The 1,044,055-nt window shown below is 46.1% G+C and overlaps 1 protein-coding gene across 4 annotated transcripts; it reads right to left on the bottom strand.

Annotated features, from left to right (window-relative positions):
• Nucleotides 1–73,815: 73,815 nt before the first annotated feature.
• RHOBTB1 (Rho related BTB domain containing 1) lies at nucleotides 73,816–834,498 on the bottom strand. 4 transcript variants are annotated; one of them, XM_069611207.1, is made up of 13 exons: nucleotides 834,454–834,498; nucleotides 782,183–782,221; nucleotides 726,470–726,634; nucleotides 501,163–501,250; nucleotides 269,005–269,206; nucleotides 253,283–253,386; nucleotides 207,851–208,036; nucleotides 201,716–202,689; nucleotides 201,386–201,504; nucleotides 157,062–157,212; nucleotides 117,726–117,814; nucleotides 93,622–93,727; nucleotides 73,816–76,941 (listed from the first exon to the last, which is right to left on the bottom strand). In XM_069611207.1, exons 5-13 carry the CDS (start codon nucleotides 269,194–269,196, stop codon nucleotides 76,775–76,777), a joined length of 2,088 nt encoding a protein of 695 aa, XP_069467308.1. In that variant the 5' UTR covers nucleotides 269,197–269,206; nucleotides 501,163–501,250; nucleotides 726,470–726,634; nucleotides 782,183–782,221; nucleotides 834,454–834,498; the 3' UTR covers nucleotides 73,816–76,774. The 4 variants fall into 4 exon arrangements, with proteins under 4 accessions (XP_069467308.1, XP_069467310.1, XP_069467307.1 ...); XM_069611209.1 differs by lacking the exons at nucleotides 726,470–726,634; nucleotides 782,183–782,221; nucleotides 834,454–834,498 and adding an exon at nucleotides 594,753–594,825; XM_069611206.1 differs by lacking the exons at nucleotides 501,163–501,250; nucleotides 726,470–726,634; nucleotides 782,183–782,221; nucleotides 834,454–834,498 and adding an exon at nucleotides 369,171–369,443.
• Nucleotides 834,499–1,044,055: the final 209,557 nt, after the last annotated feature.

Here is a 1,044,055-nt window from a genome sequence, read left to right as displayed (position 1 = left end):
CCAGCTAGAAGAGACCGGTACGAGAAAAAGTACCGGGTCCCGGACACGGCCCCCCTGTGCCTCCGGGCGCAGCCTACCCCGGACTCCGTCGTCTCCGCGGCAGCCAGGAAGAAAGCGGGGGGGGGGGTGCGGCCTCCACATCGACTTCCCCGCCGGACGGCGAGGGAAAGAAATTGGATGCTATGGGACGTAGAGTCATCTCGTCGGCAGCGACGACGATTAAAGCGGCCAACGCCTTGGCTATCGTGGCCCGCTACGACAGGGAGCTCTGGTACAAGATAGCTCCCCTGCTGGATTTTCTGCCGGACGACAAGAGGGCGGAGGCCCTTGAGATCCTGCAGGAAGGTGAGGTGGCGTCGGACCACGCCATCACCGTGGCGACGGACATCGCCGACACTGGGTTCCGCCCGCTGGGCAACGGCGTTTGCCTTCGACGTCGTGGATCGCTCAAAGCTACGGACTTTCGGCAGGACGTCCAGACCAGAGTCCTGGACATGCCCTTCGATGGGAACAACCTGTTTGGGGAAAACAGTGGACGATTCCCTTCAGGCCATTAAAGCAGACACCGAGACGGCCCGGGCCCTTGGAGTTCTGCAACAACGACGGACGCCCTTTCGGAGCAGCGGAGGCAAGGGCGCCTCCAAAGGTTCCGCCGGCGGTTTCTCCTACCGTCAAGCGGCCCGCTCGTCGTCTCAGGAGGCCTACAGAGGACGAGGCAAGTCTGGCGGACCCCCCCCGTCGCCGCCAAGGAGGTCAAGGCGGCAAAGCCTCGTCGAAGCAGGATTGAACCGGCCGTGGGGTCGGGCCCCCACCGAAGCACCCCGGTGGGAGGCCGGCTGGCGAACTTCGTCGGCGTGTGGGAGTCCATCTCCACCGACCGTTGGGTGCTGGAAGCCTTGGCCCGGGGCCACGCGCTCGAGTTTCAAAGAAAGTGTCTGCGCGTCCCCGCCTCCCCCCACCGTGGACAGGAAAGAACTTCACGTCCCTCAACTTCTCCTGGAGGTAAAGGCGATGCTCAGGAAGGGCGCCATCGAACTCGTCCCAAAGAGGCTTCGGGGCTCCGGAGTTTACTCGAGATACTTCCTCGTGAAGAAGACTGGGGGATGGCGCCCCATCCTGGACCTGCGACGTCTGAACAAGTTCATCAAGGCGCAAAAGTTCCGGATGGTCACCCTCCAGCACGTCCTGGGTCAGCTGGAGGAAGGAGATTTCCTGTCGTCGTTGGATTTGGAGGATGCCTACTTCCATATTCCCATCCTAAAGGGGCACCAAAAATTCCTCAGGTTTGTGGTCCAAGGGCGTCATTACCAGTTCAAAGCCCTCCCCTTCGGACTACAGTCGGCACCCAGGGTGTTCACCAAGTGCCTCGCACCAGTGGCGGCGCAGCTGCGCCGAGAAGGGATCCACGTCTACCCCTACCTGGACGACTGGCTCATCCGAGCCAAGACAAAGGAGCTCGCCGTGGTTCACACGGCAAGGACCGTCCAACTTCTCACGGACTTGGGATTCTCCGTGAACTACGCCAAATCCCACCTGGTACCCGCGCAAGACGCTCTGTTTCTGGGAGCGAGGCTCAACAGTGTCCCTTCTGGCCTCCCCGTCAGAGGAGAGGACCAGGACCATCCTGGGCAAGGTGCAGCGGATGTTGGTGGCCGACGCGGCCAAGGTGAGGTCCATCAAGTCCCTCCTCGGAATGTCTTCCTGCATCTACCTCATTCCCATGTGCAGGCTCCGGATGCGCCCGTTGCAGGAGTTCCTGGACGCGCGCTGGATCCAAACGACGGGCAGCTTCGAGAAAGGATCACACTCGACGAGAGTTTCTGACGAGCGATCCGGTGGTGGGGCACCCGCGCGCATCTGACGGCGGGCATGGACTTCCAGACCCCAGCCCACCAGGAGACAGTGACCACGGATGCCTCCCTGGAAGGGTGGGGAGCGCACACCGAAAATCTGCACGCAAGAGGCCTTTGGCTCCCGACGGACAAATCCCTACATATCAACGTCCTGGAGCTCCGTGCAGTGTTTTGGGCCCTCAGGTCCTTCCTTCCGTCCCTCAAGGGCAAGGTGGTGAGGATCTTCACCGACAACACCACCACCATGTTTTACATCAGGAAACAGGGCGGAACCAGGTCCCCAGCACTGTCCAAGGAGGCGCAGGACCTGTGGCATTGGGCAGTCGCCCAAGGGATGTTTCTGGTGCCGTTTCATCTGGCAGGGATAAAAAACACCATCGCCGACTCACTCAGCAGGGAGCTGCGCTCGTGCCACGAGTGGGAACTACGGCAGGATCTAGTGGATCGCCTCTTCCGACGGTGGGGCACACCCCAGATCGACCTGACGGCGATGAACTCCAAGTGCCGGAGGTTCGCCAGCAGGTTTCCCCAGGCGAGGAGCATGGGCAATGCTTTCTCGTTCCCCTGGGAGGGCCTGTTCCTCTACGCGTTCCCTCCTTTGCCACTGCTAATCCGGCTCGTCAACCAGCTCAAGAGGTCACGGTGCAGGATGATCCTCGTCGCACCTGCGTGGCCGAGGCAGATATGGTTCCCGGACCTTCTGGACTTGTCAGCGTCCCCGCCAATCAAGCTGGCGGTGGACGCGGATGTGCTCTCCAGGGAAGGAGGCGCCATCCTCCACCACGACCCGAAATCGCTGAACTTGCAGGCCTGGCTCCTGCAGCGCTAGAGTTTGGAGGATACGACATACCGGCCGACTGCAGAGAGGTTCTTGCAAAGGCCAGGGCGTCCTCGACTCTTAAATGCTACGGACACAAATGGAAGAGGTTTTCTGTCTGGTGCCACGCACAGAAGATTAACCCTCTACGGATTACAGCTCCCCAGGTACTGCCATACCTGCTGACGCTGGCCAAAGCTGGACTGGCACACGTGTCCATCAAGATTCATCTTGCTGCGATCTCACGATACACCAGAACCACGGGCCGGTCGTCCCTGTGGTCTCATCGTCTGGTGAAAGAGTTCATGAAGGGACTGTTCAGATCGTTCCCGCCGGTGAAGGCGCCGGCCCCGGCGTGGGAGCTCAACGTGGTGCTGACCAAGCTCATGGGACCTCCGTTCGAGCCTCTGCACTCGGCCCCGTTGAAGTTTCTGTCGTGGAAAACAGCGTTTCTTGTGGCCATCACCTCCGCACGACGGGTGGGAGAGATCCAGGCCCTTTCCTGCAAGGCCCCGTACTTGACTTTTCACGACACGAGGGTAGTGCTCAGGACGCACCCCTCCTTCATGCCCAAGGTACCGTCGGACTTCCATCTCAACGAACCCTTGGTGTTGCCTGTGTTCTTCCCGTCGCCTTCGTCGCCGGCTGAGAGGACTTTGCACTCGCTAGATGTGGCTAGAGCGCTGAAGTTCTACGTGGACCGCACGAAGTGTTTTCGGGAGACGTCACAACTCTTTGTGAACTTTGGACCTGTCAATCAGGGGAAGGCTCTCTCGAAGGCTTCCATTTCCAGATGGCTCTCCGGCTGTATCATGTACTGTCATCGGTTGGCAAACCGACCGCTGCCTGGCCGTCCGAGAGCCCATTCCACCAGAGCGATCGCAGCTACCACAGCGTTCCTTTCTGGTGTGCCCCTGCTGGACATATGCAGGGCTGCTACGTGGAGGTCGACGCACACCTTCACGAAATTCTACTGCGTCGATCGGGATTCCAGGGAGGAGTCCAGGGTCGGCCAAGCAGTGCTGCGCAACCTGTTCGCCTGAGGTGAGCCTGGTGAGGAGGTAAGATGCTTAATGTTGAGTTTGATGTAATGCTTAATGTTGAGCCTTTGCCACCTCCCGTGGTTGTGCATGTGTGTACTGCTATGTATTCTTTATTCATGAGCATGTGAATCCATGCCAGACCCCATGCTGGAGAAGGAACAAGTTACTTACCTGTAACTGTTGTTCTCCAGCATGGGTCTGGCATGGATTCACATGCGAACCCTCCCGCCTACCCCTCTGCGGCTCTTCACTTGGTCATACTGCCACTTCACGTGCTTCCAAATCTGAAGATGGCTGCCAGAGGCGGTGCTTAGGTAGAGGGCAGTCATTTGCTGTGGTCAGTATGACGCAGAGACCAGTGATTGGTTATTACTACGAAAGACAGATCAGAAACAAAACTGATACTGGTTTTTTCTTTACCGAGGATTCCCAGCCTGACGACGGGGAATATTCATGAGCATGTGAATCCATGCCAGACCCATGCTGGAGAACAACAGTTACAGGTAAGTAACTTGTTCCTTCCATTCAGGCCTCAAGAGGGCCTGGATGTAGCAGCATGGTCTGCATCAGGTAAGTGCACATTAAAACACTTCAACACATGTCTAGCTTTATGAGCCTGGCGCCTAAGGCGCCAGGACTGCGTCCAAAGGGCCCCAGCTTGGGCCCGCTGGCACTCCCCTGGGGGAAATGATGCCTGCTCTGGGGTTGCTGGGTCGGACCTGGCTCCTTGGAGGTAGGCATCATGACACCGGCACTGATTTGTGCTGCCCCTCATAGGCCTCCTTGATGGCTGCGACCATCCACCCTGCTATGGAGGCCGGTACTTGAACCACCAAAAATGAGAGGGCATCTGACTTGTGGAAGTCCTTGGTACTGTCGACATAGTATTTCACAATGCGTCTGACATCCAGACGGTACAAGACCCTCTGAGGCTCGTCCTTGGGGTGGCGAAGAAGGTGGGTAAGACTATTTCCTCGTTGAGATGGAAGGAGGAAGTCCCCTTGGGGAGGAACGCAGGGTGCATCAGCAGGATGACCTTGTCGTTGTGAAAGGTAGTGTAGGGCTCAGGCCACCAGAGCCTGGATCCCGCTGACTGAGCTGAGGCCCACGAATAGAGCGGTCTATGGTGATCATCCTGATGTTCACGGACGCCATTGGCTCAAGGTTTGTGCGCCAAGGGGCCCAACGCACTGTTAAGGTCCCACATGGGGTGTGGTTTCTTTATAGGTGGGTAAAGTCTGTGGAGGCCTGCCAAATGCTGTGACACCAGGTTGGCAAAGAAGCCTTCCTCCAAATTCCTGTAACTGCCTATGGGTGCAGTATGTATCCACCTGTACGCTGAAATGGGCGAGGTGTGCCGAGAAGGAGAGCACGTTGTCCAAGGTGCACCTCAGGGGATCGATCTCCCTAGAGTGGGCCCAATAGCAGAATCTAGACTGTTTACTCTTATATTGGATCATATTAGCCTTGTTTCTAGCGCCCTGGATGATCTCTAGGTTAGCTTTGGATAGGCTCAAGTGCTTCAGAGTGACCTGCTCAGGAACCACGCTGCGAGGGCTCGTTTGTGAGGAGCAGGATGGAGTACCCTGACACCCTGCTGTGTCAGTAGGAGTTGGGCCCAGCGGTAGGTGAATGGGTGGTCTGTCCAATAGGCTGAGTAGCTCGGAGAACGGCCACCAAGAGGCTGTCAAGGTGATGCTGAGGTGCCGGGATCCCCTGTAACTAACCTCTACAGTCCCCTGCCCCCTTGCAGGTAGCCAGAGCCCTGCTGCCCTGGCTGCACTTACTACTTCTCCCTGCCCCTGCATTTTGCGTTGTTGCACTATCAGAATGACACAAGGCCTAGTAAGATCGTATGTCTTGTCCTGCCTGGAAACTTCAGGTGCAATGTAAATGACACATATCCTAGGGAAAATAAATCCATCTTGTGATTATGTGCACTGCACTAACACTCGTACACGTATGAGCCAAGTTCACTGCCAGTTAAGCCCTGTAGGTAAATTCATGGGCAGGGCAACAATATCTCATGTGAATGGGCAAATGGCATGCAAGTAATGTTTCCACCGAGTAGATTTACAAAATGTAACGGATCTTAGTGTCAAGAATAGTGTTTTTGGTGGCAAACTAAAGAGTCCGGCGGAACTAAAGTTACATTGTGTCACATGGATTGCCTCACACAAAGATAATTGGTTTTAACAATTGTTTTCATACCACTCCACTCTTGCGCCTACTGAGGTAACCAATGGAAATTGCAATCCAATTAGCTACATGTTTAATGTTCTTCTACCAATCCTAACTTGTGTGAAAACAAAATTTCTTCATTAGAGATGAGCTAACCTGTACTTCTGATATTTTACCACATGTTTAGAGTAGGCCAATGAAAATGTATAATGAATGGAACCATTTGTCCTTTATTACACCAGCTAATCAAGAAGATGTATTGCCTAATAGTGTTGCTTTTGCTTTCTGTGAAACTTAATTTAAGCATGTACACTCACCATTACGAATTGAATGTCTGTTCATAATTCCCTGCGTAAGCAGTTTTGCAATTAAATCATTTTTGATATTTCTTATATCCTGTGCGTTGCATTTTTTAGCTTTTTGAGAACTTTTATTTGCAGAAGAGGAGGAAAATTGACAACGCATTTCTGACCCCTCACAATTACCACATGATTGCATTATTCGGTGCATCAGAAAAAGTTGGTTGGCCTTCGTGATTACGTTATAAATAGGAGTTTGCTGCCAGTGGAACACAAGCTTCAAATCCCATGAATCACGTGTGGATAATGGTTTCACTTTGTCAAGATTAAGTATGTTCAAATAAATTAAACTTCGTCTGTACTATGTATCCGTAGACTTTTTCTAGAGAAATGTACCAGGTCGATCGGAACCTTTTATGGTATAAGTTAACCTGGGGTACCCCGAGTGGTCCATCACATTTAATTATGAAATTGTAGATGCAACACTTAAGATCTTCACACAGTGGTCCAAAGCAAGGTTGTATTGTAGCCCCCAAGCTGTTCCTATTAAACATTGCCAATATACAGACGTTTTAAAATAAAGCTAAAGCAATTCCTCCAAATAAGTGTTTGCAGAGGATACTGTGTGCATGAATCTAACCCCTACTAGGTTACAACATTCTCCAGCATGGGGTCTGGCATGGATTCACATGCTCATGAATATTCCCCGTCGTCAGGCTGGGAATCCTCGGTAAAGAAAAAACCAGTATCAGTTTCGTTTCTGATCTGTCTTTCGTAGTAATAACCAATCACTGGTCTCTGCGTCATACTGACCACAGCCAATGACTGCCCTCTACCTAAGCACCGCCTCTGGCAGCCATCTTCAGATTTTTACCGCACGTTCATGTGTTGGGATCCTCGTGCTATTGCTCTCGAGGGTTAGTGCTATTTTTCGCGCTTTTTCACAAAAAACTTCGATTCTTTCGGTCAAAAGAGCTTCAAGCTCCACCGATCCTACATCCGATCAACGGGGACCCGTGTCGGATTCATCTGTACCCCTCAAGGGTGAAGATTCGTCGAGCTACACTTCGGAGGACTCCAGAAGCTTCTCAGGCCCGGTCTCGGAGATGGCCCAGGAGAAGGGAAGCTCGACGCCCGGAAAGCTGTTCAGGGTCTGCCCTGGATGCCAGCTGCAGAACGTCTTCAAGGAGGACGAACACTCTTTCTGCCTTTACTGCCTTCATGAGGACAAGACGCACGTGGAGAAGGACTGTGCGTTTTGCGGCAACATGTCGGAACGGACCATGAAGGACTGCCATCAACGTCTCGCCAACTGGCTGGAGGGTAAGAGCCCGTCTGGCGAGAAGAAGAAATCCGAGCGGTCTTCTAAGACCTTTGAGGGCGCCCCGGCGACGGGGGCCCAACATAAGGCCAAGCACCGCGAGTCCTCTGGCACCGGGAGCGCCGAACGGTCGGGCTCTACGGGCGCCAGGCAGGGCGCACCCTCCCCGGCACCATCAACCACGAGCCAACGCTCTGGGTCGGGTAAGAGGAAGGCCGAGCACCCGGCGAAGCTCCTGGAGAGGCCCCGGTCGAGCTCTAAGGCAGAGGAGGAGCGTGGCAGTGCCCCCTCCCTCAAGGATAAGGCGGTGAGCGCACCTAAGGTGGTGAAGGCCTTGATCCATCCGACCAAGCCCTCTATCGAAACGGTCGCGGCGGCCCTGGCTCAGCCTGTGGTGGCTGCACCAGTGGTGGCGACCTCAGGGCCCAGAATCTCCCTGCCTCCTCGGAGGGAGTCTTCATTTGTGCCCATCGATAGGACCCCCGTGAAACCCTCCGTGGGGAAGAAGGGGGGGCAGGGCGTCGTCGTAGATTCGGCCTCAACCTCAGAAGAGGAGCTGATCGAGGTCTTAAGCCACGGCCTAGGCGTGGAAGAAGGCCAGCCCGTCGGAATGGACCCCGACGCAGGTGACGACGACGACATCGTCGAGGATACCGACGGGGCCCCTGCTCGCCCGTCGGATTCCCCTCTGCCAGCGCCGCAAGACAACTCGGCGGCCATTTTGTTGGCCATACAGTCCTTATGCTCCGAGATAAGGACGAGGCTACCGTTACCGACGGAGGAACCTCTCCCGTCGGGGGATCCAGAACCGGGACCTTCTGGTGTTCCCCCTACCAAGAAAAGAAGGATCCATCCACCACCTCCTTTTCAACCGTCGCGCCCCGTCCAACCCTCCTCCCTGTCCACCCGAGGGGATGATACGGGGACTGACACGGCAGCGACGGGTACGGACGACGAGGCATACGACGAGGATTTTCCGTCGTCGCCTCCCACCAGGGCTTCTCCGCCCGACGAGATCGGATCTTTCCACTCCATGATCTCCAGGGCTTCCGAGCTTTTCCAACTCTGCCCTGAGGAGAAGAAAAAGGAAGGCTTCCTTTATCAGCGGCGCGAGGCCAAGAGGAAGACGGTCCTCGCAGTGCCTCTGTTGGACGACATTTGGGATGAGGGCCTTTCCCTCCTCAAGAACCCTTCCACGACGCCAGCTAGAAGAGACCGGTACGAGAAAAAGTACCGGGTCCCGGACACGGCCCCCCTATGCCTCCGGGCGCAGCCTACCCCGGACTCCGTCGTCTCCGCGGCAGCCAGGAAGAAAGCGGGGGGGGGTGCGGCCTCCACATCGACTTCCCCGCCGGACGGCGAGGGAAAGAAATTGGATGCTATGGGACGTAGAGTCATCTCGTCGGCAGCGACGACGATTAAAGCGGCCAACGCCTTGGCTATCGTGGCCCGCTACGACAGGGAGCTCTGGTACAAGATAGCTCCCCTGCTGGATTTTCTGCCGGACGACAAGAGGGCGGAGGCCCTTGAGATCCTGCAGGAAGGTGAGGTGGCGTCGGACCACGCCATCACCGTGGCGACGGACATCGCCGACACTGGGGTCCGCCAGCTGGGCAACGGCGTTTGCCTTCGACGTCGTGGATGGCTCAAAGCTACGGACTTTCGGCAGGACGTCCAGACCAGAGTCCTGGACATGCCCTTCGACGGGAACAACCTGTTTGGGAAGACTGTGGACGATTCCCTTCAGGCCATCAAGGCGGATACTGAGACGGCCCGGGCCCTTGGAGTCCTGCAGCAACGACGAACGCCCTTTCGGAGCGGCGGAGGCAAGGGCGCCTCCAAAGGTTCCGGCGGCGGTTTCGCTTCCTACCGTCAAGCGGCCCGCTCGTCGTCGCAAGAGGCCTACAGAGGACGAGGCAAGTCTAGCGGACCCCGCCGTCGTCGCCAAGGGGGGTCAAGGCGGCAAGGCCGCGTCCAAGCAGGATTGAACCGGCCGTGGGGTCGGGCCCCCACCGAAGCACCCCGGTGGGAGGCCGGCTGGCGGGCTTCGTCAGCGTGTGGGAGTCCATCTCCACCGACCGTTGGGTGCTGGACGCCCTGGCCCGGGGCCACGCGCTCGAGTTTCAAAGAAGGTGCCCGCGCGTCCCCCCCCGTGGCCAGGAAAGAACTTCACGTCCCTCAACTTCTCCTGGAGGTAAAGGCGATGCTCAGAAAGGGCGCCATCGAACTCGTCCCAAAGAGGCTTCGGGGCTCCGGAGTCTACTCGCGATACTTTCTCGTGAAGAAGAAGTCGGGAGGATGGCGCCCCATCCTAGACCTGCGACGTCTGAACAAGTTCATCAAGGCGCAGAAGTTCCGGATGGTCACCCTCCAGCACGTCCTGGGTCAGCTGGAGGAAGGAGACTTCCTATCGTCGTTGGATTTGGAGGATGCCTACTTCCACATTCCCATCCTAAAGGGGCACCGAAAATTCCTCAGATTCGTGGTCCAAGGGCGTCATTACCAGTTCAAAGCCCTTCCCTTCGGACTACGGTCGGCACCCAGGGTATTCACCAAGTGCCTCGCACCGGTGGCGGCGCAGCTGCGCCGCGAGGGGATTCACGTCTACCCCTACCTGGACGACTGGCTCATCCACGCCAAGACAAGGGAACTCGCCGTGGTCCACACGGCAAGGGCCGTCCAACTCCTCACGGACCTGGGATTCTCCGTGAACTACGCCAAATCCCACCTGGTGCCCGCGCAAGTCGCACTGTTTCTGGGAGCGAGGCTCGACACAGTGTCCCTTCTGGCCTCCCCGTCGGAGGAGAGGACCAGGACCATCTTGGGCAAGGTGCAACGGATGTTGGTGGCCGACGCGGCCAAAGTGAGGTCCATCAAGTCCCTCCTCGGGATGATGTCTTCCTGCATCTACCTCATTCCCATGTGCAGGCTCCGGATGCGCCCGTTGCAAGAATTCCTGGATGCGCGCTGGATCCAGACGACGGGCAGCTTCGAGGAAAGGATCAAGCTCGACGAGAGTTTCCGACGAGCGATACGGTGGTGGGGCACCCGCGCGCATCTGACGGCGGGCATGGACTTCCAGACCCCAGCCCACCAGGAGACTGTGACCACGGATGCCTCCCTGGAAGGGTGGGGAGCGCACACCGAAAATCTGCACGCAAGGGGACTCTGGCTCCCGACGGAGAAGTCCCTGCATATCAACGTCCTGGAGCTCCGTGCAGTGTTTTGGGCCCTCAGGTCCTTCCTTCTGTCCCTCAAGGGCAAGGTGGTGAGGATCTTCACCGACAACACCACCACCATGTTTTACATCAGGAAACAGGGCGGAACCAGGTCCCCAGCGCTGTCCAAGGAGGCGCAGGACCTGTGGCATTGGGCCGTCGCCCAAGGGATTTTTCTGGTGCCGTTTCATCTGGCAGGGATAAAAAACACCATCGCCGACTCACTCAGCAGGGAGCTGCGCTCGTGCCACGAGTGGGAACTACGGCAGGACCTGGTGGATCGCCTCTTCCGACGGTGGGGCACACCCCAGATCGACCTGTTCGCGACGGCGACGAACACCAAGTGCCGGAGGTTCGCCAGCAGGTTTCCCCAGACGAGGAGCATGGGCGATGCTTTCTCGTTCCCCTGGGAGGGCCTGTTCCTCTACGCGTTCCCTCCCTTGCCTCTGCTAATCCGGCTCGTCAACCAGCTCAAGAGGTCACGGTGCAGGATGATCCTCGTCGCACCTGCGTGGCCGAGGCAGATATGGTTCCCGGACCTTCTGGACTTATCAGCGTCCCCGCCGATCAAGCTGCCGGCGGACGCGGATCTACTCTCCAGGGAAGGAGGCGCCATCCTCCACCACGACCCGAAGTCGCTGAACTTGCAGGCCTGGCTCCTGCAGCGCTAGAGTTTGGAGGATACGACATACCGGCCGATTGCAGAGAGGTTCTTGCAAAGGCCAGGGCGTCCTCGACTCTTAAATGCTACGGACACAAATGGAAGAGGTTCTCTGTCTGGTGCCACGCACAGAAGATTAACCCTCTACGGATTACGGCTCCCCAAGTACTGCCGTACCTGCTGACGCTGGCCAAAGCTGGTCTGGCACACGCGTCCATCAAGATTCATCTTGCTGCGATCTCCCGATACACCAGAACCACGGGGCGGACATCCTTGTGGTCTCATCGTCTGGTGAAAGAGTTCATGAAGGGACTGTTCAGATCGTTCCCGCCAGTGAAGGCTCCGGCCCCGGCGTGGGAGCTCAACGTGGTGCTGACCAAGCTCATGGGACCTCCGTTCGAGCCTCTGCACTCGGCCCCGTTGAAGTTTCTATCGTGGAAAACAGCTTTTCTTGTGGCCATCACCTCCGCACGACGAGTGGGAGAGATCCAGGCCCTTTCCTGCAAGGCCCCGTACTTGACTTTCCACGACACGAGGGTAGTGCTCAGGACGCACCCCTCCTTCATGCCCAAGGTACCGTCGGACTTCCATCTCAACGAACCCTTGGTGTTACCTGTGTTCTTCCCGTCGCCTTCGTCGCCGGCTGAGAGGACTTTGCACTCGCTGGATGTAGCTAGAGCGCTGAAGTTCTACGTGGACCGCACGAAGGGTTTTCGGAAGACGTCACAACTCTTTGTGAACTTTGGACCTGTCAATCAGGGGAAGGCTCTCTCGAAGGCTTCCATCTCCAGATGGCTCTCCGGCTGTATCATGTGCTGTCACCGGTTGGCAAACCGACCGCTGCCTGGCCGTCCGAGAGCCCATTCCACCAGAGCGATCGCAGCTACCACGGCGTTCCTATCTGGTGTGCCCCTGCTGGACATATGCAGGGCTGCTACGTGGAGGTCGACGCACACCTTCACGAAATTCTACTGCGTCGACCGGGATTCCAGGGAGGAGTCCAGGGTCGGCCAAGCAGTGCTGCGCAACCTGTTCGCCTGAGGTGAGCCTGGTGAGGAGGTAAGATGCTTAATGTTGAGTTGATGTGATGCTTAATGTTGAGCCTTTGCCACCTCCCGTGGTTGTGCATGTGTGTACTGCTATGTATTCTTTATTCATGAGCATGTGAATCCATGCCAGACCCCATGCTGGAGAAGGAACAAGTTACTTACCTGTAACTGTTGTTCTCCAGCATGGGTCTGGCATGGATTCACATGCGAACCCTCCCGCCTACCCCTCTGCGGCTCTTCACTTGGTCATACTGCCACTTCACGTGCTTCCAAATCTGAAGATGGCTGCCAGAGGCGGTGCTTAGGTAGAGGGCAGTCATTTGCTGTGGTCAGTATGACGCAGAGACCAGTGATTGGTTATTACTACGAAAGACAGATCAGAAACGAAACTGATACTGGTTTTTTCTTTACCGAGGATTCCCAGCCTGACGACGGGGAATATTCATGAGCATGTGAATCCATGCCAGACCCATGCTGGAGAACAACAGTTACAGGTAAGTAACTTGTTCCTACTCAATCATTTACTGAAATACTGTTGAATAAATACATTACAAATTAATGTTAGTAAGGCAATCATGGTTTTTACTAGGAGTAAGTAGTTATTCAAGTCATTGCTGCACAACATAAGCCCTGCAGGTCGAATTCGGCACTTCAGGACATTAATGACCCTCCAAGAGACCAGAGTTTAATGAGGAAGTGCTGGCTTGCCCAAAGTAATCTCCTTTCCTCCATACTGTATGAGTGTCCCTTGCTAAAGATGGGAAATGGAACCTTTTTCACCAGAAAAAATTCTTGATGTTTAAATTTAGATGTGCGTGGGGGTGCGGCCCTGAGAGCATGTGCTCTGCTGACTCCCACTCCTCTTTTCAGCGTCAATGGGAACAGACAGCTTTCACCAGCGCTCCTGTTAGGCCTCTGACCTTGTAATTCCATGCACTCCTCCCCAGAAGTTTTTTTTTTTCTCTTCCAATTGTCAGGTACTACTCTGTCCTCTGGTGCCACGCTCCTCCCCGGTGCATGATGGCAGGTGTCCAGCCTGTGAGGATTCCTCCCCTGTCTGCTGCTCACGCACTCTGTCTCTGGTACCTTGGCCCTGCGTGCGCTGAAGAATCTGTTGGCCAGGTGTAGGGAGATCTTCAAAAGATCACCTCCAGAGAATGTAAGCATACATGAGGAGGAAGACCGGCCCAAGGTAGGTGCTCTGGACTCCTTTGCACCCCATAAGGGTGACTGTTTCCCTGGGAAGCGGCCAAGTGGGAGGGACCTCCCAGGTCCTAAAACCAGCATGGGGGCTGAGGCTACACCAGCAACCTGGCCGAGGGGTTGCAAGATCCTACCAGTCCCACTGCTTGGGGGCCGCAAGGCTCTATTATCAGGCCTTACCTGAGGGACTTTGACCTAATGCCAGGCCCGTGTCGGAGGGGGGAGCATGTATGCAGAACTACTAGCACCCTGGCTGAGGCCACTCTGCCTCCCAGATCTCAACCTGAGGTACAGGGAAGGTCCCAGTCTTCATTATTCAGCCTACAGGTGGAGACTGGACCCAGCTCAGTAAGCACCATGCCTCAAGCACGTGGTGTGGATCAGGACAAAATCGCAGCTCACCCCCACATGAATCAGGCAGGGGAGTGCACATCCAGATGGAATTGGGCAATGCCAGTTACCTAGTACACGTCCTAGCCTACGCATCCCCCAGTTTGGTGAGATAGGGACCGCCAAGGACACCACAGCCGCAGGGCCCAGCCTCTATGCCCTCAGGCACTCCTACACCCTTGGGCACCCTGCTTCTTGTGAGGATGGGTTCACCCTCATGAGATTGCCACAGATGGGCACCATCCTCAGGCATGTATTCAAGGACATGCACCCTCCGGTACTGCCTCAAGCACCAACTGGTATCCAGACCTTGGGTCCTGCTCAGTCCCCTCAGCAGTCACTGGCACTGCCAGTCGGCATGCCCCAGCTGTCTGCGTGGATCACTCTTCCTGCCCCCACATATCTGCAGGATACAGCAGCGGATATGGATAAGGAAGATCCAGACAGCCTGCTAAAGCATTCCATGGGAGGCTGGCAGAGTATTTGGGCATCCCTCGGCTGCAGCAGGAGTAATCTGAGGTGGACGTCCTTGCCAAAGTACTTACACTTTGTCCTGCCACAAGGACTGGCATCACTCTTCAGATAGATGTGCAATCTTTAGCCAAAAAGGGCTGGGTCAAGCCACACTCCACCCAGCCTACCAACAAGTGCTTGGATGCCAAATGCAGGCAGACGGAGGTGGTTTCCCCTCTTATTGTTGGTGCACCCCGGCTATATTCCAAACCGCAGTTTTCCTCAGCTGCATTTGCTTCTTTCCTTCTGGGGAAGGAGGAAAAGCTGTTGGAGTAGTTTGGAAAAAGATCTACTCACATGCCACGCTCCACCTGTGCAAAGCCCACGCTGAAGCCATGTTGGCTGCTGTTAATCAAAAGTTGTGGTGGGAGCTTGCAGACTTTCTGCCCACAGCCAGGCACGGTTCAAGGCAGGTTTGTGGAGGTGAACATTGTGGCCCAGCATATAATGGACTCTACGGTGGCCCACATTGACACCTCGGGCAGAGCCATCTGTATTGCCACCTACATGAAGAGGATGGCTTGGCTCAAGGTAACAAAATTCAACCCAGATGTGCAGGAACGCATCCTGCATCTGCCATTTGAGAGGGTTGACTTGTTCCACTCGACAAAAGAATATCTCCCAGGCAGCCAAATCTTTGTGAATTTTAACAAAATCCACACCCAAGACCTACAGCCAGGTTCACAAGTGCTCGGACAAGGGTCGGGCCTTTGGAGGCTTCATGGGTTTCCAGGAGAGATGGTCAAGGCAACCTGGCAGGTCTCTAAGCCAGCACAGATGTAAACAGCACAAGGCAGCTAACAAGATTTCTCAGTCCCCCTCCTTTGCACCACCCTCGGAGGGAAAAGTTGTGCCGGGTCCATCCGGAAACCGCAAGTCCCGAGTGGGGGTGGGACGGGGGGGCGGGGTGGAGGGAAGGCTTGCCCTTCACGTACACTCCTGGCACACAAGATTTGTGGACCTGTGGATCCTCTCGGTAGTGTCCACTGGCTTCTGGCTACCAATACCTGTTTCCTCATTCCTCTCCTCCTGCAGATTGGGAGAGCAACTCTGGCAGAAATCTGCTGGCTCATAGTGAGCCAGGTAGTGGAGGACGTTCCAGCTTCACAGCGAGGCAGGGGCTTCTATTCCTAGATATTCGCCATACACAAAGAACCAGGCTGGCCTGAGAGTTGTGCTGGACCTTTCTTTCCTTGAGCCTTTCCCTTAAAGATAGTTACACCAGCCTTCTTTGCAGAGACTGTGCGGGGAAGACTGAATGTGCTCCCTACAGATTATTTTTGAATGACAAAAAACATGCTTTTTCTCCAGCATGGGGTCTGGCATAGATTCAGATGCTCATGAATATTCCCCGTCGTCAGGCTGGGAATCCTCAGTAAAGAAAAAGATCTGTTTCAATTTTGTTTATGAACTGCCTTTCTACTAGTTAACCAATCCCTGGTCTCTGGGGTCATACTGCCCCTAGCCAATGACTGCCCTCTGCCAGCCATCTTCAGATTTTTACTGCACGTTCAAGTGTTGGGAGTCCTCGTGCTGTAGCGCTCGAGCTTTTACTGCGTTTTACGTTTTTGCGAAGAGTGTACTCTTATATTTTCAGTCAATCGAGCCTCAAGCTCCACCGACTAATCCCGATCAATGGGGACTAGTTTTGGGAATTTTCTACACCCCTGAAGGGCATCTTTTTGTCATGTTTTCCACTTCTCGGAGGATTCCAGAAGGCCTACCCTGCATGGACATGTCCCAGGATAAGGGAAGCATGACTGTTGGATCCAAGCTGTTCAAGAGCTGCTCTGGATTTGGACTTCAGAACGTCTCTAAGGAGGATGAGCACTCTCTGTGACTCTACTGCCTTCCCGACGACAAATCGCACGTGGAGAAGGACTGTGCGTTTTGTAAGAACATGTCCGAACGGACTATGAAGGATCGTCTTTATTCGGCTCACCAATTGGCTGGAGGGGAAGAGCCCAGCAGCGGGTGATGGGGAAGAAATCCGAGCAGTCTTCTAAGACCTTCGAGGGTGCTCTGGCGACGGGGGCCCAACAAAAGGCTAAGCACTGCGAGTCCGGGGGCACAGAGCGGTTGCACTCCTCGGCTGCCAGGCAGGGTGCATTATCGCCGACGCCATCAACCACTAGCCAACACTGGCTCGGTGAAGAGGAAGTAGGAGAACCCGGGTAAGCTTCGGGAGAAGTCCTGGTTGATCCTGACGGATACAGCCCGAGGGGGAGTGAGGTGGTGATCCCCCCCCCCCCCTCGATTGAGGGAGTTGTGGTGGCCCTGGCCAAACCTGCAGAGGCTTCCCCAGTGGAGACTACTTCAGGGGCTAGAGTTTCCCTGCCACCCCGGAGGGAATCATGTTTTCTGCCCATCGAGAAGACCCCTGTGAAACCCCAGCAGGAGAAAAGGGGGGGGGTACGGTAGCCTTAACTGACATGGATACACCCTCTGAGGATGTTGGTGAGCGTCCAAAGGATTCTGGAAAAGAAGTTCGAGGAATCCAGGGCCCACTGGAAGGATCCTGACTAGGTGAGCAATGGGGGGTGGGGGGCGCGACGAGGAAGATGGGGCTGCGGAGGACAGCAGCCGGTACCCATACCACAGGACAATTCAGGAGGTATCTTGATGGCGATACAGAACCTGTGCATGGAGATGAGGACAAGGATATCTTTACCCCCCCCCCCCACTGATGACCCACAGGCCTGGTCCGTCGGGGAGCCCGCCTAACAAGCAAGACGAGTCCATCCTCCTCCCCTCTTCCCCCCCCACCCCCTTTCCAGCCTCATCCCTTGGCCCGCTCCTCCAAGGGACGAGACTGGAACAGAGACGGATGACAGTGGTGATGACGGAATGGACCTCCCTTCACCACCTCTTCGGGTCCCCCTCTCCCAACGAAATTGGCTCCTTCCACGCCACGATCGCCAGGGCATCTAAGCTCTTTCAGCTCTGCCCCGAAGAACAGAAGGAAGGTTTCCTCTACCAATGGCGGGAGGCCAAGAGGAAGACTGTCCTCTCAGTCCTGTTGCTGGAAGACATCTAGGACGAGGGGCTGGCACTCCTGAAGAACCCGTCCACGGCTCTTGCTAAGACAGGTACGAGAAGTACTGGGTCCCAGACTCCACCCCTATGTGCCTCAGGGCACAGCCGTCCCCAGATTCAGTGATCTCCGCGGCAGCCAAGAAGAAAGCGGCGGGGGCGACGGCTTTGACTTCAACACCCCCCCCCCCCCGGACGGTGAGGGGAAGAAGCTGGACGCCATGGGATGAGTCATCTCGGCGGCGACAACTATCAAAGTGGCCGACGCCCTTGCGATCATGGCATGCTACGACAGGGAGCTGTGGTTCAAGATCGCTCCCTTGCTGGACTTCTCTCGGACGACGAGTGCTGAGGCCCTGGAAATCCTCCAGGAAGGCGAAGTGGTGTCGTACCACACCATTACGGTGGCCATGGACATCGCTGACACCGGCTTTTGTCAGATGGGCAATGGCGTTTGCCTTCGCCGGCGCAGTTGGCTCAAGGCCACGACTGCCACCAGGACGTGCAGACCAGGGTTCTGGACATTCCTTTCGACGGGAACATGTTGGGCAAGACAGTGGACGAGTCACTGCAGGCCATGAAGGCGGACACAGACGGCTCGGGCCTTGGGTGTTCAACAGCGATGGCCGTCCTTTCAGAACTCTGGAGGCAAACAAGGTGCCTCCAAAGGATTTGATGGCGGTTCCTCATACCGCCAAGTGGCTTGCTCCTCGTCGCAGGAGGCCTACAGAGGATGCGGCAAGACAGGAGTATCCTGTTGCTGCCAAGGCTGCGGTGAAACAGGATTGAACCGGCCATGGCGTTGGGGGGGCCCAACCTGAGCACCCTGGTGGGAGGCCGGCTGGCGAATTTCGTTAGTGTATGGGAGTCCATCTCCACCAACTGTTGGGTGCTGGATGCCCTGGCCTGTGGGCACTCTGGAATTTCTAAAGAGGTGTCCCTGTATTCCACCCGTGGCCAGGAAGGAAAACCATGTCCCTCAACTACTGCTGGAGGTACGGGCAATGCTAAGAAAGGGAGCCATCGAGCTTGTTCCAAAGAGGCTCTGGGGCTCGAGTGTACTCGCGGTACTTCCTTGTCCGGAAGAAGACTGGTGGTTGGTGACCCATCCTAGACCTTGGTCGTCTAAACAAGTACATAAAGTCCCAGAAGTTCCAGATGGTCGCCCTCCAGCACATGCTGGGATAGCTGGTGGAAGGCGACTTCCTATCGTCACTGGACTTGGAGGATGCCTACTTCCACATCCCCGTTCTAAAAGGACATCAAATTCCTGCTATTTGTGGTCCAGGGGCGACACTATCAGTTCAAGGCCCTTTGCTTCGGATTGAAGTCAGCGCACAGGGTGTTCACCAAGTGCCTAGCACCAGTGGCGGCGCCTGCGCCTACAGGGATCCACATCTACCCTACCTGGATGATTGGCTCATCCGAGCGAAGTCAAGAGAACTTGCTGTCGATCACACAAAGAACGTCCAACTGCTCACGGATCTGGGATTCTCCAACTTTGTGAAATCCCACATAGTACTGTTGCAAGTCGCCCTGTTCCTGGGAGTCAGGCTCGACACAGTGGCGCGACTGGCTTCGCAGTCGGAAGAAAGGATGAACGCCGTCCTGGGCAAGGTACAACGGCTGTTGACGTGGTTGTGGCCAGGGTGAGGTCCACCAAGTCCCTACTCGGCATGATGTCCTTGTGCATCTACCTTGTGCGCCTATGCAGACTGAGGATACAACCACTGCAGGAGTTCCTCGACACCCGTTGGATGCAAGCGGTTGGCAGCTCAGAAGACAGGATCTCACTCAATGAGACTTTCCGCCAAGTGATCTGCTGGTGGGGCACCTGCGCGCATGGACTTCCAGACCCCGGCACATCAGGAAACTGACGACGGATCCCTCCCTGGAAGGATGGGGAGTAGACACGGGAGATCTCCACGCAAGAGCGCTTTGGCTTACGGAGGAAAGGTCACTACACATCAATGTCCTGGAGCTCCGAGCTGTGTTCTTGGCCCTCGGGTCATTCCTTCCCTCAAGGGCAGGGTGGTAAGCGTCTTCACCGACAACACCACCACGATGGTCTACATCCAGAAGCAGGCGGCACCAGATCTCCAGCCCTATCCAATGAAGCGCAAGATCTGTGGCACTGGGCCATCGCCCAAGGGATGTTTCTGGCACCCTTCCATCTGGCAGGAGTCAAGAACACCATTGCCGACTCACTCAGCAGGGAGCTGTGCTCGTGCCACAAGTGGGAGCTGTGGCAGGATCAAGTGGATCTTCTGTTCCGACGATGGGGCAATCGCCAGATTGACCTATTTGTGACGGCGATTAACACCAAGTGCCAGAGGTTTGCCAGCAGGTTTCCCCAGCGGGGGAGCATGGGCGATGCCTTCTCTTTCCTCTGGGATGGCCTGTTCCTGTATGCGTTCCCGCCGTTGCTGCTGCAATTTATCAGTCAACTCAGACTGTCCCGGTGCAAGATGATCCTTGTCGCACCTGCGTGGCCGAGGCAGATTTGGTTCCCGGACCTTCTGGACATGTCAGCGACCACCCCCAGTCAAACTGCCGACAGACGCGGATCTTCTCGCCAGGGAAGAAGGTGCCATCCTACACCACGACCTGGGGTATGACTGAACCTGCAGGCCTGGCTCCCACAGCACTAGAGTTCAGAGGATACAATATCCCGTGGACTGCAAGGAGGTGCTTGCAAAAGCCAGGGCGTCCTCGATTCTTGTGCTATGGACACAAATAGAAGAGGTCCTCTGTCTGGTGCTGTGCACAGAAGATTAACCCTCTGTGGATTACGGCCCCCTCAAGTGCTGCTGTACTTGCTATCGCTGGCCAAGGCGGGGCTGGCACATGCCTCCATCAAGATCCATCTGGCGGTTATCTCCTACTACATCAGAACTCCGGGGCGGTCTTCCCTATGGTCTCATCGCCTGGTGAAGGAGTTTATGAAAGGACTGGTCCGATCGTTCCCGCCAGTGAAGGCCCTGGCCTCGGCGTGGGAGCTCAACGTGGTGCTGACCAGGCTCATGGGACCACCATTTGAGCCTCTGCATTCAGCATCATTGAAGTTCCTGTCATGGAAGACAGTGTTTTCAGAGATCCAGGCCCTCTCCTGTAAACCTCCATACCTGACATTGCACGAGACAAGGGTGGTGCTGAGGATGCACCCCTCCTTCATGCCCAAGGTGCCGTTGGACTTCCATCTCAATGAGCCCTTGGTGTTACGGTTTTCTTCCCGTCGTCGGCTGATAGGACTTTGCACTCGTTGGATGTGGCTAGAGTGCTGAAGTTCTACGTGGACCGCACGAAGAAGCTGCGCAGGATATCACAGCTGTTTGTGGGCTTTGGACCTGTGAACCAAGGGAAGACCCTCTCGAAGGCTTCCATTTCCAGAAGGCTCTCTGGCTGCATTATGTACTGTCACCTGTTGGCAAACTGACCTTTGCCTGGCCGTCAGAGCCCATTCGACCAGAGTGATCGCTGCCACCACAGCATTCTTGTCTGGTGTGCCCCTGCTCGACATCTGCAGGACTGCTACGTGGAGGTCAGCTCACATCTTCACAAGTTTCTACTGCATCGACCTGGATTCCAGAGAGGAGTCCAGAGTCTGCCAGGCAGTGCTGTGCAACCTGTTATCCTGAAGGTGAGCCTGGTGAGGAGGTAAGAGATGCTTAATGTTGAGCCTTGCCACCTCCCTTGGTTGTGCATGTGTGTACTGCTATGTATTCATGAGCATGTGAATCCATGCCAGACCCCATGCTGGAGAAGGGGGAAAAAGTTACTTACCTGTAACTGTTGTTCTCCAGCATGGATTCACATACGAATCCTTCCTACTACCATGGATGCAGATATTGTTTCGTCTGGACCGATTTTTATTTTATATATTTTGTTTTTTTCCCCCCTCGTATCTTCCAACTTCGATTTGATCGCCTCACATTGCATTTCCAATGCTTTTAGTTTATCTTGGCCTTTCTCCAGTTCAAATGCCTGGTCGCATAGTGCATCTTCAACCTCTGTTTGGTTTTCCACTGCCTCCACCCTCTTGTCAAGGGTACCTATTCTTTTTGTCACGTCCTCTGTGCCCTTTGGGATTTCTTTAGTTAGGGTGGCTAGGAGGTCCCTCGTGGCAGCCTGTTCGGGTTTCTCAGACTCCTGGGAGGCCCCCTGGTCCCCTCATTTGCTCCGGGGACAACCCCCCCCCACCACCCTTTCTTAATTTGTCTGGATTGCTGTGTCCCATCATGGCAGCAGTATCGGTTTGTCTGGTTGCCTTGCCACTTTTCGCCATTGTTCCTGGCCCTCTAGTGATGGATCTAACTGCAGAGGAAACTTCTTATTTTGAGCAGAGGGCTCTTGGGAGATCAGCATGACTGAATATTGGGGATGCCACTCCTTCACTTCACCCTGATGAAGCTGCGGTGGCTTGGGCTTGCTGAGGCTGACCCCTCGGGAGCGTCAAATCCAGCAGGGTAGACTTCCCCCACTACACCACCTGTGTCTTTGACAGGCTGTGTTTCCTAACTGAGGTCTGGATCATGAGCCTCCCAGGCCATTCAGGCACATGAAACCCCCCCTCCAGTCACCTTGAGTACAGATTGCCCCAGGATCGGACTGTGAAGACTGTAGGTATGGTGCCTCCCACCAAGCGGGCAAAACCTCACCACTCTTGACAGGTGGGGGAGAGTGTGGCCAGGGAGACCTTCCCCCATTCGCCCCTCCAGCCAGTGCCCCCATGGACCTCAGAGTGATGTGGTGCTATGCAGGTGAAGGAGGGTGGGTGCCCACAGCTATGTAGAAGCCCCCCTCCCCAGGTCATCACTGTTGATCAAGGGCCAATGCTGAGTGCTCCGGAGCCAGGTGATGGGTGCAGGACTAGTCAGCACTCCAATGCCTGACTCGTTGATGGTGGTGGGGCTCCAGGTGAACTATCAGCGAGATGACTGGGGCACCTCACGCAGGAGGTGCCGTGGACCGGGACCACTGGGTGATGGATGAAGCAAGCCAGCAAAAAAACTGCCTGTCCAAGAAGGGCCCCTGCCTCAGGCTTGGACCGTGCAAGCGGTAAGTGAGATGCCTCCAGTCGGGCAGGAATTCCAGCAGCTCTGCTCCAGCGCCTGGGGGAGGAGAGCGCAGCCATGGAGGCCAGATGACCCAACACACCCCTCCAGCAGGCACCCTCTGCCTGTGTTGATGAGGAGCCACGGACCCCAGAGGGCTGCGCTGCAGGCGTGTGAAGGGAGGCTCGCACTGCTAACCAGGAGCCCCCCCCTGTCCCCCGTCCAGGACCTAACTGCTGATTGAGCAAAGACCTCGAGTGTTCCAGAGCCAGGTGGCGGGCGCAGGACTGGCTGGCACTCCAGTGCGTGACCCGCTGAAGGTAGAGCGACTCAGTCCGAGTGCTGGCAGCGTGATCGGGGTACCCCGCCGAGGATTCACTGCAGATTAGGACTGCTGTATGATGGACGAACCAAGCCACCAGGACACCACCTGTCCCAGGATGGGAGCGCTCCTTTTTGCTAGGGGACGCTGGACGGCATCTATGCTGCTGAGTCAGTATGCCAGGTTGGGAACAGCTGGATGCTTCCTTTTGGGGGCTTCCCTCTCTGCCCACGGCGCTCTGACCTGCTGGGAACTGCTGCTGCCATCTTCTTTTGGCACCTCATGGCCTGGACTGCAACTTGTGAGGGCTGCCACTCTGCACCCTGATGATTTCGGGCGTTATAACTGCAGCGACACGTTCACCAGAGCATCTGTGCCTCACTGTTGTGCACCATGACGAAAACTGGAGAGGGGAGCCGCCACAATTACGCTTGAAGCATGGAGTCTGCCAGGAGCTATTAAGGAGCCATGCCACCCTTTAGGCCCCGCTCTGCACCAAGGGTCTTTCAAGGCTAATGAATGCAGTGGCAGCTTTATTTGGGATTCAAGGCCACCACATTTATCCATACCTTGACAAATGGCTAGTCCGGGCGGGGTCCCTGGATGCAGTACATCACACAGCCTCCACTCTCATGCACACACTATATGATCTAGGATTTTCTCTCAGTCTCAAGAAGACATAGTTGCTGTCTGCGCAGACTGACATTTTTAGGTCTTATATGGGATATGATGACCGAGATCCCCCCCCCCCCTTCAAAGGACAAGATCACAGCCATCGAGAGAGCCATGGGGCATTTCCTCAGCAGAGCATTACTGCCTCAGCCTCACGGTACCAACACCTGCTCGGGATAATGGCGGCATGTCTCCTTGCTGTGCCAAAATGGCTCAAGATGAGGCAGCAGGTTAATTTCTCAGCATCCAGCAATTGGAAGAAGGGCTCACAGACGGAGCCAGTCGGCAGACCACAGCATCTCCACCAGACCCCAGTCTGGTGGGGGTACAGACACCAACCTGCTTGTTGGCAGGCCAATCTGGCAGCAGATACCACAGACCACAATAACCACAGACCCATCCCTAGAGTGATTTTTGGGAGGCGGGGGGAGCACCCTGGACAGCCAGTGTCCATGGAGTATGGTCTCATCTGGAGCAGTGGGAATACAAACTGGCTTGACACGATGGCCATGTGGCTTGCTCTCAAAACCTTTCTCTCCATGATCAGCAGCAAATCGGTCTGCATCAAAACAGACAGCTCCATCTGCATGTATTACATCAACAAGCAGGGCGGTACCATGTCCCCACCTCTCTGCAGGCTTTCAATCGACATCTGGGAGTGGGCACTGTAGAAAACATTCACTTGTCAGCAGTCCACCTTCCTAGGGAATCCAAGTTGGAGGAGCACTGGCGCTGTAGGCTGGGGATGGACAACTGTGAGTGGCAGTTGAACGAAGAAATCGTCTGCCAGGGGATCTTCAGCAGGTGGGGCCACCCTTGGGTGCACCTCTTTGCCACCAGTGTCAAAAAGAGATGCCCCAGTTTGCCTCCTGGCTGGGGCAAGGCAGGGGCTCATTGGGCGACGCATTGCAGATCCTGTGGCACAACATGAACGTGTATGCCTTAAACCCCCCCCCCCCCCCCCCACTCCACTGGTTCACAAGGTCATCTGCAGGGTCAGGAAGTCTCAGTCTTTGGCTCATCTTGTTAGTGCAATACCCTGGTTCTCTGAACTTTTCCATCTGTCCGATCAGCCCCCGGTACACCACCTGGTGGACCTAGTCCACTTACACTCTCTGCAGGAGGGGCACAGTGGTTCACCATGCTCTACAGAAGTTAGCCCTCACAGCTTGGTTCCTGAACAGGTTACCCTGAAACATCTGCACCAGTCATGGGATAACCTGGCTATCGTACAAGGGGCTAGAAGCGACTCCACCAGGAGTTGGTACAGGAGCAAGTGGTCCAGGCACTCTCCCGTTCCTCCATACTGTATGGGTGTCCCTTCCAAGGGACGGGAGATGGAACCTTTTTCACCATTTAAAAAAAACGTTCTTCCCCTTTAAATTTAGAGACTCGCAGGGGTGCGGCCCACGGAGATGAGCTGCCCTGACTCCGTCCTCCATTGCCACACTTCAGTCCCCTTTTGCACATCGACGGGGAATGAGGCTGAATTCACCAGGGCTCCTGGGTTTGGCTTCGGCCATGTAATTCCACATGCGGATACATCTTTGTCTTGTTTATCATTCAGGTACTCGGTCCACAGGCGTCACGCTCCTCCTTGGCGTGTGTTGACTTCTACAGGGTTCAGCAGGTGTGCATCCTTCCCAACTTCAGACCCCCATGCCCTCTGTCTACGTTGCCTTGGCCCAGACCACGGTTGGCAATCATGTTCGGCATGTGACTTGCTTTCCTCGAAGGTGCTGAAGAATGGACTATCCAGGTGGCGGGAGCTCTTCCTGAGGATCTCAAGGTAGAGCCGATATTCTCCATCACACTCTGCAAGGGAGACACCTTCCCAGGGACTATCCCACGTGGGGGGGAACGGTCAGGTCCTTCTACCAGCGCGTGCACAGAGGCTGCTTCAGCTACCAGCCTACAGGTCGAGGAATCCTCGGATCCTCACGGGTGCAGTGTTGAGGGACCAGAAGGTTCTTTTACGTTTACACCTGAGGGGCTCTGCCCTTTTACCAGCACCATGGCCGAGGGGCTATGCCCTAATACTGGCAATACGTCCGAGGGGGTGCCTAAACACAGCTCTACCAACCCCCTGGGTCGAGGGTATCACACCTACTGGGCCTAGGCCCGAGGAGCAGGGTAGGCCTCGTGATCCACACACAAGTCTTGGAGGAGGCCGGGCCCAGCGGGCAGAGAACCACGTTGCAGGCAGCTTGACAAAATGGCCACCACACTAGAAAGAGGCACCTGTCCAATGCCCTTACAAGAATTCGGTTACGTGGCCTACAGTCTACCCCTCGTTTGCGCAGGGCAGCTTTCCTTTGCATCCATATGGACTGGGTACGCAGCGGCACCCCCTCCTCCCCTCTGCCACCTCTTTGGCCAGTGAGAAGGTGCTCTTCGAGAAGCTCCTCTGCTTCATGAAGTCACCTCAGATGGGGGTCATCAACGACGCCATCAGGGAAGTCCTCCCTGCAATGCTAGTGGCACCACAGATGCCTCCGCCGACTCCCCAGGCCCTGGCGCAGCCACATCCTCTGGCTACCCAGCTGACTCCACACGGGGCTCCATCGCAGCCTCCTCAGCCTCTGGCCGTGGGCTCTGTACCCCAGCCTGTGGTGCCAACTACTCCTCCACAGGATCTGCAGGATACGGAAGATGAGGAAGACCCAGAGCGCCATCCTCAGCCAGGGCCTTCCACAAACGTCTTGCTGGTCTGGCAGAGTACCTGGGCTTTCCCCAACCTGAAGTTTAGCAGGGCGGGTTCTGGCCAGCGTCAGCAGGTACGGCAGTACCTGGGGAGCCGTAATCCGTAGAGGGTTAATCTTCTGTGCGTGGCACCAGACAGAGAACCTCTTCCATTTGTGTCCGTAGCATTTAAGAGTCGAGGACGCCCTGGCCTTTGCAAGAACCTCTCTGCAGTCGGCCGGTATGTCGTATCCTCCAAACTCTAGCGCTGCAGGAGCCAGGCCTGCAAGTTCAGCGATTTCGGGTTGTGGTGGAGGATGGCGCCTCCTTCCCTGGAGAGTAGATCCGCGTCCACCGCCAGCCTGATTGGCGGGGACGCTGACGAGTCCAGAAGGTCCGGGAACCATATCTGCCTCGGCCACGCAGGTGCGACGAGGATCATCCTGCACTGTGACCTCTTGAGCTGGTTGACGAGCCGGATTAGCAGTGGCAAAGGAGGGAACGCGTAGAGGAACAGGCCCTCCCAGGGAAACGAGAAGGCATCGCCCATGCTCCTCGCCTGGGGAAACCTGCTGGCGAACCTCCGGCACTTGGAGTTCGTTGCCGTCGCGAACAGGTCGATCTGGGGTGTGCCCCACCGTCGGAAGAGGCGATCCACTAGATCCTGCCGTAGTTCCCACTCGTGGCACGAGCGCAGCTCCCTGCTGAGTGAGTCGGCGATGATGTTTTTTATCCCTGCCAGATGAAACGGCACCAGAAACATCCTTTGGGCGACGGCCCAATGCCACAGGTCCTGCGCCTCCTTGGACAGCGCTGGAGACCTGGTTCCGCCCTGTTTCCTGATGTAAAACATGGTGGTGGTGTTGTCGGTGAAGATCCTCACCACTTTGCCCTTGAGGGACGGAAGGAAGGACCTGAGGGCCCAGAACACTGCACGGAGCTCCAGGATGTTGATATGGAGGCACTTCTCCGTCGGGAGCCAAAGGCCTCTCGCGTGCAGTTTTTCGGTGTGCGCTCCTCACCCTTCCAGGGAGGCATCTGTGGTCACTGTCTCCTGGTGGTCTGGGGTCTGGAAGTCCATGCCCGCCGTCAGATGCGCGCGGTTGCCCCACCACCGGACCGCTCGGCGGAAACTCTCGTCGAGTGTGATCCTCTCCTCGAAGCCGCCCGTCGTTTGGATCCAGCGCGCGTCCAGGAACTCCTGCAATGGGCGCATCTGGAGCCTGCACATGGGAATGAGGTAGATGCAAGAAGACATCATTCCGAGGAGGGACTTGATGGACCTCACCTTGGCTGCGTCGGAAACCAACATCCGCTGTACCTTGCCAGGATGGACCTGGTCCTTTCCTCCGACGGGGAGGCCAGAAGGGACACTGTGTCGAGCTTCGCTCCCAGAAACAGTGCGTTTTGTGCGGGTACCAGGTGGGACTTGGCGTAGTTCACGGAGAATCCCAGGTCCGAGAGAAGTTGGACGGTCCTTGCCGTGTGCTCCACGGCGAGCTCCCTCGTCTTGGCTCGGATGAGCCAGTCGTCCAGGTAGGGGTAGACGTGGATCCCCTCGCGGCGCAGCTGCGCCGCCACCGGTGCAAGGCACTTGGTGAATACCCTGGGTGCTGACCGTAGTCCGAAGGGGAGGGCTTTGAACTGGTAGTGACGCCCTTGGACCACAAACCTGAGGAATTTTTGGTGCCCCTTTAGGATGGGAATATGGAAGTAGGCATCCTCCAAATCCAACGACGACAGGAAGTCTCCTTCCTCCAGCTGCCCCAGGACGTGCTGGAGGGTGACCATCCGGAACTTCTGCGCCTTGATGAACTTGTTCAGCCGTCGCAGATCTAGGATGGGGCGCCATCCTCCCGTCTTCTTCTTCTTCACGAGGAAGTATCTCGAGTAAACTCCGGAGCCCCGAAGCCTCTTTGGGACAGGTTCGATGACGCCCTTCCTGAGCATCGCCTTTACCTCCAGGAGAAGCTGAGGGACGTGAAGCTCTTTCCTGGCCACGGGGGGGACGCGCGGGCAACTTCTTTGAAACTCGAGCGCGTGGCCCCGGGCTAAGGCGTCCAGCACCCAATGGTCGGTGGAGATGGACTCCCACACGCTGACGAAGCTCGCCAGCCGGCCTCCCACCGGGGTGCTTCGGTGGGGGCCCGACCCCACGGCCGGTTCAGTCCTGTTTCAACGAGGCTTTGCCGCCTTGACCTCCTTGGCGACGACGGCGGGGTCCGCCAGACTTGCCTCGTCCTCTGTAGGCCTCCTGAGACGACGAGCGGGCCACTTGACGGTAGGTGGAGAAACCGCCGTCGGAACCTTTGGAGGCGCCCTTGCCTCCGCTGCTCCGAAAGGGCGTCCGTCGTTGCAGAACCCCAAGGGCCCGGGCCGTCTCACTGTCCGCTTTAATGGCCTGGAGGGAATCGTCCACTGTTTTCCCAAACAGGTTGTTCCCATCGAACGGCATGTCCAGGACTCTGGTCTGTACGTCTTGACGGAAGTCCGTAGCCTTGAGCCATCCACGCCGCCTAAGGCACACGCCGTTGCCCAACTGGCGAAACCCAGTGTTGGCGATGTCCGTCGCAATAGTGATGGCGTGGTCCGACGCCACCTCGCCTTCCTGTAGGATCTCCAGGGCATCCGCCCTCTTGTCGTCCGGTAGGAAGTCCAGCAGGGGAGCCAGTTTGTACCATAACTCCCTGTCGTAGCGGGCCACGATAGCCAAGGCGTTGGCCGCCTTAATCGTCGTCGCTGCCGACGAGATGACCCTGCGTCCCATAGCGTCCAATTTCTTTCCCTCGCCGTCCGGTGGGGAAGTCGATGTGGAGGCCGCACCCCCCCCCCCCCGCTTTCTTCCTGGCCGCCGCGGAGACGACGGAGTCCGGGGTAGGCTGCGCCCGGGACCCGGTACTTCTTCTCGTACCGGTCTCTTCTAGCTGGCGTCATGGAAGGGTTCTTGAGGAGGGCGAGGCCCTCATCCCAAATGTCATCCAGTAGAGGCACCGCGAGGACCGTCTTCCTCTTGGCCTCGCGCCGTTGATAAAGGAAACCTTCCTTTTTCTTCTCCTCAGGGCAGAGTTGGAAAAGCTCGGATGCCCTGGCGATCATGGAGTGGAACGATCCAATCTCGTCGGGCGGAGAAGCCCTGGTGGGAGGTGACGACGGTAGATCCTCGTCGTACACCTCGTCGTCCGTACCCGTCGCTGCCGTGTCAGTCCCCGTATCATCCCCTCGGGTGGACGGGGAGGAGGGCTGGACGGGGCGCGACGGCTGAAAAGGAGGTGGAGGGTGAATCCTTCTTTTCTTGGGTGGGGGAGCACCAGAAGGTCCCGGTTCAGGATCCCCCGACGGGAGAGGTTCCTCCGTCGGCAACGGTAGTCTCGTCCTTATCTCTGAACATAAGGACTGTATAGCCAACAAAATGGCTGCCGAGTTGTCTTGCGGCACTGGCAGAGGGGAATCCGACGGGCGATCAGGGGCCCCGTCGGCACCCTCGACAATGTCGTCGCCTGCGTCGGGATCCATCCCGACGGGCCGGTCTTCTTCCACGCCAAGGCCGTGGCTTAAGACCTCAATCAGCTCTTCCTCTGAGGATGAGGTCGAATCTACGATGACGCCCTGCCCCCCCTTTTTCCTTCCCCGCCGGGGGTTTTACGGGGGTCCTATCGATGGGCACAAAAGAGGACTCCCTCCGAGGTGGCAGGGAGACTCTGAGGCCCGAGGTCGCCACCACTGGTGTAGCCTCCACAGGCTGAGCCAGGGCCGCCGCGACAGTATCGATAGAGGGCTTGGCCGGATGGATTAAGGCCTTCACCACCTTAGGTGCGCTCACCGCCTTATCCTTGGGGGGGGGGGGGGGGACACTGCCTCGCTCCCCCTCCGATGGGGCTTTCGAGCTCGACTGGGGCCTCTCCAGGAGCTTCGCCGGGTGCTCGCCCTTCCTCTTACCCGACCCAGAGCGTTGGCTCGTGGCTGAAGGTGCCGGGGAGGGTGCGAATCTTCACCCTTGAGGGGCGCAGACGAATCCGACACGGGTCCCCGTTGATTGGATGAGAGTCGGTGGAGCTTGAGGCTCTTTTGACCGAAAAAAACTAAGTTTTTGAGAAAAAACGTGAAAAAAATAGCACTAACGCTCGAGAGCAATAGCACGAGGATCCCAACACATGAACGTGCGGTAAAAATCTGAAGATGGCTGCCAGAGGCGGTGCTTAGGTAGAGGGCAGTCATTGGCTGTGCTCAGTATGACGCAGAGACCAGTGATTGGTTATTACTACGAAAGACAGATCAGAAACGAAACTGATACTGGTTTTTTCTTTACCGAGGATTCCCAGCCTGACGACGGGGAATATTCATGAGCATGTGAATCCATGCCAGACCCATGCTGGAGAACAACAGTTACAGGTAAGTAACTTGTTCCTTCCAATGCCTCTTTACATCTACGTCAAGCCAACACCGATGCCATGCTGGCTGCTGCCAACCAGAGATTATGGCAGGAAATTGCAGACTGGCTCTGGGTCGGGAGTTCCGGGCGGAAATCACTCTTTAGGGTGGGGCTAGCTGAAGCCAAGCTGGTGGCGCATATCACCTCATGCAATCCACAGTGGCTCATATTGATGCCTCAGGCTGTGCCATCTGTATTACCATGGACATGAGTAGAACAGCCTGGCTCTGGGCAACAAAATTCAACCCAGATGTCCAGGAGTGGAGCAGGGGGAGGGAAGAACCTCTGCCACTCCTCTACGGACGAGGAGCTGGACAAGAAGAAAAACTGTTCACAGATGACAAAGTCTTTATCCATCCTTACAAAGACCATGCCCAAATCATACACCCAATCTCAGCCAAATCATACACCCAATCTCAGCAGTGTACATATGGATGGTTCTGCAGCTTCCAGGAACGCAGATCCAGGCAGCCGGACCACTCGCTGGCGCAAGCAACAAAAAGGGGTAGGAGGGAGTAAGGGCTTTTTCCAGTTCCCCTCCCCAGCTACAGCCTCAGAGGGAAAGAAAGCATGACGCGCCCCTTTGGGTCCACATGTCAGGCTTGCTCTTCATGCACATTTCTGGCACCATAATTACACGGACCCCTGGATCCTATCCATAGTATCCACGGGGTACCACCTTCCTATCCGAGCATCTCCTACCCTCCCTCAAGTTGGGACAGCAACTCTTTTGGTAGAGATCCAGTTGCTCATCGAGAGCCAGGCATTGGAGGAAGTCCCATCCTCCCAGCGAGGCTTTGGCTTTTACTCCAGGATTTTCGCCATTCAGAAGAACCAGGCGGGCCTGAGTTGTGCTGGACCTTTCAACCCTCAACCTCTTCCCTATCCCTGCAAAAAATTCAACATGGTTATGCCAGCTTTTATAGCTGAGACATTGGACAAGGGAGACTGGATGTGCTCCCTAGACTTCCCCTCCCCCTGTAGAGGAAGTTTGCCTGGAGATGGGAAAGTTGGAGGGTGCACCTGAATCCATGAGAGATACCAACGCTGGAGAAATGGAGTTGGTTAAGAAACTACTTCCTTCTCCAGCATTGGATCTCTCATGGATTCACATGCTGTGAATCGATTGATTTTATAGCAGCATACATGTAAAGAGGATATACCCCAGGCAAAGAAAGATTAGATCCTTTCACAATTTCTGTGTTAATGCGAGAAGAATGCATATGTAAGTAGACAAATAAATGCCCCGGAAAGCTCATATCTACCTGGAACAGCCATGGAAGGACTGCTAGTCCCATCTGCATGTCCTCAGTGTGCTGTTGTAAACAGTAGTGCCTGGTAAAAGTGTGGGGCCCCGCCTATGGTTCCACCTGGCAAATGTCTCTGATGGGCACTCCGGAGCAGAGTGCTGCAGAGGAAGCTGTGCCCCTTGTAGAATGCACTCTTGTTGGCCTTCGAGTGGCAGAAGGAGATTGTTGATGGAAAGCCACCCTTGTTGGAGGTGACAAAAAGCTGTTTAGTTTATCTAAATGATTTTGTTCGCTCCAGGTCCTATTTCAACACCCTTTTCATGGCCAGAGAGTGTAGTGCGCTCTCCGCGGGAGAAGTGGCGTTTTTAAAGAATGTGGGCAGAGTTATGGTTGCGTTTTTGTGAAACTCTGATGGAACTTTAGGGATGAAATGAGTATTGGTGTAAAGTCCTTCGCAAATCGTAGATATGGAGGATCTACTTCTAAAGCTTGTAGTTCGTCTAGAGGATGTAATGGCTATTAAAGCCACTTTCCAGGCGACAAATGTGATGTGCTGTAGACAGAGGTTTGAACAGAGGTTTCATAAGACTAGCCAGGACAAGATTGAGGCTCCATACCAGTGAAATGATTTTCTTTGGAGAAGTACAAAAAATCCCTTTTATGATATATGGCATTTATAGTGTGCCTATACACAAGTGTTTCAAAGCACGATGAGGCAAGGGAGGGGGAACAGAGGGGAGACAGACAACGATCTTACTAGGCCAGTTGACATTGAGATTGCGTGTGCAGGGGAAGGGGAGAAGTGGAGGGGGAAGGGGGCAGTGCAGGGTGTCCAGACATTTGGTCGACCTAAAACTGGTCGAATGACATTTGGTCGACGCAATTTGGTCGAAAACCAAATGGTCGAATTTTTTTTTAATTATATATTTATTTTTCCGGGTTTTCGTTTTTTTAAAAAAATGGGTTTTTAGAAAAAAAGGGGGCTGGGGCCCCCCCCCCCCAAAAAAGGGGGTGAAAATAAAAAAATAAAAAATTCGACCATTTGGTTTTCGACCAAATTGGTTCGACCATTTGTCTGGTCGACCAATTTTTTTCGACCAAATGTCTGGTAACCGCAGTGCAGTACATGGGATTGACAGTAAAGATAAATAGAATAAATAAAACCAATAAGTAAAAGTGCACACATCAGGTGTCATGTGCTGGTACCGACTGTAGGGATACAGAAAACAGTCCACAAGTGTGTGGGATGCCAGGGAGGCGTGCAATTTACGGGGGTGGTGACCTGGGCCAGAGTTCAGAGGGTAGCCAGGTGACCAGTGCAGTTTCAGCCAGGAGTGCAGCAGGAAAGAGGAGGAGAGAAAGCAGAAGTAAAGAGGAAGGGTTTGAGGTGCTTCTGGAACCGGAGATGGTTCTCCAAGTTTCAGGGAGGCAGGGAAGTGTTTCATCAGCTTGTAACTGTAGAGAGGGGATGATCATCGTTTTCTTGTAAATCTAGAAATTGCAGACAAGTGCACCTTTTTATAGTAGAGATAGTTAGACCTTCTTTGGTCAATTTTAGCAGGTAAGGAAGTACCTGATGAGGATTTATGGCCAGTGGTTGCACACCATGTACACAATCATTTCCATTTGTGTTTATAGGAAATGTTAGTAGAAGGAGCCCTAGCTGCTCTGCCTTTAGGTGTTCAAGTGGTCGAATTCGGCATGGTCAGGAGCCACGCTGTTAATTTGAGGCAGCCCGGATCATGATGAAGAATCATCTGGTCGGTCTGATATAGGAGATTGGCTTGAGATCCCAGATGGATTGGATTGTCTGCTACTAGCTGCAGGAGGTCTGAGAACCAGGTCTACCTGGGCCAGTACAGTGCCACCAGGATTATTTTGCAGTGACATTTGTGTATCCTCTGCATAGTTTTCCTGATAAGAGGGAATGGGGGAAACACATATGGGAACATGCCGGTCCATGGGAACGAGAATGCATCCCCTTGAGAGTCAGAATGTGGGATCCTGCTTGAAAGTTTCTTGCACTGCTGCTTGTTGTGAGTGGCGAAGAGGTCTAGAGAAGGATGACCCCATGTTGAGAAGATCTTGGGATATTGTGCAGTTGCTATTTGTGTGATTGTGCTGAATCCCTGGTGAGGGTGCTTGCTTGTTTTGTATCCCCAGAAGGTGGAAGATTTGAAGCATAATGTTGTGGTGGATGGCCCAGTACAAAATGGTCTGTGCTTCTCGGGACAGGGTGTTTGACTGTGTTACGCCTTGTGTCCACAGAAAACATTGTGGTTGTGTTGTCCATGAGGACTCAAGCCACTGAATTCTTCATTAGCAGGAGGAAGGATTTTAAAGCCTAATTTATGTGGAGGATGGATTCTTCGGGAGACCAAAGGCAATTGACTTTGTGCTTGTCCAAATGAGCTCCCCATCCTGCTAGGGAGGCATCCATCACAATCGTGAGATGGTAGTCTGGTTCCACAAGGGGCATTCCCTTCGTGATGTTGCAGCCTTTTTACCGCCACCATTTTAGTGTATTTGAAGGAGTCTGAGTGATGGTAACTTTGTCTGACCAGGAACCCCGGATTTGGGACCATCTGCAGCCAGAAACATTTGCACTGGCTGCATATGTAGCCTGCAGTGGGGAATTAGAGTGATGTAGGAAGACATGGTCCCCAGGAGAGAGTCATGTATGTGTGGACTGTGACTAATTTGTTTGGCGTGAAACAGTTTGCTAGGGCTATCAAATCTTTCACCCTGTCTGATGAAGGACTGTGAGTAATTGAGCGCCCAGGAACACCGCATTTTTTGAAGGAACTGTACAAGATTTGGTTTAAATGCAAACCCTAATTGTTGGAGAAGAGTTTTTGTCTCGGAGAAAACCTTGTTTGTTATGTTGAACCTCTGACCAACCAGTCATCTAGATATGGGTAGATGTGGTGTCCCTGTTGTCGGAGGAAGGCTGCTAATGGTGCCAGGCATTTTTTGAGTGTCCTGGGTGATGATTTTAGGCCGAATGGGAGTACTTGAAATTGGTAATGGCTTTCGCCGACCACGAATCTGAGGTACTTTTGGTGCCTTGGAATGTAAAAGTATGCATCCTTGAGTTCTAATGCTGCCAGATATTCGTGAAGTTGTATGGCCTTCATGACATCCTGAAGTGTTACCATCTTGAACGTCTGTTTTTTGATGATTTTGTTCAGCTTTCGAAAGTCCAGGTTAGGCTGCCACTTCCTGTCTGGTTTGTTGATGACTAAGTACCTGGAGTATACTACTTTTCTTCTTGCCAAAGGAGGAACTCGTTTGATTGCCTGGTTTCTTAACATTTGACGCACCTCCTGTTGTAAGATTTGCAGGTGTGATACCTTTACAGGAGGTAATGGGATATGTGCATGTTGAACTCCAACAAGTGGCTGTACTGGATGGCATCTAGCACCCACCTGGCCCATAGTGTCACGCGCCGCGTTACCTGGTGTCTCTGGCCCCGCAAGCAATTGTATTGCCGGTAGAGTTTTCTTTTCCTTCCTGGTTCTGGTGCGGGTCTAGTCTTTCTTCCGTGTTTTGCTTTTAGCTCCTCCCTTTGTGGCCCGTCGTTGCGTTGCAACTCACTTTGTTTCCTTCGTGAGTCTGTCACCCCCCCTGTTGGGCAGATTTCCTACGCCCTTCGTCCATTGGAGCTCTCATCTATCATTCCTGCTTGCTATTGGATACCAGACTGTTTTCACATCCTTACCCCTGCTGTTCCAGAGCCTACCGTTCCCAAGAGGTTTTTTCTGCCTGCCGTCACCTTATAGGCTGCAGAGTGGCTTCCAACTGCGAGAGACCCTTTCTCTTCAACCGAAGACACAAAGACAAGAGGAAAAAGGAAAGACGGAGTAAGGACACCGCGGTTGCTTCAGGTGAGGAGGAGTAGGAGGAGGAAGAGGAGGAGGAAATTAGACTCCATTAGCAGTACAGATTACAGTACGGATTCGACTCCTGACACTAGGCTAGTCGTGTTTGAGACATAGTGGATGGCATATAGAACCCACCTGTCCTTTATTGTTTGCCCCTCATTGAGGTAGAATGCCACATCCCTCCCACCCCCACCTGTGTGCCCCTGAGGCAGTCGTTGCTGGGCCTTGGTGTGCCTACCTCTTTGAGAGGTGGCGTATCTGTGCTTTTGCTGTCTTTGGTGATACTCCCTGTGGCGCTGGGAGGACTGGTGGTCCTCTTGTAGCCCCGAGAGTAGTATCTGAGTCTATTGTAGTTTTTGCTGTCCCTTGAGGACAAGAATCTTGAATTATCTGAGTCTCCTCGAAAAGGACTGTCCGCCCTGAAGGGTTCTAAGAGATCTAGCAGTGTCTGCTGTCATGGTTTTAATGGCCTCATCAATCTTGTCACCAAACAGATTTTCCCCTTCACATGGCATATTGATTACCTTGTGCTGTACCTCCTGCTGAAAATCTGTGCAACGTAACCATGCATGCTGTCGAAAGACTACGTGATTGCCAATCTGTTTGAACTCTGTTTTAGCTAGGTCTACAGCAATGTTAATGCTGTGGTTTGAGGTTTCCTCCCCTTCACGCAGTAGGGTCATGGCTTTCTTTCCTTTGTTGCTCCAGCAAGTGTTCCAATATAGGAGCCAACCGATGCCACATCTCTCGATTGCAAGGGCATTTGTTGCTTTGATAGTTGTTGCTCCAATGGTGAGAACCTTTTTTTTTTCCCTTCGGAATGCATCAATTTTTCTGTTTTCATTGTCTGGGGGGGAAGGGGATGGTGCATTTGTGCTGTGTACAAGTCTTGTGACTTGCTTCCGCTGATACCACTGACTCTGCAGCGGGTTGTGGGGTGAGGCATTTTGGTGTTGTCTGGTGCCATAAACTTTTTATCCAGTCTCCCTTTAATTGCTGGCTCTGTAAATGGATATTTCAGAGTATGGCGGCCCTCCCGCCAAACATGAACCAAGATGGGTATGGAAATCGTGGCTTTCCTATGTTTACCCATGTGGTCCTTTTCCCCTTCAGGAATTAAACCAAACTCTTGGCCTGCCTTCAACATCATGGAATGAAAATCCCCAATGTCATCTGGAGGAGAGGGCGGAGCAGGACAACCTGCATATCTTGGTCAGGATCATCTGTCCCATGTGTTGGCTCTGCGAGGAGACAGAGGTGGTAGAGCTTGTATCATGTGGACCAGTGTCCTGGTCTGTGTCTACCAATTATCCCTTCTCTTGCTCTCGTATAAATGGACTATGTCGAGGTGTTGGAACTCTAGGAAGTTTGTCTTGGTCTCTAAAGGGATGGCCTGTATCCCTTTGATTCTGCGATGTACCTTGGTCTTCTCTTTATGCCAGAATTGTCTGTGGCTGCTAAGTGGAAACCTGTAATCTAGCTGTCCCAATAGTGACTGTAGTGTTGTAAGCACTTGCAGGGGAGAGCAAGGATTGCGGGTCTTAAGGGGGTATTGTGGTTTCATACCTCCCATTCCTGCAGGTGTTGATGGTAGAGTAGCTGTCTGAATTCCTAAAGGTATGTCTTTCCCTCTTGATGGTCATTGGAGAGGAGGGTGGGAAGTTCTTGCCTCAGGATCGGAGTCTGTGCCACCTGGACACTCTTCTGGTGGAGGCTCAACATCTGAAGTGATTTTCATGCTGTAAAATCTCTTCTGGCATGATGTCTGGGTAATTTGTAGGAGATATTCCTAGAGGAACCCGACCATGCTCTACTGTGTCTCTTCTTGGGGTTTTTAGTATACCTTTGGGGGACAATATACTGTCCTGTACAGGTAATTCTGTAGTCTGTCATTATGGCGGTCAACAGTTTTGTAGGTTTATTTCCAGACGATTTATTTTTTTGGTTATCGACGAAGATGGCCAGTTGTTGATCAAGTTGTTGTCTGTCGTCTATGTTGTTGGGAGTGTCTCTAAATGACGATTTAGTCATCAGCAGGTGTCTTGTGGACATTTCATTCCCAGAGGAGGATCTGCGAGACTTTGATGACTAATAGTGTTTCTTTTCTTATAGAAGAGGAGGTCCTCATGGCTGATTTGGATCTGTGTTTGTCTGTCGTCTGAGGGGATATCCTGGTCAGATCGGATGTGAGTTTTGTCGACAGGTGTGAGCACCCCCTCCCCCCACCCCCTCCTCGGTATTTCTGATGGTGTCTCACTGATGGGACCTTGGCTGAGTGCTTAGACACACTATGGGACCCCTCACCACTACCTGGTGGTTTTATAATGGGAAAGGAATGTTTGGCCTTATCCTGACCCGTGGATGACTTTTGCTCACTTGTTTTTCAGACCTGGATCTCTGTTGTGCTGGTGACCTCTTGTTAGATGGACTGGTAGCTCTCCTACTCCGTGACGACCCCACTTCTCACATGGGTATGCTCCCTCATTGAGCCAACAGATTAGGGGAGGGTTGCTGTCCTTAAGGGCTTTTTGTGAGAAACCCTAAGGGCTTTTTCTGAGAAACCCTGTCAGATGTCACATCCTTCTGTGGAATGGTTAGGGTAGAGACAGTAAAGCCATTCTGCATGTCTATCGCCGCTATATGCATTTTTCTAGACCACAAGTGTCACAAGGCCTGAATAAGGACTTTTTTGGTCTAGGGGTCTCCATGGTCATAAACGAAATTGTGTACATAGATGTCGGTTGCTCCAGATGGAGAAAGTTGAAGAAATATTAATTTTGAGTGTAATTTTCTCTCGGGAGAGAACGTGAGGAATCACACCACCTCGAAAGACAGTTGAAATCTGAGGGGAAGCTGCTGGGGTGGAGTTATACACTCAATGTCCTATTGGTGGGGACCAAAAGCACCCACAATGATGTTGATGGGGCACTCGGTGTCAAGTCTTTCCATAGGAACATTACTTCAAGGTAACAGGGTATTCTCAGCCTAAAGATGGGGAATATTCACAGCTTGTAAATCCATGAAAGATTCAATGCTCGAGAACTTACCATTTTTTTACTTCAATGTCAAACAGGATTTAAGTTCCCCCAGAGCTGACTGCAGCCAAGTACCAATACTACAATTGTTTGAAATGTTACTAATATAAGCAACTTAAAATGCATTGTTGGACTTTCTGATAAAGAATTGATTGTGATATACTCTTCAGCACTAAAAAGCAGAAATGGGTGCCCACAGCATTTCAGATATGATATGATAAGGCATTTGTAACGCGCCTATACACAAGTGTTTCAAGGCGCGACGAGGCAGGGAGGGGGGAACAAGGGGAAGACGGACAACGATCCTACTAGGCCAGGTGTCGTTCAGACCGCGCAAGTGCAGGGGTAGGGGGGAAGGGAAAAGTGCAAGGGGAAGGGGAAGGGGGAGTGGGGGGGGAGTGCAGTACAAATAAGTAGAATAGAAATAAAATAATAAATAAATGGTGGCAAGTGCAAGGTAAGTGCAGACAAGTGCTGGGGGGGGGGGGGGCTGTAGTGATACAGAGACAGTCCCGCAGTGCAGGGGTTGCCAGGGAGGCAGTGCAAGTGAAGAGTGACTGGGCCCCAGGACCGAGGTCGGTGAGAGTGGCCCAGTTGCAGAATCAGTGCAGTATTGGTGAAGAATTTAGCATGGGAGAGGGAGAAAGAAAGCAGAAGTGAAGAGGAAGGTTTTGAGGTGCTTCCGGAACCGAAGATGGTTCTCCTCAAGTTTCAGGGAGGCAGGAAGGCTGTTCCAGAGGGAGGCCCCTGCCGCGGAGAGAGATCTACCCCCAGCTCGTTGCTTCGAGAAGCGGCTGACCCTGAGGGAGTTGGAGACGGATGAGCGTAGGGCTCGGGAAGGAAGATATTTAGGAAGAGAGAGTTGAAGGTATTTAGGCCCCAGAAGGCCTTGTGGACAATGCCGAGGGTTTTGAACTTAATCCTTGCAGCCACTGGGAGCCAGTGTAGAGATTTCAGTCATGGAGAGATACGGTTCCTGGGCTTGAGGCCAAGGACAAGTCTCGCAGTTCTGTTCTGGATGAGTTGCAGAGGGCGGAGAGTGGAGGCAGGCAGATTAAGATAGAGGCTGTTACAGTAGTCCAGCTTCGAGAGAACCAGGGCTCGGGAGACAGTGAGCTTCTGGGGAAGGAGAGGAAGGGAAGAATACCTCTGAGGAGGTGCAGCTGGTAATGTGACTTCTTAGAGACGTCAGATATATGAGGAGAGAAGGAGAGTGTGGAGTCGAAGATGACCCCGAGGTTTTTTGCCTTGCAGGTAGGAGCAGGAAGAGGGCCAAGAGAGGCCGGCCAGAGAGCTGCAGGGAAGGAGGGAGTGGGTGTGCCGATGAGTAGGATCTCAGTCTTACTAGCATTAAGGCAGAGGTCATTGGCAGCACACCATTCCTGGATAGCAGACAGACAGTCAGAGATGAGGGAGGAAGAGGAGGAGGCCGAGGGTAGCCTGAAAATGAGCTGGGTATCGTCCGCATAGCACTGAAAGTTGGGGCAGAGGGCGGCGATGCGGTGGGCAAGGAGTGCCAGATACTGGTTGAACAGCCAGGGAGAGAGATTAGATCCCTGGGGAACGCCACAGGTGGAGAAAAAGATGTCAGAGAGGAAGGACTCAAGTTGGACCTGGGAGGGTCGATTGGAAAGGAAAGAGGTCAGCCACGCCAGAGCCTGACCAGTGATACCCAGGTTATCACGGAGACAGTTGAGCAGGATGACACGGTTGACAGTGTGTGTTCTCATTCTGCTCGATCTCTCTTCTGCCTTTGACAGAGTGTTGGAGTCGAGTTTCAAGAGCAGGTCCTCACGGATGTTCAGGAGGGCAGTTTCCGTGCTTCTGGCCCCTCTGAAGCCAGATTGATGGTCATGGAGACTATCAACAGCTTCAGCATGGAGGTTAAGCTGGGAGATGGCCAGTTTCTCCAGGAGCTTGCCCAGGAAGGGAGTGATGGAGATTGGGCGATAGTTAGCCGGACAGGAGGGGTTGGCAGAGGGTTTCTTAAGGAGAGGGTGCACAAGGGAGTGCTTGAGGGGGGGATGGGAAGACTCCAGAGGCGTAGGAGTGGTTGCAAAAGTCAGCCAGGGCAGGAGCCAGGGAGTCGATGTGGTCCTTGATAGTTTTGGAGGAACAGGGGTGAATCTGTTTAGACGAGACTTTCATAGATCGGACTTGTCTGGAAACCTCGTCAGCAGAAAAAAGGGGAAAGGCAGAGAAGGAGGGAGGAGGGGTGGCTGCAGAAGGGCCAGAGGAAGAGCAGGGAAGAGAGGGGGGGGGAGGTGATAGGAGGAGAGTGAGGACAGGATGTCCTGAGTTTTAGAGATGAAGTGGGAGGCCAGTGCAGTGCAGAGGGCCTGGGAGGGGACAGGAGAGGTAGAGACTGCATCAGGGTTGGCAAGCTCCTTGCAGATTTTAAAGAGTTCAGCCGAGTTGTTAGATGCCGCAGAGATGCGGGCTTGGATAAGGGCTCTCTTCTTGGTGAGAACAGAGAGACGGTATTGCCTTTGGAGCAGGCGGCAGGCCAGTTTGTCAGAGGATGAACATGAAGCACGCCATTTCCTCTCTGCCACCCTGCACTTGCGTTTTAGGGTGACGAGATCCGAATCATACCAGGAGTTACATTTGGCTTTGGGCTTCAGGCGGATTTTCATGACTGGGGCAAGGATATCAAGAGTATCAGATATAGCAGAGTGGAGCAAGGAGAGGGCTGTGTCAGGGTGGGAGTCAGCCGAAGGGGGGGAGGGGGGGGTGGGGGCGAGAAGGTGGCAGCGAAAGCCGCAACTGACACGCGCTTCATGGGTCGGATGACCGAGAAGGTGGGTGGCAATGATGAGGGTGGCTTTGCCTGTGGGGGTAGGGAGGTTGAGGTGGGAGGATAGGAGAAAGTGATCACTCCAGGAGAGAGGAGTGGAGAGAGGGACAGAGAGGGGAAGGTCAGAAGAGATCAGAGCATCAAGAGTGTGCCCTGCAGAATGAGTAGGCCCAGACGGGAGAAAAGAGAGTGAGGGAGAGTCACAGAGGTCACGAAAGAGTCCAGTGGGGGGACAGGAGGCATCTAGGTGGATGTTGAAGTCACCAAGAAAGAGGAGTTGAGTGGTAGAGGACAGGAGTGAGGAGGAGAGGTCAGCCCACTCAAAGAGGAAGGAGGAAATTTGACCAGGTGGCCGATAGATAGTAGCCACGGTAAGGGAATGGCTAGTAGAGAGAGAGAGTCGGCAGACAAGACATTCAAAAGAGGAGTAGGTCTGCGTAGGAGTGACAGTGGCAGGAATCCACTCAGGGAAGATAAGGGCAACACCCCCCCCCCCTGCACGGTTGGGCCTGGGCACAGAGAGGATCTTGTAACCTTCAGGTAGGAGTGTGTCAAAGCTCGTGACAGAGCTGGCTGTGAACCATGTCTCAGTGAGACCGAGGACGTCAAGGTCAAGTTCCTCAAGAAGCCGACAGATATCGGAGGAATGCTTGATGGCAGAGCGAGAGTTAAGAGTGGCAAAGTGGAGAAGGTTGCCATCCTTGAAGGACTTCCGGGGAGGGGTACAGATCAGAGGTACGCCCTGCGGAGGTGTAGAAGAAGGAGGTGAAGTGGGAGTGCGAGAGGGGGCAGGGATGGAGGGTAGAGGCAAGGTAGCCGAAGACAGGGGGGGGGGACAGCAGGGGAGGAAAGGAAGTTGATGAGGCGAGGGAAGCGTCTATCAAAGAGGTGAAGGTTGGCCTGAGGGCCTTGGACCAAGATGGTTCCATTAGCGTAGACATTAATGATGGCCTTAGAGGAGCGGAAGGGGGCCAAGAGGACATCCCAACGGGTGCCACCATTAATGGAAGAAGAGGAAAAAGGAGAGAGCACAGAGACCATATGAAGGGTCCATAGGTCAGGTGAAGGCACGAAAAAGAGGATGTCAGTGAGAGTTTCCTTAGAGCAGGCACTAGTGTAGGTGTCAGCGATAGGGAGGCCTGGGTTGGAGACCAGGATGTCCTTTTTAAACCTTTTCCTACCATATTTAGTGAGGAGAGCAGGATAGTCAATAGAGAAGCAGTTAGAGAAGATAGGCGAGATAGAGAGCACCATGGAGTAGGAGGGAGTGTGGGGGCGGGAAGACAGACGATACGAGAAGCACGCAGGCAGGACGTGAGCGGCAAGCCCAAGTTTACCACATTTCAGAACAGTGAATGAGTATTAGGTACAGAGGCCTAAGTTAGAGAATCCAGCGAGGGGAGTAAAAACCCAAGTTTACCTCAACTGTGGAACACAGTGAGGTGAAGACACCATGCGAAGGAAGTGACCAGGTGTAGGTGGGGTGGGCCGCGTGAAGGTGGAAAAGGCAAAGTACAGGCGCCTTGCGTCCCCTGCGGACACCTGCAGACACACAGGGAGCCGCAACTGAAGGAGTCGCCCTTGGCCTTGGGGCCCTTAGCCGCAGGGGGCTCCCTTTAAAAAACAAAAAAAAAAAACAAAACACAATCACTCACGGATGCCGAGGCAGGGCTTCCAGGCCTGCAGTTCCCTCGCGGCCACCGGCGACCGCTCTCCCACGCTCAGCTAGACAAAGAAGCGAGCAGGGGGAGCGGGCGTCGAGTAGCCCAGAAGGGAGGCAGGCAGAAGCCAATCAGAGGGGGGGGGGTGGGCGGGCAAGGAGGCGGGAGGGAGAGGAGAACCAGGAAGTGGGAGGGGAGGAGGGAGAGCAGGCACAACAACGCGCTACGAGCGCAGATGAAACTTTTCTTTTAAAAAAAAACCAAAAAAAAAAACCAAAACACAATCACTCACGGATGCCGAGGCAGGGCTTCCAGGCCTGCAGTTCCCTCGCGGCCACCGGCGACCGCTCTCCCACGCTCAGCTACACAAAGAAGCGAGCAGGGGGAGCGGGCGTCGAGTAGCCCAGAAGGGAGGCAGGCAGAAGCCAATCAGAGGGGGGGGGGTGGGCGGGCAAGGAGGCGGGAGGGAGAGGAGAACCAGGAAGTGGGAGGGGAGGAGGGAGAGCAGGCACAACAACGCGCTACGAGCGCAGATGAAACTTTTCTTTTTAAAAAAAACAAAAAAAAAACCAAAACACAATCACTCACGGATGCCGAGGCAGGGCTTCCAGGCCTGCAGTTCCCTCGCGGCCACCGGCGACCGCTCTCCCACGCTCAGCTACACAAAGAAGCGAGCAGGGGGAGCGGGCGTCGAGTAGCCCAGAAGGGAGGCAGGCAGAAGCCAATCAGAGGGGGGGGTGGGCGGGCAAGGAGGCGGGAGGGAGAGGAGAACCAGGAAGTGGGAGGAGAAGAGGGAGAGCAGGCACAACAACGCGCTACGAGCGCAGATGAAACTTTTCTTTTTAAAAAAAACAAAAAAAAAACCAAAACACAATCACTCACGGATGCCGAGGCAGGGCTTCCAGGCCTGCAGTTCCCTCGGGGCCACCGGCGACCGCTCTCCCACGCTCAGCTACACAAAGAAGCGAGCAGGGGGAGCGGGCGTCGAGTAGCCCAGACAGGGGAGGCAGGCAGAAGCCAATCAGAGGGGGGGTGGGCGGGCAGGGAGGCGGGAGGGAGAGGAGAACCAGGAAGTGGGAGGGGAGGGGGAGAGCAGGCACAACAACGCGCTACGAGCGCAGATGAAACTTTTCTTTTTCTTTTTAAATAAAAATAAAAAAACAAAACACAATCAAAAAGCTGTTCCTTTGTCAGATCAGTGTCTACAAATAACACAATTCTGTCTACACCGTGATCATATTTTCAAGCTTCTGCTCAGTAAAGAAATATATCATGCAGAGAACTAATGTCATACCTGACATCAGGAGGTGCCAAGGATATAAGGTCTGTGATATGTATGAAACGTGCAAAATGTCAGAAAATATAGCAAAAGAATATTCTATAATGTCACAAAGATCAGATTTCTTCAACATTTATGAAGAGGGTGTGAGCAAAGTAGCTGTGCTCCTTCACTATATGTCATCACATCAAGGAATAAGTGAATTGGAACAGCGACCTGCAGGATCATTGATTTTCAACAATTGATGGGCGTTCTGTCTGTCTACAGAACCTATTTGGAAAATGGGTACTTTTGCTAGTAACAAATAAAACTGAACAGACTAATAGAAGTAAATAGTCATTATTAAATTTGCTATCCATCACTTATTCATTTTTCTCATCTTTTCTAAGGGGGTGAAATAATTTGTATTATTCCCTGTACTCCCCTAAAATCCATTATTAAGCTTAAAGATCAATTGTTGAGTAGGCATACACATGTTTAAAAAAGAAAAAAAAACAGATTGTGCCCTTGTTGGGTTGATCATTGATCTCACATGTTATGTTACTTTGCATTTATATAGCGCCTTATGTACCACTGGTATGGTCTGAAGGTGCTGGTAGGTTGAACACTCTTGGGAACCGAAGTTCAAGTCAGTAGAGAGGCATAGGTGCGTGTGAGCACCGGATATGTTTACAGCTGGTGTGGCAATCGTGTAATCGCTGCTTCTTAGCGGTAGGTGTTGCAGTTGAGAGATCAAGAGTATGTGTTCGTTCTGGCAGGATTTATCCAGACCGATTGTGGCTGCGTTAGGCCTGAGGAGAATGCCTGGCTGGGGGGTGTGTAACCAGCAGTGTTTAATTAGGGTGATGGTATGAGAATAGCTATACCGAATGGTGTCATAGTATCTCTGTGCTCTAGTTGAGTGATGGTGTAAGGAAGAGAGTAAGCGTGGTGATGTGATATGATGGGTTACATGCTCTTTCCAACATTCCATGCACTCCAAACCATTCCATGTAAGTCGCGCAATTCTATGCACTCCAATCCGCTCTGTGTATTTCAAAGTTGTTTTATGCACTCCATCCACGTATTTCATCCGTACCATCTACATACTTCTCCATACCTTTCGCATATTATCGTTGTTCATTCCACATATGTCACCCGTTCCATCCGCTCTAGGCATTCATCCGCTCTATATGCTCTGCACACTCATCCAAGTAAGCCTTCCTAACAGCACCACAATGCCCAAGGGCAGTGGGCGCTTTACACATACAAATAAATAAATGCAAAGCAACACAGGTGGGAAGTCCTGGAGAGGCAGAGAACGAATATAGAATCACTGAGGAACAGAGGAAGAGAGGGAACACGGAGGGCGGTCACGCCTTCTCCGTGAAGGGATATTCTGCAGTTACCAAGAGTTTAGGGATTCTGGTGTTGACTCTGGGTATTACAAATGTGAGAGGAGGCCAGTACTCTAAGCTTCCCGATAGCTGGATCCAATGGCCGTCTAGGCACTCCTGCAGTGGTCACATCTGCAGCCTACACAGGCGCACAAGGTATATGCACGACAAAATCATGCTGAGGGACTTTATGGACCTCACCCTTGCGATCTTCAAGATAAACAGCCATTGTACCTTGCCCAGGATGGCCACTATTCTCTCCTCCGACGAGGACGCCAGGCCACCTGCAACTTCTGGGACCAGATTTACTTGTGGCGGTGGTCTAGTATGGGTCTCCAACCGCCCCTCTCTCTGACGAGGAAGTACTGGGAGTACACGGATCCCCGGAGCCTTTTTGGGACGAGTTCTATCGCGCCCTTGAGCATGGCTGTCCCTCCAGCAGAAGTTTAGGGATGTGGTTTTCTTTCCTGGCCACCGGTGGAATGCGCAGGCACTTCTGTTGAAATTCCAGGGTGTCCACGTGGGCCAGGGAGTCCACGTGGGCCAGGGAGTCCAGCACCCAACGGTCGGTGGAGATGGACTTCCACACGCTGACAAAGTTTGCCAGCTCGCCTCCCTCTGGGTTGCACGGGTGGGGTCCAGACGTTGCAGCTGGTTCAATCCTGCTTCTCTGTGGGGGCGCAACCTTGGGGACCTTGGTGACCTCCTCCGGACTTGCTGCGGCCCCTGTAGGCTTCCTGAGCCGAACAGTTGACAATAGGATGATGAGCCACCATCGAAACCTTTGGAGTACCCCTGGGACTTGCCTCCGGAGGTCTGAAAGGACGGTCGTCGCTGCTGGAGCGTGCCCAATGCCCGAACCTGGGGGAAGAGGATGTTGAAGATCTGGAGGACTTCTTCACCGCTGCTGAGACCACCGAGTGCAGGGACCGTTGGGATCGGAGATACTTGGGTCCAGCACACACTACTTCTCGTACCGGTCCCTCTTCGCCAGGGCTGAGGACGGGTTCTTCATAAGGGACAGCCCCTCGTCCCGAATGTCGTCCGATAGAGGGATCGAAAGCACGGTCTTCCTCTTGGCCTCCCTGTGCGGGTACAGGAAGCCTTCCATCTCCTCAGGGCCCAGCTGAAACATCTCCAAGGCTCTAGCGATCATGGCATGGAAAGAGCCAATCTTGGTGAAGGGTGTGCAGTGACAGTTGATAACCGATTGTGCTGCAGGCACACTTTATTTGATAAAGTCAGAACTATAGCATGAGAGTTTTTTTTGTATGTTTAAGAAAAGGAATGAATGCCTGTAATAGTCATAAGGAAAGAAATTAATCTTTGGAATGATTGCATGGAGATGAGATTGAATACCAAATTAGATTTCCTGCTACAATTGGATTTGTGTTTAGACTTTATGCACTGTGAAGAGTGCACAAAAAAGAAGAGTTAACATATTTAAAATATGTGCACATGCCGGTGATGGTAATTATATTAAGTATAAATGGCAATCCATGCTTGTTTAAAGGTGACTTTGGAGTGAGTAGGATGGATATCTATACTTCCCCAAATATACATATATTTTTTTATAATAATGCATAAGTATGTATGGTAATACATGTATCCAAATATTTTCACTTTTTCAGATGCTACTTTAATATGGTATCAATCAGCAGCATGGCAAAATAGCCTTAACCTCAGGCTAATGCAAATTCAAAACATATATGTAAAATTAATGGATGTCAGCAAAAAGAATTACCATAAAATTGGAAGATATGTTGAATGCGTCCACTTAAGCACTCTTTTAGATATATTGTAGAGGATCCAGGGGGTCACATATCCAAAATATTGTTATGCACCTTTAAGGAAAATTGCTAATTTAATTAGTCACAATAATTCTTTGCATTTATCAAATGCAAATCGTCAGTACCCTCCGCTAACAACTCCCCCAATGTTATTAAAGCAGGACTCATTAACGCAAGGTCTATCCAAGCGCTAACGCAAGGTCTATCCAAGCGCATGCCTTGGACATACTTGTCACCTTGATGGTCCATGATCTTGACATCATTGCTATAACAGAAACTTGGTTGAATCCTAAGTCAGGCCCTGCTCTAGCCCTAACCTTACCTGACAACTATTCCATCCTACGTGCAGACAGAGATTCTAACCTGTCCAAAGGAGGTGGTGTAGCATTCATCTGTAAAACGGTGCTAGAAAGAATGATCAACAAACGCCACCTACCATCTGCCGAAATACTCACTGTTAAATTATCCACATCTGCCACAGCCATCGGAATGGTGCCGCGAGAAAGAAAGTGAAAGCGGCCGCCACACGGGTGAGGCAAAGGACTACTCGGGACCACTTCAGCAGAAAAGGTCATACACACGAAAAGTTCACCTGGATTGTGTTACAGCAACTACAACAACAGAAACGTGGAGGCGACATGAACTTGGCCCTCATCAAATTGGAACAAAAGTGGGTCTACAAACTCGATTCAGTCCGCCAAGGTCTCAATGTAAACGTGGAGTGGAAAGATTTCTGGGAGTGAACATCACCAATCCAGGGGCCATCATACACCTTTTTTTCAAACCACACCAGCATAGTCCACGCCAGCAGCATACCTAGCATGCCATCCAAACTCCAGATGCATGGAGTCGCATGGACTCACGATCCAGAAATGGAACAGTGCCATTTTGAACAAATAGGCAGCCCATGCGCAAAGTCAGCAATGTTTTATGCACATTTTGTTGGGAATAGATCACATACATAGACGTGTCTAGTCATGTTGGAAATAACGTTTTCCTTGCAAATAGCCTCGAAAATAATATGTACAAACCACATGTTGGGCAGGACATAAGTCTTTTTCCATTTTGAGTTTCCTGTTTCATTAAGACTCATGATGTGTTTTATGCAAAATATGGGATAATGTAATATGGGTGCCTATGGTATGCTTTCATTACATCTACCACACCATGGATGCCTGAGCACGGCAGGCGTGACACACGTCCATTGACTATGCATCAAAAATCCCATTTGGACCCCATAATTGGTAAAGATTCGTTGAAATCCTCTCACACACACCACATGACTTGGGAAACAGCATGTTCCACCCCTGGGGATTGCATATATACACGTTAGCCCATTGTGTTTAGCAAACACAAACATAACTATGGTGTTATGATGCCATGATTAAGTCTCATTCGCTGACACAACTACATATCCCACCTCCACCTGGGTCCCGAGTAGTCCTTCGTCTCACCCGTGACGGCCGCTTTCACTTTCTTTCTCGCGGCACCCTTCCGATTGGACGAATCACGTGGCACACAGTGATTGGCCGGGACAGTCCACTCCCGACATTCCCATTGGCTCCCGAGTCACACCGAGTGGTGCTTGTATGCAGGGAGGCTTACTCAAACCACACAGCAATCAGTAGATGCTGCAGAGCCCACGGTGACACACGCACCAGTGCAAGTGCGGTAAGTTCGTTTCAGATCAAGTTGCAACGGCCTTTACACTCGCTGTGCACTTACTCCACCAGGTGCCCTTCACTCGTAGCTAGGCACGTCTTTTGTTGATATTTGGATGCTCTTTTACTCCACAGTTGGAGACTCTGGCACCCCATTGCACAGATCACGCAACCTCCCTTGGGGGTGTGTTTCACTCGGCCATTGCCATTCTCTCACACCACGTGGCACGCATCTTTTGGTTTAAATGACTCCAGTCCACTGGAACCCATCTCAGAAAAAAATGCCATAGGCCAGCAGTTAGTCACACCAAAGCACATTGTGTGGCACCCTGAATGCATGGATCCTCCATTCCTTACAGACAGACGGGTCTGGTGCCCACACATCCAATCGCTATTATTAAGTCACAGGTAGCTTCCACCAGCACCATGCCTCAACCCCACCAGGTCACACTGAGCACCTACCCACCAGCCTCAGAGTCGACTTGTTGCACGGGCTAACCTACCCCCAGATGGGCTCCTCCATCCGAGCCATTTACTTGAGTTGTGACCACACCGACTCCATATGGTCCACTTTTTTCCATAGGATAGGGACCTTTTCAGGCCCTCATCAAGCCTACGGGATCCTGAGACAGCCATCAGGAACCAACGGCTTATCCCAAGGTGCAGCTTTGCACCAACAATCCTACAATCAATCGAGGATTGTCCCACATACAGCATCACCACTGTGAATACAGCAGCAGGTAAGCTGTATTTTGATACACCAAGTGATGTATCCCCACAGCATCACTAAGCCTTTATTCAATAAATCACTGAATCATTAAATGATCCTTACAAGCCTTATCTCGTCAACAGATATTACGGACAGCACCTCAAACCGGTGCCCATCCTGAAGAAGGCCATTATCCAGACAGGCTACAATCCAGCCCTCCTTGGCCGAAACACACCTGTGTCGATCCCCCGTGACACAACCAAAACTCCTCCTTGTGTATGTTATGTAGATATTGTTGTGTGCACTATGTGTTAACTACGCCCCGGACCATCCCCTGTCCTGGGTGCACTTTGGTCTAACTATAGGCCTATCCGACTGTCATGTGTCTGTGCCCTTTTGTGGAGCCTTTACCTCAATATCATAGAGGTGTATACACACTTGGTATCTCCACTGTTTAGAACCACACCTGTCCGTTGTTATTTTACTTTCGTGCTTATCGAAAGTTATGCATACTAAAATAAGAAGAAACTGATGTTCTTGAAATAAATTTACATGTTCAGAAGCGCACATTGCTTCTAGGATCTCTCATCCTGATTTTTTTTTATTATTACACAGGCTTTAGACCTAGACATGAGACAGCACTTATTGACCTAAAGAACCAGATCCAGGCTTTAAAAGACAAAGGTAAATCTGCCCTGCTTTTACTACTTGACCTATCTGCGGCATTTGACCTGGTGAACCATGATATACTATGCAAGCACTTGTCATCTGCTGCACATTTCTCCGGCCAAGCTAGCTCTTGGATCAAATCGTTCCTCAGTAATCGATCCATGAGGGTCATTGCGCCATCCACCTCAACCCTACCTTCGCCAGTCTCCTGTAGTGTCCAACATGGATCATGCGTGTCTCCGACGCTCTACAACGTTTTCACCAAGCCTTTGATATACTTGACCATCTGGCTGTCACGTATACAAATTATGCGAATGACACACAGATACAAAACCCCATCACTGGTGATTACGCTGTAGATGGCAAAACACTGAATGACAAAACCAAACTACTTCTACTCGGCTCCCCATCCAAATTGAATAAACTAGATGCCTCCTTTAAATCTTGAAGTACATGGAAGTACTGTTTACTGGAGCAAAGCTGCCACGGAGATGTGTGCCTTGCCTGACTAGATTAGACAGTGTCGAAACCGCAGCAGGAGGAGGAGTGAATACGCTGCAACACCAAGTGAAAGTTGGCCCTTTAATGTAATTATACTTTTATACAGCAGGAACTAATATACTTGCACAACAGCGTTTGAAGCAGAATTGAGGACGCTGATGTGATAGAGCTAAAGTCAGCTCTTTGTTTTTCCCCTGTCCTGTGCCCCTATAGTTTGCCTGCCAAGCTGATTGACGGAGGAGTGATCCCGCCAACTGAGGTCAATGTGGATCTCTATATTTAAAACTTTCATTATCGATGGTAACACAATCAATGTAGCAAACAATGTGAAAATATTAGGTATATACATTGACACTTCACTATCTCTCACTAGACAAATCAATGCCCTAGCATCGGCCACAGCATACACATGTAAGCTTATTAAAGCTTGTCGCCCCTACCTATCTACAACCAATTGTATATCAGTAGCAAGAGCCTTTGGGCCTCATCACGAGTTTGGCGGTAACCCTTAAGTCCGGCAGTCGTGCTATTACCGCCAAATCAGGGCTTCAGCAGATTTCTCCCCAGCTCTGAGCTGGGAGGAAATCCACGCTATTACCGCCGGCAGGAAATCCGCCGGCGGTAAGAGCATGAAAATTCCCCATTGAGCCCAATGGGGAATGGGGCATTCCCGAATGAGCTCAGTGGGGAATGGGGAATTCCATTACCGCCAAACCCGTGATCCGGCGCTAATAGCGCCGGGGGTTTGGCGGTAGGGCTAATACCGCCGGCATTACCGCCCAACTCGTGATGAGGCCCTTAGTGTTATCTAAGCTAGACTATTGTAACACGCTCTACTTAGGAATGTTCTAACAGAATATAAACAAAATGCAAATCATGCAGAATAACGCAGTTAGATTAGCATGCAACATCCCAAGGAAACACCATAATTCTACAGCTAGACAGAATCCATACTGGATAACATCAACCAAAGAATTGAACTCAAAACTCTCTCACTAACACAAGTGTTTATATAATCAGGCACCCATATACGTTTGTGACACGTTTTCACGCCATAAATCACTACGACCTAGCAGAACAGCTCAAACACATTGGGCCTCATTACGAGAATGGTGGTAATGAAAAAAGGAAGGCGGAATCGTAATACCGGCATTGTTAACGGGTCTGGGGCATTACGACCTGAAAACCTGCCAATTCCGGCACCGCCCGTACCGTGCCCCCTCATACCGGCATGGGTGCGTACACGCGCCCCTTCGGGGAGTAAATACCGGGATGCCGGTAATAGGAGGACATCACAACCCACGCGGGCATGAAAATACCGGCATCCCAAATGCGGTAATTAGGGCCTGCATGATGGCGGCCATACAGGCATCGCGGACCACCCGCAATCAGCAATCAAGCCAACTGCCACAGGTGCACACAATCACCACAGGTGGAGTCAATGGAGCCTGGCCCAGTATAAAAGGAGTACACCCACACACCACACCTCTTCCTACACCAAAATTATATCACTAGCTGTTGCAATCATGGCGCTGGAGGACATGCCTATGCTGCTACAACTACAACTACAGCAACAACAGCAACAGGCAGCACAGACGAGACGCAGGAGGAGAAGGAGGGCGAGACAGGCCCAGCAATTACCACCAGTGCAGCCAGTAGTACCTCGTAGGCAGCCACCAATCCCTCGCATCAGACCCAGTACATTCAATCTAACCCCTGACTAGATCCAAGATCCATACCCTGTACCGGTTGGACCGGGACACCATCACCACCATAGTGGAGATGATAGGCAACAACATTGCCAGCCTCATAGAAATACACACTGCCATCCCCCCGCTGCTAAAGGTGGTGTCTGTGCTCCACTTCCTGGCCATAGGCACCTACCAGCACACAGTGGGGCAGCTGCATGGCATTTCGTAACCACTATTTTCACGCATGCTGAACCAGGTGCTGGATGCCCTCCTGAAGCACGCTAGCACCTACATATCCCTACCACGGACTGCCCAGGAGGTAGCCGACACCAAAGTAGGCTTCCATGCACTGGCAGGCATGCCCAATGGTGTTGGTGCCATGGACTGCACCCATGTGGAATTGGTAGTCCCCATGCCGTAGAGGCAGTGTACCGCAATCACAAGCAATACCACTCCATCAATGTGCAGATGATATGTGACTCCAGCAAGATACACATTGCTGCGCCCGATTTCCCAGATCAACACATGATGCCATGGTGCTGCGCAACTGTACGCTACCCCGTCACATGGAGCGACATGCTGGACCATGTGCCTGGCTGCTTGGTGAGTTGCCTAACTGGCCCAAGGCAGTGCTTTGGGATAGTGATGTGTTGGGATGCATACTCCACCTGGGTGGGAAGGGGGGGGTGCATGCATGCTCCAACTGGGTGGGAAAGGGGGGGATGCATACTCCACCTGGGTGGGAAAGGGGGGATGCATGCTCCACCTGGGTGGGAATTGACAATGAGTGGAGAATGCACGCAGAGCTAAACACCCCTGACCTGAACCTCCCAACCCCAACATGACGCATCACTGGCACACATTTTACCAATTACGTATATAAATGACAACATGTAAGACGCACAAACTGGCCACCATGGGTATGTCAAGCAATGCATGACTGAACACGATTGCAACTGTGCCAATGTGGCTAGTGTGACCATGCACAGTGTACTATGCACAACAGAAATGGGAGGCAAAACAGTCCTACAAACACAGTACATCCGCATCAGCATGCATGATTTCAGCCTGCATCATCTGTACTACGCCATCCAGACTACCACACCATATTGCAGTATAGAATGCATCTAAACAATATTCATGCATACCTACAGGGACATGTACAGGTCGACAGCAAATAGCTGCGGCCATGACTGTGTATCCTGAAGGTGGCAGCTCAGAGTGACTCACCTAGACCTGTCTGTATTCGCTTGCAGGTGATGGAGGATATCCCTTGAAGCCATGGCTACTTACCCCTGTGCGGAACCCGCGGTACAGCCATGAGGAGGAGTACAATCGGGTACATACCTGTACCGGTGTAGTGATTGAGCAGACCTTTGGCCTGTTGAAGGCCCGGTTCCGCTGCCTAAGCAGGTCTGGTGGAGCACACCTCTAAGCGCCTGAGAAGGTGGCAAAGATCACCATGGCCTGTGTCATGCTGCACAACATGTGCATTCGGAGAAATGTACAACTGCCACCTGACATTGACATGCATGCACGGGGTGAGGATAATGAGGATGAAGATGGAGGGGAAGCAGCACCCCTTCCACTACGTGATGCACAGGATGGCTGTGCAGTACGCCAATCACTGATAGACGAATACTTCTGACCCACAGGGACGTTGATAGATATGTCAGTGACACATTGTACACTGTGTCCATGTGGACATGCACACAGAGAATGTGTGGAGTTGGGCACTGTACACCGTCATTAATGAAATGGATACACACGAAATGAACAATGTCCAGCCATTGAATGTTTTTTAACACAACGGGTGCATTGATAACAAGTGGAGAAAGTGCAACCCGCCAGTGAACCCAAAACCCCCCCAGTAAACTCCGAAAACCCCCCAGTAAACTTCCCCTAATTCAACTGTTCAACACCACCACCATCTGAGCCACTCCCATAGTTCCCCTACACTATTTCCTGGACTTCTTGCTGTCTGGGGGCAGTATTTCAGTGTGCCTCGCACTGCGTCTTGTTAGACGCACAGGGCTGGAGGGTGCTGAGGAAGTGGGGGCAGAGGAAGTGGGTGTGGTGGAAGCCGTGGGGATTTCCACGGCTGATGCACGTTGTGCATGCTGCATGTGCATCAGGATGGAAGTGATGACCTGCGTGATGGCCCCCACACTGTCTCTCATCAACGATGCAGAGGCATTGACGGTGGCAGGGTTCGCCTCTATGGCGGCTGTGGTTGCTGCTATGGCCTGGGCTATCCCACGCCTCGTGTCCTCCCCATCGGCCACATATTGTCTGAGTAGGTCCAACATGGAGTCATTTCTGGCCTCCACTCTTGCTAGCCGTGCCTTGAGGTTGTTGGTGGGAGCAGCAGTGGTCGAGGGTGCAGTGACCGGGCCCTGCAATGGCAGTGCTGTTCTTGTGGAGGCTCCTGAGTTCAGAGTCCTGCAGCAGGGGATCTGCACTGCTGCAGGTGGGTGAGGGCTGAATGTGGGGTGGGCACGGGGCTTGTGGTGCATGTACATGGCACATGGGTCAGTACATCCCGGTCCACATCCTCCTCCACTGGGGTAGCAGTGTTGCTCAGTGGATCAACGCCTCGCCTTTCACTGATGTAGCCAGCTCAGTGCCCACGGTGTCAGGCGCCCTGGGTGTTGGTGTGGGCTGCGAGTCTGCACTGGAGGTGGTGTTGTCGGTGGCCGTTGTCTTTGGCCGGAACGTGGATGCCCTTGTGGTAGGATCCTCGCTGGCATCTTCTCCATCGGTGCCTGGGGGATAGAAGAGATGCAGGGCATCAGTGATGGTGTGACATGCTAGATGCATGATATGGTCCTGCGGAGTATTACATTTATCATGCATTCATATTTTACAGGTGTGTCACACAGGGTAGTATGAAGGGGGCATTTTGGCGTTTGATGCATGGCAGGTCGCATGCATTTCCCATTCCAACGCGATGAGATTACTTCCGGGTCTGGTATTACGAGCCCGGTATTAGCATGTTCTTATTACCGGGTCGGTAAGGCGGTATCAGCGAGTCCCGTGATGACGCTATGGGGGGGGGGTGGGTTAGAGGGCCTTTAGCGGCATGCCGGTATGGCCATTACTGGCATGGGGGTTCGCGCGTGATCGCGCACTCATAATCACCCGCTATTAGCGGAGTCATACGAGCACGGACCCGCTAGTACCTCCATGCCGATAATTGGCCCGTTTTTACTGCACTCCGCGTAATGAGGCCCATTGTGTCAACATACCATGCTTTAACCAACAACGGGCAGGTGGAGTTAGTTTCCCCAGTCCTCGCTGCTAAAAAATGGAATGCGCTCCCCATCACCATTAGAGCTGAGCCTTCGTTCATGTTATTCCGGAATAAGGTTAAAGTATGACTCTGGGACCAGGACCATAACTGAGCTTGGATATATCCACCACCTGCAAGAACATTATTGTATATATGTCCCTGCATTCACTGCTTTTGTTTATATATTTTCATTGTATACTACTGTAAATTGTCTTTTATTTGTACATATCTTTCTGTAAATTGTGTACCCTATAACATGTAAGAGAAGCGCTCAGTTGCCCCAGGGTCTTGATGTGCTATATAAATAAATACAAATACAAGTGGAGTGTGCCATTACTATACAAGAGTTCCATCAGCAGAAAAGAAAAAAACATTAAAACACACTATACATGACACACCAAAACACAATTACAATAAAAGGTATCATACAATGGTACTATCAATCGCTTTCAAACAGTAACATCAAAGATGAGGTAATAATTTAAAAAATTACCCTGATTTAAAACACCCAAAACAATTAGCAGTATGACATAAATGGAAGCAAATGGGAATCAGACAATGCACAGACAGGTGGCCATGTTCCATTATTCTTCGTCTGATCCTCCAGGCTTGCCACATATAGTTAGTCACACCAAATACCACCACTGGGAAGTCCATGCTTTTCACCCAAAGCTGCCACCCAGTAAGGATCTAATACCAGAGTATAGCGGACATGGTTGAAACTATTTTATTTCACATCCAGTGTATGAAGGGCAATGCAAAATGGGCTAAAGTCCCATAAATGATGTTCCCACAAATACATAAAGCCCACTTGCTCATGTCTCTGCCGGAGTGCTACTTATGACTCAGAGGTAACATGTTCAGCTGAACTTACAGTAGCAGATCCCAAAAATTCACTACAAATCTAAAAATGATAGTTTTAGTGAATGTTAGTTATATACTCCTGTAAGAATATACTGTGTCATACATACCAATAAGCCTGATTCTATTCAGGAGATATTATTGCAGCTCTGGTTTGAACTGTGCATTCTTGGACTTGTAGTGTTGGGTTTCCACATACTCTTACATCCCGTCCCCCTTCCTCCATACTGTATGGGCGTCCCTTCCAAGGGATGGGAGATTGAACCTTTTTCACCAGAAAGCTGCCCTGACTCAAACCCCACACCTCAGTCGCCTTTTCCGTGTCGAAAGGAACGGGCCAAATTCACCAGCACTCCTGAGTTTGGCTTCGGCCATGTAATGCCACGCGCGGATACTTCTCTTTGTCTTATCGATCATTCAGGTACTCGGTCCTCAGGCGTCAAGCTCCTGCCCAGCGCATGTCGACTTCTACAGGGTTCAGCAGGTGTCCATCCTGCAACATGCTATTCCCAACTTCAGACCGCCCCATACCCTCTGCCTACATTGCCTTGGCCCAGACCACGGTTGGCAATCATGTTCGGCATGTGACTCGCTGTCCTCAAAGGCTCTGAAGAACAGACTAGCCAGTTGGAAGGAGCTCTTCCAGAAGTCGCCTCCGGAGGATCTTTCTACCGGCACGTGCACCGAGGATGCTACAGTGACTGGCCCACGGGTCAAGGCGTCCTCGGATCCTCCCGGATGCAGTGTTGAGGGACCGGAAGCTTCTTGTACTGGGCTTACACCTGAGGGGCTCCGCCCTTTTACCGGCGCAATGGCCGAGGGGCTATGCCCTAACACCAGCAATAGTTCCAAAGGGCTATTCCCTAATACTGGCAATATGTCCAAGGGGGTGCCTATACGTAGCTCTACCGACCCCCAGGTCCAGGGTGTCACACCTACTGGGCTGAGACAGAAGGAGCAGGGTAGGCCCAGTGATCCACACGCTAGTGTCTTGGACGAGGCCGGACCCAGCGGCTGGGCATCACATCGCAGGCACGTGGCAGGCAGCTCGACAAAATGTCCACCGCGCCAATCCGGAACACCCGTCCAACATCATTCCACGAATTCGGTCGAAGAACGAGTGTCAAGGTGGGACTGGTCACAACCAAGTACGTGACCTACAGTCTACCCTTCATATGCGCAGTGCAGCTTTCCCATGCGTTCATACGGACTGTGTACGCAGCGGCTCCAGCAGTCCCCCGCTAATCCGTCGGTACCCCCTACCACCTCTTCGGCCAGTGAGGAGGTGCTCTTCGACAAATTCCTCGGCCTTATGAGGTCTCCGCAGATGGGGGCTATCATCAAGGATGCAGTCAGGGAAGTCCTCCCTGCCATGCTAACGGCACCACAGAAGCCTCCATCAGGCCCCCTGGCCCCAGTGCAGCCACCTCCTCTGGCTCCACAGCCAACTCCACAACCTCTGCAGCCTCCGGCTGCGGTCTCCGTACCCCAGACTCTGGCTCCATCTACCCCTCCTCCTCCTCCAGATCCGCAGGACACAGATGAGGAGGAAGATCCGGACACGCCATCATCAGCTAGGGCCTTCCATGAACATCTTGCTGGCCTTGCGGAGTACCTGGGCCTCCCTCAGCCCGAGATTGAACAACCGGCAGAGGGGGTTCTGGCTGAAGTCCTCACAAGACGCTCCGCTGCCAACACTGGGATTCCAATGCAAACCGATGTAGTCTCCCTGGCCAAGAAGGGTTGGCTCAAGCCCCACTCAGTCCAGCCGGTCAACCGACGCCTGGATGCCGAGTACAGGCAGATGGAGGGGGATGCACTTTTGCTCTCCACGCATCCTCAGCCACACTCCTCGGTGATCGCTGCAGCATCACTATACTCCAACCCTCAGTCATCCTCGGCCTCCTCCTCTGCGGCGCTGCTAGGCAAGGAGGAGAAGATCTTGGAGGCTTACGGCAAGAAGATCTACTCCAACGCCTCCTTGCACCTGCATCAGACCAACGCAGATGCCATGCTGGCTGCCGCCAGCCAACGGTTATGGCGGGAAATTGCGGACTTCCTCCCAGAACTCCCCTCCCAATGCCAATCTCGCTTTAAGACGGGGCAAGCAGAGGCCAAGCTTGTGGCGCACCTCATGGAATCCACAGTAGCGCATATCGATACCTCAGGCCGTGCCATCTGCATTGCCACGGACATGAGGCACACGGCCTGGCTCCGGGTGACGAAATTCAACCTGGACTTCCAGGAGCTTGTATCCTAGATCTGCCGTTCGGGGGGAAGGGACTTCTTCCACTCCTCTATGGACTAAGAGCTGGACAAGAAGAACAGCTCACAAATGGCAAAGTCATTGTCCATTCTTACAAAGACCATGACCAAATCTTACACCCAATTTCAGCAGCGCTCAGAAGGGTCGTATTTATGGAGGGTTCCGCGGCTTCCAGGAACGCAGATCCAGGCAGCTAGACCGCTCGCTGTGCCAGAGCCGGCACAAACAACAAAAAGGGGGGAGGGGAGTTAAGGGCTTTTTCCAGTCCTCAGCCTCCGATGGAAAGAAGGCATGACACACCCCTTCGGGTCCACGTGTCTCTGGTGGGTGGCAGGCTTGCTTTTCACACACATTTCTGGCACCAGAATTTCGCAGACCCCTGGATCCTCTCTATAGTATCCACGGGGTACCGCCTACCCATCCCAGCCTCTCCTCCCTCCACTCCCACTGGTTGGGACAGCAACTCTTGGCGGAGATCCAGTTGCTTGTAGAGCCAGGCAGTGGAGGACGTTCCAGCCTCCCAGCGAGGCTTTTGCTTCTACTCCAGGATTTATGTCATTTAGAAGAACCGCCAAGCAGGCCTGAGAGTTGTGCTGGACCTTTCCACTCTCAACCTCTCCTTACACCTGCAAAAATTCAAGATGGTTATGCCAGCTTTTATAGCGGAGACATTGGACAAGGGAGACTGGATGTGCTCCCTGGACTTGAAGGATGCGTACCTACACGTCCCAATTTGGCAGCCCCATCATTCTTTCCTACAGTTCAGGATCATGGGCTACCATTTCCATCAAGTCCTTCCAATTGGTCTCAACTCGGCCCCCAGGGTATTTACCAGGCTCATTAACGCTGTAGCAGCCCTCCTCAGAGCGCAGGACCTCCACATCTACCCATACCTCGATGACTGGCTCGTCAGGGCTACGTCTCCAGAGGCGGTTCACCACTCGTCCCATGCCCTTATGAAAACACTACATGACCTGGCCTTCTCGCTCAACCTCAAGAAGTCACAGCTGCTCCCCATGCAGACTGACATTCCTGGGACTCATTTGGGACTTGTGCTCCGAGAGGGTTTTCCCGTCGGAAGACATCATCTCTGCCATCAAGAGGGCCACCGCCCACTTACTCAGCAGAGAGGTGACCTCAGCATGGCAGTACCAACATCTCCTGGGTCTACTAGCGGCGGGCCGGTCAGCCGTGCCGCACACAAGACTAAGGATGAGAAGGATTCAGCTGCACTTCACGGCCTCATGGAATCAGGAGCAGGGCTCACAATCGGAGATGATCAACGTTCCTCCATCTCTCCACCCGGAACTAACTTGGTGGTCCATAGATTGCAACCTACAGATGGGCAAGCCCTTTCGGCCGCTCTATCCGCAGGCCACCATCACCACAGACTCCTCGCTCGAGGGCTGGGGAAGCCATCCTGGACGAACTCTCGGCCCATGACACCTGGACTCGACAGGAGCAGGAATACCACATCAATTGATTGGAGCTGAACGCAATCTGGCTAGCGCTCAGAGCATTCCTCCCACTCTTCAAGGGGAAGGTTGTCCTCATCCAGACAGACAACTCGACCAGCATGTACTACGTCAACAAGCAGGGAGGCACCAGATCCCCCTCTGTGCAGACTGGCAATCAGCATTTGGGAATGGGCCTTGGAAAATGAAATTTACCTCTCTGCAGTCCACCTCCCGGGGGAATCCAACCTGGAGGCGGACAGACTCAGCAGGCTGGGAGCAGACAATTATGAGTGGCAGCTAAACAATCTCGTTACTCAGGAGATCTTCAAAAGGAGGGATCATCCCCATGTGGATCTCTGTCACCTGGCACAACAAGAAGTGCCCCCAGTTTGCATCCTGGCAAGGGCAGGGCCCCGGTTCGCTGGGCGACGCATTTCACCTACAGTGGACTGGCATGCAAGCCTATGCCTTTCCACCCAACTCCTCTGGTACACAGAGTAATTTGCAAGATCAAAGAGTCTCACCTTCTGACGGGCCCAGCACATCTTCTGGCACAGCAGAGAGGCAGAATCATCCACCCCGCGCCAGGGAAACTAGCCCTTGCAGTGTGGTACCTGAGCAGGTAACGCTTCGGCACCTTAGCCTCTCACAGGCCAATCTGGAGATCATACAGGGCGCCGGGAGCAAAGCCACCAGGGCCCAGTACAAGAGCAAATGGATTAGGTTCTGCCACTGGGCAGAATCCAAGGGAATTGACCCCTTGGCCTGCAATTTGGACAAGGTGCTCTCCTTTTCATTGCACCTTGCTCATTCGGGAGTACAGGTCGACACCTACCGTACATACCTCGCAGCCACTGGGGCGTAGAGGAAGCATTGTTTCCTCCTCCAACCCTATCGTCAAGAAACATCTGATGGGTCTTGCTAGGCTCTACCCGCCCGTCAAGAGACTGCACCTTGTGTGGGACCTTAATATAGTCTTGGGCACCCTGGCGCACAAACCATTTGAGCTAATGGCGTCTGTGGACATTAGGCTGGTCACCATCAAGATGGCCTTACTAATTGGTCTTACCTCGGCTCGCAGAGTCAGCAAGATCCAGGCACTGGTCGCCTCTGAACCATATACCACCTTTCACAAGGACAAGGTAGTCATGCAGACGCACCCGGCACTTCTGCCCAAGGTTCCATCTGCATTTCACCTGAACGAGGAAATAGTCCTCCCTATGTTCTTTCCCGACCCCAAGGATGATGCACAGAGAGCTGCACTGCCTGGATGTCAGGAGTGCCCTGTTCGTTATGTTTGGAGGCTCGAGGCCAGGCTACCAAGCCTCCATATCCCGCTGGATGGTCGTTGACATCAAGGAAGCATATGAGGGTCAGCACAGGCCGCTCCCGGCCAACATGCATGCCCACGCAGTCATGGCCAAGGCAATGGCCACTGCATTCCAACGGCATGTAGCGTGGCAATCTATAAGCAGGGCGGCCACATGGGCCTCCCCCTCTGCTTTCTGCAAGCATTACTGTTTGGATGCCGGCTCTAGATCTGATGCCGCTTTCGGACAGGCGGTTCTCAGGAACCTACTTGCTTAAGGATGGTCTCCTCTCCACCCTGGGGCTACAATCAGTTGTAATTGCCCATACAGTATGGAGGAAAGGGGACAGGATGGAAGAGTAATTATAAGTTACTCACCATAGTGACTAACACTCTTAGTCCATAGTCCCCTTTCCTCCATACGTCCCACCAAGTTCCCCCCCTAATAATACTGGTGTCATTAGGCAATGTTAAATCTATTGTCAATGGGGGCTGAGGTGTGGCGCCAGAGAGCGGAGTCAGGGTGAATTCGGCCCGTTCCTGTCGATGCGGAAAAGGGGACTGAGGTGTGGCAGCAGAGTCAGGGCAGCTCATGCTTCCTGGGCTGTGCCCCCGCCCCCTCTAAATTTAAAGGGGAAGAAGGATTTTTCTTGTGAAAAAGGTTCCGTCTCCCGTCCTTTGGAAGGGACGCCCATACAGTATGGAGGAAAGGGGACTATGGACTAACAGTACGTTAGTCACTATGGTGAGTAACTTATAAACCCCAGGACCACATCGCACAATGCAAAGTTAAAACAAGGACTTGGCTAGTATCTCCCAAACGTACTAGGGCATGCAGCATGTATGCTATGTGGCTTATCAAGAGGACCGACAAGGTACACTATAATCATTCTAAACAGTCAAGTGTATTGGATTCAAATATTTTCCACGATTTATTGCATTTCTGTTTATGTTAATGTTAATGTTAAAGGATATTTGTACCGCGCACTATCACCACCGAAGTGGTCCCCTGGCGCTCTGGCGGCTCTGAAAAAGGGGAGGAGAGGGGGTGGGCTAGTGGGAATAAGCTGGAAAAGTACAAGAGAGCAGTGATGTGCTGTTGGCAGCCTCAGCCCGGTGGGTCCGTCGGCTGGGCTTGGGGTGTTTTATGGTCCGTAGTTGTCGTGTGCTGTTGTGCAAGTCTATGTGTGGTTTGTTTTGTTGTTGCATTGTTGTGAAGTTTGTGCGGATTGCTGCGTTTAAGGCTTGTGGTTGTGTTTGGTTATAGTTTGAGAGGTGTATGCAGAGGGATGGAATTGTTAGTTGGTTGGTTAGTTGGCATTGCTGTCCTTGCAATTGTGGGATTCCATCTAGGTCCGGTACATGCTAACAGTCACATTTCTATCTGGATGCCGCGCAAGCTAGGTTCATAATTCTAAATGTGGTGCATGCTAAGAATCACATATGCTAACAATCACATTTCTGAAATTCCATCTAGGTGTGGTATTTGCTAACAATCATATTTCTATCTAGATGCAACGCGGGCCAAGCTTGAGAATTCCGTCTAAGTGTGGCACATGCCAACAATCACACTTCTGCCTAGATTTGGCGCAAAGCTTGAGAATTCCATCTAAGTGTGGCATATGCTAACAGTCACATTACTGTCTGGATTTGGCGCAGACTAAACTTGAGAAATTCCATCTAAGTGTGGCGTATGCTAACAATCATGTTTCTATCTAGATGCGACGTGGGCCAAGCCTGAGAATTCCATCTAAGTGTGGCACATGCCAACAATCACACTTCTGCCTAGACTTGGTGCAAACTAAGCTTGAGAATTTCATGTAAGTGTGGCCAATCGCAAACACTCACACTTCCGGCTAGACTTGGCGCAGTCTAAACTTGAGAAATTCCATCTAAGTGTGGCATATGCCAACAATCACATTTCTGAAATTCCATCTGAGTGTGGCATATGCTAACAATCACATTTCTGAAATTCCATCTGAGTGCAGCATATGCTAACAATCACATTTCTGTCTAGATTTGGCGCAGGCTAAACTTGAGAATTCATCTAAGTGTGGCATATGCTAAGAATCACATTTCTGTCTAGATTTGGCGCTTCTAAGAGTTGGACATGCTAACATTCACAATTCTATCTAGGAGTGGACATGCTAGTGTTATGGCACTCTATGTTATTGGTAGGTAAGATAGAGTGGCAGGGTTTTCTGGAGTAGAGTGATTGCTCTACTCCCCACCCATGCCACACTCACGGTTTTTTGTTGGTGTCTGTTGGCTGCTGGCTTCCTTGGCGTCCCCTGCGGACACCTGCAGACACATCTTGGCGCCGCCAATGTCGGAGCCGCCCTTGGCCTTGGGGCCCTTCGCCGTGGGGGCTGCCTGGCAGAGGGGCTGCCCTAGAGGGTTCATGATATGTAGCCAGGAGACCAATCGGGGTGCCGGGGGGAGGGTTGGGAGGCGGCCTCTGGGCGTCGAGGAAGCGGAGATGGAAGCATTCACATGAATGCAGATAGCCGTGCTATTAAGCATGGTGTTTCTAAATAATTTTGGGAGTGGGCAGCTGGTGGAGAGGGACTGGGCTCTGGGCACTCACCTGGGCATGGTTCATGGCGGCAATGGCGCGGATCACAATCCGCTCCACAGGTCATTAGGCCTGTGTTTTCACAAACGTTTGGGGCACCGATCACGTCAGGAGGGAGGGAGGGGGAGGGAAGGAGGGAGGGAGGGAGTGAGTGTGGGAGGGAAGCGGCCTCTGGGCATCGGGGAAGCGGAGATGGAAGCATTCGCATGAATGCAGATAGCCGTGCTATTAGGCATGGTGTTTCTAAATAATATAGCGAGTGGGAAGATATTTCACAAAGGATAAAGTAGGCCTTTTATTAATATGAAGAACTGTTGGCAAGTTAAGCTTGGACGATAAACAGGAGAGTGGGCTACATAAAAGCCCACTGCTCATCGAATTGGAAAGTATTGCAGAAATCATGTCTAATGAGCAAGTTTTATCTAGAGGGGAAAAACAACTTTGGATGATTGGGTATTCAACGAATTCTTTATTTCAATTGTCTAGTTTGGAATAACATATGGGGGATAAAATTACCAGTTACTCACCGTAGTGACCACCTTACTCCTAGTCCATAGTCCCCTTTCCTCCATACTTGTGGGACATCTCTCTGTCCTGTGGGACGGGACGGGAGCACTTTGTAAACAGCATCCACATTTTTTTCAAAAATGTGTCCGTCCTCTCTTTCCTGCGCGGGGCCCGGCACGCGGCTGTAACCCCACCCACCTTGGCTCCGCCCCACGCATTGCCCATCAGTCCTTTTCTAGCGCCAGGTCAAAGACCCATTAGCATTAACAGAGGAACCTTAGTAGAGGGGACGGCGGGCGTATGGAGGAAAGGGGACTATGGACTAGGAGTAAGGTGGTCACTACAGTGAGTAACCTGGTAATACTCCTACGTCCCGTCCCCTTTCCTCCATACTTGTAGGAGATTCCCAAGCACTCCTTACAGGAACTACGGGTGGATGGAAATACCCCTTACTGAAACAGGTTCTTCAGCACAGCCTGACCAAACTGAGCGTCAGCTCTTGAGCTCATGTCGAGACAGTAATGTTTACAGAAAGCAGATGGGGAGGCCCAAGTAGCTGCCCCTACGATGGCCTCCCAGGGGACATATTTCTGAAAAGCAACCGCAGCTGCCTTGCCCCGCACCAGGTGTGCATGGATACCCTTAGGAGGTTTCAGCCCTTGGACGGTGAAAGACTCTGTGATGCAGGCGGCAATCCACCTAGAAATAGTTGCCTTAGACGCCGGCTTGCCCTGAGGGTTACCGAAGGTCACAAAAAGTTGAGAAGACCTAAGCTCGGAAGTCCTGTCCAGGTAGAACTTAAGAGCTCTTCGGACATCAAGACAGTGTAGAACCCTTTCTGCCTCTGAGGCAGGGTTCAGAAAAAAGACCGGAAGGGAGATCGACTGATTCAGATGGAATTCGGTCACCACCTTCGGTAGAAAAGCCGGGTTTGTCCGAAGGACTACCTTGTCCTTGTGAAAGACCAAGAAAGGATGCTCCACCGACAATGCTTTGAGCTCGCTCACTCTCCTTGCTGATGTAACGGTGACCAGAAAGGACACTTTCAAAGGCAAGTACTTGAGGTCCACCGTAGCCATTGGTGCAAAGGGTGTATGGCACAGCGCCGTCAGGACTACATTTAGGTCCCATGGCGGGTGCGGGTTACGAACCAGAGGGTAGAGGCGTGCCAAGCCAGCAAAATGCCTCTTCACCACTGGGTTAGTTAGAGAATAAGAACACAGGTCTGTAGAAAGGTAAGCGGAAACCGCTGAGAGATAAGTCCTGCATGACAGGACATGAACCCCTGACTCTGCTAGGGAGGACACGAAGGACAACACCGTGTCAATCGTAGCCACCCTTGGATCCAACTTCTTCTCCAAACACCAATGATGAACCTGAGCCATTTACTCTTGTATTGAGATCTGTTCGAGTGTTTCCTGGCTGCCTGGATAACGTGCATGTTTTCCACAGACAAACTCAGATGCTCTAAAGACTTGAACTCAGGCAAGCTGAGCGATTGTGGGGAGGGGTGCCACATCTGTTGTTCCCCTTGGTGAAGAAGATCGGGAGTTACTGGTAACCTGATCGGCAGATACACCGACAGGTGTTGAAGTTCTGAGAACCAAAACCTGGCCGTCCACCATGGGGCTATGAGTAGAAGGGAACAGTTCGCCGAGTTCTTCAACTTCCAAATTGCACGGTGAAATAGAGGCAGAGGCGGGAAGGGGAAAGCTCTCATGTTGTGCCATGGAATCTCGAGAGCATCCCCCAGAGAGGTGGCTCCCAGGCCCCCTCTGGAGGCATACTGAGGAAGCTTCTTGTTCGCCGCCGTAGCAAAGAGGTCCACCTCCGGTGTGCCCAGCGCGAGAAAATCCATGAGAGGACCTCCGCCTTCAATTCCCACTGGTAGCTGATCACTGTCCGCCGGCTGAGGGCATCCGCTGTGACATTCAGCTGGCCTGGGATGTGCACTGCAAGCAGCCAGACACCATGAAGCACGGCCCACTCCCAAATCTGGATGGACAGGTCCACGAGGGGGGGGGAGACTTTGTTCCCCCTTCTTTGTTTATGTAATACATTGACACCACATTATCCGTTCTTATGCGGACCACCTTGTTGACAATGAGCTGTCTGAACGCCATGAGCACTAGGAAGATCGCCAGAAGCTCCAAATGATTTATGTGCAGGAGCTTGTCCTGAGGCGACCAGAGGTCCGAAACCTGAAGATCTAACGTCGCACCCCACCCTAGAAGGGAGGAGACCGTCATGATCGTCACCATGGGGACCGGGTCCTGAAACCCTGCGCCCCCAGACAGATTGCTGAGAGATGACCACCAATCCAGGTCCACTCTCATGGAATCCGGAATCATTATCCGCATGGAATATCCACTGCCTGACGCCATGAACTCCGAAAAGCCATCTGGGTCCGTCTCATCTTGAGACAAGCAAGAGGAAGAGCCAGCACGCATGAGGCCATGAGGCCCAGAAGCCTCTGGAACCACCAGGCCAACATGCTCTCCGACTGCGCAAACATCTGACAAGTGGCTAACAGATCCGCCATTCTGTCCCCGGTCAGGTACACTCTCCAGTCGATCGTGTTCCAGCGAAAACCCAGGAAAATCAGGTCCTGCAAGACCGTCATGGAAGATTTCCGCCAGTTCACCGACAGCCCAGGATGGAACAGGAGCTGAAGGAGAGACTGGAGATTGCCTGCTGCTGCTAGTGGACAAGGGCTGCGTAAGAGCCAGTCGTCCAAATACAGATACACATGGATACCCTGGAGACGAAGATAGGCCGCAATCACCGACATCATCTTCGTAAAGACACGCAGCGCCAAGCTGAGGCCAAAAGGAAGCACTTGAAACTGGAAGTGCTCCTCTCCCAAAGAGAAGCGGAGATATCTCCTGTGTGGGTTCCAAATAAGGATATGCATGTACGCGTCCTGAAGATCCACAACGCTGGGCCAATCGCCCATCTGTAAGGAGGAGCGTATCTGGCTGGGCGTGATCATCTTGAATTTCTCTTGGGGTAGGAAAAGATTGAACTGGGAAAGGTCTAGGATGGTGCACAGGTCAGCCTGGTTGGGTTTGGGCACCATAAACAGTCGGGAGTAGAAGCCCTCCCCTCGCTCCCCAAGGGGAACAGGTTCCACAGCTCTGAGTTCCAGAAGTTTCTGAACTTCGGCCTTGAGGGAGGGTGAGCCCGACAGCTGAAAAGGAGGGTTGAGGGGTGGGGTAGGGGGTAAAGGCAAGCGGAAGCCCGCTCAAGCAACTGACAAGACCCATCTGTCTTCTGTGATGGTCTGCCACGCTTCCCAATGAGACGCAATGCGTCCTCCCACCGGGGTCTCGTGCGAGCGCTGAAAACCCTCATTTGGCAGGTTTATCAGTGGCAGTGCCATCTGAACCTGATGAGGAGGCTGAGGAGCGGGAGAAAAACCGCATGCGTGGTTGGCTACAGCGGTTATTCCCCGCAGGAGTATGCACTCTGCGAGATTTGCAGTCAAGGAAGCCCCTAAAACCAGAGGAGAGTCGACTTTGTGACAACGTCTCTGGGATTTGAAAGGAGCTTTGACCAGAACAGACAATGATTTAGCTGTCTGAGTGCTATCCTTGGTCTTCTTGGTGAGCTCTACATCAGTAGTAGAACGAAAAGTCTCCTTACCATCGAATGGAAGGTCCAAAATCTTGTCTTGCACTTCCTTAGAAAATTTAGTGGCATGCAGCCACGCGTGCCGTGAGGTATCAAACCAAAGCATCAGGCCCCGAGCCGAGGTGTCTACGTGGTGAGCCGCAGCCTCCAGGAGATCCTGGGCCAAGACCCTGGCATCGGAAAGGCCTCCTTTGAAGTCTTCCAACTTCTCGACCGGGATGTGCTCCTCAAACTCCGACAGACCTTTCCACATCCGCATGTTAGCTCCCGCCAATATCAACTCAGCGTTGGCCTGCCTGAGCTGCAAGGCTGAGTTGGCAAAGATTTTCCTCCCTAGGGAGTCCAGGAGTTTGTCTTCCTTTCCCAAGACCTGAGTAGCTGTCGTGTAAGAGGATGCTGCAGGTCTGGATTGCAACGTAGCCGCAGCCACCACTGTGGAGGAGGGAGGCGGACAAGACGACAGAGCCACCTCTTCCGAAGAATGCAGCCTGTACCTCGCGTCAATCTTCTTATTGACAAAAAGTCCTGAGTGTGTCTTTTCCCAGACTCTTCGGACCTCGGCCAGAACATCCTTCTGCAGGAACAGGCTGGTACGCTCCAAGGGAGACAGCGTGAACGCCCCAGAAAGCACGCCCTCCTGCGGAGCAGGTGCCTCGGGCACCAGAACATCAAAAGAAACTCTCAAGTCCAGTACCCGGTCATGAAAGGCTCTGATAGAGCGGGGAAGGTCCTTGTTGTCCTGATCGCCTTGAGGGTCATCTGACAGGTCAGGATCCTGCTGAGCCGTGTCAGGCACTGCCTTGTCCACTGGGGACAATGGAGGCACAGGCGGAAGAGCCTGGGGAGGCACCAGAGGCAAGGGAGGCGCCGGGGGAACCACCGGAGGAACAGGTGGAGCCAGAGGCGCAGGTGGACATATCTCCTTGAAAAGCCCTTTGAAATATTCCCTCATGGGGTCGGTGCGCATAAGCGCTTGAAAAGTACCGAAAAAGGCGTCCTGAGGAGATTGCTTTGGAACCCGAGGAGGCCTCTCATGAGGTGGACAAATCCAGGGACGTAACGGGGAAGGGTGCCACACCGGCCCCTCCACCGACGTATCCACATAAATCAAAGGAGCCGCCCCCGCGGGCAACAAAACATTGTGCGGAAGAGGCATCCGGGTGTTCCAATCAAACTGGCCGGTATGGATGCGCTCAAGGGACCTTAGGTTCACCCAAGGGACTGCGCCCTACACCAGAGGACGATGGTGTAGTTGTAGAGGTAGCTCCTAAAATGGCCGCCGTGGTCGTGGCGGGAACGGGCGCCATTTTGTCCTCATCTGAGGGGAACTGCGGCACATGAGGGAGTGAGGCAGGGGTCCCCGTCGATGGATCAGGGGTCTTAATCTTCGCCTTAACATAAGGAACCTTGGCCGAGCCGGTGCTATGAGGCCTGGAATGTTTTTGTGACATACCAACCGCCAAATTAGCCTTCGAAGGAAGGACCTCGGCACCGCCGGTAAAAGAAGAACTTTGCTTCTTTGCCCCCTCAACAGATCTGGTATCACCACAAGAGCGGGAACGGTGTGCTTTCACTGACAAAGCCTTGTCCGGCCTCTCAGAACTGTTGGTAGCTTTAGCCTCTGAACGAGGGACATCAGACCCAGGCCCGGTAACAGCCGGGCCTCGAACATCCGTTCGGTAACAACCAGCCCAGCCAAGGCCTCGGGGCGCACCCCGTTCTTGAGGGAAGCCGACAGAGGCCTCAGAGCGAGCTCCGGTACCCCACGATTCAGTAGAACTGGGTCTACAAACAGCCCCCACAGGAGGGGCCTCGGAGCGTACTCTGGTGTTCACAGGCCCCTTACGGAGACCCTCAGAGAAAACTCTGGTAGAATTATTAGGCCCAACGGGCAACTCAGGGCGAACCCCAGTGACAGAGCGATCAACGCCCCTCCCGGACCGAGACGAACCCGGAAAGGTATCCCCGGCCGGGGTGCTCTGAAAAGTAAAGAACTTACCGGGCTTTTGTTCTTCTCGTCGATGAACGCCTGAAAATGCGAAGGAGGAGTTCGTTGGAACATCTCCTCCCACCGCTCCAACCGACGTTGAAGTGCCCGGACCGAAAGGGAGTCACAGTAAAAACAGGAGTCCCAACGGTGTTCCGGATCCAAACACTCTAAACAAAGAGGATGGGGATCCACCTTCGCAAAGCGACGGTGACACGATGAACAATCTGGAAAGTCTAATTTGAAAGACAGACAGACTAGTAAACGAACGCTAGCGAGAGCCAGACAGGAAAAAAGGGAAGAAAATCTTCTGAGGATGCAAGTGCGTCTGGCCCCGATCGAGCGGAGAAAAGGACTGATGGGTGATGCGCGGGGCGGAGCCAAGGTGGGCGGGGTTACGGCCGCAATGCCGGGCCCCGCGCAGGAAAGAAAGGGACACATATTTGAAAAAAATGTGGATGCTTTTTACAAAGTGCTCCGGTCCCGTCCCACAGGACGGAGAGATGTCTCACAAGTATGGAGGAAAGGGGACGGGACGTAGGAGTATGAAGAATTGAAGCCTTTGCGACACACTGAGGGTGAAAGGCACTGACCGGGAGTGTTTGACAGACCCTATGGGACACACCCATTTAGAAAAGGGGATGCCACAGAGGTTTGATATGAAAGCCTCAGATAGGGTCCCTGACATTTAGGCTGAGGTAAACAGTTCAGTATTGATGGGGTCTTTGAAAATAGTGTTGAGCGAGAGATCCTACAAGTGATACTGTTCAATTCCTGGTATTTCCAACTGAAACATATAAACTGGGGTTTTGCTTTCATAATATTTACTCCAAGAACAGAACAAAATTGCAATACACACACTTTGAAATTTTACTACAGTGTGGTATGTTAAATCATCACAGTCTTACTGAAGGAATTTAATCATATTGTCATAATAGTCACCAAACCCTTGTAACTACAAATGTTTGTTCATTTTCTGTTGACAGTTACCACTGAATAGAAAAGATTTAGCATTTATTGTATGCATGAGGTATATTGCTATGATTTGGTTGAGCAAGTCTTGATTCCTTGGGGACTGATTTAAAATTAAGCTAGATGGTGAGCCTGACTTGGTTAATCTGGGATTTAAGATATTTTTATATTCTCTACACTAGTAAAATAAACCTGAATGAACAAAACACAGGTTGAGTGCAGCAAATAACCAAAAAAGGATTATTAATATAAACTATAATTCTTGTGCAGAAGGGAAGATATGCATAAGGAAAGAGGTGGTTTGTTATAAGGCTCTCAAAGCAGATAAGTTTTAAAGAAAAATCTCTAAGCAATAGGACTTAGCAGGTAATATACACTTCAGCCCGGTGGAATAAGATTGAGGCTGGCTAATGTGTTCAACTTTCACCCCATTACACAAATCGGGAATATATCCTAATGAAAATTTAAGAAAAACCTTTAGTAATATTAAAGGAAGACTGAATTTTTTTTTTTTTTTTAAAAACAGGCACCCTAGCACAGCTAGACATTTTATTCGTTGTTACCCTGGGCTATGAAAACCTATATGAATCTGATGTCACTCATAAGCATTTCATCTGCATCTTAGACATGATGATTTTTATGGTGGTTGGCAGGGGAAACACCCACTTAATTTAGCCCATCATAATGCATGTTTTTCATGTTCTCTATATAGCTTTCTTACCACCTTGCTGCATCAACAAACTAAGAGCGACTGACTGCCAATAACCACATGACTGTAAAAGCTATGTCTTTTTGGGCATTTAGTTTTTATAAACAAAATGCCATAATAAATTGATTTTGAACACGTACTTGTGTTTTCTTCATGCAGGCCTAATTTTCCATGCGATAATATGCAAGGGATCCACCCACCCAAGGTACCAAGCACAGTAGAGTGTAGGGACAGAACCAGTAGTCTCCCGTTTTTGATCATCCATGCGCCATGTTTGAACATGAAGTCGGTGTCCAATACAGAAATGTCACAGGAAATATTGACCAGGTAGGTTTATGCACAAGCCTAAAGACATCTGTGGTTATATTCTTGAACACTTCAGAGATTATAGCCATGTTTGAAAAGGGTATTGAAGGAAAACATCAAAGTCCATTTTTTCAAATCCCATAACATGGGGTTTTTAAAAACGAATTTTACCGCAATATAGATGGGGGAGTTGGGATAAGGGTATTGAGGTGGTGGGTATGTGGGTGGGGTCTGTAGGTGTCTCCCCCTGCATTAAACTGAAGTGAAATGCATTTAAAATGTTTCAATGTTCTGGGATTCGAAAAAAAAAACCTTGTAATGACATAAATCCTTAAAGTGGTGTGAAATTAGATAAGACGCCATGAGCCAGCACAGCTGCGTGTAGATTGGGGAAACGTAACAGTAAGATGCACTGATCTACCTTGCGTTATGCATGGTGCTACTGCAAAACCTGCTGCAAACAACCCTGCCATTATTTCGCCCAATAGTTTTCGAATTTCACTGTTTACTTTCAGAAGGTATCAGTTGTCCAATAATGGTCTAAAAAATAACTAGAATAATCCCATACTTCCTCAAAACCACAGACTATTCCAACATGCTATTGGTGCAGGACATTTAATAGGAAAGCAAAGTACCTCTTAACATTTTATGGTCTTGAGAGAAGAACAAATGACCAAGGGTAATCAGGATAATTCAAATATTAATATTGTCCAAAAAGAATAATGTGTTCTGGAAAGGAGACAGAATAAATAATATTGATCTTTAATTGAGGTCTTCACTGGCCATCTGGCAATATCTTTTTACCAATCAATCGTGCTTCGTAACTCTAGTGCATCATCTGCATTTATATCACATTATCATCACATTCAGCACTGCACTCAAGTAAGACAAAAACAAGTGTTTTTACCTGAAGAAAATTTATTAACATTTTTCTTTAAACTTTTTTTTCAAAACTAAAAAAACACAAAACAACCTTCAAGATAAAAGGTCAAAGACAGTAATACCAAATGAACCAGCCACTTGGTTTCAGCAGTTACAATTACTATTACAACTGGAAATTATTGCATACACCCAAGGCTCAATTGTGTACCCATTACATTTTGGCAAAATTGCAATCATAGCTTTGGTTGTGTAAGACTTACAGTAGTATTGATATTCTTCTAAAATTAATCAATGATATTTTTTGCAATTTGAACACTACATATTTTATTTAGTCTTTCTATTTATCGCCCATCTCAAAACTGAACATTTAAGATTTATTATGTAGTTAACTATAGCTACTTTTATCAAATCTTATTATGTCCACTGCTTAGGAGCACCTAGGTGATGATAATAAATGAGGGCTAGCCTCTAAGGTCATAATAAACAGACGCCAATACCACCCTAGTGTGAACATGTCCACAATGACTTATCTCAAACCTGAATATCGAAAAACATATGGCTTTCGTGTTGAATACTTTTCTAACCACCAACTCTGGGATATTGCCAAAGCTGTCCTATTTACAATGTGAGCTACCTATAGAAAGACTCGGATATCCAAAATATCCCCTACTAGATGCTGCTCTTTAAATCAATATCCATGTCAGACACAATGGTTATGATATGTAATATATCCGAGTGATCCTGAGCGCTGTTCTCTTTTTAACTCTGCTGCACAGAATTTAACACTGAAATGCCAACATGGGCAGCTGTTGAAATCATGGAGCAGTAGGACTGTAGGAATCTGTTTGATAGCATTATACGCCTTTTTAGAACCGTCGAAGGCTCTGTACAAACATTCTAAGACCTATGTTCAATTACTAAAAGCATAACCTAGCAGTCTACAGGATACATTACACACCTTGCCTCATTTTTACTTGAAAAGCAGCACTGGCTAAACAATTGCATGTTTTCAATGCTAGAGTGCAGGCCCATGTGCATGAAGCTGAATACCTTGTACTGACTCGTTGCGGAACACTACATTTATGTTTGGGTATACAACTATATGAGAAACACGCACCGTCAGATAGTAGCACTAGCAACCACTGGCAGAATATACCAAGTACAAAACTTTGGAAACGTGTAATTGCGCATTCTAGTCAGGCTGAAAGAGAAGTGACCCTGATCAAGCCCTCTATATAAGCTTGGGATTTAAACACATGGCACGTTGCAATTTAAATATGTACGACAACGTGACATGCCAGGACGCCTGTAACTACATAGAAAACTGACAAACGTAAGGCATGTGATCAACCTGCAAGTCTGTATTGTTAATTTACATCTGAAATGTAATTGAAAAAAGATGTTAAAAGAAAATAACTAAAAAGAAATAATTGGGAAATAGCTGATGTGTGTCTATGTACTTATGGTATTCTCATTGTGTAATGTCACATTATTGGTACAACACAACTACACTAGTGACAGGATATTGTCAATTACATCACCAAGCATATATCACACAAGTTTAACAACTTATTTTACCAAAGGCAGTAAAAAATAGTAAACTATGCATCAGTGAAATCACATCAACCTGATGGTATCTGCTCATGACCTACATGGAACTGCCCCACTCCGGCACAATCATATTAAAGTAAAACCCCACTCGAAGCGGATGCCATTCTGTGAAAGGAAAGTAACACCTGCATGAGCGATTTCTCCCCCTCCCCGCACCAGTTACTACTTGACATATACAGAAGGAAAACATTGGCTATACTCTGGGAAGTATTGGAAGTTGTTCCAGTAGACTGGGAAAAACATATTCCCACACATATGCTGCCCCCAAGGCGATTCACAGAGAATTTTGGGGAAATCATATACATCCCAGCACAGAACACAATCATTGAAGCAGATCAGAATCGACAGTTTTTACACAGATGTTCTGCTTGTAATACGGGATGAAATACATAGGTTAGAGGATAAGGATACACGTCCAAAGAGCATGGATTAATACTATTCCTCCAAGATTAGAACATTCCCAAAGAGAAAGTGCTGCAAGAAGCACAAAAATAACATTACTCTAGCCAATACAATTAGACTATGGGGACAATACAAGTCTCCAGAGATGAGAAAAAATGCATGCCTCACATAAGAACAAAAGTCTTTTCTCCCCATCCCTAGGGCTGTAAGTAACAAGGGAGCATTATGATTTAGGAAGACTTGATCAGCAACATAGTAAATATAAAACCATGTGTAAAATCCCTCTGTTGTCCACGGTGGTGTAAACCCAAATGATTGTTATAAGTTGTTAGATATAGTTTTAATGCAAACTTCTCTCATTTGAGCAGGGACTTTTTAACTGCTGCTTTTTCATGAGCAAAGCACAGATCTCCCTTCTGGCCATCTCACAGACGATGCAAACCATAGGCAATACTTGGATTGTTTCCATTTATCTTGCCATGCGATGGTCTGCAACTCATCACATGGCTGGACGTAGGTAATTGTATATTCCCTACAAATTACACTGTTCAGTATTAGAACAGAAAGAAAACTGCCAGTCTTCTGAAGGTAGACAATGTTATAGATTAATGGACTTGTTTCTGTTCAGGAACTAATTTCAAAATGATACATTTGAGAGATGGTTGTGTGTTTATAGATTTAGGTGCCAGACACACAAGACAGGCAGAAACAAACAGATGCACACCTACCTTTAATCGCACACACAAACAAAAATTGTAATGACCACGTGTATATGTTCTAAACATTTAAGGAATGGAGAAAGCCTTAAATCATTAGTCAAAGATTTTGTATAGGCGAGAGCTTGTGCTTTGACTCTAACAATTATTAACGCTCACACACAAGGCAAGAAATCAGTGCATGAAACCCACTACAGCACACCTTATTTGTGAAAATATGAGTCAGATGAACGATTGCGTCATGGATCAAGCAATGGCAGTAGAATTCCAGAAGCACCATTTGCTTTTTGAATGATATTTATTCAGTGCATGGTCTTCCTTTTCCCTTTCTTTTTTCACTCGTTGATAATGGTCTTCTTCTTTTAAGTACCAGACAGGAGGCCAGCGATGGGTCTCAAAATAGTCCTGATTATCTGTGAAAGAAAATTTAACAACATTGAATTATTGTCTAATGAGCCCACTCAATTCTTTGATGAAAAGGTCCTGGTAGCACAAAAAGCGTTGCCATGCTTTCCATGCGGTCCGTATTCAATGAAACATTTCATTTATTTGTTTTGAAAGTATTTGTGCAAAAATGTGCTCAGGATGCAAGTAGTCAGAACTGTTGAATACTCGTTTTCTTCTTTAAATCACCCATTCTGCTAAAAGTATTTGAACAACTGTAATAGGGCAGTTAAAGCTAGCACTTGTAGCAAGAACGCAGCAAGAGCTGAGCTTCTGGTCAGTTGAACGCCCATTTCTTACCAACATGGCTTTGAATAACTGCAAATTTAGCAGACATGCTATTTCTCAAAGGATACAAATGCAGTTGTCAGAGAGAAGTCAATTTCCAAATGAATCCTGTGCACTTCTTGTTTTCAACAGGTTTGCAGCTTAGTAGCTGTCTGTACATTGCTGACACATTAAGAATGTGTAATTAACTGTGATAAGTCATTACAGTATCCATGCACAAAGACCACAACTATTTCGCTTACTTTATCAACAATTCACAAATTATACAGTCTGTATTTCAAATATATTTGTAAATATTTGTTTTACGATTTTGATTGCTAACGTGTGGTTAGCAAGCAGACTTTTATTCAAGGCAATATTTTCTTCTTAATGCTCAGTATCCTCTGCACTGTGGGTAAGTGCTTCTTGCAGTGGCTGGCACAGTGGATAAATATCCACAGTAGACCGCACAATGTACTCTTCCCTTAATCCCGTGTGTGGCTTGTATTTTCAAATGTCTACCATTACCTTAATCAATGAGCCTGGACGAAATAACCACAATCTAGGATTCAGCTAGATCCTACACTGTGCTGCTGGTTTATATTAGGGCAGGCTGAAAACTAGCTATGAAAATATTTGCTCAATGGAGGCCATGAGGGTAACTGCATGTCTGAGGTATGAAGGCGGCGTGCAATTTAGATGACATTTATTTCAACCTGTAGTTTATATTTTCCTCCATGGGTATGGTTTTAATGGCCTGTCGCCCAGATAAAATGTATTGAATATTATTACGTCAACTGTAACTGGCCTGTCCAAAAAGGTAATATTTGGTGTTTTACTTGTGCAAACGCAAACAATTATGCATCAATGTGTTACGGAAATGTCTAGCGATCTTACATATAAAAGAAAATGTGAGTAGAAAATTGCAGGTTAAGAGGCTCATTTATATGCTTTAAAGAAATTATTTTATAATTTTAGTTTTGCTCAGCAAAAGAAGACTTAAGATGCTGTATAAATCACAGGCTACCTCTAGCCTAGACTGCCCCATTTGCTGGAATATAGGACTCCCCGAACATTTTATAATTTTTAGATGACCAAAACCTCAAATAATTCCAAGGTTGTACCTGGGTAATACTGCATAACAACCAATAATATTTGTGGACCTTCAGAAAATGATTTCTGTGAAAAACACGTATGTGCTCCTTTTCACAAACAACCATATTATGTTTGAAATGACCATTAACTTTAAATAATACATTTCATCACAAGTTAACTATGCTTCCATTCAAAAGAATCAGAACAAAACCATTATTTTTTCAAGCGGTTGACAAAGTGGTTTTCTTCTTTTTGAGTTCGGCCTAAAACTAAATACATGTATGGAGGGGGAGAGAGTCCAGTTTGCTTTTACCGTGTTAACCAAGGGTAATATAAAAAGTGTTGATCCAAAAGAAAACTACTTGATACTTAAATTAGGATAACAAATTAATTTATTTGTGCGTGGGCGTGGTCTTGACCACTCCCACAGGGAGAGATGGAATAAAGCGTTTGAAATAATGAATTCTAGAAATGGGTAGTTAAGCAGTAATGTTTCTCTAGCACTTAATTTCATCATCAAAGTTTATTCAGATTTAAAAAATCCATAAACCAAACAGACAAAAACAGCAATACATCAACAATAATCGACAGAATATTTTAAACCAGAATTTATGCAGCTTATTAAATACAAAGGAAAAAAGTTCAAATTAAAAGTACAGGATGGAGCTTGCCCGCACCTTTTTCCTACGAAACCAGGATTTACTCAGAAATTCCAAGCAGCCCCATGCAACTGATATTTTTTCATGAAACAAAAGAATCAAAGTGGGATGAGCTTGGGTAAATTCAGTAGTTCTAAGCAGCGGGACAATAGTCTTCTTTCTAATCCTGGTAAAGAGGGCAAAATAAAACAAAGTGCAACAAATCCTCTTTTGCAGCACCCTGGGCAAACTGAACTGCTCATAATTTGAACAGGATTTGGTGATGGCTCTAATCCATAAGAGATGAAATCTCCTATGTGTGGGGTTCCCAGTTCGGTATGTACAGCATAGTTCGGCGTCGAACTTGGAAGACCAAAATGGTTTTTAAAAAAAAGTATTCTTCATTACTTCAATCAGAGAGGTTTTTTCATTGCCCCATAAAGCCGCACCGTAGTTCGTTGCAACCTTGGTCTGTGCCCTATAAACATCCAAAATTAGTTCAATTGGCTGTCCCTCCCAAAGCCTGTCTCATTTTAGGAGCCTGTTCTCTATGTGTAAACCCCTCCGCCAATTATCACAAAGTATTGCCCAGATAATCGCATTTTTCCACATGCGGGATGATTTCACCACTACTCAACATTTTTCAAATTTGTATCATCCTGCTTCCCCTATTAGAACTTAACATTATAGGTCGGACATAAAAGCATTGTAGGTGTCTATTTAGATGTTGCAGGGCAATTGTGGTGTGAGCTAGCAGAACCCTATCATCTGCATATGCCAATACAGGAAAGGGTCAATACACCCATTTTAGGAAAATCAGCCTTGGTTTTAACCAGTGCCTTATATAGGCTATTAACGCACCCTTGACGTACTCCCGAAGCCACCGCAAAATAACCCATACATTGTCCTTGTTCCCCAAATCTCACACATGCTTTAGTGTCCTCATGGATAATCTGCAGCACTTCTACCAATTCAGCCGGTCACCCCATGGCCCTGAGCACCTGCCATAGTATAACTATCAAAGGCTTTGCTCCAGTCCATGAATTCTAAGTAAATTGTTTTGCCCCTTACAAAGATTGAAGATGCCCCAGCCAGGTACAGGTTGAGAGCTTGGTCTCGCGTCTCCCGGCCTAGCCGGGGTGTCATTTTGGATATCTGAGAGAATGTCGTTATCAGAAATCCATTGTTTCAGATACTCCAACACAGCACATCCAAAAGGAGGTATCTAGTAGTGAGATAGGCCTATATGATAGCGGCCTTCATGCATCTCCCTTTTTTTAAAAACAGGGTAGATAACTGTTTTTTTCCCAGGACTATGGGTATTTACCCAGTTCCAGGTAGGAGTTAAAGCAGTTAGTAGGTAACGGGGCCCACAGGTCTAACTCCTCCTTAAAAAGATCAGCATTTATTGCATCAGGGCCAGGCGTCCAGTTATGCAATTGTTGGCTAACAGCAGGTTCCACCTCCCTCACAGACGGACGTAGTGTGGTGGACCACTACCCCAACCTCATATCTGGCCGACTGGCCTGTAAATGGGGACTTAAAGTGAGCTGGCCAAGCCTTAGCACTCAGTGGTTCTGAGTCTTGCCCCTCTTAAAAACCGGACCACCTGTGACAAATCCCCCAAATCTTTCGGAGTCCTTATTTGAGACTGCCAAAAGGAGTTCTTTCCATGCAAGGTTTTCTAGATGGTTCTTTCTAGAGGCCAAAGCACTTTTGTACTGTGCCCTTGCGCTAATAACCTCTCTGTGGGTGCTAGCTTTATCCCGCAGGATCCCCTAAAATTGTTCTATGCTTTCCTACATGGTTCATCAAACCCGCAGTGCATGTTAATTTTACCCGTTTTGAAATTGTGCTGAAATAACTCTCAAGGAATTCCATTTTGTGTGATGCAAGGAGGATTTCCCCTGGTTCTGCATCATGGGAGAGGCTTCATGTAAAAGCGTTACCCTCACAGAGAATCAGATGTGGGTGCTTAACTGCCAAGGTCCCAGGGTGGCCCAGATTCAAAGGGAAGTAATCTCATCTGTAACTGCAAAATTCACAATCAAGGGCCAATGTTGGGCAGGCATGCAAAAGTAATTCATTATGGATGTGCCTTGGGAACCCACAAAATATAGTCTTGCCCGGTAAATCTGAAAACATGTGTCCATTCAATGATCGGAATCCCCAGTCCACCAGCCATGTGTTCAGCTGCAAGCCCCTAGAACACATTCTTTCATCGGATAATTGAGGGTTGGGGATTTAATAGTACTAGTTCAACTAGTGTGTGGAGGCTTCTTTCTGCCACGTTAGTGGGGTTCTGGAAAAAAGGTGGGAAGTTCTATGGACTGGTTCACATGGAACTCAGAAATAAATGTAGGCGCAAATCGTGTGTGAGTGCACAAGACCACCTTATCCTTGTGAATTGTGACAAATGGGTCTTGTAGTTCACTAACTCTCCTTATTGATACGATCGCCACCAAGAAGGCGGTCTTGTGTGTGATTGTTTTAAGGCTAGCCTTATGCATTCAAAGGGAGGCCCCATTAGTCTAGTAAGTGCAACGTTCAGGTCCCATCAGTGAGCTGGGTTGGAAATAGGAGGGATGAATTATCTTTACCCCCTTGATAAATGCCTTTATTAATGGAATTTTCCACCACAAAACTTTCTTTTGGGATGTGGTGTATGTTGAAAGTGCAGCTAAGTGGACCCTTAAGGAATTGAAGACCAGGCCTCAATCTAGCAGGTGAGTTAGGTACAGGACAATATGTGTTGGTGTGCATTCAATCGGATTGATGCTCTTGCCATTACACCAGATGACAAAGAGTTTCCATTTGCTGGATTAGCAACGTCTGGTGTTGTGTTTATGTGCTTCCCCAAGTATGTCCTTATGTCTTTGAGGGAGTTGGAGATGCCAGAACTCTATGATCTCAGGAGCCAGGCTGCTAAATTGAGAGTTTGAGAGCATGGATGTAGTGTCTACCCCTTGTCTTGCGAAAGCATGTTGTAAAGGCATGGCAGCCTCCTGGGAGGGGAGACTGACATTGCCATGAGATGGGAGAACCAAGGTTGCCGGGCCCACATCGGGGCCACCAGAATCATCCTGACTGGTTCCTGGTGCATCTTGTGCACTATCCTGTTGAGTGGGGGCGGGGGGGAATTTCCCTGACAATGTTATCCAGAGACCGTTCCCTTTGGAGCGGTTCTGTGGGTATCTGGAGGCGTAATCTGGCCATTGTGCGTTCACCAGAGTTGCAAACCAGTCGATCTCCATCTCCGGGAAGCCCCAGTCTGCGAAGATATTGAGAACAATGTCTTCGTGTAATTGCCACTCATACTCTACTGGTAGTAGGAAGTCTCTACTGAGTACGTCCGCCAGAAAATTGACTTCCACGGAAAGTGTTGTGATAGGAGGAACATCTTGTGTTTGAGAGCCCATTTCCATATGTTCTGTGCGAGTTTGGATAGCCCTGGAGAGTCAATGCCCCCTTGTTTGTTTAGGTACTACATAGCTGTAGTACTGTCCATGAGGACTAGGACTGTCTTCCGCTGGAGGGCCTTGAATACTACTAGCAATTCCAACAGGTTTATGGGGTTGGTTGCTACTGCTGGGGACCACACGATGTGCACCGTTTTATGAAGGAGGTGAGTCCCTACCCCGTCACAGATGTGTTTGTGGTAAAAGTGGATTCTACTGCAGGGGTGGTGAAGGTCTTCCCCTGCATGAGGTTTTCCCTTGACCACCACTGCAGAGACTGAACAAGGGCTGCCGAGACAACCACTAGACCATCCCATTGTCTGCTGGCCTGACACCATTGGCTCGAGAGCCACTCTTGCATGAGGCGCATGCGCAGATGTGTATGTGGAACTAGATAAATGCAGGAGTCCATCATCCCTAACAGTCGCATGGCTTTACATACGGTCACCTCGTGACTGGCTACAATAGTGAGGCATCTGAAACAGCATGTTTTGAACCCTCTCTTTGGAGGGAAAGACAAGGCTGTCTTTGGTCCAAATTAGAGCCCCCAGAAACTGTTTGACTTGGCTGGGGTCTAGGCTAGACTTTTTCTTGTTGATCGAGAACCCTAGACTGAGGAGATCTATCGTCTTCTGGGTGTTTGTTAGGTATGGTCGGTACGAATCCCCTGTTATTAGCCAGTTGTCGAGGTAAGGGTAGACTGGGATGGACTGCCTGCACAGGTGAGCAGCTAGTACCACCACTACCTTCGTGAACGCCCGGGGAGCTGATGCAATGAGATTACTGCCTGCAATGTCGTCACCCTGAACTTTTGTGGTTTGCCATACTTGTTTGCTGGGTGCAAGTCTAACACAGGGCGCATGGTGAGATTCTTTTTGGTTACAAGGAAGTACACTGAATAAATACCCTTGTTTACATGATGAACGGGTAAGACCTCTATGGCACCCTTTTCCTGAAGGATCTGCACCTCTTGCAGCAGGATTTGCAGGTGTGCTGGTGATAGGCGTCTGCTCTCTGGTGGATGGTATCGAGATGGGGTGACTGTCTTGAGAACCCACTGATCTGATGTGATCACCTCCCATGCGTGAATGATTGACGAGAGCCACACCCCGACCAGGGAGGCATGGGAGGGAACCCAGACTGGCGAGTCATTTTGATGCAGAGGCACGGGAGCATCTTGGGGTGGAGTTTCTGCCTCTACCCTTTCCTCTACGTTGTCCCCTTTGCTGATATTGGCTGTTGGCAGCTGAACATTGTCCAGAGGACAATTGGGTACCTCCTGCGCCATATTGCCCATGATCGGGAGACGGACTGACCCCGAAAAGAATGGCGAGCGTTTGCACCTCCTTGCTCTTGAAAAGGTTTGGCTGTGATACGATTGAGGGATTTCAATGTTTCATACGTTTCCAAGGCATCGTCCACAGCTTTACCAAACAAGTTAAGCTCTTCTACTGGCTCAATTATCAAGGAGGCCAGAGTCTCTGGTTTGAAACCTGATTTATTTTAGCCAGGCGTGTCTCTTGAGGAGAGTTCCCTGTGCCAGAGTGCATCCCGCCATTTCAGCAGCGTCTTGAGTGTTTCTGAGAATGTTGTGGGTCACCCGTTGACCCTCAGACTACCGCCAGAAGGTGTGATCGCATGGGTTCCGAGACCTCTTGGAGGCCTTGAAGCAGGAACCAATGAGAAGGGTGTTCTTGTTTGCAAATTCTGGTAGAATAAGGTGCGGACATGGTAATGCGTTTGCCAAGGGCATAGAGTTTCTTGCAGTCCTCAGTAGACAGTGGTACCCCAGCCATTTTTCTGGTGGTTGTCACAACCAGAAAAGTCTGGTGTGGCATGACCTCGAATGTACATCGGGTCAAATGGAGAGGGGCGAAGCAGTTTCTCAACCAGAGGGTTGACAGCCCTTGTAAGGGAAGGAGACGGTAAGGAAGGAGCAAGGCGTTTCTTTATAGAGTTCAGCAGAGGAATAGCTTGACTTGTGGGAGGTTTCTTTTTAATAATGTCCTCAACAAAATCAGAGTCCTGAACAGCCTCCTGATTGGCGATTTAAAAATGGTCTGCGGCCCTCTTTAGGATGGGTTTAAATGCCATTTGGTCATTAATTGGTGATGGCTGCCTCTGTTGAGGTGAGGAAGGCGGGTCCAGACAAATAATGTCTGGGTCTGGGTTAGGAGTGGGTGAGAGCCAAGGCCCTTCATCTGCTGGTTGATCTTGTCCCTAGTATGGGCACTTGTCCAAAAGGATTGTCCTCATGACTAAAAGGATTTTCTGAAGTTTCCTCTGACTCAGAAAACTCCAATACCTTTTCCTGATGAGTTTGTTTCTGAATTGGGAGCTTTTGCAGCTTTGGTAGAATGGGGTAGGAGTCCTCCTCCCTAGGTCTCGTGGAAGTCATGCATCTTTCTGAAAAGTCTATGAATTGTGACATTTTATCCATATAACTTTCAAACCTCTGCCTAGTCCACAGGGATGAAGTAAAAGGGTCTGGAGGAGGGAAAGGCTCTTCAGAGGGGACAGGGGGCTTTGAGAGTACTCCTCACGAGGTGACGGTGTGCTTTCTGGTCGTTCCACTGCTGAAACAATAGCCGCAAGACTCGCATGCCATTTTGGCAGATGTATGATGGATTTCTACATGCCAATAGGCGCCGTCGCGGTTGTTGACTCCATCGAAACCTTAGGAGCTGATGCGATCTTGGACGGTATGTCAGCACTTGTGTGCTTTTTAGTGGGGACGTTTATATTGTTGGTAACAAGATGTCAGGGGTGATCGGGACACCTATCATGAACTACTTAATCTATTAAAGAATGTACTCATCTAAAATCATTGTATTGGAGTGTTAATACATAAACCTAATCATATATAAACATAGGCAATCACTGCAGCATGTACCATGGAAGTATAATATTTATAATCTTATAAAAGTTTGTACAAACTCTATGTTGTAACCATTATCTTCACCTTAAGCGCCCAGATACCCCTGGGTCAGGCGTGCTATATAAATAAAATAAACAAACCTTATCAGAGCTTTGAGTAATGTTAAACATGTAATAACTAACAATTCAAGACTTACAATACATATGAAGAACCACAATGAATACAAGTCAGAGGCACATACAGGGAAATTAAAGTTACAAAGAAACAGCATCATCAGAAAATGTTAACCTTAAAGTTAAAATGTTGTATACAAATGAATTGTGTGTTTGAGGCCTGCTCATTTCCCCATGTATGTGCACCATGAGCTGAAACCAAACCCTAAGTAAAGTACTGTAAGAACATATGACAAGGTTAACGTCTGGATATATAGCACCTTTCCCATTTTAATATTCTGACTGTCAGTGAACAAAACCACCTGGCCTATATATGTCAGTGAACAAAAACAAGTGGCCCTGATATATGTGATGTCATCAATGACATTTGTGATGCCATCTTTGATGTCCTGGGTCTTAGTAGTGCACGCACGGTGGTGGCACGAGTTATGGTTGCTTAGCTTACCATAACTGACGAATTTCTGGGTTTTTCGGTTTTACTTGTAACCATAACGTTTTTTCATTGAATATATATATCAGGTCCAGGGGAAGAAGGGTATAAGTTTCACCTGTTTGTTTTTGGGTCTTTTATTATTTTATTATTTTTTCTGAATATTTCTGACCTTGGTTTAGGCCTTAACTCTTGTTTGTTTAAGGAAGCTTCCCCACGCCAAGATGGAGGAAGATGACCAACATGCTGATTGGCTACAGTGACAACAAAGACCCTTAGACCAACATGCTTAACTGACTTTCATTAGTTTTACCCAAGTGGCAAGTCGTTTTTTTCTAAGCTCTCTTAAATGTAGGCCATACAACCCACAGCAGCAAGTTTTGGCAGTTTGTATTTCTAGGAAGGATGATAGGAGAGTGTCAGGGTCAGGAGATCAGAGAAGGAGAAAGCAGCTTTAGCAACACAATGCAGCAGCGAAGTGCTTATTTGCACTTGCTTCTCTTATTTGAGACGTTTTATGTGAATGAAATCAGCAGGAGTTGAATCTTATCAAGGCTGAGTACTCATAAGTGCCTAAGAGGAGTCGATTTTAAAATAGAACTGTTTTCAGGTGGCACGACAAAGCAAATGTTGTGAACATTGACCTGCATAGCGAACAGCTGTGCGAGCAGTAAGTGCGGCGACACTGCCATCTAGATGGCGTCCTCTGATACTGCAAGCTAGCAGTACATTTTCTTTTCTTTCCGATTTCTTTTCCACATTTTTTTCTTTCTGATATCTTTTCCTTTGAAAACAACATTTTTCTGGATGCATAGTATGAAGGAATGAATTAGAAAATATTTGTAAATAGTTACTTATTAATTCTTAAAAACAAAACCCTTGATTCAGAAACAGAGTTATGCAGAAGCTTATGTGAGCAACAAAGACAAACTCTAGAAGGCTGATTGAAGCAAAGAAACCTACTTTTGGAAACCTTAACTTTTAGGAGTGATCTTAGACAACTGATCAGAAAAATCTTTAACAAGTAGAATTACTGCAAGATTCCTCTGGAGGAAATTTCAGGTAATGTTAGTGAGTCACTAGGGAATGAAGTAAGGGCAAAGAGGTATTGGGAGGTATTAGCTAATATTTGTTCTCGTCCCATGCAGATCCCTTTCACCCCCATGTCAAGGCCTGGAATCAGAAATGTTTATTTTATCCACTTGCCCTTTCCCTTAGCGGTGTTCCGGGCTCAGCCTTTTAAAACTTGGTTATGAGCCTAACATCTTGGAGGAGGAACTGTGGGGGGTCAGCAGCTCCAGAGGACATCTTGTGAAAATGTGCTTGTGGTGGGATTTGTGGCGAAGCTTTGTTCCTTATACAATGTCACCAACCTGCACCAAATTGTGCATGGTTGCCTGTTGTGACCTTTTGGACATTACTGGCTACATGACATTTGGACACCCCACCTCTTTCCCCGGATTTCAGCACCATCACACATGAGACGGTTGCCTGAAATCGGCAAAACATCAATGTGGTTGTAGAAGGACTGGTCCCGACACAAAATGCGAGATCCAGGCTCTAGGATCAGATTCAGGATATGCTTCCGGGCAGAGTTACTGAGTACAACTCAATCGATACGGTGGTGGATGCCGATGAAGCTGCAAACTATCGAACAGAATTCCTCAACTCGCTTGACCCCCCCCGCCCCCCCGAGAATGACATCTCGTCACCTTAGACTGAAAGTTGTGTAACCCATTGTAAAGACTGTAAGGCAGGGGGGGTAGGTCTGTACTCCCGCTCTCTATACGGCAGGGGAGAGGCACAGAGGACCCCAGCCAAGATTCTCTATTACAGTAGCAATGGATGAGCAATCAAGGCCTAGCTTCTCAGGAGGTGATGCGGGCTGGTTCTTAAGTACAGTGTAGTCCCCAAGCACCCACAAAGGAATGTCCACACGCTATTAGTCAAAACACAGCTCTTTATATAAATAAGGTTCAAGGTTATATACATAATCACGATAATACACTTTGTGCTCCAACAATTCAAAAATGGTAAATATATACAATTCTAGGTAGTACCACAATTACTCTGATTCCATTAAAATGCATCAACTATACTCAGTTAAAATAGCATGCAAATCAATACAGCAAAACAATATCAACCATAGACTTAGTATTCTGCCAGTTGGTATCTTCTTCCTGAGTCCCTACCAATCAGACCCTTCTGTATGAGTATCCCCCCCACATGGGCAACCTGTAAATGAAGATGCACTACAAGCCCAGTCCAGATATTGTCCATTAAAGTCTTATCTTCTTCTATAGTTTTTCAACCCAAATGTACCTTGTGTTGTAGAGTTCTTCGTTGGGGAAATTGACAGGCCCTTCTTGAGTGCACTCCCTTTCCAGCAGGAGCCACGGGTCGTCGAACTTCCGAGATTAAGAAAAGGTGAACGTTGTCGTTGAGGCAGCAGCTTCGGTCCTTGCGATGCTCGTTGACGAGTGAGTGATCAAAAATGTCCTGCAACAGGGGAGGCGTGCGTTGCACTTTGACGACAATGGTTTGTTGCTGCAAAGCGTAAATGAAGAACTTTGGCCCAGCAAGGGTGTCCGGTCATCGGCGCCTGGCATCGGCGAACAGGACGTGACCACGGCTGGCTTCAGTAGCTTCGTCGGCGTCCGAGGTCTTCGGGTGGTGGGAATCCCACCGGCAAATTCTCCTCGGTCGTCGACGGCCTCGACTTTCTCCGGCAGGACGAAAGCGGTCAACGATGATGAACAAGGGAGTCCTTGGATCAAATATTCTTAGGCAAAGGGAGCGCTGTGGCTTCGGTCGGCGACGACGGTTGTCGACGGTGGATGGCTGTCCGGTGCTTCACTTCGTTCTCCTCGGTGGGGCCCCTCTACAAACGGCAGCCTTTCGAAGGTCTGTCTATCAGGGAGCTTTGGCAAAGATCAGCTGGTCCCTCATTGCTCGGGCAGAGGTCTCATAGCCAGGTCCTCTCTTTGATCAGTTCTTGATGGCACAGCGGCTTTCAGATTGCAAGGACGGAACATCTGTTCACCTTCTTCCAGCTCGGCTTTAAGAGTAAGCATCAAGTATCAACTTCAGCTTCTGAACGATTTCTAGCAGTGAGAGGCCCCCAGATATACTGTTGATCTCCCATTCACTCTGCTGGGTCACACTCAGGCAACAATCACTCAGAAGGGCATTCATGCAGTCAATCAGGCTCACAGTGTATTCAGGCCATTCTTCTCCATCCAGACACTCACAGCATAGAATGTGGATTCGGATACGCTCTCTGCCATTCAGCCTTACACACTGCATTCATATCAGTTTTGGGTAGGGCTGTCTGCGTCATTGTGTCAAACACCAGACACCCATAACACAGAATGCATATTCGTCCCACACTCCATTCACCCAGGTCCCACCCCACGGGAGTACCCACAGCATAGTCATTGGGCCAGTCTGTCCCTGCCCCCTGAATGGCTGTTGGGTGGAAGTTCCATATATGGTGTAGTGGGGAAGTCCAGGCCAGAGTCAAGGCTTCCCGGGACTTTGGGAAAAGTAAGGTAACAGGCGATAGAAAGCAAGAGGCCACAGGGGCCATCTTGTTTCCTATCAGGAATCCACTGATTCCAATGACAGGGCCTGGGCATCCCAAAATGCAGGTGCCCAAAAACACACTAGGAGTACAGGGTCGTACTCCCACCCATGGTTGCCCTATGGGTATCCCAAGGGTCCGTTCACCAAACCAAATACAGGAAGAGTTGCACCGCCATGAGTCCCACATGAACTCCTGGGTGGAAAACAAGTCAGAACACATGATAAAAAGCAATAAAGGACAAGGATTCAGAAGCCCTGTCCCTCTGATGCATTTCCAGCATCACACCCATTATGCTGCTTTGCATATCTCGATCCACCTAGGCTGTGTAATGGGACAAGACTATGCGTCTAAAAAATTGCTGCCCAACGTAATTGCTGCCCAACGTAATTGAAGCGACAGTGTTCAGTGGGAAGGGAAACAAAAAATGTTTATAAGCAAGCCTTACAACGGGTAAATGTTGGCACCGTCGGCATCAAATCACCCATCATGCTGCTCAGAAATCTTATGTTGTTCTCACGTACAGTTATACGTTTCAGAATGAGTTTTTAAGAAGAATACATTGTGTTGTGTAGTAATTATGAGAAAACATTTTAAATTTGAAATAATCAAAAAAATGTAGTGAATATTTCTTTTCACCTTTCTTATGGAGCATTTCCGAAAAGCGTTAAGCTACATTAAGGTATTTCTAACAAATAGTACCTATGAGAAAATAAAGTCCCGGGCAACGCTGGGTATATCAGCTAGTGGTCCTATAAAACGTTCCTTTTATATGTGATTTGTCCAGTCTAGTTTTAAGCTGCTTATTTTACTTGAATTCTTGTTTTTCTCAGTACTGTCTTAATAAATGTGTAATAAAATTCCCACCAGCCCAAAGCACTGCTTAGTTTGGTGCCATAAGTCCCCCCATTTTGCAAAATGGTATGATAGACAACTGGAGAAACTAAAATATTTTTTGCCAAGATCAAAAAATCTCACTGTTGCCACAATGACAACTTGGTACAACACAGTAACATTTCAGCCAGCATTAGTATCCCTGAAAACGCAAGCAGAAGGAATTTGTAAAGTTTAATTATAGCCCTTTTCGAAGAACCTCTACTGCCTGACCTTTTATGGTCGTTTTACAAGAGGAGAAGAAGTGTACTTGAATAGTGTTGCCGAGACAGGCTATGTTGGGTTTAATTACGGTGACATTCAAATCTTGGATGGATCAGAAGGAAGTGAGGGGCGGACCTAAAGCAACACTGTACGATTACTCTCGCCTGCTAAGTCCTGGTAAGTAAAATAGGGCTGCTAGTCAGCATTAGAAAAGACATGTACATGTTTTGTATAATGTTTTCGTGCATTCCCCAGATCCCTTTTGCCACTCCCTTGAAGATTAGGGGGGGAGGGGTTGCATATTTATGAGCTCATCAACAGCCATTGTCAAGAGGATAGAATTAACCTCACATACACCTTAGTCCAAACCCAATGGGGCTCAAGAGAAGATAAAGGTAGGATCCATCCCTCCTAGCCTGAGTAGTACCTCAGCGCAGGCACCACTCAGTCAATTATACAAGACATATTCTGACCCTTTGGCCATGCACCAGCATGCATTCTGACCAAAAGGCATAAGCAGGGTTTCCTTTGGTCAGCCCATAGATCATGGGGTCGCTAACATAACAAAAGTGACACTAGAACTCGAGGATGATCTTCAGTGTCCACATTTGCTAATCTGCCTTCAAATACCCCAGGGGTCTGCAATATTTCAACGGTTTACTAGGTCTTGGCGGTTTTCATTGGGATATTGTTATTTTTCACTGATTAAGCAAAGAGGAGCCCTGTAAGAAGAATCCAGGGGGAATGCATCAAGAGCTCAGACTGAGCTGAAATAGTGAAAATCTCCTTTGTGCCCCCATACACAAAGCGTTGTTAATCTGTTCCACAATCACTGCCTTACAGGGAGGTATAAAACGGCATGGATCGGCAGACCAAAATCACAAATCACAGTCTCAGTAAAAGGGCACATTGAGCATTCCAATATGGATTTGTATTTTGGTGGCTACATTACTGAGCTTTTAATAATACCAGTACATTTCATAGGTTCATAATTCTGTCTGATTGCCACCTAAGTAGTTAACATATTACTAAGTACACATTAAAAAGAAGTTTCACTTCATTTAGCAACTGTATCTGCCCTTTGTGGGGGGGGGGTCAGAATATGCTCATGTATGACATCTATACATGTATTTCACTTGTGACAGAAGAGGAAGGTTGGCACTGCTTGGAAGCTTATATCAATCTGTGCTTCCTAGGTGCTTTCTGTCACAAAGATGCCATTTCCCCAGTAAGGGCCTGAAGATTGTGGGTTCCCCTTTGTAGAAATATGGCAGAGGAGCCTATTGTGTTGTAAAGGTTGGGGGTGGTGCCACAGCCCTGGGGGAGACAAAGGAAGGCGTTTTGTAAATTAGCTTTTGGAAAGATTTTTGGGAATACCTATGAACGAATGACTGGACAGAAGACTAGTTCATTAAGGACACCCCAGCTTAGATAGTGGAGGAAGCGTTTATAAGGGAAGAAGAGAGGTTCCCTGTGTGATCTCCTATAGCACTCGAGATAACAGTCCTCCATCACTTCTCCAAATGTGATGGAGTCTCTTTCCGATTGGTTCTCACCTATCAGCATTAACCTCCCCCAGAGGACAGACAGTGACTGCTTTCATCCTCGTGTTTCAGGGATAATCCTCTCCCACATTGGCAGCTCACCGATGAATGGCACATGACCATTTCATTTGTGCGTGACCAGTGGCTTACATCCCCCTTGGCCCCCCTTCAGGTCAAATGCCTAACTGGGTAACGAACTGAAGATACCCAGGTGTTCACCCAAATGACCAGTTACAAATAATAAAAGTGCATACCTTGTTAAGAAAAGAACCAGTCTGAAGAAATCCACTTCTTGTAATATAGTTGGTGTGGATGTGTATTTGGTTGGTCTTGTGTATATACACACTTCAGTGGAAAAAAAATATTCACTTAAAAGGAACGCAAGTGTTCAACAACCATAATTGTGCCAGCTGCAACATAAAACAACCATAACTGGCCAATGTGATGAACGTACTCGCCGACTGAGAGTGTGGGTGCGATGCTTGCACACCAAGTATCTCCTGGAGGGTTCTTGTCAGCCCAATGGTACACACTGATTGTGGGCTGCAGTCACTGACCCCTTACCATTCCACTAACATGTTGAGGGTCCCACCTAATCTTCGATTAGCACGGATTCATCAGAACAGGCTGCAGCAGCTTGTACACAGAATACAATGTGTCCCCTACTCTCCAGCTGGTAGATACTATGCATAAGGAACCTTCAGACTATTTCCAAGGCTCGGACATGGCTTTGTCTCTCCAAATGTTTTGGACTATGAATCCCATGATCCCTCACCACGGACTAGTTTGGCCAGAGCTAATGGGAGTTGCAGTCCAAAGCATCTGGCGAGCCAAAAGTGTGCACACATGCTTTACTCCAGTGAGCGAGCCGTGTCCCCTCTGCGCACACACACAGTTCCATGTAATCACCATGTTGACATTGACACATTCCTGGGAGTGCGTGTTTGAATCCAACAACCTTCTGTATCAGAAAACTGCTACTTTAAGTGCAAAGTTTTAATTCTTCCATAAAACCTTGGAGTGAGCCCATGAGGTCTATTTTATTTCTACAGTCGCATCACTTGAAGAGTCACCGGTGATGTCTTGTACGAGGCCATTAATGCACAGAGAGTGTTCAGGTTTGAACACTATCTTAACAATACCATATGAGGGACTTGTGTTAGTTTTTTCTGTTGGACCGCTAATAGCTTTTCTATTCACGTATTTTGGGGAGTACAACTATAGAAGCCGATGTGCTGCATTGTCCTGCCTTAATAGATTTGTGTTACCCCTGCTGCAAAGGACTCCATTTCAATAACACTGATTCTAGGACTGTAACTACTCTACAAAACCACTTCCAAACCAGAGCGTAAAAAAGGACATCATGTGTTACCTGCAATTACACACCGACATAAACCAACATGCACAAGATCACACATTGGGTCTGATTACGCAGCTTGGATTTTAAGGAAGTCAATCATGTAATAAAACATCAACCAGACTTACCTAAAGATTTTGATTTAATGTCCTTGCGAAGTTTAGAACAGACACTATTGTAATTGGTGCAAATATGGTGTAAACACCATGCTGCCAGCTGATGAGCATTGTGGAACTGAAAAAAAGTTTTTTAAAAAAAGAAGTCAGAAAACATGGTTTCATCTTATTGAAGACCCAAATGGAAAACAGCTGATTAATACAGTATTATTTCACGTGATTCACTTTTTTCATAATAACAAACAATATACATTAGAATAGAATACATGTTCTCTTAATAGGTAGTCTGCCACAGCTCTATACCATTAAATCCAGTCAAATGATTACGCATGATGAGATGTAAATATTTAAAAGGATGCAGTCCATCCTGTCTAGCTGCCTCGATTACCTCAGAATGTTACCATGTGTAAGGAAACACAGACGGAACACCCGTCCCATGACTGAGCCTGGCGGCACAATGTCTGCCTGCTGCAGTTACAGATGAGGGAGCATACCTAACACGTAATTGCCAGATGTGTATCACACTGACATAAGAGCTACTACATTAGAAAAGTGGCCACCGTTTAGGACCAAGTAAAAAGTGAATGAAAAGCTCTCTATGCGTATTAGGGTTCCTTTCTGAAATGCAGCTGGGTGTACTAGATACGGAGCATCCTGAACCGATATAAGCACGTGTGTGCTGGGGCGTTTCCCCTCCAGTCCACTCAGCCTTGTGCCAACCTTAGCAGCGCAGGGCAGCATTATACATACAGTCTGGCCTTGTATAGACAGTGGGTCCCTTGCCACACTGTGCAGCCGCTGACTGCACCTCTGTATACTGGGCCCGCAATGTTTGATACACTGGGGTTCTGCAAATCAGGATTATGTTGCAAGCTGCAATCTCAGTCTGGCTGGTCCTACTTACAACATATCAAAGGATGCAAGATATCATATATCAGTCATGCTATTAATTACCCACACCGGACCATTTTCACTTTTGCTAATACTTTTATACTGCAAGTTTACAAACGAAATAAACCCTGGTTGAACAGTGATCAAAGTCTAGCCAGCTCGAACAATAGTGACTCTGTACCATTTCAAACAAAGGAGGCATTCAAAATGTATTTATTTATTTTGTGCATTTATAAAGCACACTGGCAGCCCAGAAGAGGCATCAAGGCGCTGTTACAAGAGTGTCTTAGTTACAAGGTACATACTTTGCTTGCAGGTTACATACCGCGTAGCAAAGAACAAGTTACTTTCTTACCTGGTAACGTTCTTTCGATGGGATGGTCCGACGACGTATTCCATATCTATGACATGTAATCACCACAGCTGTGCTGCTTCAGAAACTTTTTTCTGCGTCCTGCGTCGATGACGTCGATGCGCCGTCGTCGAGGGCCTCCTCCGACGTCAGACGTCATCCGATATGATAAGTAGGACGCACGACGCCTGTAGCCTCAGTTGTAGTTTTTTCCCCCAGAACGTGTGACACTAGTCAACTGCCAGTCAGACACAAAGCCTTGCGGAACGTAAGCTGCAATCGCAAAAGAAATTCGGCAGCGGGGAAGGCAGGGCGGGAGCGATATGGAATACGTCGTCGGACCATCCCATCGAAAGAACGTTACCAGGTAAGAAAGTAACTTGTTCTTCGAGGGGATTGGGTCCTCTGACGTATTCCATATCTATGACAGACTCCCAAAGCAGTACCAGAGCAAGGAGGAGGGAAAGAATTTAGAATCAAAATTTAGAATAGCCAATCAAATAGCAGAGCAAAGGACCGCCTTGCCAAAGGCCAGATCCTGTGCTCGGATTAAATCGAGGGAATAGTGACGTACAAATGTATGTACTGAAGCCCAGGTGGCTGCATCACAGATGTTGCGAATAGGAACACCCCTCTGCAGGGCAGTAGACGCAGCCATACCCCTGGTAGAATGGGCCCGCAAGCCAGCCGGTGGGTCCTTACCCGCCAAGCGGTAGCACTCCGAGATGGCCAAAATAATCCAGCGAGACAAAGTCTGTTTCGTCACAGCTTGCCCCAAACACTTACCAGCGTAACCAATAAAGAGTTCATCGTCCACTCTGACCCGGGACATGCGTGAAACATAAAAGCTTAAAGCTCTCCTAGGATCAAGCCTATGGAGCCTCTCCTCTTCCTTACCAGGATGCGGAGGAGGATAGAATGCCGGAAGAACAACCTTCTGGGCCAAATGAAATTCCGTCACTACCTTCGGAAGAAAAGAAGGACGAACTCTAAGGACAACCCTGTCCTTGTGAAATACAGTGAAGGGTGGCTTAACTGAAAGTGCCTGTAACTCACTCACTCTGCGAGCGGAAGTAACCGCAACTAAAAACACAGTTTTCAGAGTTAACAGCCTCAAAGGGCAAGAATGTAAAGGCTCAAACGGAGCACCCATAAGAAACTTAAGAACAAGGTTTAAATCCCAACCGGGCACCAGGAAAGGTGACGGAGGGAACACATTAGTGAGCCCTTTCAGAAACTGTGAAATTAAAGGGATTTTAAAGTAAGAACACTCTTCAGACGAGCGCTTAAAGATGGACAGCGCAGCCAGGTAACCTTTAATGGTACCCACTTGCAAGCCCCGGTGGGCCAAAGAAAGTAAAAAGGACAGAACCATGGGGATGTCACATACAAAAGGATCCACATTCTGAACTCTGCACCAGTCGCAGAACTTACGCCAACGGCAACGGTACAGAGACTTTGTTGCTGGCCTTCGGGCCGAAAGCAACACCTCCATCACGTCTTCAGGGAGGTCCCAATCCCTATACCTCAACCTTTCAGAAGCCAAGCGTGAAGGTTGAGGGATCCGACCTCTGGATGGAGAACCTGACCCACCTCCCGTGAGAGCAGATCGTCTCGGTAGGGAAGACGACGCGGAGGGCAGATGGACAAGTCGAGAAGGTCCGGGTACCACGTCCTCCGAGCCCACGCCGGAGCAATGAGGATCATCCGGGAACCGAACTTCCGTAACCTCCGCAGCACTTGCCGGATGACGGGACTGGAGGAAACGCGCACCGCAGCGGGAATGACCACTCCACCACGAACGCGTCTCCTAAGGCTCCTTTTGGAGGAAATTCCCGCAAGCAAAACCTTTCGCACTTCCGGTTGATACTGGAGGCGAAGAGATCCACTTGAGGGGTCCCCCAAAGGGCGAAGATCTCCAGGAGAATCTCCTGAGCCAACTCCCACTCGTGAGAGATCGTGCTCTGCCTGCTCAGAGCGTCCGCCGTCACGTTTTCGTCTCCGGCCAGATGAACAGCCGAGATCGAAACTTCCTGCTGGATGGCCCAGAACTCGAGCTGCATCGCCTCCCTGCACAGAGGAAGTGACCCTGCCCCCCCCTTTTTGTTGAGGTAGTGCATGGCCACTGTGTTGTCCGTCAGGATCAGGACACTCTTTCCTCGCACAGTCGGCAGAAAAGCCTTCAGGGCTAGCCTGACGGCCCTCAGCTCCAACAGATTGATATGGAGTCTGGACTCCGACGGAGACCAACGACCGCTGACTGTCAGCCCATTGGCATGAGCTCCCCGACCCGTGAGGGATGCACCCGTCACGATCGTCACCTCCGGCCAGGGAAGCCAAAATGCAGCCCCCTTCATCAAGTTGCCTTCGACGGCCCACCACAGAAGGTCCCGGGCGACCGAGGGCGGCACCTGAACCGGGTCCGACATCCTGCCGGAGGACTGCGACCATTGCGTCTTGAGCGCCCACTGCAAAGATCTCATCCGCAGGCGAGCCTCTGGCACCAGAAGAATGCAGGATGCCATGAGGCCGAGCAACCTCAAGAACTCGAACGCTGGGAGCGTCTGGGCATGCTGAAACTTGTGCACCATCTGCTGAATGTGAAGAGCCCTCACCTGGGGAGGAAAACACTGCCCCAGGGAAGTGTCGAGCACTGCTCTGATGTACTGGAGCCGCTGTGTTGGCGTCAAATGGGACTTCTTTAAATTGAGGGAGAAGCCCAGCCCAGCCTGTGAAGGGAGTGGCAGGTGACGGACAGAAGATCCAGGACTTGCTCGGGAGAGCTCCCCCTGATCAACCAATCTTCCAGGTAGGGGTAGACTTGAAACCCCCCCTTGCCTGGGATGCGCTGCCACCACCACCATGAGCTTGGTGAAAACCCTCGGGGCGGAGGTCAATCCGAACGGCAGGACCCGAAACTGAAAGTTCGAGTCTCCAACCGCGAACCTCAGGTACTTCTTGTGCTTGGGATGGATCGGCAGATGGAAGTAAGCATCCTTGAGGTCGAGTGACACCAACCAGTCCTGAAGCTGAAGGGCCTGGAGGACTTGAGAGAGAGTAACCATCTTGAACTTGTCCTTCGTGAGGAGTTTGTTCAAACCGCACAAGTCCATGATGGGTCTCAATCCCCCGTCCTTCTTCGAAATCAAAAAATAAGGGGAATACCATCCCTTGTTCCTCTCCGCTACAGGCACCAGTTCTATGGCGCCTTTCTCCAGCAGGGCTTCAATTTCCTGCGCAAGGAGCGGATCCGGACTCTGCAAAGAGAGGTTCCCCGGTGGATTGCCGCGAGGCCTGTGCCGAAAGGGAAGACAGTAGCCGTGGGTTATGATCTCCAGAACCCACACATCTGAAGTAATGGCTTGCCACTCTACAAGATGCCGCGCCAGCCTTCCCCCAACCGGCGAACCATGGGACATGGCCTCATGACTGAATGGGAGCAGCTGCGGCGTTACCTGAGGGCAAAGAGGCAACTGCCCGAGCGGCCTTGGCACCACGGGTACCCTGCCGTCCACCTCTGGTACCCCTGCGTTGGCCTCTTTGACTGCCAGCTCCTCTCGCTTCACTGAAGGAGTAATAGAGAAAGGAACCACCCCTCCATTGCTGTCCCCTAGGACGAAAAGGCAGAGGTTGGCGAACTGCAGCGCCCAACGACTTCGCTGCAGCTTTTGAGGTCTGCAACCTCTCAAGGCTCTCGTCAGCCTTGCTGCCAAAAAGGTGTTAACCGTCAAAGGGCATGTTGAGGAGCCGGGACTGCACATCAGGAGCAAACCCCGACTTCCGCAACCAGGCAAACCTGCGTATTACGGTGCTCGCCTCCATGGACCTACTGACGCATTCAGCTAAGTCCAAACCCGACTGAACGGACTCACACATGGCATCCTTACCATCCTGGACCATAGCAAGGAAACCATCCCGTTCGTCCCCTTGGGGATTATATTCAGCCCCTAATGCAACACAATTCCACAGTGTGTGTGTGAAACGAGACAAGGCACAAATGGAGTTGGCCGCCTGAAGCGCCATACCACCAGAAGAAAACACTTTCTTCGCCCAGCCATCAAAACGTTTGTCGTCCCTATCAGGAGGGATGGTAGGGTATGACGCCTGCTTTGCCGTGGCCGCCTGCACCACCAAACTCTCCGGAGTGGGGTGCCTGGTCAAGTAGCAGGGGTCGCTACTGGCTGGACGGTATTTTCGCGACAAGGATCTGCCCACCGCCGGGAGACTCTCCGGAGCAGTCCAAGCCGCCGCCGCCCTTCTCTGTAAAGCCATATGGAGCGGCAGTACCGGATCAGTTGGGGGACCAACATCAAGGATGTCCATCAGATCATCCTGCACAAACTCCCCTGGTGGAGCAGACCATCCCAAGTACTCAGAAACCCTAGCCATAAGGCGCCGGTATGAGGAATCGGCATGAGAGCCAGGCTCAGGCCTACAAAACTCCACCTCCGGAGAGGTGTCCAGTCCACTGGCATCATGCAGTGACTGTCTCAAATCGTCAAACTGACTATGGCCCGAGACAATTTCATCTGGAACCTGACTAGGAACCAGGCCATCAGAATCCTCATCCACCTCTGAAATAAACTCCAGGTGGTGAAAAGAAGGCACCCGAGAGTGCTTGCTCTTAACCAGAGCCTTCCTAGGGGGTTCTCCCGTGCCACGGGGTACCTCCGACACGAAAGGCGTTGATGGCGTCGAGCGAATCGGCGCCGGCGTCGAGAGAACCGGCATCGGCGCCGAGAGGATCGGCGTCGACGTCAGATGCAGCGCCTCCAGCATCGGCGGCGTCGACACAGCCCTTGAAGCCGGAGCCCCGAGCGTGTCCCTCGACGACCCGAGCGTCGACGGCGTCGACGACTTCCTCGGAGCCGGAGCCTCGAGAAAGCCTGTCGACGCCCTCGACGCCTCAGACGTCGATGTCTTCCTCGAAGACCTCACAGGTTCATACGGTCTCGAACGCGTCGAGGACCGGGACCTGGAACGGGTATGGCGAGAACGAGTCTCCTTGTCCGAACGGGACCTCTCCCGTGACTCGTGCCGACCACTCTTGCGAGCGGTATCTCTCGACCTCTCACGACCGACCCCACTCGGGGGCGCGGACGGCTTAGTACCCTGCGACTCAAGAATCGCCAGCATTTTCTTCCCGAAGGAAGCCCATTTCTCCGGCGTCACACGGCTGGTGGGGTAAGCGACGTGCTGGGCAGAGTCCTCCGAAGAGGACCTGCAAGACGACCGGTGTCGGCGCTTCCGAGAATGCCTCGAAGAGGCTGAGGAGTGGCGACACCGATTCTTAGAAGGAGACCCACGAGACTTCCACCGATGACGCGGTGAGTCACCCCTCGAATCATCTGTCAAAAGCCCCGCAGACTTCGACTTCCTGGGCTTGGACACCCGACCTACCGACAACTTCTTCTTACGTTCGCGTAAGGCTTTGGACGTGAGCGACTGGCAGTCGATACAATCATCCGTGTCGTGGGCCTCCCCGAGGCACCAGAGGCAGGCGTCGTGCGAGTCCGTCACCGACATCTTGGACCCACACTCCCCGCACTTCTTGAAACCCGGATGCGGGGTCGAAGACGAAGTAGAAGACATCTTCACACGAAGGGTTTACACAAAACGAACAGGTTCGAAGAACCGAGAAGAACAGAACTCCAAAGAGTCAAGGCGTTAACCGAGAAACACGAAGCAACACGTTCGCGGAAAAAACGGAACTGAGGCTACGGGCGTCGTGCGTCCTACTTATCACATCGGATGACGTCGGAGGAGGCCCTCGACGACGGCGCATCGACGTCATCGACGCAGGACACAGACGCCGAAAAAAGTTTCCGAAGCAGCACAGCTGTGGTGATTGCATGTCATAGATATGGAATACGTCGGAGGACCCAATCCCCTCGAAGTTAGGGTTACATGCGTAGCAGCGTAAGGTGCTTACAGATGATTTAGTTACATCATGCAGTTACAGGCAGGGCATTGCTATACACTGGGTGTCCTGCAAAGTGGGCAGTGGCAGGTTTAGACTAACAGCATAGTTTTGATTCACTCTCTAGTAGGTAAGCTATCAAAATAGAAACAAAGTGGAGATCTGCAATCAGATCTTCCCTTTATTAAATTTTTATTTTGGATTTTTGAATGTGTAAATGGCAACAAAATAGTGGCTTCAAGGTGCATGCAATTCGTAGGCTCCGGAGAGGGATGTCCGTCTTTCTGGACTGTTTTTTCTGTACTGGCAAATATGCAGCAGGTTTTTTAAGATAGTTTAAGGTGCCTCCACGGGTGATCGTATAGAAGCAATCTGAGGGGAATTGCTGCAGGACCGCAGAAGGCCTTCTGGAAAAAACCAAAGCCGGGAGCTCAGCGCGTTCAGATAGTAGTGACCTTGCAACTAAGCGCTCTCCTCGTAAATTGTTGAAAAATACATACGTGGAAAACGTCCCAGTATTTGCTTTTCAGAGCGATGAGTTCAAGAGCCCCTAAAACTTGGATACAAACCTCAATTATGAACATAGCCATTTGCCATAAAGATTACTGTAAATGTCTCCACCTTGAACTATCCATTTGACCAATAAAATGCTTTCCCACATTGGCCACGATCACACCACTGTTGATAGCTGAGGTTGGACCACAGGATCTCGCCCTTAAGCAAATAGCCCCGAGTTTGTGTGCAGGAAATCCCTAACCCAAATATGAGAACTGCTGGATGGCAGATCACTTGGCGCACTGTCCCAGCAGCCTCCACGGAAGCGGAGTGTTCAACCTGGGCTAGAAAGTGGTTTTGTATCTTAGAAACGGTGGCAGGTTCCTAGAGTTGGCATACGGACGAGGCTATCGGTAACACATGCTCGGACCTAGGAGCGAAAAGGTGCACACAAACCAAACGCTTTGCTGTGGTTGCAAGAAAAACAGTTAGAAATCATCCATTCGGTGCTCTCCCTGCTAGTTTAGTTTCAGACAATTACTGCAATAGTTATTGGAATTGGGTTGTAGGGAATATGCAATTTTCCCCTCAATATGCAGGAGCCCTGTTTGAGACACACACTTCTCATGCAATTTTACTAGAGTCAATCCAGGAGGCCCTTGATGAATATAAACCGCTTGCCACTGGTTAACCAGTTTGCAACACCAGACTAAACAAAATAATGCTGGAGTCAAACTCAAGACAGCCCGTCGCCTTTTTCGCAGTGGTGGGGGGGGGGGGGGGGGAGACACATTTAGGTTATTCTGCTATAAAAAAAAAAATGTCCATGTCGCATTCGGTCTTTCTTCAGGAAGCATTTTCCCCTCTGTTCCATTCTGGAGGGGTGGGACTGAAATCTTGAGTTTTGCATGAATGTGTGAATGGCAGTTGCGGCCTCAACTCCCACACATCTCCCTGTAATGTTACTTCAACCGAAGGATCGGACAAAGAATACACCTACATGATGGTACAATACAGACTTGCTGTCCTTCCTACAACACGCCATTACATGGAACAGTGGTGACGAGCTTGAAATAAACCCTGGAGGTGGTGAGGGAGCAGCTCTGACATCCACCGGCCCTCAAAAGAAGCACCATTATTTAAACTAGAGTAGCTATTTTCTGTACATTAAAGCAAGCTCATCAAGATCCAAATTAAGAGTGATGTGTCACTGGCACTTGGCCTCTGTGGGCTAATGGAGTACTTGTAGACAATGGATACGCCGGATCCCTTCCCCAAGTGAGCACCTCCCTTATTCTGCTGCCGTCACCATTGTTCACATGACTGGCAGAGGGGTAGTGGTGGAACCGTGCTAGACCAGCTGGTGCTTCCTTGACTTGTGGCTTGGCAACCTTCAGGACGCACTCGTCATCGAGAGCGTGTTTTTGGCCCTGTCTATGCGATCAGGTTGGGCTATGTGTTAGTGTACGAGGCACAACTGTGGGCACAATGTTCCAAACTTCTCTTCTGAGTGCACCCAGGGAATCTAACATTCAACGTACATGGAATGAACTTGCAGTCTTCTCGTGTTGTGGAAACTGATAGAAGACCCCCATGGATCCTCTGCATGTCTGTGCACAGCTCAAACCTGCCCGAGGAATTGCTGACTGAATACACAAAGCTGGGCCACAGCATTTCTTTGGCTCCAGAGGACACCATGGCCATGTTTCACTTTTCTAGATCCCAGTGTGGTCGGGAGACCTCCTGTGAACTGCACCCAGAGGCTTCAATGTGCACTATGAAATAGTCACCCTGGAAACTGGATCTTTTGGCCAACTGTGCAGCAGCAGGCCCATACAGAAGTGGCAGTGCACTGCAGTTATATCTTGGTATATTTGCATTCGGGAATTTATGAGCTGCTCCCCACCTCCTCCTGCTCCTCTGGTAGCCCTGCAGGCTACCTGCAAACTTCTTGGGTGCGCCACCTCTGTACAGCTTCCCAGCTAGGCTTGCGCTTCAGAAACCTACATGCATACATAGTTCACATGCCACTTCACGTCCAACGTAATTCCATACATCTCTGAGGAATGTAGAGATTCATTTTTAAATTCTATCTTGACTCAGTTTTACATGCCACATCTCTTTTCCATGAATTTCCTGCAGCCTTTTCCATTAGATTTGATGTGTTGCGCCAAATGTGCATGTTTTTCAGGATATTTTATTGCAAAAAGCATTTTTTTTTTTACACAAATCACTTTGCAGGGACATATGCAAATTACCTCCTACTGCTTTTACTTCTCACTAAGTGCCGGAGATTTTGTGCTTCACAAGGAGCGGTACACCAATATGTTTCGTCGTCTCACACCCTCTACTAGCACAGTCGTATTATCTGCTTGTTTTCTACACATTTTGTGAGGCCAGCAACTCTTTTTCTCAAGTAACATTTTCCTGTTTCTGACTTAGTAGCATCACACTTCCTTGTCGGTTAGACCAGTGCTAAGAAGTCTTTGTGCCAAGAAGTCTCTGGCTTTGTGCCAATCCATACTTCATGTTTCTTGCTCGGCGCAACCAGGTTTTCATTTCTCTAGCTCTTGGGCAACATAACTCATATTTTTGGCCCAGAGGGAACACAATTGCATATTACCGACCCAGACCCAAGAGGTTTTCAATTCCATGGCCTTGTGCCAAAATATGTACACATTTCTGGGCCAGCACCAACACAGTTCCATGCTATGGCTCTGTGTGTTTGGCCAAAATGTCAGCAGGTCTGTCTCACCACCAATATGCTTTCTTGTAATGGGCAGCTGCAATGCATTTCCATGTCTGTAGCACATGTCTTTTCCTCCTGTCTAACCACTGTCAGCCCTCTTGTCCTTCAGGGTCTCCAGACATGTTCGTCCACCCACGTTTGGCCCCAGTGATCCAGGAGCTAGCTAATTTCCCCCCAAGTAATGGGACAGTCTAAGTTCTCGCTGCTGATCCAGCTGTTCTATTACTAACTTGGCAGACCCCATCAGGCTGCTGGAAAGAATAGAGCGAGCTCTGTACCTCTCCAGTAGCACCACCTGCTTGCGCTTTACAGGCAGGAATTTGCTGGGGACCAGAGCATTGCAGCTGTTCACTGGCTGCTTGCTGAATCTACAGTTATATTCACTCCTATTCATGGTTGTTCTTATAGTTAGTATTATATGTATTTTTTTGTGAACAAAAAATGTTTTAAATGCATTTAAGGTGCAGGGGAGATAGCAGTCAACCCTGGCATATGGGTTGGAGAATATATGAAGACAGATAAAGTTCCTTATAGAGGAACTCCCGTCCCCTGCACACTTTCACAAGCTCAAAAACAGAGCCAAACAATCAAGGTTGCATTTTCTTAACACAACTTGTGTTTTAGAAGTCAAGTATTTCAAGAAATGTTTGTAATAGATCCACATATATTTTTTTTCAATGATCACTATAAGTCTTTGATTTCTTCATTCGTAGTTTAATTTTTCAAAACTGGCTGCTTGCTGACAATAGTGTCATACATGACATGACATACATGACCCTGGCTGGTGCACAGGTCATTATTTCATTTACCGATATTCGGGAGTGCACATTTAAGTCATACTAGGAATCTGTACCCGTACTTCAAAAATGTGCATATAGATTCTCGCACTGAAAAAAAGAATCTGGTGGTGGGAACCTTTCCCTGTTGACAGAAAAGCACTCCTGGTGCCAGTGTCCCATATCACTAGTGTGCACCGTGGGTGCAGGGCACAAGGCAAATCACCTCAATGGGTATAGAAAGTTATTTGACTCTGCGTGCATGGCTTTATTAAAACCTGGGTACTGGACTGCTTATTGCCCATGAAGTGGTCAATTCCCTGTGGTGCTGTGACGCCACGGAACATTCATAAACATTTAGTTACATCTTGGAGGAAACCCGTTTTGTAACTGTGCCACCGTTACAGCCAACAATAGCTCCAGAAAAGTAGGCTTATATTTCATAAACCCCAAGTATCTTTAGGTGAGAATTCATCAATGATACTTATGAAGCTGTGCTAAATAAGGGAGATCTGTGGACGTCAAATAAGGCCCAAAAAAACACAATGCCGCTACAGAGCCAACGTGTTGCAACTAGACTTCGCAGTACCGAAAACAATGTACAGTGATTTTTCCAGTGACACAGATTCCAGTCCTCTCTTCAGTGACCCCGACTTACAACAGTCAGTGTACATTCCCCACTAAATCAGCATAAAGCCACCCCTCAATCACATCTGAAAAATAACGGACACTTCTGCAAACATTTGAGCCCAACTATGGCCTAATACCATTATGCATCTACCTATTCCTTCCCTTGCTGGGCCCAGATACATGACTGCATTATCAAATGACCGATATTTTCCAGCTCGGTCAGTGTCTTTACCAAAGTGACTATCCATTTTCTAGGATAGTGGACGGTTAGATTGTCAGGTGGCTTCGACAGAATTTAGTAGTTCGCAGAAATGACAGCTTTGAGTTTTATATTTTCATTAAAAACTCAAATTGTTAGAGTTCGAGTAGCTTCTTTCCTCATCGCTAGATTACGACCTTGTCAACTCACCTGACAGTATTGAAGCAGACTAGGCGTTTCAATTCCAAAATACACTTTACACATTTGACCATCTATCCTTTCAGAAAAACATTTTTTTTTTTAATCAATGTGCAACCTTCCATTTTCCAATCTCAGACCTATTGCTCAAGCAGTCCCAGGCAGGAGATGGCAGGAAACAGACCAGTAAACCCAGAGATTAATCTGTTTCTTTCTGAAATAGTTGATTGAGGGAAAGAAATATACTAGCCGTTTAGGCCAGTAACTCGCCATTAGCTTAATAGTTTTGGTTTAAGTAAACATGTAGATTTTGCCATGTTCCTACAGATTTTTCATTGCTGCGACTTGCAGAAATGGCAGCAATGGGGCATTTGAGGTTGCACTTGACATATAGAAGGAGGTAGACCTGTAGGGCCATACTTCACGTATTATGACTATACGTAACAGACAGCTTTTTATGCCATAGGATGGCAGTGCTTGGACATCAAGGCATCTCCTTGGCATCAGGAATCCACCTTGCGTATGGCATTATACCTAGCTATGATGCTTTACCAGTCCTAAAGTGACTGTTACGAGGCATTTGAAATTGCATGATGGCAACACCTGGATATGTGACGCTATATCTGGTATTTGGGATCCACCATGTAAAAGAGTTGCTAAATGGCATATAATGGCAGCAATGGGTCATTTGTGGCTGTATCCTGCATGTGATGACAGCAACTCTATATGTGCAGCTGTATCTTACATATTATGGCTATAGCTGGTGCACAATGGCAGCACCCACCTATAAGAGGGACACTTGCCTGAATTTGACCAGGGAAGATTGGACTATAAATTACGAGTTTCAGATGCTTGTGATTGTATGACTCCACTTGGTGTCAGACTATTCATGATGCCTTTACAGCAAAAATCGCATCACATTTAGAGTCTTGTGTCTCACCCAAGTCTGTCTTTCAGGATTCCACCAGTGTGGCCCCTACATCTGGCACTACGTCCACCAGGCGGCAATCCACTCTTAAATCCACCTTCTCTTTTGCTCCTTGTACAGTAGCGGAGGTGAAGTAGATTATTCTTGACATGAACCCACCACATGCAAGAGCGACGCCTGTCCCTCCAGGCTGTTGGTTGGGTCTCTTGATACCATCTGTCCCTGGGTTACTAAACTTATAAACCAATCTTTTCTGGAGGGTCAGGTACCAACTGATCCAAAGGAAGCTTGGATAACCCCATTGCCTAAAAAAGTAAATCTTGATCCTCTTCAGCCAAAGCATTACTGTCCCATTACAAATGTTCCCTTCTTTCTTAAAGTAATGGATCGTGTGTCTTATCTTCAGCTCCAGAAATACATCGAGGACAATTCCATGTTAGGGCCCCGCCAATCCAGCTATCGGGCACGACACAGTACTGAGACTGCCATGCTCGATCTCAAATTGGATCTGGCAGCCATTGTCGATCGTGGTCATCCAGTACTACTTATGCTGCTTGATCTGTCGGCCGTGTTTGACTTGGTCGACCACCAGCTCTTGGCTATTAGGTTGCAATCTTTGGTAGGCTGCTCTGACTTAGCCATGCAATGGATGGTCTCCTTGTTGGGTCCATGCACTGCTCAAGTTGCTCTTCATGACACCTCTTCCTGTCCCACCCTTCTCACACGAGGTATTCCACAGGGTTCTTCTCTGTCACCTACTCTTTAATATCTTCATTCTCCCTCTTCCTCGATGACCTGGGTGTCTTGTACACCAATTACACTGATGACACTCAGGTCATTCTGGAACTCTCTGGCACCTATTCCCCGGATTTGCAGGCCATTAATGCCATCTATCTACTATTAAATCCAGGATGGTGGAAAATTCTATGTCCCTTAATACCAATAAGACAGATTCTTATTGCGGCCTTGAGTCAAATGCAAAAAAATCTTTCCTCAGAGCATTTCTCCTTCTCAATATCTAATGTCACCGTTCCAGTGGCAAAAAATGTCAAGACGTTGGGTGTCATGCTAGACTCTGAGCGGACCATGTGGCCAAGATTCACACTTCATGTGGTTGGATTAACAAGCAGCTAGCCCACCTACGTCCGTCCTCATCTTACTGTCAAATATATGTAAATTCTCCCCTCTGCCTTAGTCAACTCGAGGCTAGACTATTGCAATAGTCTGTTGGCAGGATCTGCTCAATCTAACATGCCTGCCCTTCAGGTCACGCAAAATGAGGCTGTCAGAGCAGTTCTGGGAATCCCCAATAGTCAGTCCATTACTGCAGCCAGATCAAATCTGCAAAAACAAAGAGGTGATGGCTGGAAGGTTTAGAATTAATCTTAACCACTGGCAACGCTCTGGGCAACCCTCCAGACCACCGTTCTTCGCCTGCCAAGCCATTACAGAAGGGAAAGACCATATGCAAATCAGGCTTGGCCCCACCCCAAAAGGGGCAGTCCAGCCCGAACTGCTAGGCCACATCCCCTCTGCACGAGACCACAAGCATCCCCAAACATGTTTCGCCCTTGTTGGGGCTCATCAGTGAGGAGTAGCTTGGGTCTCTAGGCCCAGCAGGCACGGGACCCACGTCTGGGCATACCCGTCCCACTCGGGGTGACATAGCAAAAACAAAGAGGTGATGGCTGGAAGGTTTAGAATTAATCTTAACCACTGGCAACGCTCTGGGCAACCCTCCAGACCACCGTTCTTCGCCTGCCAAGCCATTACAGAAGGGAAAGACCATATGCAAATCAGGCTTGGCCCCACCCCAAAAGGGGCAGTCCAGCCCGAACTGCTAGGCCACATCCCCTCTGCACGAGACCACAAGCATCCCCAAACATGTGTCGCCCTTGTTGGGGCTCATCAGTGAGGAGTAGCTTGGGTCTCTAGGCCCAGCAGGCACGGGACCCACGTCTGGGCATACCCGTCCCGCTCGGGGTGACATAGCAAAAACAAAGAGGTGATGGCTGGAAGGTTTAGAATTAATCTTAACCACTGGCAACGCTCTGGGCAACCCTCCAGACCACCGTTCTTCGCCTGCCAAGCCATTACAGAAGGGAAAGACCATATGCAAATCAGGCTTGGCCCCACCCCAAAAGGGGCAGTCCAGCCCGAACTGCTAGGCCACATCCCCTCTGCACGAGACCACAAGCATCCCCAAACATGTTTCGCCCTTGTTGGGGCTCATCAGTGAGGAGTAGCTTGGGTCTCTAGGCCCAGCAGGCACGGGACCCACGTCTGGGCATACCCGTCCCACTCGGGGTGACATAGCAAAAACAAAGAGGTGATGGCTGGAAGGTTTAGAATTAATCTTAACCACTGGCAACGCTCTGGGCAACCCTCCAGACCACCGTTCTTCGCCTGCCAAGCCATTACAGAAGGGAAAGACCATATGCAAATCAGGCTTGGCCCCACCCCAAAAGGGGCAGTCCAGCCCGAACTGCTAGGCCACATCCCCTCTGCACGAGACCACAAGCATCCCCAAACATGTTTCGCCCTTGTTGGGGCTCATCAGTGAGGAGTAGCTTGGGTCTCTAGGCCCAGCAGGCACGGGACCCACGTCTGGGCATACCCGTCCCACTCGGGGTGACATAGCAAAAACAAAGAGGTGATGGCTGGAAGGTTTAGAATTAATCTTAACCACTGGCAACGCTCTGGGCAACCCTCCAGACCACCGTTCAAATCTGCACTGGCTGCCAGTCAAGCACTGTGCATCTTTTAAGATCATTACACTCACTTTCAAGTGCCTGACTCAGGATGCGGCCAGTTACTTCTCTGAAGGCATTCACAGGTACGCTACTACATAATCGCTTAGGTCTCTGGATCAGGCTAAACTTTGCCAACCCAGGTTTCGATCAGTCAAATTTGGGAAAATAATCTTAGATGTCTTGGCTCTTGCCACTTGGAATCCAATCCCCTTGGATTTCAAAACCGTCTAATCCTTGGTTGATTTTAAAAAGAAGTTAAAAACCTTTCTTTTTAGGGCTACATAGCCTCTTCTTTGATTTTCTCTCCGTTTACTCTGATTGTTTGCTGTTTTGCCTTTCTGTGTGGCTTGAGGCCTACGGGCGATGTGGCGCGTTACTAAGAATTAAAATAAATAATCGGAAACGGATGCACCGTTTTTTGGAAGGAGCAAAAGGCTACATTGTACAATGGAGTTGCTTATTTTGAGATAAAGTAACTTCCGTTCTGCCTATGCTTTTCCGACGCCTTAGTGTTCATTTACTGCTAGAAATACATGTTTACACATGTGAAAGTTAGATGCCATACATAGAGCCAGTGACATGCAATCAGTGCTCTCGATAAGAATTGGAAGTGGGAGTATTTTAAATTGAGAGTAAAATGATTTTTAGGGAGCAAAAATATAAGTAAAATTCCCAATGGGTGTATTTTATAAGCGAGTAAATATATGTTTTAACTAGGAAACGGAAAGGCTTTTGTAATAATTATTTCTTTGCACCTAGTTATGCATACGCATCAAAAGATACAGGTCTACTTCTTCCGATCACGCAATAATAATAGCAGTTACTTCCTGTTACATGCACTGCTGGTCCAAACCTATCCATGGATCTGTGCAAGTGAAAGCAGAGGCACGAGATATGTGTCCGTTTCCCTTTTTTTGTTGGGAGTATTTTTGCACACTACTTTTATTTTTTAGGGTGTATTTGCCTATTTTTAGGGAGTAAAAGTGGCTGATGCACCCCTTATCTGTAGGACTGCATACAATCAACTTAACATGCATACCCAAACATCCTTAACTTATGCAGTGCTGGTAGTAAGCTCATTATGCATAAGTGGGCAACTCAGGGCGTACTTTGCCCCTCATTGTCGTTTGGGTAGGGCAGGAGCCCCCCCTCCACCATCTGCACTCCTCGCTGTGGACCACAAAAGCGCTGCCGACCGAGAATCCCTGCGCTACTTCAAACATCAGCACCAGAAATTCCCCCGACACGTGCAGCTACCAGCTGATGGCTGCTGCGCTTCACAGAAAGCATTCACTACTACTGGCCAGAATCGTGTGGTAAGAGCCCCGCCATTACCAGCCACAAGTTTCAGCATACCAAAATGGCTGCTTTTATTGTTGCCTAGCAACCCACACGAACCGCTACGGCCTGCAATTGGCCCTCTTTGCCCATTTCTAGAAGGCGTCATCGCCGGCGCTTACTGTTTAAGGCTTTCTTGATGAGGCCAGCGCGCCCGTCTACTGCCGCATCGGAGCCGCAAGGAGACTCTCGCCTGTTCACTCCTGCTGGGGGTAAGCAGCAACATTCTCTGTGATCACCCTCATCGCTAGGCGCACTCTAACTTCATTTGCGCAGCATTCGATTTGTACTCACCCGCCAGTACCGAATCATCACGATAATGCCCACTGTCCCAATAAAAGCTGTGTAGCACTCAATCCTGTATGCCCCAAAGATAGAACAGCACCCAATACTAGCTATCCACCACTAATTGTTGTGACATTCATAGTGCTCCTAGCCCATTCTCAGCACCCACTAGCTACTGTTTTCCGCTCTGTCTCCTATGACTGTTATTACTTTGATCCTGATTGCCCCAATCTCGCAATAGCCTGTTATCAGATAACTTTATGTACCCCATCCAATGCTGTACCATTCATATAGCAGATAATGTCGAAATAACCTACTTTAACATAGCTATCTGCATATATGCATTGCAACCTAGTTCACCCCAGTGCCACTACCGAGAAATAGCCTAGTTTTGCATTGAAATATACGTATCACATTGGACTGTCAGTACAGTGAAATAGCATACCCTAACCGTGACAGGTTAGGGTACATCGATTGTACTGCTACTACTGTATTGCCCAATCTGTGCCCCTTTGATTTGTACCTCTGACCGCTCAGCACGTATCGTACCGCGTAACCTGTGTCATGCTTGTATTGTACCCAATTTGTGAGATTCATCTAGACGGTATTTCCATTGAATGCAATTACCTCAATTGCACGCCCCCTCTTAAATGCATCACCTCCCGACCCGCAACCCAGCTCTCCTGCACTCATACCAAACAACACTTCCCACCACCAATCTTCTCCTCCTTCTTGCGCAAACACTCCTCTTAACCCCACACTGGTTCACTTACACCATGCCTGATATTCACTCACACACTACACCTCCAACCCCACAGCGCCAATCCTTAACCCACATGCTAGCTTCGCTCCACAGCCAAATCCCAGCCAAACCTATTGATCATCCCACCCTAATCACAAGACTCTCCAGGCTTCGGGCTTGCGCAGATCCGAGCACGCAGCCCCACATCCCACTCACCACAGAAACCACAGACTTGGCTCCTGCACCCCTGTTACATCAGCCCACCCTCAATGCAATCCCACTTACACACCAGCCCGCTCACCTCCCCTCCCAACACAGCACAGCACCCCCTGCCCACCACTACTAACCACAAGCTCTCCACTGACACTAACTTGCCCACCTCTACCATCAGCAAATCCATACGCACCACCGTCCTCAAATGTGCCCTGGTCAACGCTCGATCTCTCCCTGTACACGCCTCATCAGCTCCCTAGACCTCGATCTGCTAGCAATCACAGAAACCTAGCTACATGAAGCCTCAGGTCCAGCCATCTCTCTCGCTCTACTAGCTGGTTACACCATTCTTAGACAGGACCACAAGACTTCCAAAGGTGGAGGCGTAGCTCTCATCGCTAAAGAATCCCTCTCCATTAGACTCTGCAACCAACAATGGGAAAATAACGCTGACCTTATTTATGCTAAGCTCACGCTTTCCCCTAACTGTACTATAAATATCATTATCACTTACAGACCACCTGGTTCAGCCCCTGATTCCAAAAGCACCTCCTACAAATTCTTGGAAACAACCTAAAAAGCTCCACCAAAACCCTCCTACTCAGAGACCTTAATCTAGGCCTTCATGACCCCAAGGACAAATCAGCTGCATAATTTGCCAAAGACCTCACTGACCTAGGATTCTCCCATAAAGTCTCAGAACCTACTCACAGCAAAGGTCTCTCCATTGATTGGGTCGCTGGCCATAATTGCAGTTGCCATCACAGAGAATTCAGCCCTCCCGTGGACGCACCACCATTGCATACAATTTACTATCCCAACCAATCCCACCAGCCAAAGTCATAAGTTTAAAAAAACTCAAAGGCAATCTCCTCCCCTTTTTTGACATTCCTGAACTCAAACCTCCCTTTACCAACAGGCCTACGGTTCTCGCCAACATCTACTCCCTCACTCTTACCAATGCCATTGAGACCATGGCTCCTTTAGAGGATGAGAAAGAAAACAAAAATCTATGCACACTAACTCCTGGTTCGCAGAAGAGCTAGCAGTCCTACGCAACAACAAACGTCTTGCCCTAGCTAAGTGGCAATCATCGCCCACCCATCCGCCCTGACAGAATTCAAAACCAGCTCCACTATGTACAAAAAAGCAATTTTCAAAGCTAAATCTGAATCCTTTGATCTCAGAATAACCAATGCCAACTCCAAAACTAAGAAAATGTTCTCTATCTTTAAAGATCTCATCACCCCACCCACCAAATCAGATGAAATATCTAAAGATGAAGCCTGGTGCTCCAGCATTAAAGCAGCCGTCCTTAAAAAAATTAAGTTTCTTCAAGGAAAAATGCATTCTCAATGCAATGCCTTACCCAACCATGGGAACTTGATTCCACCCCCCCATCCTGATACCCAACTCTTCTCATTCAGAGACGTCACAGAAAAGGAAGTCTTTGACCTCCTCCAACACATCAAACCTTCCACTTGCAAAGGAGACATCTGCCCACCTAATGTCATCAAAGAGTGCGCCAACACTCGTACCCCTATCATCACTGCGTTCATCAACGCTTACTTTTCCTCTGGAATTGTACCTTAAAGCCTAAAAGAAGTCTGGGCCCGGCCACTCAAAGAAACCCTCCCTTGTTCCCACATGCCCCAACAACAACCGTCCCATCAACACAGCGCCCTTCCTCCTCAAAATTCTTGACAAAGCTGCCCACACCCAAATCCAACACTATATGGAAACCAACGCAATCTTGGGGAACAGACAATCTGGCTTCCGGAAAGGTCACGGCACAGAAACCGTCTACTAGATCTACTAGATCTCAAAACCCAAATCACCAACATCATGGACAAGGGCAAACCAGCCCTTCTGCTTCTCCTAGTCTCTCGGCCGTGTTTGATCTCGTATATCACAACGTTCTGACCACCCACCTTTCAAACGCAGCCCACTTCTCTACAGATAAGAAGGTAGAGCCATGAAGGTCTACTCCGACCAGGCCAATGCTGCCCTTGGCACCATTGATTGCAGAGTACCCCAAGGATCATGCACAGCCCCCACCCTCTACAACTTATTTACCAAGCCATTGTTTGACTTACTTGACTCGTTCAGCATAGCATACACAAACTATTCCGACGACACACAAGCACTGCTCCCCCTCTCTGGTGTCTACGACCAAGATGCAGCACCCCTAATCCCAATCTACACCACCATACAAACTTGGATGGCAATAAATGGTCTCTGCCTTAACAGGGACAAAAACGAGATCATACACCTGGGTCCCTAAGAAATCTTACCCAAACTCAACAAAAAGTATGACAACTTCACTATAGGCAACACCATCATCCCCGTTTCTACTTCCGTAAAAACCCTTGGAGTCTAACTAGACTCCTCTCTATGACACGGCAGGTCAGCGCCATTGCCTCCGCCCACACCACCAAACTCATTAATGCCATAAAACCTTTCCTCTCCCCCCAAAACTGCCTTTCCATCGCCCGTGCCACTATCAGAGCTAAGTTGGACTGCTGCAATGCCATCCTTGCAGGCACCTCAGCCAGAAATCTCAACAGGCTCCAAATAGTGCAGAACAATGCGCTGCATGCAGCTCTCAGCATTCCCAAACGAGTACACATTACTCAAGCCAGGCAAGCTGCTCATTGGCTACCTTTAAGGAACGGGTAAAATTCAAAATCCTAACCATCACGCACAAATGCACGAGTCACACAGTGTCAGGCAGAATTGCATGCAGTACCCTCTGGAAACACCACACACAATTAGGACTACAGGTGAAGCAAAAACAAACCTTTGGTATAGGTCTGTACCACACACTTTTGGTAGCAAGCTGAGCAGCCAGGCTTATCTCAAGAGGGAATGTGAGCAGTAAAGGAAGTTACACAGAAGTATCACAATCACAATTGTTCAATTAGACACTTACACTCAAGGTTTCTTGGTAAAAAATACTAAAACATTTATTTACACAATCATTTAGAAAACATTCACTAGTAGAAATCAACTCAATATTAAACACCAATATAATACTGAACAAAACTCTTAGTTGTAGGGACTGTTTGAGCTCCCCTGAAAAAAGAAGCCAGTCGTGGGGACAAGAGGGAGGACGTCGGGGTACTCCTGCACTGCTCTGGATCGTCATTGGAGCAAACGAAATGGAGTCACTTTGGTTCAGTAGCTGTTGCTTCAAGACACAAACTGGTTTCACTCTCCCTGTCTAAACCTTAACCAGCATTGAGAATGGTATCCAGGTGTCTCCTGAGCTGATGGGTCCCACCAACTCAAAGGAAGAAGCCGTCCTTGAAGGAGCTTCGCTGTCGAATGGAGATCTGGCGATTCGGAGGTGCAGCAGGGCTTCACCGGGCAAACCAACGGTTCAGTGGTTGCAGCAGCCGTCCTCTTCCACCTCGTCATCGGTTCTTTCGTTCCAGTGGTCGACTCTGCCTTCCAGTCCTGGAGACTCACCTTTTAAACAGTTTTTCTTGCCGGACAGTCAGCCAGTCAATCACGCCAGAGTGCATTTGGGTCTCCTCGGAGACCAAGCACAGGGAGTTACGGGCACCTCCCTCACTTCCTGCCCACCGGCTCACGAGTAAAGAGACCAAACCTGGTTTTGCACGCAGAGTTAAACACCAGAAGGACCTTTCCACAAAGAAACAGCGAAAAAGATGACCGGAGTCTGCTTTTACAGAGGGGTCTTGGGCACCATATTGAAAAACATGGCGGCCAGGATTTTTAGCTACCGGTGTTCGCGATCAGGAAAATTCATGGTAGTTTGTTATAAAACCACTGCCACCAGCCATTTAAATAGGAAAGGTAGCTTTTGAGAGCTACAAGAGTGTTTAGACAAAGTGGATACTAAGTAACCCCTCCAGCACTCTATAAGAAGATAGTGTGTGCTGGGTTAAAAAGACTAATAAAGTCAATTTAACTTTCCATTCTCTGGGGGAACAGTAGTTCATCCCGGAGAAGGTATTTCAACCTTGGGAAGTCCAAAGGACAACCCTGTGCCACTGCACTAAAGGTGCTGAGTGACAACAATAAAAAGAGGATGCCTATGGAGTTATCTAAAACCCCATAATCAAAGAACAGAAGAGTAAAACACATATCAAAATACACAAGAGAGTGGGAAAAAAAAGTCTCACACTCTCTCCAGGGAATAAAAACAAGTCCTCAAAATCCAGCAAAGTTGCTGGTGGTCTCTAAGGTGAAGGGAATAAGCACATTTCTGATAATTCTCCCTAACACACAGCACTAGCCTATCTAACTGAAACTATCAACAGAGTCAGTTCTACCCTTCCCAAAAGAAGTCACCATGCCAACCAACTGCAAGTCCCACTCATCAAAAGAAGAAGTCACCATGCCAACCAACTGCAAGTCCCACTCATCAAAATAGCTAACGCCAGAGGTCTAAGCTTCCCCCACATAGCTCCCAAACTATGGAATGCTCTCCCTAGGGAAACTGGAGCAGAACTAACCCTCCTCATCTTTTGCAAAACCCTCAAAACTACTCTGTTCAACTAACCCTTCTCGCTCTCCTAGCAAAATCTGCAACTATCCCCCTCTGCTGCCCAATTAACCACTAAGTCATGCATGTATTGAACATCTACTGTATCCAATGTAAGCTAAACGTGTAACTAATATCTACTGTAACCATTGTAACCACCATGTATATTATGTCCTTTAACCACAAGCGAAGCTGCCTTGTAACCACTAAGCTAAGCTGCGGCATGTAACCACTATGCTCTCCACTTTCTTTGTAACCAGCAAGTCTCTTCTTTGTAACAGCGCCACAATGCCTAAGGGCTGCTGTGTGCTCTATAAATGCTACTAAATAAAATAAATAGTATGTCTGGGAAGGGGGATGCACAGGCTCATGCTAATTTGTGCATACACCTAGTAAAACATTACATGGGTATTCACAAATGCATTTCCTACACTGAACTGCACACCTAACTTACGAGTTGAGCGATTTAGGTGTAAGTGGTGCAGCAATTGTGGGCAAGCGCACCAGTTGAGGTTCTCTTGTTAGCATGTGTGTAGGACGTGAAAAAAGCACAAGAAAAGCATTTGCAGGCAACTAGGAAAAAGAAAACAAAAATAAACATGCGATCGGAAGTTAATCTCATTTCGTAAACTTCCACATTTCTTTCGAGCAACGTGCACGTTCTATAGACTAAGCCCATAGTTTCAAATATAACCGGTTTCCTTGAGAATATAAATAAAAGTATTTGTATAATCTGACAGGCCACAATCGTGTAGTAAAGTACACATGCAACTGTCGATCTTTGTGAATTAGCCACTGATCTTCATAATTACAGGTCTGGGATACGAATGCAAGTTTCATTTTTGCAGTTCTCAACTTAATACGACTATTTCCCATGCCTTTTCTCAGTCTGTAGTGCAGTTTGATTTTTTTCCAGCAAGTTAGGTTTCCCGTTTTGTCTTTGTTGAATGTGCAATAAATTGACTGAAGAAAATGCATGCCTCCAGTTATGTGCGGACCTTTCTAAACTTTTATTGCAATGGGAAAGTGTAACTTATAAATCGTTCCTTGGCACACAGCTAGCAGGAATAAGATACTATTCTCCAATAGAGCACCGTTATGATATGAGTATCTTAAAGGAAATGTGCTACAAACCTGGGCTATCTCCAAATAAGTAAGCACTTCAGCATCAATGTCTGCACCCTTCATTGCAGCTTTGGTCAATTTCTGCACTGCATGTTGTTCTAGTAAAGAAGAGCAAACAACAAATTCAGTACTGTACAAAAGGCAGGCTAACTATGGAATTGAACTTTCGGAGAATACATTGTCAAGTGTTTCATGTCAAAATTCTGACCTTTTAACTTCGATTACATTTCCTGACATGGGCAATTTCTTTACGACTTTCCTTTTAGATTATTTAGATCTTTAAAAAAATTACGGTTTTCATCATCAATTACCCCTCACCCACCAACTAATCAATTTATTCACCCTTATTGTGCACTGTTTTTTTAACCTGGTCTTTTTACCTTTTGTATTTCTATTTTTAAACTGATGTATACTTTATCTTCATCCAATCCGGGTCTTTTTATGGTTGTCTGTGCATTTTGTCAGAAAGTTATAGTTTTTTTTTTAAATCAAGTGAATGAACATCATTAACATTCCATGTTTTATGCTTGCCCATCGAAAATTAGACTGTCCAAAACTGTAAGTGATTTCAATCCGGCACTACACCCAAATCAATGCCTAGCGTGGGATGCACAACTGAAACCCTTAATTATTTATTTGTGTCTATAAATTCTTTTATTCTGAACAATATATCACTTACATCACGCCCCTCTCTTTTAACCTCCCCCTCCCCCCGTCACACTGAACCAGGAATCAGGCTGGTTTGCAAAGTTACATTATTCATTTACGTATTTTACAATATATATATCACACTATTTTAATGGGTATACAATTATCACCAATGGGGTAATGTCACAGTAAACAATCTCTTTAATCACAAGGAGCCATGATGGGAAAAAATAATGCAGCACAGAAATAATCCTTTTGTGTGGGTTCAATCAAATGGCAATGTGAATACTATTTCCCCTGCACACCCTTCAACCCCCCCCATAAAATGCAATATAAAGAGATAGGAGAGAGCAGGTTTCAGGAATGCAGAACTCAGGCAAATATATCAATCCCAATTTCCCCCCAGCAACACCAGAGCAAAAACAGAATTGATTGGCAAATTGTCAAAAATGGTTTAAAGTTGGTTTAGAATGAATGGGGTAAAACACTAAAAATGGTTTAATTCACTGAACATGTTGAAATTCTAATGGGAGTTGCTTTGTTTGGGTTCAGACAAACACTAGCAATGATTAGAGAGTAATAAGCAAGTAGAAAACTTAATTTTGAGGTCGGGTGCAGTGAAAAGCTATTTCACACGTTATAGATTTTAGCCAAACAAAACATTTGTGGCAAACCTTTCCATGCGCGGTAAGCGCGATTGTGGAAAAACTATAAGGTTCTGGGTTATTTAGAAAGCTTAGGATGTTAGCTACAAGTAGACACTGAAAATTCGCTTCTAGCATGAAATATGAAGAAGTTAGAGACGTTTTCGTGGAGGTTGTTTTTTCAGATGTAGATAAGGCAAAATGTAAAACAAGATTGCGCTTTTAAAAATGCAAACAAGGTTTCTTTAAACTAGGGATGGACTATGAACAAACAAACTACACAACAGCACAACCACCAGACCAGGATGCCTCCGATCAGGTTGTTGCCGGCCGAGATGCTTGCCTTCTTCAGATGAACTATATCAGCGTAAAGATGATTTTTAACAATATTATTACAGAAGGACTATAGGATAAGAGAGAGAGTTCAGGCAAGACAAAAAGGATTTCTAACAATACGTTCTGGATATAAGATAGATTTGATTTGGATAGGGATGACTATGGACAGTATGGTCCATAGACAGTATGGTAGTGACACTCCTATGCTATGGATACTCGCTACCAATGTTTTGAAGGGAACCGTCAAGGATTCTGGTTCTGGTCAGGCATACTTTCTCGGACAGTGTGCTGGTACACCGGACTGGTCTGGTTCAGCGATCAGCAAGGCGCTCTGGACACCGCACGGCAGGACTGGACAGCAAGGCGCTCCGGTCTACACTGCACAGCACAACTGCACTGGATCTGCAATGGCTCTCTGGTCTGCACAGCACGGCACCAGATTTGGATTTAATCTGCCCTTCTGGTTATGAAGATGGTTCTTTGGCAGGCAAGCAGTTACAGCACAGCCTGGCTGCTCTTTGGTTTCCCCTTTAAGTTGAGGGATGGAAGTTAGGTCCAGCTGAAAGTGGTTCAGCTAAGCTCTGAGCCTTTCTGCTTGCAACGTTTCTGTGGTCTGGAACAAGGAGTATGTATGGATCTCCTTCAGAGTGCTTTGCCAAATTCGGGATGGTGGGTGGGTCAGTGTGTTTTTTCTAGGTCCTCAGCTGTCTCTATGTGTTTGATAAAGGGGTGGGTATGCTGAATTATCCTAGGCGCATACCCTAGGTAGTCTATTGGCTAAAGTCTGCTCTCTCCCTTGATTGGACAGTGTGTCACTATGATGATGTAGTTTATGAGGCAAAACATCCTCCTCTTTGCCTTTTGCTCATAACATTTTTGATATAATACATCTTTACATGTGTACAATCTTTATACCAATAATATACATAGATCGCATATTTTGTGGAGCAAACCCTCTTCCAATCCTCGTTGCGGTGGGATCTTGGGTCTGGATGTGACACATTTTTGCACTTTTTGTCCGGGACACATCCGATTTGTCCAGAATTTTGTACATATGTGCGCATGATATCTGGGCATAATCGTATGAAGTTTCATGCTTCTGACATAAATACAATTACTACAAAACCAGAATTTTCACTGTGCCTTCCCTGAACATCGCACAGATTTCTGGCACCTCTTAAAATGTGCACACAAAAAAAAAAAATCACTTTAACACTGCTAATAATTCTACAATTTTTACAAATTCGCATAGTCCTTTAACAGTCTTTTTAGAAATATGCTTTCTGTGCATTGTGAATCAACAAAAATTTCTGGCTCCGCCTCCATCTCCATCTTGTAGCTCAAGATCAATCTCCGCTTTCTTCCTCTGACAGAGGCCACTGTTGACACTTTACAATCTGCATATCCTTTCAGTCAAGGAAGGTTCATTGTCTCTCCCAGAAGCAGCCCCAGTGCCCCTCCCCTCTTAATCAACACCTGAATGAGAGTTCCTGGTCCAGAGAACAGTGTCATGATCCATAGAACGCATCCCTTTTGGACTTCCTGGTCCCTATCACAACGGGGCTTGCACTCCTTGGTACTTCCAACATGGCAGTCTAACGTGGTACACTCGTCACCAGCCCCCACATCAGATGTAGCACATTCTATAAAGAGACCATGCCCCCGCGGCCCCGTGCGTCTTACCGCTACCGCTTGCAGAGGCTAGACGCATGCTCTGTAGTTCGCTGTAACTAATCTCTTGTTTCCTGGCTCCCGGACCCTCGATTTCCCCCTCTACCTTTCCTTCCTCTTTATTCTGCCTTGCTTCCCGGATCTCATGTACCGCCTCCGAGTACACCATCCTCGTTTCCTGGACATCCCGGAGATTCCAAGTACCCCTGGACGCTGAACGCACGCTGGAACCAGAAGAGGCTCGCTCGGGGTTGTACAAAACCCGATCCATAAACAAGAAGACTCCTCCCAAGAATTCCAGCAAACATCGAAGTCAGGTGAGAAAGGGGGAAATCTGTGACAAGTAGAAGGGAGGTGTCTTGCCCAGTCGGGGGAGTTGCTCTGTAGTTTTGGCTTGCATCAGGCTTACTTTAAAAGTCACTTTGTTAAGTTTTTCTTTGTTGAAAATAAACTTTTATAAACAGGTAACTAGAACTCCAATTCCAGTCTCTAAACCATGGAGATTAGCAGCCTCATTCATGGAATTATTTGCGTCAAAAACTGAGATTTGCGCGCCTTTCTGCCCAATAATCCTTGTTTGAAGTATGGGGATTTTCAGGCAGAAAGGCGCGCAAATCTGCTGTTTTCACGCAAATAATTCCATGAATCAGGCAGCAAATATTTGCAACCTATATTACTTTTGATAGCAGGTCACTTAATTTATAGGCATTTGATTTCAATTGCACAAGTTTAAGCTTCTGATGCAACCAATGACAGCTGTCATACAGGCGGCCGCTGGTACTGCGCCCATATTTTGACAGATTTTCACAGGCAAGCACATTTTTTACTGTGGATATTTTGATGATAGATCCTGCTTTTCCTCACATTATGTGTTCATAATGATTCCTTAAATGAAGTGGCTGGTAACACCCAGCAAAGATATTGGCTGTTTTGTGGTGTTTTGGTCCGATATTTTGTATTTTCAGCAACCAAGAAAAAGGGATTTAAGAGCAATTTCTGGGTTTCTTGCAATAAAGCACTGCCTTTCCTGCAGTGTTCATTTTTACTTGGTGGGCAGCCCAGTAACATGTTTCAGTAGTGTGGCAAAGTAGATTTGGCAGGCATCTTTCCGTGTTTCAAAGCGCAATTTTCATAGGTTTTGGCACGCCGAGAGATTTTGCGGCCATTTTGCTGATTCTGGTGCCACCAGCACACAGTGATGTCGCAGGGCAGAGCCTAGTGGGTTAAAACATCCCACAAAACTAAAATGCTGAGGTTTGATTACCCAAATGACGAATCCTAAAAGTTAACTATTGTGAAAATTGTCAAACGGTAAATGCCAATCACTACATGTTAAATAATTAAAATGTTCTACAAAGAGCTTAAAAGTATGAAAAATTAGAAATCACTTGGAAAAAATGGTCACACTCGAGAAGACACCGGAGAAAGATTGTAAAACATGGCAAGCTAACAAAAATAGAATATTAATGTCTTTGCATCTTGTCTAATTGCATTTCTTGAATTAAAGAGCTCCAGAAACTGAAGCAAGCAGGCTCCACAATGCTCCATCATCCACCACTTTGGATAGGGCAGATCAGGTGGCACACATTTCCATGTTTGTGCATCTCATGGGGATGCGGGGTGGTGGGTGGTGTGGAGCTGGTACATTTAAATGATTTTACTTCTTGCAGATTTCAATTTGACTAGATGGATTCCTCGAGGCCCCTCACCCCCCCTTTGTGACATGTGTAGTAGCTCAGGTGTCAAAATGATCTCCTCTCATACGAACACTGTCAATCACACTGATTTCCTCAATTTTCTCTTCTTGGGATTCGCGATCAAGCTCTTTCCTGGAATTAATCCTACCTAGACCTGTGCCAATTCTCTCTGTCGTGGAACACCACCTCTCAACTACTGTTGGTGTTCCATAAGGCTCTGTCTTGGGTCACCGTCTCATTACACTCTACACCTCTGCTCTTAAGGCTCTTATCTACTCCTTTCGGTTCCTGGACCAAATCTTTACAGACAATACCCATATCATCCTCTCTTTTCCCCGAACTCTCTCTTGATCTCACTTTTCCCCCAAACTCTCTGCTGATCCCTATCAACATTTGCAACTGTCTCTCTGCCATCAAATATTTGATGGCTTCACACTCTGATGCCAAACTCTTCCAATACAAAGGTGCTCTTCTTCCCAGCCAAATACTATCTCATCTCCTCCTCTGCCTATCCAGTTCCCACCTGATACTCTCCCGTACTCTTCAGCAAAATATTTTGTTGTCATCCATGACTCTTCCCACACCTTATCTACTTTCATCTCCAAAACTGCAATGGCGGCTCACCTCAACCTCCTATATATTAGGAAAATCAGGCATCTCCTTTTTTTCAACACCACCAAGCATCTCTTAACCATGCTTGCCTTCTCCAAACTGGACTATTGTGGCAGCATCCTCTTTGGTCTCCCAACTATGCTTTCTGTCTTCTCAACAAGATCATTAACTTTGCTATCAGGACTCTTTTAACTCACTTCATACCTACTTCCTCTAAGTGTCACCATGCAGGATGGCTGATGTTGCAAAACAGGCCAGATTTAAATGTCTTCTCCTGGTTCACAAATCTATCTACGGTAAGGCACCATCATATCTATCTTTTATTCAACTCTACATACCTTCTCATAATATGCTCTGCCTTCTTGACTACCCTTGTGGCCCTCGCCCATCCTGTGCTTCCTCTTGCTCTCTTCTTGCTCCACTAGTATGGAATTCTCTTCACCCAGACATTCAAGGAACAGTCCACAACCATTTGTTGAAAGCCCACCTCCTCACCTCCTAGTTACCCTCTTAGCCTACCTCTCTCATGCCTTCATGCTAAAATTTTTCCCTCGCTTCTAACTTGCCTCTGTTCCTCACCTTCTCTGCTTGCATTATAGAACTTCGTCCATCATGGTCACATTCCTAACATAGCCATACAGCTACTTGTACTTAAAAATGCCTAACATCGATTGTCCTTAATCTATGCAAGTCCACGCATGTTTTGTCCCCGGTGATGGTTCCATTTACTCCCCACCACAACCTGGTCAGAATGTCGCTTGAACTCATTTTAAGAAGCTCACTGCTTCCAGGCAAATCTGAGATCTTATCTATTGGATGTAGTTTTGTATATGGAGCCGCTGGGAGGTCTACTGATGCAGTGGAGGGTTTCCATCCGACAATATGCTGATGACAGAAGTATCTGAAAGTGTCATCCTCTGCAGATGACACAGCCTTGGGAATTGTCTTGTCTGCATTGAGGACTGGATAGCCTATGTCTCTCTAAAATTAAATCCTCAGAAGACCGAGTTCCTTTGAGTTCTGGCTGGCTGTATTGGCTGTTCTCTCACAGCTGTTTTTAACCCACAACTTATCAGGTGTAGCTTGATCATTGGGCTTTTATTTATATTCTCATCATTAAGTACGCGCTCTAAGTAGCGCTGTTTGCTGGCCATCCTTGCTGCTCTACGTGCTCAAGATTCGCCTGGATTGCCTGACCTTGCCTGGACTTTGTTGGTCCCGCCCCCCCGCCACCGGAAGTGTACTTAATCCCCTTCCTGCGCACATTTGCGCGCGCGCATTAAGTACGCGCTCTAAGTAGCGCTGTTTGCTGGCCATCCTTGCTGCTCTACGTGCCCAAGATTCGCCTGGATTGCCTGACCTTGCCTGGACTTTGGTATATATTCAATCTGCCCTCTCCATTGACATTACACTTTTTACCTCAAGTATATTCTACTTATATATGTTCATTTTCTTATTATTCTAGTTGGTCCCACCCCCCGCCACCGGAAGTGTACTTAATCCCCTTCCTGCGCACATTTGCGCGCGCGCATTAAGTACGCGCTCTAAGTAGCGCTGTTTGCTGTTCGCTGCTTCGTTGCGAGGTGAGGCTACCCCTAATGGTCCACATCACTCTTTAGGTTTCTCACCAGTTTTGCGATGCATGTGTAGTCTAACATCCTTTGCTCTATTTAATGTGCTAACCTATTTTTGGCTGGCCTTGTTCCTTTTATGACTGCTCGCATCAAATACCAAAAGAGAAAGTTATTTGATTATCTTGGACTACCCTGATTTCTACCTCCTGTAAGGTTATTTCCGTGAAAATGGCAAATGGTTTAAGAAGCATCAAGGGCAAACTCACCGCTCCCCTTCCGCTTTCAGTAACCTCCATTGATGCACTGGTATGCCCGGGAACGACCGCTTACATTGAATTACCAGCCCTGCAAGCTCTAGCGACTACATCTATCCAAAAGGTGCCGTGCACTCTCCGCTCTGCAGAACATGTTGTGCAAATTAACGCTCACAATAATTCACTACTTCCACTACTTTCTTCGCCTCCAGTTCCTCCGGTGCCTTCAATCTCCTCTCCCTCAATCAGTCCTGAAGTACGTAAGGCTATCGATGACTTTAAAAGCTGCTCTGAGTCCCCCCTGGCTTCCGGGACTGATCAATGCCAATTTGATCTAACCATGGCGAAAATGGAGGCTTTGGACAAGGCTGTTTGTCGTTCGATTGGCTCCCTAACACCGATAGTCTCTAATTGCGTAAAAAAACGCATGGCCTTCCAATCTCATGCGCCTCACGATCCCAAAACTTGATTGGATATGAGTGCTGGTTCGGCCAATGTTATTATATTCTCATCAGAGCTTTAATGTCATGTACAGAAAGGCTCAGGAAGTCTACTTTGAGATCTGCCTACTAAAACAATAGAACACGACGAGGGGGGGCATTACCGGTCAAGTAATGTGGCGGGGATGATAGTTACAAGCCAGCATGAAGCAAGGGCTTTAATGTAGCCCCCGGGGGCATTAATCATCCAGTAATGCCCTCCTGAGGGTGCTATTGCTATTAGTACCCTGGCACATTGTACAGGGGTACTAATAGTATTTTTTCTCGAGTTGAGAAACGGTGTGTAAACCGTTTCTCAACTCTAGATTAAAAAAAGCAAAATAAATGGATCGTGGACCTTCCCCCTTTCCATGGGGCCATTAAAAAGATGTAAAAAAGGTAAACAAAGAAAATGCCAGACATGGACCGGGAAGAAGCGACTACAGGTATTCCCTTCTTCCTTTCCATGGCGGCTAATGGCGCAGCGGCGATGCGTCAGGAACAGTACTGTTCCCGGTGTCAGTAAAGGACAGAACAGCACTGCTAAGAGGGGTTCAGAGGGGAGCGGATATGTCGAAAATGAGGGTCGGGGCGAAGGGGAAAGAAACGCAGAGAGTGCACTTTCCTCTGTTCCCGGCAAGGGAAAATGGCAGCCTCCTGCTCTGCTCTGAGGAGGCCCGGAGCTGTGTCTTTCCCTGTGTGTTAAGAACCCCGTTCCGAGCCTCCTCATTGGCTGGGAGGCTGCCACACCCCCCCTCACCGGGTACCAATTGGTTTTAATATGTTTCACCAATGGGCACCATTTCTGTCACTGCAGACAAAAGTGGCTCGTTTAATGCACACTTCGACAAGGCTTGTCCATTTTTACAACACGCATTTACTCAGTGCTAATAAATGTAATGCAAATGCCATACACTTGGTTCAGGAAATTCAAGTATCTTTGGAGTAGGGAATAATTGGGAAACCCTAAAGAATGGGTGGAAGAACCGCATTGGCACTCACGCTCAGGTGGTATGCCCAGTCAGAGATCAGATCCCCCCTCCCGTTTCATAACAGGATTGTGTTTTATACTCGAAGAAACGGGGCAGCAGTTGGAGGCTGAAGCATGCAGTGAAGGAACGCTGGTGACAACATTCTAGCGTGGCTTCCTACAGGGAGCCTATGTGAAAATAGGGATGAATACATGCTGTTCAGCAGGATTACACCCACTAGTGATGTCCTTGCTTTCTTCTCAGTTTATTTCCAGGGGTCATCCCCCCCAATCACTGCATCCTGCCCCGAATCCACCCGACCCGAACTGCGGCGCACGGTACCTTCCTAGTTCAAGTGCGACACAGCTAGATTAAAGGCAGGTGTACTGGAGGAAGAGTAAAAACTGTCCGTTTTTATTAACTACGGATGCTAGATATTATTTGTTTTTTGTAGCAATTTGTGGGATTTACCTCATGTGTAGAACTATCGGGATTACAAGATCTGGGAGTAAAAAAAGAGGATTCCTCCCACAAGATCACAAGCAATCAGTTCAACACATTTTATATACTTATTCAAACAATTCTAGATTAACCATTATTAAGTAAATATGGTTTTATTCTTTATTTACAGATATGAAATATCTATTTTAAACGTGTTAGTACTATTTAGTCGACATATGTTTTAAGAACTGCAGAGAGGGTCAGAGTTCGTCAGCAGCGAGTTCGCCGTCATGCCCTATTTATAGCTTTAAACGTAGTTAAATGTCTATAATCCTTTTAAAATGAGTGTTTAAAACCTGGTGGGAGCTTAAAAGCAATCTCTTCGGTGCAGGTCTTCAGCTGTGGACCATAAAGAGTGTATCACACGTTTTGCAGGAAATAAAGAACTCTTTACTGATGCAATTCGGAGTGCCATCAGATGGTTAGTTTAAGGATCATGCTTAAAACCAGCATTACTTTGCCAGTGGTGTTGCTAGGTCTGGAAAAAATCTAGCAACTAACGTCGGGACTGTCGAGACTCAGGGCTAGCTAGCCTTTTGGTTGTAGCTCCTGAGCTTCTATATGGGGCTAAAGCAGCCTCAACCCCCCTAGCATTGCCTCTGAGTGGAAGTAAATTGCATCAGGCGCACCAGCAAATTAAATCCGGAAAATATGGATTTATTCTTTGGAAAGTCTAGCTCTGCCCTTTAGCCTGGAGCAGAATACCACGCACGCGGTTTCTCTCGAAAAGCTCGTGATTTCATGTTCCATGATGGAAGAAGTTATTGTGCTTGGTTGGCTTAGTAGCATTCTGGAAATGTTGAACCTTTGAAATTCAGGTTTTCGTGGAGCCTTCATACAAACATTAATGAGCTCAACTTAATTCGCTGGTCTCAAGTTGAAGGGGATGATTCCACAAGGGTCCTCACTGAAGCTTTTATTTAATGTAGTGGTGACAGTGACCTCAAAGGGGCGAGTACCTTTGAAAGATTTAGTGACTATTGTAGCAGCACGATGTCACTGCACAGACGTTTTTAATATTTTCCTATGCCCCAAGGAAGCCAAAGGAGCCCATTCCCAAATAACGTTCTGCCTTACCCAATCCCAGAACCCAAGAGGATTTGGCACCAGGAATGCTGGTTTTCATCTGGTGATGTTAAAGGTCAAACCGAACCCCTTTTGAAAATGGAATTTCTTTCTGGTTGTGGCATTTATCAGGGGATGGGACATAATCAAGCCACCCAACAGCTTTGCGAATAAAATGTTTCAGACATGGGAATAGTCACTTGTGGAGAGCTTCCCTCAAGTAATCCAGCCCATTTGATCCACAGCCCAATTTTACGCCCGACCACATGGACATTGGAGATGTATTTTATTAAAGAATGTAGACCAGAGCTGTAGGTCGAGTCCTACCACACTCCCTTGGATCCCAGAGAGAGAACATTTGAATATCTCACCCGAATATTGGGTACCTTTTATAGGTGGTGCACCATTAAAAGAGGTCAGTTTACACCGACTGTAGCAGATTCTGCGAGGAGACTAGCTAACACACATGATGTTGCAGCATCAATTCAGACAACCAAAACCAAACATCATTCTAGAAACTGTTGAATGAAATCAGGATCCTGGAAGAAGAAATGGAAGAGCATCTGGCAGCCACTGCCATATGTCAGTTAGGACGAGAAACCTTGCAAAGCCCAGAGTGCACAAAGTCACTACTAAGGTAAATTGCTGTCCTGCAGCAGGAGTGGAGGAAAGTGTACCTTACATTTGCTGCCAACATTCATTTCTGTTCCCATTAAAAAGGAGGATGGGGTTCTGCATTGCCCCGCAGACATAGGGAGAGCAAACCGTTAGGAAGAGATCCAGAACCAGGTGAAGCTCTACACATACACCTTTGTAAAGACTGGAGCCCTGGGAATTCATGTACAAGTGTGGAGAGGAGGGTCATGGTCAGGACGTGCCTGAATGCCACCACCTACGACCAGGCTGTGGAATAGCTTGGAGCCCAGACCGGATGTCGAAAAAGCCATGGAGATGAGCCCTCCACAGCCGATCTCCTTGGTTACCACCTTCACTGGAGTATAGTCAACAGCTGAACCTCCAGAATGACCAAGAATAAGGATGTTTTGCCACCACAGGCACACATCAAGCAAGTAAAACCTCAGCAACAGTGCAGAGCAAAAATAGTGGGCCATGTCACATACAGACATGGCCAAATACCCAGTGTCTTGTGAGCACTATGGCAGTATCAGTATGAGTCGACATAAAACAGAACAAAACTCTAGTTGATAGTGAATTACAAGTTACCACTGTATACGAACTACAGTATACTATCACAAGGATCTGCAAAGCCTACCTTTGAATTCAGAGAGTGTACCTTGAAAGTACAAAGGATTTATTTGATGGCATGTACAGCTAAAGGCTTGACAAACCAGACAATGTGCATGTTATGCTATATACGTGGAACCTCAACAACCCTTCTAAATTTCAGGGAGGCAAGATCCAACATGTAGAGATCTTTGATTGCTTAGCTATAGAGGAGAATTCTAAGGAAGGTGGGAGCACACAGACAAATCACCCTGCCATGGTCTTAACTAGACAGGGTGAGGCAGCATGGAGTTTTTCCAAGATCTATGGTGGGCGGGCAGTTTCACCTGGAGGTACATAGAGCACAGGCCATTGTAGCCACCAATATTGTGCCGATTATGGGAAGCTAGATATCCTCCATTTCCAAAATATTTACAAATGGAAAAGGTTCATAGGTGATATTATTTTCATCTGGTAAAGCAGTTCCACTGCCCTGCAAGAATTTCTGCAATGGATCAACAAGCGCGACATGCACATACAGTTCACCATGACATTCGGTGCCCGAGAGAGCCACTTTTTACATCTCAAAATTTACTATGACAATGGCAAATTGCAATGCACTCCATTCAGAAAATGGACAGATCACAATACACTTTTGCACTATAAAAGCTACCACCCCCCATGCCATTGAAACAAAACCTTCTGCATGGACAATACTTAAGATTGGACTGCAACCACACAACACTGGATGATCACTACTTCGATGCAAACAGATTTAATGCTAGTTTGAAAGCCAGGGGATATCCCAAGAAATTGCTTAATCAGTAAAACGAGCTAGATTCAGCCACAGGAAGACGTTTTCATCCTCTCCAAATGTCAAATGCAGAGTACACGAACTGAAGTGCCTTCCTTTTGACTTGTTACTATGGCAGGAAGCCAGTAAAATCGCAACAGGGGTGATTTACTCGAGCATGCGACAATTCTCAGAATGTCTCTGGGCCCAATGATGAAGGGAATGGTGGAGAGGTCTTGACGTGTCTCATGGACACCATGGCTTTCAGGTGCATTGCACAACAACGTTCATCAATTGGGACACCTGGTGATCGGGGGGGGGGGTTTAGGGGGCAGAAGAGAGAGAGACAAACAGAGTGACAGAGGGGGGAGAGAAGAGAGAGAGAGAGACAGAGAGGGAGGGGGAGAGAAGAGAGGGGGGGAGAGAGAGAGAGAGGGAGGAGAGATATATATGGTTGGGTTGGCGCACACAGATATCACAGTGATTCAGTGATGCTGCTCCAATCTCTTTTTGATTGGGGAACCAATTGAAGACATCTATGTGCAAGGTAAAATTAAGGCAATGGAGTCGTTTGCAAAGACCACCAAACATGATCTCCAGAGAACAGGTGAATAAAGATGGGCCAAGCAGAGGGTCATTGCTTCAGAGGCTGGTGTGCAGGACTATATTGTGTTCAAGCATGGAAACCATGATGCTATTGTAAGAAATGTTACCATGCCAAAATGCCATTAAAAGGCAAGAGTGTGGCAAGTATATATATATTTTGGGGGTTATGCTTACCTCTATTATTGCTTCATTTTCACCCCATTGCCAGGTCAAGCGTCATATTAACTGTCAGACTATACGCTCTACCACAGACTTTCGGGGTGCAATTACACTCCACTTCTATGTTCCCTTTAAGCACTTGCCCAGCTTCCCTGAGAGAGCCATTCAGAAGAGTATCAGCAAAGCACCAAGACATTTACCATCTTCTCAAGCACCCAAAAGGCGGAAGCCACAAGCCACAGCTTTTAACTGCCATTTGCTCTAGGAAAAATATATTATGCTAACTAGTTTGGATATATTGGCCTAAACTGGTTTACATTGCCCTGCACTATGTGTGGTGAGCGTACAACCTAGAAACTGTCCCCCTAAGGGTTTTGTGTAGGCAAATTAATGCCAAGCTTCTCCTACTTTAGCAATATAACCAGGTTACTCACCGTAGTGACCACCTTACTCAAAGTCCATAGTCCCCTTTCCTCCATACTTATGGGACATCTCTCCATCCTGTGGGACGTGACCGGACCAATTTGTAAAAAGCATCCACATTTTTTTTCAAAAATGAGTCCTTCCTCTCTTTCTGCGTGGGGCCCGGCACGTGGCCGTAACCCCACCCACCTTGGCCCCGCGCATCGCCCATCAGTCCTTTTCTATCGCCAGGTCAGAGACCTATTAGCAATAACAGAGGAACCTTATTAGAGGGGACGGTGGGCAGGCGTATGGCGGAAAGGGGACTATGGACTAGGAGTAAGGTGGTCACTACGGTGAGTAACCTGGTTATACTCCTATGTCCCGTCCCCTTTCCTCCATACTTATGGGAGATTCCCAAGCGCTCCTAACAGGAACTACGGGTGGATGGAAATACCCCTTATTGAAAAAGGTTCTTCAGCACAGCCTGACCAAACTGAGCATCAGCTCTCAAACTCATGTCAAGACAATAATGCTTACAAAAAGCGGCTGTGGAGGCCCAAGTAGCTGCCCTAGCAATGGACTCCCAGGTGACAAATTTCTGAAAAGCAACCGCGGCTGCCTTGACCCGCACCAGGTGTGCATGAATACCCTTAGGAGGTTTCAGCCCTTGGACGGTGAAAGACTCCGTAATGCAGGCGGCGATCCACCGAGAAATAGTCACCTTAGACGCCTGCTTACCCTGAGGGTTACCGAAAGTCACTAAAAGTTGAGAAGAACTCCTAAGCTCGGAAGTCCTGTCAAGGTAGAACTTAAGAGCCCTTCTGACATCGAGACAGTGCAGAACCCTTTATGCCTCTGAAGTAGGGTTCGGAAAAAAGACCGGCAGGGAGATCGATTGATTCAGATGGAATTCAGTTACCACCTTCGGTAGAAAGGCAGGGTTTGTCCGTAGGCTACCTTGTCCTTGTGAAAGACCAAGAAGGGATGCTCCACTGACAAGGCCTGGAGCTCACTCACCCGCCTTGCTGAGGTAACGGCGACCAGGAAGGACACTTTCCAGGATAGGTAATTTAGGTCCGCTATGGCCATGGGTTCAAAAGGCTTATGGCACAGCGCCGTCAGGACTACATTTAGGTCCCACAGCGGGTGCGGACTACGAACTGGAGGGTAGAGGCGTGTGAAGCCTGAAAAATGCCTCAACCACTGGGTTACTCAGAGAGTAGGAACATTGGTCTGTAGAAAGATAAGCGGAGACCGCTGAAAGGTAAGTTCTGCATGACAGAATGTGAACACCCGACTCTGCTAGGGAGGACACGAAGGACAGCACAGTGTCAATCGTAGCCACCCTTGGGTCCAACTGCTTTCCCAAACACCAATGACAGAACCTGAGCCATTTACTCCTGTATTGGGATCTGGTCGAGGGATTCCTGGCTTCCTGGATAATACGCATGTTATCCGTAGACAAGTTAATATGCTCTAAAGACCTGAACTCATGCACCATGCCGCAAAGCTGAGCGATTGTGGGAGGGGTGCCACATCTGTTCCCCTTGATGAAGAAGATCGGGGGTCAATGGTAACCTGATCGGCGGATACACCGAGAGGTGTTGAAGTTCTGAGAACCAAAACCTGGCCAGCAACCAGGGGGCTATGAGTAGAAGGGAACAGTACACAGAGTTCTTCAGATTCCAAATTACTCGATGGACTAGAGGCAGAGGCGGAAGGCATAAGCTCTCATGTTGTGCCATGGAATCTCGAGAGCATCCCCCAGAGAGGAGGGGCCCAGCCCCACTCGGGAGGCATACAGAGGAAGCTAGTTGTTCAACACTGTAGCGAAGAGATCCACCTCCGGTGTGCCCCAATGCAAGAAGATCCCTGAAAGGACCTCCGCCTTCAACTCCCACTTGTAGCTGACTACTGTCCGCCGGCTGAGGGCATCCGCTGTAACATTCAGCTGGCCCGGGATGTGCACTGCAAGCAGCGAGACACCATGAAGCACGGCCCACTCCCAAATCTGGATGGACAGGTCTACGAGGGGGGGAGACTTTGTTCCCCCTTGCTTGTTGATTTAATACATTGACACCACATTGTCCGTGCGTATGCGGACCACCTTGTTGGCAATGATTGGTCTGAACGCCTTGAGCGCTAGGAAGATCGCCAGAAGCTCCAGAAGATTTATGTGAAGGAGCTTGTCTTGAGGTGACCAGAGGTCCGAGACCTGTAGAGGATCTAACGTCGCACCCCACCCCAGGCGGGAGGAGTCCATTGTGATCGTCACCATAGGAGCTGGGTCCTGAAACCCCCGCACCCACCGATAGGTTGCTGAGCGATGACCACCATTCCAGGTCCACTCTCATGGAAGCCAGAATCATTATCAGCTTGGAATCCGGGTCCACAGCCTGACGCCAAGAACTCTGAAGAGCCATCTGGGTCCGTCTTATCTTGAGACAAGCAAGAGGAAGAGCCAGCACACACGAGGCCATGAGGCCCAGAAGCCTCTGGAACCACCAGGCCGACATGCTATCCGGCTGCACAAACATCTGACACGTGGCCAACAGATCCGCCATTCTGTCCCCGGTCAGGTACACTCTGCAGTCGATCGTGTTCCAGAGAAAACCAAGGAAAATCAGGTCTTGCGAGACCATCATGGAAGATTTCCACTAGTTCACCAACAGCCCAAGATGAACAGGAGCTGAAGGAGAGACTGGAGATTGCCCGCTGCTATCAGCGGACAAAGGCTGCGTAAGAGCCAGTCGTCCAAATATGGATACACATGAATACCCTGGAGACGAAGATAGGCCGCAATCACAGACATCATCTTTGTGAAGACACGCGGCGCCTAGCTGAGGCCAAAAGGAATCACTCGAAACTGGAAGTGTTCCTCTCCCAGAGAGAAACAGAGATATCTCCTGTGTGGGTTCCAAATCAGAATATGCATGTACGCATCCTGAAAATCCACCACACTGAGCCAATCGCCCATCTGCAAGGAGGACCGAATCTGGCTGGGCGTGATCATCTTGAATTTCTCTTGGGGTAGGAAAAGATTGAACTGGGAAAGGTCTAGGATGGTGCGCAGGCCAGCCTGGCTGGGTTTGGTCACCGTAAACAGCCGGGAGTAGAACCCCTCCCATCGTTCCCCGAGAGGAACAGGTTCCACAGCTCTGAGGTCCAGAAGTTTCTGAACCTCGGCTTTGAGGGAGGGCGAGCCCGATAGTTGAAAAGGAGGGTTGACGGGTGGGGTAGGGGGTAGTGGTAAGCGGAAGCCCGCTCGAGCCACTGACAAGACCAATCTGTCTTCTGTGATGGTTTGCCACGCCTCCCAATGAGACGCAATGTTCTCCCACCCTCATTAAGTAGGTTTATCGGTGGTGTTGCCACCTGAACCTGAGGAGGAGGCTGAGGAGCGGGAGAAAAACCGCATCCGTTGTTGCCTACGGCGGTTGTTCCCCGCAGGGGTATCCACTCTGCGAGATTTCGGTCGAGGAAGCCCCTAAAGCCAGAGAAAGGTCGACTTTGCGACAACGGCCTCTGGGTTTTGAAAGAAGTCTTAGCAAGGACTGACAAGGACTTAGCTGTCTGAGTGCTATCCTTCGTCTTGGTGAGCTCTACATCTGTTGTAGAATGAAAGAGATCCTTCCCATCGACCGGAAGATCCAACGCCTTGTCCTGCACTTCCTTTTGAGAATTTAGTTGCATGCAACCACGCCTGCCGTGAGGTATCAACCCCCAGCATAAGGCCCCGAGCCAAGGTGTCTACGTGATGAGCCGCAGCCTCCAGAAGATCCTGGGCTAAGGCCCTGGCATCGGATAAACCCCCTTTATAGTCTTCTAGCTTCTTGACCGGGATAAACTCCTCAAACTCTGACATACCTTTCCAGAGCCGCATATTGGCTCCCGCTAACACCAATTTGGCGTTGGCCTGCCTGAGCTGCAAGGCAGAGTTGGAAAAGATTTTCCTCCCAAGGGAGTCAAGCAGCTTGTCCTCCTTTCCCAGAACCTGAGTAGCCGTCGTGGAAGAGGATGCTGCAGGCCTGGATTGCAAAGTGGCCGCGGCCACCACTGTGGAGGAGGGGGGCGGACAAGACGACAGGGCCACCTCTTCCGAAGAATGCAGCCTGTATCGCGCGTCAATTTTCTTATTGACAAAAAGTCCAGAGTGTGGCTTTCCCCAGACCCTGTGGACCTCGGCCAGAACGTCCTTCTGCAAGAACAGGCCGGTACGCTCTGAAGGAGACAGGGTGAAGGCCCCAGAAAGCACACCCTCCTGCGGAGCGGGTGCCTCGGGCACCGGAACATCCAAGAAGCACATCATCAGTACCCGGTCATGAAAAGCTCTGATAGAGCGGGGCAGGTCCTCGTTGTCCTGATCGCCCTGTGCGCCATCCGACAGGTCAGGATCCTGCTGAACCGTGTCAGGCGCTGCCTTGTCCACAGGGGACAATGGGGGCAAAGGCGGAAGAGTCGGGGTAGGCACTGCAGGCAAGGGAGGCAGCGGCGGAACCACCAGAGAAACGAGTGGAGCCGGAAGCGCCGGTGGACATATCTCCCTAAAAAGCCCTTTGAAATATTCCCTCATGGGGTCGGTACGCATTAACGTTTGAAATGTACCGAAAAAGGCCTCCTGCGGGGACTGCTTTGGAACCTGATGCGGCCTCTCATGAGGTGGACAAATCCCGGGACGTAACGGGGAAGGGTGCCACACAGGCCCCTCCACCGAGGTATCCACATAATTCAAAGGTGCCGACCCTGCACGCAACGAAACATTGTGCGGAAGAGGCATCCGGGCATTTCAATCGTAAACTGGCCAATAAGGATGCGCACAAGGGACTCTATATTCACCCAAGGAACCAAGCCCTACACCCGAGGCCGATGGCGTAGTTGTAGGGATAGCACCCAAAATGGCGCCGCGGCCGTGGCGGGAACGGGCACCATTTTGAATCGCCTGAAGGGAACTGCGGCACGTGAGGAAATGAGGCAGGGGTCCCCATCGATGAATCAACGGGTCTTAACTTTAGCCTTAACATAAGGAACCTCTGCAGAGCCGGTGCTATGAGGCCTGGAATGTTTCTGTGACATACCAACCGCCAAATCAGCCTTCCCAGGAAGGACCTCGGCACTGCCGATAATAGAAGAACTTTCCTTCTTTGCCCCCTCAACAGATTTGGTGTCGCTGCAAGAGCGGGAACCGTGAGAAACAGCCTTCACCAGTAAGGCCTTGTCAGGCTTCTCAGAAATGTTGGTAACTTTAGCCTCCGAAAGAGGGACCTCGGACCCACGTCGGGTGACAGCCTTATCTGCGCGGGCCTCGAACATCCGTTCGGTAACAGCAAGCCCCACCAAGGCCTCGGGGCACAACCCGGTCTTATTTTTGAGGGAAGCCGACAGAGGCTTCAGAGCGAGCTCTGGTATCCCACGGTTCAGTAGAACTGGGTCTACAAACAGCCCCCACAGGAGGAGCCTCGGAGCGTGCTCCGGTATCCACAGGCCCCTTACGGAGACCCTCGGAGAAAACTCCTGTACAATTATTAGGCCCAACGGGCACCTCAGGCCGAACCCCGGTGACAGAGCGATCACCGCTCCTCCCGGCCCGAGGAGAACCTGGAAAGGTATCCCCCGGCCGGGGTGCTCTGAAAAGTAAAGAACTTACTGGACGTTGTTTCTTCTCGTCGAACGCCTGAAAATGTGAAGGAGGAGTTCGACGGAACACCTCCTCCCACCGCTCCAACCGACGTTGAAGTGCCCGGACCGAAAGGGAGTCGCAGTAAAAACAGGAGTCCCAACGGTGATCCGGACCCAAGCACTCTAAACAAAAGAGGATGGGGATCCGCCCTCACGAAACGACGGTGACACAAACAATCTGGAAAGTCTAGTTTGAACGACATAGACTGACTAGTATACGATAGCTAGCGAGAGCCAGAGAGGAAAAAGGGAAGAAAATCTTCTGAGGATGCAAGTGCGTCCAGTCCCGAACGAGCGCAGAAAAGTACTGATGAGCGATGCGCAGGGTGGAGCCGGGGTTAAGGCCGCGTGCTGGGCCCTGCGCAGAAAGAGAGGAAGGACACATTTTTGAAAAACCTTTTTGGATGCTTTTTACAAAGTGCTCCGGTCCCGTCCCACAGGACAGAGAGATGCCCCATAAGTATGGAGGAAAGGGGACGGGACATAGGAGTACTATAATTACATATTAAAGGGACCATTGCAATATAATTTGCTTGGCCTGCAAAGGATTAGAAGTATGGAAATAGTCCTGGCAGTACCCATACATAGGATCAGGGCAACAGATAATCCAAAATGTACAATGCTTTTCCGGCAATCTCCATACGCTCTTAAGTTTTCAGAGTTCTATTGGGAAACTGTACGGTGACACAGTTCTCTCCTCTAAATGAAAGGTTTCACTGATAGCTTGTAAAATCCTACCCAACAATATTAAGGGGGGAGGAGGTGTTGCAACAAATCTTGTTTGCACTGCAAGACGTGTGTATGCAGAACTAGGATTGAGACACCTGAACAGAGGACTCATGGTGGTTGGCATAAACCTTTATTAAATAAAGGGGTTGGAAAATGCCTCACTGTCCCTAATCTAGGAGGCATTTCCCTATCTCAGCCACAAACTAAGGCCCTGTCCAGTGTCAAGATGTGCAAAGCAAAAATGTCCTGGGTCTGAAATTCTATCCTAGCCTTCTCATTCTAAAAAGTAACTCTAAGGTGCATAAATGCTCAAGTAAAAAATGAAAAAAGGTATACATCCAAATGGATAAAGTTCACATTTCCAGGAAAGGACTCCCTTCCACAGGTTTCTCATTGCCAAAACAAAAGTTAAAAAGAATCACAAACTTCTTTGTAGCCCAAGAGGATAATCCCCTCTTGGTGTTGCAATTCACTCCAGGGAAAGGACTCCCTTTCCCAGGTCTTTTCCAAATTCAACGTGGGGCTCTGACCTTTCTGCCCTAGAGTTAGTCTACCCTGACTCCAGATAATGTATACCACCTACTACCCTGTAGCAAGTCTCTGGCTCGTGTCAACAGCTAGTCTCCTCTACGCTATATTGATCACCAGAGCCCACAAGCCTAAAGATAAATATGACCTCCCTCCACGTTATTGGAGATTAAACCTACCACATTCTTGCCATCTTTGAAAGTTGGCTTACATCATTCTAATATCAGACCACCTTCATTCCTACCTGAATTAAAACCAAGTCCCAATAACTATAGCACAAACTCAACTAGGAAAACTGACTCTCCTAATATACTTAAGCCCAGCCAATGGATTAAACGATACTCCTCGAAACATACACCTAATCAACCTTGCCCCACTGGACTTAGAAACAAAAGACTAGGCTCTAGAATCTCTAATCACTCGTCTTCACAAAGCAAATTGCGTGCTAAACCGAATCTATTGACACGGCCTAACCCTGCAACTGCTAACACTACTAAACTAAACGGATCTGAAAGCAACCTAAGGAAGAATAGCACCATCCCATCCCTCCCGATGAACCCCCTATCAAAGGTGCTTTAATAAATGCCAGATCTATGGTTGCCCACGCTACAGACATAGCTGACATCATTCATTCTGGAGAACTAGATTTCTTAGCTATATCCGAGACATAGCACCATGCCGCAGCAGGACCATCCTCCTACTGGCTATTCCTGACTCTTATACTATCATAAGAGCCGACAGAGTTACGTCAAAAGGAGGCGGCATTACCTTCATCGCTAAATCTAACCTTGCGCTCAGAGTAAACCACTTCACATATTGTGAAGTCATGCGAAATACTGACAGTCAAATTAGCTACATCAAAGTCAAGCACTTTGACCATTCATCTGATCTACAGACCTCCTGGTCCCATTGGGTCCTTTGAGAAAGAAATCAGCACCCTACTCTCGGTCAATACCAAACCTACATTACAAATACTGTTGCTAAGCGACTTTAACCTGGGTTACCAGGACCCTAACGACCGATCAGCAAAAGTACTTGCTGATGCCTTAACTGAATTAGGCCTCTTGCAAAGAGTCAACCAACCTACCCACGGGAAGGGAAGAATACTTGACTGGGTAGCAGACATTAACTGCAAAACTTCAATCACATCCATTGATCCACAGACATGGACTGACCACTATCTCGCTTCCTTCACTATTCCGGCTAACCAAGTAGATATCAAGCCTAACCTGATAGCTCTGCCACTCCTCAGAAGGAATAAAAGGAATATTACTACTGAAAAACTTCTGCCTCTTCTGATCCCCACCCTGAACTCGTCATGTAACTTACTAAACCCCACTGAACTAGTAGACTTATATAACACTTCTATTGCCCAAGCATTTGACACGATTGCCCCACTTAAAGTGAGAAAAAGCAAACCGAAAGCCCACCTTAATACCTGGTTTACACCCCAGCTAAAAGCTTTGAGATTAGAGAAAAGAGAACTGGAAACGATACGGAAAAATGAACCTCCTAAAGAAAACAAAGATAAAGTGAATGATATCTCTTCCAAATATAAAGCTGAAATACTCCAAACCCAACGCGAAACCTACAATGAAAGGATCCATAAAGCTAGCTCCAACACGAAGGAACTTTTTGTGATCCTTAAGGAAATGGAATCACCCACTCCTAAAGACGACTCGTGCCCCAACGATAAAGCATGGTGCATAAACATTCAAAATGCTTTATCCAGCAAAATTGACACACTACAAAATAATATAGCTACTAAAAGACTTAACTTACCAGAAACCGCAAAAACTCCCCATTAACCTGCCTCAAGAATTCAAATTCACACAAGCTACTACCTTAGAGGTGTAAAAGATAATAGCATTGCTCAAACCTTCAAGATGCCAAGGAGATATATGTCCAGCCCAAATAATTAAAGAAGCCTCTAGAGACCTGGCTCCATTTATCACCAAATTATTAAATGCCTCATTCCGCTCCTGCAAGGTACCTACAAACTTAAAAGATGCATGGGTCCTACCACTGTTAAAGAAAGCGACATTGGACCCATCCATCCCAACTAATTACAGGCCCATCACCACGGTCCCTTTCTTACTCAAAATAATAGATAAAGCCGCATACCTCCAAATTCAGCGGTACCGTGAGACCAACAATCTCCTAGGACTAAGACAATCCGCCTTTAAACCACTTCACGGCACAGAAACTGCCTTGATAGATTTGAAATTGCAAATAGAACAAATCAAAGATAACAGGCCAATGTGCCTTACTTCTACTTCTAGACTTGTCCGCTGCGTTTGACTTGGTGTACCATAAAATTCTATGCAAACACCCGTCATCGGCGGCTAATTTCTCCAAAGATGCCTCAGACTGGATCCAATCCTTTCTCAGCAACAGGTCAATGAGAGTCTTTTCTCCCTGCACTGATGCTGACCCAACAACTATTACATATGGAGTTTCACAAGGCTCCAGCGTCTCACCGACCATGTAGAACATATTTACTAAGCCTCTGTTCGAAGAGCTGGATTACCTAGGTGTCATCCACACCAACTATGCAGATGACACTCAGCTACACATACCCTTATAGGGCAATTATAACATAAACCTTGCCTTGGTCAATAAAATGTACTGAATCATTCAGGCATAGATGGCAGCCCACAGCCTCTGCCTGAATGATGATAAAACCGTGAAATGGATCCTAGGAGCCCAGGTTAAACTCAAACTTGATGAGCAATACTCATCTTTCAGTATCGATGGTATTGCAATCAAAGTTGCCAAGGAAACTAAAACGTTAGGCTTTTACTAGGATTCTACCATGCGAATGCAGAAACAAGTTAATGCAACTGCCTCAGCTTACATGTGCAAGTTGATCCATGATTGCAAACCCTACCTTTCCACCAAAAGCTGCATCACACTATCGAGAGCCTATCTACTATCTAAACTCAATTACTGCCACACCCTCTATGCAGGTGCTAGCAACCACATTACGTACAAACTCCAAATATTACAAAATAACGCTCTGAGAACAGCACTTAGCATCCCGAGGAGAGAACATATTTCGGAAGTTAGAAGACAGCACAAATTGCTCTCCATCAAGGATAGGATCCAATTAAAAATAGTCTCCATCACTCAGAAGTGCCTCAATAACACTGCCCCGCAATACCTAAGAGAGGAAATCATCAAAAAAACCTCTTCACGGCCCACAAGGTCAGCTAACTCATACTGCATCTTAGCTCCAAGATTGAATCTAAAGAAAGCCGGCGGTAACAGCTTCCCTGTGCAGGCCGCTTCATTCTGGAATGCCCTCCATCTTCATTTACAAACTGATCAGACCTTCTAAAGCTTCAGTACAAACACTAAAAACTTGTTAGTTATGAACGATCTTTAATCTCTCTGTATTTCATTCCAGATTGCTGTCTTTCGTTTGACATGTCTGTGTAATGTACTTACCATCTAGTCTGCAGAATTTTTCTATAACTGCCTGACTCCATGTGGTAACTGTACTCTGTTGAATTTATTGTATGGCTGCATTATCTGCTATGTATCCATGTATGTATCTGTAACAAAGCTACCTGTAATGCGCCTTGATACCTTAGCGTGTAGCGCGCTATATAAATAAATAACCAAACAAACAAACAAAACAAACAAACGCAATTAGAAATCCTAAAGGCATGAATTTTCCTTGGGATTCTCTTTTCACAATACCACAAATGCAATTCAAAATCCAAAGGGTATGAATCGTCTTCGGAAGACTGACTCACAAAACACCTGGTTTACTCTCCTGCCAGGTTCTCTCATATGTTCATTCACTTTCAAGATCTAAGAGTATATGCTTTTCCCCCAGGTTCCTTTTGACTTTGGGGTATTTTTATCTGCCCCAAACACAGGGACTATGCAACTCAGTTTGTGATTTAAGCCACTGGGAATGTGCCCCCTGTTCCACTTTAGGGACCAAGACTGCTTTCTCCAGCTCCCTCCCAGGGCCCCGACCTTCCACTGTGGACTCACCGGCTTTGGGACGGCTCCCTTGGCTTTTCCGACCCGGTTGCATCCTTCTAAGCCTTCATTCTCCCTTCTCCAGTTCGGGTGCCGTGTCTCTGCAGCTGCTAGCGTCTGCATCTATCTGGGCTTCTCTTACCGCCACAAAGCTCCTTTGTCTCACGTTCCACTTTGGCATCTCTCCTGCAATAAGTCTCCGATCCAGACACCGCCTTCCTCTTTCTCTATGCCACTTTTTCGTTCATGTGTCCACCTGACAGCTTAGCTTCCCCAGCATTGACTAGCCAGTCCGATCTCCCATCAGTTCTCCACGGCTCCATATTTGAACTCCTGCATTACTGAAGGGAGCCATTTGGAGCCAATCATTTCTCCAACAGCTACACCGCTCACTTTGGTCTAGCTGAGAAATCTTCATTCTGGTTGCTCTCTACCTCATGCCAGTCTTTGCTACTAATGTAGGTACATGATGTTTAAAAGTTCCATGACTAATAGTTGTAGAATATGGAGGGTTACTACCACAATATGCCACGAGGGCCTGAGGTACTGAAGGGGTGTCCCCTAAAGGGAATGGGGGATACCATATCTCGCCAAATGATATTACTCCACTCTCCTGAGGGTCGCCTCCCCCATGTGGTCCTCTCTCAAATAGCTGTCCCCAGGGTCAGGATCCGTTAGTGGCTGCCATCCTGTGGCCCCATGAGGAGAGGATACCTCTGGGAAAGGAGTGATGACATCATTGGATACATTACAGCAGATACATGACTTTTTCATAAGGTACCCATAATATGATGAGGCTTTACATTTCTTTTGCATGCAAACAGATGTTGGAGTGCAAATATCCCAGAGAGTTTTATTGCTACATTCCAAAAGAAGCCTACTTCACATTTTACTGAGCCCCGTCAATTACTTCGAGGCCAGCACAGGAGCACATCCTTTGGCAATGAAGGGCAAATGTTTCAACAGCGCAGTTAAGAAAACGTGTTTGTTTACATTGAAGGACAGCATTCGCTAGAAATAGTAAAGGAAACGGATATGATGGGTTATTTATAACGTGCTTAATTCCCAGAGGTTTCTAAGTGCGGACCCGGGGATCGAACATGTGTTGCTGCGTGTGGCCTTGCTTCCAAGGCGAGCATACTGCCCCCGAGATATCCTCTTGAGACTACACCTTTTGTTTCCTTTCTGTGCTCAGCTGCTCAAGGCTTCTAAATATAATTATGTATTTTAAGTATAGAGCCTCTAGCATCACCTCTGTCCTGTTTAACAGTAAATTGCAAAAGAGGGACTCCTAGTAGCAGAACAAAACACTGCCCAGTCATTTAACTTCCTATGGCATAGTTACAACCGGGGCTCCTGTAGGATTTTACTCTCTCTCTGGCCCAGGTACGTGGTGCTATCATCAGCACATTAAACTCCTTGGTATACCAATCCATCACTACCATTATGCATAACTCTGGGGAATGGAGGAAGTTCACACTATACAGTTGGAGGGTGCCGTTTTTAGGTGTCGTTACGCAAACCTGGTCGTAGCGCAGAAAGCGTAGGGATCTCTCAGGGGCATAGGGATATGCGCTCCAAACTAGAGGAAAAAGTGCCCACTGATTGAATTATACAATACAGTGTACACCTTCTATGCTGGCGGAAGTGCTACGTGACACCTCCTAACAGAACTTCAAATGAGGAGTACAGAGCAAAGGACAGTGCTCTGCTCCAAGAGCTGTGCATTCTTCAAAGACTATATTGCACAAGAAAGAATGTACTGGGTGGTGCCCCATTTTATGCATGGATCCCAGAACCACATTGAGCAGGTGAAACCTATCGTATTGTTCCACTGAGCCAATATCTAGAACGGTCTTTCTTAGAAATAGTCCTATTATGGTGTTCATGTTTGTTGAATCACTCGCCATATATTTCAAATGAAAGGTCTCTTAACTACTGAATCTGAAAGCCAGCACTAGGAGGAAGTACTTTCCACTTAAACAATTCCTTTTGGCTCTTATGATTTAATTACATACCATACACACTAGCACTATGTAAGTTTGGAAGCAGACACCTGTGTTTAGCAGAGCACAGTTTGTGACACCGCTTCAAACGCCAAAACTATTGGCGCTGCCAATGCTGGTTTATCCTCTCTACCTTCTCCAGCTCCAAATTGCTGTTCCTTCTCATCTTTTGCATACTCTGCCTCCTTCAATTGCTACTTTTCCTGGCTACTCCCCTTCTACCTTTCCGCTCTTGCGCTTCCGCTCTTGCTATACTATTCTCACTGTGCGTTCCTTCGCCTTAATGGGGCCCTTCTGCCACTCTACTGGGTTCACAGGAATGGCTCCCGTCTCATAATCCTGCCTTTCCCAAGGTGTCTCTCCAAAACTGGTCCGTAGGTTTCCAGTGTCTCATTATTTGGCTGATTTCTCATTTATATTTGCGGCTGTGGGCCAAGACCTTAAAAGGACTGGTCGCCATCTTGGAGTCAGGAGGCCCTGTCATGACGGCTGCCAAACTCTGTGATGGTGGCCTGCAGAGTGCCAGCAGTGGCCAGCATACCATTGGTGTTTGCAGGGACCAGGCATTCCTTCTTTTGGCATTGAGGCACATTTTCATTCTAAAGGCAGTAAGCACGTAGTCCTGCAAGCATACTTTCGGGATGCATCTCCAAAGTGTCAGTCATTCTGGTATTCGTGGGTCTGGGCTCATTCATTACTTTTCCCCGAGATGAGGATGGAATATGGTAAGCCTGAGCAATGGGAAGACAAGAGAAGCTCTGGGCGATCCTCTATATTCTGCTGCTAGAGTCCAGCATTGCATTGCATTGAATTGCATTGCATAGCATAGCAGCTTTCCCTTGTCCCCAGAGTATCACTAACCCCATTCTCCATCCTGGCCCATGTAAATTTAGCCAAGCTACATGGGCATGTATTTCTGTTAGCTATAAACCACAGTGGCCACATGCTGGGCAGTGACGGTTTCCCACAGGACTGTTGCTAGTTAAAAGGTGTTAAACATTTTCTTTGGAATGCCACAAACCATTCTGACCTACCAGCCCAACATAATGTCAACAATCACAATATCAAAATATTAAAGCAGTACAGAAAACATAAAATTCTCCACAGCGGTTAATGGACCAGAAATATACTTGAGAGAACACTATGGCCTAGACAAAGAACATTGTTCTCAGGTAGATGCACATGTGCAAAGGAATAGGCGGCAGAGTTCAGGCAATTGAGGCTACAAAGGTTTAGGACATTAAGCTAGAAACTAGATAATTCTCCTAAGTGCAGCCCTTCAATGACTCCATGCAAGCCGGTGTAGATTTGAAAATCCATTAAATGATCTTTTTCCTCATTACAGAGAAGATCAACTTGAAGAATATTGTGTCCTTCCAGTCACAAAATAGTTCTAACCAAGGTAGGACATTTAGGATCACAAAGTAGTTCTAACCAAGGTAGGACATTTAGGGGGTGGGCAGGGCTTGTCACTACATGTTTTATTCATCCAAATGATGGACTATTGATTTGATTTCTGTACACTGTCCACCTTCAACCCTCTAATCAGCATTTGCAAAATCAACCATCTCATCCTTTCAGCTCCGGCCCTAGCCTGAAACAATAGTATTCACTATGAAAAGAAGTTGAAAGTGACCCACCATAACAAAATAGCAGCCACCAAAAAAATACAAACCACAAGCAATTTATAAAAGTCCTAAAGGTGCCTGCTACCCACGCACATCACATGATTTTCACTGAACTAGACGGAGACCTGCATAACTACTGCGACACCTATGAAAGTGTGCCTGCTACACAATCCAATAAAGAACCAACTGGAAACAGATGACCAGAATCACACTGGTCCTAGCTGTATGTGAATAGAGTTGGAATACTCTTACATGTCTTTGCTTACAGACTCTCTTTCAGATAGGGCAAAGACCAAGCCACTGTAAGCTCTCATACAGCCTATCTTGGAGGTAGTACAGCTCCCAAGATCACATACATTTGGACAGCATTAGCCGAAGATGGTCAAACCATCCCCACATTGCCAGGCATCTACATATAAAAAACGAACGCTTTTATGACCATCCATTTGTAAATATTTAATTCTGTATTATGATGGCAAACATGCACTTCATGCCACAAAAAACAGTCTCAGGTTTCACATTCATGGCATTTCAAAGAATATACAAAGCTCTAAATATGTATTTTACATGCCAAGGTGGGTGCATTACAAAACAACTCCCTGTGGACGAAATCATCTTGTCGTTTACTTGCAGGGTAGCATTTTTTTCACACCACATTAAGTATTCTTGTTCAGGCAGTGTAGACACGCTGCTCAAACAGCCAAGGCAAAAATTGATGTAATGTGAGGCAAAATACACTATGCTGAAAAGATGTGGTAACCTTCTGATACAAAGTCACATGTTGGATCCACAGAATGGAATCCACAGTGGCAGCATCATACATATGTAACAGAAAATAATATGATTTAATGAGCTACCAAATGCAGATGTATGGCATGCAATAAAGGGGTAGAGGGATATGATAGGTTACTTATAACACGCTTAATACCCAGAGGTCTCCAAGCGCGGACCTGGGGATCGAACCTCTGTGTCTCTGTGTCGTCTTTCTGATGCGATTTCCTGTTTGAAAATGATTTAATCATTGTACAAATTATTATGATGTATTCAACTTTACAAACTAAAGAAGTGCCTGTGAATGCCATTAGAGGGGAAACCTTTCAGGTGAAAGCTCCTAACATGAAGCAAACTAATGGGAAACAGACCAAGGAGTTACAATAACGAATCGTGACATTGTTTTGACTGTTGATACATGAGTCTAGTTTATCGTTTTTTATGATATGTTTGTGAGTCTAAAAGCTGGCTGGAATCCAGAATAAATGGGTGCATGTAGAGAGACATTGTAATGTCTTGTAAGAGAATACAAAGATTTAGTTTTGTTTTTTAAACAAGGTGGGGCTTTTAGATTTCCCCTAGTCCATCTTTGTAAAGTATACTCCCGATCAAACTTACACTAAACTTGATAACTTGACACTAAACAATCTAAAGATACACTCTGCTGCCATGAATACACCCAAGCAATGGCTTTTCCGGTGCAGCCAAATTTTCATGAGTCATAGACTGAACGTGCATCTGAGTTACAAACTGCACAGCTGTTAAGAAGTTATTCATTTTATGTATTTATTGTTATGTTTATAGCTCAAAGGGCTTTATCAGCACACTCACAGAATTACAATTTCAGTCATATCTGATTGCACATGATTAGATAAATCGATAGGTACATACAATTATTCGACCAAATATTACAAACTGTGTATGTTCATTTCATTTGCATGTTCGAAAACGAGTACTAATCTATTTCGAGTACCATTTAATCACAATCACATTAAAACTTTAAGACTGGAACATAGGCAGAGTCCCTTTTGGGATCTGGTGGATTGTGCAAAGGTGCAATATTATTAATATTAAAGGTGCAATATTGAAATGTAGACATTGTTTAGACATAGCAGCAAACATCACAAAAGCTACTTTGAGCTCGGGACATTATTCCCAACTTTGCCCATCCTTAAGATGATCTTCCAGATGCTAAATAAGGCTATGTGCATGGTTTTGTGCCCAGAGATTAGACAAAGCCAGGAGGAGTCGGTCAGAATGTGTTGTGCAGTCTCAAATTTACCCATGATCCCCACATGATCGGCAGATTCCCTTTTCTTTCGGGATGCCTAATTCTGGACCGATGGTGGTAAGTAGTGGTATTTTGCCGATACGCAGCAGGAGGACAAACCTGCTCAGGAGAAGGGGACAGTTCAATATAAGCCTGGGCGGTCATAAAACTATGAGACATTAAAGGAGAGTTCCGGGACTTTTTTTTTATTGTCCCTACGGGTCGGCCATGTGTTTGTAAGCATAAATCGGTAGATCGTAGGAAACTTTCCTATGGACCTTACCCGACTTTTCGCCCCTTATCGCACTCGAAATCAGCCTCCATTTTGTGATAATCCTATCATTCCGCCGCATCGACCTGGCTCACCTGCCTTTGCGGCACTAAATCAAATCCCCCGCCCCTGAGCCTGACATCAGCAGACGCGTACTGCCCATTTCAAGCACGTCTCGTGTCAACAATCGCTGCGCCTCAGCTATTGACGTGTTGCCATGGAAATGGCAGGACGCCTCTTTCCCCAATAAGTATAAACAGACCGTTTCACAACATACAGCAGCAGATTTTCGATTCCATTCCTCTCTCTGTGTTACTTTGAGTATTCTGTGACTCGTTTCAGTGCTCTGGTCAGCTACCTTCGCCGCTTGTAGCCCGTGTGAACAGATACCAGTACCACCGCTATAAATTATTTTACTATCTTTACCGCACAATGGCCACAATAATGCCGTATATGTACGAGCCCGAGTACACCGAGGAAGAACTACTGGAAAGGCAAGCACGCGAAAACGATGGGGATTCGGACGGCAGTTGGGAGGACCAGTCAACGGATGAAGAGCCTGGACCATGTCGCATGGACGGCGTCTCCACCTGGTGCACGTGCAATCGGTGCGAGCTAATGCCAACTGAGGAGGAGAACTGCTGCTGCCGTGAAAATTCCGGGTGCTTGGCCTACATTTCGGAAAGCGAGCAAAGTCAGCAGGAAGGCGAGCAAAGTCCGCAATGCATCACCGAGCTGCCAGAGTTCAGGGAAGCCTGCCTCTCACGGACAGTGTTGAGGATGATGATGGTGCTTATGCACGAACTTCGTGGCACTGTTCGTCCGCGTAATCCGAGTAACGAGTAAGTATACTCTGTTTGTGATGTCAGTGATGCCACCACTATTTCATGGTCGTCTCCCACATATAAAATTACATTTACATATCATTGGAACGCATGTAAATTGGTTCCATATAGTGCATTTTCTAGATATAATTTTTTTCTAAGGAAAATGACATGTGTTACCTGAATCGACATTGATAAGAAAGTTTGGTCAGTTTAATACAGTTTGCATCTTTTTTTTTCACAGGTGGTACAGGCTGGTGGCCTATCGTTGCTTCACTTGGTGGCTTCACGGGAGGCTCGGACACCGCGTTCGGAGAGTAATACCTGCCTGTGCGGTACTTGCCATTAGACAACATTTCCCCAGTGACAGTGGACAATACCGCGGATTTTCCCTCGATGTGCTGCAACCTCAACTTTACAATGTGTAATGTTTATTATTTATGTTTAATTAAAATCTAAAATAAAGCCCAACATATATTTTAACAATGGTGGTTTTGATTTTTTAAATGAATCTAGTGTATATTCTCCTGGGAGGGTGAGGTATTTATAAACTCACCCCCCTGCCTTCCATGTAGTAGATCCTGCAGCCATCCTCTTACATTCAGTTAGATGGCCTCTCCTTGGTGAGGCCCTGCGGCAAACGGGTCTTGTCTGCACGACCACCGCCCCGATCCACCCCCCGCCTTATCAAAGGCAGTTCGCACCGGGGTACTTGAGCTGCTGGCAAGTGGAGCTGTCAGGGAGCGATAAAGGCCAAGAGGTGCCAAAGACCATGTACACTTCAAAGTGGTCTATAGAGCATGGGTTTGTTGTTCCCATGTCTACCTCCAGACCCCGTGTCTCCTGCCAAGCATCCCCCTCACGCTGGACGGCCCCCTGCAATCCACATAAGTGTGTCTCCATTCACGAGTCTTCCTGTGTCTTGTCTGCACGACCACCGCCCCGATCCACCCCCCGCCCTATCAAAGGCAGTTCGCACCGGGGTACTTGAGCTGCTGGCAAGTGGAGCTGTCAGGGAGCGATAAAGGCCAAGAGGTGCCAAAGACCATGTACACTTCAAAGTGGTCTATAGAGCATGGGTTTGTTGTTCCCATGTCTACCTCCAGACCCCGTGTCTCCTGCCAAGCATCCCCCTCACGCTGGACGGCCCCCTGCAATCCACATAATGCCACGACATATACACGTCATTCATTCACAAACACACCCCTGGTTCGAATTCTTTATAACCCACTTCATATTTCTAATGAGAACTTCTTTGCGCTTTGCTAGTCAACCCGTGAAGGTGCTGGTTATCTGCTCTTCGTCTCTGTGAACTTCCGTGACCACTTTGAGCAAACTCGTCAGTTTGCAACCTGTGAACTGCTCCTTGTTCTACGACAAGAAACTACTCTGATCCCTGCATCTAACTGTTTGTTCGTCAAGGTAAGTCCATGTACCATAATCATTTTGCGTCCAATTTTTTAATTTATATCTATTTGCTAGTAGTCATCAAATTGCATCCATGTTTTCTTTTCGTTCACGACAGTACATGCAAGGAACTAGTCACATGTTCTGAGTTTAGTCAAATTACTTTTTCTATTTTTTGAAAGTTATTGAAATACTTATCCGCATGTGAATAACGTGTATAGTTCCAAGAACCAAAACGGACCTTGCATTGAACCTTTTATGTGTCATTTACTGTTTTAACACATTGGTATTCATAGAGAATTGTTGATCTTTACTTTTCAGAACTTTCCATAATGCCTGCCTGTTCCATTGGCGGTTGCCCTTCGAAGACCCATAACAAATCTGAAGGTACTATAATGCATGTTTTCCCTAAGACAATAGATCAGATAAGAGAATGGGTCCGATATTGCGGATATCCAGCCTCTGAGCTAGAAAGTAGAGTCCTAGAAGTCTTTGCGGACAAGAGGGGTGATCGATACCGCATCTGCAGCAGGCACTTTAGCCCAGACATGTACTCCACATCATTGCTAATAAAGAAGAAAACACCGCGAGCGAGGCGAAAATTGCTCTCAACCGCTATTCCCACTCTATTCGTCCACATCCCTCCACTGGTGAGTCAAGTTTACGTATTTATCTCTCGGCCTTGCGGTAGTGTGTAGCATTAGCTAACAATAATTTCCCCATTTATGTATCCACTCAATATGAAGGCGGAAGATTCTCCATCCGTGTCGTTATTGCAGTCATCAGCCACTTCAAGCGCCTATCGGGTAATCTTACTTAGCTATTCTGACACTGACTTGTTTTAGGCATGTAAATCAATAGTTTTAATTGATCGTGTAATTATTTTACCTAATGGTACACCCTTGTACTCGTCCTCTAGTCTTTGTTTTCAGTTATAATTATTGTTATCCAAAATAATGCAAGTACTGTCTTTCAGGGAGATGCTGAGGAGTCCAACGCATTGACGACAACCGTAGATGTCACTCAGATGCTCGAGGTACGTTTCCGGACAGTTCCATCGATGGAGATCATCAGATCTTGCATTCTTGTAGCGTGATTGTTACACACAATGTTTCTTTCGTTTTTAGCCATTGATATGTCCTTCTGTCGTCGCCCTCCTATTTGTCTTCTTTTTTCAATATTGTGTTCATTACTAATGAAAGTCCTATGTTTCAGGGAGTCGATGGAGCATTAGTCCAAGTAGAAGGGGGAGCATGCAGTTACGGGTCGGCGCAACAGCTTGCAGAAGTGTGCACCGCAGTTACATCGTCCCTTGATGTTCTTATGCATTTCGAGGTATGGATACTGACAGTTCGATCAAGCGAAATCATATGACGTGATTACATCCGCTATACTTCCTTCTTTATTAACGCAAGTACTATGTTTCAGGGAGATGACGGAGCTTCTTCTACAAGAACATCACCCCTAGTAGTTGATGCAGATCTCTGGGTGGTGACACTTCCAACGATCGAGCAAATCGAATCATATTTACATATCCATTATTTATTTTAGACAACTGATCATTTGTGCAGGTCTATTTAGATGAGCCGTTGACGCCTGCTCAAAGTTTATGTTCTTTTTAACAAAATAGAAAAGCATACTAATGCAATTACTGTGTTTCAGGGAGTTGCTGAAGCGTCATCTTCAATAATATCATCAATGGAAGTCTATGCGGAGCCCGAGGTATGGATCTTGACAGTTCAATCTAACTAGATCAACAATGCGTGAACTATTGTCGTTTGAATGTTCTACACAATGCGTTCATTCGTGTTTTGCTATTGAGATGTACGTATGGGTATTGGTCCCCAAGTACATTTTGTGTTTTCAATATTATTATACATACTAATGAAAGTTCTATGTTTCAGGGAGTCGATGGAGCCTCAGTGAGTGATGGATGTGCTTATCATGAAAATATAGTCGTTGCAGCGCGAGAGGAAGTGGAGACATGCACACACGAGTCGGAGCAACAGCGTCCAGATGTTGAAGTTCGAGGCAAGAAAGTTTCAAAGAAAAGAAAGCAAAAGAAGGTTAGTGTCCTGTTCACTATATTATGTTGTCTTTCACTGTCAATAGTTCAATACTGTAAGTTGTGTTTAAACTGAACATCCCTTTTCTAATCTGTCCTCTAGTTGCGAGTGGGTGTAAGAACTAGATCTACACAGACAGTGAAGCGAACGAGAGATGTTGCTTGTCAAACCTTTTGGCAGGGACTTGAGACTGGAGATGCATCGTGCCAATGGGAAGAATATGAAGTGATTGACAACGGAGCTATACCACCACCAGCCATTGATAGTGAATGTCCTCCTGGTAGTTTGGATGCAGTCGGAGATCAATTCACAGAATCCACACCCGCAAAAAATAAGAGCGCGCGAAAGTTGAAGACATTGTTTTTTTCTCCCATCTCCGGACAAGGAACAGATGTTGCAATGGAAGAGAATGACGTGGACGACAATGAAACACCATCAATATCACTCAGCATAGCGGAAGACGATATCAGAGATTGTACCTTTCATGCGAGTGACATGTCCTCAACGTTACAGGCCGAACCAGCTGGGATGCAGAGTGACAGTATAAGGAAAGAGGCCAAATTCATTGTATTCGATAGCTGTTTGATGGATATTATTATGATGATGAAATGTGGGCATTCGGTTGGTGGGGAAGTATGTGGGGAGCCATTGATTAATGTGACTCGTGCAATTCGAGGCACTAACCTTAAAATACATGCCACCTGTACACAATATCATCCGTTCGCATGGTCTGCACAACCCATGCTGGGGCAACTGCCAGCAGGCAATCTACTTTGTGCAGCGGCCGCACTTTTTAGTGGTTCAAGTTTTAAAAAGTTACAGTATTTCTTTCAGTTTGTGGGAATCCATTTCATTGCGAAAAGTCAGTTCTACAAATACCAAACCGATTATCTATTTCCAGCCATCAGCGAAGCTTGGAGAATGGAAAAAATGTCAATGGAAAGTACATTCGCGGGCAAACGCTTCAGGCTAGCCGGTGATGGACAGTGCGACAGCCCAGGATTTTCAGCCAAGTACTGCACCTACCACTTTCAGGACATGGAAAGTAAGAAAATTGTGAGTTCGGTGGTCGTGCAGGTGTCACAAAGTACATCCTCAGTGGCCATGGAGAAAGTTGGCTTTGTAGCATCATTGCAAGAACTACAATCGCGGGGAATGGTGATCGACCTGATAGCCACGGACAGACACGTTTCAATTGCCAAGACAATGAGAGAAGAGTACAAAAATATAAATCACCAATTTGACGTATGGCATCTTGCAAAAACAATCAATAAAAAATTGTCGGCTGCAGGAAAAAAAAAAGATATGCAAGGTATTTCACAGTGGTCCAAGTCAATCAGCAACCATCTTTGGTGGAGCTCAAAAACATGTGAAGGGTCGTTGGAAATTCTACTGGAAAAATGGCGGTCAGTAATGTTGCACTGTAGCAACGTACATCGATGGTCGACAAATGAGCATTTCCACAAATGTGAACATGGCCATTTGTCCACAGAGGAGGCACGGAAGAAGAAGTGGTTGATTCCTTCATCACCCACTCACAAGGCCATTGAAAAGATTGTATTTGATAAAACTATAACAAGAGATTTGAGGGGACTCACGGAATTCTGCCACACAGGAGATTTGGAGGTGTTCCACAATATGTGCCTAAAGTACAGGCCCAAAAGATTGCATTTTGGCATGGAAGGCATGAAAAATCGGACTCTTCTAGCGGTCTTGGCACATAACCATAATGTTGGCCGTCAACAAAGTAGGACGACCGGAACTTTAGGGACGCTTCGCTACAATAAGGCCTTCACTAAAAGAAGTAAACAATGGGTGATCAAACCAGTGTTTGAGGATATGCAATATGAGTTTATTGAGAGACTTATCGTAGATGTCCTCGATAGGCACATACATGGAGTGGTGAACGAACCTATGCAGGGGACAACTGCATTGCCACCCAACATTGCCTCTGTTCCATGTCCACCTAAAGCAGAGCTCATTGAGAAATACACATCACGGTTTAAATGATTGTAATTTGATTGTCTGTTCTCTCGAGTCTCCTCATGTTGCAGGCCCATTGCAATTAAACCAAACAGTAATATAAATCATTTTTACAAAAATTATAGAATGTTTCCGTATTGCAAAAACATGGCCGACCCATAGGGACAATAAAAAAAAAGGCACGCAGACAAGATGTCCCTAAAACTAACTGCAGCTAACTAGAAATGTGTGCTCGCTCAAAGTGAAGGTCAGCTGCTTTGATGTTTTGCTCGGGTGGCGGAACGGCCCACGACCCAATATAAGGTTCTATTGTGATTTGACCTTGACAGGCCGGGACCATCCTGAAAGACTAAGAAAAGATAATGAATAAAATTTCAGAAACGAAACGATGAGCCACGTTCATTAGAAGAAGTAACGTCGGCAAAGAAGGAGTGGTGTTTCGGGTCTGCCCTACACAGAGACACAATGGAAAATGCAAATATAATGTAAGTAACTTTTGATGAGTTTATACCGCAATTTCATTACTATACAGTGGCTTTAAAGACGGGTTCAGTTGTACTTGTTCGTTCTATGTGGCATATTGTTTTCTACCGCGCACTATCTTGAGGAGAAACATCTGCTTTTACTGAAGCACCTCAAAACCTTCCTCTTTGCTTCTGCTTTCTCTCTCCCTCTCCCCTGCTACAACTGGTCCACTGTCTGCGACCTCAGTCCTGGGCCCTTCCACTCTCCACCTGCACTGCCTCCCTGTCAACCCCTGCACTGGGGGACTGTCTCAGTATCCTACAGCCCCCCCTTCCCAGCACTTGTTCTGCACTTACCTTGCACTTGCCACCAGCTGGCCCTATTTATTTATTATTTTATGCTACTTACCTTGTACTCCACTCCCCCCCCCCTCCATGCCTCGCCACGCCTTTAAACACTTGTGTACACCCAGTAGCGCTGTCCTCGCTATGAAATGAATAATTTTAATAAGGATCTGATGGTGAGACTAATTTCATTTTTTATGTTTTTAGGTACATCATTCACTACTGCCTGTGTCACGAGTACCAGACACCGGCGGACGGCTTCTACAGCCGCCAGTTGCTTCTCCGCGTGAACAACGTTACCACCCTGACCATTTTATGGGACGATCGCCAAGTACAAGTATGCCCTTATGCGGTACTAACGGTTAGATGCAACATACCTACCGTTGTGGTGGCCTAGTGCCTCGTTGTTGGAACAGCCATGCGATTATCAGTGCGACCGAAGAGCTTATTTTTATCGTAAACCAACACCCTGTGTACTGCACACGAACATCGCTTCCCTCAAGACGAACTAATTTGGATCGAGAGCAAAGAAAAATGCAAATCGCTGAATATTCTCTAAACATTTGATGTCCAATAAACGTACTTTGCCAAATGTACAATCTTGCCGTTTGCTTTTAAACCACGGTTTCACATTCCGAATTGTGGCGCTGTATTGTGAGATGCTCTAAGACCCTGTGTACAGCAAAGGACCATCGCGTTCCTCAATACGAACTTTTTGGAACGTGAGCAAATAAAAATGCAAATCGCTGAATATTCTCTAAACATTTGATGTCCAATAAACGTACTTTGCCAAATGTACAATCTTGCGGTTTGATTTCAAAGTACAGTTTCATATTCCGAATTGTGGCGCGCTGTATTGTGAGCTGATCTGTGTTGATTTCCGGGGTCTGTGTGGAGTCGCGTAGAAGACGCCTGGGCGCGTTTGCCTACGCAGCTCAGTCACGTCACGGATAGAGGCGGGGAATATGAATGTTTTGATAAAGTCTGTTTCAGGGGCGGGGGATTTGATTTAGTGCCGCAAAGGCAGGTGAGCCAGGTCGATGCGGCGGAATGATAGGATTATCACAAAATGGAGGCTGATTTCGAGTGCGATAAGGGGCGAAAAGTCGGGTAAGGTCCATAGGAAAGTTTCCTACGATCTACCGATTTATGCTTACAAACACATGGCCGACCCGTAGGGACAATAAAAAAAAAGTCCCGGAACTCTCCTTTAAGTTAATAACAGGATGGAAGCTGGCAAGTGCAGAAGGGTAGGTATAGTTGGCACACCAATCCCATTGGGCCATCTTGACACTTGATTTCCTGGTCAGAACTGGCAAATTATCTTCCCAATGAGGACTCCATCCTATAGTGTCAAACCTTGTTCGGTTCAAGACTTTCAAGGAATCAGGAGTCTTGCCAGATGGTAGTTGTCCCAACAAGGTAAGGAAGGGACAGCTTGGTGATTTACGAGCCTTTGGAAATAGTATGTTTATTCTTTTCAGTGCCGTTGATGCCAAGGACATGATGCCCAGTTCTAAGTTAAACTAACATGGTGTGCCCACTTATAATGAAGGAGATAATTTGGTGGGAGGGTTAAGCTAATGTTTCTTGAAGAGATCGTTTTTGGTGGAAAAAGAAAAGCATATAAAGAAAGCTTTAAAAGCTCCCCTCTCTCCAAGATAATGCACTCGTCTACAGCAGAAAGGCAAGGGAAATGACAGATTACATTTTCAAAATGCTCATTCAGGTATCACATTTACCTGTGAGGGCAACCAGGTGTGGAAGGCAGATTCTGTTAGCTAAAGCAATTAGTTCAAGGGGGTCCAATCCTGCGTTTGCTGATAACTGTCTGGTATACAAATAATCCAGAATCGCCTGCATAGAGGACTTGCTGGTGGTAGGGAGGACAACCTAGAACATTGAAACACAAGCATAAATTAGAAAGATGTACAAGTGAAATAGCAAGAACATGAATGTAATCTGCAAGTACGGTCATGGATATCGTCACTTGAGTCGTACCCAAGTAGAATTTGGCACTATGCTGAACACAGCTTCGACCAGAAAAGGTTAACATTACACATGAGCTACATTAAAGACATTAAATTATACAAAGCTACAAAGACAATTACTAAAGTACCTTGTTAGTATAAAAAAAGGAGTCAAAATAAAAGACCGTAGAAAAACCACAAAGTTAAAACAATTGCAAACCATTTTCACCCACAGCTGCATTTATCCAATTTCCAATGAATCGCAGGATTTTTTTTGGGGATAAATTCCCCAAAAAACATTAAAACGCTCAAACACCTCCCCTCAAAGTTTTTTTTGCCACAGACAGAAGAGGAAAAATATCATTGTTGCCGTTTACCATTACCAGGATATTATTAATGTCAAATGGTTTAAATAAACCTTTCACAATAAAACAAAAATTTCATTTCTAATGAAAATGTTTCATGTAAGAATTCGTCCTTAATATCTAAGGATACATGTCATCATTATTTTTGACTAAAAACAATCAATCCAATCCAAAAAAACGAGTGATGAAAGATTTATACAATATATTATCAACATTCTTAAAGTCATTAATGCCATTCAAGTTTAACCAGGTTACTCCCCGTAGTGACCACCTTACTCCTAAGTCCATAGTCCCCTTTTCTCCATACTTATGGGACATCTCTCCGTCCTGTGGGACGCAACCAGAGCACTTTGTAAAAAGCATCCAAAAAAGGTTTTAAAAATGTGTCCTTCCTCTCTTTCTTGCGCGGGGCCCGGCACGCGGCCGTAAACCCGCCCACCTTGGCTCTGCCCATCAGTCCATTTCTATCGCCAGGTCAAAGACCTATTAGCAATAACAGAGGAACCTTATTAGAGGGGACGGCGAGCGGGCGTATGGAGGAAAGGGGACTATGGACTAGGAGTAAGGTGGTCACTACGGTCACTAGTCCTATGTCCCGTCCCCTTTCCTCCATACTTATGGGAGATTCCCAAGCACTCCTAACAGGAACTACGGGTGGATGGAAATACCCCTTACTAAAAAAGGTTCTTCAGCACAGCCTTAGACGCCTGCTTACCCGAGGGTTACCAAAAGTCACAAATAGTTGAGAAGAACTCCTAAGCTCGGATGTTCTGTCCAGATAGAATTTAAGAGCCTTTCTGACACTGAGACAATGCAGAACCCTTTCTGCCTCTGAGGTAGGGTTTGGAAAAAAGACCGGAAGGGAGATCGACTGGGTCAGATGGCATTCAGCTACCACCTTCGGCAGGAAAGCAGGATTCGTCTGTAGGACTACCTTATCCTTGTAAAAAACCAAGAAGGGATGCTCCACCGACAAGGCCTGGAGCTCACTCACCCGCCTTGCTGATGTGGCGACCAAAAAGGACACTTTCCAGGATAGGTACTTGAGGTCCACCGTGGCCATGGGTTCAAAAGGCTTATGGCACAACGCTGTGAGGACTACATTTAGATCCCACAGCGGGTGCGGAGTACGAACTGGAGGGTAGAGGCATGTCAAGCCTGCAAAATGCCTCTTAACCATGGATTACAAAGAGAGTAAGGACATTGGTCCATAGAAAGGTAAGCAGAGACTGCTGAAAGGTAAGTTCTGCATGATAGAACGTGAACACCCGACTCTGCTAGGAAGGATATGAAGGACAGCACCGTGCCAACCGTAGCCTCCCTTGGGTCCAACCGCTTTCCCAAACATCAATGACAGAACCTGAGCCATTTACTTCTGTATTGGGATCTAGTCGAGGGTTTCCTGGCTGCCTGGATAATACGCATGTTATCCGCAGACAAGTTAAGATATTCTAAAGACTTGAACTCAGGCACCATGCCGCCAAGCTGAGCGATTGTGGGGCGGGGTGCCACAGCTGCTGTTCCCCTTGATGAAGAAGATCGGGGGTCACTGGTAACCTGATCGGCGGACACCGACAGGTGTTGAAGTTCTGAGAACCAAAACCTGTCCGGCCACCACAGGGCTATGAGTAGAAGGGAACAGTTCGCCGAGTTCTTCAGCTTCCAAATTGCCCGATGGACTAGAGGCAGAGGCGGGAAGGCGTAAGCTCTCATGTTGTGCCATGGAATCACGAGAGCATCCCCCAGAGAGGAGGCTCCCAGCCCCCCTCTGGAGGCATACTGAGGAAGCTTCTGTCATGATCTCTGCTTCCAAAAGATCAGGACTTGCCCGACTCCCTTGGAAGCAGACCCATAACCCCGGTTCCTATTGCCAGCCAGTCCCAATTGGGACCTTTTGGACCCTGTCCTGGCGCCAGTGGCACCAGGCTCATAAAGATGCCCAGTCCCAGCGCTGGAAGCGCCGAGCTCATAATGCTTGGGTGGATTTACCTGCAGCAGACCATGCTGCTTACTTACCTGCCAGTTGAACCCCTGATCCTCTTTTGTTTGGGACTACTTTTCCTGTTGGGCGGGGCAGGAGCCACTCCCTAGGTTCAGAACACTGGAACTCTTCTGGAAAGCAGGAACTCTTTTCTTAGGCGTGGCTGTGGAAGGAGACACCTAAGCACTACAGGAGGCTATTTAAACCACACCCGATGGATGAATCTTGCTTTGCGTTATTCTGCATTCTCTGCAGCAGAACGCTCATCGTGTCTTCTGCTTCTGATCCTGGGCCTAAGGGAACAAAGGCTTACCTTCCTGGAATCCAGTCTTCAGCAGCACCTGTAAAGACAAAGAAAGAACAGGTTAGCACTACGGTCTTCAGTGGCAGCGCATCTCTTACCTGGTCCATCGGCTGTCACCAACGCCTCGCGCTGCATTCCGGCATCTGAAAGACAAAAGCTTACCAGCTCTTCGTATGCTCCGGAGGTCTTCGCACTGCATTCCGGCATCTGAAAGACAAAAGCTTACCAGCTCTTCGCACGCTCCGGAGGCCTTCGGCGCTGCATCCCGCATCTGAAAGACAAAAGAAGGTGCGTTTAAAGACATTGGGCAACTTTATTACTCACGTGCCATTACTCCTTCCCACGCCGAATCCAGTGGGTATTCCAGCACCCTTCAGCTTCTCTAAAGCTCCGAACTTGTACCTACAAGATAAAAGGGACAGTTAGTGCGCATCGTGAAGCAGGCTACAAGCGCTTACTTACGTGCTTCCAGGCGCTTCTATTCCTCACGCGGGTTCGATCCTCAACTCTCATCAGCCCGCCATCCGCCATCGCCGGAACCCTGCAAAACAAGAGATATCATTACAAAAGACTTTTAAGACATTTGAAGTGCCCAGAACTTACCGTTCGTGCAGTTAACGACGGACAGCAGTCCTCTGAGGTCAAGAGGCCTGCACCCTTATCCAGTGAAGAAACTGGTTACGGCACCCTGCCCCGAGGCAGATGGAGAGCTCGGCGTTCACTTACCTAAGGTGAGGGTGTTAACCTTTGGGGTTCTACAGGAGAAGAGAAAGGGAAGAGGAGAGAGGCACCCAATAACCCCAGTTCATTAATCCCATATTTTCTATCTGCAGACATCTTACTCTTCGAGTCAGACATACAGTGCACAGAGGTCCAGCCCAAAGAGCCAACCGTGTGTTACACATCACCTTTGAAGATACGGCATTCACCCAGTCAAGACCGGCGCCTCTGCGGGAATCAGGTGAGCGTTACAGCTTCTTGTTTGCCGCCGTAGTGAAGAGGTCCACCTACGGTGTGCCCCAACGCAAGAAAATCCATGAGAGGACCTCCGCCTTCAACTCCCACTCGTAGCTGACCACTGCTCGCCGGCTGATGCCATCCGCTGTGACATTCAGCTGGCCCGGGATGTGCACTGCAAGCAGCCAAACACCATGAAGCACGGCCCACTCCCAAATCTGGATGGACAGGTCCACGAGGGGGAGAGACTTGGTTCCCCCTTGTTTGTTGATGTAATACATCCACCTTGTTGGCAATGATCGGTCTGAATGCCCTGAGCGCTAGGAAGATCGCCAGAAGCTCTAGATGATTTATGTGGAGGAGCTTGTCCTGAGGCGACCACAGATCCGAGACCTGAAGAAGATCTAGCGTCGCACCCCACCCCAGGAGGGACGAGTCTGTCGTGATCGTCACCGTAGGGGCAGGGTCCTGAAACCCCGCACCCACCGACAGGTTGATGAGAGATGACCACCATTCCAGGTCCACTCTCATGGAAGCCGGAATCATCATCAGCTTGGAATACGGGTCCACAGCCTGACGGCAAGAACACTGAAGAGCCATTTGGGTCTGCCTCATCTTGAGACGAGCAAGAGGAAGAGCCAACGTGCATGAGGCCATGAGGCCCAGAAGCCTCTGGAACCACCAGGCCGACATGCTCTCCGACTGCGCAAACATCTGACACGTGGCTAACAGATCCGCCATCCTGTCCCCGCTCAGGTACACTCTGCAGTCGATCGTGTACCAGCGAAAACCCAGGAAAATCAGGTCCTGCAAGACCATCATGGAAGATTTCCACCAGTTCATCAACAGCCCAAGATGGAACAGGAGCTGAAGGAGAGACTGGGGATTGCCCGCTGCTATCAGCGGACAAAGGCTGCGTAAGAGCCAGTCGTCCAAATATGGATACACATGGATACCCTGGAGATGAAGATAGGCCGCAATCACCGACATCATCTTCATGAAGACACGCAGTGCTGAGCTGAGGCCAAAAGGAAGCACTCGAAACTGGAAGTGCTGCTCTCCCAAAGAGCAACAGAGATATCTCCTGTGTGGATTCCAAATCAGGATATGCATATACGCATCCTGAAGATCCACCACACTGAGCCAATCGCCCATCTGCAAGGAGGACCGTATCTGGCTGGGCATGATCATCTTGAATGTCTCTTGGAGTAGGAAAAGATTGAACTGGGAAAGGTCTAGGATGGTGCGCAGGCCAGCCTGGTTGGGTTTGGGCACCGTAAACAGCCGGGAGTAGAAACCCTCCGCTCGCTCCCCGAGGGGAATGGGTTCCACAGCTCTGAGGTCCAGAAGTTTCCGAAACTCGGCTTTGAGGGAGGGCGAGCCCGACAGCTGAAAAGTAGGGTTGAGGAGGGGTAAGCGGAAGCCCGCCCGAGCGACTGACAAGACCCATCTGTCTTCGGTGATGGTCTGCCACACGTCCCAATGAGACACAATGCGTCCTCCCACCGGGGTCTCATGCGAGCACGGAGAACCCTCATTTAGTAGGTTTTTCAGTGGTGTTACCAACTGAACCTGGAGGAGGAGGGTGAGGAGCGGGAGAAAAAACGAGTCCGTTGTTGCCTACGGCAGTTATTCCCCAAAGGGGTATCACTCTGCGAGATTTACGGTCGAGGAAGCCCCTAAAGCCAGAGGAGGGTCGGCTTTGGGACACCGGTCTCTGGGTTTTGAAAGGGGTCTTAACAAGGACCGACAAGGACTTCGCTGTCTGAGTGCTATCCTTCGACTTGGTGAGCTCTACATCTGTTGTAGAATGAAAGCGCTCCTTACCATTGAACGGAAGGTCCAACACCTTGTCCTGCACTTCTTTTGAAAATGTAGTGGCATGCAGCCACGCCTGCCGTGAGATATCAACCCCTAGCATAATGCCCCGAGCTGAGGTGTCTGCGTGATGAGCCGCAGCCTCCAGGAGATCCTGGGCCAAGACCCTGGTGTCGGATAATCCCCCCCCTTAAAGTCTTCCAGCTTCTTGACTGGGATGAACTCCTCAAACTCCGACAGACCTTTCCACATCTGCATTTTAGCCCCCGCTAACGCCAGTTCGGCAATGGCCTGCCTGAGCTGCAACGCCGAGTTGGCAAAGATTGTCCTCCCAAAGGAGTCAAGGAGCTTGTCCTCCTTTCCCAGAACCTGAGTAGCCGTCGTGGAAGAGGATGCTGCAGGCCTGGATTGTAAAGTGGCCGCAGCCACCACTGTGGAGGAAGGGGGCGGACAAGACGACAGGGCCACCTCTTCCAAAGAATGCAGCCTGTATCTTGCGTCAATTTTCTTATTCACTAAAAGTCCAGAGTGTGGCTTTTCCCAGACCCTACGGACCTCAGCCAGAACGTCCTTCTGCAAGAACAGGCCAGTACGCTACAAAAGAGACAGGATGAACGCCCCAGAAAGCATGCCCTCATGTGGAGCAGGTGCCTCGGGGACCGGAACATCTAAGAAGCACATCATGTCCAGTACCCGGTCATGAAAAGCTCTAATAGAGCGGGGCAGGTCCTCGTTTTCCTGATCGCCTTGCACGCCATCCAACAGATCAGGATCCTGCTGAACCGTGTCTTGCACGGGAGACAATGTCCACAGGAGACAATGGAGGCAAAGGCGGAAGAGTCGGGGAAGACACTGAAGGCAAGGGAGGCGCCGGCGGCACCGCCGGAGGAACGGTGGCGCCGGAGGCTTGGGCGGACATATCTCCCTAAAAAGCGCTTTGAAATACTCCCTCATGGGGTCGGTACGCATAAGCGTCTGAATTTTGCCAAAAAAGGTGTCCTCTGGGGACTGTTTTGGAACCGGAGGAGGCCTCTCATGAGGAGGATAATTCCAGGGACGGAACGGGGAAGGTTGCCACACCGGGCCATCCCCCGATGTAGCCACAAAAATCAAAGGTGCCGACCCCACAGGTAACGAAACATTGTGCGGAAGGGGCATCCGGGCGTTCCAATCGTAAACTGGCCGATAGGGATGCGCACAAGGAACTCTATGTTCACCCAAGGAACCAAGCCCTACACCTGAGGCCGATGGCATAGTTGTAGGGGTAGCACCCAAAATGGCCGCTGTGGTCGAGGCAGGAACGGGCGCTATTTTGTCATCGCCTGAGGGGAACTGCGGCACGTGAGGAAGTGAGGCAGGGGTCGCCGTTGATGGATCAGGGGTCTTAACTTTAGCCTTAACATAAGGAACCTCGGCAGAGCCGGTACTATGAGGCCTGGAATGTTTCTGCGACATACCAACCGCCAAATCAGGCTTCCCAGGAAGGACCTCAGCACTGCCAGTGAAAGAAGAACTTTCCTTCTTTGCCCCCTCAACAGATCTGGTGTCGCCGCAAGAGCGGGAACGGTGAGAAACAGCCTTCACCGGTAAGGACTTATCCGGCCTCTCAGAAATGTTGGTAACTTCAGCCTCTGAAAGAGGGACCTCGGACCCAAGTCCGGTGACAGCCTTATCCGCGCGAGCCTCGAACATCCGTTCGGTGACAGCAAGCCCCGCGAAGGCCTCGGGGCGCACCCCAGGCTTATTTTTGAGGGAAGCCGACAAAGAGGCCTCAGAGCGAGCTCCGGTATCTCATGATTCAGTAGAACTGGGTCTTCAAACAGCCCCCACAGGAGGGGCCTCGGAGCGTGCTCCGGTATCCACAGGCCCCTTACGGAGACCCTCGGAGAAAACTCCGGTACAATTATTAGGCCCAACGGGCACCTCAGGGCGGACCACGGTGACAGAGCGATCCACGCTCCTCCCGGCCCGAGAGGAACCTGGGAAGGTATGCCCCGGCCGGGGTGCTCTGAAAAGTAAAGAATTTACCGGGCTTTTTTTTCTTTTCGTCGATGAATGCCTGAAAATGTGAAGGAGGAGTTCGTCAGAACACCTTCCACCGCTCCAACCGATGCTGAAGTGCGTGGACCGAAAGGGAGTCGCAGTAAAAACAGGAGTCTCAACGATGATCCGGACCCAAGTACTCTAAACAAAGGATGGGGATCCGCCCTCGCGAAGCGTCGGTGACACGAAGAACAATCTGGAAAGTCTAGTTTGAACGACAGACTAGTACACGATCGCAAGCGAGACCCAGAGAGAAAAAAGGGAAGGAAATCTTCCGAGGATGCGTCCAGTCCCGAACGAGCGCAGTAAAGGACTGATGGGCGATGCGCGGGGCAGAGCCAAGGTGGGCGGGGTTACGGCCGCGTGCTGGGCCCCGTGCAAGAAAGAGAGGAAGGACACATTTTTGAAAAACATTTTTGGATGCTTTTTACAAAGTGCTCCGGTCCCGTCCCACAGGACGGAGAGATGTCCCATAAGTATGGAGGAAAGGGGATGGGATGTAGGAGTAAAAGTGTAAATTACAATTCTGCTAAAACATCATTCATTCTTTACTACCATCCAGTAATTTAAATATCTCCACCAAAAATCTTAATGTTAAAATCAATTAAAACTGTGCCAGATCTCAAGCAATGCCGACACATTTACCAAGTCACTGTTATTGTAGAATGTGTAAATTGCCTACAATTCTTGATCCCTGGGTGTGTATAAATCCTGACCAAGTACCAAGTGTGTGAATGTTTCTCATACATTAAGGCAACACAGCCTACAAAACATCAGGAAGATGCATTTCTCTACGGCCAAGAATCAAAAAGAGTTGGAGGTAAGTTGAAACTAAGCGGGTCAGTACAACTCTGCTGGTCTGTAAATAACGTGCCGGTAATTCAGTTTACCTGCACTTTCCAGACCGGCAGAGTACAAGTTTGACGGTGGGGTAGCTTGACTTACCTTTAGCCAAGAGCTGGAGGTAATTCAGGCACCCCATTGGCAAAAAACAGCCGGTATTACCAGCAATCCCTCCCCCCCAAGGAATGGGGCTTACCTACCATTGCTGGCACCTGTAATATTCTGGTAATTCTGGCATATCAGGCAACCAGTAACGGGTCGCTACCCTACACTCAGTGCATGTTTTAGGGTAGGGAATCTTCACTATACAGTCAAGGTTCCAGAGTTTATGTTAGATAGCAGTTGGATTCGCCAAGAAATTCAAATTTGGGACATTCAATTGTTTAAGGATGGTCGACCAATAATCAGAAAAACCCTTGATGGATTTGTAATTTTTCTTAGTTGTCAGAGCAAATGGATCTTCATAAAAGGTACTGGCTGGAAGGGATACAATCTTATAATACATCAACAGTGATACCCAGGACACCAACTTGAAGGGGAAGCAAACCCAGTTCATGGCGTACTATATAGACAGGAACGCAAGCCGGCAAAAACAGTACAACACACTAAATAAGTCCCATAAACTTAAAAACTGATGCCAGTCAGATTTTGTATTAAATTTCAATCCATAAACAAGATTGGGGACCACTCAATGTACAGTGCGAAATTATTGGAAAAATAGAAAACCCACAATATTTTGACCTAATTTTCTTCATCTGGGAAATGAATGGAAAGGTTTTCATTCACAGATGCAAAAAGAAGACCGCCTTATTGGGCCTATTTGTCATCAAGATAAGCCCAAATACATAAATTCATTCACTAGGCTAGTGCATTCTGATTAATATACCAGCTCAGTGGCTGTTTAATCTTGTCTTGAATGGGGGAAAACTGAGATATTGTATTATTAGGCTAAGTTATCAGATCATGATCATTTGCATAGTCTTGCAGTTTGTTCAAGCTGTGGTGTAGACCAATAGGTGTCTGGGCAACAAGAACAACATCAGCATATGCAAGCCACTAAAGCTTCAAGTCACCCATCTGCATAGGAACAACCTTCTTGGTCTTCAAAGTCTACCCCAAAGTACAGACTGAATAAGCAGGGTGTAACTATATACCCTTTGCCTAAAAACACCCCTGATGGTTTCCATGGGGCTTTACTTTTCATTTCTAGATCACCACTAATATTCTGGAAATGGGAAGAAATGTAAACTTGATATAATATGTGCTTCAACTGTACTATATATAACATGTGTATTCTCAGGTCCTTAGACAGCCTTCAGCAGGAAAATCCTGAGAACTTCCGCCACATTGCAGCATAACTAGAAAGATTTCATTAGTCATTTTGTTTCAAGTATGTTTTCAGAAATGCCTATTATGCCAGTTAAAAGCACTCCTGCCCCTCCCACTAATGTTCCATGGGCATCTCACTGCATCCATTTTGGAATTAGACACCTATTATATTTTTGTATTATCCACCTTATCATTACTTTTATGCTTACACTGGAAGGACACCTTCCCACTGCATTACTTTCCACTGCTCAATGATCCTTTTCTTCGCACAGTGTTAGGCGACTATGCTCAAGAGCAAGAGGCCTAGCATTTTCTCTGCCCCTTTCCCCTTGAAGCGAAACTGGCTTCATTTGTGCAGAAAACATCCCTCCCCATTCGGCTTCCTCCCCACCATGTTTTATGATGGCTGCATTCCTGGGCTGTTAATGCGCACTCTATCGACAGGAGACAGGTACCCAGGATCTTACATGCTAATCACCCCCACCTCCCAGCCCCACCCCCACACTTATGGCAGGAGACATCTGTACCATTCCACTTGCAGTTTAGATTTTGCCCTTGCCCTTCGCTGCAGCTCAATAACAGAGGTAAGGAATTTCAGTTTACTGACCCTAATAATGTCCGTTTATCTTTAATGGGTCTATGCAGTGCGTCAATCTATGCGAATGGCTGGACTGTGGAGATGGCCGGAGCCTCTACGTTGGTCCTCAGAGACCTCATCCGGATAAAGTACCAATTCTGCCCGAGATTTTTGTATGCATGAGTTTGGCATTGCACAACTGTTTTTTATATATACTAGCTGTTCCGGGTGTAACATATGCCGTTCTAGCATATCTTAAAGGTCAATATAGGTCAGTAATTCATAGGGTCCCTGTGACTTATTAATTGTCATTGAAAAGGCTAAACGTATCAGATGGAATGAGAGGAATGCGCGGTATAAGAACAGTATCTAAGTTCCATCGATCACACCGGCCTCTATGATGCGTCTTTGCAGACGCATAATTTTCAACCTTGCTCCATTGCAGATTCCTCTTGCTGGAAAAAGATTAATCATGTGACTCTAATAAACTGAAATTTGGTCCATGAAAATTCTCTCTTGCTAATGGAGGTCTGATTCTCTAGCATTGTTATGGACTTCTACGAGTGCAATCCTCAAGTGTGTTAGTTTGTGCATATATTTCAAGAATAACTGTGCAAATGCAGCAACACTGGGGGAATGCACTCCAAAGAGTCACGTGCGATTCTTCTCTGAATCGTAAATCCTTTGATTTGGAAACAAAAAACCTTCCAAGGCAGTCTTGTGGAAATAATTGCCATGGGCTGGGGGCTACATTGGCTGTTTGTGCAATCATATGAGTTTTTAGGCGAAGCCCCAAGGTAAGGAGTGTATGGTAGTCCAGTACTTGTAGACTTGCAATAGATAGGAAGGAGTTTAGGAGAGAATGGGCAGGCATAGTAGGCTGAAATGGGTTCAAACCTGGGTGACTGAGCGGGCTAGATGATGCTTGTGGATGCTGCAGTGGGCGCTGGTTCAGTCTGCCTGTGGCATGGTACGAGGAAAGTGGAGGGTTTAGGGATAGGTAGGGGAGTGAGTCCGCTGTGGTAAGCGCTGCACCTTTCCGGGTGGAGAAAAAGCATGGTTGTAGATGGGATAAGGGTCCTGTGATCAGACATACCTTACAAAGAGGGTGGTTGGTAGGAGATGGCTCAAGTGACCATACATGGGATTGGAGCTTACAGGCTTTGCCTACTGAGACCAGCAGAGACAACATACATCCACTTTGACTTCAAGCCTTAACTGAAGGCCGGCTGCGCTTCCTAGCTGGGGATGTGCAAGCTCTATTGATCCACTGAGTTATGCATTGTGGTTATGCAAATTAGCCAAAACCTAAATACTTTTTGGCTAATTTGCAAACCAACAATGTAATTGCAAGTAGTTATAATGTAGGTGAAATTCCAGGGTTGACTATTGGGCGCTTTTTTGTCTCCTGGCATCTCAAGATCTTCTTTGAAAAAGTAAAGCCTATAAAATGAAAAATTGCCTCCCACTTTTGCTCCACCAATCTTCGGATACCTTCTTCACATCCTACTTATACCATTTCAGCCTTCAACCATGTGACTTCAGCAGACGTCATCAGCACCTTGAAGAAGATTAGGGCCTCATCAGCACAATTTGAATATCTGGCTCTCAAACTGGCCATGTTAGTTAACAGTTCCTTCATTGCAGGTGTGTCGGAGTGAGGGGTCGTTTGGGCCCCCCCGCCATACATTCAGTATAGTTTGGACCACTTGCTCTTCCAATGGTGGCGGACGCCTCCATTGCCCTTATGTTAACATCAGCCTTATGCTGGCATTGGCATGGATGGGGCTGTTGCGAGAGACAATTGGCATCCATTTTGTACACCCTTGACTCCATCTTTTCGAACTAGGCCTCACTGCGATATGAAAAGGCTACTCTCCCCTGTGCAGTGCCGCGCGCACCGTGCACACCGTGCACATGGCCCCACCCTTTCCGCCTGTGTCTGAAAGCTTCGCAACTCCATTCTCACGCTCAAGCTGGAGGCAATTGCAACAAAAACAAATGCAACATCTCACTCTTCCTCGGAGATCACTGTCCCGTGTGTGAACCGGCCTGAACCAGGCCTTGCAGCTCATCCGTCTCCACAAACCTGCCCATGCCCTCTTACCCTCGCTGTTGGAAAATTACTGCCAGTATAACCTCGTGTCCCTGTAAGGTATTCTCTTGATGTACCAGATACGTGACCCTGCCGTGAAGACCACCCCAGCGTGCCCAGAGCTAAAATCAGACCTCTGTCACCGTATATTAAATCCTGCAACTAACAAACATCAACATGCCCCCAGTAGCTTTGATGAGTCCAGACCGTCCCACGATCAATGTTATCATACTGGTCAAGACCCTTAACCTGGTACCCCGTATAAATCCCAACAAGTGATGGTATGATTACATATATGCAATTTATAGGTCCATGATGATTTGCTCAAAGGAGCTGTAATGACTATTGTTTAGTGCATGTCTTATGGTAGTATCTCATGTTAGCTTAATTAGCGGCCACCCTGCCTCACAGTGACTTAACCCCACCTGGACACAGACAGATGGAGCTCATGACGCTCACCCTCCCACCAACCCAGTAGCCAACCACGGAGGAGCTGCACCTATATGTGCCTATACAACGCAAGCTTGTGTCCAATCATAATGAACTTTGCAACATTCATGTCTGACATTATTTATGACGCTTTCTGCCCTTATAATCAATTGTACGTGTATTGTTTGCCAGAGCGCTCTCGGGCAGCAGAGTTCTCTGAATGCCAATTCTTTATAAAGAAAGACTAAATCTTGCAGCCTCTTCTTTTAGCCTCATTCCCCGTTGGGGTGTGTCTCATTTATGTGTATTGCACGTGCTAAGACGGGATGGGCCTTTACATTTGGTGACCCCGCCACGTGATTGGGACAGGTGCCCGAAGCTCCGTGCCGTGAGGCGAGATCCGGGATGCCCCCCAGTAAAACCATCGCCTCCGCGGTTGACCAGTCCATGCGCACAACAAGAGGGTCCAAGGGTTCCCATTTTCAGAATACCCAACTAAAAACTGCTCCCTGAGGTGGGCCACGGCTTGGTTGGGCTGCGGACCAGATTGTGGATAGACCGTGAATGGTGGCTCTCAGACCACCCGACTGAACACGCGAGTACAGGTTGCGAGACTTCAAGGGGAAAAAAAGAGGGTTTGGGAGAAGGGGAACACATAACAGAGTGGGTAAAATCAAAAAGTGCAAACCTAGGATCTTGTGTGAGTGTCACTGAGGCTTTTTCTTATCTATCCTTTATATGGCCATTAGGTTTTGTGGAGAAAATGAAAAAAATAGGTATAAGGGATCCTAGCCCGAAGGGGGTAGAAGGCGGCGCCGCGTAGCATTGTCTTGTCCAGTGCATGTAAATAAGTGAAGATAAAGAGAAAACAGTAGGAGTCTCATATATTTAGTAGACTCGGAGTAGTGATTTAGAATATTCTTTTTCTTTGTGAGCAGAACTCTTGGTGAGGTAGATTGAGGGGACTCAGAGATGGGGAGTGCATGGGAAAGCAAGGTTGAGGGATGTAAAATGAAATAATTAAAAGGGAAATAACTAAAAAGGGGAGCAAAGCGAAGGTAGTTCATGTTATATGTTTATGTGTTTGATGTTTATGTGCGACAGTCTTATATGTTGTTCTGTTAGTAAGTGCCTATGTATCTGTAAATCGAAAATAAATAAGGTTGATCATAAAAATTGGCAACAAAATGTGTGAGTAATATGACAAAATGTTGAATATTGGTAAATAATGAATATTTCTTTTGAAATAATTTGTGGATCCAGCAAGGTGGTGTAAGTAAAAAGGTTGTTGAAATGTTGTTGGCGTCAAAGGTTAAAACAAGGTTGAATAGAAGTGTCAAAGAATAGAGATTGTCGACTAATTGACTGTGTATTTATACTCGGGAAGCGAAGTGACCACAAATAAGAGAACAAAGACGCCATTATGGGGGGGGACAACACCATTAGCACACATTTGTCAGCATCTCCCTTTGTATAGTGAGAAAATACAGAAGTATCATGATCAATGGGTGGTGGAGATAAAAGGAGATAGTGCAACGCCTATATGGCCGGAGGGAGGGTCGTTTGACAAGAGGGTACTGGATCTAGTATCCACACATTTGCTTGCAAAATACAGGGGAAAGCAATTGCAGAACAGAAGGGAAGTGCTAGATTTGTGATGAATGTTTGAAGTAGTTCCTACCGGCGAGGTAATTAGGGACACGACAATTGGGAAAGAGAAGGTGCCGGAGGGAGGAGATGGGGCTACAGGAGGAGAATGTACGACAACAACAGCGAATGACCCTACTAGAATATACCCATTGATGACAAGGCCTGCAGTGGGATATAGTGAGCCCCTGTATGTGCCAGCATGCACCACACCTACAACCCTGGCAACGGCATCAGCCACCGCACCGCCCCTGTGTGAAAGAGGAGGGCTCTACGGCCCGACCAGTGCCCCTCCAGTGAATTTTTAGCACAGTTAACAGGAGATTTAGACAGGCAGCTTGCGCATGCACAATTGGAGATAACGCGGTTGCGAGCCTTGTGCGCTAGGGGCAAGATGTTGCCAGGCGGAGGGGGAAGTACCACTATTGACGGTGGACGACCTCACGCCTCTGCCAAGTGGCGCAGGGGGGATCCACACCATCCCCGTCACCACCGCTGGCGCTGATACCAAAAGGGCAAGAACAAGAGTGGCAATCTGGTGAGTTTCTGTTCCATTTGAACGGCAAACCCGTGAGAATAATACGGCCCGCAACCCCGGACAGCCAGAGAGAGGTCATGCAGGAAGGAAGGGAACAAGAGGAAGAGGTAGAGGAGGTATGGAGTGAGTTAGATGAATATGAAGAGGGAGTGGCAGCGACGGGATCTCCGCTGCCTTTCCCATTTGACCAAGAAGACGAAAGTGTTGCATCAAGATGGCAGGGGAGGTTAAGGCAGAGAGTGGGAAACATGCTGGCGAGTAAAACAAGAAAGGGAACGGTAAGTAAGAAAGGGGGAAAAACAAAGCTGCAAATGCCCCAATACACGGAGGGTGACCCCACTTCATACCCTGGACAAGAATAACTTGTTGAAACTTCCCCCTCCACTTTCGAGTGGGGCGGGGAAATGGATACAAGCATTCGAAAAGAACACAGCAGGGGTACCATTGGCCATAGGGGATGTGAAAAGTTTGCTGGTGTCCGCTGTTGGTGATCAAGCATGCGTAGTGTGGGTGAAGGCGGGGTTCCCGGGAGTGACAATGAGCTGTGACCGCCATGACGGATCCCCATTTAACAACGTTAGAGCACAAGTATGGGATGCCTTGCGGAGAACGTTTCCAGACTTACACCTAGTGATGCAGTGCACTATGGGAGAGGAGGAGGAGCCTACGCAATTCATCCTTTGTGTGCAAGACTTGGTACGGTGTGGGACCAATCTACTGCCTTGTTCTACTTTATAATAAAAAAAGGGCTCCCAAAGAGTCCAGAAGGCCTTGGATAAAATAGCTGGGATAGGTGGCCCGAGATTCAGAGCATAATTATGCACCATTGTAGGAGGATCAAAGAAAGGGAAAAAGAGATAGCACAGCGAAGGTTGGCAGACGAGGCGAAACTAGTACAAAACAAATTAGTGAAGGTCGCAGCGCTGAATGCCGCAACATCAACTGACAGGCACGGCGAAGGAGAAGAGGGAGTGGGAAACACACCAGCCAGAATGGCCGCAACATGGGCTGCAAGCGGACAGGAGCAGTGGGATGAGAGGAACAGTACGGAGGGCCCCAGTGGCAGGGGAGGCCAGCAAGAGGATGAGGTGGGTACCGAGGACAAAGGGGGATTCGGAGGAATGGGAAATAGAGGATTTGGAGGGCCTGGGATGAGGGGAGGACCACAAGGGTCATGTTGGAACTGCGGGAGGGGGGGCATTATTCAAGGGAATGCAGAATGCGACCTATGGGCTACTATCAAGGACAGCCCCCTATGGGAAATAAATAACAGTATGGTCACCCACAGTCAGGCAGTCCCTATGGGTTACCTATGGGAGGGGGTGGGCAAAACGAGTAATATTATAATGAGCCCCAAATGCAACAGCACCAGCAACAACCACAGCAGAGGGGTATGCAACAACAAATGGCAAGACAAAATACTGTAGGAAATGCAAACAATACAATTTTTGCCACATCCGCTAATGGGTCACCGGCTCCCTTTTGCGGTGCAGCAGTGGTGGGAGATAACTTCTTTTCGGTTCCGAGAACGGAGACATATGTAGATTAGGACAGCACACAAAGCACTTGTGTGTCCAGTCCTGTCCACTACCCTACGTGCAGAAGAGGAATCACTAGTGGTAGCGGAGATAGGCAACAAACAGTTCATCTTTATGGTAGACTCGGGAGCAAAAAAATCATGCCTCATGGAAAGCCGGTTCCCGCTCTCAGGAAGAAATTTGGAAACGCAAGGGTTCTCTGGGGCCATCTTAAAAGTTCCTTATACAAAAGATTTTGATAGAAAAGTGGGGGGAAAAACAGTGTGCGCATCTCTACTGTACCACGAAGACGCGCCAATAAATTTGGTGAGAAGAGACCTTCTGAGTAAGTTAAACATGACAATCTCCTTCACTGAAAGGGGGATAGTTTGTTCCACCCCAGGAGTGTGCCCTGTACGGGAGATGCTGATGATCAGCACAATGACAAACAAATTTGCGGTAAGAGGGGTGCCCATTTACATGAATATATTCATTTATGGTATCAAGGTGTTAGCACGAGTGGTGCCAGAGATAACAAGAAAGGAGTGGAAGGACCCTCAGATTTTGTCTTCCGCCCAATTGTGAATACAGATATAACTGGAACAATTTTGTCTATTGACCTAGAGGGGGTACAGGTCTCGAGCAAACGTTATCGCAGTAAGAGGACTGGACATACATGGGTGCGAGTGAATGGAGAAAAGTACTGTGCATAGACCCAAATATAATATTGCACAACCTAACTGATGAAGAATTGTTCACTGACAGTGAGAGTGACGGGGAAATAATAATGGAAATAAGTATACCTTGTGATATCATGATCCAGCACAGGGAAATACACAATCCTCTTATGGCTAGTGTTAACGTGCCATCCACCATATTTGAGAAAGACATGGAGAAGGTGCTGCCAGAAATATGGACCACAGGCCCCAATGATGAAGGGTTATTACACGAAGTTACACCAATAAAAATAAAATGAAAACCAGGAGCCAAACTACCCAGAGAAAAACGGTACCCACTCTCAAAGGAGGCAGAGGAAGGAATACAAGAAACAAGCGCTCTGTTACAGCAAGGGATAATAGTACCATTTAGTTCACCATGTAATACAGTGATTTATCCAATCAAAAAAGCGGAGGGCGGGGCTTGGAGGATGATCCAGGACCTAGGCCCACTTAATGATGTCATACAGAAAGAATTCCCATTAGTTCCCAATCCAGCATCAATATTGTGTAGCATACCTAAAGATGCCACATGTTTCACAGTAGTGGATTTGAAGAATGCTTTCTTCTCAATTCCGATTGACCCAAGCTGTCAGTACCTCACAGCGTTCACGCTAGGAGGGAACAGATAAGAACATTGCAGACTACCGCAGGGATATTGTCAAAAGCCCCAGCATTTTTAATAGGATTTTGCATGAAGATCTTGGAAATATTGATGTAGAAAGCACGATAATACAATATGTAGACGATTTACTTGTCTGCCGCAAGAGTGAAGAACAGTGTAGGATTGAATTTATTGGCCACGAAAGGGTACAAGGTTGACAAAGGAAAACTGCAATATTGCCTAGCACAGGTGCTCTACTTAGGACAGCTAATTTCAAAAGATGGGAAGAAGATATTGCCCGACAGGGCGGCAGCCATACGCCATATGATCATATGAAAAACAGTAAAGGACATGCAAAAGTTTCTCGGCATTGGTAATTACTGCCACGCCTAGATACTTGATTACGCAGCATACACACGACCACTGCTACAAGCACCGAAGCAAGCACAAAGGAATAATGTCCCAATAAAATGGACAAATGAAATGATGACAAAGTATTTCAAACTGCAAGATCTCATTGCACACGCACCAGTTCTGGCGAACCCAGATTACGACAGGGAATTCTACTTATTTTCACACTGCAATGGTACTCTAATGACTGCAGGGTTGACACAGAAAACATTACTAGATCACAAGCCATTAGCCTATTACAGCGGTACATTAGATTCTGTTATGCAAGGGCACTTTACATGCAAACAAGCTCTCGCTGCATCGACCTTCGCAATAGAAAAAGCGCCACCATTGTGATGGGATGTTCAGTGACCCTATACGCAGAACACTCACTGTTTGCTCTCCTGGAAAGATCCAAATCAACATTAACGACACAAAGGGCAACAGCCTACGAGATAATAGTATCCAATCCAAATGTCCATGTGGTCAGGTGTAAGACAGTAAACCCAGCCACATTCATTACTGAACAATGTACAGTAGGAGACATGCAGGAACATGATTGTGCTACATATGAGGGAGACGAGGATGATATTCCCAAAGCGAGTGAAAATACACTACAGGATGGAGAGATATACTTCATAGATGGATCAGCATCAATAAACAGTGAAACAGGAGAAAAACACGTGGGAGTGGTGGTTGTAAGAATGGAGGAAGTCATTGTACAAAAGCGCCTCCCCTCTCACTACTCCGCACAAGCAGCAGAGTTGACTGCACTAATTGAGGCGTTGCAAACTGCTAAAGGATGTGCGGAAACTATATACTCTGATTCGGCACACGCCACAACAGTACACTCAGGGTTGTCACGATGGCGACGGAGAGGGTTCCGGAGGGCAGATGGGTCGCCAGTGTAACATGCTGTATTACTAAATGAGTTGATAGAAGCACTGGTAGAACCGTCAGTAGTAGCAGTGGTGAAGTGCCAAGCACATACAAATAACACAGACGTGATCTCATTGGGAAACGCGGCAGCAGACGCAGCAGCGAAAGACGCTGTGTATTTCAATGTCCCACCAACAATCAAATGCATTATCAAAACAATGAGTACAGACACATTAGGAAAGGGATGGAACAAGTTACTTACCTGTAACTGTTGTTCTCCAGCATGGGTCTGGCATGCATTCACATGCTCATGAATATTCCCCGTTGTCAGGCCGGGAATCCTCGGTAAAGAAAAATCAGTATCAGTTTCGTTTCTGATCTGTCTTTCTCAGTAGTAACCAACCACTGGTCTCTGGGTCATAATGCCCCAAGCCAATGACCGCCCTCTCCCTAAGCCCCGCCTCTGGCAGCCATCTTCAGATTTGGTAGCATGCAAAGTGGCAGTATGACCAAGTGAAGAGCCGTAGAGGGGTAGGAGGGAGGGTTCGCATGTGAATCCATGCCAGACCCATGCTGGAGAACAACAGTTACAGCTAAGTAACTTGTTCCTTCTCCAGCATGGGGTCTGGCATGGATTCACATGCTCATGAATATAAGAATACATAGCAGTACACACTTGCACAACCAACGGAAAGTGGAAAAAAGGCTCAACATTAAGCATTACATCAAAACTCAACATTAAGCAGTTCTTACCTCCTCACCAGGCTCACCTTAGGCGAACAGGTTGCGCAGCAGCGCTTGGCCGACACTGGACTCCTCCCTGGAATCCCGGTCGATGCAGTAGAATCTCATGAAGGTGTGCGTCGACCTCCACGTAGCAGCCCTGCAGATGTCCAGCAGGGGCACACCAGACAAGAACGCGGTGGTAGTAGCGATAGCTCTGGTCGAATGTGCTCTCGGACAGCCAGGCAACGGTCGGTTAGCCAACCGATGACAGTGCGTGATGCAGCCGGAGAGCCATCTGAAAATGGAAGCCTTCGAGAGAGCCTTCCCTTGGTTCACAGGTCCAAAGTTCACAAAAAGCTGTGATGTCTTCCGAAAACTCTTCGTGCGGTCCACATATAACTTCAGCGCTCTAGCCACATACAGCGAGTGCAAAGTCCTCTCGGCCGGTGACAAAGGCGACGGGAAGAAAACAGGTAACACCAAGGGCTCGTTGAGGTGGAAGTCCGACGGCACCTTGGGCATAAAAGGGGGCTGCGTCCTCAGCACCACCCTCGTGTCGTGAAACGTCAAGTATGGAGGCTTGCAGGATAGGGCCTGGATCTCTCCCACTCACCGTGCAGAGGTGATGGCCACAAGAAACGCAGTCTTCCACGACAGGAATTTCAACGGTGCCGAATGCAGGGGTTCGAATGGCCAGCAGCAGCACGTTGAGTTCCCACGCCGGGGCAGGGGCCTTCACCGGGGGGGAACGATCGGAACAGTCCCTTCATAAATTCCTTCACCAGGCGATGGGACCACAAGGACGCCCGTCCCGTGGTTCTGGTGTATCGGGAGATCGCAGCCAGATGTATCTTGATGGAGGCGTCAGCCAGTCCAGCCTTGGCCAGCGACAGTAGGTACGACAGCACTTGAGGGGCCGTAATCTGTAGAGGGTTAATCTTTTGTGCACGGCACCAGACAGAGAACCTCTTCCACTTATGCTATAGCACTTGAGAGTTGAGGACGTCCCGACTTTTGCAAGGACCTCTCTGCAGTCAGCTGGGATATCGTACCCTCCAAACTCTAATGCTGCAGGAGCCAAGCCTGCAAGTTCAGCGACTCCGGGTCGTGATGAAGTATGGCGCTTCCTTCTCTGGAGAGAAGATCTGCATCCGTCGGCAGCTTGACTGGTGGGGACGCTGACAAGTCCAGAAGGTCCGGGAACCAGATCTGCCTCGGCCACACCGGTGCAACTAGGATCATCCTGTACCGGGACCTCTTAAGCTGGTTGACGAGTCGGAGCAGCAACGGCGGGAACGCATATAGGAACATGCCGTCCCAGGGGAACGGGAAAGCATCACCCATGCTCCTCGGCTGGGGAAACCTGCTGGCGAACCTCTGGCACTTGGAGTTCGTCGCCGTTGCGAACAGGTCGATCTGTGGTTTTCCCCATCGTCGGAAGAGTCGATCCACTTGATCCTGACGTAGTTCCCACTCGTGGCACGAGCACAGCTCCCTGCTGAGTGAGTCGGCGATGGTGTTCTTTATCCCTTCCAGATGAAAGGGCACCAGAAACATCCCTTGGGCGACGGCCCAATGCCACAGACCCTGGGCTTCTTTGGAGAGGGCTGGGGATCTGGTTCCTCCCTGCTTCTGGATGTAGAACATCGTGGTGGTGTTGTCAGTGAAGATTCTCACCACCTTGCTCTTGAGGGACGGGAGATAGAACCGGAGGGCCCAGAACACTGCACAGAGCTCCAGGATGTTGATGTGGAGCGTCTTCTCCTCCGGGAGCCAAAGGCCTCTCGCGTGAAGTTCTCCGGTGTGTGCTTCCAGGGAGGCATCCGTCGTCACCGTTATCTGATGGGATGGGGTCTGAAAGTCTGTGCCCGCCGTCAGATGAGCGCGGGTGCCTCATCTGACGGCGAGCGAAATCCTGTCCTCGAAGCTGCCCGTCACTTGGATCCAGCGGGAGTCGAGGAACTCTTGCAGAGGGCGCATCCGAAGCCTGCACAGGCGCACGAGATATATGCAGGAGGACATCACCCCGAGGAGGGACTTGATGGACCTCACCCTGGCCACGTCCGTGGCCAGCAGACGCTGCACCTTGCCCAGGATAGCCTTCGTCCTTTCCTCCGACGGTGAGGCCAGACGCATCACTGTGTCGAGCTTGGCTCCCAGAAACAGTGCGACTTGCGACGGGACCAGGTGGGATTTGGGAAAGTTGATGGAGAATCCCAGGTCTGTGAGCAGCTGGACCCTCTTTGCTGTGTGATCCACGGCAAGCTCCCTTGTCCTTGCTCGGATGAGCCAGTCGTCCAGGTAGGGGTAGACGTGGATCCCCTGCAGGCGCAGCCACGCCGCCACCGGTGCGAGGCACTTGGTGAACACTCTGGGCGCCGACTTCAATCCGAACGGGAGGGCCTTGAACTGGTAGTGCCGTCCTTGGACCACGAACCTGAGGAACTTTCGTTGTCCTTTCAGAATGGGGATGTGGAAGTACGCATCCTCCAAATCCAACGACGACTGGAAATCTCCCTCCTCCAGCTGTCCCAGCACGTGCTGGAGGGTGACCATCCGGAACTTCTGTGCCTTGATGTACGTGTTCAGTCGTCGCAGGTCCAGGATGGGGCGCCATCCTCCTGTCTTCTTTTTCACTAGGAAGTACCTTGAGTATACTCTGGAGCCCCAGAGCCTCTTCGGGACGAGCTCGATGGCACCTTTTTTGAGCAACGCCCTTACCTCCAATAGCAGTTGAGGGACATGATTTTCCTTCCTGACCATGGGTGGAATGCAGGTGCACTTTTTTAGAAATTCAAGGGCGTGCCTCTGGGCCAGAGCATCCAGCACCCAACCGTCGGTGGAGATGGACTCCCACACGCTGATGAACTTTGCCAGCCAGCCTCCCACCGGGGGGCCTGACACCGCTGTCGGTTCAATCTTGCTTGGATGACGCCTTGCCGCCTTGGCCTCCCTGGCGACGGCGGGGCCCACCCGACTTGCCTCGTCCTCTATAGGCTTCTTGTGATGAGGAGCGGGCCGCTTGGTGGTACGTAGAGGAGCCACCGCCGAATCCCTGCTTGCCTCCGGTGCTCCAAAAGGACAGCCTTCGTTGCCGGAGAATACCTAGGGCCCTAGCTGTCTCCGTGTCCGCCTTGATGGCTTAGAGGGACTCATCCACCGTTTTCCCCAAACAGGTTGTTCCAGTCGAACGGCATGTCCAACACCTTGGCTTGTATATCCTGGCGGAAATCCATCGCCTTGAGCCAACCTCGTCGTCTAAGGCAAATACTGTTGCCTAGCTGGCGGAAACCAGTGTCGGCAATGTCCGTTGCCACCGTAATGGCGTGGACCGACGCCACCTCGCCTTCTTGCAAGATCCCCAGGGCCTCGGCCCTCTTGTCATCCGGTAGGAAGTCAACAGGGGGGCGATCTTGTACCATAACTCCCTGTCGTAGCAAGCCACGATCGCGAGGGCGTTGGCCGCCTTAATCGTTGTTGCCGCCGACGAGATAACTCGTCATCCCATTGCGTCCAGTTTCTTCCCTTCGCCGTCAGGCGTGGAAGTTGACATTGAGGCTGATGGCCCCCCCGCTTTCTTCTTGGCCGCCGCTGAGACGACCGGGTCAGGGAGCGGTTGTGCCCTAAGGCACAAAGGGGCCGCGTCGGGGACCCGGTACTTCTTCTCGTACTGATCCCTCTTGGCAGGCATCATAGACGGGTTCTTGAGAAGGGTGAGACCCTCGTCCCAGATGTCATCCAGCAGAGGTACGGCGAGGACTGCCTTCCTCTTGGCCTTGCGCCGTTGGTAAAGGAAACCTTCCTTCTTCTCCTCGGCGCAGAGCTGAAAAAGCTCGGATGCCCTGGCGATCATTGCATGGAAAGATCCGATCTCGTTGGACGGGGAAGCTCAGGCTGCCGATGGGAGCTCCATCCCGTCGTCACCGCCGTCGTCGGTACCCGTTGTGGCCGTTCCTGTGTCATCCCCAGGGACGGGGGACATGGGTAAGGGCCGAGCAAGCCGCGAGGGCTGAGAAGGCGGGGCTGGATGGATCCGTCTTCTCTTGTTCGGGGGGCTTCCCGCCAGGCCCAGCTCTGGTTCCTCCATCGAGCCTGGTTCCAGGTCCTCCATCGGTGGTAAGGGCAATCTTGTCCTTATCTCTGAACATAAGGATTATATTGCCAACAAAATGGCCACCGAGTTATCCTGCAGCTCTGGAAGCGACGGGTGACTAGGACCCTCGCCGGCGCCGCCGGCGCTGTCGTCGTCACCCTCGTCGGGATCCCTCCTGTGGGGACGGGCATCTTCGACGCCCTCGTCAAGGCCCTCTAAGACTTCTACCAGCTCCTCCTCGGATGCTGTGTCCGTGTCCACAATGGCCACCACCCCCACTCTTTTTCCACCGGGGTCTTCACGGGGGTCTTGTCGATGGGTCTGAAAGAGGCTTCCCTCCGCGGAGGCAGGGAGACTCTGGGCCCCGAGGTAGCCTTAACTGGTGCAGCCTCCACAGGCTGTATCAGGGCCGCCGCAACTCCCTCGATAGAGGCCTTGGCCGGGTGAATCAAGGCCTTCACCGCCTCAGGCGTGCTTGAGCCCTTCACCTTGGGGAGAGATCGACCAGGGCCTCTCCAGAAGCTTACCCGGGTTCTCGGATTTCCTCTGCCCCGAACCAGAGCGTTGGCACGTGGTTGATGGTGCCGGGGAAGGCGCACCCTGCCTGGCAGCCGAAGAGCCCGACCGTTCGGCGCTCCCGGTGCCCGCGGACTCGCAGTGCTTGGCCTTCTGTTGGGCCCCCGTCGCCGGGGCGCCCTCACAGGATTTAGAAGAACGCTCAGACTTCTTCTTCTACTCACCTGACAGACTCCTTCCTTCCAGCCAGTTGGAGAGACGAAGGTGTCGGTCCCTGATGGTCCGTTCCAACATATTCCTGCAAAACGCACAGTCCTTCTCCACGTCAGTTTTGTCCTCATTAAGGCAGTAGAGACATTTTGAATGCTCGTCCTCCTTGAACACATTCTGTAGCTGGCCTTCAATGGCAAACCCTGAACAGCTTTCCGGGCGTCGAGCTTCCTTTCTCCTGGGCCATGTTCGGGTAGGCCGCAGAAACTTCTGGAATCCCCCCCAAGAAGCGTAACTTGATGAAATTTTCACCCGTGAGGGGCGTAGAAAAAAATCCGACACGGATACCCTTTAATCGGATGTAGAGACGGTGGAGCTTGAGGCTCTATTTGTCCGAAAAATTAGAAATTCTCTTTGAAAAAGCGCGAAAACACAGCAAAAGCCCGAGAGCTAAACACGAGGACTCCCAACACTTGAGCGTGCGGTAAAAATCTGAAGATGGCTGCCAGAGGCGGGGCTTAGGGAGAGGGCAGTCATTGGCTGGGGGCAGTATGAACCAGAGACCAGTGATTGGTTACTACTGAGAAAGACAGATCAGAAACGAAACTGATACTGATTTTTTCTTTACTGAGGATTCCCGGCCTGACGACGGGGAATATTCATGAGCACGTGAATCCATGCCAGACCCCATGCTGGAGAAACAACCACACACCAATATCCCAAATAATAGAGCTTCAAAGACGTGCACCGGTAGAAGAGCAAGAATTATGGGCCAAGAGAGGGTTCAAACAATCATCAACAGATTTAATATGGAGACAGGAACTAACAGGGAAAGTGGTGATCCCAGTAGGGTTGCTGGAAATAGCCCTCCAACAACTACACTTTCCAACGCATGTCACTAAACAACACATTGCAGCAGATATACAGGAACATTGGTTTATTCCGAACTTACAGGAACATTTGCCAAAATTCACTATAGAATGCACCACGTCAGACATACAGTTCAGGAATGACACTGAGGACACTGCGAGGAACATTACCGCGTCCTGTGGGCCCATTCAGAGAGCTCCACATTGACTACGCGGACATGGGAGAAAGATGTAACGGAGCAACATACTTAATTGTGATAGTTTGCCCCTTCTCAGGGGCTGGACCATGCCCCAACCCAGACGCGAAGTGCGCCGTGAAATTCCTAGTACGAGAGGTGTTCTCAAGGTGGGGCATATGTGATGTAATAAGATCAGATAATGGCACACACTTTGTGAATGACCTCTTCAAAGCAGTACCGTCATTACTGGGGGTCAAGCACAAACTGTGTTCGATATCACCCGATGGCTAATGGGATGGTGGAAAAAAATCAACGGCCTGCTCAAAAGTAAGTTATCAAAGTTGTGCAACACACTTAAAAAGAATTGGGTGTATTGCCTGCCCCTAGCACTGTTCCAACTCAGGACGCAGCCAAGTAAAGATCATCATTTGAGCCCGCACGAAATAGCGACGGGCAGGCTCATTCATGCGCCACTCTCCCCAGTAAGAAGAGCTTCAGATGCTCACAGAGCTGCCACAGTGCTGGGGGAAGAATTCAAGGAATACCTTAGCAAGTTAACACACGCAGTGCGTAGCATAGCACGACAAGTTGCACCACCATTTACTGAAAATGCTGCGACACATACTGCAATGCCAGCCCAAGGCAGCCCAAAGGGTCAGTTAATGCCAGGAGAAAATGAATGTACGAAGTTTTGTTCGGAGGTAGAACTCTCCAAGATTTCATGGCCCTTACGAAGTAATATACTGCACACCTACCGCCGTAAAAGTTAAGGTATTGAAATATTGGGTGCATCTGTCAGATGTGAGAAGAGCACGTGATAGTTTGCTCACATTGAGTGATTGCACTAACAACAACAAAGTTGCTAGTGGTTAAGAGAGGAACTATGAAATAAGCACAGAATGACGAAAAAGAATAATTGAAAAACATTGAGTAAAAATTTAACATGACTCTCTTTCTCTTTCGATAAATTTCAAGAAACGCAATTGACAGCTTATATATAAAATTGATGCTCATTATTGAAAGAAAGAACAAGTTACTTCTTACCTTGTAACGTCCTTTCGATGGGATGTTCCTCCGACGTATTCCTTATCTTAGATATCTCTTTCCAGCTTTGCTGGCCTTGGAAAAATGTTTCTCTAGCGGGCGCTGCGCGTCGGCGTCCGCCGAGTCGATGTCCCTCGACAGCCGCCGTATCGACGTCGACGTCATCCTGCCTATGAAGGCCGCGCGCAGCGTCCGTTGCTCAGTTCTGTTTTGTAGCCCACAATAATTCTTTCTGGGCTAGACTAATCACCCTGAAGGAGCGTAAACTGCAACAACCAGGGAAGTAGTACTGCAGGGATGGATGGGAGGGTAGATAAGGAATACGTCGGAGGAACATCCCATCGAAAGAACGTTACAAGGTAAGAAGTAACTTGTTCTTCGAAGGGATTGTGTCCTCCGACGTATTCCTTATCTTAGATAGGCTCCCATAGCAGTATTCTGTTATTGGAGGTGGGAGTACTGACTTCATGCTTCCTCTTATTGATGAATAGAGTTCAATACTGCCCTTCCAAACCTAGTCTCTTGACTGGAGGAGGAATCCAAGTTGTAAAACCGTGTAAAGGTATGGACGGACGACCATGTGGCAGCCGCACATATGTCTCTAACCGGCACTCCTCTTTTGAGGGACGATGAAGCTGCAATACCTCTGGTCGAATGAGCCCTAAGATTTTGAGGGGGCTCTTTTCCTGCCAGTTTATACCATTCCAAAATGGCTAAAATGATCCATCTGGAAATGGTCTGCTTAGTTATCCGTAACCCCAGCTTGTGACCTGCGTAGCCTACAAACAGCTGGTCTGCTTGTCTTATCCTAGCCAGTCTACTAATGTAAAAACTTAAAGCCCTTCTTGGGTCCAGCCTGTGTAACCTCTCTTCCTCTTTCCCCGGATGAGGAGGATAGAAAGATGGAAGGGTAATCTTCTGAGTGATATGAAATTCAGAAACCACCTTTGGGAGGAAATTAGGCTTCACTTGCAGAACAACTTTGTCTTTGTGAAAGATTGTATGAGGGGGTTTACAAGAAAGAGCTTGTAACTCGCTCACCCTTCTAGCAGATGTAAGTGCTATTAATAAAACAGTCTGAAGGGTAAGAAATCTTAACGAACAAGAGTGGAGTGGTTCGAAAGGTGTGCCCATCAGGAAAGTTAGGACTAAGTTTAAATCCCATAGGGGAACCTGGAATGGTCTTGGGGGATAAACGTTAGTTAACCCCTTTAGAAACTGTATTACCAAGGGTAACTTGAAATAGGATGGTTCTTCCGCAGTGCGCTTAAAGATGGATAGCGCTGCGAGATAGCCCTTGATAGTGCCAACTTGAAGGCCTGAATTTGCTAAATGAAGTAGGAAGGACAAAACCATTGGTGTACCACATGAAAAGGGATTGATATTCTTTTCTCTACACCAGCTGCAAAATCTGTTCCAACGGCAGCGGTATAAAGATTTTGTTGCTGGCCTTCTTGCTGAAAGCAACACCTCCATAACATCATCAGGGAGGTCCCAATCCTTGTACCTCAGCCTTTCAGAAGCCAACCCTGAAGGTTGAGGGTTTTGATGTCTGGATGGAGAACCTGACCTCCCTTCTGTGAGAGCAGATTCTCTCTGAGTGGAAGTCGAATTGGAGGGCAGATGGACAAGTCTAGAAGGGCCGGGTACCACGTTCTCCTGGCCCAATCCGGGGCAATTAGGATCATAGTTTTCCGGAATCTTCTCAACCTCCTGATCATTTGAGGAATGACAGGGACCGGTGGAAACGCGTACAGAAGCGGAAACTCCCAGTCCACTATGAACGCGTCTCCCAGAGCTCCTCTGGGGGGAAATTCCCTTGAACAGAACAGATCGCACTTCCTATTGACACTGGTGGCGAACAGATCCACCTGAGGGGTTCCCCAAAGGGCGAAGATCTCTTGAAGGACTTCCTGAGCTAGTTCCCACTCGTGGGAGACTGTGCTCTGCATGCTCAGAGCGTCCGCTGTCAAGTTCTTCTCTCCGGCTAGGTGAACTGCCGATAGAGAGATTCCTTCTTGGATTGCCCAAAACCAGAGCTGCATCGCCTCTCTGCACAGAGGTAGTGATCCTACGCCTCCTCTTTTGTTGAGGTAATGGATGGCCACTGTGTTGTCCGTTATTATCAGGACATTCTTTCCTTGTACAGATGGCAGAAAAGCCTTCAGCGCAAGTCTGATGGCCCTCAGCTCTAACAGGTTGATATGTAGTCTGGACTCCGATGGAGACCAACGACCGCTGATGTTCAAGTCGTTGGCGTGGGCTCCCCACCCCGTGAGTGAGGCATCCGTGACTACGGTTATCTCCGGCCAGGGTTGCCAAAACTGCTCTCCTTTCAGAATGTTCTCCTGACAGGCCCACCACTGAAGGTCGCGAGCCACCCTGTCGGGAACCTGAAGAAGATCTGTCATTCTCCCTGAGAATTGTGACCACTGAGTTCTCAGTGCCCACTGGAGGGATCTCATTCTCAGGCGAGCCTCTGGCACTAGGAAAATGCAGGATGCCATGAGGCCTAGCAACCTCAAAAAGTCAAAGGCTGGGAGACGTTGGGCATTTTGAAACTTGGTAACCATCTGTAGAATATCTTGAGCCCTCACCTCTGGTGGGGAGGCTTTTCCCAGGGAAGTGTCCAGGATCGCTCCGATGAACTGGAGTCTCTGCGATGGTACCATTTGTGACTTCTTTAAATTGAGGGAGAAGCCCAGTCTGTGAAGGGAGTGGCAAACATGATCTAGCTGGATCTGAGCTTGTTCGGAAGATACAGCTCTGATCAACCAATCGTCCAGTTAGGGGTAGACGTGAATCCCTTCCCTCCTTAGACTTGCAGCCACTACCGACATTAACTTGGTGAAGACCCTCGGGCGGAGGTCAGCCCAAATGGCAGCACTCGAAATTGATAATGAGAGTTGCCAATTGCGAACCTCAGGAATTTCCTGTGTTTGAGATGGATTGGCACATGGAAATAAGCGTCCTGAAGGTCCAGGGATACCAACCAGTCTTGGAACTGAAGGGCCTTGAAGGATCTGAGAAAGAGTTACCATCTTGAATTTGTCTTTCCTGAGGAATTTGTTCAATTCTCGCAAATCCAAGATGGGCCCGGTCCTCCGTCTTTCTTTGGAATGAGAAAGTAAGGGGAGTACCAGCCCCTGTTCCTCTCCACTACAGGTACCGGTTCTATGGCACCTTTCTCTAGCAGGTCTAAAATTTCCTGCAAGAGGAGCGGATCTGGAGCTTTTTGAGAGCTGATCCCCGGTGGATGACTGAGGTATGCGTAGGAGAGGCAGGCAGTAACCTTGTGCAACTGTCTCCAATGCCCAAGCATCTGACGTGATAGCCTGCCATTCTGCCAGATGTTGAGTTAACCTGCCTCCTACAGGTGTCTTGTGAGGGAAGTCCTCAGAGTGGTTTTGGGGCGGCTGATGCAGATGCCGATGGTAAAGAGGCACCTGCTGTTGCTGCAGCTTTTGAATATCTACCCCGTCCACCTCGGGTAGTTCTTTGTCCCGTTTGAGCCGGTCGTCCTCTACCTCTTCCGAATGCGGAGTAGAAGCGAAAGGACTTGCCTCTCGCAGAGGTTCCCATGGGACGAAAAGGTGTCTGACGGATTGCAGCGCCTAGGGATTTTGCTGCTGCCTTTGATGTTTGCAGTTTTTCTAAACTGTCATCCGCCTTTTTCCCAAACAAAGAAGAGCCATCAAATGGCATGTTCAAGAGCCTGGCTTGCACATCTGGGGCAAAACCAGACTTTCTCAACCAAGCAAATCTCCTGGTTGTTGTACTTGCCGCCATTGCTCTGCTGATACTGTCAGCCGAATCAATGCCCGTCTGGAGGGATTCGCACATAGCGTCTTTACCGTCCTGTATGATATTTAGGAACGCCTCCCTTTCTTCTCCCTCCGGGATGCAGTCAGCCGCTGTAGAAGCACACTCCCAAAGTGTATGGCTAAATCTAGCAATGGTGCAAGTAGCATTAATAGATTTTAACGCCATGCTACATGCCGAAAAGCCTTTCTTAGCCATACCATCATATTTTTTATCGTCCCTGTCCTGTGGGACGGTAGGGTAAGCAGTCTTGATGTCAGTAGAAGATGCTGCCTGTACCACCAGACTTTCTGGGGATGGGTGTTTGGACAAAAACTCCGGGTCTGCAGAAGATACCCTGTATTTAGTAGACAGTTTTTTATTTACTGCCGTGGACCTTTATCAAGAATATCCGTGAGGTCATCCTGTTGGAAAGCCTGTGAAGGTGTTGACCACCCCATAAATTCTGTGATCCTGGCCATTAAGGCTCTATAAGGGGTTTCAGCATGCTCCCCCAGGTCTGGCCTAGCGAACTCCACCTCAGGGGAAGTGTCTAAACCACTTGCCTCATGTAAGGAATCATGGAGTTCCTTTAATCTGCTTTCCTCTGAGGATAACTCCTCTTGAACTGGGGTTGCAGATCCCTGCAACTCAAATGTCTCTTCTTGGTCAGACAGTTCTCCCTCTTCCATGATTGAGGACATTGTTCTCAATTGGTCTGAACTCGCAAAGGGTGTGAAACCCATCTCCAAGGCAGAGGGTGCCAAACTTCTTGTAATCGTCCTCGAAAACGTCGATGTCGTCGACGCTGATGTCGAAGGCTTCGAAGGTGGCGTCAAAAACAAAGGCGGAGGCCTCGAGGTCCTCGATAGAATTAGAATTCTGCTTGAGGATGTCGACAATCTCGACGACATCGACGACCTGGGAATAGCCACTGGGTGCGCCGCAACCGTGACTTTCCCTGGCATCGACGCCGGTGTCGAGGATGGCGTCGAGTCGACAGACCCGTGTGTCGAAGGTCCCTTCGACAATGGCGTCGAAGACACCGACCTCGGCGTCGACGGAACCTTCGTCGACGGCATCGACGGAACCTTCAAAGAAGGATTCGAGGTCTTAGCTTTACTCGAGGGTTCATGACGCGCTCGAGAATCTTCCTTCGCCGGGTACTGCGTCTCGTGGCGTTTTGGATCTTCGGGTCTTTCGACCAGAGCATCGCTCTCGGCAGTCTTCGAGGGGGTCGAGGCCGAATTCCTCCCATTCAGCCCGGGAACTATGTTTCGTGGAGCAAGGGATTCTCTTAGGGGATCTTCGACGTCTCCTCTTCGAGTGCTTCGATCTCGAGGAGTGATGGGACCCGCTTCGAGACCTGGAGCGCGAATGGTGACGAGGAGACGAATGTCTCGACTTCGTCGAGGAAGAAGAAGCTTTAGAAGTCTTATCTTTTTCCAGCTTCCCCCTACGCTCCTTCAGGGCCTTAGCTGTCATGGACATACAGTCCTCGCACTCCGAACAATGGTGTTCAGCTCCCAAACACCACAGACAAACTCTGTGAGGGTCAGTCAGCGACATCTTTTTTTCACAGTCTCAGCATTTTTTAAAGCCGGACCGAGGGGTCGTCGGTTCCGACGAGGAAGCCATCGAGTATGGATCGAATATCTGAAGGAAATTGGATTAATTCTCTACGAAACCGAGCAACGATATTCCGAGGCACTGAGTAAGCGCGGAAAAACAGAACTGAGCAACGGACGCTGCGCGCGGCCTTTATAGGCAGGATGACGTCGATACGGCGGACGCCGATGCGCAGCGTCCTCTAGAGAAATTTTTTTCCGAGGCCAGCAAAGCTGGAAAGAGATATCTAAGATAAGGAATACGTCGGAGGACACAATCCCTTCGAAATGTTTCTACGAAAAACTATATTACAAAAGGAATGCACGAGAAAAATTGAAAAATAGCATTAAGGTGTGCACACCATAGAAAGTATTATTTAGCAATAGTAGATATGTTTTCAATAAAATAACAATGTAATGAAATAAATAATGAAATGTATGCCTGTCACCTAACCATTTTATATTGCCCATCCAGGTGACAAAATGGGCGAAAGGAGTGCACTGACAGATGACACAGTTTTAATTAGTGATAGGGTAGTTAGAGTTAATAAATATTATAATTTAGAGTGTGGCGTAAAATAGTCTGCAATATTGTTTTCGACTATGCTATTTTTCATGGCATGGTACTATACTGTGTTTTTCATTGTTGATGACATGAAAAAGGGGGGGAGCGGAGCAAAGCTAATATCAGAAGGAACAATACTTATATGGGCAGGGGTGAAAATGATGTGGAAATTATTATTCTCCTAATACAAACCTCACTACGTTGTACATGAACCGCACATTAACAGCCCCCTCCTTCCACTTGCTGCTATAAGCCCGAGTAATGACAATGAGACCAACCAGTATGATGGTGATTACTTTTGGGAGATGAATCTAAACTGATAAATATTGATGTACGAACAACCACAGAACTTACCTCACAAGGAACTATAATTCACTTTTATGCTGCTGCCACCCAATAGACGCCAGAACTACAGGCCGGGTACACTGCGAATGAATTCAATGACACAACATGGGCATGAGTTTTTCCCATAAATTATCAAAAAGTAAAAACAATGAATAACCATGAAAGGGGGAGGAGGAGACGGAAAAGGGGGAGGGGAGGCGGGAGGGAAAAGATATGATATCTACCATGGCCTGGGATTAGATGAAATAGAAGACCCCTGCCACCCAGACCAGTCAAATAAATCATACTCGGACATGAGTGCTACAGTAAAACAAGCCACGAATGAGAGCTGCTATGTCTGCTCTCTCATACCGCATGCATCAGGCCCCCCCAAAATACTTGTACCACAAGAAGTACCCTTGTCAGATGCCCAGTGTTTAATTCATCTCGTATTATGTAGAATTCAGAGCACCTTCCAGGGACACACAGTTACAATAGAACTGCTGCAGAACGAGAAAACATGCACAAGCAGACGCCAAGGAGTAATCTGCATTAAAGAACTACAATTTTTCCTCATAAAAGGAATAAGATTCACAGAAAACAAGTGGCATGATGAAACAATCGAGTGCAAAGCTGAAGCACTCGGGGGACTAACTGAAGAAAACTTTCAATGGGTCAAAGAAACGTGTGCCCCTGTCTGGACCCAGCACATTGCAAAACTCACCTGGGTTACCGCTCTAGAAAAACCTATCAAGACCCAAAAAGAAATACAACATGAGCTTTGTTTCCATGGAGAAGGGAAGGTACAAATGGGTGCCAACAAGCAGTGCAACAAAAAAAAAAAAATCATTATTCCGGATATGAACAAAGGTACAGCTGCGTTAATGGACACGTACTGGGTATGTGGCATACAAACCTACCTGTATCTGCCGGCATCATGGAGAGGTATTTGCGCCCTGGCCACCCTGGATTCAGCCAGCTCTGATGGTAATCCCAGAAATCCATATCCAAGAAGGAAAAGGACAATCGGCTGGCATATCGGCAGCAGGGCAATCGGCTGACACATCGGCAGCGCCCAAACTAGCAATAACAGAACATCCTTCATACGACATCCTGTCGGAAAGTGACCTAAAAGACAGACTCTCCCGCAAAAAAGCAGTCATCAAACTACATTTCCAGCGAATCATCCGCTCTTCTCGCTGAGATCCCAACAAAATACAAACTCTTCAATTCCGAAGAGACATTCTTTGCTTCCCTCCTAACGCCAGGACTCCAGGCGTGAACAAACACCAAATAGTTACAGATCGTCCGCTGGGAGCTGATCCAACTGGCCAACGACACTGAAGAGGGATTCAATATGATCAAGGTGGAACTTTGCACCTTGCGCTTAATGACAATGCAGAACCGGTCCGTCCTAGACCTTCTCACAGCGATGGACGGCAGCGTTTACTGAAAAATCGGGAGCTCATGCTGTACATTCGTACCTTCTGAAGACGCAGACAATGGGACTCTCTCCCACGTAATCTCAACCGTACACAGTCTGGGGAGAGGATGTCGAAAGAAGTAGGAATAGAGCCAAGCAACTGGTTTGACAATATGTTCAGTTGGATACCATCCTGGTTCAACACCGTGATGAACATTTTTGTCCCTGTCATCGTTTTTATTTTGCTATTTTTCTGTGTGTGCCAACTAGGTATCCGATGCTGTGCAAAGTCTATGCCTAACTCAACAATGATGATGGTAACAATGGGCCGACAGACAACGGTGGCTACTATGATAGATGCACAGATGCAAACTGGAGAGCCAAACACACCAAAGTATCGCATGACAGCTGTATGTTGCCAGAATGGGGACAGGGTAGATAATTTATATCACACCACCATAAAAGAACCAAGGGAGCTGCAATGGTACATGGAAGTGTGGGTGGACCTGGATGGGGATGGAGCAATGAATATGCAAGAAGGGGCCAAAGCTTGAAAAGTGTATGTAGGGCTTGGATGCCAATAAGAGGAATACCTGCTTGGGATGAGGCGGTTGCGGAAGCGGAGCATTATCGAAATGAGAATAAGAATAATAAATAGTTTGTTACTTTAGATGTAATGAAAGGGGGGAATGTGTGGGAGTGAGAGGTCATTTGGCCCCCCCACCATAGATTCAGTACAGTTTGGACCACTTGCTCTTCCAATGGTGGGGGACGCCTCCATTGCCCTTATGTTAACATCAGCCTTATGCTGGCATTGGCATAGATGGGGCGGTTGCGAGAGACACTTGGCATCCATTTTGTATTCCCTCGACTCCATCTTTTCAAACTAGGCCTCACTGCGATAATACGAAAAGGTTTCTCTCCCCTGTGCAGTGCCGCGCGCACCGCGCACATGGCCCCACCCTCTCTCACTGTGTCTGAAAGCTTCGCAGCTCCATTTTCACGCTCGAGCCGGAGGCAATTGCAACAAAAACAAATGTAACATCTCACTCTTCCTCTGAGATCACTGTCCCGTGTGTGAACCGGCCTGAACCAGGCATTGCAGCTCATCCGTCTCCACAAACCTGCCCATGCTCTCTTACCCTCGCTGTTGGAAAATTACTGCCAGTATAACCTCGTGTCCCTGTAAGGTATTCTCTTGATGTACCAGATACGTGACCCTGCCATGAAGCCCACCTCAGCGTGCCCCGAGCTAAAATCAGACCTCTGTCACAGTATATTACATCCTGCAACTAACAAACGTCAACATGCCCCCAGTTTCTTTGATGAGTCCAGACCCACCCCACGATTGATGTTATCATACTGGTCAAGACCCTTAACCTGGTACCCCATATAAATCCCAACAAGTGATGGTGTGATTACATATATGCAATGTATAGGTCTATGATGATTTGCTCAAAGGAGCTGTAATGACTATTGTTTAGTGCATGTCTTATGGTAGTATCTCATGTTAGCGGCCACACTGCCTCAAAGCGACCTGACCCTCACCCCCCCTGGACACAGACAGATGGACCTCGTGACGCTCACCCTCCCGCCAACCCAGCAGCCAACCACGGAGGAGCAGCACCTATATGCGCCTATACAACACACGCTTGTGTCCAATCATAATGAACTTTGCCACATTCATGTCTGACATCATTTATGATGCTTTCTGCCCTTATAATCAATTGTAAGTGTATTGTTTGCCAGAGCGCTCTCGGGCAGCAGAGTTCTCTGTATGTCAATTCTTTATAAAGAAAGACTAAATCTCGCAGCCTGTTCTCTCAGCCTCATTCCCCGTTGGGGTGTGTCTCATTTATTTGTATTGCACGTGCTAAAACGGGGATGGGCCCTTACACAGGCCACCTCCCTCAGGCCCCAAAGAAAGATTGCTACCTATTCTGGCCAAATATTACCTATTTCCACTATTCCATTCCTGGGCAAAATTGTGGTGAAAATGGACACCCAACAGCTGATGTGCTCCAGTGAGGCCAATAACTTGCTGCAAGACCCTCAACCAAGTGTCTAGACTACCAGAAGAGCCAAATTTGCATTCTTGTTATTTAGGAATAAGCTGCTGCATTCACTGAACAACAGAGCCACAGGAGTCTTATTGACTAGTCAGCTTCTTTTGAGACTGTGAACCGCACCACTTCACTCAATCACCTTTAGGATATCATGGGCATTAAGGATCTGGCTAGAGTTGGTCCCTTCTTTAATCTATAACCAGGAGCTGCCTGTGGCATTAGGCCCCTTTCTATCCAGTCCAACACCACTGACATGATATTGGCCCTAGAGGTCCATCTTGTGGCATTGGCTTTAATAAACATTTTTATGTCACTCTTTTGACTGACCCTATAGCTCCCTATTCTGCCTCCTGTCAGACCTATTCTGACACCAAGAGCACATTCACGCGGAAACCCTGCGCATAATGCAAGATTTATATCTACAAGTATGTTTATCAAAAACGATTAGATGGCTGATCGCAGTTTGAACTGTAACTCCTCCAAAATAGAGATCATATACCTTGGGGTCTCCCCACCCAAGATGGGCGTTTCACTTGGTTGACCACCACGGTGGTGACCACCTACCCCTAGTTGTTTTCATCCACATAAATGTGGGCATTACATTAAATGGCATGCAGCCCTTTGCTCATCATGTTTGGAGTTCTATTAATATGTCACACTAACTCTTCCACGTTCTGAAACACATACTCGCATAACTAAACCCGTCACACAAAGCAAAGGAGACCAATGCTCCAGTGCTCTTATCTCTGGATTACTGTAACAGTTCATACCCGTTTTCTTTCTTTTTTTACTTTATTTTAGTCTGCTTGGTGACAAAGCAATTACATTTGCTTTCGGAGTTAATGGTGTGCTTACATTTCACAGTATACCTCGCCGTTTTCAAAGGCCTGGTGCACCAAGTGCATCATATTCAAATTAAGGTGGATAGACTGATCCCTGCCCTGAAACCTAGAGACCATAACACACCAGCCCTTGCTTCCCTGCCTTCACTGCCTTCACAGCCTTTGGACAATCTTATTGCATTCAAATGACTTACACAAGGCTTACTGAGGAATCGGCCCAGCATTGCTCAAAAGAAGACCTCAAAAACTGCCCTGGTGAAAAGACTACTGCTACGCAGGTGTGCAAGGGAGGAGCAGTGGCTAAACAACCTACTCTGCACCACATTACAAAACCAGCAGTGATCCCAATCCTGCAAGTGAAACAGGTAGAGCCAATAGATATACCTCCTATGCCGTTTGTGGTAATGTGGGCCGAGGGCAGGTGTGTGAAGTGATCACAGTAGCAACTGAAAAACAATAGTACAAAGTCTCCAAAATCAAAGACTGTCCAATCCATTTACTTTAATTAAACAATCAAGGATTCAATAACTTACTAGAAAGAACAAGCCAAATCCCATCTCTGTGGAAAGAACACCCAAAATGCAAAATGTGTACTTCAGCAGGGGTGATCAGGCAAGCAATTGTTCCAATGTCACATTAAAGGATATGTATTTTTAAGTAAAGGTGCAAAAAGGTGCCTAAAAGTCATTATAGTCCCAGAAAGTGGACCAGGGGTAGGGCTTCTTCACAATACTTTATCCTTGTATATGCGGGGTCAACAGTGTTGAAACAGGATTCTAGAGAATACCTGAGGTGGTGATTTGATTTTGGTAAACTGGTTGACTGGTTTCAACACATAGTGCGTTCCAGGCATTATTGGACGTGGCATAAAGAAGCTTGGGACAGGCTGATGTCTGGTGCACTAGAGCTCACGCACGTTTGAATGCAGGAATAAAGGCCAAGAGCAGTCCTTTGACTTCTGGGTTGCTGCAAAGCCCAATCCAAGGCTCCAGGGACAAAGTAATTCCTTCTGTTGCACTCCCACTCCAGAGAGCTTGGCTGGCACCTACGGCGGTATCCTTCACCTCCAGTAAGCAGGAGCATGGTTTCAGTGGAGCCAGCAGTTGAAGCCTTAGTCCACAGTAGTTCACCCCACTAGGTCCAAGGGGATGATTAGGGAACAGAGCGCTTTTCTTTGGATGCACTGGTCTTCACCTGTATGGAGGAGAACTTTGTGTGAGGTACCAGCTCATTGTTCCTGCAGGAGTAGATGATGTTAGCCCTCCAGAACCCCTAGACCTGCTCACCCAACAATCCTTAAATTAAAATTGGTGAGCAAGCAAACCGAAGGGGAAAGGTTAAGCGGAGAAAATAATAAAAGACAGGTCTTGCTTGAAGCCCTTGCCATTTGACTTTTCTTCAGGAGAACTATAGCTTGACTGACCTACAAAGAAACACACACAATATTACTAATACTTCGTGCTCAACTGTCTCACTATATTGTATAGCCCCTCTAGGATAATCCCATCTACTGTTGCCTTTGCTTATTTGCTGAAAGGCTAATTTACTCCTTGTGTTGGAGATTTCCTCTCTGCTGTCTTTTCAAAATGACTCTTAAATTAAAGAGATCATCAGTTTGGCCATTGTGTCCCCTTTGTTAATCTTGCCTTGCAGTACATCGTTAGAAATCTTGAACGCCTTCTTTGTGTCAACTTTTACGACTATGGAAGCCTTTCTTCTTTGCTTACCTATATATATTAAAATGAACTATCGAAATGGTAAAAATCAACAGAGTAACTCGCACAGTTACCTCACTTACTAATGTCACTGACTGAAGAAATAATGCTGTGTATTTTCACACGGAGAGCGAAACAAAGAACTCAACGTTTCTGCTTCTCGGAATTCTCGGAGTTTCGTTATTTTCCTTAGAGCTGACTTCCTGGTCGTGAATGGCCTTCAGAAGACGGAACCATGCTGAACGATAACCGTGATAGCACTGCCTGCCTCACAAGCGCATGAAATGAACATTTTCCTCTTCGTGTACCAAAGTTAGTTTAGTTTTCGCGTCGGTACCTCGCGCTGTGATTAATTATGTTAGCACACGCATTGGTAACTGTCAAAGGAGACTACTATCTTCAGTACTTTCCAAACATAGTATTAACTTCTATTAACTGTTGGCTGATAACACTGGCAACCTGTTTTTTTAAATGAAATAACCTCCAACCCTTTCAGGCTAAATATTATACATCCAACTTCTTCACCAGTCTTTCATCAAACAATGTTTTCTTTTCACAAGTACAAATCTGAAAGATCACGTATCTCAGTTTGCTGCTGGGTTGCTTCTGCCTTCCTTGCTTGTACTCTGCCTTCAGTGGTTACAATCTTTAAACCTTCTTTGGTTCTTTTTCTGCAATTTTATTAGCGCTCTGACTGCTGTGACCTGCTCTGGTTGTAGTCTGAATTAAAGGCAGTTTATAATCGGTTGTAAGATTCCAAACTGCATCACAACAATTCGCCAGTCAATCAGTGCTACATGCCACTAACTCCATCTTGCACTGGGATGACACATATTCCTGGAATTAGGCGAAGGAACAAGACTAACCCAGGAGCCCCACTCTAAAAACTCAGACTCAATAGGCAACATGTCCCCACGCGCCACCATAACCTTCCTTCTAATTAGAAAGCACTGGGGAACCCTGACACTTTGAGGTGGATTGCACTACCAACAGGGTTACAGAGATGTCTTATTGGTGTTGAGAAAAAGAAACAAATCAAGGAACGACAGGGATACCGTATCCTTATAAAGTTAAAGGGTCATAGGGGATTATAGCAGAGAGGTCCAAACCCTGTTGCTATTACAAGTGACCATTACCTTCTTGCATCATACCCATAGGGACTTCATCCACAGTAAATGGAGGGGACAGGAATGTAAGAGGGCCACAGAAAACCAAGATAGTGGAACTCTTCACTCAGGCGAAGTTCCCTCTCTGGCTCTCTAACTCTACACCTTCCCATGCCTCAAACTTCAAAGGCCCTTTGGTGTGTAAACCTTTAGTGTGTAGACAACCTTTGTCATGCGAGTACACCTTTTTGATATTTTATTTGTATCACGCTCATACACACATGTTTCAGAGCATGAAAACAAGGCTCCCAGGAGATATCCTGGTAAGAGATTTTGCCTGAGTAGAGGGATTATCCCTCCTCCCAGGGGGGTCAAAGGAGGGCAGCATCCTGGCTATTTCCTTCATTGTGAGCAGTACAAACAGCCAGGCTGACATGAATACACATTGCCCTTGTATACCTGGTCTGGGCTCACAAGGTTGATGCTTTCATGATGTGGCTTTAATAATTCTGTGCTCTTTCAGCTACTCTAATATAACCAGGTTATTGTTCGAGTTTATCCGGCCATCAGACTGATAAGGGCAACAATTACATTTTGTACAACAGGTGCAGAAGTTAAATGCAGCCTCTATCTACAATGAAAGTTGGTCACTACAGCTGTGAGGAATACACATGTGATCTTTGAAACTTCCCTGTGCCACTGCAGAACAGATGCTGCCGTTGTCAGGAGATTTGTGCAACAAGGATGCATTTATGCACTATGCTTTTGGCTAGAGCTTTATGCAGTGCTTTAAGTGGGCCGGGGCCTGCCGGGGCTGGGCCCCGGCAGTCTCCAGAAAGTGGGCCTGAGCCGGGGCCCACCCGGGCCCCCCGTCCCACACAACATTGGCGGGATGCATTATCCCGCCGCGGCCGCCGCCGCGACGGGAGATGCGCCCGTCATCAGGGTCATCAGAGGAAGTTACTGTCCCTTTGTTTTCCCTCCCCAGGTCACTGACCCCCGCGGGCTCCGTGATCTAATATGCAGATTAAATCACGGAGCCCGCGGGTTCGCAGAGGGTGAAAGACGCCTCGGGCTCAGTGATCTATCTGCTCATACCAGATAGATCACAGAGCCCAAGGTGCCTTTCTCCGTCGGCAAAGCTTTATAAAAGATGCCTTGAACTGTGTACGTTTCAAGCCATCTTTTATAAAGGTAGAAATATTTCTATGTTTATAAAAGACGGCTTGAAACGTGCACAATTCAAGGCATCTTTTATAAAGCTTTGTCGACGGACAAAGCCACCTTGCGGTTTGTTTTATCCGTCATCAACGCTTTATAAAATTTGCCTTGAATTGTTTATGTGTCAAGCCATCTTTTAGAAACATAGAAACATGTTACAAATATCTATGTTCATAAAAGGTGGCTTGAAAAGTACACAAACCATAGTAAGGTAGGCACACAAGTGTGCGTAACTTACTATCGTTTGTGCACTTTTCAAGCCACCTTTTATAAACATAGAAATATGTAACATTGCTATGTTTATAAAATATGGCTTGAAAAGTACACACACCATAGTAGTACGCATACAAACATATAAATGCTCACATACATTTATATATTTGTTTGCACACCTTACTATGATTTGTGCACTTTTAGGCCATGCCCACAATGAAAGCCACGCCCCCAAACGAGGGCCCCCCCCTCAATTTCTTACCCCACTTAAAGCACCGGCTTTATGAAAGCAGACTACCGTCTCAGACACAGTTACCGGCATCAAAAGCCATGGCTTTGACACCCTCGCCAGATGGCAATATGTCACGCTTGCCCATTCTAAGAAAAGGATTTTGTTTATCGTTACTTAACAGTGCAACAACCTCTCTGTTTCACCAAGAGCTGTTGATAACCAATTAATATTCCATAAATGGCTGAAGATGCACTTTTTCATACTCTCCTTTAAACCAGGTTGGTAGGTCAGAAAGACTTCAATGACCACGTTTTTCTTTTGCAAACATGACCCCCACCTCCCGCAGATCGCCGTTTTGTGCAAACTTATCAGTACCTGCATTAATTTCGAGCCATGTGTTATTCTTTGTACTGCACTTCTTCCATCTTCTTTGGCACTTTGCTATTTTCTCCCCCAACCCATTTCCTTGCACTTGAGGCACTACAAAGGGACGTATTGTTTCTGGCAGCTTACAACAGTAATTACATTCTGAAAAATGTTCTTGCACTGAACTCACTGTTTTATGTTTGAACTATACAAATCATGGAAAGATAAGTGTATCAAATGTTGCCAACAATGTTTCTTTTCTGTCTTTTTTCCTTGATAAAGTAGACAACGTTAATTTCCATCAAAAGGAGATGCGTATGAATTAAACTACTGTCCTTTTACTTTGATTCACCATAAGTATTATAACATATAGAAACGATGATACGGAAAGATCACTAATTGCATGCATAAGTTACTGCAGGTGCCAGTTGCTCGTGGAGTAAACTTTCTACTGTGCATGGTATTCACCAAGGAAAAGGGTTCCAAGACAGGAGTAACTTAAGCATGTCAGATATACAATTGTCTGAATTCACAAAGTAAACGCACCTGAAAATGTAAGCTTAGTTTGACTTTATATGTACACGGAACTGTAACATATGCTTTGCATGTGTTTTACGCAAGTGAAAAAATATGGGATTTCAAATAACTTAAATTCTTTTTATTGCAACTGCTTGCCCCAAGGCTACTATCACAGCAATTGATGCACTTGTCTGCACATATTGCAATAGTTTCACCTACATCACTCAGGGGCAGGTTAGATTTAGATCTACATAAAAGCATGGGAAATGCATGTGCACATGTTTGTCAATACCCACACAAGTTATGACTTGATGGATGTTCAATATTTATAAAGATCTCCCCTTACTCTTCCCTGCACAACTACTTTTGCGGGTGGGATAGTACTTAAGTAGGCTAAAGCTACAAAACTCTGGGCAACATATGCCAAAAGGCACACGGATAGACTGTAGTACTTTTTGTATGAATCAGTCCTCAGCCATTTTGTGAAGTAACCATTAGATATTTGTCATGCACTACATTTTACAGGAACAAATCATACCTAATCTAGGAAGAAATCCTTTAGTGATCTTTAACAATCTTGAGAAGCGTGATCGCCCATTATACTTTCAGATGGTAGATCTATTGATCTCATTATTTTTGGTCAAACTATTTTAGTTGGATTTTTTCTTTTCGATTTTATGGCCGAAAAAAGAAGGTACATTTGGGGTTAGGGAATACTGGCGGAGGAGTAATGGTGTTTGGGGAGGGGGTGAGGTCAGGGGAGTGGAGTGTGAGGCTCTCTCCAGGTTCTATATAAAAAAGTGAGCAAAACAATTTAAACTAAAATAGTTCAACCAGAAAAAACGATTAGACATACATCATTTCGTCAAATACCAGGCAAATGTGTCACAAAAATGTGCAAACTTTTTTTTCCCCCCATACATGTAGCTATATGTTAATACATTATAGAGAAAAGCTATTAGTTGTCTTGCTCATTTCAAAAGAAATTTGCATTTTTTGTATAAGCTTTTGCCACAGGCTTTGCTGACTTTACTAAGTATTAATGGACGCTCTAGACGACAGACGGGCTGATTGATTATTTCTTCCAATAAACAATGAAAGCACTCATGGAGAAAAGAATTGTGATGAATAATTGACAACATAGATTTTCAGAACAATGAGGTTGGAACACACTGAAAATGTACAGTAAAACACATTTGTGCATATGTCAAACAAGCAATTAACAAATACGCACATATTTCTTCAAATATATATTTTTCTGCAATGTGATAAATATATTTGAAATATTAGAGAATATGTTCTGCCCAATACTTGCAATTCATTTAAAAGGTTATGTGATAAATCACTATATAAATCAAGCACTAATAAACATATTTATTTTAAGAAAGAAAAATTAAAAAACACCTTCAAGGCAATACATAATTTACCTCGCTGTTGGCACTTTCAATAAAAGATCCTCCAAACATAGCAGACATCCATTCACAGCTACAGATTAGAAGGGGTTTATGCGCATTAATGTTCCCATCATCCAATTTAAACGTCACATCTGTCGCAGGAAAGAAAGATTTACTAAAGAAGCATAACTCAGAAGATGACATACAAGACCTAATAGCAATATATTGCTTCACTGGTCCCTTTCTTTCATGGATTGCCTTCAGTTTATAAGAAATAAGGCATGTTAAATGATACTGGAACCCAAGAAGGCACACATTTCAGTTTAATAGCACTTGTGCTTATTTTGTGCTTTCATTACTTACCAAAAAACGTTGCCTTGGAAAGACACTCCTTTATTCGGTTAGCTTTCCTGACATGGAATGCTTTGGTAATCTCTTGATTCATGAATGCTTCTTTATTCATGATATTTTCTACCATCATGCGTAAATCAAACACTTCCAAGACCTCTGCTATTTGGGCCACCCGCATTAAACCTTTTTCATTTTCATCAAGTTGACCAGTGTAGAGAAACCGTAAAACAGTTTTGAAAGGCCCGGGTTGCATGGTGGAATCCATCCGGACGATAGTCATTGGACAGACCCTATTTGAAACAGGGTTCACCTGCAGTTCGTTATGCATGCTAAGAAAACCCTTACCCCAGGAAGACAAGACTCTTGAAGCGCCGATCATTTCCCCATCAACCAAATCAAAAGTCTTCAAAGTTCCATCACTTCTTGATGCGCGGAGAGAGGCACTGGCAGGTTTGAGGGTATGATGATCCCCATCATCTTCTGTGTCAAGGCTGAGGGCCCTTGCCAAATAATCTCTGCTGGGCTTTACTTTCTTTGCTGATCTTTCACCTGAATACTGGGACTCTTCATGTTCCATTAAAAAAAGATCATAAAACTTGGAAGAGGAGGTAGCTAAGTAAATCTTATGAGCAAACATGAGCTTCTGACCCTGAAGGATAAACACAACATCAGCACATAAAGGATTGTCCAATAGGCAGCCAGCATCATTCATACTAGCCACAGGGCATGGAGGGATTTTAATGACTGGTGGCGGTGCTTTTGGAGGTAGGAATGGCGCTTGAAGTAATGGTTTTTTAACCTTCTTTAAATGGGATTTCCAAAACTGAAGGTGTCTCCTTGAAATGAGGGCAGCTCTTATAGCATTATCAAACACGTCCTTAATCCCAAACTGGTCAAAGACGCTGGTTTCGTAGTATGGTATGCCAAGCTCTTTGGCAACTTCCCTTCCTCTTTCTGGGGGCAAAATGTCGCTTCGTTTTATCGGCCTAGAAAAGAAACAAACAAGATGCCAAATTACTCAACATTCTGTAGTATATTTCATGAGAATATATCATAAAAAAGTGAAAGCATCAGACAGTTTTACAAAACACATTGAGCCAACATGTTTTCATAAAATTCAGCACCTTAAGAAAGTTGGTCAATTTGTTGGCATGACCCGTTGATGCTTATGATATTCTGTAAATTTGGTTCTATCTGAATAATGTGAGACATTGTTGCTTTCACTTCTGTTATCTATGCTTATTGCAAAATCAATAAAAAAAAAATAACAAAAAAAAAGCCGGCATTGCAACTGTTGTCTTGATGCTAATTGAAAGACAGCATTCTGCCTTTTAAAGGGTGAAAGGTTACGGATTGGCACACACCATCTGCTTCAAATCTTTTCATGTGCCACAGATGGCTAATCCTACCTTAAGGAATGCGATCTGTGTTGGGGTGTTCTGCTGATTTGTGCACGTTTATAGTGGGCATTGATTCTGATGAGGTTTGCATTATTTCTGCCTTTGTGCTATATCTAGTTTTTCTATTTTAGCAGCAAGCAGATACTTCAGTCGATATTTCCCATTGATTTTCCTGATATCATTTGGTGCAGCTCCACCCCGAGGCACTTGGAAAAGGAGCATTTGTGTTTACTTTTACATACATATGTGGCACACACGTAGGCTTGGATAAAGAATTAAAATATTCGGTGCCTCGAGTGCTCAGATCGTCGCCCTCTGGATGTTTTGGACTGCAACCTCCTTTAGCTGTAGCCAGCATTCACAGGGGTGAAGGCTCATAGGTGTTTATAGCTCAAAACATCTAGACGGCCACCAATTGAGTAGCAAGGCTCTGCACCAACACAAACCCTGTTAACAGATCTGGCATGATTGACTACAGAACCATAATATTCACACTTCCGCCAATAGCGACTCTAATTATGGTCTAGTTGGTCTCCCCTTAGAAAGAACACGTTTTCAGATACTTATACCATTGGTGCCATTCCAGGAAACAGCATAAACCTTACAGAAAATTTAAAGCCCAGACTAAAGTGTATTGAACATTTTAGTGCAGTTACAACATGGACGGGCAGAGTTATAGGGAGGGTTCCTAAAGTTGCTTTACGTCAAAAGCTGATGGGCTGATTAGCACAGAGCTGAGGTTATAGTTGTGTCTGGTCCCACTCACAATCATAACGATCCGGTCAGAATCCATTCAAATTCTATATGGGAGAGCCATTCTGATGTTTTTGGGATAGAAGGGGAATGTTTGTTGAGGCCGCTATTGTGGTTGTGGTACACATACTCTGAAGGAGGTCTACAGATTCTGTGGTGCAAACATTTAAATTATGCATATTGCAGCCTTCTGAGGAAACCACAACCATCAGTAGTGTCAGAGTTCTGGACATATGGCTCCAAAAAAGCTTACAGGCCCCTTCCTGAGTCTGCAGACTACAGCGCCCAGACCTGGTGCCAGGTCTGAGTGGGCCAGCAGTCAGAGAGCAGGTCTGTGTAGTACCACAGACTCAAATCTGGGCCCACATGCCCTGTACGGATCTCTAGTGGTCAGTGGACCCAGCTTGGAGCCTAGAGGCGCCAAGTGACCTTGTGTATATGAGCAGAACCATAGGCAGGTCTGCAGACCAGGGCTCAGGTCTTGGACGTGGGGACTGTGGAGATGGAACAAAACAAAACCATACATCACCGTATAGTAACGCCCGAGATGCACTCCAAAAGGGTTCCTCCGAACCCAACGTTAGTATAGCAATGTATTTATTGGGAGCTCAGCAACACGTCAAAGTCCCCACCTTACCTACATACGAAGAATATTTTCAAAATATTTTTTAGAACACAGTTCAACTAAGAATTCCAATTCGGAAACAAATCTGATTTAATAAACATAAAAAAATGCTGTTTTCAATGTAATTCCAATAGATTCACAAAAGTTAAGCACAATGATATTACTCAAAACAAATACATTTTTCGTCATAGCTTCAAAGCTTTTGGTCTGCTACTCATACACGAACCCCTAGTACCTCATAGGGCTCTTATTTACAAACAAACAGATAATTTCAAACAATGCAGTGCCTCACATAATTCATAGTTTAGAAGTCCATGTAACGACACTGTGGCTTCTAACTTCAATTCCACATAATACAATTACAGCCTTTAGGGCCACATGTAATCAACTTTATGGCAAAAGCATCAAATGACTTCCTTTTGTAGATATATCCGAATAAACTTCACTATATGTTACACAGCCAACGCGTTTCGGATTGGAAAACAATCCATCTTCAGGGCCTGGGAAGCCTAATCGTTCCAAAGGTTGATTCCAAATTCGAAAGTGCACCTATGAGAGTACAGACATTCCCACATCAGAATACTAATCAGATGCAAGCATTCAAAAATCCACCAACACCCGGTACCAACCTTAACACTTGGCACAGGGAAGTGACGTCTCCAAAGAGATCCTAACCAGACAAGACAAATAATTACATATTTAGCTCAGGTAGTGCCAATACCACCATATACTTCACCAAAACATCATGCGCTGTACACCATACAAGATCCATAACACCACACCTTGAAAGTAATAGGAGTGCCCCTGAGGGTGAAAGTGACGACACCAAAAACAGAGGACCCGAAGGAACATAAGACACCACAGTGTTAAATTACACCAGGTACTCACCCCCAAACGGGGAAACTAAATGACACCAAAGTAGATGGTAGCTGGATCAATGGGTTCAGAAGTGTAAAGCCTCCACATACAGATCAGACTGGACCTCTGGCGTTAGACCGTACCCCGACCGTGGTCATCACTAGCCTGTAATAGCAGAGCATATAGACTTCTTAAAGTCAAATCCCTACCAAAAAGCTGACAACATTACTAATGCCAATACGCCCCAGCTTCAGGAAATCTTGTACGCTTACCAGAATAACGCGTATCCACATTCACTCGAGACCAGACTTCCTAGTACTGGGTAGCTGCACTGATCTGCCCAACGGACAGATACAATCCGCTAGTGGAAGTATGCATGCGTGCATAATACTCAATGACGAGATCCGCCGTCAACAACAGGAAAAGGGACGTACGAACATGTCGCCCGCCATCTTGGATCGGTAAGCGAGTGTAACCAAATCACTCGAAATATGCCCAATCTAATCAGAACACGAAGCAGTGTTAAAGGATATTACATGATGTTATTAAACAAAAAAAAACAATCCGGTGCTGCAAAGGAACCCGCCCTAAACAGACCGACACAAGGTCCGTATAGGCGAAAGACCACCGCATATTCAAGAACTGACCGAGCAGAGAGGGGGGATGCAGAAAAAAGGGACCTGCCCCAGTCCCCATGCCGGTCAGAAGACAGAATTATACAACTCTACAGTAAGTAATAAAGTGAGCCACGTCCATATTACACCGGGGGGAAAAAATTCATTAACAGAAAATCTAGATAAAAATAAATTTGCCGTACCCCAAAAACAGGGATGTCTGTACTCCAATAGGCACCTCTCAAGGAATGAAAATTCAATCAACAACGTAGTACTTATAATCTAAAAAAAAAAAATCAAAGTTCTCAACATCTAAACATTTACAATAAGCTCACCATTTAAATGATAGCCATATATTATACTGTGATTTCTCAGACAAGCTGCATTTTCTTGTAATGATTCAATATACTTTGCCACTTGAGGTAGTACAAAATCCATATTAAAATCTCAGATGAATCACATCAAATCGAATTCAACGTTCATGTCTCTTGGACTTAAAGAGTCCAGTAAATCGATCCACATGATCTCCCTGTGAAGGAGCTTTCTATGGAGATCACCCCCTCATGGGCCCATTTTGAGTTGCTCAAGGACTACACATCTGAGCTGAGCTACAGTGTGTCTGGCTATGTGAAAGTGATTTGCAACTGGAGATTTTTGGTTGTTTGTGCGAATATTTGATTAATGCTTCGACCAGCGCGTTTTCACCTTCCTTGTCGTTAGTACAGGCCACAAGGGCATTTCAATCCATATACAACATTCGTGGCATCACAGGTACAGGAATGTTTTAACCAAATTGGTTTACCAAAATGTGGATGTGTAATACTGTTGCCTTTGATTATATTTACACAGTATGGACTGTGGGGATGGAGCCAGATCTAAGAATCCGGTGCAGTTCTGTGAGAGGAGGATTTGAGGATCAAAGAACATTGAAGATAACCAACAAACTTAGTCAAAAGGTGGAGAGTGATGCCGGCAATTTCTTCACTAAGCAAATGAAGATGTGGCTAAGCTGCCAGAGAATGGATTTTCATAGGGTAGCAAGGTCTTTATATTAAACATTAGATCCTCGCAAAGCCTTTACAAAAGGTATGGGCCAAGTGTGCTTCCCCAAGTGATGATAGTGGAAATATTGTTGAAATGTGAACGTGTGTCGCCTGCAGAGCGGTCATGACACTGGATGTCGATAGGAGATTGGCGTACACAGCAGTGGCATTTAATACTCAAAATAGTGTTCAGTGAGCATTTCCTTCCTACCTAGAAAACAAAGAACCAATATATAGAATTACCAGATCAAGCTAGAAACTGAACACCAGTGAGAAAGTGGTTTCAAGTATAAGCACAGCAGCCACAGAGAAATGAACTACCTTCTTGTCGGTACTCTTTAGTGCTTTGGTTAAGAGACTGGCAGAGGGGTCATGCGATAAGGGGCATGTTGCCATCTCCCAAGATGTACATCCTAACTTGGAGCAATCACAATTGGAAAACATGCTCAGGGTGCAATAAAAGAACAAAACAATTATCGGCCAAGAAAGACTGCTGCATGATGGAAATCTGTAGACTGAGGGATGCTTTATATGTATATATATATATATTTAACATCATGAGTTAGAGATCAATGTGAATTGTGCATTTATAGCTGAATATTTGGAAGATAATTTGTCACTTGGTTAAATCTGATGTTGAAGCACATTTACAGAAGTAAAACTCACAACAGTCTTAGCATGTTTATTCATACTCTACCCACCCGCGTATCACCATGACCTCAAATCTCTGCCCAATGCTCCACAACCCTATTCTGCTGCAGGTACATTGTCTTAAACCATGCTAAAAGAATTGTATAACTATAGCAAAGTTGTTCAAATACTATTATACTTCAAATCATGATTGAAAGATTTACCTTGCTAATGGACGTCGAGCGCGATTAACAGCCTCAAGATCGGCATAGCGGAGATCCAGCTGGCAACCAACTAGAATCACAGGTGTTCGAGGACAGAAATGCCTAATTTCGGAGGACCACATTGTTTTGACATGGTTTAAGGAGTAAGGATTTGCAATGGAGAAGCAGAGGACAACTACGTCAGATCTAAATGAAAAGGGAAAGAAATAGTTTTCATTGAGAAAAACATATTCAAGTCTTAAAGAAACACCATCATGAAGTCCTACAAAATGCACCTTAGCCATGCAAATTAAGTCCTGTTTCACTGATTTCAGCCAAAGCATCTGGGCATTACGTGGTGACATTACTAAGAATATTTGAGTTGCTTCTATAGATATGCATTGTTAATTTCTTTTTTGCAACTACAAAAAAAGTACCAATGGACAGAGCTAGAAATAAAAATATTCCATATTTTTAGCTGCAAAGATACGACATGCAGGATTCTTTAAATGGATCATTCTGAAACGATCAGTTGCTCGATTTTATTTGGACACTGGACTATGGGTGTTTTTGCAGAAATTCCAGAGGAATTAGTACAATGAAGAAGAACAAGTTACTTCTTACCTGGTAACGTTCTTTCGATGGGATGTTCCTCCGACGTATTCCTTATCTTTGATAGATCATCTCCAGCTTGCTGGCCTCGGAATTATTTTTCAGTAGAGGGCGCTGCGCGTCAACGTCCCTCGAGCCGATGTCCCTCGACAGCCTCCGTATTGGCGCCGACATCATCACGCGTATAAATAGACTCGCGCAGCATCCGTTGCTCAGTTCCGTTTTGACGTTAACAGTTGTTTTACATTAATTGGTTATTGACCTTGAAGGAGCGTAAGCTGCAACCACAAGGGAAGTATTACTGCGGGGATGGATGGGAGGGGCGATAAGGAATACGTTGGAGGAACATCCCATCAAAAGAACGTTACCAGGTAAGAAGTAACTTGTTCTTCGAAGGGATTGTGTCCTCCGACGTATTCCTTATCTTTGATAGACTCCCATAGCAGTGGTGTGTAATTGGAGGTGGGAGTAAACACGCCATGTTTCCCTTTAGGAATGAACAGAATGTAATACGGCTTTGCCAAACCTAGTCTCTTGACTAGAGGAGGATTCCAGGTTGTAAAATCTTGTGAATGTATGTGCGGACGACCATGTGGCAGCCGCACATATGTCTCGAACTGGAACCCCTCTTTGGAGGGCCGAAGAGGCTGCGATAACCCTGGTTGAATGAGCCCTAAGATTTTGAGGAGGCTCTTTCCCTGCTAGTGTGTAACATTCCAGAATGGCCAGAATAATCTATCTGGAAATGGTCTGTTTTGTTATCGGTAGTCCCAATTTGTGCCCTGAGTAACCTACGAACAGTTGGTCTGCTTGCCTAATCCTAGCAAGTCTGCTGATGTAAAAGCTTAAAGCCCGCCTTGGGTCCAGCCTATGTAGCCTTTCTTCCTCTTTGCCCGGATGGGGAGGAGAATAGAATGAAGGTAAGGTAATTTTCTGAGTGATGTGGAATTCAGAAACCACCCTTGGGAGCAAATTAGACTTCACCTGTAGGACAACTTTGTCTTTATGAAAAATTGTATGAGGGGGTTTACAAGATAGACCTCCCTTCTGTGAGAGAAGATTCTCCTTGAGTGGAAGACGAATTGGAGGTCAGATGGACATGTCCAGAAGGTCCGGGTACCATGCTCTCCTGGCCCAGTCTGGGGCAATTAGGATCATGGTCCTCCGGAATCTTCTCAACCTCCTGATCATTTGAGGAATGACAGGGACTGGTGGAAACGCGTACAGGGGTGGAAACTCCCAGTCCACTACGAATGCGTCCACTAGAGCTCCTAAAGGACTTCCTTAGCTAGTTCCCACTCGTGGGAGACTGTGCCCTGCCTGCTCAGAGCGTCTGCCGTCAAGTGCTTCTCTCCGGCTAGGTGAACTGCCGATAGAAAGATTCCTTCTTGAATTGCCCAAAACCAGAGCTGCATTGCCTCTCTGCACAGTGGCAGTGATCCTACGCCTCCTCTTTTGTTGAGGTAGTGCATGGCCACTGTGATGTCTGTCATTTTCAGGACATTTTTCCCCTGTACAGATGGCAGAAAAGCCTTCAGCGCTAGTCTGATTGCTCTCAGCTCTAACAGGTTGATGTGTAGTCTGGACTCCGATGGAGACCAACGACCGCTGATGGTCAAGTCGTTAGTATGGGCTCCCCACCCCGTGAGTGAGGCATCTGTGACTACTGTTATCTCCGGCCATGGTTGCCAAAACAGTTCTCCCCTTAAGGTGTTTTTCTGGCAGGCCCACCACTGAAGGTCTCAAGCCATCTTGTCCGGAACCTGAAGGAGGTCTGTCATTCTCCCAGAGAATTGCGACCACTGAGTTCTCAGTGTCCACTGAAGAGATTTAATTCTCAGGCGAGCCTCTGGCACAAGGAAGATGCAGGATGCCATGAGGCCTAGCAACCTCAAAAAGTCGAAGGCTGTGAGACTTTGGGCATTTTGAAACTTGGTGACCATCTGCAGAATATCTTGAGCCCTCACCTCTGGTGGCGAGGCTTTTCCCAGGGAAGTGTCCAGGACCGCTCCAATGAACTGGAGTCTCTGTGATGGTATCATCTGTGACTTCTTTAAATTGAGGGAGAAGCCCATTTTGTGAAGGAAGTGGCAGACATAATCTAGCTGAATCTGAGCTTGTTCCGTAGATACAGCTCTGATCAGCCAATCGTCCAGGTAGGGGTAGACGTGAATCCCTTCCCTCCTTAGACTTGCAGCCACTACCGACATTAGCTTGGTGAAGACCCTCGGGGCAGAGGTCAGCCCAAATGGCAGAACTCGAAATTGATAATGAGAGCCGCCAATTGAGAACCTCAGGTATTTCCTGTGTTTGAGATGGATTGGCACATGGAAATAAGCATCCTGGAGGTCCAGAGATACCAGCCAGTCCTGGAGTTGGAGGGCCTGAAGGATCTGAGAGAGAGTTACCATCTTGAACCTGTCCTTCCTGAGGAACTTGTTCAATTCTTCTAAGTCCAAGATAGGTCTCAGTCCTTCAGTCCTTCATCGGTATGAGAAAGTAGGGGGGGGGGGTACCAGCCCTTGTTCCTCTCCACTACAGGTACCGGTTCCATGGCACCTTTCTCTAGCAGGTCTACAATTTCCTGCAAGAGGAGCGGATCTGGAACTTTCAGAGAGCTGTTCCCCGGTGTATGACTCTGAGGGATGCGTAGAAAAGGCAGGCAGTAACCTTGGGCAACTGTCTCCAATGCCGAAGGATCTGACGTAATAGCCTGCCATTCCGTCAGATGTTGAGTTAACCTGCCCCCTACTGGTGTCTTGTGAGGAGAGTCCTCAGAGCGGTTTGGAGGCGGCTGATGCAGATGCTGACGGTAAAAAGACACCTGCTGCTGCTTTTGTATTTTTAACCCGTCCACCTTGGGTGAATTTTTTCTGACCCCTTTGAACCGGCTGTCCTCTGCCTCTTCCGAATGTTCCTGAGGGGCGATATGGTGTCTGATGGATTGCAGCTCTCAGGGATTTTGCTGCTGCCTTTGATGTTTGAAGCTTTTCTAAAGTGTCATCCGCCTTCTTACCAAACAAGGAAGAGCCGTCAAAGGGCATATTCAAGAGTCTGCTTTGCACATCTGGAGCAAAACCAGACTTCTGCAATCAAGCAAATCTCCTGGTTGTTGTACTTGCCGCCATGGCCCTGCTGATGCTGTCAGCAGAATCAATGCCAGTTTGAAGGGATTCGCACATTGCGTCTTTACCATCCTTAATGATGTTTAGAAACGCTTCCCTTTCTTCTCCCTCCGGGAGGCAGTCAGCCGCTGATGAAGCACACTCCCAAAGTGTGTGGCTGAACCTTGCGAGCGTACAAGTAGCATTGATGGATTTCAACGCCATGCTACATGCAGAAAATACTTTTTTGGCCATAGAGTCATACCTCTTGTCATCCCTGTCCTGTGGAACAGTAGGGTAAGCCGATTTAAAACCTGATGAAGTTGCTGCCTGCACAACCAGACCCTCCGGAGTTGGGTGTCTGGATAAATATTCAGGTTCAGCAGTAGACACCCTATACTTGGCTGATAATTTTTTGTTAACCGCCGGGATAACCTCAGGGGTTTCCCAGTTTGCCAATATTTTCCTTTGTAATGCTGTATGAAATGGCACCACAGGATCCTCCTGTGGTACTTTTACCAAAATGTCTGTGAGGTCGTGTTGCTGAAAAGCAGGTGAGGGTGTAGACCACCCCATAAACTCCATTATCCTTGCCATCAAGATTCTATAAGGGGTTTCGGCATGTTCCCCTGGGTCTGGTTTGGCAAATTCCACTTCTGGGGAAGTGTTCAACCCACTTGCTTCATGTAAGGATTCTTGGAGGTCCTTAAACCTACTTTCCTCAGAGGTAAATTCCTCTGGTACAAAAAGGTCTCTCCTGATACGAATTCTCCCCTTCTTCATAAATAGATGCTAAGGCTCTGGAATGATCAGATCTTGGAAATGGTATAAATCCCATTTCCAGAGCAGAAGGGGCCAAATTCGTCATAATTACCTGAGAAAACATTGACGCGGACGTTAAAGGCTTCAAAGCCCTTGAAAAAGGCGTCGAGAAAGTTGGTAGAGGCCTCGAGGAACTCGAGAGTATTGGAATTCTACTTGAGGTTGTCGACGACATTCTCGTGTTCGAGGCTCTGGGTATGGCCACTGGCTGTGGGGTGGCCGTGGGTTTGTCCTTTCTTGGCATCGAATCGACTGACCAACGCCATTATCGAAGGGTTCTTCCATGCACAGAAGACGCCGATCTATGCGTCAAAGGGATTTTCAACGACGGCGTCGAAGACGTGACTTTGCCTTTACTCGAGGGTTTGTGACGCTCTCGAGTAGCTTCTTTCGTCGGGTGCTGCGACTCGCAGCGTTTTGATTTTTCGGGTCTTTCACCCAGGGTATCACCCTCAGCAGTCTTCGAGGGGGTCGAGGCTGCTCTTTCGAAGACGCTAAGCATCTTTTTTTTTAATTCCTCCCACTCAGCCTGAGAGCTATGTTTTGTGGGGCAGGAGACCCTTTTCGGGGAAACAGAAGACGAGGAAGGGGATCTCCGACGTCTCGTTTTTGAATGCTTAGATCTCGAAGAGTGATGGGAACTGCTTCGAGACCTAGAACGGGAATGTCTTTTGTGATGGCGAGGAGATGAATGTCTCGACTTCGCCGAGGAAACATTCGAAGAAGTTTTAACTGCCATACCTCTCTCGAGCTTCCCCTTACGCTCCTTCAAGGCTTTCGCCATCATGGACATGCAGTCCTCGCACTCCGAACAATGGTGCTCGACTCCCAGGCACCACAAACAGATCCTGTGAGGATCCGTCAACGGCATTTTCTTTCCACAGTCTCGACATTTTTTGAAGCCGGACGGTGGAGTCGTTGTTTCGGATGAGGAAGCCATCGAGTACGAGTCGGTATTCTCGAGGAATAATGACGTATATTTGACTGAAGAACTGAGCAACGATATTCCGAGGCCTCACGAAGCGCGGAAAAACAGAACTGAGCAACGGACGCTGCGCAAGTCTATTTATACGCGTGATGACGTCACCGCCGATACGGAGGCTGTCGAGGGACATCGGCTCGAGGGACATCGACACGCAGCGCCCTCTACTGAAAAAAATTTCTGAGGCCAGCAAGCTGGAGATGATCTATCAAAGATAAGGAATACGTTGGAGGACACAATCCCTTCGAAATATCTGTTACACATTATTCAGTCTGACTCATGAATATGTTATCTGTGAATGTATGCGTCTTTTAGAGACAAATGGAGGATGCTGTAAAAGTAGTGTGCCATTGCCCCAACTGTTCTTCTTAAAGACACAGAAGCCTAGCATACATCATGCCTTTGATTGCCACTTGGGGCAGGAAGATGGACATTACTGGTGTTACAGTGGACATGATATTGCATTTTTAAAGATGACATCATTTTGTATTCAGCGCTTAATGGAGATCTACAAAAGTCCACCTATTGTTCCAGTGGTTCATAGATCTATGCACATAACATGGCCAAACTCAGATTGAGATTAAGACCAGTCTAATAAGCTTTTGGAACCAGTCCGTGCCCCTCAATGCTTTTTGGATGTTCAACATTTGGACACCAATGCTTTAAAAGGGCTTTAAACACTAACAGAGGTGGTGGTGGTTGTGGTGTGGGGGAGGGAAGGAGGGTGTAGGGATGCAAAGAGCATAGAACAGACAGAAGATTCGAAAAATGACTTCAGTACATTGCTATCATACTGGCCTCTATGGATAATGGAAGATTTGAACAAGCTGCTGACTCTGAAAAGCTGGTTCATTTATGGCAGAGTCCGGCAGACTCCGTCAAGAGTGTGTACCGGGCAGGCCGATGAGGGTACCTCTATGTCAGCAATGCATACTCTGCATCTGGTATGCCTCAACATAATCCTGTTATGTAGTGGCAGTCCGTGTATTCCAAACCTCAAACTAGTAATATATTTCTTGCTCTTGGTGTTAGAGAAACTGTGCTTCAGCCCCCGAGATGAGCTCAGAGAAATCCTGGTCTTCAATATATATATATATATATATATATATATATATATATATATATATATATATATATATATTTTAACGTTATGGCCGGTTAACGCAACAATATACACTGAACACTGATTCTTTAATTTTCAATCATGAAATATTCCAGTCAACAGAGTATGTGCATTTAATGCCCTCCGATTCACTACTTAACCAATAAGTCATTCATGTAACCGGTTCACCCCCACACTGCTACTGTCCTTTCAGAAGCGTTAACCTGTCAGAAAATGTCAATATTCATGTAGGTAAGTCCATGTTTAGATGTGACAGTACATAAAACAAGCCTTACATTTACCAGCAGTGAGACTACCTATAATTGAGGCGCTCCTTCCCTCCGTCGTCTTCCATGTTAATGTTGTTGAAACGACCCATGGATTTTACTAAATTTTCACTCCGTCACCCCAAGTATATATAGTTGTATAATAACATATGTTTAAATCACAGATCAATACATCTTTAACAAACCGATAAAGCAAACAAAAACACAGGGTATTTTAGTATCTAGTAACGAGTATGTGCAGATCTTGGTTAATAAATACCGTTTTAAAGAATGAAAAAGTGTGAATTGCATGGACTGTATACATTTAGAATTAAGTGTCTAGATGTACAATTACAAAATAAAGAAGACATGGAGCAAATACAATCCATTGTGTTTGTTCTCCTCCTAGTGTGAGTTACGTGAACAAGCTATGTGTCAAAAATATGTGATCACATAGTGGATATACTTGGGAGGACAGATATACTTTGAGAGGTGAAGCTGGATTAAAGTTCAAGTGGTGGTTCCAACTTCATGATTAACATATAAGACAGTTTTGAATACCACTTCTATAAATACAGCTAAAATTTATTGGGAATCTCACTGTTTGCACATGGAGCTGTTTTTATGATTTATGTTGCATTATTAACCGCATACCACAATCGACTCCCCATCTAACCTGAGACTGAGTAATCTGATCCCCACTGTTTCCTCCCTATTGCCCTCCCTCCCCTTTTGTTAGAAACCCCGTCCCATGTTACTCTGCTCTCTAACCTTATTCTTTCCCCTATGTTTGTAAAGTGCATTATTGGTTCCCGAAGCTAAGCCTACGCTCAATACCCTAATAATAATAATGTTTGTACTAAGTCTTTTAGGATGAAAGATTTTTATTGCTCGAGTGCTGTTTTATAATGTTTTAAACATTATAAGATTGTTTGTTGTGTAATAAAAGATTTGTTTTTTGCAATTACACCACTATGCTACCAATGAAAATGCTAAGTATTAGGGCTTTTCATACCTACAGTTTGGCTGCTGAAAAAACGAGTTTCTTTCTTGGCTTAAAACAATGGTGTGTATGTAGGACCAAGTTGGAATGAGACTATTCAGAGCACAGACGGATGTCAATATAGAAAACCTTCTTTGCAACCCTATCACTGATCTTTGACTATCACCCCATCACTGGTCTTGACTATCACCCCAGCTGCAAATAGCAGATTTAACAAACTTTCACACAAGTCTCTGAAATTTTGCCCAGTTTCATGAACTCCAACAGCACTAAGATTCAGGGATTGTTGTCATGTCATTTCAGGTACACATCCATGTGTTAATTTAGTAATTCAGATGTCTTCCACACAATGTAACATTGCCACATCTTAATCCCTGGTAGGGAATGCTTTTGACACTTGTATTTGCATTTTCACACAGGTAAAGACAGAACAGGACACAAAAATATGAGCTATAGACGGAACAAAGACGAGCCATTTGGTATGTAGAAAGGCCAATCAAGGAGGCAGCAGAAAAGTCAAGAGATTAATATCAAAGAAGAAATGTGTAGTTTAGTTGTGTCAAACGAAAGAAAAGGGGGAACTTTATATATGGTAGAGAAATGAAAGCAACAAGTGTGGCCGGTATTAGAAAGCATGAACGGGAAAGGAAAGAGTGGAGTCAAAAGGCATGCCATGATTGTGCACAGATGAGGTGAGAGGAAGTTGAGATGGAGGAAAAGAAAGAAAATGTGGAGGAAGTGGATGTAGAACAGAAGAAGCATAAAATAATAAGACTTTGGTTTAGAAGGATTAAGATGAAAAGATTGGGAGGTCACCCAAGACTGGATGGCAAGAATGCAGGAAGAGAGTAGAAGAACAAGTTACTTTCTTACCTGGTAACGTTCTTTCGATGGGATGGTCTGACGACGTATTCCATATCTATGACATGTAATCACCACAGCTGTGCTGCTTCGGAAACTTTTTCGGCGTCTGCGTCCTGCGTCGATGACGTCGATGCGCCGTCGTCGAGGACCTCCTCCGACGTCCGACGTCATCCGATGTGATAAGTAGGACGCACGACACCCATAGCCTCAGTTGTAGTTTTTTCCCCCAGAACGTGTGACATAAGTCAACTGCCAGTCAGACACAAAGCCTTGCGGAACGTAAGCTGCAATCGCAAAAGAAATTCTGCAGCGGGGAAGGCAGGGCGGGAGCGATATGGAATAAGTCGTCGGACCATCCCATCGAAAGAACGTTACCAGGTAAGAAAGTAACTTCTTCTTCGAGGGGATTGGGTCCTCCGACGTATTCCATATCTATGACAGACTCCCAAAGCATTACCAAAGCAAGGAGGAGGGAAAGAATTTAGAACCAAAATGTAGAATAGCCAATCAAATAGCAGAGCAAAGGACCGCCTTGCCAAAGGCCAGGTCCTGTGCTCGGATGGAATCGAAGGAATAGTGACGTACAAATGTATGTACTGAAGCCCAGGTGGCTGGATCACAGATGTTGCGAATAGAAACACCCCTCTGCAGGGCAGTAGACGCAGCCATACACCTGGTAGAATGGGCCCGCAAGCCAGCCGGTGGGTCCTTACCCGCCAAGCGGTAGCACTCCGAGATGGCCAAAATAATCCAGCGAGACAAAGTCTGTTTCGTCACAGCTTGCCCCAAACGCTTTCCAGCGTAACCAATAAAGAGTTGATCATCCACTCTGACCCGGGACATGCGTGAAACATAAAAGCTTAAAGCTCTCCTAGGATCAAGCCGATGGAGCCTCTCCTCTTCCTTACCAGGATGCGGAGGAGGATAGAATGCCGGAAGAACAACCTTCTGGGCCAAATGAAATTCCGTCACTACCTTCGGAAGAAAAGAAGGACGAACTCTAAGGACAACCCTGTCCTTGTGAAATACAGTGAAGGGAGGCTTAACTGAAAGTGCCTGTAACTCACTCACTCTGCGAGCGGAAGTAACCGCAACTAAAAACACAGTTTTCAGAGTTAACAGCCTCAAAGGGCAAGAATGTAAAGGCTCAAACGGAGCACCCATGAGAAACTAAAGAACAAGGTTCAAATCCCAACCGGGCACCAGGAAAGGTGACGGAGGGAACACATTAGTGAGCCCTTTCAGGAACTGTGAAATCAAAGGGATTTTAAAGTAAGAACACTCTTCAGACGAGCGCTTAAAGATGGACAGCGCCGCCAGGTAACCCTTAACGGTACCCACTTGCAAGCCCCTGTGGGCCAAAGAAAGTAAAAAGGACAGAACCATGGGGATGTCACATGCAAAAGGATCCACATTCCGAACTCTGCACCAGTCGCAGAACTTACGCCAACGGCAACGGTACAGAGACTTTGTTGCTGGCCTTCGGGCCGAAAGCAACACCTCCATCACGTCCTCAGGGAGGTCCCAATCCTTATACCTCAACCTTTCAGAAGCCAAGCGTGAAGGTTGAGGGATCTGACCTCTGGATGGAGAACCTGACCCCCCTCCCGTGAGAGCAGATCGTCTCGGTAGGGAAGACGACGTGGAGGGCAGATGGATAAGTCGAGAAGGTCCGGGTACCATGTCCTCTGAGCCCACGCCGGGGCAATGAGGATCATCCGGGAACCGAACTTCCGTAACCTCCGCAGCACTTGCGGGATGACGGGGACTGGAGGAAACGCGTACAGCAGCGGGAATGACCACTCCACCACGAACGCGTCTCCTAAGGCTCCTTTTGGAGGAAATTCCCGCGAGCAAAACCTTTCGCACTTCCGGTTGACACTGGAGGCGAAGAGATCCACTTGAGGGGTCCCCCAAATGGCGAAGATCTCCAGGAGAATCTCCTGAGCCAACTCCCACTCGTGAGAGATCGCGCTCTGCCTGCTCAGAGCGTCCGCCGTCACGTTTTCGGCTCCGGCCAGATGAACTGCCGAGATCGAAACTCCCTGCTGGATGGCCCAGAACTCGAGCTGCATCGCCTCCCTGCACAGAGGAAGTGACCCTGCCCCCCCCCCCTTTTTGTTGAGGTAGTGCATGGCCACTGTGTTGTCCGTCAGGATCAGGACATTCTTCCCTCGCACAGACGGCAGAAAAGCCTTCAGGGCTAGCCTGACGGCCCGCAGCTCCAACAGATTGATATGGAGTCTGGACTCCGACGGAGACGAACGACCGCTGACTGTCAGCCCGTTGGCATGAGCTCCCCATCCTGTGAGGGATGCATCCGTCACGATCGTCACCTCCGGCCAGGGAAGCCAAAATGGAGCCCCCTTCATCAAGTTGCCTTCGACGGCCCACCACAGAAGGTCCCGGGCGACCGAGGACGGCACCTGAATCGAGTCCGACATCCTGCCGGAGGACTGCGACCATTGCGTCTTGAGTGCCCACTGCAAAGATCTCATCCGCAGGCGAGCCTCTGGCACCAGAAGAATGCAGGATGCCATGAGGCCGAGCAACCTCAAGAACTCGAACGCTGGGAGCGTCTGGGCATGCTGAAACTTGTGCACCATCTGCTGAATGTGAAGAGCCCTCACCTGGGGAGGAAAACACTGCCCCAGGGAAGTGTCGAGCACTGCTCCGATGTACTGGAGCCGCTGCGTTGGCGTCAAATGGGACTTCTTTAAATTGAGGGAGAAGCCCAGCCTGTGAAGGGAGCCACAGGTGACCGATAGATGATCCAGGACTTGCTCGGGAGAGCTCCCCCTGATCAACCAATCGTCCAGGTAGGGGTAGACGTGAATCCCCCCTTGCCTGAGATGCGCTGCCACCACCACCATGAGCTTGGTGAAAACCCTCAGGGCGGAGGTCAATCCGAACGGCAGGACCCGAAACTGAAAGTGCGAGTCGCCAACCGCGAACCTCAGGTACTTCTTGTGCTTGGGATGGATCGGCACATGGAAGTAAGCATCCTTGAGGTCGAGTGACACCAACCAGTCCTGAAGCTGAAGGGCCTGGAGGACTTGAGAGAGAGTAACCATCTTGAACTTGTCCTTCCTGAGGAGTTTGTTCAAACCGCGCAAGTCCATGATGGGTCTCAATCCCCCGTCTTTCTTCGAAATCAAAAAATAAGGGGAATACCATCCCTTGTTCCTCTCCGCTACAGGCACCAGTTCTATGGCGCCTTTCTCCAGCAGGGCTTGAATTTCCTGCGCAAGGAGCGGATCCGGACTCTGCAAAGAGAGGTTCCCCGGTGGATTGTCGCGAGGCCTGTGCCGAAAAGGAAGACAGTAGCCGTGGGTTATGATCTCCAGAACCCACACATCTGAAGTAATGGCTTGCCACTCTACAAGATGCTGCGCCAGCCTTCCCCCAACCGGCGAACCATGGGACATGGCCTCACGACTGAGTGGGAGCGGCTGCGGCGTTACCTGAGGGCAAAGAGGCAACTGCCCGAGCGTTGGCACCACGGGTACCCTGTCGTCCACCTCTGGTAACCCTGCGTTGGCCTCTTTGACTGCCAGCCCCTCTCGCTTTACTGAAGGATGAGTAATAGCGAAAGGAACCACCCCTCCACTGCTGTCCCCTAGGACGAAAAGGCGGAGGTTGGCGAACTGCAGCGCCCAACGACTTCGCAGCAGCTTTTGAGGTCTGCAACCTCTCAAGGCTCTCGTCAGCCTTGCTGCCAAAAAGGTGTTCACCGTCAAAGGGCATGTTGAGGAGCCGGGACTGCACATCAGGAGCAAACCCCGACTTCCGCAACCACGCAAACCTGCGTATCACGGTGCTCGCCGCCATGGACCTACTGACGCATTCAGCTAAGTCCAAACCCGACTGAACGGACTCACACATGGCATCCTTACCATCCTGGACCATAGCAAGGAAACCATCCCGTTCGTCCCCTTCGGGAATATGCTCAGCCGCTAACGCAACACAGTTCCACAGAGTGTGCGTGAAACGTGACAAGGCACAAATGGAGTTGGCCGCCTGAAGCGCCATACCACCAGAAGAAAACACTTTCTTCGCCCAGCCATCAAAACGTTTGTCGTCCCTATCAGGAGGGATGGTAGGGTACGACGCCTGCTTCGCCGGGGCCGTGGCCGCCTGCACCACCAAACTCTCCGGAGTGGGGTGCCTGGTCAAGTAGCAGGGGTCGCCACTGGCTGGACGGTATTTTCGCGACAAGGATCTGCCCACCGCCGGGAGACTCTCCGGAGCAGTCCAAGCCGCCGCCACTCTTCTCTGTAAAGCCATATGGAACGGCAGAACCGGGTCAGTTGGGAGACCAACATCAAGGATGTCTGTCAGATCATCCTGCACAAACTCCCCTGGGGGAGCAGACCATCCCAAGTACTCAGAAACCCTAGCCATAAGGCGCCGGTATGAGGAATCAGCATGAGAGCCAGGCTCAGGCCTACAAAACTCCACCTCCGGAGAGGTGTCCAGTCCACTGGCATCATGCAGTGACTGTCTCAACTCGTCAAACTGACTATGGCCCGAGACAATTTCATCCGGAACCTGACTAGGAACCAGGCCATCAGAATCCTCATCCGCCTCTGAAATATAGTCCAGGTGGCGAAAAGAAGGCACTCGAGAGTGCTTGCTCTTAACCAGAGCCTTCCTAGGGGGTCCACCCGTGCCCTGGGGTACCTCCGACACGAAAGGCGTCGATGGCGTCGAGCGAATCGGCACCAGCGTCGAGAGAACCGGCATCGGCGCAGAGAGGATCGGCGTCGACGTCAGATGCAGCGCCTCCAGAATCGGCGGCATCGACACAGCCCTCGAGGCCGGAGCCCCGAGCGTGTCCCTCGACGACCTGAGCGTCGATGGCATCGACAACTTCCTCGGAGCCAGAGCCTCGAGAAAGCCTGTCGACGCCCTCGACGCCACAGACATCGATGCCTTTTTCGAAGACCTCACAGGTGCACACGGTTTCGAACGCGTCGAGGACCGGGACCTGGAACGGGTACGTCGAGAACGAGTCCCCTTGTCCGAACGGGACCTCTCCCGTGACTCGTGCCGACCACTCTTGCGAGCGGTGTCTCTCGACCTCACACGACCGACCCCACTCGGGGGCGCGGACGGCTGAGTACCCTGTGACTCAAGAATCGCCAGCATCTTCTTCCCGAAGGAAGCCCATTCCTCCGGCGTCGCACGGCTGGAGGGGTAAGCGACGTGCCGGGCAGAGCCCTCCGAAGAGGACCTGGAAGACGACCGGTGTCGGCGCTTCCGAGAATGCCTCGAAGAGGCTGAGGAGTGGCGAGACCGACTCCTAGAAGGAGAGCCACGAGACTTCCGACGATGACACGGAGAGTCACCCCTCGAATCATCCGTCGAAAGCCCCGCAGACTTCGACTTCCGGGGCTTGGACACCCGACCTACCGACAACTTCTTCTTACGTTCGCGTAAGGCTTTGGACGTGAGCGACTGGCAGTCGATACAGTCATCCGTGTCGTGGGCCTCCCCGAGGCACCAGAGGCAGGCGTCGTGCGAGTCCGTCACCGACATCTTGGACCCACACTCCCCGCACTTCTTGAAACCCGGACGCGGGGTCGAAGACGAAGAAGACATCTTCAGAAGGAATTTCACAAACTAACAGGTTCGAAGAACCGAGAAGAACAGAACTCCAAAGAGTCGAGGCGTTTAAACCGAGAAACACGAAGCAACACGTTCGCGGAAAAAACGGAACTGAGGCTATGGGCGTCGTGCGTCCTACTTATCACATCGGATGACGTCGGAGGAGGTCCTCGACGACGGCGCATCGACGTCATCGACGCAGGACGCAGACGCCGAAAAAGTTTCCGAAGCAGCACAGCTGTGGTGATTACATGTCATAGATATGGAATACGTCGGAGGACCCAATCCCCTCGAATGAATACACTCCAAGAAAAAAGAAAATGAGAAGAAGATCTGAGAGTGATTAGTGTAGAAATGCAATGAGAGGCCGAAAGTAGAAATAAAGACAGACCGGAACAGTGTAAAGAGAAAACAGGAGAGGCAATACAGAGCCTTGAGGGACACCACACTGGTGGTTAAAGGGGGCAGATAGCTGGTCAGCCTACGATATGGAGTAGATTTGACCAGAAAGACAAGGTTGAAAGTATGAAAGAGCACAGCAAGAGAGCCCAAGCGACGAAAGAACAATAGGGTGCTGAACAGTTTCAAAAGCTTCAGAAAGATTAATGACTATAATTGAAGAGAGCTTATAGACGCATGCAAAGAGGAGAAACAAAGTGACATAAAACAGTGCAGTTTCAGTAGAGTGCAAAGGACAGAACAGAAAAGGTATTGATGGAGAGCTAGAGAAGAATGCTGGTGACACTAGGTAGACATTTTGGAGTGGACAATCTGTGAGAATTTTTGTGAGAAACAGGAGGGAAGAGATGGCTCAAGAGGGCATATTAAAATAGGGTGAATAAAATCAGACAGAAAAGAGGCAGTCAGGAGAGACAAATTAAAAATAAAAGTTAGGAAAATAAGGCGAGCAGAAAAACCTTTGGGATAAAAAGATGGGATCAGCGGTAGATTAAGTAGAGTGAACACAGAATAAAAAGAGGACAGTGTCAGTCAGACAGAGGAGAGAAAGTAGTAAAAGAAAGAAGCAAGAGTAGAAGGAGGGGGCAGAAAATCAGAATGATGGGGAGGAAGAGAACGATGAGTGAAGGAGAGCGACATAAGTAAAGTAATCTGCAAAGTCGATAGACGAAAAAAGAGATAAACTAGGGATTGGGGAATGAGGTGACATGATTCAGTTAAGCAGCTGGAAAAGACAATGGGGATAAGAAAAAGTAGAGATGAGATTAGAAAAGACTGCTTTTTAGCTATGATGAGAGAAGAATCATACTGAGAGCTGAGAGATGAGACAATCAAGATCCGTAGGGGACCAAGCCTCATTTAAGCACCTATCAGTACGGCGATGAATAATTAAAGGAATGCAGCAGGGTAGAGAGACAGGATTGGGGTGGTTTGCACGAAGGTCAGAAAGGTCTATGGCGATAGGTTGTATTAAGAACAGAAGAGAGTGTAGGAGGAGAGTGGAGTGGCAGTGTCAGCTAAGAGTTGGGGAAACAATCTTGAGAGGGAAGAATAGAGAAACAATAGGTGCAAGAAAGAAGACTTAAAGGACTAGAGCTCACAATAATAGAATATAGTAGTAATAGTAGAACTGCGCTGGCATGGTTTCCGCATAGTTTTTGCACATCTTGCATAGATCGTTCTTGCCCATCTTTCCAGAGTTCTAATGCATCTAAATAGCACAGGGTAAGGGCCACAAAATGTTTTTGGGTGGAATGATTTTCAATGATAATTTAACCAATAAATGATCTTTGCCGATTTATGAATGAAACGTGCAGCTGCCCAAATGAGGTCATTCAGTAGTGTTGCAGCTCAGTGTAGTCGGTACCATGGAACATTTATAACCAATATCACAAAAAATTCAAAAGACATTCATGACCCCCCCCGTTAGGACAGTTTTTCTAAAATCCAACTGAGGGCTTCATAAAACCATATACGAGGCAGTACCAAAACTCCACTCTTAGTATAAGGCTGTACCACCTGAGAAGTTTGGTAGCATGGAGGGCGAGAGGGTTGTAGATTGGAACACAGAAATTGTAGCATACATATGGTCCAAAGAAACACCATGTATTGTAAAAAATAATTATTTATTATAAATACATGTATGCCAAGATGAATCTTGGGAACGGTAAGTACCATCACATATCATATGAACGCAATTATAAAAACCAACTCATTACTTATGGTACACAAACCAAAGTCCCTCGGCCGGTAGTTCTATGTGCCTTGGTACCTTGTCTGAGCCTTGGTACATTGACTGGTATCAGGACCAGAGCGGTACCTCCCGTGCTGTGGAGTCCCCGGAACGGAATCCCTTGTGGGGTGCTTTAGAGAAGATGGTACGTACGTTCTCGTGTCTTGACTTGAGACGAACAAACTCCTTCAGGTGGTCGGACGGAGACATGTAAAAGTCCCTCCACCTGGCCAAACAATTCTTAAATGCGCGCTGTGTCAGCAAATCGCACGCTGCATAGCTTTTTCAGTGGTGGTCAGACCCCATGACAAAGCATGTGAGGATCCGAGGCCTGGAAAGACCCATCGTAGGACAAACACCTGCTAAATCCCGCCGTACCTGACATACGCCGGGAGAGGCGAGGCATGGGAGACTGGTGAGTACAACAAACGAAAAACAGGTCTGGGAAACGCAAAGGCACTGTCGCAGTTAAAAGAAACTGCCACGAGCAGCATGCAAATCATTTCTGTCAGTGCGGAAAAGAGGACCAAGGTGAGATGCCGGAGGGCGAGATCTGTAGAGCGCGCATGTGCCCATAGCCGCGCCCAAGCGCGTCTGAAATTTAAATGGGAAATGCCCTTTTTGTGAGAAAAAAGGTACTGTTCCCATCCCCATCGAGGGACGCCCATGCAGTATGGAGAAAAGTGGATGGGACGTATGACTACCTCATGGTTCAGTTTCACAAGTTGAGCACATGAAAACAAGAAACAAACATAGGTCACCAGGCAGGACTAAAACTTACAGCAGCTTGCATTTGAGATTTTTCTTGAATTTGTGCTACGATACATCCGATCATGGGAAACAGGCAATGAAGAACAGTGTGTACCATAATGAGACTTATGGGTCTGAATGATACAAATACATTTCATAACAATAACAAAGTATTTAATTCTAGAGCGTTTGTGATGATCACAAACAAGAATGCAGCATTTCTTCAAATATACACTTGTATTCAAATTCATAACATGCGTTGCAGCTTTGACTGGTGCCAACAGATTCTGCCTAAAAAGCATTCCAAGTGTATAGCCGAGCAAATGAGTCAACAGACTAAGGTCAAGTGCCATATATGACAATGTTGGAGAGATTCATACACTCGGACATCAAATATAGAACCACATCTCCACACTCTGTCTCTTCATTTTAATTTGCTAGAATATATTATCCAGTTAAAAATCTAATAAAATCAATCGCTATGCTGTTTCAGTTTGCCAATGTTTATGGGTTTCCACGAACAGATGAAGGATTCCCACTGTTGGGGCCCAATGAGACCGAAACACAACTAGTTTCCTTGCCGCTCTGGAGCAAATGGGATGTAAGCAATAGTTTGAGCTAGAGCAAGACTGCAAGCACTCTAATGCTTTCGCACTAGATTCATGCTGCATACACCACATACATACCGATCTTGCTATGTTTTTCCCCTTTGGTAATGACACAGGTGGATAAATGAAATGAAAAAAGAACTGTCGAAAGCAACTGCCTGTGGTTATGATTATTGTAAAACATTTCATTGATCACTGTTTAGTACTGCAGTCATTTAAATGGCACAGTGTCCAGACATGGGCCCCATGGTTCAAGTGCCCAGGGTCCGAAACCATACCTCACTGATGACATCCAATGAGGTCCAATCTTGCAAAACTTGTATGGGGTTGCTTGGACTCCCTCCCATGCAGAATGCATGTGGCCTAGCAGCACAGGGTCGACTAAGTTTGAAGGTGGGACCAAGATTGGTTTGTATCCAGCAAATGTTTACATTCTGCAGTAGCATGGCTGCCAAAAAAAAAATGCAAGGGAAAGTTGCGCAAAGCATTTGCCAGAGGTCATATTTATTCCAAAGCGTTTTATTCATCACTTTAGCTTCAAGTAAATGTGGCTAAAGGAGGGATCCCATTATGGAACTACTAGCAGTGCTCCAGATAGGATTTTGGAGTGAGTATTTTACTCCCCATTTTTTTTAATTAGAGAGTAAATTCAATTCCAAGAGCGTAAAAATGATTTTCCTCCTTCGCAAGAGTAAAATGTGCCCGACAACTATCCAATTTGTGCGTAAAATTAAAACTTCGTTTGAAAACATAAGTGACAAAACAACTGTATTTCAAAGTGGTTCTAAATAATGTATTGCAGCTGTGGAAAACATTTTCCCCACACAAGAACCTTGTAGATGCATACTACCCAGCTTCATCTTCATGATATTTGGGCACAAACTCTTAAGAATTACTACAAATGCCAGCAAGTTACATCGGGTGATTCATAAATCCCAAATCAAGTCCCTCACTCTACCAGCATCACTTTTCTGCCTCTCAGGCCTACTTTTGCTGCTTGACAGCCACTCCATGTTTTTGATCCATCTCTCCTTCCCTTTGCTACTTTATTTCCCCTGTCTCATTTTCTGATGCTCTGCCTCTCACCCTTGTGCTGCGATGCCACATTTTGCAGTCTGTTTTTCTGTCACTCTGCCTCTCCCATTCTGCATTCTATTGTTGCTTTTTCCCCTCCCATTTCTCGCTGTTGATAAAAATCCTCTTCCTCTCTCATGTCATTACTCTGGCTATATCTGTTTTTTCATTTTCTCGGTTGTAGTTGCTACTCCTTTTGATTATCTTTCTTGCACTGTCTCTTATGTTATTGGCCTGCCCTAATCTATTCTTGCTTTTCTATTTCCATTCCTCCCCACCTGCTGTTGATCTGTGTTTTATTTTACTGTCTCTAAATGTCTCTTTTGCTCTGCTTCTATCCCTTACTCCTATTATGGGTTTGTCCTATTATTAACTCTGTTTCCCTTTTCACTTTCTTTGTTGCCCTATCATGTAGCTCATTGCTCTCTCTTGCTGTTGCTCAAATTCCTGTTTTGGATTGTCTAATATGTTCTCTGTCCCTTCACACCCCACTCCCCACCACACCTTTGTTCTTCTGTATTGCTTAGTTCAGAGTTGCTCTTCCTCTCCTGTTTTTCTTGTCTTAACATTGCAACAATAATTATCCAAAAAGCTGAAAATCCCTTTTCAATTTAAAAATCTAGTGCAGCTTTACCATTGGGTGCTTCTTTTTAAATGTGTGCAAACCTTCTTTTGGCCATTAGGCTGGGAATTATAGAGTTAGAGGTTTGTCTGACCAGATGCAGAACTTGCTTCAATGCTCTGAAGAGTTGTGTTGTGAGCAATCGCAGGTATAGCAGCCCTGATGAGTTGTGTGTTATGAGCTATTACAAGTACAGTATTCCGGATGAAATGTGTGTGTTCTGAATCACAGAACGTGTAATAGTCCTTTTGATAAGTCGAAGGTTAAGTCAATTAAGTCAACTGTGTTACAATTGAATGTTACATGCATCTTAAATGCATATCTCTGGTGCAGACTCATTAACTCACCTATTAACAGGATTTGAACTAACAGGTTACACAATCCTCCCAGCGGGGTTATTGATCACTGAGCTGCCTTTCCCAACAGGCTGTCGACACTGAAAGGCACACAGGGTTAGGGCACTGGCAGTTCCATCTGATGCTTGCCTGACATAAATGGCTTGTCAAAAGCTCTAAGCCTGTTTGAACTATCCTACATTAGTCAGGGGATTAATAATGAGGCTTTGAAATGTGCTAGATCTTTGGCAGTGGGACTCAGTAAGCGGACATGGGAGAAGCAGAAGTTTTAAAAAGCGCAAGATGAGTAGAAGGGATTGACGTATATTACAGCAATGCCATCTTCTCACACTGTTGGAGGCTGGTGGGAAGAGCTCAGACACTGTTCTTGCTCTGTACTTTAGCTTGCTGCAGACAAATTCCAACAAATGTTCGTGCTTTCTTAACAGCAGCTCTGTTAAGAAATTCAGTCACTGTCCCAAAACAACAGTGCTGCTAAGAAATGTGGGCATGATGCAATCAGCCCTGCTGAGAATATTTGGCATTGTGCCATGACATGCGTACGGTATAATAGCTCAGTTAATAAATTAGGCTACTTTGCCTGAATAGAAAGCAGTCCTGTTGAGAGGTACAGTTACAATCTGTGCCACTGAAAATATATACAGCGCTGCTTCTATTTGTAGCCATTATACCTGCTTGCACTGGGTGGTTAGAAAGGAAGGTAAATTCAGAGCACATGCCTAGCTATGCAATTGGTGTGCTTCTGTGATGAAAAGAAAAAGTATGAAATGCCCATGCTGAGGCAACTGCGCTGCCTCTGTGGAAGCCAATTAAGCAGAAATACAGCCCTTGTTTAAGACAATTTTTATTTTACACAATGCTACCTGTGTCCTAAAGCAAAGTGAAAAAGCATATTCATGATTCAAGATGCTTTAATAACACTGTAACCTACAAAATGCGGGCAGTTGAGCAAAGTGAACAAAAAACACAAATTCCCTTTTACATTACTCAGAAATTATTATCTTGATTTAATCATTAACAGAGGAGAGTGTTAAAAGAATGTAACAGACCAGGACTCATCCCAGTTGATTCTTTCAAGGAAATGTGTTGATTACTAAAGAAAAGAGTGGATTTGCAAGCTGCTGCTAGCCAGGTTGTCACTTTCGAGTTCCATGATTTATGGAGGGTGCTGCCATAAGTAGCCTGTTTAAGTGGTATTCAAGGAAGAATTAAAAGGTCCGTATTCCCAAGATTTCTGTATGTAAGAAGGCCTGATATGCACCTTATCTGGAGTACTGACTACTGGTCAGAGAGTAATGTTCGCTGTGCACATCGTAACATGTGCAAATTGTAGCTTTGCACAATATTCAGATGGCCATATTTATGAAATGACCCACATACCATTATGTCCCCATTTTCAGAATTAACACATTTTGTCTATGACAATTTCGACCCGTAGAAAACTCCATTAAGTCGAAAGGGACATAAGGTATTACGATCACCCTGCAGATGTTGCAGCTTCAGAAAAATGAATGCTCTAGGAAATGCTGCAGATGAACAAGTTACTTACCCCTGGCAATGTTCTTTTGATTGGATGTTCCTCCCACGTATTACTCAATATCCTCTCCAGCTTAGCTGCTTCTGAATTTATTGGGCGCTGTGCGTCAATGTGGTCGACTAGATGTCCCTCGAGGGCCTCAGTCTCGAGGTCAATGTCATCACGGGCACATATAGCATGTGCAGCGCCGTTAGTTTCAGTTCTGTTTTTACGCCCTCATACAAATTAACGGAATTAGTGTGTCCAAGCCAGTATAAGACCTTGAAAGAGCGTAAGGTGTAATGCACTGAAATTCAACTGCGGAGTAGGTTGGGAGGGGCGATAAGGAATCTGTGAGAGGAACATCCAATCGAAAGAATGTTACCAGGGGTAAGTAACCTGTTCTTTGAATGGATTGTGTCCTTCCACTTATTCCTCATCTTTAGATAGACTCCCAAAGCATTGTTAGTTTTGGAGGAGGGAGTACTAATTTCAGATTCAAATTTAAGAATTGGTATTGACAGCATGTGAAACTGCCTTACCAAATCCTCCTTCTTGACTTGAGAACGAGTCCAGACAGTAATATTTTGTCAAAGTGTAAATGGAAGACAATGTGGCCACCGCACAAATATCATGTATCGGCAACCCTCTCTGTAAAGCAGATTATGTTGCCATGCCCCTTGTGGAATGGGCCCGAGGCCTTCTGGGGGATATTTCGCAGCCAATCTGTAGCATTCCCTAATGCCCAATATGATCCATCTAGACAAAGTTTGTTCATAACAGATAGTCCCAACTTGTGCCCTGTGTATCTAACAAAAAGTTGGTCATCCTAACTTAGCCATCCTGGAAATGTAAAAGCCAAGTGCTCGGCTTGGATCAAGCCTACGCAGTCTCTCCTCATCCTTGCTAAGATGTGGAGGCGGGTGAAAAGATTGTAGCACAATTTTCTAAGATAAATGAAAGTCTGATATAACCTTCGGCAGAAAAGTTAGTTTGACTTTAAGAACTACCTTGTCATTAAAGAAAATTGTCTATGGAGGCTTACAAGATAAGGCCTGTAGTTCGCTCACCCTGTAGGCGATGTTAATTTAACTAATAGGATGGTTTTAAAGGTCAACAGCCTTTAAGGAATTGTATTATTGATGGCATCTTGAAGTAGGATACCTCTTCCAATGTGCGCTTGAAGAGTGAAAGCACCGCCAAGTATCTTTTAATGGTCCCAATCTGGAGCCCCAGGATTGCCAAATGTAACAAGAAAGATAATACCACAGGTGTACTACATCGAAAAGGGTCCACATCATTTTCACTGCACCAGCTACAGAACGTATTCCAGCAGCAGCGGTACAAGGATTTAGTTGCTGGACTTCTGGTTGAAAGCAACATCTCCATTATGTCCTCCAGGAGGTCCCAATCCTTATTTCTAAACCTCTCAAACCATGCATGAAGGTCGAGTGTCTTGACCTCTGGATGGAGAACCCTCCCCTCGTGAGAGAAGGTCCTCTCTTTGTGGAAGACATATTGGAGGGCAGAGGGACATTTCCAGAAAGTCTCAGTACCACGTCCTCCTGGCCCAATCCGAAGAAATTAGCATCATGGATTTCCTGAATGTTCTCAACCTCCTGATCATGTGAGGAATGATGGGGACTGGAGGAAACATGCACAGGAGTGGAAACTCTCAGTCCACTACAAACGTGTCCCCTAGAGCTCCTTTTGGGGGAAATTCCCTGGAGCAGAACAGTTCTCACTTCCGGATGACACTGGTCGCAAATAGATCTACTTGAGGGATTTCCCAAAGGGAGAAGATCTTTTGATGGACTTCCTGAGCTAGTTTCCACTCGTGGGAGACTGTGCTTTGTCTGCTCAGAGTGTCTGCCGCTGTGTTCTTCTCTCTGGATAGGTGAACTAGTGACAGGGAGATTCCTTCTTGAATTACCAAGAACCAGAGCTGCATTGCCTGTCTGCGCATTGGTAGTAACCCTTTTGAGAAACCAGAAGGTGTCTCACCCACTAGGCCCCGGGGATCTGTCAGCCAGGTGGCCAGGACACAGCCTTCGCTTCTGGATCCAGTTCCTGGGGATGGACCAGTGCGGGAGGATCACCTGGGTCTTGTCGGATTGGGACACCGATGGTGAGACGTGGTATCCCCTTCCCTATAACACCTTTACCCAATCCTACCAGGTAGGATATTTAGGAACTCAACCCCCCCCCCCCACCTTCCCAACACAAATACTTCCTCACAGACAGTTCACCGTGAGCGACAACGAACTAACACCACAGCTGTATACCTGACGTTTCCCAATACAATGGTCAGGCAAGGTCAGGCAATTACGGACCATCACACACACCTGACTTCCATTAAGCTTCCCCAAACGGATAAAAGGCAGAGCATGAGAGCACACTCGGAGTGAGGCAAAGCACACAAGGAAACAGCAGTTTGCGACAGCAGCTGAACGAGAGAAGAAAGATGGCAAAACCGAAGGGGATCACAAAGAGGGAAGTTCCCTTGACCTTTCTGACAAGGAACCGTTACTTTCTGGAAACCTTGAGAATAGAAAGTGTAAGTACAGGAAACCAGGCTGGAGAATCCTGCATTATGTGTTGGAGATACCCAGGGCCCTCCTGTGTCAATCAAGGCGGGGAGAAGCACAAGCCACCGTGGTACCGACCTTGGCTCCAAGTACAAAGCAGCGTCAGTGAAATCAACACAGCCGGTGAGTTGGGGGGGTCGATCTATACAAGAATGGTCTGTGTTGAAGCCAAGGTTGCATGCAGCAACATTGTATGGCGAGCGCTGGAACGAACATTGTTAAAAAGCGTGTGATGAAAGACACAAGCAAAGTTGAACTGCTGATGAGTGATTGAACTTTCTGAGCACAATACAATACCTTTGACAGAGTTTATCTGGCACCACGTGGGTGCTCAATCGAAAGTCTCTGTAAGGTGTTCAGCTATGAAGTGGCAAAAGTGAAAGTGAGAAATAGGTTATATAGAGAAGAGAGCGAGTAATTTAAATCAAAGTGGTCCTGCGACGGGTTGAGAAAAATCCTGCGCAGTTGAAAGTCTTTGGTTTTTGAAGTAAAGAAAGCTTGACAAAGTAGATCAAGTTGGTCCAAGCCCAGCAGAGGGCGATCAATTGAAAGCTTTGTGTTAAAGTGGGTCTTATCCTGGCGGAGGGGGACACGGTGAACAGAAAATCCCCCGAGAATGTGTACATGTGAAATCCTAAGAAGAAAGGAAATGTTTGCTGTGTTGCATCAGGCCCTCTGAAATAAGAGACTTTGAATGGGAAAGAGACTTTGGCACAGAAAGCCATGATGTTGAGGTTTTGATCTGCATCCTCGTGCTAGAGAAGCCAAAGACTGTGGTAAGCTTGAATGTGCCGCCTTGTCCCATACTGAAAACGTGAGGAAAGGAAGCCAACGGCTTGAATATCCTGTCATATAATTTCTTGAACACTTTTCTTTTGAATAACATTTTTTTCCACACTGTTTGTATTTAGAAGTAAGGATTGGCAATAGCTTTATTAGTATATGCCCTTTTATTTTAACAGACTCGACTAGGACTGCGTTTTTATTTGATGGTCGTATCTTGCTCTCGTTTTTAGATTTAGGATTAAATATGTGTTTTTCAAACCCAATTGAAGTTCAATAAACACCCTTGAACTGTGACTACTTGTGTCTGTTTTACTGTTGGATACCATGCCTTCCTTAGACCCGAGTGACCTCACAAAATTAAAGGCCCGAAGACCCTGGACTCTCTCAAATTTGGAGCCCATCTGCAGGATGTGTTGAGCCCTCAACTCGGTGGCAAGGCTTTTCCCATAGATGCATCCAGGACTGCTCCGATGAATTGGAGCCTCTGAGACAGTAATATTTGGGACTTCTTGAAATTGAGGAAGAAGCCCATTCTGTGGAGAGAGTGCCAGGTTATGCCAAGATGTTCCAGGCCCTGTTTAAGAGAACAAGCCAGGTGATAAGCCAATTGTCGAGGAAGGGGTAGACGTGAATCCCCCCTTGCCTGAGACTTGCTGCCAACACCGCCATCAACTTGGTTAAAACCCTGGGGGGGGGGGCAGGTCAGCCCGAATGGCAGAACTAGAAATATAGTAAGAACCGCTAATGGCGAACCTCAGGTACTTTCGGTGCTTTTGATGAATAGGCAAATGAAAATAAGGTCCTGAAGGTCCAATGACACCATCCAATTCGGAAGCTGAAAGGCCTGAAGGATCTGAGAAAGGGTAACCATCTTGAACTTGTCCTTCCTGAGGAACCTGTTCAAATATCTTGAGTCCAAGATGGGTCTCAATCCTCTGTCGTACCTGGGGATTAGGAAATGGAAAGAGTACCACCCTTTGTTCCTCTCCGTCACAGGTACTGGTTCTCTAGCACCTTTGTCTAGGGGTCTCAACATTTCCTGCAAAAGGAACGGATCTGGAACTTTGAATGAGTGGCTCCCCTGGGAAGGATCCCGAGGCCTTTTTAGGAAGGGGAGGCAATAACCCTGGGCTACTGTTTCCAATGCCCATGCACCCCACCATTCTTGCAGGTGCTACGAGAGTCTGCCTCCCACGAGGTCTTGTGGGTTAAGGCCTCAGAGGTTTCGAGTCAGCTGAAGTAGCAGCTGATGGTAAGGTAGCCGTTGCCTGGAAGGACTTGGCATCCCTACCTCATTCACCACGAGGGAATCTTCTTTGCCCTCTTTGACTAGCCTGTCCTCTCGCTCTTCCAACTGAGAATTAGAAGCAAAAAGACCTACCCCTCCAAGATGATCCACTGGGGTGAGATGGATGTGGCTGTCTGATAGTGGCACCAAGGGATTTGGGTGCCGCCTTTAAGGTCTGCAGCTTCTCTAGGCTTTCGCCAGCCTTGCTGCCAAACAGCTGAGTGCGTCAACGGGCATGTTGAGGAGTCTAGAATGCGCGTATTGTGCAAATCCAGACTTCCTCAACCACGCAAACCTGCGCATCACAGTGCTTGCCACCATGTAGCTATTGATGCTGTCAGCAGAGTCCAGTCCTAACTGAAGAAACTCACACATAGTCTACTTTCCATCTCTTACAATATTCAGGAAGCCATGGCAGAAAACCCTTTCCTAGCCCAAGCATCAAAGCGCTTATCATCCTGTCTGGTTGAATGGTTGGATAAGTCGATTGTTTTGAAGTAGAAGTTGCCGTCTGAACCACCAGGCTCTCTGGCATAGGATACTTTGACAAAAATTCAGAATCAGCACTGGACAGTCTGTATTTCTTGGTAAGGTTTTTATTCACCACTGGACTAGATTCGGGAGCCTCCCAGTTTGCCGTTACACTTTTTTTGTAGAGAAATATGGAAGGGAAGTACAGGATCCTTCTGAGGTCATTTATCTAATATATCTGTCAATTCATCTTGTTGAAATGGGGGCGAGGGTCTGCCCCATCCTAAAAAGTCTATCACCTTAGTCACAAGCTGCCTATAAGAGGCATCTGCGTGGTCTACCCGGTCCGGTTTGCTAAATTCAGGTTCAGGTGACGTGTCAATGCCACTTGCAGATTGAAGATTTACGTACTAGTCCTTTAACCTGGACTCCTCAGAGATAAAGGCCTTTGGGATGTTAGCTGTACCAAATTGTAAACCAAAAGGAGGAGTATCTGGATCTGAAGGCTTCTGTCTAGACTACAAAGATTTTGTGTATAGACTACACAGATTTGAGAAAATCCCTTCTAAGTAAAGGTTTGTATGTCTTTTCAACCTCCTTAGAGGGTAATGAAGTCTTCATGGGAAAAGACGTTGATGGTGTCGACGGTTTCGACGTAAATGGCGTCGATGTCATCGATGACTTTGGTGTTGATGGAGCCCTGGAGGGGCTTAAACCCCCACTCGATAAGAGTCTTTGACGACTTTTCGTCAACTCGAGACCTTTATGGTTCTCGTGGTGTTTCTGGCTTATGTCCTGGGCTCAATGGTGCGTGGAATTTTTCCTTAGCCCTTTCCTTGTCGGCTTGACCTGGCGCGACAGGAGCATGGCTTTTATCCCTCTCTTTCAAGGGCGTCGGGGTCGCCTTCTCGAAGAGTTAACATTTTCTGTCTGAATGACTCCCACTCAGGAGTTGTCGATTTGGTTGGGCATGTAATGCTCCTTTCAGGAGATGATTTGGATTAGTAGGTGAAAGGTGATCTATGTCGCCTTGTCTTCATCTTCTTCAACGAAGATGAAGAATGGTGAGATCCACTCCTGGACCGAGAGCGCTTTTTGGATTTTTTTCCTTCAAGGAGAGTCACCTCTCGACTTGTCGGACAAGTGCTTTTTCGACAGTCATCGAGGGGGATTTGGTAGGGGGGCCTATCCGCAGCTAATTTCCCTTTTTGCTCTTTCAAAGTCTTACCAGTCATTGACTGACAGGACCCACTGTCTGCTGTTCGATGCTGCATGCCCAGGCACCACAGACAAACTCGATGAGAATCTGTGAGAGACATCTTAGCGCCACAATAGCAAAATTTTTTGAACCCCTTCTTCGGGGTCAATGGTGTCGAAGATGAGGCCATCGTTAGTCGAACAGGTTGTAGTTTCCACTGTAACTGACCACCCCGTAATTTCTCAAAGCGTCAGCCATCGTTGAAAAATGGAACTGATGCTAACAGGCACTGAGGGTGCTATATGTACCAGTGATGATGTCGACCTCGAGATGGAGTCCCTCGAGGGACATCGAGTCTACCACATCGAAGCACAGCGCCCTCTACTGAAAAATTAAAAATCCTAAGCAGCTAAACTGGAGAGGATAGCTATCTATCTAAAGATGAGGAATATGTGGGAGGACACAATCCATTCAGAATTATATTAACTTGTTTGACTATACTTGCTCTATCAAACATTGAATTCAGATTGATGAAGCAAACCGCACACACAAGAAAGCCATTGAAAATGTCTCTTGGTTGTTAGATTGGCCATGTTAAAATGGACATTTGAAGAAATCCATTACATTGCCGAGAGGCAGATGGCATTTTCGGATGATGTGTGCCAAAGCCATGCATTATGGCAGTCTTCCAGACGCTAAGCCACCCTAAACTGATGCTTAGACAAAAACCTATACCGGGATCAGACCGTTTAAGATACAAAGCCGTAGACAAGGTTGCTACAGAAAAATAATCCCCCACAACAATTGCTCAGTCTATACATAAAAGTATTATTTCAAAAAGGTCACTACTGTATATTTTTCCTTGTCTGATGTTGATCAAGTAAGCATGGTTTTAAAATAGATCAACCACCATATCTGCATGACATATGCAAGTTGGAAACAGATTTTGAACACTTGGGTGTGCTTACATACCTACAATTAAATAAAGTTTCTAAATATACTATTCAAGTATTTTTAAGTAAGGTCTGCTTTTTATATTGTGAGAATCCACAGTTCCATAAGCAACATGTTTCTGTAAAAAAAATGTTTTATGGTGGAAGATTATCACAAATCACATTTCTGACTTCCAGACTTTCTATGTGGGCCAGATATGGGCAATGATAACAATGGAGCTTGCCAGAAACCAAATAATCTGTCCAACTTTTAATGAGCCTTGAAAAGCAAAAGTTGCAGGGCAGGATACCCACTAAGGTTCACCCAACTCCATGACCAGCTCCACAGGTAATTAGGCAGTATAAAAAAAAAGACAAAGCTGAGGAACTCATTTAAAAGGGCTAGCTACCACACGACGTTCACAAATTCAGAATAATCATTAGAAATCAATATACGCCAATGTTACCAGGGTCTGTGACATGATGCCATCCACCAGCGGAGGAGAGCTGGCTTGAAACTATAATGCAGTTGTAAGACGACTATAGCACTCAAAGAGAAAATGTACTGCAGAATGCACATTCATGCTACTACCAATCAGTTATGAAAGCATAAAACGTATATTAGCAACAATAAGAGGGCAACTGGCCAAGCAGTTGGCTATGAACACATATTTTATTAGCCGGTCAAAGCCTACATAGCATCATTGCTCCTAATGCCTTTCCAGCTAACTGCCATTTTCTCTGCCACCTACAAAATGCTGGCTATCCCGGGTGCTGGTAGTGATGCATTTCTTTGAAGCAACAGATTGCAGCGAGTATGTGACCTGCTGTTTGAAAGAAAAACTCACCCAACATGGCTGCCATTGAATTGGAAGCAAGTCTCCAGGGGAGCCCCATTCCAGTTCCATGGCGGCATGTGGACATCAAAGGAGAAGCAGAGGGCCGCAGCAGTGCTGCAACCCCAACAGGTAATTGGGACGTGGGGTGAGAGGAGAAAACAGCGGGAGGCAAGATATCGGGTGGGTGTGAGCAGTGCTGAGCTTGTTTGGAACACTGGCTTGGATTGTGAGATTCAGCCTGTGATCCGAGCCAGCTCTCAGTCTGGGTGCCAATAAAGGATTGCTCATTAAAATAGGCCATGGGCCGTTGCTCAACACACAAAATATGTACTTTATTTAACCATACAATCATGCTCTCAAAATCCCAAGACTTTTCCATATCCCCATGTAAGTCTTCCCCAGATTGAGGCCCACATTAGATGCTTCCTCCCGATGAGCCAAGCACTAGTCCTCCTGGTGGCATGAGAAATTAAAGCTTGCAAAATCTCAATGAAAACCTGATGAGCATCTGTCTCAAGGGGATCACCGCAATTTCTCATCTTCTGGACTGGGAAGCAAAATAGTATCAAGGACTTTAAAAAGGTGCTCATCATCCGCTCTTCAAAGAGCCAATGACCTATCATAAGGAGCTTTTCCACTGTCTGCCTATAGCTTAAACGTGCCCGAGCATACTTTTAGGAGTGCAGATTGTTATACAACTCCACCGGTTTGTAGTAATACAACCCAGTCATCGCAGGGCTATCGGTCTTCAGATTGGTACGAGGAACAGAATCGACTTTGACTGACCTCAGAGAGGACCTGTTCACTTCACAGCCTGAGATCAGTAGACCTCAGCCTTTCTGATCTTGTTGGGCCCATCAGTTGCTATGAGAAAATGCAACTCAAGGCAACTCAAGATCTTACTCGATAAGACTGGAGTCAGACACAGGGATATCAGACCTGGCTGTGGAATGGAATGGCATGCTTTTTTTCCACAAAAATTAAATGTGGCTCCCCAAGGTTCTTTGCGGTCTTTGCTCTTCAATATTTATATGCACCCCATGAAATGAAATGTAAAGGCTATGGGAAGACTTTTGGTGGCATTTGAGGTATTTTGCCAACTAGCAGACAGGTCAAACATCCAGATGAGCATGGTTGTGGTTTTTTTTTCATGAGTTCAATTCTGTCACTGTAACATACCTGCCAAGTTGCTCTGTGTAATGCGTGACACCACAAGCCAGTTCTGTTTTGTCCATTTTCATACTTTGACTTCTATACAAACACTTACAACGGAAAAGCCAAAACTACAAGACCTATCATGCAATGGCAAAATCCCAGAACATGCTCAACTGTCACGAATGACACGGGGCAACTTGGCATCTAAACGAAACATAGGTGTTATGGTTATCGAACTCACTGGTAATGTTTTAACTGAACGGAGAAGAATAGTGGATTGGGGTCCTACTGGGATTCAAACCTGTGTCTTTTTGCTACATTCGAAAATATAAAAATATTTGGATCTGAGCTCAAGTGAATGTTCCTGATATGAAAAGAAAGGAAATGAAGCAGAGTTATGCCTTTGTAAAAGATGATTTAAAGGTCACTGGAGTTTATTAAACAATAATCTGCCATTGAGGCACTTCACCATCATTCATTGTCAGTGGATTTACTGCAGTAAATTACTTTGCCCTTTTTCTAAGCTTTCGATTTGTAACAGATTTATCTTGCATGCAGTTTCTTCAAGAGAAAAACTGTTGCTAACCATCTCATCCGCTTCCATTTAACTTATCAATAAATCATGTGCACATGTTCTGCGCATGCCTAAGGACAAGAAAGGGACATCATGCTGCGTTGTACAGCCAGTAACAAGGCCAATGTATAGAAAATAGAGTGGAATCAATTCTACAAACTGCAATCAATATCTTTATTTATGCATGGGCTAGTTCTCCTCTCTCCTCTGTTTCAAGTATATAGTCATTTATAGGCTGCATGCAAAAATAGAACAGGAAAGTAACTTACACAATAAGACTGCAAATGGACGGAAACCAAGACTGAAATATATCCACATATTGTACTAGGAATTGTGACGATTCGCCAGGTATCACCATTTCTCCTCAAGGATGAGCCCTTTTTCATGAAGCTGGAGAGGTGCAGCCGCTACCAAATAGTCCCCCTAGGGGTGGTCTAATGCAGGAGGACCTCATGGGGAGCACTCCCCCTGTGGGGATAAAGACAACCACCTTAGGTACAACCCATTGTATAACATCACACCCCCACATTCCTTAGGCCCTCCCACTCCCTGTCAAACCACTATATTGAAAGTAAGCAAATATATTTCTGTAGTACCTTGGGTCCAGCTAAGATAAAAAATACTAGGACGAAGAAGAGCACAGAAAACATAAGGAATACTGACTGTGCTCGTACTTAGATGAGGTGGCTGACAGGAGGCATGAGGAATATCAAGAAGCCATTGACAACAGATGTTGACAATACACTAGGGTGGAGTAAATCCTATAAAGAGGACATGGACTTCAAGTCTTCCCTCGTCATCACGAACCCGGGTGTTTCGAGGTCCAAACAAAACCCAAAGAGGGCTCTGCAAAGGACGGCGACAAGTGGCTGAGGGAGTCTGTGATGAGTCCAGCATCGGCAGGACCGATGCCAGCAGGAAACAGGCGAGGTAGTGGCATGACCTCCAGGTGGAGGTGGACCACGCGGCCCCCGAACAGTGCTGAGATTGCAAGGGGCCACAACACGTGTAGACTCCGCAGAGGCAGTAACAAAGTATACGACTGCAGGAAGAGGGAAGGAGACCGATGTCAGCCCCTGGAGGGACCAGCGCCATGCAAGCAAGTGTCAGAAGGTAACGGGAAGGATGGGCGGACCGGTAGGGACCTGTGGAAGAGTAGAGTGGTATTTGCTTCATGCCAGGACAAGCGTGTGGCCTATCAGAGGGCCATTAAGGTTCCGGGACCCAAACGGAGAAGAGTGCAACAGAGGAAAGCTTCATACCAGTGATAGAAATAAGTCCACTGACCACCAGGGAAGAGTCTGGGACTCCAAACCGAAAATAGTGAAAGAGTGCCAAGATAAAAACCCAATTAAAAAAGGAACTCTCAAACACCAGGAGAGTCATTCTCCTGGAGAAGGAACTTTGTTGGATTATATAATTCTTTAGTTGAAGATTAATGGTTAGAAGTAGGTTGTGACATAGGACGTGGGCTTTCTTTTAGACTGACACTCTGACAGATCCTTTAGTATTAGTTTTGAGGCAGGGAAACCACTTTAGAGATAGGGATAGTGAGGGTTATTTTACAATCAATAAATGTCTATAGCAACAAACATGCCACCCTTATGTCAGCTTCCTTTGTCGACACCCTTACAGAACCCATATATTATTTATTTGCAAAACAATACCTCCATCCAATCTCTGGCGATAATTACAGCAGTGGTGGTTCAAGGGATGAGGACTGACAGCTAAGGCTGCTGCTTTGTAGAGCATCGATGAGTCACACTCACACTAGATTTCGGGGAGAACAGGTATATTATGGTGTGGCCCATGCAAAGGTGTGGGGGAGAATACTAGCAGATGGTTTGTGCAATACTGAAAGAAGGACTTTTTTAATCTCACTCCCTAGCTTAGCTTATTTGTTTTGAGGGCACTGATCAGCTCTTATGGTTACCAGTGCAGGGGGACTTGTATCCCTCATGTTAAAAAATGTTTGAGTAGCAGTACTACTTCCTAAAGGGAGAGTGCTGCAGAGAAAATATAGTTACTCACAGTAGTGACTGAAGTAAGCTTAGTCCATAGTCCCCTTGCCTCAATACTGCATGGGCGTCCCTGTATACGAATGTGAACCATTTTGCCCCACAAAATGTGCTTTTCCCCCCCTTTAAATTTAGCACGTGCACCGACACTTCACCTCAGTCCACTTTGTAGCATCAGACACAAGATGGTCCATATTGGCAACTTTTTTAGAATGGGGGATGGTGGGTGGTAAGTATGGGGGAAAGGGGACTGTACTTCAGTCACTATTGTCAGTAACTTTGTATTACTCCTACGTCCTGTCCCCCTTTCCTCCATACTGCATGAGCGATTACAATGCAACATCCAATATTGGGGGGGTTCTAAATTCTTTTATGGCTTGCTGGCAAACATGTTTCTTACCATTGCTTGACCAAATGAAACATGTGAACTGGTGCTGGTATCCAGACAGTAATGCTTACATTAAGTGCATGGCGAGGCCCAAGTTGGCGCTTTGCTAATGAAATCCCACAGGATTTATCGCTGAAATGCCACAGCTGTAGCTTTAGCTCTGCCGGTCTGAGTATGCCTAACCACTGAGGAGATTTGTTCTGGAATTTGGAGGCTTCCATAATGGCGGCAATAATACATCTAGCTATTGAGGCCTTAGAAACCTGTGAGCCAGAGCAGGAATCTCCAAATGTGAAGAAGAGTGCTTCTGACCTTTTTAAATTTTTTAGTCCTGTCCAGGTCGAATTTTAGTGCCCCACGTACGTCAAGGCAATGTAACCCTCTCAGGCTCAGAACTAGATTTTGGAAAAAAGGTTGGAAGCACAAGCTCTTGATTGAGACGAAACCCTGAAAAATCTTGGGTAAGAACGTAGAGTTCGTCCCGAGGACCACTTTGCCTTTGCGAAATACTGTATATGGTTTGTAGCAGATAATGTTTGGATCTCATTAATCCTATGTGCTGATGTTACTGACATTAACAGCACAATTTTACAAATCACCAATTTAGTATCCACAGAAGTCATAGGTTTGAAGGGCTTATGAGCCAGGGCTTCAAGATCCACATTGAGATCCCAGATTGGATGTGGACCACCGGGTTAGCTGACGAAAATAGTAACTTCACAGAGTTCCTGCATGCTCCCATTGTGGACAGGTACGTGCGGCAGGTATCGGCCTGCTCACCAGACTCTGCTAGATATGCAGAAAAGGTTAACACCTTGTCCAGAGATTAAGTGAGTGGATTGACTTTATCACTCGCCCAAAAACAGAACTGAGACCACTTGCTTTTATACTGGATTCTGGTCGATTTGTATTCTGAATTATTTGCAAAGTATGCTGGGAAAGGCTGTGGTGCCCTAGTGTTAGCTCTTCAGGAACAACACTGAGGGCAAGTGTGTGAGGTGCAGGGTAATTCACTGACCCCTCTTGATGAGTTAACATGCAACGTCTCTGACTGGGCGTTAGTTGTGACAAGTGAATGAGGTCAGAGAACAAAACTTGTGCTGGCCAATGAGGGGCTATCAGAGGCATTGCGCAGCATTGAAGAGTCCCTGAACTTGCGAATGAAAGTGGTTGGAGGAAAGGTGTAGCACCAAAGCCCATCCCCTGCAATCTAAAATGCGTAACCCAGCGACCACTTTCACTGGCCTGTAAAATGACGCAAAAAGCAAACATTTGGTGTTGTCTTTTGTGGCGAACAGGTGTACTTTCGGGTGACCCCAGGTCCTGAACACCATACTGAGGGCTACTTGATCTAGTTCCATGCCGAGCCTGTTTAATCTGTCCACTTCTGTCACCAGAAGGTGAAATGCTTTGGGGGAAAATATTGTGAGACAGAGCCCAATTACATTTTCTATTGCCAGTTTGCACAGGACTGGAGACCTTGTTCCTCCCTGCTGGTTTATATAAAAATTAGCTGTTGAGATGTTGGTTCTGATCAACACTGTCCTGTTCTGTAGCAGTAGTTGAAAGGATTTCAGGGCTAGAGCTATGGCGAGAAGTTACAGATAATTTATGTGACTATGCCCCTCCACTTTAAACTGCCTTGCGTGTACAGAATGTGCCCACAGAGTGGCACCCACCCGTCCATGGATGAGTTGGACATTATAATAGAGTGAGCGGTCAGTCGAAAGGCCACTCCACACGTGACATTGTTCTGTTGAGTCCACCACACTAGGTCCTGCGTCAAGGAGTTTGGAATGAGAATCCGGTCAGATTGATTCCCCGTTTCTTGATCCCAAGATCTGGACAACTGCATCTGCGTGGATCTCACTTTGAACCTGGCGCACGGTACAGAAAGAAAACAAATCACCAATACACCGAACAAATGTTGGTACTACCACGCTGTGGTGCAAAGTCTGGAGAGAAAGTGGTTGACTGCTGCTAAAATATCCCTGAACGCTTTTGCGTCTGGAATATCGTATTGGGGACCGTGTCCCATTGTCGCCTAGAAAGGCCATGTTTTGTGTTTGCATGAGATCAGATTTCTTGAGGTTCAATAAAAAACCCAGATCAAATAAGATTTGCATTAGGCTCTAACTGGACATTTCAGTCCCCTCTGGAGAGCTGGATCTGATTAGCTAGTCGTCCATGTATGGATATATGTGACAACCCTCTTACTGGAGAAGGGATGCAACTGCAATCATTATCTATGTAAAAACTTGAGGCGCTGACTTTAGGCCAGAAGGGTGAACCTTCTACTGAAAATGATGGCCCATCACGCTGAAGCTCAACAACTGTCTGTGTATTTGCCATTTGGAAACATGGGGGTAGGCATCCTTTAGGTACAGGGAGAAAAACTTGCAGAGTACTTTGGCGAAGTGCGCCAGCGTCACCATCTTGAACTTTTCCAGGGGAAGGAAGAGATTGAGGTAAGGCAGGTCTAGAAACACCCGCTGTCCCACGTGTTTTCTCTTGGGGATTGCAAAGCTCTGCGAGTATAATCCTTGACCTATGTCTGAATAGGTAACCATCTTATTCGTTTGGTTATGAATGAGTTTTTGACTTTCCTGTAGGTGGGCTGAAGAGTCAATTTGCAGGGGGAGGGGAGAGAGGGAAAATTGGTAGGGAGTGTAACCAAAAAAAAACTGAAACTACAGATAGTAACCAAGGGCCCGGGAAAAGGTGACGCCACTGTGGCACATGCCGAGCTAGTCTGCCTCTGACAGGGATATCTTGGCCAAATGCACCTCTCATTGCTTTTTAGTCTGAGGCTTGTGAAGAGGATGGAGACAAGAAGAAGCCCTTTGTTGCAGTCCTTTCCTGTGATGCGTGCTAGGAGAACGCTCTGGCTACCTGGCTGTCCTCTCCTGAAGAACGAGGTCGCTGTCTGACCTACTCTGTCCTTGCAAAAAAACATTAGTCACTGGTTTAGACAAAATCGCTAGTGGTTTAGCTGTTTGGGTACTAGGTTATTTCTTTATCAATTTCTCATCAGTGGAGGAATGAAAATGATCAGTACCCTCAAAGGGTGTCTTAGATGTAAAACAGAAATACAGTAAATCTTTTTTCCAAAAGATTCTAACAATCGGTCTTCCTTGGAAAGAAATGAAGCTGCTCATGATGCTGAAGACGATGTTCCGGCCACAGGCTTGCAATATAAGGCTGCAGCTGCAACCACACAGGATTGCGGTTGTGGGTGTGAGGACAAAACAATTGTGTCCCCTTTGAACTGCCTGAACCTGGCATCTAGGCGCTTGTTGACAGATGTGGTAGAGTGTGGGGTGATGGGGATTTGTCAAACAGAATAGGTACCTCCTTGTCCTGAGTAGCTTGCATTTAAACAGGTGCCAGGATAGGGTCCGCTGATTGAGGCAGCAGAGCTTGCGGCTGTGAAGAGCCCAATGCTTCATGCACAAGTGGAGGAGTTGGCTGCACAGGAGGCAGTGGTGGTGGAGGAGGACGCAGAGGCATTAGTTGTGGTGGCTGAGGAGGCTGAACTTTAGGAACCACTTCCTTAATTCGAGATTTTAATATCTGTCATTTGTTCTGACCTTATGAGTTGCGTGAAACAGTCAGAAACCTCACATCCAGCATGTGATTCCTGCGCCTGGTGGCTAGACAATTACGCTTTCACCATAGGATTCCAAGTAGATGCCGGTCTCCTACCTCTCACATGATCATACCGAAGACAACCCCCCCCCCCCCCCCCCCCGAGGGTCGCCTTGGTTGCGTGGGTAAGCAGCAATCCATGATGCCTGAGATGGGTACCTGTCACCAATGGTGCAAGACAGTACGTGTGCTGTGCAGGTCACTCAGAAAACCTACGTGGTTGCATGGCTCACTCCAAAGGAAATGAGGCTAATGCTATAGCAGACTCCTCAATGGCTGGCCACCATTTATGTGGAAGATTTGTGGGGAGTACACAGAGGCTGGACGCTCAGTGTAGAGCCCTGAGCTTTAGGCCTTTGTAGGTTTTCGAGAGTTGACTTGGTGTTGAGACTGACCTCAGAGTTACCCCCAGGAGGCTTTAAGCCCTCAAGCCAGGAAATGTTTAGACTCCCCCCTCAGACCTAGTCCTGGTGCCAGAGCTTTTACACCCCCCGGACTGACATCCGGTAATGGGACCAGCCAGTCCCACGACCTGGCAGGATACGTGGACCCCTTGGCTGCATGCATCGGTAGCCTGAGAGGCCTCAGGTCAAATGTAGGTATGAGGATATCTACGACCCGTCTCAGTGGAGGAACTTCTTTGATACCCTGCTGAGGTAATGAAAAAGAATGAGGACTCACCTGTCTGGTGTGCCTCGTTTTGTGACGTGCAAAGTCCTTGAAGTGGTATGGAGGTGACTGTGATAAGATCTCCAGCCATCTGGATAACCGGTTCTTCAATGATCTAGGAGTGCGTGCATCACAGGCAGTGCAAGAATCCCACCGGTGGTCGGGCCCCAGACACTAAGAGTGAATGGGGATCCAGTGCTGGAGAGGAAACCTCACAGGAGGCGCACCTGTAAACCCACTTGCAACTGACATACACCTAGGAGCGAGGTGCTGGGACCAGAGAAAGAAATACACAGGGAAAAAATGTGCTATGCTGTAAATAATTCACACGCTAGCGTAGGGTTGGTCTGATCCTGTGTGCACAATGTAAAGGGGGAAACACGCTTATTGGAGGGGCAAAATGGTTCCCGTCTCGTGCCTATGCAGGGATGCCCATGCAATATGGAGAAAAGGGGACATAGGAGAACATTCTTCTCCCCCCCTTTATTTTCCTTTTAGTGTATGTGTTGCACTTTCCAGCACACCACTGGCAGGCCAGTGGCTGTGGCACCTCTTAACCAATTTTTGGTACAGCACTGTGCCCCACATATTTTGCTGAGCAGTAACCATTTTACCACCATGGTAGTCCAAAGAGGTTAAACCTTGTGTTTTGAGCCATTGCCTTTGTTCCGTGCTTGTTCGGCTTCATCTTCCTGGCCAGGGACAGGACAGGTGATATATGATCATAAACTTATGCAGGCTTCTTGCAAAAAACCTGGGAAGTGCTGTGTGTGTGCGAGAACTGGTTGGAACTCTTTAAGGGAATGCAGAAATCCCCCATACTCATTGCAGCCAGAATAATTTCACTGTTGTTGGGCTGTCCAGGATTTGACAACCCCCCCCCCATGTTTGAATGGTGCAGGTACTTCTATTGGTAGGCTATGTTAACCCTCTGCCCCGTATAGTCACATATTAGGAGGGGATCTGGAGCTATTCGACAGTGGACCACAGGGCCAAGAATCCAAAGAAGAGACCACAGGAAGACGGTTTCCGGAGCCACCATTGTTCAAGCTATGCACTGAAGCAAAGCTCTGCACTTCAACAGGGGAAGGCCCGTGCTCTTGAGTCCTGCTCTGCTGTCCTTGTTCTCTAGGGCTCGGAAGAGTCGCTGAGCCTGTATCTGGCTTGCGCCAAGTGCAGACTCCTCCACTGCATGGTCCTAGGCTAGCCGTGGGGCTGGAAACTTTGCAGGAAACCTTGCAGTGGGACTGCAACCTCGGCTCCGTTTGTTCTGCTCTTTGTCCAGGGAGGGAGTCTTTGTGGAGCCTTAGCCCACCGGTTCTGTTTCTTCTGCCTGCTGACCGCGTGTGGTGTCACCCAACTACTCACCATACTTTACACTTTACGGTGCCCTTGACGTCCTCCAATGTCTTGGGAGTTTTAACAGAGCCCTTCCTGCAGCTTTAGATAAGCCCAGCCAGGAGGTCATCCACAGGGTGGATCTGGGACCGAAAATCAGACCAGGCAGCAAATGAATTGTGCCCCACAAAATAAAAGAAAGGCTCCTACATTCGGAAATTGCAGTGATTCCCGACTTTTTGCAATAGACCATTAGGAGAGATTGTGGCAGGGCAGCACTGCACTGATTTGTGTTTGTTGCAGGTAATGCGTTTAGTGGTATACATTTTGTTCCTTATAGTAAATATCAAAACATCTTCACAGATACCTCCGAACCTATTTTTCGACTGATGTTTAAGAAATGCATTTGAACAGAGCAAAGAATATTGCCCACGTTTCCAGATGTACCATAATTGCTAACTGAAATGTTTTCAATGTAACAGAAACTACAATACCAGCAGCACATGGGTCAGATAGAGAGGATAGTTTGTAACACCAATGGGCAGCAGTAAGACTGGCCCAGCACTTACAATAGTGCAGAGGTTAGTGACAGGACATGGTTTTGCATATTTGAGGACTAAATAAACATTGCTACAATGCTCTGGGTGAAATGACTGTCATACCCATCAGGCCATGGCCCAAACCCTTTGCGCTCGACACTTTCACAAGCCATCCCTTCATTTGCATCCATAAAAGGTTTCTTCCGCACACTTAAAACAAGACCCCTTGCATTTAAGCAGATAGGCCTGAATGCCAGTTGGCAGAGTCCAGTAGATGATACAACTAGAGTTTCCAAGCTCTAAATCCGACAGAGCAGTCTTACCTTTGAGTATTATAGGCAGTGGTAGAAGTGTACTGAAAGATTTAGTGGTACTGTGGTCTCAGCAGGGGAGTGGGTAGGGGGAAGCATAGTGCAACATGTGACATGGTTTTGCAGCCATGGCATTGCAATAGTCTAAGTGACTAGTAACTAAGCCTCATATTACAACTTTACACCAGGGAAAACGAATGGACAAATCCTGTATATAGTGGTGAAAATGGTCGTAAAAAGAAGAGGAATGGTAAACAGAATAAAATAAAAAGTAGTGGAACACTGCTCCCGATCGTTCCCATTCACTTTGATCACAGATTATAGGCCATGAACGGTACCAATGAAGATAAAAGATTGTGCCCCTGAACCACGTTTGCAAAAGCATCGCAGACAAAACTGTTGATCAAGTAAGTTGGTGAAGACCAATAGTATCATATAGGCTTTTACTGGGAAGAAAAAACAGTTACTATATTTATTTTTGTGGTCTTGTATAAGGCTTAATGTGCGACTCCTCAGGCTGCTAAGCACTGTATTAACAGGTGTTACTACCGAATTTAATGGTACTCAATTTCATGAACCCTGGGGGATTAAGGGTGGAGTCAGGCCTGATGGTATTCAAACTTGCCTAGTAAAGTTTAGTCCTGTGTCTACTGCTAGCCCTCGACTCATGGCATAACCAGCCTATCCTGTTGTATTTCAAATCAGATATTTGGAACGGACGTCCAATAAATCCTGGTAAGTTTGTCAAAGATCCTACATGGCACAACATGGAGTGCAATACAGTAAGCCATCCGTACACACTCTAAAGTAGCCAAATGGTGGGGATACATGTTCATGTATGCAGACAATAATTAGAAAGCAATTAGTCCACATTAGATATTTTAGATTAAGAATTGTTTTGCCAATCGCACCAGACCATACAAAAATAATGTTTGCCGAGTATGCATGGTGCAGGTATTTAATCTTGCTATTCGAACAGCGTGCACATGCAAATACCCACTCGCAGGAAACGGCTATAAAGAGTACATCAATGTCCAGTGCACCTATACTTGCCATGCCATCTACTGGTGCACAGAAATCTGCATCAGATCAGTAATATCAGAATTCGCAAATTATAAACATTGTCAACTTGGAAATAGCAAGGGTAGGAGAAGAATACAATTGGAAACCACACATCTCATGGGTTATTTGCTTTGCGCATGTTATGTTCATAAAGATTTGATGAAGAGGCTCTATGGAGTTGCGCTTCCTATACCATTGCAAAGAAAAAGATGGATAGAATAAGACTAAGAACACTGAGGATTCTAGATCCCTGGGCATTCCCCTGTGCCACGTTTTTGTAGCTCACGCTGTCTGTTTAGTACATCATTTGTTGGGTTATTGCCTTTATGTTTGATGGCTGTACCAAAATTTAGAAAAAAAGGCTGTGCACGTTTAGTTTACGATGCCCAGCTGATGGATGGTTTGTCTTTAGTAGTGAAACTGGACACTGATATCAAATTGTTCACTGCTCCTGTGCCTCCTTCTCCAGTTCTCTGGCTCGTCAATCACCTCCCTGCAACCGTTTCTCCGGTTGAGTAACACCAAGGAGAATTACAGAACTGTTAATAATAACACATCCTGCAATCTTGGATTTCGCACAAACCTCAGATCGATCATAGAACACACTCAGGATATGATGTTGATGACCCTCTTTGAACTGCTCTGCTCACTCGGGTACTGGCTCATCTTTCGTACGGAAAGGCTTTAAAATGACTGTTGCATTAACTGAGCCCTGTGCCCAAAGTGGGTTTCTTCAATGGCTGTCTGGGGTGGTCGAGCCAGCAGCAGGCGATAGGGATAACATATTGAGAGACTCAAATGATTTGTAGACGTGCTGACGAGCAACGTGATACACGCATGCATTCTTAACTTTTTTTTGCCAACCTGGCTCGTACATATCAATGCGCTGGGCTGAGCCGGCAACATTTAAATGTACTCGCCTACTCCAAAAACGCTGCTTTGAAGCCACAGCAACTAATTGTAAGCAAAATATACTGCACTAAAATTATTTGAGGTTGAAGTTGAGGCTGCAACCTTGGTGGTCAATATATAAATGGAAGAGATGAGCCCTCTTTTTCGAAATAAGAGATGGTCGGGTGGTTGCGTTTACTAAATTAGGCATGAGGTTTCGTACAGATTGAGAAAATTGATAACCTTTATGAGTAGTTGTAAAGGTTATCTGCTGGAAGCAAATACCGCTGTTTCTGCGATGACAATCATGACATCAAGGTGGAGGGATGGGGACAGAAAAGAGATGGGTCTCATCTGACTCGCCTACAGCTTTACAAGCATTCGATAATATTATATACCAATCAACGTTCCTTTATCTCAAGAAATTCCCTCAGAAAAGATATGCTGTGGTACCTGAAGTTTCGCTTAAACTGCCTACGAACATTGGCTGTGATTGGCCCAAGATTGAACGGATGTGTAGGTTTTGTCAAATAAATATTGGGAAATCACTTTACTATTTGGTCATGGAATGCCCAAGTTTAATGAGGAGTATTTTTTATTTGGGGACAATTGTACACTCTGTCTCAACGGCAATTTCTACTAATGCATGGACAAGATTAACTGATGGGAGTAGCGTAGCAAGGATTGTTGCTGTGGTTGCATTTTTAAAAGAGGTTTTTAAGAAACTAGGGGATATGGTATAGCTTTATTTTTAGGAAAAAGATATGCCACTTTATTCTACAATTTGTAATGAGTGTTAATAGGGAAAATTAGCTGATGACATGGGCGTTTTTATGGATAGGGACAAAGGTTAGTGTATAATATTGATGATGGTTCGAAGTTTATTATCTAAAACGACTTTTCAACAAGAGGGGGTGTTGATATGATTTTCTAATAATGATGCTCTTGCAATAGGGGAAAATGTGTTTTTTTCACATGTACAATAATGATGTTTTCTAATACTGGTGACATTTTTCTAGTGTATTGATGTGTAAGGTTTGATTTTAACAAGCAACACAATAAATGTTTAAAAGTTTAATTTTTTTTTATTTTAGTGCAATGTGAAAAATGCACTGACAATTACAAAATAAAATAGAAGCCCACACTTGACAGAAAACCAGCCCCTAAAATAGTTAGCTATTTCAGGCATTGGACGATTTCACGAATGGACAATCCAAGCCTGTTGATCCATGCTGATGGAGACCGGAATAGTTGAATCACCAGACCCAGATGCCATCTAAAGAAGTGCATGCACACGCGACCCCTGGATCTTCACTGAACACATCAACCTGCTTGAGTATTTACCCCCTGTTGCCATGACCTACCTGGAGTTGTCACATTTGTTGAGGGGGCTTGGATGAAGATCAGTTTTAAAGCCACCCTGTTGCCTATTCATTGTGCTGTGCACACATGTCACCTCTGCAGCTACCAAGGCCTGACTTTTGATGATGGTAGAATCCAAACACTCCATCTCGGGTCCCCCTAGATGACTTGTTGTTGCACCTTCCTTACCTGGGAAACCCAAGTGCATACACTATGAAAGTGTTGCACTCAATAGGACTACCACTGCATTGTCCCAGTTGACCTCTATGGGAGAACTGTGAGTAACTTTACAAAGCTTTCTTAAAGTAATCTAAACTGGGTAACTTAACTTGATCATTGTTGAACTTTTTTGGATAGAGTTTGGCCTTGTGAAGCTTAGTACTGAAGTGTTGGTATTGCCCCTTAACACATTTCCCCCACTTAAGGTTAGCAGTACAGTGTTGTTGCTGAAATGGTCTAAATTCAAAAGTGTGTTGTGGGTTCCAATTTGGGCAGCAAACTGTTCTGTACATGTGTAAACATTGCTTTACTTACCTATTAGTATATTTTACTTAATGCCTATGTGTTGCTAAATAAATCGAAACATGTTGTACTTACCTGTGTAAGCTTGTCATGCTCTTGTGTCTGTAAATTGTACTGTACACCAAATCCCAAGTGTAACCGCACGTCCCTGTTACCAAGGGAGAGGAATTGAGACATGCATCAAACCATTGTAGGCCCACAAAGGTTGGTGCCTCAGAAATCTACACTAGTACAGTTTCTGAAATAAACATACTTTCCCTCGGCCACTGTCTGTGTTCCAGGAACATACCAAGTGTTGGCCATTGCACAAGTGGACTCAGACTTTGGCGAGCTAATGCTTCAAATAACTGAACATCTATACATCCCTTTCTAACTGAGATATAGGGATTCTGAAGTGGTCACCCTTCTTCCAGCAGGCTGACCAATGTTTTTTTGCACATGTTGTCTTGCTCAGGACAAGGTAAGGATATTTGACAACTCTAACCAGGGGGTGTATCTTTGTCCCCCAAAATTGGTTCAAGCGGCAGAGAAAAATATTTCATATGAAAAAAACGTTTGTTTTTAAGGTTGAAGACACAAATGACCATGGTCCGTACTAAAGTGCGATTTGGGGGGACCGTGCCCAAAGTTGTAGTTAAACAGATTAAAGATTGAGTGACGAACCAATATGAACGTTAGTAGAACAATTGAGGAAAATATATTCAGGTGGCTAAATTAGGAGGCATGTATGCTGGTACTATATTTGCCCTCAAAAGGCAGTAGCAACTATTGGGACAGGATGGCAAGACCAGAAATAGGGTCACCTCTACCCACCCCTCCTCCAAAAATAGAAGCTTGCATCTGCAAAAATATTTGCTGACATTTTAGAGACAAATCAATAAATAGCTGGGGATAATTTTTAGTGAACATCTTCGGGAAATTGTGTATGTTTGAGTACACTGGATCAGAGGTATTTGTCAAAACTACCATCTCTAGAGTGCTGGGCTGGCTGGTCCTTCGGTATCATCATAGGGGCATGTAGGCCATGCCGAGCCTTCATTGGGCAGCCCTGAACAGTTAAAACCATATTAGTGAAGCTAACCTACCTGGAAATGTGGAGCCATCAACCCGACATGGAATTGACACCACCTTCCTCCTCCCCCCATTATCTGGCAGCTAAAAGCAAAAATGTTCCTCATCGAGATTTTTTTTTTTAGCAGCAATAGTGACAAACAGACAAGCCACCCCATGAGAGAATACTAATCGGTTGATTGCATCATTCAACATACACTACATGACAGTACTGATCAATAATTATCTCCATCAGAGTTCCCATTAAACCTCTTAAACGAGGTACATGTGCAGTTAATATAAAGCATTCTTTGGTGGCCTGCACTTATTCTCAGTCCATACCTTCCGTAGGCAAAGCGCCTGTCCTTGTGGTGATCACCAAACGTATCCCACAGTCGTAGGGAGACGCTCACCTCGTCAACAACATCCCGCGAGCGCTCAAGCACCTGCAAAACAATTACACAATAAACTCCGGGTTGTCGTTAGGTCAACAGCCTCATTCACCGTGTTTGTTGTGAAAACGCACATAGGTGCAAGTTATGTAACAGGTCGGCGGTCACACAGGTTCTGGTTCATCATGCACCACATGTTGAGGATGATTGGAGGGCAGGGGATGATATTTTGCAGCAGTAGTGTATGACAACACTTTCCATGTTGTTGCAAGTGCTCCGTGCCTGCATTTCACACAAATGCCAAGTCGCTTTCAACTCATGCCTGGTGCAAACACAACGTTGCAGCATTTTATGTAGTTCTGTATCGATATATTAAATGCAACATTTTTCAGAAACATTTCACATTTATTGAGTTGAGTAATGCACAACGATGGAGTTCATGGATAAAGCAGGGGTTAACATATCGCACCCAACTCGCCCCTTTAATGCACTGTCCCCAGGGGCGTCACTAGGGGGTTCTGGGGGTGGAGGGGCAGGGGCTATAGCCCCGCATAGCAGCTCAGGGGCTATAACCAAAAGGCTAGAGCTAGCCCCGAGTCCCGACAGTCCCAACATCAGCGCTGTCCCGGATCTTTTCCAGACCTAGCAACACCGCTGACTGCCCCAGTGGATTTCATAGCAGCTTAACACACGCAAATCATTTATTGTTGTAGTCCATAAATGCATTGGTGTAACCAGAAGGCCCCATGTGTAAACTGCGTGCAATTCTGGCTGTTTTTGCGTAATGTCATTTATCTTTTTGTTTTTAGGAATAATACATATGCACACAATATGACGTGGCCCTCATGTTATCGATTTAATTTTTATTGGCAAACGAAAGACACCCGTATCCTTTCCCCCGGTCTAGTCATATCCTCATCTTTGAGTTCAACTCATTATTTTGCCGCAGTAAACCCGTGAGAGAAGGCAGCACGCGCATGTTGCAGCAGTGCAGATCATGTGCCGACAGCAGCTTCTCCGGAATCTGAACCACTACCCACACCTGCAGTCAGCGCGAGTGGAGATACCCGAGCCTGCAGGGAGCTGTGGGTGGCGCATTTAGGTCCAAAGGTGTGCATATACTTCTCATTCAGCTCGGGTTCAGTGTTAAAACGTTGCTCCATCCTCCCTCCCTAGGATGGAGACGGACTTGGATCACTCCAGGTGTTTTACGGTGACATCAGGAAACTGAATGCCCTTTTCTTGATGTCTCATTATTCAGTTGTGTACACCTTGCTGCATGAATACATATTTTAAAAACACATCTTGCAGAGATTATACCTTTGGCAAGATTACTCATTTTTGACTTTGAGATGTAAAGAAAAAAATATCTATCTTCCACGGGGAATGACAGTACAACTAAGACAACATCTTAGTGAGTGGGTGGGGGGGGCAGAGTAAATGGGGAAAAGGTGGGTGGGGCAAAAAGTGCTGTACACAGGGTGCAGACCTAGAGTATTACAGGTAAGGTGTGGGGTAGACAAGGTTGCTGTGATGGGTCGAGCAAGCACGGGAGACCAACTCCAGAGGGGGAGAAGATAAGTAAGGTTGAGTGGAGCGAACAGCAATTAACGAGATGTTCTTTGATAAGTTGCATGCTCAATTCCAACCTTTAGTGTAGGAAGGAGGGGAAAAGTCAGATCTACACTTGTTCAGGGGTCAGTGTGCATATGAAGACAAGTCTGATTTTCTTTTATTTTTTACTCCACTTGCTGGTTTTGGTTTCCAGTCTTCCCATGATGTGAATTTGGGCGGCACGTTGGCCAGGTAGATTTGTGTTTTGGTTGTAACTGATTTGTAGGGGATGCCGCCTGTCTGGAACATGATGCGAGTCTGAAGAGGTAGCTAGTACATACGTATGTTCGTCCGTGGGTGAATAATGTAGAGCACACCTAGCTACAAAGCAGTGGGGCGCTTCATAAGAAGCGGCTAAGGCACAGAGTGTAAGAGAGGGAAGGGGGTAAGTAGGCGATTATCTTCGGTAACCTGTCATGAGCGGTCACTGTACAGTTCCTTCAAGATCAGGAAGTAACTGCTGAACCCATATGCATGCATTAGTAATGACCGAAACCCAAACCCTCACCCATAATGATAGGCACACAACTTGTTTCAAGTGTTGGCAATAAAAAGGCCGTAGGATTTTTATTGTACAGATATGGGTAATGACAATAACAATATCACATATCATGAAAGTATCATACTTTTGGGCACTGGGTCCTGAGGTTACCCCCTCGTACCCGTGCCGCCTTCTTGTGTCTCACGACTTGTTGTGGGCACCGTACAGTGCCTTGTCCTTCTTTTTGTTCTTCTCCCCTTTTGTAGGGTGGGTGGGTTCTGTGGTAAAGAAGCAAGAAGATTTGGAAGACACTGAGTAAACAGTGAACCTCCTTTTTGCTTGGGTCCCCGTTCAGGGTCCACAAACAGATTGTGTTTACTCTGAGCATGCTGCTCTCATTTATAGGACCCAGGAGGCCCTGGGTCTTTGTTGTGTATATGATGGGGGCCGCTGTTGTCGCAGCCCCCGGCCGGATAGCCGACTGTCTGATCCCCTGATGGGGGCAGATCTTTGAACCTGGGCCCTGCCTGATGGTTGTTTCCTTGTGGCGCTTTAGTACCTTGCTGTTTGGGGAAGGGTGCGATGGCTGTTCGCACCTTAACCTTCCGTGGCTTTTGTGCTCCCGAGACTGCGCTTCTCCGTAGCTGGGGGGAAGGAGTTGAGCAGGCGCAGGGGGGTTGGGGCTGCCCCTCTCCCAGCTGCCGATGGTAACAGCAGTTACCCTGCCTCGCTTGTGGGATGCCCATGCAGCATTGCCCAGAACTGAAGACCCTGCAGTGCAGGAAGGAGGACGCTAGCCTGATCTGTGTAGGTATGTTGTTCTAGAGTGTGGGAGTGTATTATTAGGGTATTGAGCGTGGACCTAGCTTTAAGAAGCAATGCAGCACTTTACAATCATAGGGGGGAAGAACATGAAGAGGGGAGCAGACAAAAAAAAAAAAAAAAAAAAAAAGAGTGTGGAGCTAACAGGAAAGAGGGAAGGTCAGCAATGTGTCAGAAAGGGATCTTCAAGCATCCAGGGAAGGAAACAGTGGGGACCAGATCACCCAATTTCAGGAAGGGAGGGAAGTGGATGTTGTGTGGACCTATGTGTTAGGGAGGAGCTATTCCTTGAAGGGGAGGCGAGTCCGAGGTTGATGGGTAGGAGGTTTCAGAGTCTTGGGGCATGGACAGAGAAGGCCTGTTTTCTGGTTCTTGCCTTCCTGCACCAGCAAAGTTTAAGTCAGCACATTTCCTTGCTCCTGGGGGATCAAAGGCCTCCCGAGATGCAGATTTTCTCAGTGAGGTAGCTTGGGGACTTCACAGGGAGGGCTTGTAGATGATGCAGCAGGATTTTAATATGATACGGGAGCAAGTGCACTTCAATGAGGGTTGGGTTAGGTGGTCGAATTTGCCGAGTACTTTCAAGTAGCAGGGGTATCCTTGGTCTATGGTCTTCTTGCACTTCTTGGCTTCCAATTGAGTGGGATCGAAGATATAGCAATGTCTTGTTTCTAAGACGTGTCAGCCTCCTGAGCTAGTGAAATCTGCAGTTAGGTTGGAAGGCAACTTGGTGATCAGTGCTTCCTGGGTGATGCAGACTTGGAAAGGTAACCAGTGGCATTATTTGAGGATGTGGTTGATTCTCTACAGCCCTGTGATGAGGCAGGCTGAGGTGTGCGACTAGTAGACCTGCAAGGATGGATGCCATTACTGCTGTCTAGGTGAAGGAGCCTGCTGGCTTAGACAGCCAACCCAAGGTGGGGTTGAAGGGCTGGATTCTGCAGGGGAGTGAAAACTGGTACCAAGCCGTCAGCTTTGATGGCAAGGACACAGTTGACAGGACTTTGCACTAGGTATGAAGTTTAGAAATATTTTATGCTGCGTGAAAGGCAAAAGCAAGTTTGGTGAAAACAGGGATTCTGCTATTTACATTTCTGCTTTATACATTCGTATCATAGCATTTTACAGTGTATGATAGGAAAACGCAGGTTTCTATAGACAGGAAATGTATTGCTTTACAATTAATGTGTGCTAAATGTAGCTGCCTTCAGAACATTGACCTGAAAATGAGAACAAGATGGGCACCTATTTGAAACCTGTTGCATAATATTAGCCAAGCCCTAACGTCAGATCAGTACCAACTTCGGTTGGTTGATATTGTATGTAAATATGTGCTCTGTAAGGCGCTTTGGATTAAGGCGCTATATAAATAGCACATTATCATTATCAGTGAAAGTCATGTCTGTAATCGGCTGGAAGTCAATTTGACTTGTAGGTAGGTGGGAGGTCGAATTATTAATGATGTTTTAGTGTACCCATGTCCATGGTCTCTTCACTTTTTTATTCAAATGAATACATCGTGAATGCAGCAGATCAGGACCAAGGTAATGAAAAAATGTATGAAAACCCCCAGAAACTTGAGAAAGTTATTGCTGTCAGCTATAGAGGAGAGGTTACTACCTCTAGTAGCTGAGGATGAGAGTCTGGACTCTGTTTATGACACAGTTAAATTCGTCCAAGAGACGACGCAGAAGGCAGTTCATTCTTTAGCGCCATTCAGGCCTAGACTGGTGTCAATTAAAAAGTTAACATGTGGTTCACAGAAGACCTGCAAAAGTTAAAAGCTGCAAAAAAGTAATTCTTTTACGTGTGGAAATCATCCAGAGATGAGGGATAGGGAGGCTTATAATAAAGTCTCCAACATGTTCAAACTTGCTATTATTGAGGCCAACAAAACCATGTTTGGTTCTCGTATTTGATAGGCTCAACATGAGTCCAAAAAAATCTAAGCTACTGATGGAACTGGAAGACCCATGTCCAGGTGAAGGGGGGGGCCCAATAAAAAAATGCAGAGTGGTGTTCATCAATTCAAGAGGCCCTGCTGAGCAAGCTTGATAGGATTAAACAAAATACTGAGGCCAAGAGGAAAATGGTGGACCGGGTAGAGTTGGTGGAAAAAAGCACTACACAAAGAATTTCAGAGTCTCAATTTTACTTTCGTTCAGTTAATGAGGCAGAACTGTCCGGCATTATTGATAAACTGAAGACCACAAATTGCAAAGGGGACTTGCATGTTCAGCTGTCACTATTAAAGCAAGTACTCCTATATTGCTTGGAACCTTAACTAAATTTGTCAATGCCCGTTTCGCAGAAAATCATGTTCCTGACATGTTTAAAAGTGCGTGCATTACCCTGATGCTGAAAAAGGCAGGTCTCTCCCCTTTCGAGCCATCAATTTACAGGGCTATAACAAACACTTGTTTTTTATTAAACATTTTCAGCCGTGTGGCATATAGAGTATTTTAATAATCACAACATTTTACATAAAAGGCAATCTGGTTTTAGACAGGGACATGGCACAGAAGAACAAGTTACTTCTTACCTTGTAACGTTCTTTCGATGGGATGTTCCTCTGACATATTCCTCATCTTTCCTTATCTTTGATAATTCGTCTCCAGCTTGCTGGCCTCGGAAATTTTTTCTCTGTAGAGGGTGCTGCGCGTTGACGTCCGCCGAGTCGATGTCCCTCGACAGCCACTGTATCGGTGCCGACGTCATCATGCCCATAAATAGCCACGCGCGGCGTCCGTTGCTCAGTTCCGTTTTGTAGCATAAAATAAGTCATGCCTGAATTGGTTATTGACCTTGCAGGAGCGTAAGCTGCAACCACAAGGGAAGTATTACTGCGGGGATGGATGGGAGGGGCGGTAAGGAATACGTCGGAGGAACATCCCATCGAAAGAACGTTACAAGGTAAGAAGTAACTTGTTCTTCGAAGGGATTGTGTCCTCCGACGTATTCCTTATCTTTAGACTCCCATAGCAGTGGCATGTAATTGGAGGTGGGAGTAATAATGTCATGTATCCCTTTTAGGAATGAACCGAATGTAATACTGCTTTGCCAAATCTGGTCTCTTGACTAGTGGAGGAATCCAGGTTGTAAGATTTTGAGAATGTATGCGCGGACGACCATGTGGCAGCCGCACATATGTCTCGGACTGGTACCCCCTCTTTGGAGGGCCGAAGAGACTGCGATACCCCTGGTTGAATGAGCCCTAAGATTTTGGGGTGGCTCTTTCCCTGCCAGTTTGTAACATTCCAGAATGGCCAAAATAATCCCCCTGGAAATGGTCTGTTTTGTTATGGGTAGTCCCAACTTGTGACCTGAGTATCCTACAAACAGTTGGTCTGCTTGCCTAATCCTAGCCAGTCTGCTGATGTCAAAGCTCAGAGCTCGCCTTAGGTCCAGATCCTCCGGATGGGGGGGAGGAGGGTAGAACGAAGGTAAGATAATTTTCTGAGTGATATGAAATTCAGAAACCACCTTTGGGAGGAAATTAGGCTTCACCTGTAGGACACCTTTGTCCTTATGGAAAATTTTATGGGGGGGGAAGGGTTTACAAGAGAGCTTGTAATTCGCTCACCCTCCTAGCAGATGTTAGTGCTACCAATAGGACAGATTTAAGAGTGAGAAATCTCAGCGAACAAGAGTGGAGTGGTTCAAATGGAGTACCCATTAGGAAATTTAAGACTAAATTTAAGTCCCATAAGGGAACTTGGAATGGTCTTGGAGGATAAACATTAGTTAATCCCTTCAGAAATTGTATTGCTAGAGGTAGTTTGAAATACGATGGTTCCTCCGCAGTGCGCTTGAAGATTGAAAGCGCTGCGAGATAGCCTTTTACAGTGCCAACTTGAAGGCCTGAGTTTGCCAAGTAGAGTAGAAACGATAACACCGTTGGTGTACCACATGAAAAAGGGTCGATATTCCCTTCTCTACACCAGCTGTAAAATTTGTTCCAACGGCAGCGGTACAAAGACTTTGTTGCTGGCCTTCTGGACGAAAGCAACACCTCCATGACGTCATCAGGGAGGACCCAATCCTTGTACCTCACCCTTTCAGAAGCCAAGCGTGAAGGTTGAGGGTTCTGATGTCTGGATGGAGAACCTGACCTCCCTTCTGTGAGAAGATTCTCTTTGAGTGGAAGACGTATTGGAGGACAGATGGACATATCCAGAAGGTCTGGGTACCACGTTCTCCTGGCCCAGTCCGGGGCAATTAGGATAATGGTTTTCCCGAATCTTCTCAACCTCCTGATCATTTCAGGAATAACAGGGACTGGTGGAAATGCGTAAAGGAGTGGGAACTCCCAGTCCACTACGAACGCGTCCACTAGAGCTCCTCTCGGGGGAAATTCCCTTGAACAGAACAGATCGCACTTCCTGTTGGTGCTGGTGGCGAACAGATCCACCTGAGGGGTTCCCCAAAGGGCGAAGATCTCTTGAAGGACTTCCTGAGCTAGCTCCCACTCGTGGGAGACTGTGCTCTGCCTGCTCAGAGCGTCCGCTGTCAAGTTCTTCTCTCCGGCTAGGTGGACTGCCGATAGAGAGATTCCTTCCTGAATTGCCCAAAACCAGAGCTGCATTGCCTCTCTGCACAGTGGCAGTGACCCTACGCCTCCTCTTTTGTTGAGGTAGTGCATGGCCACCGTGTTGTCCATCATTATCAGGACATTTCTCCCCTGTACTGATGGCAGGAAAGCTTTCAGCGCTAGTCTGATCGCTCTCAGCTCTAATAGGTTGATGTGTAGTCTGGAATCCGATGGAGACCAACGACCGCTGATGGTCAAGTCGTTGGCATGGGCTCCCCACCCCGTGAGTGAGGCGTCTGACTACTGTGATCTCCGGCCATGGTTGCCAAAACAGTTCTCCTTTCAAGATGTTCTCTGGCTAGGCCCACCATTGAAGGTCGTGGGCTACCTTGTCCGGAATCCGGAGGAGATCTGTCGAATTGCGACCACCGAGTTCTCAGTGCCCACTAAATAGATCTCATTCTCAGGCGAGCCTCTGGCACAAGGAAGATGCAGGATGCCATGAGGCCTAGCAACCTCAAAAAGTCGAAGGCTGGGAGACGTTGGGCATTTTGGAACTTGTTGACCATCTGCAGAATATCTTGAGCCCTCACCTCTGGTGGCGAGGCTTTTCCCCAGGGAAGTGTCCAGGACCGCTCCAATGAACTGGAGTCTCTGTGATGGTATCATCTGTGACTTATTTAAATTGAGGGAGAAGCCCAGTTTTTGAAGGAAGTGGCAGACATAATCTAGCTGGATTTGAGCTTGTTCCGAAGATACAGCCCTGATCAGCCAATTGTCCAGGTAGGGGTAGACGTGGATCCCTTCCCTCCTTAGACTTGCAGCCACTACCGACATTAGCTTGGTGAAGACCCTCGGGCGGAGGTCAGCCCAAATGGCAGAACACGAAATTGATAATGAGAGTCGCCAATTGCGAACCTCAGGTATTTCCTGTGTTTGAGATGGATTGGCACATGGAAATAAGCATCCTGAAGGTCCAAAGATACCACCCAGTCCTGGAGCTGGAGGGCCTGAAGGATCTGAGAGAGAGTTACCATCTTGAACTTGTCCTTCCTGAAGAACTTGTTCAATTCTCGTAAGTCCAGGATGGGTCTCAGTCCTACGTCCTTCTTTGGTATGAGAAAGTAGGGGGAGTACCAGCCCTTGTTCCTGTCCGCTACAGGTACCGGTTTTATGGCACCTTTCTCTAGCGGGTCTATAATTTCCTGAAGAGGAGCGGATCTGGAACTTTTAGAGAGCTGTGCCCCAGGCGATGTCTCTGAGGGATGTGTAGAAAGGGTAGGCAGTAACCCTGGGCAACTGTCTCCAATGCCCAAGCATCTGACGTAATAGCCTGCCATTCCGTCAGATGGTGAGTTAACTTGCCCCCTACAGGTGTTTTGTGTGGAAAGACCTCACAGTGGTTTGGGGGCAGCTGATGCAGATGCCGAGGGTAAAGAGGCACCTGCTGCTGCTACGGCTTTAGTACTTTTGACCCGTCCACCTCGCGTGGATCTCCTTTGGCCTCTTTGAGCCGGCTGTCCTCTGCCTTTCCCGAAAGCGGAATAATAGCGAAAGGACTTTCCTCTCCCAGAGGTTCCTGAGGGGCGAAAAGGAGTTTGGCAGATTGCAGCTCCTAAAGATTTTGCCGCTGCTTTAGATGTCTGCAACTTTTCCAGACTGTCATCAGCCTTTTTACCGAATAAAGAAGAGCCGTCAAAGGGCATATTCAAAAGTCTGGCCTGTACATCTAGAGCAAAGCCAGACTTTCGCAAGCCAGATTGTTGTACTTGCCGCCATGGCCCTGCTGATACTGTTAGCGGAATCGATGCCAGTTTGAAGTGACTCACACATGGCATCTTTGCCATCTTTAATGATGTTAAGGAAGGCTTCCCTTTCCTCTCCTTCCGGTATGCAGTCAGTCGCTGATGAAGCACACTCCCACAGTGTGTGACTGAACCTGGCGAGCGTACAGGTGGCGTTGATGGACTTCAACGCCATACTACAAGCAGAAAAGACTTTTTTTGCCATAGAATCGTACCTTTTGTCATCTCTATCCTGTGGCACAGTAGGGTAAGCAGATCTGCTGCTTGACGAAGTTGCCGCTTGAACCACCAGGCTCTCTGGAGTCGGGTGTTTTGATAAGTATTCAGGGTCAGCCGCAGCTACCCTATACTTGGCTGACAATCTTTTATTGACTGCAGGGATAACCTTAGGAGTTTCCCAATTAGATGAAATCTTCCTTTGCAAGGCTGCATGGAAGGGGACCACAGGATCCTCCTGTGGACCTTTGTCTAGTATGTCTGTCAGGTCATCCTGTTGAAAAACAGGTGAAGGCGCAGACCAACCCATAAATTCAATAATCCTTGCCATCAGGGTTCTATAGGGTGTTTTGGCATGTTCCCCTGGGTCTGGCTTGACAAATTCCACTTCTTGCGAAGTGTCCAGGCCACTTGCCTCATGTAATGACTCCTGTAGGTCTTTCAACCTCCTTTCCTCAGAGGTAAAATCCTCTGCAACAGGTAGTGTGGTCCTCTGCAACCCAAAGGTTTCCTGGTCAGAATCCTCCCCTTCTTCATAGATTGAAGATAATCCAGGGTACTCTGACCTCGGAAATGGTGTAAAACCATTTCTAAGGCAGAAGGAGCCAAACTCTTCATTATTGGGTGAGAAAACGTCGATGTCGTCGGCACCGATGTGACATGCTTCGAAGGCGCCGAGAAAGGCGTCGAGAAAACTGAAAGAGGCCTCGAAGAACTCGAGAGGATCGGGATCCTACTCGAGGATGTCGACAACAGTCTCGGCGTCGTGCCGGAGGCTCTTGGTATCACCGTTGGCTGTGAAGTAGCAGTGGTTTTCCCTTTCATCGGCGTCGGCGATGGCGTCGATTCGATCGACCGATGTGTCGAAGAACCCTTCGACAATGGCGTCGATGGCGCTGATCCATGCGTCGAAGGGCCCGTGGTGCTCTCGGGTAGACTCTTTCCCTGGGTGCAGCGACTCGCGGCGTTTCAATTTTTTGGGTTTTTCACCCGGGGTATCACCCTCAGCTGTCTTCGAGGGGGTCGAGGCCGCTTTCTCAAAGACGCTTAGCATTTTCTTCCTGAATTCCTCCCACTCAGCCCGAGAGCTGTGTTTTGTGGGGCAGGAGACCCTTTCTGGGTAAACAGATGACGAGGAAGGGGATCTTCGACGTCTCTTCTTTGAGTGTCTCGATCTCGACAAATGGTGGGAGCTACTTCGAGATCTAGAATGGGAATGCTTTCGACGGCGAGGAGACGAATGCCTCGACCGAAGAAACTTTTGAGGAGGTTTTGACTGACTTACCTCTCTTGAGCTTCCCCTTGCGCTCTTTCAAAGCTTTCGCCGTCATGGACATGCAGTCTTCACACTCCGAACAATGGTGCTCGACTCCCAAGCACCACAAGCAGATCCTGTGTGCTTCTGTTATCGACATTTTCTTACCGCAGTCTCGACATTTTTTGAAGCCGGACCGCGGCGTCGTCGGTTCCGATGAAGAAGCCATCGAGAACGAGTTAGTATTTCGAGTAAATATAAGGGGTTTATCTGACTGAACTGAGCAACGATATTCCGAGGCCCCACAAAGCGCGGAAAAACGGAACTGAGCAACGGACGCCACGCGTGGCTATTTATGGGCATGATGACGTCGGCGCCGATACGGTGGCTGTCGAGGGACATCGACTCGGCAGACGTCGACACGCAGCGCCCTCTACAGAGAAAAAATTTCCGAGGCCAGCAAGCTGGAGACGAATTATCAAAGATAAGGAAAGATAAGGAATACGTCGGAGGACACAATCCCTTCGAAACAGCATTGCTGGACTTAAAGTCCAGCCCTTTATGAGTTATGGATAAGGGACAAATAGCTCTCCTTATGTTATTAGACCTATCCACAGCCTTCGACCTGGTGGATCATGTTTTGATTATCACCAGGTTGAAGGAAGTGGCCGCTTTGTCTGACGTGGCTTCAGCTTGGATTGGATCATTCTTCAAAAATAGATTGTGTAGTGTTTGTAGCAATACAGCTGAGGCAGCACCAATAGTGCTGCAGTTTGGAGTTCCTCAGGGAGCCTGTTCCCACCCTCTGTCTACAATATTTTTTCTGTCCCATTTTTTAATCTGTTGGAAGAAAATGACATTGGTTTCGCAAATAATGCTGATGACACAATGTGTCCTCCCACATTCTGGCGATTATGAGCAGGACCCAAAGAGACTAAATGAAGTCTGATATTTTTCATGTCTGGATAATGGAGAATGGTCTTGCTCTGAATAAGGAAAAGACTGAATAGATGGTTTTAGGAACTGCACAAAAAATCCTCAAGCTTGGATGATTATAGGATGTTTCGGGTGGCAGGTTGTGATACGGAAACAAAAAAGAAAGTTAAAACATTGGGAATTAATGTGGACTAAAACTTAAACATGAACGCCCAAGTGAATAGTTTGGTCTCTATATCAGAATATTATATCAAGCTGTTAGCACAAATTCGCCCCTACATTTGAAAGGAAAATTGTGAGACAATAGCAAGAGCTAATATAGGGTCTAAGATGGACTACTGCAGTAGCTTATTAGTTGGTATCAAGAAGGAAGATTGTGCCAGACTGCAGGTAGTACAAAATAGTGCTCTTAGAGTGGTTACCGGACTTGGACGGAGAGGCCATGTACCAAAACAAGAAGAGCATTACACTGGTTGCCAATTGAGGCTAGGATCGAGTTTCGTCAACTTGTAATTGTGCATAAATGCCTAGTCAGCTCAAGTCCTGTATATTTGAGTGAGGCACTGTTAACTAAAGTGAATGCCAGAACTCTCAGATCCAATAGCACACATCAGCTGAAGGAGCCCTGATGTATATTCTCACGAGTCACTAGGAGTGCCTTCTATACTGCAGCTCCCAAAGCCTGGAATGCAATCCCTCTAGATCTCAGAGAGGTGAAGGTTATTGAAACGTGTAAGAAGCAATTGAAGACTTTGCTCTTTAGATAGTTTAGCTCCCTCGAATTGCAGCTATGACCATCTGTCCCCTTGCTGGATGCCCCCTATGTTGTGTCTGTTTGTCTTGCACCCATAAGCCTCCGGTCTATAGGTGCACGGTACAAATTTAAGTAAAGTTGTAAAGTAAAGAATACGGGTTTCCCTGCTCTTGTAAAGTGCATAAGTTAGAGAAGTAGAAAAAAATAGGGTTAGTTGGACACTACTCTTCTGTCTCCATTTAATTGTGTTCTAATATAAACTAAATGCATGAAGAATCTTCAACTCAAATGCATTCATGTCTACGTTTTGGCATCACACTTCAGGAATGTCACATGCTCAGCACAGGAAAAATGTTCTTCACTGGAATGGGTGGGCTGGTCTCTTTATTCCTGTGGTTAGTGCTGTAGCAGTGCAGGTTTATTATTTGTCAGTGTCTGCCACACTCCTGCAACATAGGTAATGCCTGGTGGGAATTTGGTACTTACAATCAGATATACAACAAACCAAGCAAGCCTTCAAAATACAGGACTCTTTCCCGTGAACTTCCACCAATGTAGTGTTTGACTGCATGCACCGAATTTCATCCTGGAACTTCCTTAGTTGGAAAACAGAGCAGACACTCTGACAAACAATGAACTCAAGCCGCTAGAAAACTACCCAAATGAATATAGGCACGCACTAGTAGGGACATGTTTCCAGGCCCAGCATATGATACTAAGGACAGGAGTATACCAATGACGATGGGAATGTCGAATGCTTGGATGGGTACATAGATCAAGACCATTGTGATTGCCTGGAGATCAAGACTATTCTGCAAGACATGGGTTCTATAACCCTGCCAGACAGACGCAGGCCTTCACCTCCCTCACCTAGGTTAATAAAGAGCGCACCCAGAGTCGGTAATAGTGAAATAATTACAATCCCTGGAAGCCTAAGGAATCCAGCATGAAGCACTATCTAAATCACCAAAAACAAGATTACCTATACCAATCCCCATTTTCCTGTCTGCTGCTCTCTCTTTACACAGACAGAACGGGAACCTCAACTGCAGGCGATTAAAAACCAGCTCTTCAAACTGATCCATGATTTTCCTACTCCGAGTTCAAAAGAGATTGCCCACTAAGACGCCAGGGGCTTCATAACCGGCAGGTTGCACCTCACCTGCAGGCGTTTGGAAGCCACTGCTTCTAAGGCAGTGGAACTGAACATGCCTTACTTCATTTAAAGGCACCCTCTTTCTGGCTATACCAACCGTTAATCTCTCATTTTACACTGTCAAATGATATGAACATTAATGGATACATGGCAGCATGCAATATCATCTAAAAGCCTGGAAATAATGTTCTAATAATAAAATGACAGAGTGCTCTGTAATCAGTTATTAGCACCCAGGGCAGGGGGAGCAGCCAATCAGGTTCCTTAGATCGCGGGCTGAAACAGATAATCTCAGCCCATGTTTCATGGAACCCGATGGTCACTAATCCCGCCCCGTACCACCATCTTCTCCCCACCCTCACTTCCCGTCATTTTTTAAAGTCTCCTCAATTCCCCCTCCCCAGCCCCTCTTACCCGATTGTGACGTCGGTGACCCCACCGCTTCTGCAGCTTTGCTCCATCTCCCTTTGCCGGCCGCTATGATAATAGAAGAGGCGCTCCATAGCTCTACTGCCTATTTCCATGGAGGCCACATCAGTATAGTATTTAGTTTCAATGAACAGGCCGGTCCAATAGCACAGCGAGTACAGCGTTCACGTTGACATCTGTGCAGAGCCTGTTGACGCAGGTTTGAATCCTGGCAGGGCCAAACTCAGCCTTTCATCCTTCCGAGGTCGATAAATGAGCACCACACACCATGGGTAATAATAAGCTGGTTCGTAGCGCTATATAAATGCTAAATTATTATTATTATTCAAACAAAATACAATGCGCTCTAGCACCCGGGTACCCGGGATGGTAATAGCATTCTTTCAGGAATTTAACTTGGGCCCCGGGTACATGACACCCAATCTGGCCGCGGATCGGGTATTAACTCTATATTACACTTCAGTTGTGACGTCATCGTGCTTGCTGCTTGATAAAGCAGAGAGCAGAATTCCAGCGGTCACTGTAGCACTTAAAGCACTGACAAGCTTTTCAAATACCTTGCTTGTAAAATCGTTTTCTGTGACACTTTGCAGCTATTAATTGTCAAGCAACTGTTTGTGGCAGAATGTGTAATTTTTGCACTGCTGGAGTTTAGCACACGTGAGCCGGAATGTGCACGTTATTAATTATTTTAAAGCACAACATGAAAACGTTTTTGATGCATGTTTAATAAAACTGCTTACACTTTGTTTTCTGCAATACAATAGGTGCTGCATATTATCCAAAAAGATTCTACATTGACCCTATGGATCAGGGAATGTAAGTTCTCTTACATTAGATTAAGCAAGAGTCCAGGTATTAAAGGAGATGCCAGTGTGTGACCATGTACTGCAAGTAATACTATATCCCCTACAGTACGTTATGAGGGTATTGCAAGCCACCGGCGAGTTCTGTTACCTTACAAGGAGCTCAGCCTCTGGCCCGTTCTTCCATATGGTCACATAACTCCTCGGTAATCTTCTGTAGGAGGTACTTTATCCCATATATAATAAACTGATCTGTTTCCGCACACTTGCATGTTCCTAGTATAGAAGCATGCAATACAAATGGGTCCATGTTTCCTGTGTTCACATCACACATTTGCCCTGAAACACTAATATGAAATCAGACCGTTCTTTCCTATAAGTGAAGTTTCGTTTTATTGAACTGCCCGAGGAATAGCAGCCCAGGGTGATCGCGAAAGCTAGTAGACACAAGCAGGATTGAGCTCAATAATGGTATCCGCAATGCAAGATATCGGCGTCTGTTTTCATTTGTATTGTCTTTTTTAAATATACCGCACTTTTCGTCTGGCTAACATGGTAATGTAATCACGTTTTATTCCGTTTGAGGGCGGAGAAGGGCTTACTTTCCACCATAACAACCCCATGAACGATACATAACTTTAGCTTTTATAAATCAAGCGATACGCATGTTCAGAGCAATATACATTCTAACTCATACACACACAAACGTCCGTTGATTTAAAGGACGCACCAAATGCAGCGCGCCGTGAAAGTGGACAGGGGGGCAGCGCACTCGTACAGCGCGTGCCGTCTCTGGGAGCCCGGCATAATTGCACCTTCTAGGAAACAGCAGATAATACAATGCATTATAGATGGGAGAACGCTTACCTCTTGGCAGACGCGGTACTGATCGATGGCCCAGACAGTGGGCACGTGGGTTGCTAAAAGCTGGTACTGTGTCAGGGTGGTGTTACATGCCCTCGCGCAAATGAGGCGAGTCTTGCCCACGGCGTTATCTCCAACCACCACACACTTTATGGTTTCAACGTTAGGCCTTTCGTAGTCCATGTCAGTGTCCATTTATAAATACCTGGAAAACGAGAACACAGAGCTTATTCCCAACCCATGGGGCGTCGGACTCTACAACATCCGCATGTCCAAGCGGCACAAGATCAGAGGGGACACTTAAGAAAAGTCACGCGCGAAGACAGACTCTGGCCAGAGTCCCTTCTTATATAGCAACAAACAGAAGCGAGCCTTTGTTTTGACCTAGACAAATCCGAGCCAATAAGCATATCATTTGCCTGCTGTTTGCCCTAAACATAAACCTGTTCGCTAAGGCCAGATCCGGCTGCAGTCCGGCCGCCTGTCATACGTTTCCATCATACAAGCCTCCCCTAGCGCGACGAGGCACCGCGGCCAGGGGTGAACCCGGCGTAAACCGGCTTTACTGCCCCGCGCCTGGCTCGCAGCACGGCAGGTCGCCCCCAAAACACGACCCCCAGCTGCCTGCCCAGAATCAGAGCAGTTACGACCAACAGTGGAAAGTGAGAACGAGTTTCTTCCGACGTGAAATCAATAAACTATAACAACTTGCTGTCAACAAGCCTGCGAGCGGGGCTGCATGCGCGAGTGCAATGAACACCAGGCACATCGCCCACTTCGGCTCATCGACAGGTCACTTTACTGGCTCTCTTTTGCGGGTAATGCATCGGTGCTTATTAGCAGGGAGTTTATTTGTTCCTAAGAGGCAAGGCATAACGTTTACTTAATTGTGTAACTGGTCCCCATAGTGGGTTTACAGCCGACTAATATGTCAAATTAGAATGTAAAAGGACTGCAAGTGTTTTTTTTTTTCGGCAGGTCTAGAAATTCTAACAAAACATGAACAGAGTGGCAAGACTTCAACGGAGCAATGGCCTGAATGGCTAGGATTTCCAGTATTCTCGTGAACCCATGATGCAAAGCCCTAACCTGAGCATAGCATTTATTTAATCGTTTTTTCAGTGCTGAGGGGCCTCGGGGCGCTTTCCAAAGTTCAAACCCAAGGTGAAAAAGAAGTTGCAATGTTTTTGGGATAGGGTAATCAGGATAGATAAAGATAGGGGTGGCGGGGTCTGTCTGGATTAGGGTGGAGGGGGAGAGGTACGTTTTGAGGATCTTGTGGAACGTGATGGTGGAAGTGCTGGTGTGATGACTGGGTTGGAGGGAGAGCCTCCAGGCTCTGGGTGCCAATTCGGTGAAGGCCTGCTTATGTGCACAGATGTTGTTTGGCTTGTCTGGTGTGTGGTTTGCAGGTTAGCTTGCAGAGTGGAATTCGGAGGAGATTTTGACGGGCTTGGTTTGTGTGCAGGTTAGCTTGCAGAGTGGAATTCGGAGGAGATTTTGACGGGCTTGGTTTGTGTGCAGGTTAGCTTGCAGAGTGGAATGCCGAGGAGAGATTCATGGTCTTGTCTAGTGTTTGCGTGCAGGTTAGCTTGCAGAGTAGATGTATTATTCAGAATTTTCAACCTTTGATTTATTCCTGCTTTGTACGAATCTATATTTTATATAACATTGTCATGCTGAATACTTCCATTAATTTTTTTTATCATTCTGGGTTGGAAGGTAATGCCATGAAATGCTAAATTTAAAAAATATTCTTTAATGCGGCTACACGCATAATGAACTATGGCACACACTACATCTAGCCCAGCACCCCTGCAAAGGTCATCTCTAGAACTACATTAGCCTAAAAAAAGTAAACACTTAAGAATAAACATTGGGAAGGATTTTTTTTATAATGCATTTTTTAAACAAATAAACTCTAAATACACTGGCTTTGCACAACTAAAACTGCTGCTATTGAAGTCACTGGTTTCAGAAGATTAGAAGGGAGCAATAACTTGAGCCAAATATCAGACAGCTTGGCGGCTTACGGCTTGTCCATACTTGGGTCTCCCTAATCTAGGCTTACTGGCGCTCTCAATTGACCTTGCTAAACCGAACCACTAACACTCCGAGTTGAGAGGATTGCAAAGCAACAGAGGGTAGTGTCTTAGCAGCAAAGGTGAACTGGACACAAAGCAGAAGTCCAAAGAAAATATTTTCTGCCAATATTGACTGGCTAAAAGAACCATGTCCAGAAGCATTTGTCTGACATGCGTTGCCTGGCACGGTTCCAAAACCATACAGCATTTCTTCTCCTAGCCACTTCTACGGAGAAGTGATGAAGATCTAACTGCCAAAAGAAAAGAACAACCACGCCCAAACAATACTGCAGCCTGACTATTTGTATGCATCTTCTGGACTATCAAGCCCTCATTTTTGTCCATAAATACTGCATTGATCAATGTAACCTGTTGTGGGTGCGGGGGGGGCATCAATAGTGGATATCTAGACACAGAAGAGCTGTGCTACAAAGCAATCTGTAATAAGATTTGACCCATCAATGGGAGTGTGGGCGCGTGAAAGTAAACAGTCCGCTGGGACCGATGCTACACAATGAAAGGGATGCATGCGATGAGACACAGATGCATTTCTGGGGAGCCACTTTGAAGGGATACCATGTGACCAGTGCCTTGAGTTTCGAAATCGAGGGGGTGGGGTGGCTCTGGAAAGGGGTCACGGCGTAATTCTTCTGGGCATGGCCGAAAGGAGGGGCCATGACTCATGCAAGGGCCACCTGCAAACAAAACATGAGGCGCTTTGGGCCCCCCAGCATGGTGTCTCTCAAGTGGTCTTGTTTGCATCCAGTCTCCATTCTGTAAATAAAACGAGGTCTGGTTCAGTTTCCAAATAAACTGCTGTCCGTCAACAAATTCCTTTCGGACTCTGGGCAGGGCTAATAGTATGCATATATTCCTTTAGTGGGAAGCATTCGTCTCAGACTAAAGCAGTGTCACTTGAAAGGTGCTTATGCGGGCCAAAGACAAACACACCTCAAGGTGTTTGCTTATCCCCGACATCTTCAGCCTGGCTGAAATCACCCAGCAGTGCACCTGTGACAAAGGGGTGGAGAATAAATGACATCAATGAAAACTACTTGGTGTTTTGCATAAAATCAAAGGGGATTTAGGAACATAAGAAACACACACATTCTTATATATGTGCTCTAAAGTAAGAGTCAATAAGCATGAGGTAAAATCAGCTCCTGGGTAGCCAGCATGAACCAGTGACCAGGAGATACCACTGGGGAGCAAGGACCTACTACATAGCGTTCCACAAATCTAACTTCCACATAAGATGGAAACATTATTTTGTTCATTATTTATAACTCCTTATGCTTTAAATGTTATCTAAATGTGTCCTAATATTTATAAGTGTGTCCCAAACACAGAGTAAAATTTACATATATGTGTTTATTCTGCATCAGTTGGCCTGGGGAGCCAAAAATAGCTCCTGGTAGCGGTTGGTGTCAAAGTAACCAGGTTCTTCTCAGATACAAGCAGGAGCTAAATAGCTCCCAGCTCCCCTCAATTTCGAACCTGGACATACCTGACAGTGATTCAAGTGAACCCGTAGGCCCTTTAAAAGAGGTGGCGCTGTATGGGATGGATGGGGATGCATTTCTTACTCTAACACCAATAATCAGACCGACTCAGGAAGTTGGCAAATCTTTAGCTGTTTTATTAACAAGTATCTAAAACAGGGAGTACAACGGGCATCAATGGATGCCGCACAAGCATTCTCAATGCGTTTCATACAAAACTTTTTTTATAGCAAAACCTCATCATACGTGATGTCATACTACATGGCAAAAATAAGAAAACCTACTTGGGGTTGTGATAGGCTTAAGGGGAACACCTAGGTAAACCTTCTATATAGGGACAGGTTGTGATTGGGTCTCTAAGGACAGGTTAACAACTATGCCCACCCCTAGTGCAAGTCATCGCCTTTGTCATAAAAATAAACATTTAATAGGCTTACAAACTATAGGGCTCTTTGCTAGGTGGCCCTCTACAAACTTGGCACGCTTGTACCCTTCTGGAATATTCCACTCGCTAGCAACACGCAAGCTGGTACCCCAGGTGCTGGAGGGTTGAACTTGACCATGCCTCCCCACCCAATTAGCCCAACATCCATCATCACTCCTGCTATCTGCCATTCAATTAGTTCTTTGAACTCGGCCTTGCAAGTATCACTGCGCCAGAGAATAGAAGGGAGTGTGAGCATGGTCTTATCTTCTGGTCTTTGTGTAGTTCGCCCAAAGTCTATTTTCGACTTGACCACGTGACACGAAACCGTGTCTGGAGCCCTTTCTTCGCATTTACTACTATTAAATAAATAAAACCAGGCACTTCTAGTGTTTTTCCATTACACCTCAACAGAAGCTTGTCTCGCTTCTCATGTTCATTGCATCTTCTTGAATAGATGAACAAGTTACTTCTTACCTTGTAACGTTCTTTCGACAGGATGTTCCTCCGATGTATTCCTTATCTTTGATAATACGTTTCCAGCTTGCTGGCCTCGGAAATTTTTTCTGTAGAGGGCGCTGCGTGTCGACGTCCGCCGAGTCGATGTCCCTCGACGGCCACCGTATCGGCGCCGACGTCACCATGCCCATAAATAGCCACGCGCTGCGTCCGTTGCTCAGTTCTGTTTTGTAGCATAAAATAAGTCATGCCTGAATTGGTTATTGACCTTGAAGGAGCGTAAGCTGCAACCACTACGGAAGTATCACTGCAGGGATGGATGGGAGGGGCGATAAGGAATACGTCGGAGGAACATCCCGTCGAAAGAATGTTACAAGGTAAGAAGTAACTTGTTCTTCGAAGGGATTGTGTCCTCCGACGTATTCCTTATCTTTGATATACTCCCATAGCAGTGGCATGTAATTGGAGGTGGGAGTGAGAATGTTATGTATCCCTTTAGGGATGGACCGAATGTAATACGGCCTTGCCAAACCTGGTCTCTTGACTAGTGGAGGAATCCAGATTGTAAAATTTTGTGAATGTATGTGCGGACGACCATGTGGCAGCCGCACATATGTCTCGGACCGGTACCCCTCTTTTGGAGAGCCAAAGAGGCTGCGATACCCCTGGTTGAATGAGCCCTGAGATTTTGGGGTGGCTCTTTCCCTGCCAGTTTGAAACATTCCAGAATGGCCAAAATAATCCACCTGGAGATGGTTTGTTTTGTTATGGGTAGTCCCAACTTGTGACCCGAGTATCCTACAAACAGTTGGTCTGCTTACCTGATCCTAGCCATTCGGCTGATGTAAAAGCTGAGAGCTTGCCTTGGGTCCAGCCTATGTAGCCTTTCTTCCTCTTTCCCCGGATGGGGAGGAGGGTAGAACAAAGGTAAGGTAATTTTCTGAGTAATATGAAATTCAGAAACCACCTTTGGGAGGAAATTAGGCTTCACCTGTAGGACAACTTTGTCCTTGTGGAAAATTGTATGTGGGTGTTTACAGGAGAGAGCTTGTAGCTCGCTCACCCTCCTAGCACATGTTAGTGCTACCAATAGGACAGTTTTAAGCGTGAGAAATCTCAGCGAACAAGAGTGAAGTGGTTCGAATGGAGTGCCCATTAGGACGTTTAAGACTAAATTTAAGTCCCATAAGGGAACCTGGAATGGTTTTGGAGGATAAACATTAGTTAATCCCTTGAGAAATTGTATCACTAGAGGAAGTTTGAAATATGATGGTTCCTCCGCAGTGCGCTTGGCGGCTGGAGAACAAGAGCCTTTTTAAAAAAAATGAAATAATTCACACTTCACTTGATGCAAATTGTGGTTCTGAACGGGGACCAGAGGCCAGATTATCTAACATTTGCATCAGTGCTAAAAATAGAGCAAATGCTGGAGCAAACGGGTATTTTCACAATCTATATTATCTAAAATTGTTTGCAGTAGGGAAACAAAGAATCCAATTGTTTTTGGAACTATGTTTTCTGCATTGCAAAAAAATAAGGGGGTTTACTGCATTTATTTCCATGTTAAACAGAAAACCTGCTTCATTTTTGCTCTATTAAAAACATTTTTAGATACTACGGATTGAGGAAAAATCTGTGCTAACAAGCAAAATTGTTGCTACATTTATTTGCTCCATTTTTATGCACAAAGGCAAAGTTTTGCTAATCTGGCCTTAGAGGTGCAACTGCTTCATAGAGAACTTTATCAGGACAGCTTCCCTTCAGCTCATATGTTCACTTTGATTGACAGCAATCCCCATCTAGTGCTTTAACACCACTGTGATCCCATTCCGCCACTTTAAATATTAACGAAGAAGCTAACTGGGGTAACGGATCCAACATGCTCAGAAGGGAGGAGGTGAAAGGTTAGAAGGCTCAAATGAATCAACTCGAGATAAGCAGCACATCAACCATCACTGTTACAGCGAGGCGTGCTAAAGATTAGAATTGTTTTGTTGAGACACAGTAGTGTAGTATGAAGTAAAACGATAGGTGGCACTTTTTTTTTTTTAAACACATTTTGGGAATTCAAGCACCAGCCTTAACTTTTATCTGCCTCAGCATTCAGGGCATGTAGGCCAAGCTCCTACCTTTTTTGTATGCAAATAGCTCAGTACTCAGATTTGAGTTGTACAAGCCCGCAAAAGACATGACTATATTAAGGAAATATTTTTAGCTGTATGAATAAAGATTAAGGGGGTAATTCATAGAATTCAGCGCACAAGTGGCACACGCGGCTGGCGCACAGTGTACGCGTGCGACAATCTGCGCCAGCCGCGTGCGTCAAAATCCATTTCCGCGCACAGCGTATTCATGGATTTTAACATCCATTACCAGCCATGGCGCAGCGACACTGCAGCAGTGCCAGTTACGCCCCCAACCCCTCCCCGTGCACCATGTACAGCGCATAAATCCCGTACATGGCGCACAGGCCAGTGGACCAGCATACAGGCCCCCAACCACGAAAACGCCTGTAAAATTCCCCGTGCACCCCTCCGAATACACGTACCCCGCTGCGTGGGGAGAATCACACGCGGTTGGCCCTGTGCAAGCGGGGTACGTGTATTTCGGGGGTGCGTGGGAAGTTCCACACCCGATTGGCCCTGTCCGAGCGGGGTACATGTATTTCGGGGGTGCGCGGGAAGTTTCACACGCGATTGGCCCTGTGCGAGCAGGATACGTGTATTTCAGGGGTGTGCGGGAAGTTTCACACGCGATTGGCCCTCTGCGAGCGGGGTACGTGTATTTCGGGGGTGCGCGGGAAAGTTTCACACGCCATTGGCCCTGTGCGAGCGAGGTACGTGTATTTCGGTGGTTCGCGGGCAGTTTCACACGCGATTTCGCTGTCAGAGTGGGGTTCGTGTATCCTGTGAGGTGCGCGGGGAGTCCCACACGTGAATTGGCAGTATGGGTCCTCCCAGGTGTGCCCTCTACCCCCTCCATGGCCCCTGCAGGCAGCCCACACCACAAGGGACTACCCAGCACCCCTTGTCATGTCCCGCACGCAGCCCATCCACCATGGGCATGCCCCCCAGCCAGCCCACATGTCACCTTGCACTAGTGATCACCAACTCATGTCCCCCAGCACCCCCACCCACGCAGCAGTGAGCCTCAGGCCCTGACTCATGTCCTCCAGCATCCCCACCCACCCAGAATTGACGGGCACCTGCCAGCAGGCCCCGAATCATGTCTCCCCCACATGACAAATTTGCACAATCATGGCCCACATCTCCACCAAAGTACCACAGCACGCCACCCCATTCTTGAGACGCAATGATTTCCCAATCCACCCCACACTGACATGCCTATCTCAAGACACAAACCAAAAGTCAACTATGTACATCAACACATGTCCGTCACACACACACTGATTGGCATTGATTGTGTAAACCCACATTTTCACATGCATGAACTCAATGAGCGAATTACAGACATGGAAATAAAATATCAAAATGTATTATGACAAAAATAAAGCAATGAAATGAAAGCATAATAAAATTGCAAACATGAAATGAAAAGCATGTCCAAAAGATGAGTACATGAAAAGTATAACCAATCCAAAGAAATCCAAAAGAAAAATAGTCCAAACTCTCCCTCCACCAAAGCAAATCCAAAGGAAACGTAAAAAGTAAAATCCATGAATCCATGGTGAAATCCAAAGAAAAAGTGACAATAAATCCATTGTCCAACTATGTACAATCAACTGTCAAGGGTCCCTGAGCCCAACGAAAGAACAGAAACCTATGAAAAAAACTACCTAATAAAAAGAACTATATACAAATGTGTGGGGCAAAGTCCAAACCCCCCAAAATAAAGCAAAACGAAAATGAAACCTAACACTAGAAACTATATACAATGGGTCTGGCTAGTCCGACGGCTCACTTTCCGATTTCCCGGGCCAGGGCATCATCGAACTCCTGCTCAATGTCCTGGAGGCGGTCCTCTTCCATGGCCCCGAGGGTTCGCAGGGACGATGCCATGTTGGACTCCAACTCCCTGCGAATAGCCTCGAGGCACTCGGCCCGCCTCAGTGCCCTCCGCATGGAGTTCTCCGCCCTGACCATTGTGAGCCGCACCTCTTCTGCCCGCCGCCGCTCCGCATCTATACGCCTGCCCAACCGCAGCCACACGGAAGACACACCCATTCCAGGGTCGTCATGCCCTCTGGCCGATGCCTGCCCCTCTGAGGTCGATGGCCCTGAGCCATCATTGCTCCCACCTAGAGCCTGCTGCTGTCCATGTGCCCTGTTCGAAGATGCCTGCACATCCTCCATCAGCTGGTCTCCAGTTGTTGTGGTGTCCACCCCTGCTAGACTGCCGACTCCCGACTGTGGCAGGGATGGGATCTCCATCAAGCTGGCTGTGTTGGTCAGGGCAGGCCACAGGGGGCCCTGGTGGAATTTGGGCCGGAAGACGGCAGGGAGAACGACTGGCGCATAGTCTCCACAGAGGAGGAGAGGTCCGCCAGAGTGCGCGACACATGTAGGAACCCACCGACCAGGGCCCCTCCCAACAGTGCCACGTTGCAACGCTGCTCTTCGTGATGGCGTGCATGCTCCACCCCGAAAGCATGAAAGTCATCACGAATGTCATGCGTGCGCAATGGGACACCAATCAGGATGGAGCCCATACGTTCATGGGACCCCTCGTCCGCAGGTAGTAGAGAGGCAGATGACATGGCACCCCCCCACCTGCGGGCGGGCCTGGGACGGGGCATCCCTGCTGGTGCATGGTGGTGCAGTCACAGGGTCAAGGACAGCGACATGCACAGGCCCCTCCGCGGTGATATGTGCTGCTCCTGACCCTGGCCCTGGACTGCACCACTTGCACCAGTGGTACTACCCCCACCAGGCCCCATGTGCGGCTCAGTAGCGGGCTCCTCCTCCTCTGTGGAGACCACCAACCTGGATGTCTCCACACCGTCTTCCGGCATTGCAAGCCCCTGTGGGGGCTCACCCGGCCCTTCTGCTACAGCCGTAGTGGCAGACGCGGCACCAGTCCCCTCGCTCCCGGATGATGGCAATTCCTGGGAGGGTGGCTGGACCTTGCGTCGCCGCCCGGTGGAGGCATTCCCGCAGCTTGGCTCCACAGCGCCGTCTCCACCCTCTTCACTTGACGCTGCGTAGAGGGAGACATAGAACACAAGCATCAGGATACAGTACAATATTCCCCTAGACAGGAAGCAATAACACATGAGTGGCACTGTCAAATGTCACTTCCATCCTGTCCCTCCACAATACATGGGTGAATGCACGCAACACACATGCAGAAACAGGCACAGTGCCTGCAATCAACATCAGCATCCATGTAAAAGGGCCTCTTTTAACCAAAATGTTGCCTTCAAACTCACATGCATCATGGCTCACACTGATCCCATGCACACACATCACCGTAGGGTCATGCATCATGGCTTGTACACCATAGACACAGTGGATAGGCACAGTGGATACAACGGTGACCGCACTGCATGAGTGAATCTACACATCATCACGGACATGTGTCATGCATCCATGGCGTTTCAAAGTCACACACACACACTTCTCAGACACACACACATGTGCACCATACATGTACATGAGAGCAGCACCCATCCCTCACTCCCCCCGCCCCCATGTCCAAGAACATAGACTGGCATGCATTCATGTGTGCATTACGCATACAGCACCCCATGTTGCATTGGAACACATGCACCATCCATGTGGTTCACGCATTACTGGTCTCACATGCATGACCATGATGTCCCTGCACACACACATCCATACATGGCCTATGTCACACATTTAGGCAAGTATCAGACTACCAGCACACTGCAACATGCCCTGTCTCACACAGTAATGCTTGGCCACTTACCGCTCAACTCCAGACGGGTCTGCCTCCGAAGGATCTGGGCGTGGAGCACTGGGCCTACGCTTTCCAGCACCCTCATCTGGATGTTGCTCATGCTGACCCGGCACCCCTCGGCATCCTCTGCCTTCGCTAGGCGCCGGGCCTTGTAGAGGGTCCTGGACCTGAAGTCCTCCCAGCACTTCCGGACGTGCTTGATGTCGCGGGTTGCCACCCCCTCCGCGTTGATGGCAACCACTGCGTCCTCCCAGATCCTCTCCCGTCCTTCCTTGTTGGCGCGTGATGTTCCGAAGAGGGCATAATAATGTCCCAGGACATGCTCCACCAGGACACCAACTTCCGTCTCACTGAAGCTGGTGGCCCTCTGCCTCTCTGGCTGGGGGGTCGCCAGTGGTCTCAGATGGTGTTTGCCCCGACATGGCGACCCCCGAGGCAGGCGGGGGTGGGCAACTGGGTCCTGGGGCTGGGCTGTGGAGCGATGGTATCCCAGTCGGGAGTCTTCTGTTCCAGCAGGGGTGGACACAGCAACTGGACCCCTGCAGATGGCCGACGTGCAGGCACCAGAGAGCAGGGCACGTGGGCAGCAGGCAGCAACAGATGGCTGGTGGGAGCGTGCTCAGGGCTCTTGGGCGCAGGAAAATGGCCTTTTGGGCAGGAGCGTGGTCTTCCGTGTGTTTTCGCGTGGCCAGCTTGATACGGAGTGATTTGGCACGTGAAAAAGTGCATGTCAGCGTGAAATCCGAGGAAAGGCGCGCAAGTGACGATACGCGCGCAGGCGTTCCCCACAACACGGCTGCATTGTGAATCAGCACGTGAGAAAACTGCACGTCACCGTGCTATTGGAGGAAAGGGCCTTAGCGCATGAGTGCGTAAGTGACGTTGCACGTGTGGGCTGGCTTAAAAGGTACGAGTATCATGCCATTTTCTTGTACGTGCTTTTTGTGGAGAGCGAGCAAGTGTTTCTTGTACTTCTTGTCGGTTCACACGCGATTACTTCACGTTTCCAGTTCATACTCCCTGTTTCCTCAGACTGCGTTCTTTCTTCTTTTGGCGGGGGTGCTGCCAATGCGCACACGCGCATCTTTTTCACGTTCTTTTTCAAGGCAGACGGTGAGTCGCGCACGTATTTTCCAACTTTGGTTGCCCCCGTGTGTCGCATACCCCTTCAGAGGTCATTGTAGGCTGCGTGTAACACACGTACGCCTTTTTTTGTGTTTCTGGGTGCCACAGCGTAGTGCGGGTTAATTTTTCCACGCATGTGGTCTACCAGGGGTGTACTTTTGTTTTTGGGGTGCCTGTGCATTGCGTGACCCGTCATCTTCCCCCAGGGGTCACATACAGCCTTGCTAGAGCACTAGGGTACAAATTCTATCTAGTACCCTACCCCTTTCACCCCAATTGCCCAGGACAATTGTTTACTGCAACTCCCATACGCACAACATCAGTGCCATGGTTCGGAGGCGACCAAGCAGTAAGGGAGGCAAAGGTGGCCGACCTCCAAAAGGTGGACGTGGTCAGGATTTGCAGGGTGCCCCTAGAGCCCAGTGTGTGGAGGACCAATCGGGGCCACCTATGCCCCCCCCCAATGGTTGTGGGAAACGTAGCTGACACCATCCCAGCTCAGCCCTTGTTGGACCGTCCCATTTTGCCACCTGAACCGGCACAGGATGACTCCCAGGCTGACTTCCAGGCCAGCAAGTCTAATCCACGTGTGGCGGTGAAAGTTGCTGTCACCAGGCCACGTGGATCTGGGGCAGCAATGTCATCTGCTGCCCCAAGTAGCCAGGGTGGGGAGGCTGCAGGGGCAGCTGCAGCTCAATCCACCCCAGCTCAGAGTCTCCCAGCCAGGACAGTGCCGTTCCAGGTCCATCACACAGACGTTGGCCCTGCCAACATCACCCTGCAGCCAATGCCTGCACCAAGACCTATGGCCATTGTGCCTTTACTGGCTTCTAGTACCCAGTCCACCTGCGCTTCTGCCCGTACTGACCAGAGCGGCGTAAGCCACTCAGGATCCGCACCACCTTCCAAGAAGAAGAAGAAGAAGGGTGCTCTTGCACTATAGGCTGAGACCCCAGACACGGCTACACACTCCAGCACGTCAAGGAAGCCTAGCTTCAATGACCCCGAACTTGATGGACTTGTGGGCTATGTGTTGGCACATAGCTGCAAAATGTTGGTGACTGCAGGCTGTAAGACTATGACTGCTCAACGTAGGGCCCACTGGCAGACCATCGCGGACCACATTAGTGACCTTGGATTTGTGAGGCACACAGCTGATGATTGCTGCAAGCGTTGGAATGACCTTAAATGCAGAGCAAAGAACAAGCTGGCTTCTAATCATGCCTCTACTCTGGTGACTGTCGGCAGGTCTCCACCAGAGGACGACCAACTCACTGAACAGGAGTCTGTTGCTGGAACCTTCGTCACAGAGGAACAGATCCAAGGCGTGGGAGACCTACCAGATTATGAGGCATTGTCCGGTGAGTGCCCATGCAAGTGTGTGTAATCCATGTGTATGTTTCTGGGGTGATGTGTAATGATTGAGTGCCAGGTGAGGGTGTGTACTCCTGAGTGGTATGGGTCACCCATGTGCTAAACCATTCACCGGCCTTGGGTTTGGGTAGGACAGTATCCCTTCAGCCCACAGTAGCCAATTAGCGCCACATTACTACAGTTGCCCTTGAACTGTCATCTTGCAACAACATTGTTCTGATTTTCCAGTGTTCATTCAGCCGGATTGTTTCAATCCTCCCATTTTTGCAACGCTTTTTTCTGCCCTAATGCCACATATGTGACATACTTCTGTCATACATTACAACCCACATTGGCCCACATTTATTACCTTGTTATGGGAATGATTTGACCATTCAGGCTGATTAAGTATTGGCCTGCTCACATTAATTTTTGGGGCCTGTTTGAATGTGGAACATGATTGTTGTTTCCTTTCATGTTGAAGTGGCCAACCATTGATGCATCCATCTGCCTGCCATCACTGTATTATTGCACACTGGGTGTGTTGCAGTGTGTGGCACATGCGTATTTTGTCACACTTTTGCCTTTTTCATCTCATCATGTCCATCTCACATGGATGGGTGACAGTACTCATTCACTGACATATGGCTGTACTTGTCAAATGTACCATGGCTATGCTACGTCCCATCTGTGTGCTGGCATGTGTCATGTATGTGGATTGACCATGCTACTCACAGGCTAATCTGCGATGCCAGTGCTATCCAGCATGCAGCACATGTGTTGCTTTTCCATCTTGGAGTCCTCAGTGTCTGCTTTTTGCCTCCCCTTCCAACTCGTTGACAGTGCATGCATGCCAGGGTTATAGTCGTGTGGGACATGTGTTATTCATGTACTGGATCTCTGCCTTGTCAGGCCTATGTGTGTGCTATGGTGCTCATGCCTGTTTCCATTTGTTGTCTTTCATGTTTTTGCAGGTGATGATGCACTTGATGCTGTTGAGGTGGAGGAGATGGTGCAGACCCGGGAGGAATCTCAGCCATGACCGGGCACCAGTGGAGGACTTGGTGTGGTGGTGGGTGAAAACCCTATCCTCCTGCAGACCATACTGTCCACGGGTGTCTCTGGGTGCACATCCCCAGACCTCTATGATTCAGGTGCTGAATCGGTGAGTGTTTCTGGCAGGCACGCTGTTCTTTCCAACCCACCTGCACCGGGGGTAGGCCCCTCTATGGGGATGTCAGTGTTGGTAACTCTGCCTTTGGCGGTTACGGTTGCAGGGTCACACTCCACTACATCTGATCCTGTTCCTGGGCCAGCAGATCAGAGGGGGCATGCAGTCCTGCAGCCTCAGGCAGTGCCAGCACAGCAAGGTGCAGATCGCCTTGCCCCAAACAGGTGTGGTGCCCGCTGACACGGTGGCCGTACGCCACCAGGCAATACTGTATGGGAAAACTCCATTTACAGTATAGGAGCTCAACAGGGAGAATCGGTTGAAATGATGGCTCAGGCAATGGAGAGGGTGGCCACTTCCATTCTCCTCCCTGAAAGGCAGATGGAGCAACAACAGCAGGCAACAGGCTCCATTTGCCAATCACACAGGGAAGACATGTTGGCGTCCAACAGGGACCAACGGGTGGCACTGGAGACTCTGCGCGAAGCCATATCAATAGAGTCACAGGGCCACAGGGAAGCCCTGAGGTTAGAACTCCATTTCCTCAGGGAGACTCTGGGTGAACTTGAGGCTTCCTGAAATTTTAGGTCAGAACAGCAGCTGGAGCAGTTCACACGTTTGCTCTCAGCTGAGCTGCAGGCAACTCGTGAGGAGATCCGGGCATCACGCGAGGCCATGCGTGCAGAAATGCAGGCAACCCATGAGATGCTACATGGGGATCTCCGTACTATCATCCTCCAAAACCAGACCTTCCACACCCGCATGCTTGCTGCCATGGAGGACCATACCAGGGCTTTGCGTGGGCTGCCTCCCATAGCACCACCACCTCCTGATGTAGCAGCAGAGGGTGAAGAGAGCGACAGCACTTCTCCCACATTGGCGTAGCCGTGCAGGCCATGAGCCCATGGAGGTATTTTTTTCCCCGCAACATCCACGCAGGTGGGTGTTGGGGTGCACCCTGTCCTCGAACCTCCTGGGTGGCGTTCCCCCTCCCCCCGGTCCCCACATGGACATTTTTGACTTAGTTTTTTTTTTGTTTTTGGGTGTTTTGCCTTGTGTGGCTCCCGTGGGCATCCACTGTGTGTTCCAGCTGGGCACATGCAGGCTTGTCCTGTCTTTGGGTTAGATGCTTGGGTTCATGACACACACACCCCTTCTGTTTCCCCTTTCCATGGGCTTGCAAAGGGTGTGACCAAGTGACAGTGACTTACACAATGACATTGGGCTCCCATGAGCTGTGTGGGCAGTCTGTAGTCAAAACTGTGTGCACATCCCTAGTGGGGAATGTTGTTGTATTGAACACTGCATGGTGTATTGATATGTGCTTGTGCATCCATGTCTTCTTCCTTATTCACAGGTACCTTCTTCATGTCTTCACAAGGCCGTCTCCTTTGCAGATGCAGTTCATGTTGTATGCAGTACACGCACACATTTGACTGACAGCAAACACTCTGCAGTTGGAAGGGGTCGATGTGCTGGCTTATTCAGGTTGTAAGACTTGCACTACTTTGATTTTGTACGGTCATATTTTGCCACTGTTTCATCCTGTGTTGTATTGTGTTGTGTTGCTGGTAAGTATTTGGTCATGTGTGCTGTTTGTTATTGATTACTGGGAGCATATTGTCTGTGGCCTGTTTCCATTTGGGACAGTGCACTTTGTGACACTTGTGTCATGTGTTGTGCATTCATTTGGTTGCTTTCACATTGCATGACATGCCATGGTGTGTTGGGTAGCGGAGATGGGGAGGGGTTTGGTGACATGGCACTATTTTCATGTTGTATTTTTCAAGGGGGTAGTCATTCATGCAGCATAAATATGTGTCTTTTTGTGACAAAGCATTGCTTGTCTTTCACTAGGTAGGGATGCACACAATGTAACACTTCCAGGTGACCAATCTCATGCTGGTATGGTTGCGACAGTTGACTGTCCCTTATGTCATCATCATTGATTGTCAGCTGGTATGTGCCAGGGCTGTGTGCACTCCACAGGGGTGTGATTTTAGGTGAAGTAATCAGCCACCAGCTGCGTACGGGCTGCCTCACCACGTGCCCTTTTCCCTCCCATGCGCAGCAGCCGTGCATGTGGTTGGGGATGTGGGGGCACCACCATGTCCACCGGCAGGCCCCGGCGGTTTGCAACGTTGTGCAGGACACATGCTGCCACCATGATCCTGCAACACTACTGGGGGCGCGTATAGCAGCTGCCCACCAGAGGTCAAGGGAGCGAAAGCGTGACTTAAGCACTCCGAATGTGCGCTCCACTATGCCCCGGGTTGCAATATGGCCTGTGTTGTATCTTACCTCGGGTGGTGTGGTGGGGTTCCGAATTGGCGTCATCATGTGGGTGCTCAGACGGTAGGCACTGTCCCCTGGGGAGGTGATGATGGGTATCATTAGTGGGGTTGTGACATTACTCAGTATCTGACATTTATGCATGTGCAGAGGCATTTATACTCACCAAGCAGCCATGTATCGCCATGCCGCCCAGCTTCTAGGTCCCGGTTTAGGGGTGACATTCTGAAAATGAAACTGTCATGGGTGGATCCTTGATAGTTGGCATATACTGAGGTGATGATTCCCTTGGCATCACATACTACCTGCACGTTGATGGAATGCCAGTGCTTGCGGTTTCTATAGATGTGCTCAGTTGCCCTGGGAGGACGTAGAGCCACATGGGTGCAATCAATGGCACCTAGCACTTTGGGGAAGTGTGCCACCCCGTAAAAGTCCTGGACGGCAGCCTGCCTTTCTGCAGGTGTTCTGGGCATGTATATGTGCCTGCGGACTGAAGAGCGCGCAGTCATGATGGCCAACACCTGGTGTAGGCAGCATGACTGCGTGGCCTGTGACCCCCCCCCCCACTATGGAACTTGTCCGCTGAAATGAACCAGTGGCCAAGAAGTGCAGTACATTGAGCACCTTTTCCAAGGGGCTCAGGGCTTGGGAGCACAGGGTGGGTGATGTGAGGTCATCCTCCCACTCACTCGCCAGGTCGAGTATTATGTGTCGTGGGAACCTGTACCTCCCATACACCTGGTCATCAGGCATCCCAAAAAGGCTGGTCCTGGGTGTAAATATTCTGGGCCTGGCTATCCTCCTCCTCCTCCTGCGGTGTCCCACGACCACTGCTGCGAGGAATGGTATATTCATCGCAGCGTCTGAGCTTGTTTGCGTGCACTTTTATGCTGCGTGGGGCCGTGTACGCCTGCTTCCTGCTGGCGTACGTGTTTCCGGATTAGCGTGTCTATTTTGGCGCACGTGATTCCCCTGTTAGATTCCATGAATATATGTTGTAGGCGCGCGTGTGGGCGTTCTGCGCATTTACCTCCTGTACTTCCCCCATAACGCCCACATTTTCACGCGTTGTTCCCCACTCCGCGTGTTACACCCCATGTTCCGCCCACTTTTGTTGTGTGCGCCGCGCTATGTGCACTTTTGCCCTGTGCGTAGCGCACGCCGTTTGATGACGTGTGCGCCTGCGTGCGCCACGCACGATTTTAGCGCACATCCCAGGATTTACACGCGCACAGACTTCCATGAATCGATGTGCGCGGCTTTTGCCCGCTTGCGCGGCGATTTTCGGCACATATTAATTCCATGAATCGGCTTGTACGATTTTCGTTGCTTTTTCTGGGTCTCCTCTGCGTGTGTGTCTGTACAAAACTTAAAACTGGTCATCCCAGAGGAGCTGACTATATAGGCTGCGGATTTGTATGAGGAGTGGGTAGAAATGGTGTAGTGGGAAAAGGAAGAGGAAAGGAAAAGAGATAGGGAAGGGGAAAAGAAGAGGGGAAAGATAATATTTTTTCTTTTTTTTTTCTTCTCACTATTATACTTTTTGAGGGATTTGGTTTGGTGTGTGTGTGTTGTTGGTGTTTGTGTGTATCTTCTATGTTAAATGTTTTTATTGACTGGTGTATTTTGCTCTTTTATTGTTTACAAAAATGAAAAATTTCTTAGTATGTTGGAGGGATCATTTCATTATGCTGTTTGTTTATTGATATGTTCTTTAATTGAATAATTTTGATTTGTGTTCTCTGGTTCACTATTCCTTTCTGTATTTGATTCTTCTGCGATTTAATTTAATGACATACTAATAAATAGATTTAAAAAAAAGGATGATAGAAATGTAAGTCCTATGATCATCATATCCATTACAAAACATCAAAAAGGCATACAATGATAAATAAACAGTGAAGTGGGAGAATGGAAGAACAGGCTCCCGTCCTTCACCTCTCGCGCTTGGCCTAGAGGGTCACGGCCCAAACACCCGCCGCGAGAAGAGTTTGTCCATTTACCAGATGACCAGGTACCCTGGTACAGGAACATACGGATATGTCCACCTGCCTGCCCAGCAGCCCGCACTGGCCATGCCGACACCTGCGGCTCGGATCAGCTAGACTAAAAACCACACGTCGTTAGAGATGCCATGACGACCTAGACAACGGGAAGCACATCTGTACAAGTATACACACTTAACATTTCCACACCAATCTACACGAAGATTATACTCAGTGCTCTGACGTAGGCGACAGGCATATTCACGGACGTGCATCTTTATTATTTTTACATAGGCTTTCAGAATGCAGAAACGCAAGATGCATCATGAACTCATCTATAACGCTTGCTCACGCTTCCCTTGAAACCCGTTACCACCATGAGAGGTATAATGGAAACACGATACTGGTCATGGAAATGTATGCTACTATAATCTAAAGCACCTATGCACCAAACAGACTACTTAAGCACCAGGCCCGAGTAGGCCTCAAACAAGAGCTCCCATGGACATTAACAAAGCAAGAGTCAGGTTGCTGATCCTGCAGAAAGAACCCGGTGGAGCAACCAGCCAAGGTCGCAATGTTGCAAACCCACATCCAAGAACAAATCATCAAAGGCACGATGTTGCAACCTCGCACTCCGCGTACCAACGTTAAAGTCATATCTACAAATTAAACCAGACACACAGTGGAAAAGCAATATTAATTGTGCAGAATTCTGCCTCAAACACGGTCCCGCCTCACGTGACCAAGCCGAATCTGACGAGATGCCAAAACCCAGGAGAGAAAAGGCGTCTGGGTCCCTCACTACGAGACACAGGCCGAGACACTTGAAAGGCTCAATGGACACCTGCTACAGTGGGAGCGGTCAGCCTTCCACCTATGAATAAATCCTCACATTGTCTGCACGTACCCATATTGAAACATTGTTGCAAACACAGGTACACCGAGAGCTGGGAACAACGGTGGTCCCAGGCTGGGAAGCTCACGAGTGCACCAATCAGAACATGGGGCTCTTATCTCAGACGTCAGTAATATTAGCCAATCCTCAGGAGTCTTAATGTAACAATTCTTATGTATCTAATTGTAGGGACAACCCAGATATACCACCTGACTACACCTTGTCCACTAATATCATTCTCTATATGTGTACTATACTAACCCTACCACTCGAGCAACCAATTAAGAGTGGCGATAGGTTTTTTGTTAACTTTCTGAAGTGACGCAAGTAGCGCGTCATAATGCAGTAAAAAGGGCCTGCGAGCCCCACGATTGTGTGTGTGTCAGGACGGACGCGTACGCTCCTTGACCCATCCCTGCCGTTTTGTATAAATAAACAGCAGAGTCGCCTTGCTGCTTGTGTGTGTCTCATACTCTATCTCATCTGGGATATACGGGAGGAGTTGGGGCCTCCCTGCCCGGAGGTCTGCGGACGGCCCGGCCGACCCCGGCAGAATTTCCCCCCGACAACAGTAACATCATTAAAACCATCCAGCAGGTCAAATTGCGGGACACTTCTGAGCCATGCCCAAAACACACATTTTGAGACAAAAAAAGACTGTTTCAGTCGCCAGTGTTTTTACAGAGACTCAGTGCAGATCCAATTGGCCTGATCATTTTTATTCTAAATAACGGGATTAGGTATTGAGACCTCAGGTCCGTGTAGCCCACACAGGACAAGAAATTAACTCCTGTGCAGCCCCACAAACCAAACATGGGGCGTCATTGATAGACTTTCACTTGGCCTTGAATGAGGCCAGTTTCAATGTGTTAGTGCGCAGTTGGATAAAAAGAGCACAACAGTATCCTGAGGTTATCCCGTCTCGATATTGTTCAAAACCCGGCACCTATTTAGTTTCAAGGCACAGACGACCAGTGCTGATATTCAGACAGGCCTTCTTCATACAGAGTGTAATAGCATCAGAACATGCCCTTTTGACCAGTTTGGTGCTTGGGATCATTCCTTCAGAAAGTTGACAAATCCAGCCTCATGAGCTCCAAATGAACAAACTTGAACCAGGGTAATGAGCCAGATCCCGTCATACTTAACAGGCTTTCCAGAGCAGCTCTATACTTCCCCAGTTCCGGGGTAGTCCAAATCCGTACCCAGTACAGCAGGGGGTTGGTTGCTAAAAGCTCAGAAATTGTGAGGAGATTGCATTCCTATTGGAGACTAGCCAAGGGTGCACCATGGGTTGCATTAACAAGGCTCTCAGAAAACTATTCTCTGTAACACTAATAGCCGCAGCCTTGCAATGACCCCACAACTCTGCTTCATACAGGGCAGCTGCCAAAGCCTGAATCCTATACAGATGCAAATGTGGGGTAACAGATCCTCTGCCATAGCTAGAAAAGAAGCAACACATTCCCCCACTGTACTTATCTAGGGTCATTGTAGCCTTGAGTTGCTGGTGCGACCAGAGGAGGTTGTCAGTTATTCTGAGGCCCAGGTAATTATGTGCTCACCTACTCCAGTACGTTACCATCAATTGATATGTTAAATGTATGTTTTCTAGCTGTTCTATGCCCAACCACCATCGATTTGGTTTTGTCAGTATTGAGCACCAGTTGTAACTCCTTGCACTTTTTAGTGAAAACAGTCAAACTATGTATTACACCCATGGGGATTGTAGACCGGATGACTGTCATCTGCAAATAACAGCGCAGGAAACATATCACTTCCCAGTTTGGGTGCTCTAGAAGTTCCTCAATGATTGCATTGATGTAAAGGCAAAACAAGAGGGGGGCCGAACACAAATCCTCGTTGTACCCCATTGATACCTCCAAGTTCTTGGTTGTTTCCCCACCAAAACCCCAACCGACCGATGCCTTATTTTCAGTGTATAGGGATTGGATGCTTGCTATTAGGTACCCTGGGATACATTTGCTTTGCAGGGGTGCCTGTAGCAAGCAGCGAGGGGCACTGTCAAATGCGGTGTGCAGACTGACAAAAATGGTATATACCTTAACATGTCTAAGGGAAACATACTTGGCCAGTATCAAGCCCAACCTAAAACTCCGATCCACTGTGCTTATGCCACGTTGGAAAACAGCCTGTAAGTGGTAATTCTCCCCCCCCCCCACCGTGACCAAGACTGGACGTGCGTAAGTAGGACTTTGGAAAACACTTTAGCAACAGCATCCAGCAAGGAAATCGGTCTATAGATCCCTGGTAGCATCTTATCACCCTTTTAAAAAATGGGCAGAGTTACTGCCTCTCCCCATGATTGCAGAACTCTTGCGAAGGTGGCAACAGAGTTAAATACATGAGAAAGCAAAGGCGCCCAAATAGTTTTCTCATCCTTGAAGAACCCAATGGGGATTTTGTCCGGGCGTGGAGACATCCCTCCTCCAAGGCAGGCAATAGCATCATCCACTTCCTTGATCAAAAAAGGAGAAAAATCATCCCCCAGTTGTGCGGTGCTACATCCCATGCAAGCGGACAACCCTCGTCAAACCAGCCCTAGTTCCCTAAAACAGCGCCCTTGATCTTTTTTTGCAAAAGGGATACAAAGTCAACACTAGCTCATTGTAATGGTCCACAATGCAAGAGGCAGGGATATTATCCATACAAATAGCAACAATGTGTGGGTTGATACAAGCATAAATGTTGGGTTTGACAATTGGTAGGTCAATAGTGGACCACTTCACACTACACCTAGCATGCTCCTTCTGGCACACTTGAACTGACATTCTTCCAGCCCCCCTGGCTGCGAATTATACAGCTTACAGGATAATGATCCCTATCACTGCGCTTTGTCCCAGTCATCCACATTTATAAAAACATAGTCAATCATTGAGCTCCCATTATGACCCACATAGGTAGCATCTGCTGGCTGATCGGGTTGAACTCTACCATTGCAGGCTCGCAGTCCTGCCTCATAAAATAGGCGCGCTACGTCAATTGCATATTAATGAATCCTCAGTGGTTTGGCAGACTGCGAGGGTAGTATCCCACACACAAAATCCATGTCATCACATAAACCCACAAGGCCATCAAGAGGTTGTAGATGTACGTCACGCATTGCCAGAATAAGTGGAATGGTGTTTGTACACTAATAGTCGTGAATTGGGTCAAACATTTTCCGAATACTTTCCAAGGGAGATGGGCCATAAGGCCTGTTACAGATGTTAAACACAACAATAGGCCTCTCTTCAGTGGTAACAGTTTCGAGGCAATGGAGATCATCTGTGACCATTGGTCTCACCCTGAACTCTAGACTGAGTTGGGGGATCACCAAAGTTATAAGCCCTTTTTGGATGTATTTACTAGAGATCATTGGTTTTCAATGCACCCCACTGGAAGGCTTGGGACATTGAAACATGTATGCACAGTTGGAGTTCCTAACTTTTGACATCTCCCTGGGACCATGTAAGTGAATAGGATGAGAAGACCCAGAAGAACAAGCCCTAGGTCCATTATGTGTGCCTGTGGTGTACGACCTATTTGGTGGGTTCCTACAGGTAAATTCATCAATGGTCTCAGATAGAGACTTCATGGCTCCCCCACTTGGCCTTGTGCTAGGTGGATGAACAGAGTGGATCCATAGATGAGGCTTAGGTTCTATTCCTAGTCCAATACCTTGATGCCTCTCCAGTGCTACCAAACCCCTCCCAGTGGCAAAATAACCATGCTCAATAGTATCCTTGCCCGGCTTCCTCATAGTGGGGGCCCCCAACACAGTAATAGGAGCTACTTGCGGGGCCACCAATGCATTCTGAGCTGTCCCATTTGGGCAAGTATCAATATTGGCCAGCTTACCCCCTTTGTTGGCCAAGCGTAGCACCACCTCCTTGACACTGCACAATAGAAGCATAATCTCACTCAGATTAACATGGCCAAATGCACAACCATAGTTTTGGGGTTTGGAGGACGGGTACAAGATGTACCATAGCAGTGACCGTATGCCATAGGTGGTTGCTTGGCTTGTTCCACATCCAGGCTACCCAGGAGATCCATGGGCTCCTCACCCTGCCTGCCCCCCCCTCACCCATAGCACCCATCTCACCTGTCGCACCCATCACACTCTAAATTTAAAACTGAATGGATAAGGGGATGTCGGGAGCAATAGCCACCTGAATTGCACTCAACAAATCTAATGCTGCTGAGGCAGTACTAACACTCTTGAAAAGCAAGTGCACACATCCATCCTCCATCATAGATCTAACTGACTGGGATTGTGCTGTGATACTATCCACTCCCCCCCCCCCATTTGCTAGGTTTTTCCTTTGTGATACTCTGGCTGTGTAGGGGACCATGCACAGCACCTGCTCCCACACCCACCCACCGCCTCAGCACCTGCCATACCACAAACTGGGCACACAAAGTCATCAGTAGGGGGCCTTTGGACTTCATGAGTAAACTGACTGGCCAGTCTCTGCAATACATCAGGTTTGGGGAGTGGTTGACTTTCAATAGCCTCCACCCCCATCCTAGGACATAACTCCAAGCCAGGCACAGGAATTACATAATTCTTTCCCTAACACGGTCAACCGGATTGGCCACCCAAAAAACCACTAGGTAGTTAGATCCCAGTTTGTTCAAAGGTATCGTATCCTGTTCAATGGCACAGTCTCAGTGCTCTCCTTGGGCTCAATTGTGACCTCATTCAGCTCCAGGGAGTGAGGCCTTCGTTAGCAATATGTATTAAAATTGTAAGCTTTGCAGGCGTTTCACATAAATTCTCTTCTGAAATAGTTGATGGCAAACATGTTTCAAAAAAATCCTTAGCCTGCAAAAACACAGAATCTCCTTGCTGGGTCACAGCTGTTGGGCCTATGTTGAGACCACATACGAAGAGTGTTAGCAGCTGTAAGAGGAAATGTGACACTTGGGCTGCAGTTCAATTTTAGAATGAAGTCAATGGCTGTTGTAATGTAATCTATGTTGTAAACTGTATTACTCCTACGTCCTGTCCCCTTTCCTCCATACTTGTTGGACATTCTGTCCTTCGGGACGCGACCGGAGCACTTTTGTCAAAAAGCATCCAAAACATTTGTCCTTCTCTTTTTACGCTGGGTACCGCACGTGGCCGTAACCCCGCAATCCTGAGGTTTGACCCGCACATCGCCCCTTCAGTCCTTTTCTCTGCGCGGTCGGATCTGGACGCACTTGCATCACTGGGAAATATTTTCTGTTCCAGTTGTCCTTCTCTTCTGCTCTGGATCCGCAGTCGCTTACTCCTCCGTCTTTGCCAGAACGTCTGGGATTTGTGTTCTGTTCTTCATGCGAATGTCGCTTTGCTAGTGCCATTATGGACCTGCCAAGACCGGACCATGTTCCGAGGTTTACCTGTCAGGTGCTAATCTTCAGCTCAGTTTATCTGTGGCTTTGGACACCAGGGTTCGCTCCGAGGTCTCAGATTCTGGAGCTTTCTGTACCGAGCCACAGCTTTAGGCTCCTCACGAGGGAGCTACACGCACCGGGAAGAAACTCGAGGTTCCCCTTTTTAAGGCTATGGTCTGTACCGACAAAACCGAGGGACCTGCTCTGAAGGTGGATTCCTCAGCATCCCCGCGCTCAGGGACGCGCTGATACCAGTTCTGTCGAGGGGGCAAAGAGGGTGGTCATAAACTAACTCCTGTTAGCGGCTTTGCCGAGGTTCCTCCTCTGGAGGCTAATTTTGGGGTCACATCCAAGATGTCCAGCAAACATCTGAGACCGCCCCCCCCCCCGTGCCGGCTCTGCCGAGGATCCATGTGTCAAGGCTAAGGTGTTACTCAAGTCCCCTAACCAGCCTGAGGAGATGGTTGCCTCATCTACACGTGACGCAGTTCTCATCAGGCATCAATAAAATGGCGGCCCAACCCACATGGTCCACGGGGGCCATTTTGGATTCTTTCCTTACACCCATGTTCTCGACGACAGGTGCGAGGAATCTTCTTTTTGGGGCTGAGCAGCCGTTTCCACCTCAGGGGGAAGGTAAATTTCTTCCACCCTTCTTATGACTGACATGCTCAGATGCCGCTGCCTCATACTGTCTCGCTTCCACCTGCTTCTTCTCCACTGGTCTATGTGGGCCCGATTGGTGGTGGGCCTTCCTGGCAACCATCCTCATTGCGTTTGTGGGGGTATGCCCCATATGAGAGGCCTCTGCCTGCCTCAACCTTCATCAGAGGATGTATTTTTTTGGAAATTTCAGAGGTTCATGTACTCTGACCCCACAAAGGAGTAATTTAAGGGTCTTTTCAAGGAAAGCTACCCTGAACCTCCGGCTCCATCTTCCACCCCAGCGTTCCAGCAGCTCCTGCGGTGGTCCCACCTCTTCATCTTGGCCCGCCTCCAGCTCTTCCTCCTCTACCCCCTCTGTCTCCCATAGAGAAGACACCGGTAGAACAGGATAGCACTTTAAAACCTGTGACTGCCCAGCCTTCTACTCCCGATTCGCTGGATGACCCTCAAGCAGATCAGGATGGTGATGAGCAGCCCCGCTCTGTCAGAGCATTCCATGACCGGGTCCTGGATATGATGGCCCTCCTCGACATTCCAGTACCTGAGGCCCCCGCTCCGCAGGAGGGGGTGCTTTTGGAAGTGTTCACCTTGTCACCACAAGAGCGTACTGGCCTGTTCCTCCAAAAGGAAGTTTTGGATGTGGCCCGTAAGGTCTGGGATAAATCCGACACCGGGCTGCATATGAATAAGAGAATTGTTGCCCGTTACAGGCTTCACACCTCTGAGGAGATAGCCTTGACATCTTGTCCGCTCCCTTCATACGCGGTGGTAGCTGCGGCCATGCTTCAATCCAAGCCGGCCTCTGCGATCTCAACGGCTGCGGCTCAGATTCTGTCCAAGGAAGATAAGATTCTGGACTCCTTGGGGAAGAAAGTCTTTGCCAACTCAACACTCAACTTCGTCAAGCAAATACCGAGCTCATGCTGGCTGCAGCTAATATGAGGCTGTGGAAAGAGTTGGCTGATTTCCAGGAGTGTATTCCTGTGGCTAGGCTAGACGACTTCAAAGCCGGTTTGTCAGATGCCAGGGTGTTGGCACAAGATCTACTGGAAGCTGCTTCACACCATATAGATACCCCAGCTCGAGGCCTTATGGTGGGAATCGACAATTCCCACAAGGCATGGCTCCATGCGACAAAGTTTTCAAAGGAGGTGCAAGATAAAGTTCTGGAACTTCCCTTCAACAGCATGGAATTGTTTCATTCTTCTATGGATGAGGAACTTACAAAGACCAAGGCGAGCACCCAAACCGCCAAATCTTTGTCAGTCCTGGTGAAGGTCCTGGCTAAGGCCCCTTATACACAGAGGTCAGAGTCTCAGTCTTGATCCTTCTCTGGCTTCAGAGGGTTTCAGGACCGCCGGGCGTGCAGAACTGAACCTCTGGTTGGCGAAACCCATCAAAAACAACAACGTGGTCGGTTTTTCTCTCGGCCATCAGCCTCCTCTCCAGGGGCAGGTAGTCTCCCTGCTGACAAATCTGCAAAATTATATTTTTTGTCAGTCGCACGAGACTCCGGTGGGAGGACGAATCTTGTCTCATCTGGAGGCGTGGCAGACCATCACTGGAGACCGTTGGGTTTTGTCCATTGCTCGGGCGGGCTTTCGCTTGCCCATTCCCCACCCTTCAACCCTCCCTTTCAACAGACCAGGTCAACCTCCCTCAGCACCAAAGGTTCAGAAGCTTCTAGACCTCAGGGCGGTGGAAACTGTTCCCCTTGGGGAACAAGGGGAGAGCTTCTACTGTCGTCTGTTCACGGTGCCAAACCCAACCAGACTGGCCTGCGCAACTTCCTCGCCCTTTCCCAGTTCAACCTTTCTCTTCCCCAAGAGAAATTCAAGATGATCACAGCCTGCCAAATAAAGTCCTCTCTTCCGAAGATTGACTGGCTCAGTGTAGAAGACCTTCAAGACGCGTATATGCACATCTTGATATGGAGGCCGCATCGAAAAAATCTGCAGTTCTCCCTGGGAGGGTAGCATTTCCAGTTCTTTGTGCTCCCTTTTGGTCTCAGCTCAGTGCCGCGTGTCTTTACGAAGATGATGTTGGTCATCGCAGCTTTCCTTCAGCTACAGGGTGTTCATGTATATCTGTATTTGGACGACTGGCTTCTACGCAGCCCTTGTCCACGGATGGCTTTGGCCATTCTCCAGTCTCACCTCCAGCTCCTGTTCCATCTTGGGCGGTCAGTGAACTGGCAGAAATCTTCCATGACAGTTTCCCAAGACCTTGTTTCCCTGTGTTTCCGTTGGAACACAATCGACTCCAGAGTGTTTCTGACGGCGGACAGGATTGCGGATCTGTTTGCCACGTGTCAGCTCTTCATCCAGTCAGAGCACATGATGGCTTGGTGGTTTCAGAGACTTCTGGGCCTCATGGCCTCATGCGTACTTTCTCTTCATCTTGCAAGTGTCATGTCCTATAGGAAGAGGTCGTCACTTACCCGTGCTTCCTCCATTTTTCCCCCAAGATGGCGATGTGCAACTGTTGCAGCCTTCCAGTCTCGCAACATCCTGCAGTCCCCAGGGTTCCGCCCACTCTGCAGGCACTGGCATTTCAGGCAGCTCAGGTAATGCTTGGGTGCGTTGCTACTCTGCGTTGCTACTCTAACAGAACAGCACTCCGTAAATTTGTTCCTAGGATTCCTAGACTTTCTGCTTTACTTACTTTTATCTTATATCCCTGTTTCCTAAATGCTATGCCCTTCTTGTCCCATCTGGTAGGATTAGCTAACAGGCGACACCCTGATCAGTGGCTTTCTCCAGGCCATGCCTTCTCCCATAGATGAAAGTGAAAGTAAGCTCACCCTGGTATGTGCGTTTATTTTATGTAGATCCATGTGCGTTCATTTCCCGAAGCAACCTTAGTTGCAGGACCTGCCCTGTCTACTGCTCATCACTTTTAATATCCCCACTTCTATATGCTTACGTAAAGCTGTATTATTTCTTCAGCTACGACCGCCACAAGTTAACCCTTTCACTCCAGGCAAACACACGCAGATAGAGTTTGCGCACAGAAATTGCTAACCGTGTTTCATTTGGCAACATTCTTTCCTATCTTTCTTATCTCTTTCACTCAAGCCTCAGCAGAGTGGGACCTTCCTTAGGAAAATCTAAACATTTAAGGAGTTTCCTTCCACCTTGAAGGTATTATGCTTTTGTTCTTACTCTTAATTTCACAAACCATAATCATAATAACCATAATCATAATAAATCTGTATCTCTCCTCTTACTTACCCTTTGTCCATCTTCTGTGCTAGAAGTGCTGTTTCCTCTGAATCCTACACAGAGTACAGGCAACCCAGCTCCACATTCCCTTGAACATTACACTGCGGCTCATCACAACAGAGGGAACAGATGACAACCAGATCCAGGAACTGACAGGGTTTTCTTCCCCAGATTGTTTCCCTGGAGTGCTCATTCCTTCCTAGCCATTCAAGCCACAGGAAAGGGAAGGGTTCGCCAGGGGGCTTCTCACTTACCACTATTCTGCAGCACCAGAACAGGTTGGTGGAATTATACATCATTTGGTGATTCTGGTGGCCAATATCCGATTTGGAATAACAGGACATTGAGATATTACAGCACGTCTCAAAATGAGGCGTACGCAGCTGGCTCTTCGGAGCCCTTGGTGTCACGCTTTGGACTCAGATTCCAAGATGATCCCAGTTCCATCCTGCATGATGGTGGACCTTCTAAGGTGGTCTTCAACCAACAATCTTACAGTGGGGGCCTCCTTTTAGGAGGCCCTGCCCACAAGTGACAATTACCACAAATGACTCCCTTCTGGGGTGGGGCGCGGCGCTGGATAATCTCCAGGTTTTCAATATATGGACGCTGCAGAACAGGCAGTTTCATATAAATTATTTGGAACTCCTGGCTGTTTTTCTGGTGCTGAAAGCTTTCCAACCGTCCATTACGAACTGGGTGGTCTGCATCCGCACGGACAACTCAGTGTCAATGTTTTATATCAACAAGCATGGTGGCACCAAATCACCACCTCTTGCAGACCTTGCCATTCAGATTTGGGAATGGGCCATCCAGCACAACATTTGGCTAGTGGCGGTACACCTTCCGGGTCAATTCAATGCAACTGTGGACTCACTCAGAAGACAGACGACGGCCAGCTAAGAGTGGGAACTGAACACAGAGGTCCTCTCCACCATCTTTCGACAGTGGGGCACTCCGGAAGTGGACCTTTTTGTGAATTCTACAAACAGGAAACTTCCTCTTTATGCATCCAGGAACGGTCTCGCAGCCTCCTCCCTAGGGGACACTCGAAATTCCGTGGCACAATATGAAGGCATATGCCTTCCCACCTATTCCTTTGATTCATTGGTCACTTTGAAAGCTCAGGAATACACCGAATTGCACTCTCCTGTTCATAGCTCCTTGGTGGCCAGCCAGATTCTGGTTCTCAGAACTTCAGAATCTGTCGATTTGTCCTCTGATCAGACTGCCGTTGATTCCCAACCTGCTTCACCAGTGCGATCAGCAGTGGTGGCACTCCTCCCCACAGTCATTCAGCTTGGTGCCTGAATTCAAAACCTTAGTGTCATGATCTCTGCTTCCAAAAGATCAGGACTTGCCCGACTCCCTTGGAAGCAGACCCATAACCCCGGTTCCGAGTGCCAGCCAGTCCCAATTGGGACCTTTTGGACCCTGTCCTGGCGCCAGTGGCACCAGGCTCATAAAGATGCCCAGTCCCAGCGCTGGAAGCTTGGGTGGACTTACCTGCAGCAGACCATGCTGCTTACTTACCTGCCAGTTGAACCCCTGATCCTCTTCTGTTTGGGACTACTTTTCCTGTTGGGTGGGGCAGGAGCCATTCCCTAGGTTCAGAACACTGGAACTCTTCTGGAAAGCAGGAACTCTTTTCTTACCTAGGTGTGGTTGTGGAAGGAGACACCTAAGCACTACAGGAGGCTATTTAAACCACACCCGATGGATGAATCTTGCTTTGTGTTATTCTGCATTCTCTGCAGCAGAACGCTCATCGTGTCTTCTGCTTCTGATCCTGGGCCTAAGGGAACAAAGGCTTACCATCCTGGAATCCAGTCTTCAGCAGCACCTGTAAAGACAAAGAAAGAACAGGTTAGCACTACGGTCTTCAGTGGCAGCGCATCTCTTACCTGGTCCATCGGCTGTCACCAACGCCTCGCGCTGCATTCTGGCATCTGAAAGACAAAGGCTTACCTACTCTTCGCATGCTCCGGAGGTCTTCGCACTGCATTCCGGCATCTGAAAGACAAAAGCTTACCAGCTCTTCGCACGCTCCGGAGGCCTTCGGCGTTGCATCCCGCATCTGAAAGACAAAAGAAGGTGCGTTTAAAGACATTGGGCAACTTTATTACTCACGTGCCATTACTCCTTCCCACGCCGAATCCAGTGGGTATTCCAGCACCCTTCAGCTTCTCTAAAGCTCCAAACTTGTACCTGCAAGATAAAAGGGACAGTTAGTGCGCATCGTGAAGCAGGCTACAAGCGCTTACTTACGTGCTTCCAGGCGCTTCTATTCCTCACGCGGGTTCGATCCTCAACTCTCATCAGCCCGCCATCCGCCATCGCCGGAACCCTGCAAAACAAGAGATATCATTACAAAAGACTTTTAAGACATTTGAAGTGCCCAGAACTTACCGTTCGTGCAGTTAACGACGGACAGCAGTCCTCTGAGGTCAAGAGGCCTGCACCCTTATCCAGTGAAGAAACTGGTTACGGCACCCTGCCCCGAGGCAGATGGAGAGCTCGGCGTTCACTTACCTAAGGTGAGGGCGTTAACCTTTGGGGTTCTACAGGAGAAGAGAAAGGGAAGAGGAGAGAGGCACCCAATAACCCCAGTTCATTAATCCCATATTTTCTATCTGCAGACATCTTACTCTTCGAGTCAGACATACAGTGCACAGAGGTCCAGCCCAAAGAGCCAACCGTGTGTTACACATCACCTTTGAAGATACGGCATTCACCCAGTCAAGACCGGCGCCTCTGCGGGAATCAGGTGAGCGTTACACTTAGCAGAGTTTAACTTGTCCGAGGAAAATATGCGCATTATCCAAGCGGCCAGGAAACCCCCTACGAGGTCTCAGTATAGGAGCAAGTGGCACCGATTTTACCACTGGTGTTTAGCTAAGCAGCTGGGCCTTAGACACGCTACAATTGACACTGTCCTTTCGGTCATATCTCATCTGGCAGCTTCGGTCATTCATGTCTTGTCTTGTAGGACTTACTTGTTGGCTATTGCTGCCTACCTGTCCACTGACAGCTGTTCCTTTTCTTTGACGAACCCAGTCATTAAAAGGCATTTCGCAGGTCTATTACACCTTTTTCCACCTGTACGCAATCATCATCCAAAATGGGATTTAAATGTGGTCCTCAACGCCTTATGCCATAAACCATTTGAACCCATGGCTACGGCGGATCTGAAGTATCTTTCATGGAAGGTTGCATTTCTGATGGCAGTGAATTCGGAAAGGCGAGTTAGCGAACTTCAAGCTTTGTCTGTGGAACATCCATTCCTCACCAGGACATGGTTGTGTTCCGCACTCATCCTTCAATCCTTCCTAAAGTAGTGACTGATTTTCATTTGGTCAATCCATCTCATTACCGGTCTTTTTTCCGAACCCGGCCTCAGATGCCGAGAGAGTATTATGCAATCTGGATGTCGGACAAGCTCTGAAGTTCTATCTGGAGAGAACTGAGCTCAGGGGCTCCTCCCAACTTTTTGTTACGTTCAGAGACCCGAAAGGGAAACCCGCTTCAAAAGCTAATGCCTTCCAATGGATTGCCTCCTGTTTCTCAGAGGCGTATACCATTCAGGGCCTTAAACCTCCAAAGGGCATTCATGCCCATCTTGTATGGGGTAAAGCGGCTGCTGTTGCCTTCCAAAAATATGTTCCCTGGGAAACCATTGCCAAAGCGGCTATGTGGGTCCCCCATCAGCTTTCTGTAAGCATTACTGCTTAGACCCGAGCTCCAGGGCCGATGCTCAATTCGGCCAGGCTGTTCTTAAAAACCTTTCAGTAAGGAGTTTCCATCCACCCGTATTACCTGTGAGGAGTGCTTGGGAATCTCACCCAAGTATGGAGGAAAGAGGATGGGACGTAGGAGTATAACAGTTACTCACTGTAGTGACTACCTTACTCGTAGTCCATAGTCCCCTTTCCGCCATACGCCCACCCGCTATCCCCTCTAATGCGCGGGGCGGAACTCAGGAGGGCAGGGTTACGGCAGAGTGCAGTACCCAGCGTAAAAAGAGAAGGACACACATTTTCATTTTTTTATGCTTTTTGACAAAAGTGCTCCGGTCCCGCCCCGAAGGACAGAATGTCCCACAAGTATGGAGGAAAGGGGACTATGGACTAGGAATAAGGTAGTCACTACGGTGAATAACTTTGTTAATATACTCCATTTATGAATGGAAGAGGAGGAGTGACGGAGGGAGAGGGCTCAGATGGTGTCTTTACACCACACTGAGTAAAGCTGCACCTGTTAAAATAAACCAGTCTCTCCCTGAGCATTTTAAAACTAACACTCCAACCTGGTGCTTCATTATTTGCTAGACTTAAAGGAAAACAGAAGTATTTAACAATTTGGCACCACCAGATGAGACCTCATTGCAGAAAGATCCAGTTGTACTAAGCTGCCACAGTCGGATAGAAGGCAAAGGAGGGAGTCGGGGTGGAGCGCACTGTTATGACAAGGAGCTTTCCTAGCAGCCACACTTTTCCTCACCAGTTAACCTGTCCAACACATCTCTGCAACTGATGATCCACAGTGTGTGAAAAGAGGATTTACATTCCTAGTGAAGCACTGGAACAGAACACTGCAGAAAAAAAGGATGAGACCATTCCACAATAATATTGGATGATCTGATATTATAAGAATGAAATGTATTTCCTATAGGGAACATACTGTTATATGAACCATAGGGAAACACACTTGGATATGTAATGCAATGTGTCTATAGGAAGCATACTGGAAATTAATTATATGGGAAATACACTTGGTGTATACAAAGTTAGAAACCAGGGTATGGATGAATCATGAAAGAAGATTGTATATTGAATTGATTGTGGACACACTGCATTTAAGTGAGCCATTATCAACACAAACTTGTGATCATAAATTAAGTAGACAAAGTAAGTAGAAGAAAAATAAATGGGATTAAAATGTTGTAAGAGGTAACAGGAGTTAAACATGCATCTACCCGACTGGAAAGAACGCTAGGCTGCGGATTAAGGATTAAAAAAGGCTTGGGCGTAGTGATGTTTCTGAAAGAAATGGTATGAATACACTGCCGACAACCCTGATCTGCATGGACCTTTTGACCTGTAAAAGAATTACCAGGTTACTCACCGTAGTGACCACCTTACTCCTAGTCCATAGTCCCCTTTCCTCCATACTTATGGGACATCTCTCCGTCCTGTGGGACGGGACCGGAGCACTTTTGTAAAAAGCATCCACATTTTTTTCAAAAATGTGTCCCTCTTTCCTGCGCTGGGCCCGGCACGCGGCCGTAACCCCGCCCACCTTGGCTCCACCCCGTGCATCGGCCATCAGTCCTTTTCTATTGCAGGGTCCAGACTATTAGCAATAACAGAGGCACCTGATTAGAGGGGACGGCGGGCGTATGGAGGAAAGGGGACTATGGACTAGGAGTAAAGTGGTCACTACGGTGAGTAACCTGCTAATACGCCTACGTCCCGTCCCCTTTCCTCCATACTTATGGGAGATTCCCAAGCACTCCTTACAGGAACTATGGGTGGATGGAAATACCCCTTACTGAAACAGCGTCAGCCCTAGAGCTCATATCGAGGCAGTAATGCTTACAGAAAGCAGATGGGGAGGCCCAAGTAGCAACTCTAGCGATGGACTCCCAGGGAACATACTTCTGAAAAGCAACCGCGGCTGCCTTGCCTCGCACCTGATGTGCATGGATACCTTTAGGAGGTTTCAGCTTTTGGACGGTGAAAGATTCCGTGATACAGGCCGCAATCCATCTTGAAATGGATGCCTTAGACGCTGGTCTGCCCTGGGGTTTACCGAAGGTCACAAACAGTTGGGAAGAGCTCCAAAGCTCCGCAGTCCTGTCCAGGTAGAACCTAAGAGCTCTTCGGACATCCAGGCAGTGTAGAACCCTTTCCGCCTCCGAGGCAGGGTCCGGAAAAAGACCGGAAGGCAAATCGACTAATTCAGATGGAATTCGGTCACTACCTTTGGTAGGAAAGCTGGGTTTGTCCGAAGGACTACCTTGTCCTTGTGAAAGACCAAGAAAGGATGCTCCACCGACAATGCCTGGAGCTCACTCACTCTCCTTGCTGACTTAACGGCTGCCAGAAAGGACACTTTCCAGGACACGTACTTGAGGTCAACCGTAGTCATTGGCTCAAAAGGTTTATGGCACAGCGCCGTCAGGACTACATTTAGGTCCCAAGGCGGGTGCAGACTAGGAACCGGAGGGTAGAGGCGTGTCAAACCAGCAAAATGTCTCTTCACCACCGGGTTAGTTAATGAATAAGAACACCGGTCTGTAGAGAGGTAGGCGGAAATCGCAGAGCGATAAGTCAAGCAGGACAAGACATGAACCCCTGACTCTGCTAGGGAGGAGACGAAGGACAGCACCGTGTCAATCGTCGCCACCCTCGGGTCCAATTCTTTCTCCAAACACCAATGACAGAACCTAAGCCATTTACTCTTGTATTGAGATCTGGTCGAGGGTTTCCTGGCTGCCTTGATAATGCGCATGTTTTCCGCAGACAAACCCAAATGCTCTAGAGCCGTGAACTCAGGCACCATGCCGCCAAGTTGAGCGATTGTGAGGGGTGCCACATCTGCTGTTCCCCATGGTGAAGAAGATCGGGAGTTACTGGTAACCTGATCGGCGGACACACCGACAGGTGTTGAAGTTCTGAGAACCAAAACCTGGCCGGCCACCATGGAGCTATCAGTAGAAGAGAACAGTTGACAGAGCTCTTCAACTTCCAAATTGCTCGATGAACCAGAGGAAGAGGCGGGAAGGCGTAAGCTCTCATGTTGTGCCATGGGATCTCGAGTGCGTCCCCCAGAGAGGAGGCTCCCAGCCCACCTCTGATGGTGCACTGAGGAAGCTTCTTGTTTACCGCTGTGGCGAAGAGGTCCACCTCCGGTGTGCCCCAACGCGAGAAAATCCATGAGAGGATCTCCGTCTTCAACTCCCACTCATAGCTGACCACTGTTCGCCGGCTGAGGGCATCCGCGGTGACATTCAGCCGGCTCGGGATGTGCACTGCAAGCAGCCAGACCCCATGAAGCACGGCCCACTCCCAAATCTGGATGGGCAGATCCACGAGAGGGGGAGACTTCATTCTCCCTTGCTTGTTTATGTAGTACATTGACAACGCATTGTCCGTTCTTATGCGGACCACCTTGTTGACAATGAGAGGTCTGAACGCCTTGAGCGCCAGAAAAATTGCCAGAAGCTCCAATTGATTTATGTGCAGGAGCTTGTCCGGAGGTGACCAGAGGTCCGAGACCTGAAGAAGATCTAACGTCGCACCCCACCCGAAAAGGGAGGAGTCTGTTGTGATCGTTACCATGGGGGCTGGGTCCTGGAACCCCACGCCCACTGACAGGTTGCTGAGAGATGACCACCAGTCCAGGTCCACTCTCATGGAATCCGGAATCATTATCCGTTTGGAATCCGGGTCCACAGCATGACGCCAGGAACTCCGAAGTGCCATCTGGGTCCATCTCATTTTGAGACGAACAAGAGGAAGAGCCAGTACACACGAGGCCATGAGGCCCAGAAGCCTCTGGAACCACCAGGCTGACATACTCTCCAAATGCGTAAACATCTGACACATGGCCAACAGATCCGCCATTCTGTCCCCGGTCAGATACACTCGGCAGTCTATCGTGTTCCAACGAAAACCCAGGAAAGCCAGGTCCTGTGAGACCGTCATGGAGGATTTCCGCCAGTTCACCGACAGCCCAAGATGGAACAGGAGCTGAAGGAGAGACTGGAGGTTGCCCGCTGCTGCCAACGGACAAGGGCTGCGTAGGAGCCAGTCGTCCAAATAGGGATACACATGGATACCATGGAGACGAAGATGGGCTGCGATCACCAACATCATCTTCGTGAAGACACGCGGCGCCAAACAGGCCAAAAGGAAGCACCCGAAACCGGAAGTGCTCCTCTCCCAAAGAGAAACGGAGGTATCTCCTGTGTGGGTTCCAAATCAGGATATGCATGTACGCATCCTGAAGATCCACCACGCTGAGCCAATCGCCCGCCTGCAACGAGGAGCGAATCTGGCCGGGCGTGATCATCTTGAATTTCTCTTGGGGTAAGGAAAGATTGAACTGGGAAAGGTCTAGGATAGTGCGCAGGCCAGCCTGGTTGGGTTTGGGCACCGAAAACAGCCGGGAGTAGAAGCCCTCCCCTTGCTCCCCAAGGGGAACGGGTTCCACAGCTCTGAGGAGCAGAAGTTTCTGAACCTTGGCCTTGAGGGAGGGTGAGCCTGACAGCTAAAAAGGAGGGTTGAGGGATAAAGGTAAGCAGAAGCCCGCTCGAGCGACTGACAAGACCCATCGGTCTTCTGTGATGGTCTGCCACGCCTCCCAATGAGACGCAATGCGTCCTTCCACCGGGGACTCGTGCGAGCGCGGAAAACCCTCATTTGGCAGGTTTATCGGTGGCGGTGCCACCTGAACCTGATGAGGAGGCTGAGGAGCGGGAGAAATACCGCGTACGCTGTTGTCTACGGCGGTTATTCCCTGCAGGAGTAGCCACTCTGCGATTTTTGCGGTCGAGGAAGCCCCTAAAACCAGAGGAAGGTCGACCTTGCGACAACGGCCTTTGAGCCTTGAAGGGAGCTTTAACCAGAACAGACAATGATTTGGCTGTCTGAGTGCTGTCTTTGGTTTTGGTGAGCTCTACATCAGTAGAAGAGTGAAAAAGCTCCTTACCATCAAATGGAAGGTCCAGAACCTTGTCTTGCACCTCCTTCGAGAACTTATTGGCATGTAGCCATGCTTGCCGCGAGGTATCAACCCCAAGCCTCAGACCCCGAGCCGAGGTGTCTACGTGATGAGCCGCAGCCTCCAGGAGATCCTGGGCCAAGACCCTGGCATTGGAAAGGCCCCCTGAAATCCTCCAGCTTCTCGACCGGAATGTGCTCCTCAAACTCTGACAGACCTCTCCACATCCGCATGTTAGCTCCCGCCAAAATCAATTCTGCATTGGCCTGCCTGAGCTGCAAGGCCGAATTGGCAAATATTTTCCTCCCTAGGGAGTTCAGGAGCTTGTCCTCCTTTCCAAAGACCTGAGTCACCGTCGCGGAGGAGGATGCTGCAGGTCTGGATTGCAACGTGGCCGCAGCCACCACTGTGGAGGAATGTAGCCTGTACCTCGCGTCAATCTTTTTATTGACAAAAAGTCGCGAGTGTGGCTTTTCCCAAACTCTTCGGACCTCGGTCAGAACGTCCTTCTGCAAGAACAGGCCGGTACGCTCCAAAGGAGACAAGGTGAACGCCCCAGAAAGCACGCCCTCCTGCGGAGCAGGTGCCTCGGGCACCGGAACATCTCAGAAGCTCATCATGTCCAGTACCCGGTCATGGAAAGCTCTGGTAGAGCGGTGCAGGTCCTCGTTGTCCTGATCGCCTTCAGGATCATCTGACAGGTCAGGATCCTGCTGAACCATGTCAGGCACTGCCTTGTCCACCGGGGACAATGTGGCACAGGCGGAAGCGCAGAGGAAGGCACCACGGGGAAGGGAGGCGCCGGCGGAACCACCGTCGGAACGGGTGGAGCCGGAGGCGCGGGTGGACATATCTCCTTGAAAAGCCCTTTGAAATATTCCCTCATGGGTTCGGTGCGCATAAGCACTTGAAATTTACTGAAAAAGGCGTCCTCAGGAGATTGTTTCGGAACCTGAGGAGGCCTCTCATGAGGTGGACAAATCCAGGGACGCAACAGGGAAGGGTGCCGCATCGGCCCCTCCGCCGACGTATCCACATAAATCAAGGGAGCCGCCCCCGCGGGCAACGAAACATTGTGCGGAAGAGGCATCCGGGCGTTCCAATCATAAACCGGCCGGTAAGGAGCCGCACAAGGGACCTTAGGTTCACCCGAAGGACCAAACCCTACACCAGGGGCCGATGGCGTAGTTGTAGGGGTAGTACCTAAAATGGCCACCGTGGTCGTGGCGGAAACGGCCGCCATTTTGTCCTCATCTGAGGGGAACTGCGGCACGTGAGGAAGTGAGGCAGGGGTCCCCGTCGATGGATCAGGGGTCTTAATTTTAGCCTTAACGTAAGGAACCTCGGCAGAGCCAGTACTATGAGGCCTGGAATGTTTCTACGACATACCAACCGCCAACTGAGCCTTCGAAGGAGGAGCCTCGGCACTGCCGGTAAAAGAAGAAACTTTCTTCTTTGCCCCCTCAACAGATCTGGTGTCACCACAAGAGCGGGAACGGTGCGCTATCACCGACAGGGCCTTGCCCGGCCCCTCAGAACTGTTGGTATCCTTAGCCTCTGTACGAGGGACCTCGGACCTAGGCCCGGTAGAAGCCTTATCGGCACGGGCCTCGAACATCCGTTCGGTAACCTCAAGCCCAGCCAAGACCTCGGGGCGTACCCCGGTTTTGTTTTTGAGGGAAGCCGAAAGAACGGCCTCAGAGCAAGCTCTGGTACCCCACGACTCAGTAGAACTCGGTCTACACACAGCCCCCACAGGAGGGGCCTCTGAGTGTACTCCGGTGTTCACAGGACCCTTACAGAGACCCTCGCAGAAAACTCCGGTAGAATTATTAGGCCCGACAGGCACCTCAGGGCGAACCCCGGTAACAGAGCGATCAACGCCCCTCCCGGCTCGAGAGGAACCCGGGAAGGTATCCCCCGGCCGGGGTGCTCTGAAAATTAAAGAACTTACCGGGCGTTTTTTCTTCTCGACGATGAACACCTGAAAATGCGAAGGAGGAGTCCGTCCGAACACCTGCTCCCACTGCTCCAACCGACGTTGAAGAGCCCGGACCGAAAGGGAGTCACAGTAAAAACAGGAGTCCCAACGGTGTTCCGGACCCAAACACTCTAAACAAAGAGGATGGGGATCCGCCCTCGCGAAGCGACGGTGACACGATGAACAGTCTGGAAAATCTAGTTTAAAAGACAGACTAGTAAACGAACGCTAGCGAGAGCCAGAGAGGGAAAAAGGGAAGAAAATCTTCCGAGGATGCAAGTGCGTCCGGCCCCGTTCATGAGGAGAAAAGGACTGATGGGCGATGCGCGGGGCGGAGCCAAGGTGGGCGGGGTTACGGCCGCGTGCCGGGCCCCGCGCAGGAAAGAGGGGAGGGACACATTTTTGAAAAAAATGTGGATGCTTTTTACAAAAGTGCTCCGGTCCCATCCCACAGGACGGAGAGATGTCCCATAAGTATGGAGGAAAGGGGACGGGACGTAGGAGTAAAATAGGATATTTAAGGGAAGTACTAGCCACTAAGGGTGATTAGGTCATTAGACCCCTGCAATGGGAAATATACCAGCAATGGGAAGCTTTTTCAAGACAAAAAATTATGAGAGAAGCACAGATTAAGAAACGCAAGCCACAAACTGAAAATGAGAAAGCCCGCAAATATGATCAGAAAGGGAGATTGTGGAGATACAATGAGGATAAAGGGTGTGAATGTAGCCAAGATTTACCCCTCAGCCGTGGCACCTGAATAAAAAATGACTTTAGAGGATGAGACAGATTTAATGTTAGGGGTTTAAGGGTGGTCTTTTGACCATTAAACATTCTATCAAGTACCTAGTGACAAGATGATCACCACGACCTCGTGCTCACAGGATTACAGCCAACGACATGGAAACTGTGGAAAAGGTAGTAGTGGCATGGATTAAAAATGGGGTAGAAGGAGTGGAGCAAGCTAAAATATTTGTGCTCCGGGAACGGGATACGCTTGCATTTGCAATAGTACAGAGGCTGCGCAAACAAATGTTGGGATTTCATAAAAAGATAAACGCAAGGGATGAAGTATATCATCTGCCAGAGGATTATGAGGACATAGACCGAGCAGTCAAGGAGTATAAACTTGATGCAAAGTTGTGCCCTGCAATAGTGTCAACATTTTTATTTTGGATCATAAATGCCCCATCAAAGTCTATGGTAACTGAAGTGTTCCCGATGAGAGAAGTGCCTGGGTTTCACACTGATAATCTGATACAAGGTTCATGGCCCTTGCAACCGCATGGAATTATTGTCCTTTAATAAAGATTATCCAAATATTAGACAAAACACCCAGACAGACCGGGTACTTAAAACAGATCAGTTGTTTTCATGCATTCTACCAGCAGATATATGGCGCCAATGTAGAGTGCAAGACAGTTTAGATCTTGTCATAAAGTGGCAAGAGGTGATAGAAGCATGTAACGCTCACCTGATTCTCGCAGAGGCGCCGGTCTTGACTGGGCGACTACCGTATCTTCAAAGGTGATGTGTAGCACCCGGTTGGCTCTTTGGGCTGGACCTCTGTGCACTGTATGCCTGACGTGTAGAGTAAGATGTCTGCAGATAGAAAATATGGGGTTAATGAACTGGGGTTATTGGGGTGTCCCTATCTCTTTCCTCTTCTCCTCTCCTGTAGACCCCCAAAGGTTAACGCTCTCACCTTAGGTAAGTGAATGCCGAGCTCTCCATCTGCCTCGGGGCAGGGTGCTGTAACCAGTTTCTTCACTGGATAGGTAGCGCAGGCCTCTTGACTTCAGAGGACTGCTGTCCGTCGTTTACTGCACGAGCGGTAAGTTTCGAGTCATTCAAATGTCTTTAAAGTCTTTAGTAATGATGTCTCTTGTTCTGCAGGGTTCCGGCGATGGCGGATGACGGGCTGAAGTGAGTTGAAGATGGAGCCCGTGTGATGAATAGAAGCGCCTGGAAGCACGTAAGTAAGCGCTTGTTGCCTGCTTCACTATGCGATCTAACTGTCTTTTTATTTTGCAGGTACGAGTTCGGAGCGGCTGCAGGGTGCCGGAATACCCACTGGATTAGATGTGGAAAGGAGTAATGGCACTTGAGTATTAAAGTTCCCCAATGTCTTTAAACGCACCTTGTTTTGTCTTTCAGATGCGGGATGCAGCGCCGAAGGCCTCCGGAGCGTGCGAAGAGTTGGTAAACTTTTGTCTTTCAGATGCCGGAATGCAGTGTGAAGACCTCCGGAGCGCACGAAGAGTAGGTAAGCCTTTGCCTTTCAGAGGCCGGAATGCTAACCTGTTCTTTCTTGTCTTTATAGGTGTTGCTGAAGACTGGATTCAGGATGGTAAGCCTTTGCCTTTCAGATGCCGGAATGCTAACCTGTTCTTTCTTGTCTTTATAGGTGTTGCTGAAGACTTGATTCAGGATGGTAAGCCTTTTTCCTTAGGCCCGGACCGGATGCAGAAGACACGATGAGCGTTCTGCTGCAGAGGTTGCAGAATAACGCAAAGCAAGATTCATCCACCGGGTGTGGTTTAAATAGCCTCCTGTAGTGCTTAGGTGTCTCCTTCCACAGCCACGCCTAAGTAAGAAAAGAGTTCCTGGTAAGAAAAGAGTTCCTGCCTTCCAGAAGAGTTCCAGTGTTCTGAATCTAGGGAGTGGCTCCAGCCCCACCCAACAGGAAAAGTAGTTCCAAACAGAAGAGGATCAGAGGCTCAACTGGCAGGCAAGTAAGCAGCATGGTCTGCTGAAGGTAAGTCCACCCAAGCATTATGAGCCTGGCGCTTCCAGCGCTGGGACTGGGCATATTTATGAGCCTGGTGCCACTGGCGCCAGGACTGGGTCCAAAAGGTCCCAATTGGGACTGGTTGGCACTCGGAACCTGGGTTATGGATCTGCTTCCAAGGGAGTTGGGAAAACCCTGACCTTTTGGAAGCAGAGATCATGACAAAGCAGTAGGAAAATGTGGAAGACTGGCAAAAGAAATAATAGCTCTTCCAGAGCTATTGATAACACGTATCCAGCAAGCAGTTCCCCACAAGCAAATGAATTGGGATAAACAGACTGCTTGCAGGCAAGAAGGAGTCAGTTGAAAAATATTTGGCACGAAAGGAACAAGCTTTTCATTCATTTAGTGGAATGGACATGGCTATGCCAGAGGGACAGAACGCCTTTTGTTCACATTTTGTAGAAGAATTGTTGCCTTATTTAAAACATGATATACAAACCTATGAGTCTACATGGCCAACTGAAACCTCTGCCGAGATTTTGACAATGGCTAGATATTATGCAAATCACTATGCTAAAGCTAAAGGAGAGAAAGAAAAGAAAATGAAGGAATTAAAAGCAAGCGCGCTAATGCAACAGGATTTGTTCCAGAAAGAGGCATGTGCATACAAAGGTGAAAAATAATGTATAGAGGAGGAAGAAGTGGTATTGCCCAGCAGAATATGGCAGCAGGTATGACACTGGGTGTTATTTATGTAAGGCAGAAGATCACTGGATAAGGGAGTGTCCTTTGCGCCGGAGAGGGCACAGACATTCTTATGGGCGAGGAATGACAAGGGAAACCTTTTTGACAACTGAGGCTGGGAACTGCATAGTAACAACTACTGTGTTATCAGAAGAGAATAATGAGCAACAGCATAATTATTTTGACCCTAAGCAAGGTCAGTAATATTCAGCTAGGGATTATTATGAGGATGATTACAGTACCATAAATTACACAGCAGAGAGCTGCCCTGGAGAGGGAAAGGGCGCATAGGTATTCATGTAGATTCAAAAGGGCCATTTGTAAAAGCTCCAGTGCAAGGCAAACGGGCAACATTCCTCCTTGATATATGTGCATCAAATACATCAATTTCCCACAAATTAGTGCCCCATATTCCCCTCTCCGGGAAAGTAAACGCATCAGTGGCATTCTCTAATAGTCCGGTCCAAAGTCCAAAATCTGACCCTGTACAGTTTAGCAAAGGTCCTATATATCTTACATGGCATAGCTTGTTGTCACTGATAAATGCATTTTAAATCTATTGGGAATGGATTTGTTAAAATATTTGCATGCTAACATCTATTGGCGTATGATGGAGTATAACGAACATGTAATGCTGAGTCCTTTTCAAAATGTTTGCTCACTGTTACTAATTAACGGTCCTCTGAACTTAAGGGAATTGACCCTGTGATATGGGCTACAGGATCTAATGACGTAGGGTGTATGGTAGTTGATCCAGTGAAAATAAGAGTCAAGCCTGGTGCCATATTACCGCGAATTACGCAGTATACAATACCCAAGGAGGGGCTGGAAGGAATTAAGTCTGTAATACAGGATTTTCCGGTGAAAGGGATTTTAAAAGAAATTGTGGGTACGCACAAGGTTACACTGAAAGCCCAAGTATTTACAGCCACGCACTGAAAACACAGCTAGACATTTTCACACCAACTACACTGTTTCAATATGTTGATGATATGATGATAGCTGCAGATACCCTAGAGCAATGCATGGATTGCACTGTACGGTTATTACAGTTTTTAGTGCCACTGGTACAATGTGTCCTTAAAGGAATTGCAGTTTTTCAAAACTCAGGTCACCTATTTAGGACATTTGTTGTCATAACGAGAGTGTAGATGACACTCACAGCGCATAGAGGCTATAATAAAAATACCTTTTCGTATCACACAGAAAGATGTCGGAGGATATTTGGGGACAATTTCATTTTGTAGGCAATGGAACCGCTGTTAGAACTAACACTGAGCAGCACCCTGGTTTTACTGCCATGGACTCCTGCTCAGCAAGAGAGTTTTGATATTCTAAAATCTGCATTGTGTAACTCACCTGCATTGGGCACCCCCAATTATACTAAAACCTTTACGTTGTTTGTGTATGAAAAGCAAGGCTGTGCATGATCTGTACTAACTCAACAACAAGGGGGTAAAACAGACCGTTGGTATATTTTTCTTCCACATTGGATCCAGTGGCAAAAGCACTTCCAAACTGTTTAACGGGTGTGGTGGCTGCAGCCATTTCTATGAAACAAGCCGATGCCATAATATTGCAACACCAAGTTACATTGTCTGTGCCACATGCAATTGATATTTTATTGAATAGAACAGCACCTGTCAAATGCTAGGTTGACTAGATATGAGTTGACGTTATTGGCTCCAAATATTATCATACAACGATGTAACACTCTAAATCCTGCCACATTGCTACCCCTCCCATCGGATGAATCAAAAGTAATGCATGATTGTATATTAAGAACAGATGAGGAACTGAAGGGACGGGTAGACTTGATGGATACTCCAAATGATAAACCCGATGATACATTGTTTGTAGATGGGTTGTGTTTTAAATTACCAAACGGTACTACCACGGCAGCATATGCTATTACAACATTGAAAACCATTGTTGAGGCTTGTAGAACATCTCAGCATTCTGCCTAGGCAGCTAAAAGTATTGCCCTTACCAGAGCTTGCGAGTTAAGCTCCAGTCTTGTAGTTAATATCTTTACTGACAGTCAGTATGCATTTCAATTGGCTCACAACTTTGACCGCTTATGGGCTGAGAGAGGATTTTCTTTTACTTCAAATGGGACAAAGATACAGCATGGTAACTTCATTTCAAGTGTAGTGTATGCACGGACACTGCCAAAGAAATTGTCCGTCATTACATGTAATGCAGGCCATTGTAAATGATTGTCATGATGCCTACCCCCAGGCATCCGGACCAAGCCCATCAGCCACGGGAGCAGGCATCTAGACATTTAGTAAAAAGTCAGCAGCCCCGGCTAGGGGCTATCTGGGTTCAGTCCTGGCGCCTTAGGCGCCAGGCTCATAGTAGGAATCAGTCCTGGCACCTAAGGCGCTAGGCTCATAGTCATTACTTACCTCAGGCAGACCATGCTGCAAATGACTCCAATTCAACATGAAGCCTGAAAGGGACTGTTTTTTCTACAGGGACTATTTTTTACTCGGGTGTGATTCTATGGACTTCTTACCTGGGACTACTTTTGAGGCTATTTAAACCACGACCGACCAGCAACACACGCTTCGCGTTATTCTGCATCGAGCAGCGTAACACTCACCGTGCCTGCAGCCTGCATCCAGTCTTCTGCCACGCCCACCTCTAATCCGGAGCTCCTAAAATAAAGAGGAAAGAAAGGGACAAGGTTAGAAAACAAACTTATTTCTATTCCACACCTGATTCTGGATCCATCTGGTCTCCAGACCTGTAAAGAACATCATTTCTGCACGCGCCGCACCTCTAGCTTCAGCGCCGCGCCATGCTCACCAGTCTTCACAGCATCCTTCGGGTCGGCGCTGCCTCCATCATTTCTTCGCCGTACTTCGGCACCTAGGAGACAAAAGAAAACCACAATGTGAGCCGAGGGAACCAACAAATATAATTCTTACCACCATAGACTTACCTGATTTACCACCAGAGGCATCCTTTTGTGACTCTCCATATTTTCACCTGCCGCATCTGTAAAGAGAGACAAAACAACACGTTTTCCTAGTGCAACATTTACCGGACAGCGCCGGGTAATACAGACTCTTACCTGACCGCCACCAGCTACCACAAGAGCATCTTTTCACAAGCCAGCTGCAAGACAAGAAAGGAAGGGGGGGGAACAAGAGTGAACATCGGACATATTGAACTCTATGAACTTAATACTTCCTGGTCCTCACCAGGAACCTCAGAGTCAAAAAATACTCTCCAGAACTCTCCCGAGCTTTCAAACCAGTGAAGTAACTGGAATCGACGTGCCCCTGCAAATCCACGCAGGATGGAGAGCTCATCTTTCAAGAATATAAGGAGAATATTTCTACGGGTTAAGCAGACAAGATGAGGAGGGCAGATCCAGTCAGTCATTGCTGCACTACGCATCACGTGGGTGGAGACCGCAGCTGTCCGGGTCTGACCGACGCCCCTGTGGGAGCCAGGTGAGCGTAACAATCATATAAAGGAGAGGTAATGCTTTTGCTGACCAAATTGCAGAGGCAACTGCACAGTACCCTGTATCACCTGTGTATATTACACACATGAGGCAGACAGAGAATATTGTATTTGGTAATACCCTTGAGACAGTGTGAAACATTCAGGCTGAGGCCACTGAGCAAGAGCTACAGGATTGGAAACTGCATGGGACATGTATAGATGGGTGTTGGGTGGATTCACGGAATGAACATAGATGAAGTTACCGAACAAATATATACCCTAATGTTGTCTCATGCCCATGGTCCATCTCATGTAGGAGCAGATGGTATGTTTAGTCTGCTAATCACAGTATGGCGTAACACCAGATTAAGCAAGCAGCAATTGCGTATTGTAGAAAATGTCTTGTGCTGTTCATAATATTAGTAAGGGAGAAAGTGCACCAAAAGGATATTTTATACATTTTGAAGCCCTGCAAATGGACTTCATTGAATTGCCTCCATGTCAAGGAATGAAATATGAACTAGCAGTCATATGTATGTTCAGCAAATGGGTAGAAGCATTCTGATTAATAGATAATACCGCTTTAAACACTGCAAGGTGTAAGTTAAGGAATATCTACCCTGATTTGGGTTTCCACACACAGTTTGGAGTGATAACAGTGTTAATTTTGTTAATACCACTATGGATTTGGTATGTAAGGCATTAGGTAGAAATCTCATGCCATATACCATCCACAAACAGCTGGATTGGTAGAGAGAATACATTAAACTCTAAAAAATAAACTAGCAAAAATCTCCGCCAGTATCACCCTAGGATGGGTAGATGCACTTCCATTAGCATTGTTCTCAATGAGAAATATTGGGCATTCAGGTGTTGGATTAACTCCTTACGAAGTAGTCCTGGGCATGCAAGCTAATGTGTGCGGTGTGCCAAATCCAAAGCATTTAAGTACTCTACCTTACCCTTTGTTAATAGATTACTGTAAGGAGCCGACTAAAACATCATCTGTTTTTTGCATACAGGTCACTGACAAATTGCTAAAACCTCTGGAGGGGCCAGGACACAGTATTCAAACAGGTGACTGGGTTTTCGTGAAGAACTTCCATCTCAGTTGCAACCGAGATGTTCGCTGGAAGGGCCCAGCACAGGTGCTGCTGACCACTTTGCTGTGAAGTGCAGTAGACATGAATGCTGGATCCACACCAGTCACGTGAAGCATGCACCATGCTCACTATTACCTGCCCTTGTGGATAGTACATTGCTTGGTAAGGAGACCCAAAAGCCCCCTCTCGGTGGTGAGGCTATTGACCTTTGCAGTCACAGTGTGCCCGAGGACATTAATGGACCAACAGAAGAACGAGGATACAACTTGAGACCCAGAAGCTGTAAGCGGAACTACAAACTGTGAAAAAATAATTTAATTCCTGAAGAATAGCAGCCAGGTGGCAAGCCCACCATCTTTTGGACTATCTAAGGGGTGAGATAGAGAAGAAAAAAAGACTCCATAAAATTGCAGTGTTATTGCAGCCTGTTCCTTTGCCTTACCTATTACGTGGTAGAAGAAATACAATAAGCCACGTCAAAAGAATACCGTTATATTACTCCATAACAGTTCATCCAATGAGGAAAGAAAGAATAAGTAGCATACAACCAAGACTTTTATTTATGTTATGTTGATTTTTATTACACCATGGGCCTCATTACGAGGTTGGAGGTAGCCATGCCGTTTATACCGGCATGGCTACCCTCAAACTCTGGTCCGGCTCTGGGTCCCACGAAAGGGGAATTACCGGGCCATTCCGACCTTGGCGGGCCCGGTAATTCCCCTTTCGCATGACCCGGAGCCGGTACGTCCCCATTCCCATTGAGCCCCCTGAGGGCTCAATGGGAATGGGGAGGATGGTAGCAGTGGTACCATTCAGAACGGTACCGTTGCTACCATCCAGTTCTGCTCGCAGGTGCCGCTCTGCATGCCGGGTCTGACCAGGCGTGCAGAGCGGCACCCCTTAGCAGAACTCGTAATGTGGCAGTACAGTGATAACGGCGCCTGCAGCTCTACCGGCGCCGTTATCACTGCACTGCCACTGTTATAATGAGGCCCCATGTGTTAATGGGGGTGGTTATTGGTAGAATATATTGTGTCTCCAGGTGTCTCCAATAGGCACGACAGTAGTGGTACTTTATTCACTGTGCAAAAATATCACAGGGAGAAATGTATGGAGAAAATTACTTTTGTTTCACGCCTAAATAACACGTGAAATTATCAACAGAAGCAATTGTTATATCTGTCCGAATTAGCCAGCCTATGCTGGTGAAGGCCTACCATTGCACCAGCTCCCACTACCATTCTACACCTCATGTTATGCGTTGCATATAGCTGTGTCTAGGAGAGGACCTCCTTTTGCTAGCATATATGCAAAAATAGGTGGCAGCAAGCATAACTTGCCAGAAGTCCGTCCCGTAACAGTATTTTAATGAGAATCTTTTTAAAAAGGAGGGTTGTGAGGGTGTCACTATGCCTAACAGAGTTTTCCCATTAATGGAACTATTTCCAAGGGAATGGCAGAAATTGTATTTTCTTATGACTGTGTCATCATACAGCAATCAAGCCTCTCAACTGCCTTTGCATGCACCTACTCTCCATATAAGAAACAGTACGGTCTTAGGCAGTGTGTGCATCTCCAGCAATGGCACAAGGGATATGGGGTTTACCTTGCACTGTAACTATACATTGCACATGCCAGCTAAAGTGTTGCAGGACCCTCTCTATATAAAAGGGAATCAGTGTAATTTATTTCCACTACTAATGCGTATTTTTGGTTACCTTCTAACTGGACAGGGCAATGTCATATGGGATTTGTGCTGCCTGCTATGACGGTGAAAGATAGCCTTTGGTCTTCTCTCCCACTGCAAAAGCGTTATGTAGTACAAGACGATACTGGACCACAGGTAATGGGAGATCTCCTTAAAGCAATCGTTCCATGGCATAGGCATTGTGTTAATGTCATGATTCCTGCTCTTCATGTCCCCAGCCCTCCAAGATGTCAGGCTGGAGCCAGGCCACGATCACCTACATGGCCCTCAAGGGCCTCTCCATCCCTCCAAAGACCCACTTGGAGTCAGACTTGGCGCTTGTGGCACCAGACTCACTCACTCCCATAGGATAACATTGGGGATTGGACTTGTAGTGCATTGATGGGGACAAGATGGATGCCCCCACATATTTCGGTTCCCAGAACTGCATGTGTAGTCTAGTCTTTTGGGTGTGGTTCAGCCCAGAGACACCTGGGATACCCAGAGACTATTTAAGCCACGCCCAGGCTGAGAAACATGCTTTGCGTTTTCTGCACCTGCAGCGTGACACTCACCGTGTTCGGATCAGTCTCCAGTAGGCCTGCATCTTTCTTCTGCGCTCAACTCCTTCAAGAACAAGAACACCGTTAGGAACAGCCTTACCTTGTGGCGCTTCTGCCCATCATTCATCGCTCCTTCTGTTCGGCAGGCATCTTCGGAGGTGTCATTCCCATCCCGGCACGCCACTTCCTAAGGAAAAGGGAAAAGAGCAGAAAAAAGGCATTAGTAAGCATTCAGCAAATCTTTGCTTATTTTTAAAGACTGTACGAGCTTCAAACGCTTACCTGAATCCCAACCGCTCTGGGGGAACTCTGTCTCCGGATCTTCTCATCCATCTGCAAGAGGGAAAGGACACTCCAGGTTAGCGTGGAAACATCTAGAGGCGCTGCATACCGCGCTTACTCACCGCATTTCTTCTTCATAACCGGCATCCACGCTGAAAACCTCACGGCACCTAAAAGACACAGAAAAAGAACTCGTTCAATACAAATACGAAAGCGTTGCATCGCGCTCTCATTCACCTTCAGCGCTACTCATCTCAGCAGCACGTTGCCATCCCCGGACGCCGGCCATCATCGAAGGAAGAGAGCTGTTCAAAAGACTCATTATACTTACCTGTCGGACTCTTGCCAGTGAAGTAACTAGGCAGCAACAAGCCTGCATCAATCAACGCGCCCCTGTGCTGAAAGTAGGACGGAGAGCACACTTTCCATGAAAAAAAGGCTGTGGATCAAAGGGAAGGGTTGGACCCCGGGGAAGAAGGGGTTCAAGCATACACAGACAATAGGGAGTTAAACTCTACCAATCCTGTGTTCCAGGCCCAGTCTCCAGTCGAGTAGACTCCAGGGAAGGGTTCGAGGTTGTAAGAGGTCAGAACAGGCTGAGTGACGTCCGCGTGGATACCAGGTGAGCGTTACAGTTAATTCCATAGATGTACGCAGATTGTCACGACTGCTAGAAGCCACTATAAATGTGACATCAGATACCCTCATTAATATCATTATTGAGTTAAAAGCTGTACATCTTGTAGCATTACAGAACAGGCAGCACTCAATATGATTTTGGCAGAGAAGGGAGGCGTTTGTCAGATTTTTGAAGAAAAATGCTGTTCATTTACACCGGACTCTTCTCCCTCAGTGTCGCATGCCAATAATAATCTCCAGAGCATTGCAGGTCATGCACATTTCCCCACTGGTACACTAGATACTGGTGGATCTTTATGGTCCTTAATTACATTTGGGTGTAAACTATGGGAATAGTTTCTTACCTGTAACTCCATTTCTCCAGCATTGGTATCTTTCATGGATTCACATGCTTAGAATATTCCCCGTCGTCAGGCTGGGAACCCTCGGTACATTTATAAAGACGTTTTCCATACGAAAGATTTCGACACTTCTGTGTCCTATCTATGTCGTTTTGGGCCGCTTCTGCATGCCCCAATAGGACGTAGCGGTATAAATGCCCCGCCCCCACAGCTACCTTCAAATTTTAACCCCCCCAAAGTAGTATGGGGTATATATTGTTTGCATGCAGGGGAGGCAGGCGGGCGCATGTGAATCCATGAAAGATACCAATGCTGGAGAAATGGAGTTACAGGTAAGAAACTATTCCCTTCTCCAGCATTGGATCTTTCATGGATTCATATGCTTCGAATAGATTGTATAGCAGTACTCCTGATTTGGCGGTGCGAATGCAAACCAATACCATCATAACCACACATGTTTTTTTTTGTTAGAGAAACTTCAGCGGTTACATGCTAGCTTTAAACAACAAAATACATTACAATATATATTGATCGAAGGATATGCCCCTGCATAGGGCTTACCTCACTGAAACAGATGGTGTAGGACTGCTCGTCCCATTTGTATATCTTCTGCATGTTGCGGTTTGAGGCAATAATGGCGGGTAAATGTATGTGGCACCGACCAGGATGCCGCCTGACAGATATCTCCCAGCGGAATCCCGGCTTACAATGCCACCGAAGATGAAGTGGATCTCGTGAAATGGGCTCTCGGACGCCTATGCAGCGGCTTTCCCGCTTTCGAGTGACAAAAGGTAATCGTCGACGAGACCCACCGAGCCAGTCCTTGTTTTGAGACCGCTTTTCCTTTTGCCGAAGGCCCACAAACCACAAATAGTTGTTTTGTATCTCTGAATTTAGAGCTTTTTTCACATCCAATGTATGGAGAGCTTTTTCCGCGACAGATGAAGGGGTTGCGAAGAATGTCGGTAGTACAATAGACAAATGTTTATGAAAGACAGTTGGAATTATTTGGTATGAAATGAGGGTTGGTCGCCAACACCACCTTGTCTTTGAAAAATCTCAAGTAATCCCAAAAACACTAAGTTCCTTGAGGGAGTCAAGGAGGACTTTTTGAAGTTGACCACAAATCCTAACTGTCGCAGAAGTTGCATGGTGGCCTTTAGACTTGCTTGTGTCTTGTTAGGGGACGGCCCCCTTACCAAACAATTGTCCAGATAAGGGTAAACATGATGACCCTGTTTTCTTAACCAAGCTGCTACCGGAGGTAAGCACTTTGTGAACGTCCTGGGAGATGACTTTAATCCGAATGGGAGTACTTTGAACTGATAGTGGGTTCGTCCGACTACAAACCTCAGGAACTTTCTGTGTCGTCTACGCATTGGTACATGAAAATATGCGCCCTGGAGATCCAACGATGCCATAAAGTCCCCCTGCTGGTTTGACCGGATCACTTCCTGAAGTGTGAGCATCTTGAACTTCAGATATTTTAGTGTCTTGTTGAGATCTCAAAGATCGAGAATGGGACGCCACTTGCCGTTGGGTTTTTTCACAACAAAGTATCGGGAGTAAACTCCTTGACCTCTCTCGGACACCGGGACCAATTCTATAGCCCCTTTTTGTAGCATAATCATGACTTCTTGCTGTAGTATTTGCAGATGGGGCTGAGCCGAAAACACTGGTGGAATGTGCAACGGCTTGATTTTGAACTGCAAAGAATGGCCTAGCTTCACTGTGTCCAATACCCACCGGTCTGATGTTATCTTCTCCCACTCGTCGATACGGTGAGACACCCTGCCTCCCAGGACGTTCTGAAACTCATCATTGCTGGTTCTTTGATTGTTTGTCCTTCGTTGACGATGGATAACCTCCTCTTCTTCTTGAGGCTTGATAGTCTCGACCTCTTCTAGCAGTTTGGGAAGCCCGCCTATAGCCTTGAGAGGAGTATGACGGCCTACTGAAGGTCCGGTCCCTGGATGGCGAGAATCAGGAATTTCCTGACGCTCCTCTAAAGGGGCGAAATGAACGAAAACTTCAGCCACACTGAAGGGCTCCAAGAGAGCCTGCCGTGTCCGAGTCTTCTTTCATGCCTTTCAAGGCCTCGTCCACATAGCTGTTCCCCTTCAAAGGGCATATCAAGCACTTTATATTGTACTTCTGGTCGAAAGTTGGTGCATTTGAGCCAGGCTTGCCTCCTTAAAACCACTCCATTGTTAATTTGTTTAAAACCTGATTCCGCCAGGTCTACGGCGATGTTTATTGAGTGATTTGATGCCTCTTCCCCCTCATGCACAAGCAACATAGCAGATTTTCTATGTTTGTCCGGTAGATGTTCCAGTATGGGTGCTAAACGATGCCACATTTCTGTCATATCTCGCCATAATAGCCAGAGAATTGGTTGCCTTCACCATTGTTGCTCCTATCGACACTACCTTCTTGCCAAAGGTATCTTGTCTCCTGGCATCGCTTTCCGGAGGAGTTGTACATTTGTGTTGTGACCTTGCCTTTCTTGCAGCAGCTGCTGATATCACCGATTCCGGAGAAGGTTGAGAAGACAAACATTTTGGAGTAGACTAAGGAGCTTTACATTTCTTTTCCAGTATACCCTTAACCGCAGGCTCCAAGAATGGATGGCGCATTGTCCGTAACCCCTCTTGCCATACATGATCTAAAATGGGAACCGAAAATACCGACTTTCTCCTCTTTCCCATATGATCAAACAAGAAACAGTCTTTCTTTTCTTCCTCCTGAGCCAGGCCAAACTCGGTACATGCCTTCCCCATCATTGTGTGGAAGGAACCGATGTCATCCGGCGGTGACGGTTGAGCCAGACTTTTTTGAGCTTCCATTTCAGCCTCCGACTCCCATGTCGGATCCCTAGAAGGGGATGAAGATATATCTGATAAGGACTCTTCTCGTTCCGACTCGGACTCTGGTAGTTCTCCTTCCGCCGGGCGCGAGCGTGGAGGATCTTCATGACCCAGAATGGCTGTTTTGCCGGCAGGAAGGGCCTGGCTCGTCGTCAGCTGGCGTAGTATGTAGCCCTCCCGGAGCACCAACTTGAGGCAACTTCACATCCAGTTTACTCAATAGAGTCTGTAATGTAGATAATACCTCCAGGGATAACACAGCCTGAGGATTGAGTAACGGAGCTGTAACTGGGATACTTCGTCCACTCGAAAGCGTAAGCGAGCTGACCCTTTGTAATCCAAGTTCCGTAGGTCCAACCACTGGTTCACGGTCATCTTCCACAGATGATATGGAAAAAGCCGCCTCCTGCTGCAACAGGGTCTCTGGTAAGATCGGATCATACACTTCCGATCGCCAGCCTTCCTGAAGAGCCTCCGTCGACGAGGCTAACTTCTCGACAGTCGCCATCGTCTGACTCGGCGGAACTACTGAAGGGACGATCTGCGTCAATGGCAATGAGGGGCATCGACGATCGAACTCCCGTCGACGACAACGGTGGATGCTGCGCAGAATCCTGAGGCGCTCACGCCTTTTTTGAACTTGACTTGTGTTTCGACGAATCTCGACTCGAGGATGACCTATGATGGTCACCTGAGGAGGTTTTTGAAAGGTCTTTTCTCTCCTTTTTTGATGAGGAGGAAGAAGACGAAGCTTTTGTTTTTGATGACGATTCCCTCATAGAATGTTTCTCAGAGGAACTTTTCTCCGTCGAACGCGCCTTCTTCGCCAGAGGTTCCGCAGATACAGAATGGCGGGGGACCACCGGAGATTTAGCCCTCAAGGCCAAACTATGTGTAGAGCCTACCTCCGAGTGGGGGTACGCTCCTGCTCCGTCATTCAGCCACGCCACCAGCCGTCTATTTCCGTCTTTCAGGGTCTTCTGCGAGAAGCCTTTACAAATTTCACAATTGTCAGCCGAATGGTGAGGGTGGAGACAATATAGACAGTCCATATGTCCATCTCCTTCGTACACCTTTTTTAATCTGCATGTAGCACACGGACGAAATAGAGCCTTCCCAGACATTGGGAAAAAGGCGAAAAAAAAACCTTGTAAAATAGCAGATGAACTGAGGTGATCCCACTACTTTGGAAGACGGTTGAAATCTGAAGGGACCCAAGGGGACGGGGCATTTATACCGCTACATCCTATTGGGGCATGCGTAAGTGGCCCAAAACGACATAGATAGGACACAGAAGTGTCAACATTTTTTCTATGGAAAACGTCTTTATAAATGTACCGAGGGTTCCCAGCCTGACGATGGGGAATATTCTAAGCATGTGAATCCATGAAAGATCCAATGCTGGAGAATTTGTTATTTTTGTTCTATTAGCTATGCTATGTTTCTTTTTATAGCATTCTGTATTAATTGTGTGCCTGCCTTGTGCCATGTATTAGCCTTGTGTCAGACCAGTAGCTTCAAGACCCACCTCAAATGCTTCTATGCAAGAGAATGTGTTTAGAGAGATGTTAGCCATAGATATGGAAGATTAGGTTAATTGATGAAATGGGTACAGTTGAAGAATTATGTTAAAAAAAGGATTGTTAGCAATATGTATTAAAATTGCAGGGTATGCACATGTTTAACATAGATTCTCTTCTGAAACAGTTGACTGCTAACATGTTTTACAAAAGGCCTTAGCCTGCAAAAACACATAATGTCCTTGCTAGGTCACAGCTGCTGGGCCTGCGTTGAGAGCACGTATGAAGGGTATTAAACTAGCCAGGAGCAGCTGTAGGAGGAAAGGTGGGACTCTATCTGCAGTTCAATTTTAGCATTAAGTCAATGGCTGTTGCAATGTGATCTATGTTGTAAACTGTATATATACTCCCTTTATGAATGTAAGAGGAGGAGAGAGGGAGAGCTAGGGTTCAGATGTTGTCTTTACACCACACCGAGTAAAACTGAAGCTGTTAAAATAAACCAGTTTCTCTCTTTGAGCGTTTTAAAACTAACATTCTGTCCTGGTGCTTCATTATTTGCTAGACTCAAAGGAAAAGAGAAGTATTTTTATGTTTTTCTTTAACAGTTTACAGCACAATTAGACTTTGGTCTGCTACAGACCTCTAATGAGCAATGGGCTGTATTTTGGCCCACAGGTGTCAATATCCTTGAGGTCGTCCTTGATCTCAGTAGTAAGGATTTTCACATATGTAATGGGTTTAAACAATTTAAAGAGTCGCCTATGCCCCTTTGCTTGGGAAATCGGGGTGGAGGCTTTCCTTTTAACCATCTTGGTAGGTGGACACAAATGTGGCCGGGCAAGCCCCACACAGCACAAGCCAACAAAACCCTTGGTGCGCAAACTCTTTCAGTCTAATTCAAAATGTAGGCGCAAAGCACCCTGTGACTAAGCTGCAGTCAACGTGGTACAGGTATTTTTTTTAGGAGAGAACAAATCACAAGTCACAGGTTGCAGTACTCCCCACCGAAATAGTCAGCGGGAACCCTGCACATGCCAAACACCTGCAGCGCATAACATCCACCCTTTCCCAGCGTGGGGTCCACCACTGTGAGGTCGCCAAGCCCCTTTTGAATCCTGGGGACGTGGCCACAGACTGGCAACAGAGCTCCTGCTACTAGATGGTAGGCTGGCTAACTGGAGTGACTGGAGGCAGTACAACACTGCACACCCTTTCTTCTGCTGGTCTATTGGACATCCAATCCTGGATGCATTACCATTCCCTTCACTTAAATACGTCCAAGACTGAAATCCTGCTCTTTCCTGCTAAATCCACTTATATTGCCCCCATTCTCCATTTCCTTTCCCTCTTCTATTTCTTTCACACTCTCTGCTCAGAATCTAGGGGTTATCTTTTACTTTGATTCTTCTTTTCCCTTCCTAGATCATATCTGTAACAGTTCTTGCTCCCATCGGTTGTCAGCCATTAGAATTATATTTGGAGTTTCTCTCTGCACCTCCATGTCCTCTTCGCTTTAATCAATCTACTGGCTACCCTTTGATTCTCACCTGTCCTTTCAATTCCTCAATTTGTTCCTTAAATGTATTCATAACCAAACACTACCATACCCTTCCTCTTTCACTTCTATTTATGTCCCTACTCACTCTTTACACTGTGAATCACTATTTTCAATTGGTCCCCAAGCCTCCTTTTTGCTCAGTCACGTTTTTAGCTCTTTCTTTACTGGCATGTAAACCTTTGAGTTCTTTACCATTCTTGATCAGGTCTTTACCTTCCCTCTCTTTATTCCATGCCTCATTTATATATTATCTATCTTCTCTCTCTACACCAGTGATTGTTATTGACAGCTTGCCTAATTTTGTACCGTTTTTCATGTTCAGTGCTTTGGCGAAAGCACTGTACAAATCATATATAAATAATATTGAAGTAGTGGCACCTTGACAAACACGAACAGTCTGGTAAACAATGTTTAATTAAGCAATGGCTTTCCCGGGCCAGGTAATACCCCGAGCATTTTAGCAGCCAGAGCAAAGCGTGGGCTTTAACATTAGCCCCAGGGCATTAACTGCCCCAGTAAAGCCCCGTGCCCAAGGGGGTTTATTGCTATTAGCATCCTGGCATGTCGTACCAGGATGCTAATAGTTTTTATTATTCTCAAGTTGATAAACAATGCGTTTGCAGTTACTCAACTTGAAAACAAACTAAAATGCAAGACACCCGTCATGGTTAGGGAAAAGGGAACTACACATAGTGGTGAAGATCCAACTACTGAAACTAAAATCTTTGCCAATCTTTAATAAACATTCTCTCATTTGAGCAATTGATATTTAGTTTGTGGCTTTTAATAGGTAAATGGTCACTATCAGATCTTCTTGGAAGACTGATGGAGCCGTTCTGGTCTTTTTAAGAGCCATCAGCAGTGACGGGAGAAGGCCTTTAAATTAAGTGCTCCAATCCGAAATTTAATTGCTTAATAAGCACCTTATTTATAGAGTTAAAGCAACACAGAGGTGAATTGAGAGGTTTTCCAAAAATCCCACAATTTAGTTTGGAACTTGGTTACAGTAGACAGTGGCTAGTGGTATAGACTGATTTTGCAGAAGGCCTACCCTAGCACAAAAAATGGAGAGAACATATGCCCATCCAATGAGGTTTGTTGCAGCGTGACCTATTGTGCTTCCTTTAGAGTTGATACTTCTAGTCTTCAATTTGTTCTACAGTGGGAGAATGCAAATACCTTTCTTTCTTCCAGTTGTAGGGAGGGCTGACCTACGATTTCTCAGCTCAAAATGGTAAGGGATAGGAAGTAAGCCTGGTCTTTTTTGGACACAGAACAGGCAAATATTTCAGTTTGAGCTACCATTTCATTTTAAGTACATGACCCTCAAGATAATTGTACTGACACGGAGGGGCTCTAAAGGAGAATGTTGTTGAGGGAGTGCTGTGAAGGGAGTGCTGCATATTGGCTGAAAGAAGAAAATAATGAGAAAAGAATAGGAAGTAGGGAAGGGGAAAATAAGGAAAGAAAGAACTGGAGATGAAGAGAAAAATAAATGGATGGATAGAATGATTTTAAAGGGACGAAGAAAGAAATGACTAGTTGGGAATAAGAAAATAAACTAATTGGTAGCTGGAATGCTAAAGATAGAAAAAACAAAGAAGGAAAGAAAATACTTCGATGTCAGGAAAGATGAAGGGAAGGAGAAGACAAGGGAAAGAAAAAGATGGATTCATAGGAAGGAGATATGGAAGAGAAAGAAGGAAAAAAGAAAAAGAAAATAGGATGCAGAAAAGATGGAATTAAGGCAAGGCGGAAAGAAAGCTAGAATTAGGAAAAAAGAAAAGGTGATATGGAATGAAGGAATGGTGGAAAGAACAAAAGATGAATTGAAGGAAATAATTGGAAAGGAATAATGAAAAAAGAGGGATATAGCTGGAAAAGAAGAAAGGTAATAAAAAGAAATTTTGAAAAAGAACAAATCAAGCAAAAGAAAGGAGAGAAATATAAAAGAAACTAGATGAATAAGGAAGAAAGATGCAATGAAGGGAAGATTGGTGGAAAGAGGGTCAAAAGATGATCGTAAAATAACATCATACATGCACTACTTGTGAACTAGTCTGTTTAACAGCTGTACCATTGCACTTCAGAGTTGAAAAGTGCTTCCTTTAGTCATATCCATTATTGATACATTGTAGCAGGAGAAGCCATTGGGTCTAGCAGTAGACCAGATCCTGCAGTGAGCAATTGAGTCTATTATTGATGCTTTGTAACAGGAAGCCAGACACCTAGCAAGTCAGCAGAAACATGGCAGCCCCAGAAGCCAACTGGAGGGCTTATTTTTAGGGCTGTTAATATTGTCTATGATAATTAATTCAATGTCTTAAAAAAATATATTATGGGGGCGTTGCCAAGCGGCGGACCCACAGGACAGATCGCCTGTGAGTTCCAGGAGGGGCTTGCCACGGGCCCGAAATCCATGTGAAAATGCAGTAGTGTTGGCTCAGAAATCGACCCAGACCCCCATGAATGTTCGCTCCACCCAGCCGCTGGAGGAAGATTTGGTCTAGAACTTCCTGAAAGAGTGCCGAGAGCTCTGTTAGCAGAGTGGCGTTTGCAACCAAGATGGCGCTGCCATGCAAACGTGGCATGGTCGCCACGCTACGGAGGTCGCCTGAGGTGCCTGGGACCCACTGGCACCTGCACCCAGCCTCCGAACCTGGAGTGGGCTGGTGGGAGCTACCGCTACATCACCGTCATGATACGCTGCACTGACGGCGAGTCCCCTCCCGTTGTTATAGAAGAGCCTGATCGGTGTGCCATTGGGCCTCGTCAGGCTTTTGTAATCCATGGCATTCACGCATTGCTGGCATACCATGAATTACCCATCATTCCGGTGTGACTCACAGTGGGGTGCTGCTCCAGTGATTGTGATCTGAAAACCTAGAGTCTGGCTGGAACAGACCTGAGCCACTTGCATATGAACCACAGTAAAAGTGTCTGCTGCCTTCCCCCCAGATATTTCTGGTGGTACTCTAATGGTATAGAGCCCTTGGGGGATGAGAGGGCCCCAGAACCATCAGCAAGCAGACCCTTAGTTTGTAGACCTGGATGGGGCTAAGGAATAATAGTGATGCAGCACTTTAAGAGCCTTTCACATCATATCTGGGAGTCTTGGCCACTACAGAATCATTTAGTTTGGGCAGAGAGAGCCCCCCAGTGTGATCCTGTTATCTCCAGAAGTCTTGGCTAACTGGCTTCATGAACTACCCCTGGAGTGACTGCTGACAAACTGCCCTTGGCTATATTGGACCCTGATAATACCTGCGTCTCAAGGTCCACAAGTTCTCCTTTGAGCCTTTTCACAGAGCTTGGTCCAAGCAGAGGAGGGGTGACCATGCCCTTGCACCAACATGGCCAAGACTCCTGCTAAGGCAAAACAGGGAGACATACAAACTATGCTGGCTCCTCTAGACTCTAAGGAGAAGCATCAGCTGGCCACAACCACTCAAATTCACGCTACGCAGGTGGCCGAGCCACCCAAAGGAGCGTTGGCTACTAAGTCAGCTCTGAAATTCCTACTGTCTGAACTCCAGAAAGATCTTAAGCAAGAGATAGAGCCATCAAGTGACAAATTGTCAAGACCAATCGCTGAGCTTGATCATCATGTGCGATCTGCGGAGAAAAGGGTGGATGAGTTAGAAGCTGCCCACTGCAAGACTACACAAGAACAGATGGAGCTTCAGTAGAGAATGCTTATAGAAGAGCTGATCCGGGGCAGGCAGGACATGGAATATCACTCAGAACGGAACAATATTTATCTGAGGGGGATCCCTCATCACGTTAAAGACCAAGATCTAGTAGAAAGCTGAGAGATTATATTGGACAGGACACAGGATATTCTTCTCATCCCAGATGCGGGGCAATCTCCTCCCAGACGTGCTAACGAGAGTTAATTTTTTCTAGCATAAGGAACAAATTATTGATGGTGGCCAGAGCCATGGGGGCCTATAATGTTCCGGGAGGCAAGCCTATTATTCCAGGATATAGCGCCATCAATGCTGGCTAGAAGACAAAGGATGAGCCCGGTCACATCTGGTTGTGGGAGCATGAAACCCAATATATATGGGGGTTCCCCAGCAAACTGAGCTTCATATTTAGCGAGCATCGGTATTTGAGCACTTCGGATAACGAAGTGAAGAGTTCATGGACAAGGTGACGGGCAAGAAAGGTGCACATTTGGGGTCGGGCTTCTCCGAAAGGTCAGTGATCATTGCAGGAGATTTCAACTTTACAGTAGACCCCCTCAAAGATAAAACACTCCCTCCATCAAGTGTGGACAAGCGCAACTTCCTGACCATAACGAAACTCCTAAGGGATCTATCAGTGATTGAGACCTGGAGATTTTTTTCACCCAGACGAGAGGGAGTTTACATTTTATTCTCCATTGCATAAGGGATTCTCAAGATTAGACATGATACTCACGGTGAAGGAAATTGTGGAGGGTTTCACAGTTATATAAGCTATTGGGATGGCCTGTGACGAAATGGGGAAACTCCCCTATATGCTGAACTGGGAGTGAGAAATTGGTCCGGAAATCACAGATGAATCATAGCAAAAGATTTGGCAGAGAGCACTGATGTTCTAGGTGCACGCAAATTACAAAAGGGGCCATTAAGCTGTGTTATAGGTGGTATCTTACACCAGTGAGGCTACATAACATTTTCACAAATACCTCTGACCGCTGTTGGCTGGGCTGCAACAACAGTGGAGACATGATACACATGCGGTGGAAATGTCCAATAGTGCAGATTTACTGGAAGGAGGTCTTGATGCAGATTAAAGACATCAATGGGACTCAGCTTCCCCTTATGCCCTTTAGTAATACTTTTGGGAAACACGATGGCACAGTCCCACTATCGGGCCCGCAGGCAACACGTATCATCCATTTGTTGATGCCAGCCAAAATAACCAGAGTGCATCTTTGCAAGTCACAAGAGTAGCCCCCACCCCCCATAGCCTATAGGTAGACCAAAGATATTAGCCATGAAAAGTATTACGGCATTGGGCAATAATACTATTCCCAAATACACCAAGGTGTGGACCCCATTCATAGAGCATGTAGGGGACAGGGAGGATAAACTATATAGACCCCGGCTGATGCAGCACTTATGTCTTAGTTAACGACTTCCTGGGATGACATGTTTGGGACAAGATATGGGGTGCAGACCAACCTGGAAATGAAGGGGACACAGTGGATTCTTACGATATGTTTGAACAAGATGGGGTGTTCTCTGAGTTAATAACGTAATGCTGAAATGATACACATGCCTTTGTTTATTTCTTTGGGGGGTTGAAGTATAAATTGAAATACTACTATTCATCACTGCCATCATCTTCAATATTACATAGTTATGTTATACTGATGCAACTGAAAATAAAGCTTTTAAAAAAATACAATATTTCATGACAGTTCTCCTTGGAACAGAATTTAAGAATTGTTTTGTTATATGATTATGTTTAATTACAATCAAATCACATCACACTGAGGAGATAATTGCGTTGAAACAGCATGTGATGCAGCAAGTTAGACGTTTATTTCACATGAAACTAAATACAACCTCAAAAAACTCTGGTATTAATTTTTGCATTTACAGTTTTGTCCAAAGTACAGCAATTTCTGTTCTTCAAGTACCAATGTAAGGAAGTGTGCTCAAGCACCTTAAAACGTCATGTGCTAGATGGGATTACCAATAAAGATCTCAGACTAAATAACCGGACAGACTCAAAGAATATGGCAAAGTACTACTTTATTCTCAATTTACTAAAGTAGGGTCAACTCGCAGACATCGGACTGATGCTTGCACACTCACGCACAAACTTGATTGCACAGTTGTTTCATACCCCAATATGTGTCATCAACGTCATGCTACGTAACAAACTATGAAACCTATCAACGGGAGGGATTGGTAAGGGGAACATATCTACTTATAGAATACATGTGGGTTAGTACTTCATTGGCTGTCTCTTATCTGTGAACTACCTCTACATTCGTATAATACGGATTATATCGTACAAAATGGTAGCGGATTGGTTGATGCAACATTGTATAGCAGGTTGCCCTATAGACCCACTGATTGGTTGGCATTCCCACGCAACCTTAGACTTTCGGCTAGCAGCTCATAAGCAAAACGAAATCCAGGTGCTTGAGTCACGTCAGATTACTCCCCACTTTCCCAATTAGCCCATCTTTCATCAGTCCAGCCATGAGCCAGAATCATCCTTTTTGCAGTTGACCTTGTAGCCTGCTCTCTGTTCTGGAACATTCAAGGGAGTGTAAAGCACATCACTATCTTCATCCACAGCTTAATTAGTAGCCATTGTTTTCGTCTTCTGGATCACGTGTGAGGAGACAGCAAATGTATGCATTTCGACCTCCTATTTACTGCTATTTGATTTAATTATGCTGGGTGTCACTGCTCCTCTTGGTCTCTAGAGACCTGCTGACTGTAACGCTCACCTGGTATCCACAGGGACGCCACCCGATCTGGCTGGACTGCTTCCGACCTGGATCCAGCTCCCCCGGGTTCTAGTTATGCCGAGGATCTAATCTGGAATACAGGGTTTTCGATTTAGCCCACAATCTCTTCCTCTCTGGGCCCACCTCCCTTGTGAACCCAACAACCCCCTTAGAGATTTCCTCACCTTGGATTTCGATATGGTGCGCCCTCCGTCCTGCAGTTCTGTGCAGGGGTGCGTCGTGGATGGGCGCTTTGCCGCCGAGTTTGCTTCACTGGTGCGGGCCCGTGAGTTCAGACCTGCTGCGACTCAGTTCTTCAGGTAAATCTATGGTTTTGATACTTTGTTCATACTTGTAATTGCCCCGGTTTATGTCTTTCCTTCTCTCTTAGGTGCAGGAGGAATGATGAGACGCCGAGCTGGCTGGGGCTGTGCTCGAGATGGTAAGTGAACGCGTGGAGCACGGCGCTATGTGCGTTTTCGCAGTGTGCTAACGTGTGTTATCCTTCTCTTGCAGGCCGCCGTGATGTTCTGGATAATAAGCTGCCGGGAAGATGCGGAGCGATGAGTAGATGTTGTCCAAATTGCCATTGAGTAAGTATGCTTATTAATCAGCCTTGGCTTTTCTTGCAGGTTTGGAAGGCCGGAACAGGAATGAACCAACAGAGTTCCGCTCAGGTAAGTGTGCTTCCGAATGTTGTTTAAATGAGAGATGCGAACGCTTACTAATGCTGTCTTTCTATTTCCTTCCCCAGGTTGCGCCTTCAGGGAGAGAGCGAGCGTCCGCCGAGATGCTGGAGGTTCGGGACACTGGAACCAACCACAGGAGCTAGAATAACTAGCAGGTAAGGATGGCTAATGATCTTCTTCTTCTTGCAGGTGCAGGCCTGGAATGCAGAGGACAGACCACTGTGAATGTCACGCTGCGAGTGCAGAGCAACGCGAAACGTGTTCTGCAGTTCGGGCGTGGCTTAAATAGTCTGAAGGTATCCCAGGTGCCTTTAGGCCTGACCACACCCTAATTGCTAGACCGCATGGTTCAATTCTGGAACTGAACCATGCGGGGCCATCCATGTTGTGCTATTGCCATTGAAAGCTCCAGGCCCCCTTTCTGCCATATGAGCCTGGCGCCAAAAGCACCAGGACTGAGTCCAAGAGAGTCTTGGGGGGCATAATTGGGCCCTTGGGCCCATGTATGGACACTGTGATGCGGCCCAGAGACCCCGAGTGCCAGAGCCAGGGGCAATGGTCATGACACTCACTCCACTTTGTATGAGCCTTATTCATTATTAATTGTCCAATACTTACACATGTTTCCTTCTTTAATCTAAGAGAAGTATGTCTCACATCCATGACTTATCGGTTTGCCTTCCTTTGCATTTTGAGGTATTCCTTGAAATAGCATCCTTGATCCCAGGCCAACATAGATTCCTCTTCGTTTGTACACAAAGCTATTTTCCAGTGTGTCTTGACTCTGCAGCCCTGGTCTATTTCAGAGGTAGCTGAATTGAATCTTAGCACAAGCCGGCACCCTTTTTCCTGTCATGGCCGTCCTTGCCACATTATATTTTCCTCTATAGCATGCTTCTATGTGTCTCATCTACCTTGCGTTGCTGCGTATTTACACCCATTGTTCAACGAGTAACTTCACTCTTCTTTTTATATATATGATTACTTTATCGTTTCATACACATTCCTCTTATCACTTCAGTTACATTGTTACTCTTCAGCATGTTTATGTTGTTTCAGTATGTCCTCATATCTTCTTCATGACATCACTCTGCCGTCGTCAGGTTTCACTCATCGCTCCATGATGTCCAATGGTGCGTGCCGACATCCTTCCACACAGCATCCTTCCACACTTTCAGTGTGAGGGTACATTCGGTATGGCTATCCGATTGCATATGGTCTCTCGTACACTCGATGCGGTATAGGAGCAACACATGGGGTCGCTTACAGAGCTCTTCTACTGTTCCAGTATGACGTTGGTAAGAGGGAGGGAGTTAGGGATAATGTGTCCAACTGCTCCTCTACAGAAGGGAAAATGTAATGGGGTGAGAAGGAAAAAAAGAGAGGAAGAAAGAAAGATAAGGGTGATTGGGTGAGAAAAAGGAAGGTAATGAGGATAGAAAAACGGAAGTAAATCAGATGAAGAGAAGATCTACAAGAAATCAAAAGAGTGAGGGGAAGGAGACAAGAAAAAAAGGAATGAGGTGGGATAAGAGCAAGGGCTAAAGTGAGAAGACGGATGGAGGTAGAGAAGTAAGGAAGGAAATGGTATGATCTGAACTAAGAAAGCACGTGTGAGGACAGAGGAAGGAGATTATAGGAATACAGCTATTGAGCACCATTGGGGGACACACCTGGAGAAATGTCAAGAGTGTCCCGAACACCTCACACAGTTTTGTAGATGCTTGATCTGGCACTTGCAGGCAAAATGAAGTGAGGTAAAATGGCCATTTCACTAGACACAGCCATACTCTTCTTAAGTAGGCCACATTACATTGAAGGGGCTCTTTATTAGAACACTTTAATGGCAAAAGGAGAGAGTCCCTCAACACAGAGTGGTCTCAGACTAAACCTGGGGAAATCTAGTCCCCTATTTACCAAGCACACTTTACCTCTGTCAGTGAATCAATGCATGTCAGTTAAACCCACTCACAAATAAACGGCACACAAGTGCTCATTGAGCCATACACATTACAGACTATATATTTGACATATACAGACATATTTGAGAGGAGGCAGCTCTGGGGGTTTAAGAAAATTAAACTTCTATGCTGGTGCCTACCAGTTGGACCACCTACCAGCACCCACTCCACCAGCTTTAATCACTGCAACTCTCACAGCAAAACAAATCCTGTAAGAGTAATTGTCAAAGGATTCTCTTCCAACTGGTTCCATCAATTACCATAAGCTAAAACAGGTTGCAGAATAACCCCAAAGAGCAAGAATAGTGTGACCCCGGTGACAGATGGCCAATGAAACTGAACACTGAAAATGCTGTCACTGCAAGTCAAGAGAAAGGGAAGAGAAACCATCTGGATGCCACACCCTACATGTAATAGTCCTACGCTATGTGGCTTCCATCCAGTTGGTTGGTGTTCCGTTAGACCCTGTGTGCATAGCAGGAAGACAAAAATGTACTCCAACAATATAATCCTCTGATAACTTGAAATGCTTAGTTTACAAAATTGACCATGATGCCATAAGTAATGTCATATGTGATGTCAGTTTGCTTAGGGGCTGCTTGATGGGGGGCCTCCTAGTTAAGGTTGTGTATCTTGCAACATCTGCCGAATTATAGGGGTTTTAATGCATCAAATCAGCACTTTAATGTCAATGCAACTAAAGTTTCTTGTTCACTAAATTGGGTTTTCCTAGTATCATATTGTTTCACTTAGACAGTGTTTCAACTAAGAGTTTATAGCTCTGTTCCCAGGCTAAGATTAACCTTTTACTTCCAGTTCTGGGGACACAGGCATTGGGAGAAAGCTCCAAATCGCAACATCTTATGCAACCTGGAGACCCCAAGTCACTCACAATTGTCCAGAGAATTCTTTACACAGTAACATTTTAATGTCGGCTCTGCCCGACATACAGGCTCTTTTTACATGATCCATCTTGACCTCTGTTCTGTTAGGTTACTGACTGTATGGGTTAACCTGGGCCCAAGTCTGTTGTCTAGTGCACACTCCCAAGCAAAGGAATCCAACTGACTGATAACTTTATCTGCTGCAAGAGGGCTGGCATGGCAGATACTCAGAAATGATGGTGGATAATAATACTGAAGTACACATTTAAAACAATGCAATTCATGCCTATAAATAATATCTAACCATTTGATTTGGTCACATACATATTCCCATGATTTCTCAGGGATCTGCATGCCTAGGTCATGCCTCCATTTATTTTGGAAATGGAATGAAGCTTCTTTCCTAGTAGAATAATGTGTGTGCACAAAGTTGTAAACCACTCTACCCATCACTTATGCAAATATGATGTCATCTAGTAGCAGGGATCTTTGGGTGAGGCAGATGGGCGTGCGCCAGCCCAGGCCACACAACATCCCATCTCTTCACAGAACCCAATTAAATGTGTCTGCAATAATGATTCCGCAAGAAACCCTTTTAAGCAAGTGTGAGGAATGATGCAGGCGATTCCTTCTCCAAAGGGGTAATCTGCTAACCAGATTGTTCTTTATCGCAACTCCATGCCAAAAGCATAGTACACTTGTGCCCTGCTGCATCAGTAGCCTGACCTGCAGCAACTGCTCTGCTCGTGGCGTAGAGCAGGCTCAAAGGTCGCAAGATTCCCACTCGACCCCTGCAGCAACAGCAATGTCACTGCCTCACAGGGGCGACATTTAAGATATGCCCCCTGTACCCAAACCATGATTATCAGACGTACCCTATATTGTGTCAGGGTAATCTCTAAGAATAAGCTATGCCTGAGTTTAGGTATAGTGCATGGCAATACTTCTGATCATTGCCTACACATCCCAATTGATATTGCAAATGTGTCAGCTCTGCTGCGGAAGAGAATCTGCATTTGGGTCATACAGGCCGATATTGCCACATGGCAGGACAGAAACCCAGAGGACCCAGCCTCTCTGATGCTCTTTCGGAGGGCTGGTAACCCACTCCACCAGAGACAGCCACACAGCGGGCAGCTGTCCTGGGCCGAGGTATCAAAGGAACACTCGCATTCAGGAGTAGTACCATCACACCAGGGTGCTGCATATCCTAAGGACTTTGTTGTCAGTAGGAGGGAAGGGGTGGGAGTAAGATATGCAGGAGTGCTCTGGAAGAAGCCTCCCACCATCTTGTTTCCTGCTGTTTCTTTCTATTTCATGTCTCCCCACTTCCTCTGGAGCAAAGCACTTTGGGTGCAAGATCAACAGGGCAAGGTCTACTCCAGCCAGGAGCAAGGATTGTTCCCTTAAGCAGGCTAGCGTTCCACCAATCGCCTGGGGACTTGTGCCTTTAAAGGAAGAGGTTTTACACCCCTTGAGCAGAATGAACTCCGTTCCTCAAAGATCCTTAAAGGTCAAAAAGCTGTTCTGAACATTCTCCCATGGACTTCCTTTGGAACAATTGCACTGTCCAAAGCCCTCTGCTGCAAGGTAAGGAGCCATCCAAGACAGAAGCAAGATCTGTCCCCTAACCACTCAAAGGGAACATCAGGAATAACCAGTGCTGTGGATCAGGGCTATTCTGCAGTGGATCTGCTGTGCCAGAAAATCAGACCCTGAACTGGACTATCCTATCCTCGAGTCCTTTGCTAAGGCCTCACAGCAAAGGAGGGCCAGACCAGCCGAAGCTCCCTGTTCTACTGCACCGAACCGGTTGCACCGTATTCCCTGCCTTACGAACAACAGGGAAGGTGCTGGATGCGTTCCTCCAACCAGCCAAATTATTGCACTGCATCTAAACCAACTCTACACCTTATTGTGTCCTAGCAAAGCACATCTCCTGTTAAGCCTGAAGCATCTGCTCAATGCAAGAACCCAAACCGAATTCCTGGAAGGTCACACGCCGACTAACTAGGGGTTACAATCATGGCTCGACCCAGCTAGCTGCAAGCTCATTGATAGTACAGACGCACCCTCGATCACCACTTCAATGACAGCTCCCCACTGACTCAAACCGCTGGAGCGTCACTCACCAAATTCTTCCAGTGGCTAAAGCCTGACTCGGCCTGGCCTAGTGCGAAGTGTTCTTGGGACTGCCCCATCCTGCATCACTTGAACCGCCACTGCTCAACCACTCAGAGCACCCCCATTCTACCTACTCGTCACCCGCTTGCTGCCAGGGCCTCCATGATCCTACGTGCCAGACTGAGGAGTTTGCATCGACATTCAAACCTGGGTCTGATGAGTCAGCCCACCAAAAACTGAATCCAGGTACTGTGACACTGAAATGCCCCCACGATCCACTTGGGCCCTAGAGACTGGTTAGGTCACAATCGCTCCTATTTTCAAGCCAATATCCATTTTATGTTAGTGCCTTACCTACAACCCCTGAAACTATGCTCAGAGTGCTACCCTCTCCAGTCTGTTGTATCTTCTCTGTTCTTTCCATCCATTTGGGTAGGGTTTTGTATAGTAATCTCTTACTGTTCTACACGCAAATGGTGTATTTTATTAAGTGTTTATATTTTTATAGAACCTTGGTTGGACATTCCCTTTATTTTGGCCTATGATACTGTGTTTGGGTTATTACTGGTTCACCTTCAAAACACTCTTAAGAGTATAACCTTCCCTCTGCCTGCATTACCACAAAAGGTGATGGACGTATATCTCTTCTTTTCCCTGTTCTCCCAGTTTTACTTTTGGCTTTTTGGAATTGTTTTTTTTTTTTGACAACTTTATTTAAAGATTTATCAAAAGAAATAAATATCATTCCAAAACAACAATTATGATAACAGGAAAACGACAAATAAAACGAAAAAAGCATTATACAAGTTGATACAAATAGTACAGAATAAATAAGAAAAACCTATCAATTATCTCTACTAATCGCAACAAACCTAATTTGAAATGATAACTAGCCAAAAATCAGAGGAAAACGAGAAAAAAAAACACACACACACAACACAAGACAAACACAATAAAAAGAACAAAATAGTAAATTAACCACTCTGAAACAAAAACCATCGCCCATCAGCACTTAATTCACACATAGAGTTCATTAAAAGCCTCCCATTGTTCCTTATAAAATTCTTCTTTATGTAAAGCATAATACTTAATCCTCTCAAATCTTGAGAGCAACTGCACCTGCGATAACCATTCATCAATACTTGGTTTCTTTCTCGTCTTCCAGAGGCGTAAAATTTGACGAGTCGCCACCAAAAACACCTTATTAGCCCAACACAGAGTCGCATAGCTAAAGTGACGAGTGCCCACTGGTGATTTCAAAAGAACTGATGGTGTCCTTGGAAAAGAGATGTTCCCGACCAAATCAACTCTATCCAAAACCTCACTCCAAAAACCTTTAACCCTCGAACAGTCCCATAACATGTGAAGCAAAGTGCCTTCCTCCGTAGAACAACTCCAACACATACTATCCTCCCTTAAGCCAAATCTGTGCATTTTAACTGGAGTCCAAAACAGACGCCCCAAAATCCTCTGTTGAATATATCGTAAATTTAGATCAATTTTCATCCTAACTGGAACCTTCCATAGAACCTCCCAATCCTGCATAGAAATATCTCCACCCAGTTCAGCACACCACATAAATCGAAGAGCATTCCATGAAGATCTAAATTTCTCTTCTACCGGGAACAACCTCAAATAACTAGACACTGCACGAGGCGCAACTACAATAAAACTACACTTTTCTGGTCTTTGTAACAAAGGGTCAGTAAGCATTAATACTCTCTCAGAAATCAAATCTCTCAACAATCTTTATCTCCCCATTTCCCTATTCTGTAGCATAAACTTCTGCTTCAGAGACTCAAAAGATATCATACCGTCATCATCCCATATGTCTCTAATAAGTAATATACCCTTGTTCATCCAACTCCTCCAGCATAGCATCTTATTATTGATCTGCAACCCTGGATTCTGCCAAATGGAGGCCTCCCCATAGAAATGAAGTCCCTGCCCTCCACCTACAATCAATGATGTGAATGCATCTTTGGAAGCATGGACAGCCTGCAATGTACTGACCGATTTAACTAACTTTCCAAGAGAGTACAGTGATTCAATTCGGAAGGGTCTCATCTTAAACTCTTCTATCTGAGCCCAAACTGGAATTTCTGATTCATTCAACGAGAAATAGGATACACATTTTTTTAAATCAAAAAACTTTTGTAGTAATTTTCAATGTTAGGATAACCAAAACCCCCCTCATGTACACTCCTATATCCTTGGTTTCCTTGAAACTCCCCAAAGAAACTCCTGAAAGACCCTATCCACATGGCCCAAAACTTTTTCGTAAACCTTAAAGGTAGCGATTGAATAATGTACAGAACCTTAGGTAGGAGCACCATTTTAATAGCATTAACCTTTGCCCAGATGGATAAAGAGAGTCTACTCCACCTACGGAGCATAGTCCTCATGCTTTCCAGAACTGTATCTATATTGAACTCCGCCATACCTTTCACATCTCTAGACAAAAAGACACCTAAATATTTCACCCTACAGTTTTCCCATTTACAATTCCAATCTAATAATCATCTACACACCTGAGCGTCTCGAGCTGGAAACACAACCGTCTTCTCCCAATTAATTTTATAGCATGAGATCCCATCTAACTCAGAAATCATATTCTTCAAGATGTTTCCCCCCTCTACAGGATTACTAAGAACAATAACTATATCATCAGCATACGCCAAAACCTTAACTTCAACTTCACCAACTATAAAACCGAAATGTGAGGGCTGAGTGGGCTATTTTACCCCTAGTCATCCTTCTACTCTTGCGAGGCAGAATCCAATTTGTCACAGAAAGTAACAGAGGTTGGGCCCTTTTCTCATTTCATGTGTTACAATATTCACAATAAAAAAGTCTCTACATTGCAAGACATATATTTCAACTTGGACCACAAAATGTTAACAGGATGTGAGGCTTTGGTGGTTTCTGACCAGAGCTCAGTTAAACTTTCAGTCTCACCTGAGTCTCCTGAAGTGGTAGCTTCTTGTGGGTGAGTTTCCTGGGCTAGCCTTCCCTGGGTGCTTTAGGACTCGGGGACGGAAAAGCGCTCATCTTGTTCGGGCCCATTTCCTACCCTGTGCATACACAAAAGGTTCCATTGGTGGCATGGCCCCTTTCGCTCTTATGGAGGATGGTGTAACAGGTGCCTTCTATAGTTTTACACATGTGTACTCATGCGCCATCACGCCCCAATTGCAAGGATGTCCCTGTGCTGCCATCCAGATGTACCCAAATTGTGAACATAACTTCTGCATTTTAATTAAATATACTATATTATAATTATGGTATTTATTGAGCGCAGACCTAACTTTGAGAAGGAACAGAGCCTTTACAGGGGTATCTAACAGTAAAGATGCACAACAGAGCACTTTTCAGAGATAACGGAACATATACAGTGGGGGTAGGATACAGAGGGGCAAAGAGGAGGGGTACAGCTGTATAGGGTGGCAGGGAGGAGAGGGGCAGACAGAGTCTAGCGAGTCAGGTGGTGCAGGGGGGCAATGTGATGCCATAGGTGCTGAGGAGGAGAGACTCCTTGAAGAGGTGGGTCTCGAGTTCTTTTCTGAATTATACGAACCTGGGGGTGAGCCTGATGCTGATGGGGTGGAGGTTCCATAGTCTTGGGGTGTAGGCAGAGAAGGCTTGTTTTCTGGCCCTTTCCCTTTTGCAGCAGTGGATTTCAACCCTGCATGTGTCCTGGCTTTTGGTGGTGTGCTGTCTACCGGAGAAGCGAAGGTTCTCCGCGAGGTAGCCGGGTGACTCGAGGGAGACTGCCTTATAGATGATGCAGCAAGACTTTAGAGGTGATTTGTGCGTGCAGTGGGAGCCAGTGAAGGTCGATGAGGGCCGGGGTGATGTGGTTGTATCAGCGTAGACCCTTCATGAGGCATGCAGCCGCGTGTAGGACACTTCTCAGAGGCACAATGGAGGACGACGGGAGGCCTTTGAGGAGGGCATTGCCCCCATCCAGGTGGGATAGGACCAGTGCTTAAACAGTGAATCTAAAGCTGTCCAGAAAGAGGGAGTGCCGATACCAAGCTGTCGGAGTTTTCTTAGCTATGTGTGCAATGAGGGGTCAGCAATGTGAGGCAGACAACGTTTTGATGATGGATTAAAACATGCAGTTTTATTAAAGTAGAAATAATATAAATTGCCTCACTCTCCCTACTCTGATGAGGATTTCCCTGCCTAACAAAACTAAAGGGAAACATTAAATCAGGATGTCTGGCCCTCACACTTAAAAACACAAAGAAAATATATGGCAATTCATGTAACATCAACAGTTATAGTCACAGTTTCTTGGTAGTCCGAGTACCCTGGGTGATCTCCCTTCCCCAGGATTCAAAATAAAGTTTGATTCAATGTTCATCAAAAGAAAACAAGGAAATCCACATAGGTAGCAAAGTTTAAATTCAGTTCTTGAAGGTTCAATGGTAAGGTAGAGTTTTGTTGACAAAGCTCCAACAACAACAAGCTCTTCTTGGTGAAATAAAGACTTTGCACATCCTCAGAATAGCAACGCTGTTATTCCCAGCCACAATGCTTTGCTACCACTTCCAATTATCTAAGAAGATTTTGTACAATTCAAAAGGAATACAACTTCTATAAATGTTAGCAAAACACAAGTCTTGATTAACAGTTACATCTTCATTCACAAGATTAGGATTCATAATAGGTATATGTGTCACAGTGCTGCTGCTTCAACTTCAACAACGTCACTTCTACTAGAGTTTACCATGAGGACATTCTCCTTTGCCTCATAGTATTTAACTTCGTTTGTACTAGTGAAGTCTTGCATCTACTGACAACCAAATAGACCACCACAGCTTCAGTAGTTTGTGATTCAAGACAGGTTCTGACAAGATCCAATTTAAGGCACTGCAACTTCTACAAGTAGACAAGCCACTCTTCCTCCTAACAGAGGAGAGCCTTTGTCTTTCTTGTCCGACTACCACAACAACAACAACATAAGATTGCCTTTAGGGCCTACTTCTCTCCGTCTCCCACAGTCTTTGGCAACATAAGTTATGTCAACTTCCAGTAATCTGTATAAGCAGAATGTTCCCTGATTTTGCCATCACCTCTTTGCCATGCCAATGGTTAGCCAAATAATTAGCCAAATAATTACCCAGAAGCATTGGTGCCATTCTCCTGGCTTCAGGTAATGCTTGTAACTTCGGCAAAATTGTACTTCTATTGGGCTCACAGTAATTGTTAGGCTGTTTTCTGGCTTTGAGGAAGACTGCTTTCAATCTCAATAAGGGACTACTATTGGCCTGGGCAATGCTTGCGCTCTCTCCAACTGTAGATACAATGTTTCAACATTCGACTTCTTTTCTGAACAATGGTTGGCCATGTGAATAAAGATGTAAAGTTGGCTCTTCACTTGGAAATCGAAATTAGACACACGCGAACACTTCAGTTTTACACAGTTTAAATGTCCAACAAGGCTTTCCGCAACGTTTGTTCTGCTTAAGAGGAGGCATAATCACTTCTTCATACAGTTTAAGGGCTTAACAATGGCTTTCAGCTTTCAGCAGTGTTTGCTTTCACACAAGTAAAAGAGATATTTCTGATCACACCATTTCCATTGTCCCCTTATTAGGAACTCAACTAACAACTTAAACTCGCGTCTGCTTCTAGGAATCAGAATGCCAGGTTTGACTCACCGGCTTCTGTTATCTTCTTTCCACGTGTTGTACAACTTCTACTGCTTCTGGCTCACTTGGGACCCAAACCCTTCCTCGCTGAAGGTGTCTTTGGCCTGGCCACTCAATTAAGGAGCTCATCTCGCTCCAGAAACACACGGCTTGACAACTGCTCCTCGTCTCAGTCGCCGCCTGCATGGCAACCACTTCAATCAAGCTCACATGGAGAAAGGCAACCTCCCTGCACAACTTCTGCTGTGCAGGCTCTGCACATCTGAGTTTTGGGGAACAGGGCTCTCTCAGAACAATCATGTGAAATCAGCTGCATTTACGTTCCGGCATTACTCTGGTTCTCCCACTTCTGCTGGGCTTGCTAACACTCTGCCTTCTTTCTACTGCTACTGCACACACTCCAGTCACAGCTCCAGCTCCTTGAATTGCATGCACCCAAAAGGGGCCTTTTATGCCTCCCAGGTTCCTTCAGGTGTGGGCTGTAAGGCTAAATTGCATGACTACTGCTACAGCATAACTTCAATCCTCTGCCTCACCCCATTACTTATGGGATTATGGGACTTGTAGTCCTTAACAAAAAAATGTGTTCTTTTAAGCAACTTCTTGATTTTAAGCGGAGATTTATTTCCCCTAGAGTCATTTAAAGCTGAACCATTAGAATTAATTGTTACACAGGAAGACAGATTATAGTAACGTTTTTACATTCCTTTCCATTATACCTTTGGGAGTAAGGAGGATTTTTATCCTGAAGTATCTTACATGGTCTTTCTGGCTTTAAGGTTTGTTCAGGTTTTAAGGTATTTGTGCTCAGAGCCACAGATTTTATGTGCGGTTTAGGTACATCATAATGACAATAAGCCATTATCTTTTCTGGCAACATTAAAAGGTTCTCCCTTCCAAAGGACAAATACCACATCTCATGCCACAGGATCTCCTCACCATCCTGGGCCTTGTCTCGTCCCAGGTGATCCTCCCGCAGTACACCACCCCCAAGGTCAGGATCAGGAAGTGTTTGCCTTTCACTGGCCACCTGGGAGGAGACTTTAGGCAGCGTTTCAGTGAGAGATCCATAGGATTCTTCACAGTGTCTTGAAGGAGATGTATTTGTCGATGTGGAACCCAAGGGACTTGGCACAAGAGGTGAGCTTGGGTGTGAAGCCCCCAGGTATGTGTCTATTAATATTCCCATTCCGTTTTCTAAACAGGTAAAGGAAGAGAAGGTGAACAGCCCTCTTGATAAGGGATTCTCACCCATCAGCTACAACAGGGGGGTAATCAACCTACCTAACTGTTCCTCAATATCAGTTAAGGCTGCTATAAGGTTCCACCTATGTATGGCATCTGGATCTCAATATATATGAACTCTACTGCTGCCAAGGACATCCCAACTCCCCATCTACTGGAGGAGTGCTGGCCAAAAGAGGAAATAAGTTTGCATTTGCTCCACAACCTACAGTTGGCACCACATTTCTACACTATGGGAGGACTAATAAAAAGCAGGATGTCATCTACATCTACATTGAGAAACATGACAAACATGTGAGGAAACTTTCAGAACCCTCCCTAAATAATGCTTGTTTATCTGAAAAGCCAACAACTCCCTAGCCAAGGCAAACAAAGAGTGCATCAATGACTTGCCCCCGTTCCCATAGCAAACTGGTTCCATACTAGGCATTTCTTTTGAACCCTATGGTCAGACTGGAATAGAACTACTGTATTAAAGAGGACTGGAGATATGTAATAACTCCCATCTTGGTCAAGACCTCGAATAAATACGGGCATGTGACCGAGTTGAATGATTTATCTGCATCTAATATTGCTGCCACCAGATGAATACTGGGGGAACACCTGATGCACTTACCCAGGTGTTCGCCTGAGATGATGTAGAGCGGCCAGCCCAGTATCACCCCGGACTTGTCATCTAACACCAGTGGTAAAAAACAGAGGCAAAAAGAAAAAATTGTCAAGAATGTCAGAAAATATATTATTGATATGAATAAGAGACCCAGGTTGATAAGACGCACATGAGTTAGGTGCAGGCCTGGGTTTTAACTACAGTGTATTATATGTCTCCTGTTGAGGCAGGAGGTGCACTCTTCATGTTCATTCCCTTTCACATGATGTACAAAAACAGCAAATGCTAAAAAAAATAGAAAAATATATATATATATATATATATATACATATATATATATATATATATTCCATCGGTTACCAGGGTCCTACAATCACCCAATCACCCAAACAGTACATTGCTAGCTGCACTTTGGTATCAGAGATTGAACATTTAAGCAATGTGGGGGGAGAGGAGGAATTCGGTTAAGCGCTGTACATTCTAAGTATTCCATTCCCAGCCATTCATTTGCAAAGAGCCTAGGGGAATATAAGTAGCATGAAATGCGTCATTTATCTCATCACCCCTAACCGCTTGGGAGCCATCTTCTCATTGGAGGCTGGTTATATCTGCACCTCTCAAGTCCCCTTTAAGAGATAACCCTATAATGCATCCCCATATATCCTGGCGCCCAATTTCCTGACTAGGAACTTTAACTCTGACCTGTCTGCTTAATGAAATTCATCCATGCCTGCCCTGATCTTAGCTAGTAGCCCAATGACTCCAGATTCCGCATTTTGTAGCTACACTGCCCTCAGCTCATCCTCCATGAAGTCCCCTAGCATAATTTGAAGGACCCCCGATTTTTGGGAATTATATATAAAGCATATACAAAATGAGTGCTTTCCAGATTACATCTCTCAAATCCATGCAACCATCACTGCATATTAAAAAGAAAACATTGCTCCTAATTGAATGTCCTGCATACAGTGGTGCTTAAACTGTCAAGCCCCAGCCGCCAGAGGAGGCCTAGCCAGGAAGCCTGTCCACCCTAGCCCATGTCAATGATCTGAGCGGCTTCTCTACAGAAACGTATTCTCTGTGGACCTCCTTGATAACTGGGGCATTAGAAAGAAGTTACTCTAGAAGTAGCGGCAAGAAGATTCTAGAAGTAGCTACTTCTAGAAGGAGCGGTCATCGTCCGGATGATGGAACTGCCAAATGTCAAATCCATCATTATCGCTCGGTTCCAGTATTCTGTGTGCTTAACTTGACATTGCTCTTGTGCAGAGTTTAGACCTAGCCACGTGTGAAACTGATAGCAGCGTTGAATTCCCCAAACGAAAGAATGTTCTAGAAATAGTCAACATTAGGCACACTCACATTTTGCAACGTTAATCTGCAGGCCCTACCAGTCTCTGGAGGATTGTAAGAAGTATGTTTAGAGAGAGTACTGTGATAAGGGGTATGGCCGGATCGGAATGGTGGGCGGTAGTGGGGGACTCTATTTATCCTGCATTTGTTATTTGTAGCAAGACTAGGTGACATCTACCTGTTGACCTGAATAAACTAATATTAATACAAAAAAAACATTGATGGCCCCAGCAACAATAGGAAATCTACTCATTGCAAGTGTCCCTCTGGAATTTGAAGATTATTATTGTGGCAAACACTAGCATGAAATGAGAGATTAAAGGCACCTGTAATGTCACCAATGTATTGGCATGCACATTGATTTTTCGCAGTCAAATGCCAACAGATTAGTGTTTTTTGATGCCTTAATGCGATTGTTTAGCTCTTTGACGTGTTAATTCTAGACACCTCAGAGTAATCAGTTTTCAAGATTTCTACTCTACCTTCGCTGTGCAGGCTAGGGTGTGCATTGATTACAACAATTTCTCATAAAGAGGTAACAATGTTTCTTATTTTAACCACTCGCACGTATCCCACCCCACCGAAGGACAAGAAGACACCTGTGCCCCTTAGCCGGCTCCAAAAGAAGAATGAAAAAAGGCATAATAACCAACAACCACTTGCTTAAATCCCCAAGCTGGTGCACACTTGATCCTGGAGGCACCCAGACCAATTCAACCCTGACATATCAACAGAAGAAATTACATATTTTCAGTAAATCTGAAGATTAATCTCCCTCCACCCATTTAAACCTGCGCATATAAAACCACACAGTTTACATTGTTTTGTTGCATGCCATGAAAAAACCCAAAGGTGCCAAGCCACTAAAAGTGCACAATGCCAGTTTTCCATGCGTTTTCAGACTGCCTTTGCCCATATTCTGCCACTGTAAAAAGAAATGTGCATGTTGGCTGTGCCAGTACATGCTAGTATCCCACATAAGAACATACTTCTGTTTGCTTTGCCCATAATGTGAAGAATGATAATATTTAAACATGTCGATGCTGGCTGTGCCAAGATAGGCCAATATCCCCATGAAAGAACATTCATGTCGGCTCTGCCCACAATGCCAGTAAAAATGATATGTCACTTTAAGTAAACATGACCACATATTTTTAAGGAAATAGAGATCCCCCCCACCCCAGGCCCACGCTAAAAACGCCTCATCAAAGATGTTCCTCCCTGGCTTCAGCCTGCATGCACATTCATACCACACATTCTTTCATTCACATTCGCACCCATATGCTACAACTTTCACATTGTACTTATGCTGGCGCACCCAAACACAAATCATACATATTGCACTTGCATTCACACTCATACGCCTATGCTACAACATACACACTGCACTTACACACGCACACAAAGGCTTATTTTTTTTCCTTAACTGCAGGACACCGTCACATCAAGACTGCTACCACTGCCAGGGGTTCCACACATACTGCCTGCTTGGCCCTATGGCATCCCTGAACCACACACGCAAGACAAGAAATAAGCGGGTGTCACAAACCTCTCCCTTCCTACCTCCTGATAGGTACGGTGGAGCTGGAGCGCATCTAACTCGTACCCCACAACCTTGCAATGCTTAGGGAAGTGCAGTAACATCCCCTACACAGTTCTGGGCCTGCTGTTCTCCAGCCTGAATGCCCGATGGGCCATGCATAGTTGAAGCAAATCAACTCTGGAATTGCATGGTCAATTGGGCATGCACGGGTGGGGTACTGTATGCCAACAAAGCCAGCCAGCCCCTAACCATGACCTGCCCCCCAGTTTCTCCGCTCACCTGCAGTTTTTGTACCTTCCAAGCCTCTACTTAAGGACTGTAGGCCATCTCCAGACAGACAGCATTGAGTAGGCTGCTGATCAAGTGACCAGGCTCTGCCACTCAGTTGCTGGGCCAACCACCTATTTAATCAGGCGTCCTCATCACTGGCATCCTCAGCAAAGGTACGTGCTAAGACAAGGACCTCACCTTTTTGTCCCGGTTCGGGCCAGATAGGGCCAAGGGCCTGGCTCGCTATCCTGCATTTCACCTACAAACCAATTGCTACTAATGCTACTCAACAAAAGACAAAACCATGTGTTTCCTCCCACCACAGCCCATGGCCACTTTCACTAGGGTTTGAATGGCCAATTGCTGTGGGCAGCCCTGGCAAGTTACTTAAGCGAACCTCAGCAATATTGCCCTTGCCCCCATCCAACATCCAACATCCACACACCACATGCACAAGCTCTCTCATGTTGACCAATGTTTGCTCAGCAGTCACTCGCGCTCCAGAAAATGTGGACCTCATCTCGTACAACAAACCTTAATGCCCTGTTCATCACTGAAACATGATTTACCCCATCCTCCCCACCTGTTTTCAATGTCCTCTTACCCCAGGGCTACTGCATCTAACATGCCGACCGGCCAGGAAAGGCAGGGGGTGGAGTGGCAATCATCCACAGGAGCGATTGGCCATGCTCCATCATCCCCTCTACTAGAACATGCTCATTTGAATCACTCGCCTGCCGGATCCCTCTATTGCACAAGAAATCCATCACCTTCTACCTCATCTACAGATCACCTCACAGGATTGACTCTTTAATTACTCTCCTTTGCCAAATTAGCACATTCAAATAATGTCTCCCTCAGTGATTGTAACGTCCCTGAGTCACAGGCTGACAACCACACTCTAAGCACGCTTTTTGCACCAACTGCTTCCATGGACATTAGGCAAATTGTGCTCTCACCCAAAGGCGTCAGCATAGACTTGATTTTCACATCATCCCCCTGCATTACCTGTGCAGAACTTATCCCACTTGATGGGTCCGACTACGCCGCCATTCCGATTATCATTCAATGACTCGACTACAGCTCACAGACGTCAGGCTCAACGCCCCTCACTCAACGTCGCTCTTTCAAAACCTTCCCCGTCAATTAGCTAAAAGCAAACTTTGCAGGCTTCGCCCCCACAGGAAATGCCCAGGGCCTCCTGGAATTATTCAGCAACTCTTATGAAACTGGTGGGTACTCACGACCCCCTAAAATCCAGCCAGTCTAAGGCCAAACCATCCCCCAATGGTTCACCCACGAGCTAGCCACCAACAAACACTCAGAGCCCTAGAGAAATGGTGGCGCAAAAACCGTAACTCGGGAGACCTCACCAATCTCATATCTCTGTGCATCAAACCAAGGCCAAAGATCCTTACTACTTCACCCACCATTGTGGCCTCTAACAGGAGCAAAGCCCTCTTTGAAGTAGTAAACCGTTGTTCCAAACACTCACCCGACTCAGAGGAACCACCAATAAAATAGACAAAATCCGAGAGACCTTTGAATCATAGTCTCACAGCATTAGTATCGCCAGGACGCACACTGCCCCTCTGGCCCAAATTCTCTCCTCTCTTCCCCCGGATCTCTTAAAAATGATTGCCTCCCTCAAACCTACTTCTTTCTTTGACAATGTAATTCCGGCCTCTATCGTTAAACAATTGACGGGCCCGGTGCTCAATGTGCTCCTCAGCATCATCAATGTCTCCCTTGCAGAAGGATCATTGCCAGACACTGTCAAGACTAGTCTCATACAACCTCTTTAGAAAATAACAACCCTAGACCCAGAAGACCTGGCTTATTACAGGCCCATTACGAACCCCCGTTTATTGGCTAAATCTTTGCCAGAATCGAACAACTCCACCTCCTAAATGACTATCAGAGTTCTTCCCAAAGTGTAGCATCGAAGCAGCCACCATCCAGGTGGTGGATGATTCTCTCCAAATCAAGGATAAGGGCGATTCATGCCTCCTCGTCCTTGACCTCTCGGCTGCATTCGGACCTCCTTCTCTCCCTCGTTGCTGACAGGATGGGAGTCTCTGGCACTGTGCTGAATTGGTTTATTTTCCACCTCCCAGGCAGACATCAGGCTGGCCAGATGTACTTGTTGCGTTCTAACCGACTCCAGGTCTCCTCAAAGATCTCAATGTAGGCATCCACCAATACGCAGACAATACTATTTTGTACACGAGAGTAAATAGCATGCAGGTTATCATTCGTCTCCACGATTACCTAGCCATCATCCAGTCCTGCATGTTGACTACCTACCTCAAACTAAAGCCACCCAAGACTGAATTCATCCTCATTGGTTCCGCCCACTAAAAAACAACTCGTCCAACAACGGCTCATTGATATGCGCCTGGAAGGATTTGATCCACAACTCTAACTCCTTAGGCTTCACCATTGACCGCAATCTGTCCTTCCAGAAACACATAGCCAAGAAGGTCCAAATAGCCTGGCTCAGAATCTCTACCCATCGAAAAATAAAACCCTTCATCCCACTGCAGACTTCCAGACCATAGTGCAGGACCTTGTGTTCTCCACATTGATGGGGGAAATGCTCTCGTGACTGGGCTCTCAGCTTCTCACTTGGCTCCCCTAAAAGTAGTCCATCATGCTGCAGCACGTCTTATTACAGGAGCATGGAAATGGGACCGAATTACCCCCATCCTAAGTGAACTACATTGGCTTCCACTCAAGACCAGGATACTGTTCAACACTGCATGTGTCATCTACAAAGCAGTTACAAGTAGCACACCGGCGTACCTGGTGTCTAGGCTCCACATATCTGGTGGCACACACTCCTCGCAAAGTAAATCGGCCAGCCAGCTTGAATCCTATCTCGGCCGCAAAGAGAAGACCCGCAAACAATCCTTCTGTCATGCACGCACCCACCCTCCGGGACTCAATCCTGGTGTCGGCTCGGAATGCCCCCACAATTCTCCAATTTCGCAAATCTGTCAAAACATGGCTCTTTCAGCAATAGATGACCAAGGACTAATTACAATGGATGCACATACCGACGCAAAGACCTCACAGTACCGCGCTACTGTTAAAAGATGCCGGCTACCCACACTATGTACAGTGATCCGCTGCTCACGAGCTAGTTCCGCACTTAAATTATAAATTAAAAAATAAAATAGAAAGGGAGTCCGTGCTAGTGCTCTGTGTTTTCACTGTGCTGACAATTAGGACCATAATAATCAGTCCTACAGATAAGGGCAGTATCGGCCACTTATTCTCTCTAAAAACTGGTAAATATCCCCAAAAATAAAAACGGAGTAAAAATACTCCCAACAAAAAAAAGGAAAAATGCATGTAGAATCTTGCGCCCCTGCTTTCACCCTAACATCTCCATGGATATGTTGGGACCAGAAGTACATGCAGTACCATAGGGAGAAACTATTACAACTGCCTGATTGGAAACATGCATCTTTTAATGGGCATGAAATAGGTGCAAAAAATGTAATATTACAAAAACATTTCTGATTTTCATTTTTACTCGCTTATAAAATACTCTCATTAGGAATTGAACATTTTTACTCCCTAAAAGAACAAATTACTTACCCCTAGTAAAGTTCTTTCGATTGGATGTTCCGCCCATGTATTCTTCATCTTTTGATATATTCATCTCAAGCTTCAGCCAAAACAATTCGGCAGAGGGTGTTGTGCGTCGATGCAGTCGACTTTATGTCCCTTAAGGGCCTCCGTCTCGATGACAACGTCATCACTGGTGCATATAGCACGCGCAGCGCCCGTAAGCTTGTGTTCTGTTTTAACGCCCCTTTTCTTCTTGCAGTATTACCGGCATTACGGTGTCCATGGCAGTCTAAGACCTTGAAAGAGCGTAAAGTGTAATGCACGGAAATTCTACTGTGGGGTAGGTATAGAGGGGCTATGAGGAATACGTGGGAGGAACATCCAATCGAAAGAATGTTACCAGTGGTAAGTAACTTGTTCTTCAATTGGATTGTGTGCTCTCACGTATTCCTCATCTTTTAATAGACTCCCAAAGCTCTGTCAGATTTGGAAGTGGAAGTAGGAATTTTAGAAATGCTTTTAAGATTTGTCATGGACAGAGTGTAAAACTGCCTTCCCAAATCCTCATTCCTGTCTGAGGATGAATCCAGACAGTAATGTTTAGTTAAAGTGTGAATGGAAAAAAATGTGGCTGCCGCACAAAATATCATGTATCAGCAGTGTCCTTTGTAAAGCAGAAGACTTGACGTGCCCATTGTCAGAATGTGGAGGCGTGTAAAAAGATGGTAACAATTTTCTGGGATAAATGAAAATCCGATACAATTTTCAGCAGAAAGGTTGGCGAGACTTTAAGAAGTACCCTGTTCTCTAAAAGAAGGTAGTATATGAAGGCTTACAAGCTAAGGTCTTGACGTTTCTCACCCTGCGGGCTGATGTTAACACAACTAAAATTATGGTCTTAAAGGTCAGAAATGTTAATGGACACGAATGGAGTGGCTCAAAAGGAGCGCACAAAAGGAAATTTAAGAACACGTTAGTAAGGCTATTCTTTATTTGTTTTGGTTTTCATTTCGAAAAAGGAAATCTTTACAATACAAAAATTAAAACATAACATATCAGCCAATTACAATTTTAGTTACAGATTTCCGATCTACAAAGAAATTTACAGAAATAAAAGAGGAAATCATCTTTAGATCAAATTAAGCCACAGGAAAACAGCATAATAAAAAGAAAAAGAAAATTATTATGCAATACATTTCACAAATGTTAAAATAAACAGAACATCCAGAGTACATTTAGAGATATGCTACCCAGTCCCAACCTTATTTCACATAATGCAGAACCAGGTCTGCATTTTAGTAGATCTGTCACATATAATCTCTTGCCGAAATACAGAATCATAATGCAATTAAACCACATACTTCAGAGAGAAATCGTATCAGTGCCAATTTTAAAGCCACAGAGTTCCCATGCATCATTGCCCACCATACTAGATCTGGCAACGCTCGCTCAGGGTTTGATACAAATTTTCCAAAGTAATCTAGGTGTTTAAGACTAATGGAGTCACATTCTAAAAGAAGAGGTCTCAGGGTTTCCTTAAGATCTGGACTTTGGCAAAAGCAGCATTGCACTAGCCCCCTGCCTTTAGGATCCCTGAATTGTATTATCTCGCTTGTTAATAAAACATGGAAGCGGAACCGCATACAAGTCTTTTGCCATTTGGGATCGGGAAATCTAATCAAGTACGATTCCGGATTACCCATACATTTCCAATTAGATATCAGATGATGATATATTGGTGAATTAAGCACAGCTTCCATTATATTTGTCCAGTCTTGATTTTGTAGCAAGTGTTTTACTCGCAGAGGATTAACCAAAAGATCTTCAAGCGAAAGTTTGATATTTCTCAAGGCCACTGAACAAATTTCCTGCAAGCACGACGACCAAAGAGAATCTGGGTTCCCAGTTTTTAATTTGACTCCCAAATGGGCATATAAACTATTCTATGTTGCCGAAATTAAATTTCTGTACAGGGAGATTCTCTTCCATTCTACCAGGCTCCCCAAAAATTGTAAACCCAATTTGTATCTCAAAGCTGCCAATGGTATGCATTTTGGTAAACAGAACAGCAATGATCTCCACATTTTGGCCTCAATCTTATGCAAATCTAATTGCATCTTCTGCAGATGTAATTGCATATGGCATGGGGAAAGTTCTAAGCCATGACATAACTCGGGAATTGCCTTTAGCTTGTAGAAACGAATCGGGGGATATAGAGTATTTTCAGTACTTCTGCGCAACCTTTCGCATTTCTAATATCATATGGCCTGTCCGCTCCATAATGCAGTTCCAATACAAATACTTTTTCCTGGTATCAAATACATGAAAGCCAAGATATCTCAGGGATCTCATTTTTGCAAGTTTATGCTTCTTCAAAAAACAATTAAATTAGGAGAGTTGTTTTCGATCACAGGCACAAAACTACAGATTTCCTCTCATTTATCTCAAGGCCATTCCTTGTGACATAATCCGAAAAAGCTTTTATTTGACGCTGAAGGCCTATAGGAGTGCAGTCTATCAACAGGCAATCATCGGCGTATGCACACCAATTGATTTCCCACCCTCAATTTTGGTGAGATCGATGAAGCGATATCCAGGCCCAGTCCAGCATCCACCATGTACAGGTTAAAAAGTGTTGGAGCAAAAATACACCCCTGGCGTAAGCCGTTCAATGTTTTTATCTGGGAAGAAAGTTCCCCCTCTGCATTTAATCTCAACTGCTCTACAGAGTCTTCATGGAAATGGATGAATATGGAATGAAAGACTAATGGGATCCCCATGGAGAGATGTTTCGACCATAATAAAGAGCGGTCAACAAGGTCGAAACCAAGTGACAAGTCAATGGCGGCTACATAAATCGGTGCAGCCTCCTTCCTACAAGCTTTTTCCTGGAGTAAGGTGAACAGCAGCCCCCCGATCTCCGTTCCCATGGCCTTGCGGAATATATATACCATATATATCCCTGAACATATTTCCTAGACATTCCAGACGGAGACCCCTAAATTCTCTTAGTGTGATCAATATTGAGGGCTATGACAGAGCCCAAATTCTTATGTATTCCTAACCCGTAAGGCATCTCCGCATTCAAATCACCCACTACAACCATATGTAGGCCACAGAATCTCACCGTCAAGTCTGTTAAGCAAGCATTAATCCTTTCAGTAGTGGAACTAAAATTATACCGGATTCCAATAAATGTTTATAACCAGGATATGGGACAGCGTGTTGCGATTTCCAATTTCAGGTCTACTGCCAAATCGCCTATTGTGATGTCAATTGCTTCCAAGATATGAATGCCTTCCCCGTTCTTTATCGCAATTAAAAGTCTGCCATACGGACGACCTTTAGTTCCCCTTTTTTCCAATTGGTGCACACACTGGAATCCATGTATATGATAGTCTGAGTTTATCCAAGATTCTTGGATGCATATCACTTAATTTTTTTATTTTGTACATAATGTTTCAGAAGAAAGGTGTGACATGCCCCTCGAATTCCAGGAAACCAGCCGAAAATCATTAAACTGGCCATTAGGGTTAAAGGTCCGTTCTCAGGGAGTTTAACTGAGTAATATAATCCCTTAATGTAAGGGCAAGCCATCTCCAGCTTTGTTCATCATCTGTCTTAGGCGATCTACGGTTCAGGACTCCTAGGTCCTCTCCCACCTTGGTGGACCGTTGGGAGTGTAGACTCTGTACCTACAAAATTGCACTGCACTAAGCTGAGGCTGAAGATCAAGATATCATACCCCATACGATTGAACTGTGAAATCTACCTCAGAACTGTCTCATAAACCGTTTGAGTATGAAAGACCAGTCTAACGTGGTCATAACGTGTGGGATGTATAAAGTCTATTAGCTTTAGGTCGGCCAATGACATTAATCTGAGGGAAGGAGGGAAACACGTTAGTAAGTCCCTTTAGAAATTGTATGACTAACGGTATCTTGAAGTACGATACCTACTCCCACATGCGCTTGAAGATTGAAAGTACCACCAAGTATCCTTTTATGGTTCCAATCTGGAGCCCCAGATTTGCCAAATGTAACAAAGGACAACACCATAGGGGTACTGTACATAAAAGGATCCACATCCTTTTCCCGTACACCAGCTGCAGAATGTGTTCCAATGGCAGCAGTAAAAGGATTTTGTTGCTAGCCTTCTGGCCGAAAGCATAATCTCCATTACGTCATCCGGGAGGTCCCAATCCTTATACCTCAACCTCTCAGAAACCATGTGTGAAAGTTGAGTGTTTTGACCTCTGCATGGAGAACCAGACCTTCCTCTCATGAGAGAAGGTCCTCTCTTTGCGGAACGCGCATTGGAGGGCAGATGGACATGCCCAGAAGGTCCGGTTATCACGTCCTCCTGGCTCAATTCCGGGCAATTAGGATCATGGATTTTCTGAAATTTCGCAACCTCCTAATCACGTGAGAAATGACGGGGACTGGAGGAAACACGTACAGGAGTGGAAACTCCCAGTCCACTACAAACGTGTCTCCTAGAGCTCCTCTTGGGGGGAAATTCCCTGGAGCAGAACAGTTTGCGCTTCCAGCTGACACTGGTCGCGGACAGATCCACATGAGAGGAACCCCAAAAGGTGATCTCTTGAAGGACTTCCGGAGCTAGTTCCCACTCATGGGAGACTATTCTCCGCCTGCTCAAAGCATCCACTGACGTGTTTTCCTTTCCGGCTAGGTGAACCACTGATGGGGAGATTCCTTCTTGAATTGCCCAGGGCCAAAGCTGCATCACCTCTTTGCACAGTGGTAGTTAACCTTTGCCTCCTCTTTTGTTAAGGTAGTACATGGCCAATGTGTTATCCGTCATTATCATCAGGACATTCTTTCCCCGTACAGAGGGCAGAAAGCCCTTCAGCGCTGGTCTGATCGCCCTCAGCTCCAAAAGGTTGATGTGTAGTTTGGACTCCGATGGAGACAAACGATCGCTGATTGTTAGCTCGTTGCGTGGGCTCCGCACCCTGTGAGTGAGGCGTCCGGCACTACTGTGCCATGGGTGCCAAAAAGGTTCTCCCTGCAGAATGTTGTCCTTGCAGGCCCACCACAGAAGATCCTGCGCGACTCTACTTAGAACCTGTAGAAGGTCTGACGTCTTGCCTGAGAATTGAGACTACCAAGTCCTGAGAGCCCAATGGAGTGATCTCATTCTCAAGCCATTCTGTGGCACCAGGAAAAAGCAGGATGCCATTAGGCTGAGCAACCTTAGAAATTCGAAGGGCGGAAGAGGCTGGTGACCATCTGCAGAATGTGCTGAGGCCTCACCTCGAGTGGCAAGGCTTTTCGCAAGGATGCATCAAAGACTGTTCGGATGAACTGGAGTCTTTGAGATGGTATGTGGGACTTCTTGTATTGGAGAGAGAAGTCCAGTCTGTGTCGAGAGTGGCAGGTGATGTGGAGCTGTTCCAGGGCTTGTTCGGGAGAATGTGCCCTGAGAAGTCAATCGTCCAGGTAGGGGTAGACGTGAATCCACCCTCTACTGAGACTCGCTGCCAACACCACCATCAGCTTGGTGAAAACCCCCAGGCGGAGGTCAGACTAGAACTCGAAACCGATAATGAGAATCGCCAAAGGCGAACCTCAGGTACTTTCTGTGCTTGTGATGGATAGGCACATGAAAGTAAGCATCCTGAACGTCTGATGACACATCCAATCCAGGAGATGGAACGCCTGAAGGATCTGAGAATGTGTGACCATCTTGAACTTGTCCTTCCTGAGGCACTTGTTCAAGCATCTCAAGTCCAATATGGGTCTCAATCCTCCATCCTTATTGGGGATTAGGAAATAAGGAGCATACCATCATTTGTTCCTCTGTAATACCCCACCATTCTTGCAGATGCTGTGAGAGTCTGCCTCCCACCGGGGTCTTGTGGGTTAGGGCCTCAAAGGTTTTAAGGTGGCTGAAGCAGTGGCTGAGGGTGAAATAGCGTTGCGTGGGTGGACTTTGCACCTGCCCCTTGTCCACCACAAGCAAATATTTTGGTCCCTTTCACTTGCCAGTCCTCTCGCTCTTCCAACTGAGGAATAGAAACTTAAGGACCTACCCCTCCAAGATGATCCGCTGGGGTGAGATGGTTGTGGCTGTCCGATAGCGGTACAAAGGAATTTGGCTGCTGCCTTTGAGGTATGCAGCTTCTCTAGGCTTTCTGCAGCCTTTCTGCCTAACAGCTGGGTGCCGTCAAAGACCATGTTGAGGAGCCTGGCCTGCATGTCCGGTGCAAATCCTGACTTCCTCAACCATGCAAACCTGCGTATTACTGTGCTTGCCGTCATGGCTCTGTCGACTCAAAACATTTCGCATCATGGAATTTAGAAGAACTCAAAATATTGTCAGAGTATAGCGGAATACTTAAAACTAATCAGATTGAATTTAGAGCAGGGGTAGTTACAACGATGGCAGGTACGGTACTAGGCTATTTTCACCAGTCGACATGGCAGAAAGTTGCCCGATAATTTTTGTTGCGAGTGTGGACCTTTCGGTTGCATTTGACAAGGTCGATAGAAATTTGTTGTGAAGCAAGATGCAAAAATGGGATCATCTCCTTAATGTGATAATTCAGCTCCACACAAATACCACCCGAACAGAGCAATCCACACTTATAAACTACTCTGGCAGGGTTGCATTTCTGCCTCTCTCCTTTTTGGCAAATACTTAGCAAACATGGGGGGAGACCCTGGAAAAGGCAGCATTTGTTTCCCCTGTAGTACATACAAGATAAATGCCATGGGTCACATACGCTGATGGCATTATGTTATTTGAATCTACCAAAGTTGGAATAGTGCAGATGTGAAATACTTTTAATCAATATGCCGGGCTGAATAAATTAACGCAAAACTAACATTTTAATATTTATGACATCAAGTGGAAAATTGATTGAGGAATCGCCCAGCAAGTCTTCAGAGAAGGTTTCAGAACGGAAAATTTTCTATAAAGTCTTTGATCAAATTCGATGAATCGAAAATATTCCAAGCATCTGTTATGGTCAAGAAATGTATCATCGGTTGAACCACTTCAACATGGATATAATTGAAGGAAAAATATGGAGGGTCATTTTAGGAGTTCGACAATCGGAGCCCATTATTGTATTACATTATGAGCTCGGTATAATTTCCATGAACATGAAAGGTTTATGGTATAAAGTACAGTTGTGTGAAAAACTCATCTGTCCTCCAGCCCCCTCTTTATATAGTGACTTCGATATAAATTCTTGTATAATTGGCAACCCGCTTCTTGCACGCCGCGAGCAGAAATTGAACAAAATGAATCTGGGTTTAGAAGAGATAGTGCAAAACCTTGTAGGCAAAAAATGCCTCTGGACGCAGGATTGGTGTCTAACTTATGACAGTTTAAATAGACATAAAAGATACATGGTGAAGAGCTATCGTCAAGGTGGGTTCTCCTGCTAAGTGCCTGGAATAATATCCTTGCTGGAGATTTGGCAAGTCTATTCTGAGATTCACCTAAACTTGCTGCCTACTGCCAAACATCGCCTCATGTGGAAAGAGTGACGAGCCTGATTTACCAGGTTTGTGCTTCAGAGGAAGAGTCACTTCATTGTTTATGTGTTAAATGTATTGGAATGCAAGATGTAAAGACTGGAGGGGGGTGTCTGTACTTCTGCTCTCTCTATGGTAGAGGAGAGGCACAGAGGACCCCGGCCAAGATTCTCTAGTATTGGTAGTTGTGGTCGAGCAATCAAGGCCTAGCTTCTCAGGAGGTGATGCGAGCTGGTTCTTAAGTACAGTGTAGTCCCCAAGCACCCACAAAGGAATGTCCACACACTGTATCGGTTACAACACAGTCTTTTATATGATTAATGTTCAAAGGTATATACAATATCACGATAACTCACTTTCTACTCCGAAAATCAACAATGGTAAATATGTACAATTCTAAAGTGGTACCACTAACGTTATTAGATCTCATTAAAGTGCATACGGTCAGAATGACACACAGATCAAAATAAAGAGGAAACCAGCAGTAGAGAGAGGAAGGAAAGCAAGATGGTAGAGCAATGGGCAGAATACTGGTCCCGCTACCTAGACAGTTCTGTGTGGAGACCCCCCCCCCACCTGGGCAACCTGTAGAAGAAAGATACAAGCCCAGTCCATATATTGTTCACACTAGACTTTTCAATAGTTCTGCAACCCCAAAGTACCTGGCGTTGTAGCGTTCCTCGTCGGGGAAATCGACAACCCTTCTCGAGTGTCCTCCCTTTCAGGCAGGAGTACAACGGTGAAGCGGCCGTGTCGTTCCTAGCGATGCTCGTTGACGGGGAAGGGTAAACATCCTGCCAGGAAGAGGCATGCGGGGCACCACGGGGTCGATAGTTCTGGACCGCAAAGAGTTGAACTGTGGCCCAGCAAGGGCGTTGTGTCTCTGTGGTCTCTGGGTGGCGGGAAACCCACCGGTGGATGCTCCTCGGCGCGTCGACTGTCAGTCCTTCTCCAGCAGGATACAGCAGCGATGATGAAGACGAGAGCGTCCTTGGATCAATGAAGGCAACGGGAGCACGGCGGCTACAGTCGGCGACGGCGGTGGTCGACCATGGCAGACAACAGTCCGGGCGCTTCTCCTTGGACTTCCGGAGCAATCCCTGTATCGGGTCGGCAGCCTGTTGAAGGTATGTCTACTAGGGAGCTTAGGCAAAGATCAGCTGTGCACGATGGTCCCTCATAGCTCGGGAAGAGGGCGCCTTACCAGGTCCTCTCTGGGTCAGTTCTTGAAGCACAGCAGCTTTCAGATTGTAAAGGAGAGCAACAGCAATTCTTCTCGTCCAGCAGGGTTTCAAGATCAAGCTTCAGGTACTCCAGTTACTCGTCGTAGTGGACTTCAGCTTCTGAACATGATTCCTAGCAGTGAGAGGTCTCCAGATATACTGTTGATCTCCCATTCATTCTGCTGGGTCACACTGAAGCATCCAATCACGACTACGGTCATTCATGCAGGCAGGCAGCCAATCAGGCACACGGGGCATTCAGGCCATTCACTTCTCTCCAGACACTTGCAACAAGTTATGTGTATTGGGACAAGTACCGAGCCATTCAACACTCCAATCTGCATTCATACCGGTTTCGGGCAGGGCTGTCTCAACCATTGTGTCAACCACCAGATACTAGACAGCCACAACATAGAATGCATATTCGTCACACACTGCATTCACCCAGGTCCCACTCACAGGCGAGCCCACAACATACGGTTGTTGAGAAGGCTCCAGCCAGTCTGGTCGGCACTTCCCCATACTACCATATATGGAACTTCCACCCAACAGCCAGTCAGGGGGAAGGGACAGAGGCAGGGATTCCCGGGACTTCGGGAAGATCAAGGTAACAGGTGATGGAAGGCAAGAGGCCATGGGGCCATTTGTCTCCATCCAGAATCTACTGATACCAAATGACAGGGTCTAGGCATCCCAAAATGGAGGACGATCAGGGCACCAGGCATTTCAGCATGGAGTTGCCACCAGCCCGTACCCTGCTCTGTGGGGCACACACAGGTGCCCAAAAACATACACTAGGGGCAGAGGGTTGCACCCCTAGCCAGGGGTGCCATAAGAGTATCCCATGGGTCTGTTTAGCAAACCAAAAGAGAGCTGCACCGCCAGGAGTCCCACATGAACCCTGCGCGGAAAACACAACAAAACACATGATACAAAGCAGTAAAGGACAAGGATACGGAGGCCCTGTCCCTCCGATGCATTTACAGCATCACAGGCGCCCCCCCCCAGACTAAGGTTAGGGTGCCTAATCTACCACGGGATAGGCACCCTCATCCAGACGGTCAACATACCTTCTGGAAAGGCCATCTTCGTTATCGTGACTCTTCCCTGGTCTGTGCTCAATGGTAAAGTGTAGTCCTTGCAGACTAATGGACCACCTGAGCAGTTTCGGGTTTTCACCCTTCATCTGCATAAGCCACGTAAGGGGCTTATGATCTGCTTGGACCTTGAAGGTAGACCCGGTAAGGTAGGGTCTAAAACGCCTAAGGCTCCAAACTATACTAAAACATTCTTTTTCAACAGTAGCCCACCCAAGTTCCCGACCCTTGAGTTGTCTACTGATGAATATGATCGGATTTTCTCTTCCTTTGTCATCTAACTGGGACAAGACCGCTCCAATTCCGTTGTTGCAGGCGTCAGTTTGAACGATAAAGGGCTTGCTGTAATCGGGTGCACACAACACGGGTGCCCGACACAGACTTCCTTTCAAGTCATCGAAGGCCCTCTGACAGTCTTCAGTCCAATTAACCTTCCTCGGTTGCTTGGGTGAAGTCAGAGCTGTCAGGGGTGCAGCTATGGTTCCATAGTCTGCCATGAAATTGCGATAGTACCCAGTGAGGCCCAAAAAGGCTCTCACCTGGGTTTGAGTAGTGGGAGTCTTCCAGTCATGTACATCCTGTACCTTACTGGGGAGAGGTTGGATCTGACCCCCTCCTACCTCGTGACCAAGATACGTGACTTTCCCGAGCTATCTCGCACTTGGTGGCCTTGATAGTGAGGTTAGCCCTTTGTAACGCCTGCAACACTTTATCCAGATGCGTCAAATGCTCTTCCCAAGTGGAACTGTAGACAGCAATGTTGTCTAAGTAAGCCACACAAAAGGCTTCGAGCCCACTGAGCGCATGGTTGAGTAATCTCTAGAAAGTGTGAGGGGCGTTCTTCAACCCGAAAGGCACTACTCTAAACTGGTAGAGTCCCTCTGGTGTTGAGAACGCTGTCTTTTCCTTGGCATGGTCCGTCAGAGCTATTTGCCAATAGCCTGAGGTAAGGTCAAGGGTGCTCACAAATTTGGCAGCACCCATCGTGTCCACGAGCTCATCAGCCCGGGGGAGTGGGTGCGCGTCAGTTTTGGTAGCGGCATTGACTCCTCGGTAGTCCACACAGAATCTCCAATCCTTGGTACCTGCCTGGGACTGGATCAGGGACGGGTTGAGGGTTCAATAACACCCAGATCCAACATCTTGGCGACCTCAGCCTGGATGTGGTTCTTGACGGTATCTGACATACGGTAGCACCTGCATTTGACAGGCACACTGTCACCGGTGTCAATCACGTGCCTACACCATGGTGCAAGGCCTGGTGTCAGTGAAAACAGAGAGGCGTACTGGTGGAGCAGAGCCCTGCAGGCCCTCTGCTTCTCTGTTGTCAGATCGGGAGAGAGATGTACTCCCTCCACGGAGCCATCCTGTGGGTTGCTATGGAGCAAATCAGGAAGGGGCTCACTCTCATCCTCTTCTTGCCCTGAAGCTAGCAAGAGACATGAGACTTCGGCCCGCCTGTGGAAAGGCTTGAGCCTGTTAACATGGAATATCTGAGGGGCTACCCCAGAGGCTCCCGTGTCAACCAGATAATTGACTTCACCCATCTTGGAGATGATCCTGAAGGGTCCAGTACATTTATCCGCCAAAGCCCGAGGCTTGGTAGGCTCCATCACGAGGACCTCCTGTCCCGGAGTCCAATCCACTTGCGATGCTTTAAGGTCATGCCAGTACTTATTCAATTCCTGGCTGGCCTTAAGATTTGCTGTTGCTTGACCAATCATCTGTGTCATCCTCCGTCTGAGGCCTAACACATAGTCCTCCACTTGCTTGGCGGGACCTGGAGGGGTGGCCTCCCAACCTTCTCGGATCAAGGCGAGGGGCCCCCTCACGGGATGTCCAAAGAGTAACTCAAAGGGGCTGAAACCAACACCCTCTTGAGGTACCTCTCTGTAAGCAAACAGCAGGCATGGCAGGAGAAGATCCCACTTCTTCCTGAGGGGCTCTTCCAAAGCACCAAACATGCCCTTGAGAGTTTTGTTAAATCGCTCAACCAAACCGTTGGTCTGGGGTGGTAAGAGGTGGAGAATTTGTAAGTTACTCCACATTATTTCCACATGGTTTTCATGTAACTTGACATGAAGTTGGATCCTCTTTCCCAGACAACCTCCTTAGGGAATTCAACACGGGTGAAAATGCCTAGGAGAGCCCTGGCAACCACCTTGGCCGTAACCGTCCAAAGCGGTATAGCCTCAGGGTACCTGGTGGCATGATCTACCAAGACTAGGATGAACCAATGTCCACCCGACGTGGGAGGGTCAAGGGTACCGACAATGTCGATGCCCACCCTCTCAAATGGTGTGCCAACCACTGGCAATGGTTGCAGTGGGGCGATGACTCTGCCTCCGGTCATGCCAGACAACTGACAAGTTGGGCAGGTCCTGCAGTTGGACTCCACTTCTACTCCCATCCGTAGCCAGTAGAAATGGGCCGAGAGCCGCTGCTTCGTCTTCTTGGTCCCAAGGTGACCAGTTAAGGGCACCTCATGCGCCAACTGCAGCAGGAAGGGCCTGTAAACCTGGGGTACCACCAACCTCTTGAGGGCACCAGGGTCAGGCTTAATGGGCTCGCTAACAAGGAGCTCACCCTCCCAATAAATCTGAAATGTCCTAGGCACTTCTCCTTCTGCCTCAGACAAGGCCTGCGTCCTCAGACCCTGGAGAGAGTGGCACTCTCTCTGTCCCTTACAGAAGTCCACCTGGGAGGGTCCCCCTTCAGCCAACAAGCATTGAAGGTCGGAATAATCCTCCGGGTTAAGAGCCTCTCCAACAGGAAAGTCTTCTGGCTCGTCTCCCGAATTACCACTGGACCTAGCCCGTCTGGAGCATGAATCCCAATGGGTGCTGTCGGAAAAGTGGGACGAGCAGGGGCTCCCTTCACAGGGGCGGCCTTCTTACTCCTCCTTTTCTTTCGTGCCTTGGGTTTCCCCGTCGGCAAGGGTACCGGCTCGCAGCTGGACCCTGTGTGACCTGCGATCGGGTGACTGCCAGAGCAGCCATGGGTAGACCATCCGTGATCATCCCCACTTCGACCAAATCGTTTCCCAACAAAATGTTCGCAGGCACGTTGTCCTGAACCAGGGTCCGGAAGCTTTGCTGTCTTGTCTCCAATCGTAATGTTGACTAAGGCTACAGGCGATCATTTGGGAGGCCCACCAGCTAACCTGGTGGTTCCCAGAGGAGCACCTACATAGTCCTCTGGCTTGAGCAGGGTCCTCTCCACCACTGTCATGCTTGCCCCAGTGTCTGTCAAAGCAGTAGAAAGCTGGCCATTCAAGAAGACACCTCTCAAAAACCTACAAGTGTTTTGTGGGATAGTCGCCAGTACTTCTGCGTACTGGTGCCAGTCCCCAAGGGACACTAAGGAAATCTCTAAGGGAGCACCGAAGGTGATCCCAGTAGAGGAGGGGAGGACAGTGGCCTCCATCTCAGGTATGGAGTAGGGGTAGGTCAGGCTGGTAGCCTGGACTCCAAGTGCCTTACCCTTACACTTGGGGTTACCTCTTCGGTGGCCCAGAACCCCACAATCCCAACAAGTGCCAGGAGTGCGGGGTACAGTACTGGAGCCAATGGGACCCCTCTTTGCAGCACGCGGACCACTACTCTTACTCCCACCCACAACAGACGTATCCCCACTAGATTTTTGGGTCTTCAGAGAGGAAGGTTTTGGTTTACCCGACTGACTGCTTTTGGTACTCCTCAGCTTTCTGAGTCCCCCTTTTCTTTGTCCTTGTCCTTGTCCTTCCCACTGGAGTCCTTAGGGGACACCCAGGGGAGACCCACTTGTCAGGCAACCTAGCCAGCTTAAAGGGGTCCAAACTGTTCTGGTCAGCAACATACTGACACAGCTCTGGTGAACAGGCTTCCGAAAAATGCTCAAAAAACAAGGAGGTGAGACAATTCAACAAACGTTTTCACTTTGTAACCATCATTCCATCCCATCATGTTCATGTGCGCAGCACTCACCCAGACAACCCAAAACACATTCTCTCATTTCTTAAAATCCCTGAACCGTTTAAGATATTGGGTAGGCGTTTTGCCAAACTTGGCGATTAAGGCAGACTTCATGCACTCATACTGACCCCTTTCTTCCACACTCAGTTTCAGAATACAGTCATATCCAGTTTGAAGCACTCTGCTTAACAAACACTTAGCCCAATCTCTCATATCAACATCGTGAATTGCACAAGCCATTTCAAACGCTTCAATCCATTGGAGGATATCAGAACCCTCTGCATACACACCAACCAAATCTTTCATGAACTTGGTTGCTGGGGACCTGACACTCTCAACTAGTTTCACTGAAGTCTCCACTCCAGCTTTCTCTAGCTGGATTCGCTGACATCCAGTGCCCTTGTCTTTGAGTTCAAGATCTCCACTTGCTGTGCCAACACCTCTTTCTTAAGCTCAGCTTCAATTTCCAACTTGCGATATTCAAAGGCCAACTTCATCCTTAATAACTCAAGTTCCAAGGAACTGCTGGGGTTTGGAACAGAGGCAGCAGGAATGGTGGCATTCCCAGAATCAGATTCAGCGACAACCCCCGGGGTAGAGCACTCATTGGTTGTATACCCCCCTTCAAGAGTTTCACAATCGATCTGGTAGTCCACCAGGGCAGCTATCAACTCAGCCCTAGACTTATCCACAAAGTCTAATCCCCTGGCTTCGCAGGCACTCTGGAGAGCCTCTAAACTCATCCGAGTCAATTTACCATTTGCAATAGATTCCATTGCTTGTAATGCAGTTATCTTGTACCCGACTCAACCTTAATTTAACAAAGCGCAGATATCCTTTTAAAGTGGCACGGTTATACACTGACTCTTAAAACCATAAGCATCCCACCGCTGCCACCAGCTGTAAAGACTGGAGGGGGGTGTCTGTACTTCTGCTCTCTATATGGTAGAGAGGCACAGAGGACCCCAGCCAATATTCTCTAGTATTGGTAGTTGTGGTCGAGCAATCAAGGCCTAGCTTCTCAGGAGGTGAGAGCTGGTTCTTAAGTACAGTGTAGTCCCCAAGAACCCACAAAGGAATGTCCACACACTGTATCGGTTACAACACAGTCTTTATATGATTCATGTTCAAAGGTATATACAATATCACGATAACTCGCTTTGTACTCCGAAAATCAACAATGGTAAATATGTACAATTCTTAAGTGGTACCACTAACGTTATTAGATCTCATTAAAGTGCATACGGTCAGAATGACACACAGATCAAAAAGAGGAAACCAGCAGTAGAGAGAGGAAGGAAAGCAATAGGGTTGAGCAATGGGCAGAATACTGGTCCCGCTACCTAGAAAGTTCTGTGTGGAGATCCCCCCCACCTGGGCAACCTGTAGAAGAAAGATACAAGCCCAGTCCATAAATTGTTCACACTAGACTTTTCAATAGTTCTGCAACCCCAAAGTACCTGGCGTTGTAGCGTTCGTCGGGGAAATCGACAACCCTTCTCGAGTGTCCTCCCTTTCAGGCAGGAGCAACGGGTCGTCGAACGTCCGATGGAGAACAGCTCGAGCTACAACGGTGAAGTGGCCGTGTCGTTCCTAGCAGTGCTCGTTGACGGGGAAGCGTAAACGTCCTGCCAGGAAGAGGCGTGTGGGGCAACTTGGGGTCCATAGTTCTGGTATTGGCTTACTTATAGCAACTTATTCTAAAGTCACTTCCATGGTGCCTCCAAGTATTAAAGACGGATGATGTCCTTTTCTGTGAAGTCATTTCTGTTGGTGCAATCCATGTACAAATTAGGAGGTTTGCATGCATTTTGCCTCAGAGCGCCTGGACAGAGCTCTAACATAGGAGTTCCCTGCATCTGTAATGATTTGTAGGTTTTTTTTTTTATTTGTTACAATGCCATCCGCTACTAATGTTACCAAAAAAAGTTGATTGGGGCGGGGTGGGCAGTTTGTGGGTGCGAATGAGACCATATGGAATTGCGTGCACTGCATTTGGGGTAAGCGGCAGGACTTTTTTCGTTGCTCGCCCCCACCTATCACCCTCACCCCCCACTATTGCAATGCTAGATATCCCCCTGGGTGTTAGTACTTTCATGTCAGGGGCAGTGGTAGAAGTGTACCGAAAAAAGTAGTGCAACTGTGGTCTCGGCGGGGGAGAGGGTAGGGGGACGCATAGTGCAACCTGTGATAAGGGGCATTGCAATAGTCTTAAGTGACTAGTAACTCAGGCTCGTATTACAAACTTTACACAGGGACATGAATGGACAACCCCTCCATAAAGAATGGTGAATATGGTCGTTGAAAGTAGAGGAATGGTAAACAGGGATTACCAACCGTTCACACAGGCAATCCCCTAGCCCCCCGCCCCCGAAATGTTAGCCTAAGTGCACACCTGCTCTCACGCATGGACCTGGGAAATTTGCGACATCAATGACCAGTGTGTAATGAGCATTTTTTCCTCAAAGGCGTCCAATATGATTTTGGCACCACGACTTTAAAAAGTGCTTCAACACACTTGGAGAATATGCTGAAAGTGCACCACTTATTCTGCACACCCGTCTCGATAGGGTGCTATCCTCCTGGCTGCCACCAGCTGTTGTCACAGCAACCCACAACAGACTCCGCAGTCACAGCAGAGGTAAAAAAAAAAAAATAACTCACGAGCAAAACGCTGCGCTGTAAACTACACTCAGCGGCAAGGACAAACGCCTCCTGTTTACAATGCACTGGCTCCAGTAACACAAACACCGCCCCTGTTATGTAAACCACCCCAACTGTTTTGAAAATCCTATTTTGGCAAGAGGTTTAAAGCATCCAATTATGAGGGGCACTAACGGAGGGCGGCTCGGAGCAGCTTTGATCTCTCCGTTATTGCTTGGCGAGGAGGATAGCGGGTCACCTGCAAAGAGCGCTGTAATTACCTCAGGTGCAGAGCATCAAAGCGCCACGACCAGCAGAGAGGAGCCTCCCGCAGCACACAACGCACAGAGAGCATCATATGCACAACCCATGCACAAGAAGATGGGGTGACAGCGTGGACCAAGAATACCATTACATGCACTGATAAACGGGGCTGCAGATGGCCCCTAAGGCACGAGGTGGAGCTTGAAACAAGTGCAAAAAGCATGCCTTTCAAATGGCCTGCAGCTGAGGGAATGTCACTGTTCCCCCTCATCATCTTTACTTAAAACAATGACCGGCCATTGCAGAGACTCTCCCTAACATTCACGCAAGTCAATGCATTCCAATGGAAAGTTTAGGCTGGGGCTGTATTCGCAAACGAGAGAGCCCCGGTACAACTTTGACAGGTTGAGGTGCTGTGCACAACAATAAAGAACGTACCAAGCGCGCGCTGGCTGCACGCAGCCCGTCCTCCACTCAGGAACAATGGGCACCGGCTGTGCTAGGTGGCAGCAGCAGAACTTAACTCAAAGGCCCGGCGCGCTCCCATGGCCCTGGTTCCGTTCGGCGGGTCCCCCTGCCAGTCTCCGAGGGCGCTGCCCCTGCGGCCCTCGCCACCCAGGCGCAGAGAGCCGACTCTCGGGGAACAGCGGCACAGACATTCGCCGCCTGACGTCACTAGCATCTGCTTCTATTTATAGCCTCCGGTTGGATTTCATTCATGAAAACACTGTCCGATGCCAGGTGCGCAGGCGCGCGGTCCAGAGAAGGGCGCGCGTGCTTCTCTCTCTGCTGCACCTTTAAGGCTCCCTCGCGCGCGCCCAAAGAATAACAAGGAAAGATAGCTTAGCCCTATAGCAGATGGAGAGCCGCAGCATCCCTGCGTGCTGCATTCTAGGCCCGACTTCATTCTCGCTGAAGCGCATAGTATGCCCCCTGGCAATGCTGCTGCTGGTGGTGGCACAAGTCCAAGCTCCATGGGCAGGCAAGCGCAGTCAGGCGCTCTGCCTGTAAGGCAAGTCTGCAGCACAGCAGGGCTGCACAGTCCTATCACACCGTAATTAAACAAGTGTGTGCAAGCCCCTCTACTGAGAGCGAACATGGGTGAAATACCCTGTTCTATGGAATTTCTCCAACACAGGAGAGTCTACAACCTCGTTTTAGCTCACACGTGACTATTGTAATGTGTTGATTTTTAATCTCATGCTGTTTTAAGCATCCCGTGGATGCATTATTGTTAGTAATAATTGTGGCCAATGGTGTTTTTTTTTTTAAACCACGCTGGTCCGTAACATTGGTCAAAAATATCTGCAATATGTACAGTCGTCAAACGCTCTGCAGTGCTTACATTTTGCTATTTTTGCCAACGTGGCCGGTTTGGTCAGCTTGATGCACGGGTTGTGGTATGCATAGGTGGGGAGGGGTGCCGTGGAATAACATGGATTATGCAGCACTCAACATAAGTGTTGCATAACATGGATTAGCATGCACAGGACACACCGGTCGTGCATTCCGCGACTTAGCCAAGTTTTATGCATACTGCGGAATGCAGGAAAGTATAACCCACACAAGACATCGACCATCTCAATTCCTTCCTCTCTTCAATCCAGACCTGGATGTCCAGCTCATCTTAAATGGAATTCCTGCTTCTCTCCAACAACACCGAACGCCACCACATACAGACGTGGCTGTCTCGCATGAAACTCCAGGGCTTGATCCGACAGCTGACACAGTGAACTAAGGGAACTCATTACGAGGTCGGCGGAAAGGAGTTAACAGCGCCGGTAAAGATGCCGGTGCCGCATTTCGAGGTCCCTTAGCGGGAGCCGCTAAAGGACCAAGGGGCTAACAACGGGCCCGTTGTTAGCTCCCTCCCCATTCCCATTGAGCCCTATGGGGGCTTGAATGTGAATGGGGATGGGTTCCCTAAATGGGGAAATACCGTGTCCTCCAAGGTTGGAATGACCCGGTAAATCCCCATTCAGGGAACCCGGTATGCGGTATGAGGGTAGCCATGGCGCTAATAGCACCATGGCTACCTCCATAATCGTAATGAGGCCCTAAGTCTCTGGGATTCCACACAGACAGCCACCTCTACTTTTAAGCAAACACAATGAAGAAAAATCAGATATCTTGTCCCAACTATCCTCCAGTCTTCTGATTTTCTAATCAACCCTTCCAACCAGACGCCAGTTTCAGATCCACAATACAGGCCATCGTTCTACCATGCCCAGATGGTGGAAAGGCCATATATTGACAACATTGTAACTCAATAAAAATGTCAGATATTGTCATTCATAGTCTTACTCACTGCACGTCTGATGCCGCCAGCTTGAGCAACAACCACAGGTATCATCTACTCATTTACCTCAGCGAGCACAATGAAAGTCATTTCCGAGAAAACCCTCAAAGCAATCCCAACTCAATGCAAGACCTGCTCACCGAAATTATACCTACTGTTTGCAGTAGAAAAATGACTGAAAATTGGAAAAAGGGGGACAAGAAAAGTTTAAACAAATTGTAAAAAAATAAATAACATGCAATGTAGGCAAGGGCATAAAAAGAGAGTGACACATGAAAGAAAAAACAATAAACAAAATAGGAAAGAGACTTAACGTGGACAGAGGTCAGTATGGCTAAAAGGTAGTAAGTGGGGTTTCTGCTAATTTTGCAGTAATTAAGGGTGGAAAATGGTAGCAAGTGTGATCGTATTACGCACCTTATTGGAAGACAGGCATAGGCGGGCATACAATATATATTTTATGCCTTTACTTATAACCTGACCCGTCTCCAAACCCGGCTTCCCTGGGTTCAAGATCACCCTGGTGAGCCCTGCTGTGAATGTGGAGAAGATAGGAACATTTGGAAGGTTAGGGCAGGATCCCCAAAAACCCCTGAGGAAAAAGACACAAGGTTAAAGTAACTGGCCCACAAAAGGAAAGGCGGATAAATGAAGGCTGGTGTACGGTTCTTTATTTGTCATATGCACACTTACACCTTTTCTCTTCCGGTACACCAGCAGGGATTTGAGAGTTTTTTTTACAAAAGGGGAAATCAAAAGACACTATACAATTAAATTAATCGTAAACAGCTGCGTATCTAAACACAAATACAAAAAGAGTGCTTTTAAATATTACAAATATAAAAAAAAGTCTTTCAAAAACCTATACACAGTTCATACCGTGCACTGTATCAAAAGCTATATATAAAAAACTATACTTTTGAGACAGCCTGGCCAGGGCAGTCTCAGGGTCTTTGCTGCTGTTCTTCCACAATGTTCCTCTTGATATTAGTCTTCACACTCTCTCGGGATGGTCCTGGCAGGCAGATAGCAGCAACAGCAGCAGCAATGTGTGGGGGCCCAAAGTCCTTCCATGAGCTGGGCTGCGTATGCAAGGTGCAGCCAGCAATCAGATGCAGCATGGGGAGAGCCCCACAACTCTCTTACACCTGGGCCACGTCCGACAGGTGTGGCCCAGGGAGTTGTGGTGGGCCACCTGTCAGCGGTGGCCCCCATTACTTATATGTAGCCCCTGGAGGGGGTTAAAAATGTTGGGGACTCCCCTGCTATCGGGGCCGCTGGTAATTAGATGTGCCTGGTGCCCGGTGGTTACAAGATGCCAGCTGGGCAGTGGCTGTGCTCACAGGCATCCCCTGCTTGCCAGGTAGCACCAGCATGAAGGCCCGAGCAGTGTTGGTGAACAATATAGATCGGAGCGCCTGTAAACACTTGGAGGGTTTCAACCGTTGCTCTGTTCGCTGTGATAACCTTTTTTTCCAGTAAAGGATCCCTCGCTCGGTTTTGGTTCACCCCCGCACAGAGGTTACAAAAGAACTCAAAAAAGGCAAAAAAGAAAGAAAAACCATTAGCTTGCATGAGGTGATCTGACCAAAAAAGCCATTTCAATGAGTTGGCTGGCTTTGTAATTGCTACAATGAGTTGGGAGCAAGTTGCAATGAGAGGCCATAGATCATAGATCCACATTCATTTGAACTGGCAGACATTACACACCAGTCTTGCTTCCTATAGATGTCAGAACTTGCAAGCCAGAGTTTCATTTGTTAAAAAATGGTAGATGCTGGAGACTGCAGTCCGGTACACTGGAAGCGTCAGCTGTTGACTACTGATGGCTCACTCATTTGACCAACCCTTAGATGTCATCACCCGCAGACATCTGAGATGTCAAAGATTGCCATACACAGACAGGCATGTAGATTTCTATTAATTGGAGATGTAGTGTATTACATTCACAGTCAAACTCACTCGAAGGGGATAACAATGGAGATTCTCCCGTGACATCAAGCCTAGAGGTTCCCTCTCGCCAAGCACTGATTCAGGTCCAATCGAGGATGTTTAAGAAGATGGCCGTGGAACCCAGTAACTAGCCCTCCCTTTGTTTCTGTGTGGGAAATTTAATGTGGTGCCTGAGGTAGTGCTGGAGAGGTCCTTGCCATGTTTCAAGAAAGATAGTTCTAAGATTAGCACTTTGCACTCTGACAGGTGTACATGTATTTGTAGCCCATGTCTCTGCCCTCTGGTGCGCTGGCTGACCCTTGCCACAAGGTTATAGGGGGAATACAGTACATCCCCACTAAATACTTCACCCCCAGATCAGATACTAAAGAGGAGAGTGAAATGACGGCTCTGGCAACCAGCAGAAAAAGGAAGAGAAACAGGAGGTGGACGACAAGCAGAAGCTCTGTTCAATAATAATATAATTAACGAGCCTGTGCGCTATTACAAGTTCAGTCATACTCGCAACTTATAAGCATGGATTAGTAATAACCCACAAGATAACACGGAACACGCCAAGGATATCTGCTTTCGGTTCCCCCAGAAAGGTGGTATATTAAACTCCATCACAGGGCACACATGGAAGCAATGACCAATTACAGTTGTACTTAAGCAGGCTTGTACGTCATTTCATCCCTCAATCGGATCGATTACTTCTACTACTACTCCTGCAGGACCCTACATCCCATAGCCTACAGCAAGTTCTCAAGGAAAGGCCACCAGGTTAGGCAGAGGGGACCTTCAGCCAGTAAACTACCCCTCGTGTGTAAACCCTGTACATCAACCCCATATCCGTTATAAGCCCAGCGTTTATACTCTGCCCCTCGAAAGCACTGACCCCTACAAGGTATAGCATAACACCTGTGACAATGACAGAATACTAGGCTATATAGCAAAGTCCTCCTGCAGTGTCATACAGCAGCTATTCTGTGTCCCTTCATTCCGAGCTACTATGATAGTGCTATGGTGGACATGAAACATCTAGGTGGCCTATCGTGGACCCTGCCTCCTTTGGTTAACTTTGCGCCTAGTGCCCATCACTGGGTCTGTCATATAGGGTTCTAGAGAGCACTTTACTAATGTCAAGTAACAGTACAACCTCTCAAGAACATAACTCACCATGTTTAGATAGAGGGTGCTGCTACATGCTAAGTAATATACTCAATTGATGCCCCTTAGTGCCAGAATGTCTACCTGCTGAGCACTGCCCTGCTGTAGGCTGTCTCCTGTTTATCTAGGCAATATCCTTACTGGTACACCTCAACGTTCTGCGGGTCTCCCCATAAGTCCAAGCAAAAAAGGGGCCAGCATCCAGCATGCTTCTTGATTGGGTGTCCTCATTTGTGCACTTGCAAGCAACCCATGACACTGCCTCAGATAGTTCCCTATTTTAACCTTTCCCCCCTTCTAGGGCAGGCTGGTGATGCTCACCAGGCTGCTCCTCCACCTGCTACCTGTGCGCTGTATCTGGTACTGGCCACATTATTCTTCACAGCACCGCTCCACTGTGGAACAGCACTCTAGGCCCACGCTCTCATCCGTTTCAAAATCAGGGGAGCGCCGGCCCAATATAGAACCTCACCCTGGCTGCTGCCATGACTCTGGGGGCTTTCACGGCTATTTTCACTTGCTCCCCATGCAGCTCTACAAACACGCGTGGGAACCTGGGCTGCACCTCCACACATGCCACCCTGTTGATCGTGCATCCCGGTTCTTCATCCTTATACTCCCAGTGTGACACAAAAGAGAAAGCTGTTTGTTTCTAGTAAGCTCCCAGTTTAACATTCCCCAAAAACATGCTATTTACAATAAGCTCCCAGTTTGATATTCCCAGTAAGCTTGACATTCCGAGTAAACTCCCAGTTTCATTTTCCCTGTAAACTTGATATTCTGAGTAAGCTCCCAGTTTGATTTTGCATGTAAGCTTGATATTCTGAGTAAGCTCCCAGTTCGATTTTCCCTGTAAATTTGACATTCCGAGTAAGCTCCCAGTTTGATAAATCCGGTAAGCTTGACATTCACTCAGATTTAAATTCCCACTAAGGTCACAGTTTCATTTTCATTTTCCTTGTAAGCTTGACATTCAGAGTAAGCTCCCAGTTTCATTTGACCTGTAAACGTGATATTCTGAGTAACCTTCCAGTTTGATTTTCCCTGTAAACTTGACATTCTGAGTAAGCTCCCAGTTTCATCGTGCCTGTAAGTTTGACATTCCGAGTAATCTCCCAGTTAGATTTTCCCTGTAAATTCGACATTCCGAGTAAGCTCCCAGTTTGTTAAATCCTGTAAGTATGACATTCACTCAGATTTAAATTGCCACTAATCTCCCAGTTTCATTTTCCCTGTAAGCTTGACATTCAGAGTAAGCTCCCAGTTTCATTTTCCCTGAAAGTTTGACATTCTGAGTAAGCTCCCAGTTTCATTTTCCATGTAAGCTTGATATTCTGAGTAAGCTCCAAGTTTGATTTTACCTGTAAACTTGACATTCCGAGTAAGCTCCCAGTTTCATTTTGCCTGTAAATTTGACATTCCGAGTAAGCTCCCAGTTTCATTTTGCCTGTAAGCTTGGTATTCTGAGTAAGCTCCCAGTTAGATTTTCCCTGTAAGTTCGACATTCCGAGTAAGCTCCCAGTTTGATAAATCCAGTAAGCATGACATTCACTCAGATTTAAATTGCCACTAAGCTCTCAGTTTCATTTTCCCTGTAATCTTGACATTCAGAGTAAGCTCCCAGTTTCATTTACCCTGTAAACTTGATATTCTGAGTAAGCTTCCAGTTTGATTTTCCCTGTAAATTTGACATTCCGAGTAAGCTCCCAGTTTGATAAATCCAGTAAGCTTGACATTCACTCAGATTTAAATTCCCACTAAGCTCCCAGTTTCATTTTCCCTGTAAGCTTGACATTCAAAGTAAGCTCCCAGTTTCATTTTCCCTGTAAATGTGATATTCTGAGTAACCTCGCAGTTTGATTTTCCCTGTAAACTTGACATTCCGAGTAAGCTCCCAGTTCCATTTTGCCTCTAAACTTGATATTCTAAGTAAGCTCTCAGTTAGATTTTCCCTGAAAGTTTGACATTCCGAGTAAGCTCCCAGTTTGATAAATCCAGCAAGCATGATATTCACTCAGATTGAAATTCCCAGTCAGCTCCTAGTTTAACATTCCACGTAAAGCTGACAGCTGTAAGCTCAAATGAGGCCGGCCAATAGAAGTAATCTCCGAGTTTGACATTCCCAGAAGTTCCAAGTTTACACATTTTCTTTGTACTACACTGAAACATCCTAAATTAGCCGCAGATATCGGGCAGAGTAAACTGCTGTTAGCAAACACCTGCATGTAAAGCTATGGCTGAAAAAACCCATCACTTAGCCTTGTGCCCATCTGGCCGAATGGCAAGCAGTGTGATGAGGCTCCAACTGGGCCAAGCTTTCCAAAAGTAGTAGCTACTATCCCTTAAGGTTACAATCAACAACAATAATAGAGCATAGTAATAGTAACAATAATAATAACACCAATACAAATACAAATAATACTAATAGCACTACTACTGATATTAATAATAATAATAATAATGGATACTTCCACCATAGTTGTTCACAAATTCTGTACAGACCTACGAAAGAAGCACGTTCATAGCCCCCTCTCCTCCCCTGCCCATAGAGTTCAGATGTAAAAAGGGTGGAGGTACATTTGTGAATTTATATGGCTGTACCTGCATGGGACCTTGGTGGTGAGAATGCAATATTACACTATATTCCTGGTGGTGCGCTGTCAATGCAGCACGGATTGGGGTTTTGAGGAACTGCCACAGTCACACAGATGTGCTCAGGAGGAGAATAACATCCGTGTGCGGGCAGGGTGGCAAAGTGCAGGGGATTCATGGCGGCGTGATAGCTGTATGCTGGATTCCAGTGTGTGAGGGCCTGATTCTCTTGAGACTTTTCCATGAAGACATGCATTTCGATGTATTACAGGAATGGTGGCAATAAACGCAGCCCACCACTCCTACAAAGCTTTGATTTACGCCATGGCAACAGCCATGAGGTGTCACATGCAAGGCACTGGCAAGGACTGTATTCAGAGGCCAGAACACCTTTCCTGCCTCAGCCAAAAGAGGTCTACATTAACTGTACCCTGGTAGGTGACCTTAAACTCCACAGCACACTTTCTCCCATTATGTACATAGCATTCCCCAAACTGCAGCACCACTTTTTTAGTTCAATGACAGCTGTTTCTGCTGATGGAAAGCCTGGCATTTCCACTCCAATATTTCCACCGATCTCAAAAGGATGGTGTTGGAAACCGGAGGGGAGAATGTCGGCTTTCCACGCTATATTTAGCTCGGTCTCTGAATCAAGCCTAAAGATAGATTTTAGCTGTTTTTGCTGATGGAAAGCACGGCATTTCCACTCCAATATTTCCACCGATCTCGAAAGGATGGTGTTGGAAGAGGGAGAATGTTGGCTTTCCACGCTATATTTAGCACGGGCACTGAATCAGGCCCCGAGTGGCTCTTGCAGCATGGTTCTTGCACATGCTCCTTTGCTAGAAAACTGTAGTGGTCTTCAGAGACATAAATTTAGGATCCCAGTGTCTTGCATGATGGAATCGATTTGGCTGAGTCAGTCTAGCCTGCCTGGGAGATTTGCTGCTGCAGATTTTCTGTATACAGGGTTTGCTGTTCTGCAGAATGTTGCAGGTCTGTTGGAACTTTGCTGCATTTGCTTCAATGTACTTTTCTAGTTAAGGCCTAGGTCGGCAACCTTCGGCTCTCCAGAGGTTTTGGACTAGCCCTGGTCAGCATATTCAAGGACTAGGGATGAGAGGTCACAGATCTACACATCCCAGGACCCGCACGTAGCAGACCCCTGAATAAGCAAAGCCTAGAGCTGTATTGATTGGTGACTGCGAGACAACTGGACCCGTTTTCACCAAAGCACTACTGTAATCCATGTGGATCCACGTTTGACTTAAAGGCACTTAAATGAGGATTTGTGGTTATATTATCTATGACACATTTGATTTTATATCAGGGGCTCGATTAGACAAATGCTGCACTGGTGCAAGTGCAATCTTCCATGGTAATTAGCACTAGGGCAAAAGTTGCCCTAGGGCAAAACTCTATTCTTTCAATGAATGTTTGCACCAGGGCAAAGTTTGCTAAAGTGTTCATATGGGATGCACTAGGGTTACATTTCACCTGGTGCAAACATGCATGTTTTATTTTCACTAGGTCAATGTTTGCTTTCGTGCTTATACTGTTCCGAATTGCACTTGCAGCTCTGCAAACATTCTGTTATCTTGATTCGCCTACAATATATTACAATGTTACATAAACATTACTTAATATCAACATGCTCCTATTCTCTAATGGCGTATTGACAAAACATAACTGGTGTGTTAAAAGTCTGAGAGCAGCGGTGAGATCCATTTACATTGCACTCTGGTAGTAGATCATCACTGACCACACTCTGCATGCCAGATATTCCTTCCAAAGGTCCATGAAGCAATTCCCTTTGTCCCCGAGATTGTATAATAACCTTTCCATTGTGGAAAATCTGGCCATCTGTTTGTTCCTTACTGTCTGCTACCTTTATGATAACATATGTTTGCCCACTGTGATTGCTTTTTAAAAAAAAATCCATATTGCTTTATTTGATGTGCAATTAGCTTTTTTGTGTAAATTGTTAGATAGCACCCTGCCTGTTGCTATGGTGATATTCTTGGAGTAGACCAGGTAACTCCTTTTAAATATTTCTTACTAGAAAGAAGCGTTGAGAAAGAATAGTCTCTAGACTGTTTCCTCTAAAGCCTGACGCACAAAAAAACTGCATCACGTTGCATGCTGCACAGTCCGCCGGCAGTCTGAAGAGCGAATGGAAGATGCAGGAGGACCTTGCACAGGTAAGTGGTGGGGATGTAGGTAGTGGGGCAGCACAGGGCCACGCAGCCGGGGAAGACTGTGGGGGACACCCTCTTCCCAAAATGGACACAGGGACCGGCTAGGCATAAGACACACCTTGCTGGGGGCAGACTTCTCACGCAGCATTCTGCAATGTCTGCCTTTTGTTTACAGTCGTTGGACCTAGATCTCTTTGTTCGTCAAACACGCACCTCTGAATATGATTCCTGAAAACAGGTTTGCATTTGTATTTATTTGAAGTACAGGGATGTCAATTTCGAACAGAAATGACTTAAAATAACTCATTTACAGATGGAGAAGCCTTTCCCTCAAAAGGTGCCTGTACAAAGATGAGAACAAGTGATGAGCCAGCTTATGAGTGTGTAAAGAAAGTGGTAGATAGACAGACAAGGGACAAAACAAACCGATAACTATATATATAAGAAAACCAGTGACTTAAAAAGGGTAACATGAACCTAAGGGGACAAGTGCTCCAAACTAAAGAGGAGTACTATTTAAATAAAAAAAAACATTCATAAGTGTCATTGGAGGCAGTGGTGGGTTCAGGTAGGGAGGATGGGGGGAGGGGAGCTCCTTCTTTAGCAAGTGAGGGAAGTTTAAGCAGATCTTTGAAGAGTTCCACAGTTGGCCTGACTTTGATTGTTATGGACAGTTGGTTCCAGTGGAGCTGGGCAAGTAGGGAGAAAGAGCAGAAGCAAGAGGGTGTGGGATGGTGAGGTTGAGTGGAGTGGTAAACTAAGATATAATCAGACGGGTACTGAGGAGTAAGACCATTGATAGTTTTGTAAAGTAGGCGAAGGAACTTGAAAAGAGCGGTTGTGCAGGGAGAGCCTAACAGCATGTTGTCGGAAGGTAGAAGTTGGGAAGAATGTGGGTAGGTTGTAGAAATTGTGGGTAGCAAAGTTGAGGACTTTGTCTAAAGGGAGTATGGAGTAGATATGAAGGCCAAGGAGAAGGCTTGGGCAGTAGTCAAGTTTGCTGAGAATTGAGGTTAGAGTTTTTGTAGAGTGGTTAGTAAGAAAAGGGGTAATTTTGCAAATTTAGAGGAGGTTAATATGAGCAGCATAGGCAGTGGTAGTGATGAATTGTTGTAGTTGTTGATCCCTATCAACGAGGACCCTAAGATTGTGAGCTTCAGGTGAGGGAGCAAGAAGGTCAGGAGGGAATGAGCTAATAGAGGAGAGTGTAGGGATGGCATTAGAAGCCAGAAGAAAGGGACTTCAATTTTTAAAGAGATCAGCATGAGGCAGCGGATAGCCATCCAGTGATGAACTGCAGTGAGACCGTTTGTAATCATTCTGAGATGGCTGGGTGAAGGAGGGAAATATTTGAGTGTCATGAGCAAATAGGAGATAGTGAAAGGAGATAGTCAAAGCCAAAGGAGGAGATAAGTAGAGGGTGAAGAGCAGAGGTCCAACGATTGATCCTAGTGAATGCGATGTGCAGAGGGGTGGGGTCAGAGGATTATGAGTTCCAAGAGATTTTAAAGCATCAACCTTCCATGTAGGAGGGGATCCTGGCAAGAGCAGATTTGTGAAACCCAACGTCCTGGCAAGTGAGAAGGGGAGAGGAGTGGTCAGCCATGTTGAAGGTCCCCACCTTCAAAAGAGTCAAATCCGGTGGTTCGAGCTTTCATGTATTAGCACCAAAAAAACTGGAACTCACTACCACTTAAACTCAGAAAGGAAACATCCCTCACTGTCTTCAGAAAAGCTCTGAAAACCAAGCTTTTCAACTAGTGTGCTTGAAGATGTTCCCCTGTAACCATGGAACACACCTACAGTATTATTGCTTAGAACCCGGTTATCTATGTCTTTGCAGCTTTGTTCTTCTGTAATCTGTATCGAAGAGAATTCTTTAACAGCGCCACAATGCCCCAGGGCCGATGCGTGCTTTATAAATTCAAATAAATAAATAAATACATAAAAATACATAAAATAAAGGTCCAAAAAGATGACTATAGAGGAGAGATTGGAGCGATGAGCATTAGAGAGAAAGTGGATATTCAAAAATTCAGCGGAGATAGAGAGATGAGGGCAAAAGATTTTAGACTAAGAGCCAGATTCTCAAATATAGAAAAAGTGTGCAAATCTGAGTTGCGCCACAAATAGGCCATAAATAGATGCACCACATTCACAGAAGTGCACATCTTAGAGATTTGCCAGTTTACACAAGGAGAAGGAATGCAACGTGCAGGTCAAAGCTTCACACAGTGGGAAGAAAGCATGCAAATACACCAAATTAAGCATGAAAAGGGGGAGCGACCAAAGAAAGCGACCAAAGATACACCAAAATCCTGATTCATAAAACCATGCCACAGAATTTGCTCCAAAAATGCCCATCAACATTGGCTCGACTTAAAAGTGGAACAAGTGGCCCAGAAAAGAGTGCAAGTGACCCAACTAACCAAAAGCATGCAGCGCACCCCAATCACAACTAACACCACAATAAATATACACAGCCCAGAGAGAGGGGTACACATTACCAAAATGCTCAATCTAAAAGGCATCTTGCTGCTGCACTGACTGATGAGGTGGGAAATGAGATATGGGATGATCATCGTATTTTACTGGCTGACAAAGAGGTCGCCCAGAGGTACCACTTTCCACCCCATATCATACTGAAGATAGTGAGACAGTTGGAAGGGGCCTTACCACACGCAAAATGCAAGCCCATGTCATACAGTCACTAGTCAAAGGAATGTCAGCCCTTTGATTATTTTCAGAAGGCCCCTTCCAGATCACCAGTGGCATCATGGTGGCGCTATCATAATTCTCACAGACACAGGTCCTGTGCAATGTCTTTAACATGATCCTTACATCTGCGAGGGTATATGTAAGCATGCCTCATTATGCATGTACCAAGACAGGATTAGTGAGGGCATCTTATGACATAGCTGGGTACCTTTGCATTTGTGTTACCATTCATTGTCCGCCTGTGGTCCTAATACCCCTGCATCCATAGCACGCTTTTACAGGAATGAGAGGACATTAGGAAGAAGAACACTTTCCATGTGGCTGTCCAGCAATCAAACAATGTTTTTTGAAACACTATTTGTAATTTTTGTAAACAGTAAATTGGAAACCATACATTATAATGTTTGTAAACAGTAAATTGGAAACAATACAGAACCAAAACAAAAAGGGGTGTTCTGAAATATTATAGCTACTGCGGTGGGATAAAGTGCAGAGTGTGATCGGACCAAGTAAAACACAAACCAATGCAAATTAGACAAATTAAAAACCCTTATGAACTGGTAATAATGTTTGAAAGCTAAGTCAAGGAGAATTGTTGTAGCATTTGCGGTCTGACAGAACGCATTGGGAGTATTTATCAGAAAACTCTTGAGGAGAGAGACAGATTCTAAAATGTTTCGAGCAACATCCTTGTTGGAGGCACAGAACTTCTCTACTGAAGCTATCTCCCACATGTTAGATCACCAGGCATTAATCTGTGGTCCATCCGCCGCCTTCCAACTCCTGGCAAGAGCAATGCAAGTGGCCAACAATAAATGAGTAATCAGCAATGCTCTAGAACCCGTCATGAGATAAAGGGACTCCACTGATTCTACCAGTAGAACCACTAAAGGATCCAAATGCAGAGACAACCCAGTGATTTTGTTCATCAAGGTGAGTACCTTCTTCCAAAATCCCTCTGCCTTCAAACAGGACCATCAAAGATGCAAGTATCCCCGCTTTAACCACATCCTCTGCAGCACAAGAGGCAACGTGCTCGATTAGATTTATTAAGCCAGGTCGTGTACATTTACTACCTAAACATAACCTTGTATGCATTTTCTTTATTCATTATGCAGCGCAATACCATTGTGACCTCATCCAAATCTTTTCCCAGGACTCTTCAGAGATGGAGCAGCCCAGATCTATCTCCCACTGGGCCATGTAGGTAAGCTAAACAGAAGGGTCAAATCTATATACTATTGTATAAAACCTAGAAATATTTTTATTAGGGCAACCCTCCTTCAAGGTGAGTTCTAATGCCAGGAGCGGGCGGGTACCCGTGCTTAGCATCCCAGGGTTAGTGATCCAATGCCTAAGTTGCCAATATCGAAAACGTTCTGATTCGGAGAAAGAAATTGAAGCCTTGCATTCTTCGAAGGTGAGATGGGTATTCCCGTGATGTAGCTGACTCGGATAGTATAGACCACCCCTTTGCCTGTGTTTGAAGTTCTTCCGGGCAAGGCTAGGGAAAAAACATGGAGTTCCCAGAATCGGTGACAGGGGACCCAAACTGCCCCGAATCACCCCCAATCTAATATTCCTATGCCAATAAACCAGAGAAATACAGGCAGTAGGCAATAGTGAGCTGTCCTTATTACAGGACATAAAGCCAAAATGGGGTAGGTCTTGTAGGGTGAATTTAGTGACTGATTTCGCAATGTCCACCCAAAGGGCCTTATCAACCTTGTCCTGCCAAGAGTCGATTTGCAAAATAGCAGCCGCATAACATAGTTCTGAAGGATAGGATAGGATGGCCCAGGCCACCATCATATGTACTTGAGCAAAGGGCTTGCTTGCTGAATCGAGGCTTGCGACTAGACCATATAAATAATCAAGATTGACTGTGCCCCAGCGAAACAGGAATTCCTTTTGGATCCTAAACATATTGCTTGCCGATTTGGAAACATTTAGACCACAAGTTTTCCATAATTTATCATAAATCCTGAGGTCCGTTCAAATATTCTAAATTCTGACATAATAGACGAGAGTGTTGAGAGGGTGTGCAACATCATTAAAAGAAAGTTGTCCGTGCAGAAAGCTGCTTTTCGCTCATTCTGTCTTGCTGAAATGCCACTATTCGTGGGTTGGATCCTATCCGTATGGCCAGAGGTTCCATTATCAACACGAATATCAAAGGTGACAAGGGACAGCCCTGTCAGGTACCCCTGGTAATTGATATGAAGTGTGAATATCGGCCATTAATGATAATTCTAGTCCTAGTATAACTGCTATCACCTGTTTCACAAAATTAGGGCCAAATCTGAATGCTTGAAAAGTCAGAAGAATAAATTGACATTCCACTCTATTAACACCCTTGATGGGATCCAGTGCCAGCAAGGTCATAGGCAACCCACTCTGTCTCCCAATCTCCATTGTGTTGATGCCCATTTTAGGTTATCATGCGTGCTATGACCAATGATAAATCCTGTCTGATCCGGGTGCATGAGGGAGGGAAGGGATCTCTTCATCATAAAGGCCAGGGTTTTTTAATAGGTCTTCGTGTCAGTATTAAGAAGTGAGAACCGCAGGGAGTGGCGTCTTTGCCAGGTTAAAGTAATAATGATTAGGTATGATTCTTCCATAGAATGTGCCAACAGGACAGAACAGGATGACAGATTCTAGGATGACACTGACAAACACCCAGAACCGACCTAGGAAACCCCCACAATTACAAAGAAACAACGCCAGAAGGAAAAGGACACAAGGAACACGCCAGGAAGACAGAATCATCAGCAACCCTAGCCAACCCAACCTACAACTCCACCCACCCCTTAAACCCTACCAAATACCATATATGAATAGAGTTGAGTGAATGTTGGCAGGCGCCCCACTTGAACTAAATGGTAGACATAGGCATGGACAAAGCCAGGATAGACTTGTGAATGATGGCAGGTGCTGCGCCTAAATGTAAGTGCGAGCGCTAGTACACGCCGGGCTTCCAGCGGGCTGTGAGCAGTAGCGTGCATGAGCAGATGGTTAAGCTGTGAAAGCCAACCACTGCTAAGTCTGGATGGAGTGGCTTTGGTCGACCAATGCCACATAGTTACTGGAATGGGAAGACTACCGTGGCTAGATTTGGATGGAATTGTGAACACCTGCTTGCCCGGCATACAGACAAGTTTGACAGAGATACACGGGACAAAACCTGGACACGGTTGTGAATGCGGGCGGGGGTCATGTGTGGAAGGGTCTGTGGGTGCAAGCCGGTCCCGGATCTGGATGGAGGTGCAGTGATGCTCACGCGCCCCACGAGCAGATGAAATATGGAAGTTTAGCGCTTCGCTTCCTAACATCTATGCCAACTAACAATTTTCAACCCTCTGCATACACCCTTCAAACTCTAACCAAACAACCACAAGCCTATAAACGCAACAATCCGCACAAACTTCACTACACTGCAACAACTAAACAAACCATACATAGACTCGCACAACAGTACACGAAGGTTGCCGACCAGAAAACACCCCAAGCCCAGCCAACGGGGATAATCCGGGTTGAGTCCGATGACAGCACATCACTGCCCTCTTGCACTTTTCCAGCTTAGTCCCACTAACTCACCCCCCTCCCCCTCTCTTTCAGAGCCGCCTGAGTGCCAGGGGACCACTCCGGGGGTGATAGTGCACAGTACAAATATCCTTTAACATTAACCACCCTGATGCGAATAATTAGTTAAACAAAGAGGTCAGTGGTGCTAGTAGCTGATATTTAAATATTTTATGAAAAGCTGGTGTAGAGCCATCAGGGCCCGGAGCGTTTTGGTTAAGAAGAGAGCTGATCGCTTGCTCCACCTCTTTCTTTGTGATTGGGAGTTTAAGTTGGTCACAAGACCCCAATGCGTACGTGATGCCGTGTAAAGTGGGTGGGGAGAAAACGAATAGTCCCACATGTCGACTACCATGTTGTCAGGTAAATAGGAGCAGCGCTTTGCTAGAAGGTGCAGTGCTGAAACAAGGCATAGGCAAACAGTTAAAGTGAAAAAGTGAATATGGGCCACAAGGCAATGAAAGGTGGCCAAAAATAAGAGTAGGACAACCTAGCTTAGTCAAATACCTTAAGGTAGGCGTGGAGTCATGCTGCCGACTGGCTGTAGTGATGGGGTGCCAAGTACCGGTATGTGTACGGCTGGCAGATGTCTGTAGGGCAAACTGATGCTGTACAAGAGCTGCTCCTACACGGAGGAGGAACAAAGGTGGCAGCGCGAGAATAGACAAGCGGCATCATTTGCGTTCAGATTCTCGTCTCTCTTCCTGATAGATCAGTACGTTTCCCATTCATTAACTCATACTTTCAACCATCCCTCACAAACAACTTCACACCATGTATGTTTGTTCTCTCTCTCTCTCCCTCTCTCCCTCTCTCCCTCTCTCCCTCTCTCCCTCTCTCCCTCTCTCCCTCTCTTCCTCTATCTCTTTGCCTTCCTCCCCATATATTCAAAAAGAGAACTACACCGTCTATGGGCAACATTATAAAACAGAAATAATGAAATTTAAAAAATTACATTCATGCTGGCCTTAAAGAGTTTGAGACGGAGCACTTAACCATTATGCTACAATGATGTTATTGTGTGGATTTTCACAAGTTTCATACCTAGCCTTTTATCATTGAACATATTAAATTATAGGCTAAGTATGAATTGTGTGTCCCATAAAGCACCAAGCCGGTGTGGCCTAGTGGCTACATGCTGGGGCTCAAACTCTGGCAGACCAGGGTTCAAGGCTGTATGTTTTTTTTATTTAACCAATTTATTTTAATTAAAAGAAAAGCAAAGCAAGTGGGAGGTGGTGAGGTTTGTTGCAGTGCAGTCCTGTGATCTTATTTATGATGAGGGCATTTAGACGTGGCTGCAATGTCAGCCACGTCCAAACATCCCTTGCGCCAAAATAACGGCAAAAAGGGGGCACCCAAAATGGGCACTGAGGTGGAATGGGCATGCCAAATCGGCCCGTGCCAAATTGGTGGCGCCGAAAAGGGGTATACCGCTTGGAGAGCGCTGCTTAGCCAAAGTGTGTTCTCCAGGGCAACAATTTAATCTCACTGCGCATTGCCTAAAAACATTGCGAGTTCTCAAACCATGCAATCCGAAGGCCATAGCTAGTCTGGTGGTGTTTTAAAATGTATATAAAAATATAAGGGGTGCCTGGTACTATTTCTATGGTCCTCCAAGCAATTATACAATGGAAAAGGAGAGGGGTGGACCAACTAGACCAAAGATGACAGGTTACTATTTGTTAACTCATAATAACATCATATTTATTGTACAAATACAAAAAACAATTGCATGAAAATTAATAAATTAGGCTCAGTGTATAAAAAACATCTCTCCACATTCTATTCATTCACAACTTATTCAGACATTCATCATACTCCCATACATTGGGACAATAATGTAACGTATTATTAGCATCACAAATACTAATTAAACAAATGTCACTTTAACACTCAAGTATTCTATGATGTGACCCTCGGTGCATATTCAGGGGTATAGAAAACTATTGTCGACATATGTTTCGGTTGAGTTCTCAAACAAGGGCGAAAGGTCCCCTTGCCTGATTATTTTGTTCAACCTTCCTCAGGACGGAGTGCAATCGCCAACTTTCGTGTTGCCGCTTCATAGCACAACAAGGTAGTGTGTGTGAAACAAGAGATCCTCCTTTCTAGGGAACAAAAGCTAGAGAGGACTATATTAGTCTCATCAGCATCCATATTGTCATCTTTGCTTACTCATAACCTCTTAATGATGTAGATTACAACTGTATTAATCAGCTGCATTGGGCCGACTCACCTCCTCTGGGCTACCAGGGGCCGGTGAATCGTTAATTGGAGTAAATCCTGGCATGTGTGCTGCTGAAAAGGGGGCTCCACGTCACTTTGATGTCTCTCATGCAATATAGAGACCTGGACCTAAGTTAGGGGCCCTGTGCTTTTCACATTATTTCGTTTTTTTAGTTATTTTAGTAAGCTAAGCTACCTGATACTCACTATTATCTTGTGTGTTTCTATGGACTCGTGTCCAGCTCGGCGTAGTATATGGCAGAGTGTAGGGCGTGCGCTGGGTCATAAATAGACACTATTCATATGTTTTAGTTCGTAATCAGAGCACCTGCAGAGGAAGACACAAATCATGGGGAAAAGAAGCCGTCATCTTATTTGTGGCATGGCATAAATTAAGCTTAATAATGACTAGGATAGAATTATTGGCTTACTTCTAATGGCCGCTGACTGTCACGATGGTTGCTGCTGGATGAGCGCATGCACACGTTGTCAGGCTGTGTAACTACAAGAGACCGAGAAGGATGGCATAAGTGGCGGTCCTAAAATGATCACTAAAAAACTAAATAATGTGAAAAGCACAGGGCCCCTAACTTAGGTCTGGGTCTCTATATTGCAGGAGAGACATCAAAGTGACGTGGAGCAGCTGATTAATACAGTTGTAATCTATATCATTAAGAGGTTATGAGTAAGCAAAGATGACAATATGGATGCTGATGAGACTAATATAGTCCTCTCTATCTTTTGTTCCCTAGAATTGAGGCTCTCTTGTTTCACACCCCCTACCTTGTTGTGCTATGAAGAGGCAACGCAAAATTGGCGATTGCACTCCGTCCTAAGGAAGGTTGAACAAAATAATCAGGCAAGGGGACCTTTACCCTTGTTTGAGAACTCAACCGAAACATATGTCCACAATAGTTTTCTCTACCCCTGAATATGCACAGAGGGTCACATCATAGAATATTTGAGTGTTAAAGTGACATTTGTTTGATTAGTATTTGTGATGCTAATAATACGTTACTTTATTGTCCCAATGTATGCGAGTATGATGAATGTCTGTATAAATTATGAATGAATAGAATGTGGAGAGATGTTTTTTATACACTGACCCTAATTTATTAATTTTCATGCAATTGTTTTTTGTATTTGTACAATAAATATGATGTTATTATGAGTTAAGAAATAGTAACCGGTCATCTTTGGTCTAGTTGGTCCACCCCTCTCTGTTGTAAATCTCCCCCCGTCTCACCTGGGATCGCTTCTTGCTCTGTTCCGCGGGAGGATTCCTCTTGTGGACAGATCGGGTCTTCTATAGGCTCGCTCGAGTCTCGTCCGGCTGCAGAGCGCGTTCAGAGTTCCGGAAAGGTCGCAGTTCCAGGATGTCCAGGAAAAAGGTAGTGGTCGCTAGGGATGAGGACTCCGGGAGCAGAATTAGAGGGAAGGGCTGAAAGGAAGGAAGAAGGGACCAGGAATCTAGGAATAGTGGATTCGCCGAACAGCACACACACGTCAAGTCACTACCTAATGATAGCGTTGAGACACGTGGGGCCGCGGGGGCGTGGCCAATTTATAGAACGTGCCGTGTGCGACGTGAAGGCTGGTGCGAGGCAAGTCACTTGGCACGACCATGTTGGGAGTAACAAGGAATACAAGTCCCGTCGCGATAAGTACCAGGAAGTCCAGAAGGGGCAAGTTCTATGGGTCATGACACTCTCCTTTTCCGGTGTTTTAAAATGGAGAGTGGGCACGGCCAAGGCTATGCCCACTGACCGTGGCCGAAGACCATTTTAGTGGTCTGGTAGCGTTCTAAAATCTATGGAATAACAACACCCCTGAAATTCAAGGAAAAAAACTTTAGGTGCAGGGACGTTAAGGTGAGAACTTAATGCAACAAAACCCTGGAAATTCAGCTAAAGCCACCTTAACTTCGCGCATGTTGCGCAGACTATGACCACAATGATGACATCACAGATCACATCATTGATGCCATCACTAATTAATTACAGCAGTAACTGGCATTAAGCATGGCCTTCAGCCATGGTCGGTGTGCATGGCCAAATATATGTGAACACATAAATGGGTACTAGTCATGGCCTTCAGTTCTGGACAGCGGTCACAACTTTCACCCATGTGCACTGAATATTTTAAAACACTAACAAGCTACCGACCATAGATTTTGGCCTTTACCAGTGGATGCAGCTTTCAACAGTGTCCACTGTATATTATATACGCTGAACAGGCACTAGCCATGGACTTTAGCACAATACTGGCCAGTGGCCACAATCTGACTGTGCCCACTATATATTCTAACATATAAATGTGCCACTAGCCATGGCCTTTGACCCTGATCAGTTTATACATATTTTGGCCATGTCCATTGATAATTTTAAAATAATAAAATGCAATAAGTGATGGCCTCTGGCCATGCCCAGTGTGTATTAAACAACACTAACCAGCAACTAGCTATGGTCTTCAACCGTGCCCACTGTACATTACATATAGTAACCAGCCGCTAGCCATGGTTTTCAACACAATACTAGCCAGTGGCCACAGCTTTTGTCTGTGCCAACTGTAAATTCTGACATATTAATGGGCACTAGCTATGGCCTTTAGCCATGGCCACTGCCTACAGCTTTTAACTTTACCCACTGTATATTTTAAAACAGTGACAGACTACTAGGCATGGCTTTTAACCATGCACATTGGGATTTTTTTGCACTAACTGACCACTAGCTATGGCATTTGGTGCTGGCCAGTGACCCCAGCCTTTGTCATGGCCAAGTCCACGGCTTAATTGTGATTAAAGGTCATCAAAGTTTTCATGAGCTAACCTATATATTATGTTATGTCTAATTCACTTGCAAAGAGGACCCTGATTACATATATGCGAGGTGGGAACGCCCTGGATAGGGTCCTTCTCCAGACAATGAGAAGATCCTATAAGTCACTTAGAGGTTCTAAAAAGGCCCGGTATATGCAGGAATGGTGGGTAGCCATCCAAGAGCGTGCCAAGGTGAAGTAGGGTGTAGGCTTCTGGAAGCTGACCACCGATTCAGTCTTAAAGGGTGATGTCACGGTGCCAGAAAGCATAAACCCTACCAAGTGTTACCCGTACAGTGACCAACCCAGAGTGGTCCAGTGGTCCCCACTGAGTACCTCCTCTGTGGACTCAATCCCGCGAATAGACTATGTAAAGCAGCTAAACCTCTAAGTGGGAGAAGTGCCATGGGCCATTGCTGTGCAGAAGGGCGGAAAAGCTCCCGGGCCGGACGGGGTACCTGTATAAAAGTGGAATAACTGTCTGGGCACCAGTACTCACAAGATTATTCAATGCAATCATTATACGCGATTGGGCCCCCGAAACGTGGGACCTCAGCAGTTATAGTCCCTATATTTAAGAAGGGGACAGGGCTGACCCCAGTAATTACCGACCCATTTCGCTGCTGGATGCAATGGGAAAAAACAGGTGATTCTCCAGCATCTTGTGGCATGGGTCAAGGAAACAAAGTAGATAAGCCACCTCCAGGCGGGTTTTCAAGCAGGAAAAAGCACTGTCGACCAATGTTTTAAATTCCATCTAATTATGATATGATACACAATGTGTTTCAAAGCACTTCAAGGCAAAGGAGGGAACAAGGGAAAATACAATTACATTCTTACAGGCCATGAACAGTAAGGATGTGAAATTAACTATCGTACTCAGCCTGAGAACATTTCAGATAGTGCAAGAGCTAAGACATGGATAAGAAAGGGAGGGGGAGAGTGGAAAGGAAATGGAAACAGACAGGCGACTACCGTACTAGGCCCGATGACATTTGTGGCAGAGCCGGAGAAAACAAAAGGTGAGGTAGAGGGGTGCAGAAAGGGAGGGGAGGAACAAAACAAGCGACTGTCGTACTAGGCCTGACGACATTTCAGATAGTGCTGGAGGTGGTGTGGAAAAAAACAAGTAAGGGGAGGGGGCAGGAGACAGACGAGGTTGCTATCATACTACGCCCAGGGACAATTCTGATAGAATAAGTGCGTAGAAGAAAGTAAGGGGAGGAGGGAAGGGGATAGGAAAAGGGAGAAAGGGAGAGGAGGAGAGAACAGAGCATAAGCAGTCAAAAAGAGTGGAGAAGCAAGAGGGGAGAGCGAATACAATTGCAAAAGTCAGTAGTCACACAAATTTGTTGCAAGCATGGATACAAGATGAAGATGGGAACAGCATGATTCAGGACCACCATGAGAAAGGGTGACGCACAGTGAATCAATGAAGCCCATAAAAGTCAAATCCAGCATTGGCCACAAGATGATGATGGTGAAACCAGAATGCATCAGGACAGGCTCCTGTAGAAGTAGGCTGGAAAGTGGGGAGGTGGAGCAGGGTAGAAGAATCAAGCAAAACAGACAACACCTATGTGCGAGAAGGGGGGGGGCACAAAAACACCTTAGGATTACAAAGACCAACCTTTATGGGGTCTTCATGAACTTGAACGCTGCCTTCGAGAGTGTGCCCAGAGAGACCCTTTGGGTGGTCTTACGGAGTAAAAACAACCCTGAAGAATTACTCTGCCCGATCCAACTTCTATATGAAAAGAACAAGGCAGTAGTGAGGGGGGGTCTCGGGGTGAGGTGACCAACTACTTTAGGGTGGCGTCGAGGATGCATTCTTGCACCCATCCTATTTTGCCTATTTATGAATTCAATAATAGAGAGGCTCCAGCAGGAGAATGCGGACTCCCCCAGGATGGGGAGTGAACGTGTCCCAGTGCTTTTCTTCGCGGATGACGCTGTTCTCCTCTCCACCTCCCCAATGGGCCTGCAGCATGCCCTGGCAATCTTTGAGTCCGAGTGCACAAAACTGGGCTTGAAAATCAATGTCTCGAAAACTAAGGCAATGGTATTTTCATCTAAAGCGACCAGGCCAAAAAAACTGAATCTGCGGGTGAACTGTACCACCTTGGAACAGGTGGACTGGTATGATTACTTGGGGGTTTCCAGGGGACCGGGGATGGGGGGGGCCGTTGGGAAAAACAATTGTCCAAGGCAAACATCGTTTTGTAGAAAACCAGCGGGGCAGCCAAAGCCTATTATGCTAAATACGATAGGGGGCACTGAGGCCAGCCCTGACTATTTCAGGCACAGGCTAAGTAATTGGTCATCTATGGAGCCGAGGCATGCAGATGCATCAGCCATGAGAACAACAGAAAATAAGTTTCTAAAGGCAATCCTCCTCCTCCTCCCACAGAGTACCCCTACCAGTTCTGCCTGCATAGTGTGTGACCTCCTCCCAATAGATGAGGAAATTTCTTTTAGGCCCTTTTACTATTGGGCAAGGATCTGGCGTAGTCTCGACTTATAGGCATATTGCCTGACACTGGAGCACGTCCTATAGCTGAGGTGTTGGCAGACGATTCCCTGGCTGATACACATAAGGAACTAGTCCCAGCTGGGTCTTTCTGCCTACTGGAGAACTCCAGCAGATGGACCGTAACCCAAAAATGATACTGAAAAAAGCCTTTGCCAGGTACAAAGAGCTAAGGGTGAGGGTGTTGACACTTTCTCTGACCACAGGCCCGGCCTACCTAGCAATCAAAGAGTCACAGGGATTTGAGAGCTATTTGAACACCATTAAACCGGCTTATGCAAAGACGTTGTATATGAGGGTTTGCTTAGGATCCCTGGCTTTGCGAGACAACACCCAAAACTGGTCTGAATCACTTAGCAAGGTTTGCCTGATGTGTGAAAATGGGGATGGAACGACAGGGCATTTTTACTATTTTGTGATAAATTAAAAGATCTTAGAATCACCTATCTGAAACCCCTTTTTAGATTGCACTGGGTCTCCACCGTCAGTGGAGCTATTTACCTTTGTAAGAACTCCATGGATCTTATGGTGGCTTATTTTGTTGGCAAATATATTCACAGATCCTGGATGAGGAGGAACAAGGCCCTAAGGTAGACCTCCTGAACCTGCGGAAATGAATTACACCATTAGTATAAGGTTTCTTTCAATGAATGATTCTGGCATTGCTCGTTTGTTTGTTTATTTATTTAGTATGGCACACAAAACCAAGGGGTAACAGGGCGCAAACAGAGAACAGGAAGGTAAGATTGCATAAAAACTTGGTTACAGTATAAGGAAGACATGAATAATAGGCATAACATTACATTGCGTGGACTGTACATATATACATATAGTCAATAAATTGCTTACATATTTACATATTTGATGCTGTGCATAGAGGCGGTCAGGTTTGATTAAGGGCATAGGCATGTGGGAGGGCTTAGTCATGGGGATCATTGGGCCGTAACCAGGTGAGGGTGTTTCTCCTGAAGCAGTAGTAGGATTGCTCTGTCCTAATGTTGAGTGGGAGGGCGTTCCAGTGTTGGTCTTCCAAGAGGGAAACTACTGCCACCGGTTTTCTTTTGTCTGAATTTGGGTACCTGCAGGCAGTGGGAGTTAATCGATCTGGTGGGGCAGGTGGAGTTTTTTTTAGCTATTCTGGCTGCGAGATAGGGGGGGCTGCATTGTTTAAACATTTGAAAGTGAATGATGCTGTTTTTAGAGAAATGCGGTCAGAGATTTTGAGCCATTTGCTTTCTCTCCTTTTGTTGTAGATGTGTTCCTTGGATGGTAGGCTAAGGGCAGTTCTGAGTGCGTTGTTTTGTAGTGTCTGTAGTTTGTTGATTATGCATTTGTTTGCTCCTAGGTACATGGCATTACAATAGTCAAGTCTGGATAGTATTAGGGCATTGGCGATGATGATGCAGCTAGCTTGGGTGAGGAAGGCTCTGCTTGCCCTGATTAGCTTGCATGTGTAAGTGGTAGAGGATGCTAGTGAGTTGACTTGTTTTTTTAGTGACATGGTTGTATCTAGGTGAAAGCCTAACGTTTTCACTGTTTTGGCCACTGTGATGGTGTTGCCATCAATGTTGAAGGCCTTATAGTTGGGGCTGAGTTTTTTTATATTGGTGTTGGATCCGAGGAGCAGGATTTCGGTTTTCTCATCATTCAGGCATAAGCCGTGTGTGGCCATCCATGCCTGAATGATGAGATATATTTTGTTTACCAGGGCCGTATCTGAGTCGAAGTTGCCCGAAAGGGGTATGAGGATCTGGGTGTCATCTGCATAATTTGTATAGGAGACACCCAGTCTGTCCAACTTGTCAAATAGGGGCTTGGTAAAGATGTTGTAGAGGGTGGGGGAGATGCAGGAGCCCTGGAGTACCCTGCAGGTTATTTTGATGGGGTCTGCTGAGGCTAAAGTGGAGAAGACCCTCATAGTTCGATTGTCCAGAAATGATTGGCTCCAGGCTATGGCCTCTTTTGTAAAGTGGGCAGCTGAGGCCAGGTGTTCGCACAGGACTGCGTGATCCACCAGGTCGAACGCTGCCGACAGGTCTAGGAGGAGTAGCATGGTAGTGTTCCCTTTGTCATTAATCTTGTTGATCTGGGTTTTAAGATCGATTAGGGCTGTCTCAGTACCGTGCTGTGGTCTGAAGCCCGACTGACGAGCGCCTAGTAGTTTGTGAGTTTCAAGATATTGCTGAATTTGCAGGTATGCTACTCTGTCTATTATCTTTAACAGGAATGGCACCGTGGTGATGGGCCTTTAATTGGTGGGAATAGCAGGGTCTAGGGTTTGCTTCTTGAGGAGGGGCAGGACCCAAGATTCTTTGAGGTTACTTGGTATGGTGTTGGAGGAGAAGGATGTGTTGATCAGTTTGGTTATAAAGGGGGCTAGGTCCCTGGCCGCATCCTTGAATATCTGGGGAGGGCAGTTGTCGCCTTTGCAGTTCGATGGTTTAAGTGAGGCTATAACTCTTTCTGTTTCTGGGATAGATATTTTGGTGAACCTGAAGGGATCCGGGCCTAGTGGGTTGGTTGCTTTAGCTTGGTTGCTGGGACGTGCTTCGTTAGTGGTGAGGGAGTCTTTTTTTTGTGCAATTTTGGTTTGGAGAGTTTTGATTTTATTAGCTACGGCGTTTTGGACGCTGGTGCACCATGCTTTGTCCTTAATTATGTTGTCTGGTGGGGGTACGGGGGATTCTAGTTCCCTTAGTATGGCAAATAGTTCCCTGGTGTTGGAGCTCGATTTTTCGATTCTTTCATTGAAGAGATTCTTTTTAGTGAGTAGGATTTCTTTTTTGTATTTGGTCGCAAAGAGTTTAAGTAGTGATTTTTTCTCTTCTGTGGGGGAGTTGCGCCATTGCGTTTCTAGTTTCCTTTTGTGCAATCTAAGTTCTTTCAGATGGGGGTGAACCAGGCGTTCAGGTGGGCTTTCTGTTTGCTCTTTTGCAGTTTAAGAGGGGCAATGATGTCTAGTCCTTTCTTTATGGCATTGTTGTAGTTTTCTACTAGACATTCAGGATTTAGGTTGTCGGGAAGAGCATTGAGGGTAGGCAGTAGTAGTGGTATGAGGTTGTCAGGTGTTATGTTTTTTTGGCTTTAGTGGGCAGTGGAGGTGCCATGATGTTTTCTTTGATGACTTCTTTGTTGAGTGATAGTGTGAAATTAATGAGGTGATGGTCTGTCCAGTGTTGGGGAGAGGTTTTGGTGATGAGGGTGTCGCAGTTCAGGGTGGCAATCCAATCCAGCGTCCTACCTTTGTTGTGGGTAGGGGTAAGCACTCTTTGGATTAGGCCGTGTTCATCTAGCATATTGGCTATAGCTTGTGCTGATTTGTCATCGGGGTCATTTAACCCAAGGTTCAGGTCACCTAGAAATAATATTTGGGAGGTGTCTTTTGTGTTGTTGGCTAGGATGCTGGATAGGTCTGCTTCGAATGAGCCAGGTGGCCTGTATATTAGATAAATGGTTAGGGTGCGGCATTTGGAGATGGGCAATTTGGCTGTGAGGAGCTTGCAGGATTTGAGAGGTGCTTGAGGTAGTAGTCTTAGCTCGAGGTTAGTTTTAGCTATGATGGCTAGGCCACCTCCTCTGTTGTTGGGTCTGTCCATTCTGATTATTTGGTAATTTTCTGGGATGGCTATTGAAAGTGCTGGGCCTTCTGCTTCGTGCAGCCATGATTCGGTGATTGCCAGGAGGTCCAGGTTGTTTGTGGATAAGGTGTCTGCTATTTCTGTGGCATGGGCCACTAGCGATCTAGCGTTGATTAAGGCTCCGGATATGGTGGCAGTGTTGGGGGTGTTTTGGGTTGTTATAGGTATACGTTTGGGTTGGGTGCTGTTATGGCAGAGTGGGGTTTGGTTAGGGTGTTGCGAGGTGGGTCTCTTGTTATGGTAGATGGGCTCATAGAGGCGGGGTAGTCTTGCTCGTAGCCTGATGTTCCTTTCTGTGGTCGGACAAGGTGCATTTTTGGCAGGGTACATAGTTGTGACAGTAGTAGAAATGGCAAGGTGTAATAAAGGTATGAGGAGGTACAGTGGGGTGGCTGTTTGGCTCTTGCCTAGGTGCACTGTACGATTTTGATTGGGGATAATCAACAGTAGTGTGGTGCGACTATTATATGGCAGGGCTGTTCTGGCTACAGTGATAGTGGGAGGGTACAGCGACTAGCATCAGGTAGGGTCTGGTGGCTGCTGTGGCAGCAGAAATAGTAGTCTGGTTCCAGTTGGTATAGGGCAATATCAAGTCAGGCGCAGCAATTGGTAGTGGATGAGCTGGCAGAAGCACACTAACCATTGAGGGTACTAGCACGCTGAGTCAAAAATGTCATGGCAGCTAAATTCGATTTTGGTGCAAGTTTACAAAAAACACTAAGCATTGAGGATACTAGCATGCTGAGTCTAAGCACTGGTAGGCAGAACATGCAATGTGCAAGCAGGTAGGTGCAATTTCAACAGTGGGGGTTCATCTAAAGATGGGCGAGTGCCTAAACATTTATAGCATAAAACAATGGACTACTGAGTCGCTAAGCACCAGTAGCATGGGGCACTCAAGGTGGGCAATTATACAGATGGTGCAGCGTATATGTGAGTCTGATGTTTAGGCAGGGTGAGCATCATTCATTGTGTGATAGTGAGTCTACAAGGTTGGGCAAGTGGTGCTGGAGCTGCACGTGGTATGAGCAGGTACTCCTTACCAGAGAGTTAGGCGAACAGGCGTGGGTCCGGCCCCCGCCTGCAGGTCCCCTAAGGTAGGTGGGGTAGATCGGCTGGCTGGGTGGACCAAATAGGGCAGCGCTGATCGTCAAGTCTGAGGTGCAGTCAGGCGGCGGCCATCTTGTTGTTGTGTGCTCTCTGTGTACACAAACTGGCAGTGCAAGGATTAGGTGTGCGGCAGAGGGGAGTCATGCATTCAGCAATGCGGGCAACACAAGTGTCTTGGCTTCAGGTGTAAGGGAGTTACCCTCGGTAGCGGTAAAAGATCTCCCGCCTAACTGTGGGTAACGGGATGCGGGGCTGCAGGTAGTTTGTAGTGGGCTGCTCTGGTAGCAAGGGGAAAGGAGCTCCTGTGGACTCTGCTGGCCCACATAGAGTATATTGTGGATGTTGAGCACGAGCGTAGGGACGGATTTAACAAGGATGCAGGCGCGATAATGTGGCCATTAAGCTTACCCAGATTGGTTAGGAGGCCGCCACTCTCCACGACGAACAGCGGCAAACAGAAGCCTTTATCCACGGCCTTCCTCCGCAGGCCGGCTTCCCGGGTCGGTGGCGCTGATTGGATAAAGAGGCTTCCTTTAGCCTAGCAACGAGGTTCAGCCTCGTTTTGACGCCGTATTGCGCCGGCCATTTTGTGGTCAGGCGTCGATGCTGACCAAATTCAAAATAATTCAGGATGGAATGCGGGAAACCGAAATAAAGGCAGCAAAAGCAGGCTGCAGGTACGGCCAGGGTCAAGGGGTACCTTTAGTATCCGGATGCCTCGGATGCTGTATTCGGTGCAGTGTGGTCGTCGTGTGGGAGGTGGGAGGTTCCAGCAGACTGATCCTGCAGCTGAGGGATGGGGAGGGCTCCTGCCCTCTCCTGCTTCCACGGGATGAGCTGGAGTGAGATCGACACAGTGGCAAACAGAAGCCTTTATCCACGCCTTCCTCCACAGGCTGGCTTCCGCCTGCGGTGGCGCTGATTGGATAAAGAGGCTTCCTGTAGCCTAGCAACGAGGTTCAGCCTCGTTTTGACGCCGTATTGCGCCGGCCATTTTGTGGTCAGGCGTCGATGCTGACCAAATTCAAAATAATTCAGGATGGAATGCGGGAAACCGGAATAAAGGCAGCAGAAGCAGGCTGCAGGTACGGCCAGGGTCAAGGGGTACCTTTAGTATCCGGATGCTTCGGATGCTGTATTCGGTGCTGTGTGGTCGTCGTGTGGGAGGTGGAAGGAGGGGGGTTCCAGCAGACTGCTCCTGCAGCTGTGGGATGGGGAGGGCTCCATTTTGGGGGGGGGCTTGCACATTTTGATAGTAGGTGGTTTGTTCTATCGAAACTTTTTTTATTGTTGGTCCCTGTGGTTTTTATTTTAGTAACGTATACATTATGTTTTTTAATAGTGTTTTTAACATAGCTCTTCCTTTTATCATGTATGTTATTTACTGGTGAAATGTAACTATATTGTTGTGCCTCTACTGATATGTCTTACACCGAATAAAGGTATCAAACAACAACAAGAATGTATTGCTCATCTTAACGTCCCTGCAACTAAGGTTTTTTCCTTGAATCTATAATATAAAAAGAAATGCACACAGATAGAAAAGTACTTTTACTTCAAGAAAGAAAAATGCCCTGCCCCGATATGTTTAAAGGCTTTTGCTACATGTGGGTTTCAATTCTGGGCTACATGTATATTTTATTTTTGCTGAGTACATGTTGCTGCGTATATATATAACTATCATCGTAAAGCTCTATTATAATGAGGCTACTTACACGTGTCTACGTGACAGCCACGTCACCATTAAAGGCCTGATATCTAGCTGGTGGGGGCTTCCTCAGCTAGTACCTGCGCATGCGCTTGGAAAGCTGGAACTGCATATTAACACTTGCTTTTCATTCATTTATTAATGACCAACTGTGACCACTCCTCTATTGCCCTATCATAATTCAGTATGTCAGTCAAAATTGCTTTATGCGTCACAAAACCATAAAAGCTTGCAATTACATACATTTCAATAAAAGTCAATACAATTTATAAACCCAATATAAAAACACATTTACGATAGAAACTTATGTAATACATTACAGTGCGAGGCTAAAACAAACAGTTTAAAAAGCACAACACATTAATAAGTAACAAACAGGAATCACAAGTATTTTAAACCTAAATCAATATCTTAAGACTTCTATTGAGTGAAGAGTAATACAAGGTTGGCTCATAACGATGGTATCATCCAGTTCATAGAGTTACATATACCCTTTCTATCAACAAGACTCATACTAATATCTTTACATAACAAACAACGAAAACCTATTAAATATTTCATGACAGGCAGGGATTAAAGTGCAGTTCAATAAAGTGCAATTATGCAATCTCAACACCTACTCTGCAAGTCCACTGCAGCATTGGGGCAATTCAACCAGCGATAAAAGCCAGGTCACTATTCTTTTACATCTCCTCAGCCGTTTTAGCATAGCAACTTGACATGACAGAGGATTATAACCTAATAGCACCTGTTACAATATTTCACAATAAACAAAGGTTAACGTGCAGTGCAGTACAGTACAATTATTTGATCTCAACTCCGAATCTACAAACCCTTTTACTACATCAAAGCAAGTTGTCCAGTAATAAGGGCCACGGCACTATGCGTCTCCTCAACCACGCTCTATGTACAAACCGAAAAGCCACTGCTGAATTGACGGTGTCTATGCAGAAAGCCATGGCCAGCTTAACCTGCCGGATATGACCTGGTTAAAAAGCGAGAATAAATATTTCACTCTGAGGTCAGAAAAGCAGAAAATGGGTGATTGACTCCTTTTTATATCCACATACGGGGCAAGCCACCCCAAGTTCCCCCTGCCAAACCTTGGCGAACAAGCCCAATTTCAAGATGTTAATAAGGATCTCAATAAAGAGTCTTCATCCAAGGCATGTGCTTAAAATCTCCAAGTAGGCTTTACATACAAAATTGTCCTCGTTTGAGGCACCTTGTATCGGTGGAGAGATTTTCACAGGCTACCACAATGAACGCCTGGAAAACTCACTCACCTTTTTGATGAGCCCCTTTGCCTCACTGGTCATATCTTCTGGGTTTAGCCAAAAGTGGCCTAGTTTCAACCTCATCAACCGTGTTTTAACGTGTTTCAACCACAGGAGTGACATCGACCCCTTCAGGGACAGCATATGCTTCAATGCCTCTCTATAACATGCCAGATTGGGGGAGGAACACAATCTTGCCCAGTATAACAATGGATTCAGCATAATGATGTCCTTCACAGGTTGAAGATCACACTCCATGTGTAGACCTACTCCAGGGGTACTCATAGGCAACATCAATAAAAGCTTTGAAAATGTATTTTTGGCAATGCTCATTGGCTGGATGTTGGAGCTACCCCATATCTCAGCTTCATACGAGGCCAATTTAAGTGCCTAAGACCGATAAAACTGGAGAGCTGGAGTGATTGCTCCACTGGTACGAGTACAGTAAAACTGTCTAATGCCCCGACTGTACTTCTCAAGTATCAAGGTTGCCTGTACTACTTGATTTGTCCATAGCCTGTTATCAGAAAACCTAATCCTGAGGTAGTCATAACTAGTGACTTGCTCGAGTTCGGTTCCTTCAATGTCTATGGTCAATTTAACCTATCGTAATTATCTTTGGGGACCCAACTTTACAAACTCTGGTAAGCTTTCCCCACTTGCTTCATATTTCTCTGGGGTGCATGACAAAAAGTTACAATCTCTATCCAAATCTGCCCATGATTCAATGTACCTGGTGGGGGCAGAAGAAAGAATTTTCCCCCATGGAGGACGAATCAGATGCTCCAATTTAACCATATCATGTTCCATTTTTCTGCCGTATTGGATTTTGAACTTATCTCGAGATGGGAGTGGCAACACTATCAGTACTTGTCGGTGTTAAAGTCATCATGTTGATCCCACTGGTGCCAACCCTGCTACACCACCCCTCTACCGACACCCACAAAATGCAATGATCAGCACTATGAGGATGGGAATCAAACTAAATTTTTTTGCTGAACCACCTAGACATCCAGCAAAAGGTGCGCTGTACCAATCATCATCGACCACCCTCCTAGTCTCTTTCTCCATGGCCACATTGAGGGTGTGCAACTCGGTAATGGTGTCAGTCTGGCTGCCATTGTCGGCATCATGTGCTGAGTCATGGTGCAACAACGCATCCCTATTTCCACACACACCCCACCTTCTATGGCTGTTATCATATCCAAAACATATCTGCTTTGGAAGGTGGTCAAGCGCAATGCCCGAAGATCCTCTTTGATGGCATTCAAACCTCTTTCAGTGCTTTTTGCCACTGCATCAGCTCCCAGTGGGTGATCTGGAGGCATTTTGCATCGGGTATAATCTGCACCCCGGGAGCAAGTAAGTAAGTAAAACAATGCTGCAGTCTTGGAGAACAGACATAACTCCTCTGGTATTTCCTTGAGCTTGTTTGACGACATCTTTGAAATATAATTATCCCTCTTATTCCTTTTCAAATTGGTAGTTCTCTTTCTCCTTGAGAAGGTCACATTTTCCATATTGCTATGCGTTTTCAGCGACCTCCTAGTTTGTATGCGGTACAGTTCTTTTATAGTTGGATGTTCATTAAACGGGATAAGAAGCGATTTCGGCACCACGAGATTCAGGGAAGGTAAAGTGATGAGGGTGCATATGCCATGCCAATATGGTGGCAGTTGAGCATAGGCGTGGGTCCCACAGGCCCAAAAATGATCCATTAATACAGCATTCGCACCTTGTAGGCCTGGAAGATCAAGCGTCACCTCTCAGTTCGTGGTCTCCCCTACAACTTAGTTGCCCTTTACTTTGGAACACGAAGAAGGCTTGATAAATTCATTCATTGGCACTGGATTCTACTTCTCATAGAGCCATGTCAGTAAATTAATGTTATCATCCCATATTGCCTACACATTTTTGTTAACTTGAAGTTACTCTTCCCTCTTACTGTAATGCCAATATTAACTTTGTACCACTTATTAAACACTATTCATAAAATAAAACCAACACAGTTGGAACCTTACCTCACACTTTTGTGTTGCCAGTTGTTAATGTTTACCATGTTTTCCTTGTACATTGCTATTGTATGTGTGCTTGCCTGTACTTAGAATGCACATGTTGGTTATTGTTTGGTGTGAAAAGTATGAAGATAGTAGGAAGAGTTTATGTTGTTGTGAGATATTTCTTTGTGTAAATATGGGTGTATGTTTTATTAATTTAATTTAATGAGTATATTTAGGGGTATTGCTTACATTTTAATATGTGTTTTTCGAATATTTATTGTGTATTCTGTTATGTTCTTGGTTCAATCAACCTGGCAGCACCAAGGGAAGGGCTTCAGGTGGCTGGAAAATGCAGGCGGAACACTGTGTGTTCGCACCTGCGTTTACAGCCCCTAAATGGCTGCGCCATTCCCTTGGTGCGAATAATAAGGTAAAACGTAACTTTGGCATTTCCTGCTTCTTCAGACTAATGTTTTATTGCTTGTAACCTCAACTATTTATTTTCTTCTCACTGGTTTCGTTGCTTTTTTTAATACTCTTTATACTTTTCACTCAAAACACAAATTGCAAACCTAAGAACATAATCATCAAGAAATGCTATAACAATCAAAGCAATAACTTTGACAAAAGTAACTAGAAACAGAAGAAATAAATCTTATTACAGTATAATTCATCATAAAACACCAACATACAATCGACCCTATGTAGGATGAGCAATCAAATAGTGAAAACACATCCACATATAGAAAGACAATAGGACATACCTCAAACACACACACACACCATTCTCACACTTCCAACTTAACTAGGCACCTTCTAACTTAACTAGGCACACATTTGTTCTCTCTCCCACAATCATTTCAAAAGCCCACACTTGGCCATATAGCTAATTAAATGGTCCCCACATTTCAAAATGAAATTCCTCTCGATCCTGTTTTTGCATCATGTACTTCTCATAGCTGGACAAGGTCTGTAAATCTCATAGCCAGCACTCTTCCATCAGCTTTTCATCGTTTTCCATACTCTCAAAAGAACATGTTACTTACCCCTGGTAACGTTCTTTTGACTGGATTTTCCTCCCACGTATGCCTCATCTTTGATATTCGATATCCAGCTTCAGCTGCTTCTGAATTCTTTTTTCAGCAGAGGGCGCTGTTGCATCGATGGCGTCGACTTGATGTCCCTCGAAGGCTCCGTCTCGAGGATGATGTAATCGAAGGCATATATATCAGGCACAGCACCCGTTGGCTTCAGTTCTGTTTTTTCCCTTACAGTAGAAATACCCGCATAACCACGGGAATGACTATTCTAAGCCTTGAAGGAACAAAAGCTGTAAATAACATAGGAAATTCTACTGTGGGGTTGATTGGTAGGGCGATGAGGAATATGTGGGAGGAACATCCAGTCCAAAGAATGTTACCAGGGCTAAGTAACTTATTTTTCATGCATATTACTCATCTTGGATAGACTCCCAAAGTAGTGTTTGATTTGGTGGAGGGAGTAGAATTTGATTTTAATGGTTTTCATGAACCGAGTGCAGGACTGTCTTTCCAAAGCTACCATCCTGACCGAGGGAAGATTCCAGTCAGCAATGCTTTGTGAACGTGTGGATAGTAGACCATGTTGCCGCTTCACAAATACTTTTTATCGGTACACCGTGTTGCAGGGCTGTAGAGGTATCCAGGCCCTGGTGGAATTGGCCCTTAAACCTCAGGAGGATCCTTCCCTGTCAGCCTGTAACATTCTGAAATGGATAGAAAGATCCATCTGGATAAGGTCTGTTTAGTAACAGCCTGACCCAGTTTGTGGCCTGATAGCCAATGAAAGGTTGAACATCAATACAGAGTTTTGACAGTCTAGATATATAAAAGCTTAAAGCTCTACGAGGGTCCAACCTATGTAACCTCTCCTCCATGCTAAGATGGGCAGGGGGGGATAGAAAGAAGGCAAAACATTTTTTTGTCCTATGTGGAAATCAGAAATGTTTTTGGGTAAAATTGAAGGTTTAACCCTTAGAACAACCCTATCCTTATGAAAGATAGTAAAGGGTGGCTTGGATGAAAGTGCCTGCAACTCGCTCACTCTACAGGCTAACGTTAGAGCTACCAATAGAATGGTTTTAAAGGTTAACAACCTTAAGGCACATGAGTGTAAAGGTATAAAAGGTGCACACAAGACATTTTAGAACCAAATTAGGAACCCAAACTGGAAACTGGAACGAAGATGGGGTGGGGGTGGACACATTGGTGAGCCCCTTTAGAAATTGTGTCACCAGTGGAATTTTGAAGTATGAACATTCCTCTGACGAGCGCTTAAAGATGGACAGCACCGCCAAATATCCTTTAATAGTACCAATCTGGAGCCCCCCATTGGCTAAAGATAGCAGAACGGATAAAACATCCAGTGTTTTACATAGAAAAGGATCTACATTCTTTTCTCTGCACCATTTGCAGAATGTATTTCAGCGGCAACGTTACAAAGACTTGGCCGAAAGCAAAATCTCCATTACATCATTGGGAGGTCCCAATCCTTGTATCTCAGTCTTTCAGAAACCAAGAGTGAAGGTTCAGTGGTTTGACCTCTGGATGGAGAACCCGACCCTCCTCTCATGAGAGAAGGTCCTCTCTTTGTGGAAGACATATTGTAGGACAGATGGACATGTCCAGAAGGTCCAGGTACCGCGTTCTCCTGGCCCAAACCGTGGCAATTAGGACCATGTGTTTCCCAAACTTTCTCAACCTCCTGATCATGTGAGGAATGACGGGGACTAGAGGAAACGCATACAGGAGTGGAAATTCCCAGTCCACCACAAACGTGTCTCTTAGAGCTCCTCTTGGGGGAAATTCCCTGGAGCAATACAGTTCGCACTTCCGGTTGACACCGGTCGCGAACAGATCCACTTGAGGGGTTCCCCAAAGGGTTAAGATCTCTTAAAGGACTTTCTGAGCTATATCCCACTCGTGGGAAACTGTGCTCAGCCTGTTCAGAGCGTCTGCCGCGTGTTCTCCTCTCCGGTTAGGTGAACTGCTGATAGGAAGATTCCTTCTTGAATCGCCCAGTAGCAGAGCTGCATTGCCTTTCTGTACAGTGGTAGGTTGTGACCCTACGCCTCCTCTCTTGTTGAGGGAGAACATGGCCACTGTGTTGTCCGTCGTTATCAGGACATTCTTTCCCCGTTCAGAGGGCAGAAAGGCATTCAGCGCTAGTCTGATTGCCCTCAGCTCTAAAAGATTGATATGTAGTTTGGACTCCGATGGCGACCAACGACCACTGACTGTCAGATCATTGGTGTGGGCTTCCCACCCCGTGAGTGAGGCATCCATCAATACTGTTATATCTGGCCATGGTTGCCATAAAGGTTCTCCCTTCAGAATGTTGTCCTCACAGGTCCACCACAGAAGATCCTGTGCGACCCTACTTGGAACCTGAAGTAGGTCTGACATCTTTCCTGAGAAATGGGACCATTGAGTTCTGAGCACCCATTGAAGGGATCTCATTCTCAGGCGGGCCTCTGGCACCAGAAAAATACAGGATGCCATGAGGCTGAGGAACCTCAAAAGAATGGAAGGGCGGGAGACACTGGGCACTTTGGAATTTGGTGACCATCTGTATAATGTCTTCAGCCCTCATCTCGGGTGGCAAGCCCTTTCCCAAGGATTTATCCAGAACAGCTCAGATGAATTGGAGTTTCTGAGAAGGTGTCATATGGGACTTCTTGTAATTGACGGAGAAGCCCAGTCTGTTAAGGGAGTGGCAGGTGACGTTGAGATGATCCAGGACTTGTTTGCGAAAACGCTCCTTGATCAGCCAACCATCCAGGTAGGGGTAGACATGAATCCCCCCTCTCCTGAGACTCGCTGCCACTACCGCCATCAGTTTGGTGAAAACACTCGGGTGGTGGTCAGCCTGAATGGCAGAACTCGAAATTGATAATGAGAACCGCCAACTCCGATCCTCAGGTATTTTCTGTGCTTGAGATGGATTGGCACATGCAAATAAGCATCCTGAAGGTCCAATTACACCATCCAATCCTGGAGTTGGAGGGCCTGACGGATCTGAGAAAGTGTGACTATCTTGAAATTGTCCTTCCTGAGGAACTTGTTGAAGTATCTCAAGTCGAAGATGGATCTCAGTCTGCCGTCCTTTTTGGGTATTACGAAATAAGCGGAATAGCAACCCTTGTTCCTCTCCACTACAGGCACTGGTTCTATAGCGCCTTTCTCTAGCAGGGTTAAAATCTCCTGCCCGAGGAGCAGATCTGGAATCCTCAAAGAGTGGTTCCCCAGTGGATTGTTCTGAGGTCTCTGTAGGAAGGCAGTAACTGTGGGCTACAAATTCCAAAGCCCAAGCATCCAAAGTAATGTCTCGTCATTCTTCTAGATGCTGAGACAGTCTGCCTCCCACTGGTGAACTGTGAGTCAAGACCTCAGAGCTTTTGAGGCGGCTGATGCAGTGGCAGATGGTAAAGATGCCGTAGCTTGAGCTGGCTATGCACCTCTTCTTCGTCCACCACAAGGAAATCTTTTTTTGGCCCCTTTGACTAGACATTCCTCTCACCCTTCTAACAGAGGAGTAGTAGCCAAACAATCTACCTCTCCAAGGTTGTCCACTAGGTCGAAAAGGCTGAGGTTGCCTAATAGTGGCATCTAAAGATTTGGCTGCCGCCTTCAAGGTCTGCAACTTCTCAAGACTCTCGCCAGCCTTGCTGCCAAAAACGTGACACCTGTCAAAGGGCATGCTGAGAAGTCTGAATTGCACATCTAGTACAAAACCTGTCTTCCGCAACCACGCAAACCTGCGCATAATAGTGCTAGTAGCCATGGCTCTGCTGATGCTGTCAGCAGAATCCAGACCTGACTGAAGAGACTCGCACATGGCTTCTTTGCCGTCTGTAACTATGGCTAAGAACCCGTCTCTTTCATCCCCTTTGGGAATGTGCTCTGCCGCAATGTCCCATAGAGTGAACGTAAATTTTGCAAGGGCGCATGTGGAGTTGGCAGATTAAAGTGCCATACTCCCTGCCGAAAATACCTTTCTTACTCATGCATCTACTCTTATGTCATCGTTATCAGGAGGGATGGTTGGGTAAGCCATTTGCTTAGATTTTGCAGTAGCTGCCTTCACCACCAGACTCCCTGGAGTGGGATGTTTCGACAGGTAGTCCGGGTCACTACTGGAAGGGCGGTACTTCTTGGTCAAGTTTTTATTTACAGCCGGATTAGTTTCTCCTGTTTCCCAATTCATCGCCACCCTTTTTTGCAAGGCAATATGAAACGGTAATACAGGATCTGACTGAGGACCCCTATCTAGGATGTCTGTTAAATCACCCTGTTTGAATGGCAATGGAGACCTACTCCACCCCATGTAATTCACTACCTTGGACAGGAGTTGTCTGTAGGATGCATCAGCATGCTCCCCAGCCTCTGGTTTCCCAAACTCTAACTCAGATGAGTTTTCCACTCCACTTGCTGCCTGTAGGTTGTCAGAGGTCTCTCAACCTTGACTCCTCGGCTATAAAACTCTCTGGTACATTTGGTGTACCATATTGGAGGCCAAATGGAACCTTGTCATCTGATTGTTCATTCTCCTCACATATAGAAGTAAAAGACTTAAAATGGTCCTTTCTTGGCAGAGGTAAACAGGTCTTCTCAGGTATGAGGGGTTTTTACAAACAATGGATTAGACGCTGGAGGAGTCGTCAAAACTTTTTTCATTGGCGCTATAGGCTTTAGTGGGGCGCTTGGCGTTGATTGCGCAGCTGGCAATGATGGTGTAGCTGGCGTTGATGCCTTTTGCATCGAAGTCAATGTCGACGGTTTGGCTGGCGTCGAAGGTGTCAATGGAGTCGATGGCCTCGACTTTGACTTCTGCTTTTGGCTCGACTGATCTTTCACTGTTACATCATTGGATCGAGGCCTCAACTGCTCTGAAGGCATCCCACTCCGCCGCAGTGGATTTTTTAGTTGGGTAAGATACACTCTGAGGGGAAGCGTCCGATGATGATGTCAAAGAAAGCGACCTATGGCGCCTTCTCTTAGACTTCTTCCAGGACGATGAGGAATGGTGAGAGCCATCACCTAACCTCCTTCTTCTGAGGAGAGTCATCTCTCGATTAGTCGGTCAAAGGTTTCTTGGCCAGGGTAGGAGATTTAGAGATTCAATCTACCTTCAATTTCCTTCGTTCTTTCAAGGCTTTTCCTGTCATTGACTGGCGCGTGGATCAGTCGGAGGTGTTATGATCTACCTATAGGAACCTCAAACATATACAATGATCATCAGACAATGACATTTTCGACCCAAAATCACAACACTTTTTGAACCCGGTCTTTGGGGTTGTCGGTATCGACAAAGAAGACATTTTCTCGATTTTCTTTCGGAATAACCAAGTCCTCACAAAAGTGAAGAAGCGCGCTGTATTTCTCGAAGCTAAAGCTGTCACGGAAAAACAGAACTGAAGTCAACGCGTGCTGAGCGTGCTATATATGCCTTTGATGACATCATCCTCGAGACGGACGCCCTCGAAAGACACAGAGTCGACGACATGGACGCGCAGCACCATCTGCCAAAAATCTTTTTCCGAAGCAGCTGAAGCTGGATATCGAACATCAAAGATGAGGAATACATGGGAGGACACAATCCATTTGAATGTGCTTTGTCGCAACTATCAACACTTTATCTATCCAACATCCGAAGCTCTGAGCCAGATTACATCTCCCATTAGCCAAAAGCAGAACGACTGAGAAAGGTGACCTCGAGAATATCACACCCAGAACTGTATCCAACCTGTCTAAAACCTCCCTCCAAAAGTCAGTAGCCCTCAAACAGTCCCACTACATGTGCAATAATGTGCCTCTTCTCCGACCACAACTCCACAGAACTCATCTACCAGCATACCTAACCCATGCATCTGCACCAGAGTCCAGTACAAACAACCTAAAATTATTTGATGAGTAAATCGTAAACACAAATCCATCTTTGACTTACTACCCACCCTCAATATACCATCCCACTCCTTGATAGAAATGTCCCTTCCTAACTCAATCCATGTCTGTCTACATTTTTTCCATGATGCAACATACAAATCCTCCATAGGCATCATCTTAACGAAGGTTGAAACCATACGTGGTGGGGAGTCAAACAAATCACAAACCACTGGTTTAGCCTTCATTGGAGCATTCAAAATCGCCTGTCTTTCTGACAAAAGAGCTTCCAAATCTGTAAACCTCCTGAATTCCTTCTTACCTAAATCAAAATTATGACTAAGATAACCAAAGGATACCAATCCGTCCATCACACCAAACATCATCAATCCCTTTCATAATCCAACACAATGTTTTATTTCCAATTTGCAAACCAGATTATGCCAGAGTGAATCGCCACAGTGTATCCATAAATTCTGGCCATTACCAATAATCCATGACACAAGTGCAATCCTGGTAGCCTCCATAGATGTTGATTTAGTAGCTAACTAGGGCATCTTCACCATGTAATATAAACCACTTGGAGAATATAGTGAAAACCTATCTCTCTCTGTAGACATCCAAAGTGGTGCAGCAGCTCCCCTTTCAACAAAATAAAAGTCTCCTATGATAATTCTAAAGATTAGGGTATCCAAAACCCCCTTCTCGTACACTGCATACCAGAATGTATCGTGGGATTCTAGGTCTCTTCTCTTCACCCCACAAAAAGCCCTGAAAACCCTTGTCAGTCCATCTAATTTCAACAATCTGCTTTTCAACAATGCCCCACCTCCATTTGGATTGGTCAAAATCACAGTCATGTCGTCTGCATAGGACAGAACTTTAATTTCTCTATCCCCTACCCACAAACCCTGAACTCCCAGTTCCTGCCTAATATAGGCCGCTAAAGACTCCAAGGCCATATTGAAGAGAAAAAGCGACAACGGACACCCTTGCCTGGTGCCTCTAGATAAAGGAAGGGGGCTGAATGTTCGCCATTCACCCACATCTGTGCGCTAATAGAGAAATACAATGTGCCAACCTCTCTAAAACAAACAGCTACAAACCCAATTTTAAGCAATGTATAATTTAAGAACATCCAATTGACGAGATCAAAAGCTTTTTCGACATCCATGAAAATTAACAACATATTTTCCACTTCACTATCCGGGAATCCAAAAACATATATTATTGTCCTGATGTTATCATAACCGTATTGGTGCCTCATGAACCAACCTGCGATTGGTCACTTAACCCCCCCATATATTTATGCAATCTGTTAGTCAGAATCCTAGTAAACAACTTTACATCTACGTTAGGTAGTGAAATCGGTAGTTACTGCATTGTATATGATCCCTACCCAGTTTAGGAATCAGGGTAATAACTGCCTCCCTCATGGATGGGCAAAGTACTCCATTTAACAGAAAGCAGTTATACAGCTCAAACAAGAATGGTGCCAGTTGAGAGCTAAAAGATCTATAAAAATATACAGGTAAACAATTCAGACCTAGAGATTTACCAATTTTAAGGTGATCTATGGCTAACAAAATTTCCGCCACACTACCTGAGCATCCAAAGCAGCTGCACCCTCTGCAGACAGACTAGGAATCTCAATTTGTTTTAAAGAAACATCTAGATCAGACCTTGATGGAAATAAATCCTCAGTATACAAAGACGCATAAAAAGACCGAAAACGTTCACAAATACCTGCTTTTTATATCACTGCTACCCCAAACTCATTCTCAAACTTTTGAACATACCTCTCCACCATACCTTTCAATGTATTATCCAAAAGCCTCCCACCCCTATATTCTTGCCCCCAATATTTCTGTTTCATGAAGAACAATCCCTTCTCTGCCTGTAGATCCATTTCAAAGCCTCCTTAGTCTTGTCCATCATCCCCTTGTCCTCCATACTCTCATTAGCTCATCCCGTCGTTGCAAGCTCCCAGGTTCGCCTTCCAAATGCTTCAAGTTTTCTAATTCTGACTTTCTAGAACAAGACGTCCAGTTGATCAGTTCCCCACGAATGTCAGCTTTAAAACTGTGTGAAAACCATCAAGACGTCTGTTGATCTTCTATTCTCTTCAAAGAAAAATTTAACAAAGTTCTCCAAACACTTCAGACTTTCATGGTCATTCAATATGAATACTTTTAGGTGCCACCTGAAAATAGTAGATGTCATGTCGACGACATCCAATCCCAAATCAGTCATGGAATGTTCAGACAGCCCACGTTCTCTTATGTTTGCACTAGCAGTCTTTTCATTGAGCCTATCTGAAATATAAAAAATAGTCAATCCTCGAATATGAGTCATGTACCGGAGAATAAAATGAATATTACCTCTCCCTGGGATGTGAGACTCTCCAAATATCCACCAAATCAAACCCCTGAAGAAAACTACGAAGCTCTCTACTTGCACCCAAACCAGTACACCTGCACGACGCTGAGTGGTCTATTTTGTGGTCAAGCACACAATTGAAATAACCACCCAAAATAATATTCTCTCCAAGCATATCTCGCAATAAGGATGTCAAACTGGCGAAAAGGGAACTCCCCCAGAACACAGACCATAGATGGACCCTATTGTGATTAATTTCCCTTAATGCCGCACATCAGCAAGTATAATCTGACCTTCATCATCCATAGTTACTCTTTCCAGACCAAGCTACTCCTCACTGATGAGGCCTAACAATGACAAACATGTTTGGGGATGCTTATGGTCTCGTGCAGAAGGGATGTGACCAAGCAGCTCGGGCTGGACTGACCCTTTTGGGGTGGGACCAAGTTGGGTTTGCATATGGTCTTTCCCCTTTTGTAATGGCTTGGGAGGCAAGGAACAATGGATGGTCTGGAGGGTTGATTCCAAACCTTCCAGCCACCACCTCTTTTGTTTTGCGTTTGACAACTAATCTACACTAAATACAAGCCAATATAACACACCTTCCATCCTCGCTCAATGACAACCCAATCATTCTGACACAGCAATGCTGCCCTTGTTTCAAACCTTTCCATCATCCAGCACCAGAGCATCACTCATCACCTTAGTCACATGCATGGGCCCAGCAAACTTGCTTTGCCCTTTAAGCAACAAACCTGGTTTCTGAATCCAGGCAGTATCTCTTTCTTCCACTCTGGTCAGTCTGACATTCCTCTGAAAGTCAAACCTGGTCTTCATGTCATCACTCTTATCACAAATCTGCTCTTTGAGAGCTCCTTCGTCCCTCTGCATACATATCATCCTGCCCAGCCAGGCTGGACAGACAGCAGTGGCTGCTCTCCTTCTAAGAACCTCGAAAGGAATTGAACCTGTTGTGTCATGCAGGTCGAATATGTAAACACAGACTCTTCTCTCCAGATCTGATTCTCATTCCTTGCCCGCCTTGGTGGCCATGCAGATCCCTTCCATGGCCCCATTGGTGGAGGGATGAAACAACAATGATCTGTCATAAACCAAACCTGTCCCGGTGAGGAATTCTTCCGTCACCCTGGAGATGAACTGTACCCACCTATCTGTTAGTAGCTTGCTCAGGAATCCTTTCCTCTGAAAGACTTGGTCAGCAAACCACAGCATGCGAGTCAGCCTCCTGCACCACCCTGGCCTCCACCCATTTGGAGTACACATTAATTAATACGAAAACATACTTCTTCCACCCATCACCACATTTAGTGGTCCTAGAACATCCATGGCAACCATTTCCCAAGAGAATCCAGGAAATTCTAAAGGCTGAGTGTATGTATTCACCACTCGGTCAGATTCCCTACACACAATGCAGCCCTTCACTATTTCCAACACTTCATTTTCAGTAATAATCACCTCTGATGCGACCCTTGACCTTAGTCATGCCTAAGTAACCCTCGTGGGTGGAGTCCACAATCCTGCTCCTTATACCCGCTGGGAGAATTATGCATCCTGACCTGAAAACCTGTGTCCTTTCCACATTTAGCGCATCCCTTACCTTGTGGAAAGCAGACAAACCACCCTCAATGTTCCAATGTTTACAGTTAGAGACCACCATCTCTTTTACGCTACACAGAACATCATCGACCTGCTCAGCCCGCTCCCACTCTTGAGCAGTGATGGCTCCCCCACAAATCACAAAAACTTAATTTTGTTCCAAAAGCTCTTCTTCCAACCACTCCTTAGCAATTACGGCACTATTGGTTCTGGAGAGAAAATCAGCTAAATGTTCTCCTTGCCAGGCACAAGCTCAACATTGAAAGTGTGGCCCTGCAGGAAGTTACTCATCTGACAATACGATGAGACCCCTTGAAGATCTTTAGATGGGAAGATACTCACTAAGGGCTTGTGGTAACTGAAGGCCCTGAACTCTTTGCCCTAGAGGAAATCCTTGAATTTATTGATGGCTCACTTCCCACAAGAGTTCTTCCCAATGCAACCTCGTGATCCTTATTGTCTGGACCTGCAGGGTGTCAGCAGAAGTAACATGGGCAGGGAGACTGTAGGGTGTAGGGATTCTTTTTATTTGTAGTTTAGTTCCTTTTTGCCAGGAGGTCTGCTCCTTTACTTTTTCTGAGATTTAAAACCGTCATCTGTCAGTAAATAAAACTGGGCTGTGTGAGGAGCGAGGAATGAGACATGGACACAGAGGACTCATGGTTTTGGATATAGACTTATTACATAAAAAAGGGGTTGCAAAATGCCTTACTATACCTATTCTAAGAGATATTTCACCTACCTCAACCAAACAAAGGGTCTGTCTGCTGTCAAAATGTCCAAATCAAAAGGAACGTCCTGTGTCCAAAATCCTATCCTAGCCCTCACACTCTAAAAACAAACACTAAAGTGCCATGGATAGTGTGTCTGATTTTCAAAGTGCACAAATGTTCAGCTCCAACAAAAAGGTATACATCCAACAAAGCATTCTCCATTAACAATAGTCACAGTTCCAGGAAATGATTGTCTTTCCCAGGTTTCTCTTCTCTCTAATGAAATAAAGCAAGAAGTTCCAACAAAGAATAATCAAGTTCCTTGTAGCCCAAAAATGTAACCCCCCCCTCCAGGTGCATTCACAGTTCTAGGGAACAACTCCCTTGCTTAGATTCCTCCTTCTATGCAAGACAATTCACCAACCCAAAGGTATAACTCCTGCTTAGGTTTCTTTTCTACTACTTGAAGTTTAAGTGGGGGTCCCAGACTGCCAGGTCACCTAGTATACTCCCCTGTCAGGTTTTCCTTTCACTTTAGAAAACAACTCGCAAGCACATGGGCCCTCCTCGAGATTTCTTTTCATTGTTGTTAATCATACACCTTTTCACTTTGCCAGGCGTACTCTCCTGCTAGATCGTGGATACAGTCTTTCAAACACTTAAGTTTCCCTCGTATACTCTCCTTCCAGGGTTTCTACACTTCAGCTTGCCTGGTACACTCTCCTGCCATGACCTTTGGGTAATGTTTCAATCACTTGACGTACAGTCTCTTTCAATTGTTTTAGTTTGCCTGGTACAATATTGATATCGATATTTTATTTGCATCGCGCTCATACACAAGTGTTTCAGAGCACGACGAGGCAAGGGAGGAGGACAGGGGAGGACAAAGCAACAATCTTACTAGGCTCAGTGACATTGAGAATGTGCTAGTGCAGGGGAGAGGGAAGTGAGAAAGTGCAAGGGGGAGGGGAGAAGTAGAAAGTTCTAAACAAGGGATAAAACAACTGGTTCTGCAGCCAGCAGGGTGGCAAGTGCAGGATATAATGCTTAGACAAGAGGTGTCTGATAAGTGCAGGTACAGTGATGGTGCAGGTACGGGATGGTGCAGGGTACCAAAGCAGACAGATCAACAGGGGAGAGGAAGAGTGAAGGCAGAAGCAAAGAGGAAGGTCTTGAGGTGCTTCCGGAACTGGGGCTGGTTCTCCCCAACTTTTAGAGTGGCAGGGAGGCTGTTCCAGAGGGGGGCCCCCACCAAGGAGAAAGATCTACCCCCAACTTGTTGCTTGGAGAAGCGACTGACCCTGATGGAGTTGGAGATGGAGGAGTGAAGAGCTCGAATGGGACGGTATTTACAGAGGGAGAGTTGAAGGTATTTTGGACCCAGTCCCCAGAAAGCCTTGTGGACAATGCAAAGGGTCTTGAATTTAAACCTTTCAGCCACTGGAAGCCAATGAAGAGATTTCAGGGCTGGAAAGATACGATCCCAGGGCTTGTGGCCAAGGACAAGTCTTGCAGTGCTGTTCTGGATGACTTGCAGAGGGTGGAGAGTAGAAGCAGGCAAATTTAGAAAGAGGCTGTTGCAATAGTCAAGCCTCGAGAGAACCAGGGCTTGAGAGACAGTAAGCTTCTGGGGGAAGGAGAGGAAAGGCAGAATACCTCTGAGGAGGTGAAGTTGGTAGTTTGGCGTCTTGTAGACATCAGAGATGTGAGGAGAGTGTGGAGTTGAAGATGACCCTGAGGTTCTTAGCCTCACAGGTGGGAGCAGGAAAAAGGCCAAGGGAGGCCGGCTAGAGAGTGACAGGAAAGGAGGGTGCAGTTGTGCTGATGAGGAGAATCTCAGTCTTCCTGGCATTAAGGCAGAGATCAGTGGTGGCACACCACGTCTGGATAGCGGACAGACAGTCAGAGATGAGAGAAGGAGAGGAGGTGGCAGAGGAAAGCCTGAAGACGAGCTGAGTGTCATCCGCATAGCACTGAAAGTTGGAGCAGAAAGCAGAAATGAGGTGGGAAAGGGGTGCCAGGTATTGGTTGAACAACCAGGGAGAGTGGTTAGACCCCTGGGGAAAACCACAGGTAGAGGTATGCTTTTCTGGCAGTACTTGTAGGCAGTTTTTCTCCTTTTACCCAAAAAGAGATATTTGCCAACTGCTGGCTTCTCACTGCGAGTTTCATAAAGCTTGTTTCCACATTTGTACTGTTATTTGTTATATTTCTTCTTTTCAAGTATGGGTCCAGCAACCTGTTCGTGGTATGGTTCAAGATCCCTTTAAACCCTTCACACGTTTAATTTTGTGTCCTTTCTGCTATTATCATGGAACGGTACACATTCTCAGGCTCCCTGGTAACCCGCTTCTCTTTCCTGGGCTTACGGGGTGCTTTGAACATCTCTCGCACCTCTTCGTTGCATCTCTGAGCCACCCGCTTGCTCAGCGTGCATCCCCTTTAGCCGCTGTAGCTTCACTGCGTTCACTTCTCCTCTGCACAGCTCCTACTGCCTCTCTGACACAGGCAGTGGGTCTTCTGAGACTCGGCTTTCGTCACACGGTAGAGGTCCGCTTCGGTTTCACTTACCCTGGCAGGCTCTGCCTTATCTTGCTGTTCGGTCTCCTTGCAGCTCATGGTTGCATCCAGCTTCCGTGGGTCTCTCTCACTTGGTCTGTCAGCTGTCAGCAATTTAAACTACCCGGCAGCTCGAAGCACCTTCCAAAGAGTAGACTGCTCAGTTTCTAGCTCTAGTCATCTTTATGGCTCCGTTCCTCTTTCTTGTCTCAGTAGTGGTTACAGTATCTTCAGTATCATGTTGTGGAATCTGACAATGGATCTCACACGGAGTAAATAGCACTGCTCCCGGTATGCAGTAATAAAATCGCAGCAAAAATGTAATCTTTACAAAAAATTGTGGCAAAAATGCTGTGGTTTGACCCGGTAAAGGTGTACCCCATTATACCATTTAAAGGGAGCAGGGGTTGCGGGGGTGTCCCCCGCTCACCTTAAATGGTATAATGGGTCTGGAGGTTGCAGGGGTGCCCCCTGCATCCTTTACAGGCATTGCGGTGGCAAAACCACAGCCTTTTTGCCGCCATTTTTTGTGTAAACGGCCATTTTTGCTGCGATTTTAACACATGGATCCCTGCTGCCTGTCTCTTCCTCGTCTCAGTTATCAACATATCACTACTTGTTGGATTTTGGGGATTGTATGAAGCAGACATAACAGGGGTTTGAGGGAGAGCATTACAATAGGCCATTAAGGAATACGGAAAAGAAGGAGTATCCCTGAAAGGAAAAGGGGGACATGTGTTTTCCTCAAATGATGTCCTGCCATCCTCCGGAGGGTTGCCTCCCCCCATGTGGCCCTTCCTCATTTAGCTACCCCCCAGGGACAGGATCAGGTAGCGGATGCTATCCCTTGGCCACTTGGGAAGAAACCACCACCGGGGAAGAAGTGATGACATCCTCTGATTCATCACAGCTGTGAAGTCAAAATTCGTGTCTTCAGTTGTTCTTTTCCTCCTTAATTGCTGCATCCATGCAGGATCACCAGTACTGCTCACCTAGACATCTCTTGGTCATACTTTAACCTAAATACTGCTCATGGGTAAAAATACCATTCATTCTATCAATTGTTCTCACAATAAACGGTAGACCTACCCAAAATAACCTGCAATGTTTTGTTGACCAATGCTTCTTTTTCAATTGAAATATACACAGGACCAGTATCTTTTAGTACCCTTTAGGCAATCCATAAAGGCTTACATTTTCCTAATCAAACTTCAGTCAAAATGGCTCCGCAACAATATTCACTCTACCGCCAGATATGTTTTAGCTTTTACATCCTAAGTGCATAATGTATGTGCATAATTTACTAATTATTTTCCTTTTGCAGATTCATTTTAGCACCCCCAACATCCTGATCTTTTGCAATAACTGTGAATATTGTGTGATGTATCAAAGAAATTTGGAGCAAACCATTTATAATACTCCTTAAAACTGAGGGGTTATTTAAACCTCTCATTTTCTTTAATCTTCATTTAGCATGCATTCACAAAAGGTTCTCTTGCCTTTATGCCATTAGCATCAACGAAGTGTCGAAGAGAAGTTACCTTTTCATTTTTCAGTTTTAAGTGAAAGTCTACATAAGGCCTCGGAATAATGTAAATTCATCCTTTTAATAAATTGCTTCAGCCTTCAAAATGCATTAAAAGATTATTCTCTTGGCGTCATGACATTAGCATCAACAGTATGTAGAAGGCAGGTGTGACAAAATCTCCTGGTTCACAATGGCGGGTAGCAGTGTGGTGGCACCAGCGGCCGGGGACCCCTTAACCTACCAGATGGTGGATCCATAGGAGGTATGCCGGATCCTCTAGAGCCCCCACTGCAGCCCGGTTAACATAGCAGGGCACAGTCACAGAACTCTCTTCTGCCTGGCCCCCTTTCCACCCATAATCCCCACTGTGGCTAACCCATCTGCAAGGGCTCGTATACAGACAGCTGAAGAGACAAAACACATTGGTTCCCTTTTAGTATCACTGCTGCAGGAGGGAAGCCACAGCACACATTGGAGCTCATTCTAAGTGTGGCAGTCTCATAAAACAGGATATCGCCACTTTTACCAGACCACCAAAGTACGTGTCAGGTGGAGCCCCCCTGGAGGCTGGAAATCTGCCTATGGCAACAGTCACACGGCAAGTAAGGTGACAGAGAAACTGGCACCGATGTTCACCGGCTGGGCAGCTAAGACTTGGCGGGAACACCGCCACCAAGGCAACAACGGCATATCATGAGCCTCATGTATCCGGGAATAACGGCAAAAAATGTCAGTAACACTGGCAAACGCTAGGCAGCGAAACCCCCACCTGAAAGCAGGCAGTAAATGCATGCAGGTGTAGTGAATGAGGCCACATGTGCACCTAATGCAGCCAAATGCACCAATGCAGCAAGGAGTGGGTGAAAAAGGTCACACCTTCAACACACACTCCCAAACATTGCGCTGCAGCAGCTGGAGGACCAACAGAGGGCCCAAGAGGCACTGGACAGGAGGATGAGTATGAGGAACCAGAGGAGGAGGAAGAGGCGCCATGCAAGGTGTGCACCCAAACACCCGGTACGGGCCACCCATGGATCCTCAGTGAAATGAAAATACTAAACCTGTATCGCCTGGACAAGGAAGAGCATGGCATATGTCCTGAGCATTATCCAGGGAGCCATTGAAAGCAGTATGGGCATTCGCACAGTATTATCCCCTCTGGTGAAGCTGGTGCCTGTCCTACATTTCCACGCAAACGGCACCTTCCAGCATACTGTGAGTCAGCTGCACGGATAAGTGCAACCAACATTTTCCACAGTACTGGTGGAGGTACTGAACAGCACATTGCACTCCCAACCACCCTGGCACAGGTGAATGCCACTAAGGCAAGATCCTACACCATGGCAGGCATGCCCAATGTGGTGGCAGCACTGGACTGTATGCATGTCGAGCTGGTTGCACCCCATGCCCAGGATACAGGCTCTGGAAACAGTACCACTCACAGAACGTCCAGGTCACCGGTGATGCTGACCTCACGATCACCCACTGCTGTGGCCGGTTCTCAGGATCAACACATGATGCCATGGTATTGCCTAACAGCACACTGCCAGCATACATGGAGAGGCACAGAGCACAACATACCTGGGCATTGGCTGAGTAGGAATCACAGTACACAGAGACAGGATTGTGGTGGGGGGCTGTTAGACACAATGGCAATGAGTGGTGCTGGGAATTCCCCCCCCATCCAGTAGCTGTTGACCTCCATCATAGGACCCTAAAAGAAGAGCAGCACTGAATACCCAAACTGTGCTACCCAATCAGCATATAGACACCCAGGACCACATGTACCACAATCCAACAGTGAGAGACACACAAAGAGCATGATCCATCCTCGCGGCCAGGCATGGGTGCATAGGTGAGCCAACTACATGTGCATGGGAACGACAAAGTCCCACAACGAGCTAAACATGAACATGCCACAACCCACCCCTGTACCAATGGCAACTTACACATACAGCAGGTGCACCCATTACATGATGAAAAAGTGAATAATGGGTAATGCATGGTACTGTGCATCAGCATGGGATGCAGAACCATAAACACACGCAGTGTGTGCACCACGACACATGCAAGATAGAGCACCACAGCATGGCACAACAAGCCCAACAAATGGAGCACACACTGTCACTCAGTGCAGTAAATTTCCATTTTACAGAAGTGCACCAGATGGCAAGCAACAGGGTGTCACCTCAGCAGGCAAATACATGGCATGTTAGCCAGATCAGTCCTGCGTGCCCATAACCATGGCCCATACTCATATGGCGTGTGTGCATCATTGATGATGTGCTCCCTGCCCCCCGTAGGCAGGTCCTCTCACTGGAATGGTCCCCTTGCCCTAACAGACAGCACCACTAAGTGATGTGTGGATGACCCAATAGCCATCCCTACCTCCTCATCACTCACCCTTCCCTGACAATCATCCCTCTGCCGCTGACACATGTGCCCTGTGGCCACATGCCACTCACAGGTCACCAGGCCCCTACCTACTCTACACCACCACCCTCCCGCACCTATGTCCCAGCATGCACCATATACAGTGCATGTGCACACCACACTTGTGTCCACCCCGGCCTTGCACCCAGCCAGTGTCCCCCACCGTGGCACACAGCAACAAAAACATCTGGACACAAAAAAACACTTGCACATCTCATCTGCCCTCCTCCCCTGTCACATGCACATCCCATTGGAACACCTTGAGCTCCGAATGGCGCAAAGGCACAGTGGGCCCACATATGTACATGAACCGAACCATGGTGTGAGTACTGTGCCCCTCCTGTCATGTTCCATTTGTCGGTGTTGGGCATGCAAACACCATCCTGCAGTATCATGTCAACATGGTATCAACGTAGTAGCTAGATGACATGCCTGAAAGGAATGTACACCACTCATTAAATGACCCACATGCCTTAAGGTGTAACATGCTTTCACATATGGGCACTGTACTTACCCTGACCATTGCCACAGTGCTTGAAAGGTACACTCATCCACTGTATCCACTGACATGCCCTCTTGCTGTCCCCCTTGCAGGTGACTCCAGATATCCGCAGCTCCAATGGCTGATGAACCCTGTGAGGAATCCACAAACACCACAGGAGGTGGTATACAATTGTGCAGGGTGGCAATTGAGCACACATGTAGTGTGTGGAAGGCACGTTTCCGATGTATACATCATTATGGGGGACCTCATGTACAAGCCAGATAAGGTGGGCAAGATCGTGTTTATTTTTGTTGTTTGTTTATTTATTTATAATGCTCGCCAGACCCGCGAGCCATGTTGCACAACATCTGTATTTGGTGCAACATACCTGGCCCCAGATGTGGATATGCCCACCCCTGAGGATGATGAAGGCGTGCATGCGAGTGGCACACATGCGGATACTGCACGTGCCGAGGCCAGGCAGGCTCGCATCACTCGCCAGGAGCCAATTGAGAACTTTTTTTGATGTGACCTGCCATTTACCTGGGCAATGCTCACTTCACTGTTCATCTCACACAAAGATTGATGTCCATTCAAGGTTGCAAGTGTGAATTTTATTTTTATGATTTGGAGTGGCATTCTGGATATACATGCAGGCTGGGATGATGCTGCTAAAGGTGGTGGAGGTTCGCCTGGCACTGCCTGGGGTGGTAGTGGCTGGGCGCCTACAGCTGTTTCCATTAGTGGCTGTGCTGGTGTCGCCCCAATTCCATGCTGCCTGCTGCGTTCAGCAGTGTGTCTGGCCTGCGGAGGTGTGGTGCCTCTCCAGGTGGGTGCATGCGATGGTTCTGCCTCGTTGCTGTCTATGGAGTGGGTACCTGTTGGGGAGATGAGATGTGCTGTCAGCTCTTTGCCATACATGTCCTCAGTCATGCATTAAACACATCACATGAAGTGTGGGCCACTGTGTTGTTGGTGACGCAGCTCTCACGTGGGTCTTGTTGCTTAGGTGGAGGACCTTGCAGGGTGGGGTTCATGGATGGAGGGGTACATGCAGGATGTGTACAATGTGCATGCCTGTGTGTCTATCGGGGAAGTACAGCCATCTAAGGGTGGACAGTGCGTTCCAATGCCATGGGTCAGGCCACTTGGCTTGCAAATCGCTCGGAGCCCTGATGGTGCAGGTATCCAAAAGGTGTGGGGTGCGCACATGTACCTGCACTTGTACTTAATGCCTTCTCCTTGTGTCACCGCACCAGACTCGGCACCTCCAATGCCCTCAATCCCCTCCATGTGCTGATTGCTGCTCAGGCACTCCTCCCACGTCATGAGTCATAGGGGCTCCACAGTGCCTCCACCTGTGGCTGCGCACTCACTCTTGTTCTTTCCAATGGCTGAGCTGACTTTGGCCTTGAGGTCGCTCCACATCTTGCGGCAATACTTTTTCTTTCCATCGAAATCAGTCCATCGACAATATACATGGACTGGTTTCAATGGAAATGCACTTCTACATGTAAAAAGTAGCATTTCCATGCTTTTTTGTAACTTTAAAACGTTACATGGTGCTGTCCAGTGCTGAAACTTCAGCACTGGCCAGCTCCTTTTAACGTTTTTAAGTATCTTTGTATATTGGGTTGGGGTTCCCCTCCCACCCCCTCCAAACCCCCAAACCCCCCCTCCAACCCTAACCCTAAATCTAACCCAAACCCTTAACCTAATGTAACCCTTAATCTAACCATAGCCCTAGCCCCAACCCTAACCCTAACACAAACCCTAACCCTTACCCTAATTTAACCCTTAATCTAACCATAGCCCTAGCCCCAACCCTAACCCCAACCCTAACCCTAGACCAAACCCTAACCCTAATGTAACCCTTAATCTAACCCTAGCCACAACCCTAACCCCTAACCCTAATGTAACCCTTAAACTAACCCTAGCCCCAACCCTAGCCCTAATGTAACCCTTAAGATAACCCTAGCCCCAACCCTAACCTTAACATAACCCTTAATCTAACCCTAGCCCCAACCCTAACCCTAACACAACCCTAACCCTAATCTAACCCCTAATAATAGCATTACATTTCGATGGATCCATCGAATTTTATTCAACGAAATGGCCATTCTATGGAATGGTATTTCGATGGAAAAAATTTGATGGTTTGGTGTTAGATGGATTGTCATTTGATGGAATGACTGGATACCACGTTGGCCACCACCTCATCCTATATGGCGCTCTTCCCTGGCTACTAGTCTTGCGCTGCCTTGCTTCAAACAGCTTCTCAGCACATTGTAGCACACTCCAGCATCTCAAAACTTTGGTTTGCGTTGGCCTAGGTCCTTGCCTGGGCTGCTGTGTTCCTGGGACATGTGTTTCTGGAGTTTCTGTGCATGGATGGCTGTAGATTGCAGTGGATTGACGTGGATTTTGGTTTTTGTAATGGCTGGTGGCCTACTTCTGGTTTCTGCAGCATTTCAGGTTCCGGGATCAGTATTACTGCTGCTTTTTGGCAAAAGCAGTAGGGATGCCTTTTCTTGTCCACTAATGCCGGATGTTTTCTCAAATCATCCATTCATACCGGCAATCCAGTATTAAGGCTTCTGGCATGGGTTTGTGCATGTGCCCGTGTACTCATAGTATGCTGGGGATTCTGCTGCACGCCCAGGCAGAAACACTTATCCCGAATCCGGTATTAACAGATTTTTTACGGATAACTCGGAATGAGGCCCGTTTTCTTTGAACAGCTTTACCGGAATACAAGCAGCACAATGCATTTCACTCCAATGAACATCATTGTCAGCATGAGAAAAGCTGTAGGAGATGTGTTAGGTCAGGAGATGAAGACGGACCAAATGGTGACGTTTCCAAAATGTATTGCCTATTTAAATAATAATAAAAGGCCTTTCTCTCCCTATTCTAAGGGTTAAACCTACTTAACACAAAACTAACTGGGGTGTTCGTCGTCAATAGATTAGTCCAAAACAATAGTCTGTCTTCCATTCCAACGCTAATCTATGTTAACCCTACCACTAAGGTCCAGTCGAATGACTTCCTTCTCCTACACAAGACTTCTCAGCTTCACTACAATATTCTTAAATAGTTCCTGGTGGTTTCCTAACTCAGTTCTTTTAAATACTGTAAGAGCATTCTTCCACCTCCGGGGTGTCCCCTTTTCTTCCTGGATAAAAGTCACTTGGTTCATCAATTTAGGGGTTTGACCCTTATCCTTCATGGCAACTTGTAGTTTGTCTTTGTTACTTTATTACTTAAATTTGGATGCTGTGATCCTCTGTATTTCTTATTCAGTTGGCTCTTTCCCCATTCACTTCCCTTGGTCCTTGTCTTTTCACTGGAAGGATTAGGCTTAGGCCCATATACATATTCATACTTTTATGAATTAGCCCCGTTTCATTAGGACGAGTAGGCTGTGTCCCACGCTGGTTTACACACTACTGCTTTACTGGGACGAGTAGGCTGTGTCCCTCGCTGGTTTACACACTACTGCTTTACTGGGACGAGGAGGCTGTGTCCAGTACTCATTCACATACTTTGGAATAGTTACTTCTTCACTGGGACGAGTAGGCTGACTCTGTCTCTTGCTCCGGTGTTCCTCCCCAGGTCTCCCGCCTCTCCTGTTACCTTTCTCCACACAGGCTAGTGTCACCGGTTGGTTGCTTGGAACCGGGTTATCCATCTGTTTCGTAAGGGTTTCTGTGTTCCTTCTGGTCCTCCGTTCCTCTCCGGTGGGGCTGAGTATTGCCACTGTTGAAGCAATCGCAGCTCTGTTCATGGACCACACAGTCCACCTTCCTCAGGTCGCGCCACTGCTCTTCTGCTGCTGCTTTTCTTGGGTTTTGCTTCCCCAGCGTGACAGTCCTCCATGTCTCCTCTCTCCAATGCCGATCCTCCCAACAGAGGCTCTTTGGTTTCGTGCTTGCGCCCCGCATGTCCCAGGTTTGAACTTCCCGGGTCTCTCTCCATGATTCTTCAACAAATCCTCCTTTTTTTTAACGCTAGTCTGAGGTACAGTACTTAGCTGTAGTCCTTTTCTTGATGTTGGACTCACATTCTTTATAACTCCTTTTAACTTCCTCATCTCAGTGTCAGGCAAGTTGTTATTTTCACTGCTTCCTAAGGTGTTCCTCGTCTAAGTGTCAGGCAAACATTACCCTTCTTCAGAGATGTTATGACAACAAACAGTGATTGGTTCAAGATGGTTTTCCTCAATCGCTGATGGTATGCTGGACTCGTATGAGAGGGGGTTAGGGAGTTCCTTGAAGGAACAGGAGTCCTAATCTCCAAGAGGGGAGTCTCTTCCTGTGAGGTCCAGCTTACCGCCATCCCTAGGGGGAATATTTCATAGCAGACTCACCTCCCTAGCCTCACAAGGAAGAGCTTACCTCTGGAGAGAAGTGTCGAAATCCTGCAGAAAGCCGCAGACACACAGAGTGCTCTACTTCAACTGGAAAGCATATCAAGCTTAAGAATTGGGTAAATGGAAATATTGATTCTCAGTCAGATCCACATGCAGAGAAGAGAAAATTCTATTTATGAGTAGTTGCAATGTAATTCTAATCCTTTGTTGAACTAGAGTTCAACTCCCTTGCACTTTCAAAAGAATTCCCTAGACCATGAAGCCCCAGATCGGAAAGAAAGTCATTGTTGCACTCAGGAATGGAAACAGAAACCTGAGAGAATACCGCAGAAAGAAAAGCTCACTGTTAAAAACATTCACTGCACACTATCAAAGCAGGTTTGCACAGAAGCAATTGCACAGGGGGTGAAAATGTAAATGCATTCATTTTAACATTTGAGACACAAGAGAGGGAAAGCAGCATACAGAGTCCTTGTTCAGATCACAAGACCCCATGAATTCCTTTTTATTTAACCTCTAGTAGACCACGGAAAGTTAAAGGACCACCACCTGGAAAATCTAGCCGTCACCAATCACCCATTCATGATTCAGGGAACTCACATCTGCAAACTCTCAGCTTGAAGCTCACTCAGGGGGTGCAGTTTGAACACTATAAAAATACCCACAACCAAGCTCATTTAGAGGTGAGCCGGTGAGCAGACTGCATGGTGTTTGAAGAAAGCTGGAAAGAAAGAGAGAGACTGGAGTGGAGGAAAAGGAGAAGAATGGAGGAGCAGAGTGTGGAGGGCAATTGGTGAGATTTCAGAGGCAGAGAAGTAGGTGAGGAATCTGGGCAATATATCCCTGAGTGAGCTGGGGACTATACCCATATCCCTAAGTGAGATTGGCACCATATCCCTGGCCACGTTTAAGGACAAGGTCGGTGAAGAGTTATTGAAGAGGTGGTTAGAGTTAAGGAGGAAATTAGAGAGTTGTTGGAGGAGGTTAATAAAGTTAAGGCGGACGATTAAAGGTTGTCAAAGGAGTTGAGTGAGTTTAAAGAAGAGCTAAAAGTGTTGCTGGAGAAGGTTGTAAATATTAGGAAGTCAGTGGGAAGGTTGTTGGAGCAGTATAATGAGAAGCAGGATGAAGGGTGGGGGGGTAAAGGAGGAGGTAAGGGAACATCAAAGACGTAGAAGAAGGTGAAGTCAAGCACAGAAGTGAAGCAGTGAAAAGGTGGTTAGACAAGATCAGAGATGCTGGGCAGTGGGTGGTTGGAATAGGGGCAAGATCCTGATTGGAAGGGGTTGAACCCATGGTGGGAGGAGGTACGAGCTCATGCAATGGTGGTGAGGATGGCAGGACCAAAATAGGGGCTATGGCTCAGTTAGATGGAGTAGGAAACCTTGAATCGGGCCTGCTAGTCACCCCCAAACTCTGCTGACCCAGAGAACTCCATCACAAAGACCTAAGAGGAGCACCTACTAAGAATCGGAAATGAAAAACAAAGGGTTGTTATCCAATGGATGGGAGCTGTAACATTAAGCCAAGGCCCTATCCTGGAACCCGATAGTTGCCTAGACCTATTAGGAGAGATTCTTTGACAGGGATATGACTCAGGAAAGGGATTCATTACCTTCCCAAGGATGTCCACAACTAGGAACCGTTAGTGGAAACGGCTTAGGTGGTGGTTCTTGGATAGAAAGAGTGGATCCCTACACTCAAGAGACTCCATTTAGTTGGGGAACATATTTGCAACTTTGAGTTACACATAAATCCTGTGAGAAGATTGAAGGACACTTCTGTAACCAATTTAATCTAGAAAGAAACATACTCCTTGCATATCACTAAATAACTCCTGTATTAGTCTCTGGAAGACCGCAAGGCCAAAAGCTACACAGCATTAATGATAAGCCATTACATGGATCACAAAGGAAGTAAGATGATTTGAACTCTCATAGAAACCTATGAGATACTCGCAAAGGTTAAAAACCACTTTGAAGGTCACAATGTTGTCTGTAATAGCAATATAATTTGGAGGGGTGTTGAGCCACCCATATACTCGAATTAAGATCTCTCAAATCAACAAACAATGTTTAGGTATTTAAACCGGTTGGTATGACACCACAGGTGTAAGCCCTTCTGTGGGCCCCGCTAAACTCATGTGGCTCATGCTATCACTCTATACACATCCTCTCTGACATTAAAGACACTCCTTTTCATTTTGCGTAATTTCTAGATGCCTCTTTTCTTTAAATGTATTCTGAGGAAGAAACATTCACAGAAACCTTTGGATACTTTTCCTCGAAAATCTCTTCTGATGCCAGATTATCCTCAAAGATACATAATATATGGACATTCTCATCTGGTTTTCACTTAGTTTTGAGAGTCCTTTGAGCCATCCTCATCCGAGTGAAAGGCTTTTAGATTTTAAATTAATCCAATCATACCAAAGTATTTGAAATTTGTTTTTCTAAAACTGTTTTAGCTCGTATATAAGGAATGAAAAACCCATCAATGATTCCTTGATGACTCTTTCATAGACATTATCAACCTTGTGGCATTATAAATGGTAATTTCATGCAGCTTGACCACCAACTTAAGCACTTATGTGATATTGGGTTCCCAGCTGCACAGGGGAGAAGGAAAGAGTACATGTGAGGCATTTGCACCTCTGTCTCGTGAAAAAGTAAATGCTGCCTGCAAATGTGCCTTGCAGTCGGTGTCTACTAATGTATTCCGTAGGAATGAATGTGTGCTATGCCTGCGTGAAACCCTCATGCAGGTGTATAATGAGGCCATGGGGGACTGTATTGCAGAGATCTTTTCTCTTCTCCAAGTCCTTCCTCCACCCCATCACTGCTCTAAAATCGTCCAGCGTGTTAAATGAAGGCAGAAAAGCATTATGCCTCTCTTTTACGCCTCCATTTAACACACCTCCCTATTTAAAATGAGGCCACATGGGACAGTATTGTATACAGAGATCCAAAATCTAGTCTAGCTCTGTGTCTCATGAAACACACCTTTCCTTGACTTATTTACACATCCTCTTAGTACTACCTCTTCATCAGCCTCTGCCAGCCTCCCATTGCCTTTAGCTTCTTTGTTGCACATGTCTGATGGCTTTTGATTCCATGTTTCCACATTTACGCCACCTGCATTTTGCTGATGATGAATGCCTCTGCCTCTCCTTTTTAGTGCATGAATGTGTAAGTGGATAAAGCTTCCTTTGCTTATGAAAGGCCATTTGGAGGCCCTGATGAAGAATGTTTCCTATGAAGTAGGATGGTTGAATTAACTCTTCAGTATATGGGCGTTCTCATGCATAACGAGAAGAAAGTCTTCTTAATGTGAATGACAACATCCACGATACCAGATTTGGAAGCTTGACTAAAGATTTACAGACATCCCCTGATGAATGTCTGACCAACTTGGTGTAAGCGACAGAAACATGTTGAACCTATGACTGTTGATACACAAATTGGACCGAGTACAATTCATTTGTTGTCCTATTGTGTTTTGATGTGATGCACCTGTGGAGTCCCAGTGAGTCCCGCTCTGCCACTGTCGGCTGTTTGGAGGTGTGGACATTTGCTTACTGTGTCTGCACTACGACCCCCACAAGGCTGTGTTAGTTCCTGTGGGCGTTACTATAAAATCAATCAAGCACACGCGAGCACCGCGCATGCGCACTGCGCGTGCGCACCCGTGGAGTCCTGGTGAGTCCCGCTTTGCCGCTTTACCGCAGTGCTGCGGCGGCAGCTTAGTTCGGGAGGCTCACTGGGGTTTGCTGTGAAGGCTGTGGCCTGTGAATCTAGGCATATTTTCAACTATGACCAGATTAACGTTAAAGTCTGGGATACCTGCGCGTAGCCCCTTAAAAAGTCTGAAATGGGGTCAAGAAGACAAACCAGCAGAAACAGCGCCCCTATGCTCCACCCCTAGACGTGGAGTGAAGAAGCAGTGGCCGGTGGGTAATGTGGACATTCGTAAATTTTGTAATGGCTCATTATCAGCATTTAGAGCTCAAGGTGGAAGTACCCCTCATCCCAATACTATACGGGGTGAAATTGGGGCAAGAAAAACGAAGTAAGCTCTGATGGAAAAGGGAGCTTTGGTAAATACTTGTGCAGCTGCCCTTCTAAAGACACCACCTGCAGGCGACCTGAGATGTGATTCATCAATCTCAGATACAGCTTTATTAGATTTGGTGCCGGCATCAGTCCCCCATTGCCCAAGTATAATGGAGTCTCCTGGTCGTGGTGTGGATTGTGGGGACCCGGTTGTAATTGACTTGGATGCGAATGACAGTGTTTTCAGAAAACTTGTTGTCCGAGAACTTATCGGCCTCCCCAGTCATGTTTTCGGAGAGCCGGATAAGTCATTTGTCATTGATTTCAGTTGTGGAATTTCCTGAGGCAAAAAAAGCGGTAATGTATAACCATAGTACAAATAAATCTGTGGTTACTACTTTGCCAGAGTGTGCTTGGGGTAATACCTTGCAGTCTCTGAATCAGGCGTTAGTGGATATGACACGTGCGATCTCCACATGTGAGTTGAAGTTGGCTGCTCAGAGTGAATGTTTGGAAACAAATGTGTGCTGGCAAGCGAAAAATTCATGTCAGATTGTGAAAGTATGCGATAAAAGAGTGTCAACAGATGACTTGCTGCCTGTGAGGTTAGTGGTAGCCTCGCAGACGGGAAGTCAGGTTGACTATTTGTGAATCGCCAAGTGGCGGCCAGGTTTGGTACAGGAAGGTGGAATGGGTTTGACTTCAGTACCTTTGGTTAAGGTTGTGGCCCAATGCGATGGTGATAAGAGTGTGATTGAAAGTCGTGCTTTATTACCAGTGAGTCATGTTAAAAAGATGGGAAAGTCCATGGTCAATAATATTGCAAAAAAATTACCAAAGAACCAACAAATACCAAAAAATATAGGGAAGTCTTCTGTAAAACACTTCTTTAAAACAATCGCGGTACCCAAACGCATATATGTCGTGGCTTCATAAAGCAAAAATACCAATTGCTAGCAATGGACAGGAGAAGCGAATCACAGAAGCCTACGTCGGCCCCTGTTATGGAATATTGGCCCCTGGATGATCTGATGGATATTCTGGTAAATAAAGAGCCCTGTGAGAGTAAAACAGCAGAAGTACAGGCACTCCGATCTATAAAGGATAAGAGGGTCCCAAGAATTGAACAAGTCACATTGGATCCTGCCCTTGTTGCCCAATGTGCAGAAATTCGGAGGGAGGAGGAAATCCCAAAGTCCCGCTACCGCTCATCAAGTAAAAGATCTGGAAGTGCCAGTAGGTGTGGGTCTGGGTAAAACTGCCATGGAAATAAGAACACCAGGTAGTGGTCTATGCTTAGAACAGACTCAAAATCAAGTGATACCTGACCCCCCAGAAAATGGCACTCATAGCATACTGAAGAGATCTGAAGTACTAGGTGTAAATAATGGAGATTTTTCACAGATGTCCGAGGCCATTATGGCATTGATTGAGTGCGCTTTGGATAAGATGCATGGTCATAATCAATCTTCTGAACTACCTAGGCATCCTCCTCAAAATAATGACAGAAATGTGAAGTTTCCATTGCAGAAAAGGCCAGCGCCGTATGCTCGGGTCCGGTCATGTAGGTCATCACTGTGTATACAATATGACTTAAATAGACAAGCGGTGCTGGCTATTTTCTCTGAGATCCCACAACTTTATGATGTTGGTAGTTCTGATATGGTTTTAGTGGAATTCTCCATGAAGGGACAGTTAAATTCAGTTAATCTATGGTTCAAACCTTGTGTTGTACAAAATGTAATCTGGCAGGCAAAGAGGAATTTTACGCATTGGGATTTGTCCTTTCGACCATGCCAGACTTGGCAGCTGGGCTGAATGCTCCTAGTCATGTAAAAACCTGGAAAACAGGAGAGGTAGGTCGGTACAGGAAGGCATTGAGAGTGTTCTCTCGTACTGGTGTTGCTCCAATTACTCGGCTCAGCACCCAGAAGTAATGTGAGGAAAGGGTAAGGGGCAAACAGTCATCCCTGCTAAATTGGAATACCAGGGGGTTCACCCATTTGATAAACAATCACTACAGTGAACTAAGGAATTGTGACATCGTTTTGTTTCAGGAAACGTGATTAACCATGGTTCCGATTTGGGAAAATTATGCAGTCTACTTGAATCCTGCAATTAAACCAGCGGTGGGTAGGCCCAGTTCTGGGATATTAACTGCAATAAAAAAGAATCATGGAATGACCTCTGAACTGTGGGCTAGCCCCAATAAATACATGATGTTGGTGAAAGTACATGCTGGGGAATATGGATATGCAATCCTAAATATCTACTGGAACCCAATTGCCATGTTGGATGATAATTTCTTTAATGACTTGAACATTATACTAGATTTAGTAATTTTAGAGCATAAAGTAAGAGCTTTGGTCATGGCAGGTGATCTAAATCTAAACTGCCTGTGTGAGAATGGCAATAAGAATAAAACTCGATATAAAAGATGGGCCTCTTTGGTGAAAGCAAGAGGGCTAATAGCTCTAAATGGGGCTTTCCAGTCTGATATGCCCCCTACATCGACCTGGCAAAAGGGCGAAAGTAGTTCTACGATTGACTACATCTATGTAAATGAGGCTCTATGGCTGGCAGTAGTCAACTTTGTTGTCCTTAAAACTGAGGCAAGTGAACATAATATTCTTAAAGCGCAATGGACCGATGATACATTCAGTTCTTGATCAGAGGCTAATCCAATTGATGGTGTTTGTGTAGTAAATGCTGGTGGTAACCGACTTTGATGGTCGGAGAAAGATGTCTCAAACCTAGAACGTGTGCTGAGACTGGGTATTCCGGAGTATGGGCTTTCGAGTGAGGATGTTGAGAATGCCCAAGCCGACCTATTCTTGGTGTTTAGTGGTCAAATTGGTAGAAGGAAACAACCGACACCACATCTCCACTCATTCGATAAGGTGGTGAAAGTAATAAAGGCGGAAGTACGCGCCCAACTGCGTGCTGCCCAAAAAGAACCAAGTCATTTGAGACAATCTCTAATCACTAAGATAAGAACGTCCTATAGGAATTGGGTGAAAGGCCACAGAGCTGTTCCAAGCAGATAGGTTAAATATGCTTGAGATTTTATCAAGCAAAAACATTGCAAAGATGTGGTCAGCTATAAACAATGCTGTGGTGGCCCCGCAAGTCGCCCTTCAAGAGACTGCGGTCCAGACACATGTATGGGTTGATCATTTCACTAAATTGTATGACCTCCCGGATCAGGAAAATCTCCCTGTGCTAGCTATTCCACCTTTGCAGTTTTTCCTGAAGTTTGAGATATCAGATATTACAGCGCTGATTAATTCAGCTAGTAATTCAAAGGCGAGAGGGCGTGATGGCATGTCGAATTTTGACCTTAAGAAACATCCTAAATTATAGGCGTCTATATTATTTAAAATCTTCCAGCTAATAAACAAAACCCAGGTTCTTCCTAGTTCATGGACCCAGGCAATTACAATTCCCATTTATAAAAAGAGAGACAGACGGGGATTCCAATATGGCCGCCGGGGCAGGGAGACGTGGCTGAGTCTCGCTCCTGCCCGGCCGCACCGAAGCACTTCACTAAGCACCAGATCCGAGGGTAAAAAGCACCCCCAGCGGCTGTTGACCCTCCCCGGGACACACCGCGGAAGCGGGGGAGAGAATCGCCGCAGGGGAGAGCACGAGCAGAGGCTGCACTGCATCGAGGAGCCACCCCTCCCCCACCGAGGACACAGCGCGCCCTGAGTGTACAGCGAGAGGGAGAGGCCGGGACAGGGACCTGTCTGCGGATGGCTGGCGGAATATTCAGGCACAGCGACACTCACCTGCTGGGCGAAGGGGATCCAGCGGCAAAGAAACCCGCCCGGAGCGAAGCACATGAGCCGCGGGCGGACCGCACCTGGTCTGCCCCTCCCCCCTCCTAGCAAGAGCACTCCGCCCTGGGGAACGTAGCATCGGCAGGAGCAGAGGATCCGGAGGCCATACCCCAACTACACAACGTCCCCAGGGAGCGCTGCGTCTGGGAAGAGGAGTCCCCGCTGGGGCTCCGGAGCCGTGGCTGGGTTGTAATACGAGTGGAACAATACGCGCTTAGGAGGAAACGCACTGCCCAAGGACCCCCCCCCCCACCGAGGCACCCCCACAAGGCCAAGATAGACACTCTGCTTTTAGGGGGCATATCCCCATACACCTCAGCCTTTGGCAGATTTACTGGGAAGTGACAGGCATAGGGTCAAGGACTCTACCCATAGTCCCCCTGACAGCATTGGGGGCAACGAGGCAAGTGGTACCCGGAGGGTGAAGGGCGAATAAGCACCTCTGCACGAAGAAGGCAATTTAGCCCGGGGCACACTATCAACCAAGCTCACCCCGCCACATCAAGAAGGCAATGCAGGAGCACCCAAGGCACAACAAAGCTGCCAAGGAGCAAATAATCGCAGTGAGTACCTCACATCGCAAGGGCAATGTCCAAGGCAAAGGGGAAAGGGTGTGCGACGCAACCAAACCAGCAGTCAGCTAAACAAGACCCCAGCATACTCCAAATGTGGGCGTCAGATACCCCTATAACCACCAGGGGAAGATCGCAGTTTGACCCACCGGTGGACTCCATCCCCCCGAACGCAAGTAACCAACCCCCGTCAAGGGACGATATGCACGCCTGGTTCGTAGAGCTGCAAGACAAACTCATGTCGACTGTTCAAGACCAATTTGCCACGATGAGAAACAACATGAAACAGGCGGTTCAGAGCCTAAGGCAAGATGTAGCCAAACTGGAAGAAAGGACGGACACTCTAGAGAAAATTGTGCAAAACGTGGATGAAGAAACACAGCAAAATAGCGAAACCCAGGAACACCTAGTGCGATTAACCCACAACTTAGAAATCCAATGCGAGGACCTAGAAAATAGGTCCCGCAGATCTAACATCCGCATAAAAAACATGCCTGAGACCGTGCTGGATAAAGATCTTAAGAATGCGGTACAGGAAGTGTTCAGGGACTTAATTTGAAGCACAAGAAGCAGACAACATAGGGATCGACAGAATACACAGAGTGGGCCCGAAAAGAACTGGCGCCCCTGGGGAAAGACCTAGCGACGTACTGGCAGCCCTCACATCATACCCACAGAAAGAACATATACTGAGGAGAGCGAGGCAGGTAGACAAGGATGAATGGGGCAGACATACAGCTTTACCAAGACCTGGCATCTGTGACTTTACTAAAAAAAAAGGGAAATGGCACCACTAATAAAAGAGCTGATCGCAAAAGAAATAAGGTACAAATGAACATTCCCTTTTGGCCTGCTATTCGAGTGGGAAGGGAAACAAAGGAGAGTGACAACTTGGGAAGAAGGGCTCCACATCTTGGACATACAAGCAGAGGAGGAAGGAGACAGGGGCATCAAAGCAAAAAGGGAACTGCAAAAAAGGCCGAGAGGTTGGGAGGTGGTTCGGCAGAAAAAGAAACCAAGCGGTAGGGGGAACCCCAAACCGGCAACAGCGGAATAGAAGAACACCCATACAGGACGATGACAGGGGGCATCCCCAGACTACGGAACTTACAGAGGCACTCTACGAAGGAACTCGGAAAAAGTAATTCCCAGCGGCCCGGCTGGGGATCAGGTACGAACACGCAGAAGGTCTGAGGAATATGCGGGGTTTAGGACTCCCCGCAAAGGTTAACCCGAGTCCACAGAGGGCAGGGAGCGATAGGCGTAACGCCCTAGCATCCATAGGTACCCGGGCCCTCCTCGGGATCAAAGTTGGTTGGTTGTTTATTATGGGGGGGAGTTGGGAAGTTGGGGGGAGGGGTGGGAGGGCTACTCCGGAAGACAGCCGGGATCACAACACTCGGGCTGACATGACACCTGTTCAAGGTCAACTGCAATGGGGAAAATCAGAATATTAACGTTAAACGTTAGGGGCCTGAACTCCCCAGTGAAGAGGAAGAAAATAGAGAATTTGCTTAAGAGGGAGAAGGCGGACATCTTACTCCTCCAGGAAACCCATATAAGATCACAAGACAGAAGGAAGGTCTCTCTCAGAGGGTACAATGTACTGGCACAATCGAACGCCGCTGAAAAGAGAGCGGGGGTTCTAATTGCCACGCGGGGGGAAGGGATGCAACACTAATAGATAAGCAGACAGACAGGGAGGGGAGGATGGTGCTCGCCAATGTATTGCTAGAGGGCTTTAGGCTCACCCTGGCATCGATATACGCGCCAAATACGGGTCAAGACGGATTCATGCGGGATGCAATGGAGAAATTGGAAGGGTTTGCGAAAGGAGAGATAATACTGGGGGGCGACCTCAACATGGCATGGCAGCCGCAATTAGATAGGAGCTCGGGGGGACCACTAAACCAAGGGGCCCCATCCAGGCATCTCAAACAAAAAATGGATCAGATGGCGTTGTGTGACGCATGGAGGGAACTGAAGGGTCAAAACAAAGGCTACACATACTATTCACATGTCCATAATACAATGTCCCGAATAGACTATTTCTGGGTGTTGGTGGGGAATGTTGGGCAAAGTGCAGGGGATGGAACTAGGCCCAATCGCAATCTCGGACCATGCCCCACTCTGGCTGGACGTACAGACCCCAGGGAAGGGTGGGGGGCTCTGGCGATGGAGACTCCCACAGGATCTCCTTTTAGACCCGGTGACTAGAGAAGCAATTAGAGACAAGATTGCAGAATATTTCGAGCAAAATGACAGAGGGGAGGTCCCATTGGGTACGGTTTGGGAGGCGTTCAAAGCAGTTACCCGGGGACACATGATAGCTCTGAAAGCCACCAATGACAAATAAAGGTACGGGTGGGAAAGAGAACTAGAAAAAAACTCACTGATATACGAGAGGAACTACTAATACACCCTACCAAAAGCCTTAAGAAAGCACTGAGACACACGCAAGGGCAACTGGAAATGCTCCGCAATAAAAAGGCAGAGACATCCCTCCTCTATCTTAAGCAGAGATACTTTATCAAAGCAAACAAGGCAGATAAATTCCTAGCGAGACAACTCTCCGCAAAACAAAAATCATTAACCATATTAAACATTAAAGAAGCACAAGGCGAACCCCAAACACGCACTAAGGACATAGGGGAGGTATTCAAGACATTCTACCAAAAACTATACGCGACCGAGCACCCAGACGAGGGCGACCAAAACAAATTCCTGCAATCTCTCCCCATTCCTAAGATTACGGAAGAACAGAAAATAGCTTTGGAAACCTAAATCACGGAGGAAGAGGTGAAGAAAGCAATAGCAGGACTCCCATATAACAAGGCACCAGGCCCAGATGGCTTCAAGGCCCCCTTCTATAGAAAATATGCAGATATCCTCACCCCATTCCTAACAAAACGACTAAACACCTTCAAAGAAAGTGGAAATGTAACCCCATCCATGAATGAGGCTAAGGTCCTGGTGTTCCACAAACTAGACAAAGATCCATCCCTCCCGGGTTCTTACCGCCCAAAAGCATTGATTAACCTAGATTCCAAAATGAACACAAAGATCCTAGCAGCCAGGCTCTCTCCGCTTTTGTCCTCCCTAATAAACCCAGATCAATCAGGCTTTATCCCAGGCAGGCAAACCCACGACAACCTAAGAAGATTGACACACTTAATAGAAAAAGTAGGCATTACACACACGCCAGCCATACTACTCTCACTTGACGCCGAAAAAGCTTTTGACCGGGTGGAATGGTCCATACTTTTCAAAACGCTAGAGCAAATGGGGTTTGGAGAACAATACATAAAAATGGTCAAAGCCAACTATAACTCCCCATCAATAAGGATAGCGATCAACAGAGAAGTCTCAGACAGGGTGGAGATTACCAGGGGGACAAAGCAAGGATGCCCATTATCTCCCCTCCTATATGCGATATTCCTGGAACCGATACTAATTAAGATTAGGGAAACTACCCAAATAAAGGGGATAGAGATGGCAGGCAGACAACATAAGGTAATAGCATATGCAGACAACATGCTACTGGCCCTGGAGGATCCTGGGAAGTCCTTGCCACACACATTACAGGAACTGGAGGCGTTTAGGGAGATATCAGGCCTGAAAATCAATAGGAGCAAATCCGAAATACTACTATTGGCAGGGGACAAAGAGGCACAGGAAAGGGTGGCGGGCTCACTAGGTCTAAAGCTTGCAACAGAAGGAATCAGGTACCTGGGCATTACACTCACGCATAGGGTGGACTTACTGTACAAAGGCAATTACCCCTCTCTACTGGCCAGAGTGAAAAAGGACATGGAGCGATGGTGCCCGCTAAGGATCTCATGGTGGGGTAGAATCCAGTCGGTGAAAATTAATATTCTACCTAAGCTATTGTATCACTTCCACGCCCTCCCGATAACAATTCCAAACTCATTCTTCAAAGCACTGTCAAAGACAATTTCATCATATATCTGGAATAAGAAGCCCCCAAGAGTCGCAAGATCGATCCTCATGACACATGTCAAAGAGGGGGGGAATGTCACTACCACACTTCAGGAAATACTACCAAGCAGCGCAATTGTGGGTCCTGAAAGAATGGCTGGGGGATGACCAACAATCGATCTGGGTAACTCAAGACAGGGCAGTCGCCAGAACCCCGTTGGAAGAGATCCTCTGGAAGCTAAAACAACATAGACACCCGAATCTCCGCATTAGTGAAATCATGAAAACTACACTGAGCGCATGGGACGAACAGACACGGAAGGGCTCCATGACCAAGCGCTATTCACGCCCATTTGTAGGAACCCACAATTCCCACCAGGACAAGAGCCTGGGGCCTTTGAGAAATGGGAAGAGGCAGGCTGTAGGAAAATAGGAGAAATGTTCCTTGACAAAGAAGTACGACCCTTTGCAGACTGTGAAACGATGTGGAACTTGACAAAGGCGGATAGTTACAAGTACTAACAACTTAAACACTGGTTGGCAACGCCAGAGATTACCCAGGCGGCCACAAGGGAGTTGACCCCTTTTGAAAAATACATCTTATCCAACTCAGGAACTAAGAAACTGATCTCCACACTATATTACTTCATCAATACCCAGGACGAAGAAATAAAATGGACTTGCATGAAAAGATGGGAAAGAACACAAGGGAAGAAATCCCAATTCAGCAGTGGCAGAAGCTGTGGACGGGCATTCCCAAACTAACACGAGCGGTGCAGACCATGGAAATGTGGACAAAAATAGTCACGCAATGGCATTACACTCCGGAGAGGCTTAACAATATGTACCCGAGAACGTCCGACCGCTGTTGGAGAGGCTGCCCAGAAGCTGGCACGTGGAGGCATATCTGGTGGGACTGTCAAGGGGTCAAAAGATTCTGGTCGGAACTGATAACAGAAATGAAAAAGATGTTCCCAGAGGCGGATCAACTGGGGGAGAAAGTGTGGCTTTGCGGAATGACAGGGCATCAGTCCAAGAAATACAGCAAGGCACAATGGAGACGCTTCATGAGCCTGGTCATAGTGGCATGGGCCACCATCGCACAAAACTGGAAAAAACAAGATCCACCACTAATATACACCTGGTTGCAAAAGGTCTGGTCACAAATGACAATGGAAAAGATCACGCTCCATCTACAGGGCTCGAATGGGTCATTCGTGAAGGACTGGGGGGGGGAGTTCTGGAATACCTACAGTCGGACTATATGGCACAATGGTGCCCGCACAACATCAGAATCACGGACATATTTACCTCATAGACAATCCTGAGAAAAGTTGGAACATGGAACAAGCCTTCCGGAGGGGGTGGGGGGGGATGATGGAGGGAGGGGATCCAAGGGGATGTTACTTTGTTATATTGTACGTTGTTACGCTGTAAAACAATAAAAATATGTTTAAAAAAAAAAAGAGAGATAGACAAGATCCATGTAGCTATAGGCCTATCTCTCTCCTTGATGTCTCTGGGAAATTGTTTTGCCGGCTATTATTGGACAAATTGCAGGATTGGGTAAAGGAAAAAAAATCTAAGTGACCCATTACAATCAGGATTTAGAAAAGGTCTAGGAACAATTCCAAATATAATAACACTGAGAATGATCTTAGCCCATCAGGCGGAACATAGGTGAAGTGGTCGAATTAGGCAAGGAGACAGCTAGGGTAAAGTAAATTTATATTTATTTCTCCGGCAGGTTTAGTATATGCGAACAGGCCCCACAGCTGAGGCAGTAACGGAAACCCAGTTTAAAGCTCGCATTCTCCGCCGCCGTCATTCCATTCCATTCACCCTTTCATCACGAGAGCATCGCGAGGAGTCCGGTGATGAAAGGATGACATGATGCTACACATCTCCCCTCCTTAACCTATTATCATTCAAAACAGTCTAATGAGAATTCTTCAGTATCTTCCATGCCCTTAAATATAGTCTTCCAAATGATCCGGTTTGCGGATTATCCTTCCTGTTCTTGACACTCGTGAAAGATCTGATTTTATTCTTGGCAAGGAAAATTTCGACAATGCATTCCTATTCGATGTAGTCCTTACCCGTTCCCGAATGCAATCCAACATAGATCTCACATGCCTATCATTCTCCTCCACATTCTCATTCCCCTTACAACTTGCTTGTCCTCCGTGTATCGGCTCATTAGTTATCACATTCTTGCATGGTTTGATCACACATACCCTCTCCATATTCCAGACTCTTCCATCTTGTACTCTCACTGCATGTTTGTAAACTTCAATCACACTCACTGGCTTGGACCATTTGCAAGGTCCATCTCTCATCACTGGGGGTAGTTTAATTCTCACCAGACTTCCTACTTTGGGATCTTCATTACCTTTGTCCTTTTTCACATGACTGTCATGAGCTGTTTTGTTCCTTATCTGTCTGTTCCTAATATTCTCCACTACCTCTCCAAAGTCTTTCCTAACAACCATATCCCTCCCCAACCAGGATGGAGTCAATTTGGTGTTTGCTCTACGTCCTCTACTCAACTCAAAAGGTGACAACCCAGTAGTACTATGAGGTGTGAAGCGATGAGCAATTATTTTTCCTTTTACCGCTTCTTCCCAGTTGAGATTATTAGCCCAGGCCCAACGAATGGCGTCCTTGAGTATTTTGTTGAATCTCTCTACTACTCCATTCGTTTGCGGGTGGTATATTGCACTCCTTTTATGCACAATAGAATTTTCAGTACAGAACTTTTCCATTTCTTTTGATCTAAATTGGACACCATTGTCCGTTAATATGCTTCTCGGGAAACCTTCTCTAGCACATATTTCCGACATGAAATCTATAATCATCCTTGCATTCATGTTAGGTTTAATTGAAACTTCTACCCATCTGGTCAACAGATCAATGACCACTAAACAAAATTGCTGCTTACCATCACAATAAATAGGCCCTAGTATATCCATGCCTACTTCATCCCAGACTTTTCCTGGAATGCTCGTCATTACCATTGGGTATTTTGCACCCACACACACTCTGTCACTCTCATTACAAAGGATACAATCTCTGATGGTTCTCTCGATCTGCAAATCGCATCCTGGCCACCAATAATCATCACGTATTCTCTGTTTGGTCTTCACTATTCCTTGATGTCCTTTGTGACCCAATTCAATGATCTTTTGTCGTAGAGTCACAGGTGGAATTATTCGATCTCCTCTCATAACTCTGTCATTCATCACATTGAGTTCATCTGCAACTCTCCAATATTCTATGAGATTACATTCTTCGAACTTAGTCTTCCTAAGGCTCTCACTGCTCTGAATAATTTGTCTCAATTGACTCATATCTTCATCTTTATTCTCTGCTTCCTCCCATTCTGTTTTAGATATGGAAAGCGTTTCTATATTCAAGATAACTTCTGAATTCACTTCACTTTCATCGTCTGTCTCAGAGTTGTTAGTGAGACGTGACAGACAGTCAGCAGCACGATTTTTCACTCCTGGTACATATCGTACATTACAATTATATTCTTGTAAAAGTATGACCCATCTCTTGATTCTGTTCGACACATTATCCAATCCTTTATTCATAATAACATGTATTAACGGTTTATGGTCAGTGCGAATTTCCACCTCCACTCCCCAGATAAAATTCCTGAATTTCTCTGTTGCCCATTTGATTGCCAAAATTTCTTTCTCTATTGCAGCGTATGACTTTTCTGCACCTTTTAACAACCTTGATGCAAAAGCAATTAAGACTTCTTTCCCGTCAACTTCCTGGGTCACGACAGCGCCTAAGCCCAAGTTGCTAGCATCTGTCGTAATTATAGTCTTATTACCACTCTTGAAATTCTTTAACGATGGTGCCTTGTTCAATTCCGACTTGATATTTTCAAATTCTTCTTCACATTCTACATCCCACTCAAATGTTTTCTTTAACAGTTCACGAAGTGGAACTGTATGCAAAGCAAAACCCTTTATAAACTTCAAATAGTACTCTGCCATCCCAATGAATGTAGGTACTTCTTCCTTTGTTTTGGGTCTAGGCATGTTCACTATGGCATCAGCTAGTTGTTTCTTTGGCCTTATGCCTCCAGCAGAAATGGTATGTCCCAGATACTCAATCTCACTGCGATTGATGTTACATTTGTCTCTACTGAGAGTCATTCCGGCTTCATATAATTTCTTATAAACACGGTGTAACCTTTCATTATGTACTTTTTGATCAATGCCATGCACTAAAATGTCATCTTGGAAACACACAATTCCTTCATCATTTTCAAACATATTGTGCATAATCCTTTGAAAAACTGAAGCAGCTGACACTAGCCCAAAAGGCATTCTTCTGTATTGGTATAATCCATCTGGTGTCATGAATGCCGTCATCTTTTTTGATTCTTTATGCAATTTAACTTGATGGTAAGCCGATGTTAGATCAAGAGTAGAAAAATATTTCGAAGGCCCGAAGGTGGACACGATCTCTTGTATATTAGGGAGTGGATGTCTGTCTGGAATTACACTTTTATTTAATTCTCTCATGTCCACACATATTCTCAGTTTTCCAGATTTTTTCTTAACACTACCAAAGGTGAAACCCATTCACTGGCGTCTATTCTTTCAATGATCTTCTGATCCTCCAATAATTTGATCTCCTTTCTTACCTCTTCTCTCATAGAAAGTGGAATGTTGCGCAACTTCTGCGCCACAGGAGTATGTCCTGGCTTCATATTGATCTTATGGACAAATCCATGTAGGCATCCAATCTCTTTTCTGAAAACTTCCTTTATCATGTCAACATTACTAGTGGTCTCTTTGATTTCTTGGATTCTCCCAAAATCACTTTCAACTGAGTATACTGACTCATCAGATGCAGCATCTAATTTCACCTTGAGTTTGCTCTGGTGAGTCCAGCTCAACAAAGGTGTTCTTCCCCCTTTGGTTATGTATATTTTTCCATTGGCCCTCCTTTCCTTGAATTTGAGTGCTCCCCAGAACCATCCAATGATATCTATCTTAACACCTCCATATGCTCTGGGTTTTATGTCTGGTTCATGCAAGTATTCGTGTTTCTTCTTGTCCCACAGACTCTGTGGTATTAGGGTATACTTGGCCCCTGAATCAATCATCATTTGCATGTCGGTTCCATCAACACACACTGTAGCCTTGGGGCTTTCCATTTCTTGCTCATTTTCTTCATCTGTTATAACAAACACGCATTTTTCTCCATCTTCATCACTACACCCATCATCTCCTATCCAATTAGTAGAGGTGTTCTGCATCCTGCAACATCTGGCATAATGTCCCTTACCCTTACATTTACCACATATGATCTTTAGAGCAGGACATTCTGGGTTGTCCGCCCAATGGTCTGTGCTATCACATCTGAAACATCTCCCGGTATTCTTCCTTCTGGAGTCATCTCCTCGTCTGTGTGGACTCTTCCTTTTTACATCACCATTATTGACTCTAAGGCTTGATTTTTTTCTTTTATCATCATTGTAAGGTAATCTGCTATTCCTTTCTGACCTGTATCTCTTATTGACATTTTCTGTCACCTGAGCTATACACTCATTATTCTTGGATGAAGTGGGCATATTGCTTTTATCTCTCGAAGTTTCATGTTTAATGTCAGCAGTTTGCATCCTGCTCTCTAATTCCTTGACACATTTCTCAGTGTGCTCTACTTCCTTGGCTACACGCAAAACTGTGTCTAAATTGGGATTATCTTCAGCCCATAACCTCTCTCTTACTTTACTACTCCTACATTCCAACATGAATTGGTCTCTTAATCTCTCATCTAGTTGGGTATTGAAATTGCATGTTTTAGCTAATTTCCTCAAATTGGTAATATATTGTTCTAAACTTTCACTTTCTCCTTGAGTCCTTTTGCCAAACTTGTACCGTTCCAAAATGGTACTCAACTTTTTTTCATAGTGTTTTCCCATTTTCTTCACCGAACGTTCATACTCATTGAGGTCAATATCTTCATCAGAAGGCAGATCTGGCAGATCTTCAAATTTCTCCTGCCCTGCTGGGCCCAGACAGTGCATCAACAGAGATTTCCTTTTTTCCACGCTACAATTTTGACCACATACAACACCAGCATAATGTTCGAATGATTTTATCCACCTTTTCCATGGAATGACTGGGTCACATCTGACAAAAAAAACATCGGTGGTGGCACACTGTTGAAGGACATGGTGAATGTGGAGATAAGCTACTGAGGTGTAGTAGATAACTTAATTAACAGTAGGACTTTTCCTCTTATTTTCCACACAATTTTATTGTCCATATAACACAGGGCACCCAAAATATATGTCCAGCCTGGTGAGTTGTACTGCCCCAATTTTATTTAATTTTTTCTTTTGACTTAATGCAGTGCAAAAAGGTTATTGTACTTTCTGCTTGTTCCTGTGTATATTTCTGCACTTGTATAACATGTAATACGGTAAAATCAGATGCAGGAAATGGGCGTATCCGTGGGGTTTCCACACGGAAAGAAAACAACACGCAACAAGCGCAGGGGACACAGACAGAGTCAGCAAGGCACTCACTTGATAATTAACGCTCCGGCGCTGCGGATTGCAGAGGCAGGATTCAGTTGGAGCGGAGCGGCCACAGCTTATGGTACAGCTGCGCGGTCTGCTACACACTCATGTAGCAGCTGATCGTTGGAGCGGAGCGGCCCAGCCACGGCTTCAGAAGCGGCTGCAAGGCCTGCTCTACGCTCGTAAAGATATGTTGGAGTCCCGCGGGGAATTGCAGATTATGCAGCGGCTAGCAGCAGCGCTGTCGTGAAATGGGGCGGTGGGGCCTGAACTAATCCTCGTCGCCACTTGAAGTGGTCGAATTAGGCAAGGAGACAGCTAGGGTAAAGTAAATTTATATTTATTTCTCCAGCAGGTTTAGTATATGCGAACAGGCCCCACAGCTGAGGCAGTGACGGAAACCCAGTTTAAAGCTCGCATTCTCCGCCGCCGTCATTCCATTCCATTCACCCTTTCATCACGAGAGGCTCGCGAGGAGTCCCGTGATGAAAGGATGACATGATGCTACACAAGGCAACCGCTGTATATGGGCTTTATCTATTTTAGAGCCGCTTTTGATTCAGTTGATAGAGCGCGTCTATTTCAAAAGCTGGCTGAGTATAAGTGTCCTCCTTCCCTTCTATCATTAATCATCATGTTTCATTCGAAAACATCAATGAGGGTGCGGATCTCACTTGAAGGGAGACTGTAGCCTGAAATAGAGACCCTGCGGGGATTAAAACAGGGCTGCCCTTTGGCAGCTTTCTTATTTAATTTCTTCATTTTAGACCTGGGAGGGGAATTTGTTAATTGTAATAGTGATGCCTCGAGAATTGGTCTCCAGCAAATCCCGTATTTACTTTATGCGGACAATTTGGTGTTGCTTTCTAAAACATCAAAGGGTCTGCAACGTATGCTGTCCAGGTTAGATGACTATGCCGAGGCTAGTAATTTGGTGATTAATATCTCTAAATCCCAAGTCTTAAGTTGCATACTATCTGGGGGACGGAAGAGTCGAGCCCCGTCCCAGTCCTGGAGGTTTCAAAATAGCAAATTATTAAGAGTTCTGAACTATAAATATCTGGGGACTGTCATCTCCTCCTCCAAGCAAAATATATCTGATAAAGTGGCAGTTCTCAGGAATAAATTACAGCACTTAACTTCACAGACCAGAATTTTGATCACTAGATTTGGGAAGTTCTCCATAAAGCATGTGGTCACCTTCTATAAAATGAAGGTATTACCAATTATGCTATATGGAATAGAGGGAAGAATACTTGATAGTGAACATGAGTGGGACTTGCTAGAAGCTAAGTATTGGAGACAGATATTGAATTTGCCAAATGCAGCACCAATTGCTATGATTCGGTATGAATTGGGCTTACTGTCTATGCATGCACAGGCCGTTTGGCTTTAATGTGCCTTTTTACGCAAATGCCTGATTGGGGTAAACAGCAGATCGATCTTAGAAATGGTAGCCCATAATTTGTTAAAATCTAATAATAGGTTCCTGAAGGCTTGGCGCGAGAATGTGTTTGATTATCTTGCAGAGGCTGATGTCTCTATTGATGTGTTTATTGCAAACCCCGACCGTGCTAAAGTCAAATTCTTTCAAGCAGCCTGTCGAGCAACCTAACAAAATGTACTAAATATAAAGATTTTAACATCTGGCTATTTGGAATTAAGCGCTATGGCTCGATAGCACCTTATTTGGTGAAATGCCCGTCACAGAAGGTCCGGGCTGATTTTTTAAGGTTTAGATTAAATCTTTGGAACACCCGGGATGTCCAGTGTAGACGAAAACTGATATCAGTGGAGTGCAACTATTGCAGATATTGTTTGTTATTAGGGAAAAGGGAAACACTGCAACATTTGCTGGTTGAATGTGAAGTGTTGAGGAATATACGGATAAGATGTTTTAATAATGTGTTTGTTACCTACTCTGAGCTGACGGATGCTAAAATATGGCAAATGCTGTTCTCTAACCCGAGGGAGAGGGTCCAATTAGCCATTGTCCAGTTCTTAAATATGGCACTCCCGAGGACTCCTCTAGGGGTGTGGAGCAAAAAGCTGGAAACTACATTTAGTGGTTTACTGATATGTGCTATGTTTGGAGTCACTAATCTATGTGAGAAAGGGTCATGATTTGATTTGATGGGTGCTGTAATTGTAATGGTATTTTGTAAACGGCTATGATCATTATATCTATGTTCATTCGAGAATGTATATTAATCACATTTTGAAATCTTGTATTATGAATTTTTTTAAATATTGTCATATGTGAATATGTGTTTTAAAGAGATGTTTATATATTTGAAAAGTTGCTTTCAACAAGACCAAATAAAAAAAAAAGTTTTGATGTGATGTTTTTTTAGGAGTTTATTGTGAATTATGTGTGTATGTATTATATGGTAGATGATTTTTGTATTTAACAATATGTTTGTGGATGTTCTTAGACAAGTGTTTTTTACACAAATGTTTTAGATTGGTATGTTGGCTTTTGATATGAAATTGTAATAAAACTGATGCCGTGATTTTATGTTTTGGCTACTGGGTCAAATTTTTCAGGACAGAGCAGTGGTAATTAATATGAGATAGTCACTGGAAGTGTTAAAATGTGTTGTCCCTATCCCTTCTTTTTGCGTATCTGTATTCTGTCGACTCCAGACAGTAGAGATTGGTCTCCCTTGTGGGGTGAGTTTTTTGGGGGTTCTTATGACCTGTATTATATTGGTATCAGCCTTATAGGTTACAGCACCTCTCAGTCAGTCTACACCCTCCAAGGTTAAATGATGTCATAGCGGCTGCTCTGCCCTCTACAGGGAAAAGTGCCATGCTACAGGTCCATCAGCTTGCCAACGAAGCTAATCCGAGGGAGAGATGACACTGCACCAAACAAGGAAATGTACAGATGAAAAGCACTTGCATTCCACCGGATGCATCCTCAGTGGGAAAAGACATGTATGCACAAACAGGAATGCCGCCTTTAGCCCCAGTTACAACAGGGGCCGTATAGTGGGCATTCTGTTGGGATAGACATGTGCACTAACCACAGCATAATTCTTGTCTTCCACTTGCATCCCACAATTTACCTGGGCAGGCTTAGTACACCTTCTCATGTGTGATTTCTTATTTACTATCTGCACACGCTTACTAATAAACTCGAGTAGTCTCCTTAAAGTGAAAGCTTCAGTAAGAAACGTCTTCTTTGGAAGTCCAGGTTTGTCCTTCACTTTGGGATTAGATGTATCCACCTTTAACTACGTATAACAATATTTGCCATGGACACCTTTACAATCACATGTTGCAGTTCATTCTGTTAAAGCAGCAATATAATCATCCACCGACTGTCCTGTAATTTTGTAAAATGGTAACGTTCTATTACAACATTTGTTTTATTACAAAAATCCACCTGCAATTTACATAATTCGGTTTCATACTCGCTTCACCTTTTCACCTTCGATTCCTACTACCTCAGGCAAATTCCTGAATATTCTAAGGCCTGTCTAACCACTGTTCAGAGCCTCAATGTCATTACATCTGGCATGAGACACTGTAAAAATACAAGATAACATAACATAATTGTCCCTAGGGTACAGCCAGTTCACCAATTATTAGTATGAAAGTTAGAGGTGGTGACAAATTCTACAGGTCTGAAGGAGAGCGATATCAACACGCTGGGAACAACGTAGAAACCACAGTATGCACCACTGTGAACACTTGCTTCAAAATATATGAATAGAAAATCGCTATTTTGTGCTAACAGTTTGCCCCTTGTCGCAGACACAATAGGGCATAGCCACAATGTTAAAGATCACGCCTGTAAAATATTCTGCCGCATGGTACCATACAATCTTGTCTTGTTCCTCTCTGTGCAGATACAATCCCCCTTTGGTTTGTTCTGCTCAGCAGCAACAAAGCCCAGCTCCCTCTTTCTGAGATCTACAGCAACAAAGAACAGCTCCAAGGGTTTTCCCTGTCAGGGAAGATCCCCCATGAAGGGCGCACAATGAACCATTACAAATGATGGAGGGATAGAAACAACCCCAGTTGCAGCGACCAGAGTCTGCCATTCATTTTACTTCATTCGACCAGTGCGAGTGCCCGGTTAGATATGCTAGCTTCATGTTTTCATGCAATTTGCACACACACTGTGCAGTCTCGGGAGGATAGCTCAGGGGTAACGTGCTCGTCTTGGAAGCAAGACTACACGGAGCAACACAGGTTCGATCCCGGGTACGCGCTTAGAAATCTTTGGGTATTAAGGGCGATATAAATAACCTATCATATCATATATCATATCAATTGCAAACTGAATGAGAGTGTGTGAGGGTTGACTGAAGTATGGTAGTTGGCCTGGGCACTTTACCAAGATTGGTCTAAACAGTGCACGGGATTATGTAGAGCACCAATTTATCTTGAATAAGGAAACAAATGTTCTTGCCACAATCCTTAGCATGCAGTTGAAATTGGATGCCATCTTGCCTATCATTCCACTTGGCACAGCCACATTTCAGTGTCACTCATAGTAGCGGCAATCAAATGAGAAACAAACATGTACACGGACAGCTCTCAACCAGCGTCCTCCTTTGCTCATGTTGAGCAGCATTGCGGTACACTTCCAATTGTCTATAGTTCTTTCAGGTGTTGTTGATGAATCCTCTCATCACCACTGTTATAATGTGAAACGGATACAAAGTATAGTCAATAGATATTTGTTGGTACTGTAAAACATTTGCAACTTACATAGTCTTTCTTCTGTGGTTTTGGTCATGTGAAGGCACCTGCGACTCTGTGCAAGGAGCACACATGAGGAAATATCAAGGAGAAGGGGGAAGGAGGGCCTGTTCTGTCAGGGAGTGGAAAGTGCAGTGACCTATTGGAGTCACTTAGCATTGGCTAAATACAGACAAGGAAGCAGTAAGCAGTGTTGATGACAACAGTACCTGACTCAGCAAAGCCTCAGAGATACCAGCAGACTCCCAGTGAGAAAGGCCGAAGTTGAATAGACTCTGAGGATAAACGGTGCTGACAGGAGTGAGCACAAGCTGACAAGAGGAGAGAATACAGAATTCAGGAGAAAGCTGCTGTTGGGAGGAGAATATTTGGGAAGTTGAACAAACAAAAGAAGACTAGCTTGAGAGAAGGCTGGGGAATGGCTCTAGCCAGACAGCAGCGGAACAAATAACACCAATATAGAAGGGAAAATACAAGACGAAGACTGGACACCAAAGAGTGGTGACCTCAGGGGTAAACAGATTAAGAGACCTAATGGAGAAATGATTACAATCTTGGACCTCAAGTCAATTTAGAGACATCACTGAGTGAGAGGCACAGTGGAGAAGAGTTGTGTCTGAGAACTGAAGCCTACGTTCCCAGAATCCTGTGCAAAAAAGAGTGAATTGAAAACCATTGCACATTAGGAATAAAATAGTTGCACACTGGGAAATGTAATCCTGAGAAAGAGACTTAGTGAAAACTCCTTGCAAGCTGGGAATTGAAGTCAACATTCCCAGATACTGGTGGGAAACAGACTGAACAGAGAATACATGTATACTAGCAATGGAAGTCTTAATTCCCAGATACTGCTGAGAAAGACTGCATAGCGAATATGTGTCAACTGGCAATTGAAATCCAAGTTCCAAGTTTCCTATAAGAAAGAGAATTAACTGAGAATCATTTCAGTCTAGGAACCGAAAAGTAAGCTCTTCAATGAAAGAATTAGCGGTGACTAAGCGGCCAGATGAAGTCAAGAAAACAAGTCCACTAGACAGTAACTGTCCAGGGTGGCTGTTGCTCCCTACCTGTGTTCTGCTATAGGCCCTTTAGGGATGTAGGACACCCTGTAGAGGTTCCACATGGAAACCAATGAAAACTCATTCCACCCATAGAAAACAACATTTTGGCTAGTCTTCTACACCTTGCGCCATCCCAATTACATGTGCACAGAGAGACTTTTGGCATTCTAGATTGTGTTCAATCAGGCTTTCATGGAACTCATTCTAAAAAATCAAGCTACTGCAGCTGTAATTTTGTATTTATTTTCCGTTATGGACAAGGGTCTCTGTGTGATCTTCTTCTTTTAGATTCTTCAGGAGATTCTGATAGAGTGCTCTGTGAAACGTGGCTGGACCATCTGTGGTTAGAATGTCTCTAGGGCTTTGGGCAATGGATTAGTTCTTATCTTCCTGGAAAATGCTTTTGATTTACTCATCAAGTTAAGAAAATATGATGAGTGGTAGTTCCACTCCTTTCTCCTATTGCATGCAATATCTAAATACCCGTGTGCAATCTTCCAAAGATCTCAGGGTTGGGGGTTTCATATCTATGCTGATAATATTCTTTTGTTCTTGTGACTCATGAATGACATTTTAGGGACCTTGCTAGAATTTCAACGGGTATTGTCAGTTTTGAGGTTTGACTGAGCACTCAGTCTAAGCTGCACTCCTGACCACTGGTTTGACAGCAACAGAGCTCACCTATATACCAAAGCTTTTGCAGTTGGTATTCACAGATTTATATTCCAATATCTTTAAGTGGTAGGCATCTATGCTTTTGCTGGACTCCATGCCATACCCTAATCAAATCAAAATAATTTGGTATTACTTTCCTTTTGTTTTAAAACTGCATTTTGCCAAGTACTGTGATGCCCTCTGGTGTTGCAATGCCTAATCTAATAATAAAAAAAATAAACTCCAAACATTTCTATGCCTCAAACTGAATTCAACAGTTTTTACAGGAATCCGTTTATGTCTCTATTTAGCCTTTCTATATGTCGCAGTACTGTCACACTCTCGTCTATGTTTGTGTACCCTCCAGAATGAGCTACTATCATTGTCTTTATGTCATGGTTGATGACGGCCTGATATGTAGATTACAGCTTCTGAAAAAAGCTGTTGCCATTTGGACCTTAATGCTTGGAAAGGCAATCATATCTCTGCAGTAGCGTGGTCAAGTTTTGCAAGAATAAGAGGTAGTGAAAGAGGTGTGTGCGTGAGGATGTTGTTAGGCCAGTTTTTCTGAAGTCCAGCTAAGGGCTTAGTAAAACCATTCAACTGAGACAGTACAAGACTCCACTCTTATTTTTCTTTCTTTTTTTTGTTGCTTGTATAGGGCGCCAAGCTCTAGGGCATCTGTGTGCTTGCTTACATGGAAAAAGTTACAATTGTTACAACGACTACACAAATACACTCATTTTTCGATGGTTACATATTTACAGTTATTTACAGTTATAGCACATTTACATTTCCACCCTCATCACATGTACGGTTATTGTCTAAAAAGGTGTGTTTTTAGCTGTTTGCAGAAGATCAAAAAGTAGCCCTGGGCTCTGAGGTGAATGGCTAGGGCGTTCCACAGTTTGCTAGCCATCACAGGGAAGCTACTGCCACCTGCTTTTTGGAGCTTGACCTTAGGGGTGACAAGGAGATGCTTTTAGGCTGCTCTGGCGGGTCTTACTGATTGGGTTTTGGTAATTTTGTCATCCAAGTAGGTGGGGGCTACCTGGTGGAGGCACTTGTGGGTCAGTGTGAGCGTTTTGAAACATATTCGTTCTTGAATGTGTAAACAGTGGAGTTTAAGTCTGGTTTCTGAGATGTGTACTGATCTGGGAATGTTGAGCGCTGCTCTGATGGCATTATTTTGAAGGACCTGGAGTTTGTTGATGTTGTACATAGAGGTACCTGTGTATAATGCTTTGCAGTAGTTAAGTCTGGTTAACACTAGTTCTCTCGCCAGGGTGCTGCAACTGTCGGGTGAGAGGAAATGTCTGCAGGCGTTAATCAGCTTGCAGGTGTAGGAAGTGGTAGAGGCAGTGGAGTTCACTTGTTTTGGTAGGGTGAGAGAGGAGCCTAAGTAGAATCCTAGTATTTTGATGTGGCTGGAAACTGGTATGGTGTTGCCGTCAATGTTGAAGGATTGAAATTCTGAGCCAAATTTTGCAAGCCTAAGTTGGGAGCCTATGAGGAGCAGCTCAGTCTTCTCTTCATTGAGGCGCAGACCGTGGTGTGCCATCCAAGCCTGAATGGTTTGGTAGATGGAGTTGAGATTGGTGGTATCTGTGGGGTGATCCCATATGATGGGTACGAGGACTTAGGTGTTGTCTGCATAGATGGTATACAAGACGCCCAGGCCATCAAGTCGGTCGAACAGTGGCTTTGATACAAAGTGGGAGCCACGCCTGATCCTTGTTGTACTCCATAGGTGACAGGAGTGGGTGGTGCTTCTGCCTTAGGTGAGAAGAACTTCATAGTTCTCTCTGAGAGGAATGATTGTATCCATTGTGTGGCGTTAGGTGAGAATTGTGCGGCTGTGGGGAGGTGGTTGCATGAGATGTTGTGGTCCACAAAATCCAAGGCGGCCGAGAGGTCCAGTAGGAGCAGCAGGGCAAGTGTCCCTTTATCCTTAAGTTCATCCATTTGGACCTTTAAATCTTGGAGTGCTGTTTCAGTCCCATGTCTGAGGCGGAAACCAGATTGCCTAAGTCCAAGGATGTTATTTTCTTCTGGATATTTCTGAATTTGGAGGTATGCCACTCGGTCTAAAATCTTTAATAAGAATAGTACAGTGGTGAAAGGCTGGTAGTTTGTGGGAATATTTGGGTTGAGTGATGGTTTCTTAAATAATGGTAGCACCCAGACATTTTATAGGTATTTTGATGAAAAGTTGTTGTCGAACAAGGCATTGATGAGGCTGGCGATGAACGGGGCAAACTGGGGAGTGCAGTCCTTGATGACTAAATATGGGCAGGGATATCCTTGACATCTGGATGGTTTAAGTGTGGAGATTATCTATAGTACTTCAGAGTTAGGGACCTTGGTGAATTCGAATAGCAGTGATTCAGGGTCGTTAGTGGCTAAAGGTTATTGACTGTACCTATAGACTGTGCTAATGTTTTCTTTTATGCTGCTATTTTAGTTTGGAGTTGAGTGATTTTGTCTAGTAGTGAGTTCTGAATGTCCCAACACCAGCGTATTTGTTGCAGTTATCCACTGGAGTGATGGGAGTCTCTAGCTCTCCGAGTATGGAATAGTTCCTTGGATTTCGAATTAGCGTTGGCTATTCTATCATTGTAGAGAGCACTTTTGGTTTGGAGAACTTGAGTTTTGTAAACTCGTGTGGTTTTGAGGAAGATTGGCCGAAATAGTGGATTTGGAGTTGATGTATGCGAGCAAATCAAGAGTACGGCCTTTAGCATGTGTGGGATTGTGAATCATGTGTGAGAGCCCGAGGGCTATCATGGTTTTGGCTAGTGTTAGGGAGTGCTGTTCTGAGGGGTCACAGAAGCCTAAGTTTAAGTCAGCCAATAAGATGGTTTGGGATTTGGGTTTGGGTTTGATGAGAGGATTTGAGTAACGTCATTTTCAAATGAAAGAGTGGGCCCTGGGGGTCTGTAAACCAGATGTATGTCAAGGGTGACGGTAGCGTGCCGTGATATTTTCACTGAGATGACTTCCCCTGCGGTGAATGGGGTGGAAGATGGATTTTCTCTCATGTTTAATGAGGTTTTGCAATAATGGTGACGCCTCCACCTTTCACTGTGGGTCTGTCCCTTCTGCAGATAGAGTAGCTATATTATAAGGTTGTACCACCTGAATTCAGGGTAGCGTAGACAGAGCAGACAGGCTTATTTTAGGAGAGAAAGAGGGCTGTAGAATCAGTACAATGAACTTGGAATACAAGTGGTCCAAAGAAACACTGAAACATTATGTATTGTAAAAAATAAATGGTTTATTCAAATACAAGTAGGCCCAGATAAATCATGGGGTAAATACTATCACAGATCATATAAACACATTATAGAAAAACACAACACTATGCTTGAAGGTACACAGACCAAAACATATAACCTAATTTGGGACACCCAACAGGAGTTCTAGGGAAGTCAAACCAATACTTACTTTTTAGATTACTTTCAGTTATATAAGGAGAGTAGATCCTAGCAATTGTACTGTGAGGCTCAGCAAGGAATCACGTAGTAAAGCAACTGGACAATATACTTTTTGTGAATACTGGAACACTTATTATACGAACAGTAAAACACCTATAACACTGATTCAGGATAACAAAGTTATTCTAGGGGAGTTGGCCCTGGGGTGCAATATTCAATTGCAGTTGCTTTTCAGTTCACAGACTAAGGGACGCAATAACTGTAACTTATTTCTGGATAACACAGTTATACTCGAGGTAAGTTAAACCTATACACTTTTTACAAGAGCTATCAGCAACTTAAAGGCAGGTATAAACCTAAAACTGTGTTTGTGTCGGTCTAAAACAGACCAGTGAAAGCAAGCAATCTGGAAGCGCAGCACCCGGACATCGAGGCCATCGAAGTCCATCATTGTTGACCAGGGTTCGGAGGATCCCCGTAACTGCTGGAGGCTCATCGAAGCCACGTTGCCCAAAAGTGGGGACAGCTTGATGCTGTGCCATCGTTGACCGGATCCACAATGCTTCATTGCTAAGGACTCCCTTGCTCATCACCATCGACCGCTTTGCTTCACCAGAGAAAGTCAAGGTCGCCGCAGAATCAAGAAGAATCCGCCAGTGGGTTTCTCGCCACCCGAAGTCCTCAAAGACACAGACGAAGATCGGAAAAAGCCAGCTGTGGTCAAGTCCCGATCAACAATGCCAAACGTTCTTCATTGACTCTTTGCGGCAACAAACTATCATCGTTGAGGTGCACTGCACGCCTCATCTTTGCAGGACATCCACGACGATCTGCGACAAGCACTGCCAGGACCGATGCTGCTGCCTTGAGGCCATTGTTTACCCTTTTTCTTCGAGGGATCTCGACGATCCGTGGCTCCTGCCTTAAAGGGAGTTCACTCAAGAAGGCTCCGTCGACAACCCAACGTCGAACTCTGCTAAACCAGGTACATTAGGGTAGTAGAACATTTGTAGAGGGAAATAAGATTCTGCTGAACAATATATGGACCGGGCCTGTTTATTATTTTATTTACAGGTTGCCAAGGTGGGGGGATCCTCACACAGAAATGTGCCTGGTGGTAGAGGGCTAGTATTCTGCCAATTGTTTAATCATTTGTTTTCCTCCCAAGTCTATGGTTGATAACTTTTGCTATTGATTTGTATGCCATTTGAAACTGTCAGCAGTTGGTGCAATGGAGTCAAAGAGTAATTGTGGTACCACATAGAAATTGTACATTTATCATTATAGAATTGCCTGAGCACAAAGTGTGTTATTCTGTGTGTATATAACTTGAACCTTATTTATATAAAGAACTGTGTTATCACTAACAGTGTGTGGCCATTCCTTTGTGGGGGCTTGGGGACTACACTGTACTTAAGAACCAGCCTGCATCTCCTCTTGAGAGCTTAAGCCTTGATTGCTCGTCCACGTTTACCAAATAGAGAATCTTGGCTGGGGTGATGTGTGCTTCTACTCTGCCATATAGAGGGCAGGAGTACAGATAGCCCCTCCAGTCTTTACAACCCCAAGGTAAGAATTAACTTTTCTCTTATAGTTCAGAGTGCACAGAAGGAAAAATCCAGGCCTGAAAAACTGAACTACCAAAAGAGTAATAAAAAATCTACGAATAGCATTCTAATAAAAGGCCTGTGACTCAAACTACTCCTATGGGAAAGATGGATAGGTATTCTGGAAAGACTATTGTCCCTGTTTCAAGAGGCAACGCTAAACCTGTGGGATCCTCTACAGAGGACACTAGTGTAAGTCATTATGTTACTAGGGCAACCTCTAACAAAGGCAATCTAGAACTAGAATGTTAGGGAAATGTTAGCCTAAACTATGCTCCATCATTTAAATTCCAATTGTGAAGTCTTTGACCCACACTGCGTCTGATCATGGGGTGGGTAGACTAGTTGGAAACTTACCTAGGCATTTAAGGACTGGTAATCCTCAAAGCTGGTGGCAATCCAAATGATAAGTCAAGGGCTAAACACCTTGACACTGTGGGATCTTCTGCTGAAGGCCCCCATGTAAATCCTAGTGTTAACTAGTTAACCAAGTTAAAAACAGATCTAAGAGGAATTGGAAACCTGTACAATGCTTTGCCATACCCCTCCAACTAATATACCTGAGACCCAACCTGCTCCCATGTGAGAGGTGTTGAGGAATCATGAAGGCCCCTCTAGGTCTAAGAGATTTCATTATAAGAACCCCTTTAAAAAGCCAATTGTAGGTTCAGAAGTTGTCACAACGTCTGAGGGAATGTTAATACAGATTCCCTATATATTGGACAAGAGAAATGTGCCCAACAATACTTGTAGGTCATATAGTTTGCAAATTATAACTAATATTAAAAATCTGGTCATTTTGACTTTATTGGTATCTGATTGTATCATAGCTGGGTCGTAGCCTCTTGACAAGATGTCTTACTCGATTTATAAGTAAATTTAATCCCCAGTTATGCAAATATTTACATGGCTTATCTTGAGGAGACAAAAGTAATCAACAATCTCCGATGGAAGAATAAACTTGAATGTCTAGTCAGATACATCTACGACCTGTTTGGAGTTTGGGTAGGAACAGAAGACGAATTACAGACCTTTTTTGAATACATGAATACACTTTCTTCACAGATTAAATTTACTTATAAGTGGAGTAGGACACCCCTGGAATTCTTAGACGTGTTAGTCTATGTAAAATAAAACAAACTTGAATCAACTGTTTTCACAAAAAGTACAGACAGGAATAGTCTACTGTCAGCATTGAGCTTCCATCCGAAAAAGACTATCGAAAGCATCCCTTTGAGTCAACTAATGAGGTACAGGAGAATTGTATCAGAGGAGAGTGAGTTTGACGAAAAAGCTAATGAGCTTGCAAAGAAATTCTTGTCAAGAGGCTACGACCCAGCTATGATACAATCAGATACCAATAAAGTCAAAAGTACCACGAGATTGGAAGCATTGCAACCGAGTGTAAAAAAGTAAGATAACGATTTGGTCTAAGTTACCACCTACTCACAGCAGAGTAGACAAATTAAGAACATTGTGAAGAAGAACTGGGAAACTTTGTATTTGGACCCCAAATTGGCAAAATTATTCCCAACACCATGTATGTTTGCATACAATAAGAGCAGATCTGTACGTGATCATTTGATCAAATCAGACTTTAGTCACAAGAGAACTCAAATTAAGACATTTAAGGGTATTCTTCTATGCAACAATTGCAATTGATGCCACAACATAATTAAGGGGAATTACGTGAATCATCTATACAAGGGCAATGAGATTTATAAGCCATACTTCTACATGCAACACCAAGAATGTAATTTATGGCATAAAGTGCCCATGTCGCCTTTACTACGTTGGCCTTACTGGAAGAAAAGCAAAACTAAAATGGGGAGAATATAAATCTAATGTTTGCCAAGCATCTGTAAAGTCTCCTGTTGCCCAAATATTTCAAAGATCTTAAGCATTCAGTAGCTCAGTTACAGTTTGTTATCCTAGAAAAGGTTCAGCTGCCAAGACGTGGTGGTAACCTACAGAACCTGTTACAACAAAGAGAGATGTAATGGATAGATAAACTAGACTCCATGCATCCGAGAGGGATGAACCTAGATTGGGATCTATACTGGTACTTGTGAAGGAAGCTGATATGTTACCCCAACTATACACAAAAACATTTTGTTCGATGTGTCAGACTGGTTAATTGTGCATCTACTGATTGTACCATCTTTATTCACTGTTTATGATGTGATTTGAGAATTTTTTTTCTTCACCTTTAACATCTGCATTGGATTTATAATACGAGTTTAGTGCTTTAAAAATCATGCAAAAGTGATTACTGTGTTATTTCTGTGATGATATGCAGTCAATTAATAGGGAATTTGAACTGAACTTCTCCTTTACATTAATATTTCACCCTTTTGAAATTACGTAGGCATGTCTGTAATTACAGGAACATCGCTATTGATCGATATCAATAGGATTTCCCATAATTATTCGATAATATGCACATCAGATTGGACCTACAATTCCGTAAAATAGAAGAAATTTCACTTCGTAGTGTTAGCTACTCCACACTTTACTTATTTATCCAAAGTAATGGAATCATCTTGCCATCCAATACTCGACATTGTATTAATGGCACCGGTCGGAATTTACTTCCAAGATGGCGGTCTGCAAACGCCATGCGAGTTGCTAGCTTTTATTGAGTAGGAACTAGGACCCATCGCCTAGCTACGTACAACAGCTAACACAACTCGCGTTTGGTCGGATGAGCCCTCATGGCAAGAGTAGCGTCCGAGCAGGTCTTTCTGTAAGTTTCTTGTAATTTATACTTGGCGCGATTACATTACCACAGCTTTGAAACCTCAAGCTGAGGTAGTATCTTTTAAATTGAGACCGGTGTTTTTCGTCACCTCTAGCACGCCGTTTTCGAACGGTTAAGGCTTATATGAAAATGTATGAAACAAGAACATATGGAAATAGATGGCAACTTATCTGCCAATACTTGTGAAAGGAGTATCCTTTGGTAAACGTAGTATACTCCGGTAAGATATTTTTAATTTACCCTTGAGGTGGACTTGATCCGAGCTATTTACATTTAATTAAACAATTTTGCCATGACGCATCCCTAACTTGCATTGTAGATTTACCAACGTATGATGCTGGCATTTGAACTAAAAAACACTGCAAGAAGAACCGATGATATAGTTAAAGAGAATCCCATATTTGACATCTGTATCCCAAGGAGCAGGGTCCAAGCCATATTAACAATAGACGTAAGTCTTTTAATGTACCGGTTCCTTGTGAAATTAACTAGCGGTTTCATTGATATTAACTTCAGTCAATATGCCATTTCAGCACTATTTGATGCACCTTACCAGATGTAGAAGATCTGAAGACGCTAGGAAATTATCCAATCCTTTTCCAGGACACAATACATCATCCGTATAGCGGGTGAGTTTATCTCAAGTTAATCAGGTAGCTAAGACTCTCTAACATAACAGGTTGGTCTCTCAGCGGGACACATCGCTTTTTTCAGCGGCTTGTCCCGCTGGAGACCAACATTTTAATTTCATGTTTTGAAACATTTTAGTAATCCCAGGCATTTGCCTTTTTATCTACAGAGGTTGTATTCTTTTTGAAGCGGAATTAATGAAGAATTTTACTCTTGTAAGAGTCCTTCCACAGGTTAGTGCAGTGACACCTAACTCTACCTTATTTGGTTTAAATTTTGTGAATCAACATTAGAACTAGTTATTTAAACTTAATACCATTTACTCTTATTATATTTTCAGAACCACTGTTCCAGATACTTATACCTGAAGAAGGGCTTCATGCCCCAAACGCGTAGTAGAAGATTGGTGGACAGTTTTAGCCCATTTGTAAACAGACATCTCCTATCAAGATATCTGGAAATGTTCATTTTTGTGAACTCAATGTTATTTTTTAAATTTGTATAAATATGTAATGGATTGTGTATCTCCTCTTATGGAAATGAGGAAATTGTTTTTCTTTATTTTTTATTGAATTATTAGAAGGAACAAATATCTTATGTTGCTTGTATTCTGATGTAAAATGAAAGAAGGATAAATATTACTCGTTTCCTTAAACCTTTCTTAAAAGTTTATCTGAGTTTCTTCTTTGAATTTCTAATTAATAACCTTACAAATCTTAAGTTGTGTATGCTGTGCCCTTATGTGTACCCCGTGGTGTTCGAGGTACCAAATCTCTCTGCATTGTTTTGATCTGGTAGCACATATCTAACAAGGAGCACCTGTAAGTTTATTTAAACCATATTGACAATACCTGTTCTATATACATTGACTTTAAAAAGGAAAATTGTGTGCATCTCTACAGCACTACTAGCCTGGGTGCACTGGACCCAAGGACTCCCAATCACGGAAAACACCCCACAACGACACAGTAATCACAAGACACTTAAGGTAAGCAAATACCCAAGCCAGCACAGTACCTCAGCACAGAAGAAGATTTTGTAGCAGGAGGGATTCAGGATCTGCAGCCAAAAATCTGGTCATCGAATTACTTCATCAAGAAGACAGAAGACAAGACAGTGGAAGGAATTTTGCCGAAAGGATCACCGGGAAGGCTGTAGGCAAGTTTTTCCTCCTGGCTCGATGCAGCTCTCTTGATTTGGTGCCTTTTTCAGGAGCACAGAAGAAGACAGATTGTCGCTGGTCGGATTCTCGTTGTTTGCAAGGTCCAGTACTCTGGTGAAGGGACCATACAGAATGCAACCGTGCTTCTGGAGATCCAGCAGAATGGCTACAAAGTTTCAGGGAGATCCGTAATTTCGAAGACTGTGCGCCGCACAATGGTTTTAGGTCCCAGGGTATTGGGTTATTGCAGCCCAGCCAGCATGGCGTGGAATGACTCAAATTGCAGGACTGCTTGGGCCTAGTGGGTCTCATCATGCTTTGGGCCAGGTTCATCATTTTCGGAGTCCCCAGGTCAATTGGAAGGAAGAACTACAGCAGGCTCTGGTTAGAGAGCAGGCTCTTCGGTCGCTGGAAATTGTTTCAGCCGCAAATTCTTCCTCTTTGGTTTTGATTTCAGTGGTCGACTAACTCTTCACCTTCCAGGATCAGACTTTTACGCAGGAACTCAGACAATCAAACAGCCTTGCAACATTCAAACATGGGGGGTTGGTAATGCTTTCAGGACAACCAGCCTCCCAGTTTGAAATAGAGTCTCACACTCAGGCTGGAAGACAAAGGCCTGCAGAGTTTTGGCCTCCTCCCTCGATTCCTGCCTTCACCGACACTCTGGAGCCTGGGTGGGGAGTCCACAGGACACCAGCCGCAGATAAAAATCACACAAAGGAATTTCCCACCCTGGATGTCAGGGGAAGGAACAAGAAAGGACATGGAATACTAAAAATGGCAAAAAAACAAGACAGGGGCCATTTTGATAAAATGAGCACCCATGGGTGCCTTTACCGGGCTATGCAAACAACCCGCGGTGAAGGTGCACCGAATTAATAAAAAGGTTCACTGACACCAGTTATTAAAGGGAAGTTTGTCCTTGTAACATAAATGTTACTTTTAAAATGAGAAAGGGGATACTCAGTATCTCCCCAGCACTCCACATAAGGTTGGGGGGGGGTGCTGGTCTCACTTAAAAACATGTATAGAGATTCAAAGATCCTTTCTACCCTTGGGAACTGTAGTTCTCACAAGGTTAGCCAGAGAAAGTTAAAAGGGGAGCCCCCAGGGCAAACCAGCAACAATAGGCACTTATTTTCAAAACGTTGTCAAAGAGGATAACCTTTAAAAGACACTATAGAGAGCCTTAAAAATGACACCCATAAAAAGAGTAAAATATTCTGTGAGTGTGGAAAAAGGTTCCCACTCACAGAGGTATAGGGAAAAATAATCTACCAATAAAATGAAAAAGTTCTGGGGTTGACACAGGTCAGGATGATTTATCATTACTATGAAAATCTTACCCAACAGATGTGTGTGTGAGTATAGGTATGTGCATAATAGATGTGTATAATGTGGATGGATTGTATGGATGATGGAAGGTGTGGTGGTTGTGACAGTGCTGATTGGCTGGCAATATAAAATGTTTCTCGCTGCCTCTTCAACATAGTAGACATTTAGTCAATCTACTCCAGACTAGCGTCTGTCTCCATTTGAACCTTGTAGGTTGGAAACCCTAGCATTGTCCCCCAGTCAAGAGAAAGTTGGTGTTTATAACACTGGTTTTAGCGTTCATACATTTTGACGGGTCAGTGCCAGCACCCATAGAAGTGGGTCAACCTGTTTGTTCCCAATACACATTTTTGTTCGGTGATTGCTGAATACATTCAACATCAAGGTTTCCACAGATTTATTTTGGTGGGTATTCCTACGCATTGAGGGCACCAACTTTCTGTAACACACTTCTCAATTCCCATTGGGCCAGTAAACCCCATTTCAATGTGTACAAACCTTTTCAAGGCCTAATGTTTTAAGTTAGAGTTTAACTGCTCTATGTGAAGCACAGTCCGTCTGTAGATTTTATTTCAGTAAATGCTCTTTGACGCCTCTGCAAGTGGGTGCCATATACAACCTTTTAATCAGTCATAGTTCTTGTTTTATCAATTCCAATTGGCAGCAAATCTAAAATGTGCTTACTTTTGACTCTGAACGTTACCCTAATTTACCCACCTCTCGCCACCCTCCAAAGCAGACACGTCCCCTCGGATTTTCCCCAGTAAACCAAGTACCAAAGTGCCCTAGGTTCTATTCTCAAGTTTCCCCCATGCAGCCAGGGGAAGGCAGTCACTACCTGATCCTGACTCTGGCGGTGGTAATATGAGGAAGGATCACATGGGAGAAGATAGCTGTCAGGGAGATATGATGACTTCTGTTGGAGAGATAGACTTCTATATGAACAGGAAATCCCCATAATCCCTAAATACCTGATGGCATGTTGTCATTTTGCAAATCCTTCCCATCTTCAAACCCAAACCACTGTGTATGAAAAACCTCCCGCAGCGGAGCAACATTTACCCCTCAGGTATGCATGGTTTACATTCAACATCCCTTTGTGTATAAAGATTTTTTATCTGGATAGGAGTTCCGAGCAAAGCATCACTACACATAATGTTCACACAACCTCTTCTAATTCTGACAAAACTCTATTCCAACAAATATTTTAAACAATCACTTTGAGAAGTCTAGAACATATATGGACTCCGATTCCCATAACAACTGGTGTACTGAGACGAAGAAGAACAAGGAGTCAATGGGGAGGAAATGTGACATTAAGGGTGAAGTGAAGTCTAGATGTCCAAAACTAAATCAGCTGCATGGGACATTTAAACCTGAAGGTTACCTGCGGCTGGAGGATCGAGAAGGAACTATAAGAGATGCTGCAGCGTATGCAGAGCGGTAAGCGAGAACAGTAGCATAGGCAGTCCAAAGAGGAGCCACAGGGAGAGTGTTGAATGTTTTCCTGCAGCAGGTTGGTAGCATTCTAAACTGGAAAAGAGAGAGTCTGGTAAAGAAAAGGTGAACAAAGCGCAGCAGGGTCAGGGGAGACGAAGCCCTACAGAGCCACGCAGCTTCTGGCGAAGAAGGAAGCAAATGCTGACGTGGGAACCAAATTAACCACTTCTCAGGTGGGGAAGCCGGCCCACAATAGATTCTTGCAACAACAACACGGTATACCAGTGAGTCAGCCTGAGAGTGAAAGGGGCCCCGCGATGTGCGAAACAATTAAAGAGTATTTGAAGGATATTTTTGAACATCGACCGAAGCAAATTAAAAAGAAAAGGCAAACCTGGAACCTGCCTTGCCACAAGCCAACATATATTGTAAGAGAATGAAAGAGGCCAAAAGACATTGTGATAGAATTAAAGAGGCATACAGGGTACAATTCTCCTGACATGAGATGTCAGTTGGGGTTGGGGGAAACCTGGAACCAGCATTGCCATAAGCCAAAAGACATTGTGAGAGAGATAAGGAGACAAATGTGCAGTTCTCCTGAAATGAGATATCAGTTTGGGGAAATCTGGAACAAGCATTGCCAAGAGAGATTGTAAGAAAGGTTGACAGACATAGCTTGAACAACCCTCATATATGAAATATATGCATGGGGAAATTGGTGCAAGTAGCCAATGAAGTCAACAAGTTGTGTTATTTAAAACTAATGATTATGTGATAACTAAAGTGGAACGAAGATCACAGAAAGACCTGATAAGAGTATCAGGTAAGGATCCTTTTTGGAAACAGACACCTGGCACTATATGAGGAGATCTGTGTGAGTCAAACAGGATATATTCCTGGCAGGAGAGTAAACCAGGATATCAAAGAATTGAGTTGAGAAAAGTGTTCAATGAAAGGCATTTGGTTTCGCCATCCTGCGAACACTGGTCTATGAAAGAGACATTTGGTTTGCTATCCCGTGAAAAGTGTTCTGTGGAAAATAAATGTGTGTTTGCTATTTTGACAACAGTGTTCTATGGATCAGACATTTTTGCTTTCCTAATTATTTTGTGACAGACATTTTTATTCATTTGGACAGAGCATTGTTGGAACACATTTCCAATAGGGTTTCTCAACTAGTTCAGCGGAAGGCAGCCAACTCCTGAAAATAAGGATTGCTTTGTTGGAATTACCCTACACATTTGTTGTAAATGCTAGTGTGAGGGTCAGATATAATTTGGACACAAAGTCAAGTTGCTTTAGTTCTATTGTTGTAGGCAGGCACATTCACATTAGGATAGGAATAGATATGCCTTTACCCCACCCTTTTTAGTTTTAATAAACATGGCAAATGTTCAGAACCCTACAACTTTGTGTCAGTCTCTCATTTCTGACCCCTCCCACTTGGCTTTCAGTTTATACGACTAAGTACTAATTGGACCAAATCTGCTCATTTTCCCATTCTGTGTTTTGTTCCCTGAAGTGGATCCTGTTCCTATGTGCATTTAAAACAGTCAATTGGAGCACTTGCCTCAATTCTGAGCATAATCTTTTTTTGTACCGGGTGATACCTCGTGCCATATCTAAACCCAGGGCAATTAGGCCATGTGAAGGATTCCAATTGGGCGTCAAACACCGGACCAGGACCTTCACCCTTAGCCTTAGTTGTAGCGCGCAATAACAATGCAATAACAATGCTTTTTCTTTATTTTCTGTGAATTCGAATTGAGCCGATACCCGACCCGTCTCACACCCACTTTTACAAATACCCCGGGTCACAAAGGACCATGAACCAGGCCGGTGGGTGGTAACACAATATTTATTTATCTTAATTTCAAAGAAAATCACACCATTTTTATATTGGGCAGCAATCACCAATGGGGTGATAATTACAATGAAAACTACTGAAATACACTTGGGTGACCTTCTACAAGAACATATCCATAACACAAGTGAATAGGAACACTTTTTCAATTAGGATAGATAGCACCCGAGTTGAGGTTTCCCACTGCAATGTTCCCTCAACCCACAATTAATCGAATTCTGAGTGGCTAGAAAGAAACAGCAAGGAGTCAGGAATATGAGACAGCAAACAGAATTAAAATCCGACCTTCGCTCACAAAAAAAGAGGAAAACCCTTTGCAATGGCCTAAAATGACACTCAGATTTTGACAAATAATTAATTATGTGTGTTTAAATAATGACATACATATGTTTTATCACAGTATCAGGGATTTGATATCACTAGCAACTATAAGGTAAGGTATCACAAAAGGCATACAGTTCAATAAGCAACTTGAAATGAAAACACAGTGCAGCCACATTCACACTTGGAAAGTTGCAATTTTCTCTTTTTCAGTTTTAAATGTCAAAAAGGGTTTTTAAGAAAAACTGGTGAAATACACAGAATCGGAATGCGGTTTTTAGGCTGGGTGATAGATGCACACAAGGATAATATAGAAGTGAAAGACTGGCTATAGCTGAAGAATTGGCTGAGATTTTCAAGGCGGAATGAGCTTTGGTTTATGTAAAATAAGGCAGTTGAGAAGAGAAGAATCGGTTTTAAAAAGGAAAGGCAAGTTTTACTTAAACTACATGATATAAACTATATTGTTAAAGGAAGACACGGTACGTTCCAAGATTGATTCACAACGTCAACCTTTTCACCCCACGTTCAACTTTATGTGGGAATTAATTTGATTATTCCAAATTTGACTAAGGACTTATGATCTATGCAAGACAGAAATGAATTGAAAAGTGGCGCTAATGCTTACATATCAATGACAAGATGCACAGAGAATTCTAACAGCTTTAACAAGGAATCAGGGTATGGATAGGATTATTTAAAAAGTGGAACAAAGACAAAGAAATACTCACAATCCGCACTTGAGTTTGGGGATTTGGACAGTCAACCGTTCTGGACTACAAAGCTCTGGTCACAGGATAGCGGCAGACTAATAAGGTTACTCACCATAGTGACCACCTTACTCCTAGTCCATAGTCCCCTTTCCTCCATACTTATGGGACATTCCTCCGTCCTGTGGGACGGGACCGGAGCACTTTGTAAAAAGCATCACATTTTTCAAAAATGTGTCCTTCCTCTCTTTTTACGCGGGGTACCGCACGCGGCCGTAACCCCGCCCTCCTTAGCTCTGCCCAGTGCATCGCCCATCAGTCCTTTTCTATCGCCTCAAGCAATAACAGAGGAACCTTATTAGAGAGGACGGCGGGCGGGCGTATGGAGGAAAGGGGACTATTGACTAGGAGTAAGGTGGTCACTACGGTGAGTAACCTTATTATACTCCTACGTCCTGTCCTCTTTCCTCCATACTTATGGGAGATTCCCAAGCACTCCTCACAGGAATTACGGGTGGATGGAAAACTCCTTACTGAAAAAGGTTTTTAAGCACAGCCTGGCCAAACTGAGCATCAGACCTAGAGCTCAGATCCAAACAGTAGTGTTTACAAAAAGCTGATGGAGAGGATCAGGTAGCCCCTTTCACGATGGTCTCCCAGGGGACATACCTTTGAAAGGCAACAGCAGCTTCCTTGCCCCAAATCAGATGTGCATGAACCCCTTTTGGAGGTTGAAGACCTTGAACAGCGTAAGACTCCATAATACAGGCAGCGATCCATCTGGAAATAGTCGCTTTGGAAGCCTGTTTACCCTGCAGATTACCGAAGGTCACCAAGAGTTGAGAAGAACTCTGAAATTCAGATGTTCTGTCCAGATAGAACCTAAGAGCTCTTCTAACGTCCAGGCAATGCAAAACCCTCTCAGCCTCTGAGGCTGGGTTTGGAAAGAAGACAGGCAAGGAGATTGACTGATTCAGTTGAAAATCAGAGACTACTTTTGGAAGGAAAGAAGGATTCGTCCTCAGGACAACCTTATCCTTATGAAAAACCAGAAAGGGATGCTCAACCGACAAGGTCTGGAGCTCACTCACACATCTTGGCGAAGTCACAGCGACCAAGAAGGACACTTTCCACAAAAGATGCTTAAGGTCTACAGTAGCCATTGGGTGAAAGGGCTCATGGCACAAGGGCGTAAGGACCTCGTTCAGATCCCACGTCGGATGTGGTTTGCGAACAGGAGGGTAAAGACGCACAAGACCCGCAAAGTGCCTTTTAACCACTGGGTTTGACAGTGAAAAAGAGCACTGATCCGTGGATAGGTATGCGGCAACAGCCGAAAGATAAGTCCTGCATGTCAAGACATGGATGCCCGACTCTGCTAGATGAGAGACAAAGGACAGCAACATGTCGATCGTAGCCCCCCTGGGGTCCAGCTGTTTGGCTAAACACCAGCGGTAGAACCAAATCCATTTGCTCCTATTTTGAGATCTCTTTGAGGGCTTTCTGGCCGCCTGAATACTACGCATGTTATCAGCGGACAAGTTGAGGTGGTCTAAAGAACTGAGCTCAGGCACCATGCCGCCAAGCTGAACGATTGTGGGGAGGGGTGCCACAGCTGCCGATCTCTCTGGTGAAGCAGTTCGGGAACCAGTGGAAGCCTGACCGGTACACAAACAGACAGATGCTGAAGCTCTGAAAACCAAAACCTGGCCGGCCACCACAGTGCTATGAGCAGAAGAGAACAATTCACTGTGCTCCTTAGCTTGCACAGAGTCCGATGAATCAGAGGCAGAGGCGGGAAAGCATAGGCTCTCATATTGAGCCAGGGAATTTTGAGGGCATCCCCCAGAGAGGAGGCTCCCAGCCCCTTCTGGAGGCATACAGGGAAAGTTTCCTGTTTGATGCGTTGCAAAGAGATCCACTTCTGGAGTGCCCCAACACCGGAAGATTTGCAAGTGGACCCCCGAGTTCAGTTCCCACTCGTAACTGACCTTTTAACGTCGGCTGAGGGCATCCACAGTAACATTCAGCTGACCCGGGATGTGCGCTGCCACCAGCAAGATGCCATGCTGAACCACCCATTCCCATATCTGAATGGCAAAATCCACAAGAGGAGGGGACTTAGTACCCCCTTGCTTGTTGAAATAAAACATGGACACCACATTGTCCGTGCGGATCCGAACTACTTTGTTGACAAACTACACAAGGTCCCCTCATGAAAAATGGAACAGGAATAATTTTGGAGCCTCGGTCCACTGCTTGGCACCAAGAAATCTGAAGAGCCATCTGTGTTTGCCTCTTCTTGAGACGAGCAAGAGGAAGAGCCAGCATACACAAGGCCATAAGGCCCAGATGCCTCTCGAGCAACCAGGCCGACATGCTCTCTGATTGCGCAAACACCTGACACGTGGCCAACAGATCCGCCATTCTGTCCCCGGTCAGATACACTCTGCAGTCGATCGTGTTCCACCGAAAACCCAGGAAAATCAGGTCACGAGAGACCGTCATGGAGGATTTCCGCCAGTTCACTGACAGCCCAAGATGGAACAGGAGCTGGAGGAGAGACTGAAGATTGCTCAAGGCTGATTGAGGACAAGGACTGCGCAGCAGCCAATCGTCCAGATACGGATATACATGGATACCCTGAAGCCGAAGGTGAGCTGCGATAACTGACATCATCTTTGTAAAGACACACTGTGCCAAGCTGAGGCCAAACGGGAGCACTCGGAACTGGAAATGCTCCTCCCCCATGGAAAAACGTAGGTATTTCCGATGCGGACTCCAAATCAGAATATGCATATCAGCATCCTGAAGGTCCACCACACTGAGCCAATCGCCCTTCTTTAAAGAGGAGTTTATCTGACAGGGCGTGATCATCTTGAATTTCTCTTGGGGTAGAGAGAGATTGAACTGGGAAAGATCTAGGATGGTGCGCAGGCCAGCCTGGTTGGGTTTGGGCACCATAAACAGCCGGGAGTAGAAGCCCTCCCCTCGCTCCCCTAGGGGAACGGGTTCCACTGCTCTGAGATCCAGCAACTTCTGTATCTCGGCTCTGAGGGAGGGCGACCCCGACTGCTGGAAGGGAGGATTGATGGGTGGGGTAGAGGGAAGGGGCAAGCGGAAGCCCGCCCGAGCAACTGACAAGACCCACCGGTCCTTGGTGATGGCCTGCCACGCCTCCCAGTGAGACGCAATGCGCCCTCCCACTGGGGTCCCGTGCAAGCGCAAACTTCATTTCGTCGGTTTATCGGTGGCGCCGCCACCTGAACCTGAAGAGGAGGCTGAAGAACGGGAGAAAAATCTGCCCCGTTGTTGCCGTCAGCGGGAATTTCCTGATGGAGTATTGACCCTACGGGACTTCCGATCCAGAAATCCCCTAATACCAGAGGAAGACAGAGGCTGCGAAGACGTTCTCTGTGCCCTGAAAGGCGGTTTCACCAAGACAGACAAGGACTTGGTGGTCTGGGTGCTGTCCTTAGTTTTAGTCAGCTCAACATCTGTTGTTGAGTGAAAAAGCTCCTTGCCATCAAAAGGCAGGTCCAGAACTTTATCCTGCACCTCTTTAGAGAACTTGGTAGCATGCAGCCAAGCCTGACAAGAGGTGTCCACGCTAAGCATAAGGCCCCGGGCCGAGGTGCCAATATGATGCGCCACGGCCTTCAGCATATCCTGCGTCAGGACCCTGGCATCTGACAATCCCGCTTTAAAATCCTCTAACTCTGATAGACCTTTCCACATTTTCATATTTCGCCCCCGCTAATACCAGTTCTGCGTTAGCTTGACGTAACTGCAGGGCTGAATTAGCGAAAATCTTCCTCCCCAAAGAGTCAAGATGCTTGTTCTGTTTGGCCAGAACCTGCGTTGGCGCTGTAGAAGACCATGAAGCGGATCTAGATTGTAATGTAGCAGCCGCCACCACCATGGAGGAAGGGGGCGAACACAACGCTAAGGCCACTTCTTACGAAGAATGGAGCCTATAACAAGCGTCAATCTTTATTTACAAACAGTCCAGAGTGTGGTTTCTCCCAGACTTTACGGACCTTGGCTAAAACGTCCATTTGCAACAACAAGCCGGTGCGCTCCAAAGGAGACAAGGTAAATAAATGCCCCCAAAAGCACCCCTTTGTGCGGAACAGGTGCCTTGGATACTGGAACATCCAAAAGACACATGTCCAGCACCCGGTCGTGAAAGGCTCTAACAGAGCGGGGCTGGTCCTCGCTGTCCTGATCCCCCTGTGTGTCGTCCGACACATCCGGATCAGGCTGCGCAACATCTGGCACTGCTGGAGATTTGTCCACTGGAGACAAAGGAGGCAAGGGAGGGAGGGCCGGTGGAGGTCCGGCCGGTAGAGGCGTAGCTGGCGGAATCACCAGTGCCACAACTGGGACCGATGGCGCAGGAGGGCATATCTCCCTAAACAAGTCTCGAAAATACTCCTTCATGGGGTCGGAGCGCATTAGCTTTTGAAATTTGCCAAAAAAAGCATCCTCTGCCAACGATTTAGGGGCGACTGGAAGAGGCCTCTCATGAGCGGAGTAACTCCATGGACATAAGGGAGCGTGTTGCCAAGAGGGCACTTCTCCACTGTTATCAACATCGATCAAGGGTACAGATGCCGCAGGAAGCAAGACGTTGTGCGGTAGGGGCATCTGAGCTTTCCAGGCAAAAACTGGATGAAAGGGATGTGCACAAGGAAAACGATGTTCACCTGAAATGCCACTCCCCACACCTACCGCTGATGGCGTAGATGTAAGGAAGGTATCCAAAACGGCAGCCGTAGTCCTGGCGGGAGTAGCCGCCATTTGTCAGCACCTGAGGAGAACTGCGACACGTGTGAAAGAGAGACAGGGGTCTCCACAGATGGGTCAGGGGTCTTCATCTTCGCCTTGACACAAGGAACCTCGGCCGAGCCGGTACTGCGTGGCCTAGAATGTTTTGAGACATGCTATCAGCCAGAATAGCCTTCAACAGAAGGACCTTGGAAATGCCGGTAACAGAGGAATTCCGGTCAGAGACCTCACTCCGTGTCCCATCAACAGAACTGGTGTCACCGCTTGAGCGGGAACGATGAGGAGTACACCTCACCGACAAGACCTTAACAGGCCTCTCAGAACTGTCGATCACCTTAGCCTTCAAACCAGGGACCTCGGACCTGAGCCCGGTAAAAGCCCTTTCACGAAGGGCCTCGAACTTTAGTTCGGTACAAAAAGCCTCCACAGAGGTCTCAGGGCGAACCCCAGTGTCTTTACGGGAGGCTCCAGTAAAGGAGACCTCGAAGCAAGCTCTGGTATCCACCGCCTCAGTACAACTGGGCCCACAAACAGCCCCCACAGGAGGGGCCTCGGATTGTAATCCGGTGCCAATAGGACCCTTATGGAGGCCCTTGGAGAAAACTATGGTACACTTTTTAGGCCTAGAAGGCACCACGGGGCAAGCCCCGGTAACAGAGCTTTTGATGCTCCTCCCGGACTGGGAAGACCCCGGGATGGAGTCCCCCGGCTGGGGTGCCCTAAAAGGTAAAGAACTCACTGGGCGTTTCTTCTTCTCGTCGATGAAAGTTTGAAAGTGCGTAGGGGGAGTGCGCTGAAGCACCTCCTCCCACCGCTCTAAATGACGTTGAAGCGCCCGGACCGAAAGGGAATCGCAGTAAAAACACTAGTCCCACTGGTGGTCCGGACCCAAACACTCTAAAAAAAGAGGATGGAGGTCTGCTCTAGTGAAGCATCGCTGACAGGAAGAATACATAAAGTCTAACTGAAATGGCATAGCACACGACCGCTAAGCCGGAGCAGGAGAGGACGACACTGGAAGGAAAAAATCTTCCAAATATGCAAGTGCGTCCAGTCCCGATCGAGTGGAGAAAAGGACTGATGGCCGATGCGCTGGGCGGAGCTAAGGAGAGCGGGGTTACGGCCGCGTGCGGTACCCCACGTAAAAAGAGAGGAAGGACAATTTTTGGAAAAATGTTATGCTTTTTACAAAGTGCTCCCGTCCCGTCCCACAGGACGGAGGAATGTCCCATAAGTATGGAGGAAAGGGGACGGGACGTAGGAGTAACTCATAACAGCAAGCAGCTGGGCAAGTCTGGTCACTGGATGGCAAGGGTACAGCGGGCATGCAGGTAGCGAGCAAAAGGCTGGTCTGGTCACAGGATGATCCCCAAGGGTACCACAGCTTTTCCCCTTTGCTATTGGGATTTATGTGGTGTTTTCTGGATAATTGGCCTTGCTGGGATAGGATCAACTATGCTTTGGCCTTGCTGGGATAGTGTCTGTCCCTGTGAGCTCCCACCCTTTATATAAAAGCGGGCGACATCACCGGGTTTATTGATGGGCAGAACTGAGATAGAACTACCCCCAAGAACCAGCTAGGTCTACCTAAGTTAGTCGCCTCCTCAAGAAGGATACTCAGTTTAGGGGTTTGTGTTTTATGAGATGCAAAGCCTTCCCACAGTCCTTTTTGCCAAATATAAATCTTAACATAAATTACACATTTGTACAGTTGTGGCGTTTTAACAAATTACATAGGCAGATTACATATTTCACGGAGAGCATTTGTAGTACTTTGTTTCATCCGTCTAATAATTTTTCGTCCTTTTCAGTGAGAAATGTCATACCTAAAATTCTATAACTTTATACGTGTGTACATATTATCATAAGGCATGTTAATTTTGAATTTCCAAGTTGCACCATATACACTTTCCTCAGAATGTCCAATTCTCTGCCATTTATGTCCCTTATATGCCACTGAAGGCTACCACATCTTGAATTACAGCCATCAAAATTGCATCTAGATCTTGGTCCATTAAAAGATTTCAAGGGTGGCAGTTTACAGGTAGGTGTCCCAGAATCTAGTGTGGCTTCATTTGGGGGGGAAGGCCTCTCCTGTTAGCCACCCCCTCAGCAGAAAACCTGTTTGGCCAGTTACACACTGCAGCCATTGCCTTTAATTATTTGTTCTATTTCTTTAAATCAGAATCATGTCTGTTGAAACAAAACATCCCATTTAGGTTTTCAAACACTGACTCCCGCCCTCCCCCCTCAACCGCCCTGACATTTCCAGGCCAGGAAAGGGCTTTATTCAACATGACCCCTTTAAAACTAGCATTTGTTCTTGGTTTCCAAAAACGCCTTTTCACACGTGGTGAATGCTGCTCAGATTTCCCTTTCAATGTTTTTTTTAATTCTCTCTCATCTGTATTCCAAACATTGTTTTGCAGCCCTAGTCAGTTTCACTTCTACAGCAATCTGTTTAAGACACAGGTCCACTCAAATTGACATATGCTCTTAGAGCTAGGGTTTCTTTTGAAGCAGGGATTTTTGACATTTTGCAGCCCAAAAGTCAAGCATTTTCCCGTGCGGTTGAAAGTAAAGCTTCTGTTGATTTCCCAGACTTGGTCTGACACAGCCTGCCATTCAGGAATAAGGTGCTCTTCTGCCCGAGCACAATCTGAATATGGATGGGCATGGCAGGGCCTCACTGATAAAAGCAGAGTAATGGAGAACAGATGAAAAGAGCATCGAAGCAGCATAGTTTTAAATGTAAAATATTTCCCTTTTTCCAGGGGAAACTTTGGGTAGTAGCAAAGCAGCGCTGCTTTTTCACTCCACTTCTACACTACACACCAGAACATACCCTGGCAGCCTTTCTTGGTGCTTCCGGTTCCAACGTGCCCAATGGTGCTTGGCAAAACAGTGCAGCCATCCTTTTGTAGCTGCAAAATGCAGTTTTAATGCGAGGCAGTGGTGCTCAAAGGAGCCAGCGCAGCCATTTTGCTGTTATCTGCTGAAGTGCAGCTTGGTGATGTGGGGAAGTACTGCTGAGTGGGTAAATGTATCCCACAGCCACCTGATTTAGTTTAGTTCTGCTTAAAAAGAGCATTTCTCCCATCCAAGATCACTGCCATCCACTCAGTCTTAAAGCACCTCAGCTTAAGTTCTTCTCTTTCACTTGCCTTTTCTTAATGTGGGGAATCATATTCTGGATGGATTGTGCATAGAGTATCATCTTGTTGCCGTGGTGAAGTTATATCCTTCATTGTCTGGAGCTTTTTTGACTGCAGCCTTTCCCATCAAAGTGTAGCAAAGCCTCCTTTTCTAATCTCCCTTTAAATTCCATCAAATCCCAATATTTTCCTTTGTTTAGTCGGAATAAAAGGAAAGCCTAGCAAGTGCTTACTGCACCTACACCATCTCTCTTATCTTTGACAAGATATTGAACAATGTCATCATCTGTTGTTCTGGGCAGGGCTTGCCGAGGTGATAGATATTCAGAATAATTTGTGACCTCCACCATCACCGTTCCTAACGTTTGGTAACCATTATTTTCTGAATAAACTCCAATATACATCTTTGTCTCATATCTTTTGTATCATTGACAACAAATGCTCGACAGGAGTAATCATGCCTGACCTTCTATTGTAGTTTATAGCATCAGTCCCTGTCTTTCTAATGATACACACCTTTGAATGACAGGCTTTTGCCAATGGTTTACAACCTGACAAAAGCTTCTATGCAGTTCAAATTTCCATAATTTGCAGACAGAAGGTTACCTAATATCCATTCACTTCCCTTGGGTGCCCCCCCTTCGACAGGCATTCATCTTTGATTACCAGGAAGTAAGACCAAAGATCTTCACTCTTGGAGCTGTGTTAGTTGAGTTAGCTATAGTAGGGATGGATGCATGCTCAGGGCTAGCCACTTAACTTGGCCAGATGATCTGCCTTCTTGTTTTGTTTATTTGAAAGGTGTGGCTAACAGGTTAAGCAAGAGGTTAACTGAGGCAACTGCAGATGCAGTTGACTGGATCTCTGGTAGGTCTCGCTTTTCCAAGTTGCAGATTTCTTTGGACAGTCGATTGCATGAGATAGCTGTATTTGTTCTTTTCCAGTATTCATTACTGGCAATCCGCCATGCAGTTTGCAACTGAATCACTTGGCATATGCAAGTGGAGCTTTGCTTACCCTTTCTTCATTAGATACCACTGCTAGATACATTTGTCTGGAGCTTTTAAGTACAGGTTAGACATTATTTTTCTGAAAGGCCCTCTTGGCTATGTCTAAATGACATGCATTGTAGTTCAGACCCCAGACCACAATCCATTAAGTTATAATAGTTGCATATTATGCCTCTAAGATCATTTTACCTTGATTACGGATTACTTCTGTGATTTTTCAAAAATGAGTTGAGCCCATTCACGTTTCCCTCTGCTTTCTTCACTATTTCATCCGGGTGTATTGTATACCGTACCCCAATGGTAGATCAACTCTCTCACTTGCTCCAATAGTCCTTTATCCTCGTCTCAAAGCATTGTAGTGAACAGGAAGGAGTCGGACGAGCGATGGACATTTTTAAAGCTTTTCTTAAACTAAATTAAACTAAATTAAACTAAAAAGAAAACTAACTGCCCCTTCCACCATGCAGTAAGGGTATCCAGTCATTTTTTCGAAAGCACAGTTTCGAATGACAAAAGTTTGGCATTCGGAAATATCACTATATACCTACAGGAAGTTCCCTGTCTAACAAACACAACTATAACTAAAGGTGCACATCAACGTCCAAAGAAACAAGTCATTCCTAAATAACTAACTGGTCCTACCACTTTAGAAAATAAACAAAAAGAGGGAGACCAGTCCTCTTTGTTAAACTTCTGCCTGGTTCAAATCTTGTTCATGGAGACGCTCTTAACAAAACATCTGTTCTCATCAGAATTACGAATAACAGTCTTATAAATCCTATACACAACCACATACTTTATTAGAGACTGTCTGACAAAGATGATGCACTCACTTTGCTCAAACACACAATTATCTGTGCTAGTCATAGGGCCGGACAGATTGTCTTAACTTTACACTAAGCAGCTTTTATAGCGTCTCAAAGTAGGTAAGAAATCTACATGACTCGTATTTGGTTTTTCTGCAGCTATTTATTTGCTCTCATATCACTGGCACATCCCAATTTTCTATGCCTGAAATTCATAATTGTCTTGACTTGTATGAATGGTCATGCACAAGTAGATAATCTAATGACTGCCTGAAGGTGTATTGGTCATCGTGGTCAACTGGTATCTCATGTGCATCCTGTTTGTTATACTTTTAATGCCTTGTTGGTTTTGCCTGTGAGTGAGGGATTTGATGGATACACACCTTGCTTGTATATACTTGCTTTATAAGCAACATGCGTTTCTACCTGGTTCAGATGTCCCTGCACGCAGCGTACAGACACATCACTACATGGACAGCTTGTAGTAGGGTGCTGGTGCTGAAACACCTACTCTGACATCTCTTCATTTTCACCTACTGTGCAGTGCACTTTATAAAAATCAATCAAAACCATACAAGAGGTCTTGAAAATCAATGAGACCACCTCTGCCATGAAAAATGACTGAAACATAGAAACCGAGGTGACAAATGCATAGCGTCTGTACATTTTCAACTAAGAGATCACAGGGGTTGGATTACATTCTATGGGATGTTCCTATGCTAATGTAGAAATAAAGTTCAAGATCTGCAATGTAGAGGGGGAGCAGTCCATAATCCTGTAGAGAATTATGGTTGTACCTGCATGCAACTTCTTTGAAGTATAGAAAAAGAGTTACAGGTGCCCCGCTGCAAGAACAAACACGGCCGAATGACCTGTTCTATGGAAAAGTGCCCACTCGAGAGCCTGCAGCCACATTTGAGCTCACTGTATCTTTCACAAAGGAGGAATATCCATTTGCACATCAGTCTTTGTTCCGCCCGCTTGAGCAGTCCAGTCCCGAAATGCTAGGGAATCCTCCTTTGAACAAGAGTACCAACAGCAACCCCTGACACGTGTTTCAGCCTAGTCGGACCGCATCAGTGAGGTGGAGCTGCACCTCTCTGAGCACAGTGAGCAAGGGGTCCATGTCTGGATAACCATAGGTAACTTAGCTCCACCTCACTGATGAGGCCCGACTAGGCCGAAACACGTGTCTGGGGTTGCTGTTGATACTCTTGTTCAGAGGAAATTTGCCTAGTATTTCAGTGCTGGACTGCCTTTGGGTGGGACAAAGACTGATAAGCATATGGACATTTCTCCTCTGTGAAAAGCGCAGTGAGCAAAAGCATGTTTGAGACTCTCCCGGGGGCCACACACCCAAGAACAGGTCAATGGGCTGCGTTTGTGTCGGTAGAGGGACTCCCAGATCTTTTTTATGCTTCATTTAAGTAGGTTGCACTGGATTTAGGAGTAATGAGGCTTACTATATCTTAATCAAGAGTGCGAGAGGGATAATTAACAACTCTGTTACAGTGAAACAACTTCTGATTCAATATCGAAGATCTTTAATTTTTAAAAACGGCAGCAAATAAGGAACCAGTCACCATTAATGTTATGTATAAATATACACTCTGCTCGGCTTCATGCATGTGCCTCTTGTCAACATAATAATGACTTTTTTCTGAATATAAAATTTAGATAAAAGTGATACAGATTGTGAGTATATAAATAAACATAAAACATTAACGTGACTTCTCCATAGTCTGCCACATAAAATATATAGTTAAAAACATTGAATCAAATATAAAAGCTATTATATGCGCAATTATCAGCCTAAACGTGTTTTCATTGCAGAATTTGAAAATTTCTCAACAGCAAAACGCACCAAGGGCTCATTTAGTAATAGTAAAAATGTTAGAGCAGGACAACACTGTCTAAAACTGTCATAAAAGTTAGCTGGTGCGTTAATAACGTGCCGGTATTAATGTATATCGGCATATTACCACACCAGCCAACTACAAGTTGGCAGGTGTGGCACCGGAGTTACGTCCAGCTAACAGTTGGAGGTAAGTCAGGTGCCTTACTGGCAAAAACCGCCGGTATTACTGAGACCGGTATTACCGTGCCGGTAATACTGGCAAATCTCCTCATGGAGTCCAATGGGACGATATGGGTATACTGACAGATTTACCACCAGGATACCGGCAAACTTATAGTGAGGCCCGATGTGCAGCATCCAGTTTCATTTTATTTTGTACAAAAGAGTGTGAAATGGAGCAGGTCCTCAGGAGCTGCTAAGGTGCAAGTGCACATCACTCTCTCTATGGGACTGTTCCAGGTGATTTTCACTGCATTTAAAAGGGTTTAACATTAAATGTAAATTTAGTTAAAAATACTCGTGAGAACATGCATTTTACCCAGAGGTCTAACCTCTATCCCTGGCTCTTGTCTCCAATTTCCCTTCTGTCCTCATTCTCCTTGATCTATCCTCTGCTTTTGACATGGTCAACCATGCCATCCTGCTCAATCGTCTTTGGGACAACCTTGGTATTACTGATCAGGCCCTGGCCTGGTTGACCTCCTTTCTCATCGACCCTATTAGGTCCAGCTGGGGTCTTTCCTCTCTTCTATCTCTCTTTCTACTTGTGGTGTTCCCTAGGGGTCTAACCTCTCTCCCTGGCGCTTCAACCACTACCTGGCACCTCTTGAACACTGCATTGCTAGTTCTGCTCCAATTTCCAATGATATCCGGATGACACTCCGCTCTCTTTCAGGCTCCCTTCAGCCATCTCTGCTTCTTCTCTCATACCAGACTGCTGTCCGCAATTCTGGAATGCTGTGCTGCCAATGATCTTTGCCTTAATGCCATTAAGACCGAGATCCTCCTCATTGGGACTCCCGTTCCCTCCTTTCCTCTCTCTCTCTCTCTCTCTGGCTGCCCACTCTTGGCCCTCTTCCTGCTCCTTCCTGTGAGGCGAAGAACCTTGGTGTCATCTTCGACTCCACCCTCTCCTTCTCTCCTCACACCTCTGACGTCTCTAAGAAGTCAAATTATCAGCTGCACCTCCTCAGAGGTATTCTTCCTTTTCTCACTTTCCCCCAGAAGCTCACTGTCCCCAGAGCTCTGGTCCTCTCTAGTCTGTACTATTGCAACAGCCTCTTTCTAAATCTTCCTGCCTTTACTCTTCGACCTTTACAACTCATCCAGAACAGGACTGCAAGACTTGTCCTTGGCCTCAAGCCCAGGGATCGTATCTCTCCAACTCTTAAATCTATTCACTGGCTCCCTGTGGCTGAAATGATCAACTTCAAGATCCTCTGCATTGTCCACAAGGATTTGTGGGGCCTAGGACCACTCTACCTCCAACTTTCTCTTCCAAAATATCTTCCTTCTCGAGCTCTCCGCTCATCCAACGCCAACTCTCTGAGGGTCATATGCTTCTCCAAGCAGAGAGTTGGGGGCAGATCCGTTTCCTTGTATGGGGCCTCCCTCTGGAACCGCCTCCCAGCCGCTCTCCAACTTGAGCAGAACCACTTCCGGTTCCGCAAGCAACTCAAGACCTTCCTTTTTGCTTCCGCTTTCTGTCTTCCTCTCCCCTGCTGATGCACCTGACTGCTCCCTGCACAGGTCACCTGGTCACCCTCTGAACTCGGGCCCAGGCTCCTGTATGCTAGTTGCCCTCGCACTGCCTCCAGGCTCCCCAGCACTTAAGGGTCTGTATCTGCAACCCTTCAGTCCCTTCTCTCTGCACTTATGTGCCATCCGCTGGCTGCACTTGTGAGTGGACTGCACTTCCCCCTTCTCCCTCCCCCCTGGCACTTCTTCCCTTCATTATTTTGTCAACCCTTGTTTTCCCTTCCTTGTCCTGATGTGCCTAGAAACACTTGTGTACAGGCGCGTTATAAATGCCACATCCTATCATATCATTTTGAGTCTGTTTTGGTACGATTATAGTTTTTAGTGGGTAATATCACCTTTTTGTGGGTTTTGTCAGAAATATTCCCTGTAGAAAGAAGAGGAATTTGTGCCTAATTAGCAGTTTGTAGTTATGCAGAATCACAATTGAGTATGCGTACCACTTAGCCACCCACACTGGACAGGCCTTTCCTTATTTAGGGCAGCCAGGGCATATATCCAACTACTTCGCTTCCCATGATGTTCGCCATGATGTATCTAGTTACATGCAATTCCCGACTGACTAAAGTTGAAAACCACAACATAAATGGGTGATGTTTCAGACGGTCTTCAGTGTCTTGGGGTCCATCTGGGCGATTGTGGAATCCCAGTACAGGGGCAATGGGGTTCATTATGATGGGCAATTTTTAGTTTTGGCTCAACAACATACAACTATTGTTATACAAGCTGTTATATGTGGGCTTGTCACTTTTCCTTGGCTTTTGTGGAAGGATGCATAGGGCATTAATATTTTCTTCTAGGCAACTCTGGGGCCTGGCACTGAACTGCTTTCAGTGCTGCTGTAGTGCGCCAGAGAGCATACTTGAGGATGGTGCGTAGCTGCCCATGGCAGGGAGCGCAGTATCTCTGTGTAGACCATGACAAGGCCACTTACCTAACGTTGCTGTCTTTGAGAACCAGCGCAGGACCAGGGAGTCCGGTCAGGTACACTTGATCATGGAGGCAGTGAAAGACATGCACAGTGTCCCTGCTGTCCCCTAACTCTGTCTGCCTGCCCGGTCCTGCTGACTATGGCAGGGGGACAGCAGGGACTCTGCGTGCATCAGCCAGTGTGGATATGATATACTTGGTTGAGGTATATACTCTGCTTAAGATGGGATGTTATATGCGGTGGAGAAGCACCCACAATAACAGTGTGTACTGTTGGCTGCATGTAAACCTCCCAATTATTGATATAGCATTAGGCCTGGCTCCGTAATGTTTCTGGGAGAGCAAAAATATATTTTGAATCTTAAATTATCTTTTTGTAATCTGTACTTTATCGCACTTACCGCTCCATGCAAATGAAAAGATGCATTTTGGGGTGGCAGAGCCAGCAGCGCTCCAACATGGCCCCTCGTCTACGGACCGCCAGTGAGTCCTCCACGCTAAAGCCTGCCATGGGCTGCACGGGATTGTGATGGCTCAATTTGGAGTTACGGCTGTTATGGCATGAGGGTCGCCCCATTATTTCTGTCTTGGAGTCTACATGGAGCAGGCCGCCCCTGCTCCATGTAGACCCATTTCCAATGTTCACCGGAGGGTCAGACACAAATGACAGCCTGATTGAATCGATGTACCTAGCAGTGGCTTAACTTTGTTGTGACTGGGAGACAAGGCAGAAAATGACCAACGGTGGTGGCTGCCAAAGGCAGTCTGTGCTCCCCCTGTCCCCTTTACTGACCTACAAGAGGAGGTGCACAGGTTTCTGAAGCATGAAGTGCTACCCAACTCTCAAAAGGAAGCACCATCCTTGATCAAGGCCCATCGACTTCCAACTAGTTGCGGTGGATGGGCAGTGTTAGCAGTTCTGGGTGACCCTGGCCCTAGAAAGCTGATGTTACACAGAGTTGCCAAAAAAAGCATCTTGTGTATGTGGTAGTTCAGTTTTTCTGTTCACTGGTGCTAGTAGCAACACTTTAGCCAGAAGGCGGATCTTCATGAAATAAGGAGTGAGCTGGTAGCTTTGGGCCTTCGGGCATCTCTATTACAGCCTACTCTCAGTGATTGTGACATGGAGCGGTGGGCTAAGGAACAGAGGCACAAGGGAGGTGAATAGAGCTCGTGGGCGAATTGCTTGCAGCGCTGTGCAATGTGGCAGCAGGACAGCAGGCTCTCTTTCAAAACCAGTACCAGACCCCAACAATCTCACATTGCCCCAGCGACGGTGAAGCCCCTGACGTACATCAGAATTTATAAATGAGGAAAAGTAATTTCAATCTAACATCAAGATGAACATAGGTAGGGTGGATGCTAAGGTATCTAATGAGAAGGTGGACAGCAACGCAACAGTGTTAAAAGTTGACAAAGTGAAACTATTGATGGCTGAATTGGGGAAGCCCAAGTAATTCTCTGCTTTCAAACAGTGTTTTTCAGACTCAGGGGAAGATTAAACAGTCGAAGAATGCTGCCAAACCTGATGTTGAGGGTGTTGTAGTCCCTAACCCATCAGGATGGAGATGACTTACGAGACAAGAGGAGGTTCCGAGGTGTCTACTAAGGGAAGTGCTGCCCAACACTCTGATAGTCTTGTCAGATATACAGTGGGCTTGACCGAAGTCTGTCCCCAATTGTCAGGAAGGGCCTGAGGGTAGAGGCGTGCCCACTAAACTAAAGGGAGAAAGGCACACAAGAAGCTGGACTACAAGGAGTCCTATAGACAAGAAAGGATAGGCAACAGAGGCTGTGAACAAAAAGGGGCAGGGAATACAACGATACAAACACGCTGGGTTCCCTCTTGGGGTGTACGCAGAATGGGGAAAGAGTGTTCCTTTGGAAACTCCAGCCTTCTGCACAGATTGCTATTACAGGGGCCGACTCTGAATGCTCATGGCTGGGAGCAACAGCAGTGGGTGTCTGTACCTGAACCCTAAGGCGCGAACAAGGTAACAGTACTCACAAGACTGAAGCCTGTACAGGTCCAGCAGGAACCGAACAATGACTGCTTCCTGAAACAGGAACCAGTACACTGTAAACAATGGCACGAAGTACAACACTGAAACGCGACAAGGGAAGGGGCAGAGATTGCCTGCTGGAGTCCAACAGTCAAACTTTCTACGTAGGATTTACATAAAACACAAGTGAAGACAAGAACAGAAATATCCAGGGAAAAGGAAATCAACGAGAGCAAGGTTCAGAACAGAGAACCGGATGAAAGGAAGGGCAGAAACCTAGTATCTAAATGCAGGGAATCGTGACCAGAAACTGTATACAGGAATCAAGAACAGTAACTCAGGGCTGGAAAGACAATAGCAGAGGGAAATTAAGGAAACAGTATAACTGAAGTGGAAAACCAAAGGGGAGGACTGAAGACTCAAGGAAGACAAGGACAGGAATCATGAACAGGGGGCTGCAGGCAAGGAAGAGAGCAAGGGAGCAGTAGCCAGGAAACAGAGGGCTTTAAATAAGAAAGGGAGAAAGGGGGCTGTAGCCAGGGAACAGAGGGCTGCAAACAAGGAAGGGAGCAAGGGGGCGGTAGCCAGGGAACAGAGGGCTGCAAACAAGGAATCAGGGCTGCAGTATGGACGGCACAGAGGTGCAGGAAAAAGGCAGGCGAGAGAGGGCTGAGAAGCAGGGCAGCAAGGCAGTAAGCACAGGGCTCTGGAACAAGAGCAGGAACTGGAAGCCACAGGACACAGCAAATATCCAAGGAACAGGGCAACAAATGGCTGGTAGAAAGCTCAATGTAAGAGGCCTGTGCTCCTGCAGGCAGCTGCTTAAATACTGAGCTGCCCTGTGCTGAAGTAGGCTAATTAGCAGCACCTGGAGCAGCACACCTGAATGTAATTGGCCTCCGCCCTCTCTAGTCCTGGGAAAGCGAAAGCTGCGCTGTTTTCTAAGGCTTCTGGGGATTGTAGTGCTAGAACTGCTGTATAGGAATAGCCAGGAAATGGGAACTGCCACAAGGTGCATTATGTGACATGTAGTTTGTAAAAGTAAATACAAACGTTCCAAAGCCTTGTAAACAGAAAGTAAAGACAATAATATGAATAGGTGTTGTCCAGGGAGTATTACGGAAACAATTGAGTCCCAAATAGTCCACAATGGGTGCCAATTGGTGCGCCAGTGGCACAATCGTGACACCAATGGCCATGGCCAAGGCTAGGGCTAGTGGTCTGGTAGTGTTTTAAAATGGACAGTCAGCTGTGTCCACTGACCCACTGGCCATGACATCACTGTTTACATCATAGATGACACCACTGATTACATCTGTGATGGCATCAGACATAATATCATTTATGACTTCGCGAATAAAAGCTTCGATTAACTAAACAACAATGTAGGCAGTGGCCTTTGCCGTGGCCAAGGCTGTGGATACTAACCATGGCCTTTGGCCATGCACAGTGGCTGGTTAGTGTTGTTAAATGTACAGTGGGCATGGTCGAAGGTTGTAGCCACTGGCCCTGGCCGAAGGCCATAGATAGTGGCCTCTAATGTGTTACAATATACAGTGGGCACGGCTATAGGCCATGCTATTGCCCCTTAATGTGTTAGAATATACATGGAAGGCCGAAATAAGGCCACAATATACATATTATATGAAACAACATAAACCCACTTTTACACAAAGAACAATGATAAAAATTTATATACTCTTAATGCCATTTTTATTCTACATTTCACACCCAATAATAACGCTAAGTACAAACACACAAGCAACAGCAATATACAATTACTATCAACGCATTAACAGAAATTCAGAACAAAAGAGTGAATTAAGGTTCCAACAATGTTAGTTATATTTTATACTTAGTGTTTAATGTTAAGTTAAACATTAAAATTGGTGTTGAAACGTTTGCAGAGTAACTTTTTATATGTTATGTGGTAAAAGTAGCTTTAATTTTAAAAAAAAAACATTCCTATTGAGATACCTATACGTATAACTACAGATGTAATATGTAACTATAGTTACAGGTATAGAAATAGCTACACACACACACACTATGAGAGAACACAAATAATACAGATAGAAACCTGAAACTGCTACGTACAATTGTGTTAATTCTTCTGTGTCAAAATCACATAACCAGCTAAAAATTAATGACAACAATCAGTAAACCTAATTTGGTATCCAAAGATCACAGCATGAAATCCTAAAACGCGGGAAATACAAGTAAATATGGTTCCACGCCAGGGACCTGCTTGCTAAAACATCCATATGAACTAAAAAGACGTAGCTTCACAGTCAACTGCAATACAATTAATCTCATTAGGCGGCGGGATTTGCTCTAAGCACTTTGCACTATTCGCTAATCCGCTCTCTATAGGATCTCTGAGCACATTTCTATTCGTGCCGCTTTACATGTGTAAGTACCTTCCAGTGAAGACAGTAAGCACAATATGCCACATAAATCTGTATTTAATTTCCATTAATGTAATCCTGCCTTTGCCTCCTTCCTGCTCTTGGGAAATCATACGCGGCTCTAAGGTATACTGAAAACTGACATCGCAGTACATTTGCCTACCATTAAAAATGAGTGCTTTTGAAATGAAATTAGAATCGATGCCATATCTCATCAGTAGGTGTTTCTAATTCATTTCATCGCAGTCTTTTACACAAAATGGGCCTTTTAGCCGTAAAATCACAGAACGCATCAATTTTCCAGTGGAAAGCAAACAATCTAAATAACATGTAAATGGTGCAACAGCGAGGGTGCTGGCAGCCTTTTTTTCAAGATGCCACTCACTTCCGAGCAGAGGGCAAAGCGGCGCAGCGAGCACGGAATGATTTGCAATTGAGATGCCTTTAATCAGTCTGCGGAAACAGTCCTGGCTTGTCTTCTCTCAGGCTTCCGCCTCTACAACACATCCTGGTAATTGGAGCATGGAGCCCCGAATGCCCAGCTTTGGATCAAATTCCTTGACAGTACAGGAATGTCAATCAATATAGGAAATGTTGAACATCCCTTGCCAAGACCTGAAACGGAATCAAAGCCAATGGAACGGGTGAACGTCAGCAACAATGATTTCAGAGGCATTCAATGCATGTAAAATGTTCTGGGGGCAGTGAAAACAGAAGGGTCCACTTCTTAAATACAAATCCGGCACCGTTACATGCCACTTTTACTCCCTAGAAATTGGCAAATACTCTCAGCCCAACAAATATGGAGCAGAAATATTCCCAATATATAATACTAGCAGAAGTACCCGTTTCCCGACCGGGTTCTGTAGACAGACATAACACTCATCAATCCTAGAGATTTGGTTAAAAGCGAAGAGCATTATGCAGAGGCGTTGCTAGGGGGAACTTTTGGTTGTAGCCCCGGATAGAAGCTCAAGGGTTAAAACCAAAAAGGCTACCTAGCCCCCACTGCATTAGTTTCATTTCCAGCACTGTTTTGCCATATATTATTATTTTAATAGTGACCTTTCATTTATTACACACCACAAAGCCACTTGACTTCTAACCTATATCAACACCAATTAACAATGGCCTTCTTCTCAGAGAAACTGAAATAAAGGATGTATACGCTGTTGAGGGGCAGCTTTATTTTAGATGTATGTATACATATGAATAAACAAATATTGTAACTTACTTTTCAGCATCTGCTTTTATTGGTTAATGACCCATAGTTTTTTTTTGTTCCCTCTTCTGTGCCCCTTCATAAAGATTAGGAAAAAAAGGTGGCCGGAGCTTACTACTTACTGATGGAGGCAGAAAGTGATGGTCTATTTGGATGGAAGCCCCAGGCATATGGCTGGTGAACAGAAGGACCATAGGCACAAAAAGGGTTACAGAGGCACAGTCAACAAAGGCTATGAATGGGGGGGAATCAAGGATAAAATACATCTGGCCCCTTTGCCTTTATGGCTTTGAATAATAGGTGTTTCTATCCCACACATTGATATTCCCTCAAATCAATGATGGAGGGGGATGACCTAGCTAGCATTCAAAACTGTTATCTGCAGCACTCTGAAAATCCAATCGAGACATTACCAGTTGCATTTCTAATGCAGCATACAACCAACACACATGGCCATCATGCAGCCCGGTGACCATGTATAGCATGGAGCAGTCTGAGCACGTTACATTGTTAAGCATCTGTTGCCAACGCAACAATATTTAACCTTTAAAAGCATATGTTTTAATCTGACTTTCCTGACCCCAGGTTTAGTTTAGTTTATTATTTGATAATGCGCACAAAACCCAGGGGTAGCCGGGCGCAGCAGGTACAAGGTTACTTAAGCTTAGGTTACATGCATATGGACGATAGGAAACATATCCAAAACAATACATATATGTCAGTACAACAGTAGAGATGATAGCTAAAAAGTTTACAATGTTTAGGGTACATGTATGCAGAGAGGTAGGAAGGTAAGGGCCGAGTGGTCATGGAACCGGATTTCAGGAATATAACGACCGTTAGGTGCAACAAGGTTAGTTGTCGTTGGACCAGAGCCAGTTTTTTACCTTGCTTCTGAAGCTGGAGTAGGATAGGTTTGCTCTTAATGCAGAAGGCAATGCATTCCAAGCCTGGGCAGCTCTAACAGGGAAGCTTGCTCCGCCTGCTTTGGATCGTCTAAATCTAGGGGTTTCTAGCAAGAAGAGGTTAGTAGCTCTGGTGTAGTGGCTGGACGATTTTCTAGTCAGTCTGGCCAAGATGTAGGGAGGTGCTGTGTTGTTAAGCCCTTTGTGTGTGAGAGAAAGTGTCTTGAGGAGGACTCCGTCGCTGATTTTTAGCCAGTGGTGGTCTTTCCTGATGTTGGAAATATGTGCTCTACGGGGTATGTCAAGGGCTGCTCTAAGGGCGTTATCTTGAAGGATTTGCATTTTATTTATGATGGTTTTATTAGCTCCTGCATAGAGGGCGTTACAATAGTCCAGCTTCGACATTACTAGTGCGTTAGCTAGCGTGATGCAGTTAGTTTTAGAGAGGTAAGGTCTGCAAGTCCTGATTAATTTGCAGGTGTACGCTGTCGAGGATGCCAGGGTATTGATTTGTTTTTTGAGAGATAGAGTGGAGTCGAGGTAAAAGCCTAGTGTTTTTACCTCGGTCGCCACCTTGATTGTATTACCATCTATGTTGAAATTGCGATAATTGGCGCTGAGTTTTTTTTAGGGAGGAGTCGGAGCCCAGGATCAGTATCTCAGTTTTGTCGTCATTTAGGCAGAGGCCGTGGGAGGCCATCCATGCCTGAATGAGGAGGTAGATTTTGTTTACTAGAGCTGTGTCTTCGACAAAATTACCTGATAAAAGGTATGAGAATCTGCGTGTCGTCCGCATAATTGGTATAGGTTACCCCTAATCTGTCAAGTTTGTCGAAGAGTGGCTTAGTAAAGATATTATACATAGTTGGGGAGACACATGAGCCTCCCATGGTGGATTAGGTTAGGTGGATTGGTTGGCATTGGGGTACGGGGCCTGAGGGTAAGGAAGGCAGTAATCCGACAATGCACCTAGATGGAACATTCCCTGCACCAGACATGTATGAAAACACCCAAACGCGCACAGCCAACAATGTGTCCTTTTGGACAATGTGTACAACTTCCAGAAATACACGGAAACATGCAGAAATGAAAGCCGAAACATATGCCCCGCCATCTCTCATTCATGGCATGTACAGAACAAGAGAAAAGCACACACACATATAGAAGAGAAGCTAAAAACCACAAAACTAAAAAAAAAAAAAACAGACATGCAAAAACTGAAATATCACGACCGATTTCATCATAAGCAGATGATTCATTGTTAAATGCTTAGACTCCGTGATCGCTATAGAAATTAATCCTTGTTTTTACAGACTTTGGTCCCGATTTACAAACTTTGGGAAGCCCCATTGAAAAATGCTAATGCTAAAAATTTGCTATTATGCCATTTGGCCCAGGATCTTTCCAATATTACTGTGTGGAAATCAGGACTGGAACCCACTGCAATGGTTAATGCTTTTAGCTATTTCGGGTTCACTATCACACTGAGTATAGAAGGGAAGAAACATTCATATTGAACTGGCGACCGGAAACACGTCCCAAGCATTAGGAGGCGCATCTCACTCCTGTGCTCATTCGAAATCCCACCGGATTGATATGGTGCTAAAGGTGGAAGATTACAGTTCCATTTCAGATCTCCATTATGCACAGCTATGCACAGAGCAGAGCTGTATGGCTGCTGTAGTAGCCAGCTGTTAAATTTGGTTTATAGTTTTTTTTTCTTCGAATGCCATATTTTCAAAATGCCATTTTGTCAGCACAAAATTGGCGAGAAATTTTTTTTTAAATGTTTTTTGTTAATTCTATTTTTGAAATGGGGGGGTTCCCCCACCAGCCCCCCGTTTTTTTATTAACACTTTTTTTTTTACTTACAAAACAAACAAAACAAAATACAAAATAATACATTAAAAAAAACATTTCAGCAAATTGTTTTCGACAAAATGGTATTTCGAAAATATGTTTTCGAAAATATAACCGGATACCGTTATATATATTGCGAACATATTTTTAAAAGACTATTTGGCAGCTAATTATGCTATGCATAGATAATTGTGTAGCCCATTTTTGGAGGACCTGATGAGTGCTTTTCCGCTTTCCCTTTCTTTGAAACTGATTTTAAACAAAAAGCTAAACTCTCTCTGGTTTTCCAAAAAGATACATGAGAGCACCTGCATCGGAAAGCCATTCATTCGGTAAAAGAATCTAGGTTTAGATTTAAGCAGGGTGCATTCTATTGACACTTGAGAGGCACTGGAAAATAGAACTCACTTCTAACTTTCGGTTGGAGAAAATGTGCTCCAGAAGGGCAGTGCAACCATACTTGTTATTTTCACTCTGTTTGAGACCTCGTTTTATGATTACTAGATTAAGATTTAAGCTTCCTATAAATGTAATATGCAGAAAAGGCATAGGGCCTCATTACGAGTTTGGAGGCAGCCATGGTGCTATTAGCACCATGGCTGCCTCCAAACCGGGCTCCATTACCGGGTTCCTGCAATGGGTACTTATCGAGTCATTCCGACATAGGAGGGCCCTGTAATTCCTCCTTGCAGGAACCATTCCCCATCCTATTTGAGCCCCCATAGGACTCAATGGGAATGGGGAGGGAGGTAACAACGGGCACATTACAAGTGTCCCGTTGTTACCTCCCTCTTCCAATCGCGGGACCCGGAAAAGACGTCTGGTTTTACCAGACATCTGGTACGGGTCCCGCAAAGGGAACCACATAATCAGCGCTGACGGAATGAAGTGGGCCGGTCCCGTACCGGCCCCCTTCATTCCGTGAGCGCCAGGGTCGTAATGAAGCCCATAGTGTTGGTCGCAGGAATCAGTATTGTCCTGTCTGCCTAACTTCTTTAGAAACCAGTTTCCATTTGATCTTTTTCTGCCCTGTATATACATTCGAAATAAGACTATTGCCCCTATATTGAAGGATAATGGATGTGTATCATGTAAATTGGCATGCATTTATCTGGTTATTGAGAACTCATACAACGCAAGGACATTACGCTGCTTTTTATCGAGACATTTTTAAGGGGAGATCCTTTTAGTTGTTACATAATGTTCAACATTAGATTGCTCACATTGTTCTGATGTTTTATCTACTGCTGGACATGCGCTATTTTCTAGTTTTTGTAACTTAATTGCACTTTTCTGAATTAAGTTTTATGCATTAAATAAAAATGATAACTAAATGGATTTTGTTTCAGATAGCTTTATAATACTAGAGTTTAAATAAGCCACGTGAAGTAGTAGTGCAGTGCGAGCTAAGGTATACATCATAGCCAAATTGACTTTTAGTATTACATTTGCAACATTTGTTGGCCTTACCAAGAAGTAACCTGAATTATTTTAGCTATTGAACTATGTCATTGGCCGATAATAAGGGACTAGATTGCGAATAATCCTCCACTTGGTCAGACTATTTAGTGGACCCGAATTGGGTCATATAGATTTGGCATGAGGGATGGATCAAGTAATTCTGGCACCCACTCCTCGCAGTGGCTAAGAGGAATTAGTGATGATGTGTAGTTGGCTTACTTTCACAGAGGGTCAGCCCACGTGAAATTCCTACCACTCCTAAGAAAAGGGTCAAAGAAGCATTTCTTACTTGGGTTATTTCTGACGTTTCAGTTAAATGTGAGAGTGTACAACTGCATGAAAATTATTTAGTTTGTAAAATCTACAGGGGGTTGCAAAAGTGCAATATAACCCTTTGCAATGAAATCTACCCCTCCCCCCCTTGCAGCATTTTCGAATTCTTGGAGAGCCACACATCAGAAAATTGCACATATTGAGATGTGATGAGAGGACATCATGCACTTTTTATTATTTTGCCCCCTTTATGCATGTTTGAGAAAGGGCTGGCTTAGGCTGCTGTTCCATGCATTTGGCGTCCGGAGAGTAAATAAAGCACTGTACCTTTGCAGAAGGACAGACAGTGAACACATAAGCTTGATTGTGAACAAAAGTAATATTTTTAGTTTGGCAAAGAAGAACCAGATTTATACATTTAGCACCTCATCCTGTTTACTTAACCTGCAATTTTTAAATAGTTTTTCTTTTAGAATTTGTATTGACATTTTTTAATGTGACTTGTCATTAATCGCATTGAGATGTTATTGCTTCCATCTTGTTTCGAAGGTGTTTTCTGAATTTGTACAATGGGGCAATACAATTGGGTCCTATTGTGATTTTAGGATTTGGATGTTTGTAACAGTGTTATTGGTGTTCTACTTGAAATAAACAATTTTGTGTTACTTACTTATATAACTGATAACTATAGAGTATGATCCTATAGTGCCATCAAATGGTCCCAATGACATGATAAATCATAAGGCCAGAGGTAGAATGGTTTGCAAATGTCATTGTAACTTTAAAGTTACATTACTGGCTTATTGGCCCATAAACGGTAACCCATTATGTATTTCAATTTGGCCTATTAAGGGAGCTGAAAGTGCTGCCTATAAGCCAAAACTATTGTAATAGGCAGTTAAGTAGGAGAGAGATGAGATATGAGGAGCACACAAGGCCTGTGGGTGTTACTTGGATTTACCTGCCCAGTGACCATGCTGGGCCCCTAGTCCGTACTCCCATGCCACCCATTAGATGCTACTTACCACCCAAAACAGATTCCCCTGTGTGCTCCTAATATCTCATCTCTCTCCTACTTCACTGCCTATTACAATAGTTTTGGCTTATAGGCAGCACTTTCAGCTCCCTTAATAGGCCAAATTGAAATGTAAAGACTTACACGTTAAACTAGCTAAACTAGCCCCGTATGTAATAAAACGGTCTTAAAGCAGTGTGCCTACAGGAACATGATTTATAAGCAGGTGGCGTTTCCTTGCATCAGTTCCTTACGTTGAATTCCTGTTGGGAACAAGCATTGGCAAAAAACAACAGTTTGGGCTTTTGTGGGGGCATGGCATAGACAGTTACCATGCATCAGAAAGTCTTTGGATGTTTAAATGAAAGAACCTATAAACCTGCAACCCAATGTTTTTCATTTTATTGACTTCAGAAAGGTTGAGGGCTGTTCATTCATTTACATGTGTGTGCATGAATATATGCATACATTTTGAAGATGTGTACTCATTTGTATATGATAAGTTAAATCAATCTACTCACACATGTTTGAAGAGCTCTTACCTGTGTGATTGTATTACTTTTTTGCCTAGGAGAATGATTTCTGCCCACAATAATGTGCCGCCTTCACACTCGACACCTGGTCCTCCTGCCACGCCACCAGAAGCTGCAGGCATATTGAGATGTACAATGGGTTTTTACTGAGAAGACAGTTAGGTGCTCAGCTGTGGGTATTTTTGATTAAGCAATAAAATAAATAAAATAAACCTGCAATGCTGGAAGAAAGGATATGGAGGCAAAATCCCAACCAAACTAATAAAGAAAATTGGAAAAGGGCTGATCACTGTTATAGGAAGGGGATTAAGGAGGCAAAAAAAGCTATTACAATAAAGAAATTGAAGCAGCATCCAACACCAATAGTAAAATTTTTGACATACTGAAGGGGATGGAAAAACCCAGGGTGTTAACACCACCACATACACCTAGCAGAGAAGATTGTGATAAGGTGCAAGAAGCTTTCGCTAATAAGATACAAAAGGCTAGAAACAATATTATTACAGCCAGAACCGATTGTGACAGACCTGTCACCCAAGCCGCAGGTACTAATGCGGAAGCAAATGGGAGTTTTAAGTTCCTACCCATATCAGAGGAAGATTTATGTAAGGTCCTAGCCAAGATGAAACCGACATCGTGTGCAGAGAATACTCTGCCTACCAAAATTATTTTGGAGCACAAAGAACTCTTCCTACCGGTTTTAACGAAGATAGTAAATGCATTTCTCAGTGAAGGGGTGGTGCCTAAGGACATCAAGGAGGTAACTATTACCCCACTAGTAAAAAAAAGCAGGATTGGACCCCAAAGCTCCTGGGACCCTACGGCCCATCACTAACTCAAACTTTATTTTGAAGGTGCTAGATAAAGTTGCCACAAACCAGCTGCAAAAACATGTGGAAGACCTGAAGCTGTTGCACAATCAACAATCAGGTTTTAGGGCCGCCCATAGCACTGAATCTGCTATGCTGGACCTCCAGTCGCATATGTTGGGCCTGAGAGATAAAGGCAAAACAGGGGTTCTCATGCTTCTCGATCTAAGCGCGGCCTTTGATTTGGTGGATCACCAGCTCCTTCAGGAGGCACTGGCCAACATTGTTGGTTGTTCCCCTAAGGCTTTGGCTTGGTTATCATCCTTTCTCAAAGATCGGAGTGCTAGAATACATTGGGGTGATAATTTCTCCAAGGCCGCTCCCATCCATTACGGAGTCCCGCAGGGAGCTAGCCTGTCACCTCTCTTGTTTAATCTATATATGAGAAGCCTCTGCGAACTCCTGGAACACATCGGCGTTTACTAATTACGCTGATGATACGCAGATCATCTTTGAACTCACTGGTGATTACACCACTGACAGTGCTAAAATCTCAGAGGTTTATAACATCATAGACCACTGGATGCAACATCATTGGATGTGTTTAAATAATACCAAAACAGAGCTGCTGATTTTCGGCACGCGACAGGCCAGATGCAAACTAGGGAATGAATACAAGTCCTTTAGCATCAAGGACGCTAACATCCCGGTGTTGCCACATGTTAAAACTCTTGAGATGATGGTAGAGGCCTCAGTGGGCGCAGAGGTACAGGTAAGATACCTGCAGAAAAACAACACCTACTATCTAAGACTTATGAGAGCAATAAGACCATTCATTAATGAAGTCAACGCTGCGACAATCGCTAAGGCCATCATCCTGTCGTGAATGGACTATGGCAACGCTCTCCTGCTAGGAGCCACGAAAAGGGAGATTCAAAAGTGCCAAGGCATACAAAACGACACAGTTTGCATAGTTAAAAACATAAATAATAGAGAACATGTGTGAACAGGGAGAAGAGCAGTACACTGGCTAAGAGTGGAGGAGAGAGTCAGGTTCAAGGCTATGACTATAATTCACAGATGCCTACATGGAGAGGCCCCTAGCTACTTCAAAAAACATTTCTCTTTCTATGCTCCTGGAAGATGTCTAAGATCAGCCAACAGGGGCACGCTGAACAGACCTGGGGCTAAGTCCGCACTTAGGCAAGGCAAATCTTTCCCGGCGAAAGCAGTAGACCTCTGGAACAAATTGCCGACGGCTTTACGGCTTGAAGCTAACTACCAGAGTTTTAGGAAATCGCTAAAAACCTCATTGTTTCAATGAGCATTAGAGCTTCGTTTCCCTAGGTTTTCTACCTGTCTTAATGAGGTGTTTCGTGTTTTTGATCTTCTTGGTTTCCCGCGCCCTGATGCCTGCGGGCTACCGGCGCGTAATGAGCATGCACATAACATAACAGGTATTTTATGCAGGTTCAATGTTTTATCATTTCTGCTGGTAGGTTTTCTGAAGGAGGGCTGTTAAGGTGTGCCTGGGCTACATCCATCAGGGATCCCCCTGCATGTACCACAGTACAACCTTTGAAGTCCCTGCTATAGGTGCTGCACATGCTGCACAAGAGCCCTGGCCCAGCTCCATGCATTGGCTGGTTAATATGTTAATATGTGTGCTTTTCTAAAAGCAAACTAGGCACAATATAGCATTTCCTGCATGCAGAATGGAAGATCTAATAAACACATCACTTTAGCTGCTCAAAACCACATTCCGCCCCTTATAAGACTAGCCCCCACCTTCAGACTCGACAACAGTCTTTCAGCATTTCTTGGCCAACAGCATGTTATTGCCTACCATCCTGCACTTCCTACCTCTCATCATCCTACTGCCTGCTACTGCAGAGGCGTAGCCAGGATTGCCTAATCTGCAGCCGAGTGGGCATTTACAGATTTTGGGTGGGCCTTGCCTGCTCAGGCCCTACCCTGTCTGGGCCTCTGTGCTACTGGCTACGTTTCCCTCCAGTCCTTAGCTGTGACAACCCAGAACGTTCGTTCCCTTATACACCCCATGTAAATAAGGAAGGCAAGAGACAAAGGTGATGGGATATTTAAAAGCCACAGGTTTTTTTGACTTCAAGTTAGAGTTAGTTTGACGGCGATCCATAAACAATCAGTGTTATTAATTTATATCCAATAATTGCTGATGATTAGCACTGACACTTTATTGTTTACTTCCGTGGTGAAGGGTTCACTTTTGGGAAAGGTTCCGGGGATTACTTCCGGGGCATAGTTATTCTGATGACCTGGTCTGCCCCATTCGTCAGTCAGTGCTTTTGACTGCCCTCTCTTCTAGGAATGGAGTGCAGTCGCATTGTTCCTGAGGCCAGCCGTCATGGCTCGGCTCCAGGGAATGCGAGTGCAGCCCCTCTAGCTTTGTTGCGGTAGCTGCTGCTTTAACTCGGGATCAGCCCTGTAACTCAGCCCATTCCAACCTCCCGCATCTGCGACTTCTGCGGGAAACCAAGCATGTTAGGTAAGCAATATGAAACAATTCCAAAGTTCCTTACTAGTTGGATTGGGTGGGAGGGGAGCTTTGGCCTGCAGAAGACTGAAGAGGCTGAGTGCCGTTGCTCCAGTCCAATATAAAGGGGGGTTCTTTTGGGCCCTCACTCGTCCTGTGACACTGCCGCCCTGTAAGGAAGGGGAGGGGCTTGGGTGGGGCAGTGCAGAAAGAGAGAGAGGGACTGACCTCTGGGGGTCACCACTAAGTTGCCCATCCCCCTACTGTTCGCATTGCCAGCACTCCATTGCTATCCAGTTATGTTTGCATCTATACAGGCATACCTAAATGTGACCAGTAAGTTACACACAGCACTCTGCTACCTGCTTTCTCTCGCTGGCATCTCACTAAAAGGGTGCAAGAAGAGCAAAGAATATATCCACTGCGGCTGAAGTCAGGGCAAAGATAGAATACATGCATTGTAAACTCTCCAGCACCTTCTGTGCTTTATTATTCCCAGCAGCGTGGTATTTTTAACTCGTTATGCTCTGGCTGGGGGCTCAGTAGCGCCTTTATCCATTGGTTGCGCTGAGGTAGTTCAGTGTGTTAATGCACATGTATATGGGCTGTGTGTAACCTAAAGTTCCCAGGAATAGCTTAGCCTGTCGAGGTTGAGAAAACGTGTGCAAATCTGGTGAATACTCAGGGAGGACTGTGATATGAAAGGACACATATTGCATAGTTATTAACTAGTCCCATATCATAAGTAATGCATGTATACAGACCTGGGTTTTAGTGAACAACGCCTTTCATGCAGAATAAACATTTTGAATTGAAGAAATGAAAAAGTCACCTTATCTTTCCTGTCACCTGTGTCCTCTGGCTTCCTAAAGTCACAGATCACCTCTGTGACGCTTTTCAGTTTCAATAGGTTTCATACTCTACGTACTTTCTATTTCTGATATTGTGAATGTATTCATGGGTTGCATTACTCTAATCAATGCACCAGCGTTCTTATAGTGAAAAGCAAGGAAAGGAAATTCCAAGACTCCTTGGCCTTGTATCCGACCAGGCCACCCCTTCCTACATTTAAAAATAAGCAAGCATTAGCAAAGGCAGCCATTTTGGCTTTTGCTAGGCATGGTACAGGCATTTGGCAGGCACTGCCATGATGGTACTACATGGCCATGAAATGGAAACAGCTGGAAAATGGTGTGAGTACCTGGGCATATGATAAGAATGCTTGTAAAATGCATATCTAATACCTTTACACAAGCCAACATTGTGGGCTTGGCCAATGCTGGTTATTATTGTATGTGAATAAATACACGGCTTGAAATCTTTAATTCAATCTCAACATGTGACGTGAACGTACATAATATGGAACTAGTCACGTGCCATTAAAACCTGTCATTCCCAACAGCTGGGCATTGCTGCTGGAAGGTATCTCCTTGCACCTGGGGAGGTCCCGTGCAAAGCTTGTGTTTCCCTTGGAGGCCTTCTGCACACAGCTTTAGTTGCGACGTCAACACAACTCTCGAGAGGCTAGGTGTGGCTTCAGACACACAATACAATTATACTGAATAAATATTCATGCTGGATTACCAAAAAACTGAATACTTTATTTGAATTTAGTTAAATCAAACAAATAGCCTCAGAAGCAGGCAACTAATTTGGGCACATTTTCAAAACTTGCGCATCTCATCACTTGCGTAAAAAAAGGAGCGGCCTCCTCCACAAAGGACATCTCAGTGAGCACCTCTTAGATTTGCATTCCGATGTCCCTTTTCACTGGTTTGTGATCTTTAAAGAAAAACATATGCCCTCAGAGGTAGAAATACATGCATCAGCCTAAAGTGTTAATAAAAAATAACTTCAATAAAAAAATCCTCAAACAAGTGGTATTTATTGAACGTGTCTTTTCCACTGAACCATAAAACCACCTACCTACCTGGGTATACTATTACATTAGTATACCTTCCTAGTTTCCCAGTTCCATGCAGAATGTTTGAGCTAGTCCTGTTTTTTTTTCTGCACTCCATGCTGGGACTTGTAGGCCCACCCTTGCAATGGGGAAAACAAAACTACAAGTTCCAGCATGCAACTGGAAGCAAAAATCATGGCTGGCTTGAGGTGCCACACATCGAACTGGGAAACCTGGCAGGGAATTCTGGCAAAACAAAATGAACACAATTCCAAGGCTGGATAAAAATGACAGTAGCCCTACAATACCCTCACCAAATGTGGAATTCAAGACACTGATCTGAACTGGGTTGCCTCCTACCTCTCCCACTGGTCCACCTCCATTTCATGGAACATGGAGATCCCTTACCTGACTCTCTTCCCTGTTGGTGTCCAAGGGCTCTGTTCTTGGCCCACTACTTTCCACCATGTACACTTCCACCACTGAACAACTGATCTTCTCCTATGGAAGCCTATGGATACCACCTCAAGAAACAAATCTTTTCCTTCCCTAGTTACACCTCTGATCTATATCAACACACATTTCTGACTGCCTCTGTGTAATTCACCCCAGGATGGCATTTGGTTATCTTATGACCAACTTTTACACTGAAGTGATGCACCTTCCTGAATCCAACTCCCCTCCAACTTCCCACCTCTCCTGACCTGGCCCATCTCTTTTTTTCACCGATTTATGCAACCTCAAGGAAGCCTTTTTGCTAGCCTTTTTGTCATTGAACTCAAGCTCATCACTTTATCACTACAAGCTCTATGGCAGCCAGGATTAACCTCATCCAAAACTCTTTTACTAACCCTAGAACTTAGTCACATTGTATAATGTGTAAATCTTCTCATGAGCCTCCCCCTCTACTCATTCTCACACCATTTCCATGCACTATAATGGGGATCTGCAACCTTTGGGGCTCCAGATTTCAGCCTACAACTTTCATCAGCTCTAGTCCGCTCAGTCTGTGGTGAGGAATCATGGGAGTCATATTCCAAAACATCTGGAGAGCCGCAGATTTCAGACCACACCTTTATAATCTCCTGTGGTCCTACCCACCTCCAAAACACAACCTCCAATGTGGGTGGCTTTCCATGAGAAGACATTCCCTCTTCAAATTCCCACTGAGAAACCAGTCCCAAACTCCTACTGCTAGTTTTCAAATCTGTGCATGGCCGGTCTCTCCTCTGCCTACCAGACAAGACCTACTGACACGTTCATCCTTGCACTCTCTGCTCCACTGACCCAATGAATCTGTGCTCACTGTCTGCATTGCTCTTCCTCCTACTGAATTGCCAAATTGAAATTTCTGGTGATGTGACTCTTGCTATTTTTCTAACTTAAATAAACTACCCAACTTCTGTGACTCAATCAAAAGATATGGCCCAACTGCTCCCTTCTCTTCTTCTCGACACACGTGCAGCCCACATGTTGAGGCAGTGTAGCATCAATGACAGGCCTCATTGGTTTTATATCATTCTGAACTTATTTTGATTGAGTCCAGTCTTTTGTCAGAATATTGCTCTGAATGTTGAAGCTTTTGCAATCTTTCATTGTGCTGACCCCCACCAACTAATTATGAAAATGCAGCAGAATCACATACATGCATGCACATGTGGCCTTCATTTCCACAAACGTACTGCAAATACACCAATGGCAGCAAAGAGATACCAATACATCACTGAAAAATGAGAAAAGAAGACATTACCCCCAAAACAAAGATTACAATTTGAGTGATCAATCTGTTCAATAATTTACATTTGCACTGGGGGAAGGGCCATTAGTCAATCAGGTGGTTGGAGAAGCTTGAGAGAATATCCATTCTCCACCTGCTGTGCGAGCCACCCAAGGCCCTTCACTGGGTGACGCCATTTATATTTTTCTTTTAATTTGAGGAGGCAACAGGGAGCCTCTCTGTGTTGCCTCCCCACCTCACCCGACCCCACCCCTAAAGCCAACCAACCCGCTTCCCCATGCCTTCCCCACTCCCAACTTACCTGTGAGACCGGAGGTTTATGCTCTGGACCCCACACTCCTTCCGATCCCGCCTGCCACCATAGACATAGAAAAGGGACTTAGTGCTGTTTCCCTATGGCGACAGCCAGTTTAAAAAAAAAAAACAACAATTGGCTACGCAAGTAGCGCCAATCACCCGAGGGTAAAAAGAAACCATTTGCCCCCGGATAAACTCTGGGGTGTGAATGGCTTTCACACCCCAGTTGGTGGAGGGAGGGCAAACATGGCCGGTAATGGCACACAATCCTCGCTGAGGACCTCACTTAGCTCGGGCCTACCATGGGTCGGGCTGAAGGGCCATTACTGGCTGTGTCCACGCCCCCGCCGGGGCATGAAAGCCATATACGTGCATTCTAAGATTACACTGAAAGCGCTATTGCAAACATTCGTTTACCTACCAAATTTGGCGACGGAGTTCTGGGCATTTTGTATGTTATTCCGGTCACCAGTGATACGCTATTCTGCTTGATGTATTTTAACTTTTTAACCAATTTTGTTCAATAACACAAGCCAACATGCTAACCCATTAAAAATAAATACCTGAACGGTCAATCATATTCTTTTTCTGTAACCACAGTGGGTTAAATAAAAGTTTTTTAAAGAAAAATATCTGAACTCTTTATGAAACAGTTGACACATTGAAGAGAGACACACTGTGCTAATGTAATGGTAATTAGATCGGATACAGTAAGGAGGGAGGAGAGAGAACTGCCTGATGGATTTAAATTGCTGGCTGGAAGGTATGTATTTTCCTGCTCTAATTGCCAAACCTTCTAACATTGTGATGTGAGGATGTTGCACTTCGGTTATGTAAGAAAGGGACGTGAAGCAACATATCATGGTCCGCTAACAAAACTAGAGGGTCGCCATTGCCAATCTCAAGATAATGCTGCATGGCTCTGATAACTCTGAGGGCTTGAGAGAAAGAAGCTAGTGTTCAGCATCGAGATTCTTGCTGGTAAGTTTACTATCACCACTGGAAACCACTGATACATTAATGTATAGTCCAGGGAGATACAACAAACGCAAAACAATTAAACAACAATGAAATGACGCAACAGTTGTAAACGCCTCTCACCACCTTTTTAATGACAACAAATTCTACACAAAGTACTTTCCTACAATAGTTTTATTGTTGATCAGACAGAGCAGTGGGATCCACAATTAAAAGACATGGGCCTCATTACGACCCTGGCGCTAATGGTTTAACGGCGCCCTAAAGAGCGTCGGCGCCGTTAAATCATTAGCGCCTGATTACAAGATCCCTTAGCGGGTTGGAGGCTTTAATGCCTGCTTTTTGCAGGCGTTAAAATCCAACCCGCTAAGGGACCTTGGAGCTAATTACGGCAACCGTAATTTACGGTGCCGTAATTAGCGCCTTGCCCATCCCCATTATGCCCAATGGGGCAAAATGGGAATGGGGAAGGGCAACTGGTGAATGGGGAATTACCGACCCCGCCAACCTTGTGATGGGGGTGGTAATTCCGCCATCCACCATGCCGGAGACCGGCATGGACCATGTTGCTAATAGCACCATGGTCCAGCGCCTGGGTCGTAATGAGGCCCAGTGGTAAAACACATTGGAAACCATGCATCAAAGACCTGTAAACAGGGTGCATTTTAGTGTTACTTCAAGCACTAATTCTGGTTGTGCCTCAGAAGGATCTATATTTTTTCATACATCAGTACTCACCACCACAATAGAGGAATCGCCATGGCAACCAGAAAGATACGGCACTAGTATTGAGAATGATGGGTCTGATTTATCTTCAGCAGCTAGACTAAAAAAAAAAGAAGCAAACAATAGTAAGCTGCATAATTTACTATACAACCAAGGCCATATTATCGATATATATGCTCTTTTTCTGGCTATGTTGCACACAGCTGGTATTTGGAATTCTCATCATGCAGACGTGGCACTGATCATTACTGTATTTTGTGGAACATTTGTATATGCACCTCCTACGCTCCTACAATCACTCTGAGATTCCTTTGCATGCACCCAATCCCATGGTTATATGTTAGCTGGACAGTTAGCCTTACATCCTTCACAAGTCGGTAAATTATCGACTGAGCCAATAATAATTACTGTCCTTAGAAGTTGAAGGAAGTCTGCATGAACCACTACATAAAGTTAAATACCCATCTGGATTAGCTCTACAGGGACAGGTCTTGCTTAGTTTATATTTCAATTACAAATGAAACCCTTTAATTTCTTTTTGTACAATGCGTACACTGGCTGGAGTGTCAGGTTTTGAATAGTAGAATTGTAGTTTTGAAGATTGAAAAATACTGTGAACCCTGCGATTGAGTTTTAATCCCTTCACATCCATGTACTTCTGCAGAGCAATAGTCATTTCGTCACAGCCACACTCCTGGCAATGTTTTTAAGATAGTGTAGACTAGGGACCTCGGGGTGTGGTCCCAAAGGGTAATCCACTCATTTTCAGGCTGTCCACAAACACATTTGAATACAGTGGTTCTAACTTATTTTTTTTTCTTTTTACAGGTGTCATCTTTTTATCCCAAAATCCTGATGATGTCTGTGTTTTTGGACTGGACTTGGAAACTCCTAGTAGGGGAGATGCTGCATTTTTCCCCCTCTATTTGAAATTGATTTGAGATTACAAATTAATTCAATGCAATACAGCAGTGATTTGTAGGACACAACAATTGTAAAAGTAGTATACACGTGAAAATGAGGTCAATTTTGTAGGAAAGATTAAAAGCGTGGTGGCTCAATGTCCAAGAGAATTCTAGGTAGAAAGCACATTTTCCATATATTTCAACATCAAACATGGAATCCAGGAAATCGGTTACCTTGTCCTCCACCCCATATCACCTATGCCTACTTAAATGACAAAGTCACAAGGAATCTCTTCCAACTAAAATGCCCCAGGATGGATTCATGTTAATCTAAAACAAAATATTTCCTCATGGTAAATCAATAATGTACATTAAGAAAGTTATTTACTTTCACAGATTTAATACACGGGGACCATGTTTTATAGTTTTGATGAGATCCATGCCGTTGAATGGCAGAGATTGTATCCATTGCAAGCGCTTCCCTAATCATCAACCACTTTTCACCAATAGAGGTGCAATGGGATTTCCAGTTCTGAGCGAATGTAAAGCTAGCAGCGTTGATGACGCCCTAATATATAGTCTGTGTGTGAATCTGCATCCAAGATTATAACCAGGGCATCATGTTGTATTTCATATGTAGATTTTTGTTTAGTATGAGAAATAAACTCTCTCCATAACGTATTTATCATACACATTTGCCAAGCGTGCCCCTGGGCAGGAAGCATCACAGCCAAAATGGAAATGTAGATGGATAGTTGCTTTTAAGTCGGGTTGCGATATAGGGGAAAGGGTGGGGAGGAGAAAATGTTTTCTGTTTATATCATTTGTAATGTCAATAAAAAAAAATTAAAACACATTTTATACAAGTTCTCTTTAATTATGAACAGAGGAAGTATTTGGCAGCCACAGCCCAGATAGAGTTACAGGATTCGACCTATTTAGTCACAAGGTGTTGTAATCTACATGTCTTTCATCCCACATTTGATTTTGAACCAATCGAGACTGGAACCTCCCAACAGGATCAGACTAATATAATTCATAGGTGTGGCTCTCTAGAATGAAACCAAATTCAGGGTACAGAAGAGACTAGGCCTAAACCCTCATAACTAACTTGACTGGACTCATCAGATTTGCATACTGCTGATTGACAGGATTACACCCTGCAAGTCTTTTCTTTCCCTGCTGGGCTGCAGAATGAAGACTCCATTTGTAGAGATATGGTAAAGGTTATTACTTGAAATGTGGAGGGTCAAGAATCCAAAATAGAAGGTGGAGATAGGCAGGATATTATGAGCCAATACAATGTGTGTCTGCTGCAGGAAACATGGGCAATTAACATTAGCTTCAAGCACGATTATTTAACATAGGTTTTTTTCAGCCACAAAAGGCTTAAAAGGGGGACCCTTTAGAAGTCTGTAAATATGTGAAGTTGTTGACAGGTGTAATAGAACAAACAGGGAATCCATTAAATATCCAATTTCTTACATTGTGGGGTGAATTTGATGATGCATTTGACTGATGTGCATAACAGAGTAGATACATTAACTAAGAAGTCAAAAACAGCCATTTAACTGGGGGTCGGTCCTTTTCGAAAATCAGAACAGTCAAATAACAGCAACCCTTGACCCCCTGGTCCTGGTGGCAGGGGATTTTAAACGTACTCCTTCTAACATTGGCTCGGTAATGGAGGACATTCTATTGGATGAGGTAACCTGGAGACTTAGTGAAACTGCAAGATATTTAGCGAAAAAATGTAACCCCACACTCATCTCAGTTCTTTGTCAATGTTGCTTGCTGACTCAATGTGCTTTACAAATGGTAGGTTAATAAAAGGTTAACCACCAAACCAAAATGCAGAAATGTTTATGCTAAACACTCAACTTAATTATTTTTGATATCTGTGGTGCACTGGTGCCATTTTACAGATTTCGAGGTAATAGCCAAGATCGGAAGTGATTATAATCAAGTAACTTTGGAGATATTTTATTACCAGCAGTCCCTGAAGATTGTACCTCAAATGTTTATTATATATTTGTGGTTGACAGCCAAAGAGCTATTAGATGGAATATTGATAAATCACACTGCTGAAGACCACATCCCTGGATTGCAAGAGAGAGTGCACTCCCACAAATTACATAATTGTGGGATCTGGAAGGTTTTGGCATTATACTAGCTAACCTGTTCCCATACTGTTCTGAAAAGTACAGTGATTGACCTAAAAGAGCAATTGGTGGGATAAGGAATGTAGAAAACTGAAGACAGAGTTAATGTTAATAGTAAGAACTGGGCAGCCTTTAACAAGCATGCCTAGAGAATAAGCAAAAACAATATTGATTGACTCTCAGTCAGAAAAGCTGGATATAGAAGGGTAGAATGCTTTTTTGAAGCATGTTGTGATCTGCTAGAGTTGGGTGCTCCCTGTAGAAATAAAATAGTTGAAATTAGCCCATCAGCTGTTCAATTAAACATGTGTACTCCGGAGACCCTCGGCCGGTCCATAGAGCCGAGGCTTGCTCCGAAAGTACTTTAAGACAAGATAGCTGCACCCTTGAGATGGATGGGGGTGCAGATGTATTACTCCAACACCAATCAATAAGGACAACTCAATGGTTTGGCAAAGGGAGTCCATTTAATGACAAGTACAAAAAACGGGGAGTCATGGAAATAATCGTCCTTCTCGCTTCAACTCCAATGAACTTCAAAAAAATCATAGAATTTATACTAAAAACTCGTCATAATTGACATATTTGTATTTGTATTTGTATTTGTTTATTTATAACGCGCAGACCATCAGGCCCGGGGGCATCAGGGCGCAATTTGTACAAGGTTGCAAGAAAAGAACATACAGGGAAATAAATTACAATAAAAGTATACCAATACAGCATAATACAATCTTAATAATTACAACTATTACACAGGGTACAGTATCCCTAGGCTCCGCAGAGGGAGTATCCCTGAGGTAGTTGGGAGGGTAGCAGACCAGAAATCATGTAAGGGAACAGGCGGGCTAGGTAAGTAGGACAGATGTCTAACACAACTATTGCTGGTCAAAGAGCCAAGATTTGGTTTTATTCTTGAAGGTGTTGAAGGAGTCTTCAGCTCTGATGGCAGCGGGGAGTCAATATGCAATTCTATTGGTCAGGAAAAGGTAACTTTAATATACGTACTATATCTGTATATGGTAACAGAGTGAGGGGATTGGGTAAACACTGTCAGGTGGGCGTCTAAGCCCTTGCTTCAAAAATGACTACTGTAGATGTCACTAAAAGTATGATGTCCCATTGGTTCTACTAACTATAGGACCCTAGATTATTTGGTCCATTGTGATTGGGTTGGCACCAACCGCATGCATAAATGTCCACTTTGCTTAGCCGTATGCAGAATGGTCAGCCAGGTGCAGGGTGCCCCTCCATTACCCGGTCTTTATCCAATTAAGGTTACATTCAATCATCACTTCAACAGCTATGTGTCAATTATTTTACTGTGGTTGGCCTCGAAACTGCATCTTCTGCTAGGGAAAGTTCAGCTATGTCTGCCTGGGCGGATGCCAAACTTAGGTGTGAACTCGTGCTTCTCCTCGCTCGGCTGGTCATGTGATGCAGACACCGTGAATTTGTCTAGTTTCTCTCAATTTGTGCGTTTGATTTTTATTCGGCTTGCCACCTGCCTACGCCTCCTTATCTTGACTTCTCAGAGACAGGATATTCTGTTCTTAAGTTTCAATTACATGTAGCTACTGTTTGTTCCTTCTATTGGTATGACCTTGGCTCTCCTGGCATGAGTTGAATCTGCTGAGTTTCAATTCAGCAGTCTCTTGTCGTTTTGTTAGAATATGAATCTCTGGTTATTCGGCCTTTAGTAACCTGGGTGGATTCTGCTTCGTTTGCAAAGTGGAATTCCGCTTATAATACTGTGCTTCGTTTTGAGGTAGATTATGTATAATGGCGATTGCCGCACTATTCTTCTACTTAGTATTGCAAGCCGCATAGTTTTCGTAGCTTTCTTCCGGTTCCAAGCATATGTACAACTGTTAGCTGGTTGAATATCTTCATCCCGTTTACAGTTTAAGCTTCTTTGTACTTCAAAATCACTCTCCCCTTTTAGGTTCACAATATCCTTATTCATGGCGTTTCGTCTCTGGGTGTCATTCTTGGGTTGTCATTTCTTCTACTTGTACGTCAGTCCGGGTCCTCGTGACGTCACCATTCGTCTTCCATTAAGACCGTTTTGGTTTCTTCTGGGACTGTACTTAGGCAATCTTCATTTTGTCTCATTTGCTGGTAAGGTTTCCTTAATGGATACCTTACTGTCCATGGTTTTCTTGGTATCGGTACTTCAATAGGTGTTACTCTTCTGATAGGTACTGGGCAGAGCCCTACTACAGCTCTCTGCTGATTTATCTGGTCATCATAAGTCACATATTTTGGTGTGAACATTCCTGCTACTTCAAAATGGGCGACTGGAGTGCAGGGTTTATTTTGGACCTCCTCTATACGACCCCCTCTGGGCGATTCATCGACCACTTTCACCTCCATCTTTGGATTCAACTTACTCAATTCTTCTGTTTTTATCTTCACTCCATCGCCTGGGTTCATTCCTTCTTCATCTTCGGGGTCTATACATGATGGTTTGAAGAAGTGTCTCTTTGGAGTCCATATTTTTATTACTCCCTTCAAGCTTCCTGCTGTTCTTACATGTTTGTCTTTATTCCAAGTCATCAATTGACATTGTCCATTTGGGCTGCAATAAACCGATCTTCCCACATACTTTCTGTGCTTTCTGGGATAGAGGAACTTTGTCCCTTCTGGTGCGTGAATGCTGGTCTTCACAAAGTCTCTTATTTCTTCATCAGTCAGGTCCTTGGGCTTCCATCCTGGCTTGACATCAATCATGATCTTCATCCCTATGGCTTTTTTCGCAGTCTTCTGGCATTGCAAGATTATTATTTTGATAACACAAAATCCTAGCAATATCATCACTAGCAGGGCTCCCAGGAACTTGACTGCATCTGCCATCCATTGTGGAACCCATGAAAACAGCTATCCAAACCAGCGGTCATCAACTTCATCAGTTTCATAGATCATCTGGTTCTGCAGGTTTGTCAGCATACCTATGGCCTCTGTTAAGGTTCCATTCTCCTCATCGTGAGATGATATAAATGTGCAACATGATTCTCCGATTTTTGCACAAACTCCTCCATCCAATGCTGTGATCATGTCAAGGACATATCTGTTCTGAAGAGTCATCAGTCGGATGGCTCTTAGCTCTTCCTTGATCGCATTGAATCATTTTATGGTCGGGTTGATCGTCTGAAGTAACTGCCATCTGGTTATCTGCAAACATCTAGTATTTACTCCAACTTGGATTCTTGGCATAAAAATCGTTGTGAACACTGATGAGGAGAGGCTGAACAGCCTGTGTTCATATGGGATTGAATGAAAAGCTTCTTCTGATTTAGCAGAGGAGTAATTCTCTCTCTTCATCCGAGTTATCAGTTCCACAGATTTCTTCTTCCTCAGGTGAGCATCTGCTTTCGGGAAACTGTCAATATTCAGGTCACTTTTCGGGATCACCAGTGCTGGAATATGGACATTCACTATTGTGCATATAGTCCCCAGTCTCTTGGCAGTCTGATGTATGCCTTGGATCCGCATGCCCAATAATGATCCATAATTACTGCAGTTCCATGCACCATTCCTGGAGCATCAAAAACTCATCCACAGTTCTGATTCTCTCCCATCTTTCTTGTACCATTATTCCCGAAGCAGAATTATGGGCTTTCTAGTGGCACTACCTGCAAGGGTCCTCCTCTGCGTTTGACCCATGTCAATAGTTTTGCAAGTTTCGGCCATAATGGCTTGCAGCCATTCTGCACAATGTCAACAGTTTCTTTGTAGAGTCTAGTGATCACCCAGGCTCTGCAAATCACCACTCCTTTTTCCCACCCATCTGTTGAAAGCACAGTTCCCCAAATCTGCATTTGGGCTCTATTCTTCCACTTTCGAGCTTCCTCTGGAGTTTTTCCTTGGACATTTAGTCTCGGGTTCACTTCCCATCTTATTCCTGCTCCTTTAACTCCAGGCTTCTCGTACCTGATCACATGATTACTAGTATGCGCTCTGTTTCTTTCTTAATGTCTTGAACATAATCATCTTTGTCGGGATAGGCTGTTTCAGTTGCCCATTTAATGAGGCATCACTACCCATGACCTGGCCTCTGGTCTTACACATTGGTACGTGTGACAGACAATGTGCTGTCTGGACATTGATTTCTACAGCTACAAAGATCTTGGATTTCCCCATGCTGTATTGTAGGAGTGCACAAACAAAGCAAACCCCTTCTGGACTTTGTCTTCCAACTTCTTTCATGTGCTGGTACCAAATGTTTCCCAAATGTGCTGTGCTGTCCAGGTAGTCGTTTAGTTCATTGTCATCTCCATGCATGCTTCTCTTGATTCTTAGTGTTCTCCTGTAGTTTGCTATAACTACATCCCTAAATGCATCTGTATGGCTCTTTCTTGCTGGAGGATTCTCAGGTATCCTGGTCCATGGTGTAGGCTTCCTCATCTGCACCATTTGAGTGGACAAACGTCTGGCAGCTCTTTCCCTCTCTTCATGCATCCTTCTCCTGCTGGTTACAAATGCCCATTCCAATCATCCTTACACTGGTCTGGTGTATGGTTGTGTTGTAGAACTTGTACTTGTCCCTTGTGTTGGAACATATATGTTTGCTACTACTGTCTCTGGGGTTTTATTCTTCAATTCCTCTAGTCTTTTCCTTTCTCTGGCTAATGACTGCCATACTGTGTCTACTATTAGTTGTGCTTGTGAGATCTTCTTCGAGTTTGTCTTCGTCTCCCTCAGTGTTGTTTCAGGAGTGTTTATCATTATCATTTCTGTTGGTTTCTTTTCTGATTCCTCTTGTCTTTCCACAATGTCTGTTGTGGAGTTTCTTGTGGCAAGCAATCTCGTCTTTTCTACTGTTTCGGCTTGTGGTTCTGCAGTCATTGACACTAGCCCTATTTTGTGTGCATTCAGTGTTTGAATGCGTGTGGTTGTCATTAACCTTTCTTCATTCATTCCTTGCCAACCCTGTCTCCGGCTTTTCTGTTTGTTACCACAAGTGTGTGTGTATCATTGCTAATCACATCCATTTCAAGTTCATTCACTCCACCATCAGATCGTCTAGGGACTGGAATGATTATGTAAGGTCTGGGTGTTTTTGTGGGTTTCATGCGTGCATCATTAGGTGGGTGCACTGGAATTGGAACGTTTTGCGCGCCAATAAAAATGCAGTTCTTATCGTTAATGACAGTAAAACAATGATGAATATGATACACAAATATATTATGCCCCTGTATGTCAGGCGGCAGCATTTACTTCCAGAGAAATGTGGTTGTCTCTCCTCCTGTGGTAGGACCAGATTGCTGCTCTGGACCCCCATCTCGATCATTCATCAAATGTCAATTTTATTGTATTCCCTTAACCAATATCATCTTTCAAGTTCTGTGTTTAAGAGTGTCAGGTGTTCCACAAGTGTCCCCCCTCTTGTGGATGCTGAGTTGTCTCTTATCTCAGGATACAGTTCCTTTGCTAGACTATGGGAAAAATCAAATCAACTAACACCTCAGTAAGTCTTTTACTATGTACGTTCAAAGTAAGTTAGCTCCCAATCCACTCCTCTGATTTGCTTCAGTCATGAGGACATATTGTATGCTGGTCAGTATAAAGAAATAGGGATAAAATAACAACAAATGCAATAAGTGAAGTTCTTGACACTGCTGCCTTGATCTGTCCCTCGGTGGAAGGCTTTTAGAATCTCCTCAGATAGTTCTGTTGATGGTTCGAGGGCTCCATCTGTAAAACGATTCCATGCAAGAGCTTGCCCATCTGTGCAACATTAGCTGGATCTCTGATGAATGTGAGGATGTCAACATCGATCAGTCTCCACTAGCTCTGGAAAGTCAGTGACTAGGCGAAAAAAAGGACATTATGAGCTAGCCTGCTGTCCTTTAGTGACAGGGACATCTGTCCTGTCCTGCTGAGTTTTCCAGGATTGTATGCTTTCTCTTTAATGTAAACAATGTCTTAACTGTCCGGTCGCATGGAGTGCGACTAGGATCACAATTTTATTTAGGAGATGGCTTAGGTGCTCTGTATTTGCTGGATCTCAAAGAAACGCGAGTGTCTGTTGTTCTTCCGACATGAGTTGGACAGTCTTCGATTATACGAAAGAACAATGTGTTGATAAACTCATTTATTTCCGTCTGTGTTTGGGACATTTGGTTCTTTCTCACTGTACTCAGGAAGTAAGAGAAATTGTTCGGCAACAACAGTAAGCAAACTCTTTATTGTCTTTTCGTTTTCAGGATCTTGGAGAAAGTCAGTGACACTGGTGAGCCTTCCCACCAATGACGGTATGATCTTAGAACTGGATCAAAGTAGGTGACCACATCCTTGGTGATGTCACTACTGCGGGACACCATAAGTGATTCCGAATAGGGTCTCGGTGTAGAATGAGTCGGGATACTGTAGTTGCTTCCAATGTAAGTGTCCTCGGTCAAAATTTGGCATATTCTTTTCTCATCAAGGCTTAAGTATGCCTCAGTTCAAAGTTCAAAGTCATCAGACTGTGTTGTGGCTCATGCGTGCAATTTTCTTCTTCACCCTGCAACTAGGATGCACAGAGTGTCCGTTTTTTATGTCCTTATCCCCTTTTTTGCTTAGAAGAGGTGTTCAATTTAAACCACACTTTGCAAACAGTTCTTTGTCTTTGTTTGGCTGGTCATGCTTCCTGCTTCCTAGTCATGGATCTTGTCTGCACGTGCTGTGGTTCTTCCCTGTCGCTCGTCGATTCCTCTTGTTGGGGTGCAGGCAGGGGGCCTTCTCCGACGTAGGGTTTTATATTGCAGAGAAAAGTCCTCCTGCCTTGTAGTTTTACTGCGGATGGAGTGCAGTCCTCCACCATGAAGGGGCCGTTAAACCTTGGCATGTCCCACTTTTTCTTGTATGATTCCTCACAAGGACGGTATCTCCAGGGAAGATGGATGGAACACAAAGTCCTTGAGCTGTGTCTGTAGTAGTATCTCATTCTGTGTTCTGTGCTGCCCTGTACCCTTTTCGTCGTTGCTGCAGCTGGTCTGAAATTACAGTAAGGCAAGATGTCATGCAGTTCAGATAGTTTTGCATTTCAGACCCTAAAATTTCTCCTGTTGACTGGGCATCACACTTAGCTCCATCTCGGGGTGTCAAGGGAGTTCTCATTCTTATTCCTGTGGCTATCTCGTGTGGCGTAAGATGATGGTCAGAACTGGGTTAGTTCCGAAGTACATACAGTGCCAAAGGAAGGCAGTGCAACCATCCCTTTCTTAGAGTCAGCTTCAACTTGGCTATCCTTTCCTTTTCCCATTACGGTGCGGATGATATGCCGATGAGAACTTGTGCTTTATACCAAGCAGTAAGCTAATCTGTTCGAATGTTGCAAAAACAAAGTGAGGGCTATTATCTGATCTCATGACCTCACACACCCTCCACCAGGGGAATACCTCTCTCACAAAAAATTTGGCCACATAGGTAGAGTGTGGGTGTGTACATGGACCTGCCTCAATCCATCAAGAGAATAGACACACCACAACAATTAAGTATCTATACCCGTTAGATACTTGAATCATGTCGACGTAATCGACATGCAAGTGCTGAAAAGGCCCATTTAGCCTTGGAATGACTCCTCATTACTTTTAATGTGTGCCCAGCTGTGAATTGCTGGCAGATTATACAGTTCACTATAAAGAATGCAACGTGCTCAGCTAAATTCTGTATGAACCAGTCTTCAGTGAGCGTTGCTGCTAGATTCTCTTGTCATGTGTGCTGGATAATGTAACTGCTCCAGCGCTATCTTTAATAGGGCTACAGGCATTACTGGTTTACCAGTGCTGTCTTGTCGCCACAAGCTGTCAGAGGGGTTTAAAGGACACCCTTGATGTTTCCAAAGGTTCTTTTCTTCCTGTGGTGCCTGCCCTTGGAGTTCCATTAGCTGTGTTGTCCCCAAATTACTGTAACCTTCAGGTGCAGTTCGTATAATCATCATTTGCTCGTGGGGCATGGAGAACTTCCACTTACATGATCGTTTCACTTGGCTTCCGTGTCTGCTGCTCGATTTCCGCGTGAGATAAAATCTGTCCCATTTGTGTGGGCGGTGCATTTCACGACCACTATGCCCACTGGGAGCTGTAGTGCCTTGATCAGCCTGTGCAATAAGGCTGCGTGCTGCACTGGTGTGCCGTCTGCTCGGAGGTAGCCACTCCTTTTCCAGTGCCCTAAGCATGCTTGCACCGTTGACGTCACATAGGCGGAGTCACTATACACTGTTACTTCCTGTTCTGCTTGATTCTCAATGGTGAGTATCAACGCCAATAATTCTGCAGCCTGTGCTGAATAATGAGATGGTATTTGTGCACTAATAAGTACTCAGAATTCTCCATTTGCTGTGTGCTTCATCACAGCAACGCCAGTATATCTTGTCCGTCACTTTTATCGATCCTCGAAAACCCATCAATGAAGCCGATCTCTCCTTCTGCCAAGGCATTTTTTTTCACCCTTGGGATTTCATCATAGAATTCTTCAGTTTGCACAGTCATGAGTTGGCTCTCCTTCAGTGACTGGCTCGGCTATGAACATAGCTGGGTTCACTATCTTGCATCGAACTATCTTAATCGATGGATTCGATATGATTACTTCATAAGCAGAAGCTCTCTGAGATGTCAATGTGCCCTTTGGTTTCTCTAGAATGGCAAATAGTGAGTGCTTGACGTACAATGTCATTGAGCATCCCATCACAATGGTTGTAGCCTTCGCTACAGGGAACGCTGTGGCAGCTAAACTTTGTTCACAAGGAAAATGACCTCTCATTACCGGGTCCAAATTCCCACTGTAGTATGCCAGGGGCTTGTACCCCAACATAGTTCTCTGTGTGAGTACTGCCGTCATAACGCTGCCATTCATGTGCGAGAACAGGTAAAATTCCTCTGCATAATTGGGGATCCCTAGAACTGGTGCTGTGCAAATGGCTTTTTTGAGTTCAACAAATCCTTTCTCCATGGTCTCAGACCATTTAATCTTTTCTTTCGTCACTTGGGCCTTCTTTAGTGCTTGAAGTAAAGGCTTAGTGTAAGAGCTATAGTCGAAGACCCATGCCCTAACGTAGTTGCATAGGCCTAGAAAGCTCTGCATCTGTTTTATCGTGTGTGTGTGGCTTAGCCATGTTCAGTATGGCTTCAGCCCTTTCTGGGGTTACTCTCTTTCCTTCATGTGAGATCAGTTGGCCTATGTACAGCACTTCTTGTTGACAATATTGTAACTTTTCCTTGTCAACCTTATAACCTTTCTCAGCCAGTATAGTCAAGAGCTGAACAGAATCGTTCCAGCATTGCTCTTCTGTGGTGCTGCAAATTAAGATGTCATCCACGTATTGCAGGACAACACTTTTTAGTGCAATATTGCTCAAGTCCATCTGCAGGACTCTGTTAAAAATAGATGGAGACTCACAATACCCCTGGGGCAGCATCTGTCTGAATGTAAATGACATCCAATCTTGTGAATCGCGGTGCAACGGGATTGAGAAAAATGCATTTTTCAGGTCAATCACGGAGAAATATTTTGCCTCCACAGGTATATTACATAGAATTGTAGCCGGGTTAGGGACTAAAGGCTACTCGGCCTCAACAATAGCATTTATTGGGCATAAATCCCGGATTAGCCTCCAAGACACCCCCCTTTAATGTCTTGATCAGATAAACCGAAGTATTGCATGACGATTCTGACGTCAGTAAGATGCCCTGCTCCATCATAGTCGAAATTGTCTTAAAAATCCCTTCATCTGCCTCTCTGGACATGGGATATTGTCATGCTCTTGGTAGAATTGCTCCTGGTTTCAATTTACTCTCGACTTCTCCAACCCCCTTCAAAAGGCCTACGTCATAGGGGCCTGTGGTCCACACTGAGACAGGCCCTTGGGCCATGTCATCATCAAAGTATTCAGGACGGTTTTGTGCCAACATCATTCTCTGAGGTACTTCTCTTTGGATCATTTTTACCCAAAAGGTGAGACTCACTTCCACCATTGTTTCTCCCATATCTGCTTGTTCTTCAAACAGACTGTCATCGGTGACGTCAGTCAATCGATATCCTTCTTCAATGGCAATTATTGCACACCATTGTCGGCCTTCATTATCATAACGTCAATCAAGGCCACTCTCCCTCGTACTGCAGCTGTGTGTATCATCAAGGGAAATACTTGTCCCTTTTCCTCGTGCATCAGTATTCCTGGCCTGAATGGGAATTTATCAGGGGTTCTCATGATTCTGTCTGCAAGGCCTGGCAATCCTGCCATAAGCACACGCATACCATATGCGAATATTTCTGGTTCTAATGGTATAGCCCTCATGGCTGTGTGTCCTGCGTACGCTGTGATCATTTTGCATACATTTGAATAGTGCATTCCTGGAGTTGAACATATAATGCCCTCCTCCGTGAGCAAGATTGTCATGTTTAACTTTGTCATTAAATCTCAACCCAAAATGTTCACTTGGGTCTGATGTGAATATAGTAAACACACATTCATCTCACGTTCTCCTATGGAGACTGGAAGTGCATTTGTGAAGGGAACACAACTTGTCGCTCCTGTAAAACTCTGAGTATTTATGGCTTCGCCGCACAAGGAAAACTTGCCTTCACGTATGCACGAGCGTGTTGTACCGGTGTCAACTAAGACGGAATATTCTTTATCCCCTATAATGACATCCACCCTAGGCTCGCTGTGAGGGTCTGGTGTCAATGATAGGATTGAACACATCAGGGTTCCCAGTGAGTTGTCCTAGTCCATATACAAATTTTGACCACTGTCTGCCGACAGATTTCCTCCATTCCCATTGTTACTTCCTATTCCTGGGTTCATGGTCTGTGATAGTTGCAGTGGTGCCTGTTGGGATTGTCCTTGTGGAAAATTCCCCATGCATTGCGGTTGCACCCCTTGTTGCGCTCCTGGCGCTTGTTGTTGCACCGTGTGATTCTGTGCACCACCCTGCTGTAAAACTGCAGGTGGATTCACCATGCCTGCTCCTGTTCCTTGGCCGTTCTGCATCATACCTTGCTTTCTGCAAGTGTGGGCTAAGTGCCCTGTCATTCCACACAACCAACATACTGGCGGTGGTCGGATCATTTGACCTTTTGACATATCTTGATTACCGTTTTGCATATTTTGAAAACCTCCTTGATCATTTTGGAAACCTCCCTGATTACTCTGCCATCCTCTTCCCCTAAATCCTCTCTCTCCTCTCTCATTGTTCTTCTGTCTATTGCTGGGGTATATTCCTGCATCGCCGTCTGCCTGGTAGGGACCCAAGTCTGTCCAAGTAGGGTGGTGAAGACATCCCCCTCTGACCGTGAGATACTTCTTCATGTCGGTCAGACTGTGTGGCTGATTCTGAGGCTCTTGGTGTAGACTCACTAGTGTCTGACCATCTTATTCCTTTCTCTCTTGCAGTCAACTTTTGCTCCATCTCTCTTCCTCATTTTACACACGTTCCTCCCTTTCCGAGTCGGACATTGTCTGTCCCCAATTCGTGCAACTTCTTGTATCTTCTTGGTTCCTACTTATTTCTAATCTATCCAGGGATAGTTCCCTATTCCCACTACTTCGGTTAACATCCTCAGTGTCGTAAAGCTGAGTGCTCTCCAGGCGTTCGTCTTCCCCCTCCCCTTGGGGGTGTTTGTTCTAACCCCATTTCATCATATATTCTATCGATCGTTTTTCCGATGCTTCTGGTGTCGAAGTCATCTTCCATAATTTCCCTAGACGTGCCTAGTACTGAACTGTACGCAGGAAATAATTCTTCGACGTCTTCCAAATCTACTGGTTTTTTAACCTCTCTTCCCAGATATTCAAGATCGCATGCTCTCTGTCTTCGCTTACGTTCTACATCATCATCAAATTCTTTGTGTTTCCTCACCTCTTCTCTGACTATCTTCTTCCTTTTTCTTTTCATTTGTACATGCATCTGCCCTTCACATTTCCTCATCTCTTCATCTCTTTATTCTTTTATCACGTATCATTTGCTCTTCCTCTAACCTCTGCTGCTTCTGTCTGTCTTGATCATTGGCTGCTCTTGGGTTGCGATCGAGCGGTCTTTCTTGCTCTTCGCAATATAGCTGTTCTCGTCTTTGTCGGTCTTTCTTATTTTTTCATCTCTTAACTCCTTCCCTTTTCCCTTTCTCTGTACCTCATCTAACCTCTCCTTTCGTTTCGCGTCATCAATGTCCTTGCCATTAAGTTTCAACAAAATTTGTCCTCCCATCCATTCATTTTTTGCGAATGCTCTCTCATCAGTTCTGTCTTCGTTTCCCATCCATCTCTTTCCTTCTCTCTCTTTGTCGAGAGATGCACTTGTCTGTGCCTGATCCCTTCTTTCGTCATCACATCTCCCCTAGTCCCATGGGATTATGGTGGTAATATCCTTATCATTCCCTTGATTTTCGTCACTACTTTGCGTAGGTGACCCGTATGCGGGGTTGCTATACCCCGTGGCTGCTTTGAGCTCTCTCAGCGGGTATAATCCCTCGTCTTTACTTTCTTCACCCTTTGTTTCAGATGGCGCGGTAGGCGTCTCACCCCCCTCTGTGCATACATTAAGTATCCAATCTATTGGTGGCTCTTCTTCCTTTCCCTGTTCATACATTTTCCTAAGTTCTAGAACAGCGAGGCGTTTGTCTAACTTTTTGCCTGTATATGTGGCATGCAAATATGTTATCATGTGTTTTAAAACAGCTTTAGATAAGGACCAACCCTGTGGCCATGGCATAAACATCTTGTGGACGGTTCCTTTAACCCACTATGTACTATATTTCTTCAGTTTGGGTGCGTGTTTCGGTAACTGTTTTCACAAGTGCGTCAATGGAGTTATATCCTCCATGCTCAAATCTGTTCCCTTTCCTCTTATATAACACTTGTCAGCACTTTTACGTGGTTTAAACAGTTCCAACAATATGAGCGAGCACCAAACACCGCAAGCTCCAATCAAAATTTTTCACAAAATGTGATACCTTCTAGTTTACTCGAAAAATATCAATTTATATGCGATACTATCTCAGCTATTCAATCGCGTAAACTTTAAATCAATTTCCTCAAGGAAATTTTTTCGATGTATGACGTCACAACAAAAAACCTGTAAAACAGATGTTTAAAAGACTAGACAAACACCAGCTGGTCACAGATAGCTCTGCCTCTAATCATTACCCCTTCATGGAGCCTAAACATACACCTTTCACAACGTCTTTAACCGTCATGGTAGTCTAATCGTTCCCCCTTTAGCTGGGACTCTGGGTACACATTTCTTCTAACCGCTTGTATTAAACGCGTAGGAATAAGGCGAATCCTCTCACTTCTCGGGTGTCTTCCCCGGTATCCTCTCTCTTCTCGGGTGTCCTCCTCAGTAACCTTTGTTTACTTAATTATTCTCGAATCATTATTCCCATATATATACATTCTTCTCTACTTCTAACTATATTTTGTTTTTTCCTGCCTTCCTCTCTTACCTTTCCCCTTTACTTGTTCTAAGGCATGCACATTTGCCAAAACATTAAATCTTTTTCACTCACCGTTCGCATGGTTCCTTTCTGGACCCTCGGGATCACCGCCTTTCTTCGGCTTTTCACCCGCTCAGCTGCCCGTAGGAATGGGAAGGGATGTGTGGGGAACACGGGTCCCTTCAGGCCCTGGTCTGTAGTTTTTCTTTTTACACTACCACTGTCTACGGGGAGCTTCACGGTCTACTCAGCCAAATTGCAAAGGACTTTTGATGTTGCCGAAGACCTAGAGTTACTTTATGTCGATGGTCAATGGGTGTCTTATTCAAATCAAATAATAGATAACCATCAAATCTCTGCTACCAAGTGTACTCTGGAGACCCCCTGCCGGCACATATTTATTTATTTGCATTTATAAAGCGCACAAAACTGCCCTGGGGCATCGTGGCGCTGTTACAGCAGACTTAGTCTTGAACACAAACATAGGAATATGTTTACAGATGTAAACCGAGTTACAGAGTACGTTTCACATTGGTAATAAACATTGAGCTTAGGGGTTATGCTATGCTGTGGTTACAATGCAAGCATGAATGTGCATGTGGAGGACATTTAGCGGAATAGGAGGGTTTTGAGGTTTTTACGGAAGGTGTGGTATGATTTTTCGTTCCTTAGTGAGGTAGGTAAGGAGTTCCAGTTTTTAGGTGCGAGGTGTTGGAAGCTGGTTCCTCCCGCCCTGGATCTTTGAAACGTGGGGACATCAATCATGTTGGTGCGGTGAGCTCTGGTGGGTCTGATGGAGGCTTTCGGTGTGATTCTTTCTGCGAGATAGGGTGGGGCATCCAGGGAGAGGCATCTATGTGTGATGGTCATGGCTTTGAAAAGTATGCGTTCCTTCACGGGTAGCCAGTGAGCATCTTTCCTTGCTTGCGAGATGTGTTCTCTTTTTGGAATGGACAGCGCTGCCCGGAGCGCGTTGTTTTGCGTGATTTGGAGTTTTTTTAGGTTGTGGGCGGAGGTGCCTAGGAACCGAGCATTTCTCCGAAAGTACTTTATGACGAGATAGCTGCACCCTTGAGATGGATGGGGTGCAGATTTATTACTCCAACAGCAATCAATAAGGACAACTCAATGGTTTGGCAAAGGGACTCTGTTTAATGACAAGTACAAAAAACAGGGAGTCATGGAAATCAGCAGTGATGCGATCGTCCTTCTCGCTTCAACTCTAATGAAATTCATAAAAATCATAGAATTTATACTAAAAACTTGTCATAATTGACATATAACACTCAAAAGTTAATATGCAGTTCTATTGGTTAGGAAAAGGTAACTTTAATATAGGTACTATATCTGTGTATGGTAACGGAGTGAGGGGATTGGGTAAACACTGTCAGGTGGGTGTCTAAGCCCTTCCTTCAAAAGTGACTTCTGTAGACATCACTAAATGTATGACGTCCCATTGGTTCTACTGACTATAGGACCCTAGATTATTTGGTTCATTGTGATTGGGTTGGCACCAACCCCATGCATACATTTCCACTTTGCTTAGCAGCACACAGAATGGTCAGCCAGGTGCAGGGTTCCCTCCATTACCCGGCCTTTCTCCAATTAAGGTCACAATCAATTATCACTTCAACAACTATGTTTCAATTATGTTACTGTGGTTGGCCTCGAAACTGCATCTTCTGTGTGGGAAAGTTCTGCTATCTCTGCCTGGGCGGATGCCAAGCGTAGGTGTGAACTCATGCTTCTCCTCGCTTGGCTGGTCACGTGATGCAGACACCATGAATTTGTCTAGATTCTCTCCATTCGTGCATTTGATTCTTATTCGGTTTGCCACCTGCCTATGCCTCCTTATCTTGACTTCTCAGACACAGGATATTCTGCTCTTAAGTTTCAATTATATGTAGCTACTGTTTGTTCCTTCCATTGGTATGACCTTGGCTCTCCTGGCACAAGTTGCATCTGCCGAGTTTCGATTCAGCCGTCTCTTCTCGGTTTGTTAGAATATGAATCTCTGCTCATTCGGCCTTTAGTAACCTGGGTTGATACTGCTTCGTTTGCATAGTGGAATTACACTTATAATACTGTACTTCGTTTTGAGGTAGATTATGTATAATGGTGCTTGCTGCACTATTCTTCTACTTAGCATTGCAAGCTGCATCGTTTTCTTAGCTTTCTTGCGGTTCCAAGCATATGTTAAAGTGTTGGCTGGTTGAATATCTTCATCCTGTTTACAGCTTAAGCTTCTTTGTAATTCAACATCGCTCTTCCCTTTTAGGTTCACGACATCCTTATTCATGGCATTTCGTCTCTGGGTGTCATTCTTGGGTTGTCATTTCTTCTACTTGTACGTCAGTCCGGGTCGTCATGATGTCACCATTCGTCTGCCATTAAGACCTTTTTGGTTCCTTCCGGGACTGTACTTAGGCAATCTTCATTTCGTCTCATTTGCTGGTAAGGTTTCCTTAATGGATACCTTACTGTCCATGGTTTTCTTGGTATTGGTACTTCAATAGGTGTTGTTCTTCCGATAGGTACTGGGCAGAGCCCTACTACGGCTCTCTGCTGATTTATCTGCTCATCATACGTCACATATTTTGGTGTGAACGTTCCCGTTACTTCAAAATGGGCGACTGGAGTGCAGAGTTTATTTGGGACCTCCTCTACACATGGAAATGTTCTCTTACTATGAGGTTAACCTCGAAATCCCAAGTATGACGCAGGAAGGGCCCCAGGGCTAGAGACTTGCTCAAAAGAGAACATACTATATGGGTCACTCTTATTTGGAAAGTGGTTACATGCAGTAAAAGATTCCAGATGTGTACCCTCTTCTTGGCACAAATGCGGAAATGATCTCTGTTTACAGGAAAGAAACAGATCTGACCCATCAAATAACCAACCTGTATCTCTTTAGAATGGGATAAATTAGGGCTATGGAAAACTATTATTGCTTGAAATGCATGACTGGATGGAGAAACATAATGTTCTTATTAGTATGCAAGAGGGTTTATGCCCTGGAATTGGACCAATTGAACAGTCTATGTGTTTACATTTAATCAGAAATTGATCATTATTTCTTGCTTTTAGTGATTTTAAAATGGCTTTTGATAATATATGAAGGAATGATCTCTGGGTAGGATTGATATTGTTAGTTATGTGAAGAGAGAGGCTGTGAGGGCCCTGATGGCTCCTTATCAAAGGAAATAGAGCTGTGGTCTGCAACGTGGAACGTATGACTTGCCTGATGCAGTGCTCTGGATGTAGAAGGAATGTCCAGCTGCGGATTGAATCAGTATCCCCTTGTTGTTCTACACGGATGACATGTTCATAATTGTTAGAACATTAGTTAGTGAGCCTCAAGCAAATGCTAATCCAGGAGTATAGGATATGACAAGAAGTTGGTGAAACTGTTTTATTATCAAAGCACTAGCTCGACAATGTATCCTTATATAGACATATTAAGGTATCGTGTTTAGTAACGTTGTTTGGGATGAAGACATGGAGCATAGGAAAATTGTCCTTTTATATCACACATGTACTATCGAGCAACTAGATACCACCCACGGTAGATATGCCCCAACACCTCTAATGGAAGTATATTAAACTTAGGGCAGATAGTTTCCATTCAAGGTGCTGAATTTTGGGGGTTATAATAATGTCCAAGAACTGCTAATAGTAGAAAATAAATTTTCTAAAGCCCTCTTAAGATTATCCAATTCAACCACAAACCAGAACCTAAGATGGAAACTTGTAGTAGGTGGTTTAGATGGAATTTAGAGGGCTGCGTTGGCTTTTCTTTTAGGGGTAGGAACTGTGTAACCCTAAAGCTTTGTTTGAAAGGCTCATGGGATGCGAAAGAGAATATTACTGTGCTTGATAAACATAGGCTTATGGTATATTATTGGTCCTGGGTAAATACAATAATTTCAGAAAAGTGAGAGATCATATGTTTTTACTATTCTACTTGCATACAAATACTGAAAAGGATTCATAAAAAGGTATTTAGATAAAAATCTACCACTGCAACTAGTGGATTTAGACAAAAGGGCATAGTGCAAGTATTTGCATGTGATTTAAGGGGAAAAGAGTCAGTTCAACATTTTATTTTTCGCTGTTCTTTATATCAACATTTATGAAGGACTTGGCTGATAACAGCCGCAAAACATCAGACTGCTGACTGATGACATGTCCTTGTGCACGAGCACTACATCTAATTATGTAAAATATGCTGTATAAAATATACCCGATAGCTTTTTGGAGAAGACGTATATTCTACATTAACCTATTGGGCTTTATGTTAGTTATAGCCTGTCGATGTGACCGAATGTGAAGGTGACTTGACATATTTATATGTAGCCTGTGGCCTTGGGTTTATTTGGATCTGAATTAAAGTCTATCATTTGTATACTCTGATGGTATATTTTAATTGTATAAATGTCCTTGATGGTTTTATAAATGTCCTTTATGGTTTTATGGATATTTCTTTCCAACATAATGAAAATGAAGTGAAAAATTAAAACAAGTTCTCTTTAAGCGCGTACAGAGGAAGTCTTTTTCCGCTGTGGCCCAGATGGTGCGGTAGGTTTCCACCCATTTAGCCATACAGTTTTGTTTAGATGTGCTGCTAACAATGTGCAAAGTTATATATATATATATATATATATATATATATATATATATATATATATATATATATATATATATTCAATGTTTAATCTATTATCATGGAAAGTACAATATTTACATATATAAAAAAAAGTTGATAGAATTGCTACTATCATATGCGCATTAAGACACAGTGAGGCATGCTTAGCAGTATTTTTTAGCCCATGTTGCCATATTGTTGTATCACGCACATGCACTTTACTCCTTGTTGGACATATCAGTATCTATTCTTATAAAAATGGGAATGTTTGATTTTTTTAATTATCAGCCTTACAGGCCGATTCATGGAATAAATGTGCGCCGAAAATCCCGGCGCAGAGGGGCCAATACGTGCGCTGCGCCGAAAATTAGCAAAAAGCGCAGGGAAACCAGCGCACGTCGATTCATGGAAGTCCGTGCGCAAGAAAAGCAGAGGACGTGCGCTGAAAAAGCGTGCGGCGCAGGCCGGCGCACAGGTCAACCAACGTCGTGCGCCACGGCCACTGCGCTATCACTCCGAGCGCAGCGCACAGCTCTAAAGTAGGCGGAACACAGGGCGGGACACTCGGAATGGGGAATAAAATGGGGCACAACACTCGGAATGGGGAAGAATGTGGGCGGCACGGGGAAAGTATAGGAGGCAAGTGCGCGGAACGCCCACACGCTCGCATACAACACGTATTCATGGAATAGAATAGGGCAAAAAAGCGCACGCTCAAAGCAGCGCACAGGCACAAACAGGCACAAACACGACCGCCACAAGAAAGCAGGCGGTAGCGTCTCTGCGCCTGCAAGAAATGTGCGCTAAAAGGTGCGCCAACAAATAGCACCTATATACAGACATGATCAATGTCCAATACTGTGGCCCTCCAGGACAAATGACGTACAAAGGGGTACCCACAAACACAGACACGCGCTGAGAGAAAAAATAAACGTGTGCGTGTATACCGGGGTGCGCGGGAAGTTGCACACGCGATATGGCCGGGTACGTGGATTTCAGGGGTGCGCGGGAAGTTCCACACGCGATTAGTCAGGGTACGTGGATTGCAGGGGTGCGCAGGAAGTTCCACACGCGATATGGCAGGGTACGTGGATTTCAGGGGTGCCCGGGAAGTTCCACACGCGATTAGTCAGGGTACGTGGATTGCAGGGGTGCGTGGGAAGTTCCACACGCGATATGGCAGGGTACGTGGATTTCAGGGGTGCGCGGGAAGTTCCACACGCGATTAGTCAGGGTACGTGGATTGCAGGGGTGCGCGGGAAGTTCCACACGCGATATGGCCGGCTACGTGGATTTCAGGGGTGCGCGGGAAGTTCCACACGCGATATGGCAGGGTACGTGGATTGCAGGGGTGCGCGGGAAGTTCCACACGCGATATGGCCGGCTACGTGGATTTCAGGGGTGCGCGGGAAGTTCCACACGCGAATAGTCAGGGTACGTGGATTTCAGGGGTGCGCGGGAAGTTCCACACGCGAATAGTCAGGGTACGTGGATTTCATGGGTGCGCGGGAAGTTCCACACGCGATATGGCCGGGTACGTGGATTTCAGGGGTGCACGGGAAGTTCCACACGCGATATGGCCGGGTACGTGGATTTCAGGGGTGCGCGGGAAGTTCCACACGCGATTAGTCAGGGTACGTGGATTGCAGGGGTGCGCGGGAAGTTCCACACGCGATATGGCAGGGTACGTGGATTTCAGGGGTGCGCGGGAAGTTCCACACGCGATTAGTCAGGGTACGTGGATTGCAGGGGTGCGCGGGAAGTTCCACACGCGATATGGCAGGGTACGTGGATTTCAGGGGTGCCCGGGAAGTTCCACACGCGATTAGTCAGGGTACGTTGATTGCAGGGGTGCGCGGGAAGTTCCACACGCGATATGGCAGGGTACGTGGATTTCAGGGGTGCGCGGGAAGTTCCACACGCGATTAGTCAGGGTACGTGGATTGCAGGGGTGCGCGGGAAGTTCCACACGCGATATGGCCGGCTACGTGGATTTCAGGGGTGCGCGGGAAGTGCCACACGCGATATGGCCGGGTACGTGGATTTCAGGGGTGCGCGGGAAGTTCCACACGCGATATGGCAGGGTACGTGGATTGCAGGGGTGCGCGGGAAGTTCCACACGCGATATGGCCGGCTACGTGGATTTCAGGGGTGCGCGGGAAGTTCCACACGCGAATAGTCAGGGTACGTGGATTTCAGGGGTGCGCGGGAAGTTCCACACGCGAATAGTCAGGGTACGTGGATTTCATGGGTGCGCGGGAAGTTCCACACGCGATATGGCCGGGTACGTGGATTTCAGGGGTGCACGGGAAGTTCCACACGCGAATTGGCTGTGTGCTCCCAGGCATTACCTGTACACCCTCCACGGCCCCTGCAGGCAGCACACACCACAGGGAACTACCCTGCACACCTGCTCATGTCTCCCACCACCCCCACCCCCCATCCACCAGGGACACCCTCCACCAGGCCCCCACCCATGTCTCCCACCACCCCCACCCCCCACCCCACAGGGGCACCCTCCACCAGGCCCCCACCCATGTCTCCCACCACCCCCACCCCCCATCCACCAGGGACACCCTCCACCAGGCCCCCACCCATGTCTCCCACCACCCCCACCCCCCATCCACCAGGGACACCCTCCACCAGGCCCCCACCCATGTCTCCCACCACCCCCAGCACTGTGGGGAACCTGCCAGCAGGCCCCCACCCATGTCCAACCCATGTCTCCCACCACCCCCACCCCCCATCCACCAGGGGCACCCTCCACCAGGCCCCCACCCATGTCTCCCACCACCCCCACCCCCCATCCACCAGGGACACCCTCCACCAGGCCCCCACCCATGTCTCCCACCACCCCCACCCCCCACCCCACAGGGGCACCCTCCACCAGGCCCCCACCCATGTCTCCCACCACCCCCACCCCCCATCCACCAGGGACACCCTCCACCAGGCCCCCACCCATGTCTCCCACCACCCCCACCCCCCATCCACCAGGGACACCCTCCACCAGGCCCCCACCCATGTCTCCCACCACCCCCAGCACTGTGGGGAACCTGCCAGCAGGCCCCCACCCATGTCCAACCCATGTCTCCCACCACCCCCACCCCCCATCCACCAGGGGCACCCTCCACCAGACCCCCACCCATGTCTCCCACCACCCCCACCCCCCATCCACCAGGGACACCCTCCACCAAGCCCCCACCCATGTCTCCTACCACCCCCACCCCCCACCCCCCAGGGGCACCCTCCACCAGGCCCCCACCCATGTCTCCCACCACCCCCACCCCCCATCCACCAGGGGCACCCTCCACCAGGCCCCCACCCATGTCTCCCACCACCCCCCATCCACCAGGGACACCCTCCACCAGGCCCCCACCCATGTCTCCCACCACCCCCACCCCCAGCACTGTGGGGAACCTGCCAGCAGGCCCCCACCCATGTCTCCCACCACCCCCACCCCCCACCCCACAGGGGCACCCTCCACCAGGCCCCCACCCATGTCTCCCACCACCCCCAGCACTGTGGGGAACCTGCCAGCAGGCCCCCACCCATGTCCCCCTGGCCCCAGGTCCTGACGATACACAATCATGGCAGTAATGGCCAGCATACCCAGCACAAACACCCAGGCAAGGATTGCATGCACCCACATAGTGAATGCAATCACATGACAACCCCAAAGGCAAGTATGCAAAAGAAAACATGTCCGTCACACACACATACACAATGGGTGCAAGTGAATGTCAAAACCCATATCATGACATGTAAGAAACCAAAGAGAAAATAACACAAGTGTAAGATAATATAAAAATGTATTAAAAACAAAAATTAAGTAAACCAATAAAACATACAACTATGTGGCAAAGTAAATAAAAGGTCCATGTCCGAGAACACAAATGATAAACCAAAAAACAAAGGATTAAAAAATCAATAGAATTTGTCCAAAGCAAAACCATGTAGTAGGAAATCAAAGAAAAACCATTACGTCATGGTGTAAACAATAAGAAAATTAAAAAATGTATCTCCCAAAAAATAACAATATATACAGGAATGTTCCAGGGTCCATGAGCCCAACACCACAAATGAAACCTAATACTAACTAATAAAAAAAATATGTACAAAAAAGTGGCCATTGTCCGAGCGGTCCAAAATAATAAAAATAAATAAAGGAAACCTAGCACTAACTAACTAAAAAACTATATACAAAGGCAGCGGGCTAGTCCTGCGGCTCACTTGGTGATGCTGGCCAGGGCATCCTCGAACTCCATGTCAATGTCCTGGAGGCGGGACTCTGTCCTGGCCCCGAGGTCTCGCAGGGACAACCCCATGTGCTCACCAAAATCCCTGCGAGCCTCCTCGAGGCACTCAGCCCGCCTCAATGCCCGACGCATGGAGATCTCCGCCCTGGCCATGGCGAGCCGCTCCTCTTCCGCCCGCTGCCGCTCCGCACCTATCCGCTGGCCAAACTCCTCCCACACGGAACACACCGCCATGCCAGGGTTGCCCTGCCCTCCGGCCGATGCCTGCCCCTCTGATCTTGATGGCCCTGAGCCATGATGCCTCCCACGTCGAGCCCGCTGCTGCCTCCGACGCCACTGCCTCTGCCAGCACGACGGCATCCAGGCTGATGGTAACCACCGACGCCGTCGTGCACGTGCCCTGCCCGATGATGCCGGCACATCTTCCATCTGCTGGGGTCCACTTGCTGTGTCGTCCACCCCTGCTGGACCTCCGACTCCCAACTGTGGCAGGGATGGGATCCCCACCGAGCTGGCTGCATTGGTCGGGGCAGGTCCACAGGGGGCCATGGTGGCATCTGGGCCGGAAGACGGCAAGGAGAACGACCGGTGGATAGCCTGCACAGAGGAGGAGAGGGCCGTCAGATTGGCCAACACATGCAGGAACCCCCCGAACATGGCCGATCCCAATTGGGCCACGTCGGCACGGTGCACTTCGTGATGACGTGCGTGCTCCTCCCGGGAAGCACGCACGTCATCACGAATCACAGCCGTGCGCATCGCGACCCCAATCAGGACCTGCTCCACGCGGCCAGGGGTTCCCACAGCCGCAGGTGGAGGGGAGTCAGTTGACATGGACATCCCCACTACCTGCGGACGGGCCTGGGACGGGGCATCCCTGCTGGTGCATGGTGGTGCACTCACAGGGTCAGGGACAGCGACATGCACAGGCACCTCCACGGTGACCTGTGCTGCCTCCTGCCCCTGGCCCTGGACTGCACCACTTGCACCAGCAGGGATGCTCCCACCAGGCCCCATGTGTGCACCAGTGTCGGCCTCCTCCTCCTCTGTGCAAACCACCAACCTGGATGGCTCCTCACCGTCTCCCGCCGTAGCAGGCCCCTGTGGGGGCTCACCCACCCCTTCCGCTGCAGCCGTGGGGGCATCCCCGCCGCCTTGCTCCACAGCGCCGTCCCCGCCCTCTTCTTCACTAGCCGCTGCGTAGAGGGAGACAAAGGACACAAGCATCAGGCTACTGTAAAATGGTCCCCTAGACAGGAAGCAATAGCAGATGAGCACCCCTGTCAAAGTACACCTCCATCATGTCCCTCCACAACACATGGGTCAGTCCAGGCAAAACACACACAGTAACAGGCATGGTGCATGCCATGCACATTTCCATGCATGTCCAATTGACTCTTGAAACATTCAATGATATGTAACTCACATGCATCATGGCTCATGCATATCACATGCACACACTTCACCTCAGTCACATCCATCTGGCCCCAAACACAACGAACACAGGCGAAACAAGGGTAAGTTGGGTGCGTCACTGAATCTGTGCATTGTCACACACATGTGTCATGCATCCATGGCATGCACAAGTCACAGACACGCAGGTCAGGCACACAGACATGGCTACCATATATGTACCTGGCATCAGCACCCATCCTTCACCCCCATCCATGTCCAGGTACAGAGACTGGCATGCTCTCATGTCCTAAATCTGCATAGGGCTCCCCATGCCGCATTTCAACACATGCAACAACCATGTGGGTCACACATCACTGGTCGCACATGCATTACCATGATGTCCCTGCACACATACATGCATACATGGCCCATGGCACACATACAGGCAAGTATCATAGAACCAGCACACCGCAACATGCCCTGTCTCACACAGTAATGCTTGCACACTTACCGCTCAACTCCAGACGGGCCTCCCTCTCAAGGACCTGGGCGTGGAGCGCTGGGCGTACGCGTTCCAGGACCCTCTTCTGGATGGAACTCATGCGGCCCCGGCCCCCCTCCACGAGGCGCCGGGCCTTCACAAGGGTCCTGGACCGCAAGTCCTCCCAGCGCTTCTTGATCTTCTGGACGTTGCGGGTTGCCACCCCCTCCGCGTTGATGGCAACCACACAGTCGGCCCAGATCCTCTCCCGTCCTTCCTTGCTGGCGCGGGACGATCCAAAGAGGGCATCATACTGCCCCAGGACATGCTCCACCAGGACACCAACTTCGGTGGCAGTGAAGCTGGTGCCCCTCTGCCCCTCTGGCCTGGGGTTGCCACTGGTGCCAGATGTCGAAGTGCCCGACATGGCAACCCCAGAGGCAGGTGTGGGTGGGCAACTGGGTCCTGGGGCTGGGCTGTGGAGCGATGTAATCCCAGTTGGGAGTCTTCAGTTCCAGCAGGGGTGGACACAGCAACTGGACCCCTGCAGATGGCTGGTGTGCAGGCACCAAATGGCAGGGCACGGTGGCAGCAGGCAGGCAGGCAGCAGCAGATAGCACGTGGGAGGCTGCTCAGGGCACTGGGGGGGGCAGTAACTCGGCCTTCTGGGCAGGAGCGTGGTGTTCCGTGTGTTTTCGGGTGGCCAGCTTGATACGGAGTGATTTGGCACGTGAAATTCCTGCACGTCAGCGTGAAATCCGAGGAAAGGCCCTTAGCGCGTAAGTGCGTCAGCACGCATACGCGATTCTATTGGGCCAGAGTCCCTCACCGCGTAAGCGCGTCTGACGTGATCCGCACAGGCGTTCCCCACTCAGCACGTGATGACGGAGCACACGTGGAAATACTGCACGTCAGAGTGTCATCGCGTGTAATTGGCCAAAAGTGCGCGTACACGCGATTGGCCTTTGTATGTGTATTTCATCGCGTGTAATTGGCCAAAAGTGCGCGTACACGCGATTGGCCTATGTACGTGTATTTCATCGCGTGTAATTGGCCAAAAGTGCGCGTACACGCGAATGGCCTATGTACGTGTATTTCATCGCGTGTAATTGGCCAAAAGTGCGCGTACACGCGATTGGCCTATGTACGTGTATTTCATCGCGTGTAATTGGCCAAAAGTGCGCGTACACGCGATTGGCCTATGTACGTGTATTTCATCGCGTGTAATTGGCCAAAAGTGCGCGTACATGCCATTGGCCTATGTACGTGTATTTCAGGGGTGCGCGGGCACTTACACACGCAAGTACGTCAGCGCACCTGTATGCCTGCTGCGTGGGAATTTCCACACGCTATTGGAGTGGGAACTAGATTCCAGGGGTGCGAGGGTCACACGCTCGCCTAGAACACGCGCAAGGCATTAATTTGCGCACTTATCAATAAACAAGCCAGATGCCAGGATGAACATACCGTTCCTAGCAGCAGTGGCAGTGGGCTACCAAAGGAGGAGGAGGAGGAGAGTCAGGGCCAGAATATTCACACCCAGAACCAGCCTATTCGGGATGCCTGATGACCAGGTGTATGGGAGGTACAGGTTTCCAGCACACATCATACTGGACCTGGTCAGTGAGTGGGAGGATGACCTCACATCACCCACCCTGTGCTCCCAAGCACTCAGCCCCCTGCAGAAGGTCCTGAATGTACTGCACTTCTTGGCCACTGGATCCTTTCAGCGGACAAGTGCCATAGTGGGTGGTGTGTCACAGGCCTCGCAGTCACGCTGCCTACACCAGGTCTTGAACATCATCACTGCACGGCCATCAGTCCGCAGGCACATATATCTCCCCAGGACTCATGCAGAAAGGCGGACGTGCATCCAGGAATTCTATGGTGTGGCTCAATTCCCCAAAGTGCTTGGTGCAATTGACTGCACACATGTGGCTCTACGTCCACCCAGGGCAACAGAGCACATCTATAGAAACCGCAAGCACTGGCATTCCATCAACGTGCAAGTTGTATGCAATGCCAAGGGAATAATCACATCAGTATATGCCAACTATCCCGGGTCCACCCACGACAGCTTCATCTACAGAATGTCTACCCTATGCCGGGACCTAGAGGCTGGCCAGCATGGAGATACATGGCTGCTTGGTGAGCATGAATGCCACTGCACATGCATGCATGTCAGATACTGGGTCATGACACAACACCACTAATGATACCCATCACCACCTCCGCAGGGGACAGTGCCTACCCTATCAGCCCCCACATGATGACCCCAATCCGGAACCCCACCACGCCACCCGAGGTAAGGTACAACACAGCCCACATTGCAACACGGGGCATAGTGGAGCGCACATTCGGAGTGCTGAAGTCACGCTTTCGCTCCCTTGACCGTTCTGGCGGGCAGCTGTTATATGCTCCCCGAATAGTGTGCAGGATCATAGTGGCAGCATGTGTCCTGCACAACGTTGCAACACGCCGGGGCCTGCCCGTGGACATGGTGGTGCCCCCACATCCACAACCACATGCACGCCCGCTGCGCATGGGAGGGGAAAGGGCACGGGGGGAGGCAGCCCGTACGCAACTGGTGGCCAACTTCTTCACCTAGGAATCACAGTGCTGGCTAGTGCACACTGCTCTGGCACATACCATCTGACAATCAATGATGACACTACCTGACAATGTCACAAAATTACTTGACAATAAACTGTCAGATACACATCAGCCTGAGATTGTTAACATGGAAGTGTCACTATGTGTGCACCCCTACCTACACATACACCAGCAATGCATCACAACGAAAAGACACAACTCCATCAATCAAATATGCATTGCCACAGGCGATTCACTACATGACAACATTGCCATGTCACCCATTCCCTTCACAGTCCCGCCACTGAGGACACCATGTCATGGTATGTGAGAGCAAACAAACTGGCCATCACAACATGACACCGGTGTCACAAATAGCAGTGCCCCAAATGGTACATAGCCGCACTTGAACAGCTAACCGCGCTGGAGCCACTACTACACACCTGTGTAAGAGTAATTTCTATCAAATTACACACCAACCCACCCTGAAGCCCACCCAAACAAGACACAATGCATGTAATCAATGGTAGTCTCATTACCTGATTCTGCTGGTATGTCCTCACCGTCCAGATGTACAGTGATGGCGCCACGCAAAAGTGTCAGTGCACATCTACCGACATGTAGTCTGACTCCAGAGAGTATGCCCGTGTGAAGAACTGTGTGAAATTCCTGCAAAACATGAGCAACATATGTAAGTAGAGGCACATATCAAACCATCATGCATAGTTAGGTGCAACAACAATGTACACTATGAATGTCTACACAGTATTGACTATGGACTGGCCAACAGCTCATGGGAGTCCAATGTCACCGTGTAATTTGCTGTCACTTGGGCACACCCTTTGCAAGCCCATGGAAACGGAAGCAGGAGGGGTGTGGATGTCTGCTACCCAAGCATCGAAACCAAACTCAGGACAAGCCTGCATGTGCCCAGCCACAATACAGTGTATGCCCAGGTACCCACACAAGGCAACACTCTTGGAAAAGAAAAAAAAATATTGAGAAAAAATGGCCATGAAAGGGCCAGCGGGGGGGGGGCACCTATGAGGTCCGAGGACAGGATGCACGCCACAATCCACCTGTGTGGATCATGGGAAACTAAAACACCCCATAGGCTCGTGGCCCACACGGCTACTCTGTTGTGGGAGATGAGTCGCTATCGCTCTGGCCAGACCCTGCAGCTGACTCAGGAGGTGGGGGAGCTGCCTCAGAAGATGGTGTGACAATGGGAGGCAGCCCACGCAAAGCACGAGTTTGCTCCTCCATGGCTGCAAGCAGGCGGGTCTGGTAGTTCTGGTTCTGGGTTGTAATCATGCGGAGGTCCCCATGCAGTAACTTCCGGGATGACCTGACCTCCGCACGAGTTGCCTGCATCTCGGCCGAGAGCGTCCGTGTCAGACGCTCCAGCTGCTCCTCTGTGCTTCTATGGGATGAAGCCTCAAGCTCTAACAGGGTCGACCTGAGGTGATGGAATTCTTCCCTCAGGCCTTCCCTGTGGCGCTGGGACTCCATGGAAAGTGATTCCCGCAGAGTCGCCAGTGCCGCCCGCCTGTCCATGTTGGACGCCAACATATCCTCCCTGTGTGCCTGGCAGATGGACTCTGTAGCCTGCTCCAGTCGCTCCATCAGCCTTTCTGGGGGGACAATGGAAGTGGCCACCCTATCCATGGCCTGTGCAATCATCTCGGATGATGCTGCCTGTTGGTTGGCCATACCGTAGATGGATTGCTCCCAAGCGGTATTGCCAGGTGGCATACGGCCACCACGTTGACGGGCACCACACCTGCCTGGGGCAAGGCGGACTGCGCCTTGCTGTGCCGGCAAGGCCTCAGGCTGCAGGACTGCATTCCCTCTCTGATCTGCAGCCCCAGGAACAGGATCAGAGATTGTGTGGTGTGGCCCTGCATCCGTAACCACCGGAGGCTGAGCTGCCGACACTGACATCCCCATTGAGGGCAATGGCCCGGCTGCAGGTGGGTCGGACAGAGGAGATTCTCTCCCAAGAACACTCACCTGCGACTGCACATAGGTGTCATCCTCCGAGTCTACACCTGAATACTGCTCGGGGGAGGAACCCCCAGAGACACCCCTCGACAGCACGACCTGCAGCACTTGTGGGTTTTCACCCACAAACACACCACGTCCCTCACTTGTGGAAGGTCGGCCCGGGTTGCCCTCCTGGGACGGCTCAACCACCACATCCCCAGCATCAACAAGTGCTTCGTCCCCTGCAAAGACATGAAAGAGAAAAATGGAAACAGGCATTAGCACCATGGCATGCAACAAGGGCTGATGAACAACAGAGGCAGTAGTTCTACGACACATGTCCCACATGACTGGGAGACCTCCTATGCATTCACCATCACTGGGTCTGTAGGGGAGGCTCAGGGCATACAATGTACAGATTGGAGAGCAACGCCTGCTCACCATGCTGCCTAGCACTGCCATCACACATTGGCCGGTGATTGCCATGTCAAAGGCACATGCCATCACACACATGGCATGTGACATAGCCACCAAGTGAAGAGGGAGAGGAGGGCAACTTTTTTGGATTTCAACCACTCTGGTCCTGACATTGCATCATCACATCAATAAGTTAACATGTTGTACATCGATCTGCTAGTCCAAATTGGCCACGATGCACAGTGCCTTGTCTACATCAACAAAATGGAGTAAACAATGAGATTCCACCTCCCCATCACCTGTAAAGGAATCATATAGCATTCGTGAAGCACCGGTCCAGAAATGTATGAAGGTACAGCGGAGCACTGAGGGGTGGTGGGGCAGAAGGGGATGCCAGTCAACAATCCTACTGGTGCTGGTGTCATTCATGTCACGCAAGTGCAGGGGTGGGTGGCACAATGAAGTGCAAGGGGAAGTGGCGGCTGGAAGTGCTGTACAAGGTAAGTAGGACTTAACGTCAAGGGCAGATGGTGTTAGGCGCAGACAAGTGCTGGGGGGGGTGGCCTATAGGGGTACAGAGACAATCATGCAGTGCTGTGGGCTCGGAGGGGACAGGGGAGGTACACACTGCATCTGGCTCGGCAAGGTCCTTGCAGATTTCTATGTGTCCTGCAGAGTTGTCACATGCCGCAGATATGTGCCCTTGGATTGGGGATCTCATCTTGGTGAAAAGGGTGAGGCGCTATTGCCTTTGGAGCATGTGGCAGGCCAGTTTGCCAGAGGATGAGCATGATGCAGGACATTCCCTCTCTGCCACCCGGCACCTGTGGTCTGGGTTCACAAGATCCGAGTCATGCCAGGACTCTGCATTGGCATGGGGCTTCAGACAGGTGGTCATGACCGTGGCTAAGACATCCAGTGTACCTGACATGGAGTGGAGCATGGAGTGGGCCCTGTCAGGATGGGAGTGAGCCTAAGGGGGAGCTGGATGGGGGGGAGATCTTGGCAGCATGAGCCTCGACTGACACACACTTCATGGGTTGGAATACCAAGAAGGTGTGTGACAGTGGTGAGGGTGGCTTTGCCTGTGGGGTGGTGAGGGTGAGCTGGGAGGAGAGGAGAATGTGATCACTCCAGGAGAGAGGAGTGCAGAGATGGACGGAGAGGGGAAAGTCAGATGAGATCAGAGCATCAAGAGTGTGCCCTGCAGAATGAGTAGGGACAGACGGGAGTCTAGAGGGTGAGAGGGAGTTGCTGAGGTCACAGAAAGGTCACGTGGGGGGGTCAACAAGCATGCAGGTGGATGCGTACAGCACCAAGGAAGAGGATTTCTGTGTCTGGGGACATGAGTGAGGAGGAGAGGTGAGGACACTCAGAAAGGAAGTAGTACATTTGACCAGTTTTCCAAGACACAGTACGCACAGTTTGTGAATGTCAAGGTGTGGTAGAGAGAGACGTCACACAAGCCATTCCAGAGTGGAGTAGGTCTAAGTAGGAGTGACAGTGGCAGGAATACCCTCAGGGAAGCCAAGGGCACACCCCCCCTGCACAGTAGTGGCGGGCCAGGGAGAGGGTCTCCTGAACATCAGGTAGGAGTGTGTGAAGGATGCAGACAGAGCTGGCCGTCAGACATGTTTCCATGAGACCAAGGATGTCAAGGTGCATAACCTCATGTAAGTGACAGATATCGGAGGAATGCCTGATGCAGCCGCAGTGAAAGGAGTGTAATTGTGGAGGAGGTTGACAGCCTTGGAGGACTTACGGGGAGTGCTAGAGATCAGAGGTGCAGCATGTGTAGGAGTTGGAGGCGGAGAAGGATCATGGGAGGGTGCAGGGAGGCAGTGCAGGATTGATGAGGAGAGAGGAGGGGGGACAGCAGGAGAGGAAAGGAAGTTGATGAGATGTGGGTAGCATTTCTCAAGGAGAATGAGGTTGGCCTAAGGGCCTTGGACTGAGATGCTCCCATTACCATGCACATCAATTGTGGCCTCTGAGGATTGGAAGGAGGCCAGGAGTACACCCCAACGGGTCCCACCATTGATGGTGGATGAGGAGCAAGGAGAGAGGACAGGGACCATGTGAAGGGTCTATGGGACAGGCAAAGGCATGTATGAGCAGATGTCAGTGAGAGTTAGCTTTGAGTAGGCTCAGATGCACTTGTCAGCAATAGGGTGGGTCGCATTGGAGGGCAGGGTGCCCTCATTTGACTGTTAGCAAGCAGGTGTCGTGAGTAGGGCACGATGGTCTGAACTGTAGAAGTCAGGGAAGATAGACCATGAAGAGCAGCATGGAGTGTGAGGGAATGGGGCTCGAAACCAGACGGTACCAAAGCACACAGGTAGGAGGTGGATGTCAAGGCAACATCCACAGTATGACAGCATGTTGGTTGGCATTTATATACAGAGGACGCATTAGCATGTGGTATCATTGCATGTCAGGCATGTGAAGATGAAACTTGATTGGCTGGGGGAAAGTATAGGAATGGTATGTAAGACATCAGATGAATAGACAGGGGAGTATGAGCAACAATGTAGTGACAAAATGGCAATTCAAGGGCAACTTCCATGGTGTAGGGCCATATGTGCACTGTTGCCAGTTGGGATAGTGCTGTGGGCAGATGGTGTTGCACTGAACATACTGGATGAGGCACATGGGTGCCACTATCAACTCTGCCACACACCCCCTTGACAGGCACCCAACATGAATGCTTCACACACACACCATGCACATGGATAATACACACATGCATGTGCACTCACCGGATGATGCCTCGTAATCAGGGAGATCTCCCACACCTTGGAGTTGTCCCTCGGTGACGTAGGATCCAGCTACGGACTCGTGTGGTGTGAGTTCTATTTCCTGTGCTGGGGACCCACCTCCAGTCACCAAGGTTGCGGCATGACTTGAGGCCAGCTTATCCTTTGCCCTGCGCTTAAGGTCATTCCAGCGCTTCTGGCAATCACTAGCTGTGCGCCTCACTACTCCAAGGGCACTTATTCTGTCAGCAATGGTCTGCCAGTGTGCCTGGCGTCTGGCATGTGTGGTCTTGGACCCTGCAACGATGACCATTTCCCTATCATGATCTGACACATACTGAACAAGTGCATTCAGTTCGGCGTCTGTGAAGCTTGGCTTCCTTGATGGGCCGGACTGTGCAGCCGTGCCTGGGGCATCAGCCTGTGCCGGACGTGCACTCTTCCTCTTGCGCTTGGAAGGGGGTGGGGATCCAGAGTGTCCTACGCCGCTGTTGACACTAGGGGCAGGAGCCGTGGTGGACTCAGTACTGGGTGTGTGGGATTGCACACTCAGCATGGGAGTAGGTGCAGGCATTGGGGGTAGTGGGATGGGGTCAGGCCTGATCTGAGGTGCATGAACTAGGACCGACACAGTCTTGGCAGGGTGTATGAGAGGTGGGGTGGATGGAGCCACACCCTGGCTACGGGGGCCAGCAGATGACCTATCTGGCATAGATGCGCGTGCCCTGATGACACCAATGTGCACCGGTGCACGTGCAGTGGACCTGCTGACCTGGATGTCAGCGATGGGATCACCCTCGGACAGGTCTGGTGCCACAATGGGCTGGTCCGACAAGGGCTGATCAGGGTTGGTATCAGCCACATGACCCTCAACTGGGGGGGGGGGGCATGGGTGTCCCTGACTGGTCCTCCAGACTGGGGGGGACAGGGGCACCCTGCAAGTCACAACCACGTCCCCTAGTGGATCCTCCACGGCCACCATGTGTGGCTCGGCCACCTTTGCCACCCTTACGGCTTGCACGCCTCCCAACCATGGCACTGATGTTATTGTGCGTATGGGAGTCGGTGTGCACAATTGTCCTGGGCAATTGGGTGTCAAAGGGGTTGGGTACCAGATGGTATTCGTACCCTAGTGCAGTGGCATGGCTATATGACACCCCTGGGGAAAGATGACGGGTCACGCAACGCACAGGCACCCCAGAAAAGTTAAGGAACGTGCACAATACCCCTCCTAGACCACGTGTGCTGATGGTAAACCCTGCACTACGCTGTGGCATCCAGTAACACAATGAACGTATGCGTGTCACACGCAGCCTAGAATGACCTCTGAAGGGGTAGGCTACACACGGGGCAAGCACAGAAGTTAGATACGTGCGTGACTCACCGTCTGCCAGGTAAAAGAGCGTGAAAAATGAGCGCGTTTGGTTGGCAACACCCCCGCCAAAAGAAGATGTGTACGCTGTCTGAGGAGACAGGACAACAGTAGAAGGGGACACTGTTTGAGGGAACAGGCCCAGGTAAACCAGTACAAGAGGAAAAAGAGAAAAAGCTGTCAGAGGTAACAGGGAGTACGAACTGGAAACGCCGTGAAGTAAATCGCGTGTGAAACGACAAGAAGTACAGAATTCACCCACTCGCTCTCCACGAAAAGCACGTACAGGGAAATGGTGTTCTACACTACCTTATATACAGGCCCACATGTACAGCGTCACTTACGGCGTGTACGTGCTTGGCCCATGTTCACCAATCACACGCTTTGTCACTTCTGCGTGTGGATCCTTTTTCACCAATCACACGCTTTGACACTCCTGCGTGTAGCTCACTTTTCACCAATCACACGCTTTGTCACTCCTGCGTGTAGATCCATTTTCACCAATCACACGCTTTGTCACTCCTGCGTGTAGATCCATTTTCACCAATCACACGCTTTGACACTGCCCGTGCAGGTAACTATAGACGCACATATGCTGGTGACGGGTTTTCGCGCGATTCGCTGAGTGTGGGGTTTTCACGTGCAAAATCACTCCCTATCAGGCTGTCCACGCGTTCAAACACGAAAGACCACGCTCCTGGCCAGGAGGCCAAATTACAGTCCCCCAGAGCCCTGAGCACGCTCCCACCTGCCATCTGCTGCTGCCTGACTGCCTGCTGGCCACGTGCCCCACAGTGCTGGTGGGTGGGGGTGGTGGGAGACATGGGTGGGGGCCTGGTGGAGGGTGCCCCTGGTGGATGGGGGGTGGGGGTGGTGGGAGACATGGGTGGGGGCCTGCTGGCAGGTGCCCCTGCACTGCTGGGGGGTGGTGGGAGACATGGGTGGGGGCCTGGTGGAGGGTGCCCCTGGTGGATGGGGGTGCAGGGGGACATGATCAGGTGTGCAGGGTAGTCCCCTGTTTTGTGGGCTGCCTGCAGGGGCCGTGGAGGGTGTACAGGGTACACCTGTGAGGGCCCACCCAGCCTATTCGCGTGTGATAATTCCCACGCACCCCTGTAATACACGTACCCTGGCCAATCGCGTGTTGAACTTCCCGCTACCCCTGTAATACACGCACCCTGGCTGTTCGCGTGTGATAATTCCCGCGTACCCCTGTGATACACGTTCCCTGGCCTATCGCGTGTTCTACTTCACGCGTACCCCTGTAATACACGTTCCCTGGCCAATCGCGTGTTGAACTTCCCGCTACCCCTGTAATACACGCACCCTGGCTGTTCGCGTGTGATAATTCCCGCGTACCCCTGTAATACACGTTCCCTGGCCTATCGCGTGTTCTACTTCACGCGTACCCCTGTAATACACGTACCCTGGCCAATCGCGTGTTGAACTTCCCGCTACCCCTGTAATACACGCACCCTGGCTGTTCGCGTGTGATAATTCCCGCGTACCCCTGTAATACACGTTCCCTGGCCTATCGCGTGTTCTACTTCACGCGTACCCCTGTAATACACGTTCCCTGGCCTATCGCGTGTTCTACTTCACGCGTACCCCTGTAATACGCGTTCCCTGGCTGTTCGCGTGTGATAATTCCCGCGTACCCCTGTAATTCACGTTCCCTGCCTAGTCGCGTGTAGAACTTCCCGCGTACTCCTGATTTGAAGATTGCCCGCTTTGCTTTCCTTGTTTGCCTGCCCTGTGAAGTGGTCCAGGGTTAGCGCAGCCCTTAGCGATGATTTAGCGATTTTGATGGCTTTTCCTTGCGCGAGGGCGTTCTTGGGGGCGTTACTGGCGCTGCTGCAGGCTCGCTGCGATTCTCTGCGCCACGGCTGGTTTGGGAGCATGAAATCCATGAATACGCTGTGCGCGGAAATCAGTTTTAGCGCACGTGCCTGGCGCAGACTATCGCAGGCGCACGCTGTGCGCCAGCCGCGTGCGCTACTTGTGCGCTGGATTCTATGAATTACCCTGTTAATATCCCAATATGGTTTATGGAGATACAGCACTTAGTTGTACAATTATGATGCTTCGCAATGAATTATGCGTCGTTATATTGCCATTATACCATGATATTCAATCAACATATTATGAATATTTGTATTACTGGTATAGATCCATCGGAGGTGTGATGCAGCGATTTTATTATTGGTTGCTAGTATCATGTATACGAATATCATAGTGATGCCAAGCATTTGCCTTTTATCATATTATATATTATAGGTATACGTTTTATTTTTGCAAAATTATGAGAATTGGGCTGGCTTTTCTTTATTTTTGCACTATGCATTGACACTTTACATGATGGTCTGCCTCATGTGTTTAAATGATTAGTTCCATGTCTGAATATTTGTACTATTTAGCATCCACTACAGATGCAATTAGAAACAACTGTAAAACTTATTAATTTATAGTTAATGAAGCCATGTACATTTCTGTGTTATGAACATACATTGAATGCCCGCAATTTTGTACAGTGAACTTTAATGCACAGAAATGCTGAAAGCTTCATGAACCCGTTCCAAAATGGCTGACTGAATTTGCAATAGCCAGTAACTCACCTTTTCACTGTTTGTTAAACTATTCTGTGTGTTTAAAATCGGGCTCCAACAACAGGGAGGAGTAACTGTGAACAAGCCACAGGAGCGTGGCGAAACGCGTCAGCTAGCCTCTCCAATCTTGGGAAGCCTTCTTAAAACTGCTACCATTTAATAAAAATTATTTTTCTACAACCCTCTTTTGGGCAGGTTTTTGGTGTTTCTGAAGCCTTCTATTTGCGGCAATTGGAGCCACTGTTTGGTGCAATTCCGGGCTGACAGGAGTGCAGCTCCATACTATGAGGGCTTAACCGCCTTACATTTTTTTAACTATATATAGCCTAGAGATCATAGAGGTATGGGGTGCTCACCAGCGTAAAGACCATTTGAAGGAGAAACTGAACTGTGCTGTGCAAATCTATCTAAATAGATCTGGCACTGCTAATCCACCCTTACGCATGAGTGACATGTCTATCTTGTACATATAAAATTGGTTTATCCCCTGCTAAATATTGCAGAAGGAAATCCGTGGGGTAGTGAATTGGTAACACTTGGAACATATAAAGGAGCCTCAGAAATAGATTCATTTTAATCGTATGGGTCATTCCAATTGAGGAATTTTCCAATTTCACCCATCTATCTTAATTGTTTTAATAGTTCAGACAGGGCCTTTGGAATGTTATGTTGATAAGCAATATGAAATGATTTAATAATACAAATTGCGAAATAGTTGACCTTTGTCACATTGCCATGTAAAACTGAATGTGGATGGGAGTCTCTATATTGTAGCTTTGAAATTTGTGAAGCTAAGCACATGTGACTTAGAAGGGTATATTTTTAATGGTTAAGCAGAATGGTATTCTTTTGCCTCCAGTATCATATACCGGGTGTGAAATATGGGAATCACCAGTAAATAATGTCAATTTATGATGGACCAAACAGGTCCACAGAATCAGTGGGAAAATATTATCTGGCTTTCTGTCTGGTATATGATTGCATAAATGAAGGAGAAGGCATAACTAGTTGTTGGGTAAATAAGGGCTGATGTTTTTAAGCGAGTTACTACCCACCAAGCAGCATTTTGAATCTCCTGCTGCCTCTGTACCTCGAGTGTCTTGATATAGTTGAGGCATGAATGCCCAGACCACCACACGGTGAGTCTATGGAATAAAGGTGGATATTATGAAGGATGCTTTTGTTGGAAGAAGATATAACTCACTTGACCACTTGGGTGTCCAGACTCTTGCCAGCATTTTAGATGACTCTTAGGTTGCATACTTTTTCTTGGATGGGATTTACCTCTCTAAAAAAAAAGTACTGAGGTGCAGGGTTGTGGCTTTCGATTCTGGCGAAGTAGAAATTTGGGAGTAGGACGAGGATTTCAGTTTTCGTGCTCTTCCGTTTGAGGCTATTCTAGCTCATCCAGGTCTCATTTGACATTGACTCTCACAGACAGATGCATGACGGTAGATCTCCATAACATCTGTATAAGAATGGAACAGTACATGTTGGGCTCAGAATTGGTCTATTAAGGGTTTGATGTAGATATTGAAGAGCAATGGGAATAGACGACTGGTGTACCAGGAGGCGGAGCAATACGGTCTCCGAGTTGCAAACTTGCCCAAAAGACCGCAGGTCATCCGTCCCACCAAAAAAAGTAATCTTCCAAAGTTTGACAATGCTGCATATATATTTCACATGTCCTGGCCCCTCAAAGGATGCAAAATCTGTCCTCAAAAAGTAGTAAGCAATTTTCCAAATTTGAACTGTGGCTGCTAGACGATTTGGCTCGTATTTGGAGAACTAGTGCAGCAAATGGAGACCATGGCCTTTTTCGACAACAGTTCATATTTAGAAAAATGTCCTTGGAAACCGTGAGAGAGGCCATTTGAGGCCGCAGTTCACCTTAAGTGGATTAGTTGATCAAATATGGACTGAGGATGCTTGCGTCCATGGTTGATGATGAATAGATCTGGCAAATAGGAACAATGGCTGCTACCGATGCCTCTGTCTGTGGTCAATGCTTAACCGATGTTAGGAAAGATTTCATAATTGTATGTACTTTTCCCTTCATGTGTACACCCCTAAACCTTTTGCTGCTGTTTAGACACCATTGGCTGACTTTGCCAGAGAAGCACAGCCTTCAGCTGCACTCCTCTGGGCCTTCGCTCACTTTTTATGTGGAAACCGACAAGTTCTTCAGACAGTCAGTACTGGGAGACTTTGTTTCCCTTAGTCCTTTTCCAATGTTGCAACTTTTGTGCAACATGTAACAAGTACACAATGTACCTTCCAGTACAGTGTACTTGGGTCTAGTCAATTTCCAAAAGGCCCTAGATACTCTCGTTGGACTTTTTATTAACTGTGCAGATTCATCATGGACAGGACTGGTGGCAGCTATCTTTTTGCATTATTTTTAACGCTTTCCTGCCATGTTAAGCGCGTTTAGCACAAATAGGTGGCATGGCTCCAAAAAGACCATGCCACAAGGTTCTTTGTCCAGTCCTTTGGCCATCTTGCCCCTTCACCTTCCCAGGTCGAGTCGACCCGGGTCAGTCCTTTTTGTTCATGCACTTTCCCACGAAACTCAATGCTTTCGCGGGCTTCTGCATGCCTTGTGTGTGTGCCTCCACGATGTGCGCTGGAACGTCTGAGCCCAATACACATCCTGGGTGCCAGAGAGTCTGGAGTGCCATGAATGACTGGGACCACCGTGGTCCATGATTGGTCCACGTATAGAGTGTGTGTTTGTGAGCAGATCTCCCATTGGATCCTCTCCGTTTTGGCGTGAAGGGAACTTTGGATAAGAGAAGGCTGAAAACACCACTACCATGTCGATCTCCTGAGTTCTCACTGAACAAAGGATAGGCTCCAAGTATCCTGCAACTACGAAGCCGAGTCGAGGAACCGCTGGTGACCCGCTGGAAGGTTTGGCACCCTAAGCCCGCTGTAGTCCTGTGGGACCCCTCTGCATCTGGTCGTCCTAGAAGGTCTACAAAGACGCTTTGACCCATTGGAATAGTGGGACCAACTATTCTCGGCACCTTCATCAAACCCTGCAAGTAAGCTTTCTTGGAAGTGTCCTTGGGCCAACCAGTGGGCTGACCTGCTTACCCAGTTGCTTTGCTCTGTCACTGCCGCCTTTTTCAGGAGGCCCTCGAAACTTGGTATACTGTGAGCTCTGTATCCACAGCACCCTCACACTGAATTTTGCACACTTGGCATTCCCAGGTCTGAAGTGAGACGAGTGTGCCAGGACCGGAGTGAACGTGGTTACCATTTTGCCCTGCCGCAGCAACGTCTTTTGCAAGTACGCTGCATTTGTGACCCTCTTGCCCTTGAAGCCTGCTGCAACTGAAACTGGGTCAATTCATCCACCCGGAGTGGAGAAATCGCCACTGTCCCATTTGGTAATCATCGCTGTTGTAGGGGAGGATTGGTCCAAAAGACCCCACCGCCTGCATCCCCTCCCCCGGTGAGGGCCATGACTCGTCAGGGGTCCCCTCCTTACCACCAGGGCCCAGGTGGTGGATGGCTCACCTGCCGAAGACATGGACCAAACCTGCTGAATTTAGCTAGGCCTCGGAAACCATTTTGTCTAACGAAGATGGTGTGAGCCCAGCGCACCGCAACGCGGCCCCCACCTTTGGAGAGTTTCAATTATCCCTGTGGCCGCAGCTCCCTGGCAGATCCGCTGTGAGCCCGTTCCCACGAACAAGACGGACATGAGCTAGTGTAAGATGCCAACACTGTAACATTTCGCCTTCCGCATTGTATCACTGCTCCCAGCATGACCCGGCCAGCAGAGCCTGGGTGGAAAAAGAACTGTAAAATGGTCCTTTGATAAAAGCAAAAGTTCCCAAATACTAATGACGAAACTACCTGCGATGGAAGCATTTTCTCCACAACCTCTTTGACTAAAAAACCTGTAAAATGTATAGATATGGCAGAATGCGTGCTCATATGGCATTAGGAATGAAGCACCCACATCACTGCAGTTATGTACAAATAGTAAAAGCGTCCCGGGGGGTTATTTGTTATGAGTATCATTGAAAAGATTACACCCCACGGTCCCGCGCCATAACCGAACTAATGCTGCTAGAGTGCAAAGAAAGACAAATGCAACCATATTGAGGGCTTGTGTAAAGGGTGCATGAAAATGCACCCTTCATGTGTGTATGTCCAAGCCTCTTATGTGCCACTTCCGTCAGTTGTAGTGGCAAGTCGTTTCTATGCGCTCCACCAACCTCACTACTACCTCACTTACTACGAATGCATAAGCATATAACAAAATGTTGTAGTTGTTAAAAACATAGTGTACAAGTAATGTGCTCAGATTGACTGTATGAGAAGCATTAGCAATGTTAAAACGTGAGCTTTGGGATGGCCCAATTAGTATTGTATATTATCTGAATGTTTATGCTACTTTCACCTAAAATCGGCAACACACGAGGAACATACCTTTGTGAGCATATGCAAGGCCATTCCCCCTCCCTCCCAGCGAAGCCTGCCAGACGAGAAAGCAGAGGCCTGTGCCACGCTGCTCCACCTCCCCCAACTCGGCTGGAGCCGCTTCAAAGATTTGTAGTTCCCTCTGCAGCACCCAAGGCCACGGGCCGCCACCTGTATTATTTACAACCCAGCAGTAAACCTCAGCCTGAAAACACAAATCCAGAGGCGCCCGTTCTTAAACCCCACGATCTACCGGCTCATCTTATGTTACTGACCCCTGTAAAATAAGGACACCCAATATTATGGCAACATTACAGCAACACATCCATAATGACTTCTAACGACATGATGACATGTACCGCCGGTCCCATGCCCTGAGACCCAACCCCACGACCTATGGTACCCGGTCAGCAGGACACTGGTAACCATGTACTGATGAATCGCCATCAGACCACGCTCTAGGTGCATTCCTTCTGTGTTGCATTAACCTGTAGAATAACCTATTGGAAGATTTACTAAAGAAGATAATATTGCAAATGACTGAATGATTGCGGTGTGCATGGCCTAGGGCAAAGAAGTCAGGAAAAGACATTCATCTCTGACACTGGCCATAGTGGCACAACGACACCGCCCGGATGAACCCAGCTGACCCGCCAGGCCCAGCCCAACCCACGAGGCTGACCAGTGACGTCCTGCAGCCGCGGCCAACCACATCACAGCAGCCCCTATAGCTAGTCGTCGCCACCCAATCCCACTGAACTTGTGCCCCCTATAGTATGTAGGTTCTGATGACGTTTTTTGTAAATATATACGCCTGTCTTTGCTATTGTCGGACAGAGCGCTCTCGGAGTTTGCATAGTTCTTTGCATGCCCTATTCTGATTGATAAACTCCCATTTACGCTCACCCGCACTTTGTCTTGGCCTTATTCCCATCCTGGGAGAGTCCATCATTGTCTCTCATTGCGGGGAGGATCGTGCTGGTTGGGGACGCTTGCCTTCAGTGGTGACCCCGAAAGCGTGATTATTATTTTTCTCCCAACATATCCCTACCGTGCCCTTTGGCACGAAAATCTCTGGTCGAAAAGGGATACGCACGGTGCGCCGGCTCCGGGAGGCTGCCCGCCAACGGCGACCGGTACGCTCAGAAGTGCACACTCAACAAAGAGAGGGTACGGGATCCCGGTTGAAAAATCCCCTTCGAGTACCGCTCGCTGGAGGCGGGGCTGACTGTTGAGCGTACGTCAACACTGCCTAGGCGGACCCAGTTTCGGAGACTCTCGGTTGAAGACGGGCATGTGAGTATTGAGTGCGAGCGATCGTAAAGGGAGTAGAGGAGGAAATTTAGGACAGGTGGTGTAAAAAGGGGCACGTTGGGTCTACTAAGGACCATCTTAAACTTTCTTTGCTTTTTCTTTGCATATGCCCATTAGGATTAAGAGGTGAGTAAGAGATAAAAGTGACGGGAACCTAGCTCCGCGAGGGGGTGGAAGGCGGCGCCGCATAGTGCTATCTTGACTAGTACTGGGAATATATGAAGAAGTGGAAAATAAGATAAAGGTGTCTTGTAAAGGAAGACACGGAGAATATATTAGTGACTGCTATTCTTTCTATTCTTTTCTTTAGGTTTATGGGAAAAATAAAAGTGGGTTAGTACAAAACCAAAGAGATAAACAAAAGAGAATGAGAGTTTTGCTCTAAAATTGGGGAACAAACACATATATATATATATACATATATCAGAATAAGACGGACAGGGACAGCCGGCTAGGGAGGAAAGGGAGGACAAACTGAACTGAGAATAAAGTGTTACATTTGGGTGTGTGAACATCGTATGTGTCAGGACATAATTTGGTATAATGGTTGTGTAAAAGTGGTCAGAAATGTATAGCTATTGAGTGGTCATGCTAAGTGTGACCAGATGAAGTATCACAAAGACAAGAGTAATGTGGTGAAGTGAGTGTGTACCTTTTTTGATTTGTGGGGTAACATTGTCGAGATTACTGACGGTTTGCTCTTGCACGTGCCCCCAAAGAGGATAAGATAGAGGCTGCCCACAGCCGTTCTTATGGTGTGCAGGTGAAGGGAGAAACACGCAGCTCATCACGATTCAGTAAGACATAAATACGCGAGCTCACATGGTGATACATTTATATTGAGATGAACAAGTTACTTCTTACCTTGTAACGTTCTTTCGACGGGATGTTCCTCCGACGTATTCCTCATCTTAGATATCTCCTTCCAGCTCTGCTGGCCTCGGAAAATTTTTTCTCTCTAGAGGGCGCTGCGCGTCGATGTCCTCCGAGTCGATGTCCCTCGACAGCCGCCGTATCAACGTCGACGTCATCCTACCTATAAAGGCCGCGCACAGCGTCCGTTGCTCAGTTCCGTTTTGTAGCCCACAATAATACTTTCTGGACTAACCAATCACCCTGAAGGAGCGTAAGCTGAAACAACAAGGGAAGTAGAACTGCGGGGATGGATGGGAGGGTCGATGAGGAATACGTCGGAGGAACATCCCGTCGAAAGAACGTTACAAGGTAAGAAGTAACTTGTTCTTCGAAGGGATTGTGTCCTCCGACGTATTCCTCATCTTAGATAGGCTCCCATAGCAGTATTCTATTATTGGAGGAGGGAGTACTGACTTCACGCTGTCTTCTATTGATGAATAGAATGCAGTACAGCCCTTCCAAACCTAGTCTCTTGACTGGAGGAGGAGTCCAAATTGTAAAAACGTGTAAAGGTATGGACAGACAACCATGTAGCGGCCGCACAGATGTCTTTAACCGGCACGCCTCTTTTGAGGGCCGATGAAGCTGCAATACCTCTGGTCGAATGAGCCCTAAGGTTTTGAGGGGGCTCTTTCCCTGCCAGTTTATAACATTCCAGAATGGCTAGAATGATCCATCTGGAAATGGTCTGCTTAGTTATTGGTAACCCCAGCTTGTGACCTGCGTAACCTACAAACAGCTGGTCTGCCTGTCTTATCCTGGCTAGTCTACTGATGTAAAAACTTAAAGCCCTCCTAGGGTCTAGCCAGTGTAATCTCTCTTCCTCTTTCCCCGGGTGAGGAGGAGGATAGAAAGATGGTAGAGTAATCTTCTGAGTGATATGGAATTCAGAAACCACCTTTGGGAGGAAATTAGGCTTCACTTGCAGGACAACTTTGTCTTTGTGAAATATTGTGTGAGGGGGTTTACAAGAAAGAGCTTGTAATTCGCTCACCCTTCTAGCAGATGTAAGTGCTATTAATAAAACAGTTTTAAGGGTAAGGAATCTTAACAAACAAGAATGGAGAGGTTCGAAAGGTGTGCCCATCAGGAAAGTTAGTACTAAGTTTAAATCCCATAGGGATTAAAGATAAACATTGGTTAACCCCTTTAGAAACTGTATTACCAAGGGTAATTTGAAATAGGATGGTTCTTCCGCAGTATGCTTAAAGATGGATAGCGCTGCGAGATAGCCCTTAACGGTGCCAACTTGAAGGCCTGAATTTGCCAAATATAGTAGGAAGGACAAAACCATTGGTGTACCACATGAAAAAGGGTTGATATTCTGTTCTCTACACCAGATGCAAAATCTGTTCCAACGGCAGCGGTATAAAGACTTTGTTGCTGGCCTCCTTGCCGAAAGCAACACCTCCATAACATCATCAGGGAGGTCCCAATCCTTGTACCTCAGCCTTTCAGAAGCCAAGCGTGAAGGTTGAGGGTTTTGATGTCTGGATGGAGAACCTGACCTCCCTTCTGTGAGAGTAGATTCTCTCTGAGTGGAAGTCGAATTGGAGGGCAGATGGACAAGTCTAGAAGGTCCGGGTACCACGTTCTCCTGGCCCAATCCTGGGCAATTAGGATCATGGTTCTCCGGAATCTTCTCAACCTCCTGATCATTTGAGGAATGACAGGGACGGGTGGGAACGCGTACAGAAGCGGAAACTCCCAGTCCACTATGAACGCGTCTCCCAGAGCTCCTCTCGGGGGAAATTCCCTTGAGCAGAACAGGTCGCATTTCCTGTTTAGGCTGGTGGCGAACAGATCTACCTGAGGGGTTCCCCAAAGGGCGAAGATCTCTTGAAGGACTTCCTGAGCTAGCTCCCACTTGTGGGAGACTGTGTTCTGCCTGCTCAGAGCGTCCGCTGTCAAGTTCTTCTCTCCGGCAAGGTGAACTGCCGATAGAGAGATTCCTTCTTGGATTGCCCAAAACCAGAGCTGCATCGCCTCTCTGCACAGGGGTAGTGATCCTACGCCTCCTCTTTTGTTGAGGTAATGCATGGCCACCGTGTTGTCCGTCATTATCAGGACGTTCTTCCCTTGTACAGCTGGCAGGAACGCCTTCAGCGCAAGTCTGATGGCTCTCAGCTCTAACAGGTTGATATGTAGTCTGGACTCCGATGGAGACCAACGACCGCTGATGGTCAAGTCGTTGGCGTGGGCTCCCCACCCCGTGAGTGAGGCATCCGTGACTACTGTTATCTCCGGCCAGGGTTGCCAAAACTGTTCTCCTGACAGGCCCACCACTGAAGGTCTCGAGCCACCCTGCCGGGAACCTGAAGAAGATCTGTCATTCTCCCTGAGAATTGTGACCACTGAGTCCTCAGTGCCCACTGGAGGGATCTCATTCTCAGGCGAGCCTCTGGCACTAGGAAAATGCAGGATGCCATGAGGCCTAGCAACCTCAAAAAGTCGAAGGCTGGGAGACGTTGGGCATGTTGGAACTTGGTAACCATCTGTAGAATATCTTGAGCCCTCACCTCTGGTGGCGAGGCTTTTCCCAGGGAAGTGTCCAGGATCGCTCCTATGAACTGGAGTCTCTGGGATGGTATCATTTGTGACTTCTTTAAATTGAGGGAGAAGCCCAGTCTGTGAAGGGAGTGGCACACGTGATTTAGCTGGATCTGAGCTTGTTCCGAAGAAACAGCCCTGATCAACCAATCGTCCAGGTAGGGGTAGACGTGAATCCCTTCCCTCCTTAGACTTGCAGCCACTACCGACATTAACTTGGTGAAGACCCTCGGGGCGGAGGTCAGCCCAAATGGCAGCACTCGAAATTGATAGTGAAAGTTGCCAATTGCGAACCTCAGGTATTTCCTGTGTTTGAGATGGATAGGCACATGGAAATAAGCGTCCTGAAGGTCCAGAGATACCAACCAGTCCTGGAACTGAAGGGCCTGGAGGATCTGAGAAAGAGTGACCATCTTGAATTTGTCTTTTCTGAGGAATTTGTTCAATTCTCGCAAGTCCAAGATTGGTCTCAGTCCTCTGTCTTTCTTTGGAATGAGAAAGTAAGGGGAGTACCAGCCCTTGTTCCTCTCCGCTACAGGTACCGGTTCTATGGCACCTTTCTCTAGCAGGTCCAAAATTTCCTGCAAGAGGAGCGGATCTGGAGCTTTCTGAGAGCTGATCCCCGGTGGATGACTGAGGTATACGTAGGAAAGGCAGGCAGTAACCTTGGGCAACTGTTTCCAATGCCCAAGCATCTGACGTGATAGCCTGCCATACCGCCAGATGTTGAGTCAACCTGCCTCCTACAGGTGTCCTGTGAGGGAAGTCCTCAGAGTGGTTTTGGGGCGGCTGATGCAGATGGTAAAGAGGCACCTGCTGTTGCTGCGGCTTTTGAATATCTACCCCGTCCACCTCGGGTAGATCTTCTTTGTCCCCTTTGAGCCGGTCGTCCTCTACCTCTTCCGAATGCGGAGTAGAAGCGAAAGGACTTGCCCCTCGCAGAGGTTCCTGTGGGACGAAAAGGAGTCTGACGGATTGCAGCTCCTAGGGAGTTTCTCTAAACTGTCATCCGCCTTTTTCCCGAACAAAGAAGAGCCATCGAATGGCATGTTCAAAAGCCTGGCTTGCACATCTGGGGCAAAACCAGACTTTCTCAACCAAGCGAATCTCCTGGTTGATGTACTTGCCGCCATTGCTCTGCTGATACTGTCAGCCGAATCAATGCCCGTCTGGAGGGATTCGCACATAGCATCTTTACCGTCCTGTATAATATTCAGGAACGCATCCCTTTCTTCTCCCTCCGGGATGCAGTCAGCCGCTGTAGAATCACACTCCCAAAGTGTATGGCTGAACCTAGCAAGGGTGCAAGTAGCATTAACAGATTTTAACGCCATGCTACATGCTGAAAAGACTTTCTTTGCCATAGCATCATATTTTTTATCGTCCCTGTCTTGTGGGACGGTAGGATAAGCCGTCTTGACATCGGTAGAGGATGCTGCCTGTACCACCAGACTTTCTGGGGATGGGTGTTTAGACAAAAACTCTGGGTCTGTAGAAGATACCCTGTACTTTGTAGACAGTTTTTTATTTACTGCTGGTACTACATCTGGGGTTTCCCAGTTTGTCATGATCTTCCTCTGAAGAGCTTTATGAAAAGGCACCACAGGATCCTCCTGTGGGCCTTTGTCAAGAATATCCGTGAGGTCATCTTGTTGGAAAGATTGTGAAGGTGCAGACCATCCCATGAACTCTGTGATCCTGGACATTAAGGCTCGATAGGGGGTTTCAGCATGCTCCCCCGGGTCTGGCCTAGCAAACTCCACCTCAGGGGAAGTGTCTAACCCACTTGCCTCATGTAAGGAATCATGAAGATCCTTTAACCTGCGTTCTTCAGAGGAAAATTCCTCTCTAATTGGGATTACAGGTCCCTGCAACTCAAATGTGTCTTCCTGTTGAGACAATTCACCCTCTTCCAAAATTGAGGACATAGTTCTCAATTGTTCTGAACTCATAAAGGGAGTAAATCCCATTTCCAAGTCAGAGGGTGCCGAACTTGTCATTATCGGCCTCGAAAACGTTGATGTCGTCGACGCGACGTCGAAGGCTTCGAACGTGGCGTCGAAAACAAAGGCGGAGGCCTCGAAGACCTCGACAGAATTGGAATTCTACTCGACAATCTCGAAGCCATCGACGTCGAGGACCTGGGGATAGTCACTGGGTGTGTCGTAACCGTGACTTTTCTTGGCGTCGACGCCAGTGTCGAAGCTGGCGTCGAGTCGACAGACCCGTGTGTCGAAGGTCCCTTCGACAACGGCGTCGAAGACACCGACCTCGGCGTCGATGGAACCCTCGTCGACGGCGTCGACGGAACCTTCGAGGAAGGTTTGGAGGTCATAGTCCTACTCGAGGGTTCGAGACGCGCTCGAGAGGTTTCCTTCGCCGGGTACTGCGACTCGCTGCGTTTTTGACCTTCGGTTCTTTCGACCAGAGCATCGCTCTCGGCAGTCTTCGAGGGGGTCAAGGCCGCTTTCTCGAAGACGCTCATCATATTTTTGCGGAATTCCTCCCATTCAGCCCGGGAACTATGTTTCGTGGGGCAAGGGATTCTTTTTGGCGAAACAGAGGAAGAGGAAGACGGAGAAGGGGATCTTCGACGTCTCGTCTTCGAGTGCTTCGATCTCGAGTGATGGGACCCACTCCGAGACCTGGAGCGCGAATGGTGACGAGGAGACGAGTGTCTCGACTTCGTCGACGAAGAAGCTTTAAAAGTCTTACCTTTCTCCAGCTTCCCCCTACGCTCCTTCAGGGCCTTAGCTGTCATGGACATACAGTCCTCGCATTCCGAACAATGGTGTTCAGCTCCCAAACACCACAGACAAACTCTGTGAGGGTCAGTCAACGACATCTTTTTCCCACAATCTCGGCATTTCTTGAAGCCGGATCGAGGAGTTGTCGGTTCCGACGAGGAAGCCATCGAGTACGGATCGAATGACTCGAGGTAAATAGGATTAATCTGACTAAGAACTGCGCAACGGTATTCCGAGGCACTGAGTAAGCGCGGAAAAACGGAACTGCAGCAACGGACGCTGCGCGCAGCCTTTATAGGCAGGATGACGTCGACGTCGATACGGCGGCTGTCGAGGGACATCGACTCGGAGGACGTCGACGCGCAGCGCCCTCTAGAGAGAAAAAAATTTCCGAGGCCAGCAGAGCTGGAAGGAGATATCTAAGATGAGGAATACGTCGGAGGACACAATCCCTTTGAAATAGAGATATATAGAGATACATAAGTACTAGGTGGGCACGAAGTATGGGGGCAGAAACACCCTTATCACATATTTGCAAGAACCTACCTGGGCACGCAAAACGGATTAAGAAATATCACGACCAATGGATCACAGAGTTGAAGGGGGAGGGGTTACCTCAGATATGGCCCGAAGGGGGTTCATTTGACAAGAGTGTCCTAGATATGGTAGCCACATGCATTTGTTTGAAATACAAGGGGAAGCAGTTGCATAATAGGAGAGAAATATTAGACCCTTGGAGGCTGTTTAAAGAGATACCCCCGCCTAAGACAAGGGAATTAGATCCCGATCTACCATCTACCACTGACAATCCATTAATGATACAAAAAGATGATAAAGTATTGCCAGAAGAAGAGCCACCGATAGAGGTAACTAGGTTGTACCCAATACTAAACAAACCAGTGCCCACGGAGGGATACAGTGACCCAACTTATGTGCTCCCACCGACAACTATCACAACCCAAGGGCCAACAGCACCCCCTCCATACGAGAGTCATAGGGAGCGAGCACGGGTGAGCACACCAAGGGTGGAAATAGAAAAATTAACAGACGATTTAGAATCAATGCTTTCTATAGCCAAAGATGAGCTCTCGAGGATAAAAAGCATATGTGAGCGGACTGCACTCAATGCAGCTAGATCAGAGCATGCATCGAGACCGCAGAGCGAGAGTAGAACATTTGAAGAAGGGTGGAAAAAAGGCGAGATACTGTTTAGAATACAGGAAGAACCAACACGAATAATTGAACTAGAGGAAGAGAGGGATGCACTGATAACGAAGAGAGGCCCATAGGAGGCAGAGAGGAGCTACTATGTGATATAAGGGATGACTTAGAAGAAAGCAAAAGGCTAAGTATGGCAATGGGAAGGGGAAGCGAAGGGTTTGATGGCGCATGCTCAATGAGAACACTGAATGATGAGTGGACGGGGCGATTAAGGAACAGGTTGGGAAAAATGGCATCGTTAGGAAAACCAGGAATGAAGATGAGTACAGATACGACGACGAAGGGAAAGTTGCAGCTCCCGCTAATACATAGGGGAGGAGGGAGGCCGAATTACATACCCTGGGCTCACATGGATAAGACCAATTTACTAAAGTTATTGCCCCCGCTACCAGGAGGGGCGAGCAAGTGGATATATGCTTTTCAGAAACACACAGCCGGGGTACCTCTAGCGATAGGGGACGTGAAAAGTTTGCTAGTATCAGCAGTTGGGGATCAGGCTGACAGAGTATGGGTCAAAGCTGGCTTCCCGGGAGTAACGTTAGACTGCGATCGCCATGATAGTGCCTCTTTCAACACAGTGCGTGCAAGGGTGTGGGATGCTTTGCGGGAAACGTTTCCAGATACCCCAGATTTGCAGTCAGTAATGCAATGTACAATGAATGACGGGGAAGATGCTATGGATTACATTTTACGGGTCCAAGAGATGTGGAGAGCAGAAACGGGCACGCCCTGGTATCAATCGACATCATTATTTTACTTCATTATAAAGAGGGGGCTCCCAAAAGAGGTGCAAAAGGCGCTCGACAAAATAGCAGGTATTGAAGCGAAAGGATGGCCTGAAATTCAGAGCATAATAGTGCACCACTGTAAGCGAATAAAAGCGAGGGAGAAGGAGGTGGCGCAGAGAAGATTGGCAGACGAAGCGAAACTAGTACAAACAAAGTTGGTGAAGGTCGCAGCAGCAGTAGCCGCGCTCCCACACAGCAGGGAGGGAGATGAGGAAGAGGAGGGGCTGGTAGCAATACAAGGAAGGATGGCAACTAATTGGGCAGGAGCAGTTCAGTGGCAGTGGAACGAGCAGGAGCAGAGTGGAGGTCCGCAGTGGCAAGAGTGGGCCCCTCGAGGGAGACGAGGTGGGTACAGGGGGCGAAGAGGAGGTGGACAAGAGTACGGGGGAATGGGAGGAAATGGATTGCAGGGTCCCAGAGGTGCGCAAGGGAGTTGTTGGAACTGCGGGAGGTGGGGCCACTACTCTAGGGAGTGCAGAAGCAGACCAAACAGCGGATTTCCAGAGGTTGAACACTAGGGCCATCCCCATCCGGGGAGCCCATATGGTCTCCCAATGGGACAACAACAAAGGAACCCAGGGCAGAGGCACAATGAGCAACAGCAGGGACACCAATACAGAACACAGAATCACCCACAAAACAATGACACTATGCACTACACGCCAGGCAACCCTTTTGCGACAACAGCAAACGGAGCCCCAGCACCAGCCCCCTATAGTGGCGTGTCAGTGGTTTCAGGGAGTGTGTTCAACCAAGGGGGGGCAATGAGACACCCCGCATAGGACAGCCCACAGAGAACACTTGCGTGTCCTGTTCTATCTACCACCTACGATGCAGCAGAGGAACCATTGGTAGGGGCGCAGATAGGAGACAAGCAATTCATATTCATGGTGGATTCGGGAGCGGAGAAATCATGTATTAGGGAGGGCCGGTTCCCGTTATCTAACCGGAAGTTAGAGACGCAGGGGTTCTCTGGGGCTGTAATTGAAGTTCCTTACACAGAAGCTTTGGATGTGACAGTAGGGGGTAAAACTGTAAAAATACCCTTACTGTATTATGAACATTCGCCAATAAATTTACTAGGGAGGGATCTTCTTAGCAAACTCAACATGACAATATCATTCACTGAGAGAGGTATAGTGTGTTCAACACCAGGAATATGCCCATTACGTGTAATGCTGGTAGTACAGGCTCACACAACTGCACCGGAAATACGTGGCTTGCCAGTGGACAAGAGAATGTTTATTGAAGGATTAAAAAGACGCTGGCCCACATAGTTCCTGAGCTGAAAAGGATGGATTGGAGAATACCGGCGGAGTTCCTCTTGCGCCCAATAGTGCACCCTGACATAGCACCAGGGTCAGTGGTATCATTAGACTTGCATGCTGTAGAGGTATCTGCGAAAAGGATCTCTGTGATTGGAATGGACATAGATGGATGTGAGTGGCGCACAGTACTGTGTACCAATGCCAATATTGCCCTGCGAGACTTAACTGATGAAGATCTCTTTTCGGATTTAGAAAGCGATGGCGAAATAATAATGGAAATAGCAATGCCCTGTGACATTTTGATTCAGGCTAGAGAGATTGCTGTCCAGTTGATGGCAGTGGTGGGAGCACCACCGTCATTTTTTTCGATGACGACATGAGACTAGTACCAAACAATTTGTGGACAACAGGCCCCCATGACGTAGGGTTGTTGCATGGAGTACCACCAGTGATAATAAAGCTCAAACAAGGGCCGATTCTACCCCGAGTGAAACAATATCCATTGTCCCGCGAAGCTGAAGAAGGGATAAAAGAGACAATAAATGCACTACTAGCACAAGGGATAATAGTACCTTCAAACTCCCCATGTAACACATGTATTTACCCGATTAAAAAAGCAAAGGGAGGGGCTTGGAGGATGATCCAGGATTTACGCCCCCAAAATGATGTAATACAGAAAGAGTTCCCTTTGGTCCCGAACCCTGCATCAATATTATGCAGTATCCCAAAAACGGCATCACATTTCACAGTGGTCGATTTGAAAAACGCATTCTTCTCCATCCCCTTGGCAGAAGAAAGCAGATACCTGACAGCATTTACACTAGGGGGAAAGAGATATGAACATTGCAGATTACCACAGGGATACTGTGAGAGCCCAAGCATATTCAACCGCATACTACATGAAGACTTAGGCAACTTGTCAGTTGAAAGCACAATCATTCAGTACGTAGACGATTTACTCGTCTGCGCACAGAATGAAGAGACATGCAGAAAAGATTTGGTAACACTCCTGACCCTGTTGGCAAATAAGGGGTATAAAGTAGACAAGGAAAAGCTACAATATTGTCAGACAGAAGTTCTATACTTGGGACAGCTAATATCAAAAGACGGAAAAAGAATAATCCCTGACAGGGTAGAAGTAATAAGATCAGTAAGAGAACCCACGACAGTGAAGGAGATGCAGAAATTCCTGGGAATGTGCAACTATTGTAGAGCATGGATATTAGGTTATGCAGCATACACCAGACCCTTACTGCAAGCGCTCAAGGAGGCCCAACAAGAGAACAAGAAAATAGAATGGTCAGAAGAAATGAGCGCCTCATTCAAATCGTTAAAAGAGTTGATTTCGAGTGCTCCAGTACTCGCTAACCCCGATTATGAACGCAAATTTTACCTGTTCTCACACTGCAAGGGGACACTCATGACAGCTGTACTGACACAAAAGACGTCTCTAGGACACAAACCATTGGCTTACTATAGTGGCACTTTGGATGCTGTGATGCAAGGACATTTCGCGTGCGAACAATCACTCGCTGAAGCCGCGTTCGCAATTGAGAAAAGGGCCACAATAGTAATGGGATGCCCTGTCACATTGTTTGTGGAGCATTCATTATTTGCAATACTTGAGAGATCAAAAAGTACACTGACCACACAGCGAGCAACTGCCTATGAAATAATATTGTCTACCGCCAATATCCATGTGGTACGATGCAGGACAGTGAATCCGGCAACATTCATTACAGAAGCATGCACACTAGAGGACATACAGGAACACGATTGTGCAACTTACACAGGGAAAGAGGGGAAGACACAGTGGTGTGCGAGAATGCCCTGAGCGAGGGGGAAGTATACTTTGTAGACGGGTCAGCATCGATTGACATGGACACAGGAGAAAAACATGTGGGTTTGGCAGTGTTCAGATTAGAAGACGGTGAGTATGAGACATTAGTGCAGTACCGCCTTCCATCACATTTCTCGGCACAAGCAGCAGTACACATTGCCCCAATAGAAGCACTACATGCAGCTAAAGGGTGCGCAGTGACAATTTACACAGATTCAGCTTACATGACGACAACAGTACATGGAGGTCTGGCCAGATGGGGGCGGAGGGGGTTTCGATGAGCAGATGGGACTCCAGTGCAACATGCAGAATTGCTGAAGGAGTTAATTGAGGCCCTACGAGATCCCACGGTGGTAGCAATAGTGAAGTGCCAAGCACATACGTCTAACACAGACATTGTGTCTTTGGGAAACGCGGCAGCGGACGCTGCTGCCAAAGAAGCCTCATACTTTGAGAAATATGAAGCAGGTGAGTACATGCTGCAGCACAAGACAAACGAGGAGCTTCCAGAAGGGTACAGTACAATGCCTATATCACAAATACTAGAGTTACAGGAAGGAGCAAGTGAAGATGAAAAGATGATGTGGGTGTAACGAGGGTGCAGCCAATCAGCAACAGAGTTACTCTGGCGACAAAATAACTCAGGAAAAGTGGTAATGCCAGTAAAGTTATTAGAAATAGCGTTTCAACAACTACACTTCCCAGCACACAACACGAAAGACATTGCAGCAGAGATACAAGAAGCGTGGTTCGTACCCTGTCTTCAGGAGCACATATCTAGATTGACAATGGAGTGCACAACATGCCAGATATACAGCTCAGGAATGACATTACGTACACTCAGGGGAACAATTCCAAAACCGATTGGGCCATTCAGAGAACTACACATTGACTACGCAGACATGGGAGAAAGGTGTAATGGGGCACGGTACATGATTGTGGTTGTATGCCCATTTTCGAGATAGGTGGAAGCAGGCCCATGTGCACGACCTGATGCTAAAAGCGCCGCAAAGTTCCTAGTGAGGGAAGTATTCCCGCGCTGGGGAATTTGTGACGTGATTCGCTCAGACAACGGCACTCACTTTGTGAACGAGCTCTTCAGAGAAGTAACGACACTGTTGGGAATAAAACATAAATTGTGCTCGATTTATCATCCTCAAAGTAATGGCGTGGTAGAAAAAATGATCGGCCTGTTAAAAGGAAGATTATCGAAATTATGCTTCTCATTAAAGAAGAACTGGATTTACTGTTTGCCCCTTGCGCTGTTTGAGCTGAGAAATCAGCCAAGCAAGGACCACCATTTGTCCCCGCACAAAATCGTGACCGGGAGACGAATGCACACAGCACACTCCCCACTGCGCGAACACTCAGATGCGCATAGAAGCGCTGCGATATTGGGAGATGAGTTCACAGACTACTTGAAAAAGTTAACAAGGGCAGCGCGCGCAATATCAAAGCAACTATCACCACCATTCACGAGAGAAGAGGGGAACACAACAGGGTCCGTTACGGAGCCTGAAACACAGGTACAACTGATGCCGGGTGAATTAATTTATGTCCGGAGCTTTGTGCGCCGGTGGAATGCACCACGGTTCCATGACTCATACGAAGTGGTGTTTTGCACCCCTACGGCTGTAAAAGTGAAGGGCCTTAAATACTGGATACATTTGACGGACGTACGAAGGGCATATAATAGTGTGCAGGAGGAGGTGGATGAGGGGGCACAGACAACAGCAAACAATACAAATGAAAATAATGAGTGATGTGTGGTAGAAATGCACCTGAATGAGAGAGTTATTGACGAGAATAATTACATTTAAGAGTAACTAAAAAAAAAAATTAAAAACATTTTTTTTGGACTTATATGTAAATAATAATGTGATAAAAATGTGTAGTGTCTGCTCCCTTGTCTGTACATCCCCAACCCTACTGCCCTACCCACTTCCATTCCCCTTCCATGATATCTTGGCACTGGTAGTGCCAACAAAATGTTTACATGCATGCACTTAATGCACTTTTATATCTTAAACGGGAGCTACCATGGCATCTAACGGGCAGCCTGCAACGGATAGATTTATTAGATATAGAGAATTGTTAGCTGAGAGATGGAGATATTCGTATGAGTGTGGATTATCTGTGTGCATCACATTGTTTTTTACAATTATGTTTTGCCTGGTTTCATATTGGTTCATAGCGTTCATCTCTATCGAGATGAAAGAGGGGGGAGGGATTAACAGCACTAATGTGACTAATGCAACAGCAATTGTAAATACTAAAGAAGGTGATTTTTTGGTATGGGATGGAACTAAACTTGTATGGGGATATTACACAACACCATCCAATGCTGTCATCTCGAAAAATGAAGGTCTGCAGGGAAAAATGCAAAACAACATAGTGTCCCCGCCAAAAATATCTAATTACAATGCCTGCAGTCTAAATGATCGAAACCCCTCTGCCATATCCTGGTTGTATAACACCCCCACCAGCCAGCCTGCCCCCGTAACCAAAAACACACTGTCAGATAACATAAAGGAAGAAAATGAAGAAATGACAGCAACATATGAAATATTATATGAGTGGGCAAAGGGGGGCGGGAAGGAGAAAGGGGGGCCCACTTTGTCCATATCCCATGAAGCCGGGAAATACATTAGGCAAAGAAATAACAGACGGAAAAGGGAGGCGGGGAGGAGGAAGTATGATGAGTATTATGGGTTAGGACTAGACAAAATGGAAGACCCGCGACACCCCCACCAGACAAATAAATGGTATGCGGATATGAGTGCAACAGCTAAGCAAACAACAAATGAGAGCTGTTATGTCTGCTCCCTCATTCCCCATGCTTCAGGCACGCCCAAAGTATTGTTACCCAAAGAGTTGCCTATTGTAGATGCCCAGTGTCTCCTTCATCTCACGTTGTGCAGAATTAAGAACACCTTCCAGGCACATGAAGTGACTTTTAGAATGCTGCAGAACGAGAAAGCCTGCTATCTGAAGACAGTAGGAGTGGTATGTCTGGAAGAGCCATTTTTTATAATACAAGGAACACTTTTTTCAGACAACAGGTGGAAGGACGAATAAGTAATGTGTAAGGCTGAAGCACTGAGGGGTGTGGCACCAGAGAAACTGCAATGGATAGAAGAAACATGCACACCAGTATGGAAGGAACACATCTCAAAACTAACTTGGGTAACGGCCATTGAAAAACCTTTCAAGCTGCAGAAGGAAATAGACTATGAACTGTGTTTTAAAGGAGAGGGGAAAGCCTCCATGGGGGCAAACAAGAACTGTAACAAGACCCTCATCATCCCAGATCTAAGAAAAGGGACAGCGGCTCTCATGGACATGTATTGGGTATGTGGCAACCAGGCATACCTGCACCTCCCACAATCATGGAGTGGCAGCTGCTCGATGGCCACTCTGCACTCAGCACTAATGGTAATCCCGGAAAGCCACATTGATGGGAGCAAAAAGATGCAAAGAAACACCCAACATAGTGCGGCCCAGCCGACTGTAGAGCCACAAGTATATGTCCTATCCTCAGGGAACAAGGAAGGGGTGCTGTCGCGAAACAGACGATCATCGAACTACATATCAAAGGCATCGTCAGAATTGCTGGCACAGATCCCGGATAGGTATCGATTATTCAGCTCTGCAGAAACATTCTTCTCCTCACTCATCCCAAGTATCCAGGCGCGAGCAAATGCAAAATGGCTCCAAATCACACGTTGGGAGCTGATCCAGCTGGCAAATGACACTGAAGAAGGGTTCAACGTAATAAAAGTGGAACTAAGAGCATTACGGCTGATGACCATGCAAAACAGGTATGTCCTGGACCGGTTGACAGCGATGGATGGAGGTGTTTGCCGAAAAAAAGGAAGAGCCTGCTGCACTTTCGTACCTTCCGAAGACGCAGACAACGGCTCCCTGTCCCATGTGATCGAAGCAGTACATAACCTAGGAGAAAGAATGAGAATGTAAGGTGGAGCAGAAGAAAGCACGTGGTTAGACAATATCTTCTCCTGGGTTCCATCGTGGCTGGGAATGACTGTGAAGTTTTTGATGCCAGCTGTAGTGTTCCTCCTCTTTATATTTTGCCTGTGCCAGGTGGGTCTTCGATGTTGTGCTAACGCAGTACCGAATGGTGCAATGATGATGGTGACAATGGGCAACACCCGCGGTACAATACAAGCTATGCAGGAAGTACAGGTACAAACAGGAACAGATGACACACCGAGATATCAGCTAGTGCCTAGGTATCACGACAAGGATATAGTAGATAAATTGTGGCATACTACCATTAAAGAGCCCCCCATACTAGAATGGTACGAGGAGGTATGGGTAGACTTGGAAGCGGGGAGCGGATGTATATACCTGACCTATACCCCAGATGAATATTCTAGGAGAGGTGAGAGCCTGAGGGGGGGTGTGCAGAGCATGGATGCCCATCAAAGGCACACCTGCATGGGATGAGGCAGTGATTGACGAGGAAGAGTGCAGGAGATTGGAGGATTTAAAGAATTTGTTACTTAAGTAACGAAAGGGGGAAATGTAGGGGAGGATTGGTCCAAAAGACCCCCCCTCCCCCGCCTGCATCCCCTCCCCGGGTGAGGGCCATGGCTCGTCAGGGGTCCCCTCCTTACCCCCAGGGCCCTGGTGGTGGATGGCTCACCTGCCGAAGACATGGACCAAACCTGCTGAATTTAGCTAGGCCTCGGAAACCATTTTGTCTAACGAAGATGGTGTGAGCCCAGCGCACCGCAGCGCGGCCCCCACCTTTGGAGAGTTTCAATTATCCCTGTGGCCGCAGCTCCCTGGCAGATCCGCTGTGAGCCCGTTCCCACGAACAAGACGGACATGAGCTAGTGTAAGATGCCAACACTAACATTTCACCTTCCGCATTGTATCACTGCTCCCAGCATGACCCGGCCAGCAGAGCCTGGGTGGAAAAAGAACTGTAAAATGGTCCTTTGATAAAAGCAAAAGTTCCCAAATACTAATGACGAAACTACCTGCGATGGAAGCATTTTCTCCACAACCTCTTTGACTAAAAAACCTGTAAAATGTATAGATATGGCAGAATGCGTGCTCATATGGCATTAGGAATGAAGCACCCACATCACTGCAGTTATGTACAAATAGTAAAAGCGTCCCAGGGGGTTATTTGTTATGAGTATCATTGAAAAGATTACACCCCACGGTCCCGCGCCATAACCGAACTAATGCTGCTAGAGCGCAAAGAAAGACAAATGCAACCATATTGAGGGCTCGTGTAAAGGGTGCATGAAAATGCACCCTTCATGTGTGTATGTCCAAGCCCCTTAAGTGCCACTTCCGTCAGTTGTAGTGGCAAGTCGTTTCTATGCGCTCCACCAACCTCACTACTACCTCACTTACTACGAATGCATAAGCATATAACAAAATGTTGTAGTTGTTAAAAACATAGTGTACAAGTAATGTGCTCAAATTGACTGTATGAGAGGCATTAGCAATGTTAAAACGTGAGCTTTGGGATGACCCAATTAGTATTGTATATTATTTGAATGTTTATGCTACTTTCACCTAAAATCAGCAACACACGAGGAAGATACCTTTGTGAGCATATGCAAGGCCGTTCCCCCTCCCTCCCAGTGAAGCCTGCCAGACGAGAAAGCAGAGGCCTGTGCCACGCTGCTCCACCTCCCCCAACTCGGCTGGAGCCGCTTCAAAGATTTGTAGTTCCCTCTGCAGCACCCAAGGCCACGGCCCGCCACCTGTATTATTTACAACCCAGCAGAAAACCTCAGCCTGAAAACACAAATCCAGAGGCGCCCTTTCTTAAACCCCACGATCTACCGGCTCATCTTATGTTACTGACCCCTGTAAAATTAGGACACCCAATATTATGGCAACATTACAGCAACACATCCATAATGACTTCTAACAAGACATGATGACATGTACCGCCGGTCCCATGCCCTGAGACCCAACCCCACGACCTATAGTACCCGGTCAGCAGGACACTGGTAACCATGTACTAATGAATCACCATCAGACCACGCTCTAGGTGCATTCCTTCTGTGTTGCATTAACCTGTAGAATAACCTATTGGAAGATTTACTAAAGAAGATAATATTGCAAATGACTGAATGATTGCGGTGTGCATGGCCTAGGGCAAAGAAGTCAGGAAAAGACATTAATCTCTGACACTGGCCACAGTGGCACAACGACACCGCCCGGATGAATCCAGCTGACCCGCCAGGCCCAGCCCAACCCACGAGGCTGACCAGTGACGTCCTCCAGCCGCGGCCAACCACATCACAGCAGCACCTATAGCTAGTCGTCGCCACCCAATCCCACTGAACTTGTGCCCCCTATAGTATGTAGGTTCTGATGACGTTTTTTGTAAATATATACGCCTGTCTTTGCTATTGTCGGACAGAGCGCTCTCGGAGTTTGCAGAGTTCTTTGCATGCCCTATTCTGATTGATAAACTCCCATTTACGCTCACCCGCACTTTGTCTTGGCCTTATTCCCATCCTGGGAGAGTCCATCATTGTCTCTCATTGCAGGGAGGATCGTGCTGGTTGGGGACACTTGCCTTCACTGTATCTCAGGACCTGAAAGCTGTAGAGACGTCCTTTTTGTTGTGTTCGAAACTGCAACCCGAGTGGACTGAACGGGTGAAGTTTGGGTCTGAGTGCGCCTGGTACCGGTGAGTACTTATGGCACTAACTGGTGGACCCTAGCATCAAGGGCCCCTTTTACGCATGAGTGGCCCCTGCAGGTCCCTCTCCTTTCCACTGCTAATGCGAACTAGTGACTCCATCCCGCTTTCTGGAACTGCCTTTGCCTTCAAGTGGAGGTCCTCCCTGAATAGTGGGAACTTGTTCTCCATCGCCTCACCCACCTTCCTGAACTGCTAGAGACCTCTGAAGAGACCCTATTTTGCCCATTGGAACAACCACGTGCGCTTGCATTGCATGTACTATTGAGCACAAGGCTCCTCTCTTCTTAGGGCTTGGACTGCCTCTTAGTTAGGTGAGTTGTCGATGTTGAAGGGGCCGAAAGTCTATCTGCACTGCCTGTTTTCTTCCCATCTAGGTTGTTGACATATTTTGTGCATTTAACCCATTTAGACCCCAATGGTCTTGTATATACATTGTGTTTATAGTGGTGTGTTGGTTTACTTAGTGTTACTGTGATTCTTTTGCTATGGTCGATGTTACAAAGGCCTTGTGATAAATGTGTCTATATTTTTAATATAACACCTGTCTGGAGTAATTTGTAAGTGTTCTTGCTCAGTGTGCTCATTGAGGTCCTTCAGTCACCCTCACCACTCCTGAGACTTAGTCTTGACCACCTGCCATAGCTACCCTGATTAGTCTTGCTTGTCCAGAGGTTACCCTGTTCCAAGAAACTAGGCTGGCCTTCTGAACCTCTGCCCCTCCAGGTCAGAGTTCAGAAATCTATCTTAACAAATTGGTGGTAGTAGTGGGATAGCACTGAAGGTATCCAGTGTTACAGACTAGTGAAGGCATTTCGAGTTATTCCTACCAGGCCACATAGTGAATTATTGTAGTATAACTGAAAAAGGCCATAGTCCTATCTAACAATATGAAACAAGTACCTTGTTAACTTTAAATGCTTCTAAGTCTGAAACATTGAGAAAGATGTGTGCTGAGAGAGGTATCTCTGCTCAAGGCACAAAAATGGAAATGATCCAAAGAATCATGGACTGGCAAGGAGCTCAGCTTAGTGCCATAGCTTCTGATGACAGTGAGGAAGGAGGTGGGGCTGCTTCAACTGGCAGAACTGGAAGTTCTGCCGCTGCACTGGTTCATGGGGAACATGAGGATTTGGAGGATGTAATGTCTAATGTTTCCTCCGCCAGTGCTGATGGTGAGGCCATGCTTGAATTCAAGAAACAAGAGATGCTGTTTAGGCAGAAGGAGCTTGAGTTTAACATGGCCAAGCTAAAGATAGAGCAGGCAGAAAAACAGAATGAAATGGATAGCCAGTTGGAACTGGCCAAGCTTCAAGTTGCCAATGAATCCAAGGGTCCTGGTCATGGGTATGGGCCCTCCTCTCATCCAATGTTTCCCAAGGATCTGCTCACTGTGTATGAGGAAAATAATGACATTATGGACTGTCTGAATACTATTGAGTATGCATGTGAAGTTCAACAGGTTGACAATGCTGATAAAATTGCCTAGTTACTTAGCAGACTGCCCCATTCTTTTGACATATAAAGAGAGGCTCTCGGTTTGTGCAGATGTGAAATCACATTATTTACAAACCGGGATGTCTCAAAGTGGCCAAACTCCAAGCCTGCAGTTCTTTTTAAAAGCTGTGTTAAAAGTGCGAATTCAGCGGCAGGTAGGTGGGCGGTGGCCGTGACCACATCGGGAATAATACAGATACTCTGAGCCACAGACATCCTGTATAAAGGACTTCACTGGGAATGATAGGGGGTGACGATACATTGGATGAAAATTTGGTCCAAAGCACTGCTCTATGATTAGCTAAAGGAGGGGAGGGATAAAAATAGCACAATCACAAATACGCATAGTGATGAATCCTGCAGGGTGGGCTGGATCTGGGAACTTTCAATTTAAAACATGTGACCACAATGACGGATGTGCAAAAGCGGGGAGGAGGCTCAATGTAATCACATGAGAATTAACACAACCGGAACTGGGTGATGTAACTGCAGGGGAGGTCAGCCAAACAAGCCGCCCTGCACGACAGTAGAGAGGCAGGCTCTGTTCCAGTGTGCCGGCCACATGACCACCGATGCCTATCGGCAGGCGGCTCTGTGAAGGGAACACTGGACGGAGTGGCGTTCATGGGAGGACCAATCAGACGGTACATTTGTGAGCTCTGACAAGGTGACCAGCCCTCAAAGTATCTATCACAGAGTTCGCGAAGGTCATTAACTAACAAGTATCATGTGACTGTCCTCTTTCCCATCAGCTCTAGAGTGTCTCTTGTCCCGGTCTCAATGGTGCTGACCAATGGCAGTGTATTAAAGTTCAGGCGATCAGCACAGATGTTGCTTACTTAATAACAAGATGTTTCCATGGTGGGTTGTGAATAAAATGTGGTGCCACAGGGGGAGGTGAGGTGATGGGAAACTATTGAACTGATTGCTCTAATGACATTTTCGAAGAGAAAGATTGCAAAACAATCAAATCCCTGACAAACATAGAAAAAACAATTTCTCCAACTTGCAAGTGTTTCTCCTGACTTCGGACAATTGTATTTCTGGTTATAAAACCATTCATCGTAGTCCATTCAGATGTCAGCCTCTCGATCAGAGCTAATCCACTGATCTGTTTTATAAAAGCGTTGCTTCGTGCCCGGCTTGCTTTCCATTTTTTGAGTGAATGGTTTTTATTCTGAACTAAATAGCGGACACCAGACTACAAAGCCTTAACCACAGGAGCATCATGTCAAAATTTGTTATCAACATGCTAGAAACAACCTTCCTTAAATATTTGTTATTTTTCCAGGAAATAAATTAATGCATATTGTATCCAATTACTAAGCAACACTCTATAAATTGATTCTCTAGACCCCTTTGAATTCTCAAGCTGACTTTCAATTGAATGAGCGATACACATTCTGAGCCAGCCAGTCAGAAGCTGAGATTTACACATAAATTAGAGGTGGGTGTCCCAGGTAGGGTCAGGCTAAGTGGCTGGCTTGTGCTTGACTCACGTTTTGAGTCACTATCCCCTGGAAAACTGAGCCGAGCACTGCCTGCATACCACTGGGAAAAGATAATTAAAAAAAAATTCTTGTTTTGGCTGGGACAGGTGGTGTCTACCTAATATACTGCCCTGCCCTTTCCACTGCCCGGAGATTCATTGATTGGGGCCTCACAGCCCTACTTTTGTTCAGTCACTCCTCCCAAACACTTTTTCACACGTCTCATTGTTGTCAGTTGCACATTTAAATACACAGCAGCAGCGAGCCAGGCATGGACTTGTATCTGTGAAAAACACTCCAGGTGTGAATTCCAGTGTATAAGAACTTGATGGGTATATTTGTATCTGGAAGCACACCCATCACTTAACGTTTTTCTTTTTTTCCAAATCTTGATGTCTGTGGGTTTGAAACTGACAAAAAAGGGTTATTATTTATATGTAGCGTATCCTTTTATGAAGATTATGAATAACACGTTTCCTGCTTGTGCCAAACAATGACTACCAGCATGCAACCATTACAAACAATATTGTACTTTGTGCCCATCTTTCATTCTTCAAAGTACAGTTGCAAAACTTTGCATTATGACACTTGTATGCTTTCATCCAACATGGGTGAAAGAACGTCTCCCATACTACCAACATAATGATTAGTACTTTTGTCAGGTTAGTTTAGGATTTGGTTTATGTTCTTTATACGTAATCTCTATTAAGCAGGGTATTATACATATCATACATTAACAGATATGTTATCATTTGAATCTGAAAAGATATTTGCTGAAGTATCTAAACTAAAATGCTCAAATCCTAGCTTCACCTCTGAATTAAAGTATAACATTCTTGGCAAATCATTTTCCCTCACTGTGCCATGTTAAACAGGGGCCTAGTGCTGCCACCTGCTATGTGATGTTGGACCTGCTCCCACTGCAGGGTGGATCCACATGCCTACCCTATCATGCCCCAGCCTTTTGACATGAGTCTGTCCTCTTGAGAAGGAACGCGTCCCTCTCCCTTTAAGAGGAGATCAAGCATGCCGAACATATTTCAACCACAACTGTTAAGATGGATTTCTAAACTCTGACATGGTGGGCAGAAGTATTGGAGGCCACCCCTAGTTTAGTGGAACAGGGGAACCTCCACAAACCAGACCAATCTACTGTAGCTTGGCAGGCGGTCAAGACTAGCCTCAGGAGGGGTGAGAGTGATTGGAAGCCCACGATGAGCAAACACAGTAAAACTCCACAGAATACTCTCCGACAAGAGTATATCAAAAATACATTTATTATAGGCCTTTTTAACTAAATACAAATGAACTGTAGTAATAATAACACTGTTACCCACACACTTTTCACTATGTAACAAATATACAAAATGTGTTTAGCCTAATGCGGATAGGGGGGAGAACACAACCACAACCTGCAACAGAATGGGTGAGTAAAACACAATTATCACATTAGGCAGTTCTTCAAAGTTGATCCCTAGCTTATGCAGTCCAGCCCTACAAAGTGGGGAGCCCTGTGCTGTGCAGTACTCACCGACCCTCGACACAGTCCGGGACAAACTTTTCCAGTCTAGTCCAAGTCGCATGTAGGTTTAACCCCTGCAGTTACACGTTGCTCCACTTCTTAGCAGCTGAGGGGCGGGATGATCACCTGTGGCAGGACATTGGCCCTTTTTCTGCTCTTGAAGAATAAAGGAAGACAGTTTCAATGCAGCATGACTCAGGGCACAGGGGGACAGGTCTGCAGGCACTTACAGCAACGTTTACAGCAGGGCAACACAGGGACCGCAAATGCTTGTGGCATGGCACACACTCATAGATTGTGACCAGGAGGCACTGGGACAACAGGTTTTGGCGAGAGGGTGCCCAGGACCACAAGTAAGCGATTCCCAAAGTCTCGAGTCTCAACTCGCGACAGCGGCACTCCTATACAATACCCAGGGTTCGAGCTGGTCAATTTGCTGGATGGCCCAGGAACACTTCCAAAGAGGCTCTTTGCAAGGGTAAGCAGGAGGTGCCGAGAGTAGTTGGTCCAACTTCTCCAAAGGTTCGAAGCACCCTTGCAGGCCTTCTTGGTTCGATATAAAACAGGAGTCTGACGGGACGACAATGTGGTCAGGGTGCCAAACCTTCCAGCACGTCTCTGGCCGTTCCACGATTCTGCTCTTTCATTTTAGGATACTTGGCTGCTTCTGTAGTCTGGTCTGAACTTCAGTTGATTGACCTGGAATGGATGCAGAGTCCAAGGTTTGTTTTGCGCTCAAATCTGGGATAGCCAATGGAAGATCTGCTCTCTTTCATGCACACCAGGCGTGGACCAATCATGGCCCACAACGGTTCTAGTCATGCAGGCCCACCAGACATACTGGCACCAGGAGTGTGGATTGGAACCAGACAGTCCCAACCTTTCTGGGCTTTCCGGGGCCTGGGTCCAAGATACCTTCAGCTATCCCTCAGCAAATACCTCCCCTCTCGAGCTCTTCACTCCTCTACCTCCAACTCCCTCAGGGTCAGTCGTTTTTCAAAGAAACGAGCTGGGGGTAGATCTCCATCTTCGGCTGGAGCCTCCCTCTGGAAAGCCTCCCTGCCAATCTAAAACTTGAAGAGAACCATCTCCTGTTCCGGAAGCACCTCAAGACCTTCCTCTTTTTTTCTGCCTTCGCTCCCCCTCTCCCCTGCTCATCTGTTCTTTCTTGACACTGTGCACCTGGCCACCCTCTGTCCTTCGGGCCCAGGTATCTGCTCACCCTGCCTCTGGGCCGCACTGGGTCTGTATCTGTACCAATACAGCCCCCCCTTTTCTTCCTGCACTTATCAGACCTACCCTGCCTGCTGCCTTAAATCTAGCATTTGCAAATTGCTGGCTGCATTACCACTGTTTGTTGCCTTTATTATTTATTATTGTTATTTATCTGTTTCTCCTCTGCTTCACACTTTCCACTTCTCCCTCCTTCCATGCCCTTTTCCCCTCCCCCTGTCCCATGCACTTGCACGTTCTCAATGTCACTGGGCTTAGTAAGATTGCTGTTTTGTTCTCCCCTGTTCCCCTCCCTTGCCTTGTTGCGCTCTGAAACACTTGTGTACGAGCACGATAGAAATAAAATATCAATCAATCAAAACCTTGTGCCTGGGCACTTGCACACGTGACATCCAGGAGCCCGCAAAAGATGCCGTTTTTTTGGGAGGCTAGGCAAATGGACAAAATGGCCAAAGGACAGAACAAAAGACTTTGTGGCACGGCCATTTTCAGCACTGGCCAGTGTCTTGGGCCAAACGTGGTAAATTCGGTATGGGTCAGCAAAAAGAAGCAAAAATAGTTTAAAAGCGAACTGCTGCCACCAGTTACACTTGTACAAACACCCAAAAATCCTTAGAGGGTGGCTAGGGTCTTAAAACAAAAGGACCCCTGTGCATGGTACTGTAAGGTACATGGCACATAGATAAAAGTTACCAAGAAATGGCAACATAGTCAAAGAGTAAGTGAAACATAGTTTCCCAGTACTGATAGCTTGAATGACTTGTTAGTTTCCCCATAGCAAACGAACAAAAGCCCAGAGGAGTGCAGCTGAAGGCTGTGTTCCACTGGAAAAAGTCAGGTTAGGTAAGCCAAACAAAAGCAAAAGGTTTGGGCGGGTCCAGAAATGGAGTGAAAATTGCACCTTAAGGAAATCTTTCCTAACAACAACCACTTCTGTTATACAACCAGGCCCAAAGATCAATACGTACAACAGATGCAGGAACCCCATTTCCCGCAAGGTATTTGTGCACGCCATTCACCAACTCGGACAGGAGATCAATGGGACAGCTATGGTTGAGGATCTTACCCACACGGAAATGAAATCTAGAGCATTCATGGCCCAATGTATGCATACTGCCAACATGGGCAATCAAACACCCACATATCTTTCTTTCAAAGATACACACATTTGGCTGAGTTATAGCACGTGTAAACGCAGGGCAAGAGCTCTGAAGCAGCAACACCACTCCAGGCATTCCAGAAGTTGAAACCCAAGTTGGCTGCCAGGCTTCTATAAAGCTTGGCGCGCATGGGGGTGCAGGTCCACAGGAAAGCTGCTAAGAATGGCTGCCTAACCAACCCAGTTGGTTTACCAGATGGTAAATAGAGGAACACCTGAATGAGTTTAAGCAACGGCAGTCCCCTGGGGTAGATCTAACTTGCTACACACTAGCTGTGATGGTAGTGGGGTTGTTTGAAGGGGTAAGGGGAGCTTTGTAGAGTGGTACGGGATGACAGAGGAGAGGGTTGAAGTGCAGCAGGTGGAAGGAGACTGGTTAGTGGTGGCCAGGCAGAAGGAGTCGAGAAAGGAACTGGTGAAGAGTGAGGAGGTGCAAAGGAGGAAAATGTGAAAGAGTGAGGTTGCCCAAAAGAGAGTTAAAGCGCAAAAGCAAGAGAGAGGAAAGAGGAAAGAGTATAGAGGAGATGGAAGGTGCTCCTAGAGAGGAGATAAGTGCATTCAGTAAGGGGCTATAGGAGACATAAGGAGAGGGGAGGGGGAAAATGATGAGGAGGTTGGAAGAAACATTTGGGCAAGGAGAGGAATATTGCGGGGGAGGTTGGAGAAGAATAAGGCAGAAGTAAGGAGGAGGAAAGGATGAATAGAAACAATAAAGCTGAGGGAGTTAAGAGGCAGACATGCTAAAGGCCTTCCAAGAGGGACATGAGATGGAGTGGAGGCACAAGCCCATGGTGGGTGTTGAGGTATAGGAAGAGGTGAAGGAGGCGTACAGAGGAGAGGAAAGGACAAGAGAAACAGGAGAGGTCAACATATGCACAGGACTGTTGCAGTCAGTACCGTGTGACAGGGAGGAAGCAGACATTCCTCTGTCAAACCTGTGAAAAGACTGCTCGACTCTGATGTTGCTTTGTCTGACCTAGAATGCACGCACATGTATGGTCTGAGTGTGGGGTCTCTGAAGGAAGCAACAAAGAGCATCAGAAACAAGAAGCAGATGACCAGAATCTATAGAACACATAACCTGGACAGAAAGGTAGGGTCACTCAATGCCCACGACTGTGAGGGACTGAACCATAAGAATATATCCCTAAAAGTTGTCCTCGGATTGAGGTTATAAAACTTTATTGTTTGAAGCCAGGTTGAATGCATCCTGGAATTGCGTCATATTTACTTAGTTCACCCACTGTTGTAAGGGTCCCTAATAAATCATTAGGCACACACATAATGAGAGGCCTTCTGAAACTGTATAGCCCCCAGTTGCCTAATGTTATTTCACGGCAGGTAGAGCACCAGCATGAGAAGATCCATGGGCATATAATAAACCAACCTAGATCATTGGCCACCAATCAGCCTCAAGCAACCTTTGGTTCGAACACAGATACTAGTTTGTCATTAGAATGCAGTATTGTACACATGACCCAAGTACTCAAACTCTTTTCAATTTACCTTTAAAACGATGATGATGCCCTCAGGAACAAGTGTATTCACTGGTTAAGGCACAAGAAGGGCTGCCTTTCTGTAATTAGATCTGACATATTAGATGCTAGAAGAATGTCTGATAAAAACAGATGCAGTTTGGAATTTGGGGATTTTATTAAAGTAACATTAAAATACAAGGAGTTGGCATTGGGTCTACTGTCGATCGAGTATCAGTGCTTCCCACCAAATTCAACAACATCCACAGGGGGCGAGGGGTAGGTTGAGGGGATACCTCCTATCCCACCTAAGGAATGTCAAAACACTTGTCCTAGCCGGCCAAACACCAGACTACCAAGATGCTAGGACTTTCTCCACATCAGATCCCACCTGCACAGGGCAAGTAAATAAAACGTGTTTACTCTCGTGGAACACACAAGGCATTCACAATAAATTGGAATACCTAGACTGCTATGAGTTTCTATGCTCACATGACATCTATTTCGCAATATACAAATGGGTTCGACTCCAGACATCTCAAATCACATTACCTCGGAAGAATGATTCCTTCATTTTAGTTCCTTACATAAATGTTTGGTAATTGAACATAATGACACTATATATCAATGTTGTCTCTGATAAGTATCAGGTGGCTTGGCGCTAATGCCTTTCTCTCTTGAAGAGACTCACACAGCAATTTTGTTTCGCAAAAAGCAGGTAATGCCTGAGGCCTGGACTTTATCCCGGTCAATGTATTTAGGGAGCAGCAGAAAATCTGTGCACTTTTTTTAACCAAGTCCTTCAATGAATTACTTACCTTAGGCATTATTTTCCGTAGTTGGCAGGGCACCCCGTTTACCAATTTAGAAGAATGGGCCCATTAATTAACCTCATAATTACAGACCAATTTCTCGCCTTGATTCCTAGAGCAAGTTATTTGGTAAGCTATTAGAAATGAGACTAGCACTCTGGTGCACGTCTTTCCCCCAATCAGGCAGGATTCAGAAAGGGGGTGTCTGCAACTGACCAGGTGTTCCATTTGCTAATAAACTTAGATAAATGTGTTAGTCCCAGGAAGCAACCGGCTGCAGCGCCCCCAAAATGTAGCTGCTAGGGTAGCACGTCTACCCGTTCTGGGTCACATATCAGCCCTGTTCTTTGCTCCCTACCCTGGTTACTGGTGGCTAAAAGGATTGAGTTTAAGTTCCTGTGTATGGTGCACAAGACTTTAGATCATCTAGGGGCAGAATATTATCAGGACAAATTCCAGCCCTACGTGCCCGCTCGAGCCCTCCTCTCTGCAACTGCACTTCTAGTGGCCATTCCCAAGTTTCGCTGTATCAGAATGGGTGGCTGTGCTTTTTCAGTAGCAGCAGCCAGAATTTTGAATAATCTGCCTGTTGCTCATTGGCAGGTGGAGAATGAAAAAAAAAAACATCTACCTTGCCTTTGTTGATCTTGAAGCTGCATTTGACACCATCTCCCGCCCTCATCTATGAAAGACTTGCCATACCTAGCCCACTTATACTGGATATCCAACTTCTCTATTCTAATAATTATGCATTGGTTAGAGGCGACAAGCGCAGGGGCCCCAGTGAATCATTTAACATCACTATTAGGGTCCGACAAGGCTGTGTTTTCACACCTTACTTTTTTTCTTTGTTTATCAACTACCTAATAACAACACTTTTGGAGCTCCATGCGATGTCTCATAGATGGGTGGACAGAAAATTGCAACACTATTCTACGCTGATGATGTAATTCTGCTGTCCAAATCTCCGCTGGGTTTGCAACTCCAATTAACATCTCTACATAGGTTGCTTGAACTAAAGGTGCTAAAGATTAACACATCCATGACCAAGATCCTCGTTTGCCCGCCCTTTGACTACTTGTGCATTTGGTTAGATGCTTCCCTCTCATGGAAACCTTTAGTCAACACGAGTTGTTGCAAGTTGGCTTATAGAGGTGAAGCTATGCTAAAATTCTCAAGGAAATTCAACAATAGGTTGATCAAGTGCCGTCGAAATTTACACAATGCAAGCTGTCTCGGCAGTGATTTACAAAGCAGAGGTTTGGGGTTATATCAACACAAACCAAAATACCAGATTACAGAGAATTAAATCGCCAAAAGGTTGTTTTCATTGCCATTTCGAGCCCCCACAGTTTCAACTATGCTTCAACTTGGGTTGAGGGGTATCGCCTATAAAATAACAACAAAACCACTGTTCGACTGGGTGAAGATTTGCACAAATGACTCTCTTAAAGACTACCCAATGATTTATTCAAATTTTTTAGAAATCCCAGGTGCAGCTTTGCTAACGTGGTTAAAATATATGAAAGATATGTTAATTAAATTTCGGATTCCGGATATCTGGTCCCACCCGCAACATATGGGCTCTCAACCCAAATCACTTTTAGTCGAGGCATTTGATAACTGGGTTGATACTGAGATATGCATGGCGGCAAAGAGTAGTTTGGCCACAGAATATTTATGTAAGAAGGAAACCAATACTTTTGGGCCCCATCTTGAGAGGTGGGGCCCTAGCAATCATTTATTCCTATTGGGTGTTCTACTGGTTGGGCATTTTTCTTTTAAATGAGGACATAACACCTCCAAGAATTGTCATTACTGTAAAACAATAGACGAAAATGTTTTGCATTTCCTTTTTTATTTGCTGTTATATAAAAATGACAGACCTCGTTGGCTGAAGCCACTATTATTACAGGAACGTATAAGGAATGCACATAGTGCCATAGATTTGTGTAAGCAGCTAGCAGACCATCTGAAAGAAAGTCAATTACTCTCCTGCATGAGAAGAGCCTGGTAAAAGAGAACTGCATGTGTGATAGCAAATATGTAATCTACTCCTTTGTTTGCAGGTCGATTTCTTTTAAACCTTAAAATGTAAATGATATGATATGGTATTGCATTGTTTATTTATAAAGCGCTTATACACAGGCAAGTTTTTCATAGTGCTCAAGGAGGATGGGAAACATGGGGGAAAACAATAGTGACTCAGAGCCCTGGAAATTCGGAGACGATAATAGTCTGCACAGGCAGACTAAGTGCATATAATACATTTAACATTTGAGACACAGCAAATAGGCCTGACGACGATTCTGCAGTTTAACCAAGTGCAATTAAGGGGTGAGGACACAGGAGAACAGACAGACAATCTTCAGGCATGGTGCATTCGGATCGTGCAAGTGCACAGGCGGTCACAGGGAGGGGGAGGTCCAGGTGCACCCAGTTGGTGGAAACTGGGGTAAGTGCAGAGAGAGCCACTCTCATGGGTTATTTCTCAACTGCAGTGAGGGGGGGGCTGAGGTGCAGGGCCCTGAGGCAAGTGCAAGAGAGGACTGGCGTGGGTGCCTGCGACCTGTGAGACTCTGGAGTACACCAAGTGGCCAGTAAGCAAGCTGTAAGGAAGAGGAGGGAGAGAGGGAAAGAGCAGAGAGCACGTTTCTGTCTAGTTGAGGGTGGGAAGAGAGGGCATCAGGTTTCAGTTTTACATTTAGGTGAGTGGAGAAGGACTCGAGGTATGGGATGTTCTGTGTGGGTGGTAGAGGCGGGACACAGTGCACTGGTTTTGTGTTGTGGGGGTGAGGAGGCACTAGCAGCACACCCGGTATGGGTTTGTATGGGGTGGGCAGAAAGCAAGTCAGGTATGGGTTGTGGAGGTTTTGGGGAAGCAGGACAGAGTACATTTGATTTGCGTTGTGGGGTGTTAAAAGGCACTTGCTGCACACTCCGTACAGGTGTCGTTGGGTGGGGAGACATGATGAAATGTTTGTGTTTTGGGAAATGGAAATGCGGGACAGCATGTCTCAATGATATGTTTATGTCTTTGTTTATGTTCAGACATAAAGCCAAGCCAGAGCTGCCAGGCCCCCTGATTAGGCTCTAATTTGGCCCTATCCATGAATTAAAGAGCTCTGCCACTGCTCCATGTGAGCAGGCCCAAGAACCCTACCAAGTCATATTCAGCGAGGTAGCTGGAAGGCTGTTCTGTGTGTGGCAGGTGGCTGGCTGTGTCATGGAGCTACTATTGGGTCTCTTCTTTAATGTACCTAATACCCGATTTAAAGAGATCCTTTGCAACCCATAGCTCTGGAGTCGATTCGTGGAACATTGAACTTCAACATTAAATGATGTTTCTCAAAGTTGGTACAATGTTGTAAACACTTTTCAGAAACGTCATACAAGCATGTATTGGAACAGATGCATTGTATATGAAGGCATTACAAACATTTCTATGTTGCATTTTTTGGAGGTGGCCTAAGAAATGTTTACATTCTGAAGTCTGCTTTTCATTACCTAACATTGGATGAGGACATTCTTTCTGGCAGCCTATTTCAAAAGCTGGTGCCCACCAAACATAGATATCATTGGCCCAGGACCACGTCTTTATTCAACACTTATGCTGCCCATTTTACATACTTTGTAGTCTCTGCATCTCAACTGTATTAACTGTATTAGGGACGGTTAATTGGTAAATCGACCCTTTACTAGACATTAAAGTATGCCAACTTCCTTTGGATCTTGCACAAAACCATTTTCAAAATTCAACTTCTGATACGCTATAAAAACATGACTGCAAGTTTAACCTCTACAGGTTTAGCGGGTCAGATAGCACAGAGAGTAGAGTGTTCCGCTTTGACATCTTGCAAAGCCTGCTGACGCAGGTTCGAATCCCGGCAGGGCCAAATGCAGCCTTTCATCCTTCTGAGGTCGATAAATAAGCACCACACACCGTAGATAATAATACGCAGCGCTTAGATACCTGAGGGTTCGTAGCACTATATAAATGCAAATTATTATTATTACACATCGAAATGCTTGACACTCATTTCACGGGATCTGTCAAAATAATCAGATGCAGCGACAACAGGTGCCCTACAGGTGTCTGGATGACCTTAAGATTGACACAGGTGCACAGACCACAATTATGTCCAAAGAATTGGTCAGAAGTATCAATGAAGGGAGATCTCCACAGAATCCGATCACAGTGAGGCAGAGTGAAGGCCAAGTACATAACTAACAGTGATGAGGTGCCTAGCGTGGGTGTTACTGGGGTTCACTTGACACAAAGGGACCAAAGGGGGGGGTCTCATGCCTGAGTGTACCCTTATGTATTCGCACAATAGAAGACTCAGGTTGATCAGTTCTGTGGGGGATATTGTAGTCAAATATTGAATTTTTTATTTGGGTTTGCCCTCTTGTGAGGTACTTCGGATTGCTTAAAAACTGCTTCATAGATGAAAAAAGATTTTTTTCATTAGGTTTCTCTATCTGCAGGGTATAAAAAGAGAATACATATGTGTATTTCTAATGGATACTTGTATTCATTTTTCAAAATTTCCTAGAGATTCGGATCTCCCATATTAGTGATTCCCATCTTTTTTTGAAGGGAAGCCAAAAATAGGATGGCCCGACGAGTTTCAAGAAAAGAATTTGTCTGTTCGTATGGGTTTGTTCCTGGTAAAGAAGCCACAAAAAAGCCTACCGGTTTCAGTGGCACAGACAAGGTAAAGGCCACATTCACCAGGGCTGGGCGGACACTTAAAGGTTGCTGTGTCGACAGATGGATAATTGATCGGATAATGCCAGGAGATCCCACCTAGTTAGAGGGGTCCCCACGAGTATCCGTATAGTTGGGAAGATTGGGTAATGGACTTCCCAATAGGGCATGAGGCATTTGTCATGCTCAGGAATCTGAAAAAAGAGGGGATGTTTTAAGACTTTAAACAGAAGGGGCGAACAAAACAACATTGTTTTTGATAAACAGTTAAAAATAGGAAGTGCTAGACTGAAAGGGTCAAATAACATGGAGATGACCCCCGGCAAAATTAACTCAAAGGGCTCCAAAAATATGGACCGCATGTGATAAATATCTCGGACAGGTATTCAAAAGGGCATACCATGCCTCTCGGTATTAATGTTCCATCAGAATGTGACATTGTTCCTAAAGGTGTATATGACAGGATCAAGTGGCAGGGATCCTACTGAAGACCAGATTCATAAAAGTGCACAGAGGGTGCCTGAGAAATACGGGCAGTGCACTCGCGCCCAGTAATGTGATCAGCGGCTCCGGGTGGGGCTTACCTACAATGCGAGAGTCGGAAATTCACAAAGGGCATGCTGGCTCGCGTGGAGTTGCTTCCAGCTGTACGCGTATTGGCGTGCAGCCGTTTATTATGATGTGTACTCAGCGCTGCCAAGATACGGCACCGAGCGTGGCCAGAAAAGCAAAAAGAGAGAAAAAGGACTGGCGCCATAGTCCGCGCCATCTTACGTGAGTACACGTAGATGCTAGGAACAATAAAATTGAATCGTTCCACTTGTTTACGCTCAGGGGCCATATTATCTATGGTGAATGAATGGAACTGTACCTGGACATATTGCCACATGGAACCGAATAAAATAAATCGGATGGGTTAGTGTACAGGGGGAACGCTGTCAAAATTTGCCCCCACACCTAGCAGGCCAGGCCACTTGTTCAGAAGGTACGAGCAAAGTCAGGAAAGGAAAAAACATGCTGGAGGGCCACCCTGGTGATGGATGTGGTAGTTTGAAAATGACAACGTATGCTAGGTCCTACTGTTGATTATTAAGAAGGCATATTTAGGACTAAAAAGGAGAGCCTAGTAAGGCATGCCTATGCGTTTCCTGATGGTTGAGGGGCATCAAAACTTATTTGATAGCTAAAAGGGCTGGAAGAGCTAATTATAGGTTAAACACATTATTAACAATGGTGTGAACAACAGTCATATAGGATAATTTGTAGAGTACCACACAATTTGTAAACCAACATAAGCATGAACATGGCAAAACAGGTGGAGAAGTTGATTGAAAGACTGAAAAACTGATTGAAAAAGCTGAGATCGGCCCTGGTGGTTCTTGTCACAAGGTGGCCAGGGTCTGCCAGCTGGTTAGTTTGTTCAGACCTGTCTTATCAGTTTTTAAGCGGAAAATCCATAATTGTTCTCTTTTGAAGAGTAAGTCATGAATGTTTCCCACTCGTTTTGGGACATTGATTTTTTCAATAATTGTCCATTTAAAGTACATCGCTTCATGTTTGTATTCTACAAAGTGAGTGACCATGGGGGCAGTCAATTTTTTGGTGCGGATGCACGAACGATGTTAGGCCCACATATTGCTTACCACAGGGGCAGGTAATCAGATATATAACGTTCTTACTGTTGCAATTTGTGAAATTTTTCTGAAGCCATGGGTAGTGCCAGCCGATGTTGATGGAAGTAGTTCTGGTAGTTCCAGTGCAGGCACTACAGGAACCACATGGCGCATGTCCCGTGGGTTTTGCCTGATTCCATAGGGTATTTATGATGGGGTCCCTTGGTTCTCTGTAAGTGTGGATGAGAGAATTCCGAAGGTTCTTGCCTCGTTTTATCGCAAATCTTGGTCTCTCTAAATTTGATTCGCCTACATTCAGGAGCGGCCACAGTTTGATCACTTCTTTCTTAATTTTATTAGTTAATGGTGAGAAACTGAAGATGGCAGTTATTTTCTCTACTTGTTCTTTTTCTCTCGTGTGTTGTTCCAACGTGGTGTCTCATGGAATATTTTGTGCGCTTTTTCTAGCTCTTTTTATCGTGCGCTTTGGACAGCCACGATCCTGAAGTTTACAGCAAAGTTCGCCCGATTGTTGCTCATAGGTCTGCAGCGTTGAGCAGTTGCTCCGGTACCTAAGGAATTGTCCAAAGGGTAAATTATTTCTCAGGCTGGATGGATGATAACTCGTATATTTCAAAAGAGAATTTCTGTCTGTGGTTTTATTATATACCTTGGTGTTTATTTGGTTGTTTCTTATCTCCAGATCCAGATCTAGGAAGTGAACAGATGTCTTACTGTGTGTTTCAGAGAAAGTAAGAAAAGGGTTCTGTTCGTTAAGCCATGTTATAAAGATAGTAAGTTCTTGTTCATTACCTTGGAATATCATCAGGACGTCATCAATATATCTCTTCCACAGATTTATATGTATGCCCCAAGGGTTAGTGGTGGGGTAGATGGTTTTCTCTTCAAAATCCGCCACATAAAGGTTCGCCAGGCTTGGCGCCAAAGTAGCACCCATTGCTGTGCCCAATATTTGTTTGAAAAATGAGGTTTCGTACATGAAATAATTTTTCGTCAGGGCGGTTTCAGCGAGCTGCATGATAAGATTGATCAGCGTTTCGAGTGGTGGAACCGTGTCTCTAAGAATCTTTTTGATGACTTGTAAGGTTGCCATTTGAGGGATATTAGTGTATAATGACTCAATGTCCAAAGTGACGAGTAGTTGACCTTCTGTATCAATAGGGAGATCCTTGAGTAGCCGGAGGACAGCAGTAATATCCTTCAGGTGTGATTTCATTTCGCTCACTTTGGGTTTTAGGAAAAAGTCAATAAATTCTGACAGTGGTTCCAGAATGGAACCTATACCCGACACTATAGGTCTTCTGGGGATTGGTGTAATACCCTTATGAACTTTAGGTAGGGCATAAAAGGCCGGTCTCCTTGGCGTTTTTGGGTTTAAGAAGTCATACTCTTTTGTACTGATATGACCTTCTGCCAGGGCTTCTTCCAGGATCGGTACAATCAGTTGTTTGATGTCTTCTGTTGGGTCTTTTCCCAATTGCCTGTAGCTTGTTCGTTCTTTTAGCAAGGATTGTACCATTTGATTGTAGTCCTTTATATCTAGGAGCACTGTGGCTCCACCTTTGTCAGCTGGTTTAATCATTATTTGATCATTGTCAGACAGTGCTCGTAATGCCAGTCTTTCTTTTTTGGAGATGTTGTTGAATGTTACTGGCTGTTCTTCCTCCAGTTCTTCAATCCTCTTAAGTAACGCTTTTTCAAAGGTTATGGATTCTGGAGTTATTCCATGTGGGGGTGGATAGAAGGTGGATTTCCCCCTAAGATTGGTTGCACTCTTTTCTGATTCTGTGTAGATGTTACCAAAGTGTTGTTTCAGTCTGATTTTACGGACTAGTTGTGCTACTTCAATTCGAGTTTGAAATGGATCATGTGTGGTGGTAGGGACAAAGGAAAGCCCTTTTTCCAGAAGGTCATGTTGGTCTTTAGTCAATCTATGATTGGAGAAGTTCATCACTAGGGATTTTTCCCTTGGCTGTTTAGGAGGTCTTAGTTCGTTGCTGTTAGGGTTTGGATTGATACTTGACTGGGATACACTAATGCTGCATCTCTGTGGTATCTCTCGTCTGTCGTATGTTGGATTGATGTCCTCATTGTACCATGTGACTGTCTTTTTCTTAAGTGCACTTTTCAGGGGGCCGTTGACGTCCGTCCTCCGTCCCCTGCTGCGTGTCACCCGTGGTGATTGGTTCTGCCCAGGAGCTTGCCACTGTCCTCTTCCTCTGTTTCTGGTCTTTCCTTGTCCCCGATGAAAAAATTGGGGTGCTGAGGGACCATTTTGATTAAGTTGGTTATTAGTAGCACTGCTCGTGCTTGCCATGCTATTATTGCTCCCGTCGAGCTACCACTAGAAAAGGTCCAGTTCTGTGGCTTGGGGTGATTACTTTGTATCCTTTTCCTATTGAATTGATTGAAAAGTTGGCCTGGCATAGAAGTAGTCTGGCTCTGATCTTCATAGTGAGCATCCGTGATGTAAGGATGTATTCTTTCTTGAGTGTAGGAAGCCAGGTCTTTCCTGAGTTTCAACACTTTTTTGTTTAGATTTAGTTCCTTAAATTCCTTCATGGAGATTTCCAGCTCTTCAATGCTTTTCTTATAGAACTTGAGGCCGTGGGCTAGTTTAAGAGCGTCCTGTTTTTCTTCGATTTCTTTCATTAATTTCTCAGATACTATCTTGACTGTGCTGATAATCAGCACAAGCCAGTTCCGTGTACACTTATTTGAAATATACGACCAGTCCTTCCTGAACTGAATTTGTTCCAAGAAAATCCTTGGTTCAGTCCTAACAATTAAGCCCATAGGGGCTGCGTGTGCCCGTAAATATTCAGTCATTATGGCTCCGTGGAGCTCAGTTCGAATCAGCTGCTTTTTTAGAACTTCAAGTTCATTCCAATCATTTCCATTGGTCCCGATCTCAGGAATCCCTTCTATGCCCAGTATGGAGGGATTACTTAGAAAGTTCTCTACTAGATCTTCTGCATACGCCAAATATAGGTTTTCTGCCATTCTGGTGGTTCTTTTTTGGAAGATTCGTTTTGTGTTGTTGTGCTGGTTCCAGAGTTGCAGACTCCAATGAAGAAAAGATTGCCGTGCACTAACTAAAAATTATTTGCTATAAAAGTTTTATAGCTGTGGTCCACAGCGGGAAGCTATTAGAAGAATCACTTGACACAAAGGGACCAAAGGGGGGGTCTCATGCCCGAGTCTACCCTTATGTATTCGCACAATAGAAGACTCAGGTTGATCAGTTCTGTGGGGGATATTGTAGTCAAATATTAAATTTTTAATTTGGGTTCGCCCTCTTGTGAGGTACTTGGGATTGCTTAAAAACTGCTTCATAGATGAAAAAAGATGTTTTTAATTATCCGCAGGGCATAAAAAGAGAATACATATATGTGTATCCGTAATGGATACTTGCATTCATTTTTCAAAATTTCCTAGAGATTCAGATCTCCCATATTGTTTCTTCTGCTCTGGTCTTTTTCATACTTTTTTCAGAGTCCAGATAGGAATATTAGTGATTCCCATCTTTTTTTGAAGGGGAGTCAAAAATAGGAAGGCCCGACGAGTTTCAAGAAAATAATTTGTCTGTTTGTCCAGGTTTGTTCCTGGTAAAGAAGCCACAAAAAGCCCACCGGTTTCAGTGGCACAGACAAGGTAAAGGCCACATTCATCAGGGCTGGGCGGACACTTAAAGGTTGCTGTGTCGACAGATGGATAATTGGTCGGATAATGCCAGGAGTACCCACCTAGTTAGAGGGGTCCCCACGAGTATCCGTATCGTTGGGAAGATTGGGTAATGCACTTCCCAATAGGGCATGAGGCATTTGTCATGCCCAGGAATCTGAAAAAAAGAGGTGATGTTTTAAGACTTTAAACAGAAGGGGCGAACAAAACAACATTGTTTTTGATAAACAGTTAAACATAGGAAGTGCTAGACTGAAGGGGTCAAATCACATGGAGATGACCCCCGGCAAAATTAACTCAAAGGGCTACAAAAATATGGACCGCATGTGTTACTGAGGTTGACATAAAGATAGGAAAACACAGAATGAAACAGGAAGTGTTGATCACATCTCTCTGTGAAATTCCATTTTTGATGGGGACAGATTGCCTGAAAAGATCGTCTCCTCTCATAGATGGGGTGAATGGGGTACTGTGGTCTTTAACCAAAAAAAGATTAAGACCTAAGAAAATAAAGTCACAAAACAGCAGTATAAATTAATGCCATACTGTTGCCAAATCAAATGATGCAGTGGAGGTGTACCTACAGAATAGCTGTGTGCCCAGTGTCACTATTTTGATGTGTCAGGATAAAATGCAAAGTAAACAAGAAAAACAATCTGTGCAGATTTATTTGGATCCTAGGAAGAAATGGCAAACTGAAATAGATGAACAGTCATTATGCTTCTATTTAAAAGAGAAGAAATGCAAACAGAACACTATTCCTAAGGCAGACACGGAAAAACGCATCACCACCCTTGCTGAAATACACATGGAAGATGAGCAGCCATGGATTCACATGGTATGAGAAACTACTGCAGAGAATGATGTAAAGGGAGGAGATCCCAAAATGTATAATTAAAAACCAATATATCTCTGGTTTGGGCAATCCAGATTTTGAAAATCGAATTGCAGGAAGGTGCATGCTAAAGATTAACAATGGACAAAAAACCATCTACCACAATGTGTGGATAGTGAGTGGGACACAAAATGATTTTTATCTGGGCAATGATATCATGCACAGAATGTACATGTTATTAGATTTTCTTGACCAAAAAATATGCTCCCGACTAGGTGGGCCTGACAACAGAAAGGCTTATCATTGTGCACAATTGGTCCCATATGCAATTGAATTACAAATGAAGGATGTTACTATTCCTGCATTCACCAAGCAGGTTGCTATAACACTAAAGTGCAAGAATGGACAGCAAATGAAATATTCTGATGCATTTGTGTGCTTGAATGAATCCATGAAACAGCAAGGCCTGGATTATGAATATACCCCACTGGTTGATGTTGGGGAAGGGTCCATCAAATTTATGGTGAATAATAAAGGATGTCAGGATATTCATTTTGAGAATTCTTTATCAGGAATGGCCATACAAAAAATCACATTATACTGCAGATTTCAATAACATGGTGATTGGAAATATCCCTGAGAGATATGTAGATGCACAGGGTGTTTTGCCAGAATATCTGGATTCTCAACCCAAAGGGATCTTTAAAATTCAATCTGTGTACCCTTATGATTCCAATGAGACAGTGTGCTGTCACCAAGAGAATTGTATAGTATTTGACTTAAATGAAAATGAAACAGAAAATCAGCACATTGAAGTGGAATTTTCAAAAATGGTAGAGGAGCACATTCTGTTAGCAGATGCATGTGATAGCGAAGAGGATAAGAATGAGTTTAGAAAAATATTTATGGAATTTAAAAGAAGTATTTGCCAAAGATGCATATGATTGTGGCCTAACTAATTTACAAATTTTTGGTAGAAATCCAGTATGTGTGCGCCAATATCGATTGCCACCGGCATGCTTAGAGTCATTGGCAGAGATAATTAAGAACTTGGAGTCTAGGGGAATTATCAGACCCGTTCGTAGTACCTCTAACACTCCTATTTTAGGTGTGTTGAAGCCAAATGGTCAATGGTGTCTGTGTGCAGACCAGAGGGAATTAAATAAAAGAGTACCAGTGTCCAGATGGTCGCTGCCATTCATTGATCAAAGTATTGCTCAAGTGCATGGGTCAAAGGTGTTTACCACATTAGATCTTACATCTGGATATTGGTGTGTGCCACTGGCAGAGGACATTCAGAATTAATTTGCATTTTCATTTTATAAAACGCAATACGCTTGGGCTAGAACACCATTCGGGTATGTCAATAGTGGGTGCGAATTTGGCATATTTTTGAGAAAGGCTATGCCAGTTGCAGCGGAAAGAGGAACTATAGTTTATGTAGATGATGTCCTGATAAAAAATGAACATTTAAAAAGACATGTTCTTGACCAATTGCAAAAGGAGGGTGCCAAAGTATCTTCACAGAAAGCCCAATGTTGCAAGAAAAAGGTGAATTTCCTAGGCCATGAGGTAACTGAACATGGGCTAAATCCACAAAAGAAAAAGGTGGAGGCCATACAGAAATTGAAAGATCCTAGAAATGTGAAAGGTTTAAAAAGTTTATTAGGAATGACGGGATATAACAGGAAATTTATTGAACATTATGCTGAAATTACTCAACCATTGACTAAACTATTGGAGCTGAATATGCCCTGGAAATGGGAAAAGGAGCAATCTGAGGCAGTTGCTAAATTGAAGGAATGTCTCATAAAGGCACCATGTTTAGCGTATCCCATAAAAAACGGAGATTTCTTTATTCAAATAGATTTCACTGCACATTGTATGTCAGCAGGGTTATCTCAAAAACATGATTTGAACCACAAAACTATTGCTTATGCAAGTAAGGCATTTTCCCAGGTTGAGATTAAATTCAGTGAATGTGAAAAGGCTCTTTTGACTACTGTGTGGGCGTTGCAACATTTTTGCCCCATTGTTCAATGGGAAAAGGTAATCATTGAGACAAATCTTCAACCATTGCTGTTTTTACAGAGTAAAAGGATTAGGTCAGGCAATCTAGCACTTCATGGACATTGGCATTGCAAGGCTTTCCTATAGAAGTGAGGTATGGCCAGAATAAAAAGAGCCCAGTTGCTCGAGGATTAGCAGATTTACATGACTGTGCAGCTGAATGTGTATCAGATGAAGTAGAGGTGAAATCTAGTTTGCAGGAGTTTGAACAATCACCACACAAAGCGTTTGATGAAGACATGTAATAACTTACCAACTGTATATGTTGATGGATGGGCCTTTCACACTGAGAATGACAGCAATAAACAGTTGGTATCAGGGATAGGAAATGTCTGGTTGAAATGTGCGGACATTCCTAGTATAGGGATGAAAATTGGGGCTAGGAGTAGCCAGGTAGCAGAGTTGGCAGCCATTTATAAAGCAATTACTACTGCAGTTGATAATAAATTCAGTGAAATTGTGCTGGTGACTGATTCTGATTATGCACGAAATAGCTTTGTAGAATATTTGCCTGGCTGGAAAGCAAGAGGCATGCTTACATATAATAAAAAGCCTCTCAAGCATGGGAAAATGATACAGGCTATAGACAAATTAGTGTCAGAAAATGATTTAACAGTATACTGGAGGAAAATTCGTGGACATTTGAAAACTCCAGGAGAAGATAAGGAGGGAAATGATAAAGCAGATCACTTAGCCAAGAGTGGGGCTGTTATGGGAGAGTTGTTACCCATTGAACACTTCATTGGTGAAATACAAATAGATGCAGTTACATGCTCTAAGACTCCAAAAGAGGTAGAACAACCAGTAGTGCAATGGAGTTATGATACACCAGATCAAGTTCTGATTAATGCGCAAAAAGATGATCCAATATTGGGGATCTATTGCAATCATTTGATGGACCCCGAACAAAATCCTTTAACTGAAAATGATTGTACAGGAAAGGAAGAGTTGAGGTTGTTATTAAATTAAAAAAAACGGATTAGGCTACATGATGGACTAAAGATCAGGGAATCCATAACAGGACAGATACAGTGGGTGGTACCCCTTTCATTCAGAGGGCTAATGTTATACCATGCGCATGATGCAATAACTGCAGGACACAGAGGTTCACAAAAGACTTTAGAGATACTGAAAGATTATGCTTACTGGCCACATATGTCCCAAGATGTGGAATTATACAGTAGGGGGTGCCTGGTATGTGCCCAATTTAAACCCGCTTCACCAATGCATAGAGGTCCACTGATGAAGAGGCTTAACCCTTCCATGGTCAGATTTGCAAATTGACTATGTAGGGCCTGTAAAAAGGTCGAGTAGGGGGAAACGTTATCTTTTGACCGTGGTTTGTTTGATGTCAAAATGGGTAGAGTGTATCACTGCACAAGATTGTAGTGCACAAACCACAGCTACATTACTGGTAAATCATATATTTTCAAGATTTGGATAACCACAAAGAATAGAGTCAGACAGAGGAAGTCATTTCACAAGCACCTTAATGAGTAAGGTGTGGCAGATATTGGAGGTGAAAATGAACTGCATATTGCGTTCCGGCCCGCCTCTTCTGCAAATATTGAACGTTGCAACAGGTCTGTTGTGGGGATATTAAAGAAGTTTGTAGCGGGGCTAAGTTCCAGTTGGGATTTACGATTACCTCCGATATTAATGGCAATCAGATTGACTCCTGCCAAAGCGACAGGTATCACTCCTCATGAGGTGTTAACAGGAAGGAAGATGGTACTGCCACAACATTTATTATACAGGACACATGAGCAGGCACTTGTGAGTGCACCTACAGTTCACGAATATGTGGAAGAACTGAGGAAGCATTTACAACATGCATTTGCATTTGTGAAGCAAAATTTGGAGAGAGCTGCTGACAGTGCAAAGTCATATTATGATAAAAAGACATCTGTGAAAGAGTATAATGTAGGAGATCAGGTATGTAAAGTTCATTTTGGAAAAGGAAAACAAAAATTCGAAATTTCTTGCGGCATGGCAAGGGCCATTTCAAATAGTGGCTAAGATGTCTACAAAAATAGTAGACAACATATTAAAGACAGAGGGTGAAATTGTAACAGAACAATCTGTTCATGTTAACCAAATTAAACCCTGTCACCCCAAATATGAAGTCAGGAGACTTGAGCAAGTAGAGACAGCTTAAGTGCCCTGAATATATGGAGATAAAGACACAGTGGCTGTCTTCATAGTGTCCCAGGCCATAAAAATAAAAATAGATGTAATCTTTATTGTAGAGATAAATGCAGATGAAAATACCACATTTGATAAAAATTGATAGAAGGTGCTGGATCAGGTTAAAAGAATGGTTCACCCAAAAATGTTTATTGCAAAAAAAGATGCGCAATAATAAAAAAAATAGATAGGGACTTAAAAAAAAAGTGCCAATGTAAAATTTTGAGCAAATGAAGCTCAAAATTTACAAAAGGAAGCACATGGGGGCATCCATTTTGTGAAATCGATGCCCGCCTGTGCTTGCTTTTGCAGCACTAATGAAGGAAAAGCCAGCCAGCTACCACTGGGTGGCTTTTCCTTCATTGGTGCCGGGACTCGGAGGGCGCAGACCGGAGACTACAGGCAGAAAAGCTGCAGCTGCATCTCGGTAAGTGCTACTTATTTTAAAAAAATAAGCACTAGCTGCGTTTTTTTTTCTAAGTTTTCCGAGCTGAAGGAGCCCGGAAACTTAGAAATAAAACCGCAGCTTTAAAAACGTTGTATTTATGTTTGCGGTAGCTTTTGAAGCTACCGCAAACAAATACGTTATTGTGTTTGAAAATGCTGCGGATTTTCTTTCTAAGTTTCTCAGGCTCCTCCGAGGTGTTTTCAAAACACAACCGCGTTGTGTTTCTGCCTAAAGCTGCTTTCAGGCTCCCCACGGGGAGCGTGAGAGCCACAAATGGGAAAACAGCAGTAGGCAGAAACACTGCAGCATTTAGCATTTCAGAAAACAACCGCGTTGTGTTTCTGCCTAAAGCTGCTTTCGCATTTGGGGCTTTCAGGCTCCACACATGGAGCCCGAGAGCCCCAAATGGGAAAACAGCTTTAGGCAGAAACACCACGCCATGGAAAGCACCGGAGACCCAAAGTGATAGCCACGGCAGGCAGAAACACAAAGCGGTTGTGTTTCAAAAACGCTGTGGTTTTTCTTTCTACGTTTCATAGGCTCCTCCGAGCCAGAGGAGCCTGAGAAACTTAGAAAGAAAAACCGCAGCGTTTTCAAACACAATAACGTATTTATGTTTGTGGTAACTTCAAAAGCTACCACAAACATAAATACAACATTTTTAAAGCTGCGGTTTTATTTCTAAGTTTTCCGGGCTCCTCCAGCCCGGAAAACTTAGAAAAAAAAAACACAGCTAGTGCTTATTTTTTAAAAAATGCGTCCTCCGAGTCCCGGCACCAATGAAGAAAAGCCACCCAGTGGTAGCTTTTGTTTACTACAGCTGGCTGACTTTTCCTTCATTAGTGCCGCAAAAGCGAGCACAGGCGGGCATCCATTTCATAAAATAAATGGATGCCCCCATGTGCTTGCTTTTGTAAATTTTGAGCTTCAAGTGCTCAAAACTTTACATAGGGACTTAAAAAAAAAGTGCCAATCCATTTTTTTTATTATTGCCCATCTGTTTTTGGAATAAAAATGTTTGGGCGAACCATTCCTTTAACTTATGGTACAAATGAGATGTTCTACATGAAAATTGTTTTGATGTATGATGATGTCATATGTATGTTATTGTTTCTCTCTAACATGTGCTTAGTTACAGAAATCGGAAGAGTCAATCAGAATGTTTTGGACTACATTTTGTTTTTGTGTGGTAGAAAGGGTAAAATTGGTATTGTGCTATGTACTTAATCTGTTCCTTTTCTATTTAATTTAGAATACTAACAAATATTGATTGGGGTCGGAGGTCGCAGGACCGGACGACACGAGAGATGATGGAGTCATGGAGTCCACAGGATGAAGCTCAAGTAAAGCCTCCGGACGAAAGTATGGAGGTGAAGACAAAGCGACATGGATGCCTAAAGAGATGATTTCTATGGAAAAGCACCCAGGAGCACCAGGATGAAAGAGTTTCACCGAATGAACCAGATGATGAGAAATTGACGATCAGGACATCTCAAAGGTGCAGTCATAAAGATGGTAAACGTCATTAAAGGAACAGTAGTGAATTGAACTTAATTCTACAGCGTTCCTGATGAAGCATAGTATTGTTCTATGGGACTGAAAATAAGTATGGTGGAGAATCACATGTTTGTTATTTTAATTATTTGTTTTAGTTAGTTATATTAGTCATTTATTTTATCTATGTATTTTATTTTATTATTTTTGTTATCATATATGAAATGTTGATGTCACATATATAAAGATTATGAGTAAAAGAACATTCAAACCTACGTGGACAAATCGGTTGGAAAGAAAGACGTATGGATATTTCGTTATATATGGACATGCACATGTGTATGTGGACTCAGCCTGTTTGGGATCTGTTTTACTTTTGTTATAATTGAGCAGTGGTTTATTAAGAAATATTTTAAGGTTCATTTTACTGAGCTGCTATTATTTCAATTGTGATATATATAATGGAAAAAGAAAGAACCATTTGGGTTTCCTCCAATTGTGGATTTGGTTAGCCAGAATTGTCGAAAAAAAGGAGGGTATGTAAGTAAGGACATGTATAGCATATAGCAATTTTTTTTTGGCCCAATTTGAAACTGCAGATATTCAGAGCACACATAGAAAAACTTAGTGTGCTGCCGGGTTCAAATAATGAAGTGCACCATGTTTTTTTTATGATTCATGTATGGAGACTACATTATAATATATAACTGACTTGACATTATTAACATTACTAAAATACTAATTCTAACTTCTCTATCATTAAAATGCAGTCTCATATGCAAAATGAGGTGAAATCCATGTTTTGGTGGCACTGCTGAGATTCATTTTGGCGTTTTCTTCAGCTTGTGGAGAACAGAAAAAATGCAAGCTGCAGGAAGCAAAGTGAAACAGTAACTCTGAGTCTAAAGCTTTCATTGTTCTGAAAATGAGGGCTGGTACACAGCAGTTTTTTTACTATGATTGGTGGAAATTGTAGGCAGACAAGCCATGTCAATAAGGGGGTGGATAAGAGTTTTCTTAGTAACAAGAAATGAAGAGAGTAGTTAGTTCATGCTGGGCCGAGGGGACAGACAGAGGTTCCAGGGGGTAGAGCACTAGCTGTGGGACATAATCAGCTGGCGCTACCCACTCAAGATTATGGAAGAATTTCATGCTGACACTGGGTCTGCATCTGCGAACAAAACGAGGTTGTGCGTGGGACTTCAAAGAAAGGCCGACCTTGGTAAGATAAGTGCTAAGTGAGGACCAGATAAAATGCTGTATGCGTGGCTAAGATTTATTAGAGTGTAGGGAAGTTAGGAAATCATTGCATGTTTATTTTTCGTTATTTTCAGAATGTGGGAACATTAATCCATGTTTAAAAAAATAACTGCTTGTTCTGTTTTGTTCTCTTGTATTGCAGATGATGCTGTAATTAATCCATGGTAAAATGTGGTGACTTGTAAATAAGATACAATAAAAGAAGTATTTATAAAAACCAATGGGATTTTTGTGTCATTCATGCATCTGTGAATTATTTACATAAGTGATGTATAAAGGGGAGGCTCACATCAGTGCAGTAGTGCAATTGCCAATTTAACACTGCAAGTAAAATAGCAAACAAGAGAAAGCTAGTAATAAACAGCTATAAAGCAGAGGTTTGTGTGCAGTGTGATGAATGTTTCCTTCCTTGCATGTTGATGAGAAGGTGTCTGATCTGATACATAGATTACTGGATTTACATAAACCAGTAATACCAGCCACAAACTGTAGGTGGTGTTATGAATAAAATCATTGGGTTCTACTAAATTGTATAAATCCGGGGCTCTCTACAGACAACTAGAAGGTATTCTAATAGAAAGGAAAGGTTTATTTTATGATGGGGTTATAGTATAAAAAAGAAACCATGCTCACCACTATACTACAGGAATAAAATACCGCAAAACAAGATACCACTAAAATTACCACCAATACAAGCTAACAAGGATTGGTCACTAAAATAGTATGATACCAAACCCAATCTAAATCTAAGACTAATTTACTGCCAAATTACCGCCAATATTTTTACAGTAAGAAAATACCGCCAAATCCCGAATTTACCCCAATAAAACAAAATCTCCTACAGTATGAAGGCTGAAGCAGCTGGTGTGTTAGGTGTGTGGATTGACTGTTGGGAGCGTGCACGTCTTTGGACAGATGTTTGAAGATGCTGCTACATCTTTAAGTGTAAAGTAATTTCCAGAACCTACAAGCTGCTCCATCCGTCCCCTTTTTCATAAATGGGTCTCTTCCCTTCTTACTATGCCCGCCTACTACACTCAGTGAAAGAGCTATCTTGGCTCACACTTCAGCTTCCTCCACTGGTTCCTGTGAGCATGTGACATGTACCAGTCTAGTGCCCTTTCTTCTCTAGTACCACCTGCAAATCACACGGCTTCCAGCGACCTCATATTCATTTGCCAAGCACATATTACTTCCACACCTGAAACACCTGCGAAATGCCTTTTCTAGTCCACTTTTCACTACAGATTCTTTCTTACTGTATGTGTTCTCCTTATAGCCATAAACATGGCATTTTGTCTTCCTCTTCTTTGCTAATTTCCCCTGTCATACATTAAAGAACATTCTATTTTCTTAACCAATGTTATAATCTCATCTATTGTGAGCTAACCCAGGAGTGGAATTTCCTCAGATATTCTATTGTTCCCTACATTATTAATAGAAATTGGTCTCCAATGTGCTCACGTGAATTCCCAAACTCACATGTTGCAGCTGATCTTCGCAATGATCTGCCAAAATGACAACTGTTCTCACGTTGGTATTTTAATGCATTGCTACTTATGGATACTTTGAATTTGTTCAAACGACAACCCTCTCAATCTACCTCCCTAAAATCTGCAACACTTTTTAAAACCATCCTTTATTCTGCAGATAAACAAAGTAGTAGTACTAGAGCGCCTTCTTATGGTTTGCATTGACATTTTGCCCCCACACTGTAAGAAGGCATGGGCAGATTCTCAGAAATGAGCAGAAATGTAAAAAGCACAGCGCATGTCCTTTTTCATTTGCACTCATTGCAAAAATGCACAGGTCGCCTTCTCTCAAAGGAAACTAGCGCATTTTAGGAGGGCTGAGCAGCAACACATACATTAGTGTCAATGTATATGACTGGATCCCAGCAAACATGCAGTTGTTGGAAGTTCATTTCATGGAGCCAGGCTCTTAGTGGTGTGCCCATTTTATGTAAGGGTCAATCTTTACCCTCTAACGGAGGAAAGAGGGCCCGTCTCTGTGAAATGCATGAAAAATGTTTAAAAAAATTATTTCTGTCTCTGTTTGAGGGATAGAAATGCAAGTGGGACAGCACTGGCTGAACAGCAGTGGTTCATACAGTTACTATCCTCACACTTAAAAATGGGTGACAGGGTCTGGATTGACACTAATCAAATGTGCACTGTCTGCGTCTACTCCAAACAGGAGCAGGCGGGTGCCTTTCCGTTTTGCACAATTAAAACACATCCCTTTTGTGGATTATGGATTCACTTTAAACTGCACAGAAAAGTCCCCCGATTTACGTAAATGTGCAAAGGGATGAAAAGTGGCATTTGAATGTGCACATCTGTGATGCACACATTCAAATACCTTTTCTGAAGAGGTTGCATTTTTTTGGCGCAAATGATGAGAAATGCGATCGCATCTCATCATTTGCACAAATAACCTTCTTTCAATATGCTGCATTTTTACATACGCCTGACCTGCTGCTGAAAAAAAAACAATGCTGGGAATGGAATGTAGATGAGTCATTCAATACATCTTCAGAAATAAAGGGAAAAAACTCCACTACCTAAACTGGCACTTTCACTGCTAATAGCACACCACTAACCCAACAGACGCGTGTCCTGAAATAAATATGAGCAGATAGGCTTTCTCAAATCAATTCCTCCACCCAGGGGCGTTGCTAGGGGGGTGGGGGTAAGGGGGCTATAGCCCCTGATCTCCCTGATAGAATTTCAGGAGCTACAGCCAAAAGACTAGCTAGCCCCCAGTCCCTACAGTTCCAACATCAGCTTAGCCCCGGGTCTTTTCCAGACCTAGCAACTCCCCTGCCTTCACCAATACATTCGCTAATGACAACATATCTAGCATTTGCCTGCCCAGAACATCCAAATGACAAACATTACTCAGCATTATCTAGAGGACATAGAAAACCGGTTGCTTCTGCTTCTGGTTGCACGTTTGCACCGCCTTTGTTTCCGTGAGGACACCGGCGCGATGCTGGGACGGCCAATCCGGATTCTGTGTAAAGTTTGTGGGGCCACTAAAGTGTTTCACAGAGTCATCACAAGAGACGCACGTCGCTCCGATACGGGTAGCCGGAGAGGTACCCCCTCCTCACTTGGCTGAGCCTGGCACGTAGCTAGCTTGTGCTCTCTTCTTCCTTTGTGAGGCCCTGATAATGTTTCCATTCTTCTACAAGCATACTGCACAGCAGTGGCGCACCTCTACCGCCCCCGCAGGCCTTACTCTAGAATGGCAGTACAACAGGGCGCTGAGATGCATATTAATATGTAAAGTAGCTTTCATATTATCTATGCCTCACCAGACTTGTGCAGGTCTTTACTGCCGCGAGGCCCTCATCATCCGACCTCAAATATTCGTAGCCAGGTAGAATAAAGCCACAGGGACCCAGGCCTCGGAGTTGTTTTGGTCGCTTCACCAGTTCGCACCAACCGCCTTTTTCATTCACATTGCAGAAGCCTCTTTCATATCGTTGCATTCCATGGCCTGCACGTGACATCACCTAGAGCGACGTCCCTTCCCCACTGTACTGCACCTAACGCTGTGAAATGATTAAAGCAGATATCACACTGGGTTTAAGTCTCTCCTTTATGGTAGAAGAAATGACGTGCATTTGGCGTCGTAAATGAGCTATTTGGAACAGCCAAAACTGAATTTTTAAATGTGTAAGGTATGCGAATCCAGGGGGAAAAACGACCAAGACAAAAAACTCGCAAGAAGAATCTCGCAAGACATTTGTAAATGGGAAATATTGGGCATTTTACATTTTAATACACAGTCATGCGATTGTAGGCTAATGGACTGAAACATAATATCTTTACATTGTGAGCTGATCTATTCAAGTCTAAGCTCTTCCAGCTCTGCCCCGAAGAACAGAAGAAAGAAGGTTTCCTCTACCAACGGCGGGAGGCCAAGAGGAAGACTGTCCTCTCAATCCCATTACTGGATGACATCTGGGATGAGGGGCGGGTGCTCCTGAAGAACCCGTCCACGGCTCCTGCTATGAAAAATAAATAAATAAATAAAAAAATAATAATAATAATAAAAAAAGTCAGTGATCTGAGTAATCTAGATTTATGCTCCACTATATGCACAATGTCATTGCTCCTTGCATGACTGAACACTGTACGGCTGTCCGCTTCTCCCTTCTTGCGTTAAAACCAACTACATATTGGTACTGCCCTTCAAACTTCGCTAAAGAAATCCACAACTATATCCGTTATAGTTTTCAAAAATGACATGTTTTACAGAGCCAGTGAAGTTTATGGTACTCAAGTCAAATCTTCTCAACTTTTCTTTTAAACTTCTTTCTAAAAGATTATTACAACATCGTATCTGAATGTTAGAATGCATTGGAATTGTCATGGAAGCTGAGCCTTGCATGAAAAGGCCATCCTGACACCTGCTAGCTTGAATCCCAGGAAGAACGGCTCCATAAAACTCTTTTAGCATTAAATAATGGCTATGATGAGTATCATATGGTTAAACAAACAGCTCATTTTCTACCTCTGAGTAATGCGCACTGCCTAGTGCAGAAAACCTGTGGAAGCCGTTTTGTTCACAATTTCACAGATTGAGGATGGAATGGCTATTGCAATACCCACAAGATGGGCACAGCCACAGAAATTCCAAAATCAAACACCAAGGTCACCACAGGGAGGAGAGATGGACACTGCGATGCATGGGACAATACAAGACTTTGTGGTCTAACTTCAGGAGGGCCCTCTGGATTGGCAGCAAACTAGGATTACCCCTTGCAGCACCCCAATGACAATATGCGCAGTGGCCATTTTGAATTGGTGAGGTTATCAACAGCCCCAGGCCCCTCTTTACAACATTTTCCAAACTCTGCTCGGACCAGAAGAGGGACATGTTCTGCTTGGGAACGGAGAGAGCATGACTGCCAGCCACACTGCTGAAGCAGACCTTTTCAAACAGAGAAGCAATGTATGGACTGTTGGCTAAAGCTCATACCTCTGGACTTAGAACTTCAGAATGTGAGCTGTGAGAGAGAGCATCTGAACTCAGGCTCTGGCCAAAAGCTGGTGCATTCAAGGCATACAAGGGGGAGCAAAGACAAGAATTGAAAGCACTGGTGCAGTGATCATAACCAGAGCAAAAAGGCTGCAGTCGTCAAACACATTTGACCATTGAAGAACCCAAGTGAACTTCATTAATACAGAAAGATATCCAAAAATCAAAATAGCCCCCTACCATGCTTTAAAAGGAGTTAAATACTTGAATCACAATGTAAAGACCAATATTCCAATTGCACCCAGAGTAACCAGCTCAGCATAGGATTGCATGGGCCTAGGGGACATGTGTCCTTGCCATGCAAATCACCCAGCAACATGCATTCAATTGCACCCAGAGTAACCAGCTCAGCATAGGATTGCATGGGCCTAGGGGACATGTATCCTTGCCATGCAAATCACCCAGCAACATGCATTCAACAAGGAGAAGCAACAATTCTTGAGATTAGCTGCACATTCACCCACCTCCAGAAAGTAAAAATATAAGTCCCTGGCCAAGCATTGGGAAGCACATATATTTGCATGCACTGTAAAGGTGTGGGAGGAAAACTAAGTCAGCACAGCAGCATTGTTAAATGTTAAATGTTGAAGGGATTTGTACCGCGCACCGTCACCAACAGAGTTGGTCCCCAGGCGCTCTTGGAGAACCCTCGACAATTGCTGTGTTATTCTTTGCATGTTCTTACTTCACGAATGGCCATAAGGATGTGCTAGGGTACTCCAGGAAAAATACTTAGAAGCCAGAATCGTTCTTCCAAGAAACTTACCATTGTGGGGTTATTATTTTTTAGACCAAATAATTGAGGTTAAGAACACATGTGTACTTCAGGGTTAGATAATCATTTGGACAGAGCAGAGACAGAAAAAAGTGATGCCATTGGATAGGGTAATGGATAATATTTTCCAATTGGGACTAGCTGACAAGCAGAAGAGCGAAACATGGAACAGCGAAATACCCCAGCACTGAAGCCCAAATATAATAATGCATGTGCTGGCACCACAGACACTTTGACATTATTGCAAACAGGAAGAACTCTGCAGGGACAACATTAATTCATTCATTTAAATAAAGGGAGCATAACATTCAGCAATACATTGATGCTTATGTTATAGTTAGGGAAGTAAGCAGAACATAAAGGGGGTTAATTGTTTATTTTCTGCTTAGGGGAAACAGGCGTTACATGTTTACAAATTAGCTATGATTATGTGGTACGTGAGAGGCAGCAAAGTATATGGTGTAACCCTAATTGGAGATGGGAAGGCATCTGAATGAACAGATGTCAAAGAAAGAGAATCGGGTAGGAACTGTAAAGGTCCTTGGCTTAGTACTGGATTGTAGTAATGCAAGGATCCCAGAAAATTGAGGCAATGACACGACATAGATTTGGAAGATCCAAGGAGAATGTAAAGACTAATTGGCAAAGCCAACAGATTTGGCTTTTATGTAGGCATGCAAAAGGCATATTCTAGGTACAGTACTATCTGGCCGTAAGATGGCAACAGCTGGTAAATGGTGTTAGCACGTCTGTATATTATGGCAGGGCCTGACTAATGCTTATATAAGAGCCAAAACGATTGGCTTTGCCAATGCTTATTAGCAACTGGAATTCAGTGCAAGTAACAGATGCAAGGACACAGAAAACATACTTGATTAAGAAATGTTTTTTACATATAGTCGCGAATACACCATTACTTTGCAGAAGGCTGCTTAGAAATAACATCAACTTCCCCTTAAAAGCACAAAGCCAGCTTAGAGAGATCCCGGTGAAGGGTGTATTAGATGGGGAAGGCAGGTTGTCGATGAGTAGGGATTATCATGGCCATCGTTGGCCAATGGGTGGATACACATCCAAACAATATCCATAGCAACATGTGGGTCTCCCTCACGTGCCATCCTTCTCTGAGCTTCAATTCCCAAGCCAATAGCTGCCACTTATAGGCAGTGCTGAAAGCACCACCTAATTGCCAAAACTTGAGAATGTTTGCAGAATCATATCCCAAGTCCTTTATCTCATTATTGTGCTACTATTTAAACTTGTGATTCCAGAGTTCTCAAGTTTTAAGTGGCCATGATTGAAAAGGCCAAACACTTCTCTTTTTTCCCCTTTGTATACTCGTACTTTTTTGTTTTTTATCATTTGAAATTTAGAAAGGCTACAAGTTCCAGAATTCCAAGCAAAAACAGGACTAGATGGCCTTCTCACTCAAAACCATGGGAAACTTGAGAGCTGTGCGATTCCCTCCTCTCTGCCACCTAAGAAGAGTTACACATTAGAGCTTAGACTGCAATGCTATCAGTGAGCTTAAACATACTTCATGAAAGCCTTTTGATTTACCTCTCTGTAAACCGATGATTATGGTGCAATATTGTGATTAGCCCCTCGCCACCCTTCCCCTCCAGTCTCAAAAACAGGGCAAACAGAAAATAAAAGGAGTCGCTGTAAATATTTTAGGAAATGGGAGATACAGAATATGACACGTGGCCACTCACAAAGCAGTCAGAGAGAAATAAAGGTGTGGGTAAGCTTAGACAAACTAGAAATGGAATGCACAACACACAGAAAATACGTTTGCATTACACTATGAAATAATCAAGGACATGGAAGTCTTTACCTTTTGAAAGGTGCCACTGAACATTTTCCAGTAAGCAACTAACACTGGTTACAAATAAAGAATTCTCTTTTGAACATCATTATGTCGTGACTTTGATTACCCATTGTAGCAAAGATATTCATGTAACGGAGGCCAGGCTCGAATAAGACATTTTGATATTACATGGAAAAAGCTTATTTATTGAGAAACCAAGTGATGGCCACTTAAATGGTTAGATGTAAAGAATGAATTCACTCATTAAAATGTAATGATTGTGGGCAATGGGCAATCACAAATCATAACATGTTATTGTACCTGGAAGGCCCGTCTGGATAAGATGTCAAACCAGAAGGAGTCAGACAAGTTATTGGCATGCTCATTTGGGTTTTATTCAAGGTAAAAGAAAAACACCTAATTAGCCCTATCGCTGTGAGGCAAGTCCCCTACCTTGCAAATCAAAAAAACGAAGGGTGCACATCAAGTCCAAAGTAAAAGTCTTCTGTCCGAAACCTAATCACTAACTGGCCCTGCTACTTCTGAAAAATATCTAACTAATGGACAAAGGGAGACTAGCACAACAGCCTCTGTGTGGACTTCTGCCTGGCCCACTGGTAGTAGATATTTCTCACAATCTTCAGCGAACTTTCAATCTTCAGATAGAGTCTTTCAGTAGAAATCATAGTTCTCTTTTGTAATGGGATTCACGTTCCCCCTTGATAAAAAAACGGTTCCTTCTGAAGCTCATTTTTAAATGTGCAAATCCCTTCAGGCTCACTTGGCAAGGCAACTCTGTTTCCCAACGTCGTGGTATTGGGATTTCCTCACTACTGTGGTCCTCTCATGAATGCTTTTATTTTCAATTGTAATATTCATATTCCAGCCTTGGCATACAATGATCAGTCTCTTTTCTCTGTTTTCAGGAGTTTGTATGTCCGATAAGCTTCATCAACTTCTCCCACTCTTTATGGTCGTGACGTGCAATGTTTGTAAAGTTTTCCCACCTTTTTCCATACATGCGTTGGATTCGGTACTCTGTAAAACCAACAGTTTCAGGACTTCCTGGCCTCCCCACTCCAGCAGAGGCTGTGTTTCAGATGGTGCTGCTTCCAATGGAACAGGAGCTTGTTCGGCAGAGCTTGGTGATCCCGGCTGCTCTCCTGTCTCTAGTTTCGGTGTCCATTGCAGGGCCCCAAGCTGTACTCCAATACAATAGTTGTGGCTTATTGATAGTGCTGAAGCGCCACCTAATAGTCAAAACTAATAATATTGGGAGATCTCAGATAGGTGGAGTCAGGAACCTGTATTTGTATCATACAAAAACATGTAAAAATTGCTATTGGGTATGGAAGACAGTGGTGAGTTCAACGACCAGAACAGGTTAGACCAATTCATGTCAATGGTTGAAGATGGATAATAACCAACTGTTAAAGACAGAGATCAGATGGGTAAAATTACTTGTCAATATGGAAAAAAATTAAAGAGCTGTAAGGGGTAGAATTTGAGGCACAATAGAAGGGCCCGGGCTTACCATAACAGGTCAAAGGGTACATCAGATGTGTGAACCATGCAAAATTATAAAAGGGACCCAGTCGTGTGTGACAGATGGTCTCTCTCAGAATCAACCTGGGGGAAAAAGATGAACCTATTTATTGTAGAAGATGGCATAATTTACCAGGAATGGTGTACGGGAGATGATTTCAGAAGGATTTTTAAAATGAATTCAGGTCCTGTAAGGTATTGGTTGGTGCAACACGATTAAAATGGTGATCCTGTTAGTCTATTTAGGACCGGTTAACATTTGCTGTAGTTTCATTAAAGCGCATCTTGTATATTTACATATACCTGGGCGTGTGGCAAACCGTGGCGTGCACTACCCAGACTCAAGCTGCCTCTGCATCTGTGAGGAAGGGACTTCCCAAGTGTAACTAATCTTATTGTGTTGCATTAGAAGTGGTCTAGCCAACTTCTCCACTTTGGGGAAATAAATCACTATTTGAAGATAGTTTTCCATCTTTGGAGAGGCCTTGTACAAGTAGTGCAATCTTTTAACCATAACCAGTAAGGACGTTTGCTCCACTTTTCCTCTTTATACATTCTATGCAATTCTTCCAATTTCTGCAGATTAGAGATCAACTGAGTGAATAATTCACCTTCACTGATAGAACAGGTTGACTTCCTATCCTTGCACTATAATTCTCTTCCTCAGTAGCATCACAGCCAGTTCAATGTTGTGATTTTCACTCACAAGCTGCAGGTAGACCAGCGCCTTCTCTATCTTTGTCACCGAAAATGACCATCGCTAAATGTAGTTCCTTTATGAACTGAATGTTACCCCTTCAAAGTGTAACATCCAGCACTACACATGTATGAATGACTTCTACTGAGCACTGGCGTAGCACCACACTTGAAAAAACATCATACCAAATGCTGAGTGCCGACACTAACTCCCCAGGTGCTAACTGCACCGATGATTGAATGGGAAAAGTAATTGGAAACCTACTTTTTCAGAAATTAACTATTCAACTAAAAAGTAAATGGCGCCGATGACCAAACATATACTTTTAGGTTTGTTGGTTGAAGCAGCTTTTTCCGACAACTACCATTTCTTTTTTTCTACGATCATTGCCAGACTACTGTTGCTACACATACAATAATTCATTGAAGGAGCAAGTTAAGGTAGCTCCTGGAGTTCAGTAGATGCTCCCTGCGCATGATCCCAGTGTGTTGCAGTTGTTAGCGGCTCATGTGTGGGAAGTAGCATTCTGCTGACGCAACGTATTTTACAGTGAAGAGAAAGGAACTTCTTTCCACACGTTGGTGCTCTGGGCTGAAATATTTTCATTGCCAATTATGGTTTTTCCATTTGTCAACAGGTTCTTTGTGCTGCACATAGAACTTTCTCAAGGTGCTAACCATGTGAATGCCAGGCGAGATGGCCCACTACTTGTTGCCTCAGTTATTGCGCTGGTAGTCATATATAAATGCTACTCTTATATGTGTGTATGCCTTGTGTAGTGCGAAACACGCATCGACAGATAGACATCATCTAAATGTCAAATTCCGGTAATGGAATATTTAGAGGACTTGCACTGCTTTTGTAACAAAGCATTTAATGACGACATCATTTTACAAAGTGATTTGCACATTTGATATAAAAAGAAGCAGAAATTGATAAATGGACAGTTTCTCCGCTGTGCTTGTGTGACGCCTTGGATGGCAGGCACATTTGGCCTGAGAATTCGGGCAAGCGGCAAATCAGGGAGAGAATTAATTGAAGGCTTTCTTCAGGAAGAAACATTTTTTTTTTTTAACTTTGTTTATTTTAAATCAAGGCAGGTTGACAAGTACAGACATTATAAGCAGTGGTTATTTAGGCATGTTGATCCCCAGTCTCTTATCCCCCCCTGCGTTTCCCCCCTCCCTCCTCCCCTTGGTCCAACTGTCCCATAGGCCTTGTAGGCGGGCTCTCCCCTCCCGAGCTGTTCGGATAGGGCCTCAGCGTCTATGTATTTTCTTCCGGGATCTCCTGATTTTTTAAGATCCAGCGGGCCCCGGTAGGTTTATAGGTCAGGGCGGGGAAGCGCTGGTCGAATTCCAGCACTGGGGCCCAGATATTCTGGAAACGGTGAAGAGTTCCCGCTAGGAAGAAATATTTTAATTTCTCTTTAAATGTGCATCCCTGTCAGAGAACTTTGATGACTTAGATAATCCGTTTTTGAATACCCTCAGATTGCATATAGATTCCGACCTGTGAAGAAGTGAAAATACTGCTAGATTGTGTGTAGCCTGAGCAAATGCATTAGCTAGAGACTGCTTGTACACATTAACGTGGGAGCTCAGAGATGGTCGCCATGTAAAGAACACTCGACAGAGCTTGAGCTGTTCCTCTCTCACCTGGCTGATAAACGCGCCCAAGTGAGCCCAGGATGGGTGACCACCGGGTGGGTATTGCTGCATGGCCAGCCCTGTGATATCAAGGTGGATGGCTGGAACGTTAGTGCAGGACTCCGGTAATCAACGAGTGTCACATTGCAGCGTCGTTGGCTCTATGTCGACTGAAAGTAAGAGAAACTCCTTTTCGGTTTGTTGTACAGCCATCATGTGCTAGATAACGCCCAGCGGGACAAGGTCAAGTCTACTCCTGTTACCTTTAACCTGAGGTAACAGTTTCAAAACTAAAAATGCACGAAAGGTTGTAAATCTGTGGTCTGAGCCATCTGACATTCCTCCAAAATGCACAACTTAGCCTTCGATGTTGCATGCTGGGGTGAGAGCGCAACTTTAGGATGGCTGAAGTTTGTCAGGAGTCCACATTAAAACGTGTGAAGGTGAGAGATCTGTATGGCTTTCTACACAGTAACTAACTTCATGCTAAATTAGGGCCACATGCAGGGGTCAAGTGCTAAAAATTAAAATGGGGGAACTCATCAACAAATTAGCACATCAAGGTGAAATGTGAATATTTCATTAAATTGCTTTTGCATAACCACCCAAATTGCACAGGACGAATGGCATTTTCCTTTCATAAAACCAACACACACACACAAAACCAAGAGAGGTTATTTTCTTCTAATAGTGTTTTTGAAAACGTTAAAAGGTGTGCATGTTTTAAACACTAAGAACCAATGCACATGTTTTCGCTGGAACTTGCAGTACCGAAATGAAACATTTCAACTGTAGTTGTGGGTTATTTGAATCAGGTTATATAGTGTAGTGGTAAAGTGTTGACGACTGCATTTCGATCCCCGAGGTCGGCTTTAATTCATAAATTCAAAGAGGACATTCACCCGCGTCTACCCTCGACTTGAGCCCTGGCACACGTCCATAGATTAAAGTGATGGAATGGTGCCTCCGGGTGGTGAAGACAACAGCAACGTTTTCTTGCATATCACCGAACAGTGTTTAATGTGTGGAATTTCAAAAGAGTTTGTAATTCTTAGAGACAAGGTATTTATACTTTCAGTGGCAAAAAGGCTGCAGATACTGTCTGCCACTTGGGTTCCAGGGTCAGTGACCAGGAATATTCACAGCATAAGTAGAAGCCTCTAAGCATATCAGTGTCTGCGGCATACTGATCTCTACACTTTGGAATGCCGAAACAGATGGTTTGTGGTTGGCACGCCTGCCAGATGTTGAACACTACGTGACAGCTCATATCTCAATATCAGTTTTTTTGGTAGCAATAAGAAAAAGAAATAGGGCCTCATTACGAGTATGGAGGTAGCGCTGCCTCCATAACGGGTTCCAGTACCGGGTTCCTCCAATGAGGACTTACTGGGCCATTCCAACCTCGGAGGACCCGGTAAGTCCTCATTGGAAAAACCCATCCCCATTTGAGCCCACATAGGGCTCAATGGGAATGGGGAGGGAGCTAATAACTGGCCCGTTTATAACAGGCCCGTTATTAGCTTCCTGGTCCCCTCGCGGGACCCGCTGATGCCTGGTTTTACCAGGCGTCTTTACCGGGTCCCGCAAGGGAACCTCGTAATAGGGCATCCCGTAATGAAGGGTGCCGGTCCCGTACCGGCACCCTTCAATACGGGAGCGCCAGCCTCGTAATGAGGCCCATCAAAGTCACTGCTGGAATCCTTGTGCGCCTAACAAATGTTGAACACTAAGGCTACAGATCTAAGGCCAGTGAAGGGGCCAAGAGTGTGACCAACTTGCACAGTCCCACACAGAGAAAGCAATCTAAAGATTATACTACTCCCCATGGTCACTCAGCTGACCAGTTGCATCCTGTTACAGCCATCCCTAGTGATCTTATTTATCGTAGTAAAAACAATGTGTACCGCAGAACCAACTCAGAGGGCTCTATAACTGTGCAGGGCAGAGAACAAGCTAGGGTAAAGATGCCTGTGGCAAGAGCGAGGCATTGGAGTAGGAGGACAGGATGTGAAGTATACCTATATGATGTGCCTAATCTCGGGGAGGGTAATTCTGAAGAGCAATCAGCGCTGCTTAACGCATGTATTCATTGGTTGCGCTTTGTGAGGGGCTGTAAATCTGTGATTCGTGAAGATATTCTGTATGTTGTGCGGTATAGAATGCCAGATAGAGACAGAGACTGTATCCAAATCACACTGAAGGAATCCAATTTGATGGAGGGTTTGCTGTCAATCGAGATGAGAACATATCCAGCTGCTAACAGTAATGTTTCAATTCTCACTGGGGCCCCACAGCGAGCTCCTTGCATAGGGAGCACTTATAACAGGGTTGGAACACTCCCCCCACACCCCTGATCGGTAGCTTGAATGGGGGGATGGATGGGGTTGAATGACACATTGGCTGTTTGAGGGATTCCTTAGCTCCCTCGGACGGTGATGCCATTCAGATTGAGGGTAGAGGGAGGCATACCAATTTAGAAATACTCTTCGGGAATGTTGCCGGAGCTAATCAGCTCTCGCAAGACTGACTGAGTGCGTTTTCTCCATTGTCATCAATTAGTATGTCTCCAAGAAACATGGGCAACTGAACCATTTGAGGTGCAGGGGTTTAGCTCCCACAGCATTAACGCGACTAAAGGCCTGAGAGGTAGGCCCAAAGGAGGATTGTCCATTCTAGTTGGGCCTTTTTTCGATGCACGATCTGAGATTATTCCCACTGGGTCTGGGGACCTTATGCGCTTAGTTTAAAACTGTCGAGCAGTAATGGGGCATGCTTGATGGTATTGTAGAGGAAGTCCCAGACATGGCCTGCACCCCAGCCCCCCCATTTTGAGGTATCAGGAACATACTCGCCAAGGTATGTGACATATGAGGAACAAATGAACCAACAGAGAGCAGCACTAGGCCTCTGCCCAGTGCACACCAGAAGAGCAATACCTGTTGAAGTGCCTATAACCAGACAACCATGGGCAGCTCGGTACCCGCTGAGGCAACCGTACCAGCAGCTGACACGAATTGATGAGTACTTACAGACTGTCCCCAAAGAGACCCAAAGAGCCTTAATGGAAGGCAAATGGTGACGACATAAGAGCCCGGACAGACGTACAGATGAACATAAACGACAATCGAAAGATTCCACACGAGGACGAAATGTAAAAAATAATGATGTAATAGACTTGTAAGAATAAACGATGTTGATATATAAAGAAACGGAACCATGAAGTGAGATGAAAATATGCAACTAACAAATGCCTATAAATAGAATTGGAACGCAATAAACTAAGGAAACGATACTGCTTGCAATGCTTAGTAGAAGGATAGAGCGGCAAGCGTCAATTATATATCTACCTCAATGAAGCACATTATACAAGTGCAACTCCATTTTGTAATAGCAGAATTAAGCCCAGGCTGCAAGAGGCCAACCAGGCCGAGATTCATATTCCAGCTAAAGCCAGAAGGAAAGAGAGGAATCGAAACGGAGCACAAGGCAGCTCATGCCTGGGAATTCGAGGTCAACTCCAAGAAAGGAGGAGAGCGGCAACTTCGAAGAATTGAAACTTCAGAGCATAGCAGCCAGCCAGTGAAGGTCGAGATAAGGAGGCCCCAGGCAGGTGGCGAGGCTAAGGAAGAATCAAATACACAAAAAGAACGAAAATGAAGCAGATTCACGGTGAACAAACACGTGACCAGCCAAATGCGAAGAGGTACCAACATCTGATGTCACCCAGAACCCGAGGATGCCATAACCTTTCCTGATAAGAAGCTACAGTTTCAAGGCCATCCTCAGCCAACTAATTGACACATAGCCCTAAAGTACTGATTGATGGAAGGGAGGCAAGGTGAATCTTGGGGCACAAGGCACCTGGGTGTCCATTCTGCATGCTGCTAATTAAAGTGGAGATTTATGTCTAGGGGTGTAACCCACAAACTCAAAAAGGACCAAATAATCTAGGGTCCTATAGCTAGTAGAACCAATAAGACGTTGTACTTGTTGTGATGTCTATCACAAGTGATGTAGAGGGATGGGTGTAGACGCCCACCCGATAAGAGTTATCCAATCCTCATGCTCTGTTACCATATACAGATATAGCCCCTATACTTAAGTTACCTTTCCCAAACAATGGAAGTAGATGACAAACTTTCAGTGTTACACGTCAGTGATGACGAGAATGTACTATAACTATTGCTGTCTGAATGAAGAATTTGGGGAGTTGAAGCGAGACAGGCGATCACATCACTGTTGATTTCCATTTGTTTCCCCGTTTTTTGTACTTGTCATTAAACGGACTTCCCTTTGCCAAACCATTGACTTGTCCTTATTGATTTGTGTTGGAGTATGAGAACCCTCCACCCCATCCTCCTCAAGGTGCAGCTATCTCGTCTTAAAAGTACTTGAGGGTGAGCTCTGATCCTATGGGCCCGTCAGAGGTCGCTCCGCCCTCATATACATTTGGTAGCAGAGGATGGTTTTGACCATCAATTATTGATAAGACACCTATTGACCGTCGACACGAAGTAACTCTAGGTCTTCGGCAATATCACAAGTCATTCGCCATTCGGCTAAGTAGACTGAGAAGCTTCCCGTGGACAATGATAGTGTAAGTCCATCAAAAACTGCAGTGGGTCTGAAGGAACCTGCCTTACAGAGCATAACCCTTCTCATTCTTACGGGCAGCCGATCGGACGAAAAGACCGAAGGAGGCGGTAAAGGAGGGGCAGTGATCCCGAGGATCCAGAGAGGAACCATGCGAACGGTGAGTGAACCAAAAAATTCAATACTTTGGCAAATGTCTTATAGGCATTAGAACAAGTAAGAGAAAAGGTAACGGGGGGTGGTGGAGAAAACAAAATAGTCAGAAGTAGAGAAGACTGTATATACAAGGGGATAATGACTCTAGTATAATTGATAAAACAGAGGTTACCGGGATAGTCACCCGAGAGAAAACAGAGGGTACCGGGATAGACACCCGAGAGAAAACAGAGGGTACCGGGATAGTCACCTGAGAGAAAAACAGAGGATACCAGGGAGGACATCTGAGATAAAAGTGAGAGGATTTGCCTTGTTCCTAGGGTTTAATATAGTGGTCTGAAGAAACGTCAACTCAGAGCCCACAGAATAGGGGACGATTAGGATACGACCACGTTTAAAGAAGTCGTTAAGGGAGTTCGTTAACACCCCATGTTGGGGTATTGATTAGAAGGCAGAGATATATGTGTCCAGCTGGTGTCTGTCTAGTCTGTCAAGTGTCTATTGTACGTGTTCTGTTGTATGTCACATGTAAAGAATTGTGCATCATTGATTGTTTGAAATGAAGTTTGGGTTTTACGCGATTTTGTAGTTGAGAGGGAATCGCACACGGATTGTTGTTCTTGAATAAATTGATGATATAAATATTTGGCGGGAAAGATTGGATTGGAGCTTGCGGTATTTGGTGCTCGCTCGTATTGTTGGGAGTAGTGAAATTGCATGAAAGTATTGTTAGAAACAGAGTTCAAGCATAGAGGAGATTACTGCACTCGCTCACTTATGTAAACAACTGCCAAAACATGCACCCAAGCTTAAGAAATATAGCACCGAGTGGGTTAAGGGTACCGCCCACAAGATGTTTATGCCGTAGCCACAGAACGGGTCCTTATCCAAAGCCGTCTTACAACATATGACAACATACTTGCATGCCACATATACAGGCAAGAAATTAGAAAAACGTCTTGCTGTTCTGGAACTTTGGAAAATGTTCGAACAGCCAAAGGAGGAAGAGCCACCCGCAGACTGGATATTAAACATGCACAGAGGGGGGTGAGACCCCTACTGAGCCACCAGCCCCGGCTGAGCAAGAAATCGAGGGAAGTCAGTCAGAGGGACTCTACCCACTATGAGAGCTAAAGGCAGCTACCGGGTAAAGTAACCCCGCACATGAGTCATCTACGTACAGTAGTGACGAAATTAAGGGGAAGGGTCAGGAAATTAATCTTGCCTGCGCAATCCCGAGGGACAAGGAGAGACGCGATGATGAAAGGAAGGATCAGGCACAGATTAGTGCACCTCTCGATAAAGAGAGAGAGGGAAAGGAAGTGAAGACAGAACTGATGAGATAGCATTCACAAATGACAAATGGATGGGAGGACAGATATTGTTGAAACTCGATGGTAAAGGAAGTGATGATGTGCGACCAAGAGAGAAGTCTGATGAGGCACAGAGAAGGGAAAAGGAGAAGGATAAGGAAATAAGGGACGAGAGAATAAAAAAGAAAGATAGAATGAGGCGAGTACAGCTATAGCACGAAGAGCAAGGAAAACCTCTCAGTCGCAAACAGTGCGCAGCCTACGATCAGTACAGACAGAACCTGCAAAGGTTGGAAGAAGATCAAAGAGTACGTGAAAAGAGAATAAAGAGATGGGAAGATGAGGAAGTTAGAAGGGCAAATGAACGCAGAAATGAAAGAAGAAGGGAAGAAGATAAGACTAGAGAAGAAGCGAGGAAGCGCAAGGAAGTCGATGATGATATAGAACATAAGTGTAGACAGAGGGCTCGGGATCTCGAATATTTGGCGCGGGAAGTTAAAAAACCCAATCCTGTTGTAGAATGGGAAGACATTGAAGAATTATTTCCTGCGTACGACTCAGTACCAGGCACGAGTGGGGCGAACATTGAAGATGACTTCGACAACAGAAGCATCGGGGAAACGATCGATAAAATATATGATGAAATGGGGTTGGAGCCAACATCCCATGGTGGAAGGGAAGACGAGCGCTTGGAAAGCCCTCAGCTGTATGACACAGAGGATGTCACCCGAAGTAGTGGGAGCAGGGGACTGTCCCTGGACAGGTTAGAAATTAGTAAGAATGACGAAGATGCAAGAAGTTGCGTGAATTGGGAACAATCAGGTTCCGACTCCAGGGAGGAGACAGAGGACAAGACAAATGAAGGGAGACGGCGCGGAAAGTGGCTCCCAAGGGACAAAGGGGTACGATGGTCAGACGCTAGCAAGTCCACACCCAGGACATTGGAGTCTGCCTCGCAGCCTGACCGACATGTAGGAACACCCCATGGTCAGAGGGGGGTGTCAGCACCCACCTATGTAGACAGATTGAGGACATTGCCAGGTAGACGGCGATGCGGGAATGTTACGCTAGCGATAAACAGGAGAGCCATGGGGAAAGAAAAGGAAGACTGCACATTCAAATTCCCGCTGCTAGAAAAAGGGGGGAGTAAGACCACAATATATTCTATGGCCACACATGGATCGAGAGAACCTGAAAAACAAGCTTCCAATGCTGACATCGGGAGCCGGGAAGTGGATACACAAGTTAGAAAAGATGACAGGGGGTGTCACGTTAGCTATAGGGGACATTAAGGGCCTCCTAATCGCTATACTTGGTGAGAGAGCAGACGATGTGTGGAACGGGCAGGGTACCCTGGTGTAACCATAATTAACACTACCAATGATGGAGCACCATTTAATATATGTAGAGCAGCAGTGTGGAAAGCGCTACGAGTGCTGTACCCAGACACTTCTGATATGGGAGCTATAATGACTTGAAAAATGAAGGAGTCAGAAGATCCGTTGATTTATATCCAGAATTTCCAAGATGCGTGGGTGCTCGAAATGCATGAATCTTGGACGAAATCTATCCCTGTATTCTACCATATATTGTGCCAAGGGTTGCCAGAACCTGTGCAGAAACAGCTCAAGAAATTGGTAGGAGTAGAAGCTAAACCGTGGGCCGAAATACAGTTGACTATTGCACATTACTGTAGATTGTTGCAAGAAAAGAATCGAAAAAAGGAGGCAACTCGTAAGGGTGAGGAAGCAAAGCTGGTGCAAAAGAAATGATCAAAGTATGCTCTCGAAGAAGCCATGCTGACAAGCCCAGCTGAACTGAACGTACAACAGGCGACTAACCCGCAACAGAACAACAAGGGGAACGCGGGATTTTACCCGAGGGGAAGGCGATTTAGAGGAAGAGGATGGCAGAGTAATCAGGGAGAGTTTCAAAGTAATCAGTGAGGTTTCCAGAGTAACTAAGGAGGCTTTCAAAACATGCAGATTGACAATCCAGATATGTCGAATGGACAAATAGCCCGACCACCGCCAGTGTGTTGGCTGTGTGGAATGACAGGGCATTTGGCACGCTCGTGCGGAAGCCAAGGCACGTGGCAAAATGGACAAGGAATGGGAGCAGGCATGGTGAATCCGACTGCTATCCCACTACAGGGTGGTGCACAGAATCACACAGTGCAGCAGCAAGCACCAGGCTTGCAGCAAGGTGCGCAACAAGGGGTTCAACCCCCGAGCGTGGGGAACCTGCCACAAGGGCAATCCCAACAGGCACCACGGCAAATGTCTCAGGGCACAAACTCCGTAAGGGGAGGCAACCCTGGGAATGGAGAAAATCCACAAGTATACAGTGGACCAAACTTATATATGAACTAGGACAGCTCACTGGGAACCCTGATGTGCTCTATCGTATCAGTGACACCAGACCCTAACAGGGAACCAAGGGTGAATGTCGTCATAGGGGGGAAAGAATATTCCTTCTTAGTTGACTCGGGTGCAACACGCTTGTGCATATGAGAAGGCAAGTTTTCATTGTCCGGCCAGGCCATAGATACTCAAGAGTTTTACAGGAGCTTATTGTCGAGTTCCCTTTACGGACAATCTCCTAGTCTCCGTAGGAGAATGTGAGATGAATGTGCCTTTATTATATTCACGTCAGACCCAAGTGAACATTTTGGGTCGAGACTTAATGACAAAATTGAATATGAAAATCTCGTTCACGGAGGAGGGCATAGTATGCTCCACTTCAGGAATGCATTATTCAAACGTGTGCGAAAGAATCAGAGCATACTCCGGACGCATAGCCATGAGAGCTATACCATTAGAAAAAGAAGTGTTCGCATATGGCATACATGTGCTTATGGCGGGATTGCCAGGCCTTGGAGATAGGACCACGAGAACCCCTGACGAGTTTCTATTCAGACCAAGAATACCTATGCATGAAGGGGGACAAGTATTCCCCTTGATGATACATATTGCAGCAGTACGAGGGAAAGTAGCATTGGCCGAAGGGTACGATGACAAAGGCAGGCAATGGTGCGCGATTATCGCCATTGAAGAAGGGTATCGAGTGACTGATGTCACTGATGACGATCTATTCGAAGAACACCCTGACTTAGAAGAGACGAGGGTGGAAGTAAGTCTCATATTCTGGATCAAAATGATGAAATGAGAAGTGCCTCAGAGAATGATGTTGGCACTGAAGCGTTTGGAATATTTTGATGACGACACAGCCCAAGTGCCTGTCTCAGTATGGACTACAGGACCCTATGACGTAGGCCTCCTGAAAGGGGTGCGAGAAGTGAAAATTAAACTGAAACCAGGAGCAATTTTACCAAGTGTGCGACAATATCCCATGTCCAGAGAAGCGGATGAAGGGATCGCGAAGACAATTTCTGCCATGATGGATCAGGGCATCCTAGTGACGTCAGAGACACCCTGTAACACAGTGATCTATCCTGTCAAGAAATCAAAAGGAGGGTCTTGGCGTTTAATCCAAGATTTAAGAGCATTAAACAATATTGTTGAAGCCGAATTCCCTCTGGTCCCTAAACCATCTACGATCCTGTGCAATACACCGATCGAGGCGAAATACTTCACGGTGATGGACTTGAAAAATGCTTTTTTTCTCAATGCCGTTGCACCGTGACTCACAAGATCTAACGTCATTTACTTTCAGACAAATGCGTCTGAAAAGCACAAGGTTGCCACAGGGGTATTGTGAATCCCCGTCCATTTTCAACAGAGTCCTGCAAATTGACCTAAGCAATATTGCAGTAGACAGTGTTGTTTTGCAGTATGTGGATGTCATTCTGATCTGCAGCACCACTGAAGAGCAATGTAGGCGCGATTCTGTCGATCTACTGACTATACTGGCCGAGAAAGGATATAAGTTTGACAAGGAAAAGTTGCAATACTGTCAACAAGAGGTGCTGTACATAGGCCAGTTAATTTTGCATGAGGGGAAAATGGTAACCCCAGAAAGGGCTGAAGCTATCATGAACACGGCTCAGCGACTCACGATAAAGCAAATGTAGAGCTTCTTAGACCTGTGCAATTATGTTAGAGAATGGATCTTCGATTACAGCTCATATACCAAGCCCTTGCTCCAGGCCCTAAAGAAGGCCCAGAAGACAAAGGAAAGGATTGAATGGACTAAGACAATGCAAAAGGGGTTTATGGAACTCAAGAGAGCGATTTGTATGGCTCCAGTTCTCGGGATTCCTAATTATGCAGAGGAATTCTACCTGTTCTCACACACGAATGGGAGTGTTATGATGGCAGTGCTCGCCCAAAGAACCTCATTGGGGTACAAGCCCCTGGCGTATTACAGTGGGAATCTGGACCCAGTAATGAGAGGCCAGTTCCCATGCGAACAAAGCTTAGCTGCTGCAGCGTACGTCATAGAGAAGGCGACAACCATTGTAATGGGATGCTCCATGACGTTATACATCGAGCACTCATTATTTGCCATCTTAGAGAAACCAAAAGGCACATTGACATCTCAGAGAGCTTCTGCATATGGAGTGATCATATCTAATCCATCGATCAAAATAGTTTGATGTAAAACAGTAAACCCAGCTACGTTCATAGCTGAGCCAGTCACTGAAGGCGAGCCGATACATGACTGCGCGAACTACAAAGAATTCTATGATGAAATCCCCGGGGTGAAAAGAAAATGGCCTGGCGGGAGGTGAGATTGTCTTTATTCACGGGTCTTCGAGAATCGACCAAGAAGACGGACAAAGATATACAGGCGTGGCCGTAATAAAACACATAGCAAACAGAGAATTTCAAGTACTCGTCAGTGCATGAATACCATCTCATTATTCAGCACAGGCTGCAGAACTTTTGGCGTCGATACTCGCCATCGAGAATCACGCAGACCAGGAAGTAACAGCATACAGTGACTGCGCCTATGTGACGTCCACAGTGCACGCAGGCTTAGCGCACTGGAAAAGGAGGGGCTACCTCCGAGCGGACGGCACGCCATTACAGCATGCAACCTTATTGGACAGGCCGATAAAGGCACTACAGCTCTCAGTGGGCATAGCGGTCGTGAAATGCGCCGCCCACACCAAAGGGACAGATTTCGTGTCACGCGGAAACCATGCAGCAGACACGGAAGCCAAGCGTATGGCATCCAAGAATGAAACGATCATGGAAGTAGAAGTGGCACGCACCCATCAATGTATGATGGTATCACGAGCTACACCAGAGGCCTATAGTAATATGGGGCAGATTCAATTGATGGAGCTCCAAAGGGAGGCACCTCAGGATGAAAAGAACCTATGGAGGCATCAAGGGTGTTCCTTAAATCCCTCTGACGGATTGTGGCGGCAAGACAGCACTGGTAAACCAGTAATGCCTGTAGCCCTACCTAAAATAGCATTGGAACAGTTGCATTACCCATTTCACATGTCAAAAGAAAATCTGGCAGCAACGCTCGCAGAAGACTGGTTTATACCGAATTTAGATGAGCATGTTGCATTCTTTATGGTGAACTGCATAATCTGCCAGCATTTCACCGCTGGGCACACATTAAAAGTAGTGAGAGGAATCATCCCCCGGCCAAATGGGCCCTTTCAGCACTTACATATCGATTATGTCGACATGATTCAAGTGTGTAACGGGTACAGGTACTTAATTGTAGTGGTGTGTCCATTCTCTAGATGGATAGAAGCAGGTCCCTGTACACACCCAGACTCAACCTGTGCTGCCAAATTCCTGGTGAGGGAAGTGTTCCCTAGATGGGGGGTGTGTGAGGTGATGAGGTCAGACAATGGGGCTCAGTTTGTTAACGCAGTCTTTGAGCAGATCAGCTTGCTGCTTGGTTCAGACCAACTACTGCAATGACGAAAAGGGTGCAGCACAGCACAAAACACAGCAGGAGATGCTGAAACAGGCTCAGTTCAAGGTCTATGCATGCCACTCATCTTCCCTGGAGACACTGTTTTGGTAAAAAACCACACGAGGAGAAGGTGGGACGAGCCAAGATTCAATGGTCCTTTTATCATAGAGGATTGCACTCCGTCAGCGGTCAAACTGCAAGGCAGGCGAGCATGGATCTTTCTAAATGACATTAAACCCTATATCGGAGAGATCCCTCTAGCTGCACCCCACCGTGAAGAAATCACAGACAACGGGGAAGAACCTCAGCACATGCAGACAAGATCCATGACGAGGAAGGAGGACGCATGAGCAGCAAAGCCAAGACAAAAGAACCCCTTTGCAAGTTGTGGCTTAAACTAGACATTTCCTCCAAGCAAAAATGGGGATAAGGACATAATGGACACTCTGTGCATCATAGTTGCAGGGTGAAGAAGAGAATTGCGCATCTAATCCACAACACATGGACAATACGAACTTTGAACCAAGCCACACTTAAGCATTGCCGGAAAACAAGACTCTGATAGTCTGTGAGCAAAGACTTTTCTTTTAAGAGTTTAACACAGTGTCCTGAAGCAACCAACACCAAGACTTTGTTTCACAGAATTTATGGTATCTCCCAGCAGAAATCTCACAAGGGATGTGCTCACTTACTTCCAGTTAGTAGTAATATCATATCCGTCACTTGTAGGGAGAGTAACCTGTGTCACAGACTTCGTTCAAGACCCTGCCAACAAGAAAGTAATCCAGCAACTGCTGACTGTCATCGCGGAAGCCTTCGCTGTGTTACCTGAATACAGTGATAAGGACACAAATGCTTCCACCGCAGGTGATTAAAGATGAACTCACTTGTACGCTTTTCTTTCGTATCATAGAGGAATGCCCAGCACTCGTCGGGAGAACCACGGACACGCTTACATACATTAAGTTCCAAGAAACACTGAACATTTGAACCAGCTGTGGGTCAAGCTGAACTACGTAGTGACAATCCATGCAGCAGGAAAGTGTAGAGACTGTTCACGTCAAAAGAAAGGCCTGTGATCCAGAACCCAGCTAAGCAGGACAAATGTCCCTGTCACCCGAGGACAGCCGACTGGCGCACAACGTCCTGTTTTGTCTAGTCACTGACTTTCCAGAAATGGTGGGGAGACCTGCCGAGGTTGACGTCATCACCTTCATCAGAGATCCAGCTAATGTTGCACACATGGGAACGCTCCTCCATGGCATAATGCTGCAAGTGGAGCTGTCTAACTTTCAGAGAGACTACATGAGGAGATTCCAGTGAAACCTTCCGCCGAGGGACAGATCAAGGAGACAGAGACAAAGCACTTCATCTTTCCGCCGAGGGACAGATCGAGAGAGCTGAGACGAGAACTTCACAGTCTTATTTTTACTTTGATTTGGATTGATTGCTTTTTTTTCCATTTTTTCCATTGAACAGGATCCAGCATGTCTTCAGGACTGAAGCAAATTCGGGGGGTGGACTGGGAATTGACCTATTTTGAATATGCTCAATGAATGTGACTTACCAAAAGGTGTTAGTCTAATCTTTCTCCATAGTCTAGCAAGGGAACTGTTTCGCACAACCAGAGACAATCGTCACCCGCAAGAGTGGGACACTTACGAAGCACAAGACACTTTATGTTACAAACTTTCTGAGAGACAATAATGGAGTAAGTGAAAAGAATAAAACTTTAACAGTTGATATGATTGAAATGGGGGCCCAGAACAGTAACCTGGTCCTCCCACAAACAGAGGGGCGCCCCCGCTTCCCTGGAAGGAAATGCTGCCAACTTTCATATCGCTCGATTATGTGCATATGCATAGTGATTATCCCTGTTTTTCTGTCTTTAACAATCAGAACTGCATTCTTTATTGGCGCGCAAAGCGTTCCAATTTCATTGCACCCACCAGATAATGTACACATGGGTCCCACAAAGGCACCTAGGCCCTATATAGTTCTTCCGGTTCCAAGAAAACCTGATGTTAAGGTGAACGAACTAAAATTTAATGTAATTAGTAGTGATTCATACACACTTGAGGGGTAATGAATGAAGAGAAAAGCTGGAGACAGGGCAGCGCGGAATGAATGAAAACGTAGCACTGACTACTACACGCACACACACAATGAATGCACACGAACAAGGGCAAGTGTCAATGGCTACAGAACCTCGAACGAAGACAACAGAAAGTACGAGACTGCCTACCGAACAACCAGTCCCAGAAAATAGTAAAGGTGACCGAAAAGAATCAAATGAAAGGCTGACTAAAGAAGATATAGCAAGAGCCCTCAAGAAGACAGAAGCAGCGACGGGAGAATTCACTGCAAGGACGCAAATGCTGATAGATCATTTATTCCCGTTTATAGCTAGAGCAAGGAAACTACATGAGGAACTGAAAAATAGAACCACAGAGACTGCAGTGATAAGCACACCAGTTCCAACACAAACAACAAGCACCAGGCCCACGATGCGGCCTTACGTTGGGCTGATGTCAGACGGATGGTGGGTAAAGGCACTCTACGAAAGAATGCAAGAGGAGAGGAAGAGAAACGCAAAATCGCCTCTTAGCACATCGATGCAGAAAACTGCTTCACCGACCAGAATGCCCTAGAGTCCTCCAGCAAGGAAAAGTCACACAGACGCAGTTAGAGATGTAGTTATAGCTAACTACAGAAAGACACTAAGAATCAAGAGAAGCCCACACGAAGATAGCAATGAACTAAACGATTACCTGGACAGCACAGCACATCTAGGAAACAACATTTGGTACCAACACATGAATGAGGTCGGAAGAAGAAAATCAGAAGGAGAATGCTTCGTCTGTGCACTTCTACCGTACAGCATGGGAAAATCCAAGATCTTTGTGGCTGTAGAAATTGATGTCCCTATAGCACACTGTATGTCACAAGTAGCAATGTGCAACACCAGAGGACAGTTTATGGGGAACAACCATTGATATGGGCAACTGACATGGATTACCCAGATGAGGACGGCTACGTCCAAGACATCAAGACAAGAAATAGAGCTCTTAATAGGAATCACGTGATCAAGTATGAGAAGCCTGAAGTTAAAGGATCAGGAACAAGATGGGAGATAAACCCTAGGCTGAACGTCCAAGGAAAGCCTCCAGAAGAGGCTCAAATTTGGAAGAACAGAGGCCAAATGCAGATCTGGGGGACAGTGGTATCCCCAAACGGATGGGAAGAAGGAGTGGTGATCTGCCGAGCTTGGATGGTCCTTGGAGCCTGCCAAGAAGCAATAGAGAACTCACAGAGGTTATGCAAACCTCTATGGCCAAAATTAGTAAAGTTACTAACCTGGGTCAAAGACAGGAGGACCCTTGCAGATAGTACCACTGGAAAGCCCAAAATTGTGCTTCAGGAACAATGGCACAAGGAAGATGGGAGAGAATCAAAACTGCGGACAAATCTTTGAAGCTCCCGGAATGACTCAGGGAACCGCAGTAATTGTGGATCATTACTGGGTGTGTGGATCCAAGGCATACATAAGACTGCCAAAAAACTGGGGCGGCATATTCACAATAGTGAACGTCCACGTTCCCGCACTTGTGATCCCGAAATGTGACCTGAGTATTGACAGTTTCCTGAAAGCAGATGCTCACCTGAGGAAAAGGAGATCCGTGGAACTGGTATCCCGAAGGAAGAGAGAGAATTACTTTTCTGCCAAATCAGAAGAAGCATTTCATGCAATCCCACATGAACACAGACTGTTTAGCCTCACCTCATCAGTATTCACAACGATTTTCTTGCCACACATCCAAGTTGGAGTAAATATGAAATGGTTGCAGATAACCAGATGGGAGTTATTGCAGACCATCAACACTACCATAAAAGGATTCAACGCGATCAAAGAAGAACTAAGAGCAATCCGATTGATGACCCTCGAGAACAGATATGTACTTGACATGATCACCGCGATGGATGGGGGTGTTAGCGCAAAAATCAGAGAATCATGTTGCACATTTATACCTTCGCATGATGAAGAAAATGGAACCTTAACAGAAGCCATAAGTATGCTGACAAACCTACAGAACTAGATGATTGATGAAACTGACGAAGTAGAGAAAACAGCTGATTTGGAGCATTATTCTCATGGGTCCCACAATGGATGGCGGACATATTCAAGTTTCTGGGAGCCCTGCTATTGATGATACTACTAGGATTTTGTGTTGTCAAGATAATCATCACACAATGTCAGAAAACTGCAAAGATAGCCATTGGAATGAAGATCATGATCGATGTCGAACCAGGATGGAAGCCGAGAGACCTGACAGATGAAGAAATAAAAGACTTTGTGAAGGCCAGCGAATTTGCGCCAGAAGGAAAAAAGTTTGTGTATCCCAGAAAACGAAGAAAATATGAAGGAAAATGCATCTACTGCAGCCCAAATGGACAATGTCACCTTATGACCTGGAACAAAGACAAACATGTAAAAACAGCAGGAAGCTTGAAAGGAGTGATAAAAATATGGACTCCAAAGACACTGGTAATCGCACCAACCGTACAAACCCAGAAGATGACGAACAAGATATGGAAGAACAAAGTAACAAGAATTCAAAGGAGGAAGCAGAAGTAGTTGATGAAACGACCAGAGGGGGGAGTGTAGAGGAGGTCCGAGACATGACCTGCACCCCAGCCCGCATTTTGAGGTACCAGGAACATACTCGCCAAGGTATGTGACGTATGAGGAACAAATGAACCAACAGAGAGCAGCACTAGGCCTCTGCCCAGTGCCCATCAGAAGAGCAATACCTGTTGAAGTGCCTATAACCAGACAACCATGGGCAGCTCGGTACCTGCTGAGGCAACCGTACCAGCAGCTGACACGAAATGAAGACTACTTACAGACTGTCCCTGAAGAGACCCAAAGAGCCTTAATGGAAGGCAAATGGTGACGACATAAGAGCCCGGACAGACGAACATAAACGACAATCGAAAGATGACACACAAGGACGAAATGTAAAGAATAATGATGTAATAGACTTGTAAGAAGAAACGATGTTGATATATACAGAAACGTAACCATGAAGTGAGATGAAAATATACAACTAACAAATGCATGTAAATAGGCTTGGAACGCAAGAAGCTAAGGAAACGATACTGCTTGCATTGCTTAGTAGAAGGATATAGCGGCAAGCACCAATTATATATCTACCTCAATGAAGCACATTATACAAGTGCGACTCCATTTTGTAAAAGCAGAATTAAGCCCAGGCTGCAAGGAGCCAACCAGGCCGAGATTCATATTCCAGCTAAAGCCAGAAGGAAAGAGCAGAATCGAAACTGAGCACAAGGCAGCTCATGCCTGGGAATTCGAGGTGAACTCTAAGAAGGGAGGAGAGCGGCAACTTCGAAGAATCGAAACTTCAGAGCATAGCAGCCAGCTAGTGAAGGTCGAGATAAGGAGGCCCCAGGCAGGTGGTGTGGCTAAGGAAGAATCAAATACACGAAAAGAAGGAAAATGAAGTAGATTCACGGTGAACAAACACGTGACCAGCCAAGCACGAAGAGGTACCAACGTCTGATGTCACCCAGAACCCGAGGATGCCATAACTTTTCCTGATAAGAAGCTACAGTTTCGAGGCCATCCTCAGCCAACTAATTGACACATAGCCCTAAAGTACTGATTGATGGAAGGGAGGCAGGGTGAATCTTGGGGCACAAGGCACCTGGGTGTCCATTCTGCATGTTGCTACTTAAAGTGGAGATTTATGTCTAGGCGGTGTAACCCACCCAATCATAATGGACCAAATAATCTAGGGTCCTATAGCTAGTAGAACCAATAAGAGGTTGTACTTGTAGTGACGTCTATCACGAGTGTTGTAGAGGGATGGGCGTATACGCCCACCCGATAAGAGTTATCCAATCCTCACGCTCTGTTACCATATACAGATATAGCCCCTATACGTAAGTTACCTTTCCCGACCAATAGAAGTGGATGACAAACTTTGAGTGTTACACATCAGTGATGACGAGAATGTACTATAACTATTGCTGTCTGAATGAAGAATTTGGGGAGTTGAAGCGAGACAGGCGATCGCATCACTGTTGATTTCCATTTGTTTCCCCGTTTTTTGTACTTGTCATCAAACAGACTTCCCTTTGCCAAACCATTGACTTGTCCTTATTGATTTGTGTTGGAGTAAGAGAATCCTGCACCCCATCCTCCTCAAGGTGCAGCTATCTCATCTTAAAAGTACTTGAGGGTGAGCTCTGATCCCATGGGCCCGTCAGAGGTCACTCCGCCCTCATCTACACTATTTAACATCTACAATAGAGTTGTTAGTAAAGATCATCTTGTAGGCCTGAAGGCTATGAGCCAACTGGTCAAGAGGTTGGAGATATCACCCAGTAACACCCCATAGTGCTGGTAATGGGGGATTTTAATGTTCAATATGAGCCTGTGGAGGCTCTTGATGGCCTTCGGGATGATCAAGATGTATCATATGGGATCCCACCCAGCTGCAGTTAAAGTAGCTAGGGTAATGTTTGAGCTTAGTTTAGCTTAAGATGATGCAATGGGAGAATGTTACCTGATAAGCCAGGGAATTTTATGTTTGTAAGTCACCAGGGAAGCTCTCCTATTGACTACATCGCAATTAGTATGCTAGATTGGCCTAGGGTTGAAAGTATGAAGGTGATAGAAGCAGTGAAAGCGATCACTACCCAATATGCTGTACCGTTTCTTTGGATAAACCTGGAGGAAATAACCAGCAGGGTTTGAGGGTTGGGAGTCCCATTATGGTCGTCTCAAGCTTGGCTAGGAGGGCAATACAGTGGGCCTCTCTTGATCTCCACCTAAATAAACCTAGAATATATGAATGTATAACTGAGCATATTGTGGGAATATGCTTGAGCCGCGAAACATCCAGCGAAGTAGATGAGCTGTATAGGAATAGGACAAAGGTCATGTATCCTATTTTCACTAAACAAACTGGGAATGTGAAACAGGGGCTGGGCAACCGGGGGTGGTTCGATAAGGACTGTACAATGGCCAAGAATGAACTTTATAATTATTAAAAAAGGTACAACATATCGACAGATCACATTTGAGGTAACTGAGGGCTGCCTATAAGGCAGTGCTGGAAAAGAAAAAGTCAGAATTCAAGACTAAATGGGATGACCTCCTAACCTGCTGTAGAAATGGAGACCAGATCAACTTCTGGAGAACTGTAGCGGGGGAAGACAATAGGGCAGGTGACCGGTTGCCATGTTCAATCCCTCAATTTGCCTGGTTTGAGTATTTTAGTCCATTGTACAAAGTCGGGCATGTAGATACATCCAACCTATTGTTGCATGTCACTACTGGGGGAGTCCGAACAGCCACGAATTCCTTCTCGATTAAGGAAGTGAAGGAGGCATTGGAGAGTTTATGTGGTGGAAAATCCAGATGGGTTGCCGATAGATTTGTTTAGGGATGAGCCTGATGTGTGGGTGTCCATTTTAAAGTGGGTGTTTGACTGTATTGACGTAACTTGGGAATGTGCCGCAATCTTGGCGCAGTGCAATAATAGTACCCATCTATAAAAAGGGGGACCACAAGCTGCCATGCAACTATAGACTGATATCTCCACTTAATGCCCCAGGTAAAGCTTATGCGAATGTACTGACTATACGACTCAAATGGTATTCTGAATCATCTACAAGCAGGGTTTCACCCGAATATCAGCACCATGGACCAGTTTGTACATTTGAATGCCATCATTTCTAAGTATGTACTGGGGAAAAAATGTAGGGTCTACGCCATTTTAGTGGATCTACGAACAACATTTACTGTCAACATTGTGAAATATTCAAAGTTAATATCACATATGCATGCTTGTAAGGCACCAATTGCCTGGGGAGTGTGAAGAATCTGGAGTATTCCTCCCTTCTTCCAGAGGTTTGGGAGGTGAGCCTGCTTCGCAAGACACTCCCTAGGGGTCTGGTCTGGTGGGAGCTCACTGGGAGTGACTCTCCCTTAAGCGACAAGGACTCCCATTCTCAAAGGGAACTCCCTATGCAGGACACTTTTTATGCATACATGGAACTGCCTTGCATCCAAAACACTATGTCCTCCTTCTGTTTGGCTGTGGGTGATGTGGAAACCAACACCTTATCTGAAAATAAAGGAGATATCACTTTAAGAAGAAATGCTAGGGAAACAGAACAAGGGGGCCCAAACTGAGGAGAGAGAGCAGTAGGCAGGGGAAGCACCCTAATGTCAGAACGACAAGGACTGGGGGAGCCGAGTGTAGCCACAGAGCCTGCTGTACTTCGAGAAGAAGAGAGGGTAATTTGGGGAAGCCAGAGGACTAGCGTAGCAGACAGCGGGATAACCGTTGTAATGATGGAATCAGAGGAATCCTCCAAAGAGGTGCCGTGGTGGGCCTAGAGCCCTCCTAAATAGGCCAGAATCGGGTTGATGAGAAGCAAGACAATTGACTTACCCGAGCATGAGCCACCAACTCCTGGGAAGTCACCCAAGTATGATGCAGGTACATTGGTGTGCTGGAGGAGCTGGCGGCCGCAGGGTGTGACAAATAGTTAAGCGAAGAGACATTTCAGAACCAGAGAAGATCATCATAAAGAGTATTTTTGTGATGTAAGAGACATTTAGAAATGACAGACTGGTATGATACCAGAAGACCCTAAAGGAAGGCGCAAGATGAAAAGGGAAAGGGGAGGCCACCAGAAGAGCGAGATCCTTTTGTGCCCAGTTTACCCAATATTATTAGTGGTAGGGTCGGATAGGGTTAGGTGTGGACTGAGGACATTTTTGATTTCCGACTTCCTGATGAAAGACAAGCACCTTAGTTTAATTTAGTTAGGCAGGGAATCCCCCTATAGCAATAGGGCAAGCAAGGCCTTTTCTATTATTTAAAATAAAGCACCTATCAAATGTCTGTGTTGTGTCCAGCTCCTTCTTCCGACCTGTCACACGTAGCTCCTTGTAGCTGTTTCTTTCATGATAACCAGTCTCTCCGAGGCCAGAAGCAGAGCTAAATGCCCCCCAGCCCGCCTCAATTTTGAACCACTGAGGACACTATTGAGGAACTTGGTCATGAGCTGGCTAGATCACAGTGCATTCAGCGTCTGCTGGGGTGGATGATTAATATATATCCACCAAGTAGGAATCCCCCACACATGGAGTGAGTTTACAAAAATGAATCCCACCACAACCGGCTGGATGTGAAAAACGGTACAGTGTCCTATTTTACCAACCAACCACCACCTCAACCTTGAGGGCTAATGTATTGCTAGGCAGATCTGTTGCTGACAGGCACAAAGGTGCAATGTGGTCTCCTCCTTCTCTGGGGAGGACCACCTTTGCAGCCCCTATTGGTTGAAGGGGTCCACTGGAATTACCCGAACACACACAATGGACCTCTGACATACAATGGTTTCCTGCTGAAAAAACCCCCACTAAAAGCTGGTCTAAGACAGTGAGGGGTTTGTCCTGGACCAGTTCTATCTGCAGTACTGATTTCCCATGTAGAGCTGGTGTAACCTGGGGGTGAAGGGCCAAATTAGCATCATCCGCCTTCTGCCATGGCTGATAGGGCAGTCCCTGTCAGCTGACCGTCTGCTGACACTGGGCAAACTCCCAGTTGTGAGTTTGATCCTGCCACTTGGCACCCCAGTTGTACTTAACAGGTGGTACAGACTGTCCTTCAGTAGCCCTGCCCATCAACAGGCCGCCCATGCAAGCCATTCAGGTAATATCCGAAGACATTTGCCAGGAGTGGCTGAAAGAGCTCAAGATGCCATTTCAAGGGATTTAGCCTCACTATCATCACCTGGTGAAAAAGGAGGCTGGGTCAGATTTAAACATGGCCATTAGAGCTATACAGCAAGCACACGAAATAGAGATTTCCGCTTATCATGGAATGCTGTAGCGAATCAGGGTTAGCCTTAATCAAATGGTTAATGACAGAATTGCCTAACAAACAAAGCATACGCGAGGGGCACAATGCCCTTTGGGAAGTAAGGACTGAATTGACAGTAAAAGGAGATCATTGAATGAGAGGAGATTAATTGATACTAGCAAAACTGTTGACAGAAAGAAGAATCAAAAGAGCTTTGAGTAGCACATGGTAATGACTTGTGCAAAGAAGAGGGGGCAAGAGAACATTATTGGTGGGCAACAGCATATTTGATGGAAGATAGAGCCTTGACGCAGCAAAAAGGTGCAGACTCAACCACTGAAACCTTTACCCAAAGCACAAGAGCTATGTTACAAATTGGATACTGATATTCTAAGAACTTGTTTATTTTTTATATTAATAAAGTGCATAAGGCAGCCGTTGGGCATCATGGCGCTGTTACAGACAAACCTCCTTAGTTGCAGACATGAAACAAGCAAAAAAAGCATGAGCATAGAGCAGTCTGAGGTTCTTAAGGTTACAGGCAAACCAGGTAGCTGCTAGGAAACTGTACATGAGTTAATAATGTAATGGAATTATCGAGTTGGCAGAGTGGCGCTGGGGAGTGTGTATGTGTCTTAGATGAATAACATGGTTTTCAGTGCTTTGCGGAAGGCATAGTGAGAGGGTTGATTCCTGAGGGAGGGTGACAGAGCATTTCATTGTTTGGAGGCAATGAAAGGGAAGCTTGCACCACCCGCCTTGGCACGCTTAACCCTGGGGGTGTAGAGCTGGTTAGCGTAGTGAGTCCTTGTAGGCCTGGTTGAGACTGCTCTGACTAGTTTCTCTGACAGGGGGCTGTGTTGTGTGAGGCATTTGTGCATGATGGCAAGTGTCTTGAAAGGGATGCATTCTTTTACAGGGAGCCAGTGTGCAGAGCGTCTAGCCGCTCAAATGTGTTCCCTCTTTGGTATTTTGAGGGCCGCACGGAGAGTGTCATTTTGAATAATTTGCAATCTGTTGACACTTTCTGCTGGGGTGCCAGCTAAAAGGGCAATGCAGTAGTCTAGTTTTGATCATATTGTGGCTCTCGTAATGGCAAGACAGTTTTGAGTAGATAGGAACGGTTTGACCGCATTAATAAGCTTGGTACACTGCTGAGGATGCAATAGCGTTTACTTGGCGTGACATGGAGAGTGCGGAATCCAGGTAGATGCCAAGGGTCTTGACGGATTTAGAAACCGGAATCTGAGTGTTGCGCATTGTGTTTGTTGAGAGTTTCCTTGGGACCCACTAGGAGAATTTCGGTTTTGTCTCTGTTTAAGCAGAGCCGGTTATCCGCCATCGAAGCCTGGATGGTGGCATAAACCACATCAAGTGTTTTGGAGTCTGCTTCATACGTGCCCCTGAGAGGGAGGAGGACCGGAGTGTCATTGGCATAGTTAGTGTATGCTATGACAAACCTGTCCAGGATGTCAAAAGTAGCTTCATAAAAATGTTGTAGAGTGTGGGAGCGATGCAAGAACCCTGCAGGACTCCACAATGTATAGTAGTGGGTGCTGCACAGGCCTGGTCTGAGAACACTCTCATGGCTCTCCCTTTGAGAACGGAGGAGATCCAGGAGGTGGCTTTGAGTGAGAACTGAGCTGCGGTAGTGAGGTGTTTGAAAGGTGTCTTATGGTCCACTACGTCAAACGCTGCAGATAGATCGAGGAGGAGGAGTAGTGCTGGTTTCCCTTCATCGATAGTTTTGCAAAGCTGGGTTTTTAGATCTAGCAGGGCTGATTCAGTCCCATGACCTGGGCGGAAACCAGATTGACGTTTACCCAGAGTGCAGTTAGTTTCCAGGAAATGTTGGACCTGAGTGTATGCTGCTTTGTCCAGGATCTTTAACAGGAAAGTCACTGTGGTGATGGGACTGTAGTTGTTAGTAGAGGTAGGGTCTAGAGAGGGTTTTGTAGGAGCGGGCGTACCCAGGCTTCTTTGAGGCATGGGTGAACTATACCTGTTGCGAAAGAGGCATTTATAAACAGGGTGTGGAATGGGGCTAGGGTGGTTGTGAAATCTTTGATGATATTGGCTGGACAACTATCCCCTTTGCAGTTGGACAGTTTAATATGTTTGAGGAGTGTGAGAACTTCAAGGTCAGTGACGTCTTTGAAGGGGAAGCCTGGATTAACCAGGGTAGGATTGTTGGTGTGAGGCGTGTTCGCAGCTGGAGAGGAAGGAGGTTTTTGGCTAGTTTTGATTTTGTTTTGTAGAAGGAATATCTTGTTTATCATGGGCGATTGAATGCTGGAGCACCAAGATTCATCTTTGGAGATGACTTGAGTGATAGGCGCCGGCGACACTATTTCCCTGAAAATGACGAACATCTCTTTAGATTCTGATTTCGCATTAGAAATTCTAGTTTAAAGAGTTTGATTTTGCAATGATGATGGCTTTTTTATATTGAGTAGCTAAAACGATGAATTCTTTTTTTGTGGATTGTTGGGGGTTTTGATTGCCATTTGGAGGGTGCAGTGCGCTTCAGGGCACGTAGTTCCAGCAGCTCTGCTGTGAAACAGCAATTGGCATGTCTTACAGCTTTGGCTTTTTTTTTTTTTTTTTTAGAGAAAGTGTGTCTATGGCCTCCTTTGCTTCCTTGAGTGTGGCAATGTAGCTTTGCACTAGCAAAGCACTTAGCAAAGTGAGGTCGTTTGAGAAGGGGGGTTTGAAGACGGGCAAATCTAGATATTGTAAGAGGTTCTCTTTGGTTAGTTTGTGGGAGCTCCTAGCAAATGAGGGTGGTAGTGGAGGATCAAGTGTTTTAGTTTTAGTCTTGGAAGGCTTGGGGATGGAGAAGAAAATCACATGGTGGTCTGTCCAGGAGCAGGGAGCGTTGGCGCTGATGGTGGCGGAACAGTTACGGTCCGCTATCCAGTCTTGGATTCGGCCTTTATAGTGAGTGGGCTGTTGTCTAATTGTATGAAGCCCATGGTGTTCAGGGCTTTGGCATGCAAGTTTGCATGCTGGTCTTTTGGGTAATTGAAACCCAGGTTGAGATCGCTGAGGAGAATGGATTTGGACGTGGTTTTTAGGTTACCAATGAGGTGTAGTAGGTTTTCATGGAAGTCGGCTGATGGGCCAGGGGGGGGTCGGTAAATGATTTTTATTGCGATGGTGCAATTGTGTGATACAGAGAGTTTGAGGGACATAGTGCCTATGTTTCTTTTCCATGGGAAAGTTGGCTTGTCTGATCTGCAGAGATTCTTTCGCTACAAGGGCTACCCCTGCCCCCTTTAGCTAGCTGACAGTCCTGCCAAAAGATGGTGCATCCTTGGGGGAGAGCTAATGCAATGGCGGGGCCAGAAGCTTCATGGAGCCAGGTTTCCATGACCGCTAGGAGGTCTAGATTATGGGAGGTGACGAGGTCCCGGATCTCTGTAGGGTGAGCTGGGATAGAGCGTGCATTGATGAGGGCACATTGAAGAGGGATGAGTGGGTGTGTAATGTTGGCAGTGGATGGGCCAGGTGAGTGGTCGTGGTATGGCATAGTTCTGGTGACAGTCTGACGCTAGCAGTGTTGTGGGAATGAGGCTGGGCATAGGAATGAGGTGTGTCGTCATATATGCAGCAGGACTGTTATGCACCAGCATTGGCTGAGCAGTAGGGTAGGCATTTGCCGCTGCGGTAGACAAGGTGTTACGGGGGAGACACCCGTGATAGGTGGGTGTATGTGATTTTGGAGGATGCTGGGGCCCAGGGTGGCGAGCGCGGAAGGTGTAAGACATGGCTGACATGTTACGCTGGTGCAGCTTTATGTCTACTAGGGGCGCTTTGGTCTTGGTGGGTGGAGTTCATAACGGACCCCACAAAGAAGAAGGTGGGCATACCTATTTGCAAGTTGTGAGTTGTTCTCAGGCTAATGGGCAGTTTTGGGAGAGTGACCACTTGCCTCTGGCGTGTGATCTCTGGTGTTGGTATGGAGGGGCTGAGGCCGTAGGCATGGGCGAGCGTAGGGCCTGGGTGAGGAGATGCAGATGTCAGAGCCCTGGGGTGGGGTGAGTGGGGTGGGTTGGGTGGTGTGGGGTGGAAATTGCAATGTTATTTAGTTCTACTGGGATGGCAGGGTTAGCCTTGCAGCTAGAGGATGCAGTTAAATTGACGGCAGGCTGCTTTGTGCTTTTGTAAAATGTAGTGGATGCCGGGGCTTTAGCACGGAAGGTACGCAGGCCAAGCTGTTGGTTTATGAGAGCAATGGGCCTGTGGTGCACAGAGTGGTGTAGGGGTTCTGTGTGGTACAAGTCAAGAATATCTGCAGTGGTGCGGGAGCTAGGCAGTGCATTGCGGTGGGTGGGTGTGGAGAAGGGGGTGTGAGGTGAGGGTCACAGTCGGGACAGTTAGAGTGGCAAGGAAAGACAAGCATATAGAGGCATCATTAGCATAGATGACAAGCGAGCATGAGTTCCTTACCGTGCTTCAGACAAGCCGGTTAAAGTTATAAAGCGCTGCTGATCATTTAGTCCAGGCGTCTGGGGCCATCTGCAGGTAGAGCTGCACGGTCACTCCGGAGCGGCAGGACTCGCCAACAGGACACAAAAGTTGCGGCAGGCAGTGTGCTGGCTGTGCTGCTCGTACTGTCTCGGACAGGCTCAGACAGGAGCCTTTGGTACAGGGCCTTGGGTGGAGAGGGGCGGCTTAAACCTGCTGGTTCCTTTGGCTGCACCTTGTGCATGGCGGCAGCCAATCCACTTACTGCAGTAGCTTGGAAGCTTGTGAGATTTATATTGGAGAATGTAAGTTCTTAATTGTTTTTATTGATAAATGCTGTTGCCATATGGGTGTCTCAAGGGTTCCGTTGCTGTGGGACATTTCAAATTTGAGCATTGTCTATTTTAATGTGTTCTTATTGTTCCCAGTGTCAAGGTGTCTGCACACACAATGAGTGCCGTAACCAATCATGGACTATAGCCACTCAGTCTGCCCACTTTTCGTTAGTTTTCTAGAAGCTAATGCGACAGTGCCACCAGGATGACATTATTTGTTTACATCCTTGACACTAGAGTGCCACGCTTTTGATGCCATTGCATCCATTTTGACCTTTAAGAGTACTTATGCATACCTGCCTAGCCTCAGGGTTTTTAAGTTCTTCTCCGGGTCTCCGGGGAAGACCGAGGAACCTCCAGGATTAAAAAATAATGAGTTGCCTTGATTCACGGCTGCAAATGGCTTCACTCGTGGGTGTGACCCGCAGGTTAAAGACAATTAAAGGTGATAAACGGCAGCATCGAAAGCCGGTTTACAACCTGGGAAACTGGGTCCCTCCTTGAACGAAGACGGCCGCCCGGCTTTTTTTCTGCCAAAAGACCGCCCTTTGCCGAGTGTTAATAACATTAACATTACAAGAGCTGACCGGAGGCCTGAACAGAAGAGGATCACAAGAGGAAAGCAGTGCACATGAAAACTCTTGCATTTAAAAGGGAATTTTTGGAGGCATGAATACATAAACCTGTTTTTTAAAATAATTTTGATATGAAAATATTTTACAATGCATTTTTCTTTCATGCACTGGTGGGTATTTGGTGTGTTTTGTAGGAAAATAATGCAATCAGCACCGTTGGCAACATTTATAGGGGTATACTTGCTCATATGCTCGCTGCTGTTTATCTGGCCATGGGGAATGGGTGCAAATGTATGGGAGCCTTAGAAGTGCCATGAGGCAAGGAGGAGTCTAATCGTTCACATTATGCCAAGAATATGGTATGTAGCACCCAGCCTGCGTTTGACATGTTGGCGGGGTGGAGTCTCGAATAGCTGTGGGCGTGAAATCACGTGACATACATCTCAGGGTTTTTGATTTTGCAATGTAGGCAGGTATGTACTTATGGCGTTCCTGTGAACACTTCCATTCCTGCCCAAGTCTCGCACAGGACTGGAGTGTACATGGCGTGCTTTTTATTCTGCTGCTCAATTCAGTTGGCGAGTGATGGGGCAGCAATATTTGGTCCCCCCCCCCCCAGGAGGATAACTCTGTCCATCTAGGGCTGGCGCTGTACGGAGGATTCCTTGGTCCCCGTGCTGTTTAATTCTATTCCAGCACTAATCTGCACGGTCTCAGCACTATCAGCCCAAAAGGTTATTATGTGCTTCCTCCCTCCACCCCTCTGGTGGCTAACTTCTTGTCTGATTTTCGTCTCACGGACCTCAGTTTGCTTACAATCAACACATGCTGTCGCCTTTATTTTTAGGTTTTCACGTTTGTTGAACATTAGCATATCGTGTGTACCTCCCCTCTGAAGATATGTGTAATTCATTTCGAGTTTACACTACTAAGTCCTGTGTCCATCTCAGCCGTGTATTCATAATGTCTACACATGTTCTTGTATTTATCTGCAGGTTACACGTGTGTTTGACATTAGTATATTTTGGATTTCTTTCATTTCTATGACCATGGGGGACTGTACAACATTTTTCTAATGTTGTTGTTATCTCCAATTAAGCAGCAGGTGAGTTGCAGCACCTACCATTTCTATGCAGGTATGACTTAATTTTATTAGTAATTGCCCCCCCCCCCTTTTTTTTTTTAGCGCCAGGGCGTTTGTGGTCCTGAGGAAGGGGATTCCATCTGGCTCGCCCAAATCGCTTTGTCTGCCACATAAATGATTTTGTGACACTTTAACTCATCCGTTACCGTCGACTCTGGTTGTTTTATGCTCAAGGCCACTACTGGTTGCAGCACCTTTTGACTTTTATTCACTCTTTGAGCACTAATGAGTATGATTGGCCACTGGCACCAGTTCAACATGCTGTCTGCCAAATGATTGACAAAGATATAAAAATGATAATATGAAGAGGATGCAATTAATTTAAATATTGTGTGTTAGGATTAATTAATGTCTTGCTCTCATCAAAAATATCAAACCGATTATGAGTGGATATATTCACTCCGGTTTAGGTCGAAATGACCGAAAAAAAAGGTGGAAACGACCAAAAGTTCTAAAAATGCTACCACCAAAGGATCGAACACCAAAAGTTCGATCCTCTGGTGGTAGCATTAAAAAGAAAAACGGGGGCTGCGGGGGACACCCCTGCAGCCGACCGCAGGAAAAAAAAAAAAAAAAAGAAAAGGTCCCTGCAGCGCCAGTTCCCAATCACAGAAGTGAAAGGGAACTGGCGCTGCAGGAACCAGCGTGAAGGTGAAGCTAAGTGGGGTTTGTGTATGTTGGTGGTGCGGGTGGGAGTGCGAGTGCGAGAGAGAGAGAGAGAGAGAGAGAGAGAGAGAGAGAGAGAATGTGTGTGTGAGAATGTGTGTTTTGGCAAATGATCGGGGCTGAAATGTCCAAAAACAAACAGGGTAATTCATGGAAATTTGCACAAAAGTGGCGCAGGCGGCTGGCGCACACACAGTGTTCCCGTGCGATAAAATCCATTTCAGCGCACAGCATATTCATGGATTTAAGCCTCCAAAACCAGCCGTGGCGCAGAGTGGCGCAGCGACCCTGCAGCAGCGCCAGTTACGCCCGCAAGAACGCCCTCGCGCAAGGAAAAGGCATCAAAATCCCCAATCCAGTACAAAGGTCTGCGCCAACCCAAAACCAGTTTACCGGACTGCCAAACAGCAAACGCCAACCGGGAACGTGTATTACGGGTTTTGCGGTAACTTCCACACGCGAAAGGGCCTGTGCGAGTGGTGTACGTGTATTCCTGGGGTTCGCGTGAAGTTTCACATGCGAATGGGCTGGGTACGTGTATTCCAGGGGTGCGTGGGAAGTTTCACACGCGAATGGGCTGGGTACGTGTATTCCAGGGGTGTGTGGGAAGTTTCACATGCGAATGGGCTGGGTACGTGCATTTCAGGGGTGCACGGGAAGTCTCACACGCGAATGGGCTGGGTACGTGTATTTGAGGGGTGCATGGGAAGTTTCACACGCGAATGGGCTGGGTACGTGTATTTCAGGGGTGCGCGGGAAGTTTCACACGCGATAGGCCCTGTGCGAGTGGTGTATGTGTATTCCTGGGGTTCGCGTGAAGTTTCACACGCAATTGGCCTGGTTACGTGTATTTCAGGGGTGCGCGGAAGTCTCACACGCGATTGGCCTGGGTACGTGTATTTCAGGGGTGCGCGGGAAGTTTCACACGCGATTGGCCTGGGTACGTGTATTTCAGGGGTGCGCAGGAAGTTTCACACGCGATTGGCCTGGGTACGTGTATCACGGGGGTGCCAGGGAGTTAGCAGGTAAGGACTTTTGCTTCTTCTGTTCTCTTCTTCTCTTCCTTTGCAGGTGATCCAGGATGCTGGCAGGCGTGGCAGAAGTCAGGATGCAGGAGCAGACACGGTGAGCGTCCAGCTGCTAGATGCAGAACAACGCGAAGCACGTGTGGCTGTTCGGGTGGGGTTTAAATAGCCTTGGAAGAAGTTCCAGGTATGTATCCTTCCTCCAATCAGGTATGTATCCTTCCCCGACCACGCCCGGATGGTAAATTAGTCCCACAGGTAAAGTAGTTCCTTTCAGGCCTCAAGGAGGCCGGGATCCTGCAGCATGGTCTGCATCAGGTAAGTGCACCCAAGCACTCCCATAATGAGCCTGGCGCCTATGGCGCCAGGACACTGTTCAAAGGGCCCCTATATGGGGTTGCTGGGTCCTTCCTTGGGGACTGGATGCCCGCTTTCGGGGACGCAGGGCTTGAACCGGCTCCCCGGGAGCGGGCATCATGACAACACCCTCCACTGCCCCTGCAGGCAGCCCACACCACAGGGGACTACCCTGCACCCCTGGTCATGTCCCGCAGGCAGCCCATCCACCATGGGCATGCCCCCCAGCAAAGCCACATGTCACTTTGCACTACTGGTCACCAACTCATGTCCCCCTGCACCCCCACCCCCCAGCAGTGGGGGGCACCTGCCAGCAGGCCCCCACTCATGTCCCCCTGCACCCCCACCCCCCAGCAGTGCGGGGCACCTGCCAGCAGGCCCCCACTCATGTCCCCCTGCACCCCCACCCCCACCAGTGCGGGGCACCTGCCAGCAGGCCCCCGCTCATGTCCCCTTGCCCCCAGGTCATGATGATCCGAAATCCCCCCCCCCCGTGAATCTCAAAACACAAATCATGACATGCATGAAACCAATGAGATAATACCCCAAATGGAAGTATTAAAAAAACATATATTGAAGATAACATGAACGTAAATCAAATCAAACACACAACAATGGGAATAACAAAAGAAGAACAAGTTACTTTCTTACCTGGTAACGTTCTTTCGATGGGATGGTCCGACGACGTATTCCATATCTATGACAGGTAATCACCACAGCTGTGCTGCTTCGGAAACTTTTTTCTGGGTCCTGCGTCGATGACGCCGATGCGCTGTCGTCGAGGACCTCCTCCGACGTCCAACGTCATCCGATGTGATAAGTAGGACGCACGACGCCCGTAGCCTCAGTTTTAGTTTTTTCCCACAGAACGTGTGACATTAGTCAACTGCCAGTCAGACACAAAGCCTTGCGGAACGTAAGCTGCAATCGCAAAAGAAATTCTGCAGCGGGGAAGGCAGGGAGGGAGCGATATGGAATACGTCGTCGGACCATCCCATCGAAAGAACGTTACCAGGTAAGAAAGTAACTTGTTCTTCGAGGGGATTGGGTCCTCCGACGTATTCCATATCTATGACAGACTCCCAAAGCAGTACCAGAGCAAGGAGGAAGGAAAGAATTTAGAATCAAAATTTAGAATTGTCAATCAAATAGCAGAGCAAAGGACCGCCTTGCCAAAGGCCAGATCCTGTCCTCGGATGGAATCGAGGGAATAGTGACACACAAATGTATGTACAGAAGCCCAGGTGGCTGCATCACCGATGTTGCGAATAGGAACACTCCTCTGCAGGGCAGTAGATGCAGCCATACCCCTGGTAGAATGGGCCCGCAAGCCAGCCGGCGGGTCCTTGCCCGCCAAGCGGTAACACTCAGAGATGGCCAAAATAATCCAGCGAGACAAAGTCTGTTTCGTCACAGCTTGTCCCAAACGCTTTCCAGCGTAACCAATAAAGAGTTGATCGTCCACTCTGACCCGGGACATGCGTGAAACATAAAAGCTTAAAGCTCTCCTAGGATCAAGCCTATGGAGCCTCTCCTCTTTCTTACCAGGATGCGGAGGAGGGTAGAATGCCGGAAGAACAACCTTCTGGGCCAAATGAAATTCCGAAACCACCTTCGGAAGAAAAGAAGGACGAACTCTAAGGACAACCCTGTCCTTGTGAAATACAGTGAAGGGTGGCTTAACTGAAAGTGCCTGTAACTCACTCACTCTGGGAGCAGAAGTAACCGCAACCAAAAACACAGTTTTCAGAGTTAACAGCCTCAAAGGGCAAGAATGCAAAGGCTCAAACGGAGCACCCATAAGAAACTTAAGACCAAGGTTTAAATCCCAACCGGGCACCAGGAAAGGTGACGGAGGGAACACATTAGTGAGCCCTTTCAGAAACTGTGAAATTAAAGGGATTTTAAAGTAGGAACACTCTTCAGACGAGCGCTTAAAGATGGACAGCGTCGCCAGGTAACCTTTAATGGTACCCACTTGCAAGCCCCTGTGGGCCAAAGAAAGTAAAAAGGACAGAACCATGGGGATGTCACATGCAAAAGGATCCACATTCTAAACTCTGCACCAGTCGCAGAATTTATGCCAACGGCAACGGTACAGAGACTTTGTTGCTGGCCGTCGGGCCGAGAGCAACACCTCCATCACGTCTTCAGGGAGGTCCCAATCCTTATACCTCAACCTTTCAGAAGCCAAGCGTGAAGGTTGAGGGATCTGACCTCTGGATGGAGAACCTGACCCCCCTCCCGTGAGAGCAGATCGTCTCGGTAGGGAAGACGACGCGGAGGGCAGATGGACAAGTCGAGAAGGTCCGGGTACCACGTCCTCCGAGCCCACGCCGGAGCAATGAGGATCATCCGCGAACCGAACTTCCGTAACCTCCGCAGCACTTGCGGGATGACAGGGACTGGAGGAAACGCGTACAGCAGCGGGAATGACCACTCCGCCACAAACGCGTCTCCTAAGGCTCCTTTTGGAGGAAATTCCAGCGAGCAGAACCTCTCGCACTTCCGGTTGACACTGGAGGCGAAGAGATCCACTTGAGGGGTCCCCCAGAGGGCAAAGATCTCCAGGAGAATCTCCTGAGCCAACTCCCACTCGTGAGTGAACGTGCTCTGCCTGCTCAGAGCATCCGCCGTCATGTTTTCGTCTCCGGCCAGATGAACTGCCGAGATCGAAACTTCCTGCTGGATGGCCCAGAACTCGAGCTGCATCTCCTCCCTGCACAGAGGAAGTGACCCTGCCCCCCCCTTTTTGTTGAGGTAGTGCATGGCCACTGTGTTGTCCATCAGGATCAGGACATTCTTTCCTCGCACAGTCGGCAGAAAAGCCTTAAGGGCTAGCCTGATGGCCCTCAGCTCCAACAGATTGATATGGAGTCTGGACTCCGACGGAGACCAACGACCGCTGACTGTCAGCTCGTTGGCATGAGCTCCCCATCCCGTGAGGGATGCATCCGTCATGATCGTCACCTCCGGCCAGGGAAGCCAAAATGGAGCCCCCTTCATCAAGTTGCCTTCGACGGCCCACCACAGAAGGTCCCGGGCGACCGAGGGCGGCACCTGAACCGGGTCCGACATCCTGCCAGAGGACTGCGACCATTGCATCTTGAGTGCCCACTGCAAAGATCTCATCCGCAGGCGAGCCTCTGGCACCAGAAGAATGCAGGATGCCATGAGGCCGAGCAACCTCAAGAACTCGAACGCTGGGAGCGTCTGGGCATGCTGAAACTTGTGCACCATCTGCTGAATGTGAAGAGCCCTCACCTGGGGAGAAAAACACTGCCCCAGGGAAGTGTCGAGCACTGCTCCGATGTACAGGAGCCGCTGTGTTGGCGTCAAATGAGACTTCTTTAAATTGAGGGAGAAGCCCAGCCTGTGAAGGGAGTGGCAGGTGATGGTCAGATGATCCAGGACTTGCTCGGTAGAGCTCCCCCTGATCAACCAATCGTCCAGGTAGGGGTAGACGTGAATCCCCCCCTTGCCTGAGATGCGCTGCCACCACCACCATGAGCTTGGTGAAAACCCTCGGGCGGAGGTCAATCCGAACGGCAGGACCCGAAACTGAAAGTGCGAGTCGCCAACCGCGAACCTCAGGTACTTCTTGTGCTTGGGAAGGATCGGCACATGGAAGTAAGCATCCTTGAGGTCGAGAGACACCAACCAGTCCTGAAGCTGAAGGGCCTGGAGGACTTGAGAGAGAGTAACCATCTTGAACTTGTCCTTCCTGAGGAGTTTGTTCAAACTGCGCAAGTCCATGATGGGTCTCAATCCCCAGTCTTTCTTCGAAATCAAAAAATAAAGGGAATACCAACCCTTGTTCCTCTCCGCTACAGGCACCAGTTCTATGGCGCCTTTCTCCAGCAGGGCTTGAATTTCCTGCGCAAGGAGCGGATCCGGACTCTGCAAAGAGAGGTTCCCCGTGGATTGTCGCGAGGCCTCTGCTGAAAGGGAAGACAGTAGCCGTGGGTTATGATCTCCAGAACCCACACATCTGAAGTAATGGCACGCCACTCTACAAGATGCTGCGCCAGCCTTCCCCCAACCGGTGAACCATGGGACATGGCCTCATGACTGAGTGGTAGCGGCTGCGGCGTTACCTGAGGGCAAAGAGGCAACTGCCCGAGCGGCCTTGGCACCACGGGTACCCTGTCGTCCACCTCTGGTACCCCTGCATTGGCCTCTTTGACTGCCAGCTCCTCTCGCTTTACTGAAGGAAGAGTAATAGCGAAAGGAACCACCCCTCCATTGCTGTCCCCTAGGACGAAAAGGCAGAGGTTGGCGAACTGCAGCGTTAAACGACCTCGCTGCAGCTTTGGAGGTCTGCAACCTCTCAAGGCTCTCTTCAGCCTTGCTGCCAAAAAGGTGTTCACCGTCAAAGGGCATGTTGAGGAGCCGGGACTGGACATCAGGAGCAAACCCCGACTTCCGCAACCACGCAAACCTGCGTATCACGGTGCTCGCCGCCATGGACCTGCTGACGCATTCAGCCATGTCCAAACCCGACTGAACGGACTCACACATGGCATCCTTACCATCCTGGACCATAGCAAGAAAACCATCCCGTTCGTCCCCTTCGGGAATATGTTCAGCCGCTAACGCAACACAGTTCCACAGAGTGTGTGTGAAACGAGACAAGGCACATACGGAGTTGGCCGCCTGAAGCGCCATACCCCCAGAAGAAAACACTTTCTTCACCCAGCCATCAAAACGTTTGTCGTCCCTATCAAGAGGGATGGTAGGGTACGACGCCTGCTTTGACGGGGCCGTGGCCGCCTGCACCACCAAACTCTCCGGAGTGGGGTGCCTGGTCAAGTAGCAGGGGTCGCTACTGGCTGGATGGTATTTTCGCGACAAGGACCTGCCCACCGCTGGGAGACTCTCCGGAGCAGTCCAAGCTGCCGCCACCCTTCTCTGTATAGCCATATGAAACAGCAGTACCAGGTCAGTTGGGGGACCAACATCAAGGATGTCCGTGAGATCATCCTGCACAAACTCCCCTGGGGGAGCAGACCATCCCAAGTTCTCGGAAACCCTAGCCATAAGGCGCCGGTACGAGGAATCGGCATGACAGCCAGGCTCAGGCCTACAAAACTCCACCTCCGGAGAGGTTTCCAGTCCACTGGCATCATGCAGTGACTGCCTCAAATCGTCAAACTGACTATGGCCCGAGACCATTTAATCTGGAACCTGACTAGGAACCAGGCCATCAGAATCCTCATCCACCTCCGAAATATATTCCAGTTGGTGAAAAAAAGGCACCCGAGAGTGCTTGCTCTTAACCAGAGCCTTCCTAGGGGTTACCCCCGTGCCACGGGGTACTTCCGACACCCCGGCCTCGAAAGGCGTCGAGTGAATCGGCGCCGGCGTCGAGAGAACAGGCATCGGCGCTGAGAGGATCGGCATCGTCGTCGAGTAAATCGGCGTCGACGTCAGATGCAGCGCCGCCAGCATCGACACAGTCCTCGAAACCGGAGCTCCGAGCGTGTCTTTCGAAGACCTGAGCGTCAACGGCTTCGACGTCTTCCTCGGAGCCGGAGCCCCTGGAAAGCCCGTCGACGCCCTCGACGCCTCTGACGTCGATGTCTTCCTTGAAGACATCACAGGTGCACACGGACTTGACAGCGTCGAGGACCGGGACCTGGAACGGGTACGTCGGGAACGAGTCCCCTTGTCCGAACGGGACCTCTCCCATGACTCGTGCCGACCACTCTTGCGAGCGGTGTCTCTCGACCTCTCACGGCCGACCCCACTCGGGGGCGCGGACGGCTTAGTACCCTGCAACTCGAGAATCGCCAGCATTTTCTTCCCGAAGGAAGCCCATTCCTCCGGCGTTGCATGGCTGGTGGGGTAAGCGACGTGCCGGACAGAGTCCTCAGAAGAGGACCTGGAAGACGACCGCTGTCGGCGCTTCCGAGAATGCCTCGAAGAGGCCGAGGAGTGGTGAGACTGACTCCTAGAAGGAGACCCATGAGACTTCCGACGACGACGCGGAGAGTCACCTCTCGAATCATCCGTCGAAAGCCCCGCAGACCTCGTCTTCCGGGGCTTGGACACCCGACCTACCGACAATTTCTTCTTACGTTCACGTAAGGCTTTGGACGTGAGCGACTGGCAGTCGATACAGTCATCCGTGTCGTGGGCCTCCCCGAGGCACCAGAGGCAGGTGTCGTGCGAGTCCGTCACCGACATCTTGGAAGGATTTTCTCACAAAAACGAACAGGTTCGAAGAACCTAGAAGAACAGAACTCCAAAGAGTCGAGGCGTTAACCGAGATTCACGAAGCAACACGCTCGCGGAAAAAACAGAACTGAAGCTACGGGCGTCGTGCGTCCTACTTATCACATCGGATGACGTCGGAGGAGGTCCTTGACAACAGCGCATCGACATCATCGATGCAGGACGCAGACGCCGAAAAAGGTTTCCGAAGCAGCACAGCTGTGGTGATTACCTGTCATAGATATGGAATACGTCGGAGGACCCAATCCCCTCGAAATGGTCCATGTCCGGTAAATAATGAAAAACAAGAAATAAGCCAAAGAAATCCAAATAGGAATGGTGTCCAAAGTCACAGTCCAAATAATAAAATGCAAGGTTTAAAACAAAGTAAAAACCATTGCTCCATGGTGAACACAAAAAAAATATAAAAAAAGATAAATCCAATGTAGAACTATGTACAATCGAAGAATCCAGGGTCCATGATCCCAACTCAATAGATGAAACTTACAAAATACTACTACCTAATAAAAATAACTATATACAAAAATGTGGTTCAGTGTTCAAGCGGTCCAAAATAAAGAAAAAACGAAAGGAAACCTAACACAAACTAACTAACTATTTACAAGGGCAGCGGGCAAGTCCAACGGCTCACTGGTTGATGTCCCGGGCCAGGGCATCATCGAACTCCTGCTCAATGTCCTGGAGGTGGTCCTCTTCCATGGCCCCGAGGGTTCGCAGGGACGATAACATCCGGATCTCCAGGTCCCTGCGAATGGCCTTGAGGCACTCGGCCTGCCTCAGGGCCCTCCATCGTGAGCTGTGCCTCTTCCGCCCGCTGCAGCTCTGCATCTGTGGCATGGCCCAACCGCTGCCACATGGAAGACACTTCCCGTCCAGGGTCCTCCGGCCGATGCCTGCCCCTCCGATGATGAAGCCCCCGAGCCATCATGGCTCCCACCTTGTTGCTGCTGCTGCTGTGCCGCTGCCTGTGCCCTGGCTCTTGCTGCATGCACATCCTCCTCCGGCTGGGGTGCAGTTGTTGATGTGGCCACCCCTGCTGGACGTACGACTCCCGACTGTGGCAGGGATGTGTCCTCCACCAGCCTGGCCGCAGGGTCCGAGGCAGCTCCACAGGGTACCCAGGTGATACATGGGTGGGAAGATGGCATGGAGTGTAAGAAGATTCAATTCAACACTACAGCTAAGTCAATGCCTAGTCTGGGATACTGAATGGAAACCCTTATTGATATATCTTTATGTCCAGTTCATGAGTTCTGGATGACTACCCCTATATAACACCCCTCTCTTAGAATCCCCCTGACCCCACTGAGCCAAGAAGTAGTTCTGTTTTGCAAGTTTAAAAAGGTTTATTTGAGAATTTGAACAATATATATATATCACACTTTATAATAAATTAATATCTGATAGTACACTTAGACATATGATGTTGATCAACAATGGGTAATCTGGCATGAGCACACTTCTTTACAATCAATGAGGAGTTAGTATAGGATGGATAAAGTAGCAAAACTACTTTTATGATTTCAAGGGAAAAGCAATGAGGAATAAAATGCAGTACAGAAATACTTGATATGATTTTAGCAAAAGATAAAATAATCACTTTTTCTCTGGCAATTCACCCCCTCCCCTATGCAATGTAAGAAATGGAAGGAGATGGAAGTAACACACACAGTTCTTAGGAATGCAATCAAATATAATTCAGTTCACCCCAGCAAACTTAGACCACAGATAGAAGTTTGAAACACAGGCCCAAAATGCTTTTAAAAGGTGATGGCAATCAAGTGAGAAATATGCTGAAAATGCTTTTAATTCCCTTTAGGAGGTTCAGGGTGAGTGGTAGCTACTTGGGATGAGTTCAGGTTCACTTTAGCAATGATTCAGGGATGGTTCTTAAGAGGCAAACGAATTTTAGCAGTTCAGGCAAAGGCAGCTATCTTTTTACAAGTAAAGAAATCGGGCCAAATCGCGGCAAAATTCACGAGTGCGTGAATCGTGATTGCGGAAAAAGTATAAGGAGTAGGAAGTCAGTTCTAGGCTTGTTGGAAAGCTTAGATTCAAGTTCGTAGCCCAAACGGTTCCAGAGATATGAACGATTTTGTAAAGGTCGTTTTTCGGATTTAAAGTAAACTCAAAATGACAGGTGACAGCTTTGCAGCTGCAGAATTGACAAATGACAGTGGTGCAGCTTTACAAATGACAAGTGACAGTTAGGAGGTAGTTCTACTTAGGTTAAATAGATTGAATTATATTACTTTAAACTAAGAGATTTGGTTTTGCCCCGTCCTAGCTGTACTCGCAATATATTTGGAAGGTCTGGGTCGCGCCACGGATCGGTCAGGTTTTGGACTTCGGTTCCGGTCTCGCCATGGACGATCTCTGCGCACAGCGTCTGGTCTCTGCTCTGCTGGTCTGGTCTGGCACTGGTCTGGTCTGTCCGGATACAGCGGTCTCTGCACGGCTCCTGGATCTCTGCACTGGTCCTAGCAAAAGTTCTTGGCAAGGGATTCAAGCAGCTCGCCCAGCTGTGAGTAGCTTGCAATGATTTGAGGCCTGCTGCAGAGAACTCAGCTTGTGGTTTTAGGCCTCTGATTTAGGTTCTAAAGTATAAGTTCTAGGTTCTGGAGTATGTAGCTGGAGTCAGTCTGGAACTGGTATCTTCTGGATGTTGTGTGGTCCGGAAAAATGCTCCGCAGCAACTGGATTTGAATGTCTCTACCTGTCCCAGCAGTCTCTTTTTATGTGTTTTGAAAATGGGTTTGTGCCTGGGCCTAGCTAAGCCTGCCCCTCTCTACTTGTCATTGGCCCAATTCTCCCCTCTCCCATGATTGGGGGAAGGAAATGTGAGTCAGAGTGATGCTGTAGGTTTTATGGGTCAGAGGATCCTCCCCTGGTCAGTTTCCACACAAATCTATATTTGACCCAAATACATATTGCACAGAAAAGCAGTTGTTTAAAATTAGATGCACCCATCACATATCACATGAGGTATACTCTGTTCAAACTCTGATGTTTCTAAGAGCTTGCATCCAGAAATGGCAATATTTTGCGCTTTTTAGTGGGTTATGCAACATTGGTTTTTCATTAAAATTGACACATATACACCCCCCTACTACACATATCTCAGTAACTTTCCATTTATCTAGCTTAAATACAGTGTCTGTGGTGTCAATAAATGACAGGGTTTTGCCGCAGAACATCACACAAATTGGAGTTTGGGCTTGAATTGTAGGCAAAGTTTCCATTTTAAGGTTCCCCACATTTCACATTTCTGTCATCCGGTTACCAAGAGTTATCAGTGTTTCTGTAAAATATATATTTTGCTTTCAATTCAGTTCTCAGAGTGTTGGAGTCCGCCTCCAAGACTTGGGTGGGTCAGTGATCACATGTCTCTTCTGCTGGGAGCTCTTTGTGTACAGTCAACAGTCAACATCAGCATATTCTATTCAAGTGCAAGAGCCTATTGTGTGGTCTCTGGGAGGCTGAGGTCAGCAGACCAGGGAGCCACTTTGCATTTGGTTAGTATGACCATGTGGTTTCCTGGGCTTCCTGAGGTGAGAAGGGTTCCCAGCCTTTTGGCCTGTTAATTAAATCCGATTGTCTTCTGGGAACAGCATGTGGTTAAGATTTTAATTAACTCCCAGCCTTTGATGTAAAGGCCTCTCCTGCAACTCCTGACATGCAGTTTCCCTGTCAGAGTTTAGACCGCTAGCGCCGCCTTGAGGTATTTATCGGTACTGCTTCCATTTTTTGGATCAGTCTTGAATGAATGCATTCCAAACAAGATATTTTACATGGAAGTATATTATCCAGGTTCAGCACATGGCACTGGTCTGGTTCTGTAGTAAAATAATTTTGTGCCCGTTGAAGGAATGAATTCCCAATAGTTGTGGGTTGCTTTTGGCAATCAGCATTGCCCCTTTTGCAATGGGTTCAGGCTACTGTGTGTAGCCCAATGGTGGTTTTAGGCAGTGCCCTTCTGTGCCCATAAGATCGGCAACAATGGGTGGCAGCCTATTCTTCATGCATTTCCCTGTGCATTTTCTGGGAAGCTCTGGCCATCATGATGTTTTCAATGCCAGTAATGCACAGTTTTTCTGGTAGGGCTCGGATGCATGGGTAAAAACATCCCACAGGAGGATGACTGGGGCATAGGGGGTTCAGTTGAGGGGGAGGGTCGGAACAAGGTCCAGAAAACGGAGGAATCCGGCCCTAGTGAGCTGGCCCAGTGGGTCAACGCGGTCAACGAGCCATGCGAGAAGACGTGCAGTCTCCTCATGAAAAGACTGCAGGTCAGCTCGCATGGCACGTTGACGCAACGCCACCCCACCCAGGACAGGCTCAACCCGGTGCCGGATAGCCTCATCCGCAGGGAGAGGAAGGCCAGTTGGTGTAAGCCAATCCCCTCCCTGGGAACACGTCTGGACGTAGGCATCCCTGCTGGTGCAGGATGATGCAGTGACAGGATCAGGGACAGGATTGCACACAGGCACCTCCGCGGCGGCCTGTGCTGCCTCCTGTCCCTGCCACTGCACTGCACCACTAGCACCAGTGGAATCCCCACCTCCAGACCCCGTCTCTGTCCCTTGCACGGCCTCCTCCTCCACCAAACCGCCCACCAACCTGGATGACTCTGTGCCATCTTCCTCCGTCAGACCCTGTGGGGTCTCAGCTGCCCCTTCTGCTGCCGAGGAGTCCAACTCCGACCTCTGCCTCTTGGACCTCCCCTCGGCAGCTGCGACCTGGGATGCGGCACCGGACTCCTCACTCCCCGACGAGATGACAACCTGGGAGGTGAGCCGGGCCTTGCGTCTCCGGCTGGCGGTGCGATCCCTGCCGCTGTGCCCCAAAGCACCCTCTCCGCCCTATTCATCAGTTGACGCTGCAGACAGGGAGAGATAGGAGACAGGCATCAGGGCACTGTACAATGGACTCATACACACATGACAGTTGCACACGAGTGTCATTGTCAAACTTCAGACATGGCATCACAATCCCCGACACACATGCCATTTAAACTCACACACATGAGCTATTCCACAGCCATATTGCACATATACAGCATGAACAGCCAAAGGTGAGCCTGACATCACATTAAACACAAGGATTGCACAAGACACGCACACACGCCACCACACTCACATGCATGTGTACACCTCCTACGACTGTCACAGTAATGAGATTTGCACCCATGTGACATCTGGCAATCAGTCTTCTACACATCAGTGTCCCAGGCATCCATGTTGCATCACTGTTGCACCCTTGTCAAATACATGCACATGCACACGGTGCAGACACATGCAGCTGGAACCGACATCCATGTGTGACACCGCAACCATCCCAACTAACATGCACAGTCATCCATACATGTGTGCCCACACATCATCATTTTGCATGCAAGCTCACACACACATGCACCATCCATGTGTCACACATGAGGCCTCGCATGTGTCAGCCTCACGGCCCTGTACATACATGGCCCGACAAAAACACATGTGCAACCTGCACACTACTGGCACACCACCACACGCACAGCATACAATCAGTATGCATGTACACTTACCGCTCAACTCCAGACGGGTCTGCCTCCCAAGGACCTGGACGTGGAGCGCTGGGGATATGCGTTCCAGGACCCTCATCTGATCTTCCGACAGGTGGCCCCGGTGCCCCTTAGCATCGGCTGCCTTCAAGAGGCGCCGGGCCTTGCTGAGGGTCCTGGACCTGAAGTCCTCCCTGCGCTCCTTGACATGATGGAATAGGCGGACTGCCACCCCCTCTGCGTTAATGGCAGTCACAATGTCCATCCAGATCCGGGTCCGTCCTTCCTTGTCGGCGCGATAACTTCCGTAGAGGGCATCATACTGCCCCAGGACTTGCTCCACCAGGACACCAACTTCGGTGGCAGTGAAGCTGGTGGCCCTCTGCCTCTCTGGCTGGGGGTTGCCAGTGGTGCCAGATGGTGTAGTGCCCGACATGGCAACCCCAGAGGCAGGAGTGGGTGGGCAACTGGGTGCTGGGGCTGGGCTGTGGAGCGAGATGGTACTGCAGTCGGGAGTCTTCGGTTCCAGCAGGGGTGGTCACAACAACTGCACCCCTGGCTGATGTGCAGGCAGCAAATAGCAGGGTACGTGGGCAGCAGGCAGGCAGCAGCAGATGGCAGGTGGGAGCGTGCTCGGGGATCTGGGGGGCAGTAATTCGGCCTTCTGGGCAGAAGCGTGGTCTTCCCTGTGCGTACGCATGGCCAGCTTGATACGGAGTGATTTGGCACGTGAAAATCTTGCACGTCAGCGTGTAATTCGAGGAAAGGCCCTTAGCGCGTAAGCGCGTCAGCACGCGTATGCAATTTCATTGGACCAAAGGCCCTTAGCGCGTAAGCGCGTCTGTGACGTGCGTGCGCAGGCGTTTCCCTGTACACGGGTGCATGTTACACGTCCAAGAACTGCACGTCCGAGTGTCAGGTCGTGTAATTGGAGGATAGGGCCTTAGCGTGTATACGCGGAAGTGACGTGGGACGTGTGGGCTGGTTCAAAAGGCACGTGTAGGACGTCATTTCCTTGTACGTGCTTTTCGTGGAGAGCGAGTGGGTGAATTCTGTACTTCTTGTCGGTTCACACGTGATTTACTTCACAGCTTTTCTAGTTCGTTCTCCCTGTTACCTCTGACAGCTTTTTTCTGATTTTCTGTTGGGCCTGTTTCCTCAAACAGTGTTCACTTCTTCTTTTGTCCTGTTGCCTCAGACAGTGTACAATTCTTCTTTTGGCGGGGGTGTTGCCAACGCGCACACGTGCGTATTTTTCACACTCATTTTCCAGGCAGACGGTGAGTCGCGCACGTATTTACCAACTGTGCTTGCCCCGTGTGTCGCGTACCCCTTCAGAGGTCATTGTGGGCTGCGTGTAACACGCGTACGTTCATTTTTGTGTTTCTGGGTGCCACAGCATAGTGCAGGTTCATTTTTCCACGCACGTGGTCTACGAGGGGTTGCGTGCACGTTATATTCTGTTTTTGGGGTGCCTGTGCGTTGCGTGACCCGTCATCTTTCCCCAGGGGTCACATACAGCCTTGCCAGAACACTAGGGTACGAATTCCATCTAGTACCCTACCCCTTTGACACCCAATTGCCCAGGACAATAGTTTACTGCAACTCCCATACGCACAACAACATCAGTGCCATGGTTGGGAGGCGACCAAGGGTGGCAAAGGTGGCCGAGCCTCAAGAGGTGGCCGTGGTGGGCGCGGTAGGGGACGTGGCTGGGATTTGCAGGGTACTCCTAGGCCCCCATATGTGGAGGACCAGTCAGGGACACCCATGCCCCCCCACCCATAGTTGAGGGAAATGTGGCTGACACCATCTCTGATCAGCCCTTGTTGGACCAGCCCATTGTGGCACCTGACCTGGCAGAGGGTGACTCCCAGGCTGACTTCCAGGTCGCCAAGTCTAGGCCACGTGTGGCGGTGCAAGTTGGTGTCACCAGGCCACGTGGATCAGGGGCAGCTATGTCATCTGCTGCCCCGAGTAGGCAGGGTGGGGAGGCAGCATGGGCAGCTGCAGCTCCATTCACCCCAGCTCTGACTCTCCCAGCCAGGGCAGTGTTGGTGCCAGTCCATCTTGCTAACGTTCCCCCTGACTACGTAACACTTCAGCCAATGCCTGCACCAAGTCCCATGCTCAGTGTGCATTCCCACACTCCAACTACCCAGTCCACCGGTGCTCCTGCCCCTAGTGGCCAGAGCGGCGTAGGCCACTCAGGATCCCCACCACCTTCCAAAAAAAAGAGGAAGAGTGCTCGTCCACTACAGGCTGATACCCCAGACACGGCTACGCAGCCCGGCACGCAAAGGAAGCCTAGCTTCAATGATGCCGAACGTGATGCACTTGTGCAGTATGTGTCCGCACATGACAGCGAAATGTTGATCACTTCAGGGTGCAAGACCACACCTGCCCGACGTCAGGCACACTGGCAGACCGTCGCGGACATCATAAGTGCCCTTGGAACAGTGAGGCGCACAGCAGGTGAGTGCTACAAGCGCTGGAATGACCTTAAGCGCAGGGCAAAGAAAAAGCTGGCCTCAAGTCATGCCGCTACTCTGGGGACTGGAGGTGGGTCTTCACAAGAGGACATTGAACTCACTGTACATGAGTCTGTTGCTGGGACCTACGTCACAGAGGAACAGATCCAAGGTGTGGGAGATCTGCCAGATTACGAGGCATTGTCCGGTGAGTGCACATGCATGTGTGTGTGATCCATGTGTATGTTGTGTGTGTGAGGGGTTCTGATTGAGTGCCAGGTGAGGGTGTGTGTGCCTGAGTGGTTTGGGTCACCCATGTGCTTCATCCAAAACATTCTGCGCCCCTAGATTTGGGTATTACAGTATCCCTTCTGCCCACAGTAGACTTTTTGTGCAACATCACGCCAGTTGCCCTTGAAGTGGCATCTTGCTACAGCATTGTTCCGTATTTCTCATTGTTCATTCAGGCTGATTGTTTCAATCCCCCCACTTTCACTACGCATATCTGAGCCCTATTGTCAAACGATATGTGACATGTCTATGGTACATGCCATCTGTGTGATGGCATGGTCATGTATGTGGATTAGACATGCCACTCACAGGCCAATGTGTGATGGCTCTGCTAGCCAGCATGCAGCTAATGTGTTGCTCTTCCATCTTGGTGTCATCAGTGTCTGACATTTTCCTCCCCTTCAAACTCAGTGACAGTGCATGCATGGGAGGGTTATAGTCATGTGGGACATGTGTCAATCAAGCACTGGTTCTGTACCTCGTGAGGCCTAATTGTGTGCCATGGTGCTAATGCCGGTTTCCATTTTTTGTCTTTCATGTTTCTGCAGGGGATGACGCGCTTGATGCTGTTGAGGGTGAAGAGATGGTGCAGACCCAGGAGGGATCTCAGGCACGACCGGGCACCAGTGGGGGACGGGGTGTGGTGGTGGGTAGGAACCCACTCTTGCTGCAGACCGTTCTCCCGAGGGGTGTCTCTGGGTGCACCTCACCAGACCTCTTTTTGGGTGTTGATTCGGATGATGAGACCTATGTGGCTTCGCAGGTAGGTGTTTCTGGGAGGGATTCTGTTCTGTCCGACCCACCTGCATCAGGGGTACAGCCCACTATGGGGATGTCAGGGTTGGTAGGTCTGCCTTTGGTGGTTACGGATGCAGGGCCACACTCCGCAACATCTGATCCTGTTCCTGGGCCAGCAGATCAGAGGGGGAATGCAGTCCTGCAGCCTCAGGCAGTGCTGACACAGCAAGGCACAGTTTGCCTTGCCCCAGACAGGTGTGGTGCCCGCCAACGCGGCGGCCGTATGCCACCAGGCAATACCGCATGGGAGAGATCCATATACGGTATGGCAAACCAACAGGCAGCAGCATCTGAGATGATGGCTCAAGCTATGGAGAGGGTGGCCACTTCCATTGTCCCCCCCAGAGAGGCAGATGGAGCAACTACAGCAGGCAACAGACTCCATTTGCCAATCACTCAGGGACGACATGTTGGTGTCCAACAGGGACAGACGGGCGGCCCTGGACACTCTGCGGGAAGCCATTTCTTTAGAGTCCCAGGGCCAGAGGGAAGCCCTGAGGGTAGAAGTCCGTCACCTCAGGCAGACTCTTGTGGAGATTGAGGCTTCCACTGTCACGAGGACAGAACAGCTGCTGGAGCGTGTCCCACGTATGCTCTCAGCAGAGATGCAGGCAACTTGGGAGGAGGTCCGGGCATCACGTCAGGTGGTGCATGGGGATCTCCGCACCATAATCCTCCAGAACGAGACCTTCCACACCCGCATGCTTGCTGCCATGGAGGACCAGACTAGGGCTTTGCGTGGGCTGCCTCCCATAGCACCACCACCTCCTGTGGCGGCAGCAGCACAGGGTGACGAGAGCGAGGACAGCGATTCAGAATCTCTCACATTAGCGTAGCCGTACAGGCCATGAGCCCATGGAGGTGTTTTTTTTCGCAACATCCACACAGGTAGCTGTTGGTGTGCACCTTGTCCTCGGACCTCCTGGGTGGCCTCCCCCACTCCCCCTGTCCCCCACATGGCCATTTTTTATTTTTGGATTTTGGTTTTTGCTTTTTTGTTACAGTGTGTTGCCTTGTGTGGCTCCCATGGGCATCCACTGTATTGCGGCTGGGCACATGCAGGCTTGTCCCGAGTTTGGGTTAGATGCTTGGGTTCGTGAGACACACACCCCTCCTGCTTCCCGTTACCATGGGCTTGCAAAGGGTGTGCCTAAGTGACAGTAACTTACACAGTGACGTTGGACTCCCATGACATGTGTGGGCAGTCTGTAGTCAATACTGTGTATACATTCCTAGTGCATATTGTTGTAGTATTGTACACTGCATGGTGTATTGATGTGTGCTTGTGCATCCATGTCTCCCTCCTAATTTGCAGGTTCATTCCACATGTCTTCACAAGGCCGTCTACTTTGGAGATGGAGTTCATGTTGTAAGCAGTGCACTTCCAGATTTGCGTGGCACCAACACTGTACAGTTGGGGGTGGTCGATGTGCTAGCATCACCAGGTTGTAAGTCTACGTATCCTTTAACTTAGTACTGCCATGTGAATGCTATGTTTGTGGTGGCTAGCTGCATTGTATTGTGGTAAGTCTTTGGTCATGTGTGTTGTCAGTTCTACATTAATGGGAGCACATTGTGTGTGGCCATTTTCCCATCGGGACACTGTACTTCGTGACACTTGTGTCATGTTTTGGGGATTCCTTTGTTTGCTCTCACATAGCATGACATGCCATGGTGTGTTGGGGGGTGGTGCTGGGGAGGTGTTGGGTGACATGGCACTGTTGTCATGTGGAATCTTGCAAGGGGGTAATGATTTTAGCAGCATAGAAGTTTGTCTTTTGATGACACAGCATTGGTGGTGTTTGTGTAGGTAGGGATGCACACAATGGAACACTACCAGGTGAACAATCTCAGGCTGGTATGGTTGTGACAGTTGACTGTCAGTTGAATCATCATCATTGATAGTCAGCTAGTATGTGCCAGGGCTGTGTGCACTCCAGAGGGGTGTGATTTTAGGTCAAGTAATTAGCCACCAGCTGCGTACGGGCTGCCTCACCCCGTGCCCTTTCCCCTCCCATGCGCAGCGGGCGTGCATGTGGTTGGGGATTTGGGGGCACCACCATGTCCACCGGCAGGCCCCTGCGTGTTGCAACGTTGTGCAGGACACATGCTGCCACTATGATCCTGCACACTACTGGGGGAGCGTATAGCAGCTGCCCACCAGAGCGGTCAAGGGAGCGAAAGCGTGACTTGAGCACTCCGAATGTGCGCTCCACTATGCCCCGGGTTGCAATACGGGCTGTGTTGTATCTTACCTGGGTGGCGTGGTGGGATTCCGAATTGGCGTCATCATGTGGGTGCTCAGAGGGTAGGCACTGTCCCCTGGGTAGGTGGTGATGGGTATCATTAGTGGGGTTGTGACATTTCTCAGTATCTGACATTCATGCATGTGCAGTGGCATTTATACTCCCCAACCAGCCATGTATCGCCATGCCGACCAGCTTCTAGGTCCTGGTTTAGGGTTGACATTCTGTAAATGAAACTGTCATGGCTGGACCCTGGATAGTTGGCATATACTGAGGTGATGATTCCCTTGGCATCACATACTACCCGGACATTGATGGAATGCCAGTGCTTGCGGTTTCTATAGATGTGCTCAGTTGCCCTGGGGGGACGTAGTGCCACACGGGTGCAGTCAATGGCACCTAGCACTTTGGGGAAGTGTGCCACCGCATAGAAATCCTGGATGACAGCCTGCCTTTCTGCAGGTGTTCTGGGCAGGTATATGTGCCTGCGTACTGATGGGCGTGCAGTCATGATGGCCAAGACCTGGTGTAGGCAGCGTGACTGCGTGGCCTGTGAGACGCCCCCAACTATGGCACTTGTCTGCTGAAATGATCCAGTGGCCAAGAAGTGCAGTACATTAAGGACCTTCACCAGAGGGCTCAGTGCTTGGGAGCAGAGGGTGGGTGATGTGAGGTCATCCTCCCACTCACTGACCAGGTCGAGTATTATGTGAGGTGGAAATCTATACCTCCCATACACGTGGTCATCAGGCATCCCCAAAAAGGCTGGTTCTGGGTGTAAAGATTCTGGCCCTGGCTATCCTTCTCCTCCTCCTGCGGTATCCCACGGCCACTGCTGCTAGGAACGGTATATTCATCCTGGCGTCTGAGCTTGTTTGTTGTTTGCGCGTACTTTTATGCTGCGCGGGTCGACGTACGCCTGCTTCCTGCTTGCGTACGTGTTTCCGGATTAGCGTGACTTTTTTTGCGTGCGGGCGTTCCGCGCATTTGCCTCCTGTACTTCCACGCCCACCAAAGTGATACACGTACCCCGCTCGGCCAAGCCCAATCGCGTGTTAAACTTCACGCAAGCCCCTGAAGTACACCTACCCCGCTTGCCCAGGCCCAATCGCGTGTAAAACTTCCCACAAGCCCCTGAAGTACACGTACCCCGCTCGGCCAGCCCCAATCGCGTGTGAAACTTCACGCGAGCCCCTGAAGTACACGTACCCGCTCGCCCAGGCCCAATCGCGTGTGAGACTTCCCGCGAGCACCCGGAATACATGCTATTTTTGACACAGCGGGTGTCCGTGTTTGTTGCGTACCCCTTTGCATGTCATTTGTCCTAGAGGGCCACAGTGTGGCACATTCATCGAGCTGTATATACGTCTTTTCGTTAGTGCACATTCTTTTGATGCGCAGGGACGCTACCGACTGCCTTCATGTGGCTGACATGTGTTGATGTACATAGTTGACTTTTGGTTTGTGTCGTGGGATCGCCATTTCACCGCTGGGGGGTGGGTGTGCAAGGGGACATGAGTGGGGGCCTGCTGTAAGGTGCCCCGCACTGGTGGGGGGTGGGTGTGCAGGGGGACATGAGTGGGGGCCTGCTGGCAGGTGCCCCGCACTGGTGGGGGGTGGGCGTGCAAGGGGACATGCGTGGGGGCCTGCTGGCAGGTGCACCGCACTGGTGGGGTGTGGGAGTGCAGGGGGACATGTGTGGGACATGAGTGGGGGCCTGCTTGCAGGTGCCCCGCACTGCTGGGGGGTGGGGGTGCAGGGGGTCATGCGTTGGTGATCAGTAGTAGTGGTGCAAGCTGACATGTGGTTTGCCTGGGGGCATGCCCATGGTGGATGGGCTGCCTGCGGAACATGAAGTCCCCTGTGGTGTGGGCTGTCTGCAGGGGCCGTGGAGGGTGTAGAGGGAACACCTGGGAGGACCCACACTGCCAATTCACGTGTAGGACTCCCCTGCACCCCAGATATACACGTACCCCACTCGCACAGGGCCTGTCGCGTGTGATAATTCCTGCGCACCCCCAAAATACACGTTCCCTGCTCGACCAAGGCCAATTGCGTGTGAAACTTCCCGCGCACCCCAGATTTACACGTACCCAGCCCAATCGCGTGTGAAACTTCACGCAAACACCAGGAATACATGCACCCCACTCGCACAGGGCCTATCGCGTTTGAAACTTCCCGCGAACCCCTGGAATACACGCATCCGCTCCCCCAGGCACGGTCGCGTGTGAAACTTCACACGCACACACGAAATACACGCACAAGCTGATTTTTCACACAGCGGGTGTCGCTGTTTGTCGCGTACACCTTTGCACGTCATTTGTCCTAGGGGGCCACAATATGGGACATTCATCAGAGCTGTTTTTTGTTAGCGCACATTTTGGCGCACATTTTTTTCCTGTGCAGGGACGCAACTGCCTGCCTTCCTGTGGCGGACGGGTTGCGTACAGTGCACGTCTTTGCCCGTGCGCTGGTTTGCCCTATTCGATTCCATGAATACGTGTTGTAGGCGAGCGTGTGGGCGTTCCGCGCACTTGCCTCCTGTACTTCCCCTGTGACGCCCACATTTTCACGAGTTGTTCCCCATTCCGAGTGTTCCGCCTACTTCTGTTATGTGCGCCGCGCTATGTGCGCTTTCGCTGTGGCCTTGGCGCACGCCGTTAGAAGACCTGTGCGCCGGCATGCGTCGCGCACTTTTTCAGCGCACATCCCTGATTTTACTCGCGCACGGACTTCCATGAATAGATGTGCGATGGTTTCCCTGCGATTGTCGCTCTTTCACTGCGAAACGCACGTTTTCGCACGCTTGCGCCGGAATTTTCAGCGCACATTGATTCCATGAATCGGCCTGAAAGTGTTCAAACTTTTGGTAATTCGAACATTTCGTTTTCGGATATTTCAGCCTCGATAATTTCCCCTTCGGTCAAATCACTGGGATTCTTCACTCCATGTTTTTGGTTAAATAAATACATAAGTAAATACATGGATTATGAGTGGATACGTTCAATCCATGTTTTTGGTTAAATACATAAGTAAATAAATGGATTATGAGTGGATACGGTCACTCCATGTTTTTGGTACTAAGGCATGCAGGCAGCTTTGTAGGTTTCTTTAAATTTAAATTGGACCTTTTCTTTCACAAATAAACCAAATATCTTGGGAGAGCTGTTGGGGGCTTGCCTTTAACTTGCACATGGGCCATCAACAATAACAGCCCTTTCGTTACCGCTTTGCACAGAGACTTGGGGCTTCGCGCTTGAAAGGGTCTTTTAAGGTGAACTTGCCCATGACCCACTTTACATTATGCCATCTGGGCGGGCATTATCTAAGTACAGAGCTGTAAATCACAGCTCGAAGGAACACTGCAGGAAGCCCTGACACACTTTAAAACCCCAGACGCTTGCACTGGCTTCTGTGTCTTCAAACTCTGAATGCTGTCTCAGGAGACAGATAAAATCTGCAGTTATAGTCTCATAACTAGACAACCGGATAAAGTGCTCAAAGGGCCTCATTCCGAGTTGGGCGGTCTGGTAAAAAGTGCCGGTATCCATTGATCCCGGCACTTTACCGGACTGCCCGACTACGGGTTGTCCGGTAGGGCACCTGAGTTACCTTCAACTAATTACTGGAAGTAAGCAAGGCGCCCTAACGGCCAAAAAAGCCCTCATTACCAGAGCCTGTAATGACAGAAAATCCCCTCATGGAGTCCCATGGGTACCAGGAGCAGGTTGAACTATCATCATACAAGTGGGTGCTGTGCACGCAGGTGGAAGATTACATCTTTAGTTACTGGAGAGATAGGACAGATTATTTTGCCACTCAGGCCAAGTAAAAATACCTTAGCTATGAATTGTGTGTGGCCAATGGCCCTCTCTCCATGATTAATGATGCTCATTTAAACGGGGTGATTGGGTGTGTGTTTCCACCTCTCCTCCTCATTGAAAACAAGCATTGGCAATGCCAACAGTTTGGGCTTTGTGTAGGCATGGGTAAGGCACTTGCCAGGCATTGCTGTAGTGGTATTAACTGACCATTGATGGTGGCAGGTGCAAAATGGTGCATGTACCTGGGCATCTAATCGCACTGCCTGGCAAATGCCTGAATATACGCAAGCCAAAACTGTTGGCTATGCCAATGCTTGTTTCTAACAGGACATCTGTAGTGGTTTTAAATCGAGTGGGTGAAGGCATTTTTATTTCACCAGTAGTGTGTTTAAAGTTCCAATTAAGCCATTAACTGTCCGAAGAGTGCTTTGAGAAAATACTCGCAGGCACTGCCGAGAGCAAAGTTTGATGGCAAGGCTTCGTTAAAGCAAGCTCAAAGAGTTCCCATAAGAAGTTATTTTGAGCGGGGAGGAGCAGGAACTGGGTGGGAATGGCCATAGAGATTAGCATGGCCATGGGCAGTCATTGGATGGGCAAATAACCAAACAACACCTTCAAGTGTTGTGTCCTTCCTCATATGCCATTTCGACCTATCTGTACTCTAATGCAATGGTTCAGGCTTATAGGTGGCTTTGCCACCCAATAGCCCAAACTAAAAATCAACCTCAGAGGTCAGGGCAAGGGCAGTATATTGGCACCAATTACTATCTTTTTTTTATTTTTATGGTTTTATTTATTTGGTTGGTTGATAAAATCGACCTTTCAAATAATAAGAATAATTGATTACAATCAAAACTTTGTCACATACATATTTACATCTTACATTTGTTTGCAGTTCTTATGGTTTTTGTGACATTACAATTCAGTTACAGTTCTCATAGATCTGCTTATTACAATTCAATTACAGTACTCAAAGATAATGAATTAACCCAATTCAATAAAGCATCAATGGATAGATACAGAGTTTAAGATGTCACAATTTTGATTGCAACATGATTTCCAGATAGTGCTTAGGACAATACAGCATGTTACATTATAATAAGTCAGCCACTGATTTTTTTATAAGCTAACTCTCTGACTTCGGTAAGGCTGAGTCAAAAAAATGGGCTGTCGCAACTCTGACCGCTAGTTTTGTACTGGAGAAACTTAGTTGCCATATTTGATCAGAGTCTAACAGACTATACATGACAAATAGATTTTTGAAGAACATTTGTCGCTTCTGATCTAACACAGGACACTTCACAATAATATGTTGGAGAGTTTCTTTTTGTAAAATGTTTAAACCGAATTGACAATTTTGTTATCGAGTTATTTGTCTTTGCCTGGCCAACACATCATTAGTATGCCATAAATTGAAGTCTGAAGTGCAGATATTGCCTACGGTTTATAAGGTAAGGGGAATTTTACTAAGTAATCAGCCATCATTTGATATTTCTTGATCCCAAATAGAAATTCATCAAAGTCTTTGTCTGATTACAAATCCAATCGTATTGAAAGATTTACATTTTGATCGCCCTGGATTTTGAATAAGTAGCTCCAGGGTAACTGAAGCATCAGCTAGAGCATTTAATATATGTTTACGCCAGATACTAGGGAAACCATTATTGGATGATAATAAATAATGGGCTACAACACGCAAGATATTAGGCGTGGTGAGGCCCAACAAATACTTTCTCAACAAAATGCACATTTTCCACAAGACTTGGGAATAAAGTGACAACAAACCCAGTTCAAAACGTATGATGGATAGGGGTGTGCAGCTCGGAAGCTGTAGTACTTGTTTCCAAAAGTGAGATTCAAGCATGTCTCAGTACTTGCAATATCTTGGTGGCTTTGTCTCAGCACCATAAAGTAAAATGGGTATTACTTTTTGTTGGTAAAATATGGAAATGTGTTTGAGAGAATATTTGCCAAATGTGTACGCAAGAATTTTAGCTTCAGATATTAAGGTTTGCAATTAACTTTTTAGCTCCTGCATATATAAATCGTCACCAGTTGTATCAGTTATTGCCACCCCCAAGTATTTGTATTGGGAAACCACTATAAGTTCTGTCTCTTGTAGTTTCCACTTTTATGTACTCTTTTTGGAACTTACGTTATTATTACAAACTTTGATCTGAGTTTTATCAGTGTTTACCACAAGATTGTTTTTATGAGCATATATTGGCACCTATTACTATCACTGAAAGCAAAGACAAACAGGATCTTATGATGGAACCTTCATCTGTTTGTAACGCTGCAATTTCTTTTACTGCAGAGATCAGACCTTCTGGTGCAGTAGGAGGGTGGGTAGGGCACATTTTGCCCACGCACCATTAATTTCTCAGCTTCCTGGATATCTGCATTTGTCACATGTCTACCTGAATATCTTTGACAAAAACCCACTTTCACATTAATCTGTCATACCGAAAGAAGTTTTCTTTCGTCCTTGACATGCCGCGTACCTGTGTCAGAAACAGGAGAGGTGTAGGTATACCTTTTCCGCCAATGCTGGGACTTGTAGTGTCATTCGCCCCCCCGCCCAATTATAAGTATTTTCTTCCAAGCCCCAGCATGCAAAGTGAAAGGCCAGGAGTGGTTCATGGTGTCACTCATGACATGGGGCCACCTGGCAGATATGCCAGAACATCAACTTGGAAGGTACAGGGCGAGAGTAAATTGCCATTTAGTAGAGGGATGGAGTCCACTTCAATTTCTTTTTACCTTTTCTGTTTGATTACTCCTTTACTTGTTTCCCTAATTCGGGGGAAAAAAGGATACATAGCATAACAGAATTTTTACCTCCGGGAATTTAGAAAACGGAAGAATGAAATCAATGTGTACTTAATATACATTATATTATGTGCATACACTGGAGAGGTCAACCTTAACACTGAGAGGATTACATATATAAATATTCATCAGAAACATGATAAAACATATTATATATATTAAAACAAAACACGTATGCACGGTATGGAACAATAATTAATCTCTATCTCTCCCTATATATATAAAGCAAAACATCTGTCAGTTTGTTCCTTATACAATTCCACACCGTTCCACCAATCTGCACCACATTTTTCCAAAGAAATTGTGTATATTCCCCTGAAGAGGTATATAGGGGTCCTGCGGGAACAACTGCCAGTTTTACAAATACCCTGGGAGACCAGTACTTTTAGATAACTGGGGATTGACATCCATCACACGGTGGAAGCAGAATATAAATATAACACAGAGAAAGCGGCAGCGAACATTGAGAATAGCATGAGGTTCTGGACTAAGCTCCCCTTAGCCATGACTGGGACGGAGGCACTGATGAAGATGGTCGTATTGCCTAGGCTATTACATTTTTTTGGGAATATACCATACATGATACCCAAGCGGTTCTTTGTCAAACTCCAGAGCATATCCAGGGGCTTCATCTGGCATGGAACTAGGAACAGAATAGCCCTATGGAAATTACAGAACACGTATGAAAAAGAGGGTATAAAACTGCCTAATTTTGAGATCTATCATTTGGCCAGTCAAGTGAAGTACGTGGCTAAATGGTTAACGGAAGACACAACATCAGAGTCCAGACTGTTGAGATCTGGTGTGCCCCGTTTTATTAGAAAGAATTGATATGGCTGCCCAAACCTGAGCTAAAAGGGCGTCCGCAATCTGAATTCTTCAGGTTAAAATTGTGTATTTGGGCTTTCGGTTTTGCTAATGATTTGACGATCTCACATAGTTTTTTGTACCATTAGCCGAGTTAGAAATCAAAGCATCATAAAACCCTTTTTTGTCTTTAAAAATTTCAGAGCAATAACTTTTTTCTAGTAATTTCCACTTCTCCTTGTCTTCTGCAAACTGAGTTTTTGTCTACAAGCATTCCCCTTTTCTCTTTTCTTGTTTAAGAGAGGTCAGTTGTGGTGTGTACCATTGTTGGTTATTCTCTGTGCTTCTAATTTTCTTCGTTTTTAAGGGGGCTACTTGATCAATGAGTTTACCTATACCTTCTGTCTGCCTGGATACTCATAAAGTGGGTGTATCCTGATCCGAGGTTGTGTCCATTAATTCCTGAATGAAAATGTGTAATTTGTTAGCTGTAAGTTTCTTAAAGTTCCTACTAATCACAGTTTTTTTTTGTTCAAGTTATGAAGTTCCTTTAAAAGGAGCATTAACTCAAATGTAAACGTGTGATGGTCTGACCAGATGCACGGTTTAATATCCGTCAGTTGTGTATTTAAGTTTCTAACTGCAATCCAATTGAGTGTATTACCTTGGTTGTATGTAGGCTCTTTACTTACAATGTTAAACTCATAGCTACATAGTAGCTGTTCCAATTCTATAGCCTCAAGATCTTTGGGGTTGCCCATCCATTTATTGAAATCTCCCAATATGATCGTATGCCTGTTGGGAGTGTTCAGTTTAGCTAATATACTTGAGATTTCATCCATGAATATAGGTAACTCCAAAGGTGGGCGATAGATCAGAAGAAAGTTAATATAATAATTTGGAGAGCTCATAACGTTTAGGAGTAGGATTCTGCAGCTGGTACAAGATAAAGGCGTTCGAAAAAAGGCAATTTCTTGTTTAGCAATGATTGCTACTCCCCCTCTTGAGCCCTTTTCTCTATGTTGTGCGAAGAAATTATAATGATCTGGAGTGGCCAAATTAACCTTTGGGCCACTTGAGTCTCTCAGCCAAGTCTCAGTAATTGTCAGGATCCATCCCTGGAAGATATGGCAGAAGTGGAAGTTTTCGCCGCGGAGAACCTGCACTTAGCAGTCCAGTCCTCATCCAACGTGGCTGCCGTTATTATTTAAGCAAGCTCCGCCCACCTCCCGGCGCGTTGTATCTGTATTGCTACTCCTAGTTGATACCAGCGCTCAGACAAATTACTCTGTTTCGCTCTCTCTGAGTCCCTCCTGTTGTGCTACTCATACCCGCTCGTCTTACCTCTGTTTTTTTCTTTCTGCCTTTCACTACTCCCTTGTTCCGTTCTCGGCACTTCTCCGCCACTCCTTTTCAGACTTTCCCTTTTACTTAGGCATCTTGCCTTTCGTACTAGCGGTTCGCCGCCTACCTCGCGTATCTTCGTGTTCCTCTCTGTGCCTTCGTGGATCCAACCGTTTCTGGTAAGTAGGGACTTCTTTACTTCTTCCTCTTTTCCTACCTTTCCCTCTCGGCTCGGTCCGATTCCCCATTCCGGACTCTTCCTCCTTTCTCTCTTCCTCCATTGCTGCTCATTGCTGCTACCTCGCCTCTCGGATTGGTGCCGGCCTCCTTTTCCTCGAGACACCTTCACTTCGGAGGATTGGACCAACTTGCTCGATCCACTCTTATCTTGACTTCGTTCCGGATCTCTCGATACCACATAAATCATTGGAGTTAATACCATCTCGGAAAGGCTACACAGGGTTTTTTCACCGTCCATCGGTTTTTTCCCTGTCGCGGGGCTTTGGCTCCTCGGGGCCCCCCAAGACAGGTTCCACCTCCTGTCGAGGTGGCCTCCGAGGGAGCCAGACCCTACTTGCATGACAGGAGGTCCAGAGACAAGTCTACAAGGGAAGATACCAGAACCCTTCGAAGATCCTCCAAACACGCCAAGGACAAGCAAGAGGAAGCCTCAGGTGAGGAGAAGGGTGGTAACGGTGAACATTCTGACAGTAATCTACATCACATCTACGGATGGCGGAATAAGTCTTTCCTTGGTTACCTGCCCTTGGTATGGATTTTAAGAATCCTGCCAGGTGCCCAGGCCCATTTGTGCTTCTCACTTTTGATGATAAAGTCCCTGGGTCATACCCCTCCATCGGCTCCGGCCAGGCAAAGATTGAGGATGAACAATAGTTCAACAACTTCACTAGTCTGTTCTTCCTCTAGCTCAGTGAACAAATAGTCCCCTCTCTCCGGTTCTGCTCTCCGTGTCACACAGTATCTTGGTCACACCTTAGATAGATTCAACGAAGTCCTGATTTTATGGTGGATCTTTCCCTCGGGTAGCATGTAATAAGTGATGTAAACACTCTTGTTGCAGCAGCGTTATGCTTTGATGCAGTAAGGTAAGTAGTCTCCACAACGGGAAGCAGGCTAGGAGGAACACTAGTGGGTTTGCCAGGAGTTACAGTGCTTCCACAATATGAGATTCTGATGATGTAAGTGTAACGCTCACCTGGTATCCACGGGGACGTCACTCAGCCTGTTCTGACCTCTTACGACCTCGAACCCTTCCCTGGAGTCTACTCGACTGGAGACTGGGCCTTGTTTTCTTGGAAAGTGTGCTCTCTGTCCTGCTTTTAGCGCAGGGGCGCGTTGATTGATGCAGGCTTGTTGCTGCCTAGTTACTTCACTGGCAAGGGTCCGACAGGTAAGTATAATGAGTCTTTTGAACAGTTCTCTAACTTCGTTCCTTTCCTTCGTTAGATGATGCCAACGTCCGGGCATGGTCGACGTGCTGCTGAGATGAGTAGCGCTGAAGGTGAGCGAGAGCGCGATGCGCGATGTGACCCTTTTGCATTTGTATTGAACTGAGTTATTTTTCTGTGTCTTTTAGGTGCCGCAACGTTTTCAGCGTGGATGCCGGTTATGAAGAAGAAATGCAGTGAATAAGCGCGGTATGCGATGCATCTAGATGTTTCCACGCTAACCTGGAGTGTCTTTTCCCTCTTGCAGATGGATGAGAAGTTCCGGAGACAGAGTTCCCTCAGAGTGGCTGGGATTCAGCTAAGCGTTTGAAGCTCGTACAGTCTTTAAAAATAAGCGAAGATTTGCTGAATGCTTACTAATGCCTTTTTTCTGTTCTTTTCCCTTTTCCTTGGGAAGCGGCGTGCCAGGATGGGAATGACACCGCCAAAGATGCCCGCAGAACAGAAGAAGCGATGAAGGATTGGCAGAAGCGCCGCAAGGTAAGGTTGTTCCTAATTGTGTTCTTGTCTTTGCAGGAGCTGAGCGCAGAAGAAAGATGCAGGCCTACTGGAGACCGATCCGAACACGGTGAGTGTCACGCTGCAAGTGCAGAAAACACAAAGCATGTTTCTCAGCCTGGGCGTGGCTTAAATAGTCTGTGGGTATCCCAGGTGTCTCTGGGTTGAACCACACCCAAAAGACTAGCCTGCACATGCAGTTCTGGGAACCGAAATATGTGGGGGAATCCATCGTGTCACCATCAATGCACTACAAGTCCAATCCCCAATGTTATCCCATGGGAGTGAGTGAGTCTGGTGCCACAAGCACCAAGTCTGACTCCAAGTGGGTCGTCGGAGGGATGGAGAGGCTGTTGAGGGCCATGTAGGTGATCGCAGCCTGGCTCCAGCCTGACATCTTGGAGGGCTGGGGACATGAGGGGCAGGAATCATGACAGTAAGCCAAGCCATCCCACTTTAATCCTTGCAGACCGATGCTTTCTCACGCCTGGAACCCTGTTTCTAGGTGTAAGTGGTAACGCTCAGGATATCCATTGACTAACCTTTTTGTCACTTTAGCACAAGCTAATTCTTGCTCCTGTTTTCCTAAAACAACTAGTTGTTAGACTTTCATGCTCATTACCAGTTTGCTGGTAGGGAAATAAGGTGCCGGTAATAATGTATACCGCCACCTTTTCGGGCCAGCAAACTAAAAGTCTGCCAGTAAGGGCTCTGATCTACTGGCAGGCCTGACCTGCCAGTAGATCATGCCCCTAGCGACAGATGAATGCCCGATTCAGGCAACCACATCCCATGGAGTCCTAACATGGAGTAACACCTGGATATCGGGTGGTGGAGACCGCACGGTAGTTCCCCAGTATCCTGCCGGAATTACCGACGGGATACCGGGGAATTCGCCAGCACATCTTTATAATTGACAATTACTGGCCCTGTAGTTCAAGGGCTCTTTAGACTAGCCTTCTGCCTGATTGTCAGTGACTTCTCTTGTCAAACTAAGGGATTATTTCCTGGCACCTCCATTTTCTCTAGCTTAAGTGATTCGGTCTCCATTTATCTTGCTCTTTCTTTCCACTTCCTTCACTCACTTCTGCTCTTCTTCTCCAACATGTTCTATGGTTTTATCTGTGTCTGCCTTTTTATGGCTTCCTTGATGTTTCCCTCCTCTGACCTCATCTGTACCCTACACTCCTCTTTAGCACCTTCTCTTTCCCACCTCGGTACTCTCACTTTCTCCTTGGACGTCTCCTCTTCCAACCTTATCGCCTTACTCTCCCCAAGCTTGTCCTCTTTTAATCTTTGATCTCTTACCTCCTACTTGATCTTTTCTCATGTTGCATTCCTTACTCTACACTCCTGCTGACTCTGCTCTTTCTTCAGCTCACACATTGCACATAACGCTTTCCTCTGCTCGCACATAGATTAATCTACCATACTAAAAGAAGACTGCTTTCTTCCTCGATATACCGCCCATCTGTCAGAAAAAGGCGAGGTGCAGTCATTCTCTCTTATTAGCCCACACATTGCATGCATGTTAATCTGCCATACCGAAAGAAGGTTGGTTGTCTTTTTCCTCCACAAGAAAGAACAAAAAGGCTCCCGTACCCATAGTAGGTTTGAACAAACAGTTAACTGGATAGTTCTAAGGTTATCACATTTCAAAACAGTTCAAGTAATGGCAAGTAGAAGTTCATGAAAAATACAACCTGACTTCAGTAATAAATCTATAACAAAATATAATTTTTAATAAAAAATGTATTTAAAAACAAATACATAAAACCTAACATATAAAAACTAACAAAGTGACTATTGCTCCAAAAGGTGCTCAGTACTAATCACCAGACAACTGACAATGTGCAAAATACGCAATAGATCTGTATCTCTCTCTTTTAGATACTAGGATAACATCAAGTGTACATATATACATATAAACAACTTCAGGTTATTTAAACCTTGATATTTTGATAAACAGAACCACACAATATACAAAATAAGAGACCTCCAATGTGTAGTGACTCTAATCTTGATGCCTTAGTCGACAAGTACCTAAAGTGCACCTTTCAAAAAGGTTCTAATACTTACCTAGATACTTTGCATTAGTATCTGTAGTTGCCCTACATGTTTTGTTCCTATAGTCCTTGGAATTGATTTTAGGAATTTCTTCAGGGGAGTATATGGGCCGGGGTAAAAGACAGACACAGCCCAACTCGTGATGCTATCTGGGTAGAACTTGACAAATTGAAGCTGTCGTGGCAGTGTGAAGTCTTGAGTAGTTTTTCCCAGTGGACAATTCAATGAGGTAAAGGTCCACTATCACTTGTCTTTAATACAAGGGAGTAAATCCAGGCCAAACCATCTCTTAATGTCGGTAAATACTCCTTGGGGGCTGCATTGATTCTCAGTGTAGCAGTCCCGGGGGATCCCTGGCACATAACTAGAAGGTGAATAAACACTTAGTCTTCTTAATGTTGTCGTCATGTAGTTAAGAATACCAATTAACAGGGCTGTTAATAGAGTCCTTAGTGGCTCAAAGGAGTCAGACGTCGTTGAGATGAGACTCCTTCCACGGTCTGCAAGGCATGGTGTCGTCATTGATGTCATCATTGACATTTGAGATGACATCTTTCATGGTCTGGGTGTTAGTGTTAGCAGTGCATAGGGATGGTGGCAGGGTTGGGGGCTTAGTTTACCATAACTGTTGAATTTCAGGGGTTTTTCAGGTTTAATGTGAAGCATAAAGGGGAGGTGGAAAGTTTTTTTTTAGTGAAGTGTACAGGTTTCTGTAAGGGCAACTTAACCATAACGTCCCCTTAAAGTTTTTTTTGTAGGGAATTGTTCCGGTTTTTGGAAGGTGGAACTTAAGCATGAAATTGTGACAATGAAGTTGTTGAGCAGAATATACACTGTAATCATGTGATTTTGAGAGATATGTAATATGATCTACGTACTTGACATACATTTAACATCGAACATACAGAACCCCTCCCTATTGATATTGGAAAGGGACGGACTGAGCGCCTGTTTGCGGACAGGGTTGGACAGGAGCAACATTACCCAAAGAGGCGGGGGGTAGCTGAAAATGTACTATTGTCTTACACAAAAAGTGTGCAACGTAGAAGAAGGACATACAGATATTATAAGTAGTAATGAGTAAATATGGAAACCTGAAGCTGGGAAAAGAAAACAACACATTTAATAACCCTGTAGAATGAAGTGGATGGTACCATAAAAAAAGGATGCCTCCAGCGTAATCACTTCACAGAAACTCGGCAGCCTGGAATTACAGTGGACGGACGCAGTAGGACGAAGGGAGATTACAGCAAAAGAGTGAGTGCAGGTCATTTTTTTATATGGGTGAGGTTTTTATTTGGTATGTGGTGCAGAAATAATATTTTCTTTGTGTTGTTTTGACTCAGAAATGGCTAGTACTTTGGCTGGAGGAGTATTTCCCGCATAGGGAAATGTCTGAAGACAGAGACAATAATGGTACACATTGCTCTGCATATGCAAAACAGTGACCAGTATTTTAGAGGCATTCAACTTATGTATTTATTTTTTAAACAGACCAGGAAAGGAAAGAAGAAAGGACAACAAATGAGATAGAAGAAGACAGGATAAAAAGGATAGAGCAGAAAATTGACATATTGAACGAGAATGTTAAAAGTTTATGGGAGTTTGTGGAGGACTGTGTGAGAGGAAAAGTTTGTTACCATTGCCCCACCTGCACCTGCCCTGCTTCTCCATTCCCTAGTGACCCATCCCCAAACCTTGAACAGGAAAATAGACTTTTGACGAAATATCCATCCCTTCTTCCCCTCACAAATCTTCTCCTCATAACCAGCCCGTGTTGAATCCTAATTCCCCCATATTTGTTTCAGTGCCCGCTTCTCCCGCTATTTCTTTAGAATGATGTGTGTGTGTGTTTTAAATGTTTTTTTACATTAGTTGTAGAGAAAGAGTTTGTGTGTAGATTTTATTTTTTTAAAATGTTCGCGAACAGCGCGCCTGTTCGACCTATCCACAAGGAATGGAATGTGGGTGCTGTAAAGGCAGTACACCTACGCTTACTAATGTCAAGTAAGACGGATGTGATGTGTGACTGCAGCATCTGTAGAAATTGTGCGTACATAAACAGAAAGGGGTGTCCAAAGGATATAGTACTTCGCCGTACCGCTTGGAAACGAGACGATACATGTTCGTAGAACACACGAGATGTCCGGAATGGGTGTAAATGAGGAAAATGGGAGTGTGTGAAGGACAGGATAGCTGGCCGTATTGGGCGCAGACAAAATGGTGGCATCCATAGAACAGGCGCGGTGGCCGGCAAGTTCGTAGGCAAACAAAATGGAGTTGTCCTAAGGACACTGGAACTGTCCGTACAGTGAACATAGCATGCATGCACATGCGTAGTACAAACGTAAGTATAGGGAACATTGCGCCTGTCCCTAACTGTCCATTTCACTTGTGTCGCACTTTCAATTACTTTGAGAACCCGAACACTTTCCGTAGGACACTTGTGCGCTTGCGCACGTTTGATTCTTTGCATTTGCTGTCCAGTGGACTTTTATTACTGGCGCGAATGTGTTTAGGATGTCATCATGTGACCGCACCCACGCGGAGCATGGGGACTAATTTGCGCGGTTGGTGTGCTTCCGCAACAGTACAAGAGAACTTGTAGACACAAGGCAAAGTATTGTAGAGTGTAAAAATGTAATTTCACATATCCCAGACAATAGCTCACCTCAGGACTTGCTGTGTAAAATTTGTGTACCGCTTTGTAGGGATGAAGACGGTCACGAGGCACACGCCTCCACCCCTACAAAAGGCCACACCCCTGAGCGCATTTTCATTGTCCTTCTAGCTATAGCAGATTGAGGTGTGCTGCCTTTACTGATGTAGTGACCAAAAGGAAACTAATCGATATGGCTTCCATGGCCGCTGTTCGGTCATTAGCCTCTGCACCACCCCCAAACCCGCCACCACCACCACCTCACCAAGGGCCCACAGAGAGATATATGGGTGAGGATGTAGAGATCGAGGAAGAAGAGGAGGAAGAGAATGAAGTGGAGGAACTCCGCACTAGGAGCTCTCTGCGGGAGTCGTGGGTGTGGCGGTTGTTTTCCGTTTATGGGAATGTACCAAAATCACGTGCGAACCTGGTGAAGTGTAACCAGTGCGAGGTGGTGCTGAGTTGCGGGAGAGTTGGTGCGTACAGTTTTGGTACGACAACCATGAAGCGACACCTCACTTTGTTCCACACTGCGGACATTCGCAAGGTGGTGCCATGTGAAGAGCGTAGTCGTACGAGTTCCTCCACAGCATCCTCGGTGTCTGATCCTCCCACCACAAGAGACACTCCTGTGGGGGAGCGCCTCCCTCCGGCTGCCTCACAAGCCATTCGCAATGCTGTTGACCCTTACCTTTCAAAAGGTGACAGTAGTGTGCACGTATTGTGACGCAGTACTCTGCAGGGGGGAGAGGTTTCGAAGTGCTTTTGAGGCTGCAGTCACAGAACAACGGAAGATCTGCTCCTTACCTAAATAAAGCTCACCTTAAATCTTTCTCTGTTCAGTTGCCCTTTTTTATCCCCATGGCTCGTGTCCCTTCCTTACCCTCCTTTGGCCTCTTCTCCTAGTGTGCCATGTGCTGTTAAGCAATGAACGTAAAAACAAACAACAAAACAACAAAAATTACAGAAAAGGCTCTTTTCAGAGCCGCCTTTCTCAGTATAACAATAGAACTATGAAGTGACGGTCGTAGACCCCTGCAGAGTTCTGAAAAAGTTTGCGGACAGTCGTAGGGGAAAAAAGGGAGGGTGCAAGCAGAGCAAATGCAATAAAGTGTACGTTGGGAGTAAGTGGCGGCTCTGAAGAGAGCCTTTCGGTGGTCAAAAACAGTGGATTGGGGAAAATGGATTGTCAGATAGGTTAGTGTGATTGCAAAAGAGGTCGCAATGCATTTTGTACATTGTGAAGAAAAATCTGATTGCCAGCATTTGTGAGGTGGACTCCATCTCTGCGGAAAATGAAAGTGCTGTGAAACAAAATGTTTTCATTGTGGAAGGAGGACATGCCAACATCTCTTAAAAAAGCACACAGAGCCTTATTCACATTGCGTCTCGCTTTCTCCATCTGTGGACCAAATGCAGAAGAACGCAGCCATATTTGTCTTTGTGCAATACGGGGAAAAAAGTATTTGACAATTTGGAAACATGTCCATGAGCTTCGCGAGTCCTTTCTTCATTGCAAATTGCAAAGAAATTCCAGATACATGGCCTAAACTGTTTCCTCCGCAAAGAATGATCAGTATATCTGGAGGACGCTCCGTCAGTAAAGTAACACAGAGAGGTACCAAGTCCAGCTATCTTATGCTACGCACGCCATGCCAGTGCACTTCCGCATGAGGAAATCCGAGATTTGTAGATAAACTGCAGCTTTCTGCATGCACCTTCAACCAATGTAGCCATGAGTCTCCCAAAATCCAGATAATCTGTTTTCGAGCATGGAAAGCCATGGCTGTGTGGTCTCCTGTGAGGGAGAAGATGGTCTTACTAAAGTACGTCGGTCATAACACACCAACTGAACTTTATGGACCAATCCCTAGCTACGCTCATTCTCATTTACATGCGGCTCCACCCTTGAATCCCCGGTGGTGATATGTGCTGGCTGCTAACTACCGCCATGTTCGCGGACATGTACAGGATCACAGCGTGACGACGGTCCATTAAAGTACTATTCCCCTTTATCTCCTTTAAGGTAGGCTCTGAAAAGAGCCGTTTTTTTTTAATTTTTGGCCAGATACCGTACAGGCATCTGGTATTTTATGTATTTTTTTGTATTTATTGTCCTTGCTTTACTCTTGCAAACATTACAGAACCTTCTCTAAAGCAAGTCTTATGTTCCAAAAGAACATCGAATTTCCCAAAGAAGATAGCGCAACACCATCTCCTTCAAAGTAATCCGCATTGCTTGGAGCAATGTTATCGTGGCTGCAAAAAAACATACAAGCTGATAGCATGAATGCATGCATGCCACGATTGATACACCTCCCGATGCATTGATCTGGACAGAAAACAGATTTGTTGTTCCATTGTACTCTCGGAAGTAAAGCAGAAAAATTACTTTCGTTGTTGGGAAGATGGTCATGAGTGCTTCAACCAACTGTGCCAAATCTGCCAACAAAGTACATGAAGTCACGTATCCCAAATGGCAAGCACCGTAGTGTAGAATTACCACATGAGGAGTGGTCATTCTACGCATGTCTCTACAAACTTGCAGAATTGTCGCAGAATTGGCATCAGTGTCAGCGCTCCACACCACCTCCACTCCTCTCACATCAAATGGTGTGCCACATGCATACTCTCGGCATAGTCTTGTAAGCCTTGCACAAAAATGTCTCCAAGCATCAAAACCCTGACCCTCTCCACCTCTGCCATCTTCAGTGTGCGCACCGTCTTTCGACACAAAAGAGAAATGTGAACATCTGATTGGCTGATGCCTACAGTCGCCTTTCCATGCAGGATTTGCTGTAGAAACCCCTATGTGACATGCCCTACCAGCGGACAAGCGTTGCCTAAGTGCGGCACGTAACTCTTACCCAGTCCTTCCACCCTTTCTACAGCAGTACCAAAGCGAGTCCCTCATTGGACACAACTAAGCTGTCGCACAATCATCCACCAATCACATAAAACATTGATAATTTTAACTCCGTCATCAACATTGCGCACTTCAAAATGACTGTCGATGATTCTGAATGGCAGTCGCATACCATTGATACTACTTCACAAGCTACTGTGCAAGGATTGCGAATTTCTACGTACAGCTCCATGCATGTCCACATGCATGAGTATAGAGTACAGGTATGTATATTTTAATCAGAGAACGTGTGAAAGCCTTATGATTTAATTTAGACAAAATAATGCCGCTAAATGTCCATAAGGGAATACATAACAACGCTCCCCCTTTAAAGTGCAAGATGTCCGATTTGTCATTCACAAATCGCACGACTGCTTACTGTCTTCCGCATAACCTGTACATACGTTGCAAGCATGCCTATTTAGGGCAGAACTCAATTTTGTATGTGAAAATGTCAGAGTTGTGTACTCTGTACGGCCTTCACTAATGCTACTTGCAATGTGATCGTATGAGAATAGTAAGCGCTCCCGATTGTGGTGGCGACATTTCCTTCTGAGGGTCTCCCGATTTTTCGACATCGTGCTTTTAATTTACAAGTAGAAAATGTTTCCCCATCTAGTACTATGCCCTATTGCTTACAAACCTCTCTCCTATGCATAGTACAGCCAATGGGCAGAGATGTCGCGTGTCCGCGGTCATGACGCCAGCCCCTTAGCCAATCAGTATCTTGTTCGTCGACCGAACAGGGAAGTGTGACCGCGGAGCGAACATGGATATCACTCATTTTTTCAGACCTACTTTTTGATAATTATAAAGAAAAGTACTGCACGGATGGTGACCAAATTTACAAAAGCATGCTTTCTGGCCCAAGCCCCTGTACCTGCCACAGATTTCGTCAAAATCCATCCAGCGGTTTGACCTGTAGCCATGCGCAAAGTTTTTCCCCCATTCAGTCTATGGGGAAAAAAGACATTTCGGGACCCCCCTATAACGCCCCTCCGCCCCGGACCAAACATCTCTAAACTTTGCAAAAAAATTCAGAGTGACCTATATATTTTTTTTGCACAGTTTGGTGAGGATTCGTCCAGGGGGAGCGGAGTTATAAGCCGCCCAAAAAGTGCTCTACCTATGGAAACAGCAACTTAACCCTCACTTCACGGCCGTGTAATATATATTTTTTATTGTATTCACAATTTTTTACACAGTAGAAGAAAAGCTTTAGAAAAAAAATCAGATCAAATTCGATCCCCGAGTTCATTCACTTCATTGACTTATTTGTGGTTTATTCAATCTCCTCTTTCAATAATTCAGTCTTTTATTTTTCAATAAACATGTGAACAGGTAGCTAGTTCTTTCCCCTCAAGTCCTTTTGGTCGCCTGCTCATCTAGGCTGATCATTTTAAAGAACCCCACTACGGCGATGACCCAGTTCGTCTTTTCAATGCTTGTTAAGCGTACCCACCACTCCTGTTCATCGTAGATATGCAAGTCTTTAACCAGGGGACCAAGCCATATAGATCTTTCTTTCACAAGGCCGGTATAGGCTAACAGAAGATGCCTTCTCGTCTCAATTTGGGGTTTCCTGAAGACAAAAGCGACAGTTATTTGTAGCCGCCTGTCTCCTGATCGCTAAAATTTCATTTGTCCTGATTAAATTCAATCGAAATCTCATGAAGCTTGGTCTTAATGACTTGCTTGGCAGTTTCACGAGGTATGGTATGATCTCGTTTATTTTTTTGGGTTATGCGGGATATCCTTGTCAGACTGCATTTTTCAGCTCCATTCAAAGTCTCTATCCAGTCCGTTTCGATAATCTTTTTGTTGACTTTCACTGGGTTAGAGAGAAGTTCCTCTTCTGAACTTTAGGTTTCCTCATTCATCATGGCTCTGTTAATTAGCTTCAGCATTGGATTTGAGGTTGGTTGTATGATCTTTCGATATAACATCAGGCCGTTTCTTTCAACAATGGCTTTCAAAGAAGACAGGCTAATTCTCTTCAGATCCATAGAAGTTGACTGAGGCAGGGAAAATACTTGGCACCAGTAGAAACCCTCTGTGAATATAGAGCCTGGATAGGTAGAAGTATGGAACTCGGGCAGCTTCTTTGTTTCAATTTCTTCCACAGAGTTTCTCCATTCACCCTGTCGAAGGCTTGCACCAAGTCCACAAAACTTAGGCATAGCCGCTTGTTGCCTTCCAACGCCCTTGCCTTTAGAGCACTTATTAGAAGGATGTTAACCAAAGTTCCCAGGTCATGAACAAAACCCCACTGTAATGGGTCATAATTGTCTGAGGTGAAAATCCATTTTTGGAACTCCTCCAGAGCTAGAGATCCGAAAATCTTGCCAATTGTGTCCAAAAGAGCGATTGGATGATATTGCCTTGGATCTGTCTTGTCACCTTTTTTGAAAATTGTCATTACATTGGCTTTTTTCCATGTTGAGGGGATTGCGCTGCACTCGACACAGTCCTGGAAAATCTCGCTTATCAAAGATGCCCAGGCTTCCGGGTGCTGTTTCAGATGGTAGTTGGTTATCCCGTCAGGAACCAGAGCATGTGAGTTATTTAATCTTTTGATCTTTTTTTCAATGATCTTCTTATCGCTAGTGATCTTCCAATGCACTTTGACTAGTATCGAGTCAGGTGGACTTTTGTCTCTCAAAGGTTTGTATAGTTTGTTGAAATGCATGGTCCATGCTCTTTCCGCCACGTTATTATCCAATGTTGGTAATTCCTTTCAGCCTGGTTCAATAAGGGTCCAAAAGACCCCAGAGTTTTTGCCACTCAGGGTGCGTAACATTGCCTCTGAGTCAGCTTGATATAAATTAACTATTTGATGCCGTATCCACGATTTATAGTTCTTTTCCTCCTCAATTGCTTTTGTTATTAACAAAGGATTTTTTGTTTTGGCCGCCAGACGTTTGCTTTGTCTTACCAATCGCCTTTTTTCCACTAACACATGGGTTTTTGATTTTTCTGAGTCTTTGCCTTGTGATTTGGAAGCTTTATATATTTTAAGGAAGGGCTGGTAATCAAACACTTCTGTGTCTCTTTTCCCCAACTTCTCTCTCGCTTGCTGGTAATCAGACATCACTAAGCCAATTTCGTTCTTGCTCAGCCTCAGTCGTGTGTTCCCATTACAGGGTTCAAGGTTGCCTGGTAATCATTCTCTAGTCCCCTTTGTCCCTTTCAAGTGGGTTATCAGAGGATTGTGATCACTATTAGAGGTTCTTACCACTTCAAACGCATCAATTAAATCCAGGAATTTTTTTGAGACAAAGGTGTGGTCTATCGTAAGACCCACACCTTTTCCTTCCCACATCAGAATTGGTAGAATTTGATTATTTTTTGTTGTGTGAAGGTTATGCATATCATATGCATCCATTAGGCAGTTCCATTTCTTTCCCCTTTCATATGAGAGAGATCTCAAACAGGGTTTTATATTATATAGCTAATATATAAATCCAACCATATCAAATACAAAATGTACATATTTTATTTAGAAAAATACAATATTTCATACAGTGTTCCTGTGTTGAAGTGCACAGACCTCACAACCAGGTTCTAACAAACGATTACAAAATACATATAAATGTGAGATACAAAAAAAACACACATTACACATTTAGAATAGAAAAAACACCAACAACATTTAACATAAAAGATCATTAAAAATGAATTTGCTGTGTTCTCATATATGACCCAATATGTTTCTGTCAAGTGACTCATTGATGTCAGACATTCATCAGGGGTAGCTCTTCACATGTAATAGTAAGCAACTGTCAACTTTAGTCCTGGTATGGGTAGATCTTGGGTGAATCTTTATGGAAATCTCAAGCTGCAAGTGTTCCAATGTTCAATCGCTGCAAGTGTTCCAATGTTCAATCGCTGCAAATGCAGATTAAACACACCATGTTTCAGCTGAGTAACATATTCCCTTTTGATGGGTATCAGATCGACACACTTTTTTAGTGTCCAACTAGACTGGTCTGTTTCAAAGCACAATGTTTCTCATAACAAACACCCTTCTTCTTATGACACTAGGGGTCTGAAAAGCATTATTTTTCTTTCTTGCCCACTCAATCTTATGTTTTTCAGCTAGTCGGTACATGTAACGCTCACCTGATTCCCACGGAGGCGCTGGTCTTGGCAGGAAGGTGTCTGTGACCCGAAAAGTGATGTGCAGGACTCGATTTGCTTCTGGGGCCGAACCTCTTCGCACTGTGTGTCGAACTCGAAGGGAGTGATTTCTGCAGGTGAAAGAATATGGGGGTTAATGATCTGGGTTGTTGAATGTCCCTCTCTCTCTCTCTCTCTCTTCCTAGCTTCTCCGTAGAGCCCCCCAGGTCAACGTGCTCACCTTAGATAGGTGAATGCTGGACTCTCCATCTGCGTCTGGTGCAGGGTGCTGTTGCCAGTTCCTGCACTGGTGAAACATAGGCCTCTTGACATCAGAGGATCGCTACCGTCGTTAACTGCACGAGCGGTGAGTTTCCGGACACCTTTTTAGTCCTTATAGTCTGTAGGTGCGTGGGCACGTTAATATAGAACAGGACTCTGTATAATGCTTTTTCCTATTTGTCTTGCAGGGCTCTTGAGATAGGGGATGGTGTGAAGAGAGCCGAAGTTGGAGCCAGAGCCTTGGAATGAAGCGCTTGGAAATGCGTAAGTAAATGCAAGCGCTCTAACTCTCTCTTTTCCCTTGCAGCTGTGAGTTCGTGCTGAAGAGATGCTGGAAAACGCCGGAGTATTTGCAGGGGTTCTATTGTGGCGAGCGCGATGGACGTGAGTAAATACCTGTCTAATGTCTCTTCATTTGTCTTTCAGATGCTGGGTTGCAGCGTTGAAGAAATCCGGAATTCGCGGAATGCCGGTAAGTAATAACAATGCTTTTGTCTTCACAGGCGGAGGTGCAGCGTGAAGAAATGTTCGCTGCCGATGGATCAGGTGAGGAAAGCGCTGCGTGTAAAGGTTGCCGTGCTAACCTGTTGTTTCTTGTCTTTGCAGGTGCTGCTGAATACTGGATACAGGAGTGGTAAGTATTGTTCTTGCAGGTTCAGGATCGGAAGGAAGAAAGGCTGGAACAGACTCGGTGAGCATTCTGCTGCAGATGCAGAATAACGGGAAGCACGTTTGTTCAATCGGGTGTGGTTTAAATAGCCTTGGAGTGATGAGGCGTCTTCCTCCACGGCCCCGCCTAGGTAAGAAAAGAGTTCCAGTTCCAGAAGAGTTCCCGTGTTGTATCCAGGGAGTGGAGCTTGCCCCACCCAGGTAAGAAAGTAGTTCCTGTTCACATAGGATTCCTATGTGGCTGGTAAGTAAGCAGCATGGTCTGCTGCAGGTAAGTCCACCCAAGCATCTTCATACATATTATGAGCCCGGCGCTTCCAGTGCCGGGACCGATCTCTTTGATGAGCCTGGTGCCACCGGCGCCAGGACAAGGTCCAAAAGGTCCCAGTGGGGACCGGCTGGTGCCTAAAATAACGGTTAGGGGCCTGCTTCCAAGGACGTTGGGCTGTTCCTGACTCCTTGGAAGCAGTGATCATGACAGTACAGCAAAAGGCAGGCTGCTCGCACAAGGCACACAAGAACGCGGATGACTCAGACTGCTCTGATGGCCTCTCTTCTCCTCTAGACCTAGGTGCATCAGACAACTGACATACCCAATGATCTGTTATAGGGATGTACCCAGTTATAGAGAGGTAAATAAGAGTTGGTATGTAAGACATGCAGCCCTGCGGGTGAAAGCAGACAAACATCAAATAGTGATGTATGCAAGGCATCGAATGAATTATAACCACTATAATTGCTTTATGCATCTCGAGCAGCCTTCCAGACCATAATTCTTTTAGTTTAGTTTAGTTTATTATATTTATATCGCGCACAATGAACCCAGAGGCATGAGGGTGCATTCAGAAAAACTGCTAAAAAAACAACATAAAACAAATCAAAATACTGTCTATAAAAAACAAGTAAATCCATAGGAATGCTAATCATCACTATTCTATAGCAGTGCCCTAGGAGGATAAAAAAACATAATAAAACTATCCAAATCTGGCAGGGAACATCAGAGTATCAGTCTGCAGTTCGAACCCCGCCTGGGGAGATATTGACACATGCTAAGGTAGTAAGGTACTAACCCACTATTACACAGTCAATATTTCATTGCGAGCACCAATCACTCAACTCAATTCTGCGTTTCAATCATCAGGTCAGAAAATCTGACAGCCCCCGGCACTGTTCTTTGTCGCAACCATGCAAGCACCTTATTTCGCAGCGCTTCTCTGGACTCTCTTCCTTCTACCTTCCCAGTGTTATAGATAACAAAGTTCTGTTGGTCCATAACAAAGGCTTGGTTGATCATATCATTAATCCTTGGCATGTGCGACGTTCTTATTCGCGCAGAAACCTGCTTAGCTGAGGCATTAACCTCTGCGGCTTGTGAAGTACGTTTTTGGCAAGTACCGGGGTTAAAAGGGGTATTTCCATAACTTGTCCCTTAGGGTCGACAATGGGATATTTAACCTTTTCATTGGTAACGGGTGATATCCTACTAAACTAAAGGGCCACCCCTGGTTAATGTAGTTTGAGAGGTTTGGTCCGCCCTCTCCCCTTGTATATTAACTTGACAGCCGTTATCAGATTTTACCAGCTGGTGCAATACGGCTGCAGAAGGTTGTCGGTCTGTCTGTGATGCAATGTTATCTCTGGGCAGACATGTAACCGAAACAAACTCATTCAGTTTGTCCACCAATGAACAGAGATCCGTCAGACTGTTACATAGGAGGAGCTCAGAGGTAAAGTCAGCAGTACCCCTTCCCAGTATGCATTCCGGAATACCAGATCCTGTGGTACCGGGAATCTGTGACAATCCGTCCAGATCCTTGATTAGACATTTGCAGTGGGAATCTAACTCCTTGGTTGGATCCATGGCTGAGAAAAGGTTACCCCCTGGCAGCCTCTGTCTCCTACGAGAGCTCAGGGCAAGGACCTCTGAGACGCGGTTCCTATTGAACAGAGGAGATGCAGCCACTAGGCCAGCTTCGGTCCACAGAGCAGCCGCCCTTGACCTATGCCGGAGGTGGAGTGTTTTACATCCTGGCTGCTGGGCTTCCTGCTTTCGGCCATAATGTAGCCCGGGATCTTCAGAGACCGGAGAATGAAAGGACACACTGTGTACAAGATACCAGTGGACCGCTCTGTATTTAAAGGTGGTCATTTAGCCACAATAATCTTGCTCTAACTCAGAGAGGATATGGGGCCAAGACAAAGAAGAAAGCTAAAGCAGAATGCCAAGCCCTCTCACTTCAGGGGAGCTGACAAAATAGTGGCATAAATTGGAGCTGAAGCTTACACCGTCAGGTGGTTGCGTACCGTGCTACCCGTTCCGGCCCCTCCCAGCAGCCATCCAGGGGTGCCGAGCCCCACGTAGAAGCCTACCGTCACTAAGCAGCAAATGGACAGCTTGTGGACCCGGGTAGCAAGGTGTTCCAAACTAACACTGCTCCTGACGCTAGCAGCCACTGGGAGCTGCGGCCTGCAGCCCTCGAGCCGTGAGGAAGGCAAAATGCGAGGAAAGGGCACACTGGAACCCACTGGAATGTCAAGCCGCCTCCAAAGCTCAAGGGACGCTTTAACTTGTTTTCTCCATTACAGAAAGCGTTGATATGTAAATCAGTTTTGGTCCTGCCACCAAAAAAAGCAGTACAGTTTGAATTTCTAGGTCAGAGCCCCTCTACTTGAGAACACACACAATTCCAGCCATATTTCAGCCTTGTGGTACAGCAATGCCGGTCAAGTGGCACTAGCGCAGGTTCCAATCCCGGCAGGACCAAACTCAGTCTTTCATCCTTCCGAGGTCGATAAATGAGCACCACACACCGTGGGTAATAATAAGCAGCGCTCAGATACCTGAGGGTTCGTAGCGCTATATAAGTGCCAAATTATTATTATTATTATTATTATTAATGCAGACTGCTATCCTTACATCAGTGGCAGGACAAACACTGGTTTGAAAATGGTTGGTCCCCTTCTGTTATGATGCAGACTGGACAGAATAATTATGGTATGGAAGGTTGCTGAGAGCAATCCCTGGAGTTAGGACTGATTTAAAACCTTTACAACATTACCTTTTAGTTTTGGTGGATTATGAATGTCATAACAAAATGAAGCCTAGACAGTGCGTTGCCAACAGTCACATGCCTGTCATATCACTTGACGTCGCTCCCCATGATCTGACTCCACATGAGTTACAGGTAGTGTCATAGGTCTCATCCCTCAATCACCCAGTACATTTAAAAGTAGGAACCTCGATAAGGGGCCAAGTATCAAATGCGGACATTACAAATCGCAGTACCAAGAGAAAAAGGATGGTATGAATATAATGAATAGACTGTTAATGTAGGAAGAAAAGAGCAAGTGTTCTTAAGAAGCTCATAATTGATTTCCTTAATTAATCATTTTAACGGCAGCTGGTAAAATCTTTGAGCAAGTTCACTATGACATTGTGCATGGACAAGTGTAATTTACACTTATGCATACTGATGGACACAGGGTAGCTTGTGACAAAAGACTTTTGGGGGTCATTATGCGTTGGGCGGGGTTCTGGTGGTAAATCTGCTGGAATACAGCTCAACAGAATTACCATTATAGCAACTTGGTCTTACGGTATTAACACTGGATTTCAAGCGGCAGTGTAAGTCCCCGTTTTTTTTTAGTCCTTTGGACTCAATGGGGTATTCGACAGTGGTAATTCCACCAAAAATGGGTGGGAAATCTGCGGATTTACCTCCAGCTCACAGCTGAAGATGAATCCTCCAACTTTCCATTACTATTGTATCCCGTGCCACAAGGCTGACAGTTGCCCTCCCGGGTGAACAGCGGAGTTGGGGAGGTACCAACAGATTGAGACAGCCATAGCCTGGACTTCAAATCAAAAGCTGCAAAAGTAGCAAGCCTTCCTTCGCAACTGGTGAGTCAAGTGAGAGGATGAAAGCCTGGTTTGTGTCATGGAGTGCTTGCAACAATTGTGTCAGAAGCTGAAAGCTGCACGTAATGAAAATGAAATGCGAGTGAAGATTAAACAACATATATGGGGATACAGAGTAACTGCGTGGTCAGGCGAAGGATGAATGCCCACGCCAAGGTCTCAGTGAAATGTTCTTTGAACTTTGATGTGTAAAAGGGAAGACTTGAGCCCGACCGAGGAAGTCTTGACAAAGTGCTAGCAAAACCATAGGGGAAGGCAACCCTGAGAAAGTGAGTGATGAAGAGAGACTTTGGGCCTCATTACACGGTAGGCGGTAAACCATGGCGCTATTAGCGCCATGGTTCATGCCGGTAAAATACCGGCACCGCCTTGGTGGAAAGGGGAATTACCGCCCTATTCCAAGGTTGGCGGGGTGGTAATTCCCCCTTCCACCATTGCCCTTCCCCATTCCCATTTTTGCCCCATAGGGCTCTATGGGAATGGGGAAGGCGCTAATTACAGTACCGCAAATTGCAGTACCGTAATTAGCTCCACTGGTCCCTTTGCGGGTTGGTTTTTAACGCCTGCAAAAATCAGGCGTTAAATTCCAAAGCCCCCGAAAAGGGACATCGTAGTGAGGCGGTAAGGATTTACCGGTACCGGTAAAATACCAGTACTGTTAAACCCTTACCGCCTACCGTGTAAGAGGACCTTTGTTGGCTTGAGCCCGAACGAGGGGAGCCATTGTTGAACTATGGGTTTTGAGAAGGAGAGGCTTGAGCCCGAGCAAGGGCAGCCATTGCTGAACTATTGAGAGATATTGGACCTCATTACGGTTCCGGCCGTAACCCGGCCGATGCTACCGGCAGGTTGCTGCTGGACCCGTAATAATTTACCGGCGCCTGACCTTCCAGCGCCAGCAGCTCTTTACGAGTCTGGCGGCTGGGAAGTCAGGTGCCGATATATTTGTTCATCCCCATTCCAATAGAGACCTACGTGACTCTTATAGGAGTGTGGCCACGGGAGCACCAGCACTGTTAGCAATGGTGCCGGTGCTCCCGTGAAGAGTCTGCCTACCGAGGCCACTGTGCCCGGCAGGGTCAGACCTGTCGGGCACAGCGGCCACCGCAGGCAGACTGGTAGTTTGCCAGTCCGGAAACAAGGGCGCGGATGAGCTAGGGAGTAGGGAGGACTAAGGGACGGAGGGGAGGCAAGGAATTAAACATGTTGCACAGAGAGGTCCCTAGCCAAAAGGGCACCTCTGGAAAAGAGGACTTGAGAGAAACGGCTTGTTAGGAAAATGCATGCTGGGTGTGGGTCTTAGATGTGTTTTTGCTGTTATTTTATTGAAGCAAGAGCATGCTGCTTGGATATATTACCTCATGACTATAAAGGATGATATGAGGAAGTATAGAAGTTGGTAATGGTTGGACTACATACAGTACTTATCATTGACATTTATGATCGTGGATAACATGAACACTTGTATCTCAGCGAGCAGCATCCCACACATTATTTTCTCCATAGGTGATGGTTGTAAAATCAAACTATCTATCTCTCCACTCTCTCCATGGTGTAGCGATAGACCTAAACCTCAATGCCTATGCTCAAGGTGCAGTCATACACAACATGAAGTGTCACCTATTGTCCTAGAGAATGGGCACCCAGTGGAACCCCTAAGATATCGCTGAGCACATACTCAGGTGCCATGATCAACTTACGTGGATATATGCATGTTCACATACCCATGGCACGGCCATGGCATTGGGAGTGTAAAACAGGGGTATTCATTTCAGGTTGCAAGCAAGCTACTAGCCAGGTATAAAAAGGCACTCACCCACTCAGTTTCCAGTTTGGGGCAGGCCCTGAAAATGTCATCCAAATCCATCCAGCAAGTCAAAATGTACTAACCCCTCTCAGCCTCTCTGTTGCAAAGCACCAAAATGGATATAAAGGTATTAAGGAGCAGGGGGCACACCGTTCTCTGTCGAATATTTTAAAAATTACTGGATGGGTTTACCACAAACCATTCAAGGAAATGATGTCAATGCTTTGTGCCCAAATTGTTTCTTATTTGGTCCAAATCTCCCAAGCGGTTTTTGCACATTGGCTGTTCAAAAACTGCACTTTTTCTCAATGAGAAAATGAATGGGCTGAAAACTGTGGTGTTTTGTTTTCATTATAATTTTTTCATTTTATAACATATTGCTCCCAAGATTTGCAGTGTCCCTCAACAAACATTTATTTTCAAAAATGTTATTCAAATCCCACTAGCAAGTCAAACGTTATTAGCAATAGAATTTTGTGAAAAAAATGGCTGCTTCTTCATTTCTGAAAAGCCTCTCTGCTGCAAAGCATCATGGGAGATGTAGCTATTTTTGTTGGGTCAAGTCACTCGCCTTAACTAAAGAGTGGTCACCACCACCCTATACTTCTAGTGCGGCGGTCGCCTCATTATAGTTAAGTTGAGTGACATGAACCATAGGAAATCAGAACATTTTATTGCTAATAACTTTTGACTTACATGACAGATTTGGCTGATATTTTCCAAACAAAAGGTTTGTCACGACACCCCGCCCCACAACTGGCAATTATGGGAAAGTTATTAATAAAACAAAAAACCTGCTGTTTTCAGCCTACTCCCATTCATTTTCCCATAGAGAAAACAATCCAAATTTTATCAAGCCGAAGCACAAGAACCGCTGGAGGGAAATTGACCAAATAAGAAACAACTTGGACACAAAGCGGTGACTTAATTTCCCAGAGAGTTTTGGGGTTATTCCGTCCAGTATTTGTTAAAATATTTGACGGAGTAAGGGGTGCACCCTTCTCCCAAAAATAGAACTATATCTCCCATGGTGCTTTGCAGCCGAGAGATTTTTCAGAAATGAAAAGCCATCACTTCATTTTGCTCGATGCAAAGGATTGCCGAGGTAATGCCGTGGGATTACAAAACGTGCAAAAAAAGCTATTTGGAGGAGGTAAAAGGAGGAAATTGCATCAGGCTAGTGTGGGGAAGGGGAAAGATGATACCATGTGAAATTGGAGAGTTGGGGGTAGTCTGGAGAGCCAGTTACAGTTCGAACATTTTTGTATTATCAGGGGAATACTGGGGGAATCTTGCGAGATTACGCCAGTAATAACGCAAGACACGCTCGGAAATTAAAATGTGTCACCGAAGAAAAGAGTGAAAGGGGGTAATGGGAGAGGGCCAGGGAGGGGGAAAAACAACTAAGGGGCTGTGGGCAACCTGGAAAGAGGAGGGGGGCAATTGGTGGGTGCAGGGATGACTTTCTTTATTTTCTAGCGTTTTTGCATTTTCGTGTGAATACCCATTGCCGTTGCATCTGTAGTTCATTATTGGGGACTCCCACAGGATTCGTAAGAGAGTGAAAAAAAAGAAATGTTATACCTAGTGAGCCCCAAAGAAAGCTATTGGTGCAACATGCACAGAGACCACGCCTGAAGGCCATGGCTAGTGGGGCCCAAGGAAACCTACAGGTGGAAAATGTACACTGGCCACGGCTGAAGGAATGCATCTGCAGCCTTACCATGCTTTAAAAAGAGTTTATTAATGCATCAGTCATGGATACTGGAAAGGAGCCATCAAACTAGACTCATTATACATTTCCAGTAAATGTGGGATAAGGATATTTCCAAAGCTCTTGTAAACCTGGAGGAGAAATTGTCAGGTCCTGGAGCCTTGCTTTCCCATAAACAGTGCAATGGATCTTGGCATCAGTAACTTAGAAGTTAAGGATGTAATGCTCATGACCGTCAAGCCATTGAAGAGAAGCCAGAGAAGAGAAGCCCTATTCAGATAATTTTCCAACGAGGACAGTGAGACCCTGCATAGAGAAGAATATGGAGAATTACTGAAAGAAAAATAAACTTCCTTAATCTCATTATATCCCGTTATGGCAATCCCACCCTCCCCAGTGACGCTAGATACATTCCCTTACCGACGCCGACTTCGGGTGACACACAAAAGCCAGCAGCATGTCCTCCCAAAGTCATCATTGCGATGAGCCGAAACCCTTTTTGCCGAAGAAATAGACCACTCTGACTCTGAGCGACGCTCCCCTAATGCAGCATGTAGCTCCTGTAGCATCCCCCAGTCTTGAGAGCATTCAAGATTTCTTATTTTAGCCTTTAACCTATTAAGGGATGGGCAGATGAATGTAGGAGCCCACACCAATCCTCAGGAGACGACTGAACATTAGTATTCCAAAAAAAACGAATTTGATATCAATGTCTCAAGGAGCGCTGTATCCATTACACAATCATCTTGAAACTTCCAACTCGTTTTGAGTTCTCTAATAGTTGGAATTTCAAGGGCAACCAAAACCAGGGAATGATTTGATAAAGAGTGAGGTTTCATTTCGCAATGCTTGACCCCCGTAAACTGCACTCACCAAATAAAAAATGCATTCTATCCTTAGGGAAGAGTTATGAAATGAAGAATGAAAGCAAACTCCCATTCAGCTGGGTGGCACCGCCAAAACATATATCATGGAAACCCAGACATATTCTTGTATCCAAACCATTTCCTCAGCACAATGGCATAATGGGTGCAGAGGTCTGTCAATTATAAAGTTAAAAATCAACCCCCCCAAATAATGCGATTACCTGAACATTCTAAAATGATCTTAAAAATATCTTTTAAAAATTCAGTTTTATGACAATTAAGGCTGAATACATTTACAAAGAGGATTTTAGTAAAGCAAATTGCACCAGCAACCGCCTACCATTAGTGACAAAAATGTGTTTAAAACTTTCAAAGGAAATGGATTAATGTGTGACAATTCCGAGCCCCAGGCATGGCTAGAAAAGTGAGCAAAAGGGTTAAGTATTCAAGATACTACTCTTGTAGAAATGCAATTTTTAATCTGATGGTGTGAACGATGTTCCAAGACCTTCCAATCCTTAATGGGGTGGTGGAGGCCTCTGCCACGCAATGTAATAAGCCTAGCAGAAAGTGAGCCTGTATCGGTCATGTTTAGATGGACAAACCTGTGAGTCACCCCACTTCGAAAGTCTCTGTAACAGACCAACCGAAACCAACATCCCTTCCCCACCGACCAAAAACATAACCTTAACCCTATTCCCACAACACCCAAAGAACTAGTCAGTCAAAATGATCTTTATTTCGGGTTTATGACCCTTCAAAACTCCAATAAACACAAAATTAATAAAACATGCATCATCCATAAAACCTACAAAATATCATTGCCATTAAATAACAGTAGGTTAAAAGGTGGTCACAAGCTAGTCATTATGGATCACTCAAGTACAACTCTGCAGAAATTATCTGTATATCATAAGACTAGCAGTAAAACACATTTTACAATTTCTCTTAATTGAATATTTATGAAACAATACTTAGATAGCTGAGATTCACATACACCTCTTTAAAAGTTTGGATAGAACTGTTTGACCTTTTGGCCATAACCTCCGAACTCCAGTAAAAAAAAACTGGGGACACAAAACAGGGTTTCCGGTTCACTGCACTAACAAGGATCAGTGCCACACTTGGTGCATGCGCTGCGTTGCGTTGTTCCTAAATGATGGTAAAATCCACATGTTCTTAAACTCAGGCAAACAAGCATGACATGTTGGATGTCTTCTTTAGAAATTCCATAATACTTATGACAATTTTGATGTAAAGCTAGTAATCGGGAAAATATCATCTGAAAGCACTTTTTTTCTATGTTGTTCAAGTACTGTTAAAATACTAGCACTCACTTCCTTTATACGTCCACTAGCAAAACGTGGCTGTACTTCGCACAGGTTATGCAGACAGACATGATAATACTCATGAATTGTTGACAATCATGGAGCAGACGTGGAGAGGAGGTGAGAATTGGTGTGCACTGTGCTGCAGCATAATGGGACCTCTCCCCACCTGTCAGCTTATCGCGTCGCAGTGCAGTATGTTGCGGTGCATTGCAGTGCAGGTATCTCGGAAACGGTGCGCCCTAGGGCCCTGAAACATGGTTTTCAAGGTCCCACCAGGACCCCTTAAAGTTCTTTCTATCGCGTGCAGACCCTTTAAATGAGCTCTGTCCAGTCCTTCTACAACTAGCTTGATGTTTTGCCGCTTCCAGGCAACAGTCTCATTTGTGCAGGGGCTGAAATCTTGGCAATGGGGTGTAATGTATACAGTGACAGCCAAAGAGTCCCATCGGGTAACTGTGCAAAATGTTGTGCAGATTGGTGGAACTGTGTAGAATTGTATGAGGAACAAAAAAAAATAACAGAATTTCTGTGATAGATAGATAGATAGATAGATAGATAGATAGATAGATAGATAGATAGATAGATAAAGATTTACATTGGTTTAGCTTTATGGCAATTTTCTTGCGAGTGTAAAAAAATGTCAGATATCGAAGGTTGAAACCAATGTGCTTCTATATATTTACTGAGGCATCTATTCCCTTTCTGGCCATTAGGCGAAAAAATCTAAACCATGGTTAAGATCTGGCTCCTGGCTGAGAGAGCTAGAAGTACGACTTAATGGGCCTCATTACGACCCAGGCGCTAATGGGTTAACGGCGCCGTAAAAGGCTGCGGCGCCGTTAACCTATTAGCGCCCAATTACGAGGTCCCTTTGCGGGACCCGACCTTAACGGCTGGTGTAGACCAGCCGTTAAAGTAGGGACCCACAAAGGGACCTTGGTGCTAATTACGGTGCCGCAATTTGCGGCACCGTACTTAGCGCCTTCCCCATTCCCATTGAGCCCTATGGGGCAAAAATGGGAATGGGGAAGGGTCATGGAGGAAGGGGGAATTACAGCCCGCCAACCTTATAATGGGGTAGTAATTCCCCCTTTCTCCATGGCGGAGTCGGTAACTTACCGGCATGGACCATGGTGCTAATAGCACAATGGTCTTCCGCCAGGGTCGTAATGAGGCCCAATTGTCTTTTACAATTCCTCAAATACGATGATAAAGCTAATGATTGTGATTCACAAAAGAATAATCAAACACCAGCACAGTACAACATTGCTAGCAATTAATTCAGTAACATATCTGAATACATGAAGATGCACAAATGCAAAGTTCATTTATCTAAAAAGCATAATACAAACAGATAATTTAATCTCCATATGCTGTTTGTAGATATAAAAACAGTAAATGCAAAATCTGTATAAACAACAACATATCTATATGTATGTAAAATTCAAAAGTTGTGTGCGTTTGTGGCAAAAAGCTGTTCCGTATACAATTCCACACCGTTTTACCAATCTGCAACACATTTTGCATAGTTACCTGTTAGGACCCTCTGGACATTACTGGCTACATGCCATTTGGACACCCACCCTGGTCCCCAGATTTCAGCACAAGTCAAAATGTGTTTGTGCCTTGGGGAACTGTTATTCCTTATACAATTCTACGATGTTTCACCAATCTGCACCAAACTATGCATAGTTACCCGTTTGGACCCTCCAGACAACTAGCTACATGACATTTGGACACCTCACCCCTTTTCCCGGATTCGGGCACCTTCACACATGAGATGGTTGCCTGAAATCGGTGAAACATCAATGTGGTTGTAGAAGGGCTGGTCCTGACGCGAGGAACAAAACTCGAGGTCCCTATGGGCCCTTGAAAACCATTTCTCAAGGCCCTAGGATGCATGATTTTCAAGATATTTGCACCACAGTGCACTGCAACGAACTGCACCACACCACGGAGAGGCGACAGGTGGAGAGAGAGCACAGAATGTCCTAGTATGCAGTAGCACACCAACTCCCGTCTTCCCCCAATGTCTGCTCTGGGGTATGTCATCCAGCCACACGCGCCCAGTTTATTTCAGGGTGCAAAGCACATCAAGCGATACGTGAATTGGAACACTGACCTACAGGATGAGTGTTATCATGTCTCTCTACAGAACCCATTTAGAGAACATGTACATTTGCTAATATTTCATATATAAAAAATACAGTGGAATGCCTGATCCACAGTACTAATGCTTGTCTAAAACCAGCTTGCACATCGGTTATAGCATTATTTCCATCTGCCCATAATTCCAAATGTTGCAACAACACTATACCCTATATTTTGAAAACTACATCGATTAAGGCTGTCGCTTGATAGTTGGGAGGCATGTTAGTGTCCCCTTTTTAGAAGCTTGGGTTCATCACTGCCGCCCTCCGACTATAAGGGGCGCATCCATTCGAAATTGTGCTTTTAAATAGTTAGCACAGAAATAACTAATTAACAAAATATAAAAGGGGTCCTGCCATTGGGGCATTTAAGAATCAGCATCGGCTTCACAACTAGCCTATACAAGAAAGTTCATAGTGCCAGAGGATAACAAGCATTGACAACGCCAATATGTTATGTTAACTAACTTGCAATGACCCGACTTTCACCAACTGGGCATCTTGGTGCTAAGAAAACTGGAAAGAAACAACCATCAGACAAGAAATAGCCTAAAACGAAAATGTTTTATTGGTAAATGATTTTCGATATGTTGAAGAGAGTGAGGAAGCTTATTACAAGATATGGCCTCGTCTACAGAAAAGGACTGACCCCAAAACTTGATTGTTTAAAACACGGGACCTGCTCCAGGAGAGCGTCTTTGGAATGAAGAGCCCAAGATGGAACATATAGGTAGAATTTGGCCTGAAGGTACTCAGCACCATTGCCATACAAGGCACATTGAACAATACAAAGCGGTTTAAATTCAATGCAACTTAGTACGGTAAGCCAATGAAGAGAATGCAAGACTAGAGATATAGAAACCTGATATGAAGACTGCGTAGTAGCTCTGGCAGCAGAGCTTTGCACAATGTGCAGACACTGAATCAAATATGCCAGCTGTGCCAGAAAAAGGGAATTTCAATAGTCTAGGATACCGAAAACTGAAGATGCCACAGCAGGGCACGCAAAAGATCAGGCAAAAAAGGAAGGACTTTCCGGCGAATCTTTATTTTATAATAACGAGACTTAAAGCCAGCACTGACTTGAGCTTCGGCCTACAGTGAGGGTGAAATCTTACAGCCCAGATCTTTTATCACCAGAATAGGCATAGGCAAAGTACCAAGAGAGAGAGGCGAAAAAGCAGGTGTCCAAAAAGAAGAGGCCTAAGGGCGGGGGGCAACCACCAGGATGTCCCTTTTGGCCTCATTCAGCTTCAGTCAATTAGTACTCATCCAACTACCCACTGATTCCAACAGCATCTTCAACAAGAGGCTGTGTCACACTGTGTAAAATCTAAGCAAATGATGCTGCTAATCGTCCGCATATGAATAACACTGGAAGACGTGGAACTGGATGAGTTTGGCCAAAGGCTGGATGTAGAGACTGAAAAGGATAAGAGAGAGGCTTTGATTCTTGAGGGACCCCACAAGTAATAGGGGCCGGGGCAGATTGGTAGGGTGAAAGAGAAAGATTGTGAATGATCACTCAGAAAAGAATGACACCAGGACCACAGTGGATCGGAGATATCCGACTCGGCCAGATGATCTAGCACAATGGAATGGTCAATGGCGTCCAAAGCTGCTGACAGATCAAGTGAAATCAGTGCTCCGACACCATCCTGGTCATAAAGCTGTGCAAGAAATCAATTACCGCGACTAGTACTGTCTCGGTGCTGTGTTGAGGATGAAGACCAGATTGAAAAGAATCAAAAAAGGAGAACTCCTTGAGGAAGGAGCCAAGCAAAAGGAGTAACCAACAATTCCAGGACTTTCATTAAAAAAGGAAGAAGAGACATAGGTCGGAAAAATAACAGGAAGGAAAGGGTCCAGAGTAAGCTTTTGAGCATAGGAATCACCAGTGCATGCTTTAGAAAAGAGTAAATGAAGCTGGTGGTAGGAGAATGATTGACAACCTGAGCAACAGAATATTAGGCATGATCTCTTTCAACACAAAAAGCGTAATTGGGTCAGCAGAGAAGCCGATTTAAATCTATTTGTAACAGTCAATATATCTGCGGGACAATAGTAGGGAAGGAGGACCAAGAGTGTAGCCGATCAGCAACAACTGATGTGGACAAAGAAACAATGGTCCTGGAGCCAGAGGAGAACATTTTCTGGCGAATGGCAGGTATTTTATCAAGAAAATAAGTCGAAAGGGTCTTAGAGCTATTATAATAGAGGCGCTTGGCCTCGAAAATGGTATTGCGTTAAGCAGAAGTTGTCTCCCGCAAGAGAAACCTGGCGGCCGGACAGTAGGCCACCCGCCATTTACATACAGCCTGCCTGCAATGGAGCTGCAGCTCGGCCAAGTAAAGTGTGGACCACCAGGGCCCAGAAGAACGAGAACACGGCTGGAAACCTTTAAGCAGGGCCACATGATAAGCCGCAGCTGTAAAGGCCTGTAAAAGCATAGCCAGTTCAGTAACAGTTGATGGAGCACAGGAATCAGTAATTTCAGTAGAGAGGTCAGAAATACCCATACCAACGGTTTGTCATCTATGCTGATAGGAACACAAACTAAAAGGTATATTAGAGGAGAAAGAAGCCTCAATGGTAAATGTATGATAAAATGATCAGTCCAGAGTACACGTAAACACAGAAACATAGTGACCAGAATAGCAGGAGAACAAACGAGATAAAGCATATTGCCAAAATAATGGGTCATCCCAGTGATCAGTTGACAAAGATCTAGATCAGACATAGCCGAGATAAAACAAGTTGCCTTTCGATCAGAAAAATCATTGTGTCTCAGGTTAAAATCTCCAACTATAATCATTTTGGAGAGATGAACCTTCAATAGCTTTGGCGTTTACTGCTTTTCTTTGCATTTATAGGCACCAGGGTGCAAGGAGGAGAGTGCAAAGTTTGTAAGGAGGATGAGATAAGGGGTGCAGGTGTTTAGGAACATGAAAAGGTGAATAGAGCCAGGGAGAAAGCCATTGATAGAGGGTGTCATTGATGAGCAAGAGGAAATATGAGCGAGAGAGGGTGAGAGTGAGAGGAAGGATGAGAGGGGTAGAGAGAGGGGGTAGGGTGTGTGGGTGGGGAAACAGAGGAGGTAGAATGGTGCGGGTAAAGAGAGGGAGGTATGGTGCATGGGTGGCAGTAAAGTGAGGTGTCAGGGTTCAGTAGAGAGAAAGGGGTAGAGAGAGGGGAGGGTTAGTGGGGTATAGAGAGGGGATAGGGTGGATGGATGGTAGCAAAGAGAGGGAGTAGAGAAAGTGGGGTGCAGAGAATGGGGTAGGGGCTATAGAGAGTGGGGGTACAGAGGATGGGGTATGATAGAGTGGGGTTGGTGGTTGTGGGTAGAGAGAGTTGGAATAGGGTGGCTGGGGTTAGAGGGATTGTGAGTGTGTGGGGGTAGAGAAAGTGGGGTAGGGTGGGTGAGGGTAGAGAGATGGGGTGGGGTGTGTGACTGGAGGTAGAGAGAGGATGGTGGGTGGCTGGGGAAGAGAGTGTGGGTGCTGTGTTTGGGGGTAGAGGGAGTGGGGTAGGGTGTGCTTAGAGAGTGGATGTAGGGTGGGTGGATGGGGTTGTAGAGAGTGGGTGTAGGGTGTGGGTAGAGAGTGGGTGTAGGGTGTGGGTAGAGAGAGTGGGTGTATGGTGGGGGTAGAGAGAGTGGGTGTAGGGTGGGTGTGGATAGAGAGTGGGTGGGTGTGGAGAGCGTGGGTGTAGGGGGTAGAGTGTGTGGGTGTAGGGTGGGCGGGTGGGGGTAGAGAGAGCGAGTGTAGGGTGGGCGGGTGGGGGTAGAGAGAGCGAGTGTAGGGTGGGCGGGTGGGGGTAGAGAGAGCGAGTGTAGGGTGGGCGGGTGGGGGTAGAGAGAGTGGGTGTAGGGTGAGTGGGGTAGAGAGAGTGGGTGTAGGGTGGGTGGGGTAGAGAGAGTGATTGTAGGGTGAATGGGGTAGAGAGAGTGGGTGTAGGGTGGGTGTGGAGAGCGTGGGTTTAGGAGGTAGAGAGTGTGGGTGTAGGGTGGGCGGGTGGGGGTAGAGAGAGTGGGTGTAGGGTGGGCGGGTGGGGGTAGAGAGAGTGGGTGTAGGGTGGGCGGGTGGGGGTAGAGAGAGTGGGTGTAGGGTGAGTGGGGTAGAGAGAGTGGGTGTAGGGTGGGTGGGGGTAGAGAGAGTGGGTGGGTGTGGAGAGCGTGGGTGTAGGGTGTAGAGAGTGTGGGTGTAGGGTGGGCAGGTGGCGGTAGAGAGAGTGGGTGTAGGGTGGGCGGTTGGGGGTAGAGAGTGGGTGTAGGGTGGGGGTAGAGAGTGGACGGGTTGGGGTTGAGAGAGTGGGTGTATGGGTAGATGGAGCTGATGGGGTAGAGAGTGGTGGTATGTGGGTGGGGTAGAAAGAGTAGTGGGGTTGATAAGGGTAGAGAAAATGGAGGAGGGTGGGTGGGGGTAGAGAGGGCAGGGGTGAGATAGCTGGGTGTTGGCAGTTGATTGGGGGCAAAAACATGATTGGGGGCAAAAACATTTGATGAATAAAGCAGCCTCCGGAAAACTTGTCGAAAATAGCCCAAACTAGCCTAAACAAAACCCAACCAGCACATGTAATGGGGTTGTGGTGAGTGGGTTGAGGTAGAAAGAATGCAGGTGGTGGAGGTAGAGAGAGTGGGCACGGGGTGGGTGGGGTTAGCAAGGCAGTTTCGGGAGGACCAAGTAAACATATTTGCAGTCAAAGGTAGCCCACAAATAACCCAATCAATACAAGATAGCCCAATACTGCAACCATACCAATCACTGCACAGTTGGGAAATAGAAAGCCTGGTAATTACTTCTCACAAAGCTGCTGATTGGAGCAAATATTGTTAGGGAACTCCTCTTTGGGTAGGAAGGTGGAGGAGTTTGGAAAAAGAAACTATTGATTTGGCATTTTCATACCGTGGCATTGCCGGTTGTTGTGCCAACCAGATATTCTCAGTTCAAAAGCCCCCCCTTCCCTCTCTCTCTTCTTGAACAATGGTTTCAGCAATTCTGTGCTGCACGCACCACAAACATTCACCAAAAACATGGACTGGGGATGACTAGAATAGTGGAGATGAATACCACCCAGGGAGCCCACTGAACCAACAGGCAAGGATAAGAACAAGAGTCAGTATAACATATCGCTCTTTCTCAGCATGTGTCAATTGCAGAGATGTATAGGTGAACTGAAATGTGATTTCCTGGACAGAGCAGTATCCAAAAAGTAGCCTTCCTCCTCGGGACATAAAAACAAAAAGTACACACTTCACCTCAAATAGTGTTCTGAGGTGAGCCGACTACTGCATAGAATATTGAAGCTGCCTGTGAGAGATTGTATTTTGCCCCTGCAAAGGATTTATGCGAGGCCTGTACCGCCGGTGTAAAGCAGAAGAGTGCCGAGTAGATCCTTTCCACGCGTGCCTCGTTGCAGCTGTTTTGGGAGACAGCGCGACCGGTTCAGACTCAAGTTCAAAGATGTTTGAGCTGAGAAGGTGGTAAAACGGAGCCTTTAAAGCAAGCCAAGAAGCAGTCCAAGGTTCTGGATGGGGTATGGAAGGAGTTTTGAAAGTGTCATTTTAATCCTTCCCTGCCACCCAAAGTCCGTCCATCTGGTCAATTATCGCCCTCCACTGTACTTGACAGAGTAACAGTAAGAGGGCTGGCGATAAAATATAGCTAGTTCTTTGACATTCCTTTGACCACTTATAGTCTGAGAGCTTACACTGAAAATGTTCAATTTGCGGGCTACTAGCCAGGCATCCAAAGTCACCCACCCTCATTTCTCCATATTCATACAGCAAATCATGTCTTACTCTCCAAGTGTTAGTTATCCTTCGCCAACGGCTAGTGGCGAGTGGACATTTTGAGGTCAATATATTACTCATGAGAGGCAAATATTTCATTTAGTCTACAAAGACATAAGAAAAAGGGAAGAAAATCCTCTGTGATTGCTGTTTTTGCTTGAAGTATGAGACTAGCACGGCTGAGTGTATTTGAAAAAAGAACGCCTAATTATTCCAGTGGAAAGTTCGCACAGGAAGCTGTGATGTATACACAGCAGTTTGTGTTGTATCCACAAGTAGTGGTTTTGGAATGGCTCTTTTAGGAGAGATACCTTCTCATGTGTGTTATCCAAGACCTTCTGTTTCCACCTAGCGTTTCTACTTGTGCACAATTTTCATTTGGGTCAAAGGCACTTGTTCTGATAAAAAGGTATGTGTCCTATCAGCGCAGTGTATACTCCATTTGTAACTCCAACAAACTTGCTGACTATGTCCAAGTAAGGGCCTCTCCGCGTAATACCCTAATGATATCAAACATAACACATATACATTACTTGGTGTATAAGAACAGCACTTTGCTTACATCTTTAAAGCTTACATCCAATCTTCATATTCTTCATAAAACACAACCATATAATTGGCCCTCATTCCAAGTTTGGAGGTAAGTAAAGTCCCTTACCGGCATGGCGCAAATAGCGTGTCCGTGCTGGCACCAGTCCGCTAATAGAGGATTACCACTTCGCGGGCACAAGCTTTGCGCCATGCCGGTAAGGTACCTAGCGCCATGCCGCAAAAGGCTCCCAAAAAGCCCTTACCGGCATCAAGCATAGCGCAGATAAAACTACCGACATAGTCCAATGCGTGAATAGCGGTGACCGTAAATAGTGGTGACCGTAAATAGCGGTGACCGCTATTTACAGTCACCACTAATACGCGGAACCGGAAGTAGCGTCATCGCACAGGAACGGGAAGGAGCAGGGCGGCCATCTTTAAAAACACAATCCATTGCCATCCTCAGCACAAAGGACCCCTGGGACACTGGTGATCGTCAGAAAACTTCATCCTACAAGACAAGAATGCTGAAGGCCCTGAAGAAAGGATCTGCCTGCCTCAGAAAGGAAAGATTTAACCAGGGCGAGCGCCAGATGCTTGTGGACACTTTGCACAAGCATGCAGGCACAGTCTTCTCCAGCAACATGAGGAGAGAGGCAGTGCTACGTAAAAAGGAGATCTGGGCACTTGCTGCACAGAAGGTTAGCGCGGTGGACAACACACCACGCACAGTGAAAGACTGCGATGGGAGGACCTGCACCTAAGGGTGCGCAACATATTATCCGTCAATCGCAGCAAGGCCATGGAAACTGGAGGAGGACCTAGTTCCTCCATTAAGCTCACCCCGTGGGAGAACACATGCGCAAGCATGATTGGGACGGAATCCAATGAAGGCGTAGGCGACATGGAGTGTGGCGCCACAACATCTGACAATGGAGGCGAGTGTCCAAAGTAAACACTGCTATGCCAAATGTGATGAAAGTCAACGCCAATGTCAGTCCAAAGAGTCACGCCATGGTCGGCCACACACACACACTCCCCGTAAAGTAGGCCGAAGCATCAGAGACACATGCTGATGCCTGGTGCAAGGCAATATCGTACATGACAGATACCACACAAAGTAGGATATTCCACGACGCACACAGCGTGCATGACCAAAATAGTACACGTCAGACAGCACTGTTCCTGGCCAACATGAGCGACGCCGACATATGCCTGCATTTACCACCCATGTATGAAATGACATGCCCTTCTAAACACAAATGCCCATTACCCCCAATTGTGTGGATGAGCAATTGTCCCAATGTATGTATGATGCCTATCAAAACATCACTCATGCCGTCCCTCTCTTCCACCCCCACAGGCAGTGACCATGACAGCGATGGGCAGGACGCTACCCCTGCACAGGCCACACCCAGGAAGATGTCCTAGGAGGACAGGAACCGCCCGTCAACCTCCAGGGGACAAGCCAGGGGCCGCCGTGTCCCAGCATCAAAGCCACCGCAGGTAGACATTGCACCTGTGCCACCAAGGCTTGTGGAGGGTACAGCACCACCCCCACCCACTGTTCTGCTTGGAGACAGTGTGAAACACCCCATTCGAAGCAGCCTAGTGTGGCTGGGGAGGTGGCAGCCACGGCACCCCCGACAGTGGATGACAGCCAGGAGGGCACCATGGAGGACGATATAATGGATGTGGTCCATACCACAACCCAAATTGCACCCCTCCCTCCCAAGTATCATCGATCGATACCGGGAACGCCAACACCCCAGAGCAGTATGGCCATGACCACACCCAGGGACATCTCAGTCCAGCTTTCATTGTTGGGGAGGATGAGCAGGCTGAGCATGACAGCCAGATTCCCAGCACTTCCACAGTTGCACCCGCAGGGCCGCAGCGGACTGACCTGCTCACTGCACTCGTTTGTGAGTTTGTCCAGGACAACTGTCAGGCCGGAGAGGAGTGGCGTACAGAGTTAGCTGCACTAGGCCGGTCCATTACAGACAGCACTGCCTCCATGGTGAGTTCCTTCTCAGACAACACCTGCCGCCTCTGTGAGGAGGTCTCGTCCCTCCGGAAGGTCCTACGGCGCATCGCGGATGCCATGGAGGCAGGGCATCTCGCCACACAACCTCAGCAGGTGACCACACCATCGTCCTGCAGCTCCACACAAATGAGCCCGCTCCGCAGGTCGGCCCGTACACAGTGCCGACAGGACATGCGGCCCCCTGGGTCAGGGAGTGCTGAGTGACAGTTTTGGCAGCCTCATGTAGGCTACGGGGACTCAATGAGACTTGTGTGGGGGAGTTGTGAGGGAGGGGGTGAGGGTGCGTGGGGGAGTTGTGGGGGGAGGGGGAGGGTGTGTGGGGGAGTTGTGGGGGGAGGGGGGAGGTGTGGGTGGTGGAGGGTTTTGTCACTTACGTTAATATTGTTACATTCAATACACCGGTTGTGTGAAAAAGAAGACCTGAGTGGACATTCATCATTGCGCATGTGTCATTTAATCATTTACAGTGCATAGTGTACATGTACCCCCACACCCAGTGCCCTATGTCCAAACATTATGTCACCCTCTGCTGACATGTGTGTCAGAAATATTGTGCGATCACTGACTGGCGCACAGCACGTCCCTCCTGTGCATTGGCACTGTGATGATGTCCTGCACATCTTCCTCCTCCCCTTCATCATCATCGGGTGGTAGCAGTTCCATGTCAGGGGGTAGGGGCACGTTCCGGCGGATGCACATATTGTGCAGCTTTACACATGCCATGATGATCTTGGCCACCTTCTCATGCCTGTAGAGGAGTGCCCCACCCGACCGGCTGAGGCAGTGAAATTGTGCCTTCAACAGGCCAAAGGTCTGCTCGATGACCACACGGGTACGGGTATGGGATCGATTGTAGTCCTCCTCGTGCCTGTTCTCTGAGTTTCGGACAGGGGCGAGGAGCCATGGCTTCAAGGGATAGCCACTATCACCTGCATGAGGGGGAAATGAAGGTAAATGTTAGACGAATCATGATGGACAGCTGTACTAGTCACACATGCCTGCAGGTTGTCGTTGCCCACATGCACATGTCCCTAGATGCATTGACCCCATTTTAAGTCCCTCAATATGTCCTGTGCCATGGACTAATGGTGTGGGTTGCATCTTCAAGATGATACATGGTGTGCACCGACATCTTGTTGCACATGCATCGTGTATGCATACAGCAGTGTTGGAGTCAAATTAGTGAGGTGTTGTGTCCTGTGAGATTTACTTAGAGGGAGCGTTGGCAGTAGTCTGTGCAATATTGGGCAATAAGCATCGATCATTCCCATGTTGACATGCAGCACTCCTGTGAGTGTGTCGGCCCTGTGCCAGACAGTGGATTCCCTAGTAGGTTCAGTTTGATGCACTCCCAGGGATGCTTGTCCTGTGTGGTGATATGCTGGAGACAGCAACATGGTGCATATGCACTGCATGGTGCAGGATGGTGTTACAGAGGTTGAGGGTCGCTGATGATTGGTGCACGTGTTGTGGGATGTGGGGTGGTTTCCTGTTAGTCATGTAGTGATGGGTGTCGACCTTACTTCATTCATATGGCATTTGGGTGTCATGTACGGTTTGGGATGGTTTGGGGCATAGTGTTGGGTGATGTGCACATCGTGGAGTCACATCAACATTGGCAGCATGGTGGTGTGTACGTCTCTCCCCCCATTTCAACGCCATGTGCCAGTCCTACTACTTACCAAGCAGCCAGGCACGTCGAACAGCAGGTCGCTCCATGAAGCGTAGTAGCGTGGAGTTCCGCGGGACCAAAGTGTCATGAGTTGATCCGGGATATCGGGCACAACAATGTGTGATGATCTTGCAGGCGTTGCATACCATCTGCACATTGATGGAGTGGTATTGCTTGCGGTTGCAGTACACAACCTCCATGGCATGCGGGACCACCAACTCCACCTGGGTGCAGTCGAGGGCACCTACACAATTTGGCATGCCTGCCAGTGCATGGAAGGCAACTTATGTATCAAATATCTCCTGGGGAGTCCGTGGGAGGGATATGTAGTCCCTTGTGTGCTTGAGGAGGGCATCCAGCACTTGGTTCAGAATCCGGGAAAATAAGGGTTGTGAAATGCCATAAATGTGCCCCACTGTGTGCTGGTAGGTGCCTGTGGCAAGGAAGTGGAGCACAGACACTACCTTCAGTAGAGGGGGGATGGAGGTGCGTATTTCAATGAGGATCACTATGTCGACGTGTATCAGGTCCACTAAGGTGGTGATGGTGTCCCGGTCCAGACGGTACAGGGTGTGGATCTGCTCAGGGGTTAGGTTGAAAGGACTGACTCTGATGCAAGGGATTGGGGCTGCCGGCGTGGTAACGATGGTTGCACTCGTGGGGCATGCTGGGCTTGTCTCACCCGCCTTCTCATCCTGTGTCTCCTCTGTGGTGGTGGCTGTTGTTGTTGATGTTGTGGCAATGCAAGCAAGTCCTCCAGCTCCAGTAATGCTACTACTATTGGAATTATCTTGGTGTGAGAGGGGGTGTGGTGTATGGGTGTGCTCCTTTTGTACTGGGCCTGATTCCATTGGCTCCACCTGTGCTGATTGTGTGCACCTCTGGCAGTTGGGAAAACTGCTCAGGGCTTTTTACGGCATGTCGGCGATGCCGGTATTTACGGCGTGCCGGTAAGCACTTTTTCCACCTTCATGAGGCTGTTATTTGCATGTCCGCCTCACTTGTGATCTACTCCGGTTTACGGCATGGCGCTAATGCCTGCATGGTGGGTTCCGTGCGTGCGACCAGACCGCTATTAATGACATCGTACTTTACGATGCCGTTAATAGCGGTCTGATTGGTCAGAATATCCCGTAGCGGTAATCTATGCCAGTATTCCTTTACCGGCATCATTTTTCCCTTAGCAGCAACCTCGGAATGACCCCCATTGTGTTGTTCAATTTGATATTTATTTATTCACTATGCCCACCTACTGCCTACACATGTTTGGCTATTCCTCAGGGCAATTGTAATTCAATTCAGTGATGTTAGTATTGTGTGAATTTAATAATCCCCCAATATAACATGAATGGGTACACCATCCTTTCATTGTGGGATGAAACAACGATGGGTTTTTCTCTGTTGCAATTTCAACGCGAAAACTCATTGTTGTTGGTAGGGGGGTTAAAAAATATATATATGGGGTGTGGGTGTTCGGGGATAGTTAAATAATTAAAGGGGATGGGGGTTGGGGGGAGCCCCCACCCCAAACAAAAAACAAAAAAAAAACGATGATTTTTCCCGTTGAAATATTAACGGAGAAAAACCCATTGTTGTTTCATCCCGTGAGTGATGAAATGACATGGAACCACATGAATGACTCATTGCAATTTTAAGAACATCAATTTACAATAAACTCCATTTCATTTGAGTGTTTTCTTTTCTTTTTGTTGTATATCACATTATATATATATATATACACACACACACACATATACACACACGTAAACTGGAAAAAGAAAAAAAAACACAAATAAACATGAAAATGCTGTTATGCTAAACATGATCTCATGCCTATCTTTAGTATGTATGCATCTTTAATTAGTTCCTTGTCTTGTTAAAGAAAAACAAAAAACGATCCCAATCTTATGCTCTAGTAATTCATACCACACATTGTCCATTTCAAAGTGTACTTGTTATGATAGTATGCAATTAAAGAATACATGTCACGGCCTAATTCAAAAACAATCTTTTGTCATATTTGTAAGATGCATCCCTGTGCCATTTAAAAATCAATGTTGTCTGTGGAAACGCAGAGCTCTTTCTGTTTCTGGATTGAGTTGCAGGGCAAGAGCAGGGCAGACTGGCTAGACTGAATCCAATCACCTTGATGGAGGCATTGTGGCCATGCATATGGTGCGATTAACCCAAAAGTGGGCCCTTGTTTCATTCTGGTTTGTGGGGTTCATATTTCACTCTTTTGTGCCTGAGCCTGTGATGGTTACTGGTACATTTCAATTTGTCTATTTGTTCGCAGTGCTATGATTGGCTGTTGGTTGAAATTGGTCCTGCTTGCTTTGATTTGGTCCTTTCCTTTCAAGTGGAGTGCTCGTTTGTTAATTGTGGTCTTCAGAATAGCCAGGTTTTGAGGTATTTTCTGAAGACTTCAGTGGTCTTCCTCTGGGGGCAGATGTCTCTGAACTTACCACAAAAGCACTTGGGAATCCTCTGCTGCTCCCTGCTCCTGCTCCTGCTGCGAACGCTGCTCTACACGCTTCCTGGAGGAGGCGTGGCAACACCGGCACGTGACCCCATCACGTGACTCGGGCCGGCCTTCAAAGGGCAGAGGCTACCACCCTTGTGGCGTTAAGCCCGTCTGGAGTAAAGCCCAGTGACTGTTAAGCGACTGTTAGGCACTGGTGGCCTTACCCCACGTACTGTTGGCGAGCCGTCATAAATAATGACTCTATCGGCAGACGGACCCCAGACCCGAAAAAAATCCTTACAGCAACGGCGCTCTACAAATCCTTGGTCGATGATGAAAGCTGCAGCCGGCACAAAGGTAAGCAAAGCTACGGGTCGTGCACTTATGGCTCCAAAGGAGTCACTACCAACAGAAGCTTGCAGCTCTTCAGACCCCCTAGTCTTGATATCTCTCGAAGAGCAATGCGCACAGACTGATGCTCTAACTCCACCTGCATTACTCATCGTTCCATCTCATGCCTCAGCAACACAGGCAGACAATCCTGATTCATCGAGACTCCTCTCCATTAATCTAGAATACAATCCAGCATCTAATGATGAAATCTTACTTGTCAATAAAACAGACATATCTGCAAACAGAGCGAGCAAGGTGGACTCACCGAACTCGATGAACGTGTTAGGGGATATTCCGGCGCCTCGGCTCGATGTTAAGACATCTGAAACACCACGAACGACGCAACCGGCCATAATGGCAACTACACCATTTCACAACAACAACTCTATGAATGTTGCTGGTCTTTCCACAGACAAAGGTATCTTGTCACACTTAGTGACCGATGAAGAACTGTTAACAATCCCAAATCTTGAGTCGGGAAACCTTGCGACGAACAATTTATTTCCCAAACAAGCTCTGGACAATAAACGACCTTCTACGCCAACTGTGAAGCTGACTTGTCGCCCCACAGACAATGATATTCTATCACAGAAGGGAAGCGCTTGTCACTTCCCGGTTCAGTCGCGTGGCCCCAAGAGCGCACTGGCCAGTACCGTAAATTCAATGATGGCCCCTGATAATATCTCACGCTTCTTGGTCACCACCAATCCAACTTATTCCCGAACTGCTCCTCCTAATCTAAAAATAGCAGGTCGTACTGCTATAGGAACAGCCTTTGAATGCACCGGCTCTGACAACGATAGCGCTTTGGCATGTCAAGCTCCAGACGTTGGTCGCTCCTCTATCTCGAGTGCAAATGACCAGCTCAGCGCGACTCAGCCACTTAGCACCCCTCAGCCACTGGCCCCCGCACTCAATCCACTCCCCATTCCATGCGATCGGAGTGCGATTGCTCGGGCAAGTCGCCTGCAAAGAGTCGCCGAGCTAAAAGCTAAATGCACCTCCGCCATACCTCCTGTAGGTGAAAATTCAACGCCGAATGCAAGTACCCCACACCCAAGGCCATCTCAGTTCGGTGAAGAAGCACATCCGACGATTTCTGCAAAAATATTTACCACTTTTAAGCCGCATTACAACTTAGACAATTCTGTTGGCTCCTTGTCCCTCCAAGACTCCGCACCTCAGTCGTTTGGCATCTCACCCGAAGCACTTTCTCAGATACATAACAACGTCTTAGCTGCCTCGGCTGTTGCCTTAGCTCCATTCACCAAAATTTTTGAATCATTGATAGGATCAATAAGTGACCAAGGAGCTGCCATCTCGAACCTAACGGCAAAACTCGATAAACTTGAACACTTTTCGTGCTTCCTTCAAACCCAAATGACAACAAATAATGAAAATGCAGCGCGATGGCAAGACAGGTTGAGTGATCTCGCTGCTCGTCATCACTGTCAAAACGATTCTCTAATGGAAGGCTTGCTGGACGCCGTGAAATGGATGCGAAAGAATACAACCCTGGCCTCCCGAGACCCTTGCAAGAAACAAGAAAATCCATCAAGATCCCCCCGCTCTCAAGTTTCGACTGCACCTGCGACACTCGGAAAAGAACCATCGCTGTGCGATCCAACAACTCCAACTCTTATGACACTCCTGTTCCAACCTCGGAAATGCAGGGACTAGTCCCGCAAACAAGCAGCCTCACAATAAAAGAAATCTCGTTACAAGGACATGTACCGGTACAAACCTCCAAATTAGTGAACTCATTTAATATATTCAAAGGGCCAGCAAAAACCATCATTACAAACGTCGAAACTTATCCGAAAAAGCCTGCCGGACAAGAGGCAGAGCCTTCTAACAAAAAAAGCACTCATCCTAAACAAAAACAGCAAATCAAAAAAAAAAAATTTATAAGGAATCTAACAACCCCCAAAAAAACAAGCCTGTTTACTCGGCATGTTCATTCAGCGAATTTAATAAAACCTTCAAACAATGCACCATCAATATCTACAGGTGCTAGACCGAGTCCTTTAAGGACCTCAATAAAACGACGGCGCATAGCCTCCAACGATGCTTCCACTATAAACGGTTCTCAAGATTCCTCCGTTGACCTGTGTGACCTATCGACCTACTCAGCTGATTTTGAGAATTCCATCAATGCTTCTCTTGTAGCTCCAGCTGTAATATCAACCGGACCATCAATGGAAGAGAAGCTAGAAATAAATAAAACATCGAAGATCGCACAATCAAGGACCAATGCCCGACAAATTTTACCCTCAATAAAGAGGAAAGCCCAGCAACCACTAAGTTGTAGGCTAAATCCCAAATACACGTCGAATCAGTTAAAACTGTGCCTGCCTCCAATGCAGCGCGCTCCCGGTCCTGCCAATTTTGAGCCTCAAACTAGTAAGTGGAAACTCCGTCTCCAAAATATCCACTCAGACGGCAACGAAGTCAACCTAAATAGAGGAAATATCCTAAAACTGTTCGCATGTACACCTCCACTGCGAGCCATCTCGTCAGACGACATCAAAATTGTGGAATATATAACAGAAGCGTCTTCCGACCAAGTGATTCTTCATATTTCATCGACGGCGGTAAAAAATATGCTACTTCAAGCAACTGAAGATCTCCTACTTTACGGCTTTGATCTCACTCTTGAACCTCTCACAATGAGAGGCGCTTCATCTTCCAAGATAAATCGTGACCATGAAGCAAGTAACGGCACCGCCAGGCGTCAAGCTGTGCGCCAATCGCTAGTTTCATCACCCGACATTTTAGACGCTGCCACGCATCAATCATTTGAAAGAAGAGCCAATAACGCAAAACGATTCCCAAATGGACCATACAAACAACAATGAGCCGACGTCAAACAAAAGACACTGATTCTACTGTCATGGAACACGAGAGGATTCACGCACTTGTTTAACACTTTCCAAGAATCCTTGGCGAATGTGTTTGCGTTATGTCTACAGGAAACATGGCTACGGGATCTCCCGACTCGTGATGGATTCATTACGCTGATAAATCCAGCTAGAAAGAACCCAAAGGGTAGACCATTTGCAGGCTTGTTAACTCTTTTGAAAATCCAGAACTGGTGGTCGCTCGTTAGTTCCACGAACCCTAACCCATTCGTGCAAAGTACTTTGCTCAAACTTTCACTAAGAGCCACCGTCTCCCATCTTCTAATAATAAATGGATACTGGAATCCTGCCATGATCTCTTCAACATCTTTCATTCAGTCAATATTGAATGAAATAGATCACACTTTTGTAGAACACAACAATGTTTCTGTACTTATCTGCGGCGACCTCAACTGCAGTTGGTTTAAATATGATCCACTTACTAAACTAAATGTCCGGCTCCCGGACCTTGAAGTAGCTAAGCGAGGCCAAACTTGGTCAAAGGAACTTCTGGCACGCAACTGCCAGATGCTAAATGGAACAACAAAGGGCGACTCTCCTGCAAATCCGACGTGGCATAGCATGGCTCGAACAAACACCCTCGACTATATTTGGGCCTCGGCGGACCTCTTTGACAAGGTTTCTTCCCTCAAAGTACGGCCAATGCCATCTAGCGATCATAACCTGCTGCGGCTTGTTTGGCATGAAGAACTCTGCAAAACGCCAGACAAATATTCTATTCAATTACAAACAAATGCAGCAGGCAATCGATTAGTAAGCAATGGTTCAGCTATCGCTAATCTATGCCACAGTGCAAACGAATCTGAGACAGTAGAATATACACATCTGCTGATGGACCATAGTCAAATAATTTCCAACTCAAGAACGTATGGATCACTCCCGAAACATCTATATAGTTCTGAAATCAGTCTGGCAAAAAAACTACTAAGGAAAGATCTCAGGCAAATTAAAAGAGAGTCGTGCGATCTACGCTGCAAGGCAATGAAGATCAAGGCCCGACGACAAGTCTATCGAAACTGGCTAAGATCACACTCAACCATCATTGATCAAGATCGAGCAGAAACGATGTTAAAACTTCTTGTACAGAAAAATACCCGTGAAATCTGGGCCATCTTGAATAAGGGTCGCTCCAAATCATCGCCAGCAATTTCTAATGAAATCACCGGCGACAAATGGCGCGAATACTTTACCTTAATGTACGAAAAACCTGAGTCTGAAGATCCCCCGCAGCCTGACGTGACACTCTCAACCTGGGACATCATACCTTCTTGTAAAGAGATTGAACATGCAATCTCCAAGTTGAAAAATTCAAGAGCCGCTGGGCCAGACCAAATATCAAATCTCATGCTCAAAAAACACAGTATACACTGGGCGAAATTTATTCATGAGCTGTTTTTTCGAATTACAAGCTGCAAGAAACTGCCTTCCTCTTGGAGCAGGGCTATTGTAGTTCCGATATATAAGAAGGGATGTCGAGCCGACCCTTCGAACTATCGCCCGATTACCCTTCTAGATACTATTGGGAAAGTATTCGGATCCTTTTTGCGCCAACAGCTGGTGAATTGGGCAATTTCAACAGGAAAACTTGACTATCGCCAAACAGGGTTCACGAAAAACGTGGGGACTGATGTGAATCTGACAATACTATCATTTTTAAAGCTGTCAGCGATGGAGGCGAAAAAAAGAATCTTCCTGGCGTTTGTCGATCTTCGACAAGCATTTGACGTCATAAATAGGACCAAACTATGGGCAAAACTACGTCTGTGGCATTGCCCAGAGTCTCTGTTAGAGCCCATCATCGCCTTACACTCCAATACGTCCATCCAAGTCAGAATCAATTCACAAGGCGATCTTACAGATCCAATAAGAACATTTAAAGGCGTCAAACAAGGCTGCCCCCTCGCAGCAGACCTTTTTAAACTTTTCATAGCTGACTTACCCGAGTGGCTAAAGTCTGTTCATTGTTTTCCACCCAAACTAAACGGAACCTTCATTAATCACCTGGTATACGCGGATGACATAGTGTTGGTTGATCAAACCCAAATTGGCCTTCAACATCTTCTTCTTCGCCTGCATGAGTTTTTAACCTTTAACGAGCTCTATCTAAACACAGAGAAAACAAAAATCATGTGCATTGGCCAAGGTAGATCAAAAAAAGACAGGTCTTTCAAATGGCACATAGAAAAAAAAGTGCTAAATGTTGTCAAGTCTATTCGCTACCTTGGAGTAATGGTCAATGACTCGGTTTGCGAAGCTGCATGGACCGGTGATCTGAAGGACAAAATAAAGATCCTGAGTATCCAAGCTGCCAAAATAAACACTGACTACGGGAAATTTTCTATCGCTCCCGTAGTAACGTTCTATCTTCAAAAAGTAATCCCAACTATTACTTTTGGCAGCGAAGCAGCCTTGAATATCAACCACAACCTATGGTGCCAACTGGAGGGAAAGTTTTGGAAACGTGTCCTGAGCCTTCCGAATCAAATCCCCATGTCGGCTCTGAGATATGAGCTAGCTTTGAATTCCATGTATATGACAATTGTCTGGAAATCTCTAGCTACCTTGCGTAAAATATTACTCAGCTCTACCATCCCAGCTTATAACATCCTTAAGCTGGGGCTGAAAACCACCGACAATGTACTCATCCAGACATGGAAGCTCAAACTAAATTCTATCATGGCTGACGCAGGCATATCGGAGGAAGAGCTAGTCAAGCGCCCACAACATGCCAAGAAGAAGATAGCGGAATGGGATTGGATCACAACCTACAATACCCGCCTAGCCCTTAAATCAACCCTGCCCACTTCCAGAAGTCAAGTTAAACTGAATTTTCAACCAAAATACCTCACAAACTGTCCATCTCGCCACCACAGGGCACAATTTCTAAGGCTGCGACTGAACGCTTTAAATACTAATGAGACGCTCTGGAGGCAAAAGAATAATGGAACAGCAAATAATTACTGCCGCTTCTGCAAAACCACAGAAGTTGAATCTCTGAAGCACCTAGCTATACTGTGCCCAATGCTGACAGATCTTCGTGAGGTGCATTTAAATGAATTCAAAACACAATCTGAGGAACCCGATGATTGGTGGGATAACGCAACAGCAGGTCATAATATCAAGCTCTCTTGCAACCTCATCAACTTCTTTGATGAAGCCCTAAAGTCAGTACCCAACTGAAGGACGCCAATATCTGAAAGTTCCGCCCTCTTGGTGGCTGCTCTTCTCCAGTAACTGTGTTACCATAAAAAATGTGTTACCCTAAATTACAACATTCACTGTTAAATCCAAATAAGAATACCCACGGCGGAGATAGATGAAGTAGAATTTATTTCTTTTTTTTCTTCTTCCTTTCGGAAATGTAACAAAAACATGATACGAAAATATCAAGTTGAAGTTTTACAATAAAATAAAAAAATAAAAAAAAAAAAAAGATGTCTCTGAATTGATTTCCAGTGTTTGGTTGCCAGAAATAAAGATCATCCATGACGTTTCCTGTTGAAACTTGCCACTGCTACCAACGCTCCTTTGGACAATCAAAGTGTTCTGGTCAGCTTGTATTGGATGAATTAATTCTTGATGGATTATGGGCCCCAGACCCACGCTATATAGCACTGTGGGCAATGAGTTTTAAATTGCGTCCTATATTTTAATAGGAAACAAATAGTTCTGAAGCCTAGGTAATTTGTTCCCGTCTTTTCAGCGTTGGGAGAATAACTACATTTTGGACACTATGTAGCCTCTTTTAGTGAGTGTTTCAGGAGGCTATGTTGATATGGTTGGCATAATCTAGCTTGGATAGCATGAGTGCAATGTCTGCCATGATTCTGTGTGGTAAGGTCAGGTATGGCATGATGCACCGGATAGTTTGGTGTTGGATGAAGTAACTTCTTACGATGACTCTTACCTGTGGTTCCCGCATGCAGGCTCTGTCCATGATTGGTGTGCAATGTCTTTTCTTGTTAGCTGTGCACAGGTTCCCATTTCGTTAGGCAAAAAGATGTATGTACGATCAGATGTTGAGGTGCTGTACATCATCATTAAGCATTTGATTTGGTTAAGTTTCTGTTGATTAGTCGTCGTCCATTCGTCAATTTAGGTGAGTCAGATGGCAAAATCCAGTTTATTTGTGGGCAGGAAGTTGGTAAATTTGGAGACAGCTTGGTGTTGTCTGTGTAGCTAAAGGAAGTGAGACCTGTGTTAGAGAAGCAGTAACATCCACAGGTGGTGATGTGATGGCATTACCTCAAAAGGGTAATGTATGTGCTCTGTCCTTGAGTAAGGATGGAGTACAGTTTCTTCTAATCTGATGTCCATCATTCTTTTTGGCAGATTTTCTTGCTGATAGCATAGAATGATGCAGATAAAGATAGGTTCACTTGGCCCATTCATGTCAGCTATGTTTAATGTCTGTGTTATGGCTTGTATTAGAGGTTGCTGATTTCCACATGATCCCCGAGTAGTTGTTAAATGATTTTTTAGAAAGTTAGAACTGAAGGTGTTATAGATGGCTTGGACGCTCTCTAGGGTCGCTATTAATTTTTTGAGCAGAAACTTAATGAAATCAGTTTTGGAGACTAGTGAAGTGAGAGTCTAGAGTAACGGAGGAGGGATCGGAATATTGGGGCAAGTTTGGGCAGTTGGGTTATTGCTTTGTATATGTAACGGGGGCATCCTTCAGGCGATCCCCCTTCTGGCGTGGACTGTGATTATAAATTGTTGCATTGGGAATGGACAGAAAGCACCTAGTGATGGAATCTAAGCTTTGCTTGGTGCTACTTTCAATGCTGGAGTCATTGTTTGGCTTTTTTGCTTATGTGGTCTTGGATCTGTTGTTCGATATTGGAGTCGCTGATTTGTTAATGGTGGGGTCAGTGAGGTTGTCAGCTGATGGGTTTTTGAAGTATTGGATCATTTTGAATATTTCTTTCTGTTTTGCGCAGACACTTTATGCAGTTTACGTAGTTAGCTTCTTTTTTTTGCTCTGTCTGTATATCCAGAGTTGTCAGAACATCATTTCCTTCATTGGTAAGTCATCTTCTCTAATGGTTTACTCGAGTTTCCTGTTTTCTTTGTTAGGTCTGTGGCTGAATCACTTAGCTAAAAGCTTTTTTGTGATTGAAGGGGTTCTTTGGGACCATTATGTGAAATGTTTGTGATCAATAGTGCACTTAGATTGTGGGGTTCAGGTGATGTATGTCTTGGTGTGGTGGGGTTGGAGGGTTCTAGTTTGCCCAGGAGCATTTCAAGTTGAATGTCCTTCCAAGGCTTGCTAAATGTTGGGGGAGCCTTGATGCTTTTTGGTGGTGTGCAGCTTGAATGCAAATGATGTCCCGGGTAGAAAGGTTGTCTCACCAATATAAGTAGTGGGGATCCCATAGCTAGGATATTTTCCCTACTGCTGAGGCTGTCAGACTCCATGTGTTGATCCCCTTACTAACTGTTTGAGGTGTGGGATGGTAGAGCTCGCTGAAAGACATGTTCGGGGGAATCAGAGTACTGTAGAAGACTTTCGGTGTATGCCAAGGTCAAATAAAAGTACATCAATCCAAAATATGAGGCACTCCCGTGGCCAGCCTCAGAACCCAAATCACCTGCTCTTTAGGAAAGAACTTAAAGCTGCGTTCACAAATACTAGAAAGGGGTCGACCATTAAGTCAAGGACGTCCAGGTCAGTTATATGCCATATGTTCAAAAATGCCTTTGCAATCCGGAATTCACCATTAAAATGGCAGAGCTGCATGTCCCAAACTACAAAGAGAAAAACACTGCTCTAGATAATCACTTCCATGAATTAGGACTAGGCACTGCACACTGACTGGGCTACCAGCCCATTCTCGGTTGCTTCAGGACTTCACATGACAATGACCGTACCCGAGGTGCACCACCAGCGAGATGCTGGCACTGCTACACCCGATAGATGCTCCAAATGCATCTCAGGGTCTCCAGGGACTATGCCCCCACACTAATATGCTCAATATACTTTCTAACACATAATACACTTGCCAACTAAGCCACCCACAAATGGCAACTTTCACACTTCCTCCAGACACCCATCAAACATCAGCACTCTACGCTGCTGGATACAAATAGCTCAAATGCTCACATCAGAAAGCACTTTGAAGCAGATCAGCATATAGTACTCAGGTACCTCCGAACCGGATTCTTCAACACAATAGAAAAGATAACCTTGCTCTTCCCTGTCTTAATTAACCTAACTCAGATCCCATCTTTTCCAAGGCCCATAACTCAGAGACAAAGGAAATGGAAGTGAGGCACTGTATAAAACCCAAAAGCATAATGGACTAGTGCCTGCCTAGAGTTTGTCCTTATAGCCTGCTGTGCATTATTTTATAACCTCACCTCTAATTTAATTCTCATATTTCATTTCAGTGGTGCATTTACCAGTTCATCACATGCTATGTCAGGTTATATTATGTGATGTTTCATGGTGTCATTTTGGAATAATGTCTAATGGGCAAGCGCCTTGAAGCAGTCATAAGGTAGCAGGTATCACTCTCCAAACAAGCAAATAAAAAAAATGCAGTGGCATGGGACTCAGTTTATGAGATAATGCATATATTTTAGAGAGGAAGCACCATAAATTGTCCTCACCTTTAGAAAGTAGCGCTGTAACAGAGGCTTCAAACTTTTCAAGTGCAGAAGATGAAGCGCCATGATCTTCGAAAGTTGAAATGCTTCCTTCATCTTTGGTCAATATAGGACCTTGTTTTGTAAAGCAGACTTGTAACATGTCCACCTTGCAAGAAAGTAGATGAAGCTTAGCTTCAAGCTCAGTACCAGCTCCCATTTCAGAAAGCCCAGACCTTTTTGTGCATTTTTAGGAACTTTGGGTTTCACCCTAAATTACCCAGAGTAATCCAGACGTGGACTTCTTGCTCACTGTGCTTAATAAGCCACAGCTTCACCTCACTGATTAGGCCCGACTAGGCCGAAACACGTGCCTGGTATTGCTGTTGGTACTCTTGTTCAGAGGGGAATTGCCCAGCATTTCCCTGCTGGACTGCCCAAGTGGGTGGGACCAGACTGATATGCACATGGATATTTCTACTCTGTGAAAGATACAGTGAGCTAAAACATGGTTGTAAACCCTGCCGAGTGGGCACCTTCCCATAGAACAGGTTACTTGGCCGTGCTTGCTCTCGGCCCAGGGGCTCCCAGACCTTTTTGTGCATCTGTGAAAAGATAGTTTGCAAATAATTCAGACATAGAATTGGTGACTGAGCCTTCTGTGTCTAGAAAAGTGGCCGATTTGAAATATTGAGTAAATCAATTATCCTGGTTTGGCATCATTTGCTACCAAAACATCTAAAATGTTTGCTAAAAATGACATTTTAAAATTGGTGTTTCTAGCAGTCTGCCATCTTGTTGAAAGTTATCGGCTTTAAGTTAATTTGGCATGAAAGGGTTTTGGGGCAGCCATTTGCAAAGACTCCATAACAACACCTGAACTAGTGCTCACTTGTTTTTTCAGCAGTGCTTGCCAGAACATTTCAATTGTGTGCCACACATTGGGAAAATTGAAACACTACAAAATATGTTATTGTTCAGACGGCTTGAGCCCCGTTAGCCCATGGAATTAATTATATATGGAAGCCTCCAGAGCTGCACATTCTGAAAAGAAAACCTGAATTGCAAAATTAACTAGAAAGTACTGATTCGACTCGTCCTTCGAAGAGCCGAATATTTCCCATTCAAGAAACAGTGCTTTAGTGGAGACCTTTGTAAACAGCAGCCATCATGACCTGGTGGCAAAGCAGCACTTCTGGCTCCACACTGTACTATGACTTTACTACCGATGGCAGTGGCAAGGGAATGACCACCTTACGTGAAAGAGAACATAGATGAGGAAAGAGCACCAACCCCTAATGAGTGAGTGTAAAAGCATGCAGCAACCTGTCTCATCACAGGACTGAAAGATGTCAAAAACATCAGATCCACACTCAGTGGACTTCACTGGTAATCTCTTCAAGACTTCATCACCTTCAAGATGGCATGAATTAAAGATAAAGCTCGCCATTTCAAGAGGATACCATGAAAAAGGATATCTCCAGACTTGAATCCAAGAAGGGCAAGAGGGAGAAGACGAGAAATCAAGGCTTTTCCTACTATGCCAACCACACTCTGGATGCACATGCCTAATAACATCTGTACGACCCACTTCAGGGAGCCAGAGAAGACACTTCCCTTAAATGAACACTACATGTCAATTAATGACAGTCTCCTGACAACGTGATCTGTTCACCTTCCCTCCATTATGTACTGCTTCCTTCACATGTGCAAAGCCATGTTTCTCTCAATCTAGTCGCAAAACTGAAGTGAGATGGCTGGAAGGCTTTCATTCAATAATAACCTCTGGCATTACTCTAGGTAACCATCCAGGACCAAGCATTGTTTTCAGCCTTCCATGCCTTTACAGAACTAGAAAGATCTTAGCCAAATACCAAAAGCAGAAGTCCAGCCCAAACTGCTAGGCCATATCCCTTCTGCATAAGACCACAAGCAACCCCATACATGTTTCAGCCTCACTGGGTATCATCACATAGGTCGGTCAAGCTCGGGGCCCACTCTTGGGCATATCCGTACCACTCCTCTCACTACCTGGTATCATTGAGTAGGATCAAGATGAGGCAGACACAAGACGTATTAGGGTCAGTTACAGGGTTATCCCAAATCCGAAAAAAGGCAACATCAAACTTCATTGAAAACAACAGGATAGTTTCTCCTTGTTTGTAATAGCTCATGGCTTTTAGATTGAAAATGTTAAACTCTGTTCCCTCCACCACTGCAGATGATCGGTTCACAGTCCTGAGCATTACATGTTTCTACAACAAGTCTTTCTTTTCTCCAAAATTCATCGTCTCTCGTCCTTTGCTTCTCGTTCTTGGGGTCCTTTCTTACAGGCTTCCTGGGCCCGATTTGAAGTTAGACCTGGGCAGGGGCAGAAGTTGGGCTCTAATGGTAGTGAACAAACCCCAGACCTCCCACCAAGAGGCTGGTAGTCTGATAAGGTCTTTACTCTGGGAGTAATAGAGGCTGCACTTCTAAGATAGAGCAGGGCCCGGCTGGTAGCATTCCACGTAGAGTGCTTTCTGAAGGAGCCTAACATGGAAACATTTATGCAAATAGAGGTTTACGCAGCAGTGTCAGATGCACGCATTTGAAAACCAAAATAGAAGATAAGCCCAAAGAAGGCTCAGTTTACATTGCCACATGGTGTCTCCCAATTACAAACCGATTAATTGAATCCTCATTTTCTGCCACCACAATTTGCACACTACATAAATTATTGCACACAGATGCAAGCACATATCCCTCAGGGGAAGGGGCCAGGTAAGGGGCCAGGGCTTCAAAACATCTCTAAGAAGTCTGGGGATGGAGTGGGTGAAAGCTGTTGGAGATTGAGCAGCAGAGGTGACTGAATGCAAAGAGAGGTGGAGGCCCACTGCACCCGTGAGATGTTATTTCTCTCTCCTTATATGTTGTCTTCTCTCCTGATGGTGACCACTCTCAGCCCAGTATGATGCTGTCCATTGACTGTGGATGGGGGTGGTGGATGGAATGGTCGTGAGAGCTGACTGTCGAGACCTGAATCATGAGGCTGGTGGTACATGGGGCATCCCTAGGACCACCCCACTTCTACCCAGGACCATGCCAGGGTATTGTGACAAAGTATATGTGCACTCACTGCCTTCCCCTTCAAGAGTTGTCCATGCCTGTGTAGTGAATCACAGCCCTATTGTTTGTCGATAAATCCCCATTTGAATAAGGCAGGAAAATCCTTGTGAACTGGATGTATCCTCTTCCCATTGTAAAGGTCCACTTCACTGTATAGGGCACAGCCACATATTTATTTTATGCCCAAGATAGGTGTGGCCTCCGAACCATCTCTGTTGTTCGGTTATTTCTTTTCCAGTTCAAGATTGTGGCAGAAAGTTATAACGTTCTACTGCTGGATATAGGAGATGATGGCGGAGAGAAAAGCATCCTGGGTTCTTGTCTAAGAAAAAACTTGCCTGGATTAACTTTTAAGAGACACTGTGGCAATGGTAGACCTCAAATGTACATAATAAAGAATATAAACATCAGTGGAGAATGTGGCCAAAGGCCTGAGGGTCTGCTCCAAACTGCACAATGGTAGAGAAAAAGATGATGTACATTGAGGTCCAGGAAGCGACAGGTCAAATTGAGAAAATTAACAGCACTGGGTCTTTTGCAGGACCCTGGAAACCAATAGATTGTTTCCATCCTTTAGCCCTACAAGGAGTCCGTCAGTGTCCCAAAGGGCATGTCTCACTTCAAAATGGATGCCATAACTAATGCTCAGGGCCCAACGTGGATTCCAATGCAATCAGGTGTAGATGGTTGGTAGGGGGCCAGAGGGAGAACTATGAAACCATGGACCCACAAGTCACACAAGGGGTGTGATCTGGTAAAGGATGGGTGGAGAAAGAGCTGACCAATCCTAGGGGCCCAAATGGGTATGCCTCCAGAAGTTGTGGTATGCTTCGGAGACTGGTCATTCAGGACAGCATGTCCCACATAAGAAGGATGGGCTTTGCCAAGAAGTCCAGTGGTCGGAGGGGAGCAGAGTTGGGAGCCAAGAGAACCAGCCTGAAGAACAGAGGAGTGGAGCCAGGAAGAAGAAAGGGCAAAGGGGGAAGCTAGAGTTTACATTGAATATGCTTCGGCCAGAGGCCTTTGGCACATCAGAATTATAAACATCAGTGCATAATCATAAAACAGGTGCAACAATAAAGGAAAAACAAACAAATTAATTGTACCTATGCATGGAGTAGTCTTTGTATCTCTTGTATTATGTGCACTCTTATCAGTGCTAGGGACCAGTGCTATGACATTATTGGACCAAAGGACACATATGAATATGTATGCTTTATATGGGTAGCCGTTTCACTGTTTTATAGCGAAGAAAATTGGTTGTGTTGATTGGACTTCCAGAGTAAAAATTAAAGATTGCTTTAGCCTAATAGATGATGCACCGGGTAAAGGGAGACTGCTCTAGCCTCCACTGGATTTGTCCAAGTAAATTTAGTTCACCACAATTTTCAGGTAGGAATTAGATGGCAAGTTTGTCAAGCTATCACAGATTCTCAGAAAACAAGGCACGATTGCTTTTACCACATCTCACAGCAATACAATCGCGGTTACTGAAGGGATACCAGTCGTCAATATGTATCCTGTGAAGTACTTTCAGCTCACGCTGCCTTATGAGGCTGAGCCCAACTTTCTAATTTAACCTACCGAAAACTTTGTTTCTCAAAGCTTCTGTTGGTTTGCATCTCGCCGTCTTCTCTACACTGTTGATAATATTCCTCTTGTCCTGGATTGGTTGGCTTAGTTTACTGCTTGCAATCTGTAGCATATGATATTTCATTAAACAGAAATCCCTTGGCGTGGAAGTTCTTTGCTTCAGACTAAATATTTTGAATGCACCTGAATGGGGATGTACAAGACTTCATGGATGGCCGCCAAAATTGGCAGCACTACTGACGCGGAAGCCCGATTTAGGAGTGCACATTCACCCTGCCGATTTCTTTCAGTTTGACCTGCACCCTCATTTCTGCTTCTAATCGTTGCTAGAGTGGTTTGACACACTCTGATGTTCTCTGGAGGACCTCATTCTCTCTCTGTTTGGAAGTCTCGAGCCATTGCCGAAACTCCTTTAGATTGTCAAATTGATTAGTTATGGTATGATACATACATTGCCAGTCGGAGGAGTCATTTGGTTCTAGGCCTGTCTTCTCCTTGGCCTAACCTGACATTGGTGGGACAAGTGAGTGAGAGGGGGGGACTCTTTCGGCCACAGATATTAGAGGCTATAGCATGGAAATTCTTAATTAATGCTGTAGAAACTGGTGGGGCCCTTTTGACAACCAACATTGGGGGCTGTGGCAGGCTATTCTCTCTTGAGGAGGTGACTGCTGTAGCGGCTATGACTCCTACTAGTGAAGGTCCCTTTTATTCAACAGGAATGCTGTTCTTTTCACCAAAGTTCTCGGCTTCTTATTCGCTTTTCTGGAGCACTTGATGACTCCTTGCTCAACGGATATAGTCGGAGTCCACTCCTGGGATGCTATTAAACATGACAGATTTTCAGGACTGCAGAAAGAATTTGGGATATTCCAACTTCCGCCTTGGTACCTCCAACTCCCCACTCTCTCAGTCTCCGTCTTCTTCTTGCGCTCCTCACCAGCACTTCCTAGAGCCGTCTTACACTTGGTGATGAGGGAATTTGTGCAAAAATAGGAGCAGGAATAAACTCTGGCAGAGGATTTCTCGCTACTTGAAAACTTGGGAATTACTTCCCTGTCCCAATAAGTCAATAATATTGGGCTGCAGGGAAGACTTGATGTCCGAAGGCATTTCTACATCAGCCATGTTACACGGGCTATCCCTTGCTTTCAGATGAACATTTGTTCATGCAGTTTTTAGCTTCGATTCATGGGATCTTACGGACCTTGTGATAGGCATTTCTTTTGTTAATGATAGAATGATACTCAGGATTCTGTACAAAATAGATCAAGCTTCCAATAAAACTGCAAATGGAGAAGGGAAAGGAGCAAAAGAATTAGGGAAGCCACGCCACACATAGCACACACTTATTTTCTCATACAGATTGCGGCTGCAACTGAGATAAGGCATAGGAGGTGCATAAGACGTGTGATGCGTCATCTGCCTAGTCCTGTAGGTCCTGTGGCAGACCAGAGAAGGACTCAGACCCTGCAAGTACATTTCAAGGGTTTTTATTTTGATTAAGGGAAAGAAAATGCTTAACTAACCTTATCGCTATGAGGGAGGTTCCTACTTAGTAAAGTAAACATAAGGGTGCTGGTGAGTCCTCAAAAAAAAAAAAAAAAAAAAAAACTTCATTCTAGCACTACCACTAAAGAAACCTAAATTGTCAGAGCACAGCGCTTATGAACTTTGGCGCTCTTGGGCGCTCTCACAGTGCTTTTGGTCGTCTTCCTGTTCGTGACTCCAAGATGCAACAACAAAAAATAGTAGCAAAGAAAAGTCCTCTTGTTAACTTTAAGAAAAACATTTTCATAAGTATTCTTTAACTCAAATGCTTTCGCCAGCAGGTTTCACGCTCCTTAAAAGTTGTAGTAGTTCTTGATATACAGTTGATTTTCCAGTTCCTCTTCATTTGGGTTAGGTTCATGTCCTCTATCGCTGTTTACAGGGGTTCTCCAGATCTAGGGCTTCTCCTTGATTTAAGACCTTATTTGGCCACAGCCACTATATGCCATGGGTTTCTCTGGCTTCCGTAACTCACCACTTGGGCAATTGTCCCACATTTAGGAGTTTGTTGCCATGTTCCCCAGGGTACCCTGCTACCTGTAAGAGTGTTGGGTTCACTCTGCACTCTGTGGGTATGGCGTCCGCTCCACGTCAAAGCTCTGGCTTTGGTATGCTTGCAGTGTTGTATCTGCTCTCACACCTACATGGAGGCATTCCGTGCATGTAGCCTCCACCACCCTGCACGGGACAGAGGATGCGTACCTCCTCTGATGTCTGATCTCGGCATTGTTTGATGGGCCCCCAGTCCACCACAACCTCAGCATGGTCACATCACCAGCTTGGACAGAGTGTCCCTCATGGTTGCCTAAGCGGTTTTGCCCTCTTCTCTGCATGCCGGTCTTCTGGCTTCTGTCGCTCTTCTTCTAGCTGCGCCAAACTACCGCCGGCTCCGTGTTACTGCGTGGCTTCATCCTTCCAGCACGTCCTACGCCTTAGCGTAGGACTCTCTCTTTTCGTCTATTCAAAGTTCCTCATACTTTTATGTAAGTCTTCAAAGGAAACATGGGAGTGTCGTTTCTTTTCGACTGTGGATTTCAGGTGGATCCTGCATTAGCTGAAGCCAAAGGCACTGAAGAAATGTCACGACCAGTAGAATTCAAAGTAACGATGTAATGAATTTCTTTTGTATCACACTAGATATGAAGATCTGTTCTTTACATTCAATGTTTTAGTAATGTGTTTGTTAATTGTATTGAACTGAAGTGTGTTGTATTGAATTGAAATAATTTTTTCTTATGTCTGTTTTTGCAAAGGTTTTGGAACCATATGCAAATAAATAAAATGGAAGCAACAGTCTTTCCAATTCCCATGTAGGCAGACAATGTACTCTGGACAGGGAGTTCCTTACAAGAATGTGAGTCGTTGTCCCCAAGAGGGGAGTCACTTCCATTGAGGTTCACCTTACCCAGACAGAGAGGGAGGGTCTTGCTGAGCAGGCTTCTCTCCCTAACCTCAAAGGTGGTGGCTTCCCCACATCGGGAGACGAGACAAATAGTCCAGATGTGTCACATTACCTTTAGTCAGACTCTCCTCTGCTCTCTACTTCCACCTCTGAGACTCATCACAAGCTGCACAGGCAACTGGGCTGTGCTGTCAGGGGAGACACAGACGCTGAAGAGCAAACACTGGTGGCCAGCACAAGCAGGAGAAACCAGCGGGACTCAACGAGACTCCAACATAGAGACTGGCTGCCAGGCCTCCCTTTTAGGTGTCAATGAGGTAAGTAAGGCCAAGCCGATAAGCCGCCTAGGGCGGATATAGGTTAAAACCAGTAATATGAACGAGAATTGGAGTGAAACGGGAGAAGCCAGAATAACAAAGGGGAGAAATTGGGGTCAGAACCCTGACTCCCTGGTTCACAACTTGGAAAGGCTGTGAGGAGGGAAAGGCTGTCACCATAAGAGGGAGAGTAGACAGTCAGTAGTAGGGTAGAAATCGGGTGTCTAGAAGGCCCAGAGAAGGTGGGAAAGGAACAAAGAAGGAGAAGAAGCTGAGAGGGTGAACATGTGTAAAGAGGAACGTTGAAAGAGGGGCTAAGGTTGCAAAAAAGGAGCCAGTAAAGAAATCCTAGGAGAGCTTGAAAGAATGGGACGGGAAATGGGTGGAAAATCTAGAAGGAAGGCGAGTGGGTACTCTTGAGGGAAAGAATGACCAGAGGAAAATAGTGGGCATCAAAGAAAAGGAACAAGGAAGGGACAGTCCAGCGAAAAGGTGAGGCAGAACAGAGACTGGTAAAGGAAAACATGTAACGAGAACATAACAAACGTCCCTGAGCAGGGAGGGAAGGAGCAGCCCAAAGAGCTAAGGAAATATCAGTGTTAGAGGGAGTCCTGATTACACAAATGAGAATACAGAAAGTTAAACATAGAAAGAAAGAGGAAGAAACAATTACATCCTTGAACCAAGATTAGTTTAGAACAAAGATCCTGGGAAGAGAAGACCTGAGGTGTCAGAGGAAACCAGAAGATCTGAGGGAAATACGTAGTTCTGACTTCAAGAAACTGGGAAGAGATAGGAACGAAAGGCCAAACCTCAAATATGGCTGAACGGCTGATGGAAAGCAGCTCTGAGATGCAGACCGTAGTTTGGTTCCGATAAGTGCTACTGAATCTTTGTCAATGGAAAGCCTGATCATTTAGGCAGGAGTTCACTCCCGTTGTCCCTGCGGGATCAGCAGCGGAGAGCCTAAATCACAAGATCAACCGGTCCCCTGAAAATAGGTTTCAGAGATCTTAATGGCAACAAAGACGAGGACGACTTGCGAAAGGGCCCACTTTAGTATGCCCAGGAGAGCAAGCATAGTGAAGGCCCAGGAATAATTGTGCGAGAGTGTCCATTGGTCCAAAGGAGTCCTCAAATCCCACAATACCCACACAACTGCAAAGCATAAACAGGCCCAGAGTGACGCCCCTAGAAAAAAGTGTGACACTAAATCTGGAACTCGGAGAACCTAGTACTGACCACAGAGGGGCATAAGCGAATAGTCTGGAGGTCTGACTCAGACAACCTGTGGGCTTCTTCACTGGAGCTAGCTCTACCAGAACCATATCGCATGTTCATTTGGCGTTTCTCTCAAGGTGCATTATTTCGCAGGTTGTAGTTATTAGCTTTTGCACGTAACTTGCCCGGCATTATTGTAGAGAGAAAAGGTAACTCGTCATATATGTGTGGGATCAAATTCCGTTTAAAATGCTAGATTAGTGTCACATTTGGACCGAAAAGGACTTACACCTTTCAAAGAGAGGGAACAGTAGGATTGAGAAGAAGTAGTTCCTTACCTGTCACGCACAACCATCGGAGTAAAGTCCCATAGAAGAGCGGAGGCTGGCGTGAGCCCAATACAGTGACCCAAGTGGTGTCACGGAGGATGTTTTAACAGTAGAGAAAGGCCAGGCCCGGTATTACAGAGCCACTAATCCACGGAGAACACTCCTGCTGGACTCCCAAGGGAATGCTTGATGTCACGGCATACAGTCACCGCGGATCACAGCAGACCACAAGGTAGTCCTCGACACTGCTCTCCGCGCAACGCTTCCGCGCATGTGATGCCTATGCATTGTATTTCCTTCCTCCCAGGCCCCAGTGCTCTGCCTCTCACCTGGACGGACGTGTTAGTTACCTCTGCAGGGTCGTAAACAACCATTAGACGGTTTGCGGATTCAATGAAGAATGGAGATACAGCCCATGCCTGTTCTGAAAGAGAAGTGTCAAGTTATTTGAAGCCTGCCCTCCTCATGGTTTGGGTTAGAAGCTTTTTCTTTTGGCATGGTCAATGACTGGAGGCTTGACACCAGCCTCGACCTTACCGAACAGAAATGAAAGGCTAAGGACCTTTCACATTGACTTTGTGGCAGGTATCTTTTTTTAAATCTCATTTAGCAGTGTACTGCAGATGTCATTTATCCATGATTACAGTTTGTCCCTACTCAAGTGCGCAAGCAGATACACATATTTACAAGGTATTCAACTAGACGCAGTGGAGATGACTCACTGCACAACACAAGCATTGGCAAAGCCAATAGTTTTGGCTTTTATGTAGGCAATGCAAGGCATTTTCCAGGCACTGCCATAAATATACTGTCGGAACATAAGATGACAGCAGCTGGCAAATGGTGTTAGCACCTCATATAATGACAGTGCCTGACAAATACCTATACAAGAGCCAAAGCAATTGGCTTTGGCAATTCTAGTTATTAACAGGAATTCAGTGCAAAGAGCAGATGCAAGGACACACATATTGATTATAAATCAAGTGCCTGAATGTACATTTTACATTGTATTACACCAGGAGATGAATAACATTGCCTTACTGATTGACTGCATTGAAATAACATATGCTTCCTCTTACATGCCCAAGGCTAGCCCAAAGAGCTCCTGTGAGAAGGGTGCTTTAGAGGAGGAGGGGCAGGTAATGGGTGAGAATGGTTATAGGGACCAGCATGGCCAGGGGTGGTCAATAGGTGGATAACATCCAAACAATACCCACAGCATGTGTGGCTCCCCTCACATCCCATCTCTCTTCTAGCCTCATTTCCCATTCCAATACTTGTGGCTTATAAGCAGCTCTTAATGCACCACTTAATGGCCTAAACATAAATGCTCGGCGAATCATACTGTAAATTCTTCATTTCATTAGTGTGCTACCTTACAAACTTTCTTAAATTTCAAGTTTGCCATTTTGATCTTGGGACTTGCAGCATTTTCTTTCCCATTTCAAATTTAGGAAAACAAGTACCAGAATTCCAAGCAAAAACAGGACTGGATGGCCTTCTCACACATGGACATGGGAAACTCGAAAGCGCTGGGATTCCTTCCCCACCAGAACATTAGGAGAGTTAAATATATAAGCTCGGACTCCTATGTTATCAGTGAGTTCAAACATGCTTCAAGAACGCATTCTGATTAGCCTCCATCTGCAACCCAATGGTTAGAGTGTTAAATAGTGACTCTTCCCCTCCAGCCCCCTTCTCCAGATTCTAAAACAAGTGCAAATTGAAATTACAGAAGTCGCTATCTCAGCAAAGGTTACGGGAAATGCAAAAAAGGCTTAGACAAACTCGGAACAAAGTGCACAAAATGCAGTAAACAAATATGCATTAAACTATGAAATAATCACGGGCGTGGAATTATTTATTTATTGGGACACAAAGTCACGGCCATTGCACATAATGAATCGCAAACCAGACCCTGCTCTTGTGCCTGTTAGACATATCTGGATTAGCCCATTTTAAGATGGGGAATCTGCCTTAAATAGTAGTCATATGAAATCACATGACTTTACAGCTCTCATACTGCCCCATGTCAGGAGGGAGTAGTGCGAGAAAGTTAAATACAATTGTTGGCTTTATCAATGTTTATTTTTAGCAGGACTTCAGTGCAGAAAACAGATATAAATCAAGTGGCCAAAGGAACACTTGGTTAAGACATTTCTATTACGCCAGTAGTGCATTTTACAGCTACAATTAAGCCATTAGTTCTTAATAGACAGATTAGAAAGAAAACTGACAGGCCAACATTTGATGTTACTGCTTGATAAAGATATCCCAAAAAGATCCCAGGGGGATATGGTTTGGGCAGGGAGGGGCAGGTACTGCGCGGAAATAAATATGGCCATGTGCAGTCAATGGGTGGGTAAATAACCAAAACACCTAAACGCTGTGTGTTCATCCTCACATGCAATCTCCGCCCTAGCTGTACTCTAGTGCATTCGTTTTGGCCTATAGATAGTGCTGAAGAACCACCCAATAGCCAAAACGAAAAAGACTGAAAAGACCACTACCTTATTTAAGTAATAGAAACGAATCAGGATGGCATCAGATTTAGTCTCACAGTCTCGATATGGCATGGGTCTGGAGAGGGTGAGGGGGTTAATTCCTACTGCCTACCCTCATTACATCAATCGGTGACAAATGTTTTGTTCTGTGTAATGACAATTTAGCCCCTCATCAGACCATAAGTTACATTGTACACAGTACTATGCTTGAAGAAATTGAAGGTCCCAGGGGATTTTCGGGGATGCTGCTGAATGGAAAAGAAATGTTACCGTAGAATATTTTAATTGGGCCTGATGTGTGGCTAATTCATAATGATCTGTTAATGCATGAGCTGCTCATAAAGCAGGAAGCATCTGCACAAGCCGCAAAGGATTGCAGACATTAAGGAGTGCAGCAGAGACAGTCCCAGTTCTCTGGGACGGTCTGCATTTATGAACAGAAAGAATAATTCGGTTTATAGTCATAATGTCGACAGTCAAAATGTCGAAAAAAAAATGTCGACTTTTTTTTCAATACATTTTTTTTTATATATGGGGGGGGGGTTCCCCCCAACCCCTCTTTTTAAATTTCTTTTTAAAATTTTTCCCTTTTCTTTAGCTCCCAAACCCCTAAAATAAATATATAATTAAAAAAAAGAGAAAGTCGACTTTTTTTTCGACATTTTTTTGTCAACATTTTTGTATGTCGACATTTTTTTTTCGACATTATGACTGTCCACCGAATAATTCTTTGCCTATTTGTACACAATTGCATTATATATGTGATGCACTGGCGTGTCCCTTTTTAAGGCGATGATCAGAAGCAGAGGGCCAGAGTGGTGTATTGGTTGTGGTGTATTACTTGCGCTAAATCCGACAGAGGGAAACCTCCAATATTAGCGGTTTATTTTTGTAGGTTTCTTTGGGTCTGAAAGGACCGGTTTGGTGATGGTCGTCTGAATGGCACCACCTAGATAATGCGAGATCATATCTGTGTATTGTTGATAATGGCTGTGTGTGTGGCGCTTATATGCATTTATTAATTACTTGCTTTCGTGTTTTTTAAAGGCAAAGACATGTGTCACACTGTGTCAGTCCAGTTTTAAAATCACACAAAAATGCAAGTTTTGATACCTTGCATTGGACGAACTGGAAATATGCAGAGATTACATAATGCCTCAGCGTTCAAAGTCTCATCGAGTTCTTCATCAGATGATGCAGTTTATGTGAAACTGCACACACACAAAAACAATCGGAGACCAGCGTTTCCTTATACTTGCAGCAAAGCCAACCCTTGGGCTCTCTCAAGTTATTAGCCAATGAAGACGGTGGAGCTCTAAACTAATTACATGTTATACTTAACATAAAAGAAATATTTTTCATGTGCAGTCAATATTTTTGTTTAAATAACTTTATATGTACTGACTTTGCATGTCAAATGCTGCAATACAATTCATGTTTTTTAATACACTGAAAAAACAGTTGGTGGCTATATTTATTGATATTGTATTGAAAGGATCCAGCGTATGTAGCACAGCATACATTTGCATTTCACATTTATATCACGCACATGACGGACCAAACCGTATAGCGGCGCAGCTGGAACAAGTTCATGTAAAGCAGAGCCCAGCCCAAAAAGGGATGCAAGCAAAAATACAGCCATGAGTTAAACCTATCCAAACAAACACTTCTTCAGGACCCTGCGAAACTGGGATAATGATTCTAGGGTCCTGATTTCTATCAGAATCAATTTTCACAGTTTTGGACCAAAGACTGCAAATCTTCTGTCTCCCCTTGTTGTGTAACTGAATGCGGGTGGGGGGGGGGTGTTGGGGTAGGCAAAAGATGATGATTTCTGGATTGCAGATATCTTGTAGGTTGGTCGGGTTTAAACTTTTCACTCAAGTATGCTGGAGCGAGCCCATTCAGGCATTTAAAGATAAGGCAAGCTACCTTAAATCTAATGCGATCTTGTACTGCTAGCCAGTGCAGGGCACGATGAAAGGGTGAGACATGGGCAGTTTTGCCCAACTTGAAGATCATTTTGATTGCCGCATTCTGGGCTTATTGGAGTCTCTGGACTTGTTTGCACGGAATACCAATCAACTGGCTATTACAGTAGTCCAGATGTGCATTTGTCAGGGCACCCACCACAAAGGCATGATCCTCGTTGGGAATATAGGGGAATACCCGTTGTGACAGTCTCAAAGCATAGTGCACCGCCTGAAGCTTGGCTCCAACCTGACCTTCGCTGCAATTGGGAGGTGAGATGGAGTTATATTGTAATGTTGCATGAGACTTCATGAATGAGATGATTTGCTGCACCGCAGCGGGCTTGGGGTTAAGGTGGCACACTGCCATAACTGACTAATTTCTAGGGGTATGTCGCTTTAACCAGTAAACTATACATCACTATAACTGAAGCTTTACATTGAAAATAGATCATAAAACACGAACGAGGTTGAAGTAGCAACATACATATTGGATGCCTAGTAACTTGCGTCCAAGCAGAGGAACAGTTCACCTTTGAAGTGGCAAACAGGTACAGGCAGAACATTCTTAGTAAATATTCTTGAATGTACATTATGAAAAGCGAGTTGGAGCCCTTACCAATGATCTATTAATGCCGGGTTCATTTAAAAGAAGCCGAAGTTATATTTCTTACATGCCTTTAGTGTGGATACTTATTTAACCAAAAACAATAATGAATTGTTAAGACTCATCATAGGTGCAATTACTTAAAAGGATGAAAGGTCAATTCTGCTGAATACCTTAATTAAAGGACGTCGTAACTCATGTCAACAGTGTGCTTTGACTGAGGACTTGCATCTTGCGCAACATGGGCTAGAACAACAAGGACGCTTTCTACTACAGGCATCAAGGAGCCAATCCCTCGGATTGTTGGGGCAGTCTGCACATCAACCGAGCAGCCACGTGCTAGTATTCCGAAAAGACTATTGTTTACAACATTGCACCAAGGGAACAGTTAAGGCATGGCTTTTCAATGACATCCTTTATTATGGCTTCATAAAGGAATGCCGCCTTGGCAGGCACAACTGTGTGGCTCTTTTTCTCTCCGTCTCTCTCTTATGCACGCACGCGCGCGCACGCACGCACGCAAACACACACACACTCAAAATAAATCAGTAAAACAACATTGTCATGCTTTAATGGCCTGTAGCATAGTAGGAAAGCATACAATTAGTTCAGCACTACTAGGCTACTGACTTTGGTCATGTGGACACCTGATCATTTCTATTGATCATGCTCAAATAATCTCCATCCTGGTCAGGTATTAATGACCCCGCAGCCATGGCCAGTAATGGCCCGCCAGCCCGAGCCAAGGTAGACCGAAGCGATGCCGACTACGGTTTCATACCAAGTTAGAACATTAATTAACATAATAGGCTTGTTCCTCCAACATTGGAGTTATATTAAATTCGGACAAAATTCATGTAGACAGTTTAAAATGATCCCACTATACACATTCATCCATTACTGCGGGAAACCTGAAAGTGGTGGGTTGTGCCAGCCAGTGATGGCCGCTACAGAGGGCTCTGGTCAGTTGCTGACCAGCGCAGCCAACCACATCTTGTTTCTCATCATTAGCATCCCGGGGCTACAGGGTCCCCAAGGCCACATTCCTTAATTCAAAGGACACTAGCTACAATAAAGGTAGCCCGCATGGAAATGGCAACCAAGGATCCAGGCAGCGGCCCTCGCCCATCGCCATGGCGGGAAACCATGCCAGTGGTATGGTGGTATTTGGAAGTTGAGGAAGCCAATGAGGTGGTGGCATCAGCGGGCTGAGGTTCATGCGGAACATCATTTTTATGGACAGGAAGTTTGATGCAGGGAGAGAGTGATGTAGGCGGAGCGCTGCACTACTGGAGTGGGTGGCATGGAAGAGTGCTTCCTGCAGCAAGATACTTTCTTTAAATGCAGGCTTATTCTGGCTAGTAAACCTGCGCATGAGAAGCCAGATTGGTTGCTTCAACTCCCCCAAAGGTTAATAACTCAGAAGACTAGGGTAGACACTCTACTTTAGCAAAGATCAAAAGTCATGTAAATATATTTAATCCATTCAGGTTGCACAGGTGGGATGATATCTTTTGGTTACACAATATTAAACTGCAGTTTGTACTGGAAGTACCTTTCATTGAGTTGTATACAACCAATATTTGGACAACTTTGGCCAGAAAAAAAACATGGCATTAACTATATCATAAGAGACCCACCATAAGATCTGCATGTACAAAACAAACTGGCATGACTCAGTGTGTAGATCGTTATTTGCTCATAGAGTGAGATTTGCTAAAAGACTAAGTGGACATGCTACAAAATTAAAATGAAAAAATAAACGTATGTTCGGCATTAACTTTCGAAACATTAGGAAACATTTACCACAAGTTACCAGCCATAACACCCTCCCTCCACCCGCCAGGGCTTGAAAGCCATTCACACCCTGGGGTTCATCCAGGGTGCGTATGGCTTTCTTTTTTTTCCTCCAGAGATTGGCTGCCATGAGCGACTCCAATCTCAGATGGAAATACATGGCTCCAAGATGGCCACCACCATAGGGGAAAGGGACAAAGTCCCTTTTCCATTTCCATGGCCACCGGAGCGAGAGGTGCTGCAAACCGGAGCATAAAGCTTTGGTCCGTCAGGTCAGTGGGGAGCATGTGGGTGAAGGACCTGGGATTGTTTTGGGGTGGTGGGGGCAGTGGGTAAGTTGCCTCCCCATATTACAAAATAAAAAAAGATGGCACCACCCGGGGAAGGGCCTCCGGTGGCTGGAACAGCGAGCTGGCGCTGCTCCAGGCACACGATTGGCTGGACGCCCTACTCCGGGTGCAAATATATATTGCATCCTTGCATTAAGAACAAGAACATTAATATGCTGTATACTCCGTGCAGAGGAACACAGGATATGTGGATAACAGTCCACACAACTGCTTTAAAAACATTCTTGGCACATCTTCAACCCATGGAGTGGCATAATGGCACTAGATCCGTCTTGGCCTCAAAAGAAGCAGCATGGCTTTCCACCTTGACAGCTCATCAAAACAGCGTTACTCGACCCGCTCATTTATACCCCAGACACTATAACTCTCATGTTACCCTTTAAATCACCCAATGTCCCACCACTCCTGCAAGATCAATGTTGAACATTCACATCCCAGAGTACGCCAGACCCCAAAGAAATGGTGGCAGTCCAACTATGGCGATCATAGTCTGCAGACAGCATTACTCTTTAGGTTTTGTGTTATATGATCTACAGTTATAAATCACACTGCAAGTTTCCCGTGTATAATTCCAGACAAGTACAGAAATGTGTGGACATCATTCGAGGATAAAAGATCACTCATCCTAGGTATCCGACTGGCAATTGTATTTAAGCAATGTTTTTCTCCTAAAGAAAGACTCTCTGAAATGTGCATACAATGGTAATCCTATTATGAATTGAAATAAATTTGGATTGATAGCAAGCTTTGAGAAAGTGCACAGAAAACCGAGTAACACGTGTTGGCAACAACTCTTACTTTATGATATCAGCATGGAGATTTTGAATGAATTACTTTTATTATTCGTATTATTATTATTGGTGATTGTTGCATGATTTGAATTGCACAATAATATCAATCAATTGATAAATTAGACAAGCTAACATTTGTTTGGTGTGAGCTGTCGTAGGAAATGTCTTTACTTGTATACAAGGATGTAACTCGACTTCTTAATGTACATTCACAGAAAGTGTGCAGCAAATGTTCCTTTGTTCCATTTTGCCCCATGACAATATATTTAGCCAGTAATGCAGTGTTGAGTGGTGTAAGCCAAGAGCGTGTCGGAAAACTTACATAGAGTTGTTGTTCTTCTAAGGAGACTGTTGAATTCAAAACAGCAGATCTCGCACATCTGGCACAGAACACGTGGTGCTATTTCTTGGGAAGGCATTCAGTTGACCGTGCTGAAGAGTGCAGCCCACCGTGGAGCAGGAAGTGCCATACACTGGAACCAGGAAGCTGAGTGAGAGATAAAGAAGATGTGAGAGAATGGCAGCCATTTTCAGATGTGTAAAATGAATGTGGTCTCTGGTGGACAAGAGTAGTCCAGTAGCCTCTCCAAACGCCCTCTGTCCAGTTCCAGAGGACTTCAAAGAGGCTCCACTGAGGAACCAAGTGCGGTCCCCACATTCACCTTTAAAAGATGGAAGGTTTCTAGAAGGAATATTTGTGCAGATTCAGTCAGCCAGGCAGCCCACAGACCGCTGCACTATTCTCAGGGAGGAGCCCACTGCATTGCACACAAAGATAGGCTCACAGGTGGTTTTCGAGATGCTCCACGATATTAAGGAACACAGAGGGACAGTGTACATCTACAAGAGACTTGTGTGAAGGCTGCAAACCCATACTGTATGCACAAGCAAAGAGTCCCAGAAATTAATAGACACATACGCCCTCATTATAAGTTGGGTGGTGCGGTTAAAATGTGGCGGTAATACCGTTACTGCCACATTACAGCACTGCCCAACTATGAGTTTGGTGGTAGGGTGGAGGGAAAAACCTCCAGCAAGAAGCTGGGAGGTAATCCTGCCACCTTATTGCCTGAATTCGGCCAATTCAGCGGTATTACCACCAGCAGAATTACCATTAGCGGTAATATTGTGGATATTCCCCATAGAGTCCTATGGTCTCCAATTAATGGATGGGGACTAACACTGCCTACTACCCCCACTTGTAATACAGCAGTAATACTGCCAGATGAAATGGCGGTAACAGTTATAAAGTTTGGTGTTATCTTGCCGAATTTAACGCCGAGATACCACCAAACTTATAACAAGGTTGTATCGTCTTGATCTGTGCATCGATAAAGGAGCATCTACAAGACCGAGATGATGCACTGAGATTTGGAACCCTCAGTCCTTGTTCACTGAAGGAAACATTATTGAGACCGAACTGAGAGATAGGCCTGCACATCTGTAGTACACCTATTAGAAACACTAGATAGAGGGCAGATATTCAAGGAGCATAGCCAGTTAAATAGCAGTGCCACAATGAATAGATTTCCTGGTCAATCCCCAAGGTAATTTGGCACATTAGGGGATGAGCAGGCGTATAAACGACAGCAGAAACAGACAATGGGAGAGCTAGGATGGCATTCCAGAGAGGTTTTGCAGAAGGAGAGGCGATGAAGACGCAAGGAGACCCAGATTACTGGGAGCTATAGCTCAGTCCCTGACCTTGGCCAGACAACACGGAAAGCACAATGCTGGGAACATCCTGGAGGTATTAGCCCAGATGCTGGTCAAAGCGATAGACCACTCAGACAAGGAGATTTGTTGCTATCAGGCTAGTGGTTATAGTCAGTCCCTGGATGGGAGATGGTGGATGGGAGGAGAAGAAGGAGTTAGCCTTCTCTGGGCTTAAACCCAGGGGGTGACTCTTGGCTGTTGTGTTAAAATAAATTCAGCCTGATGAGCACCCCAGCGTGGACGACGGGTGGGGAAATTCCATCTGGAATAGTCATTGGTATACCCTTAAGTAAGGCAGAATAATACACTCTTGCTGGAAGGTAGGTACATTGTCGAGAACATCCTGAGTGCTGTAGCCTAGTTTCTGGCCAAGGCCAAAAGACCTCCAAGTAGAGGAGATTTGCTGCTTGCCGGCTGGTGGTCACACTCAGACCCTGGAAGAAGCCAGTGACTTAGCCTGTTCTAGGTTCAAGCCAAAGAGGGTGACCTGTGGTTGTTAGGATAGAAGAACTTCAGTCTGACAAGAACTCTGGCATTGGGGTGAGGAATTCCTGTTGGAATATTCATAGATATCTCCTAAAGTAGAGGAAAATAATACATTCTTGCTGGTAGGCAATTGTTACAATGTACCATTCAGCACCCTCCAGTTGGAGTGAAACAATATTGGACTCAGGAAGTAACCCAGAGGGAGAAACCAATGAGAGACGGATCCTCTACACAAGGATATTTGGGTTGTGGACAGTAGGTCCTATTTAATACTAGAAACTTTGGCACTTGGAGATTGGGTCTGGTGTTCAAGCTAGAGAACTTTGGGCTTATTAGGTATGCTTAGGAAAACCTCTTTCAATCATTGTGTTACTCCTTCATTCTAACACTATTTTCTGCAACTGCTCTTGTTTGCCAACCCCGCAAGGGGTTGGCATATAAATACACCTGCACCCAGACATTCAAACTATGTCCTTTTCTAAAATTAACACCTTAACAGATAAATGAGCAACTACCTTCGCTTTTAGCGAAGAAGAAGCAAACCGTATTCTAGGCCTCATAAAGGATACGGATAAAGAAACAACAGGTGATGACAATCCAGAGAGACTCATTTTCAAACTTGAAAAATTAATCAGAAGGGAAATTTCGCAAAAACTACATGCAACAACTTTAGCGCAATATTATAAAAGCAAAAAAATCCCTAGAGGCTTACGTGTTTATCTACGCCCCACATTGTGTAGAGACAATCAGTTATTTGTCAAACGTTGGGAACAAATACTAAATAAATGCTCATTGGACCTCATACTTCTTACTATTGAAGAACTAGCGGGATCTTTGTCCTCCATCAACAAGGAAATAGAGGATTTAACCGAGCAACTTTCTAAATTAAAAACAAAGGAGGACCTCAACACTATTTTGGAAGACACCAACAAAAAATTGGAAGGATATAAACGTGACATTGAACAACGCAAAATAAGAAAATTCCCCAGGGACACACTAAACTACGCACGAGACATTGTATACACGTGGCAAGAATTTTATAACAATCAAAGACCAGGACCAACAAGACCACCAAGACCATCAGGACCAACAAACAATAGCGATAGCAGTGATGTGACTAGCGGCGAACAAGATATTTCGAACCAAACACCATCTACATCAAAAACACATCCTCCTCAAGGATCAGCGAAAACACATCCTCCTCAAGGATCAGCGAAAACACATCCTCCTCAAGGAGCAGCACAAACACATCCTCCTCAAGGAGCAGCACAAACACATCCTCCAGAGGGAATAATAGAAATACCAACCCAACTGGATCTGCAAGATTCCAATACAACTGTACCTGTTTTTTTAGGAGGAGGAAAACCCGAAGAGGGCAAAAGAAAACAGAGGCAAAAAAACAAACAGTAGATTCCATAGTTGTGAATATCTCCTCTAAACAACTTACTAGGTCACAAATGGACACCCTTAATTTAGGGTTATCCTTCATTCCCACCACCAATACCTCTAATTTTGAAGAATAAATCAACTTGTTCAAACTGATAAGAAAAATTGAACTTAAAGTATTCTTTGATTCACTTCCGGAAACACCAGATTATCAGAAAAAACATGACTATTTGGAATTAAAGAACAAGAGTTCATTTCACTCCCAGATAAATCATCCCATCATCAACTTATTCAACTTAAAGACATCCAAAGAACTAAGACGTCTTAAATATAGCTCCCCGAAGAATACTAATATTAGAAAACACCAACTAAAATTGATAAAAGAACTAGCAGATGACACAACCATCACATTGAAACCAGCGGACAAAGGGGGAGCATTAGTCCTAATGGACACTGTGTTCTATAATGAAGGATGGTGTAACTTGTTAAATGATCCAGGGACATATCTGGTCTTAGATTCAGATCCAATGATCTCTATCAAAGAAACCATCAAACAGGTGATAGAAAAAGCCACCGATATGGATTGGATATCGGACAAGACAAGTGACTTCTTAATCAATAAATTTCCGGTCACTCCGGTCTTTTATGCTTTACCAAAAATACACAAAAACATCAATAACCCTCCATTCCGGCCTTGAGTGGCCGGCACAGAAAGTATTTTTCATCCTCTAGCAGTCTACCTAGACCAAGCTTTGCAACCACTGGTCCAACAAACTTCGACTTATTTGAAGGACACTTCCCACTTCCTTAAATTACTTGAAGAAACACAAATTACGGATCCCTCAGTGATACTATTTACATTGGATGTGAATAGTTTGTACAAGTCAATACTACACCAACAAGGTATCGAATCTCTAGAATGGTTTCTTCTCAAACACAGGAAGACTATGATCCAGAAGGTATTTGCTATTGAATTGATTACTATTATCCTCTTCAATAACTATTTCCGATACAATGGCAAATACTTCTTACAAATTGCGGGAACATCAATGGGCTCTCCAGTAGCCCCAGCTTACGCAAATATATTCATGTTCCAATTCGAAGAAAAATATGTACTCAACAAAGAACCCTGGAAGACAAAAATCATGTTTTGGAAAAGATTTATAGACGAAATCTTTGGTATTTGGAATGGCACCATTGAAGAACTTCACCAATTCTTAGATTACCTTAACAACTGTAATGAAAGAATTACCTTTACCCTTGAAATTAGACAACCTGACATACATTTCCTGGACATCAACATCCAAAAAAATGGACTTACTTTAAATACCAGCATCTACAGGAAACCCACAGATTGCAATAGTACACTTCACTTTGGAAGTTTTCATCCCACTCTTCTGAAGGAAAACCTCCCCTTTAGCCAAATGTTAAGGCTCAAAAGGATTACATCTGATACTACATGACTCCAAGGTGAATATGACAAAATGAAGAACAGGTTTAAAACAAGAGAATTTCCAGATGAAATCTTGGAAAAAGCGGTAATCCGGACAGAATCACTAAGCAGAGCCCAATTACTTGAAGAAAAACCTAAAAAATCCACAACTAAACTTATTCACACAATGAAGTTCTCAAGCCAAAGTTATCAGATCAAAAAGATCATCACAAAAAATTGGGATCTCATAAAATCGGATCCAAATCTAAATAGACTTTTTCCAGAACCTCCGATGTTTGCCTATAAAAGAGGGATGAACTTTAGAGACAGCCTCATCAAAGCAGAAAAGAAAAAAACCTCAAGCCAAACTACCATTACAAAACAAAAACCAGGAACTTTTCCATGTTTACAGTGCCAACACTGTTCTAACATCATCAAGGGAGATCACGTTCGCCACCCGAGCACGGGCAGAAAAATACTTCTTCATGACTTTGCCACATGCGACAGTAAAAACATTATTTATGCCCTCAGATGCCCTTGTGGAAAATATTATGTCGGAAAAACCATTAGAAAGGCAAAAGAACGCTGGCCTGAGCATAAGTCCAACATCAGAACCAAAAATGAAAAGTCTCCAGTATTCAGACATTTTCGTGAGAACGGTCATAACATCACCCAACTACGCTGGGTAGTTTTAGAAACAGTACATTCATTACCTAGAGGTGGAGATTTTGCTAAGAAATTAGCACAGAGGGAACTATGGTGGATACACAAATTAGACGCAGTCCAACCACATGGTCTCAATGAAGAATTCTATTTAGGATCGTTCCTCTGAATAACGTTGTTGACAAAATGAATAGATGTGGTTCAAAAATTACAGTTCTATTAACTGATTGGGTTATTGTGGAAATTGTCTTTCAAAAATTGTATTTGTTATTTGTTTTTTTAAAATAATTTTTCAACTTCAGCTGAGTCAGAATCAACCTGTATTACATAGGTGTAGATTTATACTTTGTGGAGTGAGACCAGGAAGGTTTTTTACCCCAATTAGATTGTGCACTCCATTATGGGGAGACAGGACTTGTAATGGGCTTTATACCTTATGTACCTAACAGATATTCTTCAACTTCCTAACATTGCACCTTTAGTCTAGCATCAGCCAGATCCACCCACCCCCTTTAAATAAAACCTTCTGAGATTCTCATCCTCTCTACTCTGACACTTTGGCATCTTGTACCTCCACCGGCCCTTAACCGGGTTTATTCGATGTACACAGATTATCCAATTCCCTGTGAGAGATGTCACTTTTTGTTTCTTTGCGCACAACATATAACTCGTACACTCCACGAGGGAGATAGTTTTCTAACAACATATACGGTACCAGCTACTTAGAGTCCTTATTTCATTGGCTCTACACTCTATTATTCATACGCCGCACGACAACATGTTTACAGTCGTGACGTCACACGCGTCAGCAACGTGATGACGTCACGCATATGACGCATATTTAAACGGCCATGTTTTTCAATCACTTACACAGCAACATTCGAACGCTTCCCTACTGCATCTGCAGCCATCTAGTTGCTTGTAAGTACATTCTATATTCTGTTCTTTGCATTGACATTCCCTCTTAGCAAGGGTCTTTATTTTCCCGCTTTATCTTGCTCCTCTGATATAGACATACAGAGCTTCTACCGTTCGATTCTGTGAATACAACTGATCTCAGCGGCTCTCGCCCGAGCCGGACAGCTGATTCTCACGTCCAAACCGCTACTTACCTTGTATTCGAAGGAGCACAGACCACACTAGTAAGTGCTTCTACTCTTAGTTATGATGATAGTTCCTCCAAATGCGAGAAACCTTCCTTTACACTATTCTGTATCTATATTTTCTTAGGTGTGGTAGACCTTTATTGAACCACATGGTGAACAGGCGGCCCTCTTCCCACTTTTTACGACTTAGGAAGGCACACTGATCAGCACACGGTATGCCCAGTTCCTAAATTACTATGTTTATTTGAAATACACTGTCTTTTGATATACTTAACATTGATTCTGTTGAATGGTCGACCAAAACCCTCTAGACAATTCTTACAGTCTATGAACCACTAAAGCACCTACAATTTAGGTTTTGTACAAATGTACTTTGTTTGTTAAAAATGGCACATTGTGAGAAAACATTTTAGGTTCTTTGGACTGTATCAAAAATGACTATTATTTAGCCAGAAGGTGATTGAATTTGGATATCTTCATACAATTTTGGGTCTAGGTGATTTACTGATATATACATATGTGTTTTCTTCTTTTTTTGAATATTTGTAGATTGCTGAAAATTGAATGAACTTTCAGCCCCTGATGGAGAATGATCTCGAAACGCGTTGGGCATATATGTTTTGAATAAATTCTTCTTTTGAGAAACATTTGATAAAGAAAAAAGACTGATTATTATGTATGAATTTTGCACCTCAGACCTACAGAAAAGATATTTACTGAAACAGTTATTCCTACTACTCTAAAACTATTGGGCTTATCTAGCCATTGATAGTGTGCAGGGGATGGGAGTTCCCTAATTGGGAACTTATTTGTGTCTTATTGTATTGACAACCCATATGCCAGGGCTGTTGTTTCTCCTCTGCACCTTAAATTTGTTTATTACATATCCGAATTGAATGAACTAATATTTTTACCTATTTCTACATATTTGGAGTGCTTGGTGTTCAAATCCAATTGCTTGTTTGGGTTAACCCCAACCTAGTAGGTCTTGACACAGATGCTGCTTGTCTGAAATAGAAGGTGTTGTACATTAACCTGAGTTTCTAGTGTTGGGTTGATCCCACACCATCACAGATGGTGTCCAAAGTGGTATTCGCATGACGTAATACAGGTTATAACTCTGACCTCCTAAGTTGAAGGCAGTTCTCTGATCTACAAAGGCTAAAATGCATGGATGGCCAACCCAACAGTGGCGAGCTATGATCTGCATAGCTATCTTCAGGTTAGTAACCCGGCCCCAATGACCAGGTTTCTTATTAAAACCAATCTGCAAATACAGCTCCTCTGAGGTATCCATGGGTAGCTGCCATCCACGTCTGAACTGGTTGCCGAATATTGCATAGTTTTGAAAGCTAGGGTGGTTGATAGAGATGACCCAATGGATGCCAATGTCTTGCACATTAACAAGGGTTCAGAGCCATTTCCTACTCATGGCCAGATGCCATTGAGCAATTGATTTTTGACGCCATAATCAATTCCAAACTAGTGGAAGTGACTAGGTTGCTGCCCACTCAAAGGACGAACACAGGGGTCTACACCCCCTTATCCCACAAGCCAAACTACATCACCTGAAAGTGTACAGTACTCCCTGGACTTCACTACCACTCAGAAGAATGATTCTTCCTTGAAAAAAAATTTGGAACTAGCCATACCAGTGGCTGAGGGGGGAGAAGAAGCAGGAAGGAGCAGAGAGCACAATTAAATCAGGAAGAGAGAATAACATGAAAGGGGGCAAAAGACTATTACTGGTCCCCCACCTATTCTAGCCCAAAGTCCTAGAGATGCCCCATGTACATTTAACCCACAACCAGAGGGTAATAATATTTGCCTTAGGGAAACCCCTTTAACTCATTGTGTTTCTCCTCCATCCTGACATTATTTTCCCCTTTTCTCCCATTTGGGTTAATGTCACACCATTAGGCCTACATCGAACCCCTCCTTGCGTAAGATAAAAGATGTGGAACAAGCACCTGAGTCTAGAGTGTTCTATTGATCCCGCAGGATCACAGAGGGGAACATCACAAACGGAGCATGTGGACAGTATTTCTCTTGGACACCAGATAGTGTGGCTCCCTGTGGAGTTTGGAGTTGCCACGCCTAGCAGTGGCAAAGCACAACACAACAACCCTAGAAGGCCTATCCAAGAATCCAAGAGCTATCTTCTGAGAGAAGGGAGACTCATGGATTCGGCTGCAGAATCTGCCTAGTAATAATAATGATATAATAATAATAATAATAATAATAATAATAATAATAATAATAATAATAATAATAATAATAATAATGTGTGTTCTTAAATGATGGTTCATGTTAGAGTCCTCCCATTATTAAGCTCTGTAAAAGCCATTATTATTATCCAATTTCATGGTACTTTAAAGGTACTTAAACAATTGTTAAGCAATAAGTGTGAACAAGAGGGCTTCGCTGAGCAACCCACAGTTTATGTGGACTTTGCTGGCTTGATATACAGAACTCATTATGCATGCTGTCTTGAACAAAGACGAATGGTGCAGTAAAAATAGGTTTTCTGACTCAAAATGTGCAATGAAAGGGTCAGCTGGCTATTCAAAGTCCTGCATTGTGCATTTGTGAAGTTTCCCAAATTAGGCTTTAACCACACTTAGTTTCACCAGATTTGAATATGCGGAACACAATGCGTGTGTCTTGTCAGATTACACTGCACAAACAAGGTTATTTTGCATGAATAAAAGTGATATGCAATCATATAGACGGTGTGCTTTTTTTTTTCCAGGACATCATCCATTACTTATCCCCTAACTGAATTAGTTTGTTCATTTTATTTTTACATGTATACTACTATGTCATTGGGCCTCATTACGAGGTGGGCGGTAAGGGATTCCCTTACCGCCCTACTATGAGTTCCCTTTGCGGGTCCTCCCTTAACGCCTGGTTTTTCCAGGCGTTAAGGACGGGACCCGCAAAGGGACGGTACCGCAATTTGCGGTACCGTTCTTAGCGCCTTCCCATTCCCATTGAGCCCTATGGGGGCTCAAATGGGAATGGGGAAGGGCCCTGGTGAATGGGGAGTTACCGCCCCTGCCAACCTTGGAATGGGGCGGTAATCGCTCCATTCACCAGGGCAGAGACGGTAAGGGTTTGGAGGCAGCCACCTCCAAACTCCTAATGAGGTCTATCGTTTTCTTTTTTCCTTTGTCATTTTATCACTTTTTGAAGATTCTTTCCAACCTTTAAATGATAAAAAAAAAATGCAGACATCTCTCCAATGCAGAAAATAATCTTAATGAATTGCAAAAGGTTCGATGCCAGGCCAACAAAATAAAATTGTAGAGAATAGGCATCTTGAATTATTATAAGAGACTGTTTTTCTTGTACAATAGGATGTGGAAATCAGATCGGATCACCCTGCATAGGTGTGTAATTGGGCTAATAGCAGGCGTTTTGTGGGAAGGCGCTAAAACCCACCTTTTCAAGTAGGCCGTTCAACTCAGAGACAACAAGGTATTTGTTCTGTGGCACCTTCATTACAAGTGTTTTGATCCAGCTGCACCTGGATACAGTTAAGTCTGTCTTGGAGCGCAGTACAACTATTCAAAATCAACTCAAACTCATTCAAGTACAGAAAAAAACGATAGCATTTGTGGCATTTCAATATGACTGACAAGGAGCACTCATCACCTTCAATTGAAAGTATTTTGTACAGGGTGTGGAGTGAAAAGGGCTTTTTTTCCAAAAAGAAAAAAGACCGATTTAGAAAGACCGCTCAGTCTTTCTAAATCGCTGTCTTTCTAAATCAAACTGTCATGCCGGTGCCTCACACGTGTGTGCTCAGGGGCAGACAGGCACAGCCGGGCCATGCAGGGGAAGATGAAAGTCATGGGCATGAGAGGTGTTTGTGTGTGTATGTTGAGGGGGCATGTTGGTAGTGGGGAGGGGTCAGGACGGGCAGAAGGTAAGTATTTGTGTTGGACGAGGAGTGGAAGGGAGGGGGCGGTGGGCAAGTAAGTGTGTATGTTTTTGTTTCTGATTAGGGTCTGTGAGGGAAGGGGGGGGTTGGGTTTGAATACTTATGGCGGGAAGGGAACGGGGTAGTAAAGGAGGGTTCAGCGGGGTGGAAACCCCGGTTTAAAGTGTGAAGGTGGGTGGGGGAAATCGCTTCCAAGGGAGTTTGATGGGTGGTGCAACCACCCCTCTGAAAAGTGATATTTTCAAATATTGTAGTTTGCACAAAATCGGCTCAATAAAATAAGTCTTGTTGGTTTGCAGCCTTTAATATTCGAAAATACCACATATAACTTTTGTACAGTGAGAACAGTCAGTATGGAAAAATTCTCTTTTCAGGAGGTGGTTCTTTCGATCACAATTTATGTTTTTAGGTCCAAATGGAATGAGTTTGTAAAGCAGGGTTAGCCCACATGTAACACTCCAGGTGCATTGCCTATGGTTACCTTTTGCACCAGCCAGCAAAGTTAGTTCTGAGGGTTCACATGAGTTGCAGGTTAAAACACCTGGAGGGAGACGGGTTGGCCATCCTTGCCCTACAGAGTCATTGCAAAAAGGGACAGTTTCCAAGAAATGTTAGTTACTTCTTTTTTCAATCTCTTCATTAATTTTTAGTGCCATGCGTTACGTACCGGGGAAAAACAACGCTAATATACAATAACAGTTCCGTACCACATACATTTCATATCCCACCTCCCAACAGAGTGACATTTCAATATTTAATTGAAAATCTGCCTACGTTTTCATACGAAGCAACAAGCAACCCTACACTATTCAGATTATGGCAGCCATAAATCAGTGGGGGATATAGTCCAAATTCACTATATCCAGTTTACATGTCTATATTCTTCTTGTGTAGCTTGTTAGTTGAAATGACCTATTCTACTCCCTCTATCCTTTCTTACTAATACTGAGTTCAACTTGAATTACCATGCATTTTCTCATGGTTCTAAGCTAAATGTTCATGTTTAATGCAGAATACTCCCCCCATCGCATAGCAGCTGTCCTTTGGCCAAAGACAACCCTACAGATAGACGGTCAGTTGTCAGTTGACATCTCTATTTACAGTGCCAATAAAAGTCTACAGTCTTCAATCCAATATCTAAAAGAGATAATCGATAACACTGCACTGTAAGGACGCAGCATCCGGGCATCCCCACCACATGTGCAAAATATCTGGCAGGTCCGCATTGCAGGTCATACAATTTCCACTGCACTGTGAATGAATTTCTGTCATTTTACATGGTCTGAAACATGGCCGCCATAAATGTTTCGATATTGACTCAATATTATGGATTTCACACCCTAGTGGTGGGTGGAAATAGCTGGTAACGGCCCACCAGCCCGAGCCATGGTAGGCCTGAGCAACATAAGGGCCATCAGTGAGGGCTGTGAGCCGATACCGGCCATGGGCGCTCCCCTGCCGGGGCGTGAAAGCCATTCGCACCCCAGGATTCATCCGGGGTGCAAATGGCTATCTTTTTTTCCTTCAGTGATTGGCTGCCGTAGGTAATGCCAAACACCGAAGTAAAAAAAAAAAAAAAACACCCAAGAAATTCATTCAAGATGGCTGCCGCAACAGCCATCTTGAATTTCCCATCCCTTTTCCATTTCTATGGTGGCCGGAGCAGGAGGTGCAGCGGACCGGAGCATAAAGATCCGATCCTGCAGGTAAGTGAGGAGGGAAAGAGTGGGGAAGGGGTTGGGATTTCTTTGGGGAGTGTGGAGGCAACAGGGAGTGGGTCCCTGTTGCCTCACAACATAAAATAAAAATAATAAATGGCGCAACCTGGGAAAGGGCCTCAGGTGGCTGGAAAAGCGAGTGGAGAGTGTATATTCTGGTTGGAACCCTTTAAGAAAATGTGTACACTTTAAATGTTGGCCACTACCCCGAACGTGGAGATTAAATATGTACATGACTGTGTGGCCTTCTGCCTCAGTTGCCACCATCCAGATCTGTTGCTGTGTTTTAATGTGGTAGGGATATTTAGCTACTTGCTGCCAAGTAAGAATGAGCATTTTCAGTGTGCAGGAGGGGACAATTTCATGTAGTATTTCTGTCTATTGATCCTGCCTCTTTCACAGAACCAAGAAACCACGCCATGTAGCTGTGATGCTCTGTTTTATGCTACAGTTTCAGTGGCACCCACTATGCAGTATATGGGAAACTGTGCACTGACAGCACAGTCCTAGCTGCTTCTTCATTCCAATATAGTCGTATGAACAGAATCACATTTCCTGAAGAAGTCTTCAGAAATCAGCATCAGTAAATTCAAAACACGCAGGCCCTGACTTACAAAGTGCTTTTCGATGGAATTGCGACAATTTAAGGCCCCTTTGTAAATCTGGCCCATAGAGTGCTCTGGGGAGCATCATCTTCTTTTTAAGTGCTACCTTAACCACCAGCAAACTTCTGCTTGCTCCAACCCCAAACAAGTCTCAGAACATTTTAATTGTAAACCTAATTGCACTCGGCACACAACTGGATCCCTAGATATCTGATGGGGGAATCTATTATCTGTAGCAAGAGATCTTTAGTGGTCCCTCATCATCCCCAAACAGGGGTTACGGGACACATTTGACCTAGTTAACCAGGAGCCCAGAGACCACATTGAACACCTGTCTAGACTCAAGGTCTCCAAATGTGCCAACATGCTGCAGATCATCTAGCATTATTTCATTGGCTTAGAAATATTACGTGGCGCTGAACTGCTATACAGACGGCATTCACATCAAAAACTCGATTAATTAGTGTGAAACTGTGGGCTGAGACTGCCTGTCAATATGCATGTTTAGTGGGTATGGGCAATGGTTTTGAGGTCAAGAGAGAGGTCAGTGGAAGACGGCCCAAGAAGGGGGGGGGGGGAAACCCACACACAAGAGGGTGTAATAAGGAACACTGCTCGGCTCTCACCCACCAGGATGGACCTGACATATGCAGAGAGGGCTCCGGTGAAGGTGCAGTGTGGTATTAGCAATGGGAACATTGGTGTTGGGCCAGGGAGCTTGGCATGAGTGACTAAATGGTGGAAAGAGGGTGTGGACTCACCTAGGGCCCTGTTGGGAGTCGATGCAAGTTGGCGGGGGTGGGGGAGGCAGCTTTAGTGCTATGCCAGCTGAGCAGGTGCCTAGGAGAGTACAGCACTGATGAAGGGGAATATGAAGCTAGGCGTGGGTGCATTTCACACAAAAAGGTTAAATCGCTGTACTCTATGTTGGAGCTCTCTGCTAGGGCTGGGATATCCAGGATAGAGCAGGCTCACTGGCTATGCTGGATTGTCACTCAATGATTGGGATTCGTTTGTGTGGGCCAGTAAGCCCAGAGTGTCTGTCTTGAGCGCACCAGTTACATGGCACAGTCCACTATAAAGGGGTGTTAGTTCGAGGTGTATTGCTCGCTTGGGTCTGGGTGGAAGAATGGTGTGTATTGTCTCTGACTTCCTCCATTCTAATTCATTTTAAATGTGACTGTGGGACATTGGGAACACCAAATAAAGCCTAATACCATACTTCTCTTGTTGAGTTATGTAGATAGGCAGTCAGTGGAACAGTCCTTGCAGCAGACACTTTAAGGAAAGGTCTGAAGGTCAGACATTACTCTCACTATGGCAGACCATGTTGACATGCTCCTGCTAAATATTGTTCTCATTATGAAGAAAATCTTTCACGTCACACTTTGATCTCCCATACAATTATTCAAGCAGTTTTGGTCATTTTGTGAATCCCTTCCTTTCTTGCGACTACTGAGGTCGAGTCTTGCATGAATTCTGGACTGGATCCTAACTGCTAACGCAACGATTTCCATTGCCTCAGTTAACACAGTACCGTGGACCGATCACTCAGAGTTTAGGCTCTCACTCGCTAAACCGGCAACCATACTCTCATCCCCTTCCTTACCAATTCTAGCCTGCAACACATGTAAGTGAACTCAGAGCATCTGAAAGCCCACCCTGATCCCCCTTCTCACTGCCTATACTAAGCCAACACCATGAGCCCACAATATTTAGCCAATCACCATCACAGGAGCCTCCCCCTCACCATGGACAAGCACGCCCCACTTAAAGCTAAAATATGGAAGCTCCACTAACCCACTGATATCTGCTTCTCATAGGTACTGGTCGCTCTACACAGAAAGTAAAAGCCTTGGAGCATCACTGCAGCAGACACTCCTCCACTCATAATCACAAACATCTCTCTAATGCAGCAAAATCCTATTAGAACGCTGTTACACTCAAAGCCATTCTTATGACACCAGAATCTCCAAGGGGTATCTAATGTCAAAGTACTCTTTACCATTCACCCGTACAGTGGCTCCAACCCTGGCTGACAAAACATGGTGCTCCACCATTCAAGCCGCTCTCGCTGACAAAAATGGACCTATTGCAGGCAAAACTCACGACAGAAAAAGCACTTGTGGCAACCAAACCCTGCCACTTCCATGAACCCAAAGTGCCTACTCGCGGACAAATCCCCACCACTGCCCCACCTTTCTCCTTTGCAGCTATGACGCAAGAGAAAGTCCTAGAACCTCTAACTGCAAGGTCGACATAGTCAAACTCTGTGCTCGCACTCTGACACCACTCATCACAGATTTTGTTGAACGATGTCCCCACCAGCATTAAATTGGTTCCATGCAAAAGAACTTGCCCTTTTTGAAAAAATTGCAGCAAAAAGACTGTGGTGTGGACCCCGCAATCCATGATGTAGGGGACGCCCCCACAACCCCAGCCCAATTGTACCGCACAGCCTCTTTGCTGCAATGCCTTGTGAAAACTGCAATTGTTCGACAACCATATTACTGGATACAATTAAATCTACATAGCTCACCCCACTCCTAAAGAAACCTTCTCTCGCCCCCTTCATTCCCACCAACTACTGCCCCACCACTGCAGTCTCTTTCTTACTCAAAATCCTAGAGCGGGGAGCTTATTACCAAGTACAAATATACCTTGAACAACATGACCTACTAGGTACTATACAATCTGGTTTTAGACCCAAGCATAGCACTGAAACAGCTCTACTTGACTTAAAGATACAAATCCGAGACTCCGGTAATCTAGCCATTCTCCACCTCTTGGATTTCCCCGCAGCATTTGACCTTGTTGATCATGGGACCCTATGCCAGCACCTCAGCCTTCACTTGCAGTTCCTCGGCTGAGGCCACAAAATGGATAAAATCCTTGCTCCATAACCGCACCTCAAGGGTCTTCATTGGCGAGGTGGCTGCTGATCCCATCTTAGTTTCTCTTGGTGTTCCCCAATTATCTTGCCTTTCCCCTACCCTTTATCACATCTACCCCAAGCCTCTCTTCGATCTGCTGGACTCCCTCAGAATTACCTACAGGAACTTGGCTGATGACGCACACATCCTCATCCTCATCCCCATCTCTGGCAACCACACCTGTGACTTTATTACTATAAACAGAACATACAGTATCATACAATACTGCATGGCCACCCATAACCTCTGACTCACTCAATGATGACAAAACAGAGTGGCTCATTGTAGGCACACGTTTCCGGCTAAAAAACATTTAGACTTCATTCTCCACTTTCTGCATTGATGGCTCCGACATTGCAGTTCTAAAACATGTTAAAACCCTAGGTGTGCACCTTGAAGCAAAGCTGTCCATGACTAGACCTATTAATGCACCTGCGCCAGCCACAGCCCATACCTCCAAACTCATATCCCTAAGCAGGCAGTTCCCTTCCCCGACCACTGTCTTACTCACGCCAGAGCTCCCATCCTGAGCAAACTAGACCATTACAACTTTCCACTTATGGCCACCATTGCAGCCAACTTGGCTAAACTTCAACTGCTCCAAAATAAAGCATTTGCAATGCGCTGGCCTTAAACCATTCTGACCACATCTCTGCAACCAGACGTGAAGTGGCTGGGCTACCGATCAAAGCCTGCATGGACTTTAAACCCCTGACTCTTGCTCACTGCCGCATTTACAAAGATGCTCCCGAATACCTTAACAATATCATCACCACGGAGCAAGATGTGCGCTCACTATGATCAGCCTTCAGTACCACTCTATGCACTCCTCGATACAGAAAGAAGAGAGCAGGCGGTGGCAGTTTCTGTGTTACAGCGCCCACCCTTTGGAACTCTTTACAGCCGACTGTGAGAAATGCACAGTCCTACACAACCTTAAAAAAATGTTAAAAGCCTAGTTGTTTAACACATGTCTAAATCTGTCTGCAATCCTACTTGCCAAATGTCAGAACCAATGCCGTGATACCCCCGTGGCCCGTGGTTACATAAATGTAATAAATAATGCATCGGCTATGGCCCAAAAATAATGTGGATTAAATTAATGTGATTATGAAAAAAAAAAAAAAAACACAATTAGTTTTCAGGCAGCGAGGCAAAGGAAATGAATTAAAAAAACTGTCCTTGGTTCAAAAACGTCAGTCTTAAACTAATGCGTATAAGAGGTTTTTACACTTCCAAGATGGCTGTTGTGCTTCAGTCAGAGCACTGTAGTAAATGTCTCCTGCCCAGGGCCAGACATTCAGGTACTCTCGCAGAATGGTGGTCATGCTATCACACAACTTGCCGTCATCAATATTTGGAGAATATGTATAAAGAGGTAGTGCCATCCTCCCGAGCAACGTACCCGCAATCCCTGCATTCCTACCCATCATGTCTGTGAGCACCGCATGAGCCTGCAGCTGGACATCATGCCCCATCCATAGCAAGTCATCCCTTACTCCTGGAGAAAAGGAAGAATACAAAGGCTGCCCACTCCATCTTCTCGCTAGCCTCCCGTGCTCTTCCAAAGCAAAGTCTTCTGCAACATTTACATTCCCTACCCAAGAGTCGCTTATGCAAGGCGGACCAGAATCTGTGTGTTCTAATTCTCCCTATGATGCTTTCAACAGTCCAAGATAAAAGCACCCTTACTACCCTAGTAGTTTGTTCAACACAGACAATGTAATCCTTCCCAAGAGTTTGCAAGCTTTGGCCCTCCAGATGTTTTGGGCCACTTCTGCCATCAGCCATAGCAAGCATAGCCAATTGCCAGGCATCCATGGAGCATTAGTCCAAAACATCGGCAAAGCCACTCGTAGCAGAGCCTGCTGTACCATATCTACCAGATTATATAATGTGTCAGGACTAATGCTCTTGATAAACAAAGAACTTGCCCTTCTGCCCAAACGCCTACTCATCCACACCCCCGAGCAGTTCCCATATGAACTGAACAACCATGCAATTAAGCATGACCCCCCTGCGCCACATCCACAAAAATCCCTCTGTCCCAATGCCACTCCCTCCCCCTACTCCAGAGAAGCAATTTATCAGCAAGAGAAACGCACATTGGCAGAGCCAATCGTTTGGGCTTTTGTGTAGGCTTGGGATAGCCATTTGCCAGGCGCTGGCATAATGGTACTACCTTGCCATAAAATGGCAACTGTTGGAAAATGGCATAAGCAACTGGACATATATACATATAGACAAGCTAAAACTGTTAGCTTAGCTAATGCTTGTTTTAAGAGGACTTCAGTGCAAGGAAAAGATGCAAGGATACATAATGCTTATAAATCGAATGGCTGAGGGCACAATTGCTTAAGACAACTTTATTACACCAATAGCACATTTACAGGTGCAATTAAGCCATGTCCTCCCAGAATATCGCTTAAAATAACACTGGTATGCCTTATACACCACAGAGTGTGATTATAATGCTTAAAAGAACTAGCTGAAAGGAAAACCAAAATGATGTTTTTTTTTTTAGTAGAGAAGGAAGGTAGTGGGTAAATATGGCCATTGGGTTTAGCATGGCCAGTCAACATATACATATTCTCCCTATCTCCCTCCTATCAGTACTCCAATGCAATATTTTTCGACTTATATGTGGTGCTTAAATGCCACATCATAACCAAAACTACAAAATAAAAAGAGAGATCAAAGTGCTAATGAGAATACTGCATTAATTTTAGTGGCAAATGAAAAAGCACCTGTAAATAACCACGCTCTTTTACTTCTATAGGAAATCCTGTAAATTATGTTCTTGTTGCAGGCTAGCTTTCACATCACTACTGACCTCTGTTAAAAAAATATGACATCGCTGCTATCAGTTATTGCCGTTGTCTGATCACAATGGCGGGTGCTTCAGACAGCACAGAAAATAATTCCAACTGTCACTGCATCACTTAAAGCACTGACAGCTTTTCAAATTTGTGTCGTCTAGAAAATCTTTCTGTGACACTGAATTGATTAGAAACAGTTTGTGGTAGCAAATTTATTTTGTGCACTGTTGGAGTCTAAACTGGAGCGCAAGACTTTATCTGCACCCTGTCATTTATTTCAAACCAAAAAAACAGTATTTAGATGCATTTCAAACGAACTGCTTGAGCTAGCTTTCTCCAACAGTTTACAAGCTGCCTACTAGTGTGTTTAATCCAAAACAGACACTACACTGATTATATGTAGCATCAGAGCTGGAATATTTTACACTACATCAGGCAGGAATCCAGGTGTAAAAGGGGGCTACAGCGGTTAGCAATGTATTATTAGGAATCAAATATGCCAACCGTTTGTAAAAAGGATACTGCAAGTTACTGTGAACCTATAAAGGAACTCGGCTGTCAATCTCCTTCCTCTCTTTGGTCCCGGAACTCCTCTTTGACTTATAGCGTCCTTATAACGTACGATAGGGGCAGGGTCGGATTGGTCCGTTGGCCATTCGGCTTGTGGCCAGGCTGAAATCATCACGAGGCGGCCGAGGCCTTGGGTGCCGGTTGCTGAAGCCCACGCCGGAGTCGCCAGATGTAAGTTACAGATTTATTTATTTATTTAACTGCCCAGTGTGATATCCACATCACGTGGACACAAGAAATAAAGGTGAGCGAAAAAGCCTGCAAAGGGCAGTCCCCACTCAGGTTCCCAAGCTAACGTCTGTTGTTCTTGCATGCTCCCCCGTGCTGTACTTCACCAGCCTTGCAGGCCCAGACCCCGCACAGCAGGCAGGGCACAACACTGGCAATGAGGTGGGGGACGAACGGTCCAACCGTCACAGAGCCCCACTGACCCATACCGTGCCCAAGGCCTCCCCCAGGGCCCACTCACCCGTGTTGCACCCTCCACCCAAGGTGCCTGGGCGGCGGCAACACGGCATCTGACAATGGCGTTCCAGCATCAGGAGAGGTGAGTTTCAATGAAGTTTCAGTGATTTGGCAAAAATATACTATTATTTTTTGCGCTCTTTATAGGCGTTATACTGAAATGTGCGCCCCCATGTGCCTTTCAAAGTGTTTTGTGATATCATCTTTGATGTCCTGGGTGTTCGTCTTAGCAGTGCACGGTGGTGGCGTGAGTTATGGTTGCTTAGTTTACCATAACTGGCGAATTTCAGGGGTTTTTCAGTTTTACTTGGAACCATAACGTCCCTTTAACAAAGTTTTTTCAGTGAATTTCAAAGGTTTTTATTAGTGCAACTTAACCATAATGTCCCCTTAAAGTTTTTTAATTGAATTTCATAGGTTTTTACCAGTGCATGCTATTTTCCTACAACTTACCCAATATAGCAATATTTGTGTCCAATTTCCAAGGTTTCACCTTAAAACCCTGCCATTTCTCACCAAGTGGAATCATTTTTAACACTTCTATACACTTTTTGCCACTATTTCAACTAGTTTTGCATCCGTAGACGTCTACGAACATCTGACTTCATAGCGGACCTTCCAGACAGTGCCACATGACCATACGCTGGCGTGCTGACATGTCCGAGAACCCGTCTGCACTTCACGATAAGATCTCTGCTTGACGTACAGTTCGGAACTGCATTTTCTACTGATCTAGGAACTTTCAACTTCAAAATTTCCCTTGCACAGCTCCAACACCTGTTCCTACTCATTATCCATTACCAATATAGTACACAGTACATACTTTTAGCAAAACTGCTATTTATCTTAAAATGGCATCAGCTAATGCCATCCCTCCTCCCCAAGAGCAACCACCACTGCTGTAATCAAGGAGCATGAGAAACAGTGCCCTTAACTTAGAAATTACACACACGCAACATTTTCCCGTGCCCACCTACCCCTCCATATTAGTGTTTGGTTCCTCTTCCCTCATTTCCCTCCCCACCTTTCGTTCTCAGCTCTCCAGCCCAAAGAAAATACATCCAAAACAACAAAAGACATATTCCTTTAGGAACCACCTTTCACAGTTAAAAAATAGAACTAAAAAAAAATGTATAGACTCCATCTACTTTATATTTCTCAATAAAGTACATAGACTAAATAATATTTTCCAACATTTCCATTTGCATTTTGTGTTATGCTAATGGGAATATTGTGGCGTTCATTCTCTGTTCCAGGGACTGGAACGGTGGATACCGGCCCAGCAGCCCAAGTTATCAGCCCAAGCGAAGCAAGGGTGGATAACGAGGTCACTGGACCATTATCTCCCATTACAGCCCCTGAAATGGGGGATGAAGGCCATTAGCACCCTAGGTTTCCAAAGCGGAAACCTGGGGTGCTAAAAACACCGGGACACTCCTTCTTGACAGAATCCCACCAAACTTCACAAAAACATGTAGATCTAGATTTATTATCACTTTGCCAAATAAGGTGTAGATTCGTCAAATGGTACCTCATTTATAAGCCTTTACATTATTTTGGCCCGACCCCTCTAATTTTGCCCCCACATGACAGAATCCCACCAAACTTTGCATACTCACTCAGAATCAGGTCAGGAATATTCATGCAGTTTCATTAAGTGGCACCAAAGTTATAAGCCATCCAAGAACTGCATTTCACCAACCTTGTAATGCTAAGGTGTCCGCAAACTTTCACAGGATTGTCCGCGAACATCCGAACTGTTCGCGGGCTTTCGTGGCAAAAAAACACCAGTCTTTTTTGCTTCTTGCAGCCATATCCCATCCCACCCTCATCACCCCTCACCTCCCCAGAGATTATTTGATAAGGTTGGCACTTCACGCTCGTCACCATCCAATCAGCCAACACGTTGCATGTCCGCGGACATGACGCAAGCCGATTAGCCAATCAGGACACTGTCCGCGGAGCGAACAGGGAAGTGTGTCCGCGGACCGGACAAAGATATCACTAATTTTTTGTGACTTACGATTTCGTCCTTTAAAAAAAAAACTACTAAACGGATTTTCACCTAAATTTACAAAAGCACGCTTTCGGGACCAAGGCACTGCTTATGCCGCAAATTTGCTGAAAATCCATCCAGCAGTTTGGGCTATAGGCGTGAGCAAAGTTTTTTCCCCATTCAGTCTATGGGAAAAAAGAAGTTTTGGGACCCCCTATAACTTTGCCCCCCCTGGACCAAACCTCACCAAACTTTGCAGAATTCAGAGAGGCCCATATACTCTTTTTGCAAAGTTTGGTGTGGATTCGTCCAGGGTGAGCGAAGTTATAAGCCGCCCAAAAAGTGCTCTTCCAATGGGAATAGCAACTTAACCATAACTACACAGCCACTAGCGTGGCTGTATAATGCACATCAATTATGTTATGGTTTCAACAGTTCATAGAGTCTTTGAGAATGTTGAAAATCTGCTGCTTCCCTCTTTCAATGATTGGCAGTCCTGCCGGCTATCTTGAAATCTCGGGGCTATTAATTCCTCAAAGGTCTACTTCGTTTCCGTGCCATCAGTAGGGAACACTGGTAGAAAGTTATTCTATTATCATCATCCAGCCTCCCCCTTTCTTTTGTGCTTCTTCCAAGGATTTAACTTTGGTTTAGGATCTCAAACACTTGACATTATCACTCTTTTCCGAGCCCTTGACTGCGGCCTCCGGGTTGTTGCCTGTTCACGCGCTCATCTTGTAATCCTTATAGCAAATGTTTATTCTGGAATAGATACAGTAAGAGCCGTTCCATAAAAACTTCCATATGTTTCCTTTCCCTCAGGCAGGTCTAGCAGGTGGCCGCTGCTCTTCTATGGCTCCTTGTGGCATGACCGGATGAAAGATTGTGCTTGCATGCCTCCAGGAAGATTAATAATAATTGGTAATTTAGAACGCGCTTAATACCCAGAGGTTTCTAAGCGCGGACCCCGGGGATCGAACCTGTGTTGCTCTGCGCCATCTTGCTTCCAAGACGAGCGCATTGCCCCTGAGCTATCCACCCAAGACAAGATTCCTGCAACAAATCAATTTGCCGCTCCACTTCTGTGGAGCAGCCTTTTCATTGGTCCATATCTTGGCATACATGATTTAGGGAGAAAACTGCGGAGTCCAGTTTACCGTCCGATATCTGTCTTTTTAGTTACCTGCAGCTCATGAAGTTTGATGGTGCTTTAGCAGTGTTGCTTGTCATGTTATGGCGAGAGCTGAAAAACTGCTTGGAAAAGCATTAATTGATGGTGCCCCTCAGACCGCCCTCCCGAGTCGCCTCCTGCCTTCTTTTTGCCAATATTTGGCGATTCTAAATGTGTGCTCAGTGAGTCTACTGACCATGCTGGCCAACAGGCCAAATAAAGGTCTCAGGCCACAAAGCCAGGCAAATGGCTAGCGTGGAATCGCTGCTGCAGGCGGACACGGCAACTGCATGGTAGTCCTCCAAGAGGCAGCTTCTGGATTCCTGTCATTGACAAGGCACCCAAGCTGAATCCCTGGATTTGTAACTTCGCTTTTACAGGGACAGCGACCAGGAAGATCAAATGTCATTCACCATTCCGCTTCTGTGAGACGAAGGTGTGTTTACTCACAGTGCCTTTCAACGTGGTGTTCTTTATCGTGGTCAGGTGCCTCAGCTCTGTGAGCGGTATTGGGTGGTACAACCAGGATGGGCAACCAACCAAATCTGAAGGCTTATGTTTATGATTGACAACTGGCCTTTAGGCTTAAAGGACTCTGGGGCATAACTATTCATGAATATATTGCTGCTATGCATATTCAACAGCCATTTTAGCTGCTCATGTAGAGGAGCAGCTGCATGCCTCTGCAGGAAACCCTGCCCCCCTACCACCATATGTTGGAGACCTGAGATTGTGCCGTGTTTGACATCTGCAGTTGTGCCAATATTGCGGCGTGTGTTTGAGAGAAGATACCCAATGATACAACCCTGCTGAATGTATCCCTGAAGGGATAACAACTTGAGGGAGGAACTCCCTGTAGGAATATGGGAAGGAGCAGAGAACAGAAGCCAGTGAGGTCGTAAAAGAGTATGTACAATGTTCCCAGATACTGGCTGAAGAAGATGTATAGATCCTGAAGAGTCTAATGATGAGGTAAAGAATCAAGTGAACTTTTAAACACAAAAAAGGAGATTAATGTGTACGAAGTACTACAGAAAATCAACTGTTCAATAATTTTACCAATGCTAAAATGCAAGTAGACCAAGTCATCAAAGAAGCTGGCTATACGTAGTGAATAGAATGCAGGCAAAACAGCCATTGTATAGAAGCTGGACATCGGTATCATGAATTTAGTAAGCCAGGACCCATGTAGAAGGAAGGGAAACTGTGTTGCAGCAAGAATAAGATGAATCTTGAAGCTGCATGGTGAGGTTGTCTAACCTGGAGTCAAGACTGAAGAATCCAAGGTCAGCTATCTATTCTGGAAAGGAGCGAACGTGCGAAGAATGAATCATCCCTTGTTTAAAAAAAAGAACACCAAGAGTGCCAAATTTAATTAATTTAAAGCATTTGAAACCTGCAAAATGGACCAAACCGTGGTCTCCTGTCATGTGAGCCAAGGATGAAAATAGAGTTTGGACTTGAAGTCCCAGAACACGATAGTGAGTGCTCTCACTCCCATGTATTCTAAAGTCAAGGATACTTTTTCAAGGCCAAGTTCAAAGACAATCTTCATGGCAGAAGGCATGGGCGATGAGAGATGCTGGGCTAATTGGGTGAGGAGGTAGTGACATGCCCCATCTCCTTGCACCTGGGTCTGAGCATATGTGCTACTAATTGAACTGAATGTTCCAGACCTAGCACAAGCGTGCCACCCAATTGTAGTGGTCCATATAATGAAGGACCTGAAAACCAATGAGAAACCGTGTATCTAATATTTCTGAAAATTACTTGTTTTAGAGGCAGGCATATGTTGTCCACCTGACAGTGGGCAACCAATCACAATCCTAGTCCCTATAGAAAATATACTTCGATGTTCCCCTTAAGCCATCCCGACTCTTAGTAGGGTTTTCATTATTGTCACATAGTATGATGTCACCACTGACGTATTTTTGATATAAAAGCTATGATTTGTGTGAAGATCGCTGAGAGAACCTGCGCGTACATCCATTGATATTCGTTGTAAACTCCCTGTTTTAGATAATTGTTGATAAAACAGTACTTTGCCATCTTCCTGAGTTGGTTCAGTTTTTTGGACTTAGTGATTCTATGAGATCCCATCCATGACATGCATGTTCCTCAAGGGCCTGAAGCTCACTCACTTTAATAAATTGGTTACCAGAAGTATCTGTAAGTGCGAAACATGTCTCTATACAGACCGAGGGAGTTATTGTTGTGTGAAATTACTGCCAATATGCAGACCTAATGCTCCAATAAGGAACTTTTCAAAATGCCTGTGGATTGTCAAACGTTGCCAGTATGCCGCCACAGATGTAGCCTGCACTGTCGCTCACCTCACCCAAATGTAAGGATAGGTCTTCCTGGTGTTACGGCATCAGTACGCCATGTCCATCCCATCTGGCAGAGGCTGCACCACGCACCGAAACACAGAATCTCCCCAGGCCGCTAAAGGGTGCTTCTGGTCTTCCCGGTATGTCTGTAGCAGAAGCGGCCTAACCGAGTCTCCAGCATCTAGGGAGGGCATGATACTGTTGCCATGCGCCATCCAGCCGGCACTCTCCTCTCCCCATGTACTCTGTTCCTGCTGCAGGAGATCAGTGACTGCACCAGTCTAAGCACATTCTCAGAGGTACCTTGGCAGGGGCTGTGGGGTACCACTGCGGACCAGAGCTGCTGTAGAACATGGCAGCTTTGCAGAGCTGCCAGAAGAACTGTGACGAGGCAAGGCCCACCCAAAATCTGTAAAGGTTTACTCTGCAGCGCTCTGAGGGCATTTACAGATGTTAATGTCCCTGTGGTGGGCCAACTACATTAGCTTCAGGTCCACTTGTCAGACAATTCTGGGTACGCCTGTGGCTTCACCATCTTGGCTTCTGAATCTAGCAATATTATTTACGTCAAACTTATTTTTTTCAGGTGGCGTCATTTCGGGACAGAAAGCAAGCAATGTGCTGCATTGTTTATGAGCAAATTAGAAAAAGTTTGTAATGCGTGTGTCGAAATTCACACGGATTGCGAGTGAAGAACTGTTCAGATACCACCGCCTGGAAAAAGTGGATCTTTATGCGAGGAGATGTAGTCTAGTCTCTCTGCTTTTCCTATGGTGTACGTGGATTTTATGACGCATGATGATTTAGGAGTGATGACTCCGCATTTCACTCATCCGAGGTACCTTAATCAGTGTTATAAGTAGGATATACAAAATCGAGGGGAGCTCTGGAGAGGGGCCACGGCCAAATTGTGCTGGGCGTGACCTAAAGGATGGGCAGGAGACGTGTGGCATGTAGTATGTGTGGCAAGTTTGTACACACCAACAAGCACAATGCACACATACTGCCTTCTAATGTGTGTAAACAGGTGCTTGCTACATGGCGATGTGGCATAGCTGGTGTTGGTCATGATAAATAGTTGTATTACCCAAATTAGCAATAAATAAACACAAGCCCATACACCTATTGCGGTTCAGAAAATATACACCTGCACAGATACATAGATACACACAGGCAGTTATATAGACACACACACAACCATATTTAATAACACACACACACACACACACACTTATCACGATTTCTAAATTGTTTTGTCACTGGTTTCTCTCTCTACTAAACTATGGTAAAGTGGGTTTAAATTGCCCAGTTATTGGGCACTCCCTCCTCCTCAGACCACTGGCGTCTCCAGGGACAATAGGAGGATTGCTAGCATGGCACCTAATTCCCCTCACACCCACCCCTGTATTTGGACACCATATGAATTCATTCACTCACTCAATACATTGAGAACTCTTCATTTGGGTAACCCTTCTCAATCTCCAGATAGAAAACACTGCACAGAAAGACATTATTAACATCAGTCTTGCACTTGATAGAACTGTCTCAATCTAGGAACATCAGCCAGTGGGCCAGGTTTCCAAAAAGCATTTTTGAATGAGAAAATCCCATTGAAAAACGCTTTCAGTGACTCTGAAAATTTCTGAAGCCCATAGAAAACAGGACAGAAGCCTATTTTAACACCCAAACTTGACTACATGTTGGCGTGGTAATATCCCAGAGTTGCTTCGCCCACAGGTGGAAGATAAATCAATGTACCCAAAGCAGTTTCTGCTCAAAGGTAATGCTGGACAGAGGCGCAGACAAGGTAGGTAGGGCTTGAGGGGCAAGGCCCACCCAAAATCTGTAAATACCCACTCAGCAGTGCTCTGTGGGCATTTACAGTTGTTAATGTCACTGCATGGTGCCCAACTACATTAGCTTCAGGCCCCACGTGTTAGACAATCCTGGCGGGAAGGGAAGAGTCCTACAGCACTTCATTTCAGTGAACGACTTTTGCCCAGGAACCTCGCCAGATGTCCCTTTAGGATGTTGGCCATAGCGAAGTTGAAAGCCTAGCCTAATCTTTTGCCTCTACAAACCAATTTAGCTAAGGACACACACAGAAGGAGAGAGGGAGGGAGGGAGGGAGGGAGGGGCGCACGTGGAGGCAACAAAGGCTGCACCCAAGCATTGCTACCTGGGTTACCTTCAGATGTCCATGATTGCCATGGACCAATCAGCATTGTGTGCGCAGTCATTGAGAATCAGGTCTCATCTAATTGGGGGGGGCTCCTGCGGCACCACATGCATCCAAATACAATCAGTATTGCTTGGAAAATGCGCGCGCAGATCTAAAGGAGAATGTTTTACAGGTCAAAGGCAAAGGTGCCACTTCAACCCTGCCGTATGTGAAGTGAGTCCTGCAGTGACCCGGGGCACCCTTCGGACAGCACAAAAGGATGCAGAGGACAGTCCACCCGGAGCCACATTCATTTTGAGACGGCACATTTATGCCAGCCAGGGCCTAGAGACGCACGCAGACATACTTTGGCCTGGCCTTATGGCAGCCTTTTGGGCTTTAAACATCCACACAACGTGGAGACTGCTCGCATAGTGTTGTGGGTTAAAGAAACAAACTGGAAGCGTAAAAGACGTATTGACGTCGACGGCACGCCCGTTTAGGAAAAGAAATCCATCTCGTCCTTCCAAACATCGTCCCCATAATTAAAGACAATGACCCTCTAGTTCCCAGATTAAAAATAAATAAGTGTGTTTACACTATTTGCTGAATTGACAGCCTCAAAAAGTTAACTTTTCAGCAGGGGTTACTCACAGATCGCATGTGTGGTTTGGCTCAAAAGTGTTTACCACAAGGGACTCGTTAATGAAACAAGTTATTAAGTGGGCAAGGTTGGCAAGACACCAACGGCACGTGTGCCACTTAAATGTAGTTCTGGCTTTTTTTTTTCACGCACATCACTTTGCATTCTGAAACGTGTAGCTTATGTTTTCATTATACGTATAGACCTACATGCCACAAGACACAAAGCACTTTTGCCTAGAAAACCAGGATTTGCCGAAAAGTAGGGCCACTTAGCAGTGAAACTTCCTATTCAAGCCATATGAAAACAGTGTTTTTTTAAAGTGAATATAGAATCTCTCGTTAGGCCAAAATGGCGGAACTACCCAGACACGTCCCCATCTAGATCAGGAGTCTGCAACCTTCTGTTCCCCAGATGTGCTGGACTCTAACTCCCATGGTTCTTGACCACAGACTCTGTTTACTAGGGTGGATGGGAGTTGCAGTCTAAAACATCTGGCTGGAGTGCAAATGATTGCAGATTCCTGATCCTGATAGAAAACATAATTTCATGGACAGATGCATTGCCTCACTTAATAGTCCTATGCAATTCAAAGGATGGCTTGAACAATCATAGTGCAAGCCTTTAAATGAAAGTCAACAAAATCACAGTTTTAAGATCATGCTAAAAACCTTGTTCCTTATCAGATGGAGGCTACAGGAACTGCATGGGTTGGGATAATGAAAATGTGCACATTTTTTAAGTACCTGGCTGGCTTCAAACACCACACAGTGGTGGGTATGATATATGCTTCATAATTCTTGACTTTCATACTTAGCCCACTTTGGAGTTCATGTGTTCGTGATCCACCTAGGCCGGATTTGCAGGCACATTTTTGCATATTCCCATATACCAGTTATAGAAGGAAAATATGGGTGCATTAACACTTCGATTTTGACTACAGTTTGATTTGCAGGCTTAAGGAGCCTACTCGCTTAGGAAATGAACAGTACTGTTAGTAGAACTCTGGAACAACACACATTGCAGGTGGTATTACTCAGGGACGTCATTTCACCAAAATGCCAGGGGTAGCGGAAGTGACATCACATGACCCTTGACCCCTGATGACATCACAGGAAGTAATGTCATTTAACCCCACCCCAAAGTGATATCGCGGGAAGCGATAGAACACAACCTTTCACCCTTGACAACACAGGAAGTGGCATCACACAGCATTGTACACTACGAAAAATATGGTTATGATATCACTATAATGTGATGTACATTTCATACAAGAATGGATCGCCATATGTATCGTTAAGATCAGTGTGTATAGGCCCATATTACCAAGTTACTGTGAATGCAAGCAGACGTCCATGACCAAATGATAATGAGGTGTTATTATATAGCACTTACGCTTAAGCCCTTTACATAGAAAAAATATACACCCAATATCACACAACCTGTGTTGGTACTCATTTAGCGACCTCAGAAGGATGAAAGGCTGAGTTGAGGCATTTAAGAACAGACTAAATCAGTGACTCACCCTCTGAAGTGTGCCTGAAATAAACCTTTAAGAAGTCTTGCAATTATTGTATAGGATTCCAGAAAGACACATTATTTGGTATTCCTATTATTTCTTATTTAGGGTCAGTGCTGAAAGTGTTAGACTTGTGGCACTCCTGTTCTTATTTTTCTTCTTTTTTTTTTTTAAGGTGCCTGAACAAGAGAAAGCCAGGTACTCGAGAAGTAAGCCACATGGTGCTGACCACAGCCCAGAAGCTTTGATTACAAAAAAAAAAAAAAAAAAAAAAAAAGACCCCAGAGTTGCGACCTCTGGCGACCCATAAATCATGTCCCTGGTATTACTACAGCATTGGGATCAGGTGAAGAGGCAGGCATGTTGAGGAGGATAGGATCAGGATTGTCAAACAGAAGGCAGAATGGAAAATGTATTCAGTCATTTTCATCTCCAATTGTGAGTAAATGAATCACCACCTTCTTATTTATTTGTCTAGGGTTTTTAAGAGGAGTAAAGGTTTCATTTGAAAGATTTGATTAACATCACCCTGTTTGGATTGTTGCTCTTTACAGTGCAGGGTCTAAAATTGAGGGAATGTGGGAGCTCTTTAGCTACTGCTTTTGCTTTTACTGGTTAGCTTCACACAAGCGCAGTTTCTAGTGCATTTGGTGCCCAGGGCAAAAGGCTAAAATGCGCCAACGCTCGGCATGCGCCCCATTCCCAAACGACACTCCACGGACAAGCAGAGTACGCAAACAGTAAATACTAACCTTGGTTTTTTAAAGTTTTGTGTCCATTTTCAGTCTATGTTAAGGGCACGCCCCTTGACTTTGCTGCTACAAAAGCATTTAATGCTGCTGCATAATCCATTTTTTCAACAGGTTCACTCTCAATTGAAAGTAATGCAAGGGCTGATAGTTGTGCTCCACAATGGCCGAAGAAAGGCTATGTCTTTATCAGTTTCAAATTACTAAAGCTCCCGTCACCACTTGCCACAGTAATTGGAATTGTTAGGAAGAGCCTTATGGCAACCCACACAATTGGAAACAACCAATGCGTTTTTGTATGATGAATGTGCTGCACAACTTCAAGGGGGGGGGTAACAGAACTCTTCTGAAGAGATGGCTGGATATGTCTCAGCTCATCAGCCAATTGGGAACCATCTACAACCGATTCTGGTGCACCATCACCACCCTTTGCTAATAATTGCTCCAGGTTTATCAGTTCTTATTTTCCAGGCAAAAGCTTTATGTTGTACATGAAACCCCAGCTTGTATTGTGAGCAGACAACTGGGAAAAGCACCTTTTAAGTGAAGTAGTTATGGTGTCAATCAGGGGATGAAATACGGTTACCTTAAAAAAAGTTCTTCATTTTCAGGCATCTCGTCCAGCGTCTCATAGGCAAACATTCTTTTCTTTTTCCAGTGATGTTTAGTTTCCTTAAAAGTAGAGTCAACATCTAAAAGTAAGGCTCCCTCTTTTGCTGTTGTTACAGCAGGCTCAAAATCAGTAGTTCTATAACTTTTGACAAAGGCAATGCAGTTCTTAAGTAGGTCATTGCAGGCCGGTTTGTTTGGACTGCATGGATTTGCTTACAATGTTCACCTGAAATAGAACGTCATACCACACAACTAAAGTACAAATAAAACTGAAATCTTCCAGGTGTAAAGTAAGGGACTTTGCCTCTGAGGATAATGTTGGGTCATTGAATTTTTCTTCAATGCTCAAGAGTGCTGTTACGTATCACAACAAATTGATACCGCACCGTTCTTAAGCTTTCAATTCTACTTTTCTAACGTGTTTCACAGAACTTTGTCAAGGAAAGATTTTGGACATGCTCACTGAGAACACTCCAGGGTTTGGTTGGTGCTGCAAACAAATCATACAGTCTCTGAAGTACACCAAAAAGAGAAACAGTTCACTGAGGATTTGGAAGCATCACCAACCACCAAATCTAAACTGTGGCATCCACATGAGTTTAAAAATGCACTGAACTCGCTTTGGACTCCTTTGTTTACCCCAATCTTGTTTGCACTATTATCATCATACCCCTGCCCACGGCAGTTGTCTATCTCTAAACTGCATTCTGACATTTCAGAATAAAGAAGGTTTGGAAGTCCTTCACCAGATGTGTCATCTGTTCTTTCATTCTTGTCATTCTTTCAAATGTTTTTTCAGAGAAATGTCTTTAACTGTAATATCCACAATTCTTACAGTGTAAGACAGACAGTTGTTCGGTGTGGCTGATATCAGGAGTACAGTCCAAAAAACTGCAGCTTTCACTCTTTGTAAAATTGTATTCTTTACTTGAGACCCCATTCAACAAATTAGTTCATTCAGAAGGACATTTCTACAATAGTGACTGTGCATCTCTTGTGAGGTCACTCGACACAAATGATCCATTATGATCTGATCAAATTTCCCTAGGAGTTCAACAAAGTCTAAGAAAGGTCCATTATTCGGAGTAAGTTATTTGTTTGAAGAGCCACAAAATGCCAAATTATTTTTCGACAGAAAGACAACAACTGACATAATTTTTTCAAGCACAGCCCACCAATGCTTGGTCCCCGACAGTATTTGATCTTGCATTAGGGAATCTATACCAACATTTCCTGTGAGGCACCTTGGCATGTTATGGAGACCCTTTGTGCGTTTTCAAATAGTCACCAATATGCTTCCAGTTATTAATTCCATCACTACCAAGTTTTTATTTTTGGCATAAGGTCAAAAAGCCTACAGCAAACAGTAGACTATCAGTCAAAAATGATTGTTGAAGCCATGGCCTGGAGACTGTTTCTTTGTTCGGTAATACCCTGAACCCATATGATGAAGAAAAGTGCCTATTTTTGTCATCCTTTGTGTATGAATAATTAGGAGGTGGCATAGGCTGTGGCCCTCCCATTACAATTTGATCACGCACATGTCTAGGCATTGATTTAGGCCATAAAGTAATGTCTTCGAACATACACGTGTTAGTGCCTTGTTCCTGTTGGTCATCATTGCTCTCTACTGCTTGGGTTCTTGAGGTCTCATCACTTAAAACTTGTGGCGTGACCACAGGCAGTACCGATTTGGTAATGCCCATTGCCTGGTCTTGGGGCAGGAGATCATCAACTTCTTTTGAAGTTTTCTCTTCCCTTCAGAAGAATGAAAACAGTACTTGGTACTTTCTACACCTTGCTGCACTTTATTTATTTGCCAGTTCTGTGGTCCTGAAGGTCTTATTGGTTTCGACATTGCCAGTACTTTCAAATGCCTGAAGTAAAAGAAGTAGCCAGAAAGTATGACCCAATTAAAACATGTTGCAATATTCTTGCAAGGAATTTTCCAAACTCCCAAAAACATTTAACAAAGTCTTCTGAGTTTAAAAGATGCATTGATTGCCGCGCATAATAGCGGTAAGAAGACTCCATTCTAAAGGTGCCGAGTTGAAAATGAGGCAAATTTGGAGAGCCTGCTCAAATATCTAGGTATAGCTGTATCAAAGGCCTCCAATTCCTCTAGGGGAGGAAGGTAGGAGAATCTGAACTGGGATCTTGCACAAGTTGGGGCGCAGTCATCGTCTGGCTCAGACCAATGGTGTAACCACTTTCCAGAAGGGGAAGAGTGGGTTCTGGAAGAGGAAGACTTACTTCAGGTGCTGCTGCCTATTTTTACTTTTTGACCAATGCTCAGAGCCCAAAGAGTTTTCTGGGCCGGTGTTTCAGGTGCTGAATTGTCAGTGTTGATATTTGTATATGGAACTATCAGGTGTAAGACTTTTTGAAGTAGCAGACAGTATGAGCTGAATACCTAAAATTGACTTTTAATTTTGACAGATAAGGGATAGTGAGATAAAAGAATATGGCCTGGTGCACACACTTTGGTTAAGTGGAGAAGCCGGGATTTAAGACCAGTCTGCAGTTCAGGAGCTTGAACACATTTCTTCCCAGATGTAATTGGTAGAAATATTCAGCCTAATTCATGGAATAATTTGCTTGAAAAACGCAGATTTGCGCGCCTTTCTGACTGAAAATCCCTGTTTGAAGTATGGGGATTTTCGGACAGAAAGGCGCGCAAATCTGCGTTTTTCACGCAAATAATTCCATGAATCAGGCTGTTAGTTTGTAAAAGGCCTTTTTGAAACTTTTGTTAGAAAAAACACCATTCGACTGTGGCAGGCATTGCAAAATAGTGATTTTGTTTTGCGAATTGCTGTAGTTTTAGAAGTTTCACATTTGTCTTAATTTTTATTATGGATACATTTGGCATATTGTCCAAACTAGCAATATGCTTTTATTTCAGAAACTACACATAACGATCATTTTGACTGTCAAAAGAAATAAAATCAAAGCAAGTTCCAAGGATGTCATGTGATGTCAGGGCAGGGATTGGCTAGCCCTGGGGCAGACAGGGCAGGTCGCGTCTGCTCCAGGATTACCTTATAATGCGTTTTGAGCCTATTTACCTGGGAGGTCTTGAGGCAGGGAAGTAAGCATTTTTTCAGGTCTTCAAATGTTAACAAAATTAAATGTTTCTAGTTATACCCGCAAAAAGTCAGGAAATGTTAGTGACCTGACCCCTCTGACCTCACTGATGCAGTGCCCCCTGAGGAGCACTAGCCCCACACCTGGCATCAAAACTTGGCTCTATCACTGGTGACCCTCCCTAGTGATAAAGTTATCCAATACCCCTACCAACCTACCCCCCTTGCGAGACCCCACCCCCACTGCAGTGAAGCCCCACTGTAATTAAGCTACAGATGCAGAGGCATCAAGGCCTTAGAATTCTGAAACTCTTCCTCCCAGTTTCACTCTGACCAAATCTGTCCTCCCTAGCCGTCTCAAACCCGAGATGCTCACATGAGTTACCTCCATTATCATGTGCTTTAAAAGTAAATGAGTTTAGTGGTATTAAATCAGGAAATACCGCCAAACTAATAATGATGCCAGAAGAGTTTCAATGGGATAGGTCCACTCCTTTTGAATGGGGGCGGGGGCTGCTGTGTATCCCTCCAATGCCAGGAGGAACAATTGAAACACAACTCGACCACCCACATCCCCAGGATCTGCCCTGCTGCTAGACCTGCCTGCACCATACACAACTAGGACACAGACTCTGTTTCGTTAGGCAGTATTTGTAAAGCACAATGTTCGCCATTTTCATGCCGTTTGTTGCATGGCCATACCGATTTACCGTCACCGAAGTACTCAAAGTGGGAGCAGGGATGTGGGCTCTTTCAATATTTAAGTAATGTAATTTTTTCTATTGCAGTGTTAACTAGCAGACCTAATTACAGGGGCTGTTAGAGGGGATTTAATTGTCAGTGAAAATGAATGTCCTATGGGGTGGTCTTCCTTTCTATAAGCAACCCTCAGTGGTGCATCTTGACTTTCAGAAACCCTTAAAAACATTCCTACTTAAATCATGGGTTTGTTGTGTGATACTCCGGCAAGTTATCTTAGGTTTCAGTACCAAGAAGCCTCTTGGCGGTAGCTGCTCTAGTGCTATAAATCGTGGTGATACAAGATGGCATAAATTAATATGTGGAGCTCTGCTAGGTTTTGAGTTATGAGTTTGGCGCCACCAAACAGAAGTACCCTCACTGCATGCATGAATGCAAATTCATTGCATGATTTCGGGTTGGGGGTATTGCGAATTTTAGTGTGCATCTGTTTCCATTTGGTATCGATGTTAGTAGCGCATTTGGTACCAGTTAATTATCGCAGTTGCAAGTGGAGGGGTCTTTGGATTTTTTTTTTACGTGGGTTACAAAATTAACAATTGTGCAGAGTGGATTAACAGGTGGTATTTCAAAACATTGCCTGTTTCACTGTCACTGCACAACCTATATTGTGGACCAAAGGACTTCAGTCTTTAGTAACAAAATAGCGATCTGTTGAGGAAATGAATAAAAAACGAGATGCCAACTTGGTAGGATATGTGAGAGAAAATTAAGAATGTGATCAATTTTTATTTTACGGATTTCTGCATTATGGGCATTGTACAGTGTAGCCATTGGGGCCCGTGTGTGCATATGGGCATTCTAAGATTCAGGTGTCCCACATTTCCAGTCGCCTATGTTGCCACCTCACCCATTCTTGACCCCTCTGAGCACGTCCCTGCCCACAGGTCTCTGCTCCTTATCGATTTCCCCCTTCCCTGCCAGTGGTCGAAGTGAGTGGGAACGGTCGAGAGCGGTGTCCTACTACTTTGATTGTTTACTGTTAACAGCTCCACCACTTTTTACAACCATTTTCACCATTTAGGAACTGTTCTTTGTGAAGTTAAAGCGCACGTCTCCCCTTTACCAGCAATAGCAGATACAGCTAAACTGAAATCTGTTTCAACTCAATTGGCTTTCAACCAGCATGCCTGCACCCCTTGCACATTGCTCCCTTTCTTCCTACTCTGTGCACTGCCACAGTCACAGTTCCATTACTTTTTTGGTAAACCTCTACCACAGTTCCCTGCCTCCTGGCCCAGCAATCTCTGTTTTCCCTACTCCCTGCAATCCCCTCCGCACACCCTGCCCTCCTAATTCAGCACAAGGTACAGCTCCTGTTCTTCTGCAGGCAGAGCTTCAGTAACCTGGCAACATAAGCACACGTGAAAGGGACCTGAAGCACGGATGAATGCATAACCTGCAGGCCCCATGGGATTTGCGTGAAATTAAGACAGTGTCTGGGGTGAATTCACCTGCTGCAGAGACATGCCGGTATCCTGCAGGGCACATGGCGAGCTGAGTTACATTTACTTAAGCACCAGTACACACCTTCAGGTTGTGGTGTGCATTGAAGGATGGAGGGAAGAAAATATCGACCAATATGGGAGTGTGGGTCCAGAGTTTGCTGCCCAACAGATAGTGGCAGAGGCATTTGCCAAACAAACCGTGTGAAGCAACACTGTCACTCACAAGCAGTGCTCCAAGCATCGGCAACTGCGCCCTGATGCCTGCAGGCTTTCGGCGCATTAAAAGTGCAAATAACATAAGATAACTTGCCGTAGGAGACAGTCAAATAAAGTGCACTGTGAAAGAGTGCACTTACCCGGAGTGCGACAGGTTTTATCGTGGGCCTGTGCCACCTTGAGATTAGCAGCCATTCGTTTGGGAAGCATAAGGATTTTGAGGGGGAGTGGATCGGTTTAAGGAGATACCTTAAGCAAAAAACATTTTCAACTAAAGGGTTACAACCCCTAAGATCGTAGGACACAGGAGAATAAAGTACTATAGGACTGGCTGTCGCTGCGGCTCAAAACTCTATTCACAAAATTAAGGCAATTTATTACCGCTGGACAATGTATCTCAGCTACACCGGATAAAAAAGAACAAGGCCTGCATGCACCCAAAACAGGTGGTCATCATGCAGTCCTTCTGAGGTAGGGAAATATAAAGCTTTTATGAACACTTGCTGAGAAAATGTTCCCACCACACACAATACTTCCCAGCACAAATGCACACGCTATCACATAGAGGTCACTTGAACGTACATACCTTACAGCCAGAGGACAAGAGAGCAATTCCAGTGTTGGGGTGGCAAAGCAGCTCTCTTTCTTTCCGCACCGGTACGAGTAGAGAGTCGGTAACACAAACTGCAGCCGTCTTTCTTTCCTCCGTGGTGTGTTGATCCTGTAGGATGGGTGGATTACAAAGGTGGCTGCCAGTGAGCGAGAGGCACTCTTTTATGTCCCCAAGTGGCACGAAACATGTGGAAATGGTGACCTTGGCTCAGATAGCCTCTGACTCACATAACGTAACATAGTACAATGTAACTGTGCCGGTCAGAAGAGGCAGAGGCAGCACCAGCTGGCGCTACTTGCTCCAGGCCAATCGCACCCCCGAGGGAAATGTCACCTCCCAGGGCAATTGCGGCACCTGAGCAACTGTGGCCCGGGCAGCCGCCCGCTTCGCCGCGCCCAGGAAACTGGCCTGCTTGACACCAACAGCTACCTGGAGCTACATTTGGCTAATTAGGTCAACTGATTCCGAGCAAATACACATCTATGTGAATTTACCTCTGTGCGTTTGGCACAATCTACAAGGGAAAGTTAAGGCACATCAACATGATATTTAAAGCAGAAGGGTTCATAGATGATTGCACCTCATTTGCAAGTTAGATTTGGGGAACACTGAGTGCTAGCTTCTTGTTCCCCAGTGCTAGCTCTTGGACACCGGTTAATGCTGGATAGCCAGGAGTTGCTTTTAGCTCCTGCTTGTTCAATCTTAATTTAGATCCCTGTTGTGCCTTTTCTGGATTTCCCATGAAATGTCTGAGTTCTGTTTCTTACAATCGGGTGACCCATATTTATAAACTGGACTAGGAACTTGTTTAAGAAATGGCTGATTTATGGGGCTCCATCCTCTGAGAAAAGTAGGGTTATCAGTGGGTTGCCAGATTTGTATTTATTTGTATTGCGCAGCCTGCCCACGGGCATCAGGGCGCATGTTTATAAAGGTGGTTACAAGAAAGTGTTACAGCAGGCAGTTAGAGGTTACACATATATACATAAACATATATAAATTATGTACAACATTTACAGGGGTAATATACAGATGCATTATATACAAGGTAGCCGGGAAGGTGCAGCATGCAGCCAGTGTTACATAGGACTGGCCGCCATAGCGTCTTGCTCATGGAGCCAGTGTTTTGTTTTACTTTTGAAGGATTGGAGGGAAGGGACATTCCTGAGTTCATTGGGTAAGGAATTCCAGAGCTTCGCCGCAAGGACTCGGAAGCTCGAGCCTCTGGCAGTTTGAAGCTTGAAACTGGGGATGATAAGTGTGTGCGCTTGTGCAGATCTTAAAGGTCTGGAGGCTGTGTGTTGGGTAAAGTGCGCCGATAGGTATGCCGGTGCAGCGTTATTCTGTTCTTTGTGACTAAGAACAAGTGTTTTGAGGGCGATGCGCCGTGCAATGGGGAGCCAATGTATGTTGCGTCTGGTGGAAGAGATGTGGGCGCGCCTGGGTATGTTTAGAGCAGCCATGATGGCGTTATTCTGGGTTACCTGTAGTTTATCAATGTTTCTTTGGCTCGTTCCAAGGTAAAGGGCGTTGCAGTAGTCAATTTTTGATAAGATGAGGGTTCTGGCGAGAATAAGGCAGTTGTCCGTTGTTAAGAAGGGACGGCAAGCTGTGATCAGTTTACACGTATACGCGGATGCTGAGACTACTGAGTTGGTTTGTCTGTTGAGTGAGAGGGTGGAATCTAGATAAATACCGAGGGTTTTAGTGACATTAGTAACCTTGATAATGTTGCCATCAATGTTAAAGGCCTCATATTTACTGTCGAGATTTGCGAGTTTGGGCTGAGAACCTAGGATGAGTAGCTCAGTTTTCTCGTCGTTTAGGCAAAGCCCGTGGTGGGCCATCCACGCTTGGATGGCTGTGTAGACTGCATTAAGCGCTTTGGTGTCCGTTACATATCCCCAGTGATAGGGGTGAGTATCTGGGTGTCGTCCACATAATTTGAGTAGGTGACACCCAGATAGTCAAGAATATCAAAGAGTGGTTTCATAAATACGTTATAGAGCGTGGGTGATACGCATGAGCCTTGAGGGACTCCACAGGGGACGTGAGCTGGGTCTGCGGCGGCGAGTGGTGAGAAGACCCTCATGGACCTGTTTGCAAGGAATGAGCTGATCCATGAGGTGGCTGCATCAGAGAAGTGGGCGGCAATTTTGAGGTGCTGGCAAAGGATTTGGTGATCAACCAAGTCGAAGGCCGCAGAGAGATCCAGTAGGAGTAGGAGCGCTTGTTTACCCTTGTCTTTCATGTCCTCAATTTGGGTTTTTAGATCTATCAGAGCTGTCTCAGTGCCGTGTCTCGGGCGGAAGCCCGATTGTCTGAGGCCTAATAGGTTGTTGGTATCGAGGTAATCTTGAATTTGTAGATACGCAGCGCGGTCCAAGATTTTGAGGAGCTAGGGCACCGTGATGATGGGCCTATAGTTGGAGGGATTGCTAGGATCTAGGTTAGGTTTTTTGATCAGGGGGATTACCCAAGCATCCTTGAGGTTGTTAGGTACTATGCCAGATTTAAAGGAAGAGTTGATGAAGGAGGTGATGAAAGGGGCAAGGTCGTGTGCTGCTTCCTTTACGATTGGAGCCGGGCAGGCGTCACCTTGGCAATTGGATGGTTTTAACTTCATAATGATGTTTTCCACTTCCTTAATGGTGAGGGGTGAGAAGCAGAAAGGTTGGAAGGATTGTTTAGGTGATGGGATATTGTTGGATTGGGGATTACCTACTGAGTCTAGGAGATGGGTTTTTTGGCATTGATTTTAGCTTGGAGTGTAGTGATTTTGTTTAGTAATGCTTTTTGTATGTTGGCACACCATTCAACGTTAGGGGTACACTTGTCGAGAGGAGCAACTGGGGACTCTAATTCCTTGAGAATTTTAAAGAGTTCTTTAGTATTGGATTGTGCTTGTATGATCCTGTTGTTGTACACTTCTTTTTTAGCCGCTAGTATGGCTTCCTTGTACGTGTGGGTGATGGATAGGAGGTTAATTTTATTTACTGGTGAAGGGGAACATCTCCAGAGAGACTCCGCTTTACGTTTATCTTTGCGCAGTTCTCATAGGTGTGGGGTGAACCATGAGTTAAGGTGGTTGCGCGGTTTTTCTTTGCATTGTTTGATAGGGGCAATGGAATCAAGGGCTTTTAACATCGCTCGGTTGTAAGTGTCCACAAGGACAGTGGGGTCGGTGCAGGTGGAGGAAACCGAGTTCAATAAAGGGAGGATGAGTGGGAGTAGTTTCTCAATAGTGATGTCCTTCTTGTTGCGAGTGAAGGTAGGTGGCGCGGTACAGGGTTTGTCTATGGGTTGGCAGGAGTTGATAGAGAATGTTATTTTATGATGGTCGGACCATGCACATGGTGACACTGAGATTATATTTAATGCGCAATTCAAGTCTGAAACCCAGTCTAGTGTGCGTCCCTTGATATGAGTAGGTTCAACCTGGTTCTATGATCTTCACTAGATTTCTTTATGACTTGACTTAGTTGTAATGTATGCCTACATGAAGATAATGTTGAGAACAGATTTAGGTTAATACCCGCACGGTCAAAAGGAGGCGCAAGAGTTGTTTAAGAGATTGAACTAATTGTTAATGCAGCTTAGGTCAAGACATTTGGGTCACAAGAAGCCTATGGACAGTAAACAATTGTGGGTAAAGTAATAAAGCAAGCAAGGGGTCTTGCAATTACCACATTGATAGACAAAGGGACATTCATATTGGGAGACGGCATACTGTCCTTCACGATCCCACCTTCAATACTGGGCCCAGTTCAGACCTCATGCTCAATATGGAACACTAGCGAGAACTGATCTAAACCACAGGTCTTACGATTGGAGGCTCTGGGATTTCAACATGAACGCCAGGGATGGAAATGTAATATAAATCATTGGTACACCGTTCCACTAGTTTGTTAGCTTTTTACAGAGCATAACTTTAGTTCAATGGCTCAAGAAAAGTGTCCTGGATGCCTTTTGTTTCACCTTAGTCAAATATACAATTAGCTGGGACCAGCCAAGGACTAACAATTTCCCAAGTCACAGCCAGGTATGTGTGTGTGTGTTTTAAGCTGAGAAAACAGCGTACATTTTTAAGAGACAAAGGTGATTACGAACAGGGTCATGTATATACGTTTGCACACAGATTTGATCATATAAGACAAAAAAGTAAAAGAAATACAATTACTGTCAACAACTGAGAATGAAGAAAGTCGAGATGGGACGGCTTCCACTTCAGAATCTGACATTACGGAAAATGAGGAAGAAGAACCAACTGTATGCCGCAATTTTTTAGAGGAGATGAGGCTGTTATGCCAAGACAGCCGTACAAACAAAAAACCATGAGGAGCAGTTTCTGCCACAAGAGGACGTGGGAGAGGGGGAAGAAAAAAACGAGGAGGGGGCCGAGTGGCAACAAGTTCAAGCAGCAACCCTCCACAAAGATCACTGCACTCTGGCAAATGAACGAGGATGTCATACAAGCCATGCACAAGCAACACATTGTTAATCTGTCTGATTATGTTTTAACACAAGAAGAAACTAAAATTCTCAAATTGGGCCTCAGTTTTTGTCCCTTAGCTGGTTTTCGACTATGTGCAAACAAGATTAGATCCGGACAGTTTTGTGTGCAAATTACGTTTAAAGATATTTTTTGTGACTTCTTCATACTAAAAGAAACCTAAACAAAGATTGGAGGGACATACAGATATTGTTATTGCAGATATGGATACTTAACAACACTTGCCAACCTGCAACAGGAAAACTTAATAACGTTAAGTGACATGGCCATAGACTTAGAAAGCCTGGGCATAAGTACAGAATGGCCCTCAAAGAGTAAAATAAAATGTAAATTAAAATTCAATCAATTAACCACTCAGAAATGCCATATTCTCTAATGTGGTTATCGATGACTTAAAACAAGAAAGAAGAAAAACTAAACAGCATACCAAAAGCAACCTATCCATGAAACAGAGAAATGTTTTATCTGGTATATGTAAACTGGATACATACATAATACAACCAGTGGATAAGGGCTGCAATATAGTCCTAATGAATAAGCAGGACTACATCAAAGAGGCATATAGACAACTTAACGATGTAAAATGCTACTTACTACCAATCCTATTAAACATTTGGAAAGTAAAGTCTGGGATTGTTTATCAAAATGGCAAAGCACAGGCATCCTGGAAGAAGAAATGGTCAGATTCTTATTTACACAACATTCTGTGACTCGTACCATATATTTTCTTCCGAAGGTTCACAAGAACCCCACTAAACCACCAGGGAGACCAATACTGACTTTTTGTGGATCACTCCTCGAAAATATGTCTAAATTCGTAGACAAAGTGCTCTGTGCCTTTGTATCTACTCTACCCTCATATGTAAAAGACACCACTGACTTCCTATCAAAGATAGATGACTTACCATGGGAACCGACATATCTATTAGCGACCATGGATGTGCTATCGCTATATACGTCTATTCAACATAACGATATAGAAGCATGTCAAACCTTTTTGAGCACACAATCGCTCAACTACTTACATCACTCAAACATGATTATTGAAATGATTAAACTCTGTTTGGAGAACAATATTTTTATCTTTAATAATGAGATATTTTCACCAGATCCAGGGTACCGCCATGGGCACAACATTTGCGCCATTGTACGCAAATTTAATGATGGGCAATTGGGAAAAGTCTGTTGTGTGGGCAGAAAAAAGTGAGAAACATATGGAGAAAATAATACTATGGCTGCGCTACATAGATGATCTTTTCATCATTTGGAATGGCACCACACAATCTTGGTGCGAATTTGTAAAATTGTTCAATACAAACAACTTAAATTAAAAATTCACAGACCATCACAGTCAACAATCTATCGTAATTTTGGATGTGCAAGTTAAAATTGTTGGACTGAAAATTGGGTGCGAGTTATATAGAAAAAGCACAGGAGCCAACGTTCCCTTACATGCCAATAGCGCACATCCCAAGAATCTTCTATGGAGCATCCCATATGGTGAATTAATTCGCATTAGACGAAATTGTAGTGACATTAAAGATTTTGATACAGCCAGCCAAGTCACAATCCAAAACTTTCTACAACAACAATATCCCAAAAAAGTTATGAAAGATCATACCTAAAAGTTTGCGAGATGGACAGACAGAAATTGCTGACAACATCTAATTATGACGCACAAAATACAGTGGAAGAAAATACTACAAGACTGATCTTAACATTTGGAAGCCACTCACAGACCATCAAAAACATTGTAAATAAATATTGGAAAGTCTTAAAGGCAGATAAAGACATAGGAAATTACTAAATGACTGCTCAGATAGAACTTTTTGAAAAAGCACTTCAATTAAAGATCTAGTAGTAAATAGCTACATGGTGCCAGATCACATCAATGTAGGAAAAGATTGGCTTTCTGGTGGAGGTGATGGCTTCTTCAAGTGCAGCAGATGTAAAATCTGCAAATATGCACTTAACTGTAGTAACTACATTCATCGTATTTTAAAGGTTCCAATTTCAATAAATGGTAAAATTACATGCGAGTCAGAACTAGTTGTGCATGTCCTGACCTGCCCATGTCTGAAATGGTATGTGGCCAGCACGAAATGCAAACTGAAGGTACGAATCTCACAACACATAAGAGCCATCATTATAAGGCCTGTGCATACCCCATGGACAAACATTTCTCAGAATTCCATAATGATGACCCCAAAACCTTAACATATTTTGGCATTTACAAAGTTACAACTGGTCTGAGAGGAGGTGACAGTGAAAGACTATTATGGCAAGAGGAAACAAAATACATTATTGACTTTGAAAGTAAAAATCCTGTCGGCCATAATGTTGATGAATTATATACCTTCTTAGGGGTCTATAACATTTAAACCATTATGCTAGAAATTGGGATTCTTTGTTCTGTTTTTTGCTCTTTAGTTTTAGAATTTTTTTTAACACACTTGTTCTTTACCTTTTACACTTCACTTTGACTTATGCCATTTTTGCACCATAATATTATATGATGTTGGTCCTTTTATGGCTTCGGGAAATAGAGTATGTGAGGATATCAGATCATACTGGTTTAAATTCAATGGAAAGATGGACTTGATATTCAATGAAGTATGTGTGACCGTCATTTTATAAATGCATTTGCACTTTATTATCAGATATGTTTACAATTACAAAAAATTAGTGATATCTATGTTCGGTCCGCGGACACACTTCCCTGTTCGGTCCACGGACAGTGTCCCGATTGGCTAATCGGTTTACGTCATGTCCGCAGACATGCAACGTGTTCTGTTCACTGATTGGCTGGTGAAGAGCGTGAAGTGCGTCAGATTTTTGGAAATGCCTGTCATCATGGATTCGTGGACTTCGCCGTGTTCCGCGGACATCGCGGTAAAAACATGTTAAAAATCACAACATTGCAGTTGTCAAATTTATTAAATAATCTCTGGGGAGGTGAGGGGTGATGAGGATGGGATAGGATATGGCTGCAAGAAGCAAAAAAACAGGTGTTTTTTGCCACAAAAGTCCGCGAACAGTTCGGATGTTCGCGAACAGTCCTGTGAAAGTTCGCACACACCTCAGCATTACAGGGTTGGTGAAATGCAGTTCTAGGATGGCTTATAATTTTGGCTCCACTTAATGGAACTGCATGAAATGTTGCATGTATATTCCTTCCTGACCTGATTCTGAGTGAGCATGCAAAGATTGGTGGGATTCTGTCTTGAGGGGACAAAGTTAGAGGGGGGTCCCAAAATAATGTAAAGGTTTATAAATGAGGTGCCATTTGACGAATCTACACTACATTTGGCAAACTGATAATAGATCTAGATATACATGTTTTTGCGAAGTTTGGTGGGATTCCGTCAAGAGGGAGCAAAATTAGAGGGGGGTCCCAAAATATTGTAAAGGCTTGTAAATGTGGTGTCATTTGACAAATCTACACAAAGGTTTGCAAAACGATTATAGATCTAGATATAGATGTTTTCGTAAAGTCTGAATGGATTTTGTCAAGTGGGGGCAGGGTTATATGACGATTGTATGTGCATATATTTGACACTTTTGAAAAAATAAAACATGGGTGGATTTCCAGCAAACTTGCGCAGGGAGCATTGGCAAGGACCTACAAGCATGGTTTTGCAAGTGTGCCAGTGTTTTATTATTTGCCAAGTGTCATAATGTAGCTACAGAAAAAAAGCGGTATACCTTTAGTGACGGAGGGTAGCCTGTGGCCATGGGCAGTGGCCAGATTGTCCAGGTCATGGAATAAGGTCATGATCCAGACAATCCGACTACTGGCCATGACCACAAGGGACAGAACATAGGATTCAAGTGGCCATGTCCACCTGGGACTGGCTTTGTGGTAAAGTTATTCAAAATTAGGATAGATCTGAAAGGGAAGAAAAATGTGCTTGTGGTAATATGGTCATATTGTTCTCTTTTTGCCTTGTGCAGGCTGCAATGGAAAGCGAAGAGGGGCCTGTATGAAACCTTCACCTTCCCTTTCTATGGTGGACATCTTGGAAAAGGATTTTCCTTCCTACACCAGGACACCGCAGGCGTCCCGGTGTAGGAAGAAAAATTCTCTTTTTTAGCACCCCGGGTTCCCGCTTTGGGAACCTGGGGTTCTAATGGCCTTCATCCCCCATTTCAGGGGCTGGAATTGGGGGATAATGGTCCAGAGACCTCGTTATCCACCCTCGCTTCGCTTGGGCTCATAACTTGGGCTGCTGGGCCGGTATCCACCAATCCAGTCCCTGGAACAGAGGGTGAACGCTACAATATTCCCATTAGCAGAACACAAAATGCAAATGGAAATGTTGGAAAATCTTATTGAGTCTATGTACTTTACTGAGAAATATAAAGTAGATGGAGAATATACATTTTTTTTTAGTTCTATTTTTTAACTGTGAAAGGTGGTTCCTAAAGGAATATGTCTTTTGTTGTTTTTGGATGTATTATTTTTGTCAGGAGAGCTGAGAACAAAAGGTGGGGAGGGAAATGAGGCAAGAGGAACCAAACACTAATATGGAGGGGTAGGTGGACAAGGGAAAATGTTGCACGTGTGTTATTTATAAGGTAGGGGGCAGTGTTTCTCATGCTCCTTGATTACAGCAGTGGTGGTGGCTCTTGGGGAGGAGGGATGGCATTAGCTGATGCTATTTTAAGATAAATAGCAGTTTTGCTAAAAGTATGTACTGTGTACTAGATTGTTAATGGATAATGAGTAGGAATAGGTGTTGGAGCTGTGCAAGGGAAATTTTGAAGTTGAAAGTTCCTAGATCAGTAGAAAATGCAGTTCTGAACTGTCCATGAAGCAGAGATCTTATCGTGAAGTGCGGACAGGTACTCGGACACGTCATCATGCCGCGCCAGCGTATGGTCATGTGGCACTGTCCGGAAGGTCCGCTATGAAGTCAGATGTTCGTAGACGTTTACGGATGCAAAACTAGTTGAATTTGTTGCAAAAAGTGTGTATAAGTGTTAAAAATGATTCCGGAAGGTGGGAAATGGCAGAGTTTTAAGGTGACACTTTGTAAATGGGACACAAATGTTGCAATATTGGGTAAGTATGAATTTACCAAGTTGTAGGAAAATAGCATGCACTGGTAAACACCCATGAAATTCACTGAAAAAAAACTTTGTTAAAGGGACATTATGATTAAGTTGCACTAATAAAAACCTGTGAAATTCAATTAAAAAAACTTTAAGGGGAAGTTATGGTTAAGTTGCGCTTCTAAAAACCTATGAAATTCAGTGAAAAAAACTTTGTTAAAGGGATGTTATGGTTCCAAGTAAAACCGAAAAACACCTGAAATCCGACAGTTATGGTAAGCTAAGCAACCATAACTCGCGCCACCACGGTGCACTGCTAAGACTAAGATCCAGGACATCAAAGGTGACATCACAAATGTCATTGATGACATCACTGATGACATCACATGTGCATTTACCTTTCATGAAAAGTCTGTACATGGGATTCTTATTGTAATGTTAAAAGTAATGTCAAGGATCATTGGAATAAATATCATGAGTTATGTAGTGCTTTAAGCAATGAATTAATCCAAATAGCATTGTATTATGAATTTATTTCCAATATACTAAGGTACACATGTAGTAACATAGGCATAGTTTGCAGGAGACATGATGGAGATGCAATATTAATAATCTTGCCATGTTAATTACTAAAATTATAAATGCTTTCTTATTAGAGTTTTGCATATAAGTACCTAATAAAACCCACTTACTACATTATTGCATTACTGCACACAAAACACAAACAGACAACTACACATCCAAATATGAGCATATACAGGGAGAGTGAAGTAACCTAACTGATTATCTTCATGCACAGAAATGATTGCTCTGCTTCAAAGCTACTACTTCCCTATGTATAACTATCACATATTGTGACTAGGCCCGAAGGAAAGTAGTGTATGTGCAATGTGTACAAATATGAGCATATACAGGGAAAGTACAGTAATAAAAAAAACAACAGAACTATAAGACAGTGCTGATAACCTTACTAATCATCTTCATACATAGAAAGCATTGCTTTCTTCCAAGTCTGTGTTTTCCCCTTTGTTTATGTTTCATATGCTGTGAGTGGACCCTATGTGAATTACTGTAAGAACCTATTTGAAGTATAAGTCTACAAATATAGTACTTTTTGAATTTTTAGTTCCTGACTGTTACTGGCCTAGATATATCAGTAAAGGAAAAAAGAGTGAGCCAGACATGTGATGTCATCAGTGATATCATCAATGACATTTATGATGTCATCTTTGATGTCCTGGGAGTAAGTCTTACCAGTGCACCGTGGTGGCGCGAGTTATGGGGTTGCTTAGCTTACCATAACTGGCGTATTTCAGGGGTTTTTTGGTTTTTCTTGGAACCATAACGTCCCTATAACAAAGTTTTTTCACTGAATTTCATGTAGGGTTGCTTTATACCTCGGTATAAAGATGATGGAGTGCACTCCAGAAAACAGTCCAGCGAGGTTGTTCCACACTGAACACAGAGTTCAAAAAGCCAAGAAGCTCCAAGCATCAAAATATATACTTTAATAGGTAAATGCCATGGACAGAAGAAAAGTGTACGAAAATGACACGTTTCGCGGCAGACTGGCCACTTGGTCATGTTTAGGGTGCAAACACAAAGGAAGGACATTTAAACCAGAGTGCTCTCTATGGTATTCATGGATAGAGTAACATGCATTAACATAAAAGCTCATTTAACAAAATCTGCCATGTTTGAAAGTATTACAAACCCTCGTGGGTCGTGTTAAATACAATAAAATGCATTCAATAAAAGCATCAAATGAACTAGCATTGTTACTCTTTTCTCAACAATAATAAAACCTGCGCAGTAGTCATTTTAAATTCACAATTTACACATACTGCAGTAATATTTATTTTCATTCTGAGGTTTACATATGTTAAACCTCCTCTTCATGTAGAGCTTGTCAGTGACTGTTTTTATTGTTAAGATAATTTAAACTGTGTCCGTGTTTGTTATGAATCCGGCACGGATAGGAACTGTGAATATAAGCGAATGACCAGTATGCTTTGTGGTTTGTTGTATACATTATAGAGTCAGTGTCTATCGAGAACAACGTTTACTCCCAAGGTAAAAAATGATATAGCTAAGATTCGAATTACTTATGGCAATGTCACATTGAGGTGTATGTGGTAAATTAGAGTACTTGTCCAGGTGATTTATACGTTACAAGGCCTTGCCTCTTTAAAGTGCAAATGCCTCTATAGGCTGGCTGTGCAATAAAGCAGAAACCAGTCTATTGCTAGTAAAGTGCATAGTGCATATTACAGCAGATTTTTAGGTATACCCTATGTGTGCAAATTTGCAGTGACCAACCCAAATGGGTAAAGTGCAAATAGCAGTTTAGCAGCTAATGATATATCCTATATGGAGGTATATAAAAGTGTGTATTGCATGCAATACCTGAATGTAAAATCAAAGTAATTCACACTGCCAATGAGTAAAAGTACAATTAAAATACAAAGCTAGGAGAATAGATAAAACCTTGATGATTAAAAGACACTGAATTGTTTTCTGGCCAAATGCGCATTTGAGAAAAGACATATTAAATACACGTTAAATAATAAAGCAGCCAGTTTAACTTGTGTTCCTAAATAACAAAACAAATGCATTGCTCACCCTTAAAAAAGAAAGAAGATTAAAATAAGATAGCTAAAGATGGAGAGAGTCTAAAATTTATTCAATTTCTCTTTTGTCAATAAAATATTGAATTGATAGATTCTCTATCCTAAAAGCTAATGTGAAAAACTTTACATGTATCAACAGAATGTAAACCTTTATGTAATATCAATCAGTTACATAATGTGTTTCCACCTATGTGGGACTTACTGATATAACTAGAGATTAGGTTAAAAGTTAGCAGAGAATAGTGCGAAGTAGAAGAAAGGGGGTAATGGTAAAACCATTTACAGAATATGGTGTAAAAACAGTCTGTTTACTCAGGTGCCTAAAAAAGTGTAGAGTTCCTCATCCAGATTATGGCCCTTTGGTTTCTTTGTTTCTAAGTCCAGAAGGTATTTAGTCTCAGATTGTCTGAGGAGCAGCTCCCGGTTGCCTCCTCTCGGTGCCTTCAGAATTGCATGTATCCCAAAATAGGCGAAACCATCTAATTTGCCTCCATGTTTTTCCTGAAAATGTAGGGCCATCGGATATGTGGGATCAGTATTCTTGATGGCTCTTATGTGTTGGAGTATCCTAAGTTTCAGTTTGCCAATAGTACTACCAACATACCATTTGTCACATGGAAAAGTGAGCACGTACACGACATACTCAGTTTCACACGTGATACGAGATTTAATAATCATATTTTTGTGTAGTATTGGATGGAGGTCGTTTTTGGTGTTTTTGTTAAATTTGCACGCCTTACACTTCATACACTTCTGAAAGCCTTCTGGTATGATACTGAGCCAACTTTGACCGGCTGAAATAATCTTAGGACTCATATAGCTGCATACAAGGTTATCAACGTGATGTTGATGTTGTTGCCCAGAATGCTTCCTAAATGTTCATCTTGTTTTAATATATGCCAATGTTTATGCATTATGTGACGTATATTATTGGAGGCTTTGCTGTACGTAAGAATCAGTCTGGTATCTGCTGTTTCTGGGCTAGTCTCAGCTGAGACTTTGGACATCAACAGGATGGAGCAATCTTTTTCTCGTGCTTTACTGTATGCTCTTTCCAGCACTTTCTTGGGGTAGCCTCTTTGTAGGAACTTTAAAGCCATGATTCTACATTCATTGTCAAAGGTTTCAAGTTGGGAACATTTGTGTCTTATGCGAATGAATTTGCCGTAAGGTCTGCTCCAGTTGAGGGCTGTGGGGTGATTACTTTTAGCATGTAGGGGTATGTTGGAACTGGTAAGTTTTCGATAAAGTTCAGTCACTAATTCACCTTGTGCCACAGTAACAAGAATATCTAAGTAAACGATAGCAGTCTTGCTGTGGCACTCGGTGAATTGTAGATCAAATTCATTTACATTAAGTGACTTAACAAATTCCAACCATTCAATAATAGACCCATCCCAAATGACAAAGAGGTCATCTATATAGCATAGCCAAAGTACAACTTTGTCTGTGTTGCGACTGTTGGTGGATGTCCAAACTTTGAACTTCTCCCACCAGCCCATAGTTAAGTTGGCGTACGGCGGAGCAAAGGTCGTTCCCATAGCTGTTCCTTGCAACTGAATAAAAAAGTTCTTATTGAACAGAAAACTTATTTGTTAGACATAAGTTTATCATCTCCAGAATCATCTTGCCATGTTCTAAGTAGTTGAGTGATCTGGTTTGTAGGAAGTACTCACATGATTTCAGGCCGTCCCTATGCTTAATAGATGTATAAAGGGAGACCACATCCAGTGTGGCTAACACATAGGTCTTTTCCCAAGGTATTCCGTCAATTTTATTAAGGAAGTCCTTAGTATCTCTTAGATATGACGGTAGAGTGGTAACAAATTTGATTAGGGTTTCATCCACTAATTTCGATACATTTTCCAGAAGTGCACCACACAACGTGACTATGGGCCTCCCTGGTGTTCTAGTTTTGTTTTTATGTACCTTGGGTAAGAAATAGATAGTGGGCATCACCGGGAATTTGGGATGCAGATATTTACACATATCCTCATCAAGCAAGCCTTTCTCTTTCCATTTGATTAGTAACTCAGAGAGTTTGTCATTCATCTCCACTGTGGGGTCGGTAACCAATAGCTTGTAACACTCTGTGTCCTTAAATTGTCTATTGGCTTCGTTGATGTAATCTTGCTGATTCATGATGACTATGTTGGTGCCCTTGTCCGAGGGTTTGATGACGTAGTCATCCAATGTGCATATATTGGACAGGGTCTCCTGCTCACGGCGGGTCAGATTATCTTAGTGTCCATTTTCCTTTTCCTAAATTTCTTCAGGTCACTAATGACCAGATCTTGGAAAGCCTCGACATGCCCTCCTGGGTTGAACATGGGATTGAAGCATGATTGTGATTTAAGTTTACGTTTGCTAGGCCAATCAGTTTGTGGGGTCCCATTGTGGGTCACTAATGTCTTCATTATCTTGCCATTCCGATTTGAGATGGATTAGGTCACGTGATATATGTGAGTCCTCTATTGTTACTGGGGTATAGCCACTCAGAGGTTAATCTTTTCTTGGCTTAGGTGGATAGATGGCAAAGAATTTCTTCAGCCGGATTTTACGCATATACTTATCAAAGTCTATTCTGGTTTCAGCGTAGTTGTAAGAGGATGAGGGGCAGAAATTAAGGCCCAGCTTGAGTACAGATTGTTCTTCGCAGGTAAACTCTCGTGATGTAAGGTTGATAATAGACATGTCTGGTATTTTACTTTGTGCTTGCATCAATTCTTTATCCCAGAGCGTGTTTGTCTGTCTGTCTTGTCTGTTGCTGCGGTATCTGTGGCTGTTGCTCCTCCTTGTTTTCTTGATCCTCGTGACTTGGTTGAGTTTCCTCATCCTCTTCCTTTTGTTTTTTTGCTGTTGTTGCTTCTGCCATCCATTCTTAAAAGTCTAATTTCTTCTAAAAAATTCAATTTTCTCTGGGGCTGTTAGTTTTCACTTTCTGTAGTGTCGATATCAGAGGATGATGGTTCGCTGGCATGTCATTTTCGGCATTCGGTGTGACCATCGGGAGTTTCTGTCTCAGGGTATCAAACCTTTTGGTGAATGTAAGTACTCTCCCCTTCTCATAGTCATCCTTGTCCCGCAGAAATTTCCGCTGTTTTCTCAGCTTAATTTCTTCCTCAAATGCTTTGTACCCCTTCTCCATATTCATACGGATGGCTTTCCCCTTTGAGTGATGGCCTGTAGTGCTTCTTCTGTGTCTTGTATTTTGGACAAAAGTTTGTGTCGATCAATTTTGGCATATTTTATAAGGATTTTAAGAAATGTCACTGAGCATGTATTACCTGTTTGCCCCCATTCTTCTAACATTGCGGGATCCTGTTCTTCATAGGTGGGTGGTGTTAATAAGCGCAGGCCTCTTGGGATGCGGCCCACATCAACATAATTTTGCAAAGAATATTCTTCCCACCATTTACTGATTTCTCGTCTCTGCAATTTTTCTAGTTCTCTCAGAAGCCTCACTTAATTGTTGGACTGTGCCTCTAACGGTTTGTTACTTGGTTTATTTATGATGGCACCAGTTTGTTTCTCACAGAATAAAAACACTGCTTGCTTATTAGGTGCACTTTCTCTGTCCATTTGTGTTGACATAGTGTAATTAGTAGTGCTTGGGTGTTGGTTTTGAACTCTCTTGGAAAATGTCTTCCGCTTTTCATGCAAAGGTTCCTTATTGCTGATTGCTTGAGAACCTATCCTTAACGGACATCCAGTAAATGTGAAGCTTAATGGAATGCAAAACACAAGAAACTCTGTCAGCCTGAGACTCACCAGAACGGATGAACGCTCCTCCACCCTCCGATGGCAATGGCTCCTCCAGTCCGTGGTTTGGCAAGCCCTTTGGTTGATGCAGAGACTGTGGCTTCACTGTGCCTTGATGGCTCTGGCAGTCCGATATATATATGGAAAAAACGTTAGTTGCCAGGATGTTAAGGTGAGAACCTAATGCAACAAAATCCTGGAAATTCAGCTAAAGCCACCTTAACTTCACGCCCCCTGTTGCGCAGACTATAACCACAATGAATACATCACAGGTCACATCACTAATTACATTACAACAGTAACTGCCATTAAGCATGGTCTTCAGCCAGGGTCAGTGTGCATGGCCAAATATATTTTAACACATGAATGGGTACTAGTCATAACCTTCAGCTATGGACAGTGGTCACAACCTTCAACCATGTGCACTAACAGGCTACCAACCATAGATAGTGGCCTTTACCAGTGGATAAAGCTTTCAACTGATTAGGCACTAGCCGTGGACTGTAGCACAATACTGGCCACTGGCCACAATCTGTGACTGTGGCCACTATATATTCTAACATATAAATGGGCCACTAGGCATGGCCTTTGACCTTGAGCAGTTTGTACATCTTTTGACCCTGTCCACTGTATATTTGAAAATAATTAAATGCAATAAGCAATGACCTTTGGCCGTGCCCACTGTATATCACATACACTAACCAGCCACTAGCCATGGTCTTCAACACAATACTAGCCAATGGCTACGGCCTTTGGCTGTGCCGACTGTATATTTTAACATATTAATGGGCACTAGCTATGGCCTTTAGCCAATGCCACTGACTAAAGCTTTCAACGTTGCCCACTGTATATTTTAAAACAGTGATAGGCTACTAGGCATGGCTTTTAACCATGCACATTGGCATTTCTGAACACTAACCGACAACTAGCTATGGCCTTTGGTGCTGGCCAGTTACCCCAGTCTTTGTCATGGCCAAGTCAACGGCATAAATTGTTATTAAGGCAATCAAAGTTGTCATGAGCTAACTTATAAATGATGTTATGTCTAATTCCATTATTGATGTGTTCAGTTATATACAATGCAATTAGTGTTGTCACCAGTGATGTCATTTGTAATGTCATCATTATTTTCATGCAACATGTAATTAGTGATGTCATCAATGATGTGATCTGTGATTTCATCATTGGGTTCATAGTCTGCGCAACAGGAGGCACAAATTTAAGGTGGCTTTATCTGAATTTCTAGGGTTTTGTGGAATTAAGTTCTCACCTCAACATCCTTGCAACTAAAGTTTTTCCTTGAATTGTAAGGGTTTTGTTACTCCATACATAATTAATATTAATAATACAGATAATTCTGCTAATCAAAACAATGCATTATGTCTAGAAAGTAAAATAAAAAGCAATTGTGCAACCACATTCCCCCCAAATAAACCTGTTACAGAAAATGTGTTTGCATACATACTTAACATTTTAAAGTATTACATGTATATGTCCTGTTCATGATAGTTATTAAAGTGTTGCAGTAACTGTGTAGAAAGACTACACACAATATATTTTAAAATAAATATGTACACGACTACTGCCCATATATATGTAGATATATGAATATACTTTTTTTCAAAAAGGGTTTTATACCTGCGTCTACTAAGGATGCATGCGTGGCTACATGCAGTAACGACTGGGGGTTACCCGCATGTGCGAAATGAGCCAATAGACGTCCAAATCTTTCAATGCGGCTACGTATCTTCATGCCTAATACACCAGCCAATCATATCACGTGATGCGGGTCTGCACCTACACATGACTTACATGCGTCAACGAATGATCCACTCAAACGTGGGGATGTATTCACACTAACACGACCCATGCCGTCTGATGTGACCCTAGCATGCGAAATGAGCCAATAGGACGTCAAACTCCCTTCACACCTCTACCAATCTTCACACATGATCCACCAACCAATGAAATGAAATGCTACAGCACTGCATCAACATGTGACTTTTTTTGTGCACGTGAACGCACAAGCCAATCAAACATTGCTGCGATATACTGACACGGCTACACCATGCCGTTTGAAGACATCTGCATGTACGAGATTGTCTGTGGCAGTCTGTAGCCGCAAATAATCACCACACCCACAAAAAAGAAGTTCACATTTATCATTGCTTTCTGTACTTGCTAGTGAAAGGGTTTCTCAGTAACTGTAAGCACTTTTGCCACTTTACACCTTAAATTCCTGAACCTTTTTACCCACCTTTCCCCTAATCCTATTTCCCTTTGTACTGTGATTTGTTCAGTTTGTGTATTTTTTGTTTTACTTTTTTAAATACTTTTGCATCATTGTCTTTTCAGTCTTGTCTTTTTGAAAGTTTTACTTTTTCCTTCCTACTTAGACATTTCAACATGTCTGAACATGAAAGCACGAGTAGTGACAACGTCATCATTTGGGTCGACAATCCATCACCATGAAGTAAGAAGATAACAGGAATGAAAGAAACAGCTGACAGTGGGCGCTTCTTCAAATTGAAGGACCATTGCTCCAGAAAAAAGTGGCAGAGGAGGTACTCTGCACCTTCTTTCCATCCCCCAAAATGGCCCTTTTAAGGGCCACCTTTTACGTTAAAAGAATAGATAAGATTGAACACAGACTGCTAAATATATTACAATATATATTGTAATTTATTTGATGCAGTTTCAGTACTCACAATTCCCAATTGTTGTCTGCAGCTGCGGTTAATATGGGAAACCGTTTAGCTGCGAATAAATGTACTCCAGTCGTTGCTCACTTTAGCTGCACAAGAAAAATCCTGTGATTCATTGGCTAATACTGTAGCCGCGGCTAGAAATAATATTAAAGAAATATACAAATGTTTGTATGTACATATATGCATTACACATATATTTCAAAAGGTCTTACAACATACCTTAATTTGTGTTCACCTATTTCTTCCAAATTAACAACTCTGAAAGAAAAGAAAATATACTTAATATTAAAGGCCATTTATACCACACACTATCACCACCAGAGTGGTCCTCTGGTGTTCATCATATCAAATTAAATACAACATTATTTAAGTTTTTTTCACAATGATACTAAAAGAATACTGATTGTATTCCAAGTTCACAACCATTAACAGGTTGTTTTCATTATTCATGCTATAGAGGAAAAAAACTTGTAGTTGAAGAAAGAAAAACCTTCTATACTGTTATTTTAAATATTTAAAATGTAGGTCATTACAAACTAATTTTCGCATCAGCAAATTCAAAAAAGAATAGCCCACAACAACCATAGTTTGTACACCGATAAAGGTATTTCACTATAATGCACAGATGTTACAATACTATACAAACATTACTTTATACTACATGATGACCCATTTACAGATTACTTTATGCAGCCTTCACCAGGAAACCGAGATATGGAACCTAACTATGTCTTCAGTTTTACAAATAAATAAAGACATGCCAACACATTTGAGTATTAATCTTTTAAAAGTATAGTAATAGCTATATTTCAAATAATAGGTAGACAATAACGTTTCTGTGTAAACATATTAACACTTAGCAAAAACTACACCAATAACCTAACAAATGTCATTTCCATACTTCTTATGAAATCTTGTATGTTACAGCATACATGACAAAAGCAGAAAAGAGCAATGCAGCTGAAATATGGGCAGATTTATCAGCTGAAAAAAGTCTCAGTCAGAAACATGTAAGCTTTGGTTTGAAGATGCTTTCATATAGAGAGTGTGGTAGCTACAACGCTGCAGATCGGCTAAAGAGTTTGCCTCTATATGGACATAGCATTAATGTAGTTTGGTTATGTATTGGACCAGCTAGTACTAGACATCTGGTATTGAAGCCTTTGAGTGAGCAGTTAGCTGAAGCAGCACCTGACAGTACAGAGATTTTGAGAACCTACTTGATTGATGCATATTATCCAAATTGATCTAAAATTTTGGAGGGTCTTTGTTTATATGAAGTAGCACAATGCTACTCATATTGAAATATTGAAGCTAACAGTGACAGACGTCGGTTTAAAGTACATGGACTAGTTTGTAATGACCTACATTTTAAATATTTAAAATAACAGTACAGGGTTTTTTTTTCTTCAACTAGAAGTTTTTTTTCCTCTATAGCATGAATAATGAAAACAACATGTTAATGGTTGTGAACTTGGAATACAACCAGCAATCTTTTAGTTTCATTATGATAAAAACAAATAATTTTGTATTTATTTTGATATGATGAACACCAGAGGACCACTCTGGTGGTGATAGTGCGCGGTATAAATGGCCTTTAACATTAATATTAAGTATATTTTCTTTTCTTTCAGAGTTGTTAATTTGGACGAAAGAGGCAAACACATATAAAGGTATGTAGTAAGACTTTTGGAAATATATGTGTAATATTTAGGCAAATGGGCTGCAGGCACAGCTGCAGGGCTAGTCACAACACATGGCAATTTAGGCAAATGGGCTGCAGGCACAGCGGCTGGACTAGTCACAACACATGGCAATTTAGGAAAATGGGCTGTAGACACAGCGGCAGGGCTAGTCACAACACATGGCAGTTTAGGCAAATGTGTTACAGGCACAGCGGCAGGGCTATGTAACGCTCACCTGGTATCCACAGGGACGTCACTCAGCCTGTTCTGACCTCTTACGACCTCAAACCCTTCCATGGAGTCTACTCGACTGGAGACTGGGCCTGAAACACAGGATTGGTAGAGTTTAACTCCCTATTGTCTCTGTGTACTTGAACCCCTTCTTCCCCGGGGTCCAACCCTTCCCTTTGTTCCACAGCTCACCTTGTTTTCTTTGAAAGTGTGCTCTCGTCCCGCTTTCAGCACAGGGGCACATTGATTGAGGCGGGCTCGTTGCTGCCTAGTTACTTCACTGGCAAGAGTCCGACAGGTAAGTATAATGAGTCTTTTGAACAGTTCTCTAACTTTGTTCCTTTCTTTCCTTAGATGATGGCCAGCGTCCGGGGATGGCGACGTGCTGCTGAGATGAGTAGCGCTGAAGGTGAGTGAGAGCGCGATGCAACCCTTTCGTATTTGTATTGAACTGAGTTCTTTTTCAGTGTCTTTTAGGTGCCGTGACGTTTTCAGCTTGGATGCCGGTTATGGAGAAGAAATGCGGTGAGTAAGCGCGGTATGTGGCGCCTCTAGATGTTTCCACGCTAACCTGGAGTGTCTTTTCCCTCTTGCAGATGGATGAGAAGTTCTGGAGACAGAGTTCCCCCAGAGCGGCTGGGATTCAGGTAAGCATTTGCTCGTACAATCTTTAAAAATAAGCGAAAATTAGCTGAATGCTTACTAATGCCTTTTTTCTGTTCTTTTCCCTTTTCCTTAGGAAGCTGCGTGCCGGGATGGGAATGACGCCGCCGAAGATGCCCGCAGAACAGAAGGAGCGATGAATGATGGGCAAAAGCGCTACAAGGTAAGGCTGTTCCTAACAGTGTTCTTGTTCTTGCAGGAGCTGAGCGCAGAAGAAAGATGCAGGCCTACTGGAGACCGATCCGAACACGGCGAGTGTCACGCTGCAGGTGCAGAAAACACAAAGCATGTTTCTCAGCCTGGGCGTGGCTTAAATAGTCTCTGGGTATCCCAGGTGTCTCTGGGCTGAACCACACCCAAAAGACTAGACTGCACATGCAGTTCTGGGAACCGAAATACGTGGGGGCATCCATCTTGTCACCATCAATGCACTACAAGTCCAATCCCCAATGTTATCCTATGGGAGTGAGTGAGTCTGGTGCCACAAGCACCAAGTCTGACTCCAAGTGGATCTATGGAGGGATGGAGAGGCCCTTGAGGGCCATGTAGGTGATCGTGGACTGGCTCCAGCCTGACATCATGAAGGGCTGGGGACATGAGGGGCAGGAAACATGACAGGCTAATAGCACTACAAGACATTATTGGCAGGTGAGCTCCCAACATAGCTTCAAGACTGGAGGCTTCACTGTGTGTACATAGTAGTGACTGGGGGGTGAAAGGGGATGTGGTATTAGATCTTATATCTGATGATGAGGGTATTGAGGGAGGCATATAAAAAGGCAGTAAGATTATATAAATACCATAATCCCCATACCACTATACACTTCTTAAATAATACCTCACATACCCTACGCATAACTTTAGAGTACAATTCCCAAACAACTTCTGAATAGAAAAATGTTCACTAGAAGCAACATGACATTTCTTCATTCACATTCATAAAGGCGTTCCAAAATAATATGCAACACATTGCTTGCTTTCATATACCAACCAACTATTCATTCATCTATGCTATCTTCTCAATTCAGAAGTAACGTGGTAAGAGAACATAGCACCAAGATAATCCACTGCCACTTAGTTGGTCCACCCGGCTCCAGTTTTCACACCTCACAAGCCTCTACTTAACAGCTGAACGCCAACTCCAGGCACACACCATTGAGTATATTAGTGGTCACATAACTAGGCTCTACCACACCCTTGTGTCTCTCAAAACAAATTTACCCACGCCTCCTTAGCCATCCTCAACAAACCTCACCTGTTTCCACCTATTTCAGCATAATAAGACAATAGCCTGTCCTGATCCACTATCCTGCCTTTCACCTACAAACTAATAACTACTACTGCTACTCAACAAAATATATCAGCATGTATGTCCTCCCTTCACTGTCCATCCCCACTCCACTAATGTTTCAATGGCCATGTACCCGAAGCAACCCCAGAAAAGTTTCTTCGCAATCCTCATCAATAATACTGTTTGCTCCAACCCACTATGCACCCCATTAATTTTACAACTCCCTACATCAGTGCATTGCGTAACAGCACATTGCATTACATAGCATGGAACCCAAATATATTCCTGCACACCGTTTGCAAGCAAATTGGAAATTTAAAAACACATACTTATGGTGAAATGTAGATTAAAAAGGTTCAACCAAAAACGTTGGGCGTTATAAACAATACATTTTTCATCATTTGGTCGGCAGTGTCAACGTATTTCAATGATGCGCTCAGCAGTATTTACATATTTTTTAGTTAAGGGGTGCATATCAGTGTCTGATTCTTCCTTCAATATAAAACCTCAACACCTCAAATGTTCTCCTTTACATTCATTATGGGAGCATAATTCCCCCCCCACCAAGTATTTTTAATGAAATCAAAGATGACATTACATATAACACCATTGATGATGGCATCACCAGGGCCATCTTGGAAGCCATCACGTCAGCGATTACAAAATGCACATTATAACACGTTCAAAGTTAGATTAAATACTGCACGAATGAATTCAGTGTCGACACAAACTCTTGGTTAACAGGTAGGTATGTGTATGTATGATGTGTGTGTGCGCACCCGCGTCCCATCAGTCACTCTAAAAGCATTAGTTGAATTGACGTTATCTTAGCAACACAAAACCTAAAAACAGCAGAAAACAGGTGGTTATTGTAAGCAAAGGAACCATAACTCTCCCGCCATGCACTGCTCATTGCGTTATACATTGTGCTACCTCACATGGAATTTTAAAAATATTTAGTTTGAGGTGTCCCTCAAAATAAAACTCAACTTTATGTCACACTACTATTTTTCCTTGGCTGTTTCTTCTACCTTATGCAATGTGAGCACTGTGAGTACGTACATGCCATCCGCGATGTCATCAGTGACATCACAAGTATGGTGAGAGTTATGGTTTCCTTGTGTAAAGGAGCAGCTGTATACATCTGTAGGAGATCCCACCCCCTTACCTCCCCTGTATTGGAGACACAAGACCGTAGCTTGCCAGACGCCAGCTATCGTACCAATACCACAGCAAATCTTTGGAAGGAGATACCCATTGAGACAACCCTATTGAATGGGCCCCCGAAGACCCGCAAATATTTATCAGCACCTGATTTCCCGGTGCCACTGGGAGATTACAACCCCGGCGGCCCGGAAAGTCAGGCGCTGGTAAAATGTAAGTCCCCAGCGTGGACATGTAAGCACCGGCACCATTGCTAACGGTTCATCTGTGACCGGTCTGCCTTCCATGGCCGCTGTGCCTGGCAGGGTCAGACCTGTTTTCACAGTGGCTCCGGCAGGCAGACCTGTAATATGACGGTCCAGAAACAACAGTGTCAGTAACCTTACCAATACCCTTGTTTCCGATTGGCAGAATTGTAATGAGGCACAATGGATCTGGCAGGCAGACCTGTAATATGACGGTCCAGAAACAGTGCCGGTAACCTTACCAACACCCTTGTTTCCGGATTGGCAGGGTCATAATGAGGCCCAATGTATGGATACTAGAGGACGAATGACGAAGTAAAGAATCGAGTAACCTAATCAACGTGGAAAAGAAGATTATACGTTAACAACATGCGAAAAGAAAGCAAAGGTTCAATGAATCTACAGACGCTGAAACGCAAGGTAGATCAAGTCATCATAGAGGCTAGCTATGAGTAGTAAATAGAATGCAGGCAAAGCCACCAATGCACAGAAACTGGACATTGGTATCATGAATTAAATAAGCCAGAAACCATGAAGGGGGAATGGAAAAGCTGTGTCGCAGCCTATTAGCAGGTTCAAGGAGCTGTGTGGCGAGGCTGCCTGGCCTGAAGTCAAGTTCGTAGAAATCGAGGTTAACTATCTACTCTGAAGAAGGATGAGTGTGTGGAGGATGAATCTTCTCACGTTAAGGTGCACGGAAGAACACAAAGGATGCCAAGTTTTAATTCATTTAAAGCATTTAAAAGCTGCAGAATGGACCAAATCATGGTCTTGTATCACGTGATCCAAGGAGGGAAATAGAGCTTGAATTTGGGGTTCCAGGCACGATAGCGAGTGCCCTCACTCCTTTGCATTCTCAAAGACAAGAGTACTCTACAAGGACAAGTACAAAGATTTTAGGGCAGAAGGCATGGGCGATGAAAGATGCTGGGCTAACTGTGTGGTGAGGTAGCTTCATGTCCTATCTCCCAGCACCTGGGTCTGGGCTTACCTGCTGCTAAATTATCCAAATGTTCAGGACATGGCACAAGCATGCTAACCAATTGTATTAGTCTGTGTAATGAAGGACCTTATAGCTTATAAGATCAATGAGAAACTGTGTACCGAATGTTTAAGTGACATGTTTTAAGAGGTAGGCATAATTTGTCCACCTGATAAAGGACAGCCAATAACAATCCTAGCTCCTATAGAAGTGCATGTCTAGATGTTTCCCTTAACCAATCCCAACCTTTGATAGGTTTTTCACTATTGCCATGTAGTGTGACGTGACTCTGACGCATTATTGAATATGTGAAGTGTATTTTTTGTGGAGATCATTGAGAGACTGAGCGTACGTCAGTTGATGTTCATTGTAACCTCCCTGTTTTAGATAATTGTTAATAAAACAGTAACGTGCCATCTTCTTGAGTTTGTCTGGTTATTTGGAGTCAGAATTATTCTGTTGTAATCCCATCAATTGTATATGTACGTTCACAAGGGGCATAAGCTCATGTCGTAGCAGTGCAGATGGTTTCAGATTCAAACTAGTTTGACTCCAGAGTTTCCATGATCGGGCATACTCCGCCATAAGCTGGAAGATTGTGGAGTTTCCTGTGGAGGGCGGCTGATAGAAATAAACTTTATAGGGAAGGTGATCACAAGGGGTATTAATGTGTATGGGGTTATTGTTTTAAGTATCATTTGTTGTGTGAAGTTTTTAGAAGAAAGAAGCTGTAAAGAGTAGAAGTGACGTTGTTCTGAATTAAGGTGTAGTAAACGATTGGCGCCAATCAAAAGACAGATAGGTTGTTGAAACGAAGGAGGACTGAGTGGCGATTGATGTTGCTTTCTCACATTTGTTGTTTAAAAGTGGTGCCTTGATATAGACAGAGATTTTTTTAACATTTTGGTAAGTATCGACAGTCAAATGTGACTTGTCATTATGGAGGGCACTCCTCTCGTGCACCTTTGAAAAACACTACCAAGACATGCACCCAAGCTCAACCTGTGCAGTGCAGAATGTTTAAAGGGTACAGCTGATAAAATGTTCATGCCATGGCCACAAGGGGGGGGCATTGTCGAAAGCAGTATAACAACACATGATTATATATGTGCACGCTGGGTACACAGACAAGAAATTTTAGAAAAGACTAGCAGTTTTAGAATGTTGGAAGATGTACCAAGAGGATAAGGAGGACCCACCACCACAGGGGTGGATGCTTAATCCACATAAATGGGAAGCCATTGAGCCCTCAGCTCTTCTTACATTAAGAGGGCCGATACAGACAAGATAGGAGTTTATCCTTGGAAGGAATTAAAAGCAGCTGCTGGGTATACAACGTATCAATCAGCCCCCCTGCTTACAGTAGTGACGATAGTCCAGAAGAGAGCAAAAAGAAGGAAGATGCCTGTAAATTCACACAAGATAAGGAAGAAAGAGGTGAGAGATTGAATATATCTACAGACATAGAAGGAGAAATTAAGAGGTGGAAAGGAGAAAGGGATAGGGCTGACGAGGTAACACTCGTACAGAATGAATGTATGTGAGGACAGCTACTACTCAAATTAGATGGAAAAAGCATCGAGGAGTGTAATAACTTTATACAAATAAGATTGCTTGCCACAAATTATCTTTCGGCAAATGAGAATAACTCTTACCTCTGTGGTGATCGGGATTCTTGAAACTAGAAGCTAGAGGGAATTACCTGAAAACTCCTCCCCAATCCAGCCCAAGGCTAGATTGAGGTGAAATCCCCAGGGGAAACCCCGAAGGGAAAAACCCCGTGAGGAGCTGCTAGAGAGCGTGGATTCCTGTAGCAGCTGGTGGAGTGGTGGAGGGGAAACACTAGTTGAGCTGAATTCCGGAATCTTGTCAAGGTGGTTTCTGATAGAGAAGAATAGAATCTAGATGAGTAAGATATCAAATGGAGTAAGTAAAGTGGTAGGGAAAGAGAAAGGATCTTACCCTGAAAAGCCTATGTTCTACTGAGGAGTTCTAGTCAGTCGGAGGTAAGGTTGGTATTAGACCGGATGGTGACAGCCCAAGGAAAAGATTGTTCAGAGCCAGGTGAAAGGCTTGTGGCTCAAAGATACTGAAAGGCTGATATGGATAAAATAGAAACGTTAGATCAAGGAGGGAATCCTAGTGAGAGACTTGATGAACGAAAGTTTGATAGAAACAAAGACACTACCGGAGAGGACAGTCGGAAACACAGGTAGGTGAACTTCCGTTTATCCGCTGTGCTCGAGAAGACTTTGAATTCTGATGAGTCCAAGAAAACGGAAGGGAAAGAAGAAAAGAAGTTAGGTGAGAGAAGAATGATCCTCGGGGAGGTAGCTGCGGAATTACTTCAGGTAGGAAGTTTAGCGAAGGATAGCGAAAACTTACGATGCGCAGCGCGACTCTGAGTAGAGAAGCAACGCGTAGTGCAGAGGATCCTGTTGCCGGAAGTACCATTCCGGAAGCTTGGAGGCGGGGCTAGTCCCGCGGTGTGAGGAGTGAAAACAACTAGCGCGCGGCTTACCGTCTCCAGATCCTCCATATTGAAAGTCCCGATTTCGGGTTGAGCCATAGCTGTTCCCGGTATTGATTTCTCTAAGTGTGCGGCAGTTCGGTTACACAGAACAGTCGTAACAGTATGCCCCCTCTTAAAGTCATTATCCCCTGGTTTACCAGGATGTCTCTTGTGAAAACTCTTGATTAGTTTAGGAGCATGGATACTGGATTTTGATTCCCAAGTCCGGTCTGAAGGGGCGTAACCCTTCCAGTCTACCAAATACTGAAGTTTCCCACGGTGAAAGCGAGAGTCACATAACTCTGAAACTTCGTATTCCGCATCAGACTGGTGTAGAATAGGTGGTGGACGAGAAAAAACCATGGGATGGAAAATACTTCGAATGTCTTGCTTCAGCTGAGAAACGTGAAAAACTGGATGTATCCGAGTCCATGTCTTGGGTAACTTTAGCTTGAAGGCTGCGGCCCCTATGGCCGAGATCACCCGAAAAGGCCCCATGAATTTAGGAGAGAATTTGGAAGGCCTAAGGTGTCTGGGTAGAAAACGGGAAGATAACCAAACCAGATCTCCAGGTCGTATTACGGGTGCCTTAGATCTAAGGCGATCTGCCATCTTCTTTGTTCTTTCCTGAGTAGATTTAAGAGCCTGAGAGGCAACCTGTTGACCCCGATGTATCCCTTCCAAGAGAGACTTCACGTCTGGACATTTGTCATCCAAAGATCTTTTGTCCGGGAAAGAGGCAGGATGAAATCCATAAGAACAAAAGAAAGGAGAGGTCTTAATTGCTGAATGATACGCATTGTTATAGGCATATTCAGCGATTGGTAGTAGACTAAACCAGTTGTCGTGGGCTGCTGAGATGTAGCTTCGTAAGTATGCTTCCAAGGTCTGATTTAATCTCTCAGTTTGACCGTTGGTCTGTGGGTGATACCCTGAGCTCAAGGCCCGGGTGATACCCAAAATTTGACAGACCTGTTTCCAGTATTTTGATGTGTATTGAGAGCCTCTATCGGAGATGATAGTCTCAGGTAATCCATGAAGAGAAAAAATTCGGGAAATGAAAGTTCGTGCCATTTGAGCTGCCGAAGGGAGGCCAGAGAAGGGAAGAAAATGAGCCAGTTTGGTAAATGAATCAATTACAACCATTATAGTTGAACATCCTTCGGAAATGGGCAGATCCACAATAAAGTCTGTTGAAATGATTTCCCACGGTCGAGTGGGTATTGGCATTCTGACCAAAGTTCCAAAAGGTGAGTGTCTAGGACTCTTATTTTGCAGGCAGACCGGGCAAGATCTTACGTATGTTAAAATGTCTTTTCGTATTAACGGCCACCAAAAATATCGGGAGACTAATTCACGGGTGTTGGCATTACCTCTATGTCCTGCAGATTTAGAGTCGTGGCACATATTTAGAACTTCCTTCTGTAGGGCCTTGGTAGGTACAAAAACCTGTTTCCCATGGAAAAAACACCCTTCCTTTTTGGACAAGAAACTCAACTCTTTCTTAGTTAAGCTCTTCAAAATGGAGGGAACAGAGCTGTGTTCCAGGCGTTTTAAAAAATCCGTTGGTTTGTATTTCTTTTTGAGATTTAGAACACAGCGAGGAAAAATCGGTTCAGGTTTGACTGAAGATTGAAGAGTGATCTCTTTACGTGACAAGGCATCGGCTTGTAAATTACATCTCCCAGGTATAAATGAAAAGATTATTCTGAAAGGGGAGAAAAAGTGAGCCCATCTAGCCTGTCGGCTGTTGCATGTCTGAGCGTATTGGAGGATCCTTAGGTTTTGATGGTCTGTACGGACCTCTACAGGAAACTGAGCTCCCAACAGCAAATGTCTCCACTCCTCAAAAGCCCTCTTAATCGCCAATAACTCTTTCTCAAGAACGGTGTAGTTTAATTCTGCCGGAGAGAGAGTCTTCGATAGATATGCGATAGGGCGTTCTAAACCTTGGTCATCCTCTTGAAGGAGAACCGCTCCTAAGGCATATTGGGAAGCATCAGTTTCGAGAATGAAACGGCGAGATTGATCAGGAGTCATGAGAATGGGTGCCGAAGTAAATCTCTTCTTCAAAGTATCAAAAGCTTTTTGCGTCTTCCCATTCCAGACATACGGAACTCCTTTCTTTAGAAGGTTGGTTAAAGGCTGAGTAAGAGCCGAGAAGTTGGGGATAAACCGACGATAAAAATTAGAAAATCCAACAAAACGTTGAATTTCCTTGATTGATCGAGGGTTAGCCCAATTTTGAACTGCCATTATCTTGTCTGGATCCATTGCAATACCTTTTGCCGAAAGAATATAACCCAGGTAAGTCACCTGGGGCTGATGAAAAGAGCATTTTTCCAGATTGCAAAACAGGTGATTGTTCTGGAGTCGGTGTAAAACCTCTTGGACCTGGAACTGATGTTCAGAAATGTTTTTTGAAAAGATCAGAATATCGTCTAGATAAACGATAACAGAGTGTAATAGTAAATCCGAAAAAAGATGATCCATAAATCGCTGGAAAATAGCTGGGGCATTGGACAACCCGAATGGCATGACTTGGTATTGAAAATGACCGAAAGGGGTGCGAAAGGCGGTCTTCCATTCATCTCCTTTCTTGATCCTGATTAGATGATAAGCTCCCTTTAAATCCAGTTTTGTATAAATGAGAGCTCCCTTAACAGCCTCTAAAATATCTGGAATCAAAGGCATCGGGTATCGGTCTGGAATGGTGATCTTGTTCAACCCTCTAAAGTCTATGCAGGGTCGGAGTTCCGAAGAATTCTTCTTGGGTACAAAGAATAATGAAGCCGCCGCTGGAGACGTAGATTCAGTTATAAGTCCATTCTTTAGATTTAGATCTAAGTATTCCCTTAGGGCAATCTTCTCAGACGAAGAGAGAATATACATCCTTCCGAAGGGTAACGGTTGGTCTGGAATAAGATCGATTACACAATCATCTCTGCGATGAGGGGGAAGCAAGGAATATTCTGAGGAGGAAAAAACATCCGAAAATGTATGATACTCCGCAGGAAGGCCAATGACAGACCCCACAATAGAGACCTGTCTGTCTTCCTCTGGTCTTGAATGAACAGTCCTGTTATCTTTCCCCAAACAATTATTGAGACAGAACTCTGATCCCAGGAAGAGAGAACCTGCCGTCCAATTTATGTAAGGATTATGCATTCGTAGCCAAGGTAATCCTAAAATGATAGGGTAATGAGCAGTTCGTATAACATCTAAGGTAATAACTTCCTCGTGAGTAAGAACTGACATGATTAAAGACCCGGTTTGGTTAATGATAGGTCCGGATGTTAAAGGGCTACCATCTACACTTTCAACAGGAATGGCTTCACCTTTATGAAACAAGGGTAGATGATGTTGTTTAGCCCAAATTTCATCAATGAAATTACCAGCAGCGCCACTGTCCACTAAAGCCGGAATCTCTGTCATCTTCTGATTGTCAAATGAGAGGGTAATATGTAATACAAACATTAGTGTGTGAGAATGCTGGTTACCTTGTAAGACTGGCATGTTTAAAGAGGAACCTAAAGAAACTTTAGAATCCCGGAACGCGGTTCCTCCTACGACCGGGAACTGGCGTTTCCCGATCGTCTCGGAGGAGTAATAGGGCACTCCTGAACAGTGTGAGAATTTGAACCACAATACATGCATAATCCCTGAGTCCGTCTGCGTGATCTTTCCTCAGGAGATAAAGGTCCTCGACTAGCTGATCCTAATTGCATGGGTTCCTCATTAGTGTTTCCTCTGTGTGTTACAGGAGTAGAGGGATATGTACGAGTAGAGGGTTTCCCTTTACGTCTTTCACTGTTCCTCTCTTTTATCCTGTAGTCCACTTGCATTACTAAAGCGATGAATTCTGTTAATGACGTGGAACCCTAGATACCTCATCCTTGAGATCCTCAGACAGGCCTCTACGGAATAACGTAACCTGTGCATCATCCGACCAAGTAGATTCACTAGCAATCTGTTTAAATCTAGTAATATAAGTCAGAATGTCCAGATTTCCCTGTCTGAGGTCTAGAAGTTGTTCCTGGGCTGCTATCCGAATCTCCTGCCTACCGAACATAGATCTTATGCTATTGCAGAAGGCAGAATGAGAATCTAATATGGCATTATTGGTTGTGACCAAGGGAGTAGCCCAGGCTAGGGCCGGTCCCACCATCTGTGAAATCATATATCCTACCTTGTCACGATCAGTAGGGAAGAAGGCTGCCTTAAAGGCGAATTGTACTGAACAAGCATCAAGGAATTCCTTTATCTTATGTGGATTACCATCAAACTGACCCCCTGGTAAGGGACCAGGTGGAACTTCTGAGCAATGCGGAACCCTGCTAGTTGCTGCCTGTTGGGAAGCCAACTGGGCAGTTTGTTGCTGAGACTGATGCTGAGCCTGTCGAAGATTGGCGTTTTCTTGTTTCAGACTCTGTACCTCTGAAGTCAGAGATTGTACTGCAGCTATGAGCTGCTGAATTTGTTGATCCATCACAGAAGTCGTCTTTCTCAAATGCCGAAGATAAGAGAATTCTAGGTCAACTGGGCGTTGCTTGCTGTAATAACTTTATACAAATAAGATTGCTTGCCACAAATTATCTTTCGGCAAATGAGAATAACTCTTACCTCTGTGGTGATCGGGATTCTTGAAACTAGAAGCTAGAGGGAATTACCTGAAAACTCCTCCCCAATCCAGCCCAAGGCTAGATTGAGGTGAAATCCCCAGGGGAAACCCCGAAGGGAAAAACCCCGTGAGGAGCTGCTAGAGAGCGTGGATTCCTGTAGCAGCTGGTGGAGTGGTGGAGGGGAAACACTAGTTGAGCTGAATTCCGGAATCTTGTCAAGGTGGTTTCTGATAGAGAAGAATAGAATCTAGATGAGTAAGATATCAAATGGAGTAAGTAAAGTGGTAGGGAAAGAGAAAGGATCTTACCCTGAAAAGCCTATGTTCTACTGAGGAGTTCTAGTCAGTCGGAGGTAAGGTTGGTATTAGACCGGATGGTGACAGCCCAAGGAAAAGATTGTTCAGAGCCAGGTGAAAGGCTTGTGGCTCAAAGATACTGAAAGGCTGATATGGATAAAATAGAAACGTTAGATCAAGGAGGGAATCCTAGTGAGAGACTTGATGAACGAAAGTTTGATAGAAACAAAGACACTACCGGAGAGGACAGTCGGAAACACAGGTAGGTGAACTTCCGTTTATCCGCTGTGCTCGAGAAGACTTTGAATTCTGATGAGTCCAAGAAAACGGAAGGGAAAGAAGAAAAGAAGTTAGGTGAGAGAAGAATGATCCTCGGGGAGGTAGCTGCGGAATTACTTCAGGTAGGAAGTTTAGCGAAGGATAGCGAAAACTTACCATGCGCAGCGCGACTCTGAGTAGAGAAGCAACGCGTAGTGCAGAGGATCCTGTTGCCGGAAGTACCATTCCGGAAGCTTGGAGGCGGGGCTAGTCCCGCGGTGTGAGGAGTGAAAACAACTAGCGCGCGGCTTACCGTCTCCAGATCCTCCATATTGAAAGTCCCGATTTCGGGTTGAGCCATAGCTGTTCCCGGTATTGATTTCTCTAAGTGTGCGGCAGTTCGGTTACACAGAACAGTCGTAACAAGGAGATTAGGCAAAGAGACAACAAGGATGAGCAAAAAATTAAGGACACAGAACGAGAAATAAGAATGAGGGGGGATGAGCAAGGAAGAAAAAGCAGGGAATCAACAGGAACAGATATATAGAGAAGAACAAGAGAAAGACGAAAAGCGGGCAGAGGAACAAAGGAAGTTTGACACAAGGAAGAAAGACATAGAAGAAAGAGGAGAGAAAGAAAGAAGAAGCACTAAAAGTGAAGAAAAAAAGATTACAGAGAAGGAGAGAAGAAGAACAAACACTGGAAGTGAGAAGGGAAGAACGAAGGCAAGAGGAAGAAAGAGCATGAAGGGATGCAAGAAAGTGAAGGGAAGTGGATGAAGAGATGAAACAGAATAGAAGGCAGCAAGGTCTGGATGCCAGTCTCATTCTTAAAGCATGAATGAGGCTGAGCGAGGAAATTTGATGGGATAGAACAAAAGAGATTCTTCCAATAAAGGAAGTAGCACTAGAATAGGAAAGATATGATGCAGAAAATATTGGAGAAAGGATTGATTAGGTATATCAATAAATAAGGCAGGGCTGCGAGTAGAGGAATCGAGGGATCGGTAGCCGATCCCCGGTACCTCAACCAAGGGATGAGGAGGAGAACATGTTTAATGACTAACGCTGAGCAACTGTCTTTTCATCAGACTACATTTAGAAAGAAGATAAAGATGATGATAGTCATACTAGTTGATGTCTAGCAATGTCAGACGAAGAAAGAGTCAGGTCGTGAGACAGAGGGAGTCAACAGATGGATAAAGAGGTAAGATGGTCAAATCTGGAACACCTACGGAAAGAACACCAGATCCTATACCATATCCTGAGCTTCACCGAAGACGATCGAGTTGTGAGAGAGGAGAGTCTCCACGATATGCGAGTAGGTTAAGGTTGTTACCAGCACGAAGATGAATAGGGACGATTACCCCTGCCATAAGTAAATTAATAGTAGGATCTGATTATGGGATGAGGTTCTCGTAGTTCCCCTTGTTAGAGAAGGGGGAGCAAGACGCAATATAATCCATGGCCCCAGATGGCTAAGGATAACTTGAAATGCAAGCTCCCTAGTCTGCCTTTGAAGGGCTGGGAAATGGATATACGAATTAAAGAAAATGACAGGAGGAAACACGCTAGCCATAGGAGACATAAAAGGTTTATTGGCAGCTATTCTTGGAGAGAGAGCTAACGACACATGGTGGCGAGTAGGATATGGGATTTTGACAGCACAAAACACAGTGCATGATGGAGCGCCATTTAATAATTGCAGGGCAGATGTTTGGAGGGCTCACAGGTTACAGTATCCTGATACATCTGATATGGGTGCAATTATGACACGTAAAATGAAAGAAGATGAAGACCCTCTTGCTTACATCCAGGATATAAATGAGAAATGGCAGCTTGAAATGCGTGAACTGTGGGGAAAAACAGTGGCACTATTTTATCATATTCTATGTCAGGGATTGCCAGATCCAGTACAGAGACAAATGAAAAAACAAGTAGGGATGGAAGCAAAGTCATGGGCTGAGATACAGTGAATCATTGTGCATCACTGTCAGTTATTTCAAGAGAAGAACAAAAAGAAAGATGAGAAATGGGAGATTTAGAAGGCTAAGTTAGTTCAGAAGAAATTGTCAAAGTTTGCTATAGAAGGGGCAGTATTGACAAGCGGAGGAGTGGGAACACAAGAAATAATGGGTATGTCACAGGGGACTAACGCAAACCCAATGGATCAAAGTGGCTATGGGCTTAGGCCACAGGGTAGAGGTGTAGGTTTCAGAAGAATAGGAGGTGGATTTCAGAACGGCCAAGGCGGATTTCAATATGCCCAGGGTGGATTTCAGAAGGCTCAGAATGGAAGTCAGAATACTCAAGAAGGCTTTGCCAGAGGGCCACCCCCAGTATGTTGGAATTGTGGGATGACAGGACATATCGCGCTTGTATGTAGGAACAGAATTTTCAAGAGGGGGAACAGCTTACATGCCGCCATACAGCACATAAACATGAGAATGCACAGGCGCAGGCACAGGTGCCACAAGTACAGCATGCACAGCATGCACAACAGCAAGGGCCAGTACAAATGCACCCACCACAAGGGCAGTCACAACAAGCACCTATGCAAACCCAACAGAATGCAAACATGGGGCAAATACTGACACCTAGGTTAGGGGTGTCATTCTGGTGGGGGGAAACCATTTTATGGGGATGAATACCCTCAGTAGGACAGCTCACAGGGTGACTTGATATGTTCAGTACTATCCGTGACACCAGACCCCAAAGAGAAGCCAGTGGTCGATGTGACGATAGGAGGCAAATTCTTTCTTTTCTTGTGGACACTGGGGCGACTCGCTCTTGTATAAGACAGGGAAAATATCCAATGTCAGGTATTGCCATGAATGCTCAAGGGTTCTCTGGAGCTATGAATGTAGTTCCTTTTACTGATAAATTACCTGTTTCCATAGGGGAATGTGACATGTCTGTCCCCTTCCTATATTCATGACAGACGCCAGCTAACATCATGGGAAGAGATTTGATGACGAAACTTAACATGATGTTTTCATTCACTGATCGAGGAATAGTGTGCTCCACCCCAGGAATACACTATTTAAATGTGGGAGAGTTTATAGTGGTGTTTACAGGGCAAGTGGCACTATGAGGAGTCCCGCTAGATTTGGGAAGTCTTTATTTATGGGATGACCATTCTATTGACATGGCTATCTGGATTAGTAGGGAAGTGTGTGAGAATACCTGATGAGTTTTTATTCAGACCACAAGAACACATGGACGAGGAAGAAGGACAGACTATTCCTATAGAATTGGAAGCAGCTATAGTACGAGGAGAAATAGCAATGCCTGAAGGAGTAGATGAAGGCAGAGCATGGAGGACAGTGATAGCTCTGAAAAAGGGATACAGATTGACTGACATAACAGATGTATAAGAGATGAACGTATCGATGACGAGGTAGTGTTTTTTATAAGCATAACATATTGGATAAAGATTGAGAAAAGGGAAGACCCACAGCGAATGGGGATAATGCGGCAATGACCAGCATTCTTTCAGGAAGACCTAGAAAATGTGCTGAGCGTCCTCAAGCCAGGAGCAATTTTGCCACAAGCAAAACAGAACCCCATGTCTCGAGAAGCTGATGAAGGCATATTTGAGACTATTTCAGCACTATTTAATCAGCAAATACTACTGCCATTGAAATCCTTGTGTAATACTGCGGCGCACCCGATTAAAAACTCAAAAGGAGGGTCATGGAGATATATCTAGGATGTGCGCCCTCTTAATCAGATTGTAGAGGCTGAGTTTCCATTAGTTCTTAATCCTGCGACAACATTGTGTAGTATCCCAGTTGAAACTAAATATTTCACTGTGATTGATTTGAAAAATGTGTCTTTCTTGATCCCGTTGCATAAGGACTCACAAGACCTGAATTCCTTTACGTTCAGACAAAAAAGAATAAAACATACTCGTTTACCTCAAGGGTATTGTGAGTCCCCCATCGATCTTTAACAGGTTCCTATAAATGGATCTAGGTAACATCGAACTCAAGAGTGCTTTTATTCAGTACGTGGATGACATATTGATTTGCAGTGAAACAGAAGACGAATGTAGACAAGACTCTGTTTAGTTAATGACTATATTGGCAAACAAGTGATACAAAGTAGACAAGGAGAAATTACAGTATTGTCAGGAAGAGGTGTTGTACATAGGCCAGTTAATTTCACATGAAGGAAAGAAAGTGACACTTGAAAGAGCTGAGGCTATCATGAAAACAACAAAGCCAAACAAAGTGAGGCAAATCACGGTGAGGCAAATGCAACAGTTTCAGGGCTTATGCAAGTTTTGCAGGGCCTGGGTTTTCGACTACAGTACATATACTCAGCCACTTTTGCAAGCACTAAAGAAAGCACAAGTTGTTAAGGAAGGGATAGACTGGACTGAAGAAATGGAGGAAGGATTTGAGTAACTAAAAAGAACAGTCTGTACAGCTCCAGTGTTGGGGCTTCCCAACTATGACGAGGAATTTTATTTATTTTCACACACTAAAGGGTCAGTAATGACAGCAGTACTCACAAAAAGAGCAACATTAGGATACAAGCCTTTGGCATACTACAGTGGGATTTTAGACACAGTTTTGAGGGGACGTTTCTCATATGAACAATCTTTGGCTGCTGCTGCATTTGCAATTGAGAAGTAAACAAGTATTGATCGAGAAGATTTGGATGGGGAGGTGCACTCATGGGTTATTGTAATTTTATTTGCTTAACTCACTTGTGGTTGTTTAGGTGCAATCTGTATAGAGTCTGTGCTACCAGACCAGAGAAGTATATAGAAAGAAAGGGTCAGCAGTCAACAACGGCGGACATTACAGATGCACACTTTTGCGCTGACACTCAGCCAAGCTATTTCCTTAAACGTAACATATAAACTGAAATTCTTTTCTTGTAAAAAATACAAAAGTATAAAAATATGTGTATCTTTATTTTTCCATTTTTTCTCTTTAACACAGAGTTCTCAACAAGTTTAGAACTCTCATTTAGACCTTCAACTAAATTTCGTGTCATTATATACATCATTTTTTTCACCTTCCTAACATAACATAATGTGTGACAACAAAATTTATAACTGTAAACAAAATGCAATTCCACTTGAATGCAATATAATGTTCAAATAAAGTATTTCTGATATCCTGTATCTGTTGTTCCAGTATGACTGCCCTAATGACGGGCTTCTGGGATTTCCACTACGCAATTTGGGCAATTAATAAGCCCTTCTTCAGGTAGGAATATCAGGTTTCTCTGTCTTTTTTCTACAAAATTAAATGTAGAGGGGGAGCTCAATTAATATCTTTTTCTGTTAAAAATATATTTAAACACATTATTGAGGACTATTTACACTTCACTAACCTCTGTCCAGGTAAACCGTTGTGCGGTAATACTTTGCCCGCTGCTATATGATGGCTGCTTGTATCTGCATATAGCTGTTAGTATAATTGCTGGGATTCATCAAACTATAGAGATAAAACATAAATCAAAATACCAGAAGTCACTACTCTATTCCATGTGTATAGAGACTCACACTGCTATGTCAGAAATAGGTAAATGTGGAGCGATCACGAGTGGGACCAGTCGCTAAAAACAGCACTGGGTCTCACCCTGTGATCACATATTAAGAAAAGTCAATTTTCAATTTGTGTACAGCCTTTTTTTAATATCCTGGAAGGGGCTCCGCATCCTGCCGTGGTGTCCGTACCGTACCACACAGGCCCTCCCTCGCGGTGCAGCGTCTCCGTGTCCTGTACTTTTCTAAAGGATGTAAACGTGTTGCTGTAATTAAATCTCGCGTGGGTGTTATGCCTAGAAAACTCTTTCTATCTTTCAACCCTTAGTCGATTCCTTGGCTACAGTGGTCGCTACCGTCACGGTACTGAGATCTGGGTCCTGCATCGTCAGGTTGCCACGCAACCGCTCTCCACTTTTCTGTCTATTCTGTTGCCTGTTCCAGTACAGGCACACCTTTTGATGGGCTGTACACGGCCCTTTTCTCAACTAAGATACAGAATGGTCAATGGACTCAGCGCCGAAACTAAGATCTAGAAGGGGACTGAGTCATCAGTAATGGGTGAGTCCAACAAGAATTGAAAATCGACTTTTCTTAATATGTGATCACAGGGTGAGACCCAGCGCTTTTTTTAGCGACTGGTCCCACTCGTGATCGCTCCACATTTACCTATTTCTGACATAGCAGTGTGAGTCTCTATACACATCGAATAGAGTAGTGACTTCTGGTATTTTGATTTATGTTTTATCTCTATAGTTTGATGAATCCCAGCAATTATACTAACAGCCACATGCAGATACAAGCAGCCATCATATAGCAGCGGGCAAAGTATTACCCCACAACGGTTTACCTGGACAGAGGTTAGTGAAGTGTAAAAAGTCCTCAATAATGTGTTTAAATATATTTTTAACAGAAAAAGATATTAATTGAGCTCCCTCTCTACATTTAATTTTGTAGAAAAAAGACAGAGAAACCTGATATTCCTACCTGAAGAAGGGCTTATTAATTGCCCAAATTGCGTAGTGGAAATCCCAGAAGCCCGTCATTAGGGCAGTCATACTGGAACAACAGATACCGGATATCAGAAATACTTTATTTGAACATTATATTGCATTCAAGGGGAATTGAATTTTGTTTATAGTTAAAAATTTTGTTGTCACACATTAGGTTATATGTTAGGAAGGTGAAAACAATGATGTATATAATGACACGAAATTTTGTTGAAGGTCTAAATGAGTGAGTTATAAACTTGTTGAGAACTCTGTGTTAAAGAGAAAAAATGGAAAAATAAAGATACACATATTTTTATACTTTTGTATTTTTTACAAGAAAAGAATTTCAGTTTATACGTTAAGTTTAAGGAAATAGCTTGGCTGAATGTCAGCGCAAAAGTGTGCATCTGTAATGTCCGCCATTGTTGACGGCTGACCCTTTCTTTCTAAGTAAACAAGTATTACCATGGGCTGTTCCAGGACTCTCTACATGGAGCATGCATTATTTGCTATTTTAGAGAAACCCAAGGGTACATTTACATCACAAAGAGCTTAAGCGTACGAGGTAATAATTTCCAACCCAGACATCAAGGTAGTGAGGTGTAAAATAGTGAACCCAGCCACGTTTGTAGCTGAACCTGTACAAGAAGGTTATCATGTGCATGACTGTTCAAATTATGTCAAATTCTATGATGATATACCCTGTGTGAAAGAAAATGCAGAGCGGGAGGGGAAATACTGTTTATTTATGGTTCTTTGAAAATTGATCAAACTAGTGGGGAGAGGCGTTCAGGTTCCGTAGTTGTAAGACACAGATTAAATGGTGAATTTGAGGTAGTGGCGAATGCAAGACTACAGTCTCATTTTTCAGCACAAGTGGCAGAATTGGTAGTGCTGATTGTTGCACTTGAGAAGCACGAAGGGCAGGAAGTGATGGTGTACAGTGACTCTGCCTATGTGTCGTCAGGGCTGTCACGCTAGAAAAGGAGGGGTTACCTCCTCACAGACGGCACTCCAGTGCAACATGTATCCTTATTGGACAGGCTCATTAAGGCACCACAACTCCCAGTAGCCATAGCAGTCGTAAAACATGCAGCACATACTAAGCAAACAGACTATCTCTTGTGGAAAGGAAGCCGCAGACATAGAAGCCAAAAGAGTTGCATATTCTTAAGAAATATTGAGTTTTGATACTGAAGATAGTAAAGAAAATTTGAATAGAAACATTCTAGTACAGGAGGGGTTTAATATGCTGTTAATTATGCAACTAATAGAGATTCAGGGTGGAGCCCCACAAGATGAGCAAGAGCTATGAAATGAAGGGGCTGTTCTTCATTCCCCACGGAAGCATTATGGCAACAGAAAAGCACTGGAAAGCCAGTGATGCCAGCTGCATTACCCTGCACATATAACCAGAGAAAGTCTTGCTGCCACAATTGCAGACGACTAGTTTGTTCCCAATCTATCGGAACACATTGCACAGTTCATGGTGAATTGCATCGTGTGTCAAATGTTTACTGCTGGGCATACACTGGGGACAATTAGAGGAGTAATACCCCGACCGAATGGTCCATTTCAACATTAGCATATTGATTACGTTGATATGCTGCAGGTATGTAATGGATACAGGTATCTATTAGTGGTAGTGTGTCCCTTCTCCAGGTGGATTGAAGCCGGTCCGTGTACACACCCTGAGGCCACTTGTGCAGCAAGGTTTTTAGTGCACAAAGTAGATCTAAGAAGTACTAAGTTCTGATAATGGACCACACTTTGTTAATGAGCTATTTGAGCAAATAGGACTTCTATTGAGCGTAAAACATACGTTTTCTTCTGCTTATCATCCATCCACAAGCAAACAGGATATGCGAGAGGCTCAACGATCTCATTAAAGAGAGGATAGCCAAGATCAAATTAACTTTGAAGAAGGGATGGCTATATTGCTTACCCCTAGCCATATATACCATTCGAAATCAGCCAGGTTCAGACAACCAACGTACTCCTCATGAGTAAGTGACAGGGCGTTGCATGAGGACACCTCTTACACCTCCATCTAAAGTCAGGCGTGATGCACTGAGTATAGCAAAGGCTCTAGGTGAAGAAATGCATGATTATTTGATATGTAGGACTACCCGTGTTTCTTTCATTGCAGATCAAGTCAAGCACCGGAGGGAGGGGTCAAGGAACATGGAAGAGGACAGTAGAGTAACCAATCCAAGTGAATTATTGCCACTGCCAAAGCTACATGTTTATGACCAGATCTTTATCAAGAATATTACCAGCAAGTGGCACAAGCCTAGGTTTAATGGTCCCTTTTGTGTTGAGAAGTCACCCTTTCTGCAGTTAAGGTATCGGGAAGAGCTTAGCTGCATTTAGGAGATGTGAAAATCTACAAAGGCGCGACCCTCCCTCCAGTGCACGTTGACCTAGAAGCAAGACAAGAAGAAGAATTTCCACATGTGTAGACTCGATCATTGACCAAGAAGAAGGACGATAAAACAGTGTGTGGTTAGCGCATATTTCTTTTGGACTGGAATTAATTTGACACTCCTTAACTTGGAGCAGGAAGTGCACACACTTGCAGAGAATTCCAGAGGTTGAAAACTTACTTTTTAGAAATTCTTTGAAGAAGTAATAATTGCATTAATGCTATGCCTAAATGTCAGTTCCTGATTCGAAATTGGAAGGGAGATCAATACCCAGATTCATTTTTAGGAGAATATCTGTTTCAATGATATGTGATACCCATCGACACTAACACACATCGGCTTGTAGTTGCTATTTTTGTGTTTATACTTCAGTCCTACCCTGCTCTTGTTAGGAGAGATGTAATATTCACACCATTTTACATGACCCTAAACATGGTCCTATGATATGAAGACTCTTAATTGCTATTATTGAACAGATTGTGCAACTACGAATGCAAATTTAACTCCTGTATTAAAAATGATTTGTGAAGAGGATCATGTGATTATAGAAAGAGCACAAGTTCAACAAGTACTGGGATGGAACAACAAATGTTTCTCCAGACTTCAATACCTGATATACATATGCATGTGTATTTTCTTTATTTTTCTGTATCTTATATTTCAAAGTCTCTATTACTCTAATGGTCCCCTTGAAAAAATAGCTCCTATGATTTTTCCAAGTATGAGTACAAATGATAATTTCTTTAACCTCTATGGGCATGTCAGGTGGCACAAGAGGGATGCAGAAGAAGATAACCTGGAGATAAATACGTATCTAAATAATGCAGCTAACCTGGGGAATATTATGTGGTATCAACACATGAAAAAAGTGGGGGATAGAGCATCTGATGAGAATTGCTATGTCTGCTCCCTCATCCCCTATGCCATGAATACATTAAAAACCATAATTTCAAAAGGGATGTCAGCACTTGATGCAAAGTGTCTGTCATCTAGCAGCATGCACTATTAGAGGACAGTTTCAAGGGAGCTGGGAAACCTTGCGATGGCGTTCAAGACTGTCGTTTCCATACCAGGATGATTATATCAAGACCACAGAAATGGAGAAAGAGCCTGGATGGACAGACATGATGCTTGTGTATCCTGCTGCAGAACAAGACAAGGTGATTGTAGAACTTAAAAGAATGAACTGTTCTGATATGATGGAAAATAGTGGAATGCCTGGATGCTGGGAACGTTCACAACTGCTAATCTATGGACGAGTGAGTGCCAACAAAGGATGGGAAGATGGAATGATGTACTCTCCAGCACATCTGCTGAGGAAGGAAGCTGTGTAAGGAGTACAGAAAGGGAATGAGGAGTGTCTGAGGTCTTGGGCCAAGTACTCAAACTGCTGACATGGGTGGAAGATGAATCTGGCCTGGTGTCTGTAGTCCGATTGGTTAATGCGACATGGTGCTTTCAAAGCAAAGGAAAACATTATGTTGGACAGAAGGGCTGCAAAAACACCATTGATGCTCCAGGAATGAGGAGAGGGACGTCTGTCCTAATGGATCGATATTGGGCCTACGGACCCAGAACATATATGAAGCTACCCAGGAATTGTGGAGGAGTGTGTTCCTTGGAATATATCCATGTTCCAGCATTGGTGATTCCACAGAGTGACCTGAAGATTGAAGAATTTCCAAAGGTGGATGATCACCTGAGAAAGAAAAGGTCAATAGAACTTCGGCGGATGAAGATATCGAATTATTTCTTACAAAACTCACTAACAGTTTATGAAGACATTCCTGGCAAGCACAAACTGTTCAGCAGAACTTCACTGATGTTCACATCCCTGTTCATGCCTGGAATCCAAACAGCGGTGAATGCCAAATGGCTACAGATCACCAGATGGGAGCTGCTGCAAACAATCAATGCCACTATAAAAGGATTTAACGCTATAAAAGAAGAGCTGAGGGCCAGAAGGCTGACAACCCTCCAGAATAAATATGTCATCGACATGATTACCGCAATGGAAGGAGGTGTTTGTGCTAAGATCAGGCCATCATGTTGCATATTCATACCATCTCCTGAGAGCGAGAATGGGACCTTGATAGAGGCCATATCGATGTTGACAGATCTACACATTAAAATGGTGGATGAGACAGAGGCCATTGGAGATGAAAGTTGGTTTTCAACCCTGTTCTCATGGATTTCTTATTGGATGGCCAACCTATTCAAGTTCGTTGGAGCGATATTGGTGATAATCATATTTGGATTCTGTATGATCAGAATAATAATTGGACAATGTAAGAAGATGGCAAAGAAAGCAGTGGGAATGAAGATCATGATTGATGCAAAGGACGGACCAGAAGAAAAGATGCTGACCGATGAGGCCATCAGAGACTACATAAAAGCTAGTATTGTGGCACCTGAAGGAACGCAGTTCTGGTATCCAAAGGATCATAAGAATTATGTGGTATGTTGGGTCTACTGTAACCCGAAGCAGCTACATGACCTGGAGTGTGGATGAACATGTTAAAACAGCTGGCACCCTGAGGGGGTGATGAAGATATGGACGCCCAAGAAACACTTCAAGAGAAGATACAAAGAAGCAGAACAAATTGAGGAGGTGGTTGAGGACTTGACCAGAGGGGGAATGTAGAAGAGCAGCTGTATACATCTGCAGGAGATCCCGCCCCCATACCTCCCCTGTATTGGAGACATGAGACTGTGCCTTGCCTGACCTGACACAGCTAACATACCAATTTCGAGGAAAGTCTTTGGAAGGAGATACTCATTGAGACAACTCTATCATAGTGATGACAACCTGCAGGAAGAACTTCCTGAAGGAATATGAGAAGTAACTAAGCAAATGAACAGATGACATAAGAAAGTGTGCAAGACATCCCGAGATACTGACTAAAGACAATGAATGGATCCTAGAGGATGAATGGCTGAGTAAAGAACAGAGTAACGTAATCAACATGGAAAAGAAGAAGATTACACGTTAACAAAGTGCTGAAGAAAACAAAAGTTCAATGAATTTACAGACGCTGAAAAGCAAGGTAGATGAAGTCATCATAGAGGCTAGCTATGGGTAGTAAAGAGAATGCCGGAGAAGCCGCCATTGTACAGAAACTGGGCATTGGCATCATGAATTAAATAAGCAAGAAACCAAGAAGGGGGAATGGGAAAGCTGTGTCGCACCTGAATAGCAGGCTCACGGAGCTGCTTGGCTACACTGCCGGGCATGAAGTGAAGATCGTAGAAATTGAGGTCAGCTATCTACTCTAAAGGTGAACGAGTGTGCAGAGGATGAATCTTCTCACATTAAGGTGCAAGGAAGAACACAAAGGATGCAAAGTCTTAATTCATTTAGAGCATTTAAAAGCTATAGAATGGACCAAATCGTGGCCTTGTGTCACGCGAGCCAAGGATGGAAATGGAGCTTGAACTTGGAGTTTCAGACACAATAGCGAGTGCCTATGGGGGTGCACTCCCATGCATTCTCGAAGACTAGAATACTCTACAAGGCCAAGTACAAAGACAATTTTATGACAGAAGGCATGGGCGATGAGAGATGCTAGGCTTATTGGGTGGTGAGGTAGCTTCATGTCCTATATCCTTGCACCTGGGCATAGGCTTACGTGCTGCTAAATGCACCGAATGTTCCAGACATGTCACAAGCGTGCCAACCAATTGCTTTAGTCTGTTTAACGAAGGACCTTATAGCTTGTAAGACCAATGAAAAACTGTGTACCGAATGTTTCTAAATTGACATGTTTTAAGAGGTAGGCATAAGTTGTCCACCTGATAAAGGACAGCCAATAATAATCCTAGCTCCTATAGAAGTGTATGTCTAGATGTTTCCCTTAACCAATCCCACCCCTTGACAGGTTTTTCACTATTGCCATGTAGTAGGACGTCACTCTGACGCATTATACAGAATATGAAGTGTATTTTTTGTGGAGATCATTGAGAGACTGAGCCTACATCTGTTGATATTCGTTGTGACCTCCCTGTTTTGAATAATTGTTAATACAACAGTAACTTGCCATTTTCTTGAGTTTGTTCAGTTATTTGTTGTAATCCTATCCATTGTATATGCATGTTCCAAAGGGCCATAAGCTCACTTGATAAGAATAAATATAGAGCATCGGTAGTTCTAAAAGCATTGTGTTGAATCCACAATGCTCCTATAACACTATGAGGGCTAGTTTAAGCACCTCTCAAGTCCATCACAAAACCACTTACCAACTAACACCATCTAGTACCATGCTTCATTGGGTCTAGGTACTGCCATCTCAATAAAATTCTGCTCCAAACCGAGCTGTACTCTCCAGAGTCCTTCACTCCTGACTACCAAGGACGAATCACATTTATGATACACATATCCCTACTTTAACAATCATATCGCCTCCCACTCATCCAAATAGTTTTACTCTCAGATTTTGTTCAGACTTTTGTTTAATTTCTCTTTCCTATTACCTTCTCCTCAAATCTCCCCTTCCTTTCCACAGACTAATGTCTGGTGACACGCTAACACGATCACAAATGTCACCTTTCGAACAAAGTCAGGTGTCATAAAACCACTACAGTGGTGATGGGTGCAGCATAAATATTGGATAACATGATATATAACTACATTTCTTTGAGTGAATTTCAATGGTTTTTATTACAGAACTTTCATCATAACCGCACTTCGTTTTTGTGTGAATTTCATTAGATTTTGTAATGATATACCCCAACATGCCAACAGAGAGTATTCGGGAAGGCCTTGGTCATGCCCTAGGTACAATAAACAATGCCCACATGGCATGGCATGCAGTCATGTCCAGAAGAAACAGGGACCAGAGGATGGCCCAATACTGTGACCCTACCCTCAGTGCCCAATGGACATTGCATCAGGCCACATGCCAAGCAGTGATCGATATGAGCACTTGCAACTAGTGGTCGCCACGCCTTACTCAATGTGTTCTGTCAGGTCTTGTTGCACTTGCAGCCGTTTGGTAGAAACCATAGGACCACCGCTCTTGGTGCACAAAGTGTAGGTCAATGCAGTTTGGTTGGTGTTTCTACTCGTATGGCACTGGCGCATTTAATTGAATGCATTCACTTCATTCACTCTTTTGAGCGTAGTAGGTATAGTCCACAAGTTTTTGCTTTGCGTCTTATTTGTGATTAATTGAAAATGTGTTGGTCATCCAAAAAGTGGTGCCGAAACGTGTTTTGACCATAAACAGGTCTTTATCAAGGATGGGTTTGTGGTGTTTCAATAGTAGAGATTTGGGAGGAGGCATGTGCCCTCGAGTTCATTTCCTTGAATGAGATTTGAAGAGGTGTGTAGTGTTGGGCTCAAGTTGTCCTTTCTGGTTAGGTGCATCTGTTTGCTATGGTGCTTAGCTAGCTAGTTGCTGCAGTCTACACTGACGGCATTGATAAAGACCTGTTCATGGTCAAAACACGTGTCAGCACCACTTTTTTGATGATCAACATATTTTCAATAAATCACAAATAAGACGCAAAGCAAAAACGTGTGGACTATACCTACTACGCTCAAAAGAGTGAGTGAAGTGAATGCATGCAATTAAATGCACCAGTGCCATACGAGTAGAAACACCAACCAAACTACATGCCAAGCAGTGCTAACACACCAATGGTACCTCCTAGGCACGGCCTGTATCCATGCTCAGTTGACACTCTGAATAAGGCCCTGGTTACTGTAAACAGACCGTCAGTTCCCACTGGTCATGGCCGAAGACACTGTGGTTGGAGGATGGTCATATCCTAAAATACTGTGACTCTTCCTGCAGTGCCCACTGGACATTGCATCAGGCCACATGCCAAGCAGTGTTAACACACCAACGGTAACTCCTAGGTACGGCCTGTATCCATGCTCAGTTGACACTGAACGAGGCCCTGGGCAGAGGCGTTGCTAGGAGTCCCGACATTAACGTAGCCCCAGATCTTTTCCAGACCTAGCAACACCCCTGGGCCTGGGTACTGTAAACATACTCACAGTTCCCACTGGCCGCGGCCGAAGACACTGTGGCTGGGTGATGGTCATATCCCAATACTGTGACCGTTCCTGCAGTGCCCATTAGGCATGGGTTGAGGCCACTTGGAAAAGTCTTTTTTTCACCCTACCTTCGATATTTTTGCCTTCCTCCTGGCATGCCAGCTGGAAGTATATTCACAAAGCCTTCCCAAAATTAGAGTGGGCTGAGCATGTTTTAGGGAAAGCCTCATGCAATTCCGGCCAGTGGGGCCAAAGATTAAAAGGAAACTGTGTTGCCCTCATCCTTAAGTACCTTTTCTGCATGGAACCTTACAAAACTAAGAAGCATGTATTTAAGGTGTGCTGTATATGCATTCTGGAAGCTTCAGGGAACTCTATACACGTGCCTCAAAGTTCCAAGCCTCCCAAAATTGCCTTTTTTTATCATTCAATAACACTCTAAGTGTGTCACTGGAATCGATACATTTGCATAAAATCGTTCCTTGGGTCCATAGAGCTGCCTCCTGGTCTGCAAATCATGCATCAAGCCCTTGCCCTCCACAAGGTCAGCACAGCCATGGGGGCGGGGGGGCTGGAATTTATATCAATGTCAAGCCTGTTTTTCAGTGCAACATCTCGATCTAAGATTGCAATCGGGCACACATTTTTAATGCTGGCGACGGCCAATCACATTTCTGGATTCTTAATATTTGGGTTCATAGACCACGATATCACTAAAACGTGTGTTTCCTTTTGCCCCACAATCTGCTTTTTTCTGATAAAAGCCGCAGGTTGTCTTTTCAGCAAACTAAGTGAAGCTTGTGTGTCGACCAGATGCCTGGTTCTCTCTGACATTTGGTGCAAATCAGTGCAGTGGTCTTGGCTGTAGACAGTGGAGTAACTTTGCTGAAAATGTTGGGGGGGGGGACATGACAACTGAAGGAGAGGGGTGGGGTGAAGGGAGGGCGGATGGCGGCTCTGAGAAATGCCATATATCTCCAAACTTGGGTTCTGCACACCACCTTAAATGTCTATGTGCTGATAGATTTGTTCTACAAGATTCTGGCTGATTAAAATTAAGGTATGTTTTCCTGTGTTCAAATGGCTCCAAGCAGTGGAGAACCAAGCAGGAGAGTCGCAAGGGGGTGGTCAAGCTTCCCCCCGTAGCTCTTTTAATTTGTCATTGGGACACCTCTCCCATTCAGCATCTCAAAAAGGGTGCCCAACGGCAAAAGTGTCCCGCTGGAAGGACAATGTGTGCTGAGCAATTCCTGCTCAGCACGCTCATTGTCCTGGCAGCAGGACACTTAACCGTTCCGAATGGTAGAGGTGTCCCACTGCCAGGACAATGTCCCAAGGAACGCCGGGCAGCAGAAGGCCCTCACGTTGCTCTGTATCAACAGAGTATTACAATGTGAGCCATTAGGCACTGACTGGAGGGAGGGGGGTACTATTAGCAGGGACTTTTGTCCCTTTAGAAATGTGAATGGGAGGGAGTGATCAGAAGTGAGAAGGGTGCATAATGTTGCATGCTTATGAAATAATGACTATGGGCCTCATTACGAGTATAAAGGTAGCCGGCTGTCTCCATACCAGGGTCCAGTAACGGGTTCCTCCAATGAGGACTTACCAGGCTATTCCAACCATGGAGGACCCGGTAAGTCCTCATTGGAAAAACCCATCCCCATTCCCATTTGAGCCCCTATAGGGCTCAATGGGAAGGGGGAGGGAGCTAATAACGGGCCCGTTATTAGCTCCCTGGTCCCCTCGCGGGACCCGCTAAGGACGCCTGGTTTCACCAGGTGTCCTTACTGGGTCCCGCAAGGGAACCTCGTAATAGGGCAAACAGTAATGAAGGGTGCCGGTCCCGTACCGGCTCCCTTCATTACGGGAGCGCCATGGCCATAATGAGGCCCTATGGCTTTAAAACCCAAGGAGGATTTGTTAGGCTCACATTAATCTGCATGATACTATTGTGACTTTGCATGCAGAATAGGGAGAATGAAACTAAAGCCATACTCCCATTGCTCAACATATTTCTATGACAATGTATATAGTGTATGGTTAGTTTACTATGAAATAGTTTATTATGTAATGTGGTTTGCTTCCAATGCGTTGCTCTAAATAATTATATGTTATATGTATTATATAAATAATAAGCACATGAAATGTAAAGCAAAAACTTAATAAATATCTATGTCAAATAAGCCTGGAAAGATGTGCACAATCGCTTAACTTGTCCACATCCCAGTTTCACCATTTAACCAAGTGTGTGATCATGAGCAAATTATTTAATCACATTGTGCCTTATCTGCAGCGCTATAAGCGATTCTGATTCACTTCAAAGCTTAGGTTAAAGTATCATGCTATTATAATGGAAAAGCCTAATGACTATAGAGTTGCTCCACATATAACAATAGTGCAATTTAGGTATTTTGCACCACAAAGTTATTTGTAACTTGGCTTATTTATGGCAACTTATTCTAAAGTCATTTCAATGGTGCCTCCAAGTAAGAAAGACCGATAATGCGCCTTGCAATGTCTGTTTCTGTGAAGTCACTTCTGTTGGTGCAATCCATATGCTAATTAGGAAGTTTGCATGTATTTTGCCTCAGAGAGCTTGGACAGAGCTCCCCAACAAACATACACAAACACAATTAAAAATTATTTTTTAACAAAAAGTACCTCTGCTCTGCTTTCAAATGCTGCTCAGGCCACGTCTTATGTTACACCGACCTAGCCTCTTCGCACTCACGCCCCTACAGACCGAAACCAGGAAGCTGAATGAGCTTCCTAGTTCCTGTCTGTTTGTCGCACGAACACAAAGCCGGAAAGCGATGCTCTGTGCTGCTGGTCCCCGGAAGTGCTGCTGCTAGCGTGACAGCACAGGTGCCAGGCCCTGCAACACCCAGTTCAGCACCCTGGCTGCTGACTTTGGGTCAGGCCAGCCAGGGTGAGGGACTGAGTCACGCAGGGCATCCCAGCCCTGAATGTATTGCAGTGCGGCAGCCAGGCATGAGACAGCGCAAGCCTTGCGGAGCTCCCCAGCCAGGCTTGCGCTGTCCAATTACATAATTGATGATTGTGGCCCCCCCTGCCCTCCCTCCAAAAGATGGGGGGGACAAATATGCATATCACAGAAGTTGGGGGGGACAAAACCCCCTGCCCCCCCCCTATATTACGCCCATGGCTGTAGATGACAGTAAAAATTCTGATTGCTAGCTGGAGGGAAAAATGAACTTTTCAGGAGCCACCCCCCCATATAACTTTGGTCTGCCGGAAGAAACATTGCAAAGAAAATGCAGGTTTGATTATATATATTTGGGAACGTTTTGTGCGGTTTTGTTGAACAATGCCAAAGTTAGCATCTCAAAAAGCGGTCCTCCTATACTCCAATGCAGAGTCACTATCGCCAATATGGTGGCTGAGGTTACGCTATGCTGGACTGACACAGGGAGTGCACTTTTTCAGATGCTGCTAATATTGTGCGCCATTTGACGAAACTGCATGAAACTTTACAGAGAACATAGTCTCGGGAGCATAGCTCATCGGCAACGTGCTCGCTTTGGAAACAAGACGACATGGAGCACCACAGGTTCCATCCGCGCTTAAAAACCTCTGGGTATTAAGCGCTTTATAAATAACCTATCATATAATATAGACCTATCTGTAGGCCCCTCCGGATTGTTTGAGTATAACCTATCATATGTTGTAGACCTACCTCTAGGTCCCTCAGGATTGTTGAGTACGTTCGGACCCTTCCAGAAGGGAAAGCTGACACGGGAGCCCTAAATTACTTTTTTGTCGAACCCACAGAAAAAAAAATACTGATTGATCGATATACGCACAAAACATTTGCAAGATAGGGCATCTAGCCCCAAGGAATGCTTTTTATGATTTGGTGAAAATCAGTCCAAAAAGTGAAATATTTAAAAAGTGGCCAAAATCAAGTTAGTCATATTTCAAGCTCTCTGGACTTATTTTGCCATTGTGTGCCTTGAGTGGCCGTTTCACATTCATGGATGTGTGCAGGGTCTGCATATTTTAATAAGGGGCAACCAGACTTGCTAGTCAAAAGACAGCTGATCTGATCTGATCTGCACGGCCCTGTCTGCATGCAGATTTTTTTCAGACCCTGCACTTCAAGTACTTCGAAAAGAGGCATATTACAGCCCCCTGTGGTAACGTCAACTCTAGACACGGTAGTCAGAGGGTGGAAAAAAACAAGTCTGATGTGCCCCAAAAACTGCCATTTTTGCTACAATGTGCGGGGAACTGGCGTCTGGGTATCAAGGCTGACCTGCAGGTTTGAGCGGGTTCCACAGGCTCAAGCTGGGTCTGAGATTTGGCTTGGAGCGTTAGAGCTGGCTACATTCCAGAAACTGAGTCCATGGGGCTACTGGTGGTCTATCGACCTGACAAGGCCACTGGGCCAATGCCAGTGACCAAAGCAGGTGGCTTGTAGCAGCCTCAAGCCATAACCTATGGCCATGCCTAGGGCTTAGTGGCCATGCTGCATGCCATGCCTATTGGCCACTTCAGGTGACTTCCGGTCCTGCATTGGGCTGGTGTGATGCACCGGGCAAGGTGCCCTCTGGGCATAGCTATAGGCCATGCTAAATGGCCACATGGGGCGTCTAGGAGGTGCCGGGAGCATGGCTGGAGGTAATGACCCAGGCATAGTATCCACTGGGTATGGACAAAGATATAATCATGCCCACTGGGCACACAATAGGTGGCTAGTAGGTGCCTAGGGCATGGCTGGAGCAAAGTTATTACGATAAGCATCTAAAATCTATGGAATTCCTTGACAATTTAAGTGCTAATATTCCAGCCAATGAGATCCAAAAGAAGAGAAGCATAATAAGAATGTTGTGGGAGGAATTTGTGAATTAGAACCCTTTTTTCATCCTTTCCACTTCATCAAAAGCTGAAACACCCGAATTACTCAAGGAGTCTGAAACCCCTAATTTGCGATAATACAAATCAGGATTATAAAATACCTGGATATTGAATTGGTTACAATATTACAAGAACTGCAATCCTTGGCTCTCCATATATTTTGGACTACAACTAACATCACCCCTAGCCAGTAAAGCCAATGGTCAGGGATCATGGGAGTTGCAGTCCATAACATCTGGAGAGCCACACATTGCCGGCCCTTGCTTATAGATGATGATGTGTTAGCTTCTATGAGTCAGGCTGTGAAAAGTGCACTTTCCCTCTCAGTTTGGTGGTATCGCGTTAGAGTAAAAAGATTGTGCTGGCCGGTTTGGGGTAGAAATGGAAGTCACCGACACAGAGTGATCAGAGGATAGCACAGGGGCAACTCCAAGCAGCATGCTTTTGATTATCAGTCCCGCGCTTAGAGACTGGAGTCCGGCATGAACACGTTATACAAAACCAATTAAAAACGTGTTTTCTTGGTTGCTAGTGGCGTTACAACTGAAACTGGTTGTATGGCTCTAAACTCGCTTCAATCTCTTGGAATGTGGCAGTGCAGTGCACGTTCAATGCAGAAAGAGTTCCAATAGGTTGTTCTATTACACTATAACGTAGGAGATGGTAAGGGTAGGTAGATATGTTCGAGTTTGAAGGTTTTGCTTTGAATGTTTCAAGAGCAGCAGAGAGACCAGTTTGGGCAGAAGTTTACGAAGCAATAGGCACATATTTTGAAATCCAAAAAGTTACTATTGATGCATTTGAGAAAAGAAGCAATGTCTTTGAGAGAAGGGTCTATGTTAATGTTAAAGGATATTTATACTGCGCACTACCACCGCCGGAGTGGTCACCTGGCGCTCTGGCGGATCTGAAAGGAAGGAGGGTAGGATGGGTTAGTAAGGCTGAGCGGGAAAAGAGCAAGAGAGCTGCGATGTGCTGTTGGCAGCCTCAGTGTGCTGTGGGGTCTGTAACATGTGGCTCTCCAGATGTTTTAGACTACAGCTTCCATGATGCATTCCCATTAGCTATGCTTGAGAGGGCTGATGGGGGTTGCAGTCCAAAACATCTGGAGCACCAAAGGTTGCAGACCCCTCTGGTGTATAGTGAAGTTGGTTGAGAAATACACTTCAAACTTTGGGTGATCGATAGCTATGTTTCCTGGCTCTGTACAATAGGAACACAATTGGGAAAGATGTGGGCAAGTTATCGAGTGATGTTGTACTCAATTTCCCAAATTAGGATATGCAGATTAGAGCTTTAGAAAATATCAAATTAAGTCTGCCATATACTATGCGTAGCCATCAAAGATTGCAAATCCCATTTGATAAGCCAAAAAGGGGCTGCTCTACTGAAGGCCTAGAATGTGCATGTGCTAAATGCAAGTTAAGCTGGGGTCCTTGGGGATAGACCAGGTCAGGGTACATACCAATACCTCCCTTACTGACTGTATGTTGACTCTTTGGTGTTATTGAGTAATTTCCGTCATGATGGATATCTGGAACATCAAATGATCCGAAAGAAGGAGCAAAAAAAATGATATGTATTCAAGAAAGCAAATCAAAACGGAGCTATTTGATTAGCAAGTGGTTTCAAGCCACACTGTCTCTGAAGGGAACGGTGTCGAGGACTGTGCAGAGTTAGACTGGCCCTTGGAGTAATGAATACACATTTATTTTTATTTTACTCTACTGTGTTACAGTTATAAACTTTACACATAAAAATACATATCAATTACATATAGTCAAATCTTAAAATATTTACATAAACTAAAATTCATTACACACATTTTTTTAAAGCTAAAGTCATATATCACTTTTTTTAAATATACTTTAGTCAAATCATGGCTCACAATAAACCACACCCTATAAAGTGCTGGGTGAATATTGTTACACTGAGTTCATACAAAGATTCCAGAAAGTTCTAGTAGGATCGTTTCCAAATCATGTACACATTCTCCCAAGTGATGCATGCAAACCGGTCCTCACATAGAGCATTCTGTCAATGCATGCTTAGCGGCCTCAGCAATGGCGGCTTTCCTGCAGATGGGCCAGCTTCTTTTATCAGCTGCGAGATTTAAAGCTGGGCCAATTAGCGATCATAGTGGAAGACGGTTTGTACGCAACAAGAACATAACGGCTTTTACCTGTAAGTAATTAGGCCATGACGTCCTCACCTATCTTTCTTATCACAGTCCTTACTCAATGAGGATGTATCAAGCCAATGACGGAATCCTTCCAGGGATACATACAACCCAAACAGACAACACTACTTGCCTATGGCGTGCTGGCGAGAAGCGGCACCACGTCAACGTGCCTCCAGCAGGGACAGATTAAACAGGAAGGCTCGATGACCAGAGGTGCGTTTATAGCCAGCTGGGAAAGGAGTTATGCTTAAAAAGGGGGGCTCGTGAGGCACCTGGTTCACAGGTCAAGGCTTACCATGTCGAGTAAGGACTTTGACGAGGAAGAAGGAACATGGGATATGCATGCCTCATGGATATAATGGTGTATTATCACGTAAGGAGATGGGGGGGTACCGAGGGGAACGCAAAGCGTTTCCCCCTGGGGTTGTTTTGGGCGCTGCACAGGCCAGTGAGCTGCTGGGGGTATTTAAGGGGGCAGGGAAGGTTCGAGAGTAGGCGACAGTTGAGGACAAGCGTTTGTCCAGGTCGCTTGCTCCCGAGCCTTCCCTGCGTGGGGTTGATTAGCTTGACGGTTGGCCGAGGTGAGGCAGGTTTTGGTGTATAGAGGTAGTTATTGGTGGGCGGGTAGGCATAGTTATGTTTTACAATTGTGTTAAGGTTAAGAGAAGAAACATAGTCGGGGTGCCATAGATAAGGTACCCCCAACTGTACCGTTTTTCGAGCGGTTCTGCGTCGGCTGGCACTGTTGGGCATAGTGGGTTATCCGAGGGGTAGCAGGGGTGTAGGGTACTCCAACCCGGTATCAGCAGCGCCGTGGAGTGGCGTCTGCAGTGGTCTGGCTGCTAGTCCCCGCAGTTCTCCTGAAGGGGAAGTGTGGGTGTAGGGCGCATTAAGGAGGATTTCGCCCCGGGCAGAGCAAAGCGGGTCACCCCTTTTTCAGCACGTGAGCCAGGCTGCCGGCGCCTAGTGCGTTGTGGCGCGGTATCGGGGTGGGGCCAGAGGTGGCAGGCTGAGCCCTTAAAAGGGATGCACTAATATCTGATTATTATGGTGGCAAAGGCGCGACAGCCTTTCATTGAACGGGCACATCAGTGCGGTTCCATTATCTACCACTAGGTGGCGGTATGGAGCTGTCACTTCCACAGTGTTGGTAGCAAGGGCAGCAAAGCAGTTGGGAGGTCAATTTTCTGTTGGGGGGTTCCCAGCTTTACCAGGTGTGGAGCGCGGGGGCTAGCCCATTTCAGTGCAGGTTGATAAAAGAATAAACATTTTAAAAAGGGGTTTATATTAATAATTGGCCTATAAATGGGTATAGCCAGATAAATCAAAGGTTTCTAAGAGGTGGTTTCAGGGAGGAATTAATTGTGGTCTCTTTTAAGACTGCTAACCCCCTCTCGGCAGGCAGCTCCCTCCGGTAGGTTTTTGGCTAAGGGGGCTAGTTTATTTAGGGGCAGAGCAGCAAGGGGCATTTCTTGGCACCCAGTTAGAGTCTTACTGGTGTGCCATGGTGGGGCAGGGGTCGAAGAAGAAGGGGCTGGTGGATGCCAAGGCACTGAGGGAAGCTTTGGAGATTATTAGTAGGGCATCCAAGGCCCAGCTTGAGGGGTTTGTGGGGGAGTTTGCGGGGAAAAAGGAGGGCGGTGGGGGAGGCCACAGCAGAGAGCTGCAGCGGATGGGGCTCTTGCTGCCGAGACTGTTGACATGTTTTGTCCCCGCAGCAGGAGCCCAGTGAGGAAGGAGATGAGGAGCGTTAGAGTGGACGCTAGGCTGCGGCTGGCCGATGGTTGGGCAGAAAGAGGTGAGCGGGAGGGGGAATGGTCAGCGGCTTGGCGCAGGGGTGACACGAGGTGGGGGGCGAAAAGGGTTCATGGGCTGCGTGGACCGGGGAGATGTAGAGGAGGGTATCCTCGGTGGAGGTGCAAACAGACACAGTGGACAAACCTGTGGCACCCAAGGCAGTGCAGGCCCCGGAGGAGAGGGCGGCGGAAGGTACCAAGAAGGATAAAAAGGTTGCCATACATGGGCATTACGAAGCCATTGGGCACACATTTGATGGGGGCAACAAAGGACAAGATATGGGCAGAAGAATTTGTGGACGTTTTTAAGCTCCTGCATAGGGAAGTAGTAAGGGCTAAGGAGGAGGAGAAGGAGTTGGCCTCGCGTCCAAAGGTGCCAGTGACGATTGGGTATTGGACCCCAGCTTTCATTATTTACGCAAGTGTTTACTGTGAAGAATTCCCAGAGAGGTGCGTAGCACTGTTGAAATATATGGATGTTATACGGAAGGCATTTACAGGTTTTGGGGGTTTCGCGTGGGTACGTTATGATTTTAGGGCGAGGATAGCAGAGGACAGCCAGGCGGTGTGGGATGAGATCGACATGGATATGTGGCTGCAGTGGATGGCACCTACGAGGCCAGCTCATACATTACACACAGCGAGTAGTTTGTCCATGCCTTACCGGCCCTTTTTTTGGTCGCCCCGCCCCAGATGGGGCGGGGGGAGGAGGCAGAGGTCAGCCCTCATCAGCATGTTGGGCCTTCAACAAGGAAGGCTGCACAAGGACAGTATGTAGGTTCAGACACAAGTGGAGCAGTTTTGCAGGGCAGCACCCGATCACGCAGTGTTTCCAGCAGGGAGCTAGGGGGAGAGGGCAAGGAGCAGGTCGAGGGGTTGGGGGGGAAAGGCTTTTACTCCAGTTAAGGTGGAGGTTCTGGAGAAATGGCTCAATGTCTACCCGGACAGGTAGGGGGAGAAGATTTTGGGAGAGGGTTTTCGTGACGGTTTCAGGTTGGGTTATCAGGGTCCAAGGGTATGGATTTGGGCGGCAAATCTAAAGTCGGCCAGGGAAAATGTTGAAGTGGTAAGGGAAAAGCTGCACAAGAAGATGGCAGCGGGGAGAGTGGTAGGGCCATTTACGGATCTGCCGGGGGATTTGGTAGTGTCTCCATTCGGGGTCTTGCCCAAGAAGGTGCCGGGAGAATTTAGGTTAATACACCATTTATCGTGGCCAGGGGGCATGTCATTAAACCATTTTATTGCCCCGAAGGAGTGTGGGGTCTCGTATGCGAGTGTGGATCAAGCAGTGGGATTGGTGAGGAAGGCTGGGTGCGGGGCCTTCATGGCCAAGTGCGACATTAAGGCGGCTTTCAGGTTGCTGCCGGTGCACCGGAGGATTTTTGGCTGCTGGGAATGCAATTTGGAGGACCGCATTTACATAGACAAGGCCTTGCCTATGGGTTGCGCAATTTCTTTCACCTTTTTCAAGCGTTTCAGTTCGTTTTTGCGGTGTTTTATTTTTTATATAGCTCGGGTTCGGAAGGAGTATTACATTACTTGGATGATTTTCTGTTCATTAGTGGGGCGGCCAAAGAAAGGGAGTGACGGGAGATGGTAGTTGATGTTTCAGCCTCTGATGCGGGAGTTGGGGGTGCCATTGGCAGAGGACAAAATGGAGGGTCCGGCAATGGTGTTGACCTTTTTAGGGATCGAATTGGACTTGGTGGCCATGACCTCAGGCTTGCCACACGACAAGGTGAGCAGGCTGGCAGGTTTGCTGGAAAAGGTGGTAGGTGCCCATAAAATCACATTAGTGGAGATGCAGAGGCTAGTAGGGCATTTGAATTTTGCATGCAGGGTAGTGGCCCTAGGGCATACTTTTCGTAGGAACACGACATGGTCGATGGCGGGAGCAAAGTGCCCACATCATTGGTTAAGGGTGTCGGGCGGTTCGGGAAGACTGTAGGATTTGGCTGCGTTTTGTGGAGAGTTTTAACGGGGTGTCCATGTGGCTCCAGGGGGATCTTGTGTCATGGGAAGTGCAGATATTTTCAGATGTGGCAGGTGTGGGGGGATTTGGAGTTTTTTTGGGGAGGCAGATGGTGTGCCGAAAAGTGGCCATTGTGATGGCTGAAAGAAGGGAGAAGTGTAGCATTTCTGGAATTTTTTCCTTTAGTGGTTGCAATGGAATTGTGGGGAAAGGAATTGAAGAACAGGAAAATGAACTTCAATATTGACAATAAATGTGTGGTTCATGTAGGGAACAGGCAGTCGGCAAGGGACCAGAGGGTGATGAGGTTAATGAGGGAGTCTGTGTTGCGCTGTATGGAATTGAATGCAGTGTTTAAGGCAACACACATGCCGCGGAAGGATAATGGCATCGCTGATGCATTATCTCGTTTTCAATGGCAGAGATTCCGTGGACTGGCACCAGGAGCGGAGCAGAGGGGACAGCGGATCCTGGAAGAGCTGTGGAAGATAGGAAGTTGAGAGCTGAGAGCACTGTCTTTAGTGGAGGGTTCGCTGTCCTCGGCGTCTAGGGTGGCATACAGGAGGGCATGAGCGGAAATCATAAGTGGGGGTGCGCATAGCTGGAAGGGTAGGGATGATGTGATCAATTTCCTATTAGGGTGTATGGACAAAGGATGGTCGAAAGCAACAATAGCGGGGAAGCTGGCGGGCATCGCTTTTTATGGGAAGTGGTTTTGGGACTTTCAGCCCGCAGCGGGGAAATGGTAAGCAGGATGTTAGAGGGCTGGGCAAGAGAGAATAGGAGGGAGATGGACAGCAGGAGGCCAATCTCGGCGGCTTTGTTGGCCAGATTATGGCAGGCTTTGGACAGGGTTTGCTGATCAGTTTAGGAGGGTGGGGGGATCATGTTTTCGGCATGTTTTATGTGGTTGTTTTTGGGGCATTCAGGGTGTCTGAGCTGGTGGGGGGAAAGGAGGGGAAGGTGGTCTGTAGTGGGAGGAAATATATTTCTTGGAAGAGGTGGTGGATATTAAGATTAGGAGGTCAAAGACAGATCAAAAAGGGAGGGGATGTTGGGTGTTGCTGGTGTGGGGTAGCAAGGAGCTGTGCCCGGTTAGGTCAGGTTTGACTTGGAAGTAGTTATGTGGGGGTAGATTGGGGTTGGTTTTCATGCATGAGGATGGGACAGTAGTATCGGCGGATCAAATGTTGGGAGTGTTGAAGAAGACTGGGGTGGCTGTGGGGGAAAACGCAGAAGAGTTTGGAACTCATTAATTCAGGATGGGGGCGGCATCTGAAGGCAGTCGGTTGGGGTTATCGGAGGATAAGGTTAAAAGCTTGGGTCGGTGGAGGTCAGGGAAATACAATGGGTATATTAGGGACCTGGGAAAAGGGGCTGTCAGAGGGGAATAATGGGGGAAAAGGGGAGGGTTGGGGGGGTTCCGGGAGGTTGGAGAGTGGAAAGTGACAATGTAATTTCTTTTGCAGATGCGGTTTGGAGGACGGGGGAGATGCCGCAGATTTGGATTGTTTGTCATTCAATTGTGTGAAATGGGCGGGGAAGGAGGCAGAGAAAAGGATTTTTGGTACTCAATTGGGGTGCAGTTACAATGTAGCGCTTGTGAAATGGTCGGGGTTAGGGAGGCTTCAATGGGATCAGCCGCTGCCCATGTTGGCGGGGCTGAAGGAGCGTTATGGGGTCCCAGAATGGCTGATAATACATGCAGGGAGAACGATCTGGTCCGAGACACCGGTGTGGCTTTGTTGAGGAAAAAGAAGAGGGATTTGGCATGGATCAGGGAGATATGGCCAAAGGTGAGTTTGGTATGGTCATGGTCTAAGCTGCTGCCAAGGAGAGTATGGAGGGGAGCGGTAAGTGAGGGGGCAGCAGAGCAGACTAGGAAGAAAATTAATAGGGAGATGACAACATTTTGTAGTCTGGCGGCGGTGCAGGTTCTGGCGCACACAGAGATAGTTTATGAGGATTTTTTGGTTTTCCCAGAGGATGGCGTTCATCTGTCGGTTTATGGTAACAGTTACTACCTTTTGGATATGCAGGTGCAAGTGCAGGAAATGATAAGGAGTTGGGGTTAGAAGGTAGAATGGTAGGGGTGGGGCAGAAAGAACACCTATGGGGAGGGTGTTTCTGATGCCGGGGGCATGGCAGCACGATGGGGGGGGGGGAAGAGCACGGGAAAGTATGGGGGTGGTGCTGTTTGCGCAATCGGGCCACCCCGGGGGTGCAAAGAGGGGAACAGGTATTGAAGATGGAGGGGCATGGTCCCGGGGAGAAGATGGAGAAAGCGGGAAGGAAGGCTGGAGAAGTTGATAAGGAGACAGTAGGGAGCAAGGAATAGGTAGGGAGGAATTTAAACTGTCTTATTTATTTAATTGTTGGGGGAATTGAAATGTTTAATTATTCATTTGTTTGGCAAGTTGTTAAAAACAGATATGTTAGTCTGTAAGGCCAGTGAGGCAGGTTAGCGTTGATTTGTGAGCTTTGGCCTGTCAGATTAAAGCAACCTTTTCCACTACAAGCGAGTTTGGGTGTTTTGTGCAGTAAGCCCAAAATTGCTGTTATACCTTTCAGATTGGAAAGTTTAACCGTGGAATCTTACTACAATATAAAACATTATAGGGGGTTGCAAAAAAATAATGTTCAGACACTGGACATTCACTCAGAGGGTTTTTGCAAAGGGGCCAGGAATTGGACAAATTAAAGTTTGAAGGCAGAGGGAGTCGCACTTGGTGCTGGTGTGTGTGTGTGTGTTTAAGTGTGTTTTATTTACTGTGAAAACATTTTTTGTGCAAAGGTAGAAAACAATTACTGTAGCAATAATGAATGGCAAAGTCAACAGTTCGGACATGTTTCTAGTGAAAAGGTTTTCTTTACTGCATGTATTGCGATCTAATGCCCATGTACATTCACAATGTGCCTAGCGTTACAAATCCATGTTCAAGTTACCATCATTTCATACGTTTTGCCAGGATATGTTAATAAAAAACATACCAGAGATACCGCTATTTATTTTATTTATTTATTTAGCATTTTTAAAGCGCGCACACAGCCCGCGGGCATTGGGGTGCTGTTACAGGAATTGTTTGTTTTTTAGATGCATAATTGTTTTTTTTTTGTCTTAGTTGCGTATTTATAATGCGCTTTAACACCCAGAGGTTTCTAAGTGCAGACCCGGGGATCGAACCTGTGTTGCTTCATGGTGTCTTGCTTCCAAGGCGAGCACGTTGCCGCTGAGCTATCATACAGTAAGGAACCTGCACCATTGCCAGGTATTCACACAAATGGCCAGCTTTTGCCATCAGGCAAGAGCAATTTGTGCAATTTACTAGGCATCTCAAAATGTTGCCATTGCACTTGCATTATGTATTATATGGTGATTTGTGTAGAGCTTCATGCAGGTGGACCAATTCTAAGCTCTGTATTAATGTGTGTTTTTAATTCTCCACTGATGGTACTCGATTCATCGCCCTCAGAATAAAGGAGGGCCTTGTTGATGTCAGGAATGGCACTCTGTTAAGAGTGGCACAGGACACCCAGAAAGGGTTTGGGTGGTTGTGCCAAATAAGGTGGACAGATAAGAACACACACAGCGGAAAGGAAAGAGAACGAAGAGTAAGCAAGAGTAGCAAGGGAAAAGATACAGAATGAATACCCTCTTGGGGTGTATGCAGATATAGGAAAAGAGTATTCTACGAACCTTGGAAATACTCTAGTCTTCTGCACAGTTTGCTATAACAGAGGCCCACGCTGTTTGCTCATGACTTGGAACAGCAGCTCTGGGTGTCTGTAATGTAGAAACAGGACAAGGGAAGGGGCAGAGGTTGACTGATGGGAACCAACAGACAAGCTCTGTACAAAAGGGTCTACAAACAGTACAAGAGAAGACACTACAGACAAATCCAGTAAAGGAGGTGATAGCAAACTAGCAGGAGGAAATGAAAGGAAAGTCGTGTAACAGGATAGGATAGCAGAGGACAGTAAGGAACAAGGTTGAGAGCTCAGAGGAGCAGGAAAGCAATGAGTAAGCCCACAGGAGTAGGACTGTAAGGTAGAACGCCCAGAAGAAAAAGGGCTTAGGGCAGCAGAGTAAAGCAGACTGCACGGCAAGGATCCCGTAAGGGCCGGGCAGTAAGGAGTGAACCCTGAGGGACAGGGCCGATGAACGTAGAAGGTAGCAGAGGACTGTAGAGAGCTGCTAGGCCGAGAACCCAGCGGAAAAGGTAGGTAGTAGGCAGCGAAGCGGGATAAGCTGCAAAGTAGGAAGGCCCAGAGGACAAGGGCTGTAGGTAGCCAGAGAGAGGTAGGCTGCAGAGCAGGGAGCCCCAGAGGACAAGGGCTGAAGGCAGCCGGAGTGAGGCAGGCTGCAGGGCAGGGAGCCCAGAGGACAAGGGCTGAGGCAGGAAAGCAGCGGAGCGTGATCAGCTGCAATGTAGAGGGTACGCAGGGCAAGGGCGGAGGCTGGAAGGCAGCAGAGCGTGATCGGCTGCAATGTGGAGAGCCCGGCAGGGCAAGGGCGGAGGCTGGAAGGCAGCAGAGCGTGATCGGCTGCAATGTGGAGAGCCCGGCAGGGCAAGGGCGAAGGCTGGAAGGCAGCAGAGCGTGATCCGCTGCAATGTGGAGAGCCCGGCAGGGCAAGGGCGGAGGCTGGAAGGCAGCAGAGCGTGATCGGCTGCAATGTGGAGAGCCCGGCAGGGCAAGGGCGGAGGCTGGAAGGCAGCAGAGCGTGATCGGCTGCAATGTGGAGAGCCCGGTAGGACAAGGGCGGAGGCTGGAAGGCAGCAGAGCGTGATCAGATGCAATGTGGAGAGCCCGGTAGGACAAGGGCGAAGGCTGGAAGGCAGCAGAGCGTGATCCCCTGCAATGTGGAGAGCCCGGTAGGACAAGGGCGGAGGCTGGAAGGCAGCAGAGCGTGATCGGCTGCAATGTGGAAAGCCCGGTAGGACAAGGGCGGAGGCTGGAAGGCAGCAGAGCGTGATCGGATGCAATGTGGAGAGCCCGGTAGGACAAGGGCGAAGGCTGGAAGGCAGCAGAGCGTGATCCGCTGCAATGTGGAGAGCCCGGCAGGGCAAGGGCGAAGGCTGGAAGGCAGCAGAGCGTGATCCGCTGCAATGTGGAGAGCCCGGCAGGGCAAGGGCGAAGGCTGGAAGGCAGCAGAGCGTGATCCGCTGCAATGTGGAGAGCCCGGCAGGGCAAGGGCGGAGACTGGAAGGCAGCAGAGCGTGATCAGCTGCAGTGTGGAGAGCCCAGAGGAGCAGGGCTGTGAGGCAGGGAGCCTGGAAGGCTATGGCTGGAGGCAGCAGGGTGGAGCAAGCAACAAGGCAGGGTCCAAGCTGGAGTGAAGGTAAGCAGCATACAAGATCCGTAGAAAGATGCAAAAGGTGGAGGAAGAACTCTCAGATGCAAGAGGCTGAGCCACTGCAGGCAGCAGCCTTTATACTGCCTAGCCCAGCACAGAGGCAGGCTAATTGGTTGCACCTGGCTAAACACACCTGCAGGCAATCGGCCACCTCCCTTTCTGTTCCTGGGCTGGTGGCAGCAGGGCAAGTCTCTAGGGCTTCTGGGGGGTGTAGTTCCATTGATAACCAATAGGAACAGCCAGGAATCAATGCTTGTAGCCAGGTGCATTATGGTATGCGTAGTTTGTTGGAAATAATAATTAAGCAGCAAAGTCTCGCAAATGGGAAATAAAGTTTCCAAAGTAAATATAGATAGATCCAAGAGTCTGTTGTAAATAAATGATAAACATATTGTCCAAATTGAGTGTAAATGGATGCGCCCATGGCGCAGGCATGACAGTATGCCCCTCTCCAGGCCCCTCTCCAGGTTCCCTGAAGACCAACCTATAGGAAGAATGTCTGTCACACCGTACAAGAGTCTTACTCCAAAAAGGCAAAACATGAAGCACCAGAAACGGGTTGCAAGGTGAGAGTCTTGAATGGCTGTAGAGAGTATCAAGGCGGTAGCAACTGGGTGTGTGGGTGTCATGAGAGAGCCAGCGGGCTGGAACGCACCTGAGACTGGTAGAGTAGAGTCTGGCAGTCTTAGTGCTATAGATACACCAGCAGAAACAACTGGAGCAGTAGTCTTAACAGGAAAACCCTTCGCTGACCCTGCAACAGTTAGCATGGCGGATGTAGGATCAGGAAGAGAAGGTGCTGAGGGATCAGGTTGTGTAGCAGAGGATTCTGCTGCAGCGAGCACAGCTGCAAAGGAAGTACAAATCTGGGCATCGGGAGCATCAGAATTAGCCGTGGCTTTAGCAACCTCAAGATTTGCAGCAGAGACTTGAGGAGTCTCAAATGTGGCAGGGAGTTTAGGAACCACAGCAGCAGGAAGATCATGAATTGCTGTTGGAAGTTCGGGTGCTGTAGCAGCTACAGACAGTTCAGGTGTTGCAACTACTGGTAGATCGGGTACCACAACCACTGGCGATTCAGGGGGTATCGAAGAAACTGAAGATGTTGATTGTTCAAGAGTGTTGTCTGATAGCACAGCCACACTTTGGCAAGCCCCGCTTGCCACTTCAGCATGCTCAGTGTGAACTGCGCCAGTCTCTTCGGCTGCCATTGTCATTTCAGAAGAGGTTGTAAGTGTGAGTACTGGACAATAGGCAAGGGTGAGGGCGGAACCATCCTTTGACTCAGAGGGATTTCCAATCAGAAGACCACCCTTGTTTTGTGGTGTAATGGCTGTGTGCGTGATTTGACCCACCGGAGGAGTTAATTCTTTTCTGTCAGTACAACAACCTGAGTTTCTGTGGCTGGAAGGTGAAAGAGCTGTGTCAGTCTTTAGAAGGGATACATATGCTATATTTAGGTCTTCCATCTGCTTGGTATAAGTCTGTATACCTTTCTGTATGGCAATTCCAGGCCTTATCATGTCGATCTCTAAAGATAAGATGTCAGGTGTTGGACATAGTGTCAGATGGTCTGGTGACTTGTGTCCCTTCATAAGATTCTTATAAAATGCAAATAAACAAAGTCATCATAGAGGTCTTCGGTCTTTCTTTTAAGGCGTATGAGTTGTTTGTGTAGCAGGTAAGTATCATTAGTTTGATCTAAAGCTTCAGAAGCTGGTTGTAGCAATGGGAAGACTGACCTTAGGGTTATTGTGGTTAGTAGATACTGTGGAAGCATTAAGACAACCGATGGTTAGTATAGGTCTTTTGTACCCAGGACCAGATGCACAAACCTCAGGATAATGACTGCCTTGTCCTGTCAAATAAGGGTTTCCAGCATTCTGGGGAGCTTGCCAAGCTGATCTTGCGCATATCACTCTGGCAACAGCGTATTCTGGTTTAGAGTCTCCCACAATGAGTGCTATATCCTTGGCTCTTGCGGTGTTAGAAGGCTTGTCAGAAGACGCAGGAGTGTTTTTCACTGTTTGGTTTAACAAGATCTGTAAGAATTCATTATCTTGCTGTAGCTCTGCAACAGATAAGGACTGCGGGGTCATAGTCGCAGATGTCATAATAATTGTACATGGAAGAAGGGTCAGCTAGCCAGTGAGTATAGTACTGTGTTTGTAAATCTTTGTTTACTGAGGCGAGACTGTCCTTTAGACTAAGGTTCTTGTTTGCTGTCTTTAGGGAAACCATAGGTTTATGCAAAGGTTTCTTTACCCGAAAGGAAAGCATCTTTGTTCTGTGTGTGCCTTTCCGGCCTATGGAACAAGAAATTTTTTGCTCTTGCATTCTGTCAGGGATGGCACTTTATTAAGAGTGGCACAGGACACCCAGAAAGGGTTTGGGTGGTTGTGCCAAATAAGGTGGACAGATAAGAACACACACAGCGGAAAGGAAAGAGAACGAAGAGTAAGCAAGAGTAGCAAGGGAAAAGATACAGAATGAATACCCTCTTGGGGTGTATGCAGATATAGGAAAAGAGTATTCCACGAACCTTGGAAATACTCTAGTCTTCTGCACAGTTTGCTATAACAGAGGCCCACGCTGTTTGCTCATGACTTGGAACAGCAGCTCTGGGTGTCTGTAATGTAGAAACAGGACAAGGGAAGGGGCAGAGGTTGACTGATGGGAACCAACAGACAAGCTCTGTACAAAAAGGGTCTACAAACAGTACAAGAGAAGACACTACAGACAAATCCAGTAAAGGAGGTGATAGCAAACTAGCAGAAGGAAATGAAAGGAAAGTCGTGTAACAGGATAGGATAGCAGAGGACAGTAAGGAACAAGGTTGAGAGCTCAGAGGAGCAGGAAAGCAATGAGTAAGCCCACAGGAGTAGGACTGTAAGGTAGAACGCCCAGAAGAAAAAGGGCTTAGGGCAGCAGAGTAAAGCAGACTGCACGGCAAGGATCCCGTAAGGGCCGGGCAGTAAGGAGTGAACCCTGAGGGACAGGGCCGATGAACGTAGAAGGTAGCAGAGGACTGTAGAGAGCTGCTAGGCCGAGAACCCAGCGGAAAAGGTAGGTAGTAGGCAGCGAAGCGGGATAAGCTGCAAAGTAGGAAGGCCCAGAGGACAAGGGCTGTAGGTAGCCAGAGAGAGGTAGGCTGCAGAGCAGGGAGCCCCAGAGGACAAGGGCTGAAGGCAGCCGGAGTGAGGCAGGCTGCAGGGCAGGGAGCCCAGAGGACAAGGGCTGAGGCAGGAAAGCAGCGGAGCGTGATCAGCTGCAATGTAGAGGGTACGCAGGGCAAGGGCGGAGGCTGGAAGGCAGCAGAGCGTGATCAGCTGCAATGTAGAGGGTACGCAGGGCAAGGGCGGAGGCTGGAAGGCAGCAGAGCGTGATCGGCTGCAATGTGGAGAGCCCGGCAGGGCAAGGGCGGAGGCTGGAAGGCAGCAGAGCGTGATCCGCTGCAATGTGGAGAGCCCGGCAGGGCAAGGGCGAAGGCTGGAAGGCAGCAGAGCGTGATCCGCTGCAATGTGGAGAGCCCGGCAGGGCAAGGGCGGAGGCTGGAAGGCAGCAGAGCGTGATCGGCTGCAATGTGGAGAGCCCGGTAGGACAAGGGCGGAGGCTGGAAGGCAGCAGAGCGTGATCCCCTGCAATGTGGACAGCCCAGTAGGACAAGGGCGGAGGCTGGAAGGCAGCAGAGCGTGATCGGCTGCAATGTGGAAAGCCCGGTAGGACAAGGGCGGAGGCTGGAAGGCAACAGAGCGTGATCGGCTGCAATGTGGAGAGCCCGGTAGGACAAGGGCGAAGGTTGGAAGGCAGCAGAGCGTGATCCGCTGCAATGTGGAGAGCCCGGCAGAGCAAGGGCGAAGGCTGGAAGGCAGCAGAGCGTGATCCGCTGCAATGTGGAGAGCCCGGCAGGGCAAGGGCGGAGACTGGAAGGCAGCAGAGCGTGATCAGCTGCAGTGTGGAGAGCCCAGAGGAGCAGGGCTGTGAGGCAGGGAGCCTGGAAGGCTATGGCTGGAGGCAGCAGGGTGGAGCAAGCAACAAGGCAGGGTCCAAGCAGGAGTGAAGGTAAGCAGCATACAAGATCCGTAGAAAGATGCAAAAGGTGGAGGAAGAACTCTCAGATGCAAGAGGCTGAGCCACTGCAGGCAGCAGCCTTTAGACTGCCTAGCCCAGCACAGAGGCAGGCTAATTGGTTGCACCTGGCTAAACACACCTGCAGGCAATCGGCCACCTCCCTTTCTGTTCCTGGGCTGGTGGAAGCAGGGCAAGTCTCTAGGGCTTCTGGGGGGTGTAGTTCCATTGATAACCAATAGGCACAGCCAGGAATCAATGCTTATAGCCAGGTCCATTATGGTATGCGTAGTTTGTTGGAAATAATAATTAAGCAGCAAACTCTCGCAAATGGGAAATAAAGTTTCCAAAGTAAATATAGATAGATCCAAGAGTCTGTTGTAAATAAATGATAAACATATAGTCCAAATTGAGTGTAAATGGATGCGCCCATTGCGCAGGCATGACAGTTGATGCCACCAGGATTTCATACTTGTCTCATGCCATTATCCTATTCCCAAAACCAGCACGTTTCACACAAGATATCCATTCGAATCTGGCAACCATTTGCCAGAAGTCAACATTGTATGACCAGGGACTCACCCCATTAGATAGCTTTGCCATTACATGCATAGGTACTCATGCCATTTTCTCGATCATGCCATCCTGTACTTGGATACTCTCCCCATATACAAGGTTTTCCATTAAATATTCACGCACTGACATTGGCAAGTGTGGTTATACTTTGTCTATATACACAGATCATGTGGCAACATAACTGCTTTATTTATTTAATTTATTAATCATTTGTTAGGCGCCTATACAACAAAATGGTGTTTCCAGGCAACACAAGGCAAAGTGGGGAGGGAACAAGGGGGAGTAAATAACTACAATCCCAATATTTGAGTAGTTTTATACATAACTCTGCAGTTTTAGATGCTGAGCAATTAACAGAATTTCTAGCGGGGAAGAAACTTTAGCCACAGTCGCTGTGCTAAAAATATGACAAGAAGCAAGTTTGATAAATTTGAAATATCGCTGGTTTGATTTTGATGATGGTATGTGTGTTTTAGATAGTGCTCAATGTTTATATTGTTGATAATCTGGTATGGTTGTGTGATTTATTTATTGATTTGCATTTTTAAAGCACTCACACAGGGCATCGAGGCGCCGTTACAGATTTTTTTGTTGTTGTCTTAGTTGCATATTTATAACGCGCTTAAATACCCAGAGGTTTCTAAGTGCGGACCTGGTGTCGTCTTGCTTCCAAGGCGAGCACGTTGCCACTGGGCTATCCTGTAATGTTCCTATCCTCTTAATGAAAGTATATTTATTGTTGTGTAAGGTTGTCTGTGCACTACCAAGATCACACTAAAAAAAAAAAAAAAAAAAAACATATACAATCGTGGTCCTACTAGGCCTTGTGACATTCGGACGTGCAAGTGCAGTGAAGAGAAGTGCAGGAGATATGGGAGGGCGGCGAGGGGGGCTTCAGCTCATAGCCTACCTACTTCTCTGGTCTTCCCCTAAACTGCTTTGAAGAAGTGTCAAGGCATTCTTTACAACCTTAGTCTACCCAATATAGCTGGGAACTGCCTTCTTTTTCACCAGTGCCTATCTTTTTCTCGTTATGTCACACCCATCTTCCATTCTTCTGCCGGAGCATTTGTAACGGCCTCTGAGCGCTGTGTTCACCACCTGAAGAGAGCTACTGGCTCTTGATACACTTCCAATTGAGAGCAACTTTGTTGGAAAATAGATTACGCAGCAGCAAAAGATGCTTCTGCGGAAGCATCATCTGGGAGAGGGCCCTTTATTCAGACAATGAACAAAAACATGAGATAGAACGAATTGCCTTTTAAAATATTGCTGTATACGGACCCTTATGTTAAAGCCAATAAAACAGTATTTAAATTGTAATAATTACATTATTTTGGAGAGGGAGTGCAGTGCGGGGTAGCAGAAGATGAGCAAAGTGGAGGGGATGTATGCTGGTGTGTCGCCCTGGGCACAATATTGTCTAGAAACTGCCCTGTATGCTCTGCGTATGTCCTTTCGTACTCAGAGCAATATTGCAGTGGGGATAATTACAACATCCCCTTGCATTAACGGTACATCAAAGCTACGAGCCTTTGCAGTAGACCAGTACACAGGGGGGGAGGGGAGTGCAGAACAAAAAGTGGGGGGCTCATTAACATACGCAATGGGATGTGACATCACCAGAAATTAGCACATCAAGGTTAAATATGCAAATTCCATTGCACAGGAGGAATGACATTTTCATTTCATAAAATCAACACACACACACACACACACACAAATCCAAGAGGGGATATTTTCTTCTAACACTATTTTAAAATGTTTAAAAGGTGTACATGTTTTAAACTCCAAGAATCAATACCAATGTTTTCCATGGAGCATGTAGTCTCGAAATGTGACATTTCACCTTTGTTTGTTATATTTCGTCAGGTTATATGGTTTAGTGGTCAAGTGTCCCGCATGAAAATCTAGCTACAGCAGTTCCGAATCCCCAGGTGGATGTAAATTCATAGATTCCAAAAAGACAGTCGTGAGAGTTTCTCATTTTGTACACGGCCTCCGGACGCCGCCCACCCCCGTGCAATATTATTATATATATACACATTTAACATCTATTTCCAATATGTTGTCCCTATACCTGCATCGCACTTTGCAACCACGCGTGGCATGTAGCGCTTACATGAACGCCTATAAAGTAAACACGTCACTGTGTATATATTTCATGCTACGTCTCCACCCTTAACATTTCAATGTGGGAAGAATCCAGCACGAGATCCTACTCCTGTACGCGAATGGGTTTGTGGGGAGGGCTCATTCCCAGCTTTTCGCCGGCCAGGTCAAGGGGGGCTCTCGGGAGATCTCCCCCATATTCATGCTGCCAGCCCAACACTCTTTGTCTACCCAGGAGCAGCATACACCACTAACTGCAGTGCCAACAGGTTAGGTCTAAGAGGCATGGACCCAGCACCCTCTGGCACAATGTGCACGCTACAGCTTCCAAGAAATTAAACTCGTAGAAGGGTCTGTTCTGTGGCACAGAAATAGAGGTGCTGCCCAACAACTGCAGAGCTGCGCGGCAGGTGTATTGGAGGCTCCGCTCGCTTCTTCGCCAGAAACACGTTTCTTTCGAGTAAGGCGCCTGCGGGATGCTCGAAAGTCGGACACATCGCATGGGTTCACACACGAGCTCAAATACGCTGCATGTTTATGAACAGAAACACTCTGCTCTGCTGAACTATACTACGTTCTCTTCCTTGTATTAAACTAATCTTGGCTATTGGGTCTCTGTGGCCCTGTGGCACTGCTTCTGGTCGCCATGTTTAAAGCAAATCTTAAATATTTACCTGGGCGTGCGGGAGCGACTGAGCGCGTCTGTGCGGGACAGCTTGTCACTTTTTTTTTAAAGTGCGCTCCACAATCTCTTAACAGAGCTCCGTGCGAACCACGCCCCCCGCCTGCGAAAAGCACCCACGCAATCAACACTCGCCTCAAGCCTGCCCCTGAAGGTGAGCAGCACCCAGACCCCATCAACACCTCTTCGAATCGTCCCTGGGGAGTCAAACACCTCCCAAACCTGCCCGTGGAGCCAAACCTCTTCTCAATCCTGCCCCCTCGAGCTATGCGCCTCCCTGAAACCTGTCCTGTGCCGTAGCATCTCGACAATTCGAACCCTGCGGAATTAATACACAATTACTCGTGCTCTTGAGTACACATCACCTCCCGAATCCTCTCCAGGGATTTACACAACTCCCGCAGGCTTCCCCGCGGAGCGTCCCTAACCTGGCTGTCCTGCTGTTCCCAATACGTCCCTAAACCTATCCGTGGTGCCCCCACGGCTCCCTAATCCTGCCCTAGAAATTCAACACCTCCCTAATCCTGCGTGTAGGGTTAAACACGACCCTAATCCTGCCCTGGGGAGTTAAACGCGCCCCTAATCCTGCCCTTAAAAATTCAACACCTCCCTAATCCTGCGTGGAGGGTTAAACACGACCCTAATCCTGCCCTGGGGAGTTAAACGCGTCCCTAAAGATTCCCTGAGATTACCAATGCGCCCCTAATCCTGCCCTTAAAAATTCAACACCTCCCTAATCCTCCTCTGCCCAGGGAGTTAAACGCGTCCCTAATCCATGTTGGGACAGTTAACAAGTCTGCGAGGCTGCCCTGAAATTCCCAACACGCCCAAACGCTGTCCTGGGGTGCCCCAATCTCCCCAATCCTGCCCTAGAAATTCAACACCTCCCTAATCCGGTGGGAGGGTTACACACACCCTTAATGCTGCCTCGGGGATTTCAACAAATCCCTAATACTGCCCCCTTATAGCAATGCACCGTTGCTCCCCCGTCCACCCCCCAACCCCCTCAAAACCTTGCTGCGCTGAACTTCTCAAATCGTGCGTGCTGCACGAACGTTAAAGGGTCCCAAATACTGTTGCACATTTCACCCACTCCCCAAAGCTCCCACTCTGCACACGACTCCATCACGACTGCACCTGTGTACTTTGCAAGAGGCGGAGCAGGTTATCGTGTGTAAACAACAAGGCGCAGACAGATAACGTGTTTACGCTGTTTTGTGACCCCCAGGCTATTGCAAAAGTCATTTTTAAAAAACAGTTCACTGTCGGTGGTTCTTCATTATGACTGCGACGTGAAGCGATTGTTTCCCCGCACTCTGCTACTTTGAATGGTTGACCGATAAATTACCTATACACGGTGGCATCTCCAGGAATCAAATTGAGGGGATGAGGGGAGGGGCAGAGGGGGCCACAGACAAAAGTAAAAGGACCTCCTATAAAAGGGCAATGTGTATGCTTTCCACAAATTGACACGGGCAAAGTAGTCCAAAGTGGCCCTGGGGAGGTAAAAGTCCTGCATTTATACAGCAAGCAATTCTGTTGTATATTTGCTTATATCTTGATGTTAACGATATTGTCTCATCCTATATGGATATTGATAAATTCACTCCTGGTTTCGGGCCTTCATGGGAAATATGTGCAGATGTTACCTGTGGTCATTGGCTGGCAATGGACACCTGGCCTTCATGGGAAATATGTGCAGATGTTACCTGTGGTCATTGGCTGGCAATGGACACCTGCCATTTTATGCACGTTGAAATGAAACAGTGCACATATTGTGTTCCGATCCCATTTGCTGTAGGGGGCCTTTCACAAGTGTGCCATTAATACCCACGGTTCGCAATGCCTTTTTGTGCATCTTGCATCTGGCTGCTGATGCTTTTCTGGAAGGTCCGTGCAGATCGCTGTTAGGAAAGATTTCTCTTTACTGCACCTTTCCTTCCATGTTTATGGAACCCCCACACTTTTTGCTTTTACTTTTTAATCTAACCTGTACTTTTTGCAGTGCAGTGAAGGCTTAAACTTTACTACACTGGCTTTTGCTCATAGGTCATGGGGAAACTGACATGTCCTTCAGGCTTTCAGTTCTGAGAAACATTATTTCCCTTAGTCGTGTTGGTGTGTTACTACTTTTGGTTACTTTTGTATCAGTTGTGGTAACTTTTTATCATTGTACAATACATTTTACACTACAGTACAACGGGGTACATTTTTGTTTTGCCCTACACTAACACTGAGAAGATTTTTGGTTACTCTAGGTGTGCTAAAAGGATTAGCTGGGGGCAGCAGTGACTTTTTCCCCACTTTTGGGGATGTTTTGTTTTAGCCTTACCCGTTTACCATATTTGGCTAATAACTTTGGCTACTGGTCAAACATGACCGGGCCACAAGATTTCTTTCGCTTGTCCTTTTGCCATCTTGTTCTTTAGCCTTCTTCCTGGACTGAGAGGCCAGAAGATCCTTATAAGGACTTCCAGTGCCTGCGAAAGCAGAAGCTTTTGGTGAGCAACTGGAGGGCTGTGTGTGTTTGCTGGCAGGATGTGGGATGCGACTGTCAGCATCCTAGCATCGAGGGGACCTGAGATCGGAGGGAAAGTCTGACCGCAGCTGCTGAGCCCCTTTGCGTCGCTGTGCTGTGGTGACCACTGTCCAAAATCCCTTGCCTGATGTGGTGACCACTGTCTGAAATCTCTTGCCTGACCTGAGTTTAGCCCTGAGAGGGGTCCTGCATTTTTTTTTTTGCTGTAATCTTCCATCGAGAGTCCTTGCAACAGTGAAAGAGACCAACCAGAGATCAGCCATAATCTGCAACCCCTGTAAATCGAGGACTGCGACTTCAGCGAGAAAAGTAACCGCGGACCCTCTTCCTTTGTCCTGCCAAGTCTGGGGAAGAATCAGAGTACGGCGGTAAGTTACAGAGCTTCTTACCTACCCCTATACTCCCACTATAAGTAAATGGGCTTATAATAAACCTTTATTCTAACAATTTTGGCTTTGCCAGTGCTTGCTTGCGCAAGACCTCTGAAAGTTGTGGCTACTTTTGGTAGTTAGTTTAACTTGTACCCTAACCAAAAAACGGGGAGAAGGGCCCCCAAATTCAGAATCACAGATCAAAACAAACAAAATGAAAATGTGTTAGAAAACATGAATATTTTATTTAAATTTCATTATTTGTTTAAAATATACATATTAAATCTTATTTCGAGCTCATATCTATTAACAGCATTTTGTTAGTAAGAATAAAGTGCATGGTCAAACGAAATGCTTGTGTAAAAACAAGACTGATCATTCAGTCAATACTAACTTAATGCTACCGAGCTGTCTGGCCGCCAACCCGGATGAAGGGGATCATCTGACTGGTGGTTAGAGGCTACGGATGCATTTACCAGTTTAAGAAAAAACACAAGTACATAAACAAAACAATAATGGTTTCTTCTAAAACTAAAAGGGGTGCTGTATGTCAACTACTAAACTGTCATGACCTACTATATGCACTAGGTCTGACATGAAAAAAAGAGGTTGTTTCGATGGTATGGAGCATCTAACTGTTTCACGGTTGATGCCATGGGCATAATTTTAGGGGGGGACAGGGGTGTTTGTCCCCCCCAACTTTCATGGCACACCATTTTGTCCCCATTAATTTGGCTGGGGCACCTTTTCTTTAGATGTCATATCCCCCCCCGACAATTTCAGTAAAGTTACTGCACTGGTTGATGCCCATCTTCTTCAGGACGACACACTCCCATCAGAATATTTGCCACTAGAAATTTTAATATATATATATGGGGCAATAATGCATTCGGCTATGGAAATTATGCAAGCTGAGTCCGTAGTTATGCCTAAAACATCATAAAAAGAGGAGACAAAAAAGACAAAAAAACGCAGTCAAACAAACCCATGAATGGTTATAAAAACAAGCTAAAAAGCTAAATAAACAAACAGAGAAAAAGTGATCTGTGAATAATGAAGAGGATGCCCGCCTCCCTCCGAAATTGTCCAGAAAAGACCTCTATACTTTTGGATGGTAGAAAGTAGGTTTTAACAATTGAATTATCAAATTACCATTATCTCAACCTTGAGCTGGTCGTCTCTTCCCGAATATGAATCCTGGGAAATAAATGTGGCCCAACAAGGCAAGTTCTCTACAAAGTAGAACTGCAAGAACAAGAACAGGAACATGTTATAATACGGGAGGGGTGATAAATAACTAGTAGCCCCTCCAAAAAGCAGGGGTTACTCATGGAACAGGAGCCCTTCCCAAAGTAGCAAATTTAAAAGGTTTGTTCAGGGGATGATGCTCACCTGAGTGATAACGAACAGAACAAAGTAGAATTTAGCCTCAATATTATATCGCAGTCAGCGATTAACAATGGCACCTCTGAAGTGATGTGACCTGCAAGGGCAGAATAGTATCCAGCATGGTGTAATCGGCGCACAAATAGCTGCAATGATACAAAAAGACAATGTAAGCAACTATTTGAAAATTGCATAGCAGGTAGTATTAATATTGTATCTAGACAAAGGATACGGTTATTATGGTTAATGCCCAGGACTACGTGCTGATGGCCAGAGATGGCCAAATTATGTGCCCTTGTGTTTCAAACAATGAGGCAGTATATGTACTGCAGCAGCCACAGAAAGTGCGGCATTGAACAGCATAACATGGGAAAACAACAGCGGTTTCCCAATTATTTAAAGAGCATAAAGTAGCACTTGTACGCAGAGTGCAAGGTTATGTCAAGAATCTCAGCATGTAACCAAGGCTATTACGACCCATGCCGGCCCGAGCCCCTGAATAGGGGCAGAAACGGCTACAAGAAAACACAGGTTACAAATGCCGCCGCTGCCGCACATGAGTCTCAGCATATAGCTGAGCGCCTTGCAAGAGCTGAAAAAACAACCCTAGCAACCCGACTCACCTTGAGTTTACTAACGCGTAGTCCTTTACACAAACTCTGCAACGGAACCCGAACGGATCTCCAGCGGCGTCTGTGAGGAAGATTTAAAAACCCGAAAAGGCAGGTCATAGCATCCTACGTCATACGTTTTGACAAAAATGTAGAAGTACTAACGCGAAGAAAACGGTTGCTGGAGCCGGAGAGTCGCCAGCTTGTGTTGGGTTGGTAACTCTGCCTAATACTCCGTATTGTTAAGCTACTGGCCAGAGTTGTTAAAGTGGATGTGCTAACAACTCAAGACGTAAGAGGAGTACTATTAAAAATAGGGAAAATGAAACAAACATGTGAGTGAAATGTAATCACGGACTATTGAATGAATAAAGACGCCCAACCATGCAGTGTATCTGGAAATACTAACAACTCAAAACATAGAAAGGAAAAAACTGATATTAAATAAAAATAAAAAACTATGTGAATGAAATATAATCACAAACTACTAAATGGGTGAAACCACTCAGAACTACAATGTATCTGGAAACCAGACAGGCAACAAAAATGAAAATAAAAAAATGATAATAAAAATGGTGACTGCGGTAGTTACTAATGCAGACAGCTAAAAAACGAAAAAAGGGAAGAAATTCGGTCTGAACCTCACCGCTCAAGAAGCGGCCAATTTAGGGCAAGACAACTAACATCAAAACAGCTAAGAGAATTGCGGTCGAATGAAACGGGCCCTGAAACGGAAAATGAGGCCAAAATACACGCTGTAACAGTGTCCAGGCTGCAAAAGATTCAAAGTCTAGGCAGATCCAAAAGAAATTGCAGCCCACTCTTCCTGAGAGTTCGGGCCCACTATGTGACTTTGTGTGTTGTAGATCCACCAATTCTCGAGTGGACAATCTATTGGCAGAGGCATGAGGATCAGAGCCTCTTGTTCCACGGCCCACCAGCGTAAATCATCACAGTCATGATGATATTCTAAGAAGTGAAGCACAAGGGGAGATGTAAGGTTACCAGTGTGAATCCTACACTTGTGTTTGGAAATTCTGAGTTTCACAGGTCTAGACGTCTTACCAATGTAGGTCTTATCACAGCCACATGTGACCGCATATATTACATTCTTGGAATTACATGTTGCATGGTCCCTAAGGTTCCATACCCTGTTGTTGATATTCACAGTGGTGGTGGCTGTAGTGGACCCGCAGTGGCAACAATACCCACATGGAAAATGACCATGAACTTTATTCATGCCCCACATCTCAGTGATGGTTTTGGGTCCTGTTAAGGGCCAAGGACCTGTCGGCCTTAGAAAGGCAGCTCTTAAGATGTTTACCTTTTTTGAAAGCAAACATGGGAGGATCCAAATCTGAATGGTTCAACTGTAAGAGATGCCAATGCTTGCTAATTGCTTTCTTAATGGCCGAATGATGAGTGTTGTAAGTCATCGCACAAACCATTCTTGACTGTTTTGAATTGTCGCAAGTATTCTTAGATAAAAGAATCTTGCGATGCTGGTGGCGTGCCCTCTTGTGGGATGGGCGCAATACATGATGGGGATATCCTCGATTTACAAGTCTACTTTCAATGATGTCACCTGATTGGAAAAGTCTTTTTTGTCGGTGCAATTATGCCTTGCCTTTAAAAATTGGCCATAGGGAATGCTAACTCTTAAGGATTGGGGGTGGAAGCTTTCAAAACAGAGGATGGTGTTTCTGTCTGCGGGCTTACAATGTAGATCTATTGCAATTGCCCCTATCCTTAGCTTTCAACAAAAGGTCCAAAAAGGGTATTGTAATGTTGTCAACAGTCATGGTGAAACGAAGATGATCGTTCAATGAATTCATCCATGTAAGGAAGGTTTTGTGATTACCCAAAGTTTTGTCCCAGATTATTATAATGTCATCTATATATCTTCGGTAGAAGATAATAGATTGAAGGTAAGATGATACTAATCAGCACACCAGGGCAAAGCAGAAATTAAATGGGAAAATCGGTTTTGGGAGAAAGCAAATGCAAAAGGGAAACATACAATGGCAAACAGAACTTCGATTTGCACTGGATTTACGACGACTGGCAGCTCAGGGAAGAGTTTTAGCTCAGAATAGGAAAATCGGTTTTCAGTGACAAGGACCGAGGCACATAACAGATCGATTTGTAGGCAAAAGGGATTGCTCTCAATGGGACTATGATTTGGGGTTTTAATAGGACAGATGCAAATAGGAATTTGTGAGGTGATGCAAACAATACACGGACAAACTCGGTTTTCAGTTACAAGGAGACTAATTCTTTTGAGGCACCACTTTAATGACTATAATAATTAAAGAAAGGCACCAGGGCCAAGGTGGTTCATTTTGAATTTCAACCATCTTGTACCGTGAATTTCAATGGGGGAATTAATTGATTTACTTAAAAATATGCTAAGGATTTACATAGACACTGAGAGGTTTACCAAAGGGAATATGCTAACATACACAGGCTAAACTAACATTCTTCTATGGGAAGGTGACAGAATTACACTAGTAATGTGGAGTTTTAAATGGGGGAATTATTGGGTGCAATGCTACAAAAGGAAGGGCTTATACTACTTAGGGCTGGGGTTATTTGCTACTTACACAGTAAGCCTTGGTTTGGAATTCTGGAATGCCATCTGGATCTGCGGACACTCTGGACAGCTAGGCAAGGGGTCTGGTCACTGCACTCAGCCTTGGTTTGGTATTCTGGAAAGCCAGCTGGATTTTAGGAGACTCTGGACAGCTAGGCAAGGGGTATAGTCACTGCACTGTGCCTTCGTTTGGGATTTTGGAAAGCCAGCTGGATCTTAAGACACGATGGACAGCTAGGCAAGTGGTCTGGTCACTGCACTCTCAAAGCTGTTAAGGTACAGCCGCCTTCTCTTCGTCCTCCTTCTCCTGTCTCCCCGGATTTTTGTGTGTCTTCTGACTTAGTACAGTCCCCCTTAGATAGCACAAATGACATCACTCACTCTACAATCTAGGGGGAGTACTCTGTAATTACCCCTACCGCTCATATAGGACAGTTTACCATTCTTCTCTTCACCCCCTGGCATGATTGGCTCAAGGGAAGAGAGCACCATCTGTCTGTTTGCATTTCTTATTATTCTTTGTTCTCTTGGGCACTTTTTGTCAAAAACCAGTTACGTCTCATAAATTCATAATTCTATTAGCCCCTGCTATATGCTTAAGCTAAGTGGTTTTAATTGGTCATATGGAGTTAGTTAAGCCAATCGCCAAATCTGTATGATGTAGCATGGTGCAGTGGCACATTTTTGTCCTTTTCCCAAAATGTATAACAGTTATAAATCTGCAATTGATCAAGCATGTTCATGATTTCATTTTCCATCTTTCCATCAATTGTCATATTTGTCCCATATTTAGATCAGACAGAAAACCGTTCTAACTGGCCATTTCAGTCTCAAAAGTCCTAGAAAAATGAACTTTATCTCTTTAAAACCACCTGGAAATTACACAAAGACATAGCATACAACAAAATTATTTCTCATTCTAATAGTTGCGAAAATGCCTAAAAATGAAATCAGACCTTTAATCCAAATTGGTAGGATCTGTCCCCCTCAGTGGGAGGGCACTTCATCCCCCACAGCCGGTGACCAGAGATCTTTATGACCCCCTTTTGAAGTTGTCAGTTTGTTCTTGGTAGTGGGTGCAGGAAGGAGCTCCCACCTCCTAGTCAAGCTTTAGCTGCACTTGCTTTCTTTGTAATCCCTGAGCCCTCGCCTTCAAGTCTGGCAGAGCAGGGAATTATGATGCCCTCAGTGAAATCACATTTGACTGCAGGATGGTTTACTGGTAGGTGGGACTTCCAGTGGGAAGCAGGGCTTTTAATTGTGAATTTCCTGCCTTAGCCCAAACTGTTTTTTCCGGTATTTTCTGCCTCTTTAAAGGTGACTGAAGTCTTGTGGGTGGAAACATAATGTACATTGCTTTAGTCAAACCCGCCACAGCATATTTCCCTGACATTTCTGTGCGAGCAGTGCTATCTTTTCCCTTTTGTCATTTTTCTTTTTCACATGTGTGCAAGCCGTTTTTTTTGTCTAATGTTTGAAATCCTGCATTGTATGTCACAGGATTCTTTAATTTTTCCTTTTTGAGCAAGTTTGCAGTTGCTGTTGGTCCATTGACAATGAGGGTTAGTCCCCCTTTGACGCAGTTCTCTGATTTGACATGAACAAAAGAAAAAGCCAAGCCGTTTTTCGTTTGCTGTGTTTCAAGGGCTACTGTTCAAGTGACATGGAAAGCAAAGGTTGTGTCTGGCTGTGGTGTTGAAATTCTGGCCCCTCATGTGAATTAAAAGTAAAACAAGGGCGTTTTTTTTGATGCAGTGTATAACTTCTTGTCATTCAAGTGAAATAAAAACAACGCAGGCCCGCTTTTCGATGCAGGGCATAACGTCTTGTCATTTAGGTGAAATAAAAGCAATGCAGGGCCATTTTTGGGTTACAGTGTTCAACTGCATGCCACTTATGTGACAGGGAAAGCAAAGCATGACCATTTTTGGTGGCAGTGTTTAATGCAGTTTTTCGCGTGAAAGGGATTTCTGTTTAGGGCCTTTAAATGCACCCCACAGTATGCATGTGAGGTACAAGGTGCGAGTGATGTTGACATGATGCATAGTTGATCAGCAGACTGCCCCATTCTGGCTCCAGTGCCATTATGGAAATGCCAAAGGCTGATAGATTAGACTTCGTGAAACAAAAGCAATCTCTTATCCTCAAGTTTGGTAAGTCTTCTGCACAATATTTGAGGAGGTTTAGAGAGTATAAAAGAAAATAATCTATGACCTATGTAACTTTTGTTGCAGATTCCTTAAAGAACGTGTGTGGATGCACGGCTGTCAAGTAACCACCTTTGATGGTATGATCAATTTGGTCATGCTTGAACATATTTTTGCCTCTTGTTCCCCAGAGATTAAGCAACATTTGGCAGATTCAAAAGAGTTAAGTCCAAAGAGGCCAACCATTGCTGCTGACTTATGGGTATCACATAAGGATAAGCCTGCTTCAGTTAATCAGGAGGCGGGAAAGAAGCATAAAGAGAAAGAGAGTGGGGGTCCTGATAAAACCATGTCCAAGAATGTGCACAAAAAGTTTAATAAGGGGAATTAATCGGAGTCAGGTCAGGGTAGAGGGACTAACCTTCCCAAGTATTGAAGTGGTTTCTCTAAGCCTCCCTATGTGTCAAGTCCCAGTGGGACTTGTTACACCTGTTCAGCAAGTGACCACAGGAAGGGGGACCCCAACTGTAAGGGTAAGTCCTTGGGGGGGGTCCACTTTGCCAGTCTGGCCATCTCTCAGTATGAGGAAGAAGAGATGGCAGGGGTATGCTTCCCTTTGCCTCAGAGGAAGAGTCTGAAGTTAGTCTATATTCCTTGGAAACTAGTAGTGCTGGGCTCCCATCCCAGTCTTGTTGCATAGTGATGATTCTTTTAAGGATAGTGTTCAGGTTTTAGGTGTAAATACCTCTACGGTTAGGAACACTGGGCCCAATCCTTCTGATGTAGCTTCCTTCCTTCATGGTAAACCCACAGGTTCTTGCCAGAGTTCCTGTTGGGGATACTCAGTTGGCTGGTAGGCCCTCTCTTAATGTTCCAGTAGCACCAGTCATTCAAGCAGTGAATAGAGAAATGGTCAGGGCATCTGTCAATATGAGGGGAGTGGTTGCTAGAAGAGTGCTGGGCGAGCTTAGCTTTTAAGACTTAGGTCCTGAGAGACACTCACCGGACCCTTAAACCACTAGGCCTCAGAATTAGTCATTCTTTGCCAAGCCTAAGTAAAAGCCTAGACCTAAGGGGAAACCATGGTCAGAGGAATCAGAAACAGAGGCAAAGGGAAGTAGAATATTCCCCCTGCCTTACCTACAACATCTGTTGAGGTAGTTGGGAGAGTCCCTATTCCTAGTTTGGAAGAGGGAACCCCAGAAAACCTTGAATCCCCTGGGCTTCCTCAGCTGCCTGGTTGTCATGACCCCTGCCCCTGGCCCCAATAGGCAAGCCATTTGGGCTGCTCAATGAACTCCCACCATGGCCTTAAAGGCCCCATCATCTCGCCCAAGGCTCTCTTGGAGCCAGTCCTGGCGCCTTTGGCGCCAGGCTCATGCATGAAGCAAAAGAACTTGAGACCTGGGCTTGGCAATAGCCTCTAGCACAACATGGATGCCCCCCGCATAGCTCAGTCCTAGAACCAAGCTATGCGGTCTAGTCTTTTAGGTGTGGTCAGACCCAGGGGTACCTGGGATACTTGGGGGCTATATAAACCACGTCCAGCCTGAGAAACACGCTTCGTGTTACTCTGCACTTGGCAGCGTGACGCTCACCACATTCAGCTCGGATCTTCATCAGCATTCCGGAGCCGGTTACCTGCAAGAACAAGAACACTGTTAGTCTGCACTTACCTGTGAGTGAATCCTGCTCCTGTCCTCCACGCCTGGGTCCTGAGAATCTTCCATCTCGTTGAAGTTCCCTCGATCTTGTAGAAGCTGAAACCTGGGAAGAGAGGAGAACGAAAAGACAGCATTAATAAGCATTTATTCTCCAATACTGGAAATAGCCAATACATTGCACGCTTACCTGGGTTTAAATCGCCCTCGGCCCACTTCCACTCCGGGCCTCAAGAATGACCTGCAGGAGAGAAGAAACACTGATTAGCACACAAAAGATCAAGAAGGTGGTGCAGGCTATGCTTTACTCACTGCACTCCATCTTTTCAGCGGCATCCATTCGGGGACATCGCAGCGGCCTGCAAGGGAGAGAGAACAAACAGGTCAGCACAAGAAAAGGCACATAGCGCCACGTATAGCGCTTTCACTAACCATCCCATTTGCAGCCCCAAGCAGCACGGCACCGCTAGAACTCTTCTTGCACCTAAGGAAGAAAGAGAGACATTAATAGGGGAAATTGCAAAGTAAAGGACAAAACTGCCAAACCAGCAGTCTTACCTGAACAAATAGAAGTCGCAGCAGGTCTGGACTTAGAGGGCTTGCATCAGTGAAGTAATTAGTTTGCGACGCGCCCATCCAACAACGCACCCCTGCAAAGAGAAGCTGGACAGAGAGCGCACCATACAATAAAGCAAAGTGAGGAGAGCACTAGGGGGGAAGGTGGGTTCACAAGGGAGGTGGGCTCCAGGCAGGAAGAGACAATAAGATGAACCCAAATTCCTGTGTTTTCAGACCCGGTCCTCAGCCGAACAAGAGTCCAAGAGAGAGGGTTTGAAGTCGGAAGTGGTCCAACCAGACTGAGTGGCGTCCCTGTGACTATCAGGTGAGCGTTACATTTGTAAACAGGTAGAGGAGAGTCCCAGGGCAGAGAGAAGTATGGGCCACAACAGAAGAGAAAACCATCATTGTTAGGCCTGTGGAGAAAGGCCTGCTTCCAACGGGAGGATTCTCCTTCAGTTAATCAAAGAGTTAAAAAAGAAGGGGAGGTACTATAAATTAAGCCCACAGTGCCCACCAGAGAAAACCTTGAGATGTTGGAGATAACTCCGGTTGTGAGACCCTTCCTCCTGTAAGGGATTTCAATCCGGCACACACCCAGGTCTCGCCTAGCAATGTAGTGCGCGATGAAACCCTTATTTATTTTTGTCTATAAATTCAATATTCTTAATGATATACCACGTATATCACAAAAGGCTCAAAATACCCCCCAGGTCCCACTGAACCAGGAATAAGGCTAGTTTGTAAAGGTACATATTTATTTAATATTCAAATCACACAATGTAATATATATATGGGACAGCAATCACCTACCGGTAACAATACAGTTCAGAATATAAGCAAAGCAATTGATTTCACTTATAATGATGCAGAATAGAAACACAGGAAAAATAATTGTTTTATTTTGTGCACAGATAGCGTTTAAGTCAATAGTTCCCTCTGCAAAGTACTGAATTACAAATGAGCAATCCTACACAAATGTGAGTAATCAGCAGGTATTCAGGAATGAAAGGCAAAGGTCTAGAGTTAAATGTAATCTTCCCTCCCCAACAAGAGAGAGAACCGTTTTTGGAAATTGACTCTTTTAAAATGACAGGTGAAAAATGGCTTTGTGAAATAATGCAAAAGGGTGCAAAAATGCTTAAATGGAGAAAAGTTCTAAGAAAAGCAACTATAAACAAGTCCTAACACACATGAGCTATCATATAAACAACAATACACACTTGAGATCAGGATGGGATGGAAGAAGCACTTTGAAATGGGTGAAAGACACATGCAACTTTGGCTAAAATTGCAAATATGCAGCAAACATTTACTATGCGATATTGGAGAAAAACGGGTCGAATACACTGTTCCGCAATGTTGTTGTAGATAAGGGTCTTAGGTATCGGTAAAATTTAGTTTCTATCTTCAAAACTGAAGAAGTTAGAGGTTTTAGTGAGAGGCATTTTTGCAAAATAGGCAAACAAATGGAAACAGAAATTCGGTTTTAAAAATGACAGATGGGTTTTCTTATACTATTTTAAGGACTATGAAAAAGAAGAGGCCACACATGAATCTTGACGGCTACATGGCCAGCGCAACCATTCATGTGACGGATCCTCAATTTCTTCTGAGATTTACTTTAGTTATTCAAAATCACTCTGGAGTTATGGTTTTGTAACACAGATGAGAAAATCAGCGCAAGAAGGATTCTAACAATGCTATTGTTCTGAATTTCAGATGGGTTGGGTTGAGATTGGGATAATACAATACAGATATGCTATGGGTTACTGTTCTTCCTGTTATACTTATAGACCTTTATAATTAAATTGGACCGTCAGATCTGGTCGTTGGGTGGATCAGGTCTACAGGCAGCAGGGCACCTCTGGAGGGATTTGGATCAGCGGCACGGTTCTGGTCAATTTTGGACTGCACCTCAGACTGGATTTGGAAGGGCCCCTTCTGGTTACTGGACACAGCAGATGACAGGATGCACGTTTCAGCAGGCAAGCCTTAATGGTAGGAAGCCAAGCTGAATCAGAATTTTAAGTTCTGGAGGTTTGCAATTGGGTCAAGCTAGCAATAGTTCCAGCAATACTAAGTCTAGATTCTGCAAATAAATCTGGATCTTCAGAGAGTTCTGGAGTCAGCTACAAGATGAAGAGTTCTGGAATAAAGTGCTGCACAGAAATCTGGATGGGTTCTGGAAGCAGTGTGTGCTATGTGTAGTGAAACTCTATACATTACAAAGTTTATGGCATGGGCACACACAAACACAACCCCGTGTCTGTGAATGGCTACAGGCATGTGCTTTGTCCTGGCTGGCAGTCTGAACAGAGCTGTCATCATTATGACAGGATTTAGGCACTCCCAAATTGATTTTTACCAAAACCTAACTTTTGCACAATTATGTACCTTAATAAAATTGGACACATATATATTTTATATTTGATTGCCTACATTCACATTCACTCCCCGTCCTTGTGCAAGCTGTCTTTCTCATTCTACGGATTTTTATCAATTTTACCCATAACAGTTAGGATTAATCATTTCTAATTCGGTACACCTCTGGGCGCTGATCAGTGGATCATGTACATACAATTTTAAGCTTGTAACATTAATAGTTTTGCCACAATCAGTGCTTTGGTGTATCTTTGGTTCCTAGAACTCAACCCAAATCCTCAACGGTCTAGCATGAGTTCAGATTTATAAGTTTGTATTTTTCACGTGTCTGCTTATTTTGGGTTGCCATGTTAAATGTCATAAAGTTCTGAGGCAAAAATAAGTAATTTCCATTCAAAATCCAGGCCAGGTTTTTTTTCTTACTTCCCAAGTGAGCAAAATGACCAGTCCTTTGAAGTTCACTGAGAAACCTCCTCCACATCCTGCCCTCCTTTAGGAGGATGGGTGTCCAAGCCTTCCTTTGTCCTTGGGTCAGCCAGGAGACAAATGTCTGAGGCTTTCTTTGTTTTCATTATGCAAGGACCATTAAGCAGCCATTAGCTTTCCTGTAGCAACTGAGTGTTAAGCTGAAATGTGAATCTTCCCAGGCTAGGCTGTCAGATCAGAATTAAATAGTTGATTAGCTCCAGACTGGGTTCCTATACATTAAAGTCTTTTCAGTTCACCTATAAAATACAAGCACAGTTTATAAGGGATTTGGACATTTTAAAAGAATTAGCCCTTCACAAACGTGCTTTAAATAGTGGATTTTGCAATTTTAATCAGGGAACAGAAACACTTTTAAACTAGGGTTGACAATTAATTTCCTTAAGCATCTGTCAGGCAGGGAGGCCTGGATTCCTCTGACTGCACTGGAGAATCCATTATTTCGGCACACTTTCCTTTCAATAATTCACTGGGGAAAATGACAGAATTTAGGGCCAAAACGGCACTTTGACGGATGCCATTGATTAGAAGGCTGTGTTTAAGGGCATTTTCGGATTTCTAGCCCTTCTGTGGCCTTGTTTCAGATGACAGGTGACAGATAACAGGTGACAGCAGTGATTCCTCCTTTTTACACCAACTTTGCCTGTGTGTGACAGGGTGTGCAGCTCTTTTGTGGTTTGTGAACCATGCACAGTTTTGCAGATTTGGCACGCACAAGGTTATCGCCTCAATTTTTGGCAGTTTTCTTTCCCCATTGGCAAAGGGGTGCAGTGTGGCGCATTGGTGTGGATACAAATATTCCACACTCCTACAGTTGGTGTGTGACATTCCCCTGGTGATGCATCATAGTGTCAGGATATCACCTGTGTGGCCTAACACACATTCTTGCTGGCCCATGATAGGGGTCCCAGAGGAAAACTACTGCAGGAGTCTCACTTTCTGTCACCAGGTTGACAGGGGTGAGACGGGAATTCAATTACTCTAGAGCTCACTTTTAGGAGTAAACTCATTGCAATTTAATTATTAGCCCTTTTAAACTGTGGAGACCTCAGGCAATAGGTTGCAATTGGAGATTGCTGATCACAATCCCATATGCCCTTGTGCCACCCCACAGGGAATGACTGCCAAGTCAGTCATTGACACCCTACTGTATGCCAGTACTAGAGGTAGCTCCTCTGCTATGCTGAGTAGTGGTCAGACCTGCCAAGTGCCACTGAGCTGTCATCCACTAGAGGATGGTCTGAGAGAGAGAGCTGTCAGTTATCTCCTAAATTTGATCGGAGCCTTCAGTGAGCCCAAGAGAAGGAGGTGGGACCTTCTAATGTCAAACATACTCTGTAAATCCCAGAATACTTATCAGTGATCTGGGCCATGCCATGTTCCACAGCTTGGCAAGGTAAACTATTCTCAAGGCTTTGGTGGACCTGGACAGGTTGCCATGCGGTTTCCTAGGAATAGTATGGAGGATTTTATCTTGAGAGATACAATTGGAGCCCTGCTTATGACTATAGAGTTGGAGCCAGCGAAATCTGTGTGTCTCCATGCCGTGTGCCACAGCAGCCCTTCTAATGGCTTCAGTGAGGGTGGCCTATTGTCTCCTCACCTGACCCCACATCAGCAGAGTGAGCTGGAGATTTTGCTGAAGCAACCTTCCCCTTTGTTGTCACTGACAACACTTATAACATGTTGGTGTAAACCAGACTGTATTCTGGGAGTGAGTGAACCCACCAAATTTGGGTATTGTGGCGACTCAGAACAAAGAGAAAGTTCTGACAGTTGGTGTGAGATCCACCCTGTGTTGGAACAAAGAGTGTTTGAGCACTCTAGCTTTCCAGAGTCCAGATCTGACGATCAGAATGGGTATACAGGTAAAGCCAGTTTTGGATTCTGTAGGGACACTAGAGCTCAGTATTCTGTTCCTGAGACAGAGACACACTCTTCATTAAGTGGTAACACCTTAGTGGTTCAGCTCTGTATTGAAAAGTGCAGCTGCTGTTATGATCTCTCTGCAGGGTATGGCAACCTATCACTGTCAGTCTATGCTGAGGAAGAAACAGCAGTTTCGACCTTTTCAGAGCCTTACACTTCAGTGTATGGACTTCTGGATTGGTGGCTGCAACTGACAGCTGTCAAATGAGCTTAGCCCCTGTTCTGAATGGGAAAATGGATCTCAGCAATATATGTCTGGATGACATGGCAGATTCAGCCCCCATTTAGTAGGAACTGGGGATAACTCAAGCGGATGGGTGTTAGGACCTTCATCAGGCCAAGTTATTCCGGCAGACACCAAGTGTCAAACTGAACAGGAGCCATCAGCCTTCCTCAAGCATAACGTTGGTTTATCTGGGGACAAGATGCAACCTCTTGTCAGTGAAGTACTTCATGTACAGAACTGGGCAACCCCCACTACCCAAGCCCAAGTAAGTACTTTCCTGGGCCTCACTGGGAAACACAGGAGCAAAGTGGCAGCCTATAGCAACGTAGCTGTCCCTCTGACTGCCCTCACTACTTCAAAGGGACGTAAGGCGTTCTTATGGACCCTAGACTATGAGACGGCATTCACTGGCCTGAAAGAATCCTTTGGTCAGGCCCGTGGGTTAAGGGCACCTGATTGGAAGAGACCTTTCTTAGTGCAGACAGATGCCTATTACACTGGGATAGTTAGGAAACTTTCACAGCTTAATGACAGAGGTGAGGAACATCCTATATGTCTAATCAGTTACCAGTTTAGGAGTGGAAAACTCAGTTGGCCCCAGGTGGAGAAAAGTTGCTTCTCCGTTGTATGGTGCCTTAGGAAGCTGAGGTCCTACCTCCATGGGACTCGCTTCACTGTGTATGCTTACCCTAGGGCCTTGCAGTGGTTGATGGATATTAAGGGAGAGAATCCAAAGTGGCTCAGGTGTTTCATGAGTCTGCAGACCTTGAACTTCACTATTGGGCATATGCCAGATCCCAAAGGAAGCAATTTTGATGGGTTGTCCAACAGGGATAACCGACTGGAACAGAGGACTCATCCAGGGGTGGATTTGTTCCCCTTGTCCCTTAGTCTGGGCGGCGGCGTGAGTTAGGGAAGATTTCTCTTTACTACACATTTCCATCTATCTTCATGGAACCCTCAATCGTTTTGCTTTTATTTTTTAATCTGACCTGTACTTTTTGCAGTGCAGTGAAGCTTTAAGCTTCACTAGACTGGCTTTTGCTCATATGTCATGGGGAAACTGACATGTCCTTCAGGCTGTCAGTACTGGGAAACATTATTTCCCTTAATCGTGTTACTACTTTTGGTACTTTTTGTACCAGTTGTGGTAACTTTTTATCACTGTACAATACATCTTACACTGCAGTACAATAGGGTGCATTTGTGTTTTGCCCTAGACGGACAATCATAGGATTTTTGGTTAATATAGGTGTGCTAAAAAGAGAAGCTGGTGGCATTAGTGACTTTTTCCCACTTTTGGGGACTTTTCGTTTTAGCCCTACTGCATTTAGCACATTTGGCTACTAACTGTGGCTACTGGTCAAACATGGCCGGGCCACAAGACCTTTCGCTTGTCCTTCTGCCATCTTGTTCTTTAGCCTTCTTCCTGGCCTGAGAGGCCAAGAAAATCCTTATAAGGACTTCAAATGCCCAGGAAAGCAGAAGCTTTTGGCGAGCTACTGGAGGGCTGTGTGTGTCTGCTGGCAGGATGTGGGCTGGGACTATCTGTTCCCAATCCACAAAATGGTTTCAGTGTGTCTGAGTGGTATTCATGAGTATTCCTGCCAGTGGTTTTAATTGGACCACTTCTGGGTTGTGTGTGTGGGCTAGTCCTACGATTAGCTAGTGAGGGCAGCAGCTCTTACCTGGTTTATAGGACAAGGAGAGGACCCCTGCACCATTCTTCAGAGATCCTGGAGAAACGTGAAGGAGCCAAGAATCCTATCTAGCTGCGAGACTCGCAAAGAAACCTGAGACCTGACTGAAGGAGGCCTGGCGACCAACTTCTGCTGCTGTGCTAGAGGAGCCCTCTCTTGCTCGTGATCTTTAGCAGTCCTGTGAAGTAGCTTCCACCCTTGGAGTGGAGGGACCATCCATTCCTGACGTCTGATCAGTGCCCTGCCAAAGAAAGCCTTCGGAAGTGCCCCGGAACCATCCTGCGGCTGACCAGCTTTGATTTTGGGCTACTGTGCTGCTGGCTTCACGATCTGAGTTTCGATCTGGAACTTGGGGGATCATCAGCTGGCCCTATGAGACTGACCTCTGAGATTTCAGCATCCTAGCATTGAGGGGACCACTGCTTCTGGGTCCCTTTGCATCGCTGAGCTGTGGTGACCACCGTCCAAAATTACGTGTCTGACACAAGTCCAGTCCTGAGAGGGGTCCTGCATTGTGTTTTGCTGCAATCTTCCATCGAGAGTCCTTGCAACAGTGAAAGACACCAACTGGAGATCAGGTAGAACCTGCAACACCTGTGAATCAAGGACTGCAACTTTCAGTGGGAAAAACAACGTCTGACCCTCTTCCTTTGTCCTGCCAAGTCTGGGGAAGAATCAGAGTAGGGGGGGTAAGCTACAGAGCTTCGTACCTACCCATATACTCCCATTATAAGTCAATGGGCTTACAATAAACCTTTATTCTAACAATTCTGGCTTTGCCATTGCTTGCGCAAGACCTCTGAAAGTTGAGGCTACTTTTGGTAGTTAGTTTAACTCGTAACCTCACCCTAAGAACCCTACATTTTTTCCTGCATTAAAGATTCTGTGGAATGTTTACCTGAACTATTGGGCAAAAGGCCCCAGACAATTTAGGGCTGGACAATTTTAGTTAGGGATCATCTCTGTGGACCTTGAGTGCATAATAGTGATCTTATGGCCCTTAATAGATAGCATGTCGTGCAGTAGATGGGATACCAAATAATCAAACCAACTCAGGAAGAAGGCAAAGTAGTTTTACTGTTTTAATATTAATTGTCTAAAACGGGGAGTTACAACGGACATCCACTGGCGCCGCACAGCATTATCTTTCTCCACTGAACTCAACACATTTCATAAAAAACATACTTTTATAATGCAAACTCATCATACGTGACGTCATACTATGTGACAAATAAGAAAAAAACTATGGGGGGTTGTGGTTGGCTTAAGGGGAACATCTAAGTATACTTTCTGTAGGGGATCAGGTTGTGATTGGGTCTCTACAGTCAGGTGAACAACTCATGCCCACCCCTAGTACAAGTCATCCTCACAGTTATTAGATATATGGTTCATCATTTATTTATTTATTTTGTATTTGTAGAGCGTGCTACAACCCAAAGGCATCGAGGCGCTTTTACATGAAATTGTACGTAGGCTTGATTCAGGGTTACAATGGGAAAGTTTCTTGGTTACATTAATGATCCCTAATTTGTATTCTTTGGATATAGCTTTAAAAGCCCTCCTAGAAGCATCGTTGGGGTTCGTTTTCCACACTGAGAGCGCAAACCTCTTCTTAGAACGTAGTTCCACCAGCTCCTGAGAGAACAAGGTATTAGTGCTTGGCTTTCTTTGCTTTCCTTAGGGTGAGGGGGAGCGATGGCGTCTACTGCTTGGGTAATGGCGAGTTTAAAAGCAGTAGCAAGGGTGTCGGGGTCCTCAGGGAAAGGGGCTGAGGGTAGACACTTCAAGGAAGGGCATGTTCTTTTCCACAAGAAGTTTCCGCAAGATTCTAGTTAGTGCCGCGGGAAGCAGGATCACAGGGATAGGGTGTTGAGGTCAAATTGCAGGTAGTAGTGGTTAGACCATGGGATAGGGGTGTTGCTGGTAAGATTAACAGAGCAGTTGTGGTAGCTAACCCAATCCAAGGTGCGACCTTTGAGGAGGGTAGGCTTGGAATTAATTTGAGTGAACCCTAGTGTGGATAGGGCTTTGTCGAAGGCAGTAGCCTGGGGGTCCTTAGGGTCATGGAGTTCAAGATTAAGATCACCTAGGAGCAAAACTTTATAGTTTATTTTCAGATTTTCCAAAAGAGAGTGGATCAAGGCCTCATGGAATTCTGAGCTAGGACCCCAGGGTCGATACACAATATGGATGGCAATGGTGCAGTTAGGAGAGAGGTTAATTTTGAGTCGAAGGTAATCACAGTTGTTACCGAGCCCCCCTTCAATCTTTCTAATAGCAAAGGAGTCTTTAGCAATTAAGGCAACTCCACCCCCTCTCTGAAGGGTACAGTCTTGTCTGAAGATGGTGTACCCTTCTGGGATGGCATGGGTGAGGGCTGGGCCAGATGTTTCATTGAGCCATGTTTCAGTGATCATGAGGAGGTCAATGCTATCCTTAATGATAAGGTCATGAACATCACAGGCATGTGCTGGTACTGAGCGGGTGTTGACAAGGGCACACTTACGGATAGCATCGGGCAGGGGAATACCTTTGGCAGACGCAGGCACTTACAAGGTGCTAAGAACAGGAGCACATAGATTGGCAGTAGGCAAATGCACAACGTGAGACAAAGGTGATGGCACAGTGGTGGCATCAAAGGCATGTGCATTGCCAATAGGCAAATGCGCAACATGAGACACAGGTGATGGCACAGCAGTGGCATCAAAGGCATGTGAATTGGCAATAGGCAAATGCGCAACATGAGACACAGATGATGGCACAATGGTGGCATTAAAGGCATGTGAATTGGCAGTAGGCAAATGCGCAAAATGAGACACGTGATGGCGCAGCAGTGGCATCAAAGGCATCTGAATTGGCTGTAGGCAAATGCACAACGAGACACAGGCCCGATCACAATATTAACAGCAGAGGTAGATAAAGCATTTGTTACGTCAGAATCAGAATTGATAATAGACGAGGAAGGGGCGTGGCTTGGAAGCCATGTGAGAGGACGCGCTCTTGGGAGAGCTCCCGGAGATCCTACATTTATCCTGTGCAATAGTGCATTGGCACTAACTCCCGCGGGCCAGAAACGAGAGTACCTGTCCATGAATATGAGCTGCACAACTATGGAAGAGCTGAAACCTCCACAAGCCCGGCAACGGTAGATAAATGCCATCGAAGTTCCTGGAGTCGCGGACCGGACGGAGTGAAAATGGCGGCCACACCGGACAATGGAGGGGACACAAACGCGCTGAAAGGAACACCCTTGCGGTGATCGGCGGCGACGTGGGCGGTGCAGGCCGTGAAAATACAGATAAGCCTTTGGGAGAGCGTCAGCGCGTCTCTGTGGGCACCGATGACCTAACGCGGGCCTGGGAAACGGTCGGCGACGGTCGGCGGTCGGCACTAGGACCCGCCTGAGCTGACTGGTGCAACGGACTACGTGCTTTGGCCCTGACCTTTGAGGGATACTCGGATAGTGGCTGATCCTACGACGGGGTCGCGTGTACGCGCCCACGGCTTACAGCGGCTGTGGAATGGCGAACAAGGCCGTCAGACAGAGAGCAAAACAGCCCACATTGGACGAGTTTACCAAGACACCGACGGGCCCAGAGAGTGCTCGGACCAAGGAGAAACCACCCATGGCCGCGGCTAGCCCAAATCAGGACGTGCTGGCTGCTCTTGCTGAACTGAAGGCGGACTTGAAAAGCGCTTGGGAGGCCAAGCTTGAAATGGTGGTGGCGGACCTGAAAACTGCGCTCGACCTCAAAGTCGGAGAAGTTCGGGAGGAGGTGAACCTACTTCGACAGGATGTGAAGGCCCTTTCGGAGCGCACAGAGAGTCTAGAAAAGGAGGGCAGCGCCAATACGGCAGATTGCGCCTCACACAAGGCCGATCTGCATATTTTGGAACAGAAAGTACGCAACTTGGAGAACAGGGCCGAAGAAGCGGAGGGGCGCGCCCGAAGGAACAATATCCGTGTTGTGGGCATCCCGGAAGGATTGGAGGGTCATAACCCCACAGACTTCATTGAAAATATGTTGCTCCAAGAGATCACCGGGGGTGCGCTGTCGCAGGGTTTTGCGGTGGAGCGAGCACATAGAGCATTGGCTAGGAGGCCTCCACCGGGCGGTCCGCCCAGGCCAATCATAGCCAAAATCCTTAACTACCGTGACCGGGAAAGGATCTTAGAGCATTTTCGTAAAGGAGGAACCATCAAAAGGGGGGAGGCCACTATAACGGCCTACCCAGACTATACCATGATGGTGCAGAGGAGTCGGATGAACTTCGGGGCGGTCAAGAGAAGATTGAGAGAGGCAGGGAAGAAATATATGCTCCTCTACCCGGCCAAATTAAAGGTGATCCACAATAATAGATCCCTGTTTTTTGAGTCACCGGAGGAAGCCATGGGTTGGCTGGACATGCAGGGCAGCCCCCAGGAGTCGGAGGTCCGGGCGGATGAAGGTGGCAATGAGAGATAAGTGCTCTACGACGAGAGAGGGTGTTGCCGGAGACTATGGGACTTGATTATAGTTATTCCTATGGCCTGGGGAGGTCGGGCCTGGAACTGGATGTTAAATGCACTGTTTGCACTGTAATTGTTGTCGTACATGGGAGCCTTTCGGGGCTGGTCCATTCACCCCCGTTTAGTATTTCTTAGTTAAGTGGCCGCTAGGGCGACTTTACCCTACTGGGCTCTGTGTGTAACAGCCGGAACTAGATGTGGGGGGGCCTGAGTTCCCGGGATGGAGCTGGGCAACAGTTGGGGAGGGAGTTGGGGGGGAGGGGATGGGCAGGGGGAAGGGGGGGTGTGGGGGCAGTTGGGGTGTACATAGTGTTGGGAGGTTTGAATGGGATCGCGAGCCCTGAGGGAAGATTTTGGATGAGACTTCTGGATAGCATGAACGAACAGGGATGGTCGGGGGGGAGAGTGCAAGATATCAGTACATCATGGGGGAGCTTAAATTGTTAACATGGAACGTCAGGGGCCTCAATAGCTACCTTAAACGGAACAAAGTTATGTTGTACTTGAGGCGACAAAAGATAGACGTCGCATTACTGCAAGAGACGCATTTGACCCGAGACAAATTAGAGCTGGTGAAGAAAAAGTGGGGGGGAACGGTGGTAGGATCCGCGTACTCAGCTTATGCTAGAGGCGTGCTGATCTGGGTGGCGCCACATGTCCCGTTTCAACTGCAGCAGGAACGTGTGGATACTGAGGGTCGTCTGGCTATGGTGAGAGGAGTAGTCGAGAACAGAGAGATGTGTGTAGTGAACACGTATGCCCCGAACCAGGGCACGGCAGAGTACTTCCGGACCATGAGTGCCAACTTGAGTTGGTGTGTGGGGAGTGCGGTGTTCTGGGGAGGGGATTTTAACTGTGTGTTGGACCCGGGGATGGATAGATCCGACGATAAGGTGATTAGGCCCGCCCCGGCAGCCCGGGTGCTGCGGACACTGCTGCGGGACTTTGAGCTCGATGACGTGTGGAGGACTAAGCACCCCACTGAGAGACAGTACTCGCATTACTCGGCCCCGCAGCGGTTGCACACTAGGCTAGACTATATTTTTGCCACGTCGGACGTCTTGGGGGATGTGTCTAGTGCGGAATATAGAGCGAGGGTCCTCTCGGACCACTCGCCTATGGTGGTGGGATGGCAATATGGCCGCCCCAGAGCGCGGATCCCGACGTGGCGCCTGCGCGCAGAGGCGCTTAAAGACCAGGCCTTTAGGGAAGACATGCGGGAGGAAATAGTTAGCTATTTCGATACCAACACTGGCAGCGTTGACTCGGCGGGAACTCTGTGGGAGGCCTTTAAGGTTGTGGTACGCGGGGTGGCGATTGCTAAATCGAAAGGTTTGCAGAATGGGGCCCTGGTCGATTTACAGAAGGCGGAGAGAGAGCTGGAAAAGGTGCTGAAGAGCGAGCATATAGATGACGAACTGGTGCTTAAACTGCAGCAGCAGTGTACAGAACATTGGGGGAGGCTCTGTAATCTAAATTACAAAAAGTATATTGAAAGGCAACATGCGGGAGGAGATAAAACGGGTCGTCTTTTGGCATGGTTATATAAAAGAGAAACCCCGAGGCCCCCGATTAGGACAATAATCAGAGAGGATGGGGAGCAGATAGATACCCAGGAGGGTGTCAATGAGGAATTCGTAAATTACTACAAAGCATTGTACGGGGATCCGGGTGGCGGCGACCGGGAGGAAATGTTGGAGACCCTGCAAGATATCGGGCTGCCCAGGTTGAGCACGGAGGAGAGAGAGGAACTAGATGCCCCAATAACACTAGAGGAGTTGGAGGCGGTCGTCCGGCAGCTACCCACTAGCAAGACCCCAGGAACGGACGGCCTGCCCAGTGAATTTTATAAAACTTTTGGAGCGGAAGTACTCCCCCCGATGCTTGATATGCTTAATGAGGCGTTCGAGAAGGGGAGGTTGCCGGAATCGCTCAGGGAAGCGACTATTATACCGCTCCCTAAGCCTAATAAACCCGGGCATAGTTGTGGGTCGTACAGACCAATATCTATGCTGAATCAGGACAGCAAAATACTAACGGCTGTCCTGGCCAACAGACTGCGAAGGGTGATAGGCAAACTGGTACACCCAGACCAAACGGGATATGTCCCGGGGAGAAACATTGCCCAAAACCATAGACGACTCCACCGGGTGATTGAAATGGGATCTGACAGTGATGGGGAAATGGCGATAGTGTCGTTGGACGCTGTTAAAGCCTTCGACTCGGTTAATTGGAAGTGGCTGCTGGCGGCCTTGAGAGAATACGGACTGGGACCAGGATATATTAGATGGGCGGAGCTGCTGTACAGCGCTCCGCTGGCTAGAGTGCGGACGGGCATGATTATATCCGAGAGATGGCAGCTTAGTAGAGGCACTAGACAGGGGTGTCCTTGGTCCCCGATGTTGTACATCCTGGCCCTGGAGCCTCTGGCACTGTACTTGCGGCAGCAGTATGATATCGTGGGCATTGAGGTGGGGGGAGAAAACCAGCTGATATCCCTGTATGCGGACGACTTGTTATTGTACTTGAGTCATCCGGAGGAGAATTTACAATATATCCTGGACGTGATGGGGAGATATGCGAGGTTGTCGGGCATAGCGGTCAACCCCCAGAAATCGTACATCTTCCCGCTGGGCTGTTATAGGGGTGTTCCCACGGAGCGGTTGCCGGTGCTCCAGGTGCCCTGGTCAGTCAATACATTCCGTTACCTGGGAATAGATATCTACCACACGGTTGAGGAAGAATACAAGCATAATACAGAGATGGCTGTTGAGAAGATACGCACATGTATGAGCTTTTGGCAGAAGTTGCCCCTAGCGATGATGGGGCGTGGGGCGATGATCAAGATGGTAGTTCTGCCTAGGCTGCTACATTACTTTAGCAACATCCCATACATGATCCCTAAGGGTTTTTTCGCTAAAATAAATGGGGTTTGCAGAGAGTTTCTGTGGCATGGTACTCGTAATAGAGTAGCGCTCTGGAAGTTACAGAACTTTCATGAAAAAGGGGGAGTCAAACTCCCAAACTTTGAGGCGTATTACATAGCGAGCCAACTACAGTTTGTGTCTAAATGGCTGTCCGACGAAGAGACCCCAGAACTCAGACTATTCGGGCAAGATTGTGCCCCATTTTTCTTGAAGGAGGTCATTTGGTTGCCCGAGGCTGTCACGAGAAGGTACCCGGCGATGGTGAAGCTGGGGTGGAAGGTGTGGAGACGGGCATGTACAATGATGGGTGACCCACTTCCGTGTTCTCCGCAAATTCCACTGGTTGCCCTGGCGGGGGTGGATGGACAGCTGAGGGAGATTATTAGGACTTACTGGGAATCGGTGGGGTTGGTGACATTGGGCGATGTGTGGCAGGAGGGTGCTATTAAGGGGTTTGTGGAACTTAGCGAGGAGATTGGATTGCACGAAGGCCAATATGTTACATACCACAGATTGGGGAAGAAAATTCGGGAACTGTGGCCTGAGAATATCATGGCAGATGACTCGGAGGTTACGATGGCGGGGATATATGATACAACGGAAGGGGGACATGAAATTTCTAGGCTGTATGAGATGGTGATGTTGAAAGTTGGGAAGGAACTGACATGCTTACGATTGGAATGGGAGAGTGAGGTGGGGATCGAAATGGGAGATGGGATGTGGGAACGGGCTTTGGGGTACCACAGGAAAGTGTCTCGAAATGCCAGACTGCAGCAAATACAACTGTACATCACGCATAGAGCGTACATGACCCCTCTGAGGATATCCAAATTTCGGAATGCAGGCAGACAGGCGTGCCCCAAATGCGGCGAGGAAAATGCGGACATGACGCATATGTTTTGGGCGTGCCCAGTGATTGAGGGGTTCTGGAGGGAGGCGGCGCGCAAGCTGAGAGAGAGAGGGGTCACGTTTGCCATAGACACCGCCTGGGCATGCCTTCTGGGTGGGTTTCCCAGACCTCGGCAGCAGAAACATGTAAGCAAACTGAAAGACTTAGCGTATGTGCTGGCCAAACGACGAATAGCCATGGGCTGGAAAAAATGTAGCAAGCCACGGGTTGAGGTGTGGTGGAATGACCTACAGAAATGGGCGGAGGCTGAGACAGCGGTGTGGCAAGAGGCGAGTTGTATGTCTTGGGAGGAGGAACTGGGCTCTTTGATGGCATGGAAGACATTGATATCCTGCATATTCGGGACAGGGGTTTTGGGAGATCCAGATGATGACGATGCTCGCTCATGTGCTACAGAAGCGGAACAAGACATGGAAAATGGCTCGCGAGGGGGGAGGGATCAGGGGAGTAGTGCGCACTAATGGTTAAATGTTTATTGGAATATTGTTTATTGCACTGCTGTTTGGTTTGTATCGTTGTTTGTGGTGAAAAATCAATAAAAATCTATTTAAAAAAAAAAAAAAAAAAAAAAAAAAAGATAATAGACGAGGCACCTAAAGATGTTTTATATATGTTACACAAGCGATTGTCAAGTTTAACATGCATGGACATGGTGCAGGTAATAGCAGCACTGTAAGCTTTGTTAGGCCAGAGTGTTTGTAGGCTGGATGAGGTGGGACAGATGAGATCAGCTATAGGGAGTTTCTGTCGTGGCAGCATGGGTACAGTAACTCGAAGTGGGAGGAGTTTGAAAGTCTTAGGGATAGCGATGATCCAGGAGTGCTCCCTGGCGTGCAGCCCAACGGAGCACAGGTGGCAATGGGTACCAGGGAGTTGGAGCAATTAGGCACAGTGGGTGCATGCAAGGTGGCGGTTTGCATGTCGGAGGGCGGAGAGGCAGGCAGGTGGACAGTGCCATAGGCTTCGGCCTCCGAAGTAGGGGGATGGGGAGCTGGTGCCCGTGGGACGGTGGAGGGAGCATGGGCAGCCGGAGACTGGGCACGAGGACCGGGGCATGCCTAACCCTGGGGGAGGCAGGAGGAGTAAAGGAATCTTGTTCCCAACCGTCAATTACGGTAGAAAGGGATCAATGGGTAGGAGGGGGCAGGGGAGCGGATAGGTAATACGCCTAACCCGGCATATTGCAATGGTTCGGGATGTATCTGCTCCAGAACCATGGTTTACTACGGGGAATTTAGCCATGCTTGAGGCAGAAGCCTTACCTTGCAGCAGCTTGCGGGGGATGCCTTTTCGCGCCGTCGAGCAGCAGAGAGCTGTTGAGAGGGAGCTGGGCCTTTTCTCTCGGCCTCCGCTCTGCGGCTTTGCCTCGTGGTGTGCCTCCCCTCCATTTAAAGCAGGAGGGGAGGGCCGGCAGAGGTGTGGGGGCAAATCAGGTCGCTCGGGGTGATTTTGTTTACCGGTTGTCACGGTAGCAGAGGCGCCAGCCATCTTATCCTCTGTATCAGCCTTGTGGGGTACAATGAGCGCCGGATTTCTTCTCTAGCACTCCTGTGCTCTGTAGATCATTGGATCAGCTGATTGGAAAGGCAGCTGATGGTTCCCTCGCAGCGGAGCTGCTGAGATGGAGCTGGGACTTTTCTCTTGACCTTTGCTCTGCGGCTTTGCCTCGCGGAGCGCCTCCCCTCCATTTAAAGCAGGAGGGGAGGGCCGGCAAAGGTGTGGTGGCAAATCAGGTCGCTAGGGGTGATTTTGTTTACTGGTTGTCACAGTAGCAGTGGCAGTGGCCATTTTATGCTCTGTAGCGGCCTTGTGGGGTACATTGAGTCCTGGATGTTTTCTCCAGCACTCCTGTGCTCTGTAGATCGTCGGATCAGCTGATTGGAAAGGCAGCTGATGGTTCCCTCGCAGCGGAGCTGCTGAGAAGGTGCTGGGCCTTTTCTCTTGGCCTTCGCTCTGTGGCTTCATTGGATTTCAGACTATAAGGCCCTTCGTTATATGGCCTTCTACAATTGGTTGGTACGCTTGTGCCCTTTTGGAACATTTGGCTCACTAGCAGCATGTAAGCTTTAACCCAGGTATCAGGAGGTGGACTTGACCATGTCTCCCCACCCAATTATCACAACATCTCTCATCACCCATGCCTTCTGCCATTCAGAGTGTCTTTGAACTTGGCCTTGCAATGTATTCTCAACCCTGGGAATATAAGAGTGTGAGAACATGCTATCTCAGTTCTAGAGCCGCATACCCAATCATCTGTTTCCTTCCATAATCCACGTGACAGGACACTGCAATTCGGCCCATTTTCTAGCATTTAATTGTATTAAATGAATAAAACTTGGCGCTCATGGTGTTCTTTCTTTGCACCTTAACAAAGGATGACTCCACGCCTCACGTTCACTGTTCTTCAAGAATAGATGAGCAGTTCTTGGCTGCTCCAGCCTTTGACACCACGCGGGACAGTCCTTCTCAGTTCTTCTGTGATTCCAGCCATTTTCTCCATGGGTTTGAGCTTGCTAAAGTTGAGACACTGATGTCCAGTTTCTATATAATGGTGGCTTTGCCTGCAGTCTATTCACTACAAAAAGCTAGTTTCTATGATCAATTAGCCTACTTGCTTTGCTGCATCTGTAGAGTTATTAAATGGCTTACATTTTCTGCAGTTCTCTACACACATGCAATCTTCACTTCACATATAAACATGTACTCGATTCTTTACTTTGTCATCAGTTTCTTTAAGATCCATTCATTCTCTTCTTCAGCCAGTCTTTTCAGTGTGTCACGCTCATCTCTTGTGACATCAGCAACTTCTCTTTCATTCATTCTTCATATTCCTTCGAGGACTTCTTCCATGAGATTATCATCTCTTCGGGGATCCATCAGATATGGTTTTCTTCGTGTATACCTTTTCTCGAAGACTCTGTGAGGAATAGTCACAGTCACTGGTGTCAAGCATGGCACGATCTCTGGCTTCCAGCATATAGATGTGAAGGGGGCCGGACTGCCTGCAGGGGCACTTGGCTGCTCCTCTACACTCCCCCCCTCTGGTTGATTCATCGACCACCCTTTCACCAGTCTCCACATTTTGATTTCTTCTCTTGAAGAAGTGCTTCTTTGGGATCCAGATCTTCACTACTTCCTTCAGGGATCCTGCTAATTGTACATATTCATCTACACTCCTGGTCATGTAGCTGTACTGTCCATTCGGATTACAATAGACCCATCATCCTACATACTACTTGTGATTTTTCGGATGCAGAAACTTTGTTCCCTCAGGTGCTAAGATGCTGGCCTCTATATATTTTCTGATTTCTTCATCTGTCAACTCCTTGGGTCCAAACCCTGATTCGACATCGATCATGATCTTCATTCCTGCTGCCTTCTTTGTTGTCTTCTTGCACTGTGTAATTATTGTCCTGATCACACAGAATCCAAACATCACCATGACTAACGCAGCTCCAAGAAGCCTGAAGATGTTCACCAAGCATTGTGGAACCCATGAGAAAATGGACACAAACCAACAGTCATCTGCAATGTCCTCTGTCTCGTCTTCCATCTGATTGTGCAGTTTCGTCAGCAACATTATGGCCTCTGTCACGTTCCCATTCTCGTCATCGTGAGTAGGTATGATCGTGCAACATGATGGGCCAATTTTGGCACAAACTCTTCCATCCATCGCTGTGATCATGTCAAGGACATATCTGTTCTGTAGGGACATCAGTTTTATGGCACTCAATACTTCTTTGATAGCATTGAATCCCTTTACGTAAGTGTTAATAGTCTGCAGAAGATCCCATCTTGTTATTTGTAACCATTTGGCATTCGCCATCATCTGGATCCCAGGTATAAAGATAGTCGTGAATATTGCAGCAGTCTGGCTAAACAACATGTGCTCATATGGAATAGCATCAAAGGCTTCTATTGACCTTAGTGAGAAATAATTCTCCCTCTTTGTTCGTTTGAGAAATTTGAGTGATCTTCTCTTTCTCAAATGTGCATCTGCTTTCAGAAATTCACCAATGTTCAAGCCACTCTGTGAAATTACTAATGCTGCAACATGGATAAGTACTAAGGAATACCCCCCTCCCCAGTTCTTGGGCAACTTCATGTAGGCTCTGGACCCACAAGCCCGATATAAATCCATCAGGACAGCTGTCCCTGCTCCCATTCTAATAACGTCAACTGTAGTTTTGCAGCCTTTATTATTTCCTACATGATTATTTCCTTTTCTTTGAAAGCATAATGTCGTATTTACCAATGGAATCACCATCATCGGACCTGATTCATCTTCTACCCATGTCAACAGTTTGAAATGATTGGCCCCTGACTTTAAACAGTCATCGTTCACTCTCTGCACCTCTGGTAAATATTTTGACTTCAATCGATGAGCTGTACAGGACATCAGTCCTTCTTCCCATGATTTCTTGGATTTCACTTGTCCACAGACTAAGATTTGTGTTTGTTTCCAACATCCAGGCCATCCAGCTATTTCTTTTTTTATCAGGGCAGTTCAATTTCTTCATCTCTGCAACTACTACCTCTTCCTGTTCTTTCTCCTTTTCCATCTGTGTAGTCTTGATATAATCATCCTTGAATAGAAATTACCATTTCGATCTCCAACGCAGAGTGGCCCAACTTCCCTGAAATTGGCCTCTTGTCATGCGTGCTGCAAGATGAACGAGGCATTAGGCATCGTGTTCCGGGATTTCTCTGGAAATTAAAGTTTGTGCTGCATCCATGGCATAGAGTAGGAGAACACAATGGAACAATTCTCCTTAGATGTTTGCTCGTCCCCACCTTTTTCATATGTTGATATCACATGTTATAACACAAGTGTATTGTACTGTCTAGATATGTGTTTATCCCTTGATTATCTTCCTCTGCATTTCTCTTACTTGTCACTACTACTAAGTCAGTGCTTGTATAGTAGTCATGGAGTGTATCAAAAAGAGTTCTCTGCTTGGGGAGAACCACAGGAGTTTCTACCTTAGTGGAAGTAAACAAATCAAGAGCAGTTTTTGTAGTAGGAGAAATCATAGTAGTCTCTATCTTAAAAGGAGCATCAAGATAATAGGGAATGCTAAACAGGAGAAACAGAAAGACACAAAGTATAGTGGCACATACGTATATCAAGAACCAACATACTAACCCCAACCATTTGTGGCTTTCTGAAATTGGTTGGGCTTGCTCATTACCTAAAATTGTACCAGTTTCAACATTCCTCATTTTCACTGAAATTGTATAAGGAAAAAAACACTTTTACTCCCACAACTTCAATATCTCCTCTATTATTGCTATGAACAGCCTTCTGATTACAGGGCCATTCTTAGGATCCTGTAAAAAGTGTGAATATCAACATCTCTTCTGTTCTGACAAGAGCAGGATAAGCTTGAAAGATAAATACAAAAACAGCATATAAATGTCTGTGGACATCCCCATCTGTTAAGACCATAGTTTCACTCCAAACAGATACTCAATGAGAAACAAGTCCGGAAATTGCTTGCATTTCCAATCTTCAAATTCAATATCAGGCATATTTATAATATGTCAATACTTTCTAAATGTTAATTTTCAAAAGATTTCTGTGACTCTCAGCAAGGGTTTGCACTCCCCCTATTATATCTACAAGGAGTGTCTGATCGAGTCACAGTCCATATGCAAAATCTGCATTTATTAACTGGTCGCTTTATCATCCTTCTTCTTCGTCATCGATTGAGTTTGCACACGCTGAAATTCTTCTTCTTGTCTTGCTTCTGGATTGACAGCTGGGGGTGTTGCGGTCTTGCCGCTGTATAGTTTCATGTCATTGAAATGAATCCAAGCTTGTCTGCCTTGGACGTTTACTGCTGAGTGGGTTATATTTTCAATACAAAAGGGGCCATTAAGTCACGGCTCATGCCACTTCCTAGTAAAGTTTTTGATTAGCAGAGTAATACTAATAAATAGTCTAGGTACTGATAATAGTTCAGGAGATCCCATTGGTGAATGGTCTTCATCTGTGTTATGAGACCAACCCCCTGGCACTTGAGTTGATCTGAAATCAGAGAGATGCTAGAGGTCATACATGTCAGATAATTATGTAGCTTTTCATCTAGCAGTTTCGCAGTACTATGGGCATCACTTCTACTCCTCAATGGAGGTGTAAGAGGCATTCTCATTCACCTCCCTGTTACTAGTTCACGGGTTGTAAGGTGGTGGACCGACCCCCGGCTGATTCCTCAGGGCATTCAAAGCTAAGGGCAAGCAATATAGCCATCCCTTCTTCAAAGTTAGCTTGATCTTGGCAATCCTTTTGTTAAGGAGACCGTTGAGTCTCTCACATATTCCGTTCACTTGCGGGTGATAAGTAGAGGAAAACTTGTGCTTAAAGGGATGGTCTAGTAAAAATGTTTATTTAAAAAATAGATAGGCAACATAAAAAAAAAAATACTAGGTCTCTGGTCCCCGCCCTCCGCCTACAGCACTAATGAAGGGAAAGCCACCCAGCGGTAGCTTTTGTTTACTACAGCTGGCTGGCTTTTCCTTCATTAGTGCCGCAAAAGCCAGCACAGGAGGGCCTCCATTTCACAAAATGGATGCGCCCATGTGCTTTCTTTTGCGAATTTTGAGCTTGAATAGCTCAAAATTTTACATAGGAAGTTTTAAAACGGAGAATGCTAGTATTTATTTTTTATGTTGCCTATCTATTTTTTTAAATAAAAAATTTTACTAGACCATCCCTTTAATGCTCAATAATAGTCCTATCTGTTCAAATACTTTATTGACAAAATGTGGGCCAATTTCGGATCGCAGCACTTCACACACACACACCCCATCTTGGAAAGACTTCACGTACTAAAAACTTCACTGAGCAAGTGGCATCAGGGTGTGTACATGGACCCGCTTCGATCCACCTAGCGAAGGGACACACCACCACTATCAGATAACTGTATCCATTACCCACCTTCAGCATATCAACATAATCTATATGTAAATGCTGAAAAGGACCATTCGGTCGATGATTAACTCCTCTAATCATTCTCAGTGTATGCCCAGCAGTAAACTTCTGACACACAATTCAATTCACTACATAGAATGCAACGTGTTCTAACAGATTCGTTAGGAACCAGTCTTCCGCAATCGTTGCAGCAAAACTCTCCCTAGTCACATGTGCGGGCTGATGTGTCTGTTCTCTTGTGATCTTTTAAAATTGCTCCTGGCATTACTGGCTTTTCAGTACTATCCTGTCACCACAATGCTTCTGTGGGGGATAAAGAACACCCGCTTCGTTTCCATAATTCCTGCTCTTCCTGCGGTGCACTTCTTGAATATCCATTAATTGGGTCTTTGCCAAATGATTAAACTCTTCTTGCATTATCATGGTCGTGGCCACTCCCTCTCAATCAAAACTCAATATATCTGACAAACTTGCAACCCTTTTGACTTCTACATCTGCGTCTTCTGTCCTGCAAGAGATAAAATCTGTTTAGTATGAGCTGCAAAATTAACTATTGCTATTGCTGCTGGGATCTGTAGTGCCTTAATAACCCTGTCCAATAGAGATGCGTGTTGCACTGGAGTGCCGTCTGCTTGGAGGGAGGCCCCTCCTTTTCCAATGCGCTAGCCCTGCATGTACGATTGACGTCACATAGGCAGAGTCACTGTACACCATCATTTCCTGTCCTTCATGTTTCTCGAGCACGACAATAAGCGCCACTAATTCTGCTGCTTGTGCTGAAAAGTGAGATGGTAGCCTTATGCTAACTACAACCTCAAATTCCCCACGGAATCTATGCCTTACTACATGCTGTGCCAGAATCTCTTTCCCCACTCGTTTGATCAATTTTCGAAGAATCACCAAAAAAGAAAATTTGCCCCTGACAAAGCATTTTCTTTCACACATGGTATATCATCATAAAACTCAACATAATTTGTATTTGCAGAGTCATGCACATGATCTCCCTCTGCCACTGGCTCAGCTACAAATGTGGCAGGATTCACTATTTTACATCTGACAATTTTGATCTTTGGATTTGAAATCATTACTTCATAAGCTGAAGCTCTCTGGGATGTCAATGTACCTTTAGGTTTCTCTAAAATGGCAAACAAAGCATGTTCCACAAAAAGCGTCATAGAGAAGCCCATTACAATACTTGTAGACCTCTCAATTGCGAACATGGCGGTTGCCAATGACTGCTCGCAAGGAAAGTGTCCTTTCATAACTGGTTCTAGAATTCCACTGTAATATGCAAGAGGTATGTACCCCAATGTTGTCCTCTGTGTAAGCACTGCTGTCATGACTGTCCCATTCGTGTGCAAGAATAAGAAAAACTCCTCAGCATAATTAGGGATCCCCAAAACATGAGCTGTTCAAATTGCTTTCTTCAACTCCTCAAATCCATTTCCTCAGTCCATTCTATTTTAACACCATTCACCTCTGCTTTATTTAAAGCCTGCAAACAGGGACTTGTGTATGAAATGTAGTCAAACACCCAGGCTCTAACATAATAACATAGCCCCAAAAATTGCTGCATCTGTTTCACCGTGTGTGGTTTTGCAGTTTTCATAATCGCCTAAGCCCTTTCAGGTGTCACCTTTTTCCCCTCATGTGAAATCAACGGCCCTATGTATAACACCTCTTCTTGACAATACTGTAGCTTCTCTTTGTCTACTTTGTATCCCTTATCTGCTAGTATAGTCATCAACTGAATTGAGTCCTGTCTGCGCTCATCTTCTGTAGTGCTACAAATTAAAATGTCATGTATGTACTGTATCACTTCACTTTTCAAATCAACATTGCCTAAATTCATCTGCAGGACTGTATTAAAGATCGATGGGGACTCACAGTACCCTTGGGGCAGCCTAGTATGTTTCAGACGAGTCTGGCGGAACGTAAATTAAGTCAATTCTTGTGAGACCTTGTGCAAAGGGATTGGGAAAAATGCATTTTTCAAATCAATCACCATGAAATATCAGGCCTCCACTGGGATACTACATAGTATCGTTGCCGGTTTAGGAACAGGAAATTCTGCATCTACAATCTGGTTAATCGGTCTTATGTCCTGTATGAATTTTCACAACCCTCCCTTTTGATTTTTTGACAGGATACACTGCAGTGTTATACAGCGATTCTGATGACACCAGAATACCTTGTTTTATCAGTGCTGAGATGGTTTTGAATATACCCTCATCGGCCTCTCAAGACATGGGGTAAAATTGCCCTTGGCTTCAGCTTTGTCTTGATTTCCCCTATGCCCTTTAACAATCCTACGTCACACGGGTCTGTAGTCCACAGGACGCTGGGCACCTTTTCCAAGTCTTCGTCAAAAAATGCAGGACGCTGCTGCATTATCGCCATTCGCTGTAGGATTTCCCTTTTTTATTTTTATCCAGTGTATAATGCACATAAAGAACACTACTTCATCATCTGTTGGGTCTTCTCTAAACATGTCATCATCAGCAATGTCAGTCAGCCTACACGCTTCTTCGGGAGCTATCACTGTCCGCCATGATCTACCCTCATCGTCCATTCCTTCGATCATTGCCATTTCCTTTCGTACTATGGCTGCTTCTAACTCTAGAGGGATAGTCTGTCCCCCCTCTTCGTCCATAGGTATCCGTGGTCTAAACAAGAATTCGTCAGGTATCCTCATAGTTCTTCCCACTAAGCCAGGTAGCCATGTCAATAGAATGCTCCCCCCATAAAGAAACACCTCTGGCTCTATTGGTACGCCTCACAGAGCCACGTGCCCTGTGAATGCTAATATAAATTCAACCACATTTAAATAGTGTATTCCGGGAGTGGAACATACTATACCTTTGTCGGTAAATGAAATCGTCATGTTAAGCTTTGTCATCAAATCTCTTCCCAAAATGTTAACTGGTGTCTGTTGGGAATACAACAATGGAACAGACATGTCACACTCTCCTATAGAGACTGGTAATTCATAAGTAAAAGGAACTCGGCTCGTAGCTCCCGAGAATCCTTGAGCATTCATGGCAATTCCTGACATTGGATATTTTCCCTCTCTGTACATGAACGAGTAGCCCCTGTGTCTACTTGAAAAGAAAAAGATTTGCATCCTATTGTCACATCAACGCTTGGTTCCTCTTGGGGGTCGGTGTCACTGATAGTACTGAACACATCAAGTCACCCTGTGAGCTCTCCTATTGTGGATACATGCATACCCCTGTACCTGTGAAAGGATTCCCTCCCACCATAGTGACACCCCCTATTCTGGGTGTCAGTAGTTGTCCTGTGTTTGCATACTGCTGTGTCTTTATGGGCGTTTGTTGTGACTGCCCTTGCAGTGGATTCCTTTGCACTTGCTCTGGTTGCTGTGCCTGTTGCATTCTCGTGCTTTTGTCAGATACACTGTCTGATCTTGAGCAAACCCTTCCTTAGTTTGTGTGCTATATGGTGGAGGATAAGCTGTCCCCCTCTTGAGAATTGGCCATTCTCTATATTCCCTTGACTCTCACATACACATGCAATGTGTCCAGTTATCCCACAAGTCTAACCTACAGGAGGAGCCCATCTGACTTGTCCCCCTTGGTTAAATCCTTCGTGCGCATTCTGATGCTCATTCTATGCATTTTGAAAAGCAGCTTGATTGTTTTGGAATCCACCCCTTCCTCTATAGCTCATGCCTCTGCCTCGTGGCATTAACCCACTCCCTCCTTGGTCCATCGGGCACTGATTATTCACCTGCGATGTACCCACTGCTTGCTGCATCCCCAACCCTTCTCCGCTTTTGAATACTGCCCCTTCTATAGCATAATTTGACAATTTATTCTGAACTAATGTAGCTTCCTCAATTTTCCTCGCCTCATCTTTCTTCTTGTTTTTCTCCTGTAATAGTCGACACTGATGCACTATCGTCTGCTGTATTTCAGCACATGGTTTTGCTTCCATTCGCACTTGCTTCTTCATTTGCCTCTGTACTTGCTCTGGCAACCCTTGACATGAAGGGCATGATTCAGAGTGTTTCCCTATGGGACTGCACCATTATAAAATGCTTCTGTGAATCAGGCCCAAAATATGGTAAAATAATGCCACCGTTTTCCCCACGGCTCCCTTGTTTCAAGAGTCCAACGCTCTTGAATGTCCTAAATGTAAGCAATAGGGTCTTCATCTTACATGTCATAATTGCACCTATGTCTGATATGTGAGGATACTGCACCCTGAGAGCCCTTCATACATCTGCTCTGCAATTATTAAACAGCGCTCTATCGTACGCTTTGTTCTGTGCTGTCACACTTGAATAGATTGCTCTCTTCCATATGTCATCAGCTCTTTACCCAAGAATGACTGCCAAGAGACCCTTTATGTCCTCTATGGCTAATGTATTTCCTTATATCATTTTCTCTAATTCATAAACCCATTTTCCTGCACCCGACGTTAAACTCAGGAGTTTGCACCTTAAATTATCCTTATCCATCTGTGGCCATGGAATATACTGCAGTCTTGCGCCCTCTTTTTCCAATAAGGGAAACTGAGTAAACCCTAACCCGCAATCGGTTCCCATCGTCTGCCTAGCCATTACAGGGACAGTTGTCCCTGACCCTCTCCTTGTTGGTACTGATCTTAACCTGCTTACATATGGCAGTGATTCTCCTTTCTCACTATACAATCGTCCTCTGCGATGCTCTGGATATGCTTTGATATGATATGATAGGTTATTTATAACGCGCTTAAAACCCAGAGTTAATACCCAGAGGTTTCTAAGCGCGGACCCAGGGATCAAACCTGTGTTGCTCTGTGTCATCTTGCTTCCAAGGCAAGCACGTTGCAGCTGAGCTATCCTCCCGAGACCAGTATCTGGAGTCCTGTCTTTAGGTTGCTCTAAATCTGACCATCTTACTTCCTTGTCCGTCTGAAGGCTTCACTCGGAGACACATGCACCGCCTCCCAAGAAAGGATTCTCTTTCCTCTTCTGACATATCTAGTCCCCAACTAGTGTGACTCTTGTCCCCTTCGCCCTTATCTACGTTCAGTCTGCTTAAGGATAAGGCTCCATGCTCAAGGCTAAACAGATTTTCTCCTTCATCTCGTGATCCGAATACTAGGGATTGATCTCCCTTCCCTCACCTTCCCAATTTGCTTCTTTCCTTTAATAATTGATAGGCCTTTTAGTGATCCTGTCTCCAATACTTCCTATATCAATGTTTTCTTCGTCTAATACTACTCTAGATGCCCCTGATGTTGCTCCCTTTCACAGAAGGAACTCTTCCATTCTGTGCCATCATATTGCTGGGCTTGTCCCTACTTGCTCCTTTCAAATGAGAGCAATATCAAGCTCCCGCTGTCTCCTTCTGTGTTCTAACTGTTCATCTAATTCTCTTTGCATTCACGCCTCCCTTCTGTTGTTCTTCTCTCTATTCTGCTGCTCTCCTTTCTTTCTCTTCTCTTCATCTCTGTATTCTTTTGTCCCTTCATCTCTGTGCTTCCTTCTCTTCTTTTTTCCTTTCTTGTTTGTCCCTATCTTCTATTGCTCTCTGCCTGTTGTCATACTTTCTTTGCTCCTCTGCCCGTTCTACTTTTTTCTCTTTCTCCTCTTGATACATCTGTTCTCGTCGCTCCCTGCTCTTTCTCTCATGCTCATCTTCCTTCAGTCTCTTTTCTCGTTCGCTGTCTTTTCCATCCTGTTTGTCCTGATCTTCTCTTTGCCTTACTTCCTCAATGCTTTCCCATCTAGCTTGAATGATATCTGTCCTCCCATCGATTCGTCCTGCCAAGCGTTACCTCGTCAGCTTTATGCTTCGCTCCTTTCCATCTCTTAATCTCTCGTTCTATTTCTGTCGATACATTCGATCGCTCACTTTTCTCTTCCTTGTTCTGTATGATCGTAAAGATCTCCTCTTTTCTCTTTCTCTCCTCTGGACTTTCGTCACTGCTATAAGCGGGCAGTTTGTATTTTGGATTACTATACTCCATTGCCGCTTTCAGTTCCTTTAAAGGGATACAATCCTGTGTCTTCCGTACTAGCACCTTTCACTTTGGGCGAAGCAAGGGTAGCCGAAGGCTCAACAGCTTCCTCCTTACACTGGTTAAGCATCAACAACTCAGGAGGCAGATCTTCCCTTTCTTCTTGATACATTTTCCATAGTTCTAAAATAGCTAGCCGTTTCTCCAATTTCTTCCCCGTGTACGCAGCGTGCAAGTATGGGTTCATGTGTTGCAATGCTGCTTTTGACAATGATCCCCCTTCTGGCCATGGCATGAACATCTTGTCTGCCATGCCTTTCACCCATTCCGCAGTATACTGTTTGAGCCTGGGCATGTGTTTTGGCAGTGTCTTACATAAATGCATCAAAGGAGTTTCTCCCATTATGATGAGTCTCAATTGACTGTCAGTACTTAACCAGACTTTATAAAAATACCTTTGTCGACTTTTCAACACTTTTAAAACAACAAATATGAGCGATCTCCAATCAACCGCCGCTGAAAACTTTTATCTTTTCAATTATCTCTGGATTGGTACCGACCACTTCCCTAGATAAATAGTATAGCTCCTTAACTTTATCTCAATTCTTTCACACTTTCCATGTCGCTCTTCGACACCTTAATTCAACACATATTTCCCAGACATACTAGTCAACTTCTCACATAAAAAACACAGTGATCATCCTTTTTCCTCTCACCTCTAATTAATACTCTGATCACAGAGTTTAACTCGTCTCCTTATGTGAACCTGTTCACACAAAGTATTGTGACCCCTGCTCGGGTGTGCGACATCCTTTTTTGGACCCAATTGGGTCAGGATTCTAGGTGCTTTATCTCTCTCTATCTTCCCACAATAATTCATGTTACTCCCTTTACTTTAAAATGATCACAACTGCATCCCCTTAATTTGCCATTCCCCTTAATCTACTCACCATTTGTTCATTTGACTTGGTATCGTCTCCTCCTCCAACCGACCACTTTTGCATTCCATCCGCAAACCACCTGTGGAAACCAGATAGGGATTTCGTCAAGGAGGGACCCTGCACACCGTCTCGGTTTGTCTAGCAAGATTCTTTTTGGCAACTCTCCACAGGAAACCATAGAATTTTCCGGCTAAATGGCAGGGGATGTCTGATCGTCCAAAATACTGGAGCTTAACTTAATCGATGGGTCAGATCCATCCTACCACTGCTACCACGTGCGCTTAATGCCCTTAATAGGTAGAGTGTCATGCAGTAGATGGGATGCAAATTAACTCTTATACCAAATAATCAAACCAACTCAGGAAGAAGGCAAAGTAGTTTTACTGTTCTAATATCAATTGTCCGAAACGGGGAGTTACAATGGACACCGTACAGCATTATCTTTCTGGGCTCAACTCGACACATTTCATAAAAAAACATACTTTTTTAATGAAAACCCGTCATATGTGACATCATACTAAATGGCAAATAAGAAAAGCCTATGGGAGGTTGTGGTTGACTTAAGGAGAACATCTATGTATACTTTCTTTAGGGCATCGGGTTGTGATTGGGTCTCTACAGTCAGGTGGACAACTCATGCCCACCGCTAGTGCAAGTCGTCTTCACAGTTATTACATACACGGTACATCATTGGCTTTCAGACTATGAGACCCTTCGTCATATGGCCTTCTACAATTGGTTGGCACACTTGTGCCCTTCTGGAACATTCGGCTCACTAGCAGCACGTAAGCTTTATCTCAGGTGTCAGGAGGTGGACTTGACCGTGTCTCCCTAGCCAATTAGCCCAACATCTCTCACCACCCATGCCTTCTGCCATGCAGAGTGTCTTTGAACTTGGCCGTGCAATGTATTCTCAGCCCTGGGAATATAAGGGAGTGTGAGCACGCGCTATTTAATTTCTAGAGCTGCATGCCCAATCATCGATTTCCTTCCATAACCCACATGACAGGAGACCGCAATTCGGCCCATTTTCTAGGATTTAATTGTATTAAATGAATAAAACTTGGCGCTCATGGTGTTCTTTCTTTGCACCTTAACAAAGGATGACTCAACTCCTCCGTTCACTGTTCTTCAAGAATAGATAACCAGTTCTGGGCTGCTCCGGCCTTTTACACCAGACCAGACAGTCATTCTCGGTTCTTCCACGATTCCAGCTGCTTTTGTGCTGCGACACAGCTTTCAGCCATTTTCACCATGGGCTTCAGCTTACTAAAGTTGTGACACTGATGTCCAGTTTCTATATAATGGCGGCTTCGCCCTGCAGACTATTCACTACGTATAGCTAGCTTGTATGATCACTAAGTCCACTTGCGTTGCTGCATCTGTACAGTTATTAAACAGCTTGCATTTTCTGCAGTGCTCTTCACACATGCAATCTTCACTTTGCATATGAAAGTTTACTCGATTCTTTACTTTGTCATCAGTTTCTATTAGGTCCATGTATTCTCTTATTCAGCCAGTCTTCTCAGTGTGTCATGCTCATCTCTTGTGAAATCACCAACTTCTCTTTCATTAATTCATCATATTCCTTCGGGGACTTCTTCCATGAGCTTGTCATCTTTTCGGGGATACATCCGATAGGGTTTTCTTAGTGGATACCTTTTCTCAAAGACTCTTCGTGGAATAGCCAAAGTCACTGGTGTCAAGCATGGCACAATTTCTGGCTTCCAGCATATAGGTGTGAAGGGGGTGGACTTCCTGTAGGGGCACTTGGCTGCTCCTCTACAATACTAATCTAACGTTTCCTTTGCAGGAGTTCCTGATATGTATTGTGCCCTATAATAAGTCAATGTATATATGTATCTATGTTTATTAGTCTTGTCTGATAACCCTACATGCTAGTAGTCATTTGTGTTTTTGTGTTTTGGCCAAAAAATAATAACTATATTTTTATATGTCCTGTCTAAGAGTAATTTGTGATTCCCATTGTGTGACCTCATTGTGGACCCTTTACAAGCTCACCACCGCTGAAGATTTTAGCCTCGACTGCCTGTCATTGCTACCTGAACTGGTTCGGCTACAGCTCCCCAGAGTTGTCACTGTCATAATACAGGCTGGCCTTCTATACATCTGACCACCGGGCCAGATTATATAAAATCGGTGCTAACAATCGCAATTGGAGCTATGGGTTCCTTTCTCAGCAGTGTCTTTGTGTGGACATTTTATAGTGTAAATGTAGCAAGAGCACTGAGCATATCCAGACGGGCATGTGAACTAGAGGAGCACTGTGTGTCAGTGTGCGTGCTATAACAGCGGTCGACCAGCGACAATATATGATCCTTTAAAGTAGTGTCTCCTGCAAAGATGGAGCCCCTCTGATGTCTCGAGAGCAGTGTGTCCCTTTCGGGCCAGAATAAAGGAACAGGCTAGGCAAAATTCCTGCAAACGTGTGAGTGATGGCTGTGGAAAGGAGGACAGCAGATTAGATCACAGAGTCCCTTGTTTCTCTTAGAAAAGCTGGGGCCTCGGCCGGAAAACCCTTGTCAGGGATGAGCTACCCACCAAGACCCCAATTTGAATTTCCTCAGCCGGGAAACCCTTGTCATTGGCGAGCTACCCACCAAGACCCCAATTTGAATTTCAACAATCGGCAGTTGGGCCGGCCTGAATGTTTAAATTCAACTTGGGGTCTTTTTTCACTGGGACCTCACTCCCTCAGGCGGGGCTTGCCTTTTCACCTAGCTGCGCATGCATGCACATGCATGTAATAGCAATGACAAGCCCTGGACCCCAGCTGCTGACCATCACCCCTGTGCCACTGTTCTGTGTGCCCCTTATGGTGCGTTCTTCAAAGCATTTACTGTGCCCGTATGCCAGCAATGGCGGCAGCATTGCAGCCCTGTGTATTGCGGCCCTGTGTGTGTGCTGTGCGGTCTGACCACAGGCAGCACTGCAGAGAGAGTAGCCCAGGTAGGGGCCCAGGGGAGTATCCAGCATTGTAGGAGTGATGGGGTGAGTCACGAAAAAGTCCTGCTACTTTTCCCCCCAAATGCAGTGCGCACAATTCTCCATACGGTCTCATTCGTGCCCCCAAACCGCCCACCCCTCCCCCAATCTACTTTTTTGGTAACATTAGTGACAGATGGCATTTTAATACAATAACAAAAAACCCTCTAGAATCATTACAGATGCAGGAAACTCATCTATTAGAGCTCTGTCCAGGCACTCTGGGCCAAAATACATGCACACCTCCTAATCTGTATTTGGATTGCACCAACAGAACTGACTTTATAGGAGCATCATCAGTCTTTGATACTTGTAGGCACCATGGGATTGACTTTAGAATAAATTGCCATAAGTAAACCAAGTGGCAAATACATTTGTGAGGCAAAATACAGAAATTGCACTATTGTTATACATGGAGCAACTCTATTGTCATTGAGCGTTTAAAAAAAAAAATAACAGCATGATATATTAACATAAACTATGAAGTATAAGACACAGTGCGATTGAATGGTTTGCCCAGGATCACACACTTTGGTTAAAATGTGAAACCGGGATGTGGACAATTTAAGCTACATCTACCCCGGTTCAGTTGATATAGACTTTTTTTAAGGTTTTGCTTTGCATTGCATGTGCTTAAATAATACTTATTTATAGCAGTACCTCGGAAGAAAACCACATTACATAATAAACTATCATTTCATAGTAAACTGACAATACACTATATATGTATTGTCATAGAAATATATTGAGCAATAAGAGTGTGGCTTTAGTTATATTCTCCCCACCCTGCATGCAAATTCACAATAGCATCATGTAGATTAATGTGAGCCTAACAAATCCCCCTTGGGTTTTAAAGCCTTGGTAATTGCATAAAGCCGGCAACATTATGCACCCTTCTCACTTTTGATCACTCCCTCCCATTCACATTTCTAAAGGAACAAAAGTCCCTGCTAAAAGTCCACCCCCTCACACCCCCCCTCCCATCAGTGCCTAATGGTTCACATTGAAATGCTCTGTTGACACAGAGCAACGTGAGTGCCCGGAGCTCCTTGGGACATTGTCCTGGCAGCTGGAAACAGCTCCTGTTCTGAAAGGGTTAGGTGTCCTGCTGCCAGGACAGTGAGCGTGCTGAGCAGGAATTGCTCAGCACACATTGTCCTGTCAGCAGGACACCTTTCCAGTTGGGCACCCTCAATGAAGTGCCTAACGGGAGAGGTGTCCCACTGACAAATATCCAGGTCTTGCCCTTCCTGCCCCCTCCCGCTCGGTATGCCTCTGTAGGGGTGGGGCAAAAGGAAGGCATAGGATTTCAGAGGAGGGACCCGGGCCCACACTGGCCTCACCCTAGCGACACCACTGCCTTTATCACTCAGGGGAAAATATGACGATCAATAAACTTCTTAAACTGAGACATTATACTATTATTTATTATTATTATGAAATGGCCAGGTGACATGGAAGCGCTATATGAAAACCTGAATTCATGATATTAGCTTTTTATACAGCGCCTTAATGCAGAATTCCTCCCGCTTCCAGTTGCTGCAATGATGGCTGCTATAATCCCCAACTTTATTATTATACTCAATACCGGGCAACAAGAGCAGCCCGTGCTTCAAAATCACTGTAAAATGAGCCCTTTTGGTAAAACGTGAGGGATTTAGTGTTAAGTTCCGCCCTGCGTCCCGCTACGCGGTGACGCAGGGCGTCCTAAAGTATTTATCCATGTATTTTCTAATTGGATATGTAAAGCGCTACGCGCGGTCTCGTGGCGGCCTAGGAGAGCTAAAAGGGAAAGGGCCAGATGGAAGCCCCTTTAGAAGTCCGTCAGATCAGCAGGAGCTGTGGCGCTTAGCCCGTTTGCTGCGTGGTTGCGTTGCAAAGCCTCATGGGTAGGAATTTATGTCTACAATGTGTATTTTCTTAGATGACACAGTACACAATTAAGAATTTCCTGGAGGTTCGAATTGAACTGAACGTGTACAGAAAAAAGGGCTATATGTTTCTCTTGTAATGGGAGCGTGCCCTGCGAATGTGTGTCATAACGGCTCTGCGGAAAAAAGTCTTGAACCGCAGCCTGTACTGTACCTGTCAGAGCATGACATTGGCAGCAGGAGAACAGAGACGTCTCAAAGGGAGGGCAAAAGGGGCACTTGCCCCGGGGATCCTGCATAGGGGGCCCGCCCGGCTGCCTGATGCAAAGAAGTCAGAGCACGTTTTTTTTTTTTTAGTTTTTTTTTTTACAAACCTTAAATAACATGATGTCATGTTATTGGATAGTGCACAGCTGAGACTCCGAGCCTCCTGCTGCTGACCCAAAATGAGCCGGAAGTTTATTGCGGACTGCAGATTTATAATTGCTTCTGTTACTGAACAGGTTTCAGGCCTGAATTCCTTGCAATCGTTTGTCCCAGGCACCAGTGGTGTTTCATTTGTGTGTATCTTGTTGAGCTCAGAATAATTGCCTTCTTTTTTATAAATGATAACACATTTTTAAGCAGTGGCTGCAAAAACAAATGCTATTCATCTTTCTCTTAAACGAAAACAGCTGCATTTGGGCTTACTGCAAAAAATTCCCCGACTCGCTTAAAGTGGAAAAGGTTGCTTTAATGTGACAGGCCACAGCTTACAAAAACACGCTAACCTGGCTCCCTGGCCGTACACACTAACAGATCAATTAACAATTGCCAAAACAATTAAATAATTAAGCAATTTACAATGTGTCACTTCCTGTCCCTTGCTCCCTCCCCTGTCCCTTGCTCCCTCCCCTCCCCTCCTTCTTCAATACCTCTTCCCCCTCTTTGTACCCCCAGGCTAGCCTGTTTGTGCAAACAGCCCCACCCCCCTCCTTTACCGCACTAGTACCCCTTTTTGCCTCCCCCAACCATCCTCCTAAGGGCCATGTCCCGGGCACGAGAAAAACCCTCCCCAGAGGTGTTCTTTCTGCCCCCCAACTCTCATCTACCTCCAACCCTTTATGATATCCTCCACCGCCATCCTAACATCACACAAATAGTACTGGTTTCCCATAAGTGACAAGTGCACTCCATCCTCCCGAAACAAATTAAAAGCATCACATATGATCTGGTGCGCCAGTGTTTGAACCCCACAGGACCTGCAAAACGTCACCATTTCCCTGTTTATCCTTTTCCATCGCCCCTTCCTTCACAACTCCCCTCTATGCCCGCCTTGGCATCAACTTGGTCCAAACCAACACCACCCTGGGCTATATCGCCGTTAACCAACTAAGGTGCCTTTTCATCTTTTTTAACAGTGCCACTCCCATATCCCCGACCAAATTGTTCTCCCCTGCATGTAAAACCAGAGCTGCCGGAACTCCATGAAACTCTCTCATACCCGTCAGCATAGGCAACAGTTGGTCCCACCTGAGCCCCCCACCCGAGACAACGCCACGTTATAACTACACCCCAACTTGGTCCCATAAAGCCTTTTTGCTGCATCTTTCTCTGCCCATTTCACTATGGAGTGTCCACATATGCTGATCTGAGGCAACTCGCCACTCCTCTGAAAAAGAAAAAATATACTGAGCCTTCTCTCCGACAACCCCTCTGCCCCCGCCCCCACCCAAATGCATTTTGTTACCTAACAGGCACCTTTTCCCAGATCTCTGATGTATCCCTTGTACTTTGCCGATTTCCAGCACCCCAGGCTCTTAACATTCTCTTCAGACAGACCCAGCCTGCTACCTTCGGACGCCGTCCCCATCCTAAAAGAATGAATGCCAAAATCCTCTGCTTTCCCACCCTACTCCAACAGGGCTCTCCAATCACTCCCAAAACCTGAGAAGCTGTCACCTCTTCCCCATTTTCATTCTGGAAAACCAACCTTCTACACCTTTATATATTTCCTGCCACAGTGCAACTCTTGTCCACACACCTCAATGTAAATTCGATCACATCCTCCCTTTTTTTCTTCGCCGCATCCTCCATACCCTTCCAACTGCGGGCGCTCCTCTTTTTAGAAACTCCAACCATGCTCTCATGTATGCAGTCCATGATGATGGGGCTAGTGAACCCTCTGATAAATGCAGGGCTCTCAATCTCCTAGCCCCCACAGCTCCTCTGGGATGTGGTGCCCTTTCACCTCTGCTGCCGGTGCCAGCCCACGGAATCTCTGCAACTGAAAACGAGATAATGAATCAGTGATGCAGTTATCCTTCCCTGGCACGTGAGTTGCTCTAAACACCACATTCCACTTCAGACACCACAGCACACATTCTCTCATTAGCCTGGCTATCCTCTGGTCCCTAGATGACTGCTTGTTCACAATGTTGACCACTGCTTCATTGTCAACGTTAAAATTCACTTTTTTATTCTGTAACTCTCTGCCCCATATATCCAGTGACACTAGCAACGGGAAAGGCTCCACAAAGGCTATGCCCCCCCTCTCTCCATTGTTCAGGCCACTTTTCAGCACACAACCTACCCTTCCAGTACACTCCAAATCCTCCAGCACCTGCCGCACTTCCCATGCCACTGGGTCCCCTTACAGCCACATTGACATTCCATAAAATTCTTCCAAAAATCTCAGCCAAACCCTACAATCCTCTCTGACAGCTCCTGAAATCCTCCCCTGTGATGTGGGTACTTCGCCCCCAACATGGATGGTGCTATATTACTGCAAAAAGTGCGAACGGGCCCACCATCCCAACATGCGAAATTGAGATGCCCTACTTACCTCTGCATGTCCACCAGCATCATTGTATGGCCCGTTATCACCTTCTCTAGCAACTCAGCAAGTCTGCTCACCTTGTCATCCGGCAAGCGTGAGGTCATGGCCACTGAATCCAGCTCTATTCCTAGAAAAGTCAAAACCACCGCCGGCCCCTCCGTCTTATCCTCTGCCAATGGCACTCCCAACTCTAGCATCAATGACTGAAAAACCTCTAGCATCCGCTGCATTCCTGCTCTTTGCACGCCCCACTGAATAACAAATAATCATCCAAATAATGCAAAACTCCCTCAAAATCAGTACTGTAAGTAAAAACCCACTAAGAAAACGCTTAAACAATGCACATGAAACTGCGAAGCCCATTGGCAATGCTTTTTCAACATAAATCTGACCCTCAAACTGCATTTCCAGCAACCAAAAATCCTCCGGATGCACCAGTAGCAAACGAAAAGCCGCTTTGATATCACACTTGGCCATAAAAGCACCACACCCTTCCTTCTTCACTAAACCCACTGCCTGATCCACACTTGCATAGGAAACCCTGCAATCCTCCGGTGCAATGAAGTCATTCAGGGACATGCCCTCTGGCCATGATAAATGATGAATCAATCTGAATTCTCCGGCTGCTTTCTTAGGAACGACCCCTAAAGAAGACACCACCAAATCACCTAGTAAATCCGGAAATGGCCCAACCACTCTTCCCACTGCATCTCCTTCTGCAGCTTCAGCCTTAACACTTCCAAATTCTCCCACCCAGGCTTCAAGTTTTCCACTCACTGCCGTGTCCTCGGGCTCTGGTATCTCAACTTAAAACCTTCCCGGAAACCTTCTCCCAAAATACTGGCCTCTTCCCTGTCTGGGTAAAAACTGAGCCATTCCTCCAACACATCCACCTTAAATGGAGTATAGGCCTTTCCCTACAACTCCTCGCCCCACCTCACCCCCCTCCCACTGTCTCCTGTCGCAAAACATTGTGTGACGGGATGTCGTCCTGCGCATCTGCTGCACTCGTGTCTGAATTTACACACTGGTCTAGAGCAGCCCTCTTGATTTAAGTCCCAGCATGCTGCTGATGGCTGACCCCTGCCTCCTCCCCCACCCCATCGAAGGTGGGGCGACCAGGAAAGGGCTGGTAAGGCATGGGTAAACCGCTTGCTGTATGTAACCTCTACTTCCTCGTTCTCCAAAACCACGGGGGTCGTGCCATTCCCTCCGCATACCAAAATGCTTTGTGGGGAGGTCACCCTGCACCTTCCCCTGTCTTCGCTATCTACTGGGAAGAGTGTCCGCCTCCTCCCTCCTCTGCAAGTATTTCCCACCTCGCCCTCTCTGCACCGCCACACCCCTTTGCTCTGTCCCTTCCCTACCATCCTCACTCCCTTGTACAGCGCCGATCCCCCACCCAAGGAAAATGAGAAGCACTGAAACCAGGCCCATAAGAGCAGGCGCTGCCCAAAGAGAAGAAGGCAGCGGCAAGAGGGACCAGCCCGCAGGAGAACCAGAGACCAATCCCCTCTCCCCCATGTAAAACGGGCACAGTGTTTTATTTACACCACCACCCCACATATAATATTTCCAGTTTTTTTATTTTATTTAAATATCCCCACCAGTCAAAAAAGCCACAAGTACCCTCATCCCACTACTTCACCCAGTCCCACTGTCAACGATACCCACTAGAAAGGCCTGAGGCAGGGCAGGAACGGGAGCATCGACTGATGAACGCTATGCCGCCAACCGTCACTTGCTCCCGAACCTTCCTTGCCCCCATTTATATCCAGGAAAGGGGCACGCTATGCGCAAGCCAGCTCGCTGGCCTGTGCAGCGTGCAAAATAACCCCCAGGGAAACGCTTGCGCTTACCCCCTGGAACCTCTGTAATGGTAAGGTTGGTGCTTTTTTTTCTATGTATTTATTTTGTTGGTTGTGTTTTTGCTTGGCACTGCATTATTTATTGTTTTAATATCATATTCTTTTAGGCTATTGTGTTTTTTAATCCAGCGGTGTTCCCTGATAGTCTACAGAAAGTCTGCCACTGGGGACAGCGTCTTTATCTCCCTTTACCAGAAATGAGGCTACTGCAACAGCAGAGCCTTTGTCAGAGCATGTTGCTCTGTAATTTGCACTGTCCAGTTACATGGCCGAAGGAAGGGACTTCAGGGCCCCGATATGACCTGCGGACCTGTTGTATAAATGCACTTTATGTGTTCACTACAGGACAACTTATGTATTGTTTTCATCTATCTTTGGGGAACATATTGATCACATGTAATAAGTGAAGTTGAATTACATATTGATAGGTTATAGTGCCATGAGTCTTCAGGAGCTGTGTGTTAAGCACTAGTTGCTGAGAAAAGCTTGTTCTTACGCTACATCACAGTACCAAGTCCCAGCACGTCAGCTGTCTTAACCTTTCATCTCTCCGAGGTTGATACATTTTAGTATATAAACATTTGTGATATTTGTACCCCGGTGCCATGTTTTCAACGTACCTACTTGATCTCATTGGTCAGTCCGTGTGATTTCCCAGGTGCCAAATCTCTTTCTACAAAACACGTCGCAATTTGAACGGATGGCATACCAGCATTCCTTATCTTTCCATTTCATTCTTCTATCTACTCCGTATCCACCATTTATGTGCTGTTTGCACATATACTACACTCTCGCAAAAGCTTTCCAAGTCGCAGTATCCTCATTCCATGCCGCCTGGTTGTTTTACCTCCAATATGGCCGCCATACATCCAAACTGTTCATAAAGTGGCTATACTAGCTCAGTCCTGTGTCCTTTCCATTAGATCTGATTTTTATTTTTAGCTGCTGGATGGCCTCCTTGGCCTGTCCTTTATCCTCTCCTGGGCCACCTCAGTGGGTGGGCTGGATGTTCCTTGCTGGGACCATTTCTGGGACATTTTCCCACTGCTTTCTGGAAATATCCTCCTGGTCGTGTGTCTCGAGGAGGGAAGCAGCCGCCTTCCATAAGGGTGGTGGGGTACCATTACCCCATATTTGCTATTGATTCGGACCGTCCTAGGTCACCTACAAGGTCCTTTTGTTATGGGTCCATTTTATGCTGGCTCGTTGCCCTTTTTTGCCCATCGTGCTATCCAAATCCAATTTCTCAAGTTCCTCCACTGTCCTGGTGCCTTCTATGCCTTTGCTTTGACTCCAGACTGGTGGGTCACTAGAAGACCAATTATTCTTGTTTTGGGGCATCGTTGGTCAGGGATTCAAGTCAGGTTGTTTCGCCATTCCTCAGCTGAGTTCTCCAAAACTGACAGTATGAATATTTACCCCTGGGTCCTGGGTTGGAGGGTTATTCTTCAATTTACCCTCAGGGATCCCCTTGGTCCATGGTCATGGGTTTCTGCAGGTCCCCTTTTAACACGGTTCACCATTGGTTAACATTGGTTGGGATCCTGCTTTGCTTCTTTTGTTCCTGGGGATTCTGTGTCCTTTGTTGTCCTTTACGCATGTATGGGATAAAACTTAGAATTACCTGACATTTCCCCTTAACCGCAGCTGTACCAACAGACCTTGTCCTATTTATTCCTACAGGAACTTTGCCAACATTTCAAACTTCTAAAATGTGACATTGGAAGGTACTCACCTGTACATGGACATTTTCCTGGGTTCCTATTCAGTTACTGGAGGTTTTGGCCAAAGAGCTGAAATGGTAGCTTGTACCACTGCTTTTTTTAAATGCATTTTAAAGTTCTGCGTTACACTCCTGTTTATGGAAATATGTTGCAACATATAATTATTTATGGATCACTGTATTTCTGGGCTTGTAATTAGACGTAATTATGCCTTTACAAATGTATGTTTATTTTTGTCTAGGGTTCTGGTTTTCTTCCCACATCTTAGCCTTATGGGCATTGTGCCTAACGGCAGTTTGTGGACAACACATATAGCTTAGGCGTAGGTAGGGTCCCCTCTGGCCCATTACAGTTTAGTTTTGGCCATTAGGTGGTGCTGTAAATGCTGCCATAAGCCAAAACTATTGTGATGGGAAGTGAAGATAGGCGATAGATGGCATGTGAGAGGGACCCAGCCCATGCCAGATCTATCACCATTTCCCCCACTACCTGCCCATCGTCACCCAGAGCATATCCCTCAGTGAGCTCTTTGAGGTAGATGTAAGTATTCTTTGAGCTGTATTCTGAAAAGTGATGGTTTAATTGCGGTTAAACCAGCTACTGGTGTGATCAAAATGTGTGAACCAAGTGTGCCTTGAGCTACACCATTTAAAAACGGTATGTGTGTCCTTGCGCCAAATTGATGTTAGAAACAAGCACTGCCAATTCCAACATTGTTGTATAGGCATTCGCTAGGTATTTGACAGGAACTGCGATAATGTACTCAGGTATTAATACAATTAGCCAACTGTTTATTTATTTAGAAATTTGTATAGCGCACCCAACCAGATGGTTACGCATATACATATAGAGGTACCTTACCACCTCCATCTTAAGTTACAGTGTTCATTTAGTTGTTAATATAATACTGATTGTAAGTAGTACGGTATTTTAGCAGTTCCTGTGTGAATAGCCACGTTTTCAGATGTTTGCGGAAGTTCCAGAAGGAGGCTTCTGACCTTAATGCGGCTGGTAATGTGTTCCAGTGTTTGGCCGCTACCACTGGGAAGCTCCTGCCTCCAGCTTTCTGAAGTTTGAATCGGGTGGGGGGCTGGGGGGAGTACATTAGAGTAAGTGAGAGTATGCTGAGCACATAGGCCTATTAGATTGGTTGGTGGTGAATTTGTCTGCCAGGTATTTAGGGGCTGACTTATGTAGGCATTTGTACGTCATGGTGAGAGTTGGCACCCTGTGTGACCTGGTAGAATCATTATGGAAGTGCCTTGACAATGCAGAGCCCACGGGTACATAAAGGCCAAAACTGTTGGTTTTGCAATGCTTATTAAATACATGCACTGTGATTATGTGCTATGTGTAACCAATAGCACTTATTTGAAGTTGTAGATATTCTGTCTGGTTTTACGAAACTGTATATTTTCAGTATTCCAGAGTGGTGTATTCCTTGGTGGTTCACTACTAGCCTATCTCTTTTGAGTTAAGCCTGACTACTCTGCCATAGCTACAACCTTTGTCTTTCTGTGGGTTTAAGACCCTTCTTGCCTTTAGGTGTGATGGTTTGACATACCTCACCAGAGGTCTATGGACACATATCTCTTTCACAGTCTATTGCAGGTATGCAGACTGGCAGCCTGGATCCTGGCAGACTGGCAGCCCGGAATCTTTGGCCCCATCGCTGCCCATGCCAGTACAGTCCAGGTGGGGACAAAGAAGAGGACACCCTCACAAAACCCCCTTCACAGTCATCTATGGATCCAGCGCGGATAAATAATGAGCAATTTGATAATATTGAACCCATGTGACACGTATAGTTATACAATTGCGGATTTTCATAAATGCAGACATTGTCATGACTTTGGTATATGGCTTGATTTTCTAGATGCATCTGCACAATGTGTACTCTCTATCAAGATAAATAATGCATGTCAAAATGCCCTGTATCTGACCGCGGACATGGAGAATAAGTGCTGCCAAACCACTCAGCTGCAGTGTGGTGATCTGGCATGTACACTTGACATTCAATCTCAGACAGTGGACCCAATTAAGCACGGTATAGGTGCTGAAAGCAACGTATGACAGACTGAGCTGGTTGCTGTGAATATGGTTAAATGTTTAAAAGAGGCAAATGCTAAGCAGCAGCTCCTCCATTTTATGGCTCCAGCCATGATTTGTGTATCTGAAGGGCAAACTAAATCACTTGCAGCTGGGTTTCCCACCGCAGCCAAGGACCTAAGATTGCCATTGCCATGGGGTGTCCAACATAATGACAGTAAAACTAAATCTAGGCTCATTATGAGTCTACGAATTGGTAAAATACAGATGCCTCCTACATCTGATAAGTCTTTGAGAGAAGCTGTTTTAGACCAAAGATTTTTTTTTGTTTTTAATGTTATGTCACCAGTAGGGTCTGAACCCAAGGAAGCCCTCAGGAACAAGGTTATGGCATTGATTAGACAAAACTAGCCCTGAAATCATCAGAACTTTAGATTTTAAGGTCCTACGCAGAAGTAAGATTGATCACTGGTGCTCACACGCAAATAGGGACTGCATATTGGTTGGCTGTAGTTGTAGCAACCTTCCATTGTCTTTAGCTAACTGTAATAAGCTCATTAATATGCCATCTGAACTGCAGTTGACTGTAAACAGCACTATATGATGCCCCATATTTAAAAGCTTTAAAGATAGAGAGTAGCCTCCTTTACTCCTACCTGTCTTGGCTTCCATTATGCTCGATTGCACTTTTAGCTGTTTTTTTTTTTGGACAGACACCGATATTTAATGAAGGCCTTCTTGTACTTTACCCAATGTACGTTTATCAGTCATTCTTATGTTGCATTTGAATTATTGTTCTGTGTTGTAGCAGTTATTTGTTATTCTTGTTAGCGTCCTTATGCCCAAGGGCCAACACGACGCTATGTAAATAAATAAATGAACAAACATAAACATTAGACAACGTCTTCTTAAAAGATATACATGCCTTCCAGGCTTCTTCTCATGATCTCAGGCTTTGATAAGTCTACTTCTTGAGGAGGTCAGTTAAAGAAGCAGCCATTGATGTAAAATGGGGTATGTAGTATCAATAACATCCCATATTTCGTTTGGGACGCAGCAAACCTTATTTGTATCGGATTGGCCTTTACATTACTGTCCTTCAATGTTTTTATAATTCTATGTAGATGTTCCAAGTGGTCTTTCCATAATGAGTGGTATACAAAGAGGTTGTCTAAATAGGAAATGTTAGGCTGCAATACTGTCTCCATTAGTCTCTCAAACTCTGCTGGCGCCTTATGCTGCCCAAAATTAAGCACTGTAAAATAATATAGGTAATTGTGGGATTGAGATGGCATTCTTCTCCATGTCTTTGGGCTGCTGCGGGTTCTGCCAGTAACCCTTCGTAAGATCTATGATGCTGATATATTGAGCAGTTCCTCGCATTGTCGAGTAATTGACCAATGCACGCCATTGGGTATGAGTCACAGTGTAAGACCTTATTTTGCTGTCAGAAGTCAATGCAATAACAAATGGATCCATAGCCTTCGGGACCAGGATAAAGGAGGTACACAAATGACTGGTTGAGGGATCAGTTATTTCCAACTATAAAATCTCCTTTAGTCCATTTTGGATTGCCAACCCTTGTGCTAAAGGTGGCTGATAAGGTCCCAAGCGGACATTAACCACGTGGTATTTTAGAATGGCATGTTTAGACCGGGTCGTACAACCAGCAAAAATGGTGAATACCTCTTAATGGGGCCAGAGCTTTTGCAGCAGCTCTCCTTGTTGGTGTTTTATCAGGGTTTCCCCAAGGTCAAATGCTAAAGATAGTTTTTTGTTATACTGGAAACATCTCAGGATACTCCTGTTGTTTGTGGACAAGGGGGCCAGATGGTTATATTGGCTTATAACATTTTAAAAGCAGATGTATATGTGATTGAACTGTGGTCCTCCAGCCCTTCTGGGCAACACTATCAAGGATGCCATAAGGCCTTCTCTACGAGGCCAGCAATTCGTTTTCATCACTTTCTCCCAGGGTTCAAAGGTTCTAAGCCTTTTGCCTTGGCCATAATACCATTCCTGTAAATGATGATCCCTGGCTAGTTTCTGGATGGCTATATCATGGACCATCTTGATGTGTTCTTGTAGCTCCCATGAATAGCTGACAAAGGTTTTCTCATTCTCTGGCTCTTGTTCCCAGTCTTCCCATTTGATATTTAATAGGATTCGGGGGATTCTTCTGAATAGAAGATCAAATGGGGTGAACCTTGAAGCAGATTGTGTGGTATTCCAGATGGCTATCAAAACTAGTGGTAGAATCCTATCCCAGTTCTCTCTTTGGGGGTCCACTTTTTTTTCAGGCCATCTGTTTGGTGATCTGATCATATGTTTCCACAAGGTTGTTTGTTTATGGATGGTAACCAAGGTCCTGATCTCTTTGATTTGTATAATCTGGTAGACTTGTTTTAAAATCATAAACAGGAAATTGGTCCCTTGGTCAGTGACAAGTTCTGCTGGTAAAGCATTTCTGGCAAAGATTGGTAAGTGTCATGACCCACAGAATGCACCCCTTCTGGACTTCCTGGTCCTTATTGCGGTGGGGCTTGTATTCATTGTTACTCCCAACATGGCTGCGTCACACGTCTCGCCTCGCACCAGCCTTTACGTCGGACACGGCACGTTCCATAAATATGCCACGCCCCCGCGGCCCCGCGCGTCTCATCGCTATCAACAGGTAGTGACTAGATTTGTATTGCTGCTCGGCGAATTCTCTAATTCCTGGTCCCTTCTTCTTTTCTTTCCACTTTCCCCCTCCAATTTGCTCCTGGAATCCTCGTACATTAGCGACTGCTACTTCCTTCCTGGACATCCTGTACCCGTGAGTATCCTGGAACTCTGAACGCACGCTGGAGTCGGACGAGACTCGTGCGAGCCTATACAAGACCCGATCCGCCCGCAAGAAGAATCTTCCCGCGGAACTGAGCAATAAGCAATCTCAGGTGAGACGGGGGGAGATTTACGACAGTTTGAGACGCCAAACGACTGACTGTGTTGTGGAGAAAGCAGTCCAGGATCTCATGCGTGGCATGCAAGAACTAACGGTAATTAAGAAATTGGTTCAGTCTGTTTGCAACTGTAGCGAGCTACCTTGGTGTTCTGAGATATTGTCAGTGCTTTTGTTAAACTATTTGTTTGCTGCATGTGGAGCTTAGGACATTGCGACTGACCAATGTCAGGAGTAGTATGTAAAGAGAGAAGAACCACAAAGACTCCACTTGTTGCGCTCCAAATCAGAATTGTATTCAAAAATAAAATTATACAGAATTACTTCATTCCATTTTTTATGCTTTTTTTCCAATTTTTCAATTAATTAATTCTATTTGTTTTCATTATTTACCGATGTTTGAAAAATGCAGATTCATTTTCATTCACATTTCTTACTTTATGAAGAAAAAAGAATTTCCTTTGTTTACGTTCAATAATGTGGTTAGTTGTTTGAGATTACACCCTCTACACGTGTTTCACCATGCTATGTTTTGCATGGTTCTTCAGGAGGGATTTAGGTAGCTTTTATTTATGAGAACACTGTCTGTGTTGCCATTAATGCAATTGTTCTATGGAAAAGGGGAACAAGAGAAAAAAGTTTTATATGACCCTAGTTTGTGTAAGCCCTGCTTTCATTTAATGTCCAATGTCATTGGTTAATTACATAGACAATATTACTTACAACTGAGGTGCAAAACTTAAAAGCTGAGAATGCCGCATTAAAGCAACTTGTTTTGTCTCGTGACTCCGCTAACAAGGAGAGTGTTTTACTGGGTGGAGTAGTAGACAAGTATGATGGCTCGGCAAAATCCCTACGTGGATTCCTGGACTCCTGCTTGGTGCATTTTACCTTTACCTTTACCTTTAAGCCCTACTATTTTTCAACTTCCAGGGCAAAGGTGGGCTTCATAATCTCGCACCTCACAGGGAATGCATTGACCTGGGCTACTCCCCTAGTCAACTCTGGAGATGCCCTCCTGGACGACTATGATGGATTTATACACGCACTCAAAACCATGTTCGACCGCCCAGAACAGGTTTATAGTGCCCAGGAACAGTTACTTGATTTCCGACAAGGATCCCAGGATATGCTAACATATGTTACTAGATTCAAACAATTGGCCAAGGAAGCAGATTGGTCCCCGGAAGCAAGTTTCACTATCTTCCCTAGGGTTCTAAACAAGGATATAAAGGATGAATTAGCCAGAGTGGCTCGTCCTTGCTCATTTCAGGCTCTTATGGACCTAGCTATGCAAATAGCCTTTCGAATCCAGGAAAGAAAGGCTGAGAGAAGAAAGACCAAGATGCCTTTCCAAAGGAGTTCTCTTGAGGCTTCAGTAAAGACTGATCCTGCTCCAACCCCTGACATTGACCCGGAACCCATGCAAATAGGAGCCTTCCGTGGACCTATTTTCCCACAAGAAAGGATGAGAAGGATCCACACAGGCTTGTGCATGTATTGTGCCTCGGATAAACATCTGGTTAGAGAATGCCCTCTAGCCCCTCCACGGCATTCGGGAAACGCCAGCTCCCTATCCTAGATGGAGCGAGGTGTCGGGAGAGAGAAGTTTGCTCCACATCTATTCCATCCTTGAACTCTCCTGGACAGAACAATCTAGTGGTTCTCCAAGCCTTCTTATCATTATCAAAGAAGGAGACCTACCCCATTTTGGCCCTGGTGGATTGTGGGGCTATGGGAGTATTCATCGATCAAGATTGGGTCTTTAAGTACCGTATTCCATATGAAGCCCGGAGTATAATGCAACCTGTGGAGGCAATTGATGGTAGACCCCTCAGTTCAGGACCCATATCCTTAAGGACCAAGGAAATACAACTTTCAATAAATCATCACCAGGAACTGATCAAGTTTGATATCATCAAATCAGCCCACTACCCCATGGTACTAGGCATGCCCTGGTTGCAGAAGCACAATCCATACATCAATTGGGCTGCAGGATCCTTATTTCTGGGCTCAGAGTATTGCCTATCTCCTTGTTTGTCCCCGAGTCCTTCCTTGATGTCGTCCAATGCTACTCCAACAGATCAACCAGAGACACTCAGGGTTTCCAACATCATTCAGGTCCCAAAGGCCTATCAGGATTATGCTGATGTGTTTTCAAACACCATAGTACAGGCTCTACCCCCTCACAGACCCGAAGACTGTGCCATAGACACAGAACATTCAGCAGTGATTCATTTTGGGAGGAAGTTCATCCTATCCGAACCGGAAAAAAAGGCCCTCCGAGAATACTTGGATACCAATCTTGAAAACGGTACCATAAAACCATTGAAATCCCCAGCCGGAGCCTCGCTGTTCTTTGTTCCCAAGAAGGACACGAAGGAACTTAGACCTTGTCTCGATTACCGTGGACTAAATCAATGTACCCTCAAGGACCGTTACCCCTTACCCTTGATCTCAGATATCCTGGAAGCAGTGAGAGAAGCTGTAATCTTCACGAAACTGGATCTCAGAGGTGCCTACCATCCGATTCGTATTAAGGAAGGAGACGAATGGAAAACAGCCTTTAGAACACCCTTTGAACATTACGAATACTTGGTTATGCCCTTTGGACTTGCTAATGCCCCCGCAGTCTTCCAACACTTCATGGATAGGGTGTTCTCTGACATGCTGTTTCTCTTCGTCATCCTTCTACCTGGACGATATCTTAATTTATTCCAAAGATACTTTAAAGCATGAAGAACACGTGAAAGCAGTCTTACAACGACTACGAGAACACAGGCTCCTGGCCAAACTGGAGAAATGTCTGTTTCACGTTACTTCAGTTCATTACCTGGGATTTGTCCTTAGTCCAGAAGGAATTGGTATGGATCATTCGAAGGTAAACGCCATACTGTCTTGGCCGACTACCACTTCCGTGAAGCAAGTCCAATGCTCCCTGGGGCTTGCCAATTTTTACAGGTAATTCATACCCACCTTTTCTGAGATTGTTCAACCGATCACCGCTCTCTTGAAGAAAGACACTCCCTTCCTCTGGTCTGCACCTCAAGACAAAGCATTCCAACGTCTAAAAACAGAATTTACTCAAGCCCCCATCCTAGCTCAGCCCGGCATTAATCGGCCGTTCCTAGTAGAGACGGATGCCTCTAACTATGCCATAGGAGCAGTCTTAAAGCAAGAATTTGAAGACAAATTGGGACACCTCATCGCATATCTTTCACGAACTCTGACCCACAGTGAGACACATTATTCCGTTTTGTAAAAGGAACTATTAGCCATCCGACAAGCCTTCTCGGAGTGGCAACATCTTCTCCTAGGAGCTAGACATCCGGTCCAGGTTCGTACGGACCATCAAAACCTTCAAGTTCTACAATCCTTGGAGTGTAGGAATAGTCGTCAAGCCCGTTGGGCCTTCTTATTTACCCAGTACCAGTTCCATTTCAGTCATGTTCCTGGAACACAAAATATAATCGCTGACGCCTTATCTCGGCGTCCGGTCTACGAAACTACTGAAGACAGGGCCTATCCCAAGATGTTTCCTCACATGATTTTCGTAGCCCAAGCAGTCAGTCTTTTGGAAGAAATACAGATGCAAATCCAATCCTCGGAGCTCTGGAAGGACATTACCAGAACAAATCGGTGGAATCTGAGATCCAAGGGTGGATATTTGTTCAAGGATAACGCCCTGGTCATCCCCACACAGAAATTACAACAAAGGATAATAAACCTCTGCCACGATACCTTCCACTCTGGACATCGTGGTATCACCAATACCCTCCGTCTTATACAAAGACAATTCTGGTGGCCTAAAATGAAGACCGACGTACGACTGTACGTCCAAGCCTGCTCTATATGCAGTCAAAACAAGCACGATAACAAGGGACCGGTTGGCCTCCTATTGCAACGTCCAGTACCGATGAGACCATGGGAAGTTCATCGCTACAGACTTTATTGTGGAATTACCACCTTCCTGGGGCTATACGACAATCATGGTCACCATTGACTTGTTCACTCACATGGCTCATTTTACACCTCTGTATAAACTACCATCCTCATCAGAACTTGCTGGAATCTTCCTGGAACACATTTTCTGTCTTCATGGACTTCCTTCCAATATCGGAACGAGGACCTCATTACGTCTCACAGTTCTGGAAACATCTCTGTCGCATTCTAGGGATTCAACGTTCTCTCTCATCAGGTTATCACCCACAAACCAATGGAGCCACGGAACGTGTAAGTCAGACCCTAGAGCAGTACCTTCATTGTTTCGCCACCAAGGTCCAGGATGATTGGTCACTCCTTATACCTGTGGCTGAGTTTGCCTACAACAATTCCGATCACTCAGCAGTCAAGACCAGCCCTTTCTATTGTAGTCAAGGATTTCACCCGTCCGTTTTACCTTCTATTCTCCCACATCCCACACCAGTACCTACTGTCGACTCTTGGATTGAAACCCTCATCAACATACACAAGGAAGCCAAGGAATATTTGGAAAAAGCTCAGACACGCACTAAGCGTTATGCGGACTCCAAAAGAAGACCAGCACCTTCTTATTCCATTGGTGATCAAGTCTGGTTGTCCTCGAAACTACTACCACGACATCTACGGCCAAACTAATTAGCCCCCTGGTAGTATGGGCAATTTTCCATAAAAGAAATCATCAATCCAGTCTCATTCCGGTTCAAGCTACCAGACTCCTGGAAGAAGATTCCCCCAGTTTTTCACACTTCTCTATTAAAACCCTACATCCGATCCACCCGAAAATCCTGCAGACCCAGTCCCGTGATTGTGGACGATCAACTGGAATATGAAGTATCCAGAATATGCGATTCCATGTACAAACGGGGTGAACTTCAATACCTGGTTGAATGCAAAAGATACCCTCCTAGCGAAAGAACCTGGGAACCAGTTTCTAACCTGAATACCCCTCGATTGCTTAGAAGATTCCATCTCATACACCCGGGCAAACCTGGTGGAACAGGTTTTCGGAGGAGGCATGCTGTCATGACCCATAGAACGCACCCCTTCTGGACTTCCTGGTCCTTATTGCGGCGGGGCTTGTATTCATTGTTACTCCCAACATGGCCGCGTCACACGTCTCGCCTCGCACCAGCCTTTACGTCGGACACGGCACGTTCCATAAATATGCCACGCCCCCGCTGCCCCGCGCGTCTCAACGCTATTAACAGGTAGCGACTAGACGTGTATTGCTGCTCGGCGAATTCTCTAATTCCTAGTTCCTGGTCCCTTCTTCTTTTCCTTCCACTTTCCACTTCCAATTTGCTCCTGGAATCCTTGTACATTAGCGACTGCTACTTCCTTCCTGGACATCCTGTACCCGCGAGTATCCTGGAACTCTGAACGCACGCTGGAGTCGGACGAGACTCGGAACTGAGCAAAAAGCGATCTCAGGTGAGACGGGGGAGATTTACGACAGTAAGAGGTCACATACCTGGCGGGCCATGGTACCCCACATTGTGAAAGTTTCTGGATGCCCTGTGACATAATCAACAATAACAATGACATATTGATACCCATGGATGTTGGTTCTAAGTTGCTTATCATGTCCATCCCAATCTGGTAGAAGAGCTCTTAATCAGTGGCATCCTCTGTAACTTGGTATGGATGGTTTGTTCTTCAACTGACAGGTGAGACCTGCCTCACAGTAGTTTTCCATCCCAACATCAATTCCTGGCCAGTAAATTATGTGGCATATGTTTTGTTGGGTTTTTCATCCCCTTGATGACCGCCTATCAGGTGGGAATGAGCTAACTTCAGTACCTTTCCTTGCAGATGTTTAGGAAATAGTAGTTGCTGTGCCTTGCCTCCTGTTTTTGCTGGTACTTAGTGGGTAATAGAAACCTTTCTCCTTACAGAAGCATGGCACCTGGAATAAATCAGTCCTTTCTGTTTGATCTGCTTGGGTCCACACATGTTTCAACCCGTCATCCATGAGGAGGGAGATATGGAAGCTGGAATTTAGTCAGCAATGGTTTGGGTTTGACTGTGTGGTCTGCCAGCCTTGTAACCCTTCTTGCTTTTCCTTATGTGCTTTTAGAGGTGGGTGGTCTGGTGGCTTTATATCCTCATCTGCAAAAGGAGATTCCTTCCACCATTAAGTATTCCAGAACTCCGAATCACAGCCTGGTTTCCTCCCTCTCTGTCATGTAGACTCATGCCATGGCAGGGATTCCATCCCTCTCCTGTGTAGCATCTTGCTGCTGCTGGCTAGTGGTTGCCCTTGTGGCGATGTTCCTCTCTTCCTCAGCGGGTTAACCATCTTTGAGAGTTTGCCACTTCTGCATCTATGCTATAGCCTGCACAACTTCCCTGTAGCTGCTATTGTTAACTATTGCCAACAGTATTGCCCTTGAAATGTCATTTGTTTATCACTCTGAATCCAACAGAGCTGAAGTGAGCAGGGAGACATCATGGTAGCTCTGATGCTTATTTTGATTATTGCCATTGCTTTACATCAAGATATGGGTTGTTATTGCAATGGAACATTTTTCACAATGGTGTGCCCAACAATTATGTTTCAATAACAATTGTATTGTATTTCTATTGCACTTAATGCAAATGAGTTTCTTCAGAACTATCTACTTTTGACCAATTTCCAACTTTATTGGTATATTTTAGTACACCACATTGTGTTTATATATATTTTCTCTTGTTCCTAAATCAATTGTTGCAAGCAATATCTTCCCTTTTCAATGTTTACGATGATTAAAGAATATTTATTTTGATTATTTATTCTTCAAGTATAGTGTTACAAACATCCTAGACTACAACACAATATTTGTTACATATACTAAACAAACAATTTCGTCTGTGACACCAGGTGATGTGATACCCACATAACACCCACGTGTGCATTTATTGACATTTCTTTTTTTTAGCAGGGTCTATGTCTCCAAGTCAATGGATTGGTGATTCTCCTAATAGTGTTTTTTAGAAGTTGGGGAGGGGTGTGGGGAGGGGGTACTGCGTCCCTATTTTTAAACTGGATGTTTCGGTGGAATTCGTGTTTGGTCACCTTCCTCAGGATCTTGTATTGTTTTCTGACTCTTACGCATGCTTTTGCTTTCTTCTTTCCTTCCACTATTGACATTCAGATGAATCAAATGCTTCTAAATATGCGACTACCATTGTCCTGCCTGGACTTTGTATTTCATAGGGTAGTGCATCACCTGTAGCCTGGATTTGGATGTGGGCATCCTTTTCTGCACCTTGTGGGATGGATTTACGGGTTTTATTGGACGTTGGTTGAAGTCTGTCTCTTCCCAGCTCTATTCTCGAACAGTATAGTCCTTTCCTCAGGGCGCCCCCTATCAATTTGTTGGGGAGTAAGTCTATTCCTTGTGTGACAATGTATTTCTTCCATCACGTATCTACGGCTCCATCTGTTGCTTGCTGTGTGGCAATGCCCTCTGGTTTTTCGTTCCCATTTAGAGACAGTGTACTTCCACTTCTGTTGGAAACAATCGCGGTCCTTTCTGCAATTGTCCGATGTACTCCATCCGCATTTGTACTGTTCGTTTGCGCGGTTCCCTCTGGTCGCAATGAAGGCAGGGGGACGTCCAGAGATTCTTGGATCCCTTAAATTCTTTCATTTGGAGAGGGGCACATTTGTCTGTGCCCTGCCCCAAAATCCATTAATTTGGCCCAGAGAGAAATTCAACCGAGAGTAGGACAGGAGGAGAGCGAGGCACACAGCTTCTGTCACCTGATTAGCTCTTCTGTCTGCCTATCTCTCATTTTTATATTCTACCTTTGGCTTCGCAAAAGATGGAACTGCCTGGCTTTCATGCCTAGGCATCATAGTAAGCGTTTGGCTTGGGACATTTGTATCAGAGTGGCAGCCGAGGTATCACCAGTAGCATGGTAGTCTGAAAGATTGGGATTCACAAGGCAGAGTAAGGCACTGTTACAACGATCGTGATGTAGGAAAACCAGATCAGTGTTAGGGCAAAAGTCAATTTTTGGGATTATCTCAAACCACTTTTTTGGGTCCATTTACATTTTTGATTTATTTTTGCTTTCTTCTCTTTTTTACTTATTCTATTTTTTATTTTATCTATTATTATAGTGCTTGTTATTGTGGAAAGTAAACCTCAGGAACTAGTGACAATTAAAAAATAGTTTTGAAAATATCATAATTTTTTTTTTGTATTTTTTTTTTTGATTTAGCTGTAAAATACAGCCTTTCAAAAACAGAAACAAAAGAAACTAGAAAAAAAAATATACATTACATCACATCATTAGATTACAATATACAAAAGTATTTGATATGCCCAATTATTATTAAAACATATAATAACAATAGAAAATTAGGAAGTTCAATTTAGCAGCAAATCACTAAAACGTGTCCACATCAATCCATTTCATTATGTAATACCACACATTGAAACAGCATGTTGGACCACTTGTGTCATTTAAAATTCAAATTAAAATGTTATCACTTTAGAGTTGAGATTAGTAGTATCACTTCAGTCCAACAAGGCTAGTGATTCAATAAACATAACACTTGCAATGTTCAATTTAGCAGATTGACTATTAAACAAGATCTTCCAGAACATGTCTTCACTCAAGCTGGACTCACTCTCGAACAAATGTTTAAACATTTTACATCTTTGTTGTAATAAGGTAGGACATTCGGAGAATAAGTGTTTTAGTGTCTCCATTGCTGTTGTGTCAAGACAAAATCTACAATTGGCATTGGCTGTTTTCTTTCTCATGAATTTCACTTGATTCGTATGGCAAATATTCAATCGTATTCTCATATATGTATACCTGGATTTGGCATCTGGGAACTTTGTTAAGTAGTTTTCTATTACATGAAGTTTTTTGGTCGCAAAAGCTTGTTGTGTAAACACTCGTAGTTTTACACATGCCTCTCGAGTTCTTATCGAATCAAACAATTCATGTTTCATTTTTGCCCTCTTTGGGTTGGTAATGAGTAGCTCAAGATCAATAACAGATATATTCATTAGTTCTTTTACCCACTTTCTCCATTTCTCAATTTTGGGGTTCACTGATTCTAACATATATCCTCTCATTGTATACATTATTCCATTTTCTCTAGTAGCCATGTTATATTTACGATACAGCATCAAGATTTTCCATGTATAAATTGCATACAATGATACTAGACCGAGTTCATGTCGTATTAAACACATAGAGGTAGACATTGGAAGGCCACAGATTTTGTTCCAATAACGACCCTCAAGTTTTAGCCACACAGTTTCTGGAACGGTCTCTCTTGTTTCAGCACCATAGGTTATTATCGGTGTGACCTTTTGCTTATAAAATGTGATGGCTGGAAGTAATGAAAATTTGCCAAATTTGCCTTGTATTATCTTAGACTGAGCTATACCAGTATTAACCTTGGTTTCGACTTCACAGAAATATGGTTTGTCCTGTTGGTTATTGCTAATTGTCACTCCCAAGTACTTGTAATCAGAGATGACACCTATATTCACATTCTGGATTTGCCATTTTCTGGTTTTGGAGATTATTATTTTTTTCTTTGGCTCAAGTATCATGATTTTGCACTTGCCTTGATTGATTGTAAGCAAGTTTGCGTCAACATAATTGCTTAGTGTATCTAGGAGTGCCTGCAAGCCCCCTGGTGTCTTCGAAAGTAACACTAAATCGTCAGCATAGAATAGCCAGGGGACTGCATGCCCTCCCAAACGGGGAGCGTCAGATGTTGTTTTCAAAAAATCATATTGCACTGCCGACATAAAGAAGTTGAACAGAGTACTTGCCAAGATGCATCCTTGTTTTAGTCCCCGAAATGTTTCAATTGGGTCCGATAGGGTGCCATCTAAGGCTAATCTAATTTGTACTGTAGTTTTAGAGTGTAATTCGTTGATCCAGTATATAATATAATTCGGATATCATAATTACAATATACAAAAATTAAACCAGTAAATACAATTACTTGGTGTATCATATTCTAATGATTCAATGACATTCTTAATTAAAAAGTCAAAAGTCCAAACACTCAGAATCATTGATATCTGGTTACCAATTCAAACCTATATATATATAAAACGGATCCTTATACAATTCCAAACCGTTCTACCAATCTGCACCAATTGTTGCATAGTTACCTGTGAGGTACCTCCGGACGTCACTGGCTACATTACATGTGAACACCCCACTCCGTTCCTCGGATTTCAGCCCCTGCACAAATGAGACGGTTGCCTGGAACTGGCAATGCATCAAAGTGGGCATAATTTTAAGCGTCTTGATGCAAGGACATTTCAAGGCCCTACGATGCATCATTTCCGAGATATTTGCACCACAATGCACAGAACTGACGAAACATCAATGTGGTTGTATAAGTACTGGACGCTGCTCATTTTAAGCGTCTCGACACCATCAACAAAGCTCTTAGCACCATATGGGACCTCGAAAACCATGTTTCAAGGCCCTAGGATGCAACGTTTCTGAGATATTTACACAGACACACAAAATCATCAAAAACATCAATGTGGCGGTAAAAGGATTGGACTAAGCTAATTCTAAGCATCGCAACACCAGGAACAAAACTCTGAGGTCTGTATGGGACCTCAAAAACCACATTTCAAGGCACTCGGATGCACCGTTTCTGAGATATTTGCACCGCAACACACAAAATCAGTGAAACATCAATGTGGTTGTAGAAGGACCAGACAAAGCTCATTTTAAGCATCTCAACACCAGGAACAAAACTCAAAGGTCGTAAACCACGTTTCAAGGCCCTAGGATGCACCATTGGCAAGATATTTGCAGGGCAAGGCACAAAATCAGTGAAACATCAATGTGTTTGTGGAAGGACCGTACTAAGTTAATTTTAAGCATGTTGACGCCAGTAACAAACTTCTGCGGTCCATATGGACCTTGAAAAGCATGTTGCAAGGCCCTAGGACACACTGTTTCCGAGATATTTGCACCGCAATCCATTGCACCACGCCAGGGTGAGGTGACAGCTAGGGAGAGCGTACAGAAGGTCCAAGTATGCTGCAGCACGCCAACTCTCACCTCCCCTCCACATCTGCTCCAGGGTATGTAAGCCATCTACATGTGCCTGTTCTCAGTGTAGTTTACTTCATAGTGCAACGCATATCCTTTGATAAGTGACTTGGAACAGAGATCCAGACAAGGTTGCCACATCAATGTGGTCATAGAAGCTCATTTTAAGCGTTTTGACTCGTTATACAAAACTCATGTTTCAAGACCCTAGGATGCACTGTTTCCGAGATATTTGCACTGTAACGCACCACAAAAAACACCATCGTGCCATGCTGAGGTGACAGGTGGGGAAGCGTCTTGACAGGAGTAACAAAACACCTCAAAAACACATTTCTATGCCCTACGATGCACTGTTTCTGAGATATTTGCACTGCAATGCACTGCAACACACAGCACCGTGCCAGAGTGAGGCGACAGATCCCAATATACTGCAGCGCACCAACTCTCGCCTCCCCTCCACGTCTACTCTGGGGTATGTATGCCAGCCACACACGCCCATTATCAGTGCAGTTTACTTCATAGTGCAAAGCAAATCAAGCGATAAGTGACGCGGAACAGAGAGCTACAGGATCATTGATTTAAAAAAAAATGTATTAGTGTTATCATGTCTGGCTACAGAACCTGTGTGGAGTACGGTACCTTTTGCTAATTCTATACTAAAATAGACCTGTTTTTAAAAAATATATATTTCTAAAAATTTGCCTAACCACTATTGGCATCTAGACTCCAATATTTTTAAGTCAATTAGCAGGTGCCCATTTGTTTCCATTTGATCTTTATGTTTAGACAGCCTGCGTGTGTGTAGCTCCGTAGGGACGTTTATCCTCCCATCCGTTACTTCCAGAGTTTTCAGTCTACTAAAGCGTAACAACATGAAGTATCCCCTGTTACTTTTGTTTGGACAGAAAAATATATATTTCTACAGTACCCTGTACACAGGGAGTGCTCTCAAGTAATGAAATGACAACCTCTTTGTGAGATGTGTAACATTTTCTTGCCAGTCGTACATAAGCGGTTTCTTTTGGCTCTCTTTTATAATCACGCATAGGAAAATACCAGTCTATCTAGAGCTTTAGTCGAGCTCCCACTAAAGGAATCCATCAAAAACGGACCAAGTGTACTAGGAGATACCTACTTTATAGTTACATTCATCAATGTTTAGGGTGCAGATAGAGATCAAGGAAGGAAGGGAGACGTAAGTCTGCTCTTAATAGTTGGAATAGCAGCCCAGCTGAAATGTTGAAGGCTCTATGCCAAATTCTGCTCTGTACTCAATCAAGCCAGATTTTTAGTAGCCCTGTGGCTCACTCCAATCCATGCAAATGGACAGAGGTACTTTTTGCTTGTATGTCTTTATGATTTGCAACAATAAAGCCGCATATTATTTGTCTTTGCTTCTTTAATTTCTTTAACTCAAGTCATATTCGTAGTGGACAACATGTAGCTAGAAATGCAACAAAAAGTGATCGACCTGCTCAAATCCTTATCATCCAGACGGAATGGAGATTTGTCTTTCCAATGATGTGAGGAGAATCACATAGCCTTAGTTTTGTCAATGTTAATTTTTAGTTTTAGCTTTTTAGAACATTCACTTTTGGTAACCACGCTCGGTTGCGTCAAGTACCACTATCTTGTCTTCCTAGGCTATGTATAGAATGCATCTAACAAGTTGATGGGGACATTTTGTGTTTTTTTAATGTACTAAAGTATGCCAACTATGCCAGCAGACACCTCTGCTTCAGTCCTTGATTAGTCGCAAAGAAATGAGTATAGTTCCTGATGTATGTAAATGGACCCTAACTTTAGTTGCACATTGCTATAGAATAATTAGGTTTAACAAGCCCCAATCTATGCCCTGATGCAGAGTTTTTGCTATGATATAGTCTTATCCGCGTCTTCAAATTCTGCTGAGTAATCCAAGAAGGCGACATAAGGAGGGTTACCTGGTTCTCTGGCTTTATGAGCTTGAGATTGTGGAGTGTTGACAAACCTTTTCTAAAGCCCTTCTGGGGTGGGGGGAGGAAGGATGTTGTTCACTGTCACTCATTCGTCCAACGCTTTAATAAAAAGTTGGAATTAATATTTTGCTCATTGTGTCCAAAAGAGCAATACAACGATGTTTACAGGGATCTTCTTGCAGACTCATGTCAGAAATGGCCTCCGACCATGTCTCTGGTAGAATCAGTATGTTTGTTACATAAGCGCATCAAGATCGCTGCCCAGATTTCCAGGATGTCTTTTATACTTCAAAGACCATCCGGGTCAGGTGCTCATGAGTGTTTCCTATTATTATCTGTTGTATCCCCTGTTCCTTAAACTTGCCAGACTACTTACAGTTGTAATCAATTTGTGATTTGTTGCTCAGGGCTGTAGTGTTCCAACTCGTAAGAGCGTATCTGGTTAATCTGGTCCATACAAGATTCAAATGATTGATCATTGACCGGGAGCCAAAACAATCTGTCATCACTTTTGCCCACTGCTTGAAGAATTTCATGCCATTGATGGGATGTCTTATTTCATTTGCATCATTTGAACAGTTTTTATAACTAAGTTTCACCTTTTTTTTTATCATTATGACAACTCTTCTGGGTCAATGTATTGTGATTCTATAACAACCTTAATGTGTCCTCTCAATTCACGATTAGCTGACTTCATCTCCAAGTTGCCATTCTTAATTATTGTAGGGGTAATAGACGAGAGTGCTAAACAAGCCAGGTTGGACCAGTCTTTCAAAAGATTTGCCACCTAGTTAGGAAAGCAATAGTGGTAACCAGTGGCTGCTAAGAGGTCTACCTATTTAATATGGTTTTAGAGCACCCAAATGCTCATTCATCTTTCTTATGTTCTGCGCAGACCACTAGATACGGTTACCTCTAACACTTACTTCTGTGAAGCCTATGTTTTCTGACCATGGAATCCGTGCTTCTGTCATTTTCATTTTTAAAATTAGGTGGTTGCTATCATCAGAATGGTCAACAACTATATGGGTTATCTGAGACATTGTTGGAATATAAACCAATATAGAGTCAAGTATACAATCTGGATCGGTTTGGCATGAGTGAAATTCCCAGCAATTCTAATGTTAACCATAAGCAGGTTCCAATTATGCATGAATAACACCAGCTTTTCTAGGATGATGAAACGCATTGCTGTCTCAAAATTACATCAGGGACTAAACAACATGAGCCCAATCTTTCCTCCTTGAAAACAGTAGGCAAAGGAGAGCACTCAGCCCATATCAATTTTATTATTTGCTTTATGTGAATCATGCCTGGGAGGTCATACGCACTTATTACTAATAAAACTCACTATTAAATAGTTTAAGCTCGGATACTCTAGTTGCTAGTACATAATCAGGTGCAGGTTGAGCAAAGTAGATACTTGATGAGAGTGTGCCATTAAGGCCAGTCAGTAGTCCCCCACAGAGTCTACCTTTGCGGCCCTTGAGTACCAAATTAAGGTACACTTCCATACCATCTGTACAAATCGGCTTGCATAGCTAGACTTCAAGTAATACAATGATGTCTTTTTAAACTAAAAGTACCAGGTAGGTCCTTGTTTGAAAACATGTCAGTAACCCCTTGAGTTCCACAACAGTAAAAGGATCTCTTTTAAACATTTTCTCCAGGGCCGGGAAGGAATCTCCACCTGAAGATTAGCCATCACCAATCATCATCAGGGTTGACCTCCCTGTCGTGATTCTATGGTAGTATGAGACCAGTTATGGCCTGAACCGCTCTTCCACAGTTAATTCTCAAAAGTTTAATGCTGGCCCCCTCAGATATCGTCTGTGTTTAACAAACTTTTACAATCACTGTTTAGCTTTTGTTTGCTTGTTGGTTTTGGGTAAATCCATCTCAGAAGTCATGCATCCCAAACAAAGAAAATGTTGAGTTTTCTCTAATATTAGTGTTGAGATCCCTATGGGACACAATACACTTTGACTTAATGTATGTTTCTTAAGTCAACAAATTCAAATAAATTTACATCAGTAATTACACGCCTCCATAATGATCAATTTTATTGAAAAATCCTGCTTACATGGGTCCTTTCTAATTGGCTAGAAAATATATCTGGAACAAGTTTGTGCATAATAATCACAGATGAGGATGGTGTATACTTTGGGTTAATAGCCTTTTCTGTTTCCTGAAGTCCATAGGGTGTAGAGATCTGTGTGCTATTGGTCGACATCAACTGGAGCACCTCTGGCATCCTCAGGACCTCCAGAATTTTAGATATCTCTTTTCTTCTGTTCGAAAGTTGTCTACACCACCAATGGAGTGGCTTGTGTCTCTACTTCATCTATTCCCCACATTACTCTTGAGTTGACAGATTTTGTGGCCTTTGACCACCTGATCCCTTTTCTTAATTCTTCTTGTATGTGAGAAACGAGAAATCATAGTGGCCAGAGTTTGTGATAATATTATTAGAGGTCACACAATGGCTCCAATTTCTCCTGTGGCCTTATCTGGTTCTTTCCCAATTTCCTCATGCTGAGGTGTTTCCGTCTTTGATTTCCTCATGCTTGGTTAATTCCTATTTTGTAAAGTATTCAGAAGGTTTGGTGCACATTGTTTGTGTTCTGGGGTCCATTGTTACACTTTTATGACATTAAGCTACTCACAGTGTTATAATGTCCAATTTATTTGTTAGTACCCTCACATATTGTGTGCTTCTTTTTATTGTTGGGTTTCTTTATTCCAACTCTGTTGGATAGAATTAAATGCCTTTGTTAAACCCCGCCTGTTGTTGTTTTCTTGGAAATGGGAAACATTTTTGAAGGAGTCAAAGCTTATAAAAGACTTCCACAACCCATCTCAAAACCTGAGCTTCTTGATAAAATAATTGGAGAGTGGGGAGAGGGAACCGTTTCTATAATCCCAAGGAATACCCTAATGCCATAGCATTTTTCCACTGGCATCTTCTACTGACGGATATCAACTGACCGCACCATATGTATGTCTTTCAAAGAGGATGTCACAAGAGTTGTGATTGTATTGTTTACAGCAGTATCCACATGCTCCATTGTACTCCTAGAAAAGAAGCTAGCCTCACATGTTAAATCACTGTGGCCTTTAGTACCCAGAGGGTTACCCGTTACTGAATTTTCCTTTCAGCCGAGACTTGGCTTTGATTCCGGCTTGCCTTCAGACAAACACCATCTGTCTGGCCTTCTTCAGCTACTTCGACATGCATGCTGAGATAACATATTCAAGCAGGGCGCGGCTGAGAGGAAAGTACAATTTTTAAACTCCCAGGTTGCATTTCCAGCGTCATTGTATTCGGCAGGCCGCAATTTCTTTCATTGGTAGGTGTAAAGAGGTAATTTTACCTTTGCGTCCAATTTAGTGGTATGTTTGCTTTCCAAAATGGTTATGCTGTGTGTCTGATGCTCCATTTTACTATGTTTGTGGTGTAAATAAGGCGAGAAGAGTTTGACATAATTTTCTCGTGTTTGGTTTGCCCCTTGGATTGGATTGTTTTGTGGCTGACACAATGTTCCATTGTGTCAGTGGCTTCCAGCCTTTCAGTCCACAGTGTATCACATCAGGACATCAGGTTGCAGTTTAACAAAAAAATTGGATTGGATCCTGCCTCGCCATGAGGCACTCAAACAAGAGCACCTCTGCTCTTGAGATCCTAACATCCTAACAGACCTATACATCACGTCTCTAACATGTGCAGTTGACCCTATCGCCCCCCACGGCCCGAGCTCTCAAAAAAGCTAAACCGGCAGGACACATCAACTCCTGGTTCACCCCTGTCCTCCGTGAACTCTGAGCAAAAAAAACAACTTGCTGAAACATCTTAGGAAAAAACTCCCTCACATGCCCTAAGGCTAGCATTTACGAAGGCGTCTAAACTTTACAAACAAGAGATTATTCAGGTTGAAGCTACCACCACCTTTAATGCTAGAATTACCAACGCGTATATCTGACACCAGAGAATGATTCACCATTCTTAAATAGCTCGAAACTCCTAGCACCCCACCCTCTACCCTTACGAAAGTCAAAGCATGGTGCACCAATATTAAAAATACTTTGCTACATAAAATGGACACTCTACACAATACAATCCTCGCTAAACGATCTGCCTTAAAACCCCCGCAACAAGCCACTACCAACACTCAGCTTCCCACGACCAGCAGCCTTAGCATCCCACTGTTCCCCTTCCATGAAGTCACTGAACTGGAGACACTTCTCATCCTAAAGAGTATCAAAGCCTCAAGATGAAAAGGCAACATCTGCCCTGCCGCTCTCATCAAAGACTGTGCGGAAGTACTTACTCCCTTCATCACAGCTTTCATCAAGACCTCTTTTGCGGCAGGCACAGTCCCATCCCACCTCAAGGAAGCCTGAGTTCTCCAGCCTACTAAAAAAAACACCCTGGACCCCGCTCTCCCTAACAACTACCGGCCAATTACCACAGTCCCCTTCTTACTGAAAATCCTGGCCAGAGAAGCCTATGTCCAAATCCAGCACCACCTGGAAACCAACCACATCATGGGAGTCCAAAGTCTGGCTTCCGACCAGGCCACAACACCGAGTAAGCAGTCCTAGACCTCGAAAACCATATCTACGAGCTCTGGGACGAAGGGAAACCTGTCCTGCTACTCCTCCTTGACCTATCTGCGGCCTTTGACGGAGTTGATCACAACATTCTTTGCCATCATTTCACAACTTAGCGTCATTCTCACCAGAAGCTTCGACCTGAATCGCCTCCTTCTTAAAAGAAAGTGCCATGAGGGTCTTTGTGGAAAATGCAAGTGCTCCTCCAGCTCCAAATGTGGAGTTGAATAAGGATCTTGTGTCTCTCCCAAGCTATGCAACATATATACTAAATCACTCTTCGACATCTTGGACTCTCTTGGCATAGCCTACACTAAATTTGGAGATGACACGCATATTCTTCCGCCCCTATCTGAAATCTACTCCAATGACGCAGGCACCCCGAGTTCAGTTTACATGACCATCCAAGCCTGGATGGCAACACATGGCCAATGCCTGAATGACAAGCTCCTTCTTGATGGTCCCGCAACGGGGCAAAAAAACTCAATTCAAGCTACTCAGCATTCAACATTGACGGCACTCAGATCACTGTCTCCCCTTCAGTGAAAACGCTGTGAGTATACCTTGACACTACCCTATCCCTGACTCATCAGGTGAATGCGATTTCTTCCTCAGCAGCTTACACTACCAAATTGATCAATGCAGCCAGACCTTTCCTATCTATGGATAGTTGACTAATGATAACTCGGGCTGTGGTAGGTGCAGGCTAGACTACTGCAATGTACTCTTGGCTGGCACGTCTGCACACAGCATACATACACTACAGACAATGCAAAATAATGCCCTTTGTGCAGCTTTAAACATCCCTAAAACAGAACATATCTTGACTGCCCAGAACGCTGTCCATTGGCTCCCAATCCAAGAAAGGATCAGGTTCAAGGCTCCATCACCCACAGGTGCATCTCTGGATCTGCCCCGCCCTACGTGTCCCAGAAAATCAGCAAGACCTTCTTGTCTAGGCTCACCAGAACTCCTTACACCCCTTGCTTGGTCCAGCCCAAATTCAAACACGCCAAAGCGGGAGACTGCTCCAGCTTTCCCTCCATTGCAACCAAACCATGGAAGTCCCTCCCTCATGCGCTGCGAGACAAAGGGCCTCATTACGAGTCCGGCGGTAACCGAGGCGGTAAAACCGCCTGGTTACCGCTGGACTCGTATTACCATTCCGCCTCCGTGATTCCCGGAATTACTGGGGCATTACAACCCTAGTTTTCCGGGAATCACGGAGGCGGAATGGTGTTAATCCCCATTCCCGTTGAGTCCTATAGGACTCAACGGGAATGGGGATCATGGAAACACCGGCAGCATCTCGTAATGCTGCCGGTGTTTCCTCGTCCGCCTGCAGGCGGGCGGTGTTAAACCCGCCAGGTCAGACCTGGCGGGAACATCACCTCCCGCCTGCAGGAGTTGTGATCAGGCGGTCCGGAAACAACGGTGGCAGCGGTTTTACCGCCACCGTTATTTCCAGATGCCTGATTTGTAATGAGGCCCAAAGACTCCTATTGGGTTTTCCATAGGGTTCTTAAAACCTGGTTGTTCACCTAGTGGATGAACTACCTTTCTGCGCTTTGCATGTAACACACCACTGTTGTAATCTACCACCTGTGTTTGCATGCATCGGTACCTTTCTGACTGTAAGCTACCTTGCACAAATGGCCCCTTGTAACTGGTTCCTGCAATAACATCTTGATGCCTCCGAATTTTTGTGTTCTTTGCCCGAGGACTGCCCTTGCACCTCCCTTTCATAGTGGTTTCGGGGAAAGGGTGTGTTTTGATGACAATCCGTTGCCCTGCATTGCAGTGGTGCTGCAGCATCCTAGCACTTCCAACAGACTTCATAACTCCAAACGGACATCCCAAAAACTGCCCTGGCACTGCCCTTTGCCTGCGTTTTTACTTTAGTTTTCTGTAAATAGCGACATCTTCTAGGTCCCCATGCTACTGCAACCCTTTTTCTGATGTGCAGCCTAGTAACCTCTTTGGCTACCAGGGCAGGCTGCTTTTATGCACCCATTTGATACCAGGATGATTTAGTTTTGAGCTTCACCAACAACTGTAGCTATTTTACTGCATGATTAGCAACGTGGGTCTACACGGTTCAGGAGAAGGGTATTTTATAAATGTCCCCTTCTCCTAGAAGAAAGACGATTCCAAATAGATGCTGTAGGTCATGTAGTCTGCATGAACTGAACTTCAACAAGAAGATAAAGTTGGACACTAAATTATTCTGACCCTACTGATGTCCACCTGAGCAAAATTGTCTCTATTTCTGTGATATAAGATTCCTTTAATTATCTGAGTGCCCTAGTTGGCATGCTGGCGCTCAATGTCAATGTTTATATTCTAGTGCGGCCGAGAGCACCGGCATGAGTGCCTCTCAGTGTGGTCACGCTACTCGCGCTCAGTTCCCTTGGGGGAAAAACAGGGTATGATATGATATCATATGATATGATTGGTTATTTATAACGCGCTTAATACCCATACGTTTCTAAGCGTGGACCCGTGGATCGAAACTGTGGTTCTCCGTGTCGTCTTGCTTCGAAGGCGAGCACGTTGCCCCTGAGCTATGCTCCCAAGACTAGGTTGTGGTCTTGTGGCCTCCACGACCTGCAGAGTACCTACGAGACTGAAGTCTGTCTGTCAGTGAAACCTTCATGGCTCAGCAGCAGTTGAGATGAAGGGATGGCCGCTGCAGGTTCAGTGGTGCCAGCTTGTCGCCAATGTTGTGTTTGTCTTAAATGAACAGGCGAGTTTCAGGTAAGACCATTTGCATGTTTATTTTGCCAGAACCTTCTGCACCTACCTCTCTCCTCTACATCCTCGTCCCTCTGTCAACCATCCTCTAATCTCGTTTCCCAGCTGGATTCTATTCTGGAACACACACACGAGAACACAGGATGCAAAGCCACTTTCTCATTTAAATCCTTTGACTGAACAACCATGCTGATCCCTTAGGTAACAGCTGTATACAATTCACTGCCCGAGGATTAAGTGGGCAAATAGGTAGATACATTACTCACCACTAAACATGTGATCAAAGGAAATAGGAAACAAAAGAACTAAATATGAACACTGCTTAAACTTTCAAACTACACAACCTAACAACATGAACTCAGCCGAATGATACTGCAGCGCAAACATACATAACAATGTTAGATTCACATTTGGTCAGACCTTTAGTTACCCAGCACATCTAAATCTCACAGTATTCCTTGACCTGCCTCCTCTCTCTTTCACTCATTGGGCTGCGTCTTTGGGATCTGAGTGTGCATCTTCCCCCACCTTTCTTTCAGGAGATGGGTTATCATGGATGCCCTCTCGGAGATCATTCCCCTCATTACCACATTCTTCCTTCCTGGAATTTCAAATGGAACTCTCCTGTGTATTCCACCTGGGAAGCACGGAAGACCTTTTCTCTTAGATCAGTGGCAGAACTCTTAAATAGTGGTGTGTCACAGGTTCCTCACTTTACCACCAGCGGTGCTCACAGCACACTTAAGCATCTGAGCTAGTGTGCGGGGAGAGGACTACTTAGATATACCCCTTGGAACATTACCTGGCAACCTCATCTTACCCAGTCTCCTGTTTTGAAAGAAAGCTGGTGGGTTTCATGCGAGCGTTGGAATTGCACCTTCATCCGCTGTTGGACTTCCAACATGTGGATCGTACTTTACCCAAATCTGTAGTGACACACATATCCTCTGTTGTCCTCTTACAGAACCACCATGGTCTGGAGAATAACCAGGAGAAACCTTCACCATGGGATGTGGTGTGGTTCTACATGCAAAGAACATGTGTTGGACAGCTTGTGATGGTTCAAGATTACTCTTGAGGGCTGATTGTATCATTGAGGTTAACACTCTATTAAATCTGTCCACCATCCCGTTAGCCTGGGATGAAAAAGGTAAATAGTGACGTGAAAAACCCCACACATAGCTATACATGACTTAAGGTTTCATTACGAGTTGGGCGGTATGCCAGTGGTAAATCCACCGGAGTACAGCCCAACTGAATTACTGTTACCGCCACTTGGTTTGGTGATTTACCTCTGGATTACAAGTGGCGGTGGAAGTATCCATTTTTTTATAGTGCAATGGACTCAATTGAACTTTTTTTTGGCTTAACTACCACGGTGGAATTTCCACTGTGGTAATTCTGCCGTTTTTTTGGCAGTGAGTGGGAGAATTTACCTCCAGCATTTTTCTGGAGGAAAATCCTCCACTCCAGGCCCAACCTTATAATTTGGCCTAGTGGTAAAGTTGGCGGTAACTGATTTACTGACAATTTTACCACTTAACACCAGATTTGTAATGAGGCCCTTAATCTCTATCGAGGTTAATTGCACCCAATTATTAGTTATCAACACTCTCTCCCAAAAAGGTCACTCCGTACTCCTATTACGGAATAGCTGGTGATGTTATCGACAAATTTGACCTCAGGCCATTTTGAAAAATGATAATCACTACAGTATATTTATATTTCCCTGGGAAAATGCTTTATGGCCCTACAAGATCTATTGCAATTATGCGCCAAGGCCCTTTTGGTAGATGCATAAGTGTGATGGGAGCTTTATTTCATAACAAAAGCTTTGTCTGAATGCACACACTCTATGCATTCTCTCACATATCTTTCCACCTCCAAATTAATCACTGGCCACCAATAACTTTCATTCAACACTCTTTGTCACCATTATCCTTAAGTGTCCTTCGTGTGCCACCTGCAACCACTTGGTCCGAATGGTCGTTGGTGGTTCTATCCTGAGCTCCTGTACAGGTACAGCCCATTTATAGAAAGTTCATTTTTGACTGTACGAAATGGATTCAAACTACTCACCAACTGCCTGGGCAAAGATCAACCTCATTGCACAAGTCTATTGACCTCTTGCAATACTGAATCTTCTCTGTCAGCCGGTATCCATTTTTCCATGTTCACATGTTTGTAAGCTGTGTCCTGCTCACCGATTATTGCAATGTCAAAATCCTTGAGATACGTCTCTTCAAGTGACATCCTCTTCATGTGACATCCATGAAATATAGTCAGCTGCAATATTATTTTTTCCTGGTCTGTATTCAAAAACATAATTATGTTCTTGCAGCAGTGCTGAAAATCTGGGCTGGCAGGGCACCACCTTCGTCGTTCATGACGCTGACAGTATTTGAATCACGATTTGTCATCAGTTCTAAGCAAAAATGATGCCCTCCACACATACTGCTTGAAATGTATTGACCAGAGGCATGGCAGCGCTTCACTCTCTATCTAAAAAGTTTACTTCTGCCAATTTAAGTGCTTGCGAGGCAAATGCTACTTTGTCCTCCTTGCCATCTTGAAGTTGTGAGAGAGCCTCGCCATAACCTTCGCTACTGGTGTTTACGGTGACAATAGATCTGTTTGTTCTAGCAAACGGCTTCATTGTTGGAACCTCTACTATAAGACGCTTGACACATTCAAAAGTGTTCTGTCTGCCTCAGTGGAAAGTGATCTCTTTCTTGCTTATAAGTCTTAGTGGCTCTACCATGGATGTGAAGTTTTGCAAACAGCATACAATTCACATAAACCAAGGAAAGATCCAAGTTATTCCGTTGTGGTGGGAGCAGGTACCTCAGCGATGACCTTCATTAGCTTCACCTTCGGGTTGACCCCTTGTGATGAAATGGTGTGTCCGAGGTATTCCACTTCGGTCAGGAACAACTTACATTTCGCCTTTCAAAATGAGACCATATTTTCCCAAAATCTCTAAAACCTTTGCAATACTTTGGTATGCATCTCCTAATAGTCATTGTAGATGGGCATATCATCTTGGGAGGTGACAACACCTTTCATATGTCCAAACAGTTTATTTATTAGTCGCTGAAAGACAAGTGCAGCTTATGCAAGCCTGAAGGGCGTGCTTTGGAATTTGTATGTACTGAAAGGGGTTATGAAGGATGTCAAATCTTGTGAAGCTTCTGAGAGCTCCACCTGGTGGTACGCCAAACTTAAAGCCAAAGTGTAAAAAGACTGTGCTCCCTTGATTCTACTGACCATCTCTGATATATTCGGTAGAGGATCTATGTCAACCTTAATGCTCCTTTTCAGCCTTCAGAAGTCGACACATGCTCTTATTTCTCCCCCAGCTTTGCGAGTGAGTACAATTGGAGCTAACTACTCTGTCCCTGCTACCTAAGTTATGACACCGGACCCCTACATTTCTTTAATCTGCTGTCCCAGTTGGTCTTCTAGCCTGAATGGTACTTTGCCTACTTAATGCTTAATTGGTTCAGATCCTTCCTTGAGCACTATATAATGCTTGGAATAGTTAAACTTGTTTTAGTGACTATGCTGGGATATTGTGTGTCAAGCATGTCAAGTAGGTCTCAGGTGCCCTACTCTCTTGACTTGCACATTTCTATTGTATGTGCCTATTGGTCAAAAGACCCATTTAGAAAGAAAGAATTTGATGTTCTTCACCAGGTCTGCCACTGTAATAAGCCAAAGCGTGGTGCCCCATTGTGCTATGTTGAGTCAACACAGCAGTCATCAACTGACCATCTGAATATGACTGGAGAGAAAACTCTTGCATGTAATCAGCAGTAGTCAATGCAGAGGCGATGGAAATTATATCCTTAAGCTCCTGAAAGTTAATTTCATCTGTCCAAATAATAGTATTTTATCTTCACTGAGCTTCTTGAGGGCCTGGAGCAATGGTTTAGTGTATAATGTGTAATCAAAGATCCATACCCTACAGTTATTACATAATCCAAGAAATGTCTGCATGTCTTTTATTGTCAGTGGCTAGGGTGTGGAATGCACTGCTGACACACGTTCTGGTGTCACTCTTTTCCCGTTCACTGAAATCAGCTGTCCTAAATACTATATCTCTTGTTGGAAATATTATCATTTTCTTTGATCCACCTTCTACCCTTTATCAGCCAACATTTGTAACAGTTGTTAGAAACCTGAAAGTACTCTCACCGCCACTCTGCAGGGATCTTCTGCTGAGGTGGCCAGGGGAAGGGCCATCACTTTTGGATCCTGACCCTGGTGGTGGACAAGCGAGGCAGGATCACCTGGGATGATGGTCCTTGAGGATTGGGGAGAGAGAGCTGGATGGCGAGACATTGTATCCCCCTTTCCCTAACACTGACTTACCCTCCCTCCCTTCCTTCAACCTTCATGGGTTACTTTCATTCATGCCCTGTATTACCCTGTAAGTATCCACCAAGTACTAAGAAGAGGAAGAAGCAGCTAGGAGTAATACACACTTCCGATTACAAACACCACTCTAGTACTGGAACAAAGAAGACGGGTATGGAGATATCTAATACTGAAGGTCAGGCATGTCCCATTGATTGGATTAAGTATGGCCAGGCAAACCAAGCCAACAACTCGCACCTGAGGCCCCTTAATAGGGCTAAGGTGTATAAAAGGGGAAGGCCCAAACATGCATGAGGAGAATGAGAAGGTGAACCGCCGAGTTGGGGAGGGACTCAAAAGCTGACATTGATTACAGAGGACCTGCAGCTGGTGGGTGCAGGACTGGGAGCCTTTGAACTGGAAGGCAGGCATCTGCGGCTCCCAAACCAAAGAGAGAGAGAGCGAGACGCCATCCATACCAGGACACAGAGGCAGCTGGAGCTGCAAAAGCAGCCGGGAGTAGGCGAGAAGTGGTCCGTGTCTATTGTGAAGCCGGGAAGTGCAGTCAGGACATGCCCGATGAATGTGGTGGTCTGCTTCCCTTCTACAGAGGAGGTGAACGAGGGCAACAGGAGCAGTTGCTGGGGAAATACAAGGCACAATGGAGTGTCAGAGGCCACAGAGAGACTGGTGCACTCCCCAGATCACAGGCAAGTGATGGTCCAAGTGAATGTGACCTATATTGAATCCTAAAGTGAATTGAAACTACAAATTGAGTATATTGAACACTGAAGTGAATAAAAAGGGCTATTTGAATAAGATCGTGGCATATTAAACACTGATCGAACATTTGAAGTTAAACATACTGAATGTCAGGCTGCACGTAAGCCGCACCTTTGGCAAAACGAAAACATATGGAATATTGAGCAATCATTCACTTAAGTATTCTAACAATCAGTGTGAGAAAGGCCCATAATTCTATTGTAAACCACTGATGTAGAAGAGTGTTACATTAACACAAGAGTGCTACAAATAACCAAAGTGCAAACAAGTGTGAGACATCAGAAGCCTGAGACAGAATAGCCTAAAAATGGGCCAAACAAGGTTAAGGAAACTCATGGTTGCGTGACCTGTAATGGGTGGACAGTGTGGTCTGACACTGCACCTTGACCAGCGAGTTCCCCACTGTGAAGGCCACAGACATCACAAATCAAGTCAAGGAGGAGCTGAGGGCTCCTGGTTGCATGACCAGTAATGAGTGGACTGTGCGGTCTGACAATAGACCTGGACCATAGAGCCCTAAATGATAACCAGTGAAGAACACTGGAAATTATTCGTCACAAACTGTGAAACAATTGTTGAAGCAAGTCAGAAAGTGGGTCAAGTAGACCTGTTGTTTTCTCGTATTGAACATTGAGCGGGTGAAAGCAGCGCAAGTGCTGCACTGAAATCTTGGAGAAGGAACCCTGAAAGTTGAAAAAACTAAGGAACACTGTCTTGGGGAAGGGAATCTCAACACCTCCTTTTTGTCTGAACTATACTGTATTGAAATTGGGGAAGGGAACCCAAGAATAACTCTGAGCTAAGAACAGCTGAGACTTTATTTTTTAACACTATTCCGTTGGCTAAAACCCCATACCACATTTACTCTAGATGTGAGGCTAAGCGTAGGCTTTTGACACAGACCGACTTTTTGATTTGGACTTACAGACACAGACTTCCCCTAGTTTTCTATGGGCAGAAATCCCTACCTTCGTTTTAGGGAAAGTTAGGCCTTCCACCATCCTGACATTGAAATAAAACATTCTGATACTTGAAATCTGTTATCTGCGTCATCTCTTGATACCATGCCTGTCTCACACAGTGCTATAGAATCTTCCCTGCATTGTTGTTCTGTACTGCTACATACCAACAAATCATCCATATACTGAATAATGGTGCTAGGTACAGCGATATCACTCAAATCCTCATGTAGTACTCTATTAAAAATTCTCAGGGACTCACAGTACAGTACCCTTGAGGAAGTCCAGTATGTTGAAATTGCCTCCCAGCAAACATAAACGCAGAGAGATACTGGGAATCGGGGTGCAAGGGAACTGAGAAAAAGGCATTTTCCAAGTCCACTACAGTAAAGTCAGTGGCCTCAACAAGTATGTTGTGCAATATTGTAGTGGGGTTCGGGACCACTGGGAACTCTGCCTGTACAATGACATTGAGAGGGCATGAATCCTGAATCTTTCTCCAACTAGCACCTTTTGATTTTCTCAGTGGATAAATAGCTGTGATACATGGGGAATTTCAGGGTACTTTAATGCCTTGTTGCAAAAGGGATTACGAACAAGGGCACCTGGAGATGACCCTATTCTGCCTAGGAGGGCTCTATGATTATCAAAATACAAGTGAACGGGTCAGTAGAACTAGAATCCCCCCTTATTGCTCATTTTCAGTTCACAAAAGATGTGAGTACAACACCTGAATAGTTGTAATACTTCTTTTTTTTAATGATTTGTAGCATGTACTTGCACATACATATATAAGAGTCAACATAATGGGGATTCTGCTGTCTGTATACAAGACAACGACAGGGGTCATATCACATGAACATTTGTAATGCGTACATATAATGAATAACAATTAGATACAGTGAAAAACATTTGTGAGACTGTGATTCGAGAGTGATTGTCTACACCAGAGTGTTTCGGCCTTATGTGGGGGCTATGTGAGCCACGTTCTTCTTAGGGCCTTCGTCAGGACAAGGAAGACTGTGCCGTCTTGGTGTTCGGAGAGTACTGTGAAAATGAATGAAGTACAGTAATGGAGGTGCTGAGAGGATAAATTAGTAACATGTGATTGAATCACCTTATGTTCACCCGGGAGACAGGTGGACATGGCTTACCTGTGGAGGGTCAGTGAAACACAGACATGAAAGTTAGAGTCAAGAGACATGCAGTGTCTTCAAACTCAGAGTCATAATAGACGCCTATTTGGAGAAGGAGGAAAAAAGGAATGGGAAAGCTTATTGTGTCCCTATTCTATTAGGAAGGGCACTGTGTATTGTACAGCAGAGAAAAGCTTACCTAAATCCAGGTAGCCGCCAGGTCACAGTCGCAAGATGTGGTGCGAACCAGATTTGAACAAACCCTAAAAAAAGGGTACAAAGTGAATATGCTGATCACTGTCCCATTGACATCAAACGAAATACCTGTGATTAGGTCTAAAGGCACCGGTTGCAGAGCTGGTGCCGGGGCTGGGAGCAAGAATTCATTGAGGAACTTCCCGGGCCGCCTGTATTGAATCATGGCAAAGGCTCTGTCACAGTTTGCGGGTGCGGCGATCAAGCGATGCGGATGCCATTGGTATGGGCACGCACGTAGCTATAAATAGCGGCGCCGATCTTGGAACTGTATTTGAAGTGTTCCAAACATAAAGTAGAGGATCTCCACGTTATGTGCGTGCAAAAAATGAGAACATGATATCTCCTACTGTTAGCTTCAGGACTGTAAAAGTCATGGCGTTAAAAGCATGTGTGTATACCCGTTGCCATGGTGACAGAACAGTGTGTACCGCAGAGGGTTACCAGACATTTCGTCGAAAACAAATGGTCGACAGGACATTTGGTCGAAACCATTTGGTCGAAAACCAAATGGTCGAATGTCTTTTTTTTTTTTTTTTTTCACTTTTCTTTTTTTTTTGGGGGGGGTACCCCCGAACCCCCTTTTTGTCTAAAAAAACCCTTTTTTTCCCTAAACTAAAACCTAAAAAATATATATATAAATTAAAAAAAAAAATTCGACCATTTGGTTTTCGACCAAATGACTTTCGACGAAATGTCCGGACACCCCGCAGAGTACTAAAGAGCGTAAATAAACCAATGTGGCCCCATGTATTACGCGTGGGTGTCAGGGGCACCAGTTATTACTGTGGATAAAAAGAGACAGGCACAACGTGCAGATTATATCCTCGTTGTCATGGTGAAAAAGGGGGGCAGAGCATGCCACTGGATTCTAGATCTAAAGGCATAGTTAAGTCCCCTCGGGATCGCACGAAGAGCAAGACTACTTGTGGCGAATGCTAGTGATGACAGTAGCGATAGCTGAAAGTGATGTAAGCTGGACAGAGAAATCTAATAATATGGAGGAGGGACCTCACTCGTGTGCCTCTGCATGGAGCTAGTTATGCGGTGGATACCCGGTTATCTTATTCCAGTTATCTCCGGATACCCAGCTTCAACCCATATGTCGCCAGCCTGAACTTCTAGTAAGGAAACAAACATACTTTTCAAATCCCCTACATCCAAGGTGGTCTGAGCGGTGTGCTTTTCAAATGCGTATATCCACTTAACAACACAGGGATTGGGAGTGTTGTTATTAGATTGTTTTTAATCCATATGTGCCCATGGGATATACTGTGCTGTACCCGGGCCCTTGTGTAATAATGGGAACTGTGCTGCTACCGTCTACTCGAATGTCGTTCTCCCCACCACTGACCTTGTGGACACTGCCATGCATCGAAACCTATTATAGGATATTGCAGGTGGCTGTTCTGCGCCTTCCAATTCATCTACCATGTCCCACTCCTTTTCTCCTTCATGTGTATAATCGTATTTCCTCTCAGACCGGGTTGCTGCATAATCCACATCCCTCTCTCTCCTCCTTCTATCTTCATGTTCCTTCTCTATGTGCACATCTTTAATAGCTTTACTATCTATCCAAAATAGAATACCCCATGCGCTCCATTGGTCTACCCCCACAGGCGTCCGCTGTTCATCCCGTTGTTCTAATTTTAGCTGCACCAACTCGCCCTACACCTTCCTTAATGCATACACTAGTTCCTTTTGTGAACTCCCTGTGCCCCTTTAACCCTCTCAGCTACTGGTGCTGTGGGGTTAGGAAGATTCTGATAGTGTGCTGATGTGGGTGGTAGAGGTGCCGTAGTGGGCAATGGGACATACATAGGATTTGTATATGCTGACGTGGGACACTTGGAATGATAACCACAGTGGTGATAGCACAGCACGGGTTGGCCACTTCACATACTGCTTTGGAAAAATCGGTGGAGCTATCCTCCAAATCTTCCACCATTTTCCATAATTCCAATACTTCCTTTCTGTTTTTTAGTTTCCTTCCCTTATATTTAGCTGTTAAGAACATATACATGTGACTTAATATGTCTCTGTTATTTGTGCCCTGGTCCAGCCATGGCTTAAACATCTCTCCCTTTGTTTTTGCACACCATTCCCTATGGCATTTAAGAATCTTATCTCAATACAATGGAATCACCCTGCACATGTAATCCAACTGAGTTTTTGGCTCCCTGACAATGACCCTGCCACATCAACATTTTTGTAAAGTTGCTAACACCCTTATTCACCCCAACAACCTATATCCCTCCCTATGCCCATTTCTTATACCCCCTCTCACTCCTATTTACCCACACGTGCACACACACATCTCACACCCTTCCTATGTCACACCTCAATAACTCATGCATCAACCACTACTAACCACATCACAAAAAATTATAAACAATACAATCACAATAAATTCTACTTTTCCATTCCAACACCCCCACTATTTTGGATCCAAGGCCACTAAGGTCCTCTACCACAAGTGCTGTTTCCTTCTCATGCCCCGCTATATACCAGCCCGAGAGATTCCAGCCTCACTAAATATATGGAGCCTCTATCCATATCCTCTTTTCTTCCATTTTACAGCGCTGGCTTTTCCCTTATTACTCAAGGAAATGATCCTTCTACTCCACAAACCATGATATAAAAAATTACAACAAAAATACATACACCACCACGTGGTTTTCTACTTCATCAACCCAAACTCTCATTGTCACCCATACATACCCAATCTCCTTTACACTGTCCAACACTCAAACATCCCTCATACCACCCTTATGTTTATCTAAAAGGGATGCACTTACATCTGCGTTTTCACTCGAAGTCCTCCGTCACAGGGTCCCGCTCCAAAGAACAGGCAGTAATTCTGATAACACAGCTCCTGTAAACCTCTCAAAGGTTACGCGCAAGGCAGACTGGTCACTGATGGTGGGTATGGCCTCTCTGGAAGTGCAGCTAGGAATCCTCCATTGTTGCAGGGGTCACTGGGATCACGTTTAGGTCACCAGAAATGTAGGGAACTTCCAGCGATCAGACCAAGAAGCCCTCCTTGATACTGAGGTTGATGCCCACCTGCCACCATTGTTCTCCTCCCCACCCAGGTGCTGCATACACATCTGCCTGGATTGCCATAAAGTCTGTTGACCCATCTGTCTGCATTGCTGTTGCAGCCCCCTTTTTTTGCTAACTTCTTTTGGACCATTTTCGCTTCCTCTGCTTGTGCTCACGCTGTTTCCTTCTCTTTTTCAACCGTTTACAGTGGTGAATAATAATACTGAATTTCCACTGATCCATTTGCTTCAATCCTCACTATCTTATCGAGTGCCTTCTGCACCTATTTCAGGAGACCTCTATTAACCACAAAATAGAATGATTGACTTGCCTAATCCCATGAATCCCGTTTCTGCCCGCCACATCTTCTGTATATGTAATATGTATTGGGCAGGATCCTCATCATTGTGCATTGTTCGTTGAATAATCGACTGGAGAGCGTGTGTATCCGGATATGCCAGCTGTAACGCTGCCCATGCTTGGGGCCTAATGTCATTAAAATGCACTCCATTGTGACTGTCATCCCCCAACTTCACCCCCGGATACCCAGCTTTAACCCATATGTCGTCAGCCTGATCTGCTTGTAAGGACACAAACAAACTTTTCAAATCCCCTACACCCAACGTAGTCCAAGCAGTGTGCTTTTCAAATGCGTATATCCACTTACCCACTCCAGCTGTAAGGGACGGGAGTGTTTTTATGAGGTTGTTTGTATCCATATGTGCCCATGGGATTTACTGTGCTGTACCCGGGCCCTTGTGTAACAATGGGAACTGTGCTCCTACCGTCTTCTCAAATGTCCTTCTCCCCCCCCCCACTGACCTCATGGCCACTGCCATCCATCGAAACGTATTCCGTTACCTAAGTCCCCACAAACTTCTACTCGTGAGGATATTGCAGGTGGCTTTTCTGCTCCTTCCAATTCATCTACTGTGTCCGACTCCTTTTCTCCTTCATGTGTATTATCTTATTCCTCCTCGGACTAGATCTCTGCATAATCCACATTCCTCTTTCTCCTCCTTCTATCTTCATGTTCCTTCTCTATGCGCACATCTTTAATAGCTGTACTATCTATCCAAAATAAAATATCCTCTGTGCTCCATTCATCAACCCCTACAGACTTCCGCTGTTCATCATGTTGTTCTAATTTCAGCTGCACCAACTCGCCCTACACCTTCCTTAATGCATCGACTAGTTCCCTTTGTGGTTTTGTATGAACTCTGCCTGGCCCTTTACCCCTGCCAGCCGCTGTCACTGTGGGGTTAGGAAGATTCTGATATTGTGCTGACTTGGGTGGCAGAGGTTGCATAGTGGGCAATGGGACATACATAGGATTTGTATATCCTGATGCAGGGCACTTAGAATTATAACCGCAGTGGTGATAGCACTGTAGGGGGTGACCGCCTGAGATACAGCTTTGGAAGGATCATATGAGGTATCTTCCAAATCTTCCACCATTTCCAGAATTCCAATACTTCCTTTCTGTTTTTTAGTTTCCTTCCCTTATACTTGGCTGTTAAAAAACATATACATGTGACTTAACATCTCTGTTATTTGTGCCCTGGTCCAGCCATGGCTTAAACATCCCTCCCTTTGCTTTTTCAGACCATTTCCTATGGTATTTAAGAATCTTATCTTGATACAATGGAAGGGCCTTGCACATGTAACCCAACTGAGTTTTTGGCTCCCTGACAATGACCCTGCCACGTCAGTATTTTTGTAAAGTTGCCAACACCCTTATTCACCCCAACATCCCATACCCCTTTCTTATACCCCACTCTCACTCCTATTCACCCGCATGCACACACACACACACATCTCACACCCTTCCAATGTCACACCTCAATAACTCCTACATCAACCACTACTAACCACATCACCAAAAATCATCAACAATAAAATCACAATAAAATTCTACTTTTCCATTCTAACACCCCACTATATCGGATCCAAGGCCTCTAAGAGTCCCTACCACAACTGCTTTTTCTTTCTCATGCCCCTCTACATACCGGACAGAGAGATCCCAGACTCACTAAATATACGGAGCCTCTATCCATGTCCTCTTTTCTTCCATTTTACAGCGCTGTCTTCTCCCTTATTACCTATGAAAAGGATCCCGTTACTCCACAAACCATAATATAAAAAAAAACACAACAATGTATACAACACCACATGGTTTCTACTTCATCAACCCAAAATCTCCTTTTCACCCATACATACCCACTCTCCTTTACACTGCCCAACCCTCAAACACCCCCTCATACCACCCTTATGTTTCTCTAAAACTGGGTGCACTTACGTCTGCATGTTCACCTGAAGTCCTCAGTCACTGGTTCCCGCTCCAAAGAACAGACAGTAATTCTGATAACATGGCTCCTGCAAACCTCTCAAAGGTTCTACACAAGGGGGACTGGTCGCTGACGGTGGTCATGCCCTCTTCGGATGTGTTGCTTGGAATCCTCCATTGTTGCGGGGGTCACTGGGATCACCAAAAATGTAGGGAATTTTCTGCGATCAGATCAAGAAAGTACAACCCGCTAGGGAAAAAGGCTAGGTGCTCCCTTTTTCGAGAAAGACAAGAGTTTTTATTTTGTAAACAAAAAGAAAAAGCGATGTAACAAAAAGAAAAAGCGACCGACATTGCAAGTCCACTGCCAAATAGCTCTCTGACGTCTTTCGTACGAACTTCAGATTATAAACACATAAATCGTTACTTATGACGCACTCAATATACAGTGTTAATCCCACATCCTCATTGGCTGCCACCTATATACATGCTAATGATTACATATAACCCATCCTCCAATTGGTTCCTCTGTCTTCTCACTCCTTTTCACCACATGTGGGTAACGTCTTCATCTATTAAGAAATACTGAAAAGCAATTGGTTAATATCAGCTTGTACCACTCTACCTTCTATTTTAACCATGTGACATGCACCTGGTTATCAATGTCAACTCAGTGGGCAAATTCAAGGTCATTCTGGCCCTTGCGAACAAGAAGCCATTTTCTCATCCCAGACACGTTGGTGCCCCCATCATTCCCTCCCCACCTTATGGGCATCATTGTTTGGCACAAAACCTAGATCATATAATTCCCTGCCACACCTAAACAGTTCCCCTCCGCAGAAATGACCCTAGTGTCCCACTAATCAATTCAGTTCATGAAGGATTTAAAACCCGTTTCCCTGCACATCTGGTAGTTCAAATAGAGCGACCATCATTCTGGGGGGTGCTAGTGCCCTAAATCCTGGTTTATGTTTTGGCATCCTGCGACCTCTGCCTTCGCTCCTAGGAGTTTGACCTTGGTTCTAGGCCGCAGTCCTTCACTTTTCAGGCTGCGCACATTTCTACTTAATTAGTTCAAAAGGCCCAACTGGTGTGGGGGCATACGGGCGTTCCTCTGCCGCACCTGGGAATTGAGATGCAATGGTGGGGGAGGGACAAAGCCTTCTTGTTCTGTGTTTCTTTGAAACACAGCCTGAGAGGATTCAGGCCTACTTGTAAACGTGATGTTAGTTCAGTTCCTACATTCTACATGATAACTTCTCCTTATGTGATTTCCATCTCCCACCAATTATCCCCACCCATGACACACCCTCCTCCCCATACACCGTCTTGTGCTCATTTCCATTATTTTAATATATTTTATGCAATCTGAAACATCTAGGAGGGGCGGTGGTCTGAGCATGCATCCCAACACTATGATTGTAAAAAATAAAACAATACAATCAATATGTTAGTTGAGCTGTTATGAGACAGTGTGATGGAATAATATATACATCTGTCAATAACTCGGGACATCCCCTTCTGTGTTGGTTTAGATATGTGAACAATTATTATGAGTAAACACTATGCAAATGGTATTGATACTATAAGACTGATTTTCAAAACAAAATATGGTTGAAAGCCCCGTGCAGTTGAAGAACTTCAGACAAAATTATGCATAAAAATATAAAAACAATCTGTGTGCCGAGTGGTCAGGTTGTAGGCGTGATTTAATTATAGATACTCATCACAGCATATTATTTAAAGCATTAATATACTCGTATTAAATGTAGCACCATGGAAATATGGTGGCTATGTGTTAAAAACCTTAAAGTAATATGTTCTGTAAGTTCGTAGACACATTATAAATGGAACGTGATGACGTAGTATGTTCCCAAGTACATAAAGTAGAAACAGTGGCAGATACCTAACACACCTTGTGATCAGTGGACTGCATAAAGCAGGACGGCAGTCTGTGTACCAGAACACTAATAGGAAATAAGCAATTTTAAAGTTGTTTGAGAGCTGGATAATTTGTAAAAAGCTTCATACCAGGCAATACAAACCTTACACTCAATTGCCTTATTTTTTTATGTTTTTCCGAGGTAAGTTCACAGGAAAAGTGCATTAAGGCGAATCCATCAAAATGGCCTTTTAACTAAATTAATAATCAGATGAAAACATATAGGCCCTCATTACAACCTTGGCGGAGGACCATGGTGCTATTAGCACCATGGTCCATGTCGCTAAGGTTGCAATTCCGCCATGGTGGATGGCGGAATTACCGCCCCATTCCAAGGTGAGTGGGGCGGTAATTCCCCATTCACCAATGGCCCCTTCCCCATTCCCATTTTTGCCCCATAGGGCATAATGGGAATGGGGAAAGGCGATAATTACGGCACCGTAAATTACGGTGCCGTAATTATCGCCAAGGTCCCTTTGCGGCATGGCTTTTAACGCCTGCAAAAAGCAGGCGTTAAACAGCCATCCTGCAAAGGGAACCTTGTAATCAGGCGTTAAGGGTCGGCGCCGTTTACGGCCCCGTAAACCCCTTAACGCCTGAGTCGGAATGAGGCCCATAGAGTGAATTAATTCACAGGTGAGCTATGATTAAATTGCTCATTCAGTTACTTATTGAGTACTTTCAACATAATCAGTCAATTATTCTGACAACATGTTATCTTAAGTGTTCTGCTTAAGTATTCAAATCGTTTTGGACACCCACCTCATAGTTATGTAGGCATTAATTACATATTATAATACACACTCACGGTATACTATCTACACTGCACACATGTCAACAATGTCAAAACGTTACCCAGCCACCCGCCATAAACCATGACCAGGGACCCGGAAAATGAGTCCTCTGACACCTAAAACAGAGCCTTAGATTCAAGGACCCTCCAACCGAGTGAACACAACATACCTGCATGTGGTTGATCCTATGCTGGATAGGAGTCAGGTCAGGCGGGTGACACGGTGTGGTCTTCATCATCGGGCACTTGGATCGCTCTTGGAGGAACACAATTTGAAAGATTCGTGGCGTCTTGGGAATCTGGATAAGCGTCAATATAGTTTCTTTTCTAGTGCTCATGGTGTGTTTTCTAGACTTGACCTGATTTTTACTGGTGGAAATGTGTCGGAAGGTGTGGTCTCCAGTGATATTGGTAATATTTTATTGAGTGATCATGCCCCGGTTAAGTTGCATTTGGGACTAAATTTCGGTGTGATAGGACTTTCTCGTGGAAACTGAACATCTCTATTTTGTTAGATGATGACATTTTGGAACGGATTGTTTCGGAAGCAAATTGTTTTGTGATGGAGAACCGCTCAGATAAAATCAGTGTGGCGAACACATGGGAAGCCTTTAATTGCTGTATGCATGGGGTCTGTTTGGGACTATCTAGTGGTAAACGGAAAAGAGATGAGAGGAAACGGCAGGATCCTGACCTACGTATTGGTGTGATTTCTCGGGATTTGATGCTTGATCCGTCTGACTCGGTTAAATTGGCAACTTTGAAAAAACTTAAGAAAGAAATTGAAGACTTTTTGTCAAAGAGAGCTGAATGTGGTTTGCTCTACTCAAAATGTACTTATTTTGAAAAGAGTGAGTGTTGCGACAGGTGGCTGGCATACAGGTTGAAGAAAAGGGTGTCTGAGTCGGCCATTGCTTCTATGATTGACGGGGAAGGTAGAATCACATTTGATCCCATGAAAATGAACTCAATTTTTTGTGACTTTTACGAGAATCTGTATAGCAATGAGACTGGTATTACTGGTAGGGGGAGGACGTCTTTGGTAATTTGAACATGCCTAGGATTCGGGATGCAGAGCGAGATCGTCTTGGTGTGACTATTTCGATTGATGAGATCAAGAGTGCGATTTCGGAGCTGAATATGGGTAAGTCCCCGGGCCTGGATGTGCTCCCTTGTGAATTCTATAAAATCCTCCTGAACTCGGCCTTAGAACTTTTGAGAGACATGTTTGTGTCTAGCAAATTAGTTGGGTTACCTCTTCTAGTACTAGGCATGCATCTATCTCGGTCTTTTTAAAAAAGGAAAGGACTGTAATCATCCTGCTAGTTATCGCCCGATAAGCCTTATTAATACTGATAATAAGATTCTTGCCAAGGTTCTTGCTATGCGTCTGATACAGTTTTTGCCTGATTTGATTGATGTGGAACAGTCTGGTTTCATGAAGAATCAGCATACGTCTAGTAATATCAGGAGATTGTTGCCCACATTGGAAATTGCGGATAGGACGGGCTGTGATGCCGCAGTCCTTGCCCTTGATGCGGAGAAAGCTTTTGACAGGGTTAGTTGGGACTACTTGTTTTCAGTACTGAGGAGGATGAATCTGGGTGAGGATTTTGTGTCTTGGGTTGGTCTTCTATGTGCCAATCCTATGGCTGACGTAAAGAATAATGGGGTGGTTTTGAATCCTTTTTGTTTTAAACGGGGGCACGCGTCAGGGTTGTCCATTTTCTCCTCTGTTATTCATTCTAGCGATGGAGCCTCTTGCAGTTTGCATCAAAAATGACCCAGATTTACAAGGTGTTAGTTGCTGGGGTGTGGTGCAAAAGGCTTGGCTTTATGCTGATGATCTCTTGTGGTGCTGCAGAATTTGGAAGAGTCCCTGCCCTGTCTAATGAGGATTTTGTCTGATTTTCAGGTTTGTTCAGGATACAAGATTAACCGGTTGAAGTCCGAAGTTTTGCCCCTGTCCAATAGGTGTGATAAGACTCTGGTTACAGGGTTGGGGTTTACTTGGTGTGAAGTGTGCTTACACAATTTGGGGGTATGGCTAACGCATCCTGTCTCCCATATGGTTGATGAAAACATGAGTGTGGTCATTCCGGATTGTAAAATGGATTTGGAAAGGTGGTTGCTGCTTCATCTTTCCCTGTGGGGTAAAGTCAATGCCCTGAAAATGAATTTAACTCCCAGAATTAACTTTGTATCTAGCATGCTTCCATTGAAAATTAAGAGTGGTTATTGGAGTGATCTAGACTGTCTTGTTCAGGCATTTTTATGGGTCGGTAAACCACCAAGACTTAGTCTTTGGAAATTACAGCTTCCAGTCCATTTGGGTGGTTTAGGTGTTCCGAATTTTAGGGCCTACCATTTGGCATTTTCAGCTCATTCTTTTGTTCCATTTTTGAGTGTTGAACTAGGCAGCTGGGCAGTAGCGGAGTCGAATGCCTATGGGCCGTTGGGCACTAAAGCATTGTTGTCCACTAATACGAAGATTTCTGGAGGTAGTACGTTGACGACGTCATTTTTGCGTGCCTCATGGGTGGAAATCTTGTCATTACTAGGTCATGATGCATTTAAATGCAAAAGTGCCTCTATCTGGCTGAATCCTATGATTAGGGACAATTTCAGGACTGTTCTTTGGCCGGAATGGTTCCTTATGGGTATTAAACAGGTCTCGGATTTGGGAAATGAAGATCGGTGCTTGACTGCGGCTGAGCTGCGGGAGAGATGGGGTTTTAAAGGCATATCAGACTCTGCTTGTTGAGGGCTGACTGGTCTGACTCTTGGGATGTGAATGTTTTACTGGCTGATGCTTATGGGAAAAAAGGTGGTCTGGCCAGTAGACTATACAAACTGATTGTGTCACATTATCGAGGTAATGATAATTTGCGGAGAGTTTGGAGTGAGAGGATTGGGTCTGAGATTGACATCTGTGCCTGGCAGAATATGTGTGCTAATGTTTCCATGTGTTCGCTGAATCTGAGTGAAAGGTCTCGGAATCTGAGTGAAAGGTCTCGCCAAATTAAGATTCTGAATCGCGTGTATTGGTGTCCTGAAACACTTCATAAAAGAGGCATGATTGATCATGATAATTTTTGGAGCTGTGTTCAAGAAGTCACTGGAACACATGCTATGGAGCTGTGTGCGGGTCAGAGATTTTTGGAATAAAGTCTGTGATGTGTGTGGCAGGATTTTGGGTGGTGAGTCTGTCCTGGATTTTAGGACTGTGATCCTAGGTGATGATTCTGGGCTGGGAGATGTTAGTTCCGCACTTAAAATGTGGTCTTTCAGGGCTTTCATAGTGGCCAACCGGTTGATTCTCCGAGGGTGGAAAGGTAGGGCTCCTCCTTCTTTTGAGGAATGGGTCCAGGAGATGCATGGCCTGTCTAGAACGGAGAAATTGATTTACAAATTGAAATGTAAGCTATCTTTGTATGAGAAGTTCTGGAATGTGTTTAATGATTTCTTTAGTTTTTTTTTGTTGTTTCATATATGTTTTCCTTCTGTAATTTCTGAATTTTATCGTGATATTTTTTATGTATATACTTGTAAATAAATAAATTGAAAAAAACATACCAGCACAAACTAGAGAATCTGACTCGTAGATCCTCTACCACGAATGACCTGGACAGACAGGGCAAGCTATTTGGGCTCAGAAAGTAATCAGAATCAGAGGCCGCCTACCAGAAAGCACAGACACTAATCAATCACTCCTACCAATATGTTCACTCTCCACTTTACACCAACAAACAATAAAGCCAGCTATAACCCTTAATGAATTTCGGCCTAGCTGCACACATATCTACACTACTCCATTAACACCTCAACAGCCTGATAGAATGCAGCTATACCCCACACAAAAAATCAGACTAGCTGCACACAAAAATCTCTGACAGAGGCCCACGGCCACCAGAATGCAGACTCGAAGTCCAACTACATTGCTGCTTACATTCCACTGATCTCTCACAACCACTGCACCTTGTGATAGAATGTGGCCACCAATGCGCAAACAGCTCTGGATGCACACATTCACGGTGCACACAAGCACTATAGACCACTCTACTCTATCCACTGATCTGGACTACGGTCCCCAAGGGTGTTCAACCCACAAGCGCTTTGAGATCATACCAATGGTATATAAGGCGCTATACAAATGCACAATAACTTAACATAACATAACATTGAGACTGACTAGCAAAGATGGTTGCCCGATGGGCTCGTTAAATCTGTTTGTGAGTTACTTCACAGTTCTCTTTAAAATGTCAAGTTCATATGGTTGGTGTTGGTTAATTGTGGATTACGCTCAAATTTGAAGGAAGAACACAGTAAAGAATACATTTGAGAAATTGGTGAAAGAAGAATTTGGTCACTACATATATATGATGTCTAAAAAGAAAGAAACAATATTTATTTCATAGTTTAGAGCCACTTACAGGGAAGCAGAATTATCCCTGAGGACGATGGCAGAAGGGGTTTAAAGATCAGATGAATAATGTCCAGACCAAATGTCACCAGTTCCTATCTAATATCCATTGAAACACGAGCAGGAGTGGTCTGTAGTGAGGGCATATATTAGTTTGACTCACAGCGTAACCATCTAATGTGCATGTGTCTAATATGATTGAACAATATGGTGTTTGTGTACTATATATTAACACTGTTTCTCTACACTTTGACTTGTGTAGCGAGCATCTAAATTGATTTAACAATTTCTCATGTGCTATGAATAAAGCCAGGTAAATGATAATAAGTTAATTCTTTGTAACGCTCACCTGGTATCCACGGGGACGCCACTCGGCCTGTCTGGACTTTCTACGACCTCGAACCCTAACCTGGAATCTGCTCGACCGAAGACTGGGCCTGAAACACAGGATTGCCAGAGTTTAACTTTCTATTGGCTCTGCTTGCTTGACCCCCTCTTCCTTGGGTCCAAAGCTTTCCCCCGGTCCACTCCTCGCCTTGTTTTCTTGTGTAGTGCACTCTCCATCCTGCCTTCGGTGCAGGGGTGCATTGACCGATGCGGGCTCGATGTTGCCTAGTTGCTTCACTGGCAATGGTTCGACGGACTGGGCTTGCTGTGACTTCAGCCCGACCGGTAAGTAGAATGAGTCTTATGAACAGTTCTGTTGGCTCTTGTCTCTTTTATAATGTGTCTTTCCTTCCTTAGGTGATGGAGGGGTTTCAAGATGGCGACGCGCTGCTGAGGTGATTAGAACCAACGGTGAGTGTGAGCGCAGAGCGCGATGCTAATCGCTCTTCTTTGCATTCACCAATGTTCGTTTTTGCGTCCTTTTAGGTGCCGCAATAACCCAGCGTGGATGCGAGCTGAGGAGATGAGATGCGGTAAGCGCGATGTGCGGCGCCTCCTAAAGCTTTCGCGCTAACCTGTTATGTATTTTCCCCTTTGCAGGTCAACGGGATGCTCCGGAGCTGAAATTACCCCGACCGGCGGGAGTTCAGGTAAGCGTTTAAATCTTCTTACAGTTTTCGAGCAAGCTAAGATATGCAGAATGCTTACTAATGTCTTCTCTTCTGTTCTTTTATCCTTTCGTAGGATGCAGCGTGCTGAGATGGAGATGACACCGCCGTAGCAGCCCGCAATACTGGAGGAGCGATGGACAGAAGCTGAATGCTCTTCAAGGTAAGGGTATTATTAATGGTGTTCTTGTTCTTGCAGGAGCGCCGGGCGCAGAAGAAAGAAGAAGGCCTCTTGTAGAAAGATCCGAGCACGGTGAGTGTCATGCTGCAGGTGCAGAGAAACGCAAAGCGTGTTTCTCGGGCCGGGCGTGGTTTAAATAGTCTTCAGGTATCCCAGCTATCCCTGGGCTGAACCATACCCAAAAGGCTAGACTGCCCACTCAGTTCTAGGAATTGAATTACTTGGGGGCATCCATCTTGCCCATAATACATTGCAAGTCCAATGCTAAGTGGATCTTAGGGCTGTGTGTGAAATTGGCGCCACAGGCACCAGGTCTGAGTCCAAGTGGGTCTCTGGGGGGATGGAGAGTCCCTTAGGGGCTAAGCAGGTGACCGTGGCCTGGCTCCAGCCTGATATCTCAGAGGGCTGGGGGCAGGAATCGAGACATTTTTGTAACCAAACAAAATGTATGTTATGTGTTCGATGAAAAACCATGAGGACTGTCTCAAAGTTATATGCAACTATTTCCCTGCACCACAAAGTCGAGTGAACGTTACAAAAAAGCGCACCAAAGAGTATTTAAACAGAGTTTATTGATGATCTATACAGGATTGGCTAAGATTTTAAGGGTAAGAAACCAAACCATTGTTCAGACAACTTCTAAATATCCACTTTGCCCAACAAATGCCTTTTAGAATGTCTCTTGGTTCTCGGGGACTCTCCCCATTTCTCTCATAGTCTCTAGAGTGCAGATCTCTTCGGTAATCATCTTGCTTTCTTGGTGGAGTCTTTTATAGCTATGGCGAGGATGACACCTCCACCAGTCTCAGATCCAAAGTAGTCATCTCCACTTGGAAGCATGCATAATGATAGAATGGAGCCAGACTCTCCCAAAGACTGAGGGTCTCAAGCACACAGGTGGCCACCTCCACTAGCATTTCCCTAGGGCTCTTACTAGGACTCTGTTTCAAGGTTCGGGCACTACTGCCCACCAGCCCACTCTTACTCACCTCCTTGACATTCAGTCAAATGCTCATACCTAAGGGAATTCCACCTATTCCCTGTGTCTACCCCATATGCAAGTAACTTTGGGTCTCACCCTAAATTACTAGGGGAATCCAGACGTGGACCCCTTGCTCACTATTCTTAGAGAGGCACAGCTCCTCCCTACTGATGAGGTCCAACCAGACCAAAACACGTGTCTGGGGATGCTGTTGGTACTCTTGTTCAGAGGAGAATTGCCTGGCATTTCGGTGCTGGACTGCCCCAGGGCAGGACAAAGAGTGATATGTTTAGGATATTTCTTCTCTGTGAAAGATAGTGAGCTAAAGACTCTGGGTAAGTCTCTCGCAACCAGGACTAATGTCTGGCAGAGGGACTCCCAGGACCCCCCTTGTTAATTTGCATACCCCTGCAACTCCTCAGTGCTTTACCTTGTGTTCATGCCTCCACCCCCCATGCTTTCCCCTTGTGATGTTAGGGTTCACCTCTCTCCTCATTTTCTCAGTTGACTGCAGTCTTTTCAAGGCCAGACACACACCTTTCTCCAGTGTGCTTTTCTACTTGGATATTTCTGCAGACTAGCCGATTTCTTATCTTTTCTTACTACCACAGCAAAAACTTCCCTTCTTCCTCTTTACTTTCACTCGCCCCCTACTGATGTTCCTCCATTCCACCTATTTTCTTCTTTCACCTTATTCATCCCTCCCACTAATATTCCTCCAATCCTCCTCTTCATTATGCTTCTCCTTCCTATTCTCGCCTCTCCTGCTCTTCTCAACACACAAACACACACAAATAAATAAAAAGTCTACTTACAAGAGTTGAACTAGCAGACCACAAACTAACTGTGGCGTTCTAATTACTGTGAACGCTTTCATTCAGTTTCAAATAGACATGAACCTGATAAATGAGCGTATTAATTTTTACCTTGGATATGGATAAAAAGACTGTTCCATTTGTCGAATTAGAGAGGGACTTATTTATAGTTAGCTTTTACGTATGACAAGAACCTGAATTAAAGCAACAGAATGTTAATTTGTTACATAAATTCTGAGAAAGGGCATGAAGAGAATTTCTTATAAACTGCTATGATGAAATCGGAGTTGGTGAATCATGAAACACTTATGAAACCTGTACAGAAAAATGAGACAAGATTTAGTGAATGTGACAACATATTTGAGTCCAAAGAGACCAATGAAAGCAATTGTTAAAAAACTGACATGCTTTTGAAAAGAAGCATTACAAGAACTGCTCCCAAAAATACCAGTTTTTGCATACCAACGAAGCTGGTTTTTAAAAACTTTATAGTAAGAGCAAAAATCCCTTTACCAGCATTAGTTGCCACATCAATATCTCAAAAGGAAGGGACATTTCCTTGTCTTAGTTGTCAACACAATGTTTTAATCTAATTAAGGGATAAATAATACATCATCCATATTTGGAAAAAGGTGATCTAACTGCAACAGTTTACCACTGGTGGCTCGAATAATGTGATTTATGCGATATAACATTCCCATGTTTTATTTACTATGTACGGGGGCTACTCGTAATGCTAAAATTAGATGATCCGAGCATAATATAATGTGAGAACTAATAATGCCCATTCACCCATAGTGCTACATTTTGTATATTAGAGATATAATTTGGCACACATTTAATTGTTTGTAGTCGAACAGTTCAATTTACCAGAAAAGAGAAGGTCCAACTTATTACTATTGAGAGACATCTATTAGGTAGATAGATTTTCAGAACCTGCCCCTAAGATCATGAACATGAAACAATATTTGACCTATTTTATGTGATCATTTTAAATGGGAAAATAAAATTGTACCATACTCAGCACAATATAAGTAATGTTATTCAATTATTATACTTTGACAATGTGAATATACTATTCTAAATATCAACATACATTTCTTTAGTATGATGTTTGAAACAGAATACTAAAAGGTGTGAGTTTTGTTTGAGACTTTATAGCGATTTTTAAGGATGTGACAACTCTTGATGTCTTTGGTGGTCACTGTAAGAACTAAAGGGGAAGGGGAAAGTAATTCCCAATTGGCACCATTTTGTGCCATTCATTCTAATGTAATTGTAATGACTAGGAGGACAATCTTTGGAATTACGAAGAATAACAGTGTTCAAATATGATGGCATCAAGTGAGCTGTCTATGTGATTCGTTTGTGAAGGAGATGGACAATCATTTGCTGAAATAATTGTCAAAGTGCTCACCCGAAGAGCCCGCCACATTTCCATACTGTGGTGGGCCTGTTGGCATCTTCGGGATCGGCTACGCCGTCATCTGTGGCTCGGCCATCCTTCTCCTCTGGGTGGGGGGACCGCCATGATGGGCGCACTGCGCATGTGCCAGGGGTCCACATTGGTTTTCTGAGCATGCTCGGTTCAGCTAGCGTTGTTCTTTGCCACAGATGACCAGTACACCGGCGGATGCCTTTCATTGGCCAAAGCTCAGCATATAAGCAGCACAAGCATGCCAGTGCATCAGAACCTCTTTTGTTTGATTGAAACCACTGCTGAAGCCCTGCTTTTTTCTCTTGCCTTCTTGTTGAAACCATGCTCAGGGTTCTTGCCTTGTCCTTTTCTCCTGACTGCCCAGCCTGGAGGTTGTTGCTTGCTCTGCTTTCCTGCACCTGCAAGTCTATTTACCTTTGTTGGCTTTCTGGCATTTCAATCCACTGTTTCTGGTCTCCCACATTCAGTGCTTGCTATGCCTGGCATCGGATTAAGTGTTACGCTCACCTGGCTCCCACAGGGGCGTCGGTTGGACCTGGACTGCTGCGGCCTCCACCCATGTGATGCATAGTGCAGCGATGACTGACTGGATCTGCCCTCCTAATCTCGTCTGCTTGACCCGTAGTAATATTGTCCTACAATTGGAAAGATGGATTTAGCCACTTGTCGATTCAAGTGATAGCACCCCCACTGTCCTCCCCAATAATCACCTCTGAAGCGTCCTCTCAGCAATCTCACCTTATATTCTTGAAGGATGAGCCCTCCATCCTGTGAAGCACGCAGGGGCGCGTTGATGACCAGTTACTTCACTGGCCTGAAGATATTGGAAGAGTTGTAGACGAATCCTGACTCCAAAAGGTCCTGGCGGAGAGCCGTAAATATATAGTTCGTAAGAGTTCAAAATGTCTGGAATTCACTCCTGTCTAATTCCTCTTTTATCTTGCAGCTTTGACCTAATAAGAAGATTGGCAGCTGAAAGCGCTCCGGTAAAAGTCTGTGTTACCCAACACTGTCTGGTAAATAATGCCAAGGGTTAAACTTACTGCTTTCTCCTTATTTTACAGGTGCGGCATAAGATGTGGCGTGCTGATGAATTATACCTCCGGTGGTAAAATCAGGTAAGCATATGGCGGCTAAAGAGATTGTCTCTGTCTGTTCTCTCTGCTCGCCTTGTTGTTTCTTGTCCCCTTTAGGTGCTGGGATTCGACGATGTGAAGGTGGAGACAGCGCCGGATCGAAGTGATGCTGTGTGAAACGGTGAGTATGGTGCGGCGCAGCTGCTGGCGAAGAAACACGTTTAAAACAAAGTCTTTCCTCTGGTTTGAAGATGCGATGAATCCGGGATCAGGTAAGAAATCGGGTAATACTCTTGTTCTAACCATTGCTTCTTTCCTTCTTTCTAGGTGCTCCAGGTTCGAGGCGGGCGTGGCAGAAGGCTGGATGCTGCTGCTGGCACGGTGAACGTTACGCTGCTGGATGAAGAAAAACGGAAGAAATCAGGTAATACTCTTGTTCTAACCGTTGCTTCTTTCCTTCTTTCTAGGTGCTCCAGGTTCGAGGCGGGCGTGGCAGAAGGCTGGATGCTGCTGCTGGCACGGTGAACGTTACGCTGCTGGATGAAGAAAAACGCGAAGCGTGTGCTACTCTTCGGACGTGGTTTAAATAGCCTCCAAAGTAGTCCCAGGTAGGTACTCCTCCCCGACCACACCCGAGTAACAAAATAGTCCCTAAGGTAAAGTAGTCCCTTCCAGGCCTCACATGGTCTGCATCAGGTAAGTGTGCACCTATGAGCCGGCGCCTATGGTGCCAGGACTGATGTCCCATATGAGGCTGGCGCCATAGGTGCCAGGACTGAACCCAGACAGCCCCTAGCAGTGGTTGCTGGGTTTTCTCAAGGCGACATGATGCCTGCTGCCGGTGCTGATGGACGTGGTCTGGATGCCCGGGGGTATGCATCATGACATTAAGCATGGCGACCTTCTTACGTGGTGCTGGGGAACCGCTTCCTGTCCCATGCTGGTTCTCACCAACTGGCTTTGTTCAGGAGGTGGGCTTCCACACTACATATTCAACAGGACCGGACAGACACTCGTTCCCTGATACTAACCTGAATAATCAACAGCACCAGAAATCGGGTAAATGGGAATGACACAGGGCTCACCTCGACAGATTGCGATGCCTGACAGATTCTACCGAACCAAAGATGGATGCCTTGCAGGAATTGAGAGACGAACTACGGGAATTATACACAGCGGTAGCAGCATTATGAGCTGAGAATGCCACGTTTCGAGGGGCCTTATCTATGATGACTTCCACTGTTTATAATGAGAGTGCAGTTGGTCAGACCAGTGCTATGAAGTATGGTGGGGATCGTCGGAAGCTCACAGAGTTCAGTAATCACTGCACCATTAAGTTCATGCTTCGTCTTTCTCACTTTTCCATGACAAAGCAAAATTGGCTACATCATCAGCCATCTTGTTGGAAACGCATCGACCTAGGCAATGCGAAATGTTTCATCCCAAAGCCCATTATTTGACGACTTTGACAGATTCAAGAAAGCCTTTCTGATGTGTTTAAATCGCCTAATCAAGACGCCACTGCCCAGAGTCAGCTTCTGGAACTCCATCAAGGCAACCAAGATTGGATTTCCTAAATCGGTCGATTTAAACAACTAGCAACCGAATCATTATGGCCTGAAATTACTCAACTAACCTTATTGCAGAGAGGAGTGCGGTATGAATATAGGGATGAGTTAATGCACATACCTGAAGCTACGTCCTTACAAGGTTTGATAGACCAAGTCATTAGGATTGACCATCGTCTGATAGAAGGAAAAACAGAACGCAGACGATCTGACCGCTCCTATCCCCGAACTGGGGCTGTCCAGCCGCCAATGTCCAGAGCAACTACCCAAGGCGAAACAGATGGAGAACCATGCGGATTGGAGCTTTGCATGGCCCCTGACTGAAGCTGAGAGACGACGTCAGGCATTTAAGTACGTGTGTATGTATTGCGGGAGATCCAGACATTTTCTGGAGACATGTCCGGTACAACCTGCTAGGACTCTGGAAAATTGAAAGGCCAACCTCAGGATGAGAAGCCGAGGTTGGGCCTTATCAAATTGGAGAAAAGCCTTCCAGAGATGACTGTATCCCATATGTCATCAGCTCCTTTGTTCATCCTTTTGGTTCGTGTGACCTGGAGCACTAATCCTATGGAAACAGTATTGGCCACAGCATTATTGGATTGTGGTGCAACGGGCAACTACCTGGATAAGAGTTTCGTAAAGTCTTCTTCCGTACCACAGACTAAGAACAGAATGCTGAAGTAAAGCTTATCGATGGATCACCATGGTCCTCCGGATCTATTGACGATCAGTCCTTGCCCTTACTGCTGGAGATCAACCAACATCAGAAAGATTGGCATTCAATAACATCAAATCACCTGTATAACTGATAGTACTAGGGTTGCCTTGGCTCATAACTCATATTCCCAGCACCAATTGGACCACTTGTGTCATGATATTTGCCTCAGACTACTGCACCACCCACTGTTGCACCTCTTCATGCAGTCATTCTTCATCAGAAATTGCACAAACCATTCATAGAACCGGTTTGCATCAAATTATTACATGTCTTTCTTTGCAGAAGTCTCAACGACTTCAAGACATCTTCCGGGAGCCTGCAACTATTCCTCTACCCCCCCCATAGAGTCTTTCCCTGCAAGATAAACCTGGTGCCAGACCATGTCTTGCCTAATGGACATCTCTACTCTTTAACCGAGACAGACGAGAGTGAACTGAAGAAGTATCTGGAAACTTGTCTCTCACATGGGTTGATAGCTCCTTCTAAATCCCCTCTTGGTTCACCTATGTTTTTGTCCCCAAACAAGAGGGCACTCATCAGCCCTTTATCGACTATCGTCTTCTCAATGATATAGTCATAAAGAACCGATACTTGTTGCCCATGATAACAGATATACTGGAATCATTACGTGAGGCACAGATTTTCTCCAAATTAGACCTACTGGGCTCTTACCATGGGAACAGAATAAAGTCGGGGCATGATTGGAAGACTGCCTTCAAAACACAGTTCGGACATTACGTGTATAAAGTGATGCCTTTTGGACTCAGCAGCGCCCCATCAGACTTCCAGTGATTTATAAATTCAGTGTTTGCTGATCTGATTGGCCGCTCAGTGTGGGTGTATCTGAATCACATACTGATCTTCACTACATTCCCTGAGGAACATGTCTCCCATGTGTCAGAAATCCTTCAGAATTTACGGCATAACCATCTCTTTACCCAGCTGCAAAAGTGTCAATTTCATGAGACCATGGTAGGGTTCCTAGGGTATGTCATTGGTGTTAAGGGTATAAAGATGGATACCAGGAAAGTACAAGCTATTCAATCATGGGCCTCACCTAGGGCCTCAAGCCATTGCAATGGTTTGTGGGTTTAGCTAACTAATATTGAGGTTTCATCTCGTACTTTGCCTTGAAAACACTTGAGTTGAACACATTAATGAGTATGAAACAACTTTCGTATGGAACCCTAAAGCTGAACAGGCATTCCAAGATCTCAAGTTGGCTTTTATTAGTGCCCCATATCCTGCAACATCCAGACAATACCAGACCTTCCATCGTGGAGGCTAATGCTTCAAAACAGGCAGTAGGCGCCACACTCCTCCAATCGGACTCAAATACTCAGACATAATTGCTGGTGGCCTTCTATTCGAAGAAACTAATACCTAGCAAACAGAATTACTCAATAATTGAGAAGGAACTGTCGGTAGGTGTGGGGTAAATAGACAGCATCAAAGTGACATAGATGAAGAGGCCATGCTAGGCCCCTATTGTGAGAGTGAAACTGGCTAATGTGGAGTTCCTTTGAAATAGAAAAGCCAGTACAAAACAGGGATTTCGACATAAGGAAATGGAAAGAAATAATGTAAAACTGCAGTAGTGAACGTGGAAAGAATAGACAACTTTGAAACACTGCACATTTGGAAGATAAAAATGAGGAATGATGCCTGACAAAATAAGAAATAACGTCAAGTGACACATTGTGTTCATCAGGAATAAAGACACTTAATTTCCATCATATAAAATGACAGCTTGTAAAGAGAAAGGCCTATTTCATTTTTGCAAAAGTGAGCACTGTTTTCCTATAACTGTGGCTGATCAGTGTGCATCAGATTAATAATGTATTTACCTCTGTTCTAATGCAGTAGAAAAGAAGGATATTATTTATGAACAGCAGGCCTAGATATGATGCTAAAATGTTACATGAAAGCACATCTTGTTGATTTAAAGCTGTATTTTCTTAAGTATGTATGCAGCTGGGGATCTGCCCACTGAAATGAAAGGTCTGTGCCTTTGAAAATGTTACCTTAAGACCTTTAGCTCTGGACCCCTAAGAGAAGAAGGTCTGGTTTTCAGTTGCTAAGCTATACAGAGAAGTAGATACAAATTATGGAATTTGCAGATAACAGGCACCAGAAATTACCTTTAAGGTCAGGTCTCCCCATTAACTGTGCATTAGCTTCGAACAAAAACATTTGAAGCCCAGGAGGGGAAGGCATGATGACATGGGCCAGCCAGATGTCCTGATCTGGTTATAGAAGAGAAATGCAACCTAAGAATTGGTGGGGGTTAGGTGAAACTGAGGGACTTGTGTTGCATTGCCATTGACTAACATTGAATACATTTTCTTGACTAAAAAGAGCATCATATGTCCCAGTCAGATTATCTCAGACTCATATTGAAGTGAATGAGAAGCCCCTCGGGATACTGTAAAAACACATTTTGTGTGATGGATATACTTCGAGTTAAGGGGAAAAATTATGATTCCGGCATTCTCGTAATTCTGAGGGAATAAAAAGTTGTTGTGGTGATAGGTTACGGAAGCAAGGATTCAATGTGGAAGGGGTAGATTTGTGACTATTTCGGCTGTGGAGAAAATCATGGAAAATGGTTATTGCACCCAGGAAGGGCACGCTGAAATTAAATTTGTATTTTCTGACTTGCCATAAAATATAGAATTCAAAAATATATATGTGCTGGCAATTATCTGAACGATTGGGATAGCTGTCATGTTGAAAGATTTTAAGGACACTGAAGAAGTTAAACCACCTTGTCATTTTGGGATGATGAATCTTTGTCCTCCCTCAGCCTTCATCATTCACACCTCTTAACTCCTTGTCCTATTAGCAGGCAGTGGCCGTATTGGGGGTAGGGAGAGAGCTGGCCAATCCGTAGCATGGGAAATATGATAATAATGGAATGTCACCAGCCCTATAAGAGATCAGTTTTCTATCTGAAAGGGACTGACTTGCTGATCTGTCTTTAACATTTCGACTCTTGGGACCTTTCTTTGGCCTTTAGATTTTTCCCTTGACTTTCCCACCCTATTGCTGGGCCTTAAACATTGTGTGGGAGACAGAGACTGGGGAATATAGAATCTAGATGGGCCTGCCATTTGTGGAGCCATAGGAAGTCTGGTTGCTGGGGTCTACCCTTTACCGAAGCCTTTGACCTGATCTGTGCTGTCCTGGGAGGCGCCTTGCAGTTTCCCTGGATGCCTCATAACTAAGGCCTCCCATGTAAGTAGATATATCCCAAAGCTATGAAAAGTGTGGGGGAGAATCTGCCAGCCTTAATCCCCATCTTGCATAGCGGGTAGGGGGGTGGTACTGGGGAGACCCTTGGCACATTTTTGTTAAATCCAATTTAAATTAATTCCACTCTAGAATATCACCCTATCCATTTAAATTGAATTGTTTTGGGAACTGCCTGCCTTTATCCTTTCCATTAAATTGTGGGGAGGGGGGAAGCTGTGTAGATCCTTAGTGCATTGAATTGAAGTTAAATCAATTCCCATACAGACAATCACAGGATGAGTGTTGTTAAAGTTCATGCCCACTATGTTAGAGCTGGTATAGACAATAAAGTACTTTGCTGACTCTATCTTTCAGAAACTCCTGTCGTCTGTACCGAAGGGGGGTGTACATAATAATCCCAAAATAAGTAACCCTAAAACGCTACTATTCAAGTCAATGTAGAGGTTGCAAAACAAAATTTCCCATTTATTTACATGCATCCCAAAACGATTTTCCCAAAGCCCTGCATTTCATGCAAATAAAAAGCCCAAAACCATTTTCCCATTGAGTTCCTTTCTTGACTTTGCCCTTCAAATAAAAAACCCACTCCCCGTATCTTGCCTTCAGATCAAAGGAGTCATATTTAATTGATGCCTGAAGGGCGGGGATTGCTAGGAGAAAGAAGTATTGTCCAAACTAAGCAACCACTGGGCGTTTTGTATGTTTCCTATTGGTTAATTTTCAAGAAATCTGATGTAAAGTGATAACTGGCCATCTCTAAATGTTACCTGTTTGTTGTAGTATCTGTACGTTTATTAGAACTATAAGTTAGTCAATTGGTGCATTTCATTTGAATGTGTGCTATTGTGTAGTGCCACAGCATCAGTGGTTGATGTTTTGGTTGCTAGTCTCCTTTAGCAAACCTTAAATAAATATGTATTCTTACTATACACCAGCCTGGTTCCTACTCATTGTTGGTACAGAGGGTGCTTGTTGGGGCTGTGCGAGGCAGGTTGGAGGCCTCACTAAAGTTCAATCTGTATAATCGCTTTGTGTGTGCGCCACTTTGCTCGGGGGGGAAATGAACTCCCTGAGTTGAGATTGACCGCCTGATATATCATGACAAAGCGTGAGGGCTTGTGGCCGGGGGAGTCTTCACTTGTGGCAGTGCAGTAGCAGCAGACTATTCATTTGGGTGTAATTACATTGCAGTGGATGGAAAGTTGTTGCATTGTGAATGTGCCATTCAGACCTGTACCCTGGGTCCCATGGCAGTATATAGATAAAACAGTGTTGATTTTGAGTTGACATTGTGAGTGGAAACTAAGCAGGAACAGGGATCAGATGTTAGAGAGTATTTAAGGTACAGTACACATTTCAGAATGAGCACTGTAGAAATCACTATGGCCAGGAAGCACCTCCTGTCCAAATTGTTTATTAAAGGTGAATGGGTAGAACAAGAACATGAAATGTGGCAAGCCAGAATGATGCAGGAGGTTACCTCTGCAAATGCTGACATGTGGCAGGATAATGGACTGTTACATCAGGCCCTGACAAACTTTTACATGACACAGACCAGCAAAGATGAGCAACTTAGAATGGCTCAGCTCACAGCATACATGCATTTCCATATGCTGATCATGGAAGAAAGACACCAGAATAGTATGGCCTCTGTGGAAAACCAGACTGTGCTTTTACGTAACGCCCAGAAAGTGTTGAAACAATTAGAAGCAAAAGTGCAACAGAGCCACAATTTGGAGTTAAAATTAGGAAATATTATTGAACAGCTAAAAGATGAGCTGAAAACATAGCAGCAGGAAAATCGGGAGCGAGAGGCTCAATTTTCTGCACTGCAAAGGGAGCATAAAGAATGTGTTGAATATCTGAGCGCAAGTCAACACAAATTAAATGAGCGGGTTGTTCATAATAGAGCCTGCTTAGAGGACATTTGCACATTTCAATCGCAGGTAACACAACTGAAAGCTGAAAACAGTCAATTCATCATTAAGGGGGTTGTTTCTTAGGTTGAGTTCGATCAGATGCACCAATGTCTGAACACCTTGAAACAACAGAGAGACCAATTGAGGGATGGAAATAACAAATTGAGTCAAGAGAATAGGTCCCTGTTTCAGAAAGTGTGCCAGTTAAGGTTTTCATGGAGAAAAGTGAGTCCTGTTCTCATGAACTGACTGACAGTAGGTAAAAAAAATGCACAATGAAGGGAATGTCTGAGGCTAGCAGAGATTGATCTAGAGCAGGCAACACAAGGAGATGAGATTAGTCTCCTGAACAAGAAACGCTCTGAATATGCGTAGACGATGCAAGCCTCAAAGAAGGAAAATGAGTCTCATTGTGAAGAGAACAAGGAACTAAGAGCCTGAACAATGGCACAAAGTGAAGTGCTGGAAGCCACTCAAGTACTGGTGTTAGAATTGAAAACTCAGGCCTCTGCAAATCACCAAGAGATAGTGATTGAGAAAAATGAATGTGAGAAGTTTAAAAGTGAAATAGCTAAATACAAACAGGCTTTGAGGCACCCGACCAGTCAGAGTATGGAAAAGCGCCCTCCGATTATGGAGTGATGACCTTGTTACCAGGGACCCCAAGCCAACTCACCCTCTCATGCATACACAGTGCTGCTGATGTCATACCTGCCAGTTTTCATGAACAGGGAAACATGAGACAGCTGGACTCAACCAGGCCTAGTTCAACTGATACAGAAGGCCAGTCCTTATCCGACATCAATGAGGGTTCAGGGTTACCAAGTAGAAGGGAAGGTGGCTAGAGCAGTGGTCTCTAGGAATTTAAAAATACCCTGGCATGTAATTCTTAAAGGGAGGGCTCCTATGATGAAAAGATCTGGGAGTTGGACTGGCAGAACATGAAGTTACAAAGGGACCACCTGTGCCGCTTTACAGAAAGAGAAGAACCATAGTTTAGGCCTCAAGAGAGCATCTTAAAAACCTCCACACCTTCAGGGAGGTGGGGGAATTTGCCACCGTCCGGGGAGGTGGGATGCGGAGGATGATCCCCCTGCGGTGGGAAAAGGAGAATTCAAGGGAAATGACCCTGAGAGCCCACAGAACCACAGGCGAGTATAGTCCAGACCCTGTAATTCTGGGTGAGATTCCCAGTCTCATGGAGGTAGGGAGAGCCTAGAGGACAGGGAATGGACCACCAACAGCAGCAGCTCTGAGTCAGAGGGTGAGTGGACTCGGGTGCAGCGGAAAAGAAAGAGTGCCAAACAGAATCGAGGTCTTGTGAAAGACCCAATTCGACAGATAAGGGCATAACAAGCTTTATGACTCCCTACCATAAGAATGTCAACTATTTGGTATGGGAGCATCTAGAGCTTTTATGACCAAATGATGACATCATATGCTATTAATAATGATAGAAATTCCATGGAGTTTGTCAAATGGGTATTCTTCCCTAAATACTCCAGCTTCTTTGCAGGGCTGGAGGACCAAGATCGCCAAAAATGGTCCACCTACAAGGTGGCCATTCTAAAACACTTCTCCATTCATAGGAACCCACAGGAGGACTGCAAGGCAGCATACAACCTGCAGGGTGGGGAAGACCAACGGCTCGAGAGTTCATGTAGGAGCTGAAACAAGCATTTGCACAGACTTCTAGGCGGATAAGCACCAATAGCCGGGAGTTCATCAACACCTATTTTCATGCACTCCCAAAATGCATAACGACCTAATTAGGGATTTCCATGAGCTTAGGACCCTGGATTGGGTGATAGAACTGGGCACTCAGATTTATGAGGTCCAAAAGCCCCTTGAAAACAAAAACAATCCTAAAAACCCCAAACCATGAAGCACACCTGCCGCTGCAAAGGTAGCGGAGGTACAAAATATTACCCAATTGGACTTGAATATGGGGTCCAAAAAATACTCCTACCAACAATCAGCAGAACGGGAGACAGAGGGAACCCTTGGATCCAACCCAATCGGGTGGTAGCCAGGCATGATACCAGACCAGCACTCCATCTGATCCTGCATCTATATCAGTCCAAGATACAAGGGTAACAGACCCATCCTGTGGTATGTGTACACTCCCACTGGAACAAAAGGGGGGGCCAGACCAGGTAGGTGCACCCCAGGAAGCTTCCCTCAAAACATCCCTCACAAAGGAAGAAATACTCCAACCTAATCTTCTTTCCCAGATACCCTTCAAACCCTAATTTCCAGAATAATCCTCCTCTCTCTCCCCGCTTTCAGGACAATAGATTCCTGAATCAGGGAGAAGGGAGACCTAGGATCGAAGCTTATCAGAGAAACTCCCAATACCCAAGTTACTCTGGGAGAAGGGACAGCTTCCCTTTCCAGGAGCAGCAAAGGTATGAATCAAGACCTCCCTACCAACCAGAAAAAAAGTCACAACTGGAGCGACAAGTCCAATAATTAACCCATGGCCTGGGTCTGAATTGCAAAGCTGAGCTCTGGTTGGCTCTGGTTTCCACGTGACACTCTCAGGCTCCTTTTATATGCAGACAGGTGCCATGGACCACACATGTTCACCATCAAATCTCATTCTTGTGAGCACTATTCTTTTTTGAGGGATTCCCAGTACTGAATCCATAGCTGCCAAACTGCTGCCTTCCTTTACTATCTCTATTGTTCTCATCTGCCATGCCCCCTCTGCAGACACTTTCTTCTCTGATAACCTTATCATCTTATACTTTCTTACATCTCCACCTTTGTACCACCTTGTCCTTGGAGAATTTGATCTTTGGGCTGATTGCCCTTTCTCTTCCAGTGGTACACTCTTTCTTTGATAATCATCCTATTCTCAACACAGCCCAACCTTTTCTGGTCCTACTCATGATGTCGGTCATACAATCGATCTGATTTTTAACACTCCTAATCTGATTGATATTTCTTCTGCATTGGCTTTACTCTGCTCTGACCGCTATTCCGTATACATTGTTTCTGTAGTCTTTAGTTACCACTCTCCACTCTTTGTATCAAAACCTTGTCCTTTCTAGGACCCCAAGCCACCTCCCCTTTGCATCCAACCATTGACTCCGACTCATCTCTATCCTTTTATAATTCATAGATTACAATCAGTTTGGATGACCAAATTCCATCTTACTGTCTACACTTGCTGAACTGGACTCTGGCTCCCCGCTTCATCCCTGTCCTGTTGAAGTGCTGCAATGCTCTGTCTTTGAAATTGACCTGCCTTTGCTGTTGGCGCTTAAAGCTATATTTTATCAAGGTGTGGAACCTCCGTCACTTAAGCATGCAATAATTAGTCCTCTTTTTAAAATAACATCCCTCGAACTTCTTGTCCACTCTAACTATTGTCCTCTTTCTTTGCTGTTGAATTAATCCTCAAGGCTGAGTTTTCTTAAAAGCTTCTGCGCTGCATAGAGCAACTGGGTTTGCTTCATCACCTCTACTAGCTTCCGTCCCAACTGTGCTATGGAGTCTGTTTGGGTGGCTGATCTGAGCGATATTAGGACAGTTATGGATTCTAGCAGTTTTACAGGAATTGCGCTCCTTGATCTTTCTACAAATTTCGATACCGTCGACCATGGCATCTTTCTCCAGTAGCTCTCAAGTCTGTGTATTTCTGGTACAACCCATTGTTGGCTGTCCTCAATTGTTTTTGTATTGTGGTCAGTTTATTATAAACTTCTTAAGTTACTGAAAATGTAAAAGAACATTTTGGGCTCGATTCATGGAGCAAACGTGCGCCGAAAATCCCAGCGCAAGCAGGCGCAAGGTGGCGCAAGTGTGAGAAACCCAGCGCACGTGCACGCGTGCGATTCAAGGAAGACGCTGCGCGTGTTTCCCGCTGTCCGTGCACCCAATCCTGCCATGGCGCACGCGGGCACACACGGCGTGTGCTACGCGCACAGCAAAAGCGCACATAGCGCAGCGCACACAACCAAAGTGTGCGGAACAGTGGGCGTAACACGCGGAATGGGGAATAAAGCGTGAAAAAGAAGGCGTAACTGGGGAAGTACTGCAGGGAACTACACGGAACGCCCACACGCACGCGAACAACCCGTATTCATGGATTAGAATACGGCAAACCCGCGCACGGCAAAAGACGCACACAGGCGTCAATGCGTCCACCACACGAAGGCAGGTGGAAGCGTCCCCGCGCACAGTATAAAAGTGCGCGCAAACAACAAACACATATATACAGCTACGATGAATGCCCCATTTGTCGCAGCACTGATCGTGGGACACCGCAGGAGGAGGAGAATAGCCAGGGTACGCATTTTCGCACCACGGACAAGCCTTTTTGGGATGCCTGACGACCAGGTCTACGGCAGGAATAGGTTTCCACCCCATATCATCCTAGACCTAGTCAGGGAGTGGGAAGATTACCTTACATCCCCCACCCTTTGCTCCCGAGCATTGAGCCCCTTGGAGAAGGTGCTCAATGTCCTGCATTTTTTGGCCACTGGGTCATTTCAGCGGACTACTGCCATAGTGGGGGGGGGGTCTCACAGGCCACGCTGTCACGCTGCCTACACCAGGTACTGGCAATCATGACAGCGCGCCCCTCAGTCCGCAGGCACATATACATGCCCAGAACACCCGCAGAAAAGCAGGCCGTTGTCCTGGATTATTTCAGGGTGGCACACTTCCCCAAAGTGCTCGGTGCCATAGATTGCACCCATGTGGCCCTACGTCCACCTAGGGCCACTGAGCACATCTACCGAAACCGCAAGCACTGGCATTCCATCAATGTACAGGTGGTATGCGATGCAAAGGGAATCATCACCTCTGTCTATGCAAACTACCCTGGCTCCACCCATGACAGTTTCATATACAGAATGTCCGCCCTGAGCCGGACCCTGGAAGATGGCCAGCATGGCGACACCTGGCTCCTAGGTGAGTACAAATGCCCTTGCACATGCATGCATGTCACACACACACACACACACACACACACACACACACACACAAATACACAAACCAATAATCACAACCATTTACACCTCCCCAGGGGACAGTGCCTACCCTCTGAGCAACCACATGATGACGCCAATCCGGAACCCCACCACACCACCCCAGGTAAGATACAACGCCGCCCATATTGCAACCAGGGCCATAGTGGAGCGCACATTCGGAGTGCTCAAGTCACGTTTCCGCTCCCTTGACCGCTCTGGCGGGCAGCTACTCTATGCACCCCCAGTAGTGTGCAGGATCATTGTGGCAGCATGTGTCCTGCACAATGTTGCAACACGGCAGGGCGTACCGGTGGACATGGTGGTGCCCCCACATCCCCAACCACAGGCACAGGCGCTGCCCATGGGAGGGGATAGGGCACGTGGCGAGGAAGCCCGGACACATTTTTCACCTAAACTCCCACCCCTGCGGAGTGCACACAGGCCTGGCACATACCAGGTGACAATCGATGATGACAAAGAGACCGTCAACTGTCACAACCTTATCACCCTGAGATAGTTGCCATGGAAGTTCCACATTGTCTGCATCCCTAGCTACTTAAACACAAGCTATCCTGTGGGACCAAAAGGCACACATATGACATGACATGATATGGCCTATACACAAGTATTTCAAGGTGCGATGAGGCAGGGAGGGGGGTACAAGGGAAGACAGACAACGATACTACTAGGCCAGGTGTCATTTAGATTGTGCAAGTGCAGGGGTAGGGGGAAGGGAAAACTGCAAGGGGAAGGGGAGGGGGGGAGTGCAGTACAGGGTAAGTAGACTAAAAAACAAATAAATAGGCCAGCTGGTGGCAACTGCAAAGGTAAGTGCAGACAAGTGCTGGGAAGGGGGGCTGTAGGGATAGAGAGACAGTCCCGCAGTGCAGGGGTTGCCAGGGAGGCAGTGCAAGTGGAGAGTGGCTGGGCCAGGGACCGAGGTCGGTGAGAGTGGCCCAGTTGCAGATCCAGTGAAGTTCCAGTGAAGAATTTTGCAAGGGAGAGGCAGGGAGAAAGCAGAAGCAAAGAGGAAGGTCTTGAGGTGCTTCCGGAACAGGAGATGGTTCTCCTCAAGTTCCAGTGAGGCAGGAAGGCTGTTCCAGAGAGAGATCTACCCCCAGCTAGTTGCTTTGAGAAGCGGATGACCCTGACATGCAAGGTGTGAATCACACACACCTGCAAAACGGGCCATGGCCATCACTGTTATGTCACTCAAACCCTCCCAAACCACAACATGACATGGCAAGCAATACCCATACACCAACACAGTAACAATAAGGTACACATTGCCATGTCAAAAATGTACAGTGGCATCAGACAATGATGCCTGACATGGAATCAGATGAAATGACTGACCAACAACCTCCCACCCAAAATAAGTCATTTCCAAACGCATTACAAGAGTTGTAGACGTAACATAACAATTAATGCCTGTCTACATGCACATTGTGCATTGCAAAATCAACACTGCAGCTTCTGTGTGCTGTGTCCAACTCCTGCAACACACTGCTCAGCGCACAGCACAGTGAACAGCCATTGTGTGTGATGCACACCCTGAGCATCACATCTAAGCGACAGACCACATCAAAAAGCAAATTAGGCATGTACAGGATCCATAATTGGTCACAGAACATGTGCTGCAGGGACACAGTGGGCACCAGAAGGCAAACAGTGTACACATGGATATGCAAGGGTGGTTGTACATGTAGTGCATCATAGTGCAAGTGTGTGGGTCAGTAAGGACATGCACTCAACATATGCATGTGCAATCAAGTGACCATCAGTGTCCTCTACACATCACATGTGAACATTCACCATGTGTACACCCCAGCATGTCAAACCACAACTATCCCCTCACACCTGAAAGGTAAACACAACACATGAACAGGCATTGATCAGCAGAACACAACATGTACATAGGATACCACCATTACAATGTCAGGGTTCCCATCACACTGCAGGGCAAGGCAACTATGAACAACAACCCCCCACCCTCCCTCACAAATGACCATGACCATGACCCACTGAACAACTGCACCTGGGTCATGGAGCCTTCAACCCTCAATTTCAACTGGCCACAGGATCACCTTTCCCCTTCGTCACCATCTCCCACCTTGTGTGTAAAAAGGTGCCTGCACCCTCAGAGTCCACCCTCATTTGCAAAATCACAAAATCCAAGCCAGAAAAACGAACCAGAACACCCGCCAGTAGATGACTTGACGTAGCAGTACCTCACAAAGGCCAAGTACTACCACAATGATGTAACAACCAAGGTAGCACAGTAAAACAATGTCACAACAGGATGTGAACCATGTGTGGTACATAACATAGAATGATGCACCATGAACGGATGTGTACTGTCACAGGTCCCGTGTACAGGCACGGGAGTGTCACGAAACAACCACCCCCACCATGTCCCGGGTGCCTGTAAGGTCAAACTCACACAGGCCTCTGAGACCCTGGTGGGGAAGGAGGGTCAGGGATATGCAGTCGGGACAGGTGTTGGCACACTGGATAACTGGAATGAGTGGCAGGAGAGGGGAGGAGGAATGACACATGAAACTAGGGAATGCACGAAAATGTACTACCTGCATGAACACATACACAATCCAAACAAACTTGGACATCATTGTCATGGCCTTCTGTAGTCCAGGCTTAGGAGTGGCACAAATCAACCACCCCCTCTAGGGTTTTGGCGCCTGCAAGTTTGGGGCTTACACAGGCATCCGCAACCCCAGCGGGGAAATCGGGTTAGGGAACGTTGCTTGGATAGGTACGGGAAGCAGGAACACCGGGTAGAGGGTACAGGGTTTAAAATTGGATAGGACTCCGGGTTATTAGGGGAAAAAAAATACCAAATTGAATTACACATTCATCCATGCATTAGTGCACCCCCAGGAGCACTGCAATGCTGCAAAGAGAGCCACAGTCAATAATCTGTACGTGCCCATTACACAAAAACACACCACCAAACATGCCCCATAGCAACAAACTACTCTACAAACAGACAATCTGGTGTAGATGCTTCGTACCCATATATAACATTACCCCTGTGATGGGTCATACACAGTCAATGCAGTAAGTCAGCCGCCGGTGGGTGCGTGGCAAATGGAACACCAATGTGTCACAATTCACACAACATGCAATGTTCCCTGGGTAAGCAGACAGACCCATATAGCAAGGCATGACTTCAGAACAAGTCGTGTTCCACCATGACCGAAACAAAGTTGGCAGTGCATCTATCAAAATGTACATGGAAATGAAATGTACTGCACCCGAGTATGTCCCTTGCTGTATGTCCCCGTGAGCTGCCCCTTTCCATGTCTCGGAAGGCTACATGGTTGATACAAGTGCCTCAATGGACCTTGGTGTACCGGAGGGTATGTGCCACTGCCCCTGCAGGTGTCCCAGACAACCTTACAATCAACAGCCATCAGTCCACCAACACATCTGAGCTGCATTGTGTGCTTCAACACCAATATTCGTCCAAGCTCACCCTCAGTGCTGTGACTAAGCCTGCATGTGCAACTCGCCTGGTGCAAGCTTTGCTGTGTTGTGGCCACCCTGTGCTGCTCACCTTGCCTGGAGTTCCTTGGAACACGTCAGCAGTTCTAGGATGTAGGTCTGCAATCCCTGTGCCTCTGCTTGTGCACACATGTGCATGTGGGCACCAACAAACGTGTCCAGAATTCAGACGTCCAATGGGCCATGTCTGCTGGCAAAGGTGCTCTGGAGGCTCATCCCCCTGCAGAAAGGGCATAAAACACATGATGAATGCTTTAAAGTCATCTGTGTGTGTCCTTCAGGCATCTCATTACTTGACCATGTCAGAGACTTACATCAGAAATCACACCATCAGTCCGTCTTTCACATCCAAAGTGTGGAACACACTATCTACGGCATGATTTGCAACAAGCACGTGTACAGTAAAGATAAGAAACATACTACACAATGCATAGCAATGAATGTACACATTAATCATGAAACACCCCATCTAGCAAAAGCTGAACAGTGGACAATAACACCGCAATCATCCCCACTAGGGGTGTCAACACAAGTCACACAGCACCAGACATGCCACAGATATGACAGTCCAAAGCCCTTGTGTAATAGGTTGTCACACCGAACCATCCTTGCAAGCCCATGGATAAGGGAGGCAGGAGTGGCATATGTGACTCAAGGACCCCAAGCAGCAAACACATACACAAGACAAGCCTGACGGGCCCAGCTGGAACAGACAGTGGATGCCTTCAAAAGCCACAAAGTACCGCACCGTCACATGAAAGCACAATAGATAAGGAATTTTAAACTATATTAACTAATTACACTAACTATGGAAAACCTACATTACCTAATTTAACTAACTATCAAACAGAAACTTAACTAACTAAACTAAAAGAAAAATCAAAAATGGCCACATACAACCCGGGGGGAGGTACAGGGTGCTGCTCAACACCCACATGCGATGATGCTGAGCCAAAAAAACAAAACTCCATGGGCTCAACGCCTGCACAGCCCGACCTATGTGTGAGATAGATGGTCGTCCGAGTCTGGCTCATCCTGGAAAGGAGGACGTGGCACAGTAGCCTGGCCACGCCTAGCCGCAGCTTGCCCCTCATCGGCAGCAAGTCTGCCGGACGGGTGAGCCTGGTTCTGTGTGGCGATGTGACGTAGGTCTGCATGTAGAACCTCACGTGATACACGTGCTTCCTCTTGCAAGGTAGCACGTGTAATACGGAGTTCCTCCTGCAAGGCCTGGCTGGACAACCGCTGCACCTCCTGGCAAGCCTGTAGCTCAGCCGAGATGGTACGCTCAAGCTGTGCAAACCTCTCTTCTGCCCGCTGCCTCTGGGACATCATAAGGACACCCAGAGTGGATTTGAGGGAAGCATACTCCTCCCTCAGGGCATGTGCGCCTCTGCGTGAGCAGCAATTGCTTGACGCAGAGACGACATTTCAGCCTGTCGTGCCCTGTCTGAGGCCGCCATGCCCAGCCTGAGCGAGCGGGCCGTGGACCGTGCCGCCTGCTGCTGGAGAAGCACCTGCCTAGCAGGGGGGAGCACAGATCGGGCCACACGCTCCATGCTCTCAGCGATGTTCTCCATTGCTGCCCCCTGCCGTTCTGAATTGGCAGTCATGTCTTGCTCCCACTCAGTATACTGCGGTTGCGCGCGGTGACCGCGTTGCTGGGCTTGACCCCTGCGGGACCCAAGGACCGGGGGTCCTCGCTGTGTTGGCACCACCCGCGGCTGCACAACTACATGCCCCCGTCGACGTGATGTCCCACGCACATCAGTGACTGGTGTGGAGGGTGGCCCTGCGTCCCGATCCACCACGGCGGAGGAACCAAGACTGTCTGATCCCTCAGTGCAGGTGTCGCAGACAGAGGAGTGTCCACATCAGAATCACTCACCCGTGACACATGGACTTGATGCTCATCCAACTCAACATGGACGTCAGAGTCGTCATCAAGGCTGGACTCATAGGTAGCCAGAGACAAGATGGACTGTAGCACTTGGGGGTTTTCGTGGCCTACCACCCCACGACCCCCACTTGTGCCGGGTTGATGTAGTGGTAACAACCCTGTGTCTGGCATGCCAACACCATCTTCTGCCTCCATTGCGTCATCACCTGAAAAATAGAGAGAAAAAAGGTCACTGCACATGTCGGAAGCACACAACACACACACACACCGACAACAAACGCATCAGGCAGACATGTGACACACAACATATAACCTGGCATGCATGCTGGGTCAACTTTGAATTGCTTCTGTGATCAGACCTGTTGAAAGGTGGCAGTTTCCATGGAAGTGGGTCTATGCAGTGCAGAAAATGTGTACGCCACTCACTACCTACATGTACAAGGACTCGATGGTGTGTGCCAGGAAATGTGAAGGCAGTGCAAGGTCAAATTCAGGCATCACGTGCATTGTGCATTCAATGTGTACCATATCTAGAAGCCAAGCACCCCTCCACCCCAGTACCAAAGCAGGGATGCCTAGCATGGTATCAAAAGGCTGACCATACACCTGTGTATTGACAGGCAGTGTTGACTGGCATCAACAGCTTAATGTGATTCAAGTGACAACACTGCAAATGATGATGGGACAGTAAGCACAACACATGATGAAAACTCTGGAGGCCGCCCACGTGTGAAGAAGACACAACAACAGTTGGACAGAGTCATTGGCCATTGAACAGGCTGAGGCCTGTGAGCCACACAGATTGTCAGACCCTAAACATGTGTGCAACACAATACTGACCACAGTTGACATGGGAAGGCTGATGAGATGCCATGCAATGTATGTCACCCAGGACTTGTATTACAGTGATCATCCAGTCAAGGACACATGGGGGCATGCGTGCAATGCACATGGAGCGGGACATCTGACCTATGCACAAGTGAGATACCCTGCATCAAGTACTAAGGCTGTACCACACGGCATATGTCTGACAGATTCTACGCTGGAAGTTAGCATCTACACAGGACGCATGAACAGGAAAGTACACATTGGCAAGGTTGAAGCAGACCAGTGCAAAGGTGGAACTGGGGTGCAGAGTGGCGGAGGAGGGGCAAGAGAGCATGCCTATATGGAGTCCCCGCATGCAGGCAGAGGAGACATGCATCACGGAAGCATTGCATTACTTACACATCAGAACCATGTACACGTCACATGTAGTGGCAATCATGCACAACACATCCCACAAGTGAAACACACACATCCTCAACAAACACGCATCAACACTCACTGGACTGGGCATCAAAGTCCAGCATCTCTCCCACTCCTTCGACCAATTCAGGTGGTATGAACTCCGCAACGAGTGCCTCATGCGGAGTGAGCTCTTCCTCCTCTGGTGCAGGCCCACCGCCAGTCACCAGAGTCAAGTTGTAATTAGAGGCACGCTTAGCCTTAGTGCTGCGTTTGATGTCATTCCAACGCTTTCTGCACTCTTGCGCCGTGCGCACCTCATGGCAACTGACATGTTCCGCAACATGCTTCCAGTGGATGTCACGTTGGGCAGCCGTAGTCTGACTATTGGCACCCACTAGCATGTCACGGCTGTGGCCCCGCACGTAGCCCACGGGGAAGTCCAGTTCCTGCTTGCAGAAAGGCTTCTTCCTCGACGTGCAGGAGGTCGTGGCTGTGTGGGGGGTCCCAGCCTGTGCTGCAGGTGCAACCTTCCTCCTCTTGGACTGTGGCGCAGACCCTGGCTGGCTAATGCCGCCCTGACCAGTATGGCCAGTGGGTTCGGTGGATTGAGCCAAGGGAGTGGCATGTGGAGGGACGACCAAAGGCCTGACTTGTGTCAGTGGCAGCTGGGTGCCCTCTAATGGACCCTGCGCAGCAACATCAGCTGTGGCAGGGACATTGACCGCAACAGTCCTGGTTGGCAGACTCACAACCGGGGTGTTGTTGGGTGCATCTGCCCCTGCACTTGCCAACACCCGGCTGTTCGGGGCAGCAGATGACATAACTGCCCCAGGGACATGTGTCTTGGTCTGAGCAGCCCGGCCTGCCCCTATGGTTTCCCTCCTGGCCTGTTGGAAATCTACCAAGGGCTCCTCAAGTGCCAACGCAGCCTGCGCTGGCAGACCCTGAGCCTGGGTGGCTGTGTCCACAGCTGCACCTGCAGCTACCACTACCCTTGGGCCCGTGGCAGTCGATGGAACGGACTGCCGGGTCACACGGGTGCCAGTGCCAGATGCAGAAGCTGCATCCCCCGGAACCACAGAGGGTGGTGGCATGACTGCACCGACACATGGCACAACATTGTGCTCAAGTGGCGCACCTCTGCCTCTTCCCCCTCTGTGGCCGCCCTGGACACCTTGGAGTCTCCCTACTCCCTGGTCACCACGGCCACGTCCCCGACCACGCCCGCCACGAGGAGTACGCCCAGCTGAGGCGCCCCTCACCTTTGGTGTCCTCCCAACCATGGCATAGATGGAGTAGTGCCGGCACAGATGGAGTAGTGCCACAATTGACCTGGGCAATTTGGGTGAAGGGGGTGGGAAGCAAGATGTTAACAGCCCCCCTGCACCTGCAAGGCTGTATGTGACCCCGGTGATGTAGTGACGGTTCACGCAACACTCAGGCACCCCAAAACTGCAGTAAAACCGTGCATGCAACCCTGCAGCCTACGTGCGTGGATTCAACCTCCCGCAATATGCAGTGGCACACAATAACACGAATAACGCGTACGCGTGGGACACGCAGGCTACTATGACATCGAAAATGGGTGCGATACACAGGGGCACCCGCAGTGGGAAAAAGAGCGTGTGCGACTCACCGTCTGACTAGTGCGATGCAGAAAAACACGCGTAGCCAATACCCCCGCCAAAAGAAGAGATACGTCCTTGATAGCTGTGAAGTTGTGATGGTGCGCGAAACAACAGGAAGCAGCAACACACGTCGGCCTCCTCGAAAGGCACGTACAGCGAACTGCTGGCCCCGCTCACCTTTAACCCATGCTGAGGGAAACGCCCGCACGCGTCTCGTCACTTACACGCATGGGCCCTTTCCTCGGATTACACGTGGACGTGCAGTTTTTCACGTGCGCTGAAACGCCCATGTACGCCTGCGCGGGGCACGTCAGAGAGGCGCTTGCGCTTGAAGGGCCTTCTGTCCAATGAAATTGCGTATGCGTGCAGACGCGCTTACGGGCTAAGGGCCTTTCCTCGAATTACACGCTGACGTGCAGAATTTTCACGTGCCAAATCCTTCCGTATGAAGCTGGCCACACGTAAGTACACGGAAGACCATGCTCCTGCCCAGAAGGCCGAATTACTGCCCCCCAGAGCCCCGAGCATGCTCCGACCTGCCATCTGCTGCTGCCTGACTGCCTGCTGCCCACGTGCCCTGCCATTTGCTGCCTGCACATCAGCCAGGGGTGCTGTTGCTGTGACCACCCCTGCTGAAACCGAAGGCTCCCGACTGGGATTCCATCGCTCCACAGCCCAGCCCCAGGACCCAGTTGCCCACCCACTCCTGCCTCTGGGGTTGTCATGTCAGGCACTGCAACATCTGGCACCACTGACAACCCCCGGCCAGAGAGGCAGAGGGGCACCAGCTTCTGTGCCAGGGAAGTTGGTGTCGTGGTGGAGCAAGTCCTGGGGCAGTGTGATGCCCTCTTCGGTAGTTCCCACGCTGACAAGGAAGGAAGGACGGACTCGGATCTGGACGGACATCGTGACTGCCATCAACGCGGAGGGGGTGGCAGTCCGCGACTTCCAACATGTCAAGAAGCGCTGGGAGGACTTCAGGTCCAGGACCCTCAACAAGGCCCGGCGCCTCTTGAAGGCAGCGGATGCTAAGGGCGCTGGGGCCACTTGTCGGAAGATCAGATGAGGGTCCTGGAACGCATATCCCCAGCGCTCGACGTCCAGGTCCTTGAGAGGCAGACCTGTCTGGAGTCCAGCGGTAAGTGTACATGCATCCTGATTGTAAGCTGTGCGTGTGGTGATGTTTCAGTAGTGTGCAGGTTGCACATCTGTTTGTATGGGGCTGAGTGTGGGTGGGGGTGTACAGGGCCGTGAGGCTAACACATGCGAGGGCTGTCATGTGTGAGACATGGATGGTGCTTGTGTGTGTAGGCTTGCATGCCAAATGCAGTTGTGTGGGCACACATGTTTGGGTGAATGTGTATGTAAGTAGGCATGTTCGTGATGTCACCATGTATGTTGTTTTCAGCTGCATGTATCAGCACTGTGTACATGTGCATGTGTGTGTATTTGACAATGGTGCAACAGTGATGCAGCATGGATGCATGTGACAGCGGGATGTGGAAGCCTGATTGGCAGATGTGACATGGATGCCCATCTGAACACTGCGACAGTTGGCAGAGGTGTACACATCCATGCAAGTGTGGTGGTGTGTGTACATGTGTAGTGCACTCCCTGTGTTGCATGTGATGTCTGGCTCACCTTTGCCTGCTCATGCTGTTGTATGTGTATGGATGGTGCTGGCAGTTGCGATATGGCTGTGGTATGGCTCATGTGTGCAAGTTGAAATGACATGTGTGTTGGGGATTGTGATGGCATGTTTGAGGTTTGCCAATGCCACTCATGTACAACTGTCATGTGTGCATGTGTCCATTGTACAGTGCCCTGATGCCTGTGTTTTATTTCTCCCTGTCTGCACCGTCAACTGATGAAGAGGGCGGAGAAGGTGCTGTGGAGCACAGCGGCGGGATCCCACCGCCAGCCGGAGACGCAAGGCCCGGCTCCCCTCCCAGGTTGTGATCTCGTCGGGGAGTGAGGAGTCCGGTGCCACGTCCCAGGCCGCAGCTGCAGGGGGGAGGTCCAATAGGCGGAGGTTGTAGCTGAACTCCTCGGCAGCAGAAGGGGCAGCTGGGACCCCACAGGGCCCAACGGGGGAAGATGGCACGGAGTCATCCAGGTTGGTGGGGGGTTTGGTGGAGGAGGAGGCCGTGCAAGCAACAGAGACGGGGTCTGGAGGTGGGGATTCCACTGGTGCTAGTGGTGCAGTGCGGGACCAGGGACAGGAGGCAGCACAGGCCGCCGTGGAGGTGCCTGTGTGCAATCCTGTCCCTGATCCTGTCACTGCATCATCTTGCACCAGCAGGGATGCCTATGTCCAGACCCGTTTTCAGGCAGTGGATGAGCTCACGACAACTGGCCTTCCTCTGCCTGCGGACGTGGCTATCCGGGTCTGGGTTGAGCCTGTCCTGACTGGTGTGTCGTTGCGTCAACGGGCCATGCAAGGTGACCTGCAGTCTTTTCATGAGGAGACTGCACGTCATCTCGAATGGCTCGTTGACTGCATCGGCCTACTGGGACAGGTCACCCAGGCCGGATTCCTCCGTTTGATGGGGCTTGCTACGACCCCCTCCTCAACTGAACCCCCTATGCGCCAGTCGTCGTCCATGCCATCTTCCCACCCATCAGTCACCTGGGTGCCCTGTGGAGCTGCCTCTGACGGTGCGGCCAGGCTGGTGGAGGAGGCATCCCTGCCACAGTCGGGAGTCGGACGTCCAGCAGCGGTGGCCACATCAACGACTGCACCCCAGCCAGCGGAGGATGTGCAGGCAGCAGGAGGCAGTGCACGGGCAGAGGCACAGCAGCAGCAGCAATGTGGTGGGAGCCATGATGGCTCGGGGCCTTCGACATCGGAGGAGCAGGCATCGGCCGGAGGGCAGGAGGACCCAGGACGTGAAGTGTCTTCCGTGTGGCAGTGGTTGGGCCACGCCATAGATGCGGAGCGGCAGCGGGCGGAAGAGGCACGGCTCACGATGGTCAGGGTGGAGAACTCCATGCGGAGGGCCCTGAGGCGGGCCGAGTGCCTCGAGGCAATCCGCAGGGGGTTGGAGGTGTACACGTCGATGGCCCTGCGGACCCTCGGGCCATGGAGGAGGACCGCCTCCGGGACATTGAGCAGGAGGTCGATGACGCCCTGGCCCGGCACATCCAAAAGTGAGCCGTCGGACTAGCCCGCTGCCCTTGTAAATAGTTCTGTAGTTAGTGTTAGGTTTCCTTTGGTTTTGCATTTTTTTTGGACCTTTTGGACAATGGGCCACATTTTTGTATATAGTTTTTTTTATTAGGTAGTGTTATTAGATAGGTTTCATTTCTTCTGTTGGGATCATGGACCTTTGGATTGTTTATCTGTATATAGTTGACTGTTGGATTTTAATTTTTTTTTTACAAATTACCCATGGAGCAATGGTTTTCAATTTTAATTTTCCATTGGATATACTTTTGTGGACTGTGACTTTGGACACCTTTCCTTTGGATTATGATTTGTGGTTTTGCATTATTTCACGGACATGCTGGTTTTTATTATTTTTGAATTCCCATTTTTGTTTGTTAATTTTTGATTCAATTTATGTTTCTTTTAATACATATTTTTTGTTCAAACTTCAATGTGTAGTATCATCTCATTGGTTTCATGCATATAATGATATGGGTTTTGAGATCCACTGACACCCATTGGGTGTATGTAAGGGACATGTGTTCATTTCCAAACTTGCAATTGGGGTTCTATCATGTTATTGCCATTTCTAAGTGGGTGGATGCAATACTCGGGTGGGTGTTTGGCATTTGGAGGCTGCCATAAGGGCCAGGGATCTAGATTGCGATGACATGTTGGCTGGGGGACATGTGTGGGGGCCTGGTGGAGGGTGCCCCACAGTGCTGGGGGGTGGGAGTGCAGGGGGACATGAGTTGGGGGCCTGGTGGAGGGTGCCCCACAGTGCTGGGGGGTGGGGGTGCAGGGGGACATGAGTGGGGGTGCAGGGTAGTCCCCCGTGGTGTGGGCTGCCTGCAGGGGCCGTGGAGGTTGTGGAGCGAACACCTGGGAGGACCCACACGGCCAATTCATGTGTAGTACTCCACGGAACCCCTGAAATACACGTACCCTGCTGATATTGCGTGCGAAACTTCCTGCGCACCCCAAAATACACGTACCCAGGACATTCGCATGTGGAACTTCCAGCGCACCCCTCGAATACACATACCCAGCTGAAATAGCGTGTGAAACTTCCCGCGCACCTCAGTAATACACGTACCACGCTTGCACAGGGCCAATCGCGTGTGAATCTTCCTGCGCACCCCAGGAATACACGTACCCAGCTGAAATCGCGTGTGAAACTTCCCGCGCACCCCAGTAATACACGTAGCACGCTCGCACAGGGCCAATCGCGTGTGAAAATTCCCGCGCACCCCTGAAATACACGTACCCTGATGGAATCGTGTGTAGAACTTTCTGCGCACCCCTGAAATACACGTACCCTGCTGAATTCACGTGTGTAACTTTCCGCACACCCCGAAATACACGTACCCAGGACATTCGCGTGTGGAACTTCCAGCGCACCCCTGATATACACGTACCCAGCTGAAATCGCGTGTGAAACTTCCTGCGCACCCCTGATATACACGTACCCAGCTGAAATCGCGTGTGAAACTTCCTGCGCACCCCTGAAATACACGTACCCTGCTGAATTCACGTGTGTAACTTCCCGCGCACCCCGAAATACACGTACCCAGGACATTCGCGTCTGGAACTTCCAGCACACCCCTGATATACACGTACCCAGCTGAAATCGTGTGTGAAACTTCCCACGCACCCCTGAAATACACGTACCCTGCTGAATTCACGTGTGTAACTTTCCGCGCACCCCGAAATACACGTACCCAGGACATTCGCGTGTGGAACTTCCTGCGCACCCCTGAAATACACGTACCCTGCTGAATTCACGTGTGTAACTTCCTGCGCACCCTGAAATACACGTACCCAGGACATTCGCGTCTGGAACTTCCAGCGCACCCCCGATATACACGTACCCAGCTGAAATCGTGTGTGAAACTTCCCACGCACCCCTGAAATACACGTACCCTGCTGAATTCACGTGTGAAACTTCCCGCGCACCCCTAATGTACACGTACCCTGATAGAATCGCGTGTGGAACTTCCCGCGCACTCCTGAAATACACGTACCCAGATGAAATTACGTGAGGAACTTCCCGTGCAACCCAGTGATACACGTACCCCGCTTGCCGTGCTGGTACAGGGTTAGCGCAGCCCTTTGCACTGGATTGGGGATTTTGATGGCTTTTCCCTGCGCAAGGGGCGTTCTTGGGGGCATAACTGGCGCTGCTGCAGGGTTGCTGCGCCACGGCTGGTTTTGATGGCTGGAATCCATGAATACGCTGTGCGCGGAAATGTATTTTGGCGCACGCGGCTGGCGCAGGGATTCGCACGCACACACTGTGCGCCAGCCGCATGCGCCACTTGTGCGCTGAATTCTATGAATTAACCCCTTAATCTCTTTGTTAGCATTGCGTCATTCATTCTACAACATTATGAGTGGTCCCATGCTTACCCCATTCCAAATTAAAAACTCTGTCTAAAAAAAGTTTCGCCCAAAAGGAATAAATACCACCATTCATCAACTGACCGTGAACTGACCTTCTCAACAAAAATTCCACAAATATGTTCTTAAAGGAGTTAAAGGAGGACAAGAAGTTTAGATATGTTTCAGCAATTCTGAGCCCAAACAAAATGTACATCCCCTATCTTTCCATCACCCCTGCTTCTGGGAGAATAGTACTTCTTTAGTTGGATAAAGATTCAGTCTCACACACAGAAAATGATTCCGATAATAGATGTTAGGAAATCATACAAGATATTTAAGTGTAGTATTCATAGCTCGAGACTCAGAAGAAAGATCTAAGGCCAATTTATAGCCATTCCTTTTTTGGGTTTCAATCCAATATTGGCATCTACATTTGTGTTTGAATGCTACAGGATTTTTTATTAAGGACTCCATTGTCATGTCTAGGGCCTTCAGGCAATTTCCACATTTTTGTTTCCATAGATTAATAGGCCAAAAGGCCTCTAGTTCCATTCTAGACCTTAAAATGTCATATTGGGGGCAGAATCTGTCATGGCAATTTTCCATGAGACAAAAAAAGATTTCCAAAGTTAAACCGAGTACAACGGTTGAAGACCCAGTTCACATCTAATAATAGCAATCAGGAGGCTCTTGGGAAGGCATTGTATCTTCCTCCAAAAAAAATCCCTCAAGGGCTGGCCAAATTTCCCAAGTAAGATTAAGACCTGCCTCAACTCCATATATTAAAATTGGTACGATCTTCTAATTATAGAAGGTCAAGATTGGTGTCAATGTACATTCACCATACCTCCTATAAAAATGGTCCCTTGAACAGATAACATCTTAAAATCTTAACTTCCGATTCCAGTTCCATAATCCAAGGATTTTCGTTAACACTCCTGTTGATTGGAATCCCTAGATACAAAGTTGTATCCACCTGTTCCAAGCGTTCATAGCCCACTTGCCATTTGAAATGTACTTTACACTTTCCTATCCTTTTACATGTATCCTTTGATTGTTTGTTGCCATATGAAGCTGTAATTGGTCCAATCTTCCCTCGAGACCTATGGGTGTTTGGTCTATCAAGACCAAATCATCTGCATAGAGTAACCATGGAAAAGGATTCCCATTGATCTTAGGCAGGAATGCATTTGCCATATCCAAAGTACCATATATATGTGATAGATATAAATTAAAGAGGGCAGGAACAAGTGGGCACCTTTCTTTTAAAGTAAACCCTGAGAGCTTAATCTAATTTGCATTGAGGTATTTGAGTATAAAGATTTAATTGCTTGAAACAAATCTCTCGGCCAGTTCCAGGATGTCATTTTCTTCCAGAGAGTACCTTTATTTATGCCATCAAATGCTTGTTCCAAGTCGATAAAGGCTAGAAACAGCTTTGTTCTATTCTTGATAGCTCATCATTTTGATATATTTAGTAAATAGAGGTTTGAGTCAGTACCTACACCCTTCATAAAACCTTACTGGCGCGTGTCAAAAAGGCCCTTCTGTCTTTACCCAACTATTGAGATGCCAGAGCAGAATTGCCACAAATCATTTACCCACCATGTCCAACAAAGCTAAGGAGCAGTCATTTCCCTTTCTTGAAAATCTGAATTATTACTGCAGAGTTCCATGAAGGGGGAATATTTGTTGCTCTCAAGATTTGGCTAAACAGCAAAAAAGTGAAGGCAGACCATGGTCAACGGGCCTGCCTTAAGCATGGAATTAGTAAGTCCATCTGGCCCCGGTGCACTGCAGGGGTTCAAATTGACTATTAAGTTCATAATGTACTCTCTTTCATAGTCCAAGGACCAGGCGTCAGTAGTATTAATATACACTATCATATTGCTTGGGGGTATTGGAGCAAAAGGAGTTCTAAAATGGCTGACCCAACATCTTTCATATACCCCATTACTCAGAAGCGAGGTCTGATAAGTAACGTTGTTATTAATTAGGGACCAAATGTGTCTCATAATGGCTTTCAAACATCACCATAGCCTCCTCCTGGTATCTGATCCTTTTAAATGAGATAAGCCAGTTCTTGTATTTCTGTTACCTTTTTTTATTTGAGGGATTAAAGGTCCCCCGTCTGCTCGCAATAATCTCCAGTGTTCAACTACCTCTTTATTATATTGATGTTTAGGGCAGAAGTCAGGCTTTGTATGTCTCTCCCTAACCCCTTCAAAAGGAGAGAGGAGAGGAGGATAATTCAAACCTGATTGCCCCTCCTCTAGGGTTTCTATATATTTGGATAGAATTACATTCAAATCATTTGATTTTATCCTTGATCTATTTCTCCCTTGATTGACTATGAGGGTTTCCAAGTTAGTAGTTTCAGGTTTTTTGCTCCAGGTCTTCCATGACTTTTTCAACAAGCAGTGATCACTATTAGATATAGGAATGACTGCAAGGGCTTCAATCCGACACAGTAGATTTCGTGAAATAAAGAAGTAATCCAGAGTTGAGTGAGATAGTCCCCACACCCAGCTGGGTTACACTGGGATATCCCCTCTAATCTGCCAATTCAGTATATAACAATTTCTGGCACTCAATTCGCACACCCATAACTTGCCTTCTCTTGAGAAAGAGAAGTGGTGGTTTTTGAGAACGGCAGTGGGCTGCCCCAACTGTCCAAACACCACATTTTTGGATCCCCACAAATAAGAATTTAAGGTTTGGACAGTTGGATACAAAATTCATCCATTAGCTCTGTTACACATTTGAGTAACATGTGTGAATCAATCATAGCTGACTTCCAGCATAAGTTAAACAAAATGAGATATCTCAATTCACTATTCAAATGGTCCTTCCGCTTCAGTAGCATCACTTGTATAAATGGATACGGGTTTCTCAACTCAAGCATAGAGAGGCCCTGACCATTTTTTATTATGGTTAGCAAGCATGAAAAGGGTCTACCAATCGACCCTTTCTGCACTGGATTCAAATAAATCGAGAACCCATCACATACTGTTGCTGAATGCAACCATGTTTCCTGTAACCATATAATGTCAAACAAAGCAAGATCTAGACAAGAATCGTTAAACAAGTGCAAAAACCCTTGTATTCTAGGAAGCCACCACCCTTACACTAGGGTTTTCCTCAGCCTCTGCCTATTCTTTATTTGGGGCTGCTGTTGCACCAGCTATACATGACCAGTCCTCTTGAACTCAAAGCAATGCAGAAGATTCTGTATGTTCAATTACTTTCGTGTCCAAAACATAACCACACGAAAACGTTAATTTCAATGGGCCAAGCCTTGCACCATACTGACTAGTGATATTCTCGCCATGAATGTACTCCTGCGTTTCTAGAAAAGAAGGATTAGATACAGTATTAATTTGGTTTACAGATTTTTGCAAGGCAACATGTGAGCCTTCAAAAGTTTGTCGCAGGTTTGTACATTACATTCCTTTAGTTCATATCCTAAAGGAAGAAGCACGTCTGTTGCATCCAATAAATTGGATTTCACCAAAGATGATTTTAAATGCAGTATTACACCATCAGTCCGGGATTCATTTACAAATACAACAATTTGAATGTCATCAGAGGTAATTAGACAGAGTTTTGGAACATAGTGCAGGAGTTGTATGATATTTCTCTGATTTAGAATCACGTCATCATCAAATAGTAAGATTCATTCTATGATAATTATTTTGAAGTCGTAAATCTCGATTCTTTGAAAATGCGGAAGAACATATTTTGTCTTTAGATAAGTGGGCTTCAAGTTTAGATGTCTTTTTTTCATGTCTGCCACAAAATGGTATTGCGACTGCATTTGAAGGGGCAGAGAGTTCCCTTCTGGTCGTTCTTTGATGGTCATAGGATCACAATTCTTTGTCATTAATAAAGAGCAATTTCTTTCTTTAAGTAAATAGGCTTCAACTTTTTTTTTGGGCCAATGTTTGAAAGGGAGGGGACTGACCCCCCTCCCTCTCCCCACCACCCTCCCCAAGCTGCCATTTGAAATCCAAATCAGCTGTTAAATTGGGAACTTCCCTTCATTTTTTGCTTGAGTAGGCAGTGTAGATGAAGCCCCTTGAATTTTTGAGTTTTTTTTTTTTTGCAAACTGAATTATCACTGAAATATCACCAATTCCTCCTCGACAAATCCAAGAGAATGCCAATTTCAGCTTCATTATGCTGCGGAGACAGGTCATTGGTTTAGGGGGCCTATGGTGATATAGGCACGGATCATTCTTATTTGTAATCGTTTTTTTTTGTCTGTAAACACAAGAAGGCCCTTTGCCTCTTGGGATATTTGACATAAGCCTTTCCTGAGGTGGCAGAATGCTCAGGTTTCGTAGAAAGGCCCTAGAGCAGTCAAATTTCAGCTTTTTCCCTTTCTGAATGTTTTCTTGTTGTTTCTTATTATTTTTCTCCTCTCCTTTATTCTGAGTACTGTGGTCCTTTTTACATTTTTTGATTTACAGAAATAGAAAAACCCTCCGGGGAGGTTGTAGAGAAACTATCGGAAATGGCACATGTAAAAGAGAATCTTCTAAAAGGCCTGTAGTAAGAGCAATGATGTCAGTTGGAAGGTCTAGTCCAGCATGCAATATCCTTCCCTGGTACCACTTGAGTCACTATTTCTGGGATGCGAGAAATTATTGAGTTGCCTCAAAACTCTGAGGTTGTAAACCGAGAGTAGAGGGTTCAGGGCAATAGGCTGCTTCATCCCTGTTCTTTGGGTTATGTAGATGATTTACAAATGAAGTATGCTGAAGGCATTGTGCCTTGGCCTTTTTGTTCTTGTGTCAAAACCCTTTGATTGATTCAAGTAGTGCTTCCATCATAGTAGACGTATCAGAGAGGTCCTCTTTCGCTTAATCACAAAGTCTTGCCTGCCCCTGTGCCGATGTTTCCGCTTCAGGATCCAGTCGCGACTGGATTATTGAAGCAAATGACTCCCAAACATTTAGTTTACAATGCACCATGGCTAATAAAGTAGCCTGGTCTTTAAAGTTATCGTTCAAGGCTTGGTACACTTCCAAAATGGAGCCAATGAAATTGCTATGGTGGACATAATATTGTTTTTGAGCTAAAATGTTGCCGCTGCAGAAAGGTGAGCAGCATGAGTGGAAGTGGCCAGGGGGGACGGGGATCCATTTAGAGTTGATAAGACTGAGAAACTGGAGGAATTTTGTCTCTCTAGCGCTGGATTACTAGAATTAGAAGGTGGTTGATTACCATGAAGGTTTAGAGTTACAGTCAGACGATCCTTTAAGTCATTCCTAGATTGTAGTGGCAAGGAAAGTAATTCCTTTGCATAGGGACTGGCGGAGCTCTGATTATTAATATCTTTCATGTTCACTTGTGATAGGCAGGCAGCAGCCCCAGAAGGAGTTTTGACTAATTCGAGTTTCCGCAATATCATGTGACAATTTTGCTGCCAATGATACAGTAGAATCTTCCTTGGTCAAATAAAAAGGCAAAGATGGAGGAAACATTTTCTCAATGGTGCCAGGTGAGTAGCCAAGTTCATCACACTGGCTACAGGGCACAGTTGTAAGCAGACCCTACTAGTGCAGAATTCATTACTGTGGGAGCATGAGCCTCTGTGAGTGGCACACCCACCCAAGGTTGATTTGTCCGAGGTTGTGTTAGTGGGCATTTCTATTGTTAGCTTCTCCATCTCATGAAAAATATTGTCCAGGTCTAAAAGCTCCACATCAGATATATCTGGAGCATTAGATGCCAGAATTAGATCAGACAGTCGCTGGGGCACAGTTGCTAGCACAGAGTATATGATATGATATGATAAAGCATTTATAACGCGCCTATACAGAAGTGTTTCAAGGCGCGACGAGGCAGGGGAGGGGGAAAAAAGAGAAGACAGAACAGCGATCCTATTAGGCCAGGTATCAATCAGATCGCGCAAGTGCATGGGGAGGGGGAAAGGGAAAAGTGCGTGTTGAAGGGAGAGGGGAAAGTGCAGTATATGGGATAGTAGAAAAAATAAGATAAATAAAACGGCCACTGCTGGCAAGTGCAAGGTAAGTGCAGACATACGTGCTGGTAGGGGGGACTGTAGGGATACAGAAAACAGTCCCCAGGTACAGGGGTTGCCAGGGAGGCAGTGCAGGTGGGCAACTGGCGGGGTCTGGGCCCGAGAATCACAGAGGGTGGCCAGGTAACCAGCGCCGTTTCAGCCAGGAATTCAACAGGGGAGAGGTGGAGAGAAAGCAGAGGCAAAGCGGAAGGTTTGAGGTGCTTCCGGAACCGGAGATGGATCTCCTCAAGTTTCAGGGAGGCAGGAAGGCTGTTCCAGAAGGAGGCCTCGGCCGAAGAGAGACATCTACCACCAACTCGTTGCTTGGAGAAGCGACTGACCCTGAGGGAGTTGGATGCGGATGAGCGAAGAGCTCGAGAAGGAAGATATTTAGGAAGAGAGAGTTGAAGGTATTGCGGCCCCAGGCCTCAGAAGTCCTTGCTGACAATGCAGAGGGTTTTGAACTTAATCCTCGCAGCCAGTGGGAGCCAGTAAAGAGATTTCAGTCCTGGAGAGATACGATCCCTGGGCTTGAGGCCAAGGACAAGTCTTGCAGTCCTGTTCTGGATCAGTTGCAGAGGGCGGAGAGTAGAGGCAGGCAGATCTAGATAGAGGCTGTTACAATAGTCCAGCCTAGAGAGAACCAGGGCTCTGGAGGCAGTGAGCTTCTGGGGGAAGGAGAGGAAAGGAAGGATACCTCTGAGGAGGTGCAGCTGGTAGTGTGACATCTTAGAGACGTCAGAGATGTGAGGAGAGAAGGAGAGTGTGGAGTCAAAGATGACTACGAGGTTTTTAGCCTTGCAGGTGGGAGCAGGAAGAGGGCCAAGAGAGGCCGGCCAGAGAGCTGCAGGGAAGGAGGGAGCGGGTGTCCCTGATGAGTAGAATCTCAGTCTTACTGGCATTAAGGCAGAGGTAATTGGCGGCATACCACTCATGGATGGCAGACAGACAATCAGAGATGAGGGAAGGAGAGGAGGAGGCCGAGGGTAGCACACTCCTCGCCTCCAGATGTCAAAACAGGCGACTCTTGCAATCGTTGTTTTCATCGAGTGCTTGGTCCAGCTGGTTCCATAGACGCCATGTAGGGTTGAAAAAGTGGAGACCACAAACTAGCTAACTTTGGCATGTCTGGTGGAGACTGGACTCGTATAACAGACTCGCGCACCGGCGCAACGCTGGGAGCAATCCACAACACGCCTGGAGCCAAGTGAGTTATTGTTTGTAAGTTTTGGGTTTAACGTCAATAAGCCCCTTGTGGTGTATGTAGAACTCTATAAATATTCATAACATAACATAACTTAACTCAAAGAGTTGGTGTAGAAATAAAAAAAAGAAGGGTACCAGGACACTGCCCTGACACATCCCTTCTCCACACCAATTTTCTCTGTACCATTCCCATACTTTCCATTCCTCAACTTAGCCACATAATCCCTATGCCCTTCAATTATAAACCTCACCAAAGGGACAGGGATACACAAAACCAGCAAACCAGACCTTAGGGTAAACATGTCAACATGATCAAATAGGGATGTCAAGTCTATGAACGACACAGAGACATGTACACCAAACCTTTGTTCATGCTTGTGGAATCTTTTCCTCATTCACCCAGTCTATCAATCTTGCGTACAATATTCTTGTCAAAACCTTAGATGTCCAATCCACAGTAGGAACAGGGTAATACGATTGTCGTAATATCCTTTTGCCATTCGTGTATGTTAGTACTATGCCACCATTTCCCATCTGGGAAGCTGCTGCCACCTGCTTTTTTAAGTTTATACCTGGGCACTTGTAGGCGGCCAGAGTTAGATGACCTAGTAGGTCGGGCCGGATTGTTTTTGGTAAATTTTTCAACAAGGTATTGAGGGGCTGAATTGTTAAGACATTTATAGGTCAGGGATGCTGTTTTAAGTTGTATTCTATCTTTCATGGAAAGCCAATTGATGCCATGTCTAGTGGCGGAGATGTGTTGTCTGCGAGGTATGCTCAAGGCAGTTCGAACAGCATTGTTCTGCAAGATCTGGAGCTTCTTAATGATATATTTACTGGCACCGAGGTACAGAGCATTGCAGTAGTCGATTTTGGATAATACTAGAGCTCTGGCCATGGTGGTGCAGCTATTTGTAGAATGAAAGGGTTTGCAGGCATCGATAAGCTTACAGTTATATGCTGTTGCAGAGGCTAAAGCACTAACCCGTTTGCGCATATTCAAGGAAGAATCTAGGTAGAAAACCAATGTTTTTGCCTCTTTGGCGACCTTAATGTTATTTCCATCAATGTTGAACGACTGTTATTGATCGCTCAGTTTTTGAGTGTTGATAGGATTGGCAGTCTTCTCATCATTCAGGCACAGATGATGTGTGGCCATCCAGGCCTGAATGAAGAGGTATATTTTATTTATAAGAACTAAGTCTTCATCATAGTTGCCTGTCAGAGTTTTAAGGATCTGGGTGTCATTTGCATAATTCGTGTAGGTGACACCCAGATGGTCCAAGTCCTCAAACAATGGTTTAGTGAACACATTATACATGGTAGGTGATAGACACGATCCTTGGGGGACGCCACAAGATATGGGGATGGGGTCTGCTGCAGCCAAAGCAGAAAAGACTCTCATGGACCTATTGTTTAAAAGGATTGAATCCACGCTGTTGCTTCTGTTGAGAAATGTGCCACTGTGGAGAGGTGCTTACACAGAACCTTGTGATCAACCAGATCAAAGGCAGAGGACAAATCCAGCAGAAGCAAGAGGGCTGATTTCCCTTTAACTTTCAAATCGTCAATCTGGATCTTTAGGTCAATCAGGGCTGTTTCTATGCCATGTTGGGGTCTAAAACCAGATTGATGGAGCCCAAGTAGTTTGTTGGTCTCCAAGTATTTTTGTATCTGGTTGTATGCTACTTTGTCTATAATCTTTAATAAGAAAGGGACTTTCATGATAAGTCTAAAAATTGTGGGTATATTAGGGTCCAGTGACTTTTTTTTAGAAGTGGGAGCACCCATGAGTCCTTCAAGTTAATAGGGAAGGTGAATGTGCGGAATGAGGCATTAATTAGCGAAGTAGTAAAGTGATCAAGCACACTTGCCTCTTCCTTTATGACAGTTGCCGGACAGGAGTCACCTTGGCATTGAAAGGTTTAAGAGAGGCTATGAATTTTTGCACTTCTTGGGGAGATACTGAGGTGAATTTGAAGCGTTGAGCCGGTTTGGGGAGTGTGGGGCTTTGTTTATGGGTGTTCCCTTGTGGAGGCAGGTTAAGTTTTTTGCAGCTATTTTCTTTTGGAGCAGGGTGATTTTATTGGCTAGGGCATCTTGATTTTGGTGTAACAATGTTGGTCCTAGATACAGCTCTCTGTAGGGGGGGGGGATTTGAGTTCTCTTAGGATGGTAAGAGTTCTCTAGTACTAGAACTGGCTTGATCAATCCCATCGTTATAGGTATCCATTTTTGCAGATAGAATTTCATCTTTATAGTTAGCTGAGATTTTTAGAAGGACGTCTTTGTTAGCTGTAGAGGGGTTATTTTTCCAGGTAGCTTCACATTTCCTTCTTTCATTTCTTATGTCTTTGAGTTTGGTAGTAAACCAAATGTTCAAGTGTGCCATAGGTTTACTTTTGCACATATATAGAGGTGCAATAGAGTGTAATGCTGAGGTGATGGTTATTTTATAGAGGTCCACTAATTCTGCGGGATCGGAAGAGGCAGGTAGAGGTTTAAGCAGGGGTTGGAGAAAAGGCTTAAGTTTTTCTACCCTTATGTTTTTCTTGTTGCTTGTTGGAATTGGTGGAGCAATAGGATTCTCTCTGGTAGGAAGTATGCATTCAAAAGACATCATTCAGTACCCCGTCACGACCAAGACCTCTGTATGACATCTGTTTCGCTAGTGTGCATTCCACCTCCTTCACTGTTATAGGTGCCATTTTAGTCTCTCGCATTGGATCATCAATCGGCAACCGTTTCTCACAGCCATCACTCTCTGGCTCCCTTTTTTCATAGAGTGAAATGAAAAATCCCATCCAGCATTCCTCTGCTACATGGATGTTAATGTCTTTAAATTCTCATGTGCTTGATTGCCTCTCAATTTCTCTGCATTACTTTCCCCAAAAGTCTTCATATAATTATCCTTGGCAGAGCACGTTTTTCATTTCTCAGCCATGTGCTGTTCCCTCCTTTTTTCTAGTTCTTTCATATATTCAGATTTTAATAATGTTACTTTAATTGGGATTGCTGGAGTCTAATTTAGTGGCACTAATAATCAGTTTACTATTTTTGGCTATAAGTTGGCAAAGCCAAATTTGCTAAAATATTCCTGTGTGTATATGTGCTTACGGATTGCTCTAAAAATACAGTGTCATCTGGCCATCTTTTATCCTTTCTGGTGTGAATGCATCCAATTTTAGTGTTTACATCCTATCTTGAAGGGTATTTTGAAGCAGTCCTCCTTCATCAGTCCTTCTGCTTCATCAGTCATTTCCTCTTGTTAGTCACATCCCACCTTTTTCATAATCCTTCTCCATCACCACAGTCCTTCCTCTTTGTCATAGTACTTCATTACATTCATTCTCCCTTGTCACAACCCTTCTCCTTTGTTACAATCCCAATTTATGTCACAGACCTTCTCCTTCAAAGTCCTTCATCACTGTTATACTCATTCTTCTCAAACCTTCTCTTTCATACCAGTCTTTAATCACAGTCCTTCTCCTTCATCACAATTCTCATTTGTCATAGACTTTCTCCTTTGGCATTCCTTCATCACAGTCCCACCTATTCAGCAGCCCTTCATCACAATCCTTTTCCTTCATCACAGTCCTTCTCCTTCATCATAGTCCTTCTTCATCGCAGTCCTTCTTCATTGTAGTACTTCTTCATCACAGTGCTTCTTCATCACAATGCTTTTCATAGTCCTCCTCCTTCAGCCATGCTTTGCTCTTTTGTCATAGTCCTTCTCTTCCTCATAGTCGCTTTAATTGATCAGAGTTGTTCACCTTGTTCACAGCACTTCTCTTCTATCAAAAACCTTTGTCGGGTACAAAGTTTATGTTGAGTCAGTCATTTGCTAATTAGTGCTAAATTAAAAGGGCAAAGGTGGGTTGGGGGAACCCCCCCCAAAAAGAACAAACTAATTTTCAATGGTTTCTTTTCTGGTGAAAACATTTGGCAACAAAACCCATTGGAAAAATGACTGCAGCAAAATGAACATAGAACCAGAGGAATGACAGCAAGTAAGAACTGTGATGAAGGGCAAAGATTGTGACAAAGGAGAAAGTCTGTGATGAAGAACTGCAATGAAGTAAAATGATTAGAATGAAGGAGAAGCACTGTGATGTATGGGAAGGACTGTAGCTCACAAACCTCTGGTCCCAGTGCTCCTATTCAGCCTCTTTCCCACTCTCCTATGTAGATTAAAGTCCCCTTTTGTCTTTTACTACCACTGTCAAACTGGATATTAAATTATGCCTCCTATTGTAATGATTGTATGTATATTGACCTACGCCAAGTTGCTTAAAACTGGATGCGAATAATTCTCTACGGCAAGGTCTTGACCTTAGAAATTGATGTAGGCCGCCATCTTGAATCAAACCGCCATTTTAGGTTCTCTTGCTGTGTAAAAATCACCCTGTACATCAAAATGGTGGATGATGCCATTCCGAACAGAATCTAGGTCGACATGACCTCCATACAGCTAATGTATAACTTGCCTACAGGCCACTTGTTAGGGTCGTGAACTTGAGACCTTGTCTTCTGTTGACCTGTGTGTAAATGGATTACCTGTATCAACGGAACTGATCTATGTGCATACTGATATATATATTAAAAGATTGACCTGTCAGAGACCCTAGACCAGTAATACATTCATGGAATGGTTAACCCGCGAAGGGGATGGACAACAGGCTGGAGAAATGTATATAAGCCTGAATGTCCCAATGTACACTCTCTCACTGAATACATCGAACCCCGTTGAAGTTCGTTGTGTTGTACTGAGGGCCGATAGCTATCCGATCTGTCATTGACTTTGTCATTGCTTGACCTCAAAATAAAGTACTTTGTATGTTCCTTTGTAACCGGTGTTTGGTGTGTTTCCTTTGGGTTTCCCGTCCTCATATTATTTTTCTCTTTTCACAGTTGGCGCCTGAATAGGGACCCTCAAGATTGATGCCGGACCATTGAAGGTTGACGCATGCTATCGGACCGGGATCGGACGGTGTGATACTACGGGCTCGACTGAACGAGACGCGACACCTCTACAGCGCTGCACGATCCGATCCTTGGACGATAGCCGTGTAGTCTAAGACGGCATCTTGACGAGGGTCCACTTTTGATGCGGGCAGATTTGCCGAAATCACCAAACACAAGGTAAAATTCATTAGGTAAGTTCTTTGATAAACCGTACGGTCGTCCTTAGGTTTGGTCAGGTGAGTCGTGACCCTACTCTTAATTTAACCCTGACAATTTGAATTTGGCGCATTGTATCTGCAGACACAATTATTGACCAGGTAACACCAAGTTTTTGAGAAATGCCTGGGAAATTGTCTAACTGCTTTAGGGCATTATTCCGCAGCGATCGACAATCTTTGGAATTTAGCCACCCGGCACCACATGAGGGGTTGCCGGTGTTCACTATGTATTGTAAACATGGCATTGGAAGTGTAGTATTTAATGATATTTGGCACAGACAAACCAGACATGCCTCTGAACTTCAGTGGCCAATCAATGGTAGTTTTGAGATCCCTCGTATTGAATACTTGGAGTCGGTCTTGTTAAAGAAAAAGGCCAGACCCGCAGCATTTGATGTTCTACAGAATTGGAAAAAAGAAGCGTTGCAGCAGCTTAAGAGTAGGGAAAAACATGCGCGCCGTTATAAAACGAACGCTGAAAAAGCGCTGTTATATGATCAGGACAAAAAGTCTGAGTCAGTTAGGAATATGGATAGGGCTTTCTCACTCGGTATTCAGAAAATCTATCCTTCTAAAGACCTTCATGTTTCTGACGAGTATCTCGACAAATTGTTAAATGAGCGAACGCCTGGTGCCTCTGCACCACCTCCGTATGAACCTCTTCCTGTTGCTTTGCATCTTCCTGCTGTTATTCCTGCTCTCCCTGCTCAACCAGTTGTTCCTATTCTTCCGGCTGTTGTTCCTCCACCTAATCTACTACCTCTTCCCATTGCACCAGTAATAACACCTCCATTGAATCTGCCTGCACTTCCACTCCCGAGTGGTTCTGTACCGACTATAGTTGATCGGGGTGTGGGGTCGAAGGTTGTTACTCGTAATACTGTCCCTACAGATAAAAAGCGGGATTTGTTTGCATGGGCTAAGCATTGTATGGAGAGAGATGATCGAGCTAATGTTTTTGCCACACTGTCTAATATGGATAATTTTCCTGAGAAAAATGATTTTATTGAAGGTTTAGGGATTCATTTATGCGTAATGTGGGGTAAATTAAATAATGTGGATCTCCCAAAAAGGCTGAGGGATCTGAATACTTTAGCACTATCAAGAGATACTGTGGAGAAAGTACATGAGCATGTCGAGAGGTTGTTTGAGTATAGGAGAGATTTGGAGAAGTTACGGAATGAGGATGACGAAGAAGAGAGTATGTATGTACAGAAACGATTTCTTCCGTGTCGTAAATGGGCATCTGAGGAAGCACAAATTTGTACAAGAGATGCAATTAGATGGATTTCGGATTTATCGATAACTCTGGTTGAGGTATATGACACATACAGTCAATATACGCTAGAAATGCAGAGGAAGGTGATTCAGGTAATGGTAGAGTACCTGCAGGATGAATGTGTGAGGAAGAAGGTTAGTTGTCCCACAGAGTTACTGGGTATTTATAAGAGCTTTTTCACTTGACACTTCTTCGACTGCTTTAGCGCTCGACTTAGCTCTGTTGCTTAGTAAGCGTTCAGAGTTGCCTATATCTCAGTTACCTATGAGAGAGGTACCTCCGACATTTGTCCCAAAAGTTGAGATTGCTGCTAATGCTGCAGCAGGTTTAGCTGCTGTGGACATACCTGCACATTATGTATCGCAGTTTGTTCACGTCCCGTTTTCGCAACAGGAAGTGAACACTATTAGGCAATCTATTCCCGACATTAGGAAAAATCCGACAGGATTCTATAAAGAGATAGTCCGTCTTGCAGTCCTCAGTGTTCACCCTAGGCGATATTGACTTGTTATTCCCTGTACTCCTGCCCGTAGATTTGTGGAAGCAGGTTAGAACAATAGATGATGCACCTGGGTTGGGAGATATGTGGGCTAATATAACTAGGCTTGACTGGGAAAGGCCAGCTGGTGAGAGACCGCCTCAGGTGATACTCACTTTGTCTGACAGAATCATTGCGAAATTAAAAACTATAATTCCCGAAAAAAGAATTATTTGGGACAAGCTTACGGCCTGTGTCCAAGGAAAATCTGAGGGTTCCACCGAGTTCTTTAATCGGTTCGAAAAAGTATTCTCGGACTTCAGTGGACAGGATTTAGGCACAGAGTCTGGGAAAAGGTTATTTGTGGACAAATTCGTGCGTGGTTTGCTGCCTGACATCCAGTCACAGATTATGTCTTCCGAGAGCGGTTGGCAGGCGAAATCCCAATCAGAAGTACTGCACATGGCTCAGTACTACGAGAACCATGTCGATAATGAAAAATATAGAGTAGAAAAGAGAAAAGGAGACTTAAAGACTAAAATATTGTTACAACAAATTGTTAGAGGCCCCAGAGGGGGTAGTTCTCAGATTAGAGGTCAGTATGTTCCACAAGGGAATGTGCCCTTGGGTCCTGTGAACATTAACCAGTATGCTTATTGTCGCCAGGAGGGTCATTGGCATGCACAATGCCCCGTCCTTCGACAGAGGTCGAATAACACATTTGGAAGTATGGGTAGACGACCCAGAGGTCGCCCTGGGGTGGGGGGCCCGGGTAGAGGTCAGTTTTCGCAGGATCCTCAGCAACCTTTTTCACAGGACAATCAGACTTCGAGTGTGGATACTAGAAACATATTCGATCACCCTTCTGCTGCTTACCTCTCTGAGAGCTTCCTTCTGATGATATTCTGTTTCGTTAGGATTGCCCGAAGCAGGGTTTGGAACCTACACCTATTCCCATTAGTCAGAAAGGTCCCTACGTTGAAATGGTAGTGGGAAATAGGAAACATCAGTTCTTGATAGACACTGGAGCACAGAAGTGCTCCATTGATCATTCTCGGGTTCCAAACATTCCACTGTCAGGGCAAACCAATGTCTCCGTAGGGTTTTCTGGCACACCAGTCATTTGTCCGTTTTTTTCACCGGTACTCATTTCTTTGGGTCCCTTTACGGACCATTGTCCATTTCTTTTGACTTCGAATTGTGGAGAGAATTTGTTGGGGTTGAATCTGTTGAAGGAATTAAATGCGCTAATTCATTGTTCATCGGATGGAGTGTGTTTGACGATTTCACCACAGCAGTTTTCTATTTCACAATTTTTGACTAGACCTTTGCTATCAGAATTCAGTAATGTCCTGGAGTGTTTGTGGGCGGCTGATGACAATGATGTCGGTGTTCTACAGATTGAGCCTGTTAGAATAGTCTTGAAACATGGTATTAAGCTGTTACGTATCCCGCAGTATAAGATCTCGGTTGAAGGTGAGCGAGCTTTGAAGAGCATTGTTTCCGATTTTGTGCATCGTGGGGTGATTGAGGAGCTTACAGGAAGTTTGTGCAATAGTCCGATCTTACCCGTGTACAAAAAAGGTGATAATGCTATTCCGTTTTGTTTTATAATTGATTTGCATGCCATCAATAGAGTTGTTGCTCCGCAATTTCCAATTGTGCCTGATGTGACGTCGATATTAACTATGATTCTAGCTACGGCTACTTACTTCAGTGTTGTGGACCTGAAGAATGGTTTCTTCAGTATTCCTATACACAAGGGAAGTAGATATTTGTTCGCGTTCACCTTAGGGGGATGATCGTTTACATTTACTCATGCACCTCAAGGTTACACCGAGAGTCCTAGCATTTATAGTAGGGCCTTGAAAGAACAGCTTGATACTCTTGAATTACCCCCTACTTGTACGCTGCTTCAGTACGTTGACGACTTGCTTTTAGCAGCAGATTCTGAGAGCTCTTGTAAAGAGGGCACTGTATTGTTGCTCATCCATCTAGGTAAGCATGGTCACAAAGCTTTGCTTAAAAAGTTTCAATATTGTTGCCAGGAGGTCGCCTATTTAGGCTACCTCCTGTCAAAGGAGGGAAGAAGATTGACACCTGAAAGAATAAAACACATTTCTGGCATGTCTGTCCCAAATACACAGAAGGAAGTCAGAGCCTTAATAGGTATGGCTTCTTACTGTAGGTTATGGATCCCGAACTTTTCACTAGTGATAAAACCGATGTTGGCTTTGACGAAGAAGGGCATTTCTTCGCCATTGCCATGGAAATCGGAACATCAACAATCATTTGAGCTTCTCAAGACTGCATTATGCTCTGCACCTGTTTTGGGTACACCAAATTACAACAAGGCCTTTGTGTTGTTTGTGCATGAATGTGATGGATGTGCTTTGGCTGTATTAATGCAGGAACATGGAGGGAAGAATAGGCCGTGCGGTTACTATTCTTCCGCCCTTGATCCTGTCGCATGCGCTTTGCCAAGATGTTTGCGAGCTGTCACTGCTGCCGCGTCTGTAAAGCAGAGTGAGGGAATGGTCCTAGGCCATGATCTAACCCTGATGGTGCCTCACTCTGTAGATGTTCTATTGAACAAAACCCAAACGCAACACCTCACTTCCGCACGATTGACGAGATATGAATTGATTTTGTTTGCTCCCCACATACAAATTAGGAGGTGTTGTGTTCTTAATCCGGCTGAACTCCTAGCTTTCCCGCAAAATACTGTTTGCGGTGATGAGTCACATGACTGCCTGTATACTACTGAACAAGAAACAAAGGGCAGAATTGATCTTAAGGACAGTCCTTTGGATAATGCGCAAGGGGAGCTATTTTGTGATGGCTCCTGCTTCAAACTTCCGGATGGTACATCCACAGCTGCTTATGCAGTCACTACATTAAGCACGGTTGTAGAGACCAAGCTAATTACACATAACTCCGCGCAGGCCGCAGAGATTATAGCATTAACTCGAGCTTGTGAGCTTTCCGAAGGGCTAACGGTGAATGGTCAGAGAGAGGATTTCTAACTTCACATGGGACCAAGATTCAGCATGGCCCCCTGATAGTACAATTGCTCTCGGCGCTCGCGCTCCCTAGTCAGTTAGCAATCATGAAATGAGCAGCGCACCGCAAGATCACAGATGATGTAGGGAAAGGGAATGCTTTCGCTGATCAGATAGCCAGACAAACTGCCACAGATCTTCGCACAGAAATGTATGCTCTAAGAAAAACTAGGGATGTCTATGTAATGGACGAGGATATTGGGTCTGTGCGGGATATCCAAGCTGATGCCACAATGGAAGAATCTAAGAAATGGGCTGAAGGCTTGGGGAAATTAGATGATGATGGGTGTTGGGTGGACACAGTTGAAGGGAAATGGTTACTTCCTAATGCCTACATAGTCATGATGGTTACTATGGCACACGGTCCCACACATGTGTGTGTTCAACAGATGACGAAAATGTTAGAGAAAGTCTGGGTAAATGATAAGATTTCGAAAATTGCTCAGCATTATGTCCAAAATTGCATGATTTGCCTACAGCACAATGTGGGGAAGCGGACGGTAACTCCAAGGGGTAGCTTTGGGCCTCCTTCTGTCCCGTTTGAAGTGATTCATTTTGATTTTATTGAGATGGAGCGGTGCAATAGCTTAAAATATGTCCTTGTGGTCATTTGTGCCTTTAGTAAATGGGTTGAGGCTTTCCCTGTGAAAGATGCTACAGCCATGACCACTGCGAAAATTATGATAAAAGAGTACTTCCCTCGGTTTGGGTTGCCAAGAGTCATTTGGTCGGACAATGGTCCACATTTTGTTGCTGCTGTAATTTTACAGATATGTACGGCACTACATATTGATAAGCGATTTCATTCGGCTAGACATCCTCAAAGTGCCGGGTTGGTAGAGAGACATAACGGTATCCTAAAGAACAAACTCGCTAAGACGTGTGCCGGTACCAAACTAAAATGGCTGGACGCCTTACCGATTGTGTTACTAGCCATGCGCACTACCCCTCAAACTAAGACTGGGCTCTCTCCATTTGAGGTGGTGATGGGGAGGCCTGCCAATATTTGGGGTCTTCCGAAACCTAAAGCACTGAGATGTGTTGAGAATGTATTGCTTTCAGACTACTGTAACCAAATGACTAAAAATCTGTATTTGATTTATCATCAGGTACGATCAGCTTTACCTGTACGCTACGAGGGCCCAGGTCACAACATTCGGCCTGGAAGCTGGGTCCTGGTGAGAGCATACGAGAGGTCCTCTTGCCTCGCGCCTCACTAGCGGGGACCATTCCAGGTCTTGTTGGTCACCCAAACGGCAGTGCGGGTGGCTGGAAAGAAGAACAGGATACACGCGACGCATGTCAAGAAACTTCCTCACCCAACGCCGCACGTTACAGAAGAAACAGAACCCCTCATTAACGCTGCAATCGATGATCCTGAAGCAGCAAATAGCATTGTGAGTGAGTCGGAGAATCTCTCTCAGCCCGTGGGATTTGGGGAACCGTCCATTTTGTCTCCAAACTCTTTGGAAAAGTCATTTCCGGAAACCATCGCTCCGAATTCTGCAACTTCTGTTGCCTCTGATATGTTGCTTCCCTCAGGAAGTGACGTTACCTTATTTCTGGATCAAACAGTACCGGGAACCACCAGATATAATCTTCGGCGGAGAAAATAGACCTACGGCACGGTTCGACTGTGCATAAAAAAAAGGAAAGGATCATCAAGGGCTTGCTTTTGCCCAAATTTGAGAAAGAGGGTTCTCTTGGCTAGGGTTGGGGAAGGACTAAGAAGCTGCGCGACTGGGGGGGGGTCACCAGCAACAAACATTGGGGTTTCCATCCGAAGACTATGATGCCTGCCACCGCTACTGCCCGTATTAGACTTGTAAATAGGGAGGTGACCAACTTGGACAATGAACAATGTGCCTGGGCCCCGAAAACGTATTGCTGTGTTTTGATGATAATAATTGGGGTTTTTATAGTAACTGCTTTAGGATTCTGGTACATTGAGGAGATTTATCCACTAGAGCCTCTTTTGCCAACTGAAATTGTACCTACTGTTTTTACTCCTTTTGTACATTTGCATACTCTGTCACCTAGGGACTCTCAGCATAGACAGAAGTATCACAATAATACTATGATGTTGATTATGAATTCGACACATGCCATTTTTAACAAAACCAATTGTTGGGTCTGCTCGCATTTACCGCAACATGGGGATAAGGGGCTAGGTTGGTATATTCATCCCTTACCTTTGATGACTGCTTGTTATGCCTCTCTTAGAGCACTGTTCTTTGGCCGATGGAATGATAGCATCTCGGGGAATTTTGATGGAACTAATTTGAATAATTTTGAAAAACGTGTTCTGACTCCGCTGGGATGCTCGCTTTTCGCAAATAGGAGTAAACTCAACGTTGCTTCAATTAGGCCTTCTGATAGACTATCTCGTCCTTTCCAATCTTTGGTTTCCTTTAAAATGGCTCCGATAGGCAATAAGGATGCCGTGCCTCCTTCTTACTCTGTTAACCATAGCCCCGATTCAGTTTCTTTCTGCATACAGAGGAATGATACCCGGTCAATGGGAGATTTTAAAGGCTGTGCCAACGTTGCAAATTTGACAGGGGAAAACAGACCTTTGTATGTAGGCGAACCTGTCTATTTCGTTTGCGGTAATGTAGCATTTCCATGGTTGCCCAGGGATTGGCAGGGAACCTGTTATTTAGGGATCCTGTTACCTGGGGTATTCATAGCAAGCACTTTGGAAGTTTCAAAGGCTCGTCCACGGCGGGACGAGAATGGTGATACCCCCGCACAAGTGATGGGAGATATAGCAAAATCAGTTGTGCCATTTTGGGGCAGATAGCAAATTCCGAAGACATCAGGAGACCAGCGAGAGTACTGGAGAGAACCATCAACCGGACCACAGATATACTCTATAACATGACATTAGAGCAGAAAGCGATAAGATTAGTAGCACTCCAGAACCGGATGGCATTAGATGTCATTCTGGCTGAACGTGGTGGAGTATGTAAATTAGTGGGGTCCACTTGCTGTGTTTTCGTACCAGACTCCTCCCCAACCACTTTCAAAGCAATTCAGAATCTGCACGTCCTTAGCTCAGAAGTGCATGTTCCCGAGGGGAGCTGGAATCTTAGTGCTTGGTTTTGGGATTTCTTGCGGTCTTGGGGTTGGAAGGTACTTTCAGTTTTGCTGATCATTTTGGGAGTTCTGTTATTCCTTTGTTGTTGTATCCAATGTCTGCCTAGTATATGTTCGATGCTAGGGGGATGTTGTGCTCAGGCGATGGGTACGATAGGACATAAAGTATATGCCCCGGATAAAACTTCCAAGGAGTATGTGTTAAAAGAGATCATAGTGATCGACCGATGGCCATACATATCGCTGACAGCGATTCAGGGTGTATGGACGATGACGTATGGAGTTACTTGCAAGGAGATCAGAAGTAGTCTTAGCACTTGGCATAGGCCAAAAGGAGGGTTTATCAAACTGGATATTAAATTATGCCTCCTATTGTAACGATTGTATGTATATTGACCTACGCCAAGTTGCTTAAAACTGTACGTGAATAACTCTCTACGGCAAGGTCTTGACCTTAGAAATTGATGTAGGCCGCCATCTTGAATCAAACCACCATTTTAGGTTCTCTTGCTGTGTAGAAATCACCCTGTACATCAAAATGGTGGACAATGCCATTCCTAACAGAATCTAGGTCGACATGACCTCTGTACAGCTAACGTATAACTTGCCTACAGGCCACTTGTTAGGGCCGTGAACTGAGACCTTGTCCTTCTGTTGACGTGTGTGTAAATGGATTACCTGTATCAACGGAACTGATCTATGTGCATACTGATGTATATATTAAAAGATTGACCTGGCAGAGACCCTAGACCAGTAATACATTCATGGAATGGTTAACCCGCGAAGGGGTTGGACAACAGGCTGGAGAAATGTATATAAGCCTGAATGTCCCAATGTACACTCTCTCACTGAATACATCGAACCCCGTTGAAGTTCGTTGTGTTGTACTGAGGGCCGATAGCTATCCGATCTGTCTTTGACTTTGTCATTGCTTGACCTTAAAATAAAGTACTTTGTATGTTCCTTTGTAACCGGTGTTTGGGGCGTTTCCTTTGGGCTTCCCGGCCTCATATTATTTTTCTCTTTTCACACCACTTGTGTGCTGAATACACTCAAATATATTTTTCTTCTTTCCCTCTTCCACCCCAGACGTCTTGGAAAGGATTCCCAGTTGTGCCACTGCAACCTGTCACTGGGTGGCTCTGTGGTGCCTTGTGCTGAACTCTTCATCTTTCTCCCGCTTTCAACGCCATCCTTACTCTCCCATCTCCTATCTCCTTCCTGCCTTAGCTCCTTGCTCCCATGCCCAAGGCTCAAAACCTTGGTGTCCTCTTTGTGTCAGACTGCAACAATTCATCATTACCAATGCCTCTGAAGCTCGCATTAACTTTCTCAGCATCCAGAAAATGTGGCCATTATTTTCCTCACCTCTCTATGAAAACTTGAATCTACATCCCCAAGCTCAGCAAATTTGACTGCTGCCAGTGCCTACTGTGTCCTTTCGCTCTATTCCATCCTCCCTCTAGACAGGGACCTCAACGTTGCTACCCATACACTGATCAACCTATCTATATTCTCTCCCACTTACTACTGACACCACGCTGAATGGCTCCCCATGCACAACCGCTCCCTTCTCAAGTTCCCTCTCCTAGTCTACAACGCTATCAATGGTCTTGATCCTCAGTACCTGGCTGACTGAATGTCTGTCCACTCACCATCTTTCTCTCTACTCCTCCTTTGCACTCAACCTCACTGTCTGATGCCTTCCCTTGTACTTCTTCATACTCTGGCCACTCCTTTGTAATCTGCAGCCTATCACAATCAAGGCAAGCCCTAAAGTGGTTCTCTTTGAATCTCAGCATAAACGTCACTTTCTGGTCAAAGAAGGAGCATCCGACACCACCACCCCCATCGTCCCTAGCGGGCCCCACCACCCCCTCCGGTAGTGCCAAAGAATGTAATTTTGTATATTCATACAGTACTATTTAGTTTGGCACACTCTCCCCGTAGGTTAATGTTACCTTTTTAGGTTACCTATTTGATGTTGTTGGTCCCGGTCTATATATCACTTTGTGCTCATCTGGCTAAACTGGTTCATCACTTGTTCTTATCTTCTCACTATAGTACAGGCACCCTTCCTGGGAATCCCTCCGACATCTGTAAATGTGCTATTGAAAGTCCTTTCTGTTCGAAATTGACAGCCCTCTGCTTCTAATAAAGACTTATGTAAATGGGGAAATTGAAAGAAAAAAAAGAGATACTGATTAATGGATAAATGCCCTGCAAAACAATTCCCTTATAAGCATATATATGTGGGGTAGTGAACCCGCCTGTGTGAATTGCCCCTTTAAGGGGATCTGTCCCTCCCCCTTATATTGCCCTTTTAAGATGGGCCATGACTTTGTCATGGCCCAAGCTAATAAAAGGGAGCCCTGCAGGCACGTGCGTTAGAATGGCTGCAGACTCCAGAAGCGGAGCTACTCAGCCGTGTCTCATTTAATGATGTAGGCTTCCGGCCTACACGGGGAGGTACAGGCCTGCAGGCCCTGATGCTGTGGGACCCACGTGCCATCACAGTGGCAGAGGTTCGCATGGTCAGGGGCCTAGCAGGCTGTGCCCCCCCCCCCCCATGGTGCTGATGCCCCATAGCACCAGGGGGCCTGTCGGATGTCCAGAGCAGGCCCCAACCCCCACAGGCACTGGGCCTGTAACATGCTGAGGTTAATAGCACTTGGGGTGCCTGCCGGATGTCCATGGCAGGCAACCCTCAACAATAACCATCACTTCTGTGAAATATAAAATGGTTAAAAAACAAACACATTATTTAGAGAAAATGATCACATAACAAAGAACCTAGTGGGGCACTATGTCAAATAATGTAACATAAACTTACAGAAGGAAAAAACATATCGCACCAAACAGATGTAATTCAGAACGTGTAATAGGACATTGGTATGCTAGGAAGCAGCAAGGAAAGAGGCGGGATTCTGGTGTGGCGCAGCATGAATTGCTGGCTGCTTCTCTCTTAGCTGTCAACGGGATGCTTTGAAGACACCCGAGTTGTTGCCATGTTGCTGAAAGGTCTCCACTAATGAAGAACTGCGAAAAAGAAGAGCCTGCAGTCTTGCCATCAAATTGTTATTCGTCATTTCAAAAGTACTTAATAACGTGCGGGGAGCGCAATAACAAGGCACTGCAGTTACTGTGATCAGGAAGGAGGAATACGAGCACACGTAGAGCAAACGGCGGCGTGTTGATTGGGCTAAACATTCATGGCAAGCACTTGAGTCGCTTTGGAACGATCACTACAATAGCAATGATGCTTTAAAGTAAAGTAACTTAACCATGCACTACGTAAACAATGGAAACAGGGATCTTTTATTTCTTGCACAAATGACCGTTCTAGTTTTTTTGCTTATACTAAATGTACATGTATGAACAGGGATGATTTTGCTGATCTTCAGTAACCATAGCCCTATGCACTTTTAGGAGGGATTTGAACCCAATGATTTTTGGACATGGTACTCAATGAAGATGGAAAGTAGGTAAGAAAATGGGATGCACTTCTCCAATGCATTTGAATTCCAAATCATTTTGCACCTAGTTTGGAAGGTAGGATACCAGGAATCTGATCATTGGGATCTTTCATGGTGCCCTTTTCTTTTTGCCTCAGTACTTGGCGCCATTTGCTATCTGAAGACAGAACTGTGATAATTAGGACTTTTGTTTTTTTTTGGTTATTTTGTTCAGGCACATGAAAGATTTTGCAAGGATGATAATATCTATTCTTCCTCACAGAACCAATTTATACTGACCTGTCTCAATATATTTTTCCCGGTGTTTCTGCAAACTCCTACCCACCCTCCCGAAAACCCCTCCCTGTCTGTCACTATTATTTTGTTTTTATTTTTCCATATTTTTCTATTTTGTTTTCATTTTCCATGAATCTGTTTATTGATTATTTGATTTAATGTATGTACAGTGTTATTTGATTTCGGTCTGAATGAATTTGCCCTGATTTGAAAAAGGCACCTGCAGTGCTGAAACACGTGTAATCCGCCCTGTAGTGGTTTCAAACTTTGTGTGTTTGCCCAAAAGGTACTACCACATTTGCAGTGGTTTCAAATTTTGTGTTTCATGATTCAAAACCAAGATAACGTTTTTGAAGCACAGTGAATTTGTGTGGCACATTTTTTCTGTGTGTGAGGAAACAATTTACTTATTTAATAACAAACACGTGAACCACACAGGACGACCAAGACACATTCACCATAGCTATACATTTTTAAAACAGCTTCTCTCTACCACATCCCAGGAAGTGTCAAGCAATTTCAGCAAAACACCATTCACGCGTTTTTCTTGTTTGCACAGAAATATTTGAAACTTTTTTGCAGCATAAACTCCTGAGTTAAACCTTGGTTGGCGTCCAAGAAAGGGTGAAGCCCGGGGGTATCTCTTCACACTGGTTTACTCTGTTTTCCATTTACTCGGTATGCTGAAATACATGTTTCTACCTGCACAGTCCACACTGAATGTTGGCAAAGGTTCAACATGCCAACGAATGTTTATTCTTCTCTTAACTCTGCTGTGGTAGGTTAGTGAGATAGCTTCAAGGCGTTGGGGCTGTGCTGACATTTGTTAATTGTTTTTGTTTTTAAAGGTAATGGCTTAAGGCAATGGCAACATGACTGGTGTATTCATGCAAAATGCCAGCAGGCCCTGCAGACTGATCCCGCCCTGCATGGCACATGGGATAGAGTACCCCCTAATGTACGGTATAGGGATATTGCAAGTCACGATGGAGTTCTTTGACCGAAGAGAGGAACAAGACATATTTGAGTCCTTATAACACATGACCAAAACGTCATCACATTAATACCTAGTCTCTTGTGAACTCTAATGAAAGAGACCTTCCAGTTGTTGATACACCATGTGTAAACAACTGGAAGGTCTCTTTCATTAGAGTTCACAAGAGACTAGATACACCTAATCAATGTAGAATCTGTGTGAATAATAATTCCTAATAATCACTGTATGTGTTGCAGACAGATATCAACAGATAAATAAAAAGAATTTGAATCTATTTTGTTGTTTAAAATAAGTGATGGCATGCAGATAGAGTATTGCTCTCCTGAGTTACACTTAAGCAGTGTAAACAATAACCATATAACCACAAATAGTTGCTTATCAATGAATATTTTAAAGTGTCAAAAAAGTATTTTAGAAGAAAGGCATCTGAAAAGCGATTCACAGCTTTATGAAGTGCGCCAGGAGCAGCTGCAATTCTGCTCTGTGCTGGCTCAGGCAGCAGGCATAATGATGTGACATCCCAACTGTGTTGAGTAATTACAGCTCCAGTAGCGATGCCATTTTCCTATTACAGGTGAATGGTGATGTCACAAGTAGCATGTAACAAGACAATCATGTACATGGCTTTATACAAGTATTGCAGCCTGCCAAGTATAATAATAATAATACAAGTTTGTGCTGTCTTGTTTAGCACTGCATACCGGAGGTGACAATTTTCAGAGTGCTGGTCAAGAGAAGTTTACGGTTACCATTATCCATACCACCCACATTTGGGTTACTCAATTTGTGACTTCAGAAGGATGAAGGCATGAGTCGGCAAACCCTTGTCTGCGTGGCATTTGCTCCTCTTCTGAAGACTGCACACACTATGTGTAGAGCCCTCCATCCACACTATTCCACCAATAAAAGGGATCTGTGTTTGAAAGCATGGCGATGACTGATTTTTGCCGATGATGAAATGGGTGCCATTGAATTGGGTAAGAGGCACCCCCAGTGGTGAATGTTGTCTGCAAATCCTCCTGTTTTGCTCTACATACACAAGCTTTTCTGTGCATGTGTCTGAATGACATTGGATATGTGCTCGAATTGAGACTGCATATTTCTGGGTTTGGCCATATGGGTTGAAGTTAAGACACTCTTATTGTGGCAATGTAGCTGGGAGAGGGGTAGGGTTGAAAGAGGTGCTATTGCCCATCAGCAGAGTGATAGGGCCAAGGATGCATAATGAGGTCAAGGGCTGCTCATATTGGTTATAGCTGTAACCCCCACAGCTATAATGACATAACTATATGCCAAAATCACAGAAATTGGTTAAAAATAAAAGAAACCAGTTGCAGAAGGTGCTTGGAACCTTGGTGCGAGACACCGAGCATTAATGCAGAATGTTGGGAGAGAATCAGCAGGCCTTGTATTGAGCATTAGTACCCATGTGGGGTTGAATTTCCGGTATACAGTTCATGGAAATATAGACATTATTTTTAATATTATGAAGCACATACAAGAGGAGCAGGGAACTAACGGGGAGGGCAATTGGCAGCACAGGATCTACAAGTAACTGGGGGAAGACAGTGGGGAGACATGATGCTCCTGAGCGGAGCATAGGCCATTATCGAGGACTGTGACTTATCTAATGGCCACGAATCCCATTGCTGTGCGGGTGCTAAGGCTTATCCACGGTTGGGGTGCTGCAAATTGAAAGACCAGAATTCACTGCAAGACAGGACAATGTTTCCGGTGTGCACACCGTTGCTGTGACAACTGCTGTGTAGTGAGGGAAGCACCTCCTGGAGGAAGCTGCCTAATTGGGATTCAACGTGAAGGGAAAGGTAGTGTCAAGAGCAAGTCTTACCAGAGGTTGTGGGTGAAAGTTTATTGTGAAAATAGGTCTTCCTTCTGAAGAAGCACTGTGCTAGCCGAAACTGCCAGTTTGGTTACCTCCAAAGAGTGAAGCCACAGTTCCAACTGGAATAAATCCCAAGCGGAGAAAAGCTGTGAAGGGAGAATCTTCAAGAAGAAGGAGGGGTGGAGCAATTGGCCAGAACATATAGAAACTTGAATAATTCTGTAGACAGGAGATAATCCAATCTTCAGCAGGGTGTAGTGAGTGACCAAAACCAGACAGGGAGAAGGACCATGAGGAGGAATACAGAAGGAGTCCTGGCAGGAAGGCAAGAACAGAATGAGAAACAGCAAAGGGGTGCTAAGTGGATTTACACTGAGGCGCGGGTGGCCACGAGATTCCCGCCCTTAAATCTGTCTCAGAGATGGTGATACGATGCAGCGAGGTCCCGGAACCAGAAACGTCCATTCCAGTGATCCAAATCACACTGGCCTCCATCTTGGAATGGTCAACGCAATCCAACTAAGCTGCCATTTTGGTATGGATGCAATGGGATCTGATCCACGTTGCTCGGCACCAATGCCTCCAACATCACCAGGAACCCCTGTGGCGCATAACAGATAGACTCAGCGCCTGTGGGCAACCCATTGACAACTGAGCCCTTCATCAGCAGCATATCAAGATGACTGGCCATGAGAGGACAAGGAGCAAGACCAGAGTCAAAAGGATGAAAAGGATGAGTCAGCTGGTGAAGACAAAGAATGTGACTAACAGCAGCCTCTTGCAGACAGAAATTCTGGGCACTACTAAAGATCAGTGCCTATAATTTCTGTATCATGAATGGTTGGCTGAACAGAAACGGGCATTAAAAGGTGGGAGAAAGTAGTTAAGGCACCGGCTGACCCATCATTTACAATAGTAGACCAAGATTGCAAATGTTTTATGATCAAGCATTAATGGCCGCTGCGGCGGTGGGGGTGAGGTCCAGCCAGTAACAACCTGCTTTCCAAATTGAATATCTGAGTGGAATAGAAGCCATTGGCACCGAGCAGATTGCTAAAATCCGCAAAGAGTGGGATACGTTATAGAGGGGCACCCTGGGAGAAGAGCCTGCATATGATGAGCATGGACAGCACAGGGGCTCAGGAGTGTAGGAACTCACCTATAGTGAGGACACTCAGCAGCCCCACCCAGCCAGAAAGGTACTTCCACAAGAAACGTTTTAGCGTGTAGGAAGCGGGATACTGTGAAGGCCCCCGTCCGACCTACAACCACTCACTCAAATGGAGGCACTCACAACAGCACAGCCACTCAATGCAAAAAACGCTGTGCCATGTATGAATGCCACCAGTGGGGCAAGAACCTCAGTGAATGTACAAAGGGCTGACACCAGTACAAAGGTAATCACAGTGAATTGGAAATTAAGCTACTTAATCTGAATATGGAGACATTTCTGATCTGATGGTAGATTTGCAATGTGCAATTGGGCATCATGTACATCTAAAGCAGAGATCTTGTTGCCCTGAATTACCATAGGAATAATGATCTGTAACGTTTACATTCAAAAGCGGTGATACCACAAGTATTTGTTTACCCATTTGAAAACCATTACCCACCGGTATTCCCTAGAGTGTGTCCTGACTAGGATTAGTATTGAACAGAACACCAAAACCACAAAACCCCCAAAAACTCTCTTTCAGCTCAGCAGGGATTAGGAAGTACCTTTCACTGCCTGCCGTTGTATCACATCCATTTGGAGAGATGTCTTAAAAGGATCAGAACATTGAGAAATAAAAGAAAAATCAATGGAAATCTCCGTGTTTGCATGCGGAATACAGGCTGATCAAGCTTGGACAAAGTGTTAAATATGGCTCAATACCCTTCATCCTCCTCTCCCTGGGGGCGCATATTCCAGCTTTAGGATAAGAAGCATTAGGATGCTAAGCATGGCCTGCTGGAAATAACCCTCTACCTCTGGCTTCACTGCAATTTTTTTAGGGGAATGCTAGTTTTGTCTCAATAAGAGATAACTTGTTTTGTTATCATCAAATACCCTTTAGACGACTTGTCCTTTTGAAGACTAAATATATTTGCCTTTTAGATGGTAAATGCAGCAAGACCTTTGTTCTAGAAACCTCTGCATTCTGGGGGTGCTGTCACAGTCCTGTTGACTGGCTATAAGTGATCACTTAAAAGATACTGCAGCTCACATGCCATGAAAAGTAAAAATCCAACAACAGTCGGTTCTGTTTCTCCTTTGTAGCTAATATCTCTGAACTTTCTTTGCATGATTCAATGACTGCATGAAGAGATTGGACTTCCCCTAACAAGCATCAAGCAGTGTGATCGGCATAGGTTCTGGTTCAAATAGAATGGATCCAGCCTGCAGAATTTCTTTTGAAGAAAGAGCCGATAGTCCGGCTGTCCACCAGGTCTACTGATAATGATTCCTCAGAAGAATTGATGGATGACTAGTGGATCTGTTGTGTTAGAAGAATGAATGCTCTTTGAGTGATTCCTGGAATTCTGTATCAAAGCCTTTTAGGGTGTACATTTTGGTTAAATATAACTTACGATTATCAATCTTTTCCACTCAATTTTTTCCCAACTGTGAACTTCTCTGTGTAGAAGCAAAGAATCATGAGAAAGGATTTCATAGTCCAAAAAATCATCCTTTTGCTCTGCTAAAGTAAAAGGTGGAAACTTCAGATTATCTCTAATAGGATGTAGGTCTTCTGCATTCTCTTCTATGTGGCTAGCACTTGCATATGACTCCTGATCCAAGTCCTGCTAGCTCGCTCTTGGTGTAGGGCTTCTGATAAGGATGTATCTATCAATCTATTTAAGTCCTCTTGGGTTAGGTAGGCTACACCAAAGAGCTATTGTTGCAGGTACTTCTCGATTCCTAGGGTAAAGACAAATTGTCACTTTGAGTGACGTTTCACTCTGGGACCAACCCCATCTTTCTCCATTGTTGCACCACAAAACAGATTTGTAGGTCAGAAAAACTCTTTCTTTACAGACCCTTTTCAAAGCACCAGGCTGACCCATTAATAATTTTACCTCGAGCGGGACAACGGTTGAGCTGCTATGGCAACTTGAGTTACCATGTCCAAGATTAAATTTAGGGAAAACAAGCATTCACTACGCGCTCTTGCTAAAATAAACAGCATGGAAAATAGAGTAAAGGCAAAATAGTGCACAGATCCCTGGCCCAGTCAGCAGATGTTTGCCCAACCACAGCACCCCCATTTCCACACTAGCAGTGCAGCTCTAGATGACTTTGCACACAACAACACCACACAGTTCAAGAGTGGCAACAAGAGCAGGACTGCAACAGTAGCATCCACTTTATATACTTAAATAAGTGCTTAATTAAAAACAAAAGGACAGTTAACCTTCTGCTACACAACAGCTTTTGTAAACATAAAAACAAGACAAAAGGTTTACTACAGTCTGTCTGAGACAGGAAAAAAGCAAAGGCAGAGGAGACAGAAGGCCTGGGGCTTGTGTAACTGGGTTGGGGTTGTTGAGCAAAAATACTTTTGTGTAAGCTGCTGGGATCCCTGTCTCCTAGTGAAAATCACTCATCTAAGCAGGACTGGGAGGAGGATGCTAGACAGGGGAACTCATATATGTTTTATCTTATTTTTTTCTGGTAATGCAAGCACATATGTGTTAGGTGCAATTTCCCCTCAATTTAGGGGGGCGCTGTTGCGCACGAGGAGAGATGGATGCTCCTGTGTGAGCTCTGCAAACATCCCGGGCCGAAATACGAATAACGTCAACAAGAACGGTCGGTTCTGTCTGCAAATTGCCATGTGAGTTCCTCCAAGACATCAGAACATCTCTATGAAATGTTAGCGGAATAGGTGCCACGGCTACTGAGATACTTCGTGGCAAAGGTGCTGCGCGGTCCCCGAGTGAAGCCAGCCATTGCGAGCCGCTGTGGAGGGGTAGGAGCCCAGCGGTGAAAGGAATCGTGGACCGGAGGCCTGTGGAGCAGCTTGTCCACATGCTGAAGTGGATCGCGTGCGCTCCGAATCTCGTCGAGCGCCTGCTGACCAAATATAGGAGCCGTGCTGGGGCAGGGGGGCCAAAGGAGCAGTCACACGTACGGTAGGAGGGGGGCATGGGTAGATGCAGAGTAGTCACCGGGCCACCACACATCAATACGGGCCCCTGCGGGCTGTCCTCCACCATGTGGCTCCACTTCCCCCTTAACTCCCCCCAACCAAGGCAAGGCGCCACAGAAGGATGGGGGACCCATCGAGAACCCCCCCCCAGCCCGCTAAACATAACGCACAGCACTAACAGGCCCACACCGGACAACGCAGGGCGGAGGACACCGGGTGATAGGCCCGGGTGCCGAAGATATGGCCGCTCCTATGGGGACCACTCACCATCTGCTTTCTGGGCAACAAAGCGTGATAGCCATAGACAAAGACTAACCCCAACCTGTACCACTGATGCAATTAATTGTGGCAAAAGGACCACAGACATCGCGCCCACGCTGATCCATGGCCAGTGACCTCAAACACAATGGGGGCAATCACAGTGAACGATCCCACGGGGCAAGAGACACCATATTCACGCTACACAGTAGCGCGCCACAGGCACCGTGTGTGCAGCGCATTACACACAGAGCTCACCCACTCTCGCCGCTGGAACAAGCTCATCCACTTCCTGCCGGGCAGTGAATACAGCAGAACTACAAGAAGGGCTCCTCTAGGCCGGCTCGATATATTGTACCCACACCTATGCCCCGGTAAAGACAAACAACTGCCGAAAAGGGAAGTGAGCAGGCCAAGGCATAATCTACCTAAAGCCATAACTGCGCATTATGGGAGAGGGCTCAACCACAGCCACTCCGGAGACATATTATTCAAGGAGCAAATAGGGCATAGACTCCAAGAAAACGTACATACAGATCTCACTGAAGCTGTCCTCACCTGATGCCCGCACCCCAGCATGGGCAGTTACATCTTCAAGACAGAGCGCGGGGGGGGGAGAAAAGGAAGCGTACAGAGAACGCCCCGCTTCTCCATAAATAACGGAGTCCAACAGACCCGCATCATCATCTAGACTAGCAGAAATCACCACTTGGAACCCATCCGGGGGGGAGCATTCTGATCATACGAAAGGCCCCTGAACAGCACAAGACCACCGTACTCTACTCCACCCCAAGCCACTACCTGCAAAGACCCGTTAAATATAACAACGCCACAGGCGACAGCACAGAAATCAAACTACAATGCCCAAGGGCTTCGGCCCCAAGAAAAGAAAGGGAACCATAGAGAAATTCACAACGACAACGAGGAAGGACCCTGACCCCACGATGTCTGTGGAGAAAGCACAGCCTCCCAGGCGATGGACCCACAAGCAGTCTTCCTGGCCATGCAGCAGGGATTCAACTCACTCAATGAGAAATTAGACGGGATAACTGCCAATGTCACCTCCATCAAAACACACTTGGACAAGACCACAAACCGAATCACTGAGTTGAGATGCGAATATCCAACATGGAAGATGGACTGGAAGCATTAAAAAACACAGTGACAACAATGGCTAAAGAATTAGGAGCGGTCAAAATCAAGTGCAAAGATTTAGAAGCCAGGTCCAGACGGAACAACATCCATATTATTGGTATGCTAGAAGACGCCCTGAAAGGACCCATGGAGCAAGCAGTGAAAAAACTCTTGCACAATCTGCTGGGGGATCCCGGATGGTCACCTATGTTCATTGTGGAGCGCGCACATAGATCCTTGGCACCATGACCCAAACCTGGAGCATATCCAAGGCCCATCATAGCACGCTTGATGAACTACAGGCATAGAGACTGAACTAGAAACTGCCAGAGAAAAACAAGAACTGAGATGGGAGGCCAACATTGTCCGCATCTTCCCAGATTATACATTAGCAGTACAACAAGAAAGACGTTTATTCACAGGCATCAAGAAACTACTACGCGAATTACAAGTCCCCTATGCCATGCTGTACCCAGCTAGGCTAAAAATACACCACCAGAACAAAACCTATTTTTTTACATTCCCTGAGGAGGTGGAAAACTTTGTCGAGACACATATCCCTGCACCAACTCATCAGCCGAGAACCGAAGAGGACTCTTAAAGGCATGGGTCCCCACAACGAGGAACAAAACAAGAAGAGGGAACGATGATGCGGAAACCAAGGCCCAACACCCCCCCCCCCTCACGGGGGAGCCCTATAAAGGAAAAAGGGAAAGGCCAGTTCAGCCTACCTACAACAAAGAAATTAGCTCCCCTTTTTTCTTTTTGTCCACGATGAGCCAGAGTAACAACACGCAGAACTGGCCGTAATGCATGAGAACATAAGAACTGCTGGCCTGGGATGTTGCTACAGTCCCCCTGTAGCAAGTGCACTACGAGTTTAATGGGAAGGGAAAGGGAGGGATGAACGGACATAGTTAAAGTTCGGGGAACTAGGAGGGAGGGGTAGGGCTTGCAAGCGAGTTTGTTGGGGTTAAGTTCAGGGGATGAAGAAGTTAAATTAAAAAGCACACAGGTAAAAAACACAAGCACGAACATGACCACACTAAAGATGGAACATACTGGACATAACTACACACGTATTCAAGAAAATGGCTGAACCAAGTAATGAAGATATTAAAATGCTAAGCTGGAATGTCCGGGGCCCAGGCTCTCAGATCAAGAGAAGGACAATTCTGGCATATATTAATAGACTGGGTCCCAAGATAGTCTTCCTGCAAGAAAAACATTTACTACATCAGCAAGCTGGAACGCTCGCCCATAATTAGGGAACACATCAATACTACACCTCGTACTCTAGCTGGGCGAGAGGTGTGGCAACCCTTATACATAAAACTTTGCCATTCGCACATTTCCACTCTGAATGTGACACAGAGGGTAGATATGTTCTGGTCCATGGCACCCTACATGACAGAGAGGTACTGTTACTAAACATATATGGCCCTAACACAGATGACCCAGACTTCTACTCCACTTTATTCGGGAAACTGGAGAAGTTTCCTACGGCCCACTTGATATGCAGTGGCGATATCAACACCATTCTGGATGTGCACCTGGACTGCACGTTGGATCAACCAAGGGCACTGTCTAGATCTGCTCAAAAGATACTTACTCATATGTCCGATTTGAACTTAAGAGATGCATGGTGCTCCTTACACACCACCGAAAGAGCTTACACGTTCTACTCATCAGTGCACGACATGTATTCCAGAATAGACTTGTGGGTAATCGCTAACGAAGCACTAAGCTGGGTTACTGATGCTCACATATACCCTAGGACATTCTCCAACCATTCACCTATACAGCTAAAGCTCTGCATCCCCGAAGTATGAATGGGCAGACCCCCCTGGAGCTTTAAAGCAGCTGCCCTCCAAGAAAACGTCATTAGCCCAATCATATAAGAGAATATTTCAAAATTAACGAAGGCTTAGTGTCTTGCCAAGCGGTACAATGGCAAGCATTTAAAGTCTGCATCAGAGGCACTGCAATGTCCACAGAATTTGGGGTCTTAAAGATATTCGCAGAGACCTAGCCCACCGAGAGGCAGATATTGCCAATAAACAATCCCAGTATGCACAATCACCGTCCCCACAACAAGCTCTAGAGATTAAAACTAAACTAGATGAATTAAAAGAAGCGGCTGATCGTGAGCGCCCTGGGAGACTATTGGCCAGATTGCTGCGAGGAGAACAGGCCACAACCACCATCTCATGCATAAAACAAACAGACGGCACTGTGATCACGGACAAACAAAAAGTGATGGGGGCGTTTTATGATTTCTACGAACGGCTATACTCTCCTCAGAGCAATGCAACTGAGGAGGAAATAGATCGATATCTTGCTTGCATACCCACAACATTATTAGCAGACGCCACTAGAGAGACTTTTGAGCCCAATCACGGAAGCTGAGTTATCAGAAGCTATAAAAATGTTACGCAATGGGAAAGCGCCAGGCACTGACGGCCTCTGGGTGGAATTCTACAAAGAATTCAGCCAGCTCCTTGTACCCAAGCTACACGCAGTATGAACAGAGGCTTTAGGAAAAGGAGAAAAACCCAAAACTATTAGAGAAGCAGTTATCACCTTACCGCTGAAGTCTGGGAAGCCACCGGAAGATTGTGGCTCGTAAAGACCACTCTCGCTAATAAACACTTTCGAAATAGAAAGTATATCGTGCCTCCTATTGTAATAAATATATTGATATTGGCCTACGCCAAGCTGCTCGAAAGTCTCTTGCGGAAGAAATCTGTGTTGCAAGGTCTTGACCTTAAATCCATGTAAGCCGCCATTTTAGGTCAAATCACCATTTTGGGATTTGTTGTGTAAAAGTCACCCTGTGAGCTAAAATGGTGGACAATGTCATTTCAGAATACAACATTCTGTACATAGCTAATGTGTAATTTGCCTGCAGGCCACTTGTTGAGGTCATGAACTGAGACCTTGTCCTTCATTGACCTATGTATAGAAGGATTACTCATGCACTGAAACTAATCCATGAGCATATGTTGAGACAATGTATTCAAATACTGAACGAAGAACATCTGTTTAACTACATTGTATTAATGTTTAAGAAGGCCTGCATGGAAAACTTTAAAATACACAGTTATTGCATATGCTTGTTGATACATGTATTAAAGGTAAACCAGTTATATGCTGTTATTTGAGACTTGGCACGAACCCAAGATCGGTGATGTATTAAAAGGAATATTAACCCGAAGTGAGGCTGGACATCGCGCCCACTAAATGTATAAAAAGCAAATGCATTCTAATGTACAGCGTCTCTCACTGAACACACTGAACCACGCTGGAGTTCGTTGTGTTGTACTGAGGGCCGATAACTATCTGATTTTGCTCTGTATTTGTAACTGGATTCAGTATAAAATAAAGTACTTTGTATGTTCCTTTGTAACTCGTGTTCAGTGTATTTCCTTTTGGGGTACTCGGCCTCGATATTCTTTTTCTGTTTTCACAGTTGGCGCCCGAATAGGGACCCTCAAGATTGATGCCGGATTGTTGAAGGTTGACGCATGCTATCGGACTGGGATCGGACGGTGTGACATAAGGGGCCCCCTGAACAAGACGCGACACCTCAACAGTGCTGCACGACCCGATCCTTGGACGATAAGCGTGTGGTCCGAGACGGCATCTTGACAAGGGTCTACTTATCGAGGCGGGCAGACTTGCCGTAATCACCATACACGAGGTAAGATTATTTAGGTAAGATTCTTAGAAGTACCGATCGGTCCTCCTTCGGTTTGGTCAGGTGAGTCATGACCCGATTCTTAATTTAACCCTGACAATTTGAATTTTGGCGCATTGTATCTGCAGAAACAACTATTGACCTGGTAACACCAAGAATTTGAGATATGCCTGGGAAATTGTCTACCTGCTTTAGGGCATTATTCCGCAGTGATAGACAATCTTTGGAATTTCACCACAGGAGGGGTTGCCGGCATGTACTATGCACTGTAAGCATAGCATTGGAAGTATAGTATTTAATGATATTTGGCACAGACAAGCCAGACATGCCTCCGAACTTCAGTGGCCAATCAATGGTAGTTTTGAGATCCCTCGTATCGAATATTTGGAGCCAGTCTTTTTAAAGAAAAAGGCTAGACCTGCAGCATTTGATGTTTTGCAGAATTGGAAAAAAAGAAGCGTTGCAACAACTTAAAGGTAGAGAGAAACATGCACGTTGTCATAAAACGAACGCTGAAAAAACATTGTTATATGACCAAAACAAACCGTCTGAGGCAACTAAAAATATGGTTAGGGCTTTCTCATTGGAATTCAGAAAATCTATCCTTCTAAAGATTTTCATATTTCTGGTGAGTTTATTGACAAAATATTAAATGAACGAAGGCCTGGTGCCTCTGCGCCACCTCCGTATGTTCCTCTTCCCACTGCTGTTCCTCTTCCTCTTCCTGCTGTTATTCCTGCTCTTCCTGCTCAACCTGTTGTTCCTATTCCACCTGCTCCTCTGCCTCTTTTTATTGCACCAGTTATAATACCTCCATCGAATTTGCCTGCTCCCTCTCTTCCAAGTGGTCCTGATCCGCTTGTAATCGATCGAGGTACATGAACAAAAGTTGTCACTCGCAATACTGTACCGCTGGAGAAGAAACGTGAGTTAATTGCATGGGCTAAGCATTGTATGGAGAAGGATGATCAAGCCAGTGTTTTTGCCACACTTTGCAATACGGATAATTTTCCTGAGAAAAATGTCTTTATTGAAGGTTTAGGGATGTTCCGCAAGGGTTAAGGGATCTAAATACTCTAGCGCTTTCTAGAGACACTGTGGAGAAGGTAAATGAGCATGTCGAGAGGTTATTTGGGTATAGAAAGGAGTTAGAAAACTTACAGAATGAGGATGATGAAGAGGAGAATATGTATGTACAGAAACGGTTTCTTCCGTGTCGTAAACCGATATCGGAGGAAATGCGAATTTTCAAAAAAGACGCGATTAGATGGATTTCAGACATTTTGATAACTCCAGTTGAGGTATATGACACGTATAGTCAATATACGTTAGAAATGCAGAGGAAAGTGATACAGGTAATGGTAGAATACCTGCAGGATGAATGTGTAAAAAGGAAGATTAGTTGTCCCAGAGAGTTAATGAGCATTTATAAGAGAGCTTTTCAACTTGACACTTCTTCGACTGCCTTAGCGCTCGACTTGGCTCTGTTGCTTAGTAAGCATTCAGAGTCACCTCTTTCTCAGTTGCCTATGACAGAGGTTCCTCCGACATTTGTCCCGAAGGTTGAGGTTGCAGCCAATGCTGTGAACATTCCTGCACATTATGTATCACAGTTTGTTCACGTCCTGTTCTCAAGACAGGAAGTGAATACTATTAGGCAATCTATCCCCGATATTAGGAAAAATCCGACAGGGTTCTATAAAGAGATAGAATCCGTTTTGCAGTCCTCAGTGTTCACCTTAGGTGACATTGATTTGCTGTTTCCTGTACTCCTGCCCGTAGATTTATGGAAACAAGTTAGAACTATTGACTATGTACCAGGTTTGGGAGATACATGGGCAAATTTAACCAGACTTGATGGGGAAAGGCCAGCTGGCGAAAGACCGCAACAGGTGATATTAACTCTGCCTGATAGAATCATTGCTAAATTAAAAACCATAATTCCCGAAAAGAGAATTATTTGGGACAATCTTACGGCCTGTGTCCAAGGAAAGTCTGAAGGTGCTACCGATTTCTTTAATCGGTTCGAACAGGTATTCTCAGATTTCAGTGGACAAAACTTAGGCACAGAGTCTGGGAAAAGATTATTTGTGGACACATTTGTACGTGGATTGCTGCCTGACATCCAGTCACAAATTATGTCTTCTGAGAGCGCTTGGCAGGCGAAATCACAATCAGAAGTACTGCACATGGCTCAGTACTATGAGAACCATGTTAATAATGAAAAAGAGAGGATTGAAAAACGGAAAGGCGATTTAAAAACTAAAGTGCTATTGCAGCAAATTGTTAGGGGCCCCAGAGGGGGTAGTTCTCAGGTTAGAGGTCAGTATGTCCCGCAGGGGAATGTGCCCTTGGTCCTGTGAACATTAACCAGTGTACCTATTGTCGTTGAGAGGGTCTTTGGTGAGCACAATGCCCCGTCCTTCAACAAAGGTTAAATAATACATTTGGTAATATGGGTAGGCGATCCAGAGGTCGCCCGGGAATACGGGGCCCTGGTAGAGGTCAGTTTACACAGGAATCTCAGCAACCTTTTTCGCAGGACAATCAGACTCTGAGTGAAGACACCAGGAATATATTTGATCATCCTTCCACTGCATATTTATCTGAAGAGCTTCCTTTTGATGATATTCTGTTTCGTTAGGATTTCCCGAAGCAGGGTTTGGAACCTACACCTATTCCATTCAAACAGAAAGGTCCCTACGTTGAAATGGTGGTGGTTAATAGGAAACATCAGTTTTTGATAGACACTGGAGCACAGAAGTGTTCCATTGATCATTCGCGGGTTCCAAACATTCCACTGTCAGGGCAAACCAATGTTTCTGTAGGGTTTTCCGGTACACCAGTTGTTTGTCCGGTTTCTATGCCGGTACCTATTTCTTTGGGTCCCTCTACGGACCAGTGTCCATTTCTGTTGACTTCGGATTGCGGGGAGAATTTGCTGGGGTTGAATTTGTTAAAAGAATTAAATGCAGTGATTTATTGTTCTTCTGATGGAGTACGCTTAACAATTTCACCACAGCAATTTTCTGCCTCACAATTTTTGACTAGACCTTTGCCTCCAGAATTTATTGATGTACTAGAGACCTTATGGACTGTCGACGACAATGATGTCAGTGTTTTACAGATTGAGCCTGTTAAGATAGTTTTGAAACATGGAATTGAGCTGCCACGTATTCCCCAGTATAAGATTTCGGTTGAGGGCGAGCAAGCTTTGAAATGTATTGTTTCTGATTTTGTGCATCGCGATGTGATTGAAGAAATTTCAGGAAGTTTGTGAAATAGTCTGATTTTACCCGTGTACAAGAAAGGCGACAATGTAATTCCATTCCGTTTTATAATTGATTTACGTGCCATTAATAAAGTTATGGCACCACAATTTCCAATTGTGCCTGATGTAACCACAATCCTAACCATGATTCCAGCTACAGCTACTTACTTTAGTGTTGTGGACTTAAAGAATGCGTTCTTTAGTATTCCTATACACAAGGATAGTAGATATTTGTTCGCGTTCACCTTAGGGAGACACTTGTTTACATTTACTCGTGCACCTCAAGGGTACACAGAGAGTCCTAGTATTTATAGTAGGGCTTTGAAAGAACAATTTGATATCCTTGAATTGCCCTCTACCTGTACTTTGCTTCAGTACGTTGACAATTTGCTTCTAGCTGCTGACTCTGAGAGTGCCTGTAAGGAGGGCACTGTGTTATTACTTATTCATCTAGCTAAGCATGGTCACAAAGCTTCGCTTAAAAAATGTCAATATTGTTGTCAGGAGGTCGCCTATTTAGGCTACCTCCTATCAAAGGAGGGAAGAAGATTGACACCTGAAAGAATAAAACACATTTCTGGCATGTCTGTCCCAAATACACAGAAGGAAGTTAGGGCCTTGATAGGTATGGCTTCTTACTGTAGGTTGTGGATCCCGAATTTCTTACTAGTGTTCAAACCGATGGTGGCTTTGACAAAGAAGGGCATTTCTTCGTCATTGCCATCGAACGCGGTACATCAGCAGTCGTTTGACTTGTTTAAGACTGCATTATGCTCTGCACCAGTTTTGGGCACACCAAATTATGAAAAGGCCTTTGTGTTGTTTGTTCATGAATGTGATGGATGTGCTTTGGCTGTATTAACGCAGGAACATGGAGGGACGAATTGGCCGTGCAGTTACTATTCTTCCGCCCTTGACCCTGTAGCATATGCGCTTTGCCAAGATGTTTGCGCGCTGTCGCTGCTGCTGCAGCGTCTGTAAAACAGAGTGAGGGAAGGGTCCTAGGCCATGACCTAACCCTGATGGTGCCTCACTCTGTAGATGTTCTATTGAACCAAACTCAAACGCAGCATCTCACTTCTGCACGTTGACAAGATGTGAATTGATCTTGTTTGCTCCTCACATTCAAATTAAGAGGTGTTGTGTCCTTAATCCGGCTGAACTCCTACCTTTTCTGCAAGATGCTACTTGCGGCGATGAGGAGTCACATGATTGTTTGTATACGACCGAACAAGAAACAAAGGGTAGAATTGATTTGAAAGATACTCCTTTGGATAATCCGCAAGGAGAGCTGTTTTGTGACAGCTCCTGCTTTAAACTTCCGGATGGTACATCCACAGCCGCTTATGCAATCACTACATTGAGCACGGTTGTGGAAACTAAGAGAATTACGCATAAATCTGCGCAGGCCGCAGAGATAGCATTGACCTGAGCTTGTGAACTTTCCAATGGGCTTGCAGTAAATATATATACTGATAGTCAGTATGCCTTTGGGGTGGTTCACAACTTTGGGAGACTTTGGTCAGAAAGGGGGTTCCTAACTTCGCATGGCACCAAGATTCAACATGGCTCCCTAATAGTGCAACTACTCTCAGCGCTTGCGCTCCCTACTCAGTTAGCAGTTATGAAATGTGCAGCACATCGAAAGATTGTAGATGATATTGGAAAAGGGAATGCTTTCGCTGATCAGATAGCTAGACAAACTGCCACAGATCTCTTCACGGAGATGTATGTTTCAAGGGAGACTGTAGATGCCTATGTAATGGATGAGGGTGTTGGGTTTGTACGGGATATCCAAGCTGATGCCACAATGGAAGAGTCTAAGAGGTGGGCTGAAGGCTTGGGGAAACTTGATGATGATGGGTGTTGGGTGGACATGATCGAAGGGAAATGGCTGTTACCTGACGCCTATGTCATGATGATGGTTGTCATGGCACACGGGCCTACACATGTTTGTGCCCAGCAGGTTACAAAAATGGTAGAAAAAGTTTGGGCAAATGACAAGATTTCGAAAATTGCCCAGCGCTATGTCCAGAACTGCATGATTTGCCTACAACACAATGTGGGAAAGGGGACATCAACTCCAAGGGGAAGTTTTAGCCCACCTTCTGTCCCCTTCGAAGTTATTCACTTTGATTTCATTGAAATGGAACAATGCAACAATCTAAAGTATGTCCTTGTGGTAATTTGTGCCTTTAGTAAATGGGTTGAGGCTTTCCCTGTTAAAGATGCTACAGCCATGACCACTGCGAAAACCATGTTAAAGGAATACTTCCCCTGGTTCGGTTTGCCGAGAGTTATCTGGTCGGACAATGGTCCACATTTTGTCGCCGCTGTAATTCTACAGATATGTACAGCGTTACGAATTGACAAACGGTTCCATTCGGCCAGACATCCTCAGAGCGCCAGACTAGTAGAAAGACACAACGGTATCATCAAGAACAAGCTTGCTAAGACGTGTGCCGGCAGCAAACTAAAATGGCCGGACGCCGTACTGATCGTGTTACTAGCCATGCGTACAACCCCTCAAACTAAGATTGGGCTCTCTCCATTTCAGGTGGTAATGGGGAGACCTGCCAATATCTGGAACCTTCCAAAATGTCGAACTTTAAAGAATGTTGAAAATGTACTACTTTCAGATTATTGTAGCCAATTGACTAAAACCTGTTTTTGATTTATCACCAGGTACAAGAAGCTTTACCTGTGCGATACGAGGGCCCGGGCCACAGCATATGGCCTGGGAGTTGGGTGCTCGTCAAATCATTTGAGCGCACCTCCTGCGTGGGCCATTCCAAGTTCTGTTGGTCACCCAGACAGCGTTGCAGGTAGCTGGACGAAAGAACTGGATCCACGCATCGCACATCAAGAAACTTCCTCGCCCTGTGCCACACGCTACAGAAGAAACAGAACCCCTCGCTGATACTGCAACCAATGATCCCAAAGCAGTAAGCAGCACTTACAGTGTGTCGGAGAATATCTCTGAGCCCGGGAGGCTTGGGGAAGCTGCCATTTTGACTCCACACTCTCCACAAATTTTGCACCCGGAAACGGCTGTTTTAAATTCAGCCCCTTCAGCCGGAAGTGACGACATATTGTTTCCGGATCAATCAGTACCAGGAAAAGTATGATATAACCTGCGACCACGAAGATAGACTTACGGCACAGTTTGGCTGTGCATTCGGAGAAGGAAAAGAGTCATCGAGGGCTTGCTTTTTGCCCAAATTTGAGAAAGGGGATTCTGTTGGCTGGGGTGGTGGAAGGACTAAGAAGTCACTCGACCGGGAGGTCGCCAGCAACAAACCTTTGAGTTTTCGTTTGAGGACTACGATGCCCGCCACCGTTACCGCTTGTATGGGACTTGTAAATAAGGGGGTGACCAACCGGGACAATGGACAAAATGCCTGGGCCCCAAAAACGTATTGCTGTATTCTTATAATGATATTTGGGTTTTTAATAGTCGCTGCCTTAGGATTATGGTACCTCGAGGAAATTCACTCTTTAGAACTTTTGTTGTCTACTGAAAGTACACCCATTGTTCCTACTCCCTTTGTACGTTTGCACACTTTATCCCCTCGGGATTCCCAGCACAGACAGAGGTACCACAATAACAATCTACTACTTATCATGAATGCTACACATGCCATTTTTAATAAATCCAACTGCTGGGTCTGCTCACATTTACCACAACACGGTGATAAGGGGCTAGGTTGGTATATTCATCCTTTACCATTGACAACTGCCTGCTATGCTTCTCTTAGAGCACTGTCCTTTGGCTGATGGAATGATAGCATCTCAGGGAACTTTGATGGCACCAATTTGAATAGTTTTGAGAAACGTGTTTTGACTCCCCTTGGATGCTCGCTTTCTGCAAATAGGAGTAAACCAAATGTTGCTTCTATTAGGCCTTCTGACAAACTGTCTCGTCCTTTCCAATCTTTGATTTCCTTTAAAATGGCTCTGATAGGCAATAAGGATGCCATGCCTCCTTCTTACACTGTTAACCATAGCCCTGATTCAGTTTCTTTTTGCATACAGAAGAATGGAACTCAGTCAATGGGAAATTTTTTAGGCTGTGCCAATATTGCAAATTTGACTGGGGAGAACAGACCTTTGTATGTAGGCGAACCTATCTACTTTGTCTGCGGTAATGTAGCATTCCCGTGGTTGCCCAGGGATTGGCAAGGAACCTGTTATTTAGGGATCCTGTCACCTGGGGTGTTAATAGCTAGTACAAAAGAAGTTTCGAAGGATCGTCCACGGCGGGATGGGAATGGTGACACCGCAGCACAAGTCTTGGGAGATATAGCTGAATCAGTTGTGCCATTTTGGGGGCAGATAGCGAATTCAGAAGATATTAGGAAACTAGCGAGAGTACTGGAGAGAACCATCAACCGGACCACGGACATACTCTATAATATGACGTTAGAAAAAAAGGCGATAAGATTAGTAGCGCTTCAAAATCAAATGGCACTAGATGTCATTCTAGCTGAGCGTGGTGGAGTATGCAAATTAGTGGGGTCCGCTTGTTGTGTTTTCGTACCAGATTCCTCCCCTACTATCTTCAAGGCAATACAGAATCTGCAAGTCCTTAGTTCCGAAGTGCATGTTCCCGAGGGAAACTGGGATCTGAGCACTTGGTTCTGGGACTTCTTGCGATCTTGGGGTTGGAAGGTGCTTTCGGTTTTATTGATTATTTTGGCAATACTGTTGTTTCTTTGATTGCTGTCTTCAGTGTCTGCCTGGTATGTGTTCAATACTAGGGGAATGTTGCGCACAAGCGATAGGTTCGATAGGACATAAAAGTGTATGCCCCACATAAGGCTTCCAAAGAATACGTATTGAAGGATATTTTAGCAAAAGACCTAATGGCAATAGATATTTCTGATAGTGATTCAGGGTGCATGGACAATGATGCATGGAGTTATTTACAAGGAGATCCAAAGTAGTTTTTAGCACTTGGCATAGGCCAAAAGGAGGGTTTGTCGAAATAGAAAGTATATTGTGCCTCCTATTGTAATAAATATATTAATATTGGCCCACGCCAAGCTGCTCGAAAGTCGCTTGCGAAAGAAATCTGTGTTGCAATGTCTTGACCTTAAATCCATGTAAGCCGCCATTTTAGGATTTGTTGTGTAAAAGTCACCCTGTGAGCTAAAATGGTGGACAATGTTATTTCAGAATACAACATGGCCATCTTGACCTCTGTACATAGCTAATGTGTAATTTGCCTACAGGCCACTTGTTGAGGTCATGAACTGAGACCTTGTCCTTCATTGACCTATATGTAGAAGGATTACTCGTGCAATGAAACTAATCCACAAGCATATGTTGAGACAATGTATTGAAATACTGAACGAAGAACATCTGTTTAACTACATTGTATTAATATTTAAGAAGGCCTGCATGGAAAACTTTAAAATACACAGTTATTGCATACACTTGTTGATACATGTATTAAAGGCAAACCAGTTATATGCGGTTATTTGAGACTTGGCACGAACCCTAGATCGGTGATGTATTAAAAGGAATATTAACCCGAAGTGGGGCTGGACATCGCGCCCACTAAATGCACAAAAAGCGAATGCATTCTAATGTACAGCGCCTCTCATTGAAAACACTGAACCACGCTGGAGTTCGTTGTGTTGTACTGAGGGCCGATAGCTATCTGATTTTGCTCTGTTTTTGTAACTGGATTCAGTATAAAATAAAGTACTTTGTATGTTCCTTTGTAACCCGTGTTCAGTGTATTTCCTTTTGGGGTACTCAGCCTCGATATTCTTTTTCTGTTTTCACAACACTGACGATACAATCTTCTCAAAAATACTGGCCACCCGGCTGACCCCGCTAATGCCCTTCATGGTTCATGAGGACCAAGCAGGATTTGTCACTGGCATATCCACCGCTACAAACATCAGGAGCTGCCACAAGATAATGGCGGCAATACCAGAGGAGACACAGGGAATGGCGGTTTCCCTTGATATGAAAAAGGCATTTGACACAGTATACTGGCCCTTTGTGTTCAGGGTATTACAGAACTACGGGTTTGGCCATAATTTTATTAAGTGGATCACACATTATACACACGCCTTTATGCCAGGGTAAGTGTCAATGGTTCCCTATCAGATGTACTAGAGCTCTGTGGGGGCACTAGGCAAGGATGCCCACTATCACCTCTACAATTCGCATTGGTTATAGAACCCTTAGCAGACATACTCCAGGCTCCATACGGGCTGTGGCTCGAAGGCAAATTGGAAATCATCACGCTATACGCTGATGATATCTTGTTATATCTAAAGAACCCAGATCGCACGCTTGGGAAAGTCCTGTCAGAGGTGAAGACCTTCGGCGAGTTCTCTGGCCTTAGACTCAACGCCAACAAATCTGAAATTTTCCCACTCACAGGAGCAATGGTTTCACCAAGTGAACTTCACTGACTCATTTGGAGCCTGATACACATTCAATACGTGCGTATGTGGCTAGAACTGCTCAACTGACCTGCACTCTGAACTACAACACCCTGATTGACGCATTGTGCGCAAAAATGACACGCTGGAATGCCCTCCCTATCTCATTAATGGGTAGAATCGCCCTTATCAAAATGATAATCCTCCCTAAACTCTTTTACCTATTTACTACAGTCCCAGTGTAGCCCGGCCCCACATTGTTTGCCAGAATAAAGAGTGGTTGCACCACATTCACATGGGGGGAACATTTCAGATTAAGCTGGAGGGTGCTAACTAACTCTTACGCACAAGGAGGCCTAATGGCGCCAGATTTTGAACTTTATTATTAAGCTGCACAAGCGCACTATGCCGCTCAATGGGCCACAGACTTTCTCAGCCCAAGGTTGCACAGTGCGACCACCACCCAACAAAATCCACCACATTGCTTCACAATATGACAAAATCCCGCCCCAAACGCCACAACTCTATTGACCCAACACAGGTCACAACCACAGCTTGGGCCAGAATCACTGAGATATACGGCACGGACAAGCTGTACCAGCCGAGCATGCCAATCTGGGGCAACCCCCAAATACCACCCATCTTGGACAGGGAGGCAGCTGCGAACTGGGGTGCCAAAGGCATTGTGCAATGGGGGCAACTGTTCCCAGATAAGCGATTTGCGGCCTGGGACAACCTCAAGGATATAGTAGGCGATATGGCCAAACATACGCTATACCATATGCGCATAAAATCATCCCTTACAAACCTATGGCCCAATTTCCCAGCCCAACCAGTAATAAACCTAGGTCTGGGATATATGCTCACCGCAGCGAAAGGGAACATTTCAGCGTCTTCACTGTACAAGACCATTATTCAGTCTCGACCACCAGAAATGCGCAGTGCCAAAGCCAAATGGGAACAAGATCTGGGGCACCAGATAGAGGACTACCAATGGCAACAGATATGCACTCTGACCAAATACATATCATGCAACACTAGATGTAAATTAATACATTATAAAATTGTCCAAAGAACACATTATACTCCTCCCAAACTGAAACGCATATACCCTACAGTTGCAGGTACGTGCCAAGATGTCAATCTGAGGAAGCAGACATTTTCCATATGCTTTGGGCATGCACAAAATTGAGGGAGTACTAGGCGAAAGTATGCGCTGCCTTAGACGAAATGGCTGATGAACCCATCGAATGGTCACCAACGCTATGCTTATTGGGCGCTACAGGGAAGATGAATCTGACTTGGAGGAAGCTACTGAACTTGAGTTTACTGATTGCAAAGAGAGCCATACTGCTGAAGTGGAATTGTAATAACCTGCCCACTAAGCAAGATTGGGATAAAGCCATGATATGGACATGTGACAACGAATAACTATATATAGACTCAGTACAGCCCACCTCGAGACCTAGAAATATATGGGCCAGATATAAACAATACCTGTCGGGGAAAGCAGTATCCGATGATTCAGACTAAGAAATGTAAACGATTGTAGCGTGAATGTCTAGTAATAATGCAAGATGTGTATAAAATCTACCTGTGTGCAACTATAAATAAAGGTTACATTTTTTTTTAATAATTTACCCTCCATTTGTGAACCCCCCAAACAATTTGCTTTTGTTTGGCTTACCTAACCTGACTTTTTCCAGTGGAGCACAGCCTTCACCTACACTCCTGTGGGCTTTCGCTCATTTGTTATGGGGAAACTGACACGTCCTTCAGGCAGTACTGGGAAACTATGTTTCCCTTAGTCTTCAACTATGTTGCCATTTCTTTGTAACTTTTTATCTATGTGCCTGCACAGTACTGCACATGGGGGTTCTTTTATTTAAGGATTTTCTGGTGTTTGTACAAGTGTGCCTAGGATGGCAGCAGTTTACTTTTCAAGTATTTTTACTTTGTTTTTATGGACCATACTGCATTTACTGCGTTTGGCCCAAGACTGTGGCCACTGCCGAAAATGGCCATGCCACAAAGTCTTTTCTTTTGTCCTTTGGTCATTTTGTCCCTTTGCCTTCCCCCAGGTCGAGACACTGTGGTATTTCTTATTTGGGCATGCAGCGACCCACGAAAAAAAATTAATCTTTCGCGTCTCCTGTATGTCACATGTGCTAGTGCCCATGAAGAGGGTGGGGCCTGTCTGGCCCCAAACTACACTACTGGTGCCAGTATATCTGGTAGTCCTGAATGACTGGAACCACAGTTAGCCACAATTTGCCCACACCTGGTGTGCATGCAAGAGAGCAGATCTTCCATTGGCTATCTGAGATTTGAGCACAAACCGAATCTTGGATAAGAGATGGGGCTCTGCATCTATTCCAGGTTGATCTACTGAGGTTCACACCAGCCTTGATAAGGAGCCAAGTATCCTTAACGAAAGAGCAGACTCAAGGAACCACTGGTGACGTGCTAGGAAGGTTTGACAGCCTGTCCCTGCTGTTGTCCCGTCAGACGCCTGTTTCTTAATTGAACCAAGAAGGCCTGCAAGGGTGCTTTGCCCCTTTGGGGTAGTGGGAACAACTACTCTCGGCATCTCATACTTACCCTCGCAAAGAACCTCTTCAGAAGTGGTCCTGAGACATCCAGTGAACTATCCAGCTCAAACTTAGGGTTTCGCACAGGAACGCCGCCGTCCAGAGTTGAGACTCAAGACTTTGAGAATCGCTACCTTGTGGTCCTGGGCCTTCTCCCATTTCTCTTTGTTGTCCTAGCTCCTCTGGGTCGCGAATTCTGAGAGTGCGCCACGTCATGAGCATTTACGGTCCCTGTGTCTCCCCGCTGTGGTGACCGTCACTGAAAGTGCCTGCAGCTCTGCCCTACTGTGTCCTTGAACATGCTGCGCCAGAACTTTCCATTTCCTTTTTTCGAGAGCTGAGTGAAGGCTTCTGTCCCACCTCAGCCAATCATCCCGTCCCACAGCCGCTGAGAGCCAGAGCATCCTGAAACTGCAGGGTTAACACCTACGAGCGAAGTAGGCTAGACTGCCAAAGTTTGGTCCGATGGGTGTTGAGGGTCTGTGAGTACTTTCATCACTTACTGGTCATCCCCTGGTACATTCATCCCTTTTCATGCAAGAAAATCCCTTTAAAGATACTCAACTTGGCTGGGAAAGCCTGCTCTCCCAAGCTATTCCCAAACTCTGAAAGTTGCTCTGTCCACAAGCGTAGACCCTCCTCTAGGAATAGAAACGTATTTTTCATCGCCTGAAGCCCCTTCCTGAGCAGCTACAGCCCCCTGAAGAGAAACCGCTTTTCATTTTACACACGACCACACGTTGTTAGTGCACAAATGTACTTTGAGCGCTATGTTCCTCACTTTGTAGGGATGGACTACATAAGTTAGGGATTGTTGATGAAGGACTGCCTAAACAGATATATGTACCAAACTATCCCCCTCCTCCCATCATGAGCCTTAGGCTAATCACATTATTGTATACATGTTACATAGTGAATAAGCGTGTGTGGTAATTGTTTTCATGATAACTGTGGTTTAATCGTGTTTTTGTTATAAAGGCCTATAATGAATGTATTTTGATATACATCTGTCTAAGGGTGATCTGTGGTGTTTTACTGTGTGTGCTCATTGTGGGCTTCCAATCACTCTCACCCCTCTTTAGACTAAGTTGTGACCGCCTGTCAAGCTACCATAGATTAGGATGGTTTGTCCCGGAGGTTCCCCTGTTCCACTAAACTAGGGTGGGCTCCTAAACATCTGCCCACTAGGTCAGAGTTTAGAAATCCATCATAACAATATCATTTTTAGTAAGATTCTGTCTGAGCTTTGTTAAGGTTCTCTTTTAAGAAAGGCAGTGTAGCTTAATTTGGGTAAACTTGGTTGTGCATATTTTATCCAGGATGGCTGTTAATATGTGATTCATTTGGACTATGTGCGTATATGTGTTTCATAAAGCCTCTTGTTTTTTCCTGTGCTTGCATATGGCTGTGTTCGTGAGCATCCAAAGAGCTAACATTGTTTCCAAGGAACATGGTTGTTTTGCCCCTTTTGCATACTCGGGCATGCAATTTATGTTAGACTGGCTCCCCACACCTCAGAGGGTGCCCAAGCAGGGTATTAATACGTTGGTTTGTTGTAGAACAATTTCCTTCAATCATTTGTCTTGATACAGGTTTCAATGACATATTGGGGTTACTGCTGAAATTAACGTATGGCATCATTTTGTTTTTACGGAATGCCTAAATGCACCCTTGTCATGAATCTCTGATCTTGAACATCTATTTTTGACTTTTGATGCTTTCATTTTCATCAGTGATTTGACTAATCCTTCATCTTTGCTCGCCTTGTCTACCGTTCTTCCCTCTTTTACGATCTCCCCGCCTCCCATCTCGCCCCCTTTAAATCCCTCTACCACTCAGCCATCCGTACCCTCTGTCTTCTCTCGCCCCATGATTCCATCTCCAACTCACTTTCCAACCAAGGTTGGCTTCCTTTCCTCTCCCAACTTAAATTTCACTTCCTTTGTCTTGTCTTTAAATCTCTTCAGGACCTTGCCCCTCATTACCTCTCCTCTCTTCTCTCATTATATACCCACTCTCGCTCACTGCACTCTGCTGATCTCTTTTTACTCTCTCTTCCCCACCTCCTTGTGCCTCTTCTCGATTCCACTCCTTTCATCTCCTTACCCCCCTACATTGGAATTCCCTTCCTTTCACTATCCGCTCCATTTCCACCCATTCCTCCTTCTGTTTCTCCTTGAAATCACTCCTTCTTCACCCCCCTCCCTGACTCCTTTCCCCTTCCTCCTCTTCTTTCTCGTCCCTATACCATCTTCCTGTTCCTTTATCTTTCCCTGTCTCCCCTATGATCTCCACCCTTCCTACTACTCTTTTTAATCCCTTTTCTCTCTCCCTTTTCTCATCCCCCGCCCTCCTTTTCTCTTCCTTCTCAAATGCAAATTGTTCCACATGCTGTTTTTCTGGTTTGATTCATGTACATTATCATTGCTTCTATGTTTGATGTTTTCTTGTTGTTAAACTGTAAAGCGCTTTGGATTAAAGTGCTAAATAAACAATAAAATACAAATACAAATATCCAGTATGAACACATTATAACAGTTCTAGGGCCCCAGTCGGGGAGGGTAATGTCTCGAATATCACAATTTTTAAAAAGTATTTAGTTATCTTTAATGTGATGAGTTCATAACAAACTTTTCACATATTAAAACACATTTCCATTACTAATAAATTATCAATTCACATATTAAAATTTATATAAATCCACATCAGATATTCACATATAAAAACCCACATCATTATATATTAGTAAAAAAACTCACACTTTAACAGTTTATATTGGTGCTAAAAAAAAATAATGTGAGAGAAGAGATTTCCCACAACATCTGGTTCCCGCCGGCACTGGAAGAACAAAACAGGTGGAAAAGACAAGCTGAACTCACTTGCCTAAAATCTAATTCTGACCTCCACAAATCTGCCTGTAAGGCCCTTGAGAAATCATATAAAATAGCCATTTACAATGCTAAAATAAATAAAATTCTTAAAATGTTGGAAAAACCGTCAGACTTTGATACCAACAAAAGTTGACTGCTCCAAACTACAGCAAGCATTTGCCAACAAAATTGTCGCCGCACGAGATACGATCAAGGCAAACATCCGGGACAATTCTCATGTTCCCCTAGCTACCCCTACCTCAAGCGCTACTGGGTTGGAGGGACTGGAGCAGATAAATGAACATCAAGATTTTTCTTTCAAGGCCATAAAAAATTTTGAATTGGTGGAAGAACCTAAGGATATGCACCTTACTTCCTGCCCTGGGGACATCCTACTCTCGAAACTCATTTGGATAACAAAGCACTCTTTGCACCCTTCCTTACACAAGTTGTCAACGTCTCCTTTCAACATAAGGCTGCCCCTGACAGTATTAAACAAGTCACTGTCACCCCCCTTATCAAGAACAAGAAATCTGGTCTTAGCCCAGAAGACCCTGCAACCTCAGACCGATTACCAGTCCTTTCTTCCTTTTGAGGATTGTGGCTAAATTAGCCACAAAACAGTTCCAGAGCTTCCTGGACCAAATCTCTATCCTGCACCTCAAACAGTCAGGTTTGAGGGCCCACCACGGCACAGAGAGTGCACTATTAGATCTTCAAACTAACATGCTCGCTATGATCAATAAAAAAAAATGCGGTCTGCTGGTGTTCTTGGATTTATCGTTAGCGTTCGATCTGCTTGATAAGATCGGTAGATGTTCCTGCAAAGCTTTCACATGGATTCACTCGTTCCTATCCCATAGGGTCTCAGCAGTGCACTGGGGTGGATCCTGCTCCAATTCTGTCTCCATTGTTTGTTGAGTACCCAAAGGGATCTGTCTGTCCCTGGCTCTCTTCAATCTCTACATTAAGCCTCTCTCTGACTTGCTTTCAGAATCTGGTGTCCATTTATCTAAATACGCCGATGACATACAACTCTTAAACAATCTGGAAGAGGAACATGACTCGGACTCCACTAAACTTAACTCCATTTTCAAAATGGTTAAGCAGTGGATGACCACTCGCCAGTTATGCCTTAACAGCTCCAAAACTGAGCTCCTGCTCTTTGGTCCACCTAGGCTAGTCACAGGTTAGACCTTCGCTATGCACACTTCCTCATTGAGAACTGCAAAATTCCAACTCGGAACAATCTTCCTGGATTCCTCTTTGAGTTCTGACACACAGGTTAAGAACCTAGTAAACTCTACTCAATACCACATGAAGCTTCTCAGACAGGTCAAAACATTTGTTTCTGAGAAGACTTGTGAAACCCTGGCCAGTCGAACGATTCTTGCCAGATTCGACTATTGCAATGCTCTCTTAGGAGGCGTGACTAAGGGAAACCTCTGCAAACTCCAAAAAATGTAAAACAATGTCATCCGCATAATCAAAAAGGTAACCCACAAAGAAAACATAACCTCCATTAGCTCCCGGAGAACTCCAGAGTTTAAGATCCTGACCTTGACACACAAATGCATCCACAACAAAGCTTCTAAATACCCAAAAGACAAGCTAACAAATTACCAACCACAAAGAGTCCTTCGATCAAGCAACAGTCATTTGCTCATTTGCCCTAATCCAAACCAGGTTAGAGGAAACTGAAGATCTTTCCCTTTCCTAGCAGCTTCTGCCTGGAATGCGTTACCCATGACACTACAACTGGAAAATAATCTATTGTCTTTCCGACAAAAATTCAAAACCATGCTGTTCAAATAAATTACGTTTGCCTGCCCCCGTAGGTTGTCCTGTGCTTTTATGTTTTGTCTTGTGTGTCTTTGGTGTGCCCTGAAGCCTGCTGGATTTTTGGCACATAATAAATAGATAAATAAATACAATGTATCTTAACCTTTATGACTGCAATTTTCCAAAACTCTTGTTGACCAGCGGCAGACAGGATAAAGTGCTGTTTGCAGTACTTTTTTTTCTGTATTCTATCAACATTGCCAAAATTGATTACTCTTTGTAATATCATATTGATTCATAAAACTGCCCAGTATACACATGGAAGTAGTTCCCAAGGTCATACACTCGGTCATGACTTGTTTAGCGCTCGCCATTATGGTTTATATTTGGCATAAGCAACAGTATCTATTTTTCACTGGTATTCTTAGAGCAGGACCACATACGGTTAATACCGGTATACGGTTAATACATTATAACATGATGAATCTTTGAACAGCTGGTGATGGACTTAAATAGGATTGAGGCACTTTGTATTTATGTACTACATGCACAATTTCCCTATAATTTTTCAATTTTGTCAAGTGCTCATAGTTTGAACACCAATCTGGTTTTTCCAACTTGTTTACAGACATTTCAATGAATGAAAATCACCACCCCAAGCTGGTTTCCAGCCAATCACAGAGAAAATATTTTCAACAATAGCTACAAAAGGATCCATGCCTTTTTTCTTATTCTCTTCCTTTCCGAGCATACAAAGCATGGGACATTTAGGGTTTATTTTAGATTTTATGTATCATACACACTGCCTCTTAAGTGCTTGAAATTAGGCCAAGTTCTAATTTTAGGATTTCCAAAGGCACAGACGTAGGTAGATCCACATTATCTTTCCAGAACTTGCCTTCAAGCACTTGCAGTCAGTGGTAATATTTTCACATCAATGCATCAATACCACATAAAACTGTTGGACAGAAGCATTCTTTATATAGTTTGAACATTCCCTCTAGGCTGTATCCGGCAGTATCTCTCACAAATCTTGCAGTCAGGGAAGTGAATTGTTCTGCTTTATTACATATAGCAGTAAACACCTCTTTGTAAGCACCTGCTGTACTTATGTCCCAAATGCTTATAATATTTAGCATATTCAATCTTATCATTATTCAAAACTAGGCTGGGTCTATTTATGGGTTTACATGAAAATTGCATCAGTTTAGTTTTGTTGGTGTTAATTATTATAATGTTCTCGCTAACATAGTCCACAAAGACAGAATACAAGACTGGATTTCTCTTTTACTTTGATCTCTCAATAAGTTTGTCAATGAGCTGTAAATTATGAGTGGTTCCTGAGCCCAGTTTAAAATCAATTTGGAATGTATCTAATAATTTGGATGGATTCAACCCATTTCTGTAATTCGCCCAAAAGAAAGGAGGCGAAAATGTTCCTTGTGACGTCCAACATAGACTATAGTGGACAGTTCGATGGCATGATCCTCTCACCCTTTTTGAAAATCAGAACCAAGAACACATTTTTCCATGATTAAGGAATACATTTTTTGACACACACCTTCTTGAACAATATCTACAGTAAAGTAGCCCATGTCTCAGGGTCACTCTTTAAGATGGCATTTTCTAGCCCGTTAGGGCCGGAGCTCTGGACCCTTTCAGCCTTTTTATTTTATCAAGAATACCATCTCTATCAATAGGTATCTCAATTTTATTATTGCCTAAAGCCAGATTTTAAGGGTCGTGAATAGCCCCCTGAGTAAAATTCCCTGTAATAAATTTGGTCCACTGCGCTGAGCTAACTGGTTTGACTACCAATATTTCCTAAGTACCCTTTGCAGCACTTAGGATCTGCCAGATACTTCTAAGGACTCTACTCTTCATTGCAGCTATCATTGTTTGCCACTGTGCATATTTATATGAAATTCACCACCACTTAATCTAATTGCTATATTTATTTTTAATCTGTTTAATAGCTCTAATTTTAGTGGCCAAATCAAGGACGATATTTTTGACATAGCAGATATTTCTACACTTAAGACGCTCAGCGTCTCTTATTTCTTTGTCAAAAATATTATTGTCATGCTGCTTATCTAACACCACTTAACGGCCTTTTTGTATCGCTATGTCTGCAGTCACTATTTAAAGCCTTGATTCTATTTCATATGCAGACCATTGTGCTAATTTGCACAAGCAATCAGTAGAGATGTCTACAAAGTATCCTTCGGCTTTGTCTGAGCTATTTTTTCTCCAGCAGATGGAGTTTCCATTGTGGTTCACTTCTACGTCGCCTATATTCACCAGAGCATTATCTACTTCTATATTGTGAAAATAAGTAGTTACAAATGAGTGATCACTATATGTACTCTGTTCCACACATAAACAACAAACATTCAACAGTAGATTTTGACTAACAAAAACCTAGTCCAGGTTTGAATTCTTCTGAACACACGCCCATGTATAATTGCCCAGGCAGTCTCCAATAACCGTCCATTTAGCATAGTTAGTTCCCAATCTTCTAAGAATGTTGCCCAAAGGTTGCACACACACATCTTTATTCAGAAAACGGGCATTCATGTCACCCCTTTTATTATTTCTTCATCTCTGTTACCACTTGACCAATCTAACATAATATTTGAAAGCTTTCAAAAAGATTTTCAGTCAATGCACCGCCTGGCAGGTCATAAACCTTTAGGATAAGCAACTTTTGAGCTTGACCTGGAAATTCAACTTCCACTGGCAGAATGTTCTGAAGAATTTTAGGGGTTTCAATTGTTTTTGCCATCAAGACATTTTTGACACCATTGATCTTCCCCCAAAAGGGGCGATCCAAATCTCCTTTCTCTGCTAGAGTTTGAAAGATTTGGTAGCCATCAATACTTAAACTGGAGGTTAGCCAGCTTTCCTGAATCAAAAAAATTTCCTTAAACTGCATCGTTCTTAGTGAGCCAGATGAGTAAATCAAATGGGTAACATGCCTCATGTTTAATATAGCGATGGAAAATGCTCATGACTGTGTAACTTTCTTCATGTGTAAAGAGTCCAATAGCCATTTCAAGACAATATGCATATCATCCTGAGAGATGGTTCAAATACCTGGCTTACCCCCAATCATTGGGGTCATATTTAGGCTTTCAATTAAATTAAAGACTTCATTATTCTCTATAACTATCTGTAGGCCTTCCTCAACGTCCACCTCATATCCCAGCTTTAAGATTTTGTCACTTTGGGATTGCATCGTGTGTACTGTATCAGCTGTGAAACAATGCACGCCTGAAACATTTGGATTAACACAGTCAAGTGGCTCAACAAAGTTAAAGTCAAAGGTAAGCAAAACTCGCAAAGGCAGGATTTGACGCAATACAGTCAGTAAATCAGACTGATTTACTCTTTTATTAACATCTTTAGGATGTAACCACTTTATTGTAAAAGTGTTACTTTATTTTATTTTAGCTGGCTCCAGTTAGAGTGCACAATAACCTCTTGCCGGTATATCGCAGGAGTTACAGGTCTAGATTTTATGGGACGTTCCAGTGTGGAGCATTTATCTTCATAGAACACACTACAACTACTATTGTCTAGCTATATTTCAGAATGTTCCTTACCATTTATCTTATCTTTTCTTTGAACATCCTCACATCCTTTAACTAACCAGCTTGCTAACTTACCAGGATTGTGCTCCACAACTTTTTCCTTCCAATTTGCCCTTTTCTTGGCTTTTTTAGATAATTTAGATGTTTTCACAGGCCGCACGAGTCCTTGTACACATTATAATGTGTCTGCTGACCATTTTTACTGTGCTGTACATTCTTTTATTTTGATCAAATGCTCTTGGTTGCGGGTCTTGTATACTGTGTCAGATCCAGATACCTCTTTATCTTCTGCAAATGTCAATTTATTGCTTAAACTGTGATGCTGGTCACAACCCATATTAGTGGATGTCTCTGATTCAACATTAGATGCTACTACTGCCATTAAGTAGTCAAGGCTCCTGTCGTGAAGGCAACTCGCCTGGTTGTTATGCTTAATCGTTATAACATTCTTGTGTATCTTCCCACACAATCTGAGTAAAGCTTTCATTGCGAATTGCAATGTCATAATCAATGATTGGATTTCAGCGTGCATGTAATGGATGACCGTTGTTTTTCCTGATACGTCATGCTCCACATATAAATTAGGTGAAGAAGAAAGTCTCATATTAGTGTCATGGGTGTCACCATGCAGATAGCGTTCCCCTATCCTGCAGCACTCCTCCCAATTCAACAGCCAATTCAGGCTCTGCTTCATCAAATCTGTTAATGTTTTTCTGTACTGAGTAACACAATTCCAGCAATGAATTGTCATCCACCACCGAAGATCTTGTATTATTCTGCTCCCTGCTGTTATTATTTTCACAAGACATTTCCTACAAGTCATTGGCAGCAGGAACAATGGAGGCTTCACTAATAATTAGTGCTGGCTCAATTGGAGAAAAGAAATCTGCTATTTTCCCTTTTGGCTTAACACTATTCTGCTGCACAACGTTAGCAGACAGGATTATTGAGGATTTGCATTGTTTTTCAATGTTCTCCGCTCTCGCCCCTTCTTTAGATTTTGTCAACACATATCCTTTAGATTTGATGTTAATATCTTTATGTCGCAAATTGTAACTGTTCCTTTTAGATGTCATTGTGTCTGGTATTTTAGCCAATTGCTACTCCACAAGCAACGACAAAGCAGCTAAGTGGAAAATGTATTAGCTTACTATTGTAACATGTTAAAAGCCACTCCACTCCCTGCCTAGCTGCAGACTGCAAGACTGCAGTAACACTTGTCCAGACACTTTGCACGATGCGTGCGCTACGCGCTGTTCAGCTGCTTTTAAATCTTCTAGGTAAGCAAGTAGATCACAGAAACTCTAGGCAGGAAAAACATAGCACAGAGGCAAACCAGAAGCAAGTCATCCCTGCATGACTGCCGTAACACTTGTCCAGACACTTTGCATGGCCCTAATGTAGCTACAACCTTTCCAGCATATCAACATAAATATGCAACTCCACTAGCTATCTGTTTGACTTATTCTGCATTATGTTCCTGTTGTAGCCAGCTCCCAGGGTACTATGTCGCAGAACCAGATTGAATCTCCTAGAAAATTCCTCCCAAATCATTCACTATTGTGGCATAACCTGTCAGCAACAGGCTTTACCTGTGCACAGTGTTTATACAGCATGTACCAGCATTTCCACAAAGGCCAGAGATGTTGCAAGAATATAGCCACATTGAGAAAGGCTAAGATCTTAGGCCAAGTTCTGGATATACCTGCCTTAGGCTTTGCAGCTAGGTAAAATTATATTTGGGTTTGAAAAGAATATTTATTACTGCTAGTTTATATGAGACTTTGTTGTATATTTTGAACACTTTGAAATTATGTGAGCACATGTATGCTGATGTACCAGGCATGGTGCCCAGAGAAATAAAGGGCCCCCTAGAGTACATGTCTTTTTTTTTATTGTTCAACCCAATTAATCCCAGCTCTGGTTTATTGGACATATAAGGCTTACATTCACATTAACACCCTGTGTGTGTTTCGAGACGAATGGCATTGAAAAACTGTGAAAGGGTGATTTGTGAGATCAATGAAGATGTTATCCCAACATTCGCCATCCCCACAGTAAACTGGGTTATCGAAGGCGCATTCAATGAAGATGTTATCCCAACATTCGCCATCCCCACAGTAAACTGGGTTATTGAAGGCGCATTCTTTCTGCTTTCCCACTCAAATGTCTACTAAAGGATCACCTTTCACCTACTTTAGAGCAGGGATCTGCGCAGTCCATGTCTTGCTGTCTTGCCAGCTATGGTGTCTATCTGGGCTGCTGGAGAAGGGCACTTGTTTTGGGCGTAACTGGAGATGAGAGGCAAGTACACAGTGCTGTTGCAGTTTGTGTGGGTGAATGTGCACACCTTGGCATGATGTCTCTGCTTACAACATCTGCACATACTTTTGATATCGCTCTGCATGCAATTTGTGACCCCCAGCAAATTACAGCTGACTGCCAACGTTTGCACTTACAGACATGCCTCTGCAGTGGAATGTCCAGACTTTTTTGACTGGGTTAGCCCAGGTGAGGCACTGACTTATCCAGGGGTGGCATGAAGTACGAAAACACACACACACACACACATGCACATACACGCATGTTTAGGATAATGGGGTAGCACTTGGAGTGGACAATCAGATTCCAGAGATAATACAGGCCACTCCCTGCCAGAACATGCCACTGGTCCCCTGCATGCATTCTTAAACATTCTCAAAGTCAAGTGGAAACGTGAAGTAGCTGGCAAACATGCATTTAGTCTGTTTTGTGAATAAATAAATAGCACCTGCAAATTACGCTTTGCAGGCAGTATTTATTAATGGGTTTCAAAGGCATCCACCTGCTATTTAGTAGGTGCTAAATCAATGCAAATTCCATAGAAATCCAGTCATTTGCATGGAAATCTCATGCAGATGTAAAACTGGGGAGGAGAGGGAAATGGAGGCTTTGACAATTCTGGTGGGGCCACCCCCTTTGCAGCTAGGGAGGTGAGCTTGCTAAACAATATCCCCCCTAGGGGTTTGAGAAAGCAGGTTCTCTCTGGGAGTGACTCCCCACCAGGAAATCCCCATTACTAAGACGGTGTCTGCATACATGGGAATACCGGAAGTAGACTTGTCTGCCTGCATTTAAACAGTTGGCCCAAGGCAATGCTGGTCTTTCAAGGGGCTGGACAATAAAACACACCACTTTCGTATCTGACACCAAGTATAAAAGGACTTACTTGAATGGATGAGAGATGATACACAGAGAAATCAATCGGAGGCGGAGCCACACGGTCGAGTGGAGTCAGCTGTAGCGTGGAGAAGGATCCATAAGGAGGTCCAGATAGAGCCACAGAAAGACACCGGGAGAGGTTCCTGAGAGAGAGAGAAACTTTGCCGGCAAGGCACATCGCTATACTGAGTTGGCAAGGCCAAGTGGAGCCGGTCCAGAGGAAGGACCCGGAAGAAGGTCCAAATGGAGACTTGAGAGGCACACAGAGAGAAGCCAGAGAGAAGAGAAACTTGGCTGACGAGGTACAGGGCTGTGCAGTGTTGGCAAGGACGAGAGGAGCCAGCCCAAAGGGAAGGTGTTCCCACGTGAAAGACAAGGTGGGAGTGGAGCCCAAGAAACAATGCTGAACCCAGTGAATGAAGGGTAACAAGTCCCACTCTTGCACCAAGAGAAACCAGAGAGAGACGAGCAAGGCGGTGAGCGAGTAAAGACTTTTTCTAGCATACTGAAGTAGACGCCTATGAGCTGCAGAGAATACCAGCATTGGCGGTCTGCAGCCACCTTATGGGAGCAGTACCTGCTATAGACAAGGTATGCGGGTTTGTCGGGGTGATTTTCCCGGGGCCGGCAGAGCCATCCGCGGACCTCTGGGCTGGGGAGGCCCCAACTCCTCCTGTGTCCCCAAAAGGAGTATGAGACACACAGAAGAAGCAAGGCGGTACTGCAGTTTATTATAATAACGGAAGGGATGTGTCTCGGTTCGTATGCATCCGACTGGACTCTCACTCATAGTGGGGCTCGCAGGCCCTTTTTACGGCAGTATGACGCGCTACTCGGGTCACCTGGGAAAGTTAGCACAAAACCTATCGCCACTCTGAATTGGTTCCCCGAGTGGTAGTATAGGTAACATATGGAAAGAAATATTAGTGGATGAGGATGGGTCAGGTGGTACGCTTGGGTTGTCCCTTGCAGTTGTTACTTTAGAATTGTTACACGGGGACCCCTGGTGATTGGCTAAGAGTAATGGCGTCAGTAATAAGCCCCCCTGTATTCTGATTGGTTCTCCCGCGAGCCCCCAAGCCTGGGACCATTGCCGTTGCCAGCTCGCGGTGTACCTGCCGTTAGCAACAATGTGCAACTATGTGTTTGTGCAGACAATGGACGGGTCCGCTCATGGGCTTGTGGACAGGTCTTTCCCATCGCTGTAGGTGTCCATCTTGCCGCTTCGTTGTTGCAACCTGTGTCCTAGACGTGGGACCCTGGCGGCTTCCTGTCTCGTAACCTTGGCACCTTGTCAGTTCGGCTTGGTCACGTGTGGAGAGACGTAGCTGGAGCAGAATTATGAGCATTAGATTTGTATTTCGTCTCTTAGGGCTTGGCACTTACAGGTGTAACCTTGGCACTGGGCTCGCGGCATGCGAGTTTCAACATCGTGGCCTTGGCTGTGAGCTCTCGCTGGGGGCTCGTCCTGCATGGTCAGCACTTGTACTCTTGTCCTGAGAGGATTTTCATTGCGAGGCTCCTGCCTGGGGACTCTTGCTTGCGGCTTACTCGGGCCTAGTTCATGGGTGGCAGTACATAATCCATAGCATGGAGATCACGGGGCGACAGAGTGTCACACGCAGCATTAGATATACATGGTTGTGTCGTCATAGGGATGGGTGGCGGGAGAAACGTCAGCAAGCATGTACATGAGCCCTTCAGCGTCTTGCGTTTCTGCGGTGCTGTAAAAAGACCTATGTAAAAAAAAAACCACAATGATGCATGACAGTGGGTGTGTCAGTCACCTACGTCATAGCACTGAGTATGTTCTTCGTGTAGGTTGGTGTGTGAGGGACCAGTGTGCATGGTGGCTCATGTGTTCTCGTCTGTTGGCTATGTCGTTATGGCATCTCTAACAATGTGGATACTTGCGGCTGTTGTTGTTAGTCGAGCTCATCCATGTCGCAGGCGTCGGCTTGAGCTTGGCGTGCTGGTGGGCATGCTCCTCTTATGTGTACGTTTCTGAACCAGGGTATTTTATCATCTGGTAAATAGACAAACTCGTCTCGTGGGGGGTGTCTGGTCCGTGATCCTCTAGGCCATGGTCTGGATGAGATTGGGGAGGAGGGTCTTGTCCCATTCTCCCACTTCAGGTTGCTGCCGATCTTCTTCTTCTTCTTAATTACTGAATGCGTGGACGGACCCACACAGGTGCTTCCCCATCCAATAGGATGATGTGCACCAACCCACCAATCAACACATAGCCCACATAAACTCACAACTCCTCCCACCGCCCCGTCTGTCTCACAAAATCCAACAACACACTGCTCCTCCTCCTGCCTCTCACGCCGTCACCTCCCAGAAAAGCCTTCCCACTCATCTCAGCCACACCCAGCACAGACAACCGAACCCTCATCAATTCTCTCTCCACAACATGTCTCTCACACCTAAGCAAAAAATGTCCCACAGTCTCAGGCACCCCACACACTGCACAGTCCCACAGACACGAAACATCCACCTGCCCTTCACCCCACTCACCCACCTCTCCTGCCACTCATCCATGACCTGTCTCACCACCACAGCCTTCACCTCATCCACACTCAAAGGCAACCTCACATCAACCGTTCCCTTCCTCATACCTTCACCCGCCGCCAGATCCACCAACTCATTACCCAAAATGCCACTGTGACTGAGGACCCACACCAACTCAAAATCCATTCCCCCACACCGATCAATCTTCCTCCTAATGTCCAAAATCACATCCTTCCTATCACCATCCCCTGCCACAATCGCCTGCAACCCACTTAATGAATCCAAGAACACCACCACCTTCTCATACCCCAACTCGCACACCCTATCAATCACCAATGCAATCGCTACCAACTCAGCTGTACAAATGGACACATCATTCGTCAGACGGCCCACTTTATACTCCCCAGTGCTTTCCAAATAATACGCCATACCCACTCTCCCAAACACAGGATCTTTAGAACCATCCGTGAACACCTTACATCCTTCCTTCCCTGCCACATATGCCTAACCCAAATCCTTGCAAACCCCGCTTCTTCGACACCACACTCGCCAACTCTAGACACACCTTTGGAGACCCCATCATCCACATCGGCCATCTCACCAAATCCGTATCCGTCACAGCCAACAACTCGCCTACACCCCACTTCACCCACTTCTCCCACATATGAAACCCCAAAGTGCCCCCCTTCCTTCTCCACCGGTCCCTATAATAGTCAAACCTTCAATTATACTTCAAACATTCACGCACCGGATGAGCCACACTCCTCGCACTGCACTTCACCCACCACCTCATATTCAACGCATCCTTCCTCAACCCCAACGGCATCTCCCCCACAAGCACCTGCACCGCATTCACTGGAGAGGACCTTATCACACCCGAACACACCCTCAATGCCCTCGCCTGCCCTCTATCCAAACGCAACTTCTGACTCACTGTGAAACCCACTGCCACCTGACATCCAAAATCCATCACACTCAAAATCAACCCCTTATACAACATTCGTAAACACTTCTGCTGCGCACCCCACTATTTCCCAGACACCGCCCGCAACAAATTCAACCTACGTTTACACTTATCCACCACACCATCTACCTGCACATTCCAGTTCAACTTCCTATCCAAAATCACCCCCAAGTACCGAAACTCTTCTACGCTCTTTAACCTCACACTTTTCAAAACCAAGTCCAACTCCTGCTGCACCCTTCTCCTCGAGAAAACCATACTCACACTTTTATCCACAAACACCGAAAAGCCCCATTTCCCACACCACACCTCCATACGCACTATCACAGCTTGCAGCCAACTCTGCACCAACAACAGACTCTGCCCTCTTACCCATACCACATCATCACCTGCGAAGAAATCCACCTGACACCCGATTCCCGCTAAAGCTCGAATCAACCCATCCACCATCACATTAAACAGCATTGCACTAATCGCACTCCCCTGCGGCGTCCCATTCTCCATCTTCCAAACCTCAGACAGCACCCCCCTCACTCTCCCCTGAAAGGTCCTATCAGCCAAAAATGCCCTAATTCACCGAAACATCCTCCCCTTCACACCCATCTCCAACAATCTTATCAACAGCCCACACTTCCATACCATATCATACGCTTTCTCCAAATCCAAAAAGAACGCCCCCACAACTCCCCATCACACAACGCCTCCTCCACCCCAGTCACCAACCTTACTAACGGATCAGCCGCCGACCGATTCCTCCTAAACCCACTCTGAAAATCACTCAAATGCCCATTCGACTCCGATCTAGGAGGGCACAGAGACCAAACACAGCTGAGGAGAGGAATAACGAAGAGTATAAAACTCTATGAGGGTCAATACTGCCCGGAAAGGTACCCAGCCACATATAATAGAAGAGGTTATGGGAACCCTGAGAACCCGAGCTTTGGAATCAGACAAATGGCTCAAAGGTACAAGCACAAACCAGGGGAAAGACACCCCGGGAGGAGATACGCATATCCCTGAGGATTGAGTGAGAAGCTTGGTACAAGAGAGTCAAGAGAGCAAGGAGGGCCCTCCAAAGCAACGCAAGAATCAGCACAAGGAGAAATCGGAATCAAGCAATAATGGACTCTCGTGTGGAGAGACCCACGTAGCTGGTGGGGGAAGATTAAAAAAAAAGACCTTTGCCTATGATCTTTGAGAGAATTGACTTTCTTTGGAACTTGAGAAGTTAGGATAGTTATATCTAAGGAAAAACCCTTTTCTTTTTAAAAAAAAAACTCTGACAAGATGGACATGCACTGATAAACCCGAGAAAACCTATCTCCTAATAAAAAAAAAAACGTGACAATAGGAGAGATTCCTGGAACCACTATGAGAAGGCAGAGTAAATAACACTAGGGCAACCTATATTGCCCACTTTTTCTTTTAGGTTATGTTTCGTAGGGCAGGTTCAGAATTTAGGATTTGTAAAGAGGACAAGCTTTATTATTTAGAGCATCCTTAATTTAGTTTGGTAGGTAGGGGATTTCCCTATTAGCAGTAGGGTCAGTAAGGCATTTTCTATCAGTTAAATAAAAACACTGTAAACCGAATATGTCTTCTGGTCTGAGTCTTTCTTCTGGTGCCACGAGGTGTAAAAGCACTATGCCTTGCTTGTATGCTTCCATTTCCTGAAATGCCCCATTAGATTAGGCTGATAGTGTTTTATTTTTTCAAATATATTGCTCTGATAGATAAACAATTAAAGAATATTTGGCTTGTTTACATATACTTGATTGTAAATGGAAAACATTTGTTTTTTAAGGAAAACATTTAGATATTAAAATGTAATAATGTACATATCTGTAAACACGGATTTAGCAATCTAAATATGTTATCACTGAGATGTGATAGGAAATGAGAAAATATGAAAACGGTGGCTGTAAGTCAGCCAGTCTAAAATGTATTTAATTAATGTGCAAACAGTGCTTGAAGTTAAACGAATACAAATAAATCAGTTGAGTCACAGGATGTGAAGGCTAAAACAATAGTGAAGCCTGTTATGTTAATTCCAAAACAAACCCTTGAATACCATCGGGACTAAAATCAGATCCTTATTAACAAAAAAGCAACTATAACCATCTCGAGAACGCACCAAATATATAATCTGAATAATGGGGCAGGGCTGAGCAAGCCAACAGTCACAGCACAGCCCATGTTTTGTTGGTACTGCAGCTACAAATGCAAGGCTAGCTTGAAACCCATGTACGAAGGAGAGCAAAATGGAAAGCTAACTTTCAAAAAGCTCCATGTCAATACCGGACACTGAAGGACAGAGAAATAACTGCAGAAAAGAAGAACACACTAAAGCATAGACATGAGATTTGGAGGTAAAATAAATTGAGGTGTATAGCCACAGTATTGAATGTACCCACTCTTACGTGATTCCAGAAAATCTCCAAGAGAAACACAGAGAGGCAAACTGTCCCCACGTTTCTCTGCCACTTGAAGATTTTATCTGGAGTCCCGCGATGGAATGAGGAATGGAGTGTGAAACCTGACCCTGGCTTTTCCCTTCTCCGAGAATCTCTGCCTGCAGCACATTTTGATCCAGGCAGAGAGGATGGAATCACTATTAATTCTGACTGCTTTATTGCAACACAAAAAAGAAGTTGGAAGCCCTAAAGATCCCTGATGATTGTGGCAGAAATTGTCAACTGAACAAAGCAATGGAACCCGGGGAGTGGGGGCATTACCGGTCGGATAATGCCCCCCTCTGATGGTTTTATTGCTATTAATACACCATTACATAGTACTGGGGTACAAATAGTATGTTTTCTCCATTTGAGAAACGGCATTGAGACCGTTTCTCAACTCTAGAAAAAAAGGAAAACAAATAGCCGCCAGGGATCAGGGAGAAGGGACTACAAATAGTCCCTTCTCCCTTTCGATGGCAGCCATTGAATAGTGATTCAAAAAAGAAAACAAACAAAATGGGCACCATGGAAAGGGAGAAGGGATCACATGTAGTCCCTTCTCCCTTTCCATGACGGTCATTAAAAGATAAGAAAAAAGAAAACAAAGAAAATGGCCACCATGTATAGGTGTGAAGAGACCACATTAGTGCATACACTAATGTTGAAATATGTATTAACTTTGACTGAGTGTATCTCAGTGACTTTGGTGTGCAGGGGACGGGAGTGTCCACCAATCAGGACACTACTTTTTCTCTTGATTCACAGTAACAGCTTTTTGTTCTCCCCTGCACCCATAATTTTGCCTTATCTAACTAGTACTACACCCCTTGGTGTGCTTAACTTTCTATCCCTAAGAGGTGTGCGTAACACTACGTCTTGATAGTTTGTAAGCTTCCCTCATAACCCAGATCTTTAACAATTACAGTATTGGTCTCATTTGTGCCTCATAGTTCACCCACATTTACCTAGCTCTAGTTTAACGACAAAAGGGGTACTTTGTGGAAGGATTAAGAAGAGCTTCAAAAACACGTTTACATTTTCACTAAGGTGTATGTGTATAATATTATTGCATGTGAAAAGCAAAGTAGGAGAAAAAGGTGAAACCAATGAAGTGAATAATAATGACAAACAACTGTCCACTCTTTTTTAAAATGTTGTTTGTTTTCTTATAAACCATTCACATGTATACAATAACAATCATACAAAATAAAAAAGTTAGAACACATAAATGTTCATATCATTACGAATTCCAGAATTAAGATCTATCTTAAAATGACTTCACTAAACATTAATATCATTAAAGCTAACTGCATAGAAATACAATGCCAGAATTAATAAGTAACTTCAATCATAAAGCGTTTCATAAGATCTTTTGTGTAAAAATTATTACAGCAATATATAAGGCTATTTGATGACCACTTAAGTCGTTTTCAAAATTCATACATGAATAAAGTATTTGGATCTTGTACCAAATGTTCAAAATGTTGTATAAGAATAGTGTGTAAATGTGGACTTCCACAAATAAATGTTTAAGAGTTTTAATCATGTTAGTAGCTTAAAAAAATCTACAATGATGTAGTTTTCATGGAACATTTTGTCTACAGCCCAGTATCTCGTGTGAGTCGGATACAGATTTAACCTCAGTCTTAAAAATGCATGCATCATTTTTTTGTTTGGGAATTCGGATAGCTATTGTATGATTTCTCTTCCATTATTCTATATTTAGTGACTTTATATATCCCAGCTATAGTTCTTGGTTGTATCCAATCAAAGTCCCAGAGCTTAATCTTTACATTTTTGGGATTACTTATTAGTTGTCCTGGGCAGAAATCAAGCTAGACTAGTGTATAATTACATACATTTGGTCAGTTATTAATTTCCAAACAATTTCCCTTTATTACTATGGTGTGTACATCACAGAATAAGGGATTAATTGGTGGATCCAATATATTCCTAAACAGTGACAGTATTTTCCAATTTACTATTGATTGGATAGAAAGTAATCCCAGATCAAATCTCAAAGATGTGATAGAAAGACATTTTAGAAGGTCTGTTTGATAGTTTTGCCATCCCTTTTATAATGCAAAATGTTTGGACAATGTATGTCACGAATATTTGGTCTCATCTCAATTTCATTGTGTTGCACTTTTACGTCATACATGTGTAACCTACATCGATATACTTTTTAAGAAAACCTGAAAAATCAGAAGGTGAAAGCTGGTTATATGCAGATTTTCGTTAACATGTTTCTCCAGTTAGTCACTTTCTGATTAAGGGCCCTAATTTTATTTGGACCCCATTTGATTCTGTTACAGCCATTATTTCCTGTTAACGTTCCTGGTGCTGCCCCTCCAGAGTATAGGTCTGATTTTAGATTTATTGTTAAGAGTAAAGCAGCATGGTCACTAACGGATGTCTCTACTATTTTTAGGAGATTGCAATTATCAAACAGAATTTTGGTGGTGAATATATAATCTAGGGTAGAAACAAATGTTCCTCATTTCCAGGTAGGGGTTGAAGGAATATCACCTACGTTATTGCCATTTAATTTCATAAGACCCCAAACCTCTGTGATATTCAACCAAGCTTGAAACCTTGATAGCATGTGCACGGTATCAGAGAAGGTGGTCTTATTGTGTATTGTTGTGTATTTGATGACATTCGTAGTGAGCTGCACTAAGGGAGGACTTTGTTGCCCCACTTGATGTTAGAGACCCAATCACCCTCCCTGACCAGTATGGAACATATACCTAGATGTTCCCTGTAATCCTATTACTTTCCCAAGTAGGTTTTTGTAGGTTGCAACATAGGTTCACGTCAATGATGACACGTTTTTAGTGTAAAAGTTGCTTTTTTAATGACATGTATTGAGTTGGAAGATCGAGCGAATTTGTTGATGTTCTTTGTAACTCCCTGTTTTAGATAATTAACAATTAAACAGTTATACTTTGCAAACTTCCTGAGTCAGTTTGATTATTGATGTTTCAGTATATTTTGCATCTCCATCCCTCTCAAAGTATTGATACCTCGTCTTTATGGGCTTGGTCAGACACCCCTGTTCACGTGGTAGCAGAGAGAGGAAGATTAAAAATCTATTGACCTAGTAAGCTTTGGGGTGCCAGAAATATCGGACGTCCTCTGCCATTTAGCTGAAGGAACGTGAAGCTCCTTGTAGATAATGGCCATAAGTTTAAAATAAAACTTGCAAGTACAGGTGGGACGGGACCCTTGTTTTCAAGCAAAATCCAGTCCCGACTTCTACAGGAAGCTGAGTGAAATGAAGGTTGAAGCGGCTGGTTGAGGAGGAGACGATCCTGAAGGTCGGGAGTTGAGAGTGCAAACGGTGAGTAGGCTGAGTGAGATGGCAAATTGAATGAGCACTGAGGGGGGAAGAGTGATAGCGGGGATATAGTAACAGAGGGTTGGTTAATTGGGGTAGTTATTTTTTTGGGTTAAGACGAACAGCGTCATAATGTGAGACGATGAGTGTCACAGTTTAAGGTATATAGACGAGGAGCTATCTATATAATAAGTCCAGAATCCTACATCAAGGACGTTTAGAAGGAGCTTGTCCCAAAGTCCAAGTGAACGTAACTAGGCTATAAACGATCAAGGATTGTTAAAGGGGATAGCTCATACTCCATCAGAGTCATTATTAAGGGCAGGAACAGTCACGAGGAGCGTTGACAAAACTATATGTGGGGCGGCCAGTCTGTCAGTTCGTCTGTAAATTGTATATAGAGTATTTGGCAAAGAAATGAAATATCGAAAACAAGAATGAAATAGACTGTGGTGGAAATATTGAGATTTGAAATGTAATTATTTATTTGTATAGTTGACCGATGATTTTCAGTGAATAAGTAGATTGAAGCAATAGTGACACAGAGGCTTGGAGCTGCGATGATTGGTGCGCGCTCATATTGATTCTTTTTTTTTTGGAAAGCATTTATTTGTGTAAAATAAAAAATAAAGTTGTGACAGTCAAATGTGACTGAGTTATGATGGAGAATGTTACTCCACTCATGCACCTGTGCAAAAAGCTGCCAAAACACGCACTCAAGCTTCTTTAATACAGTGCAGAATGGGTTAAGTGCACAGCAGATAAAATGTTCAGGCCATGGCCACAATGGGGATCACTGTCTAAAGCAGTTCTGCAACATATGACAACATATTTGCATGCAGCATATACAGGAAAAAAGTTAGAGAAAAGATTAGCCAGCTTCGAGCTTTGGAAGATGTACCAGGAGGAGAGTGAAGACTCGCCTCCTGAAGACTGGATGCTTAACCAGTGTAAAGAGGATGTGAAGAGCCTTCTGCACCCCCTACCACGCCTGAAGTAAATGGCGATAGTACGAAAGATGAAGGGTTATATCCTTCAAAAGAGATTAAGGCAGCGACAGGGTATAGAAACCCAACATATAAGTCACCTGCATGTAGCAGTGTTTAGAGTCCCGAAAAAGACTCCAGAAAGAGATGTGATCCCTAAGTCCCATGGGGCAAGGAGAGAAGTGATCGATCAGCTATGTCTCTAGACATAGAGAGAGAAATAAAAAGATGGAAAGGAGAAAAAGAGAAAGCCGATGAGGTAGCACTCATACACAATGAATGGATGTGCGGTCAGACATTGCTCAAACTTGATGGAAAGAGCATCGAAGAAGTACGGCAAAAGGAAGATCAGGAAGAGCAAGATAAAAAAGATAGAGAACGAGAGAAACAACTGAAAGACGTTGAGGCCAAAAGAAAGAGTAGACAAAGATGGGAACAGGTGTATCAAGATGAACAGTTGAGGAAGCAGGAAAGAACAGAGGAGCAAAGGATGTCTGACAACAGGCAAAGAGCCGTTGAAGAATGAGATAGACCAGAAAAGAAAAGAGAGGAAGGGGAAGAACAAAAATTAAGAGATAAAAGAATGCAAAGATGTAGCGATGAAGAGCAAATTAGAGAAGAGAGATCAAAAGAAAGGATGAGGAAAGGATAAGAGAGGAAGCAAGGAAACAAAGAATGTTTGATGAGGAACTGGAACTCAAGAGGATGCAAAGGGCACATGACATCCATCGAATCGAGAAAGAGTTAATGAAACCTAATCCAGTAGTAGCATGGGAAGACATAGAGGAATTCTTCCCGACCCATGAACCAAATGCCAGGGCCGTCTAGAGCAGATCTAGAGGACAATTTTGACAATTCTTCTTTCTATAGGAGACATTAAGGGTCTTAAACCAGCTATACCTGGGGAAAGAGCCGATGATATTTGGTTGAGAGCAGGATACGCATGTGTCACTGCCCAGAACACAGCTCATGATGGAGCACCATTTAACAATTGTAGAGCGGCAGTCTGGAAAGCGCTCCAAGCAATGTGCCCTCTAATTATTTTGTGCGGAAATGGTTAGCCTTCCTGCGCACATTATTTTCCACATGCGCAATTGAATAATGAGATAAGCCACTTTGTGAGCATGTGTAGTTAGTGAGCTAACATCTCCACGGAGTTTGTAAGCGAATTTCCCCTTCCGAACTACTGCAATTCTTTACAAATCAGTGTAAAATATGCATCTTACAACATCTTTTCCAAACATATAGGCTAAATAAAAGTGGTATATGTGATTTTAAGGAAAGCTCATCATCCAGTCCAAAACCTCAAGATATGCAATAGTACCTACCAATAGTACTCTTGTACAGAGAAAGAAACTTTGTATCCTCCAGATAAACTATAGGTTTAGTTCTTTTTATTCATTTGTCGACACTGTTAAGAGACATTGCAGAACGTGTCTAATATCGGAAAAGAACACTCATGTTTATTACAAAAAACAAATATTGCTTATCACTGATGTGGCTGTCACAAAATGTAAACAGGATACCATTTTTGCAAATTAAATAATGGCAGCTAAAAGGAATGTGTCAGAAAACAATAGGAGATCATGTGTCACTTTAATGAAGTAGTTCAAGGGCCAAGAGAACATGTCTCTCAAAACTGTGTACTGACGACAATTGCATCATAATAACTGCCCCACAGAATACGATTATCAGAATTCCTGGGCCTCTGCTTATTATCCACTTTACGCTGGCCTGTGAGTTGTGACAACATTTACTCAAAACCAGCTTTACATATAAGAGGCATATATATCATCCTTTTTTTACTCCCTAAAAACAGGAAAATGTGCCCAACAAAAAGAGGAAACCATGAACATATAGCTCCTTTGCAAAGAACATTTCGTATAGTTGGTTGTTATTTGGTTTCTGATCTTTGGACTTGGGGATTCGACCCCGCTATTACTGACCTGACAACAGTCCTATGGATTGTTCACTTTATCCGCAGCCCAGATTTGAAAAAGGCTCAGGCGAGCTGAAACACGTGTAATCAACTTTAAAAGGGCTAACTAACTTTTTGTTTGATTGACCATTAAAATCAAGCATACACACACCTGATGGCACTGAGTCCTGGAGTTTCCTCTTTTTGTACTACATGTTTGGTTGACTGTTAGGCTTTATGACCATCCGAATCCAGTGACCTGCGACATTTACCGGACCTGTTAGACTTTCTTTACTTTGTGGCCATTATTCACGGACTATTCATGAGAAGTTATAAGGGATTTTAAGGAGTCACCTGGCAGAGCAACTTGCAATAAAGCCTTTTTGTAAACATGAACATATAGGTGCCTACCCCCCGCTTCTACCCACAAAGTTCCACCGATATTTTTTCAAATCGGTGACCAGCAGAGCAGTGGCATTGGTAAGAATTTGAAATAATTTTACTGTCTGATCTCAAGAGGAATTTTAAGGGAAAAGAACATATATTAATAAGCATGAAATGTCCACATTGGCAAAGCCAATTACATTCTTACTCCCTGAAAAATCATTTGATTCCAAGTAGGGAGTAACGTTGTATCAGAGCCATGCTTGTAATCCTGACACATGAAGAGAAATGTCTTGGCACATAATACAGCTTATAGCTTTGCCCACCCTTCCTCACCACAGCCTAGACAAAATTCAACACAAGCCTTTCTGATATTTTTTCTGGAGCCCTCTTGAAGAAAATCACATTTATTTTCCTTTTAAGTCAATAGCAGCAATGGCCAGAGATACAACAGACTAATAACCTTGTTCTTCAGCTAGCGATGACTCTACTGAAATTCACTGCTATCATTTGAGCAAGATGCATTATGGGTGCTAGAGGCATTACATTCAAACAAATGATTATATTGAAAAGCCCTCAGCAGCAGCTGAGCATAGAAAAAACAAAAGGTGCAGTTTCCTAGACTGTTTTCCTTCACTATAGTGTACTGCCAAATCCTCTGATTTTGTTTTTTTCTAAAGTTGCTGATTTGTACTTCACCCCGAAGAAGTGTTCTCCTGTGCCCTTCCACCCATACCCATCCATGGCTTCTGTTCTAGCCTCCAATATTAGTTGACAGTGCTCTGTAAAAAGTGAGGGATTGTAGCAGTAAAACACTAACTGGGATATTTGCATACCTACAATACTTTGCAAGCAAAACATATGTAAAGCCTCACCATGATGGTTGCCAGACATTTGGTCGAAAAAAATTGGTCGACCAGACAAATGGTCGAACCAATTTGATCGAAAACCAAATGGTCGAATTTTTTATTTTTTTATTTTAACCCTTTTTTTTTTTTTTTTTGGGGGTCTCCCCCAACCCCCTTTTTTTCTCTAAAAACCCCTTTTTATACTAAACGAAAACCCGAAAAATAAATATATAAATAAAAAAAAAATTCGACCATTTGGTTTTCGACCAAATTGCGTCGACCAAATTGCAGTCGACCAGTTTTTTTTCGACCAGTTGACTGGACACCCACCATGATATTATGTGCAGTTTAAGAAAATGTCATGAATCTGTATGTGAACAATTACTATGAAGTCCGTACCAGATTGTTTGCAACATACCCCATCTTTAAATTGTTGGGTAGAATTATGCAAGTGCCCAGTGAAACTGTTTTTGTACAGCAGCAAGTTACTATATAATTTGTTACGGTCTATGCCCCATGGATCGCGGGGAGTTTCACATGTGAACGCCTGTAAAACTCCCTGCGCACCCCTCCGAATACATGTACACCCCTGCGTGGGGAGTTTCACACGCGATTGGGCCTGTGCGAGCGGGGTACGTGTATTACTGGGTTCGCGGGGAGTTTCACACGCGATTGGGCCTGTGCGAGCGGGGTATGTGCATTACTGGGGTTCGCAGAGAGTTTCACACGCGATTGGCCCTGTGTGAGCGGGGTACGTGTATTACTGGGGTTTGCGGGGAGTTTCACACGCGATTGGCCCTGTGCGCGCGGGGTACGTGTATTATTGGGGTTCGTGGAGAGTTTCGCACGCGATTGGGCCTGTGCGAGCGGGGTACGTGTATTACTGGGGTTTGCAGGGTGTTTCACACGCGATTGGCCCTGTGTGAGCGGGGTACGTGTATTACTGGGGTTCGCGGGGAGTTTAGCACGCGATTGGCCCTGTGCGAGTGGGGTACGTGTATTACTGGGGTTTGCGGGAAGTTCCACACGCGATTGGCCCTGGGCGAGCGGGGTAAGTGTATTACTGGGGTTTGTGGGGAGTTTCACACGCGTTTGGCCCTGTGCGAGCAGGGTATGTGTATTACTGGGGTTCGCGGGGAGTTTCGCACACAATTGGGCCTTTGCGAGCGGGGTATGTGTATTACAGGGGTTCACTGGGAGTTTTGCACGCGATTGGCCCTGTGTGAGCGGGGTACATGTATTACTGGGGTTTGCGGGGAGTTTCACATGTGATTGGCCCTGTGCGAGCGGGGTACGTGTATTACTGGGGGTCGCGGGGAGTTTCACATGTGATTGGCCCTGTGCGAGCAGGGTACGTGTATTACTGGGGTTCACGGGGAGTTTGACACGCGATTGTCCCTGTGCGAGCGGGGTACGTGTATTACTGGGGTTCGTGGGGAGTTTCGCACGCGATTGGCCCTGTGCAAGCGGGGTACGTGTATTACTGGGGTTCGGGGGAATTTCACACGCGATTTCGCTGTCAGAGCGGGGTATGTGTATCCAGTGGGGTGCGCGGGGAGTCCCACACGTGAATTTGCAGTGTGGGTCCTCCCAGGTGTGCCCTCTACCCCCTTCATGGCCCCTGCAGGCAGCCCACACCACAGGGGACTCCATTGCACCCCTGGTCATGTTCCACACGCAGCCCATCCACCATGGGCATGCCCCCCAGCCAGCCCACATGTCACCTTGCATTAGTGATCACCAACTCATGTCCCCCAGCACCCCACCCACCCAGCAGTGAGGCTCAGGGCTGGACTCATGCCCGCCAGCACTCCCACCCACCCAGCATTGACGGGCACCTGCCAGCAGGCCCTGACTCTTGTCCCCCAGCACCTCCACCCACCCAGCATTGACGGACACCTGCCAGCAAGCCCCGACTCATGTCCCCCAGCACCCCACCCACCCAGCATTGACAGGCACCTGCCAGCAGACCCCGACTCATGTCCCCCAGCACCCCCACCCACCCAGCAGTGAGGCTCAGGGCCGGACTCATGTCCCCCAGCACCCCCACCCACCCAGCATTGACGGGCACCTGCCAGCAGGCCCCGACTCATGTCCCCCAGCACCCCCACCCACCCAGCAGTGAGGCTCAGGGCAGGACTCATGTCCCCCAGCACCCCCACCCACCCAGCATTGACAGGCACCTGCCAGCAGGCCCTGACTCATTTCCCCCCGCACCCGACCCATCCAGCATTGACGACGGGCACCTGCCAGCAGGCCCCGACTCATGTCCCCCAGCACCCCCACCCACCCAGCATTGACGGGCACCTGCCAGCAGGCCCAGACTCATGTCCCCCAGCACCCCCACCCACCCAGCATTGATAGGCACCTGCCAGCAGGCCCTGACTCATGTCCCCCAGCACCCCCACCCACCCAGCAGTGAGGCTCAGGGCCGGTCTCATGTCCCCCAGCACCCCACCCACCCAGCATTGACGGGCACCTGCCAGCATGCCCCGACTCATGTCCCCCTGAACCCCCACCCACCTAGCTGTGAGGCTCAGGGCCGGACTCAGGTCCCCCCAACACGTCATCATGATCCACAATAATGTGCCTCATGGCCTCCCAAATCCCACTGCACGCCACCCCTGTGCAAAGACCCAACCAAGTATCCCATCCACCCCACATTAAAATGGCCATTACATGATACAACCCAAATGGCAAGAATGTACATCAACACATGTCTGTCACAAACCCACAATGGTTGCTGGTGATTGTGAAAACCTACACCGTGACATGCATGAAACCAATGAGAGAATACCACACATCAAAGTAATAAAACAACATGTATTGTACAGAAAAATAATGTAATGAAATGAAAAAATGAAAAAAATGTATCAAAAAAAGATGAAAGGCAGCAAGTCCAAAACACAAATAGAAAATCATGAAGTCTGAATCCAAATCAATCGAAATGAAAATGTGTCCAAAGTCTCCGGCCAACAAATTAAATCCAAAGGAAACTGAAACAGTAAAATCCATTGATCCATGGTGAGAAAAATAATAATAGATAAATCCACTGTTCAACTATGTGCAAAGAAGTAATCCAGGGTCCATGAGCCCAACGAATGAAATGAAACCTAGCAAAAAAACTACCTAATAAAGAACTATGTACAAAAAGGCGGGGCGTAGTCCAAGTGCCCCAAATTAATGAAAAAGATAAAGGAAACCTAAAACTACAAACTATATACAATGGCGGCGGGCTAATCCAACGGCTCACTTCCCGATTTCCTGGACCAGGGCATCACATCATCGAACTCCTGCTCGATGTCCTGGAGGCGGTCCTTTTCCATGGCCCCGAGGGTTTGCAGGGACGATGACATTTTGACCTCCAATTCCCTGCGAATTGCCTCGAGGCACTCGACCCGCCTCAGTGCCCTCCGCATGGAGTTCTCCCCCCTGACCATTGTGAGCCGTGCCTCTTCCGCCCGCCGCCGCTCCGCATCTATGGCGTGACCCAACCGCTGCCACACTGAAGACACTTGTAATCCTGGGTCCTCCTGCCTTCTGGCTGATGCCTTCCCCTCCAATATCGATGGCCCAGAGCCATCATGGCTCCCACCTTGTTGCTGCTGCTGCTGTGCCTGTGCCTGTGCCCATGCTCTTGCTGCCTGCACGTCCTCCTCTGGCTGGGGTGCAGTTGTTGCGGTGGCCACCCCTGCTGGACGTCCGACTCCCGACTGTGGCAGGGGTGTGTCCCCCACCAGCCTGGTCGCTGGGTCAGAGGCAGCTCCACAGGGTACCCAGGTGATAGATGGGTGTGAAGATGGCATGGAGGACGACTGGCTCGTAGGATGTTCAGGTGAGGAGGGGGTCAGAACAAGGTCTAGCATACAGAGGAATCCAGCCCTGGTGACCAGTCCCAGTAGGTCAACGCGGTCAATGAGGCATTCGAGATGACATGCAGTGTCTTCACGAAAACACTGCAGGTCACCACGCAACGCCATCCCACTCAGGACAGGCTCAACCCGGTCCCGGATAGCCATGTCCGCAGGGAGAGGAAGGCCAGTTGTTGTAAGCGGATCCCCTCCCTGAAAACGGGTGTGGACGTAGGCATCCCTGCTGGTGCGGGATGATGCAGTCACAGGATCGGGGACAGGATTACACACAGGCACCTCCGTGGCGGATCCACATCACCATTGAAGAAGAAGAAGAAAAAGGGTGCTGTGGCACTACAGGCTGAGACCCCAGACACGGCTACACACTCCGGCACGTCATGGAAGCCTAGTTTTAATGATGCCGAACTTGATGCACTTGTGGCCTATGTGTCGGCTCATAGCCGCGAAATGTTGGTGACTGCAGGGTGCAAGACCACCTGGTCAACGTAGGTGTTACATCTCGCGGTGCACCTCATCCCAGAAGACGAGTGTGTACATTTAAGGGCACGCGCACTCTTGTATCCCTTCCTTATGGTGTGATGTGCTTCACTCCCCCGTTCCTTTCACAATGGAGATTACGGCAGGGAATCTAAAAACTACGATTCCCATGCTGCACTGCTGCTCTGTCAGGTGCCCTGTTCCTCCAATCAACATGCTCTGACGTCTTGCTTTCGGTTTGTCAAAAGCAGCATTTTCATTCAGCTTGCCGCTTCTGATTGAAGTTGAAATCCCCTTGAAGTTACGTCTTCAGCACAATCTTGCTCTCTCTGTTTACCTGACCTTTGCCTGCCTAACGGACTGCCTCGTTTGCTGCTTTTGTCGCCTTTGTCAGGTTAGTGTACCAGGACTCGTATCTGCCTTCACAGACTGCCTTGCTTAACGACTTTGTACTCCTGCCGCCCGTCTGTTAACAGGACCTTTCTTCCTTGCTCCATTGATTGCTTTGCCTAACGTTTTGTGCCCGTTATTGCCAGCCTGTAAAAGAAAAAGCTGCCTGTGTATTTTTTGGGTTGCTTTCTTCTTTGCACATTTGTCTCAGATACTGTTCAATTGCTTTCAGACATCACAGCTTATACCAAGCATTTTGTGACTCTTGCCACCTAGCCCCAGACTCCAAATCAAACAGTCATCTGGGGTCCACTGATATTGCTATCTTCTGAACTACAAGATATTGGGACATCTTTTATCTCTCTCCAAACAAGTGCACAAGTGGACGCTGCGCAGGGTGTGCACCAACCCGGACCTAGTGCGCTCCTCGTGCCGTTCGGGTTAGAACCCTCACTAACCTCCCTGTTTATTATTTTACACTGCCGTTTTGTTCACCTTTGGATTATTCTCAATACTACTAGTGGTAAGGAGTGTTTAATTACTGTCTCAATTCATCTTAGAGTGCCCCGAACAGTCCTGATATTGTTATCTGTTTTATAGGTAGGAATCAAGATAAAACACCAGGTATAACACATAGCAGTTTTGACTGTTTATATCTGAGAATTTGTCACATAAAACTCATCCTTTCTTCTTTATTTTGCAGCTGGTATATCGTGGCGTTGTGTTCTCCCCGCTCTTTTGAATGATCAGGCTCTTTGTACTGTCCACTCAGTAGAGGGTCATATCATTTTAAAGATCTTTACCCTCACAGAGAGGAGGCTCGGTTGGAGGCCCCATCCGAGCTCTTCAATCAAAACTGTGAATACCAAACTGGCCCGAAGAAAAACCCGGCTGCATACCTAGCCTCATCCTAGTCGGTGAGTGACAGTAGGGCACACTGGCAGACAATCGCGGACCACATTAGTGCCCTTGGATTTGTGAGGCGCACAGCTGATGATTGCTACAAGCGGTGGAATGACCTGAAACGCAGAGCAAAGAACAAGCTGGCTTCCAGTCATGCCTCTTCTCTGGTGACTGGCGGTGGGTCTCCACCAGAGGACAACCAACTCACTGAACATGAGTCTGTTGCTGGAACCTTCGTCACAGATGAACAGATCCAAGGCGTGGGAGACCTACCTGATTACGAAGGATTGTCCGGTGAGTGCCCATGCATGTGTGTGTAATCCATGTGTATGTTGCATGGGTGACGTGTTCAGATTGAGTGCCAGGTGAGGGTGTGTAGTCCTGAGTGGTATGGGTCAGCCATGTGCTTCCTCCAAAACATTCAGCGGCCTTGGATTTGGGTATGACAGTATCCCTTCTGACCACAGTAGCCAATTAGCGCAACATTACTGCAGTTGCCCTTGAACTGTCATCTTCCAACAACATTGTTCTGAATTTTTCTGTGTTCATTCAGCCTGATTGTTTCAATTCTCCCTTTTTTCAAACACATTTTTCAGCCCTAATGCCACATATGTGACATGCTTCTGTCATTGATTACACCCCACATTGGGCCACATTTGTTACCATGTTATGTGAATGGTTAGACCATTCAGGCTGATTGAGTAAGGGCCTGCTCACGAAAATGTTTGGGGCCTGTCTGTATGTGGAACATGATAGTCTTTTCGTGTCATGTTGAAGTGACCAACCATTGATGTATCCATCTGCATGCCATCACTGTATCATTGTACACTGGATGTGTCGCAGTGTGTGGCACATGCGTATTTTGACACACTATTTTGCATTTTTCATCTTATCATGTCCATCTCACATGGATGGGTGACAGTACTCATTCACTGAAATGTGGCTGTACTTGTGAAATGTACCATGGCTATGCTATATGGCATCTATGTTCTGGCATGTGTCATGTATGTGTATTGTCCATGCCACTGAGAGGCTAATGTGTGATGCCAGTGCTACCCAGCATGCAGCAAATGTGTTGCTTGTCCATCTTGGTGTCCTCAGGGTCTGCTTTTTGCCTCCCCTTCCAAAGCATTGACAGTGCATGCATGCCAGCGTTATAGTCATGTGGGACATGTGTAATTCATGTACTGGATCTCTGGCTTGTCAGGCCTATGTGTGTGCTATGGTGCTCATGCCTGTTTCCATTTGTTGTCTTTCATGTTTTCGCAGATGATGATGCACTTGATGCTGTTAAGGTGGAGGAGATGGTGCAGACCCAGGAGGAATCTCAGGCACGACCGGGCACCAGTGGAGGACGTGGTGTGGTGGTGGGTGAAAACCCAATTTTATTGCAGACCATACTGTCCAGGGGTGTCTCTGGTTGCACCTCCCCAGACCTCTATGATTCAGGTGCTGAATCGGATGATGAGACTTATGTGC

Source organism: Ambystoma mexicanum, chromosome 8 (assembly GCF_040938575.1).
Source record: "Ambystoma mexicanum isolate Mex_15411 chromosome 8, UKY_AmexF1_1, whole genome shotgun sequence".
Taxonomy (NCBI): domain Eukaryota; kingdom Metazoa; phylum Chordata; class Amphibia; order Caudata; family Ambystomatidae; genus Ambystoma; species Ambystoma mexicanum.
This window is presented reverse-complemented; position numbering and strand designations above follow the sequence as displayed.

Coding starts and splice junctions, on each gene's coding strand:
- RHOBTB1 (XM_069611207.1), bottom strand. CDS start 269,196: ATGGACACTGACATGGACTACGAAAGGCCTAACGTTGAAACCATAAAG. Junction 253,387..269,004: donor AGTACCGCGTCTGCCAAGAG/GTAAGCGTTCTC, acceptor ATTGTTTTGCAG/GTGCTTGAGCGCTCGCGGGA. Junction 202,690..207,850: donor GCTCGACGTCCATTAGCAAG/GTAAATCTTTCA, acceptor TTTCTTTTCTAG/GCCGATAAAACGAAGCGACA.